The sequence below is a fragment of the Camarhynchus parvulus genome, chromosome 1A (assembly GCF_901933205.1).
Source record: "Camarhynchus parvulus chromosome 1A, STF_HiC, whole genome shotgun sequence".
Taxonomy (NCBI): domain Eukaryota; kingdom Metazoa; phylum Chordata; class Aves; order Passeriformes; family Thraupidae; genus Camarhynchus; species Camarhynchus parvulus.
In genome coordinates, this window is record NC_044586.1 from 32,521,488 (window position 1) to 33,652,522 (window position 1,131,035).

The 1,131,035-nt window shown below is 39.0% G+C and overlaps 6 protein-coding genes across 26 annotated transcripts; 4 read left to right on the forward strand and 2 right to left on the reverse strand.

The window, feature by feature from the left end:
- Positions 1–180,827: 180,827 nt before the first annotated feature.
- On the reverse strand, positions 180,828–688,765 carry NAV3 (neuron navigator 3). 10 transcript variants are annotated; one of them, XM_030959546.1, is made up of 39 exons: positions 688,499–688,765; positions 559,440–559,842; positions 361,995–362,112; positions 361,226–361,278; positions 337,444–337,516; positions 333,611–333,788; positions 319,988–320,056; positions 317,149–317,288; positions 309,115–310,147; positions 301,689–301,804; positions 288,415–288,523; positions 286,264–286,647; positions 282,801–282,920; positions 246,514–246,652; positions 243,047–243,323; positions 240,246–240,951; positions 238,213–238,701; positions 231,775–231,816; positions 229,296–229,456; positions 227,270–227,458; positions 224,833–224,885; positions 220,248–220,271; positions 217,886–217,963; positions 209,609–209,692; positions 207,837–207,948; positions 206,439–206,560; positions 204,450–204,622; positions 201,975–202,128; positions 198,937–199,111; positions 195,094–195,191; positions 194,364–194,459; positions 193,945–194,113; positions 192,976–193,211; positions 190,860–191,014; positions 189,903–189,974; positions 189,281–189,477; positions 188,545–188,663; positions 185,655–185,858; positions 180,828–183,498 (listed from the first exon to the last, which is right to left on the reverse strand). In XM_030959546.1, the coding sequence occupies exons 2-39, from the start codon at positions 559,518–559,520 to the stop codon at positions 183,379–183,381; spliced, it is 6,918 nt and encodes a 2,305-aa protein (XP_030815406.1). In that variant the 5' UTR covers positions 559,521–559,842; positions 688,499–688,765; the 3' UTR covers positions 180,828–183,378. The 10 variants fall into 10 exon arrangements, with proteins under 10 accessions (XP_030815406.1, XP_030815407.1, XP_030815408.1 ...); XM_030959547.1 differs by lacking the exon at positions 688,499–688,765 and adding an exon at positions 687,302–688,007; XM_030959548.1 differs by lacking the exon at positions 688,499–688,765 and adding an exon at positions 565,456–565,478.
- A 93,154-nt stretch (positions 688,766–781,919) lies between these two features.
- Positions 781,920–801,126, forward strand: E2F7 (E2F transcription factor 7). Of its 3 annotated transcripts, XM_030960897.1 has the most exons (13): positions 781,920–781,966; positions 782,136–782,216; positions 784,626–784,901; positions 786,828–786,996; positions 789,410–789,691; positions 790,338–790,496; positions 791,541–791,678; positions 792,561–792,755; positions 793,405–793,489; positions 794,108–794,627; positions 795,504–795,774; positions 797,038–797,462; positions 798,015–801,126. In XM_030960897.1, the coding sequence occupies exons 2-13, from the start codon at positions 782,136–782,138 to the stop codon at positions 798,189–798,191; spliced, it is 2,778 nt and encodes a 925-aa protein (XP_030816757.1). In that variant the 5' UTR covers positions 781,920–781,966; the 3' UTR covers positions 798,192–801,126. The 3 variants fall into 3 exon arrangements, with proteins under 3 accessions (XP_030816757.1, XP_030816758.1, XP_030816759.1); XM_030960898.1 differs by lacking the exon at positions 781,920–781,966 and having other exon boundaries at positions 781,976–782,216; positions 789,413–789,691; XM_030960899.1 differs by lacking the exon at positions 781,920–781,966 and having other exon boundaries at positions 781,980–782,141.
- Positions 801,127–852,199: 51,073 nt separating this feature from the next.
- Positions 852,200–860,907, forward strand: CSRP2 (cysteine and glycine rich protein 2). The gene is made up of 6 exons (XM_030961090.1): positions 852,200–852,293; positions 855,923–856,041; positions 857,976–858,144; positions 859,125–859,257; positions 859,929–860,022; positions 860,601–860,907. The coding sequence occupies exons 2-6, from the start codon at positions 855,930–855,932 to the stop codon at positions 860,675–860,677; spliced, it is 585 nt and encodes a 194-aa protein (XP_030816950.1). The 5' UTR covers positions 852,200–852,293; positions 855,923–855,929; the 3' UTR covers positions 860,678–860,907.
- Positions 860,908–862,770: 1,863 nt separating this feature from the next.
- Positions 862,771–927,284, reverse strand: ZDHHC17 (zinc finger DHHC-type containing 17). Of its 2 annotated transcripts, none has more exons than XM_030961091.1 (17): positions 927,189–927,284; positions 910,789–910,892; positions 903,290–903,412; positions 899,978–900,055; positions 898,458–898,602; positions 892,531–892,595; positions 891,075–891,237; positions 886,377–886,502; positions 884,990–885,132; positions 882,625–882,725; positions 876,021–876,145; positions 873,975–874,037; positions 872,746–872,839; positions 869,400–869,483; positions 868,852–869,009; positions 867,918–868,012; positions 862,771–865,912 (listed from the first exon to the last, which is right to left on the reverse strand). In XM_030961091.1, exons 1-17 carry the CDS (start codon positions 927,249–927,251, stop codon positions 865,774–865,776), a joined length of 1,869 nt encoding a protein of 622 aa, XP_030816951.1. In that variant the 5' UTR covers positions 927,252–927,284; the 3' UTR covers positions 862,771–865,773. The 2 variants fall into 2 exon arrangements, with proteins under 2 accessions (XP_030816951.1, XP_030816952.1); XM_030961092.1 differs by lacking the exon at positions 927,189–927,284 and adding an exon at positions 926,358–926,844.
- Positions 927,285–979,920: 52,636 nt separating this feature from the next.
- OSBPL8 (oxysterol binding protein like 8) lies at positions 979,921–1,064,093 on the forward strand. Of its 9 annotated transcripts, none has more exons than XM_030959320.1 (25): positions 979,921–980,070; positions 997,839–998,025; positions 1,008,783–1,008,886; positions 1,014,212–1,014,248; positions 1,018,125–1,018,259; positions 1,035,119–1,035,186; positions 1,038,488–1,038,568; positions 1,039,369–1,039,470; positions 1,040,166–1,040,369; positions 1,044,084–1,044,168; positions 1,045,265–1,045,436; positions 1,049,039–1,049,273; positions 1,050,709–1,050,893; positions 1,051,585–1,051,666; positions 1,052,362–1,052,460; positions 1,052,895–1,052,991; positions 1,053,339–1,053,437; positions 1,054,141–1,054,238; positions 1,054,813–1,054,902; positions 1,055,467–1,055,603; positions 1,055,937–1,056,122; positions 1,058,410–1,058,497; positions 1,058,902–1,059,004; positions 1,059,560–1,059,665; positions 1,059,883–1,064,093. In XM_030959320.1, exons 3-25 carry the CDS (start codon positions 1,008,845–1,008,847, stop codon positions 1,060,016–1,060,018), a joined length of 2,667 nt encoding a protein of 888 aa, XP_030815180.1. In that variant the 5' UTR covers positions 979,921–980,070; positions 997,839–998,025; positions 1,008,783–1,008,844; the 3' UTR covers positions 1,060,019–1,064,093. The 9 variants fall into 9 exon arrangements, with proteins under 9 accessions (XP_030815180.1, XP_030815179.1, XP_030815184.1 ...); XM_030959324.1 differs by lacking the exons at positions 979,921–980,070; positions 997,839–998,025 and adding exons at positions 990,174–990,553; positions 1,017,218–1,017,383; XM_030959323.1 differs by lacking the exons at positions 979,921–980,070; positions 997,839–998,025 and adding exons at positions 990,174–990,553; positions 1,017,291–1,017,383.
- An 87-nt stretch (positions 1,064,094–1,064,180) lies between these two features.
- BBS10 (Bardet-Biedl syndrome 10) lies at positions 1,064,181–1,066,960 on the forward strand. The gene is made up of 2 exons (XM_030960828.1): positions 1,064,181–1,064,368; positions 1,064,436–1,066,960. The coding sequence occupies exons 1-2, from the start codon at positions 1,064,181–1,064,183 to the stop codon at positions 1,066,192–1,066,194; spliced, it is 1,947 nt and encodes a 648-aa protein (XP_030816688.1). The 3' UTR covers positions 1,066,195–1,066,960.
- The last annotated feature ends 64,075 nt before the right edge of the window (positions 1,066,961–1,131,035 follow it).

A 1,131,035-nucleotide genomic window follows, 5' to 3' on the forward strand; every position in this document is an offset into this window, starting at 1 on the left:
GATTTTTTTTTCCTGCAGTCACTTCTAAAAATCCTTGATGGTTTTCTTTTGAGGAAAAAAGGTTATTTGCCAAAGTTATATATATAATTGCCAGTTTAATTACAATCTAATGATTCATTTACTGTGACATACTGTACTCTGCAAACTGACCTGTGATAGATGGTAGCAGGCACAGTGGCAACAGATTCATCTGTGTATGAAGCTGGGCAGGCTCAAACTGTTGTCAGCAGACCTGCCCTGAAAAACCACACCAGCCTTCTAGTGATGATCAGAACATGAAAAAATCTCTGACCAAGCCTATTTGGGGTATTTCAGTATTGTGGTATTTTTACACTCCCAGTTTTTACCATGGATGCATAGTTCATTGACTCTCTGTACTGCCTATAAGTTGGTGAACACATTCAGTGGCTGTCCTAGAAAGGCATCTCAGAGCATGAGATGAGACTAGCTACAGAGACTGGCTGATGCTTTTGGCATATTTTGTCTCACTCCACTACGGATGCTGTCATGTATCTGATGTCTGCTTACAAGGATCTCGGAAATCTGTGTACCTTTCTAGAAGGACCTCCAGCAAGGAGGCTGTAATGCCAGACTACAGAGAACTGTATTTGTAGTATACAGTGGATCCACCTGAGGTTCTGTTCCCATTCCTGGTGCTGGTTAGAGAGTTCTGTGAGAAAAAAAGATTTGATGCCTTCACATGCTAAATTTCATGGCCATGAAGGTTTGATGCTAATGACATATAGTCATGTATCTATAAATTAACTGAGGTTATGAGAGACTTTTAGGGGTCATCTGTTCTACACCCATGCTCAAAGCAGATCCTGATAGAACTGGTTCCTCGGGGCTTTGTTCAGTCAAGTTCTGAGTGCCATGAATAATGAAGGTTTTCAAGTCAGGTGGTCCTCAAGACCTCCTTATAATGCACCAGCTGTGGTTTTACAAGTACTGGATAAGGAGATAGATTTCTTGCTTTGACCTCCTGGGTCTTCTCTTGCTGACACTGCCAAGAATGTAGTTGGCCACTTTTGGTGCAACACCATACTGCTGATTCACGTTCATGACTCAGAAGCACAGCTGTACATTGAGAAATTGAAAGGCTGTGCATATGCATGTCCATCCTTGATCAGAATCAGCCAAAATGGGTCAGCTTCCCACACCTCCTTCATGAATTTGATGTCAGGGAGTCCATGAACCAACCTGTGAGGGGCCACAGCCATCCCTCCTGATAGAGAGCTGTGTCTCCTAGGGTGGTGGTCTACTGGTCATATGAACACCATTTATTACTTTAAAAAGTTGGGGAAGCTCCTGTGGGAGAAGTATAGGGATTCTTCTGAAACCATTCCATTATGGATGATATACATGAGGTCTCTGAGTGATTTTATGATCTTGACAGTTGATTCTCTTAGCTCAGCTAATGATCAGGAGTGACTAAGCTTGAAAGGGTAATGACCTCCTTCTAAGATCTGGAGCTTCACAGAGGTATACCAAACACTTGGCAAATGCAGTTATTCTTGTCCTGAAATTCACTGTCATCCCAAAAATCTGTTTTAAGCTGTTCTGGGCCTGGAGGTGGATGTTTTTCTACTATCTGAAATTAATTTCATTTGTCCCAAGCTTCCAGACAGGAAAGAACAGATTGCACTCATGCAGCTATGGCCCACTCTGTCCTGGTAGGAGGTCAGAATTTGCTTAAAAGATTTTGTCCTTGTTCTTCACGTGGAAGAGTGGAAATGAATGACCACTCACTTGCAGGTTGTCTGCGGAGCAGATTTAGATTGTCATAATGCTCTATGAGCTTTGGGAAGGAGAGAGCTGCCCCTGTATTTGGGACAGTTACAGCAGTGTTTGAAACAGAAATTGAGGGTCAATAAATGCAAAATAATGGTCTATAATTATCTATAACCACTAAGAAGATATTGTATTGAGGGGAAGCCAATCTGGAACACAATCTGCAAACTGCAGCAATGTGGATGCAGCTCAAGTGTGCACCAAATACAGACTTAGTCTATGAATCACCTTTGCAAAGTATATCAGGTACACTTATACAACACTGTATGTAGCTCTAGATTTTTAATTCAGCTTTTCATCTTCATTCATATAATCCAGCCTTGGAGTAGATATCTCAGGACCTTTTTCTTGCTTACTTTTTGAGCCCTCTCATTACACATTAGAGACTTCCTTTCCAAGCAGTCACGCGCAGACTCGCTCTGAGATGGGATAATGGTACTTACGTTTTCTACAATTAAGTGTTATAAGCTCTATGATACCTTATATACTTACCTCTACGACCGCAGTAGGAAAGCCTATATACTATTAATAAAGCTAGTATAAAGCAGCAAAGCTAATATAGCAGTATTAGAAATGAAATTATTTAATATAAAAGTAAAATAATCAGTGTATTTTCTAAAATAAACCAGAAACATTGTATAAAATAAAATAAAACAATAAATTAATTATCAAGCTAGTATAGCTGTAATAGTGTAATATTAAAGACATATACTATAGCAGTAAAGGATATAGTAAATCTTACAGTGAGGCTACTCTAGTAGTAGTAAAGCTAGTATAGAAATTAAGAGACTCTCCTCTTGGCATGGAGAGTGAGTTTAAAGTTTGTTTTGGAACTGGGGTTTGTACTGTCTGGAAAAAGATGAAAAAGGCTCTTTCTGATGTTATTCTTTTTAACTTCAAGGGGTTGCTGGAATACCCTGAAGCAACCTGAAAATATGCAAAAATTCTTTCACTTTCACAGTAAGAACTACATTTTTAATACAGTTTCAGTAACAATTCCTCCTATAATGCTTTTCCTGCAGAAAATTATGAATGTTTATTCTTCTAATTAAAAAATATATCTAGTGCTTGTTTTCATGATAGAAAATATAGCAGAGTAATCTTTGCCTTCAGGTCATAACACTTGAGCCAGAACTGGAGAGTTGACTGAACTGAAATTCTCCTAATAAGCGACAGAAAAGTGACTAATACAATGATAATCTCTGCAGCTCTTGTTGGAACCATCAACACTATCTGAGGCTGAATATTATTACTATTCATCATCAATATCCTCTGCCTCAGGATGTCATTTCTAAGGTGATTTTCTCATCACTATTTTTTTTTTCATTTTTGGGTTCTTATCTTGTCTTCTTTATCCTTGCCATATATTTATAGCTTCCACACAGGAACTGTAATTAAACCTTTTCTTTGCTCTATGCCTTCAGCCTCTAATGCATTGTATAATGTTACAGTTCTGAAGTAGAAGAGTAAGAATCCACTAATGTAAACTTTTGGGAAGGTTTCCAAAAGTACGTTCTGATTTGAATCATGTAATAAATTGCACTGACATACAGTTAAGCTTATAATGGTGTACTAAGATCTTTCCACAGATATAACAGAAATATGGGACTTTCATGACTTAAAATTTCTAAAATGGAGCTCTTAGTGAAAGAACACAGGTAATCTGAAGTCTGAGAATGCCTATGATCAAAACTGAACATCCATTTTCTATTGGTATCTAAATGTAGGTTTAATGGCTTAAATAAAGGTCATTCTGGTATTTTCTGGCCTTTATTCTTCCTAGTGTGAGAGAGATGTTTGGGTATGGTAGTACAGGGGTTCTGTTTGCCTTTTTTATTTATTTTCCTTTCCATGTCTTGTTTGTGTTTAGCTGTATCATTTTAGTCCAAGTTCTCTAAAGTTCTTCCCCTATTTTTCCTTTTCTAACCCTGTTTGTAATATTTAAATTGCATTTGAACTAGACATCCTATATCTGACTTGCTATATACAGATTGAATTATTTAGCCTGAATTTTCCATTATGAAACTCCTCAAAAATCCATTGCTCATAAGATGACTGACAGTTTTGGGACATGTTCTTATTGTTTTCCATTTGGACATTTTACTGGTCTCAAGGCAGATTTAATAGAACCTACATTTCTCCAATTAGAACTAATTTAGGAGTGTAAAGCTAGTTTGATCTTTGACTATCATATCTTCTCAAATTCAAACCTCTCAGTTAAATGCCCTGATTTTCTTCTGAATTGTTATATATTAACTTGGTGGCATTGACCCCAAGAATGCTGGCCCTTCACTTGGAACATCCTATTCTAGCAGCCTAATTTAATGTCAGCCTGGCTACTCAGAAGCTGTGGAATATATTGAGTGTATGGCTACTCAGGAGCTGCTGAATCTCAGGTTTCTCTCTGCAAATTGCCTCTATATTTTTGGTATCCCTTGACAAATACCTGTTAATGCATTATTCAGCTTTAACCCAATGCTTATAGTAAAAATATAACACAATTTTCAAGTCTTTATTATTATAATTTGCTTTAAATAAAACTTACTGCTTTTTAAAAAAAATTGAAGAAGCCCAGATGTAAATGGGCACAAAACCGCTGCTTGTAGCAGCAAAAAGCTATATATTTCTGAAAGTGGTTTCACTTGTTTTCACATCTCAAGGATTCACATTGGCTCTTACCTTGGCAGAACCAGTTGGCTGTTAAAACTAAGGCAGATTTGAAACCTGCCAAAAACCAGAGATGTGTGCTCTGAGAAAGGTCATCGTGCAGTGGGAAACAGATCCACAGTTTTCCACAGTGTCAAATCTACCTAAGAACAGAGATCCAAGGTGCTTTTATTGATGCTCTGTCTCTACTTAGTTGAAGAAAGCCAATCTGTAAATGACAGATTTCCAGTGGAACTGTACTGGAAATACAGGATAGTAGGGATGTGAAGGAGGACACTGAAGACTCTGTAAATTCAGATTACCATGTTATAGCTGTGTCTGTGCTAGGATGCCCTGACTAACACAGTTTTTATTGAGGTTCTGTTTGTACGGTGTAGGTGGGGCTCCAGGTCATAAACTGTTCTCCTGCTTCTGGGCTTGGGAAAGTGAGCCTAAACCCATCCATTAGCCGGGGTCTTGACTGAGAGATCACATTCATATCAGGGCTGTGACCTCTTCAGACTGTGTCTGCCATGGCAGATGTAACAGGAATACCAATCAGGAAAGATTTTTAAGTTTTAAAAACTGATTTGTGTGAAACCTGTCCCAGCACTCTCAGTAGCTCCCACATGGAGTAGAACCACATAGCATCCTTCTTATAAAACAAACTCTCAGATGTTTCCTGTTATTAAAATGCTAGTGATGTTATAGCACTAGAACACATTTAGCATAATTGTTTTGCATTGGCATCCATAATTTCTGATGTCAGTTCTGCATATCCTTGTTTTTGATTCCACCACGATTTCAGTCTTCTATCATTTTTGTTCTTTCAATGATTCATTCAAGCTTGCAGTTTGAAAGTCCATCTGGTTATTTTAAAAGCAGATCTTTCTCTTTCCAGTCAGGAAAAGAAACAGCAGAATCAACATAACATAGCAGGAATTCAGGTAATTGCATATATATTTACAGAATGCAAATGTGTTCCTTTTCACAGTCAAAATTTGTAAACCAGTTTAATAATGACTGCCCCCAAAACATGCATGCTATCATTGCAGGAAACAAGCTGTTTTTTGAACAAATTATGTGGAATGATGCAACATGACATGAGTCATGCAGATTAAACTTTATTCCAAATTAACAATTACCACATTTTATTAATTGGTAATATTTCAAATGCACAGTTTTACAGAACCAGTAGACATTGGTATTGTAATTTGCCCATAGTAAAACAACAAATAGAAACAAATATTCTGAAATTCTGCTTCAGACAACTCATTTTCTCTTGGCATTGAGCACTCTTCTCAGCTCTACTCTGAGCCTTGGGATTTTGTGAACATTTCAGGACATTTCAGTTTTTTCACTTGTTTTACATTTGCAGCTAGCTTAAAAACATTATGCAGTAAAGCTTGAAAAAACCAGCACCCAAGTGTCAAATAACACAGACAAAGTGCAATCCCCAAATTCATGTAATTTTCTAAATTTAATTTTCAAGCCAGTCTTTTAGGATTTGGATTTCTTTTTAAATAGTTGCAGTACTAAAGATTCTCAAATTTTCATCAATCTAGTCACAATACCAATACACAAGAATTGATGTTAGTTGAACTTAGAACAAATCATTATCAGAAAGGAAGGATGAACAAAAAGTCATTTGGCATGAATGAGCCATGTATTTTGGCATATGCTGAAGTTGCAGTATTGCTTTATTACAAAGATTAATTTTTAAATTCAGTTGAATGCTAGAAGGCCAATTTTTATGTTTCTCTCAAGAAAAAATCTGTAAGATTTTCTTCTATATCTTTCCTGTTAGATCTCAGTAAATGTGGCTGCTTTCTGGTGGTTTAGAGCTCCGATGCTTTCCCTGGTTTGAGGTTTTCTTCTCCAGTTGAGTAACCTGTTCTTGTGTCCCTAACTGTTTGGATTCTCGTGACATTCATTTGGTCTAGAATTCATGCATTTCTAAGGAGTCTGCACAGAATCTGTAAAATACAGTTGACAGGACTATAGGTGTTTTCATATCCTTGGGTTTGCATATATCTGTAATGGTTCTTAACCATTTGCTTTTTTGGTTTTGCAAAGATGGAAATCTTTGCAATTTCCATCATTTCGCTTTGCCACAAGTTACCTATGAGTTCAGCTGGAAAACAGGCAGGATTAGACTTTTTTTTGTTTGTATTGTTTTGTATCTGAATAATGTGGGAGAGATGAAAAAAGCTCTTACTATTTTCCAAGTATTGTCCTTCTTCACTGTAACCAAATTATATTATCTCATTAACAAATTTAACCTCTTTCACTTTGAGATGACTAGAATGCAAAATTCTTCCCTCGATGTAGATGATTTGCTCAAAAGATTAAATTGGTCTTTCTGAGGAAAGCAAATGCATCAGCACATCTATACTCAAAGGATCAAAGCAGGAGGTATGTCTCCTTAATGAAAGATTTTGGAACTTCTAGACAAAAATATCTCAGTGCAATTAAAAGGAATGCTGGAAGTATAGAAAACGAAGAGGTGCTTATAGCAATATACATCAGAAAGTGTAAGAATAAGAAGATGAGGAAAAAGCTAGAAGAGAAAGCTTTGCTGGCAACAATAGACATCAAGGGTCTTGAGCCTAAACTGGGCTCTGATGGATTTCTGGCTGTAAGTGCAGTTTTCCAGATTGAACTTGACTTTGATAACTCAGTGAATTAATAATCAGCTCCTTCTCTGATCAGGTGTTCACTGGTGAGCAGAAAGTCTATTGGCCTTGTAAGCAGGACAGGTATTCAACCAGGAATGCTCTAGAGATATTTTTAAAAGGGAAGTTTTTGTTTCCTTTCCAAGTAGGACTTTATTTTGGCTTATCTACCTTTATCTCTAATCCCATGCCATTCCCCTATTTACCCTTCCCATTTTCCTTCTTTGAAATAATTTTTTGTTAGTGTAGCTCCCCAAAAGATTCTTGATTCATTGATGTTGGCAGAAAATGCTGATCTGTTTTAATCAAATTCTGTAGGAATGTATTTGTTTCAGTGAAACTACAGCTGAAAGCAATTATGGGCTCCAATTCTGAATCCCTGTAACAAAATTAAAATTTAAGAAATCCCAGGAGCTTTTCTAGCTACTAGGTTTTAAGTTAGTGACACTCTCTTGGGAATTGAGGCTGCAAGTTCAAGTCCCTGTTGTATCCAATTTGGAACTGGAATTGGAACAGAAAATTGGATCTAGGTCATCTGCATTTCAGGCAAGTATCCTGCTCAGCAAGCCAAGAAGTCAGCATCCCTTATCCAACGAATGTTTTTCATTCAATTAAGTCTTGAATAGGAGGGATTTAGCTTCTTCCATGCTATGCAGAGGGGACATTGGTACCCAGCCCGCCATGGTCCCCTTCCTGTCCTGAGCCATGTGGCAGTTCCAGGAACAGAGTCAGTTTCAATAGACCCATTCCTTTCTAGTAAGTGACTATCAAAAACCTTGCTAAAAAGAACTTTAACACCCCAGCTGGCACTCCTGTGAAATCCTGGGCTGCCACTCTCTCTGGCACTGCAGAGATGTTCTGTCTTGTCCAGAGATAAAGGCGGGAAACATGGAGAGGTAACTGAGGTTCTCCATTCCCCCTTGATACTTAGCCTAGCAGCCCAACCCTCCATTCCCTGGTCCAAGGCTAGAAAATAAGAGGAGAGATTTGTGCCCAGATAATAGGAGCAGCAGAACTTGCCTGAAGCAGTTTTTCTTTTCTTAAGGGAAAAGGCTGGTAAATGGAAATTTAGAAGTTCGACATCTATTTGAAGTATTGAACTCTTGTGTTTATGTCATTCTCTCCCTGGATTTACAAGTATGAGCTATTTTCATCCAAACTAGAAGAAAAAGCAAGGCAAACTGGCCCATGTAGTATCTTCCTTACTCATATAGGCCCGTTATGAAGGCCTACTTTAAGTTTCCTTTTTCTCCCAAAAGACATATTAAACTCAGTTTTTAAGGGCTTTACAGTATAATCAAACCAGCTCAGCACAGCAGGAATTCACATATTTTTTTCCCATATTATTACAAAGTCTACTTTCAAGTGTCTTTGTACACCATTGCATTTTGGGAATTCTGGAGATTATAAATAAAAGACATCTTTTCTTGAAAGAACCTCCGGGCAAGTTCTTTCAAAAGAAGCTTCTCTTCACAACATTAGAGAATTCACTGTAAAGTTCACTGTTACAGGAAAAATATTCCTCTCATTTATCAAAAGATTATTTTAGACACATTAGTTTAAGACATACCTTTAAAAGGTTGTGTTTAGAAGGCACAACAAAACCCTTTCTTTTCTAGATCTGTATGTTTGCTTTGCCATTTTCAGGCTGTACCTTCATAGTTTTGTTCCTTGTTTACTGATTGCACGTATTTTCTAAATGCACACAGATCATGAAAACACCGTTTGTGCATGACCTTATCTAAATGTGCCAGATGGATATAGACAGGTAGCAAGAGAGAGAGCTATGTAAAAAGTAGAGATTTTCATTTGCAGTTCCTGACAATCTGAGAGATGGGAAAGTATTTGCTTAGTCCTTCAGTGAAAGTTGGATTCATATTCTCAAGCAAGTCCAATGGGAAATTCCTATTAGGTCTGCGTTGTCTGTTGCATGAAATGACAGATTTGTATTTGAGTAAGACCATAAGGATTTCAAAGAAAATACTGGTGATTCGAGAAATTTAGCTGAAAGTTCTTGGCTAACTCTGAGGTGTTAAACAATAACTTGTGGAGTGTTGGTTGTATAGGACTCAGAGATTTCTAGAAAAAGGTTCACCCAGATGTCAAAGTTAATGACATATTCAAAATGTCAACTAAATTATTATACAAGCCACTTTTCTCTAAAGTTTTTTGATGTATGACAGGTGAGTATCGCGTTCCCACAGCGGAATGAAGACCAGTACAGAAAATGGGAATTGATCATAATTGCTGCTGAAATGGAAAGATAATGACCAATGACCTTCTTCACTGATGTGAACAATAATGTTTACTGTGGATAAAATATACACTTTCAGGAATGTGGTTCACAATCGGGAAATCAATAAGGAGAAGGTTCAGATGCTGCTGCCTGTGTACTAAATGTTTGCTGACCAAAATGAGAGCTTAATAGCCAAATCTGTGAGCTGCGGAGTTTTACAGCTTTGCACTTTGAAACTGGTGAAAAAGTTGGAATTGAGACTTACTCTTCACACTCAGTGTGTAATTTCACAAATAAACAAGAGAAAATGAGGGGTATTTTTGAAAAATAAGAGAATAGTAATTTATCAAAAGAATGTTTCTTTCCCTAAAGAAATGTTGACTCTCAATTATTTTCAGATATGATTTCAGCAGGAAATTAAACACACTTCAGGTAGTAAAAAAAAGCGTAACCATGGCTCTTTGTATACAGATGTTTACAAAGAACCCTTTATTAAAGAATTTGACTCACAGGATGAAAATGTAAGATAGGTTTTAAAAAACAGCCATGTCTTAATTCAATGAATATTTATCTTGTGCCATATAAAAGCATGTGCGTGTTGAAGCTCTTGCCAAATGCCATTAAATTAAATTAAAAATACATACACTGTTATTTTTCAGAATCAGTGGCTTCACAGAGTATTACAACAGGAACTCAAAGAACCCATTGAGTTCTGTTTTAATTTTATAATATTCTAGTTAATAATGTCTATTAAAACATCCATTAAAAAAGCATCATGCTAATTTAACTGGGAATATATAATAGATGCTGTTTAATGCTCCCATTAAATTAATGCTAAGACTTAGTGTCTTCAATAGATGTTGTTATTAATGATATCTTAAATAGATGCTATTATTGAAAAGAGTAATGCAACATTAATTAAAAGCAAGCTAGGACTTAACTGTCAAGAGAAAAACTCCTTACCCAACAGACACCAAAATATTAGCAGCAGGAAAACATTTTCTTGTTTGGTTCACTGTCTTCTGCATTCTACCATTATTTTCCCTCTAGTGTAATGGCCTCAACTGCACATTGTAATCACATGAGATGTCAAATGGATATAAAAGATATGCTTCCACAGTGATGGAATGCTTCTTAGTTTCTATCTCTTTCTTTCTATTTTTAAATTAGTAAATGCAAAGTCTAAATTAACCAGAAAATATTGATGTCCAAATATTATTTGATGGTAATTTCTGTATTTATAATCTGTATTAAATTATAGATGCATGTTGTTTTGTATATGTATATATATTTCTGTATACTTGATGGCATAAATTTGTTATTTTGAAAACCTTTTTTTTAAAAAATTTAGTCTAATTCATAAAGCTCAAGTCTGTAAAGCCACTGAAAGGCAAGAGATGGCCATGTTTCACTGCTGTGAGACAGAAAGGTCTCATCACACATGCCATGATGGAGCTGCAGCAAGTACAAGACAATATGGAAGCCAAAAGCCATGGTTTGTTGCGAATACCACATAATAATAAACCTTAGGGGGTTATATCCATGCTACTATGGCTTTTCTTCACCTTGAAATGCAAGCTAAAGCACACTCATCACCAGGGTCAGAATAATATAACTTTGTTTTTAAGCTTGGAAGTCATTGCTTTTCTCTGTCATCAAAGACTGGAAAAACACTGAGCAGAAACTAATACACTAGAAAGAAAATATCATGAAGATAATGCTCATAGTCACGTCTCCGATAGGGAACAAGATTCACATCACTTTGTAGACTCATATTTCCTGACATTTGTCCTAGCAGATTATGATCACAGAAATAAAGCAGTGGCTGGGAAACACCACAGGAAGGATTAAATTAAATGATTATGTAAACTTCCAAAGGAAGACTACTTCTGCTTGCATCCTGACTGCTAGAAACCTTATAGAGTTTATTTAGAGACTGACTCTCTTTCAACGTAGCAGGGTCTTGTTTAGGGATCCCCTGACAATTTTAGCTTGTTTTATTGGACATGCATTGCCCTGCAGTTACCATCTCCTTGAACAGAACTGGCTGTCAAACCAGCAGCTGCTGCCTGTAGCCTGTTCACCAGTGCCAGCCAGCAGGAGACCATGACTGAACTGCAAAGAAGGATAATATCACATACAAAATCCACTAAAGTCATATTAGGTTGGTACATGATTAAAAATCTCAGATACAGTGCTAATGGGAACCTCTGTACCAAATCCTTGTATTTCTAATGAAGAATTATTTCAAGAAAGTAAGAGAGCTTTGCGTTTAAAAGTGAAAAATAAAAATGACTCCCCTCTTTTAACCCCAGTTGCTTAATATATTTCAGGCAGGGAATTCAATCAGCAAAAGCTAAGTGAATTGAACACTGGAAAGATTTTTAAAACAGATTGGACAGGTTTATAGCCTATGTAAAACAAAAATAATCAAATCATATTCATGTGCTAAACTGATTACCTTCAGCTCCAGTACTGCACAGCGGGCCTGGTCATGAGGGAATGGGAGGAGAGCTGCAAACAGTTAGGCTGACACTGGCTGGGATTTTTGCCTGATAGAAAAACAGGGAGAAGTCAGGGTTGACTCTTACAGTAATAGACCTTTCCTTCAAGAAAAGGATTATCTGATGTTTGATAAGGTTGCTTTTTTAAAATTTCAATTTTCATTTTCCTTTTGCTTTTAGAATTAATTAAAATCCAGTTGCAAAAATGGAAATAATATATAGGGTACTACTTGTCAGCCATTAACTACAAATCTTTCTAAGAACTCTTTGTTTTTTAAACTTACGGGCTCTCCCTTCTCTTCACTCTCAGCAGAGAAGATACATTTGTAACTTGTCCCTATCTCATACAACCCAACTTATTCAAATCCTTGTGTCTTGTGGGATCAACTACTCAGAGAGCACAAAAGGAATACTAAATGTTAATTGTATTGGTTTCAGACTTTGCATCTGTTTTGAACATCTGCATGAATGAAAGTAATGAAGAATCAGATTCAGTAAGCTTTTACATGCAGTTTATAGAGACCTTTTTCAGTGGGAAAAAAATTAACTCTTATTATTACTGATTAATTCATAACTTACCTGTGCTGCCTGCATTATAAAGGGAGGAGTAGGTAGATGCTGCTGTATTGAGAACTAGCAAGTAACTGCAGAGTTATAAGGTATATTAAATTAGTCGCAGTAAGATTTTCTGAGATGAGGAGCACATTTTATATTTAATTAAATTACTAATTTTATATTTAATTAAAACTGTGTTTTTCCTTACCCCTTGTTTACCACATGTATTCATAACTTTAGAAACAAAGCAATAAGTGCTGAAAGTATATGAACTAAGGTTAATTGAAATTTTGTAGATTTGTGATATTCTCATAAAAATTTGCAAACACAAAATATAAAGTTTCTGTCAATAATCTAAATCATTATTTTGACCAGGTGTTCAAAACAGCATGCCTTTATCAAATAAAGGATTTCAACACAATTTTTGGAAATCTTTTATCCAGCCATGTCACAAATAATAACAACAATTAATTGACTTTATTTAAAATTTTGTCTGTTACAAAGACAGGAAAAATTCAGATTTAGGTGGTGAAAAGCAGAAATAGTTATAAAGCTCTAAAAACAGCGATTTTCACCTTTGAAGCCAGTACAGATAGTAAAAAAGGCAACACCTTATGCATTCTCTTTTTGACAACAAAATGCCTAATCTGTGGTACATTATTAGAACTAAAAAGCTCCAGCAAATGGTCTAGAGAACAGAGGAGTTCCTAAATCTGATGGCTGAGTCATTCCTCTTATTTCATGGTTGCTCTCAGCATTAAAGCACACTGCTGATCAATCTGCAAGGCAGGGATTTGCAGTGCCAAATCTTTCAGGACAAAGTTGATTGCTTATTAAAGATTCCTTAATTTTAGTGGTCAAGCTGTTCATGAATCAAGAGTTGGAGCTTTGAGGGTTGGCACTGCAGAGCAGCACGGCTGTTACAGAAAAGCTGACCATGGGAAATAACCTTGGGTTGTATGATAAAGACATGATTCATCTTGTACTCACAGATGAAAAAAAATTGCATTGAAAGATAAAGAAAATTTTATTACAAAATGTATTCCCTCTCCAGAAGAGAAACTTGGATAAACTTTGATAAACTGAAGATATTTCTCAGTATTGAAAGTCACATTGAGGACACCAGGACTCACATGTGAAGGAAGATTTAAATTCCCTCCAGTCAATGGATATAAAACTGTCTAGGATTTATATTGCAAACAACACAGGGGTTAAAAAACCTGCAGGCTACAGTTCTGCTGGCTGGCTGACTACTTCATGAAGGACACTTTGGAACAAGGAGAAAGCCTATTCAGAAAGGAATAAGGCCTGATTAGCAAAGAAACACTTAAGAGGTCAAAAAGGGCAGGGACAAGAAAGGATTTGAGAAATATATCTAAATAATAAAAGGTTCTCTATCAATACAAGTAAAAAGAGAACAGAAATACCAAGAGTTCCATACAGTAGGAGGAAAATATGAGCTTTGGCATCATGCCTTTATTAGCCCAAATAATCTTTTGCTTTTAAAAACTGAACTCTGGTATGAACGGGCAGGGCAAAGCTAGAGGGAAATGCAAAGAAAATGGATGTACATACTTTCCACCAATTTTGATAGAAATGCCATTATGAGCTTAAAAAGTCACTACTGTGTGACTGTGTTTTTAACAAATCTTTTCAGTAAGAACTATTACTAAATGGTTGGAGAATAGAAAAAGTAGCTGTTATATTTTCAATGGAGAATAAATGTGATACAGACAAGTGCAAACTTGCTCTTTTGTCTGTATGTAAGATAACAAATGTTGAAGCAGAGCTCATTAGAGACATTAGGGGTTAAAGAATATTTGTTAACTATCACAGGAAATTACCAAAAGTTGCCTGGTAATGTATGTTCTCAACAAATCAACAGAGGAGGTCTTACCTGCCTTAAGAGGTGAAGCACCAAATAACTGAGTCAAATGTAAAATTTTGGGTGAGGTTCAGTAGGTGAGCCATCAAAAGCTAAACTACAAGTGAATAAAAAGTCTTATCCGAGGCAGAAAGACATGAGTAGTAACGAAGAACAGCAGTAGAGTGCAGAAGTTCTTTACCAATATGTCCACGGGTCTGTATTTCTCTGAAGATTTCAAGAATGAGTGGCACCAGCAATATGTTAAAACTTTCTGCTGGTAAAAAAGCCAAACTGTTGTGGAATAGATGGGGAAGGATCTAGAACAGCTTTCCCATGCTCTATGCACCCTTCAGGACTACACAAACTGGTTGCTAGAATGACATTGTTTGGATCACTTGACAAAGAGATCTCTTTCAGATATCTTTGCATTCACCAGGATGCTTCAGAAACCCATCTTCAACCTTTTAATTTGCATTTCAAAAACCACATGCTAAACTGGCACGGATAGTGCTTCTGTTTGATGCATAAGTAGTTTACATGTTCTTTGAACAGTCTGCCCACAGTATCCAGATGCTCTGGAGTCAGAAGGATAGTGCTTCTGAATCTGACTGGATCCCTTTGCCAGCTTTACAGTGCCAAGAAAGCCCATAACATATGCACGGGAACCCAACAGTCATATCTGATCAGCCTGAACAAGAAAAAGCTTGGTAAGGTGTTTTGGCGAGGCAGTAAGGGCATTCACTGGTGGAGCCTCTGCCAACAGTATTTAATCTTTATCATTTACTATGGAATTCTTAGGTTAGATTTAAATGTACTCCCAGTTTTTACTTACACATTGCCAAACTTTACCTGCTGTAGCTATTTTACTGATCAAACCCTCCTCTTTAGGTCCCCTAGATGCTAACCATGTCAGCTGGAGAAGACCACTTTTATTAGCACACCTGTGAGATCTCTTTTTGGTAGTTTCAGACCACCTTCACAAAGAGTTTCAGCTGTTTCAGGTGACTGACGAGCTTAGCTGCTCATGAAGAAAGTAATGTCTTATTTCATCAGGATTTTCTAGCTGATGCTCCTGTCTTGGGAGCAGCACAAAGAGCTCAGGGAGTCCATATGCACATCACAATGTATGAACTAGCACAAACAAGTGAAATTGGATGTTCTGCAAACAAAAATGTTAGTGTAGGTAGGCCCTTGCTTCTTTGTCTCTCCAGGTTGAGAATTACGTTATAACTGAACTCAGGTCTGAGTAGAATTATACATAAAAACATTTTCTTTAAGCATGTTTTTAAGCTGAGTTGGTTGCACAATAATTCTGTTCTGCTGGAGGCATAGTCTGTGGGTATGACCACTCTCTTGTGTTAGTTCTTCAGTGAAAACTAAAAATCTACCTTTGCTGCAGCTAATTCCAGTGACAGGAGTTCATTTGTTAAGAACTAAGTGGATTCTTGCCCTACTTGTGGGCAGTGCATTTAAAAGACATGCTCCATCCCTGTCCTACGTTATGTGTTTACAACAAAGCATTCAGAAACCTAAGTGGAAAGGCTGCCTTGCTGTTGCCTGTGGCACAGATTCTTGCTGTAGCTTTTAAACTGCACCACTGTTTGACTTTCTCTCCTTGATTATATATTCATACATAGAAATAAGTGTGGGATAAGTGACTGCTTTATAAATGTGCTCTCTCAGAATGTAGAGCTGCTGTCTGCAGAGAACATTTATTCATAGAGGGCCTGCAAGGCCGCTGTGTGAGCAGCAATGTAATCTGACTCTGACTGCACGGAACTGAGGGCAGCCATGGCACCAAGGCTTACAGTTGCTGACCTTGGGAATGCTGTGTTTACAGCAAGTCACAGAAAGGCACCAGAACCAAGAACAGGTGGCCTTAAGTTGTGTGAACCGCCTACGGGGTTTTAAACAGTTCTGATTTATTCAGTGTGGCAGTCCCTGTATAATAAGGTTGGACTCGGAGATTGCAAAATAGGAAGTTTCCACGTGGTTTTTGGGGAATATGATAAGGAAAATGGGCTATAGCTTTTCATGTAAGAGACTGACATTCACTTCATCATCACTTTTAGGATTCTGAACAACACTGCTTGTGGACACATCTTATGTTCCCTGCTGTTGCCTGATCTCTCAGCCAACAGTGCTCAGGCAGAGCTTCCCATCTCTTGAACATCAGTCAGTTCTTCTTTATAATTTGCTACTTTACCATAGTGATCATGTTCCTAATAACCTCAGACTAAGAAGATAAGTGTTACTGAAATTATTTGTTGAATTTTCTATTTTTTTTTTTCTGTTATACATACCTTCTTCCCACCCCCCCCCCCCATAGATTTTGTCAGATTTAGATCCTGATCCTTCAAACAGGCAAATTATTTCAGTGGATCTGTAATAACAGATAATAAAACAGGGACACCAGTGCCCCCACAAAAATCAAAATACATACCTGTTCAGCTCTCTTGAGCAAGAATATTTCAAACTTAGGTTTGTCAGACTACCACAGAGGTATATCACACATCTCACTACAATATTCTTTCTTCTGGCACAAGAAAAAGTTTGTTCTTGTTTCAAAACTACCCATTGCAGTCAAATATTTAGCAACTACGGCTTGTATTTTGAGTAAGTTAATATCTTTACAAACTCAATTTTATTGTCAGTGTAATGTGACAAAAGTCATGGCTGGATATAAATAGCCTAACTCATTCCATCTCTTACAACTAAAATATTAGGAGTTTGGCATTAAAAATACAAAATGTGTATATACAACACTCTGACAACTCTGCAAAAAGCATGTCTTTATGAAACTGTTTTCTGCTAGATGTTTCTTTCAGGGAAAGTCACCTGCAGTGACCTGGGGATGAGCATGTGACACCACCATACTGCACAGGCACTTGCACCTTCTGCTCTAAAAGGACTTTGTCAGAGCCTCTAAGTGCAGTTTTCCATCCAGTCAGGAAGATGCCTGAGCTTTGCTGTGAGCAGTACAGAAATTTATGACAAAAGAAATATATAAAAAAAACTTCAGTTCTTCACATTTGGTGTAGATTAATTTCTATTTACATGTACTTTCATAGCAAAGTTGAGTCAGAACTTCCTTTGAGGAGATCATTCACAGTTCCAGTCCTGGGGCCTCCCTAGATGAGCATTTTCATGGCCTCTCAGAATTCTCTCTCTATTTCCTTGCTGGTTTGTGGGTCTTTCTGACCCAGAGTAGAAGTTATAACACCCACCTTCACTTAGGATAATGCTGCTATTCCCCAGATTTATGGCTTCAGGCTGTATCCTGCACAGGCCTTTTGTCAGCCATCTAGCTGATGGGCATTGGAGACATAAGAAAGAGCCTTTTTTACTTTTTTGATGAGCAGCTGAATTTGTACCTCATCTGAAACTCTCACTGTGCAGATAGCCAGAAAACATTAAAAAGAGGTCTCACTGGTGTGTAAAGTAACCTCTTTCCAGACAAATTATCAGACACCCTGGGGAGCTCTTGTAATGATTACTAGCTAATGCACTTACATATAGCAATGGTCAGTAACGCAATACAATGATTTTACAAAATGAGGGAAGATAACATTGCATCACCTCTGTTTTCTATGAAACTGCAAATATACTGTGAACTTTTGCAGACTTCTGTCATTTGTTGACACGATTTTGTCTTACAGAAGGCAGAAACTGAAATGGGCAGAAACCCAATGATTTTCCAGATGGTATTTACTTTTCTTTTTACATAAAGTCTCTGTTACATGGCCTCTTTTATCCTATCAATTTTTATTCACTAACCACACTCTGTCACCAACTTTTAGAATCACATCAGTACTAGCAGCACCATTATTGTCCTTATTCAGCAAAACACATATGTTCCAAAATTTCCGATGCCCCTGCAGCAAGAACAGTTACAGAATGATCTGGAAAAAAATCTTATTTTTCTTGATATTCTGTCTAACAGCACTGTACTTTAGATTTACTGAGGTTACAACAATAATATGGAAAATGTCTTTTGGCTTTTATAGTATTTTTTATCTTGGAGCTCTCTGTGCCAGATAAAGAGATGGAATCACATTTATATTTGATCCAAGAAAGGTAGATGAAAGCAGGCAGAAAAAAAAAGTTATGTTATAAGCAATCAGGTGCTCTAGAAAGATGACTTTTTATTTTGAAAAGCTATGCATATATCCAGTCAAAAGATGGGGATAGAATGAGAATTTGAGCTGCACCATTTGCTCCAGCAGCATTCTCTCCACCTACCCTCTTCAACTGTCGTTCTTTTCAATTTAACTTGACTGGTGGGAGAGTAGGAACTAAAGGGCAGTGCAGAAAGTTGGATAGAGTATTTTTATTTCCTGGAAAATCAGTATCACTCTTCTACAAATCAGGACGCTGTAGCTGTCTGGGCTCATTCTACATACCAAACTAAACTGCAGTGCAAATTTTCTTCCTCCATTTGCTTATTTTAAGCTCCAGCTAATTACAACTGTTTCACAGTCTTCCTAAAATCACCCTGTGGAAACGTTAGAATAGTAGTCTCTTTCTCAGCATTGTAACTACAAGGTATTTTTACGGTGAACCTGGAAATGCCCATAATGCACACGAGCATGTATTTCTCTGTGTGTGCATATGTGTAGTGCATGCCTACCTACACAAGCTAACAGACACCTTGTGGAAAGAGGACACAAATAAAGGACACTTTTCCTGACCTTGGGGTCAGGAACTTAAGTATTACAAAAAATAAACATCTTTGGGATGAATATAAAGGTTCCGGCATGAGGCAGCTTTTTTCCAGTGCATTTTACCTTGTGGAATAAAAATGTTGGCTTGTTTACCATACTCCCAGATGTCAATTAACTCCTTTCACAACTGCTTTGTGCAGTAAATTTCTCAAAACTACTGGTTATCTGTTATGGATTTATACAGTGCCTAGCATAATACATCACTGGTGCCCAACTATTGCTGTAAGTGAACACCGAATAAGCTAAGGAACTGAGTAGATGTTAACGTCTTTAAAGTAAATTAGGTAGTATTTATCATGGACAGAGTGTTTTTTATGTCCTGTGGGGAAGGGGTTTCTTTCTTCTCCTTTTTCTTCCCTTCAAGTTTTCTCAACTCAGAGATGCATGAACTTCTTATTGAATTACAACCTGCTGTTCATGAATCACTCAGATACTGGCCTGATTAAATAATAAGACCATTTCTATAGAAATTGACTCATTTTTATGTTTCTTAAATTTTTTCTATGTGGCAGTTACAGAAAAGAAACCCTCAAAAACAGCTTTATTTTGGGATAGAGGTTTGAGGCTGGGAGGGAAATAGCCCTCCTGCACTGTGCTAACATTATTTCAATGTAGGAGATCCCTTGAACAGAATTGGGATGCTAATTTGTAATTTTTCTTGTCCAGGATGTTTGTTTGTTTAACTGACTGCTGATTATAAGGGACCTGCCTCTATTAACGCCTAAAATCCTGAATTTTACTACGTATAGTTTTTGGATGTATCTTAACATCCAAAACAACCAAACACTTGAAAAAGACTGAAAAAATAATAAAACTGAAATAAAATATTTGGATGTTCCTAAACGAAATTGTTTCATTTCCACTCCTTGTGCAGGCAGAAGGAATTAATTTTGAGCTGCTGCAGCTCTGAACTGCATTACCAAGGAGAGGATACTACCACTAACCACTGGCATATGGTAGTGCTATTTTGCTTTTAGAGTAGATTTCCTGGCAGGAACATGTATTACTCAGAGTTAAGAGGTGCTGTCATGTACTAAACAGTTTTGGTAGAAGAGTGACCACAGTCATGTCAAACCTGACTGATTGTTTTTTAGTAGTCCAGATAAATTGCATGAGAAGAATGAAGTAGTTTAGTTTACGAGAAATTATAGATAAAATATAATTTCAATTAGCATATTATGCTGCTTTCTCTCGTCTGTGTGTTTCTACTGTAATTCAATTGTGAAAAGCTTCAGGGGGTTTTTTTGTTGGAAACTAATTATCAGCTTCCATGCAATTCAATACATCTTTGGTTTTCTACCTCAGTTCATTTTTTTTCTGCTTGTACCACTGAAATTAATTGCAGTTTGTTACCTATCTAGAAATTATTCAGATTTTAACAAATTTTCATGGTTCAAGTCTTTTTCCACAAGGAAAGAGCATTTTTCCAGCAAATTTGAAAGCCATGAATATGTCACTGTCAGCAAGCTTTAGAGTTCAAAGTTTGGGTTTTAAGTTTGAACATTATATAGTTATGAACAATGTATACATATACATACAACATTCTTTCAAAAAAAATGTTTGCATCTCATGTCAAAGTTTCAGCCCTTGAGTAATTTATGCAATAATACAACTATAAAATAGTTTAGAGTAAAAAGGACCTCTAGAGGCTGTTTTGTTCAATGTCCCACCCATTGGGTTAATCTGGCCCTTGTCCCAGCTGAGTTTGAACATCTCCAAGGATACAGATTCCATATTCCCTCTGGGGATTATCTCTCAGTGTTTGACTGCTATTATTGTGAAAAGCTTTTTCTTTATATCTAACCACAGTTTTACTTGCTGGAATTTTTATTCATTCCTTCTTTCCCTTTCATCGTGTAGTTCCAAATAAGTCTGTCTCCATCTTATCTACACCCTCCTATTAACTAGGTGTATGCAGTCATAATATCCTTCCATGGCCACCTTCTCTGGGCTGAACAGACCCAGCTCTCTAAGCCTCTCCTTGTACACCATGTGCTCCAGCCCCCTGACCATCTTGGTGGCCCCCCCTTACTGGAGTGCTCTATCATAGTGCTGCTTTGGCTAGAAGTTCTCATTAGCTCATTACTTTTCCATTAATTTGCTGTCTCTCAGATTCCTGACATCATAAATAGTAATAACTGACATCATAAGAAGCAGATTGTGAAAGCATATAATTATCACTGGAAGTGTTCTTCTCTTTTCTGGTTTGTGTCACCCTTGATGAACACACAGTTGCACGTGAACATGCACATGCTAGTTCTAAAAGTCTAATTGCTGAAATATCTTTCCAGGTGCCAGATGGACAGAGAACCCTCTTGAGGACTCATCTCAAGATATCCATATATTCAAGGAGCTATCTGCCTCCTGAGATCTATCTAACCTGCTAAAAAAATGTTGAAGAGGCTTAATCATTTTGAATATCATGTAGCAAAGATATTATAATAGCATGGTCTCAAAGGATTCTTTGCTGCATATTCGGTATATGAACTGGGCATCAGCTGTAAACATTTATTTTTCATTAATTTGTAAACATAATATCCTTTAATATTCATCCATCAGCAACTGCACTGTTGAAGTTAAATTTTCTCACAGTTTTAGTATTTAGTTACACAATTTTTTCCTATCTTAAAAATTATCAGGTAGACAACACTTTCAACAGACTATTCAGACAGAAGCTGTCTTTTCAGTGGCAGACAAAGTAATTTCTCTTCACAGTTTTTAAGAGAAAATAGCTCCTTTGATAGTAAATGCCACAATAATGTAAAAGTAATTATATGTAAAGATGCTGCTGCTTTTTGCAGTTTCTTTGGGGAGAGAATTTTCATAATTGTCTTAATCACTCTCAGGTTTTTGCCTTTTCTGGCTGTATTATTCTGTCTTCAAGTTGTTCATGTTCCCAGTTTGCAGAGAACACGTTTCTCTTTACAGTTACGCTAAATGATTCTCCTTAAATACTCTCCTCAACAAATCAGTCCATACCAACAATATAAAACAGTAAAGCATCATAAGAGATGAAGTACTGCTATTTTTATAGGATGCAAACTGGATTAAAATTTGCGGAGTCCTGATATGACCCCTTCTTATAAACTTCCAGAGTTTGTCAGAAGAAAATGCCTTATTACAGTTTTTTCAAAGCTCTCACTTACATGTATTAAACAACCTAAAAAAGAAATACTAAGTCTCCTGTGAATCATGAATAAGAAGCAAATTCTTCAAAATGAAGCTTCAGGAAGGCTTTGTGTTCCAGGTCTTATTTTAATTCAATCTTACGACAACAGAAAAGAACAATCACAGCCACTTTGTGGGTGGCTTTTGCTAAATGCCTAGGTTTCCCCAGGATGAATTTTACATTCAAGCAAGAAGAAAGTTTAATCAACAATTATGTTCCTTAATGTTTCTTTGAAAGGTTTGGTTGATTATTTAGCAAATTTCATTTTGCTTTTATTACAGTGAGAAATGAACCAAAGCAAGAGGTTGCCATCTCCACACTGGTGTTGCATCCAAACCCCTGGCTACCAAATCGAGCTTGCTGGTATCATACTGAATTTTGCCTCTTGTGAGTGTGATCAGCTTGAGGAGTCTTTTGGGAAAGGTGGGGAGCTCTCTGTTGGTTGCTATGGAAGAGACAGGCGCAGCTGTAGTTTCATCTCATAATCTGTCTAGCAAATGCAACCTCATTGGAAACAACAAATTATTAGTCTCAAAATGTCTGGCTACTGATCATAAACTTCCCTCTGGTAATCTCTAACCAGAAATGCCCTGACACGTTTTTCAGTGGGAGAGATATTAGCAATCAAAGATATCTCATGATGCAGACTTGAGTTACATGAAGAATCTTGCATCCAAACTGCTTTACTGCTCCAGCAAAACTGCCAAAGTGGGAGCTATAATTGGTCTTGAAGGACTACCACCTCTGTTCTCAATTTCCTATAGTTCATAATATTTCAAACTGGGATATTAGAAGGGAGAAGTTTTTTGTGTTTTCTAAGGGTCTGATTATGGATGGAATAGAGTTCTTTATTTGCAATCATAATTTCTGTTGTGGCATAATCCATGGGTGGATTCATGCAGAAATACTGGATGTTTACACCATAATCTAAATTATATAGTGTTTTTCTATCTAAACACTGCTTTCTCGTGAATCATACTTGAAGATTCCACCTGTTGTCTAATCACTGTGTTAGCAAATAAACTTAAACCTCAGTGTGATGGAGGGAAAAAAATCAATCTTTCTTCACTGTGTTGTGTCATTATCTTGCTATTGACTGGTTCTGCATTTCACAATTTCCAGTCTCATTTCTGTTCCTTTTCACAGTTCATGTTAATAAACACCATGTAGAACATTTTTTTCCTTATTGCTTTGAAGGCTAAAGTGTCTCTCCCTCCCTGCCCCCAGATTTGAAGCTTATGATGTGTTGTGTTTTTTCATTAAAAGCAACAGTGTCCATATATATTTCTCCTACAATCAATACTCTAATTAGATGTGGACTTTTAAGAGAAAACTTTTCATAGTGTGCAGTTTTGAAGATATTATCTCCATACACTGAAGTCCAAGACATATTTTTAACAGAACCTTTAATGCTCTGGGAAATGCCTGCAGGGCTCTGAATTAATGTCTCCACTGATAATTATGGAGTTGCCAAAGTTAGCTAATACTCACATAGCAGAAGCATGAAATTAAATATTTTTGTAACCTTCCATACCAAGGCTACAGAAGAAGTCCGGGAAGAAAATTTATCTGCAATGCACTTGAATTGTATATGTTCTAGTAAATAAAGTTTAAATGTGACTGAAATTTCAAGAAAACAAAAAAAACTTTCATTTTTTGAAGAGCATAACTATCCATATAATGATTTTTAAAATTAGTAAACAACTTAAAGAACTTGCTTGAAATTTTTCTTGCATACCTAAAGTATTGCTATGTTTTTAAACCTAATGGGCTACTTTTCTGTTTGGAGAATCATTTGCTGTGAATCCTTCCAAATTGTATGGCTTTTCTGTAATTGCAGATCTACTGAAAGCAAGACAGTCTATGACTAAGCAAGAATAAATCAGCCCAGTTTCCTTCTATCAGTTCATTTTCTTTAGGCTGAAGACCCTATCCTTTTGCTTGAAAGAAGCAATAGTGCTTGTCTGCTCTTTTAACAAAGGAATATTATCTCAAAACGAGTCATCTACTCTATTTTTATTGGCCACTGCTGTGTTCCACTTTTACATCATGAAGATACGATCCTGTAGAGAAGCCTGTTAGGAATGACGAGTGCCATCAAATGATAACAAGTGGTTTGATAAAACAAGGAAATATAAGCTGCTAAGAGAAAAAAAGGGAGACAAGAAGAGAGGAAAGGACCAAAGATAAGAAAGTATGATGAAAAAAAACCATAGCAACAAATCCCCCTGCCTAATTCAACAGCATGTGCAAAAGAGAATAATTCTTCTCTGTGAACCCTGCTAAAATTTGAACCTGCTGCCTCTCAATTTGGCTGCTGGGACCAGGAGAAACAATACCAGTGGGAGACTTCTGAAAACCAAGAGCCAATAGCATCACAGACACACAGAGGGTGTGGGCAAGGGTACAGACAAAGATAGTGAGGAAGTCAAAGTCTCTGGAGACTTAAATTGAGCAGAAAGCTTGTGTTTGTTCTTAAAGGTAAAGTGTGGTTGCATGAAGTAGGGAAGAAAGGACTAAGGGTCCAGCTAGGTCCCAAGCTAAAGTCAGACTCCTTTCCTAGCATCACGTGATCTCCCAAAAAGCTCCCATGGTTGTTGTTAGCCATAACACATTCTCCCCTCTCCCCGTCTCCCTGCATTGTTTCCTCTGCTGTCTCCATGACTGACCAGAGCTCCTGACAATACAGCTGCCTGCATGGAGATGTTCATTCTTTACTTCTTTCAGCTTTGGAACTGAAATCGCCTGACCTGAAACCATTGTTATACCTGAGAAGTAGGTCATTTTTTGGCAGTGTAACAGAAATAATAGTTATATGTGGACATATATATGCAACTATATATACTCATTAGCACTTCAATTAGAAAAGAAGATTTGTCTGCCAAAAGGAGCATCTGTAGTAATGTTTGAATTAACACTGAGAATATTTTCAGTGGAAATATTCTTTTTGATTACTGAAACTGAGGTGCTTCAGTGAATTATCCCCATAATGTTTTCTTGGGAAATATTTACTTCATGTAAAAAACAACTTGTGAACTGTACCTCTGCAAACCATTAGGGCATTTTGCCATACAACAGTTACATACAGGTAGTAAGACAGTGACAAGACAAATGGAGAAGGTTTTATCAGAATAACTATTGCTTGAAAGGAAGAAAATTATAGTGAGTACTGCAAAGAAAATTACATGTTGTCACCATTTATTTCACACAGGAGGAAAGTTGTGTTTTTCCATGCTAAGTGTAGCTGCAAATTCCAAGAGCCTCATATAAACTCTGTATAATTCCAAATAAATAAACCTGCATTATAAGCCTCAAGATAAAAATTCAAAATAATGAACCACCATCATTAGTTCCTTGTGATAACCAGGAAACCATCCCTTATTTCCTTGTGAGTATTGAAGTAATACTGCCTAAATCACATACAGAACATACCTGCTCTTATACCTAGAATACAGAATAATAATTGTCTGTGGTGTGAGAGAAGAGTCCTTTTCTGCATCACAGGCCTACCCAAAAACACTAGGGAGGGTAAAATGAACTTCAAGAATTACACAGGATCCAATAATGCTGCTACAGTTCTATCTCTGGAAAGCTACTGCCAGAAAAGTAGAGGGAACGTTTGCACCTTAAGGTTAGATGCTTAACATGCCCGTCATATGTCTTGAAAAAAGCTCAGCACTTACATGTTGAGCCAAGTATGCCTTTTCTAAAGTCATAAATTACATGGTTTAATTGAAATCTATTTTAAAATCAATTCTGTTAACTCAGTGCCTCTGAATTCACTGACGCAAATAGAACAGGAAAAAACAGGTTTAAGCTGATTAAAGAGACTGAACATAAAGACTGAATACAACCCCTTTTTTTCCTGTAGCATGAGCAAATGCAGATAGTTTGGATTTATTCATGAGAAACTTAAGGTTAATGGTACAGAATTTTGTTTTTCAGGACAAGGAGGATAACCAGAACTTACTGGGACAGTTTGCTCTGTTTTACTTCTGTTTGCATCATGCCTCACTTACGTAATTTGCTCTCACAAGCATTACATTCAGGAAAAAATTATTTTAAATTCCATTTTAATGCATCATGAATCACTTTTACTTAAGAAATGACAGCTTAGAATCACATGAAATTGCTTCCAAAAAGGAGAAAGATACCTTGCCAGGTATTAAGTAATTCAGAATCTCTTAAATCCTTCAGAAGAACCACTGAAATCTCAGATGCTCAGCTCAGCATCATGTCTGGAAATTGGTATGAATGTGAGAAGACCAAAGAGGGTCCTTGGTAGCCCTGATCTCACACAGCAGAAAGGGGAGGACTTCTTCCTTTCTTTGCTTCACGTGTTCTCTCTCCAGCATTCACTGTGTATCAAAACCACCTACAAACTCCTACAAATAGGAGTATTTATTCATAATCTTACACTCCATAAAATTCAGCGACAGCCTTAGGGTTTTTTCTAGAGGTTTCTGATGCAGTCAACATCAGCATCAGCAGGCTTGTACTGTGACTATATAGTTGGATTTTCAATTTTTTTTTAAAGTACCATGCTTTTGCAAGTGTCCCAAGTGTTTTCAACCTTATCCAATTTCTCATCAGCAAAATCCTATGCAGCATTCTTTTATGGTTATGATTGTTTTTCAAGTGTTGTCTCCAGTGTAGCTGATGACTCTTGCAGGACATTTCAGTACTGAAGGCACCAGGTACCTATAGGCCTTCCAAGATCTCAACTTTTCTCCTCATATCCTCTATTTCCATTAAGAAAAAAGAATGTATAAATAAGAAAAATATTTTCCCCTATAGTATTTTCTTCTCTTAATGAATACAGAAAAGAATCAAAAAGTCTGATTTCATATTTGGCTCCTTACTATTGTCATTCAAGTCCAATTGCTAAAAAGTTTTTACGATAGCACCTTCTGGCTCTTTTTGATAATAACAATTTGCATATTGACTTCAGCAGGAAAAAAGCAGGACTTTGATGAAGTTACTTACCTAGGTACAAAATGCATTTTTAAAGTTTGGCAGTGATGAAGTAAAAAGCATACTTCCCTTCATTGTTGCCAGGTCAGCACACTGCGGTTTTTTTAAGATCAGGCTCAGCAATGACAATCTAATGGGTACCAAATTACAGCAACATGCATTTCTTCTGCTTCCTCCTTTCATATTTAACAGTGTTTCATTACAGATTTTAGTGCTTCATTAGCATACAGAAAAAAAGTTATTGTCACACTCTGTTTTGCTTTTCATTACTAAAATAAATTAATTATGGTTCTTGAAATTCACGAAGCATTGCCACTTCCAGTGGTCTAAGCATATTAAGCTGTCTTCTTGGGAAAAAAACAATAAGGCCACATCAGCAAGACTGACATTTATTTCAATCTCCTACTCTCAAATCTGTAGTTAACAAGGTCAAAAAGCATTGGGTGAATTATGGGACAAGAATTCTTAAGATGATTTGCAGCAGGGATTTATTATGAAGCCAAAATTGTATTGTCAGGGGGAAGCAGATATGTAGTGAATATGAGCAAAAACCCAGTCCATCTACTTTACATGCTGTCAAGTGTTAAAGGCGGGAATGATTCACAACTGCAAAAATGGTGCAATTCTGAAACTGTAGGAATTATTTCCTCTTGTATCAACCTTTGAGAAAAAATACCTTTGCATATGTCTTAAGTGTGAAAATAACTAGTTTTTTCTCCTCTCTAAGACAGGAAAGTATTACCCTATGTCCAATTAAACTTACTTTGAAATGAATAACTGACATACATGAGAATAAATTTGCTGGAAGTAGATCAAACCCTGCATTTTAAACTTGCTTACAAAGGATTTCTTCCCTGAGATTTCCTTTTCTCTCTTCCAAGTAATGGAGGTTTCACAGGCCTTTTTTAAAAAATTCTTCTTACACTCTACAGGAGTAGGAGGTCTTGCATGTAGCTTCACATTCCTCTTGAACAGCTGTTGCAATATGCATCAGGAGTAAGAGAATGTTCCAAGAGGCTAGAGGACATGGGAGTACAAGGTTGGATGAAAAGCCCATCCCAAATTCTCCAAGAAGAAACTGAGAAGCTACAGGGAGGCTCCTGTTGTCTGTAGGCTTTTTCAAATCTTTGGCCTCATGCAACATGATGTTGTTTGATGCCAGCTCTAAGCACGTTCCCTGCTCATTGTTCTACCAGTCCTAAATGATGTAATTACTGCTCTGAAATAGTTTGCAGTGTAAAGCAAAGCAAGATCTCTGAAAGTCCTGCTTTGCTGTTTCACCAAAGCCCTGAAGAGAGAACCAGGGAAGAAGGTGCTGCAGGGCAGGCGCAGAGAGATTGAGAAGTGGTTGAGTCACTCTGTTTGAAAACCAATCTATATCTAATTAGAGAATCCTTCTCACAGCCCTGGAAGGTATATAAGTATTGCTGCTCAGTTTTATAGCAGTCTGGGATGGAAAGGAACAAATTCTGCTGTGTTTAAAAAATGCCTTTAACCAGTTGAGTGAAGGCAAATTAGGCAGTAATAGCTGTGAATGTGCCTTATAAAGCACAACTTAATGCCCCTGCTGGTTACAGTGGCAGTTTACATGCTACAGAAACCTTATATTTACTGTTCATTCAATGCCTTGTGATTTTATTAAATTTTACATCCACAAAGTTCTTTTTCTCGGAACACATGATGAGATATATCCCAGAAAGCTGCTAGTGGTTGGGTTACCATACCAAAGGGAGGAGATTTGTGCTCAAGTGTTGTAGTCTGAGTTTGATGGGTCTTTGAGCAACTTGGTGTAGAGGAAGGTGTCTCTGCCTGTGTGGTAGGAGGGTTGGAACTACATGGTCTTTAATATTGTTTTTTCCAGCTCAGGTAACTCTATGATTCTTTGATATATCGTCTTATAAGAGAGACTCTGTCTGGCTTGTAAATAGGTATCAACTCTCTCCTAGCTCCTAAGAAAAGTATGAGGTAAGATGAATGACAACACATTGCATCTGAACACAGCACAACAGAGGAAGTGAGGTACAAATATAGCTTGTCAAAATATACATTGAATTTTCTCCTCCCAGAGCCCAATTCCTTTACACCACTAATATTTACTGGGTGAGTTGGGAAAGGAATGAGGTTTGTGCAGTTCCTGTTAGAGCAGAAAATTTTAAAAAGTTAGTCTTGTACTCTGAATGAAGCTGGACTCATCAGTCTCTAGATTTATTGCATGTTTAGCTGATAAATATACTAATCATTTAAAAACATATTCTTGGCAAGTGGAATAATATTATACACAGGAATTCTTTTGGGGATATCTGCTGAACCTGGGAATCAGATTCAGTGTCTGAGAATACCATGTGTTTCTTTTCACTGCTTAAAGCAATCTGTCCAGAACACATTTTTTCTTTGCACTCTAGGCTTTTATTATTTAGCAAGAAGGAACTTTTTTTTCCATTCTGAGTGGATGTCACTTGAATATAACCAGAAAAGCCAAAACTGATTTTGAACATCTTGAAAGAACCTATTGCACAAATAAAGTGCACTTTGGGGCTTCCATACTGACGAGTTGAAAGAAAGACACTTGCAAATTGATGCATGCTTGGGAATGCCAATGAGCAGTCTTGGACATATGACCAAACAGCAGTGTTACAATGCTGTTGAGTAGTCATCTTCTCCAGGACGTGTCTGCCAAACAATAGCTACCAATTTTATTTTTATTACAGAATATTCTTCTCTATATGGTCTTCATTATTTCTTTTTTTTTTCTTATTTTTTCTCCTTTCTTTTTGTTGTTATTTTAATTTATTTTTCTTCCTCATTTTCTGTTAGCTGAATATGAAAAAACCCTATTAGTAAAATATTCTTGTTTATGGTTAGTCCTTTCATTAAAATATCTCTTAACTGATTTTTTTTTTAAAGCAACAGAAGCAGCAGCAAAAGTTCTGAAACATTCTATAGTTTCTCTAATATAGATCTGGGGCATGCAAGTGGGGAAATAACTTTATTTTGATAAGAAGTACTTCATCCTTGGTTAACTGATTTCTTCGTTTCTTCTTCTAAATTGCAAAAAGTATGACAAGATTGCTTCCAGATATAACTTTTATATCTGTATTACAGAGAATTCTCAACATTTCAATAGCTCTGGCTGGAGGAGTCCATAATATTCTGAATATCTCCAGGTATGTCTGAAACCACTGAAGTTCCCTCACTTTTGTAAGGTCCAGTCTGGATTATTATTGTTTTTATCACACTACTTTTAGAATCTGCTAAATGCTCAGCCTTGCTAGTTACTCCCTGAGCCTTATTAGGGTGATGCCTGCGGTTGTCCTTTCAGGACTGTATTCCTTATATACATGTTTTCCCCCCACTCAGAAAGATGTTACCAGTCTGTGGGAAAATGAATACCTTAAGATGCCAAAAAAGCCCAACAGTTTGCAAATAAAAGGGATGATATGCTGTAACAGATAGAAGCTTTATGATGCATTAATATTCTTGATAGGTATGAAAGGTTAGGGGCCAAATATGAAACTGTATGGCCAAATACATTATGTTAGCACTGACAAAAATTACAGCATGGAAAAGTTACAGAGAAATTCAAAGACATTTTAAAAATTAGGGCAAGAAATAGCTAAGAGCATGGAAATTGTCCATTTCCTTTATTAAATAAACTTATATTGAGAAAATGCACCTTGGGAAATACATAAGTGAACCAAGAAGAAGATGGGCACTAAAGACAAAACTGCTGAGTGCAACCAAGCTATAATTTCTTTGTCCAGGGACTATCAAAAGGAAAAATCAGTATTGTCCAAGGTTAAATGTGACTTAAAACTCCTAAGTGGCAATAACTGTCCACACAGGAAGAAATGACAGAGTTGTTCCATTACACTGAACATAAATTAAAAACATTTGTCAATGAGTTTTAATGGCAAGATGGAGTGACTTTTATGCAGGTGAAGTCTCCTGAAGAAGCAACTTCTCCTATATATTGACTATAAGTTTGAATAATAACCTTTATGTTAAAATTTCTTTCAGAAGACAATGTCACCTTGCATTTTCTTACAATGGGCAATAAAATCGGGCCATCAGTTCTTCTAAAAATAATATCCATATTTTGCTATCAACAAAGTGGTTCTTTAAATGTATTTAAATACATTTCCCAGATTTGGTTCTTTGTATACAAATATATGAATAATTTATGTGGCTGAATGTGATTTTACAGATCATTAAAAATTTGCACAGCCAGGAATGCATTCCTGAAATCCACATTTTACTTATATAAAAAATTGTCATGTTAAGCAGTCTGTTAAAAATGGTCATGCTGATGTATCAAACTTTATTGCAGTTGTCTTATGATATCAGAACTGTTTGTGCTAGTTTCTTTACTGTCATCATATCATTACTTTATAAAAGAGATGTGATAGGCTTAAACATTCTGCTTATCTAACTCATGATTGACAACTGAGCTTCTGCACTGCCAGATAAACACTTATCTACAAGCAACATAGCATTAAAAAAATGTAACAGGTTGCAGTTATTCATAATTGCATCTGCTGAAGCTGTAGCCTAAAAAATATACTGTATTTTCTTAGAAGATGGTGTCTTCTGGAAGGGTGCTTTTTGGGGGGGAAACTGCTGTGTCATTGTTAGGGTATGAGAGTGGGCAGGTACTGCATACACCCACAGCCATATCCAGGGCTTCCTATCTAACTGCAAGGCTTTTGTAGTGTGAGTCACCTGGTTCCCTTAGAAAATAGAGGGTGAGCACAAGAAATGATAAGGTAGGAAAGTGTTGCTCTTGAATTACTACATACCACAAGAGTTTACTGAAATTACTGTGAAATCCAGTCACTGTAAGTTCTGTGGTCCAGTAAAGTATGGCTGAAGTATGTCTGTTTGCTAGCCATCATTGTTTTTAAAAAGTCTAGTCCTCAATTTCAAAATATCAGATGGGATGTATGTGCTTTAGCCATTAATGGTGACTAATGCTAAAGCAAAGATGCTAAAGGTTTTAAATCATAAGACCTGAAATGATATTTAGGAAAAGGAGAAAGTTCAGCTTTCACCCCTTTGAAAGGTCAAATGGGAATTAAAAAAAAAAGACAAGTCCCCGAAGTTTTATAAAAGCAGTAATACCTTGCCTTTGTATGGTGTTTTTTTCTGAGCACTGTATAAACATTAATAACAGCAAAAGTTCTGCAACATGTGGAGTCTCCATTGTACAGTTAGGAGAAAATACGGAATTAAAAAAGTTATGGTCTAAACTCTCAGGAGTGCCACTTAGGTCAGTCTTAGAAAACCTTGCTTAATTAATGGTATTACATAATACCCAAAATTCCTGGTAAATTTACAGAAAATATTAATAAATCAGTAATAATGTAGCCAGATACAGAACTCCTGAACATGTACTCTTAAAAATTAACTGTCTTTCTCACAGCCACACGCAGGCAGCAGGAATGGCACTAGAAAGCTCTATTTGAATTTCCATCTCAGGGTTAATACAGGGCATAAATTCATTAGATAGCAACCAGTGAAACTGGTAATGTGTCCTCTGTATAAAAAAGACAAGATCAAATTGCAGCTTAGGTTTAGTTTCTTTAGGGCAAAAATCAGTCTTACCATGGTGTATTACGTGTGGTCAGCCTCTTTGAAGCCAGGCCAACTCATGTTTTGGCTTGCACCCTGCAAAGTGGCACTACTTTCATTCTGCTCAGTAACTGGTACACAGAAATCCCTTGCATACATCTTTTGAATCTAGTTCATAGTTGTATTTTTTTGTTTCTAGAAAAAATCCCACATCTGTACCATGTGACAGAACATTGTGTAGGTACACTTCAGTGACACTAGGGCCTGTGTGTCCCTAAATGAGAGCATAAGAAACACTGTGCATCACAACAGTGGTCTGTCTAGCCCTCTCTTCTCTCTGGCACTGGGAGGAGCAACCCTGGCCATTTCTCTTGGTTGTCTCCCAGCATCCACAATCACTGGATGCATGTTGCCAGAGGATAAACCTATGACCATCTCCCTTTAGGTCATTCATGTATTGACTATGAATTCCTTCATGAACATGATGATGCCAATATTCTCCTACTGATTTTCTGATTTCATTGGCTGGTATCTAGTTCTTGTCCCACAGAATTTGTTGAACGATAGACTGTATTCATTTCACTCACCAGCACCTTCATGTTTTCATCATAGCTCTCTGTGCTGATTTTGGCTGGGGTAGAATTAATTGTCTTCACAGTGGCTGGTATTGGGGCCATATTTTGGATTTGTGCTGAATACAGAGTTGATAATACAGAGATGTTTTTGTTATTTCTGAGGAAGGCTTCCACAGAGCCAAGGGCACTTCTGCTTTTTCCACTGCTGCACTGGTGAGGAGAACAATGGGGGTGCCAGGGAGGTTGAAAGGACACACCCTGGACACGTGACCCCGACTGACCAAAGGGATACTCCAGACCATATGACATCATGCTCAGTATACAAATTTGGGGAAAGAAAGAGGAAGGGAGGGACTTTTGGAGTGATGGAGTTTCTCTTACCAGGTCAGTGTCACACGTGATGGGGCTGTGCTCTCCTGGGGATGGCTGAACACCTGCTTGCCCGTGGACGGTGGTACATTTTTTTATTGTTGTTGTTTTTTCTTTGCTTGTGTGTGCACATTTTGCTTTCTCTATTAAACTGTTCTTCTCTCAACCTACCAGTCTTTGATTCTCCTCCCCATTCCATCACATTGTGGGGAAGAAGGGGATTGGGCAAATGGCTGTGTGGTGCTTAATTTCCAGCTGGCTTTAAACCACAGCACCCCCTCCAGTTTTTCCTTCTCCCAACTGAGAGTTGTAGTTGTCTTTTTATGTAGGCAACTGCTCTATCTTTAATAATTTTAGTTGCCCTTCTCTAGATCCATAGCTTCTTACCAGCTAAATAAACATGCACTGCTGGGCTTAACAGCTCCACTCAGCCTTGCTTGGATTGGACATCCCTGCCCTGTTTTAATGTCTAGTGTAGTCCTGCCACAGAAGTGTGATTTTATATACACTGACTGCAACAGTAAGACTGCCCTACATTCCCATCCCTGCGATTAAAATAGGAACAGTAACTCACATAGCACGTAGAAATGTTTTCTTTTTTCCTTTTGATTGAAAGAATAGGAATAGAAAAGGAAGCTATTTCATTATGCTTTTTAAAGGGATTTGGAGATGCTGGCAATCTCCAGAAAAGCTTATTTTTTATCGCATTTTGTGCCAAACCTCACAAAATTACTGTTCGGCTATGCACTGACTGCACATTGCAGATTTGCTTTGTGGTTGATTGCCTGGATTAAATCTAGTTTTAAAATATACCTTCCAAACAAAATCCAAATTCTCAAGCTGTCTTTCATTTATAGAAGTAACAAAGTACTTTCAAATTTTCAGTGTTCTTTAAAAATGATGCTTCTAAAAACATAAGGAATTTCTGTGTCTTAAAAGTAGGAAGATACTTAACAGCTTTATTAAACAAAATAATTAACTTAAATGTTTCAGAAGAAGGAAAGAAATGAGCTGATTATTGACTTGTTTGACTAAATAAGTGCTGCAAGTCCATCCTGGACCAATAGATTAGTGACCTCATTCTGGTACACAGCTTTTACACCTGGTAGGGATATTACAGGCATTTTACAGGTGGTAGGGATATTACCTTGGCAGTCAAAAGTCACAAATTCTTTCTGTCTTCTGCCACCAAATGCTGTGTGAATACACACATGCTACTCAAGTCACAGATTTTTCTAGCAAAATTCCATTGGAATAAAGACCTTAAATCAATTTTTAAAAATTTATCCATGTTTTCCCTAGGTCTAAAATCCTTGTCTGTAACAGAAACATAGTATTACTAGTGCATCAGCCCAGAGCATGGACAACCCAGGGTAGCGTCGTGTCACTCAACCTCATAGGTAAAAAATATAGACATCTGAGTGATGCAAACATCTTTCTGTTCAAACAGAATATTAGGGTGCCCTCAGCCAGTGAGATGTGTGACCTATTTTATATTTGTGCTGTCCTGTAACCCAGTTTCTTGGTTTGTTGCTGGGTCCTGATGAACCACATTGCAGAAGAAGGGGTCCTCTGGCCTCTTGGGGTGTCTTTAGAGTGAATCCAAGACACAGAGCCTGAGTGTGGCTCTGATAGCTTGTGGCATGTTCATTATCCACAGATTTGCAAACCTTGTCCTGCCAAGTGTTCTGTCTTCTCTTAACCTCCTGTCAGGCCCCAGAGCATCCAACATATCCTCCTGCTGTCTGTAAATACACTGCTCTGTGGGCCACGTCTTTTCAGGTGCTTCAAAGCAAAAGACACGAATGCATAGGCACAGACCTGGACCTTGGGGCTGCAATTAGAGTGCCACGGAGGTCTGTGCTGTGGGAGGTTACTCAGAGGCACATGGGTCACTCCTCACTTCTGCCAGCCAGCCAGTTTACAGCAGATGATTCTCTCAGCATCCCCACACCCTCCTTAGGCATACTTGGGTGCTTTATGTAGGAGATTCAGTGACAGTTTGAAATGGCACATAGGCCAAAGTGTCGGTGGTGTATGTGTTCCTGGCTTTAATGTCCTGCATCTGCTTACCCAGGTCCTTTTCCCCAAAGCTGTTGTTCACTAGGGTGTAATAGTTTTGATCCCTTCGTACTGTCACTGCTTCTTGGTGAAGCTTGAAAATATCACAAGGCTAAATGAGATCTTTGTTTACCTTAAAATAGACTCCAGCAGTTGTAAGACAAATGTAGTTTAAATATGGAGCAGAAGAAGGTCTCTCTGGAAAAAAACACTTGGATCTCTGCCGAAGCCACTGCAGAGCTGCCATTTCTCCATTAGTTCAATATTCAAATGCTAGACTGAAAATGACTCTTGCTTTTCCTCACAAGGACTACTTAAAAATGGAAATTACTCTAAATTGCCAGGCAATAATTTCTCTCAGGGGGTCTACTACATTTTAATTCTACTTACTTCTCTCTTTTCTCCTATGTACACCATCCCTCAAATGTTCTATTTCCTTAAGGCTGTTTATACTCCACCATGAAATTTCTGCACTCTGTCTGCCAGGAAAAATAATCAAAAGTTTGCAAAAACCAAGGGATTGCAGAAACCAAGGGATGCCTGTCTTAGACGGCACACCTGGCTACAGCATTTACACAAGGTTGGGTAAATTGACCGTACGTGAAAGTCCTCCCACAACATAAGTAAAATAGAGATTTTTCATGATCAGGATAAATAGTTGATTATTTGTCAGATCACAGGTAATATTTTACAATTGCTCTGAGCGAAATGGTGAAGTAGTGAATTCATAACAACCACTTAAATAATGGAGAAAAAAAAGCCTCTATGCCCAGCAATGAAAGAGGCTGGAGAGCAAGCACAGGTGGCAAAAGCCAGCAGAACATGATACATGGAGAGTTTTCCTCTTGAAACCCTCAAGGACTCTTCTCTGTGCAGGAAAGGTTCACCTGTTAATCTCTGTAATTTCTGCAGTCTTGCTTTCATTTTGGTCTGCTGCTGAATTATCTACCTGTACACATATGTGGAACAAGTGAGCGAAATCCTGCTGAAATTTGGATGCCTTCAGCACTTGAGACAAAAGTGCCTTCAGAACTTGATACAGCTGTGTAAAACATCAGTGCTTCCTTAAATCAAATGACTGACATGGAAATATCTCTAACAGTTATATTCTGGAATACTAGAATTGCTGAGAGTAGGAAGGGCAATTTCTTGGTTTTCTAGTTATTAGAAACTTCAAGAGGGAGGATGACATTTTCTATGAGGGAGGAAGGATCAGATCATGCTTTTCACCACCCTACATGGAAAATGGCCAGTGAGCAATTCATTCTGTACAGAACAACTTTTTTTTTGGCCATATGTTCTGCAATGCTTGAAACCCATAACCTGGAAAGAGCTGAGTCCAACATATGCATGTCCTGCATAGTACTGCATCTCCTTGCATCCTTAAACCTTTCTGGTTTATCTTGATCCACTGATGTCCAGAGATTTTCTATGAGTTGATGCTGAGGTGGATAAACCAAAAAGAGGAAAGGAGTACCAAATTGATGTGGAGCTGTGAGACATAAATCAGTGTCAATCAATATTCTATGCTTTGGGGACACTAATCAATAAGAGGCACAGTATTGCCAAGAACACCTTAGTTTTCATTAATGGATGAAAAAAAGCGAAGTCAGAGAGAGTTTTTTCTGGTTTTGTGTTTGCTTGCTTTAGGTCAGTATGATGCATTGTGTCTTAAGGAGAAAATTGTAAGTTGTAAATTATGCAGATCTAGGCAGAGGTGGTCTGTTGCACATTTTTTTCAGGGGTAGAACTATAATTATTTATTTTTCTTTCTGTTTCCTAAATGCCTGATTATTTAAAAATTGTAACAGGAAAACACTGATAGGGATTATGTGCAGGATGAAAAGCAGTGACAAGAAGTAAAGTTGACTGTATAGAAGGTGCTGAGTTTTAAGAATACTAAGATCTCTGTTTCTCTTCTGATGTTACAGGTAACAACCGTTGCAGTGGTGATCCTTGAGAATTTACTAGGACTGGCCTTATTCTTTTCTTACACTATGGTTAGATAAACAGCAGGCAAAGACAGTGTGTCAATTTGCAATTAATGACATTAAAACAAGGCTGAGCTAGACATGAAAGTTGTGTTTAGCCTTGAATTTTTATAAAACTTGTTCCGATAATCTGACCTAAGTGTTGCTATTAACACAGCTGAATGCATGGAGCGTGTATTCAAAGCAGGCTTTGATATTGTAACTAAATTAAAATTGATTTTGTAATGTGAATATCTGGTATTTTTTCTTACTTAAAAATCTCACTTCAAACTAAGTGGCTTGTGTTTGACAAGTCAAGGAAGTCAAATAATTTATATGTGATGGCAGGCAAGATCATAATGAAGATATATATGGACACAAAATTATCGATAACAAAAAAAAACATGTAGTACTTACCACATACTGTTCTTTCCTTTGCAGTTGTGCCATTGCTAGGCAACTGAAAATGGATGAATAATAGATTTCAGATGTATATCTATACACTTACATTAGGCTTCATTTGCAGGCTCAAGAAAGGGGTTTGTGAAAAGCTATCATCTTTCTGATCAGGGTCCAATATGTCTTTACTACCAATAAGGACAAAAAAATAGATTATTTCTAACAGGAACAACTTTGGTTGATAAGCAGCACAATGTACTTTTCTTTTCTTGTTAATGCACTCTTCTGTTTAGTAACTGAGCATTTTCTCAATTTTTCATGCTTCAATTTTTTAGTCACCATATTGTGATATTGTACAAGCTCTGCATCCCATAGTCGCTTAAATCATCATTGGTGAATAATCAATTACTGAATTTTAAAATATTAGTAAAATTTCCTTCAATAGGGATTATGCATAGTTCTAATAGGTGGAAACATTTTTACTGAAGTAAATAATGACCTCTGTCATTTAAAATCAAGTTGCTCAATTCCAGCTGCATTTTCTACATACTTCAGCATACACTTAAATTCTTATTTCCAGTTATATTTCACAGTAAGGACAGACAGACTGCTATAGGAGTATTAAAAGTAGCTGACAATTCACATTTTCTCTACAGCCTGCTGCTCCTTCAAAAAGGGGGAAAAGGAAAAAAAATCTAGTCCCTTGATAATTAGTACCCTTTGTCAAAGCTTCAGTTACAGTTTGATGAAAAAAAATCCTAAATGTCAAGAACCATGCAGTCTGATAAATATGGATGACATTTAAAAAGCAGAGGAGGCTGTTTCTAGAAAAGCAGAAGAGGCAAAAAGAAATGTAATACGTATTTATGTTGAGAAATAATTTTTTTACCATGTATTCTCCTCATATATTGACTATTTTGTACTTCTAGTTCTGTTTTTCGTGATAGCTGTGATCCCTTTGTCTTATATCAAATGCCTCATTTGCATTTTGCAGTGTTTCTTCAGCGGAAAACAGTACATTTGAATGACCCAGGCCTTTCCACTTGTAATCACTCAGTATAATTGATTGAAAAGACAGACTCAGAGAACCCTCCAAATATTTTAATTTTTCAGCGTCGCTTAAATTTAGCAAAGAAATGACACCCTGAGAAAATGAAATGGCATGTACTCGTAAATTGCTAACTGTGTGATACAGATCAGTCACAGCCCTCAGTGATTACTCTTTAAACAAGTCTGTCTCTCCAGCATACTCAAAGGAATTGACTTGCAGAATGTTAACAAACTGAAGGGGAAGATCTTTTGCTTCTGACAAGTTTGTAAACTTTCTTGTTGGAAAGTGTTTTTCAGCAGCTTGAAGCAGGAAGCTGGTTCTCCTGGTTAGCCGTGCTGGGTGTGACAGTACTCCTACTACAGCCTTTGTCAGAACAACACTCAATAAGCAAGCTGTAACAGAATGGAAGATTGTTATGCAATAAATAGCTAATTGAAAAGTAATGTGCAATAAGAAAGGATTAAGTGACCAAACTTCTCAATGACAGCGTTGGAAACGTGTCAGTGTGTTGCAGTGACAGAACGAGAGATGAGCTGTAATGAATTCACAATCTTAATTTCCTGGTTTATCATCCTGCCAGAGCCAAGAGCATTAAGAATGTAAATGCAGTCACACAGTAAGACACCATCTCATCCTGCATTGACAGGATCCAGGTGCTATCTTCTTATTTTTCAAGAGATAGCAGTAGAAGCAGCCAGGTCCCATCCATACCGTTAGTGGTTGCATACCTGGACTACACTGCCTAGTGACTGCCTGTCACTGCCAGGGCTACCTCTGAGCTGCTCAACCCAATCTACTTTTATCAAAATTTAGTACCTACAAATAAAAAAGTAGCCTACCATATTACAAAAATCGACTGAAAACTTTTATTTCTGGATCAATTTTATAATGTCGAAAACTGTGCTTGACTTATTTATGAATGTCAAATATCTGTCTTTCTTATTTAACTGCAATACATGAAAATCTAAAATTAAATATCTCTCAGATTATCTTAGCCAGATCTGTTTTAACAGATTAATATAATAAAAAGAATTTTAGATAGCTTTCAGATGAAGGCAGTTATATATGAAGGCAGTTATATATAGCAAATCTATCTCAGATATCAAATTGCACCTTTCATGTATGCTGAAACTGCCATGAGTTTACTTAATAATCTGAGAGTTTTTGAACAGCTCATTAAAATTTCTCTCCTCCATCTATTTGATTCATTATCTCAGATATGTCTCCAGCACTGACTACTTGGACTCCATATTACTTTGCACTTCTGAACTACTATGATGCCAATTCTACAGGAACAAGGACTGAGACACATGCACAAGAATAACATGTGAGATCTGCTATGTAAGCATCTTTATTCCATCCCGAGACCCTTGAGTAGCTCAATCCACTTGGTGCCAATATGCAGATCACAGATGTTCCCCTTTCCTCAGCTTTGTGAGACAAATGAATGGTTTTCAGATTATCTCAAGACTATTTCTCCCCAGACTTCCTCACTGATGCATGCTGAAGGGAAAGAAGAGCTGTTGTCATAGTAGTAGTCCTCTTTGCACCGAGAGGGATACAGTCTGGCCTCAGACAGAAAGATGATGCCTACCAACAAATGTCGTTTAAAAGAGCGACTACAGTACCAGCACTGAGAAAGTGCCCAAAACCCTCTGTAATGAAAGATATGCATACAGATTGGTATTTTTTTTAACTGATAAATGAGAAGAAAAATGCAAGAAGAGAAAAAATATTGGCAGTATTGATTTTGTGGAAAGACACAAATCTTGAAACCCTCTCATCAGGCATGTGTCCAATTGTGACTCTGTGTTTCTGAGAAAACACAGATGTTCTTCCAGCAATCCACTAATGTGCAGAGGTGTGATGTTTTGCTGCAGTGCATGGTGTTTCATCATCTGCACTATGAGAAAGTACTGAAATAAGGACTTCACCCACCATTTTCAACTGTGCTCCTAAGTGCTATTCTGTCCTGTTTCTGGTGAAATCGGGGAGAGCATTGCCACTGTTTTCAGGGATACAAGGATAAGGCCTTTGGTGACCGAAATCCTGCAGTTAAACAGCACATCTATATATTCAGGTCATTTTGTTTTCAGGATTAGTCACAGTATGGCTAATTTAAATGTCCTGCAGCACAGATAAAATACTTTCAGGTTATCTATTAAAAGCAATGACATACCTTCACTCATACACAACTGCTACAGCAGTTGTTCAGAATATATATACACTGTTTTTAAAGTCACAACCTTGCTTATAAAAATTTCCTTTGTCCTTGTGTAGTCTGCTGTGTTGGTTGTGGGCTTTTGTTTTCATTGTTGATTTCTCAAGTGAGCTTTCCTTCTTGCGCTGGACTGCTTGATATGCACAGCACAGCAGTACCTTTAACTGGGATGGTAGTTATACAGAGAGAAATGTGGTGTTGTCATCTCCCTTCCTTCTGGGAGGGCTTTGCAAAAATTGCTTTTCATGAAAAAAAATCATTGAATCTTCTTAAGGGTGTTGGAATTCAAGTAGCAAAAGACTAAACAGAAGGTTATTTAAAATGTAATCCTTTTGTTTAAATATTCACATCCCTTAAAAAGAAAAACTCATAAAAGTGATGCATTGTTAAAAATCAATAAAATTTAACTTTTTCACATGTCATAGGTTCTGTTTCATAAAAATATGTGTTTGAGAGTGAAAGCCATGTGATATTTTTAGTATTGTCATCTTTTTCTAAGGCAAATGTAAGGATATCTTTGTCTTCAGGAATAGCACTTCAGCATGAACTTTGAATCCCAACCCCCAGCCATCAGCTTCTTCCTAGATTAGCTGAGTGCATTGGGTCTATTTAACCATTAGCTTTTATTGAAGAATAGATGAATATCAGTCCCTGAAGAATAGTGAATTAGCTACTGCCTTGTAGCAAAGCATTTTCTCTTTTCACTCTACAATAGGTCTGCTATAAGCAGAGCTTTTCATGATACAACTGGCAAGTAAAATGGCAGGTCTGCAGAAGAAAATGGAAATCTTTTGGAAAAAAAGACTCTTAATGTGCAAGGGCTTTTGCTTTCATTTTAGTAACCTTAGAATAAGGTGAATTTTGAGAATAGAGCTTTATGATAAAAGGATTTGAGTAATGCTTAACTGGTCAAAAATGTGTTCTAGTGAGTTTTAAACAACACATGTTTAATTGCATATAGAAAAGTCATAGCATCTCTTAGGGGGGAAAAAAAGACTCCAAAATCATTGAAAAATGAATTATGGCAATATAAATCCTAAACCAAAGAACAGCAATAACTTAATGGAAAATACTTATGGTAAATGAATTTATGAATTTCTGTTGCTGTATCTTATGTTTATTCCACTTATTTTCCCTTATCCTTTCTCTCCACAGAAGGCCAGCTGAAATTACATCAATTTAAGAAAAAAAGATGAGTCAGAATTACTGGCTTTTTTCCTTTATTCAAAAATATCTGTGTTTACACTGAAAGAAAGATATTAAGGCCCTATTCTCTTCCCTGTTAGCTCTCAGCTAAAGCTCATGCAGGTCTTGGATTTTTCTTTTAAATTTGAATAAGACAGCATAAATAACTCTCCTTGTTTTCTCCAACACAGAGCTAACAGAAGGAGGAAGGGAGCTACATCTGCTTACAGATTCTTCAGTCCCTGATAACCGCAGGACTAAAAACCTTCAAGGCAGACAACAGATGATGTATAGGTCAAAAGACTCCAGCTCTATGGGCATTACAATGTCTTTTCCTACCTTTTAAGTGTTGTGATGCTTCAAATTTAGTCACTTTGTATTTTAGTTAGAGAAAAAAACCCTGCAGGTTGGATAGCATTAGAGGCAGAGAAACATGAGACAGCCCCAGGAACACAGCAGAGTGCATTTTCACAGACTCACCAATGATCCAGAGAGGTGACATCCCAGGGGGGGGAAAAAGGGGATTCAGAGGAAATTTTTGGGAAGGAAAATAGACTGATATCCTGGGTTTGTTTCTCCAGCAACTTGCCTTGTTTCTCCAGCAACTTGCCTACACATGACAAATTGTAATTTTTTCACAATAAAAGTTACCAATCTACCAGCTTTTTAAAAAATCACCATTCAGGCCTGAGGGGCAGAGGAGAGCCATTGTTCATGTGACCAGTTACGTACTCAGGGATGCCGAATGGGATCTCACATCACATGGGAACTCTTCTGGTCCTATACGAAATGCCAGGCGCTGTGTCATTTTCTTTGCTCATTCACAACACTGGCCAATATCTTTGCTGGTCACTCCATCCTTTCTTTCTTGATCAAAATACTGAAAGTAGAAATCTCTCAAAGAAATAAAGAACAAAAATTTCCAGATTCATACTGGGGAGGAAATTCTCTCTCTGGATGTAAAGAGAGAATTCCTGTGGCATCCTAAGGGCTTGATCATTTTTTGTAATCAACCTAAGGTCAAAGACCTGGGACTAACCCACTTGGTCTTCATGGCCTTGGGATCTAAGGCCCAATCTAACATAACAGTTGCCTTCTAGAAATATTTTGCTTTCTCTTTCTACATGAAGACTTGACAACCCAGAGGGTGCTGATCTGGTGTCAGAAGTTGGTTCCAATAGCAGGCTGTCTTCCACAGACTGACTTATGAGACATTCAGTTCAAATGGCAGAATCTGTCAATATGTTAGAAATAAAAACTCAGGCTTACAAATATCTTATTTGATCCAATTGCTGTGTAATCTTACTGTTTTTCTTATGTGCTGTGGGTACAAAACAGCCAAACCCTCTTCTTGCTTACTGCATGAAAGTGAAAGTAGCAAAAGGGGTGCTTTTGCAGTTTAGGGAAATATAGTTAACTTAATGTTTGCAGTTTCTTGCTTAGTTTTGGTTAAGTCCATAGTTGAGGAAGTCCAAAGTTCATCTTGCATGGTAAATACTGGACTGTGATGAGACAAGCCTGCATGTGGCAGAGGAGGAAAACCACATTATAATAATATTTCAAGTGGCAGAACAGTAAAATTTGAGTGCCCACTTTTGAAGCTATTTGTCACAGAGTGTTAAACTACATTTGGAGCAACAGAGTAGTGTGTCAGAGAGATCAAGACAAAAGGGGGTAGCTGATTTTTTTCACCTAGAAAGCAATTGAGTCCTGCTCAGAAGTTCTCCCATCACATCTGGCTTCTCACTTTACAGAGTGTGGCAGCCCTCAGCCCAATCCTGAACAGGATCTCTGAAGGAAACCATTTTGGGAGGTAGAAAAATACCTGGATTCAGATGGACTCAGACCTCTGTTTCCTAACGTCAGTTTAACTGAAAGTGCAGAAATGTTTTTTTGATTTGTTCACTGGATCTAACCCATGTGTGCATCAGAAGCACAAAAACTTTCTAAGGTTGAGAGACAAGCCAGAATTACTAAGCAGTATATCAATGTATCAGCCTAGGCTTTACTCTAAAGTAATGTGTAGGACTGGTCTGCTTTCCAGGTGAGTAAAATCTGAGTTAAACTTATCTATAGTGCTGGAGTGAAGGGTAGCCCTTAAAACATAGGGATAAACATAATATAACTGCCCATGGAATTAATATTACCGTATTAGAATGGGGTATCACAGATTAAAAATAGTTCAATGCCTTCCAGAATGTACTTGTGTTGCCTTGTGACTGACTAAAACCCAGACAGTGAATAGAACAGACCTTCTTTGGACACTGGCACTGTGACTTTGGATGTTTCTGAATGCCAGAAAGTTGTAGTAGAGCTTTAACTCCATAAAGGCTCCAAGGTCTACTTATTCCATCCTCATGGACAATCAAAGAGTTTCTAAGCCATGAGATTAGAACATATCCAGAAAAGAGTTTCATTTCATAGTATCAAAATGGTTTGGGTTGGAGGGGTCCTTAAAGAATATATAGTTCCAACCCCCTTGCCATGGGTAGGGACACCTTTCACTTGACCAGATTGCTCCAACCTTGCTTTGAACACTGTCACTCAAACCATGACTCTAAAGGCTGAGAATGTACAGCAGTAGTGACCAATAATAAACATTTTATTTTTTAAGTGATAGAAACTTCACTTCCTGACACACATAAACATGTTTAAGCTTGGAAGAAAATGCAAAGACATTAAAATATTTGCTTCAAATGTCAGAAGAATTTCAGTAGATTGGTGCAGAGACTGCTAGCCTCAGAAAAATAGAACAATATATTATCCCATTCCTTGTCTTGTTGGGTGGCAGCCACAGGACCGATCAGCTAGTGATAGAAATATTCCTAGTGACACCTGGATCCTTGGCACATTCCTCTGGCAGTTCAGGAGTCACCTTTAAGCTTGAAACAGTTATTTTGCTGGTGGGCTCCCTACTGTTCCAAATTACTTGATAAAAAGCATTATAAAACACTGGAGGCATATGAAATTCTTCAGAGTTGTATCATAACTCTTTTGTCCAGTACAGCTGACATTTCTAAGCTTGACTACATGTTGGAAAACTCTGGATACAATATGTCACAGATTTGTGATGAAACGTGGCAGATTTTTGTAAGTCCATTTTAGCTGTGTGTATCACTTTCCTCAGCCATGAGTTGCTCTGCAGTCAGTATTTCTGTCTAAGAGCTCTACTGCACAAAATCCAGTTGAGACAACATCATGGAAAAGCTTAAAGGGACTAGATTGCCAAGCAGCTAGAACAACCAAGTGTCTGTGAAAAAACAACAGGCACTGGGTTAATCAAAAGGGCAGGCACTGTGGTAACTAACAGAAGTGACATTTACTGTTATCTCTGTTGTGTTTGGTGAACAGAGTTTGTGACTTTTCCATCAATTAGTTACCACCACATGTTATTTGCTTGTGCAGGAGCCATGGGCCCTTTTTATCATCTTTTCCCTGAATTTGCATCCTCCTTTGCAAACTTTGATGAGTTTCATTAATTCCAGGGACTCAGGGGGAAAGAGAGGGGCCTTCTTGAAGCATTTGCTGGCAGCTTGTATGTCTGAGATTCCCCTCAAGCAATTGCAAACAACTGGTTCAACTTCCTTGGTGCTTTCTAAGTCAGTTGTTCAGAGTCCTTGATCCTAGCCTTAGGACTGCAAAGATTAAACCTCTCTAGCTTAGAAGGAGCCAGGTAGAAATATTGGCCTGTTACCAGTGACTCACTGGCTGAAGAGCGCAATCTTTTATTTATTTATTTATTTTTGTTTTGTTTTTCATTTTTTTCCTTATTCTTCTCTCTAAAAAAATACCTCATTTAATTATCCCTGTGCCATCTGGAAAAATACCACCACACTGATAAACTCAGTCTTTGGCATAATACAATGAAGTCCCTGAAGCTGGTGATTTGGAACAGGAATATTGACATATTCCATGCTGTACTCCTTGCTGAACCGTGGGTATGTGCTCTTTTAATATGTGTGTTTGGAGATAATATATTTTAAATGCACATTTAAACAACACTCTCAGGCACATGTTGTGATTATTGGGGCTATTCTGTGCAGGGCCAGGAAATGGACTTTAATAAATCTTGTGGACCCCTTCCAACTCAGAATATTCTGTGATTCTGTGTTTATTTTTCCTAGAAACTGACATAGCTTCCATTTAGTGGATGTGCAAATTGCAAAGTCTGTATGTTTTTAAAATATGCAAGGAAATTTTAAATTTACTCAATATGATTAATTTAACCCTGCAGTCCAACACAAAACAGGTTAAAAGTTGAAAAAAGAGCGAGTCAACTGAGTGTAGCACTGTGTCTACTGAGGTAAGAAGACTTACCTGCTGACAAATCAGTTCTAAGCAGCAACATCCTGAGGCATTATGATGCCCCTCACAACATTGATATGTATCCCCAGTCCCCTGTTCTGTCATCCCTGCAGTGTCATATTTCACACTAGCATGGATGCTGAGGGCTTGAGCCACTGTGATGGCACCCAGCAAAATACAGACTGGGAAGCCCTTCTCTTCCTAGGTAACAGAGTTCCCATTCTGCCCTGGGAATTAAAGCCTGTAGGAAATGCTGCTCACCTCTGAATTCACAGCACATACTTCCAAAAGCAGCATTTAACAGAGCTGTATTTGGGATTGTGCTCCAAAATTAGCTGATGCAAATTAAATCCTTGCATATTTATTAGTTTTGATTAAACTGACATAGCCACCAACATTTTCAGAAGTAACAGTCCAAATCTGAGACTTTACAATAGTTTAATTATGTTATATTCATTTCCTACTCATCCCCCAAATCTATGCAAAGCAGTATCATTAATTAGCCTGCCCACTGCAACTGCTAACGAGATCACTGATTGATAACAGAGCTTTCTCAGTGTAAGCTGTGAAATCTGAAACATCATTTTAGGTAAGATCAGATGGACTGTGTCCCTCACTGCCTTCAGGTCACTGTCAATCACTGTTCTTTGCCAGTTCCTTTTTTCTTCCCACCACAAAAATTTCAGTAATCTAAGAGATTCAGAAATGTTTCAATAATATAAAAGACACAAATCACAGAATCACAGAATATGCTGAATTGGAAGGGACCCACAAGGATCATTGTATCCAACGCCTGACCCTGCATAGGACCATCCCCAAGGATCACGCCACGTGCCTGAGAGTGTTTTTCAAACTCTTGTTGAACTCTGTCAGGCTTGGTGCTGTGACCACTTCCCTGAGAACCTATTCCAGTGCCCAAGCACCCTCTGGCTGAAGAACCTTTTCCTGATATCCAACATAAACCTCCCCTGACACAGCTTCAGGCCATTCCCTCAGGTCCTGTCACTGGTCACCACAGAGAAGAGATTGGTGCCAGCCCCTCCTCTTCCCATCATGAGGAAGATGTTGCTATGATGATGTCTCCCCTCAGCCCCCTCCAGGCTGAACAGACCAAGTGACCTCAGCCACTCCTCATTCAGCTTCCCCTCTGGACCTCTCACCACCCTAATTGCACTCTTTTGGATGCTCTGTAAGAGTTTCATGTCTTTCTTATATTGTGGCGCCTGGAACTGCTCCCAGCTCTCGAGGTGAGGCCGCCCCAGCCCAGAGCAGAGCAGGACAATCCTCTCTGGCTGGTGATGTTGTACCTGATGGCTCCAGGACAGGGTTGGCCCTCCTGAAAACAGTTTCATGAGCTCTCTCTCTCTAAAATAATACTTTTTCATTTTATACAGTTCAAACTGATATGTTTTGATATTTGGAATTTAAATAAGAGCTTTTTGAAAACATACATGCAATTTTCATTCAATAAAACACACCAAATAGATGCTAAAAATATATTATAATTTTAAGTTTTCGATTCTAGTATATGAGAATATACTTATAGAAAACATTGCAGTCCCTTCTAAATTTTGGAAATTGGTAATGTGCTTGAATTAGGGACTTTATCAGAATAAAGGAATAGAAGAAATCAAATACAACCTGTAAAACAAATATCCCTCTGTCTCTTTCTATGTGAAAATGTAAGATGAGGATTCAGATTAGACTAACATTAAAATCCTGTTTTGATTTGTACCCCCTATTTTCCTGATCAAAGGAAAACACCCTCATTAAGCAGGCAGAAACCCTGGAGATTTGTTCTTTCCAGCCCCTTGCTCCTTGTATATCTGGCTTTGCTGTGACCAGAAGACATAAAAGCATGAAGACTACTCTAACTGATATTCAACTAGTGATAAGTAGTGAGAGCAGCTGTGATTTTAATTAATATATAACTCTCATCAACAACCAGTATAATGTACTCATAGACAACATCAATCAATCAATCACTTGTAATTGGTCTCATTTTCAGCTAATTGCTGTATAGTTCTCAATGTTAAAAAAAAAAGCAGATTCATGAGAACATAGATGTTGTGGGATGCCAGCTAATAACTTCTAGGCAAATGGTGAAAATATTTGGTGGAGCAGTTCTAGAAGTTTTTTTGGGCACAATAATCTGTGGAAACAATTAACTTAAAAGCAGTGGGTCAAGAATAGGATGTGATCTGTATAAAACATAGGTGGCTATTTAGCATCCCATCTTCATTGAGGCTCGACAGTGACATCTGATAGCCAAGACACTCAGAGTGTTACATTTCTGATAGATCTTGACAATTTTGAAGGTATTTATCTACCTACCCTTCAAAGATATCCATTTTATATTAGTTCTATTTAAGTCTTTTCTCCATTGATTGCAGTCTCACTGGTTCACACTAAAGAAGTGTAGTGCTTTGCAATCAAAATATAGAGCCATAAAAAGGTCAAAATTACAAATAATTACAATAATTTGCAAAATTACATTAAAACTTCAAATCCTGATGACCTATTCAGTGAAAAAATAAATTGTAATACTAAATGTAAAATGCACAACAGGATTCCATTCTCTTGACAAGAGGCTGCAAAAGATTTTTCAAAATGATCCAATAATTACAGAGTAAGGTGTAGTGCAGAGTTTTATGTAAGAGAAAAGTAAATTGGGAAAGTTGGTCATTTAAAAGTAAAGAAATAGAGTTATGTTCGTGCATCACCCTGGAGAAACAAACTATAATTGACCCTTCCCTGAGAAGGGGAGTGGACTAGATGACCTCCAGAGGTCTCTTCCAGCTTCATCTATTCTGACATTTTGTGATTCCTTCAAATAAACCCCCTGTGCACAAGCTTTATATATTTTGAGTTAATTACGAGGTTTCATGCTATTATTTTCCACAAGAATCCTGACCTGTTCGAAAGACTGATCTAAACCTTACTGAAAGCCACAGTAGTTTTTCCAATGGACTTCAGTATGCTCTAAATAAAATCCATGATTCATATGATGGATGGTATCTCTCAAATGAGGGAAAAAGATTGACTTTTGTTTTGAAATAATAATTATCACAGCATACAGAGCAGACAGCAAGGAGTACAATTGCTGTCAATGCAAATATTATTTATCAATGGATAGAACATTAAACAAATTAATTAATTGGTAGTTAAACAATATATTAAATACTTTTTAAATTCACTTCTCAGTAAATGAAGCCTTGCATTTATGTCTGTATTCAATATATGACATTATCTGATCTTCCCATTGTGAATCAGGGCTTGTTCTGTCTTACTACAGTATCAATTTAAAATAACTTCTTTACCTTCAACTGAACTATTCCAAATTTATGTTGATCTGAACTGGGGCATGATTGGGGAGGAATCAGCTGAGCTGTTATCTCTGTCATCATGGTTTAGTGCAGAAAACATGGAAGTTGGTCCTGGGATTTATTTGAGATTTGCAGTGCTTTGAGCTGCCAACAGGGTATTCAGTGCTGAAAAAGCTTTGCTTCTGTGAAAGAAAAAAAGGAATTGCTTCTGTGAAAATAAAGAAAAATATAGTATTTATAAGTATTTATTCTTTGATAGATGCTTATTTTTTTACTTTACCTTTTTGATTATTTTGCTTACATGACAATTCTTTTTCTGCCCACTGTTCTAATGTGACATCTGTTCTGTCTTTTGGGATCAACTTCTGTCCAGTGAGTGGCATTTTATGAAATTATGTTTTCCCATTGGTTTTTGTCTCTATAAAACATGTAGTTTAAGTAATATTGTTTGAAAAAAAAGCAAGGTGTTATGCATGCTGTAGACTTCAGGAAACTGGGGAACTGGAGAGCCATTGCTGAGTCTTGAAAAAACATTCCTTACTGCAGAAACCACAGTATACTTTCTGGATTTGAGTTAAATTTATTTGTTTTTATCTTTTGGCTTTATAGAAATCTTGTGGAAAGTCTGAGTGGAGTGTCAAAGATAAGAAAGCACCTTAGCTTGGTTCAGACTCATCTCCTTCTGTTTCCTATGATTTCTTACAGTGACTAATTGAGCTTATCTCAGCACAGTTATTCTTTGCAGAGAGACCATCAATCTGCCCTGTAACTTTATAGTCAAAAGCAGCAGACACTCAAACCTCAGCTGTGGTCTCTGGTGAGTGTGTAGTGTGGATCTGTAGTAATGGGAGCACCTAGTACTGAGTGCCACTATCACAAAAAGCTGGTATTTTATAAGTTTATCAACTATTTAATTGACCTTTGGAAATACGCTTAATGCTACATAGAGGCACCAAACAGGTTAGAGCCTCAACTGAGGCAATGTTTAAAATTTCAATACTGTGAGGAGGCTGTGCATCATTTGCTAGAGGCTCAAGGCTTTTTTTCTTGAAAAAGAATGCAAGTTTTTATCTTCAGGATAGAAGAAGTAATGAAAGTTTTAAGGCTAATGGTCTTTTGTCTAGAGGGAATATATTTTACTTCTGTCTTGTATAAACAACATTTATATTCCTGTTAGATTATAACTGAAAATTTCTGACCAGAAGTGTCAATGCTTGCTAGTTTATCTCACTTTGGACAAAGAGGGTAAGATACTGAAATAGAATTCCCTGAATAGCAATAAACTTAAATTGTATCACATTTTATTTTGATGACACATTGTATTATTTCAGTTGCCTTTTCACCTTCCTAGTGGAGCAGCTGCCTTTGAAAGACAACCAAGAGCTGTGATGGGTGATGTAATTTAGTCAATGGTTTAGATGAGCACTGGACAGAATGTGATTTAAATTATCAGTCATTTAGAAAATACTATTCTGCCATGTCTTCTCTTTCTCAACAAATCTGGATGCAGGGATAATTCCTAAGTTACTGGCTTGCCCTCAGGAGAGGCATGATTTTATGACAATTCATGCTGCTTGAAATTCTCTTTTACTTTCATGTTATGGAGTAAGGATAAGGTCAGGACAAGTGTTTTTCCTATAGCAGTCTCCTGCATCTTGTTCCCAAATAGGAAACATCTCCTAAGCATAAATGGGAAACAAGGATCACAGACAGCCACTGCACAGGACTACCATGTTCCATTACTTCCACTCCACCATCCATATTCTTAAGGCATTCCTAAAATTGGTTAAACAAGTAACAATAGATGTGCTGCTGCTGCTCAGAACCTGAAATTTCCTTTCCTTTCCTTTCCTTTCCTTTCCTTTCCTTTCCTTTCCTTTCCTTTCCTTTCCTTTCCTTTCCTTTCCTTTCCTTTCCTTTCCTTTCCTTTCCTTTCCTTTCCTTTCCTTTCCTTTCCTTTCCTTTCCTTTCCTTTCCTTTCCTTTCCTTTCCTTTCCTTTCCTTTCCTTTCCTTTCCTTTCCTTTCCTTTCCTTTCCTTTCCTTTCCTTTCCTTTCCTTTCCTTTCCGTTCCGTTCCGTTCCAAAAGCTGGGAAGTCTATCTTTAGTACCATTAAGTCATGCATGAGGATGCCTCCAGTAATACATTATTTATACCTTTTGCTTAACATTTTGGTTAATAAAACATAAGTCAGAAAGGAAGGCAGAGTATGACAAAACCAACTATTTGACAATAAATTTAGTCAGACTTCATGTCTTTCTTCATTCTGCCTTTTCTAGAGGAAACTTTGCTAACCAAGTTAAACTGGGAGACAAACTAAATATTGAGGGGCATATTTCTCATTTCACCATCCTTTGCCATCCCATCATTAGTGATTTCCTTATCAAATGAAGGTAAAACCAAATTGGATATTTCCAGCATGCTAAGCTGAGCAACTTTAAAAAACAGCAGAGAAGGGGGAATAAAAGGAAAAAAGTATGCTTCAAATTAGATCTTTATCTATGTTTGTTTGTTCAATTGCTGAGGCATTCCACCATTGCCTGCAGCAGGTACAAACCGTGTATGTATAATATGGTAAGCACACTTGAACTCCTCCAGATCAATTTTGATTCTTTCACTGCATGTCACAGGAAGTAATGAACAGTTGTTCCATTATCATTGCTTTGATTTCCAAAGACCTCTTAATTTTCAAAATGGTTATCATATGAAATTGGAAATAGATATCATATGAAATTAATTTCATATGTAATACGTATATGTAAAATACGTGGAATATACTTATCATGAAGCATTCAGTAAACTTAAAGGAGAATATTTCATTTATATGTTCTGTTTGCCAGCACAATCTAATCCTAACATTCCACCAAAACATAACTTACAAACTTTTATGGGATTGTTCCTGCTTGAATTAGAACTTGCTACATGAAGAACAATTTTCCAGGGAACAAATGATTGCAGGTTTGTTCTATAAAGACAGTGGCATGAATATGAATATATGTAATATTTCTTGCTCTAGAATTCAAAGCAATCTATGCACCAGGAAAGATAATTATGTCTTGAATCTAAAATCTGAGAAGTGACGAAGATTGTAGACAGCACTTTGCTGTCATGTGGCAGGCTCTGAACTACAGAATCCTTCAAGTTGCAAGGGACTTCCAGAGGTCACCTTATTCAGCTCCTGCTACTTCTTCAGAAGAAAAGACAACTTACATCAACTTGCTCAGGGCCATGTCCTGTTGAGTTTGAATATCTCCAAGGCTGGTGATAAAGCAACATCTCTTGACAAGTTCTTGCAGGGCAGCCTCACTGTGAATTTTTTGTTCCTAGCACCTAATCATAATTTCCCATGTTTCAACTAGTGTTTATTCTCTTTTTTTTTGTTTTGGCATGAAAGACATCTAAAATGAAAGGCAGTCTTTTTTTCATGTCAGTTCCTTCAAATGTTAGTCTGCTACCTCTTATTCTAGAGAAAATGTTGAACACTGGAGGTATTTGGAATTCCCAAAACTAGAAAGGAAAAGTTTCAAGGAAAAAAAGGAAACAAGAATGCTTTTAAATCCAACTCTGTATATTCAGAAATGAAATATATATTTTCTGTGAATAAAAGTCTTGACATGTTTTTCAGTGTCTGGACAGAAAGACAAAATATTCAAAATGTTGAAGCATTCCTAAGGAATCCACAGGTATCACAAATGATAGCTCAGAATCAGACTGCATCAGGTACATGGCTTTGTTTTTTACCACAGCTGGCTGATTACTCAGCTTTGTCTGTCACAACCAGCTGTCAACTGAGAGAAAGGTCAGTGAAGACAGTTAACAGCATTTTGTTTTTTTCCAAGTAAATTAAGGGTTAGTGTGGTGTTTGGGGTTTTTATTTTGTTTTATTTTGTTTTGTTCCTTTTTTTCCAAAGAAGTAAAATCAAGTGCAATTATTTTTGTAGTTCCAGCAGAGGAGGCTGACAGAAAATGTACTTTATTTTTTCTATGTCTTATTAAAAAGTGGCTTCGATCCAGGTGACTCAACTGGTATATGAGTTTACAAATACACAAGGGCAAAAGGATCATCCAAGCCTAAAGATGCTGCAAAAAGTTATTTATTCTTGTCTGAGCAAAAATAATTACAGCCTTTCAGATTAGTAATTTATTCATGTTCATTCAAATACTTTAATAATGCAAATGTTTTAGTGACATGAATATATTTATCCATGCTTTAACAAAAGAGAAATAAATTACCTATCCTTTTCCAAACTCAGTATTAATAGTTGTAAAATCAAAAATGGCAGTACCTGACCTCCAGTCACCTATGTCTGGCAGAAATCAAGATTTAATCTGTCTTTTCTAATGACTCTGCACAACCTTAACTGTCCATTAGGTTTTTGTGTTGCAACACCAAGACGGCTGGGCACAATAAAACAAAGAATCTAAGTAAATAGATCCACTGAGCTATTAACTTCTTTTAAGAAATTAAATGGCCTTTGACAGAGTGCTTTGCAGGTTGAAAGGAGCATTGCTTACTAAATCTGGTCACCACAGGATCTAAAGGTGAAAGAATGACTATCTGCACATTATACACATAACAGGAAGTTACTTGCTGAGAATAAGAGGGCAGCTGCTCACAAACAAGAAAAACTATGAGTAGTTATTTTTGAGAGGGATGTAAGATTAATCTCTTATTGATGCATGCTGAGAAACCTTCTTTTGCAAAATTTGAAGCTGAGCTGGAAATATATAAATCGTAAACCAAAGGGTCCCACACTGCATGCTGACTTTTTAGTGAGTTGCCACTGGCTTTGAGGATCATGGTGGATGTGGGTGGCTATAAGGGGCATATGCACTATAACAGAAGCCAGAAATGCTAAACTGGTCAATGGGATCTGATAATCCACAAAACTATTTGTTGACCTCCCAAGGCTTCTCAATCTTTTATAAATTTCTGGAAATGCCTGCTCCAAACCACACTCTCCTAATGTCCATTAACAGGCTGTCTAGTCTAGCTGCAACGATCCTAAACATAACCTCATAATGTTTTCTGGGATATTTTCTATGGTTCTGCATGCTATTTGCATCCATGCTCTATCTGCACTACCTGTTTCTCCATTTAAGATATTTGCCTTAGTTTGTAGAGTTCTCCCAGATTAAAAAAAGAGAAAGCTAAAGGGAAACTGGCAAACCAGCACTCAAGAGGTGAACTCACTGGCTGAATTCCTGCCTAGGCTGCATTTTTGCCCTCCTGGAAAACTCTGGTGACAAAAGTGGCATAGGGACTACAAATTCTCCACATTCAGCTTCTCTTTGTTTCTTGTTTCTTTTTCTTTTGTGTGGGAGCCACTCATCTGGCATAAGGCTTTCAAGCAAAATTAACTTATATAGTTGCCTGAACTCCCCAGTGTGCCTTTCTGGAAAGGGCAAGGGGCAAAAGGCACTGGGTTTTCTCTGTTTAGCCTGTAGTGCAACCTCTACCTCAGAGAAAAAGAGATTTCCACAGTGAAAATTTTCTTTCTACAGATTGAAGACAAGTCTTAGGATACAGCTAGGAATTAGTCAGGTTTTTTTGTTGTCCTGAGCTGTTAGTCAGAAGGCTGGAGTTTAAAATTCAACATTCTCAGAAAAGCACTGCAGATTGGGGAATTGGCAAATCTAATTCTTCCTGCCTGTTAGGAAGAAAAAAGCTTTCAGCATCCTTACAATGTGCAAAATTCCCCTCCTGAATGTAATGACTATGTCTCATATTACTTTCAGTCTACTAGTAGGCTAAAATACCACTATAATAAACTCAAGGCCTTAACACAAGGGACAAATAGATGGTTTCCAGCTGAGAGACTTAGATTTCTCAGATCATTACAGGACTAGCTATTTGCACTTGGCTAGCAAGTGCTAGGTTTTTCTTATATCTGTTTCAAGTCCTGTGAATTTAATACTGCAGACTCACATTGTATATGACAGGCTCCAAACCATAAATTGATTGAAGCTTTTGTCTAACCAGGTATCTTCATCTATGTAGAGGTAGAAAGTGATACAGGTCTAGCAGAAGAAGACTGTGAGTGCTGGTGATCACTCATTCGTATGAAAGTGCTGTTGGCAGCTCTGCAGAAGAGGCAGCCTAGGCAAGGGTACCTGTAACTAATCCATCAGTCAGCTGGCAAAGCAGAACACAGGGCTGTTTGTCAAGATTTTTTTCAAGGGCTTAAGGCTTTTTGTTCTAGACAGGAAAAAAGACAGAAAAGGAATAAGATGTGGAAGAAAAATTCTACCTAAGTAAAACTTGGAGGATTTTGATCGGTTCCTTAATGAAACACCACAAGAAGCCAATAAAACCACCTTGGGCAGCAGAGGACGGTAGGAAGTTGAAACAGGGAAAGGCATGTAGGCATTTAGCCTTTCTGTCTCATCTACTGTGAGTTCTTTTCCAAGTTCACAGTTCAAATTCAACAGGATAAGGTCTCTTGTTTGACATGGCGGTCTGGATTGAATTTGCAGACTGGTCAATATATATGATTGCCATTGCATTAATTGCCAGCTGTTGTCAAGGCTCCAATTATGCAGCACATGCATCCCCACTGCCCCGAGAGCATTTGTCCCACTTGCCTTCTCAACCCCTTACTACAGCCCACACTAGCAGCACTCATACTTTCTCCACTAGAAAAAAAAATACAGTGGGTTTCAGGGTGCTTGAAGTAGTGGAAAACACTGGAGAAATCAATAATCCAGAAGAATGCCTTTATAACGTGAATGGTGAGCTCAGCACCCTCTATGGTCACACACCAAGAGCCAAGTGTGACACATACAGCATGCTGAAGTCCTAACCAAGTTTCTTTCCATCCCAAACCGGTGGCAACAGTGCAAATAGGAGGCATAATACACCTTCTGGAGAATGTGCCTACACCTTATGGAGAATGTGCCACATCTCTTTCTAATTTCTCCCAAAACAGTGAGGCTCTTCATTAGCTGCTACAGTGCAGTGCCAGTAGCACATGTGGCACCAAAGCAATCAAGCTGCAATAATAAATAGGAAAGAATCTCCTCTTTGCTCCTCCTCTGGCATATCTATTCCTATATATTAAAGTGTCAGAATTGGCTCTTATGGAAAAATGAGAACCTGGAAGTTTTGGATTTCTCCCATAATCCATATGACTGGAATACCTTCATCATCTCTATGTTGGTCCTCCTGTTACTTCAGAACCAATCTATTTTTATTTATGCCTTTTTTGACAATATGAAAAAGTGGGGAAAATAATCAGTGAAAAACTCCTTCTCAGCTGCCTGAAAAAGTATTTTGCTGAGCAAACTTCAACTTCTTTCTGGATTCTTTCTGCACTGTATAGGTGCAGATTTAATGCAAGCTGTTTCAAAACCTGACACTGTTTTGGTGAATATGTACCAGGTATAATGGGTTGCATACTATGCTCTTTTCCTTGGTTTTCCTTACCTATTAAGGTACCTCTTTTAATAGGTTTTCCTTACCTGTTAAGTATAAACCACAGCTCAATGCAGTTAATATAGACTGAAATTCGAATTGTCCACAGAATTCTTGGTAAATTTATTTAAAAACAAAGGCCTACTTTCACTAAGATACTTCTTAGAGCCCCAAAGAAAATCCAAAGTATGTCTGGACTGGTAATGGAAGACAATAATTTGCTCCAGAAGTATCAGTTCAAGTCCAGTCCAGACTGGTAGTAACCTGAAATTTTTATCTTCTTGAAGTTACCTGATCACATTATTCCCTATAGGCAAGTGTGTCCATTAGAAATATGCAACAGCTGGCACAGATCGGCTTCTTGCTGGCATTTGCAAGAGCGAGGATGGGGTAAGGGTGTGGTTGGAATCTAAATTATTCCGCTCTCGAGGTAGGTCTGGCCAACACGGATAGAGGCATTTTAATTTGAAAGGGAAACTTGAACTTTGTAGTTAATGGATGAATGAATGGAAGACTTCAGTCCACAGGACTGTCAGATTGGTAGTTGTCACAAACACTTAAATGAAATACCACATCTGAGGGGAAGAAATTAAGATGTAAATATCCAGGAGCCAGTGCCAAGCCCAGTGAAATCAGAAAACAGATTTGCACTATTTTGCTTCTGTGCCTCAAAATATAAAGTATATTAAGATCTTATTGCCTGTACAGATGGTTTGTCATGTTTTAAAAAAGGTACAAAGGACATAAAATGTTTATCATTTGATCTGCCCACAAAATAAATTTTTACAAAAGACACTTAAAAATGGCTTCCCTAAAAGTTCAGATATTTATGTAGAGAGGGGTTAATTGGACACTACTGTTGCCATCAACAGCAGTTTCTCTCTGCTGTTCATGAGCACTTCCCTGAAAATTACAAGCAGCCCACTCCTATGTCTGCTGTGTATACTTACTGATGAATCATGCCAGTCAGATATAGAGTGCTCTGAGTGGCCACTGGATGAATCTGAAAAAAATATTGGACATTCCATAAGTTTACCCTGAACTATTTTTAAATGCAATAGCCAAGACATATTTGTACCACCGTAATTTAAACATTCATTGGACCTCCTGAGCTGGTTAGGAAATGAATCTCTTGCTTTCTGGGCTGGCTGTGCAGGGCAGAGCTGTCAGCTCCAGCAGGGTCTCCTGCTAGCACAGGCTTCACTGACATCCAGGGCACTTCATGGCTCAGGAAGGTGAGCTGCATTAGTCTACACCATGGACATGTAGTCTATATTCCTAACTGAATATGGAAAGCACCAGCTGTAAGGAAACATAAATTGTACAGTTGGTTTGGTTTTGCATATCAAATATGTGCAGCATATTATTCACAGATTCCGTTAATTAATCCTGATGAAATCATAATGAGAAAAACATTAGCACTAATCGATTTGGATGAGATGAAATTTCAGACCTTCCTGACACGTTTTTGTGGCACATACCATAATGAAAAACAACCAACCAACTTTCCCCTTGCAATGCAAGCATTAGCTTCCCCAGTGGTAAAACAGAAGGTCAGCTTAAAAGTCTCATTTTCTACAATCAACAGCAATGCTTTAAATGACATAGAAGAGCATGAAAGTATTAGAGCCATTGTTTCCATAAAGCTATTCTGCTGGTGACTATTCATAGCCACCCTTTGCCACATGATTCCTTTCCTAAGCAACTTTCCAATTTAGGTTTCCATAGGCTACGGTTTGACAGAGTAGCTAGAAGTATTCATGCATATATATTATGAAGTTTCATTATCCTTTTTCTTTTATGAATAGCTTTCCTCAGAGGATATTTTCTGTGGGTGCTCTGTGCCAAGGCAGCATTATTTTCCCTTCTTGACTAATGAGGGTTCACCACAGAGAAATAAATCACAGGGTTGTGCAAAGTTTTTTTGAAAGGCTCGACAGAAGGCAACTTTTGAAAGCAAGCAGTTGGACCTTCATGAAAGTTCCCCTGCAAGCAGTATGAGCCAGCACATTTCCTGGGCTGGTCCCAGGCTGGTCACTGATTGCCATGAAAGGCCTTTGGGAGCTCACCAAAATTCCCTACTTGAAAGGCTTGTGAGTAGCTGCCCATGCCAAACACCAGGATTGTACAAACAGAAATCATAATCCAGGGCAAAGTCAAACCCATAAGATATTATCTTTCAGCCAAGTCGGAAAATATTGTATGATTTCTCACCCAGAGTCTAACGATACTCATTCAATCAGTCCTTTCCTTCAGTGTTGGGTACTGCTGAAGTTACCCTTTTATCTTCTCTCTCTAAAACAAGACCACCTATTTCTACTTAAAATGCAAGTGACAAAATGAAAATGTACCTCCAGCTTTTCATATCTGCATTTTGATTCTGTAATACCTCCAACTGATTAGGTAGAGTGGTGAGTACATCAGAAGAAGTTTTCAGCAGAAAATGTAAAAGATGCGGTTTCATTCTGCAGAGGTAACACATTTCTTATTGCAGGGGATTCTGCAGTCTTCTGGAAAGAAAAATAGCAGCAAAGTAACCTTGGAATAAAGTATCCACCTTTGACTACCCTGGAAGAGAGTCCTCTTGGGTGATTTGAAAAGGCTGTGAAAAAGTGTCCACTTTACACTTTCCTCAAGTATGCGCTAATGGGGGGCTTTTGTTTTCTTGTACATTTGTACCTGTGGCTTGTGAAGGCCTAGAAATGAGTGTGTATCATGGCCAAAGTTTATATCCATCTGTCACCAGCACTAGAGGCTGCTGCATTTTAAATCACTTCAGCATACTGCTTGCACAGTGACTCAGCCCTGACAGGGGTGTCCACCCTAAGGATGAGAAAATGATTCAGTATTCATTAGTCTAACTTAATGCAGTCTCTCCTCAGCAGGAGAACAGCCAATCATGTGCCTTATCTGTGTCTGCTTCTGTGATTTATCCACTGAGGAGTGACCTACAATCAAGAACTTTACTTAAAACCTTTTCACATGCAGCTATCTGCCAGTCTGGAGATAAAGCCAAGCTAAATACACCCATGCTAATTTCAGACTTTGCTTTTCTTACAATCTGAGAGCTTTCCATAAAGTTTTTGAATAAAATTAGTCAGACATACTAGTTATACATGTGTAAAATTTTCAAAAATCAGAGGTGTTCTGTTTCCTGAACGGATCTTGTGGGTTTGGTTTTTTTGGTGTTTTTTTTTTTTTAATATTGAGAGAATGACACTGCTCTTAGTATGTCATTCCAGAGATGTGTGCTCCAACCTGTGCAGGATTTCAAGATGGTGTTGCAGTGTAAAATGTTGCAATGTAAACACCCCAAGCCTTATGAACTTTTTTATTTGTGAAGGTGGAAAACCAGTCTGCTTGACTAAAGAACAGAGAGAGAGTGGGTCTAATTCCAGTACATTCTTCTCAAATAAACCTGAAGTTGAAACATTTGGAAACTCCCTGCATCACGAGGCAAAGTAAAATGCTTTCCAAGGGTGTCTGATTTGATAACAAGATGCAAAGAAGGGGAATAGAATGACAGATCTGTCAGTCTATCAGTAAAAAGAAGTCTTCTTTCTCTTCCCTGTGCTGACTTTTCCTTGTCAAACTTGTGTTTGCAGGTAGAGGAGTAGAAGAGCAATAAGCTGGTTTTTGTTTTTCTTTGCTTGGCTGTCAATACACTCCCAAATATGATCTTTTTTTTCCTAGCCTAGGTTTTTTCCTAGCCTAGGTTAAGCTGCAGTTGTGAAAATAATATTTCCAACAAACATTCTGAATCTCAGTAGATTTTTCCCTGTAGCTTTACAGAGCCTTTAATTCAGTCAATATGTGACAGTTTCAGTTTAGAGAAGGCAGGACAGAATGCCTTGACCCACAGCACAGGAGAAACAAGAAGGATCAGCCCTGAAGAAGACCCATTTTTAGAGGATTCTTTGGCCTCATGTAAATTTAAATTCAGAGAGAGGAAAAATTATTACATTTTTTTCTTGCCTCAGGGTGAAATTATTGGACTCCCAAGGAAGCTAGATAGATTTAGAAGATTCAGGTGCTTTCAAACACCTAGTCAATTTATAGATAGCAGTTTTTCATATAACCCCATGATTGAAGAATAAATGAATCTGACAGCTAGCACCTCAGTAAGGTAAGAAATCAGACTAATTTTTTTTTCCAATGTCAAGTCAGTGTCATTTTGGGAAATAACCCTATTTGGGATCAGTTTTCTGAGTTACTTATGGCTTCAAGAGAAAAAAAGGTAGAGAATGCAGCCCATAATTAATATAAGGATAAACTTGTTTTGATTTGTTTCAATATCTCTTCCTTCTGTCAATTCCAAGCACTATCAGATGGAGTTAGCATTAGCCATGAGATTAATTCTAATATTTTTGTTTTTCTGCACATCATGTAAGTGATGAGATGTTTTTCAATAATCTTGTCTTAAATTTGGAGAAGTTTCTCCTGGCTCAAGAGTAATAGAGGGGTTTTGTTGTTGTTGTTTTGGCTTTGAGATTTCTTTGGTGCATTACAGAATGAAGTAAACTCCACAGCACTGAAGGTTAATGATGGAATTGTCTGTGCGCTCTACCATTTCTCTGTCTTTTTGTTTATTTTACTGAATTTCTATTGAGTGTCATACATTTGAAGTAATTTAGGGTGTTTCCTTGTAACTAACAGAACTTATGTTTTAAGTAGCTATTTTAATTTGTGTGTTTGTGTGTGTGTGTGTGTGTGTGTGTGTGTGTGTGTGAAGTAATTGTCTGTATTGTATCAGATGGTGAACTGGAAATTTCCAATGTCCCAAAGACGTCTTGAAGCCCTGGTTTTGAAAAAACAACTCTAAAAATCTTGCTTAGCAAGGGTTTACTTCTCTGTAAAAACAACAGATGATTTGTATGCACCTGAATGTTACCATTTTTAAGACTGCCAGACAAAGCCAGTAATAATGATTTGTATGTCTGGTATGTATTGGTATTTCTGAACCTTCTGCTTCTCAGATAAGCAGATGGGAAATGGATGATTGCTGTGAAGCTCTATGGAAGCATATGAAGCATAAAGAAACATAAATAAAGTGGTGTAAACCAATGTGTTTAGCTAGCCTCCAGTTTTAACTCCTGCAAGCACTACAGCAAAGAGATCGGAAACATATACTGATTAAGGCTCAAAGGCAACAGTCAATCTGTAAACTAAGATGGACTATGTAGAACTGTGATTTTTATTTTACATTGAAAACATGTAATTGCCAGCAATTAAAGCCCTATTAATATTTGAGTCAAAATCCCAAAGCTGAGAAACACCAAAGGATCTTTTTGCATTGCTATGTGGTTGTCCTTGTTTGCATGTAAGTGCAAACAGTACCTTTTTATTTTTAAGGTTGGTCAAGAACTGAGACAAAGGGGGTGCTTCTTATGCTTATTTCACCTCAGTATGACAGAAAGCTATGGATATTTGATTTTGTAACCCATGAAGTAGCAGAAAATCATGTGGGAGATCATTTATGCAGTACCTTTCACAAATGCTTTCTATCACTTATGTGAAAGTTGCTCACAAAATGCTGCAGAAAAATCTTGAAACTACTGGTACTGAAAGGCCAGTCTGGATCAAGAAAGAACAACCACATTTTTCCTGCTTTATTTTCATAGTTATGGAGATGTTTTTCTCCTTTACCTGGGATTTAGTGTTTTGTTTCGTTTTTTTAACCTGACAGAAGCAAATCAGACTGTGCTATTTCTATCAATATGTGAGCACAGGAAAAAAGAATTTCAAGAAGAGTTTTCAAGTGCCCTCCAACTGACATTTACTTTTGTATGTGAAAATTAATTAAACTTTGGGCCATTTCCCACTTTAATTTTTTTCCTTTCCTTTTTTTCTTTTTTCCAGAGCTAGAACTTAGGCTGTTATTTGAGTTTTTATTAACACTGTCTGTTACTGAATTTCACCTAATGTCCAGTCAAGTTACCAGAATATCTGTGGATGCTCCCTCATATAATTTAACTTCGAGCCCCATATTTTATCCACCAAGTGAAATTGTGTGCAATATTTCTCCTTGCAAATTACTGCTAAGCCATTTAAGAAATTTGATTTTTGGTGGATTTAGTGCTTCTTCAGAAAAGAAGATAATCACTCTAAAATCTATTGAGAATTAAAACACTGACTGATGTAACACATCTCCTCTCTTCTTGTGAATGCTCATATTTAAATCTAAGCAATTTCCTTGTCATATTTTACTGAATCTTTTCACTCATCATGTGACTTTCTATCTTGTCTGTCTGTATAAACTTTTGAGGTAGCCCACAATAACATGGAAGATCATGTAATTTTGGAATGCATTATAGAATCAATTTTCATGGCTACTAGTTCAGCAATATTCAACTCTTTGCTCTGAAGACTTTCATTTCTGCTGTTTAGGAGGATGAAGTTTGATTCAATGAGAGGCAGAAAATGTAAAGGGATTTTGTCATCTAAAAGCTGTGAAAAGTCATGTGTCTGTATTCAAGTCAATATAAGAAGAATATGATGTTAAAATTTAAAAAATAGTATTATGTCAAAAAATAATTTCTACAAAGATGTATAAATAATGTTACTGTAGCCACTTCTTTTCCTCATTAGTGGAAGACAAAGAGAAATATTACTTGAGTGAAATTCTTATTTTAAAATATTAAAATTTTATAATTATATATGTGTATATCAAGTGCATATAATATTACATTAAAAACGAAAACAGACAAAACCCCAAACAACATATGCATTCAAGATAGATTGCAAGTATATCCTGAGAGTCCTCTGATCTCTCCTGATGAGTGCTGATAGTAGCAACTGCTATCTTGACATCCATGAGAAATACTTTTCTCTGTGAAATCACATTGGCCCTACCTAGCTGCTTTCTGTAGCATATTCCTGTCTAAAGGCGGAAGGGAGAAAACCACAGGTGCACCATAATTGCAACTTTACCTTATGAAATATATTCTGCTTTCCCTATGGATGAATTGCTCCTTGGAGTAGAATATTCTGGAATGTGCATTAAATTGCTGATTGAAAAGGATCAGGTCATAGTATATTTAGCATTATTACAGTTCCCATAGATCTATATATAAATATCAATAGCTATCAGTGGCTGTCTTAGATGTTTGTAACTTCTTCATTGACTATTGATAAAAAAGTTTAATATTCAAAATTGGACAGATACTTGATAAGCTTTTCCATTTCCTTTTTTCAAGGGTTTAATTTCCTTTACTCATTTATTTTTTGTGTATTTCAAAACTTTCAAGGTCATAGATTCTTTTAAAGAGAGACTCCTCTTAAAAATAGATATGCAAAAGCGAAGAAAATCACTTTGGCAAATTTTGCTCCAACCTGATGGAATACAAATGCACGTTTTTCAAGGCAAAACGAAAAAATTCTTTGCCAATAGGTATTCTGTTTGGTGTCTAAATGTTAAAAATTCATTTACAGCTGTAGCTCAGATTTACAAAAGCCCATCAGCAGCTGTTTGGTCTTCACAGGACAGGGGAAATTCAAAGTCACCTGATGCAACCTGACAAACTACCATGATATCATACAAATGACAGGGATCACCTCCTTTCCAATAAGGGCAGCTTTTGAGCACTGTGAAGGCGGAAAAGTTTGGATCCACTTTTCTGTGAAAAACAGTTCTTTTGCAGCAATGTGGTCCCTTAGCAGAGCAAAGAGATAAAAACATTCTGACAGACTGAGTCCTGGCTGAGACCAGGTACAAAGAGATAAGAAACATTCTTAACATAGTGGATGAGAGAGTTCTGGATACAAATAGGTTTTTTTCATTTTTGGGTTACAAATTCTTATGACATTGAACAGAATCTCCTAATAAATGTCAAGAAATCACATGGCTGCCATATCACTTATGGTTAACAGCACATAATGGTCATATAAACATCATGGTTCTCTTCATTTTCATAGTTATTACTGGTAAAATAGCTGAAACATAACCAAACTGATAATTTCATATTAATAGATTCAGAACTGATGTACTGATTAACTGATTCAGAACTGTTACACTGTGTACTTTCTCTCTCCATGGTAACCATGAATAGAATGTATAACTGTTAAAAAAAGTTTAATTAATTGGATTAAGAATCAAAATTAAGAGCCAGAAGTAATAGTTTATTGATGCATCAATATCATCTGTGTCATAAAAATGAGTCATTACTTCTGTGGTTAGATGAAGGGAAGATAGGATGTGTTCATGGACATTCTATTTTATTTAATCTATTTTTGATGTGTAATTCATATAATGAAAAGTCTGGTTGACTTTTAAGGGGGATTTTCATCTCTATGAATTCAGATGGTATATGACCTAGATGATAGCCAGCAGAGATACAAAAAAAAAGCAGTGATGTAAACACTTAAATGAGTTTGAATTTGGGCCATCTTCTACTGAACTGTGTGATCCTTGCTGACTCTTTTCTCCACAATATTTTTCCTATATGTTAAATTTTGCTACAGCATATCTACACCAAGAAGGTTCAGACTTTCCATTTCCTCACAACCCATCTGCAGAACAAAAGACATGCTATCACACTAGTATAATTTTAATTAATAATGTATCTAAAATATGTAGGGATAAATAAGGCAAGAATAATCACAGTCTCCAATGCTTTCCTTTCTCCTGGCATATATGTTCTTCCACAGCTGTCTTTCCACCTTTGACACCCTTTTCAAGATTTATGTTCTGCTCTTTTGCTGTTATGACTGGCTGTAAATAAACTAGATCGCTGTATTCCTGTCAGAAAATAATACCTGTCTTGATGACTTATAACTCTCAATTTTTGTTTCCTGTAGGCATGCTGTACACTGATCTTCTATGCAAAGACAAACACTTTCCAGTGACCAGCTAACATTGGAGCCACAGCCACCACTTCAGAGAGCACAGGGAACATGGAGTTAAACACCTGCTAATTTGACTGGGCTGGTTTGCATCTATTTTTGGTTTGCTTTGAGTGCCAGTCACCATTGTGTAACCTTGCTATCAGAGTTACTGATGGTGTTCCCAGTCTCCTCCTAGGCTGCCTCTGTTGGCGTCAGCCAGGACTCAGTCTGCCAGGAGGGGTGGGAGACATTCAGGTTCCTCAGCTGTGGCAGGGGCCTGCTCCATGGTGCCTGCAGGACCTGGATGAGGCAGGCATCCAGTGCTGGCCCCTGTGTTTGCTGCAAGAGCTCTTATGGGGCAAGGTTTTGGTAATGAGGGAGCCACAGGGGTGGCTTCTGTGAGAAACTGCCAGAAGACTCCCCCATGGGCAACAAAGCCAATTCCAGCCGCCTCCAGGATGGACCTGATGCTGGCCAAGGCCAAGCCCATCAGCAATGGTGGTGGTGCCTCTGGGATTACAGATTTAAGAAAGGGGGGAACTTCTGGAACAGCAGCCAGAGAGAGGAGTGAGAATATGTGGGAGAGACAGCTCTGCAGATACCAAGGTCGGTGCAGAAGGAGGGGCACGAGGTGTTTCAGTTGCCAGAGCAGAGATTTTCCTGCAGCCCGTGGTGCAGCCCATGGTGAGGCAGGATGTGACCCTGCAGTCCATGGAGGTCCATGGAGGAACAAAGATCCACCTGCAGCCTGTGGAGGAGCACACACTGGGGGAGGTGGAGGCCTGAAGGGGGCTGTGACCCTGTGGGAAACCTGTGCTGGAGCAGGGTCCTGGCAGGAGCTGTGGCCCCATGGAGAGAGGAGCCCACAGTGAACAGGTTTGCTGGCAGGACTGGTGACCCCATGGAGAACCCTCTGGAGCAGTGTGCTCCTGAAGGACTGCACCCTGAGGGAGGGACCATGCTGGAGAAGAAGAGCTAAAACCCTGGGAAGGACTTACATTTGGAAAGTTTGTGGAGGACTGTCTCCTGTTGGAGGGACCCCACACTGGAGCTGGAGAAGAATGTGAGGAGTCCTCCCCCTGAAAAAGAGAGAACAGCAGAGACAATGTGTGATGGGTGGACCACAGCCCTGATTACTTATTCCCCTGCTCCACTGGGGAGAAGGAGATAGACAAAATCTGAACTGAGGTTAAACTTGGGAAGAAGGGAGGAGTGGACAGTTTAAGATTTAGTTGTTGTTTCTTGTTACCCTACTCTGATTTGATTGGTAATAGATTAAACTAGTTTCCCCAAGCTGAGTCTGTTTTGGCTATGATGGTAATGGTAAAAGGTCTCTCCCTGTCCTTTTCAGTCCAGGAGCCTTTCATTATATTTTCTCTCCCCTGTCCAGCTGAGGAGGAAAGGGATAGAGCAACTTTGGTGGGCACCTGGCATCCAGCTGGAGTCAACCCACCAAACACCATTGACACAAAAACCACTTTCAAGGCAGACTTCCTCCACTGTTAGCAGCCACTAAACCAAAGCAGACCTTCCACTTCCGGATATACGACTGGCTGCATAAACCTCTCACAGAGAGCCAGTGTGCTCATTCCATCCAGCTGAGCTGCCTAAACACATCCCATTGAAAGGGGCTGGTTTCCAGCTTGCTATTTTCAGAGGGGCATCTTGGCTATTCCATGTACTGGGAAGTCCACTCGTCCCAGGGCATATTGCCCTGCTGAAAATGCAGAGCTGTCCTAACAGGAGCTGTGGATGGGTGGGAGTAGCTGGTGGCACAGCAAAATGTGCTGGAGTGTACTGGCTGCCGGGCCTGGCTATGACCCCAAGCAGAAGGGATTTTAGGAGAGGACAAAAACAGTACCTGTTTTCTTGTACAGTGAAAAAATAGCAACCAGCAGTAGTGCTAGCTATCTTTTTCTTCCACATTATTAACACTCTTCATTTTTCCCTGATAGCAGGAAAATTGTACAAATGTAAAGTTTGAATAGGTTGTCTTGCTAAGACTGAAGTTAGGAACCAGGTTTCCAACCACCCTATTCAAGTCCTACTTTACAATGATCTAGTCCTCTTTCTAGAAAGGGAATGCACCATGCAGTGCTTAAACTTCATTTAAAAAGATAATACCTACTGTTTATCTGAATTAACACTAAGGAAGAGGATTTATCCAGCTGTGGTCAGTTTTAGTTTTTTTTTCCCAAGTTTTCCTTTGGCATCATCCGAATTCTTCCATTTGCTTTCACTAGAGATCTAAAATTGTTACGTCTAGAGTAAGAAAGGCCCAATAAAATCAGTGAGAAAAATAATGATTAAAAATATGTTGTATCCTTGACATCTAGAATTGTTATTCTCCAAAATTATATGACCTCCTTTGCTCTTAAAAACCATTATAAATTTCTTGATGTTTTAAAATTTGATTCCTTTATTGACTTAATTCCACTGTATTTTATTCAAGGATAGAAGGCCTGCACAATTGTGTAGAATGGTTTTGATGGCATCTTTGTGTAAAAAAAGTCATTGTTCTTATTTTCTATGAAGGAAAAGAAAAAAAGCTTAGAGGCTTTCTGTGCCTCTAAGCAAAACTTTCCTCTCACAATCTATGAAAATATTTTTGTTCTTCACTTCCCTATAGAAAGTATTCTCTAATTCCATCTAGTAGGTATAAATTACAGTGCTATCTGAACAGGAAATTATTCAAAACCTCAATTTTGGACTAGCTAGAAAAGCAAAGATGAAATAATTGTTCCAGGGAAATATTTAACAGTTTAAAAACAGATTTTGAAGCCCCAGATTTTATTCCAAAACTTGATATTCATATGTAGGTGAAATCAATATGCTAGGCTGGAGCCTCACATTGTATTGCTATCGTCATCATCTGTTTGTATTACCTGAGAGCCCTGGAGTCTCCATTCAAGGTTAATCGGTGTATAAATACCAGATGTTCCCTGCCTCAAAGGATGGATACAGACAGGATGCTACAAAGAAGCAAGAGAATAGTGTTCAGCAGGAGACATAATGGTATCATCACAGCACCACCAGATGGATATGATATCAGTAAAAGAACTTGGAGGTGGACAATAAATTAGAAATAACTCTGCAGAATATTCACCATGGTCAAAGGGGGAATACACGGACTAAGCCAGAAGTTTGAGAGCATTGTGTGAAGAACAGGAACAGCAGAGTCTAGGAAAAAGAACAAAGGTACTCTCCAAAGTTTACGAAGCTTATTGGTGATCCAATATAAATTTAGAATGGAGTTCAGTGCTTCTTGTTTCACTCAAACACTACTAATTCTATCATCATCATCACTACTCAGATACTCAGAAGAGATCAGAGTCACAGAATGGATGAGGCTTGAAAGCACCTGTGGAGGCCATCTGGTCCAGCACCCTTGCTTAAGCAGGGACACCAACAACCCTTTTTCCAAGAACATATCCAGATAATTTTTTAATACCTCCAATGGTGAATACCTCCACAACATTTCTGGGCAACCTGTGCCAGTACCTGGCCACCCTCACAAGGAAACTCCTGTATTTCACTTTGTGCCCATTGACAGGACCTTTATTCTGGCCCTGTCCCTTGCCACCACTGAAAAGAGCCTGGCTTCTTCTTCTGTATACCTTCCCTTCCGGTATTTACACACATTGAGAAAATCCTTATGAGTTTTCTCTTCTCCAGCCTCAATGGTTCATACTCTCAGCCTTTCCTGGTATGAGAGCTGCTCCAGTTTGAGTCTTTTTATCTTCCTAGTGGTGATGCACTTGACTGTTTGCACTATGTCCAAGTCTCACTTGCATTGGGGAGCTCAGCAATGAACTCAGAACTCCAAGTGCAGCTTCCCCACTGTTGAGTAGAGCAAAAGGATAATCTCCCTTGACCCACTGGTAACACTTCTAACACAGCCCAGGACACCACAAGTTGCTGTTACAAGGGCTGTTCAGTGTTTGACAGTAGGGAAAAAAAAATGGGCTTGAGATTTTTACTTTTAAACTTGATGTTTTAAAATTTATTTTTTGTGAGGTTTTAAGGGGAAGATATTAAATCTATAGTAGACCAAGAGGAATACAAGGTCCTTAGATGTGGGATTATAAACCAGTCCTTTAAGGGCCATTTGATAGGAAGCTGCCACTCCATAATAGGTTTTTATCAACAGTTAGAAAAAAGTCAAAAGTATAGAAAAGTCATAGCATCATAGAATATGATGAGTTGGAAGGGACCTGCAAAATTAATGAAGTCCAAACCCTGGTCCTGCACAGGACACCCTAGGGGTCACACCATGTGCCTAGAAAGCATTATCCAAATGCTTCTTGAAATCAGACAGGCTTGGTGCTGTGACCACTTTGCACAGTTTCAAGTGCTCAAACACCCTCTTGGTGAAAAGCCTTTTCCTTTTATCCAACCTAAACCTCCCCTGAAACAACTTCAGGTGTAGCCACATTTCTCTTCACAGAGAAAAGCAAGGCACAACTTCCCAAGGATATTTTCTGAGATTCACATTCTCTGAACCTCAGAGAAAGAAAAAACAATTCTTATCTCAATTCCTGCTCCTCTTGCTGTTCACAAGTGGAATGCATTGTGGAAGATTGTTTACCTGAAGGGAATTGGTAATTGGATTCTGATGTGCGTGTTTTGATTTATTGACCAATTGAATCCATGTGTGTGTGTGTCGGGCTGACACTCATGAGATTCTAGGCAGTTAAGTGAAAGTGCTTGGTGCAGATCCAGCGTAGTATAGTGTAATATAGTATAGAATAATATAGTATAATAAAGTAATTAATTAGCCTTCTGAGATTATGGAGTTCTCCTCGTCATTCCTCTCCCAGATGTTGGGGGTGCCCTGCTTTTCCCATGCTTCAGGCCATTTCATTGAGTCCTGTCACTGGTCATGAAGAGGTCACTACCTGCCCTTCCACTTCCCTTGTGAGTATGTTAAAAAGTGAGGGCTCCCCTCAGTCTCCGGCTGAACAAATCAAGTGTCCTCAGCCACTTCTTACACAGATTTATCTCAAAGCCCTTCACTGTCCTTCTTGTTCTCCTTTGGGCACTCTCTAATAATTTAACATCTTTCTTATATGATGGTGACCAAAACTTCACACAATATTCAATGTGAGGCCACCCCAGTGCAGTGCAGAGCAGGACAATCCCCTCCCTTGCCCAGCTGGTGATGCTGTTCCTGATGTCCCCTAGAACCGGGTTGTCCCTCCTGGCTGACAGGACACTGCTGGCTCTGTTCAACTTTTCCGTCGATCAGGACTTCCTGGTCCCTTTCCGTAATGCTGCTCTGGCCTCTCATTCCCCAGTCTATGCACACAACCAGGGTTGCCTCATGCCAAGTGCAGAATCTGGCACTTTTCTGTGTTAAACTTCATATGGTTGGTGATTGCCCATCTCTGATTTGTCAAGGTCTCTCTGTAGGGCCTCTTTGTTTCCAAGGGAATTGACAGCTCCTCCCAATTTAGTGTCATTGGCAAACTTAATATTATTTTGAATACTAAGTTACATTAAGGGAAAAAGCAAAATTCTCCTTTGAGATCATCCATGCTGTTTTTATTCTCAACTATACCAAGCATTTATCGTTGCATTAATCTTCTGTAAAAGGAACATAGACAGTGTGTTAAAAGGTGGATTATTCCTGATACTGAAAAATGTTTTCAAGACATTTTTGAAATAGTAAGTGCCTTTCACACCTCACTGACCACAGTTTTTGCAAGTAAAACTAGTAGCTTTTAGGTCACATGAATTAATATACAGTGTAGCTTTTACAACTTCTTGTACTTTGCCATATTTATCTCTCAAAAAAATTTCAAAATGCAACACATTCAGTTGTAAATGTTGATTTCTGTTTAGTCAGAATGATTAAGTGATGGTCATTGTAGCATGACTCATTGCTTCTGAATAGGAACATTTTCACAATATTATCTTTGTTATGAAGTGCAGTTATGATTCACATCATTCCAAGTCTTCTTCAAGTGAAGATAGTTATGATTACATTTGGAATACTTCATGATACTTGGTGATTTACTGGTAGTGAGCTCAGTACTTACGCTGTTACTTTCTAAAGGAGGAAAATAAAAGAAAGGTTGACTGCATTCCTTAGAGATTGGTGCTGCCAAAACCATATGTTTTCATTAGATGCAAATGAACCTCCTTAGAGGAAAATTCTTCAAAAATTCTCTCAGAATCTTTCCACAAAGAACAGGAGGTTGCTGACTCATTTGGTCTCATACAAGGTTCTGACAAAGGCACAGGTTAAAGTCATAGGCAGAGCTTCACTCTCCAATGGAGCTTTGATTTTACGTATGTCACTAGCTCTGAAGGAAGATTGCAATAAAGAGTTACTATAAAACTTGTCCCTATTGAGCTGAATTATCTGAGCTGGTGTTTGAAATAGAACAGCTGAGCCCAGCTTGTGTACTAATATTGGTATTTGGGATGGTGTTCTTGCATCTGTGTGTGATCTAACCTAGCTTTTTGCTATGTTGACCTTGTACACTATGTTCAGTGTTTCAAAGGTAGCTCAATATCCAATATCCTATTTCTATACCTTCAAAATGCTGTTCTAATAGTAAAGAAAAATAAAATCTTCTTAATGACTTTTTTAATCATAGAGCCAGCGGCATCAACTGAAGTATATGTTTTAGACAACCCTAAATAGATTTCTTTTGGTTAGTCTATTAAAGTAAATAAATGTAAATATCCTATCAATTTTAGAGCATACTGATCTACACTTTTTTTTTTTTTTTGGCAAAGTAAGAATGTGAGTCTTGAAACAATCAAAGCATTCCAGGTGTGCTTGAAAAGAAAAGGTTTTGACCTTACCAAAAAGCAACATTTCATCTTTTTCTTCCTCAAAATAAACAGACACATTGACAGACATCAAGGGAACTGCTGAATTTTAAAGATGTCATATTTTCTGAGAGAAAAATAACATTCTTGACTGCAATTTTTTGACCACTACTCCTTCAGATCTTTTAATGTGCACTTTTTAATGTCAGAGAGATGCCTCTGCTTGACTTACATAAGGCATGCCTAATATACAAGTTAGCTCTGCATTAGTTCTGCCTTCAACATAATGAGTCAATTCAAGAAGGAGTTGCATTTGTCATTTATATGTACCAGAAGGTGTGAGCATGGACTGAACTGTCTTTCTTTCACAGAATCATGTTCGCTTTCTCTTCAGTCCACTTCCATGTCACTTAGGCTGTAACTTAATTTTTATAAATTTCATACTGGGTACATCTTACTTAACCTCACCAAGTAATAGGGAGCTACTTAATCAGGGAGTTACTTAATCAGTTTAGCTGCCTCAGACTTCTATGGGAATGAAAAGACTATGTTTCTTCAGTTGTTTCCTTTAATAAAAAAAATTAAAAAATCAAAATTAACACCTCACTGTTGAACATACAGAAACAGACCTAGTTGTAATGTTGAGGCAATCAAGAAATTCTTTTGCAATGCAGTTTGATGGCAGAAAGTCCACAGCTTTTTAAATAGCATTCAATCTACAGAAGGTATTTCATCTATGTAGGGCAATAAATACAACTACACCTGCAGCAGTTCTGGACATCTCATTACACCAGAGACAGGGACAGATTGAAAGAAATCCAGGGTAGCAAAACAAAAGTGATAATTCACTTGCAAAACAGACTTCTGGAAATATTAGAAGGGCTAAATACATACCACTTAAGCCAAAGAGGAAGTAAATTGAGACAGAATTCCACTGCTATTTAAATAATGCAGAGACAGGAGATGGACATATGACATATTTGTTTGCCTGGTCTTAACCTTGACATAGCCACATTGAGTTTATAGCCACAAATGAAATATTTAGGACAATGCCAGGAAAAGTCCTCAGCTGTGTCACTCAAAGTATTGGGCTGTGCTGAACTGGGTATACCACATCAAGATGCAGAGCTACAAACAAATGGACTCCAATATAACCGACAAACCCCCTCCAAACTTCAAAAAACCCACCACAATTCAGAAACAAAGCAAAGAACTGCCAGAGTAAAGCTCCTCAGCTGGACAACGGGGGCGATTCCTTGCTCACACAAATTAATTTCTATCACCTAAGGTTTTGATCTAGTTGTTTTCTTAAAACATTGCTGCCAGCATGGTAAGGTGCTGTAGTGATCTTTTCTTCTATTGATTGAATAGAGCTTCCTTCTCAGGAGGCACTGAAAATAAAATAGCAAATAAGTTTTATTTTCTGGAGAGCCCTCAAACTCTCATATACAGAGTAAAAACCCACATTGTTGGGACACATACAATAACAGAGCAAACATCACTGCATCCTGAAAGTTTATCCCTTCAAGTTCCAAAACTTTATTCCTTCCAGTCCAAATGCTAGCTGCACTGAAAAATTTGTCTCAGTACAGAGATATTGAGAAAAGTTTTGTAAGAGGAAGATACTAAAGCTACACATAATTCCTTATATACAGTTTATCTAGGAGTCTTTCTGGATCCTGAAAAATTCTGAATCTTCACAAGGTTCATCTCCAGAGTTCTGAAAAGATCTAATTTTTAAAACATCATCATATAGAAAGTGTTTGTTGAAATATAATCAGTACAACATCAATAAGAATATTTTTTTCTAAAAAATGTTTTAAAATATTTTTCTAGTAACAGCCGTTACTTGAAAAGAATTCTCTTGTCATGAGGATGTGATTAATTCCTTCTATTTTGTCTCTCAGGGAAGAATTGATAATGTCATATTTCTTTTCAGGGAGTCAGAAAGAAAAAAGCTAAATCCTTCCAATCTTATTGCAGTCATGGGACCAGATGCACCAGAAGGACAGCAATAATCTGATCCAGTTGTGCTGATTTCTTTTTCTGCAAGTGCCCTCTCATTTGTGGGATATACCAAAGGTAATCAATAAACATTACAGTGATCCTATATTAGCTTTGTATATTAGCTTACTAGGTGAAGCATAAATACTAATAATAATTAAAACAATGTTCTATTCCAATCAGCAGTTTGTAGTGATGGTGGCATTTATTCAAAGCATACAGAAATGTGACTCAGTTCTCCTTCCTTGAGAAGTTCTGCCATGATTATTAATTGTTATTTTAACATAACAGGAAATTTAGCTTAAAGCAAACGTATAAATTAAAGCCCAGATATTTAAGGAAGAAGTCATAATGATAAGAGAATTGCACTCAAAGGCAGGCAGATGGGAGATGCTCAAGGGGGCTGCTCAGCAGGACAGTGTACAAGTGAGTCCTGCTTGCACAGACTGGACATCTGTGTGTGGCAGCTCAGCTCTGTCTTTCCAGAAAGGAGGCCCTAAGCTAATGAAAACTGCTGCCAACAGCAGCCTACACAAACCCATTTGGCTGCCAAGCTGCAACAACATCAGGCTGTGAAGTTGTTTTCCCCTGTTGTTGCCAGACTTATGAAGGGACTATCACTTTAATGCCTTTTTTTAATTTTAACTTTTTTCTAACCACAAATTAGCAAATATCTATTTTCTTTTAATTTACTGTGACAAGACCTATGGGCCACCAGCGCCAACAACACATAGAGCTCTACATCTGCATTTTTATTTTACAGAGCAATAAAACACAAACAAAATAATAATCAGTGAATACATATTTTCCTGTTACAAGCTAGGTTGGCAGTGGTCTTGTTTTCTATGACAAGCCTTCATAAACAGTCAGGAGAGACAGCTGTGCTCAGAATTGTGCACCTGTAGCATAAGTCCTCTCCCTCTTCCAGCTGATCAGGGGTAAGAAGATTTAAACAAGGAAAAAAAAATATTAGCAATGGTTTTTAATTCCATAGAAAAAGAATAGAAGAATTAAACATGCTGAGCATTGTCTCAAAGCTTATTATCATCTTGAAAACAATTTAGAGGTACACACATTATATAGTACATTCACTGTCAACAAGCAATCATACTGCATCAAGTTGAGAAATCACAGAAGTGAAGAACATCAGTGGGGAAGTGAAGCCAGCTAGTGCCTGGATGAGAAAGAAGGAGAGTTAAAGTCAATTTATTGACTTAACTGAACTGACCCTGAAAATTCAATGCCTGTTTTCAGCTCTAAGATGTTTTAATGCAAATGCCATACGTTGCTAGCCTACATTATTTTAGGATATGATTGCCAGTATGGATCCTGTTACTGAGGAACCTGAATGTTTATAGTATCCAAAGAGGCACAAATATGTCTTTGTAGACCTAATTTTATAATGGTCATTGTCACTATTAGGTCACTGAGGTGAGATGCATGCTATTTTTTCCCCAGAAGTTCTTTTTGGTGTTATTTTTAAAGAAGTGTGTATTAAAAACTGTTGTTCCCCTTTATCGGGTCCCAGTAGAACTACTGGTAGCCTTAACTTTCTTGGGGAATAGGTAGCCAATTAAAAAATAAATCTCTCTTCCTTCAATTAATTCTCCCTATGCTAGAGTTTTCTTTATGCCTCCTAAGAACTCACATAATACTTTTAGTCTCTGGTCTGCACCATCTTCTCTTTTCTTAAGACTGCCTTAAATCTGGGCTTTCTGCAGGCTCAATATCAGCCAAAGCTCTTCTGCATTTGCCGTGTGATGCTCGTGTATGTGCCTAAGTCAACTGTGAGGCAGCCACGAGCAGGCAAAGGCCAGGAGACTGTGCTACTGAGGAGCTGCCACCAGACTCACACAGCCCACCCAGCTGCACTGCTGCTCTTGCTCTTTTCTGCTGGCCCCAGATGACAAGCCCTCCCTGTTAGTCCCTTTCCTGACCCCACAGCTTCTCAGATGTGTGTGGGTCCAAGGACTGTTAAAGACTCCACAATATTACAGCTGTTTCCCAGACCAGCTTGGCAAGCCAGAATGCAATGTGTTAGCTTTGGTGCAGCAGAAATTCATGATGCTCAGGTAATGTAAATTGGCACTCCATCTCTGTGTTCAGTGAGGGGTGAATAAATGCTTCTAGGTACATAACAGAATTTTTAACTGTCACTTCCTGTCACTGGAGTTTTTCTGAGCATCAATGCTGGAAAATCTTTATGGTGGAATCACACCTCCACGAGTTACTTTTGGCTGTGGCCACTGCAGAGCTGTGCACCATCTGTCATGAAGGCAGCAAAGAGGAGCCTTGGAATAGCAGCCCAGACTCATGTGGGAAACACTGGCATTGGCTGCATGACGGAGCAACTGGGAGCTTCACGAGGCAGGCGACAGCTTCCTATTGTAACCTCCCGAGAAATGACAGCAGAGCCATTGCACAAAACAAATCTGGGCTCTCAAATAGTTGAAACAGCAGAACAATGAGAAAAGTTGTGGCAGACAATTCTCCAGTCTTGTTTATACAAGTACCCCTAATCTGTCCTTGCAAGCAAGAGCAGACCTTATGCCTCAAAGTGTTTTTTTCTCCCCAGACTCTTATACCCTGCCACAACAAACATTACAACATGTGGGTAAAAAAGTATTTTGGCACAGAGCACATGTTTGTGAATGACAGTAACACTCCTGAATGCTCTTATTAATAATGGAATATGGGAGAAATCAGGTGTCCATAAAAAAGATACACATTAAGGATTTGTGGTAGCTTTAAGCTCTATCTACTCAGAAATCAAAGAAAATAAACTGTAAATTTACAGCTAATGTCTCCATTTAGTATAGTTTAGAAAGCTGAAATTGAATCTCACGTGCTGTGTTGTATGTATGTCAGGCTTCATTATCTATGCAATGGGAAATTAGCAGCAGTTACTTAGTGCCCAGCAGGATATTTGGCAGCTGTTTGAATCAGGAGCTGATCATCAAGTTTAGAGAGTTGACTAGAAAAGAGAGAAGACTAGAAAAATCCTATAGGGCTACAATGCAAGCAAAAAAGCTTAGTTCAGAGCCTTGTGAAATCAGAGAGAAACTTTCAATTAATTTCATAGTGAGTTGTGTAGACCTTTAATAAATATTCATATGATCTGAGCAGGAACTAACAAGGAGAGTGAAATGGCTATGAAATCTACAGGATTGGACAAAAGTCTTCTTTCAACAAAGAAAGAAATCATCTGGAGAGACTCTGGAGTTTTGTAGGCGTTGGAGGAACAGCTGGATTCCTCCCAAGATTCACCAGAGGACGGTAACTTTACACATAGGATTGATTTTATAAAGCTTCTTTTAGTGAAAGATAAAAAATATGCTGGCCAGTCATAGATGGTTGTCTAGGTTTTATCTGTAGTCAGGAGAAGCCATAAGGCAATCCAGTCCCTCTATTTTCCACTAACAACAAAATAAGACAAGATGGCTGTCTTATGCTGCATATCTTAAAGGACTAAGTTTATGTACCAAGAGTGAAACTATCTGTTGTTATTAAGCAGTGGCACTTGGAAGACTGTTTTGAAGAACTCAAAAGATAATCCAGGATCTGCTTCTTGGAACCTGTTGAGCATTGTCTTTTTCCAGATTGAGTTGTGATTTTGTAATTGTATCTCTTTTAGAGAACCATTTACTTAAAAGAACAAAATTACATTCAATTGCACTTTTATTAGATAAAAGGAAAGCCATTTTCTGCAAAAGTGGCTCTTTAGAAAACACTGACATTGTAATTGTCTTTGTTTATCCTGCTGGACAGAGCTTGACCAGGTGGAAGCTTCCTAATGCAAATAGCAATGATGAGACTTGCTGAACATTTCAATCTAGTCCTCATAACTTGTCTTCATTGCTCTGAGAAGGCATAGTAGGAAAAAATATCTCATAAATGTAAAGCAAGGCCTTAGGCTGGGCATTTGGAGAGAAGGGGGTGGAAATTACCTGTAAGAAGTGGTAAGAAAGCCAAGAGATTTCTTAGGGAAGTGTCAGCATCGGACTTTTTTGGAAATCACGTTATTGGTGACTGATCTTTAGTTTGGACAGATGGATGGTTCTTTAAGGATCAGAATCTTCTATCAGAAAGGAGCACTTCGAACTCAGGATAGTGATCTGGTATAGAGATGTACAGCCTTGATTTATTTTCCTGCTCTCAGCGAGATGTATATTAGACAATTGAGTACAAAGATAAACCATTATGATGTGTTACACAGAGCACTTCCACTATACCTAGACTTAAGCTGTGATAAATCTTGGATAAACTAAGATTTACCTTGATGATGCAGTTTGAGAGTTCTCTACCATGCTGGTTACCTTGCAAGCCTCTGCTCAAGCAGCTCCAGTTATAAACTACATCTCAACACTTTTTTAATAGTCTCAACTGGTTTTTGATGTCACATACCCAGACAAATAAATGGGTTCGATATTCTCCTGCTTAGACACCAAGACAACAATGAAAGACAACTCGTCTTGGTCAAAAATTATTTAATCAAGAATGGTATATGCATTGTTAGATATTTGATACTTTTGATATTTGATCCAGATGGTCTTCTAAGTATCTTCTTGCATTTATCATCTTGAATATGTAGGACACATTGCAACACCTTGCTGTTAAAAGGCCCATTAACAGACATCAGTGCAAAGAGAAAAAAATAACTGTGTCATGTTTAAAGACCTTTACTAATTTACATAAATTGGCAAGAAAATTGAAAATATTATTTAAATGTAAAAATGAAACAGTGATGTAGTGGCTAATACTTAAATTATGTTTAAAAAAAAGTATGAAGTTGAGTGCCTCGAAAGGCTAAATGGCTAAATTTAAGCTACTAAGTGGTTAAAATACTAATATCAAGCAAAAAAGTCTGCTGTAATGAAGAAGGGCAAGGGTTAGGAATTAAAAGGAATCTCATAAAATAGAAGCTCTTTCCACATGATATGATGATATAAGGCTCTGTGAGATGTAAGGTGCTCTGATAATCCTTGAGGAGTGATTCCACTTAATCCTACTTTATGCCACTTTATTTATATATTTTCTTGCTTCACCTGCTTGTAGCAAACATTAATACTGATAAAAAACTATATTTGTGATGCAGTGCACCATGATCAGAAAAAAGAACACTTTTAATAAAGTTCTGTGATTGAAATGGCTTCTAGCAGATAGCACACTTACATTTTTTCCAACCTGAACTGTAGCATATACTACACTTCTGAAATTCAAAGGTGCTGCAGTATCTCTTCCTTACACCTCTTTAAAGATATAGTCACTGGAGTGATAAGGCTCATTTAAGCATAACATCCTCGAAGAGAAGTAAAAATGCTACATAAAAAAACAACTTCCGAATTCTGAGGACAAAACTTGACATGAAGAAAGAAAATTTAAAAATCAACATTCATTTTACCTGTGGATCTGTCTTGTAAAGTCACCTCTTTTTTTACCAACATAATGAATCTTCATGCAAGTACTTTAGTGTGACCATCAGAAAATTGAGAGCAAATGTATCTCTTATGCTGAAAAATTAAGAGCTAACTGGACCAAGCTATTGTGGAAGTGAACAGCTGCCAGTTTGGGAGCATTGTGCCTACATGTTCTATCTCACCCTTCCTGTACTCTTGTCTGTTTAATGTAGACAGCTGCGGGCAAAACTCAAACTTGACTCCTACAAAGTGTTTCAGGCAGCTAAACATGGCATGCTGATATCACAAAGGAACAGAAAAATTATGTTTTTCAAGCCTCTCTTGAAAAAAGTAATTTATTTTTCTATTTTAAACTGAAGTTTAATCAAATCAAACCATATTAATAGGGATATCTTCACCAGTTCAAAAATTTGACTTAAAGATGGGTGGTTTCCCTGTCTTGGTTTGAAAAGACAGGTGTCTGCTAAGGAAGGCAGGAGCCTCTCTTGAAATGGAAGATGTAAATTCCCTCTTTCTGAATTATTACAATTTTGAAATGAAAGGGCTCTCAGGCAAAGATATGGGAGTAGGAATAACAGTTACTTATTATGAAAAATAAAAATAATTTTTAAAAAAGCAGTAATACAAAACAACACTGACAGAATACAGCCTGACACCTGGTCAGGGTGCTGGCACCAGTCTGATTAAAGGGTGGCTGCAACCCTCCTGCAGTGACAGATGTGATTCTGTTGAAGCAGTGATCTGTAGAAGGGTGTAGTTTTCCTTTGAAAGTCTGGTGGTAGTGTAGATGGGCCTGGGAATCCAGTGGGAAAAGGCTGCCTGTGGTATTCCAAATCTCAGATTATATCCAGTTAGGAATGCTTGGCTCCTCCCCCTGGGCGGAGCATCCCACAATGGGATGATGTAATTTTATCTGTCATGCAGTGAGACGCAGTGGCCCATCAACAGGAGATCTCTCCCGGAGGGAGGATGAGAGACCCATATGGAAGAGATAAAGAAAACTGCCCCAACCTGCCCATTAACAGGAGATAACTGCCCCACCTCTAACAGATGGCAATAGAATACACACCCCCACCACATCTTTCATTTGCAACCTAAGGCATTTCTTTAGAAGCATACTACCAAATTAGACACTCCTACTCAAAGATATAAAAAAAGTAGAACCTTTTCCACATGCAATTTTGTTATATAGATCATGCAATATAATTAAATTAAATAAAGAAGTCTAAGACATTACTGCATTGTTAGAAAACATTGTTAGAGGATTTTTAAAATTTAAATCTCTTGCTAAAGCAGAAATTTGATGGAAATTTTACCTGGTTGTAAAATTTGTCAGTCATATTTCCAACCATTTATTTTCGATAAAAATACGTCCTGAATGCTATCAGTCCTACATATAATCTTTCCATATCTGCATAGATAAACTAAATACTGACACAAACAGGTTGAGCTTTTAGGCCAGGATTTACAACTCCAAGACAGGTGGTGACCTCATCTTGAACCATGCAGAAGCATAAGTGAGATAAGAGTCCACAGGTTATCCTCCAGGTAGTATTTTTGGTAAATTAAGACATGCCATAGAACAGAAAGAGGGGTGAATTGTGCTACACCCACAGTAATTAAATTGGTCCATTTTCTTCTTAAAAATGTTTACATGAAAGGTCTGGTAGATACCATAAGTACTTTAACAGTGATACAGACCTTTCCCTCTGGGAAATTCTGATCTTTGGGTACAGCCAGACGAAAGTGTTACTGTAGGACTCATTAAGGAGTTAACTTGTAACACAGTAAAAATATACATGACCTATATTAAGACCTACTCCACAGGAATTTATCATGAAATTTTCTCCTTCACTACCAGATAGGAGCTGTTCATTGTGTAAACTGGCAATTACTGCCATGCTGGTCTCATGACGAGTGTCTAAATCAGCTTAGTCTGCAGAGACTCTTCTCTCTGTGCCGGTGCCAGGCACATACCGGATGCTGTTTAAGTGCTAAAGAGAGTCACACAGATGATATTTGGGACAGTGATCTGCCTGCTATTTATATTTCAAACTGAGTCAAACTAAATGGATTTCTGAAAGCCTCTTAAGGAGGATTTAAAGAAAGAAACAAAATGAATAGAAGAAACAAAACAAAATGAATGGGAAAAAACAATGCAGAAAGATGGGAGGTGTTTCACTTGAATATTAGTTATGTGCCACAGTTTTCTCGCATTGGACAAAAGAAAAAACTTAATGATAAAATAGAAAGGAAACAGAAATTATCTTCACTTGGGAGATTCTCACTTTCCTGATTCCAGCAAGGCTAGCACATTATTTTGCCTTAGGCCTATGCCTCAGGGTTTCCAGCAGTACAGACATGAAAGAAAGATGCTAACTAACAGAAACTAGAAGTGAATTTCTAACAAAGCTGAACACTGTAGGAATAGTCTTATGGCCCCACATCACATACAGGGCCTGAATTGTGCTAAACTTAACAAAACAAGCAAGGAAAGGAGATCTGTGAATTCACATGGCCAAGGACAGCATATACTTCTGTAGCCACTGCAGTTCTTTTGACTGCCACATCTTCCTTCTGACAAAGCTGAACGGTGTACATTTTCTGGCCACCAGGTAAATTGCTTCTGTTTATCAGAAAATAAAATGATGGGCAGCAGGGCTGAAACCTTAGCACAGCACTAGCTCCATTTGCCAGGAGAAGGGATGTACAGAGAGTCTGTAGGAAAGCAAGATGTAGAAAACTATCTTCTCTTGAGAAGGGCAAACATTAACAGAGAGTTTAAATCTTTAACATGGCCAGCTAACTATAAACTATCTGAGACTTATTGAAAAGATGCACTGACTGTCAATTTGAAGAAAAAGCCAGTGACATGCATATGATTTCACAACCTGAGGCTTTGTTTTAAAAATGCTGAAATAAATATCAGAACAGCATCTCTTGAAAAGTGCATCTTGTAAAGAATACTGAGAAGAAAAGTATCTTAATTTACAAGTGCGATTGCTTGATATTGTCAAGAATCCTGAATGCTGTACCTGCAGGTCTTCTTACACTTCATAGTAAATGAGGTTCATATGCTGCTAAATATGTTCCTATTAGAACTGGGTAATATTTAATGTATCTGGAATATCGTTCTGTTTTTACCTACTTTTTTCCTTGAGTAAATGTATTTAATTATCATTTTGAGTCAATTCCTGTGAGACATAAAGTAGAAAATTATACTGAAGTAATTTACATTAAAGTACCTGAGTCATCATAGAAATTCCCTAAAAATGAAGGTATCATAGAGCCACAATGCCTTATCAATGAGATATTGCAATGGGGTCCTTAGTTGGTTTAAGACTTATTGATACCTCTGTGTCAATTCCATTTTTTAAGGAGATTCAAGTTTCCTCAGAAAACTTTGCTTATTTATATGATACTTAAATCTCATCCACCCACAAGTCACCTCTTTTCCTAAATCCTTAAGCAAGTGTGATTTTGAGGGTTTTTTTCACTGCTCTTTTTACAGAAGTGGGTAATGTGCATTTTGCATTAGTGCCACTTAGTCTAAGGTTTGCTGAAGCACAGCTTTTGCCTGCTGAAGCATACACAACCTTTAAAGTTCATCTACCAGCTTTTGGAGACTGTTAAAGACTCACCCTGCTTAGCAAAATTTTGCTCAACATCATGTATTCTTCCCCATTTCTTTCCCTGACACTCCTAATCCTGAATTTCATGGGAATAGCTCTGTATATCAGTATTTGAAATAGAATTATAACCACAGAACCAGTGTTACATCTTCAGACAGAAAAGAAATAGGTGGAAATTCACTTTCCTCTGTTAGGAAAGAATGGAAGTGTTGTGCACATGGTTCAACCAGTCACTTATAAATACATTGTTGATTAAAATAAAATAAAATAAAATAAAATAAAATAAAATCAACAACCAGCCATTTCACAACATATTGCAAAAATGCAATATTTCTATTGACAATTTAGGATTAAAATTTTGAGCAACATCCCTTGTGAACTAAAACACTAGTTCAGCAACCACCAAACCAAATGATCTGTCTTCCTACAGGTCAGTGCCCTGTGGGTGATTGTTGTGTTAGAAGGTACAAGAAATACCAAAGCATATGGAGCCTGTTTATTGGAGCAAGCATTGCTTGGTGAGCTAACATTAGCCTTTCTTTACTAGGCCTGCAATAGTGTCACAGCTCCATAAGACTTGACAGAGTTAAACAGTTGTGAGCTTCAGTTTTCTGCCAAATTTAGTTGAAATTTGTGGCTACTACTACAACTACTACTGCTACTACTATTAATATGACTAATAATCATAATAAAAAGGTTGAGATTTCTTTTTAGTGTGAGAGCAGGCATGAAAGACAAAGCAAAGGACTACATGCAGTTTTCCAAAGAAAATGTGATTTAATTTCCCTTTCCTTCATCTGCCCACCAATGTCTTAAGCTCCATCCTGAATGATATTACAGTCAATGTCAGTGATTTCACAACTGTTAAAGGCATGAAGATTACAGCTACTTTCAACTTGTACTGTTTGATGTTCATTAGCACACTATCATACACCATACCTAGCAGAAGGTGCTGAAATCTCTTTCAGTAATTCCTCATAATTTTGGCCCTTATGGAATAAGAATACGTCTCACAGATGAAGCGGGGTATCCATTTTCCCATGCATCCTGCTAAACATGGTGTTAATTCTCAGCTGGTCTAAACTGAGACTGCTTCACTTCAATGCAATTATTTGCATGTATGTTTGGCAAGTAAGTGCAGCAGAGTTTTCTATTTATCTGACTACATGGTATGTACTTTATCTTCATCCACTCAAAATATTATCTCATTATTAAAATATTATCTCATATTAAAATATATTTCCAGCTCTCAAACTGACATTTCATTAATTTTCATAGACACCTGAGCATATATTAAAATCCAACTTTGTGCATAGTGAATAGGATTTTTCAGTTTCTCAGATTATTTTTTTTATGTAGCTTTCCTCTATTAAAGCATGTAATACCATGGGGGGCTGCAATGTCTTTAATTATGAAGCACTCTTTGTATGTGGCGATCTCTGCTGGTAGCATGACACTCAAATCCCCTTGTCTCAGATCATAACTTTCATTTCTGCCAACAAGTATGGGTCATATGCTTACGTAAGTCAGGAATGAAATGACATGGGTATAGACTAGGGTCTCAAGACTCAAAAGTGGAGGAAGAAAGACTCCTACAAATGTACTTATCCAGACCTCAAGGAAAAGAGCCATAACATTTTTGCAATATCCTTTGCAGGCATCAGGGTGGAAAACCAATATATAGACAGAGGGAGATGCGGTGAGCAGGACCAGGGCAGAGGCCAAGCAGCCCTGTGGAGACAGCAGGTCTGAAATCCCTGTGCTGGAGCTCTCTTGGGCATGGAGAGCTGCTCTGGCCTGCCACATGCAGCATGGTGTCACACCTTGTCCAAAAGAAGGGTCTGCAGAGTTTACCAGGTGTGGCTGCTGAGCTGGCCCCAGCTATGGGTTGGGTGACGCCTGAGCAGCTCAGCTTAGCAGCTGTACCTTCCCTTGGCCATGTGAAAAGCTCCAGAAGTGCCTTGCTAAGTGGAAACTGTTTCTGTTAGAAAGAAAAAATTCCCTGACAGGAATAGATATTAGAAAGGATTAGGTGTCTCCTTGTACTGCTTCTCACTTTACCACCAAACATTCTCCCAGGCTGGAGGTGAAGGTTTGTGCAGACATTAAGTGCATTTTGTGTGGAGTTACACTGGCCACACTCTGATGGTGTCCTCCTGGCTGGCAGGAACAGCTGAAGCCACCCAATAAACATCATGTCCAGTTTGTTGGGTGTTATAAGTTTGAATTGGTGTTAGGAATCTACAGTGGAGCCAGCAAGACTGAAGCCTTTTGCAGAAAATGTGTTTGTGTAAAGGCTTGAAAGTAAGCCAGGTACACTCTATGTGAGGCCCTAAATGGAGGGTCAGATGCAGAAGCTGGGCACAGAGTGTACAGGGACTTTTTTCCCTCTCTCATTATTGCTCCACTGGGAATTTCATAGTCTAGCCAACACTGTGGGGTTTAGTTTAAAAGCTGGCTCCACAACAAAAGTGATATTTGAGGATTGTAAGCTATAACAGATACTATATAAAACAAGCCTTCTTCTGATATATTCCTGATATATTGTATTTAAAACTCTACATTAGTGTTTCTAAAATTCAATAGCAATGTTTTGGCAAAGAAACAATGTAAGAATGACAATTCTCCAAAGTTGACCTTATGCCATATGCCCATTAAATTGAGGGGCTGTGCCCTATGAAGGATCACTTTAGTACTTACTATACCCATTAAGCTGAGGGAAGAAATAATAAAATGAATCTCACAATTTGATCTCATATTTCATTGGAATAGAGCACATTTTTGAGGATGTTTATTATCGGTCTTTAAAAAGAAATTCAAACTCATTTCTGTAACAAACCAAGAATGAAAATACTTCCTGTTGTATCATCCCTCTATGAACAACATCAGTGTGGATTTCCTAGAAGTCGACAGCCTCAGATAATAGAGGGAAAAGAGATATTTCATCCTTAGATTTTTAAACTAAGATAGCATGTGGAATAAATGATCAGAATATTCTGATGAATTCACAAAATTCTACCTAATTTTTTAAAAAGAGTCATAGCTTGATACGTAGTTTATCTTCCCCTATTTTTTCAAAGTAATCTCAAAAGAAAAAAGAAGTTAGAGATCAACTGCAAGTCAAATTTCTTTTTTAAAAGGTAAAATAAATATTGCTAAGAGCTTCAGCACCTGTGTGTCACTCCTGTTTGACCACTGTCTTTTATGATGCACTCTGCAAAGAACTTTTGAGCATCTATATTTTCAAGGACAGGAAAAGTACTTACATGATTTAAATGTCCATAAACATATAGCCAACATAGTCTGCCACTAAACACACATTTCTACTTTGTTCCCCTAAAAGGTAACCTTTCCTCATTCAGACAAGGAAGTTTGCAGCACTGTTTTTTCCTCTATTGAGATTAATAACATATATGAATTAAAACTATTTTATGCATGGTGAGAAGTTCCTGGTGAAATATCCTGAAATGGGCATGTTTTTCTGTTCCTGTAATTTTGATTTTATTATAAAAATTGTTATAAACCTATCTAAGCTTAAACAAATCCTAAATAAAGAATTACCATTTTCTTGTGCACTCTTTCACTGGATTGACCAAGAGTTCTCCATAAGTGGGTTAAATGATCACAAATGTTTGCTTCTCACATCACAGAACCATAAAATCATTTAGATTAGAAAAGACCTCCAAGATGATCATGTGCAAACTTTGAAGAAAAACCACTGTGTCAACTAAACCATAGCACTAAGTGCCATGTCCAGTTGTTTTTCAAACACATCCAGGGATGGTGGATGGTGGCTCCACTTTCCTGGACAACATAAAGGCATAAGGAGTGCCACCAGCCCAAAGCCACAACTTTTCACAGTCACTCTCTGCAGACACTCTCCAGATTGGAAGATCCAGAAATGTGCTCTAACATCCTTAGGTTGCAGGTTTCTGAGAGTCAGTTTGGCTCTTGAGTTAGCATAATGCACATATTTAAAATCCTTCCACATGTTTAAGGAACTTCTGGACAAATGCATGCAATCCTGCCAACGCTTTCCTGGCCTCCTGTTGCACAAAACCAAAATGGGTCAGCACAAAGCTGACAGGAAACAGCTGTGACAAGAGGTGTGCATGTGGGTCCATCAAACAGACACAGTCCTCGTGGAAAGGACTAGGATGGATATCTCTCCAGAAGAAATTCTCTTCTCATTCTGTGCTACCTGAATATAATTTTAAAAAATAAAATTCAGTAGGAGCATTAATGTAAGTTGCTGCTCTCATTTCTGTTGGCAGGAAGAGAAAGAGTCACTCAATTTTTCCTTTTCCTTTAGAAATCCTGATAGGTCACAGACTTGGAGAAGAAGTGAAAACAGGTTTACTATGAGAGTAAAATACCATTGCAGTACTGCTCTGCCATCTACACAATGACAAGATCAGGACAAAGCTGCAAATCTATTCCCAAGGCAATGTGAATTCTAAGCAAGAGCAAGTGGGAATCAACAAAAAAATCTAAAAACCAATCATAAAAGTAAGGTGTAGGATACATATGGCTTAAACTACAGCTCTTGATGAAGACACAAAAGCTTTTAATGACATTGTATTATCTGAAATCCTTGCAATACCTGGCTTTGAATTTAAATCTCAGCAAATACATTAAGGATGATTGTGTACTAGCCAGAAAAATCAAACTGTTCCTTCTTGGCTCTTGATGAATCATGTGAGTGATGCAGTAAGACAGATAGAGCATAATGGTCAATACTTTATGGAAGGATGCCCTGAGATGACAGCAGTACTCCATAATGTGTATGTTACTGTTCAGAAGATTTTTGGGAACTACAAGGGGTCTCCAAAAATAAAAGCAGTCCTCAAGCTTTACAGTGGGCCGAAGCAGATATTTTTAACCTCATTCCCAAACAGCTGTGATTCCCAATCAGTGTCTCACAAGTGCAGAAATCAAAACAGGAAAAGTAAAAGGAGGAAATAATTGCATACATGGGGGGAAATTCAGGTTAAAATATGAGGAGATGAGCGTGCAAATAAACTCACATAATGAAATCACAAGGGTGTTTTGCAAGTGAATGCCATGAATGATAAAAAAGTTAGGGCACTTATGCCTAAATATAGTTGGTTTATCAAAGTAATGTTTCCACTACTGAAGACAATGTAATGATAGCAATTCTAAGTAGTGTAATAGAGAACATAGCACCTAATGTTAAACTCTGTATGACTGTTAACTTCCTGCTGACATTTATTTCTGTCTGCTTGGGGCTATTTTGTATATCTGAGCAATGACTTTTTTTTAAACACATATTCTGAACTTTTACATTATCAAATTCAAGCATATTTTATGGAGATTTCTGCTCACCAACTAGGATTAGCCTACCAGGGTGAGAATATTTCAAATTGCTTTCATTCCTTCTGTAATTATTTTAAGTGACTTCTAATCAGGATTTGAGGACCCTGCCTATACTCTCATTTCTAATTATCAACTGAGGTTTGAAGGACTTTAGGTTGACTTAAGTAGCCCTAATGTATGCAGCTCACGACTCATTCATGCCAGCCCACCAATTATTCCATTGTGGTGAGGGAAGAGAAACCAACCTATCTCTGAAAAAAGAAATCACAAAAATACAACACTTTCAAAATGGCAGTATCTTGAAATCTGTGTTATAGAATGTGAAGTTTTTAGAACAAGCCAAAACAACAAATAATTTCCACTAGGTCTGTAAGTCAATGCATCTGATAAAGACAAGTCTTCATTAATGACAGAAATGTTACTGATTAAAGAAAGATCTCTTTAATCTAACTTCCAAATTAGGCTACCTGGCAGAATTAGTCTTAAATTAAAGCTCTCCAGGAGATGCATGCTATCAATACTGAATTTGGAAGCCACGAGACTGTGAAAGTTACACATTTTTCCAAGAAAAATCTTAGGCCATGGTAAATGTAGACAGAAGAGATTGCTTTTTAAAGTCAACATATTTCCCTCTAGTCTGGGCACAGGGAGCTTCTGTCAGATGTGACAGAAGGTTTGGTGCAGGGAGGGCAGGTCTGAGGGAAGGCAGGAGAGCTCAGCCTTGCCTCCAGAGCCCCTCCCTGGGCACTGCCAGCCCAGGGACCCCAGGCTCTTTGCCCAGACACTGCAGGGCCACTCTCAGGGCTGGCAGGAGTATCTTGCCTGTCTAGGCAGAGCATGAGCACAGCACTTTTCCCACCAATCTGAAAGTCAGAGTATTCAAGACATTCAAAAGTAACCAAAATTTCTTTTAAAGCAACCATTTGTAAACAAGTCAGATAATAAATTTCCAAGGTGTTTTTTCTTTTCCATGTTCCAAATATACTTTTAAAGTTGTGCATTTTCTCAGACAATGATTAATCCAGTTAGAAGTTCTTGAGTTTGGGGTAAACCTGATAAAATCTGTGGAACTGGTTCAAAGTCCTTACAAAAATTGAGTGATCTTGACTATCCTTTCCCCTCATTATATAACAAGCTGAATTAGAAAGTCCATATAAAGAAGACTGAATTGTTCCAGGACTTGTCTCCTTGTCTGTGAGTGATTAATATGTAGAGTTAGATTAAAAATATTTTTTTCCTGTCAGGTGAAAACAGAGATACCAGGACCAAATTCATCTCCAGTGACAATTCATTAGGCTCATTACCATCATACTAGGACAGCTTCTAACATTGTTTCAAAAACAAGACAGAGCAGAAATCTCTCTGCTTTTCAGTGAATAAATATTGAATAGGTACTTCTGTCTTCATTTACCTAGATTCTTTTAAAGAAAGTTATTTGAAAAGCTATGAGACAATTTCTGTTTATTCATACAAAGAAAGCTTTTATCCTCATACACCTGTGTCTTCTAAGCTAGGAAATTAGTCAGCTATGTTCTGCTAAAACAGTATATTTTTAACTAATTATTCTGAACCATCCAGCAATGTGTCTCTGAATAGGAGAATAAAACACTATTCCCATCTAATATGGTAATGAACAGAAAAATAATTTACTGTCAATTGCTGCAGGAAGCCAGTGGGATACCTCTACCCTGCAGCACATGAACATTGGGGATCAGGACGCTGGGCTTATTTTTCAAGTTCTTTGAAGAAACTCCTCTCATATCCTGGTCAGATAAAACTGTCTGCTTGAGCTGGTACAAAGCTTAACTAATAAGAACCTTATTTTGATAACCCAGTTGCCTTTGAGAAAGCACAAAGGATTTAAAAATGTGGCTTGGATGCTTGTCACTGCTCTAAAATGAAAAATTCTTGCCTATCAATGTGACTATGAGTTATGCATTTTCCCACTGGTTTGGGAAGACAGGAGCTCTAATAAAAGTCTCAGTGAAATTCCCGTCCCAGTGTCTCAAATGGACGCACTGAGCCAACAAAACTCCATTATTCCCAGCAGCACCCAGAGCAGGGGTTCTTTTCAGCCATAACAGAAAAACATTCTCACTTATTCTGTGCTATTATGTAGGGTGAACATGGGGTTTTATCTTCTTGTTTTAAGCAAACAATTCAATAGTGCAAATAAATTTATAGCACCTGCAAGTCTCTCTTGGTATAAGCCACCCTTCATCATCTAGACACTCTAATAATGCATTAAGAACTATGCAGTTTAAGTTCATCTACAGTTGGGAATTAGTTATGAAAATCTATAGCATGAAACTGTAAAACTAGACAATTATAGTGAAATTATAGCCCCATGGCAGGGCTTTTGGAATTAGATGATATTTAAGATCCCTTCCAAACCAAGTAATTCCATAATTCTATAGCATGTTACAATTATACTCTCAATTGTACAATTCCACTTTCTGAGGAATTCTCTTAACTGACAAATGGACATTTAGGGGGATTATTTTCACAAAAAACAGTGGACATTCTTATCTGTTATGAAGCATAGAGTATTGCCTATAAATTCATCCTATTCCTACATATGGGTGCAATTATTAGGAAAAGTCACAAGAGATTATTAGAGCCTCTTAATTTAAATTGGGTCTTCTTTGATGTTATGAATAATCAGGGAAGGCACAGACCTGAGGGCTGGATGAGAAGGGACTTCTGCTAGTCTCAGGGTCAACAATTATTTTTCTCATTTCAGGAGTCATCACACAGATGACTACACATACAAGTCACAAAACAAAATAAAAATTGAATGTGCCAAAGGAGAGATAGTAAAGAGAAATTTTTTGCTGTCTTGTCCTTTTAAAGAATATTTTGCATGTTTAGAATATGCCAGAAAAGTAGAAATTTCAGAATTCTCCTAGTGAAAATGATGTGTTCAAGTGTTCATTCCAATTTAATATATAAGCTCTGTGAAGCACAGCAAGAATAGGAAAAAGAACCAGCACATTTCTGCAGTGATTTTCACAGCATGATTAAGAACATATTTATATTCTATCAGAATAGTTACCTTGATAAAACTTGCCTTGCCTGAAAACTAAAGGGTATGTAAAACAAAAAGAATTGTCATGTTCATTTTTGTGGTGTTGTCAAGCTACAGTAGGCCAATTCAAGAGTCCTAAGGGTAAAACAGGGGATCAAAATTCAATAGACAATGGGGCTGTGTTTGTACCAGTCTTTTTGCCATAATAGTTTTTCTTATTGTCTTCACACTAGATTTTAATTTTAAAACCTATTGCTTTGCTAAGTAATGGCTATTTCCCCCTCTTCCTGACAACTGGTCAAGGCTATGTTTTTATTTATATGCAGGTGCTCCATTGCCCTCCTGAGAAAGAGAGGAAGGCAGCAAACAAACTTATTTTCCTACTTAACTTCTAAAAATATTGAACATTGTGATGTTTATGTCATTATAAAGCAATAAAAAGGTGCTTCTTAGAACTAAAAAACAGAAATGAAATTTCAAACTGCTCCAAATTATGTTAGTGTAGAATATACAATTTCATAAGCAGCTACATCAGGTGCAGAGAGTAAATTTTGATCCTTTTTGGTTCAGTCTGTAATTAGAAGGAGCAGTTTTCATTGTTGTTGTTGCTGGTGGTGGTTTGTTTGCTTGCTTTCCTGTCTGCTCTCACTCAGCTGAAGAATTCCCCTTAGCAGTGAGATGAACCTCTCTGAGGTCATACCATCCACCAACTTACTGAAGCTGAGATACAGCAAGGTGAATTTAACTGCATGATGCTCTTTTGTTTCTCCTTTCTTTCAGTGGCACATCCCAGCTCAGAGAGACACTTGAATTAAATTAGTATTCTATAGAAGGAGGCTTGTTTAGAGCCCTTCCAGCAGTGTTCCCTTATGAAAGAAAGCTGTACCCCAAAGATAACTGGTTACCATGCAGAAATCATGCTCTTAAGAAAATGTAATATATTTTCAAAATCTTCTGTGTATGTGTGTATGTCTAAGTTACTAATGCTGTGGTTAGGGAGTGGAGGAGAAAGACACAAATTATTCCATTCCTTATTCTGAATATTAATTCCCCTTTACAGTCATTTGAAAGACAAAAAATGCCCCATGATTTTTATAATCATTAATTTTTTTCCAAAATTCTGCAAAATTCCAATCTGAATAACATACTCTTTCCTGCAGACTCTATAAATTATTTCTGAGCACTGCTTTCTTTGATGTAGGAATTTTGATATCTTTGTGTCCACTTACTAATCTTCAGTATTTGCATTTCCCCACAGTTCTCCTTATTGTCACAGTCAGACCCTGTTCAAGCACTGCCCAGTACTTTCCATTGCTCTTAAAAGATACATCTACAGCATTAGTTAAACCTAAACTAAGAGCTGCCTAATTGCAGTCCTAAGACTCCTGTCATCATCAACAACCTTGTCTTCACAAGTTATAAACAGAGTCTCTGGGAAAATTCAGAAAGTTAACTAGTCCAGAGAAACTTCACAAGTGACAAGGATGGTCTTATTATATGCAGCTAGAACAATTTCCACCCGCTGAAGCACTGACCTAGGGAAAAGGCAGTGCCCATATTTATATTAACTATCCTGTGGTGCTGAACATTTCAAAATCCAATCATGAACTTTGCCTTGATCATGTAATTAAACACCAGAATTCATGTGTGTTCTCTATTACGAGTCAATAATATAAATAATACAAACCCAAAACATGTAAAAGCTAGGTGAAGATTACAGCTGAAAAATAGGAGAGAAAGGTAAAGTAGATATATTATGGAAAAATAATACAGCTCCAGCTTATCTGTACAAGTCCTAGCACAGTTTTCCTTCCAGTGCCAAATCCTTCTGGGTGATTGGCAGCAGAAACGAGTAGTGAAACTCTTCCCATCTAAGTATTTTCTATTCTTTACACTGTTTTGGTTCCCCCCACTCCAAATCTTACAGGTCTGCATTAATATTCATCTGTATTTATTGATACAGGCTCTGTTAAATGTTTCCATTTATTTAATTGCTTTGGTGTGTTTCAACACTGATTGACTCAAGTCCCAGCTGCCGTTAATCTCCCCTGCTGACCATGATAAAGCTCTCATAGATTTTTCCCACAAACACAAGTGGCAGATCATTTTTCAAATTCATTTAATGTTACCTTGTACAGGAGAAACTTCTTGTTCCCTTGACCGAGGGTGGCACTTGTTAAACAACAAAACAGCATTTAAGGAGTGACTGCTTCAGGTTTTGTTGGATCAGGTAGCCTCCAAAATAACTTGATATAGAGCAGTCTGTTTTAAATAGAATACTGTTTTGCAACAGTTGCAGAAGTGTGTTTCTCTCTTGCACAGATTTCTTTGTTATCAGCTGCAATATTAAAGTAAGTTTGCAGAGGGTTTATAGATGTTTTTCTTCTAGATTGAAAAGAACATGTGAGCTGTTCAAAGCCACACAATAGACAATTTCAAAAGGAGTTCTCAAGCCAGTCAGTTGAATCCCCTGATAAACATGATTTTGCAACAATACTAAATGGTGTTTTGAGTCCTGCAGAACTGAGTGGTATCATCCATGGTAAACACATCTTTGCCTGGTCCATTCAGGGGGAACTGTTTCCTGTCCTTCCTTCCAGCTTCAGGAAGCTGAAGAAAAGACAGAGCAGATATATATATTTATCTACATGGCCGAGAGAAGTTTGAAGGCAAAGGCTGGACAACTGTGTGCCATGGAATGAAGGAATAATGAAGCCTACAGGGCAGCTTTTTTTGAAGACTGTGGAGACTTTCTAGAATAAAAAGTGATATTATTGCTTCATGAAGTTCATCTTTGTGACACAGCTTTTGTATAGACACGTTTTATGCTGTTGTAAGAAGACAGAACACAACAATGGAGGTATGGTTAGGACAATTAGACTCATGATCTGTCATTAGCCAAGTAGTAGATACCTAGTCCTAATATGTAGGGTATTTCTTCTGTAGTAAAGGAGAAGAATGAATAGCCTGAGTCTATTAAATTGAAGTGATCAAAGCTCCTACTTTTCTTCTCAAGTTGTAGAACACTGTTTTCTCCACAATACCACATCCCTCGACATGATTATCAGCAGACAACATTGTGTCTTTAGCTGTCATTAGCTAAGTAGGGTTGAAAAATGAAATTTGAATGCTCCCATAAAGTTACGAGTACCTGAAAACAGATTCAGAATGATAAATGTTTTCCAAAACTTAACTGGAGTAGGCATTACAGACATTTCTGCACTTAAGAAATACATTATTTCTAGAATAGGAAATTAAAGAAATCATCTCAAATTTCACAATGCTAAGAGAAATTATTTTTGCCAAGATTATCCCTTGCTAGTTATCCTGTTCATACAGCAACACTTTTTTTTTCCTTCAGGCAGCTCCAGGCACATCAGGAGGACTGAGAACAGTTCATGTGTCAGCAGTCCTGCCAGCTGGGCCAAAACCTGAATGTTCTGAGTTTACTGGGGAAAAAAGGGTCCAGACACATGATATGGAGAGACTGCGACTGAAAGGGCGTTGCAATTGAGGATGGAGAGAGGGAAGGGAAGGGAAGGGAAGGGAAGGGAAGGGAAGGGAAGGGAAGGGAAGGGAAGGGAAGGGAAGGGAAGGGAAGGGAAGGGAAGGGAAGGGAAGGGAAGGGAAGGGAAGGGAAGGGAAGGGAAGGGAAGGGAAGGGAAGGGAAGGGAAAAAATCCCAATCATACAAATTGAGATGCTCTCAATTTCATTGCTTAATGCCAAAGAAAATAAGTAGGCAGGGTCTAACTTTGGGAAGGCTGATTCTCTCTGACTAACTTGGCATTACTTCTGGAGTTAAGCAATGCACGTTAGCCAAAGGAAGATTTTTCTGTGTGGGATGTTTGGTGGCCTGGGAAGAAAATGCATTTGATTTCAGAAGGTAAACATTTTCCTTTTTTCTTTCTCCACATCACCTAGAGTTTAGAAGTTAATCCTTTGGCTTTTTACTAAGTGTTACCTTGCCTACACTGATCAAATGTTTTTCCACTCCCATTGATACAGCCATTTTATTAAAGACTGGATACTTTTCTTCTCTTTACTGGTCAGATAGAATCTCCATAATCCCTAGTACCATCTGTATTGTACACAGTTGTGCTGATGGTAGCAGGGCTGACTGCCTTTCTGCATCACATGCCTTTTGATCACACAACACAGCAGCTTCAAATGTGATGCTGGGAGAAAGGGAGAGAGACACAGTACAAATGAAAATTAATTTATCTTGTCCAAGTCCAGTCTTTCCCTGAGGCTGAGCAGCAGGATAACACAGAGAAAAGCTAGCTCCCTTTTCCAGAACCACACCAAGCACAAAAAGAAAAAGCCCTGTGAAGTCATACGGTCCTCTGACTTATCACTATAGAATTGTCCTCTGCATTATATTGCATGCTACAGTTTTAACTTATACAACCATTGAAATAACCAACATTTCCCTTAGGCATATATTCCAAAAACTACTAGGTCACATTCTGAGGAAATAAGGGGATAATAATTGCAAAATCTTACCATCTGTCAGATTATAGGTCATATAAAAAGAATAAATGCAGAACTATATTAACAGATCATGGTGTCTAACACTCAAAAATTTGGAAATGAAGAATTAATGCTAGAGTACTCAATATCATGCACATCTCAAGACGATCTATTATCCAACTTAACAGTTACATATTCTTTTTCTTTCCCCCACCTCAATTAATGAGCTGACTGTGACTGTTTTCCTTCTCCTCATTCTTAGGTTTCGAATTCAGGCATGACACATAAAACAAACCCTTCTGAAGTTTAATCTCCTTAAAGGTTTTTCTCTGGTGCTCTTCAAAATACAATTTGGATGTTTCACACACACTATGCACAGGGCAGCCTTGGGCATTGTCAGGAGTGGTGTTAATTCCCTCTGACAGCCAAAGAGCCCAGGCAGGGAGCACTTGCAATGTTTGGGTGCTCAGTCTGAACCCCAGAGCCTAATTGTTCAAAATAGTCAGACTTATGCTCTACCATATTCACCCAAAGTGTAGCTGCTACTGCATCAGCTATAGTGAAGTTCATATGGTACTCCTGGAAATCCAAGCACATGCCCCAGGTCAGGCTCTGGAAGACAAGGGATGAAAGCACTGAATATCTCTGCAAAGCGAAGTGCTAGTTTGAGGCTGGATAGACCAACACCCCAGGCTCCATATACTGGACCCAGTCCATTTTTACGTTTCTATAACCTCATGTTCCCTGCACAATATCTAAGAGCAGAATTCACAGACTTGCTTATTCACCAACTCTCAGTGGAACTTATTTCCTATTGTGTGACAGACAATGCGACATAGACGTGTTTGTTGAACTAGAGAAGCAGAAAAAGCTTCAGACTTAACAGATGGGCATTCATGGACATGCACTTACGGGTACTGGGTGCAAAACCTAGGGAACAAGTTCTGGTGATACTTCAACTGAATGTTTTAACTGTTTTAATCAGAATGGAGAAGAGTCAGCAGAAATCACTCAGTTTCTTTATGCCAAATAGTGCCATTTAATACAGTCATTATACTACAGCTTCTGGTTTAATAATTTCAGCTGTTTCCCACATATAAGGGGATGCTCTAGGCACTGGTGTAGAACACATCATAGTTGTAGTAGGTAGTAACACATGAGCTTTTATTTAACCCTAATGTATATCTGGTGTCAGAGGTATTGGTATGAACTGAGCCCTTCCTGGGTCTCTGAGCAGGTGCAATCACACCTAAAGGAGATCAAACTGCTGTATCCTCATTATTATCGTGTCTAAATTGACAAAACTGATACGGGTGACATCTGCTGCAAATTCATGGGCTCCTGGCCTTGATTGGAAACAATAGCATACTATTGTATGTAAGAGGCCCTGGATCTCAGGTCCAATGCCAGGCTCTGTAGAAAAGTGTCCTTTACTGGGAACAGACTTCAATGTTTTTTTCCCCACCTTCTCCAAACTTGATTCAGTGTGCCCATGCTCCTCAAATGCCTCTGTTCTACTCCGGACTGCTCCTAAGACACATCCTCTCCCTTCATTAGTCCCAGAAAAGTAGTTAATTTCTCATCCTCCTCCCAGTTCTTTTGCATAACCAGCCCTCCTCTACTTTTCTGCACTGCATCCCACTCACTGCTGCATTGCCTTCTCTCTCACCCAGTAGTCTTGTTAACTAGACTCATTTTCCCTTTATGGTAGCTCAATTATATTTTTCTTGTCTCACTAGGTATTCAGTTGTCTTCTAAACTCTGTATCTGTTCCAGGTACCTCTTCCGGCTTTGCTTCCCACTACCGCTGCCTAAGAAGTTGCTGCTGTCCTGCTGGTGCTGAAGCTTCTTTTCAGATTAATTTATCCTTTTTTTCCCCAAATTTCACCAGTTTCTACATCACTGTGCAAGCTGTTTAAGAGATCAAGAGCTTTGGCTACTCTCAAAGATTTTTGGTCCTGTCCGAAAACATTTAAAATTTTCTGACAGAAGCTCTATTTTGTCCAATTTGTCCCCCAGTCCAACTCACAGTCTAAGTTTCTCACTTTCTTTGCCATGCATCTTTCCAGAGTCTTTGCCTCAGCTCTGCCTTGTTCCCTGTGCATAATATCTAGTTAGCTTTTTGCAAACTGCTGGATCAAGGGACAGGAAGAGGACTGGAAAAGCACAAAACTCATCCATTGTGGGGGTGTAAACCGTGTACAGTCACAGCAGCACAGAGCTGCAATGGCAGGAAGATACCTCCTTCCACTCCACATTCAGAGAAAATGACATTTTCGGTGCATTTATATTCTGGAATTTCAAAATGTGTGATCTGTCTACATTGACTTATCAAGTATGTGTGGGTTTTCATGTATAAAGAAGTTGCTCCTCACGAAATGTAAAATTTGCCTCCAAGCCAAGAACTACTGGAGTTTCTAGGCAAAAAGATAGTTCTGACAATGTGTATTCCCTTCAAACTTTCTCTACCCCAATCTCCCTCTTTAAAAAAGGGAAGTTAGTGGCTTATAAGAGCCTTAAACATTCTTCTTAGCATTCTTCCAAATTCATCTACAGTACAAAAAAACAAGTTACAGGGGAAAAAATTCCAACAGTCTGCTGATGCTTTCCATAGAGAATAATAATCTGAGGATTGATTTTTTAAGATCAAACTAGAGAACCAGATATAAGAAAAACCTCATGCTTCAGGAGTAACCTGTCATCAGTTCAATGGACCAGCTGGTAGCTTGGCAGTACAACGAATGCTCAAAACGATGGAAACCAATCCAAAGTACAAATGCTGAAAAATTAAAAAATCAAGTAGTTACTGTCTTTGATTTGTTCTACCCCATTCATATAAATTTAGCACTCAATGGAAAATGAAAAAGTTCTAGTTCAAGAGAATGGTCTGTGTGCTGAAGGTGTATGTGTGGTATCTTACATCCACAGACATGTTTATCTAGCATTGTTCCTACCTCTGTAAAGTATATACCAGGCTATTTTAAAACAATAATTTTATTTCCCTTTTTTAACAGTTTTCTTCATAAGTTTTAATTAAATATAACAAGAAAAATGGCAGCTGGATTAAATAACGTGCTGTGAGAGTAAAACTACCCAGTAGTCAAAGACAAATAACAACATAAAGCCAAAAATGCTAATGGCATACTATGAGTGCAATGATCAGCTGATTAGCCACTTAATTTCTCATTTGAAATCAAATTTGCATACATAACTTATTAATTCAGATGTGACAGTAACATTAAAATTAAATATGTGCTTCAGTATTTCAGTAAATGACAGCCACTGGTTAAATAGCAATAATACTAGCCTTTGTGACAAGCATGTAGGGCACAACATTGGCTAATTCATTTCATTTTCAAATGAACAAAGAGTGACTCTGAATGCCTTGTTTCCCTACAAATATGCCTGGAAGGGTTGATTGCTAACTGTGGAGACTGAAAGATGGTGACTGCAAAAAAATAAGCACCATTTATAATGTCAAACTCAGCCTCTGAAGCAGAAGGGTGCTGCTCAGACATCAACTCCCCAGACAAAATAAGTGTTTTGGCTGTGGTTTGGACATAGCTGCTCACCAGACATATTAGGTCTCCGTGCAATGGTCTTGCTAGCAACTAATATCAACTCTCAAGAAGGAAATCTGAGATTTCTAAGGCTTTTTACTGAGAAAACAACCTCCCCAAACATCCCTGACAATTAATGGCTTATGTAATATTTAATTATTCATGTTCAGGAAAATGACCATCATAGATCACATATCCATGAAATTTTGGTCAATGTCTGCTTTACTGATGAAGGTATTGAGCCACTTCAGGGACATTAAGAGTAAAATTTTGCCAAAAAAATAAAGATATCTCTTCTGATGCATTTTTGAGTACTGATAATTAGTGTGTTGTTGTTCAGGACCATGTATCTGAGACAACTATACCTTATAACAAGTTTTGCATTATAAATTCCCATTTATAAATCTGGGAACAGAGATACATTAAAATCCATTGTGGATGATTATCCCTGCTTTTTAAATATGATTAAAAAAAAAGAAAGTAAATTATTTTTCTTTTTTTTTTCTTTTTTCTTTTTGTGACAAGGATTGAATTGCACCACATTCAGGTTACCTTTTCTTACATTTTCTGTTTGTGACAAAGATACTTGCCTGGAATGTTAATTCACAGAGGATAGACAAAAGAAAAAGAAGAACCTGGGAGATTGGAACTTTATCTGCTGCACATTTGGAATGGTGGAAACACAGCCTAAAGAGATGAAGAAACAAACCATAGTGCAAGATGTGTGGCAAAACCTGCATGCAGAAATCACAAAACTATAAAGACTGTTATGTGAGACTGTGGATTACCACGTGATTATGTTTGTTTACAGTATATACATATGTATGTAGTACCCAGATGCATGCAAAGGTGGACAAAATATTCTTTGCCCTGTAATTTTTAAGGTTTTTAGTCACTTCTGTTGCTGCTTATCATGGATATTTGTCCCATCTGCATAGTAATGTTCTGTGTTGCAATAACTATAGGAGATCACCACCTACATAAATAAGTATATAAATGGAAACATTTATGGATTGAAACAAAGAGGCTGAAATGCTGCATTAAATTTGTCTTTATTCCTTACTGATTTTCATACACCTGTTTTCCCAGAATTTAGAGTCTTTCAGCATAGAGCACTCTGTGTTGTCAGTCTCACAAGCAGCCTGGAGTTTCAGAGACAATTTGTTATAAGCTTATTTCCTTTCATTTCGTAAGTTCTAAGGAAAACCCAACAGCTTTTCTATCTGTCAAACATTGCCATGCCATAAAAATTAGTCTGGTGGGTGTGGGCATTAAAGTGCTTCAATTTTCTAGCACATATTTATCTCAATATAGTCCATTTGCAGTAAAAGAGAAAACCTGGCTTTGCAGAGGTTTGGAGGATTAAAGGAAACATTTAAGAAAAGAAAGTGAGCCTGCCCAAAGCATGCTGAGTACGCTGCATTCTGGGCTCTGCACCAGCCTACCGTTAATAGCAGACCTCTGCTTTTGGCATCAATTAGGAGGATAATTTCATGAAGAAAAGTGCTGTCAGAAAACTGTAAGACCAATGTTTTTTGAACAGGTGTTACTCTTGGAGAGTATTACAGAGGACACACTTTGATCTTCTTGACTAACTGTCTGAACAAGATGTCGTGGAAAGAATTCATACTCTGACCATCAGCTCCTCACCTAACATCCCTGAAGGGCACTAATTAGTAAATCTAAGGATTATAGTGACAGGAAGGAGTTGGTGGCACATATTTCATCACAAAAGAGAGTTCAATCTGGCAGCTAGTCTGTCATTTCTTTGAAGGGTAAAGGAAAAAAAAGGACTTTGTTTTTCAGGAATATTCAAATGGGAAAATCTGTGGACACTGGTGCTTTTGTTAAAACAAAATCCAGCTAGTGCATTCAAACTCTCAGCCAGATGAAGTCTCAAGTTTTCACTGGCTTAATATGCAACCAACTTGTCACCATGTCATAAAAGAGCCAGGGTTACTTCTGTGCCATGCCACCCCTCCAAAGATAATCCACCAGAAATTGCTGAAGAGTCACTCCTTTCATCTTCTCTCCAGCAGCCCTAATGGCACTTCTGGAGCAGGCAGACAGCATGAGTGACAGCAGCCCTGAAGCTACTTTAATGTGTTTCACAGACACAGGCTGGCATTTGCTACCTGAGGTTCAGGATATGCTTCAGTGTCTTAATGCCTCTTCCTTCTAGTTCAAATTTGCTTTAAGCACTATTCTGCTATCCCAGAAAAACAAGGCCAAACTGCAAGCTATTAGTTACTGCCTGGAGTAGGAGCTAGCCACAGGCAGTGCAGAACAAAAACCTTGGTCTTGGGATTATTTGTGATAACATTCTACTCAACTGATTTTTGAACCAAAGAGGGTTTTTCTCCCCCCCCACCCATTTGTTAACTAAACTTTTGCTGTATATATCTGCCAATGCTACTTTTTTAATAAATAAAAATCCCTTGATGGATTTGAATACAAAATCTGAGATAATTCTATCCATGGAAACTTGTACTTCTTGCAATGACAAAAAATTTACACCTAAATATTTTTTTAGTAATATCAGGTAGCATCACCATTCCCAATCAGTGCTATCAGATGATGATGCAGAGAGATAAACATAACTGTTGGGGAGTCCTCACAGCAAGCCGAGATAGAAACCAGCATCTAGAAGGTGATTGATTTCTTTAAGGTACTCTAATGAGTCAATATCATTGCTTCTGTTAGGTTCCTGGATCCCTGGTACACAGACCTAGAACTGAGAAAGAGCCACACTGTAATCATTATCTTTTGTTTCACAGAAAGATCAGAAGGGTTGAAGGAAACTTGTGCTGAAGCATGATTTCTTGGTGTATTAACTGAGAAACAGAGGACAGCTACATCCTTTTACAATGCTGAGGACCTTCACATGGCCTAGGACAACCACATTTGTAACATTTAAGCTCATCCTCAAAGTCATAGCACTGTCAAACCTCTTGTTTATTGTTTTATTCATTTCATATCTTCATTAAACACCTGGGAGAGTAATATTTTTGGTCCCTTATTTTTTACTTATAAATCTCTATGACCACAAGATTCATGTGTTGCTATTTCCTCTGCTAACCCTATTGCCTTTTATTTTGACAGCACACACCTGGCTGCTCATTTTTAATTTTTTCCTGGGGTTTTGGCAATTCTTCTCTGTCTTGTGTCCACACCTCCTGTTGCTGGTACCTCACTGATCATGAGTCAGAACAGAGGGAGAGGCTCAGAGGAGGGTCTCAGGTGGAGGGTCTTAGTGCAAGTGGTCAGCATAGCACTGCTTAAGTAGTCTCACAGTACAGACTGAAATGACTTGGAAAGTGATTTCCATGGTTTTTTGCAATGTAACTACATCTGCTGCAGGCTCACAGGAGAAAGAGGCAGCTCAGGAGATAATGCTGATGGATTAGTGGAATGACAAACTTGTTCCAAAGGCAGCTTTGCTGCTGATCCTGTTTGTCTCACTTGAATGAAAAGGAGGTGGGAAAACATTATCCTTCATCACAGGTGGGCAAATCATGCTTTAGGTGTAGGTGTTGTATTAAACTTGTCCCTAATCAAATTTCACTATAAGTCTTTTATTGTTACTAGTATACTTCTCAATTTCTGTTTCTTGCTTTTTCCTAATCCATCTTATTTTTGTATTTTGCCTAGTTCAGTCCCAGCTCCTCTTTCTGTTTTGTAGCCATTCTCTTCACCATTTAAATGATCTGTCAAATGCAATACTGCAGGTAAAATGAGGAGCCAAACTGGGAGGGAGCTGCAGCTCTCCCCATGCCTGCAGCACTCTGCCACTTCCAGGGCTGGTGGCAGTGCCTACAGCAACTGCTTCCCTCCACTTGCTCGTGACTCATGGTTTCTTTTGCATAACCACAATGAGCAACACCCACACAGAGCCATCAGTCAGTTCAGCAATGGCAGCAGAAAAGTTTCTTTATTTCTAAGGAAATAATACATTTTTGGAAAAAAAATGGAAACCAAACCAACACAAAAACCCCAAACCACTACCTGACAAAGGCTTAATAATTCTGTTTTCAAGGACCATTTAAATTAATTTTTCAGAGAAATTCTCTTGCATAGCCTATTGAGGAGTTTGCAAAACAATTTGATTTTAAGGAATTACTGAGATTTTATAGATTTTAGGGACTCAAGTTCATTGTAACCTGCTAGTTGTAGATTTAGAAAGAATAAAGAAGACTGAATGTCACAACAGCTAAATAACTGACATCTCCTCTATGCCAAACCTTCTACTGTCTTCCCTAGCATACATTACTCTAACTACTTCAAATGAAATTCAAACAAATTAATAAAAATACAATTACTTGAGGAACTCTGAGAAATATAGATATAAATTACCAAGACAACAGCACATTCCTTGCAGTCCAGCTTCAAGAGACCAACCATGATTGCTGGTTTGAAGATCTAGGTCTTTTAGTTCTCTGACTTTAGGACATATTTAAAAATGCAACTCTACTGCATAAAGACCATGAACTCTCAGTGATCAAACTATTGTCTTTTGGAATTGGAGGGACATCTTTTTTCACTCTTTAATGAAGTCTCATATATGAAAGCTAAGTTTGGATCACAGTTTTGTGAAAACTTTGCTGTATGCTTTTGAAATAAGCACGGTGTGTAAAGCAGAACTTTATCTTCAGGAGTAGCTCAGAGACATGGGGCAAAGTTAGCATATTTCATCCTTCACCCATCACTTCACTTCATTTGAAGAGACAGTTAATGTACAGTCAAAGTGACAAGCTTTTACGAAATTGGAATTTCTAATTATTTTTTTGCTATTTTTCTTTAGCTTCTAAGCAACTTCATGTAGAGATGGGAAATTGCTTGATAAAGCACCTAGAATACAGCACAGACAGCATGCATCACTCCACCTGACTATTTTTTGAAAATAAAATCAATTTTCTTTTCTATTTTTTTTGAAAAAATAATAATGAAATGCATTTATTATCTGGACTGACTGAGATACCAAAGGTTCCAGTTTAATTTACTTGATAATAAACTTCAGCAGGGCCACAGTACGTATGCTCAAAGAGGAAATTAGCATGTCACTTACTGAACAAGATAATATTCACTAGATGTGTGGGTATCTTTTGTATTCTTCTCATTTCTTGGCTTTTCCACCTCTATTCTCAGCCCTTACTATCGAGAGAGAAACATGAATACTTATCCACAAACACACCTTTGTAGCTCTCATTTCCCATATAAATCAACAACTTGTTACAAGAGACAAAAGCTGACAATATTTTCACGATCCATGCCCTCAATTAACACCATTCCAGTGGCATCCATGCTGGGATGGATTTTTTTCCTGGGTTTCTGTTAACAGGGTCCAGAGTCACAAACCTGGGAAGTACAAAGCCTCACAATGCTTCTCCCAAGGCTTTCATTTGGCCTTTCAGTAACCCCCTCCAAAAAACTCTATTAGCATTTCATATTTGTTACCACTTGCAGCAGTATCATTTACAGGGCAGAAAGAAGCTCTTAAGGCTGAGGTTTAGAAACAACTAAATCCAAGGGGAGAGGATTCCTGAGTTCGTTCTTTCAACATTCTCGGTCTCGAAATGTAGCTTTTCCAAAACACAGACTGCTGCTGCTGCTGCTTGTGCTCTCTGTGTAGACATTCCCCATCCTGCCACTTAAGCCAAAGGATCAAGGATGGGCAGTTCAGTGCCTGCCTGCATTGCAGGAAGCCTCTAGTGGGTCGAAAGTTTTTCATGATGCACCAGATGTAAAATTGAAGACCACAACTAATAAGGCAATTCCAAGTGCAACCACTTCTAAAACAATCGATCTTCAAATATTTTCCTAAAGAAGTCTTTTAAAAGGCTATATTTGTTTCAAAACTTTATGATCCTGTGACTGTTTTCAAGTAAAGAGTCAATTACTTTGGATGAAATTTGAATTATTTTCTTTGCATTAATGCCCAGAAATAATTAGCAAAAGCACCCTTAGCATGTGACCTCACTTAGAGAATGGTTTTCCTGGCTTGGTGATTGCTATTCTAAATAGAAAAAACCATTTTTCTTGAGACAGTCTTAGCTGCAGAGGTCATGTGCTGATCCATGCAGATGAGGGAACGGAATTGTGTTCTTTCTTATTCCCAAGGACCTCTAAAACATTTTCAGGCTAAACTGGCAATTAATTTGTTGAACTGAAATTCATTAAATGCTCAAATTGCAAACATGCAGCTGAGTATTAGCAGTATATGAATCATATTTTTCTATTTTATGCAACAAAATAAATTTCCAGTTGAACTCAGTAGGACGAGTCACACTGCCTAAGGGAGCAATTTCTTAACTCAGGGGACTGAGTCAGATTCCTTTATTATCATTATACCCCCAAGAGGGAAAAACACAGAATGGAGTTGAGCTAAAATGTTGATTAAAATGAGAGTTCTGGATTATTTGGTAGAGAAATTATTGTGTATGTGGTAAGCTGTCCTCCTAATTCAGGTGTTTAAGTGAGAAGCCAAAAACTGGTATGACTGCACACAAATTACACAGTCAGCTGGGATAAATACCTCTGCACATATGGGCATGGCCTGGCATGAGATTTACACAGTCTCCTCCAAATTTTCAAGGAGCAGCAAGAGCTCACTGTATGCTGCCATGATCATGATGCTGTCCCAGGCTCAGACCCTTCTGTCATGGCAAAACAGTTCCAGGATACCCTGTCCTTCACAGAGGAAACACACATTTCCCTGGATGGTTTTCACAGTGGCACTGGGTGCTATTTCTAAAAATGACAAGAGGAAAGGTCCAGGGACTTACAGGTCAGCCAGGCTCTCCTCAGACCTTGGAAAAATCACACAGCCTCTCTTTTTGGCAGGCATTAATAAGCATTGTTGTGAAGAACAAAAACTTTATAGTTTTAATCAGCAATCCCCAGATTTACCAGGGACAAATGATGTTCAGCCAACCTGGGTGCCTCCTACAACAAAGTGAGGTTTGTTGTACATGGATGTCATGTATCTCAGCACTAGGAAAGCTTTTGACTCCATACTCTGCCAGCTGGCAGCTGAGGAATTGTGGACTGGAAGAAATGATGTTTAGATGGACTAAAAATTAACAATACCTCTGGGCTTGAAATTTATCAATGAGCTGCTCAGCATCTGCCTGGTCACCAGCAGAGAGCAGAAAGTCTAATGGTTGCTCTTTCTCACAGTTGGATGTCTTAATCAATGACCTAGGTGATGACCTTGGATGCAACACCTGCAAATTTATGAATTATGCTAAATTAGAGGGAGTTACTTGGATCCACAGGGATTTTTATAAACTAAAGAACTGGGAAAACAGGAACTTCATGATGTCCAACAAGGAGACAAGCAAACTTCTGCTCTTGGAATAGTATAAGCTCACATGTGATTAAAGAATTTGTAGTAATCCTGCTGAAAAGAAGATTATTGTTGGACTCCAGCTTGAATACTCTCTCTTCCTGTGAATTAGGTAAAATGACAATTACCCTGTTATTGAAAGGAGTTCCCTAAAAGAGATGAGGAAGTTGCTTTTCTCATCTACCTGGAGCTTGGGAGACTTCATGTAAAAAAGTGAATCAAATTTTGGACAACCTACTGGACCACAAGGAAATACTGAGAGATCCTGAAATACTGAGTCTGCTGAAGAGTCTTAGGCTTGGTCTAAAAGCAACTTTAACTACTTGAAGAGGAGTTAAAATAAAAAAAGAGATTAAAGGAAAAACTTTTCACTAGGAGGAAAACCTTTGCAGTGTAGCCCTGCCAAGCTGTGCGGGTAAACTCTGAAATTTCCATCCATTTTTTGAGGTTTTCAAGATGCAGATACACACAGAAATAGCTGATCTGATTTAGTATTGGCAACAGTCTTGTCTTTTTGGGTGAACAGCCTCAAAAATTCTTTCTGAAATCCTTCTGTGATGAACAGCTTTATATTTACTCTCCACTATTCTATACTGCATAGGGATTTCTGCATCTACATCAGGAATCCTGGCAGGTCCACAGGATTTGAAGATTAATAGGTCGGAAAATACCTTTTCTATGGTTGCCTGGAAATCCTCAGCTCTGCCTCCTCTGCATGCAGAATGTATTTTTACCAAGACCTGGCTCCTGTAGTGAAAGCTTTATTATGAACTGTAGCTGTCCATACAAATTTGTATGTAAATTAAGATTACACAGACAAGCTAATTGCAGAAACATCCTATATTTCAGAATTTTGGCCTTTCAATTTAAGTCTGGGGTAACTTTTCATAGCAAACCCAGGATTTAGTATGAGGAGTGTTTGGACTGCATGCCTCCAGAACAGACATCTTACAGCATGTCTGCAAGTAAGCAGCTGATAAAGGAGAAGTCTGTTGTTCCAAGGGACAGTGGAGAAGAATCAAGTCCAACAAATAGTCATTTGGGGCTTCTCCTGCACTTAACACACATACACAGAGAAGAAGTGAGGAATCTGGAAACTCCCCATGATGACTTTCCTCATCATCTCACCACAGGGGTGGGGCTGGAACCAACTGCAATCCCAGAGAGCTCTGTGTATTTTTCTCCACCCAGCAGATATGAGGGAGTGGGAGGCGTGACCTATAAAACTGAGACAGTGGCACTGGTGATATATTTTGAGTCCAGAGATATTTTAGGACACAGTAGGTGATGCAACTGGTGCAAGAGATGCTGATCAAACTAGTGAGCAATCCTCTGTGGAACATTTTTAGACACTAGCTTTAACATACTGAAGAATCTTCCCAATCAAGACACATTACTGAAGGCAATTATTATTATAAATAACTTTCATGTCAGTCAAAACTGAATGCAATTTCACTGCTCAAGAATAAAATATATCCCTACCTAAGGATGTTCTACCTTCAAGTTCCAAAAGCCCCTAGGAAGGAAAACATCCTCAAACAAACAAATGCCAAAATTCCTTTCCCGATCCAGGTTGTAAATTAATAAAGGAAAACAACATGTGTGGTAGAGAAATGCCTTGCTCTCTGAAGGCTTTATTTTTAAGACAAGAATGTTCAGATTTTTGAAGCAGATGCAGGTGCTCCCTTTTTGTGTCAATGCCAGAAAAATTGCACAATTTGGCACACAACGAACAGAAATACAGTCTATGTGAAAATACGCTGTAATTATTGTTCTACCTTAAAAGCTGTATTTCTAAGCCACCCCAAGAAGCTCTACTTACAGATTTGCTTACTTTCCTTTCATTTGCTTTCACCCTATTGTGCTTCATTATTCTTGCCCCTTAGACCCACATCTAAGAAGTAGGAAATTAATTGCCTCCATGTTGGTGGGTGCTCAGGCAACTTCTTTCATATAGTGCTTCTCAGTGTTGCAGAGACCATCTTAAAAGTACATATTCAGGCTGAAAAATAAGCACAAACAAAACCAGTGGAAAGTAGCACTGATAATTTAGCTAGAGAATCTGTCAAGCTATGTGTGCAAGCAGTAAAGGCAACAGGGAGAGGTGAGGGGTTTGAAAGGTCAGGTATTAGCCCTGTGCATATCTTTTTCACTCTTTCTTCTCCCAGGCCTCTCCTCCCCATGTCTATCTCTAGATTGCTGCTCACATTCCCTGTTCTCTTGCCCAGACCACATTCTCTGTTACTCTCTTCACCAGCGTCATGTAGCAGAGAATATTTGTCTAATCTATTGATACCTGTAGGTGAAGTTGTTTGCAGCTGGCTGTTACCAGCTGTGAGTTTTGGGTTGTGGCTCATCTAAAGGCACTTTTCCAGTGTCACTGGGTTGGGCTTACCCTGTGGGTGCAGGGCTGTGTGTGGTGGTAGCTGCACCAAATCATTAGCCAAGGCTTGGGTAGAGGAACAGACCCCGTCCATCTCTTCCTCAGTCTGTTTTACCATCTGCCCTCGGCACTCAGATCTCAGTGTGCCCCATTACTCACTTCCCCTATTACCTCATTTATCTGATGAACAGGTAAAGAGGGGAATTCCCAGTACTCAGTTGAACCTCAGTGATTCTCTTTACCTACTCTGCTGATCTTGAATGCCCCAGATCATCCTTAGAATCTTCTTGAAATGGGGCAGGTACTTGTCTCATACTCTGCATCACTGTACCAAAATCCTCAAGGATACATGCCCAACCAAACCCTCAAAGATATATCGTGGAAGATGACAAGCAGAGACATCACAGTGATAACAGCCTTATGAGGGTAAGTATCACGGTGTAACAGTTGCCAATTATTTATACATATTCAATCTATACTGTTTGAGAACTAGTCTGAACTTTAAAATTTACATGCCACAAAGTATTTGCCTTAAATAGATATTTCATTTCCCCAAGTAATGGGCAAGCTGAAGCTTGCTTGTTATATCCCACTCTCTTCAGTGAATCCTACAGCACAAATTACAAATCTTCACTTTCTTTTCTCCTGAGCAAAGCAGTTGCAATGTCATTTATAGAGTGAGGCTCTGAATAGAACTATGGCTTATAGCTAATACGTTCTCAACACCACACAAAATTGTGTCAGACTCCTCAGAGAAGAAATTTCCACTTTCTGATGCTTTTTGGAAGATCTGGGGTTTTTCCGCTGTAAAAAATCACAAGCCTAATTTCACTATTAGTCACTAACCACAAAATTTCTATATACAATCATGTTGTTCTGGAAATTGCGTGAGTATCCTCTCCTAGCTCATTGTCCAAATTGTCATAATACCAATCAGAATGGTTGAAATCCTAATTTGGTTCTTTCTGAGGAAAATATATACAGTGACATAATACACATATAATCCTTCCCAAGCATGCACTTCTAAAACTTGTTTACAGCTCACTGGCCTGTGTAGAGCCCAGAAAGTTCTGTTGGGCAAAGTTCTAGCCCTCCTCTAAAATTTCCATTAACAGCTGGACTCTCTGCCCTTTCCTACCTTATAAGTGATAGAGCCTAGGAATATCTGGCAGTCTCCTTGACATGCAGTGAGGTTTTTTAGTTCTTCATTACAGTTTAAAAATCCCTACCAGGGAATGAATTTTCTGATCATCCGAACTCGTGCGAGTCAAGGAGTCTATTCTATTAATGGCATATTTCATTGCTTTAAAATTCAAAAGTGACAATCTATGACACCAGTTAGGAATAACAGAGAGGGAATAAGCCCAAGAGCCAGGGCAGAGAATGACACACTGCTCTGCACAGAGCCCATTTCAATCCTTAAGCACTGCACCTTCCTATGTCTGAAAGCACTGCCACAATGGAAAACTCATTGCATTGGAAGGAAAGGACTTTTTCTTGTCCATAACTGTCATAATGTGCCCAATTTAAAAGAAATTGCACATTCTGGGGGTATCTACTTATGATTATTTTGTCACTGTTGTGACACTGCATAGTTTGGGCAAGTCCTCCAGGAACCAGAAATAAATGGTTTGGAGGAATTCCTAAGGAGAAAAAAGACGGATGACATTTTAGGAGACCTCCTCTCCCTGTAAACAAATGCTCTCAATAGCAGCGATAATGTCTCAGTAAGGTAAGCAACATCTGAAACCGTTGAAACTATGTTCATAATGATTGTAATAAATCCATGAATAACATTTGAAATTATTCATAGAAACTGCAATAATTTGTGCTTTACCTAAATTGTGTAAACATACAGCAGAAAAAAAAATCTCAAACCTAAATTAAAAAATATGTACAGAAAAATCCATTAGCTATCTGTGATTTTCACTGCACTAGAAACTATGAGGAATCTGATGATACAATCTTAATTAATTTTGTTTGATTTTATGAACTCTATTTATTACTATGACCTCTGCTTTGCTTTAAAACTTTCTTTTTTCATGGTAGAAAAAGGCAGTATCTTTGAATCTTAAACAGGAACATCAAAGACTGTCATCAAAGAGACAGGCTCTTCAAGAAGAACAAAAAGAGACGAATCACCAACCACATCAGAGGGCTGAGCTGAGCAAGTGAAGGACTGGAAAGGCATGTTCTCCCTAAGGATGCTGAAAGGTATCCCAGCAATGGTGATGATACAAGAGGGAGGAATTTGCTGTCAGATATTTTTTTTTTGTATGCATCTGTAAATCTCCTCAGTTGCTACAAGCAAACCTACTGCAAATTTAAGAAGGGCTTTAACAAAGCAGACTGGTTTATGCCTTTTATTTGATCAAAGAAATAAACCAAGGATCCTGCTTCAGCAACTTCTGAGTAGGGCATGCAAGGGGTTTGCAGTTATCCTGCAGTAGGGTCAGGTACTGGTATCAAAAGTGTGGGAAGTCACCCGTAGCCTTCCAGTAAGGGCCATTGGAAAGCAACATCATTTTTCCCCTGGAAGGTGTTTCCAGGGTGCCAAAACTTTTCGTGGTGTCTATACTTCTGCTCTCATCATATGCCATTCACAGTGCCCCAGCTGTCAACAACAAAACTCATAATCCATACCCACAGAGTTTGCTTTCAGAACTCTTTTTTTTTGTCAAAATAAGAAAATCATACTTTGCTTTCTATCAAAATTTGAAGCATTTCAAATGCCAACAGATGACTATCATTTTCAAGCTTTATTGGACTGTGTTAAGTTGTGACCAACACTAAAGCTCAGAAAAGGCTCCAAAACCTTGCACCCATTCCAAATGATCTCCCCTTCCTTGATCTTTCTATTTCAGCTTCTCCTTTTCTTTTTAATAGATATGGATTTACTTCTCTCCCCCTAGATAACTGCCCAGATTTAATATAAGCCATTCATTGCAACATAAGAAAAAAAATGCCCAAACCAGATAAAATCTGACAGAAACAGTCACTCTTGGTTCTGTCATTTCCTAGAATCTGAGTTTATATCTTAGCTGTCTTACCAAGCTTTGAGCAAAGCCTTACTTATGCAAGTTTGAGGGGGAGAAAAAACCCTTAAAATCTAAGGGATGAATTTCTACTGAGCTGTATCAAGAGCTGACATTTCAGGAAGTTTTATTATACTAATGCTCATCTCCCCAGTTCTTGAATCTTGCCTACCACTTTTCATCCTTTCTCTCCACTGCCTACCTCTGTCATCATGCCTAAGATGCTCCCCATTCTTTATTGCCACTGAACACAACCTGGTTTATTTTTCATTCCTTAATCCCTCCTTTTCAAAGTAACTCCCCACTCTTGTTTTCTTTCTCTTACAGATTTACTGTTTCAAATTAATTGTTCCTAGTTCCAGCTCTCACTATTGTCCTCTGCTCTGTCTTCTCTTCTGTATATCTCCTATCCCCAGTTCCTCACTCGTCTGTGTTTTGGTTCAACATCTTCCCACTGAAGAGGAAAAGAGCTGTTTTCTACCAAAACTTAGAAGGGCCAGCAGATGAAAGATTTTCCTTGGACAAGGAGAAAGGCTGTCCAGGCCATTTGCTGGAAAATGTCAGAATTTAACTATCAGATTTATCAGTTACCACTTAAAAAATGTGTACTTTTGGCTCTTTACAAAAATAGCAAGATACTCTATCTTACAAAACAAGAGCCCATGAGGAGGCAGCAGTAGTGACTGAGATAACCCAGGAGTGAGTGTTGGATCCAGGGGGCTCCTGAGCTCAGGGCCACCTGGGCACCACCCCAGAGCCCTGTTCCAGGAGCTGGGACCTGGAAACCCCCATCAGATACCCAGGCAGTGGCGGGAGCATCCACAGGAAATTTAAACAACTCTAGGCAGCACAGGTTTATATGTGTAGTAAAAGCCCTACTAGAGGAGAAGGATACTAAAAAGAACAAAAATATGGACTAATTATTATTAGAAGTGAGAAATCAATAACAAATGGAGAATAGGATATAACATAGATTTTCTCAGTCAAACACCTTACCTTTTAGCATGGAAAAAAATATTTTTTTGTTAGTGATATCAATCCTGGAAACACCTTGAGCTTTCAAAAACAAATAAATGATGCACCTGAGCAGAAAGAGCCCACTGTTCTTGACCATTCAAGTTGCTTAATGTTCTAAGCAGTTAATAAGAGCATCTCACAGTAAGGTGTGCAGGGTCTTCTTAGTCCTATAGGTACATCCCTTACCATGGTAATGATTGGCCAGTATAGCACTGAGCTGAATATAGTCCTTGTAAGTTTAGTACAATATTTTAAATGTGTTTCCTGAAAGCACAAGTCCTTGGTGGTTGTAGGCTGTACATCTCACCACTGTGTTCTCATCATGTCAAATCCTTCAAGTGAAGTGACATTACACTCAGTCTGCACTAAACAGTGCTGGTGATTCACTAGACTGCAGTCCTCCTTCTAAGTCTGTACTGAGTCAATACTCTGATAGGGGTTTATTAAAGAGCACCCTGATGTTGCAGGTCTAATCCTTTGATGGAGCCTACTGTTGGGATGTGCCCTCTTTTTGATCATGTAACACTCACAGTAATTTTTCTGGAAGTCACACTTTGCCTCTTAACCTGGATGTTTGGATAAATTCCAGCTCAGGAACAACATGCTGAAAACTCAAATCCCTTGACAGTTTCACTGATAGAAATGAAGTTACTGCTTGATCTGTTTATTATTGATGAAGACTTTAACCAATTGTGGTTCTCTGCACCAGAGGTAATCACCTCTGGTGAGTCCATCCTTAACTGAGTACTCATTGTGCAACTGTTCTCTGCATCTTAGAGGTGTTATGAAAAATAATAATTTCAGTCATTGTGAAGGTATTGCAGACTTTTATGCAAGAGCTGCCATGCAAGGGTTAAGTACTATTAGGTTACTTGCAATAATATCATTACATTGATTTTTTTTTCAGTAGAGTCCAGCTATCTGTACACACATTTAAAAATACAGTTCACAGGCACCTAGGAAGCAATTCTTTCCACAGTCTTGGAAAACAGGGTATTAAAATATTTAAATTTAAAAACCTGGCATATAAATTCATAATCACTTGACTATCTAGGAAATAGAGTTAAAAGAAGCTTGTTATGTTTCCTATTTTGTATGAAATAAACATTATCTATAGATCATATTTAGAAAATAAAGATCTAAAATGTCTTTTAGGGAAAAAATAAAGAAAACTGAGCTTTCTGGAATCTTTAAAGGAGACCAGTCTTCCAGAATGAGAATGAGTCATCTATAATCACACATCACATCTAAGCAGTTCTTTGTCAGGTGTATAGGTTTAATTTCCTGCTGGATTATTAATTCTGTCAGATAACATGGGGGGAAGGGGGGGAAAGGAAAGTTGTTTGAGCCATGAGAATTTTTTGCTGTCCTTCCTTCCCTCCCCTTTCTCTAAAACTGTAATTTGGATGGCTCATATTTTGGTCTGTTACAGTGCCAAACATAAGAAGCAGCAATAGCATTTTTTACAGTATTTGTCTTTTCCTCTGCTGAAATTCCAACACAATTACTTTTTTTTAAACACTGTTCTAAAAAGCAAAAGAACAAGTAATTTGTCAGGGATCCCAAGGAAGCTATTTGTCTGCTGGGATCTCTGACCATTTTACATCTCTAAACCAGACTGCAGGGAACAGCTGTAAACAAGTGTGTGACTGCACAAGCTGTGACACTTCCCCAGCTGTTAGGAGGGCGTGGTGGAGACAAAAGTTTGGAGGGACTCTGGTTACAGCCTCTCCAAAAATCAATCAGAGAAAAGTGAGTAAAGGTGAGTTCTCTCCCACCATGCTGATGTAAAATTTATATGTTAGTAAGTGTTATGTGCCTCTTAGAATGTTAGCATATTTTAATTTAGAATACCAACCCTTCTAAAAAAAAAGAATAAAATCAAGTATTGGTGCTGCAAATATAGCTTCCTTTGATCCTGAAAAGATTTAGAATTTTCTAAATTGTCAGAAATAATTGACTGAATGAAGAGTTGATCTTTCAATCATTCAGACCTGGATCATGACTGGAGTTTTCCATATTCCCTGTCTGAACATCAAGGAGTCAGATTCTAGCTGCTGGGGCATCCCTGAAGAGAGAATATTTTCTGTTTAACAACCTTTTCAATAATTTCAATTATGACCTACAAATAGAGGTATTTCTGAATTGCTCCACATTCTTTGCCTTTAATTCAAATCTTGTAGCTCCAAAAGCGATGGTTAGAATCTGGATCTGTCTCACAATGCACAAATGAGAAAACACTCAGCAACCTGCATGGATTTAAATAATTTCTAAATACTCTCAAGGCATCCATCTTCCCTCTACGTACCTGAAAAAGCACTTCTCAGAACATTAGAGTGTCTAATCCTCTGGTAAGTGCTAAATAGGCTGCTATTTTTCAAGCAGAAAGAGCTATTCTTTTCCCTCCCCCACACTGCCCTCCAAGAAACGTGGTTTTCCTAAGAGCAAAATAGAGACTCTATCTGAAGTCTCTATAAAGGAACACACAGAGAATGAAAAAAAAATCAATATGAGGCCCTTTGGTAGCTGAAATTAGATGCTTCATAATGCTGTGCCAATCTCCCTGAGCATCATGTACTTTACCTTCTGTGCCTGTTCACTTCTTTTTGTCCATTACCTGTGAGAATAAAATACAGTCTTAGGGTGCTTGTTTGGTTTGGGGTGTTATTTGTGTCAATTTTTTCAAATGCTTTAGGATTTGTTTATTAATTATTAGAAAAAATGTCAAATCCCAGATCAATGATTGGAGTCCCTTAGTAATGAAATACCAACTACATTAGGTATTCCAAGTCTAGTTAGGTAGTCAGGGAGCATGTGTTGGTTACATCCTAAACAAACTAAATCAGTAGCTTTTAGGAAAGCTCATTGCTAAGGAAGATACACAGAGCAGGCAGAAATAGTATGAGTGATATTCTGCTCTGAGACTGGCTGAGAGAAAGTGATTATGAGATATTCCTAAATATATTAGCATTGTACTGACGAGATCCCTCGAAAAGGAGTACTGAATTTGAAGCGGCTGCCTCAAAGCGCTTTTGGATGGTTAGCTGGAAAGAACAATATCAAGCCCAATTTACATTTCTTTACTGAAAGGGTAGTCACACACTGAAACAGGCTTCCTACAGAGATGGTTGATTCCCCAAACCTGTCGATATTTAGGAGGCATTTGGACAATGTCCTTAAAACCATGCTTTAACTGTTGGTAAGTCTGAGATGGTCAGGCAGCTGGACTAGCCATAGGTCCCTTCCAGCTGAAATAGTAGCTCTGTTTGATTCAATTCAATTTGGTTTGATTCAATGTATTTTTTTAGAATGCACTAGATTTAGAATTTAGAATAATTCTGTCTAGCAGTTCTCCACAGGTGCAAGTAAACTACAGCTTTTTTTTTTTTCCTGTAGTGATACCCATCAAAAGAAAATGTTGCTGACCACTCCTATGGGAGAAGTGTGTTTCAGTGCTTATCCATGCCCTTTATTGACCTTCACAATCCTGATTAAGTCAAGAGGCTGAGTACTCTGTCTTGTTCAAAATGCTGCCTGACTCAAGCAGCATGAAGCAGCAGGAGAAACACACTGAGGAACACCCCAAGGTTTTTCTGCTGGCAGGGAAATCCAGTTCAGCTCTTCATTAGCAGAGCACCTTCTGCAGGATAAGGCAGGGGGAAATGGTTAAAACTGGGCATTCTCTCCACTCCACTATTAATATGCAAAAAATTATTTTACAAGTGAAGAAAAAATGTAACTGTTTTATCTACAGAAACACCTAGTCATTGCCCTAATTTCCTTTCTATATTCTCTTTTCTTAATATTACCAGGTTGAGTAAAGAAGGATGTAGTTCTGCTTACTAGAGATAACAGAAAAAACCCTACAAAGTTGATGCTAATATGTTAGCATTCTTATTAAACTCAGCACATTAAACTGTTAAATAACATCTACATTTATTAACTTGTGGTATCTACAGCAATGCAAGCTAAATTTCAATCTCTGTATTTTAATCAATTAATGGGTGATGGTGTTCTGAACTGCAGGCAGGACAACAGGTGTACTCCCTGCATAACCTGTACCCCTGCCAAGGGTTACAAAATGTTGAATTCTGCATCTGTGACCTTTATGTAATGAAGAAGGTCATTTTAATGCTAGGACAGCTGCACTAAGCCATATGGTGAGCTAGAAATGGTGCAATCTCCACTCAAAATGTGTTGCAAAGATATTATTCTGGTGCTGCATGCCCCCTGGTATCCTCAGGCAGAGTCTTATTTATCACAGAGTAAAAGCATAATCATTCAAAGAAAAATGATCTGGAGTGCTTAAAAAAACATTAAGTACTTAAACAGAAATATTCACTGCTGGATCTGAAGATCATCTCATGGACATTGCTCTTACATGCCCTCGCCTTTGGCTTGGGATGCACACTGCATTTGCTGCAATCCATCATAGGACCAGTGAAGCCAGGAGCTCTCACAAGCAATGAATTAATGAGGATAATTAGAGAACTCTGGGTTATTTCTGCTTCTGTTTATATGACATCATGATTTAAGCCCACAATACAGCCCAGATGCCAGTCAACTGGATGAGAAGACCCCAAGTGGTGAGCACCCAGAGTAGGAATGTTCCTTCAAATGGTTGCTGTCCAGCACACTGATCATTGCTCAGATTTGAAGGAACTGGCCCAGATTTTAGATTTCTCTGTGAATGTCTCTCTTCATACAGCTTAGTGATGCAAGAAGACCTCCCCTATGTGGATAGAGCTAGTTTTTAGGTGAAATGAATGTTGGAAAAGATTTTCAAATCCCAAATAAATAATGCTTGTGTAAGAATGCAGTACATAATAACTAGGAGAGCCAGTCTGCTTGTTCTCAAAAGCTGCCCTACTATTGTTAAGAGTATTAAGATTAGAATCAGGATGTGCTGAACACAAGTGAAACACCTGTGATAAATGCTCCAAAAATAACTCAGCAGTACAGAGCTCTTACTCTCACAAATTACTTGATTAAAGCTGTAAAAGCCAAGGTTGTTTTCGTTTTTCTTTATCAAAGTCGTAACAATTTTTCTTCCAGCAAACAATGCTTTAATGTTGGGTTTTAATTGGATTCTTATAGTTCAGATGCAGAATATAACATTTTAGGGATTTTCATTTTATTTTCTAATGTTATTTATTTTTCTAATGTTATTCTAATGTTATATGTTACATTTGAAAAGCTTGGTGAATGAATAAAAGGAAAAAAAATTAGAGTGTTTCACATAAACAAAAAATACCATGTCCAAGAGTATTCCTTGATTTTTAGGAAAATTGCCCTTTCTTGTTATACAAAAAAAGAAAGCTTTGGATTGATCTGCAGTTTCTCCAGATTGAGAGATTGATAGCTTTGTCTCAGTAAGGTCATTTAAAATCAGCTCTGAAATAGGCCAGCAAAACTATCATTTTTTTTTTTTTTGAAAGAATCAATGTAATGAAGGAGATATCAAAACAAGGATGTGTGGTTATGATGGGTGACTTTCCCCAAAAACTAATTGTCTGGAAGATAATTAATAAACAAAGGAAATTTGGGCTTGATGTGCAAAAATACTACTTTCAACATCATAATGACAGATCATGAATGGAATGTTCTTGGAAGAAAAATTTATAGACAAGGTGAACTGACTACCAAAACTTCTACTCTACTACTAAGATTCCTACTGAGCTCTCCAAAGCTTTATCTCTTACCTAGGGACAGGGTTTTGTCCTAAGAGATTGCACATAACTGCTTTTGCAGTCCTTCTGCTTGTGTTGTCTGCTCCTACAGTGGCAGTACAAGGAAGTCAACCTGTGCACTCCCCAGACAGGCAGGGCTCAGATATGGGGTTATAACAACTCTGCCTGAGCCTACCAAAGAAAGAAGAAAAAATAAAAGCAGCTAACTGATTCCCTGTGGTTATTTTTTCAAACGAAAAATCAATCTAGAATGTCCTGCAGCTGCAGTGTGAGCCCAGCAGCCATAGAAGGAAATGGGGAAGGTTGTCTCTTCCACCAGCTCCTTCCTTTGCAGAGTGCTTTTTCTCAGAAAACACTAATAATCTCCAGGCAACACCTGTAGACTTTTGGACAATAGGAGTGTACTGTGGGAAATCCACACTTTGTTATTCTCCCAAACTCTAAGAGAAGCCTCCCCACACACTGGTTTAACTACAGGATTGTATTTTCAGCATCTGTGCAGTTAGTCTCTAGTGAAATACTGTGTTCGAGACACTCACTAATTTATTTCTGCTCTTGCCAACTGATTTACCCTGCATATTAATATTAACAATCATGTTTGTACAAATGGGTCCATTAATTCTAACTTCATTTTCTTTTCAATTGGTAATATATGTAAAGAACAATAACCAATGAAGCATAATTTTACCCATGGCTATTATAAGGGAGTACACAATATCACATTTATTTCCTTCTAAAAGCATTGCTTTCAAATGAGCAAAGGATATTGCAACAGTGTTAGCTTTTTTCCTTCCCTCAATGCATTGGTAAGATGTGGGAGAGTTGGGGAAGGAGATGCCATTTAAAACCAAAATGGAGTTTGAGAGCTTGATCCAAAGTCAGATTCCTCCAAGGGGAATGTTCCCTTTTACTTTGTGAGGGCTTGGTACAGGCCCATAATAAGCATTAACAAAGATGCCCCAGCAGACACAGGAAGAAAAAATATTCTGCAAACTTTGGCATAATAAACAGTATTTAACTGAGTCATTATGGAAAAAGGAAGGAACGTATTACAAAGCATGGCTGAAAAACATACTGAAAAATCTGACTTCACAATCCAAATTGTGCAAGCCAAGAAAAATTAGTAAACATTCTTTCATAAATTAAATTAATATTATTTTTCAGATTAGGATCACAGAAATAGAAAAAGTGATAGTTGATATCATACTTCAGAGCTCGATTGTACAGCAGGAAAGGCAATCAAGAAAGTTAAAACTACCTTTAGAAAACTCAAGCAGTAACAAGGAAAAGAACAGAGTTGTACTAGCTTTTGAGTTTGCATCAGGCAAGACCCTGAATTATCAGGAAAGAGAAAATTAGATCCTTCATTACAGAAAAATACTAAGAGGATCAGATAATCTTGTTTCTGTGAGAACAAGGAGGGGTTTACTAAAGAATTCTTGGTGGTATGACTGTAGCTTCAAAGCTCATATAAATTCTCACATAGAATATTCCAAGAAAAAGCACTTCAGTTCAACATCAATATTATCATCTTGATGGTCAGTACCTGTACACCAAACTCAGCACTTACATCCCACTGCAGCTGCTTCCATGAATCTGACAGAGAAATATTCTTTTTCAATTGAATTTTCTAAAGACTATAGATATTTTTAAACATTTTGTAAGAGGCACCAAACTCAGGAGTTTCTAAAAAGAAATTTTGCCACTTTCTCTGGGAAGTATTTTTCCTATCTCCTATCAACTCTATCCTAAGATCTTCTTACCAGAATGGGCTAAAGCATCACAGAGTGTACATCAACATAAATTTCCCAGCAGAATAGGCATCTTCAAACAACTGAGCTGGCCTTAGTGAGTGGAAATATCCATTGGCACCAAGAGATCTCTCCAACATCTTCTCCAGTAGAAAGCATTGCAAAGATAACAGAAATCAACATTTGCACAGCAATCTATGTATTTTACATTTCCATGTTGTTTAGTGGTGATTTATTAGATAATTTCTGAGAAACACCTGTCATAGCCCACCACAATATTTGGTAGTCAATATCTAATTGGGATCATCTTTCAAGTTATTCTGGAATTTTTTCCCTTGGAACTCTGAGAAATTATGATTGAACATTAACTCCTAATGAAGTGTACTGAATGGCAGCTGATTTTAGCCTATTTACTTTCATAAAACTTAGGAGTGGATACAAATACCTGACAAGATTGCATGGTACAAAGACCTGGGGGTAGGAGTTTTGCCCTGAGGCATGTCCAGCGCTTCAGAGAAAGCAGGCTACAAGCTGGCATGTGGTTTCATGGCAAACTTTTCTCCGTGTGATGGTATCAGGTGCCATTAGGTGGTTTGTTCCCCCAACAGGTTTATCTCCCTCACTGACGCAGGCAAACAAAATAAAAATTACTTCAGAAAGGTCTATGGGGCTACATAAACCCCTGAATACTCTAAGTATATGGTTAAACAGTAAAAGCACATTATTACAATGTGTCATAAGTGCAGAGCAAAAGAGATCAAGGATCTCTCCAACAGGAAATTTGTGCAGTTAATTCTGGACTGTCTGTGGTAATGTCCCATGAAATTAGGCAAAAAATAGAAATAAAACTAGCTTTGAATGTCAATTCCTTGGAAACATTCCTTCATTCCCACAAAGGTGTCAGTCTCTTTAAACCTGAGCAAGCCAGAGTAATCAAGCCCCTGAGAAATTTTAGAAGCAGTAGGAGTGCTCCTGTGCTACTCCCAGCAACCTGCCTCCAGCTCCTAGTGCATAAAAAGACAACTTCTCTTTTCATTTTTCCATCTTCTGTTTCCCTTAAACCAAATTATGCATCCAGAGAAAAATTTCCCAAGCATCTTTTTCTTTCTCGTTCTCTTGGCTTCATCTTCCTTTTTAGTATCCCTTCATAATAATTCTTTTTGGAAATACCCTCTGCATTTTGATTTAATTTCCCAAATCAAAACCCCACTCTGCATAAAAACTCTCTTTAGCACAAAGTTGGCAGGCTTTCTCCCTTGCTGATAACAGGCATTTAGGTTTGTTGCCAACAGTTACTTCAATAATAGTCTCCCTGTCTTACTGACAATTAATGTAGGCTTCCCTGTTAGACTGGTAATTCGGGCTTCAGAATGTCAGAATCTGGTCCAGGTTGAATATCCTGGATAGTGATTGTGAATAAATAAATAAAAATATAAAGGTGAATAGAAATTGATAATATCTGGCTGCAAAGCAATCTGGATCTTGGTGTGATCCTGCTTCATGGTATGGGGGCCAGGCTGGCTCAGTCTTGGGAATTCTGGGGGATGGCCCTCTCCACCTCACTCAGCCAAATCAGTGTGGTTCCTCACCAGCTGAATCAGGTACTTTCACATGAGTAAAGAAAACAAAATCTGTCAGTTTGCAAGACAGAGAAAGATCTTTGAAACACCAAGTGCCACTGCAGTGGGTCATATCTATTAGCAGTCTTAACGAACACTGCAATTAAAACGTCTGGAATGAAATTCGTGCTCCATCTGCATAGTAGGTGATGGCAGAGAGACAAAACCAGAAGTGAGAGGAATCCCAGTTATGCCAAGTTATGAAAGAGGACCTGCAACAAATTCCTTCCTACTCAAACCAGGAAAATTGGGTAAGGGCACCTTCTACTGCCCTTTGTCCCAATAGTATGCATAGTTAAAAGACATGACACAGAATCAAAACAAATATTCCTTAGAAGTTCACCTTCCCCAGGATGATTTGGAGAGTTAAGCTGATGCCAGTTGAGGTGCACAGCCTTCTTGTCCCACATCTCTGAGTCATTTCTGTTTTTAAAACCACTGATCTGTCAGAAGACAGACATTTACCCAAGTTCTACCAGCTAAGTTCTCGAATGCAGCTGCCCTTTTTGACCCATGCAGCTAGACAGAGGATTTTGGTTCAAATGGAAATCTAAGATTAGACTGACAACTTTCCTATGCAACCTGGGTATTTCTAACTAGGCTTCCATAGGCAAAATAAGAAAAGAATTTGTGCATGAGCAAATTCACAGCCACTTTTTACTTAGCCCTTTCTCCTAAACCCCCAATGTTTCATTTTCTTCTAATTACTTCTAATTTCATTTTTTCATAGACTATTCAATGCCTTTTTTCACACATATTTCCCTGCAGGAAAAGGAGAAACCCTTAACCATATCCCTTTATCCACATGTGCCCTGCAAGTATGCCAGGGATGGCTGTAGCCCAGAAAGTGTTGTACCATCTTGGTCTAAAGGAGAAAATACCAAATGTTCTTACTTTTTACATTCTTTATTAACAGTGAAAGATGTATAATATTAATGTAAGGGTGATTTAAACCAACCATAGCAACAAATTTTGCTACTGTCTTCCAATTTAATACATTGGAAAAAAAAGATTCTATTTCCAAGTTGTGTCAAATGTAATTTTTCAGTACATATATAAAGGAAGTTATAAAAAGCAGTTACAAATTTTCTCTTCTATTTAGAGGGAAGAGGACTGTTCTGGGTTTTTAAATTTCAGATAAAATATCTCTGTTTTCAGTAAACTTTACATATTTAACATTTAAATGAAAAATATGTTCTAGCCATGGAAAAGTCATCAATTTGGCAGCAAACTTATTCTAGAAAATAGAAGTATCTTTATTCTGAAGCAGCAGTAATACTGTTTATATTTTGTGTTGGTTTTCTTTTGAACTGAGAAATCTGGTTATTTAAAAAATAAACCAATATTATATTTCAGTCTGCCATATTCTGCAGGCAAAAACCATCAGACTTGCAAAGTGCTGTAATCGCTGGAAATAAGAAACTGGAGTTGATAAGCTTGGCTTCCCATATAATCATTTCAGGTGAATTGGTGACAGCTAAAATAAAATTCTGGGGATGAGCAGATGTGTCTTTAAATGGCTGAGATTACCGAGTTCCTTTTGCCTCTTTTCTGTGTATGCAGACTTAAGGAGAAAAAAAATATATTTTAGGGGTTTGATAATACAGCTTTTAAAACAAACTGTCTCTTTCATCTTTGCTAGTGTTTTTGAGAAGAAGAAGGATTTTGATTGAGAAAATAGCACAAAATTCAGCCTACATTTTGGAAGATAGCTTCTTCCTCTCTGTTCCAAAGGCTATGTATATTGCATTTTATTTACAGATATGTTTATTTGTTGGCCTATGTGTGTGGCATAGAGATAAGGAGGTCCTGGTCTTCTCCATAGGCAAGAAGGCTGAGTGCTTCCAGTAGAAAAAAAAATGCTTATGGATTTTATTTTTAGGATTTTTTTTTTAGTTTTAACTTTTAAAATTTTTCTCTAAGCTCTCTACAGATAGCAGAGAAGAATAGAGAAATTCCAGCTGCGGTAGAGCTCTGAGAATGCACAATTTAAGTTTGATATATCTTCATTTTAGGTAGGGTGAGTTATTAATTTCTGAGGTCAGTGAAAGAGGTGGACATTGAGGTGATGAGTTGGAAAATGTGGCTCTGGACATAACAGGAATTTGGGGTGAGAAGGGATGAATTAGAGAAACCTGGAAAAGGACAGTAAATATTTCCTTCCTGAAAAAAAGAGGTTTTTTTCCTATGCAGAAAATCAAACTGAATAGAAGAGGATAAAGGAAGGCTTGAGGATGGAAGCTGTGACCCGAGCACCATTAAAAACACAATAGCTGCTCTGAACTAAATCTGCATTTCTCTTATCCTATTAACTGGGAAGGCCAGGTTATATTTACTGCTTGCTCCAATTAAAGAGCAGCACAGAGCAGCACCACCTCCAGATGAAGCCTCTGTGGCAGGTTGCTCACGCAGTTACTGCTGTCCTCCCTTTCTTCCTCCCTGCTCAACTCTGTCCTGGGCAGCCCCCTTGTCCTCCTCCGCCCTGGGCTTGCCAGGAGAAGGACAACGCACACCCCAGTTCTGATTGCATTTAATCTTTCCTTACTGGCTCTGTGAGCATGCCGTCAGGGAAGGTGGAAAAAAGGCTCTCCTCACTGAGTTGTAAACCACAAACAGGGTAGCTGGGGGAGGGGGTCAGAGAATCACCTTCAAGTGGACTTTAGTGCCATCTGGGATTTAGGATATTTGAGAAGTAGCAGAAATTTTTAAAGAGGGCTTGACACACACAGATGTCTCCAGTGAAGGAAAAGAACAAGTTCTTTTTCAGCTTCTTGCCTGCTACCCACAAATCAGCTGCAGTGGGAGTGAAGACCTTTGAAAAAGATCATACCCTCCCAACCTGGAAGGACCTTGCTCATCAATTCGAAATAGAAGGGAACAACATGCTAGAGCATTCCGTTGGATTTTCAATTGCTGAAAAGTTTCACTTTCCAAGACATCAGGTCTAGCTCTCCTGGGTTCTCTAGAGGGGCTAAGAGCTCTGTATCATCTTTTCAATACATTGCTGGAGCTGGCAGCCATCCCTATGCACCAGGTTTCTTTATTTGGGTGCACTTTTATTTCATGCTAAGGGTAAAGTTACAAGCATTACAGATTGCCCAGCAAATCTTGTGTTGCTGTTACACCTCAGTGAGGCTGGCCCAGGGTGGAGTAACAGCCTGGTTCTTGCTCCAGGTAACTGAAGGGACACGCAATTGTGCAGAGAAAGGCACAGTGGGACCAAGGCAGGATCTCAGCCTGCAAGCCAGTGTGAGATTTAACAGCCTGATGTAACAGCCTGATGTAGTGCCTACAATGCTGCTCAGGGCCTGCCCCGTTGAGGACTGCAAGGATTGCGCTAGTGAGGAAAGCGGAAGCAGGATTAGGCCAGATGCCAAAGGCTTGTGAACCAGGATTAGTATGTGCAGTCTTCTTCTACAGCACCTTTAAGAGCCAGAATGGCCATCATGCTTATTTCTTCTCTAGTCCACCTAGAAGGTATTCGAAACTGCACAGTTAAAGTTCAGCAGAATTCCTGACCGGTAGTCACAGACATCATTTCTCATGAATAGGCTGTGATCTGGTGAGTGCCTCTAACAGAAGATGGCTGCTGCGTCAAGCTTGGATGAGAAAGCCCATCCTGATTACCCCAGTCTTGTTACATGAGAATTTGTAGCATATTTCCCTTGAAACAAAGAAACATGGCACATAAGACAGCCAGAGACCAGCAGCATTTCTCTCCCAGAGCTACAGTGTTATTATCTTGGAAGGCAGCACTGCCATCTGGGGATGGAAAAACAATATTTCAGTCACAGTTACTGTCTCAGGAGGGGGGTGGTGGTGGAAACATGGAAAAATAAATAGAAGCTTGCAGTAGCTCACAACGATTTTCTTACAGTATACATGAATCAAAAATCCCTTCTTATTATTGCTCTCAAATAGGTTTACATTATTTTTCCCTTTAATACAAAGGTTCTACCCTTCCAAAAGCATAAGTGGGGTCTTGCCTTTTTAATGTTTGTACCATTTAACAACTGTCTACATGGTGCAAATGCTCTGCAATGAATTCCCTGTAATTCCTTGAATTACAGTATTATTCCCTTTTTGCTCACATATACCAGCAAACAAAGGAAGAAGTGATTTGCTGAGCCCAGCTAATAAACTGTTCTGGAGGTCAGTCTGCAGTCTTTGAAATTCACAACAAATACTAATGCAGACATTACTGTACCATATCTTTTGACATCCTACTGAGTCTACTATCATTTTCTTTATACACAGCATTTATTCTGAAACCTGCGTCTTATTCCTGGGAAAATTGCTGTCCTTTCTTCCGTCTCATCTAGGTCTGTCAGGATTTCCTTCTGTTTCACTAAGAGAGAAATTTCTGCACATACTTACATAGCTAATTATTTCTCTGATCTTGCCTAAAATCCATGTAGAATATAGAGCTGCCAGTCTTAAAGAAAACCCACAAGCTCAAAAACACACAACCCCCTCTAGATTCAACAGTCAGCAATGTGATTTTTCAAGAATTATGGTATGCTGGCATGTAGCCAGCTGCTTCTGATATCTTGAATTGCCTGTATGTGTTCTGTATATGTGTGGTCATATCGAGTGTGATGATGTTAGAAGCATAAGCTGACCTGAGAGCACATAGGGGCCAGAAGGGTGATTCCTGTTCCTCCTCTGCCCTTAACCTTGTGCTTCCATCCTTTCATTGAGCTGGCTCAGCCAAGCAAATTTACCTCACTGAAATATTTGTGCTTGTTTTTTATTTTTAATTTTCTGAGTTGAGGGTTAATCTTCAGCCAGATCGGATCCTTGTGAACACTGGCACAAGGGAAAATTGAGATCCTGCAGTAAAATTGCTATTTTGAGAGGTAGTACAAGATGCATATCTGCTTACACTGAGCATAGAACCACATCCTCCCACATGCAGCTTACAAATCTAATAACTGAGTCATATCTGAGGTATCATGTTTAAGTCCAGAAAACTATTGCATGAAAATTCTGACAGTTCATGAGTTTTATCAAAATCAATTTTTTGCTGTAAAACATACAGAAAGAACCTTTGCTATAAGCCCAAAACAACATAAAACTGAACAAGATTCTTAAGGCTGAGTACAGATATTTTTATGCATATTCTAATCTTATAAATAGATTATATAAGCACACCCAAACAGATTGCCCCAAACATCAGTTGAACTGACTCACTACTTACTTTTTATTTGCCATTTAACAGCAAATAACTGCCCTCTGCTTGAAGCCACTTTCCTTTTATATCATTTGCTATTTTAGTGAGCCCATCTATCTTACCTCTGCTGAAAGGATTCTCCGGCAGTAGATAGAATACATTTTTAATTCTGCCTTAGAAACTTTTATTTTTACACAGTTTTCATGGAGAAATGTTTCATAATAAATGCCAAGGACTGGCTTATGTTTATGAAATACATCTGCCATCAGACAGGCTTTACTTACTCACAGAATAGAAATAATTTGGTGTCAACCATTTATGCTGTCAGTCTACTTAGCAATTTGCTTAAGAATGAAGTGACCAGTTCCATTCAAATGTGACTCCCCAGAACAACTGGGTCCAGATGTTCCAGCTGTGGGAGCCTCCAAGCCCTCAGCTGCCAGAAATGATGAAGAAGGGACAGTTAAGATCTGCCCTCACAGCTGAAATCCAGTCTGCAAGATGACTAGGAGCAACTGCCTGCCCTATTTTCTCATCTCTTCTGTAAATACAGAAGGGGTTTTGTTGGCTAGGATCATATGAAAATTTTGGAACCTGACATTAAAGCTGGCCACCCTTTGTGCATAGCATTTTGAAGCAATTTTTTGCACATTTATCATACCAAAGATAGCAGTTGCTACTGAGGCTTGCCAGAATTTTATGTACTTCTATGAGTACCTAATTTTGGTCTAATGTAAGACACAAAAAATGTTGCTTTTATATAGACAACAAAAAAAATCTTTCTGGGCTTCAGGTCAATATTTCCGGAATAAAAATTAAATGTAGTTGGTAAGGTCCTCAAGAGCTTTGTTCACTCTTAACCAAGCCAACAACATTTTCTCTCAGGTACAACAGAGCCAGCTTTGGTCACTTTACACAGAAAGGAGTATTGAGCATTAATACTGGACAGCATCCTATCATCTCAGGTCAGCTTAATGGTTTTTCTGTCTGAAAGGCTCAAAGCACTTCTGAACCCCGAAAGATGCAGGTGATGTATTCAAAACTGCCCAGGGGTTTTGGACACCCAAATCTCATGAATTATAATGGAAAAAATGGTCTTTCAACCCCTAGAGGCAAGTCTGAAAAACTCTGCCAGATGGTATTGTTATTAAAGCACAGAGCTGGGAGTTAAAAGCTGCTGTGAAGAGCTTCACAAAGAAAACAGTGATGTGCACTAGAAAAATTAGCATTACTGGATTTACAAAAAAGCCCCAAACAAAACAGGTGTATGGGTAAATAATTCAATATAGTCTGTTCTACACTTAAACTTAAGAGTGTGGGCATACAAGTCCTTAGAGCTTTTAGTTTTTTTGTGGTCTGTAAAATCCCTCTAAGATAATTCCTTCCTGTCTGTTGAACTTATTTTGCTTCTGCAGTAGCACCTATAGAAGTGGTTGATACATGGCTGAGTATTATATTTCTACTTGAAAACAATTCTAACCATCATTATTTACTGAGGGCAATCCACATGAAAAGAAATACATTTTTCCCCCACTGGTATCTTAAAATTATTGTTTCAACTCAGTGAGTGCAACTTATGATGAAAGCTCCATGCTAGAATCACTTTAGAATGGACTACAATCCAATGTGTGGACTACATGGCATGAAGGTTTTTAACACCTGAGAAGGAATAAGAAAAAAACTAACAGAAAAATCCCAAACCAAAACAAAAATGCCCAACCACTAGCCTACTTGATAACGTAAAACAAGGTTGTGTCCTCTGTTTTATGGGAATCAAGGAATCGAAAGGAAAAAAAATACTGAAAAAGAAAAATCAGTTGGAGGGGGAAATTAGAACATGCTTTCAAATCTGTATTTTCCTTTAAATTACACAGGCCTTCCACAAAATATGGTGGAGTGACCAGCCAGACACAGATCTAATCAGGACTGGAAGAACTGCTTGATTTAAACACAGATATTAAATTTGTTTATCACAGAATCAGTAAAGTTGGAAAAGACCTTTGAGATCATCAGATCCAACCCATGACCTTACACCACCTTGTCAGCTCGAGAAGATCTGTTCCTTGCTGGGCACCAAGGTCAGGCTGACAGGCCTGTAATTTCCTCTTTCCTCCTTCCAGCCCTTCTTATGGATGTGCATCACACTGGGCAGCTTCCAGTCCTCTGGGGCCTCCCTGGTGATCCAGGGCTGATGAGAAATGATGGAGAGCACCTTGGTGAACTCTTCCATCAGCTGTCTTGTCACCCTAGCATGGATCCCATCTGGTCCCATAGACTTGTGAGCATCTAAGTGGCACAGCAGCTCATGAACTGCTTCCTCCTGGATTATAGCAGGGTTATTCTGCTGCCTGGCCCCATCTACCAGCTCAGGAGGCCAGCTGTCCTGAGGTCAACCTGTCTTACTGTTGAAAACTGAGGCAAAGAAGATGTTAAGTACCTCAGCCTGGCAGAATCACAACATTCATTTTTGTTTGACAACATTTTGATCCTTTAACTGGAATGAAAGCTTGCTAACAGTCAATGGTAGCACAGCTCTTGAGCTGCTGCAGTTTTGCAGAGTGGAAGGGCATTTCCTCCTGGAGACCAGAAGCAAACTCTGTGAGCATCAGGGCATGTGTTATTCATAATCCATACAACTGCTGCTCCCCTATAACCACTATGAAAGAATAAGCCACGTTATGTCTCAGGGATTGTTTCTCAAGGATTTGTTACATGTCTACTTCCTTATTGTTTTATAGCAGAGAACTTGTTCTCTTATCTCCTTCTCTCCATATTATGAGATATTGCTAGACTCTCAAAAATCACAGCAAAAGGAAGATAGTGTTTTTTAAAAAAACATTTTAGAAAACACTTCAGTAAATATTTAGAAAATTAGATATTACATTTTAGAAAATTTCTGTTTTGTATTGTAGTCAAAGCATTCATAGTCTGTTAGTCCTGTTCATCTTCCACACACCTATGCTTTTGCATCTGAATCCCAGTCTTGTCAAGATAGCTAATAAGTCTTGCAAGTGACTTCCTGGGTCTTTGAAGCGACACTTTCTTGCTGGGAGTCACGTTTGTTCAGAAAATGAGGGACCAGTAAAGGTGGCAAATCACAGGTGGGGTGTGATGTTTCATCTGGATTACATGAACATTGAACTCTTTATTAGGAAAATATGAAAGGGGTATGTGCAGGGTATTCCTTCAGAGATAAATGGGGTATCCAGCTCAATGTGTACCTTTCCTGAGGAAGGTGACTGGTTGTGGAATAGGTTCAAAACTCTCCGTGGAATAGTGAAACCAAGTCGCAGCTATAAACAGCTGCACCTATAAAGCACACCCATAGGACCTAGGCTTAAAGCAGTGTCAATTTTACACAGCTGCAGTAAAGGAGCTGTTAAAGGACTTTGGGAAATGGAAGCAGAAAGTATCACAGAGCAGCAAAAGAGTCTCCAGAGAAGCAGCCATCTGAAGGGAAGGTGAGAAGATGGAAGCTGGACTTCTGTCCCTGTCCCAGGAGTGATGAGGAAATGGGTGGACAGCGGACAACAGAAGAGCATGAAGTATCAGCATCTCACAAATGTCAGGGACAGCATATGGGGGAGGCCAGACACTCTACATCTGCTTTTTTGTCATTTGCTGCTGGGTCAAGATCTGCGTATTTGTAGTACTGAAAGCAAAGAGGATGGTCCTATGCATCTCTCTATTAGCACTTTGGTGGGTCTTCAAAGAATGCAGAGAAGCCAGTGCTCTGAATAGTATGGAATTCATTAAAAATATGAAATGAAGGGTTAGTTCCTACGAAACAAGGAAACTCAAGGGTTGCCTTAGGAAAAATTTATTGAGGGTTACCTTCAGGCCTGTCCCAGTAGGTATGATAGTTTGGTCATGAAAGGAGCCAATCCTGCAGGCTGTTCAGACCAAGCAAGACTCAAGAGCTGATGAGGCCAGAGCTGTGGTGACCCAGTAACTGGATCAATAGGGGATGTGCAACAGATATCACTGGGACACCACATGGAAGGATATGTTACAGCTTCTCTCTTTTCTTATTTTTTTGTGTAGGATTCTATTTTTTTCTCAAACCAAAAGTTTCTCCCATTTATAAATTATATGTGATTTCCTTTTAAGAAACCATATAACGTAGATGGGATGTTTCACACAAACATTTGTAATGGACACACTAATGCTGGCTGAACAGTAGCAGTGGATATCTATTTAGAGGAAAAAACCCAACTCTCAGAGGAAAAAATGCCCTTCCACCCTTGCCTTTTCATGAAAGGTAGCAAGAGAAAGTTTTCCCCCATTCTGGTAAGCAGCCTTGCCTGAGGCCATTGTTCCAGCTACACTGCAGGGGAAAAGCCTGGAGGAGCCATCACATGTCCCAGCCTGCCCTTTCTAATATGTACCCTTTTTGTCAAGAAGGCAGCTTTAATTGAAAATATGTCTGCTTGAAAAAGAACAAGGGTCATGATCTTGCTCCACAGTGGGAGCCTGCAGGAAAGAACTGGCCTAGCTTTGTTAAAATGCCTTCCTCCATGAGCTGGATGCTGTCTCTGCAGTGTCCAGTCCTGGTCATACGCACAGCACCCCTCCACTGCCTGCTCCCAGTGGCTCAGTTGTTTTGTGGCTGTCCCAGCAGAAATAATTCCAGCCAAGATACCTCTTAAAGACAGCTTTCTGATGAAGGTGAAACAAGGCACGAGGAAAGGCACAGACCTGCGTGCCTTGTGCAGGGATAGACATTCTCTTCAGGGTGCACACCAGTCCACTGGGTTCAGCCACTCTGAACAGTGAAGGAATCTGCAGGTGCTCCTGCTACATCTGCCATCTGTAAGACTGTCCGAGCTTATGCTATCCTAGCAATTTTCAGTTGCATGATGGCATTTTGCCCAAACAACACCAATAAAGCGGCAAATCAAGCTAAGGATTAAGCCTTCCTCAGACTGTGAAGTTTAGGAAAGCTGTGGAAAAAAGAATAGAATTCATGGTCCCACTACCAAATCTAGTGTTAATTATTAATTAAGCTGTAACCCAACTAAACAAGGCATTTAGGGACTTTTATCCTGAAACTGAAAGGATGTTTTCTTTTGAAAACCTAACATTTAAAGACCTTGAAGCTGACCACTGCCCTGTTATATGGGTACAATATGGAACCCCACTGGCACTGCAGACAGACTCACCTGCCAGAGAGCTGCCTGCAGGAGACCTTTTTAAAAGAGGTCTGTACTCTCAAGCAGCCAAGGAAAGCAGCAAGAGGATTAGTGACACCTCATTTCTCCTGTCCGCTACAATCAGCTAAGGACTTGGAAAGGACAGCTTTATTCTTTTGAAGCCTAAGTTGTGTGGGGTAAATTGATTCTTTTACCCTGAATATTTCTCTGGTGGTAGGAGTGAACTGATTTCCTCCAGGTACCCAGGAGTGTCATAACAGGCTGTCTGTTGTTCCATTACGCTGCTCCCAACACCTCTTGCTGATGGCAGAGGCAGCACCATTTACCTGTTGTTTTTTTTCTGACAGAGAAATCACAGCAAATACAAGTCAATCACTTTCCTTTGGAGGGTAGCAGCAGGAAGACAGGAACATTGCTTCTGAATTAAAATTATTCTGAAGAATTTTATTGTCCCCTTGGGCTAATACTGGAGGGCCAGCCTGTTAAATGGCATAAATCAGCATAGTCACAATATCACCTAAGCTTCTAAACAAAAGGTTTTGTTGCCACTCTGAAGAGACACCTGACCTCTACTATGAGAATATTTCCACATATCACACTAGTAAACCATTGACAATTGAGATCACAGTATAAATTTTGATGAAGAAATGATTCATGTAAACAGAGTGACTGACAACACGGCATTGACTTTGCTCTGTCGAAAGCAAGTGTGATGTATCCAGCATAACCCAAAGTTGCTGTGAAAAGCAAACATATTTGTAATTCATCTGTTAAAACAGCAGCAGAAGCAAACTAACTGGTGCTACCATCTGAGAAATGGGATACAAGCATTTTAGTTGGAAGCAAAGTTCGTGAGATTTGCCTTATATTCTGCTTATTTAGTTTTATTGTCTGAATCTGACGTGCTACTTCAACAATGAATTCAAGTGCATTTTTAGACTTTGCTAAAACAAACAGAACTCTTGTAAAGCCTTTGGGCTGTCAGTCCATAACCCAGTAAGGCAGCCTTTCCATTAAAATTCAGTGGTTATATCTACCCTGACCTTTGAGGACTGTCCTGCTTGCCTCTAAAATTTTGGCACAGTCTATTCTGACTGTGAATTTGCCCCATTTGAAGAATCTGACGCTGAGAGTGTCTCAGAACTCAGAAGGTGTCTTAGGATGCTGTGAATGAATTCAGATGTTGCCAGAGACCCCCCCCGCTCCCAGTTTGTGCAGAGATAACTGCATTCACTGAAAGCTGGGAGAAGAAGAGGCAGCAGGCAAAACAGCCCTTGGTGGTACCTATGGAGGACTCTGCAGACAAAACCACCTTCGGAACAGACTCCTCTCAAAAAGGGCTGGACCATACTAATCTAAGTGCAAATTAGAGAAGTAGCTATCAAATTAAATAAAGCCATAATTCTAGTTAACCAGATCTCTGGCTGGTTAAAAATTCAAGGCAGCATTTTGGCCCTGTAGTTTTGCAATCTAATTTGAAAGACATTTATTCCCTCCCTGCTCCACTTCACCCAAGCGTGATGATCATCAAACAGAAGTTGTTCAGCCTCATTGCGTGAGATGAGCTGTCTGCCTCACAAGCAGCCAAACCCTCTCCTCCCCTCTAAACTATTTTGTAACTGAACTATTGATCACCATTTTGTTACAATAGTATAAATGTATAGAAAAGTAAAACATCGTTGTGTAACCAGCAACCTTTTGGTGACTTTGCCACAGGAGTAGGGGGAGGAGAGACAGAAATGACAGGGGATGGGGGGACACACATTTGAAATGCAGATTAATCACAATGGTTATTCTTACAGCAAATTTCCATCTGTGCTTGTGCCTAGTTCTCATTTTATGTCACTGTTATTATCACTCCCTTCAGCTAGGGAAGGAGGAGCCCTGGGTTTTGATTCAGACTTCTAATGAGAGAAAAACAGAAAAGAGCTGAAAAGATCAGAAGGTACCCATATGGGTGAGCTCAGTGCCCAGAGAGACAGTGGTGTAAATTAAATGGCTGTAGATAGTCCTTCAAGCTAACTGGGTCTGGGAGGGCTCCCAGGATATTATTGCAAGGAGCAACTCTAGCCACTGGTTTAGAATATGAAAGGTGGTGTTGCAGAGGTAAATAAAATGTAGTGGAAGAGAAGGAGGCGAGCCCAAGGACACAATCTCTTTTGGGAAGAAAGAAATGTACGTAAAAGTGCGTCATGTAACCTGCACTAATGATATAATGAGACATGAGGTAAAATGAATAACACAGACAAAGCAGCTTTTTGTTTGAGTCACAACCATTTCATTAAGAAGCTTCTGTCAAACCTTTTTTTTTATCCTAGGAGAAAATGTTATAGACTCCTAGAGGGAGTGGAAGTGAAAGCATCAGATCTGAGGTAGAAGAAAGGCACCTGAATTAATCAACTTGCAAACAAGGCAAAAAAAGACAAACAGGACACAACATATCAACAAAATGGTGTGCTGGTCTTCAAAGAGTTCTCCGGTATCTTTAAAACTATAGAGATATAAGAAAAATGACGGAGGAAAATTTTAACCTGTAATTTACACTGACACAAAACCCAAGATATCCTGGTTAAAAAATCAGCAGGAGATAGATATACTGCAGTCTTCAGTTTTTCTCTATGCTTCACATACATTTTCCTACCAGGAAGACAGATGTTTCCATTTCCATATGTTCAAAATACCTGACTCACAGTGGAAATGCTGCAGATTGAGCAGAAGCAGTATACTTTTCCTGGACTGGCAGAGAATTAAAGACTTGAGCTGTTGGAAGAGACTGGCAGAACTTGGCCTACTAAGCTAGACTGTAAGAGTGATGAGGGTGGATAGGACTTCTGTGTAGTAATATGTAGGGTGGGGGAAGAAAGAGTAAATGCAGAGACACTGGAACTTCTTAGCCCAGAGGCAGTACTGGCACAAGAATAAATTATTATAAAGCAGTCATGAATACATTTAGACTTGAAATAAGAAAAGATTTCAAACCATCACAGGAGTGAAGCAGCTTTACAATGGGAAAAAGTAGTGTTAAAGACAGAGCTTAAGAGCGATTGTTTAATGAATGGAATTGAACATGACAATGATAAGAAGAGAATTAAATAAGAATGATTCCTTCTAGTTCACTTTTTGCTATAAAAATCCCTTTGATTTTTTATAGAGTGCTAGATAAAAACTGAATAAACACATTTTCTTTAATTACCACCTGTAAGTTATTTTCTAAATTGCATTAATACGAACACTAAAGAACACTAATTATCCACTAATTAAAATGCAAATGTAATGCTAATAGTCACCTTTCATTTGCCACATCTCACAATTAGAATATCTGAAACCAGTCTAATATAATTGGAGTCTACAAAAGAGCCAATAGTTTTACTTGCTTATTATTTGCTGGATAATAACACAGGGTTCCAGGAGGAAATAAATTAATAAATAAATTGCTTGATGAAGAAGGGATAGAACTTAATTTCAAGACATGTGCCTCATTGTAGAGATCACTGTCCATGGATAAGTGATATATAAGAATTAATGTGGTCCTTTCTTTTCCCCCTCTCCATCTTTCACTTAACGAATCACAGCCTGGGATACCACAATGACCCTTGTTGTAACAAAATTGCTCTGGTGGACTGATGTCCTGCATTACCAGGATAAAACTAGAGAGGAATTTGACTTAGATACTTTATGCATAACTCTACTAACACAGCTATCAAATTCAGCATCTACACACACACAAAAACATGTTCATCCATTTCTAGATGCCCTTCCTCATTCCTTGCTCCGTCACCGAGTTCCAAGTATGAACAACCTGTAGGAGGAAAGCACTTCTAGACCAAACCTCCTCTTGATAGGCCCAGGCTGTTTTCATGCAATCCTCTCTTCACACAAGAGGGATCATAGGGCAATACAGAGGCTTCCCTTAGAGAGGAAATATTCACACCTGGGCATAACATGCAAACATCTGAGAGTCACTGCAAATCAATATATCCTCTGCCCTCTAAAAGATTTTTTTTTTAACTTTTCTACAACAGTGGAGTCCACTAAGAACTAATGGAACATGGTTGTTTTCAGACAGAAATCAAATACTTAAATAACACTGAAATCAAGTCAATGTCTTTGACTTTAGAAACCCAATTGTCTTATCTTGTTCTGCACAGTTAAGTAATTGTTTGTTATATAGCACATTACATAGTTATATGGTTATAATTGCAATAGTCAAACTATTTTAAATTATACTGAGAGTATATTCATGCTGCTTTATGCAAAAAGCTGGTAACTGTATAAAATGAGATTTTGAATAAGCCCTCTGAAATCCTAGGAGGCATATGAAAGTGTTAACGGTAGAGCTTAAAAAAATAACAAGAAAAACAATCACTTCATCCATAATGTCTATATTACATAGTGCTTAGTTTAAGTGCTCCAACAATTTTTGTTATTACCTTCTCAGTGTAATATAATCTCTATGTTTAGTAGACCATTTTTGTAGCATTTCAGTGAAATCACTAATACAACAGTCGTATCTATCATTAATAAATAAAAGTGTGAATCTCAAGCAAATGGAAAATTCTGGAATTAAGAAAATTAGGAAAAATTAATGTGGACTTTCATGCTTTAGAAAGAAGTATGACAAAGTCACGATCTCCGGGAAAGTAAAGGACTCCTACACAAAGTGTTATATAAGAGCAGGGAAATTCAAAACCTGGTGTTACCAAAGGTGAAAGGCATGAAGAAAAGAGAAAGGCTTCAGAAGAGAAGCATTGCAAGACCCAGAGCAATTGATTTAAACAAATCAATGGCTAGCCTTCTCCTTTTCAGTGCTTCCTTCCCACAGCAGAAAGTGACTGAAAGAAAGCCTGAAAGCAAGAATTCCTGAAAGATAATAAGTGGATGTTGGAGAAAAGTGTCAGTGAACCTAGTAGAATGGACAACATTGCATAGTTGATGAATGAAAAAGGGGTTCAAGAAACTGTTGACTCTAATGGGATCTGGAGTAGTCCCTCAGGCTCCAAATCATGAGTAAATTTTCCCTTGAGGGTATTGGGGAGCTGGGAAGTCAGGGGCCACTTCAGGCAAATGGTTAGAACAAAGAGTAAGTGCTGCTGCAGCCACCCTGGGTAGTGCACTGGGGCAGAGGGTCCACAGAGATGGTTGCTGCAGCTGTGACAAGGACTTAGAATAGGTTATTCTGGGACTCAGGGGTTAACGAGATTGCATTAAACCATGCTAAGCTCCCTCTTCTGGAGAGCAGGAAGTTCAGAGCTACAGTTTTCCAGAAATATTAACCTTTATTCTCACTGCCAGGGCCTTCACTGCTGCCACTAGAAAGAAATTGGGTTAATGAGATGAGCTTATCTGATCTGTAGGGAGCACCCAATTGATTTTGTCTGTATGTTACAGCTTTGATGCCTGTTTCCTCCTCTTTGCTTAATGTCTTCTCAAATGGTACCATTGACTCTCTGCTTCAAGTGCTCAGATCTTTTCTTCCCACAGATATTGTCACTTGGGTTTTACCCTCCTGTTCTGCTCCTGATTCTTAAAAACCAGGTCAGTGTATTTGGCTTAATTTTAAATTTGCCTCTTGCACCCACTCCTGCAGAGAAACGCTTTGAATGAGCTGCCCACCATCTCATTCCTGCACTGTACAAAGGGTCACACACAGAGGAGGCTCATCTGGCCCAACCTCCTGCTCAAGCAGCTCCATTCTAGAGCCCATGGCACAGGACTGTGTCCACATGATTCTTGAATATCTCCAGTGGGGGAGACTCTACAATCTCTCTGGGCAGTCTGTGCCAGTGCTCAGTTGCCTGCACAGGAAGGGAGTTCATCATTTTCAGGAGTGCTTCAGTGTCTGCCAGCGTAGGATCTCCCCTTTGATTTACATACAACAGATTTTGTGTATTTCTCTGATCGAGTAGGCAAAAAACAAGCAACTACTTTGAAGCTGATGGGGTAAACAGCCAGAAGAGTTTTCCAGGACATCCACATAAGCATTTTGTATGATGATAGTTGAAATTACTTTCTTTCTCTTGCTAAACACCTTTTATACTGTGCAAGACCAATGACTGAGGTTCCTTTTGTACTGAAGAGACAATGTAATTCCAGTTAAACCTGAACTGCAACCATGACAGAAACCTATTGCAGTAGATTTCTGCAATAAACACTTTCAGAAATACAACTGGAAACTGTATACTGCAAAGGGATAAAGAAACAAAATTAGATAGCAATTTACTGGATTTTGCTAAGCCACTTTACTGAAGAGAAAAAAAGAACAATTCACACAAATGAAACCTTGGCAGTTCTCCTTGGGCTAATAAATTTCTCGATGAGACAAAATACAAATGAAGAAACACATCAGAATTTTCTGAAAGAAGTAGACATGATATTTTCGTTTGGCCTTCCTTCTAAATGAAATCTATTAGTAATATCACACTGATGTTTTAAAAATAAGCTTTGCCTTGAGGGAAGAACTACAACCAAAAAATTACTTCACAACTCTTCAAGCATTAAAATCATACAGGCTTCCTAATGAGCAGCTTCTTAGGAAATGAATCCCATTTCTGTGCTAACTCCAAAGTTTTCTTTTGCTACCAGTGCATTCTTCTATACTTTGCTTCTATGTCTGTATTCCAATTCTCTAAAATGTTGCCCTCAAATACCCCATCCTCATGACACATTTATCATCAAACAAGAGTATTAGCTTGAAAAACAGAAAATGTTTCACAAGGCAAGAATTGTTTTTGAACAAGGGTTAAAACCAATGGACTACAATTAAAAAAAATATCACTAATATGTCAAATAAGACCCAGAGTCAATAAAACTCCTGGAAAGATGAATGAATAGGCTTTGAAATAGAATTTGTTGTAAGCCAATAATATTTAGTTGCTTTTATGCTTAATCTATGCACTTTTACGGGGATACCTCTTCTACAATCCCTTTTGCATCTGCAGGTAAAAATATTTTACAATACGTGTTGCATATTTAGAAAATATTGTCTTTCTACATAGAAAAACAGATTCTCAATCTAAATAATAATAAAACAGAATAAAATATGGCCACTTTTTTGACTCTCTCAGCAAAGCATACAGTTGAAATTCCATCTCCCAGACTGATGAGTAGGTAAATGTATGTAAAATTTTGGGCATAACACTCTCAGTCTACCCTGATGCAAGGCTTATTTATACCTCTTATAAAAAGAGGCAGAGACGATGAGCTAGTCAGGATTTCTGTCTTCTACCTAACAAACACAGCCTTTTACTATTAGATGAAGACCAAACTGGAAGGAGCAGAAGCCTAGCCTGTTCCCAGTATGAATATTCTAATTGTTAGACTGCAGATTAGGCTGGCTTTTAATTGTTTGTATCTTGATTCTTAAAATTTTCAATTTTGGTTGAAGACCAACACAATCTCAATATGGGGAAGATAATTCCCCTGGCTCAGTACTCCGCAGCCTCTGCCCTCAGGAGAACTCACACAGCAGTAGGAACAAATGCTCTACATCTGTGCTGCTTGCAGTTTACGAAAACTGCTGGGTATAATCAGGATTTGAACAGAGTACAGGTGTTTCAAGTTCCTAGAGAAAAAGGGATACCTTCTAGATCCATGCAGTATAATAGTATTTATTCTTTACTCTAGCTTTGACATTTTAGGACTTATTCTGATGTAGTGGAAATATCTACTTGAAAAAAGCCACAATATTCCTTCTATATTTTGAATGGTGGAAAAATGCTTCTAAAGAAACAGTGTGGGTCCAAAACAGTGTTTCTAAAGAAAGAGGGTGGGTCCAATCCACTCTGCTCTGAAAGTCTAGGCATGATGCATGAGAAATGGAGAAATAAGCAAATGGGCAGGCAAGGGAAGAAGGGGGAAAGAAAGATAACAGGTTACAACTGGAATGACCATCTTGAGAGATTTTAAGAAAAGTATCTCTCACATGCGGAAAGGAGTCATATTGCTGTAGAGGAAACCAGCACAGAGCAAAGAGAATCATCTCTGCAGAGCATCTCTGCTCCAATGAGAAATCAGGCCAGCAGAAAGCCTTGTTAATGAAAGGTAGGAGGATGGAGTGCTCCTGAATAAAGGTTCACCTGCTCCTCCCCCAGGTCCAAATGCTACTTACTAATAATTTTAATGAAGAGGAATGCTTTCAAACAAAAAATATTGTAGATGAAGCTTTATTTAAATGGGAAAAATTTTGATGTTGTCAATATGACCTTTATGGAGAAGTCACAGCACAGCACTAATATTCAAAGTACCCTCCCACCTTGGTGCAGTGACAGGATGTCCTTGTGCATGTCAGTTGTTTTTCCACACCTGATAGCTTAGAATTATAGATCTGCAGGAAGACAGTGACTTTTGTCATCCACTGAAGGCTTTATATTGAGCTTCTCACTAAAAATAATGTAATGAAATGGTGACAAGTGAGAGGATTCAAACTCAGCACCTCCTCACAAGAATTTCAATCAAATCTCTTTTGTCACAGCAATGTGATTTATGTCTTTCAGTTTTCACTATTTATCTTCCTTTCATTCCTGCATCTTGCTTTTAATTGTGATTATATGTGTCTTAGAAGATTAAATCTGAGAAAATAGTACAATGGCTGTATTGTTTGTCCCCTCATGCCTGTTTCTTTGCATGTTTGCAAGTGCCTGGAGCTTTGTCTTTCAAAAGTGCTACATAGCACGGAGCTCTGCAAACACTTCCTGATCTATGCTATAAGACATTAATTATAGTATTTATTTAAATTAAAACATTTGTATGCATAAAGGGTACTTTCAACCAATTTTGTTCACAAAATCACTCCTACTATTATTACTACATGAATATTAATTGTTTTAATTAAATTGCAGTAATTTCAATGTTACAAGCCATAAGCAATAACACACAATGCATTCATCAGAAAATTCGGAAGGGAGTGGGTGGGAAGCATCAAAACTTTTTAATAGCCAGTGGGAAAGATACTTTTTCAATATGTCTATGTGTACCCATCAGATGTGTGAACATCTCATCTGTTCAACAGACCATGTGAGTTTTGGTTCACCTCGACAAACATACACTCAGGATTGTATACTATTGTATTAATATTTTGATAATGTAAAATAAATAAATCAGGATTTCCAAACAAGCAGTGTTATGGAGCATTCAAACCCAGAAAAAAGGAAAAAATGTCCCCATTCTAAGCAGGCCATAGCTCTCTGATGACAAAATGCCTGAAGCAGGACAAGCAGGCAGCACCTGACTGGGCTCAAAGCTCCCTGAAATTCCTTGGGAGCAGTATTTTAAGCCTTGACATTTTAAACAGATGAATGTTTCCCTCCTCAGCCCATCCTTTTCTCCTTTTCCCCAGTGCTCTCGTATCTTCTTTTTAAATACTCATTACTTGGATTCCATGGTCACACAGAATCGATTTCAAAGCTTTGCTTCCACACACAGAACTGAGCAGCCACAGGAGCAGAGCTTTGAAGGAGCAGAAGAGACAAGCAGCTGAGTTCACACAGCTTGAAACACTGAGCTGAAAAAAAGGACAAGCAAAGGGGAAACTGGAGTCTGACATCGGAACCAGTGTTACTGACACTCGTTGTACTTTATATGGCACTGCTGCTTTCTCCAGGGAGTAAGATAGAGAATCTAGGGTCTTGGTCCAGCCCTCGGTCCAGTTGCACTTAAGGTTTGCACAAAGCTTCTCTTCAGAAAGGGGGAAATAACCAGGCATCCCCTGTGAACAGTAGGATACTTAGCCAGAAACAGGAATCTTAAGCTTTACTGCAATGTACCCATGTGGGATTTTTTTCAACAGGTTTCAGAAGTGTCACTGATAGATCACTTGTTTCTTAACCAATGTGACAGCGTTGTTTAGTTCACTGAAATCAGTCTACAAAGCGAAATCACCCCAGTCCCCTTCATTCCAGCATCAATTTGGTATTCATGCATTTCAGTGTTTTTAAATACTATTCAATAACCTGTTACTCAGCAATCATGATCACACAGACACTCTATAATTCTTATAATAATTCCTTGTGCAGAAGTAAAGCCATTTTAATCAATATTTTCATCATCTGATTATCAGGGCTCCAGGGATGGTTGGGGACTGGAGCACTTGCCCTGTGAGGAAAGGGTCATGTTCAGCCTGGAGAAAAGACAGCTTCAGGGGGCCCTGATAGCTTCCCCTGGCACCTGCGAGGTGGCTACCAGCAAGACAGAAGCAAATCCTTTACTGTGGCGCACGATAAAAGAATAACAACAGTGGTCACAAAGTGGGAGCCTCTGACTTGAAATATAGAAAAAATAAAAACTTCAATAAGGAAAACTAAGCATGGGAATAAGTGGCCCAGGGCTGTGGAAAAAGCCAATGTTGAGTTCAGTGCTGACCCCACTTCACCCAGGAAGTTTGTCTAGGAGACATCCAGCATAATTTTCAGCCCAAATGAGTTTGCGGCTCTGTGTGGATCTTATGACTAGAGCGACGCCAAGGGAGCAAAGCCTCAGGATGTGTGCACTAATGCAAACCCCAGTCTAGCTCTGAAAAAGCCCTGGAGTCTCAAGAGTGAATTTATAACTTTTCACAGCGCTGTGAAATGAGTAAGATAAACTCAAGCCGTGTCTGTTCTGTATTCTCTATGTGCTGTTCTAGATAAGAACTTAAAAAGATAAAGCCCTATCTATCCTCTAGTCAGTAACCATCTTATAGCAATATTTATTATTTCAGTTTTACTGTGAGTCCTTGGTAAGACTTTTAGTTTTGCAAGGATAGGTGTAGTCTTCTAGCTCAGTCTTACCTCTGTGAAATACAAAATCATTATTTCCTAACATACACAGATATTCGAGGTGCATATATGATCCAGTTTGAAGACAGCTACAAATGAATTCTATTCATATTTAGAAAAATCTGTGTTCCATAAATATTTAGAGGTTTATCTTCAGAAAACCATGTAGAATAGTCCTCCAGTGAACCTAACTTTCATCTTAAGGTCTATACTATGCCATATTGGGATTTCAAGGCAACTGAACATTTCATATGATTAAGATCTCATGTGATGCACTGCATAGACTATATAAAGATATTCTCATTAGTACCCATTAATTAAAATGTGGCCACAACTTCTGTTCACATTTATTGGGAGTTTTGTTATTGGTAAGATTTATTTGTTTTCATTTCTACACATAATGACACATAAGACACATTCTTACACATAATTTCAGTGTAAGAAACCAAATCCTAAGAGGTGATAAAGATATAACCACATAAGAAGTTAATCCCACTTTGTGATGTATAGAATAAAAATATATTTGGGAACAATGTGGATCTGGAGATTTTATGTAAGTTCTGCCATGGGGACCCAGTGTAGCACTGGTTATCCTGTGAAATGCAGTGGTCTGCCTTCCTTGTTGTTCAGGACAGCTGAGTTCAAAAGGGAAGAAATGCAGGAAAGAACCACTAGGGCAAACAAGGAGCTCAGCTCTCAACACGAAGGTTGAGAGAAGACATGATTTTTCTCTCTAAATGCTTTAGAGGCTGACAGCAGAAGGAGAGAAGGCCTATTAAATCTAAGGAACAGCACTAGCACAAGAACAAATGGGTATGTGGTATGACTCAGTGTAGGCTGGAAGGAATATTTAGGAATATTTACAGGAATGGCCTTTCAGTATGAGTAATCAAGAGGCAAAAACTTGCGCAGCATTAGGATAAAGCTTCATTAACTGTGTGACACAATTTTTTATGATGGCACGTATCCAGGAATTCCCTTCAGCCTTATGAAATGTGCTAACAAGGTACATCTACTTAGAGAGGGTTCCTCCTCCATGATTGCTATCTAAGGACAAATTTAGGATGCGGAGACATTCCCTTCCATGTGACTAAGCAGAGCAATCTTGCATCTTAGATCAGGAGAGACATTACATAATTTGTTCATCCTCCTTTCCTCAGAACAGAATATCCTTTTACTTTAGAATCCCAGCTCCACAGAAGATTATAGAAATTTTGTAACCGATCACAGTAGAAGACAACATTTTGCAGTCCACATATTATATGACTAATGCTATGGCTACTCAACATTAAGAAAAAGCAAACAGTGGGAGAGTCAGGCTGCTGAAATCACAGGATAACTGTTACAGAAAAAAACCCCCCTAAATCCTTGTTGCTCCTTGTTATTCCTTGCTTATTTCTTACCAATCTTTGGAGGATAAAAAACCCCAAATCAACACCAATGGCTATGTAGCAACCAGCAGTGCTTGGAGTTAAGGGTATTTCACTAAAGGGAACATTGCCTAGGTACCTATAATTCTGAGATAATACACATTAAATAAAAAAATACTCCTGACACAAAATAACATGCCACTTAAAAGAAGAACTGAATTTGCTATTAAAAATAAATATGTGGCCAAACCCCCTGACTTCTCATAAAAGCAGATTATAAACTAGCATGAAATCAGATTAATGAAAACTTCACAGCAAAATGAAAGAAAAACAAATCCTTTAAGAAAAGAACATCACACCCACAAATGAGGCTTAAAGACCATGAAAAGCAGCACAAATTTAAAAAATAGGTATAAATCACTTGTGAAGTAGCCAGCAACATTATATTGTATCTACTAGGGCTGCAGCTGCAGTAAAAAACCTCTTTGCTCTCTCAAAATAATATTTTCAAATTATGGATTTGCAACCCTAAGATTTCCTGTTGCCATGGCAGCATGAAACTGTTGTTGCCCATCATAATGGATCATGTGTTTTAGAAATTTGATAATATTGCTGTAGTATTTAGGTTGCTTGGAAAACACCCTGCTGCTTTTCAATGTATTTCCTTTTTAGAAAGATGGGGCTTATTAATTCTTTCAAAAGGCACTCTTATAAAGGGTGACATATCAGAAATATAGTGTATTCTGCTCCAAACAAAATAAGTCTTTCTACGAGCACAAATATTTTACTGGATATTTAAGTAACATAAATCATAGTGCTATGTAATTCTGTGAATCTACACCAGGAATAGGACTCTTAATCTGGAAGGATGGTTCTGTGAATAATGGAAATGTGCATTTTCAGCTCAAATAACTCTTTCTAGTCCTGCATTCTACAGGGCTAATTACTAAGTGAACTCATTTGTTATACAACATTTATTTAAAGTGGCAGTTATACTTGTAAAAGGATGGGCTGATAGTTGTATCAGGATATCACCCACTATGAAAGCTTTGGTTTAGTTTTGGTGGGGATTTTCATTCTTAACTTTTGTGTATGGCAAAGGGCAAGGATATATGGACCTTATTAAAGACCTTGATGGCTGCAAAGATTCAGTCAGTAAATCAGAAATGACAATTCCGGCAAATGGATAGGCAGACTGAACCTCTTCTGCTCACCTTATTGGAGCAACCTTACTCTTCTGATTAATCTCTTCAAATATATTTGCATATAATTAAAGCATAGGGGCTTTATTCTTGGATCATGCTAGCAGATACATCCTCTGCTTTGTTGAGAATTATCATTAGCAGTACTTCCACACAGGCTGAAGCACAGGAAAGGTCCCTGCAAGGTTTCCAAGATCAGGAAGCCTCTGGAGAACTGCTGGGAGCAAGGGAGCCACATAGCTCTGATATGGACAAGTCTGCTCTCTTGTTGTCTCCTAAAAAAAAAAAAAAAAAAACCTTTTCTTTGTTTTTCCTCTATCCCATACAGCACCTCAGATGACACCACCATTTTGAGAGGTATCACAGCAATGTAATATATATCTTACAAAGCAAATTTTTGTGATTTGCCATTTCTCAAACAGGGAAATGAATATAAAATTGTCCATTAAGGTATCATCAGTGGGATAATTAACTTGGGCAAATACATCATGATCTAGTAAGCATCAGCTAACAGGATTAACTGGCTGATTTTATCCCCTTTGGTCTTTCTTCAAATTTCTACATGTGATGATTGTAAACAGCTCTGTGGTGTTTTAAGTAGAGAGAAAAAGAAATATCTGTGTACATATAAGACTCAATCTCTCTATCATACAAGGGACACACAAGCTATTCTTCAAACAACAAAGATGTTTTGGTACTGAAGAGGAATGACGAGGAAGAAAACACAAGAAACATTTCTTTTATCATTTTTTTGCTATCATTAAACATGGCATAATTAAAAAGGTACTAAACCAAATAATGGGCTTGGAAAAACCAAGCAATTATCTTTCAATTCAAGGTGAATTGCTGAAATAAAATGAAGAAGTGAGGAGCATATTCACATACTATATAGCACCCAACAGCCTCTATAAAAGATTATAAAATATGTTTATGATGTGTGAAGAGCAAATTTAAGCCTATCAGTAAAAGCAGCTGAAGGCGTACTGGTAAATCCAAGTATTCAGGAAAATGCAGAAAATCAGTTGCTAACACATTAATTAAACTGTTATAATGCTTCCTTGGACTATTTTGGCCTCTAAAAATTATCACTATTCCCAGCAATTACCAAGCCTGTCTTGGACGCTGTTTCCTCCATGGAACACTCCCACAGGCAGCAGGCTCAGAGAAAATTTCACAGGTCTGTGTCTCTCAGCCCACAAATGTTCCTGGGCTCATTTAATTGACCTGGATATGGAGTGTACAGCATCTGAAACATACAGGGTAAGATAATAAATAATGATGCTGTTGTGAGAGCAAACTAGAAGCTAGCCTCAAAAGCATGTTCTGGCTTGCATCGAGTACTAGGTCCTACTAATAACTGATATAATTTGGATGATTTAAAGATTATTGTTTTCCTAACTATCTCTGCATATGTTTTTGTAGTTTATTATATGTACATTTTACAATTCATTATACATCCTCCACTTAGAGGGCCCTATATTCTGCCTGCTGTATGATTTCATCCCATATTTCTGTGAGTGCGCTCAGTGATGCAATTACAATCAAGTGATAAAAAAGAAACCAAGCAGTAGTAAAAGCTGATTCTTTCAATGGTTTTAAGCAGTATTAGCAACATTATTCTGTTCCACTGGCTCAGTTTCACCTTACAACCTCTGCCAGGAGCTGTATCGACACTGGCATGCAGACAAAAACCACTTCTTCTTCAGATCTGGTATGTTCAGCCACCACAATTCAAATGTCAGCAACTGTCCTGTCAATCAGTAGAAGCCACATCTCAAAGCCAGATGTAATGCCAACCTCATGCCTCTGAGTATTCTGACCTTCCGACTCACCTTCTTGAGAATTTGTGTGTATCTGCAAGTTTACAAGCATGCAAATATGCTTAAAAGTAAGAAAGGTCTTTTGGGGAGAATGGGTATTGGTAAGTGATTTTTATGTATTGCTTACTGAACTCTATTATTTCAGCATGGTACTTCCCTTTTCTTAACACAGAGATGCTTTGTGAATTATCCTGTGAAGCTTGTTTGTAGCAGGGTTGCAAGAAGTTATGGAAGCAGTTAAGGAGCCTCGGCAGGTGTGTGAAGAACACAAGGCTTGGTCACAAGTGATTAGGACAAACTATGAATGCTGTTAACCATAGAAGGGTCAACCTGCTCATTTAGATTGAGGGAAAATGAGTCAAAGCTACTGATGATGGTTTGCCAGACTTCCCTGTGAACTGGCATGAGAAATTAATCTTTTCTAGAAAACACATTTATTTCCAAAAAGTATCCCAGAAAACTTCTTGTATAGTGCTTAATATTCTAAATATTGTTATATATTACTTAATATTCAAACCAGAAAATCACTGTTTTGCCTGATCTGAGCCTGAACAGAACATCTAAGGTTGGATAGCAAGGTACTGACATAGGAGAGTATGTAACTGCCTGAGGAATGCAGCCCCCTTCCTGAGAAGCTGACTCTGAACACTACCTGTGCCTCCTGCCTTTCATTAAATGTGCCAATTTGCTAATGTTTAGAAAACAACATTTCCTCTTCCTCAGTCCCCCATTTCACTTCAGGATGATAACTCAACTATAATCTTGTGGTCCGGTTTTGCATATTGCAGTAGAATTAGATTTTTTTTGCCTTAACAAGTCTCTTTGTATTTTGCTTATAGAAAATACATTTCTTAGCTTTCCCAGAACACTTAATAGAGTTTACAATAAACATGATGGGACTTGCTGACAGAAAAAGCTATTCAGAGGGCACGCTCAGAGCAAATGCATGCAGCGCAACATCTAGTTCATCCAAAAGGAATTATATCACAGGGGGCACCTCAGCATGCTTATCCTTTCAAGGAGTACTGTAATTTGTTTTTTCTTACTTCAGTACTCTACCAGCTCTTTGCAAGTGTGCAGGGAGAAGCCAGATTTTTATTATGTGGTATATATAATTAATGAGAAATGTGAAGAAAAAACAAAGAAAAAGAAGAATGACAGCACAAGCCTGTCTCACCCAAGTGATGGAACTGTCAGGAAAAGGTGTGTATAAGCCACTTTGGGATTATGAAGACCAAGAAGGTCTGTGAACAACAACGCTTCACCCCTACCTCCCAAAGAACCAAGGCTTAGGTAGCACCCCAGAGAGCTTGTCAATCAGAACATCTGACTCAAGGCAGAGGGAAAGGTCACTACTTGGCCTACAATTTGGCAGTTACTCTCATAACTCATAACCCATACTCTCCTAACATCAAAATTTAACATCTAAATTTAACAGTCTTTGTGACACAAAACCAAATAGAAAGCCCCATTCACTCAGTCAGGAGGCTCTGTACATTTTCTGGTGAAATTCAAACTACTGAAGTTTTGTCTCTTCAAATGCATCATTCTCTCTATACAATGTAGTAATTAAAGTTTTTCATTCTTTGAATGGTGTCATATGATTCTGCTTTTTTTCCTGTCTAGAGTCTTATAAATCTATCCATGTAATGAACCTCCCAAAATGATTCCTATTTAGTACAATATATACATGGATCAGAAAACCACCATAACAACAATTTCTTTTGCTAGGTACCAACCATGTCACTAGTGTCTGCCTGCCAGCAAACAAAGATGCACAAGTTGCAGTCTGTGGTGGAGTCTGGGTGTTGCATGCAGAATTTTAAGGGAATGTTTTCCCACCCCAGAACTGATGCCACTCTTACACCTAAGGAAGTAGGTCAGCAAGAACTGCATTGCCAATGGTGCTTTTTATCCTTCCACTGCAGTGAAACAGAAGCTATCTTTGAAAGACAAAAAAGGAAGAAAATTGCCATCAAATAGATCTATGTTTAAAAGTGAACATTTCAGACCATGGTACAGCGCAGACAAGAAGCTGATTCTCAGCCAACCTCTCTCAGTCCCAGGCTTCCCCTTACTCTGGGAATTTTGGTATTGGTGTAAGTACAAACTAACCTGGAAAATCAAAAGCATATGCAGAGAAATTTGAGGAAGTTGTCAAGAAGTTCAAACAATTGGCCTGTTTCCTAGGGAATAACAGCAGTCTAGTGCATACTGATACTATTTTGCATTACTGTACTCTGGGTTTTTTCCACCCTCCATCTGTAAGTTTTGAGTCCTGATGGGATTACATTTTTATTTAATTTTTTTTTTGGCTTGAATAGAACTGGTGTAAATTCAGGAGTGAGCTGCCAGGCAGAAAAGTCGTTAGTTTCAGAAATATGTGACAGTAAGACATGAGGCAAAGTTTTCTTAAAAAGCTTTCAGGCATGAAAGAGGTGGATAAGGGGTAATTCTGCTGGAGCACTGTCCTAAGCAGAAGATGGAAGAAGTGTTGTGATTAGTGGGAGCAGAGAGAGAAAGCCAACAAAAAACAGTTTGCTGTTTCCCAGCTGGTCAAGCAACATGCCTGCAAGGTGTTAAACAAAGAGCATGAAATTATGGCATTGAGAGGAACACACTCCAGGGGTTTATAAAGTTGATAAAGCTTCTGGAGCACAAACCTAGACAGGTGCTGTCTGTTCAAATTCTACACTACTGCATAAATTGCAGGGGTATAAAGTCAAAGTTGAGAAAGTAAATGTAAAATCCAAATGGTCCTAGTCTCAAGGTCCAAAATAAATATATTTTATACTTTGGCATACTTTTGCCTGCTTTGGGGATTAAAGTAATGAATTCTTGTGTTGGACTAGGTGACAGGCCCCCTCTCTCATTTGTATTATTGGCAGGGCTAGAGATGGATGGAGTTTATGAAGACAGATGTCTCTTTGCTTGGCCATAAAATTTACAGGCTCTTACTCCTAACTATACCCCAGAAAAGCATGACAGCATAAAACAAACAAGCAAATGAACAAGAAAACAAGATATAGAACAAGTTACAGACATTCTCGTAAAGGTTAGGGAGAAAAAAGAAGCAAAACCCAAACTACCACATCAACAAAAAATTCCTGAAAAGGCAAAGAGGTTTTCCCATAGAGATAACACTCAGCTGCCTGTACAGGAAAACCCTGTGGTGTGCTTCTGCAGTTTCTTGTTTCACCTGAATGTAAAAAAAGAGCAAGCTTATTTATCAGCTCTTATGTGAGCTAAACTCTTAACTGGACTTCAAAACTCATGGTCCAGACTACAAACAAAAAGAATTCAATGTGTGAATAATTCAGGTAGGTGTCCACTCAGATTCAAGGGTATCCTGTGAGCATTTTCTCACTTTTCACTAGGCTATTGAAAAGTCCATCTGGATACAGAGTGCTGAGGCTCTGAGCAATATTCCTCAAACCCCCTTTCTACACGGGGTATGGAAACAATGATTTCTTGGAAAGACAGCACTTCTGTTCCTCATATGTCACATCTAGTAGAACAATGCTTCTGTTGATTTATAGCAACCAAGTCACTGCTTTTCCAGAGCATGACATTTACTATTATCTCTTTGCAAAGCACGACAATCTCAGGGCAACAGAAAGAAGACTTGGCTATCGATTAAAACAAACTTGATTCATTAAAAGTACTGCTGACATTTCCACTGATCTGTGGTATTCTTTTCCTTCACATTAAACAATGTAGTCATTTAAAGCTCTTAAGGTCACTGTTCTATAAATGTGCTGTGTTTAAGGTACATGCCATTTAACCATTCCTCGGCCTAAAGAAAAGGAAAAAAAAAGAAGAAAAAAAGGATAAAGAGAAGAGAAAGCAAATAGGGGCTGAGTGCATTGCTCACAATGTTTTCCCTGCTCCAGAACAGAGCTTCCGTCAGAGGAGGAGAAAAACACTTACAAATGAAACAGATGCAGGTACTTCACTTGCACACTCTCTCATTAAGCACAAAAATAGCAAGAATTCTTATTGTAGGACCACTTGTTTATTCATCCCTGATGTCACTTTAAAATTGTCATTACAGAAGAGGGTCCAGAAAAGCTTGGCCAGCACCTGCACCCTGCCAACAAAATCTTAAGGCAGAGCTCCCATGAGTCCAGCTCCTCAACCCCATGAGCAGCTTCATCTGCCAGCAGTTCAGCTTCCTAGCAGCCCCTGACTGTACCCTGTTCCCTGCTGAAAGTAAGATTTGTATGATTTAACAGTACAGTTCCTACAATTTTGCTACACAGCATGAAACTGTTTAATTCACTGTTTGTTTTACAATTAAAGGGGAAGAACATCTTTCTAGAGAATTTCCCACATCCAGTAGGGTTACTGCCTCAGGGAAAGCTAGTAAAAGCCCACATGCAGCAACTTGACCCATTAGGATTATTCACAGTCTGAAATGCCAAGCCTACATCAATTATTTGACTTCACTCCTAATGCAGTGATGGTATTCTCTCCCCAGAGGAAGACAAGCACCTCCATTAGGTAAAAGTCCTGGAGAGTGGGAAAAGCCAGTCTCCCACTAAGGAAGTTGTCTTACAGCTCACCAGCCTTCTCTCACAAAGGGCTGAAATGCAGGTGTATGCTTGTAACTACCTAATGAAAATCTGGGGAAGAATTGTGCCATTTTATCAGCCCAAAACTTTTTCCCAACTTTTTTTTAAATTTTTTTTATATGGGGTTTTCTTTCATACAGGCTTTAATGTTTGTATCACTGAGACAACAGTGGTTTAATCTCAACACGTTTCCCTGCTTTTGTGCTGGAATTTGTCCCTGAGCCTTCATTTGACTTTTTGGGGACAACTGGATATTCTAAATCCTTCTTGAAGGTCAGGGAAAAGTTATTAAATCCCCTGTTTTTTCATTTGTGTGTACATTGACTAAATCTCCTGAACACTGAGACAAAATGCTCTTAAAATGGCTGTAACTAGGTGAGAATGAAGTAAGTCCTGTCTTGATCATTCTCCAAACAAGAGGCCAGGTTCTAATTTCCTCTTAAGCCTTTGCTAAATAATAAAGCTTGAAAGACCAGGAGCATTAGTTTTATACTGGCTGATAAAAGGCTAAAATGGGTAAGAAAAGAGAAAATCTAACCAAGGTGGAATTTGTACTGATGACACCAAATGATGTTTGTTTTCTGGTGAGTGTACATGATCCTAATGTACTTGTTGGTCAAACCCTCATGTGCCCAAAGTGTATTTTGAAAGCTGAACTAGTCACTAGATTTTAACATCCAACCCAGGATATTTGTGAGTATTTTTATGGCCTATCCCATAAACATGTGGTGAATTGGTACTGTGAAAACTCCTGTGAGCAGCTCCAGGATTTACAAAACCTAAGTGGAATGGGGGCTGCCTCACGTACAGTTTCGCAGACAAATGGGTGTACCTTTCCACAGAGCAGGTGCACTCTGGAACATTCATCCAGGGGCTGATACCTGAGAAGCACAATGACACTGAAGTAGCTCAGCATTTATGAGGGGATGATTTTTTATTATCATTATAACTGGAACTTTTGAGGGGATAATTTTTTGTTATTATTGTTATTAAAATCATCCACTAACTACTCGACTCCTGGATCTTCTGATAATGAATTCTGCCCTAACACCACTTATCAGTGATTTTCTGCTATAATCCTACTGTTGCAGCCGAATAATATAGCATGTTAATGACCATGGTTACCATTCAAGCATGAATTCAAAGCATTTATGTCCACTTGGAGTTGATAATACTGATGCTGCACATTTGAATGAACTGAAAAATAAATAAATGGGATAGTATCTGTTGAATTACTTCTGAGAGAGATAATTGGTTCTCCTAGGGGCATTTTAGATTGTCTGCAAGAATACAAGAAATACAAACGGAGTCCAACTGCACTGTATATTGAAATTGGGAATAAAATTAGAATGACTTCAGAAATCTGAGGGTATTCAGAACAAATCTTAATCCAGGGGAACTGCAAGACTTTTCTTAGCATACTTCACAAAATCTGTTCCCAACCAGACTTCTTTCCTCTTCCTGTTTTGCACATGGATTAGAACCTGCTGCTGTAAGGCACTAGAGCCAGATTAAATGTGAGGTTAAGGTGTACCACAATACCAAGAAGTAAGGCAAGGTCTTTTTCCTTCCTTTAAGATGAAAAATGTATCCAATCTAAGGAAACTTAAGATTTGGTAATTTGATTTTAGGACAGTAGGGGTTTTTATCTTATATTTATCTCTTTCCTATGGTATGATATTGCAATACACATTCATTTTGTAAGAATTGCTGATATTTCTAGAAATATTCTCAGAGATTGAAGACCGAAGATACCAAAGAAAAAATGGAAATATAAATGGACTATTGGCCTATTGCTAGGAAGAAAAAATGTCACATTTTTAAATGCTTAAACATATACCTGTATTTCTAGAAGTGAAAAATTTGCAGATCTTGTAGCACAACAATTAAATTCAGTTCAAAAGTATGCATTACCTAAAATTACTAAAAATATCTAAGAATGAAACAAATCTTCTTTTGCAGAGGTCAGGAAATAAATCAGTTTAGTTTCTGAAGCTTTTTCAAGATGGAAATATGTGACTTCTGGATTCTGGAGCATCAGATAAAATAAATATTGATCTATAGGCAAAGTGAAAACCTGATAAAAATTTGGTTTTGCAGCAACACCAGTTATAAAGATATCTGTCTGGGTGATTCAGTTAATTATGTACAAAGAGCATCCTTCCTTCACTTTCTTGCCGCCATAAATCTCCTGTTGTGTCAAAACCTAAAATGGAGATGCTTGCTTTTCAGCCAAGAAATGTGCCTGTCCTTTGAAGCACTAACATCAGTAGATGTTATACCTCAGTAAATACAAACTCCATAAAGAATTCCCTGCTACCAAAAATTCTGTTGAGAGGCACAGGCGTTTATACACAATCCTGCTAAAAACCTCTAATGATAGAAGGACAAAAAGATTCACCAGAGCCATATTTTACATATACAAGAACTAATTTTTTTCCAGTATGTTGTCCCCTGTGATGCAGTTCAGTTTTGAATGTATCTGAGAAGATAATCTGTATGCAAACTGAGCTGGGGTAACTTTGTAAGGAAGGCCAGTTGGAAAATGTCACACTACAGACTACAACACAAGTTTGGACAGATCATGTTGATTTTGACTGCTAGCTGAGATGCAAAATCATGGAGCTGCAGCTCAGTTAGTTCACTCATGCTTCTTTGCCACCCTAAAACTATTTTGACCTTAGTATTCTTCTATATGAGGTACCACATTTCCTTTGTGACCTTCTGGTTCATCAAATAGGTAATAGCAAATATATTTTGCAATGCTAATTCTTATACTTGCTTGTTATCTCTTTCAGAACATTGCTGTACTAGATACTGACCTCTTAAGCTCTGGACCTCAATAATTTTGCTCTCAGAAACATGCAGAATATAAGTCTGTGAGGTTAATGATGAGGAAAATGGGTAGCAGGAAAGTTGACTATGTGAATTATGTTGGTTATAGAAATAAATAATGGAAAAAGTGGCACCGGCGAAAATGAATCGAGATTCTGGATCAGTCTTCCTGATTGTTAAACCAGGGTTAATTATGCACAGTCTAACTTTGCCGTGTCTTCAAGTAAGATTTAAGGAATTAAACAATCCAGCAAATGTAGAGTCCTGCCCATCTCTCCATTATTATACTGTGTTTAAAGGTGTACTTTTTGCATTCACTAAAACCATGGAGCACGGCAGAAGGAGCAACTATATTGCAGTGACATACCAGTCATGGAAGGTGCCTTTGAGGTATGATGGCTCTAGACTGGCTGCTTTCAATCCATTGGTGTCTGTCAGAAGGGAAAAGGATCAACTTGTGCACCATAATGGTGGGAGGGCCTTGCTCTGCAGGTCATTATCCAAGCAATTGGCCGTGGCTTCCTTGATGCTGTGAAAGAGGCTGATATTTTAAGTCACGTTTGTACAGGCCAAACAATCCTATCCATCTATTGCAAAGCTTTAATTAATACAAGGTCTGTGATAAAGCATTAAAAAAAAAGGAGAAAAAGGCAAGTGGGTAATATACAAACACAATTATTATGCAGTGCTCTGAAATTTAAATTCTGGTCAGCCTAGCTGTACTGGAAAAGCAAATAGCAGAGGTGCTATTATTGCTACTGATTGGCTTAATACACCCAGGAATTGTGCAGATAGAAATTAGAATCTGTTTTTCATGCCTATCTAGACCTTTTCATGTCCTCCCTGTTCTTTTGTTTCTCTCAGCTGCTGTTTCTTATCTCTACAGTTTAGGTCTTCTGCTTCAGGGACTCTCTTTTAAGGCATCCCCATCTAGTACAGTGGGGCCCTGACCTAATTAAGGTTGTAAGAGCTAATGCAGTGGAAATAAGCAATAAGAAATTGTTTTCATCAACATCAAATAATAAAACTGTGTTGTGCATAAGAAAATTCGCCTTATTTTAACGTCTTCCGCCACAACTTTTACTAATAAGGAAAATTAATGCCATTGAACAAAGAGACAAGGAAAAAACCCTAAAACACAAGCTAACAGACTGGGGAATTACAGAGAATGCAAAAGCTGAAAACAATAAAGAGGTGCTCTCACTTAAACAAATGATTTATAGCTCCTTAATGCCAGTCTCAGGTACAGTGGGATCCATTTACAATGAACTCTGAAGATTCAGGGAGACCTCACAGGCCTAATTCTCAGATTGTTGGAGTTTGTGAAGCTCAGTGGTGGTCAATGGGATGACATCAATTTACGCACAGAAGGATCTGTCTCTCTCATGGCTATTACCTGTTAGGAGGCAGACCCAATTAAGACTTAATACAACTATCATCCATTTAATCTCTCCAAGGACTTATACAGAATGTTTCTACAAATGTGTAACAGGGAGCATAAGACCTTTTCTCTCTCTCTTTTCCCCCCAACCTGCTGTTTTAAGGGGAAAATGCTGCATTCCAGTTCGTTCTAAGTATGGGGTTCTGGTAAGGGTGAAAAAACCTTAAGGCAAAGAATATAAATTATAATACTATTAGTTGTTCAGGGTATTAGAAGAGATTGCTGTAAAAAGAAAGATGACCTTGCGGAAGATGTTTTCAGAATCTGTGCCATGAATGCGCAAAACCCATGATTGATGTGGAATGGGCGTTCCAGTAAGTACTGTGACCTTGTAAGTGAAATTCCAAAAAGATTTCACTACCTAAAGGTCTTTCAGAGAAGCTGTTATAGTAAAAGAGAAACATCTATCCCTGACTGACTTGCTTAAATAGTCTCTGGTCTGAAAACCTCCTGCCTGCAGCAGTCTCTTTGGCCTCCCTGCTGAACAGACTTGGCTTCTCCATGGCTCGGAGTGGGCTCTGCCAATTTCCCGGGCAGCTGCTTCCATCTGCAGAAGCAGGAAGCTAGCACAGTTCCCTTTGACAGAAAAATAGGATACAAAAGCCAGAGTCAGAAAGGAATTTAAAAAGCTGGTTTCTCATACAGGAGCACTACCAGTAATGCAAAGGGCATTGCCAAAGACAGTCCTCAACCCCCAGATTCTCCTCTGTGAAATTACAACTCCTTCAAGCTCTTCATCATGGGATGAGCTGTGAGCTCATGCACTTATGCATTAGTCCTTGTCTGCAAGTGGGTGAGAGAAAAAGATTGTCAGGAGAAACCTAATGAAGGAAGAGTGAGGGAGAAGGGAAAATCAAGAACAGACAGAAAAGGAAGGGATCATCAGAGAATGAAGAGAAAAAAGATACAGGCACCATAAAGCCAGAGACAAAAGGATTTAATATTAAGGAGTCACTAGCACGTCAAACAACAACATAAAATAAATGTTAATAGTATACACACTGAGCACTTACACTGGTGAGTTCTGTCTCCTGATGAGGTCCAGCACACTCCCCCATGGAACTTCTTTGTCTCCCTGTTGCAAGTGGGATTGACCTACCCTGGCTTAAATGTTTCACTTTCAGGCACCAGTGTTACTCATCTCAAGATCTCTTTGTAGTCAAGGAAGAAAAATAGATGCCTCAAGAGAGCAATTCATTTGACCTACATTAGGTGTCTCTCTTTAGATGAGATGAATTGCTCTCTAGAAAAACTATTTCTATAGAAGGAGGCAGTGGTAGCTAGATTAATGTTAGATATCAGAACTTTAATGACCTCTCCTTGAGAGAAAGTTTCTTTGGTTGGTTTTCTACATTAGGGTGAAGAAAATGCCTTTCATTTTCAGAAATAAAAAATACTCAAAGAAGAAGGTGAGATCTTTTGCCCTACCAAATCCCTAACTCTTTAGTTTAGAAACCATGTTGAGAAGCCACCGACCGTGTTCTACCACACACATTCTATAAAAAATATTCTCAGAGCACCTTACGTGACCAGATAAGGGAAGATTACAACGACAGGCATTATATGAGGACCCAGGATTTGACCTTGAATAAAGAGGAAAAAAATCTCAGATAAACCCTGACCAGCTGAATCCATACTGTGGTGCCAGTGCTCTGCTGCAGTGAAGGAAATGCTGCCCTAATGCACTTTCAGGGATGGATCAGGAGCCTAATGAGGTCTGGCACACTCAGCATCTTGTCAGGGTGCCAGATTACTCTACCAAACTTTGTCATAACTGCAAGAAAGTGACAGATCTGCCTCACCCTGTGGTCTTCTAAATTGTTCTGCTGAGCAAACTAAGCACTGCTTGCATTTAAACAACACTGTTAGGAAATTGGTAGAGATTTACTTAGGTATTTGGGCCAGCTGATTAAAATAGTCTTACAAGAGATACTGGACTGCCTCTCTCCACTGTGCTGTGGAGTTATTAGGAGGCTGTTTCAAAAAGCTGCAACTTGTTTTGTGCTTTCATTTTAACTTGGCAAGCATACCATATGGATTGTCCTCCTCCATACTACATGCTTCCTATAAAACCCCTCAGAGAGGCTGGGGAAAAAGGTAGACTGTACTCCTCCACCACAATTATAGCAGCAGGCCAGTGAGAAGGAGGAGAAACACTTTAGTTCCTTACTTGCATAGTCCCCTAGTCTAGAAGAAAACTACTTCACTGCATCTTTCATTCTCTGCATTCTTAATAGAGAAATTCCATCTTAATAGCAAAGTTAAATTAATGAGATGTTTACCTCCAGAAGAAAATAAATACATCTCTAGTGCAACTGCTTGTACTAGATACACTTCTCATCCTCAAAACTGATCTTTAAGTCCCAAAAGTATGCACAGCAGAAGAGACAGAATGCTAGAAGTTTCCTATTATTTTGCCTGCAACTCTTATAAAAAGGACAATATCTCTGTCCTAATAAGCAACAGACAATCTCCAGAAGCTGTTTAGGAGTATCATTTGGCTGGAACAGAGTAATTACCTAACAATGTGGCTGCCAACACAGGAGAAAAGAAAACCTCTTGAAAACTTGTTATTTGCTCTGTGAGTAAGGAGCTTATATCTTAATGTTATCTCTTTCTTTAAAGAACTTCCAGCTAATTTTTTTTTTCACCTTTATGCACATTAAGACTTCCTTTACTACTTTCTGCACATACATTTATATCTACTGGAGATGGATGGTAGCTGCAGCCTTGCAGTGCTGACAATGGCAATTACAGTCTTAGCCACATAGCACAAGATCTCATTTAGCCCACAACACACTTCAGGGTCTGGGACTGAAGCTCCAAGGCTCCAGGTCTGCAATGACTGCTGAGCTCCAACATCTAAAGATTACACAGGCCATGTGGGACTTGGATATGAGCAGCAGTTTTACACACTTCTGGGAAGAGCAGGAGCGGTGCAAACAGTGACCTCAGCATTCTGCTCTGGCTGGCACACCCCAGCCTTGCCTCCTACCATGAACGTATTGAGAACACTCTGACTTCAGAGTGTAAATACCAATCAGAAACACCAAAGCAAGCTCTTCCACAAATCCCCACTGTTTTTTCCCTTTATTCTAGTATACAGAGCCTCTTTTAATCAGCTGCACTTTCTTTAGGCTAAGATTGAAATGCAGAGATATTTGGGTTTAGGAAATAAAAAATACATTTGACTGCACCATGTATTCCACTAGCTCCTCACATGAAGTTAGTTTTAGGCAGTCTGCCTTAGTCAATCTCTTTTGTTTCCCTAAAAAGAAAATAATTTTATAAAAAAAAAATTCTCCCATCACCTGAGAACCACTATTATTTCAAATTGCAGAAGGATATTCTCCTTTAACTAAAGACCAGAAGACTGCTTTTTTCGGAAAAGTGTGGGTTAGAATCTGTCAGAAATATTGGAGTCTGCCAGCAGAAAACAGGTCTTTTGTAAAAACTTTTAACATGGAGCTTCATCATGCACAGACTACAGTTGCCAATACTCAACATCCTGCAAGCTGTCTTCTGACCTGCAGCACTGTGAAGCATTGCAGAGTGGGACTCGTAGTCTATAAATGGCACAAAATGAGGGTAATTGTTATTGGATTGATCTTTGAAGATGAATATTGGCACCATTTGTTCCAGAGACAGTACTCAGCCTTCTTGCACTCCAAATTTTACAGTAGACAATATTCTCTCAGCTAGAAACATGTCTGAATCTCTTCCTGCTCATGAAGCTGCTCAGCAGTTTCTGATATTTATTTTTCCAATTGGAGACAAGGCCTAGTGGAAGAGAATAAGTCTTTGAAATGCACACTCTCTGCTGATAACCCTGTTCTTTAATGCAGCAAGATATCCTCTGTGCAGAAAAGATTGTCAACAGTTTGATTTGAAACTAATGTTTAAAAATATCCCAAATCCAAGTTACTTAGTTTTCATTGGAATCTGACTCTGCATTCTGTAATTCAAGCTAAAATTCATTCATGTATGATTCTTTTTCTTAAGATAAGAGCTGAAGTCATAAGCTTCGAATGGGAAAGAGACTCCTTCATAAACCTTGATTTCAATGAAACAAGGCATTGCTCACTACATGCACGGCAGCCAGGGTGCTGAGCTGTCTTATATTTATAAGTCAAGAGGGGATGAAGTTCAGCACCAGCCTACTCTGGCAAACAAAAAATATCTTTTTCTCTGTTAAATTATGAACAGCTGTCATTAGTAGCTGTTCCCTGTCCAAGACTAGAACATTATAAATGTTCCATATAAGACAGACATTCCTTGAACTTGGCTACTTTTATAGGAAGGCAAATACAGCTCTGAAATACGTGATTTCTAGAGGCTGTTTTTCATCTGTGTCTGTTATCATACATGCAATTTCTCATGCCCACCCATCTGTGCAAAAGCCAAGGTAGCCTCAACAGCAGTGCTCACTCCTGTCACAGCGAGAATCTTCAGTCTATCTTTTCTTTCCTCTTCCTGAAAATTCTCGAATAAAATGATTTAATTACCAGAAAAGCAAAACTTAAGGGCTATAAAACATAATGAGTCACTCCCCATGCAGAGCCAGTCCTAATCCCTACCAGAGTTTTCTATTTGGGGGTGTTGGAAAAATCATCCCCCAGCCATTTGCAAAGTCAGCAGTAACAGCTGAGGTTTGGAGTCTAGATGATTTAACAGTGATCCTCATAACTGTGTCTAAAAGCAAGAAAATTCCTTTCTGCTCAAGGAGTATTACTGACTCTTTGCCAGCTCAATGTGCCTCTCTGAGCCATGGCAAACCATCAAGTAGCCTTACCTAGTTATTCCAAGAAGCTTCCTAATGAGCCTTCTTATTTGGTTGCTTTAGAAAATCTCTTTCCTCTTTTCTGACCCAAAAGCCTTTCTTCTTGCTCAGTTTACAGAAGGACCATGGCCTCATTAAGAGAGGATCCTTCCCATCACCTGACTTTTCTAAGGATGCTTTTCCATGACACCCACAAGGAGTGGTCCCCTTGTAAGAGAGGTGGCCTCTGACAGTACAGAAAGCAGACATCAGCCTGGGTCAGCACCAAGCCCTGCCACTCCCAGCTAAGGGTTTCCTCTACAGGCACCATCTGGGAAGGGTTCCCCATGTCTGCAGCTCTCATTGCCCACTTTGAGCTCCACCTTGATCTTGTTTCACAAATCAGACCAGCCTGCCATGCTCAAAGTAGCTGTGAGCCAAGGCCGGGTCACAAGTTCCAAAACTTTATCTGTGACTAAAGCCAGGTCCATAGAGGACAAGAACTAACCAGGGGCTGATGGTGCCATCATCTGGAGCTTGGCTGTGAAGTCCTCCCCAGGGCTAGTGGCTTCCCAGTATTTGTGGGAATATTCCTGACAACCTATGAACTCAAGTTGGAGCTTTCTGGCTCACTCTACAGGCAAAGCCTCCCAGAAACATCAGCCAGCAATTTTGTTCCATCAAACTCTTCAATATCACCCATGAATCCATAAATGGGGACTGAGTGGCACCAGAGTTCATAACTGGCTTCTTGCTAAATCCTTGAAAAATATGCTGCTTTCACAAATTTCTCAAAAATGACCGTAACCTTCAATAAATAAAAATGTTCTTAAATTCTAGGTTTTATCTCCTTTAATTGGGAAAAGCCTAGTAGTCATTTCATGGAGATCTCACAGTACTCATTCTTCTTCTGAGGCATTTTTCACCCATTTAAAAAGCAGGAATGTTTTCAGTTTTTGTAAGAGAGATTGAACAGATGGGTGGGCAGACGGTGAGTATAAAATAGTGCTGCAGGAAACAGCCAGAGAAGCAGCTTGCTCCCATCCATCCCTGCTTGTTTGTTAGAGGGAAGATGCTATTTGAGGTGTGGACTATAACGGGACAGTGCCTCAAAAGCATAAGGCCCAAACTCGTTGTGGTAGCTTTGCTCAGCAGCACCCACTGACTTCAGTGGGAACAGGGCCACACTCTATGAACAGCACCATTTAAATGCTGTCTGATGTAAAAAGGGTATTTTGTGCAACTGTTCTGCCTTCTATGCCACCTGGCATGCTGTAGGAGTCTGAACAGGAAAAAAAAAGCTTTTTACATAATGGAGAGCAGCATACATATTTTCAGGATGCTGAAAGCTGCAGGACAGAAAGAGAAGGGCAGGCCCTCTTAGAAAGGCAGTCAATTGGTACCAAATGCAAGTGATTACATTTGGCTAATCTTTTCTAGTGCTGGTGCAGACTTGATGTCTGCCAACAGACATTCTGTCGTGAGCCTCCAGCTAACGCTGTCCTCTCAAGCACCAGCTTCATTTCTCCTTTCCCTTACAGTTTCTCTTCTGTCAAACATGTTCTTGGTGGGACTAGGTTCTCCCTTGGAATTTGATTGCATCTTCAGTGAAGATCTGTCCTTTACCATCTTCTTTGTGCATCCCAATTTCTTCAACGGTATCCCTGCTTCTTTCTGGTTTCCATTCTTCTCTGTTTTCTCTTTTAATTTTGCTTCTTATATGACCTCTACATGGCCAAGGACCTTTCCTCTTGCCCCAAAATCAGTTTTTCTTGATCACTGTCCTTGCTGCTGCAACTGTTTTTCTAAATTCTTACTTCTGAAGATATGAAGATGCATGTACCACAAAGAATTGGGCTAAAATATTACTCTGAAGATCTATGAATATGTATGTGTGTGTGTATATATATATATATATATATATATAAAATGAAGTAAATGGGTAAGAAACTATCCTTAAGAGTGTCTGTGCAATGTATTTGAAGTATATATGAATTATTGAAATAGAAGGTGGTTTAGAGTACTAACATAGGACATTGGCTTTAATAGCAACACCTCTGTGCTTCAAAGGGAGTTGTGGCAGGAATCAGGTTTGTGAAGAGCGCTATGAACCAAAACCCAACAAGCTTCCCTCCCTCAATTAATTTATATTGAAAGTCAAAATTTCTACAGTGTTGCCTGATTAATTCTGAAGCAAGCATGTGTATTTTCTTCAAGCTCATCTTAGTCCAGATGCTGTTCTGCAATTTTAGCCTTTACTCCACAAAGACTGTTTGTAATTTTACAGCCAGGTTCTTTATCTCTGAAAAGCTGCATGTAATAAAGGTTATTAAAATTTTATGAGTGGTGCATCTTCAGAGCTTGTAAGCCTGGGCAGCCCTGCTCCACATCAGTGCTATTATGCTTTTGCAATACAAAGAAGTACAACAGGGAGTTTAAATCCTGGCTGCTATTTACTTACCTCACCCTTCTCTTCCTGTAGTTCTACTGATTTGAATATTTAACTATATCGTGTTCTTTTGTGAGTATTTTTACAGTGCTTTTTCTCTCATCCTCAAGGATTTATTCTTGTCCCATCAAAAATATACTGATTAAGAAGACTTTTCTCTTTCATCTGATTATTAATTTCAAGTTGTAGTCTAATAATAAAATTATGTAAACTGGAAATAACATAAGAGCATTTATGAGGACACAGAAATAGCGGATGATTTCTATCTATCTCTATATCAGGAAAATGTTTCCCATATTTACCATGACTTCTTACTGCTGTAGACAGGGACACTGAAAAGGTAGCAGTTATGTTTTCTCTTCATCTCATTTGGAACCCCTTCAAAATATTTTGGCATATAATGACTTGTCAAAGTTAAGGTATTTCACACAGAGCTCAAAAATTTCCTTACATTACAATTCAGTGATATTATCTAATCCAGTATTTTTTCCTCTACAAACAGCCATTGGCTAATTTTAGATACTGCATCTGATGAATTATAAAAACAGAACAAAAGACTAGATTCTTAATCACACCCAGAGATGAGGCCTTCAGTTTATATCTAAACCCATGCTAAAGTATTATATCTTTTCAAATACTTACTTTGGAAATATGTTTAGCAGTTAGATTCTCCAGGGAGTTCAGAAGTCATAAACAACAGCGGTTGTTTGTGATAATGGATGAGCTGGGGTTTTCCCTACCACAAGCCAAGAGAAACATCCTGTGTAAAAAATGCAAAATGATGGCTGTTCCAGAAGAGTGATAAATTAGACCAAGAAGTAGAGATGAGTAATTTAAGATAAGACAAAATTTCAAATGAGAAAGAGCTAGCTACTGAGGAATGGGAAAGAGAGATTTATGACTCATAGCCAGCAGAAATTAGAAGCTGAGGATCAGGACAGGGAGGTAGAGAAGAATGGCTGCATTCTTGCCAACACAGAGGAAAACAGGAGAATTTGATGTTAGATCACTAGGTCGTAGGCTTGACAACTGCAGCTGCTATCGTAGGTGAGAGTTGGCCAAGAAGGAAGAAAAGCTACTGTGAAGAAAGAGGAAAGGAAGACACAGGTGCACAATTCTCAGCTGTAGGAAAACTAAATAAATCTATAAAAAAGATGCCATCTATCCAAAAAGGTCACACAGACCGGTACAAAACAGTCCAGCCTGTTTTGAGTTCTGCTGTGATAGAAGGTTTATGGTTTGGGTTTGGATGATTTTTTGTTGTTTATCTTTTTTTTCATAAATTTCAGGTGAAAAAATCAAAAAAGATTCAAGAAACAATAGTCAGTTGTCAGTGTTGGGTTAAAATAAAGACTTCAAATTAAAGTTTATGCTAATCTCTTGTTCAAGGATATAATGTTTGAAACAAGTTTGCAGATCAGAATGAAGTTTGGTGTGATGGCTTCTCCCCCAAATGGAATTGAGAGAACATCCTGTAAAGGACGAGACAGCAGATGGTGTGCTATCTCCCTGAGGCAGAGACACAAGGTGTCACTCTCTAAGTACAGCTACTGGCAGGTCTGCAGTGAGGTATTTCAGTATCAGAACTGGTTTTCAGAAGCGATACAAAAAAAAAAGGTAGAAGAAGAAAGAAAAGGTCAGGCTTGCTTGAGTCTTGGCAGCAGGGGAGCAAGCAGTAAAGAAGTCAAAGTGAGTTAATTGTCCCTTCTTCTCCAGTAAATTACAATTTTAGGGCTATGGCCATTGCAAACTGTAATGCCAAGTGAGTTCATTTAAGGTTGGCTGGGTACCTCTACATTATTGTAGCCTCTAGTGTACTTGGAGATTCAACAGACTTGTGAAATGTGCAATGGGCTGAAGGTGGTGGCCCAAGGATGCTGCGCCATAGCACCTTCACGGCCCAAATACTGCTCCAGAGAAACTCAGAAGTGAGCTGAAGGTAGGACACAGCCAGGAGGTTTTCCTGGTTTTTTCATCTTTCACTAGTACCCAAAGAACAAGACTAAAATTTTTGTCTGCTTTCTTCTTGCAAGTTAGTTGTTATAAGACTGATGTTCTCTCTTCTGACAGAGCATTTTGTTAGCCTTTCACAAGATGAAGGGGTTATATGATTTGGGTGGAATCTATGTCAGTGTAATGAAAGCTTTGAGGGGACAGCCCAGATAAACAAATCAGAAGGCATTGAGAAGAAAAAGAAATGATGAAAAGAGGAGCTGAGTGCCAGAATAAGGTTTGCAATCAAAATTAATCTAGATATGAAAGCACATGGGGAGTAAAAAACCTCTAATTGCATATAAAGCAATATAAGGAACCTGATTAATGAACACAAGTAATAATAATTGCTCATTAAACGGCATACACTTCACCTTAAAACTGTTACTGAGATGTTGTGGCAACTTTGACATGATCAGCTATTGGGTAGATTCAATTTCAGGTCCATTAAGTGGGCTGAAGGGCAAGAATTTGACAGGCTCAGAAATTGCTGGTCTCGTATCTGCATAACGGTGTGTCTTGGATTGCGCAGTATCACCTATCCCAAGACTTCAAACAGGAATTGGTATAAATTCTGATAATTAAAAAATCCAGAGCAGATAAAAGAATATTGCAGCATCTTACATATCTACTACTAGCTGAGAGAAACAAGGGAATATTGCATCATCATGAGGGCTTTTGTTGGCACTGCGGACACTAACTTACATTTGCGTGCTTATATTTAAAGTCAGATATGCTCACTCAACACAAAGGAACTCTGTGTTGGGCCTCATCTTGACAGATAAGTAGGGTTTGGATCACAGGGCCAGAATCCAGGATTAACCTGTTTCACACTGACAGCACAGAAAGACCCTTGCTGTGATCTTTGTGATTGTGCAGATGTGATCACATAGCACACATAAAATCATGACTTTTTACTTTGGCTCTTGGCAAACAGAATGAGGAATAAAAATTTTCTTGATGATGAGGTGTTCTTGAAACGGAAAAAAAAAATTGGGGAAATGAACCATTTGTAAAAGTAATTTGACAGAACTATGTGAACATGACTGGAAATTTAAGAACATCAAAAATCGTAATCCCTCTTCTCAAATGAAAATAGTAATGGATACAAAACAAAGATGGTTAAGAGAGAAGGTGAAAAAAACCATGAAAAATAAAGCCCTTGTTAATGTGTCTAGGTGTGCGTACACTTATGTCTACATTTATATTTACATTAGAAATATTTGTCTTCTGGTATATATATTATAGACATGTTCACAAGATAAGACCTTTCTGATATTTTGAATTATATAAATCAGAAACAAGGATTGAGAAACACTGAGAAAGCAAAAGAAGAAGTAACCTGTTGCAGAAAAATATGACTTGATTATAAGTCCATAAAGCAGAGCCCGAACAAAGAAAATTCCAAGAATTAACAAATAAGATAGAATTGCCAGCAATCATAGATATAAGGCAAAACATAGAACTTCATTTATCCACAGTAAGGAAAGACAGCAAATAGTAAAATTATGTCATACAGTGATAAAATACTTTCTCTCCCAGTGTGCTTTAGAATTTTGTTAAACAGCAAGATTCAATAGAAGCAATGAACAAAATACAGAATACTTATAATGCAAGAACTTCTCAAAAGTGAAAAGTGATCACAGATTTTTTTTTAGCAACCTTAGACTACTTTAGCAATTCTGCTAATTTAAAAAGGAGCAAATAGTGCAAACTGAATAATTACAGACCCTTCCAGAAGAATATTAGTAGACATGGTTAAAAACTTTTGAACAGGAGTAGCATCACAAGGTAATAAATGACTAGGGTAAAATTGAAGTATTTAGAAGGTGACATGAACGACATTGCCTGGAACAGATTGTCCAGTTCCTAAGCCCAGACTTCAAAAGGGAGGCTTGTGAGTAAGAATTGGGTCAGGAAGAAACCATGAGATGGTGTAACAAAGTAAAAAGCTCAGTTTTTGAAGAAGATTCTCAGAATTTATTTGATGATCAAGGTTAAAAGATGGCATAGTCACAGCTTATGAGCACATGCTTGAGAAAGAGATTTCTGAGAAGTGAAACACTCCTGCAGAGGGGGAAGAATGCTTAAATAGGTTAAATAAATAAAAATGTTTCTTAAAATTATTAGTTTGTGTCAAGTGTGAGTACAGCATCACCACCATTTTGTTGTTCCTTATTTGTGATTTTTTAACAATCCTGTCAGCACTCTGTCAGTTCTGCTTGCAGCACATCCTCATGTCCTCACTAGACAAACTGGTAGACCAAAATCTCAAATACTTAACATAGGCACAAGACTTTTGGCTGATCTTTGTATCCAGAAGGACAACAGGGATTTCAAAGTTAGCTTCTGTGTCTAATTAAGGTGAACTGCTGTAATATTACAAGCACAAAGTCATAGCAAATCTGATTTTCTGTGATAACAGCTAAACAAAGTTGAAGGCTATGGCTAAAACCACCTGTCGTGTCAATGAATGTGCAATTCTGTTGCCAAAGTCTACCCAGTCAAACACTACACAAAAGCACCAGGGGAAAACAGGTGGTGTGAGTCCTGGCTGCCTTTGTGTTTTCAATGTTTCTTTTTTTCCTCCCTTTAAATAAACCCTGCCAAAAAAGCAAAAGAATAACATCAGAGCAAGAGGAGACTGGAAGCATGCAGGATTTGCCTTCCTTGTTGTGCCAGACACCATCCCAGGGCTGTGTAAGAGATGTGCTTTGCTATACTCACAGAGCTTTCCAGAGAAACAGTACAACCAGTTAAAGGCCACAGAGCCCAGTACTCAGCTAAATGTGTACTCTTGGTAGGGATTCTGATCAATGTGTTTCAGCAGTCCACAACAAATGTTTGTGGGCCTAATGGGAACTTCCTTTTTTTAAGGCACATTGTTATTTCTTTATCCTGACCCTTGGACTCTGGTGGCAGATATCCTTAGCCCAGCTGTGTTTGTCTAATGCATCCTGCCTGCCAACAGTGCCAACTTGTTAACTCATCATTTGGTTCACTGGTTGTCCTTCTCCTTCCTCACTTGTAGCACAGAAACAGGAAAAGAAAACTGTTCATTTTTTATTCTGTATTATTGTTCATGGCTTATAATACTTTTACTGATCTTTTATTTTCCATGAATTCCCTGGCTATTCACCTTCACTCACGTACTGTTAATAATTTTCTTCTTCTACTATCATTTAGAATGGGGATCATCAGCATACTAGTTGAATGTAAAGCATTTTTTTCATATAACGACCCCAATGTTATTTTAAATTCCATTTTTCAGAATTCCCAGCAATCCATATGCCTTCACCACTGTGAATATGCAGAGGTTTTTCACAGGTGGTCAAGGTTTTCCATTAATTGAGAACCTAGCAAGTATATGAATAATTCCATGTGCTTATTAAAGACTGAAATGCCTGTTTCCTAAGGCATGTTTCATTTGCCATTATGTGCCTTATCTTTTTCCCAAATCCTCTTAAAATCTCATCACCTCCATATTCTGGAGGTGACCACCTCCAGACATTACAAACCAAGTAATGCTAATGCCTATGACTGTTTTCATCATTTCCGTATCAGGAGTAATCACAATAAACAGTGATATAGTTCTAAATGCTGCCCCTCCTGGGTGCAGAGTGTTACCACAGCACAAATCTGTAAGGCTCTCAGGCTCTTGTCTATCACACTCAGTAAATTTAAGGCGCATAATGAACTCAGTATTGAACATTTCCATTAGAATTCACTGTTCCACCTCCCACACCTTAAAATAATCAAGGAGTATCTATAAGTCTCCCAATGCGAAGCAATCAGCACATCTTGTAACAAAGCTGAAAATTTGGCAAAGAAGAAGAGGGTGCCTCAGGCACAGATGATTGATTAAAGAGGATGCAAACTTCTGTTCAGAAGATAATATAATCTGAGTTCTTCCTGCTGGAATCCAGTGAAGACTTATTGAAAAGAAATGTACAAAGAAATTGTTGCTTGTCCTACTTGTTCTCTTTAGAGCAGAATTGCAGTTGGCTGAGCTAGATGCAGTGTTTCACTATAGTAAATAAAGTGACTTTTATGGACCTTGTTCTTTCCTGATCCTTATTTACGAGAATCACAGAATAACTAAAGCTAGAGTTGACTCCTGTAGGTTACATTGCCTGACTACTTGCTCAAATCATGTTTAACTTGGAACAGGCTGCTTGTGGTCATATTCTTTCATTTAGAACAACGAGCAAGCTCTTCCAGTGTTTCACCATCCTTCATTTTGATCCCTACTCAACTTTTTTGTCTTACAATCTACCATTTTAGCTGGGAAGAGGATATATTTTGTCCTCTTGCTCAGTTTTTACTTTCAAAGACAAAAGAGAATGTAAAATATTCTGACAATTGAGAGTAGTTTTTTAGTAGCAAGTATTTCATGTTTCTATAAAGTATTTTCTCAAAACCCTTCCTCTACCACTGTTTATCACTGTTTAAAACCTCTGTTTTTCAGCTGCAGGGAACTAGATCCAGACAAGTTCAGCTGTGCCACCTAGAAACAACAAAACAGAAACCACTCACCTCACCACACCATTAACCATTTGAAATCAGAAGGGTGTGATATGAAAGGAAGTACAGAAACACTCCTGAGTTTTTAGATAAAGACTGCTGCTCCCACAAAATACCTCTTCTGTAGTTTCTCCTGTTTCTTCTGGCCTACAGATAATTGCTATCACAGTCTTGGCTATCGCCTTCTTAAATGATAATTCTTCAGCTTTCACATAAATTTCATGTATCAACTTCTCATCTTGACATGCCTGCTCTGGACGGGGTAAGACAAATAATTTTAGAAAACACATTATTTTCTCAAAAGTCACCTGCCTTGTCCTTCTTAGGAGCTGTCTCTTTAGGAGCTATGGGAAGAAAGGGAGAAACCCTTCCCTGAAGAAGCTTAGTGTTTCATTCTTATTCAGTTTGTTGGTCCCCCAAGGACATGAATAAATAACTGTGATGCTTCATTTCTCCACCCTAAAGCAAACGTGACTTATCTGCAACTCATTTCTCTTTCCCCCGTCTTTTTTTTTTCTTTTAAGATCACAGGTATACCTAAAAGCTACAGGTTTTCTGTTGGACCCCGCACAAAACCTACCCTTTCCACCCTCTGTAAGCATCAGGCAGAAAAAGGCTGTTTTTGTGTCAGAAGGCTTGGGATGTGCCACATTTATTGGATGGGTTAGTAAAAATAATGACAACAACTCCTGTTAAATATCTGACCACAGATGATGCACTCAAGCAGCTTCAAGGGTCACTCAGTATTTGGGCACTGATCAGACACTCAAGCACTGTTGAGGTTAAGAGCATCCTACAGCCGATTCAAGATGGCAAAAATGGATGGAAGATCTGACTATGGATTTGAGACAAGTTATCATCTTTGTGGAGGTAAACTTGTTTCCCTACGTGGGATTCCTAGATGAGCTAAGTAGGAAAAAACCACAGCATTATGGTCTTGTCCGTCATTTTTTTTCTTTGTTTGTTTTTTAGGTTTTTTGTTTGCTTGTTTTTTTTCTTTTTCTTTTTTCTTTTTTTTTTTTTTTTGAGCAGCCATTACATTAATAATTAGAGAACATTTTGGGTTCTTTTTCCTAACCAAGAATAAGAAGTCTGGACTCATCTTTTGTCACAGATAACTATATCATTGCCATCAATACCCTCTCATACTTGGGTGTGATCAAAGCACTGATGGAAAGTGGCAGGCTGAAATGGAACACAAATTACAGCTGGCAATCAGAAGAGGGTAAGCGCAGGGCAATGGTTATTCTTGCTTTTGTCACCTGTCAGCTGGACTGAAGGTCTGTGATATATCTGAGTGTGAAGTCCACAGTTCTAGAAAATTCCAGGTAACATGGAGTAAAACAGCTATGTTTGTCTGCAAGTCAGGACGCTGCATCTGCAGCAAACCTTTCTCTAAGCTGCATACAAGCTTTTCATAGCATTTGAAAGAAAACTAAATACATTGCTATCATAAAAATACTAGTGAAGTTGTGCCCAAGACATATTAACAGAAATCTCACTCTGTACATCTGAATGGAAGAGAGTCCTCCACCTCTCTGTGAGCAGGGTGGGTCCTGCCCATGGATGCCCCACAGGGAGCATTGCACTGAAAGCGAGTTCCTCACCTACTGCTGCCAGAGACCCACCTCTGACCATTCCAGTCTCACAGCAGCATGTGGATTTAAAGAAAAGCAAATGAAAATGTCTTCAGAAAACAAAATGTTCTGCCCCTGCTTCTCCCCCTGGGGGAAGGATTATAGTACAAACAAGACATGAAAGTTGTTTGTCACAGTATTTAAGTGCTCAGGTGCTCTCAATACAGCATCAGAAAAAAACCCATTTGGATTAAAATATAAAATAGCCTCCTCTGCTTCTTGCCTGCTTCTGTCATGTCATGCCTATCTTCTCTTTTCTCCCTTGCCTCATCTTCATCTCCCATGGCAAAGTGAAATCCTGCTCACCAGCACATACAAGCATTGTCAGCCGACTCACCCTCCTTCTTCGGCCCTCTGCTGCATCGACAGAGGGGACCTTTGTAAGCAAGTTGGGAGCAGTGCTGCCCCAATGGTACTGCCCTGCCACAGCATGCTTAAAGTGCCTTCTTTGGATGGCTCAAAAAGTGAAAGACTTGTTTTGGGCTACATATGAAATATTCTGGTAAGGCCCAGCTAACTCTCATATTTCTGTACCCCTTCATATTTATCTGTATCCCTTCAGCCATCACTCTCATTGCAGAAAACACCCAGGGGTCTATGTTTTTAGGCATAATGCTCCACATGGCTGCAGGGAGGATTTTTCAGGGGCAAGAGGTTTTTTTCCCATCTAACTATTGCTTCACAACTCATGCACTCAAAGTAAATGGTTGAAGCCAATTCAGGAATGCTACTGCTGCCATCTCCTGAGAAAAGCTAGGGTGAGCATATTTAATGGAGTTACAGAAGCTGCTGCCAGAATGTCTGCCTAACCATGTCCTAATGAAATGGGGTCTTTCGGCTGGACTAGACTAATCTGTAAATGAGTTATATCTAAGATTACAGTCATCAAACTAGAAATATGGGATCCAAACCCACATGTCTAGCAGTTGCCTGGAAATCTCATTTGCAGATGTAACATTAGATCACAGTATGGGATATGATTAATCTTCTCTGCTTCCCAAAGGCACACAGGAAATCCCTGCTCTACTGGGCCATGGAGGCCTCCCAATACAGCTAACTGGGAGACCTGAAATTTTGAATTCAGAGACATGGATGCTGCTGTGACTCTAAGCAGAAATGCTTACCTTCTCTCACTTAACCCTGAGCATAGAAATTTTGAGGAAAACTGTCACAAACTACCATAAATTTAAAAATCATCAAGGGATAATATGAAGTCTTCCCAGGTAATCCTGAGCCACCACTGAAAATAGAATTCAGACTCCTTCACCGACTAAGTAACATCAAGAGCCCTGCGAAATTCCCATTTATAAAATCCCCAAATCCAATGATTAATTTTCCCCTTCTCCTTCTCCATATGTGCACATGGGATTGAATATGTTCTCACAGGCACCAAAATGTTTCATGCTAAACATTAATTTAGTTGCTCATAGGAACAACTATGTGGGTCTAAAATACTTTCCCAGAATCTTCTTTTTCATATATTGAAAGAAGTATCTTACATTATAAAATCAAAAAACTGTTCTAAAGCTGCATATTATATACAATACCCTCTGAAATAAGGGGTGAAAGACAGTAGGAGCACCAATCAGTTCCAGAGCTTTCTTCATTAGCAGCACTTTGACACACAGTCCTTGCATGAAGCTGCACTATGTTGTCATCTGCACCCTGCTGCTGTTAATGAGATTTCTTTCCCATTCAGTCCTTAACAGTAATTTTCATCCCAATCTTTCTAAAGTACTTCAACATGAGGCTTCAAAATCACTAAGAAAGTATTAAATAATATTACCTGAACATTATAACTCCTGTGACAACTGTGGAAAAATATTTTCTGTTTGCTCAGAGCTAATGACTACTTAACAAATATCACTATAGTAACATGACTATTTCTAATTTTCTTTCAAATTACCAATGAGACTTTGCTTCACTTTCAAGATGAGATATTTCTGCTTGTAATTTCTGAAATTGAAAAATTCTACCATTTTTTACAATAAAGATTCACCTTTCTTGATCACAGATGTGGCAGTGCTGATATCCTTCTTTTCCTTTAGCCAACCATAAAGAAAGAGAATAAAACTCCTTTGAAAATACTCATTTTGAGAGCAGAAGAATAACTTTGGAGCCTGTGCTCCCACTGTCCTGTATCCTAGATAACTGTGTGGCTCCCATCTTACATCCCACACTCTTCCTCTAGGCTACAAAATATGAGCCATTTAGTTTTGGCAGAGTACTAAAAGCAGTAAAAGGTTGCTTTTTAACTTAATATTCCTGAGTCAGCAGAGATGGGGGTATAGAGAAATGGACAGGAGTACTGAGGGGCCACGACCTTGCAAGTCATTCAGCTTTTTCACTGCAAACTTATTACCATGGGTAAGGCACAGGGCTTCCCAGAGGCTGCTGACCTCTCCTGCTGCTGCAGTGGGTCTTGCACTGGCAGAGGAGTCAGCACTCAGGCAGGGTCCAGGAGGGGATGTTGCTGGCTGTATTGTGATTGCCACACTCTGCTCAGATGTGACAGCATATGCTCAGCATTCAGAGCCAGAAAAGGACATGATGCTGTCCTTGCACACTCTGAGCAGCCAGCAGCCTTCTGGGGAGTGAGGAGATGGACAAATGAAATGTGTCAGGCAGAGCAGGGGAGCCAAACTGAGTGTCAATGGGAACAGCAGAGAGAAGAGGAACACGTACAAGAAAGGCGAAAGAAGAAGAAGGGATGTGCTAAATGGCATAAGGGCAGAGAGGGGAGTGAACAAAATGCTGAAGGAGCGAAAGAACCTGTGACAGTGACAGGAAATGTTTTCTTATCTATGAAAGGATCCAAGCAGAAAAAAAAAAGAAAAAAAGGCTAAAACCTCAATGCTCAGAGTTCTCTGACAAAATGCCTTCCTTGCTCTGGAAATGGCAGTCCTCAGAGCAAGTTGCAAAGTCTGCCTCAACAAAGCTACCATTGCCAGTGCAGTCTAAACAGACTGTTAATGACTCTCTATTAAGAAAAAAGCTGGATGCATATAGAAATTAACTTTGCAGTAACATGCTCAATGTGTATGTGTTGGAAATAATTTCAGTAAAAGCTTATCTAAAAAATAAGATGGGAAGAAATTTTCCATTCTTTCATTCTAGCAGGAATAGGTGGTTTTGCTCATATTGTCTGGATCCGATCAAAACAATGTCTGCTTTGTCCCCTCCTCCTCCCACACATCTTAGCAATTTTCACCCCATCATCAACTTTAGGACATATTCCTCCATGGGAGCTGAGGGCAGTGTGGGTATTCATAGTGAGGGATGCCAGCATACCCTATCCACTTGGGCTGTTGGAGCTTCCAGGGGAGTGAGAGCCTGAATTCCTGCAACAGGCATCTTTGTCTCTGTAGCAAGAACCTTCATGCTCTGGATCCTGAACAAAACTTCACCAGAGCTACAGATCTCTGCATTTCAGTTCTGAAGCATCTGCCTGGTGAGCTGGTAGGACAAAAATATTCTCTGCTTGTGGTACATCCAGAGTCTATTTATTCTGACAGTCTTTGGTGCACCATTTTAGCTTCAAAGGACAGCCTTGTTAGTTGGAAACCTCCTGACCAGCTGTGGTCTAATGTTCAGCAGGTCTGCTAATAAAACTGAGGGGAGAGAATTCATAGACATAAATAGGCAAATGAACCAGAACTCTCTTTTTCTCTTTATCCTGCTCCCTCAGAGGAAGGACACGAACAGGACTCGGCATAACTGAGCAAATATGGAGGATAATACAGATATAGGTGAAATTTCTGTGCATCATAGTATGTCCCCAAGAATTAGACAGAGAGTTTCAATATAACAGCCCTTAAAGCTTGGATATTTGTTCTAAAGTTCACACTGAATTTCAGTCTTCTCCAATATCTTTGGATAAGATAACCAAATATCTTTGACACCTGGTAAGAAAATGTTATGATCAGTTTAAAAAGTTACCTGACTTATCAAGGCCTGGTAACAGCTGAATAGTGATAGTTTTTCTATACTAACCACTTCTTCCAGCATGCCCTGTAACATCGTGCTATATGTCTTTCTTTAGGTAGAGTAACCAAGTCACCTCTCTGTTGTCTTGTAGCTAAAAATAGGCAGGCTTTATTGCCAGCAGCTGCTCCACTCCAGAAAAAGAGGAGGCCTCCCTCCATTCTCATTACCATCATGGTCTGCAGGTTTTATTCAACACTACAACTGGCAAAATGGCAAACCACTGAATACTGTGCCTAAGCATGCAATTACATTATAATTCTTGATTGTAATACTCTGCAGAGTTGCTACAATGTTCAGCTGAATCTTGAAGCATTTGGCTGACCATCTTATTCTCTGAAGATGATGGTTTGTGGAGGAATAAATTGCAGGCACTGAAGTTGAAATAAGGGAAGCACTTCACATTCTTAACCCTATATCAGGACAGAAATTAAAGAACATGACTTACACAGAATACATAGCAAGACTAAGCATATTATTTAACCCCAGAGACCCTTAAGGTGGAGATGAAATTTACTGTGTGTGGATGTAGTTTGTTAAACAGGCGGGTAGATTGATACAAGATAACAACCAGCTCTCAAACAAGCAGTATAATTTTATACTTGGAAACATAATTTGTTTTTACAAGAAAACTACTTATAAAGTATTTGAGACACACTGACTCTACAAAAGCAGTAACACAAAGACATTAAGTAGTAATGAGTAATTACTAATGAGACAAAAAGGTTTTCTTATATAGCTTTTATGTTTCTTATTTCCTCTAGATGAAAAATACATTTACATTGTAATGTTAGTTAAGATGAAAATTCTGTTTCCAGTGTGACTTTGCACAGCCACAGTCAAGAGTCATTAGTTCAAAAGAGTGCCACTAGCTTGACCCAGAAAAGCAGGGACAGAGTACACTAAAGATCATGGCACTTACATGAAGACTGTGGTAATGATGGAGCTAAATTATTCATTCTGCCAACAAACTACGTCTGGTAGCTCAGGAACTGCTGTGCAGAAGCCATATGTCTTTCTGGCATGTGGCCTGCATGAGTGGAACAGCTTACCTGCACTGAAGAGTGTTTTCAGACTGTGTGTGTCTTTTCACTGCACTTGCAGAGTGCAGCACAACATATCTAAGATGTATTGAATTATCAGTGCTAAAATACAGTTCACTAATCCAAATTTATTTTTCATTCACTAGGTCCTTGGGCTTTCATTGTACAGGTAACACATATTTTGTCTGCTTCTTTGTTCTGTCAGAGCCATCCATATATGGCAGGACAAAATTATTAGTGCTCGTTATGTGTCACCACATAAATGCTTTATTTTGTTACCAGGTGTCTTTTCTTCCAGGTTTGGCATTTAATTGTCAAGATGCATATAAGTCTCCTAAATTGTATAATCTAATTTAACAAAAACTGTTGTAAAAACAAGTGAATACACTAACAAAGGTGAAACATGATTTCATTTATGAATTTTTTTATTTAAGACATGATTATTCAGTGTGCTCTCATTGCTATTTAACAGCATTTGTTAAAGGTTGCAATTGAAGAAAGAATAGTAAATGCAGTTTAGTGTATAAAGGCAAGGTCACATGGCCTTGGCAATAGCTAATTTATCTTTCATGACAGATTCTATTTTCTGCTACTAGTATTATTGTCAGAATTACATTTCTCCCATGACAGTGCATCTGGAGCTCTTGCATTGCCAAACTTAGTGGTAACATTTAATTTGTGTGATATTATTCAGTTATCAAGAAAAAGCATGTGCTGAGAAACACGGTAGTTAGTTAATGATAGCATAAAAAATGAGCTCTTGTAAGCAAGAGCAATGTCTCAAGTACTTTGCTAAAAACACTTTTTCTGGGGCTGCTCTATTCCATTCTTGTCATGGGAACCTGGGCATTCACCAAGCAGGTCTCCAGATGAAGGTTAATAGGTAGATATGCTGAGACAGGAGACACAAAATGAGTTTAACAATTAAATTTCATATATTTTCCCTTAAGTAATGGCAGCTGGATGATTTGCAAAGACTGTAGCACTGAATTATAGGAAAGGCACACTGAGATCACTCTAGGCTAGTCCTTTTTCTGTGGAAGATAATCTCTATATACGTAATTTTCAGTAGAAAGAAATCTATCCTTGGAGATCTACACTGATGGAGAAGCCATGTAATTCACTGTGTATTTCCCATAATATTATATACACGTGACTTTGTATGCTTATACCCATATTAACTGAAGTACAAATATACCCATGGCAGGAGTAGCTGTAAACAATGTAGCTGTAAACAGGAAAACTTAATGAAAGGTCCTATCAGGATTGAACAGGGCTCTGCTCTTGACAAAATATATCTTAACTTTATGTACAAACTGAAAGGCATAGTAAAATGACAATGCAGGTTTTGGAAACTATGGAAGCTGCTGAAGTTGTAAATTAGACAGATGATAACTGTAGAGAATTAATCATTTAGTAGGGTGGGCTGATTTTAATATCCTGTTTTAATACAGATAAATTTGCACTCATATATCTAAGGAAGAAAGAGCACAGTTTATATAGACAGGATTGGACTAAGTATTTCAAAGTGATAGAACATGAAAAGAAGTCAGGGTCTTGGTAGATAATTAACTGAACATGAGTTTGCAGTGGGATGATGCAATTAGAGAGCGAATGTCAGCCCTGAAGCCTAGGCAGGGAAAATATGAAGTGGGAGTAGGAAGGTGATATTAGCTCTGTTCATAGCAAATGTAAAATCATGACAGGAATGCTGTGTGCAACTCTCATACCCACATTTCAGAATGGAATCTCTGATAAACCACATAGTCATAAAGTCCAGCAATAAACAGGTTGAGGCCTGAAAGGCATGGCTTATTGTGAAAAGCTAGGAATGAGCAAGCTGCCTGTTTTATCAAACACTAAACATAAAAGCAAAGAATACTACTGTAAAAGGTGTTTTTGATTGTGACTTGCATTTTAGTATAAGAAGAAAGGGCATAATGAAGGACAGTATGGGATATTATTCTCTTGAAAAAGTGATATGTAAGATTTAACTGCAAATCTTAAAAAAACCCCTTAAAAAACCCAAACCACCCAGTGAATAATTACCCACATCTTTAATGAGGTGATGAATCTTCTACTCTGTACCAGTATGTCTAAAGGTCTTTCCTGGGATATTGCACTTCCAGGCAAAATTACAGACCAGCTGCTGAGACTTACAGCTGAGGTGCTGCAACTTGTAGGAGCATAATGATTTCTTCCAACCTCAAAGTCTATGATTAGGTAACTAAGACAATTATACTTTCTTTGTTTGAATTCTATCAAATAATATTGATGTATACTTGCTGAGGAAGTAGTTCTAAGTTCTTTGAGTTTCAAAATAAGGCATTATACTTCTCTGGTTTTGGACAGATTTTTTGTCACTAAAATAAATAGGCCTGTATTTTAAAATAATCCTGAGAATGGGAGGATTGTGAAGTTGTTTCTGAATGGCCTAACCTGTTCCCACGAAGGAAACAGCCATTCAAAAATCCTGCTGAATCACTGGAACTGGAAACAGTACTTAATTTTGTTTCAATAGAGATTAGTTGTGCTGAATACAGAAAAATCAAATCCTTCAGTATGTCATTTGGTTTTCATATTCATATATTTGAAAGAATATCTGTTAAGTAGTCCTGACTGCAAAAACATCAGACTGTGTTTTCAATAAATAATTCCACTTTAATGGCAAAGTAATAATTTAGACAGACACAGTGTGCACACCTGCAAAAAAAATATACGCAAGCTGGTTTACAAGCTAGAGGAACAATAAACCAATAGAAAATACATCATCCAGTTAAGTCCGATGACACCAAATACTTATTATTAGGGTTTTACAAAGACTACAAAAATTTTCAGATGATTTATTTCACTGTTTCTGTCTATTTACAAGATATGTTACATCAAAAATGTACAAAATATAAAATGTGTACAGACAAATGTTTCACAAACAATTTCTGAGTTGTAAACTAGGTGGACTCACTGAGATGTATTGCAGGAAGTTTTGTATATGTAATATTGTGTGTTTGTGAGCTAAATATGTCAGGAAAAGATTTGTAGGTTTGCTCAGAGCACAGGTACAAGAAAGAGCAGCTTTGCTTTAGTTCTTTGAGTCAGTCAAGGTGTATGAACTGACATTTTGCATCAGAAATAGATCCAGGTTTGGGGGGCACAATGTTGGTCAGACTGAATCCTACGTGCATAAATTCAGAGTTTTATTAGGGCAATAGCACCGTGTAGGAACCTCTAGATTCAGAGATGCAGCTCAGTGCCATTTGGAAACTGCATTGATTTCTTTAAGTTACAGCAGGCGGCCACGGGGTGGCCACAAGGAGTGAATAGCACCAGATACACATCCCGAAGGTAACATCCATGGAGGTGTACAGTATGTGACTACACAATGCCAGAGCCCTTGGGTACCTTCTTGCTCACGTGCATCTATTTTAACCATGACTCTGGTGGTCAAAGAGTGTTTCCAGTTACTCTGAGCAGTCCGGATGCAGTCTGCTTGTAGCCTGCCATGACATATGAATTTCAAATTTTCAGACTTTTCCCCCCAAAATGTATTGGTTTCATACAGATATTGAAACATGATAACTGTGGCATTGATAGCTCCTGCATAGTCATAACAACTGTAAGTACAGGACAAACACACCGGGTAATAACAGCTTTTAGGTTTTGCATTCTGTATTTGTTTGCAACATACAGGAAATCTCAGCAAGTGAAACATCTCTTAACACCAACAGAATAAAATACAATATTTTTGTTTGTTTGCTTTTGATTTGATTTGTGCAAGGCTTTTTTTTCTTTTTTTTTTCTTTTTCTCTATATTTACAATACCCACCCAGTAGACTGTGCAAAACCAACCCACTTTTACAGTATAAACTCTTCCTCTTCCACAGTGGACATCACTGCTTCAGTGTTCTTTTATGCTGAATTCTTCATGTACAACTATAGCAATCAAAACAACATGCTGAAACTAGAAAAAGGAAAAAAAAAAACAAACCCATATATTTGTGCTCATGCTGCATCAAGTGCATCCAGCTCTGCTGGATAAGTATTCAAAACATCTATCCTCCCAAAAATTCCATTCCATGGGACCAAATGGATTTGAGCCGATTTTGTCAGCATTTAGTGGCAGTGAAAGTGGGTTTGGGTTCCTTGTGTACTTCTGAGGGTAGGCAGAGAAATCTATTCACAAGATAAAAATATTATATAGCAACTGTTCTTTCTCGTATCCATTACTTTAAAAAATCATGATATACAGATATGAGGCTACTATGTTAACTGATGTTTTCTCGTTAGTAAATGAAGAAAAAAACAGTGTAAATTACCAATGGTTTAGGAATTAAACCAACTGTAAAACTGTTCTAGAAATCTGTTTTAAGGCAGTGAGACAGCACCATAAGAAATGTTCCTTCTTTCACTGAAAAGGCTCAAACAAATGAAGCCCTAAAAAGCCTTTAATCAGTGTTGGTTAGTAATTGGTAGAAAACTGTTGTTAAGGAGTGGGCAGGCGGTTAAAAAAGACCCTTGTGGTAAAAATAACTTTATAAAATCTGTGACTTGTGTACTAAAAACTTTATGGAGCGCATCACCGTGACCATGGCAGTTAGAATTAAATTGGCACTTATCCAGCATATCACAGTCATGTTTTCTGGTGATTGCACAATACTGTTTGTGCTTTCTGAGTTACTATCATCTTTTACTCCTTTTGGAATGGGCAGTAGTGTATAACACAAACACCACTGCCGTCCTGTGACCAGCACCATGTGGCACAACAGAGGTTAGAAGATAATTAGAAGACTGCATTGTTCATGCAGCACCTCAGGATAAACTAAAGGAAAAAAAAATCCAAAAAAGTTTCACTGTAAACTCATACAGAGAAACACAGAGAGAGAGAAAGAGGATAAGGGAAAAAAAAATTCCAGTTTGGATAACACGTGTGCAATCTGCTCAGATGCCCTTGGTCTAGGGCACTTTCCAGTTGACAAATGGAGTCTCACTCGGCTCCATAGGTATTGAAATGCCTTGAAATTAAACTAATTCAAGCTTTCCACTTCAATTTTTCTTCCTGACTTTGCAGAGTTAGGTCTCCTGCCTCCCTACAACACACCGTTCTTACCGAGAGACCTCGGTGTGCTGCTTTAATACTGGCAGTGGTCTAGTGGAAACAGATTTTACCATCATCCCACAGCAAGATTTGTCCCTTTCAGAGAGTTGATTCAAGGGATGAATCCAAAATGTCATCATGGTGGCTGGTGCTATCACTGTCACAGCTCTGTGCGCTCGAATAGTTGGCTGCCTCCTGAAGCCTCATTAGCATATTCATCTGAAAGAAGAAAGCAATGTTTACATAATCTCATCTCATTTAAAACTGCAGTGACCGTGTTAAAATTTAATTAAGCTCCCCTGCTGTATGAGGTGTGCTGGTAGCTAGAGGAGGGACTGTACAAAAGGATTTCAGAAAGGGCAGGGTGTTAGCAGCTCCTACTGGCACTCTTTCCATTGCTTACTGGTTTTTAAATAGAAGTTTAAAGGTCCAAAGAGGGATACAAATGGAGCTGCCTGATAACTCTCTTTAATTCAGGGGTGAGGCCAGCTGCAGCTGCAACACCGGCAGAGGAAAGAAGCCGTATCTCAGCTGGACATCTGGGCCCATATTTGGAGATAGTCAAGCTTCCAGAAAATTTTTGGATGGTTTAGATGCATTACACTGGAAAAGCAACTGAAAATATAATCACAGTAACATATCCCCTCTACAAGAGAAATATGGGGAGGGAATGAGAGAGGGGTGAACTGATGCCAGCTGCTTCATAAATGAGCCCCATCTGCAGTTGAGGGGCTGCCCTCAGGAGTGAAAGAGCAACAGATTCTCCTACCCAGGAGGGTAGAGCCCACCATAATTTAGGGATTAATAGTACCTGAAAACTATCTGAAAATAATCAAATAGCAACATTAAGATCCAGAAAATTACTTGGATGCTTGATGCTTGACTATTTAATGGTCAGGATTTTACTTATAAAGCATCCACTTCTGCCAGCATGCTAAGGACTGCAAGCAATGTCGAGAGTACTTCAGTGTTTTTCAAGGAACAAATTCACTGCTGTTATAAAAAGCAGGCAAAGAAAAATCAAAGCCAAAGATATATTCCTAGCAATTTGTGTTTTAAGCCCCTATTTCCAGTTTGTTCAGAAATCCTTATATCTCTGTGCTTTCAACTTGCATGGTGAAGTTTCTCTTGGCACTGAACAGTGTTCAACACTTTTGTGTAGTTTTGCTGAAGCTTTAACACATATCCATGCTTGTGAACACAGGATACCTGCAGTGGGTGTTCAATACAAGCTGCATGAGATGTGTTCTCTTTCCACAAGGGCAGGGTCTGTCCACCCATGAGCTCCACTGGAGGTGGGGGCAAACCCTCCAGTCACAACTTTCAAGCTTCTGATATTTACTCAGGTAGAGATGCTGACCTAGGTGTGCAGGGACCAGGGGTGAGCGGAAACTGAACTCGGGCTGCCCCACAGCCTGAGTTTTCAGCATAATGGAGATTATGCTGTGCTGGAAGCCTGTCCAACACATTTACTGGAAGCTCAAATCACAGGATCAAAATATTACCGGGAAGCTTATGGAATGGAAGATAAGTTCAAATAAGATGATTTTCTACACTTCTTCAGGATGCCGTCTGTTTCTGAGCATGAAACACTGAGGCTGAGGAACTATTTTCTTAACGCAGTTAAAAGTTAAGTGCATTTTTCTCTGAGAAATTCCCTTTTCCAAGGGCTGCCTATTCTAGAAATATAGTTCTCTAAAATGGTATTTTGAATTGTGATAAAGGCAGTCCACAGAGAAAGCACTACATAAGAATAGCAGTTCAACATATGCATTTTTAATAGTCCATTATCAGAGGAGGCAATGGTAAACCTGAATGTCTGGGATCATATTTAAATAAAACAATACATGGCATTGAGGGAAATCAACTTCTTATCATTTAATGCCACCACACTTGCATTCCTTCTGCATTAAGACTATTACACAGTCATCAGTTAACTTGAAATATGAGAAATGTGAGGATGGATAATTTCTATTTTCACTAAATTCTCAACGATAGGCAAGTTAGATAACGTGAATATTGCAGTCCTTCATTTGTATAATGTAGATGCAAAATTGCCTGATGAAGAAAGATGTTTTCATGATAAAATTGATTAATAAGCTGCTGAAGAGTGGTTCCCAAACAATATAATGATGAAGACCTGATACATCTGGGCAGATGGGAAATACAAACAATGTAAGGACACACTAATGTGTTGGTGATACATGCCCTCCTGCTTCTTTTCATTTTCAACATTTTCATAAATTATAGGAGGATTCATTTTAAAAGCCTATTCTGGAATAGGCGCACAGTACTTTTTTATTGCACAGTGTACAGTTTAACATGTGAGAGTAAAGTGCATACTGAATATTTGAATTCAAAAGTTTGAATCTTACCAAGGGATCCCCCTCTGTCTCAGTCTGTGGAACGTGCTTAGAGGTTGTTCCTTCTTTTGCTGATGCATAACCTTCATAACCAACATCTTCGGGCCTTAACTGAAGTAGTGATGGCCACTCGTGCTGTAGGGTTGCAGAGCTCCATGGATAGGTATCAGCTACCCACTTGGAGGGATCCTCCCAGGGTGCCCTCTTACCATACATCTACATTATGGATATAAGACACGTAAGTATTTTACAGACTTTTCAGTACCAGTTGTAACAGCAGAAAAAAATGTCATCACAAACATCAAAACCATTTTAGAAAGAGATTTGCTTTCGGATGTTCTCAGTACTCAGGTAAAATAAGACCTTAAGGAGATTGGATCATCTCCACTAATGATCCTTCAATACACAGAGTGGCTGCAAGTTGGAAAATGCTCCATAACTAGTGACACTTGTTGACAACAGCAAGTGCTTCATACAATGTGAAATGAGACCTCAAGGTATTTTGCTTAAGGCATATCAGGGAAATTAACACAGACCTATCAAAAGCATTCAAGTTAATTGGATTTTGTTTGAAGTGAATTAGAAGTACAGATTGTTTGCTTCTCCTAGAAAAATGAGATGCTGAAGCAGACATCTGTCCACATCCTAAATGTGATAACTTTCAGAAGGTTAAGAGAAGAACTTCACAAGGGATATATTTTTCCTCACTATGAAGCATAAAATGCTTATGACTCTGGGGGGAGGACAGAGGAAGAATGAGAATATTGTAATTTTAGGAGATCTGGTAGCATCCTCACTAAAATTTACCCCTCTTTGTCTTGCTGTTCACAAGCAGCATGTTAACTTGGTAGCTGCTTTAAAGATTTCCTTTAGCTGTGACAATGATGCAGTGGGATGGGGAGCCACCCACCAGGGCTTGTTGTAATTTCTGCTGCCTCAAACAGTTTCACACTATCCAAGGAACACCATGGTATTGGCAGGGCACACCCTCATGGAGGATACAAGTGGGCTGTGCTCCTAAAGGGAGTATAACAGGGGAGGACCTTAGTGCTAAAGGCAGAAGGATGGGTTGTGCTTATCACTGCAACACCTGCTGCCAGGCACCTGCTGAATGCAGAGCTTCAGGTTAGGGAGCCAAGTTCCCTGTATTAGGCACAGAGATACTCAGACTTTTTCTGCCTTGCACTGAGGCTAGGCTGCTACAAAAGGGATTTGCCTAAATAAGGCCAGAGAAATGTTTCTCAGAGGTAGCAGGCTAACTCCAGGCTGTAGCACTTCCCTTCATCTGAGATTAACAGTGACTAAATCTTTTCTGGAATCTAGAGCAAGGCTTGTAAATCCTATGTCTGACAAGTGAGTTTGCAAAGTACCTGACCAGAAAGGCAGTTTTTATCCATCTTTTGTTCCAGGAACACTTAATTATATGATATAAAAATTTCTGTTTATTATTAATAACTTTATTCTATGGAAGCCATCCAAAGCAGCTAAAAATTGGTACAGCTCATGAAGCAAACATATTTTCTTCTATATGCTGCCATCTTCTGCTGCACAACTGAAGTTTCCATTTAAGCAGTTACCCTGTATGCTTGGGAAAATATGAGCATGAAGAATATTACTGCATTTTTATAGCTGGTCTAAACAAGTGCTGTTAATCTCACTGTGGCTGTTCTATCAAATGTTTGGCAGTATTCTGCACAAGGCATAAACACTGTAATTCCCAGAGAGATAAGCAGTTTTAGGAAAGCATGAGATATTCAACAGGCAAGATTCTAAACCTCCATTGCATCAGTATGTCACAGTGTCAACACAGGTGATAAAGAAACTGCAGCTGCTTACACAGTTCTTTGCCTAGCCCATAACAATCCCCCCTGCACTATGCAGTAATATCTTTTGGTGTCATGTGTGGAAAAAAATGCCTTTCCACAAAGCATATTTTTAGAGGACATAGAATTGCTGTGCATAAACAAAACAAAACAAAACAAAACAAAACAAAGCAAAACAAAAAAAAACCAAACAAAAAAAAAGGAAAAGGGAGAAAGCCAATTAAAGACTGGGGGAAAAATACAAAAAAAAAAAAAGAGAGAATGGATTAATGCAAATATTTAGGGTTCCTCCTAAGATGTGGAATTATCCAAAATCCTAACCTCCTCTGGTATAATCCAGAGAGTTTTCCTCCTGGTGAAGACCTCATTGCAACCTTCCAGGGGGCTTATAGAAATGAGTGAGAACATTTTAATGTGGGCAGATAGTGTTAGGACAAGGGAGCATGGTTTTAAACTAAGACAGGAGAGATTTAGATTAGATGTTAGGAAGAAATTCTTTACAGTAAGGGTAGTGAGGCACTGGAAAAAGCTGCCCAGAAAAGTTGTGGATGCCCCATCCCTGGAAGTGTTCACAGCCAGGAATTATATATCTTTTAGGTCGCTTCCAATCCAAGCCTTATGAAAACATCTTTGTTCACAAACGTTTTCCCACAAATCTGTGTGCCTACATGTGTATGTAGGTGGTCGGAGCTATTTTCTGGCACCAGTGTAAAGCTCATTAACTGTTCCATTCAGGGGTAGGCTGAGACTGCCTTGACTCAGGGAGACAATCTGAGCTGTATTTAACCATGCTGGGAACTCTTTAAACAATGGAAAAAACCACCTTCCTCCAGTCATAGAGAAGAAACCCTCTTCATAAAATGTGTAATAAGGTATGTTAGTGCTGGAGAAGACAAAGCCAAATTAGACACCAGAGTAATAGTAGGCCAAAAGGAATTTGAGTCTGCCTTCTATAACATATCCAAAGATTTTCCTCTTGCAAATGCAATAGCATTTATACTAGGATGCACTGTTTAAAAACAGCTTGGAGAAAGCCTTTGAAAGCAATTAAAAAAATTTCTAGGAGAAAAATTACATACCTGGAGTCCTTCTCTCACAGCTTCCAGAAGATATGGAACCAGGGAATAGTTCCAAAGGTCTGTGAACCACACTCTGGAGCCATCAACATCCATAGGGCAAGGGAGGAAGAGGCGGGGGCCTGAGAAGTCAAGTTGAGTATTAAAAAGGTATAACTAGGAAACACATTGAAAATAATCTTCTCAAAATTAAAAGAGCAGTACCGGAACAAGCTGAAGTCCAGAGAATATTAAAACAGGACTACATTAAAGGAGCTAACAGTCTCCTGTTATTAAAAATGAACTGGCATCCCTTAGTCCAATTTTAGGGCTTGATGAACACTTACAAGTTTTATGGCAAAGCTATGTAAAAGCTGACATCTTTGCTAGCATAGTTATTTCATTAAAAGACCTCAGGTCCAAGGTTTTTTATTGCCGTAATTATACTGTAGTGTGAAAGCAGGACAAAATAATTAAGCTTAGGAAAGTTACTATCAGGGTATTTGTTTAAATTTAGTTTTTAAAATAGTGATATTTTACTTGAAAGTATTTAGCAACACAGAACTACCAGGAAATATATATACTCTCTCATTAAACTTTCGATTTTCTTTTAAAGCTTGCTGACAACCAGACAAATTCCCACACCTATGTTGTACTTCCCATTGAGACATGGAAACTTAAAAAAATAATGGTATATTCTTCACAAATCCCTAAAATGCTCACCCTGCATCCTTATTTCAAACCATTCCAGCAGACTCACCAATGGTTACATCTGAAGAGCTGTGTGTTTCTAGGAAGCTGTTGAGATGATGCCATGTTTTGGGGATCCAGTCAATGATTTTCATAAGCTCATTATTGCGTATGCTCTTTTCTATTTCAGTTTCAATCAGTTTCCTTCTCAGATATCTTCCTAAGAAACCTTTAACAGGCTCTGTGTGATTAGCACACAGCACCCACCTAGGTAGAAGAGAGAAATGTCAAGCAGCAATGAATAGCAAATACATTATTTCCTCTTAAACATATAGATGAAAGTAATGTCATAGAGTCTCATTAGTCATCAAGTATAGCACTGCTCCAATGAACCTCATTCCTGCTCACTTTCAATGCAGGCATTTCAGGTTCCAGCAGGAATTCAAGACACTGCTGAAGACAAAAGAAATGCAGGAATGCAATCATCTTCAGCAACTTGCTAGATGTGCCAGACAGTGTCTTATTTCTTTTACCATTCCCCAACACAATTCAGAGACCCATCAATAGAGGAGAGATGCTGAAACTGAAATGCTTTACTGTGATGAGACACAAGATCAATATTTGCCAAAGAACTGGGCTCAGAAGCACGGAGCTGTGCAAACATGGCCACAGTAAATACAGAGTGAATGTACCTGAAATTGTGATGCACCTCCAGATTTGGTGAAGAAGAAACTCCTTGGTTCATGGTTCCAATAATATAGGGACTGGAAATATAAAAGCAGTAGGAATTTTTGAGGAAGAATTCATTAAAATATTCAGAGTATATTCCTTCTTACTATCTGTATGAGGCCAATTTCAAAAGAGTCTGGGTGTACTATAGTCATACATTTAAAATATTTCTGAGGTACCCTTTTAAAAATGTTTATTCCTGTATGATTTCCCTCTTGCACATATGTAGTTTACTAGCGCCCATCTGTAATGAAGAAATAAATAAAGCAACCCTGTCTTAATGTAATTTGTAATTTGGCAATATGCTTAGCTTTTTACTTTCAAAAGCCGGTGAATCTCATGAGGAAGATGTATGTGATGATTTTATGAAGGGAAGTCCCTGTGATATCACTTTTACAGCAGAAATAACCAATGTTAAAAGCCAGTAAAAGTTCTAGAAAACATTATTTTTACTCTTGTTTGAGAATAAAGGACAGTCAGCCAACTTGATACTTCTGCACTGCTGCAGGAAAACTGTGGGAAGGGAAAATCTGCTAGATTCACAGCTGCTTCTGTATGGCATGGTTTATCCCAAATTCCCCTATTACAATGTGTAAGCTGTTCTTACGGTACTAATGAGCTGGTGTGATCTGGCAGGGTGCAAAGGATAACACTATAAAACAGTCAAGTGTTTAAGCACATTCTTAAATTTTGTGGTTCATTTACATCTCATTCAGAAGCATGGAAGTCATGTAAATGAAGGAGACAGCTACCTTCTTGGCTGAAAGGGGTTAAAATTATTGAAGCACATAGCGGCCTTGCAGATGGCCTGTAGGAGCCTAAGTTTGCACTGGGACATTTTATTTTGCAAAATAACAAGCAGCTTTTACTGTTTTAATTGTAAAATCTGCGTGCAAGGAGAGAGAAAAGGTACTACCTACCATTTATTATATTTACAGTTGAGGAAACCATTGAAGATGTCACTTAGTGAACTGATGTGGTGGAGGTTATCAAGAATTATGACGACAGGGAGGTCAGCACCATTGTTGTCAGCACTGCACTGCTCAGCTAAGTTTGCAAGATATTGTCGCAGATCCTTCAGCAGAATTAATAAAAAAAGCAAAAACAAAATCACAAAAAAAGCCCCAAGCCCAGAAAAGATTAAACAATTAGACCATAGATTTAATTTCACTGGAAAAAAATCCAGAAAGATAAAATGACTGCTAAAGAGTTTTCCTCCTGTGGATCACTCAGCTGGATCTGCACATGCAGGAAAACATGCTGCTTGCACAGGGCAACATTAAAGCCTCATGGACTTTAGGAAAAAACAAAGGTGCTGGACACAAGGCCAATGACTGAAGTGTTCTGATTTGGGAGATACATTCCTTAGAAATTTGCTGATAAAATATCTTATATCCAGAGGAATATAGATTGCAATAAAATATGCCATTTCCAATGGGCTGAGATGTTCCTAATAATTTTTGGACCTTCATTCTTATGAATGCCACATTTATATGTCAAACCCCCACCACCCCGTCACACAATTTTGGTGTATTGAACTACTCCTTTAGATATCTCCTTTCAGCACTCTCACTGAAAATCTGCCTGCCGCCTTGGAGATGCTTCATCACACCTCATAATAAAATTTGGTGTGTAAATTCTTTTTTCCTGTCAGCTGTCTGGCTGCTGTTTAGTGCAGCAGTAAAAGACAGCTTTCTACAATCCAAACATTTCATATTTTTGTCAACAGTTGCTCTTGAGAATTTGGGCTAGTCAAGCTCTGTGGCTGTATCTCTAGAGGCATCTAATTTTGTCAGGGTTGGAAATGCTTAGTATTATGGACAAAGTTCCTATTGCCATTTTATTTTCTGGATCAGGGATAGCTGAATCTTTTCTTCTTTAATGAGAACATGTACTTTTTTATTTCAAGAAAGATTTTTCTTTGCCTTTTTATGATCAGGTGTCTCTCAGAGAACATTACAGGTTTCTTCCATGGAATAGCACCATCTATTTTATTCAAACACCCTTGGTATTTGACAATGTTGCTTTTTCTTTTTTTTAATTTTTATTACAAACTCAAAAAATTCCACATGAATTTTGACAGAAGTAAAGAAAAAGGGGAAAAAAACCCCAACCAATCCAATCCCAAAAGCAACAGTGAAACACCAAAACACACAGAACAAGCAATTTACTAGAAATCCAAAAGGCTCTTGTGAGACAATTTTCTTTACAGATGTGTATAGTATAACAATAGAAGACAAACACATTCTCTGCCAAAGTAAATGGCATCACAAATCCTCTGTATAAAGACAGTGAAAAGCAGTTATTTTTGCCAGAATGGTCCATTTGCCCCTTTGGGATGTGTATGTTCTCCCTTCTTATGCTAGCATTCATTATGTTCTGTGCAATTCAGAAAGCTCCGGGCAAACCCTTTCATTTTTTTCCCCCCAGGAACCAAGTTAGGAGTACACTCAATTCAGGACAGCCAGGTGAATAGCATTATCTGTGGCTAGCACAGTAGTCCTGCTAGAAACCTGATAATCTGGGCTATGTAAATCACTGGGATTGTGACTTGATGTGTGAGGCAATTTCAGTATGGTCAGCTTCCTGACCAATGCACATCAGAAATCATGACAGTTGTATCTCCTCAGGGCTGATTAAGAAACTGAGCCCAAGACAGTAATTTCAAATCACCCCTTTGAAATCTTTGCTAACAAAGGCTGATGTTATCATCATAAAAAAACAAGTTACACTAGTATTACTATATAGCAAACCTTCTGATAAAGGAATTACAGACACTTCAAAAATTTAATTTACTTGGGAGTTGGACTCTGCATCTATACTTAAAATGGGTTTCCTCAAGAGGGAAAAATTGAGACTTCCTTGACAGTGCTTCAATGGTTTGTTTAGGACAGAAAGATCTGGTCCCTGTACATCACTGGGATTGGAGACTGGATTATTGTAGGAAGAAATGCTAACTGAACAGCAAAAGAGTACACCCATTAATGGAATCTGTTCTACAAACTGGGCAATAGATTGTTTTCAACTGTAACTTACCTTGCTTGACTTGTGATCTATGTTAAAAATTGCAATTGCATCCTCAGTTTTTTTTCTGCCAGATTTAGTTATAATATATTCAGCCAGCCTGTTGGCTAAATAGGTCTTTCCTGTGCCACTGGGTCCCGACAGAATAATTCTGCGATGCTCCATCAGTAAATTAAAGTACCGTTGGGTAATTGGCTTGGGAATTAATGTGTCAAACACAAAACTGTCCAAACTGTTTTCTTCTACTCCTGGGGATAAAAGAAAAGAAAAATGGCCTGTCTTATCCTTGCTAAGGTAGTTATTTGGCACAGCACCTGATGGCATCAGTGCTATGCCCAAAGCAAGCTAAAACAGCTCTTAAATCCAGTCTTCTAAAGCAAATCCCTGTTAAGGCCTTCTTTACTGTAGAAATACTGGTATCCTTCCACAAAAAATTAAACAGCAGTGGTGAGTTGAGATGAGGGGAAGAGATGCAACCAAAGTAAATGTGAAGAGAAGGCTCAGTGAGGCAAAGATACATGTTTCAGACATTACTGGCAACGATGACATAAAAAAGGTCAAAGTGACAGCCACAAGGGTTACCACTTGTCACATCAATAAAGTTCTTCTGAAGGCCCCCTCTCCCCTCCAATAGAAAATCCCTAGAGCTCTTGAAATGTATAGAATTTTTCCTGTGGAACTGAATAAAGCATTAGTATTTCTCATTTTAATCTCTGTTTTGGGGTTGGATGTTTGCCACTGTTTAGAAATCTGGACTTTGTTGTGATTTGGCAGTCAGGCAGGGGAGGACAGATATTCTTAGATTTCCCTCAAAATGCTGAGATAGATATTATGCAATGTCTTACAGGCAGTTTGTGATAAATGTGCCCTCAAACTAGAGACAATACAGAAAGGTCAGGTGTAAGAAAAATAAACACAAAAGGATAGGGAACTGCAGTGTAGAACTCTATGGTATCTGCAGAAGTATTCTTCGGGTTTTACCTTTCAGGTTCACAGTGATGACGTTATTATCTCCAACCAGATATCCACAAGGCAGCAGTTCAGGCACTTCTAGGCTATGGGCTCTAGTTACATCCCCTATACAATAGCTAGCAATGCAGTCAGAGCTTAAACCCAGGCTAGTAGTTGGATCCACTCGAAAAATATACTCCTGAAATTATATGAAAACATAAGTCATAAAAATATTTATTGAATGAAAGCTATTTGGAAAACTGCCTACAGTTATAGAAAAAAGAACTGCGACATTGAGAATAAAGCTTAATAGTAGTTGGTGTTAGCTACATATCAAAAAACCTCAAACCAAAACAAAAACTTGGCAAGACAACTCAAAGAATACAGAAATTTTCGAAAGTGAAAAAGAAAATTGTAATAATACTTAAGCCAATTTTTCAGTGTCTTACCTTAAAGAGACGTCTGATTACACCATCTAAAACATCCCATTTTGTTTTTCCACTGACTCCAATTGATCCTATCAGGTATGCATGTGGCTTTTGATCCTGCAAAGAGAGATTTTTGAAACTGGACTAAAAATGGTGCTAATTAGTTTTCTGTGAAGATTCATAGTCTTCCTAATGAAGAATAAGAATATTATTTAGAATGAGAGTTAACGACTTTGGTAATAATCTCCGTGCCAGAAGTAGGTACAGATTGTATTACTTTGATACATCTTTATGAAGAAGGGAATACAGAATCTTGTTCTGCTCTTTGATTGCATCTGTGTTTTTAAAGAGATGACTAAAAATAAAGGTTGTGCTGTATTTGTAATTTTTTACAACACACAACATGAAAACATGACAATACAATTTTTCAGCAGCAAATTCACAGTTGCACCCTAAGGAGACCAATGCATAGGTCTAATTTATAATGACTTAGAGACAGCAAGTCCCAGGACATCCTACTACTAATTAAACTAAGATTTAATAGTGTCTAAGCCACCACAAAGGCAGAAAGAGGCCATACGGCATTAGTCTATGGAGTGTGCCTAACTGTATTGAGCATGGATGACAGAAGAGAGCTAAAATCTATGGGATATTTCCCTTCAATTCCTGGCTTAAAATACTGAAAAAAATTTGACCTACTATATGCCAGCATTTGCTTGAGCTATAGTTCTGCTCTGGGTAATGCACTTACCTTGGCTCGACTGTAGCCTTTGTTTATGGTGACTAAAATTTTAACACTATGACCTTCTTTGTGGAGTGCTCCATCAGTAACATCATCCAACAAAATATCTACATTAAAAGAAGGGAAGTGGTCAGTCTGAAAAATCACATCAACTATGTTCACATCATCAATTCAATATTTGTTCAAAGGATTTAAAAGTTAAAAATTTGTTTAAAAAGAAAGGCTGCCATGATAACAACTTGCAATTGTTGTAATCTGTAGTTATTCCCGATTCACCATTTATGTTGGAGGTAAAAAAAAAGTTACAAATTGTCAATTTTTGTAGGAATATTAGGAGTTTTAATCATGCAGAAAGGGAAAAAGAATACACAAATAAATAAAATCTTGCATTATAGTCTTGCCTTTGCTTTCCCTCTTGGAACTTTTCAAAATTACAATATGTTCACAAAGTAATGTTGTTTAAAAACGAAATTAAATTTATGTCTTTGGGCACTCATTTGTGCCCTTTAGAATGTTGTACGAAGAGAAAACAAGAAATCCTTGCATTGATATTTTTGCTGTTAAGTTAAATAGCATGTAATTTCACTTTCCAGATGATTCCTTTGCCTTCTGTACGTATGGCAGGGATAGAGTCCTTTTCACCCCCACTAGAAGACCACTTGGGACTTGTCCAGAATATGGGACACTATTTTCAGCCATTCCTCTAAGGAAAGGCTTCATTTCTCTTGGAGGTGAAGAGTGATTTTGATCTGCTCTACACCTCTGTTTCCACCACTTCATTAACTCGTAAAACAAGAAAGCAGATTTATTTCTGTTAAAGGCTGGGCTTATAGCTTTATTGCAACTGCTGGTTTCTTTTAGAAGTTCTCTCTGAGATTTTACTGTTAGACATTTAAGCTAACTATAAAATTAGATGAGATTATGGATTTGCATTTTCTTCAAAGGCCAGTACAGTAATCCACTAACCTAAGCCCTGTTCATTTTTAGTGTGAAAAACATCAGCTTCATGACATAGTCTGCACAAGGTCAGATTTCATCCAAATTAAATGAGGTCCCAGTAAGATTCAGTCACTTGTTCAAAGGAAAACCAAAGAAGGCTTATTAATATAATTTCAATTAATGTATTAAAAATAAATTTTCATGTTAAAAGTTTGATAACTTATATCCATATCTAGAATGCAGATTGTGCTGTTGTTTTGGGGGTTTTTTGGGTTGTTTTTTGTTTGTTTGTTTTTATTTTGTTTTGGTTTTTTGTTATGATTTTTTAAATTCATTGAACAAAGAAGCTTTCATTTTCTGTGAGTTTTAATAAATCTTGCTTGCTTTGTTCCAGGCAGACAGATTTTCTGTGTCACCACTGAATGTTTCACTTCACTTGTGTTTTGGCATATTTGACAAACCTTTAAGCAAACCTAAGAGCTTTGATAACGTCATAGTTTGTCTGAGGGCAAATTATGATATGATCCCCCTGTGAAATTTTTCAATCTCTACCTTATGTAGCCCTTTAAATTCATTCTTCTTTAAGTCTTTAGGAATGAGGAACCACTCTGTAGCAAAAGAACAAATTCCACTTTCTAAAAGCTCTCTCTTTCACTGATACAAGGGGCTGAGAAGATGCCCAAGGGCCTCTAATTTCATGGTGGTACTAATTGTTTTAATTTCCCCCTGCTAGGTCTTCTTTTTAGGCATGCTATGATTACTTCAGTTCAATTCTTGTCAAAGCTCTGGCACTCTGGGCCAGTCCTGTACTGGTCCTTGTTTGCTCCTTTCACTGCAGTGACTGACTGAAATAGGGGTGTCTGTGACCACCACACCCCTTCCCAGACTGTCACTCACCCTGATCTGGAAGGTATCATCATACCCTTAGGAAGTGACAGTGGACAGCTTGGTCATTTCGAGATGACCATGGTTGATTGGAGACATTGCTCCCAGAAAGCGCAATCGTATTTTTATAATATGAAGAGCCAAACCACACAATTCTCTCAGCCTAATCCTCATCATGATTAACCTCCCCATATCTCAGGGAGTTGTGTTCAGTAGTACTCCAGCTGTCTCAGAAATCCCACAAGACTTGGTGTGAAGTGTTCACCCTTCCAAGTTCTCTGGCATGGCAACAAAATGATCATCACAATGATCAAAAATTCTAGATTCATAATCAAATGGAATTCTCCACTCCTCATTAGGCACTCTTATATCTTTAATTTCTTGTAATGAAAGGTAATTACTTTTCATGTGAGAAAAACATTTAGAACAATAACACAGAAGATTATATCAGGTTTACGAAATGATGGAATCATCTAGGCTGGAAACACCCTTAAGATCATCAAATCCAACCACTTTTCCCAGTCATCCTGTTCTTCCTTCTTTCCCCTGTTTTCCTCTTCCCTTTCCTCTTTTTTTCTTCCAGCTTTTATTATTTCTATTCTTTTGCTGAACACTTCCTCATAATTTTCTTTATTTTCATTCTTTTATCTTATCTTTTACCTTCCCTTTTCTTTCCCCCATTCCCCTTCACCCATTGTATTCTCATCTAGTTCCCCCTCCTTTTCTTCAGACCTTTCTTCCTACATGTTTATTCTTGTATCTAGACAGTTAGTGCCAAGCGACAAAGTGCTAACGAAAGGCTGCTACTCATGACAGACATTCTATAACCACCATATTGCAAAAAAAAAAACAACTTTTTTTTTGTTTTGTTTTTGTTTGTTTGTTTCTGATATGTGTGGATCTGTGAGCAGTTAAATTTTTTCTCCCTGCTTTTGCAACAGCTCATTGCATGTTGAAGCCTAGTTCAGGGTCCTCCATGCTAAAAGTTAAACCCTTCAAAGAGTTGTAATGTAAATAAAAAATATACCAATTTTCATACAAAATCTGATATTAACCAGAAAAAATGTTCAAATATCCATGCAATCAATGACTGGCAAGATCATATGACTAACTGCCAATCCAAATTACAGTCAGTTTGGCATATTCCCCGCTGTACTCTTGCCTAGACTCTTTCCACAATTACTAGCCACAGTTTTATTACTTCCAGAGACTGCATTATAATTTCTGTGGCGTCTATGCTAATGAGTGCTGCTTTGCTCCTGCTTGACTCCTGGTTCTAATGTTAGAGACAGCACTTCTGTTTCTTGGCTACATTATCAAAACAGATGTAGAAGGCTTATTATCATAAACGCCATGGCATGGAAAATAATCAAATGTTGATGTTCAGGATATGGACCCAACTTCTGCTTGCTTTCCTTCATTCACAGAAGACAATGAGTGCCTAATAGATCCGGAGGGGTTTGGTTCCTGCGATAAATGGTGATTTGGTCCAACATAGGCTAGCTAGCTGTACCAAATTAAAAAAATGTAAGGGATAAAGCTAACTGAGACCGCCTCCTGCCTTAGCTGCAAATATGAAGTCAAGTTAAGGGAGCTAACTGAAAGATCAAAGACTTGTAAACAAAAAGAAGAAAGTTTCACATACTATATTCGTATTTATCCCATATGGGCAAGAGAATATATCAATACAGTTGCCATGTGTACTTCAACAGATATTTCTTTTCAAAGAAATTGTAAACTGGATGACCGAAGAGTATGGTAAACTACGTAGGCAGAGAGCGTCATGACTAAGAACAAAGCAAACATAATGAACAGTCTGCTACTGCTGTTCAGGTGCTTCTAAAAGCTACATTTCAGTCATGACCACCAGCATTCTTCCTCTTCTCTGTTACTGAGTGTGTACCTTATGTTAACCTGAATGATATGAGGTGTTTTAATTTCCAATCATGCTTCTCCTGTGAGGCCCTTTAAGGGGCTGAAAAATTCTTACCAACTGTGGAGGCATGCATGTGCCCAAAGTATGTTTACCTGATGTAACAGATTCTGTGATGTTTAAGTTGTTCAGAGAAAGTCCCAGTGACTGCCGTGATGAAGAAGACGATGTGCTGCTTGACGACTCTGATGATGGCCGGGCAGGCTTTCCGCTATTTCCAGTCTCTGCCTTCAAACGATCATTCTCAGCTTTCAGTATCTCAATTTCATTCTATAGATAAAAGAAATCAACACCAAAGCAGAGAGGATTATTCTTTTGGAAAACCACCATTGGGTGGCTAGTCTGGTCATGCTGTTCCCCTGACCCAGTTAACAGGTTTACCACTTTCACAACAGAGATATAGCACAATGAAAACTGGATTGCTTTTACTTCTTAAATGAAGGGAAAGCCCCCAGTAACCTTATTTTAGATTTTGCCTCAAGATAGATCCTAAACAATAAGCTTCAAGCTTTTGTGCTTATTATACAGTTGACCATAACGTGAGTGTGGTCATAATTTTCCCAGCTATCCCCATTTCTTTTTCAGCTACTTTCTACTGTCAAATTCCTAAGGTAATAGTTAAGAAAGTTACTGGATATGTCAATGTTTCTGAAGTCACAGAAAATTATTACTGCCATTGAATGTAAAATTTAAGCAGTCACTTCACTGAGAAATTAAATTAAAAATGAAAAATTAGAAATTGATAGTTTAACAGTTTCATAACCCTTCTTGCTATCAAATAAGACTTTTTGATCATTCAAACATGGGATTGTTAACATAGCAGTGAGCAAACTCTCTGATGAAAACAGACAGTGACAGATGAATCAGAACAACTGGAATTTTTTAGCTAAATCCTCTGCGCTGCCAAATGATAATTGAATGTACAATAATAAAATGAAAACTTAGCCTGAGAACAGCCTGGTAGCATCTAAATCTAGCTTCCAGTTGCTTCACAAAGTGCATTACAAAGCAACTGCTTATTCTTGCAGATGGTTCTGCACATCAAATTTATTTCTTCATTCACATCACCCTGCTAAAAGTCTCACTTTTTGAATGGAGGCTCAACAGCTATATTATACAAGTGAAAACATAAGGGATGGAGAGCATCATAAAAAACCCCTGCTTCAGCTACAAAAAGATTAAATCACATACACACAGGTGAGAAGACAGTGAAAGGGAAGGGACAAACCAGCACAACAGTAACAGAAGGTACTAGATGGGTGTATCAGTTTAGTCTAGGGCTCAAATCAGGAGCCACTCTGCAATTTATGCTGATTAATTACATAGCTCTTAGCAGTCCTCCATTCACTTGAGCTTTAGGTTTTTAAGGTGCTTTGAATCTAAAAATATTCACGTATCACTTCCACCAGTCCTATTTTTTCCCTTTACCAATCCTCATCAATCCTCTAAAATACCAAATTTTGGCAACTGCAAGGCGGCTGCCTTTTCTTTTGGGTGAACTTCAGAAATGGTGATTTCCAGTAACAGCATCTCAACTAGTAGCCTCTGCCCAGATTTGAGGAAGTTCAGACTTCGGAGAACTGTGCCCACAGCAGACTCCTCCCTCTGGAGAGTTCACCTGGCTCAGGCACTCATCTCCCAGTATGAGAGTGTCATCAAATTATAAGCCTTCACATCCTTTTCTCCTTTTCATATTCTTTTCCTCACAGTTCCTTAAAACCTTTCAGTGCCTCGAGATCAATGCTTTACTTATGTCTGGACAAATGAAACCACATTTATGGACTTCTAATTGAAGTTCAGTCAAATATCCCAGAGTAATGTTGGCACGTAGTGGTGTGAGCACCTGGGAGGATGGCAGGTACCAAAGATGTTTAAAGATCTGGCTGAGATTGATACAGGCACTGTGTAAACAAAGAGGTCTAGAAAAGACATCAAGCACACCATTTCTGTAGTTATGAAATCAGGTGCTATAGGCATCTACACACAAGTGCCTTACAGTGCACCTGACCTAAGCCCCCAACACAGAGCAATTCAGCTGGCAAGGCACTGGGCTGGATTCAGCTGTGCAAATGTGGGCTTCCAGTGGCATGACAAATATGGTTTTCCATGGAACAATGCTAAACCTCCATGTCCTGTGCAGATGCAAATACTTGAGGCTGGTTCAAACGGTAAGAAGTGCCTATGCTCAAAGAACTCCATTTCACCTTCTGTACCTCTCTTGGGATAATTTTAGGATAGTTCTTTAGCCCTCACTACTACAGAACTGAAACTCAACTGATTACAACAGAATTTCATCAAGCAGCTCATTCCCAGACTTTTAAATGTAGCCAACTCTGTCTCAACCTGAATCCCCAGCCCATGGCCTTGATTCTGTTCCCCAAATACAGATTTACAGTGCCTTCAGGGATGACACAGGTATCTTAGCTGCCATTCCAGAAGGGCCCAGTTCCACTGAAGGATTTATGTCACAATGTGTGGATATTAGAGATACTTTTGGGCACCCACCATGGTAGTGGGCATTTGAATGTAAGCAACAGAATTGAGTCCCATAAAGCTCTGTGCTCCACTGAAGAACACTGCCATCCTTTTTGCATCCTTTCAGCCTCCTGAAAGGGAAAATCTTCTAACGAAAAAAAGGTGTTCACAGAGGAATTGGGGCAGTGTAACAAAACAATATAGCAAAATTTTATGATGCTGGATACAGTAATTAGTTAAATTTTACATACTTTGACTTGGCAAGCCATGACTAAAATAGGAAACAGAAATGATGAAAGAGTATGCACATAACATCCTGGCTCAAGGATTTAAAATGCTGTAGAAATCACTTTTTGATCTGCTTCTCAGTCATGTTGCTAACCCTAGTTATAGGCTTGAGATAATAAATATCTTTTGGGCTGGGATTATGTCTTCTTCCATATCTCTTAAACACATTTTAGCTATTAAAATACATGCTAAGAATGTCTTTATTATAAGGTGAACACCTATCATACCCATCCTTCAGAAGTACTGTCAATCCAGCAATTTACTTTGCATTGACAGTTTTTTGGCGCCTGTAACAAAGTCCTGGGAAAGGAAACCCACCGGTCATACCTTTGGTGTACATCTCTGTCATCACTTAAGCTGCTGCACTGACCTGCATGCGGTTCATGGCTTCCCGGATCTGATCAAGGTGGTGTGCAGAGCTGAGGGCTTCCAGACGGATATCTGTTAGTTTGAGCTCCTTCTCCCTCAGCTCGCTTTTTAGCTGAAGAATAATTTCTGCCTCTGCCTCTGTGCACTCACAGATCCTAAAAAGGAGCAGGAAACAGGCAAGAGATTAAAGGAATGTTCTCTCCCCAAAGCAGTGTCATTGTTAAATATCAAAGAACAGAAAAACGCTTGCTGCTGGTGAAACCTATGATGAAGAAAGAAACTTATCAAAGAAACATGAAAATGATCAAACTGCAAATTAAAAAAGGAAAAAAAAAGTCCCCTCCAAAAGAAGTGATCAGATTGCTTTATGGCTTTTTAGTTTAGCTCACTGTGGTGAAAAACAAATTCTTAACTACTTTTCAGGTATCTTTGAGTGTCTAGCATCCATTGGTTTTAATTGGATTTTATACTCACATAATTTCTTTGGTGCAAAGTTTATTATTTCTCTATGCAATGGTAGTCAGAACTGATGTGTGCTGATTAAACTGTACTGCTGATATTTATTATTTGTTAGGCATCAGTATTTTTCTCTGATATGAATATCAGAGAAAAAGGGACAGTCTTGAATTTATAGTCTAGAAGATTTTGATCTGTAACAGTTTTGATTTGTGATGGCTGATGTTTTGCCTATAGCCTGTGATTTTGTAATGTATGATATATGAAATCATGTGGGTTGGTTTTTGTTTTTTTCCCTTGAAGACTGGATTACCACGTGGTTACTTTTCATAAGAATTTATTTTAAGGGAAAAAACCATTATAGTGTAAGAAAAGATTGAAACATGACTGGCTCAGGGACTCACAACTGTCCAGCCCTCTTGGTAGACCGTTTTGCCTCTTTGTATCATCATCAGAACCACCAGTAGAAAATAAAACACTGAACTTTTGCTTCATTGTTACACTAAGCAGTATTTCCAGTCAATTCAGCAAATGTTATTTATTACTGTGACTATAAATAGTTAATAATTTCAGAAAAATTTCAATATGAATTTTTTTTATGAAAATAAGTATTATAATTGTGATTATTACTGATAATATTTAAAAACAAACAAACAATAAAAAGAAACAAAGGTCAGGATTTAATTGCCAGAATGCATGCAAATGCATTTTGGGAAAGAAGACGCAGCACTCTTCAGGTCAACAGTTGGGTATACAAGTCCATGCCCCACACTCAGTTTTACCAGGATCTATGCTTGTAGACCACGTGGCCGTTTTGCCTTTTCTTTGATGCCCAGATTAGAGATGACCTGCACACACATGTATTAGACAGATGCAATTGGAAGAAAGTAAAGGGAATGGTTTAGAACGCGAGACCCCATCAAGAAAATATATGAAGAAATCATAAGCAAAGGGAAGATGAAGCTCATGGCAAATAAAATACATGTCCAATAGAGGAAGAAAGATAATGAATATCATTCAAAACATGCACAAATGTTTTAAATGTGATTAAAGATTAAGAAAGACATACACTAGGATTTTTTTTCTGAATATTATGCTACAGCTCTTTCTGTGATGTGTCCATACCTTCCTATGCTAAGCAAATAAGAAATGAAATTTTATTTCCATGCATATTCCATTTACTATCTAATAAAACAGTCATGAGACTAGAATTCCTTGAGCACCTTGAGAAAAAGTAATTATGACCTGATTATTCTCAATTAGGAGAAGGAAAGTAAAGCTAACATCAGTAGTAGATATTTTTTGGTTCAAAGAGGTTGATTTCCCCATATCAGAAAGAGTTATGAGTTTAGCAGAGTGAAAAAAAACCAGCGGAGGAATACAAATAAGAAAGAGCTAGGAACTCCATAAGAACATGTCAGATTTCTTCAAAAAATACTGAAGAAATCAGACAGCTGTTGACTGTTGACTTGCTCTCAGACCCAAAACCTTCAGAGTGGTGATTAGGATAAAATATAAAAATAAAATTCCACAAAAAAATGCAAGCTGATAAAAGAGGGGAAATAGATTAAAATTTATATACACCAGTAGCTACAAAGTAGATAAAGTAATAACAGGAGAAATAAGTATACTGTAAAAATTCAAAAATATATATATTTAAGAATTTTTTATTTTTAGAATGTCATGAAAAAAGGTAACAAGGAAACATTAGCATTTGGCCTTTGCTAAGTGGATACTATGAAGTTGCTAATGGTGCAGGGAGAGCACAACACAGGCTTTTGGAAATTTGTATAGCTAGGTGATTTTGGGTAAAATCTGTGAAAGGATGAAAGATTATTACTGAATAAAGACCTGCTGCAGAACCAGTGAGCAACTAGTGAAGCTCATGAGAAATCTGGCAAATGGATGGATCTCAGGATTAGAAGACCACAGCTGTTGACAATGGTTTCTGAACTGCAAATGGCCATGCTGGAGGAGGTCTGCTTCCCAGCTCACACCATTTGCCAAGAGAGACACTTACGCAGATGCTGACTGTGATGGTTTCATCGATGTTGTTGCACACTCTCCTGAGCTGTGGGGCAATTTAGGTGAGGAAGGAAGGGAGGAATCTGTCAACTCCTCTATGTCTGAATGTGAGGAAGGAGGTTTGGTGGACTTTTTCTTTCCAAAGGCCTGTTTGAAAGAGCTTCTCAGCTGGAAAACAAATACAGAGCAACATTATTTTCCTCATCACAGCACCTTGTGTGCAGCTCATGTTTTGAAGAGTTAGTTTGCAGATGCCATCCTAGCCACTGCCTGAGGTCAGTATGCAGAAGCAAGGTATTAACATATGCAACACAGTATCTCTAAAAACATGATACAGTGCTTTGTTTTGACTTTATTAATCCAGCGCAGTGCAGAAGTAATGCTATGGAGAAAGTGCAGGACCGAGTGGTACAGCTACTGGGGAGAGGTGCTCATTTAAAGCCATCAAGCCCCAATGGAATTCCATTCCCATGGCATTCCCTTCAAGGGGTGGCTTTAAATAAGCACTTTGCATCTAGGTACAGGCTCAACTAAACGCTGAAATCAGAAGATAAGTCCAATTTACAGGGTTTGCCAATTTATTTTCCCCATTAAATCTTTGAATGGTCAAACTACGCAAATGCTATGATTTGGATCACAGTCAAGAGGATCTAAGTGGGAACAAGAGGTTTGCCTTGTTGTACTATTGAGAAGAATGTTAGCTGAAAGGTATACACTGTTTGTTGCAGATTCCTTTATAGTGGTAGGATCTCTGAATGTACAAGCATTGCCTTTTCCCTCTAGAAGCTTGTATCCAGTATTGAAAAGGGACAGAATAGCCAAAGAGCCATTTAGTTCAGAAGCCAAGATGACAACACTTTTAACTGCAGTTTTGTCTGCAGTTAAAATTACCTATGTCATTTGTTCATACCTTTGTCTAAATACTGAACTTACTCATCTTAGGAAAAATACAGGTTTTATTTTTATTTTCAGAGAGTTGTTTTGATCAAAACTGTACAGAACACAACGACCAGCTGGCTCCTCTATGAAAAAATGAGGACTTCAAACACATTATTCTCATGGTAAAATTCGAGAGTGGGGAGTGTGACCACTGATCTTAATGAGAAACAATATTTAAGTCCTTTCCAGCTCATGATGTCTAAGGAGAAAGAAATGGATTTTGGCTACACTCCCCCTTTCTATAGCCTAAACTTTGAGATTAAAATGAATAAAGACAAACTGAGAAGACATACAGGATAATCTGGTTTTAGAAGGTATAAAAGCCTACTGCCAAAATAAATAGCAATCATGCCAAGATAGGGTTTTTAATAGATGCATGCCAACTTTTCCATGGTTTATATTCACCTCACTTCCTCTAGAGTTCACCTTGCAGAAACATGAAAGAGTGTGGAATTACAAATCAAGGGAATGAAGGCTCATCAGTATTTTAAAACAAATGTTTATGCAGATAATATTTTAAAAACAATAAAAACATATTTTCTTTACTGAAAGTATTTAATTAAATCTTTAGCAGTATGTGGTATTTGTATGTTACAGTTGAGCAACACCTTAATTTCTTTAAACACTGTAGTATTTTTAAGTGAGAATTCTTAACTGATTTCAACTCCCTCCATAGTGGGGTAATATATTTGAATCAAGATTTTGAACCAAACTCCAGCTGAAGAAAAATCAAACAGGGTTTCGATGTGGCCCAGAGGTGGTTTTTGGTCACAACAGCTATTTTAAATTTATGATGTTGTTCTTTTCTTGTTGTTGTGATTGTTGCTTGTACTTTTGTTTGTTTTAATTACTCTGACTTATGCAAATGAAACCCTGCTGATATTCAATAATTTTTAGTTTGCTGGTAGTGTCACAGTATGGATACACATGAATTTCTTCATATCCATCTGGCCTCACAAGAACATTGTAGATGAAATGAACCATTATGTTACTCAGACACTAGGAAATGACATAACAGCTAAAAGAGAGGCTTAAACCTACTCACCCAGTTTTTCTTTTTCTTTTTTTTGGAATCAGCATCATTACCACTGCCAATACTGGAATGACTTGTAGCGCTGTTGATACTGGAAACACTTTCTGAAGAATGTTGCCGCCTTATACGTAAATCTAAAGAAAAGAAGTTACTGTGAAATCTGTTTCAATATAATAATAATAATATTAATTCTTATATTTATGTAGCATTTGCCTCCTCAAAGGCAGTCTTCATGAATATAAATAGCATTGATGCTAGCAGTGGCTCAGATTCAAGCTATTGAAGCCTGTGAGAAACCATATAGGGAGCGAGGGGGATGCATACACTTAGTCCAATACTTAGGGGCTTCTCCAAACTAGGCTATTCTTGCCCTGGAGGCAATGACCCTTCACAGCAATCTATGCATGTGTGTCCTCATAACTAAGCACATGGATTACTTGACACTTCAGTGCCACATGTACTGCAGTTCTGAGGAGTGCAGGAACTACTCAACTTGTAGCAACACTAATCTGTGTTCAGATTCTACCTTCTAATATACCCTGATGTAAAGAAACAGGCAGGAGTTCATTAAAAATGAATGAAACAAAGTAACCAGGAAGTGGAGAATATTAAAAATAGTCGGTGCGGTTTCTGAGTTTCAATTTTTTAGAAGTCTCTGATAACTGTATCTTAATCACTGGAAATTATTCTTGCAGAACATGCCCACTAATACCAAAGGAAATTACTTTTTAGATTATTTTCTACTTCCTAGAAATTTGCTTTGCTACACTCAAGTCATGCAGTGAGATGACCTTAAGGCAAACACCTAAATAATGACCTCTCTGATGGAAGATCAATAACACTCTCAGAAACAAATACCATGATTATTTTTTTTCAAGTAATTCCTTTGCTGTTGCTTATCAGGAGGCACTTTTGAAGTACATATTTATCATGCAATATCGGCCTAACTGTAATGACAAATTAATTTGACATCTGGAATTTAAAACCTGCTTTCCTGCACTGATTTAGCACTTCATGAAGGAGCTGAGCTGTTGTCAGTCTGTCTCTTACCTACGAGAACACCAATTTACAAAGCTACAATTTTGACTGGATTCCCAAGCTATAACCATGTTATACCGTAAAACCTCACTTGTGTCTTGGGTTTACTTCATTAGTCAGTTGCAGGAACACAGTTAACTCTCGATCAATTCCTGCCCACCCAGCTCTAAGATAAAGCTCCAGGAAGTTTGGCAGACAGGAAACTTGGGCAAGGTTTCCAGCTTCGGAAATACCACAAGTATGCCTACCACTCACTTCAGAATGTGCTTTGCCTTGCAACAGAGTTCCCAAACAACAGAAAAGTAGTGACTTAGCTTTTTTTTTTCCCTGGGGAGAACTTCTGCATTTATTTTGATAAAGACAAGCCCATACCTTTGTGGGTATGATCGGGGCCATTCAAGGCTCCTTGAATAGCAGCTTGTGCAGCAGAATTCTGGGCTTTCAGCATTTCAATGGTTTCCCTTAGCTCTATAAGCTCAGATTCCTGTGGGAAGAGCAAAGAGAGATCAAAATAATGGCAAAAGAACAGTGTTTGTCTAAGCTAAAAGAAAAAATTGCAAAGGAAGAGTGTTCAAATTAAAGATCATGGGACTGCTTGGGTGAACATAAGGGCAACAATAAAACGAATGCATACTTTCTTTCCAAAGATATTGAAGTTAACTAAAATATTCTTTTCCATTTACTCTATATAAAGCAATCATGCTATTTTTAAGAAGAAAACATTTTTAATAAGGAATAATCTAAAAAGGGTCTCAATTGACTATAAAATATATAATTAAGAAAAGCTCAATGACTTTATTGGAAAAGACAATGAAACCATTTGAAGTATATCCTTTAATATGTGAGCCTACTGTTTAATGGATGAATTCAAAATACTTAATTGGTTAAACACTAATTTAATTAAAAAGCCCCTATTTAATAGAAATTGTCCTGCAAGTTGAAGTAAAATTACTCAAAATTAAGTGCAGGAAGTTCTGTATCAGAATGCATAGCTGATTTTTATTAGAAAATATATTTTATTATTGCTTTTATAAGCAATATTTTATTTATTACTGCCTGTCCTTCCAGTCTCCTTCCTATATAATTAGGGTTAAAGGAATTTAAACTCAGTAACAGAGAAAAGAAGAGAAGGAAAAGAATAAGTTTTAAATCTTTTGGGAAAGAAACTTGATCTGTTTCAATGTCACTGCTTAACTCCTTCTGGAAAGAAAACCTGATGGATTTATACTTTGTAAAATAGTTAAAAGTTTTGGTTTTAAGAAAAATCCATTGTGACTGTGTTCTTTTTCTTCCCCCCCCCCCCCCCCCCCCCAAGATGAAACAAAAGCAAACAATACAAATATTTTCTATCCAGTTCACAATGAGTCTTCCCACATTTCTTGTGTTGGTGCTGAACCAGACTCTGAAACGTTATTTTTGTAGACAGTTACAGACTCCAGTGGTGACTAGCAGCTCACAGATAAACATATTCTTTCACAGTTTGGGTCAAGGAGGCCTTTCCATTAACAGGGCATTGTTGAAAATTCATAAGGGTAGAGAGTTGCAGAAGTTCAATCCTGGAAGGTGCTAAGCAGCCTCTTAATCCTGAGCTTGGTAAAAGGACTCACATTAAATTTCTTTGTATCGTGTTTAGAGTATTTTTCCCCCCATTAGATAAATACCACAGTGAAAAAGTGAAAACCCAAACTGTTTATTTATGGATAGGATGCCTAACCTTCATTAACTTTCTCAATTAACCTATTTTTCTCTACTTAAACTTCTTTGTTTCCTGAAATTCTATTGTTCTGGTGGTTCTGGGAGGCTGCAATGAGCACTGCAGCAGCTTATGATAAGTTTTTGTTACATGATCCTTCAGTATGGAGTAAACCTGAAGTCATGAATGTTTTCATTGAATTCTGGAAATGAAATATTTTATTCTCAAACTATTTTATGATACTATCTGTGTAAACCTGATGCTGCATAGTTTTTTCCACATGCTGCTGGACATTCATGAAAAATTGATCGCAGCAATCATTAAAAAAAAATCTGTCTTATTGCCACAGATGTCCCTTTTTCCTCTTTTTCCTTTCAGTGTTTTTAAACAAAACTTTAACATAATTTTCTGACAATTTTCTACAGTAAAGCATCCTCTTTGACAAACCTACCTTTTGTTCAGCTGTCATTGTTAGACTTTGCAATCGGCCTGTCATATTTCCCAAGCTTTTTTCAAAAGCTGCTACTAGATGAGCCTGTGAAAGAAAGACAACATAGGGAAATTTTGCCAGATCTATTTGATCTTTAAAAGTATGTTTTTCCTTCAAGCACATTTTCTCCAGCTCTTTAATATTAGTTCAAACTCAGACTGAGCTAAGTTGGATAGATGAATCAGCCAAATGAACTCAGTGTTCCTCAGGCTTCTTTAGCTCCCAATGAGATTAGCTCAGGTATCTCTGCCTGGAAATGAATTATGGATTTAATGCCTGACTTTAAGTTTACTGATATATTAGCCAAAAGTAGTCTGCTCCCAAAGAGAAGTCCAGGAGCAATTATTTTCAATTACTGGACACTTCAAAACAGGAATTCAAGCACTTTATCTTGAAAAGCAAATTTTAACTTCAGAAATAAAACACTTCAGAAAAATCCCAAGCCTTAAACAAAAAATATCACAGTTAGTCTTACAAAATGTCATTGCTTAGTCTATTAATATTATATTGCTCATATATGTCTTTGTGCGTATAAAATATATTTTGTAAAATATAAATATAACATTTATAATGTGTGCAAATATATATATATAAAACAAAATAAAATCCTGAAAACTGGAGGTCTTACTTCTCAGAAAAAAAAGCAATAGAGTTGAAACAGAACAAAATATTAAAAAAAACCCAAAACTTCTTTCTCTTTTTTATTTTTTAAACAACCAGCATCCTACACTGTAATCAAACGAAATTGATAAGAATTATACTTCATCAGATCTAACTGGCATTGAGCTTTGTAGGGCAAAGAAGAGCAAACGGTCATAAAAATCCCAATATGCTAAGCCAGGGAAAGTAGAGCCAAGGGAAAGTAAAGATTTAATTTTTAAGGAAGTCCATATAATCCCGTCCATTTGTCTCCCAACATCAAATAGTAAAAGCATAAGGAAATGCTTATTTTCTCATTACCATCTCAAAAGTGGTAACAGACAAAGTCTCCAAACATTGGCACATGGAAATATAACTCAAACCCACCATATTTATATGCACAAATGGATTAACTGAGCTTCCTCAGGGAGAAAATTTAGTTTTTATTACAGCAGTTCAGGCACACACAGTGCCTGGCAAATTTTGCAGTTGCAGATTTGCATGCTTCTACAAACATAGTTGAAATTGTTTGAATGTATGTGGTTGTACTGAATCTGAGGTATAATCAAGAAAAAACGTGGTCCAAAAAGGATTTTGTTCTGCATTTTAGGAGAGGGAAAAGAGCTTCTTGCCACTTTGCTCTGTATATTATCCCTCAAATAGAAGATTACCATAAATATAATAGTGGCCTACTTCTGCATCTCCGCTTCAGAGCTGTTATACTGATGAGTGACTTTTGTGTCTTGTAAATAATTTTGGATTGCTATAAATATTTAGGTATCTTGAAAGCCTCTTATTTCATTCTTATTAAACTTACTAAAAGCTTACTCCTTGTTACCTACACTATTAGTATACTTAGGTACACAATTACTTACAGGTATAGTGGTCAATCGACCTGGTTTCTGCATCTGCAGGGATATCTTAGGGATAACTTTTGTGGTAAAGGACACACACCACAAGGACTAACTCCAGATAAACATGGGGCTAGAACAATATAGAATCTCTTGAAGATAATTGTATATATTCCTATTTTAACACTTATAACTTAGGCTATATTCTTGAAGTTAAAATCTTTGATAAAATGAACATGGAAACCTGTCAATCAATACTACAGCCTTTGGTTGTTTTTACTACTCTATTCCTCTGAGAAAATAAAAAAAAAAAATGTTTTGATGTTTTTAAACTTACTTCTAACTTTATTAATTAGCTACATGTTAAAAGTATCCAGATTAATCTATGCCGTTTTATTTCCAAAGATGATGACCACACACCCAGAACACTATCAGAGACAAAATAGATGCACTACTACAGAATTTTAGCCAAATGTCTCTCCATTACTTTGTTTAACAGGAAACTAATGGAGCTCACTGTTCCCTGCCTCATAAAAAATCTATGGCTTGGCTGATGGCCCATGGTTCTGTTTTACTCTGAGAATTACAGTGGGGACTGAGGGTTTGAAAGAGGAATAATTTGTTTAATTATGCATTGCTTCTGTCCTTTTCAGAAATTAGACTGTAATAACCACAGTACTTTGGTACCAAACTATGCATACTTGTGTAAAGTATTTTCCTGTTCCACAGCTACAAATGCATCCTGTATAGTACATGAATCGACAACAAAGAACTTACAGGAAAAATTAAGTACTGAAAAGCAGCATTAAAAATGTCATCAAAGGTCACTGAAACTATTATTTTCTGATAGCCTTTAGAGAAAGACAGCCATGTCACAAGGGTTCTTAGTAAAATTCACCCAGTGACAGAGAACATTACCTTCTTGGAATAATATACCAAACTTTTTGCATCATAAATGTGATTGGATCAAGACGATGCATTTTTTCTAACTCATTTCAAATAAAGACTATTAGATCTTGATTTCCCAATAATAAAGAAATGTAATTCAAAGTCTCATTGACCATAAACTATTCAAGAAGAAAACCTTTTAATTGCATTGTTCATGACTTTAAATATTTATTACAAGATAACACTCTTCTACTGAAGTATTGATTTTATATTCAGAGTAATAAACTGTTCTTTCTCCATGGCAGCTAATATTAATTTCTTCAGCTGTCTAGGAGCTGTGACTTGAAAACTTAAGCAGATTTTCCCTACAGAAATACTATACAGTAAAATAAGAAAATTAAGTTTTAAAAAGGCTAAATTATCGGTATACTTATATGTGGGTGTTGAAGTACACATAAACATATGTATGTATTTCCATTTGAGGTCAGCTTTCACATTTAAACAGTTAAATGCAGAATAATTCATAAAACAATTAAAGCAAAGAGAAAGAAAAATCTGTGTCTTTGATGATGTTCATCAGAAATTAAAAATTCAAAATAGAAACTTTTTTACACTTAAAAATTTGGTAATTTATTTTGATTGGATTGCTAATCCTCAGTTTCTGAGGATGATTTAATTCATCTAAAAGTTTCCATTCTTTCATTCTTGTAAAAATATTCAGGAATTGTTTTGTTTGTTTTTTTAAGATACAGCCAGTCTCTCACACCTTAGAAATCTCTGGGTTAGATTCAGAAGTTTCATTCACGGCGTACACACATCATTGCAATACTTCAAAGAGTAGCCTGAATATTTTATGTGCTTTATATAATGCTCATTCTAAAGTAAAAATATGTCTTCAAAATTGAATGCAGTATTTGTACTTGAAAAAAAGACATCTTGGAATTAGAGTTAAGTAACTGGGCATTACTTGAAGTATGCCTGCAGCAAAATATATCCATCATTAACATGACATACATATTAGATACATAGATACACAGCTCTTAATCTGTAGATAATCATTCACATGTGAGTTAATTTTGACTTCTATTAACATGTGAAATGCCCACTGGAAATAGTCAAAGAGATGTATGATTAGGGAATGACTTCACTGCTAAGATGACATATTTGATTTTAAACATTTCCTTAGTAAACTATCGCAGCCAGGCAAACCCCAAATACCTCAGCTCAGGTTTACAGCCTATCCTGAACATGACATTCACATATGAAACATCTGTCTTCCAACACACTTTGGGATTTGACCTGTGGCGTTCAGATTTATAAAACAAAGATAAATAAATAAAGTTCCTCCCACCTGACAGGGCTGAATGAAAGGAGGTGTGAAAGGCCAAAGGAGATCAGGCTGGTTGCAAGCAGCAACTGTAGATCTGGTGGCCTTCTCTGTTTGCTGTCTGCTAGCATCTTGTTGCTTGGCTGTAGGATAGTGGTTCAGAGCTGGCCAAACAAGAGCATTAGCCAGCACACCCCCTCCGCTTGCTACTGGCATCCTGGCTCTACTACAGCTTGCAAGCAAGCACCCTTCAGCTTCATACAGTACAAAGCTCTGATCAAAGTCCCTCTGAACAGGCTTGGTCAGACTGCTCACTGGAATTTGAGCCCTTGTCAGTCACATACGGAGTCTGCTGGTTGGACATTTTCTGCACTGAAAACAGGCCCTTTCTGAATTAATATTAAGATTTACCCTTCAGCCACGCTGAGACAGATGCCAGGGGTAAAGCAAGAATCTCAGAGAAAATCTGTAAATTAAGAATCCAAACGACAGCTGGACCCAGCTTGAATTTAATCATATGCAGGTGAAACACTTTGGCCCTTTGGGGTTAATCAAATGAAATAAATTGCTGAAGTCAAGCATAGTACCTGAGTCCAGCCAACAAACACTAAACAACAAATCAAACCAAATATGAAAATTTCTAGCAGAGTTTTCAGTAATGCCTGAGAAATGCTGTAACTTCCAATTGACAGATTTTGGTATAAAATAATGTATCGAGCAAAGGCTTGATTGAAGAGGTCAAATTTCAACCTGCCAGTCTTTTAATGACTTATATACTAACGTTACCAACAGTCTTCTATGGAGAAGCAAAGAAAGGAACAAATAGCGTTGAAATGAGCTGAATAAGGTGCTCTTTTTTTCACTCACGTACAGTACTTTTGCTCAGTTCTACAGAGGGAAATGCTAACAACAAATTCACATTGAGATGGAGCTTTGAAGGAACAAGATTTCTGGCTATTAACACTTTCCTTCTCCAGAACCCCAGCAAGGCAAAAGTGCTGCCTATTTTCAGACAGCGAAGGTATGGAAATTAGGAGGGGTTCAGGACTAACACTAAGGACTAATGCTAAGAGGAATGCATTTGTAGCAAAAGCATCAGAAAGGACTGAGCATTTTTTCTGGTTAGCAAAAGCACCATAAAAGATATCCTGTTCATACAGTTCTCTGTCTGCCACAGAAGACAGACAGTGATCAAACTTTTCTGAATTAAACTTAATGTTCGTTCAAAATTTAGCCTTCCTGATGAGCAAACATGACTCAAAATGAGGGTCACAGCAGTATTATTCATGTAGAGATTTGATTTCTTCTCTGAGAGTAAATTCCAGATTTTTGTGATTAGGAATACTTCTCCTTTAAAAGGCAGTGACTGGTGAAATATGTAGTCTCTTAGACTACAAAATAAATGATAAATGAATACACGAAAGGAACGCATTGCTAAGGCACAAGTACAAGTTCATGAAATCTAGAAAGCCATCTAAGTTTTCTGTAAGTTTGCCAAGTTAAATCAATTGTTTGTTAATAACTCTCAAAATTTTCATGAAAAATACTTAATATGTGGCATTTAAACATCAATTCTGTAATTAAATAAATTTCAGTGGTTCTATCACAATTAAATAGTTGAATATACTCTCCACTTTCAACATGGATTTTATTTCTGATGTTTAAGAGATACTTTGTAGAATTTCTTCTCATAAAATGCTTGAAGGACTGACAGAAGGAGTGCTAAAAAGCAGTCTCTTTTGATTGTTTGGATTCATGTGGAAGTGTTGTTTTAATACTTTACAAGTTCTGTATCAGAAACAGCAGAAAATGAATTCAGGACCAGGTTTACTGTGAAATACTTCTCAATTTTTTGGTTTTGTAAAGTATGTATCTCATGAGAACATCCTGCCAAAAATATTTACTCCCAATATCTACGTTTTTTTAAAGATGGTATTCATTGTGAATACAATTTTGTTCATGCCTAGGGATTTTGAAGCCTCTACATTTCGTGCTCCTGAAAAATTTAATTTTGAAGGAATTTCTACATGTTGGGGATTTGGCAAGAGGAAAGATTTCTCTTGTATCATTTAAAAAATGCATGTGCAAAATGGATCAGACTTAGGGTTGCTTATAGGTTTAGAGTTTAAAGAATATCTCCATGGAGATGGATTAGAAGGTGTGTAACAGTCAAAAGAACATGATTAAATTAACCAAATGTGGTACTTCTGCATAGGAAAACCAGATGTCTATACTTATATATTTAGCCATCCTATTGAAAATGTCCTTACAGTTAGATCCATAGAAAAGCATTCTTCCTAGCTGTTCAGAAGCCCAGAGGCAGCATATAGGAACAGATTACCAACAATCCAGTCTGATTTATACGGATCAACCCAAATTTATTTCTTACCCACGTAGCTGATTTAGTTTGAATAAAAACCAAGTCAAAATACCCATTTTTAACTTATCTCAATTTCTTTGAATTATGGGTCAAATCTAATTATAGCATGGAGCTGGCTTTGACAATTTGTCTACAATAAGCAATATTATTAAAAACCATCCAGAATGGTGTTTATTTAATAGAAAGTCATATTGGCCAGAGGTATAGTGAAGGACTTCTAAATAAGACTGAGGAGAGATAGGACACAGTTTGTCCAAGCAAACAAAACAATGGCTTAATTTCCTCAGCTGCAGAGAATGCTCTGACATTATTGCACTTGTTGCCATACTATAGACTACAGCATTTCTGGGTTGACTGAAAAGTGATGGAGACTGAGTAATCTTTCAACTCTCCCTTTCAACACAGCAGTTAGAAAGAATCTGCTGGTGTTTCTGTTCTGAGCCAGTGGAAGGAGGGAAGGGAAAACTGTTTTTCTACCTGCAGAGTAAAGAGAGGAGTGGTGCCAGGGGCCCTAAATTATCACCTGGAACAGGCACTGAGCACAAAGGCAAACAATTTAGTTTAACTGATATAACACCTCTATTTAGAATAATGAAAAGGTTTGGTTTGGGAGGGACCTTTAATGAGTCCAACTTCTGACTGTGGGCAGACATATCTTTCACTAAATCAGGGGCTTGCTGGAATCAAGATAACTCCTCTGGATAACACCAGGGCACTCAGAGTAGATATGGGCATGTCTGTGATTGTGCTGTGTCACAAGTGCAGCCAGGAATCACCTTCCTGTGCTCCCCACATCCAAGCAGAGCTGCAGCACCTCTGCATTTGTTGTGGAAAGAAAAGGGCCCTGCAGAGAGCAACAGACTCACCAGCAAACACACCTACCCAAAGCAGGCTATTTTAGCTCTTCTCTCAGTGTGGGTTTCAGTTTGCTGCTCTCAGGATAGAGGAATGAAGAACTGCCCAAACTGGTAAAGATGAAGGTCAGTGTCTAAAACATGTGAATGAAGGAGCCCCAAACCAAATATAGATATGCTGGCTAGTCTAGCTATACATTCTCAAATGAAAAAACCCAGAATCCAGATTTTGAATTTACAAACATTGCAATGTCCCACATCATCTGATTCACTAGTTCATTCCCAGTACTCAGAAGAGTATGGCAACCTACACTGCTACAGATGTACAAACACCCACAGGTGCTCTGCAGCCATCTGAACAGAGAAGAAAGTGCTAAGCATAGCTTTGCCACATTTTCATGTGTAGAAGTCACACATGAACAAGCAGCTTTCACAGAGCTAAAGATTATTTTCTCACAACATGAAATAATTTCTTTAAAATCAGCACTTATTTATAAATCTAAATATTCATGACACCTACACTTCAAAGAAAGGCACTCCATGGGCTGTCCAAGATATCAGGAAAGTGCTTTCTTGAACCGCAAAATGATACATTCTTCTAACTGCATCTCAGATTTCCCTCACAGAAGTAACAATAATTATAGTCTGAACTGCATTTAAAAATCACAATACTAGATCGATCAGTACCTTCACCTGAAACCACATCAACCAGACAGGATTGTAGCTTGCATTCTGTATCTGTCATTATTTTCAGATAACACATTCCATAACTCATATTACCAATATATGTAAAATTGAAGGAACCCCAGGAAGCTCTCTGTAAAATAGCCCAGTGTTAATTAGTTATATATCAGCACTGCTTTTGTAGCATATAAATGCTATATACACTTGTAGACCATGCTTCCCTTCACACCTGACTGCATTTTGCAGGGTTTGTCTTTGTGAAATTAAACATGAATGAATTCTATTAGAATATGCAAATCACGCCTTTCTTTTGTTGTGTCTCCTTACTTTTGGCCATTTTTTATAATTGATTCTGAGAAAAGGATGAAACTTAACAGTATAGGACTGTCACATTCAAACTGTGGAAACTCTCCATTTCCACTGCCTACTTTCCATTTCCACAAGATTAGTTTTTCTTGAAGCTGGGACAATGTAGAAATTAAATGAAGTCATTAACTTGGAAAACAAAAACCCTAAATAAATAAATAGTAAATGTCTCCAAGACTATGTGTTGAGGAAGAGCAATTGGTAATGTATTTGTTGATACTACTTATCATCACAAGCAAAAATACTTACATTTGCTGAAAGTTGAGAAGTAAGGGTAGCAACTTTCTCCTGCGATGCAACCAACTCTCTCCGTAGTTTCTGAATTTGCTAGAGAAACAACAGACTGCTGTCAGTATTTCAGCAATGTTTTTGTTGTGGTTATTTTGTATGTTTTCTTGAGAGACAACCAATAGATTTACAAAGTCTTAGCTTCAAATTTTAATCTCAGAACTACCCAGAAATACAAATTATTAGACGTTGTAGCTCAGTGTTGCTCCAACTGCTTTCTAGCACTCAACCGGTCTATGAGCCAGGATTCCAGTTAAAGAAGCACACATGGGTAAATGCTTAATTACTTTGTATGTATTATCCTTTTTGCAAAGGAAATGTCATGAGTTTTTACCAAATCCCACAAGTCCTAAACATATGCTTAGTGCAATCAAGGAGATGTGGCCTGAGGTTTTGAAACATGAGTGCATTTGGGTGAGGTTCCTGCCTGACTGTAGACATGATGCAGACAACATATGTTGAATGTCTACAGTAGACTAAGATAACATGAAAAATGTACTCTCATGCTGCCTGCCATGAAGAAGGCTTTGATAGCTACCTCAGACACAAGATTTTTCTTTATGGATGTCTAAAATTAGGTGAGGTAAAGTAGTATTGTTTTTTCTCTAACACATGCTTCCTACAGTCCCTGAAATTCAAACATGCAACCTCTTTGAATCTTATATAGTATTCAAAAACTTGCTTGCCAACTTAAAAAAAAATAAATGTAGCTTTAAATGTGCTTGTTGACATGAAAATAAACTCAAGACCCTTTTATCCTTTAATGAAAAACAGAATCCTTATGAAAAATATGTTTCCGTTTCAGCTGGGATAGATACCTAACATGAAGCTTGCACATAATTTTAAGGCCATTTAACCCTATTTCAGATCTTACAGGGACTTCTGGGCACTGTACTGAAATCAAGCACAGCATGGAGTTTCACTTTGAAGAGCCTCTCATATTCAGATGTAAATTATTCCAGACAAGAGAAATAAAATGGGTAAAACCAGCCTAGGAAAGGGAACATTTACAGTCACTAGTAAAGACCATTGCAGTACTTTAGTTTTATGACTCCCATGAAAACCAACAAGAAATACTGTACAAGCAACATGAACATGTTCCTGTACTTCTATAATGCAAAAATAGCTCAGTCATTTACACTAGCTCAGTGCAACAGGGGCAGATTATCGAGCTGTTCTCCATCCTGGACTGACCCTTTTATTTTTCCAAGTATTCTCTTTTGTTTTTAAATGTAATTATTTGACATTCCAGCTTAAGCTACACTTTCATCATGCTCTTGCAAATCACAAAGGTAGGTCTCACGAAGTGCTGTCCAACATCTCCTGTAAGAGCATCTCAAGCAGATCCAGATACTGAGAAAACACCATGTAGAAATACACAGAAAAGAAATGTTTATTTTCTATATTCAGACCTACAGAAAAGCCAATAAAATGAGGAACTGGAATTTACACTACTGAGCTGTAACACGCCTCTTTAGCTCTTTTTTTTTTAACTTAAAGAGATGTGAGCTTAGACAAAATTATGTTGAAATATACTGCAGCAAGGAGGGAAGGATATGTTTATTTGTTCCACGCCCTCAAAATATCTTTTTGTTGACTTTTTATTTGATTAGAATAGTTAAAATAGGAGCAGCATAAATGCAGGTGTTGGAAGGCATGCAGCTCTGTGAAGTGGAAATGCACCCCTTGGTGCTGTATTTTTATTGCAGCTACTCTTTGGTGCCCTTTTAATACAACCAGGACTTCATTTTGAGAAAGGCTGTAATTGTATCCAGCTGCTGACCCGGGCTTGTCACCCATTCTTATACATTGTGAGGAGAAAGAAGCTATTTTCCATGTCAAATTTGATTTATATCTGAAATAAATCTGCATTGCTCTGAAATCCATCAAAATGGTCAGTTTCAGAAATTTAATATAATTCAAAATGTAAGGAAGAGAAGTTCAAAGCAATCATTTGAAGTATTTTTCCTCCTGAAAGGCAGCACCTTACCTTGAATTGCACAATTCCTTAGATCCTGCACAGAGTGGTATTAAGTCTGAAATCAGACCTATCTCAACTCCTCCACTCAATGCCCAGCTCTTACTGATTCTTTTCATCTTTTCAGAATGACAGCCAGGAGACTTTCTTCAGCACAATGCTAAGAAAACACCTTCTAGTTAACTAAAAGCTGCACCAGGTTTCCACCAACATTTCTTAAGAGATGATGCAAAGACGCAGGGTGTATTTTCCCCACCAACTCCACAGTTTAGCCAAAGCAGGTAAACAATAAACTAAAAAATAATGTAAGCAATACAGAGGTATAAAAATGAAGAAAAGCTTTACCTCTGAATGTGCCTTTTCTTCTGCCTGGAAGAAAACAAAGAAGAAATGGCTTAGAATAGTGTGCAACATAGTTGTGGTAATAGAACATAAAAGCCAGCCACACTGAAGTGAAATGAATAGCTGCATGCATGCACTACATTTAAGGAAGGTATCCAGTAAAAACAATAAATGGAACTCTTTTCGGCTTGCTTGGCAAAGCTCCAGCTGAAACCCCAAAGAGTTTGCCAGCGTACTGACAAAATGAAATGGTGGAGAAAGGGAGAGGAGGACCAGAACTGCAGAAACTGCAGCTACATTTCTAAGATACAAACAAAAATTTACCATGCTCTCACTGCATGGGCCTTAGTCTGATTCAAAAGAAAACGTTTATGCTGCAATGATTATTAGGGCTCCTGGATTTAAATTTGCTTTACTGCATACCAAGACATGTCCCTAATATGATATGTAATCTCTGATAAGAGAAGTTGACGGCACCTCTCATTGGGAAAGGGGAGGGGAACTTGCATTTTAATGTAATTTTGTCCATACAGAGTACTGACCAAAATATTAAGGGCTATCAAGGCATGTTAAAGTTTTCAATTAAATTTGCTAATATTTAATGATTTAGGTATTTTCCATATTGTAATATATTGTGTCATATATTGAAACCTTTTGTTCAGCAGCCTTTTCCAACAAGCTAAGAAATGAAACCACTGCAAGGCAAACCTTTGAAAGTCATTCAGTTTCTAAGCTTTGGATCAGTCCTATTCAGGAGACATTTGGTGGACAGATAAATCTTGCTTCAGTGGGATTCTAATGGAAAAGAATGGCATGCCACCAGAAAGAAACCCTTTCATAACATAAAATAAGAATCAGTAAATGAACTGGAAATTAATCCACCCCATGGTCTGAAATGGCCCATGTTCAGAGAAGCAGTCTACATTATCTGGAAGAGAATAGTAAACAGTAGAAGGAAAACATAGGTAAGCAATTATCTCTAAATAACATTAGAAACACTAATAAAACCCAAGGTAAGGGCACTTCAAAAGTTCTCTGGCATAGGACTGTCTGTCTTATACTGTGTTATTACAAATCAGCTGAATTTGAGCCTGCATTAGGCATTAATTTTGTTGTCAGGATTTTATTGATTTATAACAAAAATGTTTTTTGCTTTACCTTGCATAAGGGGAGAAGACTTCTGGAAAATGCCTCTTTCCATACATGCTTATCTGTTAGCAGATAAGCAGATAAACAGACTGTGCTGCTATGATGTTTGCCTTGGCAACACTTAGAAATGCTTTTGGCTGAAACTACTTTAATACCTGACACATCACTATGTGAGGATAATTTAGTATAATGATTTTTTTTCCCATCACAGATGTGACACAGTAACTTTCTGATCAATGTTTACAAAAAAGAGATCTGCCTACAGAAAAAATTTACATTCTATTCCCATTATTGTTGCAACAAATATGTAGTGCATGGAGGGTCACAAAGGGATTTAGGTCCTCTTATGATTTCTTCTGTGACAACAAAAGCAAAAAATTAGGGTTGGTGACTTTTTTCTAGAACTGCCATGTGGGGACATGGTCCTTGTCCTTGGAGCATCAAACCTGCTGATGAAGACACTGCTAGATGTCCTTAGCAGACAACTCCCTCAATGCAGAAGGAAGTGTTGCCTCTCCTGAAGTTCAGAGAGGTGGATCCCACAAGTCAGATTTTGTGGGCAGTGAAGGAAGTAAATGAATGAGAAAGACCAGGATTTTGGACCAGCTTAAAAAAATAGAATCTGACAACCAAATGCATCTCAGTAGTTTTTACTTAAGTTTATGCTCACATCATTGTAACCCAGGACTCAGCCATTGTTCCAACAGGCTCTAAAAGGAAAAAAATTCTTTTTCTCACTCCAGTTCTGCATTATATGCATGCAACCCATCCTTGCAAGGATTATTTTTCTTTCTTTGAAGTTTTAAAACATTAAGGTACAAATGACATGCCCTTCTAGAACTCCTCTGAGCATGGCCTAGCACAATCAACGAGGCCTAGGGAGTCAAAGTGCAGCTAATGCCGAGAGCCAGTGCAGGGAATTGGCAATTAACTAAATATGGGAAAATTTAAGTGCTTCACCTACTGAGCAGGAGGAGATTGAAACAGGAGACAACCTATCATAATTTTTTCAATTACTCACAGGGCTAAGTGAATTCACTGCCAAAACTGAATCAGTTAACTATGTCTGCTCACATGGTATATTTTTCTGTGAAACAAAATGGAGGTCTCTGTATATGCATATCTCTACAAACTAGATTTCCAGTCCATGCAAGTTAAGTCCTGAAAACCCAAATGCAAGTCAAGAAGAAAGCCAATATATACAGAATGGAGAACTTCTGTGTCATTGGACTTACTCAATGGCAGAAAATAATGAAATGTCTCTTCTGAATCTCATATTCTAGTTCTCAAAGAAACAATCTTCAGAGAATAACTTGAAGATTTTCAACTATCCTCTGGTAATTATCCATGAACGTCTTGATCTTCATTTAGTACTTTGACTGAATTTCTCAAGTGTTTAGGTCACAGAAAACACTAGAACTAAGGCTTAAGACAATGCTTGAGAAATCTAATAAATACATTTAATTGAGATAACCCTGTGAAGCTATCCCACTGCTCTCTTCACTCAGCTGATGTGATACTGAGTGTTAAACTTTTCAGGTTCCTACTCCACTTATGCATCATCTTTTGATTAATTGCTGAAAAGTTTAAGCCATTTTCAAAGTGGGCTCAAGCAGAAGAAATTCAGATCAAAAATCTTTGCTAAAAGTCAATCCTAGTAATTATTTATACCAATTCATTTCTGGCCCTTTTCAGATTTTTCTGCAGCTTCCATTTTCTTGTCTGTAAAATCCATTTCTTAAGGAATGGGGCTCAGATGCAATGTGAATTCACAGTTAGAAGATATTTATAGTATGAACCTGGGTAAACAGTTTAAAGTTTATTTTGCAGGGAAAATACCACTCTTTAATATCATGGGGTTTAGTTAATATTTCCAAGATACTCTGTTGAAATATAAAAGGTTATATAAATAGTAAGTATTAGTAAATTCTTGCTACATTACACAATATCAGAACACAGATATTTCAGAGTTACTCACTTACTAGATGCTGAAAGCATCCTGTGTCACTTTACAGCTTGATTTTTTTCATCTATCAGTTTCATAACATTCTTCTAAACTTTGGCATCACAGCTTGAATTATAATTTTTGACAAACCTTCCCATGCAAACTGGTAGTAGTGTCTCACAGACAAGGAAATAGTTCAAAAGGTTTTTTCAACCACCAAAACATCAGTGAGAAGCTTAACTCTGACATGTAGCCAGCCTGTATAGACATTCTACATCTCCCACCTTCACCTCCCCTCTCATGCTTCCAAGTAATTCAGGACTGGTTTGGACTGAAATGACTTGCAACTTGCAGCTTAAGGCCTGTAAAAACCCAAGGTATGTGTACTTAATGTTTTAAATATGCCCTTGAAAGAACCTTTTTATGATTTAACAGAGCTAGGAGAGGCACCATTGTGCATGGATGCAACATACTTCCCAAGCTAACATGAGTTTAGCATTGAGACAGAGCTACCACGTGCTACAAATCATCAAACTGCAGGAGCTTGGTATTCCTAAGCAAGAACTGGCTCTGGGTAGAGGGGTCCATCACTGGAATGTCGGCTGACACCACTCAACAGCTGGACATATGGAGAGGACACACACTACTGATGAATGCATGGGATGAAAGCAGGTAAGTGGGTTGCTGTCCTGTGAAAAGGGGTTCCTGCAGCACCTAGTTGTGGTTAGTGAGGAGGTTGCAAAGCAACTGCTGTGTATCAGCAAGGGAATGTCCAAACATGTTCAACTGCTCCCTATGGACGATTTCTTGTTAGTAGAACAACCAAAGCAAAAAATGATGCAAAATATATTAAAAAATCCCCCATAAAGTTAAAAAACCCCACAAACAAACCAAAAAATAAAACAGAGGGAAAAAAATCAATCCCAGGAAAACTTCTGGAGATAGAAACAGATATTACTCAATCTAATTAATCTAACTAATGAAGATTAAAGTTTTAGAAAGTTATTCTCATTTCTTTGTAAGTAACATTTAAATGCTGCCACTTGCAAGTAAAATCAGTAGACACTTAAACTCCAAATTACATCTCCCTTACTCTAAGGCAATCTTGTGGTTTTCAAGAAGTTTACCTCAAGCAAGGCCAGGAGAGAAATAATTTTCTAAATTATGCAGTAGCTGAAGGTAAGCAAAATGACTCAAAATGGTCAACTACAATAGCATAAGGACCCCCATAAGAGAGACATTCTTTGACTTTCACCTTCTTTTTAGCTTTCAAAATGTATACTGAATGATTTTAAACATTAATAAACAATTCACATAAAAAGGTGAAAATAAAGTTTTCTAAAATAGTATGAAGTAGTACAAAGCTGAAAACAAACATTCCTACTTTATTGCAGTAAAATTCTAATTCTCCTAGATCTCAAAGTATTGAAATTTTCACAAAAAATGAACAAGAACAGAGGCAGGCAGAACTTTTTCTAAAATATCAATACTCACCGTAGAGTAGAGAGAGGATGTGCTGGAGACAAGTGATAATGAGGACCCATGTACTTTAAGAAAAGGAAAATAACATGAAACATTGCTGAAAGCATAAAATTTCCCCCATGTAGCTCAATAAGTAAACAAATTTTTAAAATGAGAACCCATTTTCCCCAAAGAGCAATTATGAACGATCAGTATAGAATAGCCATTGATAGATTTCCCTGCAATTAGATTGTCCTATACAGAAAAATCATTTTCCTGTATATGGGGCAGGTGAGTGAGCCAATGACATTTTGTGTTATTATCAGCAAACCAAGCATCACTTTTGTTGCTTTGACAAGAAATCACTTGATAAATACACTCTTCAGAGAAACCAGAAATCGAGCTGTTTACACACCTGTCCTAAGCTGAGAAAATTATTTTAGTAAGAGATATGCTTTGGAAAACAGTTCACATGCCGTGGTGTGAGCTCCCAAGCTTTCCTCAGAAAGGTTGACCCGTGTAGTTGAAGTCCATGGGAAGGGGTGACTGTGAGGGGTAGTGACATATTTCCCTTAATCCTCAGTGGAGTCAGCCTCAAGAGCATTGAGTGAATGTTGCAGGGCTGCACTTTAAGAAATGGGGTTCCTGGCCTACCTGGAAATGGCAAACTGTAAAAAAAAATTGCCCCTTTTGCTTCTGATGACTCTCCTGGCTATACCCACAGATAACTTCAAAGAAGATAATTTATTTCATTACCTTTTTTATTTTTGTTTTACAAGATGTGTTTTTAAAAAAATATGTATCATTTGCCAGGGTTTGATAAAAAAAAGTATTTTGCTTTAATAGCTACCTGTCTGCAAAAAACAGACACTACAGAATACTTGGATTAGCCAAATGGACTTTAAATCTAGTTTTCTATTTACAGAAATGTGGAACACTGACCACTGAAATGGAGTGGCTTCCAAAGTATGTTTGATTTTCAGTCTCTGGTTTAAATGTCTGAGCTAAACTGCCATTCTGCACCGTGGCTCTATGCATTACCTCACTTGTTTCACTTTAACCTTCCTCAGAGCTCCTATCTTAAAATACTCTGACCTTCTAACAGCATCATTTCATGTTAATCTCCAATGATCATAAACTGCTGAAAACTGTTTATCGCTGCTGCATTGACTTTCATTTACTCGGGTTGATCACAGTTATCCACTCCAGCTGGATATGAAACAGAACTAATGAAAAAGCTTTCATCAAACCCACTGGTGGCCCATTACTGAAATTCTACATTTAACACCTCTTTTTCTATGCATTAATTGCTTTGTTTTCTCTATTATTCTTCCAGTGTTTCCTTTGATAATTCTGTTCCTCAGCGAAGGGTCTGTAGTCATCTCTGTCCTTGAATTATGTGATATTCTTCTGTGCAGTCAGCCATCCTCTCTGTGCTGACAACTCACAGCTTGAGTTGTCCTGCACCCTGCTGCTAGTATTACATACCCAGATGTCTGCCTGATATATCATCTAAAATACAGTAAAAGGAATCAAAAAAGTAGAAGCATTATTTGTCTGTTGTTTTATCTAGGACTTTTTTTATTCCTTTTATCTTGTGACCTTTGGGGCTAAGGCAAGACTTTTTTAATTTGCCTATTATAAAGATAATTTACATTGTCATCACTTAGCAGTAAACACGATGATTGTTATAGAATGAATTGCACAGGGTTTCAGTTGTCTTTTTGTTTAATTAAAGCATTTAAGGACTTTGCACTCATGGGAATTCTGCAAATAATCAGATTTATCAGAAATGTTAGAAGAAAATGTTACAGTGTATTTAATTAGGAGTTGTCAGGTTCTCTGTGGATGAAAAAAGAGCAAAACCCAAAACAAAACAAAACAAAAATTCACCAAGTTCCAGATGTTGCAGATAGCATTAAGGAAAGCAGACAGTAATAATCTGCATAAAGAAGTGAGGTCAGTTCAAATTACAGAACTTCAATAAAGAAATTCACATGGTGTTTGCTGCAGGAGGCTGTAGGAAAGTGGGGAATATAAATGACTACACAAGAAAGGAGATATTAAGTAGCACTGGTGTTTGGGGAAAAAAAAGGAAGCACAGAAGTAGGACTAAGAAAGCAGAGAAACACAGAAGTCAAGGTACGTTCAGCCATTTCGGATTTAGAGGAAAAAAGAATAATTTTCCAAGAATGGCTTCCTTTGCTCCGAAATTTCTGACAGGGGATTTGTACATGTATGAGATACATACATCATTGCTTATTACTGGGTGAAAGTAATAGTGTGAAACCTTCCATGTTTCAGGATAAGAAAGGCTTGTGAGTTCAACTCAACAGGATCAATAAAAGCTTCAGAAAATCATTTAAGTTTCTGTGGTGCAGGGTGCAGAAGAAATATCTTAAAATTTTACTATGCTTTGGACATCTATTTTGGGACGTGTTTGTCAATTTAAGTAGTTACTCAGTCTTACCTTCTTCCATGCTGTCCCTGAATGAACCTGAATGACTGATTGCTCGTGGTCTCTCTTCCAAGGACGTAGCACTGCCACACAGCTGGGAGTCATCGTACAGATCAAAAGAAGTGTCTTGTGCAGGGATGCTGTTTGAACGCATCATGCTGGGTCCAGGAAGGTTAAACTGTGATAGGTTGGTTGGACTCACTGGAATAAAAAGCTTTATTATTGAAGCACATTTCCATTAAGTGAATTTTGCTTCTGCACAAAATTGTAATGAAGAACTAGCACAGTTAGGTGGACTTCATGCTGTTGAGACAATGGAGGGCTTTTATTCCTACATTTAAAGCTTCAACAGAAAGGTGGAGCAGATGGCCTCAAAGGAACTGGATGACATTAATCCTGCAAAGCACGTGGTAATGCTAACACTGGTGTCTGAACACCCTTTGGCAGCCCATAGAAAATCAATGGGGGAGGTTCAAAAGTTAAAAAGGAATAAGAGGTCATAAGTACTTGTATAAGCAGCTCTTCTAATGAATCAGTATCTATATTTCACAGTAATATACCTTTATTACTGACTGCTGTTAAGGCCAAAGTTTATTTGCATATATAAGATATTTATCCTTTGATTTACAGGAACACCTACCACTATACTAGGTTAAATATTTGTGCAAAGGCCTCAGCTGAATCTCATCCTTATAAAGAGGTGTAGTCAGACATGGTTGAAATCAAGAACAGCATTGATGAACCTACTTTAAGCTTTCACAAAGCTCTTTTGCCAGTAGAAAGGAAAGCCTAGCTATGGTTCCCCTGGACCACACAACTTCAATCCCTAGGAGAAAAAGCTAACTGTCTAGCCAAATTCAGCCCCAGTATTTGGACTTTTAGTTTAGATCATCCAAGATGTGTCCTAAGCTATAAACTACCAGAACAGCTGTGTTGTGAGAGCAAATTATTCCACGGGGATATGAAAACTGAAATAAAACAAAGTACAATGAAAAAACAAATTTTAAACCCCATGATCTTATTTCTCTCTATTGTGAGTACACAAGAACTATGAACAAAAAGAAAATGAGATGATTGTAAACAGAAAATAATATAGTGGAAAAAAACTCCTTAAAACTATGACACAGAAAAAACTGTGCCTAAAACTACAGGAGGAAAATTCAAAGCAGTGGCTTGTTTAGCGAGGATCCAATTTAATTTTTAAAAGTAGCTTAGCTCAACTTCTTTTCCTGTATGTAGTAAAGATGAACATGTGCATGTCTGATCAAATGTCTTTTGAGTGATTGTAACCTACAGATGCCATAAGCTGTGACAGAGAGATAGAAGTCTTAATTCTTCAAAGGATGTTAGTAATTCCTTACTAGAGGCCTAAATCATAAAAAGCTCATAGTGAACCTAAGTATGTGACAAGTTCAGTGAAGATAAGTGGGTTTTATTCAGAATTAAAGAAAGAAATAATACTATAAAAATAAACTTGTGTTGGATTAATTTGAAACAATATTCAGAAGAACCAAATCTAAACCTTGGTTCATAATCAAATAAAACTGCAATGTCACTCACATCCCAAAATACTATATTGTATTCAAGATTAGCTTTGGATTGGGCCCAGTGCAGTTATAGCCAGGTCCAGCTACTGAAACACATTGAAAAGGTCTATCTCAAAGCAAACCTCTTTGTAGGAAAAATGCAATGTTTAGTTTCTGACATTCCCTGAAATCACTGCAAAGAATCCTACTGACTGTGAAACCTAAAAGATGAATAGCTTTGAACTAGAACCTAATTTCCAGCTCTCCCTCAAAATTTATCTCCTTGGTCAAGTCATAAAGAATCTGTGCTTCTTTTTTTCCTCTGTGCAAAGTAGGTGGTACCTCGACCCACTTAATTAACCACTAACTCCCCTCATTAGTGAGGTACAACAATATGGTGATGACAATGTTAAAAATAAACTACCTAGTCTGGCAGACTAAGAAATATGTACAGCTGAATTTTATGGTTCCATTAAAGAGAAGGAGAAACAGTGAAGGGAAACAGCATTTACCCAGGTTGGAAAAGTGATATTTTCCAGTTGCAGATGAAGACATAGCTGAAGGAGAAACAAGTGGGGACTGACTGCCAGTGTCCTGCAGGCCTCCGGTTGAATGGGAGCGCAGCCATTCCTTGCCTTCCTCCTGACTTGTCTGCCGGGATGATGGTGTGTACCTGAAAAACCACAGCTGGCATGCTCAAGACAATGACAAGGTGATGCCTTAGAAAGAAACAGCTGTCACATAAATACCCTTCACCAGTTAGACAGAACAAATCCCTAGGAAGACATCAAGTCGAGTCAAGTGATTATCACCAGAGATTTTAACTAGGTACAGTTTACCATTGGGTTACACCAAAAACATACAGGACTTGAACCCCTTTTACTCTTCATCCCCCTCCCCAAAACAGCATTCCCTTCTTTTGAAGAGACAGGATGATAAACCATAGCAGACAGACAACTGAGCTGACAGAAAAGGACTTCAAATCTATAGGAAGTGTACAGGTTGATGCAAAAGCTTGGAAGCCATATGGTTATGATGGGGAATGGGCAGAATAGAAGCCAAGGAACGTTAGTAGCCACTTACAAAATGACATCTGTCACACATCATGTGGGCAATTGATTAGACAACAGGAGTGAAACAGATCAACAACTCTGAAAGAGGAGTTTGCATTGGTAATGACAGCTACTCATGGTCATATGCACTAGATGCGCTGCTCTGAATGCTACCTGACATTGTGTCCTGCCCCAAACTGAGGGGAGGGAAAGGGACAGGAAAAATAAACAATTAGCAGAAACAAGTTCTCTGGAAGGAAGAAGTTTGGCAATCAAATAATTAATCAACTGCTTCCTATGGTAAACCAAGTGCAACGTGACATGTGGGCCAAGAGGGAGAACTGGTAACTCACTGGGTCCAGCCTTGGCTGAGCTGGAAGAAAGGCAATTCTGGCAGTGACTAAACATTAAAATGTGCAGACAGTGTGGGTCTTAATCAAGAGATTTGTTTTCAGCAATGTCTGAAAATCAGAATGAAATGCTTAATTCAGACAAAATACTGCCGAGAAATGAACACCTCCTTTGCCACTGTCATGAGCCATCAGTGTTCCTCAAAACAGCAGAGCAGAAAGGGCTTTTGATATTCTGGCTTCAGGCTTGTGAGGCACAAGTGTTTCTGCTTAGAGAGAAAATTAAATGAACATGTAAGTTCTTGTGTTGTGCTTGGGATTTTGTACAGTATTTTACAGCAGTAAACCATCTTGACCTTATTAAATATTCACTTTCTCCTTTCAAAAATACAGCTATGATCTTTACCTATAATTGTGGTAGAGCACAAAGTTACTGAGTGGTTATCAGATTGGAAAGATGGCAAAACAAGAAATCAGGATGTGAGTTTTGGATGGGCTTCTCTGCACATTAAATCAAATGGATTTTTTTTCCTGGGCTAACCGATCTTTTTTATATGCCTATAAGCACTATTCCCACTCCAATTCACTTTCAGCTTTCAGCCACCATTACAGCTGTACAGCCACAAAGTCTCATCATCTCATAGTATCCTCGCAGGGATAATGCCTTTAATGGCTTCCACCTTTTCCATTCTCTCCAAATCCAAAGTGATTGTTCTGTGATGATAAAAAATTTGACTAAATTCTTATTAACAAACAGCTAGTGCAGAACGTCAGAAGGTGCATTCTAGTGACAATAGTTTAGCACTACCTTAAAATTTCACAAATATTTATTCATAACTCATGAGATTTAATGGTACAATCTCAGTTATTGGAAAGCTGCAGTGTCTGTGTGCATGCACATATATCCGTGCTTGCCAAATCTTCTTCCTGGATTGGGGAGATGGGCTTCCATGCCTCATGAGACTACCCAAGTTACCTAATAATCTGCTCTTTTCACCATGGAGGAGATAAGAGGGTAGATAAATTCTGTTTTCTGTGATGAAGACAGAATTTAGTGAAGTGTTAGTAGTAAAGCTGGACTCTGTATTGCTTGATAAGGACCAAGAAAACTGTATGGAGCAGCAAACATTTCACACTTACAAACCTTGGATAGTAAAATTAGTATTTTCTAGCCCTACCCTTCAGTAGCTCTCCAGTTCAAACTGCATGAGTCCAAAGTTAGCTCCACCTCTAAAACCTTCTTTTTCTCCATAATGTTTTCAATAATTAGACCTATTGAATTGTATAAATATATTGTTCTGTCTCTTTTAGATCTCCAGGATTCAATGCCTTTTAAAGATTCATTCCATAAGGAAATGATCCCTAATAGTATTTACTTTCCATGGTATATCTTGAAAGAAGATTTATTCTTTAGGCAGACATGGAAAGAAAAAGTCCATTTTTAAAATTTACATTTTATGGTTTGAATTGAAATTCCTAGAACTCTGCTGTAAACAGGATCAACGGAAGGAGAAAGAAAAATAAAGGCAGCATAGAAAAGGTTACAGGAAAATAGAGAAGCAGCAGTCATGCTCAAAAAAAAAATATACCTTAATCCCTTTTTGGGGAGTGTATTTCTGTCAAGCTGCATGCTGTTAAAACAAAAAAAAATCCCTAAGGACATACAGTAAACAGGACTGTTCAGAATTAAAATTTTAAAGCTCTAGGTTTGTGTGAATAACAGAAGGTCATTTAATGCCTTTTAATATAACTTTCATGATAAATCCTTCACTCATTGGAAGGAAGAATAGGACATGGACTGCTGCACATTCATTTTTCATCTAGACATGCTCTGGGCTGGGTCAATAGTAATTTGGAGACTGTCCAAGTCAGAAAGAAGTGCTTCTTTACCATTTCTAACCTTTCTACAGCTTTTTTCTGCAAGCTGTGTGAGAATCATATGGTCACAGTGTGAATCTTTATTTTTCACAGTTGCTTATGATAAGGCAATAGATTTCCAAAAGAAATGAAGGTTGTGGCACCTGCCAGGAGGCAGCATGGCCTTGCCAGAAGCCAAATGACAGCTCTGCATGTAGAAATATGTCCTAAAGATTCAGACACTTGGCTTTCTGTTGTTGAGGGGCTCACACAGTAAGGTGATGGTGGGGACAATGAAAAGCGGCACCAGAGCAATGTTGTTCCATTTTCCTGCACACAAAATGTGCAGGAAAATACAAAATACATGGAAGGAGTTTTCCTCATTTAAGCCCCATCTGGAAGAGCACCCACTAGCCCTCCTTCCAAGTGTCATTTCAGCATTTCACCAAAAAGTCTTGGTAAATTGGTCTCTGGTCGGTGTGGTTTGAACTAGTTATCATCAAGTAAGTATTGCAAAGTTCTCTCCCTTTAAAACATAGCTTAGTGTCACCATATGGATTAAACAGCAAAATGGCTTCTGAAAGCTTCTGTATTACATATCATAATCACACCTCTGAGAGCAGCGGTAATTTAGGACCCTTGCTACCCAAGAAATACCCTTATTAAAGGTGTTTCCTGTTGTGCTGTGGGTGATGGGAGTCCTACTGTCATGTATCCTTGATCCTAGCAGATAAAGGCAGTGAAAACACTGCTGGCATGGACAATGCATTACTATCAGGGGTTGGGCAAATGGAAGCAAACTACTTTTACCACCAGTAAATTTTAGAGACAATTTTACTAGTTAAATAAAGGGCCTTGTTCTGCATTTGAAGAAAGCAAATGGAAGGAGAAAATCAGCAGTATTTCAGCACAGGTCCGGTTATCATGGTCCATGTGGAATAATTCCATGGCCCATGTCAGACAGAGGACTGTATTTTCAGCATTTTGCTCCCAACATAACTAACAGGACCTAGAATGGCTGGCAAAAAGAAAACATAACTTTGAATGAATGATTCACTTTTTTTTTTCCTTCACAGAGAAAAATGCGGCCTTGATGTTCCTTCATTTACCTTTATGCACCTCTAAATTTCAAGATGAATAAACATGATCAAAACACCAGTTTCTTATGCAAACACTTAAAAGTGCAAACGAACAATGTATTTTCCAATATTACTTTGACTTGGAGATATATTTATTTAAAAGTAATCTATAGCACATTATCTAAAAATAAGGGGGTCAGTTCTCCTTTAAACCAACCCACAAGCCAAAAGGCATGCCAGTCATATAAGTAGGTTAAGAGTGACCATAGGATTTTCCAAAAATCTTTTGAATTCAGATGATCAAATGAAACAGGGATGAATATTCCTCAACATAAACATGGAATTATTGCAACTGCATTGAAGTGAGTGTAGCAAAAGCTCATTGTGTGTTTTTAAAATAATAACACTTACAAAGATGCTCCTAGATTTTAGACAATTATATGAAACCATTAAGCATAGTTTCATGTAACTATTACTTCAGACTAATAACTGCCCCTATCTTTTCAATATCTGAAATCATTCATCCACCAAAAGCTGGGTTCATTGCTTCCACAGAAACTGGACTTTTGGTAAATAGAACTTAATTTACCTCACATCTCTGGAGTTGATAATGATAATAAGGACAGTCCTTTCCTGAAAGAAGCAATGCATACATGGACAAAGAGCAATATAAAGTGAGGATGAGAATATAATAATATTCCTGATATTTTCCTTTGCTATGTAAAGTGGAAAACGCAATCTTGCAAAAACATGAAGACATAGGCTGAAGTTATCAAGCCCACTGTATCTCATTCTCTTTTGTTTATTTTACACTGCTGAAACTGACTATAACTTCTATGAGGGAAATTACAGGAAGCCTTACATTCCCCATTTTCCTACCTGCCCTTGGTGATGAGGTTATCTTGGGAAAGGCCATAATAGCATATCCTTGAGCTACATCTAACTCTTTCAGAGCTGCTAAGGAATAAAACAAATTATTCCAAGCTAAGAAACAACTAGGGAGCTCCATGACAGGCTGGGCCAAGCTGATATGGGTCTTACAAATTAGTTTCTACAAAGGCTAGGCATATAAGAAAATCTGATATGTGATGCACTGTTTCACACCTTAAAACCACAACTACTGATTATGATAATTTCAAATAACTGGAAGTCTTGGAGGGCTTAAGTGGATTTCAGTGCACTTTCATAGCACTCAAAACTACACATTATTTTAAAGCAAACTAGAGAAAGCCAGTCATGTAAGTAAAAAACCACTTCCACTCAGCTAATCTTAAAATGCAGTTATTACTGCTGATCAGACCACTGTTTATTTCTATATTTCTGCATTTTTATGCCTTCCTTGCTGTGTCCTTCAGATTAAGCAGAAGAAAGTTATAAATTTGCAATGCTCAAAAGCAATTAAGGGTTTGAAAGAACTACTGGTGATGTGTCCACTTGGAAAATTTTACAACTAAAGCAGTAATATTTTCAATAAACCCCAGAAGATGGTTTTATTTTAAAGTATAAGTACCTGCATGATCATTTTAATCCCTCTGAATTCCTGTAAGGTACAAGTGTCCTCCCATATAGGGAGCTACACTGCTACGACAGTAGAATTAGACTTTTCTGAAGACTGCTAGTGCAAAACCATCAAAAGGCCTAAGAGAGATGCAAAATAATTTCCTTCTGAAAAAAAATATTTTGCTTGCTTTTACTGAGTCTGTTTTCTGGTTGTTACAATGCAACACAATCTCATTGAACGATACAGAATTTGGCTAGACTAAACTGTGACACTGCACTCCAGGAGCTCTCAGGGAGCTCTGTGTTGATGCTGAACCATCACTCAGTGGGCAGCCTGAAAACTGTGGGCAAAGTCTGAGCATCCCTGGAGGGACAGGAGGGCAAAAATAGCAGACACCTTGCAGATTTGCTGTCTCCATGAAAGGTGACCTTTTTTTGGAGGCAGTGAAGGGCTATTTTCCATCAAAGAAAATGTAGATGTACCCTGAGATTTTGTCCTCATTTTTTGTGTTCTTTCCAGCTGTTCCTTCCTAAAACTGGATGTCCCAAAGTCTCAAGTATAATGGGATATCTACTTTCTAAAACTTATATGTAACATTTTCATTCTCAAAATGCTTTTTCCCAGCATGGCACTACAGCTCTGTACACATGTACTGCAAGATAGCCTCACTATTTTTCATTTTGTATCTATGCAAATATATCCTGCCCTGTATATCCCTTCAGACTAATCAGCCTTTGGTCACTCATATTCAGTAACTCCTTACCAACTAGCACTTTTCCCCCCTATTTTCTTATGAGAGTGTTATTAGGAATAGCACTTAAAGCTTTAGTAAATTCAGGATTTTTATTGCATTTACTATTTTTCTGCCATTCAGAGAGTATATTTTCCTGCAAATGAATTAAATTAGCCTTTATTATTTAAAAGGCTGTTAATGACTAATCTCATGTTATTTGTTACTTAACCTATTTTGTTTAATGTTTTCTGTATTTTTCCAGGCAAACTGGCCCTCCCATAATGTCCTTGCTCTCCATCCCTGCTCTCCTCCTCACTCTTTCCTCAGCAGAGAGCCTTTGAAAACTTTTCTCCAATTCTAATGACTGCAGGGTTTCAGGCTCTGTCTGAAGCAGGGAAATAAAAAGTTCATCAGGACCAGTAAACTGAAGATAACTTCAACCTTTTCATTTCCTCTTAGTATGCTTTCCATTACTGATACTTATCCACCAAATTACAGCTAATGCTTCAATGAAATAAATCTGATTTTTTTATATCATCTATCATTAGCTATCTCCTCTCTTTCAGTTTTTTCCTGCATTTTCTCTGCACAGACTTTATGTTGTTTGCTAGTTGTACCTCATGGTGCACTTTGGGCTTTCTGATTTTGTCCCTACATTATATTAGTACATTTGATTGTAAGGACTGCTGATTCAGCCTTTTGCAAGCTCTAGGGTGACTGAATAAAAAGAAAAAACCTCCTTGCAGATAATTTTTTATGTTATGCCATGCTATAATTAGTATAATGAAAGGCATTTCAAATATGAGATTACAAAGAAAAAAGGACATAATGTGCTGCCAAGCATATCTGTCTCCAACATTGCAAATCAATGCTTTTGTTGTGAAAAAATACTTTGCTACAAGTAAGTTTTCATGTATAAAAGAGTTTAGAAACTCAGCACTTGTATCAGACCTTTCAGAAAAATCGAACTGCAAAAACCCTGTTGGGGCTATAATTCAAGAAATGACACCATTTACTCTAGGTACATATATTTGTTTTGAGGCCAGATCAACATGAACAATGGCTCACTGGACTCAATCATAATATTCCCATATGGACTAATCTGATACTTAAAAATATTGCCAACGGCAAAGTATTTGGAACCACTGAAATTAAGTCACTGAACAAATACATAAAGTATTAGCAGTGGGGGTTGCTCAGAAACTTCTGCCAAGCCATTAATTTTTGAAACGTGATTTTTAAGATCCTGTGTATCGATATAATTTCTGGCATGAATTCATACTGGTCCACATCATTCTACTGACCTCATCATCTATATATGTGGCAGTGAAGGATTCTGTAAGCTTAGTATTAATAACTGACCTTTTAAGAAATATTGTCACATTCAGTTCATAGAACACAAATTCAAATATCTATTTAAAAATTAAAGGCAAAGTGCAAACTACAAATTGCTAGTGTATCAGTGTATTTATAACTACTATATTGTCAACAATACTACATATTGTTAGTGTATGTTATTTGGTACATATATATGTTTTATAATTATTAAAATAATATATTAGTATATAATTGTAATTATATACTAATATATAATTTGTACATTAGTAAGAGGTGTGATTTTTAGCTGATATAGTAATACTTATGAATGCAACATAAGAAAATGAAATCTATGAAAAGTTTCCATCTAGATTTCCCAAGGTTTTGATTATGAGGTTTTTTTAAATGCTGGCTTACTGAAAGTGAATTTCTTCTATGCAAAGAATGGGTATTGAGCAATCTCTGAGTTTATATAATAAAGGGAGAAAAAACTCTACATTGTATGTTAAAGGTCTTTTCTCCTTAAAATATTTGGGATGTTAAAAAATTAATTAAGTTTAAAATATTTTTGACTGATTCAGAAAAATTTCATTTTTTTAATCAAAGGCTAATGAAATATTTAATATTGATTTTATAGTACCCATGTGAGATAAGAGTTTCACTGTCAAATCCTCAAAATTTTCATGGGAAATGAAAGTTACTTAGTTCCTAGAAAAAATTATTTTATTTTCTCTCCTGCCAAAGCCAAATAGGTGTTTAAAAAATTTTTTAAAAAAGGAAAAAAAAAAAACCAACAAAAAAAAAATCTTGGTTCAACTGTGCCAGGCTGGTCGCACCTTTTATAATGTAACTTAAATGGTAAAATGTCTGCATATCAACAAATTATTTAATAGAGCAAACAGAAAAACATTTTCTTGCATTTCTTTGTCTGTTCTGGGCACTTGCCAGGACTGATCATATAACAAGAATCTCATCTTGTAAACTGTCTCCCTGCCAGCGAAGCTGCACTTCAGTAAGGATCTGTGTAATGATTACCACGTAAGAAGAAACTTGTCAAGACTGAGTATTTTAAGGCAAGACTGGTCAGCTGAAGATCAGGACACACCAGCTCTGCCTGTGCTTTCAGCTAATGGGAAGAGAAAAGCAGGGGTCCCCCAGCTGGAGGTTTGCTTGCTTTGGAACTGCCAAATGCTGGGACAGCAGATGGATCCTGCTGCAGGAATCATTATGTGCCTCTTGGCTGTTTACACTTGCTTTTAGTTAGACAATTTCCTGCCTTTTCTCTCATTGTCTCCAGAACAAGGGAACCCCCAAAAAATTCTCAAGGTAAAAAAAGTGCTTGTAAAACCTTAAAAGGCAGTTGATTCCACATTACAATGCCTTTCAGCTCTCTTTTCTTCCTTCCTTTTATTACATAAAGGACGAAGTTGCTAATTAAACAGCGTCCCTTTAGCAAAAAAGGTGGAGGGTTTATTTTTTTGGCTCCTGTCCTTTTGCCTCTCACTTATTTTGTGGTTACTATATCTATAGGCAAGCTCACCTTTCCGAAAGAGTAGATCTGACGCTTCCAGTCCTCATGAGCAGGCTCTGAACCTCCTGAGTGCTTGTTGTCAGTCCAGAGAGAGAGCCATGATGGCTAAGAGGGAGGTCAATAGACTCGGAACTGGTGTGAAGGCTAGTCATGGACTGGTAACTTGGTGTGTCCTTACTGCCCGCTGAAGAGCTGCTCAGGTTTGCAGCCCACACAAGACCACCTGATGTGAAAGAGTGCACTGAGGCAGGACTGGAAGCCAGGGAGTGACTTAAGCTTACAACATCTGCATTTAAGTCCGAAGGTTTACTGAAGAGGGGGCTGCTGCTACCACTTTGCCCACCTGCACTGCCCATGCTGCCTGTGCCCGAGGATGGCGATTCCAGGCTGCCTTGCCGTGCCAATGTGGTACTAGGGCTGGGCATTGCCGATGTGGGTTTCACACCTTCAGTACTGGGTGCAGAGGCAGCTTTACCACTTGCCTTGGCACCAAACAACCTAAATGTAAAACAAATAGCTTTAGAGAAACTGATAGCCGCATTAAACATTCATGGCGCAACATCCCAAGAGCCAAACTACACATTTTTAATTACTGCTACGAAAATCACGCCTACCTAGTTGATCAATCACAGCACAAATTTAAATTCACTTAACCATATCACAGTAATTGTGGTTTGTTTCTTTAGTAATCGCTCTTACTCACTCCTATTCAGATGTGCTCTTTGCACAGACCCTCCCAGAGAGAGGTAAAATAATCACATTTTTGTCTTCTTAGTTCATAAACAGATTACACTTTCACCCAAATTCAGTAATTATGCATTCCCAAGTCATTAGTTTTTAAACTCCTCACCTCTCAAATCTGCTTAAATGATTGCAACAAACACTTGCAAAATCCTAACGCCTTCATAGTTTAATAAACATCTAGTATTTGTGCAAAATTCCCCTCTTGTTGTTTTTTTGCACAGATGGTCATGTGGTCATCAGTCATGTAGTAACCACTCAGAATAAACTGCACCATGGCTAAATGGGCTCAGTTTGTGAGGGCAGGAATGATAAAATTGTATGTCACATAATATCTTCCAGCAATTCTAGATATGAAAATTCTATAGTGATGATGAAAAAATAGACTTCTAGTCCTCTAAAATTTGAACCAGAAGGTCATGCAATGTTTTAATGTATTTCTGGAAATATTTTAAGCTGCAGTTAATGTACAGCTTATAAATTAAAAGTAAAAAAATGCAAAAGTTATCATGATGTAAAGTAAGCATGTCTAGCAAGATAAGAACCCCTTTTACATTTTACCAAGCCCAGAAAACTAAGCTGCAGCTCCCCAGCTGCCTGGAGATGATGTTTTGGTAACCAAGCACAAGAGGGCACTATTGGCTTTTTCTCCAGCAGTGAAAGTGTTCCATCCCAATTCACGGAGCACTCATCCAGATTTATACTTCCAGAAATGTTACAATAGAGCATTTACAATTGAAATTTAGCCTTGCCAATGCTTGTGTCAAAAAATGGAACGAAGCTGCTAAGATAATGAAGTGTTTGTAGATGGAGCTGCCAACAACAGGAAAGCAAATCTAACTCTATAATTTAAAGAGCTCTTCAGTTCTCCATCCAGAATGTGGCAATGCCTGTTCCATTAAGAGAATGTGCCTGAACACAGGGTCCTTCTTTCCTTTGGGAGTTTACTGCAGTATTGAGAAGAAACTGCACATGTGGCTGAACTCAGAATCATAGAACATCTTGTGTAGGAAGGGGCCCATAAGGATCAGTGATTCCACCTTCTAAACTTCGAACTATGGTTATGGGGATGTACCTAAAATGCTTAACCTCAGGGAGCAGCCATTTCAGGTCTGGGAAGGTCTTCAAATCTCAAAGAAATCATTGTGTTGTATGAAAAAAATACTGCCCTTTTATTTTCCTGTACTTGACTTGTTTGTGGCAAAATATTCCCTGAAAAGGCTTTTTGCACAGTACTTCAACATACTGAAAATCCCTGCTTTATATATTGCAACTTCAGGGAATCATAGAAATGCACTAACCTTCGAAACGTGGGGGAAGCAATATCTGGGTATTTGGATCCTGGCTGTCTAAGTCCCGGTGTGCCAGAGGCACTTGCCGAAGTTGGGCTGGACTTAGGGGAGCTGGACAGTGAGACGCTTTCAGAATCTGACACAGCCACTTTCTCTTTTTCCTTGTCCGTCTGGTTGATGGTGACAGGGCTGGACCTCCCGGACCCGATCTTGCTCGGCTCTCGCAGTTTGGTGGCAGCAGCACCCGCAGACTTGCTGCTCACGTTGGAGTCGATGCTGCTGGTGCTGGAGCGGTGGCCGCCGCGGCCGGGGATCCCGCTGCCGCTGGATTTCGAGGGGCGAGGCAGACTCCGGTACTGCAGAGTTGTCTTTGAGCTCACATGCAGGACGCCGTCGTCCTGGTTTTGGGAACCGTCTAAGCTCGTCTTCCTCCCTGCGTTGGATTTCCCACTGATGGCTGAGGATTTTGGCATTTTTCCTAGCGTTGCTGATCCGCTTGTGATCGTTGCTCCACTTGTGGTGATTATGGTAGAAGAACCCAACCCAGACTTCTTGAATCCAAATGACCCTGTAGCAGTTGATCTGCCAATGCCAGAGGGAGGCTTTTTCCCTTCATCACCACTGCTTTTCCCTGCATCTGATGGAGATCTCTGTATGGAGGCTCCTTTCAGCGGAGTTTTCACTTTTTCCGAAGCTTTTGCATCATCGGTTTTTCCTAAGTAAAAGAATATTTGAAAAGGTCACTTGTGTTTAAGCTGCAATGTCTAAATATCTAATTTCAACACTGTATGATTACACTTTCAAAATGAAAAATACACAAATAGAATTCCCCAAAGGGAACAGACCAGTTTGGTCTTTAGTCTCCCATCAGCTATCTGTAGGACACATTACAGGTAAGCTTTAAGTATTAAAAGCTTGAAATTCCCGTGAGAACTTCCACTTTCATAGACAGGTGGAAAATGTAGTTGTAGAAAATTATCTTGAATGAACCATAAGGAATCTTGACTGATTTTTTTTCTGTTAACAGTACTTCTATATGAAGGAAATAATACTTGAAAATAAAACATTACATGTAATAAACATCTCCTGAAGTATGATATCAATGATGTGTGTAGAAATTAGTGGTACTTATAGAGTCCTTTAGTTTTCACTGATTACATCTTTTTAGCATATGACTAAGTTTGTTCTGGTTAGTTACACAAAATTATCAGGGAGAGATTATGTTTTGGAATGAATCGTCTTGATCTGTAACAATATCAATTACACAAGTTAATTAGTCTTTGTTGTATCCTTGATGACTTCTCAAGATTTTTGATTTTTTTGCAAGGTTTTCTTCAGTCCTGTCTGGGCTTGTGACTATATAACATGTATTTATACTTTTCTTCCATATTTCCTAAAACTTTATTGTTACATGCAGAAAGGTCAAAGTAAGATGTTCTGCTTTACCAGAAAGTATCCTCTTCCTGTTTCACAAAGAGATAAAAATTGCCATTTCAATTCTAATTTATCTCTAAGCATCTACTGTATACCACTAATAACTCCTAAAACATACCAAAGTTTTTAATTTACTCTTGAAGTAATTATGGAAGCTTTGGAGGTGGATGACCTAATTCCTCTTAAGAAACTAAAATGTAATAAAGAGTGACACCTGCAAAGTACAACTAACTCCACTCATGTTTTTATCCAGCTCACACTTTATGCTACACAAACAGATGCACATGCCATGATACAGATCAGACTCCGACCCAGCAAACGTACAGCTCATTAGTAGCTAAGGCCTCAATTCTGCGTTTCACAGTGGCTGCCTGATCACCTTGAGCAAAACAGATCTAGAAAGCCTGGCTTGGTGTTCAGCAAACCTTTAAGTATCTCCATTTTTAATTGCTACTAGAGGGATATAATTTCTGTATCCATATGATCACCATGGCAGTGCTCCTCAGGGATCTCTCGGACCAGAGACTGATCAATCTTTAGCAGCTCCAAATTGCAAAGAAACAAAAGGGGTTCACAAAGGGCAGGAACTTATTCTGAGGAGATCTTTGTTAGTTGCCCTTACCACTAGGGGTTGAAGCATGCACTGTTGTCTCAGGACATGAAAAAGCACCAGAAAATGTTCTACTGAGAATACACATTTCCTTAGTAAAATGATGGATTAGGATTAGATGCTTTTAATAATTATCTCTTTCATCAGCTTTGTATTTTTTCCTTCAAAACTAGATTGCAGAAGTGGTTACTACTTCTGAGAGGCTTTCCAAAATTAGGCAGGAGGGCATTTAGCACTGAAAGTGCGTAAAAAGACTTTTTGTTTTACCATTTTTTATCACTTAACAGTGGCCTGTAGAACATTCATAGTATGTGGAATGGGATAATTCAGCTTTAGTTCAGAAATAACTAAAAATATCATTTGGAGTCCCCGCCCTTGAATATTAAATCTTTTTGATTCAGCTTCTAGTATTTGGCCATTTCTATCCACATGATGAATTATCAAAGGTAAATTTTTCTAGAGAATAAGGATAAGGCACAGATGAGTCCAAAAATACTTCTAAGAATTAGCAGGCATTGACATACACAGATGACAGCACAACAAAATGCAATCACAATTTTTGTTATGGATGCACCCATGTGTACTTAAGAAATTATTATTATACATGTAGCAAACTAACAGAAATGAAAATGTTATTTTAATATTAAAATCTGAGCTTGCAGCCATTTATGGGAGAAGCAAACAATATGCATATAATATGTACACATCTATAACATCCATCAATTATTTTAAGACCACTGTAATCTGAACTACAGAAGTTTCCTACCTGGGGTCTTGAGTGCACTTGTTCCTGCTTTGTGCCTGGACTGAGTTGTTCCTACTTGTGCAGTCATGCCTCTCCTCCAAGATCCAGTCTGTGATACAGACAGAGATGTTTTCTGCCCCCCCTTCTCTGACTCTTCAGACAGCCCCGAGGGAAGGCCTTTCCACTTGCCACTGCTGTCTACGCTGCTGTCAAAGTCTTCCTCTGGCTTCTTCAGCTCTTCAGTGCTGCCCCAAGTTTCACTGTCTGTAACTGAGCGCTTCTCTGAGTCTGTCTTCAGCTACAAGAGATTCGTGTGAGAAATGGTCAATCCCAGCATCTCTGTTATTTGCTGATTTCTTAAATCATAGTAGGGGAGGAGAATTTGACCTATTTGCAGCAAGGGCCACAGAAAATTTCCTTCTAAAACATTAGTATACTGATTTCAAAAGTTTAAAAACATACAAAATATAGCCATTTGGGGATGACCTTTCTCTTTTATTTGGAAAATATTTAATCCCTTTCCTTTATAGATAAACTATTATAAAGTGAAAGTGGTGATACCCTATTGTTCCTCAATTCAGTCTGAATTTCAGAAGTGAATCACTGTGCTGAGAGGTTTAACTAAATTCCTGTTAAGCAAATTCCTGAATATACTACTAAAATCACCTCAGTCTGGCTTCTTGCCTTTTCTTACCCAAGACTTCCAGTGACTGGATTAGGAATATTTCTCCAGCAGAGCAGAGTATGCTCTGCCACCAGTGAGCAAAGATAGCATCTTCCCCAAAAATATTTGTACTACAGCTGATGGCTTTTCTACTGGCCTGTCTCCACAGAAATGAATTCTGTCCAACAAGAAACTCTCTCTAGCTATATCAGCCAACAGAGCAGAAGAGAGGCTTATGCCAGCACTACTCATCCGTGGTGTGAAGGCAACCAGCTGGGCTCATGCTCCCTCTGAAACTCAGACCCACGTGGAGGATACATCAGTGAGGACCTAAATCCCCTGTGGCATCTGCTTTCCCTGAGGCATGCTGATAAGGGAGTGCTGAAGGAGCAGCCCAACAAGTCAATGTAGAAGCTGTAAAAATGGCTTAAATAGAAACAGAGATTGACCCTACCCTCTGTGTTTGACAAGACCGGTGTTCTTTGTGCTGACAGGCTGTTCAGGGTAACCCTTCCTTCTATGTTTTTCTGCAGCCTCCTGACCTCAGTCTGAAGCCTTATTTGCGCATCACCTCTCTCACCAATCCTGTCTGCCTCTGCCCCTCTTTAAACAGCAAAAATATGGTGCTGCTCTCAGGTATCACCAGCCTAAGAGGGGCTGCGAAATGGATCTCATTGAGGGACAGGCTATTTATTATCCTGGGCTGTCACAGCTCCTTCACCACAGAGACCCCTCTGTGGCTGTGTCCTAGGCACTGCTGCTATAAGGAGGATTAATACTGATTACGCGACAGACAGAATAATCAGTTCCTGTTTACATATTTGTCAGCTGAGGTATACAAAAGGCAAAAGCTCTCTAGATTTCCATAATTACATATGTGCTTTGGACGTGCTAGCACAGCCTATGGGTAAGGATTAACAAGAAAAAAGCCCATGTAAATATCTACGAAAATATTGCAGGGTCCTTTAAAAGCAAGTTTTCATTGAAGTTATTGTTACAACATGTGGAACATGTAACAACATGCTTACAGACATTTTATCATAAATGAATGTAAATGTATAGTCATACATTTTTAAAGCAAACTGCTTAGTTTAAAAAAAAGAGTAGTACAATACTTTCTAAAAGCCTCTCTTCACCATTATAATTCTTGTAATAAGAAAACAACAACAAAATATGTAATTTCTGTCTCAGTCTATAGCCAGACTTTACTGCTCCAGTCACTTAGAAAGACCGAAAAAGGGATCTCTGTGTTGCAGTATATCAAAGACCTGAAAAAAAGCTGTCAAAATGAGTATTCTGTTCATCTCAGCTTCTGACTGAGATTGCCAGTTAGCTTGGAATACAATGAGTTCTGCTTAATGTGCCTGGTAAAGGCATACCTGATAAAGGTATTTTCCTATTTTTCATAATATAAACAAACTCTGGAATGAAACCAAAATTTGAACATGCACTGCATCTTTGTTTATTGCTGAACAATTTGCAAATAAAACAGAGGCTTATTATAGAGTAGCTAGAACATGAGATTACCCAAATGAAAAAAAACCAAAACCACAGAGTTAAAAAGTCAGCCTGAGATTTTCCAATCCCGATGACTATGCAGTGGAACAAGCGAACCAGAACTAGCTGGCTATCATTGTTGATGTGAAAGGGAAGAGGCTGATCTCCAGTTAAAAACCATGGAAGTCCATGATGGAGTGGGAAAGGCAATGGTACGGGCTGAAGAACGTTGGCATTTGAGAGTGACTACCTTTGCGTGAATACAGCATTGGTCTGGTATCTGTCCTGTTGGAGATTAAAGTAATTTTCATTCCAAAAGTAACTATATTTCCCTGTTGTCTAGGGGAAATAACAAATATGTGTTTTTCTCCTGCTCACGGAGTCTGCTGAAATCTACACTGACAAAACAGACCTCTGAATTGCAGACACAGGCTGCCTGCAGGAGTCTAAATGGAATCAGAAGTGTCAGTCTTGTGTCCTGCATACTTGACATCAAATCACTGGAGGCAGCCACTCTTCCCCTGTGCTGAGTGCTCAGTCTCAAAGTTCCCTACTAGTGAACAGGAGATGACACGGCAGAGAATACTTTCCTATTGAGACAAACTTTTCTGGTTTTAATTTGTTTTTGGAGGGAACCAAGTCCTGCAAGGATTCTGTATTGATTTCTCTGTTACTTGCAATTTTGAGGGGAGCTGGGAAGAAATGCTTGGATACTTGCCACAAGAGCTTTACATACACAGACAAACACATACATGTATGATGTATATAGTTTGTGTCTGTATGGTATTAAGAACTCTATTTTGACACAATGCATTGTCACCTTGCATTGACACTTTCATCCCTGGATCTAAGCGGGGAGAAGACAATCTCTGCCATTTGAAAGGACAGTACACCCTATATATTTCTCCCCTAATGTGTTTCAGCTCATAAAAAGCAAAAAATATATTATTTTTTATTGTGTTATCTGTTGGAAGAGATGCTCCAAATGAGCTGAAGTGAGTAGAAATCCATGATCACAGATCCAATCATATTGTGTTTGCTTTGTGTTAGAGTGCAGCAGGGGCTGACACCTGGGCTGCTCCCCCAGGCTGGGCAGAGCTGGGTCTCACCAGCAGCACTTTCAGTAGTGACACATCTCCTGGGAGCAGGGAATTTGGAATGTCAGCTCACAGCTCAAGGTTGGGTCAATTGAGTCTATGGCTTCTTGCATTCAGGTGTAATAGAGGATTTTGTAAGATACGAATATCTCATTCATTTAGAGGCATTGATACCAAACTTTTCTATCCTGCATGGGGGTGCTGCAACAAATGGCAACAAAGCTACTCACCTGGGCATGAGTGTTCTTCCTTGAAGAGGCTGTTATGTTGGAATAAGAGCTGACAGATGAGGTGGTATTCAAATCATCTGTGCTGAGGTTGTCAAGGGTGTCACTGAGGCCACTGCTAACCGAGCTGCTGTCATCCCAGCTGCAGAGAAAGGAACACATCTACTTTACATACTGTGTTGCAACATGCAGAAGGCATCTCAAAATCAATAGATGTGATTACTTATTTTTCAAGTGATTTACCAGAAACTTTTCGGTAACACTTACTAAGGTTCAATTAATATTGTTCTTCAGACTTTTGAATTAATTATTCACTTGCAGTCAAGTGGTTGCTTGTTCAACTAATGAAAGATGCAGGTGTCCTTAAAAAAAATTACCATCCGATCTAAGCCATTAAAACAGTTTGTTTCATGCTTCATTGCAATCACATTCATTACACCGACAGGGAAATCCATTAAGCTTACCTGATATTGCTAGTCTCAAAAATTACTAATATCTTTGAGAAGACCTGATGAATTGCCAGGCTACATAAAAATAAAAGGAGTATCTTTTCTGCAGACTAATCCACTGTCAGCAAGAAGCCAGTATTTTCAAAAGTTTTATTTTCTTGTCTTCAGTATCTGTCTAGCTGGTGCAATGTCATCAAAATAGGAATCCCTGAGAACACAGTCAAAGGAGCTGACAGAGAATATATTATACATCTCTGAAGAAACAGTCTGTCAACTGTTTTGCTTTAGGAGATTGAGACAAAGGATGCAAATGAGAGAAAGGCTTCTCTTACAGAAATGTCATTACCAACTCTCACAAAAGCCTTGCTTTTGCACGAAAGGGAGGTTGAGGTGTATTTCTCAGACTTTTCTCTACAGAATTGCTTCTCTATGGCATTACATTTTGACTTTTACTTTATTGCCATATACAGCATTATACTGCCAGTATTTTGTGACATCTCCATTTGTTCATCTGGTTTTGGATTATTCACAGGCCAAAAGTTTGACAAAAAATTCACCTTATCTCATTCAAAGGGATTCATCTCCTATAATTTTAGCTATATAAAAGTTAGGTATCTCATTTCATTTAAGTTACCTAGCTGTCCTCTCTAACCAGTATTAAAAGCAGCCTTGCTTAAAATATCTTAGGCTTGTGGGATAAACTGTCCACTGAAGGTACCTCTTTTTTTGTCTTTTCCTCTCTTAGAGAGGAGAGGGTTGATCAAGCCTCTTCTAGATATGTAACTTCTAGTAAGACAAAGCTAGGTGTTTACATCTGCTGATAAAGTCCCAAACACAAGAAAGTGCATTTTATCCTTGTTTTGCTGTAGCCTGTGACGAATTTTAGAAAACAATATATAATTCAATCCCCTAGTCAAATTAAAGCTCAGTACTATTGACACTAGTCATTCAGAGCAAACAAGCAAAATATCTGTGAGTACTTATTTTAAATTTGGAGTTTTGGGAGACAGCAGCAGTGACAGGGAACTGCATGGAACAAAATGTGTGCTGCTGCATTGGAAAGTTCAGTGCACTAGTCTTGTATCATAGCAACTGCAGCAAGCATTACCTTTCTTTTGCCAAAGGTAGAAAATCACATTAGTGAGCCAGCTCAGTGACAAGATAAACATATTTCAGAGGGCAAGAGTTTATTACAGTGCTGCACTTTCCACCACTGAGCACAATGACTACAAATAAATATGTCTTCTGCTACATTTCCAGGTGATAAACACATGAATGATTTAATAATGAAATTATAATGTCATACATAATAGGCTGTCCACATTCATCTAAGAACCATCTCTGAAGCACTAGTCATCTAGGCCTTCTGTGTTTTTCACTGTCTAATGTGATGCATAATTTCACTGATGATAAAAAGCCATTAATTAAGCACTATGTACCACATGGGAATTTACCTTTAGAACAGTGTTAAGACTGAGAACCTTTAGGATGGATAAAAACATAAGTAATATAAATGTGATTAAATTGCAGAAAAAGTAGTATTACCTCATTAAAAGGTGCTCTTTAAAAAAAGAGAAAAAAATCATAAACCAAATCCAAAAGGATATATATTAGATACTTCCAGAAGGAACATGAGCTTTTAACTTATGACATTCATGTCAAGTAATACTTGACCGTTCATTTTTTGAGTATACCTAAGACCCTGGGGATAAAATTTCATCCTCTTTCCCCATGAGCCTTTGTTATTATACTCTATTTCAATTCTTCATACCTCATTTTATGCTCCTTTTTCTCTGCAGGAGAATTTACATTTTCTAAATTCTGGAATAGTTCAGCTGATTCACAAAATATAACTATGTCCTCTACAGCCAAAGTATTCAGGCAAATATTACTATGATCGTGTTTTGTTTTACACTCATCACACCTCAATGTGATAATCCACACCAGTGGATTATTAGCGGGTTCAGAGAATACTCATGGCCATCTTGTAAGTTTTATAGAAGATCATTCTAAAACCTCTACTACTGACCTTTCAGAGTCATCACTGTATTTGCCTGGATTTTTTGTTTTGTCTTATGATAGGTGCTTGAGATGTTTTATAAATTTGGAGTCTTTCATACACCAAAATTTCTGACAATATTCAGTATGCCTACAAAAACCAGGAATATTGGAACCTGCTTTCTTTCTGGCATATTCTAAGGACTGTTACAGAAACTGATGCCTACTTGACACAATGTTTTATACCAGCCTTTGAAAAGACATGGCAAAAACCAAAAACTCCAACAGAACAGACCATATCAGATACCCTCTTGGCAATGAAAATTGTTGTTTTTACGTATTTCAATGTATTATCCAGAGTTGTTTTAACTTGCTCATGCAGCTAAATTTTTGTATTTCAGTATTTACTGTTTCTACTTTTATATACCTCTTTCCCCAAATCTAGACAGTAGAGCTGCTATCAGACAAGATAATGTTTTTGATAATGAAAATGCCTTGTTTATAATTTGGAAAAAAATTCTTGATGATTCATATTAACGTATCCTTTAAACTAGTAAACTCATGACAAAAAATATCTGATAAAATTATTGTGCATCACTTTGAGACTGAAAACCCATTTGTGGGAGTCTGCAACAAACTCTAATTTTAGTTCTTGTTCCTCCTACCCTTCATCAAAACAATATTCATTTATACCTTAATATGCTGGCTGAGATTCATCTTTCATTTTTTATTTTATTTTTATTTATTTTTCTATTTTTCACACATTCTACGAAGTCTATAACAGGTCAGGTTAGCACTGCTGCTCATTAATGCATTACACCACTTTGCTATTAAAAACCACATTTTAAAACTACTTATAATATTGACAGAATTTACTTAATTTTTCTTGGTGTCAGACTCAGGCCGATTTCTTTAAAAGAAAATGTCAGCAAATGGTGGTCACCTATCTGGGAGACTGAAGCGAAGAGAAAAGCGCATTGTTTTGACAAGTTCTGGAAATTTTTCTTTGATTAACCCCTGGATCCCAAGAGGATCTTGTGAAGAACTTTGATATCCAGCAAGATAGTCAGCAAGATATAATCTTCTCATTAGGAATACGAATTTGGCTATTTATAAGAGAAATCTTAAATCTGGATAATTCTAAAGTATCTTCAAAATCCTGAAAAATCATACTGCTTGCATGTACCTGACAGATTTTTATTTTCAGTAGCTCAGCTCATTCTGCTTTGTCTGGGTTCAAATCAGCAAACAGAGAACAAGCAAACAGCCCAGCAGTCACTGCTCTCATTGTGAATGCATATAACACCACAGTGTTTGATAACACAATCACAATTTTTTCTCCAGAAATGATTAATTAATTTAATGCTTGTAAGAAGTCTGCTTTGGGGATGAATCTGGATTTTGCATTAAGGAAAGATGCCTTCTGTCTGCATTCAAAGAAATTGAAAGCTCTCTAACAGAAGGGACTATATGAAGCATGATTGAAGCCCTTGGTGTACCAGACTCCCTGAAATCTGCAAGGTGACTGCTTTATCCAACATTTTAAAATAAATCAGATGCCAATAAAGAGCTTCTAATTTACTTTAGTGGTTCACAGTCGACTTACAAAGATGCAATGCATGGAAATATGTGCTTTGAACCAACATTTTGCTGCAGAGATACATCAAAATTTAGGTTTCTATAAACTCAAATTGCATGTCAAAAGCCAGCACCTCTTTTTCAGCCTTACTATTGTTGTACCTCAGCGTTACATCTGTAAACCAGAGACAAATACATAAAAAAATGGTTAAAATGATGGCCACTGTGTTACAGCTTTCATCCAAAAACATACTTCATGCCCTCTGACTTTGCTCAGACTCTTTGTAGTAACTTTGCCGGTATACTTTCTGCTTAGATCTATGTTTTTCTTTCATGTACTAGTTACGCCAATGAGATAATTTTGCACTAGCTAAAGTTCATCCCCTAATTCTAGCTTGCACCTATCAAATCTGAACAATTCTTGCCTGTTTTGATGCAAGACATTGTCACTAACTGGCAAAGGTGGCTATGAATATTGCACACATTCCAGTTCTTCTCAAATTGCTCAAAATGCTTCAAGCAACATTTCAACTCCTTGACCACATCAAATACTCCATAAAGTTGAGAAATCCACAACTTGCTATCTACAGAGTTGGTTAGTCTCCACTATTACTCTTTGTCTCACTTTCATTAGTGTGTGCTAGTAACTGATAAGATCTCCCCATAATAATCCCCTCATTGACCTCCCTACCACATAATGTTCTGCAAATAGCAAGGCGTCTGAAGGCAAAACACGGTGCTTAACATCAGTATGTAGAGCCGAACAAAGATTAGAAACACATCCCAACAAGTATCCTGAAATGGAAAGATAAATTCCACTCAGCTGTGCTCATGAAACTTTTTCATTTGCTTTTTTCCACAAGTATCTGGGCCTTTTTTTTTGAGTTCACACACTGAAGTATATGAACAAAGTGAGGAATATTCTATGCAAAATAAGACATTATTTCATATATCAGGCAGGCAAGCAATAGCGCTTTAGGGCAAATATGCAATTTGACTTTTGCCTACATAATGAGGACCCGCAGACAATATGCAACACATTTTTCTAGATTTTTGCATGATGCCTGAAAGTAAAAATGCACTGGATTAGGAGAGCAATGAATTATGAAGGTATGTGATGAGAGGAAGTGGTATCAACAGTCTGTATTAGTTCCATGGATACCTAAAATATTCTCCTTTCAAAGTACTTGTTTCAGAAAATCAAAGGACTCTAGCTGCAGACAAGACATGACAGAGCACTTAGACACGATCTTGTTTCATCCCACCCTTCCTGTTTCCACTTTCAGCATTTTCCTACAAGCCCTTAAACTTGCCAGCTTATTGAAGTTCATCACACTGTTAAGCTGGGTCAGTGCCTGGAATTTGTTTGAATATTGGCATACTTCATTAATTTCTGAGACCACCTCCGGCCAAAGTGCCTCAGTATGCAAATAAAGAAGCTTTTCACAAGAAAATCATCAGACACAGCAAGACTCCAATCAATGTGCTATCATGAATGCCAGAAAATTATGGTTCCGTCAATGTACCCAGTCCTTGCACAATTTGACAAATTGTTTGCATTCTCTTCTTTGGTTCACTACCCATTTTTGTAAGCAGAAGCAGGGGCTACAGCTTTCAAACATACAGCTCTAGAAAACAAAATCAAAATCTTTCCTCTTAAAGAATTCATTTAATCAGAATAACTGTTCTCTCTGGGAGGTTTGTAGCTGAATGAAAAGTAGCATTGTATTTGTCACATATTTTGTACTGCACACGAAGAGCCTTAGACCACAGCAGTAGACACACATACTTGATTAAGAATGAGAAACCCTTAGTCACATTCCTGCTAATGCCAATGGAATTCACATACCCCCAGAGACTTTTGTATGGGTTTTGGTTCAAGGAATCTGAACATATTTAGCAAAACAACCTTTACTTGGTTTTTATAGTAACTTTGGGCTTTCAAACTGTGAAGCCTTTTTAAACACTTCTAAATCCCTCATTGCCATGGCAGGCACATGCAGGGTGGAGCCCAACTGTATTTCTCCTGCTGGGGAGAATGGTCTTAGAGGACAAATAAGACAACTGAGATCATGACACAAGAGCAACATTCAGAGCTAAACCAAAACTTGACTTCTGAATGTTTGAGGATCTACAAATCCATACTAAGAGCAGATCAGTGGTGAGCAGTAAGGTGTTACCCCTTTCTTTGCCTGCACACAGGTCATTTTTTTATGTCAATGAATCCATAGAGGATGCAGGTCTCCCTGTCCCTCTCTTAGAGCCACTGGATGTCATTGCACAATTTTTCATAGAAACACCAGATGTATGGGAAACACCAGGAATTTCTTGATTAGTATAGCACACTTCCATGTTTGCCAAATAAGATGCTAGTACAGCGGTTTACTGCAGTGGATAGGACATTGACATCCTCAGTTACACTGGATACTTACTTAAATTATGGTGTTCTAAAAATACAAAATCCCTAGATTTAGGTGCCTGTGAGGTGAACAGCTAGGGTAGTGTAAGACATTCGGTGTCAGTGATGTGCGAGGCATCTACGTTAAATGTGTGTTAGGAAATAAAAGGTCTACATTTAATCCCCAAGGTAGTCAACAGTCAAAGGCATCCAAAGGGTAAGCAGGAAAGACTGGAGAGGTAACAGCAAAGGACCTAAACTATATGCCCACAGCAGAAAGTTTGAACTTAGTACACCTGTACTTTACTCACACAAGTTAAGCCCTGCAAGTGGAATATAGTGTTTAAGCTACTTTTACACACAGAAAAATCCATAAAACAGGGAATAAAATGCAAAAATCAACCTCCACAACACACTCCATGCAGGTGGTCATTACTTCTCTACAGCACACCAGAGAAGTGAATATTAGCATGCATTCTGGGCTGCTGCCATGAACTCTTTTCTGACACTATATTTCAGGTCATGTTTCAGGAGAGTAAGGCACGATTCAGCTGAATATAAAGATTTTATAGCTACTTCCATAACTGACTTTGGAGAACAGAAATGTCATCTTAGCTCATTAAGAGGAAGAGATAACAAAATAATTGGACAATTTTACTTAAAGCAACTCCTCACTAACATGCCAATATATCAGCTGGCAAAATTTCTCCTTCAAAGTTCAATTCAACATGAATTAATCCTTTTTAAATCTTCTGCTGTGATCTCAGCTGCTCATTATTCATGAAACAGCCACACTGACCCTTCATAGACAGATTCAAGAGGGCACAGAGTTTGTAAAATCAATACTTTCCTTCATTCCACAGACTGCAAGAGCCAAAGCCCAGGCCCTGAATCAAACTAGAAACTTGCAGGAGCCATAAATTTCCCTATAGCTATTCCGTGCTCATAGCTAAATGAAAACATAGCCAGATGGACTCATACTTCACTGCTTTTTCCTCAGCAAGTGTAATGTATCACCTGTCATACCAAAACAAGGTGACTGCTGAAACCTTAATCCTAAATTACTTTGAGGTCTTTAAGGTAGAAAATCATCCCATGTACATTTCAAAATGGATGCACTCAGCCTATTTGCAGGAAAATTTTTTAGAGTGAAAAAGAATAGGAATGCATTTAAGCATCTGCTTTAATGCAGTATCACTTTGCAAAGATTTTTTTTTTCAGGTTAGAAATTTATTTTTTAAGGAGATCCAATTAGAAAATTATATCCTGCTACAGGAAATACAGCTAGCCCATGAGAACAATTAAAGAAAAATGCATTTTTGCAAGGTCAGTTAATTTCCATATTCTCCCAAGCATTTCATAAGTACCTTAAGAAATAGTTTGGTTTTAGACCCAGCAGGGAAAAAAAAAATGAACTAGTGGAAGATTTACATTCCTTAAGATAATTATACATACCCTGCAAAACCTGCATATCCACATCACAGGATCTGAATAAGTCTTTGCCAGATCCCCTTCTGGTTTCCACTTATTTCTGAATACAACACTTAATCTGACATGATAGGGACAGCAGAAAGTCATTACCTAGCTCTAAATTCCTAACAGAATATATAAACAACCAGAAGAAGGAATTTTTTAAAATTAAATTTAGCCAAGTGAATAAAACAATGAATATCCATCTGGGAAGATATTTTATTTCTGGAATGTACAGAGTTATTTAATTTTTTTGACATGAGGCACATAAAAAGCATCGATTTTTAATTATAGTTTGAACAATCTTTGGAAAATAGTAATATATGGGCTGAAGCGAGATGTAAGAAAGTAATTCCATCAAGAGCTGTTGACAATATCATAACAAAAAAAAGGAGAAAATATTTTGATGGAATTATCTTCCTGCTGCTGTTTGTTAAGTTTTCTACACACTGGATGCAAGAGATGTTTACATTTTTCAAATGCAGATTCAGACAAGTTAATTAACATTAGTTGAATGAGCATAAATAAACAAAAAACAAACTGCTCATGCAGTTCTTCAGAAGTTGAAAAGCAATATAAAGCCCTATTACTTCTTATAACTTCATCACTTTATGAAGTAAAAATCTCATTCTTCACTTTGTATATGGCCAATTCCCATCCCCAAAATTGAAAGGATAAATGAAATGGCCCAACACAAAGTATCTCATGGTATCTGCATTTATAGTCAAAGAAAAATCATACCAAAATCAGCCCCTTGAACACCATGAGATAAGCGGAATTTGCCATTCACCTTTGCAAACTGTCAGTCAACTGCTTCAAATGGGAGGGAGGCATTGAAATATCAAACCTCTTTACTCAACCTTGGCTCTACAGCATATTAAGAAACCAAACAGATCCTCCTGATAATTGTTCAGAGGAGAACTATTCCCAGTAATTATCTGCCCAATGTCAAAGTCCTGATTTACTGCTAACCTCCTCTGCTGTGTACAGTCTCTCATGCTTAAGCACCTTTGTTCCTAGAACTACCTGTCTTGTTTTTGCTTATAAGCAGAAGCAGGGATTTATTTTTCCAGTCTGCATCTGATTAAACTCAATCTGAAATAAACAGTGTACATAACTATGTTAGCAGAATGATAAGTAAATCTGTCTTCATTCTGGTCATGATACTCATCCTATAAATCTCCATGATGTAGCAAGCCTTAAATCCAGCAGTTTTATACAGCTTTGCTGCTGCAGTACAGCAAAATTTGGAGTGGTTTTGGCTTGTAATGAATATTTGTTACCCCACACTATCTTCTCCTTAGAACAGGAAGATGTGGCAGACAGAGACTAAACAAGAATTTTTATATTGCATTTGTAATTTCACTGGGATTTTTAAAATCATCCTTTACAAGTGTAGGCAGCAACAACATAGAGTTGGACCCCTCCTATCCCTGTTACCTCACTGCAGCACTCCCTAATAACCTTCTTACCATAACATGGTCCCAGAGTTGGCAGCCTTGCACTGCCATCCAAGCAGAGCATTCTAGCTGTAGGATGCATCCCTGAACACACGAGAACTGCTGGAAAAACAGGGCCTCTGAAAGTGCAAAGTGAGTTCAGTCTGGGGGGGCAATGGGCTTTCTCACACAGTCTCATGCAAAATATTTTCTCCCTGCAGGTCTCAAGAGAAGGTGCTGGTTTGTTGAGCTTAGCCATAAGTTGTGACTATGGGAAAAGGTGCTAGTTCAAGGCCTAAAGAACTTAATAGAAAACTTCCCCCTGGAACCTCTTTGAGAGCTTGATCCACCCAAATATTTTCAGCTAACAAGGTAAGCCTATTTCCTGAAGCCTAATATGATTACTTGCTTGCAGTCAGCATCATGACAACAACTTGTCTGGCAAAGGGCAAGTTAAGCAGAACAAAAGGGTCCTTCTTTTCTTGGTTTTGTTTGCCAGGATTGTATCTCATATCTCTTGCTTCTTTCCCAAATTTTGCTGAGTAATGACCCAGGTCATTACTCAACAGGTCATTCTGCTTCAGCAGAAACCTGCATCTGCATGACCTGATTTTCAGCATCAGTGAGGTCTAAAGGCTTCAGTGGTCACGCTTCCTGTGCATCTGACCACCAGGGTCTTGCTCATCACTGCTGCCTGGACAAAACTACTGGCTGATTTTGAAAAAAATTTGCAAAAAACATAAAGGTCAAAAAATGATGTTTCTTAATTCTCAAGCGAATACACAGCCACATGAAGACAGAGGCAAAGTATTTCTGAGAGGAAATGTGCAATATGAATTAAATGTATCAGACATTAATGATTCTATACATAAAATCAGACTGCTTATAAATTAGCAAAACCAAAAGCTTAATACAGTTCAGGTGTATCTTCTTAATAAATAGGTTCATGGAATATTTTTATTCAGGTTTGAGATTTGGAGATTTTCAAGACCCTCTAGCCTTTTCGCCCACAAAGGCCAGGGTGCTGAGTTTAGAAAACACAGATTTCAGAACCTGACTTATTTACAGAGGTTTAGCCATCCAAGCACTTATTTGGTATTTTTTCAGTATCTCAAATATTCAAATTTTTTTTGCTCTGCATTAAAGGGCTATCTTGGAATTTATATTATTGACACTGCTTAGTTTAAGATAAATTGTGGTTGAAGGCTTTAATGTTATCTTTAATCCTGACTTGTGCCAGGTTTTTGCAGTAAATCTAAATGCTATTAATTTGCACCTTATGTTACATGACTGTTTTTCACATGGTTGTTAACAGCAGTCATTGACAGTGATAGTAATTTAATTGTGCTCAGAGATCACAGCCGTCATTTATTCTATCATCAGACATTTTCACACATCTTTCCTATTCCATATGCCAGTGGTACCCAGTCCTTGGTCTCTTAATCCTTATCCAATTTTTAAGAGTCTGGAGAAGGCAGGGATTTGGGAGTAAGTTATAGGCCAGATAAACTGCTTAGGTTTCTGGGCTATGAAAAAGTAAACCATCATGGAGCTGTGGGGATATAAAAATAGGTGGAAATTTTCAAATAAAACATAGTTACGAGTACATATAGTTGACAGTACACTATTTTTTAACAGAAAATCAAACATCTTGCAAAATTAAAAAAATAATTATTTTCTCAAAAACCAGACTAGTTTAGGAATTAATTTTTAAATTTCAGTCAATCTATACTTAGTCGTACTGCAATCAGACATAATTTCCTTGCACTGAGAAAACAGGTGTAATAGGACACTACAAATGTTCTTTTTGTATCTTAGCTTTCAGATGGTTCAATGTACTTCATTTGGTATTTCAAATCATTGGGGAAATGATTTAACATAGAATAAAACTACCTTTTAGTAAACTTAAGCATCTTCAATGAAATATTATAACATATACTAGTCATATGAAAAAATGTATACATAACAAAATAATAAAGGATAACATAAAATGGAACCCAAAATTTTCAAATATAATTTCTTTTTTCCTAAGTGAAACATATTTGAATTTCTCTTGCAACAAACTAAAAATACCCAGAAAACCTCAAAATTCAGTGCAAAACCAGAGCCAAAATATGAAAAAAACCTTTAAAAAGAAATTACATATTTTGATCAAATCTCTAAAGATACACAACCAGAAAACCATAACCAAATTTTATGCATACTAAACATTTTGGTATTCTTCCTAGTACAGTGACAGATACTTCTTGGAGGCATTGCTACCTTCTGTTGTGTAAACAATTTCTTCAAAAAATGAAGAATCCAAATCCTTCAGAAAGTTACAGTCCTTCTTCTGGATAACAGAATAATTCCCTTGGCTATTTTTAGTTCAAATTTCAGAGAAACAGCACATTACAAGAACCCCTTGCAGCTGAAAAGGTGGCTGCACTAATGTATCTCACCATGAGTTCTCCCTTTCCCGGGGATGAAAGTACTGAAATTACTATTATTGCCAGATTGACTGAAACAATAATGGTGCTCATGGGTTCAAGATGCTTTTGACACAGCTCGTAGGTGTGGTGTGAATGGCAGGTTTTAAAAGGGGGACACATTTCTGCCTGTGAACATTTTCAGCAGCAGAAAAATCATGCCTGATCTCCCTGTAGACACGTAAATAACTGTCTGAGTGGATTTATTCACCTAACATATCAAAATCTATAAAAAATTTAAGGAATTCAGTTCTGGCTGTTTTTAATGGAATCTGGAAGATTGGGAAGTGCACTGAGGTCAATACCAAGGGGCAGAAAAAGAACTTTGGACCAAAGAAGTGAATAACAGAGACGAAAGTCCTCTGGTTGGTCCTCCCCAGCCCTCCAAGGCCAGGCACATGTGCTTGAGGAATGGTAGCAGCAGACAGAGACTGCAGGGGAAGGGATTTTGGCATCTGATAGATCTTTACTGTCTGTCAAGGCATATGTGCTCTGTCAGTCCCACTGCATCCTGCTGGGCACCAGGGGCAGGATCTCTCCAGGCAACTCACTTTGCTGCATTGGACACCTCATCTCAGAGCCAGTCTAAATGTCCTCCAAAATGATGATGACTCCATTGGGCTTGTAAGCAAGACATATTTTAAGTACAAGCTATCCTTGCAGCTGTGTGAATTTTTAATTAACTTTAGTAATATCATGACTAAGTTCAGTATTTATTATTACCACCCAAAAGACCCCAACCCCAGGCAAGCTGTGAAAGTGGGGAAGTGGATCTAAAATCATCGAGAAAAGAAAAAGAAAGAATGCATGCTCACTGTTCTTTCAGTTCAGTTTCTCTACATGAAAAAAAAAAAACAACAAAAAAAACAACCCATAAAGGATAGGCATGAAGCCTGTAGTCCTGCTGGAAAGAGAACATAAAGGACTAGAATCCTCTTTACCACCGGCTAGGAGAACTAAGAATTAAAATTCTCATCTGCAATGTTACAGAAAGAATTAGGATGCAAGAAAGGCAACAAAAGACCAGACAGCAAGAGATTGTGGAAATATGATGGATTACAGTAGAGAGGGACACCAAGCTCAAATCCTGCATGAAAAAAGGGTGAATGTCACCTACAAAGGTCAGAGCTCTAGACATTAGCAGGGAGTGGAGTTTGGAAAATTGAATTGCTGCATTGTCTCTACCCTAGGCACATACAGCCAGACAAAGGGCACTACAGACAGCAGCACAGGGCCTGCAGCAAAAACCCTCTGTGCAATTCCAGCAGAGAAAGTAAGTTGTCTTCACATTAGTCAAGTACTTTGTTTACTTTTCACCTGAAATTGCCCTGTTTTCTCCCATTTAACCTAAAATTCAGGTAATTTTTGCTCTCTGACAGACCACATAAAACTATCAGAAGCGCCAGAAATTAAAGGGCAGAGGGTATTGCAGTGGTGAGAACAGGTTATGGCAGGCTAAAAACCTCTACTGCAAACTCACCTTTTAAAATCCCCAGCACACACAATATGTACCACTACTGATATGATAGCTCTTCTACAAGTAATCAGTACTTACAACATCTAGCTTTCTTCCTTATAAGAAGTCCTCATTTCTATATGTAATCCCCCCAAAAGTTAATTTTTAAGGAAAGATACAGAATTACTGGCATAAACACAAAACACAAAACATCCTAAAAGGGTTTTGAACGACTAAAATTTGAATAATGGGGTACTTATACTGGGTAACTATTAGGACTATTGTGCTAAAATGTAACAGATAGGACCAACTATGGGAAAAGCTACATTTATTTTAGTATTAAATTTCTAGAAAAATGAATGATGACTACCATTTTCTTTTGCAGTAGAGCAGAAGAAAATCCTGAAAAAAACACAACTTAACTTTTCTTGACTATATTGCTTCAGTTGATGCAAAGGCAAATGAGTAACAGTATCACAGAGGCCATTTTTCACTTGCCTTGCTATTTTTTGTGACTTTTTCCAAAGGAAGAGAACACCAGAGGGAACAGTCAGAGGACCTCTGACCTTCACTTTTTGCTAACTCACTCACTTAATAAAGATGGTTGCTCTCTTATCCTTCATTCAAATCTCTGATTTTCAATTGGCACCTCTAACACTGCCACTGCATCTAAGGGAAACCCATGTGAAATTCATGTAGTATTCATGTAATACCATCCTAATGTTCTAATTGCTAGACACTTAAACACAGATGATTGTTTTAAGTGTGATAGTTAAATGGGTTAAAGGTTCATTTTTAATAACAGTATGAAAACTGGATGTTGGAGACAATTTATGCACACCTTTCAAAAGCCAAGTGGCCATAGGGTACTCTATGTTCGGCAGCAAAGCTCTGTGTGTGGCCTTCACCTCCCTTGGTATCACTTCTCTTTCCCTGCTGAGGCACCTGATACATGCACTGGCTTAAGCACACGCTTGCTTTTGGCCTCAGATTCATTCTACAGAAATCTAGGCATCAAGCCAAAATGTCACTGTAATTAATGCTGGTGACGAGTAAAAACGAGAGCGCCAAATCAAAGTTGAAGCTGGAAGCCAGCTCCAGTCGTCTGCAAACAGACTTGTCCATGGCTGCAGACTTGTCCAGCTCTTGGCAGGTGCGCCCACACAAAGCAAAGATAATCTGGTTGTTACAGATACAGAAAACATCACAGGATTACTTCCTGTGACAAACAAGAAGACTCCATTGGATTTTCATTCACTTATTCAAGTTTTTCTCTGAAAAAATTTTAAATTTACTCCTTCCTCCTCTTATTAAAATACGAGTATGAGTCAGGCTGTCTGCAGCACTGCAAAGCCTAGGAGCCTCCCAAGACTGACAAGGCACTCAGCCCCCACTTTTTTTGCTGTTACTCTGCTATTAAAAGCATTTGGTAGAGTTGAACATGGCAAGCTGCTGGTTCAGGCCTCTGATCATTCTCAAATCTGTCAAATGTGATGGCTTACACTTGGGAATGCTGCAGTGTGCATCCTTGGAAAATAAACAAGCTATTAAGGGCTCTCCTGTTGATTGTGCAGCATGTGAGTCCATCTCATTATATCTTTATTCTTTTCCACTATCAAAATAGTCTGTCAGTAGAAGTCAAGATATTTATTTGTTAGCAAAAGCAATTCTGACATCTACTGTTACTTCATTCTCTGTTTATTTTCCTTTTTTCTTATGAAATTCTTCAGTTTATGGTTTTCTAACAATTTTTGGCTTTTTGTTTGCTTGTTTTTTATGGTATAAAAACTTTTACCAGAGTTTGTCTGAAAGAAATTTTCACTATTTTATTTATAGTTCAATTGCTGAAAGTAATTTCTTTAAAATCCCTTACATGAGACACTCACAAAAGTGGAAGTCTCTTGGGGCGGAAATGAAACAAACTGAGATATAAACCAATTTGACAAATTTTTAAAAACATCCACTGAAAACAATGAAATATATTTCATAAAGCAGAGCACAAATAAAATCTGATTCTACTGAGCCTTTTTGAAAAAATTAGAAATTCATAAGGATAATGCAAATATACATTTTTAATATTAGAGTAAAAATAAAAGCCCTTTATGTTCTAATGTATAAATGATCCCTAAATAACCTTCCCCAAGGAGTGGCATTCTCCTAAGACTTTCCTTAGAGAACGGAGATTGCCTTTGTTATTAAAACTGTAACGTAGAGAAATTTCAGCATTTACTTCTGAGTGATTCAAAATACAAGTTTCTTGATATTATGTAAAATCATGTTTCTTTATGACACGTAGGATTTAGGTAGAGGTCAAAAAGTTTAGGTTGGATCATTCTCAACCACAGATGTCTAAAACTGTGGCACCTTAAGCATTTAAGGACACCACCAAATGGCCTGATTTCCCCAGCTATTGCACACCCTTCAGTCTGTTGGCAGACAATCTGCCTAAAATCATGGCAAATAATGCATCTGAGCAGGGAAAGCAGAAAGGTCTCCTATTACTTCTTTGTTTCTATCTATTGCTCCTAAATATGAGACAGATTAATTTGCCACTTTAAATTACCTGAATTAATTTCTTAGCCTCTTTTTACTTCTGAAGTTTGAAGGAGGAGGAGTTGGTTTACTCCTGAGTACTGAGTCTTCACCTTTCATACACTGATGCTTTTTATTTCTCTGAAATCAATGAACTCCACAAATACTCAAGAAAATTTAATGAGAAATGCTAAAATGCCCTGTTTAATGCTGCTTGAAAAGATCCTTCCATTTGAAAGTTAATAATTTCTGAGTCAGGTTCTGAATGCATGGTACGTCAAACTTGACAGCTTTCCAAAGAAAGGCTGTGTTTGATGATTATTTTAGGGAATAAGGTCTGATGAATATTCATGTTCCAAAACTAAATTCACTGGCTTAAAGCTCTTCAAACTAGCCATTTGGTTTCCTCTGCCTTTTTAATGCATCCTAGGTGCTTTTTGCTGAGTGACAACTGACAAGTAGAAACACTAAGTTGCATATTCAAAACCATGTTTTTTCTCTGTAATTTCATTAAAATCAGTGGAAGTTTGTGACACGTCTTTTAAGAGGTTACTCTCCACAAGGAAGTTTACTTTTTGGGACTGGGAAGGAACATCTACTGTGATTTGAAATTGCTCCCCTAAAATAAGAAATTTAACTTTTCCATTGCAATACACTGCAGTATAACTGGAGTATACAGGGTCAGTAAAAAACCCCAAAATCTGAAAATTCCGAATGACTGATGAGAGAGAATATCATGGAGCTGATGTACGAAAAAAATTCTCCACTTCTCAGACAGAGAAATCCAGTATTGAAAAAAATTAGTTCTCTTAAGTGAGACCAGACCATCAGTTCACCAAATTCAGATAGCAGTCTTCATCCCACTGCAGCTTGGTACCATTAAAGGCAAATCAAAAGCTGGCAATCACTTCTTATTTCTTATAATTCAGGCATCATTTTGCAAACTGCCACTTTCTTGTACACTGCCGTATATTATATATTATATGTATAATATTCTTACTGGGTATGTAGGCTTCAATGCACAGCCTAGTAAGTTCATAACATGCAGCACTGTGAAAGATAAGCCTTTGAAATGGTGTGACATTTCAGGGTGAACAGCTGAGCCATCGTTTTCCTAGCAAGCCATATTTCATAGCCAAGATTACCTTGTGCAACTGAGAAATTGTCTCCTAAGGCCACGACATGCTACACAGTCCTATGAATCTGTCCAGAACCTACATCCCAACAACTAATCATGTAAAGTCCTAAGTAATGAGATCTTCAGTTACTCCCTTACTGAAAGTGGGACACAGACATTATTAGGATTGAGCATGAATTCTCAGTGAGACATAGATGAGAGCAGAATACTGTGTGCAACTTCAAAAATAAATTACAACCCAGGAGGAACTTTCCATAAGCTTAAAAACCTCTGCCAGTAGAAAAAGGGCTTTTATTTCCCCTTGCTCACACAGCAGTGTTGTGCTGTCTCAATATGTTCTATTTGGAAATGACACAAACAAATAATATTTGGAGCAGAGAGAAGGAAGAACAGCTAGCAGTCCCATTGACATGACGGCTGCCTGGCAGTGAAGATTAGAAGCAGTGTTGATAGGCAAAAGCAAAGATAAGCAGGAGAGAACAACCAAATCCTAGTTATTCCTGCCAATGACTAATTTACCAACCCCAAAGCTCTCTTTGTAGGCTAGTTGTGACTTCACCTCCCCCAGTGACAACCCTCCTTTGTGAACTATAGTGGTGACCTTTTCCTGCAGGGCTCAGCAGCACTAATCCACCCTGTCAGCCATCCCAGGAGCCTCTTCTATCTTTAACCTTCGTACAAAAACCTTACGTATGGTGGTAGGCAGAATTAGTAGCTGCTGCCAGAATCAAATCATTAAAGCCAAATGAGTTCATCGACATTGTTGTCACTACAATGAACAACCTAATCTCAACTGCTGTAAAAAATATTGATTAAAGAAAAGATTTTAAAGAAGTAGCTGCAGTTATTTTCAAGAAATTGCCTGCAGAAAAATGGAATCTGAAAACAGCATTCTGGAAAATTTATTTTATTTTGATCTAGGTTGAATTATTTTACCTAATTTCATTCTCACTGTTTTCCAATCAGTTTACTGTGAATTGCTCTAATTTAATTTGATATTCAGATATTTGATGGATGAGAACTTCTTTAACCATTTTTTTTCTACTACTGAGAATTTTTTTCATGATCATATTAATATTTCCATTAACTTAGTAATATATTAACAGAGCAATGAATATTAAAAATGTCTCCAGTGAGAACCATCACTGTGAAATAACATAATTCTCCTGTTTCTTTGTGGTTTATGTGCCAAAAAGAGTTTCGAAATTGCTAAATCTCATTTTGGTTTACCATTTTGTCTAACAAACTGTTTATTATAACCTGCTCTGGGGGTTAGCATTTAATAGGTAGACCACCTACAGTGTGCACTCAGTTATATAACACCACCAAGTGAGTCAGGAAACTCCTCTCCTTGATTAGGTAATGAGCTTATTCTGACTTCTCATGTACCAAGTCTGGGAGGCCTCTGTTATTTTATAGCAGAAATCAACCATCAGTGAAAGGTGGTATTGAAAGCGTCATAAAATAGCTTTTTCCTAAAATCTAAAGCAAAATCTAAAGTGCTACTCTAAAGAGGGAGTAGCACTACAGAAAGCAGAAATATGCTTGGCATTTCCTCTTTCATCACATCGCTGCTGTTTGTCAAATACAGCAGGCCTTCTTCTCATGTGAGGATTATGTAAATAACATACACTTGAATTTATTGCATAAAGCATCAGGATTACTGAACAATGACTTCTTGATTCCCTGTGGGTCATATTCCCATTGCGTGGTTCTGCATTTATTTTCTCAAATTAACTAATAGCAATTTCCTTTCTTCCAGAATTCACTGAGTATCATTTTAAAGTGTTTCCCTGCTTTTCCTTTCAAAATGCTAGGATTCTTTTTGTCCAGATACATCAGATTATGAAGTTTATAAAGGAATATTTCTCTCTGTCATTGTTACAAAGTGCTAATTGTACCTTTATAATCAACCACTGCCTTTCAGAAAATCAATACTTTATCAAAATAGACATAAACACTACTATCTGATAAAGCCTCTTTTTTAAAGTACTACTAGTAAGATTATGAAATCTATTTCTTTTTTTATTCCATCATGATCATTATATTATTGACTCCTGGCTCTAATATTATTTTGCTTTGCTTTTTTACCATTTATGCTCTGACTTCTTTTCTGATAGTGCTCTCACAGATATTCCTTGCGATTTCTTGCCTTCTAGTATTTATTGCTAATTTTTATTTTAGTATTTTATATTACTGCATTTGGACAAAACCTATATAAAAACCCAGCCCAGTGAGAAGAATCAATTTAACAAGATGCTCTGGGCATAACATAAAATCTTCACTATGGGAAATAGAATATTCAAGTGAGAACAGCCAAATATACTTATTTAGCAACAGTGCTGAATTAGACTACACGGTGAAACAAAAGGGCTTTCCAATCCAAATCTCTAATTTCACAGCCCTACTATCTCAGTACAAAATACTCTCAATTTATCTTTTCATGAATTTTTCCATCTATTTTAGGCATGTCATTTTAAGGAAGGATTCTGCTGAAAAGGAACAACGCCCAGCATAACTGACTCATTAAGGAATAACATTTGGTGATGTTTTTGACTGAATTTGAATAACAGCTGTAATGCTAACTTTGTAGGAGTGGTTTCAGATGATCTTTACTAATGGTTACCATAAGATGTATTATGGTGTCCTCTAGAAATAGTACTCAAATAGTTTAGTTGAATATGTTCCCTGCATACTGGAGCAACATGCAACTAAAATCTTTGCCCCAGAATATTTATAATTTCCATAGTGTTTAGGACACGAGAGGATGAGAAAACAACCAGCATGAGCATAGAAGCATCAGTGGTGACCACATGCAAAAATTGAGCAAAGAAGCAGATGAAGGATCCAGACAGAATTTGTTTGCCTAATCAATAAAATGAGAAGTAAGGGTGTTAAGAGCAGATCTATCACAGTTAAGGAAAAGAATACATTCTTACAGTGGAGAAAAAAAAAGCACAGGTGGATACTTTTGAGGAAAAACGGGTATATGACTTTTGAAAACTTAACTCTGGAGGATTAAAAGGGTTGATAGCCAGTGTGCAAAATCAGCAGACTTAGAACTTCAATTTTTAAGACAAGAATAGCTCTTTTTCTTTTGTTTCCCTGATTCAAAATAAGGAAAATACTCAGCACTGTGATGTTTGGAGTATCAGGGAATGTTTGTACATGTAGATAAAAATATTAAATACCATATGCTTCCTAAAATTGGTGATGGCAGAGTGATAATAGAATATTTCCTTCCTTTGTAATTGTAACAAAAAGAAAATATCAGCATATGCTGCTTGCTCATTTCTACTTCTGAAATATACAGCAAGAGATAATTTAAATTAGGTCTAATATACAGCACTATGCTGTCAAGCAGAAATTGGTAAATAATTAGCAGACTCAGATGACACTGTCAGAGAGTAAATTTTTAATTATCTAGTTCATCAGACCGGAAGAGCCAAAACAGCTTCTGGAACCTAACGCATCTTTGCAAAATTCTTTGATGAATAATTTTAGTCTATCTGTAATCACTTGAAGAACATATCTATAATCACTAGGAGTACATTTTCACTGCCTTTTTCTCTCCTTGGCTCACAGGGTCATTATTTATCTGCTACCTTCCTAAGACAAGCCTCATACTTTATCCTTCAAGAGTTAAAAACTTATCATGCTGTGTCATTGCTAACCACTTAAGGTCACAACCTCTTAGTTTTTAACACCTATCTATTTTCAGGGTGATATTCAAAGTCAACCTGCTTTAGGCAAAGAGCCAGCACAGATGGTGACAGCAGGAAGAGGCAGCACAGCTTGTGAACACCACTTCATCCTCCATGGAGAACCTGAAGCCTCACTGTACACACACACAGAGACACTGACTCATGGGTGTGTACCATGAGCACATGCTCACACCACTTGGACAAACACCTGCAGGCAGGACACACGTAGGCATAGGTATGCTGGTACTTATATAATGTGACGATTGGTGGTTTGCAGTGATGGGTTTTCTGCAGAACAGAAAAGCAACGTTTTGAGTTTGTTTAAATCTTGTGTGACTTAGGGGTGGACATGGTAAAGAAAAAAGTCATGATTTTGCCTTCTGAAAAGTTGCCTACAACAAAAAGCATACTCATTTCTTCAGTCAGTCTGGGGAAAAAGAAACAGTCCATGTAGATTTACTGTACTATGACAATTTAAAACCAGTAAGTGACATAGTATTAACCCAGGAACTCCAGACCTTTGCCCTGCTTACCTGTTCAATTATAGCTCACTATTTGGTTTGGGATTTTAGTGTTTATTTTTCAAGGTAAAGCAATTAAATCCAGGCAGCTTGAAATAGATGCTACTTAATAATGATTTAATGATTTCATCAATTCTGTTATGTGTTTGCTGTAAGTTTGGGCTGAAATACACCTATAAGTCTCCAATTTTGTGTTAGGTGAAACAGGAAAGATTGGTTTTTGTAACAGCAAAGAGAACTCACGTTATAGTAATTTTCCGGGCTTATCCTCTGATTCTTTTATTAGATCCTCTAATTATTAAAGTCCCAAAGCATCTGCACATAATACAAAGAGACTGGCTGAAACCCAGAGCACACTCATCCTTTTCCAAAAATTCTATAAAACATATGCTATTTTTTCTGAGAAAGCAAAGCAGACTTTGCATTTAAATTATACAAATGGCAATATGCATACAAAATGGCTGATTGCTTCCACAGCTTAGTTGGAACTTATCAATGTTTCATATTAAAAATTAAATAACTCTTAGGCTTAGAACTTGAATGACTAAGTCTATGACACAGCAAACTTCTGCTGAGAAGGTAATGGGACCTCTGCCTATCTGTGTTTATAGCAGTAAATGTACCAGGATCACAGTCAGGGAGATAAGGCAAGTTGCTTTAGTAAATCACTGCCAAACAGCAACCAATCACCCAAGATCTCATCCCAGCATCCTGAAGCTCTCTCATCTCCCATAAATGTCATCTTGAGTTAAAGCCAGAAAAGACAAAAGAAGCAGGGCTACTGCTTGGCTGTGCACACACACAAAAATAACAGCCCCAAGCTCAAAACAAAACAAATTTTAAAGCCCCTTTATCAGCTAGAAATATTGAGGAAGACATACCAGCAATATAGCACATTTCTTTTAGCCTATTAGTTATTCTAGTTAGACTATGAAACTTCAGAGGTGAGTCACTAACAAAGATGGAAGGTGGCCATAAATGGCTTCACTATGTAGGGCAAAAAAGATCCCAACTTAAAAGCTCCCCATTACAATGAAATATTTTCTCCACTTCCTACATTAATAGATGCAATATTCAAGTTGGAGAGCAGGCTAGCAAGTGACAGATGAAATAAAACTATAGCTGCAGACAGCAAAAATATTTAAAGTCTGTTGCAATTAATTAAGTCTCTGCCATCTTTGGAAACTTCATTTTCGTCTCATGCTCCAGACTTCTTGGCTGTCATATTTGTTACCACCCACTTTGCAAAAGCTGAAATAATTCTTTGAATGTTCCACATCAGCAGCAGTATGTCAAAGACTTTTTTCCAAATTGAATACTGACAACAGCCTTTTGCAGTTCTTTCTCATTCCTGACTACTGCTCCTCTCTCCCAAAGTCCAGCCAGTGTTTATCACTTAAGTTTACTCTGATATTAGAAGAGACTGAATGATAACCTGGAAGAGGTCAGAGCTACTGAAAATTGATACACTGGGAAAAAAATGTGAGACAACAAAACCAATCTGGAGAATAAATGGTAATCATCTTCATAAATGTAACTGAACAGTAAAAGCAGGTTCTCATATTTACTGCAGAGACAGAAAGCGACAGAAAAAATAGTGCCATTTCAAAATGGAACCATCAGTGACCTAAAATCTCATCATCAAAAACACTATGGCAATAAATTTAAAAGAGAGGATCACTATGGAAAGACCTATAGCTAATTGCTGAGTAACTAATAGAATCAAATACCTATTAAAATGGAGAATCAGAGTCTATTTTGAATCATAGTCTATCCTAGAAAGGTGAAACTAGAGGAAAGAGCTTGCTATATTTTTCTTTGGTCAAACAAACAAGCAAACCAAACCAACATATGTTGAATATAAGCATGAAACTAGCTGGAAATGTGAAAAAACCCAAAGAACACAACTACTGGAATACAGGAAAGCTGGTCAAACTTAAAAGACACCCCAGGAGGTGTAATGGAATTCAATACTGCTTCAAAAGGAAAAATGCAGGGAAAAAGAAATTACCAAAGTGAGTTAAAAGTTCGAAGATTAAAAAACTCCTTTCTTGTAAAAGAAAAATGGGGAGGAAACCAATTAGTAATATGGCTTCAGACAAGTCTTGCAGGCAAGAGATAACACCAGAGAAGAAGCATCGTGAAGCCATACTACCCAAATGGGAATACAGAAGGCTTTTATAAAAATATCAGAAGAAAAAACTAGCACTAGGAAGAGAAACCCATTAAGGAAGGGGATCTAATGTTAATTTAGCAGTGATTTAGAAATAACTGAGGTAGCTGCTTATTTTAAAAAATCCACCTCCAACAAGAAAAAATTAAAACCCTGCCACAAGTTTTTCTTAAGAAATCCTTGCTTTACCAGTGACAATTTAAAAAAAAATTCTGAGATTTCTCTTGGAATTTAGAGAAAAAAAGCAGATGGAAGAGCTTCATAGAGAAACATCAACATAATACTAGCTTTCAGGAAATGCATGAATGATTCTATATGTTCTTGTCCATTTTTTTTTTCTCTGCCAAAAGTAAGTTCTTTAACAACACAAAAATGAAAATATACTGGGAAACCAAAAATGTCTTTCCCTTGTTTAACCAATAGAAAATTAAAGCAACCTAAGCATTAAAGTGAATTGATGTATAAAGACTGCAACTTATTACACACCACACCTTCCATTATGTATTTTTTCTTAAAAACTGTTGCTGCCATACATTTTTATAGAGCCTCTGATATTAGCTTCATGAGATCTTACTGTGATTAGAATAAGAAGCCAGCTGATTCCTACGGCTTGCACAAAGTCTGGATGGAACTGACACAGCGTTCATTACAAACTGGCAGCTAAATATGTATCAAAGAACTTTGAAACTGTAGCACAAAGAAAAACTATAAGTAAATTTTTTGCCACTATAGGATATTACTATGAAGTACTATTGTGATAAATGTCTTTCCATTCCTGACACAATAAGAAGTGATTTATCTGGAGTTAATACTGTTCTCCTCATATACTTTGAGTTTTACGTACTCAACTACTGCAGGTTAAATCCCCTGTTCCATCCCAACTGCACACAGAATACATTGATGCCTCCAGGCCATGTCTTGATTTCCACAATCTGGGGAAAACTGGCAATTAATGAAATGTTTTTTGTAATTGAGAGCATCACAAAGGGTTCTTCTGCAATCGTTTGACTACTTGTAGCTACTGGCAAGTGCTGAGGCATGACATGAAGCTCAGGGAACCACACCACCTCTGTTGAGCTCACAGGCCCCTCTGAACAGCCAGCAGCACTGCAGGGATACTTAGGGCTCTCTCTGCACCTGGCCAACATCATCTGCAACAAAGACCAATCATGTTTCTCTAAAAGAAGTCAGAGCACCCATGCTGAAGCCAAACACAAAATACATACTTGCTTTTTTTTTTTTTTTTTTTTAGTCAACAGCCTATAAAATCATTTGAGAATATCCTAGTTGAGTTGAGTAATGATATGATGATATTGCAGGGTCTACTGTTGCTGGCACACTAACCAGAGCAGAAGGGCAGCCACACAGGCACAGACACTGTGCTTGTCATGCTATCAACACTGTTGAGAACAGCAGTCTCCTCAGTACCCTCTGATATCTTTTATGCACAGTTTCAACAGTCTCTTTAGAGGACCTTGAGGTGTTAGGAGATGTATGATAATTCTGCTTTGATACATAATTAGTAGCACAGTTTGCATTCTCTTCATGATGAAGGCCCTTCCCTGCTATCTCTCTGGAAGCTTCCTGCTCCTGGTTTAGCCCAGCCAGCAGATGACTTTCTGACTGCCCTTCTAACATAAAGCCATCCTGAAGAGCTGCTAAGGAAAGCACTAAATCATTTTGGTGATGTGTAAAGAGTATTTAGAGTGTGTTAATAAAATAATTTTTGGAAATCTCTGAATGATAAATGCAGTATTGCATGTAGGATATGCACTGGAGAGGGAGTGTAGGAGCTGTTTCATCTTTTTCACTGAGACTGAATAGTAAAATATGTGTAGCAAAAGTTAGGCTGTTTAAATACTTTAGAGACCCACAATATTCTCATCAGACTGTCCCACACCTTCTAAAGTCATAGCTGTTCAACATAATGGGGTTTACTTTCCTATCAGAAATAGAAAAAGAAAGGGAAGGAGAGAAACATTCATGTCTGAGTTTCCTTAAATAGATATGGCTCTCTATGACATGTACATTAATCCACAAATTTCTCGTGAGGAAATTCTCCAGGGTCAAATGAAAAGAGAATTTAATTTGCTAAATCTACAGCTTAAGCATTCAGCTCTTGAATCTAATCATGTGCCATTCAGAAAGACCTGACAACATGTTTGGCATAATTTCTACATTATGGCACACTTCTGCAGACAGTATTTTGGAAAAACATTCAAAGGTGAAATAGAAAACAATTAACTGGGAAAGATTCAATTGTTTAAAGTTCGCTCAGGAGCATTTCTGTTTGCCTAAAAGATGAATAGTAAGCATGTAAAGATTTAACACTGTCCTCTGAAGATTTATTTTTATTTATAGCTTTTCAACCTCTGTAGTGCAAGCCATCCTGAAATTATTAGGTTACTTACAATTCTCATTTTTTTAAGTCAAAGGATTCTTATTTATTTTGCCTAAATTTTCCTATTTTTTCTTTTTAGATGGTACTTATTTCTTGATAACCTTGATCAGATTTTCAAATAAAAATCTATAAAACCAGATGTGAGATACTTCAGTTGGATTAGTCTTAGGATTTATTTCAAGCTTTTATCCCAGTTTCTCCTTGCAAATAACAGGAACAAAACCCACAAAGCTGCTACTCAAATACAGGAAGGTGATTTTTCAGAAACTGGTAGCAGAAATAGGAGAATTTCCTTGCAGCTTTAAGACAGCAAATATCACATTATTCAGTCCTCCCTTATAGCAGAGTTGTGGCTAGTTAAAGGAAAGGAGCACTTGTCAAGGAAATAGTTATGGTTACCTCAATAAGCATTAGTCAAACCCACTACAGACTGAGGACCAAAATTACATGTGGCATTGCTGACCAGCTACCTTCAGTATTTACTGCCTTGTGCTGACTTGGACCAAATAGCTGCAGTAAGTCCAAGAGTCTGACAAAACATCACCAAGGCAGCAATCCAAAATTAATAAACTGTCTATCATCAATTTTCTGTGATGCAGGCTGTTCTTACTGCCCACACTGGAAAGCTGCAGAAATTGATTCAGAGCTATTGGGGCTCACTTACCACTACTCTACAATTCAGTGCCTTGCTGGAATGACACACACACCAGCCTGGTCGTCTTAAAGTTTCCAACATTTCCAATCACACAGATGCATTTCAAAAGAAAATAAGTGGATCATTTTATTGAAAATAAGCTGTTTAGGGAAAGATGTTGAAAATCTTGTTAGGATATTAAGTTTCAAAATTTATCTGGAAGGCTCTAAATTATTGTTGTCAACACTATTATTTTTAATACATAAAATTATTTTTCCTACATGATTTTGTATTGAGTTTATCCACTTGATATTAATCCATTTCCCAAGAGTATAGCTGGTATCATTAATTTAAATGATGAGAAAGAAAGATGTACTAAAGAAGGGATCATAAATTTCTTTCTGTACTGAACAAAGGAAAAAGATTTGTAAAATAAAGCAACTCAGTTATTTACTATGCATCAGAACATTTGGCTTATAAGTGGCACACTGAGTCAACTCTTTTCATGAAGGGGAATGATTTTAACTCAAAGAGGAAAAAGAAGAATTTTCAGCCTTCAAAAAACATGCTGATTTCTCTTTCAATAACTTTGATGTATAGAGAAAGACTCCATTTTAGGAAAATCATTCTAAAAACCCTTGAAAGATAACTCTTTCTACTAAGGAACTATTGCTGGGTGACAGGCTGTCACTGCAATGCTCTACTAGAATTTATTTTATTTAAAATTAAAAGAAAAAAATAGGGTTTTTTTAATTTTTCAAAACAGTTATATTTTTTCTTATTATGACCCAAAAGCTAGATGTCTAGCAATGTTCCTAGTACAGTTAACAGGGATAAGGGCTTCCAGAGATGGTGTTTCATGAATCATGAAGATTATACACCTTTGCTGATCTCTGGCTTCACAGAAAGCATTACATGTCCTCCAGTCACCTCAGACGCAGATCGTTTATTAAATTTTGCTACTTGAGTATTTAAATCAGTAAATAAATATCTTAAAAAAAGATATGGGCTTTATTTAAAAAAACAAAGTACCTTTATTCTTCATATCTTGTTCCTAAGGTTCCCAATGCTATTAAAATGGTGTGTGCATTTCCAATTTGAATCAAAAAATTCCAGCTTTTATGTCCTGGCTATCAGTATGAATCTGTTCACTGATAAACACTCAGAAGATATGCAATACATAACTTAGTGTTTTATGACTTGTAGTTTCTTTTCCAGAAACTGGTTGAAATCCTATCCATTTGAAATACCCTAATTTCACTTTTAAATCAGTATACCTAGCGTCTGATCAAAAACTGTTGGGTATTTAAACATAAAAGACACTAACTTATATCAATAAGATTTGTTTCTAGATAAAGCACATTGAAGAATGACAAACACCTGTGTTAACAGTTATTGCACTTCCCAGGGCAATGCAATTATTTCCAACACTACACATGTATTTAAACTGCAGTAAAGAAATTTTTGCTTTTATGAATTTACATTCACAGCAGTTTATATGGTTAGCAGCCATTTTATATTCCATTCTGCAGTATGAAATATACTAGAGTGCAATGCATTCGAATAAAAGGGAAAATTTAGCACATCAGAAATTAAATTAACTAATGCACATAGGCAAGAGATTAAATTGTTTATTAAGATTAATTCAGTAAATCTGGTTTTAAAATTGCCTTCAAATAATGTATTTTAGATTATTTTAGATTATTTAGTCCACTAAGCAGGTTTGAATTATAAGTGTATTGTATCCTTTTGCAAAAAAAACTTCCGTAGAATTCATTGAGGGTTCCACTGCAAATTTACACATCTGATCCTGCTTAAATTGTTATGACAATCTTTTGTTTACAAAGGAAAACTTTGAAGACTTAATATTTTAACAATTAGATACAGATGAGATTAGTGCTGTAACATCAAAAGAAAAACTCCTAGCATATTGCTGCACCAAACATTTTCCTGCATGGAGCTGAGGTTGTCCCAAGGGGCTCAGGAGGGGCAGGAAGCCTCCACAACAGTACCCGGAGAACAGATTGAGGAGGGAGGCTTGTCTTTTTCTCTCTCCATCAAAAGAAGACTCAGAGGTGACATCATTAAGATTTGTAAGTAAAATGTTGATATAAGCAAATGGATGGATTTTTTTTTCCAAAAGGGAAGGTTAGCACATGGTGTGCTCTGCAGCAGGCAGCCTGCAGCACAGTGTATTCTACACACTGGCTGGCAGGTTGTCAGCCACATGGTATTCTTCCCAGCTTTCCCTTCATGCTCTCTCCCTTTGAACTCACTCTTTAGCCAGCCTACAGTGTTCAAAGTCTATTTCTCTGTCAAGGAAAATAAAAGGCTCCCATGTTTTTTAACCTGCACAGCTTTAGAGACATCCTTCTTTTCATTTTATTTAATCATGGATAACCCATAACCAGTTTCCATCTGGATTCCAGCTATCTTTAACCACAATGATAAAGTTATCTTGCAATGCCATTTCAATTCCAAAATGTTTTGAACATCACTCCTTTCCTGGAGGCCCAGGACAGAGTAGCACTGTTTTGCTCCAAGAGCAGCACATAGCAAAGGAAAGAGTCAAAACCTTTCAATTTTCCGTTTGTGCACCGTAAGCAGCCCTACAGCCTGAGCAGCAAAGTGCACTCACGCTTTAGATGTTTAATTTAACTTAAATCCATTCTTCCTTTCACTTAACTATTTTTTCCACCTGTCAACTAGGAGAAAGTGCAGGTGTACAAAACAATAGTACATTTAACCCCTTTTTTATGACATCTCATGAGTGTAAAAAGCACACCCTGATGGGGCTCTCAATTTTTACCTATTTCTCATTGTTCTAGAGGTCTGCTGAAGCTGCTGAATTCATATTTTATTTGAAGTAAATTTATACCTTATAAATCCAAGGCAAAGGATTTTTATAGTGTTACAAATTAACTGTTTTCCATGAAAGGGTTAATTGAAATGTTTTTATAATTCATATGTTTCGCTTGACAAGCAGGCAATACCTCAGTCTGGAATGCAACTATTATAAATGCAGTTCTTTAAAAAATGACTAACCAAGAAAGAAGTACCTCTCAGGCAATTTGGAACAAAAGGCAGCTTAGCAATCATGAGCTGCTTTATCTCCAGTAATAAATCATCAAAATCCATATTTTTATATACAGTTTTATGAGGCTTCTGTCTAAAATACCATGTGCTTGTTAATGTTAGAACTGTAATATCAATCGCAGCTATTCTTTTACAAATTTCAATATGATTTTTTTAGAAAGAGACATGCAGGAGAATAAAATGACAATATTTGTTTCCTCCAGCCATCAAATTAATCAAGACATTTTAAAGAAATTTATTTGTTTCTTGACTCCAGGACTCGAGTAGGTATCACATGGGAGATTCAAGTTCTTGAATTTTATATTTGAGCCTGGGGTATTTTGGTTAATGGTTTAAATCATACTACCCATGCTTTATTCTAACACAAAGAGGCAGTACAGTAGTCTTTGCTGTCAAGGAAACAACAAAGACAATAAAGTACAATGGTGGACCAAAATGTTGCTGCTGCTGAAATTGTAAGCTGAGTCTTAGAAAGCTTTTATTAAATAGACTAATACTCTCTTCAGAAGTAGATTGCAATCAAAATAAACCATCTACACTTTGCCTGAAGTCAAGAATTAGAAATCTGTTAATAAAAGATAAAGCCCTGCCTCATTTCAAATACCTTTTAAATATTAAGTCAAGTTTTGAAATAAGCAGAAATGCCAACAGACTGCATGTCATCAATACCCAGCTCCACACGATCCACTTTTCAAAAGTACATTTACGAGAATATTATACATGTCACCTGTCAAGAGCCAGCCTTTGGTTCAATAAACCTGCAGCAAACTATATGCTCAGCTCATTTAGCACGGCATGAGAATGTACTTGTATTCCTGCAAAAATTTAAATACTTATTTCTAATAATTCCTTTTTAATCTAAACTGAAACTAGTTGTCCCTCTTTCTTCCACTTAGTAAAAATTTCAAAAAGAGAAAACTTAATTTGTCATTTGCAGCCTGGTCTTGTTTTAAGGTAAACATCTGCCCTTCACATTTGCCTTTTCTGAGTGTGATTTTCTAATGTAAGCTGGGTGCAAAAACATGTGTCTGCAGACATGATGTTGCAGGACCATGACAGTTTAATATGCTAATGACAGCATGCTAACAATGCAGTTTGTTTATGTCACTGATATTAATATAGTATCTGAACCTAAAACCACACAGCTGGTAAATGTTTCCGTGTTTTGGTTTGTGGTTCTATTGCCAATTACAGTAGATGTTTAAAGGAAGTAAGGAAGGGTGAACTTCACAAAATTATATCAAAGTCCAGTTGCTTTGCCTATTTTATGTTGCTCAAATCCTGACTTTAAAAAGCATGACCAGAAACAAATTGTACTAATTCAAATAGCCTTCTTTCTAAATTAATAATGCTGTACAAAATTGTATTACTGAAAAATTTATTTCTCATTATGCTTTTGAAAATAAAGAATTCATCCTCAAAGAATTCTAAATACTTAACCACATAATGAGCCAAAACTCCAGGAGTGCTTCTTCTGACACAATTATTCTGCCCTTCATGCATGGATACACACATATTTATGCTTTAGGTACTTAAATTTAGCATCCATACTTTGCAGAAACAATAAAAGCCAAGATACTTCTAACTTCACACTGAAATAGATACTTCTAACTAGTAACTTTCTTGATAGCCTAGCAGATGCCAAGATAAGGAAAGATTTACACCAGAGACTAAGAAAATGCAGGATCATTTGAGAGTAATAAAGAAGTAAATGGTGGGAAATGTTAACAGCAACAGCTGTGAAAAGAAATTAGAGAAGATGAAAAGTATAGAAGAGAACAATAATAGTAAAAACTCTTTAAAATTTAAATTGCTTCACAAGAGAGATTCTATAATTATGGTTTCTATAGGTATTTGAACAGTAACTGCAAACACAGTGAGGTATAGATACTTAAATTTTTCCAACATCCTAAGAACTTACTAATACTATAAAATCACAACCAATCAAATGATAGCAGATCACAGAACTATATGAACCATGCTGATTTTAAGGCCTATAATGACTTTTTTAGATTGTGAACAGAGTAAGTCACAGGCATACTGAGTGGTGAAGGCAGATGCAAAGATATTGGAAGCCTCCCTACACAGTGAAGTTTTACAGCAAAACTCAGTTTTGCCCAAGAAAGCCTCAGATAGCAAGAAGAAGGCATACCTGTTTCTGTGTTTTATTATTTATGAATTCATATCTGTGGCATGGATATTTGTATTTATTGCCATGGACACAGGTACCCAGTGTTGGAGAGACCTGAAATGTTGGCAAAGGAAAGGGCAGATAGCTGAATGTGTGTGCACATTGCATAGCTCAATACTGCGGCATGTACGTTTCCTTTATCCATAGTAAATCCTGCTCAGCAACCAGAAGCAGCAAAATGAACAGGTAATTGTTGCAATTTGGCAGAAAAATGGTCACATCAATACCAAACTGCAGAGACACATAGCAGAAAACACAGTATTAGTCCAGTGATGAAACAAACATCACACAGATTCATCTGGATAGAAAGGCAACAAGTATGCCCCTTTGGGGTATATATACAATGGGGTAAATTCCAAAAGACAGCAGAAATTTCAATGTGCTTCTAGAACTGTATAGTATGATAACAGGCATTGTATTCTGTTTGGATTTCAAGTTATTGTTCATGATGTCTCAGCCTTTTCTGATATGACCCACCCTATGAAACAGAGCTCCCAGTTCAATGTGTATTAAACTTTTCTGAAGGTCCTTTTTCAAACGCACAGTATTCCAACTCAAGGGTCATCTACTCAGACAAACACCAGAAGAAGACTTATAGTCATTCATGCAGGAAGTTAGCTAATAAACTACAGGCAAAATCTGGAATTATTTTATTATAATTAATAATGTATTATGGTGATTATGGTTTGGCTGAGAACAACCAGGCCAGCCTGAGCTAGTCTGAGATAAGTGCCAAATCTTCTGCACATGTGGCAGATGGTGGAAGCATTTGGGAGATTCCTTATGCAAAAGAACTCTGTATTATGGGGGCTCAGATTCAATGCAACAGCAAAGTAGCTGAAGTGGGTCATGATAGAAGCACACTAAGCAGCATAAACTTTAAAGCTTTGGGTTTCATCCAAAAAAAAAAAAAAGGTGAAAGAGCAAGAATTCTGCATTCAAGGGATGTGAGGGGAAGTAGTTGTACAACCTATGTTGAGTCAAGAAGGTGAAGAAAGCTGTGGCTTATGACACACTGCAGTAAGTTCTGCATGTATAGGGAGTGGAAGGACAATATTTGAACTCAGTGGAGCTATATCCCCTTTTAATAGGGCTTACTTTAAACTTCCTTAACAGTTTTCATGAAGATCACGGGGTGGTTTGGAAACATTACAACCTAGATTGCAACAAACCTTATTCTTCCGAAGAACATAATTTATTCTCTGTGCTTATATCTAATCTCTTTTGGCTCATCTTACTTTTAAAAAGGCTTTGAAATCCAAGAATTTTCCTCAAATACTCCCTCTACAAGTCCCAGAAGGCAAATGCTAGAGTGTAGAGGAAGCAGACAGGACAATAAATGAAACGTAATATAATACCACTGAGAACTCTCTTAGCCATATCCCATGTTATACCCAGTAAAGAAAATCCATCTTCCTCTCTGATTAATTTCTTATGGTAACTGAAACAAGGTAAATTGGAAGGAATAAGCATTTATTTAAAAAAAAAAAAAGAAAAACAAAACTGAAATCAACCAAATAAAAAACCCACAAACAAACAAAAAACCCAACACTTCATGAAACAACTGCTGACATCTGATGCTGCCAGCGTCCCTTCAGCCTTTACAATTCCTTCACCAGAACAAGTAATTTTGTTGTACTACTTTTGGCACCAATGTGCTTTATGCAAGCAATTCTTTATGAAAACAACGCTTAAGCCTTGGCTTATGTTGACTTTGTGAATTTAACTTTATTATAAAGTTCAAAGAGCTATTCAATGTTATTATGGGGATGAGCTCTCTCAGGCTAGGTTTCCAACATGAAGATCCTTCAATCCTTTGCTTTTTGGAAAGATGTGGAGATACAGGTGCTCTCTGAAACAATTTAGTGTCATCACACTGGGGACCTTCCTGTCTTTTTACATGATCCAGGAAATGAGAATCAGCCCGAAAGTAAAAATTTACCAGAAACAGCATTACCCTCAAAGATATCAGTGTACATCTCTAAAGAATATTGTACTGCCAGCTCACAAAGAGAAAAAGTATTAAAATATAAGAAGATATAACTTGTCAGAAAAAAACCCAGGTTGAGTTTTCATGAACATGGGATTGCTGTCAGCAAAAGTTGCTGCCTCTAGTAATGGGCAAAATACCAAAACTTCTCTCCTGCTTGCTAATGTAAATCAGATATTTGCAGCATATAATTTATTTTCTGCCCAAAAAAAGATGCCAGCAGAGTCCTTTACAACAGAAAGGCAAGGGCAGATCGTGCCAATTATGAAAAAGGCTTATAGTAATCATACCACAGAGAAAATGTGTGTGTCCTTCACATATCTACTGGGAGGACAGTGAGGAAAATAATTCTCTTTCACAGAAGAGAGTTCATCATCCCAGTGCCAAGGAATACCTTGAAGCCTATTATTTTTTGTTCAGAGTAGACAAAAAATGATGCAAAAGGCTATGTGAGATCAGATGAAATCTTAGGTACTTACACTGTTGTGAAGGAATGAAGCTTACTCTGCTGAAGTCTCAGCAATCTCTATTGCTTTTTTTCCCTGATTTCACATCATAAATGTGGAACACATTTTTGAAGATCATCACAAATAATTTTTTTCTACCCACCACAGGTTTTTTTACAACCAGTTTTGGTAAGCATGTGTTTTATTATCATCAGAACTCATAAAACTATTTACATTTTACACTTCCTAAACAACTTTTGCTTTTTCAAGGAATAGCATGCACTTATATGTAAAAAACCTCCCTCCTATTCCATGAAGAATGATTAAGTTTGTAAAAGTAATGTATTGAAAGGTCAGGGAATGCCAGAATTTGTCTGAATAGCCGTAACTTAAATACTTTATGCCTGTGCATTATGACAAACCTTTCAATTAAATACTAACATAGTATGGTCCATGAAGCCTCATTTATAGGGTCTAGAAGAACATAGGAATCCAGCTTTCTTTCTTTGTGTAAGGGAAAGCAATCATTACTTGAAGTTCTACTTCACATTTGTAGCTTATAGACTCTGCAAAATATGTATGAACCTGCACACAGCACAGAACAACAAATACCTACACTAAGACAAATAAGCATCCAGTGTTTGAGTGGCATCTAGAACTTGAGGAATACTAAGAAAAAGTAAAAAATCCCTTATTTTGGACCTTCTTTTTTTCCCCAGGGGAAATCTGTGTGGTTTGAAACCTGGGTGTGAATACTGCACGGTGGGAAGAGCTCTAATAACTTCACTCCCAAGGGAAAAAAGAGAGACAGACAAAAACGTGGGCATTTGTGACATTCTCTAATTACATGACTGCCAGCCTCTAAATTTTCCACCCTCTCTCTCACTTTGAGCATAAGGTTTCTGTTCTCACATACAGAGCTCCACAAAAGTCCCTCCTGCCCACATCTCATTTCTTCCCTCTGTTACTGCGTGAGTTCTATCCAAATTATTTTCTTACACGCCTACTGTACACCTTCTCTGGTCTTTGCATCATGTCAATGCTTGCATTTCAAAGAACCTATCCATGTTCATTTGAATTTCTATCTAAAATAGGGTTTTTCTGCAAGGTCAACAAATGCTCTGATATCAGCTAAAGCAACCTTCTTTTTTAAGTAACTGGATTCCTAGCTGAAAATTATGTCCTTCATCCTGCTGCACTGCTTACACCATTTGACCAATTCAGATTATTCCTGACTTACCTCACAGGCATATTTTCATCAGAAAATGTGAAAAGTAAAAATTCTATACCTAGGTAAATATCCTAGAACTTCTTCAACTAATATGCCAGGTTTATAAAACCAGATCAACTCCATGAACCTTTTCCCCCTTTGCCCCCTTTGTGATCAAATACTTTTTTTGTTTCCCCTAAAAGAAACTTTATTTTAAAACAAGAGCATTCAAATAGACCCCATCATATTTTAGACTGCCAAATTTCACAGCTGTTCCTTATCTCTATGATGGTCTGACCAAAACCTCAGAGCTGACAGCTCCAAATTCTGCAAAAGCTGGGTTATGAATTTTTATTTCTCAGATGTGGATACAAGCCATCAATATGAATCTAGTTTAAGCTTAAGGAACAGGAACAGACATACTACTGGGAGCATGTTTTTTATGCTGACATCCATATATAAGGGCAGGATGGAGTTGTTTGTTTTTTCACACTGTACAAACAACGGGATAGAACCCCAATTCTCACTTCTCACTACTTGCCGGTACTGCCTTCTTCTGATACTTGCAAAGGGCAAAACAAGGTGGACAAGACCATTGTTCTAGCTCCAGCCAAATCCAAATGTATCTTTTGAACCATGTCACCAGGCACACAATCTGCTGCCTAGAGACCATGTGAATTTTCCCTTTGCTCATCAACTGATAAGGCAACCTGTAAAAATCATGTCCCTATTCAGAAGTTTAAGGTTGCAAATAAGGTCTGGGCTTCTTAATATTTTCTCTTACATTTACAACAAAAAAATATTCCTGAGTCTCGTTCCCATGTGAGAAATTTGGTTTTTTTCCCCCACTCCTTGTGGTATTTGCTATTTTGGGTGCTCAGAAAACCTGCAGCCTCAGAAGCTTGCTTCCTATTCCTTATATGATATTTTAGCAAGTGTGAAGGATGCAAAATATTTATAGAGCTCAGACAGGTTTTTACTTAGCAAAGCACTGTTACCTGTCAGCATCCACAGTCACGTCATGAACCCCTCTCTGGATGACGTCTCGAGAGGCAGCAAGGTCTGGTATTCGGTTCAGACTTCTTGTATATAGGTTGAGTCCTCCATCTGTCATGTACCTGAAAATAAATTTGTGGTCAATCAGTGGGAAATGCAGCCATCTGGCAACGTGTTTCACTTTAAAGTTAATGGTCTGTGAAATTCAAATGTTTAAGGTACAGGTTGTCTTATTAGATGGTAGACTTATACCAAATATTCCCACTTTATGTGCCTGACACAGGGAGATTGGGTATCTGCCTGTTTTCTGGGATCATTTGCCTTTTTCTGTCATGGCTTGCAGGCCAACCTCTTTTAAGAAAATATTTTTAGACTGAAGCCCTCAAGTATGTTCAAAAGCACATTTTAAATACTGTGGTTTTGCCAAAAAATAGCACCAGGTGGAAGAAAAATCACTCCAGCTTAAAAAAAAAAATAAAAATTAGTTGCATTTATCCAAATGGGAACAGAAATTAGGAACCCAAATTCATAGTCCCTGTTGGGATGCAATTATTCAGACATGAAATAGATATTCACTGAGATATTTAAGAATATTTTTAATGAGTGTTCCATTTACTTGAGTCTTACCACTTCACATTATAATGCACGTCTAATGAATGAAACAGTGAGTATAGTGCTGTTTACTCACTAGAGAACCATTAAAAGTTCCAGCAATAATTTCTGGAATGTCTATCTCCCACAGTTTGGGTGTCTTTCTGAGATGTCTTGGCTCTTATAATGGAGCAGCATCACCAGCCTGTCTTACCCACAGGACCTCTCCATTATGTTCCCAAAGGACTTTTTGTTAAACTGTCCTCCCTCTTAGGCTCTTGTTCTTTCTGTTTCCCTTTTGTATTTTCTAATAACTTTAATTCACCAACAAAGTTAGCATAAATTTATTTTTGAAGGACCGTGCACATGTATGGCACTGAACTTAGAAGCACACATATTCAGAAAAAAAATTCTGTACCTCACTGAACCTACTCAAAATAAAGCACAGACTTACTGAAATAGGTGTAGTCCCAATGTTAGGTTGATGGCTAAAATGATCTCACTAAGTTTACTCATGATTCAGTCTTTAATACAAGCTCTCCTTGAGCCATGAAATGGTGCCACATAAACACACCTTTCAGTCTAAGCATGTATGCAAGCACACAAGCATTTAACTTTAGTAATTACACAGAATCCCAGTCACAAACCAAGGCATGCACACAGACTGCTGCTACTCCAGTTGTGTTGGCCCTCTCCCTGTGGTTCCTTCTGGGAGCAGATTTAATTGAAATCATCTGTAACAGAGACCTGAGGGCCAATTCAGCAGCCTGGGAGCACCCACCTCTGCGTCCATCCCCGTGGTTGGGGGTGGCTGAACAGGTGCAGGCCTTGAGAGCAAAGCTGCAGTAGCGGAGCCCTCTCTGGTAGCTCCAGTCTGAAAAGGCAGCATGTCCTGGGTGGCAGTAGGGGTGAAGGCAAGCTCAAGTGCATTAAAACACAAAGGGTTCCTTTGATTATTTTCAACAAAACTCTGAGGCATTTAATGCATGGGTGAGATTTGGCCAGTAGTTTGGCAAAGTGTTTCTGAAGCCTTGGTATCTGGAGTTTGGAGAAGGTAACTACACATTTGTTTGCAAAGGTAAATTAACAGTCACATTTACATATTATATTCATCTTTTATTAAAGACAAAATTCAGACTTTTTTGACAGATTATTTAGCTAGCTGTGCATTGTCCAGTAGATTCCACAGCTCTAGAATTGCATATTAAATTTAGCTGTGGCTTGAATGCAATCCAGACTAAATGCATTTTTTTCCTGTATAAGTAAGGATAGACTTGACAAGCGCAACAGGCCTTCCTCACACTAATTTCTAATTTCTGCTGCATTCTTTTCCCCAAGTGTTTAAAGTAATTAAACTGATAATGGAAGAGGCATGGAGGAGATAAGACTTTACATGCCTCAGTGAATCCTGAAATTTCAGAGCTTATCAATTGTTTTTAACATTTACTGCACCTAAAAATGTTAACTGAGCACAGAGCAACTTACTATCTATTGAGTTATCCTTATTACAGATGCAAAGAAAAGTCACATAAGATGACTACATTCACCCTTTAATGTGATAAGCTAATTAATACAACTCATGAGGCACTGCAAAGGATTCCCATTTTTAAAATTTTGAATAAAATCATGCATCTGTCAAAGACAGCATTAATATTTCCTTTATGATAAGAGGTCCTCAGACATTAAAGTATCATATTTTCCATATGTATTTTCTCTTTTCTAGCACATATAAATATGGCATCCTATTTGACAGTCATTAATGATGTGTTGTGGACAATGTTGTCAGCAGCACTGTATACACAGATCACTGAAAAAGTAGCCCAGGGAGATACAGGAATATGCTTTCTTTAAAATGATGCTTTTTCTAGAGATCTATCTTTGGATGGTGCTTGAGATGAGACACTATTCTAGAGAGAGCTTTGATCACAGACTTAGATTTCCCTTTAGGAATGTATCATACTCAAATTCATCCCCCACTATTCTCTAATCATAGCTATGCTTCAAACTAAGAGATTAGATTGACAGCAAGAATTCTAAAATTACAGAGTGAAGCAGTGTGGTGTGACATGACCAGGTACTCCATGGAACTTCTATTTAACATAGCGTTACATCAGTCAGCAAGCAGCCTTGAGGTGCCAAAAGCAGCAGTGAATAGTAATTTAAGTATGAGTAAAACTGTAACATGGCTGTTCTTTTTTAATGATGTTCTAGGAGGTCTAACATACACAGGACTGAAGTGACTTGTGTTCCTAGATTGATATAAGAATTGTTGAATTTGAAACACAGGGAATGCAGCACCTCAAATTGCAGTACTCCAATTGATTGAGCAAACAAAAATAAAAATTGTGATTCTTTCTCCTGGATACACTAAAGGAGTAACTGATCTAGTCTTTAATGAAAAGATATTGCTGCTGCTCAAATGATAGGCACAGCTGAAAACCTACAATAAAGGCCCATTGCAATGACTATGCTAGACAATATCTGAAGTAGAAACAGAAAGTCAGTGCTGTCAACAACTGCTTTTCATCAGCTGCATCCAATGTCATACATACCATCTCAAACAAAACATAAAAATACCAAAAGAAGACTTACCCCAGGGAAAGCAATGCAAACTGATGGTTCACAGGACAACTAGAATTTTCCAGTAAGTAATATTGGAATTCAAAGTTCACAGCAAAGGAATTTTGATGTTAAAGAACAGAATTTGAAGGCAACTGAGAGTATTGCTGGCAGTTTAGAGGTTTATTTTTTTATATGTATATTTAAATTTTCCAACTATAATGCCACTTCTGCTTGTGTGCCAAAATTTTTAGAAAAATCCTTCTACTCCTACCAATCATGCATTAGCTCATATGGGGAAAAAGTGCTGCTTACCCACTGTTGATATCATCAGTCCTCAGGCTTTTCCCAAGAATGTCTCCATCACTCATGTAGCCACCAACATCAGCTTCAGAGGATATGTCCAAATCAGCAGTTCCCTTCTCACTCATGTCAATCTGAGAGATGTTTCCAAGGCGAGAGACAGCAGCTCGGCGGAGCGGGGTGGTGTACATGAACCGAGAAGGGTCTGTGTGGATGAAGCGGCTAGCGCTGCTGCGAGGATAACCAGCACCCAAGGATGGAGCATCTCCCGCCTGCAGCCGGGGGCTGGCCTGCCCCAGCCTCCAAGTCACAGCGCTCGATCGGCTGGATAGGCTTGGTATGCTTCTCCCATTCACCTCAGTTGTCACAGTGCTGTCAAAAGTTGTCTCCAATGTGCTGCCAAACAGAATGGAGAAGTCAGTGAACTGTGCTTTCTATGTTCCTGAGAAATCAAGAAAGGTGAAGGCTGGAGGAAAGAATATTTGTTTTGAAAAATTCTCTGTGTGTATGTGCTTTCACCATACACACACATATGCTTGTACGTGCCCTCAGTACTGAGGCCAGTCCTGTTTTGTATCTTTACAAATGACCTGGATGAGGGGATTGAGTGCTCCCTCAGTCACTTTGCTGAAGACAGAAAGTTGGGCAAGAGTGTTCATCTGCTGGAGGGCAGGAAGGCTCTGCAGAGGAGTCTGGACAGGTTGGATCAATAGGCTGAGGCAAATTGTGTGAGGTTCAACAAGGCCAACAACCAGGTCCTACACTTGGGTCCCAAAAACCCCATGCAGTGCTGTGGGCTGGGGACAGAGTGGCTGGAAAGGAGCCCAGCAAAAAAAGAGCTTGGGGTGCTGGTGACAGCGGCTGAACATGAGCCAGCATGTGCCCAGGTGGCCAAGAAGGCCAATGGCATCCTGGCCTGAATCAGCAATAGTGTGGCCAGCAGGAGCAGGGAAATTGTTACCCCCTCTACTTGGCACTGGTGAGGCCACACCTCGAATCCTGTGTCCAGCTCTGGGCTCCTCAGCACAAGAAAAACATTGAGATGCTGGAATGTGTCCAGAGAAGGGCAATGGAGGTGGTGAAGAGTCTGGAGCACAAGTCTGACGAGAAGTGGCTGAGGGAGCGGCCTGGAGAAAAGGAGGCTCAGGGGAGACCTTATCACTCTCCACAACTGTCTGAAAGGAGGTTGCAGTCAGATGGGGATTGGCATCTTCCCCTAGATAATAAGTGACAGGACAAGAGGAAATGGCCTCAAGTTGTAACAGGAGAGGTTTACAGTAGATATGAGGAAACATTTCTTCATGGATCGGGTTGCCAAGCACTGGAACAGGCTGCCCAGGGAAGAGGTGGAGTCACCATTACTGGAAGTATCTACAAGACTCGTAGACGCAGCACTTTGGGACAGGGTGGACTTGGCAGTGCTGGGCTGATGGTTGGACTTGGTGATCTTATAGGTCTTTTCCAAACTAAACAATTTAATGGTTCCATGATTCTATAACCTCTACTTGTGGGAATGATGCCAAACACTCGGTATCTTAACCAAGATTAGGACAAGAGAATATTGACCCTAGAGGTTTTACTAATCTGTGCAATATGATTGAAGGTGCTGTGGTAAAACTATTTTGGTGGAAAATCCACTACATGAGTGTGTGACTGAACATAATCACATGCATGGACTACTTGAGACATGTTTTGTGTGTTACAAGATTAGCAGAGACCCCAGGGACCAATCAGAAGGCTGTGGTTTATCTGTAACAAAATTAAAATGGAGCTCATATAGGAAGAAAAGTGAAGGAGAGGAAAAAAACACCTGGAGAACTCAAAACTGTAACACTACACCAATGTGTCTTTTCCTCATTGCTGACATATTTATTTTTACATTTAGATTTTTCCTCGCAGTTGATCTCATCCCCAACATCTACTTATAAAATTACCTAAAATCAATTTTATCAGCTTCTAAATAAATGTGTATGAAACAATAACTGTCTTTATGAATGATTGTATAAGACATCTTGACAATATAGTATATTAAAGTTACATGTAAGTTGCCAAGGCAGTTTAGTGTCATAGCTAATTTTCCCTTGCAAGTCTCTCATTCATTCAGCAACTAGTAATACTCACCCATGGTCCATATTTTTAGTAGTCTACACAAAACAAGTATACCTGTGGCTTATCTGGGTCCCTCTAAGGCTGGACATGGTTTCTTCCAAATTCTGTCTCAGGTCTGCAATATTCTTGACGGTTCTCATTCTTCTTGTTTCAGGGTCTTCCCCTGGAAGAAAACAGTAAAACCAGCATAGACTTTAGCAAGTGAGTTTATAAGGTTGAATAAAGTGCATGAGAATGCACACATATGATTGTAAATATATTTTAATATTTTAAAAAATAAAACTTCATCCTTTCATTAATAAAACACATATACACTCATAAATAACATGTGGTATGTAAAAAAACCCCACCAAAGTACTCCTGTTAAGGCAGGCCCAAATCTATTTATGAAACTCTGATTTACAGTGTTGGGATTTTTATCCTCTGTAATCAAGGCAGGATGCAGCCCCAGACCACTTGATACATTATAAAGTCCCTTTTTAGTCCTTGACATTTTACATAACTCAGTAGGAAAAAAAGCCACAGTAAATATGTGATCTGTCATCCCAGAAAAAACTGGGATGACTCTTAGAACAACTCTTCAGCATTCACTTAACATTAACACAGGCTATTTCAAAGTACTTCTTAAGTAAGACACTTAATAAAGTATCTTTCCTAGACTGTAATGCTTTTCTGAAGAGGGGCATTATTCTTCATATGGGATAAAATAAAATATGCTTCTTGGGATACAAATCTGAACACTCTAAGCACATACATAATTTATACAATTAGACTTTTCAACAGCCTTCAGGATCCATTGTGAAAAGCTAGTCTCATATCTCAGATAATGAAGCTTTCAGAACTTCACCTGTAACATCCAAAACAATGTTTACTTCATACAATTAAAACTAAATTTTAAAAAGGAGAGAAGTTATATACGATATGTTACAAAAGAGAAACATCATAAACCTCAAAGAAGCCTCCAGTGGTCATACACAAAAAACCAGAAATGCAGGTTTTCTAGGAAACTCATAGATCAAGGAAGTGTAATTCATTTTACTTTTGAACAACACGAGCATTTCAAAAGAAATTCTATTACAAAAATCTCTGATTTGTTCAAGGCTACTGTTCTACTTCTGATCATCTCCTGTATCTGTTGCTTGTAAGGAGGCTGGCAAGAAGTATCAGTACTAGAGTTACATATAAAATGCTGAACTTGAAGTGCAGAAAATTCCTTTTTGTCTCTATCAATTATAAATTTCACATCATACCTCACAGACCTTCTGCAGTCAGGTCCTATCGCCCAAACACTCTGTAGGCTGCTAAGAAAAGTCTCAACTCCTGACATTAAATAGAAATAAATTATTTCATATAAATTCCATATAAACTTTAATTCCTCCTCAACAGGCAAACAATGCATTTAACCAGACAACATAACTTGCAGTTGTGGCTTAATGCCAAACCAGCTTTCACAGCAATACCATTTTGAGGTTTTCCCATCTACCCTGACCTGGTTGTGTCTTCTGTCTTGCTGCAGCCAAACAGTACTTTGGGAATTATGTTTGTCTATTTCATCACTCATAAAAAATTCTTCAGTGCTTTAATGATGCTAATGTCTATAAACGTCTGGTTTGGCACCATGGAACTGACAGCAGGATCAACACGTGGGCAGGATGGAAAAATCAAGTGGGGATACAGGTCCTGCACTGCTGCCAAACTCTCTCTTCTCAAGCCACAACCCAAGGCCATGCTGTTCACAATATTTAATTTCATAAAATAAACTACCTGTGTACATTTTTACATGTAGTGTCTTGCAGGAGACAAATGTCTGCAGTCACTGAAATTATTTACAACTGTTCCTGTGTTTCAAGCTAGATGTGTTCCCTAAAGCACTGGCAATCAATGTACTCATGGATCCTAGCAGCTCTTTGCAGAAGTTTCTGCACCACCCTGGAGATTCCTGTGAGGCAAGAGGGCTCATGGCCAAGCTGAGCTGAAGACATTTACATCCTGTTAGACTCAGACTGCTTTTCAAAGCCCAGACAATTTCTAGGCACACTGTCCATGCCTGCCTCCAGCCAGTTGTCTGTGGCGCACTCAGTTCCTCAGTCACTGCCCTTTGCCTTCCCTGCTCTGCCAAATGCATTCAAATTGACTTCCAGGAGCACATTATATTCCTGCCATAATACCTACATAGGGAAGATCCAGGAAATGTTACCTGCCCTGCCTTGAACCAGAGGTGAGTAGCTTGTTGGTATAAGAAAATTTTCTATTTACACAGAAAGACAAATTCTGGGATCTATGCAGGCAGAATTAAAGGCAAAGCAATATTTTACCTTTATATTTATTTGAGGAACTGAATACAATTCATATTTTAGAGTGACATTGCCCTTTTCCTTTCTTGTTTATCCTTGTCAGTTGTCCTTTGCTGTATGTTAACATTGCAAATTCTTGCAGCAAAAATGACAGCAGCTGTCTTTTTTAATATGTATTGCACAGTAAATGGCATAACAAAGCCTTGAGGTATAATTGCAATACATTAAATAAAAAGGTACATATATGGCAAGCTGCCAAAATATATTTTCACAGTAAAGAATACTTCACTTTCAGCCAAATTATGCCATAAAATTGCTGTTATTCTATCCTGCAGAGGTGAAAAGCTTGAGATCTAATTCTTTTGATCTCTCAGTGACACAGCAGATATTTTCCACCAGTTTTAACTAAAAAAAAGTTAAAACTGAAGTTTTATTATATTAAAATACTACATAGTACTATTTAAAAAAAATCTCCCACTAACTGCTAGAGTGATTTGAAAGGAATAGTTCTTTTTCCTTTCCATCATTCTCTAAATGTCACCGGAATCCTGCTGTACGATGGATGAACAAGTCAGAAAGTATAAATAGTTGACAGTGAAGAAATTTTCTGTACTGAGTACAAGATCCTGTTTTCATGACAGCACTGACTCCCCATCCACATCAAGCCTCCTTCTGTAAAGAGGACCATAGGGATGATGAAGATGTTAATTTTTCAGAAAACTAGCTACACCATGCCTGCTAGTGGAGACACTTTGGTGCTTATTGGATCAGGACTGGGTTCAAAGGTCTCCCAGACTCCTCTGGGTACCTTGTTTCTTATAATATGGCACAGTCATCATAGAGTCTGGCCATATTTGCAGGACCTAACATATCAGAAAAGCTCCCAGTCTTGTTATCTCAAGTGATTCTGGCTTATACACTGAGAAAAAAAATCATTCTGTTTCACATATGGGGAGACTGGGATAAGACTAAAACTAGGGCAACCTGAAACTTTCTGTCAAAACTCTGTTCCTCTCACAAGAAAGGCCATTTTCCCCAATCATTTGTAGCTTCATCATTTATAAACATGAATATTCCAAAAGACTGTCCCCAATTTTTTTGCCTATAAACAGTGAATCATTATTCCCTCAGTAAATTTCTGGAAAATACATTGATTTCTTACACTGTGTGATACATTCACAGGAAATCAAAATAGACATTTTACAGAAACCACTAGATACCAAGGTCAGAGTTTTACATTCACATTTCTGAAGCTCCCTCATAATTTCACATTCAATAATACTGTTCATAATAATTTCTGTTCTTCTGCACATGTAATCACAGCCCAAAGCAAATGGGAGAGTAATAATTCCATCAATTGCCTGATTTGCATGAAAGAATTTACAAATAATAAACGTTTCCCCAGAGAATTGTCCACTATGAGATATTAATTCAGAAAGGAAAGTACCAGTTTTACTCTGCAAGCAGGGAAACTGAGGCTTACAAAAGAGCAGGGATTTGTCAGTGGCAAACAGCTGAATAGGAGCAGAGGCAGGTTAGAGCTCAGTCTTCAGTGCTAGCAAGCTTTTGATGTCTAGCAGAAGCCCTTTTAACCTACTGGTACAGTCTAATAATAAAAGCTATGCACACAAAGAGAATTCTTATTTCTTTCTTGTTTTGAGGTAACAGCTTTTTACACTATATACACAGCAAAAATTTTGTCCTTAATGTTTAAACACAATCAGGGCTAACATATCTACCAGCAAGAAGCTCCAGGCTAGACACATGGCATATAACCTCTGAAAAGCAAGCAGCTACTTCAACCATTTAACTGAAGACTGAAGAACAAAGCTTTGGAAATGAACACTCTGAGCACTCTTAAAGGGCTGAGAGATGAAAAGTAACACAGCAGCCTTTGAAGCACCTATGGCTGTGGACTTCAAATACTCACTGGTGTGCACAGATATAACAAAAGTGGCTATTTGAGCTACGCTGAAACCCTGGCACTCACAATTCCACATGTAGGGGTGCAGTTATCTGCAGGGGGGCTAGAGAAGGGAGAAGAAATACTGGAGGGTTAGTTCGTAGGAAGGCAGAGATGTGTTTCATCCCACCCAAAACTTGGATTCAAGGTATCAATTTCAAATTAATGAGAAAAAATATCATTAAAACAGATTTATTTAACAATAAACTAATAGCACCTAAATATTTCACCTTATTTTTCAAAAAGCTAAGCTATGTTCAGTTATTCACAGGCTGCTGCTGCCCCTGCACCCATCACAAGCAATTAAAACATTTGTCTTCATTTCACACAGTCTTAAGATGTCACAGTAGGGAAACAAAGAAGAAATGGCTAAACCCTATTTTTGCATACTACTGCAAATAAACCCAGTTCTGTCTTGGGAAATCACTGTCAAGATCAAAAATCCGCTCCGTGCAGATATGTGCTAACACTTGAGCCTCCTCCTGCCCTTCCTGATGTCAAGCCAAAGTTAACTTACGTAAAATATCAGTATAAAGGACCTGTTCTAGGTCACCCAGCATTGTTATTATGACATCTTCATCCAGATGTGCAGTCCCTTCACGCAAGCACCCTTCCTCCTCCTCCTCTGCCCAGGTCCTGCTGGGGAAATGGGATGTGCAGGACACATTTTCATCATCGGATTTTTTGTTCTCCTCATTGTCAGTCTGAAAGCCTTCACCTGTACACTGGTCTCCTGACCTCCTGGATGTCCTGCTTCCTGGTATCCCCTGAAATGCCTGGGTTGTGGTGAAGCCAGAGTGGCAGAGAGAGTGCACTGACTGTGAGAATGCCTTGGACAAGGAGCCTCTGCACCCAGCTTCTGCATGCCGCTGTTGGTAACTCTGGCTGGACTTGGAGGCGTTTCCAAACCAGTTCTCCCTGTATGAGTGTCGCCTCTTCTCCCCTTCACTGATGAGCGTGAGATTGGTTAGAGACTTCTGCTTCTGAAGACGAGCACACCCTCTTCTAACCTCCGTGCCTTTAAACACTGACAGTTCAGCAGATTGCTGCATCTTTCTGGCTGGGCTGCACCTCAGTTAGATTTCATATTTCTGAGATGGACAGCAGCTCAATTCCCCTGGGAGCTGCGGGCGGTGCTCCCTGCATCGCCACACGCTGCACACCCCAGGTAGCACACACTTGCACTTGCAGTGAAAACACGGCTCCCACATGCACTCTGCACACTGCAAGGGACTAGACAGGCACAGTCATCTTCTTTAAAATTACACTGCTGTCTCTGCTCAGCCACTTCTCGTCCGTCACATTAATCTGCAGTACTTACAGTCATTTTCACTTCGATTTCTCTCAAGCATAAGAGAGTTGATCAAACACTCTGCTCCAGCACAGAAGTAATCCCAAAAGCCAACTGTGTTTTCCCCTCTCCATCCAATCACCAGTCTCATCGGAGCGGTGGGCCTGCATCTCTTTCTACGGCTGCTGCCTTCTGAAATCCAAAGTAGGCACAAGTACTGTCTCGGGCTTTTCCCTCCCTCTCACCAGCTCATGACTGATCCTAGTGCACAGCTCTTCACTTCAGATGGGCTGACACAGAGCTGCAAGTACAGCCTCCACGTCAGAGCTCAATAAAGAGCCAAAATTAACCACTGAAGCACAAGCCTCCTTACATTTTAGTATTCAACCTGCATTCCCAGATATATGACTCTTCTCTGCTACTGCAGTGAATGCTGCTGGCTGCCATGGCAGCAAACATCCTGGCGAATTAAACCGAAGACACAGAAGCCTCTGCCCAGTTTACAGTGCCACAGGTTTCAAGACACAGCTTCACCTGAATGGGATGCCACAGTAACAGATCTAGCTCATGGTCAAATCCTATTTTTCTCCCCGAAAGGTAAGGATGAAAAACTATTTCTTCCATATCACCGTTACTCCCTATGCAGGAAGCTAAAAGCAGACTTGCAAAAGGACCTTCAGTCTTGCAATTTATGCTCTAAATAAAAAAATATAATTTAATATTGTAAGATACAGAACACAACAGTATTTATCTGGTAAAATGGTTCATAAAAGGAAATATTTAATTTCTTTCTCCTTAGAAAGCAACCCTGTTTGCACCTCTCTGAGATTAGAGGCTAGTACAGAATTATAAAATCTGTAAAAAATCATTGTTTCACACTATTCTGAAGAAAACCTATTAATGGAGGAGTGATTTTTTTTAATAAAGCAAATTAGTATTGTGTCAGAACTAAGTTCAGCAATTTTGAATGCTATTTTTAAATTAATTGTCCAGAGAGAAAGATGACATGCTAAAATGTATGTCTTTTCTCACAAAGAAAAAGATATTAGTCCCAGAAATGGACAGATGAACAAAGAAATACCTGAATTTAATTATAATTTTTTTAGATAAAAACTTTTTTATCTAGGGGAAATTAATTTCACAAAACATTATATAGAAATCTACAAATAATAAAACTGCTGTATAAAAATAAACTGCTTTTGTCAGTGTGAAAATATGCTCATCCCAAGTCTCTACCTGAGAAACCTCGACAGAAAAATAACCTTTAAAAATGCCACTCTAAGAATTACAAGCTGTTCACAGATTTCCTGTATGAATAAACAGATGTTAGCAGAAGCCTCAGTGTGTATTTCTTGCCTTTCACTGGTTCAGTTTACAGTTTTTGAAGATACACAGGGGAAAATTCTCAGAAATTTCAAAGGAAGGGTACATTTATTCCCAGATAACTCTCAGAAACATGGAATAACTCTCAGAAACATGGAATAACTCAGAAAAAAAATCTGAAGTCTAAAGTAATGGTGGTTTTCCATATTAAAGCACTGGATTTCCAAGGAAGACATCAAGAGGTGCCACTCCCATCCCCACCTAGAACACACAGTCAAAGACCAGACAAGAGGAATGGTCTGTCTGCCTGAGTACAAAACTGCCCCAAATATTAAACACCTATCACTTTTTCAGCATGGAAATAAAAGATAAGACTGCTGTGTTTACTCCAGGGTCTGCCAGCTGCAGTGACATATGGGCTCTTGGAAGGGTTTTATGAACGTGCTGGTGCCTGCCTGCAGCAGAGCAGGTGTGGTGTGGATGCCAGTGGTGCCTCAGAGCTGCTGTGGTGTTGGTGCTGTCACAGAGTTCCAGCACTGCCTGCACACTCCTGTGTTGGTGTGCACTGACAGTGCCATGTGGCTGTCCCAGCCTGTTGAACATGCCTGATTAAGCTGTGGTTGCTAGAAAGTCCTCACAGGGAGGTATTGACAACAGAATATTTCAAAAAAAGAAGGACAGTCTCACTCTTTTTGCATTAATTGGTTTTGTATCCTGAATTTTTACTCAAATAGGTACAGTATTCTCCATTGCTATATTTTGAATTAACAGGAAGGATAATGACTTTTAGCTCAGTTGGTCAGAGCACAGTACTAATAATGGCAAGGTTGTGGATCCAATCCCTGTGTGAGCCATTCACTTAAGAGCTGGACTTGATGATCCTTCTGGATCCCTTCAAAACCAAATCAGACTGTGATTCTGTGATTTGGCTCTGTGATGCCAAATTTCTCTAGGTGACTGTCTTGGAATCAAGAGAACAGGCTCTTTTCCTACCACAAAGACCAAGTCTCAATCTCTCCCTGATATTTCAAATCCATTAATAACTTCCCCACCTGCCCTCTCATGCCCCACCACCTGCAGGCAGTGACTTGTCTCCATGGTAAGCTGTAGGCAGATGTGGACCTGCTCTGCCTCCATGCAGGCTCCCAGTGTGCATGGTCACATGCAGCAGTCTGCACTGCAGAGCTGCACTGGCCTCAGGAACCCTTGTGGGCAGCGCACAGCCCTCGTGCCGTGCACTGCTCTGCTAGGGAAGCAGTGCATGGCACGGCTGCTCAGCTCCAACATGAGACCAGATACAAGCCTGCCAGAATTGGACAGGTACAGTCAGTGCTCTTCCTAGCTGGGAGCAGAAAAAGTTATGGCAGGAGATGAAAAATGTTCACCCGATGAGCCACACCAAACCTCCCATACGGTGCTGTCAATAGGTGCCACACCCCTCCAGGCTGGACAGGTCTCTGGTAGTGGCACAGCTGTGTCCTGGGCCACCCAGTGAGCCTCAGGGTCTCTGCTGACCTGTTACTTCTCCCTGCTGAGCTGGTCATTGCAGCCCAGCCTCAGAGCACACAGGTCACAGACCATCATACTGAAAAGGGAATGACACCTGCACTGTGCGAGCCATGTGAGGGTAGCTGGCAGCATTCGTTTGCCTCACTATGAAATACACTGAAAACACAATGAGTCCAGTGCTTTTCTACAGAGGTACTGAGGCTAATCACACAACCTTCATTCAGCCTTTCTGTATACAGACATTTTACCACATCTCTTAAAGTCATATGAACTTTTCTCCCATTAAATCCCATTGCCTCACTTGGTTGACAGGCCATTGTGATCATCCCCAGGTAGAGTGAATACTTATTTATCTCAGACCAAGTACTCAGCAGAAACAACACTGAATTTATCCTTGTACTTTACCACATCTCTCTGCAGGGTGTCATTTGCCAAAATATAAAATTGCAACGTGGAAAATTCTTAGGTTTATTTCTTGAAAAAGAACTTTCTAAAGCTCAGCTTTCCATTTTAAAATGTTTAGATATAGCAACCAAAAAATACATCTTTTTATGGTAAGAAGAAAGTATAGAAGACTAGAGGAGAGCAAACGTCATGACAGCATTATTGCCCAACTACCTTGCAATTCAGTGTGTTCTCCACCCACCAAGCAGGAATATGTTTACTTCGAGAAGATCTTAGGGAACTCCCTCAATCCATCACAGTCAGTGTAACATACTAATTTATTTTTACAGTCTCTTTCATAAAAGGAATTATAAAAAATATTTTAAGAACTAATAATCTCTGGGCAAATTTTGCTGTCAGATAATTTTTTCTTTGAAGTCTCAGTGGATGGTTTAGAACCCTAATGAATGAATTATGTAATAGATCTGGAAATGCATAAGATTATGAATCTCTTCAGCTAAGCTTACTTGAAAAAAAAAGGTAAACTATTTCTGCATGTATTATTTCTTTCTGAGAACAAAAAAATTAAGCACAATAAACATAAAATATTTAAATTTGAATGTTTTTATGCTAATCCTGCCATTGAGATAGGCCTATAACTTTTAAAAGTACTGTTTCATTTCTCCTTTATCCCTCAGATTTTAAATAATTAGTCAATATTTATTCATGAATAATTACTTAATCAAACACTTTGCATTAAGTTCTTAGAACATGCCAGCACTTGTGAAAGCCAAATGTTATCACTGATTTCATAAAATAATACTTAGTTTACTGACATGTACAGTTTACAGTGGATTATTAACTAATTAACTTGCTGACATCCTTCTCCAATAAACCTGCTGCACAAGGTGATAAATGTCACAGCTACTTTAAGAAGAAACAGTTGGTAAGAAAGTCTGCACAACTTGTTCCCAGCCATACCATGAATAACAACAACCAACCTGAGTTACTTTATTAGCCTTTATTGCCATTATCATTTTATCATCCTGTTTATAAAGATATATTCCAGTTTTGTAGAAACTGAGTGGATAGATACTGAGTAGTCTTGTTGAGGCAAATGGTACATAAAGTACATGCAAGAAACTGTGTTCACACTTGAATGCAGAATTGTTCCTTATTTTATTGTTCCCAGACTTAGATCCTGTCTGGGATTTCCTGGACAGAGGTCTGCACACCTGTGTGCCACATGAGCAACAAGCCTACCACACACAGAACACACCAGAACTACTCCTCAGGTGTCTCATGCCTACAAACAGGGCTCATTCAGTGGGAGTACATGTATCACTGGAGCTGTGCACATAGAGGGGATTCAAGGTGTGCAGGAAGACTAAAAACTGCACTAGGTGTACTCTAGTGCTGATCACCATGTGCACTGTGGAAACACTTGGGGCTGCTCTGGCTGAGCTGTGGAATATTCAAAGGGAGAAAAAAAAGTAGGCAAAAGTCTGAAGCACTTCAGATCACATCTAGAACAAATTCCCACCAGAGCCATGGGAACAGATTTACATTAACTCTACCAAGATGCAGAACTGGCTTTAGGCATAAGCCATGTATATCTTCACCAAGAGCAGCAGATTATTGGTGGTAATATAAAAATAAAGAGGGTATCCAGTTTATCAGGACAACCACAAGCCACACTTCTGAGTCTATGCCTACACCAGCCTCCTCACCTCCCTTGCCTTCCAGCACTATTCTCTTCTCTTGGGTGTGCAGGTAAAACCAAGAAATCACTTGCAAAGCAGTGGGCAGGAAACACGTGGCTTGAGCTCTGACTTTACTTTCCACCAGATCTGAGTTGGAAGACAGGAGAGGCTATAAAGGTAACCAGCTCCCTTGGAGGAGGAAGACAGAGCAGAAGAGAGCTGAAAAATCCCTCTACAGATTCTTGCTTTACTTTCTACTTTCCCATCACCACTCTTTAGACAGTAGCAAAGGGATGTGAACTGCCTTGCTGGACACATAAAGCAGAGCCATGACTTTTCACCACTACAGCAAGGAAATTGGGCTTGATTCCTGAATTACACCAGGAGAATGGTGCCTGGCCAGCCACTCTTAAATAATTTTATTTTTTCTGCATTCAACTTTTGTCTTTATTGTGAAGAAGTCTTGAACTAGACAAGCTTAGAGCATCAGTTTAGGTTCAGTTGGCTGATATTGCTCCAAAGTGAGTTAGGAACTCTGATATGAACAACTTGGCTGGTTACGGGAGCAGTAATCTTCAGCCAAGAAGTAATAACAAACAGGAATGTGTAAATATTCAGAAAATAGAGAAACAGTTTATACAACAATATTGGCTAAAATATTCTAGTCCTGAGGATGTCAGCCTTAGTTCTAAATATTTGGCACTTTAAAAAGAATAATGATCAATGAAGCAGAAACACAATACAGGTGGGACAACACTTTATGAACACACTCCTCCAAGCTGTTTAGTGATTTCCACAGATGTTCACTCTTCTGCATTATCCTTACTGATCCTTACTATTTACAAACACATTGTGTTAGGATGGTGGCTACTGAGTTTCAAAAGAAGATCAAGTTAATATAAAGATGATGCCCACCTACAGCAACAGTTGAAACTTTCAGGAAAAAGGTAATATCAAAATGAAAGAATGTGGATTCATTGCTTAATACTCTAAAAATAAGTGAACAGACCACGGAAATTAACCTTGCTATCTCTTTGCTACTACTAGTGTAATCCCTTGATCACATCAGAATAAAGATGCTCTTAAGTAAAAGAATTGAACTGTTCTTTCTCATAGGTAATCCATCATGGAATACTTGTCTGAGCAACCACCACAGGAGCTTTTATCCATGCAGATCTAACAACAGAACCACCAATGACATGGTGATAGTTCATCCACACAGGAAATTAATTATTCAGCAAATAGAGTACTTGATCCATTTATTCCTTTTGCTGCTAACAGTTAAATACAGGCGACCCACCTCTGCTTCCCTTTGCACAAAGCAAATAACTGACCACATTTTCCCAGTGGTTCTGCTTTACAGCCTGTTATGCCAATCAATGGCTAATGCCAGAGTCTAAATAATCAGACTAGGAACATCTCTGGCCTCTAGTTTTCTTTATGTCATATTCTTCTTTTTGATGCTGTTTAGTTTTTGTTCACAACAGTAAAAAGGTCATCAGACATTATATTCTGTTTGATCATTTCAGCAGGTACTGAATTGTTTGGGGTTTTTCTAGCTTCTCTCTGGATGATTCCTTGATGCATCTCTTGATTTGTGGTAAGTGTTTCAATTAAACTCTTTATATATATTAGACCAAGGAGTCCAATTTCTGAAGTAATTAAAAACAATTTTATATTTTAGCAGGTATGCATTACCTCCAAAGAGATGATATATTTATCACAGAACCTGACTGTGCAAATAAAGGATGTCAGAAGACTTCCAAAGGGACTGAGACAAACCAGGACAAAACCTATTTCAGTAGGAGTCAGATAAATGTCAAGACAGTCCCCATAAATCTTGGGCATCTTATTTCCCTTCTGGTGGAGAGACAATTTTAGAATGATGTATCAAATTAGAGCTTTAAGTGAATTACATCCTGTGTGAGAAGAACCAAGACTCATGACAAATCCATTTAAATGTTGACAATTTGTGGTAAAAGGGCAAAACTGTAGGTAAAACTAGTGAAATAGGATATCATCTTTAATTTTTGTAAAATTATAAGATTAAGGATGCTAATGAAAAGCAAAACAAAGCAACAGCAAAAATAAACCCTTAAACCCCCAAGTAACAGCTCTTGCAAAGAATGCCTTTGGATCAACTTGTACACAGCCCTGCAGCACAGTTCAGTCCTGATGAGAAGTGAGGTGTGGCACACTTTGCTTTTTGCATGGATAGGCAGAGTCATGGCCAGATCCAATGCTGATGTAACTCAGCATGGTTCTGTTGACTTCAAAGGAATTATTCCAATATGACTAAAATACCATGTCCCTTCAGCTTTGTAACCTAGTAAGGACTTTAATCCGTGTTTACAAGGAATTCCTTGTAACCCAACCTTTAGCAGCTTAGCTCCAGCAGCAGCTTACAGGTCAGGTACAATAGTAAGGACTTGCTTGTTTTCTGAATACAGATTCATTAATAAAAGGAACATGTATATTATGTAATTTATGTCTCAGTTCTGATGTTATGATTTAATTTGATGTTATTAAATGAGAGTGTTAAACTTTCTGAAGTCAACTTTCCACTGCTCCTCTTGGAACATTCAGTATGATTAAATGAAATAACAATTACTTGAAACCCTAGATTGTCAAAGTGCAGTTTTTGCAAAATGATAAAGAGGGTATTTGAACAGAAGGAACAAGTTTAAATAGATAACAGTGGATTTGAAGCACTAAATATGCATGACCTAAATTTTCTGTGTATTTAATACCCCTCATGATTGGAGGTCAGAAGTATTATTTCAACTCATCACAAAGCTCCCAGTAAGAAACAGATGTAAATAAAGAAATTCACAGTCTTCTCCTGACTCATTGTTACTCACCAGATATCTCCTCTAGGCACTGTTTGGCAGTCTTACTAAATGACAAATCCATTTTAGTAGGACTGGTACAGGAGTCAGCAGGTGGTAAAGAGGTACTGTCATTTTCTGAGAGAGTTCTGAAATGAAGCAAGAAGATTGATTATTATTATCTGTCATTCATGTGTTCATGGAAGAAAGTGCTACTTACAGCTCCATCTACAATCATATCACTATAGGGTGAAAATATAATTTTTGTCACATTCTTATGCTAGTTTAAAGTCCAGATACACAAATATACAAGCAACTAGGCTCTCTCTCTCTCTCTCTCCCTGCAGAAACAAGTTGTAGTTAATTCTGTGAGATTTGATGCCTTTCTTTTTCCTCACTTTTTTTCTGAAGGATTTGTCAACCAGATCTAATCAGAATTCATTTACATTGGTTAAGTCACATCCCTGCACATACATAAAGGAAATAAAAACTTGTAATTGATGAAATATTAAATGAGAAAGGCCATGTGGGAAAAACCTTATGCAAGGCTGGATGGAAATTTAGCCCAGATATTTAAATCTATGTGCAGTTTCTTTTGATAATGCCCCGTATAAGACCCTGGGGAAAGGGATAATACAAGTTTTTCAATTAACTTTCTACTAAATAGCTCATATTTGCTTTGAGGGTATATTTCTGTGAATATCAATGATAAATTATAATGGAAACCCCTCACTGAATACAGTTACTTTCTGTTATATGAAAATAAATAGCAAGAAATACATGAGCATACTGATTATAATAAAAAATATCTCACACACTTATTGCCTCTTCTTACAGAACAGCTGTAGAATCTACTCTACCCTGGAACTGCTGATCTATGATGTCATCAAACAGCAACATTTACCACCATGTGTATACAGCAAAAGAACACATCTAAAAATATAATAGCCACTTTTTGAAATAAAATTTTAAACGATCTTCACTTAGAGCTTGAGCTCTTCCAGCTTTTCTGACATGAATAGCAGTCACTCTTCTGATTTATTAAAAGACTAATGAAATATTTATATCTTAATTTCAAAGTGTGACATTTATAGTTCAATTTTCAAAATTCAGCATAAAGTGTTTCCAATGACCAACTAAACTTAAAAGATAAACATTTAACTGTGTGATGTATCTGTATTTTATAAATAAAACTCATAAAAAGTGACTTATCTCTCAAAATAATTTCATAACAACTTATTTTATAAAATAAATTTCCAGTTAATATTTTCTTTACATTTACTGAATGAATTTTTTCAGTAATTCATAACAATAGATGAGGAAACAGATATCTGCACAAAGAGCAGCACAAGTACTGACATGGTGGAATCTACTGATTAAAATCATCCAGCTCAGAAACAGAAATATAAATTATGCCTGATCAGATGCAATGTTTTCTTACCAATTTCTGTACTTTAGAGATGCTGGAAACAGAGAACTGCTCTATAAAAAACTATTTGGCTCTTGTCTGTCACACACTACTGGAAATACAAGCTCAGCACATGTTGCAAGGTTAGCTATGCCCTGACAACCTTGAATGTAGTTTTACATTTGATGCTTGAGAGGAGAGTCTCTTAAGTAAAAAAAGAGCTCACTCTATCCTTCTGCAGGGAACACACTCTCAAACTCCACAGTCCTGCTTGCTTTCCCAAAGGGCTTTGAATCATTAAAATTTTAATTGTCTGAGGAAACAACAGAAATCTCATGGAGGACTATGGATTTCGCAGCAGCCTAGGTTCTGCTTGCTTGAGACAACGGGTTATTTGTTGATGTAGGATTTTGGGGCTCTTGGGGAACAAGAAGTACCCAGGTACACACAAGGTACCTAAAACTTCAAGATGCATTGCTGTGGGTCCATTGTGGGTTGTGATACATTGGACCAAAAATATAAATGCCTCTTCTAATTTTTATCAAAAATGGGAAATTAAATTGTGAGGTTTGTCTTCTATACTTCTGGCTTTAATGTCTTTCAGTGGGATGTATTAATCCTATGAACAACTCAAGTGATTGCTGCAGGACTGCAGATTAAGCTTAAAGCAAGTAAACAGCAAATTAAGTGATCTTCTCATTAGCCTTGCACATTGCTTAAATGAATGATCTATCCTCTACCTACTCACAGCCCACTGCCTTAAAAAGAATTAAATTCTTACATCTCTCTTGATATCAAAAAAAGGGAAAAGAATTTCAGCTCGGTAAAAGCCAGCCCAGTGATATTTCTTCCAGTGCTGTGCATCTACAGTGGAGGTTAATTTAGGCAACCTTCATGAAAACAGGACAATCTGTTTCTATTTCAATCATGGCAATCAAAGAATATATTTATCTCCAACCTACTGAGTTACATGCTACCTATTTGTAAGAGTATCACACTCATTTAATGAGACAAATCCTTCTTTCAGTCAGACCTGTACAAGCTTATTCATTCTGATTAAAATGAGCCTGTACAGGGTAATTAAGAACAGAATTTGAAACACTACTTTAAAAATGGTCTCTAACACAGTCAGTCATTTCCTATCTCCAAAAAAATAGCCAACCTTAGATAAACACAGATAACATCAAAGATTTGTTTGCTTTTTAGCTGACATTCCAAAAGATATCAGATAAAAATGATGGCATTTTTCCAACAGCTCTCTGAGATGCAGCTGTCTTGAATGTGTATCACTGTCAGTGTAACAGACTGGCAGGACCACATCTGCAATATGAGCAGCTCAATCACCCATGTTCAAGAACTGTGAGTTAAATTGGGAACAGATGCAAGGAAGGGCTACTAGGATGCTCATGGGGAAGAATAAACCCTTCTGGAAAAAAAAAACAAACCAAAACCAACAAACACAAATCCAGGAAGAGTTGATTTGGTTTAGCCTCACAAAAGAGAAGGAGGGGAATGGGATTATTCTCTCACATATTTAAAAAGAGCAATCAAAGAGAAAGAAAACATCCTTTTTAGTTAAAGGACTGAATTAATCAAATAAGTGTTTATAATGATTTCTTCACTTACTATGCTTCTTCCCATTTCCTAAACTAACACCTCTACAATGGAAACTTTTCTTGCACAATTACTTGAAAATCTATAATGGAAAAATGGGAGGATGTGTCTAAAGATCATGTACTTGTTACAACTAAAACTGGCAAGTGGCAATCTTTAGCACTACCTATGACTGCAAAACTTTGGGAGTGACTGTTGCTTTATTTTCACAGCAGCAATGCAAATAACAGGAATCAATAAAGCACTGCAGTATGCCTTCGAGTCCTCACTTTAATGAAGAAATTATGTTTAGCAGTATAATCTGTTATTAACAAACACAATTAACTGACAGAATGTTTTTTTCTTTAAACTTTCAAGTCCACAGTCAGTGACACAGAAGTAGCTTCTGGTCATTAAAACAGGATATCAATACGGCCTCAAGAAACCCTGCACATGTTATAGTTGCAGGATCCTTGAAGAGTAGTATAATATTTCCACTAAGCCTGTACAAAAACATCCTGAATAGGCATCTGGAATTGAATGTCACTGTACTTCCAGAGATACAACCAGATAGATCCTCCTTTCCATCTGTCACTGCTCTGAACTCCTGCTCACCTTTGAGACTATGGCCTAGTAAAACTGCATTGATCACCATGTAGTAAAGGAGTTGGGAAGAAAGTTTTAGTAACCAGTAACATGTTTATTTATTACACTGATAAGTCCTTTCTCTGCCCTATCTGTTGAATACTTTAGTCCTTACAGTATCATAAAGCAATTGAGATCAGAAAGATGTTCTAGGTGCCATCAGGTCCAACAACTTTCTTAAAGAGAGTCTGGTCACATTAAGTTGCTCAGAGACTTGATTTTTTAGATCCTGGACATGCCCAAGGACAGAGATTCCATAACTTTGCTCCACAGCCTGCAGCATTTCACTGACTCAAACTAAACCCATATTTTTTTAACTTTCAGTCAGCACCTCCCCTGTTGTAACTTGCATCTTTTACCTCTTATCCTTTCACCCTGCATTTCAGAGAAGAGTCTGGCAATATCTTCTCTACACCAACATATTAGATAGCTGAAGTTGCCAGTTTGTTACTCTGCAGGGACAAAAGAAGTGCCAAACTGGTATTTGTAGTCCAGCACTACCACTGAAAGAATATCTCTGCAAGACTGCAATTCAGACATTGCAACATCTTCCAGATGTTACTATCATCAAACTAAAGCTTAGCTGAAAAATGGAAATTTAAGCAATACACAGCATAGAACTGCAGTTCAGGATGATGAGTGGTCAGCTAATTCTCTGCAGCAATTTCTATACTTTCAGCATTTTGGGCAGTTAGCAATTCCTGAGCAACACAGGCCCTGGGATTTGAGAGCTTTAGATTCTGTATCTTGGCCATGGGAAAGAGACTTACTAATTCCCTACAGTGGTTACTGGAGGAGTTAATAAAATAAAGCTGAAGCGCAGTACCTGCATCCAGTTGCAACCCAATGTTCCCCTACTGAAATTCAGCAGGATTTTTTTTTTGTCATTAATGTACCTTCTTCCTCCCATTTGCACTGTAGCCTAGTAAGTACTAAACTTCTGTGTTACTCTTCTCTGTTTTAAATTTAAGCACTACTTGGAAGACAGCTAAATTCTAAGGCCAATTTTATTACAAGCTTAAGGGACTTGGGAAAATGATACAACTTCCAGCCATCTACAATTCTGTCTAAGTAGAAGGATGTGTAATTTTAACTAGCAGCTGGTATACTTTAAACAATTATACAGTCTCTTCAACCTTCCTACTGTATCTGTCTTCTCAAGCTTTCTGGCAAATAAATTACATCTTTTTCAGTCTTACATCAGTGGACACTGCAGTCAACTTCAGAGGGGACAGATAGGAGACTGTAAAAAATATATTCACAGCCACATTTGAAAATAAAGCATCACTTTCTGGCAGAATGAAAGAATTTAAGTGATACCTGTTTAGATAATCTCAAATGCAACTCTGACTGTTGCTGCTAATCTTTGAAGAGAAGTCTTAATCCCATATGAATTTCGATGTCAGGTGTTTAAGAGGAATAAAAATACCATGTGATATCAGATAGGGCAAAGCACCAAGACTGCAAAGCTGAACAGTGCAATATCCCACTTGAGAACCTCCCACTAAAACCGTCCATTAATAAAAATATAGACTTCTTGAAAACATGACTATTAATAACTATTATAGGTTTGCATTACTCACTTAAGGAAAATACATGGCAGTGTTAAAAAACCTCCTTGGAATACCTAATTTTCCTCAGAGTAATCTACAGTAATATCCTCTCGGTTAACAAAAAAATATTTCAACATACATGGTATCTGCAGGTATCAGCAACAAATCATGAAAGCACTAGCTTACTTCTGCTATGCTAATGGTCTAAATAGATGACACAATTATATTACAAGATTCTGCAGAACTCTGGATAACTCTGTATTTTTACTAAATTTTATTGAATTTTTTTACAAGGAATTAAGTGCTAAGTCACAGATCCTAGATATTCCTTGTAGCTGGGAAAAAAAACCCCTGCTAGTCTAAATGGTAATCATTGTTTACTAACTTATATAAAGCTGTTAGAAAGCACACCTGAAAATTCTGTGTATTGATGGTGGTGGCTGGTGACTGCTTTGAAAACAATTATGTTGAAGAACAAAGAATGTAAGTATAGTGCCCCAGGTCTTGCTCATTTCCACTTACCATATATCCACAGAAATAAATATGTTAACTTTGAAAATTTGGGTATTTTATCCTTGGTTATATTTATATTTTTCTATTAAATCATTGCGCAGTGTCACAAACCCCTCTAGATTTTAAAGAAATTTAGTTACTGTGTATTTCTTAGTCAGATTCTGCACTCAGTTTGAGAGACACATATTGAAGCAACCTCATCAAAGTCAGTATTTTACTCTGAGTTTATGGCATTTTGAGATCAGATGCTGGCTCTGAGAATTTTATTTTCATGTGAGATTCAATTTCAAATATTCCTTTGCTGTTTGTTTGAAGCAAAGAGACAATTATTAATAAGAAATATTACTGGAAGATGCATGCTTCTATCACCCTTTAATATTCAAAATACGTCCTGCTTCAAGGCAAAGCTTAAAACAAAACTAAGACATCTCCATCATGCAATGAAATGGTATCAATATGTAGCAAAATAGCCACTGAGCAGCACACACATCTGAAGGCAAAGCATAGCTCCTTTTTCTCTCTCCTTGTACATGCACCCTAACACCTATGTAGGCTGTCCCATGAACCACACTAGAAATCCTCTGTATCACTGAGGTTATTCCAGATTGTCACATGCGTATTAAGTGTATCCAATGATACATAAAATTGAAACTCCAGAGGCTCCACTGCATATTAGAATAAATATAACCCATACTGAGCCTTTTCTTCCTCCCATATGATTTTCTGAATTTATCAGTCATCCAGATTAGTTTTGAAGCTATGTTTAGTTGTGCAATGATATATATACTTCCTCAGAGACTACTTCATCACCTCTTTAATCTTTAGCCAAGATTATCCAGAATACTAGTCACTAACAAAAACTGGCAGTATATTTTGCTTAATAATGTATTTGTCGTTTTATCAGATGTTAAATTTACCCACAACTGTAACTAAAACCCTCCAACAGCTCACAACTGAAAACATTCAAATCAGCCTGTCAATCTTTCCACACTTTTTCTGTCTTCTGAGTTGTACAACAATGAGTCTCCCAGTTTCTCTTCCACTGCTCTATCATACAGCAAAATAAATTCAGAGAAATGTTGATACATTCAACTGTTCGGTCTTCTTTTTCAGAGCCTTGGCCCTCTGAAGAGTTACTATTGCCTGTAAAAATTAACTGTCTGCAGGGAGTTCATCTACACCTATTTAATGTAGAAAATTAAACAGGAAAAGAACTGCAAACAGCAACCTTTTCTGTCTACACAAACTGTTGAAATATTTTTGAATACTGGTAGAGGTTTGTATATGTTTTTTCTTCAAATATCCACCAGTACTGTTACACATTCTGAAAACATCAGGAATTTATTTTATGATCTTTTAAAAGAATGGTGAGTTCTAAGCAAATATTATCGAATATCAGCAAATAGATGATGAGGTTCTTAGAATGCAAACAAGAATATTCACAGTAGAAACCTGACTCAGCCGTGACCTTTCAAAAGCAGCACAGAGAATGTACCACATGATCTGTATTACTAATCAAAACATTGCAAATATTTGCAGTGGATTGCTTTCATACAAGGTAAAGACTCAGAGTTCTTGTAAGAAATTGTTCATAGAGTAACATTAATTAAAAAATAGTATTAGAAAAACATTGGCATGATGCTGTGACAGAAACTGGGGGATAAGAGCATGATCCACCATTACTTTATCCATTTTAGCTGTCTTGCCCAATCGGAAGCACAAACCCCAATTTTCTCCATGATCTTACCTATAAATGAAAGGAGCTACTGTGGCAGTGTTGGGGTGGCTGTATTGCTGTTGCTGAGGAAGCTGGACTACACCATTTCCTGTGCCTTGGCCACTGCCTGCAGCCATCGAGGTGCCGACGGAGGATCCTGGAGTGAGAGTAGCACTTGGTTCTTTCCCTTCAGAAGAAGCAAGACCAGAGGAAGGAGAAGCCTTCTCACTAAGTTGAGATTTTGGTGCTGACTGGGACTGGTTTCCTTTTGTAGTCCTCAGTTTTTCAACCTCCTTACTCCCTGCGCATGAGGAGGAAGTGCTCTGCTTTGCTGTTGGCACCTTTGATCCAGGTTTTGGGATCCCACTAGAAGATGATATTAAACTTTCTTTCTTGGCTGCTGTTGTCTTGCTTCCCTTTGGGATTAAGCTTGCAATTTTTGAGCTCTTCTTTGTAGATGATTCAATGACCTGATCCTTCTCTTCCTTGACTGCTTTCTCAGTGCAAACTTTGTTTTTGTCCCTGTTCTTTTCCTCTTTGTCCTTTGGCTGTAGCAAAGACTTTTTATTGCTGAGATTTTTGCTGCCAGCTTTTGGAGGGGTTAACTTGGGTGATACTTTGGGACTGCTACTTGTGGAGCCGCTGCTGTTCACCCCACCACTTAAGACATCCATTTCACCACACTCTGAAAAGTTGTCATCCTCTCTCCCACTGTCACCGGGTCCTGAGCTCAGTGACAAAGGAGGTCTCAGAGCAGTCCTAGCATTAACCAGCTTGAATTTTTCCAGCATAGATTTTTGTCCAGATGAAGGGGGCTTCACACCTTCAGAAGGGGGTGGCTTGAGCCTGTCTGAAGTAGGAGTAGGGGAGGTTGCGGGACTGGGCTGCTTCACAGACAGCATGGTAGAGGTCGCACTGTGTTTGACATTCATGGATTTGCTGCGCCAAGGCTTGCTGGCACTTGGAGAGGGTATGGCAGAGACCTGCTGCTGCCCGGTGCTGGTGGGATGCTGCACATTTCCATTCATGCCTGAAGAGGGGTGAGGGCCTTTTGGTGAATCTGCTTAAAAAACAGAAAAAAGCCATAGTGGTATAGTTACTCTCTCATCTCATGCTTGAGGGTGATGTTCCCTGGCATTTAAAACACATTTACGTGTGATCTACAACAATCATAATTTATATGTGCATGGAACATGAAGGATGCTAACAGAATATGCCTTTCCTTCCTCCATTATCGCGGTGTTTGATACCTCCACAAGTCCAAGAAAGCCTCAGAAACACCTTCGTTACAACAGTTTCATTACGCCTTCCAAGTTAAGATTTTATCTTTTAATATTTTAATCTTTTATTTTTCCAATCACTTGTTCATAACAAAACACTGAAGAAGAAAAGAAAGAATGCTACAATTATGGTAGAAAACCAAAACTGGACAAAGAGGGGTCTGATGTTTAGTGAAAGGAAAATACGTGCTAGAAAGCCAAGGTTTTGGGCAAGAGGAGAAGGACTTAGTAATACTGAAATTAAATGCATAAAATCAATAGTCATAAAAGCGAAAAGGGTTGGTGGCAATAATTTTTTTTGGTTTTAAATACTCTTAACAATATTTAGCAGCTCACTTCAGGAACTTATTCCAGTACACTTTCAAAGGCAGGAAAAAATTTTATCAACAATTTCACCAGTGTCAGTACTTGAAAGTTACAGTGATACATCATCTGCATGGGTACAGCAATCATAGTTGGTTTGGCTCTAAACACAGGCAGGCAAAGAAAGCTCTGGCACATTCGCTACACTTGCATCATCCAGGAACTTCAGTGGATCTTCAGAATCAATGAAAACAAGGCCCCTTCTGCAATAATCAAACTATGCCAATTAATAGCTGTGATTTTTGTCATCTAGCCTTATTAACCGAAACAGAGCAATGCATGAAAGGGTTAAGCTCTTCTGTATGAAGTTCAGATTCCCAGGACATATCCGAGTATATAAACACCATCACTCTGAAACACCAGAGAAATGAAGTGGTAATAGCAATCAAGTCATGCGGTACACAGCTATTTCAGCAGCTGACATATGCTCTTTTAGTGGAAGCATCTTGCCGTGACATTCAGTATTGGGACTGTTGGGGAATTAGATGTAAGCTGGTCTGTAGAATATTGAATTCTGTACTACAAAAAGCCCATGAAACATACAATTCAAATATAGTTTGTGTAATGACAAAAAGAGTGCTTGATGCTTTGCATATACACATAGTATGTGATACCTTGGGGCCCCTCTGTCTGAATAATATCGTAGATGAGAATGCTGAGGACAGTTGCCCCTTCAGCACAGCATATGAAGTTATGCATTGCTTTCATTTTTGCAGTCTCAGCCCTAAACCTCAAGTAAAGATTCAACTACCCATCTGGAAGTCTGAAGTCTGCTAATATATTCAGGAAAGGCAGAATTTTGAGAGTACTGAAAGTTAAGCTATTTTTCCTTTAACAAAGAGAATGAAAACATAGCAAAATCTGAATAGCATTAAGAAGTTCTAGTTGAAAAATATTAAAAAATAGTCTGAATAAAGTAATATGACAACAAATAAAATTTTCACTTGCTTAACTCTATTAGTAACTAGTTCCACTAAGCAAACCGCTTCCACCTTAATAGATGCTATGTAATTCCATCTGCCCAGATATTTTTTTGTGTGCATCTCAGCCTGGTATGCAAATGCCACAGTGCTTCATGGGTGATAAAGATGATGAAGGGACTGGAACACCTCTCCTTCAAGTATAGGCTGGGAGAGTTGGGCCAATTCAGCCTCCAGAAAAGATGACTGAGAGGGGACCTCACCAATGTATACAAGTATCTAGAGGGAGAGTGTGAAGCTGGGTTTTCTCAGCGGTACCCGCAATCGGGTAAGACACAACAGGAAGACCCTGATGCACATGAAGTTCCACCCGAATATGTGGAAGAACTCCTTTACTGTGTGGGTGACTCAGAACTGCAACAGATTGCCCAGAGAGGTTATAAAGTCTCCTTCACTGGAGATACTAAAAAACCATATGGATGAACTCATGTTCAATATGTTGTGAGATGACCCTGCTTGAGCATGGGGGTTGAATCAGATGACCCACTGTGGTCCCTTCCAACCTGACACATTCTGTGATTCTGAAGATGAGCTCATTCCACCTCCACAAAATGTTTCATGCAGCTCTGCCAAGTCCTGTTCTAATCAAGAAACTTTACCAGGTAAAGCTTGCTTCAGAGTATTTTTTGTCACAGACTTACTTACAGCAAATTTCCCAGGCTCCAGCTTGCACCATGGAGCAGCTTTGGTGGGCAGGTGCTATAGCTGATCGCTTGGGATCAAGGCAGGAATTATGGCTGGGTCCCTGCTCTCATCTAGTGAGCCTCAGATGCTGTAAGAGAGCCTGGGGCCAACCACAGCTGTTGGAAATTACTGCAGCCCTCAGGCTTTCTTTTTTTTTAAAATATAATTTATACCAGGAATCAGCCGCAGGGCTGATAGCTCAAAAGTGGGTGTGCACTTGCCCACATCTTGCCTTGCACTAAGCTAGCCCTAAATACACAGGAGGATTGGAGTCTTAAGCTATACCAATAGTTTTGCAGAAGAACAATACACCATAAGAATATGCAAAACTAATGCAGAATACATGTAACAATCTGTAAACAGTGTGATGCCCCAATGTTCTGTTGTATTAATTATGTTACATATTTATGGCTTCAAGATATTAGTTTTACTACCAAAAAAAAAAAAAAAGTGTTCTGATTAAAAAGAAGAATGCCTGCCTTGCCATATTTCCATCTGTATAATATTGAAGTCATTGAGGGAAAAATGTAAAAAGAAGAGTATTTACTGTTTTGACGGCAGCTTGTTCTGCTACATATATAGCAAAAAAATACAGGTTCCTTGACTAGTATTTATTTGATCCCTATGTCACAAATCATAAACAGCTGCAAATTTTTCAGAGAAATTTAGCGTGTCATTAATGTTCAATTTAAAGGGCAACCTTAATATTTCTGCAAGGAATGTGAACTGCATGCCCTCAAGAAATATTGACAACCTGTCTGTATGTTTAAAGATGTGGAATTAAAAGATCTATTCACCTCCAGCAGAAATACATTACTTGAAGCTGCACACAATTAACTGCTTTCTGTGTGTTCAATTGGGCTTGGCCTTAGCTGCTCATTACATGAAACCTGTCCCCACCTTGTGGTGATTTTGAGACAAAGTGAACCTAACCTATGAAAAGGATTTGTTATTTCTGTACACTAAATTTTACAAGAAGTCTGTCTTCTGTTTTGGGCTTAACCCCTTGTTTCTGAGATGCATAGTCAGATTCCAGTGAAAACAGTTTTGCACTCTGCTTGAGAACTCAGTGCTTCAGAGCTCAACCTCCACTGTAAAAGCACAGCAGAAACACAACACCCCCAGATGTTTAATGCAAAAAGAGAAACTTCTACCATAACACAGCAAGACCATGATGACTGAATGGACATTTTCAAATCCACTTTTCATAGGCTGTTAAAAAAATAAAGGACATGTGAAGAGTTGCACTTGGGCCCAGTACATAAGCAATCTCCTTTGTCTTCTCATCTGTGACCTTAACTGTGTTCTGTACTGCTGGAGAAGACAACCTCTTAACAACAGCTCCTCCACTGCAGCAAAATTACTCATGATAATCTAAATATTCTGTAGCAGGCAGGTGTCCAGATTATCCACTTTTAGCCTGTCACAATAAAAAAGGTCAGTAGAAAATGTGAGTTGCAAAGGGTTGCTATAAGAATGTTTGAAGGAATGAGAGGTCAATCTAGTGAGATTAAAAGAATTCAGCTTGTTCAACTCTCCCTTTGTAGCTGTCCATGAGAATGTAGCTACCCCTTATCAGCACAAGAGGAGAACATCACAAGGGATAACTGGAAAAACAGTGGCACCAGAAGAAACATAGACAAACTAGCTATAGATGTACATACTGGCCAGACATGAACAATTTGCATCAGCATCATCACACCATAGAGTTCCAGGGCAGAGTTTCTCAGAGTTCATATGGGCAAAATAACCAAATACTGTTAAAACTGAGTTTGGAGAAAACAGAAACACCATCTTATATCAGTAATTATATTGAAAAGCTGGAAATATAACTCCATGACAAAGAGTCCTTCATCAGTGTTTCAATATACTGTTTCTAAGCGATAAAAATTTGTTTACAAATGTGTGAATTAGAACATTATTTCTTTGCTGTACTCAAAATGAACTGTTTCTGTGCCTTATTAGTAATCTGAATAATTACTTCATTTAAATAGTTTAATTTTCCTCATTTTATTTTTATCTTTATGCTATTAAATCAGAGGCAGATAAATCTGACATGTCTGAAAAGCATGCATGTTCTTTGAAATTGATCTGTAAGCTCAAAGTCCAGCAAAAAAAAGAAAAAAAACCAACATTGCACTAAAGCTCTACAAACAAGTTTCAGCTAATGGCTTGTTTAATGTTCTGGTGCATTCTGTGTTTCAGACTTAACCAGATCTACACACAGTTACCTGTGTCACACAACGGATCGGGTCTGTCGTTGAAAACTGCTCTGCTTCATAAAAAGCAAACCTGCGTTTGCTCAGGGGAGCCAGGTTTCTTACTGAGTGAACTACTCCCTAAGCAACATTCAAAGGAGATCATATCAATGAGAGACTAAATAATGGAATACTAAATAAGAGTATTTAGTATTGTATCACTTCTTTTGGATCACCTTCAGGTCTCCTTTAACTCTGTGACTACATATCCATTCCCCACTGTGAATGAGGTACCGTGCTACGCAGGAACAGATTAAAAGTACTACCTATAACTGGATTTAAAAAAAAAAATCTTATGCTGTATATCTTTTCTGAGGTCTCCTTATTGCACATACAGGAAGGAGTACAGCAGGGAACAGAACAACAGTGGTCTGTCCTTGAACAGGTTTGATGGTCCCAATATCTAACAGCTATTTAATTAGCTCAAGTCATCTCTTTGTTTTAGAAATTAGGGTACATGTATTCAAAAAAAGCTGGTAAAGTTATTTTGCTCCAAGGATCTGCATCAAAAGTAAAAACTAAATATAAGGTCTATTATTTGTGCTGCACTGTAGGGAAACAATCAGTTTCTTACTGTACAGTAGCACTGTTTTTTTAAAAGACAGGTTTTATATTATTTTATATTATTACTATTGTAAAGATTGAAGTTTGTTTCTAAAAAAATTCTTCAAAAATCTCAAGTTATAGGACATCCTAAAATACTTTTTAAAATATCAAAAAAGTACCTGGAAATCTCATCATAATATTAAAAAATTAGTCACTATAGTAACCAAGTTTAAAATACAGCATGGTATGGGTTTTTTTCTGTTTAGGAAAAGTACAGCACAACATACTCAAATACAGGTTCTTCTGATCTTTCAGGATATTATGAAAGAATTTCACTTTGCTACCCTTGCATTCACATCAGTCATTTTCTCTAATGAACTCCTGCTTTATGCCCTGAAACAAACTTGTATTTATCTTTGATTATCATGTAAAATTAATTTTTCTTCATCCATTCTGCTGTTTTGATTGGAAAAAAAAAACACATGGAAACATATCAAATACAGTAGTCTGTGGATATGCAGCATTACTACTTCTATTTTCTGTAAAATGAATTGATTGACTTTACAAAAAAAGCCGCCTCTTATCCTCTTGCAAGTAGTGACTTCAGTAAAAACCTCATTAAGGTTCTCACTCTCTGCTGTTTAAAATGGGGAAGTAAAGAAATACATCATGCAAAAAGTCACATAAATGTACAATGCAATACAAGCCTTAGCAGTCAAAAGACAGTTTCCAAGTAACGAGCTAAGAATATTATTATCTACAATCATGTCTCACCTTGAATAATTTCATTCTCACATATTCCAGCAGCAAACATGTCAACATTATGAAGCAATTCTAAAACCTAAACTGCTGTACATACCTTCACTCAAGTAGCCACATCTCCTGCTTCATAACTTCACTATTGTATTTGTGAACGATACAGTGTGTGCTCAGTTTTCACACTGATCTTTTTCTAGTTTTAGATTGGATGTCTTGACACAAACAACTCCTTGATAAAATAAAACCCACTACAGAACTACGTGAAACATTCTATCCTGATAGTAAAAATAAAGGAATAACTATTGAAAGGATGGTTTTATATCTTCAGATACAGCTAGGGGCAAAGCATGGTCATCAGAGTTTTGTAAAAAAAAATCTGGATAGCTGCCTGTTGCTTGGATGAAGAACATTCATTGCATACTTGTTCCTCCCACAGACCCCAAGGATGCAAACGGGTACGATGTATATTGTATCATTTTCAACTCGGTTCTAACCCAGAGATATGAATAAAATGCTGTTCATTACACAAAGGGAAAAAGAAGAGGAGGAAGGGGATGGATTAGTTACACAACTCAGAAAGCTGCATTTCTGCATTATTCTTTTTGAGATAAAGCCTGAAGAGGCACATTTTCCAGGAAAACAGAGTCAGGGTGAGAGAAACGGAAAGACCAGGGTATTCAGTTCATTGTTGCAATGGCTGCTCCAAATCCCTGCAAAATTTCATTTAACTTGCAGTCCTTTATTCAGTATTATACACGCACTAGGTCAGGTTCTGAAAAAATAGATACATGTAACATTCTGATGCAAATGTAATGTTCTGATTCTTCTCCATTAGAGGCTAAGATGCCAAGTCCCCTGAAAATGATGGCAGTACTCCTTTGGGTAAGAGAAGACTTTTATATGGAATAAAATTACAGGCATCCAATATGGATTAACTTTTACTTTGTAAAAGTCACCCTGTGATATTTTCATCAAAGATTGATAAAACATGATTATAACATCTGGAAATTTTTTGCATCTCAACTTAAATCTCAACCGAAACACAAGTCCTAATTCAGGCCCAATTCCCGTAGGTATTCCTTACCAAGTCTAAATACTACATTCTCTTCTTTTACCCTTGTGGAAGGTTAAGGTTCTTTTTTTTTTCCTTCTTGTGTGTTATGGAGAGTAAACTTAGTAACTTTAATCCCTTACCTTTTTCATTTCCATTTGCATATTGTGGAGGCTTGTTTTTGTCAATGCTGTTAAAGCTCTGACTTCTCCGATTTAAATTGGAAGCTCCCTGGACTTTGGTACTGCTGCCTGCAGCTGGCACCCTTGAGGGTCCTGGAAGCCTGGAATGGTGGGAAAATCAGTGAGGAACCAGAGAGAAATCTGTTAATTTTATGTAATACAACATATAGCGGAGACAGTGTGCAAATATCAGATCACAATTTCAAACAAACTAAACCCAAGGAATTCAGGAAGCAACAACAAACAGGAGGATTCAAATTAGTTAGACTACACAAATGAAAATTTAAACTTATCCTTATGCACACAAAAGGGAAAAAGATGCTTTCTAGAGTCACAAGACATGTAAGAAGATGCTTTGCATTTGCCATTAACATTGCTAAAACAGATTCACCCTAACAAATATTAAAGTGCAGTATCAACCTTTACCACTATGTCACTTTTGGAGAGGAAATATTAAAGAAATAGATTAAAAAGCACAGCAATACATAGTCAAGAAATATTTTGTATCTCATTAAAATTTTCACAGTTTTGTTTAGCATAAAAGCTGACTTTTTATTTATCTTCTTCAGTTATTTTTCAGAAGGTTATTGACTAAAATACTTCCTCCTTACTATTTTAAATGAAAAATATTGTAAATATGTATTTTATCTAGGTGATACAGATGCATTTATACCTTTTAGATAGAAGTATATAATGTAGACTATACAGTTCATTTCTTAGTATTTGCTGCCACCATCTGAACCTTACTATATGGCTATACTAAGGAAAAAATGTAGATTCTTGTTGTTTCTGGCATGTGTAAGCCTGCATCTATTTAAATTTGTTTTGTGCTGTAAGATTCCTTAATATGTGCCTACTCCAAACTTTCTGAAGCATCTTTGTAGGCACATCCACTCCTTTCTAGTTTTGTTATTTCTTACATAAAATTAATTGCTCAAATCAGTCATAGGCTTTTGCCAGAGAACAGCATCTCTCTTCTGCTTCTTGCTTATTGGAATGATTTTAATAATGGCAGTGCAAATTCTACCAGAATTATCAAATTCTGTTAGTTTCACTTAATTATAAAAGAGCAGCATTAGAAGGAAGAAAAAAAAAAATCACATTACAAAAAATTACAAAATATTTGATTTCTTCAAAACTTTTTTTGTTTGTTTAATACACTAGCATACAGAAATGTTCAAATAACTTAATTTTCATTTGCAAATATTTGTAAACAACTCCATAGTCTCTTTACCAGTTTAAACCTCAGAGAACTAATCCATTGGTTATTTTCATGGTTCGTTTTGGCTGCCATCCTGCCCTGCTAGTCTCTGTGCCAAGCCCAGAGCAGACTGTGTCTGCTCTGCAGTGGTGCGCATGCTAACCTTTGCTGTGACCCGTGAATTCAAGTGATCTTCTGTTCCCTGAAGAATGCACTAAAACAAACTTAAAAATCCATTTGCTCCTTCTCATTACCCTAATTTGACAGGCAGTAAGAACTCTGAGACCATTTGTCAGAGGTAATGACAAAAGCAATGAAAAGGCATGTGCAACACTAGAAACTCATCTGTTCAGTTAAAATGCAAAATAGTTCTGCATATACTCTGTATGCCAGAATTCAAGAACTTGCCACAATAAGCACATTATGCATGAGGTCATTTTCTCTACACAATTTCCAGTTTACCTCATCTGCTGACTTTCTTAATTGAATTCAGGTTTTAAATTGCTCTTGCAGAATCATGTTAAGCAGCTAAGGAAATGCAAAGAAGAGTATAACAAATAAGCGACAAGTCACATACCTCTGAACAGGCTTCGGAAACACTGCCACAGATTTAAAGTATTAGACAATAATACTTTATAATAAGACTGTTAACTTTGACAAGTTGAATGTAGACAAGACAGGAGCATTAGCAATAAGGAAAACAAAGACCTATAAATGCAGGTGCGAAGCAACTGGACTGTGGTATAGCTCATTTCAACTTATCACCAGCAACACACATTGTGTTAGTGTTCCATACTGCAAAACGCAATCTTTATTGGAGATTATGCAACTTGGAGTTCATTGGTCTCACCAATGAACTGTAAAGCAAAGGTATAATTAATGAACACATTAATTATCCCCCTCCTAAAAAAAAAAAAAAAGCTAGAAAAAAGAGTAAGCTTTAGACCTCAGCTTCTTTCTTCTATAATCTGGCTTGTAGATTTTAGTGCTCATGGAAATGACAGACTAGAAGTACTGACAAAATCTGAAACAAATCAGTTCCTACACACAGCTCTGTCAAATTCACTGCCAAAACAATGCCTCTCATTCATGGGGACTGTGTGCAGACTATTCTTGATGGAGCAGAAGTCTTGGAAGTCATTCTTTTTTTCTGCTCTATTTTGCTTCTGTGTAAACTTGACTCTGGGAACTCAGACTTTCAGGTGGGTTAGCTATATATGCAAAACATCAAGTGGGAACTGGGGTGGACTCCCAAACTTCTTTTCACTCATGACTAAAGTCAGGAATTGAGCCAGAAAGTACAGAGCACTAAAATCACCTATTAATCCTTCACATCCAATGTTTTCCATGCAGAATACAAAGATGCAGGATACATAACAACCATAAATATTGCTAATATATAGTAGAAATCAGCCAATTGGCCAACAGCCAATGAATACAAGGCTTTTCTGTGGCAAAGCTCATCATTCCAAAGCTTGCTCACATAACAAAAATTGCACATTGTTTAGTGTCTGCTTAAGTCCAAAGGATAAAATATCAAAGGGCATATACTTGCTTGAGTATCACTAACAAGCAATAAATTAGAGATATTTAACTGACCTAGAAGCCTTTTTTTGACTGGTTGCAATTCCACTGTGATTAGACTGAGTTGCATATCTGGCTGTGAGACTGTATGAGAAGAAACAGAGAAATTGAATTAAAGAATTTCTTTGAATATGTATAGAAAGAACAGACTTACCAGCAAATGATGAGTTAATGAATGCAAATCGAACATAGATAAAAAATGCAAATTAACTGGCAACAATATGAAACAATGTAAACATGCAGATTTTTATGAGATGCAATGAACAGGTTATGAAATAATGGATATTGTTATAAAATGTCTCATTTGCTAGAAATTATCTTATCAATACAAAAAGTGAGCAAATTTCCACAGTGATTGAATTCCTGAAGTATAGCTCAATTCACACAGAATGTGAACTTGAAAACATTGTGCTGCTTTTTTTCTCCCATGAAATGCACTAAGCACAAATACACTCCTACTGGTCTCTCCAGCATCCTGACTGGATTCACAGTAGGGCTCTTAGGAACAGATTTGCTATACCAAATTCAATGTGGACTCAGAAAAAATCCCACTAAAGCAAGGTGACCCTCCTGACGGCTGAGCTACATGGAAGAAGCACCCTGTCACAAATTTTATTACTGTTACAGCACAGGTCATGTATGCAATAACCGAGGCAATGAAGCAGAGGCTGCATTAAGAAAGTCCAGACATGTGCTTAGACTCACTGTGGAATTCATAGGAAAATGCACCTTTGTCTATTAAGGCATCCAAGTAGCATTTCTGCAACAAAAAACGTTCTATGCTACAGGGCTAAAAGGTGTATGTTCCTTTTGACACCCAACAACCCGGCATGATTAGAAAGCAAATTATTTCCTCTAATCTTTTAGACATTTGCATAGGGGATATGTCAAATGTATGGCCAAGGTACAGCTTTCTGTCAGGTAATTTCAGTTTTCATGGACAGGTGCATCCTTTGGCATCCACACAGTCTAAGACTGTAGAGAGGTGCCTAAGCCAGGTGCTATAACATCATCAAATTCCTTGTATTGTTAGGGAAGTCATGGACAACTGAGGAAGTAGAAACTCCAATAGTCACAGATTTCATTTGTTTCTCAGAGTTCTGCATCTTCCAGCAATTCTTCTGAGTAGCAGCAGAAACCACAGTGCTCTTGTCCCAGCTTTATAGACTAGCAGAACTTTTAAGAAGCACCTGGTGGTGTTGAGTCTACTAGAACAGTGTTAAGCAATTTCTGCCAGTCCACTGAAGCAGCCAGACCTGAGTGTAAACCAGATGGGAAAAGCTGTCAGATAAGAAAGGTCATCCCTTCCTTAGCGGTGCAGTGCTGAAAAGGGGTGAGAAGAAGGCACAAACCAAGGGACAATGTGAGACTGCAATGAGATGCGAGATTATTGCTATTTTACAAAATTAAACCCCAACAAAGGGTTTAGAGCTGCCTCTGTTCCTGCCAATTAAAAATGGCACATTTACATATGATGTAACATATGTATTTGCATTTGAATATAAAAGTAAGAAGAGTACTTCAGTCTTAAGAGGGAAGAAAGGAATCACCCAATATGTAAAAGCAGCATTCAATTCTCTGACATATATCTTCAGAGTAATGCTGACAAATTGCTTTTTTTTTATATGACCATAGCTTCGGTGGATATTATAATATATAATATCACTTAATATATTACTTATAATAATACCAAAATAATTCCATAATAATCACACTTTATATATTTTTAGCTATCTAGTTTTAGTACATTGAATTATATTTCACTTACGGCTATATTTCTTAATAATGTCTGGACTTATGATGCAAATGTGACATAGGTTTTTACTGAGTTTGCTACATTTGTGCCTGGCATAATAGTCCATCTTTTGATGAGATCTTTCTCTCTTTTTTTTTTTCCAACATACTTAAAATGAAGGAATCTAGAAATGAATTGCTGGTTATCTGCATTGACTAAAATAAGAGATTTGTGAGAAAAATTGTTGTCAAATAAAACTTTTGTGCATTTATGCTGTAAAAGGTGGAATGATACACAGTACAATCAACACAGAAAGTAAGATGGGAAAAAAGAGTGAGTAGGTTGCAGTGCCTTAGTGTATCATAGCATTTCTCTCTCAAACAATACATTGAAGAGTAAACTGAAAGGTCAAAACCCTTAATCTCAGTGTTGATAAACTAGCCCACATACTTTAAATAGCAATAAATGCATAAAATACCTATCTGATAATGCTTGCTAGAATGCTTCCCTTCTGTGGCTCTTACTTGGGACTCTATCCACTAGCAAATTCATGAAACATGAGCCTATAGACTACTTTCAAACTTTCCAAATAGGCTTGGCAGGCATTGATGAAAGTGTCAATGTCAGTAAAACATTATTTGTAAAGCATGATTTCCACTGTGACTGATTAAATTTATTTTCCAAAGTAATGTGACAAGGGAAAGGCAAAAAGAGAATTTAACTCTTAAAGCAGCTGCATCAAGTTCTAATGACTTTAGGTTTTCCTTGTCAATTAGCTCTGGATGTGCTGAGCCCATGAAAGCTTTCCATGGATGCATGTCCCAGTTGCTGGCCCACTTTCATGGATGTGAACTGCAACGCTGTTTCAGACTAGACTTTAGCTTAGCCACTCTTCTAAATGTATGAACAAATACTTACATACTGCCCTCTACCCTACCAGGTAATTGTCTGTGGGTAGTATCTGTCAGTCAGGAAAATAAACCCATTTTGCTCAAAAGAGTTAATTTTAATGCTTAAAAATCCACACCACGATATAGTAAGTGTGTGTCTGAACTAAAGCCGTAAATGGATCTTAACATACCAGAGAATGCCAGTTTAATGCTACAGCATTCAGGACAAGGAAGGATTTACTTGTCAGAGGGCTGGAAAGGCAGATTTTTAAGGCCTCTTGTTCTCAGCTGTCTACTACCCTTCCTCAGGGTCTAAAAGACCCTTTCCACTGTTATAATACTCATATCAGCAATCATTTACACTATGTAGATAGGAGCAGACATGATGCTTAACTCTCCTCTTCCAAATAAGACACTGTGGAAGTGAAGTAAATGCTGTCCAAAACAGGTAAAATGGCATATAGGCATCTGAAATCTTAGAAATAATCTGGACTCTGCAAAAATAATATAGACTCTGTCTTCCAGGTTGGAGCCATCAATATTTTCTTTTACAAACCAGGGAAACACTAGTCAACACAGCAGATATGAAATGGTGACGATTGGGAAATTTCATTTGCTGTGAGAAAATAGAATAAACATCCTGAGACTGCCCAGAAAGGCAGTTCAGCACAGAGGTAGCTGAGAAGAAAGGACAGTGATGGTGCTGAGCTCGAGGTGCTGGTGGAGAACCCCACGTCTGTATTGTGCTGAGTGGCTGCAGGAACCAGGGCTCTGCATGGTGCCACATGGCTGTGCAGCACAGTCAGCTGCACTGAGGACCCGTGCACCATGCTCCATCAGAATGGGGAGCTGACAGGAGTCATCCATTTGCAGGCATGGCACAGTTATGGAAAGGTCCTAAAAGGTGTAGAGGAGATTAGGAAATCAATGCAGGCTACAATATTAAATGAGTTTATGTGGCACTTAGGGATAGCTTCTAGTGGTGGACTTGGCAGTGCTGGGTTAGCAGTTGGACCTGATGAACTTAGAGGTCTTTTCCAACCTAAATAATTTTATGATTCTATGCAGAAAGAAGGCAACAGATTGTTTGACACTGGACTAAACTACCAGAAACTCTATTTTGTTGCCATACAATATGCCAGAAAAGAAGCAGGCCCTTGAAAGTGGGTTAACACACAAAGCTGAACCATGAACCTTCCATAAACCTGAAAAGAGCATGAATCAAGCCAAAAATATTTTAACCTCTGTCTTCAAATGTAACCCATGCAGCGACACCCTGAATATCATATACTTTTTATTAAGTCCTTCAAAGGATCAATAGGATCACGTTACATCACGCTGTCATTTTCCTATAATGTTAGGAGTCACATGGTGGTTCTAAAATGTCAGCTATGCACTATGTTGAAATTAGAAAAAGGGAAAGGGTTTTGCAGAACATAATCAAACTCTTTCTTCCTTACTGGCATACTTGAATTTTAATATGCCGTTGATCTTACAAAGTGCATTTAGTCTCTAGTCTGAATGCACTCCAGAGCTGTTCAAGACTTTTGTATTAGAACAATTCTCTGGAAAAGACTAGTTTAAAAAGAATGCCTTTTCAATGTAAAAATTTGCACAGAAGGTCTCAGTTGCCCTGTGCGCCTATTTTTTTTAATAATTTTTTTCTTAAATAAGAAAAAAAAATCCTTTAATTTTTTCTATTTGGCTACTCATCATCCTACTGATTGAAAGGCACAAGAGATAACATTCTAAGGTATACCTGACTCCAAATTCGAAGTGTGCCTGGAAAGATGCCACAGGGAACAAAAGTTTCCAAGCCCTCACCCTACCAAACAGTTTGGGCAGGTAGAAGATGCCTGATTCCCCAAATGTATTTTCAAGGAACACTGAGGAAGAAACCAAAAGAACTTGATTTTCTGTACAAACAATATTTTTCAGACATTTCTTTTCCCTTTTTAGTCCAGCCTTGGTCAATTAATTTATGGCCATATCCACACGTATGTATCTATATAACTACATATATCCATACCTTTACCTATTTATTTATAAATAAATAAACATTTAACATTTATATAAATGTTATTTATCAATGTGTATTTTATAGATAGAGATATATTATCTATAGATAGAGGTAAATATAAAAATATATACAAATATATAAATATGGATATAATTACAGATATAAATATAGAGATAAATATTATATATTTAACAAATAAATACACTTTTTTTTTTCATTCACAAGAGGAAATGTCTGTGGCTCAGGCAGTTCTAGCTCATACCCTGTCATCTGTTCTAAATTATTTGGACATTTCTCCTTTCCGCTCTTTGAACTTCTGGCATCTTATTCAAGCAGTCTGTCTCCAAATGATTCATGCTTCAAGGTACAAGCAAAATTATGTTTTCAATATTTTCCTATTGTTCACAAATCATAAACCAAAATGCAGATAACCCAGTTTTGCATCAATATTTATGTTCCTGCAGAATACAGAGCCTTTTAACAAGAATGAATAAACAGTGGCCATAGCTTTTCTGCTGTGGTCCCAGTATTGTAGTATAGGTATTTTTTGTAATTTAATGAAGAAGTACATGAACCACAACATTAAAGAAACAAAATGGATCTCTAGCAGTAACTGTGTGTTGTGGTTTAGGACACTGTGCTTAACCTGACCTGTAGCACACCAAAAATGCCATCTTTTAAACCTCGTTATTTTTCTCTGAACAAATTAGACAAGTGGATTACAGTGTGCTGCCAGAACTAGGATTAGGCCCTTAGGGACCACCTATACCATTTTATGACCTTATCTCCATACCATTTATGATCTTATACTAGAAGAGAATTATATCAGAGTATCTGCACAGAATCATATGCCACCATTCTACTTCACAGTTTGATACAATAAAACTGTAATAGTTTTTTCCTAGAGGAAATGGAAGTGACAGAAATGCTGCTGTTTTTACTTCATCAAATTATTCTAATTATCTCTTGAATCTTTGCACAGATTTTCAGAAAGTCCACATTCGTAACACATCCTATTGTATGGCTGGGATTACTATAAACGTGCATCAGTCAAAAAATTATCACAAGGTTAACTGTTTCTATTGACAATAGTAAAACACATTTTTAAGCATTTTGCTCAGACTCCCCATTGACTTTAAAATGTCAAAGAGCTTTGTAATATAAAGAAAATACAAAAGATTCTACCAGCAGTTCAGCTACTTTCCCTTAAGTATTTTCAAAACACAAATAAATTCTTGTAAGTCTGGTGAATTCTAAATATAAAAAACCTTTTTTTTTCCACTTCTATTTAATTTATTTTCCACAGGCAATGACTGCCAAACAGCGCTGCCTAGGCTTCTTTGGAATTTATATTGATTTTTATTTTGGAGCTTTTTTGGTAAATTAAGAGCAAAAGTCTTCACAGCAGCTTCCAATTGTAGTGTAATTTCATTAACTGACACCTGGAGAACCACAATATATAGAATATATAGAATATCAAGTTTGTTTCACAGTCTGTGAAAATAGTAAGATATAATAGATGATAAAAAGGACTGACAGAAGCAAAGACTGGGTCACACATTGGTATGAAGGAATTCATTAAGGAATAAATAGGAAAAAAGAAAGAACATTTTGCTTCATAATAGGTTTGCTACCTCTCATTTAACAAAAAAAAGAAAAAAAAAATGAAGACTGTGCTAATTTAACGTGGCTACCCTCGCATTTTACATGTATTGAAATTTCATTTGCCACATACAAATAATTATACGCAATCTCCAATGTTCACAAGATGTCAGAATTAAACTAGTGGCAGGTCCTGGAAAGTAATAAATGTATGGACATTTGCATCAGATTTCATTTTCAGAATGAGAAGATCTAATGAATCTCAGTAGAAAGTGAGGGTAGAGCAACAAAGAATGTCTGAAGGGAAAATAACTTAATTATAAAGCTTCTATTCCTTCAGAAAGAAATACATAAAAGATTGCATTCAAGTGCTACAAGGATGAATGGAACATTTCCCATTAAATTCTACATGATCTGGACTAGCAACAGTGAAAATTATGGCCAAAGTGCATTCAAAACTGACATATAAATAGTAATGAGTGGCAAGGATGACACAGGCCAGACAATGAGAATATCTGAAATATACAGAATGAAAATTTCCACTAAACTGATTTAAAACACTCTTTTGAAAACTGTAAGAAGAGAAAATGAGAAAAGATGACAGTTGCATTTTGAACTGCAAACAGCAGAAAAGGAGGGAAAAATTATTTTTCTTGAACAGAGGTAATTTATAAACAGAAGAACCCAGGGTAACTACACGCCGCAGGTTCCTAATGAAAGTGTTCGGACATACATCAGGTACTTCGCAAGGAGAAAAAACTGTGCAACAAAGGGGAGATACCAATCAGTAAAGGACAAGTTTGAAGGATCCAGCCCACAGAAATAGCTAAGAAGATAAAAGATTCAAGCAGTTTGTGAAGGACTGGTGGTGAAATGGTCAATAGAGGATGAACAGTTTAAAAAAATCTGAAATGCTATTGAAAGGCTAAAAATGCTTTTTAATTTACATTTTTTATTTTCTCTTTAGGCATGCAGTAGTCTGCTAGAGTGGTGTATTATAACCATAGAAAAGATCATTTATTTTAGAACCTGAATGTCACTTTGAAACACCCTTTCCCCCATTATTTTAAGCTGAAGAACTGTTATTAGATATCTTCTTAGAGAGCATGGGTTACATGGAGCACATATATGAAAAACACTTTCTTACTAACTAATGCTTTGTTCTATTTTTTCTGCGTGAACATTATTAGACATGTTAGCCATTTGCCACTGAGACACACTAAATGCTTTATTTACTTGGACTTCAGAACAAATATAATGAAAAAACTTCCTTTCTGATGTTTCTGTGATTTGGAACCTTGAGGACAATAATGATTCCATCTTTGGGGAGTAGAACAAAATGGAGCCACAGCTGATTTGCAAAGAAAAATAAAAGGTTAAAATAAAATTAAATACCTAAGGGCTATTTAAAGGTCAGCTTCCTGCAGATCCTGGAACAATCATATAAAGCAACTCATTCTGCATTATCTCTCAGACATATAAAAATACATCAGATTAGATTAATAGCACTTAGACCCTTACTAGCAAAAAGAGAACAGAAAGAAGTAAATATTTTCTTAATTTTTCTTCTCTTCAGAATCAGTGATTTGGCAATGATTCCACAGTGGGAAAAGCAGGAACTACCTGCCTCTTTCACCAAAACCAAGTGACTAGCAATGGAATGAGCTAAGGACAGCAAAGGGACCAAGAAACACATACAACTATGTACATCTTCCATTTTCCAGCCTATGTCAGTGCAACACACTTGGTGTAGGCTGCTGTAACCATATTTTAAACTTTCAGAATATTTAAATGAATATATTTTTCTAAACAGAGTGATGTAATCAAGACTGCTATGCAGATTCCCACTATTCTGACATGGATCTATTTCAATTCATAATCATAAGCACTGCATTTTCATTACTGTATTTCACAAAGCACAAGCTCTGCATCCAACATGCCTAATTTCTTCCCTAGTACTTCTGAGCAGCAGGCAACATGAAACCCTGTTTCTTGCAGTAGTTATATATGCAACTGTCTGCAGAAATCAGCTACCTAACTTTGTTTATATGCTCAAGAAAACCAGGGTGCACTTCTAATATAACAAATTTAACAAAATCCATCTGGACCTCAAGCTGTGCTCATCATTCCTGTACATGATAAAATAGTTTTTCCATCTAGGGGAATTTTTCTGACAGCTTACTGAAACCAGTTACTGTCTAATCTGTAAATGAGACAGAACTTCTTTCATCCACATGTGTTTTCTCTTAGTATCTGGGTGGTTGAAAGATCATCACCACAGATGTATTGCTCTGATAATGGAATCCACTACCAAAGTGAAGCATAAAAATATAATGTAGCCATTGCTGTCATCTATCTGTACTGACAGATATAAATAAGGCCACCAGCACTGTATTTTTAAAAATAAATCTCAGAGCTGCAATAAAGTCATAAGGAAAGAGTGAAATGCCAACTTCAGATTTTGAAATATTCAATTCCCACAGTTAGTCATGGAAGAATACATGAAATTTTAGGGTAAAAAGAAATCTGAAAGCACATCTAAAACTATCCTTTGCCTTTGGTTACTATTTATTTACTGCAGATTTCTTCACTAACAGTATAATAATTTCAGAGTTTTTATAATTACTGGTACACAACTATGATCTTCCATAAAGAATGTATGCTTTTTGCAAGGCAATTTGACTTACCATGAATCAACTTCATTCCTTCCCTTTACATTTAATTTGAAATGTTGCTATTGGCCATAGGACTAGATAGGCAAATAATACTCTTTCACAAGAAGAAACTTGCTTGCCTTCTGTATGCACAGCTTTCACAATTCTGACGTTCACAGACAGCTTACATGTGAACAGGAACATTAAAGTATTGCCACACTGATCGCTTTGGATAACTTTGCCTGTGAAAGAAGGTTCATTATCCTCCCATGCTAACTTTGCACTTACGAAAGAGAGGGTCTTCCAGAAATTGGTTTAATTACATTCCTGTCTGTGTTGTCTCCTACTCACACGAGGACAAGTAGCCCCCTGGATCAGTCTCCTGAATTCCCCATTTCTGCACAAATCTAACCTGTCCAGTCTTGTGATATTCTGATTATAACCTTCCCCAAGGGCTTCTCAGCAAAACAACCTGTGTATGAAACCTGTAGAAACATAATACAATCTGGTGCCTGTTTCAGTTCACTGTATAAAGTAGCTTGTCTTCAGTGGCACATGGAAATGTTCAAACATGGTAATGATCACAGACATTGATCATTACTGAGGATATTATAACCTGGAAATGGGGATGAGTACCATCACCACCACCATCACCAGCAGGACCAATCTTTTAAATTAGGAGAGTGAGATGCTAGCCCTGCACATACAAAGACAAAACTTGGTCTTCAGCAACCTCTGTTATCTGACCATTTTCAAGTGTGACTTCTCAGAGGTATTTCCTTCTCCCATGTATAATCTGTATTTCTCTTGGAAAAAGTGAAGGGCATCATTTTCTCATATTTATTTAATAAAGAAAATACCTTTTCTTTTTACCTCCTAGGAAATAAATGTGACATTACATAATATGCTTAGTACACATTAGCTGGAAGCAATGAAGAAGATAACTTTTCTCATAGAATATTCTAACCTAAAATAACCTCAGTTATTAATATAAACTAAGACATAGTTTTAGATACTTAAAGTACAACACGAAATGTGACTGATTACTGAAGATTTAAGAAAATGTACAGTCTATAAAATCACCCACCTTTTTCAGTGTATATATTTTGCTTTTGCTTACATGTAGGCACACATACAAGCAGATGGATATCAAATGCACGTAAATGTACAGAGTGCATTAAAAAGATATCTTTATTTCTCAGGCAAATATGCAAAGTAAATACGTGTGAGTCTTCCAGTGAAATAAAATACCCATGGTGTAAGAAGATGACTTTCACAATACCCTTGAAAATTTACTCAAATTAGATTGGAAGCATTTTGCCATTATTGAAAAAATACTAATGTCCTATTAACGTGTTAGCAGCTACATTCATTATCTGGCTTCTGCCATAATAAAAAGATACTTTTTCTTGTTCCTTCCAAAAACCTGAAAGCACTATTTCTAGGTAATAAAAGACCACAGGTCAATTTAATGGAAACTACTCTCTGTTACACGCATTTGCCAAATATTTTTTCCAAAATATACACCGCAAGGGATGTTCTGCCTTAGGGCTTCTGTATACCAAACCTTTCCACAGTTATGTTACAAATGTTAGAAAACAGAAAGAATCAAAGAATTTTTAAAAACATATCCAGAACTGCAATATGTTAATAAAGAATGGCATACCTGCACAATAATTGTGTAATAATAAATAGCCATTAAGAGAAACATTTATTATGAAAGGATAAAACAGCTTGTTTTATCAACAGCACTTCAGAAAAAAAGTAAAATGACTTAATTTTTAATTGGTATCAGTTAGATTATCTACTGAGTTCATTTCATATGGACAGTGTGCAGAATGTACATTAATACACACTTCAGATATTATGACTTTCCAAAATTCTCCATACAGTGAAATGTGTAGGTTTTAGTATCTGTATGAAACTACTTTTTGCCAAAAATATCTAAAGATCTCAAGTGTCCAATAGAGCAGCCATGTGAGTTCCTAAGGACCTTCTAAACCATGAGCTTTCCCCAGCTCAGTTATGTTGGTGGCATTTGTAATATATATAGCTGACATCAAAGCAATCATAGAAATCAGTTTGAGGAATCATGTAAGCTACCTGCCCACATTTCAGACAGCAAAAAGTGGGCAAGAGGCAAGATAGACCTCACCAAAGTAATCTTTTCTTTTTTAATTAATATTTTGGCTTCTTTCTAAAAAGAAGCTTTTATTTACTCATTAGCATCTTTAAACTCGAAAGGTATTTGGTAAATATTTTTAAATAACATTTCAAATTATTTATTTTATTGGGAAATAATTAATTGAAATAAATGGGCTGCTATGAAAAGAAGTGTTGGTAAGTCCACCAGAGAGAATTCACATCAGTGGATGTTTATATATGCCCATCTATTATTGGAAAGCTTGTTTTCATACGTAGTCATTTTTCTTAGGAAGGGAAATATTATTTTATGCTAATTTATTTATATTACTTCAAAAACTGACAAATAAAAAAAAGAAAATTAGTATTGAAAAAAAATTGTATTTCTGTTTGTTTCTAAGTTCCAGGGCTCCTTGTTTTGCTAGGAGCTCATAATACTAGATCTACTTAAATTTATAGTAGAAGATAGAAAATTTTCATATAGGAGAAAGTTTTTGGTAGGCACCTTTTTTATCTTTAAAGACTTAAATGAAAAATATATAGATAGAAGAAACCATATTCTCTCAGGCAATACAGACTTTATAGTAACAAGCATCAAACTCCTCTGTATGTGAAAGCAAATAGAAAAAAATTTGCTTTCAGTTTACAGAGAAGAAATAAGAAAGATATCATCAATCTTGGTCTGGTAATTTTTTTACATAGAAATATTTTACATCTGAAACGTAGCTATGAACAGAAATTCAATCAAAGAATTAAATTATTTTAAACTCCTAGATTACAGTGGAAGGTTTAAAGCACACTGATGAAAGTTGAAATTTTTTTACACCAGCCTTAGATGTCACTACAAAATCATAAATGGGGAGAATCTGGGACATGAAAAAATTTCCCTTCTTCTTAATGAAGCATGTTTTAACATAGCAAAATAGAAAAGAATAAAAAAGTGTAGAAGTACCAGGAGATCTCAGGGAATTATAATGGAAAGCTTAATAAAAGATTCAACGCCTTTTTGCCTACCATGTGGAATCACCATGATCCAAATAGTAAAAAACCTGCTTTATCCAGGCTTTTTTGGACAAACTCTTGCAATAGTCATGATGTACAAAGAACACTGTAATTTTTTTTTTTTGTTATTAAAAATTCACCATGGATAAATTATAAAATCAGGAAATGTTTCAGTTCTTTCACTAAATTAAAAACAAAAATCAGTAACCAAATGTACTTATAGGAAGCTGGCTAAGCTCTTAATTCCCCTGATTAAAGCTGTGAACACTTATTTCCTGAATAACAAGATGTTATTGTTACTTATGCAGTATTAAATATCCTCCATAAAGTAGAAATTCAGCTTTGGAAAATGTTGAGAATGGTCAGACTCTTCTAGGACCTGACCATAATTTCCTAGATTACACGTTAATAGTATACTTCACAGGGAAAACCTTCAAAGACATTAATTTTCAGCAGCAGAGAAAATAAAAGCATTTCACTTCATAATGCCCCAGCCAAACGCATGTATCTTAATTTTTGCATCAAATGCAGTAATTAACATGCTATTAGCAACACGTCCCCAACATATTTTTAAAACATTTCTAGTTCCAAGATACAGATTTTTATCCGGCTGAAGTGTTAAAGCTTCGTCAATTGAAGAAGAAATACGTTTATAACATACATGAAAGTGTCATTCATATATCAATGGAATTAAGAACCAGAATCTCAATATATTAGTCTGATACTTTCAATCCAATCTAGATCATTGACTTACCACACTCTCAACATATAGTTGTTCAGTAAGTCCACAAAAGTGTTTTGAACAAGGATATAAAATTGAACAAGTACTGAACCCAACAAAGCAACAGACAAAACCCTTCATGATGATCTACAGTTGACTTTTTTTAAACTTCCCCAATAAAATATACATTTTTAATATTGTTTCTATTTAAACAGATATTTTTGTTTCAAACTCCTTCTATACTACCTTCTGAAACTATGCTTTCAGATACAGTCTGAAAGCAATGTAATTCGGTGATTATTGGGTTCCAATGAGTGCTTTGTTTTCTTAAAACTGAATAAAAACTGCCCACTTAAAAAAAAACAACTAGATTTAGGCTATTTCTTCTCCCTTGTACAAAATATTTGAATAGAATTAGGTCCTCAAAAACCAGAATGTGTGGAGATAAAAAGAGTTTATAACAAATGAATGTATTAATTATGCCTTTTCCCCATCTGTTTTGTTGATTACCGGAATTTTTTCAGTTACATGTGGAACTGAGAATGTGAAGAAAACATGAAAATAACCAGTATACTAACCACACGGTGTGCTAGCAGCTTCTTATTGTGCAATGCGCAGAAAAATCAATAATAAAGTCAAAGAAAGGCTTACAATAAACTAAAATTGGAACTAAAACTAATTGGTATTGTTCTCTGCTCTTACTCTAACTTTACTCCCAAGAAATGTGGGCTTATTATCAAAAACCACATTGAAACCACTGTGTAAATAGCTAAAAACAGATTAAATAGCCTACTTTTTAAACAAAATTTTGTCTTTTTTGAACAGAAAAATAAAAAGTTTTTACATCTGAGAAAAATAATTTTTTAACCTACCTTGACTGCATATCTTGATGTGTTTTGGACTGGCTGATTTCAGCTGGAGTTGAAGGGACTTGCTGTTGTAGCTCCACCAAAGACTGGTAGTACTGTTGCTGATGATGTTGCTGCTGTTTGTACCGAGATAAACTGAAAAACAGCCCTAAAATGGCTTTCAAATTTCCATTCCTTATTTCTATTAAAAAAAAAAAAACAACAAAAGAGAAAAGGAAGTGAAAACACTTTGGTTTTAGACTTCAGTTTTGTAAAAGTCATACTAAAGTATGTCTGTACAAACCTATAGCTATACATGTTTATGTCTTATATCTCTTAATTTACCTGTAATATCAGAGACATTTGAGGTGTCACTGACAGTATATTTTTCATTATAATTTTTGGGGTTTTATGTGTCAGTGTTGCAATAAACACCTATCTCTACAATGCCTTCACGATGAGACATTTGCATGGTCATAAACAAGAGTATATCCAATCTTAAATAAGACACATTTCTGAAATGTCCTGACCCAACAAAGTACAAATATTCTAATTAAGGCAAAGCTCATTCAGAAAAAAATCTGAATTCTTTCTAGTCTTAAATATACATCCCCTCAAACCTCATGACTTTAAATTACTCTTTTTGCTTTTGGAGCAAATTCTGTGCACATTGGTAATAAACAGTGAGTTCTGGAAAAATCAAAAAGACTGTATGGTAATGGTTCTTGTCAGTAAGCACCTATCCATTCATACAGATGTGTGCAGGAAACATAAGAGAAGAAAATAAATGGAAGGTTGTTTTAAAAAAGGTGACTGTAATGCTCATGATTACATCTTTGAACTTTCCAATGACATGACTTTATAGCTTTCTATTTTATACTGCTATCACTGATAATGAAGATAAAAACTACAGCTTTGACAAGGCTAAAGAGTTACCTGAATACAATTCTGGTGAACCTGGTAGCATCCCTATGACTCCCATTACTTTTTCAGCTTTTTCCCAGTCTGAGATGAAGATTTTACAAGGATGTTGTAATTCTTTGCTGATACAGGATCTCAGTGACAAAAAGAAACCTCAGAAGACTTTAATGAAATTATCTGCAGCATGTAGGTCTGTCCATAACTTCATTATTAATTTTCTTTGGCACTGACCACCTTGTTAAAGGTTTTTATTAGACCTATAGATTTGCAACCTGACATGCAATGCCAAAACCTTTCTGCCTTCCCTGCAAATCAAAATATCAAGCTGTGTGTGCTGCACAGCTTTCCTAGGCAAACTGTCAAGCTGAATTTATACAAAATTACTGTCATTTTCATGTCTCTTAAACCATATTAATTTTCTTTCAATAAGATTAGTTGAAATGTTAATACATATGTTCACAAGCTGTTCTTCAAAAGCAAACCTCATCCTGGACACTGGAATATACTTTTCAAAATGTGAATTTGTTCTAAGCAGCCATACTTATTCATCTCCTCTGTGAAGATGCCGCAGGATCTTTGATTAGCAATGAGACCATGTGAGATATGTAGAACTTTCCCAGAGCAAGTAAACTTTTTAGGCAATATGACTTTTGCAATCTTGTTGGTTTCAAGGAAGATCATTGTCAAGGAATACAGATAATTTGTATTTAAAATTATCCTAAAAACACCCCCAAAAAACCATTTAACTATCCATTTTAAGTGGCTGTGGTTTGAGAAGACTGTCAGTACATGACACCAGTTTATTTACTCTTATAATTTTGCATGACTTAATGGTCAGAAGAAGAATCCTTTGTTAAATCCCACTCAACATTTTTCAATCTTAAAATTTTGCTCTTTTTGTGTTAAAATATTTTTTACTATTTTTAGGGAAAGATGCTCTCAGTAACTTTTTATTTCCTACTTTTAATATAGTTGAAGTTAGAATATTTCTCACAAGCAAAAAATCCAGAAACTTCTAATGTGTACTAAACCTATACTTGGAAATGAGGAGATTGTTTTTCTTTGTAGCAACTGGATAATTATTTATCAACTGGGCTCTCAAGCAGATATTTGGCAGCTAAGATTTGAAAATTACTTTTTTCTAGACCTCTTTGTTCAATTGTCAAAATGAGGTCACAAACTGGTTGTGAAATCTTCAAAACTTGTTAAGCTAATGGTTTGTTGTTCCGCAACCTCTGTGGTCATTAATAAATGACCCAGTAGTAACAAGACACGTTTACCAAAGCTTATTACAAGAAACTCAATTTCTTTTCCCCCTAAAAATTGTAATGTTCAGGATTATACACAATAAAAATGGTATATTTAAGGAAATCACACCTCTGCAGTACTTTGAAGAAATATCATTATGAAGAGAGTAGTGGATTTACTCCAGATTCATGACCAACTGTGCAACAGCAGAATTAATTTTAATCTTACTTCAGCACTAAATGTTAAAATTTGGTTTTGAAGAATAAAGAGCATTTTAAATCATAGTCCTTGCACTTGGTCCTATGTAGTAGTATTGCTTTTAGTAGCATATGAACTTAAAGCTACACAATTGAAGCATACATGCTATTAAAATTATTTTCCAAAGTAAAACAAAGGTAGGAATAAAGGCATTGCAGAAAGCAGCCAGATTCTGATTTTAAAAAGTACAGAAAATGTGTTGTGTACCATGTCAAGGTACTAAAGAATGATGAGTATCCTCATAAAATAAATCCATGCTATTCACACATTAAATTCACACTTCATATCAAACTAAAAATAGGCTGCTCTAGAAATTCTGATTCTAAATAGCTTTAAGGTGAATGAGAGCATGCAAACTTTCAGTATTCTCTTGCAACCAGATATCTACAAGTGGACACAAAGGTTCTCCTAAATCACTTAGGGAGCTTTTCACAATTTAACAATCAAGGTGAATAGACAGTACACATCATGTCTGTGTTGCATGTTTAAAATCCTAGATAGGTTCAGATGGTGAAAGAGTAATTCTGAGTTAATTTAAAAATCAAATAGTGGTTAGCATTTCCAATTTTTTCTCAATGAATCTTCTAGAATTCAACTGAAATTACCATCTCTGGAAAAAAAATCCTTTCAGCTTTTAGTTATGCTACAAGCAAAATAAAAATACAGGGGTGCATCTCTGGACCTATTATCTTCAGGTGCCATAAAGCTCAAAGGGATTTTGAAGGTGTGCAACACCTTGCAGAACTGCTTAATTTGCTACAGGACAAAGACATACACATTTTATTAATTCACTTGCCTCTTACATGAACAAGGCAATATTATGTAATAATTAAGACAACTGGTAATTTTAATGGTTTTTATTTATTATATTTATTAATTTAGTTGCAACCACATTAGGCAATCATTTAAGGTGACTAATACAGCAGAATAACTGAAGCAGTAAAACCACTCACTCTTTGACTTAATAGGAGACATCAAAGGAATACTATAATTCTCAGACTCATCTGGACAGCATTATTACTAATAATAAATTTGCTGAAACAAATAATCTTCCCTGAGTTTATTTAACTCAGCAGGATTCTTATGTTCTTGTTTGCTGTTTTGAATCAAATATATGAACAATTTTTTTTTAAAAGTATGCTTGGGAAGTTCTGTGCCTATCTAATATTGTGGAGGTAACATTAAAAGATTAATACCATTGAAAAAATATTGCTTTAAAACATTGTCTCAAGATTCATAAACATTGCATATCTTGGCTCAATTTCAAGGGAAAATTAAAAGGAAACTCTCTCACTTGTTATCATTAATCTATACTTGCATGCTGTTCAAGACAGCTGGAGCTTGGTATTTAGGTGCAAGTGATTTGAGTTAAGAAATTCAGCTTTCAGAAGAAAATCTTGTTATTTGTTCTGATGATTTGTTTCTCTTACCTTCCGCAGAAAGACCTTGGACATTTACGCCTCTGGCTGCCAGAAAGCTAAGGCAGACATCAACATTTTCAATCTGCAACATGAATAGAAATAACAAGCAGGATAAGAGTATTTTACAAAACACTGAAATGTTGGGAGAGAGGAAAAAAAAAACCCCAAAAAAACTGTTAAGGAATGAATATTTTACATTCATTGCATACTACAGCTCTTTATCAAAGTTTAGCAAGAATGATTACTGCTAATTGGGGAATCGAGATAAAGCTTTCATTGTCCGCTTTGGTGCTTAAAACAATTCACAAATGCCCAATCCAGAATGGCATGCTGGCAACTCAGCAACCCATCTAGTTAACATAAAAATGGATTTTGTATGCTACAAACAAATAGCAGTGAAAGCACTCATAGAGAATTGGTCACTGAATATATGTCTGGAGATGTGAGCAGCTGAGTTTACTAAGAAATGTAAACAAAAACAGTGTAAGCAAAGGTACTTGTTTGGGATGATGTGGGATTCTGAGGAAATGATATCACTCTCTTTAGTGGTTGTTCCTCTAACTTCTTTCCTTCAAATAATACAATAAATCAATTTAATTTATTTATTGTTTATGCTCCTCAGAAGAGTTTTTGCTTAGTAAAGAACATGGTGCTGACTTCTCTTGGTGATTTAGAAGAAATCTACAGCTATCACATAGAGCTTTAGGTACAAAAATGTAGCCTAAATGTAGATTAATAAAAGGATAAAACTTCTGCCTCTAAAATGAATAATAACAGAATTAGACTGCTTTCATGCATCTATTTCTAATAGATGATGGAGATGGGGTGTTCCAAAATGTTCTCAAGTCACCATCGTCAGCTGATTACTCCAGTCCTTCCAGGACCTCTGAAGGAATAATCAGCTATAAACATAAAAATTACTATCTTTGTCTATAAATATACTGCTATGAAAACAGAAACAATATGTATAGAGAGGTGTTATGTTTCAAGGGGCTTTAACAAGTTTGATTTTAAAATACTATTTTAGGTTGATGTATTTCTTCCAAGGCAATTAGGACCACAAAGATAAAACAAAATTTCAACAATATATTTTAAATGACTATTATCATTGGAGAACATTAAAAATAAAGCAAAGAATATTCAGCACTAAAAACATAAAACTGCAGTAGCTCAAGTCCATGCAGTTATTTTATTTGAATGTTTACACATTTTACAAAGTCTCATGTCAATTGTTTTCAACCATCAAAACATAAGGGGTAAATTCACTCCTTGAAAGAAAGCTACTTGATCCTTGGCAGTATCTTTTCTCACCTAGGAAAGTCTTTGACTACTGTCATCTTTCTGTATTGGAGTTCTGCCATTATTCTCTGGAAATGGTAGTAGCTAAAAGGATTTATATATATTTTTACTACTGACCCTAGCAATATGTATTATGAGTCTACAGACTGTCTTGATCCATGGGTATAAATGTATAAATTTATAAATACCTGAAAAATATTCATATCTGCTCTTCAAGTACAATAAAGGTCAATACACTACTAAACACATTTTTAGAAGACTTTTCAAACCTTGATTTCAAGGACATATTAACATTTACAGTGAATGATAAACAATTTTTTTTACTGAGTCGATTATAGAGGAAAACCAAAACTCAAAGTCTGCAATTAAACTGATGAAATTTACTAAAAAAATGGGGTCTACCATAAAGCTTTCATAAACCAGTTTGGTGGGTGTCACCAATTTTCACAGCTTAGAATGTGGAATAATCATCCTAAAATCAATGGGATTACTCCAGCTCTGGCCCAGCACAGTCACGGCAGCAATCCAGGCATTAACTGTCATTTTATTAAATGTTTATGTAGTTTTACACTACGAAAAAACCCCAAATTACCTAGGTAATTTTGTTAATACATAGAGACATGACACAACTAAATCAGTTGCAAGCTGGCGGCAGCTAAAATAGGAAGACCTGGTTCTTCCTCACCTCCTCTTCCTCCCAGGTGTGAGGGCCCTGCTGCTGCTGGGCTTCAGCACTTCTCGGAGTGCGCCAGGAGCTGGCTCCGTGCAGAGAACTCACCCAGCAAAAAGGCAAAGGGATTTCAGTCATTCCAGCTTCCCGTGCAGCCAGATAAGCGCAGGAGCCAGCAGAGGGGAGGGCGTGTCCCAGCCTGAGTAAAGCGTGGCTTGGGAGAGGAAAGGGGAGGTGGGAAGGAGGGTCAAGGTGGATGATGCCACTCCTGGCAGCAGTGGCAAGGCACCGGGCTGGCTCAGCCCTGACATTCAACCAAACCCCTGAATCCGTTGAGAAAATTGTGCACATTAAGAGAATATTTCTACTTAACCTTTAAGCAATGTCAACTACGTAAGAAAAAACTTTGAATGGAAATTTCTGTGCTCTGCAAAATTGAAAAGAAACAAAGATTTGGTGGGCTATTAGCTGCATAACTCATTGTGTCTTTGGACTTTCAATCAACCATAATGCAGTATCAATTACTTCAAAGATGGGAGATTCAGCTCTATAAGCACTAGAAGTCAAAGGTAGGGGGAAAAAAAGAAAATTAAGGAAAAATCAGTACAGTACACCAGTAGCATCCATCTTCAAATAACTGAAACAATATTTCCTAACACATATTCTAGTTTAATCAAGTAATTTTTGATAACGGGCATGTCCCTCTGCAGCAGTTCAGGAGACCACAGATATAAGAAAATCGCAGTTCACAGGAGAATATTTTAAGCCCTAATGTGGAAACATCTCAATATCTATGTGCAATACCGAATAAAAGTAAATAATAAGCCTACTACCTAAACCTTCACATACATTTAGTGAATCATATCCTATAGAAAGAGCACCTGGTTAATTTACAGGTTTGCTTTTACAGCATGTGTCTTTGAAGTCATGTCTCTTAAACTCTCAGAAAAAACGAATCATTACCACTAACACCAATGACTCAGTATGCTGCAGAACTACAAAGCAAATTCTGTTTGGCTTCAGAGTTCACCAAGAGAAGTGTAACAGAAGCCCTGAGTCCAAAGTCACCCCTTTGGTAGGGGTGTATGAAGCAATAGCAGTGGCCAAATTTCAGACAATAGACTGGGGTTGCACTGTTAGCTTTATAATAAAGTCTTGTTTTGACTTGTGAATTGAGCAAGTTTGGTGTGGCAACTCACAGGCCCATAATACCCTGAAAATGTCAGAAAACAACTCTTGCAGTCAGTTCTCTGATAATAACTGCAGTTACTGTACAACTCTCAGAAACTCTTAGGGGATTCAATGAGACATGCATTAATACATTTTTAGGTTATGTTCACTTTCTTTCCACTCCAGTCTAGAAAATGTTAGCCTTAAAACTGTCCCATTTTGAAGCCCTCAGTGTGTCTCTAAATATTGCTTTGATTACCTACTTCTTGCCCCGGCAAACCACAGTTATTCTTTGAACTCAAACCCAAGCAGCCCCAAACACTTTTTCTTCAAACTCACTCACAGATGAGAGTAATTTTGCAATTACAAAAGCTCCAAGAGATTTCAAGCAGCTTCCATTCCTCAGTACTGTTTCAATCAAGAGTGGTATGAATTCCTGAAATCCGTGTTTATATAAGTAGTTATTCACCGGGGTAAACTCCTCCTAGAGCTGACACTGTGTGTGCAGAATTGTGCTGCTCATGTATCAGTGGCTGAAGATTTTGTGGTGTAACACAACACAGACACCAGACAGATTTCGTACCTTACATATGACCACAATTCTGTAGTGAATTTTGCTTGCAGAAAGAACTAGTTTATAGCAGAGATTATGTTTACCATTACAGTGAGCTGTATCATGAGAACTACAAGGTACTGTAGCAGACAATATTGCTCATTACAGTACAGAATTCAGGATATACAGATTGACTCCAAATCTTACAAATCACGACAGAGAAGAGTCTCAAATTTGCAAATTTGTTTGTACAGGTACATGTTGCCAAGATCAGACTGTTGGCTGATGATAAAGTTCTCCACCGCTGTCAATCCCTGATTTTTATTTTTTTCCAAGGCTCTTATTTTATATTAAAGATTCAAAAGAGTGGAATAAGTGCAGCACACTGAATAGCAGAACTTAAATACTAAAAACTTTAACAACTATAAATAGCTTAAATAATTAACAATATAATAAACCTTCATTGCCATATAGAGATTTGCCACTTAGCTATTCAATCAACACTACATGAAATTGCTTTCCAGAGGTAACAAAACCCTAATTTGGAAACCTAATCACCTTCTTATCAAAACTCAAGGATATTATGTCAAATTCTGAAATGTATCTCCAGCATTGTGGGTAAAGATACACTTGGCGAAGATGATGATAATTTAGGAATTAATTTGTGGGCATCATCAGGTAGATAATAATTTGATACTTTTTCATTTAAGCCTAATAGGTTATGCTTACAATATATTAAGCTTTCTTCATAAATCTGATCCTTTTGATAGTATTCATACACATAGTATCATGAAAAAAAGCACCTGGGACACCTAACACCATAAATATTAGTGATATTCAATATATTTTTACACTGATATATAAGGGGATACAGTTTATATGATGATGTAGAAATAAATAGAAATGTCATAGCTCTTATAATATTAATACATTAGGTATCATGCAAAGAAGATACATTGGAAATATGTTGACACATATGATATTGTGGGTGACCTGCTTTTGAGTGAAAGCTATTTGAAATTTATTGTCAGAAATAAATCACTAAATCAGACTGATGGACTTGCATGGTAGTAGTACTTAATACCCAGCTGACTTACAGGAAGAGCTAATTTGTGGGATGCACTCACCAGTGACTCAACACATAGAATATGTCTATTTATTCCTATTATTTTTGCTGTTGCCAAGAGTAGTTTTCATCTCCTTTGTCTGAAAGACACATTCTTCACATGCAAAAATAAATTTAATTGTGGGATGCTCATAAGACATGTAATTATGAAGAACACAGCATTGAGTTTCTCTCTGTGTATAAGAAGCTCAAAAAATATCTTGACTAACTCTCTCTTTAAGTTTATGACACTATAGTTTACAAGAACACATAGACACACAAGTTAGTTACTGTTCGCCTACTTTGAGCTAGATTCTTCCTGAAGAATGGGACACCTTTATAAAAACAACAAATTATTATAACCACATAGAGTTTCTATACATACGCGCTCTTAAATACTCTTGATTATTTTGGCAGCAAAAGTAAAACAATCATTTCTGTTAGCACTTCATTCAGCGCTATCTTCCACAGTTCTGTGTGTGTGTTTTGACATTCTGATTTGTGACCCAGTTCCCAGATAAAATTTGGCAAAGGATTTTCCCTGTAGGAGTTTCGTAATGTTGCTGATGGTTGATTAAGGACATCCATGGAAATAATATTCCACAGAAATCCAGAGAATCACATACATACTCACTTTCAAGAAAACAGAAACTCCATACAATTCTTCAGTATTTTATGCTTTTTTTTTTCTTTTTAATTGCAAATAATAAATAGTACTCCTTTGATATTGATATTATGGTACAAGATAGTATGTGTCACAACAACTGTATTTCAAACACACTTTACCAGCATGTTTCTTCCTAAACGTCCCCAGAGTATTTACCTGAGTTGAGAGTCATACATTTGAATCTTCCTCTTGCATGGATATTCATCACTAATACAATTTGTGGAGGATTTAAATGAATGCAGAATTAGAAAATATGTTATTGTTGTTACACATCTCCTTCTCTTTCAAGTTCTGGAGCACTAGTAGCATCAAAATCCAATAAAATTCAGGCCTCACAGCTAGGACCCTGGACTCTAAATATTTACAACTAACATGTTGCATAAAATTATTAACATTTAAAGAATGTAAAAGCAGATACTAGGAATCAGTCATGTAAGGAGATGCACAAGCTTTTGAGATCTGCTTGCTTACTCAGTAGGTAAAGTGCCAGTGATCTGGTCTCAATTGCAGGTTCTAGATTAAACAGAGATTCAGGCAAGCAACCAAGACATCTTCATGAGTAAATAAAATCACTTTTGATGCACACGTTGGAGTTGGTAAGAGAACTAAACTTTCCATATAGATTTAGCTATACAGAATGTTCTGGGAGACACTGAAAAGAATTTCAATGTCAATTAGGAAATGGCCTAAACTCTAATTTTCCTATGTCTAATAGCAGTAAGAGAATTGGTCATGTACACTCTCACCAATATATGGTTAATCCTCATACACACACTACCTAAAACTATTCTTTGGCCAAATGTATAAACTTGCACAACCTATTATGCCCATAGGTATTCTCAGAGATTTAAAAGGACAAGTTTATTTCACTTTCTGTTCTTAAATGACTCATCCATTGCACATATTGTGACCTGTTGACAAGTCACTTGTGTGGGAAAAACCCAGATTTTCGGTTTGCTTTGTAATTTTGTTCCTTATGGGCTTTCTTCCCAGCTGGTTTCACTAGTTTGTACTTATGTTCTGCCAGTCTTTAAAACAAAGACCTAAAAAGTTACGAGACAGAGAAATAGAAATAAAAATAGAAAATGTTTGCTGTTCTATAGTGCCATGGTTTAAACCTCAGTTTTATCATTCAGATTATTTAACAAAACCAGGTTTAATAAACCAGGCTTCATAAACTAGGCCAGTGGACATTTAGCTTTTTTGAACTATGTACAAATGGACATATGTCGAATACTTCCTTCACCAAAAAATAAACACCAAGCAAGTCAAAAACTTGCTCCATTTCAGTGATAAGGGAATACATTGCTCACTACTTATGAGCATGCTTGCTTTATATATATCTGCATGCACTATGATTTTTTAAGGCTGAGTATTGGGTGCAGAAATACATTTTTGATAGCTGACTTATTCTGAAGAGGTCCAACTGAAGAGGTCAAAAGCACCATCCAGATTAAAACTGGTATACAAAAATGGATTATGCAGTCCAATGTCCTTATCCACCTGCCTATCCATCTTCAAATGGTGCACATTTAACACTGTTTGGGAGTCAAGGTGATTCTTAAATGATTGCTTAAACAATATTCAATAGTGAGAGTTCCCTATTTTTCACTGTAAGACAGATGTTCAGCATGTCTGAAATTCTGCTCATATCTTTAGAAAAATGCAACTGGTAATATAATTAAATTTGCCTAATGCCTTTTTAATGGTACATGTCCTGTGGGATAAAATGTATCTAATCCATAAAAACTATGCAATTATGGTTTATTTGTTATAACACGTGGTAAGATTTATTTCAATTATTTGTAAAAGTACCAATCAGTAATCTCAATCATTATAAGAAACACCTTCAATGCCACATACTCCATTCCATTTGACACTGTTGTTGATTTACCTGCTTTCTGTGAAAAGCTATCAAGAAATTTTACTTGCAAAACTGTTATACCATTTTCACTACACTGTAATGTTGTATGTTATCCCCAATAGCTGATTCATAGGTATCCAAAAAGGGAAGAATCTTTTTCAAATTTAAGAGTAGGGTTTCAAAGGGAGCAATGTGAAGTAGACTCATATGGGCTCATTTTGCAAGTATTATAATTGAACTATCACAAGCAAGCTGATTATTTATATATATATATATATATATGCTGCAGTTTAAATTAGTTTAAACACAAGTGACAGAAAGAGATCTGCTTTCTTGTCTCTTGCATGTTCATAGGTGTATGTCCTTATTAACATATAAATGTGTTCATACTAAATTAATTACAGATTCATAATTTTAAGCAAGACTGTCTAAAAGTTGTATATTTCCACCAAGATTCCTTGTGAAGAAAGCGTACAAAGTATTACTATGTAATAATTTTCTTTTTTTACTAATACTGCATAACAAGGACACTTTAAAAAGCAGAGAATAGACACAAATTCTTCCAAATCTGAAAGTAAATGCAATGGGAAGAAATGTGGCCTAGAGTAATGCAAAACTTATAATGACTCTTCTGAGGAAACTGCTTAGTTTTAAATTCGCAGTTTCTGTGGAAGGTGCTTATATGGCAGGCTGCATGTCACACAGTTCCCTTGGCCACAGACTGCTGAGACTGGGTGAAATTTGCCATGAATTCTCAGTTTCCCTTGCAGAAATGGGGAAATTTGAAGAAAGGGAAAATTGGGAGATAAACAAGCTCTCAAAAATCATGTTATTTATTTTCTGGTAATTTATTTCCTATAAGCTCATACCATAGCAGCTGACTGGAATAACTTCTTGTGACTACACTGCAAGGTAATGTCAAGTTTCCATGGGTGGTGTAAATTAGAAAACCCACCCAGACAAAACAGGTGTTAAGAGTCCTGCTAGGAGATGTTTTGTGCATTCTGCCGAATTGCTGTTGCACGTGGCCTAGATTAAGGCACATTCCATATTTCTATCAAAATCATGACACATTTTAAGGGGTTAAGCAGAATACACTGACACACAGACACACTCGGCTTAACTCTTTTGTAGCAAACTCCTCATTATTTGCAATAGAATAATTTAAGGAGCACTTAATAAAATATCTATCAGTGAACCATATAGCTTCATTCCAAAAAACTGTTCCAAACTAAGCATTGACTTTACAATAAGAGACCATACATGCAAATTAAAAACTGATTTACTGGAGGCATCTGGGGAGAATTTTACCTTAGAGAATAATAACTACTGGTATGTAGAAGGCCTCCCAGGCAAAAATTTTTAGGAAATGATACAGGAGTTATTTAATTATTAGTTATTTTTTGAGGAAAAAATGACAATCTTATTTAAAACTGAAATGGCTTCCACTTCCTTTTCCAAGAGATGTTAAAAAACACGCACATCAAATTCCTCCAACATGCAGTCCAAACATGAAATATGACCAGTAAAACCAGAAACGTGAAAACAAATTAACTTCTCAAGTACTTGGAGAATTCAACAGACATATGTACTGACCTGCTGATAAAAGAATGTATGAGGTCACTACTGAGGTCAAAGCATAAGCTGGGGTGTGTATTGTTTTTAAGAAAATGGTACAGTGGGAATTGGATCCCTTCTGGCATAAATTACTGTCAGCCCTGTCAGGAACACCAAAGCGATAATAAGTGCTGCAAATTTTTCACCTAGCTCCTCACTTGGTGCTTGGAAACCTTAGAGTGAATGTGAGTTAATTTCTGTAATGGCAAATACAGTATACAGTTTGTTTGTTTCTGTCTGTACACATCAGCAAGTTAATGAATAATTTATTCTAAATAAAAAACAACCCTAATCATAATTTTTAGATGGCCAAACAGATCATTATAAGTATCTGCCTGTCATTTTCATGTAAAACAAAAAAATGCTTTATCCACAAACACCAAAAACCCTGCACCACATAAGAGAATGGTGTGATAATGGTGTGAGCTTGCTTCTCCACTTTTTTACTCACTCTTCTTTCTGTTTCTTGTCTTGTCTGCATTTGCTCTCCCCATATACAGTAGTCTCTCCCCATCTGCTCTCCCCTATTTATACAGCAGTCTCTGCAGCAAACATTGTAAGGCACAAAATCCAGTAATGGTAATTTCTGAAATGCTTTTGCACTACTATAATAGAAATTGTGAGAAGAAAATTGGATTTTTGATTGGAATATAGTGCTGGGTTCGAACTCAGAAAACCATGGATGTATCTCAATACATTGCACAAATTTCTTAGAAAGGTTATGGCTGTACAGCAGAATGGATCAAAAGAAAAGACAGGGCAAAATTCTCTGCGAGTGTCTGCAAATAACTTGCTACTTCAGGACTCATCTCTATAGGCCTGAGGCCACCACCACCATGAAAGAGCCTTATACATGCACTAAGAACACAAAATTCAAGATAAATACTACCCTTTAGCGAGCACCCTTTAGGGAGGATCTTTTTTTAAGGAAATGATAAAAAGAACTGTGTGTTTAAACACAGTATTTCTTAAAGCAATGCTCTACTCCAGTGAGCCTTTTTACCATTCTTTTTAAATTATGCAACACTTCTGAGTCAGCAAGGTACCAGTGTCTAAATATTTATGGAACTTGGTAACTTCTGAAAACGAGTGCAGTGTGAAAAAGCACGCTTCTTTGAAACAGAGGAGCTTCTCTCCATTAGGTCAAAAGAGAGTCTACAACAGAGTCTTCATTTATTAGATTTAATTAAACCTTTGAAAGAATTCCAGTTCTCTCCTTCACCACTACTTAATGCATAGCAACTTCATTCAGCTCACTCAAAAAAACAGCTTTTAGAAATAAGGGCAGTACAAGCAGTGACGGAATTAATCCTGTCAAAATGAGTAAACAAGTAAACTATGAGGCATTTCACTTCATCTCTTGAACTTTGCAACTGGAATCCATCCAGATGCACTGCGTGCTTTCTGAACGCTCCCTCTTGACTGCACCAGAAGTCATAATGCTGCAGCTTGTGCAGGAGAGACACTAACAGTTTGCTCCTATCCATCTGGCCTTCTGATTTTATAAACATTCAAAGTTTTCTTTTAATTAGATATATTTTTCATATTACCCTGGGAATAGTTATGGAATTTATAGAACATACAGTATTCGTAGAACATTGAGCTCATCAAATGAAAAGGGATAAAAAATACTTGTTTTAAGCACCCTCTAAAAGTACAGCCTAGAGTTTTCTGTAGGACTAAGGTTATGTGGCTGGTCCTCTGGCTGGAAATTAAATTCCTTGGGAAGATATGAATTAGAGAACATAAGTTACTAGTTTTCCTCTATGTTTAATTTTTATATTACTTACTCAAATTGATCTAAGCCCTAAAGAAAAAGACAAGAAAACCTGATGGTGAATCAACATCACAGGTTATTAAAACCATTTAGATTAAACTAGATGCCTTTAAAACCCACAAGGTTAATACAAGAGACTCACATTCAGGCTTTCACTTTTGCTAGTGTACCTGAGCATTGCATTTCAAACCATGTTTAGCATACATGGGAATATGAGGCCCTGCTGTATATGTTTTCATGCCATGCTTCTAAATAGCTTTCATGCTTGCTTAATCTCTGCCCTTTTCTCATAAACATGGTAAGAATTTTCCACATTTTCACAAGATCTTGAGTCTAGATTCTTGGTCAGGGACAATAAAAGCACCTGGAACCAGAGAAGGCAGTGGGGTATCTGCTTGTAAGCTCAACAGGGTCAGATTTTTTTTCTTGACTTCTCAGCCAAATGCTATAAGAGAAATATCAGAAGTGCTCAAGCCTATAAAATGAAGCCTTAACAAACACTTAGGGCTTGTTGTCACATCACTTCCAACTGTAGAACTGTAGTCAATGAAGTGTAAAGTGTGGGAGGAAACAACTTTTTAAATAGTCATCCAAGTGTTTTAAAGTTCCAAAATATTGCCAGTATTACTTGAAAAAAAGAAAAAAAAAGCATTTTAGAGGGGCTTTAGAGGGGGCACATATCTTGAAATACATTAATTCATACGATGCAACAATCTAAATATTTCAAAACTGTTTATGCCAAGAAATCTAAATAGAAGCTTTATATATACAAGAACTGTGAAAACACCCTTGCACATGTGTTTACCCTGGAGTGTTACTGCTGATCTGTCCATGAACTAAGTAAGAGCTCTTACCAAAAGAAAAACAACAAACACCGAATTTAAAGTTATTATTGGGCAGAATTACTGAGAAAATCTGTGTGACAGGCAAAACAGCTCACAGGGCTGGGATGCTGGTTAGTTAGTTATGTGTACAGTTAGAATAAAAAAGACTATATCTAACTCTATGAACCAGTAATTATGAAAAAAATTAACATGAACTATTACATGCAAATAGGTCTCAGTTCTTAAGCATGGAAACTAAGGGACAAAGAAAATTCTTGTGGTGCTTTTTTCCCCTAGAGGAAAAAGCCATTTGTACAGTCCCATTGTACTTCCAAAGAAATACTGAAGAATCAAGAGGTATGAATTATCCAAACAACCTTCTAATTAGCTGACAATACAAGTCTAAACAAAATATAATCTAATTGTTGTAGAATTAAAGACTGCCAAAAGCTAAAAGCTAAAATACAAAATATATTTCACTTTCAGGAAGACTTTCAGATTCACCTTTCAGAACTTTGCAGGTTTGGTGTAGGTCTGGGATGCCAACTGAAAGAGTTGCTTGGAACTGCATAGGTAAACAAATGCTTTAAGTTGATATAAACAACCAAAAAGGCAAAAAATATTTGTGATCAGTTTGTGAGAGTGACTATAACCTTGTCCCAATAAAAAACAAAAAAAAAAAAACCTTGGACAGACACTGAAAATGAACCCTGCCCAGACTAATACATATCCAGACACTGGGCCAATTTAAAATAAGTTCAACTCTAAATAAGTATACCTCTGATTTATGTCATCTGTTGATCATATGGTCAGCAGACTCCTCAGACTAGGAGTGTTTTAAATAATTCCTGCACATCAGCTAGCTGCAAAATAGATTACTATATTTATATTTATACTATTTATTTCTGCAGAAATAAAAATGGTTGTACTGTATTCTAACTATTTATGTATCAAGTTTCAGGTCATAGTGGATTTAAACAGACAGGTTACATTAAAAAAATAAGGAGATTGTCTTAATATTTTAATTCACTTTATCAAAAGCCTTTACATGAAAAAGGATTAGTTAATGCTGTTGAAATAAGCAGTCTTTCTGATAACTTGCTTGTTCTACACTTAATTTAAGCCAATTTACCCACCTGTACCTTAATAGCATTGCATATAATAGGGTCACCAGCTGTAATAAAGTTTATATTTTGAATTAACATCAGTATTTAAGTCCAGTTCAAAGATTGTCTAAATTTTTACTAATTCCGAATTTCATGTGCCTCATGCTATCTGGTGCCACTTCAGAGTGGTCAGACCCATGGGCTCTTGACAGCAGGAGAAGGCTGCCAGAGCAGTTATTTCAATGGTGAAAAATCCATGACTACTCTCCATCTGGTCCCATGGCTGTGAACATGATTGTGAAGGACATGAGACATTTTTTGACAAATACAGGATGTTTCATTTTGACATTTCACGGAAAATATGGTGATTACAACAGTAGTGCATAAATATATACTGAAAGAGGAGGCAAGGAAGTACATTCTAACTCCCTAACACTGTAATTTTAGACATTGGGATAAGAGGAGGAGAATGAAGGAAAAAAAAATGCCAGGGTCAATTGTTCTTTTTAAGTCACCCCTCACATTGTCATTCTCAGAGAGGAAATAGTGACCTGACAGACCACTGCTGTGTGCTAGTCACATGTGCCAGCAATAGCACGTTGGGGAGAGGCTGTAAGTGGAAGGGATTTACAGCAGGGTTCAAAGAGGAGTTTGTCCGTGGAATAAAATTAAGGGCAAATAAAAGCACAAGGTTAGGTGGGTTAGTGTGCGTAGAAGTCAAGGAACTCCAAAATGGTGAGTATGTAAAAGACACTAAGATCAAGCAGATTTGGCATTCTTTCCATGAAACCAGCTCACGCTAAGCTGCAGCAGATGCAGGCAGCTTCTGTTCCAGCAAAGATCAAGGGCAGAGTGAGAAAATACATCTGGACAGACCACAGCAGTTTCAATAGACACCTACTTTCATTCTTTCTCTTCCTTTTCTAACACTGTCATTGCATTATGTTCTGGAAGTAATGCAACACTGCTGAAAAAACTCAAACTTTTTAAGGCAGCAAATTTTTGATATTTTACTTTCTAACAGGAGAGCAGGGAGAGGGCGTCAAGACTTTCTAATGCACGTCGTAATTTTAAATGTAGAAAGACAGGATAAGTTTTGTTGCCACATTAGTCTGTAATTAACAACTATATTGCTAGGACATTCTGTGTTACTTTATTAGCCTCATGTCTTGCAGTCTCTTTGTTGTAAAACCAAAGTTTTAAATACCACATTTGTAGAGTGGCTAAAAGATGACAGAGTGACCAGTACTGTCACCTTGGCATAATCAACCACACAATACTTCCAAAAGCTTGATCATTTGTTGGATACTATTTATTTTAATTTAAAACATATATAAGTAGTGTAAATTACAAGAAGAGTGTCTTTCTTCCCTTCTGCAGCTAAACTCACAATACAAACCCTGTTCCACCCTAACATTGCTAATTCCTTTAATTATTATGGAAGCCACAACGTGCTGCTTTCTGGCACCCTCTGCTGCTTTACACATTACACCACAGTCAGCATTTTATGGACAGTTGCAAAGTTCCTGTGTCTCCATTAAAACATCTTCCCAGTAGTTGTATTTCCCAACCAAGTACAGGCTGATGATGCTTCTACTTGCTGTAGGACCAAGTAGGAGCAAATGTGCCTTCACTTACTGTTTGCAGACATTAATGCTTAATTTTCAAAATCTGTCTTGTAGTTCTAATCTAAACTTAATCTGGACTCATCCTAAGGAACAGAGATGTTAGTTCTGGCATATCTGTAGAAGAGTGGCCATCTCATGCTCTCACAGATGTCCAGATAATACAGAAATTCCAAGAATTTAAAAGCTCCAACAAATGTTGATTCACAAATGAGAGGTAGAGGGGCTTAAATACCTTTGAAAGTGAATAAAATCATTGAGAGTTCAATCAGAACTGCAGAAGGTACTTTACAGAGATGCACAGCCATGTGTGTTAGCCACACACTAAAACACACGGTCACATTGTTTCTCAAGAGACTTGCATGTTACTGAAGCTTCAGAATTCTCCACTGTCAGGAGAGTCAGTGGCAGATTATTCTAGGAAGAAGGATGTGTGAAAGGCCCAGGTACTTCCCCACAATGTTAAGAAATGTTCTTTTGTGAAAAATCTACCTCTCTGCGGAAACTCAAAGCTCCACAGACACAGAACAATAACCTTCTCTAAATAACGTACAGCACTCAAAACTACGGAAGTCTAAGTAGAAGTGGGAGTGGTTAGAAAATATTTAAATAGAAGTCCTTAACTATAACTATAAGAGAACTTGCATCTTGCCACAGTTCAAAAATAATCAGACATTTGAAAAAATCTAGATAGCTGACAAAATCTCAACATTATGAGAAAGCCTTGTTTGGTTATACTGTAAAATAAAACCACTTCAGATACATTGTTTATTTTCTTGTTCAGCTTAAATATGCATTTTTGCTGTTCAGCTAAATATAACACACTTTCTTCTCTATTTTTAAATCCAGTAAACATTCTAGACATTCCTGGTATTTATAACATACTCTCCCTATAGAGGACGATAAAAATACACCATCATGAAGCAGACATATTTACTGTAATCTGTTGCTGCTATCTGGGAAATATCTGTTAATATCTTATAACCACAGGTGCTTTCTAGAATGTGTGTCATAGTCAATTTGTGTGGATGTATTTAACTGCATGCTTATGTCTAGACTTTTCAGTGTATTGCTACTAATGCAGGTTTCAAGGCCATTTATTCATCACCTCTTTGTCTAAGCATATGCATTGCTAATATATATTTCTTCTATTCCAAAACTCCAGGGAATGTTCACATGACATTTTTGAGGGGCAAAAAAAAAAAAAGAAAAAAGAAGAACCACCAAAAAAAGAACTAAAAATTGAAGAGCATGGAAAGCTAATTAAAGATGGGTGAAATGGAGACTGTAAACTGCATCTCTTCAAACAATGAATACTTCAAAGTGTACATCACTCATTAGTTTTCAAACATACTGCGGCATTTAATCTCTGCATGTCCTCCCAATACAGTTTAAGTCAAGTTTCTGATTGATTTACATTCCTGACAAACACAGCTGAGGGATGGGGAGAAGAGATAGATGGGTGAGGTGGTCATATCTCAGGGGCTCAAGTGGCATGTTCCAAATCGAGATTGAGGGGAGGTGGGTTTCAAGGAACTGCAGAGGGAGAGGGGAGTGGAAGGCAGTGTTTGAGGGAAAACAGGTGACTTTAAGGAACAAAAAGATCTTTTAGTGTTTCTGTAGCCTTGGTCTACAGAAGCAAAGTGTGCAAAACCCTAATTCCAGTCCTAACCAAGCAAACTCAACTATAACCTAATGACTCAGTAGTCATTTCCTGGAGACTGTATGAGTATTCATCACAATATATGTACTTTTCATCACATGATTATTTCATTAACATCTAGATGAGTTGTTCTCTTATGATTCTACACAGTAATAAGACAAGGGATTTGTAAGTATAAACAAAAGGCTAATAACAGCACATGATTTATCCTTCATGAATAATGTACTTCTAGCCTAGTAAAATAACACTTGGGATGTGTTCCTGCAGCATTTTCTTTTATGGCTTCAGACAATCAAATGGGAGTGACTCAGGGGAATTTGAGCCACAGTGCCTGATACCAGTGAGTAACTCGGAGCTATTCTGTGAAGAGGGAGTGTTATAAATATTGTCGTCCTTTTAATGTTCTCAAATGTAATGTTCTAAATGTAAAGAGAACTGCTTGTTTCAGTGTAAAATAAAGAGGACTCACAAGAAGTCAAACTAGAATCAAACAATTTCAAAAAAAAAGAGACTATTTTGTTGCCTTTTCCTCCCCTGCCTAAAACAGTAACATTCTTTAGGCAAGATGAATGAAGGGTTCCATTCTTTATGCTCTACTAATCTCACACTTCCATCAGTTCTTCCATCCTTTCTTCAGCTTCCTTGTTCTCTCAGAGTAAAAAATATGCTTGGTCTACCACAAAAAGGCATCTGTTACTCTGTCTGTCCAGCTGTCATCCCATCTATATTTTCTCTTAAATTTCTTCAGTTCCTGGAAATTTTAGCGTTTGTTTACAAAAGCACTTGGAATTACTCCTCTTCCAGTTCTATGCTAAACCAGTTTGCCTCTCATCTTACTCAAACTGGCTGTGTTAATAACATTAATAATCTCTTATCAACAAAACTTGAACCAAGAATTCAAACATCTACACCCTTGAGATTCAACCATCATTAACACCTTTAACCTTGCCCTTAGTGAAATTATTCTCTTTCTTTTCTTTAATCTCTCCATTCATACAGTCACAATTATTCCCAAAATGTATTCTTGTATAGATCCTCATTATTCTCTTTATCTTTTTTCTTTTGAGGTTTTATATATCTCTAGTCTTGATACACTAATTTTCATTTTTACTCTAGCCATTATGTCAAGTTAATTTCATCTGCAAACAAAAAAAAAAAATCAAGGTCTACGCTAATGAAGATTAGTAAAGAAGTTACTTCCCTTAACTATCCTTCAGTTTGCATTATCTATTTGCATATTTTCACTGTACTTGTATCTACATGCATTGCTTTTTGCCAAAGAATTTTTAAATTTCTCTGGCATAGAGGATTACATAAAAAAGGCATGAGCCCCCTGCAAGGCATACACAAGTTTATAAAATGGCTTTGTTGATGTCTTAAAGAAAGAAGGAAACTCCAATCCTGAAGCTCAGCATCTAAAATTTTGTCCTGCACTCATCATTCATGATTCAAGAGCTTGGAATATGGGAGACTCCAGCAAGAGTTGGCTTCAGCTTTCACTGAACACCAAACAAGTTACAAATGCTCTGAAGACATCTTGTACATTATAGACTGAGCAGTGCCGTGCAAGGGTCTGATGTGTCAAACATGCTCAAGGAAGTCCTCCCTCAAACAGCTGAGAACAATCACTGGGGAAGGATGTGGGAATGGGATTAGTTCCTAAAAAGAAGATCACACCCTGAACCTACCTAGGAAATGAGAGGGCTTCTCTAAGAAAGCATCTGCAGAAGGCTAGCTAGGACATGCTCCTGGCAATCACAGTATTGGGCCTTTGCGTTCTGGGAATCCCAGAAAGGTTAAAAGTTTAATGGAAATCACCTACCTAGTGAAGAAACTCACAAAGCAAAAATATATATTTGAAAATGGGAAATTCGAATATGCATCAGGTTGAGGAGTGTCATCTCCCTCACAGAAAAACATCTGCTTATATCCTTTCATAATGGAGCTGTATCAGCCTTGTCTGCTCTTCCACACAAAGCTGCAGTGTTGCAAGTCAGGAGAGAATGGATTGTGAAAAGAAGTGTTTGTCACCAGCGTGGTTCTAACATGTATTTAACGCACAGTTGCCCCCATAAAATTTTTACTGCATGAGACTTAACTCTGCCAAACCACAAGAGCTGGATTCAGAAACGTGTAATTAATAGGTAAGTAAATCCTTGTGAGGCAGGACACCAAAGAACATACAAGCTGTGCACTACCATGACCTAATTTTCCCAGGGAATGGGGATCATGATGCTTCTGCCACCACTTAAAAAGTCCAAGGAAGAAATGCAATTGATGGGAGCTTGCTAACTTTTGGGGACAGGCTCATCTACACCGAGGGCAAAGTGTCCTCATGAAATTCCCAGCTGGACAACAATCTGGCTTGAGGCTGCACAAAAAGTGTAGACAATATTGTCTGAATTTAAAAAAAAGGGGGTCATACAGATGTCAAATGGGGTCATATAGGTGTCACTGCAGGAAGAGACGGGCCCACACATTAAGGGAGCTGGGGTTAGTTTTCAGAACGCAGATTGAATTCCGAGTTTCCCAAGGGACCATATTTCTTCACCCAGACAAATTTCTGTATATATTTCAATCTGTTACCCTTGTGTGGAAGGCTTGCCTGAAGCTGCTCCAAAGCACAGAAAGCATATCTTGAACCCATACAGCCAGTCTCACCAACTGCACCAGCAAAGCCAGGAAATTCTTAATACAGTTTAAAACTGTGTAGGCAGGAAGAGCTCACATGTTGGCCCACTTGCCAGTGAACACAGGGATGACATTTTCAGGCTTCCTGTTCCTCAAAGAGCTACACACAATCATACCACACACATTTTCACATGGAATTCCTGAACCTTAGTAGAACCCTCAATTCTTACTTTATACACAATTATCCTGTTTTTCACAAACAACTGTTAGACACAGAGTATCGTGCTGATGTTCTCATGCCCAGATATCAACATTGCTGGCCACGGACGGGTGCTACTCCACAGTGTCTGCCCAGCACATCCATGTCAGAGGAAATCTGAAGGACACATGGCACATTTAGCAGTTTTAGTTTCCACCCATTTATCCTGTCTATAGGCTGATTCTGAGATGAAGCCACCATGGGCTTCTGTGGGACTACAGGAACACTACAGAGCTCATCTCGCACAATAAATTACAAAGCAATGTCTACCAGTATATACACAGTATTCTGTATCTCTCTTTAGGCTTCACACACTTCTTTAACTTTCTCTGTCACAGAAAAAGCTCCCTGGTTAAGCAACGACTGATTCACCTACTCTTGTTACCTTCCTCTTGTTAATGTACACAACTTTTCTTCAGTCTCATACAATAAAGCAACATTTTTGGTATTCTTCTGTCTATTTACAAAACATTTTAAACTTATTAGCATCTTTTTAAAGGCATTATTAATGATATCAGGAACTATGTTGTAGAAATTATCTTATTAGTTCTAAACATAGTCACACCAATTCCCACTTTTATCAGATACACTGCTGTTCACCCAAAATTGTTGCTAGCTCTGATAACTAAAGCTTTTTAGTAAAGATTCTTATCAATATGGCAATGTTCTACAGCTCCAAGACCTCTTCTCTCCTCCCTGTTTTCCAGGAGGAACAAGACCTGTATTATTAGTGAACTCAATTTTCTCTGTGGGACTGCAGCATATCTATATTCTAAATCATAAAATTACCTTTGATGCATACCTTGGGTTGTAAAAACTGGTAGAAAAGTGTGCCAAAGATCAGACTGACAAAATAAAAGAGAGTCTTCATGAAGTGTATACAACAACACTAGGAAACTCTTTAATAAGAAAGGTCTCTCCAGCACTATCATAACTATGAGAAAACCCCTGCTACCAACAAAAATTAAGGATGCTTTTGTACCGAGATGGATATCAGCAGAGACAGTTCTTGTGGGAAGTAGCAAGAGCTAATTCTAAAAAACACCTATTAAGGCAGCAGTGATCTCTGAAGGAAAAATGAACTTGAAGTGCAATAAACTAAAAATTTTTGTCAACTTTGAATTTATTTTACTATTTATGCTGCTGACAGCACTGTAAACTACATGAGGAAAGAACAGAAACATGAGTTTTTCAAAAGTCACTAGGGACAAAACTGAAAATCTCACCATTAAAGGATTTTCAGTCCAGGACCTTTTCATTCTCTTGCATTTTCTCCAACTACCCCAGCACGGATTGAATTGGTATGTTTTGTGTGATTACTGTATGTTTGATGTGATGTGTTAAAAGCTGAAACACTGGAGATTTTCCATTATGTTTATCATTTGTTCAGGAGGAAAAAACCCCCAAACGCTGAATGCTTTCTCTCTGAACAATTAGATAAAAGCTTTATAACTTATTTTCTACCAAAAAGGCTATCTCGCTTTTTTAATGATGGGAGAATGTAAAACAGAAATTAAAGAAAAAAATGGGTTATAAAGAAGCAAAAAGGAATTAGCTTTGGATTTTATCAAAAGATAAACCTATTATTTTCTAAATAAAGATGATATGAAATGTCCTTAATTGACAGACTTATGGAATAATCCATACAAGGAAAAGATAAAAATTCATGTGGCATTATTTTGCATTGAAGGGATTCAAAAAGATGATGAAAAAATAGAAGTTCTGTATTGCTCCTTGGAAGCATAGCTGTAAGGAAAAAATAGGCAAGACTCTATGTGACACTCCAGACTGATATATGCTGTAATACACAGAGGCTTAAAGCCTTATTATATTTACAAAAATAATTCATAAGAAATACTAAAATCACCACAGCAGACTGACCCAGCAAACAAGCAAACCTCCCCGATTTTCTTACTAATTTAATTTGTTTAAAGTTTCTGAGATTTGAATATGAAATAATTTATCCCCCAGTACATCTCAGATACTCAGGTTCTGTGTGCAACATCAAATGGGTGAACATAATGAATCTTGGTAAAGTTAACTATGCAGAAGCTGGGTGCTGCTGGGCTTCACAGGTTTTTAGTTGTTATGAACTTGGATCTATGTAGCCAATTCAACTTGTCTGCAAGTATTTATACATCAATGCCAAAATGAGCGCAGCACACAAGACATTGCAATAGAACTAACTAAAGAAAAACTAAGTATTTTATATACATTTACAATAAACATTAAAATATGTTTACAATTTAAATTCAGTAACAGCTGAATTGAGAGGCCTCAATTGAAAGATTATGCCATTGGCATCATTCACTTGAAAGATGATGCCATTGGCAAGAGGAAAACCAAATTACGAGTGGAACAGACTTCGGGAATATTGGTAGTGATTAATTATGAACTGGTATCAATATTATCCACAGAGAGTAGCAAGAATTTCCAACAGCAGACAATCCATGTCACTGCTCCCTAGCTTTTTTAAAGCTAATAATAAAATATCTTAGACCTCCTGAAAATGGGTATCAAAGGCCTCCTGGAAGGGGTATCAAATGGCAGATGAATAGAGAAAACATTTCCCCTTAATTGCAAGTTACGAGAGCAAGGATTATGAAAACATATGTTCAAGAAGAGGGTAGTGGGATTCTTGAGGTTTATTAACTAAAAACTTTTAAATTAAAGCAGTGAATGAATGGCTAACAAATGTTATTGGAGTATTTTGATTGTTGCTGGTTTGATGGCTGATGTTCTAGCATGTACTGACAGGACATATTGCTATATACTGGTGTATGACAAACATACAACATGCAAACTAGCTTTGACTGCTGTTTGGTTTTTTCCCCCTGCATATCACAAACACCCCAAGAGTCCATTGCTATGAGGAGAAGAGAATTGCCCTCAAATTAACTGAGCAGGCTAGCAAAACTGAGCGCTGCCAAGGAAAATTACATGAAAATATGGTAAAATTGTGCCTTTGGCTAGGTTAAACAGAGCCTGAAGGAAACAAATAGAGAGCAGGCTCAAAACCTGGGGTCTCTGAGAGAAAAACTGACAAGTTTAAATGACTTTAACTTCAGTACATTTTAAATTTCCTAACTTAGTTAAGAAATCAGCAGTATAGAACTGGTATGTGAAAAGTCAGGAGAATAATCTGATCAGTTTGTAGAGATAAAACAATTCAGTAAAGAGATTGTGCCAAAGGACGGATAAATAAATATATTACTATGAAGTTAAAGTGGCTAAATGTGACACTTTAGTCACTGTGCAAACACTGAGGCATGACTATGCACAGCAGCTTTCAAAGCACCTGGTTTGACACCCAGAGCACCTGGGACATATTCTTTGGCCTGGCTGAGCTGCGGCATGGGCTTATGGGAGGAGAAAGATGGACATGAGGAGAGCCACAAGTACCACTGCAGCATGGGCATGCACTGACCACATGTCCTCCATAGCTGCATGGAGCTAGAGATCAAATCAAGAATCCCTTTTCCACATAAAAATGCAACAGGGAACATACACCAATGTTGTTTTGGAGATAAAGCACTGCTAGAGTGGATAGTTCTCTCTGCAGCTTATCTTTCTGTCATGGAAATGAAGCTCGACAGAGAACAGTGGTGGGTCCGTAAGCAGTCCTAGATGGCCACCAACCACTTACATAATCTTGGAAAATCACACCCCTTCCCTGTGCTTTTGTGTCTCCTTGTTTGTCTTGCCTGTCTGGAATGGCAAGTTTTAACATGATTGAAGTAGAGAGCAATTATCTCTTGATCTGTGTGTGTAATATTAGAGCTCCATGCAGGAGTTCGCAAAGTTCTCACACACAGCCACTAGGTGCTGCTGTAATATGAGTAATTAAAATAATAACTATTATTAAGGAAATTGTGTGTGTTCTTTCTATGGACTGTTTCAAAAAGTCTGAAAGACAGAGAAAAAACTTATTCTAAACCTGCACATTTTTTGAACAATAAGAACCAAAAGACCCCTTTATTCACTCCACTAGTACTCAAAAATTTTTCCTTCCCTTTCGACACTTTGCAGAAAAAAGCTGCAAATACCTTCCACCTTTATAAATGCACTGAAAAAATGCACTTTTTTTTCTGTTTCATTTCCATTTTTAAACCCAGTTTCAGCAGTTTAGCATTATGCAAGTTTGACCAAATCACTATACTCCAAAATCCTTGCCAGCTACACAATTATGCACTTTATTTATATATTATTTGAATGTGAACAGAAAGGCAAAGACCTCAGCATGGGAGAACATGACTTGGATTGCAAATGATTCAATAAATGAATGGTGATTTTACTGAGGCTCAGATTTTGTGTCTGTCACTTCCACAGTATTGTAAGGAGGTTTCATCTTATTAAATGTAGTTGACTAGCCATAAACACAGTAAAAGATTAATAGGATTCCATATGAATCACAGTCACTAAATGCTTCTTGTCTGAGACGATTAAAAAGTCTTTAGACAGCTGCCAGCTATAGCTCAGAGAGCTATATGACTAAAGTGCTATTTCTGAAAGTCTTGGAGTCATCAAACTGGACTTCACAGTGGACAATCCAAAAGGCTATTTATATTTTAAAAATAATTTGGCAAGTGTTGTTTATCAAACCAGTTTTCCAGACACAAAGACTCCACTTAATAATTTACTCTTGGATTCACTGTCCTTAAAATGAAGCTAAACGAAATTATTTGGATCCACACAAGAACAGGTCTGATAAGGCAATTCTGGATTAATTAGAAGTGATGAAGTTTTGCTGCCAGGTTATCTCAAGTTCCAAAGTTAGCACAGAAACAAAGTTAAAAACTTTAAGCACGTGTGGAAAATAAGTATCGGGAACCTGCATGAGAATTAGGACTTTATGGTAAAAATGGGACAGAATACTCATATTTTATATAAATCCTTATTAAAAAGCATTTTAGGAAAGTGGGGTGGTGCCAACACAAACTAAAAATATATTTTATTCTTACCATTTGAGACTGGCTCCGTGGACAGCCATTGATATCTTCAACCTTTTCATTTGCTAAACAAAAACAGTGAGGGAAAAAGCAAAAGTAAACAATGAGATAAAAGTTTCCTTTCCAACCCCTGGTCAAAAAAATACAAAAAAGAAAAGAATAAAACTCAAACCCAAAAACCTAAAAATCAAAACAGAAAAAAAATCTGAAGAAAAGCAGAAAAGGCACAGCAATAAAATGCAGAGGGTTTTGTTGACAGAGAGCTCTTTTCTAAGTAAAGCTCAGTTGTACAGTAACAACACTCTTGTTAGCAGCAGTTGCTTCCATATGCCAAATCATGCAAAGGGGGAAGTGCGAAGGAGGTCGCTGCTAATTCTTCAGCCCCTGCAAAATAACTGCTGACATGAAATCTTCCACAATTGTCTTTGCAGGGTCAGGATACAGTTTCAAGGCATCCCAGAAAGTATGAGCCACTCCAACTAACAAAATGCACACATGGGAGACATATGGTTTAATGGAGCATTCATTTCTGACAATTCAAAGTGTGTAAGATACAGTTCTGGCCATTTAAAGTATGGTTAAACAGCAACTTCCAAACATGCTCACATAAACATATTTTTTAATTAAGACAAGGATGAACTGCACAAATATCAGAGACATATGGACCCAGTCAAATTGTATTATTCAGGGTTCATCTTATTGTTAAATACATTCAACTTGAATTATATATTCCCCCACGCAAGGAGTCAGCTTGCAGTGCTTCCCTCAGCCCTGGTCTTACCGATGATCTGGATGATTTCTGCTAGCAGAACTCCATCTGCAATGTCCTGTTGCAAATCCTTGATCAACCGCTTGTGGCCAGATTTTGCTAGGTAGTGGTTAGCCCAGTCAGTGTAAATCTGCAGAGCAGAGAGGGAGGGCAAGGGGAAGAGAGGGAAAAAGACAATAAAAAGTCTTAAAACAAATGTTGGCTTACATAGCAGAACTATTCTGGAACACATTCCCATTTAAGAAGTCAGCACTAAGGGAAACAATTTTAATGTGTTTTTTGACTTTTTTTTTCCTCCCTAACGGTCATGCCCCTCCCCCTGCCATTCTCTGTTTTATTTTAGCTTCAAATGATTCAGGCTGTTTCATGAGGGTTCAAACTTGCTGTGACCAAGCAAAATTCCCCTTATGACTGTAAAGGAAACTCCTGTCATAAATCAATCACATCTACCAAAATTCCACCTCCCACCACATTTCTTACCTCCACACATGCCCTGCCAACAGCACTCATACTCTGGGGCTGCCTAAGAGAAAGTGATAGAAGAGACATGTGCCTGTGTTTGAGTAAGGATTAATTGGGTGTTCCTGCACCTGGCGATGCCTCTGTAACACTTTATGCAGTAATCACTGTGTCCAGCTCACTGCCCAGGGACACTTCATTTACCCCTTGCCTACAGTTCAAAGTGCTCTAATGTGCACAGAGAAGACTGGGAGCACCAGATGAACAGTAGTCATATCACTGGAATTAGAGCACATATATTCTGTAGATATGCTGTGCCCTTCCTTTCCCTAAAGAGGAGGGAGGAACAGTGAGACTGAGCAGCACTAAATACTTAGCAACTGGCAGCACAAAAATGGCAGTTGTAAACAAAAGGTTGAAAAGAACCAGGTGAATTACATCCTGCAAAATAAGGGAGGAGAGGGGCATGAAGAGAGAGATTGGAGGCATTTCATAAGGTGTGTAAGTACACAGAGGATTTGGTAACCCCTACAGCACACACACAAGCAGAACCAGGCTTACTTAGGGTGGGAAAAGAGGGACACCTTCCCCTCTACACTGAAGGAGGAGTGCACCCCAAGAGCTTCTCACACCTTACTGGGGTGTCCCAGCATACAGAAGGAGCTCATAGAATTGGAGGTTGGCAGGGGGTGTCACACAACAGGAGGGTATCTGGGGCAGCCAGCCGTGGCTCCCTTTTGCAGGGTGTCTGTGACCTCTTTCCTCACTCCAGAAAACAGGACTTGTACAGAACCTCCCAAGCCTCCCACTGCTGTGGGATGATAACACTAAGAGAAAGCACATATGTATAATAGCACCACCGTGTGAGTAAATGTAATAACCAAGACTCTTCCTCTGCTGAGAATATTGTTTGAAAATGTTGAAATTGCATCTTTTTCCTAAAAAAAATAAAATATAAGCTTACTGTATAAACATCTTTTTATTTAACCTCATAGACCCTTGGGAGAGGAAGGGGTAAGAATCCCATTTTGTGAAGAGGAAAACAGAGGCCAAAGCCATTAACAACTTGCTTATTTCATCGAGGAAATCTGTGGCAGAGCCAGGGTGGGAAAACAGATGCAATTCCCAGTCCAGAGCCTAACTCAGAGAACCATTATCTGCTTTCCACCCCACAAAAGTATCACCACTTTGTCCATGCTCACCTGCTAAGGACTTGTTTGCTACCTGAGTACCTTTGCCACAGATTTTCTCCCTCTTTATTAAAAGAGAGAAAATCAGAACTTGTTTGGTCTACTCTATTTCTTCCCATATTCTTGCAGGTGGACCACCAGTGATTTGTCATAGCTTTCTTGACAGCTTTAGAATTTTTAATAACTCCACAGAATTAAACTGTGGAAGTGCATTCAGCTCTCCTATAGTCAAAGGATGTTGCTGTTGAATGGGACCCTTAATCTCCATGTTACACCCAGAAGTCCACTTGAATCTCCTGTGCTTTCACTGGCTGAAATCAGTGTTTTCTCTGATTGATATTCTTTTTTTCTCTATTACAGCTGAGTAACATAAAAGACTCCATTAAAATGTTGAGTTTTTTTTTAAAGCAAACTGTAGCTAAGGAAGTGTTTCTTCAGCCATATAATCATATGGAGTGAATGTGGGGTCTCTACAAAGATTGTATGACACATATTAAAAATAATATGAAACCATGATGATAAAAGACACATACCACACCCATAGCATCATATATTCCCTACTACTAGTATTTCAACTTCAGTCATACTTTTAAAGTAATGTTTCAAAAATACTCTCTATTAATATAAACAGAACTATTTTCTGTATTCCAATGAAACTGATCCACTGGAACATACAAAATTTAATACCACTAGTATTATTATAGGTTAGTTTCATATTACAAATAAAAATACCAGGCATTTCCTTTTTCATTTGTCACACCCTCACATAATTGGGTGTATCAGTCCTAATTCTGACTACAATTTGAACTATCCTCCCCCTAAGCAGACAAGGACATTTCAACATAGCAGCTGCTTTGCAAGTGTCTAGTATTCAAAGAATGGACTTCACTGATCCATCCACCCCCTTAATAATTTTCTTTTTTCATGAATTTAAAAGTGATATGCATAAAGAATGCAATCAGCATTTTGTAAGCAAAGGCTGATTATCCACATCATACCAAATTTTTTCTGATGGTCAGCATTTAATAGTCATGCAATGGTACAAAAACAGTACTGGGAGGAGGCTGTGTTAAAAGAGGAGATTTTTCACTTCAGATGTATTATAAAAAATCAAGAAGGCAGAGAGTTATGGATGGAGACAATAGAGCAAACCAACACCCAGTTGGCAGTGGAATGTCACACTTTATTTCCTTTCTTTCTGTAGGAAATACCACTTGCTTCTGTTTCCACCCCCTTCCCCATAGGATGCCTTTCTCATTCATCTCATTCTTCTGGGAACCCAACTGGTCAGGAGTCTTGTAAAAAATGAAAAGCATGAAGAGAGACACGTGAAATTATAAGAACGTACACATGCCACTATAACCTTTTTACACTAAATTCTCTCATGTAAACGTAATGAGAAATAGAGACTCTGTCCTTCACAGTTTTCAAGTATCAATGCACCTCCTAAGTTTTATGTTTAAATCCTTGGGAAAATCTAAACTCCAGTGTGCTTCATCATTCACAATACTCAGTTATCATGGGAGAAAACTCAGAACAGAAGATCAAAAATCAGTAACTTCATGAAAGTCTCCTTTTTATGAGTGCTCCCCTTCCACTGGGTGCAGAGCAGCTCTAAGGAGTAGCCGTGCATGCCGTCCCTCCTCTCAGAACCAGCAATAGGTCACGACATCTTGCACTAATTGTGCAGCAACGCTTCCCCAAAATCCTCTTATCTTAGATTTTTCTATAACGAGGCTGTTTCAGAGAGAAACACAGTCATGAGTGTAAGTTGTTGCAACACTTCCTCCCTACTCCGCTGCTCCAGTAACCCGGCGCTACAGCCACACACTGGGCCGGGCTGCGGCCTGACTCACTTCCTGCCCGCCTTCCTCTGCGGCCGCCCCGCTGGGCCCGCGCGGCCGAGCGACCGGGACGGCTCACTCCAGCGGCAGCCGGCAGCGCAGGGGACAGCCACGGATACCTGTGACAGCCGGCAGCGCAGGGGACAGCCACTGATAGCTGTGACAGCCGGCAGCGCAGGGGACAGCCGCTGTCACCTGTGACAGCCACTGTCCCCTGTGACAGCATGGGGGACAGCCGCTGTTACCTGTGACAGCATAGGGGACAGCCACTGTTACCTGTGACAGCCGGCAGTGCAGGGACAGTGGCTGTTCTCTGCCGTGCTCCGCACCGCTCTCAGGAGCACGCTAGCGGAGCAGACCCGATCCTCCTGTGTTTGTGTGGTCCCAGCCCCATGCCAAAGCCCGGTGATTTAAGCGCTCACACCACAAACGGGATTCAGCGGGCAGCCCGAGCCCTGGCACAGGCTGCTGATGCTAATGACAGTTTCCCCTAGCATTCCTCCCCTTCATAAGAGTAGAGGAAATAAACCCTGATACCCAAATATAGTTATGAACTTCACCTCGATACTTCACATGCAGGGACGAGGAGCACAGTATAGCTGCTTGGCAGGATCGGTAATGAAGCAGAACACTTTGTAATGTGGTAGCTTAATGAAGTGAGAGAGGGAGAGGATCTCACAGGTTACTGCCTTTTTAGAAAATGTTTAATCATGAACCATGTCATTTACATCAGGCAGTGATATAAAGCATCCTCTTTAATAGAGAAATGTTACCACCCACAATCGAGGCCAAGTGGGAAATGTCAGAGAGGTTTCAGAAGTGCAGTCAGCCTAATGCAATAATAGTGCATGACACTTTGTCAGTGTCTCACTAGATCAGCTCAGCATGCTTTCCAGGCATAAATGAGATCACTCCTTCTATTTATTATTTCTGTAGATGTGAGGAAACTGAGGCATAGAGACTGCTTTTTGATGTGGCTCACTCAAGGGCAAACAGCTGGGACTACATCCCAGATATTCTGAGTTGAAAATAATTTTTTCCGTGAGCTTTTATATCAGGTACCTTTAGGAAAATGCTTGCTGGGAAAATACATATTCCAAGAATTTGGATACTTCCTAAATTTTTTTGTTTGTTTGCTACAGAATATAGAATCTCAGCTCTTGAAATGGTCCCTGTTGCTATCAAGAAGATGCCTTTCCCTGTGCCTCTGTCACTCCCTTATGTGCCAGAGCTGCTGCTCAGGGAGAACAGCACTTGCTGCCAGTTGAGGTACAATAAGACCCTGACAGACTTCCATGCCATTTAGGAGCATAGGTTAATTTTCAAAAATATTTAAATATTTTTCCACTAAATGAAAAAGATATGTGGAATGAACAGACAGAATCCAGCTCTCATCACTTGTCCTTTAAATATTCTGCAGGAGACAATTTTATCCCTGTGCACGGCACTCTTGAAATGCTGTCCTCCAATGCTCACTAGCATAAGCACCTTTGGGGGTGGGGAGGCTTTTTAACAACTTCATTTCCCAAAAGGAATCTATAGTCAAGAGCAAGCTTCTCATCAATTTTTCTTTAGTATTTATTTTGTGGCAAATAACAGTTGGACAAATGGAAGGAAAATTTATCTATTTAAAAAAAAAAAGTTGCTAGCAGTATACCTGGGTTGCAATAATTCACAGCAATGCACAATGCTACTTCTCAGCAGAGCAGAGAGAGTCTGTCCTTTATTCTATGTTTGGATTATAACAGTACATTTCATAATTCTTTTTCTTTATGAAAAACAGAGTAAAGGAAAATGAAACTATTAAATAGCCCCAAGACTAGAGTATTAACGGTCAGCCAAAATGGAAATATGGCACTGTTAACTTTATAAAAGGGTTATGTGACTTCTAGTGTAATGTTTTCACTCAACCTAAAATGTTGCCATTGGAAACAACTGATAGTTGATAGCACTTAGAACTTTTCACCCATGAACACTTTTTCAAATTGCCCTTGCAAAAGAAGAGATTGATGAGTTGTTTCTGTTGTTGGCCCGTACGTTACAAAATGGGCTGTAAATGCTGTATATCTATTTCCTGGGAGGTTGTCCAGTGTGTGGCCTACCCTGGATGCTGAATAGCCAGCAGAGCCTGAGTAACAGTCCCAGAGTCCCTGTGAAAAAGATTTGCCAGAGGAGAGGGCATGACCACAACTTTATTTCAACTTAGCTATTCTGGGCTAATAAATTGTGGGTAGCAAAGCATGTGTTAGAGTGTCCCTGAAGCAGTTTGTATTTATAAAGAGAAGCTGGGCAACACATTGTTTAGTGTTAGATTAGGATGAGGAAATCAGATTGCAGAGAGATGCCTTTCTCCTTCCCACTCCCTATACATTAAGGAAATCTCAACTGGAAGGCAGGATCTGACCTTTTAAATATTTTCTTATTGAAGGTTATGCCTCCGGGATGCAGAAGAATAATTTATTAGTTTCAGTCCTCCACTTAGCAAGTAAAAAGACTTACTTTGAAAACAATGGTTCACATTTAGACTGCCATAAGAGACAGATCAACCATTCGATTTATGTCTTGATTTAATTGGCTATAGAAAATACTCTGCAATTCATTTGCTATGAAGTAAATCTAGGGTCTGGGGGTGGCACTTTTTGTAACATTAAGCAAATTACATGAGAAAGAAAAATATTTACACAATTAAAAATATATAGCCAGAAAATGAAACTAGAATGACTTAATTTATAGGCAAGATGGAAGCCAATGCACTTTATTTAACAAAATGAAAGAAGTATTAAATGACATTCCACCAACCCTGTTTCTGAGCAAATGAGAACAATTATGAGTTAAGGAATAGAAACCACTTAGAGGGATACATGCCAATTAACCAAAATGTCAGAATCCCTGTAGTACAATTCTATTTTGTAAATAGCAGCATGTATCCATCAACACTACTCAGCAGTTTACAGATAAAAACACAATTAAACAAAACTCCACTAATCCCAGCTAAGAAAATTAGTAGAAACAATGCTCTTCAACAATCACTGGCAAGCTTTAGATGACTTACCCAACTTTTAAGGGGGCTGTTTTATACTTCCAAGTTCCACTTGCAGTTTGTGATTGAGTCACTGAAGTAACATTAGTACTGGCTTACTGTGCTCCCTTTCTACTCATTTCTTCCCAAACCCCAACTCGGAATTTATTTAACACGTATGTTTGAGGCCAATACTCACCAATGGTACAGGAGCAATACTTTTGATGCTTCTGTGCCAGATGGAAGGTAACAGTATAAGCTTCTTAGAATGTGTGTTTACTTGTGCATGTGTAAGGTTCACTGAGTAATTTGTATATTGACTCAGATAAAAATTCAACACTTTATGGAATAAATTAACTTGTTCATACTTTGAAAAGAATCCTACTGATTTGGTTTACAGTTTAATCATATCGTTTTATTTACTGGCTTCAGTCTTGTGCAATAGCAATAAAATGCCACTGGAAGGAGCCAGATCTTCGTCCTGAAGCTGCAGGGATCCTGAACAGACAGCTGCTTCTCTACAGGCTCGTGCTGTTGGGAAGCGGTATTTGTCAAGGGAGCAACAGCACCACAGTTATTAACGCTGGCCTCCAGCTTCCTGAATTATCAGGAGACAATATTAAGTGCCACCTATACAAAGCAATCCTCCAAAGCAGTCGACCTTGAGACTTTCTGTTATAAATATGCCATATATTTGTTCATACAACTTTGGAACTATTTCTTAGATATAGATATGGATAGATACACACACACACACACATATATATATATATATAGTATTTGAAGTGCATTTCAGCATTCATGTAGTGAAAGTAAAATAAAATACTAGGTCTATTATTCAATGCAGCTTTTACATAAAACATTGATTTAAACTAATATAGTGGGATGGTTTTATTACAGTGAGGAAGACCAGGATTACCCAGTGAGCATAAGTGTTGCACTTAGAGACACCACTAATAAGGCATCAACATTTTAGTTCAGATAGGCAGAGTGATTCTAAAGGCAGTCTCATATCACTTGGGCACTCTCAAAAATCCCCTTCAAAAAAAAAAAAAAAAGGAAAAGATGATTCAAGAAAGCCATGCTTTAATTTTCTTGGTATCCAGGATAACAGAAACCCCATTTGTGTGACTCTCCAGTCTCATATATGTCTTGTCACTACCCAGATAAGTTTCATGACCAGTCCTGCATTCACTATATTAAAGAAAGGCACAGTAGACAGAGTAAAGTTTCCTGTAAAGGGAAAATTTAACTGAATTTGAACAGGTTTCCTTTATGGCTCACCAGTATAACACACAGCTGAATGGACAAGACTTCTACAATCTTAGTAGAAAGCATGAAATAATTTTGAGAACAAAAACATTATTGCTTTGTTGGTTCTTTTTCTGATCACAAGCAAAAAGCCACTCTTGCTATAAAACAGACCATTTCTAGGTGAACACCTGCCTTTCCAAATCAGCAATGGGGCTTCTCACATGGAGCTGAGAAGATTCCACTGTGAAACTACTCCAGATTTTCCATCAAAGCTCATTTTAAGGATTTATAACTTGGACAGAGAGATTCTTTCCACACTGCAATTTGTCATTAAAGAACTTGGCCCAGGGATCAAAATAACCCTCTTTGCCAGCACTTCTTTTTAAGTGTGGAAAGGCAAATTTCTGATATATAAAATTACAAAAATATCAAGACATACATTTGTTCTCTTCTTGTGAGAAAACAGTAGCAAGTAAGGCCATAAACAACTTAAAAATAGAGTCTTCAGCACTTTTTTGAGGCTTAGATAACTAATTTAAATTGTCTAGTTTCCCCTCATGTGGAAGAACAGTTTTACAAATCAAACTAAACAAAATACACTGCTTTATGAGATACATATTTTATAACAAGATATTTTAACTCCTGGGTAATATTTCTCTGTGCCTTGATGTTTAAAACTTGTTTTTCACCAACTCTATGATTTTAATATCAATTATGGTCTTGTACATATTCAGAACACCACTGAGGTGCTACAGGTAACACAATAATGTTGAGTAAGCTAATGATTTGAAGTGTTGGGATCTGAGACTCTTACTGTCATGAGTCTTTGTTAAAACAGGCCTTGGTGGTGAGAGTTGTAATGCTTGTGTGTGCAACTGCTTTGCCTTTTGCTACCTATTTACCTTAGGAAAATGAAATTATGCTTACACAGATGACAGCCTATACTTACATCTCTTCAGCTCAAGAAATGCAGTGTTTCAAAGACTGAAAGACTGAAAATGCAGCTTGGTACAATAGGGATACCACTTCAGGACGCTTCCTTTTTTTCCCTCAATCAACACTGAAAGCACTGCCCGTAACAAATACCTACCCATTCTGATTATAATAACACTTAAATTTGCAATCATTCAGGGCAATTAATTTTATGTATGAAGTAAATTCTGTCACTCAATATTCTTAAACAATGAAGAGGAGAAAATAATCTTATAGTTACAACAATAGAAGATTTTTCATCTCAAATGGGAATCACTGTTCTAATCTTTCTCATTTCTTAATGGAAAATGTGTCTCATGTACACCTTCTGTAACACAACCAGATTTGGAAGGATCCTCCAACGGAAATAAAAAGGTTCTAGATTCCTAATAAAAATGCCCATAACACCCTTCCTTTCTATCGTAAAAGGTGCCTAAATGCGTCTAGCGAATGGTTTGGCTACACACTGCATGAGAAGAGGCAGAGTCACACAGAGGGAGGACCTTAGGCCAGGCATGGGCTTTTTTGTTCACTGTTCAATCTGCAGTCTCCCATGCATACATTCTACTAGATTTTGATTCTCCTACACCCTTCTATAGGACCACAGCACCATCCAAAATAGCCCCAAACATATATGATCCATGACTCAAATTTTTTTCACCCACAATGCACCTCTGAAGACAAAAGGATGCTTTAGTGTTTGAGGCTTGTTCTCTGGGCCCTCATGACTGTCCATACACAGGGCCCTCTTCCTCAGGGGACTGCTTTCCACATCTGCAGCTCTTCATTCACTGTCCTATATTTTCTTTTAAAATACACATTCTGGTGATACCATGTCTCTTGGATGACAGACTAGAAATGAAGGATAAGGACTGACTAACTCACTTTAAAGGGCCACTGCCTGTAAATTTAATTAAATCCATATCTTCCACCTCCCACACATTCTCCCCTTGGGACTAAAGGCTTCTGTAAAGGATTAGGAAGGGGATACTCTCACTGCAGCCACACCACTAAAGAGAAAATAATTCAAGATTTGGGAAGTCGTGAGCAGGAAGCAGATGAGGAAGAAAGGGACTCACTGAAAACACAAACAAATAACGCTGCTGGCTAGAGATTATAGCATTTATTTTTTACAGAGGCAATTGTGCTCCAGCCATGCCTTCCAAGAGCCTTTTTGTATTTTGTCCTACTAATGTAAGTAAGAAACGGAAATGATCCAGTAGAAGAAGCATCATGTCTCCTTTCAAATGAGTCCCTAACGCAGCTGCCTACCACCCTGTGTCCCATCTCACTTCAGGCTCAGTTATTTTCTTGGACTGTGGTGCTGCACAGCACTAATGGCACCAGTAACTCGCTCCTCAGGTAGCTCTGAGAAGGCTGGCACTCCAGGATAGCCCATACAGCTGTTCAATCATTCATGGGGATATGGAGTATTAACTCTGGGGACTTCTGTTGACATCCCTCCATTTGGTCTACTTTTTCAGCAAGAAAAATTGGGTTTTTTGGACCTTTTCCCATAAACCTCCTAACTCCCTGATAATGTAAAAAAAAAGATAAATTACATGTACTAGTTTGTTTTTTGTTTTGTTTTGTTTTTTTAAAGGAAATACTTATTGCTGATGAATAATAAATATTTCATTCTGAAATGCTGGCAAGGTTATTTTTTCCCCAGCTCTAAATTTTGTTCAAGTAGGCAGGTGCTTATTTCACCTGCCCTTTAAGTAAACCTTGCTGGCAAGGTGCTTGACTTTGTGCAGCCAGCGCAGCTTCTGAGCATTCTCAGAGGTACAATTTCATGTCTGTACAGATCCTTAATGTAAAAACCTGCAATGGCTAAGGACGGAACATGAGCACTGCCAAAATTGACAGCTGCTGAGTGGGAGTTCTGAGGATAAGAGTGATGGATATAGACACCTAAAATGCAAGAGAGATAGGTCATAGGAACATAAATTCTTTGGGGGAGGAGGGAAGATCATATTTCAGGAATTACTGTACAAAGGATATCCTTTGTTAAGAGTCCAACCATTTCCTACATTATTTAGTGCATAAATATGTAATAGAATAGTCCTTAAAACAAGTTTTTCCTTAAATTCTTATACTTGCTTTTGAAGGTCCCTGATAACAGAGGATTGCAGATTTTTATTAGCACTTGCTGAATATCTCTCATTTTGATGTAAATGTATGGACAAATGCTTTGGAGGAACTTACTGAAAACAAAATAACCCTAATGCATTTTTTTTACATTTGGGTACTTGGAGTGGAAAGTGAAGTTTGAAATTTTATGAAACTGGTATATCTCTCAAGTTGTTCAGTCCCACAGAGAGGCTTCTCAAACATTGCACCAGATGGCTTTGTTGTCACCTTCCCTGGACAGTTTAATTTACTTCACTATCAGGAATAAAATCCCATAGTTACACCAATGCTTCATTTTATGTTACTGTCATCATCTTGTTACAGGTTATAATGGTATTGGCATTATCTGCCTAATAATTATTCTTGAGTAACAGCAGTAAAACTCTTTTAAGTCTCAAGCTCTGATCTGGAGTCTGCTGAACTATTTAAGGTTCATCTGTGTCCCTTTGACCAAAAAAAGATGTTCCATACATTAAAGAAGAATGAAAGTGGGCAAATGGACTCTCTAGTCTGTGGTTTTAAAGCAAAAAAAAAAAATCCCATCTCGGCGAAATAGATTAAATGTACCTCAACATAATGTATTGTGTGGATTAATTATATTCCTTCAACTTCTAGTCCACAGAAGCATTCTCTTCTAAGCAATGTGCAAAATAGGTGACTTTGTCAAACCAGCTTGCGGGATTTGAATCCCCAAGGAACACTCTAAAATGAAAATACTGCAGTAAAAGATGTATTTTAGCATAAAAATGATAAACCGTCTTGTATTGTAAGCCATTAAAAATATTATACCCTAAAAATGGTATTTAAAATGCTCACAGTGATATTCAGTGGTACAACACATTTCTGTAAATAATTATCTTAAGAACAATATATTTCCATTAACTGTGTCAGCACACTCCAAATTCCAATCACACAACAGCCACAGTGATACAGAGGGCACAGGACAATTCTGCATAATCAGCTTTGAAATGATGCTCAACCAACAAACTGCCCATAGAGTGGGCAACCCATCTGAATGTACCTGATGGGAAGAAAAGGTTATTTAAAAACAACAGCAGGCACATGTATTTGCATATTGTCCATTCTTTGCAAAACAAAATTTACGAGTTTATTGGGCATTCTAGTTTACATGAGAGGCTCACCCATGTCCTTGAGCAGTAACTAGGTAATTTTTTTTTTTTAAAGCACAAAACCTTAAAACCTACAGTGTGCATTTGGATGGATTTACCCCAAAGAGACAGGAAGAAAACCAAGAATTGAGAGAATGAAAATGTCTCAACAGGTAGCTAGTATGGTTATTATCTAATTGTTTTAGCCATATACATTTCAGTCACTGAATAAACACTATGTAAGCAGAGTTCATGGAGGATCTAACAACTAAATGAACAGCAAAACCATGTGAAGAGAGGCAACAAAAATTAGGGAAGGCATGATGTTGAAGCACAACTGGTAGAATTGTGCAAATCCTCAGCTATGTACAAACCCCTCTTGGTGGCCTTCATGGGAACAGGCAGTGCAAACAGCTAAAAGTAGCTGTGGCCTGCCCAGTTTCTTATGTTGCTTTTTCATCTGACCAGACCATCTGACTTAGGCACAAGTGAACCTTTTTTGTGGAAAGCTGTCAGAATCAGAATTTGCAGGGAAACCCAAACTCTTCTAAACAAACTTCATGTATTTATTCACTTGAAGTCAGGAGGCAGAGAAAAGGCTTAAAGTAACAAAAAGGGGCTTTTTTTTCCCCATTGCCTGTTTTCAATATTCCTTGAAAGCATTTATAAAGTCACTTGAGTCTGTTCTCTGTTCCTGGCTGGAAGGAACTGGTATCTTTTCTCCTGCCACTGTGGCTGTGGAGTTTTTAGAGAGCCATGACAGACACAACATGGCCTAGTTCATTCCAACCTGCAATTGGGCCCCTTGAAGTAGAAATGCTCTCTTAAACCCCAAAGCAGGTCATGTGGACGCAGGATGCAGGATACATCTGTATCCACCTCTCCTGTGTAAGCTGATTGAAAGTGCTTTGTCCCTTTCAAACAGCAACCTTTCAAAAGTAGTGTTTATCCTATTCTTGTCTTTCTTTACCTACAGGCTCCAACTGATGCTTCTGATTTCTAGCACCATAATTTTTAAGCTTTAAAATGCCCTTTAATCTTACTCTCTACACTCATCTTTGGGAAGAATAAATTGCTCTCAGCTTGAAGAGGGCAAAGACAGAAAATATTTCCATATAATTACTCCTCCAGTTTTTGCATGAAAGATCCTTTCTGCCAGCACTTCTTGTTATATTCTTGACAGACCTTGTATATGGTTCTACCTTGAATCCAGAACCTGAGTGGCTGTCAAAATTTTTGATGGCCTCAAAATATTTTCCTGCAGCACCATTTTATCTCCTGTAAAGCAATATAAACTGACTTACAGTAAGTCTTTTTTCAACTGCTTTTCACAGATGCCTTAAAAACAGTCCACTGATTCATGGAGATCTGCTGTATGTTGTGTTGTAAATCTTGAAATAAGGAGGGAATATTTCATACAACATCAAATATTGAGAACTAAGGAAGGAAACAATTAGGAAAGAAGATATCCTTTCATAAAATATTCTTATATCATATTTTTCATTACTGCTTTTTCCCTTAAGAGAGCAGGTTGATATGTCTCTGTGAAGTTATATCTAAATTAAGAGATAAGGTATATCTGTAAGAGACAGCTAGGCATGGAGCTTTGCTAGGAGCAAAGGCAATTGTAAGGTTTTCAGGGATTCAGATAAATTTGTCAGAATGACTTTGTGAAAATTGTTTTTGTTGAGATGATGAACAAAGAAAAATGAGCTGACTAGAAGAAGCAGAGACAAAACCCAGGGTCAGAAAAATCACTGCAGGAAAAAAACCCCAAATCACAGAATCACCTGTATAGTATCAATGTGCAGAATAAGTAAACATTTCATGTTAAGATTGTGGCTAAAATAATCTTGGGATGTAGACAAGGAGATTGGCCTGGATTATTGAGGTATTTTACCTCTTAAAATAGATAGTTGTCCCAAGTTCATGTAAGGTAGAAAACAGGATTTAAAATTTTCTCTTTTCTTCCTGCAGTCAGGAAGAAACCTACTAAAATCTGAATTTTTTTACTAGCTATTCCAGACAAAGAGTTAGGAATGTGCTTCAGTAAATCTGTTTACTAGCGGGACACCCAATGTCATGACATCAGGTACAGGCAAGATCTTCACTTCCCTCAAGAATATCCAACTGCAACATATACTGATGCAAAAAATAAATAACATTCCTCTCCTCACAAAGGAATTAAAACACATTCATCTGTTTTCAGCTGAATCTTTCATTACAGTTTCTGGGGTTTGGCCTCCCCCTACCTGTACCATAAGAAAGAAATATCTCCACTAAACACAATATATAAACAGAAGAATTGTTACATTTAGGGTAAGAAGTAGGGCCTGGAGCTAAACAAACAAACAAATCAACCTCATCCCCCCTTGGCACTGCTGAGCAAATTGAAGTGTTCATCACAGCTTATTGTAAGCTTATGGTACTAATGAGTATCTGATGCTCTGTCTTGTTTGCAGATACTTAGAAAGCTGCCTGGTTTCTATGCTGGATCAGTTGCTTCACTAATGCCATTCAAAACTTTGTTCTGCCATAATCTCTTTTCATGTGGAATTAGGTGGAATGAACTGCTTTCTCTAACACTGTGTTCTTTGCCAGGCATCAAAAATCAGTTCAAGGCAGGCAGGAGAAGCCCAGCACTGTGAGAAGAGCAAAGCCTGAGAAGGGAGCTCTCGGGACAGGGAGTGGCATGAGGCCACCGGGTGGATCAGGGAAAGCAGGATGTGCTGTGACTAAGCCTGGTGGAGAAGGAGTGTCACCTCCCACCCCCACGCCATGGCAGTCACTCATCCCACAGCCCAGTGACACACAGGGTGCAGGAGAGCACCAACAGCCAGAATTTACACAGGAAGAGACCTACGGAAAAGCAGGGCTGCATCCAACAGTGGCACACACTCCCAGCTCAGATCTGTGACCTCTGCTGCTCACAGCAATAAATGCACCAACTAATTGCAACAGGATATATCAAATAATATAGAATATAATAACCTTGTATAACTATGCTGTGATACCTCTCATTTTTGCATATTTGATTACATCTGCACATTTAACTCATTAATACTTATATGCATATTCCATACCAGTATGTCTGATATGGAAATAAATATGGACGATCACTTAAAGTTGATGGTATTTAAGAAACAGATATTTTCCTCCAAAACGCAGGCATCTAGCCTGAGGTAGGCATTTAGGCTCCATCGACAGTCAGTACTGAGAGAAACAGAAGCTGTGAAACCCAAGCGGGATGGGAGCCTAATACAATAAGAACTAATTCCTCACTGGAGTAAAATTCCTATTTTTTAGAGGACAAAAACTAGTAAGACTAATCCCACATGTAGTGCATGACTATCTTTAAACTCTAATTTTGTGGTTGACTCTGGAGCGTCTAGTTGAGAAAGTGGAATAGAAGGGTATGTAGAAAAAGTGCACAGCAGACACTCTTCCTCACAGTTTTAGTGAAATCTTTGCTAAATTATCTGGTGATTTCTACCAGAACAAGACTGAATGGAGTACATCTGTTCTATACTGACTTGTTCTTGCAAAGAGACAGCAGGAATTTGCAAAGCAGGAGGTTATGGAGATGCAAGTATTCCAGGAGGGGCACACTCCTGGAATATGTATATGGATAAACACCTGTATCTCACTGTCTCACTGCTCCCTTTTTGTTTTTCTACCTGCAGAATCAGAAAGTATCCCAGGCCTGGCACATATAGTGCTACGAACAAGCTGATCACACATTCGAATAAGTGATCATGTATTGAATAGGAACTGAAGGCCAGAAATAAAAACACAAAAAATATGTTGAGAACAGGATTTCATAATATGGCAAAACCTCTGTTTGGGGGTTTATCTCACTGAAGGAGGTGATAGGGGGAGAGAAGTGAGAATGCATATCTAAGCAGCTGCCTAATAACTTGATAGAGCATAGAAATGCAGTCAACTGCTTCTAGCAAATTCAGTTTATTCCATCTATGGAAATAAAAAACCCCTGCATATGAGAAATAAAGGAACAGCAGTAATTTACTGTAGAACTATCCATCCTCTCAATGTAAAAATATAAATATGTCAGGCACTATTAATACATTTATATGACATATACAGAGCACATACAGATGAACACAATAAATTGCTTTCATTCTCCTCTGATCCTGAGCCCAGCTCTGTATCAGGCTAATATTTTGGCACTAATTAAAGTAGCCTTAAAAATGTTTCACTTTATTCCAGTGAACTAAATTGTCCTACAGTTTTCATGAATTAAGGGGCTGAAGCTGTCCCAAGCTACAGCTGCTCTACCAGACCTACCAGCAGTCATGGCTCTCCCTGGCCTGCCAGACTGAGCGTCCCCCACCAGGACCCTCACTGAATGACAACCAGCCTACCTGCTGAAAGTGCTGCTCTGAATCCTCCCAAGTCTGACCTAAACTGACCTAAACTATCATTGCTTACCTGGCTATAGAACAGGGCAATATTAAGAGTCTGGCACTGAGGGAAAATACTGAGGGAAAGGGTTATACTTTGACGTGGTGTTTTGAGTTCCAATTAAACAGTCCACAGAACTAAAGCTGCTGGTAAGCTTTATTTTAATGTAAATCCTTGGTGAGAGAAAGGGAAGGAAATTATCAGTGTGATAAGCTGCCATCAATTCTAACATCCACGTCAACTTTTTGAAGAAATCAATAATCTAGTGAGAGAATTGTTCTCAGCCTGGTTTCATAGACCATTTGTTTCTAGGCACATATTTTATTTACAAAAGGAAAATCTGCAAAGAACATTTAAAAATTACTACCTTTGGAGACAAACAGAAATTGTAGGATTCTCACAGTTTGTTTGTTACATTGTGTAAAAGAAAACTACATACAATTTGTGGTTGTTTCTTGGAAGAGTCACTCAAATGTCTAAAGTGAAAATGGGAAGGAGTATGATAAAAGCCACTGTAAAGCAGCAGCCTTGAGTGTTATGGGAGTGGTGTGTTTTCTTGACTTGAATTTTGGCAAAAATAATTTGGAAAGGTTTTTTGGCAAAAACTGGACTCTACGTAATTTCAATTGCAGGGTGTTTCACATGGAGTAAGAACTATATAGGATTGCTTACAGCCAAGGAGACATAGGCTGTGTTGATGTACACTTACACTGACCACTAAAGCATTTCAGACTGCAGGAAAGAATGGCACTGCTATCCCAAGACAAATCAACAGGTAACTTCCTCCTGACTTTTGTTGATGTGCATCTGTAACCCTTTTCCTAGCCTCAATTTTCTTTTTAAATCATTGGCATGCCCTCTACAGCAGCAATTCCAGACTCTCAACTTGTTGCCAAACTCTCATTCTCCTGACTGTCTCTACCTTCTCATTCACTATTGCTTCAAAGGCACTTTTGGTCAGATCATTTGCACTTCAAAGTCTCAGGTGGTTACAAATGTTTATTAACTCTAAAGGAACTCTTTCAAGAGAAGCTTTATGTAAACAAAATATATGGCATCCATAAGCAGGCCAGAGCCACAGTGTATTCTAAACAGCATCTGTTTGCTCTTGTAACTTAATCAATCCAGATATAATTCATGACATCCTCTTAAAAAAATCTATTTTATTTTCAATGTGAAACATTTCTTTTCCCATCACATCAAAACAAGTATAAAATGAGGTCATCAACTTTTTTGCACAAGACTAAATGAAATAATAAAAGAACATAAATAGCACATGAAGAAATCTATTACAAACCTCCCAGGACATACTGCAAGCCAGAATCTTTAAGATGATGTTAAAATTTAGAAGAGCACCTGATTCTCTGCTTGAAAAAAGTCAATAAGAATATAGAGCAGCCAGAGAAAGAAAAAAATGTCCCAAACCAGATCAGAATGTGAAGCAAGCAATCAGACTCACATCATGAAAGGATCACTATAAAATCACCTGATCTTTTATTCTGAAGTATCACATAAGAGTGTTTGCAACAGGAAACATATTTCATATTTGCATATTGGTGATAGGAATTCAACAGCCTTGCAAGCAAGTAAAAACACTCTGATAATCAGTATAAGCTATTTAAAGTTTTCTGTTTCAAAAATCTTTCCTGGCTTACATGTGTAGTTGCTATCAACTGACTGGGAAGAATGTTTTGCCATTAGGTAGAGCAGACCCCAGTCTGCTTTACCTTTTCTGTATTCCTTATTACTATTCCATAGGATGCTATTTCATGTGGGATCATTAACATTTTCCAGGGAAAAATTCTGGAAAAAATAGTGAGAAAAACTACAAACTGGCTGGCTGGTGTACCAACTAAAAATCCTACCTCAGCCTTTGAACTTGTTCACAGGTCTGCATGTTTATCTTACTACCAAAGTATACAGTGTACAATCCTTGATAGTCTCAAATACCATGGCATATTCAAATACAGAAAAAAAAAATTAATTGGTTATGAGGAAATACGTGTTGTACAGGTAATAACAGGTAAATTTGTTATTTCTATTCTCTCAAAATATGATGGAAATCCAAAGAACTGCAGCAAAGACTGAGCTGAAAATCCTGCTCTAGAAATACTAGACCCTCTAGAAATACTTTTTGACCTTCACTTAACTTGGACTCATGGAACTGTAATATCATCAGAACGCCTGTCAACTAAGGAGAGAAAACCAAAATGCATTAACTGGAATTGAAAAAAAAAATTAATTGTTAATTAGCATGTGTACACGGGTAAGAAAAGCAACATCTTGTCCCACCCACACCAGCAACTTCACAGTTCAGTAGGAAAACAAATCAGAATGGGAGGGGGGGGAAACTAGGCCACTATGTCAGGAATGTGTTTTTGATGAAAAAAATTAGCCTGTTTTTCACAATAGCTGCATTCAAACACCTTCTGAAGCAGGCCAGATGTTGGTTGGAGCAAACTAATAATATTCTGTATGTGCTTTTAGTCCACTCTGACCCTCATCGTATCAGCCATTTGTACCAAAGCCTCCACACTGCATCAATCAGCTCCTGACTGTTGGAGATTCCTCAGACAGCTGAAAAGACACATCTCCTTAAGCAGATGCTGCTGCTACAGAACTCCTGAGCCCTTCTCATCACTAACAGCACTTAGACTGGCAGCAAAACATCTTTAATTTAAGGGCAGGACCCATATCCTCAGCTTGGAAACCTGTGGAACCATCTGAATGTACTCAGCTTGTCCATGCTTTCCCAGGAACAGCCTGCACCTTTTCAGCATCGAGGTGAATCATTCATTTTAGTTGTGTGGAAGCTGAAGGCAAAGGAAAGCCTGCCAGCTCTACTTAGACAGCCCTTCAGATGCACTGAGCTGACAGAATAAGGAGAGGTGCTGGGGAGGGAGCACAGCAGCAAACAGAGCCTGAGGGAAGCTCACAGCATTTGGGATGTAGTTGCATCCTATTTTCAAAGTAAAACTTCAGGAACATATGCTAGAATCACTGGAAAAATAACTAACATTGGAGAAAACACATTTGGTGCTGATTACATTATTTCTTTTCTGACAGCTTATACAGTCTTACATGAGCTTCAAATTCTTTCCTCAGTATATTGTAGTGCAAATCAAGATTTTCAAAACACTGACAAAAAGAAAAATTTGGTATTTTGTCTCCCAAAGAAGAACAAGTGACAGCCCAAAGTATCTCAGCTTAGTAAGGAGAAGGAAAGTTGTTAATGAAACTAAGACCATTTCTAATACGTGAAATTTACACAACAAAAAATATTACCTCTCTCTCCCTGGAGCCTGCAATTCCACTAGCAAGTCCTTTCTTTTTGGCACCTGTTACACTCCCCAAATGGCTCTTAGAGCCAGTGCAGCACCATTAATGAAGAGAAACATCTAGAGAGTTTCAACTACTGCACTGCTCCCGAAATGCATTTCAGAAACAGCACCAGCTGTAATGATTTAAACTATAACACTCCCCCATTGCAGAGATTCAAAAATATTCTAGAGCAGCTGAACACAGTCCTATGTATGTTACTAATTAAAGTACTACAGCATCAAGAAGTCCTCCTACACTCCAGGATTTTCAATGCAACTACATAAATAAGGAATAAAAAAGTATTTCTTACTTTAGATAGTGTAAGATCTATCTACAAGAGAGGACATTGCAGATTGACAGAAAAAGACATCTTTAGGAGAACACCAGACATGCCCACTCTGTAAGTGCTAGTACACTCTAATAAACTCTATCACCCAGGAAATACTCTTGAAGGGTAAATGTCCTGTCCCTCGGGGAGTGAATCCTAGCCTTCAGCTGTGATATCTTCATGCTCTGCTGGTGCACAAGTACTAATGCACAGGTCAAAGTGCAACAAGATGTGGAAATACTGAGTCAGTTCACTGGGATGGGGTGTCTGCCTTGCCAGGGACAGGAGCCTTTGGGCACGCGTGGGACACTAACATGGGTGACTAGAGCAGACAGCATTCACTGCATATCACCAGCACACTGAACATCAGGTTCACTTTAGCCATGACACTCCATGTGTTTTAAGACTCAGGTCATACAGGCTCAGACAAGACTCTATGGCTTACTTGGCCTGCTAAGGAGGGAGTTTTCAATGTTAATATGATAAATATAAGAAAACGCCAAATGGTTTATATCTTCTTTTCTGCACAGTCCAAAAAGTTCTCCTTTTGGTCTGTGTTGATACTGGAAGGAGGCTACTTCATACCTATTTTGTTGGAACTTAAGTGTAGAACATATTTCTAGCTAAGAGGCTTCTACTTACATTTTTTTTTCTATTTCTCACTAGAATAATCACCATGTATTCTTTAACACATTAATATTCTCAAATGATCTACCCAATCTAATTCATGTTTATCCTCACTTCTTTTGGATTAATTTTCAACACTATTTAAATTATATTTTGCCCTTTTGAGAAAGACTGCCCAGATTTTTTACAACCATGCTACTCATCTTCTGAAATTTCACTCTAAAAATTCTCATATCAAATATGGCTTGGCACTGAAAGTAGTTTACTTATTATTTGAAAATACTGATAGTTGAAGCTAGAACAGGATTTTATTCACATCAGGATGTCACCTAATTAAAAATATGTCTGTCACCAAAAAGCAACATACTGGAATTCTGCTGAACACTCTATTGATCCAGTGCCACAAAGGCAAGGAAGAAAAGGCAAAAGAACAATTGCACTCCTTCTTAAACAGTAAGCTTCCTGAAAAAGAAATATGTGAAGCTGTTGCATTCTGAGAAAAATCCTCTTCCATAGCAGTGGTGCCTGTCTCAGATCTAAATGACCAGCTGATACACCATCCAAGAAATCACTCCCACTGAAGCTGTTTATCAACAACAACAACAAGCCCCATCAACTCTTTCTTTCTTAAATTATTAGGATGAATTATTTTGTGAATGTGAGAGCTCAAATTGCCTGGAGAATGGCTGTCTGAAAGTAACTGCTTCAGAAAGACCTAAATTCTTTCACAAATTTGTCCTTTTAAGCACCTCCCTTCCCTCCAAAGCAGCTGTTCATCCTTGTAGCTCTTCCATAGTTCTGAATTAAGAGACATGCTATGACTGGTACTTCTGACTCTCTGCCAATAGACAGAAAACTCTGAAAACTGGATCCTCTTTTCCTCCAGCAGGTAGGAGGTGGGAAGTGGAGTTGGGACCCTGGGCAATGAAGTGAGAGAAATGTGTCTTATGAGCAGAGGAGCAAGAAAAATGCAAAGCAAGAAGAAAAATGAATCACACTCACTCTTCAGCAAGTGTTAGACACCAGACAATAGAAAAGGGCATTTAGAAAATAAAGTAAGAATAGGGCAAGAACTGTGATTTAAATAGCCATAAGGGAGCTTTTATTTCTCTGCAACTCCACCCCTTTCCTTACAAGACATAATCCCAGTGGTGTTTCATGCAGAGACAGCTCTGTGAGCTACCCTATTTTTACACTCTTCTGAATCATTACTATCTACATGCAGATCCAAATGAATCCCAACAGGGGCCTCAAGATCCTCTTGCAAATGCACAGTTTACAAAAGAAAATGTTTGCAATATTCACACAGTGAATGAGGTTAACTGAAAGGCAAATTATCCATGACTTATGCACAAACATAAATGTAGTAGTCAAAACACTCTGCTGTTCAACATCAACATCTACCTTTTCTGAGGGAAAAATAAACAGGTTCTGCGGTACAGCAAGGTAGTAAAGAAAGTGTGCACATGTTCTGCTCTCAATATGTGGCATTAGAGGTCAGTCTCTACAGCTGGAGGTACTGACCATTTAGAAGTTACTATGCAAAGGGGAGAAGTTTTATGATGTTTTTACCTCTGTGGATGTGTGGCCAAACTGTGAAGCATTGGATTATTTAGTATGTTAGTAGAGAAATAGCTGGGTGAACCAGAACAATATTCAATTAGGAAATAGTGTCAAGACTATGCCTGAAGCCACTGAAAAAATATCTGTACAATGATTTTTTTTTAATTGCACTGTTTACCCTCAAAAGTTTTAAAAGTAACATGACTAAGAAGAATCCTACAAAGCCTACCTAGGGCTTCAATCTGATTTTCAGAAAAATCTGCTTGTCCTTCTTGTTCAATTTCAGAATATTCTTATCACCTTAGCAGAGAAACTCCACTGATGGTATAAAGAAAGGCCCTGTGCTTGACAGATGAGGAGGGGCAAGCCCCAGGAGCAGGGACAGAGGCACTTTCCAGAGCAGCAGTGCTCTGGAAAGCAAACTGGAAGACTTCTAAGTCCTGTGCTGCCCAGGTGACATGGCCAGGCACCATGGGGAGCCACAGTTAATGCATTCCCAGTATTTCATGCCTCAGACAGCCTTCTTGTTTTTAACAGTTCATTCTCTAGTTCAGCAATAAGGATTCTTAGCAATTTCTTAATTTACCCAAATATCATGGGCTCTGAGGACATTTATTCTGCCAAGTTAGTGTTCCCAAAACTTAGTTTTGACTGCTTCCTTTTCCACTCCTGGTATGACCCTACCATAAATGGCTAAGATCAACATTTTAACTTAATTCTCACTGGTGCCACTCCTTCTGACTTCTCATCCAAGTTTCAAGACCCCCTTTTTTTTTTTTCCTCACCTACCCATTTCTTTAGCCCCAGCTAAAGAAATTGGTTTGTCTTCTCAACAGGTTTGTGCTCTAAACCACAACCTCTTTATTTTTCATTGATGCTGTTTCCCCCAAATGCCAACCAGGCTTGAGGAACATAAATCCTGTTGCTCAGGGCAGAACCTTAATTTTCTCAGTGCCCATGTCCCATGTTACAGTGACCTCTGGTTTCTGGGAAAAGCAAGCCCAAGCACTGCAGTGCGTTCGGTACAAGGATAATTATGGGTAGTTTATTTCTAATCTCCAAGTTTAGAAAGCTTGTGTGAACTGAGGCTTTCCAACGCTCACATCCTGCTCAAATAGCAGAGGATTTTTCACAGGGAAGGAGTGAAAAGCATTTTGCTGACCCTCCAGCATTCCCTTGCCAAATCTGAAGACTGCTCCAAAAGAGAGTTGTCATAGCTTCATAGTGAAACAGTCATAAGACTGTCCTCATTGTATCCAGCACCATAGTGGTTATCTCCATCTTCATTCTTTTAAATAAGTAAAATATAATTTGATTACTATTCTTCTAAAACTTCTGCTTAAAGTAAATATTTGCCTTAAAAGTATTAGCCCATGTATTCAAACTTGTCAAAGCTATAAACAGCTAAAAACAGGGCCTTGTGATGAACAGAGATACCCATCATCCTTACATATTTTAATATATCTGGTAGAATGGCACTGAATTTCATTAATCCCTAAATGCTAGGTCCCTAAATCACACTGAAAAATTCTCAGAAGCATTACTTCAGCTTTATTTCTCTTGGGAGGTTTTATGGCATGTATGGGGAAGGTCGACTATCTCCTCTCTGGAAATAAAGAGACAGATTACAGGGTTCTTGTCTCCTTTCTGCAGTCTACTTCAAAGGGTGGGTATCACTAAACTGTAAAGTCAGTGAGAGACTCCAGTCTTTCAGAAAGTCTCTCAGAAACCCCTCATCCCACCCTAGGACAGTTGTGTGCAGAACCTCAGTGAGCCTGCATGATCAGATGTCTCCCCTCCAGGACCTGACTAGTTTACTGCAGCATGTGCATCATCTGTTTGCAGTTACAAATCCTCTGCTGGAAAAAGCCATGGAGTCAGAATTAAAATCCACAGCATAGGAACGGTCCACTGTGCTAATTAGCTGGCTGGAAGGAAGAACAATAATAAATAAGCCCTTGAGTCAGAAGCCAGATGTGGCAGAAGCACCCTGCAGCTGCTGGGCAGGCTCAGCAGAGGCCCCAGCCCAGCTCTCTGAGCTGGAGGTAACAACACTTCCCTTTGCTATGGGGTCTCTGGCATGGACATTATGGCACTCATAAATGGAGTAACACAGTCCCAAAGTATAATCCATAGTTCAGCAAGATTATTTTATTAATTGTTTGAAGCATTTAACATGCAGGGTGTGCTGGTTTTTTCCCATCCAAAATACGAGTTATAATTTTCTGTCATTCTCAGCAGAACACAACCCATATTCTAAAAATAGCATTTCTTCAAGTTTCTCAATCAACTATAAAATAGGCCTATAAATGAAACAATTGCCTAAGTGAAGTAGCCTTCTCAGAAAGGCTCCTTTCTCAAAATACTGTTTTCATAAAGAAAACACCCACAATAAAAGGTGTTCCCCAGTTATATGAAAGACATCACAATTTCTGATTTTTTCTCCGAATGTAGATTTCCTGCAGCATCAAACACTACCTGAAGTGAAAAAACATATTATAGGCAACTAAAAGGTTATGTTGGAACTTCAGATGAACGTATTGGACCAAGGGGGTAAAAGTCACACTTAAGGAGAAGGAATGAAGACTGGAAAAGGAAGCAGAAGTGGGCAAGCATACACTTTAAACTCTTGAAAGCACAAGAGGGCAGAAATAACAGTTTGCAAAAGCCCAATAAATGTGTTAGAGGAATTTGGTCATTACTGGAGAAGTCACTAAAGCCATTTGTTATTTGATGTGAAGCCTGCTAGGATCTTAATGTACTGTCAGCTACTCTGTGCCATTAACTGACTGACAAGGGATGGGGAGATTCTAACCGTGGGGAGCAATTTTTTTCAAAGAAAAACATGCTGTTATTTCATTTTTGGCATCATTTGTTTTACAATACTCACAGTAACCTCAGAGTTTAAACAATGCTCAAGTAAAAGCAGGCATGAGACTGTGGTCACAGGAAGGTTTGGGGTTTGTTTTTATTCAAATAGAGCCACCAACAGTCAGGCTCAGAGTATTTGGATCTGCTTTCCTGTTATGCTTTTCCTTCGTAATAATTGCTTTTCAGTTTTTAAAAATACAGCAATAAACCCGGAAATTCCATAAAAACTGTCTTCTTTTATATGAAAGTAAGGGGGAAGGGGAACCACAAAACCATATGGAAGTCAATGAAATGCTTTATTTGTTCAGCAGAGAAAGGGGACTGTGTATTTCCTGAATTAAATTTGTTTTCATTGTCCTTTTGTGGCCAGCTGGTTTAGGGAGATCATATACAATGTCACTCTTCATTTGTGATTTTTTAAAATAAGAGTACCTGTATTCTGCAGGTACATGGTTTCGTAGCTGAAGCTAACTTCTTAAAATCTGTGCTTCATGTTTACAATGATGTAACCGGAAGAAGACTGCGTGCTGTTGCAATTTTAGCAATGCAGCTCCCATGTAATTCTTCACAGTTGTATTATAAAAATACTAACAGCTGTATAATTTCTGTTAGTAATTAAAAAGTAATTCTTAAGGGAAAGGGTAAAACCAGTCTTCACACACATTTTTTTAATATCCACAAATACAATATGTGTAAGGGGATAATTTTGGGCAGCGTTAGATATAGGGCTCTGTTGAAAAGAATCTATCAAGAAAATATTATGTACAGACTTATCCATTATTGCATATTGCAGGTGATGAAAATTGAAAAAAACCTCAATGCCCTATGTTCTGTCCTTTAATTATTATTCCCTCAATACTTGACATCCACTGTTCCAGTATTCACCATTTTTAATTTTAAGGTGATTTAAGAGCAATGAGTGCTTGTGCTTACTGTTTTAGCATCCTCCTTTCTAAACCATTACACTTTCTGCTGCTCATTAAGATTTTTAAAACTGCAGTTAAGCTCTTAGTCCTTTGGGGCTCAAACTACAAAATTTCACATGCAGTCACCAAGTACATTGTTAATTATTATAAGAATAATTTGAACATCAACCAATACCTACTGATATTTAGATATTCGTTAGAAAGTTCTCTCACAAATGAATATATCTACCTTAGAAAGTGCAATATACTGTACCTATGCCATATGCTATAAAAAGTACCTGGGAGAAAAAAGAATGACAAATTTTTTTCCCAAGGAAAACACAAAAGGGGAAGAAGAAGAGCTGGCAAGGAAGTTTTGACATGCAGTTTTAATTTGCCTGTATGGCATTATATGGGTATTTTGATGACAGCATCTGTAGATACTGTGTAAAAGGAAGAGAGGAACATAAAAGACTATAATTGATGGAAAGTACAAGGAAGTGATAAAAAATGCTGTTTTGGAATAGAAAGACTCATAGTCAGCATTTTATACAGCATCTGAAGAGCAAAAGGACATGGCTTTTCATTCTGCACAAAAAAGTAAAAGAAATCTGTGCTTGATTATTCTCTCTGAACAATACTCTGGCATGGTCTTGAAATACAGAAATAACTGCTTATTAGTAACTTCCAAAGTTGGATTACTTAGTCATTAAATTATCAGTACATCCAAGTGAGCTCAGAGAGATGACTTGTGCATTGCTCTAGTTTTCATATACAATGCAGAAAGAAATGTGAAGGTACAGAATCACCATGTTCTGTTGATATTTCAAGAACATCCCAAGCCAAACAAATTAAATAAAAACATTAAAGGCAGATTAAAAAACTGAAAGCAAATGATAAGAAAAAATTAATCTAGAGACATTGAATTCACTTTACAGATATACAAATACAAATATCTCAACTGATAATCTCTTCCCACACACTATCTATCTTTGGTTACAATCATGTAAAAACCTACTATAGACTCCTAAGGAAAAGTTACAAAAGTAGAGTACAAAGCTGGGACCTTTAGACAAGGAACATAATTTACTTCATAAAATGGAATAATTTGATAATTGAAATATTTTAAACTCTTCTGAAACCTGGGGCAAGGGGGGAGTTTTAACATAAGTAAAAATCCAAACTGAACTATTTGCCAACTTAAAGGGCTTAGGTTAAGTGATCACAAGGAGATTAATTCTAACAGCTGCCATACATTTGCAATATCTGGGTTCACTAATCACATAACATGAGCTCAAGTATCAGCAAAAGGACACTTATTCTGTGAGTCACACACTTGTTTGAAGAATTCTCCATTGCATGGGAAGATCAGCTGAGCAAGGAGGAGGAAAAGGAAAAGGAAGCACATTCAAAATTATTTATGGTCACAGTGAAACTTGTCAATTCAGACCTGATTTAGGAGCACTTCTGGGCTCATTGCTGATGTTAAGCTTCCAGCAGTATCTGTAGCTTCAGATACAATTCCCTTTGTATCACCTCCAAGTGGCCAGCAAACCTACACCAGCAGAAAATGGCTTACTCACAAGTGTTCTTCCCTTTTTTGTTTCTCAGCTGGGTCCTAGAAACACCATTTTACTATGCATGAATTTTTCAACCATCATCAAACTCTACCTGGGAAAAAATACTGCAGCACACTTGGTACTCCAAGCTGCCTATATAAGCTTATGCAGGGTAACCCTTATACTCACAGCCCACTAATCTTTTCCCTTTTACAATCAAGCTGAAAGCCTAATTTACGTTACTAAAATACTGATACTTTTTCAAATTCTCTTTGTCTTCTCTTAGAAAGATAATTAGACTCAATACTGCTACAATAAATTAATAATAAATACCTATATTGATGCAGATAAAAACAGAAAATGAAAGTAAGAATTACTAAAGAGATGGGTAGACGGCTAACATCAAAAATGGATATGCGATGGAATTCCTCCTGTTCCTTTAGCTTATATAACAAATAAAGAACATTACATGTCGGAAATGAAACTGTGCCTATTAAGCCATGAAGATGCATGAGGAAACATCAAAGCTTACGTTGCATGATATGGTGCAGAATTATGTCTTGCTCTATTCATCTGTCACCTGCTCCTGTAACCCTATTGCACCATGTGTCTTCTCCAAAACTGGATAGCCATCACCCACCTTGCTGAACGAATGAAATTTAATACAGCAGAAACCAGCTTGACAAGAGAGAAATGATTACTGAAAAGGTGGGCAAGCTGAATCAATCCAGCTGTCTAGCAAGCATCAGTGCTGGCCATAGGCAGAAGAAGAGAAAATAGGGTCTTGAGGAAAATGTCCTCTTCATTAACAAACATTGTTTCTGCTTAGCTTTATCATTAAACACTATTTTGGGACAATGTTATTTATTTACTGTTGGTCTTCCTAGCTTCAGACTTAACTCTGAAGCAAGGTCAAGGGTCACAACAACAGAGTATAAATTGCTGGTGAATAAAAGCTTATGTCTTCAAAGAATTTTCAGAAAAACACCAGCAAAGCATGTATTAGTAAGAAAAGAACACAGTAAACAGCATACAACATTGTAAGTAGCAAAAAATTCTGTGAATAACATTTAAATAGTTAGTCTTCTACCTATGCTCAATCTTCATTGGCACATATTTAAATACAGGCTTTCACTGTACAGTTACTATTACTTGTGTGTAAGTTTTAAGCCACATCTTCTTTCCAGTTAAAATGGGTGAAGATATACGTCTGCTTTGCTCTCATGTTGTTATTATTATTTTTTAAAGAGAGAAAAATCCAATCAAAACCAGCTAACAGAAGTAGTTAATGAAACTTCTGTAGACAGATTAGCAACTGGAAATGACAAAAATTTTACCTTTCCTGTCCTGATCCTTGCACGGCGACATGTAGTCAACACACTTGAGTAAACGTTGTGAAGTGCAGCATAATGAATGCACATGAGCAAGAGGGAACAGCATCTATGTGTATCCAAAATGCACACACCAATTAAATGGGGATGCCTCAGGGCCATCTCTAACTCTTTTGTTTATATCTTTTCCACCCAATTGTTCTCTGTCTGGCTCCTCTGATGGAAAGGATGGGATGTAACCCAACAGATGACTAACTATGTACAATCAAACCCATTTTGTTGCTTAACTCCAGTAAATGCCATATGTTATTTCTGAATCTTAAGGACCCTTCAGCTATCGTGCTGTGGTGACCCAAAGCATTTAAAAAAACGCAAAAAAACAAACAAACTCCTCTCTTTTTTAAAGCCAAAAAACAATTTGCACTGAAAGTCATAACCACTTCCCATGTATAACTGCTTGCAACAATCTAGATGTCTCAAAAACACGACAGTAGAGTTTTGCTCAATGTTTAGTTAAACATCACTATTTCCAAGCATGCTGAAGTCAATGAGAATTTTTTCAAGGATTTTAGTGAGTTTTGGGTAAGACACAAGTGGTTTAAGTCACTGACTTCTGTTGATCTGTGGGCTTGATTTGATATTCTGAAAGAAATACCAAAAGTTAGTTAAAAAACATATGCCATGTAAACAGTGATGTACCCTAAAACTCAACTGGTTTCTGTCTCAAAGCTCAGATTATAATAACACAGAAGCCAGGTGTATGGCACTGACCCAGACTTACAGTTTCAGATCTAACTTCAGTAAAACAGCTTAGCACGTATTTTATAACAAAGTTATAAAATCTGATATGAGAAGTAGTAATGGCAATCTGAAAACCCAAAATGTATTTTGCAGGGTTTTGAAAATAATTTTTTCTATTAGATGGCTTTACAGATGGACCTACCATAAAACCAGCATTCTTGAATCCTTATGTCCATTATTATCAGTTTTTGGTAAAGCATACCATTGCCATTTGAAATGAGCTATTTTTGCACTGTTAAATATGATACAATATTCTGACTATATATTTATTATAGCACTGATTTCACCCAAGGTTTATAATTTAACAAGCCTCCAGGGTCACAGATCTACTAAAATTGAATTCATCTTTATACACACACTTTAAAAAGGAGCTTTAGGCATCTGTGAAAGCATTAGGCTTCTGACTTCCTGATAGCTTACAATAGAAATAACAACTGTAAGCACCCACCTGCACTGGATAGCTAATCCATTTTATAATTTGGTTGAACCTTTAAACACACAGAAAAGGTAATGCTTTTGTGCATATTAAATCTTAAAATGCTTTTACTGTCATGATTTACATCAAAGAATTGCATGAGGATTCCTGTGGTTATGGTTCCCTGCTCTTTCTGAGAACTTAGATGGGTAAAGGAAACAGTATTAGGAAAGCAATGTTCAAAGATTAGATTATCCATTCATGGCTGTCCCAGTTCCTCCTGTTTGGCAATGAAGTATTTCCAGCAGTATTTTAAATGGTCCTGCACAGCAAATGTGGTTCAGGTCTTAAGAAATTCACCACTTGAGAACTTTCTCCTTTCCCACTTTCAGATCATTAAAAAGGTTACATTGTTTTGCTATTTTCTGAAGTACTTTGCCACAGAACCCAAAAGCCACTGCTGATGATCAGCCAGCGCTGCACAAATTGTTAGGGCTTCACACAAGGACCTTGGGGTGGGTCACCAATGGAAGTGCTGGACTCAGACCACACTTTAAATCTATTTCATTTCAGTGTTTACATGTATCTTTAGTCACTATCTATGTGAAAGAGCAAAGCATGTTCACACAGAAGTAAGCAAATTTTCCCCAAACAGTCAAAAAAAAAAAAAAAAAAAAAGCTAAGAAACACACTTCCAACAAGCAAAAGGAGGGACTTGAGGACCTATTTCAAAGTAGAAGGAAATAAATGTTTGCATGTTTATAGATCAAATCAAATAATGCTAGAGATAGTAACTTTATAGTTTTTAGTATCATTTACATGCAATGACCAAAATTTTCCAAATTGGTATGAAAATCCTGTCCACAAAACTAAGGTTTTCAAGAAGATTTCAGAAAGTCACTTTATAGTCCTAACTATTTTTTAAAATCTTCCACAGTTTCTTTATGCCTGCATACATTTGCTGTCTTACAGAGTTATAATTACATACCTTATTCTGACAGCTCTGAGACAGGCAATTATTAATCACCTTTGCTTAAGACAATCAATGGCCCAAGTGGGGAGAAGCCTGTAACTTCTAATCTAACACAGAAACTCGGCTCCTCTTCTATCACGCATCTGCTTTCCACTGGCAGAAAGCATCTCACTGCACAAACACAAAATTGATGCAGACCTCTTCACCATCTTGAAAATGTCACAAATTACCTCAGATTCCAATGAGCAAGCTGAAATTTAATACACTGGCAGGACAATGAACTTCTATCTGTGTGGTACCCTACACATCTATTGCTTTTTGAAATGGGTCCAAAATTTGGAAGTAACTGTATGGAACTGTACACAAATGATTTAGTCAAGCACCTTAATTTCTCCACATTGAAATCTTCCACAAGACTGTAAGCTATTCCCTAAAAGAGCAGGTATTCCAGCCATATAATTTCAGCATTTAATGTCTCTGGATACAAAGGGATCTCTATTAAGGTGCTGCAGTTTCCACCTCTCTGTAACATATGTGGTTTGAAAAAGTAACATAAATTTAATTCAGTAAAGTATCCATGGGACTCTCATTACCATCATTACAAATAAGGATGTATAATTAATTGGCTTTACAAGATCTGCCAACACTACTTTAACTATGCAAATCATTACCATCAACACTGTTGCATGAAAACAAGACAAGGACACTGGGGTTTAACATTTTTACATATCCTATTTTATACAAGTTTAACAACCATTCAAGGCCTCTGGAACCTAAAAATGTGTAATTTCTCTGTTTATCCAAAGCATGCATATGATACAGAGGAGAGCAAGTTCCTTAATGATGACTATGTCAGCTGCCACAGGCAAAGCCATCTCTTGGGTCAGAGGACAGTTTAGTCTCTAAGTTATCTCAGTCACTGCCTCCTTGCTGTGCTCTCCAGCATGGTATTAATTAGTTGCAGTTGTGGTGTAGACTTCTGGAATATCAACATCTGTTCACATGCAAGACCACACACTTATCCTACACAGGCCTAACACAGCCAGTTATGACTGATCTGGACTTAAACTGAATCACAGCCTCCTAGAAATAAAAGTCTCTACGATGTTCACATTAGTTTGACTTTTCATTAGTTACTATTTCCCATCAAATCCATTTAAATTCCTAATTTTAGTGTCTGATTTTCCATTTTAAGCTTTTTTTCCTATTTCAGACATGTTTTGGAGAGATTATTCTTAAAAAATTCTCTGAGAATCTCTTCAAACACAGGAAGATAATTTAAAGCATATAAGAATCCTTAATGTTGTTTTTTTTAATGAGATTGCGAACAAACTCATCAACTAAACATTCTTATCAGAAATACTGTGTTCTTCCTCATTCTTCAGCAAAATTCATCAAAATGGATAGGCTCCAAATGGAATTCCTACATTATGTGAAAACTCCACTTTGTCTACAAAATTATTAGAGCTCTGTTTTCATTGGCTTTTGCTATACCTAGAAGGGTCTGAGGTCACTATTAGCTTGATTACAGAAGCATGAAGTCATTAATATGCATTAGTTGATTTAACCTAGAACACCAGGCATCAAATTATCCATTTTTCCCTTCAGTGATCACAGCAACTAAATTCAACCCTGATAAATTGGAGTGAGGAGAAAAGAGAACATGATAGTAAAGACTCGTTAGCAAATAAAATGCTCTATTAGAACAGCCTAGGCTGTTTTGCTCACAAGATTTTTGACTCATTAGGGAAGCTGGGTGGCCTCTAGCTGAAACTGATGCAGACTTTCCAGGAATCACCTCAACAGTTACAAAGGGAAAATCTGCTGCACCTATTTTTCCACATCATATCCCACTAGAGGCATCTGCTGTACCTCTCTTTCCACACCATATAGAACCATAAATATTTTATGTTTCTCAATGACCTAGTTTTCTGGATTAAGCAGGAATGTCGTGTCTCCTGGTGTCCTAAGCAGTTCACATAGAGTCAGCAATATGTACTGATTCATACAAGGAAGTTTCATTATTTTCCATCTCATAAAGAGCATATTTGAAATGATCAAGCTGAGATATAGAGCACCCTAACAAAGCAGATCAGTTCTGTTAAATGAAAAAAGTAGAAGAAATCAGATATTTAATTGCCTAACTTTAAACATTTTGCTATGAAGAAGAATCCATAAATCCTTCTGAGTCACCTCAGAAAAAACAGGCATCAACAAAAAACAGTCTAAGTAGTCCACATACTGGAATTACAAATGCCTAAAGAAATACTTCAGTGCATAGCATGTTCAAAGACTGAGACTCAGGTAAAAGGCTCAGAGAAGGCTCCATTTTCTTGAGGATTTTTCTCACAGGATTTGTGAAATAAGTAAGGCTTACATTTCTGTGTCACATGTGAGGTGGCAGAGATGGTGTTTACTTCTGTAGTTGGTATGTTGAAATCATTTATATGTTCATTTTCCCAGTATTTCTTTAACTTGTACATCAAAGCAACACTAGGTAAACTGGCCTTAAAGCAGAACTGGAATTCAGGGCCCACCTTTTCAAAAAAAAAATCCCAAACTCAGTGAGATATTCTTCCCAAGTCTTCCATTATTGGCAGCAAAGTAATTAAAAAACAATAGATGAGTCACGCTACATTTGCCCATAGTCTAGTGATTTCAGCTTGGAACTTCAGACTCTCGCTCTCAGGTCTCTGTAATCATCAGACTCTTACAAGAGGATGAATGCCAGATTTCACACCTTTTTATTTAAAATGATGCCTCACCAAAAGTGGTCAATCCACTCACATTAAAAATGCAAAATGCATGTTTCAGAGCTTTTGGTGGGAATACCTTCTTGGGGCAGGACACAGGCTCTTCTGCTCAGCTTTTAATCTTTAACTCATGGCAGGCAGAAGAGTTGGGCAGCCTGGCCTTGCTCCAGAGCCAGAAGTCATGTTCATAGTGGGCTCTAATGTTACACTGAGAGACATCTGGTAAATTTAAGATACTGAAGGCTGAGATATCAAGAGATGTTAGGCTGAAAATTTTCAATCACCCTGCTGAAGACACATATTTTATTTTTTCTAGCCTGACAATCCTTTCCATCTTCTGTGGAAAAAATTCCTTGCCTGACAAAATCTACTCATCAAGATGTTGTACTAAGAGCAAACTGAAGGGTCTTTCTCCATGTTCACTAAGAATCTGACTTTACTGCTCTTTTTTGTGCACACTTTCAATTTTCCCTCTTAGTTGATTTTTCAAGACAAATCAGCCTGTGGATGTACTTATGAGTCTTGATTATGTGTTCAGTTTCAGAAATGAATTAATGTCTTAATTAAAGGAGAGATTAAGATAAAATTTCAATGAAATAATGAACTTGGATAAGCCACTTTTTCATGTACAATGTATAAAAAAATTCCTGGGAACTTTTTCATCCAGTTCAGAGCAGAACTCATCGGTAATCCACAGTGCACTAAGAATGGCATAGAATTAATGAACAGAATTTATTTGCTTCAATTCACCTAACCCTTTTAATTAAAGCAAAACTTTTACTCAAATGGAATAAAAAATTTAAGACCCCAAATCTTGTCCTATTAGTCTTTCTAATGTCTTTTGTAAAATGCTGTGAACTTTTCTCATCCCTTACAGAGATGAACTAAAGCATTACTTCCCAATTTTGGCTGCACACTCATAACTGCAATTTGAACTGCAAATATTTTTGGCAGCTGTTAGCACTTACAAATGTTGTCTCATTTAAATAATAATCTAGCAGGATTCTACAAATAATCAAACTATTTTCAGTGTGAATAAAATCTATAGCTTTTGCCTAGGATCAACTTCCCCACTGTGCAAGGGCCCAGCCAAAGTTTTATGAGCTGTCTTTCCAATGCATTGCTAGGGGCTACCTCTATTTTCATGCATTTCCTCTGCATGAGGATGAAGTACAGCTCTAACTGCAAAAAGCCAGCAAATTTTGAATAGGTTTCAAGCTTCCTTGCATGTCAATACTTTAAATTACCACAATAAATTCAATTATTATTTGAAGAAAATAATACAGTGGTACAATACACATCAGGATAACACCAGATATTTTGGCTTTGGCCCAGCCTTTTTATTCCCTCAAAGAAAGAGGTTTTGCAATGTTTTTTAATAGTACAAGCATTCTTCAGCATTTTTGTGTGTAGTTTATTGGAAAAATTATTTTTACCTATCTTATTTGCAACAATGTGCTGTTGTAATGAATGACAAAAAAATAAAGTATGCTTGATCTGAGGCAAGGCCAAACCAATGCATTTTTGCTCTACAAAGCAGCTAAGAAGTAAAATTGTCCCCAGCCATAATTGACATTTCAAACAGCCATGGTGCATTCCTGCAAGCCTTGGCTTTGGTGAATAGTATGTGAAATAACACATGTAGCTCAGACTCAAAACAGGGAGAAAGAGCAGTGATCTACATTGGTGTCTCTGTTGGGGGTCTGTTTCCTGCAGTCATGCCAGCAGAGTTGGACAGCATTTATGCCTGGCACTGATAAAGAGAGTAGGCATGAAGAGAAGAAAAAACATTCTTTGAAAAAACAATAACAAATATTCTTGAAAAATATTTTTTTTTATTCACCTCAGTGTTGTCTATTTCAAGCAAAATATTAACAGGTGTGGTCCAAGTAGGGACATTCCATTAGGCATCCAAAGTTCAAACACTTTTTAAAACCAGGGTGTTATTAGCAATGAGAGAGCTCTGTGAAAGTAAGACTGCAGTTAGAGACTTGTGGTTATTATTTGCTATCTCTGTTTCAGTATCTTTGAAATAAATATTCAAAGCCTTTTCCATTCCAAGCCTCTGATCTTCCTTTCAAGTGTGGCAAGCACTCTTGCAATCCTGAAAGAACAGTATGAATCATGTAGGAGTATTCACTGACCTATCCATTTTTTTAAATTCTGAATCATCAGCAGAAACCTACTCCCTTCCACAAGTCACTATCAACTATGACTTAGAATGTGGAGTGAGATGCATTGACTCAAGTCTCAGAAAATAAATGAAGTTTAGCCTGATGAATGGGACTATAGCACTATAACCTGTGAGAGGAAATAAAAGAAAGAAATGTTAGGCTTTGCCAACTCTGCATGCCTGACTTCTAAAATAAAAATATTCAGGATTTCAGTGAATGCAACCAAGATGAGGACTGATGTTGAGATCTGCTGGGCATTGAAATGGACAGAAAATCAACCTCTGGAGAAGCTCACTCTCTATAATCTGATATTTTTTGTTACCTAAAAGTAACAGTGTACTTAGTTACCAAACATTTCACTGAAGTACCCAGCCTTTTTCTAGGAAGACCAACTATGATAATTTCCCCTTAGGACCACAAAAACATATTGCAAAATTTTATTCATCAAGAGTCCTCCTGCTAACATGACGCTTTTCTCCATTAGCAGAGCTCATGACACCCTCCTCTCCTCCTGTCTCCAATGCTTTGCACTGTCATGGAGATTTCTGGTATAGGATCAACTTATCAAGCAGGGAAAATACCAGCTATTTATTTAGTTTCAGCTCTCTTATGTTCTTCATTTGCAAGTGGTGGAAGGAAGTACAGTTCTGCCAACAGCTCTTACACCAGCTCCCTAGAGCTTGGTAATTATCAATACTATGGACACTAGGTTATTTATGGTGTTGTACAGCACAACCAGACACACAGCAACTCCTTCTTTGTATGAAATTGTGAAGAGTTACAAAGATATGGCACTCAAAGGCTTTCACCATTCTTTTGATTCTACCATAACAGTTCTTAATGGAAAAATCCACCCTTTCAAGCAATTCTAAATTTTGAACATTTAAATAAGAATTTATTGTAAAACTTATAAGTTAAATATAATTATAATGCATAATTTATATTAAAAAACCAAATACCTCAAAGACAAATGACACACAACTTGGAAGAATTAAATTCAAAATATATGTCTCATGTAAATTTGCAGATAACCCTTTAATGTGCCTGTTATTGAACAGCAATAGTTTTTAGCTGCTGTTTTGTTTTTAGTAGTTTCAATTAATTTCTAAAATTCAAATGTGTCTTAGTATAATAATGATGATGATGCTTATGTAGAGTTTTTACTTCTCGAGTCACTTCTTTGTCTTACATCCCATGAGCCAAATTCTGTTCTTTGGATGTGCTTGTGCTACCCCTTTCTGACACATTGAAAATCATGTATAATCAAGAGCAGATTTTGGTTATTTTTCTTCTTCTTGAAAGGATCTAAATTATGGTGTTAAACATTAAAAGAGTATTTTCTGTTTATCTCAATGGATATTTCTTTTTATTCCTCCTATTAATGTGGAAAAATATTTCCCAGCAAGAAAGGTATTTGTTTTGTTTTTTCAAAAATCAGTAACAAAATTTACAGATTTACAGTAACCTTCATACTAACCAATTGGATACTGGTAGTTATTCCCTCCATAATGTGGCTTGCATTAAAAACCCTTTAATAACTGATTATAACTGAATTTTATTCTCCCCCCACAGACATTCCATTCTTATATTTCCTAACTAAAACAGAGCACACAGGCAGGTGATATAGACATTGTCTGCACAAAATCCTGCACTCACTTAGCTAAAATATGTGTGTTTCAAGCCAATTTAGTTAAACTTATGCAGTCTGTTCTAGCACACATATTTTCATTTACAGATACATTAGAGGGAACTTTGTGAGAGCGGTCAGTTGGATTACAGATTCTTATTTAGAGAGTGTGGCCGAGACTGAAATTGGATCCAGAGAGAACATATTTCTAATATTAAATCCATTTTGCTCTTTTGGAAAATAAAACAGAAAACTAAGGGTTTGGTTGTGGAAATTCCTGTTCTCACAGAAAAAGTGGTTCTTTTCTATATTTTCTTAAAAAGTTTAGAGTATTATAAAAATTGTCACGTCATCTAATCCCGCAAAAGTAATGTTTGCTATAAATCTATAAATCAAGTTGTTCATTGGTGGTCTGCCTCTTCACTTTTACTGTGCAAAGCCAGCTTTCACAAGGAGCAGTATTTAAGGGCCCTTATCCTGTTATTTCATGCATCTGGCTTTCAGACACCTATTTCTCCATTTCTCCACAGACACATTATACTGGGGACCTATTTAATATATTCAGTCCATAGGAACATGTTTCATCCTCTGCACAGTAAAGTAATAGGAACCTGAGGAGCATGTCACACTGAAATTCAAATAAACTGATTTCCCTTCTGCATACTTCTTCCCTTCTGTAGGGAGCATATATAAAGGCAATGGGTTTTCTTTACCTTTTAATTAATCACCAGCTATACTTTGAATAGTTCCCAGTGGTTAATTACAGCTCCTTCTCAGGTCTGTGTTCTGCAAGTTGCAGCAGCCATCTCACTCTCATTACTCAGGCCACAGATGCAGCCTGGTGGGGAATTTGTCTCTTCCCTTTGTTAACCTTCTCATCAAGTAATCTAATAACATTCAATTTACCTCAAACTTGATCCTACAGGCTGAAAGAATTATTCTGAAAAGATTTATTCTTATTCACTTAGAGAATAGAAACAATATTTTTTTCTGAATGCTCTCAGAAGGAAGTGAATAGGGCACTTAAAGGAAATGGGGGGCCTGTGAATTCATTTCAGAAAAGCCTAAAATTCATGTCTTCTGTTTCTTGCTGTGGGTACAAAATTTAGGTACAATATTCAACTGTTAAGCATAAAATAAACATATCCTCCTTCTACAATAGCTTGAAAGAAAAATAAGAGACGTGATTGGAGTTTAGTCAAAGAACTAAAACCTTCTGGGGACTAGCAAATCCCTGAAAGCCCCATGAATAAAACAGGGACATAGGTTTTCAGTTTGACCACAGGGAGCCTCTCTGAGGCACCCAGACTAACAGAATTTTTCACTTAGGCACTTAAGTTCTTTGAGGAAAAACTAAAGTGTGCCTGCCACTGGCTAGAAAGCGAGGCAAAATTGTTTGGCGCGTTTTCCTAAATCCTTGGGGGTTGATCCAACTTGTGAATTTGTGATCTCACTGTTAATATAGTTAATATCTTTTATCTTTAACTACTGTGTTTTTTGTTTCTACCTCTAAACTGTTTTCAAGACTGCTCTTAAGATCAAGTCCTTTATTTACATGATTATAATCTCAAAGAGGTTGTAAACACATTTCTTGTTTCCACCTCCCTCATGTCAAGATGGATCAGCTCATATTGACTTAATGTATCAAGAATCATTGTCCCAGCAGCTAGAAATTTTGCCACTGTTAGTCAGCATTGCTAATCAGGGACATTCTTCAAATGCCTTCTACCTGGGGCTCAGAGCATGGATCTTTGTCTTACAACCAGAATCTTGTTCACTTTTCACTTTCACAATCACATGCCTACTTTTGAAAAAAACTATATACTCTTTTCCACTGTTCATCTAGAATAAATTCATTCCTTAATATTCAATTCCACCACAGAATGTTATTTTTTTTCCTAATTTGGCATCGTCTTTCTATATTCAGATCAAAATGCATTACAATCTTCAGTCTGTTCCATTCCAAAATATCATTTAAAATATGTTCCTCTGAGATGTTTAAAAAGTTTTCCTTCAGTCATCTCACTTCATCTCTTGCCAATCTATGTTCTACTTCATCAACAGATGTCTTCTTTTTCCAATGCCTCTCTTTGTCTGGCCACTGAATGGGATTAATTCCCCTTCCACAGTGTATCTTTCACCTCCTGGAAAAGAGTTCTGCATTTGACAGACTCTCTAATTTATTCTGCTCCTTTTCAAGGCTTTTCTTCTCTCCTTCCATAACTTCTAATCACAGTTGTAACAAAAAAAAGTAACTACATTCTATGCCAAACCCCGCATACGTCTTTTGCATTATTTTTACCAAGTGTAAAAACACATGAATTCAAAAATTATGTTGATACATAATTTAATGACATTTCCTCTTCAGAGTGCATATTCTTTATATTTTTATGAAGATTACAGACCATAATTATTATTTTGTGGTTCAAAACTCTTTTATGCTCATAAGAGTTACATGCTTAAGTGAAAAATGTTTTGTTGCATAAGGTATTTATCATGCATGTTACTGTCTGTGATGAAGAGGTGAATAGAATGTTTCAATTATTTGGACAAAAAGATAGTATGTGCCAACTGACTAGTCCACCTTCCAAATTAACTCAAAGAGGAAAAATCTGAACAAGCCAAAGTTCACAGTACTCTCTCTGTCTCTCTTGTATGTCTAAAATTTCTTCCAAGATGGTATAATTCTCCTCCTATGACTGACATGCTAGGGAAATAAAAAAGCTCTTACAGAATCAGAAATACCCTTATCTCCTCAAACACCCCATCAACACCCCCCTGTTTTTCTTCCACACTCAGGCACACCATGAAGGTGAAGGAGAAAGTTGTGACAAGACAAAACAAATGTAAACAATGGAGGAGATGCGATAAAGGATGCAGCCAGAGAATATTTCAGAAGCAACAGAGGATCTTAAGGCGGAAAAGAGGTATGGAGTGAAAGACAAACTGAAGGAAGTGAGTTTCTTGAGCAATTCATCATAGGGACAATAAAAAGAGAAACCTGAGGCAGAGCAGAAGAAAACAAGCTGACCTCTGGTCAGACAATGCTAAAATATAATTTAACAATAATAATAATGATTATATTGTCTTTGGAAATAACTCATCTTGATTTAGCAATAAAATTTCAAAAGGATTACTTGTTTCACATATCTTCTTAGTAGCTCCCATAAAAAGAATAATAAAAAAGAGAGATAAATTTGATTAGCTAAGGAAATAGCTGACTTGTTCTTAATGATCAGAAATAACTCCCTTCATGTTTCCCAAACATATATACATATATACCTGTTTTTCATTGTTAGGCACTAATTTAAAAGAAATTTTCAGTCAACTGTTTCCTTCCTTCTAATTATGTGTGCTTTTCCTTTGTAGCATCATTATGTTTCTTATTTAAAGCAGACTTTATCATTCCTTCTTTTTTTACAGATCTTCCTACAAAACTATATAAATTTAAGTATGACTGCTCACATGACTTTATGAACGCTAATTTAAATATATCAGGTCCACAGGAAAATTTATTCTTAATTCCTAACACCTAGCACGGGTTCAACTACAGGTTGTTATAATAGGGGGAGGAAAAAAAAAAGGTGATTTTGGTCATGTAGTTCTGTTGATATGTAAATTAACACAGATAAAATTAACTCCAGACATTTTAGAGCTGTATTTCATCTGGCAGTCATTTTATAAAAAGCTTGCAATACTCAGTATCCTGCATCATCTATAGAATTCCTTTCTTTTTTATTTCTTACATAAAACTTCCCAGTTCCATGGCTTTATTTTGTATAAATCACATGCTTAATTTTCAAGCCAAGAATAATCAAGTAAAGATTTTCTGATCAGCAGATGATCTTCCAGTGATTCTAGATAAATTTAGGAAATAACACTAGAATGATTTTAAGTCTACTCACAGTACTTTCAAATAAGAGTTTCCTATCCATCCAAGACATAAATACAAACTTTAAAAAGCCTTCCGTATTTATCTCAGGTGCTTTTATTTTTAATCTGAGGGTATTGAGTCTTATTCTAAGGTATGTTTTACAATTGATATAAACTGACAACTGGTTCAAAAGTCCTATCCGCTTCCTACACCCACTGCTTACTCCTCCCTTCATCTCCTGTTACAAGAGTCTGTGAACTGTACTAGAAAACAAGTCCAGATTAAGTCATGCTTTTTATTTAACTTCTTGTAAAAGTCTATGAATTCTGATCTATTTGTCTACATGACTACTCAGATACTCGTGCTAGCTCAAGACTGAGTGTAAGAGGAATCAAAAGGAGAATAACAGCCATACTTGAGTGTTTACAAAAGCAGCACTGGAGATATTCTAATCATTATCCAGAAAATGCAGGTGGAAAAGCCTTATGCATTGCACATGACTTCAGGAAATATTCAAAGTAATGTGTGGATGAGAGGTAGCCTTCGGGAGATGTGTAGTTCATAGGCTGATTATGAAACTATTGGGCCAACATGTACATTTGAAATAAATGTTACTGAAAACAGCACCACTTAAATTTTAGGAATGAAACCATTTTGCTCTTTCTTCATAACTTTGACTGCACACTAGACATCCAGTAGGATCTTGTAGTTAAAAGCATAATTAGCAATACTTTTTCAGTAATTTCCTGGGACTTTCTGAAGCTCACATTTACAAAACCATTTTGCCTAATATTAGGTAACTTTCTCAAAGAGGCACTGACCAATCTACAAAAATATGAACGTGTTTTCAAGGGTAGCTCTTCAGAAAATCTTTTAACCTTCAGTACTTGGTTTTCTGATTTGTATATGTGCTGACAAGAGCCTGACATTAAATTCATTTAGACTTGAAAGGTATAAAACTAATGAGAAGATTAAAAAGGGTTTGGTAAATTGTTTAATAAAATTTCTTGGGTATCAGCAGAGTCCTGTTAAAATCAAACAGATCTCTCAGTTTTAAAAATAATATCATACATCAGTGGTTTCTACATAATCCCCTATAACTAGAAGAAATGTCCTCAAATAAACAGATGAGGCCATTTATAAGCATCCTCTTTCTGTATCTGCAGCAGCATGACAGAAGTGGTCCATATTACCCAGAAAATTCCAATTGATCATAGTGGTTAAAACCATACATTCCTCAGATGTTATATTTGAACAAATTCTGTAATGATAGACATTAATGGAAGATTTAACAGAACCAGGTGGTGCCTATTACACTGTCTTTTTCACCTGCCCACTTATGAGGAGAATGAAGACCATTCAAGAGTAGGACTGTCCATAATTCAATATCATTTGTGGTAAAAAAAGAAAACAGAAATACAGGAACTCAAATCTAAGGATCAATAATCATGTTTTTTGCATTTAATATCTAATCTGTGTTTCATTTCTGCCACACTTTTAATGGATTAAAATTTGGCTGAATGACAACACTGAAGGTTTTCAGTGGGTTTTTGCAACTGTCAGGGTAATATCCTTTCCCATGTAAAGGAAAAGAAATTGAAATAAAACTGGATGAAAATGAAACACTATTTATCTAGGAGGAAACACTTAACATCAAGAGAGACACCTAGATTGAATCCAAAGCACACCATCTCTCTTGTTTTAGACCTCATCACCATGCTATTTACAATTCACAATGGTGCCTCATGCTGCTTTTCAGAAAGTCTGCTTTACAAAGTCTAAATTAGGATTAGTGACCCAGAAACTAGCTTCAACTCCAAGATCAATGTCAGCTTCCTCAGAGGGCTTCAGTAGGGGACAGACAAAAACAGACAAACAGACAACACCTTTGCTGAGGCTTCTTTAATTTGCTGTTGAATAGGGACCAAGTATAAGAGATGCCAAAGCAACTCCTTCTAGCTCACAGGACATCATGACGGGAAGCTCTGAGTTGTCTCTGGAGTTGTGGTGATATATGAAATCATACCAAATTTTTAAACAGATGTGAGTGGGTGGTAGAGAGGAGGGAATCATGTCATAAGCACACAGGAACTCTGGAAGAACTGATGTCTGCTAAGATCATCCATCTTCCCATCTGCAGTGAGGGGAGGTGAGGTGCACCATCTTTTAACTTAGCATGAAGTAATGAGAATCTGAATTACTGCTCCATCCCAAGGCTGCCATGGGCATCAAAGACCATCAGCCCTTCTAATTTTCTGCAATGGCAATCTCTGTAAAATCTGCAGTTTTCCTTCTGTTCAAGAGGAAGGCATGCAGAAATTGTTAGGAATAAAGTTTTATTCTTTGGCTGAGGAATGGGAAAAGACTTAGCTCTAAAGTCTTTTAGGCAGAATTATGAGTTATTACGCTTACAGGATTTGCAGTACTTTGATCATGTGCACCAAGACCTTATAGAACTGCTCAGTTTTTACAAAGACCTGCATTTCCTGGCATCCTGATGCACACACAGAGGTCATGCATGCAGAGATATGTTCCCTCTCTCTCTCCATAAGATTGAAAGTAGAGAATCATGGGAAGGTACAGATATCTGTGGCTCAGCAGTAAGCTGAATCATATCCTATCCTCAATGTGGATGCCATACACTGACAGCAAAGGTGGGGAAAATATGTTTTTTTGATCAGTTGAAGTCAATCTGAGAGGTAAAATCACAGAAGGAATCTTTTAGGAAGAAATGGTATAATTCAACAGTGTTTACTGAAGAGTAATAGATGCTGTAAAGAATACATGTGGCTGATGAAAGTTGTGTGCTGATTAAAGGATCCTGCCCGTTTTGTTGACAAGAAATTCCTTAGGAGCAAGAATTCCAGTATTAGACCCTGCTGAAGTGCAGAAGAACACAGGTTTCACCAAAAGACCCAGTGAAGGAAGCAGAGAGGAACAATATGAAGATTTTACCCTAATATTTATCAGAAAATAATTCTTTGCCCAAAGAAGAGAAGAAAGCTTTCCAAGAAAATTAGGCTGCAAAGAAATTACATCTTATGAGTAGATCTATAATATGTATTCTCATGCTCAAGTCTATCATACTAAGATGTTACAGGTTTTCAAATACAAACAGTAAACTTTTCTTAAAAGATATGATGACTAGAAACAGACCTACACACAACAAATCAGTACAGTCAAATCAGGTCTCAAAAACTTACCTTGTGCAGTTGATACAGATTTCCCTGCCATTTGAAAATAAAAGAACGTGGCCAACCAGATGGTGACCATGAGTATAATCTTCTCCTGTGCAGGAATTTCAGGAAAAAAACTCAGCAATTTGTTGCTTGAGTGAGGCAAGGATACCTGCCAACCACCATAAGACTGCTGTTGTGCACATGTGAAGTCTTCTGAAGAAGAAAGACAACTCCTAATGTATGTTATAAATAAATTCTTTAAGTGCTAGGATAGTTTCATTAGAATAAATAACAACCATGAGGCCAATGAGACTTTCAAACCCTTAACTTCTGGCAGAGAGATAAAGGACTGTATTCTGTCCTCATATACGCATGGATCCCAGATGTACTCACAGATAAAATGCTCATCCCAAAGTGATGTCAGGTTTGGTGTGAATTTTGTCTCATCTCACATCTGCTTTAATCTGGGCCCCCCTGAAGTTGCTGCAAAGATGCCTTTGATATTGGTGACAGTTACACACAGTAACAGTGTTTCCTGTCCTCCCGTGTGCCCTGGTAAAACCAAAGTAATATTTGTAATTAAGGTTGGGAACAAGAACCAGTTACTGTGAAGTAAGTTGGTGGTTTTTATTTAGGTTACAGTGAAAAACCTGCACATGATGTTATCACATGATAGCAATGAAATAGAAATCCCAATCCTTGGATTAGTGGTAATTAGTATTGTGGTCATTACTCATGTAGATAAATGTTTAGAAGCTTTCAGGGCTAATGAATACTGGCCTTAATTGCAGGGATGCCTTAAGAATCTGCCATAGATTTCACAGAGTAATGACAAAATTTTCCAGTAAACCATGAAAATGGGGCAAGCTATAGGAAAGCTATTTTCAAATCACATTTTTAATCTGAAAGCTAAATTTCTTAATTTTAGGTGTCTTTCCCATACTTTCTTTGTATATTATTTTAAGTGTAAATGTTTTCAGCTCAATAATTTCTTTTCCTTCTGTACATATTCCAACTATCTTTCTGCTATATAGGCCTTTAAAAGTGTCCTCAAATGCTGCCTGCACTCAGCCAGCCAGAAGCATATTATATATTTTGCATCAAGTTAATTTGTATTTTTTCCCTATAAGAAAACCCAAAGCTTTTCAATTCACTAAAAGCAGGCCAAAAGTAAAGAATATCTAATGCAGTAAGATTTAGCATAGTAAAAGAATTAATGTATCAGATAGGCTGAATATTACACTATCCAGTTTTCAATGGTTACAATAATGGATGTGTTAATAGAGTCTGTAAAGTCATGTGAGCAGTCATACTTAAATTCAGTTTCCAGGCAAAAAGGAAATCTTTAATTACCATTTGATGGCAACAGCTCTAACATGAACTGGATTTTTCTTTTGATGGCATTGGAACAGTGAGATTAAAACAAGCAAATCAACAATCTGTAATTTTTGCAGGGGGAATACTTAAAACTGGCATTAAAACTACCTGAGTATTAATTATAAATAACTCATGTTATTCCCTACACTCTAGAAATTTTTTTGAAATGAAATGTTTTCAAAGGGACAACTCCTTTGGCATTAACATAATCTCACCAAGATAGCAAGAATCAATTTGTTTCAAAAGATGGAAAAAAGTGTTTAAGTTAAAAATAAAGAAGTTTATTGAGATAAGAATTTACTATCCCATAAATAACACACCCGAGCAACTCATGTGTGTTAGGTAAAAAATAAGGCTGCATTTAGCAGTCAAATCTGGAAAAAAATTGTCTTCCCTAGGAAAATAAAAAAGATATTTCCCCTATCAACTTCTCTAGTACAGTCTATTAAGTTACTATGTGCCAGCGTAAAAAGCAAAGGAAGTAGGATATAGCCTCTGTGTTCTTGAATTTACTTCCTTCCATTGTAATGTGTTCTGACTTTATGTGGGATTACCCTGGTCTTAAAACGAATTTTCAAGTTGACTCTTGTTCTCTTTTTTCTTCTCCCAATCATAAAATAAGCCAATCTAAACATGCTGAAATTACTCAGAAGACTCAGCAAAGTCTGGTCATGCTGTTGTTTCTAGCTTCTTTAACCAATGGCAGAAACCTCAATTTTGTCAGTGTGTATTTAAAAGCAATTCATCATTGGTGCATCAGATTCACACAACAATGATCAAAGGAAGCAAGGAGCATCCTTTACCACAAAAAAAACCCCAAACCTATAAGTCACTGCAGTAGTACATAAAAGTCTTCTTTGGCCAAAATCACTGTTGAGAAATGAGCTAACAGCTGCACATTTTTACTTGCTGAACTTAAGTCCGTGAAATGAACCCAACACTGAGTCTAATATGAGAGAATCAATGGACTGTTGCCTTACTCAGTGCTTCTCCAAAGACTTTTGAACTAGAACAGAATTCATTTTAATGAGCATCCAACATCTGGAATAGCCCCTTAAGAGTTACAGAAAGCTGAGTTACAGAAAGCCAAGTTTAAAAAACGTTGCAAGAATACCAAATGTCTACTGAGAAAACACCAGAAAGACTGGAAAAAAAAATAAAATAAAAATTCAGTAAATATAAATACACTTTGGAATTAAAAGTTAATTATATTATGATTTGGAGATTTACTTTAAAATCCTTTCAGACACAGTTTCTCCTCTGAGTACTTGATAAAAACTGATCTACCTGTAATTAGCAGAAGATTTTTGGATGGAGTCCAACAGCAATTTTTTTGAATGGCTTAGGAGTAATGCAGTTTTACTCCTTTCTGTAGAGCACAACTATACCTTTGACAGTACCATAAACAGCCATGAGGAAAAACACTCCATATCTCTAGAGGGGTTTTTTTATTGCCTCCTTTCTGGTTCCCGCTCAGTTTTCAAAAATTGGCTGCAATGCTTTGCTGTCTTGAAAGTAAAAAGAACTGAATACTTCTGCAACTCTATTTTATTAGTCCTATAGCTTATGCAACAGGTGGCTAATGTCAGAAGAGTTCAGGTCAAACAGTGTCTGTGCACTTGCAGACATCCAAAGTCCTTTCTAAATTGAAAATGCATTTATGTATGTATATATATATATTTGACTTTTGGCCTCTGTTCACCAGTAATTTGAATTAGGCCCTAAAAAGCTAGAAGAGCTGGATCAACTAGGTAATATTCAGAGTATCTCCAGATTTTACACATGCAGCAAATGCTTTCTGAGGTATGGATTCTGAGGAAAGACAACTGATAGCATTTTACATATTATTAGTTTTAATCTTCCAGAACTTGGCTTAATCAATGTGACACAAATGAAAACAGTGTGTGCTAGAGTGAACTTTTGATTTTTTTTGATGGCCTGAAGAGTCTTAAAAAGATGAAACATTTAAGGATACTGTATTTTATTATCTTTAGATTTAAAATTAAAAAACAGTAGATAGTAATAGATTAATACATATTAAAGAGAGGTTGGAAGAAGGAGAAATAAGAAAATATTTCTAAAGAGTTTTCCTTTTCTGTTTGCTGTGATTTTAATAAACTGTGACCCTATTAAAATCACCACTCCATACACTTTTGTAATCAGTTCCTTTTTTGTAATTGTGCCAGTGTTGTATCCACTGTATATGAATTAATGCCAGATAAATATGGCTATGCTTCAAGAAGCACTATTTTTCATAGCATTACCCTGAACTTTCTGGCTCAAGCACACAAATTTGAGGGACAAATGTCTCTGAAAAGAACAGTCTACAGTGCTTCCAGCGCCTCTCTCCTACATGACTCTTCTGCAGCTGTACAAAGGCCAACAAACATCAAATGAGACATGTAGACTGAAGCCAAATAATTCAGACTAAACTGATCAAGTTTACCCATTCAGTGCAAGATGTTTTCATTTCATAAGGTCTTTTTTCTTTTGTAGGCTAATTAGAACAGTTTGACTAAGACTTACTGAAATATTATGTTCCCTGCCATTCAAAAATTGTACGAGCCAATGCCAATGCTACACCCTGCTCCCTTTTAAAGCCATATGCACTTCTCTTAAAATTTTAGACCTGCTTAAGGTATCCACAGCTGCTTCTAATATTTTGACCATAAATTTTTTCTCTTCAACTGAATTGTTATAAAGTATGCCAAACAGTTAATGTTGTTTTGTTTTTTTGTCTTCTTGCATAATGCTGCTATATTCAAATGCAGGAACTGTAGAACTGAACAACTGAAGCTTGTATTTCTATGTTCAAAATTGAATAGTTGCCCCTAGAAGCTGGACTTTGCCTATTTAGCTCAACATTGTTCATGTTGATTTTGCCATGTATAGGCAGAAAAATGAATACTCTAAAACATATCTCTGGGTTTGAAAAGCCAAAAAAAAACCCCAAAAACCATGAAACTACATCAAGTTTTGGAAGCAGTATGATGCTGCTACAGCAGTATCCAGCAGAGCACCAATGATTGCTAACATACCAGTCAGGTATGACACAGGCTTCAAACACTGCAGTCAGCCACTTTCCTGTATGTTAAGGACCCCACAGATACAAACTACACTTCTGGTGAAATTTTCACTAGCTTCAGGAAGGGAAATCTGCTATAACTGACAGCATTCACAGTCCTCCAGAATCTGAGCTTCCTAGAGAGAAGCCCATGCTGACAACACTTCCTACAGCTCTACTCAACAGGAATAGCCTAACAAGAACTGAGAGGATTGGGTAAGGGAATATTCAGTCCATGAAGGCAGGGGTGCAGGATGACTCATCTGGTGCTGTTCCCAAGTTATCCTCTGCAATCAAACCAAGAGCTCACTGAGGTGCTTCAGCAACCACCCCATCTATTTTTTTTTTCCAGAGCAGTAAAGATGGCACCACAATCCGGTTCCTTTGTGCATGGGCAAATGAGGAATCAGAAAGGACATCCACCTACAAAGACTAGAGCAGCTGAGTCCAGTACTCTTGATAGAAAATTTTCACTACTCTGCATTTTATAGCACCCATCCTTAACTTGGCAACATTACCAAGTTTTCTCCATTTCGTTTTCTCCATTTCATATAAACAACATCCAATGTAAAGTCAAAGGAAAAAGCTGTTCTTTGTTTCTTTTAGTGGTAAATTTTGAAAGATAATTCATAATATATTTCTGAGACAACCTTGGATAAGAGGGTTTTAAGAAGCAGAAGAGGAGCAGAATTAACAAAAGGTATTTACCTTGCTGTTCAGTTAAATTGGGACTCTAATTAGGTCAGCTACAGAAGAGTAAAACACTCCAATAAATGGGTAGATTTACTCAACACAGAATGGGTCAGGTTGGAAGGGACCACAGTGGGTTATCCAGTCCAACCCCCCTGCTCAATCAGGGTCATCCTTAGAGCACATGGTGCAGGATTGCATCCACACAGGTGAGGGAGAGAGACTCCACAGCCTCTCTAGGCAACCTTTTCCAGTGCTCAGTCACTCACACAGTAAAGAAGTTCTTCCCCATATTCAGGTGGAACTTCCTGTGCTTCAGTTTCTGCCCATTGTCTCTTGCCCTATTGCTGGGCACCACTGAGAAGAGCCTGGAAACCTCCTCTTGACACCCTGCCTTCAGTTACTTGTATACATTGATGAGGTCTCCTCTCAGCCATCTCTTCTGGAGGCTGAACAGGCTCAGCTCTCCCAGCCTTTCTTAAAAAGAGAGATACTCCAGTCCCTTCATCATCTTTTGGGGCTTTTCACTGGACCTGCTCCAGGAGGTCCATGACTCTCCTGCACTGAGAAGCCCAGAACTGGACACAGCACTCCAGACTCACCTCACTAGGACTGAGTAGAGGAGCAGGATCAACGCCCTCGATCTGCAGGGATCTGCTCTTCCTAATGCATCCCAGGACACCATTGGCCTTCTTGTCCACAAGGGCACTGCTGGCTCATGGAGAGCTTGTTGTGCACCAGGAGCCCCAGGTCCTTCCCTGCAGAGCAGCTTTCCAGCAGGTCAGCCCTCAATCTGTGCTGGTCCCTGGGGTTATTCTTCCCCAGGTGCAGGACGCTGCATTTGCCTTTGTTGAATTTCAGTTCTTGTAAACAATCAGATAAGAGTCAAGTTGTAATTTCCTTTTCAAATATCTACATTTCAAATATCCTGCATTTTCCAGGATTAAGGTCATAAGGTCTCTGAGTAGTAATGTAGAAAGTGAGGGAACCTAAATGCACGTGGAGTCAGTGCACATAGAAAACTTGCTGGACCGTGTCTATGAACCTTGTCATGGCAGAGGCTGAGCCAGCCTTTTGTGTTGAGCACTGAGGTGTACAACCCTCTGTAGCTAGTAATCCTGTCTCCTCAGGGTCCCCATCTCCCTCTCTGCTCACCCCTCCTTAAAATCCTTTTTGAGGGATGAGTTTGAGCCTTGCAAGCAAAATTTGGGAACGACATGTTAGTTCTAAGCACAGTGACACCCAGACACAGGACAGATAAGATAGAAGAATCTACTATTAGTTTTCTGCTTTCTTTGCTTCTACCCTCCTGTGGAGTTAGGAAAAAAGCTCTCTTTCAATGAGAAAGTAAAGGCTGCCTGAACAATCAAGTGAGTGCAATGACTGTGGCATTTGTGTTGCAGCCATTTTCATACAAACAGTTTCAAATAACTTTGCAGTATCAGCCTCAATGTGTACTTTGTTTAGAAAAGATTCCCCTAATCATCAAAGCACTGCATAAAAAACAATCACAGCAATTAGGACATGCCAAACAGAAGAGACAGCTGTGAAGATTTTTTTGTCCATTTCTCTGAATATCCTTCCTTCGATTCACTTGAATTGAGCTCAATTTTCTAGTCTTTAACTTCAGGCTCTTTCAAACAGACACAGCCCTTACATAGCTATCCAACTGCTAACACTGCTCCACTGTCTTCAGAGCAATAGCAGAGTCTTGCTCCTCACTTATCCAGTTTTCAACCAAACATAGATGCTGTTTTCACCCCATCCCCAGGGCACTGAAAGTCTCTAGGACTCTGACTGCCTCTTCTAAAGAGAAATTTCTGCTGAGGTATTTGACAAGAAATAAGTTAGCATACTACAGCAGGGCCAAAAGAAGTTCAACATTTAAACATTTATGTTCTAACATAAACATAGATAAAAATTTTTATGTATCTGTGAGTTGCTTCCTTCTCTCCTCACTTATTTGAGACATTTTGTACATCACAAATGATTCAAATGGAATTTAGATCACGATTCCACTTGTATAGCATCTAGTATCACTGATCCTGTCATTTAAGTGCTTAGATTCAATAGTTTTTAAGTCATAAGAGGGTAGAAGATAAAAGGGCTCAGTTTTTTTAAAATTGAACTTTTGTCTACAGTATGCCATATTTATTTTCTGATACACTCTCAAATTTATTTTCATGAAGCTAAATAATATAGATTCCTCAGCCTTAAAAAGATAGCTTGGAAGATCTATTAAGGAGTACCCTGGAAGCAGGTACGATACAAGAACACAAAGCAGGAACTGGAGCCCTTTAACAATAAGCACTGTAGTCATATAAGAATAAGCTGTGCTGTACAGCAGTTTTACCACAGCTGTCACAGTGGACAAAACTGAAAAACATCACCAGTTTCCTGCAAGTAATCAAACATTTTCAGAGAAATTGTAAAAAGGATGAAATTCAGCCTGCTACAATTTAAAATAAGTTTGTTTTTTAAAACTGATTCCAAAGGACATAAAAATATTAACAACTTGATGAATTACTTTTCTCTGAGTTAATGTTTTATTTTCACTTCTAACTTAATGGAAGAGATGAGAAAACTAACACAGTATTAGGCACTTTAGCATGATCAGCAGTGCTTCAGATGAGGAGGAACAATTTTTAGATGTATATAGTGAATTGTATAGCCTCAAATATTAGATTGTCTAACTTAAAAATTTTGAAAGGAAATTAGTTTCTGTGCTTTGTAAAGACCTTAAGCCCTCAGATGCAAAAGCCAGTCACCCCTTTAATATAACGATTTCCCATACACCTTTAAGACTTACACATCAAAATGTTTGTACTATTGAAATGGCAGGCATTTAGCTACCTTTTGATATCTATTTTTCAAGATATCATCATAATTTGACTGATGCCTTCTCTTCCTTACACTGGTATAAGGCTCTCCATCTGTGTTCCTGGGACTGCCTGGTTTGAAATACAAATGGCAGCAACCAAATTGTCAGGACCAACACACACCTGCAGGGCACACTCAGACCAATCCACATATTCCCTCTAGCGAAGACAGTAAGCACGATATCCAAAATGAAAATAACCAGACTGGTTAGACAGGTGACAGTTCCAATGCTTTCCAAACATTTCTACTTCATGACAGTTTGCCAAGCAAAGTAGCTTACAGCTCATGAGGGATTTACCAGAGAGATTACAGCAACTACAGCCAACGAGCAGCACCCTTTGCAGAGCACACATCCACCCTGATTAAGCCTGCATGTCACCCTGTCACTTGCTATAAGCCTTCCTGGTTATTTCAAGTTGTTAAGCAGAAACCACAATTCCTTAATGATATTCTTTCCCATAAGCAATGGCTGAAGCAGTTACAGCAATGTCATTCAGCTCCTAACAAGAAGAAAAATAATTCACAAGGGAGGTGGTAATTCTCAAGAAAAACTTTCCTAAAATGATGTATGCAATTCTCTGTAAGCCTGAGAACACATTCATGAGTATCCCATTTTTATTCTGGCTGAATTACTTGTCTTCAGATTCTGTCTCTTTAAGTATATGAGTAGCTTCTAGATTAATGCCACCCTTCTCCTCAGAAAGACTGTGACAACAAGTGGAAAAGGAGGGCTTCTAATGCTGGCAGATGAATGCAGGTGCTGTGTACATCTGTATGAGATTCTGCAGAGATAGTAGAGAACTTTCAACATTTGTGCAAGTATACCCATGTGTACATTCACATGTGCAAGTTGATTGCCCACCAACTCATTAAATATTTCTCCTTGTGTGTGCACACATCAGACTCATGTGTTTATACACAAAGTTGGGTTGCCATACATTCAGTAAACTGATTCATTACAGTATTTCTGGTTAATGATCCATTTCATTATCTCTACAATCTCTGCAGCATCAAGCAGAAAGCTGTGAGAACATATCAAAATGAAACCTGTCTTCTTCACAAAGATGTCTCCATCTCCCATGCAATGGCTCATTTTGAATATTATTTTTGCTTGCCTATTTCTTCTCATCACCTCTTCTCAGGGACTTTCCATACCTTCATATTCCTAATCTGCTTTAAGAATCAAAAAGAGGATGTCCCTCTGATAAAAGCATACCCAGATCCATCACCCTTATGAGGGCTATGTCTCCACTAGCTTGCAAAGTAGCCTCAAAAGATTTAAATAATGTACTTTGAAACACAATTGTACTATCTGTCAAAAGAATGGTAACATTTTAGTAAGTGTCTGAAAAGAACTTCACAGATAGAAGTTCTGTACTACAGGTAAGATTTATCTCAGCTAATTTCAGACATGGAAAATCAAGAGTTTAACTTAAATTAGATGGTTCATCTCTCCTTAATTAAGCAATAGATGCACGAACTGCCAGAGGGTGAGTCATTCTACATTTACATAAACAACTCAGAAAAAATGAAAGAATTGCCCTCAAGAAGTATTTGTATCTGGATAGAGTAGGAGCTCAGACTAGATGCCAACCTTTTAACTGGCTTTAATGAGGTAAGATGAATTCCACTCTGACTGGAGCCTCATAGAATCACAGGATCATTCAGGTTGGAAAAGACCTCCATGATTATTGAGTCCAACTTTTGACCAAACACCACCATACCAACTAAACCACAGCACCAAGTGCCACACTGAGCTGTTTCTTGAAAACTTCCAGAGACAGTTTAGCCTGTTTACCATCTACCCTGTTTAACCATCCTTTCAGTGAAGAAATACGTCCCGATGGCTGTCCTGAACTTTCCCTGGTGTAGTTTGAGACTGTCATTTTGACCTGTTGCTGGTTGCCTGGGAGAAGATGCTGACTCCCACCTGGCTACAGCCTCTTTTCAGGTAGTTGTAGAGAGTTCTCAGTTTTCAGCAGGACCTTCATCCATTCCTAAACTGACAAATATAATTAATAGGGTCTCAATTCTCAATAAATACAAAAATTACAAGACAGAATTAACAATTTTCTTCAAACAATTTTTGTTCTGTGCTCCCTACTCTCTTGATTCTGGACTTCAATGACCTACGATGCAGTAAAAAACTGCTAGGACTCTCTTGAAGTTTCCTCATGTTTTCCATTAGTCCCAAGCTATTTGCAGACAGGAAAAAGCAGTCCTAAAGTGTCTCTTGCCTGTGCTCCACATATTCTATTCATACTGACCATTAATCACACACACTTAGTCCTGACTTAACAGCAACATTCAGCTATCAGGACCTAATATTACTGAACTCAGGAAGAAAGATTTCCTTAAACAAATACAGTATTTTAGGACAATGGTCCTACATAGACTTGACTCTTTTGGTACACAGAATAGGACAGAGAAAGCTGACATGGATTGGCAGTAAAGACTGTGAGTGCATTTTTGCTGACCACATTTCTACTGCCAGCAGTCATTTATGGGTGGGGCAGAAGGAGCCTCAATTTTAATCTTTAGAGCCATGAATGTGAACAATTTTCTCTGCAGAATTTATGAGCTGTTTTACTTATCAGTATTTCCTCAGAGTTTTCACGCAGTCAGATTGATTACCCTTTCCTTATACTGTTTCTGCATACTCCAGTTGGCCATACAGTGCATAAAATGGACATGAACTGCATACTGTACCATACAAGGAAATTAAAGGCAGTGACATGCCAATCATAGTTCCTAAATTTTTGTTCAAAAACATAACAGTGTATCACTTATAAGAAGTATCTTAATGTCCGAATACTTCAGGAACAAGGATAACCTAAATATTTCGGAATTTTTAATTAACCAAATTCCATATGTCATCTAAACAGATAGAATTTTTAAAAATACTAAAAGAATAGAGTTTTATTTTATTCTGTAAGAAGCCCAGCTTTCATAAAACAATTCATTCTGAATGTTTTCAGTGTAAAAAGAAGTTCTTTCTTTTTTTCTCTTTTTAGTGCACGATTCCCTGAATTAAAATCTCATATTAAATGATTATCAGAAAATACCAGTCAGTTGACATAAAACATCACAGGATACAAACACAGCCCAGCACTCCCAAAAATGAGACACAAAAGCATGGCTTGAGAATCTCACTTTGTGAAAATGTAAGAGGTTGTAAATTGTTTAACCACAACAAAATGGTATGATGTTCTTACTCCAGTGAGCAAACAGAAAAAGTCCCACTGATTTAAAGAATACAGCAAGTTGTAATTTCAGAAGGATTATTTTGTCATGTGTCTAGAATGAAGAGCTCAAATTGATGGAGCAAACAATGGACATCTTCCTAGAAGACATCACAAAGATGGTCAAAGAGCTGCAGAAGCATTCAAATATAGGGTAAGAGAATCTAGCCTGTTTGGAAACTGACACTCAGTAAGTTAAAGAATTTATTTACCATTTCTCCATCAGTCTCCTCAGCATTGCAGAGGCAGATTCACACCCCAGAGGAACTGAAGGGGGTAATGCAGCTTGAGAGAGGACTAGTGGAGGGACAGAGTGGAGCAGCACCTGCCAGACCCTGGCCCATCACTGGGAGTGTGGGCTGCTGAGCTGCTGCTGAGTGCTCAGGGTGCACTGACTGACACACATGGTCTGAGCAGCACAGGGAATCAGTGCTTCTGCTGGGTTTGCCTGTTTCAGTATTGAACGTGTCAGTTAATGCTACAATCAATGACAAGCAAAAAGGTATGTTCTACACCTCACTTTTTACTATAAGCAGTAATTCTATCCTTTCTTTCAAAATTCTAGCCTTTCTTTACCAAAAAGAGAACATATATGACATGTGATGTACATGTAGATATATGTGCACATGTGTAACATCCACATATGCATCTCTAAACCACCTTCTAAATGTATACACTGCACTTTTGCAAATACATAAATAAATGTTAACAGGTATCTGTATATGAGCACAAACACCCATGTCTGTATTTAATATGAACCATAGACTGAATATGTATAGTGGTTTCACTCTATGTAGGATTCACTGCTGGTGCCAAAATGCTAAGGCTATGATGATTATCTATGTGCTAAAAAATCAAATCTCATGGTGGCTTTAGAGGAGCTGTACTAATCTATTCCATGAATTGCTGGTTTAACAGTTTGAGTCATATCCAAGCTGTATCCTGCTACTCCAAAAATGCTGGGGCAAACCGATGCTTGCCACACTGAAACACATTTGAAAGTATCCTAAAAGCAGCTGCAGAACAAAATTAATCATATGAGCACAAAAATTATTAGTTAAATAGCTGTTTTATAGAGCTTAACTGCTAAGGGCAAAACACCCAAGCTGCACTCAAAGGAAGACACTGTGTTGATCTCAAAGAAAAAGCACTTTATAGTAATGTTGCCTTACATAGTCCTTAAGTATCCAATTGGAATGGTATCAAATATTAGTTGAAATATCATCATTCCTAAAGTCTAAATAAGAAAACCAAAGGTAGTTGTAGAAGAGTGCTGTTGCACTTGGAATTTTCTTTTTTTTGTATCTAAGGCTCTACTTGAATATTTCTGTTAAAATGTTTCAGCATTAAAAAGAAAAAAAATATATAATCACACAGCTAGTGATAAATCCACATTAATCTTACCAAGCAGCTGAGGAACTATCAATAAATTACACTTTGCCTCATAATGGATCTATGTGAAGTAATACTCCAGCCTTTTCCAAAATGATCCAAAGTGTTTTGTTGATTTGAAATGGCGGCATTATTCATACATTGTAAAAAGCCTCTACTCAACCTTCAGCTCAGGTTAACTACTGCATCCATGCAAAATTTTATGAGAAATGGACTAAATTACAAATACAGACTTCCAATATGGCAGGAACCAAAATTCATCTATACCTTCCAAAAGACCAATATTAGGATATGACAATGATTTATGGCTTGATGAATATATGTAATATTTCTCTCAAATTAATTAGGACAAAATAACTTTTTTATATTGAAATGGTGTTGTGAATCTTGTGTTACTCTTTGCAAAGGCTGCTGAGACCTTTAAAGAGAAATATACATCTGAGTGAAAATTATTTTTGAAAATACTTTATTGTCATACAAAATAAAATTTTTAATGGGAAGTGAAGTTTTGTCCCTTAGACTGAAATGAGACTATTATCACTCTGTCTTTGCTGGTATTTATATAAGAAGGTTAAAATAAAATCTTGCAACTTTACTCAAATAAATTAGACTATTAATTGTCCAGTGAAAAGGGAAAATATTTTCCATAGATGGAAATATGTCCATAATCCCCTTGCTTTTAGGAGGTCTGAGTTATCAGGTTATCACTTATCTTGCTGATCTGAATCTCCTGTATAATATTATTTTTCTTTTGCCAAATCATCTTTAAATAATTTTTTTGAATGACATTATTCAATTCAACACGCCGGTACTCAGTGTGTTGAGATTTGCATGCTCCCTTTTCTGAAACTTTGCTTAATCAGATCCTCTCAGTACTCTACATCTCTGTATCACATCCACAAATAAGGCTGAATAACTCAGAAAAAATCCTGCACTGACTTGGTGGGGCCCTGGGAAAAAGCCTTGTTTTCATTTCCACACTTTTTTTTTTATTCCCCACTCCCTTGTGCTAATAGCTTATCTTAAAAACCAAAACTCTTCAGGCTGTGACTGACATAGCTGCCACAGATGGGGAGGGTTGCTTTGCTCTTGTTCATGGGTAACACAAACACCAACCCATTCCCAACACCCAGTTGGAGAAAACTTGTTCTTGCATAAGAGAAGTCTGGATGTGAAAGTCCTGCAAATTAACCTCCCCCACACATCTGGAGATGGCATCACCTATGAACAGACTACTTGACTGTCAATCACTACAATAGTTTCTTTGTGGAGCAACCTATTTCTTAGGTTTCAGCTAATAATATAGAACCGTACCAGTTTTCAGAGTGATACTGCAGCAAGGTAAATGAAACAGCAAAGATGCTGCTATTCTCACCTTATTTTTGTCAGGATCACAAACACAGGAAAAAATGCATTTTTTATATAAAATACCTTCTACTTCTGTCTTCTTATTACAAGCAGGAAAAAATGGATGCATATTAGCCTGACAGACAGGAAGCTGAAAACATCAGTAGCAGATTAGGTTAAAAAAAATCTTTTTTCTATGATAATTAAAAGTAACTTAAACAACACTTTGAAAAGTAGCTAATCAGATCATTTCTTCAGTATTTAAAAAATAATAATCAATTAATAGTTAGCCAAGGAACAACTTCACTCTAAAAAACCCATTCATTATTACCATTTCACATATGAGTTGATTTCAAGGAGGTACTTGATAGTAACCAGAAATGAAAATACATTGTGAATTCCCATGTGAGCTGCTCAGCCTTACTCCCTCTCAGAAGCATTTCAAAAGAAAATCTGAACCTGTAGCTCTCAAGCTTTCAGATTTGTGCTGTTCCTTCATGAGAAACAGATTCCTTCAGTTCTTCCTTCCAGCACTCTGTCTATGGCCAATGAGCTGCCAGCAATGACGAAAGCAGGCAGACTGCTCAGCTGAGGAAATTTCTAAACTCCTTTTGAACTTTTATTTGTTATTTCACATTCTTATTTAATGCCTATTTATTTCCACTACAGAGACAGCTTACAAAAAAAGAGCTTGAAAAACAAAACCCAAACCAAAACAAAAATACTCCCCCAAAAAAAAGAAACCAACTTGTTTACTGCATAGATGTGCTGCCAGGAAATCTCATTGTTGTAGCGGTGAGTAAAAATCCTGCACCCTGACTTATGTCTTACTCACCCCTAAATCACGTATGAGCCATGCAGCCTTTCCTGATTAATGAAAGTGGTCAAATGCTTTAGAACACTTGCTAGGAAGTCATCTTTCTGTGCATGGCCATGCTCATTACTAAGCTGTGATGGTTTTACTCATGCCCTGTAATTCAAATCCTGATGCACAACAGGAAGTTTTCACTGCCAAATCTTTTGGAGCTTAACACAACATCAACAAGATACAAAGCCAGGTGTTAAAACTGTAATAGAGAGATAATTTGAAATAGAAAACACAAGAGAGAGCTCAACAACTATTTTTGTTCCAATTTGTTTTCAAATTTGCTGCAATTGGAGAGTTTCACCTGAACAAAATATTGTGATCAACTGTTGAGAGATATATTGAAGGATGAAATGCTTTCTGCTGAATTAAGATCAGACGGGCAGAGCAGGAAAGGAGGGTTTACAAGGAAAAAATATAACTAAAAAGATAAGTCAGACCAAATGTCATGCTGAAAGTAGGTTAGGACAATACTAATATTATACTTGGTCAAATTCTCTCATGTTTTATGCAGAGTTAGTACATTTAGTGGCTGGCACCTTCTCAGTTTATATATCCAGAAATATTATGATCCAGCTCTAACCACTTCAAAATTATGCTTCCCTTTGATTTGCTTATTTTCCAAGTTCTTTCAGCTTGGTTTACACAGAATATACACAAGAGCCATCAGAAATCTGCACATCTTACATGGAGGAATTATCCCTTCACATTTACCAGACAAAACACTCTACATTCTTTTTCTGAATTTTAAAGAAGTTATGCTGTCTTTCAGCCAACATCCTCTTGCCAGTAAAAACAAAAAGAAAGGTTTGTGACCTTAAAAACATCATGGGCAAATGAAGATTCACACAAAATAGTCCACTGCTAGGTTTGAGAATAGATATATGCTTCCTCCTCTTCCAGCTTAATCCCCAAACACCCTCACTTGTCAAAAGGCTATTGTTAAGGCATGGGCTTCCTCCAAGACCACATCCTGTGAATCAGGTCAGAGTGAAACACAGAGCTGATTTAAATGAACTGCTCTTTGCGTGCCCTGGAAGTAAGTGCAAGAAAAACTGTGTGACTCAAATAATAGCCCAGTATACTGGACAAAAAGGGACAGTGGACCTAGACAACTCGAATGAATACTCAGTCAAAAAAATTAGCAGTTCTCATTTGTAATTCATGCCGTTAGTATTTACTAAATACAAGCTTCTGCTAAAAAGAATCTAGGCAGTGCACTCAAAGGCAGAGATTAGGACCCAAAAATGCCATTTTTCTTCAAAACAGGCCCGCTTCACAAATACTTAGATTTTCCACATCATCTTTAAAAAATCAGCAGCCTATCAACATCATTACACACAGGACCATTGATGAATGGTATACTGCTTCACAAAGGACACAAAATATTCTGCATCTTTAACAAATTGTGCTACTCTGTGCTGGTTGGATACATCAAAATCAAGAGAATATGTCTACTGAAGTAAAATTCCACCTCCAGCTCAGAGCTGGGCCCACACTTATGCCAGCTATTGACATTAAAATGATGACAAAGCCAAAACTGTCCTTATGAGGCAAGCAGGAAAAATAACTCATTATTTGGATGTTTCATTCTTAACTGATCCCTTAGAAAAGACAAAGGATAGGCTTGTGGTTATGATGTGGAGATTGGGACTTGAGATATATATGACTTGAAATTCTTAGTCCTGCCAGAAAGTCCCAGCCTGAGTGTGAGAAAATCATCCATTTTCCCTTTAATCTCTCCCTTCCCTCTGCACTGTGGGGATTATGTTTTTCCCTTTCTCCCACAGTCCATGTAATAGAGGCATATGTTCTACAGGGCTGGACTGACTTTTGCACACATGCACACTACCTGTCATAATAGGGCATCAATCTCGTAAGAAACTTCTAGGATCAAGGTATGGTTGAAATAAACAGAAAAATCCACAGAAAGAACATTATTTTTATTTGAGAGAAGAAATGCTTTTCAATGCAACCAAACTCCCTAATCTTAGTGGCACCCTTCACTCTGATGGGTACTTTGGGATGCTCCCATCTTCTAGAAACCCGCTATAAATTCAGCTAGAAGAAGTATTCACTACAGTGCTCCTGAAAGGATTTTAAATCAAGGATTTTTAGGTTCATAGGGCCTCTATGTTCCTTTGCTGTAAAGAATGAGTCCCCAAGAGTCATTCCACTGTCTCACAGGCTCTTGAGGCATGAGAACACTCCAATACTGATATGCCAGGGAAATGAGTGTTTCCAGGTAAGCCACCAGCTTTCTGGGCTCCAAGAACACCCTACCAGTGCTTTTGGGAAACTTAACAGGAACAGCAATATTTCAGTGCAAGGCCCCTGGAAACACAAACACCCACACTGTACAATGGCACTTTTTCTGAGGAAGTAAATCTGTCTCTAAAGAGAGTCATTACATATCTGTACCACCCTGGGCCACGGTGCAGTCAGCTCGGGTTCCCAGGGAAGAATGGTTTCATTACCATGCACCTGAAATAAGCTGAACCAAGGAATGACAGAAGAGAATGAGAAGACCATCAAGGTTGTCACCAATTCCTTTGCACATGAAGAACCACTGCTAATAATACTATGACTGGCAAGGGTACACATTGGGTTTCCAGTGATGGATACTGTATTTTCCACAGGCAAAGTTCCTCTGTTTAACTACTATTACGGCTGGGAAATTTTACTAAAGCCTAACTAGAACCTCCTGGGGTACAACAGAAGCCCATAATTTTTATCTGAAGGTGGAGACCACTTAGCTCCATTTGTGGTTATGAAGAACAGCTTATCCCAGGGGACTACAAGAGTGCTGCACCAAGCAAATGTTACTGGGTTGCTTCTGCTGGTTCATTCACAGTGCATCGTCCTGCAGACACACTCCCATTTTTGAGGAAAGGATTTTTTTATTGAATAGTTGTTTGGTCAGAAAATCCCCAAGCAGCTTCCCCAGGCACAAATGCAATACAAAAGTGTAAGTGCAATTGTTTTCTGATGATGTGTAATACCAGCTCACAAAGCACCAACTGATATCAAGTAAGTTGTGTTCTATGATCTTATTTTGTAAGAGAAAAAACGTGAAAGCAGTAGAAATTCAGGCAGAGTTCTTAAGCTCAGGTTGATGAATACCCTCCTGTCCATGATCCCAATTAAAAATTAACGATGAGAAACATCATTCAACCTACATACAATTTGTCCACAAATGCAAAAGATTTAAGAGTTGATATTGTGTTACTTTACATTTATCTCAACTCTATGAAAATGTGCTTGATACAGATGATTAGACAATAAACAAGTAACAGTGAAATTTAGTCCAAGCTCATACAGAATGAAGCTCTTAAATCAATTATAATATAGCGAAGACAGATGGTACTGGATACATAAAGCACATTAAAGACACTGTTATCTGTTTGATAAAGAAATAATTCAGAGCACTAGACAAGAAATTGCTGACAATCTGAACTCCTTCCAACTGTCCTGGCTTCACTGGGGCTGTGTGAATTTTAAACACACATAGTCCCAGGTGTCCACAGTGCTGACTGAAATTTCTGGCAGCTAGTTCAGTGCTTTTGTAACACTGCTGGCTTCCCATCACTAGTGGTCACTATGGGGAGAAGATAGGCGGTTTTTGGCTGCTTCTGCTCTCTTTCTGTTGCCTTGGCTGTAGCTGTAGTGCTGTAAATGAAATACTAGGCACAATGAGCAGCCTCTTTCCTTGCCAACCCACAAGGCAGATACCTCCAGGGCACTAGTGCTGAGAAAAGGAAGGGTATGACAAAATGGGGAAAGAAACTCATTTTTTTATGTTCCCTAGATTCAGTGTGTCAAGAAACTCTGTGGAGCTTGGCCCTCAGAGACCAGACAAAAATGCATCCAAGAAATTGAAAAGTCGAAGAGACGTGTGATTGCAACAGATGCCTTGCTTTGGAGAGTTTGGGGAATGGTGGGAAAGGGTCACATGAAACCTAAGTAAGTGGTGTGGAAGGGTTAGCTGAGGAAAGACAGAGATATGGAAGTCATTTATGGCACACATCTGGTATTCCAATGTGCACAGCACTCCCTTGACGTGAACAGGAGCCCCACCCATGTATGGAAAACAAAAATGTTTGTCTTGAGATCTGTCTTTATAAAAAGTTCTCCAAGTAAGTTTGGTGTCTTGTGACAGGCAGGATTTACCACATCACAGACAAACTACTTAAAACTGATGAGGGAAAAATGAGAGGTTTCCATGTGCATTGTAATGACCTAGTGCAAAAGGGCTGGCTGAATGACACTAGAAGGCCCCAGAGTAAAACTGAGATGCAATGGTAAGATGCCACATTAAATGGACCTTAAGAGCCACTTCAACAGCTCCAGCACATGCTTTTGCCTAATCAGATCAAAGTATTTAGCTTGGTTTTGTCACGCTGACATTCATTTTGGATTACTTTAACAACATTCACTTGCTACAACTAAGTGTTTTAGACCCCATTCTCTGTTGGACGTGCTCCCCAGGTAGCACTGCTCTGTCCTCCTGATTTAATGGGGACTACTTCCCCAGCTTAATTGTTCATCTTTCTGTGCTCTAGAGAAGTTGTGTCTCTTTACTCAGGTGGACACATAGTATTCTTTGTCATTTCTTCCAGAAGGCCTTGCAAAAGATCAATTTCCAGAGCTCCCCTAAGATCTTCCTGTACAAAAATTGAATTGTTTCATGAACTTAGTGGGGCTGGACCCCTGTGAGAGAGGTCACAAACAACTGTCTATTCATCCCCTGGATGCCAGTATCTCCATACTACTAGGACCTTACTACAAGCCCCCACAACTGAGGCATCCAGCAAAGTTTTAGGTTTACATATATGTACTGGATCAGCTGGGGAGGCTGACTAGTACTTTCTGATAATGAACAGTGATATGAAAAATGCTGCAGGCAAGACAGGAAGACTTGATTAGGGGATACAGAGAAAAAGATGTCTGCCAACAGGAAGGAAGAAGCAGATAAAGCAGACAGCAGCAGACAGATAGCATGAACAAAGAGAAACTGAAAACAGAAAACCCCAAAAGAAAAAAGATAACACAACAGTAAAGGAATTAATTAACTCAGAAAGAAGGCTAAAATCTTATCATCCAAGTCATACAACCAAAACACTACAATTAATATATCAGATTAATCTCAGAGAAAATACATTTTAGAAGCATAAATGATGGTGCAGGGCTCTTGAAAGAAGGAAGTCTAATGATGGGAGGAAAACTTTGGGAACATAAAGCAGAGCAGTGCAAGGATCAGCCCAAGGAAGCCAGCCCAGAAGACCAGTGTGCCCAGCAGGGGTTGTTGACTCCCAGCAGCTGCACAGCTGCGTGTTGGAGAGGACTCCTGGCAAGACACTTGTGACTACACCACCAAATGTGTGTGAGTAGCTGAAATCAATCACGCTTTCAGGGGACCTGGAGTAAAACACTCTTGCATTTTGCTACAGGTCAATATTATGGACTCACTGAAGGGAGACTCTATAGTCCCACCTCCCTCCTAAAGCAGGTTCACCTAGAACAGGTTGCGCAGGATTGTACCTATACAGGTTTTGAATGTCTCCGGAGGAGAAGACTTCACAACTTCTCTGGATAGCCTGTTCCAGTGCTGTCATCCTGTCATCCTCAAAGTAAAGAATTTTTTATTTGAAATTCAATGGAAATTCCTGTGCTTCAGTTTGTGGCCTTTGATCCTTGCCCTGTTCCTAGGCACAACTGAACAGTCTGGCCCCAGCCTCTCAACACCCACCCTTAAAATAATATAGTGCAGAGATAGGATTCAGTGACCAAATAAGCTGGTTTTGCAAATAAATTCTTCTTCATTCCTATAGTTTTAAGTCATTGCTTAATTTACCTTTCTACAGCATCAATGGATATTTTTTCACTTTGTTGCTGTTTAGTGGCTCAAAAGCAAAAAAGCAACTTACCATGACCTGATGAATAATTTTGCAAGCAGTATAAAAGTGGTGGTAAAGAAATGCAAATAATACTATACCTACAGTTAGAAAAATATTTGAAAATACAGTGGTGTTTTCAGACATGGTTTTGCATAAAAACACTCTATGGTCCAGCTGAGCAGCAAAACTCCATCTGCTTCAAAGACAGCCAGCATTTCACCTCATGAATCCAGCAGCTGGATTCTGTTCCTGTGTACATATATAGGAATAAACTTTTGTCTATATGATACTCAGGGAAAAAGAATGTGCTCTGAATACTTGTGTTCAAATATTTTGCATGACTATTCGCAGCATAAAGTGTTCGTGCAGTCAGCCTAAACATTAGTGGGTTTAGCAAGAAAGCAGATGGACCTGCTGTATGAGACTTAGGTACCAAAGCACAAATTATGAAAATCTTGAACAAAAGTGCATTTGAATAAACTACACGCAGAATAATTTAAATCATTAGCAACTTATTATTTGCTTTCGTAAGCTAAACTAAGTTCATTACAATTAAGAGAAAAAGTAAACATGATCACCTCAAACTATTTCTACCACAGTTTTCATGGCAATATCACTTTTATTAAATCTCAAACTTCATCATGTCCACAAAGAAAACAATTAAGACTACATGTGCAAGTGCAACAAAACCATGTGAGATGAGAGAAACAGCAAGGGAAAAGAGAACTGATGTTTGCTGCTGTATTCCCAACCAGCCTTGGCCTTGTGAGAATGCCAACACAAGTGACAAAATTCTCAAACAATCAGGTTTAGTAAGAGTGAAGTTCATAGAGGAAACAGCTGTGTGGAAATGACCTACTGTATTGACATGTATAACCCAAATTTATTTTAGAGTTCTTAGCCCTTAATAGATAGCAACAGGATACATCACAGTGACCACACGTGTCAATCTAAGTGCCTTGCAGGCAGGATGAGAAAACTCATCACAAGAAAACTTGTGATGCAGTGCAGCAAATGTAAAACACCAAAGCAAGCAGTGCAAAAGGCACTGCTTTCATCAGACAAGAGCCAAAGTTAACCAGATGATTAATTCACATGTTCCATTGTCTTTTGCAGATAGAGACCCATTTTTTTCCCTCAAAAATCAGTGCTGCCTTATATGTAATGATATATATAACATAAGCATACAAGAAATATGTTAGTCAGATTTTACTCTCAGTTGAAAACTCAGACTAGGTATTCACTACATTTTGATTGAAAAATCTTTTATCTGACCATTTTTATAGATACACAGTCCCAATGTACAGCATTGCATACAACAGTCACATAGAGATATCACATGGATTAATGTGTTTACTAACAAAAGGTCGATTGAAATCAGCACTTACAAATGGTCAAGCTTTGGGACAACACAACCTGTAGTGCAGAACTCTATCTGCTCAGCAAACCTGAAGGGACATTAACAGCTCCATCAGATCTCTGCTTAGAACTACTGTTTAAATAACCTCCACACACTTCTGAGGCTACCCAGGTGGCATGGATCTCCACCACTGATGAAGAAAACAGCATTAATACTTTTAGGCTGATGCTTTGAAGCTTACTAGTAAGAAAAGCATTAAAATAATGTCATATTCATAAATACCATCCACCTTACAGTCCAAACCCCTTTGGCAGAAAGATTTCATGACACTTGCTTAGAAGGTGAATAAAAGGGCATCTTTCAAAAAATGGGCCAGGAAGAAAACTGAGTAAAGGGCTGCCACTAAGCTTTACTGGGAATGTCAGACTTATAAGGGGGTAACAAAGGAAGGCTTCAGAAATTAGTAACTTTTTGAATGTTCAGCACTTCTCTAAATCCCGGTGGCTGGGGGAGGTTTTAATACCATCATGTACACAGCCTGCTCTTACTCTTTATGGATCATCTTCTAAAACTGCTCAGCAGCCTCCACGGAGAACATAGATAGAGAAGGATGTCATGGCTGTAGGTTGATTTTGGGAAGTTGGTTTGCTTTTTGCTCTTTAGAAAAACAGTCTCTGAGATGACAGGTATTATGAAACCAATGAAATGGCAAATTGGTGTCACAGTTTGTGTCCATCCAGGCTGTTATTTTACTCACTAGAAGTTCAGCAGAGTTCAGGACCAGATACCTTGGAAGGCTATCACTCCCAGTTGGTCTCACACTAATCACTAATAGCTCCCAAGTGGTTTAAATACTGAAGGCAAGATGCTTTATATCTTTCTCCACACTTTTATAAGTAAACAAGAAACAATTCTCAGCAGCCAACATAACCTTTCGCTTTTTTCATCGAAACCAGTATTTGCTAATCTAATTCACTTTCCATGGACTATTCATTAAGGAACAGCGTTAATAAACAAGCAAAGAATATTTTCTACTGAAAAAAAGGAAACAAGCAGGAATTGCATTGTGTTGAAAAATTATCTTCAAACTTATATTATCTTCATACTCACATTCTAGAAACAGGCTGTTCATCACTTGAGGTTATCAAGAGATGAACAGTTTGCTCCTTTATTGACATTTCTGTATAGGATGTCTGATACCACCAATGCATCATCTTTGGGAGACAGGGAGATGTGACACAGAAAACTCCAAGGGAAAAGTTAAGTGGCATGACCAAAATCTCATGTGTAAATATGTGGCAAGGTTTAAAAAGGAAACCAAATGTTCAGAATCCCAACCCCATGCTTTAACCATAAAACTAACTTTCTTCACTAAAATAGAATTAACTCAGTAACTAAAAACAAAGAAAAAACAAGTACATATATGTGCATCTTGCCACTGTAACAACTCTAAGGACATTTAAGTGTTCTCAAACTAAGATACGATTAAAAATATATATTTAATTCCAGGGTGGTAATCAGTTCCACAAACCAAGAGTACTAGAAAAGCAAGAGGAAGTAGCCTCACAGCTTGCTGAAGCTGTGTAAACCACACATGCAGGCATAATGTACTGACTGAAAGATCTACAGAAATATATGCTGCTGACAAGAAGGGACTCATGTACAAAACATGAAAAATGTTTTCAACTACAACAGAAAGCCTAGTTGAAAACCAAGCAGAAGTGTTTCTAGAAGTTAATTAGGACTCAAAAATAGTCCCCTTACAAAAGAAAAAAACCTTAAGCAGTCTAAAAAATATTGTGGCATGCTGCTTCAGATAATCAATTTTTTTTTTAAATCACAATGAATTGGGGCTAGATAGGGCTAGGAAGAAGCTATTTTGCAGAAGGGAAAAGCACAAGTACTGTTCACTGAGAAGCTGTTTTTCTGGTTCAGCAGTTCTGCAGCAAGAATAGCCAGATCATTTGAAAATTGAAAAGAAAATCAATTGCATGTTTTTATTTTAAAAGAGCCTCCCTGTGGGAATAGGTGTGGGCGTGAGATCTCTTTTTAAATTTCATAATATAACATAAAGCTGCCAAGATTTTTTTTAAATACTCTGTTTACTGGGTGCCAGAATGATTTTTTTCTCCTGATGATTCTACTGATCTTTATCAAAATTAATCTGTGAAGTGAGTAACACTAACATTTAAAAACAGAATATTTATTCAGACAGCAGCACTGAGCAAAACAAATTTTCAAGGCTGCTATGGGAGTTCAGTGATGACAGCAAAAATCTATTTACTCATTTACCCCCAAGTTCTGCATGCAGAAAGTTTGTATCAAAGTTGTTTTTCTTTTTTAAAGCAAATAATTTTTTTCTTTATAATTGAGTTCCACAGGTAAAGTTTACAACTAACCTTGCTATCTTCGATCTCCTGGGTTTTTCCTTGAAGCGTTTTCCTCTCTCCAAAATCACAGGTTGACTTTAACGTAAGCTGACAAGCAAGCATCGAGCTCTCTGCCCCAGTAAGCTCCAAGGACTTTGGTGAGTACTTCTGTGAGCCGGCGGGGCCAAGGTTGGGTATCGGGAGGGCAGTGTGGACAGGCTTTGACCCTACGGCTGGCTGCCTCAGCTTGGAGGCAACCCCAAGCACAGGCATGGCTTCTATAAAAGTATCTTCTTTCTGCCAAAGAAAATGCTCCTGACCTCAGTCTGGTAGGCTCCAGCTTCAGCAATTTCAGAGCAAATGCTTTAAACAAAAGTAGCAGTCATCTTTTCGAAAAGTCTTAAAACAATAATATTGCGAGTTTCACAAGGAAGCAAAATCTTTCCTTCATCTCTCCCCTCTCCCTCGCAGCCACTCACACGCACTGCTCAGTGAGTCAGTGGCTCTGTAAGACTAAACGCTCCTCTGGGGCGTGAACTTTTCTTGAAGGTAACTGCCACAGAGCTGCCTGTCTGGGATTAAAGGACTCATAAATTCGCTTTCTCTTCTTCCTAAAGCATTCCAGGTCTGTGCATTAAGTGAATGAAGGATGGGAGAAAAGGAGAGAGAGAAGAGGGAAACGTCCCCGTACTCCAACTGTCAAAACAGCTCAGAGACCACAACAGTGGAAGCAGAGACCTCTTCCTGACTACATAAATAACCAGCCCACATCTCAAAAAAAACCAAACCTTTTTTTTTTTTTTTTCTGTTTAAGGGAAAAAAAAGGACCTGAGTAGTGGCCAAAGCAAACAGCTGTTGGACGAGTTTTCATCCCGGAAATAATCTCAGCAATGAAGCTGTTTGTCTGATTCCTGGCTATTTTTCACTGCTGACAACCATGAGCTACGGTGTTTCATTCTCTGTTCCTCCCGTGAAATCAGGTTAAAATCGTGCAAGAGCGTGGCTAGAAACAGACACTGAATCACACTGTGGGTAACGTCTGTCTGTGCTATGAAAAATCCATACAAAAACAGAGCAGGATATAGGAGAATTGCAAGCATTGTTAGAAGATTTAGTCAATACAGCTTTCAGAGCTCTTTTTTTTTTTTTTTCTTTCTTGGTGGTGGTGTTAACGTCATCTATTCAGTGTTAACACTTCCCTTTCTAAAAACAGTGAAAGCCCCATGAAGTCCATGTCCAACACATCATTTCTGCTCACAGAAATATTCTTTCTGGCAACCTCAAATCCTTGCACATAGAAATACAAGTCAGGCAGGCAGAGCAGGCTCCAAATGAGTCATGATGGACAGTCCAAATTGTTGAGCAGCATAAACACTCACTTAAAAGAACAACTGTAAATTCCTTTGAGAGTCTGTAGCAGGGGAAACCCTTTTAATCTGACATGAGGAAAAAAACCTGTGCAGAAACATCACACCATTCAACTCCTATGGGATTGTATCACCCAGCATTATAGACATAGGGTTTTTTGTTATGTCTTCCAAAATAAAACATAAGATGACTTCACTTATTCTGCCCCAATATACTACATGGTATTAACTACACCTTTCTTGAACAGTATGTGCTATTACCACCACAGATAAAAGCACAAGAGAAAATGAGAGCCCTCTGGACTTTTATGTTCTCAAAACAAGGATGGCAAAAGTTTTTAAAAGCATTGAAAAGAAAGTAAATGAGAAGCAGACTAAAAAGATCTTAAATCATGCTTTAAAATTATTTTGCAGAATAAATGTGTGATGCCTGCAGTATTGTCCTCTATCATTCATTTACAAAGATCACACTGACACAGTAAATAAATTCAGCTCTCTGTACTGACTTACAAATTACTCCATCCTTGCTTGTGGTTTGTAGGAGTGAATTTAACCTGTTGCAGTAATCTCCTGAGTTTTGAAGTGAGAATACAGAGAATCAGCAAACACATTTCAGCATCCTCTGTTTATCTGCCATTTGGTTTTGCCATCATTAACAACAGATGCAATGGGTTTTGTGCAAGAATGCACAGAGGTAGCTGCTCTGAATTTTAGACAACTTCAGCCCACAGGATACATGAATTTGCTCCAATGATTGGAATATTCTTGTTCAGGGTGATACTTCAGATCTTCTGCAGAGCAAAGGGGAAGAAAGCTCCTTGCACAGTCTGCATTTGTTTTCCAGCATTATAAAGCACTGAGGCTGTGTAAGGAATTTAGATTTCTTAGGCCCGACTGTTAACAGTTAACACTTCAGAAAATGCACATATGCAAAGACTGAAGTGGATTGCAGGAAAAGAGGGATTTATCTCTTGCAAGGTTTGAGAAGGTGAAAAATCCTCATGAGAACTGTTACCCAATGATCAAGAAAAAGAATAAACTACAGCCATGAGACAGATACTTTTTAAAAAGAACTTTGCCAAAAAAATGTAATTGAATCTTATTACTTCCCGGGGTTATAATTTTACAAAGTAATGCACTTTGGTAATCTTGCTGATCTTCTTTTGAATATGAGTGATGAGGTCATGATACCCACAGTCTCTTTTGCAACCCATTTTCCCAGTACAGAAACCCTGAAAGTAATAAGTAAGCAAACTTACTAGGAGTCATCTGTAATGCATAACCAACAGGATTTGGAAACAATGATGTGAGGCTGGTGTTACTGCTACTCTTTCAAAATAATTTTTCATTATATGTTGACTTTAAAGCTAGTACCAGGTCAGGACCATCAGCTTCAGAACCCCACTTACCTAGAGTTTGTACAATGATAAATCACAGAAGTGCTTCTGATCTACTAAAGATGCAAAGAAGAGTATGTAAGATTCTTTGCAGGAATCATGAAAAATAATTGAGAAAAACAATTTTACTCTGTAAGTAAGAATGCAGCTACAAGCCTAGTCTTCCTTTTCTTGTTTTCTCTAATTCTAAGCGAAAGATTAATAAACAAACATCTGCTACTCTTTGAAATCAACTACAATTTTTGCTTGAAAGCCCTTGTGTACCTTATGGTGAATGTAGGTATTTTGAAGGCTGTCTTGGGGGAAAGAATATTTAACAACTAAGCTTCAATAGCGTTTTCTACACAAACAGGAAAGTACGGGATAAAGCATCTGCGGACAACATACACAAACTGTCACCACCAGATGCAGGTGCTGGTGGGATGACCCTGCAGGCAGAAGGTGTCCAAAGATTCTGTAAGGGAAGGAATTGTGGGGAAAGGGCAAAGTTGGAAGCTGCGAAGAGGGGCACAGTGTCAGGCATCAAGCTGACCATGTGAGTTTGTATTTTCCTCAGTTATCTCTGTAGTGGAAAGTTAAGTGACTGTCAAGCAAGGCAGACAGGGAGAAGCTACAGTAAAAATGAGGATGATTTAGATATGTGTGAATAATGTCCAAACAGAAAAAAAGGCATATCTGTGAGAAATAGGGGTGGAGAAGGCTATAACCTGGAGTTACATGAAATCAAACACAACACTGGCATGAGGGACGAAAGTATATTAGTCAGGATAGAGAAAGCAGTGAGTAAAAAGATATGACTGACATACATAAGGGACAGACATATTCACTTGGTTACATTAAACAGATATATCTAGAAAGGGACTGCAGAGAAACAGGTCAGGCTAAGCAATGCTCAGAGAGGAACTGTAGGTTTGTAATTTATCCTCTTAGACTTTAGAGTAGACATCCTCCAGCCAGACATGTAGGGGACATCATCTGGATTCAGGAGGATAAACACAGATCATGACTGAAGTCCTGACAAAAGGGACTTGATGTGCAGAAAAGGTTGAAGAGTTACGAAGAAAAAATAGAGGTCAACATTTCAATTGAGATGCTAGGTAAGAAGACAAAAATGTAAAGAGGAACCAAAAAATAGAAAAACACAGCAAAGGTCAAAACACAATCTTTAGTAGTTTTGTAGTGGCAGTTCCAGTGATATTTTGAAGGTAGGGCCATTGTTTTAGCTGATAAAATAGTTACAACCTGGCTGTAAAGCATGACTGTGAAAGTGTCACACATTTTTACAGAAATTATAATTATATTAATGATCTGTACCTCAAGTAACACAGTATGTATACATTCAGTATAATAGTCCCCACATCAAAAAAAAAGTAATATTTATTTCAAATAGCAGGAGATAACACATCTGAAGTCTAAAACACTTCATAAAAGAAGATATCAGTCACTTGTAATGTTATGGTGAGTTTTTGTTCTCAAGAAATAACTGCGCAACACCCCAGCATATATTTCATTTCCTTCATTGAGCCTGATACCAGTACGAATCCCATGAAGGTTGCTCCCCTTCTGCACCCCCAGCCCTCAGACAAACTCTTTGCATGAACTGAACAGACAGCTGTCAGTGTGTCCCAGAGCACAGGAAATATCAAGAGAGGGGACACCTGCCTCAAAAGTGGAGCCAAGATATTTGTTTGCTCCTTCTGCTCTATGATCTTCAACAAGGAAGCTGTTGCATGCATAGAGGGTCAAACAGGAAATGTCAGGGGTCCAGACACTGCAGAGCTCTGTTCTGAGCTGTTTCCCCACTTCATCCCACTGGTGTAGCAGCTGTGTATAGAGTTTACATGAGCCAGGCCAACTTCAGAATGAGCTGATACAATCTTGAAATCATTGTGCTCAATGATTTCAGGTTGAGCAGAAAGTTTTCCCAGCTGGGGATGGACAATTCTTGAAAAAGCAACCAATGGTTCTAAATTACTGCAGGTACCTGAAGCAAGATGATTTATTTATTTACTCCAGATAAGATGGTTTTGAGCTTTAAAAATGCAAATAAAACGCTGTTTGGCATAACAAAATATGTTCAACCTGTCAGATACTGATGAGACAAATCCTTCAGCTCCAACTCATGTTCACAGCATAATTCTATGGAAAATATTTTGTTATTATAAAAATCAGGTGAAACCATTAGTCTCAAGGCAAGATATTTAACAAGTATTTAACCCTGTCTGCAAGTATGTAATGCTACTGAGTAAGCTGCCGTTGTTTTTCTTAACAGTTTTGTATTTCAAAAGATATATACTCCAAAGCCCAGTTACAGTCACAGAAAAAGGTGCATCCGGCTTCCTAAAGGAAATCCTTCTGCTTCAGCTGAATGTTTGGGGAAGCTTTTCAAAGAGGACAACTTTTAAATAAGGATACAGTTTTATCATCTGAACAATTTGGCCTTTCAAAACTCAGAGAGGAGTTTAAGGGCTTGAAAGTATTAACTGATAAAGTGACCGGTTTTTCTATAGTTCATTCATGCTGTACCTTTGCAGCATCTTCCATCAGATAGTTTCAGACCTTTATGTGTAATTTAGTACCATACCACCCTGTGAAGCATGTAAGGTATACTAAAATATTGTCAAGTGGAACCATGAGGTTAAATGCCAATCCCAGGTTCATATGGGGCTTCAGTACATTCTTTCTTATGTAGTGGGTGGTTTTTTTTTTTTTTTTTTAATTCTAAATCTGTGCAGGTTAAAAATTACAGTTTTTTCCCTTTGTTGTCCACTCTATTTAATTATGAAGTATTTGGCTTAAAGGAATTGAGCTTAAATACTATAGGATTGGAAAATATAAACTAAAATTTTATGAGGATAAGAAAGAACTGATGGCAACTGAACACACTATGTAAGTATTTACATACTGATCTACTGGCTAGACCACACAGCCAGCTGGTAAAGCTTAATGAAAGGATCAGCTTTTCTCTTTGGGAGGTGGAAGAGGAAAACGGAAAGAAAAGGATATTCTCTTTGTTCATTTCTAAGCAAATGACCCAAACAACAACCGCTGAAGACTCTCAAGTTGATGTTAACTGCAACTAACAGGGAAATATACCCACAATCAGCATAAACTGGTCAGAAATCTAACAGTCATCCTAAGGATTGAAGTGACAGCTTTTCTATCTTTTTGTCCTTGTCTCCTTGGTTTCTCACTTACAAAGCCTCTCCCAGACACAGTCATAGCAGGCACACTGGCTTCTCCAGTAGCCTCCTGGACACTGACAGGTATCTTTGCCTTTTTCCATTTCTGCTCTCCTCCCATTTCGTCTTTTTTCCTCTGAAAGGATTTCCGGCTTTGTATCACTTTTGATGGGGCCTGGCAAATTATGATTTCTACTGCTTGCCCTACACTTTCTGCCTTAGAATACGTGACTTCAGGGCTGCATTGTCAAAGAGCATTTCTCCCACTTATCAGGGTAATTAAGAGCTTCAGCTCTTTGTAGAACTGCTGGAGAAATGTCTAAGGTAGACACAACAAAACCAGACATTTATAGAATGCATGATTAAGCTCTTAAGTGATAACATTACTTTTGGTGGAAGTGGTGAGGAACAGAATTCCTAGCCTGTTTTTAATAATAGTATTGATGGAAGAAGTTTTGTTCCATTTGAAATTTTGATCAAAGTTTAAATTATCAGGTGTTCCCATTGAAATATGATCCTCATGAATTCTCTGTAATCACTACTGCTTTCAATACAAATTCCCCTGGAAAAAACAAATTTCCCAATGTACATACACCCCAAAATTTTGATGGAATATTTCACTTGATGCTATAGAGACATTTTTAAGTCCTAATTAGATGAGAAGGAAATTGTTGTTATTTGTGGTTAATCAGAGCTGTTCTGACTCTTGATACTAACTGTGAACTGTCCAGAACTTTCATCCGAAATTTCTTCAGAGAAATTGACTTGCTTTCCTTACTATGAAATTTCCTAGCAAACTGTAAAAAATAACTCGTAAAAAGAAACTGCGACTAAGCAGGAAGGAATCTGCTGATTATCTGCCATCAGGTGGCTGGCAGAGTGGCAAACCTATGCTTTCATCTGCAGGAAACTTTCCTCTTATGAGCACTGTGGATCTGATAGAGGGTTTCAAAATCACAGTTATACTGGCATTCACTTTAGCATTGCAGTGAAAAACTTCTACATAAGGTTCCCACTGGTCTATTAAAAAAAAAAAAGTTACTGTAGAAAAATAGCTTAGAAACATCTGGTACAGTCATGATCAGACTCTTGGCCAAGTGCAGAAACAACAGTAAGAGACTTTGAAGTCAATCAGCTTTGCTATCACCAGCAGATAGTCCTGCAGTCAGTGGAAATTACTGCACAGAGAGTTTAGGAGATATGAAGAAAACCTGCTCTGCCAAAAATGTATCTAGACAGCAATGAAGAAAAAAACAATTTTTTTAACAATCAGGAAAACTGTTAGGAGTGAAAGGTTAGCAATAGGTGTTAAAAAAAGAAAAAGACTACATTAATACTTAGAGAATACTTCATGAAAATGAAGATGGATATATTTTAAAGGATTAGCTTTGATAATTGACCTTAAACAAGTGCAAGCTGCACTGCAGCTGGAGAAGCACTTCTGACTCATGATCTACTGTCTGCTTCTTTCTTGCTTTGAGACTGTAATCATTCAATGCCAACTTGCATCCCCCACAGTTCATACCTACTATAGCTATACCACCTCTACCCATCTGCTACCCCAGACCTTGATCTAAGTAGCAATTATTGCATATTACTTCCTGTTATTCCTCACTGCTTATCAGTATAGCGGAATGATCCCAGAAATGTTTTTGGTTTCCTGTTGGCCTCTGCAGATAGTCATCATAACTAATTTTGTTATCAAGTAACCCTTCCTACAATGCCCATATTATTTTCATCTTCTTTAACCATATAAATATTTGATATTTATCCGACATTTCCTGTGATTTGCAGTAATTCAGGGGACACTGATATGCATTTTAAAGGCAAGATTTCCTTTGGCAAACATAACATCTCAATATAAAGAATGTAAAAGACATTATAGGTTTTGGTGAAGCTTTACAAGTACCATTATATCACCTTCCCTGACACAACTGCCATCAGAAAATCTGGCATTTACAGTGCTGTCATGCTGGGTGGATGTACTGGTGAGGCATTATGCCCCATGGCAGTGCTAGGTTTGCAGCTTCACTTCATTATCTTAAGGGTCTTTTCTAACCTAAATAATTGTATGATTCTGTAGGCCCCACTGCTGCACACTTCCCTTGCACATCATCTCTTCCTGATGGTCAGAGGCTCCATCCTGAGTGTTGTATCTTTTCTGTGACCAGTTTTTCATTTTGGATCTCAAGTTGCTACATGAAGAACAGATATTGTACCTTGAAGTCACTCTAAGGTTTTTTGTTTGTTTTGATACACAGATATGCTCTTTTAACCATGTGTTTTGTGCTGCTTGCCTGCTCTTATTGAATTATGATAATACCATACAGAATCCACATTTTTCAACAGTGTTTCTTCACCAGGGCATATCACTACACACACTGTGGTTTTCCTGCTCTTGTCTTGTGCTTGGCCAGCTTGGAACTCTGGCAGAGATGGTCACTCACCTCTACCTGGAAAATATTAAGCAGACAGGCCTTGTGTGTCAATGAATGAAAAACCTTGACCACGTATAGTTGAGCTGTAAGTGGGTGCTCTCTTCTTTCAAATAAAAATCGGCCTAATGCACATACTAAAAATCTCAACCGTCTGCCTCTGTCTCCTGTTGGCCATATGTGAACATTTCCTACAGTGAGCCTTGAAAGCTTGTGCCTTTCTCCAGTCTGCTATGATCAGAGCGTGCTCCAGACCAACTTCTGAAATGTGTTCTGTATGTCACTAGACTAAACCTTCCCCTTTTTTGATCAATAAGTGTTAAGGAACTGATGTTTTTCATTACCAAACATCTCCCATCTATGCTAAACCATACACCTTGTGTCAGCCCAACAAAAATCTAAGAGTAAATTACAACAGCAGCTTTTCCAGTCAGCAAATTGTATTTCCTCACAACTACTCTGTCTATAGATGCATGATTTTATCTTTTGTGTGTATCTTTATGTACACGTGAGTACACATGTTTAACATGTCAGACAGACATTAATGTCCTTTGAGCAATTCACCTGGGTTGCTTTATCTTTCACAAAAAAAAAAAAGAAAACAGAAACCATCAAACTCTCAATAGCACACAGCTGTCAAAAATAACTTCAAATCCTGCAGATGTTAGATGCTTCCTTCCTGCTTTTCTGCATACTGGGGAGAAATATGACCTTACAGATGTGGCATGTTATTAAAAAAAAAGGAAGCTATGTTTATATATTGGTCTTACCTTTCAGTGCAAGAAAAGAGCTAGATGGGAGACAAATAATACAACTCCTCTCCCAGCTTTCATCCATCACTTGGGCTTTTAGAACTGACATATGTAACAAGCATTTGGCAGCCATAAAAGCAACATCAGCATTCACAAATTAAAAAATAAAACAGAAAGCCAAAATATTTTTTCCCACCTACAATAACCCTAGGATAAGCTACAAAGAAAGCACAGTTTTATCAAAACCAGAAGGGAGACTAAACTGGCTATTTAGCTGCAGCATTCAGGTATAAATCAGCAAGAAGTTAGGTATAAATCAGCAAGAAGTTAACAGCCACTAGTGAAAACGTCGCTGGTGGCATGTGCACCTTCAATGGTGACAAAGGCAGAAGCTATTTGCTTCAGATAGATATGTCTTTAGAAAGAAAAGATCTTCATTACATGTTCATGCAGCACCACAGCTAACAATACAGCAACTTTCCTGATCCAGGAAGATTTTCTATTGGTACAAAACTGTGATTCCCACCACTTCTCTAGGCCAAGTACAGGACATACAGTACAGTCTCTCTCTCTGTTTAGAAAATATATAATTAGATTCCATACATTATTCCTTTCTATTCCTTTATTTTTTTCTTATATTCTCTTTGAAATTTTTATTTTTCATTCCATTCCCTTCTCTGCACCCAGTGAGGGAATATTCTCCAGAATAAGAACAAGATGTGCAGGCAGTATTTTTATTTTCTTTTCAGAAACCATTGCAGCACAGCATGAAAATTTCTGCAGTACAAACCACCTGAGCAACACTGGGGTCTGTAACTAGCAGACTATTCAAAAATCTCCTCCAATAACCTGTCAAAAGATTCTGGTCTTCTCAGAAACCTACTTCAATTTAGGAAACTTCCCAATATCCCATTATTTTGATTTTAGCTTTATATTTTACTCACCTAAAGTATAATCCAGCCACTTCTGCTTATATTGTACTACTTCTTTTTTAGCTTTCTATGGAATTTCTTGACTCTAATATACCTGAGCACTTTTATTCTCTCTTACATAATAAAGGTGAAGCAGTCCAATGCCTAATGCCATGGGATGTTAATGCAAGGAGCAGGAGTCTATACTTGCTTGAATATATTAGCTAAAGATGGTGGAGGAGGAGGGGAAGAATGAAAGAGGGATTCACAATGTGCAGTTTGCTTTCTGACCTGGAAAAGGTTTCCTTTTGTGATTAGAGTTCGCGTTCCAGGCTAGTTACATTCCGGCCAAATTGATTTTCTCACCCTTACATAACTGAACTCTGTTCTTCATTATATGGGTGTAAATCTGCAGCAAAAACTTTGAACTTCCAATGAGTAATTCTAGATTTATGCCAGAGTAATTGAGAGCAGAATGTAGCCTCTTGGTTGCTCACAGATATTACACTATTTAGGATTTCTATCCTCCAACACACTTGTGACTATTCAACTTCACCCTAGCTCCCTCTTCTTTCCTTTAAGCTATTCTACAAGTTGACACAATATTTGGAATTTTTAATACAAATCATATTTGGAAATATTTTACTTCCAAATCAAGGGAAAATGTAACTACTGAGAATGTATGTATCAAGAGGAGCCTTTTTTTTCCTCAGAGAAAATCTTTAAGAATGATACAGAAGCATTCTTCTGTGCTGACACAGGCTTCATGCATGACTATCCAGCTCTTTTTCAAGTCTGCAGAACTGTTATTATTTATTAATCTCTAGAGTGCTAATATTATTCAAATAGCAAGCAGCTCAAAAAGTTCACTAAATCTATATCTTTAAACCATTACACAACTATTTTGTAACCACTGAACTCATTAAAAATAAAAATTATTTCAATGAAGTGTACTTTCTAAGTGCTGCATAAACTTTATCCCTGGTATAAGTTTAATTAATTCCAGTGAGTTTTCCTCCAGCAGGAAAGATTTTATTGTTTATATTACATGCCAACAATTCGCTAGATTTAACAAAATATGAATCCTTCTTATGTTATAACTTCTGTTTAAAAATTTATCCGAGTAGGGTTTTTTTTTAAACAATTTTGCTGATAATGTCACCCTTTGTTTGCTCTTCACAGAAGCCAGCAGGGTCTCAGAGATATTCTTGTGTGTGCTAGTGGCTTTAACCCACCCTGTTTGTTCACATAACACCAAAGTACCTGGAGCTCAGAAATTCTGACATTGTCCTACTGTGACTAGAGAATTGCTTTTCTTTGATCTTTGATTTCAAGAATCCTACACTTTCCCCCTCTTTGAGGAAAGACAGTTGGTTTTAATTAAAAAAAAATAAAACCATTAAACTGGAGAATTTCCCAACGGGAAACAGAGTTAAAGTGAGCCAAACCTTAGTGCCATACCTTTTGGATCATGCCCTCAAGTAGGGTGTAAATATCCAGTCCTTTGAAACTTCAGCTTAGGCCGCCTTAAGTTCTCACTACTATCTGGATTTACAGTGTACAAATGAAATCAAAATCTTACAGAACAGCTAGTTCTCAAACATGGCTTCAAGCTAGGCTGTTGAAAGGCTAGAATTTTAAAGGTCTCTACTTTAAAGGCCTCTGAGTAAGCAATTCTCACTGATTTCAATGAAAGGGAGAGGAAAAATCTATTCCTAATTACAGTGGTCTCAGGGAGCCCAAGAACCAAGCCCAATTTCCACAAAAATCTTTCCACAGACAGAAATCTTTCCATAGACTTTGGTGGCCACATGTGCTAAATAGTTCTCACTCAAGGACTCTGAGGCTGGGATTATATTATTCACTTATGTAAATGAGTTCAAAGAAAATATAGAAATTAGTGGGAATGGTATAAACTTTAGGACCACTATGAGATTTGCTTAAATTGGCAGGCTAAACTATTCGGCATCACTTCTATAAACTCTTTGAAACAAATTTGGCTTAAGCAGAAGTTCTTATGAACTGATTAAAAAACTTATCAAGGCTGGTTTAAAAGATTTATTTATTCAAATTCTCTTATGCTACTGGCAGCCAAGTTGAAGTCAAAACTCAACTCTGATTGGAAAAAGTCATTTGAATGTCAGAGGGTTATGTAAAAGCTGAGACTTTTTGCCCAGAAGTAAATCTGTGAATGTTATATTGATAGCGCTAGTCCGAGAAGTCAGAAAAGGATTTAGAATCTGGAAGCCTCAGATGCTTTTGAAATTATTTTGAATCCACATAAATATGTTGGTTTCTCCCTTCTGGAGAGGGGTCACAGAGAGAAGCCATTGCTTTTTTTTGCCATGATATGAGTAAAATGTCTATTCCCAAATGCCTTCCAAATTCTAAGTCTCATGCCCTGGAGTTTTGATCCTAATGGCAGGGCACCCAGAGTTTTTTTGAAGTCTGATAGAAACCTTCCTATAGCTATTAATATTATACAGATGAGACTGTATAGCAATGGAAAGCAGTATCAAACCTCAGTAGTCTTTTTCTATTTGTTTCAAGATAAGAATCATAACCACAGGACCCCAAGATCTGTACAGAGCACAAAAACATCTGTCCACCCTTAGGGAATATAGTGGGTGAGAGACTGGGAATCATCCAGATTTTGCTGGTAATACCTCAACATATGCCAGTCTGTTTGAAGAGATCTGAACTGCAAATCAGGAAACCGTCATAACTATGATGCTAAGAAAAATATTGTGAGAGATTATGATCTTATAGTCAGTAGAATTCAGACAGAACAGAGTAGATACTCAGAAAAAGTATCACCTACTTGCAGGAATAGCAAGATGAGAGCCTATCACCATCCATCATCCATTCATCTATTCATGCATCTATCTATGTTAAAAATATTATGGGAGCCTGGCCACTCAGTATTCTCATGCTCATTTTATTCCTATACCTATCTATTGAAAAAGAAAACAGTACTGCTCTATTCTAATGCTCACAGTAATGGGTGTTTTTGAGTCATGACCTGGATTCTGCAGTAATTTCATCATTACCCATTCTACTGTTCCTCAGCTGATCAATGTAGGAAAAAATCCACATTATTATGCATAGCCTATGACAGCATTTCAGTTAAAAAAAATCCTATGATTTAAGCTTCCTTCTAATCCTTCTAGAGCCCTTAATTACATAGATTCGAAAATGTACCCTATAACTATTATGGGTCCAGCTTGAAATTAATACTTGGGGTTTTTTCCACTTTTACAAAATTCCTAACTCACCATAATTTTTTTACTTTAAAGATTCCATACTAAATCCAAGTTTTATAAGCTCTTGAAGAGGAGAACTGAGAGTCACCAGACATTTTTTTCTGCTTGCAGCTGAACCTGTTTTGAAACAATCTGTGTCTATAGAGTTTGTTAGATGTATGCATAAATAGGTGTAGTTAATGAGCAATTTTAAAATTTTCTGTCTCACATTAAGTCAAATATGATGAGGTGTAGATTAAAATACATGAGCTCAATTGTAGTGAAAAAAGCTAAGGCATACGAGAAGCTTTCAGCTGTACACAAGGGTAATGTACTTCCTAAAGGTTTGATCCTGCAGCTCTAGCACATACTCATTTCTCATCACATCATGAGTTCAATCATCACATGCAGACTATAAAGCCATATCCATTTCAAGTCACTAAGCAGAACTTGCAAGTTGAAGCTGGTGGGAGTTGTGCAGATATAGGACAGTAGCTGGCTCTGAGGTTTTTGCTAATTTGTTCACCATCCTTTGAAGCACAAAAGCAGGAAAGAAAACCACATGAAATATTAAATCATCCCACATTTCCAGGAAAGTTCTGAAACAATTAAAAGCTACTACCCTAATGTATAGATGTTAGTCAGTCCTCTAAGAAAGCCAGAAAAATTGTAATAGGAGTAATAAACTTTATACTTACAAGTACAACAGCAGAGTTTATGTTTGGTTGCTATCCACTGAGCAATAAAATATCTATTGAGCACTTAATAAATAATTGTAAAAACACAGGCTGTTATATTTCAGGCAATAGTGGTTTTATTGGGAAAATTATTTAGATATTCCTCCAACTTTAAAGACATACGACCATCACAGATTCAGATCTGGACTGGGACTTGACAAAGAGAGTTTATAAAAGCATGAGGAGACAGATGGCAACAAAAGAAATGTTTCAACAGAAAACAGGTAAAATATATTAAAAAAATCTAAATTCCATACTGAAAATTACTAGCAGTAAATTATTCCTTCTTTTCTTTTAAAACTAGCCCTGCTTCTTGTCTGAAAACTACTTTGTTCTTCTTTCAAAGTGACCTGTTTAAGTTACATTTTAAGTCAGGTACTGATAAATTTCAGTGAGTGACTAATTACATTTTTAAAAAGCACTGAAAAGCATATCTTTGCCATATTTCTTCCAGATATTTTACTCTTAATTTTGAAAGTATTTCATTTCAAAACATTCTAGATTGTTTCTTTATAAAAAGCATTTAAAACATACTAGATCAAACAAAATCCTTTTCTCTCTCTGAAACAATTAAAATTTTTTAAAATAGAGTTGCACAGCTGTAAGGCAAAAGAAGAATAGCTGATGTTGGCAAGCAGCTGTTGTGCAACACGCCTGTTTCGCAAATGAATCATAATTGTGTCTCTTGAAACTTGTGCTCCCCCATCTGTCTGTTGTATCCGTTACAGAGAGGAACATGTCTCTATGAAATTATGAACTACATTTTGTATTATGTTAGAACATATGTCTAATCTTGCCCAAAGCAAACCTATCAAATTCCTTGCCAGACAGCTGCCCTTCCTGCAAAAGATGGTTGACATCTTAGTAGGAGAATAACACTGAAAAAACCATTGAAACTGCAATTTGAAACCTACTTCTTCAACTCTTAAGTCTACTTCATCTGTTTGACTAACAGATGACTAAATGTATCCCATGTAATAGCTATTTAGTGCTAGGCAGGGAGTCACTAGAATTGAGGACTTAATATGGAAAGGGAGCCTTTGAGAAGACCAGTAGAAGTCATAGTTAAGACCTAGTCTGTACTAAAAGAAAGGAGTCACACAAGAGAGTAAGAGGATTAAAGAGGCAGAAAGGGCTTTGCCTGTTCTAGGACATATGGAAGCAGGAATTCATCTCATGCATCTTCATAGATCTATGTGCAAACAAGCCAGCCCCAGCTGTAATTATGTTCAACAGAGAGAAACAAGAGGCTGCTTTGAGTATAACACTAACCAACCTCCTGAGATGCCTGTTTCCACCAAACACTGTGAGTCTCTTGTAGGTATAACTGGATTGGTATGACAAGGCTACAGTTTCAAGTTACAAAAAATGAGGCAAAACCACAGAATTACTCAATTAGACTATTCACACCTTTGTCCTCCTGACCCCAACATTACTTCCAATTGCGTGGCACAGGCCTCTTCTCCTTGGCAGTGCCAATTGTGACTATCAATTGAATTTATCCATTTCTAAACATTTATCAATTTCCAATTTATTTTTTTTAGTATTTCCTAAGGGTAGGATAATTTACCTAATGTAACTCCAGAATAACCAACAATTTTTTTCTCCTGAGTTGACTCTGAAAAAAGTCCCAATGACACTGATTTTCCTGGTTTTTTTTTTTTTTTTTCTTTTTGGGCTTTCCTCCATCTTTTGCATTCGCTTGCATTGGCAAAACAAAACAAAACAAAGTGCATTTTGAGTCAGTCCCAAGTCCATATCAAACTCAGTAACATGAGCTTCAGGTTACAATCCAATCATCCAAGACAACCCAAATTTTGGTGCTAAGGACAGAAGTATCCTGTACCACCAGTCATCAAAGATATGTTCTGAGGCTGGGACTGTGCACTGGTTCTATATATAAGGACAGTGACAGTGTTCCATCCGAAGCTGAGATGGGACTAAATGGTCCCACTTGCCACATACAGGAGATCCCTTGCATCCACTTAGACTGCAAGTTCCCTAGGACAATAGCTGATATTTCACATCTGTAAACTGATGGTCCCCAAGATTTCTGGATAATTCTTAGTCTACAGTGCTTCTGCAGAGTTCCATGTATCCTAGTTATGAAAACAAAGATCAGTACACAAAACTCATATTGAAGACCAGCACTGAACACAACCACGGTTTTGCTGCAACCCCTGTGATTATCTAGGAACTAGAGTTCTAAATCAGGTAGCACAACAAGACTGGTTAAGCCCAAACCTAACCCCAAACAGCAACAAACCCACAGCGTTATTTTATTCTTCACCCTACATATGGGATTATTCAAGTGGTGAATACTGTTAGATAAAACTGTAGTGGGTTAAGAGAATTGCACCATTGCAAATTTCCTGTGTAGGAAAAATTAGTCTCAGCATAAAATCAATCTCAAGTCTCAGCAATTTTTGTACATATCCACAAATTTAAATAGAGTTTTTGGCAAGTAAATAATTGGTTCTGATGCTCAAACTATGAGCTCAAACTCATAGTCTTGCAACAACCTCTTATTTTTTCACTGATGATTAACAATTTTATGTGAAACACAAGAAATTCATACATTAATTGAATCATCTCCGGTTCCTCTCTTAATTCATAAGGAAAATTGTTTCCAAAGTGCTTCCCATCCAGTACTGAACGTCTTTGACCATCTCCTGCTAGCCACATAGTAACAATATATGAAAATACAAGTTTCTTTCTCAGAATTTCAACAAGTAATAATGTAGCGAATAGAATGTCTGTACCTGGGCAAACTTAACAACATGAACTCCGCATTTAAACGATCTGTCAAACCTTTAAGGCTTCCTTAGGGGACTTCAGCTCCAGAATATTACAGCAGAATGGCATACATTTATTTTATAATTTACCTGTCTGAAGAACATCAGGTTATAGGAAAACTTCATTAAAACACATCAAAAAGTATTCATATATAAAAACCAGAAACCTTTTTGGGAACAGCTTTTATGTGTTTAGCAGGAAAAAAGCAATTTAAAAAGTCAATCAAGTAAGTGGCTTTCCACTTATGGTTGTGCTTTATACATTTAATTCTTTCTGTTAACATCCCAATATTTAAAACAGTTTCTTATGTAGGTACATGGAGTTGAAATTATGAAGTATCTTATCACAAATTTAGCCTTCAGTGTTATTGCTTATGGATGGTCCTTACAGTATATTTTGGCTCAAAGGCACAACTCACTCTTAATTTCCTCTCTTTGATAAGTTTTCTGCCCTCAGGGTGAAAGATCTCCAAGGATATCAGCTCAGAAGTAGCACAGATGTATGGAATATTTGTTATGCTATGACTGCAGATCTTATGACCTCATCTGGCTTGATATGACAGGTAGCAAAACCTGGGTTATCTGCATTTTTATCTAGACAAAAAAAAAAAGGACTGAAATTACTTTAACTAGTTCCACTTCCAGTCACTCCCTGCACATAAAGATCACAGAGCTGTGTGTAGCCTTAACTGAAATGTTTACTGATTTACAAGTTGAACTGGGTCTGTGCTGAGGGCTTTGGGGAAATTTTCCACTCTATCCAAGTACTTGTTCAGTCCTTCTAACATTAATGATACGAGGAATATCAATGCCAATTATCTACTAATTGTTGCCACATCACATCACATCACATCTGTTTGCCATCACAAAAATCCTAGAAATTTGCCTAAGAAGAGCTCTCCAGAGGGTACCCAGTCAACCACCAAGCACAGAGGCAGATTAAATATAGGGCCCCCACACATCAGCTCACTGCCTGAGCATTTCTTCACCATCTCCCATGAAGGGGATAATGCAGTTTTGTTAAGCAACCTGTTCCAGTACTTGATCTTCAAAGCAATTAGAAAGCTTTTGCTGGCACATGGTGTTTTGGTAACAGCATGAGGTCTGGCTCGGGAAAGGTTTGGATGACAAGGGAGCATGTGTATGGGAGTGGCCTTTAGCAGCAGGAAGTATTAGGGTTGTTGCTTTTGTAACTTGGGAAGTTGCCCTAAAATCTTGTGGGCAACACCTCAGTAAGTTTAGTCAATTTTTTTTTCTGTCACTGATTCTGTTTTTAAATACATATTTACATTGTTTTGTACCCTAAATCCTTGGGTATTGATTTTATCACACCTCACACTGCAACTTTTCCACTGTATTTCAGACCAGAGTGGGGGAAAAAACCCCATCAACTACTTTTCTTTTCATATAATGTTACTATAGCCTGTCCTTCAACAGAAAATTTGCCAATATACAAAGAAAGCAAACAAAAATAGTTTTTAACAAAATAAAGCAAAAGATTGTCCAAATAAAAGACAAACACTTTTAAAATGCATACATTAATAAAAAGGTCCTTGATTCTGTAAAAAATTATTTATATATTTAACTCTTTTACAATTTAAGTGACAATTTTAGCAAAATAAATTAATTAGTGGGAGCTGTGCAACTAAATCTTCTTGAGGGAACTTAAAAATCCTTTTGAATTTCTCCTACCATGTCATGTTAAGGAGCAAAAAGAAAACATTTTATAAGACCGCTATGTTAAGATTCGATTGCAACAATTTTATTCAGCGATGTACAGTATCTTCAATAAAGGCTGGTCTTTTGGTTGTACTCTGCAGTTCCTGGCAGACCTGAGCACAAGTGGAACTGTTAGTTTATGGAACTGTTAGGTCTACTGGTCTTTTTGTTGTGCCTGGGCTCCCATCAATGTCGAATTAAGTGGATTTGGCTTACAGGCAAGAATCAGGTTGTATTTCTTTAATTTATATATTAGCAAGAGATTGTAAACATATGCATGTGTGCAAATTGGTTTTATTTTTAACTTTGTAAAAGGTTCTCAAACGCACTCAGTTTTGGCTTCCCTATTATTTAATTCTTGGGTAATTTAATCTTGATTTCACCAATGCAAAAGGGTGAAAAATGAAGAAAAGAAGAAAAGTCACTGGTGGCCTAGAGACAGCTCGGTGGCAGGAAGGAAGAAAAAAATACTGCTAATACCTCTGCTATTATATAAGGATATTCCATTTAATCATAACCCTCATCACAAAGTGCATTTCCGGAGTGTATTGCAAATCAAAATTCACATATATTATACAAAGACTCAATTTTACTAAACTGTGTATGTCTCTAATGCTTTGGCAAATTATTATAAATGGGGCCAAGTCCACCAAAACTTTAGGAGGTATCCAGGCCCGTATGCCACCCAAAATACAAAGATGCCTTGTAATTCTCCAGTTCATTCTCCTTTTATTTCAGTTCAAATGGCTGAGATACTCCTGCCCCCTACAATCTTTTTTCCCCTTCTGAAAATCTGCCGTAGTGTCTGTCTCCTGGAGCCTTTCTGCCAGACATATGGCATTACCTTCCATGTGACATTGCTGATCATCTTGCTCAAAGGGCAGTTCTTCCTACCATGTCCTCCCCTGATATTTCAGAGAGAAAATTTAGCTGAAACCTTTCACAGTTTTCAGACTAATTATCCATTCCCTCATGAAACAGTAAAAGACAGCATTTGTGGTGCCTAAGGAGCTCTTAAATTAGGGAGGCTGATTTTGAAAATTACAAAAACTTAATGAAAAATCAGACATTCACTAAAATTACTCCATACATATTACTGAAAGACATACTTATGATTTTCAAGCATTTTAAAATCTGGTTTTAATAGGTTCTCAATTTAATGTTTTTATAGCAGTAAAGGTGACAAGCCAATAAAAATATTTGGCAAGTCTTTATTTTTTTTCTAGAGTGGAATATAATGAACCCAAGTTAAGACGGATACAATAGTCTAACCAAGTCCATGTCTATCATCCCTGAAAGAAAAAGTGATCTGTAATTCACCATGGAAAAAGCTACAAAACTGTGGGTTTGTTAAAAAGTAGGACTGAACATCTCAACCCAATTTTGGTGACAGAGTGCAAAGAGAAAGGAAAAAAAGAGAAAAAGAAAAGAAAAAAAATGAAAGGATTTAGTACAAAGAAACTGTGTTTGATTTGGATCTATTTTATTTCACAAGCAAAAGAAAAAACTCTGTCTCAGGAGAGCAAAAATTAAGGCATGAAAAAGGAGGGGAAAAAAAAATTCACCCCTTCCTTAAACCGTACATTCCTACATAGCCATTGTATCACATAAAACTCTTGAAATGCTAACTGAACAAAAGAATAACTTGGTTCCTTAAAGCTCTGATAAAGTGTGTGCACAGAAGCCACTGGCAGGCGACAAACTTTTGACTACACTAGCACTTTTTCCAGAGGAATGTCTTGTCTCTGTAAACATGGCAGCATCAGAGTCAAAACTGTATTTCATTTCAAGAGTTTCTAACAGAATACAAAATTACCTTCTTGGCTATTTCATCCAGGATATTTGTATTTTTGCAAAAGCATATGCATGTTCAAATCTCTCTCTCTCTCACTAGAAGTTGCTGCTCTAAAATATGCAGAGGAAGAAATAACAGGAAATTCTTGTCAAAACAACAGAATTATTATATGCCATGATTAAAGATAAAAAGGGGAAGTACATTATCCTTCGCAAGATGCAGAGAAGCAGAGCAATGAACTGTCTGAAATGTATGGTTTAAAATTTGAGGAATTAGCCCAAAACAAATGCCATGGATTTGGTTCTTACATATGTTCCAGCTAGCTTTAAAAAGGCCCAATTTTGCCAAATTCCACTCAGTGTCTTCTGTCTTCTGGCAAAAGACTTAGTCTAACAGTGTATAGATCTGAGTGCCATTTTAGTGAAGAATGAGGACAAGACAGATCTTATTGGTTTGAAGAAGATATTTAGAGTGGATACTTGGAAAAAAATTTATGTAAGGAAAAAGAGTAGTCAAGGATTACATAACAAAGTGTAGGGGGGAAAAAGAGAAACTTCAGGCTATACAAGCACAAGGAAACAGCCTGCCATATGACTTCTACTAAGGTCAAAGAGGCAAAGCAGCTTTCATGACACAGAAGCTGTGGAAAATCCCCAGGAAATAAGAGATCAAAGCAAACCAGATCTCAAAAATAGGCCAGTTTTTCCCAACATTAAACTCTAGATCACCATAAGTGTGATTTCCAACATATAAAGAACTTAATAAAAGTATATTTTTCCTAATGTCATGATTTTTATCACTCCTAAAGTAATAAATACTTTTAGCAGATTGATAGATTTTCTTGGTTTTTTAGACATAAAAAAGAAGAGGCAGTCTCAACCTATTTAATGAATGCTGTGATCAGATAAATAGGCATAGAGGAGAAAAATCCTCTTCCTAAGGCCAGACTTAACACAACTGAGATACGTGGGCTGCTGCAAATGCCACACAAGCTCATCTGTAGACAGTCAACTGCAAAATAGAAAGAAGGTGTAGGAGGGCTGAAAGCTCAAGCCCCCAGCTTAAAATCAGAAAATACATATACATTTCTTAACTGTCAGAATAATTAACCAATAAACATGTAACATTCAATGGTTGTGACGATCTCTTCCCTACCAGCAATTTTTTTAGGTAATACTAAATTTTTGATGAAAAGACAGACCATCGTTCAACAACAATTACTGGAGACTCAGAAATCCAGACCAGTTACCACGCAGTATCCCATCATCTATTGTATCAGGAAACCTCAGTTTTAAGAGGAAACTAAAAGCCAATCAGCTTTTAAGTTTTAAGAAGAAACTCATAAAGTCAATCAGCAACTATAAACGTGAAGGAGAGAGACTGAGAGCTAGATGTGCATGCAGTGTATTTCTCAGGCAGAAACAGTCCTGGCAGTGCAAACTTCAAATTCAGCCTCTGTTTTCTAAGAGTAAGAGAAAAAGGCAACTGATATAACATGGGTAGCCCAAGTACCAAGAATGAAAAGAAAGATGGGAGTTTCTCCCCTTTGTGTTTTTTGTTCTCTGTGCTTTGAATAGGGTGGGAAATTCCTTGAGTTAGTTACTCCTCATCCTGAATGTTTGGAGGTAGATACGAAAAGAGCTGGGGTCCACTCCAGCTTTGAACACAGAAAAAGAGATTGATTCAGGGAAGGGTCACTTCTACTTTAAAGAGATTTCGTGGTGTTTCTAGCATGGCTAGAGCCGCCACAAGGCTTACCTCCATCCCAGGACCCAGCTCTAATTTTATTTACTGATAGTGGGACCAATTGCTTGATTTATCAAGCAATCAAACTAAGCAGATATTGCTTGGTTTATCTAAATGTCAAAAATGACCAAAGTAAACATGGAATTTACATATCTCTATATACATACCATCTCTCCAATAATCTAAACCACAATGTACATTAATAAAACATTTTCATGTCTTTACCTAGACATTTACTGGACACTTGCCGAAGAAGGTGGAAGGGAATTTGCTTTCTTTCCTTTTGTGAACACAGCAAGACTACTTGCTAAAAAAGGGGGGAGTTGGGGCTGAAATAACATTTCTGTGTTGAACTACTGCAAAACACTGAGCAGCTGTTGTTGCTCAGAGATTTTCCTAGCTTGTATTTATCCACATTCTATTTAATGTGGATCAAGCAGGGAGTAAAATTTTTTCTCACAAACTTGTCCTTCAGCAGGGCTGTGAGCTCAAAAGCTTGTCTTTTCCTTCAGCTGTATCAGCTGTTATAATAATAGATAGCACATCTCCCTATACACCATAAGCTGCCCTTTCATCAATGAAAGCTGAAATATCTGTAGCTGAAAGCACCATTTTCCCTCTGACAAAAGAAAATGTTGAATTCAGAAGACTGAAAAGAAGCAACTGTTGAGCATTAAACAACTTGATGAGATCTTGTAGAAAAAAAACCTAAAAGGCAGATGTCAGTTATAGTGGAAGCCAAAGAAAAAATGAAAGCTGTAACAAATTAAAAAGTGTTAAAAAAGAACCTAGCCAGATACTTGACTGCTTTGGTTTTCTGATTGTCTGGTCCCAGTTTCTGTGTGATCTGAGCTAGTATCAATCTGGCCTCAGGTGAGTCAAGGGTAGGTGCATATTGCTGGAGGAATCAAGGCTTCCCAACAGTATCTTCTCTACCACCAAATGCAACAGCATTTGAAGAACTAAGTACTCTTATTGCAGATGGAGACACCAGGCCACAAAGGCCTTTTAATGCAGCAGCAGCTGGAAATACTGTGTATTAACAACACTGCTCCAAATGCCTTGCTCAGACCTAAGCCACACACCTATTAAAAAGTGTGAAAAATATGATGTGTAATCAGTGTCATCTGATTACTGTGGCAGTACAAGAAGGGGCAGGGTTCACACCCCATAATGAGTGTGCCTTGCTCCCCCCTTTACAATGGTATGAGGTTGATACCCAGCAGTGGAGCACCACCCCACTACCTCCATAGAAGTCTGGGTCACAGCAGGTTACCCCGTGCAATCTGAGGAACAGGAGACACACACCAAGAGCACCCTTATGGCTTCAGAGCTATCATCGTGGGTTTTCCTTAAAGTGGGAGAAGAAAACATATCCTTTTCACCCTATGAAGCTTACTAGAAATACTACTTAAGGCTACTGGCAGACTTCTTGGGGATTCCAGTGAAATACTGAGGCTCAGAAGCATTATATTTATGGCACTGAGCAGGTAACTACCTGAATAAATGTCCTCTGTGATTACTCCTGTCTCTTGCTAATCCCATCAAATCTGGCAGGTTTGACTGTATGTTTCCTGAGAGGAGGAAACAGCCATGCATTTGTAGACTGATGAGAGGAAATTTACAGGTTTTTCAAGTGACAGGAGATGGGAGTGGTGGGAGGAAGGAGAGAGAATTCCATTCTGTGAATGTTCATGAGTTTGTGTCATTATACAATTGGAGGTAGATAGGAAAAGACTCCAAGTCCAACCATGACCTAGTATAAAACCTAGAATTTCAAAAATAAAGTAGTACTCTACTCTAGGGGTAGCACATATACTACTTCCCTTTACTTCAACTGGTACTTATCTGAGAGGTTTATTTCCAATACTAACTTGGATGTAAGATCACTAAAGGAAAATAATGTGATGTATGAGCACAAGGAAGAAGAGAATATGAAAGGGCCACCAATATGTAATGACCTCAGTTTGTAAAACATGTCTTTAACCATGACACAGCTGCCTGATGACATGGAGGACATTACAGTTAAGGATTTTCCAGTCCTTTTGTTTTAAATTCCTACATCCAGAGCTTTGTAACTTGTCCATAAACTTCAGCAACCCTATTCACTATGGTTGAGCACCTTCTTAAATATTGATCTGGCTGTGTCATTAAAGTAGCTATTACATAAGCCTAAACAGAAAGAGCTTTCAAGTAACATTATTTAAGAATTGACCCCCTAAAGTGTAAAGGGATGCTTCACATCCATCAAAGACATTGTCTTAGCTGCAAAAGTTACCACGAGGTATTGCACACTTTCCTCAAAAAGAATTGCAGAAAGCATCCACTACAAGATTATAGCTGTACCTTCTTATTTATAACCTAGAGATGATAACCTAAAGCTCAAAGTTCATGCCTTTTTCATGGCCACTTTGATCTCCATGAAGAAGCCTGAGGACAAGTGTATTTCATCCTCACATAACATTTTATGAATTATTTGTAAAGCACAGTTGGAAAGCAAAATATTTACACTACTTCTTGCACGGAGGTAAGTTGAAAGTAGCCCCAAAGCTAAGTTTTTTACTGCCACAAAAGGTCTTCCTGAATACAGTCCCCCCCACAAGCAGCTGAATGCACTTTTCCTTTAATGTATGGTATCCTTGTAGGATGAAAATAATTTTCTTTGAAAAAACGCTTGAGGCAAAGTTTACTATTGCTAAGATAAATGTTTACAATAAAATTTCTAACGTCCTTAAAGTCAAGATGCTTTTTGATATTTGAAAAAAAAAAAAAAGCAGAGGCATACATCCACCTCGTGTTCCCTTGAAAAATCAGACCTTATTTTCAGAGTTCAGCAGGAAGATTGCTTGCATATGTACAGATTAAGATGTTTCAAAATAGCCAAAACTTTTTCCCCTTGCAATCTGTATGAACTACATGCATTGAAAAAAAAAGACTGATTTTGGTTTTAAAAATCTGCCAAAGAATTAATATGAATTAATATGAAAACATGTCTGACACAAAAGGAAAGCATGACCTACATTACAAAGCTTTCTAAGTTTGTGCCTACTGGTGTATTGAAGGTAGTTCCAACCCTGGGCAACTTTGGACAAAACAAAGTTGTATGTAACAACTATCTTTACAAAAGGGCATCTACCAAAAAACTTTATTTTAAAAGAAATAGAAATTAAAAATGCATGCATTCATGCACATATATCAAAATGCACACAAAGATAAGTAATTAAAAAGAGCAATTGTTCAGCTGAACACACAAAACATCCAAATGGAATAATATATGAAATATATTGTGATTCAGCTCCATTACTGAAGGTCTTTATATTTCTCTTCATAATAAAAATTAATAGCTTATTCCAAACAAAAAAGTCCAAACTTACCTCCTAGGTGCTTAGTGCAAACTGTTTTAACATCAGTCATAAAATATTTGTTGATGAAAGGCAAATTACCTTCAAACCACCCATACGTTTCTCACAGGCTCTGAATTTTAAGGATACATTTAAAAAATCAATATTAAAAGAAAATTTAGCTGTGTTAGTACCATTTGCAACAGTTGTATTAAGAAGAAACCAGATTACTCCCATGAACATTCAGAAATATAATATTTAAAATCTTTAAATGGCTGAATTTACATCTCGGCAAGCTGAAATCACAGTTCACAACAAAGGTTAATGGTGAAACAGGGGCAAAATCTGCAGCCACATGTTGCCCTAAACAGGATAGCACGCAAAATAGAACAAATAGAACAAATAATGCCAGTAATTATCAGGTGCTGCATCAAAAACGATACACCTGATGGGGAAAAAAGTCCAGTTCTGTTGCAATTATTAGTAAATATTTGTTTTTGTCTTTTGGCTTAGTTTGTAAATGTTAAGCACTTGCTCTAAACTATAACATTTAGAAATTACTGGTGTATTTATTAACATTTGAGTAAGCCATAAAGGCAACATGTTGATTTAGATTAAAGCAATATATTAACTTTCCTACAAACACTGCCCTTGGTATTTGACTTACAGGTGGTGCATTGCTGTCCAAAATACTGTCTAAAAAGCACAGGGTTAGGAAGTGGGCAAGAGAGACTGTGAAAAATAAACAAAATAAGTAAAAGACCCTTATTCATTCTAGATTAAATTCACCCCTGTGCAGAGAGCTGGCACAAGACTTGTGTACTTCTTACATCTTACTTAAGTCCCATTTTAGGAATGAGTGCATAAATTCATGCTGTCACAAATATTTCTTAGACTCTATAAATGATGTCTTTCCTCTCTCCATGCATGTGAATTTCTGCCTTTCCCGCAGTATTGCAATCCCAATTAAAAAACAGTAAATAATGAATTGTCTTCAATCTGAAGTATCATAGTTTATGTCCCTGATTTTCCATGAACATATGCACACTTTTCAGCCACTCTTGGAATAATTTATCATTACTGTATTGTTCTTTAATTTTCTCCAAATCACGGACTATTAATGGAACACTGAACAACTTCCAATATTTTATTTTTTCCTCACTTTAGCCTTCTATTCCTCTAGGACAACAAATTATAACATGATGAAATTCAAATAAAATGAAAGGTTCTATTTTAGAATTCATGCAGGAATTTACCCACATTAAAAAAATACTTGTTTTTCCACTATTTTTCTATCAAGACCCAGAATTTAGAGACATGCCAAAAATTTTTTCCAGTTGGAAACACTCTATCCAAACGCCTTCCAGAAGGTATGTTCCCCAAAATTTCAACTTGGAAGGGTGCAGCTTTGATAATTTAGAGAACTATGCCACAATGAAATGAAAAGAAAATATTGCTGGTTTTCTCCTGTTGAGCTAGAGCACTCAACATCTTGCTTCAAATCCCTTTAAAATCCCATTAAGATGCACTTCCCAAGGTTGTTATGCAGGGAGGGAATTAGTTGGAGCTGCTGCTTCTGGACAAGGCAAATCTCATGGGGCATATCCTGCCCCATGGCACGCAGAGCCACGAGCACCAGCGGCACATTCAGGCATGGGCAGAAGAGGCATCTGCTGAGATTTAGTGATTTGGGACCTGCAGGGAAGCAGCACAACAACTGCAATGCTGCCCATTGTATATTCCTTGTCAAAACCCACCTGGATACTTTCCTGCGTAACCTGCTCTAGCTGACCCTGCCTTGGCAGAGGGGTTGGACTGGATGATCTCAAGAGGTCCCTTCCAACCCTGACTATTCTGTAATTCAGTGATCCCTAGCAAGAAAAAGGTGTCATATCCTAGGTGCAGAAGGTTAAGTTTTGCCTCCATATCAGATCACACTGCAGAAACTGTTTTCCTGATGGGAGTCTTGAAGATGAGTGTTTTGCTCTCTGACAAGCTCTATTACTACTGAGAGCATTACAGAGAACATTTTGCCATCTTTAATATAATAAGATGTTTCCATGAGAAAAATCAGAATGTATTTTGACATTTCCAACCCAAAAAATTTCAGTCCTCACACCTACATATAACAGACAAGCCCAAAAATCCAACTTTTTATCTCACAATAGCATTAAAATTTCCTTCTAAATGTTTATAAGCCACCTATTCCTAAGTCATTAGCTCTAATCAAGTAACTTTCACTATTAAAAGACCAACACTGAGCAAAGCATCATAGATTATGTGTAAGAATAGCAAGAAAAGCTAAAACTTACCCATAAGACTGTAATGTTAGCTATTTTAAGGGACAAAAACAACCTCCCACAACACCTGCATTTAGACCTGACATGTCATGCAGTGCTAGAAGCAGACATAACAACACTTGATAGCCTGCCATGATGCATGACTTCCTCTAATGCCATTTTTTTAGCCTGCTCCCACTGATGGTTGTTACGGACTTCTCGGTACCTATAGGAGAAGATACTTTACTCAAAAATGCACAGGCTAATCTGCAGGCACCTGCAACATGATTTTTTCCATAATGAATGTCATATGAGCAGTTTTTTTGAAACAGAGAAGCAGATTCCTAGGCACTGGCAATTGCATCTGGAAAACCAATTTTAAAAACCCCAAACCATACAGACAAACCAAAAAAAAATCCCCAATTCAACACAAACCAACCAAAAAAAAAAAAAAAGAAAGGAATATTTTAGCTAAATTTTCCTGATTAGAAGCATAAATTTTCAATTTTCCTGATTAGAAGCATAAGGTCACTGAGAAAAGCATTCCCATCAAAGAGTTGAGAAGATTCTATATTTGGGGTTTTCCTTAGACTGACAGCTGCTACACATAAGGAGTACAAGTCATACTGAGAGTTTTCCATTTCACGATATCCTTGTTCAAATATCTGAAATACTGAACAACTAATACAGAAAAACGTATCTGTCTTATGATCTGGGAGAAGATAAAAGATGGCTCTATGGAATGCTTAGCAATAGTTGCAGCAAAGATTTTGGATTTATGTGAATAAATAGTTTCCATTAAAATGCCTACCCTTCACCCAGAATGCTGCTCAGTACAGGCAGCCTCAAAACACTGAAGAAATTATCTTCATTCTTTGAACTATGTTTCTATTGATGCATTGCCCAAGTGTAAAAAACAGTAATTCATATGACAAGATCTACAGTGAAATAAAAGCATTTCAAAAAGCATTCTCTTTAAATTGTCTCTTCATTACACAGATGAAATAAATTTCATAACAAGAACACAGTTCTCCCAGGTTTTAGACAGATGACCTACTAAAGGACAATTAAGAGTGTGTACTGAGGCACTGCTGTGCATAGCACATAGGGGACACAGCTCTAAGGATCTGCCTAAGCTAAGCACTGCAAAGAACTGTTTGTGACATCTGTCCTCAGCATCTCAAAAAACGTGCAGGAAGAAAATTACTCTCATCTGGACTAAAATGTACAATTTGCAATGAAATATTATTGCTCCCATACACACAAAGTGAAGGTGCTAGAAAAGAGGTTATCAAGAGCAACAAAAGGGTGAAAAATGAAAATACAGGCAGAGTGAAAAAACACGCTTAGAAAAAAAAATTACGTATATATAAATCTCCATACACACACACTTGAACCACTTAGTATTCTGTGCTTTTTTTTTTCTCTGCTACAGTGTTTTCATTCTATGCTATCTCCCTATGAGCCATCATTACACCTTTTGGACAGAAATCCCTGAATTGGTGACACCTCCAGCTTGCAACTCCCAGGTTTTCCATTCCTAAGAGTATTCTACAGAGACAACACACAAAGACTCACTGGGATGACGAAGTGTCTCTTGTACTTCCATCCGCAAGTGAACTTTTTATTACACCTTCACCTACTAGATACACTTCTGCTGAACTCATGGGAAGGCAAGAGGACATTTCTGCAGGGAAGGATTCCATTTTTCCTCAGGTATTCAGTTAAGTCTTCCACATCTCCCATGCATTTTGCACATGACACAGCAATTAAACATTCTCCCTTTATGAGTTAAATAGGAACAAAAATTACATTATATTGACCAAACACCTGAACACTCATAGCAACAATTCTTTATTAAATAGAAACATGTCTTTACAGAACAAACCCCAAATTTTCTCAGGCCCCAAATTGCAGGCAAGTGACGGAAAGATGCAGAGCAAAAATCAAACCCAAGCTTTAAATACAGCCATATGGAGGCTTTTTTGCTACTGATACTTCTAGCATTCAGATAAAGATCATGCACACACCATCCCCACACCACTGTATGTCAAGCCTGACTGACAGCAGCACCATATATTTGCAGCCTTTCTGCTTATTATCATGTTTAGCCAGACTACAGAAAAACATTCTCTATTATGACACTAATTAAATTATTGCATGTCTTGATACCCCAAAAATGCCCAGAAGGATCATTTTGATGTTTCTTTAATGAGAGGAGATCCTCAGAGCCAACCTGAAAACAACGAATTGATGATAGTAACAGCTGGTAGGAAAGAGTACTCCAGTGGAATGAGGAGAATTGAGTCTGAGCACTATCATATAACGTTGCTTAATGTCAGTGTCACAAAAGACCATTTTAGTGATCAGAAGTAATCCTTTCAACCCAGGAAGAATACATCTTTGTTTCTGGTTGTTTGAACTGACTCAGCCAATTTAATTTTTATCCAGCTTCTCAAATGACTTTATCCATCTAACTTTAATCTCATAATAGTAGTCAAAAGGGACATAAAATTAAGATAAAAATATAACATTTGAACATAAAATATAGTTGTGTTCAAAACCTTCCGGGCAAGATTTCAACCCAACTTTATCCATGTCCAGCTTTTATTCATAATAAGCAGCAACACAGCCCTGTCAGCAGTTTAAAACCCGTGCTAATTATGGAAAAAGGAACTCAACTCTTTTTAGAAAAGAGCTGCTTCTGATTTAACACAGTTATCTCTCCCTTCCACATCCCCTTTCTTCTCCCTAATGTAAAAAACCTCAAAAAAATAAATTGCAGTATGAACCCAACTGAGATGAAGCCTTTCTTCAGAACCCAAACCAAACAGAACTGAATGGATTTGGATTCTTTTATCTGGTTTCAGCAAATCAGAAGAAACTCTGTTTTTACTTAAGGAAATAAAAGCTGTTTATTCCAAAAGAGGCCTTTTGGGTGAAATTCACTTTAACACAGGAGGTCAGTGAAGATGTAGTCTCTACTTGGTTCCAACCCTAAAAACATGAAATAAAAGGCACAGAAACCCTTGGGTTAGCTGTCCTGTGCTGAGACACAAAAAAGCCTCATGAAGCAAGATGGAGAATCCCTTGTTGGTTTTCAAGGGATGGAGCAAACTCATAGTTCTCATGCTCTTAGATAGTAGGATCACCTGTGACCACTAACTGCCTGGGACCTAGCCAAGACTGCTTATTTCCCTGTATTTTATATATTTGAACATACAATTTTTTTCTTCTTTCAATAGTACTCAGTGTCTGGCCAAATATAACCTGGAATACTGGTTTTCAATTGTGGTTACACTGAAGACCATTTTTTAAGAAGGAAATATCCTAAGGTTGCCTATCCCAGAGCCACCCGATTCCAATGCACTTTTTCTTTGGATATGGGCATGCTTGATTGCATCACAATTACCATTAGAAAGGTGTGAAGGGAGCTAGATGCAATAGGCTTTTATCAGTGAGGGCAACTCTTATGACGTGCTATGACTCATCTTTTTTCCTCGTACTCCTAATGTTAACTTTTCATTCCCTGGTTATGGCATTCTACTTTAGCACTCACATCAAGATTTACAGACCCGCTATTTCTATGGTTGTCATCTCCTGACTTTTCAGAAAAAGCATGACTACGGTTATCTCAATGGCAATAGCCCTAATATTGGAGAATTTGAACTGAAGGCTAAGAAATATTAATATTTTTAAATGCAGGGTCCCAAAATTATTTTGGAACTTAAAGCATTATAAATGGAGCCACAAAAGACTTAAGAATTGATACTTTGCTAGCAATGAAGGCCTCTGTGTGGACCTCCTGGAAGTACTTCAACCACTGTGTAGTATATTGGAAGCCACCTCAAGAAACCACAGACCACAGAGTGAAAATCCTCATCTGCGACAATTAAACACGGGCACATGGAATGTTCAAAATACAAAGTTCTCTGAACAACATATATTCTAATTAGTACACAAAACCTGTATCACTCTATTTAAAAAGAAGGCTTTTTAAGCATATTAAGTTTGTTGTCACAAGTCTCCTGAGGTTTATCTGCGAGATAAACCTCAGGTGTAAAACCTGGCCCTGCTGAAGGACTGCTTCTCACTGATTTTACCCACAGAATATTATGTGCCATTCCACAGAATGGAGAAACAAGCATGGAAGCTTCAAAGCAGTCAAGAAATATGTGCTAAAGTAATTCAGTAATTCATTTTCCTGTCTGTTCTATCACCACTGGACTAGACTAACTCTCTTTCCCAACAGACCATCTATGACAACAAATTACTGTCCACTGATAACAATGAGCCAGAAAAAATATGCAATTAGCCAACTGAATAATTATGGGTTTTATTTTGTATACTTAAAATATTAAGCAAAAAGAAAAGGCAATTACATATTTCCCTACTTTAACTACTGCCCCTAAAACCAAAATAAATACACTCAAAAACCTATCAAAAACAAAGCAATAATTTGTGAACGGCCAAGAAAAACAAAAATCTTCATATTAAAACTGAGTTTACACAGAGATACTGGAGAGCCACATAATTTACTTTTCCATGTCCTTATCCTACAAGTCTTTGTACACTCACTCACATGCATTGTCCCAGTGACTCTCAAGAGTATTCTTGATATTGCTTTCATTAGCTTTTTTCCAAGAACAGAAATTTTTTCTATCCCATAGTGCCAGCAAGTATAAGCTAGCAGCCTAAAAACCATTTGCAAATCCATTAAACGCAAAAGGAATCTTCACTTGCATCCAATATTTGCAGAATCAGGACCTTCTAAAAGATTTATATTGTCTTCAGCAAGGCAAGATTTTAGGTTTTAGCTCAATTGTTTTTATGTAATTTTTTCCTTAGTAGAAGTTCTGGATCAAGATCAATTCCTCAGTTTTTTAGTATTAATTCTGATTTTAGGTCCTTCTTGTGGTGTTATGAACCCTTCTGATTCCTGAAATCTTTTTTCAGAACATCTAATATTTCTCCTCTAATGGCATAATAATAATTTCCTCTTCACATTTCTAATTTTTCAGGAGGAATCTTGACCATTTTACCTTGTTGATATACCCTCAGTAATGCAGTTACAGATGCTCTATGCCCACCTCTTTTCCTTTTACCCAGAATATTGACCCAGCCTATTCTTTAGCTACTGCAGAGGTGACAAATGACTATATTTGCATTTACAATGGTGCCATGACAGAGTCATTCTATTACATGTCTAATACTTCCAGATTTACATTGCACTCTTAACAGTGGTGCTTAAGTAAATACAAGAAACAAAGAAAGCATTTGAAAGCACTGAAATATTTAATTTAAAAGAGACTGCAGCTGCTTTAAGTGATCCAGGGCAGTATGGCTCTTTCTATGGGTTTACACCAAGTTACAGTTTGTCCACTCCTGATACTTTAACTACATGGCTCAGAAACCTGCAGAGCTCATTTACATCTGGAACATGCTGCAATCCATCTTGAAACTGAAAAACTATTTGATAAAGGTTTCAAATGTATTTTATAATCTAATTCCCATAAAAAGTACTGGAAGCTTGCAATTTATTGCAGTTTAAAATTGAACCCACAGGAAGCCAGTGAATACACATGGGATGAAGCACGTATTCATCCTCAGGGACAGAGATTTAGATGACTGCATGCAGAGACATGGATTCAGAAATGTAATGCACTCACATCCCAATGACCAAATCTGCAAAGGTGCTTAAGCATGTAACTCCCACTGACATAAACAGAAGTCAGTAATCTTAAACATCTGTGTTTAACTCTAGTCTTGAAGTCACTTCTGTCTGGTGTTAAGGCATAAGTCTGGTCTGTTAAAGGCATTTCTTGCCTAACATGCTGGTAAATTCTTAAGGGCATTTCCAAAACTCCATAAATACCTATTTGCATGATAATACATCTTAATAATCTAGCCTTTATTTGTAAGCTGGGGCTAAAGATATATAAATTAAATCAAAATTCTCAGCATCATTAAGATGTCTCACTGCCACAGAAAGAGGGAAACAGAAGGCCCTGACAATTTTGAGGATTTTGCCACTAGGGAATGCTGAATGTTCCCCACATTTTATCAATCTTTACCAAACAGTTAAGTACAATCTGTGATTTCATATTTGCAATTTAACTTTTTTTTTTTTAACTTCGTACCCTCACTGACCTCATATGCAGTTGTTGAAAACAGTTGCACTTAACACTCCCACTAATGAGAATTGGATTTGGTCTTCAGAGAGTGAAAAGAACTAAGGAAGAGGAGCTTTACATTACTACATAACTATTTGAAGGAGCGATTGAAGCAGTCAGAATTCACCCATTCAAACATAACCACCAATATGTTTTTACAGAAAATGTTTAAGACATCATTTAATATTCACCGTTCTGGAAGCCATTCTCATCTCTATAAATTGATTGTTCTTGGCAATCAAGCATTCTTGTGTGTGCCAAGGAGATTAAAAAAAAAACAACAAGAAATTGAAGCCAGCATCCAGCAGCCTTATGTCAAGACTGATTTTAAAAAGAGAGATAATGAGATATCATTGAACTGTATTTTTGATAGGGCTTCTAAATATTTTTTTAATTGCAATCAGCACAGGAACGGTTTTTAAAATCCAACAGATTTATCATCATTGCCTGTCTCTGCAGTGCTATTCCTCCTTTAATGATATGGAAGTTGGGCACAGAGAAATCTGCTTCTCCAAAATCAAACACGTCACCTTACAGCAGAACCACAAATGATAATGCCCTGCAGCTTATTTCATGAACTTTACCACAAGATCATAATTATTTTCTGTACTTCATTTAAGACAAGATATTCAAACTACCTCAACAATTCGGGGTTTTAATTGGCTTTGTACCTCCAGTCACCCAGGAATTTTTCAATTTCCATGCATAATTTACATTAAGAATGTGCTACTCCTGCTTCTTAAATAATAAAGAAGTTTCTAATAATAGAATAATATTTGATGTCCTACTTCTAGGACTAAATTTTGCTGAACGCACTATACAATGACTTTTTTAATAAGGAGAAGCACTGTGAACTCATTGGAGCTTTAAGTAGAAAGTTAGAGTTCAGAAAAGAAGCATCCCTTTATAGTTCTTACAGTTCCTCTATAAAGAGCTTAAGACCAGCACTGCTCAAAAGGGAGAGAAGAATCTATTACCTGTAACTATATTTACATTAAACTATTTTAAGAGCCAGTTTTAAAGACTGTACTACTTAATATAACACTGCCTTAATATATGCTGACTTAGTATGTCCTGCCTAAGAAGCAAAACACTTCAGAAAAACAAAATGGCCAATAGCGCCACTAGTCTTGGAGCAGCAGTGTAATGTTTTGACCTGCTTTTATATACACACACACTTTTCTACTTCTTAGAGTTCTGAAATATTTTTATCAACAGACGTTATAAGCATGCAGTCAGCACTGGCTGCATCAGCATTGGGCCACCCCAGCTCTACACTGGGGTTCAGTGCTGTTCCTACTAAAGAAACTGAACCAATGGACACAACTCTAGGACATTTTGCCAATTCTGGCTAGCAAGTTTAGAATTCCTACATAGATTTTAATAACCAAGAAAAGGAAATACTTCTAAGTGTGCTGTAGCTGGTGGTACTACATCAATCCTCCTGAAAAGCAGCAGCACCCATCAGTTTCATGCAAAATGTTTCAGGATGAATACTGCAATCCTGTAGTGGGAAAACCATCATAGAATTGAAGGATCAGAGCCTTATTTCAGAGGAACAGACTGGAAATTAAGAAATGTATCCCAAAACCCAGTTCCTGTCCTGCACACCCACTCACTCTTAGCTCTGTTCTTCTGCTCCCAGCAGTTCTGCTTTTGGCAAGGAAGTTCTCTCCTCTAAAACTCACATTCAAACTGTAAAACAAGTGAAAATTGTTTTGTCTGTTTTTTAGTATTTTCTAACTATTTATTTCAACCTCAGACAACACCTCAGTGAAGAAGTATTTTATATCAAAGTTCTTACTTTTACAGGTAACCATGGAAATAACATCCATGACAGAGTCAAAAGGACCTAAATTACTTTTTCAAGACCAGGTGATGGTCCCACCATTCTCAAAAGCAGCAGGATAATCCTCTGTATGCAGGTAAATACAGCATAGTCCAAAATGCAGATGAGGGTCATCTTATTCCTTATCTAATAAATTGCAGCCATTTCAGTGTCTCTTGAACTCTAATCATGAGATAAGAATAATGGAGCATTTTCTAGCATGGGCCAGAAATTTTCAAATCTTTTTTTTCTTTATAATTATTAAACTAAAAACCGATACAAATTAGGATAGAACTTCAGCAACTCCCTATTAAAGAAAAGTTCCCAGCTTAAAGTCTAATAATGATTGACAACAAAAGAGACTAAGCAAAATGAAAAAGAAATGTTTTCTTCATCTACATAAGCACATCAAATTCCAACAACAATTTTCCTAACACACATGAATTTACCCTGCAATGCTTGGGCCTAACATGAAGAACAGGTTTTGAAATGTTAAATGCCTCATATCCTAATTGTACACAGGAGAATCCTTATAGTTTTAGCAGAGTTCAGGAGTCTAGAAAGCTCAGCTACTCAGTCTACTATGAAAACAATTGTGTGAATCAATTTCTGACACCTGGTTTATTTAGCCGGTTTTTATGCTCCACATTTAGGAAAGGAACCTCCAGAGAAATGAGAGTGTCCAAAGCAAAGAAAACCTATAATTACTTCACCCTTCAGCTGTGTGAGAATGCATTTCCTGCAGGTTTAAAATTCATGAGAAGCAGAATGATCAGAAGAATGATCTGCAGTCTGAAGTAATTTCTCAGCTGGGAATTTCCTGGAAAATTGTGCTACTCCATGCACATAAAAATAATAAAAATGTGTGTATTTGGGTATATATGGATGCAGAGGGCACTGAGCACTGTTTATGTATACAAAGAAATTAGGTAAACTCATGAATATTACTAAGTTAAAATCAAATAACATCTATTACACACTGACCTCTACAGGTAAGCTACAATCCCATGGCTGAAGTTTAAGTATAGAATACAGGGAATTCCTACTCTTTCCTACCCAGAGTCTGAACCTTCCTGACTCTTCAACTGAGGTTTCACCTTGTGAACACATGCTATGGTTCTCAGGAGGTCCAGCAGTTTTAGTCCAACAGGATGGCCCAGCTTTGTGTCTTCCATGCAATTATCAAGAAAATATCTAAGTGCAATATTTAAAAGAAATTTATATTTAATAAGGTAAGGTCCTTATGGCCAGGTGCTCCCCAACAGGTATTCTATGCCTGTTTGTGTCAGTTGGTGGCCAGGATAAATTTTCAGGAACTCAAAAATCTGTTTTCAAAAATCTAAATGCAAACTTTATACTCTTCATTTTCTTTCTCTTTACTTTCCATCTTGCAAATTCCCAAAAGTTGTCAATTTTCAAGTGCTAAAAGTCACCTTAACTAGCTGGAATGGGAAGCAGGAGTCAGTTTCTGCAGGAGAAGCAAAACTGCTGCCAGAAGAACATAAACTCCATCTAGTTTGTTAGTGATACTAATACAGTGACACAGGAGTCACAGTAAAGGACATAGTAAAGCATCAGGAACGTTGATGTCTACCAGATCAGGCTTTTCACTAAATGAATTACTGCTTTGTCTAATTCTCATTCTAAAAATTCTTGTGAGCCCTCCATTCAAATTTCCTGGGTGATGATACAGAGATTGGGTTTGGACTAATCACATTATCTCAGCTATGCAGCTGGGTTTGCAGAGACACACCAGCACTCAAAGTGAGAGGATCATCTAGGAAGAGTACACTCTAGGCAATTTCCAGAAGGGGTTTTTACACAATTATATGTAGCTACATGCAAATTGCACTTTAAAAAATCTTCCCCTCAGTCTCAAAAAACTCCAAGTGTACACAGTTTGCTTTAAAGATTATAGCCTGATACATGTTTCTGGATTTAAAAAGTACCTCAAAATTTTCTTTAAAGATGCCAAAAGGAGATATTTGTGTAGAGAAACAGGTTTTATAAAAACTTCTAGTAAATACACTTGCCAAAATGTGTCACAGGAATTTCAACATTAGATGCTCTTTCTGCCTTAAATCCAAAAAAAAATTTAAAAATATTAAGAAATCTCATTTGTTCTGTCATTTATCATTAAAAAGGGACTGGAAGGAATATTTTTCTTTCCTAAGAAAAAATAAAAAAATAGATAGTTCAGTAAGTTGCGTTTGGCATATATGCTTCTGACAGAACACACAGCATATGTAGACAGGACAATGAACTGCTATGTTTGTGATACTTGATGGAAGATGTGGTGGATAACTTGTTTATGGATAACCTCCACCATAAAATTGTTTCCCTGCTATTTATTGTGGCCAGATCTGCAATATTTTTCATTTAGAGAAAATTTTATGAGCCAAGAGACATGTCAGCTGTGGAAAAGATATTTGCAATATCTAGAGATGGAGCAGTGCATAACAGACAAATAAATCACTGATAAACACTAGACAAAACTGTAACATAGGGCCTCAGGGAGATCATCATATATTTTCATAATATCATTGGCTTTTGTGGTAAAATGTGACCTAGTACTCTAGGGAGACTTAGATTTTTAATGTTATTTTTATTTGATCAAAAGGAAAGGGAATGGAAAAGAAGGGAGGGGATCAGAAAGGGAAGGAAAGGACCAAACTCTTAATTCAATCACTTGTACATTAAATTGCAGGGATGTGCAAATTATATGCACTTCTCTCAATAACCTTTGGCAGTTTTGTTTTCTCCAGTTTTGCATAAAGAAAACATGCAGTTGTCACAGTACTGAAAAACTGAACTGCAATAATCATCCAAAAGTGAACCACACAAGAAAGAGTAATTTTTTTAAATGAAAATGAGACTAACCTCATTTTCTGCAGCAAGACACATCAACACAAATTTATTAGAATGTTTTACATAATTCTTTCATTGTAAGGGTAAAGTGGCTAAGAATTTTTCCAAAGGCACATGAAAATGGAATTACCTGTCAATTTGTATTCACTACTTTGTTCAGCCAGCAAAAAGCCTTTGCATTATCAGCCATATACTTCTGCTGAGAGTAAGAAGCAAATGGTTCAGTCTTAAGAACACAAGAGTGGAGAAAGGCACAAAGCAACTCAAGACAAGTCTGGCACTTGAAGCTTTAGATCTTTTAGAAATTCTGACTGACAGAACTTGAACATCCTTAGAAAATCAAGCTGAAGCTGAAATTATGAAGAGTATTAATAATTTTTGCTGATGAAGACTCTTTTTTTCTTGTGGTATCCCTATACCAGTTTGCCCATATCTTTTCTAACCAAAAAAATCTTAAATGTGCTCAGCACAAAGCGATGTGACACAGTTCTCACAACTTAATCTGAGGAAAAGGGAATAGAGAAGTTGCCGTAATGAATGTGACATAGTGTGAGGGCTGAGCAGGACAGGATCCTAAGGAAGGCTAAAGCATAGGAGGACACAATATAAACACGATGTCGTTGGTTTTGGACAAGAGCCCAGTGATGCAGGTAAGGAGAAAGGAATGTGTGTCAGTGAACAGGAGTCTATGGCCAAGGCCATCACAGCTGCACTCCTCTTTCTCAACTAAGCCCTGAGAACAGCATAAAAACAAAAGTTCATTTTATATGGCTGGAGAATATCTTGGATGGGATTAAGAGGGAAAAAAAAGTCAAGGAACTTAAGAGCAACAAAGCAGACTTCTAATACTTTGGGGAGTTCACTTGACTTCAGCATTCTCTGACTTGTGCTTAAAATCTTATCTCTTCATTTTTCTAATTGATCCTTGCTAAACAAAATTCAATTTTCTTATTCTTGTAAGTGGTGATAGAAATGCCTAATGATATAATGCAGCTCTCACAGATTCTCTACTAGATTATATATCGAAACCTATCAAAAAAGAAATGATCTAATAAGCTATGCTACATAACTGTGGTTTGCATGTGATTTTTCCAATGAACTGTACATGGAGATCCTGAAGAAATCAAAGTAATCAAATGTATTAGTTCTCTTTTACTACTAGATATCATTACAAAAATTACATTACATACTACTAGATATCATTACAAAAATTAGCCATTTCAATATTTTGTACTGAAGGCAATAAACTACCACTTTTACAATTGAGAACTCTAAAGCAAGAGAAATTTCTTATACCAATTATGAGATTTTGGCCAGAATTATAGCTAACAGAGTGCAGCCTTCCTCAGGCTTTTCAGGCATGCTCCTCTCACTTGCAGAGCACAGAAATGGGGATTTTGAACTGCATACCTGTATTCTTCATCACTCAGATTCAAACGCTAACAAGTCACACCCTGCAGACAAAAGCACTATTTAGCTGTGCTCTTACATAAATGGGAGACTTCTTTCCTTTATTTTCAATGCAGACTAGAGCTGACTGAAAATTTTGATAAAGATATGAAGAAATTAGTATATTACAAAATGAAGTTTTGCTTTTCCAACAGATCCCATCCTACTGTTATATTCATGTGACAATATTAAATCTGGTACAGCTAGTACCAGATTTAGGTACTAGCTAGGATCACTTGTGGGTTTTGCTTTGGAAATTCCAGGAAAGCATTAGTTAAAAGAGTCAGTAGGAATGAAGTTGGAATGACTCGCACCATCAAACATCACAACAGCAAGGATACAGACACCTGGAGATTCATGTTTACATGTCTAGGCCAAATAGCAGAGTACTTGATGTGCTTCTAAGGAGGAGTTAGGTCAGTTGTTCAATTTGTTTCATTTTTCACCTTTATTTATAAAATATAGGTGAACCATCCTTTTTAAGTTCCAAGCTGACACTATTTATATAACTATCTGAACTGAGATGCTCTAACAAATAGAAAGGTTTTTTTTTCCCCACTGTTTGAAGCCATAAATAGCAACATTTTTCACTTTAGAACCAGGGAAGAAAAGAGACTCTGACAAAGCAGCATAGCTTGTACAATTCAAGTCTTCTCCCTTCTCCACATACTAATTCTCTTATCCCTGCTGAGATACAGACGGCACTAAAAGAGCTCAAACACAGCAACTTACTTCTGTGTGGCTAAGACAAGGTAAATCAACAGCCTTGTGTGGGCCTCTAACTTGATGCTATTTTCCCCAGAACAAAAATTATTAAATAAAGGGCAGAAAGAGAAAGGTAAATAATTAAAAACTAGCTTGTGATATTCTATACTGCAACAAACATAGACTGAACTCATACCAATTTCAGTAGAGGTGAAGGGCTGAGGAAAGCCAAAGGCTGTACTTGCACAGCCCGCTCTCAGAAAAACTTTAGCAGGTGGTGTCTGAGATTGCAGTGACACATCTTTGGATCTTTGGAGTGGGCAAATAGATGGGACAGCCATGACAAGATAAGAGGTCGCCATAGCCTGCAGGAGGTAAGCAAGCTCACCATCTTATCCACAGAAATTTTGTATATGCTCTTCTTAGATTGTTTTGGGTATCCTTGGGTAACACTGCATAACATAAAATATTATATTGCAATTTCCTTTCTTTCCAGGATGAATAATTAAATTGCATTTATAATACAAGGTGAAATACAGGAAACTTTTGTGCTTTCATATCTATTACTTCCCTGTGGTCCACTCTTCCATATTTGTCATGCTTCACACAAATTTGGCATTTCAAGTATGGTCTTATAAGGAAGGAAATAAAGAACAGAAGTAAAGAGAGTAAGTAAAGAAGAAAGAAAAGGAAATGGAGGAAGGGGATGAAGGGGAGAGGGAAGGAGAAGAGGGGTGGAAGAGGAGTATAAAAAAGCAGGGAAAGGAAAAGGAACTTTCTCAGCTGCTGTCATCTTAGTCGAACAAGTATTTTTCATCAGAACTTCTTATTACCATTGCTACTGGACAAACCCACATGTGTTTATGTTTTAGCAACTGGAACCAATTTTTTCCACTTTCACATATTTCCAGTTTGCTCAAAGACACCGAAGCCATTCAGACTAGGGAAAAGAGTAAGAAAGGGTTGATACAGCTTTTTGATGGAACGCCCTCATCAAAATAAACCACCCCTCCCCAACTTTTAACTTCTATATGTCTTATTACAGCCTTTCCCCTATACTCCATAAGACAAATTAACCCCAGAAAATACTCAACCATCAGGTAAATATTATTGCCTCATCCCTTATATCCCACTCCCCAGTGCAAGGAAAGTAGAAAACTCACTGGATACAACAGAACCCACACTCAATCTTAAATGGAGGAGTTACCTCCTAGATTCTATGTCAGAAAGGATTTTATTTCATGTTTTACACCAGAGGAAGACACTACGCCAAGTTTAAATTGAGAACAAAAGTCCAAGTAATGGTGCATCACTTGTGGTTTTGGCAATAGTAAAAAAAAAAACAAAGATAGCCTCAAAGAAAACGTACCTTTTATGGAAACCAAATATAGACCACAACCAGCAAAGAGAAAACTGCATGGACAAACAAAACTGCTGGATAAACAAATCAAAATTACACAGGAAGCTGACACCCATTCTTTACAGTGGAAAACCAAAGATAAAAATGAGTCATATATCTTATATTTTTGGACAAGGCAAACTCCCGCCTGTCTGGCAGTATATGATTTATATTCTCAAAGTAGTCTAATATTTCCAATATTACTCCTAAATAACCAACCAAATAATCAAGCAGAAGGATCATTTAAAATAGTTGATGTCATGGAATAGCTTACTACTTTGTGAGTAGTAGGAAAATAACCAGCCTTAAACTGCAATATGCATTTTAGATCAAATTATTAGAGCATAGATATAAAGAGTGAGCAAGGGAGGGAGGAATGGAGGAAGAGAGGAAGAGTGAGATAAAGAAAGAAATAGGGAAAACTCCTAATATGCTTTAGGTATGTTAGATACTAAGTTTCTTCTAAGGAAGGTAAGAGCAAGTCTAAAGGAAATTACTTTCTTTTTCATAGAATTTAAAAATTTTGAGTGTGGTTTAATTTTCTTACTTCTTCTCCTTGAAGATTTTCATCCTGATTTATTCTGCATATAAGGTTTCATTTATAAACACATTTACTCATTTGTCTGGCAGGAATATATTCACACCAAATTCAATAGTAAGAAAAAAGTTGGTACCACAACCTTGGTCAGGAGAAGTGAGAGAGTCAAGCACCAACACATTCTGCCTCATGTCTCTGACAGTTTCTACAGTTCTGGAACTCCCAGCAGGTCTTCTAGTCATTTATTTTTACAAATTCTTGAATACACAACTGCTGTTATCTCACTGTTGTCTTACTCATTCCTTTGCTAGAGGTTATCACACCTCTAAGAAGCAAATGTGCACCTACACCTCAGCTACCCTAATTCACAGGTGGGTGTGAAACTGAATCGTAGGCAAAAGATGGCAGTGACTTGTAATGCCTTGTGGGTAGAAACACAACAGTTTTTTCACAGCTCTGATATGAGCACAGTAATGCCTTTAGGGACACAAGGATACCATGTTGATTTGAATTGCAAGAGGATAAGAAATATTAGGTCTTCAAGTGATTCCTCCTGAATCCAGGTATGTCCCTTTCATAAATTACTTGTCACTTTTCCTTTCGAATAATAACTACAAATCCTTCCTTCTCTGCATAGAAATAAAACAAAAACCATAAACAGGTTACTTTTAAATTTTGTCATTGGAAAATGTGGGACAATACTTTAAAGTGCCCACTGGATGTATCATTCTGATGGAGGAATAAACAGTTGAAGAATTAGCTGATGTTTCTTTTTTGAAGAATGCAAGAATTAGGTGATCTCTGATCCTTATTTAGGATGCCTACATTTTTCTACCACACTAAACTTAAGACTACCTGTAAAAGTCTACTAATTTGGAAGCTTCTTCTCAGTAGAATAAATATATAGATGAAGTACAAATTGCTGTGAAATGTATTCCTGTGTATCTATGTTCAGACTCTCTTCAATTAACTCCTACTCATCTAGTGATATGCCAGTGCTATGTTTCACCAAAATGCTAGGAAGCCACGGTGATTCTGCCAAAGTATAAAGAAAAGGAAGTAGGATTTATTTGTAAATAACATATATATTGCCAAAGTCAGTTCATCACCATCTTTTTTGAGATATGTTCCCATCCACCACCACACACAGACAGAACATTTACGAACAGTACTTTACTGTTGAGCAAAGCACAATTAAATAACATTCACAGATACAAAAATAATATAGAGACTCCTTATAAATCCCTTTAAAACCTGCTTGCGACAGAAACTCCATCAACTTTTAGTATGGAATCTATGATTCCTCTTAGTGGGACTGTAGGCTTCAGGCAAGTGTAATAATATATTTTGTTATGAAACATGCTGAGTAAGGTATTTGTACTTCAGGAAGCAGAAATAAATGCAATGATTCATAATTTTTTTTGTACAGTGCAGTAAAAGTTCATATATTGAAGTTTTCTCCCATTGCTGTAGCAACAAAGCATGACAGAAAAAATAAGCAACAACTCCTAAATAGTTAAGAGCAGCTTAAGAAAAAAATAGGGCCAAAATATTTCTGAAATATTGACATGAATCTTGTACTTCCAGTATCTGGGGAGTGGGGGAAGAAAGAGAACAAAATGCCTAATTTCCTTTTTCTAAATCTAACATTAAAGTGTTAAGTTGATGTCTGGCCCCAGCCTGGGTTGTGGCTGCCCTGCTGGGCAGGGGCACGTTTGATGTGCTGAGCTGCTAAATGTGCCACATGAGAAACTGCCTGGGTGCTGCAAGGTCCCTAAAGACATGCCCTAAACCCACTGGCGTCCTGATCCCCAGAGCTCCACTCTGCTGCATCCTTCTACTTTGTTACCTCCCTTCTTATATCCTTGGTGCAGCAGAAACATTCACAGTTGGATTGCAGAGACACCACACATTGGAGAAGAAGAAACACAAGTATAAATATCTCCCAATGAAATCAACATACGAGCATCTTCCCAATTAGAAGATGTCGGTAAATAAAATTAGCTGAAAAATACAAACTAATAAATACATTTTGAAGGTCATACTTCATTAGGTCCATTTTTATTAAAAGCCATAAATTATTTCTGGAGACATAAAATTACCCTAATCATTTGTATTAACTTGCTTGCAGTTTAAGGCTTCCTCCTTACTGATGTTATTTAGAGGTTTTGGTGGGTTGTGTTTGGTTGGTTTTTTTAAGGTTATATTCAAGGATAAGATCAAGCATTCAGACAGCATCATATTTACAACCATTAGTATATAAAGTATGTTGTAAAATTTAGTAAACATACAAAGAAAGAAGTACCACATCCTCAAGGGTCAGAATAGCCAAAGGCAAGTTTCTTGAGCAGAGCCTGAAGTAGGACAGATGCAGAACTGAGAGCACAAGCATACTGCACTCTTAAGTTTCAAGCTAAATATCAACCTGATCATGTGCAGTGGCACAATTTGGCTTTAAATAATCAGCTTTGAAAAACAGAAGTCAGAAGTGTGTTCAAGTCCCAATTGCCTGCCAAATGGCTGAGGTTATGGTAACTAATTTTGTAAATTTTGCCCAAAGTTACCCATTTACTGCTGAGCAAAATAACAGCACAGGCCTGGACCAAAGCTGTAGCACACAGCAGAGACAAGTCAGTTACTGTCTGTCAGAGCTCTAAAGTTATTATTATTTATAAAAATGGCTCAAGGTTTTACAAGGTAATGAAGCATCCAAGTCCAGTACCTTCTGAGATAGTTAACTTGGTATTTCACCCAAGAAAATGTAGAGAAAATTACCTTATCTCCAACACATTTCTGCAAAAATATAGATATGAAGAGAGTTATTAGAAAAGCCAATCAATATCCAATATTCAATCCCCATGAGATGGGGTATTGAAACATTATTCTGAGCTGCTATGCAGAGTGGAAAAAGGTGCCTACAGATACATCTGCTCCACAGCACTGCAGCAGTGGGCTGTCATCAAAATCCCTGTTACCATTTAAGGTCTCAAATGCCTGTGGACCTTCTTCCAGTAAGGTCATTTGGAATACACATCTGGGTACATATTCAATAAAGGAACAAAGGTCTAAATTAAAACTACATGGGGAAGAAGTCATTCTTTCTTACTACTCCTATGCAGAATACCAAACCAAGGAATGACACTCTGCAGCCATATTTTTCTATCTTTGCATAGATACTCATCTTTCAAGATGTGCACTTTGTGCAAGAGAAGGCACTTTGGTCTTCAGAGAGCCTGTTTCACCAATTCAATAGTTCACTCAAATCTTTGATCATTGAAACAAAGGTAGGAGAAGGGAAGAGGAACAACAGTGTAATGGCAGCCTGCCATGCCCAAGTCATCTCACGTTATATGGCATGAACATATATCCTTCATCACATTAGGCTTGTAAATTCCTTGCCCATTTTCTTTATGTTTTTCATCAGCTCCTCCCACTGGGATCCACACAGTGCACAAATAGTTAAAAGATGCAGCTGATTTTAAAACATTTCTAACCTTCCAGTGACACAAATGTCAGGGGTTTATTTTTTGAAAAAAAAAAAGAAAAGTCAACAATATGTTTGGATATATTGGTGGATAAGGTGAAATCAACATTCTTGCCATGTCGGCCTTGAGGCAGATGTTTAAAAAATACAATGACACACAGACATGCAATTAGAATTGCAGGGAGAGGGAGCACGGATGCATCTTTCACTCTCCTTTGAATTGTCTTTACTCCATGACAGCCTTGACATTTACCAGATGGAGTCAGATTCGTCTCATGCACAAGAAGAGGCAGTCTTCAGCTAAGCCAATATTTTTCCTTTCAAAATACTGGCATTAACACCTTATTTTTAAGTAAATATAAGCATGAACTAAAAAGAGAATTTTAAGTCTCTGCAGCCACACAACAGCTTTTCTATGAGTAATATATGAAGTGATTTGTAATATTAAAAAAAAATAATTTCAAAGTCTGTAATATACATCAAATGTGTTGCAACAGAGATGAGAGGTGATGGTTTTAGCAGTTAAATGACTAGCTTTGTAATAATCTTCAAACTATTACCATAATTAGCCATTACTTCTTCTTAAACCTTGAATCTAAATTCAGTACAAATACAAAAGGGAAAAAAGAGAACATATGAAGGCTTATATTACTTACTCATTTTTCTGGCATACTTTGTCATAAAACCTATCAGTAATAATACTTAATGCCTTTACCTATCAGTAAAGATGCTAGTTAGATGCTCGAGCAGTGAAATCAGATTATGTATCTGTTAAAAGCTACAGAATTAAATATCTTACTAAACTGAAATTTACCTGAAAACTATCAGAATAAATCTGGTTATTGGTCTTGTTTTAAGAATAATATTTTGAAACATGCTGTTCATAACTGGGCATCATCAACCATCTGAAAACCGTGGGGTTTTTTTTAATAAGGAAAAGGAAATTGAATACAGCTTTTCTGGAAAAATTCATTCTATGCTTCTATTAATGTCAACAGTTATAAAAATACTGGTTTTGTCTTCAATTACATTGAATTTCGCATGGTAGGAATCCAAATGAATTCCCTTTCTTCTTCCATATTTCTGTCAGGATCCAAAAAAAAGGGGGGGCTGGAGGGGGAAGAATAACAGATCCTCTGAGACACTAGAATGTCTTAGTGACCTTTTAAAAGCCAGCTTTGAAAATTCCTTGACTTTAGTGAAGGATGGCTCCCCCACAAATTTTTTTATAATAGCTATTGTCTGTGGAGTAGAAAGAGAAATAATACAAATAATTACAAGTAATCCTACATATTAATAATGCAGAACCATGAATAAAGCTCTGGTTAGAGGTCCCTTTTTCAATCAAATTATACTCTGACTCTCATTGCTAGTACTGCAACTTACTAGAAACCAAAAGAGCGCTTTACATAAAGGTTATACCAAGGCAATCTCTTTGACGTCATTATTGATTTTACTTAAAATTTACTCCTCTGACATAAAGAAAAGAAATGAGAAAAAGAAAAAAACAAGTATTTACTTGTGTTGCTTAAAAGCAGAAGGAAAAATAACAAAAAAAAATCTGTTATTTTGAACGGTAGGTCTACCAAATCAATCATTCACTGAGGGAGCTCAATTTGTTATTGCTGGGATTTGCCTGAGAATGCTTCAGGGCACCTCAAATTCATTTTAATAGAACCATTTAAAAGGGCAGTGGTTGCCTCTGCAAAGTAATGACATTTCAAAGATGCATTGGAAAAGTAAGTATCCATAAAAATCACAGCAAAGACGCAAATCTCATCTTGCAGAAATGTTGCCAGTTTTCCTAAAAGGCAAAAATATATGGAAACCTGAGAAAGCTCTAAATGGTAAAAGGGACTTAGTATTATTTTCTTTTTTGCTTCATTTTTAGTGATTTCTCCCTGTAAACAAAAAGAATGTATTTTGAACCCAGAGTTGCCATTTGTTAAGCAGACATGAGAAAAAAAGGGTGCGGCAAATCTGAAAAGAAGACAATATAATGTACACGTGCAATGCAAAGAAAGAAAATGTCATCATCTGCAAGCACAATTTACTTGGGACATGCATGTAGCAATGTATAGGGGACTAGGGAATAAGGAATTCTGTAAAGAAATATTCTGTTTGTCCAGCCAGACTCTGCTTCCCCTTCCTCTAGGCTTGTGTGATCTCCATGGCCCTCACCAGTGGCTGGCTCACAGGTCTCTCCTTCCCACTCAAAACCAGTCCAAATTCTACTAATCTCTTCTGCTGATTTCCAAACCTCTCCATTATAATGCCCCTCACAGTTTTTTTTAATTCTCATTGTCTTATCTTCTGGGCCCAGTCTTCTCATTCCCTATCCAAGCCTTCTAACGAAAGCAACCTGCTGCTTTAGCAGAGAGAGGAACAGGAAAATTGTTGAGAATTCAGGAATGATTGGTTGCCTGAACTTGCAGAGTTTGCCTCCACAAAACACTAACATTTCAGGAAAATGCTGCTTTACCTGCCTGGGTTGAAAACCACAGAATCACTCTGGCAAACAGTTCCTGAGCAGTTCATGGACACATGAAAGTCTTCCAGACAAAAACTTGTGCCAGCACAGAACAGGCCACAGAAGCCTTTGCTGAACACATCTGATCGATGACAATCTTCAAAGACTTATTAATCTCTCAGATCTGGACAGGTTTTCACAACTACAAAAAAGTCCTGTGTTTGACACAGAGGTCACACGACCACCATATTTTAAACTACTTAAATTGAAATATCAGAATGATTTAAATTCTAAAAAAAAAAAAGTTTTTTTCCAGTTTTTTCTAAACATGAGTGGCTGACTGAAACTTTCAGAACTAGCTTCTGACAGAAGATGAAAAGGCAAAATTTAATTAACATGAAGTACAATTTGGCTAAATTCTATCTCAGTGTCCCCAAGCTTTAGTGGTCCCAAGTACACAGATGTCAAGTAACTTGAACACATGTACTGCTGCTTCTCAAATTAATGAACCTCTAATGAACAGTATTCTGCCTATGATATCTGCCACTTGCTCCCTTTTCTAATTATTAAAATTTCAAAAGAGAACATATGCTGTCATCAGCAGAAAACATGTAGACCCAGCTACTAATGTTCTACATAGGAACATAAAGATATTATGTTATGCTAGTTTCACACATTCATTTACTGACCTCTGCCTAGCAGCAGTAGGTGCATTATCACCTGCTTGAAAACAGAGATCTTTCTATTTACAAAACAAAACAAATTAAAAAAAAAAACACCAAAAAAAACCCCAAAAACCAAACCACACAAAACCCCCACAAACAAATAAACACAACCTCCAAAACAACAACACAAACAAACCTGAAATTTCTTGATTTCACAATTGACCATAGTGGTGTACTGAAAGGTTAATAATACAGTATCTACAAACTGTATTTAGAAACACATCCCTTTCCTCAGACTTTTATGTGAAGAACCACTTTGGGATGACTATCCAGCCAGGTAAGTATGAGCAAGGGAACAGAAAGATGCTATGTTTTAGCAAAGGACAATAAATCAAGGTATTCAAAATTAAATTGAACTGACTAAACATGCTGAGACAGCCATGAGGAGAAGACAGTGCATGAAATTACTGAGCTTAGAAATGCCTGTCTTTTATTCTGCTGGTTATCAAATTTTATAGAGCTTTTATAATGAAGAATTCTATCAGTGAATGAAGTTAAATGAAAGTGGCCTACAATTCTGAAACTTCACACAATCACCAAATTGTTGAGATGGAAGGAACATCTGGAGATCATTTTATCCAACACTTTGCCCAAAGCAGGGCCAAACTACAGGAGGTTGTTCAGGTTCCATGAAGAGTCAAGTTTTTAATATTAATCTCCAAGGTTGGTGACTCCATGATCTCTCCAGACAACCTGTGTAAATACTTGACCTTACAATTTAATGTTATTTTATATTTAAATGGAATTAAAGCAAGTCTAAATAATGCAACCTGCTTTAGTTATTGATCACATTTTGAGTAATGTGTACTTCATTCTATCTACCATAAAACAAGATTCTTTAGACAACAAAATTACAGATAATTATTGCACATTTACAAAAACCTGCAATAGTCATATCTTAAGGTAGGATAGGTGTACACAGACAGTGGTATAGAGTAAATTATCATTGTTATTTGGAAAATATCCATGAGAATAAATAATTTCTGGTTAAATTTAATGGTCTTTAAAGGATTAGGATTTGCTTTTAGCAACAATATCCAATAATTCCACATGGGTAATAGTTCCCTATCTTCCATGAGTAAATCTGCTGTAACAGCTCAGTGTACTTCCCAAGTTCCCAGCAATGAAGTTAAGACACTTCACAACAGCATTAAAATCTATGAGACAATGAATTTGAAGAAAAGAGCATATTGCAGTTCTAGTGAAAGAAGTGAATCTTAACTAAATGCTGTATATAAATACAGCAAGAGGCTGATGTTTTGTTAATATCCAAAGAATATACTGTGGCTGAAATCCACCCTTCTGTATCTGAAGACAAAGTAATTGGTCTATAATTAACTAAAAGGCCACAGCCTCAGTTCAGCCTCTTGCTGGCTGTGGACTGAAATAGTAGTTGTTGCCCCTTAGCAGGCAATTTGGATCAATGTATGCCTGTTAACAGCTTGGCACATCTGTCACCTCCCCACTGTGCTGGCTACACTAGCGCTCGCACGGACGCGCAGGTTGCCGCTCTCCATATGGGTGCAGATGTTCCTTTCAGCGGAAACCACAGCCTGTTCTTCCAAAATTCCTGTGTGCAGGCAAAGCTGATGAAAATGCTTTCTCTACAAAAGCTTTCAAGGCTAAAAATATGGTTTAATTTAAGGCAGAATTCTAAGGAGAATGTGATTGTTGCTAAAAATATTTTATTTTACTATGTGAAATGTAGTTTTAGTTCTGCTTTTCAGTTAAAATCCAATATAACTGCATAAAAGGTATAATAAAAAGAACTATTTTTACTGGAAATGTAGCTATGTTTTGAAACTTATCTCCCAATTAAAATATCAAGAGTGCACACATTATAAAGCACTGTGTAACGTGTGAGGTGAGAAGAGAATTTAAATGATCCTCCCAGTCTTATCTATTTACTAAAGCAATCCCAAAGTTGCTGCCTGGAAGTATGTTCAAAACAACTGTTTCTAAGACCATGTCCTACCAGACTTTCTCAAACTCAATGTCTATCAGACCTGATGTCTGCAGGACCAAGTTCTAAGTTCTTCCACTCCCTTCACCATCAAATTTGGGTGTGCACCTGTCAGGCAACCTAGAGAAAGCAAACCCTCTCATCTGACAGAAGAGCCAGGGACCTGAGATTGCTTTCATGTGCAGCTAACCCTGGTCAGGAGCTGGGGGGAATGTAATTGTGGGAAATGAAGAGAAAAGGTGACTGAAGAAGCAGCTGGGGTACCAGGACCATGATCAGCTAATTCAGATACCAACCCCTGCCAGTGCCTGTGGGGCCTCTCTGAAATATTTGCCAGTGTGCTGGGTCCAATCTGCAAGTCAGGAGAGTAGAGCCCCTTGCTGATTTTGTGGTTAGGCTGCCATGGGACTCTAGCATTAATGTTTGCCTACTGTTTGTCTGCTGGGTTTTGAGGGGGATTTTTTTAGCTTTTTCTTTCTTTTTCATTCTGATTCTAAAGACCAATTTGGGCTATGTTGTTCTGCCCATTTGACTATATCCTGCAAAATGGACACTGATCAGCTCAAACTTCATGTAACAGTGTAATAACAAATAATCAAAACAGTTAAAAGTGAGGATGAATGCAGAAAACTCATAAAGCTCCTAGGAAAACCCTTGTATCATGGTTTTGAATCCTAAAGCAGGCCCTGGAAATACTCATAATAAAAACGAGGCAAATACTTCAGTGCAGTCCACTAAACATGGCATGTTAATTAAAATTCACAGAGAAGAGTGGCTGAAACTTGTGATATCTCACAAACATTTCCAATTTTAAGGGAATGGGATGATATTCTGCCAGTAATGACAATGTATGTGGCTGAATACAAGAACAGTTCTGATAGTTCTTTTATTTAAACCATATCCCTATAAAAATAAGTGTGGAAACAGCTTGGATGTTCTTCAAAGAGCTCAATGGGCTGCATAATAACAGAAATTAAGGCTAGTTCAACCAAATTGAAGGAGAGTATTTTCATTTTATTCCATTTCTGTAATTTTGATGTAATTTGAACACTGTTGCAGACATGAAGTAAATCTCATTAAAGCTAATCAAAACCTAATGTAATGCACCATTAATATGAAGAATATACAAGATATTTATTTATTTAGTATAATCAGCAAAAAGTTTCAGACTACAGACTTTCATATCAGATTCCTGCATCTCCTCACATAAATTTCATTAACTTGAGGTTTCTAATTCTTTACCATCTAGTCACACATATATACTACTAACAAAGGTAATTAACTAAAACACAATAGTATTTGTATAGGTGAGGTCAAGAATTAGTTGTAAAATCATCTCCTTATTGAGAGTCCATCTGTTTTTTATCCAAGAGCAATGGAAACTATATGTGCAGGAAAACATATCTTATTTCCGAGCAATTTCCCCTCCAACTCTTTTCTAAACTGTAGTGGCAACACTGAAACTCTCAAGAGCTACACAGTGTGTGTTTCTGAGTCAACCACTTCTGAGCACCAGGCTTGTATGCAGAAGTCCCACCACAAAAGCTACATTCCATCTGACTGGAGGTTGTCCTCTAGCATGCTTTGAAATCCTTCCTTAAACAAGCAACTTGTCACAGTTTTCAAACAACGTGAACAAAATATGTTTTCTGATTGATATTTATTTGCTTTCAACCAGGTTTTCCCATACTTGCTAGTTTGCTTGTCTGTAGTTAACCCATAATTTGGGTGTGGAATCTCTACAGGCATACACATTGTGCCACATCTGTACTGCGTAGAAGGAGACTGATCCTTTTTTTAAACATTGTTTCACTTTTGCCAATTATTCTGTATTTGAGAGTTGATGTAGTTACAGTAGTGCAGGTCATTCTAAAGTGACTTTCATAAGCTTCAATATCTTGATGTGACCCTATAATTTGGGACTAAAACCTTCTCCTCCTCTTGAAATTACATAAATACTAATATTACTATTGTTTATAGTATATAAAATTACTTCAGTTCTTGCTAGACATCTTTTTTCTTTCTAAAGTGTTTGTCTTAGTTTTCTAAGCAGTGGCTTTCAACAGCAAGTATAAGAAACTCAAAGGAACCCTACATTATTTCTAAGGGGTCTTGAAGGGGCAATAAAGAAATGCAAGATAAATATATTACACAGAGACTCGTACCACCTCTGACAAGCATGTAAATGTCAAGACTTTAAAACCAGCACCCCAAAGCTGTACTGTGAACGACTAAATACTTGCTGCACTTAGGTCTTGTAAATACACATTAACTTTACTCTCCTGTCCTAAACTTTGCACTATTCTCCTACTGATGCTCTGCTTTATAGAAGCCGAAATAGGCCCTGTAAACAAAAGTTTTTTGGCATAACTACATTATCAGGCTGTAAACAAGCTGAGTCCTCCAGGAAAAATAACAGAACTTTATCATAATTCACTTCTTCATTCTCAGCAGAATGGGCATATGGCTGTTCACAAAAATACTTGAAATGAATAGAACCATGTCAGCAAATATTCAGACCATATGTTCTGAGCTAGTTAGTTAGTTAACGATAAACCCTGAGGTATATTAACAAAAAACTAATAGAAAAAAATGCATACCATCTCAAAGCTCATAAATAATTTCTACTTAAAAAAAAAAAAAACCTTTTCCTGGCAATAGCAAGTTTTATTTCACTTATTAAAATATTCGTATTTTTTCTACACTGTAATAATTCTCTTTTACTTTTATTAAGGAAAAGATTTATGGCTCATTATGCTTACTTATTCAATTCTTGATCAAGGTTTGTGATGCTTCCATGACAGCAGGCATCTTTGTTAATGTGCTCATGTGTTTTAATGAAGCTAAGCAGAGAAGAAGGGGTTTATTCAAGACCTATAATGTGTTCACCCATTTATACACACATTGACATAAAATGTGTTGGTTGTGGGACAGGACGTTGGAAGTTTGGGGCTTTTTAGTTTATGCCATTTACCTTCATGCTTGTTGATGCTAATTTTAACAAAAATTGAACACCTTCGTTTTCTTAATCTTTGCCTTACTTCTTTATTCATTATGTCATATGTGATTGCTTACATCAAGAGAATTGCCATGGAATGACTGCACTTCTGCTTTAATATCTCTTTGCTCTTTTCCTGATTGATTGATTGATTGATTGTAAAGCATCATGGTAAAAAATCAAGTTGATAATTACTCTTTTGTGATGCCTAATTGTTTATATTACCTTTGTTTACTACTAAAATGATAGCTACTGTCAAAAATGATAGCTACTGTCATAATTTTACATCCTTTCCTGCTCTGCTCATACACAGTAAATATTGAGAGCTAGAAGCAAGTGACAAGTCATGAGACTTGTGGCCACCCTGTGTCAGTCCCAGAGCACACAAACCCACAGGACAGCAACCAAAGCAGCAGTCAACAGGTTACAGAAAAATCACATGAGCTCTCCCCTAGGACAGAAGAGTACCTCTGATTCTATGCCATATTTCCAGTAAAAAGATTATGTTATTTGAGGCATCTAAACTAATACCACACTTGGTGAAGCTTTCAGGGCACATTTCCTTTCATTTTCTGCCAGATTTTTTTTTTGCCATTCCCACAGAAAAAAATAAGCAACATGAAGGAAAAAGAATATCTGATAAAAGCATAAATGTCAATGAACTCAGAACCACCTGCAGCACTAGGCATTAAAAAGAACTATGTTTTTATGAAACCAGCACTTTTTTAGAAAAACAGAGAGGTGAAATGCAAACATATAAAATAATTGTGTCATAATTTCCCAGTTTTAACTTTTATTGTTATCCTCTACTGGCACTAATTCCATAGTGCTCTTTAAGACAGTTATATAATACTATAAAATAGCTTTCCATTTCGAAGTACACAATTTCTAACAAAAATGGCTTTTAAAAAGATGCACAATAGTATAATACTTCATTGGGTTTCTTTTTCGTTTTTTCTAAGGACAATTTCATTTTGTGTCAAATCCAGACATATACCATTATGAATACAGACCTCAGTTTGTTAGAACTTGGCCAGCCTGGATTCATTTTGCACAGGTTTTACTTAGTGTAAAGTGACTAATAGTTTCCCCATCTTCAGAGTATGCTTGAGGCCAAAAATGCTGTGTTGCATTAGTCAATAAATTGTGGAAAGAAGAGAAAAAATATAAATATATATGCATTATGAACATTTCAATTAAACAAGAAGTCTCTGAATTTTTTCAATAGGACATCTGGGAGTGTGTCCTGAAAGGACAAAATTCTCTTCCTGCCAAGGTTCACCCAGACAAGCTTGAGTTGCACTCCCATTCTTCAGAAAGATCCTTGCAAAACAGCAAAGGTCAAGACTGTGGCTGAAGACCAGATTCCTGAGCAAGGGAGGTCTAGGCCTCAGATGTATTCATTTCGCACAGCAAAAATTAGATCTCCTGTAACACACAGGACTATCCTACACTTCCAGGCCACCAGCAGGTACACAGCACTCTCTTCTCCAGTCCACCATGCAAGCAAAAACCGTGATCAGCTAAAGTGCAGATCAAGTAAAACCTGACCCTGTGATCAGGACACTCAACTGTGAGAGGACAGACCCAGCTTCCTGAAAACTGCATGTATTTTACATGAGACTTCCATCAGATAATAACACAAAAAAACCCCAGAGAGCAAAGGCCAGGGCTCTGAGCATTTCCTGTGTCTCTCCTCCAAGTGCTCTATCTGCATGGTTTCATTCAGGCTCTTTCTTGTCTGCTCTGAAGTTTCTCCTGCTGGGATTATGATGAGTTCTAAGATGGAAGTGAACTGCTAGTGCTGGCTGTTCTCAGCTTCGTGCTTAAAGCGTTGAGAAGAAAAGGCAGCACTCAGATATTAATAACATGCTTTGGTGGAAAGACCCCTGACTATTTCTAGGATCTTCAGAAACAGTGCTAAAGGGAAGATTGGTGAAATCACGATGCTCAAAACCAGAATAAAACCAGGAAGCTGACATTGCTGCAATGCAAGTTTCTTTTTGGTAACTAATACTTAGTTTAAAATTCCCAGCATTTATATGATTTTACTTTGCTTTATAAAAATTATAGAGAAAAAATCTCAAACCCACAATTATTCCCAAAACAAAGGAGTATTCAGAAATGGCAATTATGCTCATTCCAAATGTCATTGTGCAGTACAAAGTATTTCAGCATTATAAGAGTACTTTACTTCAATTATTTCATAAACTATTTGATTTGGAAATCAACTAGCCAGTATAATAGTATAATATTCATGCCAAGAGAGAAAATCCAAATAAGAACAAAGCCAAGACATTTGAAATAAGATGAAAATAGCTGCCAGAAAAATCCACATCAATACAAAACAAAAATCCACTAAGCTTAGTTTCATCCATTCATTCTGAATTAGTCCAGGAAAGGAAATAAAGCAGAATGGAAGGACAGGACAGTGTGCAGACAGGAACAAAGTACAATGACATACAGTAGCACTGACATGCAGTAGTAATGGTTCAGAAAAACAAGTATTGACGGTTTAGGGGCAAGACAACAAACTGATGACTTCTTATAGGGCTGATTTACTCTAAGATTTTAAGGGAAAATAGCTGTTTCATTTGTATCTCGACTAATGATTAAAATATGTATCAGGAGCAACAGGGTGGTCGAACCAGTAAAGCTGGTTGTAGCTTAACTGATGATCTTACAGTGTAATTCCTCTCTTCCTGTCACATTTTGTTATGAGTAAGCTGTGTTTAGTCATCTTAGTGCTCACAATGTTATGAGTGGTCACCACATGGAAATGTACGCTGTAATAACATAGCAATGCACTGGTAAAAAAAGAGAAGAGTAGTAAGGGAAAAAAAAAAATCAAGATTGGACCGAAAAATCAGGTGGTGCAATTTTTCATTTCCACAGGACTGTATCTTTCTTCCCTACATTTTATATTAGGGATTTTTCCAGTGGAGTTTTATATGTTTCTATGATAGGGATTTCTCAGCTTTCTGGTATTCACCTCTCTTGCTTTGCTTAGTTTTATCCTATTATTATCAGCTTTCTCCTAGGGCAACATGAAATAACTCCACTCTCTTCTTGGTGTTTACATCCTTATTCATAACAACTAAGTTTACAAGCACTCAAATAACAGAAATGGAACTTCCAGAAACAAACAGGAATATGGACATAAACGTAAGATTATAGAAACAGAAAGTTAGAGTGCTTTGTAAAAACTGCCAAAATTTTAATATTTAAAGCAGAAACTCATTTATAGAAGCAACAGGGAAAAAGACTTGCATGTGTAGGTATAAATAAGAGTCCTACTGAAATAAATGCACATTTTTAAAAATTATATAACAGTGACTTAAGTGAATCAACATTTTCTCTTTTTTGTTTGTTTTTCTGTTCAAAGGATGGAGATCAAGCACTTCACAACATCCCTTTCATGGATTACTACCCTACTCCATTTTGAAATAAATCATTCCACCCTCCCCCAAGTATATAAATTTGAAAACTATTCCGTAACTTCATTTCTCTTATGGTTCTAATTTCTAACCCTGATTTTTTTAGGATCATTTTATGTGGAATTTTCTTTCTTGGAAGAGTCATTAAGTTTTTCTTTTTCCCTAATGCTCATTCCTCCCTATCATAAAGAGAAATTATATCCCCTTTCAGCCTCTGATTCACTTGGCTGGACAAGCTGTTGTGAAATAGACAAGATAAATTGAGCATTCTCCTGACCATCCCAGCAGCCCTCTAGCTGTATTCCAGTAAGTGCACTATGAAGGCTAGAAATGAGAACAGCATTCCAAATGACACCTAGCAACACCACAGATCGGGAAGTTTTTATGCCATTATTTTCACTGAACATTGGACAGAGGATCACATTAGGCTTTTCATCCCTCTTAGGGGTTATATTCATCTTATGATCAACAGGTATAATTTTCTTTTCTTTTATTTCCTGATGAAGCAGCTCGTAAATTATAAATGCAGAGTCAGTTTGCCCCATTTCATGTTATTTCATGGACCTTAGAGACTCTCTTTCATGATGTTTTGATCCTCCTTTGATGACGCATCTCAACTTTTTGATCTCCAAGTGCCACTGGTAAAAACCTTGTTGTGCCACCGTCATTAATGAGAATGTTAAATAAGATCCACCCTCAAACCTATCCTACAGCAAGCCTTCAAGCAATCTGCTTCAAACCCTAGTATGAGATTTCCTCATTAATGTTCCTTACACATCTTTTTAATAATGTACTAATTTTAACTTTCTCTGTCTTAATAAATACTTCCTCAGATGACTATTCACATTTTGTGGTCTATTACATATCCTTCAGTAGAGGGTCAAATATCTAGTCAAGACTAGAAGGTACAACCTACCTTGGTAAATCCATGTCACTTTCTTGCTCATCATTCATTTACCTCCACATTCATTCTTCTGAAGTATTTCATAGAGCATTTTATGAAGTTTTATGGCTCCTTGAATTAATTTTTTTCTTAAAATATCTGTGAAACACTCATCACTTTTTGTTCATCCAGTGCCATCCTTGGCTTGATAGTCAGTAAAACTCAAAGCAAGCAGTTTCATATACGCCAGACTTGCCCCCCACCTCCTCCTCACCCCATTCTGTACCTTATGAACAAAAGGTTCCAGCCCATTTGCTGAGAATACAGTCCTTCGTGCCTCTTGGGTATGGTAATTTCCATTTTACACACTCATTCCAGCTATTTAGTCACTTGGCCTTTGGCCTCCTGTTCAACATCAATATCCTTACTGAAGAGTGACTCAAAGTATTCACTGAGTTGTGAGATCACACTGACTTTGCCTTTAATGAGGATGCCACAGTCACAGTGTAATGATCTCCCATCTTTCTCCTCTCTCTTTTCAAGTGACTAAAGAACTTACCACAATTTCTCATAAGTTCCTGAAAAATTCTTAATCAGCTTCACTTTAGGAATCTCACTTATTTACAGTACTTCCTGACTTTTAAGATGGAATTTCAGTACTGCTTGCTCAAGTTCTTTGCATATCTAGATATCTCTTTTAAATATTCATATTATTTTGTTAAGACACAAACCTTTTTCTTCTTTTTTTCTTGGGGGTGGGGGGGGGGGTAGAAAGGGGAGGGAGAATAAAAGTTCTAAATCCTTCAGTTTTGACTAAAAAAACCCAAGTTCTCCAACCCTCAAGCCTAACCAATCTGGTTGGGAAGCTTCCTTAATTCCCCAGAATTTGCTATGTTACAAATGAAAGCTGTTAGAAGTCTACATTTCGTTTAAATGGTATCAATGTGGGACCACATTAGCCGAGGATCTTTTCTGCTCACAGTTCTACGATGTCTTCACAATTTAACAGAATCAAAAGTAAAAAGTTTCTCTTTGCTGGTTCACTGGCAGTGTGGCGAGAAACACTGCTCTCATTTCTGAGACCGTTGGGATCCACCTTTGTTAGAAATACTTACTCTCAAATTTGTAACTAAGGACTGATCTTCCATATTGACCCCCATTTCAGAAGTACTTTTCTCTCTAAGAACTCTAAAGATACCACATTCTACATTAAAATCTGTATGTTTTCATTATCTCATTTTCTTGTAAGTTATGTTGATCCAAGTAGATTTTATCTATCCTCTTTGCCATCCATACTAATACATACCAAACCCTTCAGTCTTTGTGCCAGTTGTACTAGTTACTCAACCATACTTTAATTAGACAAATAATACCTGGTTTCAAAGTCTAAAGTAATTCCAAATTTTTCACATTTAGGCATAAGCCCTTGAGCTGTGATTGGTGGAGCACGGTGAATTCCAGGCCACTTTAACAATGGTCCTTTCAATAGCTATGCAGTTTACCTCAAAAGTCACATAAATATTTGCTTTCCTTACATTTGCTACTTTTTGCTACTGTCAAAATGACAGCCCTTTTTCATCTAATTGCCACCCTTCTACTTCATAAAAATGGGTTACAGGACTGCATGATTCTTTCCCTTGCTTTGTATTAAAATTATTTACGCCAAAGTCAGAACTCTTGTCTATCCATGGTGAAGGGACCCATTTCTGTGAATGCAGTCTAGGCTTGTATAATTGTTTATTCTGAATGTACCACACTCATTACATAAACAAATCCCAGATGACATTACCTAGACATTTTCATCTCAGCTACATCAGATAAAATCTATTTCTCTGATACTTCACCTTAATCAGATGAAAACAAAATAGCAAGTTTTAGCAACTGATGCTCACGCTCTACCAGGAGTACAGTTTTATATTTTATCAAGTTTATCTCCCAGTGCCTATTGGCACAAACAAAAGTACAACAGTCCTTTGCATCAAGTCATTAAATAAACCTTAGTGTAGGATTTTTTTTTTTAAAAAGGTAGTTGTAAATGCTTCATTATATGATGGTGTGACTCAAACCTCTTTTAATCATTGTATTTGTTGTTTGCAACATGGAAAAAGAGTTAGTGGAGACAAGCATGGACTCCCTTAACTTTTACAGGGTAAGAGGGAAAACATTCCTTTTAAAGGAAATACCAGTTAAATATAACATGAAAGTGAACCTAATTCCATATACTTGCTTTAATGTGGTACATCAAAAGTGTTAATGGAGAGCGAGTTGACTGTATATAAAATATATATTTATTGGCTAGTCCTCTGAGAACAGGTTTTGAGCTGTGGTTTTGGTTTTTTTCTGAAGCTGCTTTTCTATTCCAGAGGATTTCAAAATACAACTCTGAGTGACTGTCTCACCCCCCTGAGATAGGAAGAGTATGTGGGCTGGGAATTGACATGTTTCTGGTTTCACCCTCTAACCTCTGTATTTTAAACTGTTTACATTTCATGGTTGTGCATCTCTTGGCTAACAAGGTTGGGGATGAACTCTGTTTTGCATTTAAGTGAAGAAGAATGCAACCAAACCTTCTGGAAAAAGTGTATTCAAACCAACTCTCATTTTAGAAGCTGCCACATAAATGAATCACATGTCAGAAAGCAGGGATCTGCTGCACACTTTTCTAAGGAACTTTTGCCTTCTATTTAGCCTGAAGTGTTAGAACTCTACCCAATGAACAAGAGGTAAGATCTTCCCTAAGAAGAAAATGCTTGAAGTTGTACTGCAGAAACTTAAAGGAATATTTGGTCTAGGATATACTTTATAATCTGACCTGAATATTGCTTTGCCTTATGATATTTACTTCAATTCCATGTTTATGGAACAGTGCTTAATTTTCTTGTAGGCTCAGGTTAGAATCTCTTCAAGAGCAGTAACTCTGACTGTGTGGCCTGAAATGAACTGCTGAGTATTGAGTGCAGCTTTTTCATAGTTTACTTGTTCTGCTCCAATTACATACCAATCACTTTAAAGTTATTATTCTTTATATTACATTTTTTCCTAATTCTCCTTCCATGCTTCATCCAGAATGTATATCTAGAGCTTTAAAAGCTTAAACTAACAGAGACACACATAGCTTGGCTTTAAGGCACTTAGTCTTACATTAGCTTCCTTTTTTGCATTAAAAAAAATTAACGGAGTTCACTCAGGCAAATCTCAAGGGCAGAAGTTTTTCCCCCCATCTTTTGCAGTTAGTGGGGTGTAAAATTCCTTCAGCTCATCAGCCAGCACACTGACACCGGGAAACTGCAGAGAAAAACCCAGCATTTTGCCTTTCTGAACTGGAAGCTGAAATTCCCCCAGGAAGACATATTCTGGAAAGATTTAAAAGAATTAATTCCTGGCTGCCATGAGGACTTCAACAGCTTGCGCAGAGCAACTCTTTAAGAGAAACAGCAGTTGGAGAAAGAAAATCTGAAGGGACAGCCTTGAGAGCTGACATAATTTTCATGCATTTCTGCTTGAAATTTCTGCTGTATCATGTCAAGCTACAAGCTTTGCTATAAAGGCCAGGCTTCCTTTTCATTACCCATCAGACTTGAAAAAGCTCATCTTTCAATTATCTTTGAGCTTGTACGCAATTCATGTATGAAATCTAAAATCTTATTTAGAGCTTAAATCTTATGAAAGAGAACAGCTTATACTGGAAACTAGACAAAAGACAAAATTAAGCCTGTTAACAGCAACAAATGAAAATAAGCAAAAACTAAGTAGAAGCAAACAAAGATCTTGCCCACATTGAATTAAATACTGGTGAAGTCCAGGAGACTGAGAAAGCTGGAACTTGAATTTTTCCACTAAGAAAGCTCTAATTAGGTAGCAGCCTAATTTGAAAACTAGATTCAACTATTATTTCGCATAAGAAATTGTTTGTCATTTTGAGCCAAGAGGGCAGCACGTAGTCATTTTGCATGCATGAGACTGGGACATAAAACAAGGGTAGAAAGACTTTTCCAGTACCAACAGAGGGCTGTGAAGGGCAGCACACAAGACTCAGCATATTTCTATTTGGGAAAAGGTTATTGCAAATTAATGCATGTAGAAGAAAGAATGAATTATGGCAGGGCCTAAAGGGCACTGCAGTTATAGGGACTTGGCAAGGCACTTTAACTCACTTTCAGACTCAATAAATCAAACCCCACTTTTTATCAGCAGCTACACATAAAATCTGATAATTATTTTCAGAACAGTTATACCTAACTTTGAAAAGGTTTCACCCCATGTCTCCACTATTTCTGTAACATGAGCACAGTCCTCCCACCAGAACAACTTGTGTATGTTTCTCACCTGGGTTGGTTTGCATATTTTTTTGATAGCTTACTGCTTTTATTTCATATGTTGCTTTTCACTGCCTGGTCAAAATGCATAACTCTTTTAGAGCAACAATCAATTTGTTAGAATGATTCAGGGCATAAAACACTGCTTAATACTTGCCCAGATTTCAATCTAAAACCACTACACACAGCTAAAGTGGCTGGCTGAGAATTGTGGGCTCCTTCCTTTGATACATTAACCTTTGCAAGGATACCCATTGCACTCATTTCTGTAACAGGCAGGTGGGGGATGAAGGCACTTGGCGATTATTTTAAAGGGTTTGTAAACAACTGGCAATTCTGACAATATCCAGTAGGTGGCAGATACCACACGCAATACAGTGAAGTTACAGAAATGCAAAAACGCCCTCTGAAAAACACTGATAATAGTTAAGCTAACCTGTCCTCATACATAATTCTTAATTATATAACATACCTAAGAAGGAATCTCAATGTAATTAACATGCAAAGCTGAAGCACAAACCTAAAAGCTCTTTCAAACAATAGAAACCATTTCTTTTCTTTTATTTTCTTAAAACACAATGGTTTTCAGTACAAGGCACAATTCACAATGTGCTTTCTCAGGATCTAAAAAAAAAAAGAAAAATTGATAATATAATGATTTTATAAAACCTGATATTCATTTTCAGGATTTTGTAACATTTGTGAAAGGATAATGAAACACATAAATTGTTACAAAAAGCCCCCGAAATTTCACTCAAAGTATAAATTCACTTGCTATCAAGGTTCTAAAAGCAATAAGGTTATCTCTAATGTTTATAAAGCTGGCTCTATAAAAAGAGATGTACCATCTTATGGAATGTGCCAAAAAGGATGTCTGTCAGAATTTTTTTCTATTTGAAATGAAAACATAACTATTCTTTAATAACTGAAGATGTAGACTAGGCTAACATGGGCAGAAGTAACTGATGAAACTAAAAGGAGGAGGTCACAGACTGTAACTGTGCATGTCCAACCATGACTCATGACATTAATTGAGTTTTTAAATGTCTGTGCATAATCAGGCTTCGTAATTCTCAAATCCCACCTGACTCTCCATACCACCTGCCCATATTCCCAACTAGAAAGACAGGATGAAGCTGCTTTTTCTACATTTTAGAACCTCCCAAAACCACTTTTGAATCCTGAATTTATGTCTGCATCTGTGAGTACAAGACTCTGTAATAAAGGAAGTGTTTTGCCAGTGTTCCTTAGCTTGTATTAATTTAAGCAAAACTATTCTTGAGGAAAAAATATCTAACTAATCAGTATTAGAAAAACAAGGCTTTTACCTTTTTTCAGCTGACGTAGTTTATGGCTTGTATTTACACTAATCAAGTTATTCCAGCTTCAAGTACCCTAATGAGCCTCTTGTCCTTCAGCAGAGAAAAACTGCTCTATGGATTTGCATAGATCAGATTATGTGCTAGGCTTCTAATACTGTCTTCATCAAGACCCTTCAAAGATCTGCTTTTATGTACCAGAATACAGAATTCATAACTCTTAGCATGGCTTGAAATCAGAAACTAAGTGCTACTCTGTAGAAGCTCACCTTTGAGTCTATGAAATAAAAATGTTTTTGTAGGTACAGGTAATGAAAAAGTAAAATACATTAAAATTCCTTGAGCCTAAGGGTTTTTGAGGAGGAGGACTAAAAATAATTGTCTGAATTTTTTTTCTTGCCTTCTTTCTGCTTCTAAATACTCTTTCAAACCATATAAAACTATTTTTAAAGAAACAACTTTCTCAGTTTCAAGAACAGAGCTTTTGATGTTTCTAAGCCGCTAGAGGCTAAAAAAAGTAAAATTTGAATAAAGCATGTGTTTTCTTTGGTGAGAAATACAATGATATGATCTTTTGCTCAGCAAACTGAAGTCAATGAAAAATCTCATTTATTTTTAATAAGCAAGATTCCTTATTTTCAACATGACTAAATAATTAGCCCAGCAGCAAAGTAACTTAACATCTTTGGGGTGCTGACATTTCACAAACATTTACTGTTGCAAGCAAAAAACCTATTTTTTTTAATAAATAGGAGTACTAAAGAAGTATAATCAAAATTGCTTAAGAAATTATGAAATTATGAAAACTAAGAAGCTCATTACTTTTGGTCAGTTCAAAGGGATCAAAAGAGAACAATGGCTTAGTATTCCTCAACAGCATCCTGTAATTTCTGTGATGAAGAGAGATGACAAACCCATCATTTTGTGCCCAGGTCAGTTCTTTGCCTCTGTTTTCTTCTCTCTAAACATCCAAACTATATGGACAATTGACAATTTAGACCAACTGGGATCACTCTATGGGTCATGAGGATAACCTGGCACTGAAAACTGAAGCACAATTGCTAAATTATTTTATATACAATAGACAGTTGGCAAGAGAATAATTAATTTTCAGTTGCTAACGGCTCGGAGTTCCTCCCAACAAGAAGGGAAGAGGTGACAATCACAATTAAATTACAGTTCTCTGAACCTTACATCTCCCCTCTCTTTCTTGTGAGCTGGAAAAGAAATGACATGCAACATTTTTTACATAAATGTCTAAAATGAGAGTTATTCCTTTGAAAATGTAGCACACAGCTCATTACCTCAAAGTGATATCAATCTCAGACACCACATGTAAGAATATACTTTCCCAAGGTCAGACTTTTCGTAACATTTTCTGCCAAACTGCATCTCAGGCTGATAGCTGCATATGCTCCTTCAAAAACAAAGGAATTCATTCCAATACCACAAGCTTCTGCTCTTGCTACAGTAATCCTCAAGCTATCTGACTGAAAAGGGGAACCACAGGCCACTCAAAATACGTGCTGGTTGATAGAAATGCAAGATAAACATGTTAAAGGCATGTTCTGATTGCCAGCACTACATGACGCAGGCACCCACTAGCAAGGCCAAGAAGTGAGGGGCTTGGCACCACAGACCCCATGAGGAGCAGCTACTCCTGCAGCACTGCTCCTCAGGGACATGGGGGCTCTTCCCATGCCACCAGGAGCTCCAAGATGAAGGGGTATGACTCAAGGCATCATTGTACAGAGAACTTCTGATATTATGGACAACGAATGATAAAAATGTGCTAATTATGAGCTCACATGCAAGGGAGTGTGAGAGAGAAGAATGAGCAGGTGCATTCAATTCCACAGTGCCTGCAATCATTCCAAATAAATGAAACAGAATTTATATGCTGATAATGTAACATGTAATTTATTACTGTGAAATAGATGCATGGAAAAAAAACTAGTCTTAGTACTTTGAAAACAATAAATGCTGAATTATTTAGAAATATTTCTGAAATATCAACAAGAAGTATAGAAATATCACAAGCTAATTACCTTAAAAAATGCCATTTGAAAAAGCAGCTCTTTCATTGTAGATGAAACATTTTTGATAAAAACAAACAAAAAAGAAAGCCCCTGCATCTGTTCTGAAAATGAATGTGGTTGTAAAACCCCCAAATTCTCCTTTATCTTTCATGCTTTTCATGCCTGCTTCAGCATATTTGAAACACTGAAAAGGTTTGTGTATGTATAAGCTCTCACTTGGCACTACTTCTGATTAGTTTTATATACAGCAATCAAAACTAATTGCAACTGTTCCTTAAACAACATTATTAAGGTATTTTTGCAGGCTGTGATGCCCTACATGTTTTAAGTGGCCTAGAAGAATACAGAGAGATGTTTTTCTTGGCTTTAACAGTCTCCATTCTGCTAACAGTAAGGACACAATAACAGAGCTGGAAACAATTTATTGGCTGAGAGTAAGTTTAACTAAAAATGCTTTTTTTGGACGCGGCCAAATTACTCACAATTTCAAGTCAGATTTGGCAAAGAATTCTGGCTGAATGAAAATCCTGGGGTAGCTTTTTGACTTTTTAGAAGTAATTTTCTAAACAGAATGTTTCAACCTTTTGTTCTGGAAAAGCATTTTTAGTTCAAAACTGACCCACTTTAAAAAAAAAAACTTCAAGAAATATTGTTGAAATTATGTCTTTTTTTTTCAACTAAAACAAAATTCTTTGTTGACAATACAGCCTCCACACTTAAACACTCTTTTTTTGTATTCTGCTATACAAAAACTCCCTTGCAATGGCTTACAATATAGGAAGAGAAGGCAAAAGATCTGCTTGCACGTTATTTTGTGCCTATATATTGTCATAAACCTTGTTGATACTGTGATTTTATTTTGTTCCTCCAAAAGTAGCAAATTTTTGTACTCCAGTACAGATCTCTGTTCCAATCCAATCCTTATTGAAGTCTTTGATTTACTACTATGTCAACAATATGGGTATATATTGGTATTGAAAAAAAGTGATGACTCCTTATGGTCAGAGATAAATGTTGTTGCTGCTTACATTAACCTTTATTATGCCTATATAAATCAATGGTTTCCAGCATAAGCTTTCCAGAGACAAAGTTAAATATAATCCTGTTTATACAGCTACATGAGGAATTTTACTTGAAAAGCACACTATTTTTATTGTCTGGAATTAAGATAGAAACTAAAAAAGTAAGAAATTCCTGAGAAAAGATGAAATATAGTGCCTGGTTTTAAGCTAAATACAATGGATCTCTTTTAGAAAAGGGCAGACTTTCTTGAGTGTCAGCTGACACATTTAACTCAAATTTCTATTTACATCTCAAAATCAAGGCCAATTTTTACTCCTGTAGTTTAGTTTGAGCTCCTGTTCATGAGGAAAATTCACACCTGACATGCACAAATATCTTCTAACAGCTTCCAAACATGTCCAAAAAAGATTTTTTCTGGTTTAACCAAAGGCTATACTAATAAAAATATTGTAGTTGCAAAGTCAAACACTAAAAATTTTAGGAAATGTCAGAATTATGTCTATTTGTCCCACCTTAATTCACCCTGCTTATGTGCCCAATTAATGCATTGTCATGCATTAGAGCCAGATCTTCCAAACCATAAGTCATAGGAGCAGTACTCATTACCTGGATGTATTCTCACTACCAAACCCCAAAACATAGACATTATCACAAGGACAAAACCACTTTTGCACAAGCCTAAATTAATTGAGAGTTGTGTAAGAGGACAACCACAAAACTGTGCAGTCTCTATCCACAGAACAACTTTCCAGAGCGAGAAGAATCCCATGTCACAACAGACACGCATGTCCTGATTGTTCATCTGTAGGAAGTTTGGGAGAAATCCTTGCCAGAGTTTCTTCCCTGTTTCTATTTGTACAGGCTGATGTATGCCAGAGGTGTGCACGTGTCAGAATCCTTTATGCACCTACTTCTGCATACTTTGAATTGCATTCTGGGATCCTACAAAATCACAAGAACTATGAAATTCAAAACAGGACTGTTATGAATGATGGATATTTATGAGACTGCAAAAATAGCTACATATATTGATGCTCTGCAGAACAGTAGAGAGATTCATTGTGCCCTGTCTCAGTCTTCTGACTCTGCTCACTGGTGACCACAGGTAATTCTGCACAGACACGACTGAGCTCTGTCCTCAGGTTTGGGATCCTTGTCCTCCCATCTCACACTTGAAAAAGAAATGTGTTTGGGTTTTTAAGTTAATTTTTTTTGCAATTACTCTAAGCAAAAAATATTCAAAAGATATATAAGTAGTTTTACTGACACTCCTAGGCTTTAAATTTATAGTTATCCATTCTGTGTTCTTGTAGCTTTATGGCTCATGAATTTAGTCAATAATAATGCTAAAATCACACTTGAAACAGTTAATTGAAAACATCCAAATAATAGATGATAATAAAACACATTTTATTCCTTCATAGTGGCATATATTTTTCTTAAATTAAAAACTCTTAAAAGTTTCTTGTATTAGGTTTTCTACAAATTCAAAATAACAGTGAAGATATTAAATATCATTAATATGTGACAACTGTGAGTATGCAGTTTAATGAAGCTTTTGAAAGTGAAAATATTTATTCTTTCTGTTTTTTTTTATTAATGGGACTGAATTTAAATAATTATTACCATTATTCAAGGAACAATGGCATTCTTCATTCATAATTTAAATATTCAAGAGAACCATAATTAAGAAAAATCCCTCCACTTTCTTACTGCTGAGTTAGGAGCTACTTCAAAGTCATTGTGACAAAGTTTATGAAACATCCACCTTCCTTAATACATATTTCTTTCAAGTGTTATTTTTATTCCTCCAATGGCTAATAGCACTCTGTCTTCCCAGAAATCAGAAGCAGCATATGTGGTAAGTACAATGTAAAATAGGCTCCACATGGAAACCAGAGGTACATATATTTTTGAGTTGGTCCTTGGAGCGTGGCACTCTGTGTGAGCTAGCCAGCACAATGCCATGGTGGTTGTGCTGGGACACTGTTTGTTTTAGTTGCAGAGAGTAGAAAAAATTTTTTTTAAATCATGTATTCTTCTTTACAAGCACAATAAATCTAAGGTGCAACATACAACTCTGTGTTGAGAAAGCTACACAAGAGATATTGGAATCAACAGTACTCGAGAAATACAATTCTATGAAAAATGTACTTAGCACTTACTAGTGATGTTTACTAATGTGATCTCTTTCAATGATTCAGAAGAAATTACTAAGGTAGCTATTAAGATCTACTGAATCATTCATGGAACATGCTAAGCACAATTCCCTGGTAATGCAAGCTGATTTGAACAGATTAAATTTTAAATTCAAAGTGCATGTGAGCTGTAGAAGAAATTACTCCGTGTCAGTGAAGCTTGACTTTCTATAGAAAACACCAGAAGCTCATCCTTTATTTATTTTTACAATCTGGGGGAGGAGGGATGAGGAGGTAGAAAACAAACCAAGACGACGAGAGAAAATTGAGACACCCGTAAGCTGGTGAACGTGTTTTCATAATTAAAGGTTGCTTTACAGAATAAAATCCAGCTCCATACAGAAATATATATAAGATATTATCTTTCATTTAAATACAAAGATATCCATGGGTAGAAACTAAGCTTCTCAAACTTCCATGAGAGGAAACACTATACGATATAGAGACCATTTCACAGGGTATGTATATTTAATATACTATCAACTGTTCAGATTTTTTTTAATCCTACTCTGTAACAAAGTTTTAGATATTATAGGCATATTTAATATTTGTTATTTTTAATTATTATTTTATGGAGATGTCTCTGAAAGACAGAAAAAATATCAGCATAGCTTCTGAGCTATTCATATCTACCTGGTTAAGGCATCTTAAAGGAGAAAAAGAAGAAAGGAAATTATATGCTACTAAATTTCTTATCCTGAGCATTGTATTCCTCTTTGTACATCTGAGGTTACTCTTGACATGCTGAATTCATTTGTGGCCTTGCAATGTTCTACTTCAAATATGTAAGATATTGAATCCATCCATGCAATATCTTCAATATGCAGAATTCTTGCCCTACAATAAGATAATTTCATAATTCCAGATAATACTCAGCAACAAACACAAAGGTTCATACACTGATGAGTTAACATTTCCACAGTCTAAGAATTCATTTGCAAGAGCCTGTTATCAAAGTCTATCATTAAAGTCTTCCTGTGGGGCGTTCTGTCTCATTAGCAATATGTCTGACACTTAAATTTGTAATCTTCAGGTCAACTATAGCATTTGCACCTATAAATTAAGCAACAAGCTCTCCCAAATCAATCAGTCAATACTATTGGACAGCAATTGGTACACAATAAATTACATCCTTCTAGTGCTGCCACACATTTTAGAGTGAAAATTTGTATCACTTTGTACCTTACTGTATTCAAAAGATCAGGGATGAAATCTGAAGAATAACAATAGGCCAGAACAGAACAGCAAGCAGGAATAACATACATAAAAGAAAAGGTAAAAGCCATTTTTTGTCAGCTCCTAACTTGCTCTTGAAGGATGTACCTTGAAGATATATAATCACACATTCCATGAAAGGAAAAAGAAAAATAAAGAAAAAGAAAAAACATCACTGAGCACAATAGGTTAAAATGGTTAATTAGCCTTGCAAATTTTAATCAATATTTTCACTTCTGATGCCCTCCAGAGGGGTAGAGAGTTATTCAACAAGATCGTGCAGCAAGAGTCCAGACACACAAAACAAGAATTGCAAAAGCTATAACAAGCGTGGGACAGTGATTTTCCAGCTAAATTGGAGGCTGGAAGAAAGCCTGGTGATTTATGTTCAGTCTTTCTTGCTCAGAGTCAGGCTGTATTGATTGTATGGAAGAGGCAGCTTGGGCAGCCCATGAGATTTATCTGCTATGAGCTATGGTTTTTGGTGATATGGTTCCCTGAGCCCTCCTGCCCTTTGGCAGCACTGGACAGTATTCTCAGGGCAGAACACCACTCCTGCCCTCAGCTCTGCTTCTCTTGAGCCTTGCCACCACCTTCTTTTGACCATGGGTCTCCCAAAGTCACCTGCAATGCTCTCATTTTCAGATTCAATTTCTATCTTCTATCTGGAGTCTGCTGCAAATCCTAATTTGACTCTGATTTGGAATGCAAATTTTGGGATCACTGTACCAAAAGATGTTATCACCACATTGTCTAAGTTAATGTATATATGCACATAGATATCAACATTGATTCAGGACATGACTATGTATTTTTTAGAATTAAAAAGAACACACAGAACCTAGGCATTTATTTAGTCTTAGACAAGAAAATCAGTGGGTACGCTAAGTGATACTTATTTAACAAATGCCTGTTCATTAAAACTATTATTTTCAGTATCAATTAACTTTCTTCTGTTGTTTATTCACCATTTTCCAGACCCTGTGTGCTTCTGCACTTATCCAAGCACTATTCTGCAGATTATACTGAAAATTGCAGATAACAAAACCTGACTTTAGCTGACTGTATGTATACATTAAAAATGCATTCTTACAGAATGCTGAGTAATCTCCTTCAGTCCCCATTGAACTGTTAGGATAATGAGATTCACTAAATTCACCAGGCTTAATTAAGAAAAAAAAAGTTCTGGCCAACAAAGTTCTGGCCAACAAAGTTCTTTTTTTTCCATCTCTGCTTTGTCATCATTTGAGTACATGGCCACCTACTTGTGTTCACTTGTGTTCTAGAGTGGGTACCTGCACAGGACCTTTGGAATACATGGAAAGGTCATACAAGCATCTACACTTCAGGCATCTGCAATCTCAGAAAAGACATCTGTTCCCTTTTTTCCTCCTCATTCTTTGCACTCACATTGGTTGACATTGACAAGGTAAGATGTCAAAAATATTTTATGCCATGTAAACATAGATTATGTGTTAGGAAATGCAGAGAGGGGAGCCTGGCTGAGCTCTCACTGCAGGACACAAAAATACAGACACTGGCAAAACAAGGCAGAGCATCTCTCTGCCCAGAGGTTTGTATCTGAATGCTACATCACATTGTAAATCAGTTTAACTCAATAAAAATGTCTCAGTCTTAAAGTATTAATTGTCACCCGATGAGAATTAAGTAAAACTAAGGGGACATATACACCTGACATCCCAAAAATCAAGTTATACATTTATGGATTAATCATTGCACACTTCATAAAAGGAAAGACATTACAGCAGCACTGCCTGAGATTTTTTATGTTATAATGATGGGTTGGAAGTGGAGAGAATAATAGCCAATTATCCATGTTTTGGAGGGACAGTTTCTCCATGGCCACATCTTTAATCAAAAAGCCACAGTTGAAGAGGACCCTCCACTATTTCATTACAAAAAAAAATACCCAAAAAAGGTTTAAGAAGCTGATTTTTCAGTGTTTTCTACTAGTACAACATTCATCACTGTTCATGGCCTGAAACAAGGCTACATCACAGTATTGATAAATCTAGCACACAAGTTCTCATGTGTGGCACTAGGCAATAGTGAGAGATTGCCCACGTTTTTGCAGTGGGAGAAAGGGAACAGTGTGACCACTGACCATCAGTCACTGCCTCACGACGAAAAGGACCCATCTTGATGGTAAACTATGACAGACATTAGGACAGGACATAAGAAGAAGAAAGGAAAAAGAAAAGACTACCAAATTAAGAATTCTAATATATATTAATGAATGGAGAAGTGACCTAATAATAAGTTCCCAGAAGTTCTGTCACATTTTAAGGATTCAAATATGGAGCCTGCACCTCTGCTCTGATTTGCTGGAATTGTTTTCTTCTTTAAATACAGGGGGACAGAATGAGCAGGAAGGGAAAATAAAGGGCAAGAAAATATAAATACAAAGTCACCAATATACAGCAGAGGTAAAAAAGGGAGCAGCTGTGAAAGTAAAATACAGTGGGTACACATTTAAAAAAGCAAAGTCTTTCAAGAGAGCAAACATTTAAAATTAACCATAAGTTGAACAGATCTAATGGATGTAAGTATTATTTCCATGTCTGTCAAGCATATTCCAGCACTGAAGTTCTTTAATGACCAAGGCAGATGACATTACAGCGTCACACTATGTACTGTAGTGAAATAAAAACAATTATCAATTAGATAAAGTAAAACATGGGCTAAGAAGCACAAATGTAAAGTATTAGGACATCTCACATGTCACACCTGTTCCAACTTGAGCAAATTAAACCCATTTGTTTTGGGGGCCTTGTGTTTAGGGACTATACCTTGATAAATAAATTAGAGCCAAGGATGGTGTATTTAATGAAAGTGGCCCAGGAGCAAAACACCTCCACACATCTTTCTTTAAGGAATCTACTACCAGTCCTGAAAAGAGGGTGAGAAGGCATCTCCCTAGAAGAGGAAGGTAGCATAAACACACTGCAGAGGAAAAGTCAGAGGAGACTCCCTGTGCCCATTTTCCACAAAAGAGAGATTATTAGCCATAGAGGGGGTCATAGGAAAATATATGCAAATCTCCAAGCTTTTTAAATATGTCACATATAAAGTTGAACGATTTTATCCTGAATTCCCCACAGTGGAATTCAGAGGACACAATAAACACTGCACAAAATTTACGCTTGGCCATCCTGCTGTTTAGTGGTTTAAGTATAAAACCAGCCTATTCATTAGCCAGCACTGCCAACTAAATCTTCTAATGCTGTAGTTATGATCTCCATTATCCAGTGTAAGACTTGTAAATTTCCTTGCTGTTATTCTGACCTTAGCTTTCCAGTATTCCCTTCTGTTTTAAGTCAAGTCAGCTACAGTGACAATGACAATACTGAGAGCTTACTTACAAGCAAGGACTACTGTACTTTTCACATCACTTGCATTTCATTTTTAATTTTGAAGGCCATTAAAACAACACTCATCTTCTGTGTCTCAGGAACACATTCTAGCTAGGTCAAATGATCTCTTTTATCATACAAAGCAGACACTGTAGATAATCAAGTCCTTCCTGTCTATTTAAGATGCAGCTCACATTGACAGCTAAGCACTGATCTGTAGATCTAAAGATTTAGAAACCAGGCTTATTTTTTAGCCTCTCCCCCTCTCACAAAGTGAATTAGATATTAAGGTTTTAATCAAGTGTTTATTCAGTGCAACTGGATTGTTTGGCTTGGTGAAATGGAGAGTGCTTCTTCATGTTTGAAAAATTAGAAGAAGGCAAAAGGAATCAAGTATGATTTATGATTTTTGTTTAATATTTCTTGAAGAAGGCTACTTTGAATCACTGGATGCTGGTTTCGTATAACTATTTATTGCCAAAACAGTTTCCACAGCTAAAGAATAAACCTTGTTTTGAAGTACTATAAAATTTGTGTAAAAAATCATTAGACTCTGAGCACTACTGGTGGCATAAGTAACTAGTAAGACAGACAAGAAATCCTAAATTCAAATACTCAAGATTTTATTTAAATGGTATTTGACATTAACTGCAATTTGGTGAGCATTCATTGAGTGGATTATCTTGGTCAGATTAAATAATTACAGGAAACCATGTTAAAGAGGCAGATTTTTAAAGGTTGTTTCTTTTGTTGCTTGAAATATTCATTTAGCCTACTCATCACTGTTAGCATTCTGAAATATTCTTTGCTACTTCATGCATGTCTTTCACCTTATTATAGTTTCAGTTTCCTCTTTCATGCTTTAAATCACTTAACCAGCAAAAATGGGATTGTTCCATGCTCCCTTTGTAGCTCTTCATTGGCTTTTGTTTTTCAGTCATGCCTGTTTTCATGGGCATCTATGCAGTGCTCAAGAGGAAATCTGGTATGTGTACACAGGCGTTAGGCTAATGCTAACATGCTTCTGAGAATGTCTGTAAAACAGCTAAAAGCTTATTACTGTGCTCTTTCCTCGCTGCATTTTTTCCTTTTTAAATATTTTTTTGTTCTATCATGAGGTTCAGTATTTAGATTTTTCACTTCCCCATGCTGTTTGATTATCAGCTACTTAGAGAATGTGCTTCATATTTCACAAGTTTAAAAAGAAGAAATGAAGGTATGCATTGCTAATATGACAATCGGAGGAGGATAGCTGAATATAATACAAGCAGAGCAGAAACTTGCAAGCAAGAAGATGTGCTGTCTTCATCTGCAATGGCAGTTGTTGTCGAGTGGGTTACAGACAGCCCATTACTTTTCCAAAGCTGAGACTTTTTATTTTTGCCAAATCTCACATAAGCAAGGATATCTGGGCTAATTATACATTTTCATCAGCGATCATTCACTTGCTAGCTTCCTTCAGACCATATTCTTAAAAAAAGACAAACAAGCAAAGCACATTTTTCATCTTCACTAGGGCTTGTGATCAGCACTCTAATATAGTTATTAAAAAGAGGTATCCCTTAGGAAATGGATGTGCATGAAAATGAGCTTTTACGAAGGCAGAAATGTGCAAGTTTTTTCTACAGTTCAGAGATATGCAACCTATTCACAATGAAAGCAAAGTAAAAAACATCTTAGAATTTGAAAAAAAAAGTAAAACCCTTCATTTTTAATTTTTGAGACTCTATTGAGTAGAGAAAAAAAACCTACTTATATGCTGATTGGGGTTGCAGGGGGATAGCCTCCATTGCAGACTTCATTTGCAGGTTGGAAGAGCCTAGACTGAGAGCACAAGTTGTCACTGGGGAGTTTGGTTCCTAGAAGTAAAATCTACAGGATCTTCCATCTATACCCTGTAGGCTCTGTCAAAACCAAGCAATGTTCTGTTACTTACTGCTTAAAGCCAGATGCAATACAACAACTTACTGAGCTTGTGGTTACACTATGATTTTCAAGATCCTATGTACTTGTTCTAATCCATTCAGAAAACCCAACACAAACACTCAATACTTCTGAGGGCTCAAGCACCTAATCAGTCAAATCCTGTTATCCTGGAGGTATTTAATAGCTGCACAAAGCTTTTTCTTTTTTTTTTTTTTCTTTTTTTTTCCTGATCAAGTTTTGCAAGGTTTGAGGGACTCCAGCTTCCAATTTCCAACTGATTGCTTAAAACTCCACTACACTGACTGTCTACTCGTTTGACATTTGTGAATTATGCAGCAGGCAATCACAGTGCACACTGAGTAGCTAATCTACCATGAACTTCACTCTCAGAATATGTGAGAGGAAATAAGTGTGAAACAGCAATGGGCATGAGAATTCAACTATAAATTAAGTAACATTAAGTTGATTATACAAAGTAACATAGACAAGGACACTGCCTCCTGCCAATCGTACTGCTTTCTAGCAAGCTGTTTCTGTAGACTTGGAAAGCAGTGGCGTACTCCACAGGGCTTGACACTGTTTTTTGGGGTTTTTTTGGGAGGGGATGGGGGGTGCTGAGGACTGGAAATTGATCTTCTTCATTAGTGATTCTCACCTTTCTCCTGTGAGGATAATTCTGCACTGGCATATTGCTATTTCATCATGTGGATGAATTCTATATAATTGGTTGTCAGTAAGTCTTCATGAAATCTAATCTTTAATCATCATTGCTGTCTTTCTCTGAATTCCTTCCAACTTTCTGGTGCCAGCTTGTCCAGGATTCAAACCTACTCCTTGCAGCACTGCAAAACGAGCAGACAGCTTGCTCCTAAGATGTGTGTGTATTAATACAGGATGATCCAGTAGGAAAGCTGTTAGACTGGGCATAGTTTCTGAATAATTGGCCAACAAAATGCAAACTATAACTTACATTTGAATTCTGATGCATAAACTCTCTAATTAGAAAATATGAGGCATTCAAATGTTCCACTTACACCAATGATAAATAAATACAAGAAAATAAGTTAACCAGCAATGAATTACAGTATTTAATGTTGTATCACATAAAAATTTCTGCCAGCTGAATGCTGATTCTCTTTCACAGGTCTTTTCACAAGAACAGCAGAAATCCTTAAAGGAGTCAGCTAGAAGCCTCTGTCTATCATAAAAAATGACCATATGCTTCCATCCCAATTATTAACTGTGTGGCATCCCTTACACTTCATCTTCTTTTGAAGCCTTTACCTTGTCAGAAATCTCCGTGGCTGTGGTTTTCCATGCTCGGCAGGGAGCTGACTATAGTAGCAGCTCAGGTGAATCCCGAGGGAAAATGTGGCAGCTGAGGTGGAGCTGCATTAGACTGTAAGTCAATGCAGGTTGGCTGCTGTTAATTTGAGTTTTTTGTTAATAATTTAAGCAGTAAGCTCTATCCTACAAATGTTAACTACAGAAATGGACGGGCACTGAGTGAGCATCTGTGAAATTGTGATGTTGAGACTGTACAGTGTTGAGACTTGACATTTTCTGAGAGAATAACAGAAATCATATAATTTGTAGTGGGTCACTACAGCCTTCCTTCCACACTTATCTTTGGCAGCATCAAGGGCATGAGGCCATACGGAAAAAATAATATCTCAATTCCAGTCACTCTATGGTGGAAAGAAGTAGAGGAAGAAAAGCAATTCCACAGTACCCTCACTGGTCCTGACAAACATGCAGGATGTGGAACGACAAGAGAGGTTTCTAGAGAGAGGCAAGAGCTGTTTTCTTTCCCCTGCTATGCACATCAGGGAAAGGAAGCACTGTGGTTTTGATATGAGTGCTTCCGAGCCGAAAAAAGATCTCTTGGATGTTGGTATAGATGCAGGCATCCATGTATATCTACTTTATCAGGACAATCTGTCTTCTCCTCCTGTAATCTCAGTTGAGCAAACCACTCTTTCCAACAGTGGTGAGCAAGTGTTGAAGTTAACTACGTGTATAGATCTTGCTGAATTAAATGTTAAGCGCACAATTAAATGCCTTGCTGGCACTAGATGTAAGCATTCCTGAGGCCACAGCAAGGGGCACAGGAGCTCCTGGAGCATAATAGCAACTATAGAGCAGATTTCCTTGCTGTAAACAGATTTGGGGAGTACTCTTTTCCCTTTGTCCTCAAAGCAAATCCATGCTGTTTATGCAGCTTTACAAAGAGAGAAGATTAGTTCTTGTATTTGCAATATAGCTAATAATTTGGTTAAGCAATGGGCACAAGATTATATTTGAGGTAACAGGCAGGAGCTAGATTATACTAAGATGCTTGGGCAGGAAAGTAATTATTTCATAAAAAAAAAATTAGTAACTATAACCATAGATCAATCTCTTCTAGGACAGGCGGAAAACATTTGAATTCTGCAAAGATCTCCCATAAACAGTTACCCTGCCATTCTACCACAAGAAGCCAACTTGCTATTCTACCCATGAACATAACTCATTTCAAGCTATAGGCTAGAGGTCTTGTAGTATTTACCTAATAACACAAATGTGACTGAACATCTCCATCACTGTAAAAAACGTTTTAAATATCACCACTCCACCACCCTTGTTGCATATAAGAGCAACCATAATGCCTTTATTCTTTAAGAGAATGAATAAAACATGCTGTTTATTGAAGTGACATAGGGACAGACTGTCTCGGGCACTCAAGTGAAAAGATGACCAGCATAAGAAAAATGAACATCACATTAATGGTTTATTAACTCCCTTGAGACTGCTTCACAAGCCATCGGTCAGAACTCCTCATTACTAATTCAGAATTTTTCTTGCAGTTGCCTGAAATATACAAGTCCCAAAATATAGAACAAACACCTTTTTCATATTCCATTGTTAGTACTCATTCTTTCTTTAAAATGTATCTAAGGTCTCTTGTTTCAGATACATATTCTTACGGTAGCACACCACTCCAGCTACAAGGGTGTAGCTCACTTTCTTTATAATTGCATAATTAGGCATAATAATTAGGAAAAATAAAGCCATGGAATAGATTGCATAAGATTTGTGCAGAATGTTTTTATACTACTCATATTGTATTTTTTATTTCTATATAACACAAATACATATATATATGAGTATGATTTAGGTAAATACAGAATCCATGCCTAGGCTCCTTTAAATAAGATGAGGCAATTTCCAAGGATCATTTACATACAGTGTATGAAAAACATCTTATTTTATGAAAGGAAATAATTTATGTTCTTTTACCCACAGTAATTGGAGAGAATGCTTTACTATGCAGAGGAAAGGTGTGTTTTCCCCAGTTTTTAGAGGCAACTGGTATCTTTAATTAGATATCTGACCTTTAAAATTTTATTTCTTTTCCCCAGCTGCATCAGGTGCACACCCCTCCCATAATTACTTTGCCCTGCAGACAGCTCATTTATTTTGTCCTTGATCATTCACAGCTACAAATAACAACCAGATCAGTGCAAGTAACAAGTGGTGAAAAAATATGTATGCAAAATTTAGAAGAATTATGCTGGTGAATTTGATTTGATTTTTAAATGTCTTCAACATGAAGTTGAAGTGGTGCAACCCTCTATATTCTAGTCATACATGTGAGGGCTGTTTGGCAGGATAAGAAGGACATGGTAATCCTTACTTTTTCCCATATCTTCTTAATAATTAGGGAAGTATTAGATGCACACTTAGCTATTGGAGCAGTATGATGAGACATAATTCTGGGTCTAACAAAAAAAAAATCTTGATGTGTTAGTTTGCTTTTTTTTTAATACACTATGGGATTGGCAGAGGAATCTATCACCCAAAGTATATATGGGACAATTCACTATAAAAACACCTTTTTTTTTTTCCTGTGGGTGAAACCTCTTAGAAAGCAGAACCATACAAACCTCTGCCTATTTACATTGCATTTGCTGAAACATCAATTAATACAGACAGAAGACAAATAACCTAAGAATGTGTTTAAGGAGAAGAAACGCAAAATATATTTTTTTAGTCAGTAAAACAGGAAATTATAGAAGGTACAGGAAAATAAAACTCCTTAAATTACAGAGCTACTGGAAATGAAACAGCTTTTAGAACTCCTTTGAAGGCATCCACTGAGGAGCAAATTCTTAGAGGCACCACAAAGCATCCAGAAGAAACCAATTACAGTTAGAGCAAGAAAATCTTATTGCAATGAATCATTGCTGAACTGTCTGGGAGAAGGGATACTGTGCTTTAGAAGGAACATCAGGGTTTGTGTTTCCCTACCCTAAGACAAGAAGCAGCTCTCCAGCATCAGAAAATTATTTTCTCAGCAGAACCTCCTCCTTGTGCTTTTACAGCACTGGAGCCCAAGGTGGCAGTGTTACCTTCTGGGATTGCCCTCTGCATCCCAGAAGGGAGACAGAGGTAACACCAGACAGCGGCAAACTCCCACCAGCTGCTTCAGGTAAGGTGCCTTTTCAGGGAGTCGACTTGTCCCTCCGATAAAGCAAGAGACATCTTCTCTCAGAAGGATTTTGGTCTCACTAATATTTTTTCAGAAGACATGCCCATCAGAAAATTCAAGACAGTTATTAGGCTGAGTACGGTTTTTAACAAAGAATGGGGTGAGGGAGGATGGAAGGGGGAAGAAAGATAAAGCCCATTTTCTTAAAAGCAAGCTTGGTCCCGTATTTAAATAAAGGCATCATTTTTTTTTTTTCTTAAAAATATAACGTTATCTTGTTAAAGCTTACACAATGGGTAAAAAACAATAAAAAAAACCTTCAAAGTCCACTTTGAGACACAACTGCAAAGCAGCAAGATTACTTTTCATAAACAGGCACTTTCAAGTAAATCTGCCTGGACCTGGCATTGTTTTTCCTTTTTACTAAAGAATTCAGGCACTATGTTTTTGCTCCATTTGAGTCAAGAGTTTTTAAAAATTATTTTAATAACCTGCAGCATCTTGTTTGTTTGCTTGTTTATGGTGTTCACAGTGTGGAAAGAGAGGAAAAGTCTGGTCTGTAAACCATCACAGCACATATCATCAGCTCTACTAAACAAGCCAAGACAGACCAGGCAAAATTCAAAAGATAGCTCAGCATCACAAGAAAGCTTGAAAACACAACACAAGAGCTACTCTGTTTAACTGCCCTGAAATCATCATGGCAAACAGTCTGTTCTGGAAAGATAAAGCAAGCTGTGTTACTTCTACTCAATCTTAATTCAACCTAGGCGGGAAATGCAGAAAATACCAATATGAAGAGCCCAGCACTAATGACAGCGTCACTTTAACAAATTTCAGCCATCTTTAGCGTCTATACTTGAGCTTTTCTTACAGATATTGGAAAGAAGAAGTGGGAGTGGCTCACCTTCTGAAGGTTCCCATTTTCTGTGTTTGTTATTCAGACATGCTAGACAACAAATACAGACTAAAAACCTCATTTTTATGCAGCTATGCTTAGTCCACCTATGTTTCTACCTAAGTAAAATAAAAAATACTAAACCTGAGGGAACATGAGGTTTAAGTGAACAGTTTTCCAATATGCAATAGAAAGTTTTTTGATGAACCTGATTCATTTATAAAAATTGATTTTATAAGAGAAGCAGATATAATAAAGGAGATCAGAACTGCTAGTAGTAGTAATTCTTTCATCACTGGCAGCCAATAGCAATACTGTCAAATTAACAAGATTTTAAATTAAAATCAAAGTTTTTCTTGGAGATGTGAAAGGTATTTGCCTCAAAAGCATTTGTTTAAAAAACAAATTAACATATCAGGTAAAAGTATAATTCTGGGATCTCTTTTTTTTTAATTTTACTTTTTAGTGCCTGTTTTAAGCTACTAATAAATTTCTACCACATGAGAAAAACCAGAGCAAATTTAGCATACCTGCAGTCTGTATCCTACAAGGGAGGAATCTCTGGAACACTTCATTATCAAAACTGGTTCTCCATTAGCTCAGAGAAATGAGCTATTGAAAACTTGGAAAACAGACTTCAGAAGAAGAAACTGTGATTTTTGCTGCTTGTAGTGAAAATGCATATGGCTATTATAATTACATAAATAATTACTAGAAAATTGCTTTTGGTTCATATATTTCTTATGATACTAATAACATTTTATCTTTTCCCTCTGAAATTCTCAAATTTTTATATTTCTTTAATCCACTAAGAAATTAATCCACTATTTTTTAATTGAATTAGCTCTGTAAATACCACTTTCTGTCACTTCAGTAAAGAACCAACTAAATAAAAAAATAGAAACAAAAGAATTATATCAGTATGATTTTCACACAGAAAGCACCCTAGAGGAGCTACTATTAGAAGAGGAATTTGAATCTTGGGTTTTTTCATTTTGTAAGTGTAAAGTGTATATTCTTGCTGTGTCAACAACATTGTGCAATTTGTAAAAATAGCTCTGTTAGTACTAGAGAAATGTTAAAATGTATATAAAACCTCTTACTTCTAGTGTTTTTTTCTGCATTGTTTTTGTTTGGGGTTTTTATAGGTTATTTTCTTGTTCTTGTGAGGGTTTTTTTTTAAGGAATCAGGTGCTTTTAGCAAATGCCTCCTGTTATTTTTGAAGTCAAATTTGGAAATAAATGTCAAAATATTCAATAAGCCCAGTTGCAGCATGATTCTAAGACTACTTCTGCTTCAAGTATCCAAAAACAAACTGTAGGAATAAGTTCACAACATTTGAATTTGATCCTCAACGCTGCAAAACCTTTGCACACACCTACACCTATCAACCTGGGAGCATTTGTATCCCCAGCACAGACAGACTGGACAGTGACAATGAAGCTGCAACAGCTGCACATGAGCCACAGGCTGGCACACTGCATTTCTTCCAGATGTTTTCAACAGTGACAGACTAAAGAAGAGCTAATATTCCAGAGCCCTAGACACCCATAAAATTGATGGAGAAAAGGATAATTGTGAGGAATACGTTATCAGCAAAATAAGCATTGCAGCTTGAAAAGGCACAAACATTGTCTGCATTCAGCAGGTCACACACTAATGAGATTGCCTCTACCACTGCAGCTGACAGGGGAGCAGAGCAGTTCTCTAATTAGGTTTACTGACCAGGGGCCTATACTGTCTTCCCAGCACTAGCAAGTTGGGAATGTCACAACCTTCTGCATGGAAAGGAAGTGAGATATCTGTCTTACTCCCCACATAACCAAAACAATTTTAAGTCAGGAGTATCTCCATCACTTCATCCATTCATTCATGGAGGATAATCACTTCAGTCTGTCATTTTTACAAGCCTTGAAGTTACCAAAGGCAAGCCTTAGGCAAGTCAGATGTGTATCACTGACAACAGTAATCTACTTGATAATATTTACTGAACTTTTCTCTTGCCTTTTTCCAAGTCTTCCTTGCTAGGAGTCATAATGCATTTACATTTAAGCAAAACAGCTTCCTATTGCAACATACATACTGATCAAATATATTCAGAGAGCCCATAGTGTCCATGCCTAATTCAGCCTCTTCTCTCCAAGAGCATAAAAAATTAAATGGACAGTGACTAGACTACTTTATCTGCAAGTAATGCTTGCAGCTGCAAACCATATCAGCCCTATATCCTGTGACCATACTGACACATACCAATACTTGAACTCAGGTAGAAATTCTGATATTCACATGCTTCTGTGCAGCAGCAGCATCCACCACAAGACCTGTTTAGGAATCAATCCTTTGGCCTCTATTTCAAAGGGCACAGCATGACACTTATGCCAAGGACTGGGTAAAGCTATCCAAACCAGCTCCATTAAATCTTTATTATTAGATAATTGTGCTGACAGGAGCTTGTGGTTTAGACTGAACTTCATACTAACCACAGGAATGGCAGCATAGCACATTAATGTTACCTGAATTTTGTTACAAACCCTGTATTTCAATAGTATGTACTTTGGTCAAAATTCAGCTATTTGGTTTGAAAATTCCCTCACTAGTTCTGCGTTAAGTGCAGAGAGCTGTCAGAGGGCGCAGCTTGGTACACAGAAGTCCAAGCAACCAATTTCTGAGAAATCAGCATCTTCAACTTCTGTCTTTGCTAACATGATTATTTGATAATGCAATTATGAAAATGCCCTTTTATTTTGACTATGTATGCATAAACACATGATTTTATATTAAAAAATATGGCAATTAGAATGGTACTGGCTTTTATATAATTTATGGTCCTGAAAAAGCAAATTTTGTTGATCTCTCACCTGCAAGGTACAAAAAGCAGCCATGTAACATCACACTAGATACTAAATCTATGCATAATGTACAGCAATTAATATGTTTTAAAACATGTCAGGAGAAGAAGAAAGCACTGCTGCTCAAGTTTACTAAACAATTACATGTCATTAAACTGCTTCAGGACATGAGATCTCCTTACAGGTTTTTGAGGGATCATCCTAAGTACCCTACTCTGTCTTATGCTGGAATTGTTAAAAAATGCCTCTCTAGATTAAATTCTAAATATTTATTGGTGGAAAAATTAATTCACAATAAGATTAAAACAGATTGAGAACTCTGTCAGTTTTGCTGGGATAGAAAATAAAAAAGGGCAGCCACAGTCTTTGTGAAACTTGTGATGCAAATAAGGTCATAAAAATTAGATCCTGCTTTTATTTTATAGAAGCAATAATAGTATTCTTTCTTAAATTATCAGGAACATTATGTCATAATAGCTAATGAAAAAACAAGCATCCAAACCTGACATTTAAAAAGAAATTGAAAGTATTACTGATTCATTTTTTAATGAAATTGGTCATGTATGACTTCATCGCAACCAGGAGCTTAATTTCACTCATAGGGATTATTTGAAATGAGTTTTTCAATTAACAGTCACTAGCTGAATAAACCCCTGAGGAGACCTTAGTCTGTTACCCTGTACTACACAAATAAACTTGGCAAAAGCTGACAAAGCAGAAAGACAGAGGTCCTCCTTGGTTTAGCAAAGGAAACCTATTGTCTGTGAAAGGCTTTTAGTTACTAATTGTAATTTAAAAACTGCTGTACAATCTCTTCAATAAAGATATTTATCTGTAATATGGCTACTTCCTAGTATATTGGGTTTTTTTAAAAGTATAGGCTCCTCTCAAGTTTCAGGTCAAACCTGAAAATAAAGGACTTCTGTTGCCACACCAATCTCTCATTAGAGCATCATATTAGCATCAAAGGCTTACAGAAGGGGCACTGGAAGATGTGAACCCAATTGATCAGCTGTGGTCGCTCTACAAAACCCTGTAGCATACACTGAATATGGAGATGGCCCAAATATGTATGGCCTTTCAAACACATCTTGCCTAGGTGTAAATTCAGCTAAGGGTCCTTGGAGAGAAAGTCTGCTCCCAGTCTCTGCAAGCACTGAGATCCATCTAAGTGTTACAGTGTGACCTCCCAAGCAATCCTCCTACAACTTCTAAATACTTTTTTTGTCAACTGGATTCAGAAATTACTTTGTTTTTAAATCAGGTATTCCCCTTAAGTAGGCAGCTCTAAACCTAGATGGAATTGGGAAAAGTAGCCAGGAAAAAGCTGTGACAGCATGTTGCTGGAGGAAGAATTCATACATTTTCACAACTTCAGTGCTAATAATTACTTGGTACTTTCCTCCATTGCAGCCTCAGGTTCACCAAGCCTTAGAGTTCAGATTTAACATTCCTCTGAGTATGTATTTTTTGGGGTGTCATTATGGCTACCTCATTTAAAAAGCTTCAAGATTAGTCCTTAAATGTACTTTTGAGAATGTAATTTACTGGATTGCACGAACAGTGCTTTTTCAATCTTTACTGTCTCTTTAAGTTTTAAAATATTTTTAAGTTGCACTAAGCAATTGAAGCTTAAGCATACTTTAAATATATTACTAATTCTAGGTTCCAAACATGAAGCTTCAAATTCTTAATCATGCAAGTCATGTAGAAAACCTCCTGTCAAATTTTCATTTTCCAAATATTTGTTAGTCAACTGCAATACCTTTCATGAGCTTTCACATTACATATATTTACAGCATTTAGTAGAAAATGCACTCTAAAACTTATCAATTAATTTGCCAGTCTCCCCGATGCCAATTCCAATAATTAAAAATAAATAAAAGTAATGTCAAGCGCATATCCTTAGCAGACATTCTTGCCAACCAGCTCTACAAAATTTCCATTAACTGAAATACAGGAAATTCTCTGACATTGCTTACAAAGCTTACTTCCTTCCCCTCCCAGCTTTTCAACTCCTATATACTTTCAACAACTCTTTGAGATGCTGATTGTGAACTGCCTGCAGTCAAGATTTTAGGTATGAGGTCAACACATTTCAGAAGGCCATCCAGTCAGCAGCAAAGGGTGACATTTTCTTTGTATGAATAGTGGGCTTCCTTTAAACATCATTAACCATTAACCATAATAATAATAAGATAATTAACCATTGAATTATCTTGAATATCCATCTGTGATCTGGGACTAAACTTTAACAAATTAAATTCCTAAGAAGCCAATAAATTTCAAGAAATGCTTTAGTTTTTCTTTGTTAAAAATTATGAGCATAGATCATCTGTATCAGCAATCATGTACACATGTGAGACTACACATGTAAATGTACATTTATGGCTTAAACATGCCATATGTGCTTGTCTTCCAGTAATATCATGGGGTTTCTGCAACAAGTTACCAAAGATACAAATACCTCTTCTTAATTTTCTTCAGGATGACCCTGCTTGGGCAGAGAGGCTGGACCAGATGACCCACAGTGATCCCTTCCAACCTGACCCAATCTGTGATTCAGGGAACTGATAACCTGAATGGCTGTCTAAGACTACTAGGCTTTTTAATCCTTTAAATTTTTTAATCTTTTAAACAGTGACATAGTTTTCACTGCATATCCTGACAGCAAGAGGTTTCAAAGCACTTGCTGCAAGTCCTAGTTCATGCATTATAGAAAACAAGACCTTCCTACATAATTGAAAGTTTGTGTTTAAGGATTTGTAAGCAAAATTGGGCTTTCTGTCTGGAAGAATAGTAATGCTGGGGGAATTGTCCTCGCTAAATGGTGCTGCCAGTAGAGGTTGGAAGAGATGAGTAGGTGCACACAGGAGCAGAGGGACCATAACGGTAAGAGGAATGGGGTAAGTTGTGTTTGGCCATAAGTATTAGAGGTGCAACAGCAGAAATAATGAGTCCTTTGCTTCCATACAGAACAACCCTGAAAGGCAAATTTATCAACTACAATAAAGCCGAAATCTTTCTCTGGAAGTGAATGTTCAGTGTAATGTAATAATACACAGAAAAGCAAAGCATGGAGTCTGCAGTCTGACTCCACTGCTATGCTATTCGAAAAAGGTTGTGTGCATAGCCCTACAGTATGAATCTAATTCCAAAAGACAGCTATATTGTAAAAGGAAGTGCATCTCTTTATCTCAATTAAACTTAAACATTTATTATCCCAATGATAATAAGTGATAAACTAACATGCTTCTTAGAGAAAGACATCCAGCACTTCCGTAACTCCAAAGAATCTGCTAAAAATAGTTTATAATAATGTAATAAAGCACTGTAACATCATGCAGATGCAGAGATGCAAAATAAAATTGCATAAGCTACCTTAATTCCACTTCTATTTGATTAGCTTCATATCCATTATATCATTTCTTTAACACAGTTTTAGTGCATTTGATACCACCTATTCCATAGCCGCCCTTGGGACTGAACAAAGCTGGTGAATGGCACAACACACTGAGACTGAGTAGGCAAACTGTAAGCAGAGACATATTTTCTATTTCAGCTAGAAAACTATTCCTATAAATGCTGATGCACTTACTAAAACTTGTCACAAGCGTGAAAACTGCAAACAGGCACAGGACTGAAGCCTAATATGTCATAGCTATGACATGGTTTAGGGACACAGTTTAGTGGTGGACTTGGCATGAGTCAAGAGTTGGATTCAATGAACTTCAAGGTCCTTTTCAACCTTAACGATTCCATGACACAGAGGAGAGAAAGTAAAGAGGGGAATTTTTTTTCCTATTTCACAGGAGAAAAACATGTGCAGATCTACACATGTACCACAAAATCAGGGAAGTCTATGGGGCAGACAAGATTTGAACCCAGATTATCTTTTCAGTTCCTTATTCACAGGTTTGTTTTCTTGAGGTGTAAGCTGCTAATTAAAGCTTGGGATAAATCCATTACAACTCTGTATCCTAGAGCACATTCAGCATTAGCAAGCTAACTTGAAACGAGTACACCTTAGAAATATCTCAAATCTCAAAACTGTCATTGTGAAAGAGTCATTATCTTTAGCAGATTTTTTTGTGTGTGTTGTGATGCAGTATACATCATTGCAAAAATTAAAACAGCTATTCAACCATAATTTTACATCTCACTAAATATCAAGTTGCTTCATCTTTAATTGGATACCTATACCACAGCATAGCCTTTTAACACTGAAGACCAAATGAGACAGCCCTGACTTAGCCTGCAACTCAGCTGTCTGCGCTGTACATGATGAATCACTCCCTATTTTGAGCAGCTTTCCACACATTGAAACTTGCATTCATAAATTCACATTAGGCAGTTAATGGGACAGACTCGGGGTTGCTATGGCAACAGTGTGATGTGCCCTATCACTTAAGTGAGAAAATGAACACTAGTAATTATCACCAAGCAAATGGTATTTTTGTCTCTTGTATACGGTATCTTTTCAATGTTTTACTTTAGCTAATGAATGTATTTGTGATTTTCTACAAAGGTAGAATAAAAACCAGCCAATGTGTTACCTGATCTCATACTGAATGTGAGTCAGACTACATCACCAAGCAAAGCTCACAGGACTTATGCATTTGCAAACAATGTTGACAAGATTATAACGACACTGGGAAACTACAGTTCTGAGTTCAACAGTAGGATGCATCAGATGAAATTCACAGGCTGAACAAACACTGTCTCAATGATGCTTTCAATCTGAAATCAAGATTCAATCATGCCAAAAAGCCCAAACAGTCATAAACAACATTGATTTCTCTCATTTGGATTGCCACAGATATTCTATATTGCACAAAAATATAGTCAAGAACTCTTCGTGCACTTGCTTTCCCTTCTGAGAAGGACAGACTGCCCTATTAACATCTCTTATACTAAAAAGGACAAATATAAGCAGAATACATCTGGACTGATATTCAAAAATTAAATATTGCTACAGTCATAGCTTTATGACCTGTGTTATGTTTCTTTCTATTTATTCCATGCATAATTTAGAATCTGTAATATTTATTTTATTATGCTAACAAAAATGATATGTATATGTTCGCATTTAAAGTCTCTACCTCCCACCATTGATCTGACTCCCTCTTTAACCTCCAGGAGTCTGAAGACATGTTCTTATATCCACTTATCAGTAGATAATTTAAACTAACCCTATTTTCATAGGGTATAGCAGCTCCCATTTTTATCTTAAATACCCTGAAAGAACAGACTGTCATTCTCTGAAACTGCCAGTGCCCAATATGTCTTAGAGTTTAAATAAGCATAATGGCACAACCTTCCTTCTGACAGAAAATTCAGGAATGGTTATTCAAATTTTTAAAGGGCCTATCATCAAAGTACTCAAAACTGAAACATAGAGCACATCTTTAAAGGTCTGAATGTACATGATAATATGATAAACTTCTTTATTTCCATGAGTTTAGGGATGGTAATAGAGGCACAAATCCAAAGGCAGACATTTAGATTTGAGGTTTAGTGCTAAGTCCTGACCTAACTTCATAGTCAATGCCACACCAAAAGGTAGATCTGCCTCTGACAAGTGTGAAAGACAAAGTGTACATGGAATTGTTCTTCTACCTTTACAGACTAACAGACTCCTTAAAAAGTCCCAAAAGACTGAATTAAGAATTCCTGTCCCACAGTGAAATCAGCATTCCATAAAATGTAGATAAAGCTTAGGAGAGCCTGAAAATGCTTGAGTGGTATACAATATAAAAAGGAATGAGAGAGCATGATGCTACCACAGAATGAGTCACTCTGCTGTGTTCAACACTGTAAAACAACTGTTAGAAAGTTGCTCTCCAGTGATTTCAACGCACTATTATATATTTTTATATTTTCATAAAACAGTAAGTTTCTAGATAGCAAAAGGTGCATATGTTGATAAGGGTAAGGTAAGGGAAAATAATTAAATAAATGTATTTAAATAAATTATTAAATTAATTTTAGTTTTTGTATCTTGAGAGTCTGGGGAAAAACAAAAAAACAAAACCAAAGAAACCAAGTAGTCAGAGATTAACACATTTCCCAACTTTCCACAATATCCAGTTTACTGGACTTTCCTATTAGGATGAATTCTGTACATATATGTCTCTATACTCAAAGGCAATTTTCCATTTAATGAAGACTTGTTGGGTTTATTAAGTAGAGCTTAACTGCAGCTGTTCTTTTTTCCTCACCCAAAATTTTTATCTTCATGCTTGCAAGAAATATTTTTCTTCAGATTTTTAACAAAAGTAATGTAATTTGCAGTTCTAAACTGGCTGGGAAGTTCAGGAGATTTAAGGACTACATTTCAGATCACTAACTTCTACTCTGTGACCTTGTGATCAGTGGCATTTTCTAGCCTAGACTGCAATTCCCATGATGTCAGTGGAGGCACAGATTTTGGCTGTGAACGCTCTTCATTATGGCCTTATTCCTCAGGCAAATTATAGTAGTTGGTTGCTATTTGCCTGTGCATTTAATGATAAAACCACAGCCACTCAGAAAGGCAGATGATATAAGCTGAATTCTAATGTAGAACATAAGCAACATTTTGTAGATAAGAAAGAAGCAAACTAAAATAAAGAGGTGGAGTTCCCAGTTTCTACCTCAATGTACTCATCCTTTGATGTAGGGCTGTATATTTTACTTCATTCTATTAATAAAACTAAAGATAGCTCTATCTCAGTACTTTTATGAAAAATGGCAGAACTATTGTATTCTGATCTTTCAGAGAGGTAACATTCCCATTTACTGCTCTGAAACCAGTGGTCTTAAATTAGCTACTGATTTATTCAGTCCTCATGCTTTCTTCATTCCAGCACACAACCCGTGGTAAAGCACAGAAGTGAAGGGGTGTTTTCCTCTACAAATATAAGTTTTTCTCACATAAATGGTTTTATGAAATCAAAAACAAGTCCAAATATTTACCAGAGTTTCACCAAAAGCACAGTTAGTCACACATGATTTATAAAATCCCTTGTCACAGTGACTTCCCAAAACTTACTCCCAAACCAAACAGACCAGCTGGGAGATAACTTCTATTACACTTTTGAGAAATAATTGAACAGCTGTTATCTATCAAATCCTGACAACCTGCATAAAATAAATTATCTAACCATTTACTTTAAGATAAAAGTCACTGATAGCAATCTTAGTGTTAAACACAGAGACATATATTTATTTACACAGGGAAAAGTTTTTATACTGCATTTTCTCCTGCTCATAAATTGTGAGCAGACAATTTAAGAACTTACTTTCTTCATAAATCTTCATTAAAGATTTTATTAAAAAAAAAAACTTCCATTTAAAGAGCACAGTTGGCTAAGAAATGATAGTATAGTTATATTATTTATCAACTGTCACTTGAGAGTATTCTGACCAAATTTACTGTCAGTGTCACGGATAATTTTTTTGCATTTTATTTCTTTGAACAGGAATTGTACTGTGAAAGAAAAAACAATAATGAAAAATGGTCAGGACTTCATTTACAGTAGGAAGGGAGAGAAAGAGGGTGTCTGAAAACAGATTAGTGTCTGTGCAATCTCAAAATTCCCTTTTTCATATAGCCATTGATACTTGTGTGAACTTACAGCTTTGTACTAGCAGTGTTTACATCAAACCAGATATGATCTGTCCTTCCATAACCAGCATAAATCAAATGGACTCCACATCACCTTCTCATGCTCATTTAAATCAAAAACAATGCATGCCCATATCTAACCTAAAGTGCCATCTTCAGATGATCTCAGACTATAGGTGAATAGAGATTCATAAATTATATTTTCTTTAATTTCTTCATATCTGGATCAAATATTTTAAACTGATTAACTGTTCTGATGTTCTAAAAAAAATGGGACTTTTTGCATTTCACCTCAACTGGTCTTGAATCAGGCCTGACTTAACCATCTGTCTGAAAACAAGGCATTTGTAATCAAAACCAGAACATTAAGTCCTCACTTTCTCGGCAGTTCCTAAAACTAGGACACACTGACAAGTGTCTGGATCCTCCCCCATAATTTCTTCTAGGCTAACAGAAGCACTCACCTCTGAAGATGATATAAGTGTCTATTTAACAGCCAAAAGCAGGGAGGGTTGTAAGGAAGTACCACCATTCAGGGACAACTGGGTTTTGATCTTTAGGGTAGTGTAGCGGGAAACATATTTGTGCTAACAAGTTTTTGTTGTACTCAAGTGGGCTTAAAAGTTAGCAGAAACATACTCTACCTTCTACAGAATTGTCTATCCCTTGGCAGAAACTGGTACAGGGAACAAGCATCCATTCTTTTCCAATGCAAATTTTGTTGAACTTACCCCTCTGAGATTTTTTTTTCCTGAAGCTTAAACCATTAAGCAATACTGAGCAACATGGATAATTTTTAAATCCACAGCTAGGATTTTGACAGGAACAAAGCTTACATCAATGCAAACACTTCTGAAAATATCATACAATAGCATGTCTTAAATACTGACAAAAGCCAGTGCAATCACTAAGTGAGCAACGCTAAAAGTACCTACTCTCCTGTTTTACGTAAACACCACGTACAGCTCTGTGCCAAATCCATGTTGTCTTGCCACATCAGATGTGTGCAACAGACACAGATGACATCTTTACACACCCACATGCACTTTCATTTACATAACAAACACAATCTCAGGAAGTTCAAGTAAGAGTACTTACCATAGCTACAAGTAGAGAAATGTGCATAGATCAAGTATATGCCCACAGCATACCTATGTTCAAGCAAGTGCGTATGATGAAAATTAAATCTTTTTAAATACTAAGAAAAAGTTAACTACTATCTCTACTAAGTAGAAAGACTGAAGGGCAAAAGGTGCAAAAATAAATTTCTACTGCTGTGTGAGAGTCAGCAGCAATGAAACTACAGAGAAGAAGGAAAGAACTTGTTCTCTCTCCTTGATATTGTTATCGAAACATGAAAATCAAGATGCAACAAGAGTTGAAGCTGACACATGCACACAACTTTAAAAAATTCTACTAAATATAACGTTTCATAGAGCACAAACAATATGACGTACATAACAGAAGCAAAATGATAGCTTTTCTAATGTAATAGCAAATACCTGCACTAATGCTCTGCATCTCAGAGGCTCCCTAAAAATTTTGAGACTGCCCTACCATACCTGCATTTCACTGTCATAAGCAAAGATAAGAAGTATGAGGCGGAGAAAAAAAAAGCTTCATGAGATCAAGAGGTCAGCTGCAAAGCTATTTAAGCTCTTACAGTTTCTCAGTTGTACACCACAAATAGAAGAAGATAAATGCAGTAACAAGCTGCAGAGAGTTAAATTTTCAGCCTTTCCTAGTATGCAGTGAAGGAGGTTATTTATTTGAGGGGTGTGATCCTGCTCTGTAAGAATACATAAAACCCACACGTGCTGTGCATTTGGTTCTTGTCAAGGAGACTGCTGTATGAAAACAGGGGGTCATTTCAAAATGAGACTAACTGCATTTAAGCAGAAAAGTAAACATTAGCTACTAATAGCACTGTACCTCAATTTTCAAAGAAATAAGATGTTACTTGCCTTAAAATGGTGCCTTTGAAACAGTAAGCCCACTAATATTGTCAAAACATCTAAATAAAGAAGAATGGCAACAGCAAGTGTTACGAAAAAAAAATGCTTCTACAAAAATAAAAGCACATGGCCTTGAAGAATAAGAGGATTTTAAGAGGGACAGTTGATTCATAAAGGATGGAACTGCTCAGATAACACTAACACTTGGACATCTTTTGTTAGGTAAAAAAATTCCCCTATTATTCACCCCACACATTGGGATTAAACAGTTCCTTCCCTGAGAAAGTTGTCCCTGAATGTATACAGAGCAGAGGACCTTTCAGCCCAGTTTCAAGGATGTTTAGGAGCAAAAGGTTGAGCAAGGGACAATAAAGTGGGGGGACAGAGAGAAACAGAACTGACTCCATAGACTGGGATCCCTGGAGCCTTGACTCCAAATGTAGTGCAAGATCAACGCCTTCCTCTGAAACAAACTGCTCTAACAGGAGAGGCAGAAAGAAAGTGCACCTTAGCTTTCCTGCCTTCAACTAGGATAGAGAGGATCTGTCTGAAGCTCTGACTCAGCACTGTCTGCCTTGCTGCTGGAGCAGATGACACAGAGGAGCAGCACTACCACATCTTCCTGAAATTGAACCTTTGCACTTAAAATCTTCCTCATCCCTTTCACAGAACCCCCTGATTAATAATTATGGAAATGCTGCATTTCTGCACTGTCCATGTCTGATTCAGCACACAGGAACTGCAGCCCAGTCTAGGAAGCCTTTTCAAGGCATTTTGCAACCATCTTTACCTTAACAGTCACTTCTGGGATGTGAAAAGGTAAGGCACTCTGAGGTGTTATAGCAGCCTGTGGGGAAGGGAGGGTTATACTAGAGAGAATTGTTAGCCCAAAATTTTTGGATTAAATTTTAAATTAGCACAATCTGGAGTGCCCCAAAACTGACATGGGCAAATTTGCAGGTCACAGTCTCAACCACAAATCAAAAGAGACTGATACTGACTGAGTGGTTATCGAAAGACAGACATACACTTGAGGCAGTGTCTGACATGAATGATTTTGGCTCTGAGTGCTGTCTGCCCCTCCTGTCCCACGGATAAGCATCCTGCTTCCTGGGGCAGCAGGGCACAGCCCATGGCTTCAGACTGGCACAGACTGCAGAGAGCTGACACTGACTGGGAACACAGGAGCTGATGCCAGGACATCATTGCTGTGTGTTCTCTCATGCTGCCCCTTCAATACACAGCCACAAGAGCACCTTTGGCTGGCTGCACTAACAGCCATCCTGGCTGCACACCACACAGCCCCATCCTGCCACATCCCCCATCACTGTGTTTCCTTAGGCTGCACCAAACTGAGAGCCCCTCAGCACCAGACAGGGGTGTCAACATGTGACCAAGGCACACCAGAAGAAACAAGCACTATTAGTATCTGCTCAGTATTCTCAAACCATTGGATTAACACAGTCTACTAAGAGGGAGATTTATTTTACAGGTAAATCACCCAGAAAATTTTGGAAAGCTAAAACATAAAATATTCATACTATGCAAACACAGGCAAACATCTTTAATTCCCTTCACTGTCCCAAATGAAGTCCATGCTTTCTAATCCAGTAGAAATGAGGATAGTGCAATTTCAGAGAATTAGATCTGGCTAAAAAGACAAAGGGGAGTGCTTTTATGAAAATATTCCAAAGTTACTGGAACATTACTTAGTTAAGAAATCTGATCCCTATGCAGGAACAATGAAAGCTTTCCATACAACTTTAAATGTACTCATACCATAAGAAACTGTTACATCAGTTGTTACAAAACATCATCCTGCAATTCAGGCACTATAAAATTCTACACATGGCAGTAGAATATGATGCGTTGTCTCAGAAGTCTAAGGAAATTAATACATTTTTAAAAAAATTTAACGTCTCCACATTCCCATATCATTAAAAATATGTTCATAGTCTTTATCCTCAAACTACGTAATGCTAACTATTACTATTACATTAAATATATTTGTTTACAGGACCATTTGTGGAAGGCTATAATGAAAAAAAGCCAGTGAAACCTATGAAACAGCTGTTAAAAATTTCTTCAAAAAGCAGCTGACAGTATGGGAATCTCTACACAGTCATGGTATAACTCTAGTAAATTTTTTTTTAAAATCTAATAGAAATACTTTAGTATTTTTACACACACATAATTAATTAATTTAAAACACAGAAACATCACGAACCACTAGAAGAAATTCCAATATAGCATTCAAATAAAATCACAAATAAACCTTTTCTAACTAAAGGTAATTGCTTTGCAACAACTGAAATTAAATCCTTTTAAGTTATTTGCATTTAAAAAAAAATCAATAGAAGCCTTGGGAAATAGAGCACAAAAAGTAGTACAGGAGATAAAATGATCCTTTCATGTTCTGATTAAGGTTTGTGGATAATGAGGTATTTGTAAGGCAAATACAACACCAAACCAGAGAAACACAAGAATATTCATAATCTTTAAAAAAAAGTGAAAAGAGTAAAAAAACTCCTTTTTGCTTGTTTTTGCTTGCTGGTGCTTCTTGTTTTGTTTCTTAATAAACCAGAGATTTCTGAGGTTTACATACAGCCAGAATGACATATTCGCATGCGAACACTTGAAAATTCTTTCCTCAAGCTACGAACTCCAGACATACATTATAAATGACACATTGGTCTCCCTGAGCCTTGGGGACAGCAATCAGTCTGTCAATGGCAAATAGGAATGACTTGATGAATATAAAATATCTTTCAGCTGAAACATTTTTTTCACTGTTTGGAAAATTCTTGTCAATAGAAATCCATTTCAGTCTCTCCTGCTGAAGAATACAAAACTAATTTGATTAACCAGCAAACTAATTACTTGGACATCAATGCTTAATAAAGATTTTGTTGCAGAATTGGGTCATATCTGAGGGCTTTACTACTCAGAGAGGTAAATTCAGATAAAATACATCTGTTCTCTACACCAGGCCATGGTCTAGAGAATTGTTACAATAAGACTTGTATAGTTGTGAATATCTCATCCAGGAGAAAAAAAAACAACACCGTAGCCTAAATACCAAAATGTCAGTAATAAAGAACAGAATGAGTGTCTGCAACAATGTGGGCCAGCATCAGGGGACATAGATTAGGTTTTAATGAATTTGAATGGCTAAAAACCAGAGACCTGAACTTCCCACTTTGATATTGATACTACTTCTAGAAAGACAACTCATACGTAACAAAAAAAACCTGCATTGAATTTACTTTGGGAAGTGATTTTTGTCTATGGCAGGATCTACTTTATCAAACTGGTGACGTAACATTGGAGCTAACCTGAGAAAAAATCCCAGCTGGATAATATCATCTGAGTCAAAATCATGCTGTCACAAAGCAGCACAATAGAATATGAATACTATCTCCACATGTGTCTCTGGAATAAGGCAGGGAGAAAAATAACATAGGTTTAAAGATTGCTCTCTGTGAGACTAGAAAGCTGGAATTGAGATAGATATTACAGAAATATCTGGTAGGTAACACTGTATTTCTTCTCCAATTCTTTTAATATAGTACTGTAGAAAACACAACCATTTTGGCCTTCACACCAAAAGCTTTCCTAGGGATATTAAATTGCTTCAAATAAAAAAGCAATCTCAGTAGTTAATTTCTTTTAAGATTTTGTGAAACAGTAGTCATTTTCTCATTAATGTGTTCATCAACAGCAGCTCTACCCAGGAACGAGAAAAGCATGATTTATACATTGTCTTCTGTCTACCGTGGATCAGTGGGAGAAGTGCATAAGCAGAAAAATATATGTGACAGTAGGAGGCAACTGAAAGCAACATCACAAGAAATAATCAATTTGTACTCTCAGTGCTGATAGCAGGACAAGGTCACAAGGTACTCTATTGTTGTGTGTCAAGAAATTATAAGAATTACTTATGATGAAATGAGGAAAATTTCAGGCACTGATTCCATTGCAACACACTGCAGAAATACTTGGGCTCATCAAACAGCTGATGAACGAAGCACTGTGGTAAGGAATTTTGCTCTGTCCAGGCAAGAAGTGTTTGGGTTTGTGTTCTTTTGGTTGTAATTTAGACAATCTAGTCATACTGGTGTCATACTAGCCACATTACTGGTGTTTATGTCTCTTAACTGTCATCACCAGGACAAAGATGTAACTCTTAAAACTGACTGGTCCCACACATTGCTTTCTCTTTAACTGATGCTCTGCCTCTGCAACAGAAGTTCCCTATCCCCTTCATTACCCCAGCTCCACCATGCACAGTTAGCTTCTCACAAATTACTTTTCCTCAGCATTAATCAGAGGTGCTCCTGGGTTTGCATTACCTGTCCATAAGTGCATTTGATGGGACCCTGACCTTGCCAAGAGAGGCAATGATTCAAGCTGGGCAAGGGGTAGGAGAGAGATCAGAGAGGGTTGCATGGGAACAGTGGTTCTTTAAGGCACGACTTTACATGAGATCAGCATTCCCAAGATGCTACACAAAGAGCTGGATCTTGTTTTCTGTGGCAGCACTTGTCTTCTCTTATGGTCATCCTCACTTAACATTCTTTTGCAATGAGACTGAGCATGCATCTTAGAGCCTGTGACTGACTGCCTTAGCTCTCTGTGTTCATCTTCTGTGCAATCACTACATCCTGTTCTTTGTCCCCCACTCACAGAGCTCCAGTCAGGAAACACATTCATATATATACATACACACACATATTAGTTTCCCTCTTCCTTAGGGATGACACTAATACATTGTCATGATTCTGGAAAAGGCCCTGGGGGAATCTCTTGTCAGATCAAATGGTAATGATCAAAGCTATTTTAAAAAGTAAAATAAAACAGGAGTCCCAACCAAAGAGGAGAAACCCCTTCTTCAAGAGGAGCCCATGGAATAGTTAGCTGAGGGAGAAGCCTCTGTTCAGAGTCTCATCTTCAGATGTCATATACAGAACTCTTCTGTGTTTGTTTCTAATTTTGCATGTCTGGCAGCAGGATGGAGAAGGACCCTTGAGGGAGAATGGGCACTTCATTCTGTTCTGAGGAGATATATGTCTATTGATGCCCCTGTCTTTATATAGAAAATATTTGAGGAGGGGGTGTGTTGTGGGCTTTTGATGAGGGTGGTGATGATTAATTTTTTGTGATATTTGTTTCATTTTTTTTCACTTTCAATTGTGAGACCAAAACACAGCTGTTCTATTTGTTTCATAAAGTGCCCCCTCTGGATAATCACAGAATAATACTGGCTGGAAGAGATGTCAAGAGAGCCCTCTATTCCCATCTTTTCCAAGTAGAGTCAGCTCAGGTCAGCTTGCTCAGGGCTTTTCCCAGATGGACAATCTCCAAGGACTGTCTGCACAGCCTGTGCAGGTGCCATCTCTTAGAGTACTTGCACTGTCCTCACGGTGAAAAACCCCTTCCTTTCAGTACTGCTCCTCTTTTTTTTCAATCTACTCCTGTTGAACATGGTGGGAGAACAAGAGACAAAGAGCCTGGTACCATGGCCTTGATGATCTCCTGATAGGAGCTGACAGCTCCTCGAGACGTCCCTTCTTCCAGACAAAACAAGTAGCGCTCTGCTGAATTCATCACAGGTAGCACTCTGCTGAAATCCCTACAGCATATTTGTTTACAGCCCTTCTTGTTCAGAGGGGCCCCAAACTGCAAGGAGTAGTTTAGATGGGGTACAAGAAATGGCAAGTAAAGAGGATTTATCCCTTCCCTTGATCTCAGGCTGTCATGCCCCTTCACACAGCTGAGGAGGTTCTTGCTGCCTTTGTTGTCAGGCAGATACTGCTGTCCCATGCTTGCCTTTCTACCTAAACAGCCCCAGTACTTTTTCCACAGACTGGTTCACCTCAGACTGTAACTTTGTGAGGAATTGTTGTTTCCCAGGAGCAAGAATCCCAAGAGAAGTACTTTGTTCCCTCCTCCGAGTCATAGATTGAGATATTGAACACAACCAGAACAAAATCCTGCAGTAGTTCTCTCACTACCAGCCTCCAAGCAAAGTATGATCCATTAAAATCACTCTCTGGGCTCAATGATCCAAACAGATCAGACCACATCTCACCACAACTCAAACACCTTCACACAAGAATGCTGTGTGAGAGAGCAACAAAAGCCTTACCAAAAACCTACTCTCACGCTATATTTTTTCTTACGACATAAAATCATTCAGCTATAGCATTCCTACAAATAAATAGTACTTTTCTCCCAAACCATGAGGCTGGTAAAAATCACAATTCTCACTGTGAACCAGTGAGGAAATCACTGTACTGAGACAACTGAAGACAGCTGTTGACTTTGCACCCTGGATTTCTTCCAGCTGCCACTTGCAAAATGGCATTTTCTCGTACACTATTTCAGCTGGCTTTGTGGTCCAGTTTCCATGCTAGAATTCCTCCTTGCAAGTTCCAGGACTTTGGATAACCCTGGCTTTCTAAAAAACTGTTTCCTGCAGTATTAAGAGAATTAAAATAATTTCCCATAGCACCTAATCTCAGTAGGCAGGGATGCCCAAATAAAACAAATAAATAAATAGTTCCATTCTCAGCAGTCAGAGCAATTACAGCTAGAAATAAATCAAATTTGGGGTGCTAGTGTCAGTACTGCAAAGAGAGTTGGATGAATCAAAACATATTTGCACAGTTTTAGTGTCCAAGTTTCCAAATGCTGTGAACTTCACAAACACTGGAGCAGTCAGCTTCAGCTTTATATCTGCCCACCAGAATTTACTGCTAAATGCAAGAAAGCCCCCTGGGGAAAGGGGTGGAAAAAGACAACTTTTTTCTGTGTGTGCAGGATATATGGCTGGATACACATCCACCGACACGAAAGGACTTCTGCTTTTTTCCACCAGAAAGGCCTCCAACATTACCTTAGCAAAAAAATCATTTGGAAATAGCTACCAACTATATGGACATGTTTGTTATATAAACAAAAAAGGTTGGTTTTAAATAAAAGTGAAAAACTGATCTCAGATTCTGATGAGTAATACTTTTTCACCTCTGGACTTGTAAGTCTATCTTTCAGAAAAGAGATCTGCATGTGGGGAAGATAGTGCCTCCAATAACATAGTATGGTTCTATGAAAAAGAATATTGTTATTTGGGCAATCTAGATTTATGAGAAATTTTTCTATCTTTCCAATCTAAAACTAGTCAATTATTAAAGAAGAACTTGCTAAATTCAGATGTATTAAGATGTCTAGAATTTGAAAATAGCACCTCCACAGCCTTTGCCCAAGATCATATGGATCAAGCAATATAAACAACAATAACTTCTGTGGATTTCAAACTTATATTAAGAAAGACTTTATGTCTGTAAGTGTAAAGATAAATGCCAGTGTAATGGTTTTCAGGTAGCCAGTGAAGAAAATTAATTGCTTTCTACAGTATGGTTTGTTTGGGACAGAATTAAAACATACTGCAAAAATTGCTGCTACAAAAAGCAGGGCAGTCTTCCTATAAGGCTTCACCTAAGCATGTAACATAACTGAGGCACACTTATAATTCCAGAGAAGTCAGATTGAAATCAAAGCCATAAACTGGCATCAAGAGTAAAAATGAAGAACTAAAGTTTTGAGAGACTTTTATATTATTGTTCTGATCCTTGAAGAGCTTTAACGTTAAAGCAATTTTCACACCTGCTGGATGATTGATGATTTCTGGGTTCTGTAAAAACTCAAACCATGGCACAGCTCTTTATGTCCAAGAGATACTAATTTTTTACACACACACACACCAAAATCTGTCTCTATCTTCATCTCTTCTTCACTGTGTACTATTAAACAAAAGTCTGGTTTCTATGGGAAGCACAGACAGAATACTTCAGAGACCACAATGGCGATGAGGGACGGAAGGGTTTTATCAGGGAGGGGATGAGGCCGAACTGGAACCATACAGAATGAGAGGCAAATGTTTTTGTACCAAAAACAAGAGGGGAACAGATGCATTCCTGTGAGCACAGGACTGCACATTTTGTTCATCTACAGATCCTTGAAATGTTGCAAAGGCGGTGAAGAACAAAGCCTTCAGCTCTCCTCTGTCTTGCCCCACCACAGATTTCAGTCTGTGATACAGCCACACTGCTCAGGCGCCATTCTTTGGGAAGATGCCTCCTCTCCTTCAGGCTCAGGTGCTCATGAGCCCTGCTCAGGATGGTGAAGACTTGGGAGATGAAGGTACATGCTCTGGGCAAAGTGGGCCTGTGCTCTGAGAGCACAAGGAATTAGGAGCAAAACAAGTTACCACCTCTTAATTTTTGCTTCTAAACCAAGATTCTGGGGTTTTTCCTAAGCTTAAAACAGTAGCAGTCCTCTATTCTTTGAATTAGATTTGGAGTACAGATGTTGATTTTGCATCTTATTTAAAGACATAGTAAAGGCAATTAGTGTCAGAATCTGCCCCCACCTCCTTCCCCCAGACCTTTTCAGAAACATTTTACCTGTCTGATACAACAGTTCCTAAGAGATTACTAATTTAGACAGCTCCCTCACATATCCCTGCAGAGTCAGCTTGAAATCACACATATTCACATTTGCATACCCACGTCCCCTAGCAAGCAAAGACTGGACTGTTCCTAGGAAATGGTGCTCAAGAAGCAAAGAAGCTTCTGCAACTTGCCAGAATACCAGATAAGTATGTCAAAGTTCAGAAAAGCCATGAATACAGTTAAATATTGAAGTTGATTAATACACATAAAGGGACATCCACCTCAGCAAGAAATAGTTAAGTAGGGCCATGACAGTTTTTAATGGGATTCAGCAGCTGGAAACTCATGATGTCATCCCTTAAGCAGTCAAGGATTCCTTCACCTCTTTCACAATCCTTTTTGAGGACAGCACTCACACTGAAAAATGTGGCACCACACCTCTTCCCTGTGTGGGAGCACAGGAGCAGAACTGAATGTGGGGTTGCTCTTTTTCTGCAAATTCTGAAGCTTCACATAAAGCCTAAATCTCTTTCTAAAACAGAACTGAAATTCACCCTAAAATATTCCCTGAAACAATAAAAGAAAAAACTAATGATTACTCTGTATATTCTCTAGCTGAAAGAGTAGCTTGAAGAGTATCTAAAGAGCATCTTGAATTTTGTATTACAGAGGGAGTACATCTTGGCTGAACAGCAAGCAGTAACACAATTTATTCTGTGATTGAAGCATCTGAAAGCAAAGTCAAATCAGATCATTTCAAGAATATAACAAAAAAATCCTAGTCTAAATCTTTAAGATAATTTACCTTTCAGTCTTTCACTATTTGCAGTATCTAAAGAACAAGAGACAATGAGTGATTTTAAAAGACAGGAGTAAATCAACAAATCAAACTTGTATGGTCTGCCTGATTATCCAAGTTAAGATGGTCAGATTTCCTTACCAATATTCTCAGCATATCTTTGTACTGTAAAGATGGCCTTAATAGGAAAGACAGAATTCCTTTAGTACCTTATAATAGACATTAGAACTACAGAATAAAAAAAGAATTTAAAAAGAGATCAGGGAGAGCAGTTATAACAATAATTTTGGTTACACTGTGGGCCTCAACTACAATCTGCAAAATATAACAAGTATGGCACAGGTAAAAGACAAAGAACTTGTGCTCTGAGTGGAAGTAGTAGTCGACATGTTTTAGTTAAGCCAAAACAGATGTGAAGTATAGTCAATTTTCAATTACTCATGGAAAAACTATCCAGATTTCAGACTAACCATAATACATGCAGAAAAGATCCTGAACTTTTTCCTTTTCATTTTTAACGTCACTCCATATCTTCATTTTATGTTTAAATATAAATTATGTACAGAATGCTCTTGCAGTTATTTTACATATGTTTTAAATTTGTGGGTTTGCTTTATCTTCCCTATCCCACCTCATTTATTACCCAGAATAGCAGACTCAATTATAAATAAATACATACCAAGTGTACTTCTCTTTTTTTCCCAGTGTTTTTATGTGTTTTACAATGAATCTCAAAAGACCTGATTTCCCTTTCTTTTACTAAGAAGTTCTAAAGGCTGTAAATGAATTATCAGCTATACTATCTACAGAGTACAGATCTATATGAGACATTATTAAGTAAGAAAAATTACTTATTTTAAACAGAATTTCTGAATGCCCTTTGAATGTTGCTAAACTCAGGCTAGAACACCATGATCCAATCTGTCTGTGACAAATATAGGGATAAAAATTGCAAAGGCTGATCTGGAAGAAAAGGTCACCCTAACAGATAAGGATATATTTAAAACATCTATTTTAGAAAAATATATGGGGAATACTCATCAAGATTAATAAACTTCTCAGCTTAATAAAAGTGGCTAGGAAACATCTTTCAGGAGATTAAACATAACTCTACTGTCCTTTACAAATACTCAGCTCACATGCCAAAATTTCTTCTACATGATTTAGACTAAAGCCGAAATAATTTTTATCTCTGCCTTAATTTTATAAAGATAATAGAAAATCCATATTTAATGAAGTCTGCTTTTGGCAAAAGGAAATGTGGACTCAGACTCTCAGCTGTGAGCAAAATCCTTCCAAGAATTGTTTCACAGATATAATTATAGGGTAGAAACACACTTGACCTAGTATTGTCACTAGAAGACGTGAAAAATTAAATCCTGAATTGGCATAAGAGTGCTTGTAGAACAGAAAAGTCATCAAGTTTTAACTCCTTCAAAATAAAAGAACAGAAAGATTTAAATATCGTTCTGCTACCCCTTTTGAAAACCCAATACCAGAATTAATCAGTAAAAAAAAATTAACTAAAATCACAACACAAGATCCCAAAATACCTGTTTCCTTTATCTTTGTGAGAAAACCCATCCCAGACTTTTCTACAGGGAGCAAGGGTGAATGTCTAAGTGCCAACTTGTAGCTAGTACCTTGATACCATCAGTGAGCTAAATTATCAAACCATCAATAAAAAAAATATAACTGTGCTCAACTCAGTTTGGAATACAATAATGGAAACAGGCAATCTCATCTAAATCATCATCTGCAAATGTTGAAACTTTGCACCCCCATTTGCTTAGGAGCATCAAACCATCCAGATCTTGGTATTGTAAGTCAAGGTACAATCCATCACACTCAGAGGGACTCATAATTCTGCCTGGAAAATTCTGGAATTGAAGGTGGAAACATGCATTGCATAACTCACATACTCTGACAAACCCTGCTGCACTGGACCCACAGCAAGAGAAAATCACTTCATCTATTTGCAATGGCTATTTGTCCAAGGTTTTGAGATTTTTTGGCAGGCTGGCAAAGAGACATCCATGAACAGTATTTGCACAAGGTGGGAAAAAAGACTCAGACATATAACATCTTGTTTATTAAGCACACAGCTTATGTAAGTTTTTTATATAGTTTATAACAGTTAATATTTTATCTTAAAGAATGAAAATGAAAACTCCCCCTTTTCCCCTCCCCCTTGATTTGCCTCTCATTACAGAGATGTTTTAGGAACCCACAATAGCCAAGCTATACAAACAAGATCTTGTCACCCGTCACATAAAAAGCACAACAACAACAGATCCAAAAGGATGTGGTTTCTAAAATAAAATATAAGCATCTGCTAATGTAAAATGTGTATATGCACAGATTTATGCTTTTCCAATGACACTGATTTTCTTTGTGAGCAGTAACACAGGGATTACACATGATTAGCTGCTGCGGTCGTGAGACGAGAGGCAGCAGCCCTCCAGCACAGGCTGTCTGTGAGCAGAATAGGAAAGTGTTTCCTTTCCCTCTGAAGTAGACACAACTCAAACTAAAGCTATATTCAGTTCAAAGACTTCAAAAAGCACATGCCACAGCTCAGGTTTTGAGATTAATCTTAACACACAAGCTTCAGTAGAGAGATGAATCTTTGGGTAGCCAGGCAGGCAGTACTTTAAAAAAATAATTAGGAACTAAATGCATAAAACCATGTAACTGCAACATTAAATTATGAATATCTTTGCAGAATTGAGAAAAGCTAAAGGTTACATTTGCTGGCTAAGCAGCTCATCATGCTCTTATTTGTCCAACATGAATAAGCATTACAATCTATTTGATGTCTGCATACAAGGCACACAAAACCAGGTGAAGCCAGGTTACCATGAAACCTTTTCCATTTCATTGTCTGGATGCTCTAATATAATTTGTCCCCTTAGCACTGCCAAATGGCATTTGGAAGCTTAGTCACATCTGCCAGATACAATCACACAGGCACCATGCCGAGGTAATCCAGAGCTGTATCCTGCCAGATTAAAGCACAAAAAAAAAAAAAAACAAACCCAAAAAAGTAGCTATGCCTTCAGAAAGGTGGCTGCAAAAAAACAGCAGAGGGAAGCAGACCTACTGACCATAACAGCATTCATGGCTCTAGACATCAATGAGCTACCAGCATTGATAGGTGACACTGTCCTTAACAGCTGAAGATCTTGAAATCTGAATGCAAAAAATATTTGGGTTTGTTCAGGCGCACACACTGACAGCAAACTGTAATGCCTTGCTATAGCAACACCTATAACAAAGGTTTGGGCCCAAAGTTATTTGCTCAGGCCCAAGTGATGATTTAAACATTAAAATACAATGGCATAGATGGAGGAAGAGAAAAGAAGTAAAGAATGTGAGAACTTCTACCCAAAGAGAAACAAATACGAGACAAATCTATCCAAAGAAAAACGCAATCCAAGATAACCTTTTAGGAACAATTGAGAGGTCAAAAGTAACTCAAATCTCAGAATCCTGGTGTAGAAAGCCCATTCTTTTAGGTTTATTGTGCTGAAAGTAATGTATATGAAATAGTACATTTTCCGGATGAGGGACACATTTTAAAACACCTTATAGGCTTGAATGTGCATCTAGCACTTAATAATGAAAAAATTAGTTATTTTTAGTATTTTAATAGCAAACCTAGCATTTAGTTTATTGTCCAGTGTGACCTCTTATTAAGAAAAATTACCTCTGGTCAAACACCCATTCCAAGACAAATATCTGACTAATATTTAAAAAAAATGTATATGAAGATTCATTCGCTGATGAAAACTAACTGGAAAAAAAAAGAAACAAAACAATATTAAATAGAGCAACTAATACCAGAGAAATATTTTTTGCCAGTCTAAGAAAAGATTCAGTACCCAATAAGTACTACACCAGCTCTTCTAGAAAGCCCAGCACTTCTGCATTGCTCTGATTAGATCTTCCTTGGAAACTGAGCGCTCAGTTAAAGAAATATCTGATTTTTACCTCTTGCTCCTTGATTGCAACCTTCCGTTTGAGAGAAAAGCGACCATGGTCCAGAGAGCATGTTACACTGACACATTCCATTTCCTACTGTGCTTACAATTATTTGAAAAGCAAGGATTGATAGCTGGAGTTTAAAGACATAAGGATTAGCTACAAAGTCTCTTCTGTTTTAAAGTTCCCCAGCCCTTTCTGAATTCTCTCCCTCACCTATACTGCCAAACCCGAACATCTCTCAGTTAAAAACAAAGTCTCAGCAGAATCTTCATTTTGCAAACCCAACAGCTATAAATTCTATCCCTTTACTGCATTCAATGTCTCAGACTTGATTTGCTGCCTTTCAGGACAGATTGGAAGATGGATTTCTAAATAAGATGGATTTCTTAATAGTAAAGACCTTGTGAAGAGATGGTTCACTGAGACAAGTCACTGAATTTATGTCTGAATGGTGCGCCTGGACACAAGCACCTGCAGGTTAGAAGCTCAAAATCAAAGCATGTCAGCTAAACAGTGGAAATAACTACAAAATTTTTACTTTCTCAGAAACATCTCAGTCAACACTATTTTTTTGTTCACTGTCAAAGTGATAGAAACCACAGGGTGTCCTCCACCAGGCCTGTTAGGTGTACTCATAGAAAAGCACGGCTGTAAGTATTTCAGAGACATATCTGCTGGGTGGAAGGCATTGCCCAGTTTCTTCTAGTACACAGTAGGATAAATTACAGGTGTTTTAGTGCATGGGGTCCCCTGTCCTGATTCCAACACAGACACAGTCGGGGGAGCACCACAGATGATGCTGTGGTTCATTCCAGTGAATGAGGCAGCAGGAGATGGCCTGACAACCCCGCAACAGGCAGGGACATTCCTGCTATTTACAGTGGGTCACAGAAGTTAAACAGCAATTGATCCTGAACATCCTACCTGCACACCTATTAAAATACAGTATACTATCTGAATGGCATAATTCTGGAGTTTTATCATATTTATGAATTTTATGACTACATTGTGAGTAGGCCTGATGTGATACAACTCCATTACTTTCCCACCATATCTGCTACTTGTTTGAAAGTTATTTTAAAAAAACAAATTCAGAATAGTAGTAATGCATATGGCAAATTGATCAGCTCCTTCAGTGCCTTCCAAAAGAGTCTCTTTTTTTGTCAATTCTTGTTCTATATGCATTTATTTATTTTTCAAGATTGATGATAAAAATATTTCCAAAGTGCATATTCAAATAAAAACTGGTGCTCTGCAAGGACCCACCACTATCCACTGAAGCACAGTTATGCTGAAAGACTACAACTGACTTCTGTATCTCACTGCAGTATTAAAGAAATATTACATAGATTTACATATATACACAAATATATATTCATAAATTTATATGCACACTGATAACAAAATAAGATGATAAATGGTTATCACAAGACTGCTAATGTTCAATTGATATCCTTATTATAATGTTAATTGGTTATTTAGCCAGTACTGTAGTAATTACAGCATTTACAAAGCATTTTAGGAGCTATAAAATAATTTTACAGAAAGATTAAATTAATATTTATATGGTTAAAATTTTAATCTCTATTTCCATGTTTATCACATTTTTAAGCCAATAGTAGAGTCTGAAATATTAAATCAGAAAGGCTATCGACAAAAAACTAAAAATAGAAAAATACTCTTTTTACTGAACTCCAACTATACATTAATAGATTAGGACTATAACAAGGAGATTGTTAACATCATATCTTTGTTAGAAAGAAATATTCTAGATTAGTACTCATCAAAAATACAGATTAGTTTCAAATATAGTGTAAATGATGATAAAAGGAAAATTGATACCTAAATTCATTCAATAAAGTACAATTCGGACTTACCTATCAAGCCCCAGAGGGGAAAAAATTCCCCATGAGATAATAAAATTCTTCAAAATCAAAAGACTGAATTTTGCAAAGAAAGATGAAAAAACCATCTCTACCTCAATACTATCTAGTAAACTTTTATTTTGAATGTATGGAGCCCTCTCTTACTGTTGTTTCAAAAATTTAATTACATCAGAAGCAAATCCTGTTAAAATAGCTGAGTGTTTGTACATGCAATACTCCACTTCTTTTGCTCAAAGGTAATAAAAATACTAATCTACATGCTAGGGGGTTAGAAGAGTGTTTAAAGCTTATTTCCTTTGTATTGCCTCATTTCCTAGGAAAAGAGGGAAACGATAAAAAGTACACGTATTTAATTCAGTAGCCATTTAGTTAAATTCTAATAAGCAATCTTTATACACACACATTTATCTTCCTGACTAGGGAGAAGTGGTGTAAGACAACATGAAAAATACAGAACTACCCAAAAAGTTCTTCAGAAATGTTCTCCTTTTGAACTTTTATATGGTTCATGGGCAGGCTGTGTAATCAACAACATTAATGAGATCACTTACAGCAGCAGTGTAAAGTGGCAGATCATACATGCAGAAAGGGCTAGAAACACTGAATACTGCACGTGGCTATTGCTGCATTCAATCACAGCACTTACTGACACTTTTGAAAGCAAAATGTAAAACATTTTTGACCTCTCCCATGATACACAGATCAAATGTACTTGGAGGGGAGAGAAGCTTTTCACCTCACCTTGAAACTGATAATCAAGCATTTTTTGTTTTCAGCTGGTGTAATAACAACTGCAGAAAATAACTCCTGCTCATCAAACTTTACTCTCAGTAGCAGATGTGTGACTTAAAGGTCTTTACATTTTGACTTCAGCTGTTCTCAGACAACAGGCTCTTATCTTCCAGTGCAACTGCACAGATATAGCTAAAGGCAAAGTTTTCTCAAAGCAGTACCAAAAATTCTACAGAGTCCATTGAATTTTATCTTCTGTACGTTGGCTGTATGATAATGCCTAAGCCCAAACATTTAAATGGTTGCGTTTGTAATTGTACAACCATAAATAATTACAGAACTTGTACTTAACAAAGATTCAGACAGCTGTAAACACAGGTAATAATGGTGCCTCTGTCTTCTGTTATCAGGGCAAATTCTCTTACAAGCAGTAGACCATCACAACAATATTGTGGGATAACCTGCAGGTGCTTTTGTTTCTCATCAATGTTGACCTCTTCCAAATGTAACTTCATATTAATTATTATTTGACATCATGACTTTGCCCCCCAGCCTTCAGCACACTGGGAAAAAATGTGGTAAGAATGATGTAAGAATCACTTATTGACAGAATTTGCTATGTGGGTCCCAAGCCACAGAAATGCTTCCTTTTAAGGAACGGAAATTGAATTAAGGCTTTTGAGACTACACGCTCAGTAAGTGAACCACAAGAGGAATAAGAATCCTTCATTAGAAAAACCTAGAAGACAATAACATAATCCATCTCAAGATGATTCTCTCTTGCTACCTAGAGACTCTCAGGCTAAATGAGAATACATAACAACATACAATATTTTCCTATTAATTATAAAAATCTTTGCTTCACTTGACTTTCTCAAGAAACTTTGATATGTGCTTCCAGTTTGGGGTCATCTCCCTTCACATAATGCAATACACAAGAGCTGCATATTCGTGCAGGAAAAAATTTATCAAACCTGTTCATATTCTGGCAGATGTCACTTTAATTGTGACAAAGTATCAGGAGAATACAGTATAGCTATCAGACCATATCCTGGATTCTAGTGGATAAATTACAAGGTTCCTTTCAGTACATTCAAATATGCTGTCTATGGACAATAGCTGAAAGGTTTTCTCCCCTCCTCCTCTTCTCTCTAGCTCAAGCATCCCACGGTTAGAGTTTCAAGTCAGGAATGCCTCAAGTCCTCTGCATTTTCATTTCTATGCTCACACAGATTCTGGCCTGGTACTTGGACTTCAAAGCAAAAAAAGTTACTCCATGTAATTTTGCGTGGTGACAGGCACTAAGTGGTCTGATTTAAGGTCATGGCTGGTAGATACTACTGTAACACAAACACTGCAAGAGTAACGCAAAATTCACAAAAAGGTAGTTAGGACTTACTGCATATTACCACTTGCTCCTTCCAGAAGTCTATTTCTGTCTAATTGTCATTGCCATCTACTCTCACTTAAATCAGGGTAAAAGGAAGATAAAAAATATTTCCGTGGCATCTTAACGTTAATTAACAGCACTACTTAAACATGAAAGACATTGTTGTAATTTATATATCATCTAAGACCACGTATTTTTTTTGGAAAAAACAACAACAAAAAAATCTGGTCTGCGATTGAAAGCATTCACGTTGAACCTTGAGATGAAATGCTATCAAATTTGTGCAACACAAAGCAAAGAGGAGGGAAGGGGGAATACAGAAGGGGTACAGTAACTCACACTTTAAGCTACTTTTTTTATTTTATAAAATAAAGTAGAATAAATGATAAAAATATTGAGGTAAGGTTTTGGGAGTGAAAATCAATGTAGTAAGTTGAAATCTTGAACACAGCACCTTATGTGGTCCCAAAAAAAGCCACCTTTTCTATTACATTATTTTGATCATGTCTCTAAATGGAAATACAGCTACTCATTCATTAACAAGCACCACCTGATCAGGTTATTCAGTAGCACTCTACCTTTCTAACATAACTCTAATTGTCAAATGGATCTACACTAAAAATATACTAGAATATATGCAATTTATTGATATATTCATAGCCTTGAAATACTACATTTTCTTCAGGACATTTACAGCGGGAGCATACATAATTTCAATTTTAAGAAAGGTGTCTGAGTTTGGAAACCTCAATGCAGACTAGCTACTCAAAATAGACTGCTTACCTTACTAATGCTGCTTTAGACTGACAATTTTTCAATTCAACCTACGATTTGTATGTATACAAGGAATATCTACCACCATGGGACTTTCTGGCCCTGACTCTTAATTCTAAAATCTTCTTAGTATAAATTACTATGAAATAACAATAACATTAGTAATTATTTGTTCTTCCCTGGGGCATTTGCTGTCAAGGCCAAGCTGAAGATGGATTCATTCACAAGAGGCACACAAACATCCAGCAGATGCCTACCTGCAAGATGACAGCACTAACATACATGGATCTCCACCCTGTGCTATGAGTCAGATCATCTTTATTCTCTTATCAGCATGTAAATAAATAAATAAACAAATCATATTTTCTAAACTTTAAGATCTCTAACCTACAAGTGAAAAATTAACTTGAAAATTCAGCTCAACCAAGCACTGCACAGACATAGTATAAAACCAAAAAGCCACTGCCCCAAAGAGTACTCCAGGAGTAGGGGTTAAGAAAAAAAAAAGATGAATGGAAACACAGGCAAACAATGTAGTAAAAAAAGAAAAAGACTAATACTCTTAATATGAGCAACAGTCAGCTAGTTAAGGAGATCAACAAGTTAAATCCCAGTTGTTACTATAATTTCAGCAATATCAATGGGTTTGGGCTATGGTAGAAGTATACAGGCATTGCTGTGTTTCCTCAGTTTGTCAGTGTCCTCCAGCACACAAGGTACTGTGTTCCACAAAGTTCACTTTAACCCCTAGGATTCCCATTTTTCATTCACTCCTTGCTTGATTCTACAAGTAGACAGTCTTTCACTCCCTATATCTTTTCCCATTATCTATGAAGACCAAAATTTTGTTTGTCAAATTATCAGTCAAAATACTGTACAATGGAAAAACTGGATACCACAGAAATAATGTAAGATAATATCAACATTACTGATTAAAATTAGTACATTTACAGGCATCCATGATTCTGAAAAATAGTAAACTGCAAGGAAAAGCAAGTATACATTGCCTCTTAATATAAAAAATTCTCCTTTTACAATCCAGTCCTAAAGTTTACTCAAACCAGATAATCAGATGATTCTTTATTTCTGTCAAGAACATAAAATAAATTTAAAAAAAAGTAAAAGCTTATTTAAAAATTTCAGGCTGTAGATAAAGACATGAAATGCATGTTAAATGACAGTTTCTTTAGATTTTCATTTAAGGAATAGAATATGTTCTTTTTCCCTGATAATTTACTGCTTTTCTTTTCAGTGGCCTTTAGAGCCACACTATCTAAAGAGCCAGCTCCATGAAATTGTAGAACAGATATTCTCATCTTCTGCATTTATTTCCATATGAATGGAAACCCAGACACTTACAACTGATCAAAAAACCCCAATCCCAAACTCTGTGAAAGTAGAAAAAATTAACCTGACATTTGCATGTATCTGAAATTGCCAGAAACATTAATATGCCAGTATATTTTCATGACGAGAATAATTTATAGCACCAAAGCTCTGGGTTTTACTGCAGTTGGGTTTTCAAAGCTAGCGTGCAATGCATGTGTACTTGAAAAATAAGGCATCAGCTGATTCTATATTGGTGGCATGAATTTTTTCAAGGTAATGTCAATACCACTCAGAAACTGAGCTTCTACAGTGCTAGAAGCTCACAATTTCAATAAAAGGTAATAACCACAACATAAAACAAGCCCCAAAAATTAAGTATCAGAGCACAAACCAAATAAAAATACTGTAGAAAAAGTTTGATTTGATATTGAGAATATAAGGAATTATTATAAAGAATTATATAAGGAATCATTATTGTTGTCATTAGGTCAACCAGGTCATTATAGTTGCCTATAAGTCACATTATTCTACCCTGAAATTTGCATAAGCACTTTTACAACAATCTTTCCACATAAATTCTAAAAAAAATAAAAATCCTCATCTGCATCAATTTCTCATCAACCTCCTTCATTCCCCATCCAATAGCTAGACTCTCTTTGACAAAAAAAAACTCCCAGGCACTTATAAAAAGGGGAATGACTGGAAAAGCTGTTCCCCCTTCTGTCATCTACACTATCTATCTTCTTAAAAAGACTTTACTCACCAAGACATAGGACCTGATAGATATGTTGTGGGGCAGCCACTGATGGGACAGCCCAGAAAACACAGAGCACAGGCACCTTGTCTTCTCCCCCCGCTCACTCCACTGGTAGAATACTGATAACACCCAGAGCTGTGTCAACCCCTCCAGTTTAACTCACAGGTTTCCCTTTTCTATCAAGGCAGGTTGGGTGTACTGCAGGTGGAAACAGTGAACTCTGTAAATTATAAGATGGGAAGCTCTGGAAAGATAGTGGGCAGTAGATCGGGAGAAATCTGATAAATTTTCATCAGCAAAGTGACTATATGAGAAATAATGTTTAAGTAAAATGAGAGTATTATCTTGTTTTTTAGGTACCAGCTCACGTTCTGCTTTCTGGACCTTCTGTTAAACAAATCAAAAAGCAAACGACATTCAATGAAGAATTTTAAGAAACACAAAAATGTTTCCTCTGTAAGAGGAATGTGTTTGTTCCAAACAATATTAGAAGCAATTCAACCAATTCAATCCTAGTCTGAAGATTCAGTCTCATTTAAGGGCCTCATTCAGACAAAATATGGTTTGGAAGATTTTCAGTTTTTAAAAGCAATCTGCATTGTTGCCTTAAAAACAAAGATATTGAGGAACTTCCTTTTCTAACTTTAAGATTATATTGATTGTTATTATTATTGCAATAATAATTGTAATAATAGTTGTTATTATCATTTGCTATTAAGACTTCTTTTTTTTCAAATCCAGTTAACTAATGCTCTCCAAGAGGTAACACAAAAGATTGTGGACTTCAATGGCTCTGCAATAGCTTTGGCAGATTGATAAGTCTTTGTCTGACAAACTGAATTTAGACTGCTCTCAACAAAGTTAACAGCTACAAATATCTTACTTTAATGTAACCCCAGGGCCCAAGTTTTGTCACAAACTGCATGCATACACAGAAACTAGCAACTGATGGGGATTGTAACTCTCACCTGCTGTGACTAGACACATTTGGGCCTGTTGCTTTTTTAGTTTTGGGTTGTTCGGTGAGTTTAAAAACCCAAACAAACAAACAAACAAACAAAAACCAGAAAAAAATTAACCAATATGTTCCATCAAAAATTGAAATGAAAATTTTCTACAGAAAGCCTGCCAAAAATCATTGGAAAGATTCCCACTGTTATCTAGAGGTCTGGGTAATTACACCTTTAGAGTACAACTGTGAAGTATTTAATGTAAATCCAAACACAGCCCAAACCACAAGGTTGCCAACCATACTACATCTCTTTAAAAAATTCATGTGCAGCTAGTGATTTGATTTTGAGAAACATGATGTTACAAACACTCATGGCACATGCCTAGAGCCCTTATCAGGGTGCAGTAGATACAGTACCAAAATTTTCACAGTGTGTCATGCAAATAAAACAAACAGTACCTGCCCCTTCAATCACTAGCTGTGTTATTAAATGGTAAAAATCTTAAACAACATCAAAAAACACACAGAGAAATAAATTTTCAAGTCTAAAAATTGGGGGGGCAGTTTACCATGAAGAACTAGCAGCCCTTTATTCTTTTTCTTTACTAGAACCCTCATGATCCAAGTGGTGTACTTTTAGGATTATGGTGTCCACAGCATTCCCAAACAAACACTGCAATAAATAAGGAAGAAGAAAGAATGGAGTTCAGACTACCAAAAATATATTGACAACGAGTATCTCACAGAATATGCTGAGTTGGAAGGGACCCACAAAGATCATCCAGGAGCACAGGACCACCCCCAAGGGTCCAGCTCCTTCAGGAGCACAGGACCACTCCCAAAATGCACACCTCATGCCTGAGACTATTTTCCAAACACTTCCTGAATTCAGACAGGCTTGGTGCTGTGACCACCTCCCTGGGGAGCCTGTTCCAGTGCCCAGCCACCCTCTGGGTGATGAACCCTTTCTTATATCTAACCTAAACCTCCCCTGACACAACTTCAGGCCATTCCCTCGGGTCCTGTCACTGGTCATCACAGAGACAAGATCAGTATCCACCTCTCCTTTTTCCTCTCACAAGGTTCTCATGATAGGAAGGAACAAGTACTTTTGGAAAATGTTAAATAACAGCAATGGACTGATTTTCCCCCTTAATAAGGCATCAGTTGTTGCTTTATTATGAAAAATCCTCCTAAGAGAATAAAATAAAGATACAAAAGAAAAAATATCATATAGCATACATGTGCTGGCTACCACACAGGACAGTCTTTGGTTTCCCTGTGTAGCTGTCAGAACAATCAACTTCAGTCACAGAAAACTCCTTTACAGAGGAAGAAAATAAAAATTAAGACCAGCACTCCTCAAACATATGTTGCATGGTTTCCCTTTTAGCTCCTTTGAAATTCTATTGTTACTCAGGCAAGCAGCACAGCCAGAGCCGAAAATTTAACAGTTTAAAATCTGCAACTTAACTTACCTTTGTAATAAATTAATTCCTGGAACACACAACTTGGAGACTGTTTTGCCAGCTGTTCTACACTAGCAGAATGACAACTCCTCCTTTCTTTCTAGTTGTGACATATCAAGCTAACACAAGATTTTTGACAAATCAAATTTGGATTGGGCACAATTATTAGATACATGTTATGGAGGAATGACTTGCTTAGCTTTAATCCTTCGATGGAAATACACAGATAAGTGAAGGGCCTAAGAAAAAGACTAACTACTGTAAAGGTATTTTGCATCTCTTTTACTAGTTAATAGCTCATTTATAGCAATGCTAATCAAAAGCAAAAACACTAGGGGAGAGGAGAAGGGAACAAAGCAGACATGCACTATTTTTGCTTATGATGAACGAAAGGTCTCCATGATCACTCTTTGGTACTTTTGGATTATAGATCCACTTAGGAATCTGACTCTTGGGATCATTTTGTTTACACACTGTACATACCATTTTAGCTCATTACTGTTGAACATGGGACAGTAATATTAAAATATTGATGTAATATCAACTCCTAACAGCTACAGCTCATGAGTATTTCTTTCATGGATAATTTGATAATTTTGTCTTTTTTTTTTTTTTTGGTATTTGAGTCAGTTCTGAAAATCAGCTTGCATTACTGGTGTATGTTTAAGAACAGAGTTCCTCTGGATTTTGAGCCAGAAGTCTCATTTTACAGGAGGACTGGTGCTACTCCAGAGCAAATTGTAACCAGCTCCATCTGCTTTCAAAAAAGAACACAATCCCAGTTGTCTACACTCACAAAGGAAAACATTAGGAAAATCCTGGAATTTTCTTCCATTATTTCTGTCTTCCATTCCTCTGACTGATCCATTTGGTCATCTTGAAATTATTTCTTTATGTGACCATTTGGAAATACATAGAGAAGTGGCATTGTAAAAACTTGCCATGTTGCAGTAGACAGTGACAAGAAAGTGCCATCTACTTTAGCTATCACCTAAATTGAACTAATTAAGAAAGTATTCCCCTATCTAATGCACAGTCAAACAGGTTCCTGTATTCCTGAGGACATATACAGATTACTACTGGGAAATTAGGATAAAGAAAAGAGATACAATGCAGTAACAGCTAAGGCATGATAAGTACTTTGATAAGCATGACAAAGAAAAAGCCTGTATATTCCTTCTTTTCTGTGCACAATCTCCTTCCTCCTCCCTCACACATATTTCTAAATGACATGTGGTTTTGTATAGGAGATCACATTCTACCAAGAAAGAGACACATTCATCTCTTAGGGATTAAATACATGGATGGAATCAAGGGATATTACAAGCAAACTGTAAGGTCTTTAAACCAGACAGTTTTTTTTACTGCATTCCTACAGCAGCAGCAGAACTGTGTCCTGATTCATAACTGAGACTCCACAATGCAAATAAATAGCCATGAGTGCAGTATATTTATTTTAAACACTAGGTAAATATATTTGACCTTCAATATGAGGCTCTTAATGCTCTGAGAAAGCTCAATGATAAATGATTCAGAAGATCTTTCAATTTTACAGATGAATAAAACTGAGTTTAAGCAACTTCCCTGAGGGTACAAATAAAATTGACAAAGCTAGAAGAGAAACAGACCTTCAGTCTTTTGCCTAAACCTTAACATACATAATCCTTCCTAAAAGCAATAATGCAGCAGCTATCATATAGCAATAAGAATATTTATATTATATTTATATTATTAATAAGCTATTGCATAATACCAACAGATAGAAATGATGTTTCACAAAGCTGTAACTGCTGCACGCTAAATATAGAGTATGTTCAGGCAACCTAAGCTACCACCTTCCAGAACTGTGACTCAATATTGATCTGCTACCTTATATTGGATTTGTGTGGCCAGATTTTGGTAGAGGGAGGCAGTGGATCTACAGGGGTGGTTTGTGTTTGTGCATTGTAGTTCCCTTTGTTTCTCATTTGCAACACCAACAATAAATCCAAAGTCGCCTGACCTCTGCAACCAAGCCAAAAATAGCACCTGCTGATAATTATCCCTTCCAAATTACACATTATAGACACAGTGTTCACATCAGGTAATTTCAAACAACAACAAAAAAAGATTTTTGGCAGCTTCCCCCCAGTCCTCTTTTCTTGGTACAATGCCTCCACCATACTTACTAATGCCTACTCACTGTCATGGACTTAGCATGCAACTCACTAGTGGCATCAATGTAGTGATTCAGACAGAGGAGAAAGTTGAAACCATGTCAGTCAGATGGCACAGGGACCAGAAGTATTTTAAGGCTACACCTCCTATATCAAGGGCTAAGAGCAACAACCACGCTTCTGCCTAAGGTGGAGAACACTGACAGGATCTGTCAGAGGAAACAAGTAAACACACAAATTCCTCACCAACACCACCACAAAAAATCCAATTTGAAAAAAAAATTAGATAATATATTTACTACTAAAATTGTTTTAAAATACTCAAGAGCCCTCAGCTGTGATTGCTGTCACAAATGTGCATACAGGTACACAGTGTGACAAAGACCTTGCACTAAGGATACTATTTTCCAGAAAAAACAACAAATGGACTACGGAGAAAAAAATATTTTCAGATTCAATCACACTGGAGATTTCCCATACACTGTTGTCCATATTACATTTCTATATATAAGCATTCACTCAAAATGCTTGTATGCAAAAATATACATGCAGGTATGCATGTTCATGCATGCATATTCACACATCTGCATGTTTGTATATGCACATATACTGAAAAAAGTGATAAGCTGGGGTCAGTTGAGCACAGGAGAAGGAAAACAAAAAACAAAACAGAGGGCAACAAACATGCAACAAGGATAGAGGGAAGATGACAAGTAATGAGAATACTCCTGACAGAGAAAGGAGAAAACAACAGTAACGACAATAGGAAAGGAGAGTCAGGCAAAAGAAATAATACCAAAAGCCCAAGTAATAAAGACAGCCTGCTGACTTGCATTTCAACTACAGGTTTATTTTTCCATCAAAAATAATAAATGTTAAACTGGTACCAAAGCTACTTTGCTACAAACTTTTGATATATTTCTGTATTCTGGAGCTGTCCCTCACCCTGGTAAAATCTACATTCAGTCACTTAGGTAAAAAATGCCATTAAGAAACATTTCTGTGCCCAATACTGACAATTCTAGAAGACATCAAGGACTTTTAGTATCAAAAAAGTATAGGGATTTTGCATAAACCAGTGCCTACTGAGATACAATTTTATTACACATTAACATATTATGGAAAGGATATTCCAAGGCTCACTTAACTAACTGTAGAGTATCCTGAAGTAAAAAAAAAACCAAAAAAAGAAAAAAACAACACACAAACCCCAACAAAAAAACCCCAAAACCAAAACCCACATAACCTAGATATAAAATAGAGGAAACATTGGCATTAAACTCAGTAGCTCTATGAGCTTTTTATTCTCCTCGAGCAAAGAAGCTTTTCTCATTTACCTGCAGGAAACAAAGCATAACTCTGTTACTTTGTACATATGCATATTTATACATATCTAAATCAAAATCAATATATATGTGCTTGCCAGTAACTAGCTGTGAAAGGAAGGAAGAAAATTATAACCGTTTCCAGAATTCTTTCCTGCCTTTGCACTCTTTTGTACTTGAGCACTGGAGAACAGCCAACATCAGTATCTAGCCATTAAAAAGATAAAAATGAAGCATCTTCCCAGCAGTAATCTTTTATTGTGAATGCACAGTGTGAATGCACCTTGGCAATTCAGGTTAAGCTGTAATAAAGCATAGTCTTCCATTCTGGTACTAGAGATTCATATTCAAGGGCTGTGTGCTCTATGAAGTTAACGTGACAAACTAATGCAACCCTCACAGTATACTCTGTCCCTAATTTTGAGGTTTGGGAGGGTTTTCACATGTATTTCTTTCAGTAAGGATGCAAAAATCCTAGGAAAAACTCATTTGCAGAAGCTAGGCTTTAAATTTTTTGTGCATCATTTCTGCATTCATACAAGCCCTTCTCATTTTCTCTATTCAGAGTGTGTATTTACGTATCATATCTAAGAAAACAAGAACTGGCTTAATTTGGGACTACTAATTGTTGTTGGAAATCACTCAACGTTCCACCAGATGATTTCATTCAGAAGCTAAAAGCCACAGTACCAGGCAAGGTTGTCCTGTCATATATTGCTTTAGGTTAGGTCTATTAGAATGGGTTTAAAAGGTTATTAACTTTGCTCTATAAGCAGACACACAATGCAGTTTCACAAGAAAATTCTTGCTTTAATGTTTATAAAATGCAATCTTAAAAAGGTCTTTATATCCCTCCCACAAAGGCACACTGCAGTACAGCCCCTCACTTGTTTACTTCTGATTTAGCAGCAGCAGCAGATGCTTCTCCTTGCAATTTCAAAAATTAGCCTTCCAGGGGAATTAGAGAAGCAAACAGTAGGACTTCCTCATGTGACATACAGATTCAACAACACTTACAATGCATTACTTGTACTGCAAGACAGTAGAGTTAATGAGGAAGCTGCAGAGTCCTTGACCTGAATTTAGGATCCACTTAAATCTCAAGGTACCATTACAGAGCGATTTCAAGAAACTAGCTCAATGCAAATATGGTAAAAATAACAACAACAGCAGCAGCAGGTTTTCCCAACTACCTTTGTACACACAGCAGTACTTTTCACTTGAAGTAGAAAAATTATCAAAGCAAAAAAAGTGTTAGTTGCAGCCATGTCAACCTTGCTCTAGTGATTTTTGTGTCTTTCAGAGATTCAAATCTAGTCCAGAGCTGGAATAAGCAGGAGGTTCAGGTGATTTTTACTTACTTCCAACATTTTGGGAGAAATTCTGGCTATTCATTTTTTAGTCTTTATCATATGAAGCCTAGTGAAGAATAGTGAAGAATTCCACAGGAAGTGCAAGTTCAAGGGAAGGGGAACAATAAAAGAGGCATTTCCTATAGATGTATGGTTTGATAAAGGATAATCAATAAATTTAGGATAACACTTTCAAAATCAGCAGGCAGGATAGCTAAGGGCTAATGCACTCATTATGGAACCTATCACAAAGATGAGATTTCAAGCAGCAGAAACCTCAAAGCTCCTTTTGGACGTATGATCTTTGTGAAGCTGGATGATAAATTTTCCAAAACAATGTCACAGTGCAAGAGAAGAGATCAGCTAGGAGGCCAGGCTCAGATTCTCCACTGCACAGCGTCATACACAACTGCTTCTCAGATAATGCTCCTTCTTAAAAGACAAAAGATAGGACAAGGTTGCTGATTAGTTCAGCATTTAAACCCTGAAGTTCATAACATTTTCCCAGATGATGATCTCAGGACAAAACCAGACAAACAAATATTATTGAGAACAGTTTGAAAAATAACAATGCTAAGAGCAGGAAAATACTAACTAACAATTACAGCGGTTTCCTTTCTTTGTAGTGACACTGTAGAGAAACAACAAAAAAGAAAGCTTCATTTACTCACTGAGCTATTTATTATCACTTAAAATATTCTTTGTACTAGGCTAACAAAAGCTTTGTTTTAAAAAAGTAGGAGCAACAGCAATCAAAAAACAGGATTTATAATATAAAGTCATTAATTTTCTTTTCTACTTGACATATTTAAACCTTGCAGGTAGTTTTTAACCACCAAAATGTCCTAGGGAATCTTGTATAATCATGACATTCTAACTTCATTAATTCCACTGTTTTCTGCTTCTTAGCCATTGTATCTTACTCTAAATCAGACAAGACCATTTGAGACATGACGCTTAAATCCACTTTGCAATGTAACTGGTAGAGATTGGAAACTGTGTCTTTGTGAAGACCAAGGCCAGTCAGTCTGTTTATTTTTTTCAGTGGGGAGAGGGAGGGAAGTAATCAACCCAAGTGAGAAGCCACCTTCTTCTCTCACTCAACTCTGTAGTGCATATCCCAAGCCATGCTGTGTACATACATATAGAATAGTATTCATTTCAGCTATCTGATAACACAAAAATCTGCCAGCAGTAACAGCTGCAAAGCAGCTGATCTTCCAACCAAGCAGTGATGACACCCTGTACAACTTTTACTTGGTATTCCTGAATAAAACCAAGTTTTATTCAGTTATCACGCATACATTAACAGCAACAACTGTAAGACAAAACTGCTAGTGACTGAAAAAGAAAGCAACCATCTACAAAACCAAGGCATACTAGCAAAATATAATAAAAAAAATCAGCTAGTCAGTATCATTTTAAGAAAAGAATTCATTTAAACAGTATTTCATTTCCTAGCTGGTTTGGTGCAGCACTAGGACAAAATACTTCTCTGTAATCAAGTCTTGCAAATAGTGGCTTGGGGAAGGCAATGAAAAAATGTAAAAGAGAAACATGTACAATCTTATTTACATCATGGTTCTCCAAAAGGAAGAAAAGCCCTGTTAATATGCAGCTGAGGACATGAGTTTACTTTATAAATTATTAAATATGGATTCATATTCCATAAAAATGATATTTAACTTCATTTATTAAGACTTTAAAGGTTGTATGATTTTGGTTTTTTTTTTTTTTTTTTTTTGTTTGAACTTCCCTAGCAGGGTGCGCAGAACAATTTCAGAAAGTGAGAAGAGTCAGGTGGTGGGGCCCCAGGGAGGTTTGATAGACAGGGAGATAATTCAAGTCTTTCTAGCAAAACTTTTGAAACAGAAAACACATGGAATATGGAGGGAGAAAGCTTAAGGAAAGGAATGGCAGAGGTAATATATGACAAGCTGATATAGAAAAGCAACTGTAGTTTTATCCCTACAGCCCATTTCTTCTTATCAGCTGTGCTGGCTTTTCTTATATCTGTGCCTAATTCTAGAGTATCACAAAAGCAAAAAAAAGAACAAATATCTTCCCTGAGCCCTGATGACCCCTCACCACTCTCTTGCTGCACTATTTTTGGTTAAAATACTTATACGTCCTGAAAAACACCCCACAAAATCCCTGCGAGTTGTTGTGCAATATGGGATAACAGTGAGCATTGAGCCTAATGAATCTCTGATTCTTCAGCAGTTCTGCAGACCTCTGTTGTTTGCAAAGCATCCCCTGTCAGACAGATGAGCAGATGGACAAGAACTGCACAGAATATACATGTATATGTACATAAATGTAGGAGTGACTGAGGTGTGTGAGGAGAAGGGATAGAAAGCTCAGTTGGAGCAGTCTTGGAGAAATAAAACAAAATGGGAGACATCAACCTTTTTGTTCACGTAACAAGCAACATCATTCAGATTGTAGGTCTTCAAATGAAAATGCACTATTAAACAGGAATAGCAACAACTCTGGCCTGCCCAAGATTTCATGCCATTATTTTTCAAAGCAGTTGTTGGATGACTACAGATTTAGCCATAAAAATGAAAACTGAGGTGTGAAAATGGGGAGCACAGACACAGCAATAGTAGAGTGTTCATGAGAATAAATTATGCTTCTGGCCCAACTGCCTCATGAGGATGACATCTGATTTTCCTGAAATGCTGTCCTGTGCACTGAATATTGACTAGGACAAAGGAGACAGGGGACAGAGGAACAGTGTGATGTACATGCTGATTATTCCTGTTATATCTGTTCCTTCTAAACCTTCTCTCTTGACTATTTTTTTGTTTTAAATAATTGCATATCAAGACTGCCTGATGCTTTTGACAGTAAACTACTGTTTTACACTATCACCAAAACCTGACTGATTATTGGACTTCTAATTAATCTCCAAATGGCTACCAGGGAGATCAGCAAAATATCTAACACAAGACGAGGCTTGCTTGACATTCCTGCTAATTAGTTACATTTAATTGTTGCCCAGTAATAGAGCCTTGGTGACTATTTGAAAGTCCCTCCAGGTACAGTGGCTCACCTGCCTACCAAAAGAAATACAAGAAAACAATGTCATTTATTGTGAAAACAACAGAGATTCTTATACATATTCATATTTAGCTTCAAAGCATATATTTGCAGAGGAGGTGGCGCAGTGCTAAAAACTTTCCTCTATTTTCATTTGGTTTGGATCTGCCTCTAAACAGAAAAATATTTTGTCAAGAGAGTTTAAAGGAAATGTGATGAAAAACTATCCCTGTGACCATTCTGGGTGTGCAAAATTCCAAGACATGGACAAGATGTGCAGAGGTACAAAGTCTCCTATTTTGGAAACAAGAAATTCTGCAAGAATATAATTCCTACTGTATTCTGCATAATGGATTTCAAATCCAGGCACATATCTTTTTGTTGTGAGTCAGGATAGGGACTCAGAGGGCTTGTCTGAAACACCCTAGACATAGTGGAACAGAAAGCAGTAAATTAGTTGGCAGACAAAGCAGATACGCCAAACATTTAAGGCACAGTGTATTATTGTTACAGGGAAGCATTTTGTACATTCCTGTATTTCTGAAACAATTTCACAGATTTACACGTGATCAAGTGCATAAATGATACTTGAGGGTACAGCCACCTGTGTTGTTTATTTGTGTGCTGCCTCACAGACATCTGCACACCCACAGTGAACCACCGCCAGGCTCCTGACTTCAACGGGAAGCAGCAGCATCATTCTAAGGCTTGGCTCTGCCTGCCTGCAGCAAGCAGGTGTTTTTTGAAGATAGAATGCAACCTGGATAGTCTGTCAAAGAAATGGCCACAATGGGACTTTTCTGTAAGGAAAACATTAAAATTAAATGAGTAGAGTAGTCGGGAAATTTTGAACGTGCATTTTGGAGACTGGCTAGCATAAACCATGTATGTGGCAGAATATTACAAATTGCAACATTGATTTTGAAAACAGAAGAACCCTTCTGAACAATTAACTAGAGATAGATAAGACAGCCCCTTTCAGGTTTTAAAATTGTAATTTTAAAGAAGTTGCCTCAATAAATCTGTTGTTCAGAAGGCTAGTTTGTGGCTCTCTCTGCCATGTGCTAAAATCATGAACTAGCATACCATACTGTAAACAGCAATATATGGACCTGCTCCTCATTGACATTTCTGTCCTAAAGCCTTGAGATTCATCATACTGATTTGATAAGGAATTACAATACACTGTGGAAAGGGCAAACAGATGCACAGGCAGAGCATTTAACCTGAAATATCTGAGTGGATGAAGCAGTATGTATGGCTGGCACATCAAGCCTGGAGGAAGAAAAGGCTTCTTTTGGACAGAGTTACCATGGACACATGGTCCTTGGGCAGATAGAAATGATGGACACCCCAGAACTACCTGTTCCAGCTCATTCCCAGTTCACTGAGGCTTTGCATCCAGACAGAAGAATTTGTAGAGGGAAGGCCTGTGCCTGTTTTCTGTAAGAGGTCAAACTAATTAAATACAATGATCTTTCTAAAACATTTTTCCTCTATGCTCTATTAGCCTGCCTCCCTCCTTTTCCCAACACTTCAGCCACAAAAATCAGACTATTGCTTCCACATGGCTACTAAACTAAAGCTCTAACTTTATGACTAAGCTTCATCTTTTACTGTGAGCATCAGCCCAGTGACACATGCCAGTCCCACAAATATAAGCAAGCCATTGCCAGAAATCAATAAAAATGTCATTGCATCTTGCAGCCACAGGAAGAATAAGGACCTGAACAGTCCTGCAGCCACAAAAGAAGCATGCAACTATTTAAAATGCAGGTGATAATGTTTGATGGGTTTTGAGATAAGGAGTATATTTGAGTGTCATACATACTAGCAACATGAAAAATTATTTCAATATAGTTGTTCAGGCCTAAATCTAGACCACAGAAAAGTAACCCTATGCTATTATGTATATAGCATAGATATGAAATTATTAGAAAAGTTACATCCCAAAGCACAGTCTGCATTTTTAAAGCTACCTGAGAAGTCTTATATGACGCTTTTTTCTCAATTTGACTTTTCTCCTAAATTGCTCATGCAGAAAACAGCAACAATATATTCTGCAGCAACACAACAGTTGAGTCTTTTCAGAATGCAGTATTTTTTATTTGCTGAAAGGACATAAGGTATCCAAGACATTCAGCTTGACTCTTGCCTAGTGTGATCCAGGTAGTATGCAACTAAGACATTCATGTCAGCCAGTAATTCAGCCAATATTTCCTAAAGTGGTAAAATGTAAAATTATGTAAAAATTTGATTTGGAGAAAATACAGCAAAAAGAGACAGCCAAATCACTACTACTTCTTCTGTTTCACCACTACCTATAAACCCTTCTTTTTTTTTAAATACCAGCCTTTTATAATGATATTAGCTTATCAATGATATTCAATTTCTAGTAAAGATCTCTGAATGAAACTAAAACTAACAAGACTTCTGTTTATTATCATCACATTTACTTCTTCAGCATCAACCACAGCACAAAAGCAGAGCCTTTAGTGGTTATTGCATAGTTCTACAGAGGGATAAAATATCTACAGACTGGCTCAAAGAAAAGATTTGACCTTGAGGTACAACAGATACTCTTTGAAACAAACCTTCCCCTCCTACACAATCCAAAGAGCTCGTGTCTAAGAGTGAATCTGCAGGTATTAGGCATGAAGGGAAAAAAATTCTTTTGAAATAAGAGGGGGGTTGGAGGAAAAGGGGACTCTGGGTTCCAGGTCACATAATAATGGTTCAAAAAACAGTTCACCAGATGGTGAGATTAATGCTAACATTTTTCAGCTTTTCTTATGTGCCATAGAGGGCTGGGAATTATGAAGTGGAGAAAGTACCATGTTTTAAACTAATTATCATTTATCATATACCTCTCTCCTCCATTACAAAAAAGAAATGCTCAAAGGTTGAATATATATTTTCCGTAATAATTTCATCCTATGTGTTATGATAGCATATTACCTAATTCTCTGCACTTTAGAGGTTTATTGGCTATGACTGAATTACTTAGATTAGCATATACAAATCTCAGAGACACTAAAAGCAAGTATTTGATTTTATAGGTCTTACAATTGTTTTATGTTGTCCATAAACTACACCAATTTTGATTTTTTCCCAAATAAGATCAAAAATATTTAAAACATTAGACAGAAACATTCAGACCAAAAATTAAAAAAAAAAAATACCCAGGCCAGAAGTATATATTGTAAGTCTGTGTAATAACAAAGCAGGCAAACTCCACTTCAATACATTATTTGGACAGTCCCACTGAACCTGTGCAATAACTCAAAGAGGCCAGTAAATCTCATTTCAAGGCATTGCATGAAGCACACCACAGCCTCAGATGCTACATCAGAACATATTCTCTCTGCTGGCTGCCAATCAGGGCAGGCCTTACCTTAGAACCCAGGCAAAAAGAAAATTAGAGCATTTTGAACTTTTAATAAACTAGAGATTGAGAAAACCCACAAAACAAAGCAAGCAAAAAGCTTTTTTCTGAAAAAAAATCATTAATGTAATACCAAAAGACCAATAAAGCATGGGTCCTCCTATTATCCCCATAAAGCTTAAGACATCAAATTGAGGTTTATGAAGTAAGCATGACAGATATTTCCAGACCATAGTATGAGTAAGTAAAGGACATGAACTGGGAAGATGAGATTTTTCAGAGAGTGTTGCAGAAGTGGGATTTCTGAAAGAACTTCCCATACTATGGAAGTATTACTCAAACTGCCTTAGATACTGAAGGATGAAAATTGAATACATTATCCAGAACTATGTGTAGGACAGAATAAGAAGGGTCTACCCATGCATCCACAGTCAAAAACAAAGATCTCACCCTGTCTAAGGCTGATGTCAGATTTTTGCTTCAGGTCAGCAAGTCCAGGTTTTGACAGACAGTTTGCTAGGCAAATTCAGGGAGTTCTCTGTATTGCAATATCATGTGAGCAAAGCAAACTACATTATCCTCGAAACACATTCATTTCTAGTTTACTGAAAATCATCAAAGAGTTTGCAAGTCATTCAAATATAATTAAGTAATTAAAAATAATCTTACCTTCTTTTGATCTTCTAGTTTATGACTTACTGGATTCCTTCCATGTTTGTTCATCTCTGAAGATAAATCCATCACATTCATTCCTTGCCCTTCAAAATGAAATCGGTTCAGCAATGCAGCAAACTAATCCAAAAAGCAGGGGCTACAAACACAGAAACATGGTGCTTTTTTCCATCACACACCATCTCTGAACATCAATGACTTGGAGAAATGACTAAGAAATGCATCGATTGAGCTGAGGAAAATTTTGCAGTTCACTCTTGAGACTTTCCAAATCACCATAGCGTTCTTAAAAGCTGATGCTTAAGAAGAGAAATGTTCATCTACACTTTAACTCCAACTGCTATCTGTATCTTCCTTCACAGGTTTCCATTTTACAGGAGGTTACATCCTGACTGTGAACCTGTTGAGATATAAAAAAAAAATATCAAGATTGATTTACAATTTTCTGGCACTCTTTATATTATCTATCTTCATTAGTGCGTGTAGATTTTGTGTGGTTTTGGGTTGAGGTAGGGTGTTTTTTTTTTTTTTTTTTTTTGGGTTGGTTAGTTTTGTTTTGGTTTTTCAGATTTGTTTGCTTTTGTTAAGTGGTACTGGAGTTTAGTACTTGGCAGGATGAAGTAATATATGATCCCATTCATTCCCCTTTACATCCCACCTGTGAGCACAGAGTATTCACTGAGAACAGCTAGTGAATTCCAGCTACCAATGTGAAGGTAAAGTTATAGGAAAGAGAAAAGCAAAGACTATTTGACTAAAATACTGAAAACACTAAATTAAAAATAGACCAAAAATATCCTCCTTCTCCCATCCTCCAAATCCCACCCCAAAGCTTTCTTATTGTGATCCAGTTACAAATAGGAAAAAGGCACAAGGGTAAGATATACCCACAAATGAGACAAAATCAAGATATCAATATTGATACAAAGAAGCACTGATAGCATAGCACCTGTGAGATACAATTTCTTCCCCAGACTAAAGAGTGTTCCAACAAGAAACAAAATTGTATTTACTTTCAACACCACCTCTCACCAACAGTGTGAGGCACCTATTCTTATCCATATTTATCTTCACATCCAATTGAACATGATAGCAATAAAGGACTAATCAAGCAATAAGAACAAATTCTTTAACAAAATAACTAGAAACAAACAGAAGACACATTTGCCTTGGGAAATCACAGGAATATGAACAATCGTACACTAAGCTGCTATATGAGAGAACATAGACCCAGACAGCTTGTTACCTAAACACCACTTAAGCTTGATACATCTTACCTCAGATCAAATTAATTTTCCTTGCTATTCTAATTTTGAGAATCACCTCCTTCTGCAGATAAGCAGTGTATTACAAACACACTCACCAAAGGAAACTCAAATGCTTAGAGACCATTTTTCTATTCATTATTTAGAGTGTCCTGGGGAAAGTCACTGAAATAATAAGACTAAGGCATTAACTGCCCATAAAATAGGAAGTAATCATTAAAACTATGCTGTTTAGATCTTTCATAAATTTATTATTTTATTGGATTAAGAAACAGATCAGATTCAATAGTACATTACAGTCTTCCCAAGCACATAGCTTTTCTTGCCCTGTTTTCACAGAATCTGAAGCACAGCAGGACAGAGCCAGATATCACTCTCAGGTGCAGCCTGTTCCCATCCCTACATGTGATTTCTGCCATTTGACAGTTTCACAGATCCACAGAATGCACAAAACCATAATGCCAGGATGCAGGAAGATGAAACATGAGATACCGCTGCAGGGATCAACCTCTGGATTCATGCTTATTACAGCTGTAAAGCTAAGGTAAGTCAAAACCAAGCTGTTAAAACCCAGCAGTTTCTCTGGTTCATTTCATGGTCAGACATGTGAATTATATTACTTCTCATGCCTGGCAATTATGCTGTGCTAGACAATTAAGCTATTCTGTGGAACTGCATGGTGTTTTCAAGCCAAAGTTGGACAGAATGCAAATAATTTTGTTTGGACTGCCCTCATTACTTTTAACATGCAAAGCACAGGGTGGCAATTCTTGCTTGTTCCATTCAGCACATTGTTCCATGGTCTTCAGCCTTTTCAACATAAACAACTGTAATTAAATGTTCTTCACTGGCAATTTTTTTAAATTTTTTTTTTACAGTGGAACCAAATTTATTATTTACTATTTTAAACTGATATTTAACATACACACAATCACAGAATAAAGCATCCGTAGTCATTAGATAGCATGATGATCACAGACTAAATATATTGTTAGTAGGTCATCTACAAATATAAAAGCCAAGGTGAGTTAGAGCTTTTTTACAATTTTATTCTCCTAACAGACAAAAAAGTCAGTCAATAACAGCTTAAATAATTTTGAGATACTTATAGTAATATAGTCTTCCAGATGCACTTAACACTGGAAACACAGGCCTAAAGGAAGTGGAGCAAGCTATCCAAGCCAGGAACATCTTTAGACTTTCTTGTTAAATAACACAATGAGGAAAATACTATGTGGAAATTATTTGTGATTGGAGTTGGGGAGTGGAGGTTAGTGACTTCCTCCTCTAGAGAAACTATGGAAAGCATTCAGGGTGAAGAAGTTCTGGTTGAAGTATCTCAAATACTTGCCTAAATTCAAGTGGACTTAAGTCAGGTGAAATGTGTCTGAAATATCCTCTACTTCTCTGTCAGCTACAGGTTACTGACAGACTAGTGGGGAAAAGCCCCAGAATATATTCTGAGAATTAACCAGAATTATCCTTTCTATACTGCCCTTATTGTCATCACAGATAGCTCTTGAAAAGTTACACTGACAGGATTTTCAGAAAGCAACCAGAATCCTCAAGCTCCCTGCAGCCTCTTCCATGTATTAGTAGTAGCAGTAGTAATAATAATAATAATATTTTCCTGTAAGTGGCACATCCATTAAGTTAACACAAATATCTTTACAGAATCTGGATTTTGCAAATCAACCTGTTTGAGAAGAATGTTCAGGGAGGAGGAGTTGTAAGCAAATACTGTTTTAGTCAATTCTAACAGCTCTACAAAATCTACAAAGAAAAAGGTGCTGTAGGAAAGCTTTCAATAATGAGTTTTTTTCCTAGGTTTCTTCCCACTGTCATTGGCCTTCAGATGTTTTAAAACTCCATGACCACATAAGGTGCATTCTGATGGCTACCTGGGAGGCTTCACACCAAAACATTGCTCTGTAGTTGTTATCATTGGCAATGGTGGGGGCAAGGGCTATGTTAGAGATTCAACAGATTACTATCTTTTCCAAAATCCTCTTGTGCCCACGTGGACATTCTCAAATTTTGCCATACCATTATAACAATTTTGAGACAGGTCCAGGTATAAAACTGTGACTGTAATTTGCACTTCTCAAATTTTCTTGTTTGTGTACAGGGTAAGTCTCCTGAATTGCATCCTGGGTATTATCAGCTGCACAGATAATGATCTATGCTTAATAAAAGTTATGTTTTTATTAAAGAATTTCTGGAAACATAGATAATTATTTTCTAGATATGCTGATAGGAAATGCCACACAAATTTTAGAAGGACACAGTACTAATACCTCATTATTAGATTGGAGCTTCTGGTTTATGTGCAGTTATAATAGATGTGGAATTTTGGGGCTGCTAGGGAGAACAAACTGGAGACAATATCCATTTACCTATTTCAAACACGATGGTGTGTATGCCAGGACCAAAAGCAAGTGCCATCTGCAAACCTCAGTGTGCAGCTAAAGTTAACACAAACCAGCCTTTGTTCTTGCCCATCAGCGTTCCCAGGGATGGCAGCATGGCTGAGAGAAATAGTGGGAGAGTATCAAGACACTATGACTCCCGTGAGATTGGCAGTGGGGTACATCTTGTGCAAGGCATGCTCTGCCCCACTGTCCCTGACGCTGATAAGGCTCACCACCAACATTCTGCAAAAGGATTCAGCTTCACATTGAAGACAGGCAGATCAGGAATATCAGGGGTATAACTTCCATACTTCACATGATCCTATGAATCTTCTAGGTGATATGGCACCCCAGTATGGCTCTAATAACTTACCCATAGCAATAGTTTCACAATGACCTTAAAAAACCTGTAACCATGAAAGCTTCTTATCTTTCTTTGTAGTCTTTTCCCACAGGGAGAAAGTGTTAAGGCTCTCTGTATGGGTCTAACTTCAAACATTATGATCAGGCACACAAAGAGTTATCAGAAAAAGAAGATGATGTTGACTCTTGGAGGATTTGAGAGCAATTCCAGGGAACACTGCTTTTAGCCAGCATTCAGAATAAGAAGCCAGTATCTGTTCTCTGCACACATATATGATAGAAGTGCCATAGAAAGGCTTGTCTGCACCAGATAAAAGCAGTCTGGGAAGGCAGCTGGTGAGCCAAAAACATATCTCTAAGCACTGAGGCTTGCCTACAGAATTATTTATTCTGATACAAAATTAATTCTGGTCCAAACACATGCCTGATTCACAGCAATACAAAAAGCTGCAGTGTTTACAGCTCTTTCTAAACAATGTAATGGTTTTTACTTAGATAAAAAGTGACCCTATAAGGACAAGTCCAGAGATGATATTTCCTTTATTAAGTGCATTTTGTATTATTTCTGTAAGTGGTGTCACTTTATCCTCTACATTTATTCAGAGGGCAAAACCCCTCTTCAGCACAGAATAATATGTGGAGCCACCACATTATCAGTGAGGATAGAATTACAATTGTTTGCATTGTTCCTGGCTCTAGCCAATGCATATTAAAGCATTTATTTTCAGATTTGTATGGATTATAGGAAAGGATAAAGAGTGATCTCATATTTACATCCTTGCAATGCTTTTCTGCTATGCAGGGTGCCAATTGCCTCAAAAATCATCAAACTGAATGCACAAATTAACATCGGTGCACATAATGAATTAGAAAAAATAAATTAAAAAATCATATATATATACACACACATACATATTTATATGAGACTGTTCTATTCTCAGAAACCATTGCTATAAATGGTACAGCAACTCAAATCTTTCTGGTTTTCTCAAATCCTTTTTATCTTACATTGCAACCTCCATCAAACAGGCTAAATTCTCTATACAGAATTTAGAGCTGCTATTACATGACAATTTTATTTCAAGTTTGGAAGGGTACCAGACAGGAATGCCTTCTCTCTTCCATCATCCAATTCTTTTGCCACTGCGTATCAGAGATAAGGAAGCATAACAAAGGGAATACAAAGTCTATTTTTAAGAGATAGTCCAGTCTAGCCTTTTACTCTGATGTCTCCTAAAGATTTGTTGTGAGGGATGACAGTTTTGTTGCACGTACAGTACTCTGTGCCAAGATCTGAGCATCAGACCTAAATGATATTTGGTTATCTTACCCAGCACTGCCCTGCTATGTATGCAGTCTCTTAAGAGATTCATGAAACGTTTACATTTCACTGTGCCTTACAGCACTTCTGCAGACATGCTGCAAAGGACAAATTCCACCTTATATCAATTCCAACTCCAGTTTCAGTGCAACATTTCTCCATTTCTGTCCGAACTTGTTTTGAATTTTCCTCTGTTCTACTGAAATAGATGAAAATAGTATGGTGTAGCTTTTACATTTCTAATGTTTTGAAAACAATAGGAAGAGTGAATATTCCTTATTTATTTACATGCTAAATACTCTGCAATATTTGTATTATTTTTTATAACTCTGCATGTATAACAAAATAGCTATCTTAAAAAAGAAGACAGGCAAATATTCTCCAAAGCCTACCAAAAACCTGGATGGGATATGAGAAAAACAACACTGAGGTGGAAATGAAGGGGAATACAGAAAGTATATTCTCATATTCTAGGTACACAATAGAAAGAGTAAGCAAGAAAACACAATTCAATCAAACAATGTAAGTACACCTACAAGGATCTTAAATTGTTCTGACCCATTAACCAAAGCAGCCTCTTTATGCGAGAAAACTATTTATGAGGCACTTGAGAAAGAGAAAGGCTAATCAAAAATAGCAGAGAGCTCACATACCTTTGAAATTTTGTTTCCTAGGGAGCTATTAAGCCTTCATTTCTCTTGCTTTTAAGTTTTGATTGGCATGCTGAAAAAAGATGCAGCTGACCTGTGTCTGAGCAGTGGCCAATCTTCTGGGAGTTTTAATCATTTACAGCTATTGCTCTAATCAGATTGCCAAGACATAAAAAAAGACCCAGAAAAATTGCATAAACGCTTTTTTCAGTGCACTTTACAAAATTTCAAGGGAGAAAAAGGCCCCTAGGCTTTGGGAAACATGTTGATATATGGTAGCCCTATGGAGACTAATATATCTGGTATATTGCAATACCCCATCTATGTTAAAACTTTGCTACTATCCATGAATGGAATGCAGCCCAAGGGGAGGTGTTGTCTCTCTGGTTCACAGGCTGTGAATTTGACCAACAGGAGCACATGTCAAGTTTCACGTATGTTGCTACTTTGAGCAATTTACATATTCAAACGCAAAAACAGCATACTGAAGGGTTGCCAGTTTCTGTTACATGAAATACTTTAATCCATCTCTCCTACTTTACTGGAAATAACTTATTCTTCCCAACTTGATAAATCTAAGTTCTTGAAACTTAAGAATATCATTAAATTACACAGCCTCTCTTGATCTGTCAAGGCTTGCTAAATAGTTCAATTGGATAAAAGATTCAGCTGCATTTTCAGAATATTTTTAACTCAACGCCTGGTACAAGTGATAAAGCAAAAAATATTACCTAAGCTCACAGACAATTTCACAGCTGCTTCAAAAGCTGCATTAATTCTTTCAGTATTTGTTTAGTGGCAGCCTTTCCAGGTGAACCCCATGCTCATCACAAGTAATTACATATAGATGCTGATCAAACATTGCAAACAGCGCTCTGTAACCCCAGCATTCAATCCATGTCCAGACCAGCCTCCTGCAATTAAATCAATTGATTCAAGCAAGTATGTGGCTGAAACAACAACTCCTGGAGACTGCAGAGCAGAGAGAAAACTGACCAAATGAGACTGCCGATTTGGGGTAGGGGAAAGAGCTAAAGAGAGGGGGGAAAAGGGGATGAAAAAGGACTATAAACATTTTTTATAGAAAGACCCAAATGACAAAAAATATTTCAAATATTTGAAGACAAAAAGCATCAGTAGGCGGTGCGGTCTTAATGGTGAAGTAAAAAGATGACCTTTGATGGTAGAAGTTTGTCCTCACAATCACTGCATCACAAACTTGTTTAAATTTGGGCTGGGAAGACCTTCTGGGTAAATTGCTTCCTGATCTGCCAGTGCAGAATACATTACTACATTGTATTTTCTAATGCTTTATTCTGCTATTACTCTAAATTCCCAAGTGACACAGCTCACAGTGCTTCCCACATGAGAATGTTAAACAGCCCAATAGAAAAGAATCCTCTAAGTTTCTCAAAAGATGGGTATATTGACTTAAATTTTAAGCTGAATTTTACATTCTTCAAGCAATTTGTATCAATATTTACCAACACAGATTATTGCTAACACCATATATTTTTAAATACTGATTGTAACCTCACAATTTGCAACACATTAAAAATCTTCTTTTATTAATACGAGTATCTAAACAAACTTTGATTTTTATCTTAGGTCTCAGTCCATTCAAGTGAAACTCGAACAGACCTTGAGAGTACCACGTATACAACTGCATTTTAAGATGTCAAAGCACTTTATCGGTTGTTACCAAAAATCTCAAAGATGGAAGTCATTCACAGATTATGTTAAAAGAGTTTTAACTAACAATAACATGGACTGGAAATAAGGGAATACCTAGACAGTCCTAAGCTTTACTGAAAATGTAGAATTAAAACAGGTTCAAGGTAACATCTAGGAAATAATTGTTATGGGAAGTATAAGGTCTTTTTGTCTACACATGTTCACTCATGAATGCTTAAATTATGTCTCAAGACAATAACATGCTCAAAGAATGTCACACTCCACTTGTAAAGAGATTTGCATCACTAGCTACGCCAAATTAACCTGTGTCTGTGGGACAATCTTGAGTTGGATTCATCTGAACAAACATTCTTGCATAAGTCTAAAATCATGACTTGGTGGTTTCGCTATAGTTTGAGAAAATAAATAGGCATTTTTAGAATGGAATTCTTCTCATCCAAACTAGCTGAGATGAATCATGACCTAGAGGAATGATGACCTAAGTGGCTTTGGAATGCACAGATTTTTGCTTTACGTATGAAATCAGGTGAGAGGAATCTTTTCCTTCAAACCGCGCATCTTAAAGGATGGACTACTTGAGGCTCATACATTCAAACAAATGCTAGGAAGCCATTAAAAAAAAAAAAAAGAAAAAAACTAAAAACCAAAACCCAAAAAACAAATTAAGTCTAAACACACCAACAAATCCAATCAAGTCCTACTGGAACAATCCCATACAAGTAATCTACCAGCTATCTCCTCATTCAAAGTGGATGCCCAGGAACAACAGATTTTTCTGTTTTGTCACAGGTGTAAATGCTGGCTGCCACAATAACTGAGCTACCCCAGGTGAAATGAATCTTATGAATCTTCTCCTTTCACACGAAGTTGCCTACAACAATTGCTTCACTGAGAGCAATGATTCTTTTTTCTTAAAAGTTTAATGTTGACTTGGCAGATAGTTTTTCAACAGTCTCACAAAAACCTCATAATTCCTTTTAAGTAGGAAAGGCAAAAATACACCTCAATTAATTCAAACTTTTTCCTCTTTTTCATTTATGTTAAAGAAAGTGTATTCTACAGCTACTCAAGTCAACAAACCTTGTTGTTGTGGTTTAGGAATGATACATTCCAATTTAGTCCTGCTAAAACCACTTCACACTTGTTTCCCTCTCCCTCTGCCAGTGGGTGCACAAAAGGCATAGATCATGGGTTAAAAACCATTTACTAGAAAGAGCAATGAGATAAGAAAATTAACAGTAACAGCAACAATATTAATAGGAAAAGGTGTAAGAGAAAGAAAGGATTTCCAAAGAAAGCCTGCAATAGCAGAGAGTCAGCTCTTCCCCACCACATTTTCTCTCACTGGAAGGAACATCCTCCTCAAAAACAAAAGAGAGACCCTTTGCCCAGTCCCAGGCATTGACTGTGAGATAATACAGTAAAACCTCCTAGTCATAGCTCCTCAGCTACTACAAAAAATTAACTCCGTCCTGGCCAAAAGTAGGACACTTGAGAACAGGCCTTTGGCTATTTTCTTTCAAACCTTTAAAACAGTTTTGAGACCTTCTTTTGCCTCTTAATATGCAGAACATTTTTTTGACACATTCTTTTCTTAGCAGACATAGCTTGACCTATTTCTGTAATATAACACTGACAATCTCCTTATTGCATCATACAAGTTACTTGCCCTGAAAAATAACAATAACTGGGACAATCTTATGAGTTCTACCTGTGTCAATACCACTCCTTAGATCTGAGTAACATGGATACCTGACCTAGCTACAAGTTCTCTCCTCACCCATATCCTGTGCTTATATTTAGAGATTCTGTGATTCTTTGTCACACAGTGAGATTAGAGAAATTTAAATCAAAGGCTCGGTTTCCAGCAGGTTTTGTAATACCATTTGTAATATCTTCTACTACTTTTTGCATGAATTACATTGTCTGTAGCGCTTTTGATTTTGTTTCTCATATCTAAGCAATTTTTAATATCATATATTTAATATCAAACTTTCCTCAGATCCTAAAAGCTAAATTTTAACAATGAATTTCTGGTTATTAATCCACCTTCATCCACATTAACTACAGGACCTATGTTGTGATCTTAAGACCAGCCAAAAATTGAGCATGGTACAGCTGTTTGCTCAACCTCTCCTTCTCCCCCTCCCTCCCACCCTGATGGAATAGGGTAGGAAATCGAAAAAAGACCTTTCTGTTGAGATAAGAACAGTTTAGTAGTTAAAACTGATGACAACACTGATCTACAACTCAGCTGAGGTGAGCTACGAGATCTTCTATTCCTCTTTTTAAACAAACACATGTTCCAGCCCTTCAAAAAGTACCAAAAATTAACTCTATTTGAAATGGGCAATAATTAAAGAAAAAAGAAATGCTAATTATCAATGCAAACAATTCTTATTTTCTCTGCTGAGACAGCTGTCTTGTAATTTGCCCTTCCAATTGTTAAAATGTGATTCATGTCACAAACACACTGCTGAATTAGACCACAATGTGCACTGCTTGCACTGCTGTATTTACATCTAAATATTGTCAGCCTCCCAGACACTCTTGGTAATCAACACACAGAATCTCTATCATTCAAGATAGAGAAATGCAAAGGTCAGAGATCATCCACAATAACAAAATAAGCACAATTGCTTCATGTGATAAAACACACATGGAGTTGTGAACAGTATTTAGCTGGATATCTGCATCTCATATGTGTAACAAACCAAATTTACCATTAGCCTTATATAATCAGAAATCAGGTATGGAAAAAACTCAGAGAGAAATTCAGCAGCTGGATTTTAAGAAAACCTGGTTTCAGAAATTAAAAACTCAAATTCAATTATTTTGTTCACCAGATGCACAGACTGGCAAAAAGATGACTGAAACAGTTCTGTAAAATATATTATGTACTCTATCACAAAAATAGTATGTACCTGAAGAACTTTCTCGAATTAATTGCATTATATATTTGTGTACAAATATTAAAAGGTTTCACCCAAAAAAGATGTCCCTGTCCTATTAATTTTTGACAGTTAATAACATTTCAAAGGGTAATCCTGAACATATTACTGCATCTAAAAATACAGCCAACATAAACAGAATATTATTTTTATGCAGAAAAATGCTCCACACTTCTTTTACACACTCAACATAAACTTGCACAAAAATTCAATGACTATTAAATAGCATGCACACAAATTTCAGATAGATACAAAATCTTGGTACATCTTATAATGTACCACAATTACTTTCCCATAACTAAACTCAAGTTTTTCTTTTAGTAATTTAGATGAACCAGCCTAAACAGCCTCAACCAAAATAAAGATTGTTACAGTTATTACTGGATAATATAGCAACCACATTGAAATACTGGTACAATATTGATTTGTTTTTAAAAATAGAGCACTGCTTCCCAAATTCCACAAATTTATACACAGGAATGTGATATGAATGTTGTCTAGGTGATGCAATAAGAATGTATGATTTTTCATCATGTCACTATGATATTCTGCATGAAAATGTTTCTGATGTTCATAAATCCATGAGACCAGATGGGATCCATCCCAGGGTGATGAGGGAGCTGGCAGATGAGCTTGCAAAGCCACTCTCCACCATTTACCAACAGTCCTGGCTCACTGGTGAGGTTCCAGAGGACTGGAAGCTGGCCAGTGTGACGCCCATTAAAAATAAGGGTGGGAAGGAGGACCCTGGTAATTATAGGCCAGTTATCCTGACCTCGGTACCCAGATAATGGAGCAGTTTATATTGAGTGTCACCACATAGCACTTATAGGACGGCTAGGGTATCAGACCCAGCCAGCATGGGTTTAGGAGGGGCAGGTCGCGTTTGACCAAACTGGTCTCTTTTTATGAGCAGGTGACCTGTCTGGTGGATGCAGGAGAGGCTGTAGATGTTGTTTATTTGGATTTCAGCAAGGCCTTTGACACTGTCTCCCACAGCATACTCCTAGACAAGCTGGCAGCCCATGGCTTGGACAGGAGCACTCTGTGCTGGGTTAGGAAATGCCTGGATGGCCGGGCCCAGAGAGTGGTGGGGAATGGTGCTGCATCCAGCTGGGGCCAGTCACCAGTGGTGTCCCTCAGGGCTCTGTGCTGGGGCCAATTCTGTTCAATATCTTTATTGACAACAGGGATGAGGGAATTGAATCTTTCATCAGTAAATTTGCAACAGCACCAAGCTGCGAGAGCGTGTGTCTGTCGATCTATTGGAAGGGAGAAGGGCTCTGCAGAGAGACCTGGAATGGTTGGATGGATGGGCAGAGTCCAATAAGATGAAGTTTAACAAGTCCAACTGCTGAGTCCTGCGTTTTGACTGCAATAATCCCCTGCAACACTATAGGCTGGGGACGGTGTGGCTGGACAGTGCTCAGGTAGAAAGGGACCTGGGGGTACTGGGCTGCAGCAGGCTGAACATGAGCCAGCAGTGTGCCCTGGGGGCCAAGAAGGCCAAAGGCATCCTGGTCTCTGTCAGGAATAGTGTGGCCAGCAGGAGCAGGGAGGTTATTCTTCCCTGGTGCTTGGCACTGATGAGGCCACACCATGAGTGCCACATCCAGTTCTGGGCCCCTCAAGTTTGGAAAGGATGTTGAGACACTTGAGTGCATCCAGAGGAAGGCAATGAGGCTGGTGAGGGGCTTGGAACACAAGCCCTGTGAGGAACAACTGAGAGAGCTGGGGCTGTTTAGCCTGCACCATCCCTGCAAGTGTTTAAAAGAAGACTGGATGCGGCACTCGGTGCCATGGTTTAGTTTAGGTGTTAGGACATGGGTTGGACTGAATGACCTTCAAGGTCTCTTCCAGCATAGTGATTCTGTGAAAACACTGAATCATTACTACTTATATATTTCTACATTCTTGCTGTTTGTAAATTAAAAAAAAAAAATACAGCATCATACGAGGCTAGGACAGAAGAAAAGGCTCAGAAAACAATGTCTTTACCCAAGGAGGGGATCATATTGCAGTGAAAGAAATTTAATAGTTCTTCAGGAAGTATAATGAAGCCTTATCTCAGGAGACCTCTGTTCTCCACTCACATCAAGTGGTGACAGCTCATCCTTACCAGAAACTGATACACAGAGGAAAGCACTTGTCTGAGAGTGTTAAATCCTCAGCATGTTAGATGCCTGCTATCATCAGAGACTAGCATTACCATGCAGCCTACCAAGCTAGCTTAGATACTGCAGCTCAGAAAAAGAGACTTCTCTGTATTTCTCAGTACCACAAATTGAGAACACCTCTGTTTAATTTGAGCCTGTTAGCCTTTACAGCCACTGCCTAGTTCCCCATACCACTACACCAACAAGCCAAGCCTGGTCTTGGTAGGCAGTGGGGAGCTGCACAGGCAGTAAAGGCAGTCCCCTGGAGTGGAGCACACAGCTTTATCCTGCCACATTAGGAGCAATATTGATCAGCTGCAAGACTATTCTGCACAAACATCCTCTGACTGAAAGTGGATCTCTAACATAGAACCCTTGAGTACAGAAATGAAGGGGAAAGCTGTGAAACATTTGGGGTTACAGAAGCATTTGACTAAGCTTCCTCCAAAACAACAAAAGAAAGCAAACCAGTCTAACTCAGCAACTCAGCATTTACGCACACAACATTCCTAGATAATAGGAAGCAGAACACAGTCTTTTGCACAAGAATCATCGTGAAAATTCACGACCTGGTCATTCAATGTAGCTGAAGCAAGCAAAAAGCTGTGTGATCCACAAGAGTTTGAGATAGGGATGGGTAAGTAAGATTTGTAAGCAATAAAACACAGAACTCAGATATAATGTAAATAAATAATAAAAAAAAAGCCTCAGCTAGCTCTCTTAGCTAGATATTTCTATGCATAACTTCTCAGCAAGTTCAAATTGTACTCTAGTATTTACAATCTAGAGGAACTTACTGCTCTGAGATCAGCAAGTTTTATTAGCACTCCATTGCAGTGCTGGACACACACACTAAACATCAATACCTTCAACTGGATCAATTATGTTCTGCTTTAAATATATCTGAATTAATACATACAGAAAACATCCCTGAGAGCAGTATCAGGCTCTCTTCCAATGAGCCAAAAAAGGAATTTGTTCTTCACAAATATTTAAAAAAAAAAAGTCATGTTTAAAGCAATTTTTAAAATCTAGTTAGGCTTTTAGGGTCTCTATATTATGAACATACTTGCTTACCTTGAACATGCTACTAATTTCTAGGAGCAAAAAAACAATGTCATGAATCCCCCCCCCCTTACATTTTTTTTGTTCTTACTCCTTAATAAAATTAGTTGAAACAAATAAACATAGCAAATTTTCATTACTGATTCACAAAATCTGGACTAGTAACAAAGACAGGTTATCTGTGCAGTTTACACCAGATGTTAGTAGCATAACACAGTCAAAATGCAGAGACCCATATTGTTATTTATGATCTGAAATTGTTTTCATTAAGTACTTATAGTAACATTTCTCTGCATAATATTTTCAAAACTAAAATGTAATCAAAACAATGTTAATGTCTTATAAGCAAACCACTTTCTGGTCCAGCTCCTACAATCAGGCTGAGAAGCATCTCAGCAGCCATTCACACTTACAAGAACACAATTTCCTATCTCCACGTGAAATGGGGAAAGACTTAATGACAATGACCATGAGAGTCACATTTCATCACCTTGTTTAGTGAGCTCTCTTTCCTTTATATAAAAATTGTTGTTGTGCTAGATAAACCATTTAACACCATGTCCTTCACTAACACAGAATGAAAAATGAAATGGAGAAGAAGATAGTCTCCATCCTGTTCACAGCAGGCAACCTCCCATAGTAAAAAAAAGCTATGATCACAAAAGCAGGTATTAAATGTCAGTTTTAGCAGAGCCAGGAGGCAAGCTGAAAGCTGGAGCCAGTCCATCTATGACAGGCAGGCACACAGGTGGGATAACTTGCCCTACTGCTCCCCAGGGTGCATATATTCTCTGGGTAGAGGATCAGGCAACATAGTCAATCTGGCACCTCAGAGGAGCCCTTACTTCTCTTGCACTAGGTATTTAAAAATAGCCTGCTGTTTTCATGATAAAAAACTTTTTCTCATATGTTCCATTTTTATCGTGCCCTTTTGCCAGACAATTTTTCAAGTGCTTAATATTAATTAGCTCTCAAAAGGCATATTTAAAGAATAGACAATCATTTCATCCACACTTCTGTCCTCTGTGGCACAATGTGGTGACAACAACATGACAGCTACTTAAAAAGCAAAATATAATAATGGAGAACCTAAAGCTGCTGAGGGTAAATTTTCTTAAGCCTGAATTTTCAAAGCCTATTCAGGGCCCCAGCTGAGCTCCTGGGGGCCTCTTTGAAGCTTCTAGCTTTCCTAATCAACCCAAGGATCTTTTTTCAAAGAGAAATGAAAATCTCAATATTACTAAACCCTATTAAGCACATACCTTTGCCCCATCCTGACTTTGTTTTGTTATCTGAGTGTCTCTTGAAGTTTCTGTGCAGTACTTATGGGTGTTTTTTGTTCCCTGCGAATATTTTGCACTCTCCTACTTTCTAGAAGGATATCCTATTACTATATCTCAGACTTAAGAGTATGTTTTCTATTGACCTTCATGTAAAATTCAAAATATGAAATTAAGATCATACACAAAACCAGGATAGAGTAAGAATAGTGAAGGAAACAATTACGAGACTATATTTTTAAATGCCTGAAAAATGCATAGCTAGACAACAACTGGCAGGTAAGCTATAAGTAATATCACACAGTTGGTTTGCATTCTAAAGACTTATTGTACCAACAATGATAATTAACTTATAGTTATTTGCTATTGAGATTTTTTTTTGGCTCATCCACACTATTTATTATACATTTATTCCACATTTTTCAATGGCAAACACCCTAGGTCTCAGGTCAAGCACTAGGAAATGCGTTGGAGGAGCAAGAAAAAAGGATTTCAGTTTTGTCAGAACAGCAAAATACTGTTTTAAAATATCTAGTATGGATATTGAGATGGCATAGATAAATTATCTGTAATGAAAGAAGTAGCTGATGCTAATAACCGAGCTAAATTGGTAAAATAACCAATTAAAATGTCATCTTTAATTAAAATGCCAATTAGAGCAAAGGGTTATTAAGATACATGTCAGTCACTAAAACTGATGAATCGTAATTCTTTTACAGGATGTCTTTTCTTTGGCCTCCCCCAAGAGCAAGAGCTCTTATCCAAAATAAAACCAAGCTCTCATTGCCTTTTTTTAACACACATTGCATTCAAACTATTCCAAAAGGCAAAAATTAACAGTGCTGCAACACAAAAAGAAATTAACCAGCTCTTCAGACAAAGAGGTATCCAACCAAAAAAAAGGGGGAAAAAATGCAGGGAAAAAAAAATAAAAAGAAGGGCAAATAAGGTAGCCTGAGGGCAGCCTGGTATGGCAGCTGATATGAAATGCAGATTCTTCTTCCCAGCCCCCCACCTCTGAAAGGAAGTCTTCTCCAGATTTCAAAGCTTGTATAATGAGGAGCCAATAAAACATTATAATCTGCTAATGCCTGTTACTGCTGATTCACAGGACTTCCTTTCCCTTCAATTAACCCACATCACATAGATCACCATGGTTTACTAGACTGTGCACGAGGATGGGGATTACACCACAATTGACATAAGATAATAATACACACAGTAGAAACAGAGCAATAATACCTCCAACAAGCCCTGTAATTGGAGCTGAGATATTGCAATGACAGCTCTATTAGCATGAGGTCAGTGGGAAAACATCTGGGTTTCAAGCTTACAGGGGCAGTTTTCTGGCCTGACCAAAAAGTCACCATTCTGTTTTCTTCCCTGTCTAGCTCAGTGGGTTTTGGATCAGACAGCATCATTATTTTGGTATCTCGCTATTGCTGCATTCAATCACACCAAGAAACAATAAATCTATGCATATAAAGTAGTCCACCAACTGGATATCATGCTACCTTCCTTCTATTTCCTCAAAACCAAAATTTAGCAAAAAGGAACACAACCCAATGAAACTTCATTGACAATCTGAAAACAGGCTTCCAAATCTAGAAATCAGCAGCTAAACGAATATGCACACATACATAATTTTTTTTTACTTCAACGTGCCCACTTCTTTGGTTTCATCTCAGCCTAGCCTTCCCCTGCTTTGCCACCAACTCTCCCTTACACTTGTTTCATTTAAAGATCTCTTCAGAAAATGCAATTTATTTCATGCATGTGTGAACCAGCTAATCTGTTCCCAGCCTAAATCAACCTTAGCTTCTATAGTTTTTCCTTCCAGTGTAAGCCTTACCTGTTTGTACCATACTATACTACAATACTAAAATGCAGGATCAGATTACTCACACTGTCTCCATAGTTTTCTCATGAACCATGAAAACTAAACAAATGAAACAACATACTCAGTGCCTATTCATCACCTTTATTTACAGCTTCTTTCTATTCTATAAATTCCTTTCATTACCATGCTATATTTCTAATACACAGGATTAGATAATTAGTAAATCTTACACTGCTATCGTGTTGGGGTTTTCATTGCTGTTGGTTTTGTAGGTTTTTTTAACTAAACAAATTTTAGAATTCCTATATTTTATCACACTTCTGCTTAAGGAGAATGCAACTTCATTCCAGTCTGTTAGGAATTACTGAGAGAGAAATTACCACCCTCCCCATTCAAAATCTCCAGAGTCATCACTGATAGTGCTGTAACACATTTATTATGCCTTCTTCCATATTGCCTGTTGACATTCAATCTGCCCTTTGATGATGAAATATGCCAACTGTAGAGGCAGAGTTATGAGGATCATATTCCACTTAGTTCTACATCCTGAAATTCAGCTGCAGAGACAAAATCTATGTTATGCACTCTTGCACTCCAATCAGACCATCAAATATCAGACTATTTTTATAACATAATATTTGCAGGAAAATTAATAAGAAAAGGGAGATCAAATAGCTGTTGAAAACTTATTACTAAAACCTCAGAAAATTGCTTTTCTGAAAGGTTCATAAATTTGCAACTGGTCATTACAGAATCAACTAGGTCAGAAGAGACCTTTGAGATCATTTAGTCCAACGTATGACTTATGCAATATTGTCCACTAGACCATAGCACTGAGTGCCACATCCAGTCTTCCCTTTAAACACCTCCAGGGACAGTGAGTCCATCCCTGGGCAGCCCATTCCATGCCCAGACAGCCCTTCTGTGAAGAACTTACTGATGTCCAACCTAAACCTCCACTGGTGCAGCTTAAGCCTGTGGGCTCTTCTCTTGCTGGTTGCCTGGGAGCAGAGACCAGCCTCCTTAGGTTGCAACCTCCTTACAGGAAGTTGTAGAGAGTGATAGGGTCTCCCTTGAGCATCTTCTTTTCAACTCAACTGTTCTATCTTTACCACATTCCCATCTCTGGAAAGCAGAGTAGAATTGGACTTGCAACTTACTATGCTATGCTACACTAATGCTCTATATCCATAATATTTATTGCCAGGTAGAAGTCTCTTGGTATTTCGATTCCTTAGGAGATAAATTATGATGACTTAGTGATGAGTAAACTGAATATTGGTGACTGAGAATATTCAAGTAATTTTCAATTACTAAAATAGGAAAAAATGAAACTTAAAATCTCTGACTTTATAAATAAGGTAGTATAAGTGTAAATACACTTCCATCAATTATTTTGGCATATTCTGTAGTGAAAGTAGACAAGACAAGCTGTTTAAGATCAGAAAGTTTTCAGTATCTAATAGAATGTTGAAGGAAGTACATCAAAGCAGACTGCTAAATAAAACTTCAGTACATCAGAAACTTCACAAGGAAAGAAAGCAAATGAGCATCCACACCAGCAGAAATAGATGCAACTCATCTGATTTGCTGAGTTATTACACAGATCTTCCTAGCAGAGAGTCTGAGTTGTAATTGAAGCAAGAGTTACTAGAATCGGGTTAAAAAAACTTAATACATCTACAAGCAGTAGGCTTGCTTTAAGTATAGATATTCTATAGGTGCCTTGAAAAAGACTTTGTTAATTAACAACACCCTCTCTCTGGATTATGAAATTTTCAGATGTAACAAAAACAAAGAGAACTGGCAGAAGAGTTGGCATCCTAAATTGGCCAAATGAAACACAATACACTGAGAGGAAGATGAGATAATACAGCTTCTGACAGTGAAGTAGTGACTGCACCAAAACATATGAAGAGAATGAAATATATTGTAAAACTGTGATTTTTTGATTAGTACCTTCTATAACAAATTAAGGAACACATGCTACATATATATAGCATGTATGTATGTATTAAATATAATTTGTATGTATGTATTAAATATAATTTGTTTCATTCTGAAATACTGCTGCTTCAGAAAAGGTGAGAAACACACTATTAGGTTGATTTGACAGTCTTGTTTATTGCTGCATGCAAAACTATTCAACCCTGAATTCATGAGTTGCAGTCCACCCCTGGGAAACAAGTTTTTACCATTCTGTCCTCTGCTCAATATATCTGCATCATTTCATCACCAGGGCCTCTTCACCTGTACAGAGTTGATTACTTTTCCAGTAAGAGTAGAGACTTGATTCTCTAAGTCTCTAATGCAATCCAACTCTCTTGTAAGCCATTTTATTTTCATCATGCAGCTGTGCTTGCAGAACATCCATACACATGTATTTTTAAAGGCCTAAGATTCATCACTCTATTTGCCTTTGTCAATGCACACAAGCTGAGGACAGGTTACCTGTCAGAAAAGCTCAGAAGAAAAACACCAAAATCTTTGCCCATGGTTTTTAGTTTGAGTTAAAAGGTTTTATACCAGTCTATTAACAGTTCACATGATGCATTATCTTAGCACAGGACTGACCATTTTGAAGGAACACAAATTTCTTTTTACATCACTACACTGTTATTGCCACTACTTAATGACATGGGATTTGTACACCACCCAAGCACACAGTGCTACTGTCACAGCACATCTGGAGTTAGTGATGTCCTATCAGTCTCCTCATGCTTCAGGAAACAGAACACCACACATCTGGTAGAGCTGCTTATGATCCTCATTTGTGTCTGAAAACAGAGGACTAGAGCCTATTTCAGCCGAAAGATTATTCCAGAAACAAGTACCCATAGAAAAAGATAAAACTTTCCTCCAGCACTTTATATATTTTCACATCAGAGTGATATTTTTCCTTGATACTGCTAAAAACCTTCTTTAGAAAAATATGTAAAATTACTGTTTTCAGTTGGTGATAAGCCTTATCAGAAACTCCTTCAAAGCTCAGCCTAAGCTCTGCTGCACAAGAGCCCACACATCTATCCTGTATCTCCCAGACTCTGCGGGCAGTGGGCTGTTCACACTGATGTGTCTTTCCATACCCTCCCCACAGCTTCTGTCATTCAGAAGCCCATGTGCCAACCTGGACTACAGCATATTTATATTTTTCCTCCTTGGAGACTCCTAATATTAACAATTACTCTTCTCAAAGTTACTATTAGACACTACAACAAACGGTGTTTTCTCAAAGAGGCTGCTGAAGATAAACATCCTGGAGACACCAACGTCCAGATCAATTTGACAAAACCATCCTGGAAAACTTAATTCTATTATAAATGCTAAGGTCACAGGAAGAAGGGAAAACAGCCATTTAGCATGAAGTGACTGAAATATTTACAGAGCTGAAAAATTAAGTAGTACAATGCACAACACTGAAGAGCCTGAAGGACTGGTATTGTTTAGTCCTGACATATGACTCATAGCCTTAAGTGCAGTTATGTGCACTAAAGTTGCATCAAGTTATTTCAACATTTTTATTCCTGCAATGGTAAAAGCTCCAAAATGAACAGAAAAACAGAAAATCAAACCCTGCCATATGACCACAGGCAGCAAGGCAGCAGTTCAACAGTTTACCTGACACAACCCTGCATGTCCAAGACTGTCTCTACTTCATTCTCCCTACAAGGGCATCTAAGGACTGCTCTCTGCTGCCAGCACCAGTCCTATGACTACACTGATGAATCATGAAGTCTCTTCTCGTGATGGGCAAAACCTCTATTGCTTGGCCAATAGCTGCTCTGGCTATGGAGTCAATCTGCTCTTTGGATAGATTATCCAGCCCCAGGCTGGAATGAGAAGGATTTGTCCATTTGGGATCTTGATTATAGTAAACACAATATTCAGCTCCCAAAAAGTAGCTCATCCCTAGCAAAAGGCCACCATTTTGTTTGCAGGTTGTAAGTTCATCATTATATTCCCCTGTGTCACAAATAGGGCCATTAGCAGCATTTCTTTTCCATCCTTTGTGCAATATCAATTCTCTCGGGAAATTAATTAAAAGCCTACACAGAGACTTGCATTTCAGTCTGGACAGTTTCCCTCCCTCCTCCTCCTCCCCCATCTCCATTATGGACATATGATAAAATTATTTTGAAGGAAAGTCAGACGTGATGCAGTATCCCAAATGTTTATACATTTCAGAATATCGTCATAGAACAATTAATTCTTCACTAGTTCCAATGGGAGAAAGTATAAGAAACACACTAGTATCAGAATCTTATAAAATAAAAATAACAAAGAAAAAGGAGAAAAAGACAGCTCTGTATTGCCACAAGCATTCAGAAAATTACCCGTAACAATCAAGTCATGTTACCAGGATAGAGTTGTGTCTTTCCAGAGCATATATTCATTTAACAGGCACAGAGCAGCCTGTGACAGCTTACTCAGGAATCAAGAAACATGTAATAAATCACAAAGTTGTAAACAATAGCATTATCCTACAGGCTAGTAAAAGGTTATTCATTTACTGCTCATAACACACTGGCTGGGTGGTGCTTCATAGCTCCAATGAAGAAGAGTATCTGATTATATTCTTACAAGATATCAGTACTTAAAAAATCATATTAATCATGCAGTGAACTATCTGAGAATAATGCTCAGCTCTTTTATTTTCAGCTAAGCACAAAACTTCATTTACATTTATGTACTCAGAGCTGTTCTTATACCAGGGTAAGCCAGCACATTTTCACATGATCTCTACTACGGAAGAATCTAACAACAAAGTGAAAACAAAATTCCCAACAGAAAATTATTTGTTTGAAGGAATGTCTTTACAGATCCTCAGATTTATTAATAACACATTTTTAGCTATTACTGTATTTCCCCACCAATTAGGCACATCAGCTCCAAGCTACAATTTAAAAAAGATCACATTTTCCAATGTTATAGAGTTCTATATAATTAAGCATATAAAAGACTTCTTATACTTTTATAAGAAACCACAAGCAGCAATTACTGCCACAAGTGACTGCTGCCATTCAAAAAAAATGTCACTACATGTTTACACATGAATTTGTAGGAAAGAGAAATGATAATTGGTGCTTTGGGAGGATTCCTTTTAGAGTTCACATGGGATACAGGACATCAGAAGTAAAAGGCCCAAAAACCAGCTGAAAATAAGGGCACAAAAAAATTTCCACCTTCTGCATGTCATATATCTAATAAAGCCCCACAGCATGACAGGTGCTTTAAAACATTCACTGTTCCCAAATAATCATAAGAAAGAAGTGCTAACAACCTCATTGCTGGAGTCTCAGGGAAAAGATGTCTCTCCCAAGTTCTTCTGTAAAGCCTAGAGCAGCAGTGCAGACTCCCACACCACCTAACAGTTGTGCAACAGTTTTTTCCCGCTTTTAATCTGCACCTGCAGAACAAAACAGTGCACTGAGATTGAGTGTGAGAATTTGCTGAGAAGAGTGTGACAATAAAGTACAGGACTGAAGCTGATGAGGAAGACAGTGCTTATGAGGTGTTCTGCTGTCACCAGCACAGCCTGTGCTAAGACCAGGATCTTTTCTGATCTAGTCTGCAAGAACTTGAACAGACCATCCAGGAGCTAGGCTAAAGCAAGAAATACAACTCTCCAGACAGACTACACATCCTACTTGGTTCCTCTACCTTCATGTTGCTATAGGGATATATCTACATTAATAATTTTTCTGAGACTTTGTCTTATTTCGCCCTTAGGTTTTCTTTATTTATATATTTACATTTGAAAAAAAAAATGCTGCTAAGGAGGCAGACAAAGGTTTTTGCACAGAAAAGATGTTGCAAAGAAATGTTTAGTCTGCATGAAATGGAAGAATACTTCTTAGGAACCCTTAAGGCAAAAATCAAGAAATTGGGCTAAAGAGAAGGCAGACATGCATATCTCAGCAGGTATTTCTGCTGATTAAAGAATATTCTTCTTATTAGGAAGTAAGTTAAAAATTCCTGAATCGTATTTAGCTCTATGCTTACACTAATGCTGCTTTCCCCGAGCTAAACTAGTGCTCTCATTTGAGAGCACAGAAAAAAAAATTCATTGAGTTATCATGAAAACCAGTTACTCTTAACATGGTTCAGCAGTTCTTGATGCGTTACTTCACCTGAAGAATATCTGAAGCCAGACAGTTCTAATAAGTGCTGCACTACATGACGAACCACATACATGTACAAGAACTTGGACAAAAGCAATTAAATTAAGTTGAATTTTACACAGGAGTAAGAATCTTACATTAAGAAATTTGAATCTGAGCAATTTCTTGAGTCTTCCAGCATAGATCTGATAATTGCTTTGGTATGCTTTCGTTTCAAGTTTTGAAAAGTTGTTTCTTTCTTGACTCAATGCTTTCTTGGCCACCTAGATTTTCAATTATTCTTTACCATAGTCATTTTTTATGATAGCATTTATTTGTAATCAATTGTATATTTGCTAGAAGCAGCAAGGATTTGTATAGAACCAAAAATAGCCAGCTGCAAGAAAACTTCATTTGAGCTTGCTTTTATCATGAAAATAAAAATAAAACAATTCCCAACTGTCAAACAACACAGTGAAAATGAAGAAGTTGAAACACTTACATCTTCTTTCCATATAGATAAAAAACATAGTATTTGGGTTTTTTTCCTAACTGAAAGATATAAAATATTAGATTTCACTGCAAAGTATGTGTTTGCTCTCACAGTTACTTTTATCTTCAGCTTCTGCATCACACACACAAGTGTTAATATGTCAAAAGTAGATCTATAAATTCATGAAAACCTCTAGAAGTGAAAAATCAGACACAGTGGAAGACCAAGAACATAACTTAATCAGGTATTTTAATCAAGATGATAATTTTCTATTACAACAAAATTCCATTATGTGATTTAGAAAACATTTACCTACATTAAGAAAATATGAAAAATTTGGCAGACAAGAAGAGACTTCCCAAGGAGAAATGCTGAGTAAATGCTCAGCAAAAAATGGGGAAATCCATAATGGTAATCAGTGGCTAAATGCTACACTATTGTGATTTGTGAAGTCAGCTCCATTGTGCTTGTTACATCTAAACATTTGCTAAACCAAAGGAAAAAAAAATTACAAAGGCCAATTCTCAGTGAATGTGACAGGAAAATAACCAACTTCTAAGTACATGGCAGCTACAAAACTAACTTCAGACATGAGCTTACAATCCCAAACAGAATTCCATACTTTTGGACTCTGAGATTAAATATTTGCTATTTTATACACTTTTAAGAAGCTTCTTGGTTTTGAAGTACTTCCCCTTTATCCCTCAGAATAATGCTATTATGGTTAAATTTCTTCTTGCCCCCTTAAGGGATGGAAGTTCTTGGCAAAAGATCAGACTTTCACCTGAAATCTGATGTGCAAGTTCAGTTTCTGCAAAACCCCTAGCAGAACAAAAAAAAAAAATCTGCGGACATAAAGCCACTAACCAAAGTGCTGCCTAGCAATAATTCCTTGCAAAAATGTATGCACCAACTGCAGCAAGCACGGCATTCACAAGCAATTCCATACTTTGGCCAGCTCCAAGATGTTACATCCCACCACCCAAGGAGCAGAACAGATAGCAGTTTCCTGGTGTGTCCTGACACAAGCAGAGAGTTCAAAGTATGTTTCCCTTGTACTATATCAAGAAATTTATTTTTCTGAAGGACAAACAGCTTCTTTCCAAGAAAATACATCATGACTGAAATTTAAAAAGCTCATTTAAGAGAAAGTGTCCACACTGAAAGACAGGCACAGGGCAACCTTGGAGCTCAGATTGGTCTACCACTGGACACCAAACAAAGCCACCTAACCCTGAAAAGCACAGATGTGTGCAAGAGCAGAATTTCTCTCTGCACTTCTGTAGTCAGAGACTGGATGGGATCACAAAGTTGACAGTACTGATTCAATCAGAGTGGAAACACGCAGGATAAACCTATAGCAGATGGCTGGAACAGTAACATACATGCTGCATTCATTCACCCCTCTATTATTCATCCTGAAGTCCCTCTTGACTAAACAGTAATTTTCAGGAAATTACAATGATAATGGTAGGCAAATGAGCAAAAATTAAGCTTCATGCAAATGAACTTCATCCATAAAATATTATTCATGTTGGAGCCATGTATTTTTTAAAAAACAGAAAATGCAACTGATCTGTTTCCATATGCAGATGTAAGTAGATACACAAATATACAAGCACTACAATTGCACAAATAAAATATTGCATGTAATGGTGGCTCTGCACAAAATAGGATCCATTACTTGCATTCTATTCTTCTCAAAAATAACCCTCTGGTTGATAGAACTATAATTAGGAGCTAAAGGTTTGTTACTCTGTCAGTTGCATGAATTGATCTGCAATGAAGCTTAACAAAAAGAACGTGAAAAGGGCCTTAAGCAACCAATCATCAGTGGACTTTGTAGCCAGCAAAACACCTTTCACAGGACTGAAGCTTTGTGACATCTGCAAACAGAAATTTCTCTAAAACTAAGCATGTGTTCAAGTGAACAGAAAGCACTGCTATATGTAAAAAAATACTTGTTTCAATCTAGTTCAAAAGTTTCCTTTTATGGAGCAGGAAAGGAAAACTTCTTTTGTATGAGGATATTACTAAATCACTCAACTTTAATTGCATATGAATTATAACAATAGAATGTATTTTGATAGTAAAGGTATGTATATATAGGGCAAACCACAGTCTAATAATAACAGCAAAGAGGCTGATAAATCACCAAGTCAATCACTCTGCCTGTGTGTGGAGCGACTATTCTCTCTGACACATTTTCAAGTGCCCTATTTATTCAACGAAAAGATTATGCAAGAGCCTGACATGTATGAAACAGTGTGACAGACAGACAGGCAGACCCACATATTACTAAGCCCTGTTGCAAAGCTGCAATTTGTGGCAGAACCCAATGCTAATCTAACCTCTGTCATCTTAGCAGGCACAGAAATTGATCACAATAATTGCTGCAGACACATTCAGGTTTGCTTATTCAGTCTTTCCACCAGAAAGTCCAATGCCTTTTGTACTGTGCAATTGCATCTTTAAACAGTTGTTTGAATCAACACAGGGAGACTGACAAAAATACAGCTCTTCCTTCAGCTCAGATTTTAAACTGAAACAGAACCATGAAGCAGCATAGGCAGAAAACAACTGCACTTAACCTGCTACAGAGCTATCTTCCAAATGAAATCATCAACAAAAAAGGAAATATGAGAAAAAAGATCTCAGAAATATTTCTGATTCTCTCTGAGCACATTTTACAGATTTCCAATAAACAGAATATCATATGGGACACCAAAAAACTCTACTTTTTCAAAAAATTACAGAATCACCTTCTGCTTCTAGCAAACATTACTATTGTTCTTATTTAGGTTGGCTGTATGAAAGAGAAGCAAAAAAAAAGGTCTATAGCCTGTCTAACTAGAAGAAGGCAGGTGCCAACAAAAGCTGTATCACTGCAATACCAACAAAACCAAACCTAGCATTCTCTTTCAAATGATCATTATTTACACAGGCTAGATTGTTAATAATAGAAAAGATAGAAGAGATGTATAATAGTAAGCACTGAAGACTTACCAGGACATAACCAAAGTCTAGTGACACTACAAAAACATATACCAGCAGTTGTGAATTCATGCCATCGGATACTTGTAAAAGGTTTCCAAAAGTGCTTGAAATATGAACCTACATAGTGTACTTTTTCATAGCACAAGCTTTCAGGAATTCCCTTACGAACAAGTTATATGATATTTGGGAACAACAATGGTACTTTAGAATTCAGGACCTGAATTACACGCCATTTCACTTCTTAAGGATAACTGGCTGACAAAACCAAACCCAGGAGCAGATTCAGCTAGTATTCAAATTTGTGTAGGACTTCAGATATGAAGGATGTTTCACAGATATGAATGTGTGCTCCTAATTGTTTGGGCCTTCAAAACTTACTCCTATAGCTCACAGGTGCAAGACTGATTAATACTCTGTAAGCATAAGTGGCTGTTCATTTTATCTGCTACAACAAGAACCACAAAATAATTTGCTGTTCAGTTTTACAGGTGCTTGGATGCAAGCATTTACAATAAACTCAAGTTAAAACCGTATCTACGCAGCTTGATTCAAATAAGCTGTAAGTCTGCAATTCTCAATGGCATTGGCAAGAAATGGCTTCTACTGAAATCATCAGGATTTCTCTACTTCATTCTCGAATAACATTTTCTCCAGTGGACTGGAAAGCCTCAACTTACAATGTTGTTTTGGTTAAGAGTTACTATTAAATATTTTTTCTGTGGTACTGCCATGAGATTCCAGCCAAGACCATGATTTCCTGGGCTAAGTGCTACATAATAAAATGCTAAGTCTCCTTTCTGAGAATTTTAGCAGTATTCAGTAAATCATGGACAAATCCACTCTATGCATGGAAATCTTATCCATGCTCCTATTCATCACCTCAGGCTACTTAAGACATTCATTTACAGGGAGAACGAGATTTGCAGAGACTTACAAGTATCTAATCACACAAAACACTTTGTCCACACTTCAGCGCCCTGTTACTTCTCAAGTCTCTGGGGCATTTCAGTTTTTCCCGGTCAAAGTGTGCAAGTCCTTCTACACATCAATAATTTCTTGCCCTTGCAGGATCCAAAAAATCTAAAACACCTCTCTAAGGTAGCCTCAGTTCTGAGGGAAGTGCCAGAAGACAACCAAGTCCCCACAATTCTCAGTCTCTGAAGCTGGTTGTATCCATCCAGCACTGATACCCAAACGTAGCCGGGGGAAATAAGAAAAGCATATGTCTGCATCCTGCTGAGCCCAACTTTAAGCTTGGATGTAGCAGGCAAAGGTACAATTCCCTGTTCTGCCTGACTTGGAACATATGCACTAGAAACGCTACAGAATTTATGATTCTGCATAGAAATAAGGGTTCTGCTTGTTGCATCTCCCACAGAGCAGGAAGAAATCTAAAAATAGAGCAACTGAGTAAATCACTGAGATTGATTTTGGCAAAGACAGACTTAACCCCACCAAGGCTTTTTAAGAAAACTACAAGACAGGAAAAAACTGCTTTCAAATTAACCAAAGCAGATCGAGAGACTCAGGCAGAAAGGATCAGGCAAAGGGGAAAAAGTTAAACTGCCAGCAAAATTTCAATCTGAAAAAGGGCTCGTACATAAGAAAGCAAAGAGTGGAATAAAAAATTCTCTCAGATTCTTAGGGGTTTCTTTATTCTCCTCCTGTTAAGTAGCCCAATATTGAAGTGCTTAATTATAGTTCTACGTCTAAAATAACAGGATAACAGCCATATATCTACACTGCCTCCCGACAGTCCTCAGTACAAGCCAGTACACCCCTCAAAACACAAATACAGGATATTTAGATGTTCCAGTGCCCTTTCATGAGTCATTTCTTGCACGACTGACTGTAGTCCTAGACTACTATGCGACTCTTTCACTACCATAATTTGGTGTTGTCAGACCGGACTCAACAAATAACTACTAATACCGCTAACAGAGACAGAGAATAAAAAACACAGCAGAACAGTTTAACCACTTCTGGTAAGATTCCTCTTTATGGAAGACAAGAACTAAAGCCACAGACTTTTTAAGCTCTCAAGACCAAAACCCCCTGAATTTTGGAAGTGTCAATACCTGGTTACTGGCAGCTGGTATCTCCTTACCAAGCAGTGCTCCAAGACAGAGGAAGGGAAGACACGCTGATCTTCACAGTCGCTGTGGGTGCCGCTTCTGTGCCAAAATCCACTCCCAACACTGCCTACATGAATGCTGCTTCATCCTATGCTTTTTCCATCAATGGCCTATTTCATAAAAGTCTTATGACCTCATAGCTTCTTTTTTAAAATATGGCTATAGTCCCCAGAATAAACTCGACACAAACAGATTAATTACTCTGAAATACTGCATTTTGCCCAAATCTAAGAAAAGCCCAAATTTAGAACATAAGATCACTTTAAAAAATTACTTCCTACAGCTAAAGACTAGCAATACAGCTCTCAATTTGGTAACAGGGGAGGTATCTAAAAAGGATGGGGGAAAAATGTTCAATTTTCAGACACCTTTTTCTGTAGTCATGTAATTTTAAGCAAGCAAGCCAGTAAACGTGTTTTCTTTTAACCACAGTGCATTACTAGGAAGAGCTGCTTTTCCTCTCTTCATACCTCTGAACAGCAACTAATTTCCTTTCATTATAGTGTTGCTGTTCACACACAAGATGAATAAATTTCACTGGATTATCCCTGTTTCAGATACAGATCCATTGTGAACTCAGCAGAAACAGTTTCCTTAATTAGAACACATTCTGAGCCAGTTGCAACAGTCCAGAAATGGCACAGTAAAAATCTAAATAATAAAAATAAGTTTCAGTGGGCAGAATAACTCAAATTTCCCTGCATGTGCAGCCAGGCAAGAGGAGGTATAAGAGCACTTGGCTGTGACCAACAGCACCTAACGTAACAACAATAATGGTTTATGTGTCAACATCAAAAATGAATTTTTAAATACTCAGGAATAAAAAAAAAAAAAACCTGAAAAAACAAAACATGGTTTAAATAAATATGGTAAATAAGATACAAAAGCTAGCTGATTAACGGACCACAATGTGAATTCATGACCTGTATTTAATAGGGTTGCAGCTAGCCTTTTTGGAGCCACAGAATCATTAGGGTAGAAAAAGACCTCTAAGGTCATGGAGTCCAAGGATTAACCCAGCACTACCAAGCCCACCACTAATCCATGTCTTCTCTGACCACCACATCTACATGTCTTTTGAACACTTCCAGGTATGGTGACTCAACCACTTCCCTGGACACCTGTTCCAATGTGTGACCAGGCTTTGGGTGAAGAAATCTATCCTAACATCCAGTATAAACCTCCCCTGCTGTGACTTGAGGCCACTTCCTTTTATCCTATAACTTGTTAACTGGGAGAAAAGGCTGATCCCTATGTGGCTACAGGCTCTATAGGTGGGATGTAGAGCCCCCTCCTTTTTGCCTGGTTAAACAACCCCATCTCCCTCAGCTGCACCTCATAAGACTTGTACTCCAGAAAATAGCTTTGTTGTCCATCTCTGGACACAATCCAGGCTTTTAACTTCAAACTGCAGTGTCTGGTTACGAGATGAGACAAAGAGAAAAGAGAAGGAGGAACGTAGTTTCTGCTGCTATTCATACAGCAGGGCCACCTGCACTGACAGCAGACTGGCACCTGCTTCTGAGGATGCCACAGGGCCGAGCAGTGAGACTGCAGCAGCACCCCAGAAACTCTCCATAAGGAAGTGTGCAGACACACACACCAGACACTGGCATTAGGGAGGGCACTGTAAGTGTGTACAAGCTGTCACATCCCTACTAATGCCCAACAAGACAAAGGCCTGTCCAGGCCCTGGGTCCCATCCTGTCCCAAGCTCCCAAGCCTTGTGCTCCATGTCTGCCACGTCAGCTTGCCAAGTCCTAGTCCTTAGTACCACTTTGGGAGACACAGCTTTTGAGGAACAACTGGGTGCTGAAGGTGCATAGGGTGGAGGAGATGTGTGACTAACACCAGCTGCTGCACAGGATGGGGAGGATGAGCAATGGGACACCGCACACCACTCACATAATTGTTTCTTCCACTGCACACCAACACCAGAGGGCCTTCTGCAGCAAAATGAAAAAGGGTCATCACTGCTACGCCTCACAGGAGGAGAAGGAAATGAGAGGTGATGTCTTCCCTGAAAGCAAGAAGTTATTTGAAAAACACCAAGAGCATTACACATATTGTTCCTTCTAGCTTCATGTGATAGCATTACAATCTGGAGTGTCAGAGTGCACCAATAGCAGTAACCAAATATTCAAAATGTTAGCAACTACTGTTAGATCCCTCTAATTAATACAGTCTTCTTGTTAAAAGATGAAAATTACCTTCTTTTACTAATGTACATAATTTGAAACTAGAGTCTACCCTTTTTGCTTCTGTTTCACATTGAACAGATATATATTATTCAAGGGTGATACAACTCAAAGCTGGGAAAGGACAGCTTGGGTCCTCTAGTCTAGTTTAGAGTATAATGGCCCATATAATGTGGACCATCACAGCTGACCTGGGACTGAAACCAAGAACTTATGACGGATTTGCACAGAGCTTTGAAAAATGCATCCACCCTTGAACCAGTCAAGACACGCACAGATGTTAATTTCACTTCCATGGTTTATTTTATTGACAAGAACAAAATTTAAACAAAACACAGAAGTTATAAGAATTGAATCCTCAGATAGTGAAAATAAATTTAAGAAATTGTTCGTGAAGCAATTTCTTAATGTCTACTTGAAACTTTGGGCTACCTTATCCTTATTCCGCACAAAGAAGCAGATTAATGCAGCCAACAGTATCAACCTTGGACACTAAAGTGAAAATGCTATAGAACATTTCTGAAGGGACTCAGTGGTTTCTTTCCCTTGGAAGAGGTCAGATCTGCAGCATAAACAAACATTTTCATTACAGATCACTATACCTGACTTACTCCTTTCTATATCTTAGTCATAGTAGAAAGTAAAAATCATCATGAACAATGCCTACAATTGTTGAAGTTATTAATTGCAAACTTATGGTAATTTTCCAATATTGCTTCAAATGTGAATACATTTTGCTTTAATCTGTGTGTGAAAAATAGCTTATGAATAATTCATTCAATGATAACTCCTCTAATCAGAGAATTATTTACATATTTTTACTAGTGTTAAGACTAACTCTGTGCATTATTGCTTCACTAAATTCCATGAAGAAAAATGCCAAAATTTCTCCAAACTCTATTATTAGCAAGTTAAGTTATTCTTCCACTACAATTTCCTACTCAAGGGAAGAAAACAAAATTCACACTGGTTACACAGAAATTTCCTACCATTATCCAACTGTAGACATTTAAATAAATAAATGCCTAACTCTAGGGAAGAATGGGAGGTCTCTTGACAAATTTAAGGATTGAAACTCAGTGGAAGAGAGATGCATCCCAAATCCATTTCTGTCCAAACAAACCCCAAGCTTTTGTACACACATCTTCCAATTGTAGTTTTGAAAATTTATCCCTTGGAGCATACCTGGCAGCAGCTGAAAATGATATATGCTCCAAATCAATTTCCAGTAATCACAACTGTGACTTCCCTGCTTCTGTCCTCCAAGAAAGATCGTGAGGCACACACCATGTGAGAAAAACTGAAACCAAATTGATTATTCATTTGTATTATCATCATCCCCTCCTGGATTAAATGAGAGGCTTCTATTATATAGTAGACTTCTGTTTCACAAAACCCTGGGTTTTCTACTTTGTTTTTCAGATTCATTTTTATCCTTTTTTCCCCTCTTGTGCAAGCCTCATTGTCTTCCTTTTCAACTGCAATTATCATTTTTCAATACTAATCCTTTCCCAAGCAGCCTAGATTTTCACCCCTTTGTACTGATCCAGGTTCTTCAACATTTGATCCAGTAACTGGCTTATTTTGCTCCCTAATCCCTCATTTGCCACCTCTGCATACAACCTGGGTCTTTCCCTACCTAAACAACTCATTTTCTACGCTCATTACTCTTTTCTTTTATACTTTTCATGTCAGCCTCTCTAGTTCATAGGATTAACAATTCCTTTTCTATCCAATAAACCTTGGTCTTTTCTTATTTTATCTAATCTTATTTTCCCAGATATATTTTAAGCTTTTTTCTTCTCCTATTTAATTCATGTTTAATACTCAGAATTAGCTGAATACTTTAAGTTGCTCCTTTGTATGGTGTAATAAAGAAAATCAACAATAATAAAAAAGCATACAAAAAACCAAGAAGTATAAAAGATTTGTTCCAGTGGCATGTATGCACATAATATAGTTTAACAATGTTATATATCTCCCTAATGAGTTGTGATGATCCTCTGTCTGTTGTGGTAAAGCAAAATAGAAAAAAGGCTTCCTTCATATTGGCCTGCATAAGCACAGAGAAGAGAAGAGTGGAGCATCAAGTTAAAATTACCAACAATTTGCAAGTGTTGCGAAATAAAAATGTTTCAGTCAACCACAGCATCTGGCCAGATGCTTAAAAGCTGTCCAGCATCCCCAGACACAGACAGTCTGAGTCCTGCCACAGCCAAGATTTTTAAGTTCCAAAGACAACTTGATGCATTCCTTTAGACTTCACTGATATTTCTCCCTAAATATAGCTTCTGTTTGAGTGAAAAGAAAAAAAAATAAAACCAGAAAAAAGATGCAAAGTGAGAACACAGTTCAGTCAAAGAACCATTTATTTCTTTAATTGTAATAAATATTTTATACATTGATATCTTCTATAGACACAGAAGAGCTTTGTCCACTCTGCTGGCACCAATGGCTTTAATAAGACAGGAAAGATTCTCCAGCTTTATGCAGAGATGCATGGACTGGTGACGCAGGGACACTCACATGCCAGATCCCACATCTGGGCAACAGCTCCTGGGGTATCACTTCTGCCCACAGGAGCTGGAGGGCGCAGGGACGTGCAGGAAGCTGCGCACTCCCGACGTGACCCTGGCCAGGACAGAGCTGGCACATCAGCCAGGCTCCCACTGCCAGGAGCTGCTGTGAGAGCTGACTGATCCTCCCCAGTCCTTCACAGACAGGCCCTTTGTGAGGGACAGAGCCAGCACAGCCTCAGCTCCCTCAAGAACACTGTCCGTGCTTCCCTGCATGTTTATATCCCAAATATTTCCAGTTTACACAAGATATAAATAGGCACTGCTGTAGAAGGACCCTGGTTCAGTTCAACATTTGTGACATCTGGCTCAACTAGAAGTGTATACCACTGAACAGGTATTTCTTCAAAGATGAGTCTCAAAAAGTGAACAATCCAATATACCCTGTACTTGGGTTCCATTATTTCAGAACATCTGCAGTGATGCAAACATCCAGAAAGCAGAACAGACTGCAAGGATTTAAACCAACTTTGCTGTTAGTTTTGTGCTTTTATGGTTTCATGCCAAAAGCTCTGAATAGTAAAACCAAAGGGGTAAAGGAGGTTAATGGGATTGATTTGTCAAACTCTGTGCATTACTATAATGTTGAAATTATAATTTTTTTTTCCCCTCAGAAATGTAAGAATTACTATCAGATGTCTAGAGGGCAAGTACCAGGGCATAGAAGTAGGTGAACCCTTATCAGACTATCTTTAATGTGCAGTATTGTTAGAAATAATGTAATTATGGACAGCAATAGGGGTTTTTTTAAAAAATAAATTATGCTAATTATACTATCATTTTTAAATTATAATTAAATTTTCAATTATAAGAAATACAAAGGAGATACAACAATTACATGGCACGTCTCTGTCATGGTGAATATATTTTAAATTAACATAGCAGTTCATTATAACCAGCTGATTTTATCCAACTATATATGACAGTTTTACTAGGTACTTCCACTGACATTTAAATCAAACTCAATATACAGTATTATGGAGACACTTCCATCCACTTGCTTAAGCTAATAATCTTTTTTCAAAGAACACATGTAGCTATGTTTAAATGTATGAAAATGGGGAAATCCTCTTTATTTTGTCTACTTTTTCTCAGTTTTTTTCCATAGAGCTCATTTACAGTTCAGTGCCCAATGTCTATAGGACTCCTACCATGCCACTGAACAAATGGTAAGCTCCTACTCAGGAGTGGCACAAGGGACTTCTTAGAAAGGCTTCATCACCCAAACTGGATATTGCCCTGTACTACCTAGCCTGCCTACCTCATTGTTCAGGGAAACTCCTACTAAAATCTACTCTGGAAAATGTTTATCCAAATATTTTTTTGATGTTTCAGAACTACTTGGGATCTAAGTGGCTCCAGAATAAACAGGCATTATGCAAAGAGGTCAATTTAGAACTTTGCATTCCCTTTCTTAAATAAAAGGAGCTCAAGCAAGCTGGGAATGGTTGGAAGTTTGTCCTATTAATTTCCTTCCTCCCCATCCCTAAATACATTATAACTACCTTACTACATGTTTTTGGAAACATGTTAAGTAGAACAGAAGGAAAATTAGGCTTTTTCTAAATTGGAAAGAAATAAATTAAAATAGTTTATAATAAAAAACCCACCCACCTGCATTATCACTTACTAAAACTCTCTGTTACATGGTAGGAGCACTTTCATATACAAAGTAGCAGTAAGTATAAGCTTTTATTTGTTGGCCAGTTTCTCAGAAGTTAAACTAACTTTTTGAAAGTCATTTGAATCACTGTATGCAGGAAATCCCTAAAGCCTCAATTCAAACATGGCTTGAATCATAAGTGACCTGAGAAAATAAAGAGAAATTGAAATTTATAATGAAATATCTGTTTACTTTGGGTAAGGTAATGTAAAAACTTTTTCCCCCAAATATCATCTTTTCTTCATGAAAATTCTAAATGCTTCTATTTAATTTTTAATAGAGGTTATATTCCACTTAAATACACAGAAATTCTATGTACAAGAGAAAGGAAAACATGAGGATAATTTAATTTATATAGCCTGGTTTAATGAAAAAGCCTCTAAAACCCACCAATTTAGATGCCTAGTGATTGCTAAGACATCCGTCATTTTAAGTAGACTCCTGTGTTGCCACTATATGGTCACACATAAAGATCAAGTCCTTCTCATACCTGTTGTTATTCTTCTCAAGAAAAGAACCACAGTTAGTAACATTACAATCTAACATTGAACTGTATGCAAAGATGATATCAGAAATTCATTGGGAAAGAAACAAAGCCCAACATTTGTACCTATGAGAGCAGCAGTAGCTCGTCATGGCTCTCAGCTTACAGAACTTGCAGCTACATCTGGCTATGCTGTCCGACATCTGTACCCTCTTACAGTACTCCTTTGAAACAGAACATCCCAACTTAAGAGATTACAATCGGTACTGCCTATAATTTCTGTATGGTTAGAGCTGCTGCTTCTCTCTCAGTGCCTTATTTAATTGGCTGCCAAATATACTCTTTCACTTCATCTTCAGTGGCTGAAGCAAATGGTCAAAGTTCTCCTCAAGGTAGACAAATTTCAATACTGCACTAAGCATTTTCACACTGTAGCAATACCGGCCTGTGCCTTTCAGCAACCAGGGTGCCATGCCCCCAAACATCATAACCCATAGCTAGGCTGCCCTCATACCTTCACATTTGGAATGCTGCTTCATTTAACCCAACAGGTATCTTATAGCATTCACACACATCAGAACCCCGGGTTTCCAACCCAGTCATACCAGCTATTAGCAGAACTTGTCAGATACTCCAAGGTCAACAGGAAGTTAAGCATAAGGGAGAACAAGTGATTTTACCTGCCTTAATACTATAAAGTAGGTGGTTTTGTCTTGTAATCTCTGGTACAATCTAACTCAGGGCCACTTACCAAGCCCTGGAGAATTTCCAAATCTGCTGTGAAATCACTCAGAGAATCTAGGGAAGACCTTAACAAAACCTTTATAAGAAGCAAGCTACCAACCAGAAACAGGGAAATTCAGCTGGTGAAGCTGCCAGGGAAGGTTAAGGCAAAAGGGCTCCCCTTTTTAAGGCTCACAGGAAACATCCTCCAAAGCTGTCTTTTCCATACAGTTTTTGCTGTCCTTCCTTATTTTCTCATGTGACACACTTTAAGAGAAAGTGAGAGAAATTTCCCTTCTCCCAAGTTTACTACTGTTTTTTATCTATACACACAGAAATTACATGAGATAAACAGAAACAAATCTTTACAGGGAAGGTATTTAACAAATCTGTTGTCAGGCCCTATCAGGTCACTTTGTTCTGTCACTTTATCATTTGTTACCAATATACCCATCTCCAGAAGATAGGAACATCTGCTAGTCAACAAATGAAAGTTAATTATGATGATGATGCCAAGACTGACCTTTTCACAGCTGTTCTCTCACTCCCCATCATCCTCAAGATGTTTGGAAGTCAAATATGAAGCAGTGTTACAGTAACCCAATGAGCTAACAACTGAGGAGATGATGTGTTCAGGATTTTAACTTTTCATTAAAGTAAAACTAAATACCCAGGCCTTACAAATAAAAATAAGAGAAAGTCTCACTAAACATTCTTGTGTAGGAAATAAGAACTTCCATGCACTACAATCTTTACAGAGTTGCCCGGCAATTTTCGCTGCAGCATTTAGTGAAATTCGTAAGTAAGTAAACCCATCATATTTTAAATTACAGCACTGGAGCAGAGGGAATGAGGAATTAGGACAGAAGGTCAGGAAGGGGGGTATCTTCACCTGGCATAGATATTCTCACCTCTTCCAGCTCTTTCAAATTATGATATTTGCACATAACACAGTCTTGCACCTTTCATCCTCTCTGCTCTCTCCAAGAACATACTAGTCACAGCAAGAGAATGCAAGGCCAAGGAGGACAGCTACACACTGCTGACTTCTGTACTCCCTTCCTGCCTCTTCAGATAATGATAGGTAGGAACAGTCCAAGAGCTTGTTGACAAACTGTATCAGGAAGGGTCAGTCCAAGTACATGCAAGCATTCAACCTGCCTAACCCTCGAGCCTCATCTCCCCATTATCACAGACTCAACTAGGTTGGAAAAGACCTTTGAGATCAAAAAACAACACAAGCAGCTACACATTTGAAAGAGCTAACCAGCCAGCAGTCACACTGTTTTCAGGCCTGCCTCACTCAATAAGGAAGTGTGACAATACCAGTGGTCGGTTACTCTGGGTCTGGACTGAAGGCACTTGAGATGGTAGTTCATGTGCGGACTCAGGTGTTTATTATTTCTTATCAGTAAAACAGTCTCACTACTGTGAGTTTGGCAGTTTTTCATTAGAAGGCACAAAATGACTAACAATCTTTTGTTACAAGGTCTTTTAAGACTAAAGTATCCAATTAAGAACTGGCACCTAGATTATTTTCCCTTTTAACCCAATAACTGATCCCAAGGAGCCCGCAATGCGGACTTTTCTGCCCAATTACAAAATGCCACCCAAACCCATGGAGAAGGAGGAAGAAGGAAGCAAGGAGAAGGAAGCAAGGAGAAGGAAGCAAGACGGAAGAAGAAACCCAGGATGACACCCTGTGCCCTCCATCTTGCTTCCATCCACAACACACTAAAAATCCCAAAACCTAAATTTCTCACCAAGTGATACACCTACACTACTCTCTATAATTCATTTCACACTTCTGTGGATTCTAGTCTATTTTGAAACCTAGGAAACTTTCTCCATGAAAGTTTGACCCATGAGGGTCAAAGTCAGTGCTCCACTGGGGGTCAGGGCACTCCAGAGCAGTGAGAGAAATATTCCCAGTGCTCTGGGTTTCCACAGGAAGATAATATGGGGTTTTGTATCACTGCGTGAAGCACCATAGGCAATGGATGCTTTTATTTGGTTCTGCTTTTTCACACACAAGCACAGCTTGCATTTTCAGACAGTAAGTGCTACCTACAGCCATCTCTTAGCTACACTTCTGTTAACCCACAGAAAGAGTGGTTAGAGGTTTTTCAACTGTTAGAACTGACAATTCCCAATCTAGTCTTAAGCCACTGGAATAAGGCAGAGAGAAAAATACAGTTTATGCTAACAAGTTCTCCTGTTTAACAACCTGAATGAGGCTTTTTCATCTAAACAGAGCACACAGCCATGCTGCAAATAAGGCAGGTATATGATGTATCACCACACTTGTATTAAAAAACCCAATTGAACAAGACACCAGCAAAACCAGATTTTCTGTAGGCAGAAGAGGGAAGGAGGGTGACAAACATTATTGCTCTCTGAAGATAACTGGAGCACAGAAATGCTTAATATGTCTCAGTTAAATTTGAAAAGGAAAATGCAATAGCTTTGCTTCCCATGGACTGCATATTTCATCCACTTTGTATTTCCCAGGAAAGTCAGTTGGACTCTTTCCACAGACTTCACAGAGAGCTGGATCAAAGCTGTTCTACCAAAACAATAGCTTTCCCATTTGTCCCAGCTCACTAGAACATTTAGGCATGCGAATGCCCAAGGGAAAGGAAAGGACTATTTGACTGAGAGCTGAGTGCCTTCCCTCACACAAATACAATTTCTGAAGACTAAGGCAGCCATGCTCCAGCCATTATTAGTACATTTACCACATCTTTCCTTAAGTGAAAAATCCTCCTGCTTCACTCCTAAAAAGGTGCTAAAATGCTATAGAGTACCTTAATCAAGTTTCCAGAATGTTGCATTGCAGTTGGCAAGCAAAGGAAATAAGACAGTGTGATAGCCAGTGCCAGAAGATGAAGAATTACATTGCTTTGCTTATTATATCATCATAGCTATTCCTCTGAAGATAGCAAGAACATTGGGGAATTACAGCTTCACATCCCTCCTTATCTCCTACCCCCTCTCATAAAGAAATGGTCATTTCCTGGATTATAAAAGGGCAACCTAAATAACTTCCACATGTTTCAGGGTAGTTTACTGAAGTACAAATCTACATAACACAAAAGAATAGGAAAACAGCATGAAGAAAGGATAAAGCAGTGGATTTTATTCTGTCTCTTTTCCATACTCTTGAAATATATATGTGGGACAGAAAGTCATCTCAGTTCACATGCCAACAAAAGCCCTGATGGGGCTGTCACTGTCAGCATCAACTAGAACTGCCTTCAGCCACCACATGCTGTGTGAGAGCTAACCAAATCCCTCTCAGCCCTGTGTATAAGGGTGAGATACCTCCCCACACCACTTGCACTTAGTACATTTCACATGTGCCTGAAAAATTGACCCAGATAGAATGGAAATGCAAGTATCTCTTAATAAAATTAAATACTACAAACGATGAATATTTAAGCACTGCCTCATCTTCCTACAGCTGAATAAATTCTTAGACTATGGGGATTTTTTCATGAGGTGACTATTACCATACCATACTTTTAAGCAATAGATTACATACAGATAGCATGGTTCTTCTTCACAGATGAATTTGATCCCTGCTGTGATATTTTAATAACAAGGTAAAACGAGCATGCACATAATAGCAGGCTCATCAGAGTTTAAAAATAAATCTTCTCTTCAAAAGTAATAGCAGCACAATCTCTGCTGCTGCTTTCAGAAATGAGTTTATTTGGGTACCAACTGTCAGATTCATGGAAACATTCTGAAGAGTGAGAATGCTGAAATACTTTCTATAACAGTGATCACAGCTGCCATGCAGATGACAGCAAGTGACTTTTCAAGAGAAGACAGAAAAAAAAAACACTTAAAAATGTTTGCCATATATTACCTGCACATCTTAATCCTCCTGAGTAAGGTAAAATATAATTGATATGCAGTTTTATATGTACATTTTCTCCTTTTCTCCAAAGTACAAATAAAATGCCAAAGTAGGCTCTGACACTGAACTACAGCTATAAAAAAATCAAAGTGTCATCTATGTACAATGGTAACTATGTTAATCATATATTTTATGATGCTAAGAAACAGTAAGAAAGCTCAATACATTCCTAAAACTGCTTAAAATTATTACTAAGAAAAAATCTAAAGTTTCAGAAATCTTATATTAGAAGAGTGCCACTGCCATTAAAAAATGCAATTATATTTTAAGAAATTCATCTTTTAAAAGTATAAGAGAGCATTTCCAATTTTAAGATACATTCTGTCAGGAAACACACTGGAACAAGTTGATAAAATTATTTCTGGGCATATGGCTGGTTTTATTTAGAGAATTCAGAGAGAGATTTTTATCACCTCTTCACCGATATCTACACATTCCTCCTCCTCCTCCCCTTTTCCCAGATCAGAGGTATCACTGAAGGAGTTCTCGTTAGAGCTTCCCAGGAAGTCACAGGAAGTCTTTCATGTCTCCTTCAAATTAAAATTGTTCCTTCTTTTAGCATAATTCCCCACTAATCTCACTGTGGCTTCTTGTACATATGAGGTGGCAACAGACTTTGCCCAGCATCCACTAAAGCCTATCCAAACTAACAACAGGAACACTTTAATACCTATTACATATTAAGCACACCTATTAGCCACTAGTTTGATGCCTTCCATTTATAAACACTTTCAGAGCTATCTATATTCTGATTCACAGATTTCACTTGCAGAGCAAGGCTCACACTCAAGTAGCACAAAAGAAACACCATCTGAGCTTGGTGTCATGAGGGATGAGCTATAACATGATGTAATATCCCCATGATGCACAGCCATATCCTGTCTCTGCTTGTATGCCTAGTGTATAGCACCACCTCAAAGAGGAAAGAAATGGATCAAAGAATCACATCTGCAAAACCTTGAAAAAGCAATAATTTGCACATACTCAGATTTGGAAATATAGGCATAAGGAAAAAATCTCTTGGTAAAAAGCACTTTTCTCTCTAACAACTCTTACATGACAAAAAAATCATCATGAACTACGCAGATAATTTGCTAGGAAAAGCAGCTAGAACTGACTCCTCAGACACAAAAACAAAGCAGTTATGTAAAAGTCCTAGAAGCATGAAAATTGTGCTTCAGCAATATGAAAGTGTAGGGGCTCTGATAGTAACAGGAGAACTCAAACACAGAGTTCTCTCTCCAGAATGACTAAGTTACCCCATACTTAAGTTTGGCAACAGCGACCTTTCCCTTACGACAAACACATATAGAAATGAATCGTCAAATGACAATGACCAGCAAGAAAAGCCTAAGGATTGGCACAGTCTTATTAAAAGTTTCCTTATTAAAAGAAGGGAAAGCAGCTGTGTCTGATTTTAAGATACCCTTCCACAGGGTCTCACCAGGTTGTTTGGACTCCAGGCCTGGCCTCATCTGCAATTAGTTTAGAGCACTTGTTACGTGTACAGACATCACTTTCGTTACTGTGATCCTGTTCATCTTTCATAAAATTCTCTTAAGACTTCCTATCCCAGCTACGTGTAAATGAATTCATACTTGAATAATTCAGAGGAAAACTAAAACAATGCTCAACAAAGATGAAAATCTCCATCCCAATTTGTAGGTGATTCAAAACCAAACAATTTCATCTTGAGACTTTACAATGGAGTTTCACTTACAATTCTTTCAGTTCTTTTTCCCTGCATTTATTCATTTTTTTATGTTTAAACACATAAAATTAATTACAATTCCCCCCCTTCCCCCTACCGCAAAAGATTTTCAGTTTGGAGGTTTGGGTTGGGTTTTGCTGGGTTTTTTTTTGGCTACTACTTGCTAACTTTTTTCTCTTCCTTTAAAATGTCACCATTAAAAAAGGAACCAGATTTTTATAGACAAAAAAGGCAAAGCTTTTCATTTTCTATCAGATGCATCTAGTTTGAATAAGCACATTCCTTTATAGAACATCAACCAGAATGAATAATTATTCCCCTCTCATTCGATGAAACTAAAATGGTTGGCTGGCTTATATATATGAAATTTTTTAGTGGAGGAACATAAATCTCCCACATTTCCTTTACATCCAAGTGACAAATCTTTGCCTTTTTACTTCACTGTGTCAGGGAGCTCTGGATTCTATTTATACACAGGAATAAAACTGTTCTTCATTTCCTACCCTAAGGCCTCGTCTTGACAGATCTCCATTATAGCTTTTCATCTGAAAAACTGCATGCCTTTTATCATTTATCCTTGCCCATGTTCCCAAGTATCAGTCTTTCTAAAACATCATGTATTTTCATTCAGCTGTATTCCATTAGCCCCTACAAACCTCTCTGTATGTGTGTCCACAATGCTGAGACAGCATTCACAGCAAAGCTAATTGAGACAACAGAGAGCTACACATCTATTCCAGTCTGGTGGTTCTGATGTGGATGCTTTCCTTAGCCATGGAAATAGGATAAGAAATAAATAGGAAGGCAGAACAGAGCGTAAGGAGAAGTGGGAGAAAGCACGTTCTAGGCCAAGTCTAGGATTATAAAACTACTCAGATGGGAAAGGACCTCTGGATGTCATCTAGTCTGACCCCTCGCACGAAACAAAGCAAAATTCAAAGCCAGGCCACACTGCTCAGATGTGAATTCAAAGCCAGGCCACACTGCTCAGGTCCTGCCAGGTTGTTGTGCCTCCAAGGGCACCCCAGCCTCCCCAGGCCACCCCCTTCTCCAAGCTCAGAGACACAGGTGCCACGTGGCACCCTCCAGTTCCAAGGAACTGAAGACACCTGAGGAGTTTTCTGACATCATGGCACTCTACATGTTACATTTATGTGATTAACGGCTGTGGAAATTACAGGTAGCAACTACAATATCTAGAGGATTGCTTAACATTCAAGAGAAACAGAGGAAGATTTCTAGACACTCAGAAGCAATCCTCCATGATCTTTGATTAAAACACTGAAAAGTAACAATATTCTGCACTATTCTTATGCTGTAGATACTCCTTGGAGACTGTCAGCAATTTAAAAGCAACGATCAACCCACTCCATCTTTTCTAGTATGAAAATATCTTAATTTCTAAATCAAGGGTGAGTAAAATTGGACAGAGAGCTGAAAGGACATTACTGATGCAGTCTTAGACAGGAGCTGTAGGAGTTTCCACACATCTGTAGCATTCACTACTCTATCCCATACTGCTAAAAAAAACAAGCAAGAAATTCACCAAAAGGTTCAGCGTTGCTCTATCTGTGTTCATGGTAAGGCCTACAGATTCTGCAGTGGCTTTAATGGTGCAACCATCGCCAGAGAGAGCATTTTCAAAGGCTCCCTTAAAATTTCTGATTATTAGCATCATTGCTAATAAAACTGCACAGACTTGCCATCACCATGACCTGCAAATATCTAGATTGACAGAACTGACTGTCATCTCATATAATAATAGTTGGGTCCTCAATTTCCCCAGTGTTTATTCATACAAATAAAATTTATTCCTGTGACCTTTGCTTCCTAAAATTAAGCAGAACAAATGGAGAAATTATTCTATAATTGAAACCCAAAGGATGACTGTTGACAGTTCAGCTCCAGAGATTTTTACCTTTAATCCACACCTCATAAAACCTGTAAGAAAAATTACAATTAAATACACCAGGCAATAATAAGGTGCTGCTTAAAAAGGCCAGTAATTTTACTCTGTTTTGTTAGTGCCACAAACAGAATGCACAAGAGAATAATCTGATAATAATGAATTCATAACTAGTATTCATGTTTTTCATCCCTCTTTGAATGAAAATTTTGGTATAAAAAAAAAAAGAAAGACTGAGTTACTAATTCTTATTTGAACATCAGCAGGCAAAAAGGACAAGTGAGACATGTAAAGCATATATAATGCAACTTCCACTACTGTATGAGAAATTAATCTGACAGACTTCTGAGGAAACCATTTTTTAAAAATATGTTGGCAGATTATTTTTTCAATTTTCTTCCCCTTGTGTAGACAAGAAAACAGAAGTCTGCAGGTAAATATCAACCCTCTATAGTCTCTCACCAGCACCACCTGAAGTGTAATTAACTGTTGCATTTTTTCAATCAATCAGCTTATCTCCCACTACACACATAGCTTTCTAATATGTACTATCAAGTACCTTTTATTTTTTTCCTGTTTAGCCAAGCCTCAGCTATAAAAGAAGAAAATCAGAAAATCCATTCTAGGGCAAGATTAAGAAAATGTTGCCTCCTGATCTGAATTTTAAGTATGTTTCTAGATACGTAACTGATGCAGCAATAAATATAATTTGAATCAACTGTTCATTAATAATGTATGGTACCCACAGATAATTATGTCACCACCATTTGCAATGTTTTGGAATCATTTGAACTTTGAGACTCAGGTCTAAAAAATAAGGAATCTTTGCCCTCTGGGTTTCTGACTGAGTCATGACCTCTCAGATGACCTAGACTACACCTTTTCTTACACTCAGCATCCCAAAGATGACAACAAGGGCTTTGAGTCTCCCATGCTGGCTTTTATTAGAATAAAAGGTAGGGCCTTTTAAAACAGAGGGAACTCCTCTCTGGTGTGTAGAGCAGAATAACAGTAAAGGAGACTTTCAAATCCCTCTCCTCAGCCTGCCTTGTCCAAAAGGACCCTTTTGTTCATGCTTACACTTTCTCTGAGGTTTCTTGCTCCCCTCGACCTCCCCCCACCAGGCTCTCTTGAGAGCCAAAGGCCCACAGAAAGTCACCCCAGCTGCTTCCCATGTGTTTCATCCTTGCTGTTCCCAGGAATTACCACCCTCCTGCACATTTATGTCTCCCCTTGGGAGCAAGCCATTATCCTCTTTCCAGAGTCTTCATCAAAGCTGGCACACAGCCTGCAGGATAAGACAAATGGTCAGCTGCCTTCTTTCCTGCAGCCCCACCACAGGCAAGGGAGCAAACAAAGGAATTAAACAGCAATATAGCCCACAACATTTTCATTGAGACTTATTGCTGTAGCAGTGAAGGATCTAACTAAAGACTGCATGACTTTAGAGATAGTATATTGTTCTGACACTCACTGCCAGATTTTAAAAGCCCATCCTCATTCCTACCACTCTGCAATTCCTCCCCCACTTCCATGCATCAGCCTCTCAAGGTGGCTCACAAAGCCTGAGTGAAGCAGGGATTGAGGCCAATCATTTAAGTAATTAATGAACCACCAAATTTCAAGGTATATTTAACATGACTACTCCAATACTTGCTTCTGCTGGATTCTCTTCTCTATTTTTGCCTTTTTCCCTTCTCCTTTTCTTCAAAGAGTTTCTTGCTTTATCTCTGCATAGCAAGGCACATCTGGGTCAGGTACTTGGCAAATTCACAGGGTGGATGTTTGTACTGATTTATCCCTTGTAAAAGGAAGAGTGCTGTATTATAAAGATCTCTACAAAAAGCCACAAGAATCTCAGTAGTCTATAATCTTGCCCACAATCTGCAAAGCTTCCTGTCTAAAATTTAAATTTGCAGGAAATCAGGACATGGACAGTAGCCAATTGATGTATACAGTTATGTGCTAAAATGTGGATTCCATTTCCAGATCTGATACCAGTTTCCTCCATGATTTTCCACAAGCCTCCATTTTTATCTTCAGGTCTGTACATTTAAGATATTAGTATTCCCCTGCATCCTGCAGAGATTCTAGATAAGCCTTCTGAAGGATTATGCTACAGCACAGATAGGAAAAATATAAAGGAAAACTAAAACCTATGAAGAAAACCTCCTAAACAAGGGATACTGTAAACAAACAGTAGGTTTCTCAATGTTATTGGTATGATACAAATGCTGTAGAAGAGGTCTGCATGAAAAAAAAAAAACTACAAACAACAAAAACCAGTATTCAAATCATAGGATCTGAAGTGGTCAGAAAATAGCTGACAACTTCCTCATTTCCAGACCTCAAGTTTCTACTCTTCAGACACAATACTGAACATAGTACACTCTGGACAAGAGCAAAATCTTAAAGAAATCTATTATGCAGCAGTAAACGTTACATCTGAAGATTCATAATTAATTGATTTTAAAATATTGTCTCCGTGACGAAATTTTAACAGAAGCACCTACACAAGTTAGGAAGCTCAAAGTCACTTTCAAGTGCAAAGTTACCTTAAAGTGCAACTAGAAATCAAAATTAGAGATACACAAAGTCACAACCCCAGATCTCTACAAAAGTTTCTTGTTAATAAAACAGAAAAATACTTTCATGTAAATGACAGCCAAGCTTTATAAATGCTCTGTTTTCTATGAGATTAAGGATATTACCATTTCCCCCTGCTTTTAGAACAGCTAGAAGCAGAAAGACTAATAATACATAATGGCAGAATCCTGCATTTAACTGGTGCTAAATATTCACTGTTTTTCTGAAGCTTTGAAATCTAAATTAGTTCTTTAGAAAATTACTTTCACCATCTGCATAGCATAAAACTAATCTTACTCAACAATTAGTTTGAAATCTTACAATATGAAACTAAATTCAAAAAGAAATTAAATAGGAAAGGGTAAAACTAGTATATTAATCTTTAAACTTATAACAGCAATAAAAAGAATCTGTGTAAAAGTCCAGTGGATATATTTCACATTTTTTTTCAAGTTTAATTTTAAATAACTTCATAGCATTTAACTATTTTTCCTTCAACACCAGAACTATTAATCTTGCCAATGATTTTGGCACTGTTATCACTATCAGTTCATTTGAAGTCAGACTTGCACCTGGCTTCTGATTGCTGGCACCCATTTACAAATTTAAATCAATTAAACCTATTAGTATGTTCTCTGCAATGCACTTTAATTTTTATAGTTATGCATTATTAATGCAATCATCTTAGCAAGTCCTATATCATATAAAGAGAAAAAAAGTGAAGGATTCAAGATACAGGAATTTAAGTAGATCAGAAGTTACTGTGCTGTATATTATTTCAATATTAAAAAAAATTTGGTAAATATTCACTGTAACTTTTATATAATTGACTCATCTAGAAGAAATATGAGTATAGCTGACAGAAAATTAGCAAACAAATCAACTGCAAGGGGGGCAATCTATGTAAATAAATTGTTCTATGTGAATAGATGATCAGATTTTGTTACTGTATTTCTGTATGCAACAAAAGTAGTTGTTCCCCAAAACCAGCATGAACAGTGCATATACAGAGGCTCAAGTTGTAATATCCTGTCTGTGTTTGACAACTGATAAGTGCATTGTCCAGAGAAACGTGAGGTTGATTGCTGCTGCAATCCTCTTAATGGACTCATCCCCTAAACAAAAACAAGAGTCGCTTTTAATTCAAAATAAAATTTCCAAAATTAGACAAGTACTGAGTGTCATGCAAACAATAATGACAGAATCCCAAAAACAGTATTTGAAAGTCTGCTCAGTGTTAAAGATTTTCTCCAATAGTTTGTGTTTTGAAAAAAAGCTCATTGCAATACTTTGCTGGCAAGGACAAAACCTCCTATCTCTCTAAAACATGCTTTTGTTAAAATCAGCCAACTGAAACAGGATTTCTTTCTTTTTTCTCCTTATTTACTGACAGGTGCATCTTCCAACTATTACAGACCCTCAGTTCTTCCCATCATACTGATGAGATATTATTTTAGCTATATCCCTCATATAACATCCCTATAACCTGTCTTCAACTAATGATCACCTGTAAGTAATCCCATTTTAAATAAAGGTCAAAATTTTATATCCAACAGGGTAAGCAGGTCTGGAGAAAATTCAACTAAAGCATGCAGTATTTTAATGATCCAGACATCAAATCATTCTTAAGATGGGTTTTCACTATCAGAATTAATTAGCTTTAGAGCCTTATGTGTCATTGCTGGTTAAATTTTGTGTTAATGGGCTTCAGTTCAACAAGCAAGACCTCTTTGGAAATGCCAGTTCATGAAATACAGTTGTTTATCATACCTCTTGAGCAATAAGAAGGGCACAGCATCTGATAGCTGCAGCACAGAAAGCAAATGCTATTTCATGCTTCACAGCATCAACTAATCATACAGAAGCTGTGACAGATCTGCTTATGGGCTGCATCACCTCCCAGGACTGGTGTGTTCTGGGAGCTGCCTCAGCTGAAGCCTGTGCCTAAGAGCTCTGTAACAGGACCCAAATGGGACTGTTGAGGACCCAGGACAGCAATCCTGATGGCTCCCATCCACTGGTGTAAACACCAGTTTACAATCCTTGCTCTGCAGCAAGGCTGAAGAGCTACAATTTGGCACATTTGGGCTAACAGGAAGAAATGTACCACCCCAGAGAGACTGAGGACCCTCACCTCCCTTTAGAGGCACTGGGAAATGAGCATGATCAACATCAGGCAATGCAATGCTTGCAGAGCACACACTGTTTCTGTCAGCTTGAAAGGCAGGCTGAGGCACGTAAGACACTGTCCTGTATGACCTCTAGCTCCTGTAATTCATCACTGCCATGGAACAGGAAAAATGGTGCTCTTAGAAAACACATGAATGTTCATTATTTTTCAAAGTCAGACTTACCACATCTTACCCAGGGCTGCCAACCCTATGTTTTTATCTTAATCCTAGGATCTGTGATGGGTTTTAGAAAATCTCATAGACAAACTACAGATGTGGCAGTAAGAGCTCCTATATCATCTTGCAGCCTATAAGGACAGGTTTGTCAATATGTCCTAATTAACAGATGTCACACACAACTATTGAAGAAAAGTTCATCGAAATTCACAGTAAGAATTGTTTTAGAGGCAAAATCCAATAGCAGATGTTGACAGAATAAAAATTACTGCAGCTATAAGGCAGACCAATGTGCCTGGCCAGCTTCAAGCAGCAACTTTTTGAAACCTCTGACATTTGAATCAGTGTATCAGTACTACTGCAAGTTTCTGCTGGTATGTCTAAAGCCCTTCAAAAATATTTTTGCTTGTGATCTGCTTACCACTTGGGGGCAACTAATTGCACAAGTATTAGTTTCTAAAAGTTCATAATAAAAATCAGAGATTTTGGTTCAACAGCTTAACCTTGAGTCTCATATGATTCTCAGATAATTTCAAGAGCTAATGCTAAATGAACAGAGGTTTAGACAACGCAAATAGACAGACTAAAATATAATCATAAAAAAGAAAAAAAATTATGTCTCCAACATTCACTGAGTTTCAAGGTCAATAATTCCATCATTGAGAAGACACATACATAGCAAAGTACAACCCAAGGTCAAAATTGAGCAAAATGTTATATGCATGTGGAATATCTGAAAGCCTAGCTCACACAGCTAGAAAAAAACACTGCTGAAACTAATCAGAGATACAGTATTGTCTCAGTAGAAAAGAACAGGATTTTTTTTGTTCTTTTGTGCAGTATATATTCAACCTCTCTCCCCCTTCTAAATGTTTTTCCTTTGTTTTGATTTATTCAAGAACATATTACCAAAGAAGGCCAGAAAGGTTAGATGCTATATCAATACAGGAGGTGGAAAAAAGAGCCTAATATTACCCCCCCTTCACCCCTCCAATCCTCAATATATATCTGATTTACTGTTTGAATCAGAATGTGCAGAGAAATAATGAGCCAGTCTTGTTGCTCAGTGCAACTTTATGTGCACACACAAAGCACCTTCTGCTTTGGAAGGATAGAAAAAACCAGTAAGAAGGTTCATAATTAGCACCAAGAGAACTGAATTTTTTTCATCTCTTAGATTCACATGGAAGCATATCTGAACACTGTAACTATAGGGAAGAAATAAAAAATTTAAAAGTTCACAGAGAGAGGATAGGGGATATTGGATCTAGAGAGAAGAGGTGAGCATCTTGGCAAGGAGACAGACAGCAGGAAGGAGGAAGATGAACATTTTATGAGGTATGAGAAAAATAAAGAAGCAATTAAGAAGGGTTTTAAAATAAAAGAAGGATTAAAAATCACTGGATACTGAGAAAGGACAATATAATGCAGAAACAATGAAGAAGAAATGGAGAGAAAAACAAATAATGTGAGAACACTAAGCATTCAAAGACAGACAAAAGGATGAGGTGAGAAAACAATGTATGATGAGAAAGCAGAAACTATCACAAAAATTCACAACTAGCCCATGTCAACCAGAGAGAGAGACTGAATTCAAAGTGTAGAATGGCAAGAGTAAATACCCAGTCAGGTAAATGAGGTGTCAAAGCCAAACTGGGATACCTCAAATGTGATTCTACAAAGGGTTATCATACCCTACAAATTTTCAGGTACAATACAATTTGACAAAGTACTAGCACCCACACTACTGATTACTGCTTAGAATAAAACTTTGCAAAGCAATATATTCTTGCAGCGTTCTTGATGTGCCTATTGATCCAGATGTCAGTCTTGCTATAGCTACTTACATATGATGTCAGACAACACTGGGAATTTTTCAAAGACATGTGAGCAAGGACAGTATTCTGGTAATATTTTGGCTGTCCAGGGATATCCTTTATCCTTCACAGGGAGCTCTAAGTTTCTACTAGGAAAAGTCTTTATTTTCGGGGCCAAGCTCTGTTTTACATTGTTTTACTTCATCATGAGACATGCCAGAGTCTCTAGTAAAATTCCACTCCTCATTACATTACAGTGTAATGTAATGTAAACTGTGTGTGTATATATATACACACACATCGAAGCTAGTGCACTTTATAAGAAAGATCTACTAAATAATGGGAAATAATTTTCATAAGAAAAGAAAAATAGCATTATCTATAACAATTTTTGTAGAAAAAAAAGGCTTCTGATTTATGATTAAACAGCCCTAAAGGACAAACACTGTAAAGTTCAAAGAAGGAAACCCCTCCTTTTCTACACCACTGGTCCCTGACTATTCTCTAATCCCATCAGCAATTTACCAATCAGTGAATCTGTCAGAAGGTATTTCCCAGGTGAACTGTTACTGTCTGTGTATTCTGGGCACAACACACATTCTCTATTTTTATTATTTCTTTAGATTTATAGAAGATGTCAGGCATTCTGGAGGGGCCTTTTCTGTGGTGTAGAATCCTGTGCTACAGACAGAATCACAATCTAATCAATGTCATTGCAACAAACAGAAAATTGCTCCATGCTCACTAAACAGCCCTATAATGGTCTACAGACTAAATAAAGCACCAGGGGACCATAAACACTCCCATATCCTTTCCAGTGATTTCACAAAAATACCTCAATAACTGCCTGCTCTAGTTCACCACAACAAAAAGAACTATCGTCTTTGTCAATGCTATCAAAAATAGCCTAGATATTGTCCCTCTTAACTAAATCTAGAAAAATTCAAAACTCTCAAATTGCAAAAAAACAGGGATTTGACTGAAACATGCAGGTTGCCAGAATAGCTCCCAAGCCACTGCTTTAGGCAGGCATTGCTGAAGGCCAGTGGGAAATTGCTGCTCTTACCTAACACATCAGATCAGTGTGATTGCAAGGTGGCCGACACACGAAGGAACAGAGTAAGGTCAACCTGAAAAAATGACAGCAGCTTTCAATATTCCACTCTAGGCAGATGAAAGATGCACAGTCCTTTTTATGATGGTTACCCCACAAAACTGCTAAGCCAAACACTAAAATGAAAATGAGGATTCTAGTAGCAGTTTTGTTGCACGTTTCCCTACAGTACATCCAGGTTGTCTAAGTTCCATACCCATTCAGAATAGTGGCCTATCGTCTTTGGAAATTGGTAATACCACCTCCACATTTGCACAGCTCTATCAGTTTTATGTCTGGGCTGTCATAGGTATGTGCTATGCACTGATTTGTGGATAGCTGAAGTCTTTCCTCACTGCACTGACATAGAGGGATGTGAATTCATATTTTATTATGGCTTTAAGCCATCTACATACCTCCTTTTTTATATACACATTGAGAAAGTGCTGTACAGGGCTTTTTTGGTTTTAAGTCACTTGGATGTTCACTTATAGCAGCTGTGATATTCAGCTATTTTGTCTTTTGTGTGTTATACCTCATTAACATAGAATGCAGACGCCCTAGTGAATAATTAGCTAGGGTAGGATACTTGACTCCCATAGATGCATTCTTAATTTGACATTTAAATTAATATCAGATTACTGTGGCTTCATTCAAAAGTCACCAAAAAAAGAAAAAAAACAAATCCAGCAATGGTAACCTACACAAGAACATATTCACTGGAAACAAAAAAAAAAAAATCTGTCTGCTAGACATGCTATACTAAAGTGCCAAGTTATTTATGGAATTAATTCTACTGTGCTGCTCAAGAAGAAACAGAACAAGGCTGTGTCCAAAAATAAATCAAGAGGAGGGAAGCCTGTTACAAGGCAGCAAACAACTGTTATTTAAATATTTTTAAATGTGGATGGCATTAGGTGATCTATTTTGCATGAAGAGCAGCTCTGAAGAAGGTATCCCAGGCTGACTTAAAAAGCATTAAGGTGATTATGTCACTTGAATGAAGCATCCTTTAGCAAATTCACTTATGCGCTGATAATTAATCACTTCCTATCTTAGGAGCACAGCTACAAAGTTTGTAACCTTTCTCAAACTATTGTAATCTGCTTATCATGGTCAAAAAGGCCAACACTGTTTATCAGATATCTATCTCCAGCAATAAGTTAAAGGATATTTTAGATCTTATGCAGCATCCATGACATCAACAGAGCTTTTTCTGATTTCTCTTCAGGAACCAAAAATCCAGATAAAAAAGGCAAAGTTGAAATTTGTCACATGGCTGGATGTTTAAATGGTACTTCTCTCCAGAATTATATTTCTACAGGTGAAGTCTAAAAAGAGTACATAAATTCCAGTTTATTAGCATGAAACAATTTCCATGTTTGATAAAACCTATAATCTCTATGAAGGATATGCCATACTAGACAAAGTATCTTACTTCTTAGCCCACCAAAAAATTGAGTTATAAAGGTGTGAAGAACGCTGGCTCAGCCTGCAAGTTTAAGTTGCCTATTTTCTTGTGATTGTTCCCAGAACTTTGAATTGACAGGATGGAAAATCCAACGTTAATGTCTGGACTGAAACCACAATGACTACAATGACATAAATAACAGATCTTATCTAAGCTCGAACAATTCTGACAGTTCAGCTTGTGCAGTTGCATTACAACAGATAAGGTATCACCCTATCAGTAATGCTGTCACTTTATCAGATATTTTATCTGGCACAAAAACCACAACGCTAGAAGAAAATTCGGTCATACTTTCTGATTAATGTAAAAGGAATGCATCTGCTGGAATAAAGCTGCCACTGAAGGGCTTGAGATACAAGGAAGCAGGCATGTTAACTTGTCTTGCAAACTTCCTGATTTTCTTCCCATCGTCATATCTTGTCCTCTCCTACAGCAATTTATTTGGTCTTCTTTGCCAGGCTCAGCAAGAAAACAGTCATTCACTGTACAGGGTTGATTGTTGACTGGGGAAAGCCCAAAAATAGATGAAGCCTGAAAAAGCAGAGGCTCTCTGGCTATAAAACATGAAGAACTTTCCTCTTGGACAGACAGACTGTGTTTTTGTACAAAAACTGTTAACTGTTTCATCAAATGGCACTGCCAGTCTTGTATTTGCTCAGCTCAAGCACTGTTTTGGTGCCCCAAGGACCCAACGGCACAGTGTGCCATGGGGTCACGCTCTGTCTTAGCTAAAAGGCCTTTGTCCCCTTTGCAGAAGTGCTGGCCATAGACTTCATAGCTCCTCTCAGATTTCAAAAATAGTCTTGAAATTCTTATGAAAGTTGGTGCTATCCAAAGGCTCAGGTAAGGCAGAAAACAGGAGGGGGAGCTCTCACTGCACCACATAGGAGGAGAAACTGGTTCGGAATGGTTCTTCTACCAAACAGGGAGAGTTCAGGCAACACTGTTTGTGCCTCCCAGGGCCATGCTTTGGCAGCTTCGTGCTGGTGGGAAGGGTGCATCACTCCTCCAGCTAGATGCTTTTATTTAAAGCATTTCCCATTTTCTAAACCGACAGTTTTAAATTTGTTGGTTTTAATCTAATCTTTTATTTTCTTTACCAGGAGCAAGAAAATAATCATATTCCGCCATGTGAAAGGCTGCACTTCTCCTACCCTGTGCTTTTGTCTGACTGCTGAGCTAGGAGACCTGCACACATTTTTAATCTAAAATCCCCCCCAACTTTGGTTCCCTCAGTAACTCAGCTATGCTGCATGCATGTGTTAACACATCAGCACTTGGCAGCACTGAGAAGCACGCAGCACTGCTAAGAGAACAAGTGTAGAGAAATCATAGTTGCTTTGGTAACCATCACTTTAAATTTTCCTGACTTTTTTTTTCCTTCTTGCCTTTAAATACTCAGCCATAATTCCACATGTGCCTGCACGTGTGCCTTACGACATCTTGACAGTCGAAAGATTATAGTTTACCCAATGTCAAAACCTGACAACTGCAATAGTTTTTTTGTTTTAAGCATATTCCTGTATCTATTTAAAATTATTCTCAACCAGGGCTTTTGCCAGAATGAAAAAAACCACGAATGTAAAGATGGCTTCTGATCTGATGGTGTTCCTAGGGAGGGGAACATAGAAATAAAAATAAAAAATATACAAAAACACAAATACAAAACCAGCAATGACTCCAGAACTGCTTTGGAGCTCTCTCAACACTTCCTCTCACATGATAGAGATGGACAGAGGGAGCACCCACTGTGCTGCCTCCAAGGAGCTCTCCATGTCACTCCAAATACCAGCGGTTATCAGACATGCAACAGCCATCTACTCCTGATCCTAGCAATATGTGCTAGAAGTTTTGCCAGTACCCTCAGTGCTAAATAAAAGCAGTATCTACAACCTTCAAAGGAATGCAGGCTCTTTTTATTTTATAATGGTTCATGCATTCAATTTTAATAATTACCTATTTTAAAAATTATTAAAAATTTTTGACATGAAATTAATCAAGGATCTATTTCTACCAATGCCTTCTTTTTCTGTGGAACATCATTATTCCACTGCTGAAAATTTTATTTCAATATAAAGGGCAATTAAAAAAAAAAGCTGATACCAAGAATGAAGATAGCAAAACCAACACAAAGGCTTTTATAGACTCAACGTGAAAGTATTATTTACAAAAAAATATTGACTAAAGATAGTATTGGAAAATTAAAAGTTTCCACAGATTTATGCCTCCAACGGAGAGATTTCTTAGCAAGGGATAAAATCACAAAATTATTTTCAAATACAGTACTTCATTTGTAACAAACATGAAATGGCATCTTCTCTTAAGGAAACATTAAGAGCCAAGAACTAATCCTGCTTAGGGGCAGGGTAGGGGGAAGGCAGAGGGACAAGAACTGGGTAGGAGGAACCCTCCAGTATGCTGCTGGTACTGTGACTGGAAATACAGGAAGACGCCAGACTGCTCCAGACGTGCCTCCCTGCTTAGCCAGCCTTTCCTAGGCACAAACAAGCCACGAGGAAACAAAGCTCCACATCATCCACTGTAGTTCTAAGGGTTGCACTAACCTTTAAAAACCAAGTTCAGCTACTGTGGATTTGAAAAATGTACAACTTGGGTTTGTGAATAGGATGGAAGAAAACTCTTATCTTGTGATCTTATAAGGCAGATATGAATCCTTTCCCCCCTCCAAGTATGTGCACCAAATATCACATAGGGCACATGTGAATAGAAGGCACACCATTTCCTCTGTACCTACAAGTCACCTACAAAATGACAGAACAAAAAGAGATCATCTTAAATCTTAGCTGGGTGACATTCACTTGCATTCCTGTGAAAAGACTAAGTGGAAATCAATGTCCTACACTGGGGCAATTTGCAGGCAGAGCAACAGCCTGAGGAGAGAAAACTTGGATCCTCATAGTTTATCCACAGGGTCAGCCTTGTAGATGAAAATACAGGATCTGGAGGCAGATCTAAATCACCTACATGCATTCAACAAAGTGTATCAAACTTTCTTATAAAACTCTAAGGATTACACTACCTCTAAAACACTAAATGAACTCAGAACCCAGGTCCTACCCCTAAAGAAGAAATTTTTTTAAACCCTCCCCATTTTACATATCTCTCCTTCTAAAGTAAAATAAAATTTAAAAGAAGAGAAGATGGCTGACAAGCAGAACCAAATGCTCATGGTTCAAGTCTTGCTTTTACTGCCTTGCTATTACAGTAAGACATATCAAAACAGATTAAGAAGGCTAATGCTGAATTATGCAGAAATCAGTAATACAGAATTACAGTGGGAAAACCAAGTAGTCTGTCAAACTGCCTGTAGAGAACTTAGAAGTATCTGGGGCATTTGCCAGATAATTTATTTTCACAGAACTATCAACCATCCTAATTTTTTTAGGATCCCCAATGTCATTTATATAGAGAGAATGCTTCCACATAAATTTTCATTCACTGAAAAATACCATTAAGATGGTCAAAACTGTATACAAATTCAGAATAAATGTGGTGAATAATTTTTGATTAACAAAGAACTGAATGCTGAAAGGGATGCCATGATTTATCTGTTACATTTTACTTTTTGGGTTGATTTCCCAGCAGTCACTCACAGAACTGGAAAAGGGAGATGCAGGTCTGCCTTATAATTTAAAGTCTGTAATAACAGGACACACAGTTTCAAATTTAGTGTTTCAACAGCTCTACCTGAAACATTTAGGGACTTCTTCACTTCCTCTTCTCCATACTAAAAATCAAAATGCAAAAAGAGTAAAGGTAAATTAGAGGAAGCACATGGAAGCAAAATTAATAGGCAGAACACAACAAACAGAAACAAACGAGCACAATTCCCATTTATCAGATGCTAAGGATTGTAGCTGTAGCTCTGGAGAGAGCTCTGTACTAGGAAGGCCATGGGAAGCAATACCCAAGTTCTCCTGGTGCCCCTGACCAGACCCTTCTTGTCTCAATCCTGCAGCTCCCACTGCAGGAACCACTGTTCCTGTCACCTTCTGGTTCCAGCCAAACCCCACTTGTTTTTCTCTCAGCCCCTTTTCCTTCCTTACAAATCAGCTGCCAGAGGTTTCCATTTGATCACGTTTTGCATGCAGGTACATTTTGTGTGACACCCTTGGCCACAGCACTGGCTGTAGCCAGTCAGGTTATCCTTTACAGACGGCATTGCATTTCTGTAACAAAACAACACGCTGGCATCCTTAGGGAGTTTTATCAGAGCTACTCCCCAGATGTCCAGATATATCAAGCTTCATGAATAGGAACAATTCCTACAGCTGCATGATACAGAGTAACTCTATATGTAGCTCAAGAGCAGGAATTAATCTGGTCCACCACATTTCCCTTATATAGCCCAAACAAAGCCAGGTTCCTACAGAGTTCCTCTGCTGATTGCTACAGGAGTACAGCTGCAATTAAATTTAAATTAATTTAAATTAGCAAGTTAAGTAAATCAGCTGAAGCCAATCTGAATATCTAATCTCGGCATGGAGTTCCAGGACGTGCATTTACATACATAAGGTAACTATCTTCAAGACTTGGTTTTAATAACTAAGCCATCTAATTTTTGGTATTAAAATAGAAATTATATTGCTATATTACCAAGCTTTTTTTCACACTTGTATAGATGCTTTAGATAACAGCTGCTGTTTTACTGGAAATTGAGCATGCTATCACTTAATTCCAGAGGAAAGAGGTATCCTTTCATTTGTTAAAACAGAGCTACCAAACCAAGTTTATCAATTACCTGTCAAATTATAGAACACTTCAGAAACCTACCCCTGAATCCTCAATTATCTCTTCCTACCCAATTATCTGCAAGCTGTTGGAAAAATTTAATTAAATTCATTAATTGATCTAGTATTTTTTCTGGTTCCCATGCTAACTGAGATGATGCACCTGCCTGCAGACACAGGAACCTGCTTGCTGCAGCTGTACCAGGGCCACCTCAGTCTCTGAACATCAGTAGCTGTCACCTTTGGAGAGCAGAAAAGCCAGCATAGGATTAATGCAGTTTCCAAATATTCATATTGGCAACTACTCTAGAGCCCCAGAAGGTAAACACAGACCTGAAATGGATCTCTGCTAGTTAAAGAGAACATGGAACAACATTTTGGGCTATACATTACACTCCTGCAGTTCAGTAAAACATATTTCAGTTATTTTGTAGTTAATGGGAAGAACAGAGGAAGTTCTGTCTCTAATTACTCCCCAACACTTAACCCTGCTATTGAAACCTTTTTTCTAACATTCAGCCATTAGGCAATGATGTAGTGAAGAATCTCCACACAAAGTAGTAACTTCTTGCTTGGATACTCAGATCTAGACATTAGTTTTATATCTGAATCAGGCTTTATTATGGCAAAAAAATTATTAATTGACCAACTATTATACTTCATATAGTTTTATAAATTACATTATCACATGCATGTAATTACTTGAAACAAAATAATCTGATTATTCTGCTTAACTACATACATGGTCAGAAATTATGTTGCTGAACTCTCCCATCTCCAGGCCAACAAACAAATGTTACACCAAGCAACAACTTAATTTCTCCAGGTTACAGGCTCTCCACCCAGCAAAAGACTACCACAGAAGGAATCGGTAAGATCTTTCTGTAAATTTGTACAGAGATGACCTTTACAAAATAAACGCAGAAGTATCAAGTTCATGGTCTGCCCTTTTCTCATAATCCATACACCAATAAGGAAAGGATAAAACATTTCCCAGTTCTCCATTTGAGAATGGCCTTTGAATATTTCAAGTCAGGCAACAGAAACAACATCTCTGATCAAATAAAACATGGGATTCCCTCCACAGCCCTTCACTCTCACTTTTCAGAACCTCTCACACCAGAAGAGAAAAGCAATTTGTATTTGGTGAACAGGGGGCAGGAAGCTGAGACATTAACTTTCAAGTGTTGGCCAACATGGATGTCAGGACAGCGCTCAAAACCTCCAAGAGACAGGAACAACCTGAGGTACAATTTGTGCTCCCACAGTAACACACCTGTGCTAAGGCAGCAAATGCACAGGCACCTGTAAGTTCTGCCCACCTCCTTCTACAGACTGAGGAGAAAGACTGTAGTTAAAACCCAATAGTCCAAATGCAATTCCTTCAACCTATGCTGCAGTGTGATGCAATTTCCTGTTTTAGCTATCCCAGTCCTTTCCCAGGTGTGGCAATACCTTTTCCTCTCCCCTCCCCTTGCCTCCTTGCTAAGTGCTGTCCATCAATCTTAACATTCCAGCAAGAGTGTCATGTGATTGGTGAAGTTCAAAAGATGCTTCTCAGGCCTGGGGTCATTGGCCTCTCTAGGTGTCATTGTCCCCTGAGACTGCACCCCTCCTACCTGGTTGGTGCCATACCTGCCCCTTTCCTCCCCCTCCCCTGGAGCTTATAAGGACACTGAGACCATGCAATCGTGGTTCTATTGGAGCTGTCGCAACATTCAGAGGCCTGTGTGCCCAGGAATAAACTCTGGATCAAGACCCTCTAGCCGGATCTGTCTCCTTTTTTCCTTCACCTCACCTAAAGCCTTTCCATCAGAGGTAAAGCCTGAGTTCCTGCTTGTCTGGACCTGTTCCAGTGCCTAGCTGCAACATACAGCAGCCAGGGGTGTCTCTGAGGTGAAACACCACAGCTGCCGCCTTTGGTCAAGCAGCAAGGGCCAGAGGAGCCCAGGCACGTTCCACCCGGTAATATTGAGATATTATTCCAAAAAACCTATGCACATGTATACGTTCCTTCATAAAAAACACTGCCTGAACCATGTCTGAAGAGCCCTTTGTGGGCATTGTGAACAAACAGAATGGCTTTTTTTTTTCCACAAGACACTAAATAAACATAAAAGTAAATTTAGTTGGTAGTCGTTTTAATGAACAAACAGGATGGTAAGCGTATTAGCAAAATAGGTCACCAGAAGCAGGAAATTAGGGGGAAAAAAAAGCAAAGCTTTGAAAGCCTAAATTAAAAATAAATGAAAAACACAAGTATACATTTTAATTTATAGTATTTTCTCATTTGTGGTCAAAACAGCAGTAGACAGTAGAAACTATTTATGTCATCTTAAAAATTAATTAAGACTATGTCAACCCTACCCATATTGCCAGCCCCCAGAAAACCACATGATAGCAACAACTACAAGGCAAATTTATTTATGATGTCAACAACTAGTTAAGAATGTTTTCATAAGAATGGTCCAAAGCCCACTAAAGCCCCATGAACTAGTCCCACCTCTTCTTCGCTTTTATTCTTGAAGATGCTTATGGCCATACCTCAATTATTTCGACTGAATTGCCTTAATTTAAAGAAAATGTCTTTGTAGAAGTACAGATCTAGCAGCTGGAAAACACAGCCTAGTGGGTTTTGAAGGACAAGCTAATTTCCCTTCTGCCCAGCTAGGGCTATCAAACTTACATTAAGGAAAAAAATTAGCTATTCCAATGCAGTTCTCTAGCATTTAAGAGAATTTATACTATGGAATTTGACTGACCGAAGTTGGAGTAAATAGGCCCTGCAGCGGAGGATTAGCAATCAACTTCAATGATAAAATATAAAGGAAAATAAAATCTATTTTTCACTACGTGACAGTTTACTAACCTACTGGGATAAAACCCAGTGAAATATGACCTTTTAGTCATTAAAATTAATGAATGAAACAGACAGAAAATATAGAGATCCAAAAGGTACAATTTTTGTAGCCATATTTCATATTTTGAAGCACATTTATACTCTCAGCTAATGGTACATTTTTATTTTTTGCTAAGACTCTCTTGACAAATTAAAGAAAAAAGCATTAGAGAAACTGTGAGGGTGAAAAAAGTAATGACACAAATTATATTTTACTTGGCTCACATGACAGTATGTACTACTACTGAACTTCTATAATGTGTTTAATAGCAACTGGATATATTCACGTATATGGGATCTATTCACATTTTATTTCTAAATACTCCCTATTATCTTGGGTATGTGTTTCATTATTTAATTTTTAACTGAAATCTGAGCACCTGAATGTCTTGAGGGACTGATGAAACTCTTAGTTAAGCCCTTTATTAGATATAAAAATATTCTCCAAATGATTAATCCTATAAACACACATCTTTCTCCAGCCAAAAAGCTGCTTGAATTCCACTGTGCTCAAATGATCTTCAGCAAAGACTGCCGCAAAACACTAACAACTTGGCACTTGCACTAATGACAGCATTACTAATAAAAATGTTACTCTATAGTGAAATCTTCAGCCAGATGATGAAGACAGCCCACTTCTATGTGGTATACATAAAATAAACTGACTATTTATCCAGCTCACAAAGACTTTGAAGAATCATCCATCCTGGATTACAAAGCTATTTGAGCTTCTAGAATGAAGAGTTACACAGTTATGGAATAGGAGTATACTGTTATTTTTAAAGAAGTGTTCAGAGATGTCTGCAAATGCACAGAGGTGAGGCTGCAAACACCAATTTCAATTAATTGTACAATCTGTTTTAAGACTGGTTTGGTCAATTATCAAAACCTGAACTATTTCCACTGAAATAGTCTACCCAGAGTATCTACTTTAGGATGCATTCATTTAACATGGAACATGATAGTACAGAGTTCCAGATAATTCTGATTTAGCAGTTCTACTACTAAATCCCAGCTAAAAATCAATCAAATGAGCTGGTAGTGATTTGGCAGAGGAACTCTAGCATTTTTAATTAAATTTTAAATTTTTATTTAAAGCATGAGAGAGGAGTGTTCCATGCATCCGAGGAAGACTTCCTTTGGTTGGCAAAGAGAGTTGTAACCAGAGGAATTCCTCAGTCTGCATAGCCTATCCACACCTATTCCTTTCCCTGCAGTCCCAGACCACCACTCAACCATCCCCATAACCTCCTTCTGGATGGGAGAAGGAGGTTAGAAACACCCTGAGAAACAGGGAGGGTGAGAAAATGCTACGGAGCAGGCAGGATAAGGGATAACCAGAAAAACTGTGAAATTTGTTATATCCAAGCCATTATCACTAGACACTCCTCAGACACAGATTTTTGGTAAGAAATTCTCATGAATGGGCACACATCTTGCATCCCATGAATGGGGTGGAGATCCCATTCTCAAACAGCAGCACCAAACTGGGAACTGCTGTTTGAGAGGCGCAGGTTTCAAAATAGCCACGCAGCATCTCTGCTGAGTGGACCACAACTTCTCATCTCTGAAAATCCCCACTGAGTAAAAGGGAGCAGTCCATGCGTGCTCAAAGACTTTCTAGAGTTGGCAACTGAATTCCCCAAGCACCTCAGGCCTAAGTCCTGGCTCCAACCTGGCCTCAATTGTACTTTTCTGCAGCAGTCCTGCAGCTGCTCTCAGTAACTCCAAGAGCACTGCAGCCCTGCTGCCCTTAGCACAGTGACAGTGGTAAGAAGAAGGCCCTTGCTGCTGTCTGAGCCCAAACAATGCTCAGATAAATAAATTAAACACTTCCCACAGTCCAAGATTTACACACATGAAGTCTCACCTCACATAAACTGAAGCAAGTCATTGGACTTTAAGAGGGCTGTAACAACCTGCATCAACTAAGAAGATACCCCATAAAGAGAGTCCATAAAGATATTTTTAAATAGGATTCTTCAATGGTTTTAGAGGAGAGGATGGGGGTTTTTTAAGTGTTAAAACTCAATAGCAGATTAGATAGAAATATCTAAGTTTTTATGCACATCATTCTGATTTTACATGGTCCTGCCTCCCTTCTCTAATTGGTGTAACATACTTTCAGTAATAACATCAGAAAAGCTGCTGGATGTCTCAAAAGAAGAGCCAGGTTTTTATAAAAGAAAAGGACAGTAGAAAAATGTTATCACTGTAAGGAAACCCATTTAGGATAAGCATCCATCACGTCACAAAAGAATCAGACTTAAATATTGAATGTAATTGGCCACATGAAGAGTAATATCCTGCTCTTAATTTCATGAGTATTAATCCCATCATATTTTCATTTGTTACCTTTTCAAGCATTGTCTGATATTCCTGAAGCATTGCACATCAATTGTACACATCCCCTTAGATAACACCTCGTTTCTTTTTTTGAAATGACATGAATGCTCTGAACCTCCAAGGCAACTTCTAATTTTATCTAAGCCTTTACACAAACTGTATTCTAACTTTCTTCCTAAAGCTCTGGTAAAGCAACAAAACAACCATCAAGAACATGGAGCTTAAAAAAAAAGCAAAGAAAACACCAAAAAATAGGTAAAAAGCCTTAGTTTCTGATAGCATTCACAAACAAAAACTTCATATACCAAGACTTTCCCAAGTGACTAGATGAAATTGTGCATCTACTAATTGGACCTTTGCCTCTAACTTTGAGCCAAAACCCAAACAAAACCACAGAGCCGTAGACTAAACGAAGGGAGAAGATCTGCGCTCTGCCAGAAGCGAAACAGAGCAGAGGGAGTGAACAAACACAAAAATCAGAGAGAACTTCAAAATCTACTGGTGAAAGCAAACATGAATACAAGCCCAGCAGGAGCTCACACATTTTCTGGCTCACTCTACTGAACAGGATGCTTGGAGCTGCCCTGTAATGTGCAAGTCCCAGGCAAGCAAAGCAGGGTCAGTGATGCTAGTGAAGCTCAGAGAGCACTGTTGGGTGCAGAGGGAGCACCTCTCCACATATGTAGATGATCTGTCCAGAAGTGCCAATTCTTGTGCTCATTTCCATAGCAAAAGGAAGAATCAAAGACAAAGATCTGGAAGGGGGAAACAAACAAACAAGTAAACTAACCCCCAAAACAAACAAGAAATCCCTACAGAAGTACCAAGAAAACCCCAAAGTAATCACCATGTTTGCCTGTTCAATAAGACAACAGAAGTCACCTACTGGTCACAGAAGTTACAAGTAAATAAAACATATTGTATTCTGGCAACTTAAATGGAAAATAAGGTGATTTATTAGTAAATAATATTTAAACAATTTACTAATGACATAGCAGCAATAGCTGTTTTCCCTCAAATACAATTAAATGAATGAGAAACCTACAAGAGAATTTGTAAAGTTTGCAAAATGGTTACAAGACTTGTTTGCCCCAGAAGATGTCTGAATGATCTCACAGCAATTCATTCATTTTTGTAGAATGTCATCTTAAACTAATGTGTCAGTAGAATAGCTGTAGGACAGATTGATAAAAAATGGTAACAAATTTGCAAGGCCAGATGGCTTTCACCCGAGAGATTTGAAGGACTTCTTATGTGAAATTGCCAAAGGATTGTCATAACCATTGTGCAATATCCCATTTGTACAATCATTTAAATCATCTTCAGTGCTGGAAATTACAGTAAAGAACAGCATCATTAAATTGATGAATATCCATGATATACAGGAGAAGAGCCAACATAGGCTTAGCAAGAGAACTGATAACAGACAAAAAACATTAAAAACTCTTTGAAGGAATTAGCTACCATGCAAATAAAAGATAATCTCGTGGGTTTACAAAATGCCTTTGATCAGGAAGCAGGACAGCAGTCACAAAACCAGCAAGGTTCCAGATTAAAAACTATGAAAAACATGGCCATCTTGAAATTGAGGAAAGATCAACTTAGAGATTAATATGTGCTTTAAATGATAAAAGGAATATGAATGAAAAGCATCTTTAGTAACTCTGAAAAATTCCCAAAAATTTCCAAACTATGAAAAGCTACAGAAAACTCTCACAGTACTGAAAAAAAATGGGCAATAAAATGCAAGTGAAATTCAAGTACCAAAATAAGGCACAAAACCAAGACTTGCTTTGGCTGTCAAAAGCAATAATAGACTCTAAACTTGCTATTGCCATTTCAGGATTGTTGTGTAGACCCATTATCAAATGCACCATTTAACAAAAGAAAAAAATAACACTTAAACAACTACAAGAAACCCCACAAAACCAAAGCCACCCCACAGATATTTCTCAGTCTGATGGCTTTCCAAAGGACAACAGAATATTGGGAAGAATTAAAATGAGATCAGCAGGTAATTCTATATATATATGCTGAATGAGTCTGAATGCTGCATGGAGTTCTGTTGTCTAACTTTCATCACAGAAGTCTGAGACAAGAAAGAGAGAGGGAGACAACAAATTAATGGAAAAGACTTTACTATTAGAGGACTATAAAGCAGAACTACTCAGTTTGACCATGAGAGACAATATAGAAGTAATATAAATTTCTGTACAATCACAAATCACCTAGAAAGGTAAACAGAAAATAATATTCCCTAATTCTAATGAGACATGGAGTGTCAAAATTAAATCAGTAAACAGAAGTTCGATAAAAAAAGGAAAAGCAATTTCTTTCCAGACAAAAAAGCAGTGACACACATTGCAGCATATGTTAAAAGTCTAAAATAGGTCCAAAAACGCTTTAGGAAAGCTCACTGCTTAAAATTCAGCATCCAACAGTGTTCACACATGACTTCAGTTCAAGAAGATTGCAAACTGAGGAGAAGCTAGATGAGTATACAATATAAGCATACTTGAGACTGCTGCAGTCATGCATCTCTTCTTGCACTGGCTTGACTGAACACCATCACCTACAGAGTGAATATTATGCAAATGCATCCTAGGCATCACACTGCTCACTCCCTTCTTTAATACTGGTAGAAACAGGTTACTTATTAAAAGATGAGCCCATTTCACACTGAGAGATAAGCCAGCCAGCACTTTGAAACATAGAAGACACTCAAGATATGAAAAGTCATGCTCTCTTCAGTACTCAGGCCTACATATCTGTGCATGTCCATAAAGATGGGAACCCTCTGAAACCAACTCAGTTAATGACCATGAGGACATCCACAGGTCTAAAAAACAGGATACATAAAAGGAGAAAAGTGAACAGATGTGGTCCACAAACACGCACAAACTTCAACGAGTTTTTCAAATGCAGGTGAGGAGCGCCTTATGCTGATCACATGATGGAACACAGTGGACATATGGCCAGGTCACTTGCCATCCCTACTTCTCTGGATTTAAATCAGTGATGGCTTAGATTATATACTTTTCAGAAAAAAGTTCTCAACATTTGGCATCCAATACCAAAAGAGCTGAAAAAAGAGAGAGATAGTATAGCTTCAGACATAAATATACACTCAAAAAATTATAAAGGGAGAGGGACAGGATTCACATCTTTAATATATATCAACTTTTCCATTCAGTCTACTATGTTGTCAAGTTATCTTATTATTCTTTAGAAGCAGTAAATGTAGAAGTTAATGCAAAACCTTGTAATTTTCCTTTAACTATCTTTTTATATATGGTAATAGATCAAATTAGAACTTCAGAATCAATCCACAGATAGCAATTGTGCTCCTCGTTTTTGAGATTTAGATTATTAACAGATAAACTGAAATGCTTTCAAAGAAGGAGAACCAAAACAAACACTTTTAAATGCACATATGCTACAAATAAAGTTAGATAAGTGTTTTGCATAATTTTTCTAAAATTTGAGTCAAATTCTAGCCCAGGACTGTAGACAAATCAATCCATGACAGTTCTGTGAATAATTAAATGACAATTAGCTTTAATAATGAATGATATTTTGATATAGACTTTTAGATTGGACTTGTTCACTGAAGGTCTGTGATAATTAATGACAGCTGAACTTCAGCCATCTTAGCATAATAGAATTTTAATACTGTTTCCTATTAAAGATACTCAAGTCTATTTTTTCAAAAGGTTTAACAGGCTTGAAATTCTTTTAAGTTATGAAACATTGATTATTTCAGAAGAAGGGTGTAATATTTCTTGTAAAACTCGGTCCATTTCTGAGCTCTTCTCCCTTAGAAACTCTGGAAGGCACAGAAAGAATTCAGCTGCATACATTTCAAGGATGAAATGGGGAAGAAAATACTGCAAGATGAGTCACAACAACTCTGTGCAGAGCTACAGGCTGGCAGAAGAGTGGCAGAAGTGTGGCTGAAAAGCAGCCCAGTAGAAAAGAACCTGGGGATGGTGGTTAGCAGCCTGCTGAACATGATCCAGCAGTGTGCCCAGATGGCCAGAAAGGCCAATGGCATCCTGGCTTTATCAGGAACAGAGTGGCCAGCAGGACCAGAGCAGTGAATCTCCCCTTGTACTCTGCACTGGTAGGGCCACACCTTGAGCACTGTGCTCAGTTTGGGGTCCATGACTACCAGGAGGACATTAGGGTGCTGGAGCTCTGCCCATCAGAGCTGGTGAAGGGTCTGGAACAAAATTTTGTGGGGGACAGATGGGGTTGTTTAGTCTGGAGGAAAGGAGGCTTGCAGGAGAGCTTATCCCTCTCTACAGCTATCTGAAAGGACTTGGTAGCCAGGTGGGAATTGGTCTCTTCTCCCAGGTAACAAGCCACAGGACCAGAGGACATAGCCTTAAGGGGACATTTACATTGGAAATGAAAAATAATTTCTTCATGGAAATGGCTGTCAAGCATTGAAACAGGCCTGAAACTTATAGTAACACACCAAGAACATATGATTTATGGAGACTAATTGCTTAATAATCTTGTTGCATATGTTCTTCATGAACCAAGATGTTCACATCCTGTTACCTTTTCAAGGGTATTGCTCATGGTAGAATGATTAAACAAGGAACTACAGCCAGAAGAGAGGATACTCATAAAATATATTCTTGCCATAGCACCATAAATACTATTCTATAATATGACAGGAAAAACAGGAATCAAAGTATAATAGTATTTAAATTGTGCATCTCAATACCCTGGGAGAAATAAAGTTAAGAGCTGCTGCAGACAACGCAAAGCTGTCTGCAAATAGATGAGTAACTCTGAAGAGGTACCTGTTCAAAGACAGCACTGCATTCACTGGACACAATGGTTTCTTAGACCTGAACAAGACCACAAACTTGAGGAACCATCAGTGTCTGCCATTAAAGGCAGAGTTATGGCTCTAGTTTCAAAAGATATCTCAACACTGTTCAGAGGCCATAACATATTCTAAAATAATTTCCTTAATAGAATAATCTAGCTTGGGAATAATCCAACAGCACTGCAGACAGCATTTACCTTTCCTACACTAATCAAAAAAAAAATTCCTGCACAAGAGCAAGAGAAAGGAGGCAAAGAGGGAAATATCATCCTATCTTAACTCACAGCTGAAACATGCTTGATAGTTTCTTCTCTCAACAGAATGCCAATCAAAATCATTCCTCCATAAAAATGTCAGTATCAAACTATACCTCAGAATAGCATTTGCCCTCACCAATTCATAAAGGTGGATATAAACATTTTTACTACACATTATCACTGGCTTTGGATATACTTTCAGTTTTTTCTCCTTTGTGGAAACATTAGCACAGCAGCCACCAAATATTTTACTTCATTTCAGCTACAGGTGTTAAGATAAATTTTCTATTTGATAAGCAGTTCAAGAGTCCCAGTAATGCTACATCCATTGCCCTTTGAGGAGGAAATTACTGTATAATATTTTCATTATGGTAATAGAGGAGATTCTAAACCAAGCAAGATTTTGTGCCATTAACAAGGGATGAGGCTTGCAACACTTAAAGGACAAAATGAGACAAGAGGCAATAAACACACTGTAATCTGACAATGGGTGACAGAATAGGTGGTTTAACAGTAGTGGCAATGAGCAGTATGATTTTCAAAAAATCCATTACCAGACAGAAAAGCAAAAATAATATTTCTGTAGTAGAAAAAGGGGTCAGTCTTTGACTTGATCAATGTTGTTTCTACACTAGTAGTAGAAATAGGACTATCAGACCACCTCAAAAATCCAGGAAGGCTCAAGGGTTTGTCACTGGATTAAGATTAGAACAGTAACAAGGCAAGAAGAGGACCATGCAGCACAAGCAAGCTCCTCTTCCCCTGCTCTGCCTGTCTTGGCAGGCTACACGCATTCATTCATATGGGATTCACACGGGTGAGCGCACAACTCAACAGCAGCTCCCAGGATTAACACTCAGGGTTCACAGGCATGGTTGGAGGTATGAGCAATGCATGGGTGTGCCAGAAAGTCTTCAGAAGTCATCCGAGCATTTTCACACTTCTGCTCTGCTTTATATGTGAGCAGAGGCACTGGGGAATGAAAGGCAGACAGGAGTCATTGTGGGAGTGAGGGTGTGAAGCTACAGTGGGGTGGCCAGTCCAAAGGTGTTATCCTCTCCAATACAGGCTAGACCCCCTCAGAGCCAGGACATCCACAGGCCCAGCAATTTACAAGTAAAGAGCTTAAAAAGAATAAAATTAAAAAGTAAAAATTAAGTAATACAGGGTTTCACAACAGTTCTTAATAAGGGTGACAAGAGGAACATCCACCTCTGACATTTTTTTTATGAGTACAAGGAACATACCAGTAGAAAGAAGGACCTACAAGTGCAAATTTGCAGCTTCACTGGGGATTATAATTTCCTGTAACTGCATAAAAGCTGCCCTACATAGGGCTGTTATCGTCACCATTTTCCCTTCAGAAGTATATATTCATTAAGGACATAGAGAGAAAAAGTAAGATCAGCAAATGCATATAACGCACATGATCTTGCACTGGCAAATCAGGCATATGCATGGAGAGATGAACTCAGCCATCATATGCACTTGTGAAGCAGTCAAAAAACAGCTATGCAAGCTTGAAACTGAATTATTATCTGAGCATACAATAAAGCTGTGCCAGGCTCTCAAGCTACAGGCTCAAAACAGCCAAATATTTAACACTGAGACAAGAGGATCAGAGGTGCTGCAAGCCACAGGTCTTAAAAGTGCTTCTCTTTTATTATTAGCATGGTTAATTTAATTTCACTACTATTTGCATTAAGGAATTTTGGGGCTAAAAGATTTCTAAGCTGCCAAAGCATAGTTCTCTAAGATGCTGAACTCAGCCGATGGGTTTCACAAATTAGGGGTTTTGTATTGAATGCAGATTTTTAGACTCAGTCTGATTAGCACTTCATAAAGCCAGCCCTCTGCCTCTAGAAGGAGAGTGATTTTTTGTTGATTTAGACCCCAAAGCAGAACCAGGTTGTATCCCCAGGATGAGACATTCCCCTCACCATGGTGCCCTGAGTCAGAGAACCCATCCTTCTTCCTGTCAGCAGAGCTCTAGGGCTGTATCAGGAAGCAGCAAATGCCAATAGAAGATTTGCAGTGTGAAGCAGCTGGTGTTGAGTATATGATACCCATGCTACACATATAGTGCGTGGGAAGGCGACTATTTCTAAGTAACTCCATGGACTGAACACACACTGGTGGCTGGAACACGTAGTTTCATCCTGGAGTTAAGTGTTCCAATACTGCTCCAGGAACCAAAATGGAAATATTGATTTTAAAGTGTACCCATAATTCAAGCTCAAACACTAACGTAAACAAAAACTAAACATGGAGTCCACCATATTTAGGCAACTGACACAGATCATATGATCAAAAGGCCTATCTCCTGCTCTTTACAACTACCTTACTGTTTGATGTGGGAAGCATTAGGTAATTAATGAGAGAACAGGAGAACCTGTCCACTGTTCAAACCAGTAGGTGCTCAGAGCATGCCTACATTCCAAACCCAGGAAAAAGCCATGAAACAAAAACTCCTTTAATACGAGTTCATCTGGTCCAAATACACCAGGTCTGATGGCTTAAATTGCTGCCCTAGCCTAAGGACAAGTGCAGATCTGTTTGGGGAGGGACAGCAGGAGCATGCAGATCAGAGCTCCACAAGAAGCAATACCATTTCCCAAGTGTGTGCTACATGGCACCTCCATCTTGAGTCATCCTGTATTTAAGCTCATGCTAATTTGCATGTGTGGATCTCTATATGGTACAATCTATATGCCACCTGCTCTGTGCCTACATATGCAGTAAAAGACACAGGGATATATTCCCAAGCACGAATCATCTTTTCACACAGAGATAGCAAAAAGAAGCTCTTACCCTGCCAGACTTCACCAGCCAAAACCCTATTTCAGGCAATTTCCTGCTAGCATACACCTGCCAGTGCCAAGCCTTGGTCTCAACTTTTTTTCTGCCCTGCACTGGGAGCAACATGCTTGGAATGAACAAAGAACATACTGGTTCTCTCCTCTATGGCAGAAATTTGTTACTGAAAGATCCTATTTGAGTGACCTAGTGCTATTTGAAGAGTTCAAGTTAGAACGAACTCCCACTGTAAAACCTGTCTCTTGCCAGAGAAAATCTGTACTTGTAGCAGTATCCCCCACTAAAAAGTCACAATTTTAGCCATTGCAGATATTAGCTGAAGTGCTGCCCGACTCTGGGTGCAACACTTACAACCTCAAATGCTTTCTACTAACCAGAGGGTTTCAAAGAGAGGCAGGGAAATGTAGATTGGACACAGCTCTGCCAATTAAAATAGAGCAGATAAAGTTTTGAGGGCAAAATGAAACGCTTTGTCCTCTCTCATCCTTGGGCTGCAGTCTAACTCTTTTAGTAAACAGAGCAAAAAAGGATTTGGCTTTCTTATAATATGTACAATTCCACCAAGCATCTTGAAAATCTGTGGAAAAAATACACAATTAAATACTGTTACTTTAATGCCATCAACAAGATGCTATATTTGAGAGCATGTGTGACATGACATAATTCTATGCTGTGCTGAATTTTAATACTCTAAGTTCTGCACAGACTGAGATTTCTTGCAGTGTAAGAAAGTAAAGACTATATTTTCAGTGAAATGCCTCAGAGAATTTTGTGACTCATGTGGGACATCTGGGCTCCAATTTTTATATATAACTAGGTAGCTTTAGCTTTATCCTGCTGTAAAGATTGGCCCAGATGGAAGGTTATTGAAGAAGTCCACCTTTTTTTAAGCCCAGCTGTATTGCAAGATAGCCCAATAATGGCCACATGGTTAGCTCTAGTGTAGCCAGAAACAGTGGAAAGTTATGATTTACATTCTCCTAAGGGCAGGGGTGAAGAAACGATCTATTTGATGAGATTAACAGGCCCATCTGGAGCAGCACACAGACAAGAATCTGGGATTTTATATGTTCATGCACTGCGCATGCAGTCCAGCACACAATAGAGGCAGTCCACAAAAAAGAGCCTTCATTCAGAACACTTCTAGAACTGAGATGTATAAGAAGCTGGATCTCATCTTGGTAGACCATGCCTGTCTTTCACCATCAGTGAGCACAGAGAAGGACATGTTCATTCCATCATGATGTCCAAATCCACAGCTGGCAAGCAGCACTGCTCACAGAAGTCTCAGACATTATTTGCCCTAACAAATTAAAACAGGAACAGAGTAAGGTGTGTCAGCTTGACAAGAAGATCTGACTGTGAAGCTGTGCTCCAGAGTGGAGGACAGTATCCTCCTCAGTACTGGAGCTCAGGAGGCAGAACAGGTATCCCACATGATCACTATCACTGCCCCACCACTGGAGAGTGTGATAAGGATTCTGTTGGCACAAAGCCACCACATCAGTAATTTCTGAGCAATTACAGCCTTTGCAGCACCCTGCCTCTCTAAACCCGCCATTACGGAGGTACAGCATGAGTTAGTCATACTAAACCTGGAATCTGAATCTGAGAGATGATTCATGAAGGAAACACTGAAACCTGACTATGATTGCTGAGCATGAAAATAGCGACTACTTGATTTATAAGAAAAGTATGGCTGGCAGTTTTGTCATCCTTGTTTTCTGCACCACCTTTGGAAATTTTCTTTTACTTCCTGGTGCTGTTTTTTGAATTTTGTGAGGGCTTGGGTTCGTTTGGTAATCAAAACACCATGTAGTGAGACATCAAATGCAAAACAAAACGGAACCTGAGCAGAACTGTGTTGAGGAAGAGGTTTTTTATTTATAGATTGCCTGGCCAAGGCAGACATGAGAAAGATTTGACAAGAAACAGACAAGGTAAGAATCATCGGCTACAGCAAAGAGAGCAACATGCAGAAACCAGAATTTCAAAAATAAAGTTCTAGGGAAATCTCAAAGGATCCTGGCCCAGTTTCTAAAGAACCTTTCAGAGAGGAGGACATGGAACGAAGAACTAGTACTTTCTAAAATGAGAACTGCTGAACTTTTTGCAAGGAACACATCTGTTTGCTTTCCTCACTGAATGAACCTAAGGAAATGATGCCCTGTCATCATACTATTTTCTACATCCTCTTCTCATGCTACTTACAAGTCTGAAGAAGCAAGTAGTGGTCATAAGTCATCCAAAGAAGGTTCAAAACAGGGAAACTTACACAGCAAATTTACTAGTTTGATGCTCAAAAGACAAACAACTCTCTCTACACATGCTAACCAGCATTTGGTGTGGGCTAAAGATTTCACTTAACCCAAAAGGAAACATGGTTGAATCAAGTACAGCTGTCCCATGCTGACTATCAGCTAAGCACACAAGTTGCACTTCAAGGTTTCTGCAAACCAGCTGTATCACAGTAACAGCTACAACCTGAAACATCAACTCTTGCTTGGGTATCTGCAGCCAGAGACAGCACCTTGTGTGTGTTCAGCCAGAGGAAGCCCAGAAATACCTTTTCCAATTCAGTGGGGTCTATGTGCAGAAGCTGAATGAATGACCCAAGTTGTCAGAACTGTTACCTTCCTACTGGCTGTATTTTATCATTGGTGTAAAAGTGAGGCATGTTCCATAAAAAAAATCTATGCATTTTTCTGAACAACACACCAGATTAGTTTTCCACTATCAATCTTTACTTGTCTATCATCCTTTGCCTTGTATCCTTATGCAAAACCATAACTTTCACACAAAAAGATAAACTTTTTTTTAAAAATCGCTTGAATGTAAACTAAGCATTTGCTGCACCAAGTCTAAAAAGATAAAGCTATATAACATATGATTATTTCAAACATTAGAAAATAGAACATTAGAAATATTAAAAAAAAATATCTGCAAGCCCAAATTAACACTCCAGTGACTCATGCACCAACTTACACTTTGGTGAAGGAAGGGTCAGCTTAGTAGCACATAGCTGTACAGTCTAAACCATAAACCCTAATTTAAAAACTTGAATTCTCCCATTCAGTGCAATGGGGAAGTCAGGAACCAAAGAATCCAGAAATGCCTTCACATTGGACAGTAGCTTCCAAAGCTAAGTAGCATTAAAATCTGAAAAGGTAAAATCAAGTTTAAATTCATACCATTATTCTGTCAATGAATTGTCTCAATCTCATGAGAAGTATTTGAAAATACTGAAGTTTTCTGCAAATACAGTTTGCTTCCCTCCAGGATAGATGGTAACTGAGCAAGCAATCTGAAATTTTAAATTTTTAGTTTAGAGAGAATAAATTACTTGCTTTCTTGTTGGATCTAGCCCAAAAATATATTGAATGTTTAAAGTTGAGCATATGCTTAAATATCTCGTTCAACTTTATCACTGAAGAATTAGTTTTTCCACCCATTTTCCTAATTATTTTGTGTTTCTTTCAAAATCAAGTTTTAAAAAAACTCAAAAGGAAACATTAGTATCCTACTCAAGTTTAATTCTTCCCTCTACCTTTGCTAGTTCTTAGCAAAAATGTTTCAGCCTGCGTTACTTAATATATAGAGAAAAAATTCAAGACCCCCTTCTTAGGGCTGGAGGTCTAATTTTATGTATATGACATTTTTCTCCTACCCCTCTTCACAAGCCTGATTTCAGTTACTTAATGGGGAACATACATGCAACACCCCGAATTAGGAGATTTCCAGATTTTTTGTTACAGTTTTAAATGACAATCTTTTTCGTCAGATTCCATGACTAACAATTTACCCCAGCCTTTCTTTAAAATATAGTCAACATAGCAACGTTACTGGTTGCAGCAAGGTGGGAGTCAGCCTTCTCTGCCAGCAACAGGACAAGAAGACACAGCCTCAGACTGCACCATGGAAGGTTCAGGGTGAACATCAGGAAGAATTTCTTCACAGAAAGGGTTGTCAAGCATTGGAACGGACTGCCCAGAGAGACATCCATCAGTAGACACCATCCCTGGAAATGCTCAGGAGACAAGCAGACATAGCACTTAGTGCTATGGTTCAGTTTGCCCATCACTGCTTTGTCAAAGGTTGGACTCAGTGATCTGGGGGTCTTTTTGAACCTAAATGACTCTGTGATTAGAATAATATAAAACAGGAAATAAAGTGGTTTACATATTCATGCTGCTATTGGGATTTTTGTTCTTGTTCTTTGATTTTTTTTAACAACATTACTGTTGAAATAAAAGGACCTACATGGCCAACAATTCAGGTAATCTGTGATATGCAGCCTAGGAAACTACTAGTAAAGAGATATGCTTTGCTGCTCTGAAGTCAGAGTGATTAAGAGGCAAGCTACTCCTGGATGGATTTCTACTGCTGCAGGTACCATTTTAAACAAGACCACATAAAAAGTCATCAATAAATATTTTACATAACTATTATTTATAATATAAGTTATTTTGCATAAACAACATAAAATAACGTTAAGTGCTGTTAGGATAATTTGAAATTAAATCAGATGATACAAGAAACCTGCTCTTAGTGTATATGTGCACAGAGAGACTACATGCATGCCCACGTACAAATTATTCCCAGCAAGCCACTTTCAGCTCAAACAATTACTGAACTAAGTATTCTCCAGCTAGGTATTCACATCTATATATAGGTTTTCTGGTAACAACATTATGTAGTTAATAATAAAGAAGGCCTGCACTAAAACAGAAAATCTTATTAAAGGTTATTAGTGAAAGCAGATGTTCTATAAAAATTAAGTTCTCATAATGTGAATTAACAACTAAGGCAGCCAAAATCCCAAGCTGTTATCAGAGGTAAGGTAATTGCACTGGCTGGGATCTATCCAAGATTAAAACATCCATACTTAAGAGTCTCTGAAAAGCATTCGAGCTCCCAGTACAGTCACTAGTCAAGGCAATGGATTTAAAGTATCTACTTCAGGGAAAGTCAAATCACTCTCTAGGCCCCTGTAGCCTGTCCTGACTTGAAGCTCAATGCAGTTTGCCTTGCCATCAGAGTTTCACACCATTTTAAGTACCCAAGGGATGACAGATACCAGATGGGGCTGATGGAAGACGCACATCTATGGACTAACAGCCAAAGGCCACAAGAGGTGCCCAAAGTTAAGCCTGAGGGGTGCCTGTTCAGGAAATTCTGAGATCTTCACCAATAGAACAGGAGTCAGACACCCTATTCACATGTAAGAACTAATGATAAATGTTTAAAATTCAGGTACCAGTCTCAAACTGCAATCAACCCCAAGATATATTAGAACATAAGGAAAAGGAGAGGTGGTTACCTGGTGTTTAAAACCAAATAGTCTCTCTTTAGAAGCTTGGACCCTTTCTCCCACCTTCCCTTTTGGCCAGCATCCAGAGATGTGCACCAACTGCCAAGTTGTAGAATAATTACAAATTGAATTCTAATCTTATGGAAATGCAATCTGCTTCCCTGCTGAAACAATAGAAAAATACAACCCCTACCACTATATATTTAAATAACAGAGGATTAGACGTACATGCAGAAAACAATTTTTTCAACTTGAAGAGTTGGAGGGTTTGAAGAAGAGAGCAGAAAACACTTTGGCAGCATATTTACCACGCACTCTTCATAAGCACGCCTGGGAGCTTTACACTTTGTAATGCAGTTGAAAAATGCCGATAAATCTTAGTTAAAATATAGCCTAGGGTATAATGATTATAGGGCTCAGTGTAGTTCAAGGTTTACTTGCAAGAGATTATTCCAGCAATCTACCCTCATACAAAGTTTTTGTATCTTCACTGTAGAAAAACACCTTAAAACCCCTAGCTGTAAACCTGATTTCAAGTCAGAAAATGTATCTACAATCTACCACTGTCACTGTAATCTTGTATTTGGCTCTTATTGCCACGTTAAATTTTATTATAAACTTAATTGGTAGTTTAATTTAGATAGCTCATTTGTGGCTATATCTTGTCTCTCAATGTTAATGAGAAATAGGAATTTGAATTACATTCCCACAAGTTTTATTTCTTCACCTTGCAAATGATTTTTTTTTTTACCTCAGATTCCTCTAATTTGAATTTCACCTTTGTGCGAAGGTGAACCAGAAATTTGCCTGGTTTTCGTAGTTCACCAAACACAGGCAGTCACTGACAGTCCTTACACTCCTCCAGGAGTGGCCACTGAATCTCCCATGGCTTTTATCAAGGGAACTGGAAAACGACTGAATATATATTTAAAATGTGACCCCTGAAGAGGGAAAGAAAGGTCTGGCTGCAGCTCAGGAAAGCAGTGCTTCTGTGGATGTCACTTCTCTCCTCTTCAAAGCCTTCAGCTACACAGGGAGTCTCTTGTCCAAGAGCCCTTCTGACAAGCAGGACTGTGGGACCACACAGCCCCACGTCCACAAACCTCTCATTGCGTACACTGCAGGAAATTTAATCAATCACAGGGACGCTACTGCCTCCCTAGGGCTCTCCTGCAGGCTTCTGCTAAGGAAAGGATCAATTTGGCAAAACAAAGCCACATTTATACAACAGCAAATGCATCCCTTTTTCCTTTCGACACTTGGACAAAGGGCAGGTAAATGCAAATATTTTGAGAAAAGCAAAAGAGTAGTTTTGCATTCAATACTGCCCACGTTCAAACATTCCTAATGAAAATTCTGAGATAGAAGCTAAACACTAGCTTTAAAAGCTTTCTGGAAAACATTCTTCAGAAGAATTCTGGAAAACAGAATCATTACTGGCAAAATAAAAACAAACTTAAAAGCAGCAGAACTAAGGAATAAATTATATATTAAAAAAAGCAACAATTCTACCACAACTACTATAAATTTCAAGAACGCAAAGCATAGGGACACTGACTTTTAAAAAAATCAAAACAAGTAGTTCTGTCTGGCAACAGATTCTACACCATGTTACATAGAACAGACTTGTTTTTCATTTGCTTGCGATTTTACTGCTGTGTAGATGCTACACATCTCCCCTCGCAAAGAGTGAAATACCGGCTCCTTATTTACTTCCCCCAAGGAAGAACACAAGCAGATGAAACAGCTAGATCCACAATACCACACCGCACACTGAGTTGGCCAAAACAGCCCTCTTTTGGGAGCTACAAAAGGGAAGCAATACAATGGCATTGATAGTCCTTGCTGATGACAGGATGGTGGTCAAACCCAGGGTGACTGCTGACGTCACAGCACAGCCCCTCATTCCTAACCCATCCAGCGGTCTCATCTTTAACCTGCAGTTAGTCTACTGTCACCTCGGATATTCCATTTCCAGCTCCCTAAATGCAAGGAAGTACTTTACATCCTCTTAACAATAACTAAATTCTCCCCTGCTGCCCAGGAACAAATAACAGGATAGAGATGAAATATTCTTGAGTTCTGTCTCCTGGCCACAGACAGAGGCAGCTACAGAGAGGTCTTGTACAGTCAATGCTTCCTGGTTTGGAAAATGTTGCACGAAGATGAAATTTTAATCATTTCCTAAACAATAATATGATTCAATTGTGTTCAGAACCAATGGTGGAAATGGCCATTCTGATGAAACTGAAATTTCAAGGACTCCAATTAACAAATAGAAGTAGGACAACAAAAAAATTTTGAGTCCTATGGTTTTTTTTCTTTCTGAAAAGCCATGCTTCATTCAAAGACATACCATTTAGGATGTTATTTCTTATTATATAGAACAATTAGAGGAGTCAAAAGCCGAATACAATGTTTTGATTTCCTTGAAATAGTGCTTCAATGAAGCTAAAATAACATGTTTTGAAAAATCAGTTTTATGGACAAATTAATGTTTGTTTTCATCCTCATTGAAAAGAAAATTCAGCATTGGCATTTCACTGAAAACAGGCATGCCAAGTTTCAACCAGCTGTAATATTGTAACTGTGAAAACAGATTCCAGAGGTTCATAATCAGCTTTGAGCTATTGTTAAAAATTAAACCCACACACCAAACAAGCCTCCTCAGAAAATGGCAAAAACATCCATGACTTCACAGAAATAAAAAAAAACAAGCTAATAAACAAAAAACCCCCCACAACAACGACAAACAAAAACTCAAACAAAACACTTCAGGAAGAGAACAGCTTCTCAGCAATATTCCTGTGGGAGTCTAACAAGGGCAAAACAACTCACTTTTCATACACTGGCTCTGAGAAATGGGAGAGTTGCTTTTGCTTTATTTTCCTATAAATCTCTTTCCTTCAGAGATCTTTTGAGACAAACAGGAGCCACAGAAGATTTTCACCCAAAACTTTAATATTCAGGAAAGTTTCATGCAACTTAAGACATGACAATGCAATGTAACTCTCTTCTAAAAGAAAAGGTTGAAAAATAGTTTTTCCCATTTATGATGCCTAAAATTATTTACATTTAAAGCACATATCAAGCTAATTCATACAAATATGATGTAAACATTTCCAGGAAAGACACATGCATACCTTACTGCACTCTAAACACTATGAACACAGTCTTCCAGCATTCATTCTGAGATTTTGATTGTACAAGGGCCAAGTCCATTATATCACAGCATGTGGCAATTCTAACATCGCACCCACATCCAGCAAAAATCAGTTTATGTTTTTCTTTTAATCAGTTCAGCAGCCACTACCACCTTTCTTCAGTGTTGAAATTGTTTGAGTGATTTTTGTTCAAATGAGATAAAATCTTCTGTTGGATAGAGCCATGAAATTTTCTGCGAAGTACCTGCTTCATCTGCTACTGGTATGCTTTAAGATCATATGATGAGCTGTGGTGGTTGAATTAACCAGAAATCACACATACTGTTGTTTTCCTTGGACAGCAAAGAGGAGAAATGTATAAAATTTTCATCCAGTGACTGAAGACACTAAACAATCATACCAAAATAATTATTCTAGAATTTTGATTTTACAATTTAAGATTGGAAAAGACTTACAAGATCACTGAGTCCAACCTTTGACCAAACATCACCGTGCCACCTAAACTATAGCACTAAATGCCATGTCCAGTGTCTCAAATACTGCAGGGATAGGGACTCCACCACCTCTCTGGGTAGCCTGTTTCAATGCTTGACAACCCTTCCAGTGAAAAAACTCTTCCTGATGTCCAGCCTGAACCTACCCTCATGCAGTTTCAGGCCATTCCCTTTTGCCCTGTCCCTGTTGCCTGGGAGAAGACACCAACCCCCACCTGGCTACAGCCTCCTTTCAGGTCCTTGGAGAGAGCAGAGTGACCGGCTGCCACCAGGACGCAGCTCCATCCATCAGCACTCCCTGGGCGGGCCCAGCCACCCAGATGGTTTCACCCAGCACAGAGGGCACCTGTCCAAGCCATGAGCTTCTCCAGGAGAACACTGCAGGAGGCAGTACTGAAAGCTTTATTGAAGTCAGGTTAACAACATTTACAGCCTTTCCCTCACCCACTAGGTGGGTCACTGGTCTCAAAAGAAAATCAGGTTGGTTAAAAAGGACCTGCCTTTCCTAATCACATGCTGGTTGGGCCTGATCCCTTGACTGTCCTGTCTGCCAGGTTCCCCTGGACCCTCAGACAGATCCCATCCAGCCCCACAGACTTGTGAATGTCTGACTTGTGACCTACTTCCCCCTGGATTGCAGGGGGTCTAGCCTGTTCCCCATCCCTGCCTACCAGTTCAGAGGGCTGGTTACTCTGAGGATAGCTGGGCTTTCTGTTGAAGACTGAGGCAAAGAAAGCATTAATTATCTGAGCCTTTTCTTCACGCTTAGCTATGCTTTTCTCTGCATCCAATAAAGAGTGGAGGCCTCTTTTTGTTGTGGGTTTATAAAAACATTTATTACCTTTTACAATGGTGGTCAGACTGAGTTCTAAATGACCTTTTGCCTTTCTAATTTTTCTCTCTACGTGACCCAGCAACATCCTTGTTCTCTTCCAGAGCTGCCTGTCCCTTCCTTCTGAAAGTACTAAGCTCTCTTTTTTTCCCCCCTTGGTTTCAGCAAAATCTTCCATCTCAGACAGGCTCATCTTCTTCCCCTCTGGCCTGTTTTTGAACACATAAGGATGGCCTGCTCTGATGCCTTTAGGATTTCCTTCTGAAATTAGGTCCAGCCTTCTTGAACCCCTTGGCTTCTAAGGCGTGTTTCCCAAGGGACTCTCCAAACCAGTGTCCTCAAGAGGCCAAAGTCCACCCTCTGGATGTCCAAGGTACGGGTTTTGTTGACCCCCTTCCTTACTTCATCAAGAATCAAAACCATTTCGTGGTGGCTGTGCCCAAGATGACCTCTGACTACCACATCACCCACCAGCCCTGCTCTGTTCAGAAGGTCCAGCAAAGAGTGAGGAAGTTATCTTCCACACACTCCAGAAATCTCCTAGACTGCATCCTCACCACCATGCTGAGTTTCCAGCAGGCAGCCATCAAGATAAAGTCTCCCATAAGCCCAAAACATCATAAAAGCATCAGCCAGTCGCTTATCTCATACTTCATCCTATATCTTCATCCTGGTTGTGTGATCTCTAACAGACCCCCACCAGGATGTTGGCCTTCTCCCTCATTCTTATACAAGTAAGGCACTCAATCTTATTATCATCACTGTCCTCGAGCACTATAAAGTCAAACTACTCCCTAACATACAGAGCCACCCCACTGACTCTCATTCCCCTCCTATCCCTTCTGGAGAGCCTATAACCATCCACAACCACAGTAAGTCCTGCCTGGAAATTCTCTACCAAGTCAGTCCATCTAGTGCATACAAAATATACAAAAACACATTAGCCTTAAACCACATACAAAAAGAGAAAAATTTGTGCAAGAAGCTTGTGTAAAGCCCAGAAATTACTTCTGTAGCCTAGATAAAACCTGCATCATGTAATCTCCAAAAAAAATTAAATAAATAAGAGAACACAAAGAGGGACTATTTCTGTTTAACACTTTGCCCCACAATGCAGGCATGGAGGAGGGGAAACCCATAGGGATCACTGCAGGGCTACTTCAAATGGAGCCAGGGCATCTCTGCCTTGCACTTGAAAGCGCAGCAGCCTGATGTACCACAGCTGATAATTTTGGGTGGCTCCTCTGCATGAGGCAGGCCCAGAGAAAAAGCAATAGGGCTGTACATTGTCCAAATTCCTGCATTATCAGAGAAGCAGCTGAGGTAATTCCACCAACAGACTGCTCCCTGATGAGCAGCAACACTTGTGAAAAGCAGTCTGAGTTCGGCCTACAGATGACTTTCACTTTGTGGCCTCACCAAAGTGCTAAACTGAAAGAGTAAATCAGAAGATCCCCATGGACCCATTCACCTGAGGGCTCTGGGACCTGCAGAAGCAAATACAGATTTCACTCTGGGACCTTAGATCTGCAATGCTCCAAAGACACGTTTATCTCAGATATTTCCTCCACTCCCATGAGCAATAGAGGAGAGGAAAAATGACACTAAGAAATATTTCAACTAACAATATAAGTTAGGAGGAAGAAATGAGTTTTAGGTTTTTTGTCTCTTGAGTCTAAGATTTTGGACAAGAATTTTCCATTTTCTTTCTGCCTTCCTACACATATGTTGTCTATACTTAAGAGAAAACAACCAGATATATCCTTAACCACCCACCTAACATTCACTGTTACAGACTTCAAAGAACTTGAAGTTTTTTTCCTTCAAATTCAGTACGGGCAAGAAATAGGGAAAAATCCATAGTGCTGTCATGACTCACCTCATGTATATCATGTGTTCAGAATAATAAACTTGTATGTGACAGAAAAAGGTTTTAGCAGTGATAAAAAGCATAAAAATAAGCACTTTTCACATTGTCATGGGCATGAGTATTAAGTGATAATGAAAAGCTATTTAGAGTATGGCAGAACTGGCACTCCACCAAAATAGAAGGAAGCTCCCTGTTAAGACAGGGAGTTTTACAAATGCACAGTCTACCTGCTGTTTTTTTCAGTGCTGCTTTATCTTCAGAAACAACACAGCTTACTAGAAAGCTTAATAAATAGACCAATTATCACATGGGAGATACTCTAGAGTGATATCCAAGCAGATGGTCTTTTGAAATTTCTGATCACGTCCACATCATGCTTGGAAATAAGCACACAGCCTTCCACTGGAAACTAGATTAAAAGCACAATCCACAATATGAAGTAGAATGCTTTATGATTAGCTTGACACATTTTAAATTTAATTTATATCCAGCTATAGTTTTACTTTTGTGCCCACCATCCCACCTGCCCTGGAACCCCAAGACTCTAATGAAAAGCAGAGCATGAGCCTTCTCCTCCAGATGCTCCTGGCTGGCAGAGTGACACTTGATTCAGTCAGAGCAGCCTTTTGAGAGCTTGGCCCAGCCCAGGGGTTTACAGCTGAAGTTATCAGACAACATGGCTTGTTAAAAGTACATGACAAGAGCATTTGGCAAAGCCTCATTTGCTGCCTTCCCAAACTTACTCCTGCATCTGGATCTGCAGGACAGCATTACCAACTCACCCTCCATGCTCTCAGCCTACTCACTGCAGAACAAAAGCTGCCTGGAGGGTTTCAGGACCAAAGCAAAACAGATGCTAGGAAGTCTGGTCAAATAAATGGAGCTGGGAGCAAGCAAGACAACAATTTAAGTGACACCAAATACTTTTTTTTTCATATTATCTGCTACCTGTAACTATAAAAGTAAAAAACAGCTTAAAAACACCCCTATACTTCCACTTAAAAAGGAGATTTCTGGATCTCATAGTTTAAGCAGGGAAAATAAAATACAAAGGCATAAAATGAATATATCCTAAAGGACCAGACATCTAAAAAAAAAAAAAGAAATGCAAAAATGCAAAACCAAACAAATAAACCAAAACTCTCTCCAACCTTGCTATTCTTTTAAGAGCTTGGAAGTTTTTACTCAGCCACGTGATTTCTGCTTTTCTTTTGCCATCAACCACCCTCCCCAGACATGGGCAGCCCTCATTGCCTCTGCAAAGGTTTTCTGTGTAAAAAAAACAGCTTACCTAGCATCTTGTTTTTCCATATACCAACAAAATAAAACCTTCAGTTGACTACACCCTTGAAAGGCAGCAGTCTAGGTAACAGATAATTCATGTGCTGAAAGCACATGCATCACCACCCCTATCATCTTAAAAAATCACTTTGAATTATCCTTTAAGGTTTCCAGGGTGGTAGTTTTAAGAAATCACATCTATTAAGCAACCAATTTCTGCTAGCTCATTTCATCCTTATTTATGACATTTTAGCCCAATTGCCTTTCTCTCAGGCATATACATCATGCCAACATACACAATGATTATTAACTAGATACTGTTTTCTGGATTTCTACCTTAAAGGGAGGTATAAAGGGCCAAGGTTGTCACTATAATTCAATTCCAAACTTCAACCTGCTAAATTTCAGAGCGCTACCACTGCACCTTGAAGGTGCATTGGCACAGTGACAGCAGTTGCCTTTGACAAAAGTAAAGAAGAAAAATGCTACCTTAAAGGGGCAGCATTTTCAAGTTTAAATGACATTATTTCATCTTAATTGGTATCCAAAAATCTGTACACAGGAGTTTCCAGGTTATATAGTGCCAAATTTCTTTTTTCCCCTCAACAGTCATATACATTGTGATGAAAATTCTTTTACTTATGAATCTTTAGATTATCCTGCAACCAGAAGAACGTGACAGTGGAAATTGATCCAAAGCGAGCATGATCTGTGTACAGCTACACAGCCACCATTTATAAACATCTTGCCATGAGTTTTACCATTCCAACTTATTTTAATGCTTTTTCTGTAGAATTGAGGCAAAAAATATACTCAAACACCATAAAAAATATATTCTATTATGAAACCTCTTTGAAAATATGTTGTGTTTTTCAGCTGTTTTGCAATGCACAGTATTCCTGATTTATGAGTCTTTTACTGCAAATCAGAACATTACTGTCACATAAATTTAGGTAAATATATCTGTAATTACACACACACACAAAAAAAAAGCCACCATAGCACTAATAAAGAGCAGCAGACTTACAGAACGAACCACGTAAGCCTCCTCTGCCAGCACCAGCTATAGATGAAAACAAAAAGCTGTTGCAATAGGCCACCAAAGAGCACACAGGTATTTTCAGTGAATACTCGAGGAAAAAACACAGCGGAGGCAGGGTGGAATGGGGAGGGACGGTAGGAGCTAGCCTTAAGCGAACGATGCAGACAGATTGACTCGCTGCCTCTCAGAGGCACTCGCTAACTGTGCCCAGAGCAGCTGGAGCGGTCGGCACAGCCCGGGCTCTGCAGAGGGGCACAGCGCTGAGCCCACCACGGACAGACGGACGGACAGACAGACAGCCCTGCGGGGGCTCCGTGCGAGCGCATCCGCACACAAACGGCATTGCATCACAGCAGCGAGAGCAACTTCCAGCTCATGAGCACAGAATACAAGTTATCAGGTAGTTATAATGACACAGAGAAACCTTTCCACGCCCGAGCAGCGAGACTCGCTCACCTGCGGGGATGGATCCCAGGCTCCAGCCGCCCACCTTCAGAAGGAAGGCTGGCAGTGTCCTGTCCCCGCCGAGCACACAGGCCTTTCGAGAGGTGCCCTCCCTTTTCTGCAAAAGCAGGTAGCTCAGACACACCACACGGGCTCCAGACAGAGGGACCCGGCTGCCAAGCTCCTCCATTCCTGGTGCCGAGTGACCAACAAGGGCATCGAGAGCTTATCCATTACTGAGAGCAGCAAATGTCACCCGACCGGTCCCTCGGCTCCCTGCGGCTGACCGAGGAGCGGCCAGGTGCTCCCACTCAGAACAAAAAAAGCAGCGGCAATCAGCAGCCAATTCCTGCACGTGGCACGTAAAAACAGTTCCTGATCTGCGCTGATGCCCGGCTCAGGGTGGGGTGGGGAACGGGGAGAAGAAATTACAGCCCTAGTTTGGATTAATGAGGCAACACACATCCTGCAGACTTAATGGGAAGAGTACCTGCTTTCAGTTAGAGAGAAGTCTGCAGGCTCATTGCTACCACCAGCTGTCACTCACCAGTCTGGTACAGACAACCTATACAACAATAGGCAAATAATAGGAAATAATGGCTAAAGGAGAACAGGAAACTTTCTTAAGTGTGAAACTTTCTTTTCACACTAGTGATCATCATTCTGGCAAGTTTTATGTTTCAAGCAGAAACATAAATACTGACAACACAGTTCTGAAAGGGATGAAATGAGAACAAACCCAAAGTCAGACAGGTTTTCTTCATGCCTTCTGCCACTCAGGAACCATCCCATTGCATACTGATCTAAAAGTGACAGTATTAAATCAGTCTGCAACAGTTAATCAAGATTAACAGCTTCTGCACACAAATGTTAACAAATCAAATGGATGCACTCCTACTGAAGGTCAGACGAGCTTATCTTTCTTGACAAACTGAAAGGGCCTTCTAGGGCTCCTTGATCAATGTCATCAAAGTTTTCTGATTTAAAACTTTGAGACTAGACACACTCTTCTCCCAACCAAATGACAATTTAGCCCAGTATCATGATTCCAATTAGTGGCCCTCATTCTAGTCTCATTCTCAGAATCACCTGGAGTTTTAATTTTGTTTTATTTCCCTCCAGACGAATATTTTTCTGTTTTCTTTACATAATTAGGGACAGCTTTAACAGTATAGGGTTTTGGGTTTTTTTTGTGAGGGTCCTCTATACCAGATGCCTGAAGAAGGAGTGTAAGAAAAAAAAGGCAAATAGAGAAATTCTCCTTTAGCAGCTCCTGGCAATAGTTTAATGACCTTTTGAGCTTGAGGCTGCATCAAGGACATGTTTAGTAATAACCAACACACCTTTCTCTCAGCATAAGGAATTTAATCAGCTTCTCTGACACTAACTAAGCCATTCTGCCTTCTCTTAATAAGGCAGAATGTTAAGTTAAAAATAACTATTTTTAAATAATACAGTAAAGAGAGATGACCAGAATGACTGGTGAAGATTCAGGACTGAGATTCAGAAAATTATTTCTTCTCTTTGTTCTCTGAGCAAGTCCACGATAAGGGGACAGTTTTTGTTAAAAATCAGCTATTTGATTCACTTTTGCAGAAGGAAGATTCCCTCTTTAATCTCACATTCAATTCACCTTTAATCAGGAGAATAAAACTTTTTTGGTCTTAAATTAACTTTAACTTTTTAAAAACTTTTTTAACAGCTTTAAATTAACTTCGTCTTACAATTTAAGTTCTAAGACTCTAAGAACAGGGTTCATCTTTTCTGTGATTTAGTATTCTAGTTTTTGGAGGCTAGTCTTTGTGGCTACAATTTATAATAGTACTACTGATATTGAAAGTCTTGGAAGAACCAAAATAAGCAGTCTATAGCTCTTCAGCAAATATTTTATATCTCCAGTATGGAAATTTTTTATAAAAGCCAGGAAGTCAGAGAAACAAATGCCAATAACAATCATATGGAGCCTCACTCCCTAAGACAACTGAACTTCCCATCTTCAGCAGGTAATGTAAAGCAAAGAATGAGGACTGATTCGTGCTGTTTGTTGAGTTCAGTTCATACATGCAGGTTGTCACCACGAGGCTAATCACCTTTCTTCTCCACATCCCATACTTTGTTGGTAAACCTACCTGTGGTATAGCAAGGAGGAGGTTACAAGTCTGCTTAAAGATCAGATCTAATGCAGAACTTCCATTTAGGTTCATTTTCTTCCCACAGACTTGGCCTACAATCAGTAGGGATGAAGAAGCAGGACTACCCCTTGCTGGCAGCCTGCAGTTTCACTGGGTAAGCACAGCATAAACCTACAGTGCTCAGCAATAACCTTCATCATCACAGCAGCCAAACACAGCAGTCTCCCCCCAAGCTTCATCCCCCTTGGCCATTATTTTCACTCCCTACAGAGTCTTCCCATTTTCGGCCACTTACTCAACAGGCTTGTTGTTATCATCTTATTGCAAAAGCTTCCATACCTTCTTGGTGATTTCTCATGGGCATCTCTTTGCAGCACTGATCCCTTCTTCTTCACAGCCAACAAACTCCAACTCTGTCCCCAACCAGCTAACCCATTCTTTTGTAGCACTCATCTCCTTATTGGGCACACTGTGGCCTATTAAGTTCAGGCCTGTTCTTAATCTTTGGTGATTAGTACAGCTGCAAGTCCTCAGGTGTGAGATTACCTTCTGCACTATATTTTCTTACATTCTATCCCTCCACAGCTTGTGATGAGTCAGATCAGAGAATAGGGCTTTTTTTCCCCAGCTGGTTCATGAAGCTGACACAAAACCACTGGTGCTAGCAAAGAAGGGCAGCTGGTAGGGACAGAAATAAACAGGGAAATGTTACAAATTTAATTTTTTTTAGTGGATGTTGTGAGGCAAAGCTGTTATCAAGCGTGTTCAGATAACATTTCAAGTTTATGCAATTTTGGGGTTGTATAAAAAGAAAATATCAAGTTATAATTTTTAGATCTTCAAGAAGTGCCCAAGTGCTATAAGGAATAGATAATTTAATCTCTCTGCATTTGAGTATGTTGTTTCAACAGTTCATCAGCAACAGGAAACACCTATTTATTTTATAGTGAAATATGATTAAAAGGATATAAGACCCACCTGATTAATTTGCCGGAGAGCTCATTCATAACATCCTTTAGAGAGGCTGAAACACCTTCTTGAGTTCACATATTACCACTTGATCATATCTTGTACATTTGTGTGGCAGCTGCTAATCACAATCCTTTCCAAGATAAATAATCCATTTCTGCTATTCACACAGTATTTCATCGTTTTAATTTTTCTTATACTTTTGGTTTCAAGAACCAGGTGTTGTCCTACAAAGCCTGGATAAGATGAAAACCTCTCCACTTACCAGAAAAATATAGAGTCTCTGTCAGATCCCACCTTTGCATGTGGGATTCAGAAGTATTTGAGCAGTGAGAGCAGTTAAATAGCTTTGGGGTTTTTTGCAATGTCCACCCAGTCAGAAGTCACTGTATTTGAGATGTGCTCATTTGAGATATTTCATCAAATATGGTGCACAAAGGGCATATTCAAAATAGGTTCATATGACCTTACCTTGCATTACCTCTTCAACCTTTCCACTCCTCTAAGATGAATATTCAAAAATGGAGAAACACAAAGAACAGATACAAAGCTTTGAAAGGCTTCATTACTAGTCAACAAATTAATAAAGTTTTAGACTAAAATGTGTGCTAGCTTCTCACCCTTTCCCAGATAAATTAGCAGTTTCTGCTCCTCACACAAATCTGTGTTCTAATTTGCTCCTGAAAGACTATAAAAGTTTATAGAGGAAAAAAAAATAGAAAGGATAGATTCCAGGCAGTGATAAAATAAGACAAATAGTTCTCAGGACTCATTGACCATTTTGGGGAGGTGTTCCCTCATGTTTTAAACAATTCACCATCCATATTCTCAGTTCCATAAACTCAGGGTGTCTGAGTCAGAGTATCTTCCATTAGAGATCCCAGTGTCAGGGTGCCAGAAGACTCACTGAGAAAGCTTGCTGGAGAAAGCTGTTGCTAAAACTAACCATCACATATATTTTAGTTTATTAATGAGTAAAGGTATTTATCTTTTCTTTTTGAAATTTTGGTCTTATTATAACAGTATTGTTTTCTGTAATTAACATGAAAGCCAATTTCATTTGGCAAGGAAAATGATTTCTTGCCTGCCTAATCATAGTTTACTTTCCCCTAGAAATTTGGAGCACCATAAATCCACAATATTTCCAAATTTTAAAAAAATTAGAATTTTACTGACAGACATAGGCAATAAGTATACTTACTTAAAACTTCAATAATAATGGAGATCTGGATAAAAGAATTATTCAGTTATTCCTGGTAAAATTAGAATTAAATTAAATTGAAACATTGTCCTATGCCTCTGTCTCTTTCCAGTGGTGTAAGCTGGATTTAAATAGTTTTCATAATTGTTTTATTATGTCATTCTAGCTATCAAAAAATTAGAAGCCTCATAAAACCCAGACTGGGTGGACTGAATAGATAACAAGGTCTTTTGATCTGGAGACTGATATTGCCACCTTTATGTACAAAAATAAAACCTTATTTCAACATGAATGTGACAAATCACATAGCTCTAACACTTTGTGGTTTAATTCTAGAGGCTTTCTTATAGTCTGAGAAAAAAAGCTTTCTTTTTTCAAATTGTGGAATTAATTGAAAAATACTACCACAGGAAAAAAAAAAACACCAAAGGCAAGGGAGGGTGGTGAAGAGGCAATATGTTTAACATTCATATTCTCATCTCCTGTCATTTAAATTAGGACCACAGCCGTACAAAAATCTAAGTAGTGAATCCCTTTGTCTATGAAAATCCTCTGCCTCTATGAAAATCCACTTCTCTAGCATTTCAGTACCTAAGTTTTCCAAATACCATTCCCTGCTACAATCTCTTGCCCTTTGCATCTCTGCCCTCTCAACTTGTTGCAAACCATCCTGTCATCCTCTCAGCTCCATTTGTTCATAAAAAAGCCAATTTCCCTCTGTGTGCAGCCCCTTACACAGCCCAAGCCTTGTGCTTCCCTTCTGGAAAGCCCAGCTGAGATTCTGCTCTACCAGACTGGGAGCAAACTGTCTCCCTTTGTGAAGAGTTGCACGCTGACCTCACAGTCTTGCAAAGAGGAGAAAAACTTTCCCACCTGCAGTGAGCAGGCAATTTTCACAGATCAGGTGGAATGTATAAAATGACGAGAAGCTGTCTAAAGTTTTGATGTACTATTTCCAAATTTGTCTATGTGAAAATAAGGAGTGAACAGCAAGACTCATTTTTAATTAGTCCCAGTGAGTCATTAAATTGTTGCTTATTTTGCAGGCTGCAAGATGGATAATAGAGTTCCTGCATTACGATCTGGTATAAAAACAGGAAAGTAAACTTATTCAAACACACACAAATCCAGACATATTGCTAGTAAAATGTTTATTGATGTTATGCAATATAGTCCAAGCACATCTCAAATATTCGTTAAGAAAAAAAGATGAATACAGCAAATAAACATTTTTCCAATTAAGTGAAAGCTCTTTAAAAGTTTAGGCTGCATTCATTAAAATTGGATTCCATTCTGACAATAACTAAAAGCAACTTTGTGGGGTTCCACCTTTATCTTTTTTCCAGTAATTTGCATATAGAATGCAGCCATTTGCAAATCAAAGTACACTGTTTGTGCTGCCAGTACTGCAAATTCAACATGGACTCTCAACACAAATTCTTCAAACAGCCCTTTTTCTCAGGGCTGTCTCTTGCACAGTGCTCCTCCACGTCCTCCAAATGCCTCCGAAGAGCGAGGGCTGCTGTTCCCAGGTCACCCCTGCACACACCACCTGTACGAAGCAGAGCAACACAGAGTCCCCAGGCAGGGGCAAAGGAGTGCTCTTTATTGCCAAAAACCAGGCCTTTTTAAGCAGTTAGCTGCTTGTTAGTTTGCACAGTTTTAAGGCACAGCAAGCCCAAGTCAACCAACCCCATACACCACGATGTGGACATGACGTGGACATGGAGGCAGTCACGCAGCACGTGTCTTATGTCTCTCTCTCTCTCTTACGTCTCTCACTCCTCTCTACCCCTGTTCCAGCTGAGTCACTCTCCCATAGTTCCCTTCTACTTAGCCTAAGCAGCTCATCCTGAGCCACGATTGTACAAGGGTAACAAGGCCCTTATTTTATAAGGCTTTATCTATATGCAACAAACACCCTCACCCTCCTCAGCATCAAACGTGGCTCCCTCCTCAGCTGTAGAAATAGGAGCAGTCTGGGGCTCTTCCTCGAGTACACGGACAAAGAATTATTATTTGTATTTGCTGCTGTTTGGAAAAGAGATGGGAATACTTTCAGGAAGGGGTCCAGCCTGTTTCTGTGCAAGCACTGCCAGAGCAATGCACGGTCTCTCTCTGCCCACCTGCCCCTGCTTGGACACTGCTACAAGGCTCACATCAGGTGTACTGAGCTGACCTCAGCAGAGTCAGCTGCACTCAGGTGAGGTGATTGAGCAACAGATGGGCCCACCAGGTAAGGTGTCCCCAACTCCTCGGGCCACCTCCTCCCTCAGCACTGCCTGCTCAATGAGAGCAAGCACTGTGTGTGAACATCAAAACGTCACAAAACTACTTCATGCAGGAAAACTTGGAGTCTTCTGCCATTTCCATGGATTAAATAGCTTATAGTGTCAAAAAGCAGCACAGTCACTGCAAGAAAGGGGTAGATAATGAAGTCATGGGAATGGAACAGGAGAGAACAGGAGCATGGCTCTCACTCCAGGCAGCAGCAACACACCAGAGAGGCTCAGCGACTTGGGAAAGAGCATTCTGACCACCACCAATGAACTGGAAGCTTATTATAGGGGCAGTGAAAGGTAACTACACAGAAAAATCACATTGCTTCAGAGAGGCTCTGAAACACGGACATTTCATGTTAAATTTGTGTGAGAAGAGGTGCTGAGATGCCAGTATATGTAAAAAGAATTCAGTATAACACATGAGGAGGGGTACACTACTACTGCTACTTCACTGCTGTACTGACACTCCCTTTTCTCCATGGGCATGAGCAAATACAGCTCAGCACTCTGGGGGGTTGAACTGCAAGGCAAGGTGATACCCTTCCCTCAGAGCTATTTTCCTGTCTATAATCACATTAATCTAGTTCATCAAATATGATTGGTGGGATAATGAAAGTGTGTTTTGTCTCCCCCACCTCTGTGAAATGGGTATTGCTGGAATTCACGAGTTGCATCTGCACTACCTACTACTTGCACCAATTTTAATTCATTTTTAAGAGCTACTTCTTGCACAAAATGCATGAATGGTAAGATAGAAATGAATGGCTGCACGCTGCCTTGCAAGGACAGGTTATTTCATCGACTCAGACCATTGGTGTGATTAACAATCAACCAAAGTTCACCAATTTCATCTCAGTATTTTGCCTGAAGATACTGTGAATGAGATACTATATCTACCTTGAACTTGCTGTAATTTTAAACTGCTTCACTTTATCACAGCTCTTCATCTGAATGACTAGTGCCAGGAACTTGCCACTGTAAAATTAATAACATATTGACACTTCCAGCCCCTCAGTCTATCTTTGAAATTTGAAAGCAATATCAAGGAATAGGTTATTTTACTTGGAAGTGATGACAGTTGGTCTAAGACCACAATTCTCCAAAAGTAAACAAAACAGAAAGTACACATTTTGGCAGTAACGAATAAATCAAATTTGCCTTGGAAAGCATTGAAGACTAGTTATTTCTGGCCTCTCTACAAGGACTCCAGGGCACAGAGGAAGAATGTTAAATGGTCTCTTTCCTTCATCATTAAAATCACTGGGGATAGACTGCTCTCTCTCAAGGCTGGATAGATGGGGTCATGGTTCCAACTCCCTCCTGGAAAATACTAGCTGTGATCCAAGCTGTAGCATGATGCTTCTCTCTTGTGCCAGGGATGGCTCCTTTCTCCCTCCATGTGCCCCTGCATCCCTTGAGGGATCAGCACTACTGGTAGGAAGCAGAGTCCCTGAGTAAGACCACACAGGAGCACCAGCAAGATTTAGAGGTAGCAGCTGTGAACTTCACAGGGTGCCTGCTGCCACTCAGTTACTGCAAAGTACCAACCACATGTGCAATTCCTTCCTTGCCACTGTCCTCAGTGGGGCTGCTTTCCCTTGCCAAACACTTATTCTGACAGCTCTCATTGTAGAAACAAATGTGGGTTTTCACCTGGGTTTAAGCCAGGACATTCTACTGCCCACAGAGTCTTCTGAGCCACAGTACCTGGTGCTGCGTGCCTGAGCAGCCTGCACAGCTTTGGATACCCCTTAAAGGTGGGACTTCAGTCAGCTGGTCAAGCTTCCCTTTCTTGCCTGAAGCTGCAGGGTGAAGCCATCTGAAAGCATTCAACCCTCCAGTGTCACAGAACAGAATCACTAAGGTTGGAAAAGACATCCAAGATCATCTAGTCCAACTTCCAACTGAATACCACCATGCCTGCTAAACCATATCACAAAGTGCCCTCTCTGTTATTTTATGAACACTCCCAAGTAACTCCACTACATTTCTGAGGAGTCTGCTTCAATGTTTAACCATCCTTTCAGTGAAGAAATCTTTCCCAATATCCTCCCTGAACCTCCCTTGGTGCCACATGAGGCCATTTCCCTTTGTCCTTTCTCTAGCTGCTTTAGAGAAGAGGCCAACCCTCACTGGAACTTCTTACAGCCATGAAGCCCCCCAGCCTGGGATGTCTTGCTGCTTAAAACTCCATGGGAGTGGAAGCAGCTGCCTTACAGAATCACAGAACAGTTTGGTTTGGAAATGTTGCTCTCCCAGTCTTCAAAGAACAGAACAGAATTCCTACAGCTGGTACAGCCGACAGCGATGAGGGGTGGGGAGTTACTCTGGTTCAGCCCACAAAGCTATGTCTAATCACATGTGGCTGAGCCTGGCTGCTCCTGGGACAGTGACAGGAGTAAACCTTTACTGTCAACATCCTTGCACACAGGTTATGTGTACCAGCTTGTGCATATGCTAAGTTTGGGATGCCAGTACCTCAGGAACACATCCGAGCAGGAGTATTTCACATGCTTTACATGGAGCTATAACTTTTCCAATGGATTTACACAAAGAAGAACACAGCAGTAACAGTGGAGAACAGGAAAAGTCAGAGGGACAGTACTCTTGTCTTACAACAATACACTACAGAAATCAGAAACAACCTCTAACATTGCTTGAGCATCCTCCTGAATGCAGTATCCAATAAGACTGGTTATTCTTGGACAGCAGTATACTTCTCTCCTCATAATTTATTCATTGCTAAGTCTAATCCTCATGCTGATAAGGCAATAAGGAGAAGAACATAATCATGTTTGAGGACAAGAGTAAGAAAGCATGCCCAAGCCATTTCCTGCTTTGTCACAAATGATTTCAATACCATTTTGTTTTATTTCTTCCCGGAAGCTGAAAAACAGTGTCTCATGTTTCAACCAGAGAACTGTATTAAACACAGTCTTTTCTCTATCAGTATTATTAGTCAAGGATGAATTTCATAGCCTAAAAACATGGATAAGCTGGATTAAAAGGGAAAGAAATGGTAGGAAGAGCTCTGCTCTGCAGGGAAAATGATAGAAAAAATATGTACGATATCATTACAGTTGTCTTCTTCATGACTGGAGCCTCTATAAACCTAAAATACAATTAGAGCTATATTGACTGATGATGGAAAATGCCATTGGACTGGTGCTGCTCCAGGAGGACTGTCCTATAAACCTTTTCTGCCCTTCAATGCACATGCTTCTTGCAAGGCTCAAGCCACTCCTGTTCATACAACTTTTGAAATTCTGTTATCCATCCGGAACAATCCTTTTCAGCCAAGAATCTGTTGTTATGATGTCTAGGGCAGGAAGGAGACAAGTGGCCTCAGTTAAGGAGTCAATGCCTTGGTTAGAATGTCAGTGACTGTAGGAAACAGATCTCTCACTGGCATAGAAATCACAAAGCAAATGTATTTTCCATTCAGCACTGTCCCTATCATACACTATGAGGGAATGATCTTCCATCCTTGCTCAAGTATTTGGGTGATTTGTTCAATATCTCGATTCTTTATAAGTAGATGCCTGAACATATTGCAAAAATAGCATGAGACAACTATCTCAGTGTTTTGATGCAAGAAGATTCAGGAGTCTTTCACGCACTGCAATTGAATGAACTTTCAGATTAAAGACCCATCTTCAGCTCTTTGATCTGGTGTGCATCAGTTAACTACTGAATTCGAGCAGCTTCTCTTTCCTAGAGGAAAAGAGAGGTTTTATAACTACCAAACAGGTAAGAAGAAACAAGTAGTGCATCCAGAACTCCAACAAAGTAGAACATGGAGACCAGTAAAGAGAATGAAATAATACTGGGCAGTGAAACAGATACTATGAAATACAGAGTACACAACATCAGGGAATAGTGCGCAACATGTCAGAAAGGTCTTTGGAGGTCCAGCAGAGGATGTTTCACTTTCATTGCATAAAGCAAGAAAGACTGGACTGTCTTGAACAAAAGAATGGAATCAGCATTGCATGCATCCAAAGTTAGTTTATGTACTTGATTCAAGTGAGATGTGACAAGAGGAAAGGAAAAACCAAAGCAAAGGACAACCCAAAGGTTTATAAACTGTCCTAAGGGCTTGAAAGGATAAAAAAAAAGCTAATATATATGCATATAAAAATCTTCAGCAAATACCGTCTTCATAAAATAAGCAACATTGCCCTGGGAAATCACCTAATGCATCTCACAGATCTTGACTAATTTTGTAATTATACATTGTCTTTGTTACCTGATCAGCATTTTGGCATCATCTGATATTGTCCAAGACTTGGTTCTAAATACAGCAGTGTTTTTCACATAAAGCTACATTTTTATACTGAGATACTAGGCAGCTAAGCTTTATTACTGAGATTTTCTTATATAAGTGCTTCAGGTTAAATATGGGATTTACCAGGGTTCAGAGCTGTAAGCAGCACTCACTGAATAAAAATTTTGATTTCATACATGCATAAGGCAAGTACAATGATCACAGTGAAACATGGTCCCTTATATACAAAAAAAGATTAAAAAAGAAAATATTTTGTTTTATTACTACTTTTTATTAGAAATAATTTATTCCTAATTGAAGAATTTATTTCTACTCTCCATTACATACAAGTTGATTTCAAATGGCTTCTTATTTTAGTGAAGAATTTTTGAGTTGATCTTGTTTTTAGAGTTCTACAAAGTTCTTCCTCTAGTAACTATGTTTGAGTCATACATATTTTTCATATTTTTAGCCAGTTATATTAGAAGCCAACATCCTTTAAGACAACTTTTCATCAAGCTATTTGAAACAAGTTTCACTAAATAGCAATGAACATTTTAAAAGTGCAATTGTGACCTTCTATAGTATAGAACTGTGACAACTAAGAGAACAGGAGGAATATGTTGATCTTGTTACTGAGCAGAAGAAGATAATAAAATTGAGAGAATAGAGAAATCTGGGAGGGTGAGATAAACTTGCCATCCCAAGAATGAACGAAGTAATTTTTTCAGCTGGGTTATTCAACCACAACCTGTCAGCCTCAAAATCCTAGTTCTACTTCTATAAGATTTTCCAGACACATATAAATATCATTTTCCATATGAGAGAGCTTCCAATCACAGCTGTAACTAAGTCACTATTATTAAGATTATAAGAAACTAAGAACACACAAGATACTTGATTTTTAATTGGTTTTTTTTTCACTTTGGGTGAAATAATTAGACTTCTTTGAGTTGTGTCTGTTTTCCAGAATTTATATAAATAACAACAGTGGTAATTTTTAGATTGGGATAAAACAACTGCTGGAAGGAAAATAAAGTACTAAGGCTGAGGAACAGGTACTGCAGGAAAGGTTTCCATGGACTAAGGGTATCAGTTAGTAATACACACCTAAGCAACTAAGTGATCCTTATCATAGACCAAGCCCCCATTGGGTATGATTATCTTCAAAAGAAATCAAAATTAATTTTCCTGTCTGTCCTGGTTTAGGGCAAATTTGGGAGAGAAATCTCCAAAGGGGCCCCTCCAGGAAACAAACCCACACGGCTCCTCCCCCCAGCCGGTTCGGGAAGAATTCCTCGGAGAGAAGTGGAAAGAACCTGTTTATTTAACAGGCACAGTACCCCCCAGCACACAAAATGAACAATACCAGGTGACACCGCTCTGAAACAGATGACAAATTCAGAAAGTCTCTCTCGGGGGGTGGTCGCTCTGTTCTCAGTCCCTCCAGTGCTGGGCAGCTGCTGCAAGCCGCACGGTGCAGACTCTTGGTGTTCTCAGGTCCCAGTCCGGAGCAGGTTCGAGATGGTCAGGAAAAAGAAGAGGATACACAGTCCAGGAAGAAATTTAGACTGTTTAGCTAAACTAGCTAAAGAGCAGAAGCAAAAGCAAGCAGAAGCGAGAGAGAGCAAGCCAAGCAGAAAGTGAAAGTAAGAAAGCCAAAGCAGCCCTAAATACATCTCTGTGTCCCTGATAAGAAAAACCCAAACAAAACTTCCACTCTTCAAAGCCAGTCTTAAAGGCACAGAACATAATATCCTGCAGAAACAGAACATATGAATGGGGATACAAGCATCATAATGTCACCCTAGGACACTGTCTTAGAGACCTAACTTGTGGGAAGAGATGAGAAAGGAGGGGAAAGAGAGATTGAAACAACAGAGAAAGTATATGTCTGTCAACTAGCCAAGACAACACAGCAGCATGCCACTGGTTTTAAAATATTACAACAGGAGGAATCTGATAGAAAACAAACATACACAGCACACAGTCCCAAAACCTGTTTGCAGATATTTATGGGTGTGTCACCAGATAAGGGATGGAGGAAGCACTCAAGTGGTAACATGAAAGTTTTTGCAAAGGTGTCTTAAAACTGGCATTGTAAAGGCATTAGTCCATACACCACTAGGAGGGCTTTGGAAGTAAGTGAAACATCTTAACCTCAAATTAAAGAAATTAATTAAAGAAATGAATACCAACACAAATAAGAAAAGTGGATAGCAAGAATTCTTAAAATAAGTGATAAAAGCATTAACAGAAGAGAAAAACAAAATTGTTAAGAGAGAAAGAAAGTAATAAATTTTCAGAGGAGATAAATGCCATAAGAAAAAGCAAATTCCTTCCCTCTCCTTAGAGGATAAAAGATCTCTCTCCACCAATAACCTAATAAGAAGGTACTAAAATGGGACCAAATATTAGAATAATGCACCTGAAAACTTTGGAGCATCATCCATTCCACAGGGAAAGAGCTGGATCTACAGAGTCTACCAATCACCCTAAGCAGTGATCTCAGGACTTCCCAGGGATCAGAAGGAAAGTTCCTGTCTGGGCTCAGGAGCTGCCTTGAGTGAACAGCTGCTTTATCTCTGTGCTCTGTAAAGTGCTTGTCTGTGATGGTTCCCTGTAACTGCTGCTCTGGAAAGAGCTTATGCAGGTCTGTACTGAAAGAGCATTTTCCTCTTCTCTCACGCAACACAAAAGGCCAGCTGCTTACATTAATTCTCCTTTACTTGTTTATGGGCAATAACCAAAACAAAAATAAACAGAGGAGATGTCCATGGGTGAAGGAAAACACTTTCTGAGAAATGAACTTTAGAAAAATGCACAGAGAATCCAGGACACTGCAGCCTAGCTAAATTTACATCAATACCTTGACCAATACAGGTAGCAATGAACAGGGGAGGAAAAAAATAACCGTTTAACAGCACTCATTGTAGCTTTTAATCACACATAATATGTAAAGACAAAAACCCCTTCATAAAGACTGATGCAATTTCAGAGCTTGTTGGCAGTTACAGTTCAGTGCTTCTGGAGACTGAAAATCAGTCCAGCACAAATTGCATAACAAATGACTGCATTAAATCCACTCGCCAGGCCTCAGAATCCTGAAATTCAGTACAAAGTTACACCCAGGCTGGTGAAACCATGGGCTGCCATGGGAAGCAGCTCTCTCCCACCAGACTCTGCCCTAGCATCAGAAGGAGCAGCCATGTGAGTGTGGCACCAGCTGGCACAGCGACCTGCCTGGCAGAAGATTAATCTGCCAAAACGTTTTCAATCCAATCAGTTGGCTGAACTGACTCACTCTGCACTCACAGATTGCTCAAGCCAGTACAACATGAGCCAGAGGAACAGATGAGATGGAGGAAGCGTGGGACGGAACACAGCCTCTACTCAAACCATGTTATGCACAAAGCCAAGCCTCACACTGAGATGTTCATAGGGGCTAGAGGGGCAAATACATCAGTCTTTGCAACTACTTAATAACCAAGACTTACCTCAAAGAAAGGGCCATTTTCCTACTGGGACCATGACTGAGAGGCCTGCAGTCTAACAGCGGTTAGAAAGCATAGACCTCAGACCAACATGAAGATTCTGAAACTGGAACCTAAATGCAGAGCAAATACATACTTCCACACAGAAAATTTGTCAGACTATGTCAAAAAAATTGATTTCACTTTAGCAGAATGTTCCAGCACAATACTGCACATGAATCAACAGGCTCAGCAAATTTAGCTCATTGCAACTGAGGAGTTGAAACACCTTCAAAGACAAGGTATTTTCACTAGCTGCACCTCCCTGAATGGAGAGGAAACACCTGCAGCATCCACAAGATACTCTGTCTAGTGTCAGATATACTCACCAGCCAATATTAAGCTATAATTAAGCTATTTTGGATTTTCCTTATCAGCAGAATCCATCTTTGATTCACGTACAAATCAAACACTTTATTATTCCTATCACTAAAAGAGATCCATATGGAAAAATGCATAGATGACTGTAACAGATCATTAAAATATCACAGAAAAGGCAATTCAGATACAAATTTAGACTCTGCAGTACTGACTAGCAATGTATTAAATTAGTGAAAATTTATATACATGAGCGATAAAGATCCTGAAAAGCATAATACTTTAAAAAACCCATTAGAGTCAAACAAAAATATATAGCCTAATATGTTCCACTTCTCTGCCCCTTCTTCTTGGGTGTAAAGGGTGTGTTTCTGATGCTTGCAGAGCATGCTTCCCAAATGGCAAATGACTGCCAAACAAATGAAATGTTGCAGCTGACACCATGGAATTTGGCTCTTTTCTTTGTTCCCTTAAGGGAGTTATCACACAAGCGTTTGCCTCTGGCAACCCATTCTAATGCACATTGTGATATTGTCTCATTTGGACACAGACTGGCCAAAATTTTGCATAGTTTACATAGAGACTATCTCATATTTTCAAGGCCTGATCTTGGACATAGTTAACTGAAAACATGGGTCCCTTTATTCTTCATGCTTTGGTTGTCAGCCACCACCATACATTTCTCTAGTGCAAGCACTGTCTCCCCCTTTTCTAAATCTCATTCCTGTATGTTCTCCAAAGGGAAAGAGCCATGGAACAATGATGTCCTCATGCTTGATTTATTCTGCTGTCCATCTCTCCTTAAAACAACATATTTCATTTCATTTTCAGGACCTTTGGTTTGCATGTCAGGGAAATCGAATGGCATGATTTGCAAATGAAATAAGTTATAAAGTAAACTTCAAATTAGCATACACAACACAATATTCATCTGCCTGTAATAGAGGGAGATTAATTGTGTGTTCTTAGGAGAGGTAGCTATTGGATTTTTTGAACTCTACAGGTGACTGTACACTCATGCTGGAGGTTTTCCCTTCTCAGATACCCTTGGCATTTCTTCCCATGTACTTCTCCATTATGAGGACAACCCCTGTGCTTCAGGCATGGGTTATCCACCACAGAATTCTTCTAAGCATGTCCTCAAAGTAAGGCTCCTCTGGCCTTGCCAGTCCTTCCCAGGGAACCAAGGCCAGCATGGATACTTATATGCCACCTGCCCACTCTGTGAAGTGTCTGGGCATGAGAAACATTGTCTGCTAGAAGCATCCTTTACCTCAGAGCACTGATCCCATTCCCAGCCTGAAGAGAGCCAGATCATGCTTGCATGCACTGTAAAGCACCTGTTCCATTTTTCATCCCCCTAAACCCCCTTCTGTAACACTTCAGCTATCTATTGATATACCACATGATTTAAGACTCAAATGTCCACCTACCTCCATTTTCCACCCCTTCCAAACCCTTACACTTTGGAAAAAGAACTGTCATAAATCTGTGTTGCAAACAATTACTTCTCTCAGCTCCATCACTGGGAGAAAACAGTCTTTGGAATCAAAAGTTTTGTTTTGTTTAAACAAAAGAAACTCTCACATTTCAATGCATTTGGTTTTATTACAGAATTTTTAAGCCATGTTTTATTTTAAAACTGAGATATTATTGACTGCTTAGTGGCACTTATATAAATAGCACTAGTGAATGCATCAGAGTTCTGTAACTGCAAAAACATGGAAAATAATGATGTCATCTCTCTTTCACCCATGCTTTCCTATATAGTCACTAGTTTCCTAATATTGCAGTACTGCAGGAATCTCATGGCATAGAGCCAATAACACTGTCAAAACAAACAAACAAAAAATTCCTGGCAGCTACACATAGAGATGGATGGGAAGAAGAAAATTCAAAAGCTACCCAAATGACAGTGTGTAAAATATGTCAGAAATACCAAGAAAACAAAGACAACTCCTGTGATAAGGAAGAAGCAAGACTCACTTGCATTTTATAGCTTCCTTTTCCAACTTCCAATTTAATGCACTGAGATTTCTGGATTATTTAACCTCTTCAGTGGTTGCACTTTGTAATGAATTAAATACAAAAATAAGTGACAGAATCAATATGGCTATCAATGTTGATAGTGCAGGCCAGCCAAAAAGCAGCACTCACTAAAAAGAACAGCACTGCCCATTGTGAAGTAGTTGAGCAAGCCTTAAAATTATCAAAGCACTAAGTTTCAGAGTTAATAACTTCTCAAATTAGATTCTTATATTTCACCTTGTCAAGATCATGAAGGAAGGCACACTTCCCTTCACATTTTTTAAGATTGTTTTTGCAGCAATAAGAGTCCAGAGACCATTTTCTCTTTAAACAAAATTCAGATTTCAGAACCGAATGCTATGGCAAAGGATAAATTTTGAAGATGTACAATTCTAGAAAATAGAAGATTTTTGCTAAACTATCCACCATGTTCATGCTAGGAAATCAGCACTATTTGCAAAGTCTTAGCAGCTTTCTAAAAAAGATGATTTGAACATAGCTCTAATTATAAAATGGTACATCACTTTTTTTTTATTAGGCATGTTCCTAATTTGAGATATACATAAAATATGCAGAGAAAAGCAGCTTTCCAACAAGAACTGAATCCACCTCCAGAGAGGTACATATATCTACTATATCTCAGACCAGATAGAGCTTTAGGACTGTAAAAATATGGATGCCTACTAAGTTTCTACTTAATAGCATAGCCAAGAAACAATGTCTCAAACAAAGCTCTAGCTATGGCCTGCCAGAAAAAGTCGTCTTTACTGCCTTCAAGCAGCTGTAGTCTGAAAAGCAACACTAGCCAACAACATCTATCACCATCAAATGTTTAAACAAAAACACATTATTCCTTTCTCAGATTTTCCTTCTTGCTATCCCTTATAAAGTGCAGCGCTCGTATTCCTCCAGCATTTTCTCATGAAGCACATGGTCCTAAATTATAATATGCTGCTGATTCTCAAACAAGAGATTAAGTCATTACATGGGATGGAGTCATCTGTCTAATTAAGGTAAGGAAGAGAAGATATTTTTGAAGGACATCCTTGAATAAACACATTCCTTCATAATTTCACCAGATATAACATGTGTATAGTGCCAGCATAAAGCCAACAATTGACACCTTCTCATGTCCGCAACTTTTCTTATGTCTTAGTCATTGCCCTGTAGTGAAATATGCTGGTCTTCATTTCTGTGCTGATCTCTGTAAGCTTTGACTGGTATTACCAAAGCAGTTTGTGAAGAACTGCTGCCCATGGAAGGACCCACTCTGGAGCAGTTCATGAGGGACTGTATCCTGTGGCAGGAATCCCAAGCTGGAGCAGTAGAGATGAAATATTATGAAGTGACCACAATCTCCATTCCCCATCCTCCTGCACCAGCTGGGGGGGGTGGAAGAGGTGGAACACCTAAGAGTAAACTGAGACTGAGAAGGAGGAGGTGGGGAAGGTGGTTTTTAGTCCTGTCTTTCTTTCTCATGGTCCTACTCCATTTTAACTAAGAAAAAATTAAATCAATCTCCCTCAAGTTAAGCCTATTTTGCCCATGATGGTAATCCATGAGTTACCTCCCTCTCCTTATCTCAATACATAAGATAATACATGAGTTTATTTTCTTCCCCCATCCTGTTGACAAGGAAGAGTGAGACAGCGGCTCAAAAATTGTGCTTCCCAATAACACCAACTAATCCAGACCAGTGGAAATAAAAACTAACAAAGCACCTGTATGGCCAGTTAGAGGTAACTCACTCCAGCTCTCAGTGAACAGAAACTTGAGCATGTGGGCTGAGCCACTGCCTGTCTGATGAGGGGCACACTCCTGCTTCTGCTCTTCCCATTCAGAAGACAATCCAGATTCAGCTGTGAGAAGGAGTACAGGACAGCACACTTCCAATTTGGTGGTTTTCCATGTCATCTTCATCTGGTGTTCACACTAACCAAACTAAATATTACCAGCAGATAAACAGGAGTAGTGTTCCAAGGAGAGCAAACAAATATTTTTCTGCGGGTAGAATATTTCACAGCAGAAGGGTAACATTTTATGCAGATATGTTGCTGCAAATCACCACTACTATCAGCAGTGCTTTGGTTGGTTTATTTCTTGAATATGAATATATTGTTTTGAAAGGAATCTTAGGGAATATTTTAGGGAAAGGAAGAAATGCATATCTAAAGATCTTTCAAGCTGAACATCTTTAAATCCTCCTTACAATCAAAGATGGGGTGAATGACAAGATTAGGGATCAAAAGATTTGGCTTGAGAGAGTTATTTCAAACTGGGCCACACCTTTTCTAGTCAAGAAGCTCCGCTTCAATGGACACTGGACTAACAGCATATCAATTGCTGTATGCCGAGCTTTCTTCTCCACTTGTTTCTTTTCCAAAGATGATTATAGAGTGGCATATGTGAGGGGGTACAAACTCCCTCCTGTTTCTGCTACCTTTAGCAGCAACCAGTCAGTTTGCACCAAATTTGACAAAGAGAGGAAGTAAAAAATCTACTAAGTTTCTACAGAGTTTTTGAAGACAGAAATCAGAGCAGGGACGTTAAATTGGATCAGTTCTCCCACTGAGAGAAAAGCTAAATTCTGGCTCTGGTTTTCAATACACAAACAAGAATCCACTCATATCAAAGATATTATAACAGAGACTAAATTGCCTTTATCCCCATTCAGAAAACTAGGTTTCACCTCTAACTAGTTGTGAAAGGATCCAACTACACTCCATATTATGCATGCACATCCACACCCCCAAATACTCTTAGTAAACCGGGCTTCACAAGCCTCAGTGTTCCTGAATGTATTTCACTGTTAAAAACTAATACATGTTTCTCTCCTTTCTTCAGCGACAAAGGCACTTTAAGCTCAGTTAAACACCATTCTTATTTGGATTGACCCCAGAAAGCTGGGGGACAGCTTCAAAAACAGAAATATCAAGATATCAGTCAGCAGTCCCTGGGTTCTTTGGCTCACCTGACACAGCCTCAGTCTGCCCTAGGGAGAAAGTAAGTGGGTGTGTAAATGCAAAACATAACATTCCAAGTAATCTGTTTTGAGGCATAACAGCATTTGCCATACTTATTTAAAACCACAGATCATTTCCATGGAGAATACTACAAGACAAAAAAGACAAATCACCCCGCTGCATGCCAAAACCCTCTCCATCTCTGTATTAAGGAACTGAAAAAGGGTTCAAGCACAGGGATACACACCCCAAGATGGCCTGCACATATCCCCTCTTATAAATGTTTAAGTAAGCAGGCAATTTTAACCTCGTTTCTAAGCTCATACTTCACGCTGCCATGTGAAGACAGTTCCTTCTTCCATACAAAGTTGAAGCAGCTTAAAACAGGATTCGAAATCTGGCAATTTATGCCACTTTATGCATTTGCTGACAGGAATACAATTCTACAATTTTAAATGATTTCCTGGGGCCTCTCCTGTGCATTGCCATATGAAACAGTGTCAGTATTAGTCCCTTGTGCTGCAAGAGGGCATTAACACTACTACATCAGATGTGCAGTGTCAACAAGTAAATCATGGAGAGGAGTTGACGAGCTGAAAATTGAACCTACCTTTCAGTAAGGCTGGAAGACCGACAGTCTGGATGGTTACCATAGTAATCCTGTGGCAGCTTCAGATTTATTGCCTTGTACTGCACAGTTACAAAGGGTCTTCAGCTACCTTCTGCACTGTTTCCAGAGTCAAGAGGAATTCTATGATAAATGTCCACTACCCAAAAGATACATTCAAGGCGATGTAATGCAGGAAAGCTGTACTTTAAATGCAAATTACATGCTTTTTGCCCCTTTTAGAATATTAAAGAGTGATTTCAAGGGAATGAAAACAAAGAACTCTGACCTCTGACACCATGATTCTTTGCTCTACAGATCACAATTTTCTGTGGGACTGCCTACTGCATATTTAAGTACCATGAAACTGAAAATGTGGTAATAAATTCCACTAAAGATAGTCTGAGTAATGCATTGATTATGAAAATAAGCATACAACTGAGCAATTACTAGAACAGGCAGTCACAGGGTCTTGTTCAGTATATTTAGATCATTCTGTAACTATTAGAAATTAAATTATTTCATTATATTTAATTTATATTCCTTTATATTTTCAATAACACAAAAGGATATTGCTATGTGGAATAAATATGACGAATTAGTATTCCAGTTTTCACACTCTATGCCATAAAGAGCGTGCATTAATGTTACCAGATTGCATTAGATTTTAGTTTACCTCCATGATAGGCTTTAAAGGAAAACACCGATACTTTGCCTTTTATTACTACTCTAAATATTGCTTGCTGCTCTGTTCAGCCATGACTTGAAAAGAGCAACTTCTTCTCTTGTTAGTAAACATAGCAATTCATGAAATATTCCATTATATTTTACTGGATTTTTTATGTCCATAATTCTCTTTGATTGCACAGCAATAAAAGGCTGAGGGAACACAGGCTATCTTTTCTACCAAGTGCAGAAGCACCATGCACTAATTTGTGTATTAGCAATTCCCATGTGAATACTACATTATTGATTCTGCCATCTAAATTCCACTATATGACAGGAAGGATATTGTGTGTAGGATTAATAAAATTATTCCCTCAAGCAATATTTTTAAAGCATTGATTGCGTATTTTTACTTCAGAAAAGCATCTCACAAATGTACATTACAATGTGAAAACAAAATAGTTCTGTGGTGCAACATAGTAAATACAAATAGGACATGCTGTGTGACACCAATTCTGCAATACGCCTGTGTATTAAAACATCAGGCTAAAACTGCTTTTAAAACACAAAGGGAGATGCATACGTTATAGATGTTTCATGCAAAAGGACACAGCACTCATCTGATTAGCAGAATATATATTGACATTGTAAGGTAGGCTATCCCAAAGACAAACAGCATAAGGTTTACAGTCTGCTGTTTGCACCCATGCAGCCCAAATTTTGTGATGTTTGTACTGCAGAAACAGAGCCCCCATTCAAGTGTTTGCTTTTAAAGACAAATTGAGAAAACGATATCTGAAGTGTCATCTCTTGCTTGTAAGATAAATAAAGGGGAGACTTTGGCTGGTTCATTTTATCCCAGAACCACCAAGGCACACTTAGGGTTTCTACAAGAAATGGTTACACATGAGCAAATGTAATTTATTTTCATTAAATTTGGGCTGCCCATTCTGCCTTAATGGTAAGCCCCCCAGAAGCCATCCCACTAGAAGAATCTGTTAGCTTTAAATCAAATCTATTTTGAAACAAATACAAATGAAAAGAGAAGAATAAAAAAAAAAAAAGGAGGAAAATAAATAAAAGCAGGGGAGAAAAGCCCACAAAAAACCCTCTAAGAACTACATGCACTCCCTCTCTGCCAAGCCAGGCTGCAGCAGAAGCAGCCTAAATGAAATGAAAAGTTCCTCAGGTCAGGCCACAGTTCCTGCCTCCATATGTCCTTCCCCTCCCAATGTGTTTTTAAATGACTCTGTATGCAGACATCAGGATAGACCAAATGGAGCTCTACACCTGGTGACAGGGTCTGTGGCAGTGGCAGTGGCTCTGGGCTGTGGTGAGGCTCTGGGTGTGGTGTAACAGCCCATGCACTGATTGTTGAATGCTCTGCTGTACAGGCAGCAAAAGCCATCCCCACACCCACTGGGGCCAGGCCACCTGATGGAGCCAGTGCCAAAGCTCCTCTGCTCCCTCTCAGCAGCCTCAGATATCCTCTAGCAGCAAAGTGCAGGGTGTGAGCAAGTCTTCATCCTGGTCTTTACATTTTATGCTGACCAGAGGTGTGGTCTTCATGGTTTACACACAGACCAGAGGCACTGAATCTAGAAAGCTATAAATACACTGTCACAACTGGTGATTAGTTGTATTTCTGCCCATGAATTGCTCTGCAAGGAGCTGGGGGTCCTTGCATGCTCCCTACCTGGCCCCACCCATACCCATGCACTATCACACAGAGAGATATCCTAACGGTGGTCCTACTTCTCCTACCAGACTTCAGTGTAGCAACAATGCTCACAGAAAAGTTTCTTACTGTATGTTATTATCCTTATAAAAAGTCTGTTGCATGGAGGGATCTAAAAGAGTTCTCCCAAGACCAAAGCCTGGTTAATGCTCCTCAGGAATGACAGGTTCAATCCCATATAATTTCTTCCTTAGGAACAAGTCCCAGAAAATTAATTTCTCAGTAGCTGACTGAGAAGCACAGAATCAGGCATTATTAGAACTGAAGGATGGCATTAATAAAACATAAGGAATAGGAACAGATCAAATATGTAAGACTCAACAGCTGGTTGTCAATGAATTCATGTTGCTCGTCAGACACTATTACATGCTGTTCTAATCACTCACCAGGAAAAATTTCAATGCACTATATTTTAGGTCACAAAAATATTTATTTCTGTTTCATATAAAAATTATTAACAAACATAAATGCAGCTATATGTTTCTTTTTCTCTCCTTATCTCTCCTGGTCTAAAGAACTTCTATTCTGCAAAGGGCAGAAAAGGATCAGGGATCAGTTCTCCTTACAGACTGTACACACCAGCCAATGCTGGGTCCTTTTCTCTCTGTGCAATGACAGCAATGTGACATTCCCAAGCAGCAATGTTTGCTGACATCATGAGTCACTTTAATGCCATTTTCTGTACCTCATTTATCAGCAGCCATTTAAATAAAAGGCTGTGAAAGAAAACAGAACTCTGCAAACCCTAGGCTATGCCCAGAACTTTGCTCACCTTTCACAGACTTGGGACAACCCAATGCAAGGCTGGATGCAGAGTTTGCTGCAGATCAGCAGTCTCATTGTCTGCCATGCTGCAGATCATAAAAATAATAATTTTTGACTGCACATGCAATCACAGGATGCAATGTGAATTGAAATGAAATGACAGCGGGATGCAGCCTTTACCCTGCATCAGAAGCTATACAGAAACCATGAGCTTTTCCCTCTGCAGGAAAAAGAACCACTGAGATAAGTGAAAAATGCTAGCTTGTGGGTACTGTGCTGCTGACTAGTAAAAGCATTTTGGTCAGCTTGGTACATTTCAGTACTGATATCAGATGTGGACAGTGAGAAACTCTCAGTAATAAGAGAGCTGGGCAGCAAAATGACACCAGTGTCCAGTCAGAGAAATCCTTTATAACCTTTCCCGGTGCTATGCTCCCTGGCAGGAGGAGAGGTTGCTGCTGAAGAAGATGCCCTGTGAAGCAAAGGGAAAGGCACAGAGATCTACTTATACACACATCTACCAAGGACCTCATCTTATCCTTTCAAGGGCTGCTCCTGCAGAAAGCTTTGTGGCATGGAAAACAGGCATGGGACACATCTCTCCTTCCTCACAAAAACTGAGGAGTAGTTCAAAAGAACAGAACTAAAAACCTTATCCTGCCCAGCAATTTAGGGATAAGTGAAGGAGTGGAAAAACGGCAATAAATGTATAAACACCAACAAACCCATAAAAGTTGTGGGCTAGCAGTCATGAGCTGAAGGTGTAGCTTGAGTCACTGACTCATGACCAGCATTTGATTTTTAAAAAATAGTCGAAGTTACCTGCCTAAATTTAAATTGAATGTCCAGGTACTCTCAGGGGTCAACATAAACAGGTGTTAACAAAAATATAGACATTGTCCAGTTTATTCCAAACTCAGTGGAAAAATGTATCTTGATGACAATTTTAAGTTTGTTAACTGAAAACTGTAATCGTTTCGAGGTCTGTTTTACCAGTTTACCTTAAGCTACTTCTATCACTCCAGAGACCACAGAAATATTTCTGTTTCTTTCAAAATACTCAGCATGGGCAGAGTCCTTCCCTGCCAGACCTTCCTGGCAGGTGAACTACATGGACCTCATACTAAAAGCAGGTTTTGATCATACTTAGGAGAGCAATGTTTAATGACAAGACGCTTTCCCTTTCCCTCATTTTTCCAATGACATAGGAAGATAAAAAATGCATCAGTGGTTCATAAGGTGTAGCCTTTAGACATGGGCCAGGCAATTTTTTCTTCCCATGTGAGCAGTGATGCAAGTGTACTCAGCAATATTTCTTGTAAGACATTTTAGATAGAAGCATCAGTTAGGATTGAGGAGCTGAGGCAGTAGGATTTGGGAAGCACTCAGCATATGAACAGAAGGAACAAAATAATTTAGCACTAGCCAACCTCTTGGATTACTCGTAATTGAGCAATTAAAATACCATCCAAGTTCCAGAGGAATTTTCATTTTTTATTCTGGTTTAGATGACAGTGATGGAGCAGTAAAGTCTGGAACTAGGATGAGCACAAAAGACAAGGTGCTTTCCTTCTTTTCCACCTCTCTGCAGCCAGTGTGGGATCTTTGATCAGACTTCAAAAGCCTTAACATGCTCAGTTACAAGCTGAATCAGCATGTGGAGGATAAGGAGTGAAGGAATGAATGGGATATGACCAACTGAAAACCTGCTCGGTTCTGTCTGATTCTGAAAAGATTTCCTAGTTACAGGAGAGTTCACCTCATTCACATTCAAGCCCTGAAAGAGTCTATTTTTCCACAGCTTCTTAGCTGAAGTGGGAGAACAGCCCAGAGGAGTGTTAACGCTTCCTTTGTTCCCAAGACCTGAACTTAGCTAAATTTTCTCATGCAAACAAGTTGAGAATTCACTTTTTTCTCCTTAATTTTTTTATCTACCATGACTCTCATTGCCAGTAGTAGCATGGAATAGGTGTCCAAAATCAAAAAATGGTTACATAAACATTGAAGAAATTACGCACTGTATTTCCGAGTGCATGATCCTTGTCCTGTTCTTATCAGAAAACAAAGATTTGGTACATATACTTCATTCAATGCTCAAAATACTAATTACTAAAATACCTCATGATAACATCATTTTAATTTTTAAAAGCCTATTCCTGTACAATTAATTATGTGGTTGAAAAAAGATAAATCAGGAACTTAGAAAATGAGCACCTAACTTTTGGACTGCTTAGGCACCAAAATTACTCTAGAAGTCTTTAAAACTTAGCCAGTTTATTGTCAGTTGATTTTAGCAGACTGTAATTTGGTCACACAGGGGAAAGGGGTTTCCTGTAAGGGAAAATAAGTACTTTCATGTTGTTGGCTTCAAATTACTATATTGTACAGTGACTCCTGCTAATAATAGAGGCAGCATTTGACAAGTCCAACATGATCTAACAAACATCCCATTGCTAATCCACCAAGGCTGTAAATATGAGAACTATTGTCCCAAAGGCAAAAAAAAAAAATACTGAATACCTGAAATATATTGCAGGAGTAAAATGCATCCAGTTACTCAAGGGATGATGATTATTTGTGAGGTTTTGAGCCAGGGTTAGCTAATAGCACATAGAAAAGCATGCTGAATGAAGAAACCAACTGGAGGGAGCACTGATTCAGCTGAATAGTAAACTAATATGCTGACCATCTGCCCTCAAGGCATTGTGGTTAAAATTCTGACGTTGATGCTTGAGTTAGGGATTGTAAGTGGGTGATATATGTATACACACAGAGAGAAGATTTCTTGACTCTGGTATATCTAAACGGTGAGTTGGTACTTTGGAACTGCTGGTCTGTGGGTTTGAAAGAGTAGGTGGCAATTATAATGATTTATTGTTATGAAGCAGACTTATTCCTCTGGAATACAGCTTTCATTAGGATTTACAAAGATTGCTGTTGCTATTCCAGCTTCTCATTGCATATAAACTTGCTCTTGAACAAGAATTTTCTTGCCTCCTTCAGAAATGTCAATGGGAAAATATTTTACCCACCCAGCTGAGAAAAGTGTAATAAATAATAATATGAATTTCTCATTATTTTAAAAAGAAACATATTATTATTCTTGCTTTGCAATAACCCTCAGAGCATTTTAGGACAAGGCGTTAAAAGATTATTGGAGTCATCTTTAAAAGGGTTTGGGTCTTTTTGAGAATTAGGGTAAAATCAGGTCCTATAGAAATTACTTTAAGTACTACCAAATAGTGAGGTAGTAAATAAAATAACTAGTAAATAACAATAGAATTTGATTTAATGGTAAAAACCTGTGCCCCTATGAAACATTAGGCACATAAAAGTCCTCCTGAATGCTAGGGATGTCACGCAACTGAAATCATGTCTTATTTCACATTTTCCTATGCCATAACTCTTCAATGTCTGCAGACCAAGCACAGAGAATAAAAGGCATTGTTTGCATGTTATTCCTGACCCTGACCCCTTAACAAAAAATTAGAGGGTTTAAAGTTTATAGTGAAGAATGGTCTGCACTAAAAATTTATGTCACATTACTGATAGAGCAGACTAATTTTCAATCACTTCATACTGTGGGGACACCACACTATTAAAACCCCAGAAATATTTTCTTTTGCTAACAATGATTAAAACTCAAAAAACAAATAACTGTGACATTTAATTCCCAGATATGCTAAACTGTTTTTTGTATGTGTTTTTCTGTCCATGCATATACACATGCCATGTACTTATTTTCCAAATCTTCAAAATAGGAATGCAAAACTGTGCCATCTGGACATTCCGTTCCTGTGTACCCGGGAGTTTTAGGACAAGCTGGCAAAACGCATCAGAAAACCCAACGGCTGTGTTCCTTCTCTATCCCAAACAATAGATAATAGAAGAACAAAATAAAAGTGAATCTTGTTAGAGCAATTGCTGAGCACTGCACACCAGGCATGGAGTGCCTGGACTGAAGAGGATGTGCCACGTTGTTATGGTAACAAGATAACAACTTTGGTGCACACAGTCGGCACTGTCACCTCTGAGACTGAAATCCAGATTGGCTGGGGATCTGCCCTCTGCCTTGCTCCATCACATCACTGCAAATGAGACCTAGTGCTGCTGTCCCAGAGGGAAGTCTAGGCCTTACATGACACTGGCAGGGAACTGACACCCTCCCCTGAGCCTCTCATGGCCGCCCCACGATCCTCAGAGTTTGCGGAAGAGCATCTGCAGCTGCCAGGACATTACTGGATATCGTAGAAAGGACACAGGCATGACATCTCTAAGTCACTACCTATCTCTAAAGATATCCATTAAACCTACTGGCATTTTGGCTCATCTGGATAGCTAGACTGAATCCTCCATTTTAAACAAAGATGTATAGCACTCCCCTGCTTATGTAAAAGATGCAGAAGCAATTTCCTTTCTGCTAAAAATAGACACCATTCATTCTATCAGGTCTTTTGTCTCATTTCCTTATGCAATGAGTAGTTGGTCTAGTATATCCTCTGCCAGCAGAAGACCATTTCTCTTTCTTCCTGTGTCCCAGCTTAACCTTTCTCCCTTTATTTACCCCATTGCCCTCTCCACCTATTCATGTGATTGTTGTTACTTTGGTATCTCTGTGAAAGTTTGGATGGTGGGTTCCCTGGGACACAGCACTGCTGTGGGAACCTGATGCAACCTCTGTGCTCCAGGTATTATCAGAGGTAACAGCTTCCAGCATTTAGCTCAGCACGCATTAAATAAAGAGTATTTTCCTCATTGTGCCTCATTGCTCTGTCCTCTACTTTTGCCACTGCCGCACAGGGAGTTACAATAAAAGGGAAAACTGAACCTCGTTTGACCTCGGCCAAGAGTGCTTGCACATCTTTCCAGGCAGGTTCCTAGGAAGATTGCCTTCAGAAACAGTTATATTGCCCTCAATCAGTGCAACTGCCTGGAACTGGAAATCAGCTTCCTGTTATATTCATGAAGTGAGGTGCAGCACAGAGGGATGTCCCAGGGAGCAGACAGGGAGAGAAGAGAAGGTCAGAGTGATGCTGCATGGGCAGCAGCGGAGAGCAGTGCTGGCACAAGCTGTACAGCAAACCTGAGCTCACACCATGGCTCCATGTGACACAGCCCTGAAGTGCCACCCACCCAGTGACACTGCAGGAGCCTTGCTGCAGGATGGTACCTGTACTTCTCTGAGGCACCCAGGTACTCATTCCTGCACCTGTTCAGAGACAGCATGACCTTCCAGGAATGTGAATAGCTAACAAGTACCAATTTGGCATCCCAGTGCTGGATCACCACCTGAGAATCGGAGGCTAAAGGTGCAGCACACGTCCCTACAACGTGAGATATCCTTAGTAGAGAAAAGATTGTGAGTGATGGTCAGATTGGAGATGGATGAGGATGAAAAGAATTTTGCAAACTTCTGCTTTGAGGTGTATTTTTAAATATGATGTATTGGCCTTGACCTGTTTGTGTGCCTAGAGAAATTCCTTAAAGAAAATGGGTAAGAGAAGAGATCATTACAAAGATGAATATCATGTGATCTTTTTCTCTTAATATTATCTTGGGAAACCTCAAAAAATCACAGTTCGTATAACTAAAGACATTTTAGATTCCATCAACCCCTATGTTACAGGAGAAGCACATGCTGCACAAATAGACAGCAATATAAATACCTGCTTCCCACAGCATTAATTCCCTCATAGATTAGCTATAGCTACAGTAAAAATGTGCTGAATTTTAGAGAAAAAATCCTGCTTTGCTCTGTAAGCCTGCTTCTTTGAGTGTGAAAATATGTAACATTTAAGAAGCTGAAAGTGACTTCGATGTCCACATCCCACTGACCTGGCACAGGGAGTGAGGCAGCTGCATCCACTATCTTTTGCTGAATTCCTTCTACAGCAACAAATCTACAGAGAGCCAAGATTGATTTATATGGGCATTTACCAATTACATGGGCTTACCTAACCAGATCCTTTTTGCAACTATGTGTAAATATGAAGTAGAAGCATAGTACAAAATGTTACAGAACGAAGCTCTGGTTGTGGCACAGTTAGCTAAAAATTCTCTATATTAAAAGTTCAGCTGACCTGCTTAGGACAGCAACAGTTTCTGCCAATGGAATGCTCCAACCTCTGGGTTCAGCTGTTCTTCCCCCTTAAATCTTTCTTTGCTAACACAGAAACCACACTGGTATAAGCAGACCTAAAGTGATGACACTTCAACTACCCAGTAGTTTACATGCACTTTTGTGAGAGCACAGAAAACTGATCCTGATATTTGAAATGAGGCAACATGTAAGTCTCATCTTAAAATAAAAAAACCAAAATGGATAAAAATCAGAGATTTTGTTTTTAAGAAAGATAGGAAATATGTCTATTTTAAGGTTGTTTGGACGAAAATTATTTTAATTTATAGCAGAAAGTTTAGCTTTTTTTTTTTTTAAATCAGCCTGCTTTCCAGAACAGCACATGCTTATAACATTCCCCTGGCTTTTTTTGTTGCTGTGTTTTTTTTATCCTACCCCTTCATCCTTTTCCTCTTTTCTTTCCTGTTATGAGAATTAAACTAATTTGGATCTCTCCACTGAGGGAAGATGTATAGGGAAAATTCTGGTCTTCACAACGTGTCACAAGCAGGCCCAGGCTCACTCTCACCTCTGCTGGTCGCTCAAGCTGTGCTTGAAGTACTCTCAGCCTTTGGCTCCCAGCTTCACACCATGCTGCAATCACAGCAGCACCTTTGTTAAACCTGAGCATCCTGGTTGAAAATGCAAAGGTAGTCTCCAAACAGGCCCTAGTCCATTAAGAACAGCAGGATCAGGATCTCAGAGTGTATTCTGAATTGAACAGGGAGCCACCAGAGTGTGTAGAGCACTAGTGCGATATGCTCCTGGTACTCCTTCCTCCCCAGAAGACACACCATTTGCACAAAACTTTTAGCAGTGCCTTTCACCTTCTCTGCAGCTTATGTCTCTGGCATGATGCCCTAAATCTTAAGTTATATGAAACTGGAAGGGATTAGCAGCTTCTGTTTCATCAATTATATTACTTTTAATTGCCTTGAAGGATTCATTTGTCTTCACTCCAGTAACCTTTGGCAGCAATCAGCAGTTCAGACACTACTCCCACACACAGCAGCTCTTTTCAGTCATACTACGTTTACTGAAAGGTCCTTAAGAAACAAAAACAACCTCATTCACATAGCTTTGCAGATGTATTTATTTAAATTCCACCTCTGATAAAATTAAAAGATTAAGTATACTTCTGAGACGCAAGAAATTGCTTCATCATCACCAGGAATGGGGTTTAAATTCTTGTCTATGTTTTACAAACAGCATAATCAAAGTTCAATAGAGAATATGCAAAGATTGCAAATCTATAGCAGACAGAGGAATTTACATAAATAAGAGATATGAATATCTGATGTTTACAGAAATAAAACTGCATGCTATGCAAACAGACTAAAGACTACAACTAAAAAACATTTCATTATGATGATTTTTCAAACCAAAGCTCATTGTAGGTGCATATGTAGGAGACAGTCATGTAGCACAAGGAGGAACATCCATGGTAAAACAGTATCTATATACTGTTATGCTGTATGGCTAAAAGAAATTTGGATTAAGGATTGGATGAAAATGGGGATTGTTTCTCCTTCAAGACCTTTGAATTTCATAGCTACAGCAGAGACCAGTACAATTCAATGGGAACCTGGTACCAAAGACCTTTAACAACCTTAAAAATCTGTTCTTTAATATCCCATGTTGAAAGTGGGAATTTGATTTTTTTTTTTAAGGGGGTCATGTAAAATACCATATCAAGTAAATTGCACTGATCACACTGATTCTGATCTGGAAATACGACAAGGTCACCTACAAAGATGACAATTTACTTATTAGTGTGAGTTAAAATGTGAAATACAATGAGACTGTCAGCAGAACAGCACTCAGCCCAATTCATCCATCCTAGAGGTAGCCTTTCTCAATGTATGACTAAAGGTTTATAAGCCAAACTGGATTCTTGCAAGTGGTTTCCTTTGGGAAGAAGGAGGACCCTACAGGTGTGGCAGAAGCAGAATTTTGTCTAATGCTCGTTGTTTGTTTTTTTAAGGATAAAACACTGGTTTCACTAGTATCTGGAAGACATTGACATCTTATCATGTTAAGAATACTGTCAGTACTCACATAAAAACATAAATAAGAAAGGGAACGTGAATAAGCCAGTCTACAAACTTCAGGAATTAAAAAAAAAAGGGAAAAAAAAAAGCCTGAACACCAAAATTCCCTAAAAAGCAAGGAGAACAAATACCTCACATCTCCAAACACATTGTGCTCAACAAGGTCACCTCCTAATTCAGATAATTCATTTAATCCTCTGGATGAATGCAGCATGTGTTGCACTCCCAATGAAACCACACAGGCTCCAAATAAGAGGCCATCAACTACTGCTATAAATGCAGTCAAATGCTGGGAGCCAGAGTAACATAATTTGATTTTCCCCTTTCCAATACGAAAACAAAACAAAGAAAAATGTTTTACTGTTGAAGGTGTGCATTGTTTAAAAGGTCAAAATGTGCCTTTCTTTCTGTATTTTAAAAACATTAATCAAGAATGAAATAAACAACATGTGCAGGTCAAAGGTTAATATCCCAGGCTCTTTAATGTGCATTTACCACCCACTTCTTTTCCATTAACACCATCACCTCCTCCCTGTCTTTCAACACCCCTCCAACTAGTCTTGCCTCGTGTCTCACTTATTCACACAACTGAAAAGTAGTAATTATTTTGCAGTTAATCTTCAGGAAACTGCTGCATAGAAAACAGGCTTTGCCTTCTGTTCCAAAGTCTGAAGGGAATGACCACTGGAGAGAAGCAACTGTTTCATTTCTCCTCTAAAGAGTTTGCCTGAGTTTTTTTTGTTTGTTTGTTTGTTTAAAGATTAGAAGACCAGTTACACTATTACCTTGAAGACACTGACATCATAACACAACAAAAATATCATAAGCAAGAGGATAACCAAAGTCTATGGAGGAGATTTTGATTTTAGAGATAATGGCATTAATCCAAGATAGATTTAAATTATTTAAATAATGTGACTGTAGAAATTCACAAGCATTTTTCAGAGTAGAGTACAGCTCTAATTATATCTGAACAATTAACCTTTACAGTTGTGCTGTTTAGAATTCTTCTCTGAGTGGGTATATTCTTAATAATTGGGCCATTAATTAAAATTGCTATCTCAAGCGCTGCCAGAAATCTTCAGTAAAAAAAAATATATTGGGCTGGGATGGAACCAGGACAAAATAATCCCTCTCTGAATGTGTGTTCTATCATATTCACTGGGAAAAAAAAAAAAAAAAAAAAAAAAAACAAAGAAAAGCAAAGAGAGGAAAGCAGACATTGTCCCTATATGTTCTCTGCTTTTCTAGAAAATATAAAGCAGTATTTGAAAAATTTCAAAAGCATTTCCATATTAATAAAGAAAGGTACCAAAAGGGTAAAAAGATAACTTAGATATTTTTTCTTCTGTTCTTTCCCACAAGGTAGAATGAACCTATTGGTATAATACATCTTTTTCATTTCTAACACTGATGTTTTTTTAATTCTCCCTAAACTGTCTTCACGAAACTAAGCAAATCTCTAACATCATTACTTGTATTTACAGAACCAAGATTTTTCCCAAGTCGTCCTTCCAGCAGTGAAAACAAAGGCTACTGTGTTTACTCAGAAAATATTTCTCAAACTCCATTAAGTGATTATGTTAGAAATTAGGAAAAAAAACCCCACCAGTGAGATTTAAACACCTGTACATCTCAGTCAGGAGAATCTCTGCCCTCTGGCACATCAAGGCTGGTTAGACAGACTGAGCTTGCAGGTTCCTCATTAGGTTTAATTCCACTCTACTGAACACACGCTTTGCTGAATTAAAGAAATAGATAAATTTATAATTACTCTTCAAGAGTAGCAACTTGCACTGAACATCTTTGATTTTAGCAGGTAGATAAAAAAAAGATCTGACCTCTGATTATATCCAGACAAGCTTCCTGGTGAATACTCTCAGATGACAACTCATATTCAAAACCACAGATAAGTCTGTGATATATAAGTCCGAAACAAGTCTCCTTAAAACTTCTGGCCTTATTGTATTGTATTGTATTGAGTTTGTTAACCTTATTGCTAAATACTCTTCTGTTGTGGAGTTACTCATGTTGCCCTGGATGGGAAAGCTCTCCACATGTGCAGTAGGATGCACATTTTATGATTACTTTGGCCAACTCCAGAAATCTGTCAGGGGAGGCCATTTTTATGCCACATGGAAAGTTGCATGTTCTGGTGCTTTGCAGACAGATTTCTTCTGCCTTAAACTCCAGGGCCTCCATATCTGCTATTTGCTCTCCTGCATGCTTCAGGCAAAAGGTTGTAGGGCACTGTCAAGATTTTCACATCAGACACACGGAAAATCTATTTCAGGATCTCAAAGTGGAAAGTGGTAGCACAGGTCACTTAACACTATCGGTCATTTCATCTCGCAGGAGACATGGATGAGAGGGCTGGGTAGAAGGAGGATTATGCCTCAAGCACCTCAGAACTGGTTCTGTCCTCTCTGCCCCCTGAAATAGCATGGGTACACACAGGAGCTAATACACGCATGTACAGCTAGGAATGGACATTCATATTTTTTCAAATACACACTTTTATTTGGCAGTTTGGGGAAGTGGCCTTAAAAAAGATACAGAAACAAACATCTTGTGCCCTCTTTCCCTTTCCATTACTCACAGCTTCTGAAAATGTATTTTTTAGTTTTTTACATTTTTCTTCTTAAAATCTGCCACAAAATTTTCAAAAAATTAATGTGAGGATTTATAGTCCTAACTTTATCAGCAGTGCATATGCATTTTAATAACTGAGTTAACCTTAGGCTAACATAAACGTATGCAGTAGTTGGTGGCACATGCTGGAAATCCTGTGTGCCCGTGCAACAAGGAAGCAGCAGGAAGGAACCTAACACCCAGCTTCATTTAGTGTTCTGTCATGTGTAACTCTCCTACTGGGGCTACAGAGAAACTGCCAGGTAGTCCACATCCTACAAGAGAAAGAAACTGAGCTAAGAGATGATGCTGAGGATACTGATGCTCCTGAGAGAAACCTTGCTCACCCCTCTCATTCTTCAAGGAAGGACATACCAGTTCTGTGGCTCTGACTGAGTGAAGATCACAAAATATGCATGTTGGAACATCAGAAGCATCTGCTTCTGGCAAATGTAGTGCTTGCAGTTCAAATACCCAAGAATCTCTGCCACCTAATAGCTGGAATAAATCAGGATTTGACTTGCACGCATTGACTGATCATCATAAAATGAGAAATATTGGAACTCAGAGCCTAAAAATCTTTGCATGAAAAACTAATGTGATATTAGTAGAGAGAACAGCAGTTTGAAAATGGAAGGAGCATGTGATGGGCCTGGCAACAATCTGCAGGTAAATCTCAACTATATTCAGGTCACGAACTCAACTCCCTTGTTACTTCTGAGCCTGAAATTTATTAAATAGAAAGAAATAAAATGTGAGAGAGAAGGGAATAAATTATCCTATTTTAACATCATTGAATTATGTGCCATGAAGTTACTGCACTGAAGTTTTCATCAGCATGAGCAGAGGATGAGTAAGCTAGGGCGGAGCAGATTGCCAACAACAGCCTTTAGCTATATCATTCTATATGCTTTAAAAAGTGCTTGTAAATTTGTACACTTGGGAATTTCATGGACCCACACCTGATGTTAATCTGGTCTTTAATCATGTCATTGATGCTAGCAAATTCTTGCAACGATCCTTAGTAACTAGAGAAACTGATTTTACTTTACACAGATTGAAAGCTGTTAACTACTTTGCTGTTCAACATTTAAGCCATCAGTTATTCAGTGTGTGTAACCAGTATGGTTGCCTACCTTTCTATGGCAGATTACAAATAATAAATAAAAAAATTAAATTAAGAAATAAACCAAGGAAATACCCCAAATGACCACAGAATATGATGGTGCTTTCAAGATAGCCAGCCAGTAGTCCCCAGATCGGTTATTTTGCATCCAAAATATAACTTAAGGAGCTTTGGTTTTTACCCATAACGCAAACGATTTGCAGCATGCTGTGCAAGAAAATGATACAATATTTGGTGTAGACCCACAAAGTTCTCTTACAACTGACATATTTGTCAATTCCCCCCAAATGAAAATATAAATCAAGGGTATTTGAGTTTAATTTTCTATCAAGGCATACAAAATGAATAGCAAGGACATGGGCTAGAATGTAGCAAGAATTGATTCTTCTATGGATGAGATCACAGAAAATTATCTTACAGTCAACTTATTGTAAATAAGGAAATTTATGTTTTGTTTCTAATGTAGTAGACCTTTAAAAAACAAATTACAGAGCTTCAGTCAAAACTGACTCAGTGTAAAAGTCAGTGTTTAAAAACTGACTCCATGAAAATGAGCAGCTACAGATAACAAAATAATCACAAGGACACAAGCATAATTTAAAAGGCACTACAGAAAATGTGGATTTAAATGTTAGTAGTACACTGTCATCCAAACTAATAGTGTGTCAACACTAGGCTCAAATGTTCACTTGCATCTTTTTTAGTGCCACTATCACATGCAAGACTCCCATAACACTTTTCCATTTACCAGCCAAGCCTAGCTGAGTGATGCAGACTGTCATTTTGTCTTTATCTGTTTATTAATAACACGGGGTGAGAAACTGCTTACATGTATGAGCATGTACAGTCCTTGTACTACACTTATAGTAACTTGTTATAGAAGTCCTTTCTTTCAACTCCTTTTAGCTAGTTATTGAAAACTAACTAAAATGTCTTTCAGTTCAGAATGTCTGGAGCACTTTCTAGCAATGGGAAATCTACCACCCTTGTAAAAAATGTCATCCTTATGTCCAATCTAAATCTACCCTCTTTAAGTTTAAAGCCATTACCCTTTGTCCTATCACACAAGCCCTGCTAAAGAGTCTGTTTCCACCTTTCTTGTAGGTCACTTGAGGTACTGAAAAGCCCCAATAAGGTGTCTGTGGAGCCTTCTCCAGGCTGACAGCCCCAGCTCTCTGTTTTCATACATGAGGGGCTCCATCCCTCTGATCACCTCATGGCCCTCCTGTAGACCCCTCCAACAGGTCCTTCTTATGCTGGGGACTCCAGAGGTGGATGCAGCGATCCACGTGGTGCCATGAGGGACTATGGCAGAGTGGAGGGGCAGAAGCCCCTCCCTCAACCTGCTGGCCATGCTGTGTCTGTTGCAGCCCAGAATATAACTGGCTTTCTAGTTACATCCAGCTTTTCATCTGCCAGTATCCCAGATTCCTTCTCAGCAGGGCTGCTCTCAATCCCTCTATCCCTCAGCTTTTACTGGGGGTTGCCAACTCAGGCGCAGCACCTTGGCCTTGTTGAGCCTCATGAGGTGCCCATGGGCTGATTTCTCCAGCTCCAGTCCCTCTGGAGAGCATCCAATCCCTCAGCTGTGTCAGCTGCACCACTCAGCTTGGTGTTCTCTGCAAAGTTGCCGAGGGTGCACTCAGTCCCACAGCCCGTGTCACTGATGGAGATATTAACTTGTGCAGGCCCCTGAGGGACAGCCCTTGTCACTGACCTCCATTTGGATACTGAGCTGCTGACCACCACCCTCTGGATGTGACATCCAACCAATTCCTCATCCACCTAACAGACAATTCACCACATCCATTTCTCTTCAATTTAGGGAGAAGGATATTTTGGGCGACGGCATCAAAGCAGTCAAAGCCGTTACAGAAGTCCATATAAACACTATCTGTTAGCCCTTCTCCTGTCCACAGATGCAGCCACTCCATCACAGAAGGCCCCTCAGTTGGTCAGGCAGGACTTGCCCTTGGTGATGCCATGCTGGCTGTCTCCAATCACTGCCTTCTCCATGTGCCTTAGCACAGATTGTAGGAGTGTTAGTGTTGGATAGAGAGAGGGAGAAAAAAGCTAAACGGACATTGCTTTTATTTAAAGTAATTCATGATCTGGGCACTGTATTCTACTAACAATAAAAGTCTCAGCAGGGTGGTTTTAAACTGGTATTGGACCACTTGGGACTGTTTATTTTTACCCAGCTCTCCAGACTGAAACCTACTTATCAATGCAGAGCTTCTTTGCCTCTTTGTTGAAATTATCTCCAATGCTCTGCCAAAATAATGACAATGTTGTGACAGTCTCTGAAGGTTTGCTTTGATTACCTCTGCATCATGGTGACACAGAACCACTGGACTGCTTTGATACTCAAGAAAAAGGACAACAGGTTACATAAACAGTGTTTTCTAGCCACAGAAGATAAACAAATTCCTCCCAGACCCTCTAAAGTAACAGCCTAGTTCATTTATTACTGCTTCAGACTAAATAACTGCTAGTTTTTTTCCCCTAAAACTGGTGTGTGCATCAGTGCAGGCATGACATATTTCACTTGCTTTCACTTTTACTCAGTCAGTTCCTACATGCAGTTACCCATTTCTTACATTCTTCAAAATTATATTTCTCAGTTTTCTCATATATATCTTAAAGAAGTAATGCCCCAAAATGTATGATGGCAGCTAAAGCTTACAATTAAATAATTGTGATTTTGTGACTGGAGTTCCATACTGCCTAATAGTTTATAGTGTAACTCAGTCCCTTATGCATGCTGAAATGCCTTCAAATAACTGCATCAATTCTCCAGTGTATATTCCAAGACATATTGACTCTTGCTTTAACTATTTTGGTGTCTTGGATGACTAATCAGCTTTGTTTGTTTGTTGAGTCAAGACTTTCTGTAAGGATATGTGGATTTGCTGCCTCCAGAAGAGCAATACTGCATGAATTCGCAATGGTTTTAAATAGATTGTAACAACCCTTATCATCTTAGGCTCTTCTGCAAATTCATCAGCTGTTCCATCAACAGTTTTTAACTGCCAGTTCCTCAACATTATTTTAACTTTTGCCAATTTAATGTACTTCCCCCTGCTTTATTGATTTTTAAAGCTTAATAACAACACATTAGGACATAGTCCACGGATGAAAGTTTTATAGTCCAGCTGGAGTTTTACCATAAAACCCATTCATCCACAGTAAACAGAATTGTTCATAGTGAACAAATAAACAATTCTGGTTTTGACATGCTCTTCCAAGAGCCATGTTACCTAGTTGCCATGTTACCTAGGATTGGCTTTCTTTTTAACACAAAGAAAGACATGGACATTTAAAAACAAGGTGGAAATGAACAAATTGGCCAGAAAAAGTTAGATGTTACACACATTTGAGGAAAAGTAACATTTCCCTCTAAGAGTTAATTGACGCCACAGTGAAAAAAGACAAATATAAACAAAACAGAACCCTTAATACAATAATGACTCCTGAAAAAGGTAATTGCACCATAATTTCATATTTGTAACTGTAAACTTAATTAATGCTTCATTAACAGACTGTAGCATCTTCCTTATGGAAGATATTTTTTCCCAAACCTAAAACAATGATTCTGCTAGTCTTCAGCCAAATATTTTGTTTCAAGTAGCATCTATCATCTTCTTAATGAAAATGTCAGTAACGCAGAGAGAAGCAGCACATTTTCCACAAAGAAGATATGTAGAAGATATATATTTATATGTAATAAATATAATATGAAAAATGTCTCCTTTTTATGACATGTAAACATATTTGATATATTTTCCCTCTAAATCAAATTATTTAGTACACTGCAGGACATCCCACTTAAAAGGACTCCAGGATCACATTTTATTTCTCTATGAGCATGGTTCCAAATTACAAAAAAATTTCATGTTTTTTATTTGACACTGACAGAAGATTGATTAAAATCTGGGGAAACAACAATTGCTACTATTTCTGTCAGCTCACAGTCAAGCATTCTCTAACAATTTTTAATAGTGCTTAGGCTTTTTTTAACTTTATGTAAATATTTTTCTGGTTCGGTATAAATATTAACTTGCTTTATTAACACTATTACTTCACCAACTTTCAGTTACTTCTCAATTATTTGCAGTCTTTCCATCTAAAAGGTATCATCAGTGGGCTACCCTCCAAGAATCAACTGGGACCCCCTCTGTTTCATATTAGAGCTTAGCACCTACTGCTGCAGTACAAGTAAACCAAACAGTCATGACTGCATTGTGGAGTAACAGAATGCAATTTTTATTGTTTAAATTAAGTTCAGAGATGGAAAGTCACCAGAGATCGAAAGTCATCACTAACATAATGGCTGACCTTATTTTTCTTGCTCACATTTCCCTTCTGTCTGCTGGAATTAGTCTAGAAGGACACTGCTGTCTCATTTGAAATACGTCTCCTGACATACGTGTCTGGATGCGGAACACATTTGCTCTGTGGACCCATGAGCCTGACTTTAGTTCTGCAGACTCCACTTAAACACTGTGAACCAGTCACTGCAGTAAGTGACACTCACCAGCCTGTTCCTGAGAGACCTGACCATCTCCATCCACAAAAATTAACAGTCAAAGCTCAGAGGATCTCAAGATCCACTGGCTCCATTTCAGACAAATCCGTGGGAAAAGCCTTTTTTGCATACAGTTTCCTGATGCAGTTACACAGAAAGGAGCATTAGTGCTTGCACCATCCAACACTGTCCCCAGAGGACACCTGATTTGTGTGCAACCATGTGAACCAGTGCTCCAAAAAGCTAGTGAGGACCAAGAAGCTCTGTCAGAAGAAGGACTGACTTTTTAAATTCTTCTGTCCTGCACAGGGTTTCTGTGATGCCTCAAGGTAGTCCAAATCCAGAGAACTGAAAGCAGAAACAAGGACTGGTGAGCCTTGGGAATGCTAAGAGATGAGACTCAAATCTGAATCCTGGTCTGCTAATGTCCAGTTGAGAAGAGTGGACATCTCATGCTCCCATTATCCTATCTGTCTTTTTTGGACTAACAGATGAACATCTGTCTCTTAATTAAATAGATACAATTCTAAATATAGATATGGAAGTGGAAAAAAACCAAATACAAGGTGTTATTTGTATGCAGTCATTTTCAAGACAGAAAAGAAACACTAAAGCACAAGCAAAACATACAGCAATTACAAATACAAATTACATATTTTACAAAATGTTTCTGCAAGGAAATTTTACCATGGTATTTCTTGTAACAGTTGTCAGGCAGACAGTGAGAATGTGGGTCTCATTTGACATTGACAAAATCCCAAGTCTTTTCATGGCAAGCATAGTATCAGGTCCTTGCAATGTGTATTATACTGACTGGCATAAGCAGAACATAATAAAAAACTCAGTAGTGGTTTTGCCCCCATCTTGCTTATTTCTCTGACATGATACATGAAGTTTATCTTAAAGAGACCCAGTTTTCAGAAGCCAGCATCCATCTGTGATAACAATTTTCCATGCATGCATTTATCTTTGCAGTAATAACTGATCTACATATAAACAAACCAGTTCCTTACATACAAATTCTAACAGCTCTCAGGCAGATTATTTCATCAGCATGTGCAGGCAATACCACAAGGAGGTTAGTACAAAAAAATGCATACACATCAGTGCAAGTCAGATTCCCTGCTAAAAAACCCAGCTACACATCTCCCAGCCATACACCTCTCATCCATCTCAATGTGGAGCATAACTGTAAAATTTAGCACAAATTAGATAACACTTCTCCAAGACAATGAGGAGCTCTGTATTATTACATCCCCGTGTTACCAATCAAACATAATGAATTTTTGATCCTCTGCAGTATAAAGCACAGCACTGCCAGCCATCTAAAGCAAACATTCCCAGACTCTGAAACACAGCTGTAAATATTCTTGCCCAGGGTGCTGATCTTGGTGGCAATTTCTGGCATTGACTCATGCCTACTTTTCCTAAGTCCATACCAGTAAAATCTGGATAAAACAATAGCTTTATGAAGGCTTCTGTTAGTTCCTATGAATTACTGCAGCTAGCTGTCCAGTGATATAAAACTGACATTATTTTTACAATTCTCTCAAACTGAAATTCAAACTAATTTCAGCTATTCTTTTATAGTATTTTATATGAATCAATATAATTCAGCCATTTTGAAAGCTGTTATGATACACATAAACTAATACATACATGAACACATTCCCTATTACAGGAGAATAAAGGTTATGCTGCAACTCTTTTTTATACACATGTAACGTTTAAGTGTTCATTAGAGGACCCCAAGAGGGCCATGGGTTCCCTCAATATCCTGTAAGTGCTTTTCTCCCTGCAAGGTAACAGCCTCACATCTCATGTACTTTAATCCATTCTGTGACTGATGGTGACCCCTTCTCACAATGCATGGCAATATTCACTGGTAGAAAGCCCAGCAACTGTTCTGAATTTAGCCCCCTGAAGTCATATTACCATAGGAGTTTTTGATTTTAACTGTGGTAGTCTAGGCTAGATAGCATGTGTACTCAGGAAAGTAAATATATTAAAAGGTTCCTCAATTCTCAGATCTGATTTTTTTTTTTTTAATATTTAAAGCCCACAGTAGGGGAAAGAGGAAAGAATGATTTTTCTCCTTGCAGCACTTCAGAGTCAATACATTTACCAAGATACAATCTGAATTCCATTCTGAGTTGCAGAATGGTTAGCTAATTGGCAAGCACATACAATTTAAGAACTAGATTTCGTAGATTAAACTCATTACTTCAAGCTTTTTATGTTAGGCTCTGAGTCCCCGCATAACCTCTTCCCCTGCCGATTATCTGCCCTGCTCCCTTTTCCTATTTCATTCCCCCGCTTGGGTGCTGTAATCCAATGCCTTCTCTGCAAAGGGTGCCTCACCTGCCCCCCGTGCTTCCTCCTGTCCAGGCTCCCTCTCTCGCAGCCCCGGCTCCTCATAGCCCAGCCTTGACCCGAAGGTTATGGCAGTCCTCCCCGGGCCACCACCGGCCCCTCGGCACCAGTGCCCTGTCTCACTGAGCTGTCACATTTCCCGGAGTGAAGCCAGTATCCAGGCGGCGGCGGCGGAGCTGGTTGTTGATCTGATACCCTCCAGCGGACTGCCTTTTTAGCATGCACGATCTTCAGGCCACAGACTACGCCTTTCTTTTGTGTCTGGAAAGCCTGTAGCAGTTGCCGGGCACTAGGAACAAACCAACCTTTGTATCGGGGGCTACAAAAACTCTTCTTACCTAAAAGGACTGCAATTCCCGTCCACCTTCACTAAAGAGAAAGATTAAACGAGGTCCGGGGATGTTTAAGGATGAGTAGACTACTCCGAACCAAGGCTTGTTTTCTATATTGACTGTTTTGCACAGAAAATAAAGCTCATCAAAGGCTTGAAGTTGCCTTTACTTTGAAAGAAATACGTCATCTTCAAATATGCAAAGCAGGTTTACTGTTGATAACCCAAGAGTTATTGACCTTGTATTTCAGCTGTTCTCAGCGTGCACTTTGGCTTTTTCTGTAATAAGATCATCTTACCAGCAGATGATTATTGATCACTTATGACAGAAACAAAAAGCCTTGAGCAGACTAATCTATTCATTGTGCTCAGTACAAAATGATGTAAAAATTGACAAACACTCCCCTCTTCCTACCCACCCCAACTCCCCCCCTCAAAAAATATAATGTAGCCACAGTCAAAAACACCATTTCAGGATGAAACACAGAGAACTAGAGAAGATGGCAAGCAACAGTAAGTTTTACTGGAGACCTGCTTGGTGAACAAGTATCACCCGGCAAGAGCAATGGCACTACCAACCAAGCATGATCACAATTGGACTGAGTCCTCGGCACCTAACCCAAACCTGCTGGGGCCTTCCCGGTGCTGCCCCCCCAGGAAGGGGAGAAAATGTACGGCTGCACGAGAAGGCTGTGGAGCAGGGCTGGCTGGCTCGGGACCCCCGGGGCCATCAGCACCCTTCCAACCCAACGCCGATGCAGTGGCAAGATGTGTCCCCCATCCCCAAGTTCTCCGGACGGGCACAGGCAGGTGGGCAAGGAGCAGGTCATGGTGGGAGAAGCTTCTAGACTAACCTGCTCACAGGTTTCCACGATGTGCTTTCTCCCCTCTCGGGGACCCAGACCGTGACACCCGGCTTGGGGGATGCTTTGAGCTGCTCTGGGCTTTGAGCCCTCTCCTTTCCGGCGCGACGGGCGAGGGCGGTCCCCTGCCCGCCCCAGTGGAGGGCTACAGAGGCTGCGGGGCGCTCCGGGCGGGGGGCACGGCCCGGGCTAGGGGACGAGCGGGATGCGGCAGGTACCGGCCGCGCCGGGAGCGGGCAGCTGGCCGCCTGTGTCCTCGCTCGCCGCAGATTTTAAGGTTAAGTGCGTGCGATTTCTCACTCTCACAAAAGGGAGGAGGAAGGAAAGATGATCAAGGAAGCAAAGCAAGCAGGGGAGCGATGAAGGGGCGGGGGGGGGGGGGGGGGGGGAGAAGAAAAGGAGGGAGAAACAAAGGGAAGAATAAAACCCTCTCTGGGAGCAAGCAAACAAAGAGGGTAAAAAGAGCTCGGCGGTCTCCTCGGGGGGTTACCCCCCGCCGGGCTCCCCGGTACCGCGGCACCCCGCCCCGACGTGCGGCCCCGGCAGCCGGCCGGGCTGCGGCCCCGGCCCCGGCTGCTGCCCACGGCCGCGCACGGCGGAGCCCCGTGGGCAGGACCCCGCGCCTGGCCGCTGTCGCCCTGGGAAGTTCGGCGGCGCGGAAACACCCCCGCGGGGTCGGGGCACCTTACCTGTCGGCTGGCACTCCTCGGGGAGCGGTGGGATGAAGCGGGGAAAAAACGGGGAGGAAAAAAAATTATAATCAAGCCACCCCAGTTTCCGAAATTGCACCGCTCGATCAGGTTACTATGGAAATCGTCGCGAGGAGGCAAAAAAAGCCAGGAGCCATCCTCATCCTCTCCGCCTCCGCGAGGCACCGCGGCGCCGGAGCCGCTGCCTCCCCGGGCGCAGGGCTGCGCGCTCCCCTCCGCCGCCGGCTGCTCTCCGCGCCGCGCACCGGCCCCGGCCCCAGCCCCGCGCCGCGCCGCCAGCGGTGCTGCCCCCCGCGGCACAGCTGGAATTTAAAGGGGCCGTGCTCTCCGGGCGCCGCTGCCCCCGCCGCCCAGGGCCGGCTGGGTGTGCCTTTGTAACCAAAAGTTTCCCGCGGGTGCGCCGAGATACGGCATCCGCAGGGACACGGGCATGAAGGAGCGGCGCGTTTGCTGCGCGTAGCCCTGGGCGTTATGAATTATTATAGGCGTAACAGCAGCATCCAAAGGCCTCGACAGAGCTCAGTTGCAACGAGCGCCTGGCACAGACACGGGTAAGAGGCAGCCCCGGCATCTGAGAGCTTTTGTAATGCGAGCAGTGAGGGCAGACAGAAGGGGGGAAAGTGTATAAAATGCATGAGGAAGGGTTGAAACTTCCTAACCACCCCAGCCCGGAAATCACAATTTTTACATTGCAACTAAAATATTCAAAAAATACAACAAACAGTGCTGACACAGGTCATCCTGCCTGTGTCCCTTATTCATAAACAGAAGCACTTGTCGAGCCTGCCTGTTCTGAGAAGTGAGTTTGGCCTGCAGGACACCCTGGCCAGCTTGGAGGCTGGATGCATTTGAAGCCCACCTGTGGAGAGAGCTGTGCCAGGAGCTGCCACCCACAAGCACACGCAGACTTTGGCCTGACTGGGTGGACAGAGCTTAGCAGCCCTTAGCAGCAGATCATCTTCACTCTGCTCTGTCCCCACCTCCACGCCTCACGTGCTGCTGTGCTCTGCCCCACTCCCGTGTGAGCTATTTCCCACCACAAGCCCTCTGTCTGCTCCAGCAGCATCAGGTGCTGCAGCTGATTCAGGAACTCCCACCCAAAGGATGGGTTTTCACCCCTAGAGAATATATTCCACAAGTTTCTGCTGATGGGGAATGAGGCTTCGAAGTTGTTCCAGCTCTGAAAAATGGCTGCCTGCAGAGCACAGGGAAACCCCATCTTTGCTCTCTTGTTGCAGTCTAACACTATGTGTGCTTCAGCTCCCAAGAAAGGGAAAAAGTGGGGGAAAACAGTTTTCAGATGATTGCCTTAAACACCCATGAAGAAAAGGAGCTCCTTCTGGAGTAAAAAATGTGCATTTATTCATTCCAGAGTAAGAGCACTTTGCAAGTCATAGGTTTAGGGAAGATAGCTTGCAGTTAATGGTTCCCATGATACCTGTGGGTCTTCAAAAAACCTTCATTTTCCAGTCTATCAGCACGTCAAGCCTTGCAGCTCTTTATTTTGCACAAATATTCATCAGTACTGGTCAGCACAGCTGCAGTTGAAACCACCTCATGAGGTGAGGGAATTAGCTACCCGAGGCATGTTTGGTTGCAGGAGTAAAAAATAAATAAAAGAAACAAAAAACCTCTCCTGCTGAGCTGTGTGGTATTTCCCCATTACAAATAATGCCTGATATTTCAGCTAGCCATTTCTATTTAAGAAAGCAAGAGGCATAAAATAGACAGCCTAGTGAGAACTTAGTGTTAAGAAATAAGAAAGGGCTGACCAAAAGGCAAGAATTGACAGCCACATTGTCCAGGAATCCAGTTTGCCAAATACCATCATAACTTGAAATATTCCTACCGAAATACCACCATTGCTTGAAATATCTCTGAAAATAAATAAGGATAGATTTTTATCATAGTTTACACCATAAAACATACTGGGACATCTGAGGCTGCCTTTTCTTAAAGCTGTGAGACAAGAGAGTGGCTGAGTATCTTAAAATTAGAATTACAAATACGTGACTGAAGATCCCGGGTGACCGACATCTTTCAGAAATGACAATCCCTGGAGTGGATAACCTGGAGGTTATTTCTTTCAGTGCATGAAAGGCACAGAGCAGTGAGTTATCTCGGCAGTCTCTGTGCTGCAAGACTTCTCCCTGAAAGGTTAATTGGGTTAGAGGTGTAATTTTTACCCAGCAGAGATGTGCCAGCAGAGGCTTCTAATGTAGATGCAGTTCATACTGACAGAACTATGGTTTTTTTAGCATAATATTTCTCACTGTGGCATGGAGTAATATCATTTCACCAGCATGAAGATCAGACCTGGTGGTCCAGCCACCTCTGCTCAGCCATTCTGCCAGTGCAAGGTGCAGCCCCTGGTACCAAAACAAACAGCAGCATGCACAAGGCTCCCACATCCTTTTTGCCAATGACTACTCTGAAATTGCTGGTCTTTTTTGTAAATGTTTTTGCAAATGTATAGAATATTTTTCTGTTTCCTAGGCCCAACCATTTAATCTTATGCCTCAGGCAGTTTTAGGGGTCTGTGTCTGACAGCAAAACAGTAACCAGTCCTCTAAGAAGTGATATTCCAAAGCAGAGAAGTATCTTGAAAGTTTTCATATCACCAAGAATTTTCTGCAATGGCTTTTTTAGTTTTACACAGAAAATATCTAAATAATTGTCTATTTTTCCCTTTGTTGCAAAACATTTGACTAACAAAGCATGGTGAAGAATAAAAAAGTGATTCTCACACACCTTTAGAATAAACTGCGTAGTTATACCTTTAATATATGAAATTTCAACACAATAGTTACATTGTAGCTTTCTTCTACATGAGCTACAAACAAGTATGTTGGTATCATTGACATGAGATTTAATTTATTTCAGGACATACAGTAATTTGAAATTGCAGTATCTTGGCCTGTATATTTAAATACAATCAATTATCTTAGCTAACATGTGTTTATGTAAGTGAATGACCCAACAATGACAAACTTACGAAGACAAACTAATGTTTAATCTCTGTGGGCTTTCAGTCCTTTTAAAATTACATCACCATATGACATGTGACCTCATTACAAAGACTAAAGGGGTCTCCTATCAACCATAAAGATTTAAACGTTGCTAGTCAAATACATTAGCACCTTTTGTCTGCTAAATTCCCATCTCAGACAAAAACCTGTTTATGTGATTCTGGTGTCAAGTGGCAGCAGAAGAATGTGCTTCTTCATCCCCAAAGGATGCTGTATTAAGCCAACTACTTCTTGCTACAGCAATATTAAAAAGTTTAAAACCACCAAATACAAAAGTTTGTCTCAAAATCTTAACTTAGTCATTCTGAATATTCTCAGTATTTCCTGCTATACAATAAGATGTGAAACGTTTTTGACTTGCCATGAACAGCATGGTAATCTTGAATCACTCATTGGCATGTCCAAATGAAAAATTACAACTGAACCTTTAATATCTGAAAAAGCTTTTAGATGAGAATAACCTGGTAAAGCTCAGGCATTTCACATCTTGCAGGTGAACCTACAGGGGAGCTCTGTGGCTTCTTTCTGCAAAGATACTGGGCAGGACAAGTAACTGAAATTTGCAGAACTCCTGCCAGATCTACTAATGCCAGAAGTCCATTTGCACCTCTGCACTTTAACTTTACATTCCCCTGTGCCTGCTGTGGCTGTTTGTAAGACCCTTCCCTGCCTGCCTACCTCCCTTCAGGCACTGTGACAGAACTTCCTCCTTCCACTGCCAGCTGTAAGGTTTCCTCACAATTTCCAGTGTGTCACCCTCAGCCTGAGCTCCAGGCCACATCCTCACTGGATAGTGTGCACAGCAGGAGGACAAAGCCTAGATGTACTCCGCATGTATTCCAAGAACAGACAATTCCAGTCTCCATCAAGAGGATGACTGGATAAGACGTTTCAGATAATCTGATTCTTGTTAGGATTGCCTTACCCCTTCTTTGTTTAAGTGCAGCCACCTGGTAAGCACTGTCCTCCTTCCAGGTTTCAACAGTCTCCTTCTTTCTCCATCATTGGCCCTTTGAGGTGATTTTCTGCATTTTTTTTCTGTAAGTGGAGCTTATTATAAAGTTTTCTGAAACACTGTTGATATTGCCATTGTCACTGATTAAGGGCTGTATCTTCCAACTGAAAGTGTGTTCCATTTTAAAGTGTGATACTGGAATTGCCATCCTCTGGCATGTCCATGTTTTCTACAAGGACACACACGAACCCAAGACTAAAGCACTACTGCTTTCAGGTGGCTGGGACATCTCATGAGAGGCAACGTGACCTGAAAAATTACTTCCGTTCTTTTGTTGTAACACCAGGCATGGGCAAATTCACAAGAATGTGTATTGTGGAGGGGAAATAGGAGAGAGAAAATGTGTTTTGTCTTGGGAAAAAACAATAGCTGCAGTAGTTTCCAGATTTCTGTTAGCATATTGATATAGCTTCTGTACTCTGGAGAACTCCTGGCTATATTGTGATGTCTTATCACCTTCTTCTCTCCAAGATGTCTGCAAGACCCATAGCTTTTTTTCTTAATGTTCAGGAATAATCCCCAGAAGGCTCTAATCTTCACTGAAAGCAAATCATGTGTACTGATCTCCTGTTTACATGTACACAAATACATGTACACACCCATCTGTGGGAAAAGAAAAATACAAAGTCAAGCATTTCACAATTAGGAAATAACACAATTTAAATTGTCTGCCAAACTTAATTTGGCCACTTATCCCTAGTCATACTCTTGAATAAACTCATATAAGTCTTGGTGTACTTGTTGGAGGATGTTCACTTGATGAGCATCTTCTCAATTAAATGTTTTATCCTAATTACTCACGATATAGTCTTGTAATGTCTTTATCATGCCCTGTAGGCAAAATCTTTGCATGTCTATGTCCCTTAGTAGTGTAGGCAGTAAAATTTCATCATTAATTAGCACATGGGGAGTTACTGAGAACAAAGGAGAGGAAAGTTCCCTCCCCAGTTTCCAGCATTGACGCCACTTTGGAGCAGAGGAGGGACAAAAGCCTGACCTTGCTCTTGGATCTCTGTGTAGCTGGGGATCATCGTGCCCTCTTCCCTGTTGGGGAAGGCAAGGCCTGGCTGCCTGAAAAGGTGTAGGTGCACAGGAGTGCACAGTGATGGGCTCAGAAAAAAACAGATTTGCTGAAATGCAATAATCTGGACAAATGTGATTTTCCAAGTTGAGCAAGTTTTGAAATGGGTTTTCTCAGTGAAGACGGAGTCTCCAGCACCTTTACTTTTGGCTGTTCGTGGAGAAGTCACTGCACAGAGCAGCTGGGCCTTCCAAAATGGCTCAAAGTGCAGATCTTTCTTTAGAATAGTGAAGGACATATCTATGATTAGTTCACTAGTAATTTTCAAATACCCGCTCTAAAGCTGGAGAAGAGAGCACAACTTCAATACTTGTAGAGAAGCACAATTTTTTCCAAGTCTCATTTTCACATGTTGCTGGGTTTTTCAACAATTTTGGTTTTTATCATACTATGGCTGCAAAACAATCTATTAGAAGTACCTAAAAACACACTATTAACAGGAAAAAATGATTTAAACATCTATTTCCTCTTGTATTAGCAATTGCAATATGACTGAGGAAGGGATCAACTCTGCAGTTCCCTGAACCAAACTCACTACTTCTTTAACAGAATGCTCAAATTTTTCTATACTTAGAGCTTTTCTAGAAAATTCACTTTCTTAGTTTCTGCTGTTTCTGTTAGCCCCAGACCCTGTATGGTTTATACCAGCTGTGTTCAACAGAAGGGATACCCAACAAATTGCCTGCTGAATGGCTCTCTCCGACTCCATGCTGTTACTTTTGACCTCAGATGGCAGAGAAAATGCTCTCCAGTTGACTTGCTTCCAAATGCCAAAAAACCCCAACCCGCAAACTTCTAAACATAAAACAGAAGGAAAGCTAAATTATTTGAGTTAAAATAACATTGCAAAACAGTTATATCACAAATATAGCAATAAAAAAGTGTTATACAAGTTGTGCCTCCTGATACATAAAGATATCCTGAAGAATGATTTTGAATTGTTTATAGACATTGGAAATTTGCATACAGTTTATATACATTAGAAATTAGTTTCCAAAGTTTTCTTACTGCAAACAGTGTTTTCATAGGCAAACAATTTTTTTTCCTGTAACTGGATATCTGCCTGGCAGACGTAAATATGTTTCTGTCAAATTCACCATTCTGCCATGGATATCAGAGGACATCTAGGGATGACATGGACATTGTTTTGCTTTCTTTGTTAATCTTTCAGTTCTTTGGTTCTCATATGACCTGGGTCTTTTCTGATTTTCTGTATTTAAATTCAGAAGCTCTTGCCAAAATACTCTTTCAACTTTGTTCATAGTTGCAAAGCAAGAGGCCTGCAACTCTTGCTTTAATTTGGGGTGGGACTTATTTCTTCCTGTAACTGAAGACAAATGGCAGACATCACCTTCTTCATTTCTCCTGAAGTAATGCCTCAATTCTCTGTCTCGGTTAGCTGGCTAAATTGTTTCCTTTCTAAATAGTCAAGTTCTGCTGTGTATAGAGGATTGTGACTTTCAGTGCTTAATATAAGCAAGCACTGAGAGGAGGGACATACTGAGAAGATTATTTTCTGCAAGATATATAAAATATTCTTTCTGCTCCATGTGTTCCTGCTGCAGCCTCAGCTGTAGCTGTAGGCCCAGCTTTTGGTAAGGATTTGAAAAATGTTGGGCACCACTTAGGGTCAATTAGACTAGCAATGCCCAGAGGTGTAGAAATTGCATCCTGTAGAAAAAGCGTTTTTTTTTCTGAAAAGCCAATAAGAGATACAAGGTCATATAGACCAAAAACCTCATCTTTCCCTTATATCAAAATGGTTCCCAGATAAATTTCTGGGACCCTCTATGTTAAATTAAGAGAGGTTTGTCAAAGTAAAGCTTATAGTCAGTGGAAAAATTCCTTATCTCAACAAAACAATTGAAATGTACAGAGGGTCCTGACTTTGTCATATCAACAGTTGAAATTAAAAGGTTAGCTAGAGGTTGATCTGAGTGTTAATGTTTCCTCATCATTTTGTTTATGAGAAAGAAGAAGGGAAGAAGACTTCCATCTCTGTTATCAGTTTCAGTTACTGTGCTTGCGTGGAACAACTTAATACTCCAAATATACAAACTCCAAAGAGGCTCACACAAGAATGTTTGTCTCAGACTGTAATTGGAGTAGATCCATTTATTTGTGTAATTGCCACCACGGTGGAAATCTATGCTTCTGTATTTGCACAACTGCAATTATTTTCTAGGAATGAACCATCTGAATTTTAATATCCTGTAGGTTCGCTGCAATACAGCATATTACAATATCTTGACCTTTTCAGCGTTCCATAAATTGATTGTCTGGTTGTTCCAGTCCTCCCTCCTTTACAGTCCTGGAAACCTTAGAAGAAGAGGTAACATGGCTATTTCTGAATCCTATCTTGTATATTTATCAGCATTTTCAGAGTCACACTGCTGGTCTCTTGAAGACTTGACAGAAGTTACACACTGTGTGCCTGAAGTGCAGTAGTGTATAAAATCATGCCAGAAAAGGCAGGGATGAGTGCCACAGGCGAGCTCACAAGGTCCACCACAGGTGGTCCTGCTGAAGGTCACATTGGTTGACCAGCATTGTTATCAAATTGTGATCTCTCCAGTGAGTTATTCTGACAGCCAGATAAACCTCCAGCTAAATAAATATCATGTGCAACCTTCAACCAACCAAATATAGCTGTTTAATTAATGTGCTTTTCCTAAGTAAATTAAAAAGCAGAGGGAAAAGGCTTCTGGTCTTTTAAGGATGCATAAAGCAGAAAATGAAAGATCTAAACATGAAAGGGAGAGAATCCTCTTAAAGCTGAGGATGCAGTGGTAAGAAAAATGATTATTCATTTCCAGACATCACCTCAAACTGATGGACTAGTGAAAAGAAGATACAAATTGTAATAACTAGAAATGTTTGAGGAAGATGCAGAGAAAGAGCAATTGCCACTTTTTCATTGCTTGTCCTCCACCAAAGGGAGAGGGAAAATTCACATTTAGTAGTGTTTATTACAATTATTATGCCCTCAAAAAAAAAAAAACCCCAAAACCATAGAACAAACAAGAAATGCTCTGAGGTGGCTCAAATTCTTCCTCTGAGACTATATGCAGAATTTTTTTTCTGAAGATGCTTTTTCACTTTCAGATGTGCCTTCAGGTCCCATGTGTGCCTTGAGGTAAATTCCTCTGCCTAGAGAGTGTGGAGCTGAAGAGGCCATTACTGCTTTAGTGGCTTCCTACAAGCAAAACTCAAACCATCTCATCTGCCCCTTGCAGCAGCAGCAGACAGAGGTGTTTTGTCTCAAGCTCTGAACAGAACAGGAGGCACACAAAGTTACCTGCACTGCTCAAGTGTGGCAAGCAGGTGGGCATGTCCTGCAGCTCAGCCCTGTTGCACTGATCACTACCATGACACTGCTTCTCACAAATCTGTGGATCAGCTGTGGCCAAACTCTTCTATGTTCAGATATGCATCACCTTTTGAAGTCTCGCATCCAGTCTGGGGTGTGGGGAGTGCTGTGAGACTATGAGACAAACCGTGTAAGAGAGCCTGAAACACAAAGGAGACTTCAGTTCCTTTCTTCTCTGCATCCCATGGAGAGCAGTGCTGTCTATCCAGCCTCCTGCTGAAAGCAATATCAAAATGACAAATAATCATATTAAGGCAAATCCAGACAAAACAGAGTATGGGAAGAAGAAAGCATGTTTAAGAATTTTCTCATTATTTCAAAAGTATAAATCTTAAGATTTTTAAAATAAGTCTCATTCTCAAGTTTTTTGACCTATTGGTTTTGGATTCCCATTGACCTCTCAAATGTCATGAGTAAAACTCATATGTCTGTCTTCAGTTAATAAGAGCATTTTGGATAAGCCACAAAGTAATAACTCTGGTCATTGCCATGTTGATGTTACTTCCTGCAGATCTGCTGCTGAAACTGGAGCCCCTTGAATGCTGACCAGTAAAAAATGTACCAGCCTTTTACCTAGCAATAAGGATCATCACATGCTGATCATTAGTAGTAGTAATCTGCACTTTTTCCTTCTTCTTTGTTCAATATAGAACCTAATTCAAGGCCTCCCTTCTAGTAATCAAAGGTTTCACTGCCACTGAATTATGCTATTCAAGGCATTACCTATGGATATGTTACCAGTGCTACCATTTGTGCCTTAACAGAGAGTGGACATCATCCCATTATCTTTCCAACATAACAGAAGAAAGCTTCATGGACAGGAGGTAAAAAAGCATGTATTGCCTACATCATCCACAGAAGAAAAAACCCTGGGACATCTGTGGTGGTATAATTTGACTGACAACCAAAAAGCCTGCAGTAACATCATGCTGTGGCTTATTGTGAGAAAGGCAGGGGAACAGAGGCAGGCATCTTCCAGCAAAAATAATCACAGTAGGCCAGAAAGAATGAAAGCCTATACCAAGAGATTAACTCTCTAAATGATGGAGGTAAATTCTTTTATGAGTATATCTCACCAAATATCTGGAGGCCAAGCTATAAGTTTGTTTGGAGTGGGATGAAATAACAGTGAAGTGCATTATTGTGATGTGTTACATATTTACACCATTCATGTTATGTTCCTTAACCTCCAGCTAACATGAGGAATCTGGAGTAGCCACATTGTGAGCAGGAGAGTCTGCCTTGCAAAGTTTTCTATCCAAGTGAGTTGTACAGGAGTCAAGGAGAGGTACAAAGTGTAGGGACATACCCATGCCCACATGACAGATGGGTGCCAGAGCCACAGAACAGACAACAAATTCACAGTGCTTGCATCTTACACTTGGCAGATAGGCTGGGCAATTTACAGTTCTTAAAGGGACATAATGAAATATTCTTCTTGATGTCCAAACACTCTAACACATAAAAACAGGACATTATGACTGAAAAAAAAAAAGCCTGTGTATTTGAAAACTTGTTCAGAGACCTTTCTATAAATACAAAAATGTTTTGGTTGTCAGTTTGAAGTGTGAGCCATTGTATATGTCCAGCTATAGCCTCTCCAAAGTCACATACAGCAGCAATGCCTCACCAGCTGATTTTAAGCTAGGTCAAAAAGACTGAGAATGCCAAAGGAAAAGGATATTTCTTTCTTTGATATCCACTACATCTTAGTTTCCTTCCTTTGTCAAGGTTTTTCATTAATTTCTGAGAGACATTTGGCCAAAAACAGTTTGAGAGGATGGTGCTTATGAATTTGGGTATATTTTATTGCTAGGATATACTGCCAATACATGACACATTTCCAGATCTTTCAAATAGTATGTGCTCAACACACAGTGAGAAGGGTTTTACTCATAAAACTTAGTTAAAAGGAAGTGTACAGTTATTTTTTCTGGAAAATAAGAATTAGTCATCCATGCATGTATTTGATTTCCAGATCCAAGAGTCTGCAGTCTAGACTTATGGTTTTCATTTTCCTGAACACCTAATCAGTCTCTACGTAGGCTGTTACATCCTGCTGTCAATAGGAGGATCACGAGGAAATAAAAGACAGAGCAGAAGGTACCAGGGTTTTCTTCCAGGTGAGAAGGTACAATAGTTTTCCAGAGTGGCTACTAAAAAAATAAAGAAACCTGTGACCTTTAAGTTGAGGGACCCTTTAGTCCTCTCTGTGCCTCATCCACAGAGAAATGACTGCCTATCTCTGTTAAAGTCTGCAGAAATTCATTTCTGCCTCCTCAGGGTAAGCAGGCTTTTAAGACTGTACTTGTACTCTCAAGCAACAATTCAATTTGGCTCTGAGCTCTGCAAGATCACCAGAGGAATGGGGGATGATTGCCTAAGAGAGAGGCTGCATGTGCTGACAGGTGGAATAAGGGACTTGGGAAATGAGAAAGTGGTGATGATATATGGCATTGTGTGATAAAAAGGAGCCTCAGAGAAGAGGTTTTTCTTCCTTGATTCCATGTCCTCAGAGTGGAGTCCACATTCTCCCTTACTGTGAGAGTGGAGGACCAAAAATCCATCAGAAAGTGTATACATACACACACACAGAGAAAAGACCAATCATTCCTTCACTGAGTGTGTCCTGGGTTATGTTGTTATTTCCCAGTCACTTCCTGGGACACCAGTGATTGAATGATTTAAAATCAAGATGTGTGTTGGACTCTACTGTCCCAGATAGGAAGGGGGCAGAGGAAACCCTTCTGCTTCTTGTGTAGATCTCAGGTGAAACAGCTTCTCCCTGTTTCCCCCTGAAGCAGATGAGGAAATAAGGCATGTTCCAGTAGATAAACAGGAAAGAAATGTGGATTACGCAGCAGCTTCCCCAGTAGTCACAGCAGCAGGAAATGCATCCCTTTTCCAGAGATTTGCTGGTGTGAGTCACTGTCAGAGAGAGCCGTGCACAAGAGCAGGCTGTGGAGAGTATCCTTTGCTGGTCCCCCATCCTGCCACCCTCAGCATTCCCAGTGATCTCCTCCTGACAATGTCAAATAAGGATCAGAAATTAAGCTTTTAAAGGAGAATGCTCTGTATCCCTAAAGCTGCAGCCCTGTCTTTTAAAAACTGATGGAGAAGTTCCTCACCAGCAGGAATGGTGCTTGGATTCCTGTGTTCCTCCAGCAAGAAATTATTACAGCAGAAAACAAAACAGGTCCTGATGAATGCAGCTAATTAAAATAAGAAGTTTCAACTTCTGAGTAAAAAACTACACATGGACACAGGGATAGTTGCAGCATGGTCACACTGTCCAGGTGTGCTCTAACCCTTGAGCTGTGGTATAGCAAATTTGAGTAAAGTGGAAGTGTCTTCCAAAAAGCAATCTACTTTCCCTCCATATCCAAACTAAAGCTGTCAATGCACCTCCCATCAAAGCAGTTAGTCACTTACATGGGGCTGCAGGGGCAAAACATTGCTTGATCTGCTCAAGTCCCCCACCTTTCTTCTGTACCATTTAAACACTGAGAAGATATAAATAACCTATCTTTATCAATTTACTTGATATTTAGCTTTGAGCAGCATATTAATTCATAGTAAGGAGCAAAGAGCAGCAAAAGACACTAAAAGTAGTAGAAATGGAAATAATATGCAGGAAAATAAAGGCAAGTCATGAAGCAGGTGAGAGCAGTCATCCCACAGTTTTCCAAAGCCCATGAACACTTGCTCTAGGCGGGCAATCAAGCTCTCTAGTTCTTTGGCACATCTCCTCTCTCCTTGCTTCAGGTGCTCTGTACCTCTCACCTCCTCCTGCCAAGGCAGAAATAGGCTACGGTAAGTACTCAAACCCAAATCCTCTCAGTCCCCAAATAATAGTGAATTACTATCCAAAATAAAAAGGCTGCTTTTAACCCCCAGCTTTCTCACTGGCAGTGCCTTCAGTCCGAGGAGCAAGGTGCACCCGGGAGGGATCCCAGCAATGACACAAGGTTCAAGTGTCATCATGGGCAGTCAATCTCCCCTTTGTGCTCCATAAAGCACAGCCAGGGGCAGCGATTTCATCGCTTGAGTCACCCCTGGTTAAAAGTGCACTTGTTTCCTCTTCCTTTTTGTTTTTCAAGGTCTTCTAAGCCAGAAGCAAGGCAGAGGCTCACAGAAACCTTGATGTAAGCAGCAGTGTGCTTGCAGGGATTCTGACCTTGCTATGGCCCACACAGGAAGCAAATCAGCCCTGCAGATCAGAATACTCGAAAATAACTGGAAAGCCCTGCTCTTTCAGAGCCATGCAGGGCTTAGGCAATTTTTTCCATGAATGTATATTGACACTACTTGCCATTTCATTATCTGTTTTCCTTGTAAAATAAGTTTAGTAGCTCTGACTTTGACTTCTACTGTTAGGGCTTATTATGGCAGCATGGTTATGTCACAGGGTATCCAAGAGAAGAGAGAGTTGTAGAGAAACATTTATGAGAACAATAAAAACTCTTAGGGATGATGGACAGGTTCTCAGGCTCTGTTTCTTCAGGTCTGGAAATATTTATTATGATTACTGCATTAAAAACAGAGAATTGTATGAGCCTAGGGAAATGGGGAAAAGTACCCATAAGTACTTTTGTCACCATCTTTAAAGAGCAGTTTAGAGTCATCACCATTCAACTCAAACTCTTTAAAATACTGGCTTACATATTTTAATTGTTGTTGGCAAGGAAAATTAGTGCTCATGATCTTTCTGTAAGGCTACATCCTGACCACAGCTCATATAATCAATTTTCAGGCTCCTCATAATGTTTTCCTGAAGTATCCAAAGAAAAGAAATGCACCTCATACAGAAATGATGTGAAGTAAAATACGACATCAAAACGACCTGAGGTGCTGTTGTTCCCTAGAAATTAAAGAAAATTAAAAACAACATAAAATACTTAAAGTATAGAAATGTTTCTGTATCTGGCAGGGCAAACTAGCACCATCCCAGGAGGTTTGCTCTCATTTTCATTATCACTACTGTATAGTCCACACTTCTGAAAAAATAGCTCTGTAAATTTGGAGTTTGTAGTTTTTAGCTTTAAACAATTCCAGAAAAAATTGGGGGCAGAGTGGGGAGTGCTTATTTTTTTCAGTCAAGTTATTATCCTACTGTGGCTACATTATGTTCTTATGCTCACTTTCCAGATTTGACTATACATATATAAAAACAGCAGCAGAGAATTTTTTTTATTAATAGCATTAAAAACAACCACTTGAGCCATGAGCAATTTTACCAACCTCTGGTACTGAATTTCTTTCCTTTCTCAGCTCTATATGTATGTCAGAGGTTGAGTAGTTTGCTTTTTATGCACAAACTGTGTACAGTAATTGCATCTTCTACAGAACATCAAATCTTTTGGCAAAAAGTCCATCATACTGAAGGAATACTTGGTCATATAAATGGGAGATGTAATCCAGAATAAGTGCATGGCCCATGCAATAATGATTGCAATCTCAACATGTCAGAGTAAATGATGCAATTTAATTGTTAAATCTTTTCAACATGGAAAAAGAATCCCACTGACAATGATTGCTATTGATTTGATCTGTATCTTGGCAAACCCCCAGATTTTTAGTCAAACAACAACAAGAACAAAAAATTTTGTTTCCCCTGCAAAAATTTAAGCATGTTTACTGCTCACAGAATACTGGAAAGTGACAACAAAAAAAAGAGAGAAAAAGAAAAAAAAGCGAGAGACACCTGCTTCTGTTAGTAATGCCTGCTTCTATTAGTGTCTCCTGCTTGCAAGTTTGCTCCTCACACCATTGGCGGCAGGAGAGAATGAACACCTGTCCCCAGGCTGAGGGATTTGTACGTCCCAGCACAGTCCCCATCTCTGCACAGTGAGAAGGATGGCTGGAGTGGAAGAAAGCCCCATTCTATTTTTTTGAGGAAGAAAGGAAGGCAGCTGCAATATTTTTATGAGTGGGTGACAGTTGAAAGTATGTCTTGTGAAGTTGCTCTTTGATGAATGTACAGCATTCCTGGAGGAAAAATAGGAGTTTGCCAAGTGCAGGCATCTTCTATTCTCCTACAGCTTTGATCTAAACTTGACAAGCTATGTGTATATTGTACTACTGAAACCGCTTTAGTCTTTTTAACTCAAAAAACAAATAGCCCAGGGACCTTAATCTGCTCTTGGACACCTCCTCCTGGCACTCCACTGCTCTTGGCTTGAGAAGTGTGAGCAGTAGGTGCAGCAGAGGAGGACTCAGGAAAGGCACCAGTGGTTCAGGTCTCAAACCCTTGCACAGCTTGGCTTGGTGTGCCCAGGTTCAGGTCCCAGCCTGGATCTGGATTGCTTTCCAGGGCAATGGTAGCCCTGCTGGTGGAGGCATGAGAAGCCAACTCAGCCATGAAGAGTCTCCCTAACTTGCACTGACACTGACTTATATTTTACATCTTTTGTCTGGCATTCAAGAGGGATCGGCACTTCATCTATCTGTGGAAATTAATGATAAATATCTTTTCTCCTTTTTTTTAAGATAGCCTATGATATCTAGAAAAGATGATTTATAAACCCTTTAGTTTGCTTAACTGTATCTGTCTCAGTAAAGTCTGCTTGAAATACTGGTAACTTTGATTCATTTATTGCCAAAATGAGAGCAGCATTCGCTCTATCTGGTAAATGCATTGTACCTGGTTGAAATTCAGTGAAGTAAGGAAGTGTAAGAATGTGAAGAAGTGCCATGTGTCGTGACACTGAAGTTTGTCCTCTGCACATAACATTGTTTTCTTCACATATATCCTAAATAAATACCTACTGTACCTACATCAAACATAGCAATTACAGATTCAATAATCTTCATTTTAAAATCCTTAAATGTGTGTTTGTTTGCTACATTGTATCAGAGAGTGCATTATCCTCTGACAGAAGCTCTCATTCTTCCATTTGTACTTTGCAGTTTCCACTAGCTTCCATCTAACTTCCAGCTTTGATTTACTTCTTGGAAGACTGTTTCAAAATTATTAACTTAATTTTTAGTCTAAGTCTAATAGTGACATATAACAAAGGAGAAAATATTTTGATTACAACACTACTTTATTGAAAGCTAATAAAAATACATTTTCAGAAATTAATTTATCTTTAATAAAAATATTATATTTTAATGGGAAGTGTTAGATAAAAATGTGTTGTAAACGATTAGTTAAAATTATTTACAGAATTAAGAAAACTGTGAAAAAAAAGCCTTTTCTTCTTGTTCTGCTGAGAAGTGACTAAAGGAAGCTCAGTTATATTGCACATGACTTACTGAACTGCATGACAGCACTATAGTCTTGGGGAATAATATTTGTTTCACCTCCATCCTTCAGCTGGGGCACCCAGTGTTGACCAATCTGTTACCATTGCTTGAACTGATCCTTCTTTCTCCACAGCAATTTACACACCTCTGGTAAATACAGGAAATAGAAACATCTGCCTACACTTTCCTGCTGAGAAGTTAAGTGAGCACTAAAAAACAAAGAATCATACAATGGTTTGAGTTGGAAAAGACCCTAAAGATAACTTAGTTCCAATCCCCCCTCCATAGGTAGGAATACTTTCCACTAGACCAGGTTGCTCACAGCCCAGCCAACCTGGCATTGAGCACTTCCAAGGATGGGACATCCACAACTCCTCTGGGCAAACTGTTCAGTGCCTCACCATCTTCTCAGTAAAGAATTTCTTCCTTGCATCCATCTAGTCTAAATCTCCCCTCTTTCAGTTTGGAACCAATCCCTGTTGTCCTATCATGACAGCCCTTGTAAATAGTCCTTCTTCAGCTATTTTTGTGTGTTCCCTTAAGGTACAGGTGACATCTCTTCTCTTCTCTTCTCTTCTCTTCTCTTCTCTTCTCTTCTCTTCTCTTCTCTTCTCTTCTCTTCTCTTCTCTTCTCTTCTCTTCTCTTCTCTTCTCTTCTCTTCTCTTCTCTTCTCTTCTCTTCTCTTCTCTTCTCTTCTCTTCTCTTCTCTTCTCTTCTCTTCTCTTCTCCATGGCCCACCTCTGGACTTGCTCCAACAGGTCCATGTTTGTTTTTTTTTTTTTTGTTGTTGGGACTCCCAAAATAATGAAATTCCTTTCACAATACTATTCATGAGGGCTGCTGCCACATCTAGGGTTAAAATGTTACATGTTGCACTTTGCTTTCTTTCAGTAGAGACAAATACTTTCCTCACTTCTTTCTCTCCCCTCTTTTTATTGTAAAGATGATTTCCCAGGAAGAGATTTTCAAAGATTACAATCAAACTGTCTCCAGATTGGAAGAGAGAAAGGAGAGATGGTACAACCCTGTGAATGAGAAGCTGCACTTCTTGCAAATTTAATTTGTGTTCGGTAAGCAAGGAAGAAAAAGATAGTGTTTAGTTAAATATTTCAGGAAATTATACAGTAAATACCCGAAGAAATGTAGTGTACTGAGGCCAGGGCACAGTCCAGCATAACTTTCCACACATAGAGCCATTTGCCAAGCCTGGCTGATGCACAGTTCTTGTACAAGTACTTAATTGTGGGGCGTGACTTTTTACCAAATTATTTTTAATTTTCTAAAAAGTAACATCAATGTTTTTTTACACCAGAAATATTTTTCTTTTGTCTTCTAGTTATGAGCATACTTAGTATAACAATAAAACAGTAGAAATTGGAAATCATTTAGGTCATCTATTCCGTTCCCCTGCCTGTGAGGAATTATTTCTTAAATTGTTTGTTAAAGTTTTTTGAACATATGAACAACATTGAAAAGTCATGTCATGCAACAGGAGGAAATAGGATTACAGGAACATCTGCTGGAAACTTTTTCCTTATGAAGTATGATATTTATACCTTGGCAACGAACAATATTCACATTAACTGCAGATTATTTGTACAATTGAACTCTTATTCCTTTTGACAACTCTACCCCGCCTGTTTCCAAGGCAGTCCAAGAGACTTCACCCAACTCTTTTGGAAGAAAAACATTTGGGCTGCTGGGATTTCAGGGTTTAAGCAGGATGCATGGTACCTGGGTATTGGCTGGCTTCCTTCAAGATATATACTCACATACACTGCTTGTGCCTTTAAAACAGGTATTTTTCTATAAGAAAGTGAAGAGAATAGTAGAACAGATATAAAAAAAAGCCAAAATAAATGAAGGCAAGGAGGCTACAGCACTGCCCTGATCTTACTTACAGTAAAACGAGGAAAGTTCTCTGCTTTCAAGACAAAACTCGGTTGAAATGTTTATTTTTTGTATACACAAACTCCTTTTCCTTGCATTTTTATAAACCAACAAGCAGTTGTGATGACAGTGCTGCAAAAGGGCAAGAAAAGGTAAATAAAAATTACTTTAGGGGATTAACAGTCTTAATGAGTGTCACCCTGGACACATAGAAAACTGTGTTTCTAAACAAAAGCCATGCTTCTCTGGAAGAGAGGTAGCCTTAGAGAATGTGAATGCTCCCTGAGTTTCAAATTGTCATTCCATTTCTTCACTGTATGCGCGTGCGCAATGGGCTCCTTTGAGGTCGCTGTGGGGCAAGTTCAGAGCCCATCTGGGGTGAACCAGGCAATCGGTGACTGTGTAAATCATCACATTGCCTCAGTCCTGATTTGTGTCTTAACTGAGAATGAGAAGGTGGTGAGGGCTGATGGAGTCTTGAAAGGCTTTCTGAGGCAGTGGGTGTGAGTGGGAGTGATGCAGCAGACCAGGGCCAGGGCACCTGGCCAGAGTCAACATAGAGGCTGATAAGGAAACTGCTTCAGCTGGCAAAGAGTTACATATATAGCAAAAGTGAGCCTTTATTCATTATTGTGTATGCAATTCCAGACTCCTTGTACCACCACAACAGAATCATGCCTTCCTCCTCCAGCTCCAGAACAGGGGAACTCAGGGAGAGCACCCTGCATAGGATTTAAATGGTAGCAGAAATCCTGTCCTCAAATTAACAACTTTGGCTTTATTTCCTGAGTGTGTTCAGCTCCAGTCAGAGTAAATTAAAGTTTTAGGTTATCCTGAGCAGACAGACTGACAGGCTAGGGCTCCTCCAGGCATCATTTTCTCTTTTCTCACTTGTGCATAGGTCGATACGGGTTGGTACAGGGCTGTGACTGTCCCTGTGCGGGCAGCTCAGGTATTCCTTGCACCCGTTTAAAGGAAACTCTGGCACCAGCCCGTTTGGTATATAGAATTACAGAAGTCAAAATGTTTCTCTAGGCATCCAATGAATAATGAAAAGAGTGTAATAGGTACTCCAAACAATCACCCTCCCATCCTTTGGGGTATGGAGTTATCTTTTTGAAGGGCTAAATCCATGCAGGTTTAAAGTGTCCTGAAAATGTATACCCTTTTGTGACAAAGGGACATGGATACAAAGGTAGGGAGACGGCCCTTTTACTTTGGTTTTATTCCTGAGCATGTTGACTGTATTTTGCCTATTTGATCCAGATTCATTCCATCATTTAGCTCACAATGCCCCCCGTTTGAATATAAACCCCTAGGAAGGGGGCTGGGATGGCAGCACCTGTATCCTTGTCTTAGATGTGGCATTTCTGATACAGAACAGAGGCAGCCAAATGACCACATCCACAGCTGAAGAGAGTACAATGACTTGGCATATCCTTTTAGTTCATTTCATGCACAGACTTTATTTAAAGAGTTATTATAAATGATAAATGTTAGCTAACTTCACAAAACCTTGGAGGAAGCTGACAGCAGGCACGTACCAGGGTATGTGGCTGGACAGTTTAGATTTCAGGCTGGCAATATGTCTTTTCTTTCAATCCATGATCCCTGTTGAGGGAGTATCTTGTCATGTCAGCAGTAAATAACTAATGTAGTCTTCATGTGGTGCCAGTAACCCATTAAAGAAGCCTCCCAGCTGTATTTTTACTGCTCTCTTGCTGACTTTGCACCTCACTCATACAGGCACGGCACAGGCAGTGTCAAGACTTGCAATGTCTTTGCCTTTGTAATGCACAGAAAGCAGCTATATAATAATATATCTCCAACATGAGCCTAAGTTAGAAATTGCAGTGGGTGGGAATAAGGAGAACCAGGTTGTCTGAGTAGTCTGTTTTTAAACCACAACTTTCTCCTGTCTGTTCTTTGCTGTAGTGATGATCTGCATGCTCTGTAACATCTCAACACTTCCATAACCCCAATTAAAAAACAATTAAAAGGAAATAAGGAAAGGTGATGCTTTTGAGTAAACTACCAAAGCTCAAAAATCAATATATATGCTCAGTGGTACTGAAGAGACTTGAACTTGCTTAGTAAATTAAGATGTGAACTATGAACATTAACTCTTGAATTTCTTGAAATGTGGAGATTAAGAACCAAAAGGGATCATGACTAAGAGCTGAGGATTTTTGGTTGAGGGAAGAAGTGGAGAGATAATCACAGAGACAAAACTGTGGATCAAAGGTTGTTATTATTCGGTCTTGTGAATAACTTTTCAAAATATCAGTCTTTTGTTCAGCATGCTTTATCTAAAATTAGTGAGGAACAGGCATTTGTATCTCTTTATAACCATTGCTTAATGGGTCATTTGCTTTAACTGCTGACTTGTTCTCCATATCAGGTGGCAAGAGCAGCTTTTCACAGCAAAACAAAATCTACATACACTGCCATTCAGCAAAGACTGTTGGAATCAGTGGGAAATATTTAATGTGCACTTACAAGAATGACCCTTTCCTTTTATCCTGTTTCAGGATCTACTTCACATCTTCATGTCAAAGGTTTGGTTTCATGGATCACTGCTAATGAAGCTTTCAGACATGAGCCATAAGTCTATGTATATTTTGTTCAAAAGAAAACAGTTTTTAATTGCTATTGCCATACCTCATACAGGAAAATGAACTTCAGTCACATGAATTCTTTGTCTCACTGAACAAAAGAAAAATCGAGCAAAAGAACAAATTTGCAGCACGGGAAAAACAAGCATCAAAAGTTATGCCAGTTACAACCAGAAGAGAAGAGTGGGATATAAAGAGGTTGATAACTGCTATTTTACAATTTCTTGCAATCACATTCAATAGGAACAATTTTTTATGTACATATATGTAAATATGAGTGGCAATTTAACCCACGTAAGTAAGGACAGTGCCAATGCAAGCAAGCTATTTATCATAAGGACAAAGAAACCCCATGTGATTGGCTTTTATACTGTAATCAAAACCTTCAAAATAATATACAGATTATAATCATAGTAGTTCATGTTGTCATGTATGCTACACATTTCTGTTTCACACATTTGTAAAGAAACTAAAAGAATTTGAGGGTTATGATCAAATACTGGGTGAAAACACAGGGCTTCTGACTCTACTTGCCTCACTATATCCCTCTACTTGAAAAATTTTTCCATTTTTCTTTCTTTCTTTTCTTCAGGCAACAAGTCATTGACATTTCATCAACTTCCCTCCTCTCAGCCTCCACAAGTAAATGACAGTAAAAAAAATCTTTATTTGTGCTACTATTATTTAATTATTCCAGGTACTGAAGCCACTGCTGTTCCTAGGGACAGAAAGCCAGGGTAGAACAGAGAACACATGAGATACCTGCAGCTAAAGCATAATAGATTAAAAAAAAAAAAAAGACCTTCTCACATGGAGCTTCATTAGTATAAAAAGTTTAGGGAATAGAAAGAGAATCATGAAAGAGTGGTCCGTTGTGGCTACTAACCATTAACACCTAATTTTGACCCATAGTCCAGGGATTCTCCTGTTGCTTTGAGGGTATAAAGAGATGTTCCCCATCCTGTATTTTTGTACCATCCCTTCTCCACGGACCCAGGAGCAAACACACACTTCTTTGTTCTTATATTCCTTTCCCTTAACAATGTGCAGGGAGAGAGGAAGCAGGAGCAGATGAGCCTTTGCACTGACATCATGTGGATGCTCCCTGTTATGGTGCACGCTGATGTTACAGCCAGGAGGCCACACCCCTGGTGCTCGCTCTGCCTTCAGCCAGCCCTGCAAATCCCAGTGAATTCAGTAAAATCTTTTTTCACATCTTCAGAGCAGACCCCTAAAGGCAAAAGCCTGGTTAATACTCCAGCAGAGAACATCTGATTATTATGTGGGGTTGGTCAGGAAGAGTAATCAAGTTACATAAAGGAAAATACTTAGGATGCATTATTTAAACTGCATTAGATATCTGTATGGTCATTCCCAGGCAGAATGAATATTTCCTCAATTTGATTTAATTTTATTCCATTTAATTTACACCTTTCATTACTTCAGATGAATATTGCTCTACAACATGCCTTCATGAAACAGGCTCTGCAGGAAATGGTGTGAGCTGCTGACATAATTTCTACCATAATTTCTATTACTATAAAATATTTTAACAGTAGATAGTTTTCTCCTGAATGAAATATAAACATGAGGTTCTTCTCTGGATTCAGTTATGTGGTAAATATAATTGCAAGCTAAACACGTAAGTACATAAATCAGCAGTAGACAGAAACAGCTTCCCTAATGTTCAAATTTGCAATTTTTCCCTTACTACATGGAAACAAAGTTAGCAGTGCAGTCCCTCCCTCCCTGATGTCTGTCCCACATCATCCTCACAGGCTTTTGGATCTGGTGCCCACTGGCTGAAGTCCAGCAAAACCAGAGCGTAGGTGCCTTTGAATCATCTGTCTTGGAGAACGATCTCACACTCAACAAGGACTTTTGCATCTCACAGGACCTCAAACCAAGAAGTGCTTCTGCTTTTTGACCAGGGCAAAAAGCCCCTTCTAAGAGGCTTTGGAGTTTACTAGCAAGAAAAGCAGGATTTTAGGATGCAAAGGGAATTTGATACTCTGACCACCTCTTCCCCCTGCTCTCCAAATTTTCTAATCACTGAGCTATTGTGCAAAAGCCCAAGCATTAAGCACTGTCTTCCTGCTGCTCATCTCCTCAGGTTCCCCACCACCTGCAAACTAGTCCCAGCACCCTAAAAATATCCCTCACTCCATCAATTCAACAATGGTTTTCAGAGATAAGAAATCATAGTTCTTCCTTGCTGCTACTACATGCTGGGTCTGAAGTCACTGAAAGGCTAAAGGACGAATAGTCTCTGGATTTTAAATTTCAGGGAAATGTTGCTCATTGTCCTCTGAAATTAGTAGCAGTACAGAGAGTACTGTGATTACTCAGTGTTGATATTTACCAAAAATCTTCTTGCCATAAATATTGAATTGTGTCATTATCACTTGTATGGGCTGGGCTTTCATAAATATTGGCATTTAGTAATTAAACAGCTGGCTTTAAACTTGAGTAGATAGTCATTACAATGGCCATTAAGAGAGTTCAGAGCAGGAAAAAGGCTGCTTCTTATTCATTCAGGACTCTGGAGCTCTAAAAAAAAGTGAAAATTTTCATTTAAGTCGGTCACATCCTGTATTTGATGTAATTTGTATTGTATCTCTGACCTCCTCATATCCCTTCAGCCAAAAATATATTTTGCATTTTCATTTCCAGATTCATCAGTACAAAATCGGGGCTTTGTTTCTGCAGGTCCATTCCAGAGTCCTCCAAAACAAGGGCACATGCAAAATTACTTGCAAGGTCTTTGCATGGATTTTAAAACATATGCTTGAAAATATGAAATAGTAATGGAAAACCAGTGTGAAATGACTGATCTAGACTATGTTTTCACAAATTATGTACCGATGCTTATAGTTGAACACTATACCTTCCCAGGAAAAATGCCCATATATGACTAGGAAACAGACAGGGGACAATTTTCTAGCTTGGGCTTTCTGCTAGAGAAATTGAAACATGGTGTCATTGGTTAATCTTCCCTCTTGCATTTCATTTAAAAATACTGAATAATTTTTGGCAGTTTGTAACTGTTCATTTGATATTGTTTTTTTTATTTAAGGTAAATGAATAAGGCAAGGCCAGGCTTCACCTTTTGAATGGTCAGAATGACTCCTGTTAATTGCATAGTCACAACTGTTTTGGGGAAGACAAGGACTTTTTGGAACAGGAGCAAAGCAGACTGAACAACAGTTCTTCCCAGCACTATTAGGGGCCACTGCTTCTCTGCAAAACATTAGGAGGTGAAAAAACTCGAAAAAATCCTTCAGACACCAAAGTCCATGCATTCCAGCACATACTAGTGAGCAAACAAGCACAATAGGTAGAAGTGAAAATGATTAAGGGTCAGTCTGATTGTGTATAGGTTGTGGCAACGGAGGTTGCCATGCTGCAGAAGACAAGTCCACAGGCTTTTCTCCTTCCGGGAATTCCAGGTGGTGCTGACATTTCTCATCTTCAAAAGTTGCAGTTGCCATTAATTGCTGCTGGCTGACAGACAACTCCATGATGACTGTGAAGACACAAGCAGCTTTCAAATTCGTGGATTTCAGTCCCACCGCAGGGAGGGAGGAAAACGCCGAGGTGCTGCCCCCCAGCAATCAGGCTCTCTCTGTTACTGCTGTTAACTGCAGCTCTCTGCCTGCCACTCTGATGAGAGCCAATGCCAGCTAGCTTTACAAGCGGATTATTGGTTTACACTCTGCATGAAAGATGTATCTAATAAGAAGAAATAAGATTAATCTAAAATCAGTTTAAGGGAAAGATTGCAAATTGAAATGATTTGTAACAGTAAGTCTGAAAATTTATGGGGTGAATGCATATAGCCACGGAGGTGTTGGAATTTGGGGAGTTGCTGGTATGGTATGTATCTCTTGAGTCTGCTGTGTTTTAGGCTTACTAATTCCGCTTCCACATTTTGTTTGTAGTGTACTGCACCACAGCTGCATGTCTACACAGACTCGTGCATATGTATGAGTGCACCTACAGGGACAAGAAAAACTGATGGATTTTTCTAATTCGAGATCAAGTTATATATATTCACACACAATCCTGTTTGGAAAGAAATATAATCTGTTGACATTTGGGTTTATGAGTGAGCATGTGTATCCGTATAACATCAGAATGGCATAAGAGAAAGCCAGCAAATTTGTTCTTAGGACAGTGCCTGACAATTCCCCTCTTGATCCTGCCCTTTTCACAGCTGTTTCTCAAGGAATTATTACTGCTAGGAAGCCTGAAAGCTGAGAAACATCCCATCTCCATGCACAAATGATGATTTTTCTCCCATTTGAGAAGGTTTTAGAGCTACACAGGTGTAGCTACAGCAGGACTTGACAGGTGGCTTGTACCACCCCATGTGATGGAAATGCTGCAGTTGGACTCAGTGGAGAGATCTCCACTCCACCATGGATCTGAGTGAGCTTGTAGTCTTGCATAAATTACTACTGTGGAAATCTCAGCTCTGAGGTTCAGGTCCCCAGCTGTAAAAACAAGCTAATGTTATCTCCTTAGTGCCTTTTTTCTGTCTCTTTTTTCCTGAGTTCTCCAGGGCAGAGACTTTTACCTTGTTGTATTTGGAAGATGTCTCTTTGCCTTTAGTTGCTTTTCATCCTATGGCCGAATCAGCAACTCCCCTGTGATGGGGAGACAGGAGCCACACCAGGGTCTCAGTGGAAGATAAGTGGAAGAAAAGGCCTCAAACTGACCCGACCACAAGAGGGTTTGTCCTTGCTACTTAGGGCTAGTGAACAGAGGGAATATCTGCAGGCATCTTGAAATCTGCAGGATTTCCTCAAGACACCCTCGCCTCAAGGGTGAGGTCTTGACCTTTCTTTTCTGCAGGGAAAACAGTGTGGAATGTGCTGCAGGTTGCAGAGATACACCCAGTCAGCTACCACTGGGCAAGGATTTAGCACTGGATCCATTCCTTGGCATGCTCTGAGGGATTCACTGCACTTCTGCTGAGGGAAAAGAGAATTGTAGGAGGGGCTGAGGTTGGAGATGATGAGATACAGCTTTGCTCCAGCTGTAGCAATTACCTGCACTGTCAGAAAAACAGCAGGTCTTAAATTTTGAACAGAAGGGACTAAATTCATCCTTGGAGTAACTCCAGAAATTTCTGCATTTTGTAAGAGAAAGATTTTGGCCCTCTATCAGGTTTGTGCACAAAACTAAATATTTTTCTATCACTGAGTCAAAGGTCTGAAATTATTTCTAAGATTGAGAAGTTAGATATTAAAGCCAGAGGAAACTGCCAATGAAATTGGCCTCTCCATATTTCTAGTGCACGTCAAATAAAACAACATTTTTCAGGTAGATGGTTTTTGCTGATGTTCATTTCAAAATTTCAATTTCAAGTGCACTAGAGTGTTTCTCTATGAGAGAGGCTTGATTCTTACCGTCATTTTTCAGAGGGTTGCTGTGAGAGCAAAGCATTGGCTTCCTTTAAAAAACCTGCAACATCCTGAGCTCATTTGGTGGTAAAACATGCCCTCTACCAGTTACTGCCTTCCCTGTCTTGCTGGCTGCCAGAGTGGAGTTGTCTGAAGAAGTTATCTCGGACTTTAACCCTAAATGTTTGTAGCTGGTTGCATTCAGTTGGACCAATAATATTCTAACAGCTGAAGCATGAAATAGTGATGTGTTTGGACTGTGACACATAACTCAGTGAGATTCCCAGTGTTTCTTGCAGGATAATTCTGGCTACTTTTGTTTCCAATGGACATCTCATAGGCATCAATTCCCTGAGATGGAAGGCTTGACATCATGCTCCCAGAGCATAGCATGGGGGCAATGGCAAGAGATCCCATGTCAGATGCTCCAGTCCTGCTGCAGCTCCCCAGGATAATGTTCACACAAGTAACTGTCACAGATGTGTTGGGGCTGCAAAGGGGAGGATGGAGAAAGAGGCTGAAGGTACTTATCTGAGCAGGAGGTTGCTGAGCTGTATTTCCAGGGAGACCACTTCTGTTCAGCCTTTTTAAGTCTCATTTTCCCCATCTGCTGTGTAACGCTCATTTGCCCATTCTGATGTCAGGAGACCTCACTGGTGTCTATGAAGTTCTTTGATGCATGACAGCTCTACATGAAAAATAAAATGATCAGTGCTTGTTTCTATCTGTGCCACTTTTACTTGGACATCAGCAGCTGTCCAGTGTTACTGAACACATTCAGAAAAAAAATAGTTTTTTCAATGAACTCAGGAATGGTACTTCCCCCGTTCAGAGCTGGTTTCCTAGTCTTGGGGTTTTTTGCCAATAATAAGACTTGCTGTTATTTGTTTTTCTATGATACTGCTTATAACCTCCTTTTCCCTCTTAAAACAATGCAGAAATCCCCTACTCCTCTCCTATAATTACCTTTCCCTGGAGTACAGCAATCTGCATTGTTTGCGAGTTATATTTGACAAAAAACCCCAACCAAACAAAAAAAAAAAAACCCAAACAAAAAAACAAACAAACAAGCAAGCAAAAACAGTGAATCAAAACACTATTTCAAAATGTTACAAGCAATTAAAAAAAAGAAAAAGAAAAAAGCAGACAGCTAATTGTAAACTGCGAGGGATAGTAAAGGGTTTGCTCAGAGGATGGATGCACACGGAGCAGCGAGTGCTCAGTTACAGGCTGCTCCTCCAAAGCGCTGGCACAGGAACAGATCCTATCACTTCTGTGTGGCACCACAGGTCTGTGGAGGCTGCAACTCCATGAGTGCAAGAGCCAAAGCACTCTGCTCATCCGTCAGATTGACTCAGTGAGTCTCAGAGACGTGGCTGCCGAATGCAAAGCCGCTGGCTGACCGGCGCTGCCATTTACGTGCTTTAATTAAATAGAGACAAGGAGATGGGAAGGGTCTGAATCAGGACAACAAGAGGCGACTGAGCACCAGAGAGCCTGGATTTTTTCACTTTCTTATCTCTTTGCTTGATCAGCATCATTTTTGCTGTCCAGGCTAGACCGTATTACCAGGCGTTTTTATTTCTAGGTTGAATTTAAACCTTTGACTAAATCTGTTTGTTACTAAACAGACTCTTTTCAGCCTTGTATTCCTCACATAAGCTTGGTTGAAATGTCTCATGTTTGATAGACTCATTTATTTTTAACTTTCAGTTATCCCAGATTCCCCACTGGTCCTGAACCCTTGTGATTCTCCATCTGCAGAATTATATTAGTAACCATCACAGGCTTAGATATTGTTATGGAGCTGCTGCATGGTGGTTTTGGCTTCCGGATGTCCCTGCTGGCCTGATTATGTATGGATTCTCTACAAATGGATACGTGCTGCAGATACAGCATCCATCTCAGCACGTCTCCATTAGAGCCCCCCCAGGGAGCTGCTGGTAGGCTGCAGCTCCCACACCATGGCTGTGGGGAGCATTTCTGGGTGTGGGGGGTGCCTGTCTCTCTGCATGTGGCTTCTTTGTTTTCAACAGAAACATAATAAATCTAGTATGAGTATGACAATGCACCTTAAGTGGAAAATGATACAGAATAGAACTATACAGTGCAAATTTCTCTTCCTCATTTACAGCTGGTCTAAAAAAAACTATACCTCCATGACTCTTGCACGTTGTGTATCTTTTTCTGCCACAGATTATTCTGGTTTGAATTTGCTGCTTTGGGTTCATTCAAAAATAAGGTCTTTTGGAATTTTTCATGTGTTTCTGAAAACACTGCTTTTAGTTGCACTGCTGGTGGATACAATCTCATAAAAGTGAAATAGAGCTGTGCTACATCTCTGCAGCTTTACCACAGATAATGCTGGAAAGATTAATGCTAACTCCTGCTCCTTTTTCTTAGTTGTGGAGCTTGTTCTCATTTTCCATTCAACTCTTTTTTCCCTAATGAGTTCCAAACTCTCTGTTAGTCACAGTGTTTGGGTTAGAAGGCACATGCTGTAATCTCCAATGTAATTTACAAACTACTGTGAGATTTTCTGACTATATCATAAATAATAAATAAAATCTCAATAGGAATAGGTTCAAATTGGGGCTTTGGCTGTGAAGTACTGCTCTTGTTCCATAAGCGTGTATTTGTATTTAGCCTCATGTGGGTAACATTGGACATGACTCACTCACTTGAGTTTTGACAGCGAGGAGAGATTCCTGAAGGGAACCTCATAAAAGCCACTTAAGTTGCAGGGGTAAATTAAAGGATGCAGGGATTCAACTTGTAGAAGACTCATGACAGCAAGAAGGCACCAGAATAGTGAGGTATGATTCATCTCTTCTAAACTTAACTCTCCAAAAATGGCACATCTCTTCTCAGGTTGTTTGCTACCCAATCAATGGAAAAAGAAGGCTACCTGCAGGATGGCTGACTCACCAAAAAAGGATGAATTAGGAAGGACCCTAGGTGGCTGAACCTTGGGCATCAAATTTGAGTTAGACAAGCCCAGTTAGCAAAATCAATCCAGCCCCAAATGACCTTGGTCCTTACAGGATTTACAAAAATCTGTAGTGCAGACCTTACTTCAGAAGTGACAGTGACTACCCCATTAAATTTGATGTCATAATCCCTGCAGCAGCTTTCGCATGGGATTTCATCTTTCACAAAGCCTTGGTTTTTGCTAGAAGGAAAGGGGAATGAAAGGAGAACAAAAGAGAAGATGGATATGTAAGGAAAGAGCTTTAAAGGCCACTGTTGTTTTAGCACTTTGATATGCTGCTCCTTGGGAGGTTTAAAAGCTTCTGGCTTATCTTAGAAGGGATGAGTGAGAAAAGCAAATAGGACAAGGAATAGGACAAGGGGAAATGGCCTTAAGGGGAGGTTTAGATTGAACATTAGGAAAAATGTCTTCACCACAAGAGCTATCAAACACTGGAACAGGATTCCCAGGGAAGTGGTTGAATCACCATCCCTAGAGGTGTTTAAAATCTGGGGATATGATTTAGTGGTGGACCTAGCAGTCCTGGGTTAATGTCTGGAGTCGCTGACCCTGGAGGCATCTTCCAAACGAAATTATTATGAGATTCTATGACACTGTGGAATAGAAACTGCAGAACTTAACTTCCTGATATTTCTGAAGGAATTTCTAGTGACTTGGTTAAGAATGGACACAATGGTTAATGCCACATTATTCCCTTGCTAAAAAGAGAGATCAAACTCAGGTAACATAATAAAATTGAAGGCTGACTATAGAAAAGCCCTTTAAGGTCATTTTCCAGGCTGTTCTCTCATCAGTTCACCACCACAGATGTAAAGGAGTTTACAGGTGTAAAACCCTTCAAAGAGGGCTGAAATGATCAAAACAGTGGCACTGGTTGTTTGGGATGGCTGAGATCTCCAGGAGCAGAGACTGAAGGATTTTACAGTCAAGAGCTGACAGGTAGGGAGCGTTTAAATTGTCAGCTCATTGAATACATAAATTAAAAACAGAGCACCCAGTTATAAGGCCAATGACTTAAATGCTCAGTCCAAAACTTTATCTTGCAGCAGGATTCACTTCTGCTGGATGTTCTCAAAGTGGTATATTGCCTAGAGCAAGGAAAATAGGAAAATGTAGAACATGCCTACAACAAACCCTCAAAACATTGATTACCAAACCATATCAGTTTGATTGCAGCTGTAAGTATGTGCTCTGGCTGTACTCAGAGCAGCAAGGAGCGTCTCTTATTGAGCAGCTGGTACAGATGGAGTGTCCCACCAGTGACAAAGGAACCACCAGCAGTGGTGGTTCCTTTCTCTCTAGGGCTCTGAGCTGAGAAGGGAGAAAGGCTTCATGACAAAGAGAAGTAAAAAACTGATGGGAAGTGCTTCTTTCCAGAGACTAAACTGATTGCTAAGTAGAAGGAAAAATGTGCTACTGCAAAAAGGATTCCAAACTAAAGCGCATTATTTCTAATGAGCATTTTGTTATAGCAGCTGAAAAGTGAAATAAATTTAGTACCTCTGACAAGGACGGACTTTAATCAATGCCCAAAACACAGGACTTTTGTCTCCAGTACTCTCTTTCTGGCTTGCAGACAGAAGCATAGGCAGCCCATGGGCCAAGTAATACCCTGAACATCCATTAGATCTAGGGCCATACTATTTTTTTCCTACTATAACTGAGCAACATTAAGGTATGTTTTGCTGTCTGGTCTGGCAAGGCTTTCAGAACACTTTTTTGTCTCCTACTTTAAAAAAAAAGCACTATTTCCTGCTTCCTTACTCCTTTCAAAATAATTATCTGTACCATAAAACTGCTTGAAAACAGAAAGACTGGTAATTAAATAGAAGGATAAGAATCAGGTTGCATTTTGTTGTTCTTTCATGTAAGTGAAAATACTCCTTAAAAAAATGATGAAAGTAGAACATCATTCTACTTTATTAAGACATTATGTTGCAGAGCTCAAGGGATGATATAGCCAGACTGAGTGGTGTCTACAGTCTGGAAGTCAGGTGTTTATTCTGTTTTTAACTACCAGAATGAATCCAGAAGGCCTAGTTGACCTTTTTCCTGGAAATTCCCTGAAGGCATCAATATGGTGTAGCATAACTTTGTCTGGTTTTGCTGGACTCTTCACCTGCATAAGGAGCAGGGCATGAGAAAAAGGCCTGTGGTCAATGTGTGTTTCTGTGCCCCAGCTATCCAGACCCTGACAGAGGCATTTCTAGCCATCAGGACATATGTAGGTGGAACTCATTGAAAGTTTTCTTTCTTTGTATTTTTTTTTCTTTAAAAAATCTAGATACGTGGAGATAATCACCTGATAAATCTATCAGGTTAGCCTTTCTGAAGGCAAAAGCGGGCTGCAAAGTATGGTTACATCTCCACGAGATATATTAAAGTAGTTAGTTTGTTCTCTCCTGCAGTAGAACTCCGCAGCACACATTTTTCCAGGAGAGCTGGGCTCCACAGCTGGGAGCTCCTGACAGCCATGAGGTACCTCTCACCTACTGGACTCACCTCTAGTCTGAGTGCTCAATGCTCTAGCAGCATTTCCCTCGCTAGAAAACACAGGGCTCTCAAAACACAGCCATCTGTGATGATGCCTAATCATAATATGAGACCAAAATAAAGCCTTGGAACTTAAGCAGGCAACAGAAAAATGTTGCCTCTAGAAGAACTCCATTTTTCTGCATGATGCTTCCCCATGTGGTGAACAGAAGCATCTCCTAACACCTCTTCTAGCACAATAAGCCATAATTTTGGACCACTCCAAACCCAGTAATATGTATGTAAGCCACTCACAGCCAGACCATTTTAATAAACCACTTATTAGCTAAACACAGGCTGATAACAAAGACATCTATACCGAAAAGGATCCCTCCTTTGAACTGGAATTTGCACAGTTCAAAATCCCATTTCTTCAATCGTCGGATTAATGTCTGTGTTATCTGTCTGTGAATGCAGTTCTACTTTGTCCCCATTGTAACAGGGGCCTGTACACCCAGGATGTACATGTTTGTATTTGTAGGAGGATTGTATTCAAGGCAAGCACGGCTTGGCTTGGGGAGGGAAATGCTGCATAATATTTGTATTACCATTAAAAAGCCCCCATGCTGGGTATTAAGCATTACTTCTCTCATACTTGGCATGTTGTAATAGGTTCTGTATGCTGTAATACCCCCTTGAAATATCGCTGGAAGTAAAACCATGCAAAGAAATAGAGAAAAAAAAATCTGTCTTGCACATTAACTTATTCTTGAGCTCAAACCACTTCTCACACTTCTCTTTAATTTAGGCATGTTGCTTATATAAATTTGGAAATATGCCTATGCTTTATCTGGTTTGTAACTTAGCAACCTTTAATCTGAGTTTCTTGCTTCTCCTTATAAAGCAGTTGATAAATCTAGTCAAGCACTTACAGTATAGTTGGTAGAGAAAGTATGAGGGCTTCATCAAATACATAGGGAATACCCAAAGCTCCATTCATTTTGCTGACATTTACCTTTACGCATAAAGACAAGCACAAAACCACCCACTGCTCAAAGTCACACATGATCAGATTGAGTGGCTGTACATTGCACAAAACACTTGCTAGAGGGAAGACTGTGATTTGCAGACTGAAGAAATTCCATAGAGCATTATTGGTCTGAAATAGGATGATCTTTCATTTAATTACTTAGTTAATTTTCTATATCTGTCTTTGAAGAGAGAGTTAGCTAGAGGAAAAATGGAAAGGAAGAAACAAAATGGAGAAGATTATCTTGATGAACTGTATTTTTTACAATTATTTGAGCCCATTGAAGACCATGAAGCACTGTTGGGCTCAATCCTAATCACAAGGCAAACATACTGCAGAAAATAAGACCTGGGAGCTCTGAATGACATAGTTACCGCAAGTGTTTGGTGTATTTATTACAGCCTTATCAAAACATGTTTTGGCACACTGCTATGGGATTCCTGGGGGATGCCCTACAAGCTTCTCTCTGTTCTCCTCACACATTAACGCAGCTACGTCCTCCCAGAATTGCATCTTGATGCTTTGCATTTCATGAATGGCAGAGCCATGTCCAAAGGGCAGGGCTCCAGGCTCAGAATTAGAGACTGCCTCACAAGCCATTTTTAGACACTTAATTACACTGCTGCATTTGAAACTTGTTCTGAACAGTGTGGGTATTTCTCAAGATGTCTTGATATTTTTTTCATCTCCAAAGTAAGCCCTGAGGTAGGGTGGGCTCCAGGAGACCAGTGCTTAAAGAACAGCAAAGGGATTGCTGTTTTGCAGACTTCAGCTTTAAGAGTTTGCTTCATGGGAATTGAGAGGGGAATTTTATCAATGCTATGAAACATGTCCTTTGATATAAAGACAGTGAAAGCTATAGACAAAATGCACCTGTCCAATAGCCCAAAATATATAGCAAAGGTCAATCCATGAAAAGGGGATTTTTATGAACATGTCTAAAAGACATTAGTCATATTCATTCAGGATTTTTATAGTCTTTTCAGTGGACTTTATTTCAGAAAAGGAGACAGGTGCCTGATGGTTTGGCTATAGGATAGTACAAAAAGAGGTACTTCTATCTATCACATGAGAACGGGGAAGGGGAAAGGGTCACTGTATGATCCACATCATTATCAGACTGCAAGAGTTTGTTTAGCCCTGATAATTAATTACCCACTTCAGCTTTCTACTGAGAGTCTGTGTGAGCCCAAAACTAGGTTGGATTGGCCAAACTACTTTTTTTATCACACTGGTTTCAGTGACTACTGAAGAAAGTTAACATTTTAGTTCTGATCCCCCTGAACCTTGTGAGTATCCATTGTAATTGCTTGTGGACCTCATCACCCTACTGTGAAAGGAAGTATCTTCCTCCTGTTTTTTTCTTCATGGCTGGAATAAGATTTCTTCATATGGTCCAGTGTTCCCAGTACAGAATATAAAGCCCTGTGTAGATGGAACTTGCATTTCTATTTTAAACATCAAGATCCATCAAATTAACTTCTTCACAAGGCAAAAAATGGTCTTCAGTGCACTGACATGATTTCCTCTGACAACACTGCCAGTTCATGTAGGAGTAACACCGAGGAGACATGCTGGAATTAGAAAATACAGGCAAGCAACAGCCAAGAACCACATGAGAGCACAGCTTGGTGATAGCTGCCAGTTGCATGTTCAAGTTAGCAGATGTCTGTGGGGCTTCTGAGTTTTAACATCTCCATTAGTTTGCTTAGACATATAATGTCTTTCTTGTCAGGCTTTGTGTGTTCTTTTCTCTCTCCCATGGGCTTTTATGCAGTGGTGCCCTTTCAAAATTTGACTATGGTAAGTTAGATAAATAGACATTTCTTCTTCATATTTTCAATAGCTGTGTGCTGTTTGCATTTATGACATCAAATAAAAAGTTTTGGATTTTATGCCCTGCAAAAATAATTTCCAATCTCATAATTTCAGGCCTGACTTTTATATCAAAAATATGGCTTGTATCAGCAACAGTGTGGCCAGCAGGATGAGATCCCTGATTGTGTCCCTGTACTTGGCAATGGCGATGCCACACCTCGAACACTGTGCCCAGTTCTGTGCCCTTCACCCCAGGAAAGATGCTGAGGTGCTGGAGCGTGTCCAGAGAAGGGCAACAGAGCTGGTGAAGGGTCTGGAGCACAAGTCCTTGCTGGGGTAGTTTAGCCTGGAGTAAAGAAGGCTCTGGGAGACCTCATAGCTCTCTACAACTACCTGAAAGGAGGTACATGGGGGTTGCTCTCTTCTCCCAGATAGCAAGCAAAGGAACCAGAGGAAACTGCCTCGGGTTGTGCCAGTGGGGGTTTAGATTGGATACTAGGAAAAATTTCTTAATGGAAAGGGCTGTCAGGCATTGGAACAGGCTGCCCAGGGCAGTGATGGAATCGCTATCCCTGGAGGTATTTTAAAGATGTGCAGATGTGGCACTTGGGGACTTGGTTTAGTGGTGGACTTGGCCGTGCTGGGTTCGTGGTTGGACTTAATGATCTTTGAAGTTTTTCCAACCTAAATGATTCCATGATTCATGTCTGTATAATAGAGAGGGAGGTGAAATTCCCCAGAACACAGTCCACTGCCCAAATTATCTAATGTCCAAAAGGAGATACTGTGAATACTCTGCTCCCACTGGAAGAACAAGAAGAAGGGCTGAAGTCAGACAGCAGAAGAAAGGCTGAGCTGAGCTGAGATGAACTGAGCTGAGCTGAGCTGAGCTGAGCTGAGGTTGCAGCCTGGTCTCCAATCACCACTGCTCCAAGCCACTAAGTGCTCCTCCTGTTCAAGCCCCACTGCTGCTCTGCCCATGCAGCAGGACTAGGCAGTGCAGAGGGACAGTGAAAGGACCAAGGGTCATGTCCCTGCAGGCATCCATGCAGACATTTTGTAAAGCAATAGCCAGGTTTCTAACGTGAATGGAAAAATTTTGCAGTTTGCCTGCTTCCTAAGTAATTTCGTTTGGTTTGTTCCTTCTTTATTAAAGATGCCCATTATATGCCATTCATAAACATACATAAACAAATATATAGCTAGAATTTATCTTAGCTAGATGTGGTTACAGTCACATACATATGTACATATCTTTTTGTTTTTCAAATTCCATAATGAATGGGTATTGAAAAAAACCTAACGTCTTGAAAATCCAGAAATGTTTGTAAGATTTGTTATTTTCTCCTCCTTATTTCCTCAGCAAATCGTGAACATGATGAAGAAAACCTAATAAACGGATCATTTTTCCTGAAAAAAATTGCAATAAAATTATTACAGTATCTTCAAACAATATTTATTTTAATTAATCCATTGTAGAAGTTTGAAGAACAGTAAAACAATTGTTTTTGCTTGTCTCTGCTTTTCTGATTGTCACTATGAAGCATCCCTGTCTGTCAGGTGCTGTGATTGCAGTGCCTACAGATATGAATATTCTTCTCCTTCAGCAATGCAGCCTCCTAATATTGCCTCCAAACTAAAAACAGAGGTGACAACATCCATCAGCACCATTGCTTTGTATTGGGCCATTCCCGTGTACTGGTCACTGAAACGTTTGAATTATTACCCATATTCATTATTTGTCTGGAAAAAACCAGCTGAAATTAACCTTGTTAATTTTCTCCTAAAAATTCAACTCCTGCAGCAGCTTACCTTGCCATGGTATTTGCCAGGAGTTCAATTAGGGCTAGCATTTAGAAGTTATTTCCCAGGCAGCTGCTTTCTACTCAGAGCCCAGGAGACTGTGGGAGGGATGCTCAGCTGGCACACAGTCTGTTCAAGTTCTTGAAAAACCCTCCTCTCACCAGGGCCCCTTTTGGCCACCAAGGCCCAGAGCCCACAGGTATTTGAGGTCAGTGGCACTGCTGGGAAAGCCCGTGTCAGAGAGCTTGGGCTTCACTCAGCTCCAGTTTGTCGGTGCTGCAGGTTGCTGGCTGTGTTCCTGCAGGCACAGCCAGGGCCATGGCTCACGCCAGAGCCAGGCTGGTGGTGCTGCAGCCAGAGCCAAGCCCTGTTTGAACGTGAGCCAGAGCACCACCTGCACTCCATGGTGGCTCCAGCACCGACCCTCACCTGGGCCCATCTGCTCCTGCAGAAACCCAGCACTCTCATCTCTTTCCTCCTCCAGTGTCCAGCAAGTGCCTGGGCTCTTTCCCCCCCAGCTTGGTGTAATCCCCAGTGACCTCCCTGCTGCAGGGATGGCCTCCTGACACCCACTGGGCTACACAAATATTCTCTTTTCCCTCTTTTTCTCTGCTCTCCACATCCAACCAAATGCAGTGGCTCAGAGTTAGCAAGGTGGGGATAGGGATGAGGGGACAGGCTGAGTAAGGATGCTGTGAGGTCCTCGGATGTTCTGATTTAAACTAAAGGGCAAGGGAAAGAGTGCAGAAAAATACTGCTGACATACACTGTCCTCAGATGTTCTGATTTAAAATAAAGGGCAAGGGAAAGAGTGCAGAAAAATACTGCTGACATACACACGTATTTTATGGGAAACTGGATCTTTCCCATGCTGCATAAAGTTGCAAGTAACTTTTGCTCTATCCTCACATTACATTCTGCCTCTGGACCAATACACCAAAGTTGCTGCTTTGGTATAGCTCAGTTGCTGCTCAGGTGAGCCTGAGCAACTCTTGTGTCTTGAAGGACCCTTTTGGCTCAGAGCACTTGGAGGTCAGGGGTCCAGGGTCTCATAAGGGGCTGTGGTGGAGCAGCAGAACAAAGGTTCTGTCTCCAAGCTCCAGGGGCAGACAGAAGCATCAAAGTGCATGGCCCTGATGAGCAGAGTGACCCTGGAAAGAGAAAAGAGCCAAAGCTAGGTGAAAGCTGAAGAGCAGATGGATTTAGGTGCCCTAGCCCAATCGTCTCACTCTGTGTTTGGTTGTGGTTGTGATGTTTTGATTGTCTTCACTGTACTGGTAGGAATGGCATTTGCTTAGACTTGAGGATCTGAGCTCTCTGGGGACAGCAGTCTTCATTACTGCTCATTAGTGTTTGCACAACTTGTGGAGCCTTTCTGAGCTCCAATGAGGGCAAATGAATAGCATTTTTGCATTTAGGAGATTCTTCTGAATAGCTTGCTTTGTCATCCTCTTGTTAGTGTGTGGCTACCTTGGCAGGGAGAAGATGTATTTTACCAATGGGTCCGAGCAAATTCCTGATATTCTGCATTCTTGGGAACTGTCAGTATTCAGAATCAGTGCTGCTCCAGCCCTTGTAAGAGATGTCTAGAGACAGATGGAGGGAAAGAGAGAGCAAGGGTAGAGAGGGAGGAAAATATATAAGGAAAATATGATGGCATAATACAAAGGGGGTTTTTGGATATCTGTTATCATGGTGATCATGTGCACCACCACCCCAAAAGAGAGGCAGTAAAACCTTTATCATGCTGTACCAGATTCCTGCCTGCTCCTCTGCAAACTCCAGGGCAGGTGAGCTGGAGGAGCAGTGCCACTCCCTCACAGGGCTAGGCTTTTATTCTCCCTATAAATACTACATCTCTCTATCCTCCTCCAACAGCTCCTCCAGCAAGCTGTTGAGGCAAGATGCTCTGAATAGCTTCCTGGGAATGCCTACTGATGGGATCTGGGGGCTATGCCTATTCTAGCAAACGAACCAGGGTGGCAGACAGAGCTTTGGCCTGTGATCATCCCGCTGTTTAACTGAGAAGATGGAGTAACACATTACCCAGCATGGATTTGACCCATGCCAAGTGGTTCTTTCCTGGACAGCCCCCAAGCACAGTTTGTGTGATACACAGGCCAGGATCTGTTTCCAGAAGACAGAATAGATGTAGTCACTGCCCAGGAGGAAGTGGGGAAGCAACTTCTGCCACAGAAGTACAGCCCAGGGCTTGACACTTCCCTCCGGGGAATGAAGAACAGACGCTCTACCTAATTTATTAACATTTATGTACCAGAGACACCTCAAGTCAGATTGTAGACTTTTTTTGTTGCTGTTCCACAATTCTGACCAAAACAAAAAAACCCAACCTCAGCATAAAGACATGAAAATGTTCTAAAACACTTTTTGTATATATAGCAAGGTCTATCTTTTAAATCTCAGAGTTCGAAGCCAAAGGAGACCGTCCTGAGAAGCTGGACACTCCCAGCCTGAGGACATCAGGAGACAAATTTCTGAGTCACCACATTTCTAGAAAGATAGAACTGAGCTTGGCCAGCACTGAGACAGGAACAGGCAGGGAAGGTTACAAGCTCATGAGAAGAACAGTCAGAAGAGGAGGATTTTTTTCACAGGAAGAGGAAAAAGCAATCAAAAGGAAACGTTTGCAGATGCTTAAGAGTTGTCTCAGGAAGTACATTAGTATGTTGATTGAGATGTCAAGTATCTAATAAACTGCACAGGAATATGCAGTTTTATGCATGGATTTTATTTCCACATATGGTTCAGATGTCCTATGGGGAAATTTAAACAAAATCTAAAGCTGCTAACAAATCCCTTTTGGTCTGGATTCAGTTTACTCTGCTTTGTTGTAAACCCAACTGGCTGATTTTTGCATAAATGTGCATGTTGGTTGCTCATATGATTTTCATTGGCAATAAAACTGCCTTCTTTTAAGTTATGGCATTTTAAAGCAAATTTCTTTGAATTACCTCAATTCATGTAATTTTGGTAACTCCTTAGTGGCCCTTGAGGCATCTGAGGGAAAGCAGAGCTGAGGAATTATGTATTGGTTTAAGATCTTGTAATTGTGCAAGCTTCTGCCATCCCTAATCTGTGCATGCTACCTTGTGCCCATAGCTTTGGTAAACTCAGAACTAAATTCAGTTTAGCTAAAATTTCCTGGATAATATCTCCAGTTACAAGCATCAATTAAGTCCTAAGTTGATCCCAATGGTAACTACAAATAAACTTCAGGAAAAAACCTCTTAGTTTTCTATCTTGCATACGAGCTGTACTGCCCCATGCCTAATATGAAGGGTTTGCTGCTCCTCTGTATTTGATCCCTTTTCCATAAGAGCAGCAATGGTGGGAGAACAGCCTGTGGCTCATCCTGCCCTTTGCTATGTGGCATTTATCATTCACTGCACCCTACAGTGCATATGGTAGGGCTCTGTGTCCCCTTGTCCCCAGGGTACGCTTGCCACCAGCCCTCAGGGTCCAGCTAAGAAACTGAAAAAATTAGACTGTGCTAAGACCTGTGTCACTAAGACTAAACTGCAATGTCTTTTCAGGGCTTTTTTTTCTTTTTGGAAACTACTAATATTTCTATACATTTATAATATCCAAGGGATGAATTAAAATATCAACTAGACTCTGTCTTATAAAGTCAAATGTATTAAATTGCACACTACTTAATAGAATTAATATTTTTGTTTGAGATATCCTCTGCCAGTCTATCAGCCACCAATGATTATGCAAGTGTCCTTTCAAATGTCATTTTCTGGCTTTTCCTGTACAAAACCATCATACGCTACAATATACCACAAACTATCAGCAACAACTAGTGCTTGCACAGTACCAAAATCTCTTCCCCTTAACCTGTGAGACAAATAGTCTCTTTCCAGAGAGTGAAATCAGTAATATTACTGATTTGTCTATGAAAACATACAGGACTTGGAGATAAAAACACATTACATGTGAAAAGAACCATGCCAGTCAGTGTAAATGGAAGGCGTTATGATCATTTACTTGCTATAGGCTATTACTGCAGTGTTCACCAGCAGTCCATACACTTGTTTCTTTGAGAACACCACTTTCCTAAAGCTGAAAAAAAAATCAAGCTAAAGCAAGCAGGAGAGAGTCTGTTGACACCAGCTTCAGGGTAGTGATAAACAATGAACGTATGTGCGGTAGCACTCAAGTAAGTTTGGCTTTTCCTGTTGGCATTTGTCCTTCTTGGATGAATTTTCACACCAAGCAGAGATCCAAACCAATGTGACTATGCTGCTGTAGCCCACGGTAGCCAGCCATCCCAGACACAGTGCAGGGTAACACGTGCTGTGGCCCTGGTGGGTCAGGACAGCAGGCTGCCACAGGCAGATTGGGTCCCCGTGCCACAGTGGTGAAGGGTCTCCAAACACACGGGAACTGCCTGCTTTGGGCTAAGGGGATGAGGAGGCTGGCAGAAGAGCAGCTGTTAGGTTGGTACCACCTGAAAGTCTCTTCTCCCCTTTCATTTGGGGCTGGAGGAAGGAGCCAGGTTCTGCAGGAGATCATTCCAGATCTTTTCCCACTTCTGCTTCTCCTTTGGCAGCAGCAGCTCCACATCACATTCAGTCTGTCTGTTCTGCTGCAAAGCCTTGAGGAAACTCAACACTGGAACCACAGGGACAGAGCTGACCACAGCCAATGAACCCAAAAATACACCATCTTAGGGAGGCCAGTTCTGTACTCTGGTGGATATTCTTTCTATTTCAAGTTGAGAGAGAGCAGATTCTGCTGAAAGTAGAGCAGCAACTCCTAATCACCCATGTCTGTGCAAAGACACCTCAGTTCTTCAGAGGAGAAATGCCTCCCTTCATTAAGTGATGAAAGGGAGATAGAAATACTACTAAACCCAAAATGACCCTGATAGTAATGGGCAGAAATAAAGAAATGTAGAAATACAAGTAATTATTGTATTACTAAGGCTAGAAGATGACCACCACTGGTCATCCAGGGTAAAGTTAACCAGGAGGAATTACTAAAATACATCATGAGCAAATGGAATTAAATCCCATTAACAGCTTGGACCTGCTATTAGACAAAGTATAAAAGGCAGAAATACTCAAGCAGGGTTTCCCCCAGGTGCTGAGAAGCTGAGCTATCAACAGCCAGTCAGCCACTAGGGACTGGCACAGCAGAGAGAACACCTTCCCCACATCCTGTTTAGACAATTCTTACTTTGCAAAACTAGGTAAGATGCATCTATAAAAGATAACAATGGTGGTCAAGAAACCCTCTGAATTATTAATGCTAATAAATCCTACGAATATAAAAAAAATCTGACCTTCAAGGTTACAAACAAGCTTAGCTTGACATTGGTCTCTAATAAAATCCAGGAAAGGCTGGCTGAGAAAAAATCAGCAAGGAGTCGAAAGAACAAGTCGTTCAATCAATATTGTTGGGTTTTTTTTAAATTTTTATAATCTACCTCAAAAGTTTTGTGACATTACACATTTGATTCAGTTGCCCAACTCTTAAAAGTCATTAGAGCTAGTCCTTCATACCATTCTCAGAAAAATTAGCTGTACAAGAAAATCAATACAGACTCATTTTAAAGAGATCAAGGATTGCTCAGTTGGTAGATCTGAGTAAGGTATTTGCAATGGCTAGGGTTTTTTTTGAGCACAAGCCTCCAGGGAGGTGCTTTCATCCCATTCAACCATCTTGAAGAAAATATTAAATCATTGCTGATAGAATTTGTAGCAAAAAGAAAATAATGAAGAGAGAAGACATGATGGGCATAGGTCAGGGTCACTTGGAAAGGGGCTTTCATTTGAATGCATGTTTCAACACAACCACATGTAAGGTCATTTTTCAGGAGAAAATAAATCCCATTTATAAAGGAGAACAGAGACTATCAGAGGAAGCAGTGGCTTTTAGAAGGTTTTAGTAGCTGTAAAATATAAGAAAAAATAACATAATGGCTGAAAGGGCAAATAATTTCCATCACACCCAAGAAGGAATAAGGAAATACCACTGGTTTGTTGTACCTAATGCTTGTTATTTTAAAATACAAAACTGACTGTGGGCACCAATGGAGCTGCCCCTTCTGTTTCTCAGGTGGCCAGTCTGTTTCCACCTTCTGCTTTTTCCCTCCTGCCACTGTGTCCCAGTGGCAGGGGCCAGCCAGGCTCAGCACCTGAAGCAAAGAGCAGGATAACTGAGGGCAAGGCACTGGTTATCCCAGTGCCCAGGGGGTGCAGGGATGCTGCAGGTGTGGAGATCAGGGGCGTTATACTGATATATAAGGGAAATAGAAAAGCTGGGGAAGAATGCTCAAATTTGATAAACATCTTCTGGTAAAAATGTCTAAAGTTTTAGTCTATTTGTCTTACCCAATAAAATGATAAGAGGTTATTTTATTACAGTGTAACGGAATTTAAATGCTTTTTCTGATAGAAAAAGATGCACGATTCAGTGGTTAGAAACCAGAGCCAGACAATCTTAGTCTAGAAAAACTCTTCCTTTTCAACAAAGAGGATAAATAATTATTGATCCTTCATTTGCAGCTTTTAAAACATGAAAGAATGTATCATAAAACAATATGCTATGGTTCAAGCAAAAGTTTAGGCTGGAAGGCAAAATCATTGCACAATGAGTTGAGAGACTCAGTAGATCACACATGGTACTTCTATGGTTACTTTATTGTTTTGGTATTTTTTTCAGGCCTTGGAACTCCTCAGAAAATCTGCTACTATTCTCCTTGGCTTTTGTTCTCCTCTTCTGAAACCATGGCATGACATGGAAAAAATGTAAATACAAATTATATATATACACTTTGTGCTTAGGCAGGTTTTCAATCCTGAATTTTCAAACCTATATAGATTGCTCAAAGAACTTATACTGATTTCAAGAATTTTTTCTGAAAATGTGGAAATTACTACTCATACTAGCATTTTGTATTCTAGCCATGAATTAGCTATAACTATAAAGATTTCTGCATCTTTTAACATCATAAAACCTCATTTTAAGACTACAACATGCAGTGGTTTCAAGTTACTCCTAAATTGTGGTGATTATTATAACTAGACTTTGCCTGTACATCCCTGAGCACATCAGTTGTACAAGTTGGGGGTTGCGTCTATGACTGAGTTACTTTTTGATCAGCTAGTGTATTTTTAGACCTGGGATACACTCAGCTGAGTTTATGCTGTAGTAACAGTGTCATGTGGTGCTAACCAGAGTATATCAATCAGTAGTTGTAGGTAACATGGAACTATAATCATTTTAATGTAATTGCTCTGTGATTATTATGTAATTCTTGTCGGATTACAAAACAAAACATATTTACTTTGCCATTAATGTTTTAGCTATATTTACCTATCTCTAATAGATTTTAGCGGTAAGATAGTGGCTAAAGTAGAACTGATTTTTTCCAGGAAATAATGCTGATTCCCAAACACTCATTTTAAGGGAAGAGTCCTTTTGCTCCATGATCCAGTAAAGCAGTTAGCTCATTTTCTGTGATCCAGGAGACATACTACATAGTCAGGACAGACTACCAAGAACATGTGTACCACTGCTCTTTGTGGTCAGGATTCACCCTGGGCAAGAAAGGTCCTTAGTCAGATAAAACCCCTCTTTGGTGTTAAAATAAAAAAAGGCTGCAGAAATGCAAGAGTCTTTCTGGAGGTTTTTGTAAGTGATGGAATGGAAGAAAATTACAGAGGAAATGTGATGTTTTCTATGGTAAGTGTCCAATACGTTTTATTTGACTATTGAGTTGGCATCTCCCCAGTGCTGGCTGAGACAACTGCAAGGCTGAGGGCTGCTCTGATGCCATGTCCATCCAGAAGCTCTTGTATTGAGGATAAATGTATGGAACCAAACCAACAGAGCACATTCGTTGCAACATGCACCACAGAGAGCTACTGGTGCTTCAGCAATGGACTGACTGCCCTTATGCTGCGAGAACATCCATTTGTATTGACCCAAACCTGTAAGTTCTTCTGTAATTAAATAAGTAAAAATTATTTTAGAAAATTGACATTTGAATCAGCTTCTCCTCTTCCCCATCTCACATGAGTGTCACAATTTATTCCCTTTCACTTTTCCCATTCTTAACGTCTTATCTTGCTTGTCATAAATACAGTTTATAAAAAATTTAGTACATTTCAGGCAGAAGTATCATGGAGAATGACTTCCGTAGGCCCTAAACCACAGAAGGGGAATTCATTTCCAGTTACATCACTGCATCTCAGGTTTGTAATTTAGGGAACTGTCATGATTCCCATGAGAGCCCATGGAGGTCTCATTAGAAATGCCATTGGAGACTAGAGCTTATCTCATCTGGCCATCCAAGATGCATACACCTAATGTGAGCAGAGGCGTTTCCTATAGGAAGAAGATATCTGCTGTCTGTGACATGAGACTAGTCTACAGTTAAAATCACAGAGCTGTAGAAAGGTTTGAATTGGAAGAGCCCTTAAAGATCACCTAATCTCAACCCTCTGTCAGTCATGTTAGCACAATTTGCCCTTAGTGAAGTCATGCTGGCTGTCACCAACCACTTCTGTATTTTTCATTTATCTTAGCACAGTTTTCAGGAGGATTTGCACTATGATCTTACTGGGCATAGGGGTGAGACTGACTGTTATATAGTTCCTCAGGTCCTCCTTTTTTCTCTTTCTAAATTGGGGATTGTGTTTCCCCTTTTCCTGGCAGTGGGAACTTCACCAGACTGCCAAGAGTTCTCAAATATGATGATTAATGGCTTAGCCAATTAATCTGCCAGTTCCCTTAGGACACACAAAAGTATCTCATCAGGTCCCATGGACTTGTGCACCTTCAGGTTCCTTAAATGGTCTCAAACCTGATTTGCCCCTACAGTGGGTGGTTCTTTATTTTCCCAGTGCCTTTGCCTCCTGTGACTTGGCAGTGTGGCTGTGCCTCCTGTGGCTTGGCAGTGTGGCTGGAACACTTACCAGTGAAATCTGAGGCAAAAATCATTTATTACCTCAGCCTTCTCCATATCCTTGGTTACCAGGTCTCCCATTTCCATCCAGAGAGACACCATATTTTCCCTGGTCATTCTTTAATACTCACGTACCTATAGAAGCTTTTCTTGTTGGCCTTAATGTCCCTAGCCATATTTGATTCTACAAGAGCTTTTAGCTTTTTGAATTCAATCATTGTCCACATAGACAATGACTCTGTATTATGGCCAGGTCCCCTGTCCTTGCTTCCATCCCTGTAGACTTCCTTTTTGTGCTTGAGTATGTCTGGGATCTCCTTGTCCACCCATGCAGGCCTCTTTACATTTTGGCCTGATTTCCTCTTTGCTATGATGCATTGCTCCTGAGCTTGGAGGAGGTGATCCTTGAGTACCCAAAACCTAAATTCTGATTTTCCTCTTTGAGGAGCTGGGCACAATCTTAATGCTTTCATCCTCCCAGTTTGTCCACAGAAATCTCTACACAAACATCCTGAAAGGGCACTCTAGTAAATTCCAAAATCCAGTTCAAAACTGACACTGAAAGCACTAACTAAAATGCTGTTCCATAACAGCAACTATCTTTTATCCAAATTATTCAGCAGTAAGCATTATTTATAGTAAATCTCCTGATTTATTTCTAATGTTTATACAAAATGTCAGAACAAATTACTTACATCCAATACAAACTCTGCTTTACAATTCTGTCCATTTTGTCAGGGTTTTAATACTGGTCCTAATTTGCATCTTTATGTTAAAACATGAAAATAGAGCTGAGTTTTCCAGAACACCCTCATTTTTCATAAACTTGAGTAGAAATGTCTCATGTAAAAGGAATGCTAGATCAGAAAGTGGCGGCTACAGTAAGAGCAAGCTAAAAAATGGCATGCCAAAGGGGACAGTGTCCCCCGGTTCTTTACCAGGAATATCCCTTTTAAATCAGGAAATACTGTGCATAAAACTTAGCAAACATTATAAGCTTCACTTTGGATTCCTCAGGTACAGTTTTTTTGGGTCCCATACTGATTTCAATAAACATATTACAGTCCCAGAGTGAGTTCTAAAGGATCTCTTCATTACCTACAAACTTTTAGACAAAATGCTAGAAGACAGTTTAAATAAAAGGGCATCCACTTACAGCAATTAGCTTTTAAGAGCAAAAGCCTGGGTATCTCTATTTTGGTTAACACGACAAATCAAGGGAAACTTAGTTCGTGTGTATAAATTATTCTAACTGTGGTATCTTAAAGATCCAACAGAGCATACATCAACATATCTCTTTAGAATAAGTGCTTCTAAATTTAGGCTTTAAAACATTTATGGGTATATACAGAACAAGTTTTCTGCTTCTACAGATGATATTCACCATCATTTCCTTTTGATCCATCCTCAATATTTGCCCCTTCAGCCATATGTACAAATGGCATGGTTTTCCCCAGAACAGTTAGGAAGATTGCAAATGACATTGAATATGACCTGGTTTCAGTAATATTGAATAGATTAAATTAACAAAACAAAAGCCCAAAACAATAGAAAAACCAGATCACACTGTAATTAGTGTTGTAAACCAAAGGTGTTTCTTTTAGTCCCAGCACAACATCATACTAGTCACTTCTGTCTCCTTTTATTAAAGTTACGTTCCTTAGCTAAAAATTTGCATTTTATTTCTGATTACATTATGTATTCTCACTGAGAAAGTGCAGAGGACACAAGTACTTAAGTATGTGAATCAGACAAGACCGCAACACTGCCAATTTTTCAGTCTATTTTTTCACCAGTTCACCAAAGGTTCATACTGCTTCCTAACCATTAATATTAATATTTGCCACGTGCATCTTATCCACTCATTGTGGAAAACTGTGAGGCGCTTGGTTGGTTGGTTGGTTGGTTGGTTGGTTGGTTGGTTGGCTGGGTGGGTGGTTGGTGGTTGGTTGGTTGTATTTACAGTGTAAGAACATAGTTCTGTGCCAGTGGTTTCCTTGGATGCATTGTTACTGATGTGAGTGGGAGCTCCCGTGATGGAGGATGTGTCCTCTTCTTCTTTAGACAGAGTGGCAAATCCATTTCAGACATTGCCAGATGGGAAATTGTATGCTAATTAACCAAGCATCTGATACTGTTCCTAATAAATATTTTAGTATTCTTCCTATATGTTGCCATGAAGATGCTTTAATTGTGGGTTTGAGGTAATAAAAACATAGAAGTCGGTAATATGTGTAGAAAATACAGACCCACAACTGAGACCTACATCACGCAGTAGCAAACAGGAGATAATTCTGCCCCAGTTAGTCAGCTAAAAATGCAGAACCACATAGATGGATACATGGCTGAACACGTAGGAATAGCAAGTGACCTTTTAGGTGACACAAACCCTGAAAATTTTCTGAAGTAAAGACAAATAAAGGCAAAACTTCAGCGTAAAACTATTCATTATGTCAAGTCTGCACAGTAACATCAAAGTCTGGCCCAGAAACGGAGCTCTCACTGTTGACTTTAGTGGCTTTGAGATAAATCAGTCTAGAAATGCCCCAGTGTCTTGAGATCCAGTTCGTTTTCAAGCAGCAGCAAACAGGTGGCCTGACGCAGTGGGGTGAGCTCATGGAGCTCTTTATTCTCATATTTACAAGAGATTATTCAAAATACAGGAAAATTTTGGACCTCAAGTATCCTTGTCTATCCATCCTGAATAGTCTTTATTCACACAATTTATTGTGTTGATATTTATACCCTTGTGTGAAAATCTGAAAGGTAGCATATTAATGTGTTTTTCACAAGCTGTACTTTTTTACCAGGGAAACTGGAAAATTTTAATCCAAGTGTGTAATAAACTTACATTTTTTTTCAGCTCATGTTCTCTTAAATACCCATAAAACCTTTTGCAGAGGCCATGTTCCAATAAAATTTCAGATTTATGCTTTGATTTAAAAACAAGCAAACAAGAATTTATGTTTTCCATTGAATGAGGGAAATATTATATTACTGTTTTAGCTCTCCTTTTGCTGTACTATCTAGAGCAACAGTGATGATGTATAGAGTAATTTGGGAGGAAAAAACTCTTCAAAATATGTCTCAAGAAAGCACAGTGAAATAACACACCATAGGAAGAAGATGAATCCTCAGCCAGATATCCTCTAGTTCTCTCAAAAGGACATCACAGGCCTAACCCACAAGCATGAGTGCTGCAAGAACACTCTGTAAGGCAGAGCATGGCCCTGCTACTACAAAATATCGTGGCTGTTTGGTGGGATTAGGCTATTTTGTGAGTGTGCATGGGCACTAGCACAAATCTGTGCTCTCTTAGGCCTAGATCCTTGGCCCAGAGCAGCCAGCTTGGTGCTTGGGGAAGCGCTCATACAAGGCTCTTCCAGGTACCATGGGGTTTGCAATGCTGTGCTGTCCTGGGCTCTTTAAGCAAGCAGCCTCAGCATAGCCAGGAAGGAGGAGTCTGGGAACAGCTTTTCAAGGGATGAAATTTTCACTGACATGTTCATTTGGCTTCTGTTTAAACCAATGAACTTAACAAATATGTCATCATAATGCTTAAATGACTAATGAAATTAAACCTAGGGTAGTTCGTAATAGTAATCTAATCAGAAGCATATATTTGGAAGTCAAATAGTTCTACTGCCATCTTATCTATTGTCAGCATTTAAGACAAACAAAGCTCCCATTTAATACAAACAAGCTCCCAAATAAGGCACAGGTGATAGTTAATTTAACCCCGAGGGAAACATATTAAAAAACCTACATATAGTGTATCTTCATGAATAAAGGGAAAAAAATTGAAAACAGAAAAAAAGATCAAAAATATTCTTAAATCAGAAGGGGCAAGTAAATAATTGAGGGGTGATGAAACCTAGGGCTGTATAAGGCTGATGTGCAGAGCAAGAAACCAGCTCAGGTAGAGGGTACCGTGTGGGGCAAGGCACCTTGTTCAGCCATTCCCTGTCTGACCTGTGGCAGACAACTGGCTGAACTTCTCCAGGAACACGGGGCTCCAACAGACAGCAGGTGTTCAAACATGAGCCACAGAAATCCTGCTAAAGAGTACTGTCCCAGAGAAACCCTGAAATGTGGAGTTCAGAAGGATTCCCAGTGGACCAGAGAAAGGATGGTGACATTTCACCTCTAGCAAGAGCCAAGTTGCTGTGCCTGTGATCCCCTCCACAGGTACCCCTCCCCTCCTCCTCTGAGGCTTCTGGCAAGTACTACAGTGTGGAGTTTATTCATATAATTTGAGCCATTAAAAATAAAAAGAGGTTTTAATCATCTGTTTCTCTAGCTGGTGATTGGAATTGGTGGCTTTGGGAGAAAACCCTCTCCCGATAACCCTGTTATACCATGTGACAAGGTACCTACTGGAGTTTCCTTCTTGATCTCTCCTCTCACTTCTCAGATCATGGAGGGAGTCGAGGTGAACAGCTTGTGCAAGAGGCCTTATTTTTAGATGAAAAAGTTTCATGAAACGAATTCTGCTTTCAGCCTTTCCTTTCATTTCTGGAAACTACCACTATGTCAGATTAAGACTGGCGGCTTCCCCTCCTGGAAATGCACAGTGAAGGACTGCCTATACTGAATCATGCTTGATTTGATGTTTCTTGTGTTCTGTGTTTGAAATAATTTCCTACATGTAATTATGCACTTAAACAGTATTTATGTGCATAAAACAGCTACACAGTTTTCCTGTTTTCCAAAAGAGATTGGCTTGCTCTAGGAACATTTTTGCCTTACTACTGTGTTTTTGGACTAGATATTGCTACTTAGGATACAAGTAAGGGTAAGAGACTGTTAATTGTGCTTTTAAATGAATTGTACAAAATGGTCCCATGTGAGTTCACACATTTATACAGACAAAAAATGTGTACACACTGTACAGAAGTGTAATTATATTGAACCCACACATGTGTAAAAAAAAATTGGAAATTGACATTGCTTTAATAATGTGCCAAATATTAAATGATGCTTTTAAAATTCAGATTCACAGTTAATCTTCTGAATTCTAAATAATCTGTCTAGTGCCAAGACACTAGAATCTCATTCATCTGCTTCCTGACAAAAATCTGCCTCTGTCAGATTTTGAGTGAGTGTAACATTTAAAAAGAAGTTCAATGATAGCCAAATCCTGCAGCACTCATACCACTAAAACCCGACTGCAAATTGGAAGCGGTTAGAGATGGTGAGAGAATGGCCTCCTGCCTTTGTTAAACCTTCCATTTCAGGGTTTAACAGCACAGCTCTGGAGACTGTAAGGAATAGTCCTGCTTTAATATGACTCATTCGATTTTTTGGTAGTGTATGTGTGTTTCCCTCTTAGTAAATCAATGTGATAGAATATACAACCCCATGACCTCCAACGAAATTGCGAGGATGTAAAGGAGAATGGAGCTCAGGCTATAATAGTGGTTGTGTAAAAGCCTTTGGGAATTAGGCTGAAAAGAGCCTCTGAGTGATACAAACTTAACACCTTTAGGGATTTTACTCACTACAGATCTTCAGCAGCCTTGTTTCCCATGCAGCCAGTGGAGGCTCACGGTACTTCCAGGCTGGGCTGCCACAATGCCTTGAAAATAGGCAGCAGGCCTTAAAATGCTGCCAGATTGTTCAAGAAGTAAAATGTCCTGGATCCTTATTTTTTCTGCACAAGGTCGTTTGAATTACAGCACTTGAAAGAGTATCCAGCAGGAGGGAGACCCTTGCAGATGCCAGAAACAGCCTTTTCCCTCTGCTGTGGGATGGTGACGGAGCATTTACACCAGGATTTGCTCAGTTGGCACAAGCCTCATACAAGGTGAAGTATCCCAAACACAACAGGCTCCAGCACATATATGTGACACCTTTAAGGACCCAGAAATAGGACTGGCCCCATGCGCTCTGGAGGAAAATGAAGCGCAGGTGCTGGGACTCGGCCCACAAACCTCCGTCAGAGCTGGCAGGTTTAAATGTGCTTCCAGTGCCCAAAGTCAGGAGAGATGGTTTCATCCCAGCTCCGTGGGAATGGGTGTGTGCCTACTCCTCCACAGCTAATAAACATCAAGAGGTTGCTTGCAGGAGGCAGTTGTTTCCTTAGAGAGATTTGAGGCCAACCCTGTGCAGCTGGGAGAGGGCAACAGATGCTTTTTCCTGTGAATTGAGAGGAAATGTCTCCTTTTGATGCCAGGCCAGGGATAAAAAGTGCTCTGTACTAGAATGGCACTGTGAGGGTGTTACCCTGCTGGACTGGAGGCAAAACCTGTTTTTCCAGAATTGAATCTAAGTCCTGTTCTGTCAGGTTTCGTCCTTTCCTCCTCCCAACAATTTTTTCCAGCAACTAATGGAAAAGTGCAATGAAACAACTCCTGGGTGCAACCTATAGCCCAGAATCCCCACTTTGCTGGGGTGAGAGGGTGTCTGTTGCTTGTAATCTTGTTCTTAGACCATTAATTTTTCCTTTTACAATTGCACAATTTCAACTGGCAGAGGTGAAGGAACATATAAACCTGTCTTCCCCTGTCTTCAACAGGCATCCTCTTGTCTTTCCCCATTCATCTTGTCTTTTCCATAACGAGTAGCACTGTCTCTTAAAAATCAGGAGCAATAGGTTTAAACCTTCCTTATACTGAAGTAGGCATCAAGCCCCCATTTTCCAGTCCTTGACCAAGATCTTCAGGCTACCATGTAAAAGATTATTTGCAGAGGGTGCTACCATTTTGGAGGAATAAAAGCCACAATTACTATTATGCTTCGTGGTGTCAGTTCTTACACTGCCAGTCAGCATTGACATTACAAATTGCTCCATGTATTGAGAATGAAGACTATTTTACATGAGTATAATAGAAAGGGAGATGTATCCTATTCAGGTTGAAACACAGATTTTTCTACAGTGGATCAAGCTGCCATGTTTGGCACAGCAGACACTTCAAAAATACATAAAATTCTACAAAACAGAGTTATAGGACAGTTTTTTCCAGATCCCTAGTGCCTTAACCTGGAAGCATGAGGTTTCAGGCTTCCCTTCACCCACACCAATCTTTTAAGGAGCTTACTGTTCTAAATTTATTTATTCTGCTTCTTGGTATAAATACCTGCTCTCTGTAACCTGAATGTTCCTATGGCACTGGATTTCACAGTTCATCATGCAAAAAGACATTCCCTTTGTGCTCAGACTCTTTCGCTCAGTTTAAAATGTCTACAATAAATCATAAAATGTCCCAGGTTGAAAGGGACCGACATGATCATCAAAGTCCAGCTCCTGGCCCTGCACAGGACAACTCCAAGAATCACACTGTGTACCTGAGAGCATTCATCTCACATAGTATTTGTATATGTTGCCTGGTATTCACAAAATTTCTCAGCAAGGGTGGAAAGCATGGAAAATCCAATAAAAAATACACTTTGGAAGTCAAGATTGTTTGAAACTGATAGATTTCTTACTACAAATAGTATTATGTCAACAGCCATACCTTTTGCCAGCCTTAATTTGTCTCAGTCTATTGATGGTCCCTGTGGAATGTTCCTGCATGGCTCCTCTATGGTTACAGAAGGAGGAAGGATCACTTCCACCTATGGCAGCAGCCCACACAGCCTTGCTGAAATCAGTGGCATGACCTGCCATCTGAAGCCATTAATGTAACACTACAGCTATAAAGTCTGGGCCAGCCCTGGCTTGCAGGCAGGTGTACATGCCAAAGGATTTAATCAACATCAGTAGCACTGGACTGATCCAAAAGGCTCGGCAGAACCACTCTGCTTGCTCACAGCTGAGACACGAGCTTGCCTTGTGTGTGCACTTGTGTTTGCTTAGGCAGCTTTGGTCTTCAGATGTACTCCAGGCAGAGCAGTCAGAGCTGATGTCACATAGCTCTCTTATCAGTTTTCTCCCTCTTTTATCAGGCTCATGATCTGGACTGATTTTCCCCTCCTAGAGGGAGGGTCTTTGCTTCTGGCTGATGGTCCATGTGCTATCTATTTCCCTTTCTGCTGGGATATTTCACAAAACCACTCAAAACCCTTCATCCCTGCTTTGGCTTTCTTCTGGGAAGAGGATCTTTGTTGACTCAGTGGAAGCTATGAGTTACAGTCTGGAGCCCATCCAGGGATGGGTGTTAAGAGTTTGCTGCATTTCAAAGCTTTTCTGAAGGAGGCTTCACACATTTCACTTGTAAATCAAATGTCCATTTTTTACCTCTCAGCCTGGGATTGCTGAAGTGAGACTGAATAACTTCAGGCAATGTTGGGGGTCAAATTCAGGCAAATATTGCAGTAGATACAAGAATTGCATGAGCTTCAGCCATGCAATCTGAAATGGGATAATCCCTTTTGCATTTTATCACAGAGGAGCTCTAAAGATAACTGTGCTGATATTTGTGAAGAAGTGAAGAAGTCCGATTTCCCAGCAATTCATGCTTCAGAGGAACACACGAGGAAAAACTGATTACCTCCATTTCACGCAGCTCGGTGCTTAGTCAGAGTGACACAGGACCCCTGCATGGAAGAGCTGGGAAAAGAGGACTGCTGAGCAGCTGCCCATCACAGAGCATCCTATGCAACAACTGAAGCAGGAGTTGAATGTGGAAAACACCGTATGTGATCATGTAATTAACAAATGCATCATAATGCCTCAGCATAAGGGAGCTAAATTAAGCTATGGATGCATAATCTAGCTTGCATGTAATATCTTCATAAAGACTGTATCTCTTTTATTGTTATCAGTGGATGCTCCAGGCAATAAACAGCCCTGCAGTTAGATTTCCTTGCTTGGGCATACAGCTGCTAAATTCAGCATTTATTAGTGGTGTCTGAGAGGGAGGCTGGTGTTATTGATGAGACTGTACAAGGAATAGTTGCAGTATTGCAACTGCCTCTCTGTAAAAATGGCTCAGAAAAATTTAGCACTTAAAAGCTGCTGTGCTTGAGGAGGAATCCACAGCATTCTACATGGCACCTGAATAATCAGAATATGAGATAGTTTTGAACAGAATATCTCTATGGGCTGAATGATGGCTGCTTCCACATGTTTACCTACTATGAGGCTCAGCATAGATGGTCATAATTGCTTGCTTGGTAATGGCATTATGAAGCTGAATTAATGGTGTGTACGATATATCAATGCTCAATAAAGATGCTTCAATATTTCAGGCTCAGAGAGACTACTGAGTGCAAAAGATATACGTGAAAAGGGAAAAGACTGATGTGCCCATTTTTCATTTTCATTATGGATGGACCTGATAACAGTCACCCTGCTTCACAGTCTGCCTGGGAAGAAATGATTTACATTTCTGCTTTGCAGCCTGTGCCTTCCCTGGGTGAATGCCATAAAGGGTATCGTCCGGCTCACTGCTCCTTGAAGACCAGATTCCTCACTCTGAGCCATGACAGGTCTGTGGTCTGCCAAGATAAATCTTATTAATGTGGAAATTTCATGTGACAGTAAGGGGTGTTGGAAGGAGGGCCCCCCCATGCACTGAAGGATGCTGCACTGCCATCACCCAGCCTGAGCTGATTCATATGTGTATTTCTCACAGAAGCATTAAAATGTACACAGCCTTCAGTTACCGAATAAATTCAATACCTGCATCTGTGTCTTTGCAGAGAATACATGTTTACCTGTTGTGGGGTGGCTGTCCAAGCAGTAGGGTGGCCTGAGAGCCTGATCTAGATCATATTCTTCCCAGGCAGGTGCTGGGTTCATCACCCTTCCCATGGAGCCTTCTCTTGTTAACCACAGACAAAAACCACCAGCTTAGAGCAGTAACATTTTTCACTGCATTCTCAGAGATGAGGCTACAAGGAGCACAGGTGGGTCCCATTTTGCCATCTGTAAGTGTTCGAGAAGGTAATTTGTTGCCTCCCGCTGGTGCTGGGGCGTTCTGTTAGTTGCCATTTTGTGCTTTGTATGCAGAAGGCAATACACAAGTGCATGTTTGATACAGATATTTGCCAGAGGCTTACAAAGCTTCCCATATGGCATCTCCACGTAGTGCTCATGAGCTCGGATTTTCTCTGCACAGAACTGAGGCGATAAAATAATGTCTCTGTGAAACTAGAAGCCTCCAGAAATCTAAGTTAATGCCTCAGAAACATTTAAGAGGTTGTCTTTATTTGATTTTTTAAAGCATCTGAAAATTTTCTGGACTTTCAAATTCATACTCTAATTCTCATCCTAAATGCCTTCTGCTCCAACCCTTTAGCTTCTTTTTCTCTTCAGAAACCAAGAAACAGCTTTAAAAGGTTGAAGTTGAACAGTTGTGCTTTAGAAGATGTACTTTTGAAATAACATTCTCATTTAGAGTTGGAGTTGTTACTGTATGCTGAAAGTAATGCTTTCCTTCCCTTTGTGCCTTAACCTTGAACACACTAATGCAGGCTTTTCCCCTAAATGTAGACAAGGAATGTTTCTGCCCACTCTCTAGTTTTAGTAGTTCCCTCTCTAAAGAGAACAATGTGCAGGGCGGGAGTGGACAGTTCCTAAGGTCAGAATTTATCACCTGCCACCCTACCCCATCCCCTCCATTGTCCTAATAACAAAAATCACTTGCTCATTTCAAGAGCTATACTAAATTTGAGCTAAGTCATGTTTAATTATGACTGAGAGGGATAATTTTCAGTCAAGCTTAATGTCATGTTACATAGTGGTACATAAGGTCCTTTTTCCACCGGGGGTGATATAAGCACTCGTGCTTTTAATAGCTCATTCATTAATTAGCTTGCTCTGAATAGCAGAATATATGTATGGTACTTCTCAAGGATGCAACATATGGAGATGGAACATAATAGGTCACACTGAGTTGGGTGACTTGCCTCAACTCAAGTCTGGTACCTGTGTCTGACCTGAAGGTTAACTGGTGCTTTGATTCACCTTCGCCACCCACCAAAATGGCAACTTTAAATATAGTAGAAGAGAAAGCAAACATCATTCAAGAAAAGTGTGCTTATTTCTTGTTTTGCCTGTAGTCCTGAAAATAGGACAAAAGCATCTGGGACAAAACATTATATCCCAAATGAAAGTTGGAAAACCAAACTAGATTTAATACAAACCTAAATTGTACTTGGAAAAAAACACCAAAACAAACACATAATATTATCATTAAAGGTCACCCAACGAATTCACAAAATATCTTAGCCATCTAAGACTGCTGGCCAGTCTGTGCCTGTGTAACTACCAGATCTCAGTGACCCAAAATTTAAAGAGTATTTTACCCTTCAAATACCAACTTTGTGACATGGAAGAAGCATTTATTCCACTGACAGAAGGATTATCAAGACAGTGGATTTAAGAGCACAAAGGCAGCTTTAATTTGGAACAAGGACAAGAAGCTCTGTTAAAACAGGGGAATTGAGCCCAGTTCTTCCCCTTCTTCCTCCTGGGCAGGTTGCAGCTGGCAGCAGCCCCAAGCCTTCTGCAGAGCCTGCTGGCAGGTTTCAGGAAGCCTCTCACTGTAGGGCACCTCCAGGCTGAGGGCTGAATCCTATGTCCCCATGCCCAAGGTGCCATGGCATGGCAATGTCGTCCCCAATGCCTGACTGTGACAGCTCCTCTGCTGCCCCTTTGGGCCCCATGGCTTGTGAAATGCCAGCCAGGAGGAAATTGTGTGCCCAAGGCCACAAGAGAGCCCTGCATCTGACCTGGCAGGTGTACCTACACCTTGCAATGCCCAGCAAGGCATCCCCCAGCTTCATATGGCTCCACTTTGAGAAAGGAACTCCATCTGGTTAAATGGACATATAAAATGGTAGAGATTTATGGATTCAGGATCTTATCCAGGCTGTTATGGTGATTTAGAGTTGGGTCAGAACCAAAACCTTTGATCACACACACAGATTTGGGTGGCATTTGAAATCTGGATCCACTTCTAAAATCTGCATCTGACTCATCTCTAGCTACAGACATGGTGTTTTATGGTTTTATTTCTATTCTAGGGGGACATTTTCATGCCTTGTAGCAGACAGAGGAGGCAGGGATCTCTATGTGATTTATATTCAAGGTAATGCATACATAACTACATCTCTATTTCTCTAGCACATAGAGAGATGTAAATATAACTTTATTCATTTGCTGCACTAGGAAACAATGCAGCTCCCTTGGCAACACATCAGCCACAGACAGGAGTTAGGTAGAAGAGAGATTCAAAGCCAGTCTCCTAATTGACTTTTGAAGTCATAAGCCATTTGTAGCTATAGCTGTAAAGGCAGTAAATAGATCAGTTGGGGACAGCAGAGAAAAAAGTCTCCAGCACCAATCTTTATTTAAGTGAATGTTGGAACACTTCAAATGTTTTGTGAGGATTTTGAAGAAGAATCATTTCTTGTTTTGCTTTAGTAAACCACTCTGCTAGTCAGACTCAAACAAAAAAATTGCAAACTTTTGATATTATGAAAGGTTAAGACTTACGGTTTTGAAACACAGTAATTTAATCTCTGTGTAACAGAAGATTGTATTAACCTGGAAGAAAATTCATTTAGTTGGGAAGAAGTGACCTCATTGAATATAACTCACTTATCTATGGATTTAGGTGAACAGCTTTTTTAAAACTGATCAGGAGAACAAGGTGTTCAGCTGGCTCTGGGGGAAAAAAAAAATAAAATATTATTTTCAAAAAAAGGTAATGGCTGTTTCTTTCTGTGAAAAATGTGAAGTCTAACAGGTGTAAGGCAGAACAAAATGAACATGAAAGCAAGAACACATTTCCATATGCTATTTTGAGATCTCTGAGTGAGGCTGAATCAATTTCCACATGGGAAAACAGCACACACACAGAGTGGGGTATTTCTGTTCTCCAACCAACACACGTATCTGCCTGAGGGGATACAGAAGTACCAAACTACACTTTGAATTCCTGGGGCAAAACACCACTATCAGGAGGTTGTATCAGGAGCTTGACATCGTCTGCAGGCAGCAGTGCCACTGTGCACTGTGACAGAGCCCCCTCTTGGCTACTCCCTCATCTCTGTGACCCAGGGGAGGTCCCTCTCACCAGATTTCTTCCTTCTCTAGCTGCCACTTCACCTGTCTGCTGAAGCATCCATGTCCAAGGTCAGATTTAGGGTCCTTTTGGGTTGCATTGTCATATTTCTCAGCTGTGCCACAGGTGGCTGTCTACCGGCTTCCAGCTCTGAGACACCTGACAAAGTGATGGATGCAAATTTATGGAAGATGCTGCATCATAGGTCCTGAGACAACTGAGGGAGAAACTTGTGGGTGAGTCAAACTCTGAGTATCCCAGTTCCCACGGTTAAAATCATTGCTGCAATAGAGGCACATGGTTCTTTACACCATGCATGGGGAGAGCCAGACATCCAGCAGGACAGTGATGAGAAGTCACCATGCTGAGAAGGGAGCAGGACAATGATGGTAAGTCACCTGGTTATATCTAGCCAGGAGGAAATAACAGGAAAAAAAATGGGACTGCAAAGCTGAGTAACTTCTAAAACTGCCATAACAGCAATTCTTAGCTGTACACCTCTTCCTGGGGCTAAATTTTTCAGTCAGGTCAGTCACAGTACAGTCACAGCTGTCCAAGAGAGACATTATCTTATGCATTCAAGATACCTTGGCATACCCAAGAAAGGGATGACAAAGTAAAAAGAAATTAAAAAAAAACAAGACGAAAAACCCAGGAGTCTAGATTACTGTAGAGCATTAGATGTAACACCAGGTGTCATCCAGGCAATTGAAGCTGACCCCTGTGCAGCACACCAACCAACACTTCACTGGTCCTTCAGAACCATCCCTTGAGGCAAAGCCATGGCCTTGTGAGCCCACCATGTCTGTCAGGACTGCCTCAAAGACTGGGGTGTTCTTGCCCAGCCCTGCCCTTCATTGCTGAGTGGAGAGCTGCTGGCCTGTGCTGAGGCTGGATTTAATCCCTCTGGTGAGTAGGACATGCATTTTGAGCTGGCATTACAATAAATGCACCTTACATCAGTTAGATTTAAGCTAATAATTTAGTGGCCAGCACTGACTCAAGGAAAGATCAGAACAAACCACAGTAATTTCCACTGTGTTCTTCTTGCTTCCTGCTCATGCACAATGTGTAAAGCAGCACTGCTAGCTGGGCTGGTGGGAACCTCTTGTCAAAACCAGCATTACTGAACTTACAAGCTTCAGTTACCCTGTCCACACAGAGGACCAAATTCCCTGAGCTCCACATGATGATGGAAATGTCACCAATGTAAAGCTGGAATCACAGAGCAAAATCTGTCCTCCCTGTATTCAGCAATGCCCAGAAGCTCTTGCAATCCATGCAAACTGCTGAATTTACAAGGATCAGTGTGTTCAAACAGGCCCTGAGAACGCTGTTAATAGTACAGCTAAGCAAAGATGAGAGCTACTTGTTGCTAAGAGGCTTGATCCCAGTTTCCCCTTCTTCCTTACACTTTGAGCTTGGCAGTAGCTCTTGATTCAGCAGTCTCTGGGCAGACAGGGGAGCACCAGCCCCAGGAGAGTGATGTGAGTGCAGGAAGAGCCACGGGAGCACCACTTTCAGAGACAATTAGCTATTGAACCAAGTCACCCGCACCATCAAATTGCACCACCAGAAATGGCTCAGATCTTTTCCAGTGCAACTTTCCTTTAACCAAAACCCTTGTGAAGTGTCTCACTTCCTTTCTATCCCAGTAGCTGGATGACTGCTGCTGCCACAGGCAGAATAAACAGCAGGTTTCAAGTGTGAGGTAGCTGAAGAGCTCTTGTTTGTGCAAGAGGATTTTGGTGATGTTATTTATCACTCATGTTTACACATATTTTTAGCTTCCTCAACTTACTTGTGAGGACATTCCAGAACAATCAGCAGAGGCTATAAATCTGATAGCTTATCACCCAGGCACCAAGAAGACACATGCATCCTGACATACATCAGGATGGAGGAAGGAAGTGATTTAGCCCTCTGGAGTGTGCATGCTGGTGCTTTACAGCTCATAGAAGCCAGCACATGTGAAAGATTTCCAGAGGCTGGTGAGTAATTCAGTGCTGACTTTTTCAGCTGTGTAGAAAACTACAAACACAGCAGCTCTGCCATATTTGTGAAACGTAAAATGAAAAGATATTGATGGCTGGTGTCTGCAGCTGGGTTTGTTCTGCTATTTAGGTCTTGTTTCAAATGGAAAAAAAATTAGAATAGTATGTTAATGCTTACACTAACTGTATTCACACATCAAGACTTGGACTATAGGCATACAGAGCAATTCTGCCTCAATTATTGTCCTTCTAAAAACATGCTACAAGAAAGAGATGGCAAGGCAGTCTGCTCATGTTCCATAGCTTTAGATACACTGGATTTCATCCTGATTTTTTCAATCTAGAAAATAATTAGAAAGAAATATCAAATCAAAAATATGTCTGTTCAGATGATAGTTTTTAATAGAATATTAGAAAGGTTCCAGTATTTCCTTAATGCCTTCCTAGAGTTCTTATATAAACACACAGGTATCTAGGTCTTTGTAAATCAGTCTAATACCTTTTATCTCTGTTCACTCTCTTTTCCTCTCTCTAAATTGTACAGTTACATGTACAAATATTCAAAGTGAGACCAAGTCTGAAAATCATCTAGGCCCACAGAAGCCTTGAAACATTAACAAGGAACTATAGTCCTTCCCCCCAGACCATGTAATATAGCCACATGTCAAAATATAAACACCTTATGCTGCGGAGGCAGAGATGTAAGAGAGGGCCAAGAACCTACATATCCCCAAAAGGAATAGAATCCCCCATGCAGGGGGCTTCCACATGTTTCAAATGTGCTCCTTCAGCTGAAGTGTTTCTTGACTCAGAAATGTTTGTGCTTGTATTAAAAACATCCTATTAAGGTCTTTTTTGAAGGTTGAGATCAGAAATTTGTTGTACAGCTCACCTTGACTTTAATTGAATTTTATGCTTACATCATTTCACATGAAAACTTGATGTTAAATTTCTTTTTTTATCTCTCTGGAGATTGCACAAATCTGGGAAGCAAAACATTTTATTGCACTGCAGACTGAGATTTGCTGTTTTCACAGTAAATGACCATGATGAATTGGTGCCTGAGACACTGGAGCCAGTTCACAGAGACATCACATCCTCTTGATAAAGGGTCTGCTAATACTGTTTGCAAGGCAAAAGCTTGGCCATTAACCATCAGTTTGATAGCTTACATAGCCTTTTAGTCTCACATAAGGGTAAAACACAAGAGGGGGTCATTGTGTAAAAACACAATGGGGTTCCATTCCACTAGATGGAACATTAAAACTCTCCTCCATCCGGTCATAAGTAATCTTCAACACAACCATCCTGAAGTGTAGTGCAACCATTCATTAAGAAGAACTAAACAAAGCTATACCTTTAAACTATGGGCATAATGCCTTGCAGCACAAGAGCTCCCTCAAGCAAAAGAGCTTTTTGCCAGCTCTGACTTGGACCCATAGTAAAATTCCAGCTACTGCAACTCCCAGTCAGTGAGCAGGATCAGCTCTGTGCCATGTCATTATGAGTGTTAGACATACCAAAAGTTCTCCCATGGTTGTTTTTTTTTTTTAATCAGTGAATAGGTGGTTGATTTGGCCAAATGCTTGATCTAGGTCTATAGTCTTCCATGTGGAATTTGAGCTTAATTTTTAACACAACTTGCAGCTACTGTTCATTGCTTGAGACAGACTGACACGGTTTAACAACCAACCTCTGTGTAAAATTCACGATTGAAATATTAAGAATGAAAGGGAGCATGTAAGCCCATGGAGCACAATACCCTTCTTTAAGGCATGGGTTTTTTTCTCTATCTTCTTAAATACATGGAATCTACCTGTGATTTTCTCTTCTTAGAATAGAATATCCCCTTGCCAGAGTTTTGCCAAGTTATCCGACTCAAGAAGGAATGAAAGAAGTGGGATTTGTGAACACTCAAGACTGCCAAGAAAGCAGCTGAATGTAGCACAAAATCTCTTGGGTTCCAAATATTTAATCTTCTTACAATACTATAGAGTTAGAGACCAATACTTATTTGCTGCTTTCATGCTACTGCAACATACACCCTACCTGAGAACCAACACATTTTGCTTTTCATGGGGACAGCATCCTAAAAAGTGTCTACAGGCAGATTTAAATCTCAAACCATTGCAAGCAAAGATCATCACTGACTGCTGCTGCCGCTGCTTTAAACACTGCTCCTGGAGGAACTGCCTGCTGCCATCTATTGATGCACTGCAGGAAGGTGCGGGACCAGCAATCCCCACCCAGGGGTTTCAGTGTGCTTGGGTGAGAAATCCTGTAGATCTGAGTTCTGGGACTTGGAGAGAAACCCTTACTAGGTGAGTCAAGAGCAGCAGAATTATTCAACATAACTCAAGCCAAGAGTTCACTACAGACAAGCCCTAGCTGTGTGGGCTTAGGATGGCCTGCACTTCAGAATTTTAAACACTATGAATGTCCTTATTGCATCCTCTTTCACCTCCACTGCAGGGGAAGCATTAAGATCTTGACTTGTAGGGAGCCCACACTATGGAGAGGTCAAAGGATCTGTCCACTACTTCTGCAACTAAGAATTGGATGAATTTGTGATTGTCTCCTTCAGCCAGCACCCACAGCACTGAGGGCACTTGGCCTGGGTAAAGCTAGGAGCCTCCTGGCCAGTGCTGGTAGCGCACCAAAATGAGAGCAGCATCCCATGAGAGCAGCAAGCTCCCATGACATCAGCTTTGTGTGACACCGCTGCAATCACTGCAGGGGCAAACTGTGTCTGAAGAAAGGGGGTGGTGACAAGGCAGCCCTTCCTAAAGGGCAGCTGCCTTTGTCCCTGCAGTTCAGAATTTTTTTTTCCAAGTAAAGAGAGGAATAAGGGTCTGTTGAGCCTGGTGCTGGATCCCTCAGTCCTAAGCAGCTCAGCACCCTAGAGGTGACCTACCCAGCACCCAGAGCGTCAGTCAGCTGTGATACAAACCAGTCCTCCTGTACACTCTTGATGTAAGCTGAGAGAGCACAGAAAGATTACAATCACCAGCTACATGCTGCAAAGATCAGGGTAGAAAAAGAAAGAAGCAAAAACAGCCATAGGGATGGGGTTTATTTATGGTTGGCACCTGGATTGCCAGTAACCTCTGGGATGAGTGTAAATCGTAGGGACTCGCCGGCGGTGAGTGACTGCATCTTTGCAAGCACAGAGACACCAAGGAAATTTATCTGAATTTCTTCAATGTTAGGCTGCAAAGGGATGGGAAGGTTTCAGTCTATGAACAGAGGCTAGGAAAATTATTTCAGAGCATTGTAATAAAAGAAGCAAGTTTTAAAAGGGAGTCTTTACTCATGATCTGATCCTAGTTAACCCTGATAAGACAGATGACAGGAACACCTTTGAGTTAGTCCCTGTAGATAGCAATAGGTTAGAGAGGAAGAAGAGAGGTGAGCAAAGAGCTGTGATCTCACTGGAATGGATATTTTAGTTACTATTGGCAGCCTGCTGATTCAATGCTTCCATGATTTTCTTAAATCAAAAGAGCTTTCCTCCTTCCCTCCCGCCTTATTCAGTTTGAGACTGCATTTATGTGCAGATTTGGATCCTGAAAGTGGAGAAGTACTGACCCCTGAGGTCCTCAGAGGAGATAACAAGGCTTGGGTGCAAGTGGAAATTGTGGGCTCCCACCTCTTTTGTTTTATAGTCTTTTAGTAACTTAATTTTTTTCTAAGAAGTGCTTCCTCTGGCTAATGACAGAGGATGGTTTTCATGAGTGCTTTTGTATAGCCTGCAAAGAATAGTGGGGCATCAGTAAAAGACCCACCTCTGCCCACTGGTTTCATGTTATTTTACTAAATAATCACAATGACATTTTCAACCCTTTGAAACCTGGGCTCTTTCTATTGAGATACATGTCATATATGATGGGCAGGTGAAGCAGGTGCAAAACTCTTGATTTTTGAACCTACATATAGGCTGTGAGAAAGGGGCAATAGAAACTCTTCATCAAATAACAATTAAAAATCTGCACCCGCTTACTTGGCAGAAAGGCCTAGACTGTATGTACCCACTGTTTCACTTCATACTTCTCAAATTATATTAAATTGCCTTTGGAGTGTGAACGCAAAGAAAATAGGTTGGCTATCTGTCTGGAGAGACAAATAACCTTGACAGATCACCTCAGGAGAGTCCTGTACATTCTAAGGGTCTCAAGGTTTAGGCTCAGGAAAAGATTTGGTTTATAGAATAATTTCTTGAAGGATGAATTTTGAATTATAGAACCAAGGATTTTGTCAGTTAAGATTAACCATTCTAATATCTCATCCTATAATTTCGCTTTCCCAGCTGCTATCTGATGCACTGAGTAACCATTAGCATTTCAGTTTGGATCCTTTTGTTCTGATGATGTATTCCAGAAATGTTTAGATTGAATATTAGGATTTTCTTCATGGAAAATGCTCTCAAGCTTTGGAAAAAACTTCCCAGAAAAGTGGTTGAGTCCTCGTTTCTGGAGGTATTTAAAAAATGTGAAGATGTGGTACTTTGAGACATGGTCTAGTGAGACTTGGCAATGTTGTGTTAACAGCAGGACTTGAGGATCTTAAGGGTCTTTTCCAACTTAGATGGTTCTGTGATTCTATGCTCCTGCCTCCATGCAGAGTGATATGGAACTGGTGGCTCCTTTGACCAGCATTACATACAATTTGAAGAACGACAAAGAAAATACTGACACAGACTCAATCTATAGCATGTATCATTTAGCAACACTTCCTAAAGCCTGACAGTGATAAATCTGGCTAATTTTTTTGTGGACATAGGTGGTTTCAATTTGTTGTTTGAACTGCATATGGAAAAGCCTACCATGAATAATTTGGTAACAATTTTATTTCAAAGTCAAAAGAATGATCATGTAACTCTTAAGTTGCATGTGCGCATTTAAAAACAGGACAGGTATGAAGAAAAGTGACAATTTAAATTTCTATTCAATGTTTCTTTTTTACTTTCTTCTGGAACTTTATCAATTTCAGTTTCATAATAAATACCTTTTTAGACACTCGTTGAGAAATCTGAATGCCTGTGGACCACTAAGGCTTGTAAATCAAGTTTTAGGACTCAGCAGAAACAACTGTGTGTTCTTCAGCTTATATTTTGTCTTAACAGTGATCCTTTATCTCTTTTCTTGGAAAGTGTTTTCTCTCACAACTTTTGGCCACCACAATAAAAGCAAGATATCCGAAAGCATCCAAAAGAGGTCTACAAAATTTGTAAAGGATCTAGAAGGGAACCTATCCATGGAATATCTGAGGTCACTTGGTTTGTTCTGCCTGGAGGAGCCCTCTTAGCAGTCTACAGCTTCCTCCTGAGGGGAAGAGGAGGGGCAGGCACCGATCTCTTCTCTGTGGTACCCAGTGACAGGACCCGAGGGAATGGCCTGAGCTGTGTCAGGGGAGGTTTAGGCTGAATATTAGAGAAGGGTTCTTCACCCAGAATGTGGCTGGGCACTGGACCAGGCTCTCCAGGGAAGTGGTCACTGCACCAAGCCTGACAGAGTTCAGGAAGAATTTGGACAGCAGTCTTGAGCACATGGTGTGATTCTTGGGAATGGTCCTGTGCAGGGCCAGGAGTTGGAATTCAATGATCCTTGTGGGTCCCTTCCAACTCAGAATATCCTAGAATCCTAGAATCATAGAATTCTAGGATTCTAGGATTCTGTGATTCAGAGGCAGTGACATTTCTTTTTCTGCATATCTGCAAGAGAGACAGAGGTGTGGGATAGTTAATAGCACATGATAAGGCTATTCCAAACCCCTGGTAATCTGATCATGTTCCATAGTCTGTTCCCTTATGAGGTTAGGGCATACAGCAAGGACTGTTACTCATGGATCAGCCTTTACCAGAGAACTAGAGCTCTGAATTGCTCTCTTCAGTTTCCTGCAAGGATACTCTATGTGCATCTGTATTACAGAATATGAGTCTGATGCAAAAGGTCAAAAGGGAAAAAGAAGCTTATGCTAGCAGATTTTATAAATATACCTTATAAATGAAATTTTAGTGTAAACAGAATAAGAGAGTGATTTAATTCCCAAAGATCCAGCCCAGAGATGTCCCTAATGTGCTAAAGAGATCTGAGTGTGGTTATGTCATGCTCAAAATCAGAAAAATTAAACAAGCTGTGGGTAAAGTATTGACTGGAAGAAGGAAGTCGGGATAGAAACTCTTAGCTTTTCTCCAATCATAATGACTTAGTGCTTTCCACTAGCAATTTGGGCAAAACAGACTGAACTTGGGAAAACTAATTTAATTTTTCCCAAACAAAAGCCAGAGTACCCTGATGAGAAATAAAATCAAATCATAAAATACCTCCCCTCACCTCTTCCTCTTCCTGGGCTGAACTTCACTTCTGATTTTATCTACCTCCTCCCATCCAGAACTACAGGGGGATGAAAGTGAGGTTTGTGGCCAGTCTATCACATTGTCTGTCCTGCTCCCTCCTCCTCAGGGGGAGGACTCCTCACATTCTTCTCCAGCTCCAGTGTGGGGTCCCTCCAACAGGAGACAGTCCTCCGCAAACTTTCCAAATGTAAGTCCTTCCCAGGGTTTCAGCTCTTCTTCTCCAGCATGGTCCCTCCCTCAGGGTGCAGTCCTTCAGGAGCACACTGCTCCAGAGTGGGTTCTCCATGGGGTCACCAGTCCTGCCAGCAAACCTGCTCACTGTGGGCTCTTCTCTCCATGGGGCCACAGCTCCTGCGAGGACCCTGCTCCAGCACAGGTTTCCCACAGGGTCACAGCCCCCTTCAGGCCTCCACCTGCCCCAATGTGGGCCCTTCCACAGGCTGCAGGTGGATCTCTGTTCCTCCATGGACCTCCATGGACTGCAGGGTCACATCCTGCCTCACCATGGGCTGCACCACGGGCTGCAGGGAAATCTCTGCTCCAGTGCCTGGAGCGCTTCCTCCCACCCTTTCTGCCCTGACCTTGGTGTCTGCAGAGTTGCTCCTCTCACACGTTCTTACTCTGCTTTCCTGGCTGCCGTGCCACAGCATTAAATCTGTTATCCCAGAGGTGCTACCACTGTCACTGCTGGGCTCAGCCTCGGCCGGCAGTGGATCCATCTTGGAGCCAGTTGGAGCTGGCTCTATGGGACATGGGAGAAACCTCAGCTTCTCACAGAAGTCATCCTTGCTCCCACTACCAAAACCTTGCCACACAAATTCAGTGCAAGCCTACAGAAAAGGGTTTTAAAAACAGTGTTTAAAACCATGAGTTAAATTTGTGGATAACCAGACAAAGTAGAAGAGCATTATGGTGTTTATCTCTCTCTACCTGAAACTGAGACTATGAGTAAATTTAATATAATAAATACAAAACACAGGTAACCTCTTTTTGTGTATGAAATTTAAAGAAAACTGATTTATCTCTCCGAAACTAAACCCACCTTTTCAAAGCATCGGCACACACAGTCTGCACAGTGTAAATAGAATTATAATGGTACTTCTTCCACCTTGCTCATCAGCAGTCTCTACCCCTTTCTTTACATTGAACTGTCAAAAAAAGGCTGAAAATAAAGGGTCAACAAATTAAATCACTACATATATATTTTAATTATGTAATATATATAATGTATGTATTTAATTATAATTTTTAATTAGAGACATTATTTCTGCTATTAATAGAAATAATGTTTGATTCCTTTAAGGAAATGCTTTTATTGTTATAGCCACAGCCTCCTCCCCATTTCTTTCAACAAAAACCAGAAAACTCCACAACCACCCTTCATTTTCTTCTGACAAATTCTTATTGTTTTGCTACAGACTCCATAGATAATTTCAGCACCCTCAAGGAATCCCACCTGAAATCCCAAATGACAGTATGGAACTTAAGTTCTCCTTCCTTAGATCATGGTAGGCAGCATGACTTTGGAAAGCCTTGGGCTCTCTATTCTCCCCTTGTATGTCTGAACTAAAAATTGAAAGAGATGAAATAGATGAAACTATATCTTCCATTCCTGCAATAAAGTGATCTACTGAACAGAAGAATAAATTTCAAGAAGTACTTTGGGGGAAAAAGATACATAAGAGATATTGTGGCTAAGACAGTGTCTGCTTAGCATCATGGAGCTATAGCTGTCAGATTAGTCACAAAACACTATTGTTAAGCAATGACTTGTTGGCTAAAACCCTGCCCCTGATGAACCCCCAGCACCTGACGTGTCATACTGTCTCCAGTCCTCTGTCCTTGCCTCTGCTACACATTAGGCTCAAGAAGCACAAGTCCTGTCTTACTCTGGAAATTGCTGGTTGCTCGTTCAGAGACCTCTTGGAACCTTGCCTTTTCCATGAGGCTTGTCAATTGTCATCAGCCAGTAGTGGGAGCAGTACTGTGCTCACAGTTAACTCTGCTGCTAATCACACAGCAGTGTTCATGATGATGACCTTGCTAAAATAATTAATGTTCAAAATAAAGCACTTGCAAACATCCCACAGGACTCCTCACTAAATCAACTTCAAATTCTTCGCAGACATCTCTTGTGTCCTTTTTGTTCGTATCTCTGTACACACAAACCCAGTTATTTTTCTGCTGAGATCATTCTGTCAAGAGTTGCTCATCTTCCTGTCTGTTTTTTATTCCAAACAAACACAAACTTACCTTCCCTCTCCCTCAAAAAATAGAATGAAAAACAATGGAATGAATAAACCACTATGTCCTAACAAAAGTTATAGATGTTTCATTTTTATTTTTAGAAGATAAAATGCTGTGACTGGTAATTTGCTGTTCTGAAGTAATTACTAAGATGGTAATTTTTTTCAATACTTCAAACAGGATAAAAAATAGCCCATTTAAAATATGGCAAATAGACCTTACAGTAGAATGAAAAATATGAAAGAGGAGACTTTGAAGAGAATCATCTTTAGATTTAAAGTAGGATTAATAATAATATATCATTGGCTGGCTGAAACTACCCGAATAACTAATGGCAATTAGCGAGCAATCTTTCAGTACTATTCATCAATAACAACACAATTTTGTGAGGTCCCTGAGCTCCTTTTGTCTGATACAGAATAGCCTCAGTGTTCACAAAAGGGTATAAAATTAAAAGTTTGATCAAATTCCAATAAAAGACTATAATAATGATTTCAGTAGGAACCAGATTGGATAACCTTTGTGCAGGAAGCCCTTGAGCAAATGTAGGGCTACTATATTACCTGTTACAACTATTGTCTGGGAGAGTAATTGGTGCTGAGCACAATTAATACCTAACAGAAATGACCTATACATAAAGAAACATTGAAAAATGCAATAGAAACACAGTTAGATACAAGGTTTGGTGAGGAAAAAAAAGCAGTAGATAGAAGAAAGGCATTTCATGAGATACAATTTATTGTTTAGTATTCTTCTCATCAGTTTCGGAACAACCTGTTTTATAAAGTTCTCTGAATATCTCTGTTTTCTAAGAGAGGATATCCCTCAGCATCATTTGAAAATATATTCCAAAATAAAGTTTCTTATGGATAATTCTCCTCTATTCACAGTCTATCTCCAGAAAGAAAGAATCATTCCCAGATCTTGCTTCTTCCTTCTCCTTGAGCAGAAACTGAAGCCCAGAAATTTTAGCCTGAATATAGGGAGGAACTTCTTTACTGTGTGGGTGGCCATGCAGCAGAACAGATTTCTCAGAGAGGTCGTGGAGCTACCCTTGATGGAAGGTTCAAGAAGTATCTGGACACAATCCTATGCCATGTGCTCTATGATGACCCTGCTTGAGCAGGGAGGTTGGACCAGATGACCCACTGTGGTACCTTCCAACCTGACCCATTCTGTGATTCCTGATGGAGGAAGAAGCTGGCAATAAATGTTGTCAGAATGATATCATCTGTCCTTTTAACCCCAAAATTTACAGCTCATTAGCTGTTCAAGTATAGGTAACTAAAGATAGAACAGGTGCAAATCCAGTGTAAGAAGAATTTGCTAAGGGAAATGCCAAATTGCCTGTAAATATTTACTCTAGAGTCTTGTGGTTCATCACAACTAGATTTAATTATAAATGTAACACTGGTCCTTACAATAGACTGGGATCTTCAGTAGCATCCTGGCAGTGACATCCTTCACCCCTCCATGGTGACTATCATCTAACACATACAAAACAGACAGCAATTGCAGTGGCTTTACTCAAAAATACTGGGTTTGATGGAAGGTTGAGTTCTGTATTGCTTGGCCTCTACCTCAAGTTGAGGCAAGTGCTGAAGTAAAACATGCAAACACACATATTTATCTGTATTCGTTAAAGTTTTCCTGCCAGCTTGGATCCATAATTTCCTCTGAAACTCCATTTCCTGCTCTCTGGAAGAAACTTGTAATCTCTGACCCAGACCCTTTGCCTCTGACCCTTTCCCTGACCAGCTGCATTTCTCTCTGGACAAACCTGGGTTGGATATTTCCTACTCATTCCCAGAGCTAGGGAACTCTCCTCACTGGAAAGTGGAGTGTCCGATGGCACACACCACTGAATACCAGGGCTCCTGTAAGTGCTACAGCTTCTGACATAACTCATATCTCCTACAGAGCCTACTACTGAAAGTCATAATGCCATCACATTCTTCTGAAGGCAGCAGAAGTATCTTCTGTTCAATTCACTTCTCTGAATACAGTAATCTAACATCCTAGCCTGTCCCAACACAGTTCCAGATGCCTCTCTGTTAAGGTGGAAGACTTCCAGAGGCCCTACATCACAACTTGTGGGTTTCATCTTGACCAGGAGTGGGCTCACCCTCTGGAACCTGCTGTCCATCATGCTCTGAGCATCTCTTACCCCTCAGCACACCATGTGAGAGGCAGAACATGCAGAAAAAGTTCAACACCAGCATCAGCAATAATGTGGTTTTAAAAAATTGCAGCTCAGTACATATATTTTCCTAACAGACCCAGTCTATGTTTTATTAAGTCAGGCATCCATTAATCAGGATTGTACCCAGCAGAAGCATGAGTTACATGAAGGAAGCAGATTTAACCGAGAGAGCCTGAATCCTGTAACAGATGGGCTGGCCATGCTTGCGTTCATGGAACTGGCTCTCCTCTCTGAGTCTGCATGACATTCAGCAGCACAAGGCATCTGCTGGTGAGCACCGTGCAGGCTCTGAGAGAGGAGCCAGCTCCACACACGCAAGCACGCCCTGTGCTCACTGGGTCACTAATCCTTAATCGTGTTCACAGCTCTGCAGGCTGACGCAGTGCCGATATAAAAATACACCAATTTGCCAGACTGAAATCCGCCCACCTCACTCAAGAATCATCAAAGAACATGGGAGTGGAAATGGTTGTATGACATGTAGGCTCTGAGGAACATTCTTGGGCTGTGTTACACCCAGGTGTTGTGTGTGTGGTGCCAGGTGCAATATTATTGCTCAGGGAATGGAAAATTAAGAGTGTTGGGGTTTTATCATTTAGCAAGTCTTCAGTCAGACCACAACAGGCATTAAAGTTAACTGCAAGCAACTGAGTTACTGTGGTCTGAGAAGCTGACTCACCATCAGAAAGATTTTAATCAACCATCTGCATGCTTCTGACTCATTGCAACTAAGGAATAAATCCTATATATTTAGCAGAGTTTAATATGTTTTGCTTTACCATGACACCAAGTCAGGAGTGCATACACAGGCCAGGTTAAGGCATTTCAGCTTTCCATCTGTAAACTGATCATCTGTTCAGCTGTTAATACTTTTAGACATTCAGCACAAGCCTACTAGGAAAAGTTTGCAAAACATTTTGGTCCCTAAGCATTTTGTTTCCATTTTGTGCTCTGAAAATCCCTATTTAAATCAAAGATATCCCCTAAGCCTCATACTCCTAGCTGGAGATCCAAGGAAAGCTGTTCAATTTGCGGGGAGAGGTTTGAGCTTCTACAGTGCATCCCATTGAATATTTTGCTGGCAAGATTTTGACTGATGTTTGTAAATCCTCACAAGTTTAATTAGTTTGAGTCAAACCTAGATTTCTCTGGTTCAGTGAGTGTTCTTGAATAAGAAGCAGAATCCTAGTGAACTGTGGAATGATATAGCACAGGTCCCTCTAGAAATAGATTAAATTCCATAACTAGAGTAGTGTTGCATGATATGTTTTTCAAGTGGCCAGATTCAGGGGTTGTTTTTGTTAAAGCTTTCTGGTAGAAAACACCTCAGCTACACAGAAGCATACTACAGATTTAGATTTTTGCATTTCACGTTACTAAGCTTTCAAGGTTAGACTTTAGTTTGTTTCCAGAACAGTTCTGTAACTGCATTCACCCTACAAAAATGTTCAGCACTAAAATCAAAGCCAAAACACTGAGAAATATTTTATTTTGAGGTAAAACAATGTTTTCCTCCTAAGATAAATATTCATTCAGGCATAACAAAGAGAAAGTATTGGCTTCTCAGACAAAATGTTCGGCCTTAGGCTATTGTGTCATTTTGTTCCATTATGTCTGCAGCAAAGCTTAAACAGACCAGTGATAAAAACACACATTTTATTTTGTTTATGACCAAGACAAAGTATTTGTCTACAGAAATGAATAAAAATTCTTGCCTAATGCAGTTGAAGATGTATTTGGTAGTTCTAGATTGCTTGAATATGATTGATTTTCCTGTTTTATCCTTATCTTTCTTAATAAAAAAGTAATGTGGACATATATCAGCATAATTCATGCCTAGCCATTCTCAAGGCTCTAAAGAGCTTTATAATGTTTCCTTTAAGTCAGGGTATACTTTACCAGATCAGCCATTTGATGCTTTTATGTACAGCTTCAGGATTCCTTTGCCCAGTAAATCCCTTGTTGCTAGTACCAGTTTGATACACTTGTGTCACTTTGGCAGGTGTCTAATTCTACTTACAGACACCAAAACCAAAGAATGTTTCCCAAACTTTACAGTGCAGGAAAAATATGAAATGCAAAAATCAGAGTAAGAAGCACTTAGGTAATAAATATTAAAATTACATATAAAATGGACAATCTATCTTGGGTGAGTTTTTTTAATGTATAGTTGTTGGTTGGTGATTTTTCCCCTCTATCAAGGAAAAGCCAGCTTTTGGAGATACTCAGGACATAACATGATATGGGGCACAAGAAATGCATGTTTTCTGGGAAGAAGGACCAGAGACCATGCACCATAGGACATTAGATCACCATTACCTACAAGTCAGCAGAGGACAGTCACAGTCCTGGGCTCCCATTCTGCAAGGGATCTGGACAACAGTTACAAACTATTACCTGCCCTGAAAATACAGGACACCTCGTTAGCTGGCTAGGATTTGCTCCATAATTGAACCACTGGTTTCCCTCGTGGCTTTCCCAAAAAGAGAGCTGAATGGGAGCATCTAAGCACGTTGGAGTCCACTGTTAACACATCTTAGAGCAGAAGCAGCCAGCTCATCCATGGAAGTCATGCACATTATGTCTCCTGCTACTCTATGTAAAAATCTATGTAAAACACGTTCATCAAGTGACATGATAAACAAGCATGAATGTTTCATGGTGATTAATTATGAGGAATACTTCTGTTAATTCAAATATGCTCAGTTCACAGCTCATAACTGCAGAGATTTGCAAAGGGTGTTTTTTTTCTCAGTGGTAACAGGGGAGAAGGCAATTTTGAAACTTCTGAGCTGAAGGCAAAGCTCACGTAAGGAGTAGGTTGACAGCCACAACACTGTCATAAGAAATGGCCAGCAGGTATATAATGAGATCTGGTTTTATTTTGCTTTTTTGAATTAGTAGTTCTAGGATTTCTGTGCTTTGTGCTTCTTCTGAAAGGTGGAGGCTATCTTTAGAGACGATGAAGATAAAAGATTTCCTTAAGCGCAGGCTGCCACATAAAGTCTTATGGCAAAGACCAGATATTATGGGATTAAATATAAAGTCTGAAGGAAAGGTCAGAAGTGCATGACTTTCTGAAGGGCCCCTCTTGCCTCAGGGAGCCCAATGGACCAGTTGTCTGTGATTTTCCTCCCTACCTCTTCTTTTTCCAACACCTTCCTCCCAAGGACAGTGTCTTTCTGGGCTTAGCACATGCCTATACGGTTCAGCTGTGTACAGTCTATCCTGAGCTGCAGGTGACTGCTCCAGCATGTCAAGCAGGACCTTGGACCATTCTCAGCTCCTCCTGCCTCCACAGACTGTTTAAGGCACCCAGCTGGAACAGTCCTTGGGAATCCTTGTCCATATTGCAGTCACCTGATAGAGTCCCTGCTTAAACTTAGGAAGGAGACATTAATATTCTGTCCTTTACTTTTCAGAGCTGTAACTTCTACTGTGGTGCCTGCAGAGTCTACTTCTCAGCATAAAATAGCAGGAGGCTGCACAGTACCCTTGAAATTTCCTGGTAGTGGCAGAAGGGCCCCTGCTGGGACCCAGACAGCTGCCAGGACTAGCAGGCTGCCAGCTACACAGCTCTTCAAGATCCTCCAAGAGAAAAGCTTCCTACCCATGCAAGTCCAACATCTCATTAAAATCTCGTTCGCCAGACATTAACTAATCAGCCCAACCAGATTTGTAAAGAGGTATTTTGAGCTCATTCTCACCCTCCTCGGGTCCTTTCCATCAACAGTGTCCTTGCAGCAACAGCCAGGAACTCCCAGGCAGTGAGTGTCCTCTTCCCACAGCCATCGGATGGTGCCCTCCCCATGCTGCCTGTGGCTTTGAGCCCATCTCTCTTCAGGTTAAATGCTTCCTGCTACGCAGCATCCTCATGGTGGAACACCGCCTGGTGTCTAGAAAAGGGAATACAGTATTATGGCGTGTGAGTAAGAGGGAAAAGATGATCTGGTAGACATAAATGCTAGCACTGTCCCTCCAGTGGATGAGACTCATATGTAAGGGGAAAAAAAAGAAAAAAACCCTGAACTTCATAATTTATGCATCCCAAGGATTATTATTATAACTTCCTCTGCTTTACCATCTCACTTCAACATGCTGCCCTTGTCTCACATCCACTGCTTCCCCTTGCATGTCCGATGTGCGGTGCCGTGTGTGCTCACAGGCATGTCCAGGGGCTTACAGATGTTATGATTCCTGGCAAACAAAACCAAATATACATGTTTGCTTCCTGGCTGGACAGTTAGGATCTTTCATCACTTCCAGACACCCACCTGCCTCTACTACATCCCTTTACATGCAATTAGCAGCTTTTATAGTACTATAGTACAGCAAAGGTCTGTATGTGGAAGAGCACATGAAACCCACAATCTTTTGTTGTAACACAACTTTCTGTGTTTTTTTAAGGAATGACAACTAACTGCAAATATGTTTAGTTTAGATTGCCTTTTGCAAAATGTCTCAAAACAGCCCATTGAAAAAAAGATGATTACTCTTTACAAAGATGAAGGCACTTTCAGGAGTGTGGGTTATATTTCTTAGAATGGCTATGACTAAATGGACGAGGCACTTCTTAAAAGCCCAGGAGAGAAGTTACATTCAGCTGCCTGCTCTTTACTAAAGCAGTAATCTGATAGACTTAACCCTACCTCTAGCCAGAGTTTTGACAGCCAGTAACTCACACAATATTTACACCTGGTATAAATCAGAAGCCAGCTAAATCATGTTGTTGGCAGCTGAGCTAAAACCTAAGTCTATTTGATGAGCTTGAAAAATGGCCCATACTTGTTCAGAGAAACCTGCTCATCTATCTCCTAAAAGGGCACCCAGTTCCCTTGGCACTGATTCCTATCCCTCCAGACCAGTCTGGGCCACCTTTCTCCCCCATTTGTACACCACTGAGTAGCAGATCAGAGATGGTGGGACTTCCTGAGCTCAGGGATGCTGCTAGCCTGGCAACTGCAATGGCACCGGTGACTCATTAGTTGGGTGATGCGTACAGTGATTCAGCTAGAAGCCAGTCACCACTTTTGGGGGGATCCTCCTTGGGGATAGGCCTCATTGCCTAACTCCAGCTGCCACTATTCCACAAGAACAAAAAGCACAAGGCCTTGTGAACAGGCACAGTTTGCTTTTTTGAGTACATAACAGCATACACTATCTTCCCTCCACTAATCTTACTATTTTCTTCACTTGCTTCTTTTTTATAGAACCCCTTGTTCTCTTCTCCTTTCCTGCTTAATTTTTCTCTGCCTTTAGCCTTTTGCCTTGTTAATTGATTATTCCTTCTTTGTCTCTCTTTCCTTCCCTCCCTGCCTCCTCTTTGACAGAAGGTGACACGCTGCTCATGCTGAGAGCATCTAGCAGATGACTGTGAAAACAAGCTCTGGCTTGTAGACTGCTGGAGGAAATGACAGATGCCCCTTCCAAAGTGACTGCCACACAACTGCCAAAAAATTGAGAGATGAAAATCAAGTTGTTTTCAGGCAGAAAGGTATCATCCTACCAGGACCTGAACAGCAAACAGAAACCTGCAGTACATGTATGAGGCTTTCTGCTCAGGCTGTTGTTCTGGTCTGGCAGCTCTTCTGCAGCAGCTTTTGCAGATATATTTCCCCTTGACAGATTGAAGATTTTGTTCCAAGACATCCAAATTTGACCTGAAGCAGATTGCATAACTAGGACACTGCATATATAAGTATTAATATCTTCCTGTTTTCATAAATAGCTTTACCAAGATCAGCATCCTCCTCCCGCCTTTGGAGACAGAGAGACTGACAAATAGCACAGAGCAGTGACCAGCTCCATGTCACACAACAAAGCAGTGATGAGCCCATAGCTCATCTGTCCCCAGACACAGCTTGTCAATAATTATTAGGATGATAGTTGGGGTTTAAATTCTCTTCTACAGAGGCACCCTTCAAATACTATGTGATCTAATTAGATGTTATTTAATAGTCTTAGGAGCCACCCTTCCATAGACTCACATGGCAGCTACATGGCACTCTCTTTCTGAAAGGGCTAAACCAAAAGATTTTACTGCAGACTGTTATTCTTGAAAACTTCAGGACTTTAGAAATATGAAGGGTCAAAGTCAGAACCTGAAATCCTGGATATGAATTTCCATGCACCCTCCATTGGTAAGGATTGTTTTGACCCATCTGACTAGAATGATGACCTGATCTGTTTGGTTTCAAATGGCTGCCTTTGGAGTCTGAAGAATTTAAGACTGTCTGGAATTTAAGCAAATTTAAATTTTCAAAGTCACTAAAACTTCCAGCACCTGAGAGATGCTTTCGGCTTTAAAGCTTACATGTATTTTTGATCTGGTACATGGTATAGCATTATCTACTTGGTCCAAAATATATTTATGTTAATATTGGATGGTTTTAATGCTGCATTTCATTTACAACTGAAAGTTATAGAACAATAGATAGTTAACAGGATAGCAAGACCAGTTCTGAGAGCCCTTCCTCTTTTTAATAAGGTTTGCTATGGTAGCTATTTTATGCCTTATAACTATAAAGGAGAACATGAATAAGAGTGAATGAATCTTTCATATACTCTAGCCCCAGAAAGCACCATTTTGTTCATTTAGTTTGACCTCCTTTGCTTGAAAACAAAAAAACAAACAAACAAAAAACAAACAAAAAGCAACAAAACCCCCAGGCCATAAAATTTCAAGGTGTTGCTGAATCAAACCCATAAATTCGACATATTAGAGTCAAGATAAAAAATTCTGCCAAGTCTGCATTTTACAATAGCCAAGATAGGGAGAAGCATTTTTTTCTTGGTAGAAATTGTCTACAAAAGGCTTGTAGTACCAACACTGCTGCTTCTTCCTACACATTCAGTCTTGTCTTCAGCCCATCATGCAGGGAAGGGTGCTCTGTTACAGCTCTCACTGCCTCAGGACTCCTCTCCAGTACAACAACATCTGCAGATCCTTTCAGACAGCTCTGTGCTTGTCTGAGCAGTACAAGAAGCTGCATGAAAAGGCCAAATCTCCTTCACATTTAGAAGAGTTTTGCCTGTACCACTGTCAGCTGTGTCAGACTAGTGAAGACACATTAGAGATGTAGTTTGCTGTGGAGAAATGTTGGGTTTGTTGTGGTGGCTGTGTCTTTGGAGTGGTTGGGTGAGTCACATCTTCCAGACTCAGCTGGTCCCTCATCCCCATGCCCACAGAAGTCTGCAGCTCACTCAGAAGAGCCAATTGAAGAGAGAAGCCCGTCTAAGGCAGTTCTTGTAGAAACAAAATGCTCCTGCTTTTTCTGTAGGAGATAGTTGGAACACTATAGCTTTTTCCTTCTGCTGCAAAGCCAATTTAGAAGAGTTTTCCTCTCCTTGGCCCTCTTTTCTGGACTCCAGGAATTATTTCCTTCACTCTTTCCAGTATTATTTTGAGGCAACTCCTCAGCATACCATGCTCTAAATCATATCTGTAGAATGATCCAGATTAAAAATGGATCCAAATTAAAAACATGCCACAAATAGGTATTAATGGAGATGGGAAGGAGAGGGAGGACTATGGAAAGATCATCAGCCCTTTAGCAGGTGGAAAACACACCCATGGAACACCAAGCCTGTCCTTGGGCTGCCTGTGCCCTACTGTAAGAGGCAATTGTGTCCCAGGAAGGTCCTGCTTCTCTCTTCTGCTCTTCAGATACTTCAGACATTTTGTCCCTCACCACAGTGCCAAGCGCTCCTGGGGCTGTGCTGGCAACTAGGCCAGGCAATTCCTTGAGGTCAGATGAAATCCTTTCGTACCCAGGCACAGGAACTCTTAAACCAACATGTCTGCTAAAGAAAGTATGAGAAGTATGAGATTACAATAACCTGGATTTGAATGTGTGTATGTGTGTGTGTGTACGTGTACGTGTGTGTGTGTGTGTGTGTGTGTGTGTTTAATTCATTAAGCCAAATCATTCCAAATATTTAAGGAGCAGTCAAGCAAACACCTCAGCTGGCAGTAACCTCCAGAAAGGCAAGGGGCAGACAGACCAGAATGAGCAGCAAGAAGAATCACTATACCTCAAGCACAGTCACATTAAATATTTAATAAATAATCTAAATTCCTTTCCAGTTTTGTTTTATTTTCCTGCCATGTCCTTGAGAATCTGTCAAGACACAGCAAGAATATTTCAAGACTAAAGTTCAGGCTGAGTCAAGTTGGTCATATCCCTTTACTTAATTATGCTACTGTCATCCAGCTGATCAAAATCAGGCCACAGAATCTGGACCCAAGGCTAGATGTATTGAATGGCATATTGAACAGAGAAGTCCAGTTGCTCACAGAAGGTGGTTTCCTGGAAAACACAGTAACACACTCCTTCCTGAGAACATCTCTTGGAATACTTGACAGAAACACAGATAGGACTTTCATAAGAAAAGGAAATGTCTTAAAAGTGTTGTGTCAATATTATTCTTCTCAATAATAATACATAAGTTAAAATACAGGAATGACATGAAAAGTTCTCAAACACTTGTCTTGTGCTTTGTATCCAATTCCTTGTGTCTTTCAGTCTTACAGAATAAAAACCAAGAGAGTCTACTCTGAAATGACAGAATATCCACTCAATGAAAGGTAAATGTTTCAATCATTAAACATCTCAGAAGGTATGAGTACAGAACACTGAAATCCACAAGAGGAAGAGAAATTTCCAAGCAGGAAATATCTGGAAAAATCATTGGAGAACAAGACCCCATGCTGCAGTAAAACCCCCACATCCTCTCTAAACTCAAATTTGATGACAGTATAAACCAAGTGCATGAGAAAGATGCAGATGTGAGTGTACACTGAAGTCCTTACAGTTCTTGCTGACAGCACACTGAATTTATCCTCTGCCTACATGACACATGGTGGATCCAAAAGTCATGGATCTTTCTGTATGAACAGAATATTCACAGTCTGGTTTGACACAGTAGCTGAAGCATGTCTTTCTGTCCTTCCCCCAGTTTAATAGGATTTTTCACACTCCAGTTTGAGTTACCTTGTTCAGTGAACAGATGGTATGTCAATGTACTTTCATTGAAATTACTTGGAAAACAGAAGGCTGCCCCATGCATTTTTTCTTACCACATCCTCTACGTACTGTTGTTTTCACCTCTGAACTATTAATAGGCTTTTTTTTTCATTTCAGATGCCAGTGTCACACCTATAAAAATGGCCAGGAAGGACAAATGTATAGTGACAGGTGTACACTTAGAACTTTTATTCTGTCAAATTCATTCCAGCAACAGTAGATTTCCAGAATCAATATTGACTGACAACCAGTCCTTCTAAATATCAGCATCCTCATGAATCAAATCTACTTTATATCACACTGCATCTGCGCAGACAACGTAAGAAAAGCAAAACCCTGAGACCTCCAATTAGGCACATCTATGATTGATGTGCCTAAGTTCACTGTATACACAAATGCTGAATAATTTGTACTTAACATGCTTCCCAATTTTTGGGGAATGCAGCAACTTTAACAAATCCATCTACATGTTTGTGAGACTGATAACACAAGCCTCTTCACAAGAAAAGGTGTATTTCTCCATTCTCAGCTAGACAAGTTATCAAGTCTCAATCAGAGCAGGGACATTTCATTCCTGTTAATACTTCCTTCTTATCTCTAGCGATGATAACAAGATTCTGACCTTGAATCAATGTCACCAGTCACCAGCCAGTGGCAGCAGACCCATTCGTTCTGTGGTTTCGTACAAAAAGCCACATTATTGTATGACCTGAATGCTTGAGAAAGCCTGCTGTTCTTGGACTAAATGCAAGCAAGAATCCTCACTGGAGATGGCAGTGGGATGCAATTTCATCTTCCAAATCACTCAGCATTTCCCTCCAGTGTCCAGCATTTCCCTCCAGTGCCCTAGATACCTCAATTTGCTACACATCTTTCTGTGTGATTCCTCTAAAACATGTGGGAATGTCCAGATCCAACATAACTGAGAACATTCAGCATCTATGCATGAACACCATCTGGATCTCAATTTCACATTTAATTAGGGTATTGCCAAGATCTATGTGGAATTCCTAAAGCCAAGGTCTTCTTGCAGAAAGTACAAAATTAGGTATTCAGCACAATGTGCAGAGACTGGGTCAAGCCTAATCCAGTTGACTGCAGGATGATCTGAAATCCTGTCTCTCCTCAGCCTGAAACCAGTGCTTCAAGCATCCTTCCATGTCTGTAACCTGGTTAGGAATGCAAGACTAAAAACACCTCCTGGATTTTTGATACCAAGCTGTCTTAGTGGCTGTTAATCATACTTTCATGGAAGCCAAGAAGTTCAGGTTTCAGAGGCAGATTTGTCTTTATTCCAAGACAACCCACTCTCCCAGGCAAGGGTTTGAGCTTCTAATTGTGGGCTCCAGAGTCCATTCAGTTGAGTGCACCAAGTGGCTCTTTACCGGCTCTAGTAATTTTATTTTTTTTTCCTTTTTTGTTAATGTAGCAACAAAAGAATCATCAAACCAGAACAAAGCTCATTATAAACTTTAAACCTTGTAAAGCTAAAAAACAGAATATACATGCTACATTTTTTCATTATTTTCTTATATATTTGTTGAGTACAGACAGGTGGTTCTTTAACAGCCCTCCTCCCTCCTGAGCATCTTTACGTTTCCCATTTGTACTGATCATTTGAAAGAGAAAACAAAAAACCCCAAAAAGGGCTAACTGAAAATAAGAGCAAAATCAGTTCCTGACTTTTCTGGAAATTATTCTGATTTCTTAATGAGTGAGAAGGTTTAAGCACTAGATTATTAACAATCTTTACCAAGCAATGAAAGTAAACCCTGAGCTTTTATTTAGCCATCCTTGGTATTCAGACAAAAAAAAAAGTAGTTTGAGTGGCTTCCATTCAATATTTGGTGCCAATTATCTATGTTGGATACGGCATTCTTCCTTCATAGTGTAGGCAGCACCAGTAAAATCAGTTCTTGGTATTTCATCTAAAGACACAAGCCACTACACTGAGCCCAATTATTGGCATTCCCAGCTATGTGTCAAGAGGACACTAGATATGTTGAATAAGCAATTCACTCAATGCTTGCACTGAAAATGAGTAGTGATTTAAAGGCATGTGATAGACTACCTGGTTTTTGCAGCTTTCCAGACATTTAAGAGGAAAGCAGTGCTGTTCTTTATTTGGAGCACTGTCTCATTTCAGACAATTGCACACTATGTCAGCAAGCTGCAGTGCAGGCATATTCAGAGGTTTCACTCAATTACTAGGGGCAACAGAGCCTTGATAATTATTTTCACTTTTCACCTGCTCAACCAGAGTAGCTGAAAGAGATCAATTTCATGCTGCAACTGCATTCCCAAAGGAGCAAGAAGCCTCTGGTTGCACACACTGCAGCTCAAACACAGCATCTCATTCATATGCTCTAGAAGGCTTTTGGGAATAAGAGCAGCACTGTCACTTAAACATGTGATTTACACCTGCAAGTCAACTAGCAGTGTTAACACACTTGGAGATCAATCCTATAGTGGTTTATCATAGCAGACCTTTTATTTGTTCAATTTTACTCTTTTAGCATACAGCTTAATGTAAAGAAAACCTTTGTACTCAGTCCAACATCATATTTCAAAGCAAAGTAATTTCCACACAGTGTAATTCTACTGTGTAATTACAGTGTGGAACTTGTCATTTCAGAACACGGAGGTGGCCCACAGTGCAGCTGAGTTCAAAAGCAACTTTGTGCAGGGGAGGTTCAGAGGTGGCTGCTCAACGTGACTGCCTAGCTGCCAGTGCTTTCTCAGGAAGCTCCTTGAAGTACTGGACCTGAGAAGAATGATCAGGGAAAAGATCACTTTCTGTATATTCTGATTTGAGGTACTTCCCTCAAGTGTTTGTCCCTGCTAGCTGTGAGTCACAGGGCTGCTCAGGGCACACTTCTGGCTTAGTCTGATGTGCTCCTCCCTGTGTTTTCCCACACCCACCCACCCTAACTGTAATTACCGAGCAACATGGATGATGTAAGCTTTGCCCAAGGTAACCTCCCTGAACCTGCTACCCATCCTTCCTGTGAGTGACAGATTGTATGTGCATGGGAGTCCTTAATAAAATGGATATTAAGTGTGTTTACACAAGCTAATTGCAGCCAACAGGGCTGACCAGACCCAATCTAAGTGATTTCCTTCTCTGCCCTTCCTCTGATTTCTTACTATCATCTCCCCTACAGGGCGTATGGCAGAGTTATGTTTGAGGAAAGGTAATGTTATCTCTGATTCAAAAAGAGGTATTGTTTGCATTTTCTAAAAGAATATAAATAACTGAGTTTGATGATCCTTCTAGTAAACCACTGCTCAAAACACACTCCAAAGGCTCCAGCTGAATATCTTATTTCCCATTTGCTTTGTATGAACTACATCAAGCTTAAGCACATAATGGTTAAGTTAAAAAAAATAGAGAACAGTACATTTGGAAATTTTACCAGCTGATGAGAAGGGGCATTTTTCTGTGACTTTCTCTATAGTGTACTGAAGCAAGAAATGTAAAAAAGGAAACAAAAAGAGCAATTGACTAGAGGGTAGATGGGCTTTCTGGGCTTGCAAACTACTTTCATATCCAATCCCTCGCACTGCAATTGATAAGCTGTTGTAGTAAGTCAGGTCCTAAAATGCACCAAACTCCTAGCAGTTCCCCAGCTGATTTGTGGGGCTTATAGGGCAAGTCTTGAGCATCAAATAGCACTTGGTTTTTAGCAGAGACACATAGCTCCATTTTCTATTGGCATTTTAAGCCTTATTAGGCTGGGGTTCTGTTGTTAATTTTATGGCATTGGTTGACCCCTGCCAAAATAGCCATTTTCATACATTAAATAAAGGGGAAAATATTACTCTGGGCTTACAAACATTGGAGAAATGAAAATGTATTTAAAGAAATCTCCAGGACACCTCTTGTAATATATCCCACAAAACACATAAGATGGCAAAAACATATAAGATGGCAATGCTATCTTCTCCTCCAGCCTGGACAAGATCATTACAAATAGGTATTTTGATTTATTTCACCTCCAAAAGCTTCCTTTCATATTGGGGAAGAAATTTTGATAAATCACAGCTTTCATGTGCCAACTATAAAACTTCTATTTTCTTTGAAGTTCATTGTAAGTATAATACTAAATGCTTGCAAATACCAAGAGATTTAGGGTCTGCTTCTGCAAGGTGCTAAATATCTTCATTCCTTTGCAGCTCAAATAAGCCCCTACCATCTATCAAATGTAATACTGGACCATTGCTTTTTTAAAGTCTCATTATTTTTAAAAACACAGTTGTATGAGACTTCAGATATAGAGTCAGCTCCGCTCTGTTTCTTATTGGCAATTTATCTGGCTTCCAGACTGACCTCAGCACAGCTGGAGACGCATCATACGTCTCTGTGCAGAAGCAGCTTAGTGCTGGTTTATTACCCCAGGGACAGCCCTACATGAGTGCGTCTGTATTGCTCCATGCTATAGCCTGGAAACAATGCTTCTGTGTGGAAGTAGTCCAGCTAGTAAACACGGCTGCTCTGCCAGATTGCAATTAGTCCCCCGAAGAACCATGGAGCTCTCTTTGCTCAGAACTCTAAGAAATAATATATTGAAAAACAGCAGACATATCACTGCCTATAAAACAACAGACCTAGGGCAGTTCCAAGCAAACTGGTTAATGGCGTTGGGGTAAAAGGGAAGAGTAGGAGCAGAGAAAAAAGTAAAGGGATATAAGCAACAGCAGTTCTAAATAGTACTTTGCCCATGATGGAGGTGAAGAGGGTTTATTATCCTGAGGGCTTATTAGCATGAGTGCAGGTCAGGGGGCACCAGTTCAGGTTCAACATCCAGACAATACACTTCTGAAACCAAAGTCTCCAGATAATGTGACATGCAGTCACCAGAGCGTCTGTGCAATGTACACTTTGAGTTCAAGATTTCACCCCAAAGTTTGGTTGTTCTGAAGACTGCTGCACCAGGTTCTGTCACACAGGACAGAGACTTGCACAAAGCTGTGCTTCAGGGCTCAGTCTTGTCCTTATCATCTCCTGCTGTCTGGGTGAAAAGGGCTTCCCACTGTGCATGTGGGTTTGCATTTCAGTGTGGCATCTAGCTGTGCAAATGCTGAATGTGACCAGACCTGAGTTTCAGATTCCACTCTGAGAGTCAGGGACCTGTAAGTTGGCACTGACATCCCCCAGCGCCTAAATGGTGTATTATCACTCCCACCCCACTGAGTAAATGCATTATGCTGGACTGGCCATGCAGATGTGTTTGTATCAAGTTTAGAGATAGCTATTGACAGTAATGACAGCTGATGGTGGTGGGGTAAATGGCCCAGTTTCACCTCTGGCTGCAGCCTCATATCTTCCCAGGCAGCAGGAACTGCTCAGGTAAAAACTCCGTATCTCCTGCAGAAGACCTGACTTCTGAGGTTTGGTGGCCAAAATTCCAAAATAGATGTCTGGTGATCACAAGATGCTGTCATGGTAACAACTTTCTACTTTAGATGCTGAAATCTGCCTAATGTGCTCCTTAGCTTCAAGTCTGGATCTTATCAATGTCTAAGAGCTTCTTCAGTCCTTCCAGCAGCAGAGATTTTCCCTTTTGTTGTTGTTGTTGTTGTTGTTGTTGTTGTTGTTAAGTGGTTTTAAGTTATTTTCTTCATCTGTTTTGGTAGACCTGCTTTATAGAAGCTGGCGCCAGCCAGGCAGTTTTGTTTGAGCATGGCACATATATGACATGAGGGACCAGTGGGAACTGTCCTCCTTTCCATAGCAGGTTGATGGGCAGTGAGTCCAGTGATAGCTCTGCTGATGCTTGCTGAAGCAGCAAGCCTTTAAAGCACACTGTGAAAGGACAGCTGTGGTGGTATCTTCTCAGCATGTGCAAACTTCAAACAAGGACAAAAACCTAAAGACTGATAAAATTCACAGGTGAGGAGGGCTGTCACATTGGAGATAAGGACTGCTTTATGAAAAGAATGATAAAGATCTCCCCTAAGCCTCTTTTCTCCAGGAAAAACAGCCCCAGCTCCCTCAGCCACTCCTCATAGGACTTGTGCCCCAGACCCTTCACCAGCTTCATTGCTGCTCTCTGGACATGCTCCAGCATCTCAATGTCTTGCTTGGAGTGGTGGGTCCAGAACTGGACACAGGACTCGAGGAGGGTCCTCACCAGTGCCAAGTACAGGGACACAATCCCTGCCCTGTCCTGCTGGCCAGGATGCCATTGGCCTTCCTGGCCGCCTGGGCACACACTGGCTCATGTTCAGCTGCTGTCAATCAGCTCTCCCATGGTCTTTTCCACCAGGAAAAGACCAGGCCACTTTCCAGCCACTCTGCCCCAAGCCTGTAGCACTGCATCCAAGGGCAGGATCTGGCATTTGGTCTTGTGGAACTTCATACAATTTGCCTCAGCCCATGAATCCAACCTGTCCAGACCCCTCTGCAGAGCCTTCCTGCCCTCCAGCAGATCAACACTCCCACCCAGCTTGGTGTTGTCTCCCAGCTTACTGAGAGTGCACCAGATCACCTCATCCAGATCATCAATAAAAATATTAAACAGGACTGATCCCAGCACTGAGCCCTGGGGAATGCCACCAGTGACTGGTTGCCAGCTGGATGTATCTCCATTCACCACCACTCCCTGGGCACGGCCATCCAGCCAGTTTTTTACCCAGCAAACAGAGCACCTGTCCAAGCCATGGGAAGCCCTATTCTTCAGGAGAATGCTGGGGGAAATGGTGTTAGATGCTAAAGTCCAGGCAGACAACATCAACCTTCCCCTCATCCACTATAGGGTTAACTTGTCATAGAATGAGACCAAGCTGGTTAAACAGGACCTGCCTTTCACACGCCCATTCTGGCTGGGCCTGATCCCCTGGCTGTCCTGTATGAGCTGTATGATGGCACTCAAGAGGATCTGCTCCATAAAAATAAAAAATAGCTTTTAGTGAGAAGTGAAGTCTGTTAAAATGAGCAAGAGGTGACCTGCTTATTATTGTCATGGGAAAAAGCAATACTTGAAAGGCCTTGGGTTTAAGGTAGGAAAGCATAACAGGAACTAATGGCTTGAAACTTAAGTCAGAAAAAATCCAATTAGAAATAAGGAAAAAAAATTAATAGGGACAATGGGATAATATTTAAACCAATAATAGTGGAAATGATGGATTCACAGTCTTTTGTTGTCTTCAGATCAATACCACATCCTCCTCTGGAACACAAGCTTTAGCCAAGCAGAAGTCCTTAGAATCAATACAAGGGTAATGAATACAATTTTAATGGCCTGCAACACACATGAGGTCAAACCAGATGATCTAATGGTCCCTCTGGCTTTATAATCTAGGAACAGTCATATCAGATGAAAGACTACAGGGCAGAGAAATTAAATGAGTTAGGAGTGTTTATGGCAGTCTTTGCCAGGACTACTGTGCTAAAAATTTAACACATGAGACTTTGTTTTTCTGTCTTGCCTGTCCTTCTGTTGATTTTCTTTCTCCATTGGAGGATATTTCATGAATAGATTTTATCACTAACTGTAAACAGTCTTACAGAATTCCCTGAGTAGTACATCACTAGGGTCATATTGAGACTTCTGTTACAACATTTATGATAGTAATTTCCAGGTAAGAGCCTATTTTTCAAATTTTTTCTTTTCCCTTTTTGGTCTCAAGAGAAATTTTTAAATTATTAAGGAAAGCAGTTGTCCTGTTTTTAGACAGGAAATCAGGAAGGAAAACCATTCATCTGTAAGAGGATACCTGGCATTCTATTTCATTGCCAGTTCCATAGTTAAACTTTCAGGTGGCAGGTCCATGGAGGAGTCTAGCACTGCTGAACCATTCTGCACAACAAAATAACATCAAATAATCACTAGAGAGCAGTTCTGAATATTTACAACACAGAATGCATCCCTTTTTGTGTTAAACTACTGACAGTTTTATGGAACAAGAAATCTTTTCCTGAGAATTTTAGGCAGGAATAGCTTCTATTGGGGTTTTCTTAATATTCCACAAAAGAAACAAAGAACTCTTAACGTTTAATTTCATTGATGGGGATTGCAGCTCCATAGATGTGTGTTCTCATGTCTGAATAGCATCCTGTGCTGTGAAGTCCTGATTCATCTCAGGTGAGTCAAAATGAGCCCTGCAGAGGTATTTAAACACTTCACCAAAGGTAACCTAACAAGATACAATTTGCACACAGCTTCTCTCTGCTGCAGCAACCAGATGAAAGACGCCCATAGACCCTTTTCTTTTAGATCAAGGGCTATCTACGATGAAGATATTATACAGTCTACAGGAAGACAGGGCTTCAACGACCAAGGTGGATTTCTAGAGTCACCATGTATTATTTCAGTAGTCATTTTAATAATTTTTAAATGGTTTTGCAGTTAAGTTTTGCTCTTTAATGCAAAGTTATATACCTGAGCCCTAGCAGAGAAGGTTTGGGGTAGGACATGTTAAGCAAACTGTATCCCACTTCGAGAAGAGTAATGAAATTGGAACTTTACATAGAGAGTATACAAACTGCAATTTAATTCTGAACTAAATTATGGAGGAGCAATGCTACCAGTGCAGTCCTTTGTGAAAGATTCAGGTTTTTTAACAGCAGCAGCTGGAAGTGATTTTCAGGTGCAAAGCTGATTCAAGGGCCACATGACTTAGCAAGCTACCTGCTTCCTTATGTGACCTTTGTCAGGTTACTTGAGATCAGACCCATAAAAGGACAGAGGCATTGCCATGCCAGGTCCTCAGCTCCTGGAAGGGATTTTTCAAACCAGCTGAAGCACTTGCCTACACTACCCACTAGTCAGGAAGTCAGCAGCCTTGTGTGAATCAACAACCCTGAGCAATCAACCCTGTTGATTGTTGCACCTGAATTAAGCAGGGGGAAATACCAAAGACCTGAGGCCCTTCTATGAACCTGTAGCCTCAGGTTAAACATCATTGGTGCCTTCCTTGATTTGAGTCCAGGGAAATCACCTACTATTTTTATACATAAGACAGAGCCAGGAGACAAAGCAATGATACTGATAGAACATTAAGCAACTACAGCAGGCAGAAAATGGGAAACTCATCCAATGCCCTCCTCTAGTGCAATGGTTTCCAATGTGTGTATCTTCCCTGTCACTAAGTGAGCCACTCACCTGTGGTCTATTTGTAACCCTTCTCTGCCCATCCTGTCAGAGCTGGGGTTCTCTATTACAGTGCTGCAATCTTCAAAAAGCAAGTAACTCCACAACACAGAGGGAGAAGGGCTTTGCTGGGTCCAGGTCCCACTCCCAGCCCTGCTACTGATGCCACAAGTCCATAGAATCACTCTTAATGCAATCTCCTCCAGCTGCTTTTGAATGTCAAATGGTCATGGCTACTGCCCCTGCCAGAGCAGAACATGCCTAGGTCAAGGCAGCCTGAGGCCCTTGAAGGGTGGGAAGTTCCAGGCCATCCCAGGGAAGAGAGGAAACCTAAGTCAGCAGCATTTTGGGAAATTATCACCAACAGACACTGGGCACTCCACTACCTTCGCTGGTGAGAATGCTGGCACACACAGATTCCCTGATGGCTCTGCAATTGGGTGACTCAGTCTGGCTTTTATTGGAAATAAAAGCTCATAATTGGATCTGTCTCTTCCTCTCTCCTAGCTCTTGACCTGAAATTTCAAATATCAGCCAAAACAGATGGAGAAATATAATTTTCCATCACAACTGAGCTCATAGGAAAAGGCAGCCAAGAAAATGAGAGAGAATAGAGGAACTACTGGGTCTTTGGTCCGTCATATTTCTTCTATTGCAAGATGTCATACAGGTTAAAAGGTCTTGAAAACTATTTCCTATTCTGAGATGAAAAGTGCTGCTGAACCCATTGATATTTCTTTTTACCCATCTCCTCTGTCAAAGGTATAGTCTTTCTATCCCAAAGAACTGGCACTTTCAACTCTACCTTGCATGAAATACTGTTTTTACAAATCCAATGGACATAAACTAATAGAAATGCTTAATTCTTATTAATATTCATTCTAAATAGAAAAAATATACATATATGTGTGTGTGTATATATATCTTAGTCCATGTACCATTCATTCCAAATCATAAATAATCAGATAATGGGTTTTGGTCCTGTAAAAAAGTTATATAACAAAATCATTCAAGAGCAGGTGCTTGTGTTTAAATTTAGTTTGTTAACTTACTCCTGCCAGTTGTAGTAGATTACCTGTGCATATCAAAATAGATATAAAAATTACCTTGGAAAATGTTATGATATATGATGGCTGCAACAATTAATCTTATCTGATAATCAGCAACCTTCTTTCAGCTGCTTATAGCTAAGCAAGGAAATGCAGTGTCATAGTTTTGTTCCGATTAACTTGTAACTTGTTTACCAGTTAAAATTTGCATTTCACTATTAGATATTTGGATTTTGTTTATTTCACAAAACAAAAAAATGGCTTATTAAATGCGCTACAACACTGTGTATTCATCTTATGGAAAATATTAGCATTGCTTAACAAATATGTTTTTATATAAAAATACGTAACAAATAGCAAAGCATACTTTCATGTTATATATAGTCATCACATTGTATAACAGTCTAATATGTGAATCCTGAACATTCTTTTTTCCATATTACAGAAGAATCATTGTACAGAGGAATACAAATCACTGCCAATACCTCCCATGAGACGCACTTCTCCAGTCTAAATAAAAATCATTTCCTCAGACTAAACCAGCACTCAGTGTCCCTTCATGCTCACTGTGGCTCCCACAGCTGCCCACCCGGTGCTATGTCTCACTTCTCCCACCTCAGTCTATATATGTGACTCACATACACCCCTTACTGTACTCGGTGCCAAAGTGGGCTCTAGCACCTTCTTTAAGCACAGGCGTGACGCCTGTCTCCCTCCAACTCTGCTTTTCTGCTTCTCGTCCCCATGCTGAGCTCCACACCTTGTGGGGCTGAATTTAACCCAGCAGATTGCAGCCAGGGCCCTTTGAGCAGTCCCCAGCTCTGCTGCCAGGAATACAGTGAGTGTAAAATGACAGCAACATTGAATGAAGGTGTCAAACGTGATTCCAATTAGTTTTCCCTTGAGGACTAGGAGAGACCTTTATTATTAACCCATTTATATTCAGAGGCATCCTTAACCTCTGAGAAGTCACAAGTCTTGAAGGTCAAATAAGGCCCCAGATCCATCCCAGCAGCAAAACTATAGTATTACGAGTCAGTTACAGCCCAAGTAGAAAGTGGCCCATTGCCTACACAGCCTGTAATGATTGAAACAGGTATTTAGACTTAGGCCTCCTGAGTCACTTGCCAACCTACAGATATTCCAACTAATGGCTTATAAATTACCAGATTTCCAAGGCCAAGCAATCACTGTAATGATCAAATGAACTTCTATATGCACATGCCATGATATTTCAGCAAGTGACCCAAATATTAAGTTCCTAACCACCATTAAGGTCTTAACAAGAAAGGCTCTGTGCTAGAGCTGCAAATGCAGTCAGACCTATTAAACTTTCACACCTTACAATAGATGCTGTTTATTGGCAGTGGATACACAAATGCCTGTGACAGATCTAAGATAAAGGTCTGAGAATGTATATTTCTGTGTCACTTTAGTTGAAGTAGATGACTAAAAGGGACAGATGGCAATTTCCTGTCACTGGGGCCACAGCACACAAGCAGGTTCTCAGCTGCTACACTCTCTTCTCAGCTTCTTTCCTTTGGTCTAGAAATCATGCCTGGGCTTGTCAGCCTGTGACACGAGATCCTGCCTACATTTTCCATGACTCTGCATTTCTTATGATTCTCATGAGTCTGTTTTCAGAGTTCCTATGAGTGAGAGCAGCAGTAATAGTTCACTCCTTAGAAATGCTTCTGTCTACATATCTGCAAACACGTACTGAGAGACACACTTTGCAGTTATGGAATTCATGCTCCTCTTTAAAATAGGAAGGTTTTAAAAACATGAAGAGATGTTTTGTATAGGGCCATTTAAGATTTTTTTTAATAAAAGGAAGTTCTCTGAGAGTTTATATTTCATTCTCTTCAGGAAACTGTGGTGTACTGGAACTTGCTGAAAAGACAAAAATGAGAGTATTTTTAAAATTAACAAATTATTTAATGCAAGAGACAATATCTAGCTGTTTTCTACATTCTTATTGAAAAGAAATTTTTTCTATTCCTCAAAAATTACAAAGTGAATATTTTCATAAATTATCAGGACGGTGCCTTGGAATTTTTCTTCTGTGACAACTCATTACTAGCTATTGAGCTATTTCTGAGGGAAGTCCTCCCACAACAAAACAAGACAGGAATAATTCAGCAGCATGTCTGCTGTTGCAACTTTAATAAAAAATCCTAAATACAAAGTAAAAATCTTAAATACACTTCAAAACACAAATTTAATTACATTGCACAGAGCAAATTTCTCCAGAAAGGATCTCAAGCAAAGAGCAGTTACTTTCATAACAGAAGTATTCTGCATTGCAAAAAGCGATGATTTTGAGAATTTTTCCCTTTTTTTTTTTTTTTTTTGCAACATTGTGTCTCCATAGTCGCAACAGGTACAGCTGTAATGCTATAATCTCATCACTGCACCTCTCCACAGGCTGCCAGGATTTATTTGATTTGTTAACTTTGGACACGGCTCCCTTCCAGTTGTCCCTTTATCTGGGTATTTAATGAGGTCCCAAGGGAGGGAAACCCACAGAGCCGAGTCTCAGGGAAAAGCGAAGGCTCCAGACCGCTCCCCATGGCGTCTGCTCGCTCTACCTTCCCGGCAGCAGACTCGCTTCAGGGGATGGGGTGGAGGACCACAACACTGTCCGAGCTGCCCGGGGCTGCTGAGCCGCTCAGCCCCCGCCCCGGGCGGCGCTGCCCCGGCACGGACACCGCGGCGGCGTTTCCTACGGGCCGGTGGCCGAGGCGGCAGCCACCTCTCGCTGCCTCAGCCCTCCCTCCCCGCTCCCAGGTTGAAGGGCGGCGGCAGCGGCCCGGGCAGAGGGGCAGGGGCTCTCCCGGCGTTTCCCGCCCGGCCGGCGGGGCGGCGGGAAGGGCGGGCGGGGGAGGGCGGCAGCGCCAAGAAAAGGAGCGAAACGGCTCCGCGCGGGCGGGAGCCCCGTCCCGCGCGCCCGATGCCGCGCGCCGCCTGCCCGCGCGCTGATTGGCTGGCGGCGCGGCCGGGGCTCCCCGGCGGCCGCGCCTGATTGGCCGGATTGTAAAGCGATGTCTGAGGGCGCCTGGCGGGAGCGGCAGAGCCGCGCGCCCCCCGCGCGCCCCGGCCCCGGCCGAGGTGAGGGCGCGGAGCCCGCCGAGCCTCCCGCCCCCTGCCCGCCTTCCCTCCCTCCTTCCCTCCCTCCCCGAGAACGCAGCCCCGAGCAGCCGCGCTCCCCGCGCGTCCCTCCGGGGACGGGAGCGGCTTCTCTTAAGAGCCGGGCTAAAGGCGCCTTCTCGCTTTGCAGATGGAGGTGAGCGTCCTGGCGCTGCGGGACCTGGCGAGCGCCCGGCCGGGGCGGCGGGGCCGCGCCGAGGCGGCCCAGAAGGTGAGCGGGAGGGCCGGGAGCGGGTCCGGTCCGCTTCGGCGCCGCGCGTTCCCTGCAGGCGTTGTCCGGAGCCGCGGGGCGATGCGGGAGGAGAGGAAGAGGGAGGGAGGGCGGCTAGAGCGGGGTGCGCCGCGGAGCCCCAGCCCCGCGAGTGCAGGGCCGCCAGCCGGGGGGCTTGGGGGCGAGTCGGGCTCTGGATCGCGCTTCTGTGGCTCCCGTGGGCAGCGTCTGAAGTGCTGCCCACCGGACCTGCTCTGCCCTGTTACTGTACAGCAGCATCTTACCTGTGAGCACTTGGGGCACTGGGATGTCCAGCACCACCCTTAAGGTAAAAAAATAATCCAGTGTAAGAAGCCTGAGTCATGCCACCCTTGTCAGTAAGTGAAGTGATTGCGCTCTGGCACTACACAGCGGGAAACACCATTTAGCTGAGTAGAACTCACTCAGTGAACTCAAGTATCCCAATGGCTACCATGTGGTAAGGTGGAGAAGGCTCTCGTAGAGACTCATGGTTCTAAAGGTAAGATCCACCAGGTTCTTAACTTGGCACAGGAATAGCATGGTTCTGTTGATTAACAGTAGTTTGAGCACACTCATGGATACATCCACTACACTTGGCTTCTGGCCTGTATTCATAAAATGCAGTTCTCCCGTCAAGAACTGGATGCAATTCATGACCTGTTGTCCATGCTTAATCCGAGTCCTCCAAAATTCACACAGTTCTTGTCAGATTCCACTCCTATTATATCAGAGATTTGTTTCAACTCCTGCTCACATACTAAGTTCAACAGGCTGGCCTTTCCTGTCCTCTATCTTGCACTTCTACCAACTCCCCTTGAGGTTTTGTGCAATACAGGTAGGACTTCACAGAGTGTTGCAGCTACTGAAAAAAAAAGAGGAGAGAGGGTAAAAGTGTTTCTTACCTTAGTGGGTAATCATGATAGTAGAAAATGAAGATCTGATGGTAGGAAATAAAGATTTGAAAGGGCATAGTCATGTGCTTTTCATTGTGGTATTTGCACAAACATGAAGATCTGAGGTACTGAAACAACAGGTTGCTTCAGCTGCCCTCACTGCAGTTCCATTGCCACCAGCCATAATGAACAGGAACTTTATGGGAAGATAGACTTTCTCCATTACTTGACGGTTGATTCACTGCCAAACGTGAAATTGTAAGAAAATATTGAGTGCCAACACTATATGAATATATATTCTAAGAAGTACCATGACCTCTAAATTGACCCCTATTTATCACAGTGTAGCAAGTTACAACTGGCTGACTGTTAGTTGTAAAAAAAGAGATGTATTTATTGCATCCTTTTAGGTAATTCATAGATGAATGTATGCAGAAGTGTTCATCAGTGCTCAGAGCACAATGCTTTTGATGTGCCAAATTTGCTTCCAGTCTGAATGCTACAAAACTGCTCCTAGTAAAAGCCAGTTTCAGTTCTTACTAGAACTTTTTTCTACTTTCTAGCTAGATGTTCCTGTTAGGATGACCTTTGGAATCACCCATTTAAATATATTTCAGCTACATAATAATTAAATTACCTCAAGTAAAAGGCAAAACTTAAGAAAGTTCTTACAGTAATCCGGTATAAATTAATATTTTGTTTCAGGATTTTATTCAATTTCTGAATTGGGTTTCTTACAGCACAAAATAAAATACATTATATCAAGGTACCAATAATGCTTCCTTCAGTCGGTCCCTTGAAGTGAGTTCATCTGTAGTGATAATTCTTGCAGTAAGAGAAAGGGATCCATAGCTGAAATACAAAAAAACTTGATGGTAGCTAGGGACTGGAAGGAATTGAGCTTCATTCAGGAAATTATAAAAATCAGCTGATGAATCAGACTTTTCCTCCTAGCAGCTCTTAGCTGTAGTGAAGGAACAGTTATGGAGATTTTCTTAGTTGCTTTGGGCAGCAGACAGTACAGATGCAAAACTTGCCTTGCACATGAGGTTATGTCCCCTTTAGTTTGATATTTTGTGAGTTTGAGCTGCATGCCCAGCATGGCTTTTAACCCGAGACCTTTCAAACAGAACTCTACTTTCTTGCTAAGTGTAATGTGACCAGTGCATGATTTCAGTTTCCCTGCAATTTGGTGATTTATGTTTGTGGGCAATGCTTTCTTGTAACAACAGTCAGGGTTTAAAAGCCTAGTAGGCCACAGGTTAGACTGGTTGACCTCAGGTTCTGTATTTCAAGGCAGTATCTCAAATATACTTCCTCCAATATAACAGCATGTAGAACGTTTTAACATTCCCAACAAAGGCAGAAGAACTGTGCTAAATATAGCTATGAGTGCCAAGGCACAAGTCAGTAAAAATAACTTCATAAGAATCATGAAATTGATTGATGGAATGTCTTTTTCCTCTTGTGTCTAATAAAACTTTGTTTTTAACAGGAAAACATATATGATCGATCCAGGATGGCCCCAAAGACTCCCATTAAGAATGAACCTATTGATCTATCGAAGCAAAAAGGCTGCACACCGGAAAGAAATACAATTACACCTGTTAAGATCATTGACAGACCTCAACCTGATCCCTGGACTCCTACTACGAACCTGAAGATTCTTGTTAGTGCTGCTAGTCCTGACATGAGGGACAGGGAAAAGAAGAAAGAGCTCTTCAGACCCATAGAAAACAGTGAGCAGAGTGACACACCTGATTCGTTACAGGTGAGACTCAGAACACGATGACCTTACATTCAGTTAGGATTCAGACCTTCCTTAAGTTGCTCCTCAGATTCCTTCCAACTGGTTCTTTGCTCCCTATGGAATGGTGCAGAATTGTAAGACATTCCCAGGGACAGCTGCCTACACAGCAATGTCTGAGCAGTAGGACTTCAAAAGTAACTGAGTTACTAGAAATGGACCTGAGATCCCCTCAAGAGCCTGAATATTACTTAAAAGGACAATGAAGGAAGTAGAGCTTAAATGTTTGATTTCCCCAACTGACGTACTTTTGAACCACATTAGAAAGAAAATTGCCAGATTTGTTTTAAACAAGCATCCTTTTCAAAAAGAAATTTGACAATGAGAGAATATACTCTCCAAATCTTAGACCCCATCTGCAACTATCCTGCAAAGTGGTCTGCTGAAACCCTTTATTCCCACTTTTCCCCCCCCAGCTCCCAAACTAGTGGTCAGAAAGCAAGGTCAGGCATTAAAATTTCTACTTCACAAGACTTAAGCAATGCAGGGGTTGATTGCTGTCCTCACTTCATGAAGTCTCTCCCTAGAGAGAATGACATCAGATTGTAGTAAGCATCATTGCAGTTTTCTTCCTTTGTGCTTTTTTTTTTGTTCCAACTGCTGCTTTTCCTCTCCTGGTTTATTTCTTGTAGGATATCCTTCCCTGTTGATTTCAGTTACAAGACAATAGTTCTGGCTCCTACTGAGAAGCATAATTTCATAGGTACAGATCACTCTGGAAGTGTAGTTTTTACAGCAACTGCAGTTGCAATAGTAGTGTAAAAAATTCTGCAGCTTTCGTGGTCATAACAAAGCAAACAGTTCTCTAGAGATTATTCCTAGCATAGTGTCCAGTAGGTAAAAAATAGTTGATGTTTAAGGTTAGTTCATTACCACTCCAAGCCTGCTAAGATCACACAGCATTTTTGCAGTGTCTACTATAAAGAGTTCAATTACTTTCTAGTTAATAAACTTTCATTTAATAATCTTCTATACTTAAAATGGTAACGTACAAAAGAAGGAAAAATTTTAGAGTAAGAATACTGCTATTTCCATACCACATAAAATTCAATTCTCTCAGAGCACCAGCCTGCCACAAGGTAACTTACTTGCAACTAGCTGAATACAGTTGAAGATCCCATAAGCTAGGAAACGCAGGTTTCCACAGCTAACACCACCTTAGGCTTTTCTTTGCCAGAGGGCAAGACTTCTTTTCCCTTTTATAACACAGAAGATAATCTTCCATCATTCTTGTTTTGTGATAAACACACATGCCTCTTCCTACATTCTTGCAACCACGGTTTTGCTGGTTTCCGTTTTTTCCCACTTCAGGGTCAGAAAGACCACAGTCAGACCATCCTACAGAATTACTTAAGGTAACATCTTGACGAAGTTTAAGGTTCAAAGACTGAGTAGCACCTTTTATAATTTCTGAGCAAAGTGCTCCCACCCCTTCCCCATCACCACTTTCTTAAAGTGATAGAGTCACTGTAAAAGTCAGCAAACAGAAGTATTGCAGGAATTTCTTGATGGCTTCTGCATCTCCTGTTTTATTAGATCCAGAAGTGTTTGAGAGCATATTCTTCCTTCTTTCCAAAAGAAATACTCTTTCCAAGTATAGTCTTGCCATCTACTAGTCTTGGGTGTTGATCTTACTGATTTTTTTCCTTATGCATGACCACTATTTCATGATTGCACAGATAAGAATTTTTCTGTAGCTGTCTTGTGTGACAAAATAAGAGCTTGCAGTTGTGTTATCCGAGTGCTGTGTGCTTTCAAGGAGTCCATGTTTTTATTTTTTAATTAGAAAAGCTGATCTGAAATATTGATAACATCTGAAATAAGCCTCACTTGACTATGTCTTGCTTTTAAAAGCTCTGCACTAAAGAGTTAACATTTATTTTTTAACAGTATGATATAGTAGATGACAGCACGGTTGATGAATTTGAAAAGCAGAGGCCCAGCAGAAAACAGAAAAGCTTAGGACTCTTGTGCCAAAAGTTTCTAGCTCGCTATCCAAATTATCCATTGTCAACAGAGAAAACTACCATTTCTTTGGATGAAGTGGCTTCAATTCTTGGTATGTATACCTGTGAAACTGGGGTAACTGATCACCTGGGGTAACCTAACAGGCGGGCCTTCCTAAGATCATATTCTAACAGACTACTTTCAAGATCTGCCTTTCCCAGGGTCTGGATGCTCTTCTAATCATACTAATCAAGAGTTGGAAATGCCTAATATTCTTCAGTGTCTTTGTTGTTTGGTAGCACTACCGTTTTGAAATCTGCTTTCTGACTTTCTGCACTTTTTACTAGACAGATCTTGCTTCCAGCTGTTTACCAACTCTGTTACTTTCTTAAATATTCAATTCATTGGACACCGAAGGAGATAGGATTTACAAACCCTTTGAAGGAGGATTTATAGACAACAAATTTTGTCAAAATGAAACACTTGGAGAAACAATTGCAAACTGGCATGCGTAGGAGATCAGTTGTGTTTACTCCCTAACTTCTGAACAGGTTTGATGTCGCATCTTCCAAGATCACATGGTTCATCAAGGTTACCGTAGCTTTGAGTATCACCTTGTGATACTCAAAGGTACTGGAAGAACTGCAAGAGTACCATGAGAAAATGTCTTGTTTTAAGTAGCTCATTTGCTGGTTCTGCTGTTAGGTTTGGTTTTAGTTGAAAGATTAATGAAATACCTGCAAGAAGTAATAAAACTTGGGAGAGGACTCAGACAGGACACATTAATAGCAAAAATATCTGAGTCCTTGGAGAGCTTGTTTCTTAGCTAGGAAGGGCTTTACAAAATTGGACTTAAACTAAATAAATCTTGCATCTACATTTAAAACTCAGGTATCAACAAAAAAGATATAGCAGAAATGAAATTTGTCTGTTTTGGGAAGAAAAGGAACAGAAGAAGGATGTCTTCTGTGACTCTGTTAAGAAAGGCCTCGAAATACCCGTTTATTTGCCTTGGTAGAGTGAATTGGAAATAGGATAGAATACAGATTAAGTAAATAGATAAATTATTTTTAAAATTAATTATTCTTTTAGATTCTGCAGTTACTCCTTTATGTGCTTGCATGAGATGCTCATGCTCCAGCCTTGTACAGCTGAACATGAATAGTGCTTTATTCTGTGTTGGGAGTGGCATTACCTTACTTTCCTAAATAACAGAAACTTTCTTCTAAAAGTTACTGTTGGAAATTTTACCTCCCAGAAAGGGGAAGTTTTGGTTGTCCTTCTTCCTTTGGTTTTCCCTTCCTGGCTTGTATCCATTTGCTTCAGTGACCTCGAAATTGCCCCCTGCTGATGTTGCTGCTCTCAATGTAACAAATGATGTCTGTGATACAGCTCTTGCTACAAATGTATATTGCTTTGTTCACTGAAAACGTGCAGAAGGCCGCAAAGAGGGCTGTGCTGCTGGTGCCTGACAGACACCAGGATATGTGTAACACTCTTGTTTTTCTGAATTATATTTTGTTCCAAATTCTACACACACTTGCAAATGTTCATGAATTGTTTCACCCAATATGTGTTTGAGACTAGTAAGTATTATACCTGGTCTTCAAATGGGTAAACATTACAGCCTTGCCTCCCACAGGGAGGTTTTCAAAACCTTTCACCCTAACTAGCACTTGTTCTGCTCAGCTGATGTTAACTGTTAGAAGATTTTTGGTGCAGATGCTGCCACCAGTGTATAGTACATTGTGCTACTTATAAGAACCATGCTTCAAACAGCACTGGACACAAGCCCTTAGGACAGTGAGCATTGCCACCAACCTGTTCATATTCAGTCCCCCACCTTGCTCATATCAGTCAGGCTGAAGTCAATATTGGACATATTTCATAAATTTCCTATAGGACTAGACCTAGCCAGCACTGATAATTTGTTTCTGTTGTGTTTGGGAAGAACAGTAGGTCTCATTCTACAGCGCTCTGCACCTTGTGGAGCTGTTGATGCCCCTTTACTTGGTACTTGCTTAGCAAGTAAAAGTAATTGTGTCACTGTAAATGCAAGTGGAGGACTGCACTCCCCGTGGTTCCTGTATGAGGGTCTTTTATCTCTATGCTGTGACAGACCCTTTTCTGCCCTGTTACACACAGGCTTGTGTACGGGTATGTGTCTGCGTGTTGAAGCTCTCTGTAAGGAAGGGCCAAAGTGCCCTGAAAACCCTGAGGCAGTTTGGGTAGGTCTGAGTGAATGGGGCTGGCAGTCAGCAATCAGTTCTAAACACAGTGTAGGTGCTTTGAGCTGAAGCCATGGCTGGGCTGGAAGTTAAGAAAGCGGACAAAGAGCAATATACCATGAAGCTGGCCATGCATAGGGCAGATTTTTAGTGTGCAAATATAGATGTAGCTAATAGAATGTGTCCATGTGAACACTGAAAATGTCTATTAGAGAACAACCTGTTCTCTGTTTGCTTCTGCTGAACTAAGATGAGCATCTCTGTCTCTTTCATCTGCTCCCCCCACTTCCCAAACAGGAGTTGAGCGAAGACGAATTTACGATATTGTGAATGTCCTGGAGTCATTGCAGTTGGTCAGTCGTGTGGCCAAGAACCAATACTGCTGGCATGGCCGGCACAACCTCAGCCAAACTCTGAAAATGCTCCAGGAGGCAGGAGAGCTGCAGTATGGAGAGTTAATGACCTCCCAGCACAAGGAGCAGGACTTAGAGTACAAATTTGGAGAACGGAAAAAGGAAACTATTCCAGATTCTCAAGATAGACCATTACTGGACTTTTCAGAACCGGATTGCACCTCTGGTAGGATGATTACTAAATGTATGATGATACACAGACACAAAGTCTCTTTCTCCAGTTTACTATGTCACTTTTTCCCTTGCTTTGCCTTTACATTAAATAATAAAAGTTATCCTTTGCAAAAAGGTGCTGAATTCACCATGAAAGGTACAGAATTCTTCCTTCTGTTCTGTCCCTAGCAGAGGTCTCAAGACAGATCTTTCTCTCTGTCCTACAGACTGGCAGGAATTTCTGCTGAACAATCCAGTTCTTTCCCAAACCTGTATCTGACAGTAAAGGCTTTATCCTGTTAGAAAGAACCATCTTCATTTGTCCACTCTTTGCATGCTGCCCATATAACACATGATGGTTTTCAGTTACAAAGTCCATTAGAGTCACAAAATTACAGTGGCAGAAACTGTGTAACATAACATAGAATCAGCTTTGGAATTCCACTTTCTAAAAGCTATGTCTGCAAGTTTGAATTTTTATTGTCCTTTGAAGAGAGACTCCTGTCTGCATTAATCAGTTATTTGCTGCCTTTCAATTAATTTCTGCTTTCTGGCAAGGAAATACTTTGCTTATTTTGTGTGTGAGAAACCTTCTTACTAGCTTTCTGGCTGTGATGGATGACATATGCTAAGAGCCTTGGGTATTATTTGTAACACAGCATCTGCAAACAGCAGAAAGGACAAGTCATTGAGGATTATGAGCCAAAAGTTTGTCATGCTGTTCCTTGTCTCCAAGACCAAGATAGTCACTCTGGATGTCGCTGCAAAGATACTGATAGAAGAAACCCAGGATACAGTGGACCACAGCAAATTTAAAAGTAAGATGGCTAATGAGAGGCAAATCAATCAGTCAGTGAGTAAAGAAAATGGGGCATGTTAGGACTGACAGCAAAAAGACACCAGTATGTAACAGCAAAAGCAATTTGTGCATCTTTTCCTGGAATATATTCTGGGGTTTTTTTCATTGCAAATGCATATTTGTGAAAACAGAGCTTGGTATGGACAAGAGTCACTTTGACAATTGTCTCCCAAGTTCAGGTTCAGAATAAAGAAGAAAATTCGTTGTTGTTGATTTTTTTTTTTACACTTAAACCCTGTTTCCTGTACCGCTCTGAATGATGTTTCAGAACTGAAGCATGTTGTTTAATTTAATGGGATTAATTTTCTCTCTGGAGAAATATGTTCCTTCTTTTTACCCCAGAAATCTTTTACAGCTGGATGGCAGGGTTTGCTTTCAGTTAGTGAGGATTAGTACTTCAATCCCTTGGATAACATGGGAGAACTTAGCATTAGTAAATAAATCTTCTGAGATAAAGACTTTTAAGTCTTTAAAGTACTTTTAAAATAAGGTACTTGCACTTCAGTCTTGAAATTCTACCCCAAGTATAAGAAGAAATGTGAGGAGTTTAGCTGGAAAATATGTGGGTATCATAGTCAGCTCAAAGATGTTACTTACTAGAATCAGAGATTTTTCTGAGCGTGTTACATTTTCAGAAATTATAAATATGTGTCTTCTTGTGATCAGGTGTGCACTCTTGTGCCGCTTTCCACCAGCTTCTCTTTACCTATGTGGAGGTAGCTGCCTTTTCTGGGCAAGTTGCTGTAATCACTCCCTAACCTATATCCATCCAAATGAGGTAGACGAGTTTAAGCCTGAGCAGCTAAGCTACGAAGTAGGAATGAATCAGGTGGGAGCTGGCATGGCAGACTTCATGGGAGGTGGCCTAAGTCCATCCCAATTTGATTTGCCCACCTCATCTATGAAAGCTGTGGTGATAGTCTGGAATGAAATTAGCACATGAATATGTCCTATATGCATTGTAAACCTGACTGTCTTATCTACTCCTGCCCTCTCTCGTTAGCGAAGGTACGAAGACTGTATGATATTGCCAACGTTCTCACCAGCCTAGGCTTGATCAAGAAAGTCCATGTCACAGAGGAGCGAGGACGCAAACCAGCTTTCAAGTGGATTGGACCTGTGGAATTTCCTGAAAAACCTGGTAACTTGTGTAGCTTGCATTTATTTTCTTTTTGCTCTGACAGTCCCTTCCCAAGTGGTAAAATGTTGTTTTCTGTGTGTAAAGAATAGCTCAGCATTCAATGTGTACCCTGAGATTATTAATTGCTGCCAGCTCAAGATTTGCCCTTGTTAGACTTTGCACCCAAGATCTGGGTCTGTGGAGGGGTGTTGAAGGATACTGTGTCTTGTAGGTATTTTTACACTGACTTAGATTACTGTATGCATAACTGTGAATTGTAGAGCAATAGCAGATAGCACTGACATCTTCAAGTCTGGGTCCACAGCTGTTCTGGGTTGCAAAAATTTGGTAATTCCTTAATAATTATACAGTGAATTATTTTCTTTGTAAGGGACCATAACAAGGTAGAGCAGGGCTGTTTCTTGCATATGGCCCCTTCTACAGAAGCTTTGTCTGCTCAGAACAACGTGGTGGCATAGTGCTTCTCTGAAAGATTATGTTCTTTGGCTAGAAGCCAGAGCAAAGGGAAACCCTTTGGCTTTGATATTTGCATCAGGACAGTGCCAGGAACAAGTAAAATGAAGGATAATGTAAATACTATCTTAGTACACTTTCTCCTCCTGGCTAGCACACTGGAGTGTAGCTGCTGCTGTAGCTGCTATGGATTGAATAGGAAGGAAGCCCTTACCTTGTCTACTGGTGCTTACTGAGTTCTAGGTTTGTTTCAGTTTGTGAGATAATATAGAGGTTGCCTCTATATTATCTCCCAAACTGAAACAAAACAGGTTTGAGATAATATGGAGGTTGTCTCTTCCCTTAATGCCAAGTTTGGTAATATGGCAGAAGCATAAATGATGAGCTGTGTTGCCTGAAGGACTGTTGTACAATATTGTGTCCCTACAGATGAGCTGAGAGGGCATAGCCCAACATCAGATCCTCTGCCAGAGACACAGAGAGAAGCCTGTGCCCAGTACCAGAGCAGTGCTACTGGAAAGCAAAGGTTTACACGTCACTCTTCATTTAATAGTGCACAGCCTTGTGAAACAGCCAGAAGGAAAGTCAGTTCTGAGCCTAACAGCCCACATCAAGAGAGGCAAGGTAACTACTAATGAAGCATGTTCTTTTCTATCCCACTGGACCTGCCCAAATGAGGGCATGCACCAATTTAAGGCACTTGATTGGGTGAATCAGCATAATTAAATATGTGAACTATTCTTGGGAGGTACCTATATTTGTACTGTGCACGTGATAATGAAACTTCTGGTTTAGAACCTCCAGTCAAATGCCTAAAGTTACATGAGGTGAATTTGGGCCATAACTGCAATTGAATCTGCAGTTTATTTTCTGCAGGTAAATATTTCTGTTCTGTACTAATAGCAACTATACTACAATTTCTTCTGTGATAACTTGATTAAGAAAAGATTTTTAGCCACAAAATGTTTGCTTTATATTATGGTTCCTAATATAGTGAAATTTATTGTAGCAATCTAATGGATAGTTGTTAAAAAAGATAAAGTAATTACAGGGCTTTTCACAGTTCCCTCTTATAGGAAATAATGATGTTGAACACGTCTCCAGTGGGACTAAGATTTCTGAGTGTCTTGCAGGTTCTGGCTCTAGGTGATTAGTGGATGTTATAAAAACGTGTCAGGACTGAAAAATTATAGCAATTATTTTATATGGCCAGTATCAAAATATGCTTGGTAAACCTGTCTCTGATTAATTGAATTCCTCTTTGTTCTTTCAGCTTGTATTGTGAATTCAGATGAAAATTGTTCCAAAATGATAAATCTAGCAGCTGTCTGCAGGCAGAAAATAGAGGAAGATACTGGGTAGGTTGGTCTTAGCTGTTTTTCAGTTGCAGCTTTGTGCTTGTCATGTTTAGTTTAAGGATAGATTCCATTGATGAGACTGAGATATAAAAGTTGCCATAAAATCTCCTTATTATAATTTTAATATTTTAATATTGCTGGATGTCAGCATGGCTTTTTTTCCCCCATGGTTATTTTACACCCATCTGTACTTGTACCACTGTTGGTGTTTTGCTTCAGTAGTTCTTTCTGTCATATATGTTTATATAGGTCATTTCTGCATCCTTTGACCTATTATCTGGGTAGGTTGAGCAAATTATGATTCTGTGGAAGGGCATCTCTGTCTGTCATCTGTCTTCTCTACACCTATTCCAATTTGAATTAATTTGTGAATGATTGACTTGTCAAGTGCAGCCAGAAGCATTATTGGTCCATCAGAAACCTGAGAACTCTGCTTCTGTGTTACTAGAAATGATAAAAAGTGACCTTTCTGGTATTGTTGTTTGGGGGTTGAATTTTTCCACATTTATGTCCAAATATGTATCTCTGCTTCTAAGGATAAAATAGGGGTTTAATTTTGGAATAAATGCTTTTCCTCTTTTCATTACTATTTGGATTTTTTTTTTTTTTGTTTTTCAGGAATAAAGCTTGTGACACCAAAACAATACTAAATTCAGCAAAGAAATCCAACATAAGCTTACCTTTCTCCCTTCTTCCTGTTCCTGGGGACTCTGATTTTTGTGTTAACCCTTTGCCTCAGGCAGTTTTCCCTGTGGTTCAGGCAGATGTGCCAAGCTTCTCACTACCAAATGGTATCAGCAGCCAGGCTTCACACCCTTCCACGCCAGCAGCGTCCAAAACAGAAAATAGAAAACCTACCCTGGTCCCCAACCAACCCTTCCTGTGCTTCCCATCTTCATCCCTTTTCATGTTGTGTGGTGGGCTTCAGGAAAATAATGTGAGTGAGCCCCTGCCTGCTGCAGGAGACCTGGGAAACAGGAGTGCAGAAGCTCAGGCTGCTGCACCTCCCACTGCCTGCCAAAAGCGCAGCTCCCACAAGTGCTCATCGCCCTCTGCACCTGCAGATGATGAAGAGCCAGCTGCCAAAAAGCAGACGTTGGAGCACAGTGATCTGCCCCTCTCACTTGTAGTACCCAAGGTAAAGTGAGTTTCATTATCACTTAGGCTTTCTCATAGCAAGGAAAGACTTTTGCCTAAGACAGTGTTTTCAGAAGGGAAATTCAGTGCACTGCTCTTGAGAGATTAAAACGCTGCCTCCCACATGTTCGTAAACTTGCAAGTGCCCTGTGTCAGGAAGTATAAGCATTAACTGAGAGATGTTTTCACACCACCAGGGGAAAATGGGCTTGGGTTGCTTTGCATAGTGATGTGATGCTCAGCTGTTCTTTGGAATTAGTGTCCTGATCATTTTCTGCAGCAAAACAATTGGTCAGAGGGGAAGAAATCAATATAGTGATTACTTCTCATCTTCCCCTGTTAGCTTGAGCTTTCCCAGACAGCAGCAGCATTGCTTACTCTACTGAGCTATAGCAAATGTGATTTGTTCTTTCCCCCTACTCTCCAGCCTGAGTACCTCTCTCTGAGGCCCAGTGTTGCCCACAGCAGGCTGGCGAGAGAAAGATAATGATGATGAAGGTGATGCGCAGTTATCTCAGAATTCTCTTAAATGCTGAAAGTAGGGGTCAAGCTCAACACCATGTCATATAAGCCATTTGAATATTGAATATAAACCATTTGAATCAAGTGTTTTTCCTTCTCAATAAAAAAGTAATCCCAGAGGTCAGGTATTTCTTATGTAGTGTACCCAAGTACTGAATGTGAACTGCAGCAAACAGCACAGGGTTTAGGCATCACCAATATGACTCTTCAAATCCCCAAACAAAAATTTTAACTTGGTGATTTGCTAATCATGTTTGTGCTGCTCCTTTGCACAGATGCATGAGGAAGGTTCATGAGTATTGCACTGTTTTATTTCAGTTTGGACTCTTCATTTCCCCTTTTGTTTTTTGCTTAGAAGCCTTCCGAGTCATCCAAGGCAGAATCTTCCCCAGGAAGTGGCTATTCAGCTGCTGTACATCTAGAAACAAATCGTCTTGACCTTGCAAGTCCTGCTGCTCCAGAGGTGGCAAACAAGGAGTCCACTAAGCCTTTAGATTGTCAGAAGCAAGAAAAACAATCTCAGAACAAAAACCCTGATGAACCCCCTCCAGGAAATGAGCACATCTCTAAAGAAAATGCCAATCAACCTTTCCAACCACAGTATCTTTATGTTCAGCCTACTGCTGGTAAGGACAGCCATGAGATCTAGAGGCACCCAAACCTCTGTATCTGTTCACTGAGCAAATACTGAGTCCTACAAATAGGTGAATATTTGGCATAAGAAACCCTGACAGCAGTTCTCTGTAGTAGTTTAGTAACTCTGAAATCTCTTGACTCAGTGTGAACTATTGCTCCTCTGAAAAGAAACATTTTTCTGAGGTTCCCAAACATGAATAGCATTGAACAATATGGGGTTTGCATGCCTGAATTATGTGCAAAAGACAGTTATGAATTATGTACAAAAAAGACAGTTATCCAACATTCAAAAGTCAAAGGAGCTGGAAGTCTAGATTTGGCAGAAAGCTGACCAATATAGAGCAGCAGCATCTCCTGAGTGTACGAATTTCATCACCTTCAAACTTTGTACTGTCTTGTAACATGCATTATCAGTATAACCCCTGAAACCCAAGGCACTGGGAATGTAGCCAGCCCTGCTTGTATGGCACTGGAGGGATCTAGAGGAAGCAGCTGAAAATACTGCAATGGGATTTTGTGTCCATCATGTTTTGTGCCTATGTTTGTGTGCAGTGGATGACTGCTTTGTAGGAACAGGATGTGAGGCAGACTACTGCTTTAGTCTTTGATTCACTTGTGACACGGAGTGGGATCTATGGCATTTCACTTAGGTTGGAGATGCCCAGTTTAAAAATGCTAATCCTGGTGTTTTCGAGGGTCAGACAAACTGGGAGCCAGAGCAGCTTCTCTTTCAACACAGTAGTTCAGCTGTTCTCAGCAAAATTAACGTGATATATCCTTTTGGGTGTCTCCCATTTGTTGGGTTTGGTTTGTCTGGCTTTTTTTTCCTCATTAAAAGTAATGTCTATGTTTTCATATACCAGTGGATGATTCTAGTTAGTGGAAAAAAAGAGTTTGTTTAGCCAGGATGTTGCTTGTAATTGAAGTTAGAAGCAGAAAACAGGAAAGGGTGTGGTTGGTACTTCATAGGGTGTGGTTGGTACTTCATATGGCCAGAGTAAATGGATGCAGGTACAGTGAATAGACAATTAGGGCGGGAAAATGGAGGCAAATAAGGAAAGCGAGCTGGATAGAAGAGTTAGGGGATTGTGACACTTTCATTCCTTATTTTTTATTGTTTTTGTCATAGTTTACTTCCTAGGCAGACTTTTCTCTACTGTCACACACTTTTCCTATTGTAAATGAAGTTACAGTAGTTTAATTCCCTTTTTCAAGATTATTAATGCTTTGGTTTTTTTCTCTCTTTGGTTTAGGATTAAGCAGTTTTAATTTCCTGTTCTCTGCAAACCAAGCCCCTGGTGCCATCAGCCTGGCTGCGAACCAGTTGCCTTCTCTAAGTGTACCCTGTGTCATGGTGCCGTCAACAGCCTTGGCTTCCTTCCCTCTCGTCTGTTCTCCCTCGTTCACCAGTCCTCTTTCTTCGATTCCCGATGGCTCCTTCTCAGCTGCTGCCTCCACGAATTTCAGTGTGTCCAGCCTGTCATCACCCACCCCTGTGTTCATAAGCACCACGGCCGTTGTCGCCCCCAAGGTCTCACCCGCCCCTTCGGTGGATCCACAGCAGCCGGCTCACCCCGCTCTGCACCTGAGTCCTGTGCTCACAAGGTCTTGCAGTGCTGTTAAGCTGGACTCCCCTGTGTGTATGGGACACCCAGTGACCCTTCTGAAGCTGCAGCAGGTAAGGAGGAAAGGTGGGCAGGAGTGGTGATGAAGTAGCTGTGCCAGGTGCCTGATCCCGGTGTGTGCCGCAGGCTGGTGCCCCTGTGTTGGTGCCCAGTTGGCACACTGAGAGCTGCTGTCTTCCACTTAGCTTGTGCATGTCCATCTTAGGGGTGGCACAGGGTGTGGGGCACTGTTGAAGTCATAGCCCAGCATAGCACGTTTAGTCCTGAACAGTGAAGTGGTTTTATAACTTAGACAAGTTCTAAAACCCCCCAGCAATCTAAGGGTTTTCCCCCCATCTGTCATTATGTGTTATGCAATGACTACAGAGAAACATTAGGAGGACAGGAGGGTTGTGTCAGAATTCTGGAATCAGCTGGTTGTAGCAATTTTCAGGTAGTATCCTGGATTATCCCCTCAACCTTGTTCTGACCTCTCTTCACTAGATAATGGAAAAGGGTACAGGCATTAATGTCTTCCAGAAATCCTCTATTTGTCTGCTTGTGTGTAGACTTTGAGAGAACTCTGCTGAATCACTTTGGGGCTTTGTTTTTTTTTTCATAAATAGCCTTCATCAGCTCCACTCACTCCCAAGAGTATTCGTCCTGCACATCATGAGGCATTTTTCAAAACTCCTGGAAGTCTTGGAGACCCTGTGGCATGGAAGAAAAATGAAGGCAATCAGACCAGAAATGCCAGCTCTGTGCAGAGGAGACTGGAAATCTCTAGTACCAGCCCTGACTAATTCTGCTCTTTGCAAGAGGTGGGCAGATTGTCCTTGGACCCTGTATCAATTACAAGAGAACAAGCTCTTACCTGGCAAGAGGAGCATGTTAAAATGTCACCCCTTTTGGCATGTTTCCCCACTATCCATTCACCCACTGATTCTGTTAGCCATCTTCTTCAAAGTCACCCTTGGTACAGAAATCCTTTTAATGAATTGTTCCTTCAGTACTGATTTGAATCCAGATTCTGTGCTTCACACAGCCTTGTGGGCATCAAATTGTAATTGTGATTTTAATTTGGAAAACTCTCCTTATTTCTGTGAGGAGATGCAAACAAATTCTTTTGGAGTCCCCAGGGGTTCTTTATTCATGGTTTTAAGTGAGATGTCTAGCACTTATCTGGGGTAAGCATTTCATTTGCATGTACTCTACTTACCCTGAGTAAATCTGTGGTGAAAATTATAAACTCTTGCAGTTGTGAAAGCAACTGCTTCCTTGGTTCCAAACTATCAAAGCATGCCTCTGCAGTGCAGCCTCTTGCTTTTTATTTTGTATGTTGGAGTGGGATTAGTGCAAAAAAGGATTTTTGCAGTTTCAGAATAACAGATTTTCTCAGGGTAGGATTACTTGAATGTCAGTTGGTTGTTGTACAATTTGCCCAGCACTTGTGGTTAGAAAAACCTAATAATAACACAGTATGATTGAATGTATACATGTGAAAAATATTAAGACCAAAATAACTGTGAATGTTAACATTTTTATAGTTATGTTAATGAACTGTATTAGTCCTTGGGTTGGTTGTTTTTTTTGTTTTTTTACTTTTACTTTGATCAAAATTTGCAAGTTAGATGTAAAGAATACAAAACCTGAATGGTTTATCAGATTTGACAAAGAGATTTGAGAGAGACAAACCACTGAGAGGACTGTGCTAAGATTTCATCTCCTGTTTAAATATCCAGTCTAGACTTTATGACCAAGGAACGCTGATAAGTCATTAACCTCACTCATGATTAGATTCAGTCTAACCTGAGTCTACTAAGTGCCTACTTATCTGTTTACTTAAGTGTACTTAAGGGATATGTACTTAAGTGCCTAACTCTTCACTTGCAGGAATTTTGTGACTAGTTAATAGTGCTTTTGAGCATGTTGGGAAGACAAGGGAGATCTTATCCATCTAAACCAGAAAAAGAAGTTGAAAAGAGCAAGAGCCTTGAGTTGTAAAGTAAAAAAATTAATAAAAAATTATCAGTATACCCTAAGAGAAGATAATGAGGAAGAAAAGTCTTAACAGTTCACATTCAGAGTTCTCGAATAATAGATGGTGCTATTATCAATACAAGATATAATTTTAAGAGCTAATGCTCTTATGTTTGGGTATGTTTTCACTAATGTAGCAAACTGCAATTAAATTTGTGCAGTCTCCTGTTCAAAAAACAGAAAGTGTTGCTGTTGACATCACATTAGCCTGGACTTTTAGCAAATGGCCAGCATGATCAGCTCTCTCTTTGGTACTGGCATTGATTTTCCAAGGGTAGATGCACTCTTGGATGTGCTGTTTTGTTGGTCAAGGGAGATTAGGACTTTGAGGCTGGGGATTTGATGAGGGCATCTTATTTTTATAATGAAAATGAAATTTAAGAAAGAATTTTAGTGAAGCTGAGGGTTTGAGTAATGTGGCCTTCTCTTGAGATAGACCAATAACAGGTTTTGAGAGGGCTTGGTTAGCCCTGGTTCAAAATCTGTAGCAGAATTATCATAGGAAATTTCAGGGATGGTAAAGAGACATCTTCAGACTGCTAATTTTTTTTATATTTTAATGACACTACAGTTATGAAAGTTTACAGTTTTTTCTTCTGAATTATTTCTTCTTATACACCCACTTAGATGAGTTTTGCTTTGAAAAGCAGTGTGTAACTAGCACAGTGCTGCCCCTGCACTTCTGCTGGCGTGCATGTGTTGCTGCTGGAGCAGGAACCAGCTGCTGGGGTTCCAGGGAAAACAATGGGTGCTGATTCTCCAAACCTTGTCTCTTCTCCCTCCCTCTAGTACAATACAGCCTTTTAGTGAAATGGCAGCTGGGAGCAGGGAGGAGGATTAGAGCTAATATTGGCTCTTTGCTCCAGTTGAAGCATCATCACCAAAATTGCCTTTCCTTGTCAGTGATATTACTGTGTGCCATAACTAACTTAACTATACTTGAAAATGCAGGGAGTGAAAATGGATTTTCCATTTCCAATTTCTGCTTAGAGTTTTGAGTTTCTGTAAATACAGCAGGTATGGAAATGAGGGTTTCCCATGGCTGGGAAAGCAGGTTTTGAGCCTAGGAGAAAAAGGATGTTGATATGCTGTCTTGATTTTGTCAATGCAAAATTCTCACTAAAAGAGAGTGAGACCACTGAAGCAGTCAGGCAGCTGTGTTCTGTACCTGAGCTGCTGAACTGGACTGGTGAGGGGGAACAGTTGGCTGTCAGGAGGGAATGGGTTTACCTTTCCTATCTTTACCTTCACTGAAAGCTAAGAATTTAAATAAACTACGAACAACTCATCAGCAAAGCAGATTTGGAAAAGCAGAATTTGTATTTGCCCTGAGACAAAGTGCATACCCAGGAAGTTCTGCAGGGTTTGTGAAACCTTTCTGTCCCAAGTCAGTTGTTGAGGAGGCTGAGCATATAACTTATACTTGAATCTATCTGCCACGTTTACATTTCTGATTGTCTTCTGTAAATTGGTGCTATTTCTGTATTTAAAAAGCTGTATTTTTAATGTAAAGCTGCTTCCAGTTTGGTTTTTTTTTGCACTGCTAGTTTAATATAGATATTAATTTTATTGCTGTTTATAACTGTTCTTCAGTGATTAGGTGTCCTGCTTTTCCTGCTCTCTAGCTATCTGTTTACCTGTCAGCATATAGCTTTACTCCAATCACACTGTTGGGTTGAATATTTTTTTATACTATCTGTTAGCAAAATATTAAACTTTTACAGAATAAAAAATCAACTTAAAACTGAGGCTCTGATTTCAGTATGGAAGACTTTCAAGGACAACCTTGAAAAGAAATATTCCTGCACCACAGGTCCAGGTGAGGAGTCTTTGTTGGCTGTGAGGACTGAAGGACTAGCAGAGGATAACAGCTCGCCCCAGTGGCTCCAGCACCCAGCTATTGCATGCAGCATGGGCACAATTCCCACCCAGCTGTTGCAGGCACCAGGACCAGTGCGATGTCAATTGGCTCTTAAAGTCCTGGAGCAGGCCAGGGCTAGACTGGGTGACCCTGCCCAAAGCCATGCAAGGTGATCCTCAGCTGGCTGCCACGGGAGCGCCCCAGAGCCACGCTGGAGCCCTGTGTCCCTGCGGCCGTCCGTCTGTCCTGCTCTCCACAGGAGGGCAGCAGTGCCTGCCCGACTGCGGCCACAGACACCGAGCAGCTGGCACTTGCTTTGCGTCCTTAGAGCCACCGCCTGCTTGGAAAGAGCAAGTGGACAACAGCCACAGACCTGGGGCTTCCCATTCCCTTTCTCCTGCCCTTCCCTAACCACACACAGAAGACGCAGCTCCACCAAAACTAAGTTTGCTCCCATTAAAATCAACGGCAGGTTCACTATTGATTTCAGCAAGCCCAGTATTGCAGCCCTACCCTTCCTGGGATTAGAGAAGTGTGAGTCAATGCCCTATGTCACCAACAACAACTTTAAAATGATTGTGAGTTGCAAAGGGGTGAAATGCTCAAAAATCATTTCTAAAAGGAAAACTCAGCAGCTCACTCAGTGTTGTTTTTGGACTTTTTCTAACCTGCTACTCCAAAAATAATACCTTTCCCTTTCAATTGATTCAGAAAAAATAGAAGTTTAGTAAGATTAAATACATTATGAGAATCACTAACAAGCCCTAACCCTGTTCTAGCTGCACTGATGGGACCATGGCCATCTTTTCCTTGAGGTGGAGCAGGGCTATATCCTCCAACACTTCTTGTGCTCACTGGTGCATTTGGAACTCCCTTTTTTTTGAAGTAAGAAATAGGGGAGTGCACCAAACTCCATCCGATTCAGCTCTCGCTATGAAAAAGGGAAATTAACAAGCAGTACCATTCTGGATGGATGTCTTACTGCTTCCCAGCCTGGGCTGGGCAGCCCAGAGCCAGCTGGGAGAGACCCCCTGGTGCTGGCAGGTGCTGAGCGCTGCCAGCAAACCCAGCCAGAGGCAAGCAAAAGGAAAGCCTCCAAGGGCAGCTAAGCAAAGCCTGCTCCCACCATGGCCAGGGAAGCAGGTCTTCACCACCTGTCTTGGTCAACAAGAAGGATTTCCTTAGGCTTGCTTGGGTCATGGCAATGCTTTCTCCTTCCAGCCCAGGGCTCCTGAGCAAGGCTCCATGGCCTGCTTAAAAATTTAGAATTTAATAGCTTGGGATGTAAAAGAGTGAAAAGAAGGGCTGCACACACAACTGAGGCAAATTCAAGCCATGCTGTGATCATCTGAGAAGATCCATGCGTGCAGGAAGCATTAGTGTCCAGATTCTTTCCAGATTCATTTATTGCAGCAGAAATGCAATGAGAATTAGGATATTTTTTCAAGCACTTCCTCCAAGGATTCCTAGAGCAATGAAATGAATTCTAATCATGTCAGTCAACACTGGCTTAAGTTCTGAGAGCACAAAGCCTTCCCCCATTCCCCTTGCAGGCCATGGTAACTTTGTTTGTGGGTGGCAAAAAGCTGCGTTTCTTGTTCACAAAATGTTGGGACCTCCAAATCTGCTATCACCAGACCTCTTAGGAGACAAAACCTTCTGCCTCAGCTGGAGTGCCTCCATTTTACTGCATTTTCCAAATAAATAAATCTCATTATGGCCCCAAATGCCAGATGCCAGGCTTTTGTGCCTTTCCCCTGCCTCTGGCTGGGTATTTCTCACCTTGGATGTGACAACAGTGTAATTTCATAGATAATATACCAAATCTGGGTGGGAGGGGAGCATGAAACTTGTTTTTCTCCAACAGCTGCTTTCTTGTTTCAAAACTGACAGCTATGAACCAGCAGTTTACACTCCGATCCCCCAGCATGGTGTGATTGCAAAGGCAATGTAGTGAGACCAAACAAACCACTAATATATGTAAAATACTGCATCTTGGTAAGTGCCTGTAGCAGCAGCTGAAATGGGCCAAGTTGGACCAGGTTTAATCATTTGCGAAGAAAAGGGAGACTTTTTAAGCCTAGAAAATAAGAAATAAAAATCCCACAATAAATTGTCCAGAAGGAAATATGTCCCTTATTTGGGCAGCCAATTCTTCAATACTAAAGAAAAAGCTTTGCCTCTCTGTAGTCTCTGCATCTCACTGATAACCAACCAGCTTGTAATTTAATCACCCTGCATCCCTTCGAAATCTTGATTAACTGCTAATGATTTGTTCTGTGCCTGAAAGGCACCAGTGATTAAATGAACATAAGGTAGAAGATGTTAGGGAAGAGTTGACGAGCTCTGCTCTGAGGCTTGCTCCAATGACAATCCCCCACTTGGCAGCTCATCTCCATTAGGGTTTTCTTCCTTATTGTACTGAACCTAGGATGTTTAGAAGATGATGGTTAAAAATATCTCTACAGACACTCTAGACCTGAGTGGCAAGCACTCAAACACTCGTATTCTTCTCTTTATAGTAACACAATGCCAGTGACTTCACTGGACCCACTCTTGGTCTACCTTGGCCTGAAGTGGAGAAGAGTCAGTCTTCTGGTTCTGGAGTTGTTAATTCTACCCATTATCTACTGCACATCACTGAGCAAAGCAGCCTTTGACTTCTCTAAATCCAGAGAAACAGCAACCAGGAATATCACCTGGACTCACAAGAGCTGAGGATCTAGCTTCCGGATGTGGAGGACAATGGAAAGGGTGCAGGGAGCAGCCCTGTTGAGCAGGTCAATATACTCACTGATTTGAAAATAATTTTTAAAATAATTTGTGGATTTTCTACTCAGCCTTGCTTGGATCTTTCCATTATTTGGACATGACAGAGTCTGCTAGCTTGGGACAGCATCAAAACCTGCCTTTGTGCTCCTGCAGTACAAGCCTGATGGTCTTGGTGTGACTTTCCCTTGCTGTCTGATCATTGATTTTTAATGTAAGATTCCACTCCATCATTGTGTGGCAGAAATCACATAGTTTGAAGCCCTTATGCATATAAGACATTTACAAAAACATTTCAAATGCATTAGAAACAAGAGTATTTTAAGAGGCTGAGAAAGCAAAAGCTCTTCCCAGCATACACAATTAAAGAGGAAAAGATGTTTCAGGGAATATATTTTGGTATAATCAGATAACTATGCAATGCCCTGCCAGAGCAGCTAGGGCTGAGCTCCAGGAGCCTCTGTAGGGGATAAAAGGATTCACTTAGGCGCCAGCCTCCCTTCTGCCCTGTTAAGAGTCTCTCTGGACATCTCCTCAAGTTAAGGCAAGCTGCAAAGTCCTGCACAACCCTAGCAAATTGTTATCTCTGGGAAAAAACAGCAGACAGGAAGAAAGTACCAGACCACCAGCTTTTTCCTAGCAAACTCTTTGCTGTTTGTTGTTTTTTAAAGATATTTGTAAGACTCCCCTTGGCTTTCTCAAGACACAAGCTTAATTAAAGAGAGCAAAATGAATCTCAAAGGTTCATAAACCTTTTAAGCCTGTTGAAGCTCTGAAAATCTTGGTCTGGATTATGATTTTGCACAGAAAAATGTTATTTTTGTAATTCTATGCAAAATTGGGTCATGCTTATTTGCTCTGTTTCATTTTCAAGGAGGGATTCTGCTTGGCCAATATTAAAAGAAAAATGAGATGCAAAGACAAGTAGCAAAAATCCCTCCCTGAAATATATCCCCATGCAGGCCTGTGACGGACCAACAAGGTCTGAGGCATGACACTGACCTGGATCCTTCTCCTTCAGGAAAAACTTGTGGCAAGGCACAGCTCTGGCTAGCTGCTCCCCAGGGAAGGACAGCTGGGAGCCAAGGGTGGTAGCAAGGCTGGGGGAGGCAGCAGCCTCAGCAGCCAGGAGCTGAATGCCCACGAGGTTCTGGTTTGGGCCCAGGGACAGTGGCCATGGCCAGGTGCAGCCCAACAATGACCCAGCTCAGTGACCAGGCTGCTCTGAGGCCAAGCCAGAGGCTGAGCCCAGGCACAGCTGCTGCCCAGCTGCTCCAGCCTGGGTGAGAGCAGTCATAAGGCTGAAAAGCAGCTGCTTTTCAAGGGAAAGGAGGGGCAGTGTCTCACCTTCAGCTCCCTTCACCACAGCCCTTATCAGCAAAGGAGCCCACCTCAGACTCGGGCAGCCAAGCTCCCCAATTTAGCCAGTGACATGTCTGGATTAGGGATGTCTCTGTCCAAGACAATGACTTTAACATGTCATTCAAGTTCAGGTGAATAACCAAAAGGCTAAAGTTAACTTCATTCTGCAGAGCCAAGTCCACACAGATGCAAAGGCTTGATCATATTTTCCAAAGGAAATTTGCTTCAGTTGTGTGAAAGTAGATTCCAAGATAAGGAGGAAGGTTAAAATGACTCTGTTTAATCCAGTAGTGTGCTTATGAGACAAAATGATTAATTACACCTCTGTAATGAGAAAGAGATTGTGTAAAGGCTTGAATCAGCTTTAACACATCACCTTGTAAACTGACACCATGTTCACATATGCCTACTGGCATCTCTGGGCTCTAATTACTAGTGTTTCCCTGTTAAACCAGTGTAATTAAGAGGGAGAGAGACTGATCTTGTCTTGGGCTCCTCCTTGGCCAAAGGGAGCCTGGCTGAGATTAATCATAACCAGATGGAAGTAAAAAACTTCCCCCTTCAGCAGTACTTCAAACAGAGGACATTTGGATCAATGACTAGCAGCATGAAGAGACAGATTAAATACCTTTCCAACCAGAGGATCTGTGGTCACTCTCTGTTGCGCTCACCAGGGCCAGTTGAACCACAGCCATTTGTGGGATGAGGGCAGCAGCCACTGCTCACTGAACAGTGACCCACCCTGGGGGCACAAGGGGAATTTTGCCCTACTACATCTGGCTAAAACTCTCCTCGAGCAGAGTCAGAGCATTTGCTACAACTGGTGGATTTTTGTTCTTAGCAGCTTATCAGAAAGCCATATAATTAAAAGTTTGCATATCCCTCCAGCAGCCCAGCACTGCAGCATCTAATTGCCACACTTGAAGTGCAAATACCTGCCTAACCATAACTGATGATAGTCAAGCTCTTTTCTGAAGGGAATTAATTTTTCTATGTCCTTTTTATCCTTTCAAGTTGTTTCCTGTCTGCTCACCAGCCATACAAGTTTTTTACAGCAGCTTGAAATTGTATGTGAGAGGGGCAAAAAACCCATTGAAAACACTTTGGAGGACAAGATGCTGAACTGAAACCAATTCTATGAAAGAGGAGAATAAGAAAATAAATTCAAAACCTTTGTAGTAACAGCAGCCAGACAGCGACCCACAGCTGAACCAGAATAGAAGCTAGGTAATTTCCATTTCAACCTAGGAAAATGTGAAACAACTGTGAGATGATCACAGGTTCAGAAACAATTCTGCAGAGCAAACAATGTCAGCAAATCCAAGCAATCAGTCACTGAGTATTGCACGGGGATATTTTCTCATGCCAGTTTTCTCATCCCCTGAAACTATTCACCTGGTCTCCTGGGGGATTGCATTAGCTGGCACAGCTGTGGTGCTCATCCAGCGCTGCACAACAGCTGGAGACAGCACGACAGCACTGCCTCTACCTGTGTGCATTAACCAAGGGTGAAACCCTTTGAGTCAAACACCCTGCATTTCCAAAAGATAGCTCCTCATATGAATGTCTTCTCCCATGGATTCCTGCTATATCACTGCATTCTGACATATTCTGATGGGTCCCATCACTCTCCGTGCTGCAAACCAAATGCACATCCAAATTAAGTTCAGTAAAACAGGGAAGATGTTACAACCTGAGGTAAATCCATAAAAGTGCTGCCTGGAAAGTGGCACAATTGTTCAGGCATTTGAACAACTCTCACCCATCCATCTTGCTTCAGTGGGTAATTTTCTCTAGTTCTACCCCCTTTCATGGGAGCAGAGGAGTCAGGGATGTGCATTCACATCCTTTGAGAATGTAAGGGAATGTAACTGCATCACCTCTACGGGGACAGTCCTGCCTTTCCTGTCCCAAGTTGTCATTTAGAAATCAGCAGTTCCAATATACAGGAAATACAGAGAAGTTCCTGGAAGTGGGGAGAGGGAATTTACCTCACTTCAGCAATTTCTGAGAAAAGCAATAGAGAATTTATCTAGTCCTGATAACAGTGGACTGTTCCACACCATACTGTCTCCAGAACACTTGTATGCCACGTCATTACTTTTTAAGGAATCAAATGAATCTGTGTCAGTCTGCTCTTAGGGACTTTTCTGCTATATTTTAATTGAGCCCTTGTTGCATTATGGTTGAACTTCCATAAATAAAGTGTAAAAAATCTTTTGTTCTCTTTTTTCTCTTTTCTTTTCTTTTCTTTTCTTTTCTTTTCTTTTCTTTTCTTTTCTTTTCTTTTCTTTTCTTTTCTTTTCTTTTCTTTTCTTTTCTTTTCTTTTCTTTTCTTTTCTTTTCTTTTCTTTTCTTTTCTTTTCTTTTCTTTTCTTTTCTTTTCTTTTCTTTTCTTTTCTTCTCTTCTCTTCTCTTCTCTTCTCTTCTCTTCTCTTCTCTTCTCTCTTCTCTTTGTTTCCTATTGTATCAAGTCATTGATTCTACTGAATTGCAGAATAAAACTTTTGCTCATTCAGGTAAGTAATGGATTTTGTCAGCAGAAACACACAGATCAATTGGAATCCATAAATCACATTTGTGGTTAATGTTAGAGGAGGCAAATTTTTTGTGCTTTCTCTCAAGAAAGTAAAAGTTATACCATGAGTAAAACATCCATACATATTTATATATAAAACATTGAAGGTATTATTTAAACTCTTGGTTTAGTGGATTCAGCATTCAGCCTTACCACAATCACCTCCTATTCTTACCAACGTGTAATTCAACTGTGCAGTTTTGTTTTGTTGTTTGGGAGCAGATTTTTTCAATGAATATCCTGTTGCATAGTGATCCAGTTCCAGGGAATTTTAGGGATGAATAAGTCACTCCTATAGCACATCAGTCATGCTGTAACATAGATTAAAAAAATCCTGCTTGAGACCTGGATTAAATATCACTGGAAACACATACACATCAGAATTCGTATTATGACCTACTACAAGGAGAGTGTTTTTTGCACAAACAACAAGACTATCAAAGGAGGTTGCTTTTATGTCTGCTTCCCAAGTCTTTCCATTTTGTTAGGCTTGTGGGAGTACAGGAGTACAGGAGTACAGGAGTACAGGAGTACAGGAGTACAGGACAATGGATGCAGCTGGAGATGTGGACAAAATTATTGCCTAAGAAAAAAATCTTGGCAGCATGGTGGTTAGGCCAAGGTGTCTCATTGCAAGCCATTTTTTAATGCCTGCAGTAAGGTTATATCACATGAGATTGTTATCTCACTGCATTTATCTCAATTAAATTCTGACCTATCAACACCTTGTCCCTGGAGCAAAGTGTGCCAAAATGCTCATAGCTTCTGATTTCATGTCATTGAAAAGCGCATCTGGAATGGGAGCTGTACACACTGAAAATATTTCAATTTATATGAAACCAAGCAATGTTTCTACTTAGCAACAAATGGCTGTGAGTGCTTCACCACCATGCCCAAACCACAGTCTGCTGTAGCCAGGAAAATCACATAGCAAGCATGATGTATTTGAAGATCTGAGAAAAGTGCTGTATGGGTATTCTAGCTAACATAGATAGGTGGAGTCTACTACCCTGTAAAAGTACTGTTTGATATTTTTTCAGAAAGGTAAGAATGGGGAGATGGAAGAGGAATAGTCTCCAAGAGCTCCTAACAGCCCAGCTAGCAGTGCTCCTCACCATCTATTCAACACCATTTCGTCACAGCTCTTAGTGCACTTCCAGCTGGTTCCTCTTCCAATCACCTTCTCCAGATAGAGAATTACAAAGGTTTATTTTGGCCCTAAGAAGCTTACAATTTCCAGAAAGTCCTAGACACAGATGCATCTCAATAATGGGGATCTCAGAGGACAAGCAAATGGGAGCATCCTTCACTACACAAGTGCTGATATGTTCAAGTTCAGCCAAGCTTTGTCCACATGAACAGCTTGCTGATTTCTAAGTAAATACCAACTGTGAGGTGGAATAAGAAGCTTTCTTAACTCCACATTAACCACCTCAAGTCCCCAGCACCAGCAAAACTACAGGCACTCAGTTTTGTACTGCTAAACCTCTCACCAAGTGACCTCAAATTGATGACAGCCTTCAATAATGAAATCTGTTATGCTGCACACAAGACCCAAATATGCTCATAACCCAAATATACTTTAACCAAAATGTTGTTTGGGGGTTTCTTGGGGTTATTTTTTTTTTGCATGTATATGTGACATACAGTCCTGCACAGGGGGAGGTTAGAAGAACCCTGAGCAAGTCAATGCTTTAGTCTGGGCTTCTGACAAGAACTAGCAATGTCTCCTGCTGGAATGAATGCACAAGCTGCTCCTAGAAATGCAGCATTGCTGACAATAGCTCAACTGCAAGAATAAAACAGGCCTCTGGGTCCAGCCAGCTTGCCAGTGCCTGCCCTCATTTTCCCTCTTTGTAGCCAGGTACATACATTTCCTCAGGGTATGTGCAAAGTATAACCTGTGCATTGGGCAGTTATTCTGTTGGATGGGAATTTCAAACAGTTAAGGTGCATAACTGCTGCCTCTTTATGTAAAGATAATAGCTACTAACCTGACAGTCTTTGGTCTCAGATGATGTCAGACACTGGCGGTGCCAAGGATCAAATGATGCTACTGCCTCCAGGGACCATCTCTACCATGTAAAGCTCCCTACTCTTTTCCCCAGCATTACAAAGTGATCACATTGCAAAAAGCAGTGAGTGATTTCAGCTTTCCTTAGTAAGCAAGAAATTAAATCTATGCATGATATAAACAGAGTGGGGTTTTTCCAGTTTCTAAACAGTTTAAATAACACATATGATACTATCTTGGCATCTTCTTTAGTTTTTCATATGTTTATTGCTCTTCTACCCAGGTAGGAGTTTTCACAAGCAGCCATAAATTCTCTGAGACTGGAAATATCTCAACAGCAGAGGAGCACAGACAATAATTTTTTTTCTGCTCATGGTTTCCATCTTGGAGAGAGAGAGACGTCATTCTTCACATTTTTCTGCAATTTTTTTTTAATTTTCTGAAAAACATTTTTAAAAAGACTTCAGCTTTTGAGAATTTTCAGAAAGTCTTTTCCTTGATAGCCCTTGGCATTTTTTCCACAAAGTTATCAGCCTTCATATGAGAGAACAGTTTCCATATGAGTAAAATCATGCTTCAAAACATGCTTCAAAACTGGAGCATCATTCCATGACTGTTCCATGGCTGACACCTCCTGAACATGTAAAGGCTCTGCTGGAAGCTAGACTGTCCATTCAATTATCAGCACTTAAAGAGCTGTTGGTTTGAGTGAGGAAGTGAAAATATTATAGAGGGGACATTAGAAAAATATCCACCTTCTTCTCCTCTGGGAAAACCAGTAAATTTATTAAAAGGAATGAATAAAACACACTGAAGAGTGAAGGAATATCATCAATGCATGCCAGAAGGCATAAATGCACACTCATAAGAGAGATGGTGGTGGTTTAGGCAGCTTTGCTCTTTCCTTTTAGTCACTTATCAGTAGCCCATAAATCTATCATCTAATACTGTATTTTTGTAAATTTTTTTAGCTAGTTCCATGTTGGTTGGACAAACTGTCCTTTTCTAGGCAATACCTTACATACTTTATGAAGAGAAAGACAGGACTCTCTACCTCCACTAGTCAGCTGCATTTTTTGCTTGCATAAAAAGCATGCTGGGATCCTGTACTGAGCCCATATGCACATCTGAAAACATAATTCCTTCCCTGAAAAATTAACTCCAGTTAAAGTATGCTCAGAGCACCACCAACAACATCCTGCAGTTAAGGAGACTGCACTAAAAAACCCATGCTGTCTTCCCATCACCAGACCAACTGCAAGTGAATTATCACAGAAAGAACTACAGGGCCATGAGTGATTTAATAAAGCCATCAGTCAGGATAATATAAGAAGCATGCACATAACTCCACTTTCTTTGAATCTGATTGGCACTTCACACATCCTTTGCTTTTAGAGGTTGGTTTGGATAGCTCTTCAAAAATAATCCTCTTTCAAAAATAACCCACATTCCACCAGTCTGGACCTGGTGAACATAAAAAAGGAATGTTCTGTAGAGTTTTTAGGAATTCCCGGCTCATAAAGGAATATGAAGTCCATCCCATACATTGGGGTGGACTTCAGAAAGACTGAAATTATTGTAGAGGCATCAGTGTGTTGATGCAAAAATCAATTTACTTTAACCTGGCTTTAATAATAATTATACTGCCACAATAGTGTTGTTTAGATGGCTTTAGATATAGAAATGTATATTTCTGCAGCAGGAGATACTCTCATTTTGACAAAGTAGTCTATTTGAGTTAAATGGATTTAAAATAATTATTTGGTGACACTGACAATATGCTTTGAAAACTATTTTGTTTTAAAGCTAAAGTTACTCTCTCATTTTCTCTCGGTCAAAGTCCTTTATTTTACCTAAGCATTCATGAATGTTTTCCCTCTTAATCAGGAGCAGCGGCTAACCATGGAACTCTGCCAGGCTGAGGCCCACAAGGCACACTTGCAGTTCATGCCACTGCCCTGCAGACACCACACGAGTGGGGTGAGCTCTTCAGGCTGGGTACGGGGGCATATCTGAGCAGAGACACCACTCCCTTCTGACCTACTGGACCTGGGGAAAGGGAACATTTGAAGGAGGCTTGTGGAACAAAATCACTTTAAAATATCCCTGCTGCAAAGTTAAGAGGAGAACCCAGTGCCTGTAATGGATAGGCCAGGACAGGGTTCCACAGCACCTGGGCTTTTCCTCCAGGCAGCCCCTGCATCCTGATGGGCCATGATGGTTCCTTGGACACTTCCCAGCTCCCCAGCTCCCTCCCCTGAGCCCATCACCCCAACACTCTGAAGCAGATGTTCATGGAGTGATACCTGTCCCACACCAGCCACAGGGCCTGGCAAGTGATACCCTGATGCACAGCACTTGGAGAAGGCTTGTGTCTCTGGAGGTGCTGAATGTGTGAAGCAGTCTCTGCCCTTGAGATCTTCCCCATACTTGGCTGAAGGGCATTGTCCAGCTGACAGCTCCCCTGAGGAGGGTGAAGCATGCCCTGTGCCCTTCCAGCATGGAAGGGTGGCCAATATCCCCTCCCCAAGGCACTTCTTAAACAAATAAACACATCTTTGCATTCATATGAAATCTAATGTAATTCAGAGACCTAGAAGGTAACTTTTTGTTGTATTCATAAGCCCTAGGAAAAAGCAGCATCAAAGAAACTCAGCTGAGTGTGGGCCCCATAGTTTCTGATATGCTCCTCAAAGGCAAGTGGCCTTTGTCGTATTGTGATGTCCAATAGAAGAAGAATGGGAATAAAACTTCTCACTTCATCTTTAAAAAATTCAGTCTAACCAGATCTGGCAAGAAATTTATTTACTTTCAATCGTCTAAAGAACACAGTGACAGGGCAAACTTACCAGGATGATTTCTGTGCATAGTCCTCTATCTACACTTGTCTCAGTTTCTTTTAGGCTTCAGGCTGAGTGGCCTGGTTAATTCTTAGTCTGAGCCTTAGCACAGCATTATCATAATGTTTCTCAGCTTCCCAAGAACACCTTAACCCAGGTTTAGCCAATTTATTCCCTCCCAGGAAAACATATGTGAGTTCAGTTGCTCCAGAACAGGAAACATTTCTTTCTGCAGATTTTTAGCCTGTGTTACATTAGCAATTGAACTTCTCCTCAGCAGCAAAACCATAACAAATGTTCCGTTTCCATTGCACAAAGGGAAAATCAGAGTACAGTCTGCTTTGCTTCCTTTGCCTGTGAACTAATGAACACAGACCATAAATGACTGTCTGCAAGACATAGTTATCTGTCCCTGCAAGAGGACCATACACTACAGGAGAAAATGAGATTGCAAGAAAGAGAGAAGCTGGAGGATTAATAATTGCAGGAAAGGAAACTCATTTAGGAGCCTAACATGGTCATTACGTAACTAAGCTTTGTTCAAGACCGTTCAGATGATAAAGCAGTATAAACTCAGAATCAGCTAATGACTTGCTTGAAATGTGTTGCAAGCTAAAGGGTTTTCTAGCATATGCCTTGACCAAACCTTGATCAAGGTGACTGATATTGTTAACTGATTATTTTTAAATGTGGTTTGTACACACACAGAGTGCTTTCCTTTCCCCAGAATTGAAAATGGCTCTTACCTTGCTCAGAAGGTTTGTCTTTAGAGGGCACACCTGAATTTTCCTAAGTCTTGTTCTTTTGGGTGCACATCCCCTTCAATCCAACAGCGCCAACAGGGGAGACCAGCCTGTTTCACTCCTCCAGCAACAGGAGTGAGTCTCTGTTAGTTCTGCTTCTGAATCTGCTCTTCCAGAAGCAAGCCACCTTTTAAGAGTCAACTAGCCAGAAAGGCCAGCTCAGACCTGAACCATAACCCATGTTATCCCCCAGCTACCTCAACAATCTAATATTCTTCTCTGTGCCAGGGGGTGGATGGATGTCAGGCTGTCCATCTTCTGCTAGATGGCAGCAAAGCCAAAAAACCTGCGGCTTCTCTGTTTGTTTTGTCATCAGTGAATGATGCTCATGGTTTCATGGTCTCCTTTCTTTCCTATTAACCCTTCCTGGTAAAGGAAAGTAGCCCCATCCACATTTTCATGGTCTGTTTTGCATCATTCCAGACACACAGCTGTTTTTCTCCATAGCTCCATGTATGTCTCCCTTCGTGGTGGAAATGAACCCATTAGGCCCTAATACAAAAGAACAGAAGAACATAGGGAAATGGAGGCATGATTGTAACTGTATGCTTATCAACATGGAAACAATGTTGAACTTCCAGTTTTTAGCCCCTCTATATTTCCATGGCAGTGCTGTTCCTTTTGGCAAAAAAAAAACCTAAATATAAGTTAACATCCAATTTGCGACAAAATCCAATTTAACTTTAATTGGTGGAAATCTAATATTCAGCAGCTTATACTATTTTTAGTCAGATTTTATGAAAATGCATATCTTTTCAGTAGTTCTGATCACGATTTCTATGGTTTCACTGTGCTAGAGAGATCTCCTGTTGTATATTAAACTACAGGCTAAGAAGTGTAAATATGTAAGTTTACTAAATTCATCTGAAAGTTCAGAAAAGACACAACAATGCCATCGTGTCCCAGGGATTTGGCATGAAATAAATTTATGAATTTCAAACTTGTTTCATTTTAATGGCATCCCCAGGTTCAGATATGATTCTGCTGTTTGCCTGGGAAATGAAATGCTATGGATTAGATGAATGAAGGAATGATTGAAACCAAATCACCCTGTATTTGCTTGGAGTGCCAAATCACAGCAGTGCATGCAAAAGGTTTTCATCTCTAGTGTACAATTTTTGCAAAAATTATTATAATTTGTTCCTTAATTGCTATAAAAGACTGGGCACTCATAGACAGTGGATAGCCAGTGACCATGTGGATTTATAATGGCATTTAGCAGAAGATGACAGCTGTGTGCAAACACCAATGTGAAAGGTGCATTTACTATGGACAGTCACTGCAGGCCCCAGCTGGCAGTGGGATGCAGAGGATATAATGCCCTCTTGATCTCAGAACTTCAGCGTTGTTAAAGTAATAACAGTATTAATTTATGTCTCCAAAGCACTTTGTAAGCAGTAACTAATGAATCTTCACTACATATAGGTGAGGAAGACATTTTGTAGATGAGCTTATGTACAAAGAGACGCAATGATTTATCCAATGTCACCTCACAGTCAACGTTAATGGCACTAGTACACAGTGTTCACTGGACCACATTGGGAACAGGGTCTTAAATATTTCATTGAAATTACATTGCACACCCTTCTCATCCAGAGCAGAACACTCCTGCAGCTGTGACATATGTCCCATACAGAAACAAAATTATCTTGAGTAGGGTCATCTCCTCTACCTCTTGTCAAATATACCTCTGTCTCCTTGTTATTTCCGCTATATTGAATATAAAGAGAAATTATAGCACAATGCAATTACCTACACACTCTTCCACATCTTAAATTATTTTTAATTAGTACTTTATATATAAAATAAGAGGATTGCTTGAGAAAAATTTCTTTTACAGATCTATCTAGTTTTTCAGTTGCCATAGTTAACTAATGTCCTAATGCAGTTCTAGCTGAAGGAGTTGGTAAAAACATTATAATTATATGCCTGCTCCTGGAATTCACAGTTGGAACCAGCTCCTTGTTTACAGGATGATAAATTACTGTGCCAAATTCACAGGGTCTGGCACCAAGGACAAATACAATGCTGACAGCCAAAGAGACAAGTGCTCTTAGCTTGCTGCAAACCACTCCTCACCACTCTGCCTTGCTCCTCAGGAGCATCTCCTCAACGCCTTCTTAGTCCAAACAATTCCATTCAGAGGCGTTGGTTACCTCAGCTCATGGGGACTGAATGGAGGAAGGGAGTTTCATGTGTAGCCCTACCAGCACATCTGAGCAAACAGGAGCTTTTGGCAGCCCAGAAGAAACAAAAAGGAGCAGGTAACACCCTCTTCAAGTGCTGCATCTGTTTGCAGTGCATGTTTCCTTGCACACTGGGACAACACATCAATGTCACTTTTACCTTTGGTCACCAGACACAAGTGATGCTTCAGTCTCACTCCTACTTCCATTCTATCATAGCATCACTTCCATTGCTCCTGTAATCCCTCCACAAAAAGACCAGATAATGAGGAGAAAGCCAGAAACATTACACAGTGTGGCATGTCAGAGCACCTCAGTCATAGCTGTCATTCACAGCATGAGAACATTTAATCCTAAACATTAGGTACAGCCCACCGGAACATTTTACTACAGCTTCAGCTCCTTGGTGATCAGAGCTTGGGAAGCAATAGAAGGATGATATATGTGAATTTAACCTGCACCTGATCAGAGCTTGGAAAGCAGTTGAAGGATGATATATGTGAATTTAACCCACACCTCTTTTGTGACCTGCCTACTTACAGCGCTGCTCAGCTTTTAACTTCCCTTGTTCATCATCTCCACCCCAGTACTGTCATTGAAACCAATCAGTGATACAGGTATCAGTGTCTGATCACTGATATAGGCATCTTTGTATTGTTAATTCACTCAGACCTGAAGAACAAGGAGGATGTCTGTCCTATTTTATTCATCATTTCACTTTTTGAAAATTTTCCTTTCCTGTCTACAACGGAAACTGGTTTTGTCTCACTGTTTGTTTTTGTCTTGCTTTTGCTGTATGCTAGACTGTATCCTGCTTTCCTCCAATTGTAGCTAAGGTAGACAAAGCCTTAAAGGGAAAAAATGAGTTTGAACACTGACAAAATCCTGCAGGGATAAGTCTGAAACAGAGGCAATGTCTATCTGCCTCCCTGAAACATCTGTAAACCATAAGGTAGCTAGAGTAAGCCTTCCTTCTTTTTCCTTCCCAAACTGTTCCAACCTGTTTGGAATGTTTTGGTGTTTTTCAACTACATCAGAAATAAACTGGGATATTTATGCCAAAAACACATGATTTTTTTGTTTCAGACAAGAATAATTTTATGTCTTTTCATAGTAAAGCGATATTAGCTCACTCCTCACCAGAGCAGACATCCTTTCTTTCCCTTAATTTCTGCATGTTCTGCCACAGGTGAATGGTTAGTAAAGGGTCAAAGTTGGATCAGTTTATTTATTCAAATAATCCAGTTAAGAACAGCAGGGAGCCCAAAGACTGGTAAGAAAAATAACCCACTTGTTGAAATATTTGGACCAAGTAAGAGAAAATGATTCCCATCTGCTTTTTATATATTCTTAAGGCAGAATGAATAACCAATGCAGGAAAATAAATTTCTGGTGTGTTTTAAAATCATAATTTAAAACTAAGAGGCAATTTTCAGACAGTGGGGGGGAAAAAGGTTTTTTGGAAATAAATACTTTACTAGGTTCCTGGGTTTTAATAGTAGGGCATGGAGATTCAGTTGGACAGAAACCATTACTGAGCGTAGGTTTGCTACACTTGGAAAAATGGACTTCTCTTTTTCCATGCAGATTTTAAACACTTGTTCTTATAGATACCACCAAGGTAGTAGATTTTTGTCTCCTAAATGTATTTAATAACATTTAATAGCACTTCATCTCAGACATTTCAAGCTGGGAATGAAGAGAATGCCTGGGAATGAAGAGAGCTACCAGCCCTGGAGAACAGAGAGCAATGGTGAGAAGTTCCTTCAAAACAGGATCAGCCCCTGCTCTAATTGATTTTTTTTCCCCAGTTTTGACCAATTCCATAAAATAAAATATTATTTCTTATATATGCATTTCAAGAAAAAATAATGGGAAAATGCCAGGAGAAGAAAACAACTGCCAAGGCACCTACCTGAACAACAATAGCATTGCAGATCCTGTTATAGTTTATAGCAACTGGGATTAGAAATACCACAGAGTACCCTCCTGCCATTCTTTTACAGACAAATCTGGGCTCTTCCGAAGCTATGCCTGCCAGATTAGGCCCGTAGCACTGATTTCCAAGGAGACATATGTTAGGTGTTGACAGGCAGGATTCAAAGCCCCTATCACTTTGAATAGGCCTTTGGCACCATGGACACTTTGGATCAATGTCATTGGCTAGTGGATAAGTAGGGCAGGAGAACCTATTTGTTTTTAAATATTGAATTACCACAGCTTAAAGCCCCATAAGTCTCCAAAACATTCTCCAGAATCAGCTTGGGCAGCCAGCATTCCAAGAGTAGCTTTGTGTTTCATCTCTGTGGCCTCCTTCTCTCAGCTGTTCATTTGCCCAGGCTGTGCCAAGTCACCTTGGGGACTGGAGCAGCGCGGAGAGCACCGAGCCCTGGATCCCTGGCTCCTGCCATTTGTGTCACATCAGGTGTGGGTGGTAGTGCCACACAAGGTGTGGGCATTGCACAGAGTGGGAGCACCAAGATGCTGCCTTCCAGGTGCTGCAAGGTGCCCTGGAGGCAGCCTGCACCTGGCCAGTTTGGGCACGCTCTTCAGTCTGACCAGACACAGGCCTGGGATCCAGGCAGGCTGGTGGGACCTGGGCATTGCTCAGACAGTGCCAGAGCAGCTTTGCCCCTCCCCGCCCCAAGTAATTTTCCTTGGCATCTCAAGCACAACTAGCAAAAAGTAAAACAAATGGAAAACCCCAGTCCCAAAATATTCCTGAAGGCCAGGACATTAGCACACTACTCACTTTATATAAAACCTTAAAGTGGCTGGCAATAAATTCCCACAAACCAGCATAGAGCAAAAGCCCCTCACCACCCTTGCTCATCTCCACAGGTGTTTCCTTCCTGCCCATGGGCACATGGGTGTCCTTGGGAAGTAAAACGTGTTCTGTGCTTCTTTGGGAAAGCAAGGCAGCAAGCTATTTATGGAAAAGAAAAAAGACTTCAATGTCCTATGGAAACACTTGGCTACACATCAGTGGCCATTGTTGCTGTCCCCTGCACTGGCCAGCCATGATCTGGCCTGGAGGCTGTGCAGCTGCTCCAGGTTCCTGGTGCTGTACAGCTGGAAGGCTGGATGCTGCCACAGCTGCCCATGGCTGCCAGCCTGGCTGGCTCTCCCCATGGCTGGGGCACGTGCCCTGTGGAAGAGCTCTCCTGAGTACTGCAACAGCTACTTTTCTCTGCACTACTCATTTCTGCCTAGATGAACTAAGAATTTCCATTTCTTTATATAATAGACATCCTCCAGATGATTTCCAATGAGGTGGAGTCCACTCTATCTGCAGCCAGGCTTATATAGACATCTGAGTCATTCCTGATTAATCCAATACCTTGAGTCTCTAGGGGAAAATTTGGGTCCCTCAGGAATGTGTGGAAAGTTCCAGGAGTGGAACGCTGGAAAATTAGATAAATACAATCTATTGAAAGGCAAAATATGTGTTAATTCAATTAAATGTTTGGGATTTTCCTTCCACTTTTTCAAAATTTCCCTTTTTGTTTACACAAATGGATCACATGGCCAATAGATGCACAATGAAAGGAAGAAGGATTTCCTACACTCAGAGATACTTCCATACAGACATGGAGTGTACACTTTGAAACAAGGAAAGAAGGAAACTAACACTCAGCACGTGCTTGCAACTTCAAACAAGTGGGTATCTGCATGAAACAAAAGCTAAATGTGTATTTGGGCATCTGAACAGGAAACCCAGCATCTTTTATGGGTAGCAACAGCATTATTTCACAGAATCAACTCTTGAGGCTTGGGATGTGTTTTGTCTCTGTGGTGCCCCTTTCTGTTTCTGTCCATACACTGGCAATAAATACTTTTCTTAAAGTATGACATAACTAGCATGTCCAGAAAAATTCCTGGTGAGTGTGATAAATGGGAGATATCACTGCATTCCTTTTAATGGGAGAAGAAATACAGTGCCATCTTTCAGAACTACTTGGAGATGGTGCTGAGAAATAACATGATTGCATCAGCTCAGGTCCAAGAGAAGTCCACATAAGCTGCTGGTAAAGAAACCATTAGCAGGGGGCAATCCAACCCTAAGGAAAGCTAAATGTCATTATCCTCAACACACTTAGTGTGCAAAATGCTGTACAGACGGATGTTACCCCAACCATCTCGCAGCCTTCTGAAAGAGCCCAGCTGACGGGGGCACAGGTCAGGGAACAGCCCATCAGCTCACATTTGTGTTGAGGAGCACACCTGGTGCAGGCAGCTCGCTGCTGGTGGAGATGCACATTGAGGTGCAGGTGGAGCTTTGGTGGGAGCCCAAGACAAGAGGCCAGGAACTGCCAACCCTTTGGATAGCAAAGTGCACAAAGACCAGAAGCATCAGCCAGGTGGGTGGACACTGAGGGAGAGAGCAGGAGAGGGGGGTCTCAGGAGAAGAGCACAAGTAGACTCTGAGGGTGTAAAAGCCATGGGGTTCCTTGGCTGGGAGATCTCTCTTCAGAGACACCAGCTTAGGCTGCTTCTGTGTTACTGCACTGTGAACAAATGGTTTTATGGAACAAGACATCTGAGATGCTGCTGGGGAAAACCTGGGGTTGAACCAGTCAGGAAACCTGGTCTGAGTGCAAATGGAGTTTGTAGGGAGTCAGGCAGGGCACCCGTGGACTCCCTGGAGCTGGCCCCTGGAGCTGGGCTTCAGTCCCAACAGTGAAGGTCTGTTAGGAGTGTGGTGGGCAGAGAGCCATGTGAATGGTCAGGCTGGGAAGTTTCCTGGACACTTGCATGCCCAGTGAGATTGGATCATCCAGAGACTGAAAGGAGACAAAAGAAGAAGGTGGAGAGGCAAGAAGATAAGTGCTACTAGATCTCTGTGGCAGGTCTTTCTCCACCTATTTATGGCTCAGAGTCTCAAACAGCTAGCAACAGAGTCAGAGTCACTGTATGTACAAAGAAGCTCATGGAAATCTTTCAAGTCTGTTCTCAATACATGCAGACCAATGCAACAAACCATACTGCTCTCACAGCCTGTCTGATGCCTCCAAGAAGGAAAGAGAGGGAAGAAGATGGAGTGGGGACAGCTGCAGCATGTTGACAGTGATAGGTTGCTGTGCATGCTCATCTGTGGAACTATTTTTCAAGTTTTGATCTTACCCTTAGCTAATTTTTTGCCCATCTGTTCACAGCAGAGTCACTGGGGTTACTGGCTCCTTTGTTTCCTCTGTAGCACCCTCTAGGTGGGATGGAGTAAACCAGCAGTGAGTCAGCCCCGGGCTGGCTCATAGTATCAAATCATACAACCAACAGAATTAACCACAACGTGTAATCTTTCCATAGAAAACTATCTAGATCCTGAGAGTGCCTCCCTGAGTCACCCAAAGCTTCCTGAGCATCCAGTGAGAGACAGTCTGAAAGAGTAATTCAGGTTGTAAGAGGAATAAATGTCATTCCAGGTCCCTTGACTACAGGAATAAGAGAACTTAAAGCATTTAGACTCTTAATTTAGATGCCTCATTAACTGCCTATGATATGATGGGATGAATTTGGGCCAAAGGTGCTCATGCCACTGCAACAACAGGACTCTGAGAAGGTTTCTGTTCTGTTTTTATTTGGATAAAGTCCAGCTCATCATTCTCCCATGAGCTTTGATCTCATCTCAGTGGCTCAGCTCAAGTCACTAATCCCCAAAAGCACAAAGCATTCCATTTTCAATTTAGAAAGAGAGTGGGCGTATAAATGAGTATACCAAAATGGGTTTTGGGTAACCAGAGCAAGATGGAGAAAATAATTTCCAAACGCTGTTCTCAGCAAGGAATGTGCTCCATTATCCTCTCCCATGACTCAGAGGAGAACATCAGAGTTTATGCTGCTGCTGTAAAGGCTGAGTGTTTAACAGGACATATTGTTCTCCTGTCTGAGGACACCTGGAATACACTAAGTGCACTTTAAGAAATCATTGCTTTTATTAACTGTAATTATACAGGCCAGTAATGAAAACTAGAAGGAACTATACCCAGTCCCTCCCAGCTATCAAGACTCATAACAACCAACATCAATTAGCTAAGCTATAAAGCAAATAGTTTTAAGACAACCAGAAATATCCAGAGTAGGAGTGTAACTGGCCCAACTCCCAACTTTCACACGACACATTCATATTCTTCTCTCTACCTTATGATTCCATGGTAAGTGTTCTTGCCTGGGGAGGGAGATGACTCTATGTGGAAAATTGAAGTACTGTCTAAATTTCACACTAGATGTATACCTACAGAGCGGAGTCTTTCATACATATTTGCTGGGAAAAATAAAAACATTTAAAGACTAAGCTGCTGTTGATATTGAAGCTATAGGATCATGGATATGTGGGTTAGAATATATCTTTTTATGCCATCTACCCCAATCTTGTGCTCAAAGCAGGAGTGTTGACATCCCAAGACTCTTCCTGATGGAAAGCTACATTAGGTTTTGTCTTATTTGCAGGCAAGATAGTGGTTGACTTACCTGCAATGAGAGTGCCCTGTCAGCATCCATCCCCCATGAACACCCAGGACTTTTTGAGCAGGACTGCCACTAGTCAGTCACTTCCCAGCCTGTGCTGATACATGGGGTTATTCTGCAACAGGTGCAAAAGTCTGCAATTCTCCTTATTAAACTATTTGAGCTGTTTAGGTTGGCCTGGTTCTTATGTTCAGCAAACATGTTTTAGATTGAAGCTCTGCCACTCATCTCATCAAATGTTAATTTTAATTAAATATCTTGTATAAATTCAGAATGCTGTAGGTGATGGATCACTAATAAAGTCACCGTGTATTGCCTACATGGCTCTCTGCTTCTCCACACAGTCACACTGTTGTAGAAGGCAATCCATGTCGACTATTTCTGAGTACCTTCTTGCCCATCTCATGTCTGATAACCTTTTCAGGAACAAAAGTGAAGTTGGCTGGCCAAAATACTTGCTGCCTTTCGTCTTCCTTTTCCTTTTCCTTTTCCTTTTCCTTTTCCTTTTCCTTTTCCTTTTCCTTTTCCTTTTCCTTTTCCTTTTCCTTTTCCTTTTCCTTTTCCTTTTCCTTTCTTTGTGAGAGAGAGATTCTCAAAGAAAGGTCTGGCAGGACTTACCCTCTGCCCTATCATCCTACTCCTTCCCAAAAGCATATGCTTTAGACAGAATGTTTTCAGTTTCAGAAAAATGACAGTGTATAATAGGGCTCTGGCTGTGCTCCTTTCTGCTCAAATAGTTACATTTTCATTGAGAATAAAATATTTTTTTCCTGCTCGTATCCTGCACCTCAGACCGGGAAAATCAGAATCCCATTACCCTTGCAAGAAGGGTCTCCTACAGCCTTAACAGCTTTTTGGATCTTCTTCCTGTTTCTTAAATCACTCCCAGCACCTTCAACAGTGCTCTGTTTGTTGGCCCCTTTCCTTATCTTATACACACATAGAGTTTCTTTAACTCCTTTCAAATGGGCTTTTGAGGTTTTCTTTAGCACTTTGGATATCGAGTTATCCATTAATACTCTTTGCTGAGGCAAAGCACTCAGTGGTTATACTTAGCGTTGTTTCTCCAGCCTCCCTCCCTAACCAGGATGTTTATTTTCCATAAGACTCTTACAAGTTTAATCTCCTCACTGGAATTTGCATTTGTCTAGTGAACACAAATTCCCTCCCACTGGCACCCGCTAGCCTCTAACAAGGTAAGCTGTTCTTACAGGATGTCAGGCTCCCCAGCAACAAACAAAATCTCTCCTTCCCGAGATCCCTTTGGCTTTTGCAATATGCTGGCTCTGGAAACATATTGATGGGGGTGCTTTTTGAAGGGCCTTGTGTTCAGTTTGACAAAGCACCAGCTATCTTAGCCTGCTTCAGCCAGCTGGCCGCGACTCTTGCCAAGTGGAACGGCTGTTTACCAAGATTTACCCTTCTTAGCAGAATTTTTGTAAGGACTTACCAATAATGGGGATTAGTCCTGATGTGAGCTCTCAGTACACCAGACGTCAGTACGGGCACATCCATGCAATCCCCAGTGCACAGGAAGAACAAGCTCCTTCTGCACCCAAAGCTTGTCCCTGTTTGAAGGTGCAACCTGCTGCACCAGTGGGAACCACTGGTTTCTGGGGCTGTGCTCAGGACAGCAGCTGTAGCCACCATCCCCTGGCAGGTGCATTATGCCCAGTTCAGAGACAATAACTCCTCTTCCCAAGGCCTCAGCTCCGCAGCTTGCACAGGAGGCACTAGTTCAATTCCTCAAGTGGATTCCAAGCTCTGGAAAGGGAGTCTGACTCTTATACTTTGTATACACTGTGCTGGCAAGAGCACTTGTGTTAGCATGGCTGCATCTACATTACGGCTGCTGCTGGCACTGATCTTCTGTATTAAAACACATGCCTTACCCCAGCCAACATTCCTGCTGCAGCCAACATTTCTAGGGTAAGCCTAGCTGGAGCTCCCAGCCAGCTGCAATTGTACACAACCAGCAGCGTCTGTCTGCTCTTTGGTGAGAGCTTAGTCCTGGAGCACAACGTTCTAGCAATGGCTCAGCAGTAATGCTCAACCAGGCATGGGAATGTTTCTGAGTTTTTTCCATCTTTCAGCCCATAGAATTGATCTTGGAATAATGGTAGATTTACTCTCATTACATCACTACAAGGATTGCTGCCTCCCTGGAAACCTTTCCTGGACCTCAGAGAGAATGGAAAGTTTGGAGGAGAGTTGTTTTCAAAGCCAAACCATTCCAAAATACCCACCTCCAGCCAAACAATAGAAGTTTGGCACCATCTGTCACAGTCTAACCAGCTTCCAGCTGCATCTGAGCATGCTTACGGGAAAGCGCCATGATGAGAGACAGCTACTGTCACATACAGCTAAGGAAAATGAAACACAGCTAAAAGCTCTGCTTCTCACCTCCCACTGATTCCTCCATGATAAATTCTTCCAGAAAATTAATTAAGGTTCTTTGTGTTTTCAATTCTATATTTGGCTGGATTTCTTTGCACTTGACATATTGTCTAAGTGCCACAGGGAAGAAAAGCCTGATAAATTGTTGCATGTTATGTTGCAGAAACCATTTCTTCCCAAGGCAGTAAAATTTCACTCACTCAAGCTTAATCAGGCTATCTCCTAGGGCTGGCCCTAACAGAAAACCTTCCTGAGGCTAAGCAAATATCCTAAAGAGATTAAATATGTGCTGCAGTGATGGTAACAGACAGTCAGTGTGAACAAGTCCAGCTCCCTGGAGCTCAAGGACACCCCTCTGAGGAGTGCCCACTTCAGAGGATGAGGGCAAACAGATCAATCAAACAACAGCAACCCCCAGCACAGTCAGGTAGGGGTAAAAAAGATTGGGAACTGCACATCTTAGAAGGTCTCCAGCTGCTCCACTCATGCTGGGCTCAAGGCAGGTCTCCTCCAAGTGAAGATGGTAATTTTTTGGTGTCCAGGCTTTCCCAGTGCCAGAGAGCTCAGCCTAAGCTGTGGTTTGTGGCTGCTTTGCGTCACTGCCAAAGGGCCACCACCAAGCTCACAGGTGCCAGGACAAACGGTTGTACAAGTCCATAGGAAGGAAAACTTTGTAGTGAAGAGGAAGCACAGGTGCTGAGTGGCAGTGATGTCCAGGGAAAATTGAAGGAAACTCATCCATTTATCGTTGTAAGACAATGAATTCCCTAAGGGAGAATTTACACCCCCAGGATTTTCTCAGCTTTTTCTTTTTATATAGTCTCTCAGTCCCTGCCCAGTGATAGTGGGCATAATGCCATTCACCTAATTCTGCCTAGGATTTAGCTTTCTTCCACAAAAACTGGGCTTGGGGACCACTGTACATGGAGCAGACACGGCAGTAGTGTCTTCTGAACAGGCAAATAGACCTAAAACCACAATAAACTGCTGCAGTAGTGACCAGCTTTTCAGCTGGCTGCCTTCCAGACAGGGATTGACAGTCCTTGACTATGCCAGCATTGGAGGTTAAGAGGCAGAAACCTGACCTAGCCAAAAGGAAATGCTTAAAGGAAGGGCGTAATATAACCTAACCCAGTCAACCTCATCCTGAGCTTGGATGTTTTCCTGCAAACTCCTCGAGCTGGACTTCCAGCCCAAGCCCCTCCTGGCCTGCAGTCTGGCCAGGTGTGTGTACCCCTCTGTCAGACACACTGCTTGCTGTGCACTGGGGATGTTACCTACTCTCTCCAAACCATTACCAAGTAACTCATGCATTCAGCTCCGACCTCCTTTGCATCTCTTCTGCACCTACTGCTCACACTTGATTCTTTGCTCTCCCCTCCTTGGCAGCACTCTGGTGATGCAGTTTTGGGAGGAGCAGCTCTGTGCTTGGGGCAGTACCTCATGTGACACACGTCAGGGCAGGGACACTCCTGCAGCTGGTGAACAGATGAAAAAAAGTAAGAAGGAACTAGCAGTTGAAAGCAACCCTTATGCACAGATCCACCATCCAGCAGTGCCTCACCACAGGACCCGGAAGGGGCTGGGTGTGAGGGCTGGCAGAAACAAAGGAATCTCAGGCTTGGAAGGCGTCTGGCTTAAGCCGAGTTAGGAGAATGGGGAGGAAAGGTGTTTTCCTCTTTGTTTAATCATCTTCATTTCCTCAAAGTTCAAAGTGGTAATAAAAAATATATGTTAGTGTGATGAAAGGTAAGTTAATTTCAAAGTTAAGGTTATTTTGCCAGTGTCACATTGAAAACTGCCCTTGGACTTGAGATAGATTTGAAAAACAGTTACAAGCCCCTCGCATGACTCAATTCCTCCAAAAAGCCTTTTACCCCTTTTACCCACTTCTCCTTTCAGTTTCTGAGTCTATATTATTCCTCTTGGAATGTATAGTTCACTTTCTTTGATACTGCTTGCTGCTTCAACAGCTTGAGACACACAGTTGGGAGTCAGCTCTGCCTACATAAACACATGCTCAGTAGCAGGTCTTTTCCTATTCTTTATTTTTTTAAGGAAAAAGCTGCCAGACAGATCAAACCCCATCACTTCCAATGGACACCTTTGTAAGTTAAAGCTTGTTCCCTTCTACATGCTCACTCCTCCCACACCCTCACCTGTAGCAGAGCACTGGAGGTGCAGTCCACCTCCCCAGCTGGGGAGGTTTTCCAGCATGTACAAAGAAAAGGATCACCACGTGCAGCAATGCTTCATTTCATGCAGAAAATGGGGAAATGGTTGTGCAAACCACTATACATATGGAAACTATCATACCCAAACCTTGGCTAGCTTCACTGGAATTCTGAAAGTCTTGTCACCTCTCCAAGGACTATTTTCCTATACTATTTCAGTCCTTACTTGCTCCCACCCATTTTGACACCAAAGCTGTTCAAAACAATCTATCACTTTTTTCCTTTTTCCTTCAGATGACGGGAGATTTTCCCTGCCTACAAGAATAGCTGCTCTTTGTTAACTACACATCTAAATAAAATTAATCTGGGGTAAAAACCTGGTCTGGAAAGCTTAAGCTCAGAGGCCCAAATTTTCAGTGGGTAATTATAATCTGGAACTACAGCTGTTAAACAGGAATGAATATACATCCCAATTAAGAATGAGGAGACGAAGCACTCTGTTCCAGGAGGAGCACAGATACCTATCCCAGCAACAGCTCTGGCAGTTCTTAGTTGGTAGATCTTAAGGACTTTTATTGCCTTTCATTGTTGAACAACTCCTACCTCTTCAGCATACTTAGCATATCTGAAGCAGAAAATAATTTTTTCCTCTATACAGATAGAGCACTCTATGATGGGGATACTGAGATGCGAGCCCTCAAATGTATTTTGGTTCCTAATTTCCAGGAGATTCAACAACTCAAATGCATGTGAAGGTTTGGGATTAGTTAACCTTCAAAGGCTGTGTACCCACTGCATGGCCTCAAATCACAATGGGTTTCTTGAGCTCTGGGCTTGTGTTTTGACACCTAGAGATGTTTTGCTCTGTTACAACTGTTCCTGAGTTCAGAATACTTTCTTGCTCAGTAAGGGAGTGGGACCAGTGCACACATGACATGGACAGACAGGCACAAAGAACTCCTCCACTGCAGGTTTCTGTCTTTGACACTTTGACTGTGACCCTGCATCAACTGCTCATGCAACATCTCTTTGCCTGGGAAACAGGGGCAATAACATAAACACACACCCTGCCTTTACCCTGCTGGTGGGGTGCTGCTGCTCTTGCCTGATCATAACCTCACATCACAAATAAAATTTGGCATCCACTCCTGAACCCTTCTTCTTTTTCCTCATGAGTCCCAAGGGCAGAGGAAAGAACTGTACTTCACAGAGAGCTATTTTATGAGAGTCTCCAGCACCCCCAGTTAGACCCAATGGCAGCAGATTTTCAGAGAATTAGCTCAGGTGTTTTGGAGCTGAACCCTTTCTAAATATTGAAACTCCACACATTTATTCCCTAAAGTTGGTTCCTAAGAACCATACCTTCAACCTCCAAAGCACAAAAATGTCTCTTTTGTTCGAGGATTTAACTACTTATTAGATTCATTAGCAAAGGTAATTTTGGCCTAATTAGTCTTCTAATTTCTATGTTATCCCTTGTAGGAATATGCCCTCAGAAATTAGTAAAATGACTTATAATATATGCTAATCACCATAATCTGATTTGTCTTTAATTATACATGTAATGGGGAAACTAATTGGAAGATAAAGGGTATTTGGAAGGGCCAAAACATGTAAATCAGGAAGAGACTATAATACTATCATTAAGCAAAAAAAAAAAAAAAGGTTTTGAGTTTGTGGAAGATTATTTGTTTCCTATAGAAGAAATATCAGATTGCTTTGCTTCTTTTAGAGCTCCTTATTGGAGCAAAATTCATTCATAAATCTAATGACAACTGAGGTTTTGGCCTTACAAAATCTGCCTGGCCTCAAATGGACCACCTAATACAAGGACAAAAACATGGAAAACTTATATGCAGAATAGATGGCAAAGTAGAAATATATCAGTGGTTTCTAAATGAAATTTTCTTAGTTCGAGAATTTCCCACTTGCAGAAAATATCACTGAAGTTTCCTCTGTGTTTAAAAACCAGATTGAGCTGGAGGGTCTTTTATCAGCTTTGCAGTGTATTTTTCTGCCTTTCCATGGATTTAATGGACAATAACAGTAACAACAGCAATTTCCTGGGCACTGATTATTTCTGTTCCTGAAAAGTACATTTGGTATGAGGTACTGTCAAATTCTGTCCATGCTTTAAATGTTGCAGTGTAATGTGACTTTACAAAGCACAGCAAAAAAAAAGGAGAAAAGAAACTATAGCTGTTCTATAAAGTTATCAGAAGGGTGTAATTTAAAAATATCTTGTTACACAAAAGGACATAAATGAGCAAAAATGAAGATACTAGAGCTATCTATTGTGGAGGGACAAAATGTAAGAAAATAAAGATAGTGCAGAAGGTAGTCTCACACCTGAGGAGTTGCAGCTGTACTAACCACCAAAGATTAGGAACAGTCCTACCCTTAAGAGGCCACAGCTCTGTCCAATAAGACGATGAGTGCTACAAAAGAGTTGGAGTTTGTTGGTTGTGCTGTGAAGATGGTGGAGTCTATACTGTGAGGAGATACCCATGAGAAATCACTGAGAAGGTATGGGACTTTTGCAATAAGAGAACAGCTATGCATAAATATTTGAAAGGATAAGCATTTTGTCACCTTAGTGTTTTCTGACAATACAAGAATTGAGGTGCAGATTTGTAATTTGTCTTGATGAAAACCAGTCTTTTTTGTTTAATAGTGGGTGTTATTGTGGTGTATTGTTTGGCTGGTTTTTCCCTGTTGTTAGACAGAAGTTGACAAATTGTGTTTTGACTATTCCAGTTCAATAAATATGTCAGTAACCATTGTGTTTTGTAGTAGAACCTACTCAGAGGCTGAGATATGAATGGGGGAAGCTGATGCACATGCTCTGACCCTCTCAGCCCTTTACCAGGGCTTGTCTCACAGATCTACCTGTGCATCTTTACTTTGTGCCTGCCCCAGAATTGCAGCTATATTGGATTTTCTTTTAAAAAAGACCAGCAGCAAACATTTGCACTGGTTTTCAAGCCTTCAGTCCTTATCTTTGCTGAGCCCATGGGTAAGATCACACACCTTTGATCAAGTATGTGGAAAGCATCCACACCAGATTTTCAGGTATTTTAGGAAGCTTGAGTTATCATTTGATTGAATGTTCAAGTGTAGTTAAATCTAGCACATCCTTTTGGGCAAAAGCTTCCAGAAACCTGAGAGATGCCCTGGCTCCTCAGCTCTATTCCACCAACCAGCTTCTGTTACTTAATGCAGGGGGAAACTGCTCTCCCCAGGAGAAACATAATCTCCTCTCTTGGTCCAGCTTGCTGTTCTACCTGGTCATGTTCTCATCCACAAAAAAATTAGACCAACGTGTCCCAGCAAAGTGTCAGTGCTTTGCTGGGGTATGAGTCATTTTCTTTCATACAAAAGCCCTTGAGGAGGCTTCTTTAAATGACAAGCTGCATGCTATTTTTCAGGAAAAAAATATATCAGCACCTGCCATTTTCCTACATTTTAAATCAGAGTACATTTAAATTGTAAGAGACTCGTACAAAAATTTCTCTTTAGTACCTTCAGACCAGCAAATAGCCAAAAAGAGTGGTGGCCACACCAAAGTCATGAGTTGGAACAGGGCACAGACAATAAATCTTACCTACATGCTTAGCAAATACAATGTATCATACTAAGAATCTCATCTACACTGACCCTTATTATTTAAACACAAAACTATAATAGCTGGTGTTTTTATTTTGAAATTAAAAGTATTGTGCTAAACGTCTTTCTAGATCTTTAGAGTCAGTTGTGTTTCTTTGTGTGGCTCTGTGTCAACAAAGAATTTGAACTAATGGTTATCGTGCATATCTCCCAGTTCAGGCAATATCAGGACCTCTCCTAATTTAGGCAACTTAAAAATATCAACAACTATATTTTTAAATGACTTGTGCATCACAACCTTTCAGCCACTGGCAGCTGGGATCACAGCACAGCTAGAATTGTTTGCTAATCTTCTTAAGAGAGCTAACCACACAGCAGGATGTGCCTTAAAGCTTGTTTTTAATTTTTAATAAGCTTTATTAAATAGGGAATAGGAGAATCAGAACATGTTCATACATTTTTACTTCCTCTATCAATAGGACAAAACCAGGCCAGCTACACAGAAAAAAAAAACATGAGTCAGTTGAAATATTAATTTAAATAATAGTCTGCACAGACATAGATCTTTCATGATGACAAAATAGTCAAATGCTCTATTTGTCTGAGAACTTGCAATATTTGCTGAATAATTTGAACAATTAACTTTCCCATGAGGTATTATGAATTGTTTCAACCATCCACTGGTCTCTTTGGCTGGTAACTTAAGTCATCAGGTATTGATTACTGCTATTGGAAGTTTAAATTGCAACAAATCTAAGCAGACTCAACCTGCACCTTGTATAATGCTCGCAACAATGAAACAGCATTACTAGAGGTGGGAAGCCTTCAGCACAGCTTCACAAATAGCTGGCAATTTTCTGAATATTTACAGCCATCAAACAATATCAGCAGCACCAGCCAAGCACAAAGAGGTTTGGGGTTTTTCTTAATAAGCACATCCCATTATTTAGCACGCCCTGGCACACGTTTCACACAGTGCCACCAGCCATCCCTGTGGGTTCACTGTGCCATTAAATGCCATCACTGCTTGTGACATTTTTCCTTTCAAGGAAATACTGACTGCGCCTTTATGTGGGAAGAGGTCTGTGCAGATGCAATCTGTCTACAAATGAAGCCACAGGCTAGAAGGTAACTTTGATTCTTTTAAAAAAGGCTTAAATGGGAAATATAATCACCATTCCTGTGGGCTTCATTTGACCTTCATCTAGTGTTTTTCCATGGGCGTAAAACTGGGCAAGCCCAAATGTGGCCACACACCATAAATTATGAAAGCATACCCAGAAAAGATGCAGTGCAGAGGAGAATGATATGAACAAATCTGGATGACATTTAACATAGAAATTAATAGTCATATTGTTCTTGGGTTTTACTGAAAATTACCAGGCAGCCTCTGGAAAATATGTGCCATTGGGAATCTGTTCAGAGTGTTTATCAAAGCTTCTTTGCGATTAGTGGCAAATTATTGTTCATTCCTCTGGAATTCCTTGGGAAAAGATCACCCTGAATTCAGCCTTTTACTTTTCATAGCTTTTCAATCTGCAGCTCTATAGGAAACTGTTCTCATAATGGATGTAATAGCAACTATTTGTGCAGCAAGCAGCAGTGATAAAGTGTTAGTGCAATTCAATAGCATTTCACTGTCAAGGGACTTGCCAACCTTAGCTTTTGCAGCTCCCAGTGAGGGAAGAGTATGATCAGGTTATCACAGTAACCACAGTGACAGGAGTGGCTAATCTCTCCATCCCAAGGCTGGTGGGTCACTGCAGTTCACTCTGGCATCATGGAGGTAGGCTCAGCTGGATTTAGGTGCTGTTCAAATATGCTGCTCTTTTCTTATTCAAGTACTTCATAGCCCTGTGAGTTAATTATTAACATTTCTGGCCAGAATGAAGGCACATAGATGGGAGTTTCTTGCCTAAAGCCAGGGTGCTGGAGCTGATCCTGTTGCCCATTTGAGAAGCCCATTGTCCTTGTGCTCCCAGTGCTTGCAAAGGTTCCACTGCTAACCTGACGACTTCTGCTTCTCCACCACCTCAGAAAGGGGAAATATTTCACTCTCCAAGTCCAATTTGTCCCACATGGTTACCCTAAGTTCTGTGTGGGTCTGATGCAGCCTGGCCAAGATACAGAGGGCGAAGGTCCTTGCTGGAGATGCGGCACAGCCCAGCTGCAGTTCTGCTCAACCTTTACTCCTTTCTTCCCACCACCATTGCTACCCAGGGTAGCAGGCAAAGGTGTGGAGGAAGGAAAGCAGAGATACCTGGCCAACCTTTTTCCCTAAGGGAAAGTTTTCATCCCTGTGTCATCCATGGGTTGTGCCACTCTGTTCTTTCTAAGGGGACTCTGCAAAGTCACTTCAGTGCAAGAGAAAATTGGAATTAAATGGTCCTCCATTGAGGAGCTGCACAAAATCTTGAGATAGCAACATCTACCTCATCCACAAGCATGGCAGTGATGGGCCACAAGGGTACACTAATAGAAAAATAGATTATTATTAGCTACACCACTGAGAAAAGGCTGGTATTAAAAGTACTATAAATATCTAGGGGTTTTTCTTTTTTTTTTTTCAAAGACATGAGGTATGAGGCAAAGAAAATTAACCATAAGGGAAATAGTTGGAGTGGTGTCATGACTTTCATGGTTATTCCTAGCAGCATAATTGCCAACAGCATGAACAATGGGAGAACATTGTTAATTTAAACTGCAAAATATTTTCCAGCAATTTATGTGGCAAAAAAGCAGCCAGAGTGAAGGCATGCAAAGATTTTAAAGGCAAAGATGCAACTAACAGTTCTGCTAGAAACATACTGTTTCTTTTTCTCAAATAACAAAAAATGTTACTAATTTGATTAATTAGGAACCTTCAGAAGTAAAAAAAGCAGCATGAAAATCTTGATTAGCAATCATTGCTACCCAAAGTTAATGACTGCTAATGATTAATTAACAGTTGCTCAAATGAGTTCCTGCAGCAGTTGGATAATATTATATAGGAAATTACTGTGCCATGGTACACTAGACAAATGATTCCCCTAGTGTGTATTTATAGAAGTGAATTGCACAAAGCAAGCAGCAGAACAATTATCAAAACTAATCAGTCCTGGAACTTAGGATGTTGTTTATCTTTGGCTATGAAAGAGTCAGATAATAACCATGAAAACCATATCACCTGTGGCAAGGCTTAGCATCTGGTGATGGATGCTCACCCAGAGCGCCAGCATTACGACAACACATACTTTTCATGCCCCCTTGTAAACTTCTAGTTCTGAAGGAAAATAAAAAAAACTGTGGAGACTGTTTTCTTCAAGAATCAGGGTTGGGAATTGCAATGATGGCTCTCCCTTTAAGTGCTTTATCCAGCAGAGAAATGCAGTCAGGCAACTTTATATACGGCTGTGTGACCATTGGTTTCAAGGAACACTACAGTTCTATTTGCACTCATCTCACTCCAGGATCAGTTCTTGGTCACTGATTTTACTGAGCTGTGCTTGCAACAGAGTGAAGCTGGAAACTGCTTTGTATTACGCTGAAAAGAAGAGGAGGAAGGGGTAAAGACAAAAAATAATGAAATCATCAGAAAATTATTTGAGGCGGTAAAAAATCATTGGTAAGCTAATGAAAAGGAGAGACAAACCTACAAAATGTGTCACATGGTTGTATTTTGTTTAATAAGAGAAATTATTTTTAAGTGAATGGATGATTCACATGGAAAAATATGTCCTAAGTATTCATCAACTGTGGGACAGTACTGTTACAACATGCATAATGCAGTTTCAGAGAGAACAGTTTGGCTTTGTAATAAAGATGTGGGTTTCAGTGGTAAGAAATGTCTATGTTACTTTAAAAACCTGTCAGAGTTCCAGAAATTAAACTTTTGCTAATGGAAAAATGTACTGGAATTATTCCCAAGCTGTTATTACAACTTAGTCTTGTCATGCAGAGAAATCTGCAGTTAGTTATCCACGCTACTGGATCATTAGATAGTTCCCTTGAAAGATACAGTCCCATCCATTTTATAACATTCTAGCGACACAGCTATGGTTGATCATCTTCCCTTTCACAATATAGGAGAGTCGTAACACTGCAGTGGGGAAAAACCTCCATGTCCTAAAGCTTTCATTGCTCCTTCTGGGTTATTAACTCCTTTACCTACATCTGCTGTCGTACTTAGCTCTCCTTACTTCCTGCATTCATTTGTTCAGCACGGAAATCTACTGGCAACTAAGCTTCTGAGGCAGCTTTCCTAAAGCAGAAGATTGTTCCATGGATGCAAAGGGAGGCCCAAGTTCATTGCCTCATCCAAAACCAGTTCTGCCAATGATAGCATTTGATGGGACCCCTTGGACCAGTGTTTATTCACCACAGGGTGTTTGTACACAGCACATGGGGAATATATGTGTGGTCCTGGGCAGAAATCAACTTATTCATGTGGTGCAACCCCCAGTGCCTTCAGCTGAGGTGACTCATGCTGAAATGGGTACCAGAACCACAAGTAGGATGCAGCTTCTGCACATCTCAGAACAGAATCCAGGTGAGTACTTAATTGAAAATAAATGTATGAATGATTTTTAATAGCCCTTTCTGAGGGAAAAAACCTATAGAAGCATGACATTTATCACTTTGATTGCTCATTCATTCAAAACACTGCAAATGGAGTGATTTTCTGTAGCAGAAGTACATTTACTGCTCCTACAGCATAACCTGGGCCAATCTGAATTTTCTTTCCTAACTATACTACTATCTGGAAACAGATAACTTCTGGATTTTCCAATTAAGCCCTGTTACAAAATCTTAGGAAAATTGATGGATATGTTTGAAACAAATAGGTGAGCTAGGAAAAGGAAAAAGAAGGAATCTGTTACTGCAAAACAGTCAATACCACCTCCATGCACTTCAGGCTGCCAGAGCACAGGACAGAAACAAATAACTTGTTTAATTCATTAAGAAAAAAAGCAACGATGAAGAATTACTTCTGCTCTTTGATCCTAACTTCCAGAACAGTGTAAATATCCCCAAATTTTTTTTCCTTGAATAACATTCCTTTGATGGTATCTCCTTTTCAGAGTGTTTGTAAGTCCTTCTTTTCTGTTTGCAGGTTTTTAATGGGGATCCATTTCAGCAAGCTTTGGTCCATGTCCCTGCACTTGATGGCATGCCATGCCTTTTAATGGCTTTCACTTTAATGAAGATTTTCTCTTTTTTTTTTCTATTTTTATTTTTAAGTATCCATGTCTATGCCATGTCCTTGATATTTTCCCTCCAATTTGTGTCTTCCTTCTTGACTTTTTCCCCTGCTTTTGCAACATCTGTGAAGTTAGTTTTGGTCTTTTGGTCCTTTGCACTGCACCTGATGTAATCCTTGTCCATTTTCTTGTAGTCACTAAATTTCCCAAATTTCTTTTTTTATTCCTTCAATTTTATTTCCCTTGGTGGTATCTCCATTCTAGAGTGTTCCTAAGTCCTTCTTTTCTGTTTTGGCCTTCAATGGGGATCAATTTGGGCAAGCTTTGGTGCATGTCCCTGCACTTGATGGCATGCCATGCTTTTTCATGGCTTTCATATCACCTAAGATTTTTCTTTTTTTTTTTAAGTATCCATGCCATGTCCCTCATATCTTCCCCTCCAAGTTGTGTTTTCCTCCTTGACTTTTCCCCCTGCTTTTGCAACAACTGTGAGGTTACTTTGGGCATGTTTTTGTCCTTTGTATTGCATCTCATTTCCTCCTTTCCTGCTTTTGGTTGGGGTAGAGTTAATTTTCTTCACAGTGGCTGGTGTAGGGCTATGTTTTGGATTTGTGCTGAACAGAGGGTTGGTACTACATTTTTATTATTGCTGGGCAGGGCTTACACAGAGCCAAGGCCTTTGCTGCTTTTCATGCTGCCACACAACTGTGAGGGAACTGGGGGTGCCTGGGGGGCTGGGAGGGAACACAGCCAGAACTTGTCACCCAGACTGGCCAAAGGCATATTCCAGACCATCTGACACCATGCTCAGTGTATCAAGTGGGGGAAAGAAGGAGAAAGGGGGTGATGTGTGGAGTGATGGTGTTTGTCATCCCAGGTCCTGATGGGGCTCTCCTGGAGATGGCTGAACACCTGCCTGCCCATGGGAAGTGATGAGTTCATTCCTGGTTGTGCTTTGCTTGTGCACACAGCTCCCACTTTCCCTATTAAAGTGTCTTTACCTCAATCCATGGGTTTTCTGGCTTTTACCCCTCCAGTTCTCCCCCTGATCCCACTGGTGGGGGAATGAATGAGCAGCTGTGTGGGTTTGGCGCCTGGCTGGGGTAACTGTGACTAAAATGTCCCTATACCTCTCTTCTCATCTAAAAAATCTAACATGTTTCATTTCCTCACATGAGATGTGATGCCAAGAACTCTTCAAGAAGGAGAGGGCATCCACTGCCAGGTACTGTAGGATGGTGACTATATTTCTTCAACATTACTTTCCTGTTAAAAGTTATTAGGAATGCACAGTTGCAATTTTGCACCACTTTTGACCCAGGCTGTAGCTTTGTTCAATAACCAACACTGACCACACCATAAAATATCTATTCAGCCAAAAAGGTAACCCCTTAAATGTGTATTTTTAGTAAGTAATAGTCAAGAAAAAAATTATGAAACTGAAAACTCCAGAAGCCATGCTAAAGGAGAAAAATGAACCTTTTAGTAACGTTTGTATTAGTGACTTGTATCAACGATCCTGATGCAAACTAAAGCAAAATCTCAGTGGCCAACTCTAATGCATGCTGCAGAGAATTTGGAAAGATCAATATTTTGACACCTTTCTTTTGGCTAAACTCAAATTAAGACCCAAATCCTCTGCATTACAAAATGTTCCCACACCCTATGGAGTTCTCCCATTTGCCCCTGCTCCCAGTAATTCAAAGCCCCCTTTATGGCAGATGTTTGTGCATATTATCTATTTAAAATAAAAGAAGCATGGCTTCCAGTTTCCTCTTGGGTATCATTCTAGGCCTGGGGAAATTCAAGTCAGGTAGAAAACTTTTCTTCTGCTGACAGGAGAAATCCCAGTTTCACAAAACAAAGCTGCACATAAGTCCCCAAACATGGGACATCTGCACCAGATCTGGCAAGTAACCAGAATGCACAAACTGAGCTCTGTCTCTAATGAAGTTCAAGGAAATGGCCTTAATTGGTCCCTTTGAAAGTGCCAAAGAATTGAGCAAACCTGATGAGCCAGTGATGACCATGGAAACAAGGCACTGCAGCCACTCAACCAAAACCAAGCAAAGCAGTGAGTTGCCCAAAACACTGAATCAAAAAGCAGCTGAATCTTCTTGTACCCACAATGCTCTTCTGTGTTAAAATCCATTCTAGCTATAAGACAAGAGACCTGCCTTCCTGTCAAACCCCTCACCCTCCTTTTTGCCCTTCAAATTGTTGTTTAAATCATATTCTTTACTTGTAGTTTTACAGCTCTCTCCCTCACTGTAAGACATCAAATACTGATGCTCTTACTCTGTATACAGCTCACCTCATACAGACAAACCATCTGATGTTAACAGCCTGCTTGAGCAAATAGCACCATGAGGACTTGAGGGTGTGGCCAGCAACAGCACACTGGCACCTCTCTAGCCCTCATCAATGCTGCTCACCAGCCTGCCCCCACCAGCTGAGTGCTGCTGTCCTTGGGTGGCTTCCCTTCTTTGCATCCAGCACTCCCTGTCCTGTCAATTCACATAAACTATAAACAAACCAAAGGACATCTCTGAGATTTCAAAGCCTCGATTCCAGAATTAGGGGATTATATACAAGAATGTTGGGGCATGTCCTTCCTCTCAGGCCCCCCAAAAGGTGGGGGTAGAGCCAGAAGCCCAGGTCTCAGGAAAACAGGCATGTTGGGGTACTGCATACACCTGTGGCACAGAACTGTCCACATCAGCTTCTTCAGCTGTGTTTAAGAACATCCAGATGGCTAAGCCTCAAGTAACCACTAAAAGACTACAAACTACAGCCCTATGTTTTAAGCAACACTGCAAGCTGACATTTAGCCATCTAAATTGTACAGACTGAGCACATGCTGGATAAAAATTAACCAAGTGTTGAAACACATTTTCATACCTCTAAAAATCATTTAAACTTTTGTTATCAGAGCACCTGCAGCACAGGGCATCAGTGACACCCACCTGCTGCTTTCATGAGGGCTGGAGTGAGATCCACAGGCTGCTGGAGTGACATTTCCAAATAAATGCTGTCAAATAAATATTTCCAAGATCAGGTCTCTGTGTTCAGGCTCTTCAAACACATGCTAATGCAAGCCAGAGTTGTACCCAGCAAGGCTCCCTTGGTACTTGAGGTAAACTTTTGGGTTTACATTCGCTGAATTGAGCCTTTTGCAGCGTAAGTTGGAACTCATGATGAATGAGGAGCTGTCTCCTGGAAAACTGGATTCCTGGAGATATTTTCCTTGATTGGCATTTTAATATGTGCCTTGTGAAAATATGGAAGTACTTCAGTTCAAAGGCTGAGGAGTGAAAGATATTTTATGAGCCTCAAATGAAAAAATGTTTCAAGTCTACCACCTCTGTTGAACTCTCTAGAAAACATGCAGTGGCAGGAGAGTACAGAAAGAGCACAGTGCCATTTCTGTGCTATACATCCAAAGGCGGGGTCATGTCTTGACTCAGAATCAAAGCCTGAAACCCTCACTCAGCTCCAAGACCTGGGCCATAGCATGGCAATACCAGCCCCCCACCGACTACAATGCCTGAGCAGGGACATGAAATCAGGTCCTGTGGGTCACAGCTCTGCTCTGCAAAGCAACTACAGGGAGCCTACTTAAGAGTCATTCAAGCTGACAGGGACTTAAGTATGTCCTTAAGTGGGCATTTTATCAGGGACCATACTTATTACTTACTGACCAAACAATGCCCTGACCAAACAAAAGGCATTGTTGGCAACTTCTGCAATACAAATAGCATAAGTACAGAGCCCGAATCTAGAAAATTGCTCTGGATTGTAAATCAGTGGAGCCCACCGACCTCCTGAGCTTCACAAAAGTCTGTCTTCATTGTGTAACACGGTGAAAGCCCCATCTAGGATCAAGCCAGAGCTGGGAGCAGTGCAGATGCTCAGACCCCTGTGGGTGCTCTTACAGGACTCAGTCCCTGAGTGATGCACTAAAGCAGGTCTAGGCATGAGTAAGAGCAGGGTGGATAAGCCTTTATTCCAACAGCATGGGCCCCTTCTGGACCCACAAGTGACATCCCACTGCCACAGGTCAGCTTGGAGCCCGGCAAGGGGACAGCTGGCATTCCTTCTGCCCGGAAAGGGACCTAAGTCCAGATTTCCCAGAGTCTTGTTAACTGCTCTAATTGCAAGGTTGTCGCACACAGCAGCACCACAAGCTGCCTTCAGGGAAGCTGGCAATGGTATTTCTGCAAGAACAATCCTGCCTGTGTACTAAGCACAGCAATGGCTGCAGGGCAGGGACATTTTGCTTGGGATCCCAGTGGGTCTCTGGTATCCTCCACACCCCGAGGTAACATCTGTGCCAGGGCCGGGGCAGCTCTAGGTTTCTGTAAACATGCAGGTCGAGCCATCTAAAAATCAGGAGCTGAGGAAATTTTGGCATCAAGTAAAAATCCCCACACTTTAACTGCCCAAGTCTTCTACCAGATTTGACTCCAAGTTGTACACAATGAGGTAACACTTATAAGTGGGGAAAAAATATGATCCTGCTTCTCCAGGTACTATTGTATAGTATGAAAAACGTATCTGACATCTAGTGAATGCCAGCAACAGTGACAGCTGCTGGTTTTAGACAAATGCTGGGGTGCTGACACTGCAATGTACAAGCACAGTATTGTACATTATCTGCTCACGTCCCCCCACCCACCCACCTGAAACTGAGCCTTCTGGGAAGACATCCAAAAAAGGAGAACACCTAATACTCAGGCCTCTTGTCTCCTTTGACAAAACTCCATAGACTGGAGTAGATTTAAGAGGAACAGAAAACCTTAGCAAAACAAAGAAAACCATTTTTAAGAGCCACACTGAGTGCCAGAAGGCTAAAAAAAGACTTTATCTACTCCCAAAATAACAAATTGGTCTAGTGCCATGAGTAGTCTAGCAGTTCTAGAAAGCATATTACTTAATGCCAACAATAACAGACACCTTCGGTCAAATATGACCCCTTTAGAGAAATTTACCATATATGACTAATTCAGACAGCCAGTAGTAAATCGAAAGTCTATTCCTCATCTATACATGAAATTATTTATAGCACAGTGAAATTCTAACATTAGAGTATAGTGCATGATATATTCATATATTAGCGGTATATTGCACAATAATTTTATTTCATACATATTTATTTTTTCCAACATTTATTCCCTGAAGTACAGTTGAACTATGGAAAAAAGACTAACTATAAAATACTATATAAATTCAACTGCAAACTTGCTATTAAGACAAACTAAAATAGCACTGAAACTTCATATAAGGTATTTGAAAAGGTCAGGGCGATAGATGTGAGATGATGTAAACCATGTTGTCCTCCCAGTCCATATAAAAATAATGTTTGTATATAGATATGTATACATGTGCACATGTGTCTGTGCATGTGTGTGCATTCCACACCAACTTGAGGGCTGCTCTAAGGCAAGGAGGAGTAAAATAGGTAAGATTAAGGCTTTGGAGTGAAGGTGGCAAAAAAGACTGCCAGGCATAGGGGAAAATAAAGGATTAAGCAACATGTTTTGTCCTGCATTTTCCATACAGTGAGAGCAGGAGAAGCAAAAAAGCAATGCAAGCAAAATGAGTATCAGGAAATGCTTGTGTAAGGTAGTGAACAGCCCCTAGAAACTATTTCCATACACATTACTAAGGTGATCAGCATAGAAAACACAAGGATTACATTCACACAGATTTGAATATCTTACGGAATTACAGTAGCTAAATAAACAACTCCAAGAGTCACCGGCTTTCCTCATTTAAGAAGGATTTTGTCTTGTTGTACAAGTCCAAAGCAACAAGAGCAGTGTCCTGATGGCAGGCAAGCTGTCAATGGTCCCCACTGGCAGGACCAGGCAACCCATTGTGTCCTCGTTTATACAAACTCATTTCAAACAAGGCCCCAGTGATGTGCTGACACCCACAAACATCCACAGGCAAGTGCAGGGTCTCCATCCTCAACGGTGAAAGCCTCACTGAGCTGGCACAGGCTTGAGCACATACAATCAGATCCCAGCACAATGAACAAAACATGGGCAAACAGGCCAAAAACTGTCTGGCTGAGTGCCATGCCAGCTGGGCTGTGAAACAGTGGGCTGGAAGCAAGGAAACAAACTGATAGAAATCTCCAACACCTCCTAGCCTCCAAGGTGTCCAGGTGCTCCTCAGTAAAGCTGCACGATCAAAAAATGATTTGGTATCTAACCAGCTTGCCTGCCATCTCTCCAAACAAGAGCTGTACTCCTGAAGCACGCTAGCTCCTAGGGAACATTTTCCTGAAATAGCAAACTGGTAATAGCAAGCCAGGTGGGCTGAGAGAGGAGGCAACATGCACATGAGGGGGCTTCTGCTGTGTGCCCTAAATTTGGGAAGCTCTCTGCTCAAGCAAAACAGCTGATGGAAACTACCAGCATTGATTACCCCAAATTATCGGTGAGAGTCTCATGAAATGGTTGAATGCTCATCTCTCAGCTGATTGCCACACTGGTTTTGCCCCCAGACTCCAAATTCACCACAGGCAATGGAATTGCCCCATTTCCTTCTCTAAAGACCATTGAAAGTATCACCAAACAGTAATAATTCTGCTAACCTACAAAGCAGTTCTATTTTACCTTACATCTTCTGCAAAAATAAAAATCCTCTTCTGTTTGGCATAAAATGGCCACTTTTTAGGAGAGCTAATTACTTTTGATTTCTGTTAACCCTCTTGCTGGGAACATAATGCCTAATTGAAAACAGTATCTGGTTGCCTGACAACAACTACATGTAAATAAATCAAAACAAATTTTAGCTGTGAATTTCAGGCCCATGCAATTACACTTAGAACATTAAAATCCAGGTTTGGAAGAATGCATACAATGCCAAGGGACCTTTACAAGGCCTGATTCACACCAAATTATCATGGGCTGGAAACGAAAGTCTTTTATTTCTTTTGTGAAGTAAACACAGCAGTTTGGTTTTGGATTGAAAAATTCAAAAGCTTTTAACGCTGCAATACCTGCCGAAATTGTTCAGTGTTAGTTGTACTTTTGCACCACTGTGGTTTCTACAGGGTTTGGCCCGAGTTGTGCTGAAGATTTGCTGTTGGACAAAGAGAGTTTGCAGCTCACTGCAGGAACAAGACTGAGACCATGTCTGGTGGAGGAGAGACAGACAGCAGGCTGCTTGCTCAATGACCAGAGCCATAAGAGTATTGCCTAACATTAAATCTTCAGGCTAGACTGTTGACCTTTAATTAGTGACCTTTAACTACAGTTGCAACCAGCTGTGAGAGGGATATGGCTCTCTAAACCTTACTGCCCCTTCTCAGTTGTCACAGTTAGCTGCTATCCTCACTCGACAGGGGTAGGATGGCCAAGGAAAAGGAGCAAAAAACCACCCAAAACTTACTGAAATCCATGGGCTTCTTTTAGCTGCCATGGTGGGGGATGGTGGGGAGGGCTGGAACTAGGCAAACTTCTAAGTTCCTTTCCAATCCAAGCATTCTATGATTTGTGGGTTCTTGATTTGCCGTCAGCCTTGGCTAGATGAGGGGATCACCTACTCTTAGGAGGGTTTTGCAGCCCAGCAACGGCCAGCAGCCAGAGCTGCTCTAGCATGACCTACATCAGCCCCTGGGAGAGAGAAATGCCAAAAACCTTCTGCTGTTCCTCCCACTCTGAACCATGTCACTGAGGCTGTTATGTGCACACAAAGCACAGTATTAAACTGCAGGGTACAGCATGTAACTGATGGGTTTTCAATTGAGAGCAGAAATGCTTGGGTGATTTACATTGGACTGGTGGGTGTGTACTTGTGCTGAGCAAATGATAGAGAATAAATAATAATGTGTATAGCCTAGGATCAAAAAACTACAGGCATCCGTATCATAGAATCATAGATTAGTTTCAGTTGGAATGGACCTTTAAAGGCCATCTAGTCCAACACCCCCTGCAATGAGTAGTGACATCTTTTACGAGACCAGGTTGCTCAAAAACAGCCCCAGCCACCATGAGCTTGAACACTTCCAGGAACAGGGCATCCACAACTTCTCTTGCAACCTATTGCAGTGCCTCACCAGCCTCACAGTAAAGAATCTCTTCCTAATACCTAAACTAAACCTACCCTCTTTCAGTTTGAAGCCATTCCACTTGCCCTGTCACTACATGCTCTTGTAAAAAGCCCCTCTCCAGCTTTCTTGTCAGCCCCCTTTAGGCACTGGAAAGTGCTATAAGGTGCCCCTGGGGTCTTCTCTTCTCTAGGCTGAACAACCACAACCCTCTCAGCCTGCCTTCATACAAGAGGTGTTCCTGATCATTGTTCTCGCTTTCTGTGGACCCATTGCAACAGGTCCACATCTGTATCCAGATAGATAGATAGATAAGGCTATATACATTTCAGACTTAAAATTCAGTCTCTGATGAAACATGCAAATTATTTTCAGTTATGAGAAAAGGCCTTTCAGTGGTAAAAAAAGATCACCCTTAAATCCTTAAATTCCAATTAATGTGTTGTTTATTAAAACTTTTGAACATCTGGACTGCTGCAGGAAAAAATCTTAGGACAAAAAAATAAAATCAAAGATAAATCTAACTGCACAAGCAGTAACATAACTTGCAAGGAATACAGAAAATAAACGTATTCCTGCATCTCATAACCAGTTTGGAGTTAATCAACTTCTGCATTTTAAAATATTTTTTAACCCATTACTAAAACCTCTCTCGTGGTGATGACTGTCTCCCTAGGTCAGTCTCCAGTCTCAAACAACACTAAATGCTGGTTCTTTGTCCTCTTCCAGAATGTTTCCCACTAGGATCTTGCATATTATCTTCCCACTTATCTCTGTTCCAGTTTCCCTTAGTACCACTCATCTTGTTTCCCCTATTTATGCATATACCCTGTTTACTCTCTTTGCTTCCTACGCTCACTCTGAGCTTGACACTTACTCTTCGGCCTGTCAGTGCCCCCACTTATGCCTACAAAACAACCTCCAGAACATTCCTTTTTTAAAAACCTTTTTAAATCCTTGCCCTTTAGATAATAAATCTCAACCACTTCCCCTTCGATCTCCGTTAGTACATCTCCTCTTGGGGTTGGGTTAAGTAGGCTGTCTTCCCAACCTCCCTACAATCTCTTTTATGATATAATATGTCTTTTAGTTAAGTGTATGGAAGAACTTAGACTTCAAGGAAGACCAGAAATTACTCTGTGGTAGACAATGGCAATTCCCTTATTTTTAAAGTTTGTGCAGATAGCTATCTCATCTGTGCTAGAAAAGAAAACTGTTTACTGTGGCCTAACATCTAGGAAGATAAACTGACTTCAAACACAAAGCAGAATCAATAAGAAACACAACAACCTCATTTCATTCCCTTGCCTAATGAAGTGTAAAAAACAAACTGACAGCACAACAAAGAGAAAAGAATAATTGGTTTCAAAATGTATTCCAAAGGTGGCATTTGTAATCCAATTAAGGAAAATATTGGAAATTGTTTGGGCTTTTTCCTGACCATGGAATTTCACTGTTGTTGATGCTGAATCTTCTTTCCAAGTGATAAAATTTCCATAGGAATCCTCTCAGCTCTTTCATTGCTTTTTAATGCCCACATTTCTCAGCAGAAGAGATCTGTACTTTGCAGGCACTGGTCTACCATAGCAGGAGGGTGTGTGGCTGTCACAGACCATACATTACATGACAGTGGTTGTCATAATTTGAACACAGCACTAGCAATAATGACTGAGCCAAGCACTGAAAGCTGACCATCGGCGCCGTGCAGACGAGGTTCTGACACCCCCAGCCTCCGAGAGCTTCTGTGTTTGTGCCAAGAAAACAGGGATCACTGCCAAGACTGTGTGATGTGCAAGAGCTGGCCAAAGTGCTCTTCCCAAGCACAGTTGTTTTCACTCGCTGTGTGTGGAAGGGGTCGTAAATTGCTCTCCCAAGAAACCACAGAGAAGCAGAGTGCCTCGCGGTGATTTGTTCCTGACGATGCAGCATTGCCACTAGGTGGGATTTTTGTACAGTCGGCTTTAGCTGGGGATTTTTGAGCACCCTGATTCATGCTGTGGCCAATAAGAGGGGTAAATAATGGGCAGGAATGGGAGTAGGGATGAGCATTGGGGCCCACGGACATGGGGAGTTCCAGTGTCAGTGCTGGGTGATGGATATATCTGCTGGTGGGGGAAAACAGCATCCCAAATGAGCAGTTTCTGCTGGGCAGCTCGCATCAGATGCTCACTGTGCACTGCAATGGCTTTTAGGTTAATACAATCACAAACACATCTCCAAGAACTTAGCCCTGACATCCTCTCCCTGCTGAAACTTTTGCATACAATCAGCATTTCTATGGTGCTATTATTACCTGTTTTTACTGGTTCAAATATTATTTAGTGATAGAGGTAATTAAAATACTCCAGCCAGTGATGATAACTAAATTAATTAATAACCAGATTAGCTGATTGATTGATTGAACTGACAAAGTATTCTTTCCTCCTCAGATGGCACTCAAGTGAGCGGTTCAGCTCCAAAATGCAGATGTGAGATATTACTGTTGTGTCACACAGTCACAATAATTTGGAGGGAGGGGGTGTCTTTCCATTCCAGGAAGTTTTCCATCTTCCTTGGTAGATCTTTTAAACCAAGATGGCCACACAGCTGCTGCCACGGATCCTGCACACCAGGGATATGTCAGAGACAGAAATGTGTCCACCAAGAGCTTAATCGAAGCTCGTTTTCATGGCAGGAGCTAATGCAGCCTCACCTGTAGCTGGTACCCACCAGAGAAAGTCATCATACAAATGCAGTGCTGCTGCTGGTTCACCACAGAGGTTCAGACTCACAGCTGCTAGGCACCAAACCAAGAGCTGTGCAGGTTGGGAATAGCTCTCAGGCACAGGTCTCCCTTGGCAAGCTGCCTGCAGCCAGAATACCCTTGCTTTTTCAGACAGAGCCTGCTTCAGGTGCTTAGTTTTCAGGCAAAGGGATCAGAGGGGGGGCTGTATCTTATGGCTGGCTCTGGCTGCAGCTGCCACACCCAGTCTTAGAAGCACCACTAAGGTGGTGACCAGCAGTGCCACTTAGGCACTCTTAGGTTTAGAGTCCTATTCCTTCAGCGGCTGTTAATGAAGCACAATCATATCTATGGGGAGTCCTGTCTTTTTCCCCCAGGAGGTTCAATGTGAGACAAGGTTTATGTACACCTTACTTTTCTACTGCTGGAGAAAAACAGGCTTCACAGCATGCTCATACGCTCCCAAATGACATGTGCTTGCCACTGGCATTACAGTCAGTAAAAAGGGGTCTGATGCTCATGTTTTGTTCAGATTAGAACAAAACCCCACCAAGCCCCTCTGCAAAGAGTCAGAGCAATTAAAGTACTGCTGGCTGCAAAGAGACATGCTAGAAACTACCAGGCCCACCACACTCAATAGCTTATTCTCCTGCAAGAGGATAGCTTTTTTGCCAAATTTTTCCCTTCCTTTCTCTACATCTGATGTTCCTAGCCTGGGAAAGGTAAAGCATCTTTGCATCTTAGCGTGTTGTGCTGCCAGGGGCAGGGACAGCTTTTGTAGCAATGGTTTGCAGCAAGCATCAGCACGTTGCTGGGTTTACTGCTGACCACCCCCTAGCTGTTTCTGTGGAGTCTGAAATGCTTTTCCTTTGATGTAAGGATACTGGAAACTTCACGTAATGGCAACACAATGCAAGCTGGAAACTGTCCGCCCTCTTCTTTCTCACAAAGCCTAGCAGGGCTCTGGCAGAGACTGCCAGAGGCTCTGAGGAAGGTTGCTCACAGGTGATGTAACTCCCTGGCATAACAGGCCTTTGAGCTTCCTCCTCTTATCAGGACAAGAAGCTGCATGCAGAGGTGCTGGCATGGTGCAGAAGGGTTTAGAGTCCTAAGAGTTACTGGGAAAGGGGACAATGCGGGGGAAAAAAAGATCATATGGGCTCTTTTTTGAGCCTAACCAGAGCTTTTTGACATTATGTATTTGGAGAAACTGCTATCTGCTACCCAGGTAACTCCCTCAGCAGCCTGATGGAGCTGGGAAACTTTCTGAAAACAGCAGAGTCAGAGAGTTTCACCTGGCTATCCCCTCTTTGCTTTATATCTGATATTAAATACACTTCCCTGCCCTCCTCAAAATCAGTAACAGTATTATTGGAACAAGCTGCGTGGGTCCTCAAATTCTGTCCTCTGCTAATGATATCCTGTCAGTCAGCAACAGAATTTGTACATGGTTGAGATTACTGAAGCTCTTGCCTGCAGGTTTTTCCATAGCACAACACAAGGGATAATCTGGCCTTGTGAGCATACAGTGAAAAAAAATTGAGCTTTATTAAAGAACTCAATACTTTCAGCCTAGATTATGCCTCCTGCCAGGGAGGTGACATCATTACTAGTCCAGGTATTCATATTCTGCTGAGCTGGCATCTAAAATAGAGCTCATGTTTCCCCAGACTTTCCAGAAACCTCTGTTCAAAGCCTTAGAACTTCAATATAGTAACTTCAATGTTTTGCTGGGTTTTTACAGTGCTGTGATCGGATAATTTCATCACTGGCAGCCTACACTGTGCTTTACTTCACTAAATGTATTTAGGATTAGATGCAAACCATGTGCTTCATTTAGATAAGTCTCACATCGGGCTGAAGTGTTGCATGCAAGACCCTCAGAATGAAGGATCCATCTCCCTGGGGGACCAGGAACACACTGGGTCCCAAAAACTTCACTGAACTGGAGAAGAATCTGAGAGCCTGTGAGTCAAACCCCACTGCTCAATCTCCTTAAAATTCCACCAGCACTCACTTGTAACAGTGGGCAGCTCTGAAACTGCCTCCATTTCTGCCTGGAGCCTCTAAAGCAAAATAAAATAAAAACATAACCAATAATAAAGAAATCAATAACCTTAGAAAGCACAGTCTTCTCATACTGAGAATGTTTTCCATATCTGTACATCGGACTTGAAGAGATAATTAAAAACCAAAAATCACAGCTCCAGTAAACACTAGAATCACCTGTTGTATTTTCATAAATTTGTGCAAACTTCACAAATCTATCATATTTATAGTAGAATAAACGTATAACACTGCTGAGATGCATGGATACTTAGACAAGGAAGCTAGCTAAACACATAGTTCCTTCTGTGATAGGACAAATCTAGGTAATGCTGGGCACAAATTAATTTTTCACTTGCTGATATTGCACTTGAAAATCCCTTTTACTAGGGGCAAGTTTGGGGGATGGCCAGTGAGAAATTAACCAAGGTACCATGGGAAGCACTGCTCAGTGTCTGACCTCCCAGGCTGGTAAACAATAAACTCTATGCTAGCTTCAAAACAGCTTTCCTAATAGGCAAAATAGCTAAAATCAGGCTCTTACAAGAATATACTTAAGATTTTCAGTCAGTAGTAACAGTATTTGGATAAAACGAGTTCTGACAAAAAAACAGTGTCAGAATATGAATATACCCCCTGCAAAGTAAAATCTAGACTAATGAGAATAAACTTTCAGAAAATGACAGCAAAGGTTACCAGCAGATTGACTGTGCCATAAGCAGCCGTGGGGCCATGCCTACCAGATCAAACGAGGATAAGATAATCCCAGGTGAGTGGAAGGTACTTAGCAGGTGCAAAAGCCCTGAGTACACTGATGTGTGCCAAGTCTTTTGAGAAGTAACTAGGTCAAACAAGCTGATGATTTACTCAGTTTTCAAAACATGGAAAACAGCCCTTGCATAAAATTATGGCATGGCTAAAACCCTGAGAAATTTGTTCTGAGGTGACAGACATGCTTCAGGTGAATTTTACACATGAAGGGACGTTGTTATTTTATTGTGAAAGTCCCATATCTTCTTGGTGATTTCTCATAGGCAGCTCCTCACAACACAACCAACAAACTCCAACTCTGTCCTCAACCAGCTAACCCACCCTTTTGTAGCACTCATCTTCTTATTGGACATAGCTGTGGCCTATTAAGTTCAGGCCTGTTCCTAATCTTTGGTGATTAGTACAGCTGCAAGTCCTCAGGCGTGAGATTACCTTCTGCACTATGCTCTTACATTCTATCCCTCCACAAAGGGAGAACTAGTTTTGTGTGGAGCCTGTGGGCTTTCCCATGGCTAAGGAAGCAGAAGAAGAGAGAGGAAACACACACACCCAACCCTCCCCAGCCCCCTGGGCTGCCGAATCAGCAGGGGAAAGGAACAGGAGCTGTTAATACACTTGAACACTGCTTTTCAGAAATAAACTGCCCTAATTATAATCTGCTGAGCTCAAAATGGCAAAAGCCAGACAAAAAAGCTGGCAGACTGCAGGAGCCAGGCTACCTACAGGGGCCTGCCACGGTGGTTAGGTGGAAATTTCTCCCCAAGTCAGTGAGTAGAGGCATCATCTGAAGTTTTGGGTGAGTCAGAAAGAGCAGCTTACAGCACGTGTTAGTTAGGCAGGAACACAGGGAAGGCTAGGATCAGGTCAGTAGGATGCTGAGGAAGGTGGAGGGGGCAGTGGGGCTGCTTGGGCAATGGCAGGCATGTTCAGGATGACAGGTTGAAGGAGTGCAGGACAGCAAGGAGGAATGCAGCAGAGCTGGATCCAGGCTTTATCTTAAATAAATTCTGAACTATGCTCTCAGGAAAGAAACAGAGAAAAAGAGACCTGCAGAGGAGATAGAATAAGTATGCTCATAAATAAAATAACTATGTATTTATAGATAACAAATATACCTATGCATACTTAAATTTATAAAATTTATTGATAAAAATAGTCCATATCAATAAAAATAAAGTATGTGGTAAAATTTTTCATTCTTTCATTTGTTTTTCTTCATTCCAAGGTATTATTCCCAAGTGTTGCAATAATGTATCCTTAATATTGTTCCTATAGTAATGGACATACTTGATATTCTTATGTCTGACCCTCATGGTTACTCTGTTTCTGAGAAACTGACTAAATACTAAACATGAGAAAATGAAATACTGGATATCAGACTGTCTTCTAGCTGACTCAGCAGTGCCTCATCACTGAAAAGTGTTTTATTTCATACCAGCATGGCCCCTTAGTCACAGTGAGAATTTCCCTTCTTTGAGCATGGTCAGGCCTTGCTAGGTCTGCAAAGCTTCTCTCTCCCCATTGGGATCTCTGCTGTTTATTTTTTATAGCCTGTAGGAAATGTTATCAAAAGACAAAATCTATTAGCTCTGGAGGCTACCCGAGGAGACTTGGTAAATAACTTAGCATCATCACACGCAGTTCCAGCAGGGCTGGGAGCAGGACAAGTTGGACAAGAGAGCACAGGCATTTCTTGCAGCAAATGGAGTCAGCCTGCTCTGACTCACAGCCTCTCATGGACTCTGAGAGATCCTCTCCCTTCATGCAACCCCCAATTCAAGAAACAACAGTTGCTAACACTTCTGCTTCTCCTTCCTAGTGCTTGCTTCCCTCAAAGCCTAGCATAAAGTTTTTGCTATGATGCTTGAGGTCAGACTCTTGGTCTTGCTCACAATGAACACCAACTTGTTCCACAGGAACAGATACTGGCTTTGCTTATGGAGCGGGACTCTGAGATGCACATAAATCATGCACAGTCTGGTCACTCAAGATTCTTTACAAGTAAAAAAAGAAAATAAAAAACCGGAAAGCAAAAAATCTCAGCAAGTTGCAGCTGCCAGCATGCAGGCTGCAGTACATGGAAAGAACATTTTAAGGGAAGGGAAGAGTAACCCTTGTCATTCTCTGACCTGGTGTGGAGGTCATTTTCAGTCATCTCACAGTACAGGCAGTTTGGGCCCAGCAGCATGTCACCCAGTGTCGGTGCCAGCAGCTCCGAGGGATCTCTCACCCCAGCCAGGACACAGCCCACCTCGCTGCACAGAGCTTGTGCAGGAGGGCTCCTGGGCGCTGCGTCCGCCAAGCCCGCAGGGCTTCATTCCTGGGGCTCCATCTCTGGTGTGTGTGAAAAGGTCGCTCCCGTGCCGCCTGGCATTCCTGCGGGCAACGAGTAGGTGACTTGGTATTGGGTTAATAGCGAGCAGGGGATAAACCCACATCTCCCGCTAGACATAGGGAGCCCTGTGCAAAATCCTGAAACCAACAGAGCCAGTGTGCAACAGCCCTGGGAAACTGGGACGCTTAGAAAAAGCAGCTGAAGCCTTGGGCACTTATCTCCAGCATGCTGTAGACAGCCCTAATTGCCGGCCTTTTGTGAAAATATTAAGGCGCCTCCTCATCAGTTCCCACTGGAGCAGTGGTTCAGCGGGAGCTGCGGTGCCGAGTCCCCGAGGCTCCTACGAGCCGGACACGGGTTCCTGCCTTCGCCCGCTCCTCACGTCCTGGGAAACCTCTTTGCCGACCCCGGCATCCTTTCCCTGGGCTCTGGGGAAACACGGTCACAGAGCCGGCAAGTACGTCAAGTAAAATCGTAAAACTGGGTAAAACCACAAGCTGGGGTGCTGCGGTCCGAGGCTGCAGCTGGGCCATCTCCGGCTGCCCCCGGGGCGGCCCCGGCAGGGCCGAGCCCCGCGTCCCTCGCCCCGGCCGGCCCAGCGCGGACAGCGGGGCCGGGCCCCTCCTGGCTCCGCCCCGGCCCTTTAAGGCGCCGCGGGGCCGCGCCGTGCCGAGACGCGCCGAGCCGAGGCGAGGTGAGTGCCGGGGCAGGGTGGGCCGGACCGGACCCCGGCCCGGGCAGGGCTCGGGGGTGGCGAGCGGCACACGGCGAGCCGGGGCCGGGGAGGCGGCGGGCAGGGGCGAGGGCCATGCTCACCCGCTCCGCTGCTCTAATGATGGAGCTGCCACGCACCGGGCTTCTCCGACGGGCCGCCGACAAAGCCGTCTAGGATAACCGGATAGCCTGGAATTCTTGTGCGTCTGTCTTGCGGCTGGCTTAGGTCTCTTGAATCTGAGCCGCTGTTAACAAACGGGTCGGAAAGGACTTGGCGGCTGTCGGGGCTTGTCTTGTGGATGCGTGCTGGATACGAGCAGCTGCCATCAAGCCGCAGCAGACAGCCAGAATTATTGGTGTTGGCAGTGAGATCACCTGGATGTTTAATTGCTGCTTTTGAGCTCCCCGGAGGCCTGCATGAGCTAGCCGGAGAGTCCCGAGGGAGCAGGGCAGGCTTGAGGCGGGGCTGGCGGTCTGAGCCCGCTCCCCGCGGCGCTCGGGACGGAGCCCTGGGCAGCAGCAGCAGGCTCCGGGTACAGCTGTGAGGAGCGGGCCGGGCCGGGCCGGTGCGCTGTGGCGGGCACAGCCGTGAGGAGCGGTGCGCTGTCCCGGGCACAGCTGCTGCCGGGAGCCAGCCCTCGCCCCTGAGGCGCCTCCTGAGCACCGCTGCCAGGAGGGCGCTCCTACTGTTGAGTAACTGAGGAAATATTGCCGTTCTTCCCACGCAAGCGGCATAGGAACATCATGGGGAGGATAAATGGAAATACTTTCTCTGGAAGAGAACACGGTTACCTTGACGTACCGACTTCAGTTCCTTTTTATTTTTCATTTAATGAATTCCTAAAGCCCTTATCAGGCGTTTTGAGTTAGCTAATGGTTGTCAGGTCGTCTAGTATTCTGTCTCGGGGAAGAAAGGGTGGAGCTGCACCCTGTCTTGCCCAACATATCATGTGAAATCTGGGGCAAAGCTGGGGAAACCTGATTCAGGTCCTCAGCTGAGCTCTAGTGTGCATGGAAACGAAATTATTGTTTGCTAACAAAACGATTAAGATAATGTAGGCTCATGAAAATGCACAAAGAACATGAGCATGGTGGCAATGAGAGGAAAAAACAGAAGCAGTTCTTGTACCAAATACCATTTACGCTTTGGAAAGCATACAGAGTGGAAAGGAATCTCTTCTCCTTTTCTTTTTTCTTTTTTTTTTCCCTAGTCCATGCATTCCTTTTCCAAAGCATTGTGCAGCCTATATTCACTTTAGCTAAGGACGCTCTTTGCTCTGATTGATGTCAGCTGCTGTGCGGTAGCACAGCCAAGCACTTGGATAAAAGAAATGGAATCTTGATTTTTAAACTGTACAGTTGTGCCAAGAATGACAAAAGCAAAGTGGGAAATGTCATAAAACTAATTTTATGAGCTAGGTCAGGGTATTAGTGCTAAACCATGGAGCAGTAATGATGCTAATCCCATGGAAGTATTAAACAAAGGGCTATCTCAGTAATTGGTGTCAGTGTGCAAATGGCACTGCTCAGCCACTCCGAGCAAGTTTCCTAAGCTGTTGCTTAGGAATGTACCTAAGGTGCCCCAATTTAGGTTAATAAACTAATCTCATTTTCCCACATGCCATGAATGGCTGTCTGGCTGTCTTGGACAAAGGTCCTGTAGCAGCTACCTGGCAGCATATCTTGGGAACCACATGTCCTACCTTGCATCCCTAAAACTGCTGCTCATGCCGCTGGGGTGGGAGGCTTGTTTCACCAAGCAAGATGGGTCACATAATTCAGGTTTAGCCAAAACTGCTGCTCTCAGTTGTGATTTAGGAGTCTGCTCTACCTGGTCTGGGGTGCAAGGCAGCTTGCTCTGCACCGAGGCCTGTCCCACACTTTGGGAGAAAAACCCCTTAGAGAAAAGAGCTCTTGAGACAAAGCGCTCCTCTCTGGCTCCCTGGGGTAGCACTTCCAGTTCCTCTCTCTTGACAAGGGAGGCAACTGGAGATTCGTAGTCCTCTGCTTCTTGTTCAGAGGGATGAGTGCAGAGTTAAGTGAAGGCAGCAGGCTGTGGCCTTTGTGTGGGGATGATGTTGTGCGTATCTTCTCATTGTCAGGCCTAGGAGAGCTTCTCAGGGCAACTGAAGGTGAGTTTTGCAGAGAAAAGTCAGAAGGTCTCAAGAAATTCCTTCCCAGCCTCCCTCCCTGATAGCTGACCTGTGCTACTGTGGGAACTCTGCAGGGAGGGAATGCTCTTGCTGGCGGGGGAGGATGGCAGGAGGTGCCTTTGGGCTTCCAGGAGGCAAACCGTGGTCCTTGTCCAAAAACCCTGCGTGAAATGAGGATCAGTAAGGAGCACTGGGGTGATGAGTGCTGAGCAGCTCTGCTGGGTTAAGCTCATGGAGGCAGTAACCCTGTCTGGCTGCTGCTGGCCTCTGTGCTGGTGGGAGGTGGTGGTGCTGAGCTGAGCCTTCAGCAAACACAGCTGTGTTGGCTCACCGTAGTGGCAGTGGCAGCGGGAGGAAAGCCCCAGAGATCTCGAAGGTGATGGGCAGGGATCTGCTATGGAGCTTTAACCCCAGACAGTGAATAGGAAGAGCTCGGGGGGAACCACTGATGATGGTGCCAGAGTGTGCAGGGGAGTTCGGGAGGGAGTAGATCAGCGTGAGATGGGACAGCTACTGCTTCTGGCTTAATGTAAGAGACTGTTCCCAAGGCTACAGGCTGACAGAGTGGGTGAGATGCCTGTCCCCAGAGTTTTCTGAGTGTCCATTGCAAATAATGCATGAGAGGGGGTTTCGCTTCCTTTTAAATCAGCTGTGACTACTTGAGCAGTTGGGTTTGGTTAATATACCAGCCTGGTAAAGGTGCAGTTCATGTAACAGGGGTGGAGCCCCTGGAAAATAATCCCCCTTAAACTTCTTTGAAGTGCAGGTGTGATCTCAAAGGAGTTCAGAGTGTTCCTACAGCCCTAATAAGTGGTTTTCCGGTGAAGTGAACTTTGGCTTGTTCCACATCCCAAATGACAGGCCCTGCAGTAAAACAAAATGCCGTTGCTGGCACAACTGGTTTGCTTCTATCAGACAAGAGGCCCAGCATTAGTGAAGCATAGAAACTGAAATTATATCCGTCTAGGGGGGCATTCGTTCCAGGTACAGTAAAGCTCTTGTGCATGAAACTGTAATTTGTGCATATCCAATTTATGTAACTTTGAAAATCCCCAGGCAGGGACAGAGGACATGGCTCGTGAAGACTGTGTCTCTGTTTTTCTTGCTGTTCAGCAGCAGTGGTCTCTGTTCCCCTTGCCAGTTCGTCTGCTTTTACAAATAGCCGTAGAGAGCCTGCCTAAGCCTTTAAGTCTGGTCTGGCATCTGAAGAGCTGGGAAGTTGAACTGGTCCCAAAAACTTCTCACGCAGTGGAGGGTCACGTTTTTAAACAGTTGATGAAATTACAGGGTTGTGCTCTGATGCCACCCAAACTTCACAGATCTGGTTTAAAGGAGCCTGTAAGCCCAGCTGTCCTGGGGCCAGGGTGATGGAGGACACTGCATTTAACAATGTCCCTTAATTGTTAATGTGCATTTAACAATCCCCTTCTCCCCTCCTGCCTGGCTGGGCACACAGAACCACCATGCCGAACTGGGGAGGTGGCAACAAATGTGGAGCCTGTGGCCACACCGTCTACCATGCTGAGGAGGTGCAGTGCGATGGGAGGAGCTTCCACCGGTGCTGCTTCCTATGCAGTAAGTATTCTCCTCCAAAATCTCTCTTGCCATAGCTGTGGGGGTCACAGCAGCAGGGGGCTGGTCCACAGGAGATGTCCCAGACACTGGGAATGGCAGTGGCCAGAGGTGACTTTGTCCATCATGATTCCTGCTTCCCCATGTGCTTCCTGGGCTTGGCAGTCCTGAGGGGAGAGCTCACCTCCTGGAGAGGTTTTGTCATATCAGGAGCAGGATGTGTGTCTCAGAGCAGAGCACATCCATTTGCACTCTTGCCAGCTTTTTCTCAGGAGTCTAAGGGATCCTGAGGCTGGAAACCTGGCTTAAGCATTGCTCATGCAGAGGAGGAAGGCCAGTGGCAGAGCCTTGTTTGCACTGATCTGAGCTCAGCTGGGCTTCTTCCCGTGGTCCTGGGGCTGGCAGAGGCTGAAGGAGCGGTTATCAAACTGCTGCCCTGGAGTCCTGTGCAGACCAGGACAGCAATGCACATGAGCACAGCAGAGCTGTTGTGATGCTTTAGCACAGCCAAAAGCCTAAACTTTCTTGGCACAGAGGCCTGTGGTTTATTTCAGATGAAAAGAGTCCAAAGCATTATTTTCCAGTCCAACCAACAAGCCCAGTGAGGCATTGAAAATCGCTTTCTGTGCCGAAAATACCTCTGCTTAGATGAGGGGAACAAAGGGTCTCTGTGAATCTGAGGCTCGTACTTTGTGAGCAGACAGCCTCTCTGTCTGAATCAGAGAATTTTACCTTATTGCAAACATGAGGTACTGCTTTCCCCACTTGTTGGTGATTAATACATATGGGCAGAGCTCAGAGCTAGGGTTTAGCCTTCTTATATTGGCTGCAGTTACCCTGGGCCTCTCAAACAAGTTTGCTGTTAAGTCTGCTGCCTAACCTTGGTGTGCTGTGCTGGCATTGAGAGCCTCAGCACACCTACACTCTTTTCCTTGAGCTCTACACTGGTCACAGAAAACAAAGATTAGATGCCTCGGCTGCCTCATTTTCAGCCTTGTATGGGAGTTACTATTAAAAGAAACCTGGAACTTGCAGTCAAACAATGGCTCTAGTGTGTCTAAATACATAGTTTTCCTTAGTGCATACTTCTGTTGGGGTTAAAGTCCATAGGCTTCACAAACATGCATTAATTGATTTACTTATTGGATATTAGCGTCTTATAAAGAGAACCTTGGAGCTAATGATTGCCATAAGCAAAAGTCACCCAGTGTTTTGCAGACATTAAAATCTTTAAACAAAAAATTCATTGAGAGTGTTTCTTTTTTTCTCCCCCAAATTCTTTTTCATGGGCATAATGCTGTTGCAGATGGAAAGGGCACGGCAGTTGGCATACAAAGGGAGGTTTAGGAAGGAAATAGTTCTCCCTTCTACTGTAACCTTGAGTAGAGGGCTTGCATTGTGCTGGAGGACAATGTAGGAATGCCAGAAAAGCACAGCCCCTCCGGTGTCAGCTGTGAACCAGCCCCAGCTCTGCCCTGAAGCAGTATTGAGGGTGGGGGGGGGGGGTGAGGGAGGTGGGAAACCTTGAAGACTCGTTTTTTTCCCAGCCCCACCCTGGCCAAAAGGGCAGGGCAGGGGCTCTTCTGTACTGATAGGCTTTGGCTTCATGCTGTATGGCATCTGTCAAGGGAAACTGCTGACTGCCCTCTGGGTTTCTGAGCAGCCTTGTTCATCAAACCACGGCAAGTTTCCAGGCTTTAAATGTCATGGTCATGAAGAGGTGGGAGGGAATAGAGCCCTTTATGGGGCTAAGCATAATTCACAAATTCAAACAGCAACTTGCTCCCTCTAATCTCTGGTGGTCCCACTGCCTAATGGGAAGAATTTTGGACAGGGAAAACCATAACATCACTTCTCACTTGATTTTTGGCTTACTATGTGTGCTGATGGAAATAGTCCCTTAAGGCAGTTTAATTTATGTTTTTTTTAACCTCCAGTGGTCTGCCGGAAAAACTTGGACAGCACAACTGTAGCAATTCATGATGCTGAAGTTTACTGCAAATCTTGCTATGGGAAAAAGTATGGCCCAAAAGGTTATGGATATGGCCAAGGGGCAGGCACGCTGAACATGGACAGGGGAGAGAGACTAGGCATCAAGCCTGAGAGGTGAGTGAACTGAGCTGTCGGGTGCATGGCCCTTGTCCTTCAGTATTATTTTCAGAGGAGTCTTTCAGGCTGGATTTTGTTTATGTTCATGTTTGGAATAGAAACTGCAAAATACCCTAGTCTAGTTGAATGCAGGGCATTGAACCTGCATTGCACGAAGCTCCCACTGGTGACTGTGTGAGTTGAACAGCAGAAGCAGGAGATAGTGCAAGCAAGGACACACTCATCTTATGAATGAGCCACAGGGGATTGGATTATGGGGCTGCTGATGGCATTGCATGAGCTCACAGAGGTGACTGTGGGTCTCATATTGCTCTCCTGTTCAACAGTTCTTGCAGGGATGGATTTGGACAGTTGAGAGAGAATCTGGCGCTACAAGCAGAATGAATTTTTAACTGGCAAATGAAGAACCATTTGTGCTTAATTATAGCCAAAACCAAGTCACATTAAATAGTAAACATTCCTAATCTGATTAAGTTCTTGCTGTAAAGCAGAGCATGTGCAAAGAAACTGCGGTATGTCTTACAACTTGCTTCATGCAAGTTCCCAAATTATTGCTTAGTGTTTATATGATGTATGCTCTGCAGCCAGGTTCAGTGATCCATTCAGGTTCCTGATTATAATCAGTGGACAGGAACTTAACAGAATTATTTGTAGTTTACTGTCTGAAAAATCCATGTTCTGATGGAGTTCAGTTCTTCTAGTTAAGTGAAAAGAGGAAGGCTCCTCAGGAAATTTAGCCTTTACTGTACCTTCTATTTATCCTTTAAAGCATGGTCTTTCTCTTCTTGTTGTTGTGGCTTTGGTTTTTTCCCTACCAAGTGTAATTGGATAGCCTTGCTGGTAACTTACTTCTCCAGTTTTGCAGCAGTACTGTATTCTGTACCATGTGCTGGGTGCTGGTCTGTTCATGTTGTTAAGCAGAGCAAGAGATCATTTTAGTAAAAGAGTAGAGAAAACAAATGTCCTGTTTCTTTCAGCACGCCTTCTCCTCACCGGCCCACCACAAATCCAAACCCTTCCAAGTTCGCTCAGAAGTTTGGAGGCACAGAGAAATGCTCTAGGTGTGGTGATTCTGTTTATGCAGCAGAGAAAGTAATAGGAGCTGGAAAGGTAAGGAACTGCATGTGCTGTTTTGGACCTGCTACGTGGACTTGAAATTGGGCAAGGTGTGTTATGTCAGTCCCAGCAGGGAACCAACTGCAGGGCAATTACCTTAAAATTGCACTGGAAATAATCAAATCAATCAACTTAATTGAAAAAAAAAATCACTTGAAATGCAGGGTGATGAGTGATCACCTTAGATTTCAGAGGTGAAGATTTAATATTGTGTCGTGCTAGAGACTTGAAGCAAACGACAGAAGCCCCTCTCACCCAGAAGAGGAAACAATCTTTAGGTGTGCAGCTTGTGAGGGAGGCTGAATGTTTCATCTAAAGAACGTTTCATCTGAAGGGGGATGGTCTCTGAAAATACCATGTTAAACTGCATGTCAGTCTGCCAGCTGTCTGACTCGCTCACTACAGAGAGCCAAGATTGCTCTGAATTGATCACAGCAAGCCCAAACCTTTCAGAATGCTGCTCTGAGCAGGATGCTGGGTGGAATCTGGGGCTTTGTGCTGCTCACAGAAATGCAGATGCTCTTGTCTGCTACTGGTGCACTTCAGCTGCTTTTCACTGCACCATTCTCTAATCAATAGCAATGCAGATATCTCCAGTTAATGTGGTTTTTTACCAGCTTGGGCATCCTGTGTATTAATACTATCATCTTTATTTTTTTCTCTAGCCATGGCACAAGAACTGCTTCCGATGTGCCAAGTGTGGAAAAAGCCTAGAATCTACAACCCTAACTGAAAAAGAGGGAGAAATCTATTGTAAAGGTGAGAAAAGAAATAAAGAGCATTTGTTTATGGTTCAAGGTGCCTTACAAGGACAAATGGTCAATATCTTGCTGATATAGGAAACTTTTAGGCTCATGTTCACATGGAAGTGCTCTGTAAGTCACAGGAATAGAGTAACTGTGAAATAGATATTACTGAAGCTGCTGATGTAGTTGACATCTGCATCAAGTAAAACATCACATACTGAGAAATGCAGCAGCAGCCTTGCCCTGTGCCTGATCAGAGTAAGGAAACAAGCCAGCAAGCATTGTGCTCTGCCTTCTTGAATGGTTGTGGATATAAACTTGATCCACACAGTGGTTTCATAACAACAAATGCCTTAATGGATACCAAGCCACAGACTCAACCTGTGAACTGCTCTCACAGAGTGGGCTGGGAGCTATGCAGACCAAACAGTCCCGTTAGTTATGCAACTTAACAAAATGTTTCTAAGTGTTGCTTCCCAGGGGGATATTCTAGTGACTAAGGAGATGCCACTGAGAGGCTTAGCCCAGAAAATGCTGTTCTTAATTAATGCGCCAGAAGACTCAGCTACTGCGTGTTCATCTTTCTCACAGGTTGTTATGCGAAGAACTTTGGCCCCAAGGGATTTGGGTATGGCCAGGGAGCAGGTGCCCTTGTTCATGCCCAGTGAGGGGGCTAAAACCACCTTCCAGCTCTGCTGAGATCCTGCCAGAAGGAGCAAGGGTTTCTCAAATGTTACTAACTACTGTGAAACAGATACTAGTTACTGTAGTGTACCTTCCGCCAATGATTTTAAAAACAAACACACACTGCTTTTTTTCTTGCCTTGTGTATCACACTGTAACACTTTTAATACTGAGTATCAATTCAATAAAGCTTTGCTTGTTGATATACCCTAAATCTAAGTGTTGCCTACTTTGTCAGCAATAAAAGTGAGAGGAATGTTGCTGGGTACTTCAGGGGTGGAAGAATGATGCTTTATAGACTTAATGCACAGCTCTGCTGAAAGCTGGACATACACAATCATGGCCTTCAGAGCTGAATAACTCTCCTCCAGTATCACACCATAATACATGTGTGTGCAAGCCAAAGAGCTGCTCGCTGCACAAAAGTAGTAAATCTTAATTTACTGCTCTCTATGGTGACACAGCTCTGAAAGTGATAGATAAGGGCTACCTGTGTGCCTAAATGGCTGCCTGTCTCTGGCACAGAATCTCTTCTAGTAAATGAAAACCAAACCATAACATTCTGGGGGGCTGAGTGTGCTTTAGTATTGAGGTACTGTTATGCACAGAACTTACTGTGCAGGAATACTCCACCAATACTGCTGCAGATTAAGAAGTGAGGTAAAGATAGGAAAAGAACTTTGAAACTCTTGTCTGGTTTGAGAAGCAAATTGATACTTTTTTGGGATAAAAGAACCCTTCATAACACTGAAGTTATGGAAACACATATAACTGGGACTGCTGCAACTAAACATTAAGCAAGTGTGTCTGCATGGTCTAAAGCAGTTTCAAGCAACATCTATGACCGTGGTCTGAGGCAGTGAAGCAGTTCAAGCCAAAAGCCTAATTAGAAAAATATGTACTACCCAAAATAATACACAAAGAGCATTTTGTACAGGTTATAAAGGAACCATGTGGACAGGAGGAAAAACAAGCCAGCTCAGTGACCCAAGAACTTTTCCAGTTCACAGAGCAGGAAAGATTAGAGCTGAAAAAGACAACAGTAACTCTGAAGCAGCACATTTCAGGTGGGAGTGAGATAGTAAACAACAGTACAGCCCAGGAAACCTAGGAAAAACTCTCAGTCCTGCTACTCATACCATGGACATTGCTTTCATAGAAAGGAAGTCTGATTTTACTAAAAGGCGGCTAATGGGAGGTGCAAGGCACTGAACTCTAATAGAGGCGTAATGAGGGTGCAGAGGCCTGGCTTCTTTCCAAAAAAACCCAAACCCAGGAACCAGCTTTCAAATCATCAGGACTCCCAAGCACAGCAATTCCTCTGATGGAGAACTGCAAATCTTGGATGGAGATCTTCAGCACAGGTTGAAAGTCTTCCCTGGTCTTTTCCAGACAAGCCAAAAGGTGGTCAGCCCAGACACAGCCTCACCAGGAACACTGCTTGGGAAAGGGGAGAACACCACCACCAATTCTCACTGCCAAGAGCAAAACAAGACTCAGCAGAAAACACTTTTTTCTTCCCTTTAGATGTGCTCCTAAGTCCTAGCCTTACACTTTAATACACATTGCTGGTTATAAATATCTTGACTAGATTTGAACTTGGATTGTTACCTTGTTTCTGCTCAAACTCTAACCTTTAGTGTGGATCAGAATAGCCAAGGTAGTCTGTGTCCTACAAGTGCCACCCAGAAGCACACATCTTGCTGACACATCCTAGCCCTGTGCAGATGCCTGGTTGACGCTCAGAATACCTCAAATGACATTATTATAATGTCATATATGTAAGTACATTAGGCCACATGAAACATTCCCTAGATGGAGTTCTCCCTTAAGAAAGCATGCTTGCCAGCATGCTTCACTCAAAAGACAGGAATATTTAATTTAGTGAATGCTAACTTTAATTGGTAGTGCAAAGGTGTAATTTACCACAGTGTAGTAACTCACAGAATTTCACATCTGTACAGATTTGGGTGCATGCCATCTGTAAGACACCTGTACGTTTTTCCAGAAAGGCTTCTGAAACTGGACACAAACTACACTGTATGAAATCACATCCCAAGTCAATACAAACACTGCATCTAAGAGTCAATATTTATTTGATTAATAACTTACAAAATTTAACAGATTTAATTTATGTAAGGAGAGCTAGTTTATTAAACATTTTACAGATTTTTTTTGTTCACAATGTAATACACATCAAGATCTCGACAGTATTAAAATAATACTTGGCACAGTTATAAATAATATACAAAAAAATCCACAGCTTAAAATGTAGTGATGCTGTTTTACACATTAATTGAAAAAAAATCTGGTGGACATCAAAGAATACAAAAACCTGCAAAGAAACAGCACATGTTTAGGGCCAAGACAAAATTCCTATTTATTCTACCTATGTCAGATTAAGTTGGTCTGATCTGCTGTTGGTCTAGATCAGCTTAAATTTCAGAAGCAATGCAGTTTTGGTTCAACAAGTGAATTTTAAGTTTGATAACTTGACAGAAAAAATGCTGCATAGTTGGCTCCCCCCTGCTTGCTTTATGATTTCATATCAACAATTCAGTGTTACTCAAGACAAGTTACATTTTGCACTGGAAACTTCATACATTCCAAATCCATATATGCATGTTAATTTTCACAGCTACCTACTATTGCTCAGATTCTGCAGGTCTCAACAAATCTGTCACCAGAGAGCTACTGACATGGAAATAGTGCAGAACTTCCTACGTGCACCTCTTCTTTTGCAAACATTTTTGACATGGAGCGCATGATACAATTCATGGCATTTAATGCTACTGGGCAAATGTGACCAAAACTTGCATCACGCACTGAACTGCTCCTCTGGTGGCTGGGTGATATTTTATAAAGTGTACTGATGCTCCTCAAGTCAACCGACCCCCAACTAAAATGTGAAAAAATAAATGAATGAACAAATATGCAGAACATCATTGGTGATTAAAACAAACCATAGTGTAAAGCTTTCATGCTTTTTTCTGATTAGAAAAAAATATGAATAACTGAAGTCAACTGTTTTCACAGAAATAGAGCATGTTTTTGTTAGGATTACAAATTTTGTCTGACAACAGTAGCCAAAGCTTCTTCACCCCTATACCCAAACCTCTCCTGTTAAAAGTGTCCAAGACAACATTGATTTTTCCAGTATTAAACATTCAAGGACTCTGATGCTGCACTTCTGTAAATCCTGATATCTGGTACTTGCAAACTAAGTGTGTGTCTTGAGATCAATGAACAACTACAGAAAAAATGTTTACTTGCAAATACTGAACATCAACTATTTACAGTTTCACTGCTCCTCCTACTAAGGCAAGGGCCGGGAATACCACTAGATTGCTTTATTATCTGTAATCTGTGTATTACAGAAAACGCTAATTTTGCCAAGCATCAAACATGCAGTGAATTTGCAGGGCATAATGCCTATTAACAGCAATATTTAACATCACTAAAAGCTCATTAGATATCTTCCTATACTTTTTTGGTTGAATAAAATGAAAATGAGCAGCTTTAAATACACTAAACACACACTCACAGAGAGAAAACTATTTGATAAATTATTTATATACAGATACACATTCTTTACACTGGTCTCAGACGTCTGCTTTCAGGACCCTCCCCAAACTCCCCTCACAGGTTCCTTGAACCACTGAGTTGCTACAGCACTTAGAAGAGAACTAAACTGATTCTCAGTCTCTCTGTAAACAATAGTTAAGGAAGCAGTGAACAATTCACTATGAGTATATGAAAACACCATAACAAAAATCAGTGCATCACATTCAAGAAAAGCCCCTTTGGAATGCAATTTCAGATCATTCCTTACCTTCCAAACACATCTGTAGCATGAGAACTTAAAAACAGAAATTAAGGGTGATTTCCACGTGCCAATACACCATCTTCCTCAGAACACTGCTCTGCATTTTCTGTGTGCACGTGCCGTTATGGGGATTCTTAATTTTTTGTTTTTGTTAAAGTTTGGGTTCCATTATTTCACATCCAAATGAAATAAGCATTTCAGGCAACTTTGGGTTCTTCTTCTCCAATTGCATTCAATTTTAAACTATCCTGTCTTTTAATAACTGAGACTTTTGCTTTTACATCTGTGGTATCCCCCATGTAATTTCTCTTCCAATGTGTCTCCAAATACACTACACTGTACTGTATGAGGACCAAACCTAATACTAAAACATTGCTAGTTTGTAAGTTGCTTATACAATGACTTCAAAGATAATGATTTTTTCCCCACTTTTTTCCCTGAACATTATATACTGTAAACTAATTTTACAGGTGCATCATGCATTTAGGCAGGGCTTTAACTTTGACAGAAAAGCTTTCCTTATTGGCGCAGCTGTTTATTTCAGACTACATGATTTCAGAACAGGGTTGTTACAAGTATTTAGTTGTACCACTAACTGGTGGCAAAAAGAATCACCAAAAAACGTGGGCAACATATTTTTACTCAACATTACCTGACGTGCCCTACTGCTATAACTTGACATGTTACAGGGGATTCCCACCACAGGCTGTTTATAACAGTACTGAAAAGCACATTTTTCAATGTACATCTTACTACAGAAAATCTGTATTTAAAAAATTACATTACAGGAACTACAACATAGCGATCAGTGAACTCTGTATCATGAAATTTAGTTTTATATTCTAGATTCTTGTTTCAGTGGAATTACTGATATTGGGATATAAATTTTTCTGCTCAGCACAATGTAACTACTTATGTCAATATTTCAATAATCTCATGCTCCATTGTGAAAGACTTTAAATAAAAAACTTGATAACAAATACTGTGAATATGTTGTTATGAATAATTCTCATGTTAAGAACTGTTAAAATCCCTTTTTGATCTTCCTCCTCTTCCTTATCAGATTTGGCAGTTTATTCTGTCCATTTTTACTTTTGTTAATAAAATTCTGATGAAGAGAAGGTACCTTTATGATTCATCATCAGCCCTACACATAGCATGCTACTCTTCAAGGGATGCGGAGTCGAGAGAGAGAGAGAGGGAAAATTTTCCAGGCACCACTCAGGATGATATGCTCACAGGATGAAGGTGGTGCTACACCAGCTGGTAGCCTGATCCTGAAGTTTGGTCATATTCTATTGTATACTGCCTTGTCCAGTCCACAATAACAGGCCGAAAAAGACCACAGCATCTGAATTCAAAGAAGTCTATAATGTTCCTTATACATCCATGGCTAAAAACAAAAGAAAAACACACATTAGCAAGCAATATCATAGCTCATCTAACAAAGTACATAATCTTTTGCCTACCTACAAATTTGTTTCTTCACCCTTAAAGTTTCTGACTTTAGAAAACGAACTCTGTTCAGAATTTTTCTCATACTTGATAAGCAAGTTGATGAGTAAGTTCTGAAATAAGAAGTGGTCACCAGACTGGTAAATGTTTGATCCTTGGGCATAATCAAGACACCAACTTTCTCACACTATCTACCAAAACATGTTTTTAGCAGTCCATCACCATGTAGCACAACCTGGTAGTTCAGATCATGTTTTAAGAGGACAGTTGCATTGTACAGATGGATGCAAAACAAAATGGCATGCAAATGAATGTCTTCCTAGAAAAATTTCCATATTTATTGGCATCTGTTTCTGCATACATACTGGTTCACCAGCTGCAGGTCTAGAATCAACCAGGCCCCTTGACAACACAAAATTAAGAAAACATGATCTGAATTAAATGAACTATTCAAGCACTTTCTGTGGCTGAATCAATTAACTGTCAAATATTTAAGAAACCTCATAAAAACTCCCAACATGCTGGGGATTTTCAACTTAATTAGACATGGGCTTAATAGATCATAGTTTTCTGGAAGAGAAGCTCATGTAATGATATATGAGAGACAGGTCTAAGCAAAAAGGAGATGAAACTATTTGATGTCAATGCTTCATGTGACAGGTGATGCCAAGTCAGTTATTTCAGACATCTGGTGTTATTTTCAGGTGCAATTTTTATAATAGCAGCTATTTCAGTTAAAATGGTTTGTGAATGTGACAGCAATTTGGGATCAAACCAGCACTTTTTTCTTATCCTGTGCACCACCCTGTGTTTTCCAGGCAAATTATTTGGTTTGTTACAACTCTAATCTGTAGGAACACTGCAACTACACAGAGATGCTTGTCTGCTTCTCTCAAGTTTTCTATGAAGAGATATTAAAAAAATTCCTAGTACAGAAATCCATCTGCTACAGAACAGAATCACAGAATGGGAAGGTTGCATGGGATCACAGTGGGTCCCTGGTTCAACCAGGGTCATCCTAGAGCTCATTGCACAGGATTGTGTGAATCCATGCTGACTGCTCCTGATCACAATTCCCATCTCCTGTCTCCTTTACCCTGTGTGGCACCAAAAAGAGCAGCAGCTCCTACAGGAGACACAGCATGTGCAACAGGATGAGATGTGCTTTTTTCCTTTTCCAGCTCCTTTTGTAACATGCTCTCAACCCACCAATATACCAGCTTCATGCCTTCATTTATGTCCTGCTTTCGCTCCACAAGCTGCTCCATAACCCTGTATTCCATCTCAGTGCTATTTCATCCCCAAGCCCCCATCTTTCATCTTGAACCCTCATCACTACAGATACCTGAATCCCAATCTACTCTTTTACATACTGATGCCCAAAAACTGTATGCATCAGCTTGCTCTCACCCATGCAACACCCACTTCAGTTCCTGGGACATCCTGCTCCCTTCCCCACAAACAGCTTTGGCCATGCTCTTCCTGATGAATAGGAAGAAAGTGAAGTCTCTCTTCTCACAGTAGAGAGAAAGGGGAGTTACTGCACAGAGCAACTTCACCAGCACAGTAAGTATTACTCAGGAGAAAGTGCCCAGTGTAGAAATGAATGTCCAGGTCAACACAGACATGCTGCAGTAAGCAACTACCTCTGGTTTGAGCATCTGCTTTATAAAGATGATACTTATTTCCCCATCAACTCTACAGTGAAATACAACCACTGCTGGAAAGCATTCTCTTCTGTGTTTGTCCACCCTACACTATGAAATTAATCACTTCCTTTAACTGGATAGAATGTGTAACTGAAAATAGCTGACAAGATTCAGCACTCCAAGTAGAGAAAATAGTCTGGAAGTGTTCAGGAGTGTTCTGCTTCAACAAACAACATGATTCAAATGTATGCAAGGCTACACAAATACGAAAATTGTACGTGCTTCAAAACTTACTTGAATGGGCTTTCAATAGATGTGGTTGTAACTTTAAAGTGCTTATATCTTCTTGCATTCATCCTTTCATTTGTTGTGATACCCAAGCAAGATATCTTAAGACAGGAAGAATAAGTATTTTAGCTCACATAAAAACATGTAACCAAGTATTGCACAAGACAGACTGAAAAGGGACCAGATTTACTGGTTTAAATTTGTTTTTAAATTAATTTTTAAACAAACGAGTTTTTGACTGGAGAAATTATCAGGAGCAAACATAAACCATAAGACTTTGAAATTGATATATGTTGTAAATGACAAATACTGTAAAAATGGAGGACAAAATTTAAACTTCCTGAAAAGTTTTATCTAAGCCTTACAGGATAATCTTTCCAGAAGATTTCCTGGAAATAGAAATTAAGTCTCATGGTTCATTAATGACAAGTCATCCTTCAAGGCTTTCAGTATGACTTTTCTTTCCATAGAAAGGATAAAAAAAACACCAACTTGGGTTTGGTCAGACTAGAGAATAACAATATGGCATCAACTCACACTGAAGCAGTGTAAGAAATTACTGCATCCTCTTTCAAGCTACCACTCCCTTTCTGTTAATAATGTACAGCATTATTATAAATTTGCCCCATGGCTCTTATCCTCTATTAGTCTTTGTTGCCTTTTTCTTGTCTGTTTTACCTTTTTGTCATTCTGAGAATGGGAACTAGGAGGTAGGTATTTTAACCTCTTGCACAAAAAAAAAAAAAAAAAAAGGCCATGTGACTTAGAACTGAATGATGCCTAATACTGAGAGACAGCAGATGCTTGCCTCCTCCAGCAAGGCTGAGAGATTAAACACTTGGTCTAGCACAATGAACATGAAAATTTAAATGACAGAACTATTTGACATTCTTATGTCACTCCCAAGACACGGCATTATGAGTGAAGTGCCCTTCCATACCTGGTACATCTGACACATGAGTAACACAGCCACCCACATGAAGTGAAACACACTGTTTAGAAACATCCAAAACATCCACGGAGAACAGGTAGCAATCTGTGTAATGTAGGTCCAAAATCCATCCTTTGTGTAACTTGTCTCACAGTGGAAACCCCAGTCTAGAGGAAAAAAACCAGTCAAAAATATACAAAGATTTAAGGTATGTTTGTTTTACAGCAACATATAATGCCCACATTAAAATGTGTTAAATTAAATAAGAAAATGACAAGTGCCAGAATTCTGAGCTTTACTTGCTCTCTCTTCCTTTCCCAGCTCGTTGAATACATGACACATGCACATACTTGTCTGTGATGAAGAAAAAAAGATCTAGAACAAGAAAAACATCTTCTAAATTAAAATACCCAATATAATCAAATATTAATGTGCAGTTCAATTCCAGGATAAAAATACCCAAAACCCTGATAAGGCAAAGATCTATAAAAATCCATATGAGGAGATAAAGTATTTAGAAGCAATTAAAAAAAAGCCAAAAAATCACATTTACTCACAAGAGATACATCCATAGATCATCCAGCAGATCATAAAAAGCAGGAAGAACAGGTATCCCATAAAATAACGATGGTTCCCTGCTCCTAAAGTTGCACAACAGGGACCAAATTACGACACTTTCAGCAGCAGAAAGACAACATTACACCAGAAAGTTTAATTGCTTGCTTAGAAGTACTGCTTATTATTGTATATAGAAACATTATGCTACAATATTAAGCCCCTATTACTTCAAGACAGTGAAATTAGCTGGTTTACTTATGATTTTTCTTTTATTTCTTAGACAACAAAGCAACTTGTCTTTAATTTTCTGTCATGTTACAACTGCAATTCAGTAATTCATTTGTAACCTCTTTCATGAACTAATAAAATTATTGATAAGACAATATTTAGAGCAAAGTTGCTGACAGCTGTTGCAGAGCCCTTAACAGCCAGGAATTGAAAACTGGTAAGTATTTTTTAAAAGCCACTGAAAAACCATCAAACTATGGAGTTCACTTTGTTACAAGTAACAGAAATATGAACAAATATACAACTTTCCTTGATAATAAACTAACTCAAATCTTATGTTTGGATGCCTGACGAAGCTAGCTAAAAATAAAATATTTAGTAAAACTTGTAAAACAAATACCTGTAACTGAACAAACAAGGCCTAGGAAACCTAGCTATAACAATGAATGGGATAAAAACCACTCTGCTTTAGACAGAATTCTAATGAAAGAAAACTCAGTTACTAAAAGACTGATCTATTTTTAACAGTAGTAGAGCTAAAAATATGCCTCTTATGAGAGTACATCATAATTCTTAAGTATTCAGCCTTCCTTCTGTTGGTAAAATATGTCCAGTGTTGCAACCTTCCAACAGCTCCAGGCTGTAAACTAAACCCACAGAGATGATAATGGGCTACAAAAGATTTGGCTGTCATCATTTACCAGCACAGCATTTACTTCTTTATTATGTCAAATGTTTTCCCTGCTAAAACAAGAGCATCCTCTGGAGGCAGAAAATAATCAAGCGCTTTTAGCAAGTGAGCTGAAAGACTGTATAAATAAGAGATGAGGAAAAACATACATATAACACAAGCTAGACTAAATGCAAGACACTTCCTTGAAAATCAAACAAGTTCCTAAAAACACAAAATTATGTTGTAATATTGCCTTCGATCACCTAAGGGCATATGAGCAAGTGGTGGGAATGTCCCTAAGGTATCACTTTCATCTGCATTCTAAATTTCAGAACTGTTAAGTTTCATAAAAGACATTCTGTAAAGAACACAGAAGTTAAACAGTGGCCTAGAAGCCCATCTGAGAAGCATCTGAAGGGATGCTTCTTTCAGCAACATCTTCAGTGATACTAAACAAAATTCTGCCTAACAGAAATCCATATGTGTGAGGTAAAAACATGTAGCTTTTAAAACTATAAATTAAATAGTACAATCTTGATCGCAGTTTAAAAAGAAAAGAAATGTGAAATAAACTGGAGAAACTGTATTTGGAATAAGATTAGGCAAAACACAGTACTGTGCTCTACAGCTGCCTCCTGGACTGGCAGGAATAAAGTCATCCTCTGCAGTTAAAATAAAATTTTAAAAACCGTAGAAAAACATAATGTTATTTTGATACTCCATTTAGAATATAAATACAATCACTTCCAGAGATTTGCTTGCTGTATTTTAACTAAAATTTTGAGGAAAACAATTTGCTCTAGTTGCCAATTCCTTTCTTTTTCTAATAGTCTCCACTTTTTGTCAACCTCTTAAAAATGGTAAAAATATTCTAGGTCTCTTTATGTGCCAAGTTTTATCCCCAAAGGATTTATTTTAAAGTGTCTGTAAACACTCTTACAAGATTTCTCAGTCCTATCTTTAGCAACATTCTTATCCTTTTAACACATTCCACACACATCCAAATTCCACCTTTCCAGAAAGGCATGATTCATGTTTCCCTTTTTGGCAAACATACCACAAATGCTGTTTTAAGAATGGATTCTGTTTTGCAATCCCATGCTTAGAGTGACCACGTACCAATCTGAGACAGAGAAGCCATATAAGGTTGTTCAGACCACCACTCCTTCCAGTTCGCTCCAGCTCCCATACTGTGATTTCTAATGCTTTTTCTCAGCATACTTTCAAGGGCCCCAAGGTTTACTTTTACTTCCAGTTACCCTACTCTGTACACCACCACTAAAACACAGATTCTACTTTTCCATCATTGCTGTGACTTAAAAACCATTTCCTCCGCCTACCCTAATCCCATCACTCATACACTCAATACACACAAACTAAGGGTTTTCCTTCCCCGTTTGTTTTTTGGGTTTTTTTCTGGTTACAGATTAAAATACTGGATCTTTCTGTTCCATTGACACATACTCCTTGGTATCTTGTAAAACCTGAGCCCATGCTCCCCTGCCTGTCTGAATTAAAAATTTCTTAGTTTTTCATTGTAAAACATCTAAAATATAAACCAAAAATATCTCAGATAGTAACATCTGTAGGAAACATAAGACAGAAGGGGGTGATATAAATTGATCTCAATGAGACTTTAGAGATGTTCCATTACAATTTAAATGCCGAGATTTTACTCTCCATTTTCAGATCAAACTACTCTGATTATTCATTATTATATCTGTTTGAAAGGACTACAATGAAGCATTTACGAAACAGTCAACTGTCTGTGAACCCAGGTCTTAACTCCTCCCCAAGATTAAAGTTACCTCTGCTTGTGTCCTAAAAAATTAAACACGTGAAGCAAGCTGCACTCATTTCCTAGCTGAGAGGTCTTCAGAGCTCCCTGCATAATAATGGTTTTCAAATAAGTTTCTCAAAAAATATGACTGGAAATAGCAGCATTTAGAGACTTTATTTCTGTTCTATATCCATTCATTTCATAATCACTGGGGAGAACGAAAGACAACCCGGATGGTCGAAAAGAGGTGGATACCTCAATAGGAAGTCGTTCTGGTTCTAACTTGTATAATCATACCAATTTTAAATACACATACTCTACCAATAAGCTACTGCATATTGGTCAAAATGAAAAATTTCGTCTTATGCAATGGATAATAATCAGTTGTGGAATTGGGACATACGTTTTCAGCAGTAAAGCTTTGAATCTTTTCATTACTAAACTTCATGTCAATTAAAATACATATGTAGCAAACTGAGTTAGACACAGAACAATTTTGAGGACAAGCATATAATAGACAATACAAATGAGAATAATGCAGCGAATCACACGTAGAAAAGGAATTAAGCTCAATATTGAAAAGCTTTTCTTAAGAAGCCAAGTCACTTCCACTGTGAAATGAGAACAGGCAAGACCTTGTAGAGCATTTTAGCAAATTGCTCACCTACACAGTTCCCCACCCACGGGCAGTGGTGATCAAACTTCGCTATACATCGATTGCAAACACCACAGTGTTTGGACCTCACTGGCTTCCGTATCTGCAACAGATAACAAACATTTGTTTAGAAAAGCAAGTTACCCTGATGTATTTTAAACAGAAGAAAACACAAACCCTCAATTTAAATGTAAATTGATTGTGCTATTGTTAATTCCTCAGAGAACTTCAAACTTGAAGCTAATTCTAAAGGCAATCCCAGCTATTCAGCTTAATCTACACACTTTTTAACACAAACATCCTTAAAACTGCACTGAAATTATTTTCACTTTTTTTTCTTATATGAAGAACTATTTTTCTCATACAAAGCTCTTCTATCACCTCCAGCAATTGAGCTTTGTAAGCAACCAGCTTCATTTCAGCTTTTAACAATGAAAATAAAGAATGAGCTTGAGTTGCATGATTGTGTACCATTCATAACCAAGCTCTAACATAAACTTTTCAGGTTATTTTCTAAAGACAGAAATATGACTCAACAAGCAGAACTTGATGGAACTTAAAATGCTAAATTACTCCCAAGATTTTTTCTTGAAAATTTATGTCTTGAACGAAATGGTCTGAAATATATATGTATACACACACACATAATTTTTAATGTGCCACATCTGTATATAATTTTCCAGCTTCAAATTTGGAGATACAAACAGCATTCATGTTCCACATACATCAGAGCTTTGCAGTGTTAACACTGATATGCTTGAGCATTTTGTATCTGCTAGTTAACTTCCAAAGAAAAAGCATGTTATATTTGCTTTACAAAAATTAAGATTTCTTCCCCCCATCCTGACTACTGCCAGATAGAGAAAAACACTTCGTTTTTGAAAAAATATTTTACTAAAAGCACAACATAATTTTATTGTGAATTATGGAGTAGTAGAATGTCACATGTGATTTTTCTAACTTGCTAGGTGTATAACCAACCAACCTGGTAGACATACTGGATACTTAAATTTTGACACTGGTAAGTTATTTCCAAAGCGATAATCTTTTTCCTCTCACTGTAACTTTTTTTTGTGTACATATTATGTATTGAAAACACTGCTTAGATTAAAGAGTACAAATAAATTCTCCCTTTGAAACTGCAAACAGGTCAAATGTGTGTTCATTACAGGAACACTAATTTTGGCTTAGAAATAAAGCAAAAAAACCCCAGCGAAACTGATCAAGAAATATACTACCAAGCAGGTACTGCAGAATATACTGAGGTCCAGACTTCCTGTCTCTGCAAGTTCAACTATTGTCTGCAGGAAAAATAAAAATTGGAATTTAGCATATAAACAAATGGTGACAAGCATTTTCAGACCTGTGGCTGTGAACCCTTTATTTCAGGTACTTTCTACACACAGGAAGAAATTCATTTCAGATGAAATTGATTTTGAATCTACTTTATTAAACCAATATGCATATTTACTTCTAAATTAATTCTAGTTTATACTTACTCCTAGTCACCTACTGTGATTTCAGTGCTGCTGGTGTGACTTTTGACATCCTGGACAATTTCATTATGAGTTCCTCTGATTTCAGTGGGAGTATAACACTACACTACAGACTAACAAAAGGATGCAAAAACAAATGTGCATGGTCTGACACTCAACACTGGAGTTCAGTATTGTCCACAAACAAAATCCCAAACCTGAGGAGAACAGAACTGAACAAGAGTAGATGAAGAGCTTTTAAATGTGTCTTGTGCAGGCCCAGGATCACTTCAGTTAGATCCACATCATTGTGCTTTGTAAACCTTTGTCTACCTTCTATGCTTTTGAACTATAGGAATATCTTATTTATTTATACCTTCACTTGCTTTAAAAGTGATTTGGGTTATTTTGTAACACAGAATGAAGGACATGACATATTAAAACAACAAACATCTGAAATTATTGCTTACTACACATTTCTAAACATAATTAACATGGTCATCTGAAATGAAAAGAATTTTCTTACTTGGTTATTTCAAAGCTAAAGGCTAACTCAGCATTAAATACTTGAAGACAAATTATGAAAATGTTATGAAGTGCTACACTGCACGAAGGTAGCACACATGTCCTACAGTGGTTCATACCCCTGGTAACAGAACATTTTACCATATGGTTAGCTGCAATGTAAGAAATCCAAAACATCCACAGCCATATGCATCTGCCCCAAGAAGTTACATTTTGCAATTCCTACCCAGTTCAACAAGGCTTTTGGAACCACACTCGCCTACTTAAGCAAGTAGATTAAATAAACTGCATATTTGTGCAATTTGCTGAATCCAATCCAAAGTGTCATAGTTGACTGCTCTACTTAATCTAGTCCAGTTGAAGGAGTAGAATTTAGTTGGGAATTTACTTTGGCAACTGGCAATAACAGAAATGGAATTTTCAGAGTAAATCCAAATCTGTATATTGACTAAGAACTCAGCTATAGCCTATTGCAGAACACAAAAATTATTTCATTGACACCATCCTTTTAATGGCTATTATATTTTCATTCCTACATAAGAACATAACTCCAAGTGGTCTGATGTTGATTCACACAGGTCTTTTCACAAATAACCATGAAGTAGAAGCTCAAAGTTAATTTTAGGTGGAATGTTGGCTTCTAGGAAACTTAAACAAAACAAAACACTTTTGCTGCTTGTATAATTTTGGCATATTCAATGCTCATTTTGGCTGCTGAGAACAATATACTTAAAATAACAATATGAGATGCTAATAATGATACAATGTCTTGGATATCATTAGATCACCCATATTTTCTCTGACATTTATGCCAAAAAAAAGGCCACCCCAAACTGCCTGGGGTTATGGCTGTTTTAGCTTCAAAATGTTTGTCAGTCTAATACTTTTACATACAAAGGTAAAGAAAATTAGAGGTGCTTAGAAGTCTGGAAATTTTTCATAAAATTAACTAACACTTTTCCCATAATGGGCTATTTGTTTCAGTATGGCAAAAGTCTGAAACTTCACATTTCCTTTTTCACTTAATTGCTTTTCAAACTTTCAATATTGAAAATTCAAGTTACAATTTTATTTTGCTACTCAAAATGACTAATATGTAATCTTGCACCAGTTAAGACTTGAAATGCATTCCACATGTTAAAAAATAAATCTGGAAGACTTTTCAATATTTTAAACTTTTTTTTATACAACTTACTGAAATGCAATGTACTGAATAGTAAACTAAATACTCTGATCAGCTGGTGGAAGGCTGCTGAAGAACAAATTCATATCTCTTGGCCTTACCTTTTTCTTTTGTTCTTCTGTGGCTTTGATGATTCCTGGATCAGATTTCCAGGATTTTCCAAAATTGTAGAAAAGTGCAACGCTATTAGCAAGGAACGGAAGGTGTATAAAGAAAAAATTGAGATGTGTTTACAGTCAAGGAATCTCAAGTGTAAAACTGAATTTCCTCTTCAACATTCTCACTGATAATTCTGATACAAAATTTAACTAAATTTAAATTTTACTAATGCCCTTGAGTCACTGTCTTCAGAATTAACAAAATTCAGCACTGCTGTAAGAACTAGCTTGGTACTCAGCATTTGCCATTGCTTGACCTTCAAAACTTACTTTTCAGAATGGTCTGTTCCATAAGGTCTTTCTAAAGCCCTTATCATTCTAAAGGATGAATAACGATAGTTCAGTTTTTGTAACTGTTTTCCCTTTTAATTAAATTAAATCCCATGAAATTTATCTTCTCAATAACTATTTCCTGTTTTCAGAATAAACATTTTGGAGCTCTATTTATAAAACAGACATTTGACTGCCTATGTCTTCACTGGCTTGACATTCCTATGATATCACAGGACAGGCTGCTTCTGGCCATAGAAGGAATTTTGCTGCAATGGCCACTGTTGCACAGCAATCATGTCCCAACACCACTTATCTCCAAGAAAGGTAGTGTCTGAAACCTGGTCCTGTAATAAGGCAATACACATATTTTGCATCACTGAAAGTTATTTTTAACATACTAATATGTCTAATACTTTAAAAACTACAGGATTTATTATTCTCTAGAAGTGTTTATAAAATCACTTACCATAAAGACAGAAAAAAGCCATTTGTTTTAAAATACATTTCCTGCATTCAATGTCTTGCCATGTAACATGCTAGTCTTACAGCACTGGACATTTCTTCAGAGAATTAAAACATTTTTAGCAGTGATATTGAAAAACCAAATACTTCAGATACTTCTCTTCCACAAAAGGAAAATTATTTATTCTCATAAACCTACAAAAGACCTGACAAAACTGAATGAAGGCACCTGGTGTCACTGCCACTTACAACTGCCAGAAGATGCCCTAGACAAATCTGTGGTGGCAGAAGCCTCTACAGCATTATCCAAACAAAAAGGACACCTAGTGCTCAGGCAGAAAACACTACACACCCTAATTACACTGTATTTTGAGGAACTTAGGTACATTCAGATCTAAATAGCTTGCGATGCAAAAGAACCCAGAAATGCAAACAGATACAAGTTTGTAGAAGTCGTCTCTTTTTGACTTCTGTAATGCTAAGGAAGTCTCATTGTTCATGTCAAGTGTATCACAAATAATTTTTGTTTTCCTCTGGTTGGGGCAAGGAATTGGCTGTGAATTTCTAATAAAAAATATTGGTAAGCTAAATTAAAATTTTAACAAAGTATCTTATATAGTAGAATGTTAGTATAGCTTACTAAAAGCAATTAATCTTTCCAGTAACAAGATGTTTCCTGCAAGTTTATAACAGGGGAAAAAACACCAGCTATACTATAACCTAAACATTCACAGTTCTATTTTATACATTAGAGATTAAAAGCTCCGACATCAAAATTTACACAAACCAACCTCCTATTTTTTTCTAAAGCTACCTGCTGCCAAGAATAAGCTGGTGCAACTGAACTGCTTAGCTAGAGAGAGGTTACATTTTTTTAGAATACTAAAATAATTGCTGGGTTTTTTATAACAGTGAAAACTGATTTTCCATTAAATGTACCTTAATCAGACAACCATTACAAACAATGAAGGTACAACTGGAACCAATTTTATGACCCATTTCTAAACACCATACGTCATGTCTAGACTTTTAAAGAAGCTGTGAGAAAAGACTAAGAGGGTTTTTATAACCTTAATGCTTTGCAATTGTTTTTCTGCTAACTTAAATTTGAATAACCTGTAACAAAGCAGCAGTCCATTGTCTCAATGGACTTCTCCCCCATTTTACTCCCTCAAATACAGAGAGAACATAAGAGACACCCCACAGAACCTGTTTTCTCTGTCCTTTTATCAAGTGGTGTCAGATGAGTGCAATGCTGACACTGTAAATTGTGGCAGATAAGGGGCTACTGTGCTGCAGCTGGGAAACTATTTGAGAATTTAAAAGTTTTCTTCAGGGTATTTCCAGCATGTGATGTAGGTAAACAACTTCAGGTGTTGGATTCACCTCACCAACTTAAAATCACTTAGTATGCCTTCACAGATATCAGGAAGGAAAAAAGCCATGTCCAATCTATCTTCAGTATCAAGATATTTAAATTATATAAGAGAAGCAGAGCCTTACAAGTGGCTATTTTTTGTCACTGGCTATGAAGAGTGCTTAAACTTCAGTACAGATGCCCGCACTAGAGGTATCTAAAATCATACTGAACTTCCTTCTGAAGTCTACTTTGAAAGAGATCTTAGCAACTTGCATCACAGACATCTCTCCAAACTCTTCAAATGTAAGAAATTCTTGTAGGTTTGCAATAGCTTCAGAGTAGAGTAGGGAATTGGTTCTCCAGGGACAGTGTCTCGTTTTGTGTTAACATCCTCATTTACAGCTACACAAGGAAAAAGTACATTACTATATTATTAAAGGCTGCAAAATGCATAATATACCAGGCATTCACACCTCCTGCCTCACCACCAATTTGCTCCTCTTTTATGCCGTTTCCCCAGTTTTCATTGAGGGATAAAGCAGAAAAACCCACAAAACACTTCCTACTTTTAGTCCTGATCAATATTCTTTAATTATTAGAACAAGTACAAGATGCTGAAAATTATTCCAGGAATTGGAATGAAAAGGATCATCTCATTAAAAAGAAAATTAAAACCAAACAAGCGCCACACAACCCCTGAGTCAGGTAAACAAGGGATAATTTAATTTTTCATTGTGAACTGTAGTCTATTTAAAAGGCCCCAAATACATGCAGCTTCTTGCTATCAGGTATCACACAAGTCTGAGATCAAGCCAAAATGCACATTATAGACCCAGATGTGCCCTTTCACTAACCAAAAATCCTTTTCTCCTGCACAGAGAAATCTGCAGCCAGTGTAAGGAGTCAGAGATCAAATACATGCTAATAAACCTGCCAATTCACTGAATCACAGCATCACAGAATGGGTCAGAATGGGTCTCTTCCAGGCTGGAAGAGACCACAGTGGCTCATCTGGTCAACCTTCCTGCTCAAGTAGGTTCACACCAGAGCACACAGCACAGGATTGTGTCCAGACTGTTCTGGAAAACTGAGGAGAGACTCCAGAACCTCTCTGGGCAATCGGTTCCAGTGCATGCTCACCTTCATGGTAAAGAAGCTCCTTTTCATATTCAGGTGGAACTTCCTGTGCTTCAGTTTCTGCCCATTGCCTCTTGTCCTACTGCTTAGCACAATTCGGAAGAGCCTGGAAACATCCTCTGACACTCTCTCTTTAGATTCTTATAGACATTGATGAAGTACCCTCTCAGCCATCTCTTTTTGAGTCCCAACAGGCCCAACTCCCTCAGCCTTTCCTTATAAGAAAGATACTCCAAATCCCCAGTTCATAACAGCTGTACATCTGGATCTAAGAGTCCAGGCAGGTAACAGCAGCTAGCTACATGAGAAGCCTCATTTGACTAGACATTTATTAGACAAAATCAGTTTGTAATTAACTGAAGCTCTGCAAAAGCCCTCTATCTCCATTTCTATCTGATATATAAGAATCCCTTAGTCTACAAATTAATTCAGCCTATCTCCTCCACACTGGATTTTTTTTAACCATTTTTTTTTAACTTTAGTAAAAGTATTTAGACATGGAAACAGAACTTCTGGACAGCTGGGCCCAGAGTTTGAATTTTTGGGGTCTTTGGTTCCTGTAGAAAAACGGCTGCTGACTTATTTTTTTCTGCATGAAGACCTTTTGCTCTTTTCCTGAAACTAATTTTGGTAATAAAAATTTTTTTGACTGCTTAACTGTACCAATTAGCTTGTTACAGTTTTTTAAGTCCTATACAATTGTATCAGCTTTGTGAAAGAATGAAAATCATAATGGATTCTCTTACACACAGTTTTAAAATAATCACTAATTGAAGATGTGTGCAGTGTTTGTTTCCTTTAACCTAGACCCCAACAACTGGTAAAGTACATTTGAAATAAGATAATCAATACAGTATTAGTCAATGATAAATTGTTTTAAAAAACACAAATTGCCTTATATAATCTCAAAATCTCAGCATTGCAGAAAGGATGCGACAGCCATAAAAGCTTGCTTAATTAAAACTGCACACTCCCATTTACACCAAATACAAACAGAAGAAAAAAATACTGTGAACAGTTTGGGTTACAGTAAACTCTGACATTTAAAAAAAAAAAAAGAGCAGTGTAAGAACCTTTTGACATAACGAGCAGTATTTGTTCAGCTGCAACTGAAAGGACTGCATGAACAACTGAGTTATAATCTTGGCAGAACATTTACAGGACACAAGAGAATGTTATACCTATAAATACTAAAGAAAAAGAAAAAAATGTGAAATTCTAGTCTCACATTATTAAAAGTGTAATTTTCAATAAGCTTTTTTCTTTTAAAAATAAAACTAAATTAAAACATAGTGACTTAGTGTGTAGGACTTTTGAGGGTATTTTTGCTCCTGCTCTGCAAACACTAGAAAACTAGAATACACTAATGGGGCAAGACATAAGTATCCTTTGTTACAAGCAAAATATAGTTAGAAGGATGCAGCAAAACAGTGGCAGGGAAGCATAGGACCATAAACTCACATATAGACTCAAAAATAGACAGATCATATTCCTCATTCCCTGCAAGAATAGGATTTCTACTTTATCAAATACACCAGACTCAGAAGCTGCTGAGAAAAATCCAGTAGAATGGAAACATTTACAAAAAGTTCAGTACATTTTCAATACTGGCTTTTTGAAAGACACATGATTAAACCTTAGAATTCAGAGATCTATTTTTATGTGACCACACTGAAATTCAAGAAAATGCACTGCAAATCCTTGGGTTTATTTTTCTTTATGATACACATCGCATCCACTGCCCTTTCCTGTCCTATTAGGATTAAACACACAAGAGTTGATGATCTTCCAGACACCTTCAACATATGTACAAGAAAAGAAAATTCTTACTAAACACCCTAATGTTAAAGTTGCACTTGCAGCAATTAAGATCTTTATGTCATTTATAATATAAAGTTCCAGTAAGGCAATTCCTGATAGTTGTTTAAGGTTATAAATCCTCTTCCCCAAGCAAAAGACAGTCAGAATTTGTGAAAACTACTAGGACAGGTTTTATCACTCAAACAGAACTAAGTGTAAAGCAGTACTCTAGTCTGCTGTAAGCAATCATATAAAGCTGTAAAAATACAGGAATTCTTTATCCAACCACAATGCTATGACTCATGTTATAAAAATAGAGGAGGAATGCAATTTCTTTTTTGCAATAAAGCTACAGGGCTATTTTCCAGAAGAAGAATGAATTTGGAATCTTATTACAAAGACTTCCAATTAAAAATCACCAATTAAAGGAAGATGGCCTGAAGCACTTGGTCTCTAAAACTGCTTGTCAGAGAATTGTGTCAGCTCTAATGAAAGTAATTAGTAACTGAAGGTCTTAGATCACTACTTCTCTATACTATTGCAGAGGTTGGGAGACACCAGCTTGAGACAGAAGTAGGACAGTATTTCATTGACATTCTGAAGTCAGGTTTTATTAGGGTAATTGCCTATATTTCTAGTAAACAATTAAGATTATTCTATGCCAAAAAATATGCCAAACTTCAAGCTATTTAATCAGAATGAATTACAGAAATAAAAATCTAAGCAAGTTGATAGATATATGAATGAAATATGAGCTCCAGGACAAAAATCCCACAATTACAACTGTAAGAACTATATTAAACATCAAATCTCTACTTTGTTTTCTTGGCTACTGAAATTACAGAACCCAAGAAAGTTGTTTGAAAGTTTGCATCTATTTCCTTGCCATGGAAAACTAACATTCCCCACTGAATTCTGTCTCAGTTTCTACCTCCATGAGTAAGGGAAATTCATTTCTAGACAGACAATCAAAACCACAAAAATATGGCAATATGCTGAATCTCTATAATCTAGTATTGTTAATACACATTTTCAAAATAACTATAAATATAGTTATCAAATGCATCTAAAGTTTGCACAAAATGGAATTTCCAAAATGTTTAGGAAGCTCTAACTGTGAAACCAATTCCACTAGAACTGATACAGACCATGAACCAGCCTACTGTTTTCAGAACAGTGTCTAAAAAATGCAGTCAATTACATTGTGTCCCCTCACAGCCAGAGAATATTTTACAAAGTTGCTAACATTTCCTCCACCTAGGAAGTTGGTAAAGGATATTCTGCCGAGTACAGTAAGCAAGTTTTGAGGAAAATCTATTACTTACCAAAGCACAGCAATAGCATGCACATTTTTAAAGCGATAAAATAATTAACATTAATATAGAAAGCAAAGTTTTGTGGTGATTCCCTTTTTAAAATTATTATTAGTTTACTTAGTGTTATATGAATGATATAGCTGTGTAATTCCTCATACTATGAACATGAAAAAATACTACTGTACACAAAAAAGGATATCATTCCAAAACCAGAAGAACCACGTCACATACATCCAGAATTTTGTTGCCAAATATATTCCAAGAGGCAGTGCACTGTGCATGGAGTGATCAAAGAATGACCTGTAATGCAGGAACAATGTCACATGGTAAGTTTTGATTTATAAAACGTAAATCCTGGACTACTGCTTCAGGGAAACACTTCCTATTAAAATATGTATTATATGGGATTTTGCAAAATATGCCATACATACATTTTCCTCACTTTTCTGTTCAAAGTTCACAAGAAATTCCTTTTTTCAACCTGTCAAGACAGGCAGAATGAGTAAATACTGATGGTAAAACTACACTGTGCAAGCAGTCAGGAACCTGTGAGATTCTTAGCAACATGGACAGTGTTGCAAACTGCATTAAGTTTTGAGATTCCGGTGTAAAGACACTTTGGAAACCCATACAATGAAAACTGCACATTAAAATTATGTCCTTAAGAAAAAAAGCTTAAGAGACTTCAGTGTTATCAGCCTATATACTTGAAATATTTCAGATAATTCAATATTTTGCTTCTGATAGAGTTGCCAATATAAAGTTGAAAAAAAATCCAGACTAATTAATTTCCCATATATCACTATATTTGCCAAGTTCTAAGATAAAATGCTGCAACATTAATTTAAAAAAAAATTAAGCCATCAGAATGATTTTCACTTTCTTACACTTTTGCATTTTAAAGACTCGTCTGAATAAAGTTGCATACAGTGAGACAAACTAGGTGAATAACTAGGCTACCCCATATTCAAGAAGAAATTGCTACAAAACCTATGGAAAACAACACTCTAAACAACCAACCCCCCCGAAAGAAAATTTCTGCATCATCTGCCTAAACATCCTGATATTGATCAATTTTGCTTTTTGCGCTGGTGATTCCCTCAGGGCTGCCACAGACAAGTGTGTGCAGAGAGTAGTTTCTATTTCACTTCTTTACTCCCTTACAGTAACTCTCTCTGCTCTAGTGGAAGTTCCTTAGGTCTTTGGAAAAAACCCTGTAAGGAACATGTGCTCATTCGATGAATAATAAGTGAATATACATTTGGACAAACAGTAGTTACTCTGCACTACTCTTTCCTTCAGTGACTTCTGTGCATTTTTGTGTGTGTGAAAGTAGGGAGGAAAACACAGCTAAGCAGATTAGCTAAAATTCTGTAGGGAAAGAAAACATTATTAGAATAACAGCACAAGTTTAACCTGGGTTTTGTGTAAAACATTTTAAAAATTATTTATACTAAATATTAAGCAACAGATAAGAGAAAATAAAAATGTTAATTTTGAATTCATGTCAGTTAGGCCAAAAATATAAAAATTGACAAAACACAGATCTTGAGAGATTGGAAGAAATCTTGTCCTTCCTTTCTGTAGGAGGCACAGCTGAGAATTTGACAAATGAGAAATATGGTTTTTTTGGGAAGAGGCCAGCAAATTGCAAAGCCTCACAGGTGACAAAAAGACCAAACAGATCACATCCAAGATCCTGCAAATGCTGCATAACCTTCCACTTCCCTCCCAGTCTAAGTTCACTAAAATCTTCTGAACTTGGTTTAAGGAGCAGATATATTTTCCTCTTTATACAGAAAGAGAAGTAAATGGTTCTAAATAAACATGACATGGAATCCCAGAAAAGCAGAAAGCCCCTAAGCATGGGGATACAACAAATACTCCTATCTTGGCAGCACATGATAATGAAAAGCAAAGGAGAGATGATGTAGTCTACAGCTCTTGAAAATCCACTGGAGTATGATTACATGTGTGTGTGTGTGTGTGTGTGTTTTTTTACAGACATTTGAAGTAATCATAAATACAACTAGAAGTATTTATGATCAGGTAACAAGATGTACAAAAAACACTATTAGAAAGCAGACTTTTTCTTTAGTCACTTATTTCCACAACAACAAAAGCTTCAAAATCTGATTCTAACTTAATTTGTCTCTATAAATATCTTTAGATGCTTTTGTGCATTTAAATTATTGAGAGAAAACAGTTTTAATAGTACACTTGCACAATGACTTTATTACTTTATAGTAACTTTTCCATTGCCTGCTTTCTGCAATCTTCATGCTGATAACTCTTTGTAGACAGACATTCAGCACCCTCCTCTGGATAGTGACTGAATTTCTGTTCTGCTCTTAGCTTCTGTTAACTCAGCAGTATTAACTCAAGATAATTCCAGGTTTCACAAGACAATAGAGCATTACAGGAGCTACAGTTGCACAAGATCTTCTGCAGAAATAAAGACCAATTCCAACAAACAGAATTTTAAAGTTATCTATCCAACAAAGATGCCAGCAAAATACTTCTTACATGCCACTAAACAGACAGTGTCCCAGTGAAACACTTACTTTGAAAGAAACTGTACCATAGCCCAAACGCCACCATACATCAGCCCTTTAATGAGCCAAGAATCAATGTCTAGGTCTGCTATAAACCCAACCAGCCAAATAACTAGGAAAGGAGTTCCCAGCATCACCTTCTGACGGAATTCCTATATAGAAACAAACACCAGTAAGTAACTCTGTTTTCAGGAACAGATTGTATAATAAACATGACAGTCATAAAAAACTTAAATTTTCAAGAAAATTCAGGGAGATAAATCATCACAAATTTTTCTCGTTTCTTGTCTTTACATACCTCCAATGAATTTGCAAGGAAAATACACCTTCCTAAAATTATATTACAAATCAATAACTTTGTTTTAGAACTGTCTTCTAGAGACATTGCTACTAATCCAGAATCAAGGCAACATTAGCTCTTTTTAACAAATCCATAAGTGTATGAACTGCCACACAGCATATGACAATGTCGGTAAATTTTTATTACTCACATAACTGCAGTTTTTAAGCCATACTGAAGCATCTATTAATAAACATAGGACCTTTTCTGTCTTACACTGTGTGAACACAACTCCTGATGAGAGCACTGAACTCTTTCCAAATAATTAAAGTACAGTGATAATGAAATGTACAAACCACTTCAGGTCAATAATCACACCATTGTTATAGTATCACAGGTTAAAACCCAGACTGCAGCAGTACTTTTAGCATCTTGATGCAATGTATCTTTATTTAAAAAAACTAAATCAGTGGTAGCAACACTTAATATCCAGCACAACACTCTGCCTGAGTTCGATGGATACTAAGAAGAAAACATTAACTCTTTTTAAATTATCAAACAATATGTAGGAAGACAGTTCTTCATGCTAGAGCAGTATGTTAACCCTTACACCCTCATTTATGGCCTCTTCCTATCTGCAGTATTAAACAATACTCTGAGAAGCAAAAGGCCTCCACATTAGAGATTCATGTATTACTTTATACTGCTAAGACTGACTGCTGCTTTCATTCAACACAATAACAATAAACAACACATAACTAGAGAGGAGATCAGAGTTCAGGATACCCAAAATGCTTCTTTCCTCAGCTACCTGAGAGTCAGTTTTGGAACGTCTTGGCTAACCCAAACAATACATGACCACACATTACCTTCCTAACATTTTCTTTTAGCTAGCACAAAAACTAAGTGTATAGAAGCTTAGGGTTTTATTTCCTCCTGCCCTAAATAAAGCACTTTTTTCCCTTTTGCAATCACTTTAGTCATAATAAAAAGACATTCTTTAAAGCTGAAATGTGGGGAAACCACAGTCCTGAACTTCTTTTAAACAAACACACAGGTCCCCAAACCAAGAGCAGCTGTTAGATTGATTTACACAAGTGTTATGCTACTACTTACCTTATCTGCTTTTAGTTTTCTCAGAAAGGATGGACTATCATACCCCTTTGCCTGCCTTGCTTCTTGTAGATGATTGATCATCCAAACATTCTTCCTTTGTTTTGCAAGATCAAGTGGTGATTCTCCCTGTCAAGAGTATAAATGTGGGAAACATCCAATTTAAAATGAAACACATTTGGAGCACTTATGAAACAGAAAATTGGCTGTTAAAACTAACACAATTTAAAACAGTTTAGCTACTGTTTCTGGCATACTTTTTGCTCTGCAGCTTACTTGACACCAAACATCATTCATTCCTTTTGGTTTTTCACTCTTTCATAACTATACAAGAGTGCACAAGTGGCATATTAAATGTATGATTCTGACGAGATGTATGTCCTCACAGTAATAATTGTTGCCTTTAGCAGAGAACAAATCTATATTCCACTATTCTACATACAGTCTACTACTCTATAAAGGAAGGACTGTGCTTCCCCCTTAGCTATTGACAGGCAGCAGAAATCAAGCAAAGAATAAGAACTTGTGACCCACTGGATCATGGAAACTCTCCCAAGTCTAAAGCCTGACTTCTTTGTTAATTCTCTGCCTTTTGGCAGGCTGAAGTTACTAGTATTATGGAATGCTTCTAGGATTTTTTTTTCCACCGGCCTAATGTTCTTAGGTTTATTTCAGTTATGGAAGTCCTAGGAAGAAAACATGAAAGAATAAACTGAGTGCTGATATCCAACTTATTTCAAAATTCTGAGCTTTTACTCTGAGCTTGTGTTTCATGTATTTTGGGTGCCAAGCCAGCAACGGCTCATGTTTTTACTTCTGTAATTTCAGAAAGGACTAACAGATGAAGCAAAAGAGAAACACAGAGTGAAAGATACAGGGACCAAAGGTGCCTACTAAACTGATTTGATTTTATTGCTTTTTAAACACTTAGGAAGAGAGATAAATGAAAAAAGTTATTGACTTGGTCTAAAATTATAGAGGAGGCAAGAGACAACCAATTGCAGGTACCTCCAGCTTCAGTTTTGCATTTGACTCTTCCTCTCTTCTACTGGAGTTAACTCCCCTCCTAAACAAATCATTCATGGAGGCTTGAAAAATGGTTGAATCCTCCATCGCTCGGCCCCCTCCTAAAAAAAAAGTGAGACAGGTACTAGAAACTGAAACTACCCAGAAAGGGCAATAATTACTACAGACAGAAGTGATTTCAAAGATTAAAAACTGCAGTTAGCTACCTATGTCCCATAGAAAGGCAACGGGCACTGAGTACTTAAATGTCATCTCTGCCTTTGAAATCTTGCTCCAAATCTTTAAGAGAGTAAATAGCATAGAATATAAATTATGAGGTGAAGCTTTTTGCTACTTAACAGGACCTTTCACACCTTCTGTGTGAGAAGTTCAACTAGAAAAATCAGCTAAAAAAGAATGACCTTCTGACTTGGCTTCAAAGTTATTTAGCCAGATGTTCAAAAAACCAGATTAAATTAACTCCATTCTCAACAGAAATGCCTGAAATCAAACTATAGGTGCCTGTTTTATCACAGGTTTAATAGCACCTTGAATTGCTAATATCTAGGAAACTCCAGAGATGCTGTTGTTTTAGTATCACCTTATATATCCAGACTGTAAAGATTACCTGTGGACAAGCAATCCCCTCTGGGAGTTGATCTCCCAAGTAAATCCTGAAGTTGTCTTGGGGTCCAGCTGAGCATCCCTTCCACTAGAGGGCCATGAGACACCTAGGAACTGCCTAGATAAAAAAATTGAGGGAGCTTTAAAGAAGTCTTTGACTACGCCTCTCATCATCTGGCCATTTTAATATTCTCTTGTCTTTACAGGAGTAGTTGATGGCTGACTTCCTTAAAAATTTAGAAAAAAAATGTATTGGGGAGATTAATCTAGTAACATACTTAAAATTGTCAGCAAGCAATAAGGCTTCAGTAATACATATTTAAAGTATTTAGATAGAAGAAATAATCTGAAGAGTCATTACAATAGGGAACTGTACGTGCAGACTTCCATGGACAAGCCTAAGATACACTGCATAATCAAGAAACTACATTTAAAGTTCAATAAATGATTCACTTATAGATAAAAAAAAAAAGGAAATCTTTCTTAGACCATAAGAGCTTTTTTAGGTCTCTATGTTACTCTACTAAAAAAAGGAGTTTCTGCTCATACTTAAATAAAATTTACAAGTTTTCCCCAAGTCCCCAGTGATAACCTGGCTCCTTGGGAAATCCTATTCTTGTCTGCCCAACCTGTCCACTGGTCTGGCAAGAAAATTTCCTTAAGAAAAAAATCAACCAAACAAAAAACCCACTCTTACTTTGATTACTGAAATACAGCTTCCAACTCTAATATTAATCTAGTTCTCAAAAACGAAAGAAGTATCTTGCTACCAAACAGAAAATATTAATTTCTTGTACAGCATAATAAAAAGAGAGTAAATAACAAAATAGGACTAACTCACTGCTTGTATCAAGCTTTGCTCTAGGATAGGAGTGCTGCTGTTCAAATACTTCACAAACTGTCATGCAAAGTAAAGAACACATTGCTGAGATGACTGGTCCCAATTTGTTCCAAGTCTAGGCAGCCAGCAGCACGTGCCTTTCTAGCACAGACTGACTAGAGCTGATTAAACAATGAAGTCAAAGCTCAGATCTAATATTTCAGTCATGTCATCATTTGAAGAAGATGAACAGCTTTCAGCCAATGCATTTCTGTAATATCAGCTGTCTCACCACCATTCTTGGTCTATTCCATGGGCTATCTGAGAAAAGGAATTCACTAAATAGTGCTGCAGGAATCTGGAACTGACTGCATCAGAAAGAAGCCTTTCACAATTCCTTTTATTTCTGAGGCAACATAAGCCAAACACTTAATTTGTTTTTGGCTCAAAAAAAACTTTGGCTGAACAGTCAAAGGAGGGGCACCAAACTGAGTTTCTATTGGCCTTTAAGAATCAACCAAATGTTTATATTTCCTATATATTTACTACCACCTAAATCAGCATCCATTATAAAGTCACTGGCTGGATGGCAAAACTGCCATTGCTCAAATGATTTTGATCCTCTGAAGATCCTAAAAAGCTGGGAAGGCATGAAAGAAACCTAGATTTCACTGCAGAAGATAGGCAGTGGTCACTGAAACCAGACACATACCTTCTGGCATGACTGGAAAGGTATCATGATCCAGCAGGTTCAAAACCCTATTTTTCTACTGACTGCTGCTGTCTGTCAATAAAGAAGGCAAGACCATGAACTACTTCAGGCTAGCATATACTTTCATAGAGTCAAACACAGAAATTTTTGTTACAGATTTCATAAGAGTCCAGAAATGTAGGTAACGTGACGAGTTTAGAACTCTTGTCACACTAATCAGTCTGCCAAGACAAGTAAGGTATGACATACCAATTTTTTTCCCATAAAAACACCTTAATTTTTTACCATAGGTGGCATAGGAAAATAGCTTTTCAACACAAGAAGTGAGACTAGAATCATAACTCCTTCACACAACTGACCTTACAGACCAGGAATAATTAATGTATCTTCACCTCAGCCCATGCAAGAGGCTAGATGATTTGTTCTAAATACGTATATAGGTGATTCCTTGTAATGAGTTTTCATTCATGATTATGAACATTTCTGATATTCTGAAGTGGATGTAGGACCTAAAAAGCTGTTCCCTTAGAAAGGCTATTCCATGCTCTCCAAGATAATTGATGTGTACTTTTTTTTAATATATATATTTCTATCACTTGTGGCCAAGCAAAATAGGCTCCAGCCATCTTAATCAGTAGGAAAAATGGCAAAAGGACAAATAAATTAAATGAAGTTACAGCTGGGTTTTCAAGAATAACCACTCTGCCTGTAACACTCTTTAAGTGGAAAATACAAATATCTGAAGAGAAACTAAGTAGAGAACTCTTTTTCTAAAAGTGATTTCTTCTCTGACACCACAGATGAAACAGTTTGGGTAGCAAAATGCATCTAATTTGATATACAGAGTATCTGGAAGTAATGGACAAAACCACATTCCAAAGGCACACCTTCCAAGGCTGGAGAAGCTCCAAGTCTATGGCAGAAATTCTAAGAGCTGTTTTGCTGGTCTAACATATGCTGGAGATGGCTCTGCTAGTACAGAATCTAGATTCATAGTTTAGAAATTCTGGTAATCAGGCAAGTTAAGTTCACATGCATAAAAAGAGCCCATTTGCTTATTTGACTCTTATTGGCATTTTCAGACCTCCAATTTGCTTACTGGCACTGGGAGACCGACTAGAGCATATGTCAGCTCCCTGGACAGGACTGAGATGTCTCACATTTCACTCCCAACAAACAGTCACCCCAGAATTTCACTAGAAGATATTTGGTCAGGTTTCCAATTTTGCATCCAAATACACCAGTCTTCACACATGCAGTCTAATTGCACACCCCATTCCCATATATTTACACATAATCATTGTTAAATAATTTACTTGAGCATCTTTTATGGTGCAAATCTAGTGGTTATGCATTACACTTAGGAAAAAAATTGCCAAATGACACGTTAGTGGCATTGCTTTTGCTCTATCTTCATGATCCCACTACACCCACAATAATCCCAACAATACTGACAATACCCACCTATTCTTAAGATTTATCATAGTCTCTGTTATTTCTGCCTCAAACCACTTACAATTAAACCAGACCAAATGTTTACCTTAATATTTTGAGCATCAACATTAGCTCCAGCTTCTAACAGCAGACTAATGACTGTAGTATTTCCTGCTAGCACAGCCCAGTGCAATGCTGTGTTTTTGTGGTACTTGTCTCCCAGATTAACCGACACGTTAAATGTAAGTAGTAATCGTGTTGGATCCACACTAGAAAAGAAAATTCTTGTTAGATCTACAGATGAACTCAAATACATCCCAACTTATTGCTGATGTATTCAGTTTCTATGAAGATCATTGATCAGGTACACTATGTAATAGCAAAGTGACATTTTTTGCTGCCAATTATGAATGACTCAAAATCTCTTCCCACCAAAACCAACCACTATTCTGTTGACTTTAAAGGATCTCCTGAAGACAGCTCATTCTGGGATATCAAGAAACATTTGTTCTACAACTCTAGTTTTTGTTTACCAAAATCTAACACTACTAACATATTTGTAAAAATATGCACAGGATTATATACTTAAACAATGAAAGTACAAAACATGTTATGTTTCCACCTCACAATCCAGAAGATGAAACTAAAATGGGATGTGAATGCTGGCAATAGCAAGTATTGCTAAGAGCTAGTTTGGTTTCTCCCAATAAGAGAGATAGGGCCTTCCAAACAGGAATCTAATTCAAACATTTGTTCTTTGGAGGAGTGTTATTTTTTATCCATTTTTTCCAGTCATCATCACAGGAAGGATTAGTGAGCACTTCTTCATAGTACCCTCTCTCCTGAAGAAGTCATTGTACTGTGTTTGGCTGAAAACAAGTAAATCTTCTCCACAGTAGCTCCTACTGTGCTGTGTTTTGGATTTGTGACCAAAGCAGTACTGATGACACAGGGATGTTTCAGCTATTGCTGAGCAGTACTGACACAGGGTCAAGGCCTTTGCTGTTCCTCATGCTGCTCCTACCAGTGAGCAGGCTGGGGGTGCACAAAAAGTTGGATGGGGACACAGCAGGGACAGCTGATCCCAACTGACCAAAGAAATATCCAATACTGCATGGCAGTGTGCTCAGCAATAAAAGCTGGGGAAGAGAAGTAGGAAGCAGGGGACATTTCAGAGTTACAGCATCTGCCTTGCCAAGTAACTGTTACAGGTGACAGAGCCCTGATGACCTGGAAATGGCTGAACTTCTGCCTACTGATGGGAAGTAACAAATGAATTCTTTATTTTGCTTTATCTATTGAACTGTCTTTATTGCAACACATGAATTTTCTCATTTTTACCCTCCTGATTCTCCTTCTCATCCCACTTGGCAGAAGTAAAGAAGTGGCTGTGTGGGGCTGAGCTACCAAGTGGGATGAATTCACAATAACCATAAATTAAGAAAGATAAAATAGCAACAGCGGAAAAAAAAGAAAAAAAACTTCGAAAAAACTCCCTAAACCAGTCACTACTATATGCCACTTGATTAACACTAAGATAAAGTCAAAACTGCATATATTACCTATGTGTTCTGTAAGCTGCCCACATTAAAGGTGTCATTCCATTTTGATCCATCATATCTACATCCTAAAAAAAAGAAAAGAAAAAAGAGTTGGTGAGGTAAGTAAGCGTACTCAAGATCCAGCAGATGAAATGTTTGCAATGAGAAGCAGTGTTCTAAGACTAATCATCTGAATTGGAAGAAAAACTGGCAAGCTTTTAGCACTCAAATAGTATTTAAAAAATGAAAACAAACATTGATGCCACCATTGCCAAAAAAATAACTGTTCCAATCTATTTTGGAAACTATGAAACAGTCACGCTGTGTAAAACCAGTAATTTCTAACTTACAATTAATCTTCAAGATTAAAGATATATACAGGTGGTGTATTATTGCATTAAAAAGCAGAAGAAAATTAAAATAATGCACCAATATTTGAAAATATACCTGATAAATTACTATAAATACCACTGTCTGGATCCTACATCCTACTAAATGCTAGTTGCACCTATTTTTTCACTTGCAAAGCAATTTTCCTTAGTTCAATGAGTTCCAAATGTATTTATGTATCTGGATATCCAATTAATGAACGCCAGAGAATTTTAAGATTGAACAAAAGCCATTAATGAAAACAACCTCCTCAGAAATAAAACAGATCTATAATCTCTTTCCCCTCCTGCCTAGAGAAATTGGTAATTCCTAAATATTTTGAGGCAGATTAGACTCTCAAGCACATTTGGGCAGAGTTCACAGACCAGCACTAACAAAATTACTGCAAGTTAACATAATGCAGGACATGAACAGTTTTCCTTAGAGGCAACAGAGCTATGACAACATTTCCTACACCACTTCTCTCAGTTCTTACTAGGAAAATTACATTGGAAAGCACTTCAATGAAGTCATCTGCTAGAGAAATTCCCGCCAAAAACCCAGAAAGTAACTGATGTTGCTTTCTGTCATCTCCAGAACCTCCTCTGCTCCAGTACTCTGGGATCCCTACTCACACTGCTGCTAGCCTGACCCAGGCAGCTGTTTCCCAGAAAATCCAACTTAGCTCCTCCAAATAATTGCTTTTAAAACACCTCTAGCATGCAGATTACTTTATATTTCTGAGTTTTTATTCTGTTGCTTAATTTAAAAAAAAAAGGTTATTTTAAGAAAACAGTTGATGGAGGAGAAGAACAGTTACTTGATTTACTTGCTTGTTGTTTGCCCAGGGTACTTGTATAGGTTAGATTCTTTTGAGCCTACCAGGACTATGCAACTGCTGGCATTGCCAATTAACCCCCTGTGGTTGAAATCATGAAGGAAGTTAGAAACACAGCCCAATCTCAAGTTCATTCATCCTTGAGAACGTGACTGATTCACAGCTCACACTGTGTGAACAATGTACTTGGAGGATTGTACAAATTACTGCAACATGAACAAGCACTCCTTCATCTTTAGCCTTCGTATAGAAAAGCGCCTCTTTGTGACAGTAGGAATGTGCTTAGATGTAAGTAGAACAATTCCTTCAATGATTCCACCTGACCAAACTACACTTTGCACACTAGATGACACTCAGCTAAAAGAAAAAACCCAAACCCATCAGCTCCAGAGCATTCCCTAGATGCAAGTTACCTAGGCAGGCTACAGCTACTACTCATATTAAGCCACTACATTGGCTGAAGCAGATCCCTTTTCAAAAGAGCTTTAATGAGAGGCAAAGCAGCTAAGATTCACTTGCACACTGCTGTACAGATGTAACAAAGATGATGTAGCTGTGGATAGCAGACATGTGCTCCAACAAATCTCTCATCAAAAATTCCTTGTTATTTCTCCAGATCACTACTATAACCACTGATTGAGACATTTCAGAAAGAAAGCTTTGCTCCTGCTTTTTGCCAAAGAGAGGGCTGAGGCAAAAAATTAAACCTTCAGCAGCTGGTTCATATTAAGAGACTGTTCTTCCATTCTGTGGTGTCCAACAGGCACTTTAACATTACTTTCTTGTTCAACTCTCAGTGACAGATCAGGGCTCATGGAGGGGTGTGCCTGTGCTCTTAGGACATGGTGCAAGCACTGCAAGAACCAAAGATTCAAACAATATGTGATGCAATGCTCAAAAGTTGCACATACTGCTGCTCTTTGCACATGGTTCAAGTTTGAATTCTCTGGACCACAACAAGCAAAATTTCCTCTTATTTCTAAAGTAAAACAACTCTAGTTCTGAAGGAGAAAAAACTTTTCACATGCAAAGATAACCAGACTTAATCCTAGGACACTAATACAACATTGCACAAAAAGCTTTTAGTGAGGCAGAAATACTGGGGAGAATGAGCTTTCGGCATGAAAAGGTGTTGCAGCAACTCTTCTGCTGCTTAATACTACTTTCTGAAAGCAAGAGTTGACAAGGAAGGATTCTGAAGTGCAGCCAGAGATCAGAGCAGCATTAGGCTTACCAGGAGATTTAACAAGCAATGGTCAAACCAGTATTGTGATAAAATATGCACAGAAAGCATCAAGAGATCCCACTTGGAACTACTTTAAATCACACAGAAAGGAACCAGGAGTCTGATCCTTTTTAAAACCATTACTGCTTATTTCACAAAACACAGACCTTCATAGAAAAGACCATCACATCCTTGCTCAGAATCCTATTCTCCATAAGGAAAAGATCTCTTTCACATGAACCATTGCCCAGGGAAAGGAAAAAAGGCTTTAAAAGCATATAGTAAAGAAGATTTATCAGTAAGGCTGATGTAAGTCTGACAATATTTCTTAATCTAGAAAAGATGTGCTAGTTACAGACTAGAAGCAGAGATTTTTTAAGATTCCTATTAAAGCAGAGATTTTGTAAGAGTCCCATAGAACAGAGCACAGACCAACGAAGAAGACAACACAGAACTAAACCTACTCCATTCCTTCAAACAAAAGCCCTGTTCTGAATACCCTAGTCCATCAAACACAATCAGGCTTGAATCATAAGGAAGAACACAACTGGACTTATAATTCTCTAAGTAATGTGCTCTGGGTTGGTCTAGGGAAATAAAATATTTGGTTCAGTGTCTTAATGCTGGCCTGAGCTTGGTGGAGAGAAGTAGCCTCAGTGGCAACTGAGGTGACAATGCTTAGGAGCACTGCTCATGGATCACAGCACCAAAGTAACCACATCTGCTGGTACCACACCAGCATCTCTCAACCTAGATGCCACCTACTTCTAAGCCATAGCTCAGGTGACCCTACGTAGCTCGAGACATTAGTTAACACACAAAACTGTAACTCTGAAACTAAAAAAAAGTACTTGATGAGTAAGTGCTAGTTAAACTATGAAAATGATAGTTGAACTATGAGTATGAAATAGTTAAACTGTAATTTTAGAAGTAGAATATTTTTTACATAATTTTACCCTACAAGCAACCTTACAGTCACTCATTATCTGTGATTGTTACCTCACATATGCACAGGATGAGAACATATTATTTAACCATTCATATACCACATCTGTATCCTAACTTATTCCAGGTGAATGTTTGTGTATGCAAGCTCCTGATATGCCTCTAAGCACAATATCAAGCAGTCAAATTGTACACTGCACATTATTAAGTGCCTTCAAGCTCTTTTTCAGTTTTTCTTTCTCACATTTTTTTAATAAAGGTCTTACCTAAACTTGAACTGTGCTACAGATTCTGTTACTTGATTTCTCATTATATTTATATCATGTACCTGTACCAGGCTTGATTTTGACCCAGGCAACCTAGTGACACAAACAATATGTTCAAATTCTGATACAGCCAGGTATCAGTCTTTCACAATTCAGTAAGAAAGCAACATCTATCAGCCACTGCTGCCTCTTGGCTGAGTAGTACTTGCTGGCATGAAAATGGGTTCACTTCCAATCAAAGCCAGAGTGCATCTGACCAAGAGTTCTTGCCCTTTACTCAAGCTTCAGATTGCAAATTTTACCATTGATTGCTACAGCCCAGAAGAAAGTGAAACAGCAACACTGAAGTTGGGTTCCAGTTTTGTCTCAAGAATGGACAAGGTAGCAATTAGGAACAATTTCTTAATCCACCTGTCAGTCCTCTATTCTGTTATGAAAGTTGGCTTTTCTTTGACCACACTCATCCACAAAGGCATGAGGATCTGAACTAACACAGCACAACAGCCTACACTGACCCTCATTTTGACATTTATTTAGCTGTCATTTGCCACACAGCTGCTAGAACTAGGTTCAGAACAAGGGCTAGCCTACTCTTTGGATATAAGGGAACCTGGTCTCTGTAAAGACAGAAGGAAAATAAGTAGCAGTATATAGGGTAAGCCCACAGAAGCAAAAGCAGTTCAAGTTTCCAAATCCAAATCTCAGCACCACCAGGAAAGTGGAGAAAGAAATAAAGAGAAAAAATTAATGACCTCAGTACTAATTGAAGGAAACTTTAAAAATAGAATCATGTATCTCCCATGGTTTCTAGATAAACTAAAGGTTCTGTAGTTGTATGTAATACAGCTAGGGAACAATCATTTTAGTGATTGTTATTATAATGCTATTGATATTACTAGATTTTAAACATACAAATCAATACGTAATTTTTCAAGTGGAACTTTTTGAAACACTGTGAAAAATTACTGTTAAAATTAATTTAAATTTACATCATGGAAAGAACACCAAAATCATATTTGAAAATATTTGAGAGATTTAATAAAAATCAGTGTTTTAAAAGCTATTTATAAGAAGAGCTATTTTCAAACTAACAGTTTTAAATTTTAAGGCACTTTTTGTGTCTTTATGTATGTACTCATGTAAAGACATACAGCTTCTTTTCAATTGAAGCATTATATGTTCAAATAAAGAGGACAAATCTGTATACAAACATGAAGACAAAAACAGGGAGACTTCATAACCACAGTAGAATACTTTAAAGGCTGTTAGTGCTTTACTAATGCTATGCTCTAAGCAAATTCACACTTGTATAATTCCAGCAAGATTTTTCTGGTAACATAAAAGCCACATACAATTATACATAATTTGAGAAGAAATTACAAAACTTGCTCCTCTAAAAACACACTCCTCTCCAATCATTATTTCTTACAAAACAGCAGTTATACAGAATAGGATCAGACTCTCCTTTTGCCTAGCTTACTCTTTATCATACACTAAGTACTGTTTTACCAAACAGATACAAACTGAATACTGCCTGGAGGAGTAGCTTGGGGTTTTTCACATGTACAGGTGTAAGTAATTTTCTGCAGCAAATTACAGTATTTGTTTTACACAGACCAAACTCACTGATTTAATATTCTACATGACTCATTGGATCATATCTCACTTGGTATTTGAAAGAATAAGCAGAATAGGGAAATGTGAACAGCATTAGTAGGACTGTCATACAAGAGGAGGGCTTTGACTTTCCTATATGGTTTACGCAGTAAATCAAATCTGTGCTTCAGGCACATGCTGATGGGTGAGGAAATCTACAAATTACAGCCAGGGTGTGTAGCAAAAACACAATCAAGTTCTTGAGCAGACAGAATGACAGATGAGACATAACAGGAATAGTAATGAATACACATTATATACACACTTCACAGATCTAGCAGTAATATAAGGGGTAGCAAGAAGGTTTGGGGTTGTTTCATTCTCATTGAAGAATTCAACAACACTTGCTACCATTGTCATAGCTACATTCAAAAATTAAATTCATTAGAAATAAAGAATGAATCAGAATTTCCATATACTACATTAGGCAGGTGTGAATCAAAGCCAAAGTATTCAGATGACTGTTGTAAGAAATTAGTTTAATAGGTGACACATCAACACTGTAATCTACAAAAAGGACAAGGAATTCTTTTTATATTTATTCAAGCAAATATTTTGCATCTCCTTAATGACAGGTTTAAGTTTCAACTGTGTTCCTGCTCTAAAATTTACCAGAATCTATTTAAATATGGTATTACTTAAAATTTACCTGTCCCTTTGCTATCAGGTAAGCAACAATCGAAGTATGTCCAAACTGGGCAGCCAAATGAATACAGCTACATCCTTCTCCATCAATTAGCGACGGATCTGCCCCATATTTCATCAGCTGTACAACCATGGATAAGTGACCCTGTCTAAATGTAACAAAACACAAAAAACAAACAACTGAATAACTATATGCAGGAAAACTATTAAAATTTGAATAATGAAACACAACAAGTATGTTAAGCAGTTAGTTACACTATCAGAATTCCCACACTTTAACTCATACTTTAAAAACAGCAACTGCCATGATCTGATTCTCCAAGTGAGTAAGCGAACTCATTCATATCAGAAATTATATGCATATAGTGCACTCATCGCATGCAATTTGCTTAACTGTACTGCACAGCAAAAAAGACAGTCAACCAAAAAATCAAGTTATGATTGAGAAATCTAGTCTACTATGACTTGTTATAAACCACATATGAAACCTGCTATTTTAAGAGATGTCAAACTGGCTAGATACTCTCCCTTTTTGTGTGGATTAAAAACTGTAGTAAAACAAAAGTAGGGGAAGAAAGGAAAACTGGAGGTCTACATTTCCTCCACACTATCTTAAAAGCTTATGCATCTTTTTAGCTTAATAAGCATAAGCATATCCTTGTTTTAGACACAGTGCTTAAGTGTCAGTACACCATTTCTGACACGAGCAAAAGACCTTTTCAATTTTGGAGAAGCCACTTCGGACAATGCTTTACAAAACTGATTGCAGGTATGAATGAACACCAGGAAATTTAGTCAAGACTTTGTGCTATTAACACAGAATCACAGACTGTGTTCTGTAACAAAAAGAAATAGAGAAGCTAAAATCTTGAATAGAGGCTAACAAGCAAGTCCTCACACCTTTAGCAAACAGATTATTTTGATATATTAAATCTTCTAAAAGCTAATTTTCCAAGTCTCCTTTTGCCATCTACAGTTTAAAATATTAATACAGACAGTGATTCTTTCCCACCTATTTCTAGGTGGTTGTCTAAAGGAGCAGGTACTGCTTGAAGACTGTCTTTAATTTTTCCAGCCATTTATCATGACCATCTTCTACATAAGAACCCTGATTTTAAAATCTTTTTACATCTTTTTAAAAGATATACATCTTTTTAAAAATCCACATATACAATAGAACATTTCAAGGACAATGTCACACCAAACCATCCTACAACCCATCTGCAAAAGTGCCACTGAATTTCAGATGACTTAACAAAAATAAGATCTCAGAAGTAAGAGTAAGTTGCCTATACTTCACTTGTTTTCCTACTGTAGCAATCATCTTCCTCTATATTAGAAAAAAACATATTCTGAAAGCTCTTTTAGTTCAAACATACCACATTCACGGTGAGCTCCATTATCAAAGACTGAATTAATTCCAGTACAAAGTATTTCCATAAAACACAACACTTCCATAAAACCATTAGTACTCCATGTTAAGCAGAAAAAGAGAGAAGAAAACTTCAGAAGATTTTTTCATACCTTGTTGCCCAGTGAAGTGGGGTAGAATTTAAATCTCCTCCAAGCTGATCAACAATAGCACCTTTTGATATATAGTACCTGGAATAACAGAAATAGTAAACATTACTGATTGTTTTGGCTAAATTGAAAGGACACAGGTGAGCATGTCTGATGTTAGGCAAAATAGACAGCTCGAGACCAGAGGACCAGAGCCTCTTCTTGCCTTCATATAACCTTCCTTTTTAGATGTCATGCATATATTTTCAACTTTCTTGCATTTCTGACATGGATTGGGAAACTAGAGATGCCTCCTACAGTGTTTTAAACACTATGCTATTTCCTGATTTTATTCTAAGGTAAAATAGAACAATTGCTATATACAATGTACAGTATGTACAGTAGTACAAACTGTGCTACCACAGAAGTATTTAATAAACTATTCTTAAATATTATGGGGCTGTTACATTAAATAGAATTCTGAATTACTGGTAAAAGTTTACAGTGCTAGAAGACTATAATTTTTAGAGAATTTTGGCTAAATAGTTAAATTGTATGCTGTTAGACTTGCAACTTATATCATCACTGGAATAACCCTGCTGAAGTCATAAATCCCAGGGATTACACTTAAGTTACACATTTAGTGAAGGACTGAGATTTTTACATACTTTTCAGTTATGATTAATCAAAGGACAAAAATCATCTGAGTATTTAAAAAAGTATTTCTAAATGATGGGATAGTCATTATTTTCCCCTCAAAAACATTTATAAAAAGATGAGCTATCTGTAAGAACAAAAGAAGTTACCTATTTTTAACCGCAACAATTCATATTCACAGTAATTTTTAATATTTCTGTGAACTGCTGTCATCACTGTTTTATCTGGGACACTAAACGAGCAATATTACTTTTCCTTCATAAAAGGAAATGCATGCTTTATAAAGAAATTATTGTTTCCAAATCCAAGCCCTCCCAGAAGGCTTCTAGTTTTTCATTCACCACTGTCTACCCTTTGTCTATACCCAGCTATAGATTTGTAAGTCTTTGCACATTTCAAGCGCCTGTGCCTACAGACCTTTCACTTTGAAAATACCTGTCAGGTATATATGAACACTGCTCTCCTACCCACCCGAGCTGTCTTTCAAATCCTCAGCATTGAATTTCTGCCATCTCAAACTCTGCTATGTGTTTCAAGACATGGCAAGAAGAAGGGCAACAAAGAGAAAATCTTGAAAAAACATTAGTCTTAAGTAACTACCTTCATTTTCTAGAGTGCTTATTGATTCAGAGAATTAAATTTCAAAAATAGCCCTTTTAGGAACAGAAACTGAAAAATGCATGTCAGACTAAACACATCTATAGAAAAAGCTTTTATACAGTTGATTTAGAGCCATCAGACACAATGAAGTACTTCAACAGATTTGCCAAAGTGAAAAAAAAGAGTGTGAAAGGCAAACAAGATCTGCTCTGATTGGTGCAGGACAGTCCACTCCACTGGTCTCCAACACTAAAAGAACAAAACTTCGACATCTTTCTGCGGAAGTTTTTTTATTTCTCCATGAGAAAAACCAGAGATTTTGTGAAAGTCTTTGTCCCACCTAGGTGAAAACACAAAGCACATTATATGGTAAAGAAACAAAGTAATTTTGTTACAGTGAAGTATCAGCTACTAACTGAAGAGCTATTTATTCCCCCTTGGGAAGGAGCTCCAAAGGAAATTTTGTCTAGATAAAAAGACAGCACAGAGAAATTCACAGTCAAAGCTTGGATTCATCTCTCTGATGTGACAGCCACTCATGGGGAGGTGAACGCTAAACAGATTGTCTTCATTCAAACACTGGGCCTTGCAGAAATGCAGAATACGTTCAGGTTCTACTGACAGCAGAACTCCTTACTGGTTAGTAGGTTTTATTTAGAAGGAAGAACTTGCAGTTTGACAACTGGGAAAAGACAAGGCGACAATCTCCTGCCAGATGGTGCATTGAAATAACATTTTATGTTTCTTTAAGGGTGTTTTGAGACTCAGTTGAAATTTATCACTGCATTTCGGCTTCAGTATACAAAAATGGTAAGATTTTTCTGCAAAACCAGATTGAGAACCTAGTCTAGTTGTCTAAGCAGATCTTGCAGAAGGAAATTTGTGCTAGGTGAGAAGGTCCCTGAAGAACGAAAGAACTGGGCAATCCCACTCTCAGTGAGTCATCTAAGCTTCCAATAGAAGATGCCAGGCATGCAAGTTCTATTTAAACAAACTACTTACACTCAAAGCAAGCAGATCTCCTAAGAGGTCGCCTTAAGAAGAAAATACTTCCACTGATCTCCACATTAGGATCACTAAGTCTTTGGCAGGCATTTGAAAACTACCTCAGCTTGCATTCAGTGATTGAGGAATCAAAGTGCATGCAGTCACTGTTATTAGAAGAAAGAAAAGTAGAAGAGAAATCCATGTCTGGAGAAAGTTCCCCAGGGGATGGGGAACTACTGTAGGAAGTAAGTAACTGTAGAGACATAACGCCATTTTTTGCATTTTTACAAAGCTGAGTTGAGGAGGTATCAATAGATCAGTGTAATTATGAAAACAGAATGGTGTTCTAGACACTCATCCCTGATAGGAAAAGGTTCTGTAGTTTTTTCCTGTTATGTACACTGAATCTCAAGTCTCAAAATAGATGGGACGAAGAAATACTAAAAATAAGAGAAGTCTAATTCCAAGCCGGCACTCCTGACAGACAAGCTGCTAAGCTACTTCACTGGAATGAACTTACATAGTCAACACTCACTAAACAAGACACTGAGATCTAGTATCACAACAATAAACAACTTTATCTCTGCAGTACCAAGCTTAATAGCCAACATATTTAATGAAATTGCATTAAATATATTATGTGCACTGCACATAATGGGGAAATTGAGAACACTTGGGGAAAGATGTGATAGGCTTGAACAAATAGAAAAACCACAAAATAGTGTAATTCTGAGGAAATAAAATAAACTAGTGCCTTGCAAAAAAGAGAGTGGGAGACCATAAAATAAGGTGAGTGATACAAAAGAAAAAAATCAAGATCCTCTGAAGACAGAGGAATCTGAAGTGCAAGAACTGCATCAAGAGAAGGGAATTTTAGATACAGTTAGACACACCAGTAGTTACATGCATGGTAGTAAACAGTGGGAAGAAAATGCAATGCTCTATGTCACAGTGTTAGAGATGCATTAATGGACAAGACCTTTGACATACTGTCAAGGAAAAAAGGACGTATTAGACACATTAAATTTAAAGACATTCAAATCCACATTTTTAAGGACATAATTAATTTTAAACCTAAATTGTAATACATACTTCACCAGATCTATCCTGTTGTTGATTGCAGCCCAGTGCAGAAGCGTTACGTTTTCTTTGTCTGGCTGTCGAACATCATAACCAGCTTCCACCAACTCTCTGCATCGTTCATATATTCCATACCTTGAAAATAAAATAGTATTTGTCAAAATGCTTACCTTAGATTAAAATGCATTCAGCAAACACCATACTTTCGGTCACAATACAGAATCTTCAACAGAAGAGAAATGAAGAAGAAACTTTACTTTCTTTTTCTAAATGATTACAAATGTCTTGCAACAAGAAGCTTCCACTGGCAAAAATAACTTTAATCAAATCAAGGTATTACACAAAACTTTTGCCTACAGAAAACTGTACTGCAGAGCAAGGCAAAATATCTACCAGTAGTATACTAAATTTAAGTAACTGTTCACTTCCCAGGGACTCTACTACATTTGCTTCTCCCACTTTGGTTCTCCTTCCTTTCCAGCTCTTGAAGAGCAAATAAAACTTACTCAGCTAATTTGACAGTATCTTCCTAAAATTCAGAAGATAAGATCATCAAGCCAATTACAAACACAAGCAGCTCAAGTTCTTCCCATTTTTCTTCTCAAGGCAACAAATAGCCATCTTTCTGATACGAGTTAGTATAATTTTCTTCTTTAGAGCACTTTGAAATACTGTACGAAATTTATTCTTCTGTTAAAGAGAACTATTAAATGTGATGTACTAGCTTTTGAAAAAAAAAATCTGCACATATCTGGAAGTTGAAACAAATCAGGAAGCATAAACATCACTTAAGCATTCAATGGAGGAGTAACTCCAACATTAAATAATTTTTGCTTTGATGTATACACTCTTTTACCACCTATTTTCAGTGTCAAAAATGTAATGCAGAAAAGCAAGTAAAGATTACATTTCAAAAATCTGTACATCCCACAGGGATTGCTCAAGTCTCAATGAGGAGAATGTGCGAATGTCTTGAAATCAAGGTCAACGCCTTGTGATATCTGACTTCTGCTAAAACAGAATTTTAACAGCCTCTCAAAGTTCGGACTTAAGTTTCTCAGATGCTGCTTCTATGTTCTACTTTCTGCAGAAGAAACAGCCTTTGAAAGGTTATTCTGTTCCACTTGATCAGCTTGCACAACTGTTGCAGAGACCTTCTTCCTAGGGTAGTTACCATTCTTACTTTTTCTTTCATGTATTTGAATGGAACCTCAATCTGGATGGTGCTCCCATAATGCATGATCAAATGACTCAAGCCAACAAAACTCAGGAACACTTTCTAAGCCTATTACAGATTTGAAGCACAGAAATTAGTTGGACACTATTTAAAAAGTACTAGACATAACAGCCTACTTAGACTGTGTTGTTTTCAATTTCTTAGGAAGCCTGCATGAGAAACTATGAAAAATGCTGGAAATTGTTGTCATACTTATTATCTTTCCAAACATTACAAGAGATCAGCACAAAGACTATTGCATGCAGTATACACCAACTGACAATACACTGATAAAATGTGATCCTCCAGACTAAGTAAAAAAGCAGCAGGCATGAACAATTTTGACAAGAAAGTTTTTTTTCAATACACCAAAGCAGGTGGAAAGAAGATGTTTGGGTTACAATGACTTAAAAATATGCAACCAGCTAGACAAGATACACCTACTCTGACAAACATAATTGCTTGGAAAACTGGTAAGGTTCTAAGTTCATCCAGCCTTGAAGCCCACCACCTACCAAATCCTAGTTTAGATCAGTAGTTGGTCTGATGAGTGCCTGTAACACATACATACCATTCCTGATGTCTCATGTCAGCTGGAAGGGCAACTGAAATTGGTTAGGATTACAAAAGGCAGGTCAGGCAAGAACAAGGAGTCAAGAGAAAGGAGGAGAGAAGGGGGAAAGAAGGAATTTCAAAACCAGACAAAATTCTGACCTTCCCACAGTACAGTATCACGCTGCCATATTACAGTGAAGGCAGCCTGGAAAGTGATTCATACAGAATGGCAACGCAACCATTTGTTGACAAGCAGTTCTACTCCAGTCAGCTCTTATGATACTCCTTCCTGCTGGAATGCCTGCTGCCTTCATGCAAACTACAAATTGAAACCATTATGTAAGAAATAATTCACCTAAGCCCTGCTATCACTTTTAACAGTCACCAGCTTAAAAAAATGTATTGCCTAAGGCTGAGTTTAGCTGACTCTCATCCTGCTTAATAAGTAGTACAAAACAATATGTAGGAATTTTTAAAACAAAATATTCTAAGTTACTGGAAAGATAAAAGAACACAAGGATAAAATAATTTTAATGACCTATAAAATGCAAGAGGCAATCATGAAAAGCTTTCATGCAAATGGATTAGGAGTTCCCTACACGTATTTGTTTTGGGTGGGATTAAGTCACTCTTCTTCAGAGTGGTTCCTATGAGGCTATGTTTAGTATTTGTGAGCAAAACAGTGTTGATTGACACACCAATATTTAAGCTATTGCTGAGCAGTGCTGACACAGGGTCAAGGCCTTTGCTGTTCCTCATGCTGCCCCACCAGTGAGCAGGCTGGGGATGCACAAGAAGTTGGATGGGGACACAGTAGGGACAGCTAATGCCAATTGACCAAAGAGATATCCAATACTGCAAGGCAGTGTGCTCAGCAATAAAAGCTGAGGGACAAAGGAGGGACATCTGGAGTGAAGGTGCTCGCCCACCAAAGTAACCATTACATGGATATGGCTGAACACTCACCTGCCCATGGGAAGCAGCAAATTAATTCCTTTTTTTGCTTTGCTTGTGTGTGCAGCTTTTACTTTATATATTGAACTTTGTTTATCTTTACCCTTTTGGTCAATTTCTCCATCCCAGCAGAAGGAAGCAAGAAAGCAGCTAAGCAGGGCTCAGCTGCACAGCAGTTGAACCACTACATCACTATTGGCCAGATATGGCAAACTGCACATACACTTTAAGATGAGTGTCCTATCAAGCTGACTACACAACACAACATGAACCACCTTGAAAGTAACCTTTGACTGCTACCCAAGTTTTTGTTAGGCCACATTGTCAAGATAGGAATAACCAAGAAGCCCCCTGACAGCCTTAGGGGAAGGGGGAAGAAGGGTGATTATTCTTTGGCAGTTTTTGTGGGGAGGAGGTTGGAGGGGTTATTTGTCAGGTTATTTAATTAAAAGCAAAACTCGAGTCTTACAGAAAATATGATGCTACTTTCTGAAGGACTTGGCTTAAGATGTATGAAAACCAAGGAAAGCAGTCACAAGTGACCCTGCAGCCTGTAGATGCAGAATGCTGTTGCCAGTCCCCACAGAATGCACCAATTATGCTCCACTGATGTTTACAAGCACCTCCTTCTAGAATTCACCCATACTGTGGTGAGGCCCTGGGCAACGACTGCTGACATGGCCTCAGATTCAAGGAGGAATAGTAAGAATGGATTCACTCTTTTGGGGTTAGCATCACAGACTTCCCATTCTTCCCACTAGAAGGCAATCTACAAGTCATGGTACTACTTCACCACAAAACAGAACATGAAATTCTGCAATATACCAGAACAGCCTTTACAGGAAAATAAAGCTCTTTCCAAAGGTGACACTGAGAGTGAAGTATATAGAAATTTTTAAATTTAAGTCACTCTCAGTTTGTCTGTTTCTAGCAATTTACATTTAGTGTCTTGAACACAATCATAACTGTTTAGTAAAGATGCAGCACACAAGGTATAATTTTTGACTCTTCAATTTATTGTCAGAAGAGGACTTAAGAATCTTGACAGACAAAATCTGCCTGGAAAAAACGTTAGGAATTTACATCCATTTGCTCCTCTTCCTGGAAACAGCAGGCTCTCTACAATTAAATAAAACACTGAATCTGCTGCAGTTATGGTTTCTCCATATCCGTCCCAGAAGTGCAGCATTCTTCTCTCACATACAACCTACAGTCTTGTTCCATCAATTTGCTGCAGCTGACTTCACCTTGCCTTCTCCAAAGGTTCATGATGCACTGTTAGGTCAGAAAATGACAGTCACCTATTTCAGACACTCAGCATAATCACACTTGCAATGCTGTTATAAAGGGCTCTATGCCCTTCAAGCGTAATGGAGAGTAAGATTGAAATCCTCACAGCAGACTGATACAATAATCTAACAAATATTCAGCATCTGAGTGAATTCAAGAGGGTGATGCTGTAAACATCAATATGGAGCATAATTAAAGCATATTATTGGGTTTGTCTTGTTCTGAAAGAAACGGGATTAGTCCAGGACAAAAATACCATCGTGCAAGCTCCTTTTGCTACCACAGCCTCTAAGCCGTTTCAGTAACTAACCTGTAACACTTTATTTGTCATCATACTTTAAAGATATTCTGACCGTAATACCTTGAAAAACAGTACCCTACTGCCTTTTGCATTTTAAATATGTAATCCGTTTTCTATTCTTTTGTCTACAAATACATAGACTCTTGAAAATAGACACTGCCATCTTTGCAGCACGATTAACATTAGATTTGGCCACAATAATAGCAAGGAATCTCTCTACAGTGAGCACATCACCATGCCAACAAAGAGCAGGTAAACCAGGAGCTCACTCCCTCATCTTGCTATTATTGTAACTCAAATCAAAGCTGTTTGAAGTGGAAATGCAATTAACAGAAAAACGATCTTTTTTCCTCTTTGGAAATCCCTTTCCCATTAATAATGGTGGCAAATACTAAAAAAGCCTTTAACACATTCTCAAGGTTTTTGTGTTAACAGTTAAACAGTTTTGTTTTCAAGAGAAAAGGTTTAACTCAAGAGCTACTTAATAGACGATTAACAGTAGTGTTGAAAGACAAAAAGATTCAGCTCTTAAATACTGTTCCAAAGCCCTAAATTGTCTAGACAGTTGTGGCCATATTACTAACGTGGTTTAAAAAGTCCCACCCTTCCACATGAAAGTCAGGCACATTTCACTTTCAGCAATATAATCAATCTCATGGGCACAAATAACCAGGAATAATGAATGTGTACCTGGTGTCAGAGTCTGTCCACTCTCTCCAGCTGAAAAGAGCCAGGAGTAACTGTCCCTTTGGCCAATCCTTACCAATTTTAATTATTCCATATATAACTTTTTTTAAATCAGTTACCCTATGACTGCTGATAAATAGTCATGAAAAAAGCATGTATCTGACAATTTTTTTCCTTGGCAGGATTCAATATAATTTATATTTTATGCTGCACTATTTCAGAATGCACACAACTTCATTTTGAATGATCTCATTGAATAAAATTTAACAGAAAAGTTCATCTTGAGATAATGAAATTATAATACTTGAGCACAAGGAATCAATCTTCCAGATGTCACAAAAGCACTTATTAATACCATTAATGTTTAATACCCATGTTCATAATGGTCATTTAACTTACTTTCAACAAAGGTAGAATTTGATCAAACTCGCTACAAGCCGAAAGTGTCTATTCACTCTCAAGAGAACAGAAGAACACAATGCGAGGATTAATGTCTCAGATTTTGTTCTCCTAGTGACAGCCTATCACATGCTTCTCTACATGAGCTACTTCTCAGTTTCTCAGCTTAAAAGATTCAAAACAAAACAAAGGCAGCAACTTTGTCAAGTTAACACAGGACGCTTCCCAAGACATCATATTAAAAAGTTACGACTGCTGCCTTGGATGACAGATGGCTACTGCTGCTAGACCATAGAAATAAATGTACTCAACATATCACCACTAAATTTCACCTTTAAAAACACTTGTGACAGTTTTGGTTTTTGGTTTTTTTTAAACAAGATTCTGTTCCCTCCCTGGAGCTCCAGTGAGAACTCTGAATATAACAGTGGAACAAAACCAAAGGCAAGCATGGATGACTTTTTTACTATTCCTCTGAAAATAGTTTTTCAAATACAGATGAGTGGCCTGCTTCTGCTTTCAGAAACACAGTGGAGACTTTCTATGAACTAAACAATTTTGCTATAACCAAATATAAGATGACAAAAAGTTACACACACATTCTAACATCTGCAACATGAAGGGCCTAGCAGTACAACTTCTAAAGCTATCTAGATGCTCTTGGACATGTTTACAACAAAATCAGTGAAACAAGTTCTTTGTATGAATAGGTACTAAAACCAAACACTACAATTTTTACTCCAGCAGAAGTTTCTGCAAAATAAAAAACAGAGACTGAGCATTTTTGATACAAAATATGCCTAGGGCCCCAGGTCTTTGTGAGCACTCATGAGGAGCATAATGGATAAAAAATACAAATACCAATAAACTCTTTTCAATGAGCCTAACCACTGCTTCCTCTATGAAATCTTAGTGTGATTACAAGAAGTTATTGTACTTGTAGCTCGTACTGTATGAGCATGTTAATTTGCATCCAATCTACAGATTAAGATGATAAAGCGCTGGAACAGTTCAGTGAGATATGAAGCAACATACAAATACTTATGGAAGAATGTGAGGAGTTTGCAAGCTCTTGTTTTTCCTTGCTGAGAAACAAAACTGAGCACAGTATTTTACTAACATTGTTTTATTTCTGTGTAATCTTGTGTCAATTAAAAACATGTCAAAATAGAATTCTAAACTCAAACAGCATATATGGAATATAGAAGAGTTTTTCATGTTTTCATCCCATTTTTCTCATCATCATCTTTAAGATTTAAGGAACAATGCTCTCAATTTTCAAGTATGTTGGGACAATAACATAACTTATTACTTTTTTCCAGGAGAAACTGGACTTGGGGAAAAAACCCATCCAAACCAAGAGACTGAAAATAATTCTTATTATATTTTCCTACATCTTGCTTGAACTTACTGACCTGCTTGGGGGAAGACTTCTAGGAGACTGATGACTGGCCCCTTTTAAAAAAAATGTTGTGGCATCTTTCTTACATTAGCACTGAACTAAAAAGTAAGGAAAAATCAGCAGATACTTTAATCTCAGTGAATATTTGTAATTGAAAACAAAGGGTAGACAATAAGATCACCTGTTTTTCTACATGGATGTGATAGGTTATGCTTCTATAAATGCAAATAGCTACATCATTTTAGGAGGAAAAGTGTATCTTTTCAAGAACACTGAACTAATATAGCAGCAGCATTATTTATGTTACTCTAAGTCTAATGATATTTGGTGGGCTTATTTTCTACCAGAAATTTCAGAGCTATTTCCCTTTATGACAGACATCTTTTATAACAAAGCCCTCAAAACCTAGTAAATGCTTAAATAAAGGTGTACCCAAGAGGACACAGCCTCAAGCTGCACCAGGGGAAGTTTAGGCTACATATTGAAAAAAAATTCTTCACAGAAAGAGTGCTTCAGCACGGAATGGGCTGCACAGGGAGGTGGTTGAGTCACCTGGAAGTGTTTAAAAAACACTTGATGAAGCACTCAGTGCCATGGTTTAGCTGATAAGGTAATGTTGGGTCACAGGTTGGACTTGATGATTTCAAAGGTCGTTTTCTGTTTCTGATACTGACACAGACAAATTTAACATTCAAAAACAAACTTACTGCGTGGCTTTGACAATGTCCCAGGTGCTGTAATCATCAATGTGGCTTTTCCGTCCAAGAGATTCACTGTATCCATGGTTGTAATGGCTTTGAGGTTTTATTTCCTAAAAAAAGACAAACTTGCTTTTAGAACACCCAAATCAGCAAGTTTCAGAGGAAAAAAAAATGAGCAAAACTAAAACCAGTACACAATTCAATGTACTATAAAGCCACCTAAATGTAAGAGTGCTACGTTTCTACATTTTGGAAAACAGGCCACCATATCCCCCAGTATAATTTTCAAACACTTTAGAGAAAACCCAACTCGCAATCACAGGGTTCTGCCAAATCCTACACTTTTTTCCTAGTTGTATTTTTACAGAAGGCAAACAAAAACTATGAACAAATTTCTTTAGGTAGTGTTGGGTTTGGGTTTTTATTTTTCGGTTTGCTTTACTTTGCTTTTATAAAGGCAACATAACATAGGTAGAAAAGCTATTTGCTACAAACTGAGGAAGTCGCACTCTGTTACTACAAATAAATGTTGCATTTCCAACAGCAGAGGTTATCTGTGGATGTTTAAGCTGTGGGTCTCAAAAGTAAATGGCACGACCATGATGTGTTCTTCAGCAGATACAGCTTTCTGACTTAATTCTGTTGATGAAGGGCAACACTTCCAGGCTCAGTGCTTCCTTTAGGTGGAATCTATATTCAAACACTATTAACACATCACTAGGACAGAAATATATGGTTTTTCTTTAGACACGTGAAAGCTCAGCAAGCTGAAATTGAACAATTAATTTTATACATCTTCTGGACAATTTTCTACGTGTTGCAGATGCTATAGCTGATTGCCTCTGTGTATCAGCCATGCAATTCAGCATAGCTACATAAAAAAGCATGAAAACTGAAACACAGTTGAAAAAGAAAAAAAAAAGGAGCAAGTCCTCTACACGTTCTAAAAACGCATTTCAGTTGATTTCATTAAAATGTATTGTTTACTTTCAGTCTTCCTCAACATATACTTCCATTAGAAGAATTTTTATATTTCATATCTACCTGAAAAAACTTTTAAACATCTTATGAAAGGTGTTTAATTAAAACAGTTCCAACTTCCACTTAGTCACTGAAATGAGCAATCAACTTGGTCATTATTATACTACACAGATTTTAATTTTTTTTTTATAATAAAGATAATTGAGTCAAGACAATGATCATGTAAGTGCACCTAACCTTAACAGGGATTCCTAGTCACAAATCTCCACTACTACCTCTCCCTAAAGGTGCATGTTGCCCTGTTAGCTCAACTGACTAAGAGATATATTAGAGCTAGGGAGAATTCCAATTGCCAGTAGGAACAGGCCTTCCTATTTCTCGTGTTCCCTCAGCTGGGCAGTAATTTCTGCAAAAGGAGATGTTGGGCACAATGAGAAATAGGTTCACTAGCCACAACTGGGCACAGTATGAAGTGTTTTCTTGCTTCCTGGGGCATTAACCAGCTCTCCCTTGAATGGATGGGAGTTTAAGTGAACTGCCCTCTAACCCTCAGATGTTACTCATCTTGGATGCTACTTTTAAATAACTATTTCTACTCTAAAATTATTACATAGATTATCTGTTTTAAAAAGGCTAGAAAAAAATTAAGTCTGAAACCCACATTTTAAGTATTTCTAGATTTCACCATGTTGAAGTACCACTTAGGTAGAAGTTTAAAGACTTTGGATATTAGTTATAACTTCAGAGTAAACTATTAAGAAATTAGTCTAGTTGCAAATATGAAAACTCTCAATATTTATGTAAAAACTGAGTCACTTCAGTTGAGCATGTTTGTATTCATTACATACACTATGCCTATTCCAGACAGAAGGAAAACAAATCCAAGTATGAATTTCTGATGCACTGAGTACATTTTGTTGCCTTAAATTAATATAGTAATTTATAGTTACAAAAATTATGAAAACTTATACACTAAAAAAATCTTTCAAGAATTTGAAGCATTTAGAACTTTAAAACCAGAGCACAGTTAACACTGATGACTGGTTCATTTTTAAAATAGACTTATTCTTAGATATGACTTTTCTTCAAAAAAACAAATTTTTCCATTTCACACCGTACCTAAGTGATCAGCGGATTATATCTTTTTGTTTGACCACAAAATTATTCTGCAGCATTTAATTTTTCTTTTCTAGTGTGAAAAATTACCTAGATGAACCAAACAAGTATTGCCAGCTCAGCAGGAAGGTTGCTTTGTTGCCATCTCTACAGGAGAGACAACCTAAAAATGTAACAGGGCATCTGCTGTCATCCAAATCTTACGCTGCAACCAATCCTCTTACAATTCAGAAACATAGCTTTGCTTTGTATCTGAAAAAGGCAACAGCTTAACCAAACCTTTTTTTTTCCCCAGCTACTAGATAAGCCAGAGATAAGAAAATTCATTGCGAGAGCTGAGTTCATATCTTACATTTAGGAATAGTTGAAACAATTCCTACAATCCCTAAAGTTTTATGAACATCACTTCCTCAAAAATCATACCATGGAGTTTTCTATATTACAGCATAAACTGTGGGAAAAAGGATCATTTTAGAGAAGAATAGGCAAACACTGACCACTTTGGAAGTAAATCTTTAACACTAAATTACAGCAAAGCACATAAAATCTGAATACTCAGCCAATATAGTCAATTCTCTGCAGCCTGGACACAGATTTCCAATCTTAGATTTGAAATTTATTACTCCTTATTATCTATGCAACTTGACAGTTGCATGCTGGCTACTTCAAGTGCCATTCTTACCTGGCATTATGAGTGCCTAGTTTATGACTGTAATCTGCACAGTAACCTCTGGGTTCCCAAGTCAAAAAGCTATCAGGAATCTGGAGAAAAGAAAACTTGGATTTTATGAATTACAGCAATCCTCGATTCACCTGGTGATGGGTGATTTGGACCAAGGCAATGCAAATAATGCTGTTACACACTATGCTTGGCTGACAAGGCAAGAATTGAAGAAGCAAGGTAGCAGCTAGGAACTGAAAAGAATTTTTTCAGGGTTCTGAAATTTCTGTGCAGTGCTAGGACACCTGGATATAAATGCAGAGGAGTAGCTTTTCCTAATTATTCTAGAAAGAGTGATTTATAAAGAAATAACCAAAGACTAAGAGAATGCAACATAGGCTTACGCCACTAACTGGGCAAGTTACCAAAAATAGGAAAACAACTGACAGCCTGAAGTAGGAGACCTTTAGAAGACCTGCAGTGAGTGAATGCAAACCAGCTATCTGCTCAAGGAGCCACATTCCCCATTTCACAACATTTAGCACAGCAGTTTAACAGACTGCCATTCAAAAAACCTGTCGATATGAAACGCAATCTCTTTTTATATGCATTGCTACCACAGACAATGGTTTCAGCAGATACTGCCATAACACAGCCAGGCACCTCTCTAACTGGACGGCAGGCTGCCTGAACAAAGCTCCCTGTGCCCAGCATCACACAGCCTGCTCAGCCCCAGCAGGACCAACTGCAGAGGTGCTACACTGTGGGGAGTCTGCCCAGCGTGACTCATTTTGCATCACCAGCTAAACTAGAAAGAAATCATACCTAAGACATTTACACAGTATCTCTTTTCAGAGTTAACAAATAATAGTAACACACAAAATAGAGATTACTTCCTCCAACTTGCTGGACAGAAGAGAACGCTCAACTTTTAAATTCTACCATGATCTAGATTACCTGCCTCCCACTATTAGAGGAACAGAAATAAGCATAAAAAAAAAAGAAAAATTATGAGTATAGGCTTTTAAGTTCCCACTTAAAAGAATGAACTTGTCTAAATTCATACACCCTCACACAAATTTTAGGAATATACTTTAAATTCTTGAAACTACTATGACTTTTTAAAACATATGATATGACAGATTGATAACAAAGTAGCAACATAACATTTTGAGCCTAGAGTATAAACTGCATTGACAAATGGCTTTAACAACATTTCCTAAGTGTTAAAATATTTTCCCTTTTTTGATGAAAATATTTATTCCAGGAAAATTTAATTTTTCTATGATGATCCACTGTCAAAAAACCTCAACAGCCAGTTAAAAGATGGAAAGCTAATTGAAACCCAAGTGCACTTGTTTTTTGCTATTTTGATCTTTTGTGACAACGGTTCTTCCCCAGCTGAGTCATGAAAACCTCCAAGAAGGTAGCAGAGCAGAGACCTGATGTCAATGATTTAAAATAAGCAAATTGCAAACACTAGATTTCTGGTTGTTCCATCCTGTTTCAAGGAGCCATTTTCAAGCAGGACTCAGCCAAATAGTTACCTTTGCTAAAAGAGAAAGGTCATTCCTCTGCCCACTCTTTGCTCTTGGTTCCATGCTCCTGCTGCCTAACTCAAGCCAACTTTGGTACTTGGAGCTGTGACCACACCACACCCACTCCTCTCATGACAGGGAAGGGGCAGGGGGATCAACAAGAAACAGAAAAAATCCTCAACCTTTTAGTAGGACAGCGAGCTTAATCTGTTTGTCCTGTGAAAACACAGAGCCACTGACAGAGGGAAAGCAAGCCAACAGAAGATAGCAGGAACATTTCTGCACCTGCTAATTGTTAATTTGACTAAGTAATCATGGACAACTTACTTCAGCTTTTAAATAACCAAAAAGTTGGGCTGACAGGTTGAAAAAATTATTCTGCTTAGAAATTGCTAGAGTTGTCTGGTGTGGAAGGTTGCAAGAAAGACAAATTTTGCTCATCTGTAAGAATATTTGGTTCCTCCAATCCTACCAAGGATCACTTCTTCTAGATGAGCTTCCCACATCAGTGACTATCCTTTGACAAGGCCCTAATCACTCATGTGCATCTGTGACAATTTTGTCATTATTCATTAGTCACAAAATGTGCAGACTGCTTGCACAGATGCACAAGTAACACAATGTAAAAAAAACCTCAAAAGAGAATAATGCTTTAAAACAACAACAAAAAAAGACACGTTTTGGTAAGAAAACAACATAAGAAAGCAAACCTCCTCTGGAAAACAGGACCAGTAAGATGGGGAAAGAGAAGATAATGCAAAATATGAAATATAACTCCAAAGGAAAAAGAATGAAGCGCAAGCGATAGGAGGGGGAAAGTGTTTATTCTTGGAAGCTCTGCTAATATCAACATTCCCAATCAGTCCTCCTCATAACCAAATGCATAAGGAAAGTTAAACTCATTTCCCTTCAATACTCAAGTTCTTAATAGTTTCCAATAAAAAAGCCTAAATGAAACAAGCTTAAGAGGGATTTTGAGAATAGTATTTACAGAAATAAAGAAGAGGTTATGCATGAAAGAATAAGATGACCAAGACTGAATTATTCTGCATTAGCAATTTCATAATTCACAATTATACATAACAGGAGGATATGAATAGGTCAGTATGCCTGCTTGGACATAAGGAAGGGAGGAAAGAACTGCTGCTTACAGCTGCCACACATGGCTCTGGGAGGCACTAACAGATGGCTAGGACTGCTTTTCCTTTAACGTTATGCAATGTTGCTGCAAGGAAGAGTTACCATTATCAAAATCAGACACTCAGATTCTGAATGAGGACCAAGATCATTAAGACTTAAAGAGAAAATACTACAGGTTTCAAAATATAAACTTAGAAATAGAAGTGTTACCTTCCATAAAATATTGCATACTATTGCATCTGTTTCTTAATAGAAACACAATAATTACTTCTTTAATTGATGACTACATTATTTTCATATCTGGCTGTAGTCAGAGAATCATAATCAAATTGGATGTGACTGCAACTGTTTCAAGGAAACTAAATAATAATCCTCATGTATGTGTGCTACATTTAGCAGGGACTACTGGAGGTTAGTATTAAAGAATTCCTTTCCCCATATTTGTGTGTTCAATTTCCCTGTACTTCATGTACTACAGTACAGTGGTTTATAGTTTTCTCTCTCAGTTTTCCTGCTGCTTTTAAAAAGGTGCAAGAATCTGTTATACAGACAAATTTTTATATAGTTATTTGCATATTATAAACACCCACATTCATTTATATACACAAAGACTAGTCACTCATGAACTAACATTAAAAGAAAAAATGCTCCCAAAATAAACAAGCAAATTGATCAAACACAAACAACAAAAAAGAGACACTGCTGGTATTTTAGTATTTTTAATGAAAGATCCTCTTCTAAAGATCCTCTTCCTTCCCCTACCCCTTTAGCTAACTCTGCAACTCACAAAGTTCCAGAAACAGAGGCTAAAATTTGTTAGTATTAGAGAAATCACAAGGAATCAACAATCACAGGCATAAGAGGAGTAGTTTTTTCTTCTCTCGAAACCAGTTTCTCCCAACATTTACTGCTGTAGCAGTGCATCTAACTGTTGACTGTCATCCAGTGAGAACAGTCTGATCCTTCTCATATTCACACAAACACCTAGCCCAGAAAGTTAAGATTTCTCTAGGGCTATGTTGGTTCATAACTTTGAGGAACCAGAATGTTCAGCAGCTATGAGCTGTTAGATTGTCTGGACCAGGATGATTCATATACACCTTTAGTTTAGCTAATCTGTGCTACAAAATTTCCACCTAAACCAGACTACTTTCTCTATTGGAAAAAAAAATGCCATACATTTGTTTTATTAACTAATCAAAATATGCATTTTAAAAAATAGTTCAGTGTTTGGCTTGCAGATATATACCATCAGACTTGCCTTACTTTGATCCTTAACCATTAACATCAGGATTCTCCCTGCCCCTATTATAGCACTGAATTACACAAAATGAGTATGACATGATAAAATAACCTCCCATTCAATGGTATTTCTGCTACTTTTTTCCATTACTTTTTACATTTTACTGCATTTTCTGAAGTCTGTTCAGCTTACTTCCTATAATTTTGGTCTAATTGCACAGTTTTTTGACTAAAAGAAAAGATGCATTTATGAAAATCCCTAGAGAAGCTAATTATAGAATACATAAACAATGGAAATAAATCTTTGCCTAATACTCAATCTTTTTTTAATCAATATACAGTTTAAGTAGACAATGTTTCTTTAAAAAGTGGTGAAATAGATTGAGAAAACCCTCACCTCAAACACCATAAAGCAGTCCTTTTGCTGCTACAGACTTCCACCCACATGCAAATCAGGCATCACACAGAGACCATAATCCTGCATACTCTCCAACACAGATCTAATTTTTTACATAACGAGTTAGAGATGCTCAACTAGAGCCCTTAATCCAACCACTCTATGCAGAGGTCACAGCTCATGTGATTTAAAGCACAGCTATAATCATAAGTTTTGTTTCTTCAAAACAAGCATCCATAACCAGTCAACTGTTTTCTAATATTTTCCTTGAAGATGCTCCTAAATTGAACCGTGTTATACTTTAGGAAGTCATAGCTTCACAAGTAGGCTTTTCAAGAGGCTTTGTATTTGCACACAAAGCAAGCACTATTTAAAAGAGTTACATTTATTAGCATTTGTAATGGTTAAAAAGCTTAAAAACTTAAAATGCTATGGTGTAAATCTCACTATAAAGCTTTTGTTTAGTCAGCAACTTACATTAACATGTACATTTATCTTTTTGGCTTTCTTCTCAAGGAGTGCTGCATTGTGTTCTTACCCAAAAATCTCAGGACTCTGGCAAAAATGAAACTACGCTTTTTCCAAGTGATTTACACAGGTCTAGGTCTCACAATACACAAGCTTACAGAGCCATCAACCTAAAAAAAAATCTGAAAGACCAAGCATTAAGAGTCAGTCATGAAATTAGTGTAAAACCATTTACATATTTCACCCTTTTAAAGTGCTAAACTTCAAAAATGTACCCAAGTATGTGTCTAGCCCAACACTGATACTCAGTTACTTGGAGAAACAGCCCTCTTTTTCAAACTCACAGAAAAGGATATTCTTAAAAGTCTTTTTCAACGGTAAATGTTTTTTCCAATTAAAAATTAGATCACCAGCAAGTGCACACAAGAAAACGAGCAGTCAGCCTAGCTACAGATGCCCTTTTCTCCTAGGTAGATACTGAGAAAAAAGTTAGTACAAGTTGTGCTGAATCCTTAAAAAAAATTCAATTCACCATTCCCGTCTCAACTTTTTAGCAGTCCATGGAACCTCTCATCAACAGCCAGTGGAGCAAACTCCCATTCCCACTTACAATAAATACAGGCTGGTTAACCCACCACAACTAGGAAGTGCATGAAAGGTGTTTCAAGTCAGGCTAACAGACAATCTTCTGCAGCAAATGAGACAGCTCAGTGAATCCATGGTCTAACACTGCAGAAGGGTCCTGTTCTCTCCAACTCCTCACTTTCCAAACCAGGACTGCCAGCTCACCATCTACCTTCTGTCACTGCTTTAGTGCACTTGACCCTTCCAAGAATAGGCTTAGTGAACTGGCAGAAAGTTATTCACAGCAGTTTTTTTACTGGATGCATTTTCCACTGATTTACTTCTCTGAACCGGCTCCAGATCCTGGGACCAGAGAAGCATCACTGGCATATGAGTGCAGCTGGAAGCACCTAAATCACAATCAGCTTAAGACAAGCTAAAAGTGATCTGCAATCAGGCAGGTGATCACACTCCTGGTCCTGGCTGCACCTTCTCCATTACCTCTTACCCATTCTCACAACAGCACAGCAAAGGTGTCAGATCAGGCCACAGACTCACCAAGTAAGTGCCGCCAAGTCACCCACTGGCCACACAATTGCAAGAGCTCACCCCAAGAAGGGGGAGGAGCTGTGTCTGTGTTCCACCATGGCTTGAGACCAGCTTAAATTCAATCATAAAAATCACATCCTTCAGAGCCAGCAATGCAAGTGTTCTCAGAGTATGCTCTGATGCCCTCCCTCTCTTGCTACCGCGCTGCCTCCTTCTTGAGTCATCTTCTCCTGATCTTGAGCAGCTCTCCAAGCTCTGACCACAGCATTCCCACTACCCTCCACTTTTGGTACCTCCTCCCTTATAGAGAGAATCAAGGAAACACTTCTACATACCTCAGGGCATCCTGCAAGTGTAGGAAGAAATTACTAGATCTCCAAATTGCACAGTTGTAGTCTAATGATACACTACATATTGGATGTGACAGGCCCAAGGCTTCGATTCAGCCAGACTCCCTTTGACTTCACAAAAAGCTTTCTACTTTGCTTCACAGTCTCATTTGTAATATACCCCAGTGTTTATCTCAACTACAAGGATACCATGAAAGTCAAATCTTTATCTCATACTGTCTTTGAAAAGCCACAGAGGACAGTGTGCATGCTGAAATATCACTTACTGAGGCTGCTCCTACCTAAAGATGCCAGTACCAATGGCAACATTGTTCAGGTTTCAAGCAAACAGCAAATAAATATTTTCTCCTTAATTCTGTAAATTTTCTTCCACATTCATAAAGTCTTATTACTTCTCTAAGCAAACAGGCAAACACAGTGAAACAAGCACTGTTGAAAGACCAATCTTCTGTGAAATCTGAGAGAAATAAGGCCTGTGCTTAATGAGTAAAAGCAAACTGAATCAACACAAATTTGGATCAAACCAGACATTTCTCTCTTATGCATTAAGAGGGCCTGTCTCAAAACAAATTTTTAACTTTAAAATCAATTACTGCCCAAATCAGAAGATCCATAGAACAAAAAATTTTAAATAGTTGAAAACTAGTTTAAGTGTTTTACCCAATGCCCAAGAAGCCACAATTTTACCATTGAGAAAAAGACCAGAGTGGTGAAAAACTGCACTATTTTAAAAGGCCACCATAACAAAAGAGCTGTAAAAAAATCCTGTAAGAATTGTAAGCAAAGCATTGGCAATGATGAGGACAAATTAGAAAAATATGAAAAACCAAAATGCTAGCAAAAGGATACAATACCTCCCTATCCCTAGAAGGGCAAGCACCATCCTAGCAATAAAAGAAATTAACAAAAGTTGCCAAGATTACAAAGTAAGAATAATAGAACTGCCAATAAAAACACAAACTCACAAAATTTGAAAATAGTCGGTAAGTGCAGAACAAAAAGAAAATTTAAATTGCCCCAATAAAATGCTTTCTATAGAACAATAACTATTAAACTTCTGTAAATTACAGGTTGTTTGGGTCAACCATATAGTCCAAAAGATGTGAATATTGCTATTCATTATGCCAGAAGAAACCCCTGCAGTCTGGATACAAAATGACATGGGTTATAAACAGTTACCATTTTAAGTTATTGCTGCCTTTTCTAGGTTTTGATATAAAACTGACAAAAGAGCAAATACTAATAATATAGCAGCCTACAAAGGCTAGTACCATGGCTTCACAGGAAGCTAAACTTGTCACTTTATTTTGACAAGTAGTAGCAATGGTCAAACACAGTTAATGTCCAAAATGTTTGGGTTAGTAGTGTCTGATATTTTGATTAAGAAATTAGAATACAATGAAAGTTAATGTGGTCTATCTTGCATGTATAAAAGCTACAGGTGAGCAAGCTTTATTCTTATGATTTGCTTTGTGACCATTATACCTACTCTCCTAGTTAAGGAATATGCTCCAAAAAAACCTCATTCTGGTTATTTCAGTAGCTCCCATTTTAAACCCCCAGAGAAGTGTCAATGTGAAACCACTAACATCCTTCAGAGGGTCTACCTTGACCCACCCTATTTCACCATTGCAAACCAGAAGTAAACAACAGTTAAAGACAATTCTTACTGGGAGGGGAGGGTGGGGAGAGAAAAAGGGGAACAAGTACTACTCTCTTTCTGATACAACTTAAGGAATGTTGGGACAGGACAAAATTAGGGTTTTTTAAATATTAACAAAAGAGAAGTCCTATCTAAAATAAGGACCTATCCTAGAAACTACCTCAAAGGGTTGGTCATTATCTGAGTACAAGTTTCCAGTGTGACATAGTTCCCAACAAGACCAGTACAAATACATCTATGGGGAATGATGAGCAGGAATCACAGGATGGCCTTGGTTGGAAGGGACCTTGAAGCCCATCCAGCTCAACCCCTCTGCCGTGAGCAAAGACACCTCTCATAAGAGCTCAGACCCCATCCAGCCTGGCCTTGAAGACTTCCAGGGATGGGCCATCAGAGGGTGTTTGCTGCCAGAGCCAGAATAGTGCACTGCTTCCAAGTTCCTGCAACAGCTACTGCACTGACAGCAAAGCCATCAAAACACTGAAAGAACAAACGAACATGAGAGACTCAAAAGGGTCAGGAGGACTGCAGACCATAACAGTAGTGTAGGGATCTGATAATCATCAGCATATTAAATAGATACAGACAGACCTATATTTGGATAGGTATCTTGCAAGATGTAATGAACAGAAATAAATTAAATTCAGGCTAGAAACATGTTTAAGTCTTAAACAGACTAATTAAATTTGAGGGCAACTTTCCCAGTTACGCAATATGACCTATTAACATAGGATTTTATTTTCTTTTTTACTTTATAATTAGCACTCTGGCAATAAAAAGAATTGGTTAAAAAACCTTCAGCCTGCGATATAAGGTTGGATTAGATCTGCAGTCCTGTCCATACTCAGCCTCTGAAGCTACCCAAGACACATCAAATAAGGCTCAACCTTCAGTATCAAGCATGTTAATTTGTCTGAGACTTCACAGATCTGTTGTCCTTTCTAAGAAGTATAATAAGTGATACCTGATCTTTGAATGAGCTCACAAATGCAAGACTAGTCTCTGGAGTGATCCTGACTAAACAACACAGTAAGTTCTGGATCATCAGGACAATTAAGAACAATCTGCACTCCAGGACAACCCCAGTTCTACAGAACTCCATAGAGAATAGAGCTGGATGATAAAGTCAGGCCTTTCACTGAAATTTTGAACAGAAAAATTAAAGCAAAGCTCACAGTAGGTTTACTTGTTTTCTTCAAATCACCAAGAAGTAATTTAAGTATATATGCTTCTAACTTCCTTGGTAGTTACAAACTGAACCACAAGGAGAGAAACAAAGATAAGAATGATGGCTTCAACCTGGAAAAATTCCTGTCAAACAGAGGCTATAACTGTTACAATTGCTTTTCAACTTTGCAGGAAGATTGTTCTTGGATAAGATTTTTTTTAATGCCAAGAGGAATCTGTAATAAACAATAACTTCCATCTTTCTCAAATATATCCCACACCACCTGATAGTGGTAAATACACTACACTGAAGTAACAAGCCAGATCTTCCTTCCCAGTAATAGCTCCTACCATTTAGGAAGAGATGCAGCTCTCAACAGCTGTAATATTTTTGGCAGTTAGGGCCATACATATATCTAGAATATTTTTCAAATACAACAGAGCATTATAAGCAAAATCCATTTTTTAAGATTCTTCTCCCTCCCTGCCCCTTGAATTTCAGAATAAAACATCCAAACCTATCATCACCTACCAAAGAAGAGTTAGGAATTCACTCTTATTTAGAAAATCCAAGGAATTTGAAGTCAGGTCTGTTGGCCTATTAAAATAATTTAATCAGAGGACAACAAATATAATCTGCATGAACAGCATTCCCATAGCAGGGCTACACTGTATAAAAGGAAGCAGAGCTTGCTATTTTGTCACCAGAAACCTAAACTCTGGGAGAAGGACACAAACCAGCAGGGAGGGACTCCTCAGCCCAGTGTTAGCCTGCCACGGCAGGGTGCTCCGCATCCCTCCTAATGGAGCTACCATACCACACTGCAGGTCAACCACCACCATGTCCACTCCAAGACCTACACCCATGGGGCTCCTTTTGGTCAACCATGCACTTCCCAACCCTGCTGAGAATTCCTAAGAAGTCATGTATATGAATAAGAGCCACTCCAACACAGTGAACGCTCGTCTACATTCACATATTTGACACACCACTCAGTTATCCATTTGTGGAATTAAAAAACTTGCATTTGGTCTATTGAAAGATCCCTGAACTTCAGCTGAAAGCATCAACAGCTGGATAATCCACTACTGCCCTCCTTCCTTCACTACAATGATTACTCACCCTCCACGTTTACCACTTGTGCTTTTCAATTTGACCCCATTCAACTTCACTTTCGATTCACTGGATCTTGTTAAACAAAAACTGAATAAAACACTTGATTTCAGTAAGAAAATATTCACATAGGGCAAAAAAAGATACCACTCACTCTTTCAGATAATGTGAACAGGGCTTTTACAGGCCTTTTACCTACTGTAAGGCATTATTAAAATAACTTCTAATTCTTTCCCATACTCTTTACTATTTAATATTTTTTAAAGACAAAACTTCATCATGAGCATTGGCACATGTTCAGCCAAAAATAATCTCCTTGTTCTTATACATATTTAAACAAAGCATTATACTGAGAACTTCTGAACTGCTTGTTCATATTTGTATCCTATCAGTCAATAACTTTTGGGACACAATCCCATGCATATGCTTCTTACCTTCAGTGCACTACTTTGAATATAGCTGCTCTAAGGTGCGCCTTGCTAATATTTTAGCATAATTTCACATGAATTCTAGATGGTTTTCTACAGTTCCATCCTCCCTGCTTCACACCCATCCATCTTGTTTATCTGCAAATTTTATTATTGATAATTATGATATTGCGTCCAAATCATTAAAAAAAAAAATCTGAGTCTAGTAGACTAACTCCTGCAAGACTTTTAGGAGCAATGAAATTCAGGAGTAATCCTAACAGCTATTACCAAGATGGATCAGTTAAGCCAGCAGTTCTCCAAGCATTTATCACATATTTTAAGATCCTCCTACAAGTATCACATGTGCAATTAATATTATTTGTCGTAGTTCACCACTAAAATTTTCTCCAAAAGCTTTGTTGTCCCACTGGCAATCTTAGAGCTAGAAAGATGGGATCTACCCTGTCACACTAAACTGAACTTGTCATAAGGCAGAATAAATACCATTGGAAAGAAGAGTCTACTACTTAGGTTCAGCTTGCACTCATGAGGGAGGGAGGAAGGGAGGCCCAAGAACTCAGCATGGTACCACACAAACCCCATCAAAAGCACTCCCACCATAAATTTCCTAAAGCATTCACATTTCCATTCATTTCTACCTCTTCTTACCAAAATTACTGAATCATTTTAAACTGAGTCTTTCACAAATAAATAAATAAATAAACAGATCTCCCAGCACGACAGTATTTAAGTAATTTTCACTATTCCTTCAAAGCTCTTTCCTACAACACTAATATTGTATTCATAGTATTTCATGGCAAAATGCAAAGCTTTAGAGCCCAGATAAAAACAAACACATCCCTTCAAAACAAATCAAACAAACAAAAAACCTGCAAAAACTTCAAACAATTTGAAAGTAATCCAAATTAGTCAATACAAAAAGACAGTAAGAAGCAAAAGCCTCATTAAAAAAGGCATACAAAAATACCTGAAAAAGATACCAAAAATAAACAACAGCATGAAGCAAAAAAAAAAAGTTAAGATTTTGACAGTCCTATAAAAAGCTTTGGTTTTAAATGTACATAAATGCTGAAACTGATTATATGCTCTAACGTCACTACTTACATAAGGACATGGTGCTATTTTCTTAAAAAGTGGAAATCACCATGTATTAGGGCCCCTGACCTTCAGAAACAACTGAACACAGATGCAGTGCATTGTTCAGTGGGCAGGTCTGTGCCAGTACAGCTCTGCTATGGCACACAATCCCTAAGTTTTTAAAAGAGCATCTCTGGAGGGTCTGTTTACAGCCAGACACTGATGTCTCATCACCAACATGAAAAACATCCTTCTCTTTTAAAGTTTATCTGTACAAAGACTTTAGGAATAAAGAACAGTCACTGAAATCCATGTAGACACTATCTTGTGAGTAAGATCTAGTCAGACACTCAGCATTACTGGAAGTATCGAATAAAACTCCCTCCAAACTAGTGATGTTGATTGCATATTAAAAGATTCCAGTTTATATTACAGTGCACAATATATATTAACTTCCATTCCCATCTTTTGTGCAGACATTCAACTTTATGCATCAAAGGAACACTATAAAATTCTACCAGATGAACTAGCTAGACTACAAATTTCAATTGAGATATATTCGTTTGCTATACAGTAAGTACTCCAAGTGAACAAACACTAGTCTTCAATCTTTAAAACACAATGAATTTCTGACAAGATGTAAATGCTTTTTATTCCACTTTCCAATCTTAGATTGGCTATTTAAAGTTTCCACAAGTTAAGAACACTTCCTTTCAAAGAACATCAACATCCTGCAGTCTGGATCACTACTGAAAAGTTGTGTCACTTCTGAAAATCATCAGACACTGCTACCGAGGGTACTGCATTTAATCTGACTCCAGTTAGGCTGCAAAAATGTGTCGCAACAGTCTACACACATCCCTTAAAATAAATCCCCAAAAAACAAACAAACCAAAACCACAAAAAAAAACCCCAACCAACAACAAAAACATCGAGACATTCACTTGGGGTTTATTGATAGCTAATTACCTTTCAGAACAGACTGGCCTATTTGAAAGTCATGAGCATAGTTTAGAGAGGCAGAGCAGGTAAGGTACCATATATAGAGGCCTATATAGCCTCTTCAGTCATCAAATAAACTAACAGTCTTTTAAGATACTGTTTAAGGAAAAGATACCATCTGTTTAGCAAAAACTGGAGCCTGACATATGCACTTATCTGTTTTGCAGGCTGAAAAATCAATTCTTACAGTCCTTAACGTATCAGGTGACAAGGCCAAATGCAAAAGCTTTTCTAAACTATTTAAAATACCTTTCAAAACAATCATGCTAGTCCTCAAGAATACACACATCCTCCTGACAAAGGTGGGCGGCACAAAAGAAGGATAAAAGAAAACGGCATAAAACGACCTCTACATGTTACCTGTAAACATTCCTCCCACCGTCAACACACTGGAAAAAACCAGACCGCTTGCTCTCTAGGTAAGCCCACGCCACACAGGGAGCGCTGGGCTGGATGGGGCCAGCCCCGACCTGCGGGCGAGCTGCAGACCAGTGCCATCAAACCCAAGGGGAACACTTATTGCTGCGAGCCGCTTTCCCCCGGGCAGCCGGGCCGGGGCGGGCTCCGAGCGCTGCCGCTCGGGGCCGGTGCGGCGGCACCACCCGGGGCGCCTCTGCCCCCGCCGCTGCTTCCCCCCGGCTCGGGGGCGGGCGGGACTGCCGGCGAGGGCACACGGAGGGCCGGCGGCGGACCTTGCACCGCTCCCCGCCATCCGCACCCGCCTCTCCTCCCGGCCCGGCCCTGCCCACCCCGGCCCGCCACCGCCGCCGCCGCGCACACCCAGGCCGGCGGCGGGGGGCGGCGGCGTCGCACCTCCCGCCCTCCGTGCACCCCGCCCGCCCGCTAGCCGAGCCCCGCTCCCCCCCGCCCCACGGTAGGACGCCGTCCCGGCCGCGCCCCGCGCCCCGCTCCCGCGCCCCGCTCCCTGCGGGCGGGCCGCTCGCACCTCCGGGTGCAGGATGGGGACGCAGCCCGCCTCCTTCTCGTACTCCTCCAGCGGCGCCGCCATCTTCCTGCCAGCCCCGCGCCCGCTGCATGCCGGGTAGCGCGCGTGCCCGCCGCGCCCCCGCGCGCCGCCGCTTCCTCTGGCAGCCCGGGCGGGAGGGACGGAGCGGAGTGAGGCGGCCTGAGGGTGCGGGTGTACATATACACATATACACACAGCGTGTGTCCTGTATGGTGTACATATATATATATATACACACAGCGTGTGTCCTGTATGGCGTACATATACACACACACACAGAGCGTGTGTCGTGTGTGGTGTACATATATACACACAGAGCGTGTGCCATGTATAGTACCTGGGTGTGGGTGTGGGTGTGTGTACGCCCCGTGTCTGCGGAGATACTGGTCCCAGCTCTCCTGGAATGGATGCTCAGTATAGCGCAGGTTTGCAGAGATGACCCTAATGAGGAGTGGGGTTCATTACAAGTTGGAATGTGAGCCGAAAGAGAGCCCTTCACCTTCTGCCTTTAATGGAGATTTGGTTCCATACTAAGCAGTGTCTGTCCATTTTTTGCTGGGGGTTACCTTCATGCCTGCTGGAGTAGCAAGGAGAGCATGGGAAGACAGCAAGAAGGTTTTAATTAGGTTTTTGCTTCCAGCTGCAGGAATGTTTGAAACCTCCCACCCCAGCAGGACTCCCTGAGGAAGCAATTCCTTGCAACCATTTGTGCCCTACTGGGCCAGTGGTTCCTCACATCCTGACCAGATGGCTGTGGATTTGGGGACAAGTGACAAAATAGCTCTGTTTAGCTGGTCATTTCTATTCTTACAGGCTGATTAATGTGCATACAGCCAAGATCAGGAATCCTAAAGCGCTTTATTTCTTTTCTTAAAAAATAAACTACATTTTAATCAAAAATGGTTTTGCAATTACAGAACGTTATTGCTGGTTTGACTACGGCTCTATATTGCTATATCTATGGTGCTCTCATTAGCCTTTGTGAGAAAGGGACCTTTGGATAATACATTTTGTTGTATCATAATACATTAAGCTCATAAGCCTAAAACCCTACAATGATATTCTCTTCATTACTCTTTCCTATCTCATGCAAAATGTAACAGAGAAGCACTAATAAAATCTGACTACAGCATTATTAAAATGTTAAACCATAAATGTATTTTTATAATGTATTTTAAATCAAAATTGTGAAGAAGAATGACATAAGATTTAGAAAGCGGGGGTGTGAAACAGGTCTCAAAGCACATATTTGAAACCATAAGGGCTGAAGTGCTAAAAGAGCAGAACAAGACACTGAGTATACAGGAGAGGATCTTTTTTTAACTGTCTATATTATTAAATGTACTAGGGCTTAGATATAATTTGCAATTTGATTTGCATGAGGAAGAGGGTTTTCAACCCCCTACAACCTCCAGAAATAGAAATCCTATTAATCATGACAGTTCATCACTCCTATTTATAATAAAAGCAAGGGTGATAAAATAACTAAAAATCTTTATAGTATTTTTACTATTCAGATTATTTTTCCTTAGAACTCTGAAGAAGTTATGCTTTGTCCCATAGGTCTGAACTAGATTGTAAACAAATACTCTGACATCTGTCCAGGTATTTATAGCCTCTTCTTCACAGATCTATACATTTGCAAATTAATTCTGTTACCAGTCATTTCTGTACAGAGAATTTTTGCTGTTTGAACTGGAGCCTGATCTGTGAGTATAGTTCATGTGCAGCCTATTATATCTTTCTTCACCTTTTACTGCCAGGTAATAGCAGAACTAGAATATGGAATTGTGCTACTGTGCCTCTGCATTGGAGTTCCTCATTCAAAAGCTAGCAGTGGTTCAGAAGTTTAAAAAGCTTTCCACACTTCAAGCATTCCCTGTCCTTTCCTAATCTACATACAATCTAACATAATTACATGGAAATGTGATTCTTCATTGTTTTGCATTGTCATTACAGAAAGGTTATGGTCTGTGCAGAGGAAGCAAATGGCAGACACAAACCCACCAATCTGCTACAGTAACAAAGTTTACTCCTATTTCCCACCAATCTAAAATGCTGTAAGGTTAGATGTTTTTCTGGACTCTGCCAAAAAAATTACTATCTGACCTTAAGCAAGTATTTCACTTCTCTATGATTTACTTTGCTCACTTGTAAATAAAAAACTTTGTCATCTCATTCAGGGGGGTACTCTGGGAATTTATTACCCTTGCAGAGCAATTTTATCTCTCTGATTAAAGATGCCTTGTAAATGCCAGGAATTGTTGTTGATCAATGGCAGGAAATGCTCTTCCGTGTGATTGCATTGAATGCTCCGTAGCTGAAGTGTGAAGTGCTCTCCCTATTGACCCAAGAGGTTTTATCCAGTTCTACTTAACTAGGCATGCAGCAGGGACAAGTCTGTAATATTGGTTAAACACCGCACACACTAGAAAATTATTTTAGGTCATATTCTCACAAAAGGAAAACAGTTCACAAATACCACAGACACATAGATTTTCTTGCCTTTGTTTTGCTTTATGTTAACCGCTGTGAAAAGGGGCATAAGGTCTGGAGACCTTTTAATTTTCAGGTAAGCCAAACAACAGCCAACTGGGGAAGCAAGTAGCGCAAAGTCTTATGAGTCTCTATTCTGTGACATGAATTTTATCTTCTTTAACAAGTTATTAGGAAGAAAACTCTTTGGCAGAGACAAAACATATTTATGGAACACACATCTGTACACATTATTCAGTGCTAGGCATGACTGTGCAGCTTTTTTAACTTCTGTATTCTACTAGACTGTGAAATGTGACAGTGAAATAAAAGACTTAACACACATCTCTTAGTAGTAGTTTTGTATTATGCCATCAACACTTAGAACAACTAAAGGTGTGTGTAAACAATGTTTAACTTTGCAACGAAATATTGCAATTAAAGCTAAATGCTTTTTCTCATGGCAGGTCAAAACTTAAAGTAAAAATATTGAAATGTCTTAGTACAAAAATAGGTAGTACGTCAAAAGTACCTTACCTAACCCTACAAAAATGTGTATCTTTAAAACAGTTGTGCATGTCCTTCACTTTTCATACATAGTTTTGATTAATCCTATTCTAATATAAATCATCAGATGGATTTGCCACCGTACAGAGGTGCCTCTGAAATTTTCTCTTGCATAATTGTCACTTGCATAGTGACCCAAAAAACTAGCTTCACTATCAAGGGCTAAAATATCTGGAGAAGCCATGTCATGGTCCTGTTCTCTGAGTATATTTGCAGAGGGGCTATGAGTAATTATCTTTATTATTCTTTATTTATGCTTCATTTTCTTATCCCATTACTGTTTGAGCCTTGTGCTTTATGTATTGGAAATGACACCCACCTATCTAAATGTGTATACCAAAATGAATATATAAAACGTGTCATTCTGCATGGGTTTATTCAAGTCTATGATTTCTCTCTGCATTCACTCCTACATGGAGAACATCCACTTCTCACAGTTTGGACCAGTTTGGGTGACTGAAAGCTTGTGAGTTTGCATGACAGCTCCACAGAATTTGTCTTTAAAAATATAATCTGGCTGAAAATGCTCTCAAAGCAAGTGCATTAAGAGAATATTAAATATGCATGATTGAGAACAGAAATCAGACAGAACAGAAATTCTTCAGTACAGTGCCTCCTGTAACTGCAGGCACTGCTTCTGTTACAGTATCTCAGGGCTCTGACAGCTGTGTGGATATGAATGAAACCTGCGTGACTGGTCCCAGCTGGCTGCCCCACCCTCTTGAGAGGGGTTGTGGTATTTTCAGGGTCCCCTGTGGCAGGAAGGAAAGATGAATCTGACTCCATGTTCTTGGAAGGCTAATTTATTATTCTATTCTATTCTATTCTATTCTATTCTATTCTATTCTATTCTATTCTATTCTGCTATACTAAAACTATACTAAAGAATAGAGAAAGGAAATTTGCAGAAGGCTTAACAAGATACTAATTAAAAACGTGTGACGGACTCCTCAGAGTCCAACACAGCCTGACCGTGATTGGTCATTAAGTAAAAACAATTCACATGTTCAATAAACAATTCTCCAACCACATTCCAAAGCAGCAAAACACAGGAGAAGCAATCAGATAATTATTGTTTTCATTTTTCTCTGAGGCTTCTCAGTTTCCCAGGAGAAGAAATACCTGGAGAAGGGATTTTTCCAGAAAATATGACGGTGACAAGTGGTGACTGTCCTGGAAGGCAGATCCATCAGATCTTGCTACAGGTCCAATCCTGAACCACTGCAGGCTTCAGCCCTCTCTTCTAGGGTAATGTGAGATTTCAGCATCCTGGGCAGGAAGCCATGGCAGTTCAGGAGAGGACTTATGAGGGGATCAAGTGTCCTTACTCAGCAGTGGCAGCATCTGTCAGCCAGGATGGCTGGGGACAGCAGCCGTGTGGCCATGTAATGTGCTGCCACATGTCAGCCAGTGCTGCTGTACAAGGCAGCAGTGGGGGATGTGATTTCCCTCACTACTGAGTGTGGTCGGGTTCTTCTCTGCACAGCCAGTGCAGAGGATCAGTCACAGTGGCTACATTGGGCAGTTTGTTCCTGTGCATCACCAAAGAGAGCCTGGCAATGCTCTTACACCAGTTTATATCAGTGTGTTTCTGAATTCCAGTGGTGGTCATCTTGATTTACATTGTTGTGAAGAGAAGAAAGTCAGACGCTTTACTCTTTGCCAAATAGCACTGTACATCATGCCAGGCAGTTTTAGATACCATGAAGCAATCCTCCTAAAACAGAGGGGAAAATATTGGAAAAATCTCAGCTGAACTATCATCCAATGTCTGGGTCCTCTCTGTAGCCTGTAGCATATGCAGCATGGACAGGGGTCCTAAAAGGGAAAGTCACCTTCTTCTCTACTCCTCCTGAGTGTATCTGTTGGGGACAAGCTTCTTTTGATGGGAGAAGAAGCCATAATATTGTCTACTGGCCTGTAAATGATAGGGCTTTTACAGAACAGGATTACTCTGCCCAAGGAAGCCTTCTCTTTTGCTACATAGCCTCTTGCTCCCTTGGAAACAGTCCAGGAGGTTGCTAGTCTTAAAAAAGGCCTAATGGCAATGTTTGATATAAAACTTCAGAAAAATAATGTATTTGTACTATATCCCCCTCACCTTCCCTCAAGGGGGCAAACTTTCCATTTGACTACTGGAAGCTGGAAATGCCCTTCCAGTGGTGAAATTGCCACCCATTTCATTTAAATGGAGCCTTTTCTGCATGTAGTTTCCCACTGTATAATTGGATCCCAAATCCCTGTGTTAAATTATATTCAGGGAGATTTCCCCATAGAGTTATTGAAATATAATGCTGATGACATAAGCACATAAAGAAAACAGGGGCAATCTGCAAGATGCTAGACATCTATTTTAAAAAACCCTGAATAAACTGTATTTTTGAATCCTAAATGTCTAAATGAATTTTGTTCTTTCAAAACAGTAAGCACACCAGCCTGTGAATCCAATATCTCTTTCTGGAGGGATTCTTTCTGTCACTTTCTGTTGCTTTCAAGTAAGTTTTTTGTAGAATCATTCCTTAGTATTTGAATACAGAGGGGTAAGCACTAAACATAAGTTGCTGCTAAGCATAGCACCCTTCCTCTCCATTTTTGGTGGTTTTGCATTTTATTGTATATTTCTTTTTCTGCCAAAATAATCTTATTAGCATGAAATATGTATAGCCCTTGAGTGACATAAAGCAATCATATTATTTCCCTAGGTGATTATCTTTGCTGATGCAATTCCACTGCTGACAAATTCTGCATTGATTTAAAAGTGCAGAAAATGAGTGGGGTTATCTAACTTGACTTTTTATTACCACTTTTTTTTTCCCTTTAAGAGGATGTGCTTCTATTTCCCACTCACTGTGTTTTAAATATCTGATCTTGATACCATATCATACTCATTAATGACTTTGCTGCTCTCTTTTATGTCGAAGGACCATCTCTCCTTTCTTTGTTCATTACAGTCAAAGTGGCTATTACTTTGTGTTCTTATTACTTAGACTAGGTAGATCTAATAGGTGCACTAAAATAATTTTTCACTTACCTGAGTCTGTTAGTCTCCTGTGAGTTTCCCCCCAGAGCTTGTTTTTGGCACATTCAGTAATACGCCACACGTACCAGTTTGTTCTGCTGACACATCTGCCTGTGCTCATTTTTTTGGGGAAACCCAGGATTACTGTGATCAGCTGACACTGAATTATGCTCCATATTTGTAAAGGAAAATGGACAGACTTAAACTGAAGACTGGATTAGACTTTCCGAAGTTTTTTCCTTTTCTATTTTCATTTTCAGTATCCTTTGTCCTCTCTCAGACCTCTCTTTATATCTTTTGCATTGGGCTGATTATTCTAGCTGCCTTTGGAGAAGGTGCAGAATATATCCAAAGAATGAATTTTTGAAACACAGGCAGTTGCTGAGGCAGAAACTCAGTGCCAAAATGAAAACCAGTAACAAAGCAATAAAATAAAATTAATAGTAATTCCACTACTTTAAAAAGATACCAATGAGAATGAAGCAATAAATATTCAACAATGGTTTTATGGAAGTACTGCATCCTCAGGAATTTAGGTTCAAGTGGGCTGAATGATAAAATAAGAGAAAAATAACAGTTAAGAGTTTCATTTACAATCTTTTGTTGAAAGCCATTAAATGAATTATTTTTGGTACTTTATATCAAATGAAGCAAATATTTTCCCTGCTCAGATATAAAGCACGCTCTGAGGAACATGGTAGACTAACACCCTTCCCCTTTACAAATGAGAATTTTCTAGCTGAATTAAAATAATTTTCACTAACCAAGGTGATGTCCAAACATAAATTAATAAGACACTTCTATAAATAGTATGATCCTAGAGTACTACTGTTTTACAATCCTCTTGAGGAATTGTTCTCATCATGGTCATGGCAGCAAATGTGTAGAGCCCATTGTCAAGGGAGGGGTATTGCCAGGGATGGACATGCTCAGTCATTGGTCATGAAAGGTACTTTGCCTTCATAAAAGAGGAGCAAAAAGGAATAGTACAGGAAAACAATATAAAAGAGGGAAACTTTATCAAAAGTAGTGAAAAATAAAATTAAATATTAAATCCATAAAGTTTCTGATAATAGAGAAGAGCAAGAGATGAGAAGTGCTCAGTTGGAAGAGACCTACAACAATCATCTAGTCCAACTGCCTGATTACCTCAGGGGTGGCTATTTGCTTTTCATGGGAGATGTTTAAATTCTCTGTGGTTGGTCTTGTTTTGAGTTTGTTTGGTTTTTTTGTAGAGAACAATTAATTTGCTTATTGAAGTCCTTAAAGCATGCCATGCAGGTATTTTAGATTTATTATATTATTGGAATTAAGGACAGACAAAATAAGCCAACAGCACTTATGAAAAGCTTCCAAAATTGTGATGGAAAATGTTGCATGAATTACCATCTTATTTAGGTTTTTGCTGAATTTAAGGTAAATTAATAACAGTTGCAGACAGGCAAGTACTCTAAGCATAGGGGCCAATATAAATTTGACTGTATTTTAATGGAAAAGAGTGGTAACAGTTTTCTGCCCTTGACTAAGCAAGGATACATAGCAGCAAACTCTTCCACTGACTCATTGATACAGTGGGGGAAAATTCCTTCATTAGATTCATATAAGGACTGCCAGAATATTGAAGGTATGACCAAATGAAGAAATAATCCCCACAACCAGTCTTTAAAATAATAAAGTAAGTAAAATACATCAAACATTCTTAAGGTTTGGATGCAAATGGCTAATCTGAGATGCAAAATGAAACATCCCTAATATTCGATACACCATGTTAAACATCATGCTGTGTGATTATAAAAAAGCCTGGAGTTCAGAAAGTTGTGTGTTTAGATGGTATGCTTGGGAATCATAAAAGACATCAAAATGTATAGGAGGTATAATCAAATCTTGAAGCTGTGGGGAATGAACCAGTGGCACTTGTTTTGGAATAAATGCAGGCAAACTGAGCTGTCACATTAAAGCTGACAGCCGTGCTACGCAGCTCTAATCTGCTGTGCAAAGATCTGGGTTAGGAGAGGATGGAAATCTACAGATGCACGATTCCAAGTCTGCCTTTCTGAGCTTGCAGATCGAAGTCAAAAACCATGCCTGATCAGAAACCTCAAAAACTGTGGGCAATGTATATAATTCCAGAAAGAGGCAGATGATTTAACCCTCTTTCACGATTCTTCTCTGGAAAGAAAGTCTCTAGATGCCAAGACATTTTCAATGCAATGACTGTATTATCTCCCTTGAGATGCTGAGGTAACACAGTCAAAATAGCATCGATGATTCTTGCAGCTTGATGAGACAGACTTCCCTTGAATTGCTGCAAAGTTTAAGACTCCCATCCCCTGTTCTTGAGAGAATCATCACTTAAGAGATTTCCCAGCACTCTAACTGCGCATCTTGATGGTAATGGGAAGTGACAACACTTCTGAACTTGCAGGACCTTGGTCATCCTGGGTTTTATTTACTGCTGGTGCTTTTAGTGGTCCTTAAAAAAAAAAAAAAAAAAGAAAAGAAAAAGAAAAAAGGCTCACTCATACTTTAATACAGTGGAAGTAAAAGGTTTGGCACACAGAATGGTATTTAATAGATGAGTATATATCTGGGCTTTAAAACTGTAACAAATGGTCATATATTGTAGCAAAAGAAGTAAGGAGTTTATTATACTAAAGCATGCTGCTGCTAATTTATAAGCTCTTTCTCTTAGGTTTCAGCGGTTGCTAGAAGCACATAAATGTTTCTGTCATGTCTTGGAAACAAATAACAAAACATGTCCATAGGGAAAGTTACACCATAAAACTGCATTTTAATAGAGCAGGAGGGGGCTGACAACAAAAATAATTTCATCTGCAAAGTTGCAGGTCAGCATGTTGCAGCTGAGAATACTCTGGCAGCTGTGTAGATGTGAGCTCCCCAGCTCCCCTGTGTAACACTACCCCAGTCCCTGCCTGTCTCACAGGCAGAAGGGGTAATTCTGTGAAGGTGAAATGACGTGTAATACAGACCTAGTAGCCATATGCTTAGTTTCTTATGAATATCTTCATTTTGCTTGATAGCCTGTCTCTGGCATTCCCAGTTTTTAACTCAGTAATTTTTCCCAGTATCATGTCCTAGAGCTTCAGGCAAAGGAGCAGAGCTGCTGCTGCCTGGGTACCCACTGGGCTGGTAGAGGGATGGCAGGGGGGCACCAGCATCAGTCACTGCCCTGGACAGGGGGACAGGATGGACAGAGTTGTAGGAAGCTGCAGGCTGGTGCTGCTGTGGCATCTCTGGAGCAGGGGCTGATGGCCCTGGGGGGGTGACATGGGGTGGGCAATGTGGGGGAGCCCCAGGAATGTGGGCAGGGGCAGTCAGGGCTGGTGGTACCATTAGGGTCCTCATGTATTGAGTAGATCTATAAAATCCTTTCTTCTGACTCCATTCCCTGTAAATTGTATGGCAAATATTTTCCTACCGTTTCTGCCCAAGGTAGTGTACTGAAGCAGATAAGAACATAAAAATGCACAATCTAAACCTGCACTTTCTGCAGACAATTGTCCATCATCACAAGGTTGGTTCTGCCACTCACAGAATATTAAAACCAAATACAGAGACTCAAACCCAGCTAAACTGCCTAAAAAGCTCTGTGTGTATTACTGAGTCAACGAGGGACAGGCAGAGCTCTGCTGGATGGAGCAGGGCACAGGGAGCCCTTGTGTGGGCTGACCTGAGCTGGAGCATCCCCGTGCTGCGGCACAGAGCCCTGCGCTGATGGAGCAGCACAAGGAGTAACACAGTAGCACTTCTGCATATGCCAGCTGGGTAACACCCTGAGGCTCCCAGCTCCAGAATTAGCAGAGCCAGCTCATGTGAACCCAGCTTAGGGTCGGGATCATGCAGAGCCAGCTGTGCAAGTGGCCAAAGATGCCCATCAGAACCAAGTCCCAAACATTTTGATGATGTTAGTTTTACAAAAGAGAGACAACAAATCAAAAGAGATCTTGAATTTAAAGGAGAAAATGAAGAGACTTTAGACACTGTAATGCAGCTGCCCCACAGAAGCACAACTCATGGCAAGCTAAGTTGTGTAAGGCACTGGGCTGTTAAGCTGGAAAATCAGCCAGCTCTCATAGTTTGCCCTTCAAAAATGTTCAGTTCCTATCCTAAGACATGGATAGATTCAAATAGAAGGCAGATTGGAAATGCAAAACATACCAGAAGGAGCCACTTGTAACTGTATTATTCTTTTAAAGAAGCAATACAGGAAGACACAACATTGGGGTTGCGGTCATTCTAAACCTGAAAGCTATCTCTTGTCAGGCTTGAGCACTTCAAATCTGCGGTTATGAGCTCTGTCTTACCAAGATGTGGGTTTTCCTACACATAGGCAGCTGCCAGAATGGGGAAGGAGGCAGTAGGTAACCTTTGCAAGAAATTGGGTGGGAAAAACCCAAGAGTGAATTTGAAACACTAAATATTTTAATATTAATAATGAGTATTTATCTTCTTCTCAAATTTGCTGCCCGGCAAGGATGAAGAGTTTTACTGGTGAGATAGGTGGTTAGTGACGGACCTGGTCCAGCTTCTCTCATGCACCCAAAGCAGATAAAAGCCAATTTCTATGTTGGTGAGAGAGACCCTAAATCCTGCCTGTGAAAGCTGTAACACTGTTCAGACACCGGCCTACCAGACCCTTTGTTAGGATAGGACAATTCATGAGTGACTCCCAACAGAGGCTACCGCCTTTGGCACTCCACTGGAGAGTGATAATTTTACCCTATAACTCCTCTGAGTGATATTCTTAAAAATTGCTTCGGCTCCAAACTAATGTAGGTGTTTCTGAAGATAATACATTTATGCAAAAGGATGACGGCTTGAATCTGTGTTTGAATCTGTGAATTTGTTTTGTAGTGGTATTTCAAGTGCTTGTCAAATGCATGGCAAAGAAGGTGTTCAGAATGAAGGAAGAATAAATAAAAAAACTTGGCAGCAATAGCCTCAAATTGTGATACTTTTGCAGACATAAACCTTATATTTTTTTCAGCAAAATCAGTAAAATCATTGTAGTGATTGGCCTTTTAGTGAAAAATCGAATGCCACACTCTTACTTGCTTCCATAAGGATGCACTGGAATTATATTAAGAAAGTCTACTGTGATTTTCTTGCTGTTTCATTTCTCAAAGTGTTGTTGACTTCTGGGTTCCCCATCTTCTCCTTTGATCCTAAAGCATGTCAGCAGTCTGTAGTCTTGGCAACTTCATAGCAGCCAGCTGGTAGGAAATCTCCCAAGCACTAATACTGAGAAGTCTAGCCTGATTCCTTCACATGCTGTCCTTTCAATCCATTAAGATACATATTCCTTAAAATATCTATTTGGAAGTGCCCATATATGAATGAAACAGGTTATGTGCAATGCTTCTGGGAGGTCTTATTTATCTATGACATTGCTACTGTGATGACTAGAGGAAAGACAATGGAGGTTTAGACTTAATATTAATTAGAAAGCTGATTAATGAATTTGGCGCCTTTAGCTGAAAGACAGGAATATATTTCTGTGTAGTTTTGCTGTGGAAAGTGCAAGCACAACAGACATGTGAAATACCATGTTCTGGGGACAGCATCAACATGATTTTTCAGCGGTGATTTTTCTGGAGTTAAGACTACTTATGGGGAGTCTTAACTCCACAAAAACTAAAGTTTTTCAGGATATGAAGGGGATGAAGTAAAAGGCATGGGCAGAATGAACAACAAAAATATGAAAGTTTGCAAAATTATCTGCCACCCTGTGGCCTGTTATTCTGCAGTAAAGAGGCTGGCTAAGAGAGGAGCCTGGCCTCTCTGATGCATTATGACAGAGGAAAAAAGAGATATGTGTTCTGTTTATCTGCCATGAATCAACAAGAAAGAGGTCAGCAGGAACATGAAATGAATTTTTATGAGAATGTTGGACACCAGAACTTGCTCACTCTCTCTTGTCTGAATTATCACTCCAGCTCTTCTTTCTGTATTTATGTTTTTGACTTCTAGTGGGAACAATTAAGAGGAAACAACGAGCCTCTGCTGTCCTGACATAAAATGTGCAATAATATCTAGCCTCTGGAAGAAAAGCTTATAATCCATCAGGGAGAAAATACATCCCCCTGATAATTGGTTAGCAATGGCGGAGCACTGAGGACCGTCTGAGGATATGAGGCATGAGATTATAGATCTAATAAAAATGTCTGTAAAATAGAGAGTAATTGAGATGTTTTAGGATATATTCAGCAACTATGAACGGACACAATAGGACAAAAAGCTATCAGTCTGCTTGAAATAACAGAATCAGCAGCCTTGCAGGGTTTCCTTCAAGGACAATAGCTTGGGTTTGGAGGTTTTTTTCTGTACTATACCTTGGAGGAGTTTTCAGTTTTTAAAAGCACAATAGTGCCAGAGCAGGCTCTGTCAAACATGAATAATTGAATTTGAGCAGAAATGCAGGGACTCTGAAAATACAACTGAAGACTTTGGGAAAAAACTCAGAAAATGTACAGACTAGGTTTGCTGCTCCTGGTCTCACATCACTAAACTTGCCCTACCTCCACTGAGAGCGCTGAAGTTCTGCTGGTGCAAAATTTCAGCAGATAGCTCTGAGTCAGGCCCAGTATTTGCAGGGGTCTCCTCTTAAGTGAAAGGATCAGTGGGTATCTTTGCAAACACTGGTAGACAATACGATAACATTATTATAAATTGAATTACTTAAGACTCCCATTAATCAATGCTCTGAGATCAGCATCTGCTCTTCCCTTTTGCTCCAGTGACAAGTTGCCACTCTGTGATTGTGCTTATTACATTAGGCACTGATGAACCTCAATACTTTCTCCAAGGGCACAGTGCAGATTACTGAAGCCTAATGACATCCTAAGTTGTTTGTTCCTTAAAGAGCTCACCTGTGTGGTCCTGCCCTCTGCCAGTAGCCTTGCCTTAACCTGGCAGCAATCTCAAAAAATAGGTGGAGAAATAAAAAGAGGAACAGACAAGGTGCAAATTAAGGAGTGGAGGGGGCGCATGAGAAACCAGGAAAAGACCCTTGAGTAGAAAGGAAATTATATGAGTCTGTAAAGCTTTGGAGGAAATAGAGAGAATTGCAGACAAACCATTACAACAGGCAGCAAATGGTAGAGAAAGAAGAGCACTAAAAAAGGAAGAGTGGCTAGGGAAAGAATAGGGGACTTCTCACTCATATTCTCTTGAAACAAAGTTTTCTTTTTCGTGTAGTGTTTGTTAATCATAAAGGCACTGCTTTGTAATTTTTCACTTGTACTAAATCTTCTGCTACAGAATGTATACAGCCTGCAGGCTGGAGCAAGGGAACAAGGCCACGGGGTCTCATGCATCTGAAGTGCAATACTAGCCATAATTTTTTCTTTCTCTGTGATTAAGCAGTGTTTGACTTTTAGCTTAGCTGACTTCGAAATGTCAAGAGTAGCATCAAAGCTTTGGCCTGTTTCTAGTGTCTCAAATCCCAAGCACTCAAAAATGGAAAAGAATATACTTTCTTCCCCAGGGCTTTGCAGATAAAGGATATTTCCAAAAACAATGCATACAGAATTAGAAAATCAGGAAACAGAACATCCTTTTTAACCAAGCAGGTGCTGTTAAAACTGAAGACTGTATTCACAGTGTGCCATTAGTGCCATTGCCTGAGAAATGCATGTTTAAGAGAAGCTTTACACTCCACATGTACCCCCTTGAAAAGAAAGCCCCATGCAGGCAATTCCTTAGATATGTGTACACCTAAGTCTGCATTTCTTACTCTCCCACACTATAGGAACGAAACCTATTTATTTAAAGATCAATTTACTCCTGCTGGGTAGTCCTTATTTCACCAGGGCTGGATGATATCTGGGAAGTGGTTCAAGGTACTTGAGATGCAGAAAACATCCTGTTGTGTCCAGAAAAAGGTCTATGTGTTTGCCTGTTTTGAAAATTCATTGACTATTGATGACTCAGGGTATCTTTAAGAGCAAAAATCAATCCAGTATGCCACTAGAAGGCTAATCATCCAGTCCAGCCTTCCAAATATGTATAGCAGTTTGTTTTCTAGGCTCAGTGGTTCATGAGAGTTTGAAGATAAAAATCACATTACTTTCACTAACATCCTCTCTGCTTGCATTGATTCACTAGTTCTGACCCAATTTAAGTGGCTGCTGCCTCCAAGTGATTTATGTTTGAAACAATGCCATGTTTCATCTGAAAACATACAGTCACAGCTTCCAAGCTATATGAAGCATTCACCTCCAACTCCAGCACTTTGTGGAAATACTGGCTCCAAAGCTAATTCAGGAATTTAAAGAGATAGGTAAGAGTTGTTACAATAGTACAATTTCCAAGGTCACTATTATTAACCATATTCAATTTTTTCAGAAGGAGACTGTTAGGTAGCCTTCTAACCAGCCAGAGCAGCACATATGTAAAGAAGAGAGAATTGAAGAGCAGCAGATAAATAGGAAATTTAAACAGAAAGGGGGACACAATATCTGTGAGCTCGCTGTGGGGGAGGCAGCAGGTGTGACTGGCAAAGAGCCTCTGCATCACTGAGCTGAACTCCCTGCAATCACACTGTCGTGGTGTTGACATTAGGATCAGACAGATCCTCTGTGTATCTTCTCCCTCACCTGAACCTCATACCACAAAGAAACCTCTGAGAACATGCAAGACCAGTAGTGCAAAAGGTAAAAAGCCTCAAAAAATTACACCATGGCATCACTTTAAAGAGAACATAAGAAAGACACAGCACTGCCATTAGTGAAACATCCCTGGAGAATTTCTAGCAGATGGACCCAGCATTATGCCTTATAGGAAACAAAAAGCTGCTGAGGCTCTGACAATCTGACATGAAGGAAAACCCTAACCCACAAATAAACACCAAAACTGACAAATAGTTTGGCCCTGGGAATGTGAGCAAGATATTGCAGCCAGCAACCTGAGAGATTTGTCAGACTGTGGTCCTGACCTAGCTCTTGTGGCCAATCCTATTACATGTCAGAGAAAGTGGATCACAGACCTTTCTCTGTGCCAATACCTGATGGTAGCATTGCCAAATATCCCCCACAACAGAAGATATCAGGAATAAGTAGCTCAAATTTTGTGGCATATATGAAATAACCCTTTCCTTCATTTATCCTCTGCTTACCTGCTCAAGGTCAGACCTGAGAGTTGCTTCTCCCAGAAGCCTGGCAAGTGACTGCGAGATTTGTGCATCAGCCCCAAAAACCTGACTCAGTCACACAATCAATGCAGTGACTACCGTGCTGTCCCTACACCTGGCCCAGCCCAGAAGGAGCTTACCCTCTCCTCTGCAGATCCTCCACTGTGAGGCCTTCAATGTGCAAAGCTGAAATAATAAACTTAATCTCTGTGTTCACTTTCCCTTTTATATCCAGACAGTTGAGGACTCATAGTCATCAAGCAGCCCTTCCTCACAGTCACCCAAAAGGCAGTCTGAAGACCATCTACCTCAAAGGCTTCTCTCTTCCCCTACTGGCAATATCCTTCCTCCAACAGATCTAGCTCCAACTCCAGTTAAATTCTAGCCTGATAACATTCAACAGTAATGAAAAGGGCCAGAATCCCTTTCCGTTTCCCTAAATTTGAAAATACGAAAGTCTAGGACTCAAACACTCTAGCCCAGTCTAGGCTACTTTCTGCTTCTCTAACTGGTGATGTTCAAACAAAGCCAAGAGAGATGAGGTTATTGGTCATAATTATAGATAAAGAGAAATAAGATCAGTGCACAAACAATCCATTTTCCAGCTGCACCTGCAGTGAAATGCCAGTCCTCTTCAATAGAGCCAATATTTTCACTTGGAAAGGAATAGCTCAAGCAAGTCTATCTTAGAATTAATTTGCAGACAGAACCAAAGCTGAAGTATTACTCAAGTAACTGAACCACAGGAAAGATAATGCTGAGGGTGGTTTGATTACAAGGACTTCAGACATTTATATTTTATCTCAAAAATATCAGTAATGTAAAGATACAATATAATTTAATTTTGTTGGTTCAGTTCTGAATAATTTCACCAGCCTATCTCCAACTAACTTGCTTGTCATTAAATAAATGTACCTGGTTTCATTAGATTGTTTGCTTTACCAAATGCACCAAGTAAATTTACTAAGTAGTGTTAATGTAGCTATAGGGGAGTCAGTACCATGTTATCCCGTTGTGGAGCAACATACAGCACCAGCAGGAACTTTGTACCATTTGCAAGTCTAATACATCCCATAGACCCAGTTGGAGGTAGCTCAGTTCCACCAGTTTTGGGTTTTAAAGAGACGTGTGTGTTTGGTTTGGGGAAGGGGGAGAAAGGGGCAATCAATCTTGGATGGACAAAAAGAGCTGAAGCCACACTTCCTCAGGGACTTTTGTGACTGACTCTCCTTGGACAAAGACTTGTACTCAGTAGGACCACAGAAAGGAATTTACATTGGAAAGTCTGATAGATATTCTGCCTTGTCACTGAATGGAGATGAGGACCTTTGCAATACAACAGGAAAATAGGACTGAATAAGAAAGGAGTAAGTTGTAGACTGAGAGTGAAACTTTCCATCCCAATACACTCTGGAGAATGGGAATAAGTGCTTTCTAAATAGCTTGCATTTCACTTGACGTATTTATGGCTGTCGCAGCACAAGTAGACCAATATACAGGGCTTTTTATTAAAGGGTCTCCAGAGAAAAGCTTCCAAACCTGCCAGCAACCATGTTCCAAAGGCTTAACCTCTCTAATCTTTATGGTTCAGTTAAAGTTCTTCCTTCACACGTGCCAAATATATCATTCTGCCAAGTGAACTGCAAGATTGACTTAAGCACTTACCTTCTCTATTTAACATGCAATTGCATTCCTTCTTATTTGTCGTAAATTTATATATGATTTGCTCATAAAACTTGCCCAATTATATAAAATATAGTAACAGAAATGCTAAACCTGATTATTGATTTACAGAAAGCAGATGTAGCAAGCGGATGCTGTTCATGACCAGAAGATCACTATACATTGAGGCATGAGTGATCCACACAGCATCTAACCTGAGCAGGTGTGCCCTGCTGCAGCTTGGTTTTCTGACCTGTGCTGTGCTGCACAGGTGCCTTTGCTGCAGGGTAAACCTGGGTGCTTGCTGGTAACGGAGGAGCCTGCAAGCAGCTTGATACCAGCAATCGCACCGCATGCATGTCCTCACCTTTTTCTGAACTGCAGCAACAAGTTCTTCTGGAAGCATCCTTTCTATTGGACAGTACAAACAATGAATACAGTTTTGCTTTAAGAAAATCCTGAAAGAGCAGGAATTAACAAAAAATAAAATGTGGTGTAAACTTCTACACAGATGGGATCTGGAGGCCTGTCTGAATCTGCGCAGCACAGCATTAGCAGCATCTGGAAGGACATAAGATTATCTGTGCTACCTCTCTTTCTCTATAGCACTGATGCTAATAAATAGCAGTGCTTGTTAGAATCTGAATGCCTTTCTTACTGGGATTTTAAAAATCTAGCACCTCCTGCTGCAAAGCAGCAGCTAATAAAGCAGTGTCTGAGTCTGTTCTCTTCTTTATCTACAGGACTGGTGTCATCACTCCCATAATTTTTCTCTAACTAACAAGATGCTTAATTAGACTGGAAAAGCTGTATCTTGCTTGAATTTCTTTTTCCTCATGATCTGGGAGAACCATCCCATTCGACTTTCATGCTCCTAATTTTGGTGGCTTTTGTTTGCCCAGTACAGGTCATTGAGACTTCCAATACTACCCTAACAAGCTCTCTCTCTTTTTTTTTCCCCTTTTCTTAAGGTTCCATGTAACTTGATTCTAGCAAAGAATTTTCAGGTCATCAGCCTACATGACACCAACCTCCTGGCCACCCAGCCCAGCATTTTCCTGACAGACCCTTGCCTAACCATCCATGTTCATCTTGGTTGCTCAAAAACCTTTTTAGCACTGACTAGCTACTAAGCAAATGAGTCAGCTGCATGTTTTACCCTCAGAGTGAACATTTTTCAGCCTATTTCTTTTCCTATTCTTCACTGAACTGGGATACAGTGGTGTTAAGATGTTTGTGTCTGGCACTAATTAACAAGTATCACCCATTAGAGCTGCTAAAAGTAATATTGGTTTTATCCTACAGAGGGATTCAGTGATTTTGTTTCATGTAGGCGCTGTGGCTTCCTTTGTGATTGTTCCTTCATTTTCCCCTTTGGAAGAGCAGCATCTTTTTTATCACTTGCTTTCAGACAGGGATTCCCTAAGGGAATCCCTCAGCTATTTCCTCAGATGTCTCCCTTGTGTCTGTAAAGCAAAATGAAGCGTGATGTAGCAGTCCTGACTTGGAATCAGCTGAACAGAGCTCAGCTCCCTTCCTGAAGGTGCTCACTCACTTGGCTCTGCTGAGAAACAACAAACATTCAATCCCAGGCAAAAGGTACAGGGATGCCACTTGTTTTTTCCAACACCTAAAGCATGCATTGTGTATTTTTTTTCTTAGAACTCGTACCCTTTTTTTGCTTGTACATCCATTTTGAGCAACTGTGTAAGAAAACATGCTTTGAGTATTGTCAGTATGTTAACTATTCTGAAACCTGTTCATATATATATTGGACACGTCTTTCTCCAAACTGAAATCTTACTTTTTTCTTGATGTGTGTGGTGTGTTTTTTTCTCTCTCTCTCTTCATGGACTGTCAGCATTAAATCTTACCCAACGTGGAATATGCCTTTCTTCTTTTGCATGTGTCACAATGAGCATCCTGAGTCATCTGACAAGAAAATTAGGAAAGTTAACTTTGCTTCCACTGCTTATGTTCAAGCAAAGGTGGAATGAAAATGCCTGCAAAGTATAATGATAATGGTTTGACCTGGCTGAAAGGACTGGTGTCCATCAAATCCACTCTGTCACTCCTCAGTTGCACAGGGGAGAGAAAATACAAGAAGAAGCTCATGAGTTGAGATAAGGATGGCAAGAGATCACTTACTGATTACAGGGAAAACATGCTCCATTTAGGGATATTAGCTGAATTTATTACCCATCAAAATCAAAGTAAGATAATGAGAAGTAAAATAAAACTTAAAACCAGCTTTGCTCCACCTGTCCCTCCTTTCCAGGCTGAATTTCATTCCTGATTCTCTACCTCCTCCTGCTCAGTGGTGCGAGGACACAGAAATGGAGGTTACAGTCTGTTCATCACATTTTGTTTCTGCCACTGCTTCCTCCTCAGAGAAAGGAGTCCTTCTCCAGCTCCAGAATCCTCAACAAGTTTCTCCAACATGACTCCTTCCCACAGGCTACAGTTCATTAATTGATCCAGCATGGCTCCCTTTCATGGTGCAGTCCTTCAGGAACAGGCTACTCCAGTGTGGGTCTCCCACAGGGTCACAAGTCCTTCCAGCAAACCTGCTCCAGTGTGGGCTATTCTTCCTATGGCCCAGTCCCTGCCAGGAGCCAGTTCCAGCAGGGGTTTCCCACCGGGTCACAACATTCTTTTGGACACCCGTCTGCCCCAGCGTGGGTCTCCTCCATGGGCTGCAGGTGGGTCTCTGCTTCCCCATGGAGCCCCATCAGCTGCAGAAGGACAGCCTGACTCCACCACAGGCTGCAGGGGAATCCCTGCTCTGGTGCTTGGAACACCTCCTTCCTCTCCTTCCTCACTGACATCGGTATCTGCAGAGACTTCTTCCCACAGTCTCACTCCTCTCTTCTCTGGTTGTGTTTACTCCCATGCAATAGCTTTTCTCTACTTCTTAAATGCGTTATCACAGAGGCATCACTTCCATCACTCATTGGTTTGGCCACGGACAAGCGATGGGTCCATCTTGGAGCCAGCTGGCATTGGCTCTGTTGGATATAGGGAAGCTTCTGGCAGCTTCTCTCTGATGTCACCCCTCAGGTGACTGAGGGGAGGGGGATGTAACTAAAATCAGCTTCTCTGAGCCTCTGCACTCCCCTGCTACCAGAGCACTTGCCCTGCAAATGCAATACATTTTTTGCAAATTGTAACAAAACAATTTGCAAAAAATGTAACAAACAAAACACACACAAATAAAAAAATCAAAAGGTAACTTTGTTCAGTGGTGACTCAATAAAAAAAGAAATTATAGTAGATGTATGATATCTAGATAAGATAAAAAATAATCCTTAGGCTGTGGAAGAAAATCAATGTAATCAAAATGAGTACGCTCAGAATCCATATGTAATTAATTTTTGTAATGCATTATTTGTACAGGGTAAATATTTTTTGCTTAAACAAGAAGTTTCATCCTTTCATTGCAAGAACTGGGCAAAATCCAAATTGCTTATTGACAAGCTGCACTAACTATGTACAAACAAGAGATGAAAGATTTTTAGCTTGTCATTCATAATGCATCCTGAAAACATATAAATGAATCATTCTCAAGTAAGCCCTATGCTGACTAAGGGAAAAAGGGGAATCTAGCCCCAGTTTTCATAAAATAATTTTTAAGAGGTGCCTAGAACTTTTATCTTTGGCAGTCATTAGTGCTTAATACTAGTACAGGAGGTCTCAGAGATTAAGGGTTGCTTCTTTGCAGCAAGGCATAATTGGGGAAGCATGAATATTAACTTTTTTAGGAGGGGGAAGGGAAGAGAAATGGATTTCAGGAAAAAAAAACCTTAGGATCTTAGTAGCTAAAATTAAGCATGTTTGTTGGTACACAGTTTGGGAAATAACCTAGCAATTGAGGTTAAAAGCCATTAATAGTTCTGGAAAAATTGGACGGGTAAAACTGACATGAGGCACAAAAGCAGAGAGAGAAGCTGTGTGAGCACAGGGCAGATGCAGGGTCCAGCTGCAGGAGATGACATCTCCATATGTAAGGGAGTTGCTGGCTGAAGGCATTGTGCTGCTGCTGCCATCCTTTGGCTGCACAACACGACCAAGGAAAGGCAGTGCTCTTTGTATTGATGCATTTACACCATTTCAGACCATGAAACTGAATGCAATAGCCAGTAATTTCCCTTTAGTTGTCCCTTTCCTGGCAAAAAACCAGGCTGCAGCTATCAAATGCCCTCTAGGTTGATACAGAAGGGCCTCTAGTAATAGCCTGACCAAGTAGTTTACTTTTTCTCTCCCTTGAAGTATACAACACAGGGATTTGGTCATGCTTTGGCGTGTATAACTCTGGGTGATTGTGTATATACATGCACACTTACATACACAGATTTCTCTATGTTTTGATAATGCTTTTACCAAGGATGAACCAGAGACATGTGAGTGCAATAAAGATAACATCTTAATAAATTCTAGCCTTCCAGTCCTCCGCTTTGCTGATGTTGGTCTTCTAAATTGCACATTTGAGGTGAATTGCCTTAAAAGTACTGGAGTTTGGAGAAAAAAGGGGGGGGGAAAGGAAAAAAATAAAAAAATAAAAGAGTAATGTTCCATTAAAGCTGTTATCTCAAGTCTTGGAATAATTTTTTTTTTTGTAAAATGCTTCATTATAACTCAGAAGCAATTTTCTACCCAGATTACAGTAATTATGTTGATTGTTATTAACTATGCAATACAGAATTGTGTTTATTATGAAGTGCAATCCTGTAAATAACACAGGCATAACTCATGAATACTGTACACTTAATTGGGGTCTTGGCTTGAAATATCTCCCAGCTGACAGTGAAAGATAGATGACATTATCCTAGGTGTAACCCCACTGAAGTGATACACCACAAATATCTTACTCTTTCATGCATTTGAGGGAATTGGAAATAGTATCCTGAAAATGATCTTAACAATATACAAGACTTTCATGCTTTCAAACCTGTGTCATTGATCCTCATAATGGCCTCGGGCTCCAAATAACTTTCACTGTGTGCACTAAAGCATTTCCAGCCTGAGTGCTGTTATTAAAATGCCGAGAATTTCTTAAAGGAACTCATTTGCTATTTTCCTTATTATGCTATATAGCTTAGGACATAAACACTTACATGCCCTGGTAAAGGAGAAAATTGGAAAAGCTAGCACCATCCTGCAGCACAGAGTTGAAATTAAACATAATATATGGATAGTGTGCCTCAGAGACCTCTATTACCTCCTCAGTGGGGTCAAACAAGTACAGACGCTGTTGAGAGTTACAGTAACAAGAAACCAAATGTATTTCCAACACATAAGGCAATAAAAGCATCTTTTATTAGCTATCTACAAATAACGTAAATTCCTATATATCACCCAGTAGAGAGAGATTTTTTGCCAAGATCATAGAGTCATAGAATAATTCAATCTAGAAGGGCCCTCTGGAGGTCACCTTGTCCATTTGCCTGCTCAAAGAAGGCATGGCTAGAACAGATAGTTCAGAATCCCATCAAGAGTTAGTTAAACATCTCCAAGGAAGGAGAGTCCTTAATCCCTGAGGATCCCTTTTCCAGTGCCTGGCCACCTTGACCCCCATCCTCAAAATCAGGATTTTCAAAGCCTTGAGTGACCACAACCTTTCTGTGTTACAGTGATGGTTTGAAAGTCATCTTACACACAGTGGTCTCTACAAAACCAGGGAAGACTTCAGTGATGCAGTGGGTGAAGGTGGCTTAATCCTGCATCACTGTCTCAGCAGTGCTCCAATGCTTCTGCAGCACTTTGAGGCTCCAGGGAACTGCTATAGCTCAGGTTAATGAGAGAACTACTCCTGGGGAAGGACAGAACCACCACTGTCCACACATTTTGTTTTTGTTAACAAAAGTCAGAATATAAAAATGAAGCCAGATACTTGTAGTGGAGATTTTAAAAAAAGAAAACTCCACTTTGCACCTTTCTTTATAGCATAAAAAATACCTAAGTTTTAGAATTAGCTTAATATTTACATTTATACAGTGCCTTAATGACAAAATACTAACATAGGGTTTATAAATGCAATATGTAAAATAAAAATTCAACATAATTAGATATTTCTATATGGTACTTCTCATTCTCTAGATTTTCTCTTTTGCCTTCATACATATAAACAAGTAAAACAGTAATAAAATTAACTAAAGTCCTAACCAATTGCTTCTGCTAAGGATGTGAGTTCATGGGCACTCATTTCCATGTGGGCATCATGAAAATCTCAATAGTTATCATAGCCCTCTCTCTTCTGGTATACATTTCACTAGAAACATGCAGACACTGATTGTGCAAGGACTGAGGACCTTGGAAAGGCCTCAAGAGATTTCATTCCCTTGTGCCTGTGCAAACCTATTGACTCAAAAAGCGCTTTTCACCAGCTGATAATAGCCAATCTTTGGCTTCACAGAGCCCCCCCTTTTTCCTCTTGGGCCCGGGTGCTGACAAGAAAGTTCACTGATTCTGAAGAATAACTCAGCTCCTGGCACAAGGATTTGAACACGGTTCTCTCCTGTTACTCCTGAGGTTGAATGATGTAGCACTCCAGTCCCAGACCCTCCTCTTCACAAGAGAACCTGCTGTACAAGTTGCAATACTGGGAGAAAGGAGCATCACCTTCTGCATTGGAAGGTGCCATCTCCTGGTGACCATCTGCCAGGTATATGCAGGACTTCCTATCTCATCTGCAAATCTTTATTTCCTCTCTTCGCAGACAAAAAAATCCAAACTGAACCAAATCAAACTCCAAAAGAAACCAAACCAAAAAGAAAAAAAAAAAAAAAAAAAACCCAAACCAAAAAACCCCCAAAAACAAAACTGGAGAAGGTACAACAACCACAGAATAGGTCATTTCACTGAAATCCACGCTGGCAAAGCCCCTCCTGAGAGACCTTCTCAGACTCTCCTTGCTTCCACACTTGGCTTCAGGCAGACCCCTCTCCACTGTGTATGCCACATGGTCACTTTTCTGCCCAGGTGGCTTTTATCCTGGGATGTCCCACTGCAGCTGCTCCCTTTGATACCTTCCTTTCCTGCTCCTGGAAGCTCATGGGGCCCAAGTAGGGAACAGGTTATGCAAGCTTCCACTTAGAAGCAGAATGAGCCCTTTTCATCCCACTGTTCCTGCAGGATAATGTTCCTCCCTTGTCCTCTGCTTTTTCGCACAAGTGAACATATGGTCCTCTTCTGTAAGGAATATTTTCCTGAAAATTAGAGCAACTTCTCTTGCACTGATCTAGTGGCCAAAGGGGAGAGGTAAAATGTGACATGGCAACATCTCCTGGTGAAAAGAAGTGCCTACAGGCATTAAATTTAAAGCTGCATTTTAGTTGACTGAGTTATCAGATTGTGTTTAACAGCAACAGTGATGCTTGTGGTAGACAGGAGGTTTTTGAGCAGATACTGTTGTAGCAGAACAATTTGTATGTGTGAACAAATACAAATTCTAAATTCAGTTATTCATCAATTAAAAGAGTGGATCAAGACTAAAAGCCATTACTATTGGGACCACTGTCTCCCTGGCTGTCTTCAGAAATGTTCCAGCAAGAGGCTGGATTCACCCCATGCAGTTATGACTTCTCTGCTATGTTAGCCACCCAATATTTCATTAATGACTTTTCCTTCTCCATTCTCTTCCTCTTTCATGGGATCATTGAATAGTTTGGGTTAGGAGGACCTTTAAAGGTTATCTAGTCAAAGCTCCCTGCAATGAACAGGGACAGCTTCAACTAGATCAGGCCACTGATATTTGGTAAATATAAATTAAATACCTCCACTCTTACTTATATTTATCACAACTTTGCTCCTCTATAAAGAGGAGGTCACCATGAGGTTCTCAAATACAACAGTCTGGCATTTTGTTGAAGATTAGTGTAGTTATTTCTGTGAACTGTTCTCTGGGGGACTTCTGGGGTGCTAAGAAGGTCCTGTATGTTAAATGTTCTACTTGTAGCCCAGCCTATATGCATCACAAATGGAACAAAACCCATCCACTCACTAAGATCTAACCAATAACTGAATATTTCGTAGCATCAAGTTCAATCTACCTAAATAGTATTTTGTACCTTTCCAGAAATATAAAGTAAAATTGAGACCTTCAGAAAATCAGGAAATCAAGAAGTAAATATGAAGCCCTACATTTAATAACTCATCTAGACACCTCTTTCATAGGTGGAACATAAGAGGAACAGATGGAACGCTAGAAAAATACAGAGGCCCCAGTTCTTTTTTTAGTTACATCAGTAAATTATAATAGTGTCCTTCAAACAGCACAATGCTGTCATAAAGCTAGTATCATATTGGTCGATTTGACAAAAAAAATCATTAATTCTAAGTAAACTTTCAATGGAAACATTTTTGTATTAGCTGGATAAATACTGCTAAGGTTTGCTCTCAGTTGACCACAAACTTGATTTTACCTCTTGAATTACAAATTTGCCCAGTTGAGCCCCAGCTAGTAATGACCAGCAAACAGGCTATGAAGCTTCCTCCCCTCTAAGCCATAGGCTGCCATAGGAGATCCTGCCAAGCTCACATTATCTCCCTGTGTAATTACAGCTTTTTAGTTCAGTGGGGTGTGATTAGCTCAAGCTGTAACTCATTAAGTGCACTATAATTACAGTGCACTCAGCTTCACAGTTGGTTCTGACCTAGAAAGGGTGTGTTCCTGGGGTTATTTTAACAATCTGTTGGCAGTGCTCATAGGCACTACCAAGCCTCGCAAGGAAAACATCTGAAATTCGACAGGCACTTGACAGTCTCGTTAGTGGCTGCTGGTGTTAAACTTGTCTGGATATTTCTGAGCTTTCTGCATGTTGGTCTCATTCATGTGTCTTCACCTTACATACCAAGATTAGGTCTTGCTTTAGCAACAGATGCCCAGGGGGAAAAAAAGAGGTTTATTTAGTAATGATGAGATTGTTAATTTCTGAATAGAATAATTAAGAATGTAAATACTCAGTAAGAGCTGAAGTTGTAAAAGGCAGTAAAAAATACAAGCTGTGCACAGGAGAAATCTCATTTTATGATGAGGAACTATATTTTAGCGCAATTAGGGCAACAGATGCTTAGTGCCTGGTCTGAAAAAAATAAATGCAGTTTCCACAAAAACCTTTTATGAAAATTTACCATTATAGATGTGTATAAAGAGAACAATATTATAGCCACCTTCAAAAGATTGTCCCCCAGTTTTTTCATTTATTTTTAACATTTTATTTGAATTAATGTTGCTAGGTACCATTGTATCAATTTAACCCCACTCATGAAGAAAAGCTGCCAATTCATTTCCATTATGGTGGTGGCTCGGTGACACAAAACCTTACCTGCCAGGTAAGGTTTGTCTGTTTTTCTGTGTTAAAAAGAGTCTTTCTGAAAATCTCTCTTCTCTGTCTCTCTTTCAACAGGTGTTGCTTTCACCAGTTATTTCTGGATACATGAATGCTGATAAACTACTTCTGCAAGACCAGAATTGCTTTTCACCTATTAAGAAGCAAGAATTGATCACATGAACTATAAAGACAAAATTAAATTGGGCTTTTCTTTGACCAGTAGGGAAGGAGGATTTTCCATTCAAAAAAAGTGTGGAGGATAGGCCAATGTTTTAAAATCTCACACAATTAAGGACAATGGCCTGCAATATTGTGACAGTTTTGTATGACCTTCTGTTGCAATTTTATACCTTCAGGAGGCAGAAAGGAGTGCAGAAAAGCAGCCCTGGTATAAACGTGACTGAGAATAGCCTGTAGCATCATAGATAGACTACACTATTGTTGCAGAAAATAAACTTTTCAGCTTTGATTCTATGAAAAATACCCTTGCTCTGCAGGAAATTCTGTTCCCATCAGGGAAGCATAATGGAAGAGCTCAGAAAAGTGGCTGCCAAAGATGTAACAGGAGGACTTTTCTCAACAGCGGGTTAACTTCACTCTTTCATGTGCAAGACTGAGCTCTCTGAATCACTCTGAAGTTCCACTGTCACTCATCTCTCACTGTTCTGCTCTTTTAACCCAAAGGCCTGCAAGGCACCCCCAGCCAAAGCATGAAGAAACACCCCTCCACTCTGAATAATGAAATGTCCCTGTGACGGTGTTCACTGGGGTTTTCAGATGAGGGAAGAGACAATAATGTTGACTCCATGTTTCAGAAGGCTTGATTTATTATTTTATGACATATATTACATTAAAACTATACTAAAAGAATAGAAGAAAACGTTTCATCAGAAGGCTAGCTAAGCTAAGAATAGAATCAGCAAGAATGATCACAAATGCAGCTGTCTCGAACTCTCTGTCTGACCCAGCTGGGCTGTGATTGACCATTAATTATAAACATCCAACATGGGCCAATCACCTGTTACATTCCACAGCAGCAGATAATCAATGTTTACATTTTGTTCCTGAGGCCTCTCAGCTTCCCAGGAGGAAAAATCCTAAGGAAAGGATTTTTCATAAAAAGATGTCTGCGACATGTCCCAGCAGATCAGCAGAGCACTGCTTGGGCCAGGCGATGTCTGTGTGAACAATGGATCACAAAGCCAAGGCACTGTGCTTTCTTACACAGAGAAATTAAAAGAAAACCATCAGTCAGGCCTGCTGAGGGAATCTGAAAGAGATGAAACCCAAGGACCTTCAAGAACACCTTTTCTTTAGGCTCTGCATGCAAGTGCATGTTGTATGGCCTCCATGGCTAAACAACGCTGGCTAAAGGCAAGGGGCAGATCATGTCATCCTCCTAAAGTGACATTATTACAGATGGCCACTGTGGGAAAGGGATTCATTTACCATCCCTCATAAACACAGGGGCTGCTCTTTACACATCACAAGGCTTTTCTTACATGTCCCAAAGGGCTGTGTAACTCTAACAAAAGCTTCTGCTGCTCTAGCCCAGGATAGCTGGGATTTGGGGAAGTTTTCCCAAGGTCTTGTCTGGTTAAATGTGCATTTTATTAAAAGCCCAAGTCTGCTACTGTTTGCCATGCTGAGAGATGTTGTGGGCAGTCAGAGCAAGGTCTTGTGTCCTAAAAACTTAGGCAATGGAAATCTTATAGGTTGACAGACTTGATTCAAAGTAAAAATGTATTAGGCCTTTCTTTTTGTCCTCTCTTCATTTTTCCCCTGTCACTTTTCTAAGACATTATTTCAGAAATTCCGTTTCTAACTGGTTATAAAAGCAGTTACTTCTTCATGAAACATTACCCAGCTGATTTTATTACTAGAGGTTCTGCTAAAATAAATAAATGATTGTGCAGAAAAGGAGTGTTTCCTTCTAAGCAAAGGGTAGAACATATATCATGAGCTAGTTACTAAAATAACAATGTGCACTAATACAGATGGATTCACCAATCAGGTGGTATTTCAATTATTTTATTAACACTTTCTTTTATTATTATTTTCTGCAGTATGCTTTCTTCATGGCTGTGTTTCCCTCAGCCCATCTTATCAGCAGACAGGCTTGTTTTCATCTCATTTCTGACTCACCACACAGAGAGAAGAAGTTGCCAACTTCCATGTATGGATTTTAGGATCTGGCTCCAGAACTGAAGTTGTGTACATCCAAGTCAGTAAGAAGTAGCAGGTCAAAGAGGACATAATGTTTAGTATCAGGGTATCAGGGGCCATTTTCATGCCTTTTGGTTATTTCCAAAGTAACACTGCATCAAGGCCCTCTTAAAGCAGAGCAACCACTGACAGCCACTCTTGCCTGCCTGAGAGCAGAGAGTCATCTCAGACCTTCCTGGTCTGTTCTATTTCCCCCACATTTCTTCTCCTTTACGTGAATATATCCATATTCCACTTATAAGGGAGGCAATGGCTTAGCACATCTGCTCTCATGCTTCTTCCTTTTTGTTTGTCTCTTCTGAAATACTTTCCAGCTCCTTACCCTGCTTGAACTGACTGGAATAATGAGGAGTCTTATTCAGCATGTTGGCTGTTCTCTGCCTTGTGCTTCACTTCATAATGAGTGGAAAGGGTCAAATTACTAGTAAAAATTCACTCCAGTAGCTGGTCTAACTATCCATACTTTCAGCCAGTGCTACTTTACTTGGACCAATTACATTATTCTAATTTGCTTTTCCTTGCCAGTGTCAGTGTCTTGGCGCCTGACAGCTTCTCACAGTTTGCACTAATACATCCCTGTGCAACAGCTCTGACCCAAAGGTACCCTTCCCTTCAGGAGAATTCAAACATCTTCATTACATTACTGGAATCATTCTCTGGCTTCCTTCACTGTAAAATGTAGTCAGCCTCTTTCCCCATCACACAGAGGAGAGAGTGTGCCCAAGGGACACACTTCTCTTGGTCTGCTTTGGGAAGTGCAGCTTCCTATGGCATACTGCAGGCACACATTTGCTGCAGTGCTCAAAAAATTAACTCAGAAGTACAATGAGAGCATTGGAGGTGATAATTCCTCCCACCCCCACCCCCCAATTGAGAATCACAAACGTAAGGCAAAGAAAATAATGAAAAGTACAGGTCTAGACTGTTAGACTACAGTTTGAAGTGTGTTCTAATTTGTCCTTTGCTCTCTAAATCCTTGGTCTGTCTAGAAACACAAAAAAAATCAGAAAGAGTTAAAAGTTACCAAGAAAGACTCTTTTGTAGGTCATAATTAATTTTTTCATTGATTTTCTGTACTTACATTACACTTTCTTGTTCATGTCAGTTTCACTCCTGTCTCTGTAAGTGGAAATGAGCATACACTGTTCCTCCTCTCTGCCAGGAGGGTAGCAGCTACCCATCAGTGTCACATTAGGTTATTGCTCTGGTTATTTCCCATCCAAACTTGTGCCCTGTGGAGATATCCTTTTGAAACATGTAGCCTTTCTTTACTGACTACTTCTTGCAGAAAAATTGCTAGTTTAGAAATAATTGTTCTTTTCAGGGATGCATGCCTCTTGCTTACTTTTCTAAGGTATTACCTTTTTAGTACTCCTTGCAAACCTATGGAGATTCATCAGGAAATTTGCATAAGCAGATTTGAAAAGAGACCAAGGGGACCTCTCTGTTTAGAGCAGTATAAGAACATCATCCAGTGGATTATGTTGATTTAAACTGGTTTCTGTGGTGCTAGGTTCATGGTAGGTGCCATAATTGATGCAAGACATTTAGTGCCAAGTGGAAATATACAGTCATAATAAAAACCAAATGAATAAGCACTTTTAAAAATAAAAACAAAGCCAATAACAACAACTAAAAAGAAAAGCATTTTCACATAGTTCTACAATCTGAAATGAGATTTTCATTACAGGGCTAGACATGGATGACTAGTGTTATTAAACACATCCAGCTTCCTTTACTTGAGTAATTTGGTATTGGTTTCCAGTCAAGGAGAAAATATTAGTAGAAGATGATGCTGCAAAAGCATAACCTGGATATGTAATTTTTTTAAGTCTAGGAAGGTCATTCAGGGATCTGCTGAAAACACTACATTGCTCTTTATTGAACTGGATAACACACACAAATTCTAGTTCCATCTGTACCAGACATCCAGAGATTAATATAGGATTGCAGTATAATATTTGTCATTGTAAAGCCTTTCCTCCAAAGATGAAAGAGCTTCAGAGTCATTAGTGAATGAGACCGTATGATATTCCACTGAAACAAGCTTTGCAAAGATGAAACACAGCAGCAGCAGCAAAAAGGACTCGCAGAGTTTCTGCTTGCTTTGAAAGGTCTGGTGGAGCTGTGTGTCCATTTGTGGTTTCTTACAGAGGCTTTTATCAACAGCAAGTGAAACATAATGGCTGCAGAAGGAGGTGCTGTACACAACAAGAACAGGAAACCTCACTCTGTTATGGAAAGCTCTGTCCATCCCTGTTTTTCTCAATCCCAGGCAATGTGCTCCTTAACTCCTGAAGGGCATATGTGTGGCCAAAGAGTTGGGCCTGGCACGAGGAACAAAGTCTCATTCCTGATGTCCAGAAGCAAAGCAGAAAAATAATCCTACACAGAAGTTAACCATATAAACAGTATCTTTTTGGCAAGTCAGTAGCAAAACTAAAAACAGAATCTCATTTTTCTTCCACTTTTCTTCTACATAGGCACAATTAATTACTTGTTTACTACAAAGGAAATATACATTAGAGAATGCCAAGGCTTCCTTCAGTACTGCTCTGTCTGGTGGAGTCAATGGATGGGCAGCAGGGATGAAATTTCTCTTGATCTAATTCACAGTGCAAGACGGTGCCTAATTAGACAGCTATTTGCTAAGGAGTCAATTTTCACTTTTCTCTTTGTTCTTCTTCTTTTATTCTCCTCTTCCATTTCTGCAGTTAATCCTGTTCAGTCTTTGTGCAGGAGCTGTACAGAGGAAAATAATGAAGTTACCAGTACACTGTTAATTAAACGTCCTCCCTTTATTAATTGTGCCAGGAACACTCAGAAGTGAAGGTATAATTTTTATGATTTTGTTGATGACCAAACATTACCAATTCCTCTAAACTGTCAACAGTATAAAATAAATCACAGGCATAACAGTGCCTCAACAATTATTGTAGTAAGCTGGAGTGCAAACCCTTCTAGAAAGAACAGTTGAATCAGCTGTGTATGTGGTAAAGTCCAGCAGATGTGTAGGAAGTTGCTGTTTCTGGTTTTAAAGCTGTTCTGTAAAGATTCACGACAGCTCCTGTCATCTTTATTTTGTTTATCCACCATAAAATATGATGGATAAATTTTAAATTATTTTCCTTTTCCCTTCCCTCTGCCCCCTCAGTATCCAAATGTTTCAAACAATACCTTTGCAGGTCTATTTTATTGCTAGTCCCTCTTCTCTCTCTTGTCTCCTGTACTTTCTAATTTCCATTACTAGTTAATTATTGTGAATCTTGTTTCTATCTTATTTAGAAATAGATTGTTGATCTTTCATGCTTTCACAATGTGGTTTCTTTTGCTTGGGAGAAAGTAATTTTTCTTGCATCCCAGACTCTTTTTCAAAGTACATGAAACAGTCAAATCCCTTATCCAGTTTTATACAGGTTCTAGCATTTGTCCTCTTCCAAAAACTCCCTTCTCCAGTTTTCTTTCTAGGCACCTTGCCCCTTTTCACCACTCTGCTCCACCTCCCCATCACTCCCTGCTGAACTCCAGTTCTTGTCCTGTTGCTGCCAGGATTGATGCTGTAGAAGGAGACCTGAAAATCCCAATAGGCCAGCTCTTTGCTCTCAGCTGTGTTATCAAGGACCACAAAGCCTTCATCAGCCCGAAGCAGCATCAACAAGGCTCTTATTCTCTCTGTCTTTGCTTGGGCAAGAACTGTGATTACTGCAGATCAGATTTCTTGGGAAAATGGGTACCAAACTGCAACAAGTCTTTATGGAGTTCACAATAACTGAGCTACCAGAGTGCTTTATAATCTTTTCGAAATCAGCCTGTTTTCAGGAGACAAGAAAATAGCAAATACCTCTGACATGAGGCCATTCCCCTGCCAAATACCAACTTCCATCTCCAAAGCAGGAAGGTAGCAGAGAACTTGTTTAATATGGAGAAGCACTGACTCATGCCAGGGGGTCAAGTGAAGCTGCCAGGATGGGAAAGCTTCTGTGTGACCAGCAGGGTGGCAGAACAAGAGCCTGCATGTCTCGCTGGTGCTGGTAGCTGCTCTTGCCAAGTTCAGCTGAATGAAAGGGTTCCTTCCAGTGAAGTACCCCCTGTGAGAGACTGGAATGTTAATGGTTAATGAATTGAAGCAATCAGCCATTTGCAGAGGCTGCAGGGTGCTTTGCTGTGGCTGGGTTTGCACCCCCTGGCCGAGGAGAAGCAGGATCTATCAACAAGAACCTGAGTTACCCTCACCTTCAGGGGCTGGTCATAGCCCCTCCTAGCCTGGATGTTCATGTTAGCCAAAAGAGGCTCTGAAGATCACAGTGAAGGGTCACATTATTACCCATCATGACTGTGGATCAGATTGTATTGGCAACATTCAGTGCTGCGTTGCTACAGCACAAGATTCACAATACCTCCCTACCAAACCACTTTCAGTTCCGCTGTCTTAAGAGTTTTGTTCTGCTCTACTCTATTCTTGCTTTCTCACCTTTTTGACTTCTGGAACTGTGGATGGGTGCCTCCCTATCCATTTATCTATCTTTCCTTGCTATCATTAGGCTTACTCAGCCTCTGACTTGCTCATTAAGAATCTTTCTGCTTCAGAGATATGATTCCTGATGCCATGACATCATTTCAACACAATCATGTAATATCCCAATTCCTGCAGTCATTTACAGATAAAAGTAGCATTACAAAATAACAGTTTGGCGATTTATTGATGCACCATAGTACCTAGGGAAAGATAAGAATGAGTACCCCAATACTGCTTTCTGTGGATCACCAGTAATTTCTCTATGAAACATGGATATATGAATGTAGCTGTGGCAGGGAAGCTGGTGTGAGAAGGATGTATGGAGACATTCTCCAGTCTTCCTCCCATGTGGCTGATATATAACTTCCAAGGTGAAGCACCAAGGAAAGGAAAGCCTATATGGAAACCATGAACTTCAAAGTGCACACACAGCTGAAAGATTAATAAATTCTAGGACTCTGTCCCAGGCCTGAGGTAAGATCACTAAATCAATAGATATTATTCCTATTTTTGCATATTATTCCCAAGTCACTCCCTCTACTAGCTCTGAGAACTTCTTCCCATCTCCAGTATTCTCCCATCTGCCAAAGCACAAGAAACTAACTGCCTCCACTCTCCACTCCCTCTGCACCATGCAGAGAGGTCCGCTGTGCTTGTGGCTTCTGGTCTGAGGGGGATAACTGAGGGGATAATTGGCCATCTTGCAGGTAGTTATGCCCAGAGGACACAGCAAATCTGCTTTCACCCTTCCTCCTTCTCCTTATTCCCAGATCTCAGGGCAGTAAATTGCCTTAGATTTGCTGCCTCAGCTGGTCTGACCAGCAAGTACAGCAAAATGGAATCAAAGTTCTGCCCTCTGCCTGGCTGCCCATGGTGAGGGGAATCATATTAACAGCTCTGAGCATTCAGTGTCAGGTTCCAGTAGCACTCTTAAGGTTGTAGGTGAGCTTCTCAATTCCCAGGATGAGTACATGGCTTTGGCCACAGTCTCATTCTGAGTCTAGCCCTAATCTGCAGGGCTCAGAAGCTGTTAATTCCTGATGCTTGCCTGCCAGCTCCCAGCAGCACCAGCACACAACAGACAGCTCCAAATGTTGATCTCACTGTCAGTGAGAGCAGCAAAATCTTCTGGGGAATGTTAGTACTGCTGATAGGTGGGAAGGCAACAGATGGAAAATAGGTTTAAAAGCTCTGGGGACATCCATGATGCTCCAGGGACTGCAGATGGCTGGGAATGAACAGAGTAAAAGCTGCAGCAAAATGATTCAGGGTCTCTTACTGGCCTAGAACTGAAGGAGTGATTTGGGCACCTTGTAAACAATGCCTGTGACAGATGGTTGAATATCTATCTATTCAGAGCTTGCTAATAGAAGTATTATGGCAAACCTTGAATTCCGCTAATCCACATTCTTAACCTGCACAAAAGGTACACAGTAAGGTTAACTCAAAAGCCAAACAGCATAAATAAAACCTACACATCTGGAGACATGAATTAGTACTTCCTTAGTCTTATTTAATGTGGCTCATTAGAAGAACAAGAAACATATGACAGCTGGTTTTTAAAGTGACATTCTGTCTGCTCCACTGACCTTGGTTTTGATTAGAATGTCTGAATTAATACAGAGCCACACTGCATTCAATGCTCTCTTTCTACCTTCTCTAAGAAATGGGGAAAATTTCTTGAATCCTCATATATTTAAAATTCTGCTTGTATTAAGAGAGCACAGGCAGAATTAACTTTCATTGTAGGGTTTCACAACTGGGCTACAGTCTGAGGAAGAGAGAAGCTGGCAACAGAGCAGGGAACAGCACTCTGCCCATCAATCCTAATAGATTGACTTGAAGAATAAGGCATCAGATGAGAAATGGGCCAGAATTGGACTCTGAAAAAAATTATTTGACCATATATTTCTGAAGCTGAAAAAGATTCTAATTATTAAAAAAAAAAAAAAGTCAAGCAACACAATAAAGAACAATTTTGGCACAAGCTGAATGAGTACCTGATAATTAGTTGCTGTTCCCAGTGCAAGTAAACTCTTCCTACTCGGGCCATTAAAATCATTTCTAAGCCCTCAAGCAACAATTTTAACAACAAAACAAGAAGGAATTGTTATCATTTAAAAAACATAAAATGCAGTGTTTGCTAGAAGATGAGATCTCAGGAGCTATTTCAAAGTTTAGCTAAAAGGATGTATTTAGATCAAGAGTTCATGCTTACAGTCCATCTTCCTAGTCATCATTCTAACTCTTCTCTATTTTATCTGAGCAGCACATAAGGACAAATACACCCAAAGAATATAATCTTATTTCTTGAGGACATTGCATCAAATTTTCAAGTAGAAAATTGTAAAACTCACTGATGAGTGACTGGTCAAAAGATGTATAGAGAATAAGGTATTGATGCCTGGAGTTAAAACCTGCTGCCTTACCCAGCAGCTGCTTTACCACATGGTGGTGAATAAGGAATTAAAAAACATCTGTAGCAAAATATTATTTTCTCACATTATTTAAACAATTTACTAGATTAAGTAGCATAGTGAAGCATCCTAGGAGTAGCTACATGATGTCATATCAAAGGTGTATCTAGCCCAGTATCCTACCTTTATCAGTCATTTTTCATCAGAAAATAGATGTTGAGAGCTGTCACAAAAACTGGAATATCCTTCTAGTACCCTTCTACTACCCTTCTACTCAGCACATTTGCTTCTCTGAACTTCCTCAACTGCATGCCAAAGCTATGTGGAAAAGCTCTGTGGGCTTGCATAAGTATGGTGGATAAGGTATGATAATTCAGCAATAGAGTGAATCTGAGCTGCATTGACTAATGCTGGCTGTACTGCCAGGTGACTTCCAAATCTCTTCCATCAGAAGAGATTATTTACTTTGTTATCTGTTGAACCCCTAACTCTACCAGAGTTTTCAGGGATCTGCAAGTCAAAAAAGGCTGGATGCTGCTTCTTGAGAGATCAGGTTTCTGGTTTGTAGCTGAGAAAATTCTGCCATCTGCTGGAGACAAGAAAATCCGCGCTGGGTCCTGCAGCTGTACCTACTCCTCTTCCTGCACCTCACATTCTCTTATCTCGTTGTTGTTTCAGTACTTTTTTTTAAATTTTAAAGTTTAAGACGATTTAATTATCCTGCGTGCACAAAAATTTGTCTAAGTCATTTGTGTCACTTCTGTTTCACAGTGAGGCAGACATAGCCTAATGTCATTTGTACTAATTAGAAGCTGCATGCAGGGAAAAAAGTTTATTTCAGCATAGTTTATTACTTCTTGAGGTATAAGGTGACTTGATTTCTGAAAAGCAGCGTTTTCATGCTGACTGGAACAGAATAGAAGCAGGTTAACTCAGTAGTAGCACTCCAATCCAGTACAGCTCCTTACTTACCACTTTGCAATTTCCCACTAGCTTATTCCTAGGAATCAAGACCAGAATTCTACCTGTGCCTTTGTCTGGGAACCGAAATGGCTTTAGTCAGCTCTTCAAATCCTGGTCAGTATTGCAGGTGAACCGAGCCACTTGAACAAAGCACTTGTCACAGCAGATGCTCTTCACACTTTAAAGGCCATCTGAGACTGAAAACAAGGAGAAGCCTCTCAACTCCATTACCTGCTGTGAGGTTTGATACTATTTTTTTTAAAGTACACTGTCATGGTTTGACACTGGCACAATGCCAGTGCCCCATGAAAATATACTTCCGTGGTGTTTGCTGTGAGATGTGACCAGGAAATAAGCAAAGCAGGCCTCTACCTTAGGAAAAAAAAAAGTTTATTAACTAAACTACAAAAGGGAAAAAAAAACACACACACACACACACGCACACACACACCTGGAAAATGAAAACTCCACAAAAAGCATTTCCTCCTCCCCCCACCACATTTCCAATACATCTTCCAAATTTCAAGTCTCCACCCATCACCCTGTAAATACTCAATTCCAGTCCATCAAGAGGAGAGGAGTCCTTCTTGGGGCCATGGTGACCTCTTCCTTGCATGCCCAGTGCTCTCACCACTGGACAAGGAACAGAGCTGCTTCAAGGGTTATCCTTTTAAGGGTGCTTTGACCAGTTCCAAAAAAAGCACAGTTTTCTCTCATCTCGGGACCTCTTGTCCCCCCCATACTTGTCTACCCTCTGGGGCCGGGGGGTCTCCAAAACTGAACCCTCTCAGTTCTGAGCCATCGCCTCCCCCCTGCAAGCAGCCTCTGTGTCGCGAGGAAGCATGGTTCTGTCCATGGCTGTACCAAAAAGAGTCCAGCAACCAGCTACTCCATCATCTCTTTCCGGCCTCTTCTTTACTCTCCCAGCCTCACTCACTACTCCGACTGTCATTCATTTGCTCATTTCTTCTTTATCATCCACTCCATCTCCCCTCCGGGAAAGGTCCAAATGCTCTGTGAGGTCTTCATTGTCCAGAAAGGGGTTAACAAACTCCTGCACGCGGCCAGGCTCCTTCCCTGCTGCACTCCCCCCTTCCCCCTCCTTCTCCACAGGCCGATATCACTTCAAGGCCACAGGCCTGTACCAGCTTTCTCTCTCTCGTCTTCTGGCTGGGGGGGGGGGCTGCCCAAATCTTCTTGGGGCCTCTCTCCCTCTGTCTCTCCTGGGGGGGGGGGGCTGCCCAACACCTCCTGGTGTCCCCACCACCCTTCCATCCTGAGGGGTCAGGCCTACCTCTGCCAGGCGCAGGTTTCCCCTCCCCTGCCCAGCTCGAAGCCGGGCAGGGGAGGCCTTGCCTCTTTGCTGGCCGGAAATCAAAGAGAGAGCCCAAGGGAGTGCTCTGCTTCTAACCCCTGTGTTCTCAGAGGCGCATCCACCCTCAGTGGCCAAGCCTGGTGTCAATTTAAAATCTGAACAGCTATTGGCCTCTGGCCACTCCATTCCCAGAAAACCTGCTTCCTGTAAACCCACGACATACACAAGAAATGCAATGCTGACCCATGCGCTACCTGTCCCTCGCAGCCAAAAGAATATTATGCAGGACTAACATGGCCTGGCTGTGTTGGGGGGACAAGATAGCTCACCAAGAGTCCATTTCTTTGGCTTCTCTTCACAGCCAGCCTTCTTCAAGCCACCCCAAACCAGTACAGAATATGTGCCTATTACATATTTAAAGCATGGTAACAGTTTCTCTCTGTCCATCCTGCCAGCCTGGTATCTGTTTTAACACAGTTCAAATTGTCTGAAGGATAAACATATTACGGTGACATTCCTGACTGTGTGAGTGCATTCAATGGCAGACCCTGATTAAAGAAGACAGAAGGTTGGCATGTTTGCCATCCCTGCCACATGGTGTTTGTGCCCTGTGTTAAACACAGGACACCAGCTCTTAAATGCAAGCACACATACATGCCCTCAAGCTCAATCTTTTTCCTCTGTTCTTCCTCAGTTTCACTGTTTAAGCCCCAAATGTAACTCCAATGTTAAACTCTTCCATAACTCTGCAAGTCACAGGTCTAAAAAACACTATTTTATTCTTTCTACAACGTGTAAAGCAAGAAAACCAAAAGCAATGTGACTCCTATTTTGGACACAGTTATTCTGCTTTAGTGATCTGCAGTATCATCAAAAGAAGCAGAATGATTTATAGCCTAATATTATGAATTATTGCATTATGAAACAGTAAAACAAAAATGAGCACATGAAAACCCAGGAAGGTAGCTGAACTATCTTTGAGCTCATATATTATTTCTCTCCTCAAGTACATAAATGAAAACAGTAGGTTTCACTCTGCATTGTGTGCATCTTATACCTAGAATAATAAAACAGTCATGTAAAAGGACAATTATCTAAAAATCCAAAATAATTTCTTTGAAAAGGTGAAAATCCATCCAGCCTACTGCTTGTACCTTCCTGAACAGCTGAAAAAAAAATACTAAAGGAAAAGAAGAAAGAAAGAAAAATATGTATTCTGCAGTGTATCCAAAGATGGAATAATCTAATTCTGGCAGATCATTGTGTTCTAGGGAATTTTCTGCAAAATGGAAGTCAAGCACGTTCTGGCAGGGAATGAGGGCTCTGGGAGACTTTATTACAGAGTTAGAGCCTGGAGCAGTAGTTGCAAGATGTGCCTCCACTGATTTCTATTCTGTGCACTAGCAGCAATCCAGCAGTTACCATAAAACTTCCAGCTGACTAAAATGCATTGGGCATTAGGCAGGATATTTTCCTTTTTATAAGATACTGCTGCAGATTAGAATTTCTCTTCATTGTACAACTAGGTAAGAATATAATGCTGGAGTCTCTTGATGCTTTATGTTTCAAGTAGAATAGGTCCTCTGATCAAAAGCCACATACAGAATTGAAAAAAAAAATGCTAGTAAAATAGCTTGCACCAAAATTAGTCCCTTGGTGTGCCTAAGGTATTCTAAACAACATAGTAGATTTTCTCAGAGAGTATCAGAAAGAAACATTGTGAATAATTTAAAATGCATATATGCAAGAGAATGCAGAAAATGTGTAAAAAGAAAAACTGGAAGAAGCAGAACAGCTAAATCTTATGATGTTTAAGTGAGGATAGAAAATCCACACTAAAATCTCGCTTGCAGACACATCTGTATTACTCCAGGTAAATTATGACTTAAATTGGTTTATCTGATGTAACATCCCTATACAGACACCCACACAGATTTTATCGGCTATTTGGATCATCAACTTGATAAAAATCAACACAAAACAACTTAGGGCAATATACATATTGACCTGCACTGGTATAAATAAGCAATTTCTAAAAATGTCATTGAATTCTGTATATGGACAAGACTTGAAATATCTTACTGGGTAGTGTTCCAAACAGCAAAAATCTCTTTTGAGGAATTCATTGCTAATGTTCCATCATTCTGGAAACCCAAGGCTAGAGAAAAATGCATTCTGTCTCATAGGCCTGTGAGTGAAATGACTAAGCACATCCTTGTTTTATGGCTCTATGACCACTCTTACTCCCTTAGACACCTATGAACCTCAACACTGCTCAGGTTTATGTGTGCAGGGCTACACATCCCCAAAAACTGGGTTTGAAAGAACACTGATGTTTGAGAAATGCAGTCAGAGCCAGGAAGTGAGCAAGAGAAGGGTGCCTTTGCTGGCTTGTTTTGGACACATTCAAAATACAGTCACACCCTCACTCAGTACAATTTCTCATCTGATTCAGGACTGCCGCCTGAACACAGCCCAGGGAATGTACCTGCACTGTGGATAAGCAGTAAGTAAAAGGTGCTTTCAGAGATCAAAACAGGGATAATTTTAAAGGTAACAGATGCTAGTAAAACATTCAGACACTGAGAATGTTCATTCAGTTTCCAAGTCATGTTAAGAAGGTCACCATCATGAAAAATTTGTAAAGATTTTTAATTAGAAAAAAAACCCTGCACCCACCAGTAGAAATGAGAATTCTCACTTGAGCCGTTACCAAACTGTCCATTTGGAGTCCCTGTCTCCCACAGCCACTCAGTTTAGTCATGCTCCAGCTACAGATGCCTTCCTCTCACCTACGAGTTCTTTTCCTCACAAACCCCAAGGGTTTCTGCGCTGTATTTTTGTTTTCTATAGTCTTTTCTCTCTCAGACTGCATCCTCCCACACTGCTTGCCTTTCTGTAGCTGAGACAATTTTAAATACTCTCTTCATCTGGTGTCTTGCTCCCTCATTCACCCTCTCAAGTAAAAACTTTCTCGGACAAAACTCAACGTATAGCACAACTGATCTGCTTTTAAAGTGATTTATTACAGACATGATTGTAGAAATCCAAGCCAAAGCCCAAAATATTTAACAAGCACCATGAAAATAGCTTCCTACTGCCAGCAACAGAGTAAGAGGCTGTGAATTCTTTTTTTCTGACTGCTTGTTATTTATAGTAAGCAGGCAAGCACAGGGGTGACTGCAAGTGACTCTAGGCCAAAAAGAATGATGGTGAGATTTGCCAGGATATGAACCTTTCATCACTCCCTCTCACTGCAAAACACAGAAAAATAGGGAATGAGGATTTCCTGCCTGATACCCCAGGCTTTTGAATAGCCCGTTCTCTACCTCAATAAAAGTACAAAATTAAGCAGGCACTTCTCCCTGCAACAGTGCTAGCAAAATGATGAGGCATTGGTCTTCCTGGGAGTTGAAAGTCTTTTTGGCAAGCTCCTTGTTGTCTGAGATGAATTTCCCTGCCATCTCCTAATGAGTTAAAATGCCCAAGGCGCTGATAGAAATAGCAGGCAGATGGTGCTAGTGATTTATGCATTGTCGGGCACAGGGGATAAGTGAGAGTGCTCATAGGAGCCATCTGCAGCCTCATGCACTGATCCTGCAGTCCATTCCTTACATTTGGCCTTGACACCAGCAAGAGGAGCCTGCAGTGCACAGGCGGCTGTGAACTACAGTGGAGGTGAACTGAGATCAGCTGTAATGAATATTTTGAGCTCCCTAGGAAGAGTAGTTTACCTCAGCCTTGCTGAGGCAGGAAGCTCCTGCTGAAGGCACCCCAAGGCATCACTCACAGACATAACAGCTTTTCCAGGATAAAGTCTTCCTCTGTTTGAGAAACAGCCATAAATCCTGACATGCTTATTCTTTGGAACTTGGGTCAAATTCTTTGACTTTCTAATTCAATATTTCAATCTATGAAAAAAAAAAAAGGCTACTTTACTTAGCTCTTGGAGATATTGTGAAGATACTTCTCTAGTATTATATTGCTGTTAACATGCAAATGCCCTCTACAGTGAAATACAATGCATATTGCTTCTGAAAGGCCCCCAGCCCATGTTTTGGGATATACAAAGCATGGGTTTCAAAACTGTTTTTCCTATGCACAGTAGAGATGAGTCCAATTGTAGTAATTCAGACAAGACTCACACTGTACCAAAACATTTGACTTAGTTGTTTAGACTCGGAGTTCAGGGTCAGGTCTGTCTACTTAACTAGACACTGACCATGGAGAAATACCATGGCTTTCAGATAAGGGTAAAATCCTGGCCCCATGGAATTTAATCAGAAGTTTGACAGGGCTCCTATTTTAGTACTTCAGGATGGAAAGTTTGACAACATCTTTTTTTTATCCCTCAAGCCCTGGCTCGTGGATCTGGGTAAGCAATATCACGTTTGGGGCTTAAAGCAGCAAGAGGACTATTGCAGTGTATCCCTACAGCTCCTGGAAACTACAGGCTGAAAAACACTGAAACAAATGTGGAAATTTATCAGAAAAACTATTTGTCTCATAATTCAAACACAAAGGGAGAGCCCAGAGATAAAGCACATCCTCATTAATGCAGACAAATATTCTTGACAAATTCTGAGCAAGCTGGGACAATCCTGACATTGAGGAAAAGAGAAAATACAAACACTGTGGCATTAAGGCGTTGTGGCATTAAGATACCAACTCAGTAAGGGGAAAAAATACCCCACACCAAATCCTGAATAATACCCTAAGAATATACTTTTGGGAAAAAAACATTTGTGAGACTGCCCTTCACCTAAAATACAGGAAATAGAAATACAAGAATAGAAGGAAAAAGCTTTGTGCCTCTGAGGCTTTAGATTAAGATTGCTTAAGAAGGCAAGGCATTTTCACAACCCATCACCATCCTCACAGGCTGGTATCACAACAAATATTTGCAGCAGTACATGATTTGCAGCGATAGAAAAAACTACACTACATATCAGAGAACTTTCTCTCTTTTTCAAGAAAAAACTCAGACTTCTAGGGACAAAAATAACTTAGTTACCACTAGATTACTTTATTGTTCACAAGAGTTTGCACTAGCAGGGATGTACCTGGAAGTATTTTGCCCTGTTTTTGGTTTTCGCCACATAGGGCCCCATTGCAGATAGGTTTAGTAAGAGGCACTTTCTCCCCATCACCAATAGGCTGATGGCTGCTTTTAGAAGACACAAAAATAGTACCTGAGGGAACACAGGGGAGGGTATTTAGGGGCAAAAGCATGCAATTGCACCTAGATTTGGTTTGGACTTAGTCAGTAGCATTTTAGAATTTTTCAGTTTAAAATTGTTTAAAACCAACATTTTCTTTCTAGAATTTTTTGCCTGTATATGAATAGTGGTACTAACAATTCTATGGCCTGCCTGGCCATTTTTGCAGTACCAGAGAAAACCATGGATTTACCAGAAAGAAAAGGTGTTTAAGACCTCTGTTACAGCTTGACATGTCATGTAAAATGTTGGGGATATGCAGCCCCATAGAGGCCTGAAAGGAAGGAGAAGGGAATCACACAATCAAACACTACCTCCCCCCAGGGTGACCATGCATGACCTGCAGTGAAACAGGAGACTAAGATGGAAGCAGGACAGGTATTTGGCCAAAGCAGAGCCTGAGGAAGGAAAGGTGCTTCTTAAGGTGTTTAATTATATTCTCTTTTTCCCACCCAATACCTGAATCAGTAATCAGTCACTGGTGCTACCTGGGAGTAAATAAAGTAAAAATTCTCTGAGTTGAGAGTGTTTCACCTGAAATAGAACGAAGAGCAAAAAAACCCTAAACCCAGTTACCCACCTCCTTGGAATTCCAGGAAATTCAAAATTGCCTTCCTCCACCTTTTTCTTAATCCTAACAATGGGCTGGTTTCTCAGGGGCTCACAGGCTGGGTACCTACCAGCAGTTACCCTCCTATCTCCCACTTGCACAGCTGTCCCACTGCACCTCAAGCTCTCTCTTTTCATCTTATTTGCTTTCAGGTCTCAAGTCCACATTTTTCTCCTGTTCCTATTCGTATGCCTCCCTCTGCTGGTTTGTTTTTTTATTCCAGACTTCACAGTTGTATCATTTGTATGAAGTACAGCAGTTCAGAACCCATTCTCCCAACAAGCAGTGCTTTTCTGATGGAAAAAGGGGAAGGAGCAGGTGGTTATAGTCATATTCATAGTTATACTGTAATGATCACTCCATTGACTTTACAGAATCCTACCCTTGGAAGCAGGATTGAATTCAGAATCACTACAATTTATTAGAAGTATCCATCTAGGTTTAGACTCAGCCATTTTTAGTTATGAGAAGAATTATTTAATGGAGCTATTTGCCAAGTTAAAACTCTCATGAAAAAAATCAGACCTTGAAACTATGTTTTCAGTTTTCAGGATGCAATAAGCTTGAATCCACACCTATTCCCTCTGGTGAAGCTCATTAGGAAGAGGTAGATTCACTGCGGTATAAAAGTACCACAGTGCAGAATCAGGCCGGAAATGCCCACTGGAGAATAATGTAATAAAGTGTCCAATAGCAGTGGGTTTTTTTCACTCATATGTGTTCATGGCTATTGAAGAAAACTTACACTGTGTGAATGCTTTCCTTCAGCAAACAGAAGCTGAAGACTGGATGGACTTCATGAACTTTCACATGTATTTCAGAAAGTACATGGAATTAAGGATACTATTCTATTTCCCTTAACCATTTTCTAAAACCCACAGGAGCCACTGTCAGCTTTTCTGTTTATCAAACCAAAAAATCAAAATTCAATATATATTATAATTCCACTTTATAGATGCTGTATGTAGACTGTATCCTTGTACTTATTAAGGTATTACCAGATTTAAAGCATATCGCATTGACTTTGTCCCATTCAGAAAATTCTTTGAGTAGAGGAAAAGGAGGGCAATTCCACTTGATTTGTTCTGATTTATTAATGCCAGCTGTCGCTCATTACCTCATTATCTTCTAAGGATTAGACATAGATGACTTATGCTGGGCTATTTCTAGGAAGGGAAAAGGGGTTAAGTGTATTTTCCTTGGTTGTTTTCTTCTCCCCTTCCATCCTTTCAAAGGTGGCCACTGTGATTTCCATTTCACCAGCCTCTAGAATTTCCTTCATCCTTGAAATGTGTATTTTCTTCTTCAAATAAAAAAAAAAGGGCTCTGTCGACGGTTGGTCACAAGGTTTTCGGGGTGAAGGAAGAGACGAGATGGGCTCCATGATCAGAAGACTTGATTTATTATGTTATGATATATGTATATATATTACATTATAACTATACTAAAAGAAAAAGAAAAAGAGAGTTTCCAGAAGGTGCTAACTACCTAAGAATAGAAAGTAAAGAATGATCAACAAACCTTGCTCTCTCGGACTGTGTCCGAGAGAGCTCAGTTCTGGATTGGCCATTATTTCCAAACACTCAATCTGGGCCAATCCAGAACTGACCTGTTGCATTCCACAGAAGCAGATAACCTATTGTTTACCTTTTGTTTCTGGGGCCTCAGCTTCCCAGAAGGAAAAAATCCTAAAGAAAGGATTTTTGTGAAAAGGATGTCTGTGACAGGGCTCAGGACTCAGGCTGTTGCTCGTGGACAAGTTTCATGACAACTGTACACACACAAATAAAACCTAAGAGGAAAAGACAGCTCAGATGTTTCATAAGACAGAAATGCAGAGCCATGTAGGCAACTTCCAACCAGATTTGCAGACAGCAAGGCTAGAAGCACAGAGGAATGACAAGAAGTGTCCTGTAGCTGAGGCAATGGTGAACATACACATCATATTTCATTTGTGATGTTTACATCTATAAACATAGCTCTCAGCATATCAGGATCAGCCTGTCAAGGACCAGATGTGAGACACTGGCCTTTTGTATTAAGAAGTTAAGAAAAATATGATGAAGGATGCAAAATAGAATTGCATGACATGGAAGGGACCTGAAAACACATGCGGTGTTGTTACTTTTACATAGTTTTCTCTGTATCAGGCTTTCTTATGATATAAACAAAGGGTCAGATAATACAGGAGCTGTGTGGTACAAGAGCTGAAAGAGAGAAAATTGCTTAAGTTGCCTTTCCCTGATTAGAAAATGTTTCATAAACTTCTGACAGGCTGGAGACCATGTAATCACAACACACATTTGCAGAGGTGGATGGAGTCTTGATTCAATTGCCCTACTGCTAAATAAAATCCAAAGAAGACTCTGAGACATGTCTGTGCTTTAGACTGAATTAATGAATGTTTATCTGTGAGAGGAAATCAAATGTGACAGTACACTTTCTTTGACAAAGTCCCCCAAGCACTGACTATTTAACTACTCTGAATGGTGAATATATGTTTTGTTTTCAGTAATGATGTGCTGGAGACCAAGCATTTATAAGCCAACTGAACACAGCTATCTGCCAAAAAAATGAAGGAACTGAGGCATGACCACCACTGCTTAAGGTTAAGATGAGGCTTGGAAATAGAATGTGTTTTGAGGACTATGCATTAAAGACATACAGTAAAACCTACATACATAAAGGGTATGAATCAAGCAGGCAGTCAAGGGTCAGGAGGGAGGTTTACAGAAACAGAGCATCTGCTAAGGACCAATTGCTGTCTTTAACTGAGGCATCAATCTCAACAGCTAGCCACGGGGGAACATATTTGTACATGTGGACCAGCTGAATGGGCTTGCATAGCCAGCAATCCAAAATATGTCTGAGAAAAGTGAGGGCCTGGACTCACTCTGAATTAAATGAACTTTCTTTTCCCAAATTTCAGCTATAGAATGGTATTGCACCCAATATAGAAGAGAGTTATTAAAAAAAAAAAAAGGGTGCAAGAATCATCCCAGGGAACAATAAGACTCACAAAAGGAAACAGAAGAGGGCCTTGATAAAAAGCGTGTAATGGAGGGACCAGCAGATGTTGCCCACTGACTTGACAAGGGAACAGAAAGAAGCCCCACAGCTATGGAGGTCCCTTCCTCCCACCACAAGCAGGCTCTGTCCTTTTGAAAGACAGGTTTATGACCTTAAGTATATTTATTCCATTCTGTAACTGAGGAAAACTCAACACATCAGCTAGAAACTCTGGTAAAGCAGATTCAACCTGGAACATACTGATCTTAATGTGTGAATGTCTTCCTTCCTTCCTAAAAAAAATTTGCATGTGGTAAAGGAATTGTGCCAACAGGTTATCCCCAGCTAGCCTCTTGGCCCCATGCAACTGCTCCCTCTACACCCCACACCCCCTCTGTGGGATGGGGAGAGAATCCAAAAGGTGCAAATGAGAAAACTTGTGGGTTGAGATAAAGAGATTTTAATCGGGAAAACAAAACCATGCATATAAGCAAAGCAAAATAAGGAATTCATTCACTGCTTCCCAGCAGCAGGCAAAAAGAACTGACATTCCATACAACATGAGTGTTTTATGTCCTTCCTGTTTAGCATCTAGTGCAAGAGTTGATGCATTGCCGTTTTCTATTTCTTCACAATACCAAAACTAATACAAAGAGTTCTGAGAAAACTGACTGCAAAGGCGTGTAAGCCAAGTGGCAGGTGAAACAGGTGCATTAGGTCTCCTTGCTGGAAGAACTCCTTCTCAACAGGATTATTGGATTAAAATCCTACTGATACAGCTAAATATAATCCTATCAAGCTCAGTTCACTGTACAGGAGAAATGTGAACTTCTCCACATGAAAGTTGGAGGCTAAAAACAGACACATGGGGGGAAGGAGCTTCTCCAAGACATAAGAGGAGCTGATACAGCAGATATTTAAAGAGGACTTGTCAGACAAGAGCATACTGAAAACTGCAGAAATGACAAACCAGATCAGGGCTAAGAATACTTGAACTGGTGATGCAAAAGAATAAAAATATGCAAGTACTTGAAAAATGCCTGAGTTGAATTAAAAATCCTGTAACATCATGTCCTAAATAACTAAATATAATGCAGAAAATCAGGACTGACATATCTCATATGTCTAAACTCTGACAAGCTTAGATCTAAAGGAGGGAGGAATATTCTGCAGTGCCAAGGTCTATGACAGAATGAGTAGCTCTGCATCTAATAAAATAAAAATGTGATCTAACAGTGGAAAACTAAGTTTGACTTCTTTTATGCTAGCCCCATGAATGACTGGGGTAAAGGATGGATTGCTGCAGCAAAAGTGATTTCCTAAGGATGGCATTCATAACTGTGAAGAAATTGAAGACAGTGAGAATTGCTGCACTGTAAATAAGAAATACTTCAGATACCTGCCATACAGCTTTTAGAATCAAAGTGGAAATATTTTCATCTCATTTTTTATTAGCATAAATATGCTGACTTTAAATTAGAGACTCAAATCATTAGCAATGTCCGTGGTTTTAAAGCTTCAAAACATTTGCTGTAAACCAACTGTGCATTACAAAACTCAATGATAAAAAGGCTACTGGTAAACATTGTTTCCTACCATGTATTATGCACTTACCACCCAATAATAATCCTTTCTAATTTTAATGAAAATTCTAATTTCACTAATGTCACAATGCAGATAATTGCTCCAAAACACGAAGCTGTGCAGTGAGGCCACAAGTGCTCAGAGGCCACAGAGCTGATGGCTCTCTCAGCAGCACTAAGGCTCTCCCACAAAGGAGGGACCCAGAACTGAGCTTCTTTCCAACAGAACAGGCTGAAACCACTCTAAGTGAGCATTTACCTACAAAGCTTTTTCTTCTCTGCCAAACCCCTGCTGCTTTTTAATTAAAACCAAGTTTTGTTAATTAGAATGAAGGTCCCAATTTTAACTTTAACTAAAAAGGATTTTTTTAAGCTGATAACTAAAGCCTCTGTTCTCTTTCACAGATGTTGGAAGATAAAACTTCCAGGAACAGCAAGGAAGACAGCTTCCCTGAAAACACAAAGCTTCTGTATTTTTCCTCTTAATATTTTAATACAGTACTTCTAGAGGTTTTTCTGGTTTTGTTAATTTTCCCCATATTGTCAGAGCTCTCTATACCTGTAGATGTAGCAAGAAACTACTACCCACTTCAGAAAAACCAAAAAATAAAGTGAGTGTGTGCAGAAGTCTCCCTTGCCAGGACTGCAGAATTCTCACTTTACTTCAGATTCTGCAGTTGCTTTTAGTCTTGTTTTCCTTTACCAGTAAGCCCCATGTGGTGTGTGTTGACACTAGATAATAAAACAACACCCAGCAGGATTACAACGAATATCCTCCAGGGACTCAGCAAGCAGGTTATCTAAGAATAATGCAAATTTTCTTATCTTCTTTTTGAACAGAGCATGTTTGTGTTCCTATAGCATCTACCAGCCCTAATCATGTGCATATCATAATCAAAGATATGCGCAACCACAAAACAAAACACTGTGCCTTTTTGTTGTTCACCTTTAATTCTGAAGCATTTATCTTGTTTTCTGAGAACAGATGCTCTTGGGAAAGAACCTTGAGATGGCAGCACTGCCAGAAGCTCCCACACTCCAGGTGGAAGTTGCTCTTCCTGTGGCTCAGCTTCATGTCTAGCACACAGATCTTCTGTCACCAGCTCACCCCTCCTTTCGCAAGAGCTGAGTCAGAAAGGCACAGCTGTGCGTAGCTGAGGTGAAAAGCTTGCTTCAATATATCACTGCAAGTGTTATCCTGTAAGGAAAAAAAGGGACCAGATGAACTCTTTGTGGTCCTGAGTGCATTAATGAGCCTTAATGGCTCTGAGCAGCTGCATCTGCAGCTTCTACTTATACCCATAGGCCCAAGAGCTCTATTTAAGCACAGCCCTTGCTCCTTATTTGAGCTGTGTTAGAAGAGTATTAGGTCTGTGAGATGCATAAGTCTTTATTCAAGCTTCAGCCTCTGGCCTGACTTGATGTCAGCCTGATCTCATTGCCTTGGTGGTTGCTGGCCCTCATCCTAAACACTAAGGGGTTTTGCTGCTGGCTTCACCTTGCATTTCTCTCTTCATTGTGATGTTGCTTTATGATCTGGACTTCTGGCTGACTGTGGCTGTCTCTAGGTCTGTCTGGCTCAAGTGAATGTGAGAGCAGGTCCTGGATGGTGAGGTACCTGCCCTGGTGGGTATGTTACCAACTTTGGCTCCCCACGCACCCTTCCCTTAGAGAACAGTCCTGTCCTTGCCATTCCCTGATAACCTCAAACATCAGATCCTCCTTTAAGTTACTTGAATCCCTGCTATTTTAAATGAGTTGGAAATATGCCCTAATTAAAAGCCTATATCAAAGATGGAAAGCAGATTCTTCCCTTTCATGGAGCAGTTTTCATCCTTTTTCTGATCCTCATATTAACAAGATTGATAGTTCTGGTGTTTCTACAGGAAAAAAATAGATAGCTCTTTTATTCTGCTAGCTGTGGGCTTTCTGTTTGTTTGTTCCTGGTCACAGATGTATATAGTGCAGGCAAATGTTTTCCCTAGTCCAGAGCATCCAGCTCTGGGATCTGCAGCATAAGAAGGATCTGGACCTGCTGAAAAAAGTCCAGAGGAAGGCCATGAAGAGGATCAGAGGCATGAAGCACATCTCCTACGAGGCTGTGAGAGCTGGGGCTGTTCAGCATGGAGAAGAGAAGGCTCAGGAGACCTTATGGCACCTTACAGTACCTCAAGGGGACCAACAAAAAAGCAGGGAAAAGATTTTTACAAGTGTGTGTGGTGATAGGATAAAGAGGAATGGATTTAAACTGAATGAGGGCAGAATCAGACTAGATATAAGGAAGAAATCCCTTACAAGGAAGGCTGGTAAAAGACTGGAACAGGCTGCTGAGAGGTGGCTGATGTCTCATCCCTGTAAGCATTCAAGACACATTGGATGGGGCTGTGAGCAACCTGGTCTAGGTGGAAGTATCCCTGCACTTGTCAGGGAGTTTGGACTAGATGTCCTTTAAAGATCCCTTCCAACCCAAACCATCTATGCTTCTCTGTATTTGTGTTGACAGTTAAGTATTTTCTCCACCTGACAATCTTAAGGCGTGAGGCCCAAACTCACACTGCTCATCAGTTCTCTGTGTCCTCAGATCTGAAGCTGTGATACTTGAAGGGCATTTCACCCCAATTTTCCTTATAAGAGATCCTTTAATGAAAAATACCGGTGGCATAATTCAGCATTGTGCAACCCATGAAAGCATCAGCATGCCTATGATTCAGTGTAAGCCCTGTGAGGAAAGGCCTGAGGTGTCCATAAACTCTTGCTACTCTGGCGCACTGCCACCCTCCCACTTCTGTCTCAGACAAGAATACAAGAACTCTATAAAGCTAGGAAAGCACTCTGAGGAAAAAGTTTACCAGTGCCCTCCAGGAGTGGCAAAAAGCATAGTGTGGATTCATACTCACTCAGCTGCACACAACAGCCTGATATCACATACTTTGTATATCTGAAACTGTGACCCCTCCATGAGTATTTAGCATGACTTGAAGAACTCCATGTTTTTTGTGGAGCTCTTGAAGTGCTAAAGTGTGAAATATGGTATCCTTGAAAATAGCTTTGAAAGCATTGCTCTGTCACAAGGCAAGACATAAATGAGTCAGGAAGTGCACACAGGCACAGGAGTGCTTCCCAAAACTAGGCTCAGGCTGTTCTGTAGACTGCAACCACCCTTGTGAATTAAAGCTCCACGGTAAGAAAGGCTGGGTGAGTGGCTCTTGTCAGAGTGAATTATCTCATTCCAGAGCCCTCCTTTGGGAAGAAGTATTGTTATTATAAAAAGCTTTGTACAAAGAAACTTCAATTTTGTTTTTATCATTAGATATGGTCTCTGTATTATTCAACATTTTATAACTCATTGCTGAGAAGACAAAGCAATCTTCCACAGCCAGGAATACATACACATCTTTCTACAGAAGCATTAAAAAGTAGTGAGGAAAGAATAGTCAGCCTTTTAATTAATTCTGGTTCCAAGGAACAGAATGAAAAGATTGTGAGTGGAACATTAGCCCAAGATAATGGACTCCTAGTCACACTGCTGCATAATTGAGATACAGCAGATGATTTTATGAAAATTGGATGGAGCAAAAAGATTTATTTCTGGAGTTGGAAACATTAATCCAAAGTGCCAACTTTTCTGCGTCATTCGTTGGGGGTCAGTGCTGAAGGTGCCAGATATCTTCAGAATGCACTGACAGTACTTTCCCTTGAAGTAAGTGAAGATGCTCTGCATTTAGCAACTCTTTTCAGCACTGTCAACTGGCAGGTGATAACAACGTGAGGTACATGCTGATCTCGTTGGAATTACAGTAATGTATGTAAGCTGCTCATGGTGGTTCTTATTACCGAGGATGTGTTTAAAAGTGCTAGGAGAAGAGGAGGCTCGGGGTAATGTTATTGCTGTCTCCAACTCCCTGAAAAGAGGATATAGCCAGGTGAGGGTCGGTCTCTGCTCCCAGGCAGCCAGCAACAAGACAAGAGGACACAGCCTTAAGCTTCAGCAGGAAAGGTTTAAGTTGGATATTAGGAAGGATTTCTTCATAGAAGGGCTGATTAGACATGGGAGTGGGCTGGCCAGGGAGGTGGCGGAGCCACCGTCCGCCCGTGGAAGTGTTTAAGACTGGATGTGGCACTTAGTGCCATGGTCTAATGGACACGGCGGTGTTGGGCCATAGCTTGGATTCGATTATCTCTGAGGTCTTTTACAACCTAATTGATTCTGTGATTCTGAGTTTTGAGGCGATAAAAAAAAAAAAAGTAAAAAAGCAATGCGGGGTTCCTGTGGTCATGTTCATCTGAGACCACGTCGTGCAGTTTTTCGGGCATGCTTCAGACTGCATTTTATTTCCCCTGTTACTACTCTTCCGCTGCCTAAGTTATCCCGTAACACCAGACTGGGTGATGTTACAGCGCCGGGCGCCGCCCGAGCCCGGGCTTTTCCCGCATCCTGCGCAGGTCGCGGTTCCCAGCGGCGGCCCAGGTCCAGCTCGGCCCAGACGGGATTTCCTTCGGCGGCTCCCGGGGCCCCCTCACACCGGGCCCCCCCTCACCGCGCCCGCCCGCGCGCAGCCCCGGGGGGCGGGGCCGCCGCCGCCTCCCGCGCCTGCGCGCGCGCCTCCCGCCGCGGCGGATGAGCGGATCAGGCGGCGACCGGGCGGGGCCGCGGCGGCAGCAGCGGGAGCGGGGCAGCGAGGCAGCGGGAGCGCTCCGTGCCGCGCGGGGCAGCGCAGCCCGCGCCTGCAGGGGACGGCAGGGGAGGGGTCCCGGCCGGGCGCCCCTCCGCGCCTCCCGCCGGACCTGCTGCGGGCAGAGGTGAGGGCAGCGGCGGCTCCGGGGCAGCGCCGCAGCGACCGCGTCTGCGGACGGGAGGCGGGGGGCGTGTGCCACGGTGCCACCCGGCTCCCCGCCGGGGCCGCACTGCCGTGCGTGCCGCCTTCCCCGGCTGCCGGGGTGGGGGTTTGCTGGGAGCCGCCGGGGGTCTCCGGTAGCGCCGGGCCCGGTGGGTGTTGCTGAGCGCCGGCCGGGCTGGGTCCCGCGGGCAAGGCTGAGCGGGCTGCGGCAGCTCGGTGCGGTGCCGGGCCGCCAGCACGGCCCCGCGGAGCCGGGCACCGCGGCCGGGGACTCCGCACCATGGGCCGGCTGTTGCCAATGCCGTGCGCGCGCCCCGGGCCCGCCCGCCCGCCCGCCGCCGTTGCGACCGGTCGCGTTAAATGCAGTTAAAATGTATCTGCTGTGGCTGCCGGTAACCTCCTTCCCCTCGCACTGGGAAAATAAGCCTGCGCTGCAGCCGTGCCCTGGGGAGCGAAACCTAGTTAAAGTCCCCGGTCCCGTGGCGCTGCCAGCCGCGCTCCTGCATCTCTATTAGCAGGCCTCGCAAATGGCTCGCTCCCTAAAGAGCCTGGGCTCCAAGGGCGTTCTGCTCAGCGAACGCCGTGATCGTCCAGATGAGATTCACACGGTTGTTTGCGATACTGGTGTTCACAAATTGTGTGTTGGAGCAGTGCGCTGTAGAATGCGTCTCCTGAAAGGAGGAAAGCCATCAGTTCAGCATGTCACTGTTTCTAACGTGTTTCGTGCTGCCAGTCTCCAAAACAGAGTTCTTGGGACCGAGATCAGGATGCCTTTTAAAAAGAGTTGCTTTTCATCTGGCAACTTTCATAACTTCAATCATTTCAACTTAATAATAGGAAATATAAATCTATTTGGTCTAACTAAGTGTTAGTGCAATCGGGACGCAGCTAATGCTCGTTAATTATCAACCTCAGTTTTGGAAAGTTTGGAAAAGACAGGAGTTAGTACCGAGTTGTTAGTCTACAGTGGGTGTAATGGGCAGCAACAGAACTGTCTAAAGAGCAGGGCTTCCCACTTGTCTTTGTCAGGTGTGTTGAGTGAGAGTTCAGAGTTGATACAGTTCTGGTTTTCAATGATGCAGAAAATAAGAGAAGAACATAGTTGCATTGTTGGCTATCAAGTAACTGTAGAAGGGACTGGGGAAAGTTTCTGTGTGCTTTTCTGTGTGCTGCTTTGTTTTCGAATTCCCTGCAAACTTCTGGGGTCATTTGTTGTTTTACCTAAGTAGCAGTTTTTAGTCAAAACTCCTGAGCTTTGAAGTAATTTGTTTTGTGATTATACAATTTTCCGGAACCTGGCCGTAGACCCCCTCCTTTCCAGATGCTGATTTGATGTGTCTACTTCAGAATTGAATCTAGTTGGAGAAGAGAAAAGATGTGTGATTGTGGTCACTTGTGGACCCTTTGGCTCCTGTTTGTTTTCATCTTTTTTAATTCTAGAATTGTGAAGATCTTAGAATCATTTAATTTGGAAAAGACTCTAAAAATCATGTTGTAAGTAAACAAAATATTTTGAGGCTGATGTAGCTTAGACCTAGCAATCCTTTTTCTGCTTTAATCATGGGTCAGGAAAAGAATGCCTTTTAAACATGCTGCTTTGTCAAATTAGTTTAAAAATGACTTTTCAGTAAAGGTCTGTCCAGCTCATATCTCTGCTGCATGTGTAAACCCCCAGAGTACCTCAAACTCTGTTCTATTAAATGCTTGTTGATGTTTGTTAATTTTACAATAGAAGGAGGAATTTTCTGATGTTGCAGGAAACAATATTGGACTCGTACACTTTTTATGGGGAACTGAACAGGGACAGAAAGTCAGACTTCAGTGGTCCTGTTCTTTTAATAGTGCTTTCCTTGCTCCAAAGAGAAATAAGATGCAGAAATGAAAGGAAAATAATGTGAGGGGAAGGGAAGTCTACTGAAGATGGCCTATTTTTAGATTGTCTTTTCTTAAATTCTGTTAATGTGACGAGAAGGGTCTGAGGTGATGCAGCACTTACCCATTTTTTTCTCTGAACTGCTGTTACACTTTCAAATAAATGGTTGTGCAACTACCTAGTGAAGAAACTATGCATACTTTGTATTCTGTGAAGTTGTGTTCCAGCCTCCTCTCTGTCCAGTAAATCTTTGCATAGGACACTCAGCCAAGTTTTAATGAACTGTGTTGAGTCAATTATTAGGCTTTCATCTCTTCACTGATTACTGCTTTACCACCTCCCTCCCCACTGCATTTCCTACAAATGCTGTTTCCTGAAGCATGCAGCAGAGTTTTCTAAGGGCCTTTTGTCCCTTCCTGTGCTGTGTAATTCCTCTTGCTTTATGCTGTCTGTCAGGTAACTTATCTCTTAGTCTCTTGGTCTTCTGCTTCAGAACAGAAAATAAATTTGTTGGAGAATTTACTTAATGTCATATACTTAAAACTTACCAATGCGCCAAGCAATGAGGCTTGGTTTAGTTCTGTTAGTTTCTTTTTAATGAACATGCATCCATGCATCTGCATTACTCAAATTTATGATTAAACACAGAACAACAGTTTTTACTGGTTCAACAAAACATAGAATTTGAGGGAAAACAAAAAAAAAAGGCCTTCAGTGAAGAAATAGTGATAGCTGTAGAAAACAGCATAGTCTTATTCACAACATGTGTGGGTTTTTCTCCAGTCTATGCAATGTAATTAAAGTAGCATAAACACAGACATTGCTGATCCTATTCTCTGAACTGTGATGTGAACCTCTTGGTCAGGTAAATTGTGTTTCATAGTAGACTATGCTGTTAATGAAGATCTTGCTTCTACAGCAGATGTACAGTTGGGAAGCGGAGGAGCAGAGGCACAAAGCTTTTGGAAGGAGGTGTTTGTATAGTCACTGTTTTCACAGGAAGGGTGAAGCAGTGTAGTTCGTTGCCTAGGCTGTTTTGATGAATTGGTGTGGAGGTTAAAAATACTGCTTCTAAGTGTGAAATGATTCTTTAGTTGATTTCCTGAGTGAACTGCATTTACTCTGTAGTTTTCTTTTTCCCCCCTCTCAGTATTCTTATGTAGTCATAATGATGTTGAATTACTTAATCTTTTCTGGTTTGTTAGACAGCAGTTATAATCATCTTCTATTAGAACAGGTGGTTGATGGTGATATAGTTCAGAAGTAAATCTTGTTCAAGATGAAGAAATGATGGGCACAGTCTTGGTCATTTGTTTTGTTTGAAAAAACCCAGCTAAACAAAAAACCCGGCAGCGACAAAAAATGTTTTTCCCAATGCCTTTGATTAATTTCAGAGGACTGTCTCTGAATTTTTTTGAGTGATTATTTTGCTGTTCTCCTGTCTTTCGGGTAAAGTTGATATCCTCTGTGTTTAGCTTCAGCTGGTAAATAGTTCCCTTCCTTCCATCTGCTGCCTACACCTCTCCCACCTCTCTACAAAGTGAAGAATCATGCTCTGAGTTTAAAGCTGGAGCAATGTGAAGGGCTTTGTAAGGCTCTTGCTTCTCTTGAGAATGTGTGAACAAATACTGAGACAAGTGTGACTTGCACGAGTTTTCTAGGTGCTAGAAGGCCTAATAACCAAAAACTAGAAAAAATGAGTTATTGACTTTGAAAAATACTTAATGGTATTGATAACTAGTAGAGAAGATCCATTGTTGCTTCCTTGTGGACTAATTTGGACCTTGGACTTAAAGAATCTGCATTGATTTGGGTGTGTTTTTATAAATTAGCTTCTGATGTAGGAGGTAGTTTCTCTGCCTAAGAAACTCCCATCAGTTTAGATGCAGTAGAAGCAGCTCTGTGTAGCTTTGTCTTAAAACATATGCTTGTCCAGCTTGTGGGAACAGCAAACTGCATGCTTTTCTGGTGATTTGTCTCATTTTGGTAATTTCAGACCATGGTGGAGCTTGATGTTGTGATGGCTGACATTGGATTTTAAAAGGAAGGCCTGTATAGAGTGTTGAACTCTATAAATGCAGCAACTGAAGTTTGGGAAACAGTGCTCATAATAGGCCACTGATTAGTATCAGATATGTTAAAAGTGCTTTATTCAGAGTAACTGGTTCTGGATTGTACACAGTTGAAATCTGGAGCAGTATTTTGCTATATTTGTTATAAAACAGTGTTTAATCCCATCTGTACTCTACAAGAAGGAAATCTGTTGCAGATGTAATGTGTGTAGTAGCATAAGAAGCTTCTTGAGAACAGCTAAAACTGTTTGACAGATGGCAGGAGGCATTTGGGAAGTCAGATTTTCACTTTGAGGAAATAGCTTGGACTTCTGGTGCTAGGAGAGGAATAAATAAACCTAATTTTCTTTCTTCACACTTTTAATTGTGGATGTGAGGTTTTATATCAGCTTGTTCCATCAGCACAGGGTACAGCACTTATCATTCATCCACTAAAAATGCTACATCTGTCTCTCAAGAAGTTCTTGAGGTTACAGTGACTTTGACACCATATGGCAATGTGTGTATCTGATCTTCCTTTTTTTTTTTTTTTCATTTAACCATTCATCCATTTGAAAGAGCTCTCATTGCATCTAGGCTTGAGCTAGTTCATATGCTATCTGTATGTTCAGCCATTTGCCAGTGCATTAATCCTGTCACCCAGTGTTTGTGTTGCAGTACTGCAGAAGCTGTTAATATGACTATTGAGCTGAGATAAGGAAAACCAGCATGTTTCCTTCCAGAGTTATCTTTTTCTTGCCTGCAGACAGAAGCCATGGTATTTTGAAGGTTATTTCAAAAGACCAGTGAGTTTCTTTTGAATGGGCTTAGACTTGGAAGTGCAGGTATAATACTGGTCATTTAAACATGTGAAAAAAAATTATTTTATTGAGTGTTCTTGCTTAAGTTAGGGAAATGTGTCTTGTAGAGAGACTTTTTTGGTTGACAGTTTTAGCTGTTTAAGGAATTACACATGAGAAAATAAGTGGGTTTTTTAGAATTCACATGTTTAAATAGGATAGTAAGCAGGTGGTTTAGTAAACCAAGTTGGGTCCTTGACTGTGACTTGGGTATTATTTATCTATTCCTAAGCCTTCCCAAGGCTTAATAAATTAAAGGGTACTTTTCACCTCTCATTCCACCTCAGAGTAATTAATAACACCCATGAATGGTTTTTTACGTGACTCTTCAAGTAGCAGAAGCATCATTCCAAACCTGGCTTTGTCTCATGTATGGTAGGTCTTTTTCTAACTGCCTAAGAGAGCCATGTCTCACTGATTGGCATATTTTTCCTTCAGACATTGTATTTGTTACAGATGATTTGGAGAGTTAAGACAATATGTTACTTATAACTGGATGGTGATACTCAAAAAGAGAGCCATATTGTTGATACAAGATTTGTGAAAATAAATTATAGATTTAGTTGCTGTCAAGTTCATGAATTATAAAAGATTCCTGCCTTTATTCGAAAGCTGAAATGTGATGTATTAAGATTCATGAAACACTTGGCGAGGTACACAACAAGTTCATTTGCTTGAAATTTCATGTGGATTTTTTTCTAATTACTTCTAAAACATGTCGTAAAAAGCATCCTTTTTGGGCAAAGTGAATACTTTTTATAGGTAAAAGATGGGTGACATTTGCTTCAATATTGCATTGACCTAATTTTTTAGTTAACATATTCATATTTTATGGTCTTGCAATCTTTGCAGGTTTTAAAAATTATTGTGTCAATGCTGTAAATATGTGAATAGGTACTTCTTAAATGGCACTGAATTGAGAAACTCTAAACAGTAGTTTTCCCTGGTCTGGTTGTGGTGTGGTAGAAAAAAATCACTTGGTATGGGGATACATGGTGACGGATATTAACTCTTTTCAGTACTAAATGGCATTTATTCTTGCATTTTTAGTTCTGATGTAAATAGCTGCTTCTGGGTCACTGTTTTTTCTTTAAAGCAGGCCATATCGTGGTTTGTTTCTGCAGGTCATGAAAATGCTGCAGAGTGTATGACTGGAGTTAGGGAAAAATACGGTTCACAGGCACATGAAGCTTTCAGAATAAATCCCAAGTTTGCCACTCCCTGTGCAAGCTGTTCCTCCCAGTCTCATCTCAGAGGTGGCTGCCCGAGAGCCCAGCGATGTGTGGGGGCAGTGGTGGAGAGGAGCAGGCTGGGGGTTTGTTCTTTGTCTGGTGGGATGCTGGTGCTGCCAGGAGAGGAGGAGGCAGTTTATTTGCAGTGGAGGTTTTGGTGCAGCTTGTGAACCTTTGTGCTGTGTTAGTCAAATATTGTTCTTTAGCATGGAAGAGATAGCTAGGATATTGTTGAGGCATTAAAGCAGTGGGTCTGCAGAAACTGCAGTTCGTTGTTTCTCAGCTCTGGGACTCACACACAGCAGCACCATACTGTACCAGGAGAGTGGGTTTCTTATTGTTCCTCACTGGACAACTCGTCTAAGAGAAGGACTGAAACAGTCTGAAACTCACAATACGTAACAAATACAAAACCAAATATTTAACATGGCTGTAGACGGTCACCAGTCTCTTTCCCTGCATGACTTTACCTTTGTCTCTTAAGAGCTCTGTTAGTAAGCTTTAGATGTAATCAGAGCTCTTGTGATATCTCTTTCAGTACTTTTTCCAGTGGAAGGCAATCACAAGAACAAGTTTTTTTGTGTCTCTGAACGGAACTGAGCCAGTTTAGTTCTCCATTTAGAGTAGTGCAATTGATTACATAACACAAGGAAAATGTTTTGGTCTAAACAGAGATACTATGGCAATGCATATAATGCAGTCTATGTTACTTGGGCCTGATTTATAAGAGTGAACCACTTAGCTTTTTCTTCTCCCTCATCCCCACTCTCACACGTGGAAGGGTTCAATATGGAATTTTCCATTTCATATGGAAATGAGGCAGCTCATCTTCTTGATGGAGGCATTTATTTGTTCTTAGGTAGTCTACCATTCGTGCATCTCCTGCTTTGTAGACAGGTACTGATAATCTTTGTGCTTCCTGTGCAGAACATGTCAGTCATGCTGACTGCTTGCCACCTACACCGTGGCTGCTGAACGTGAAACTGTGGTTCTGTGCTGTACTGAACTCTGGCTCCACAGAGTTACAACTGGGAACTAAATTAGATGTAAATTGTAGGAGTGGTGCTGGGTGGAGATGCTGCAAATCCCTGTAACTGCTTTGTTTCAGGCCTTGGTCGTTTTCCGGAGAAGAGTACCTGTGAAGTCAACCAAGTGCTCTTTTTCCACTAATAGATGGATGTATAATTTAATTTTTTTGGTAGAAGTTGAAAACGCTAATATGACTAATGCTAGTGTTGTCATTTTTCCATGTCTTGGAAGCTGCTGTATTGTACTTTTTAAGGGACTATTGGACCCTCAAGATTACTGGATTTTTTTATAAAGAAGATGGAGTAACTTCAAAAAAAAGATATATATTTTAAGTACTTGGAACATGATGATTTTATTAATACATAGTCCATGCATAAATATGGAATAAAGTAGCCAAAGACATCAGGCTGGTATCTAAAGGAAGTGTTAACTGTTCTAGTATACCAGTTCCAAAAATAGAGGAGTGGGTCTGAGTTGAAACATTAACAAGATGAAAATGACAAGACTTGGAAGTGGCACTTATATTGCCCCTAAAGACCATTCTAAGGAGCTATTGCTTCTTTTAGCAGGGAGTGTTTGAGTAATTACAAATGTGTTTAATCCAAGTCTAGAGGAAACAAAGTTTGTCTAGATACAGAGTTAAATACAAAAAATCTTATAAAATATTTGTTGAAGATGTCATTAACAGCTAGTGTGATTGGAGGAAAAATTGCAAAGGAAAAGTTCTGTAGACTTGGGCCACAAATTGGCATCAGCTCAGTGTCAATTCATTGTTTCTAATAGCTTGTTCTCCTTCTGAACAATATTGGCACAGGGAGATGTTGTACATCAGCTAAACTTGATTAATAGCCTGCACTGTAAATCTGGGCCAAATGGAGGGAAAATTTGGCTTTGACTCATCTCAGTGGATTGGTTATGTGTACCATACAGCCACCACCCATTTATTGTGGGTATAGTATGCCAGACAATATAATTTTGCAAAACGTGTTAAATATTGCTAGTATGACTGTACAGTTGAGTAACTGACTAGTTGAGTAACTAACTAGAAGATAATGCAAACATGCTCTCTTCTCTTAATGCTCCTTATTCTTAATGCCCTCTTTCCACTTTGGGAGACAAAAAGAGAGGTCTCTGCAACAGGAGAAGTCATTTAAGTCTTGTATTGGACAGCTAAAGTACAAGATCTACAAAGAGAAATTTCCATATCTATATTAGGTTTTAGACTTGCATATTTTCCGGCTCTCTAGATGGCTGATCATGATTGATTCTCTGAATAAGAAATCTGCTGCTCTCCTCTTTCCATTTCTTATGCGGGAGCCTTACAATGCTGAATTGGCTTCTGATTTTTGTCCCTGCTAATATGCTTTTCCAATTCAGGCAATGTCACTAAATTTATAGTAATATGCAGTAGAGGGAAAGGAGGAAGATTGAACAATACTGTTAAATTGTTACCTGAAGTAGCAGATAGAATTAATTTAGTGTGACTGAACATCTGACCATGCTTTGTAGCTGATGTCTAACATACTTAAAGTGGATGTCATGTGCACATTACTAATGGAGGAATTTCTTTTGTGAGTGAAGACCACTTGCATCACTTTCCTAACCTAACAGCAGCTGCTCTGCCAATGTTGAGGTGGCCTTTTTGCTTCTCTTCTATTTTTGTCTGTGTTAGTAGGATGGTGAGGGCCTCCTTCTGTTAGCTTTATTGAGGAAAAGACATCTGGGATTGCTGCTTTTTCATGTGAGATATGGCTTGTCTACTTCATCTGCAGTTCCAGCTACATTATCTGTTCCAATTTCACTGGATATTTACCATCTGTCTTCTGCCTTGGTCTCCTACAAAAATCACCATTAAAAGGCTGAAGGGAATTTTCTGTCTGATTTCTTGTAGCTCTAGGCACCATATCTCATTGTGGCTTTAGCTGTTTTTCAGGAGATCACAGTTGTAAAAGAGGGCATGACAATTCCCTTACATTCTTTCCGGATGGGTCAGACACTGTGGAGGACTACTAGGTGCAGGAGGGTGTGGTTTTTTCTTAAGTGATACACTTGCCTGTGTTACTGAGACAGTGGTATGTGCTGTCTGGATGTGATACAGGGCCTGTGTAGAATCTGCTTTGCTGCAAGGACTTGCTGAACCTGTAGAATATAATTTGCATGTGTGCATGTATATATTTGCATAGGTAAGAGTGTCCTAGCAATACATGAGAAGGAGATAACCTCCTGTACACTGAGCTGGCAATTCTCAGTGCAGGGCTCCCAGCTAGATCTTCAGCCTAACATAGCAGCTGTGACCTGCAGTCCTTCATTTCATTTGCAAATTCTTTTAGAAAAAAAAGACGTTTTTGGTATAGGTAAGTCAAGCAAGTTTGCTTATCTGTATGATGGAAATTGCAGACTTTGAAGGTATCTCTGCTTCAATTAGTGCCTTGAAAAAATATAAATTGAATCTGCACAGTACATGAAAAGTTAATTCTAACACTAAGGGTCTTGCTGGGCTGTCTGTTATGATCTCTTGCAGGCTGGAAGATTTATGTTACAACACAAATTTCCTCTGCTAAAATCACAATTCTGTAATTTTGCATCAGTAATTAAAATGTACTCTTTAATTGTGCAGAGAAGCCAATAAGCTAACATTTGGATCTTGTTTTGTACACAGAATTAAGGACCCCACACTGAGCTACCTATAAAGATTTACTGCTTGCTGTTTTTAAAAACAGTACCTTGATTCTAGCTTGGGAACTGGATTGTAGTTAACTGTTACAAACCTGTGCTGCCTTGAAAATGGTCGGGATAAACCTTAATGCAAGCAGCTACATTAAAGTACCTGGGAAAGAAAGTCATCAGAGGAAGGCATGGATTTGAGGCCTGTGAAACTGGCAAGCAGAAAGCATTTCCCCTTCCAAAATCACAATTCCATCTATTTAAATAGCACACAAAATTACTGAGTGTAAGCAGAATTTTAAGACAGAATTGTGAAATCATCAACAAGAATAAATGTTCTTCCTTCATGAGAATTTTTCTCCTTTGATTTAAAAAAAGTCTGCTAAGGCAAAGGAGTACTGAGCAGAAGGCTTAAATGTTCTAATCAAGGTAGAATGTAGTGAGCAATGAGCTGCCCTATAAAGTGAAGGAGAAACTGGCAAGAAATAAACCTGAGTGTACAGATGGATCTGTACCATGGCAGCTACTTTAATTAAATATTAACTATACCCACTTACTGACAGTGCTTCAAAGAACACTACTCAATATTCCTCTCCGTGCACTAACCAGAATATTTTTTCTTTGAAGCTCAATAATCAGTTTGTTTCAGTGTCATCAGCTCTGTTTGGCTGTCAGCTTGGAGCAGGGAAACATAGTTTCTTCTTAACTGAACTAAGAACTGGCGTAAGGAAATTAGGTCTGTGGTCTGAGAGGGCGTGGTTTTTGGTGGTTTTGCTTTGCTTTCTTTTTAAATTTGTAGAAGACCTCTGCTCTGGTCACTGTCAGATCACATTACAAGTTGTGCTACTTTGGTGTTCATAGACCTTGTTGAATTAAAACAAGCTTTGGACTTTCCCCCTGGTTTTTTTTTTGGCTTATAAACTGCCATATATATATATATTTATATATATATATATATATATATATATTTATATACAAATATCTGTCTTCAGTAGACTTTAAAAGTTTCCTTGTATATCTTATTGTTGATTTCTATCTTCTTCCTAAACAGAGCTTGATTTATGTCAAAAAGAAGATTAAATATCTGGTAGGTGGTGGTGATTTTTCAAGCATAACAAATTGATGATTGCATGTTGTACCATTTATTGAGTATAAATATTTATTTTTTGTTACTAATTGACCAGAAAAGAACTTCAGTACAAATTTCAGCTGTTTATTTTATGAAGTATTGAATTGTATTTCATCCTTCTTTATGAAATGAAGAAAAACTGGACATTTTGCTTAAGTAATTTTCCGTTGTGATTGATAGATTATTTTTGTAAATATAACCTACTCATGAATAGGATTTGCGTTATCTCTTAATGTAAATACACTGAAATAACCTCCATCTTATTAATTGCCATATTAGCAGCATAGATGGAATTGAGGCATGAACAGGATAAGGCAAAAGTCAACATTGAGCTGTACTGTTTCAGTTGCTGTAATCTGTGAATGCTTCAAATTATCACCTGTAGGCTTTCATTCAAAAAGAGAAGAAATTATTTGTCTTTACATCCTATATAGATTAAATATTTGCCAGTAGGAATCTCTGACAAATATATTGCAGATGTAGCTTTGCCTGTCTTCCTGCATTTTCATGCTTTTGTTTCCTTACATGGATTTATTTCTGAACTGTGTTCCTTAATTATTCTGGATAATAATTTGTGGACTACTTCTTCCTCTTATTGCAGGTACAGGAATTCATTATGCTTTTGAAATAATTACCAGCATGACATTTCTCATTCTGAGAACAGTTAAAAATCATATCTTCCTGTCTTCTTTATCAGAACTTGCCACAGTATATTATGTATCAGGCTGATGAAGATCCAGCAGAAAAATTAGATGGCTTAGTCTGCTTGTGGAAGAAACCAGTAATTTTTCTGTAACAACGTGGACACTTGGTACTGCTGTGTAGCAACAGAAGGCTCAGGCTTCTCAAACTGCTGGCTCTTTTGGGTTTAATTTTAAACTTCAGGAAACTAAGGCTTGTTGCATTTTAAGAAAACAGTGATAAGTGTTACTTCACTGTGTATTGTTCTTAAGAACTAAAGACAATGAGTTTAATTTGTTTTTCCTTTTAATTCTGTATGTGGAATATTGCCTGGCAGTCGACTGCTTGTGAATTTAATATGTAAAAAAGCATTTATGCTGGCAGCCCAGGAAAGGGAAATTCGAGGGAGAGAGACCTGGTGTTGGTTTCAATGTATAGTGTTCAAAAGTGATGACTGAAGCATGTCTGTGGTATTGCACGTAAATTTCAACTGTGATTCGTTGTAGGCATTTTGTAGACATTTCTGTGGGTTTAAAAAAATGCATTAGTTTCCAGTGTTAGCTAACAATTTCATTTAAACATTTTGGTGTTTTTCTGGTGGTATGGTTTGGTTGAGGATTTTTGACTGTAAGTTTCTTGTAAGTGATTAAAACATAAACTGCTTGCTTAGCAGATATTTCTGTCTTACAAATGCAGTTTTTAGGAAGCTTGGGTTGTCTTTCTTGCCAAATGAGTAGCATCTGTTGTAATTTCATCTGGCTTTAGGGTGTTGGGGGAAATGTTGTGGAAGCAAGCTCTTGGCTCGTAGAATAATTTTCTGAATATGGTGCCTTCATAGAGATGGTGTTTGATTTTGCACCTCTGCCTGTCACCTTTTGGATGGAAGGAAGGAAGGAAGGAAGAAAGGGATGTGGGGGATTTTTGGTGTTTTTTCATTTATTGTTGTTGTTCTTGTCAGGGAGCAGATGGTGTTTTAATGACTTGTAACTTGCTATAGCTGACCACCTGCAATCTGCACAGCATGTTCTGCAGCAGGGCAGCCCAGACAGGGGAAATTGTGGAGGAGGGAAAAGTAATTGCCAAACAAGTTTCATGGGAAGTCTTAGAAAAGGACCTGAGTGAAGGAAGGTGTGCATACGTTATCAGGGTTTTACCTTTCAGTCTGAAAGCTCCCACTGAATCCTCACTCCCTTCTCTAGTGTCAAGGGTCCCAAGAGTTGAGTTGTGAGGGAGTAGAAAGGATGAGGCTTTTTTATTACCACTCACAGGTATAATAGGTACAATTTTCCACCTCTGCTTAGCATCTGTCCTCTTCTAGTGACACAATGCTGCTGTTGCCATCAGTACTGAACAAAAGCCGACTTGAGCTCTGGCAGCCTTAGTTGCCATCCTGTTGCAGGGTCATGTTTGCTTGAAATTTGTTCTGTGATTTAAAAAAAACCCCACATTTATTTCCATATTTGTCTTGCTGTAGTCCTCTTTTAGGTGATGGCCCTGTGTCATAAACTGTTTTAGTTATAATTGTCTGACTCTTCTCAAGATCTTTTCTCCATCTTGGCTTTATTCTATTTCCACAAAAGTTTTATCTTTAGCCTCACACACCTCTCTCCTTTCATTTAAACAAATAGCAGCATATTTGTTTTTTCTTCTTTGCTGCTGTCCTGCCTGTCTTAGCAATTCTGAAATTCTTCTGTGTTCTTGTGCTTTGCTTCACTTTCTCTGGAGAAAAATTCAGGTGTTCACTGATGGAAGCTTGCATGATGCATGAATATTTTGCAGTTGTGAAATTTTAAATGTCTGTACTTGAATCCCATACCTGACAGACTTTGCTGCTTACCTTGCAAAGATCATGCTATTGTAACAGTGTGGGAGAAGCTGCAGTTCAGGTGCCTATGTCAATGTCTCCTCCCTCCTCAATCAAATTACTGCAAGCATAAGCTATAAAGCAAAATTAGTAACACTCCACTCCTCCCAATACTGAGTCCAGGGAGGTTCTTATCAGCATAAGTTTATTTGCTGTGACCAGCACTTGTAGCAGCCCTACTGCTGATACTCTGGTGGAATGCAGTGGTATCAGTGTGCTCTCCATGACAGCCTTGGACTTTGTTTCCTGAGTTCATGAGGATGACATAGGTGTCTTGGCTTCTGTTCCTCCTTCATTATCACTATTTCTGGTGTCTCATGCATCTTCTAGTTCCCAGCAAATGTTTTGCTGAGTAGCAAAGACAGTAATTTTGATCTTCAGCAGGCTGTCCTTCCTTATAAGGAATAGAAATGCCAGACTCCTATGGGTTCTGATTTGTCAGCATTACAAAGACAAGCTGGCATGCTTGGTGTCCTGGGAGCTGGTGTTGTGTACTTTGCTTGAGATGCATAATGAGGCTGACATCTAGAAGATGGATTTTATCTGGAGGAGCACTGAAATTGCTGTTGAGGTAGTTCCTAAAGCTACTGACTTGCTGGTGATGGAGTCATTTTTCTGCCCATAAATAAATGGGTAGAAACCATGATGGTGGTATGGGATTTGCACAGTTTGCCCTTCAGTCTGCTTCTGGCATATGTGGCAGAAGACATAAGAGTTGTAGCAATAGGATATAGCATACTTTGCTTTTTTCAACTCCTGCTAAAATTGTAGGAAGAGAGGGAATTGGAAGTCAAAGCAATATATATGCTTGGATTCATGTTACTTATGTTTTCCAGGAGTGAGTGGTAGTTCATTCCTGTGAAGCTCATGCCATGCATGCCATGATGTCAATAGTCAGCTTCCAGACAAAAGTGACTGCGTTTGGGGGGTTCTGCGTGGAAAATGTGTTGCTGACAGACTAGACCTATATTTTAGCATTAAATTGAGATGTTTTCTGTGCAGCTAATTACTTTCTAAAAGTGCCTCTATTTCAAGTAAAGTGAAAGTCCAGGCGATCCAGATGTACATCTGCACTAGAACAGCACTTTGTAGTCAGAAATATGAGGTTACTATGGAAAACTTGATTTTTCTTCTGGTAATCTGAAACAAAATGTCTGAGTGTGCTCAAATCCCATACATGGGAGCAGTTTATTGTGGATCTCTGTTTCAAGGATGATTTCACCTGCAGTAACTTAACATGTTTGTTTAACTGGCATTATGGTACATTTCTTTAGGCATCTGAGAAGGTTGCTTTTCAGATAAAAGCAGTTTGTATGCTTCCTTACCATGCGTGTTATGTTGTGGAAATGCCTGAGCTGAAGTTTCTTGAATACCCGTAGAGTGTATTCCCTGTATGGCAGTCCTTAGCTGCAGGTTAGGGCAGGGCAGTGAGCTCTGTGAAATACTGCCATCTACAGCACTGTCCAGGGCAACTCAGCAGCATCGAGAGAGCTCCTTGGAAGTTAAAAGCCATTAAATGTGACATGGACATGATTCTGACTTTCTGCCACTTCATAAAGGACCTGTTTTCAAAATGAAGAGCTAATTTAAGCTTGTTGAAATACAGGAACAGATGCCTGGTAAGCAGATCTTGTGTATATTTAAAATTAAATTCTAAATATGGGGAAGAAAAAGTAATTAATGCCACTCTGAACTCCAATAGTTAAAGAAGTTATACTAAAATATAACACTGGAACATATCACTGGAAGCAAAATTTTGATGTTAAAACTGAGTAGTAACTATAAAATGGTGCTCATCAGCTCAGATTCACTAGAAAAATCAGAAATCACTTTACCTGCTTTTCCTTCTGTTGAAGTAAAGTTATGAGAAGAACTGTGATCATCACAGAGTCACATGCATCTGAATTTCATAGCAAGTAGGCATGATTTTTTTTTTTGGAAGAGGAAATATCTATGATGTAGGAAAGAAGAAGTTAGAAAGAAAAATGAGAATTCCAGCTCCTCCTGCCTGTCTAGTTGTTCCGCTAATTTCAAAATGGCAGACATAAAAAAAGCAGGTTGGGTGACATAAATAAGTAGATTTCCTTGTCAGTAGGCAATCTAAAATGCAGAATGAATGAGAGAGAGAAGTTAAGCTCTTTGAATGGGAACTGTACTGTACAATTAATATCTGTTGTTAAAGATAGCATGAAAAGGCAAAATCAAACTTCACAGCCCACCTTGATCATCTTTATCTTTTTTCTCTGGCTATTTTTCCTGTTAAACCTTCAATTTTGCCTTCATAAACCTTAAATGTTTCAGGATCTTTGTGAAGAATTGAGAAATTTTTCAGTTCTTGTTAAAATGTGATTTATTTATTTATTTATTTACTAAAACAGCTAACAGATCCTTGAAGATGTCTAAGGAGACAATTGTGCTATGTGGGGTTTTTTTTGAATGCTATTCTCCAGTCCCAAAGTAGACAGACTGCTTAGCATTTTAATTGGTTTTCAAGATGAATTCAGGTTTAATGTTCAAGGCCATAGACAGGGTTAGAAGGTTAATTATACTTATCAACATTTGGGAACAGTCAATTCTCATTGTATGTGAAGTGTTGGCATAGTGCTTTTCTCTTGGGGGGAAATTGCTTATTACTTCATAATCTAACTGGAATGTTTGTGTGCTTATCTTGTGCTTAGGTGGTTTTGGTGGGTGTCTAAGTTAGTTGACAGTTTGGTGCTTATAACTGCCTTTGAAATATCTAGCTGGCTATTCACTTTTAATCTGTATTTTATTAACTTAATAGTACTCCTAGAGTTACAAGCCCTAATTTCATATTGCTGGTCTGTTGCAGACAATTTAGATACAAAAAAAGCTGAAATTGTGAATTTCACACACTTTTTAGAAGCCATCATGGGAGTGTAAATTGTGCCACTGTATTAAGAACTACTGGCATATGGTATGCTTTCTCAGGTTGTGATCATCAAAAAGAGATGCTGATCCTTCTCTGAATTCTGTTGAGGGCTACAAAATGAAGGAATGAAATCCCTTCTCATGTGAAAGATTATGTATGCCAAGCTGGTTTTTAGATTAGAGGCTCTTCATGCTTGTTGCTGTCATTAAAATCAGTATTACTTGGGCTTTAGCTTTACAATTTTGGAAAAAAGAACCCCGAAGCAGAACATTTTCACTTTCCTACATGTTCGTTTTTAAAACTTAAAGACTCTACTTGTAGCTACACTGTACCTGCTGAAGTTGACTGGTTTGTATCTGTGGCAGCTGTTTTTGGATACTTAGTGGATTGAAAGTGCTGGACACAAGGTTCCTTCAGTCGCCCTTTTTAGCATTGCACATGGTTGGAAGCATGTGCTGGCACTTACTCTTACAGCTGCTCCTGCAGGGAGTCTGACTGGGTACCTGCACTTTTCTTCCTTCTGTCACCTCAGTGCAGTGTGTGAAAGTGAGCGTCAGAGAAGGAGGGTGCCCCAGGAGCACACTCTTACACTCTGGGTAGGTTGGGACCTGCATTTCTATCCAGTTGCAACTTCTGAGCTATTGCTGCCTGGCTCCATTTATTTTGTGAAGCGTGGAAATTAGTGCTTAGTTCTTCTCCTACACATTAGACTTGGAAATACACATGTAAGCTGCCTTCAAGGGAATAAAATGTGTAACGTTATCCATAGAGGTGTAGTTAACTGCTTTGGCAGAGATACGGGGTATTGAATTGCTTTATGCTAATATTATCTCGGTAGTTAAGCTTGTGTTATCTTGGTGTTGTGTGTGATTTTAAATATGAAAGTTATAAAATGCTGTTAACTGATAATTCTTGTCAGTTTGGGGGACAATATTGGAATGTTGTAATCCTGTGAAAGGCAAGGATGTAGGTTTTTTACTTTAAAAAAAGAAATACATTCCCTCTTGGAACTATTCTTTCCCTTATTTATCATCAAAATAGCAGCTGAGTTTGTTTGAGCTTACAAATATTGCATCCTTCCTTCCCAGCATTTGTGTCTGTCTTTTGCATTCCTGAACTATGTGATGGTTCTAGCCCCTTAACTACCTCCTTTACCTGGCTGATTATTGAGGGGCTGGATAGAGGATGTTGGGGAGGCAGGATTCAAATTTCCTATCACACAGTCCTATGGGATTGCACAGCTGAGAGGATTGTATTCACTTTAAATCAGGTGCTCAAGCTATCTGATGGCCCCACTAAACCATTTTAGGGGAAAGAGAATTCCCAGTACTCGAGTAGACTGGGTGGAAGAGCCAGAGCAGGTTCTTTGTCCATTAAATATTTGTTTAGCCTTGAACAGAATAATGCTTTGCTTAGGATGTAATTTTTTTCTCTCTTTGTTTTCTTCTCCGAAGCATTTCAAAGAACTTCCAAGGAAGTGTCAAGACTGTTTTCCTTTCTGTGCTTACCACCGCTCCCTGGTTGTCAAGGAACAGAACCCTTGATCCCAACCGTGACACGTTCTCAATTGATGGAAGCAGAAAAAATAGAATCTTTTATATTGGTCCCTGAAGCAGAACATTAAAAGCACCCTCATAATATGTGAGTCTTGCTATAAAAAGTCTTGGTGTCTCCTTGCAGTACTGGGAGCAAAAAGCATTCTGCTCTTCAGAAATGGGATAGTTTGGTGAACAAATATGTTTCATTTCTGTTCTTGAGGGCTGGCTCTAATGTTTGAAAGGCTTGACTTCTATTTTCATCTCTGTCAAAAATAATTTTTATATAAGTTGCTTGTTTGTTGCAAATAATGTGAGCAGTGGCCTGACTTACATTAGGCAGTGATATTGACCTGATTTCTGAGGGCTGTGAATTGCAGATAAGTTGTCACTTGATGATGCTTGTGATTCGTCCACAGCTGTTTGTTGTGGCAGGCCAGGTGCTTCTCATTGCCCAAAGAAATGTCACACAGGAGCTTATAATTTGTTACATAGAAATGGGTAGGTAAACAAGAGCTTTATTGCTAGGTCACTAGCCAAGTCTGCAATGCAATAGTACTGTACAATTCCCGTGGATATATTGTTTAAGTATTATTGGTTCATCCTATTAAACTAAAAGCTATGTAAGATTGGTGTAGCAGTTCCAAATGAAAGTTGATCAGCAGTTACTCAGTAGCTTCAGAAGACAAGCTTGGATGCTTGGTGCTAAAAGCACTAGTTCTTGTTAAGCCTATATGAAGTCTATGTGTAATATTTTTCTCCTGTATTTAAAAAAACACCACAGAACAACAGTGAAAAACCTCCCAAAAAAACTTCAGCTTTCCTCTCTAGAATCCTCAAAAAAACCTTACAAACCATCAACAAACACAAATAAAAAACCAACCCTACCGAAAAACCTATGAAAGATCCTGAATTGTGATCAGGTAGAGCAGCACTGACATCTAAAAAGCAAAGTTGGGTTCATCAGCTTGTTTTACTTTAGTGTTAGAGTGAAAACCAAACTTGGCACAACCAATGGAAATCTAAATTAGACTTTCTAAAGCTTTTTAATAAACCATGATGTGTAAACCAGATACTATTTCTGCCTGTTTGAACCTGCTCCTGCTTTAAGTTAGGATTTCTAGGGTTTTTCCTATTGCAATAGGCTACTCTGACCTTTTGTTCTGAAATTCTTGTACAGATATCCTGTATCTTGAACTTGTATAAACTACCTTTTAGCACTTGCCAAAAGAAATTGAAATAAAGGCCATTTATTATGTCATCAACTCTGTTTCATTATGAAGAAGAGACACTGCTGCTAAAATAAGAAAATTAAATTGTACATGGGACTAAACATAAGGTTCCTGTTTGAAATATCTGCATTTAAGCCTGCCGAAAGCCCATTTTTTTAGAAACTTCCCCCACAACATAACTGTATTACAGCCAACACAGCTCAACTGAAACTTGTTTGTTTGGGTTAAGACTTCTTTCATATTTTTATTCTTGGAACTTGAACTGATTTTTCTGTTTTATTTATTTCAGGTTAGAGCATAAATTATGATTGTAGTTACTCTCTTAACTGAGTTCCTGTGAAGTGTATTCATGATGCTCATTTTAGAGGTAATCTCAGTTCTTGCTTTGCTGAAACAGCCATTGGTGTTTCAGCAAAGTGGTTCTGTACTGGTAGGTCTTTGGAAGATCTGACATTTAAGGTGTCCTTTCAGTAACTAAAAGATTTTAAAAGAGGCCCTAAGGTCTCTTTCACTCTGGAAAATAGGTTGGGCATTCCTTTCAGTTCTCGATGGTGGCAAAACACATAGTGCGAATGAAGGACTAAAAGCCTAGTAGAATTGCCATTAGAAAATTGGTCTTTGCACTGGCTCAGTTTTGGAAGTAAATTATTCATTTGATGGAAAATCTTATGGATTCATTTAGGAAGTTAGCTGCAATAGCACCCAATGTGACAGTGAGCTGTCTGTGTGTTGGTGCCTCTGTCCAAGTAAAATCACTGCAGCTTCTGAGATACAGAAACTTTATGGTAGTTTAAGCTCACATTTTTACTTCATTTGCAATAGGTAAAAAGCACTCACTCACCTGGTCACATATGGCTTATCTAGCAGTTAATAATTCATTGATCTGTAATAGTATGATTATTGCAGTTGTTTATAAATACTCTGAGAATAGCTTTCTGGAACTTCATTCCTTATGGAGTGGATGTATTCTTGACCTGCAGATGAGACTTTAAATATTTCTGTATCTATGATTCGTTATAACTAAAATGTTTAGATACATCATTCGATGTACTAAAGTAGATTTTTAAGATCCTCTTATTGAGGCTTTTTCAGCACAATGAATTAATTCTTATATTTACAAAATGTCTTTCATAGTCTTGTGTTTTGTTTTGGAAAATTCCATGCAGAAGAAATCCAGGTCTGTTTGCTCTCACAGGAGGGCAACTGATTCCATTTTGGCATCAGCATCAGAAGGATTTGTTCTGCCACCTATCCATTTTGTCTGTGGAAACATCTCTGCTGACTCATCTTACTTTTTCATTTCAGAAAAACCTCTAACAACAACGTTGCTTTTCCTTTTGCCTTGGCATGATTCCCTTCATTTCCTGAAGTAGCTTGCAGTTGATGTTGGGGGAGTCTGTGGCTGTAACACAGTGCATGCTTACCCAGGCTGTTTTGTTTTGGTTGGAGTGGAGGTGAGTGAAGAGGTGTCCCTCAGCTGTTCCTCACCCCTGTGGTGCCAGGCCTACAGAAGTCCCATGACCTAGCTCAGTTTAAATGATTCTCATTTTGTGGGTGTCTAAAATAATTTGCAGTAGTGGGGATCCCTCTTGACAGAAGAGGGCTAGGGAGCACCTGCACAGACAGGTCCACAGGCAGTTCAGAAAAACCTCAGCCACAGTGGGGAAAGAGGTGGGAAGGACCAGATGTGGAGGACTGGTAATCTCCTAATCCCTTCCAGCTCTCTCTAGCAGAGTGTGTCCCTCTGCCCCTTTAAACAGCTGCCAAAATGGGGGATGAGAAAAACAGAGTACCGTGTGAGAGATTATTATTAGTAACTTTACAGATGTGGGAGAAAATCAGAGGGTGGAGTTCTGAAAGGAATATGGTTTGCCATACCTCTAACCACTTAGTTTTAGTCCATCCTTTTTTCTTCAAAATCAAGACTGTCATTGGCCAATTTAACCTTGTATGGTTGTGTATGATGCCCACTTAGTTATTTTGCTGGTTAGTACTGTAATAATGTTAGATTTGGCGTTGTAAGGTTTGAATAAATCTTCTTTGCCTACTTCCCAATGAAACAAACAAAAAATATCACCTGAGTATTTTATAAAGCTTCACAGGTTCTCTCTTAAATGAACAAAATCAGTGGTTTATTGCCTCTCTTATTTTTATGCTCCAAAGTTAGACTGAGCCCTAGGTAAAAATGGCTCATGGAGGTGAAGTGCATAATGCTGCAGGTAACTAGGACACCTTTAAGTGAAGAAATAGACATTTTTACCATTAAGACCGACAACTAATTTGAGTTGGAAACAGTCTTGCAGATTACATATCATGAAGACCTGGATAAGTTTGGGAGCTTTGAAGCGTATTTCAGTGGCAAAGGGCTCCAGAACCCTAGGAACTCGAGCTTTTAGAGAGAATGTTGGGCTTTAGTACCTGGATGTGACTCTTACCATATTTCTGTACGCCTTCATTTTTTTCAGGACAAGTTTGTTTGTGGAACCCAGTTTAAGGTAGTAATTATTGAAGTTGCAGTGGGTATTCAGAAGTTTGTTACGCTTTTCTTGGCCTTTGTTGCCATCTAACTATCTCAAAAGATAGCTGAGGTATCTGGACTGTGCCAGTTTTTTTCCAGATGAGAGATGTTTTCAAGTCCTGTTCTTAAACATTTCAGCTTTCATGGGTTTTTTTGGTATTTTATATTTTTTCCCTTCTGAAAACAGCAATTCAGAAGCAGAGGAAACAGCTTGCTCTGCATGTGGACTGTTTATTCAGGAAATGAGAAGGCAGGTGATGAAACTCAGGGTGGAAGGAAGTGTTTCATAAGGGTAGATTTGGTGGGTGATAGCATTAAGTGATCACAGTGTACTTGAGGAACTTGAGGCAGTTGATTCTGCTGTGTTTATATTTGTTGCAGACTTCTGAGCATTCAAACATTGCAATTCAGAGTTAGTGTAACTATGCAGTTTGCCAAATATGACTTCTATATAATTACTGGTTTTGTCAAGCTCTCCTGTTTGGACCGACTTCACAGTAGTAGGAATTGAACCTAGAGATTTTCTCAGCTCTCAGATTTCTCTTTTAGAATTGCAGAATACAACCGGTTCCTAATTCTTCCTAGTTCTTGTTAGTTAAGAATGTTAGTTTGAGAGTCAAGAAAAACTTACTATTTCTTTGTTTACCAGTTCTTTTACTGGTTTTTTTGACCCTGTTGCCTCTCCTCCATTTTTACTAGTAACTTTGCTTCAGTTCCTGCTTTCTTGGAACTGATCTCAACAAACACAGGGTACTTGGCATGCAGTGGCACTGTGTCATGTGCACGAAGCTGGCCTGATCTGTAGCTTGATAATGAAGTGTACTTGATGTGCAGACTTGTTAGCTGAGACAGATGATCTGTGGCCTTGTGCTACAGCCAGAAGGCTTCTCTTCCTTGGGTGCGCGGTATTCAAAGAGCCTTGAGAGTAAGACATGCTACCTCTATTACCTTCTGTGCTACTGCTGCTCCCCTGCTGCCTGGAGCAAAGTGAAAGTGCCTTCAGCAGTCATAGGACAGCTTGAAAGACAATTAGATTTTTTTGAGAGCCTTGGTTTGATCACCCTAGTTAGATTTAGGGTACAGATTTCCTTTAATCTTTTGAAACTGATTCTACACCTCTTAGGAGTTATAGGTAGCTAAAACTGTTATAGTTAGCTCTTAATATCTAGGAAACTTGTTCTTTTTGTTTTAGCACTTAGATACCTGTGTTAAGAATGTTACCTGAAGCTTCCTTGTGGACCTTATAGAGCTGCTTACCCGGACTTCACCTGGTTATTCTGACAGATAGCTGAACATGAGTCAGTGACATTCCCTTGCCATAAAGAAGATGCATGGTGCTCCTGAATGCTTTAGAAAAAGCATTGCCAGCAGGTTGAGAATAGTCATCCTTCCTCTCTACTCAGCACTGTTGAGTTCACATCTGGGCTGCTGGGTACAGTTCAGGGCTCCTGAGAACAGCGGGGATGTGGATGTACTGGAGAGATCCAGTGAAGGGGTGTGAAAGTGATCAAAGGCCTGGATCATCTCTTGTGTGAGGAAAGGCTGGAAGAGCTGGGTCTGGGTGAACTCATCAATGTGTATAAATACCTGAAGGGAGGGTATAAAAGTGACAGAAGTTTCCAGTGGTGCTCAGTGATGATGCAAGAGGCAGTGGGCACAAACAGAAACGCAGAGTTCCATCCCAGCATCAGGAACACTTAACTTTGAAAGGCGACCAAGTACTGGCACAGGTTGGCCAGGGTGTTTGTGTAGTCCTCATCATTGGAGATATTCAAAAGCTGTCTAGACATCCTTCTGCAAAGGGTGGCTTGGGTAAGATGACCTTCAGAGGTCTTCTCCTACCTGTACCATTCTCTGATTCCCTGTGGAATAGCATTTCTTTGGTGTTGTTGTTACTCTGCTTTCTAGCAAGGACCTAGGTGAATTTTTTATCCTTCTTGACATCAATGCAAACAACTAGTTTTCTTTTCTCCTAGTGTGCCTTGCCTTTGCTTGCTGCCACATTAATCTTTAAAGTCAATGTATTGTTATGTTTGTGTAATCTTAAAAAAAATTACAGTATATTCTTATGTGATACTCATCTCAGGCAATTTAAATGCTTCTACTTCTTTTAGGCTTTAGGGAAAGAAGGCAGGCATCCAGCAGAGCTTAGATCAGTTTGGAGGTCAGATCCCAGGAGGGCACTTCCCCTCTGGAAAGGCTTGCCTTGAGCTTTGGTGCTGGAGTGCAGGAGGGTGCTGTGATACTGTAACAGGTCACAAAACAGAGCTGCAGTGCACCTGCCCTCTCTAAGGACCCTAGGTGATGCTCCTTAGGACGAAAGCTGAAACCTGCCTATATAATACACTGTGCAGGTGTTCAAGAATCTTGGTCATTGACTAAAAAGAAAATGTGTTAGATTCAGGGGTTATCTCTACCACTTGCACTTTGTGGCTGCGCCTTGGCTGAAATTCAGGAATTTGTGTGGGGACATTGGGGACTCTTGATGAAACTCTCCAGATTTAGTGAAGTGTTTGAACTGAAGCTAATCTTGTGCGGGAGAAGGGGAGGAAGAGTCTTTTTGTGAATTGGATTATAATTTAATGTTATAAATATACCACCAATCGTATTACTGCCATGGTGTCAGGGCTAAGCTCTCTTCTGCCTAGAACAAATATCATGTTTGGTGATGAGCTCTTGTTATGCTGGCAGAAAAGGGGCCTTGCATTGCCTAATAACCTCTTTATCTGGTTAAACATACCCTGCAATAAAAGTTTATGTAATCTGGTTAACAGAATATGTAAGTCAATACAGAACACTGCCATATCCACTTCACTGATCTCTATAGGACTGAACAAAAGCTTGCTACCGCAGTTTCTCTCATGGCCATGGCACCTAAGTTGTGCAGCTTTTGATCTTGGTTTGTGTACCTATATCTAAGAGAATATTGGGTAACAACACAGTACTGAGACATCCCTTCTATGCTCTTGAAATTATTTTTTTTAATGATGGGAGTTGTCTTCTTACCTCTTCCCATAGGACTTTTTAGCATGCATGTGTGTAGATAGTTAGAAAAGATCCTGTTCATGCAGAGTAGTAGCTTTCATTGGTGCTTTTTTTTTTCCTTCTGTGGAAGATCTAAGGAGGATTTTCCTATTCTCAAGGTCCAGTGAACTGAAAACGAAATAGTTACAAAAACTACCAATGGCTGAAGCAATCTGTTAAAACAATGGAACCCCACAATGGTTTGGGTTGGAAAGGCCCTTAAAAATGATGTAACTCCAATCTCCCTGCCATGGGCAGTGATATCTTCCACTAGACCAGGTTGCTCAAAGCCCTACCCAACCTGGCCTTGAACACTTCCTTGGCCTTCAAACCAAGGCTCTCAAAAAAATCTGAGTGTCTTCCAGGGTTGGACATCCCCAGCTGCTCTGGGCAGCCTGTTGCAGTGCCTCACCACCCTCACAATAAACAATTTCTTTCTCAAATCAAATGTAAACATTGTGAAAGTGAAGTAGATCTGTGAATGACCTGGTGGACTGACCTGCTGACCACAATTCTTTTGACACAGACCAGGATACATTGTCTTTCTGGGCTGCAAGATGTTGCTGGGTCATGTCTAGTTTTCATCCACCAGTATCCCCAATTCCTTTTCCTCAGGAAAAGGAAATTCTCAACCCATTCTCCACTCAGCCTTGAGTATTTGTGCTTGCAAGTATTTGTCCTGGGGTAGCCCCAGCCCAGGTGCAGGACCTTGCATCTGGCCTTGTTGAATTGATGTCACACAGACCCAACTCTGAAGTGTGCCAAGGTCCTCTGGATGGCACCCCTTCCCTCCAGCTTGTCAGCTGCACCACACAGTTTGGTGTCATCAGCAAAAATAAGATGGACTACAAGTGTTCACAGGACAGGTTATGGATTGTGTGATAAGAGGAAAACATTTCCCCTCTGCTTTGAAGATACATTTTTGACTTGTTCAACCTTCTTCACAGTTGGAGAGAAAGAGCTTATTTTGTGGCAGGATTTGTCTGATTGGTACAGTCATCTAAAGTAATACCTTGGCGTGTGCCTGATTGTATCCAATGTCTATCAAGGAAAAATAGCTGACTAGCTGGCTGTCATTATAGAGTTATTTTGAAATAATTTCATTTTGCGTGTACCCTTCTGAACACTTTTAAGAATTAATATTGTGAAGGAGCATTTGTTAATTAAAACCTTAAGGTGACCAAACTGCAAACACTTGTGAATGTAACAGAAAGCAGCGAAAGCATGTCATGAACATTCCCCAAAAGCTAGAAAAACCCCTAGATCAATAAAATGATACATTTGGGGTTGTATCTTCAAATCTAATGGTTGGATTAGATAAAGTAGAAAAGAGCTTGCTTGTGGAAGCACCCTTCATAATAACCTGGCTGCATTTACAAATAAGAAAATTCCCCTTCCCTACATTGGTTGGAAAATTGTTTCAAAGCCTTGGGGCTCAGATGGTTAGAAGCATTCTGTAATTTTCAAAATAAATCTGTTCTCCAATTTCATACTTGTTTGACTCTTTGGCAGTGTCCTTTTGCTGAGAGAGCCCTTTTCCTTCCTTTGTATTTATTTTGGCATATAACAGAAGCAATATTGTTCACTTTCAGCCTTCATTTTGCCAAGAAAAATAAGGCAAGCTGGCTGTCTACTCATAAGCTAAACAGCTTGGGGGAAGGTAGTCCTTAACCATTTCTGCACCTGCTTTACTGTTTAAACAGGAGCAGGTAGAATTTTTTCCTTCCTTTTCCCAGAAAACTCATCTGCAGCCTTTAGGAGCATGCTGGATTGAGTCTTTGGGAACACAGGTGATCATGAATGCTGAGAATTAGACCATAGGGTACTTGTCTGATGGTGCAGCTCTTGAGACTAAGGTAAGGAAGGCTGTCATCATGTGAGCAGATGGAGGAGCAGAATACACCAGGAGCATTGACAATAAAAATGAAGAGTTAAAAAATGTTAAATATAAAAATGGGTTAAAAGTGTTTTAGGCTGAATGTTCCTGTCAGCAAAGATCTGTTCGTTTGGATAACTTGAGTATGGTTACAAGTTTTTGTAACTAAAAAAAGCTGAAAAACTGCTTAAAATAGCAGTGCTTGCATCTGTTTGTAATGCCACTCATTTTTCATTCTATTTAAAAGAGTTTGGTGTTTCTGCAAATTGAATATGCATGCAGTCTGGTGTTGCTGAACTTCCTGCTAATAAGAGAACCTCAAATGGGTGTGTGAGGGAGAGATGAGAAGCAATAGACATCAAAAATCATCACCCAGGTCTGCATCTCATGTTTGGGTGTGGAAGGTAAGGGTTGCAGTGCCTGCTGCTCTGGGAAACAGAGCTTCAGGGTGAATTCCTCTTTCTGTGGTAATGGCATCTTTCCTTTTATTAATGCAAATTAATAACTTGTAGTCATCTCCTTTCAGATGTCTACTGTTTCCAATTTACATAAGAGCATCTAGCCATGCTTCCCAATTATGTGCCACCTCAGTTAATCACTCAGGTTTGAGCAAGGTCCTCCTCAGTTCATTGGACTAAGTGATAGAAAACTTTTAACTTTGCAATTTTGTTAGCACACAGTTGTTTTGTTAAACTATTTTTTAATGGTTCCTTTTGTGGTTTACTGGCATATGTTATAGTAATTACCTAGAGTGTATTAATACTGTATGTTTTTTCCTGAGGGAAAATTGTAACTTGCTTTACATAATACAAACCCAAAACCCAATTATAATAAAACATGGAAAGCAGTAGAATAAATGGTTATTCTTTTTAGTGAGATTTGTTTTCATGAGTGTCTATTTCCTGAGACAGACCTTGAACCAGAAGATCCTGTGTATTCTGGTTATCTGTTTGCCTCTCTCCCATCCTTCTGCATTCAGGATGTTCCTGAGGTTCCCTGCAGGGACTGTGATGTGTCTTCCCACCTCACCCTTCTGTCTTCATTTAATCTGTTTTTACTAAAATTTGCCATTACCTTGATGCATAGATTAAGCACAATATGCAAACATTATAGAATAAAAAGAAATCACCATCTCCGTGCTACCGCTGCTCTTGCACAAGTGTTGGTTTAGCAATTGAGTTTGTAATTTAGCTGCTTCCTGCCCCTTCACCCCACCCAAGACAAAGGCAAAGAAGAAAATTGTCCTTGGGCTGATTCTCTGCTGAAGCACTTGCTGTGGCTGGCAGGAAGGGCAGAGTGAGCGCGGCTCTGTGGAGGGTGGGAGCACAGGGTTTGGTCCCTGTGTGATACCAACCGCGCTGCTCCAAACAGGTAAGCACAGCCCCTCATCCCCTGTGGTCCTGTTGGATGGAGGTCTTGGACAGAGACAGAGCTATGGTCTCTAGCTGGGCATCTCACTAGTCATCCCAGTTTGATCTGCACCTCTCCTGAAACTTGCTTAATAAGTCAATGGTTAAAGGACTTCTTTTTCACCAAGTTTTGCTTGATTCCAGGCTGTGTGCTTGTCTTGCTAATGACTTTAAATATGCTTAGTGGATACTAAGATTCGTTGTAGGTTTCGTTCTCTTGCAAAAAAAAGTAAATAGGAAATGCCTAGAGAATGAGGCATTGCTTTCTCACTGTGTGTGGTGACCCCCAGAGGAGTGCCCGCTGTGCCACAGAAGGTGCTGGCTTGCACATGTTATTTGATTTTTGTGTTTTGGTTCTGCAAAGCAATACATGGCTGTTTCTGGAGTTATGCTGGGAAGCCCTGGACTCTGGCTGCTCCGGAATAGCTTTGTTTTGTACCCAAACAGTTGGTGTGCACATGCCTGTAGCGGGGGAGCGGTGTGCTGCTGGGAACTCTGGAACAACGGGAAATACAGGGCAAAACCTGTGGGTTTCTCTTTTTTTTTGCATAACTCTTCCTTATTTGTAGACGTAAGTGCTTGTCTCTGTGAGTAGTTTTTGTTTTGGCCATTTTATCTGAAACTATTCTCTCCATTCCTAAGCTGATTTCTCTGGGTAAATGTTCATGTTTTGCTTGGTACTGTAGAACGCAGAGGTTGTTATGATGTGAGACTATTTAGCTTCTTAAAATGGAGGGAGGAGAAAGTATGGCTGTCTACTGGATTTCAGCCCTTGGAATTAAATTATTACCTTTTCCTTTCTAGGATCTCGAGTAGCAGGATGGAAGAACTCTAACTGATAGAGACAGAGAACAGGCCCTTTCAACATGGAGAACGTTCCGGTTGATGGGGAGCTGGATAGAAATTCAGTGAGTAACTTAAGTGTGCCTTTGTGCAACGAGATGAATGTGAAGATGCTTTTGCAAGGAGAGGGTTAAATGACTTGAATTTATTCACTTTTGCTTTGAATTTATTCTTTTCTGGTGAATGCATTTGGAATATTATATTATTGGGGTGTCATTTACTAGATTCTCATGGCAGGATGGCTGAATGTCAAAAAATTTTTAGATTTTGGATTTGATTTTTGGATTTTGTCGCAGAGTCCCAAAGGAAAAAGGTATTCCTCTCAGTCTAACTGGCACTTCGGTAGTTGGTGACTATGGACAATAGAAAAAATAATGTAGTTCTTGGTGGAATGAGGAGCAGAAAAGATGGAAGGGGTGATAATTATATGTCATCAGAGTAATCTGAGGTGTAAGAGTTGATAATCTTTACTGATTATAAAATTTCTGAGGCAATGAAGCTCTTTCTAAGCACACTTTAAAAAGAGGAAAGGCTGTGTGTACTATTGTGCTTCATCATCATCATCATAAATGTTGAAATTATACAAGAGTTTAGTTTTTCCACAAGCTGTGTCATGTAGAAGTACTTTAATAGCCGAAGCAGGAAATGTTTTATAGTTTCCAAAGCACTGCCTCCCAAAGGCAAAATAGGATGTGTTTTTCTTTAACTGAGGTGAAGGTCAAATTTAACACCTCATTACTGACAAACTTTATTTGTGATACTGAATTACTACATGGAGCTATTAACTTGATTAAGTATTTTATTACTGTTTTTATCTTAAGTGGTGAGTTTGGAGACAAACTGTTTTGCAGTGTGTTAAGAAAATTCCTGGCTTTTTTCTGTAATGAGCAAATTCATTGGTTTGCTGCGTGGCCCTGCATTTATATCCCAGATGCAGAATACTTATGAGTATCAACTGCCAATTGTGCAGTAGAGTATTTTCATTTTTAAAAAAAGTGCTGTCAGTTCAGTTGTTGTGCTCCTTGTTTCCTCAAAATATATTAGAAAGTACCAGTTTACAAAACACTTCAAAGTAATGTAAGATGTGCTACTTTTCTTTTTGTGACAGTCCTTCAGAATAGCATGATCTTAAGAAGGTACCTCAAAATGAGTCTCTGTTTTAGCAAAACTGCTTGAGAAGAATGCAAAGTGTAAGGATAGATTGCCTTTCATCCTATGTGCTTCTGAAGTGTCATCTCAGAATTTTTTTTTTAACTGATGGTGTATTGTAATAGGCTACTCCAAGCATTTCTTACCAAAATATCAGCCAGTGAGCTAATTGTCTGTCTAAATTGCAGTTTGAATGTCAAGTTTTGTGTGTTGCACTACAGGTGTTAAAAACATTTTTGAAAGCTTATTTGGTAGTCTAATATACAGCCTAGTGTATATCATAGTAAAAAAAGTGAAAATTAAATATTAAAAATACCATCTGTATTTTAAGAGAGATTGACCCAATAGTTTTGAAGACCCTTAGTCAATGCAAATCCTGACACTTCCCAGAAATTTAATTTTTTTAAAATCATGTTTAAAATTTTTCAGTATTCCAGACTTTTAGGTGCAATCTAAATTTTTTTTAAAGTTCCATTGTCATGATAAAATGAATGAAATTACGTGTGTTGTAATGTGCATAAGGAATACTGAGCAAAATTTTTCTCCACTTTTAAATCCTTTGGGATGCTTCTAAGAGGTATCTGAAAAACTTTTTTTTAGAGGTGTCAGGTTTCTAATTTGCTTTTTTGGCTGGTTTATTAAAGAACAAAAGACGAGGAGATCACAGGCCTTAATGCTGTGCTTTTTCGTTTCTAGAATCAGTATACAGGGAAAAGTCCTATATTAAATACTCTTCTTGTCTAACAATTAGGTTGATATGTACTGAATATAAATTTGAAGACAAAGGCTGTGACAGCTCAGGAAACTATTTTTGTAGTCTGACACCATTAAAACAGTGCAAAATAATAGATGCTCTGAGTTCTTGTTTGAGAACAGTTTTTGTCTACTTTTCTATAAAACAATAATTTAATCAAGTCTCACTTCCCCAGAACTTAGAACATTACATGGAAATGTATGGTATAAATCATTCTTTTTTGAAATATTTTTTTAGCAATTTTTAGTCACTTCTAATTTTTGCTGAAACATACATTTAATAAGTAATTTGCCTGTGATAGAACTTGTACAGTCAGTGTCAGTCCTTGTTACTTAATACGTCAACAGACATAAAAGTACTTTTTTTCCTTGAAGCATTGAATCATTTTCATTGATCAGATTTTTAGATTGGGTCAGTGGTCCTGAATTTAATCTGTGTTGATTTCAATGGTTTACATGTATTAGAGACTGTCTTCAGGGAAAGTTTGTCTTCAGCAAGGTGAAAACTCAAACTTAGCTTTAGAATGTTCATTTAAACTATTAAAAATTTAGCTGTGTGTTTTGATTGTAAAAACAGTGTTTTAAAAAAACTTTTGTGATAAGACATTCACACATGCTAGTGTGACATATGCTTTTGCTTTTACCCTAATATTCAACAGGAAAAGGATTTTGTTTTTTAGAAGAACTTGGCAGATATAACTTAAAGTTTAGCAGCAGTTGTTATAAGCTTTATTTCTGAGAAATGAACATCTAAAAATAGCGCTCTTTTGAAGCACGTAAGCTGCCTTTGTATAAAAACAATTACAGCTGCTGTCTCATGTGATACTTTATATTGCTGGATTTATATTGCTGGTTTTACTTCTAAGTCTTAGTCAAAAACTTTACTGGGAGGAGTACTAGGCTTCATGTATTTTGGTCGCAAAATTTTAAAGTAATTGTGCCTCTGTAGAAATGAAATTGATCACGTAGTGTTGAGAACCTGTCAGAGGACTTGTTCTGTAATCTGTAATCAAAGTCATCAGTTATATAATGTGAAAATAAGGCTAGGCTGTGCCTCTGGGAATATGTGTATGTTTCTTTTAATTCTATAGATTTAGAATAAGAGTTGTGGGTGGTGATGGACAGGAATGTCCAGAGAACATTATTTCCAGAGAAAACCCTGAAGTAGTAAAATGGTCATGTTTTGTTCCCTTAGTTGTTTGGAACCCCAGTCTGCAGTGATATGAATTGCAGGTGATAGAGGTGCAATAGGCCATTGGAAAATGAAAAGGTCTTTTTGGCCAAAACAGTCTCATTTCAGTGCCTTAACATCTGCCACCAATGATCAGAAATATATAGTCTGCAGGTTTTAGGTAAATACACAGACCCAAATATCTCTGATGAAGAGAGGCGGTTGACCAGCAACAGAGCGAGTTTGGTGTGTAAACAGAATGTCAGTTGGAGAAGATAGAGGACAGAATTAGACAGGCTTGTGTTTCAGCCTCTGGCATAGGAGCAGTTTGTACCAGTTCATAGGATTAACCATGCAATGCTAAAATATTTACATGAAAAGCCCCTGCATTGCCATCTCGGGTGACAGGCTGCCCTGCTCTCTGGTGTCACGTTGTATCTTGGCCGGGGCTGCCTGCAGGACCTGCTGCGCTGCCTTTTCCCTCTTGTTTCCTGCGCACGTAAGTAATGCACTGCCAGTGAGCATCTGGCTGAGCTCAGGTACTGCCGATCCTCTCTGTTCACAGTGTGTTTTTCCAGTTCCATTCTCTTGCTGTCCAGCTCCCAGTGACCACTGCAGCAGCCCAGTGCTGAATAGCTGTGCTCCCAGTCGTTCAGTCAGTTGCTGGATCTCTGTATAGTTTCTGCAGGCTTCTTGTTCTCTTGTCAGCCACTGTTCTCTTGAATCTAAAATCAGTGTAGGGTAGGACAGTTCCAATCTGAACATAAACTGTTTCCTAGTCTGCAGTATGTTATCTGTACATTAAGAATAAACACTTTGCCATGAAAGCCATTGAATTCTTGAATACATTGCATGTTCTACCATTCAAATCTATCTGGTAAGTTCATGGGTTTCACTCTTTGACCTGAATTTAGTCTCTGGCAGAAATAGGAGGTTATTTGCCAAGTGTGCTTATATTTTATTTCAGTTTTTTCAGATAAGTCAAGTCCTGTTCCAGAAAGTGCAGAATTGTGAAAGAGAGGTTCCCTCACCTTTCCAATGATGTGTACTGCAATTGCTGTATATTCATTGCAGTACTTTGCATTTGCACATTGCACTGTCAGTTTACAATTTAACACCCTTAGCAGATGTGAGGGATAAAAAAAAGTAATCAGTGTTTTGAGGTCAGGAGTGCAAGACAAGATTCTTGCTTGCAAAGATTTTGATTATGATTTTTCTTTTTTACATTTCCTGCTATTAAGTCCTGATAAGAGAGACAAGATTGGATCCTCTTTAAAGCAGAGCAAGGTTTTCACTACTTTATGGAGCACAAGTTTTTTATTTGGGATATAGAAGATATGTCATGTTTGGATTTATTTTATTTTTAAGGAGGAAATGTTCATGCTGATCAGTATTCTTGTGTTCTCCTTTTCTATTATTCACAGATTTCAAATGCAGTAAATCCGTAAAGACATAAGTGAAATTTGCCTTTTATCTGTACATGGCTGAGCACAATGGGATCTTAGCCTTGATTGTGGTCTTTGTTAGCAAGGATTTTAAAAATATTCCAGATCAAATATCAGAAAGGCTTACAGGATATTACTGTGTAGTTACCCTTCTTTAGTACCTGTATTTGATGCATTCAGTGGGAGAGAAATTCTAAGCGACTTGGTTCTATGGAAATACTTGGATATAAAATATCCTCTTAAATTTAAAACTGCACTGTTTGTCTTGCATCTTAAGCAATTTCAAATGTTACCTGTGTTTGTAGATGAGCTGAATCTGTGGCTTCTAAGTTTGTGTTTGAATGCAAAAGCAGTTAGACTTGGATCTAGCTAGCATTAGTAGGTGCTTGCACATTACTTATGGCTTTAAAGGTTTTTTTCCTTCCAAAACACTTTTCTGAAAGTGGAGTGGTTTTGGAAACATTTTGTGTTATTTCAGCTTTCTTCAGAGCGTCAGTCTTTTTGAAACCACTCCAGCTTAAAATGTCTTTAAAAATGCTGTGTATCAAGTCATGCGAGCACTAAATTGCGGCTGGAGAGATTCCACTCACAAGAAGTGGTTGAGGCAGTTGCTGTTTACTAATGATGGCTTCTAATAATGGCTTTTCTATAGGCATATTTGTCAGATTTGTTGCTTCAACTTTTCTAAACTGTGGAGTCTCTGGAGGTCTTGCCTTTGGCATTGAGGTGCATGTTGTATTTTAGTTATGAACTAACACTGTTTTCATTGTCCTTCTTTCCCGCTGCTGCTGCTGCTTTTTGTGCACTTGCTTCTTCCTGGCCTGGATTTTTATGTTTGCTGTTCTTCATTCCTCAATTGTATGTGTACACAGCATCATGGTGAGAACAGAGACTCTCCTGAACTATCAAGTAAGTGACTCCTCTCTCCTACATTATGTTTGCACATATATTTGTAGTAGTTAGTAGATATCTTTGCATATTGTTGCTGGGATAAATACTAGGTTTTCTTCTGTGTCATAATTGAGAACTTGAAGTGTGATGAAAATTTACTGTTGGAAAAGTATTTTGCCTGGCATACCACTCATCTAAAAGTTTCCCTACTGTAGCCTTTATTGTTTTAGCAGGAAAAGTTTAGTCTTCACCTCTCCCAGTCATGGCCAGGAAATATCTTTTATATTATTTATCTGGAAGAGAAAAAGGTATTTTTATCAGTTTGAAACAAAACTTTCAAATGCTAACGCAGTACAGATAGTAAAGATATAGAAGTAATGGTTCAGAAAAAGGTTTTATTTTTGAGTTTGTCAATTTCTAGTGCTATGTGTGGTTCCCTTAATTTCAATAATTTTACATATTCAGAATCGAACAGGTGTATATATACTATAATTCTTCAAGATTTGATCCGGTGAGGTGCTAGGGAGAACTTCAAAGGTAGTATGTGCTTACATGCAGCCAAAGACTTACTGATGCCATTGGTTTGTGAGCATTAGTATGACAGTATGATTGGCAGAGTAATTTTGCCTGAGATTAAGAGTTTGTGTATGTGGGAAAAAGAAAAGTGCAGGCACAAATTGTTTCTTTTTTCTATGAGAAATCTGTGCAGAAGCGGTGGTCTTAGCTGATATAGCTTATTATAGACATTAAAAAGCAATGTTGAATTGGATTGTAATAAACATTTTCCTGTATATGATGTCCTTGTGCTATTTTCAGTGGTGTAGACACTTTCACAGGCTCATTATAGAAACACTTTCACAGGCTCATTATAGAAGTGGGAATCTGACTCTCCACATTTTTTTTCGTAGCTTTACCTGAAATAAATTTGCTGTAAATTTATATTTCTTCTAAGGTATTACTTGTACTGACAAACTTTTGTATTAGTAATTTGATGACCAGTATGATGAACATGAGCAAAGTATGTCTTCTCAACTCTCAACAGTTCTGTTGGTATTGAAATGTGACCTCTAAAGAGTCACAAGGAGGCTTTGATATTTGCTATTTATTGTTTCTTCTCTAAAATAGTGCCTTGTCTTCTCCCTCACCTCAGAGCTAACGTCTGAGCATTAGGATGAGGCATTTTGCAAGAGGGGAGACAACTTCCTCCTAGTGGCTGCTATGGTGTAAATAAATAGTTATTTATAAATATATATAAATAGTTATTTATAAATAGTATATAAATAGTTATTTATAAATAGTATATAAATAGTTATTTATAAATATAAAATTTATTTATTTATTTATTATTTATTTATCAGTTCTTAACTGATTTATTTCCATTTGTTTTGTACTTTTACACTGCTTTATATAAAAAGGAGATTTAAAAACTCTCCTGCCAATCATTCTTCAGCTTTATAGATGGAATTTCTCAAAAACCCATTTGGTTTAAGAAGTTCACCTTGAATACCCAGGCATGTGAGGTGCTTGCCATATGGTATTCTGTATTAGGTGATACAAAGGCTCTTTTCCTACCAAACAGAGATTTTCTGACAGTTCTAGGAGTTGTTGCAGAACCTAATTGGGTCCTAGTGAAGGGATATGAATTTTACAGGGAGCTTGAAGCTTGTAGTCCCGTTAGTGTGACTGAGTCCCCACTGCTGAATGTAGCTCATGCTTTAGTAACACTTGTGCGCAGAGCTTGCTTACGCTGTGGGTTACTGGCAACTTTTTTCTGCCTGAGAAATTACTGCATTTTGGCAGCTTTAAGAAACCTTTGGAATTCCCAAACCTTAAAAAAGAGTTAGCAGTGCTGCTTGGTGCCTGTTCACAAACAAGCCTTCTGCACAGGTTACTCAGGAGAGGGTTGCTAGTGCAGTTCCTGCAGTGGAGCCCACGGTGTCACCTGCTGCAGTGGCACAGGGGCTGGTGGGGGCACCTGCTGAGCACAGTAGGCTCAGAAATCCCATTCCTGCAGAAGCTAAGTGGCCAGTGGCTTGTCAAAAGGAGTTTTCAGCTAGATGGGTGAAAGCTGGTCTTCCTTCAGTGCACTGTACACATTAAATCTTTAAAACAAGTGTAGCTCATTCTCCTTGCAGTGACCCATTTTGTGCAAACCTGTGAAGCAGCTGTTTTCTTACCCCCTTTTATTTTCACATAGAAGACCTTCTCTGGTGTGGTCTCTTCCCAAAACTTCAGCAAGTGCCTTGCTCCCCCCTGTCCCTTACTTGTAGTTGCAGAACAATAAACAGCTAGTTTGGTACAAAAGAAGAGCAAAATGAGACACTACTTTGAAATACCAGCTTCTGGCACTGATGGACTTGAGTTCTGAACTGGTAAAATGAGCTGGTTGCCTCCCTTGTCCATTTCCTTACATATTTTTCCTCAGCAGCAGTTCACATAGAGTATAGTTTCTCTGGAGCAGAGCTTTAGATGGCTTATCTGATGTAGAAAAATAATACAGGTGGGTGTACTGCAATCCTTGCATTCTTCATAGAATCATTTAGGATGGAAAAGACATTTAAAAATCATTGTCCAGCTGTTAACCCAACATTGCCAAGTCCACCACTAAACCATGTCCCCAAGTGCCGCATCTACACATCTTTAAATACCTCCAGGATTGGTGACACTTCCCTGGGCAGCCTCTTCCAATGCTTGAGAAGCCTTGTGGTGAAGAAATTTTTTCTAATATCCGATCTAAACCTCTCATGCCACAACTTGAGGTTGTCACTCTTGTCCTGTCACTTTTTACATGGGAGAAACTACCTTTCAGGTAGTTGTAGAGAGCAGTAAAATCTACCCTGAATCCCCTTTTCGCCAGGCTAAGCAACCCCAGCTCCCTCAGCCATCCTCATCAGACTTGTGCTCTGGACCCTTCACTATCTTCCTTGCCCTCCTCTGGACACTCAAGCACCCTTTTATTTTTTCATACTGCTTTGTGTTCATTCCAGGTTTTGCTGCAAAATGTTTCCACTACTGTAATAAGAGTAGTGATAAAGCTAAGAAGGCCTTTGTACTTTGCAGAGTCCATCCAGAGAATAGAACTTGTTTGGTTTGACTCAAATCTTCTGCTGAACTTTTAAGGAAAGCTTGGGAACTCTTAAAATCATCTGTGTTGTAAGTTCCAGTCTTTTCTTTAGTAACTATTGCTTGTTTCCCTCTTTGAGCACTTTGTCAGTATATCTGCTTTCACACAACGGGTGTTACAGAGTCATTCTTTGATTATCAAAAAGGCACAGTTATTTGTCTGCAGCTTAACAAAATGTACAGAAACTGTAAAACAGGATGGCTGGCCAGGTGATCCTAGAAATAGGTAGGAAGACACCAGACAAGTATTTCAGACTGATGAGGTTCAAGGAGAGTAACTCTTCTGCTTTAAGCCTTTGCCTTGACAGAATTTGTACACTATTTGTATTGTTAAGACTTGTTTCTTGTGATGTATATACAGACATTGATCTTAGCTTTCTGGGATGTTGGTACAGCTTGATCTGGCAAGCTGTTTCGTGGGTTGGCTGCGTTGAGGCTAGATAAACCAAAAGCTATCTCAAAGTGGCAAAGAAAAGTATTTCAGAAGATAAGCAACAGCTCAATGCTGTATCTCTATTGAGTATCAGCCTTTCCAACCTCATGCTAATTTTTGTTTTCATCTTTTGCCTCATGTCTTAGACCAGTCTTAATGGCTTCTTTCTGCCATCCTCTCCAAAGCAAATATCTGGTTTGAAAACCTCAGTTTTTAGAATGAAATGTTTTGCAACAGAGCAGTTGAATACCAGTTTCATAAGCATCAGTGAAGTTCTTAATAGAAATCTATCCACAAGCACATAACATCTTTGAATGAGCATCCATTTTGTATTTCAGCAGTGGTAACAAACAGTGATGACCAGCCTGTAACTCCAGGAAAAATGAACCAGCACCAGGGGAAAGAAGGCTGTTTTACTCCAACCAAAGAGTTACTTCAACCATGTCTCAGTCCAGGAAGTGCCCATAGTCATGGTAAGACAAAGTTATTTTTTACAGAGGTTTTAAGGAACTTAAATTCTAACATTAATTATATGTTCCAAATATTGGTTCAAAATCACTGCCTTTTACGATAAAGAGGTAAGGAAGAAAGCATATTGAAAATTTGTATGTAATTATTTGTATCTTTGTGTTAATCTGAAACAGGAAAAAATGCATTACGTGATGCACTAGTTTATTAAGGCATGCTATGATTTGTTTGATGGGAGAGCAGTTCACATGATGTTAAATGATTATTTGTGTAGTCCTGTAAAACCCACAGTAATGTTCTTTTCTCAGTATCCAAGTTGTGTCTTTATGCAGCAGTGTTATGATGTACCATAAGTGGAACTTTTGTGGAAAGATACTTCAAATTACTTCAATAACAAAGAAGTAATTAAGTTACTTCTACTGAAAGATCCTTCTCTTTAGAAAAAAAAAAAAAAAAAAGACAAGTCTCAACACTATTTTTTGCCAGCTTTCAAGAAGTCCCTCTGCCTTGCTAAACCTGTTGAAAACAAACTCTGTACATCCATGAGAACGGACTGGATGGAAAGTGAAACTCAGTAGACCTGACATGCTGGTAGACTATTCAAGAAACAAATAAAAAACAAGCAATAGTTGGTCTCCTTGTGCTTATTTGCATTTGAAACTACTTGTGTTTGTTGCTCAGGGAATCATTGGACGTCTTTCTTGCGGTGTGTGAAGTTCTTAGTGAAAACTTCAGGCTTTTAAAATTAATATTCTCTTCCCTTTTACTGATGGCAGCCGTGATAGTCAGCCATGCTTCCTTTAGTTTTTTTCATGAGTAATGTTCCTGACATGGTTTTATATTTTTACCTGGTTTTGGTATGAGTCTCCCTAACTGCCATAGCTTGCTTTATCAGAGTAATGATACTGGTGTTTCAGAGTAATAAAGGCAGTGTCTTAGGTAACTTTGAATCACATTCCTGTTTTCCCATTCAGTTCTATTAGACAAGAAAAAAACTTTGAAAGAAAGACTGTTGTTACTGTGCTGAATCTGGTAGTATTTTTGTGTATTTTAAAGTTATTATGGTAGTATTTTTGGTACTACACACAGCTAGCTCAGATATGTTTTCTAATGTCTGGTGTTATCACACTGGAGCAGCACTTGATGTCCTCTGGCTTATGTCAAGCTTAGTCTGGAAATATTTTCTGTATAATATCAAGAAAACTTGTTTGTAATTTTTATTATGTTGAAAGAACTTTTGGTTATCTTCTCTCTGTACTGTGTTGTATCCTTTACTAGACTGATGCTGGTGTTATGTAAGTGTATTTGAATATTCTAATAAACTCTTCCTTTTAATATTGTTGTTCCCACTAAGTTATTAAGTCAAACTGTAGTGTTTCTTCAGGACTTTCACTCATAGGAAAATTATTAAAAAGGACTTTAAAAGCACTTGATTGTCCTGCATCAAGCTCCTAGCAGATATTAAGTTTTCTCTCCAGATCTTTTTTTCTTCTGAATATTTCAGGGCTTATATAAGTGAATTTAAGCCAGTTAAATGTATTTGTGCCTTTTTTAGCATCAATCATTACTGACTTAGTTTTCCAGGAGCACTACTAGATATAAGGCTGTACTTTCATGAGACAAGAAATTTGGCTTGCATTCAATTTTAGTAGAGAAATGGTACCATGTGGGCTAGGTTTCAGCAACCCACAGTTACTGTCTTGCAGCCTATCTACAGCTTAGGAGCTGATTTTTTTTTTGAGTGGGTTGACCAACATTTAAAAATCAGGTGAATATTTAATGGCAGTTATTCCTATGGGAAAATTACAGTGCTGGCAAAAATCTGAGCTTATTACATTGTTGAAAAAGAGATGTAGTGGAAGCCTGAAAAATATGAAGTAGAACAGAGCTTAATATGATGGAGTGAAGCTGTTGTAACTGAAATCCAGTTAACCAAGGTCTTCACAATGTGCCTGTGGTATGGTATAATGAGATAGGGAATGTTTAGATACAGAATTTGAAAGCATTTACAAGGAACTAAATGGAAATACTTTTAGTCGCTGACAACTGAAGTCATCCTCAGGAGATGAGTAATGTAAATAAACAATTCAGTATCATGCTAGGCACAGAATAGCAGAGAATCTAAACAGAAAATGTATGATACCATCTACAAAGAACTGATTAAATGTATCTAAGGGAGAACTGTGATACAGATACTTAGGTTTTGCTGCTGGGCAGTTGGATGTTGTGCAGTGCTATTTGGCCACTTTTACCTAGGTTGTTTCCTGCTGCCTGAATAAAAAGCACCTGTGTTGCAAGGCCACTTGGGCATAGAACTTGTAGCTCAAAACCAGGTGAGTCAGAATGAAACAAAGCCTGTGATGGGGCAGTCTCTGGAACAACCAGCACTAACTTTGGTGTTAGTGGGGAAACCACCATGGCTGTCCAGCAGCTGTCTAGGGACAGACATGCTCAGTGACTATTGTTTGGAAAATCTACTGTAACAAACTTAATTTGTGTCATCTGCTTGTGTTTTAAGTAAGATCCTAATGACAAGAATTACAAATATGGTTAAAACTACATGAGTCTTAATGCAAGGGAAGGGAGGTGAACATTTAACATCAGTTTGAGTTACCTCTTATTTGGAACAAAAAGAACCATGTAATATGTCAATGTAAAGTTGTAAGTGGTATGTATTTTATAATTTTAGGTGCTGCTGTGTATAAGTACTTTGTTTTCATTTCTGACCACAGCTCTGGATTTCAGAAAGCTTCTATTTTCCTGTACTTGGTTTCTTAGTTTAAGACATGTCTTCCTCCTCCCTCACTCCTGTCGCTCTTGTGAGATTGAGCAGAGTATGTTGTCTGAGACAGAGATGGGGGTCTTCTTCTTGGAGTCCAATACAGATTTATTTTATAAATGTACAGTACAGTTTGATCTGGCAGCATTGTCTAGTGGTTGTTCAGCAAAAAAGTCTATTTAAAATGTCACTGTTCTATGTAATCTTTGCACTGTTTTACAAAATATTTTCAATCCTTGAAGTTACACTGTTGTTTATTCTGAGGCTGAAGTAGCTTACCTGTGAGGCTACAGACTGGCATGTGTAGGTGTGGAGGTCACACTCACTTCCATAGGAAGCTTTAGCAAGGTAGTTTGATGGAAATGTATTTAAAAATTAAAAAAAATAAGGGATGGTGGAGATTTTTCTGGTATGATTTTAACTTGTTTATGTAGAAAGTTTAGAATTTTAGTGGCCAGACACTAACTTGACCATATATAGCATTGATCCTGAGATGAGGTTTTAATTTTAATTTTTGTGTATTTAATTTATTCCTGCCTTGTCCATCAAGTAGTTAACTGGAGCGTCACAATAGACTAGTCCTGATCATAATGCTACAACTAATGTGTCGTGAACAGACTAATGGTTATACTATGGGGTTTTTTTGCTCAATATTTTATTTAGACTTGTCAGACTTGGAGTAGGACCTAAATAATTCAGTAACTTTTTGATGGAAACTTTAATGATCTTGGGAAGTTACTTTATCTGTGAAGCTTTGCTTATGTTTGTGGGATGGTGTGTCTTTAGGCCCCAGTGGGCAGCATGGCCTTTCCAACTCACCAAGAATGTATTTTTTTAAGTGTAGTGCATATAGATGTTAGTACTGCTAAATCATATCTCAGTTCTAGCAGCTGGCACACAGTATGGTGCTAATTTAGCTCATATTCTGTGTTTGCATTCAGTGGTTAAAAATGTTATTAACTATTAATGAACAAACAGCTAAACTTTTATCCAACTTGCTTTTGGAATGTTTCCTTTTAAAGCTAGCCTGTGACCAAAAGAAATAATTGACAAAATTATTTTATTGCAGTTGAAAAATTAACATTAAAATACCAAGTACAAGATGGTATTTTCAAAAGTTGTAGAGCAGAACTCTGGTTGCTGATGTCATCTGTTTATGTCAAATTATCCCTGGTAAATTGAATTACTGTAAATCTTATTTACTTATGCATACTGATTTATTTCTTTGGTAAAATGAATTAATGCAGAAATAGCGATCACATAAAATTTATGAAAAAGTCACCAGTCTCCTTATAAATGATTCATAATGTTTTTAACTTACCAATATTTTCTTAAAACATATTTGAAACTTTTAAAGAAGACATCACAGATGCTTAAATAGCAGTATTTGTGGTAAATAGAGAAATCTAGTAATAGAATGCTTGAAAATGTCAGACTTTTCTGTATTTTCCCTGTCTTTATTTAAAACATCAGTAAGATGCAGATGAGGTGGGATGTGTGTGCCCAGAAGGAGCCTGACAGGAGATAAGAAACGGGATCTGCCTTTCTTTTCCAGCAGAGCAGTAGTAGTTGTTAATTCAATTTGCAATGCAATTAAAAAGATATTGTGTTACGTGACTGAGAAACAGAAGTGGTTTAGGTGCAGGGAGGAGGGTTGACAGTAGAAATAAAATGACATCTGCTGGTGATGATGATGATGATCACCATGAACTGGAAGGAAGTGAAGGTGATTTTGGGGAAGAGTGAGGGCATTTTTGGCTGTGCTGAACTTGTACTTTAAACAACTCCAGAGGAAAGATTTAAAGGATGTTAAAGGATGAAGGATATGCTAGTGCTAGGATTTAAATCCACAGGGTGCTGCCTTTTTGAAGAAAATAGGAATTTAATTATTTTTGTATGTGAGAGAATGTGGAAAGCGAAGAACAGGCATTTTCAAGAAGCAGGTCCTAAAGAATAGTTATTAGCTGTTGAAGGGATGAGATGCCTTTGGAGCCTTAATGACCCAGAAAATATCAAACTCAGATGTTACTGACTGTGTACCCAAGGCAACTAACAAGTTAAAACTGATTTGTTGTTGACCTGTGCAACTTGCTGCTTTAAAAAAACCATTTGTTTCAGTTATTTGGCTCAGCTGACAGCAGGAGCACAGTTTGTTTCACTGGGTGGTAACAAAGGTCTTGGAGCTCCTGACTGGTCATCCCTGTTCTGGGTTCCTGGTGGTCAAGAAGCCCTGGAGATACAGCAATGCATCTCCTCTTAACCAGCTGTCAGCGGAAGGCAAATTACTGTGAACCAGTAGAAGGAAAGATGCAGCCCTTTGACAGTGAACTCGAAGCCTTTTCTAAGTATTTGCACCTCTACCTGAGACAGTCACTTGGCTGTGGTGCTCTGGGCACATTTCTGCCAAGGGTTCTTTCATATGGATGTATGAGGCTGAAGCCACAGCAGTGGGGAACTGCCTTGGAGCTGGGGAGAGAAATCCCACTACCCGTAATTACAGCAGATGGATGCATTGAGCACAGGTGAGGCTGGAACTCCACTGGGAGTTGATCACTGCTAAAATGCCAGTTTGGGCTGGTATTTTTTTTTTTCAACTAGTGCTTTTAGTTGTTAGTAATTCTTTTTGATAAGAGTATTTGGCTTGCAGATGGCAAAATCTTGCCAATCTATCTGGTTCCAAACCAAGCTGTTTCCTGGATAGTTGGGCTATATTTTATATTTAATAGTGATTTCTGTTTTTCGTCTTACCTTTCCTATGTGTTTACTTTCTACACGTAGGCAGACTTAATCACGGAGTAACTTCATTCAGTCACTTTCCCTTCACTGTGTCTGTTCTTTGAATAAAGAAGCTGAAGAATGGCTAAATAACTCACTATCTTGACACAGTAAGAACAACTTATTGCTAAGCATACCATCCTTTCTATTTCACTTCATCTTCCCAAAAGTCTGTCTCATTGTCTCCCTGCTAAAGAAGAGCTGTTCAAGTTCTACTTGAGGCTCTCTAAAATGCTTTTTTCTTAATAGTTCAATATTAACAGTAAGTGTTGCTTCTGAAATAAGGTGCCTTCTCTGCAGAATAAATGCATTTAATGTCTTATAAAAATGTTAAGACTTTTGCTTTCTCCTGCCACGTAAGAATTCTTACTAAAACCTTGCAAACCCTCATGCTTGGAGGCTCTTAGTCTTTCTTGTATTATTAGGAGGCATTTTAATTTGTCTTTCGTTGCTTTTGATGATGAGGAAGTATTTTGCAATCAGCAGTGTGTGGGAGCCATGGGCACTGGTTGTTCTCTAGGTTGTACTGGATTAATGCCTGCTAATCCTGCTTCAGGGTCCTGAGCTTAGGGACACAGGTGGTCACTTTTCAGTTTTTCGACAGAGTGTGGAAGTGAAGCCCCAGTTCCACAAAACTGTGTAACCTGTTTGGAGTAGCTTTAGTGATGCTTGTCTTAAATGGGACGTGAGTGAGGCTCTGGTCACAGTAGGAGGAAGGAGCTTGAGCCTTAAATAATCTGATTTTAGTCTGTGTTATAAAACTGAATTTCTTGTTAAAATGCTTTAAATTCTGCTGTATGTAGTTACATGATCTTGACCTCCTGCTTTCATACTGCCATGCGTACTCTGGCACACTCCTCTCTGCAAGTCATTGTGTTTATTAGAACTTGCCATTTCTGAAATGCTACTCCACCCAGTATTTGTGGCTCGGGTAAATTGCATATGCTGCTTTCTGTGTGGGTTATAGCTTTATGAAAGTGTGGTACTGGGTTTAAAAGGCACAGCAGTGATTGATGTGAAGCATCTCCAGCAAGTTCTCTTTCTTCATGACAGTCTCTGCAGGACTGGCCTACTTGACCCTGAGCTGTGACTTTGAGAATTTCATACGAGCTGAGAGGACAATGATGAAACCTGAGCAGTGAGCAAAGCTATTTACTCCATGTGGGAGGAGCTGAGCAGGCTGTTAGCCAGTGAGGAGGTGCAGCCAAGTACAGTTGCCAGCAGTGCATGGGGAGTCTTGGTGGTCATTGGTCACCACTCTCAGGCTCGCCTCTGGAATTACTCCTCAGCTAAACTGCACTGGACTTGGAAATACCAGAGAACAGAAGAATATTTGGTGAAAGAAATTTGCCTCTCTCAACTACTCTCCAACTTGTAGCCTCATAGTTTAGGTATAATTCTTTTCTAAATCAAATATCAGAGCAGAAGGCAAGTATATCTTTAATACCCTTTTTATTAAATAGGAAAAAAACCAGTTTTACTTCAAATCCACATGTGAAAATCAGTTGTTAGATAAAACCTTCATAGGTATGATTGTCTACCTCTTTTCTTTTTCTGTTTTCTGCATGCTGCACAATAATTCTCTACTGCATGCGGATAATTATTTATGATCTTTTCATGGACTGGGGGAAGAATTCTACTGCAAAAGGTAGTAATGTCGAAATGTCAGGGCAAAGTACTGTCAAAATTGCAGGACAGGTCTGAAAAGCTTCTGCCTTCCTCTACTACACCGAGCTTTCCTTCCTCTTTCTTTTCTCTCTAGCTTTCACAGAGTTTGGTTTTAAGAAGATTTTTGCTTTTCCTTGGGTACCTATAAGGGGAAAAGGATTTGTTTTTTTTTACTTTGCATCACTATCCATAGTCTTACTACTTACTGGATTATTGCATCAATATCAGTTTTGAGAATGTGTTAGTTATTCTAAACTTCTAAAATCTCTACAAAAAGGATTATTATAGTGAAAATTCCTTATTTGGGTGGTCCAGATAGATTTGATTTGAGTTCAATTTCATTGAATTCATGCCTTTACAATTTAGACAGGTCTTTTTTGTTAAGACTGTGGTTTTTTCAGCTGTAAATATTTTTCCATTGGAGATATGTTTTAAAACTAAAACCAGACTTGGTCAAAAGTCTTCACAAGTTGTCAGAACTCTACATATCTTCTATTTGACTTTGTTTTGTACAATGAGATTTTACATTTTGCTCCAGGCAATATCCTGGATGGATGTCTTAAGCACAGGATTAGGATTGGTTTTTCAGCCAGCGTTTACTATTTACTATTGAAGAAGCCCTGATTCAATATCTGATGGGAGAAATGCATTCTGTCCTTTAGAAAAATATATACATTAAATAAGTTTTGCTCCTCTAAAGAGATTGGCTGAGAATGGATTCTTGTGCTCTCCCGTGCCCTCCTGCCCCAAGATACAAGAACAAAATATTTCAGTCATGTAGGTATTTTTGGGTTCTTACTGATATAGGTGTTTTATAAAACAGAGAAACCGGGAAACTTTTTTCTATGTCAGTGGCATACTTAGTCTAGAGTCTCCTATGGTGACTTAAACTTTTGTTATGAAAAAGCTCATAATATATGTATCATGCATAGATATACTGTGTCATGCACCTGATGCCTTTAAGCTAAAGTGCAGATACCTCCCTGTTTATGCAGGCTTTTCTACCATGTCTGACTTACGCAGTTGGACTTGGCTGTGCTTCTATTTGTGAGTATCTGAAGCTGTGTAAATTTCTAAGCTTTGTATGAGAGTGCATTTTCTAGTATATCAATTCTTAATGCACTCAAAATTAATATCAAAAGGATAGAAAGCTGCCTGGGACATTAGTCTAAGATCACAAAGTCTGATTTCATCAGTAGATGGACCTATTCCATCTGAGTTTATTTTCAGGAAGGAGAGAGGAAGAAAAAGCATTTATGGGATGTTTTGGTCTTTGCAGCGGGGGAGGGGTGAGGAGATGAAGGAGGAAGCTTAAATTAGATTTTTTTTTCCTCCTCTGTTTTAGTGGTGAGACAGAGTCATATTTTGATAAAAGACTCAGAGCCTGCCTTTCTGTGTTGCTGTTGAGTTAAAGCAGAAGGTGCTTAGAATACCTGGATAACAGCTTCCTTGACTGGAGATAGCCTCAGAGAGGGGAAATGTAACATTATCTGTATTGAAATTCTTAATTTTATCTACCCAAAGACTTCAGTTTCAGTTCTAAATGGAGAAAAGGGCATAGGAAGGAGAAAGAGGTATTTTAATCTGTTCCTGTTTACAGTTTGACTACATGAGCAGTGTCAAGGGACTTCAGAGGGCATGGAGAGAAGTAAAGGAAAGGCCTTCAGGATTAGGTTGTTTCCCGAAACCCTTGCAAATGCAGCTGCTCCTTAGGAACGTGAACAGAAGGTGGCAGAGAAGACTGAGCTGTGAAACAAGCTGGTGGGCTGGCAGGTAGGGCCCAGGGCTGGAGGCAGATGCAGACTGTGCAGGTGTCTGATGGAGGAGCCCCCCCTTCAGTCTGTGTGACCCAGCCATTCCAGAACGAGAGACATGGACACGGCTGGATACCGGTGTCAGCAGAGTGCTCTGGGCAGGGTCACAGCCCTGACTCTGAAAGAGGAGATAACAGCCCCATTAACTGGGCAAGGTAGGTCTGTAATGAGAGGATACAGTTCCTTCTGTGTGTAAGAGGAGTTGTGCTGCAGCTTTCTCTTGATTTTAATTGGAAAAAAAAAGAAAATGCGTATTATGAATAGATTTGGACCAAGGTATTTGCTCTGTTTTGTAGTTAGGGCAGATTTGGAGAGGTGATATATGAGGTGTGTTTATTAAAGCAAAACCAAAACAAAACCAAACAGAAAAAAAGCTAGTGTTCTCCCTCCTTGCATTTCCTCATTGCCCTGCCACTCCACTCCTTTAGTTTTTTAGCTGCTTTTTCTGTTCCTTCTGAGACATCTGGACAAGGACTGTTTCAGCTGAAGGAAGTGTGAGACACAGGATGGATAAATGGAGACAGGCCTGAATACATGACGCTTATCCAGCTTTTCCTATTCCCTGTGCTTAAGTGAATAGTGTTTTTCATACAGCATGTAATGATTTCTATTGATGGCTATCTGTGCCTCATCTTTGCTTTTTCCGATACATCTTTTTAACTTGTCATATGCTGGGAAGTTAACTACACTTCTTTGTATAAGGCCATAGAGTAAATAGTATTATTTGAGGGTTAATCATGTTCATGCTGCTATTGATTTAATTTATGGCATGTGATTCACTTTGTAAGAAAAGGAGAGGATGGAATCAGGTAAGAATTCAAGTTCTTATTTTCAAGGAAGTTCTTGGTGTCCTATTGTCCTGGTTTTTAGTAGAGAAGGTTTCAAAACCTGTTTTATCAGAAGTAAGGTTTGATGTGGAAAATGGGACCAGCAAAGAAACACCAAATGGGAAGGAAGTTCCACATTTGCAAGAGGGTGGCTGTGCATGCTAGTCCTTGCAGCAGAGGCTGCTGATGTAACAAGCAGTGGATGAAGGTGGTTAGGGAGAGATTATTTCACTTCATTACTGTAGCTGCCAGCAGGAGGAGTTTGGATCGGCAGATTTCTAGTCTTGAATCACAGTTTACTGGAATCCTTTTTGTGTTTAAAATTTAAGCTGGCCCATTTAAGTGTTTTATTCATTGAATAAAATATTTGGGGCATTAATAATAAAAAGCCTTTTTTGTGGAGATTATTTAGGGCAGCTTTTCCATGAGTCAGGCTGGTTTATTTATAAAAATATTGGAGAGTTTTATGAAGAAAAAGCAATTGCCTCACCTTTTAAAGAAAAATAAGAAATGAAGATGTAGAGGCCATGGCAGTCAGTCAACAAAAACTAGTTAGGCTGAGTGCCTGAACAGGAAAATTCAACTTGGCTGCGTAATGCAAACGATTAACTCCCTTTTCTGATTCCCATAGTGTACCACAATATCAAACAGGGAAGGCACAAAGCTCATGACTTGTCCTTTGTGCAGTATAAATTTGGGACATGAAAGACTAACAGGAACTCAATTTAAGGAATCCTTAAAACCTAGATACCATTTTTGTGTACTTAGAAATGAGTAGGACTAAAACTGAGAGGTAAAAAATAAGATGTGATGTGTTTCCCAGAAAAAAGGCGCTGAAGCAAAGGCATTCCACTTTAAGCATCCTAAGAGCTTTGATGAGAGGAGTATAGTGTTGCTTGGCTTGCTGCTGATTTGGCAGCCTCTGTCTCTTCACTGCATTTTTCATGTGCGCCCTTCGTTTGTTTCTTTTTTTTCCTCTTTTGTATCTTACACATCAGAATGTGAGGTAAAAGGCTGCTACTGCAACACTCTTGCTCCAAGCAGCTTATGCTAACCAGCTTTCACAGAGAACATAATCCTTACACAAACACCTTAACTCATGAAGGAAGAAGGTCCAGTGCGACGTAGGTTTTCTTCATGTGCTGGGATTTCATCTGTGTTTTCTCCAAGAGCTGATGGCCGAAAGCTCGTCCGGAACGCTTCATTTGGCGGATATAACGAGCTCGCTCCTGCTCTACCAGGTTTGTTTCAGTCTTGCATTTCTTAAAATGTACAGAAGCGAATCTAATTTCTACCTCAAATTTTTACACTTGAATGAAAGTAGTGTACTGAGATGTGGGTAGAAATCAGAAAGAGTATTGCTTGTGTGCGTTTCGATAACAGCTCTTTGTAGTGGCAAGATTTGCAGACAGGGAAAGGAGTAAGTTAGCTTTCACGCTGCTTCAAATCTCACTTTAAAATGCATTGGTGTGTTTGAGACTGACTGGAATGTTTGAATGTTTTTTCTGGTTTTTTTGGCTTTTAGGACTGAGGTTCTGTGATGTGGTTTATAAATGCCTTCCTTTCTTGTACATTCCACTGCCTCCCCCCATATCCACGTAAATGGATCTGCTTTAAAATTGTAAGATGCAGCAGAAGGTTTTCAATTAGCTGTAACTACTGGAAAATCTGCAGGCTGGTCATTGATGGTTTGACATAAAATGACAAGATAGAAAATGAGGGCTGAAAACATAGCTTTGGTAAACTCTGTAGTGCAAGATTTTGAAGACTTAAAACCTCTGAAAGGGCTTTAATCTCCTTTTGCACAAATTTGTTGTTTCCTGAAAATCAGTACTGGAATATTGCAATGAATTTGTAGATCATTGCATGTCATTGTTCATAATGTGCACTTCTGACATATGTGCCTGAATTTCAGCAGTTTATTTCAGAAAGCCTCAGTGCCTGAAAATGTGTTACAAGGTCACCCATTCCTGAAGGGGGACATAGTACAAACTGTGCATTCTTTGCAGAATTGCTCTGGATGTGTGACTTGTTGTGTGCATGCGCAGAGATGCACTTTATTATGTAGTCCCATAGGGCCAGGATGTTGGGGGGGGGAAGGAAGGGGGGGAATAAAATAGTTTTCACTTTCTCTTGCCTGCCTCCTGCGGCATAGCTCACTGAATTTGTAAGCTCTGGTTCTGCAGCCCCGGAGCAGAGCTGGGTGCAGACCATGGGGGAGGTTGCAGACACCATGTTTTATTGAACATTTTTATCCTGGAATGTTTCTTTTCACTCTGTTTCAGGAAATGATTAGCCTTCTACCAAGAATCTAACACTGAGTTTTATTCAAGCTGCTTACAAAATAAAAGATTTCAAAGCTTGAAAGCTTGGGGTTTGGCAACTAGACAGGTGCTTCCTACCTTTAAAATAAGTATGTGTAGTCTGGTAATTAGTGGGAAAAAAGGGAGTCTTGTTTTGTATTTGCTTCCTTTCTGTATAGAATTCTGCAGCTAAAGCTGATCACTGTTCATAAGGAGACAGTGAATGAGTACTTAAAATGCAGAACAAATGGAAAGTGTTTTTTTATGAAAAAATTCAAGTGTGTACATAGAATTAAAAAAATGCTTGGAATCTTGCATATATCTCTGAAGAGTTTCAACATTCCTAACATGCTTAATGAACATTCTTTATATACTCTTTCAGATTGGTTTAGGCAAAAAGTAATTGTTACAGTGATGACAGTCTTTGGTTATTTATTTTTTTTATTTTGTGGTGCTTACAAAAGAAAACACTACTGTTAGAAAATACATAAAAGGACTTTGCTTACTTTTCTGATTACTTTGCTTTCAAAGTCCATGGAGGAGTCTGAATTTGTTAATATGGGATTGTGCTCTTAAATTGTCAATAAGCTTTTGAAAGTCAGTCAGTTAAAAAGACTATGGTTTCCTGTGTTCAATTATGTAAAAAAGATTTTTCCTTTTTTTCTGATGTGTTTATCATATAGCACCAGTATTGATAATCTAAGTACACTAAGTACAGCTCATGGTTCTTCCAGAAGCATTTTCCAGCTGAAGTATTTGTTCTTCAAAACTGCACATGCACACCAGTAATCAAATCAGGCTGTTCCTTTCTTTTCACTTGGAAGTCAGTAACACTGTTGCTTGGATTGCTATTTGTGATCTTTTCATGCATTGCATTGCTTTACTGCTGTTTTTTCTGTATGTTTGAAAAAGAGCCTCCAGTGGATAGCAATTATTTCTTTTATGAATAAAATAGATCTGACATTAAAAAGTAACATGCTTATTTTCTGATGTATTTTTCTCATGTATCATAATTGCAGATGGCATTTATTAAGAGACACAAAGCCAGTATTTGAGATGTAAGAGTTATGTGGTTGGTTTTGGTTTTTCCCTTCTTTTAAAATTGAGTGAAGGGACAGATTGTGTGTGCAACTTCAAAAAGTATATGTTACGCTTGAAAATTGAAATCTATTATCTAGATGGCTTTTTTTTTTGAAACTGTACCCTGCCACAGTCTTAATCCTAAATAGCCTTTAATTTTACAGTGTATATAGCCTTGTTTTTGTCAACAACAGTGTTTTGAAGATCTTTTTATTTTGTTTTGTAGGGTGTTTTTGGTGGTTTTTTTTTGTTTTTTGTTTGTTTTTGTTTTTTGTTGTTGTTATTGATTACATCATCTGTCTCAATCTCTAAAGCAGCACTGTTTGATTTTGTTTCATTGATCTCTTGTATGCAAGGGTTCTGGTTCCTCTGTCAGGCTCTTAAATCTCTCTGAAAGCTCCTAATGAGTTTTAATGTAGATTTTCACCTGCAAGTTTTGGAAGAACATGCTGAGTGCTCACAGTAGGAATGCACTAATGGACACTTTCCCTTGGCTTCTGAGGTCATACCATGAACTGTGGCTGACTGCACTGGCATTGGGATCAGCTTTCAGAGCCCATGGCACCTGAGCTGTTAAGATAAGGAGGGTCACACTGGGAGAAAGCCTGTTAAGGTGTAGTGTTGCTTTGAATGCAATCGCTGATGCTCTGAACTGCTTTAGAGAGGACAGCAGTGGTGCTCCTAACTCTAAAGATTGCTTTCAGGATTGTACGTAGAAAATGATGTATAAATTCAAAGGATTCAATAAAGAGGAAATCACAGAAAGGGACTTTCTTCAAGACCTGAATTTCTACATTGTCAAATGTGGGCTCAGGTCATTTTGTTAAGGAGCTGCTGATTGAGTTACAAGGTGGGAATAAATATTAGGTCTAAAATATTATGCTCAAAACCAGTGCTGATAAATATTGAAAAACTTGAAACACTTTATTATACCCTGCTTCTAGCCTCTTGTGCTCTGGCAGTCTCTGCTCCAGACAGCTGTCTGTATTGTGAGCTTATCCCTCTACACAGAGGGAGGTCACTAGTCAGATGGTGAGGGATGCAAAGCTGGATGTCTGGGTTTCCTCACAGACCAAGATGGGGCAATGCAAGTTGTTCCAGGAGGTACAGCACCCTGACTTGGCTTTGCTAACCCCTGAGAGAGCTCTTTTCTGTGCTGTGGGTGAGGAGGGGTGCAGTCTGTGTGGTGGGTAAGTTCATGAATCAGCTGGCACACACACCTCTGCAGCTCGGGACACTGAAAGCAAGGTGGTGAAATTCATGGAAATGCAACTGAGCTTCGGTCTTCGAGTCCAGTTCTCTGGGACAGAATAGTTCTTTCTGGTTCATTGCTTCTTGGTGGTACTGATGCAAAGCTTGTTTGGGAAAATAAAGAATGTATGGCTGTTGGATAAGGGTGTGTAAAGTCCATAAAATGGTTGTGCTTCAGAAAGCAAGCTTGGAATTATAGCTTCTCTTCTGTAAGAACAATCCTGACTTAGCACTTCCTTGCTGATTCCCCCTCACTAAGGCTTCTGTATGTGCCATTAAATAAACAAAAATGAGAAAGTCATTAGAAAATGCCTGCATTGCTTTTTCAGTGGGATTTGATTCCTTTTTTTTTTGGGGCACTGGATGAGGAGAAAGCCTCTGCTATGGTTCTGGTGTGTGTCTGACTGCCTAAGACTGGCTTTGAATCCAGTAACTTCTAAGTAAACCAAGGCAAGAGTAGCCTCTGAAGCTTTAAACAACCTTTGTTTCATGCCTAATAACTAGTGCTGTAGAAAATGTGCTTTTGCATTTGCTATTATCTAGGAAATGTAGCTTCTGGTGTCTGGATTTTTTGTGAATTCCCTGGTACTACAAATCTTCCGCCTGTCAAGGTACTCCTTTCCTGTTGTCAAATGGTTTCCTACGTTACAGTTTTCATTAGCTGAACAAGCCTATTGCAGGTGTGTTGGAAGAATTTTAAAATGAAGGATTTAGTGAACTATGCCCAGGTGAGGCTTCTATAAGCATGCTAAAAAGTTATTTGTAAAGGCATGTAGGGCTTCGTTTCTGTGAACGTAAAATGGGATATTGTACTGCAGTATATAATTTTTAAAAATCTGGTCTTACAAAGGAATATCTGGACAAAGTAATAAATATAAAGGGAGAAAAATCCCCAAAAGACTACCAGACCAAAATCAAGAGGAATCTTAAGATTTCTCATGTAACCTGGAGATCAGCCCCTTTGACTCCATGAATCTTTCTGGGATGTGTAATTGTGACAAATGAATCAGTTCTGTCTTAGAGTTTCTAAGTATTGGAAGTTGTAGAGGGCTGAAGATAATAATAATAACAAAAAAAAAAAATTCCTACTATGGACAAACTACTCAACATTGCTACAAAAAGTTAAAAATTCTTTCAAAGCTCATAGTTTCCCCTCCATACACACATTCCCCTGAAGAATGTGAAATCAAGGAGTTTCTCTGGTAAGTCTTCTCATTTCAGGGATCAGAGGACTGATTTCTGTTTCAAAGTCAGGACCATGCCCGGAGGGATGTTCCAAAGCACTGGTGGTGTCCATGGGTGCAGTGTGCCTGCTGGTGCTGTGTTTGGTGCAGTGTCCGAGGGTGCACTGTCCAGCTGATGCCATGTCCACGGGTGCAGGGTGTCCCTGCTGGTGCAGTGCCCTCTCATAGGCATTCTTGGACACCCCTGTGCCAGGCTTCTCAGCTGCCTGGGCTGTTCTGAAATCCATGCCTGACTTCACCGTCTCATCTGCCTCCTCTTCAGAGGGTGTGTAAATGATGGCATGCTGACTTACTCAGATAAATGCATTGTGCAATTTGTTTTATCCCTATTTATAAAAGCTTTGTGCTGCCACCACTCTCTTCAAATTAAATTGATCAACAAGTGAGATGTCTTGTAAGCACAGGAGGCAATTTTTCTGTGAGAGGGGGCCATGTTCTCAGTATACGTTCTGTGGCACAGAGCAGCTCTGTGGCAGCACCCATACCAGCTGTGTCCCTGTTTTCCTTTGTCACACAGACACTAACTGACTTTGCATTCTGGATACTGGGGAAGTGTTGGGTTGGTCACAGAAGAGAAACATGGGATTTTGACAACTGTTTTAATAAAAGGCAGTGTAGTTATGCTTCTTGAGTGTCAAGTTGAAAGTAAAATATCAAGGCTAACGTAAGGAACCTTTTCCATTGTCTTGCAAAAAAAATTCTGACTGGTGATTTTAATCAGATTTGCTTTCATGTAGGTGGTATTTAACAATTGTTTAGCTACAGAAAGGTTCAGAAATGAGCAAACAAAAAAAGGCTTTATTTAGGACTCTTCTCTGTGCCTGCATGTATGCAGGTAGGGTAGAATGAGAAAATAAAAGGACAAAAGTTGGCATGTTATATTTAAATTTCATCGACTGAACTGTTCTTGCCTCTTAGTGGCAAGTATTAAATTAGTGTATATGGTAGTAGCTGGTATGTTTTCAACTGATGAGATAGATTGGTGTGTATATGCTATTTCAAAATCTGATTTACTTGTACTTTTTTATGCTAAAGACATTGGCAAATTTATTTCAGAAGCTAGTTTGTATAAATTTTATTAACGAATTTAAATAATTTGCAACAATGCTGTTTTTTCTTTAAGGTTTTGACAAAGGGAAGGATGATGTGTCACAAAAAGACGATGCAGCATATTCTATGTCAAAAAGCAAGGTAAGGAACACAACCTCCTAACCTGTCTTAAAAATGTTGCTGTGTAAACAAGTTACACATTTTTAATTAAGGGCAAGTGTATTTAACTTTTGTTGTAGATAATCTTGAAGATTACTCTTCAGATTCAGCAATAGATAAAGATTAAAGGGAGTCTCTTAATATAGTTCCCAGGATGACATCACATCCAAACCTGTGGTTCAAAGTAGTGGAAATTAAATACGAAGTCTTCTTGTGGTTGTCTTGGAGTGGGATATTGCCTTGCCATAGAGTTTAAAGGCTCTAACTTACCCAGCCATGTGGTTTTCTATTTTCTGCTAGGATATCCACTGTCTTTTTAAAGAGGCAAATATGGTAACAGGCACTTAAACAGATTGTTGGGTTGCAGCAGGTGTGGGAACCCAAGGAAGGTGGACAGGTAGCTCTCAGGGAAAAGGGCGAAATTCTTGCTTTTTGCTGCTTTTGCACACAGCTGTTCCCAGAGCACTCTGTCCTGGGCACAGGCAGCCATAACCCTTGGAGATAGGGTTTGCACTCAAGGTCTTGACACAAATTTTTCTGTGGTATTTGATATATCAGAGCCATAAAGACAAACATTACAAAGACACTGAAAGAAAATGAAGAGGCTTAAAGATTATAGTAGCATTTCCAGGCTTAAATGGTGTCATTGAAATTGCAATGGGATAAGCAGTTTGGTGTCTGCAGCTGACGTTGCAGTTTTGTGGTGTGTAGCTAAGCATTTCAAGCTGTTGGTGTCTTACATGTGACTTGGAATCACAAAACTATGAATCTTTTTGCTTTACTGCATCCTAGAGCCTCACTTGTCAGGAATATCAAGGAAACATACTTCACCATCCAGATTTCTTGTGATCAAAATATTTATATTGGTCCAGAAACCTCCAAATCAGTTTGACTTGGAAATCAAGTTAATACTATCTCTTTTGACTTGGATTTATTCCAGACTCTCGAGAATCATATATCTTTGACATTCCAATTCCCTTTTCCTCTCCCTTATTTTTTCTTAGCTGTGTTCTTAACAGGATCTTAAGTCTTTGGGTTCTTTGCTATTACATTTTTTGTGTCTTTCTGTCAAAGATGATACCAATATTCCTACTTCTGCTAATACATGCTTTTCTTCACCCTTTTTTTAAAATTGCTGCATGTGGGGCTTGATTTTACTAATGGAAGTGAAATAGCAGCCCTTCTTTCTAAGGGAGGATGGAAAAGCAGTGATGGGACTTGCCTGGAATCTGGTACTGAATGTACCTTGCTGGGAGTTACAGCAGATTCTCTTAAAGTGTTTTCTTCTAAACTTTTTATCCCATCCACTTTGCGTGGATATAACAGTGAGAAGGTTACTGGCTTAAAAATATACACACAGATCACTGACCTGTCTCATAACACTGAACAGCTAAATGTAAACCTTTACTCAGTGTCATATTAATGAGCTTTAAAACTGAGACAATGAGAAAATTAGTTTTTTAAGTAGGGAAACTTATTGGTTTAGGGCTGTTCTATTCATGACCTTTAGATTGCCTTAGCTTTCTGTTGGTGAGCAACTAGAATATTTATGAATGTTTTGCTTAAGTTGTTCCATTATAGCTTGCATAATGAGTTCATTACCTCTTCTTATGTGACAGTGATAATCATTTTTCCCGTCTTCTGTTACTACATTTAAAGTACTGTATTTCCTTTAAATTCTAGGGAGAGGAATTTAATTTCAAGTTGTGCACTCATCTTAAAGCTAGATTTTGAGTGTCAAGAACATACCTTTATTACAAGATGTTTCCTGTATTTTTCCAAGATAGATACAGAAGTCAAAGAAAATTTATTTATCATTGAAATAATTTTAAGCTAAAACTACTTTTTGCCAGTTATTGCACATATATTTTTTACAGCACCTCAGTAGACTACTGTAAAGTCTTAGTTCTGAATTAAAGATGTAAAGAATGCAGGTTAAATTGTTCTGTACAGATTGTGACTCTTTAGGCTTTGTTTCTTTTGCTTGAGCAGCCTGTGAGTTAAGAGAATGCTGAAGTGCACTGTTTTTATTATAGCTGTAAATTTTACTCAAAGCTTGCATATTTTTGGACTATCATTTTATAGTATTCCAAAATACAAATTCAGTGAATAGACTTTGCACTGTCATTTGAGATTTGAAATGTGGAACATCTTAAAGGTCAGTTTCAATAAAATGTCCTTGAATTTGAATTGAATACTCAGTTTACAATGTTAAATTATTTTGGTTGGGTTTTTTTTTTTGTGACAATGCAGAAGTTTTGGGTCCATCAGGCTTATGTTTCAGTGCACAAAAAATACAACTCTCTAATTTATCTGAAGTCTGTATTTAATGAATACCTACTCAATGTTCTCTGACCTCTGATAGGAATGGTATGAAAACTCTATCACAGACTCCTCTTAGACTCCTCTTTTTCCCCCTTATTTTTTCCCTAAAGAGTGCTGTTCCCAAAGTGAATATTTGGTGGCTTGAGTTCCCTTTCAACTAGTAGGCAACAAACCTCCAGGTGCAAACTTTGAACCTTACAAGACATGGGGGAGAGGCGGGGGGAGAAATCATGTGCTGCTGAGGCAGCTCCTTGTCCTGCACGAACGAGACTTGGGTGTCACGAACAAACCTGGCTCTCGTTCCTGCCTGATGCCACTGTGAGCTCCTTGAGGATGACTTGCAAAGTAATCAGAGCATGGAATTAGGATTCAAGGAGCAGAACAAGTGCCATTAGTGGGCAGTTGTACTCTGATGATTTACAGAGCACTGAATCCTAGGCTGAAGAGGCTGTATTTTCCTTCATGAGTCACAGGGTAAGTGCCTCTATAGCAGTCTGTTTGGAGAAGCTGTCAAGTTGTGGATGAAGACAGCTGATTCTATATTCTGATTCATAAATCCTGGGAATGACTCCTGTGTTAAAACACCTGGATTCTCCTAAAACATTCTCTCTCTGCTAAAATAATGCCTAACTATTCAAGCACGCTCTGTCTAGTGACAGTCTACATGAGCTAAATATTTGCTGTGTATGGGTCAGCTGCTTCCAAAGGAATCTCAGACTTCTTTCCCATAAAACCCTTACAAAAAGACACTTCATGAATAGGTGGTGGACAGTTCATTTTACCAGTAGTGACTTATTGGTTTGTTTGGATTTTTTAAAGGGGAGACGCAGTAGAGAAGTGATAGGGAATGGGAACCTTGCAAACATAATTGCACTTCAAACACTAAAGTGCCAGCATCAGTAATATATTCTTGTGTCTGCCATTGTAATTTATTTATTATGTGTGTTGTGAATTTCAGTCTGAATCCAAGCTTTTCAATGGCTCTGAGAAGGACATCTCTCAATCTTCAAGCAAACTTACAAAAAAAGAATCTCTCAAGGTGAATCTCTCAAGAAATTATTTTCCTCTTCAAGGACTATAAATGCATTCACATATTTTTTCCTTATTCTCTAATGAGAAGAGAAAAATGCTAAATGATGATGAGACTTTGGGAATATTTAAGTATTGAGAGAAGTTGTGCTGTTGAGTCTCTTCAAATTTCACTGTATTTTTTACTTGAATAATAGCTTCTATAATGCTATCTTTAAGATGGCACAATATTATAGAATTACTCAGATTATAGATTATTTCAGATTGGCAGGGACCTCAGAACATCTACATGCAATGAAATGACAAATGGAATTATCAGAATAGCAATTTGAATGCATTTCTACTGTCTTCTTCCCTCTGTTCTGCAGCAAGACCAAAATCCACTGTTTGGTAGATACCATTTCAAGAGAAATGTAAAATTATTCTGCTTTAAATGAGGGAGGTACATTCCTGTAAATTTCTCCTAGGGGGGAACATAACTGGTGGGTAAAGACCACAGATCAGATAATGTACCTGTATATTGGAATTTGGTTTGGTTGGTCTTTCCTCCCCTTTGGTTCTAAGATGAGCTTCAAAGTCCTCAGTTTCTAAAGAAAATTGCAGAAGAATCTGAAATTGTCTGCATCATAGTTGCTCTTGAAGTAATTGTTGACTTTGAAGTCAATACTCTGTTTTAAAGCTGTTTTTCTATATCTGTATTACAAATTGAATTTAGCAGGTTTTTCCTCAGCTTTTATTGGCTGATATGTTTTTGTGCTGATAACTGGCTTATGGCCATGATGTTGTAAACATTTTTATTATTTTTTACAGGTTCAAAAGAAAAACTACAGAGAAGAAAAGAAGAGAGCCACAAAAGAATTACTTAGCACACTCACAGACCCCTCAGTTATTGTTATGGCTGACTGGTTGAAGGTCAGAATCCAAGTGTGAAACCTGAGTTGAAGATGGAGCAGTTAGTTGCTTGCTGCTTTCTGGCCAGAATAGAAAAGGCTCAATCTTTTACTTGCTGTTAATGTTTTTCTACAGGCACAGCAGCCACTAATTGCATCCCAAGGTTTCTGTGCTCAAATCCCAGGGGTCTAATAGAGGAATTCAGCTCCCACTTACTGCAGTCACCCTAGTCACATTATTCTTGTGTGCATAGCCATCAATTAGGAATGAGTTGACTTTACAATTCTCATTTTGTCCTTCTCATTTTACACTTTGAAGTGGCTCTGTTACATATATAACAATTGCAAAAATAATTCAGTCAGATATTTGAATATCTGATTTCTTTATGTATTTCTGGTAATTTTCCTTTCCTCTCTTAAGAACCAGCTGGTACTGCTATCTTGAGGACAGCAGTTCATATTACCAACTCTAGTGCATTGAATTGTCATACTTCCCATATCAGGATGTGTGCATACCCATTTGTGGAACTGGGTATTCATCAAGACAGAAAAACAAGCATACCTTTACATTTTTTAATGAACCTGGGTAAACTTTTGAAAGACCTGATAAACTTTGCTTTGAAATAAAAGCTAATAAATTTCAATTTTAATTTTGTTAAGGGGGATGGTTTTGGTATTGGCTTCACTGAGCTATAAGTGTAACTATTTATCTTCTAGATTCGTGGTACCTTGAAAAGCTGGACCAAACTGTGGTGTGTACTGAAACCAGGAGTATTGCTTCTTTACAAAACTCCCAAAAATGACCAGTGGGTAGGAACAGTGCTGCTGAATGTTTGTGAACTCATCGAGAGGCCTTCTAAAAAAGATGGCTTTTGTTTCAAACTTTTTCATCCTTTGGAGCAAACCATATGGGCTACAAAGGTTAGTGGTAGCATGCATTGTTTTTAAGGGATGACTAGCATTAATCAGCTATGAGTAAAGACAACCTCACTGAAAAGTGGAACTGTGTTTTCTGTTTCAACTTCAGTGGTTTGTGTTGGTTCTGAATAGAAGCCCTCAAGATCTAGTCCCATTCATCAGAAAAAGTATTTGATTTATGCCGCTCTGAAGAGCTTCAGAAGTGTGGTGTGCCATTAAAAAGGTTAATGCCATCACTGGCAATCACATAAATGAAAGGAATGCATGTTTAACATTATATTTTACCTCATTCAAATCTCATAAATTAAGGTGAGATTTGCCAAAATGAAAGAGTTTTGTTATAAACATTTCTTGTGTCCAACTCTATATTCATGTAGTAGAATGTCACCTTAGTTCAATTTGCTTGTAAGAGTCAAAAAGCAGGTTACTTGCTTGTGCAATAATAGCTTATATTGCAACTTGTTAGCCAAGTCTGTTCCTTTTTGTTATGATGTTAGGATGATAAATGTTTTCATTCAGTTCTGATGTCTGTTTGCCTTGTCATACACGGCATAATATTGTGAACAGCTCTTACCTGTATTGAAAAGCACAGGTGTGTTCTGCACAACAAAGGTTTGTTTCAGTATCTTGTAAGGATCTTTAATGCTTGCTCTTACTCCTTTTTTATAATCTGATGAACTATTTTAGTCCTTGTTTTGTGTTTACATGTGGAGAGGGGATGTGGAAGCACAGCACAAGTGAACATATTTTCCTTCTAAAATGTCTTGCTTTAGATGAAATTACTGTACAATACTAGGACCCTTGTTATAATTAATTAATTATACCCTCTAGAATATACATCTTACAATCTCACAATTAGTAGCTATCTTCTAAATCTTAAATTGATATAGATGTATTGTCATATCTGTAGAATATGCTGTGTTAAATTTGTCATCCTTTTCTTAAGGAAGTATAATTCCTGATGCTTGTGGTTATTCTGGATTGTGATAATTTATCAGTGTTATCTAAGTTTGCCAAAATTAGATCAAATCACTTGTAGTTTCTTTTGAATAATTTTATTTAATTGTTGCTTGGGCAAACTTTTCAGTGATTAGTAGTGATCTCACATTTGCAGAACACAAACTCCATATCCTTTTCCAAAGCTATAGCATTTGGTGTTAATATGCTTTTTTATGATTTATATACATACATTGCAAACTGGTGGCCTGTCTGCAGAAGATCACAAATCAGTCTTATATTTCTTTATTGCTTGGCAATGAGAAATGGATTTGTTTGTTTTTTTAACTAGATATTTAGAATTTAGAGGACATGCCCTACCAGATTTTTACTTTTTTAAGGTAGGTCCAATTTTGAACCTGAACAAGTTGATATTGTCCATTCTAAATGTGCTGAGAGCTGGAGTGGCGTTTGTTCATTTTGGTATGGCTATTTGCAGTTGAGAATTCCTGGATTTCATTAGATTAAAGGCCTTTAAGTTTGAAACCCTTTTCTGCCTTGTTTACCTAGTCGATCAAAATGTCCTAGTTACAGATTTATTATCATGAGGCAAACTTGCATAAGTGTAATAGCAATTGACTGATCCAGAGTAGATTTACCACAAAGAGCCTCAAGTCCAAGGCAAAGTGAGCCTTGTTTGCAGTTAGTGCAGAAAGATAGCATTGCAAAAAACATATATAGAGCTGTAAGTACTGCAGGAGATTTTCTCACTTGAGCACACTACCCATGGTGTGTCCTTCTGGCAGACTGCAAATTCTCTTCTGCAGTAGTTTGTGGCCAGTCACTTCACATGCTCCCTTAAGTCTGTTGCTGTGGTCTTTGATGTTCCTCCTACACTCTGAGGTAGCCAGTGCACTGTACCTTGATTGTCTTCCTTGTGTGCCTGGTCCTGATGCCATTTCAGTTTTCTGAAATTATTAATTAGGAAAGTTAATGCAAATAATTTTTTCTGTGTATATTTAGTCAGGGGTGACTGCATATCAGTTTTCATTGTTGTCTTTGAAACAATGTTCATGGCATTTGAATATTCTGTAAGAAGTAAACTTCAACTTTTTTTAATCTAATGGAATTTTTAACTTGATGGCTTGGAGTAGTAGCATCATTCCATGAGAAACAGAGACAATCCAAATAAAGTCACCCAGCAAACAGAAATTAATATTCCTCTTGTACAGATCACTAACTACTGGAAATTAGTTTTGAAACCATAATGAGTGGTACCAAAGGAAAGTATCCTGTGCTGTTGGAACCATAACCAGTTAGAGGAAATCAAGATCCATGAGCAGTTACACAAAATAAGTCAACTTACTTTAATATTTCTTTGCTAAAAATTCCTCACTTAGTTTTAATCAATATATTGTTAAAACACTTAAGGAGTGTAACTTCCTTGCATTAAAAAAAAGAAGCAAAACCAGACACCACACTTCATCTCTAAATTGTAGTTGTTTGGTACAGAGTAAGTAGCCTACCCTGAAGTGCCCGCTGTATAAACCCAAAGGACAGATATCATGAGCAGAAGTCTGCCCTTAGTCTGCCTCAGTGTGTGTGACCCAGGAGTTCCAAGGCCTTCTGGTGGCTGAGCCTTTGCACGGTGCTGGCAGCACCCAGCATCTCTCCCACCCCAGCCTGGTGTGGTGCCATGGTGCTGTCCCCTCCTCAGGGGACACTGGGCTTCTTCCCTGCCTTCCCACCCTGGGATGAGGAGTTGCATTGGGGTTGTCCCTCTTGCTTCTTGGTACCCACTAACTCCTAATCCCAGTGTCGCTGCCTCACCAAAGGCTTTTTGTAGGCACACCTTTCCTCTCTCTCAGAGGGAGACTGAGGTTTGGAATCTTGTTTCTAGCACCCAATTGCTGTTACTCTATACTGACTCCTCAGTAGTTTGACCATCATTTACACCAGCACTAGCTCATCAGAATTGGTATTTAAGTGCCACCAAGACTACTCCTTAACCTGCTTCTCACCCTCAGAAACGTTCTGGCTGTTTCATTTGCTTGCTTCTAAAATTACCTGCCTTTATCTGCTTTTGCTCAAAACTTCTGCTGGCTTTCCAGTTCCCTGTTCTAAGCCTTATATTGGCTTTCCATTAGGCTTCTCTGGGGGAAATCAGTAAGATCAAAATGTGTTGTCATCAGTTAGGCAGGCTTAACCCAGCTTTCAGCAGTAGCTTCAAGTATGTTTAATACAGCCCTCTTTGCCTATCAGTTGTCTTAAAGTTATCATAGATAAACTTTTTTTGGAAGGGACTTCAAAATGGTTATTTAACATTTTATTCCAAAACGAGGGTTGACAGAAATGGAAAAGTCTTTTGAATTTTTTTTAAATATGAAGTATGAAAAATTTCATAGCAAATAGAAAATAAAACTTTGGTCAAGACTGATTTATACACCAGAAAACCGACCCCCTGCCCCCCCCCCAAAAAAAGATCAAAAAACTGCACCCAAACTAAAACCAAAAAAACCCAACCAAACAAATTTTTTTTTTTAATCACAAAGACCATTCTTTTGAAAACTGGGCTAGAATTGGGTCCCATACTTAGAATGAAGTCTTTGAAGAAGAAATCCAGTGAAAGAGGGCTGTCCATCTTTCCATTCATGTCGTCATTAGATGTTGCTGAGTGACAGTAAATAGCCCTGCAGTGTGTTAGCTTCTTAATACATTGAATGATAAACTGTAAAACTGAATAAAATATCTGATGCTCTTTCTTGTTTTGTGTATTTCAAGGGTCCTAAGGGTGAAGCAGTTGGTGCTATAACTCTGCCATTGCCCAGCAGTTACTTGATCATCCGAGCTGCTTCAGAATCAGATGGTAAATAGACACTTCATTGATTTTCAGCAGAGAGAAAGATGGTTTCAATTGTCTTATCATGTCTGTTACAGCACTTTGATTGCAGTTTAATTGTTGTTAAGGTTCTCCTTTAATTTAAAGCATGCAGTTTTGTTGGTACTAGTACTTTTAAATGGTTATTAAAGGAGAATATTGATCTAAAGGAAAAGTTATTGAACTCCTTGCAGTTGCCTTTTGTTGACAGGGTAGAGGAGGGGGAAAGGGTTATCTGTGTTTTAGCTATATTAATGTATGTCTAAATATCAAGCTCTAAATATCAAATGCCTTTGTAAAGTGCTAATATGGTTGTATTCTTATTAAAGCATTTCTGTGTTAAGTGCAGCAGCTGCACAGAGTTCTAGTAGTAAAAATTTCTTCAAAAAGTAGTTTTGTAAACACCCTTCACTGGGGAGGTGGTGATCAGTGCAACTACCTTCTAAAGTTACAATGGGAAAAAAATTCAAGACTATTATGTAGCTGTTTCTAGCAGGTGCTTTTCATCTGCTGCTTAATTAGGCATACCCCTGCAGACTTTAAAGATAGGACTCTCTCTACCTTCTGTATTGAGAAATGGATTAGATACATGGAAAAGAAGAAGTAAGAAGGGGAAAAAATACACAAATTTGTTCAGTTACTTTTTGCTGAAAATAAGCTATCATTATAGCTCTTTTTCCACACTATTATCATATTACTTGGGCAAATTTTGCCAAATGATGTGCTTACTTAATCTTTAGAACTAGAGCATGGCTGCAGGCAACTCTGGGGGCATTCCACACTCATGGCCTGGGTGGAACCAGACTCGCATTAAGGAAGAAATGCTGGGATATGCTCTAACAAAATCATTATTTACCTTGCTTTCCTTCCCTGAAGCATCCCTTGCACTGAAGCTGGGTGCTTGTGAGTTGTTTTTGTGTCCCCACCAGACTATAATATCCAATACATGTAACAGGGAACAACTCTGATGTGTGCCTTCAAAGGCAGTGCAAGCAGGCCCAGAGGGCTGATTTTCCTGGCAAATAGAAGTGGTATAGTTCTGTTAAATCCTGAAGTTTTGGTCTAATACTAAATTTATCTTTAGGCAGGTGTTGGATGGATGCTTTGGAGCTGGCACTGAAATGTTCAAGTCTGCTGAAGCGTACAATGATTAGGGAAGGTAAAGAGCACGATTTGAACTCCTCAGCTGACAGTAGTCATGTCTCTTTCTACGGTCTGATCCGTGCTAACAACTTGCACAGTGGAGAAAACTTACCGTAAGTGAATTAATTACTAAACCTTTTGCTTTTGGGCAGAACCTTGTAGTGATAATTTCGCCACAGGGAGGCTAAGGCTGCTTTTTTTTTTTTTTGCTCCTGAGTTCTCTTTACATGCCTTATTTGCAGTGTGTTTTACACCCTGCACATAAAATGAAAAAATCCTTTTTTAAGCAAAGTGGAGCCAGGGGAAATTTGCCCCAAGGAACTTGGAGTATTGCATCAGTAAGTTTAATTACTCAGTTAAACCATTCAAAATGAAAAAAAAGAAAATTTTATGTTGGTGTCTCCTGTTAACTTCAGCGGAAAATCCGAAGCTTAGTACACATGACAAAAGTCGGTAGATGTGAATTTAACTTGCTGTTCTTTAGTTACAGAAATGGAAAATCCTTTATTTAAATGGTTTCAGCATGAATCATCAGATGGATGAGTAACAATTCAGTCACCTTATGATTAAATGCATTAAAGTTAAAATTGTCTTATATCACCTGATATCTAATGTCTGAGAGCCCTTCAGTTACTCCCTGATTATTTTAATAAACACTTTCAGCCATGTTTTTGTGAGCACAAGCTTCTGTGGAAATAAATTATTAAATGTAGTGAATGAATGGCTGTAGTGGGTTGACTGTGGCTGGATGCCAGGCACCCACCAAAGCCTCTCTCTCACTACCCTGTGCAGCTGGATAGGGAGAGAAAATTTTACAAAGGGTTCATGAGTTGAGATAAGGACCAGAAGAAGTCACTCACTAAATGCCATCATGGGCAAAACAGGCTTAAATTAGAGATATTAATTGAATTTATTACTAACAAAATCAGAGCTAAATAATGAGAAGTAAAATAAGACCTTAAAAAACACCTCTGCCCTACCCCTCCCTCCTTCCCCAGAGGCACAGACAGGTAGTGGGGGTTTCCAGCTGCTGCTCAGGGAGAGGAGTCCACTCTGGGATCCCTCCCGCAGGAGATAGTTCTCTGAACTTCTCCAACATGAGTTCCTCCCATGGGCAGCAGTTCTCCACAACTGCTGCCATGTGGGTCCCTCTTCCACAGGGGCAGTTTTTCAGGCACAGCCTGCTGCAGCATGGGTCTCCCACGGGGTCACAGGTCCTACCAGGAGCCTGCTCCAGCACAGGCTTCCCATGGGTTTACAGCCTCCTCTCACACATTCACCTCAGTAATTTTCCACCAATTCAATATACTTTGTGAAGATTTAGCTGTCCATTTATCTTTTCTTGGTAGGCAGGAATTTTGTACTGCTGTTAGGAGTGTGCTGTCCCAGAGCGAGACCTGGACTAGGAGAAATGCAATTCTTTTTATGCAATTCATAGATGGTCTGAGAAAAGCACAAAAAAGGTAAATGCTTGCCCCCTGCAACAATTAAAGACTCTATCCAGATGACCAAGCTTGGCTCAGCTGCAGCTTAGGGCCTTCTTTTCATTCATTGGAACAATATAACAACTGCTGTGTACAATTCAGCTGGAGATCTGCACTCTGGAATAGTAGTTTAATATCAACTGCTGGCCAAGATTACAATCACAGCAATTAGCTACAGCTGTTAAGTCTAATTAAGACTAATGCTTTAATTAAGTACATCTTCTGGTATAGCATATTCTTAGAGTATTCAGTGTGCTTAACTGTCTAAGGAGCAAAACTGGCAGGTCTAGCTTTAATTGGGTGGCAGAAGAGGGAGAAGAAAGGTGGAAGCAATTTTAGCTTCATCTGAGAGAGAGCTTTTTAAGGTGGGTTAATAGCAAGAGAAGGTTCAAGGAAAACCTTGGACTGATACTTGTTGAAGATGGTCACCTGAAAAACAGAGATGAAGAGAAAGCAGGCATGTTCACTGCTTTCTGGTGTTTTGCCTCAGTCATTAATACTAACAGCAGACTGGGCTGCCTGATCTCCTTGATTTGGAGGCCTGTGAGTGCAGGATCAGTGATTTTCCATTTGTGGGCACTGAAATTGTAAGAGAACAGTTGTATCAGCTGAATGTTTGTAAGTCCATGTGGTCTGATGTGATTCATCACAGAGTAGTTGGAGGAGCTAGTGGATGTTATGACAGGATACCTCTCAATTGTCTTCCAAGGGTCTGGGGAGTCTGAGGAGGTCTCCACTGACTGGAAACTAACCAAAAGTATTCAGATTTGAAAGAAAGACCTGAGGAAAGACCCAGGAACCTATAGACCTGTGAGACTAACCTCAGTACATGGAAAAATTGTGAAGATGATAGTGTGTTCTGTTGAAAGACATTGTTGAAAGAACAATGAATCATCAGGCACAGTCACCATAGGGAAAGTCACATTTAGCTAATAAGATATCCTTCATAAGATAAGGTCAGTTGCCTACTGGATGAAGGTAAAGCAGTGGATGTAGTTTTTTCTGGATTTTATAAGGCTTTTGGTATTGTCCCTCACAGGATTATTTTGGATAAATTATTCAGCTGTGAGATGAGCAGGGTTGCAACATGCTGATTGAAGAAGTGGATGAATGGCAGGACTCAAAGGGATGTGGTGAATGGGGCTACATCTGGCTGGTGACACCAGCAATGCCCCTCAGGGCTCAATCATGGGCCTATTCTGTTCTGTGTTTTGGTCAGTGATCTGTGGTGTAGAAGTTAAATGCAGTCTTTGCTGACAATACCAAAAAGGGGGTACTGCTGACTCTTTCAAGGGATGAGAGGCCTTGCAGAGGGATCTGCACAGGTTGGAGAGTTGGGCAATCACCAATGGCATGGAATTAAAGAAGTGCCAGTGCCTGATTCTGCACCTAGGGCAGGGTAATGCCAGGCACAAGGATAAATTGGCAGAGGAGTGGGTTGGGAGCAGCCCTGCCCTCGCAGTGGCCTGAGGTGACTGCTGGGCATGAGGCGGGTGCAGGGCCAGACAAGGGGCAGTGCGAAGGGGCCAGGGGCCTGTCTGACAGAGGGATCAACATGGGTCAGCAGCCAGCCCTGGCAGCCAGGAGGGCAAACACCATCCTGGGCTGCATCAAACAGACATTAACCAGCTGGTCAAGAGAGGTGATTGTGTTGCTATATTCAGCATTTGTGTGGCCTCACCTGGAGGGATGTGTGCAGTTCTGGGCCCCAACATTTAGAAAGGTTATGAAGGTTCTTGACTCTATTCTGAGGAGGAGCAACAAATCTTGTTAAAGAGCTGGAAGGCAGGGCCGGTGAGGAGGGACTGAGAACTTTCAGTTTGTCTAGTTTTGAGAAAAGGAGGCTGAGATTCAAACTTAGAGCCCTCTTACAGCTTTTTGAGGAGGGGAACTGGAAAGGGAGGTGCTGAATTCTTCTCCCTGGTATAGAAGCATGGGAATGGTTTAAAGTATCATCAGAAGAGGTTTAGACTGGACATTAGGGAGCATTTTTTTACCAAGTATATGGTCAGACACTGGGACAGGCTTCCTAGAGAGGTGGTTGATGTCAGTGTCATTTGATTTCAGTGAGAAGAGTATACGTCCTATATGCTTCCAGCAGGGCTAGTTTGACACTGCTGCCACCTCAGGCTTGTAACTGGGAATTTTGGTGTGTATTTTATTAAGATCCTGGTTTGGAAACAAGGAAATTGTGTGAAGTTGAAGATTCATTTAGCCTTTGTTTTTAATAGGTTAAATGACAGTGAAATTGAGAGGCATCACTTCAAAGATCAAGATACATACTCTGACAAGTCTGATAAGGAAAATGACCATGACCACGAGGAGTCTGATAATGATGGGCTGGGGAAAAGTGAAGAAAGCGACAGTGACACATCGGAGCGACAGGATGACTCTTATGTCGATCCAGAGCCAATTGATATCAAGGAAACGACTTACTTAGAACAGAGTCATGAAGAACTTGGGGAGGTAAAAGGGCTGTTGATGTACTGAGCAAGCAGCTTCTCCAAATAGTAAGCTGATATTTTAAGGGTCAGGCTACACTTGAAAGCTGACTTACAGGATTGGCTTTCATATTTTCAGCAATAATGTATAGAAAAGGTTCTGTTCACCCATATTCTGCTCTGCTTTGCCATTCTGGTGCTAATGTATGAGATTTTAACAGAGATAATGAAATTATCTGGCATATTGCTCAGACAGAAGGTACAGAAAGGGCCTCCTGCGCAGAGGTTCATCATGACTACTTGTTCTTTTGTTGTTGCTTCTGTTTGGGTTTTATTAACTTACTCCTGTTTTTTTAGTTCATCATGACTACTTGTTCTTTTGTTGTTGCTTCTGTTTGGGTTTTATTAACTTACTCCTGTTTTTTAATTCAAGTAAAATCTTCGAGTTGAAGGTTTGAATGCAATCTGACACTTCTTTTTTTTCTCCTGCAAGAGAGAAGTTAAGCAGTTGTAGTCTGCAGAATTTAGTGGAAGGCTTGCTGTGCTTCTGATGTCAACTTGCATTCTAATGATTCCCCACTTCTGCAGGTTGTTTTATGTATTTGCCTATACAGGCAAATTGACAGGGATTTGTAAACCAAAAATCTTGGTAACAGAAATTGAAATAAGTCTTTTCAGAAATCTCCTCTTTCTCCTTAAGAGAAATGACTATGAGATTTTTTTTTTATACTCATGGAACTAGAATATCTCATGCTTTAGTGCTTTATAGTACAATGTCTAGATAAAGCAGTGTTTTAGGAAAAGCTGAGGAGTTTTAAGTCACACATTTTTGAGTATGCATTTTAAAACTGTTCTGGAAAAAGGGATGCCTTTCCTTGCTTTTCCTACAACCATTGCTTTTGATTTCAGAAACTATATGGGATAATATCTCCCCTCTTCTTGGACAGAAAGGAGCATGGAGTGTGGCTGCTGGTTTTGCTCAGTTACCCCTATGTGGTGTATTTTCTTTAAGGAAAACCACTGATGCTACTGACTGATTCAAGGCAATGAAAAGCATAGATATGTCAGCTTTTATGGTTGGGAAAAGCTGGTAGAATGAACAGCCCTTTGGTGTTTAAGTCCTGCATTTGAGAAGAGAGAGTAATGCAGGTGATGCCTAGGAAAGAACTAAAGAAGGATTTCTGAACAACATCCTACCTCAAATTTTTCCAGTCTAGAGATAATGAAAACAAATGTGTTTTTGAATGCTGAACAGTAAATCTATCATACTTCATTAAAGATGTATCACAAGTGTATTTATAGAAACTGGATCTAACTTCCATAGTTGCTTCAGCATCTCAGAATGGTTTGTTTCAAGTATCCATTTCCCATACTTACTCCGACCTTAGAATGTGTTGACCTATCTTCTGGAGGATTGTTGGCTTTCTCCTTTCTGTAAGCAGTTTTTTGGCTCATCCTAGGCAGGTGAGGCTGCTCAGACAGAAGAAGTGTCAGAAGAAAACAAAAGTTTGATCTGGACACTACTGAAGCAAGTCCGGCCAGGAATGGACTTGTCCAAGGTTGTACTGCCTACATTTATTTTGGAGCCTCGCTCTTTCCTGGACAAGCTGTCTGATTACTACTACCATGCAGACTTTCTGTCTGAGTAAGTCTCTGGTTTTCTTTCTTACCATTTTAAAAATTAAAATAGGGTAACAGTGTCAGATGTTGCCATTTTCAGAAAACTGACTGCCTTGAGAGCTCACATGGTACATCTTGAAGTCTGGCCCCTCTCATAATTTAATAGCAGTCATGTTGCAGGCGTTTCTGGTTTAGTTTCTCAAGACTGGTTGAAAGACTTCTGAAAATGAGTTTAATGTTTTTTTTTCTTCAAGAAGCATATTTAAAATGAGAAACCAATACTAGTTAATTTTTAATAGAGTGTTAAGTTCTGTCCAGATTTACAGTTGCCAGCTCAAATGTAGCTAATCAATTACAGACTGTAAATTGAAATATTATTCAGCTCAGAACTCTGCATGTAAGTAGGCTGGTAGTAAAACGATACTAAAGTAGCAACCTATAAACAGAAGAACTTGAGTGGAGGTGGGACAGAATTTAATGTTACAAAGAACAGACTCAAATATGGAAAAATCATTTCTGCCATTTTAGTTTGACTTCAATTTTCAAACAATTATTTGAAAACTTTAAATTTCATGAGATCAGGCTGAAAGTTTTACAGTAGTGCAAATCACAGACCTGTTTTAGTCAGCTCATAGATTCAAGATATGTCACAACAATTGATAGCATGTTCTAAATGATGCAATACTGATACTTGATCTGTGTGTTCTGTTTCACAGAGCTGCTCTTGAAGAGAATGCTTACAACCGCATGAAAAAAGTAGTGAAGTGGTATTTGTCAGGATTCTACAAAAAGCCAAAGGTATACTTTCACATATTATTTTGTCTTCAGTCACTGTGTCTATTTTGAGGACTTAGGGATATGCTGGAGTAAGTTTTTCTTTTTGAATTTATATTTTAATGCATTTTTTAAAAAAGCAAATTTACATTTTCATTGCTTACACAAACACAACATGGAAATTTTTGATTCCTAGCCATGCTTAAAATAGACTATATTCAATTGCATTTGTCCCTTGGAGTAGAAATTGAACTAAATATTTTTCTAATAAAGTTGAGCCAGTTCTGTATTTACCATTCTTCAGTGATAACAGTCTGAAATTGGAGGACTAATGTTTCTACCGCTTCATTTAGCTTTGCACTAAATACTCTTCATAGTCATATTGTTGGGAAATAGTATTGACAGAAGGTACTTACTGCCTGACTTCAGACAAAAGCTCTATAATAATTGTGGGAAAAAAAACCCAAAACAAATCTTAAATTCTTTGTGTCCTTACATGTAGAATACTTTAGTGAATATACTGAATGATAATTTCCATAGAGTGAAGAGCAAACTAATGGAGCATAATATTCAAATGATGAAATCAAGTACCATGTACTTCAGCATATATATTATGATGATTTTTTTCCTGTGTCTTATCTTCAGTGATAGACTGATAAAATGTTCTGTGACTTGTGTACCTGCACAGTATGGTTACTCTCTATTAAATTTCTGTTTAGGGACTAAAAAAGCCGTACAATCCTATACTTGGAGAGTTTTTCCGCTGCATGTGGATTCATCCAAGGACAAACAGCAAGACTTTTTATATTGCAGAACAGGTAAATGGAAAAAATAATTTTAAGAAAAATAAATGTATTGTACATTTGTGCTGGTTAAATGCTATGGTAGTTTTAGAAAATGTATTGAAGAGTATGAGTAGTATCCTAAAACCTCTCCTGGTGAGCATAGTTTCCTTACAGTTGTCTCTTTAAAGTGTGCCTTCCCAAAGAGAGAGAAGGGAGGAAGGTGTTTCCAGTATTTCTGTTCCTCTTCCCCTGGAACAAGTCAGCTGCTGATTTTCTTAATTCTTGAAATTCAGTAGGTGATTGCTTGATCTTATCTTCAAAGATTTTAGTCAAACTTCACATATATTAACTGCATTCTAATATGTGCAGCCTGAATTTTGCATTGTCATTTTTAACTCAAAGCTTATAGTATATTTACTCTATTGCTTGTTTTTGTTTGTTTCAAATATGGGTTTTTTTTCCAACAGGTGTCCCATCATCCTCCAATATCTGCCTTCTATGTTAGCAACCGCAAGGACGGGTTTTGCCTTAGTGGTAGCATTCTGGCCAAATCAAAATTCTATGGTAAATAATCGGGGTTTTTGGTTGTATGTGTATTGAGGGATGCAAAATTGGTGCACGTGAATTGTGTTTTGTAGAAGAAAGAAAACTGTTAGAAGGGTCAATGTTTTGGTTGTTGTATTGTTCTTTCCTTACAAAGTTTTTGCTACTGGTCTTCAAAATTTTAATTTCTCTTTTTGGAGTGTTTTAATATTTAATTGGAAACACTGTGTATTATAGAGGCTTCACTAGACAGGATAGGTTGCAGTGTTAAATATACTGATGTTCTTAATTGTATTGCTTAGTTATTAGGGAATGTTGGCTGTTGTCTTTCAGGGGGAGAAATGTGACTGTCTGTCTTTGAATTTCAGGGAATTCATTATCTGCCATACTAGACGGAGAAGGACGGCTAACGTTTCTAAATAGGGGAGAAGATTATGTAATGACAATGCCATATGCCCATTGTAAAGGTAGTGATTCTTTTCATTCTCTAGATGGCAAAGTTATGAAAAAAAAGCTTGTTATTCTAAATAGTTCATTATTCCAAATAATGTGCTGTGTTGGATTAAAGCCTGTCATCTGGAGGAGAGTGTTCTGAAGATTGGTGGCTCTAGGCTTCCACATATTTTATCAGGAGAAAAATACATCTGTTGTTTAAGCCATGTTTTAATTTTTGACACAGGAAAAGATTTTTTTTCATAACCAGTAAGAAATAGTAAAATCATATATGTAGTTATCTGTCAGTACATGATAATAATTTACTGTTTGAGTTGTCTTTTATTAGAGCAGCTTTGAGCTTTTGCACTATTTTCCTCTTTTAAACATAAAAGCTGATGTAATATCTACACCACAGTATGATTTGATTATAAATTATGAGCATTTGTCCTTAGTTTCACTATGGGAGATGGATCTGTAATAGCACAAAATAGCTTGCAGAATTGCTCATTTTTAGGCTTTAACTTACTCATTATTGTCTACCCATATACTCCGGAATTCCCTTTCAGGATACACAGAATCACACAGGAAAGGTCATCTGAAAATAAAAGTTTTCCTCTGGCATGAACATGTTTACTCTAGGAATTGTACCCAAGTAACTTAGGGGTTTTGTTTTGTTCAATTAAAAGCATTTGTTTTAGCTGGGGGTTTTTGTTTTGTTTTTGTTTTCTCTTGCAGGAATTCTTTATGGAACAATGACCTTAGAACTTGGAGGAATAGTCAACATCACCTGTGAGAAAACTGGCTACAGCGCAACAATTGAATTCAAACTCAAGGTTCGTGAGCACTGTGAGTGGGCACAAGAAGGAGAATGAACATAATGTCTGTTTTCAAGAAGTGTGCATATGGAGAAGGAAATTGTATTCAGTTGAAATTATAGGGGAAACATTAAATTTGGGAGGCTGTGTTAACTGACAATTTGCCTTGTCAGTCCACAGGATACATGTGCAGCCTGTCAAAATGCCAAAGAAAATCCCTGGCAATCGTTGTTGTTTCTTCAAAAGATAATCTCTAGTAACAAATGGTCCTTGGCAGAGCCATGAAATTAGTGTAGCAAATGACTGTGTCCTTCGGAATATCATGTCACTGTGTTCTGCCTTATTTTCTGTTTTCTTTCAACATCTGTTAGAGAATACTTTTACTCAGAAAATCTTTTAAGAAGGAAAGAAGAAACTACATACTCTGGTTTTAGACTTCTTTAAGATTAGTAAGTAGGAGATACAATATTAAAGATATCAGGGCTGTTTACAGCACATTTCATAAATTCACATTTTTCCTTAAGACTAAACATATAAACAAAAACAAGATGTTATTAAAATAAACATGAAATCATTTGTTTTTGTTTTGCAGCCTTTTTTGGGTAACAATGACAGTGTTAATCAAATATCAGGGAGAATTAAGCTTGGCAAAGAAGTTCTGGCTGTTTTAGAGGGTCACTGGGTAAGTAGTGAGTGATGCTCTTTTATAAATTCTGGCTGATGGTTGAGACAAGTGAAAACAGCACTTAAGTCCAAAAAAGACTCACGTTTTTAAAAAAGTGAAGTACTACTTTTGCAGAAAGTATTCCAGGAAGTATAGAATCAACATTGTTCTATTTCTAGCTCTTAACAGGTGGAAAAGTTTAAGTAGTTTATGAAGAAAATGAAATGATCCTTCACAATGAATCTTGAGAAATCTTTTGGTATATGCATTAGTACTATGAAGAATTTTTATGGCACCAGCATGAAATATTTAAGGTTGTTTCAGATCTGGTGAGGTGACATGGCATCACTCATTTTTGATATGGTGGTAATGATTCCATTGCACCTCTGTTCCAAGCTAGAACCTAGAACAGAGGGCAGAAATTGAATTTTAAATTTAGTATATCTAATTATTCATAACTGCATGCATTCTAAAGAAAATAAATTCTTATTACAAAAAAAAAAAAGCTCATGCCTTGCTTTTTTGTTATTTTGACACTCTTTGAGATAATTACAATTAAGAAACCAATCATATCTGTTACAGGACAGTGAAGTTATTATTAGTGACAAGAAGACAGGTGTTTCAGAGACATTCTGGAACCCAACATCTGAGATAAAGCAGCGTAGATTACATAGATACACTGTGAAGTTTGAAGAGCAAGATGACTTTGAGTCAGAGAAGTAAGTTCACTATAGAACCATGTATTTATTTTTCCAAAGTGAAACTCATAATCTTCTCCAAAATAGAAGCAAATTATCATTACTTTCCCATATTTGATGATACTAGCCTTTGATGATAAAATAAAGTAACACTGTTAAGTACAAGATCATTATTTATATAGCTTACAATCGGAGAAATCTTGATAGAAATGTAGCTAAAACTTCTATTAAAATGGTAATATTCTCTTTGGAGGGTGGTCCATTTACTTAGCCTATAATTGAGGGAATTGTTTGCAGTTATTTCTGTCAACGGGATTGTGACTCTGGTGATTCTGTATATTGTTCATTTGTCAGGCTTTGGCAACAAGTGACAAAAGCAATAAATAATAAAGACCAAACAGAAGCTACTCAGGAGAAATATATTCTGGAAGAAGCTCAGAGAAAGAGTGCCAAAGAGAGGAAGCTTAAGGATGAAGAGTGGACATGCAAGCTGTTTGATCAGGATTCAGTCACAGGAGAATGGCACTATAAATATGCTGAGTGAGTCCTGGAGTGCTTGGTAATGTTGCTGAGCCTCTTCCTGTGGTTTCAGCAGCAAAAGAACTGATACATATAGCTTATTTATGTATAACAACATAGCTGTGCTATGCTCTAGATTTTTTGGGGCATGCCAGTTTGGGGTTTGTCCTCCCTTTTATCCCTCTAGACTGACCTCTATGCAAATTTTTCCAAACTGGAAAATATGGTACATATGGGCATACCAGCTGGAAATCAGAAAATCTAGTGTCTGAAAATCAGAGAAGCCTACGCATAGTTGGATTGAGCCATTTAATTTGTTATATATTAGGATAACTCTGAGAATAGCAGCTTTACAGCAATAGTTAATGCTGGGACCAGGTGGCTCTGCCTGGCTGTCAAATCTGTCCTGCACATGAGTGTCTGTGAATCTCTTTGTGTGATGCTCTGGGTCAGAAGCTGAAGCTGCAGCTGTCTCCCTGACTGCTGGAAGGATGGATTCTGGGTCCTCACCAATGTTGCAAAAGTCAGCTTGAAGCTTAGCCCTTTACTAGTGATGGTTTTCACAGAGCACTCATGTTCTGCTGATGTTTTTTTCAGTACCTAGCATGCTTCTGTGTTGTAGGGACTGTAAAAGTAAAATAGCCAATCATGATACACACAAAGTTAAGTAACTTTGAATCCATGGATGCTGGAAGCATATTCCCATGGCTAAATGTGGGAGACCTTTACCTTTCTGTACAAGAATGGTGACATTGAGGTCATAGCCTAAGTGTATGTACAGGGAAGAGTACAAGAATCCTGAGTACTCTACACATCTCCAGCAAATTTGGAACTTGGAGCTTTCCTGGAAACAAACAAGTAATCTGTGCATTTAACAACTCTCAGTTAATTCCTTTCCCATGAATTTCATTGGCTTCTTATTAAGTTTGTGCAGACTTTCACAACTGCAGCAGGGAAGTTCCCCAAGTAGACTAAATGCTCAGTGAAGCACCCTTTCTTGGTTTGAATCCTCTAGTGCTGTTGATGCCTCTTCCTGTTGGAAGAGTTGTGAACAGTCCAGCTGAATGGACTGCCCATACTCTTGAACCCTGTGCAAAACCATTAAGAAGAGAACTGTACTTGAAATCTGTTTAGAGTTTAAGACCTATCTTGGAAATCTGCGTTATTCCCGATGTCCTTGAGGCCTTGTGGTTCAAGGATGTGTCACAGAAATTTTGCTATGTACCAGAAAGCAGTCTGCACTGACAGCATTTCCTGGAAAAAGCCTCTCTCTCCTTTCAAGCATATAATGTTGGCTCACCACCTGGTCCATGTAGAAAGCAGTCTTCTACCCTTACTGTGAAAGATGTGTTCAGTGAGCTGGAGCATTTGTTAAGGTATCTGGATTATGGATTTAGGCATCTGGATTACAAATAGAGAAGAGAGCAATGCCTAGTTCTTAACCCAGTTACCTCAGATGACATTTAATTCAAGTCAGGTGAAGCTAAGATGTAAGTGCAGGTCTGTGTTCACAACATCTGAAACAGCTACAGCTATTTAAAAGGCATGCAGAAGGACACAAAAGGAAATCCATGCTTAATGTACTCTAGCTAAAGCTCTGCATCAGAACATCCTTCCTGCAGCTCACTTGCAGTTTCTGTCCGGAAAGCTCTGTAATCATTGGTGACGTTGGTGTTTTCCTTTGGCTGCTTGTTGTTCTCCAGTGAGTTATGTGTCTTAGACTGTTGTGGTTTTTTTAAAATTCTGTATCAGACTGTAATTGGAAAAGCGCTCTTAAAAATCAGAACAAGAAAACTGTGCACAGCTCATTAGTGTCTCATGAAACCAGTCTTGATTACCATTAGCTGCTTTGGGATGAAAGCAGGTTTGAGGTAACTGATTCTTAAACTCTCCTTCATAGGCATCTTTTAAAAGGAAAAAAGAAAGCTCAACAAAAAGCAGTCTAAATATTTTTAAAGTCCCCTAATTTCCTTGTAGTTCTAAAATAACAACTGTATCTGAAGCAGGAAATCTTTCATGATTCAATCACATATCCTTGGCAAAAAAAATTAATTATGGTATTGTTGGTTAATGTAATAGTTTGTACTCCTGTCAGCTGGCTGGGGGTTTGATCTGGACATGAAGTTCATTTTCTAGCTCTCTTGGCCCTGCAGTTTAGCAATGGAGCATAAGTAGAAGATAAGATCATGATGCCATATCTGATTTCTATATAGTGAGAGTTTCAGCCTCTTCATACTGAGTAGTTTCTGAGAAAGGAAATATTTCTTATTTAAATCGCTATAGTGTTAATAATATTTACTTTGTCTAGTACCAGACCATGGGACCCTTTGAATGATATGATCCAGTTTGAAAAAGATGGCGCAATCCAGACAAAAGTTCGACATCGGACACCAATGGTATGTTCCAGTTCTGACAGCACATGCAAGATCCAGGAACTTATAAATATTGTACCTTATGTGTATAAAGATCATTAGAGCATTGGGATTAATAGGAAATGCTATTATCCTACAAAAATGTTGTTTACACACAATATACAAAGTCTTTCACTTCTGTGTTGCATCCTAAGTGGTAGAAATTACTTGACTGGATAGGAATATAAAATATGCAAACTTGAGCTCAGTAGTTTAATGTGTATTTTCCCTTGAATGGGAAGATGCACAAAATTCAGACTGCTAATACATCAAAAATTTTAACTTGGACTTCTCTTAGATATTGTGCTTTTAACTGCCATTGTTGGAATGTGCTGCTTTGCTACAGTTATGGTTCTCTGGAAAATAACACATAAATTTATCAATTTTAGGTTACTGTTCCAAAAATCAAACGAAAGCCATCCGGTCTGAAGAAAGGAGAGTGTGGTTTCTCATCCCCAGAGCCTGATAACCAGGATTCCTCTGGGAGTGAAGGTACGAAAAGATACATTTACTTACAGAAATAATAAATGTATTTGACAAGTGAAGAGTTCAGTGTCATGCATACTCTTCTTATCACAATGTTTTTACAATATTTTAGTTCTATCCAATGTGAAGCATATTCTGGAAAACAAAGGAGCAGAATGGCTCATGGTTTTGATGGCAAATTTTCCTGTCTTTTTAAATGCAGTGTAGGTAGGCTTAAGTGCTGTATATATTTAGTATCTAGGGGAAAAGAATGGTCTTCATAAACCGTTTTCTTTCTTAGAAGGTTAATTAATTTGTAGATTAGTATGTGGCTAGAGGGTAGATTTTTGTTGTTGATAATGTTTGCAGAAGCTAAACGATTTGATGAGCGTTTAAAAGATATTTCAAGCACTTAAGTTGCTTTCTTGTGGTGTAGGTGACTCTGAAATAAAGTTTTCAATAGAAGCTAGTTAAAAATTTTCTCTTCATTTTTGCTACAGGTTTAGTTTGTCATTTGCACTTTGTTCTTTTTATGGCAGCAGTCACTTCAGTCAATTACATCTGGCTTTTGTATCCTTCTAGCACAACTTATGAAGCATAATACAAGAATAAGGAAAAAAGGGGCAGACCTTGGTGAACTACATAGTGCCATTGAGTCTATAAAGGAAACACAGGAAGACATTAAGAGGTAGTACTAATTAAAATGCTTTAAAATGGTTTAGAGAATAGTAATCTTGTAGGATTTTTTTTCTCTTAGAGGCTGGTATGTATCTTTTCTCAAATATTGATTGCTCATTGATGTTTCAACGTTTTCCTCTAAAGCTGCCTTCTGTAGGGAACCCTAACATAGAAAATGTCAAATTGTCTAGTCTGTAATTTACAGGATATTGTTTTCTATCTTACAGGGAGATCATGGCGCTACGAAATAGAGTCGCTTCTAATTCATCACCCTGGGACTACCATTCCTTGCAGTTTAAGCACTATGTCTTCATTGTACTTATGGTTCTGCTACAGCTTATCATTAATATCTTGTTCAAATAAGAAGCGTGAACAAGGGCCTTCTTGAACTGGAATGATCAAACTGTTACTGGGGACCATATTTTAAGCTGGACTTTAAGTGATGCAATATTATGTAAAAGAACTGTGTAGCAACAACTTACAGAACTTTGCCTCAGCATTCATGGTTCAGAATCATACTTGTGTCTGCCCAGTTGCAGTAAGAACTGTGTAAGTGCCAGTACACTCTTGCTTCTGGTGTGTGCCTCTGTCTCGCAGTCATACAACATCAGCCTTGTGTTTATATTGCATCACACTGATGAATCTTCACCACAGAATAGATCAAGTTCAACACTGAGATCAGACCCCATAGGTAGGATATGATTCCTTTATGGTAGAATGATAAACAGGCATACTTCATTACATATATAAACTTACCATTTTTGTAACAAAAAATTTTGAAGTAGCCATCAGCTTTTGTAAATGGCATTGGATGTTTGGAACTAAACTTTTGTTTAAGGTCAAACAAATACATTATTGTAGGAAAAATTGTGTGTGTTAGGAAATGGCAAGTAAAAAGCTAAAGTCTTTGGGAAATCTGCAATATAATGTTCTTGACTAGTTTTGGAAGTATGAGGTTTTTATCCTGAATTACTGTAGGCTTGTAAGCCAGCTGTTTTATAGTTTTAAAACTTAAGATTCATCTTAAAAACATTCCCACATCTACTGTACAGAGCACATTTTTAACAGTACAGCAGCCAGGGAGGTACCGTTTTGGTCTACTCTCTCATGAATTGCAAATGTCAAAGATTTATGGTATGTTTGTAAGTCTTGAAAAATCTGCAGCTTTGGATTTACATTTGTTTATGGCCATGTCATGGTAAGCAGACAGACTGCTGATGCCAGGACTCATGGGTATTTTTGAAACAAAATGTCAAGGGGTATGCTCAGTGTGTAGCTTGAGCTGAATCTCCAAAAGGCAGTGTAGAATAGGATTCAGGCACTGTCATGAGCAGAGTTGCAAATGAAAATGTGTGTGTTTACACAGGGAAAGCTCAGAAGTTGTGTGATGGCTAACACTACGTATCTCAAAACAAATAAGAGGAAAATCCAAGTGTTTGAAATCCCTCTGTACTGCAAGTGTATACTACCTACCAGAATACATGGATGCACCTTCTTAGTATGCTGTAGCCATACAAATTCATGCAAAGCTTAAGTTTAAATTCAAAACCAAGGTTTCTGACATTTTTTATTTGAAGAAATATATGCATGTATAGAATTTGTATAATTCCAGCAAAAAATGTAGTGCTGGTATTTATCTGGTGAGTTCCCTGTGCCAGTCAAGCATACCAAGGCAAAAAGGGGCTGTAGAAATGAAAAAGTATTTTCAGGACCCCAGGTGAGACAACAGGAGGATGAGTGGCACAATGTGAAGGACAGCCAAGTTTGTTTTCAGAGGATCCTCTCAGGAATCAAATCCATCCTGGGCAGAGGAACAGTTTGAAAGTCATGCTTGGCTTTTTGCCATGGCCAGGTTATGCCTCTGCCTTGGGCAGCCTGCCTGACTTCCAGGTGATCTGCCTTTCTGTTCTGCATCAGTCTCACTAGTATTTAGCAAAAATACTGTTTACTCGTTTATCTGTCCAGCTTATATATTTCTGTGGCTGACACTTCCATGCACCTCCCCTTCTCTTTTACCTTTCCTCTTCTGTGGGCCTCAGCTGTGTAAAAGTCTATTGTGTAAGCAGTGAACTTCAGCATATTTCATACAGCTTCACATTAGCATGGTCTGGTCTTGAACAATTTTTCTGGAACGTGTTACGTTAACCAGATCTTGTAGCCGTGGGCAAGACCAAACCTGGTTGGACTTCTATTAAATCTACAGCTGATTTAACAGGGGCAAAATTTGTGAACATAGAAAGTCCCTTCATAAACAAACAAAGGAATTACAAATGCCTCAGTCTCTAAATGAAAACTGAAGTTACTCATGTATGAAATGGCATTAAGAAAGCAGAGTATTACGGCATTCACTTTAACATTCTTAGCCTGGAATTTGGCTGTTCAGTATTGCATTCAGATGTCAAAGCTTCACCTGTCTTAAGATCCATTACAAGCCTTTAAACATACTCTGAATGTGAGAATAATCCAATGAGTGAGATTGGGCAATAACTTCAATCCCCTAAAATAATATTCTGCTAAATTTGTGGTGCTGAAACTCTTGACTGATAGTTTCAAGCTTTTATCTCCTTGTAAATAGAAATGTCCTTCTGCCTTTTCATGCTGATTTTTTCAATCACTTCTATTCAAGAGCAGTGAATAACACAGTTTGCATGCATTTTTACATGGACCACGTGGTAGTGACTGGATTTGACCCAGCCAGCTGGCTGGCTGGCAGTGTTGGGCAATGTCAGACTAAAAAGATAATCCATAGCTGAAGTTCATGCTTAGCTCAAGATGAGTGAAAGACTTGAACAGAGCAAAACAAAATCCTTATGCTTATTTTCCTTTTCAACTTATTTTTTAGAGTTGAATTCTGTTGAAAAAGTGGTTTTAGTGATGAACTGGAAAGGTAAAGGATATGTGATGAAACTTCTTGAAAAGTAAAATTGCAGACTTCTGCAAGACTTTATGATTAGATAAATTCTGAAAAGTACAGTGAAAACCTAGTAATTCTTATTTTGCTGGATTTTGTATATTCCCTCATTTGAATAGAACAAAGAAACTTCTTCCCTATTTTTTACTGTACAGTTGGTCACAGACATGTATGGATCCTTTTTTTAGCGCGTCGCCATTGTCCTCTTTAGCCATGATGTACAGCAGATCTTGACTACTACCTGCTTAAGACTGAGCTCTGCACATATATAAAAATTGATTGTACAGTTTGCAGATGCTTGAGGGCTGTGGCCTTCTAGGTTTTAAAGTTTATAACAGCACTTGTTTTCACACTTGATTTCCAATTCCTGTTTTGTTTGGGTTTTTTTCCTTGTACAGGAAATATCTGCAGAATTTGCCATGTGGTTTTGTTGGGTTGGTTTGTTTGTTTTCAGATGCATTCTATGCCTTTAATTTGCCATTTAGGTACAGGTTGCCTAATTGGGTACAGATAACCTAAGCTAAGAAAAAGTAAATATGCCATGTGAAATACAAGTACCATTTTCAGTAGATGATGTTTCTTGAATTTCATGTGTTGATTCCTTTTAAATAGTTGATATCACTTGATGAGGGTGTATACTCTGGTTTTCATGTCCTTCCTCCCACTTATGAAATCTCACAAATTATTTGCAAGGTTGTCTTGTAAAATGTAATGGTTGTGGTTTCTTCTTTTTTGTTTGTTGTTTGCTGCCCTTGTGTGCCTTTGGCAATTTTTTTTCTTCCTAGATTCATGTTTATGAAACAGACTTGTATGTCAGTTTCTTGAAAGCTGTTATTTTTAGCTATTACCATTGTTTGTGTAAATAATGTGTAACAAAAATTCTGTACCTCTCTAAGTTTTAATTATTTTTATTTCAGGAGTACCCGCAAATCACAGAAAATTTAGCAGATATTCAAGTATTGTAAACAGTGCCTTCTTGATGGGTTTCTATGCTGTTCGGAGACATGTAAAGATTTGTCAAATTTGTGCCATATATAATACCAGATCTTTTGTGGGGGTTGTTGTGTTTGAGAACTGATGTTCCTGCTTAGTCATTCTCGGGGGGCGAGGAGGAAATCAGCTCTTAAAACATTACACTATTTCTTCTTTCTGGCTAGTGAGCCGAAAGTGGAGGGTTTGGGATGTTTACAGTGAAGCTGCACTATTTTGTGGTAATACAGAAATAGCTCGAACGATGTAACGTCGGGATGAGATTATTTGGGCTTTTTCTCCTTTGTGCCCTACCCCGGCCTTTCGCTCTGCCAAGCGGGAAGATTAACCCTCAGGACACAGCGCCCGCTTCCCCGTCCCGCGTGTCCCGCCCTGTCCGACAGCCGGGATCGCCGCTTTGTGTGAGGGATCTGAGCTGTTACGGCCCGCCTCCAATAAAGATGTGTCGCACCTCCGCGTCTCTGGGCTCTGTGCGCCGCTCCCTCTCCCGCTCCTCAGTCCCTCCCGCGCGGCTCCCGCTCCCCGCGTCCCCCTGTCCCGCCCTCCGCCGCTGCCCAGCGCGGCCGTGACGCTCGGCGGGCGGGAGGAAGGAGGGAAGGAAGGGGCGGCCCGGGCGCGGCGGCCATGGCGGCGGCCGGCCCGGAGCGGCCGCGCTTGTGGCAGGAGGCGGCGGCGCTGGCGGGCGCGGTGCGCGGCGCGCTGGGGCCGCGGGGCGGGCGGGCTCTGCTGCTGCGGCCCACGGGCGAGGCGATGCCGACGCGGGACGGGCGGCGGCTGCTGGAGGCGCTGAGCGTAGAGCCGCCCGCGGCCAGGTACCGCGGCGGGGGGCCGGGCGAGGCCGGCGGGGGCGGCTCCCTAACGCTGGCCGTGTCCCCGCAGGGTGATGGCGGCCCGCGCCTGTAGCCACCGCGCCGCGACGGGGGACGGCGCCAAGAGCTTCGTGGTGCTGCTGGCGGCCGTGCTGCGCGGGCTGCGGGCGGCGGGCGGCGGCGCCGGGCTGCGGCGGGCGCTGCGGGACTTTGAAGCGCAAGTCCTGGAGCGGGCGGCGGCGCGGGGGCTGCGGCGGCACCTGCGGCCGGCGCCGCCCGGGTCGCTGGAGCCGCTGCTGGAGCCGTACCTGGCCGGCCGGCTGGGCCCCGGCGAGCGGCGGCGCCTGGCGCGGCTGTGCGCCGAGATGTGCCGGCGCTGCGCCCCGGCCGACGCCACACGGCCGCAGGTGCTGCGGCTCCTGGGCCGGCGCTTCCCGGAGCTGCACGCCGCCGTGCCCGGCCTGCCCCTGGCGAGCTCCAGGGTCCTGCCCGGCATCGTCCTCCGCAGGGACTTCGCTGCCTACTGCCCGACGGACGGGGAGCTGCGGGCCCTGCTCGTCACCCAGCCCCTGCGGCCCGCCCTGACGGCGCCCGGTGTGGAGTTTGTTGTAGACTCCGAAGGTCAGTATCTGGCTTCCCTGCGCTGGATCACTAAGAGGACAGAAGCCTTAATGAAACACTTGCAGAGTAACAGCGTTAAGCTGTTACTGTCCAGTGTGAAGCAAGAAGATGTAGTTATCTACTATGCCAAATTATATGGTGTGTCTGTGGTAGAGTGCTTATCCTCGGAAGAAATGGCCCTTATCAGTGAAGTCACTGGTGTCTCCCCTTACGTGCCTTTTGGTGATGACATGGACAGAGAAATAACCGAAACTGCCGTGGTAACGTTTTGCCAGCCGTTGCTGCTCGTCTCCAAGAGATGTGTCCACATTGGCTTCGCCAGTGTGTGTGCCTTCCAGCCCCACTGCCTGATCCTGTGTGGGCCGGTCGATGGCGTTAATGAGCAACATGCTGCTGCCCTGCAAGAGGCGTTCACAATGCTGCAGCAGCTGTTTAAAACAGTTGATCAGAGGGGGGAATGGAAAGTGGAAGGTGAAAGCCAGAGCAAAGCTTCAGATGTTTGCTCTTGGCATTCTTCAGCTACTCAGAAACAACTGGTAATAGAAAATACTTGTAATACTAACCAGGTTTCTGAATGTCAGCTGAAAGCACTTAGTGATGAAACAGAGAGGAAAGTTTTCGACCCTGATAAATGTGATCTGCTGGTCCACAATCAAAAGAACCATAGCACTTCTGTGTTGGTGGCACATAATGCTGATATAGTCACTGCGTGTGAGGGCCTGAATGTTGGCAAAGGTCTAGAGGAAACATGTTGCCATGTAGTTCCATTTAAACCGGAGGAAAGTCGTGCAAGTATTGCACAGGATTACTCCAACTGCCTCATAGAAGCAGGATCAGTTTTGCCAGTAGGAGGTTACTTTGAAATACTGTTGCATTATTATATTCAGGATTATGCCAAGCAGTGTCAGCAGTCAGAGGTAACCATTGTATCTAACGTGGTTGCTGATGCTTTGCTAAGTATTCCCAAGGCCTTGTACCAGACAGAACGAGATGGCTTTACCAAATTCTATCTTGAAGCCATTAATTTACTCAAAAAAAATCAGCCACTGCCTGTAAACAATGAAGGCTTAGAGTCAGTGTATTGCAAATACCAGTTAGTCATTTCAGTTCTTCATTGTGTTACAGAGCTTCTCTCCATAGACTTAGTAATTAGTATTAGGCGGCCGCTCCAAAAATTTGAGGATCGTGACTCAGAAGATGACACTTGAAATAACTAATAAAGAATGATTTTTATATGTGTTGTTTCCTTGTGTCTTTTTGTCAAATGGACACCCTCAAAAGTCCGTGCTAGAGACTAAAAGATGCTTCTTTTCTTAGAAGATAAAGGCTAACCACCTGAGACTGTGGAAAACTGGGTTGTGAACAATATGACCTTGACATTTTGAGTGTGAGGAAGTGTAGCCAATTTCCCCTGCAGTCTCCATCCACATGCTGAGGATCCTGTATACATTCAACCCAAGGGTCAGCTTTGCCTTTTTTGATGGATTGAGTGTTTTCACAAGGTAGATGTAATTTGTTTTCTTGGCATGTTAAAAGTTGCCAGTATGACACAAGCCACTGAACTTTCAAGTTACAAACCAAGGGGTGGATTTGTAGCCTTCATAATTAGCCAGATTAATTTTTTTAAAGTAAAAAATATTTTGTATACATCATGATTTTGACTATAAAGGGGAAAATATAACTTGTTAGCCTGTTCAGCACTGGGGCAGGCAGCAGTAAACCACTGTGGTGTATGTCAATGAAGAATTTTCTGATAGGAGATGCAGCATTTTTATCTTCCATTGGATTCATTTCAGTTAAACTAGAAGAGTTAACAATAATTTCATACCATGACTTTATGGCAGTTTCTCTGGAAAATTAGTTTATATGGTATTGCTTAGTACAACTCTTAATTTTAACTACAATGGGTTGAGTTGTGGTCCTGGTATAAGGCTGTGTACTTACAGGAAAAAGAAATAAAGCAGTTCTGTTTGAAAAACCTGAGACAGTTCAGTCTTTGATCATTAAGGATGTTATTCTGCGTTGGTTTTTTGGTTGGTTCTGTTTTTCCCTAATTCTTTTTTCCCCAGAATTTTCACTAATAATATTTGCTTTAAGCCCAGAAGCACCTGCATGTGTACCTCCCTTTCTGCTGGGTCCTAAAAACTACAGGTTTGATGGAGGTTTTTGAGTAGCTTGACCAGCTGCAGCTGATAATGGTATCAAGTTGGTTCTGTGTACATTCCCAGTGTTGCATAATACTGAGAATAATGGTTTTGGGTTTTTTTTTATCTATTAATTAAACTTTAATGGGCCTATTTAAAACCATAGGTATAAATCATATTTACCTGCTATACCTGAGAGGATTACAACTAGAGAAGAGATTTTTCCCCTCCATTAATTTAGGTTTTTCCTTTTTCAGTTTCTTCAGAAGATTCAAACTACCCAAGTTCTTTCAGGTGTTTTGTCAGCAATGCTTCGTTTGACTGCAACTTTTCCATTGACATTTTATATATATTCCTGGTAATATAAAACATGGTAATAATTTTTTTTCCTGATGAATCCACTCTTACAGATATCTGCAGATGAACGAAAGTGAAACTTGGGGCTCACTAGAGTGATTTCTTTACAAAGAACTAAGGACAGTAATTGTTTTTGTTAGAATCTTTTGGCAGGTGCGGGGGTGGTGGAGAATTAACAGGGAGGAAAGAGAATCCCATCCTTGTTGCTGCCATGTGCTCTTGGAAGCTGCTTAATATGACAGGTCTAGTATGAGCCTAGAGAAATCTCCTTTGTGGAATGTTCCAGAGCTGTGTGCCCTGTTCTGCCTGGATGGTGTTGGGAGCTCCCACCAGCCCTGGCACTTCAGCAGCCACTTGGGCCTGCATTTTACTGCTGTAATGAGCTGATGAGACAGTTTTGCTCTTGCACAAGTTTCTGCAATACTCTCTTCAAACCACTGACCAGCTTGCTGGCCAGAGAGGAGTGATTTGCTCTGTGGTAGTCTAACTATTGTGGTGTAGAACATGGAGAAGGCTGGCAGCAGCGGGGGTTCTCTGCAGAAGCAGCTTTTGTATTCCGAATCAAGGTGCTGTCTAAATAAAGAGAGTACTGTGTCATTTCACTTTATACTATTTGCACATCTGGTTACTTTTAGATTTACTGCAGTTTCTTTGAAAGGTTAAAAATATTTTGTTACATGAACAGCCTTCTGGTCATTTGATTTAAATTGTGTCATTCTTACTGGGAAGAAGAAAGTCCAAAAATTTTATAATATATAGAACTTTTACTTTTGCATGCCGGAGATACAAAGGAGAATTAAAAAATGACAGTTATATAAAACTTTTTTCTGACCTGTTTTTGGTGAAACCTCTTGAGTCTGAAGATTCATGGAGGCAGGAACTATATTTTTATGACTTCTCTGTCCTTTTATATTTTATGAATTATCTGTTTTCCATTTTGAACCACTGTTTCCCTGTTCTGTCTGCAGAACTGGGATCATGGCAGGCTTTTCCCTTGGATAGGAATGTCCCTTCGTTCTTTGTCCTGGTCTGCAGAAGTGGATGGTTGCTCAGGATTTGGCTGTTTGGTTCCAGTCCTGGAGTCTAAGCTCATTACAAGATGTGTACCAGCTCAAGGGAAAAAAAAGGCATTAACTCAGTCTTTGGAAAGAACAGATTTACTGCTGGATTCAGCTCTTCCTTATCCTTAGGAGTCTTTTTCAGTAATTAGCCTGGATGTAAACATGTAAACATCTTAGGAAATATTTTGGGTTCACTGCTATCCTATCTACCCCTTAAGAGAAAGGCTGCTTGTGACCCTGAGAAGCAGCTCAGTCTGTCTTCTGGGCTCTGCCTTGGATGCAGACTTCACTGCCATTTCTGCTCTGCTGGTGTTTCTGACCTGCTTCAGCAGCAGCCCCACATTGCAGAGGCTGCCTGGGCTGTTGATGTTCTTCCTTGGTGCCTAAGGTATGCAACAGCTCATACATCTCGCAGCTATCCCAGTTTTTAAAGCTGTCCCTAGCTGTAGCTTGCCCTTTGGCAGGGGGACAAGTGATCTCTTGACACAGTGACAGGGATCAAAGAGGTTACCTGGGACAGCTTGGGACAACATGTTTACTCGCTCAAAACCACAGGGACCAGTGTGTTGGGGCATTCACTGGGGTTGTAACAGCCTATGGCTTTTTCTTCATGCACTGTTTCACAGAGATTATTTCTATTTTTCACCATTATTCGATTATATTTCTAAATATGGGTTGGCCTCCATGCAAAGTAGAAGTTAGGTACACATGGACATGTGTTTCAACTCCAATCTTGAAATAAGACATAAAGTTCATGGATACTGATGCTAATAGTGATGCCTTAAGTTTTAGCTTTCATATTTTTCAGATTCTGTACTGCCTTAGTGTGTAACTGTGAACTTCATATAAAGTGTTAGCAAGTTCTCTTCACAGTTTAGTTAGGCGAAACAATCCTTTTCTAGCCCGAGAACCAAGGACACCATTGCAGCTTCAGGCCCAAAAAGTTTGAACAACAGCAAATTGAGGAGAGCAATCTGGGAGGATGGGACTTCAAAACCTGAAGCTGTAATTGGACCCCAATATGCTAATAGACCAAAACTTATAAAAATGTGAAAACTCGTGACTGGACAACCATCTTGTGTCCATCTTGGGTAGAGACACAGCTGGCCTCTTGTACCACCCAAGGTTCATATTTTGAAGGCCTTTTAATAAATACCTACTTTATTCCTTTAACTCTATCTAGCCTCTGTTCCAGGTAGCCTCTCTAGGCATCAATAGCCTAAGATTAAAATAATGGCTTTTAAAATAGCTTGATGTTTAACTCTCCTTTCTGAAGCCCTTAGCAAACTTAGATTCTGCCCCACATGAAATTCATCAGAATATTTTGAAGGCATTCACCCCACCCACAAGGACTTGTAGGTATATTTTAAGCAAGGTAATCCTATTTGTTAGGTAGCAGATTCACATATACAGGCAGGTAGTTTCTCTTTTTCTTTACATTTTAAAAACCCTGGTTTTAATATATGTGTCTAGTAATGTGCAGTGAGACTAGGTTGAAACTGCCTCCTGCATGCAGTTCTTGAGAATAGGAATAATCTATTTACATGACAGGAACACACTGGTTTTTATTTGTTGGTTTGTGCAGGGGTTGAGTCTGAACAGAGGTTTGCAGGTGCTGGGACCACACTGAGGCAGCCTCTGTTCCTCAGCTGTCCTGGATCTGCTGTTCCCACTGCCAACCCTGCCAGCTCCTCACTGCCCAGCACCTTCCCTGGCTGTGTTTGCTGCTCTCCCTGGTTACCAAACAGGTATGGCTTAACTTCTTTAGTGGAAGTTATGCAACCTGAGTGTGGCCTTACATTTTCATCCATGCTTAGCTGACCTTCAGCATTTTTGGCAGCTATACAGAGAGCATCATTAAATAGGAGCCAGACACAACAAAGAAAATTGTTATGTTGTGCCACAAATCTCATGCTGCTGAGTCACATTTGTAAGAGGGGATAGGAGAATGTAATGTTTTGTTTAGGAACATAACTGTATATTGGCATATTTTATATTTTTCTGTATATTTTATATGCAGAAAAATTACATTGTTTCTGTTGCTATCTCTAGAAGTCATCTTCCAGAGCCCAAAGGTAGGGGATTAATCACGCCATGTGAGAAGATTAAGGAAGATTAAATTCTTCACTTGCATATGTCTCCTGGACTTCACTAGAACTGTATTCATCTGTTCTGAATTTCCTTTTTGTTACATGACATATCTGCTATCAATGGTAGAAACTTCTGATTTCATTACTGAATTATTTCTATACTTGTTTAGGTTAATCTATCCTCCTGCATTTTTTTTAGTCAGGTTCTTTTAAATCTCATGTTAAGAGAGAGAAAATTTCAATGTTCAGTTGCAAAATTCTGTTTAGTTTAATTTTGATCTCGAAATCTAAGAAATGATGTGGTTTTGTCACTGGTAAACCCAAATATTAAATAGTTCTATTTACTATTGTACTTATCCCATTATTGCTATTAAAACTAAACAAAACAAGAGAGTAATGAATTTAACACCAGTCACTTTGGAAATGCATTGGCTGTAATTAACACGATTGTAGTTTTGCAGTATCATTTTGTGTAAGGTGTCATTTGTATTCTGTTAATGAGACTAGAAATAGGTGTTTAGATCTAGGATTATGCAAATTACTTCTCCCTTAATAGAATAGAATATTAAACTAATAATTACTTCCAGGAATAAGAATTCTCATTTTTGCATTCCGAAACTAAAAACAATAGCAAAAATGTAATAGATATAATACATAGTAGCTCCTTCTTTATTATATGGTTTAATAAAGGACCAGACTTTGTAAGCGATGCTCATTCCTGTAATAGATCAAGCAGTGTACTCTTTTTTAAAACAGTCCTGGCAAAAAAGAAAGCAGAACAGTTTTCCATAGGGAGGCCATTTGTGCTGGTTCAGCTTGTTTCTCACAAAGTCACCAGCAGATAAAAGAGCTGTTACACTGAGGCTTTGGTCCAGTGCGGGATTAAGGGCACATCAGTAATGCTCTGTCGTGCATGGCTGTGTCCTAAGCCATCAACAGCAGAAATCATTATAAAAGATAAAATTTCCATTAAAGGTATTTTGAAAAAGGTACTGTTTTACTGAACAGAGTTTTTAATCTGTTCTTATTCTGAGATTCCTGGTAAAGCAATCCAGCGTGGTGATCTTTCTTTTGATAAGAATCATGACCTACTTTCAGTGGATGTCTTCATTTTGCAGGCTAGGCATCTGATTAAATATTACCTTAAAATGGGGATGCAGAGAGGAAATACATAGCAGGGCTTTCTTTGTGTACGTGGGGGAACAGGCAGCTCCAGATTAGAGTAACATCCACTGAGATATTAACTTTAGATTTGGTACATGTCTGGTATAATGTATAAGGATTATATTTATATGCCACTGCTTTTGGAGCACTGAAAGTGATGGTAGAAACTGCTGGATTATATTCACGGAGGAAATAAACAGCTTGGGAACTTTTTCCTAAAATCAGAAATACTCTGAGACTTTTAATTATTGATGTAGTTCTGGAAAAGTACAAAATAATCACAAAGTGCTGAAACAATTTAAATCTGTTACCAGTGTTGACTGTACTGGAGATGTTATTGGCATGAGGGTTTTTTAATGTCCTAGTGTTAGGAGTATAACCCTGAGGAGCAGTGCCCCACAGCAGGGCTGCTGCTGCCATTCCTGTTGGCACTGGAGGTAGCTCTGCCCTTGCACTCCAGCAGTCACACAAAGACAGGTCCTAAGGTGCCAAGATTAGATGTGGTACAGTTCACCTTACCAGAGCGTTTAGGATTGAATTTCAGCAGCTCAGTAAATCTTGCAGGCTGTGGTGTAGGTAAGCGGAGGGGTTTTTAGGCATTTCCAAACAACCAGCACTTGTAATGCAGCAAGTATCGGAAATTACATTCCCCGTAATCTGAGACATTTTTGTCACCTTGCAGAATTTTTCAGCGAAACACATTTTAAGCCTTGGCAGTAATTAGCAAGTAGTATCAGGATCATTTTGTTCTAGGACTCCCCTCTGTTTAAAAGTTTGCCACCTGGGCTATAATCCTAAGTGCTGCAGAAGTTACAAGAGGAGCCAATATATAATCACACACAAAGCAGGAAATTTTCCCCTCCTGTGTCATTGATTTTTCTTTCTGCTTGACTGTAGAGCTCATGAGGCAGTGAAATATGGTAATAACTCCGTGGGTGTGTGGGTGGAGAGAAGACAGGAGATAAGAAGGCCCAGTTCAAAAAGAAGAGGGAGGAAAGATGAAGGCTGATTGATGAATAGAACATAGAAAAGGACTGTCGTGTAGAAGGAAGAATATAGATGCTCAGATTCGTGAATGGGGAGAACCAGCCCCAGCTTTCACACCTTTCTCCCTGGAGAAGCAGTTGCAAAGGGAAGACATTAAGTTCTCCTCTCCCCTTGGAAGGCTGGTAGATTGTAGTTGCTAAGTGGAAAAAGATAAAATCCATAAAACTGATTTTCTCCTATCCTGGCGTAGGGGAGTAGCTACCTTGGAAAGTGTTAGGAGCTCTGGAGACAGTCTGTCTACATGTCTCAAGGTGTCCTGGGCTGTAAACTTGCAACAGCCTGAGATAAAGATTCACATTTCTGTTCCTGAAGCTCAGTGTCTAGGAGTGGGTAAGAAATGACTGGGTGTGGATTACATTTATTTAGATAGCACATCTTGTCCTCACTGTCCTGAGCCTCTGGAATGTGCTTTGATCCTTAGATCTTTCAAAGGTACAGGCTGGTATCAGCAGCGCAGAGTTTGGCTCCCCAGCCTCAGCCATGAGGGGCTCGGGGCTTGAGCTTTAGTGGTGTCCTGTGCCTGGAGAATCCGCACAGGTTCATGTTTCAGGGCAGCTGGTGAATAACAGGGCTGTAGTGGGAAGTTGCTGGGTTTACTGCTTTGAAATTAATTGTATGAACTCTTATTTAAGCCATAAATCATCAGCTGATAAATTTGTCATCTGCTAGGCCTTAGATAATGGATCTAAATTTACTTATGTTAGAGCATAGAAAGCCTGTCTAGGACCTCCAAGCTTACTTTTCATAGTGAAATATAGCAGGAGTTCAGTGCTTTTAGCCTCCTCATTGAATTGCAGGGAAAAAGTAATTTGCTTGTGTAGTTCTGTCTTCTCATAAGACTGAAACATTTTAAGAGAAACGATTCTTGTAAAAGTCATAGGTTTCCAGCATCTCCAATACCAATCCAGTATTGGTAGCATCTTGTTTGTTTAATAGCTAGCACTTATGAAAAATGTCTGTCCTGCTGAAAACAGCAACTTTCAGCCTCTGCATATTCAGACCCCAAACCTCTAACCAAATGTATTCAAGTGATTATAAACAGAAGATACTGAATTGACAGAGTACCAGACCAGTAAAATTAATTGCCTAGCACTTAAGAGCAGAAGAAGATTGATACCAGATTCTTTTTAATAATAGTTCACATTGCTTTTTCTGCTGAAAAAAAAATACATGGTTGAATTAAAATGCATGAACAAGATCATCAATCATTTTCTTGCTATTGTATTTAACATATTGGAGTTTTAACCATTTATTCTATGGTGTCTCTAGGGCTTTGTTAATATGATTAATATATGATCTCAAAAGCCTTTTATTGATTCAGTAACTGACTGACTTTGGCTGTAGCATTTTAACAGCAAAGATCAAATTATAATAAAAATGTAGGAAACATCTCCGAATATCTTGGAAATCTAACCCCATGAACCATTGAGAGAAACTAGTGGATTTTTTCTTCTGGAGTTTTATAACAATTTGTACCTGAGGTTAGGATTGGATCCTGAACCAGCAGTATCTGCAAATAGCATTTAGGATCTCATGAACTGTGCAGCATTTTAAAAATTGTACCTTTACATTTTGACATTGCTCAGGTTTATAACGAAGTCTGAATTTATATCAAAATGCAGAGAAATAAATTTCTCATCATTATTCCCTCTGGATTCCTGTTGTCAGAATGAGTGGGTGTTCACGTCAGAAGGTAGAATAAATGCTAGTGCCTTGACATGCTGCCTCTACAGCTCCTAATGGTGTTGTACTTGTCATTGTGAACTTTCCAAATGCTCCAGTTTTGAACTTGGAATTTGCTCCACTCGTAAAAACACCCACGTCTGTAGGAAGAAATGTGTGCATGTACCTTTCTTTAGTTTCCATAATGTGGCATGTGTTTTCCCTCTGTAATTTTCCTCCCTGGCACTGTTTTTATGTGCCATGAGACACTGGCCATTCCTTATCCATATTCTTTCCTCAGGGTTGAGAGTTGTCATGTTTTGTTAAAATCTTAGATGCCAGAATTTCTCTCAACTTACTATTTATGTGCTCGCATTTTTTAATTACCCTATTCAAAAATGATGTTTAAGAGTCATTGAATGATTCAGTAGAGAACAGCAGATATGAATATTCAATTTAAAGTAAGCAAATGCTGAGGACTTTTCAAACTTTTCACAATAACAGGCATTTATTGTAAAAATAACAAACCAACAGTTGGTCTTCTGCTGAAATAGCTATTAAATACCACGAAGTGACAATAATCAGCTAGAGGAGGAGGAGGCAGAGTTTAAGACCCCAGGGTTTTATCATTGCTGGCACTGATTTACTGCATAGCCTGGAGTAAATCAGTTAATGCCCATGTGATTAATTTTTCATCATGAGATACAAGGAGACTTCATATTCATAAATGTTTCAGACTGTGCTTTAAATCATGGGGAATTCAAGGAGAGATGCCATTGTTTGAAAAAAAAAAGAAAAAAAATGTAACAAACAAAAAGTAATGTATTAGATATCCTCTCATTTTCTCAATTATCTTTTTATAGAGTGAGAAAAACTGTTTCTACCAGGATTGCAGTTACTGCATATTGTATTCCTTTACCCACAACTGCTGTAGGAAAAGTGAGTTGCTAATGAGGAAGCAGGCACCATTTCCTACTTTCCTTTCCCTTCCAATAAAAAACCAGCTCCCTCACATGTAAAGGATTTCTGCATGCAGTACAGAGAAATGTTTAAAATGCAATGGTTTTAATGAGCTCTTCCTTTTCCCATACTGCAGCTCCATATTTTTTTTTTCTGTATTTCTCTGAGCCATTGCTTGTGATTTGAACTCCAAGCATCTTGGAACAAGTGAAAATGTCATTCTGTGATTCTGTGAAAATCAGGATATGTGCTGTGTAGCCGAGCCAGGACAGGTTGCAGTGACTTCCAAAAGGTGCAAAGGAAGCCCTGGTATCCCTGGCTGAGCCAGCGTTCAAGGGCAAGCTGCCCTTGAACTGGAGCTGGAATGGCCTGAGTGTGGTGTAATGATGTCCAAGTCAATGATGTGACTTTCTCCATGGTCAGCCAACCAGGGGTATTGTCATACTGCCTGGCACCAGCTCTGTCTCCTAAAAGCAGTGGAGGAAAGGTGTATGGAAAATCACTGCCTGGGAAACTCTCTCTTCTCCCCTTGCAGCCAGATCTTTAATTTATTTGTTCCTTAATCCAAATCCAGGTCTAACTTTTAGGGAACAACAAATTGTTACGTAGTGTGTCACTTGGTTTGCTAGGAGCCTGAGTTCAGTGTGCAGCAGACTACCTGTTAACATTGGGTGATTACATTAGGATGAAACATGTGGAGATGGAGGCTATTTACTGGGTTATACTCATCACATCATTCCAGTATTTGCTTCTGTTAATCACTAGCACAATAAAACTGTTTTGCCATTCATTCTCTTTTCACTACTAAACTTTAACAGTCTTCATGAAATAATCTACATTATGGAAGTCTTACTAATGCCATTAAAATAGTGAGTCCAATGCCTACATATTTATCATTTACCTTTTGCTTCTTTCTCCATAGATACTGGAGATGATGTTTTAAAAAATAATTAGAAACTTATAACTAATAAGTTATAAATTATAACTTTACACTGTTAAAGCTATAAATTATAACTTTAACAGCTCCAACACAAACCTCTAGGTCAAAATCAGGTTCTTATCTGGGATCCTAATCCCCATTTCAATCCTTCAGACCTAATCTACAAAAGAGAAAGAAGTAATTTTGCTCAGATTTGTTCCAATGGACCAAAAGCAAGATTTTTTGAGTGTTATGAGAGATGATTTGGGTTGCTTGGGAGTCCACTGTATAATAATTCACAGAATGCCATTTCTATAGCAATTCATGTACTCTGAATGTATAGACTATTAGACATTTATTCATAGAATTACATATGTTAATTGTAGCCAGGTTGTTATGATGCTCTGACTTTGAACTTCCACAGGTACCTTGACAGAACATCCTAACAGCGAAGACAAGGACAAGGGAGGCATGATTGTGTTAAAAAGCTGATTAATTATCCTCAAGGTTATATGGCAAAGTCAGAGAGAACTGATTCATATGCCATTAGCAACTGAAACCCCAATTTTATTTTTAAAAAAAGAGGGTTGATGTCTATTGTTGCTCATAAAACAAGCAACAGAGTTTGATTAAAATCTGACTGCTGCTGCAAAGGAGATTGACTGGAGAAGCCCAATCCCACCAGTGCCTGGGTGACAATAAATGTCAGAGTACTGATGGAACTGGGAAAGGGGGGGTAAGGTTTTTTGGCTTTGCTTTGGAGGGGCAGACTGGTTTGGTGCACTGGGCCATGGAAAGCTGCTTTGCCTTACTGCTGCTGAAAGAAATTACTTGCAGTGATTTGCCCTAACATATAAAAATCAAATTCCCGAGTACAAATGGAAAAAGGAGGAAAAAAAAAAAACCAGAGGGTACAGTCCTGGAGCTTGAACTCCCCTTTGCATTTGGTGAAATGGAGACCTCCTCTGTTCCCTAAATTCAAGATACTTTACAGAACCTGGGTTCTCACAGGATGGCAACTTGAAGGTTTTAGGTTTATAAGGCAAGGGACATTTGGGAAGGGCTGATGCTGAGCTCCAGAGATGGAACGTTTGCATGGACTCCCTAAATTTGAATTCAGACTGCAAGTGCTGTGAAAGGGGAATGGGAGTTCGGGATTGGACGGAGGGGGCCTATTTGCATTTGTCTCCGGTTTCACTGAGAGCATCCTGCATGTTTACCGAGCCGAGGATATCTGCTGTCTGCAAGGCAATGACTCTCCGTTCCTGCTGAGATGCCAGAACTGCAGGAGACAGAACTGGCCGTCTTCCAGAGGCGAGCTAACATTCCCTGAGATGCAGCAGCCTCCCTTGCCGAGGTTGGCAGTCTCTCTCTGACTGCTGTGTGTGGCACTAGAAAACCTTCCAAAGAAGAGAATTTTTTAAAAAGAAACAACACTTTGTATCAGTAATGAGAACAACTGTTGGCCTCAGATGCCACATCTGCTTCAGGTATCCTGGATACTCTTCAGAGCCATATGCAAAAGCAATTTAGGTACTTTTCTACTAAATGAAAGGCTCCTCTCCATCTCTTTTTTGACCCAGATGAAAGGAAGCCTCATTCTTTTCTCTTTCCCTGGAGGCCTTCCTCCTATCCCAGACACTGCCTGTGAAAAGAGGTAAAGGTTGTGTGCATTCCCTCCATTGCTGGTCTGCTTGAAATGATGATGGAAGAACCAGGAATCCCAAGAAGCTTTGCTAGCATTTGCTTGGTAGGTGTCAGCCAGCAGGTTAAAAGACTGGAGAGCCCCTTGGGCTGAGCTGGTAGTCGTGCTGTTATCTTACGGTGCCCTTCTTTCCATCCCCTTCTTTCTTTCTTTCCTGTTAATGTATTTTTGTAAACTATATGCAACTGAAGCATCTAGTCTCCTCCAGGCTGCTTCTTGCTCTTGGTTCCTTCAGTTCTTTGAAGTTGAGAAGAAAACCAGATCCAAAGTATGGAATAACATGGTATTTTTGGTGATGGACAGGGTTTGGGTCTTCAGCTTTTTTTAATGTCTGCCTGTCTGCACAATTTAGATGTGAGGGTATGTGCCTCCTGGAATTGTCTTAGGTGAGCTGAGTCAGAGAGAACTGTGAGCTCTCCCCATTTCTCATGACAGGTTTTGGATATAAGAGATAAGCAGATGGCAGGGCTTGGTGTTTCATAGCTGTCTAGGCAGGCTGCCTTTCAGTTCACATTTGCTCTGTGTAGGACAGACTGGCACAGCTCTGTCTACAGCTGATATTGCTGATGGGATGGGCTGGGGGACAGAAAAGCACATCAAGTGGTCAGAAATCTGCCCAGCCCTCCTACTAAATATAAGCCAAGAAAGGCTCACCTTCCTGATGACTGCATGGCAGGTGACTGCACATAAATGTCCACTGCTAAAATTCATAACTGTGGATTATTAAATGGTGTTCTTCACTCACTTTATCCACTTTTCGACTTGGTTCATACACAGCATTCACTTAGTGGATTTGACTAAGTGGTGGTCTCTGTGCAGTTGGCAGTCACAAGAAACAGCAGAGGAGAAAGTTCCTTCCACAGGACAAACACATTAGAAATAACATCACCCCTGGAGGAGGCAGTGGTTGACACTGGAACTTTTCCACTCTCTTCATTTGCTAATGTTGTAAAAGTTGGCAGCTATTTAAATTGGTAACAGCCCTCTAAATACATCATGGGTTTTGGTTTGGTTTTTTCTTAAATAAGTAATCCATCAGAATGGCAAAATACCTTTGGAAAGAAGAGCATTGTGATATTAAGTTCATCTAGAAGTTACAGAGAAAAACACAGCCTGCCTGTTAATTGTTTTACTTCAATGCCTTTTGCTGATATTGAGAGCTTAGAAGAGCTCAATAGTGCTTTCAATTACTTGGGTGTAAATCGAGAAAATGACAGTGGAGTTGGTCCAGATTTACATAAGGACAAACGAGATTTTAAGAAATGTCTGTATAGTTTCCTTTCAGGCTTTAGATATAATTATCTTAATTAGGCTCTCAATTCAAGGGTCTAATTTCCACCATGGTTAATGAAGAACACTTATACTTGGTGACTGAATTATCTGACTTGAATTATCATTTCTAGAGAATATTCTAAAGACTCCTAATGAGAGAAAAAAAGCCTCAGAGTTCTCCAGCTTTATTTTTCCAAATATGTAGACTAAATATAGCATGTGTTCCCCAGAAAATGTGAGTGACAGGGATTAGTAATTCATGAACAACATGGCCCATTTACAGTCCTACCAGCACAGAATTCACCGTGGCATGGAGAATATCAAACAAAACAACTCGGTTGACTTCCATGCATTTAAAACAATGAGGAATAAAGGCTTAATTCAGCCTAAAACTCCAAAAGCTCCCTGGATTTAGTTAACAGTAATGAAAACATTGAATAATAGCTAAGAAATAAGCTGAAACCCAGATTTTAAAAGTCTGAAAAATAATTAATTAAATCCCCAAAGTGCTAGGAGTTGTTGTTGAAAATGAAGCTGAGTTCTGTCACAAGGCTTTGCTCAAAAAATACTTTTCAAAAGTCCTAGCAAAATCCATGGATTGTGTTTAATTGTCAGTGTTTTAAATCCCTGCCAGCCTATTCTGAGATGTGGTACGCTGTGACTACGAGCAACCCATCAAGACTATGGTTTTTCTTAGCAGTTGATAATTTTTGCATGGTTTTCTTTTAAAATAGATCTCAGGACTGGGTTGCAGGGGCCCCAGTTCCTCAGGACTCATTTGGAAAAGGGAGCATTTTAGGCTCGATGCCCTGGGCAGGCATGGAAAGCAGAGCAGAGCAGTGTTCCCAGGCAGGCTGTGTCCCGTGTTCTCGGCAGAGGAAGGTCCACTTGTGTGGCAGCTGCTGCAGGGGCTCCAGGCCATTGAGGTGAGCCATGGCAGTGGCTCTGAGCAAGGATGGCAGAGCACACTCCAAAGCCCTGTGAACAGGGACACCAGGCAAATGCCACCATGGCATGTGGCACTCAAGTGCTGTAACTGCCTTCATATCTTGCTGTCTGTGTAGTACTCCTGCAGTGCCAGCAAAGGAGCAGCCAGCCTCAAATGTCGAGAAATTATTGGGTAAGTTATGGGATCAAACAGCCTTTAAATGACTGGCATATCTCCAAGTTTTGAGACTCATACCAAAGGCATGTTTTTGCTGTATTGTCATAAAGTAACATGGTAACTTGAGCAGGAATTGCTTTCCTTCTCAACAGAGATAATGTGAATTACCCAACCAAAGTGCTCCTACTCACCGTCTTAAAGTATTGCATGTTGTATCCTCAGAACTGGCCCTTTTCCTGATACCACTTTGGTTTGTTCTCCCCAGCTGACTTTGAGCACAACCTGCTATTTATGCCTGCCCAGTCATGCTTCTGGAAAAGAAGAAGTTGCTCCAGCTGTAGCTCCAGTGGCTGTGGATAGGATGAGTTCATGTGTTTGCTGCCTTCTCTGCCCTTACAGAAGTAGCCCATGTCCTTGCAACTGTGAGTTTCATTTTGTACCTCAGCTTTGCTTCAGGTATAAATCACCCACAGCAGGCATTTGCTGCCTGCCGCACTACAAAGCATCAGGCTTTATCTGTAAGCACTGCACACAGTTTTGCTGCAGTTCAGTAAACAATGTACATGGCTGCTGTGCTCCAAGTGAGTCAGAGACCTAGAAATGAGCTGTTACTGAACAGCAGGGTACAGACTGGGCCTTTCTTTACCCAGTCCAAGCATATAAAGCAAGTTATTGCTGTAAATATTTCTCTCTCTGGCCTTCTCTTCATTGCAAAAAGAGGTACTTTCCTGATGTCTGTTAGAGATCCAAACCACAAACATATGAAAATATATTTGCTTGTTTATTGTATCTTAATCTGCCAGCTCCTATTGTGCTAATACAAATGAAAAGGGCACCTTTCCCACCCAAAAAGTGTGGGTTTGCCCTTGGTGTACCCAGGACAGCAGCTTTAACTTTGGAAAGCTAAAGCCATCTTTTCACATTTCTTTTTTTAACTTGTTAGGAGAAAATCTTTACAATACCTGTGCATTAATCTGCTGATAATCCTGTGTCTGTAAATCCACTGAGTGAAGTGGTGCAGGATGAAAACCTCACCTGGGCTCAGCTGCCATCAGGAGCTGGGCATGAAGGAGGAGTTAGGCTGGCAATCTGGCCACCAACCCCTGCTGGCACTGCTGTCTCCTGCCAAACACTGACCCTGCTTTCCCCCGTGCTTCACCCTCTGGGCTGGTGAGAAAGCAGCTGGTGTGATGGGCATTGGGCTTGTTGCTGTGCCACAGCAACCCTTGGCATTAGAAAAGCACAAGGACAGGGTTGCTGCTGAAACCTCCAGCCTTTCTTCTGGAAAAGCCATAGATTAAGCAGCAGCAGCCTCCTCAGGTATGTGTGAATGATGTAATCAATGTAATCCAGTGATGTAATCCAATTTATTTTTGATGGCTGACAGCAGATGCCTTGCTGTGCCTCACCTTCCCACCCAGTTCTCTGTCTTCTGACTACCCCTTCCCAGCCTACCTCTGTTTTTTTTTTCTTAATTTTGACTTTTTCCCTTCTGGTTTTAATTTAATACTTTTCTCAACAAATGAAACCTTCCTGTAAAATTTGCTGTGCGTGAATGGATCATGGTCATGCTTTTTCTCCCTTTCCTTTAATAAATGTTATAGGATGAACAGTGTTGCCCATGTTAAGTAAATAGAAAATAACTAAGAAAACAAAGTGAAAGAAGTCAATCTCACTATCCATTTCCTCCTGACTGTAAGACAACAGCAGGAATCATGAGCTATCAGCCATGTGTGGCCTGCAACCAGAAATCTTCCTGACAAGTGGCAGCAACCTTCTCACACCTCTCCTGTGGAGAGGCAGCACACTTACCAGATACAAAGACTGCCAACAGTAGTTGCTGGCACAGATGCTGCCAGGGAATCATGCACAGTTGAGTAGTAAAGCAAACTCCAGGAAAACTCAACCTATAATTAGGTAATTCCTGCCTGAGCAATTGGCATCAAGCAAGTGAGAAATCAGCTGCGAAAGAGAGGAATTGACTGGCTTAAAAGAGAGGCAGATTGACTGGCTTAATTCTGGGGGGGCTGGGTGGGTATTTTGGGCTTTTTTTTGTTTTGTTTTCCTCTTGGCTACTTTTGTTTCTTTCTCTTTCCCTTTTTTCTGCCTTCTCTTTCCCTTGCCTTCTGCACCTACAACTCTTCCTCTCTCCTTCCCTCACCCATCCCTGAGACGACAAGCAGATATTATGAGTGCATAATATGTCAACTCATCTGCTGCAGCAATTTTTTCCTCCGATGAAACTGAATCTGGAGTAAACCTTTGGGAAGTGACCCCAGAGGCGTGCATGTGCAAAGCTCACGAGGGGGTGGTCCCAGGGGAGAACAACTCCTCTACCTCACATGGGGTAAATCCATTCAGTTACAGCTTGCCTGCTGGCATGTTTTGGTTGTAACAAACCCAGGGCAACTTACATTACCCAGACAGTGCTTGCCTCCACATTTGCAAAGGTTTCTGTGCCCAGAGTACCACAAGCTGCTCAGGGCCAGCTGCCCAGTGCTTGGAAGAGGCTGCTTGCTCACTGGTGTCTCCTCCTGAGGTGTTTCCACACTTTACAGGGCCCAAAGCAACAGCTTTGGTCTCAAAGGAGGAATGCAGGTGCACATGGATGGCCTGCCCCACCCCACCTGCACCTCTTGCACCAGGTCACCAGTGGAAGGCTGCTGCAGGTACTGAGAAACCTGATTCACCTGAGTTTGAGTAAATCTTTTCACTTACACCTGGGAAAGAAATCTGCAAGGGAGGTCTCCCACAGCAGTCTTTTGCAGCAAATTTTCTTGTTCTTTGTGCACAGGTACAGACCTGTCCTACACTGTACTTGTGTCAGTTTTAACACCTGTACCCATCTGCACATAATAAAAGCATCTGTTCCCTGAATAACACGTGTGAATTCACTGAAATGTGAATTTGTGGGATTGCTTCAGTGTACTACACAGAGTTCCTTTCCCCTGCTAATTCAGGCCACAGTGGTGGCACAGGCATTAGTGCTCAGGCAGATATTGCTGCACAGCTAGTGGGTGCCTGATCCAAATGAGCTCCTGGCTGGTTCACCTCCCCTAGAACTGACCTAAAGGCTGGACTTGTTTCAGGCAGGCTCCAGGAGACCTCTGCCTGCCAGTCCTGCCTGCATGGTGCCCGTGCATGGCTCTGGGGTGTCTGGTCACACAGCTGAACATCCAGCTTGGCCCTTCCCTCTGCCTCCCAGAAGGGGAAGGAGATTCATCTGAAATGCTCAAGGTCTAGCGCAGCCTGGCCTAGTGCAAGGCGCTCCTGCTCATAGCAGTGGCATGGCCTTAGGTGCTCTTTAAGGTCCCTTCCAGCTCGATGATTCTGTGAGTGAACGCTGCTCTTTCTGCTGTGTCACCGCAGCTTTGCTGGAGACTTGGCGGCCGGAGGGAGCTGCGGGGCTGCCAGGGGGCAGGACGCGCTGTGCTCGGCAGGCGGCCAGCGCCACCCCTGCCGGCGCCACCCCTGCCATCCCGGCCCTGCCAGCCCGGCCCTTCCTCATGGGCAGCACGGTCACCCCGGGACACCTCAGCGGGCCAAGCAGCCCACGGCGGGGGAGCAGGCCTGATTTCAGTGGGCGCTGCTAAATTAGCCAGAGGGCTCCTATGCTTTGGCCGTGGGGCACAAAAGGCACGTCACCTGCTGTCCCCAGGTGTGCTGCACCCAGACTCAGACGTGTTTGCCCAAGGCAATGGAGGGGGACCTTGTGGTGTGCAGTTGTCTCATGGCTTGGTGGTGCAGCTCTCCCTGATTCTGCACCTCTGGAGCACCATGTTTGCACAGGAAAGGCTCGGCACCCATCAGGGTCTGACGGGCCCTGTGCAAGCAGCGTGTGTGCACAAAGCCTCTGGGCACAAGGTTCCCTGCTCACTCTGGGCCGCACACAGGAGGAGTGCATGTGTGCCCCTGTGTATATGTATATGTATATGTATATGTATATGTATATGTATATGTATATGTATATGTATATGTATATGTATATGTATATGTATATGTATATGTATATGTATATGTATGCACACATGTGTACGGATACAGGTGTGTGTATGTACACTTATGTGTAATAGCAACTAAACTGGCTATGCAGGTCAATGCCCTCAGTCTCAATAAGCAGCTCCCCTGCTGCGCAGAGGCAGGTTTGGGGAGAAGAGGGTACCTGGTAGGCCAAGGTAGGGATGCAAAGATGGACGGTCAGCACAAGAAAATGTTCAGCAATGGCCACACAGCCATCTGGAGACCTGTGCTAGGCTAGTGACTTGTTTTGGACTGTAAACAAACAGCAGGAGTGCCATGGTGTTGTGAGGAGTCCTACACAGCCATTTGAATACTGTTAATCTCTTATTTCCCATTGGTAAGTTGGAGACTAGAAACTGGCAGTGGGAAAATGATTTGGGAGGTCAGGTTTGCTGTATGGGAAGCTTTCACTTTGCATCTTCTGTAGGTGAGGACACAGGTGACCAAAGGAGGTTTGGCTCACAGACTCCTTAATTCACTTTCTGCTCAGTTAGTAAGTGATATCACTGCACCATGGCTATTGTGAAGCTCCAGCAAAGCCTCAGCATTGCTGACTCCAGCTTGGTAAACAGGAGTTCTGCAGCAGCTTTGACTCTAACCAAGAGAGCTATCAACCTGCTTCCTGAGAAACTGCATGAGGGACACAGATGGAATGCCTAAATGGGGGTATTTGTCAGCTCAGCCCTTGCTTGGGAGGCTGGTCTAGAAGAAATAACACCTAACACCAAATCTCTGTCTGCCTCATGTTGTGGAAGTGTGCCTGTGCTGGCCTGAGAGCAGTCTCCTCTGAACTCCTCTGAGCAAGGGCTTATGGTCATGGACAGCTGAGATCAGTGACCTAGGCTGGCTTCGGGGGCTGTGTAAACAACAAAATCACAGCTGAGCCAAAGCACCCATCTGTCCTGAGCCCCAGCTGACTCTTGCTTTGTTTTGACAAGATGCCCTCCCAATGGTGTTTACCATTGCCAATTTTTCTTTGTTTATTTCTCTCCCTTATCCCGAAAGAATTACTCTTGTTCTATTGCTGCTGCCCAAATTCTTAAAAATCATCTTGAATACCTTCATTTGCTGGGAAGAAGAGCCCACAGGACATCAGTTTGCCTTTAGCCCCAACCATATCAGCCAAAAGCAGCTGCCCATGCTGTTAGTGCCACACAAGGCCTCCACTATCAAGATGTGTGTGTCCCCAGAACTTGAAAATGGGAATGTCACACCAGTCTTGTTATGCCTTTTGGGCTTTCAGGAGGGATATGAATCTTCTGATTCAAGTGGCTTATTCTTTGGGATCACAGCCTGTGTTGTGCTCTGATGGTGTTGATGCAGCATCAAATCGTACATGGGTGTCTGCCCCAGTCTCAGCTCTGCTGCTGCTCCCTGTCTGTGTGCCCTTGGCTGCTGTGGGTCCTTGCCATCAGGGAGAGCACTCACCTCCTGCAGCTTGCAGCCCCTTGACCCAGAGTGGCTGCTCCAGGGGCTCGTGGTGTTGTGGCTGGCATGGCTCACAGCTGCTTGCCCACGGCCAGGGGGCTTCAGGTCCCCCCCAGACACCACACAGCAGCATCCACAGCAAAGGGCAGGGGCCACAGATACTGTCTGTCATGCTCTTGGAGTGGTGAGTCACCCACAGTGATTCTCATTTTACCCTTCTGAAGCTCAGTGCAGACTAAAATTAAAGGAATCTGGAAGTCAGGTTCCTTCAGGACATCTGGCTGGGATTGGAGCTTACTGAGGCTGCTGCATCTCCTGACTGACTGCCCAAGTGCTGATGGCTTTAGTGCTGCTCTCAGGACCTCTGCAGCAGAGTCATCCTGCAGTATGGATTACCTGGCACATGCCAGCCCCGAAGATATGGCCATCATTATGCAGAGAGGCAGTTTGCCCAAGGAGAGGAAAGCCAGCTAAGCCATGTCTACCAGCATGCTCCCTGCCAGGCTCTCTGCTCCTGGGAAGATGAGCCACTGGTATCTGATCCAGTGAGAGACAAGCAAAAGCCAACCAAACACGTCCACCTAATCCACCTCCAAAAATATCCCCTGGCTGTAAGAGGAAAGGCCCTGGGAGTTGCTGGCTGCCTGTTTCACTTTGGCACATGGAAAGAAAAAACACAGACCATGAGGAGGGGAGTGTGGGGTATGTGTAGTGTTTCTGGGCTCCTCCCTCAGGCAAGGTTGAAGGGGGAACAGTGCTGAGGTGAAAGCAGAGCTATTGTTTCTCTTGGGTTTCACTGCAGGGTGGTTTGCCAAGGTCACCCACTGTCCCTGCCAGCTCTTGTCCTTGTCCTTGGAGTATGTCTCCTCCAAGATTGCTTATACTGGCCTTTCCCTGTCAGGTTGGAAAAAAGATAAATTCAACTCTTTCTACCTAGCAGACTTCTGCAATTTTCTCATCTTTATTGGGATTCAGAACTGAAGCAGACATCATGCATTAAAAGAAGTAATCAAATGAGTTGCCAGAGCTCAGACTGCTTGGAAGAGGAGGGGCATCAATTTGCATAATTTTGATAAAATACTGGGTCAGTCCTAAGATGGAATGACGCTACATGTGACCAGAGGTGAAAGGAAACTGCTTATGTGGGGGTGTGAAAATTGAGCACACAAAAGGAGCTGCCTTGCTGCCCATGTCCCACCCTGTTCATCCAGGACACAGAGAGAGGGAAGGAAGCTCAGGGATGAGTGGTCATTGCTGCCACTGCCTTCGGAGAGCAATCTGGATATAAGAGGAAGTGAACTCTCTCCCTGGTTTTACCCTCTTTTAATATTTTTGCAAAACTGAAATAAGTCAGAAACCACAACAATCTCATTTGGTGAGCTATTTAGTCCTTGCTCAAGGAAACAAACATTTTCAGCTGTGGCTGCTCCAAGGTCTGTCAGCAGTGCCAGCAGGAACCTGAAACCATTCTGTCCTCTCTTTAGGGCAGAAAGAGAAATTACTCTTTCCTCAGTACTCAGAACCCAGCTGCAGGGCCCAGGCTCCCAGGAGCCCCAAAAGTGCAAAGCAGGATACTGTCTCATCCCTCATGTCCCCTGCATCCAGCTGCTCCTGCTGGTGGCCCCTCTCCTCAGGGCAGCAAGCAGCCACCTGCTTCCCAGGGGCCTCAGGGTGAGGAGCACCTGGCCAAGGAAACACCAGCCTGCGTTCACCAAGGTCCTGTTTGACCTGCACAGCCCAAAGCAGGATAGCCCTGGGATGGAAGAAAACCACTGCTCCCTGCACACCTGGTCCTCTGCACTTAAACCAGCCTGTGTATGTCCTCATGCCTGGGACTTGACTCTTGTGGTTTGACGCTGGCCAGATGCCAGGCACACATGAAAGCTTCTTGTTCACACCCCTCTGCAGCTGGACAGAGAAGAGAAATTTTAATGAAGGGTTCATGAGTTGAGATAAGGACAGGGAGAGAGATTACTCATTAAGTACCATCAAGGGCGAAACAGGCTCAGCTTAGAGATATTAGCTGGTGTGGCTGGCTGGTGGGGACAAAGGCAGCTGGCTGGTTGTGTGTTTCTCACAGCACATGACTAAATACATACAGTGCTTCCTTGCTCTGGAGTTTGTCTATACATGCTGGAAGGCATTTGGAGACAATTAGCTGACCAGGTGGCTCAGTGCCCTCAGTGTGTCTGACTATGCAAAGGACTGCTTTGCACAACAGGGAGGTCTCTCCTTGGGAGTTCTCAGTCTACATCCACCAAAGAACATGGGAAGGCTCTCATGGGACTCCTGAATGCAGGGACAAAGCACCCTGCAGTCTCTATGCTCGCCAAAAGGGTTAGAGCAAAGTGAACATCCCTTGGCATCAGGAGACAGGCTCTGTCAGGAGAACTCATAGCGTTTATTAGGCCATCAGATAGAACCAGGAGAAAAGAGCAGTCATGTTTTGGGGCATTTACATGTCTTCATTTTTTTCTGAGTGTTTTGTTTGGTCTAAAAGACATGACTCCTCCTTGCAAATCTTGCTTCTCCTCTGACTTTAGACCATGGCAGTGGCAACAACCTTCTTAGCATTGTGTCCTTCTTCATAGAAATATAGTAGTGAACAAAAAATGGTGGGCACCAACAGGTGCTCTGAAGAGGACAAGTGAGATGGAGGGGAAACACCATTGTGACTAAGTAAAAAAATAAAATCCCACTTTTTTGTGCCTTTCCAACTGTATCTTGGGGGAGACACAGCCAAGAAGAAGGGTACTGGCTGTACTCCAAGCCTGCTTTTGTTCTGAAAGCTTCCAACAACAACTGGGGTTTATTGTTGTCCATAATGATGCTTCCAGTCCTACCCTGAACTAAGCAGTGTTAAGCCTGAACAACTGGGATGTCCTCGCTAAAAACTGTGGCATTTTGTTCTCCTTCTATCACTGACAAGAAGATATTCACAGAATCACAGAATATGCTGAATTGGAAGGGACCCACAAGGATTATTGAGTCCAGCTCCTGACCCTGGACAGGATCATCATCAAGAGTCACACCATGTGCCCAAGAGTGTTGTCCAAAACGTCTTTAATTAAGACAGGCTTGGTGTTGTGACCACTCCCCTGGGGAGCCTGTTCCAGTGCCCAACCACCCCCTGGGTGAAGAAACTTTCCCTAATACCTAACCTAAACCTCCCCTGACACATCTTCAGGCCATTTCCTCTGGTCCTATCACTGGTCACCACAGAGAAGAGAGGAGAGGAGCCCCTCCTCTTCCCCTCATGAGGAAGTTGTAGACTTCAGTGTGGTCTCCTCTTAGTCTCCTCCAGGCTGAACAAGGTTGCTTGCTCAGCCGCTTCTCACACAGCTTCACCTCAATGCCCTTCACCATCCTTGTTGTTCCTCTTTGGACACTCTTTAGTACTTTAACATCTTTCTTTAAGGCAGTGACCAAAACTTTGCACAGTATTCAAGGTGAGGCTGCCCCAGAGCAGAGCAGGACAATCCCTCCCTTGCCCAGCTGGTGATGCTGGGCCTGATGGCCCCCAGTACAGTGTTGGCCTCCTGGCTGCCAGGGCACTGCTGGCTCGTGTTCAACTTTCCATCGACCAGGACCCCTTTCCATGCCACTGCTCGCCAGCATGTCATTCCCCAGTCTGTCCTTACATCCAGGGTTATCCTGTCCCAGGTGCAGAATTTGGCACTTTGTGTTGAACTTTATGTGTTTAGTGATTGTCCAGCCCTCTGATTTGTGAAGATCTCTCTTCAGGGCCTCTCTGCCTTCAAGGGACACAGCAGGTCCTTGTATCACGTACAAACTGTTGTTTGAGGCTGCTCTGCAGTATGCTGCTATCCCACCCAACCCCTCCTGAAGCCTGACCCCAACTAATTGGTCACACAGGCAACCAAACTCCTCCAAAGGTTATATATATGAGAGTACACATTAACATATGCACATTGTTGTACACACCACCAGAGTACCTGCTTTGATCTACAGCAAAAAAACCCCATGCAAATAGCTGATCAAAATCATCAACCTCTGCCTTTGACTTTGTGCTCCCCTCACTATAAGCAGTACTCTCAGAAATTTCTCCAAGTTTTTCTGATCACTGCCACAGAAAATAGGATGAAAATGCCCACATTTTAGCTTTCTGCAGAGCCAGTGTCTGGTGACTTGGCTTCAGAGACATCTAGTATGGAAACTAGATGGGACATCTAGTTCCTTGGTCTGGATGCATCATTCCTTTGTCACTCTAACTTTGCTGTAGAAATCGGTTCAGATGATTGAGATTTCAGGTGAGCTTAGCATTTGTCAGAGGAATCAGCATTTCACTTGGATGAACAGACAGTTGCCCACTTCAGCAAGATATCAGGATCAGGACCATATTTACTAAAGACTAATCTCCCAGTACCCACTGAAATTGAAGTGAGTCAAACGTTGTCTTGTAAAAGAAACACATTTGTCACTTGGATGTATTTTCAATGTATAATGTTAATCTTTCTCATTGCTCACATGAGAACTCTTTAGTAAATTACTGCTAATTAAAATAATTTTCTAGACAAAGAAGATTTTTACATTTCTCTTGTTCAGGTGAAATTCAGAAATGACACAAAATGAAGCCTGAATAACAGAAAGAAGGAAAACAGCCTGTTAGAAGACCAGCCCTGAGAACAGTCATGATGAACAGAGGCTGAAGCAACCAAACCCTCAAAGTGACATTCACAGAGGAGCTTTGCAGCCTCCCCACAGAGCTACAGAGGAAGATCCCACTCACCTTTGGATGGAAATTTTCCCCACGTGACCACAAGCTCACAACCCATGGAGATGTTGCACATGATGTCCTGGCCCTTGATTCATGGATTTCCCAGGAGAAAGACTGGGAAGCACCCAGCCCTTTTTCTGGCTTTTTGACCAGCTACTGGGACTACTGTGTTTTTTGCAAGATTGAAAACTGTATTTTTATTTTTTTTTGCATTGGGGGATGGTCTCCCCTTTGCTAGCTGGCCACAGCCCTTCTGGAGCTTGCTAGTTCCAGCACACCTGGGTTTCTGATGAGGAGTTGTATGCAAATATTAAAATAAAAATAGAGGCTTTTGCTGCACTCCTGTATGTTTGCTGGAAAGCTCTCAGAAAGCACATTGAATACTGAATTTTTTCCATCAGTGCTTGCAGCACTTTCTTGACATGAAAGTGATGTGATAAAATGTATTTTCAAGGACACTTGAGTGAAGTGCATCACTCCGTGTCATCTTTCCGGTAGAAATTCCCTAAACAGAACAATTTAAGATTTTTTTGCATAGCTTGATGACTGTCAGTAGTGTCTCCATCAGCTTTGCAGAAGGCTGTGGATATTTCCACAAAATACAAAAAATAGGCCAGATGATATCCAGATCACACTAACCTCTAGAAGAATAAATGCTTGTTTTGCGAGGTATTTTGCCACTAAATAACAAAGAAGCTCTAAAAAGAAATGTAATGCAGGGGATCACCAACCTGACAAAAAAAAAAAAAGCAGGAAAGACCACTAAAGTGACATTCAGAAAACATATTCTGACTAAAGACTAGAGAACATCTGCTTCAGCATCTGAATTTGCATACCACAAATTAAAACAAATAAAATATCCCTGAGCTGTCATCTGCTCTCTGTTATGACAGCACAGCCTTGCCACTTCCTCTGTTCTTGGTGTAGGATGTCCTGACTGCCTGACATGGCTTTTGCCAGGAGGACAAAGTTTTAGGCACAAGCTCCTCAATCTCACCCCAACCTCCTCAGCACAGGCACTGCCGATGATCTGCCGACATTTGATGGGCACAAGCTGCAGATCCCCACCTCCCCACCCCCCAGCAATGTTTTTGAACAGCATTGATGATGTATGAGGGCAGAAACATGGATCTAAGGAATGGCAAATTCCCAACAGGATCACCTCATAGCAGTCTAGGCCCAGCATCAATCCCTTTTCTCTGCAGCTACACCGAAGCACAGAACACAAGAAACATTAGGCATGGCTTGCATTTGAATTTATGTTGCTTGAACCCGGCTCTGACTTCAGCACATGAGGGCCACCTATAAATCTGAAATGATAATGAGCACAGAAATAAAACCAGCCCAGCCTGTTTTTGCCCAGTGCTGTTGCACGCCTCAGCACACCTCTGAGTGCCAGGATTGGGTGCTGGGTGGCACTGTGACAGGAGAGTGACAGCAAAACAATAAATCTCTTCAGACATAAGTTACCATTCATGGTCATAAAATCAGAAGAGTAGAGCATAAAAATAAAGAGCTCTAATTTATGATGGATGTATCTCAAGCAGAGCTTTCTGCTGCCTGCAAATCAAAGCATATGGATACTTTAAACAAAAAGCCCCAACTGGATGTGGGAAGATTCCATGTAGCATAACCATAGGACTCTGTTTCTGGAGAATTTGCCTAGTGTGTGATTTGGCCCCTGTTGCTTGCCAGGCATGGAGCAACATCTACCTGGGGTGTGATCGTGGTGACATAAACCACTGCCTTGTCAAAGTTGCCTCTGCTGTGGAAGATCCTCATCACTGGCACAGGACAGCCTGCAAAGTCTGGACCCAGCCTGGCTCTGGCAAGTTGCCAGTGTGTGTGCTGAATTACCCCCATCATCCATCCAAGGAGCATTCAGATTAGGAGTTTGAGGACCTCATGTCTCTGAGTGTCTCAGCCATTGAGGCACCAGCCTGACAGGGACATTTACTCTGAGCCATCTCTGTGGTGTTGAGATGCTCAGCTGCTCTATCACAGCCAGTGAGAGTGGCCAGTATGGCTTTACCTGTCTTGCTCCTACATGCAGAAGGCCCAGAAGCCCAGAGCCTCCATACATCAAAGTTTCTTCCCCAGTAGTTCCAGGGCTGGCAGTGCAGAGCCATTTACACCAGGCTTCTATTGATCCTGCAGGATGAATGCTCTCCTAGGGACATGTGCAGTCACCAGGTGACTTTGCTGGGTTTGTGAGCTACCACCTTGCCAATGGCCTTTCCTGCATGCCAGGCTGTAACAGGGTCTTTGTAGTAAGATGGGATTTTACTTCAGGCTGTTCCTAACTGATGCAATAAGCAATATTATTGCTTGTTGAAACACCTTCACTGGGTGATTTTTATGCCCAGAATTAATAAGAAATTGCAGTTATATGGCTGGAGCAACATCTTGCAATATGTGTCTTGAACAGAAGTCGCTAACACAGTTTGCACAGCAGCTGGTACTGAGTGTGTTGCTAGCCCAGCCTCCAGCCAAGCAAGTCTCTCACCACAGCTTAGGTTTGGCATCTGAGTAGGAATGATTTGGTGCTATAGTTTTCAAGCGTGGCTAGATTGAATATGTTGGGCCTTCCTCTCTCTCTGTCATGTTCTGAAATCCATGGAGGACTCCTGACTGGCTTTTGGCAGAGTGCTAATTACACCCTTGTAATTCCACCCTCATCTTTTTTCCTCCCTCTCACTGATAGAGGAGAGAGACTTTTTTTTTTTTTTTTGTCCTTCCCCACTCCTACTTCTCTTGCCCAACCAGGGAAGTTCAGGAATGACTTCAAGGAAAATCGGAAAAGCCTTGGGTGGCTTTTCTTCATTAGTTGTGGCTCCAACTGTGGCAAAAGAGGCACAGAGCCAAGCTGCCATCTGGAGCTCCTGCTGCCCAGCCAGTAGCTGTCTCTCCCAGGCTCTGTCTGCAGGGCCCATGGCACTGATGCAGCAGTGAGGATGAGACAGAGCTGAACTAGATTTGCCTCTTTATTCATGCCATGATATGCTTAGACAGAATGAGGACCCACTGCTCAGCTGTGGGGGAGCCCAGTCCTCATTTATTCTCCCTTGCAACAAGGATGAGGTATGCCAATGCCTGGACGGAGGGCTTGGGCTGAGCACAGTGCTGTTCTGCATGAGTTAAGGGCACTGAGGTAGGTCACAAGTTGTGTCTTTGCGGGGCACCAGGGCTTTAAAGATTCATTGTTTTTCTCTTGTAGCATATTTGGTATCTCTATATCTGATAGCTGCATTCAGTTCAGCCTAAAATGTCTCTTGAACAGGGGTAGGATCTGTCAATTTAATCAATAAAAGGACTAAAAATGGAATTTTTGAAGCAGCTGGAGATCGTACAGCACATCATCAGCTTTGCTCCAATGCTGCCTGTGTTAGTACTGTTCTTTCCTCACTGGTGACAGCAAGCCCACGTTAACTGGTAGCTGGCTCTCCAGTTCTGAGGCCATGGATCATCAATGACATCAGAGACTTTTCTAAAATTGGTTCAGACTATTAAAGGAAGGGCCATGGCAGAAAGAGGAATGAAAAAGTGACAAGCTGGTGACATGTTCATTCAGTTCCTCTTTCTCTACAAATGAAGAAGCATGTAACTTAACTTAAAAGAGACTGCTGAAAAAAGTCACGTGGAGACCATCAATAATGAATCATCCAAGGAGATGAGCATCCAGCAACAAATTTTCTGAAGAACTAATATCTCCTGTTATTACTGGATTATCTCCAAACCCAAACATTTCTGTGTTGTGTTCCAGTGATGACCCCTACGCAAAGAGTCTGCAGTCCAAGTAGGAAAATCAGATGGGGGGCTGGGAGATGTCCAGATCTCCTTTTACTTGCTCTGCCTGTGCCCTGTCTCTGATGTTGGCAGGGTGAGCAGAGCCCCTGGAACCTGGCTCTGAGTGGGGGCTAACAAGCTGGGTGTCCTGGCACTGCTGTGTGCTACCACACTGCTCTGGGTGCCACGCAGCACATGCCCAGCTGCTAGGAATGGAGAGCACTGCCTGGAAAATGGGTGCTGCTATCCCTGGGGAAGCAGATCCACAGTGTCAAATTCCCATTGACTTTGGCTCAATGAGTCCAGCGGCTGCTCCCCAGGCAGTCAGGCATTTGGAGAAACATGAGAGATGTTTTATTCCTGCTCAATGACTTGTAAACACTTGAGCTCTCCCACAAATACCACTTGTGCTGCAGAGAGGCAAAATATTGCAGGCAGCATTTTGCAGAAATGATGTTTCCCTAGTAAATGAGAACCACTACTGTCTCCTCTCCAGTTACTTGCCTCTGACATGCAGCACATATTGCTCAGGGTTTAGAGTTAGGAGTTCCTGCTGTGAGCCCCATCCATTCCCTCCTTCCCACTGCCAGCCTCTCACTCTCTCTTCTCAAGCACTCCTGCCTGCTGCCTCCTTCTCAGCTGTTACTTAACGACCTGCCAGCTGAGTTGCCCAAGGAGACTGAATAAATGTTAACACTACAATATTTTCTAGCCCTTAGGGCTCTGATCCTGCAGTTTTCATTTACACGGCAGCAGCAGAAGTAGTTGTGAATTTGGGGGCTGTGGAAAGGAGCCCACCTGTGGGAGGGAGCCCGCTGGGTGCCATGCCCTGCTTTCATTGCAGTCCAGAGGGACACAAAGGCACCAAGCAGCTGTGGGTGGCCTCAAAGAGAGAGCACAAATGAGTTATTTCAAAGGTGGGTTAGGCTGTGCAGTGTGCTGTGGTCAAGTGTTGCAAGATGAAGTGATAATAGAGGATTATAAAGCAAGGCTACAGGGTATATGAGAGTACAGGGTGCATATTTGTATGAGTACAAAATAGAAAGGGTATAGATGTTGCGAGGAAGCAGCAGGGAAGAGCTCAACCATGCATGTGAGGGGGGAAGCACTTGCATACTCACTCTTGCTCCTTTTTGTCACATCATTTATTCATCACAAAGTGCTCTTTAGCATCTGTCTTTTTGGGTTGGGGGAATTATGACACAGCATCTTCAGAGTGTTTCAGTAATGCTCCTTTCCATCTGAAAGGCAACAAGGAATTTTAGGTGGGTGCAACACTGCACTCCAAGTGCAGTTCTCCACTTGGGTGGGGAAAAGCCCTTCTTCATGCCCTTCTGTTTCCCTGCAGGGATCCCTCAGAACATCATTTCACCTATGTCCCAGAGGTGCATCTCCCACTGGCCCCTGCCTGCACCAGGTGCCTGCAGAACAGCCTGCTGCCCACATGGCCAGGACTACGTGTCAGCTTGGGCAGCCAGGCTTGGCTCCAGCATTGACACATGGATTTGCAGCTCCATGTCTGTGCCCCAGGGTGGTGACCCTATGCAAAGGACATCCAGCATGACTGGCAGAGCCTCTATTGCATCCTCCATCACAGCTGTCATTTCTTCCTTTGCACAAACTCACCCACAGGGGCTTGCAAGCAATTGCAGCAATGCATCTCCCTGCCTGATGTCTGATTTATTGACTCATAACTCCAACAAGCAGGTGGTCCTTTTCCAATCCCCATCTTGGTCCCATCCGACACAGCGTGCTGGTCTCTGTAGTGCTGTGTGCCCTCTCCTTCTCCCTATCTTCACATGGCTTCAAGGAGATAAACACCTTCTTGCCCCTCTCCAGAAAAGCTGTGGCCTAATTGACAGATGGGCCAACATCTCATATGTGAATGTCTTCCTTCAGTTTCCCTGTTTCTGAGATGGCATCCTACTTTATCACCAGCAGTCAAATCCTGCACCAGCACAGGCTTTCTTTTTGACTCTAAGAAGCAACTTCACGGCACAAACAGACACCCCTGCAAAAACTTCCAACATGTTATCCTAATCCTCAGCAAAATAGACCAGATTTGGGAATAAAGACCAAGATGTCACTGACCCAGAGGCCAGGATAGAATCATAGAAGAGTTAGAGTTGGAAGGGACCTCTAAAGGAAGGCTAGTCTAACCCCCCTGCAATGAGAATGCCCCCACATCCCCACATTGCACGGGAGTGCAAAACTGTGACACCAGGATTTGCCAATGGTCTCGTTTCTTGTTTCTTCAGCAGCGACCTATTTATGAAGCCACAGAGCAAGAAAAAAACTGCCTCCAAAAAAACCAAACCCACACTGGAATGCACTGGGGAAAGTAAAACATATCTGTATGACATATGGATACATTTCTTCCTGATCCCAGCCAGCAATTATGTTATGGAGATAAAAACACATCAAGCTTTGATAATTATACGACTATGAAGAAACTTGGGAAAATAACCCTATAGAATACTTTATAGACATAGAAAATGTATTTCTTGGCTGAAATGTTCATCAATAAAACTTATAGATTAGTATTAATTACAGGAAAGTGCCTAATCTTTGTGCAAGTTTTTATCTAAGTATTAAGCTTTATGTTTCATCATCTAAGTACTTGTGTGGCTTTTCTGCCCTCAGTAGGTTTGAATCACTGTCAACAGCAGGGAAGGAAAGCAAGAAGATGAAAGAACATCTGGTGTGGAGTTCTCTTGTTAAAAAATGAAAAAAGACATAAAATGCACTATAAAATTTTGCAGAACAGTTTTCAGAGAGTTTACTGGTTTTCCTTTAGTGGCATGTTGTGGACCCAAAATGGGGTCAAAGGCCATCCAATTCAGTGAGATGTTTTCCCCCTGGGCTGAAAAAAGCTTTACATTCAATTTCAGGTCCCATAATGAACTTGCATATACATCCTCCTAGCATGTGTGCTGACCTCTCTAATGTGAAATGGGGGGGGAGCTGACAGGAGTGGACGAATCCCTGTCCTCCTGCCCAGAACATGTGCTTTCCCCAGAGAGGCTGGCTGTGGCACAGGGGCTCCTGACACCTTCTGCAAGCACATCTCATTACCTTGTCATCCTGCAGGCCAGCCACCAGCCATCAGCTAACCAGAGAGACCCGCTCTCTGAGATCACACCTGCCAACTCTGCTCCCAGAGTCAGGAGACAAATAAAAAATGCAGCAACAGCAAATAACTTCCACAATCTACAGAGGTGGCAAATATGTCAAAAGCATTTTGATATTGAACTCTCACTTAAAATCAGTGATCCAAATGGGATTCAACATATTCTTTATTAAGGGCTAAGGGCAAACTTACTATTTTGGAATTCATTCACACGAGTTGGATGGACTTTATGAGTAATTGCTTTATGCAGCACTTTCCTGCATCGTGCATCATTAAAATCCTGCAACTGGAGGAACAAAGATGAATGGGGCTTGCTCACCCATCCTTGCCCAGCACTACACCAGGGTGACCTCCTGACCTCCACACTTTTACCCACACAGAGTTCTCCAGTCCCCTGTCCTGGCCTCTCTTGGATGAAATCCCAGAGTTTTTCTCCTTATCCTTTCGCACTTAATTACTGATATGAAAGGAGAGAGGTAATCCTCCCCTTCATCCAGATTTCACTCCCAGAGGGGGGCTTGAGCTAAGGTCAGAAGGAGGCCAGGAGCACTCAAAATACAGGTGGTGTTTTTCCCTGGTGTCTGCTTTGAAGAAAGCCTTCAGCCCAGAGATAAGCATGGAGACCTGCCTGTCGAAAAGAGGAACTTGTCAGAAGGCATTTCTCCTTGCAAACATGGCCCAGTCCTGGGGTGACCTGCCCTGGCTCCTGCTTTTCCTGCTGCTTGCACAGGACACTGCTGTGTGAGCATCCCGCAAAGAGGTCATGTGACACACAGCCTCCATCTACAGGTTTTTGTTTGTGCAGTCAGCAAGGTGCCAGGCCTGGGAAATCAGTCATGGGAGCTGTATTCCATGTAACTGGGCTGCTCTACTGCAGCCCAGCAAAGCCACAGTGCTGCTCCCAGCTGCTGGGTTGGCAGGGGACCACATGTGGTGAGTGGAATGTTTTGGAAGTTCTTTAGGAAACACTTCTGCATTGCAGATCCCAGGTGTCAATATAAAAAACTAGTCTAGGAAATAGTCAGGAAAAGCCTTGAGCTTTAAAAGCACCACACACACCATGCAGAAGATCAAATAAATGCCAGCCCATGAAGAGTGTCCCACTGGTGAAAAATCATTCCCGACATTGAACAGATCAACAAAAATACCGCAGGAATAAGCCCTGTTCCAGTTAATTAAACCATACAGGTCCTTCATTTTTCTGATGTTAGTGGGTACAACTCTTTGGAAAATGTGATATCACACTATTATGCTCCAGGATTGCGTGCTTCTTCCAAGATGGAATATTCAAACATGGAGCATGGCAGACATGCCAACTAAAAGATGCCACAGCGCCAGTCAAAAAATCATGTGTTAAACAGTGGTAAGGGAAACTGTGCAGCTGCTGAGCCCTTCCCACATGTGTTTTCAAGGAGATAAAACTAGCATTGATGTATATTGACTTTATGGAGCTTTTTGAGTTTCTGGCGGACGCGCAATCTCCTAAGGCCATTTCACAACCGCTCACAAGGCTGTGGATGTTTTGCAATGCAGCAGTGCAGTCCTCAAGGTGGTGGAGCAGCGAGGGCGGATGGGGGAACAGGGTGCTCTGTTCCCTTGTGACACCAGGCAAAGGTGCAGTGATGAAGGTGCCTCTCCCTCTTGGGTGCCTCAGTGATCAAGCCACCGCTGAGTCAGACCTGCCACTCCAGGTAACCTGTGTGTGCTCCAGTCTTCTCAAATGACCCTCAAAAAGAATCAAAATGCAATAAAAATCCCAAGGCCAAACAGCAGCCTGTGAGCAGCACTTGCTCAGAGGAGAGGTAAAAGCTCCAGCAGTTGGACCCTGCATGCTTTGGCCAGAACATGTGTGGTTTGGCCAGATGCTGCACAGAAAGGCCTCTTCTACCTCCCTGGGCTCTTGTGCACACACAGTAAGTCTTAGAAATGTGTCAGTAATTTTGTTATCTAAGACCCCTGCAAAATATATCTGGTTCTTTCCTCAGACTTCTCAATTCCTTAAGGAAACTAAAGAAATTAAACTAAAGTAAATAAAAAAGTTCAGATTTGACTTTTTAAACAGCTTTTCCTTTGAACGAACACTGATGTCTTTGAAAACATTCCTATATAGCAAAGAGAGTTTTCCCCAATAGCCATAACTGGGTCTGGGAGGATCCTTTTTGGCCTTACAGTGCTAAACATGGTGACAATTATTTTGCAAGATTGTGTCCCATCATACAGAATTATATTTCTGGTATTGTAGCCCAACAGATCTGTCTCTATCCATGGGCAGTGGTTAAGGTTTGTTGTTTTTTTTTTTCCCAACAATCACTGGTGACTGAACCACTCTGACACAGGGATAGTGTTCCCTAAAGATGACAAAGGGAGGCACCTTTGCAGTCTTGTGATGGAGAAATAGTACAGTTCCTCTGACTGAATGCTGACATCTCCTTTGGGATGAGATTAATCATGCCCTAGAAACTTCTGCAGCCCCTCTGATGACTTGCACCCTGACATCCTATACCTTCCTGTGTAGTCACTTCAACACAAAGTGAGTTTTACCCACTTCCCCTGCTCATGGATTTTCTTTCTGCCCCAATGACAATAATTCTGGCACTTGGCCTCCCTCTGTGGTACCTGAAGATATTGAAGATAGCTTTTGATTTCAGGTTGGTCCTCCCTGTTTTGGGAATTCTCATGGCTTGAAGAGTGTGTGTGCATATCATTTAGGGCTGTCATCTTTGAGGTCCGATTCTAGTCTTGCCATAGTGCTGAGGGCTCTGCACCACCTGCAGTGCTGGCACACAGCTGCTTCAGACACCACAAGCCTGAGCCAGGAACTTGTTTGGCAAATTCTACTCAGAAGCCCAGGGGCTTATTCTGAGCTGTCCCTGTGCCTGTGTGAGCATTTTGTCCCAACCCTTCTCAGCACCAGTGAGACCTTCAGTACAGTTTCATGTTTTCTGGGGTGCTTCAGCACTGACATGCCCTTTATGAAGCCCTTCCAGCTGGGATGAAAGGTGTAGTCTGCAATTTGTACTGCGGCATGGTGTCCTTTTGGAGTGTTCCTCCATTCTCTGTTGTTTCTGTCCCCTTGCAGAGAGGTGAAGCTGGTGTCCCACAATTTGCTGGAAGCATTTCTGCCCATCCAGGTAGTCTCTGCTTGCAGGTGCCTGTCACATATTACATCTTGTGCAGCAGGCCACCACCATGTATTTACTGTCACTTCATAAAAAAAACCACAAAATAGTATCTGGAAGGGCACTGGAGGCAGAATCTGATGGCTAGAGGTGCTTATTTTGCCATCCACCAGGTTCTCCTACACTAAAGAGATGCAGAGCTAAAAATAAACACATGGCCCATTAATGCTGAAGTACCTTGAAGCAATTGCCTGGGGAAAAAGAGAGGAAAAATTGGTAGAGTCTGAAAAAATAATTAACAGTGAACAGAGGCTGAAAGAAAAGCATGGATGAGGTGGGAATTACAGTAAAAGTCTTTTCCCAGGGGAAATCTGCTCTTTGCCTGCAGAAACTCACTTGCACCTCCCATGCAGGGGCTTGCAGCAAGACTTTTTCCTTTGCAGCCAAAGTTTTTCTGGAGAAAGAGTTCTTCTATGCCTTTTGGATTTGAGAGTGGATACATGCCTTCATTTTTACTGCCAGACTGGCTTTCTGTGCCCTTAGCGTGACCACACACCTGTGCCAGAAGGAAACTGGTGATGTTCATTGCAGGGAGAGGGAGCAGCAGGAGGGAGGGCCCTGAATCCAGGGTACAGAGGGAGCCTGTGGGTGTCTGGGAACCTAAAGCACGACTCTGTGTTGGGCTTATTGACAAAACCTGCAGAAACCAAACATATTTTGAAAAAAAGGCATTTTTTCTATTCTGTATAAAATGTGGGTGGATTTTTTTTCTGGATCAGCTGTGTTTCTTATGGAGTCAAGCAGGGCTGTGAATCACACGGCTGTGATGGTTCTTTGCATCTGGACTTGGACTCAGCTGTTGGGCAATTTCTCTCTGGCAGCTTTGGTGCCTGTCCTGCCCTCATCCCAGTAAGGTGCTGGGGGTGCCTCCACCTTCCCCCACCACACACACACCCCCCCATGGAGCTATTAGCTCCCACTGCTCAGACTTTTGGCTCTGCCCACTATTCCTTTGGAAGGAGCGTGGCCCAGGCTGGAGAAGAAGCTGGGGACAACTGATGCAGTTGATAGCTGTGCAAACACATAGAGATGCATTGCTTAGGCACTGCATCCCTCCAGTGCACAAGGAGGAGGCAGGAGATGCAATCCTTAATCCCTTGGGCTCTCTGTGCCATCTGCAAACCAACATGGCTATCATCATCTAATGATCTCACCTCCAGATACTGAGTGGTATTTGCAAAGGGCTCCCAAGTGTATTGTATTTGTGGGGTGCCCCGTGGCAGGAAGGAATGAATCTGACTCCATGTTCTCAGAAGGCTAATTTATTATTTTATGATACTATATTATATTAAAGAATACTATACTAAACTATACTAAAGAATACAGAAAGGATACTTACAGAAGGCCAAAGAGATAATAATGAAATTTGTGACTCTTTCCAGAGCGCCGACAGAGCTTGACCCCGATTGGCCAGTGAGTCAAATTCACAGAAAACCAATGAAACAACCACCTGTTGGTAAACAATCTCCAAACGCATTCCAAAGCAGCAAAACACAGGAGAGGCCAACCACATAATTATTGCTTTCCTTTTGCCCTGAGGCTTCTCAGCTTCCCAGGAGAAAAGTCCTGGGTGAAGGGATTTTTCCAGAAAATATGAGTGTGACACAAGTGCCTGCCTGGAAGACCCTGCAGAAGTGTATTGTTCTGCACCCAGTACCCACAGAGCCCTGAAACAGGGAGGGGAGCAATGCTGTACTTGGATCTGTAACACTTCATTCAACACAGACAAAAATGTGAAGGAGAAACAGGCAGTTCAAATTTTAAAAATAGCTTTTTGTAAAAGTGTAACAATTTCCTTTTTTTTTTAAATTAAAATGAAAGTTTAATTACATCTGAGTAACTCAAGGCAATTTTCAAGAAGCTGGGGAGTTTTTGTTCACTGTTTTTGGAGTGTTCAAGATTCAGCATCTCACTCTTTTAAATTTATTTATTTCCAGTGAAAAAATAATTTATGGCTACAACCATTTGATTAAATGGTGCTCTGGAGAGCTTGCCTGCAAACAGTCCTGAAAGAGGTGTCTTGTAAGGTTAAATTTTCTACAAATCCCACAGTGATTCTCATTCATCCAACAACTGAAGTGCCTGCAACAGAATACAGCAAATAAAAAAGCCTACACTTCATGCAGTTAGAAGAATTTTTAAAATGTAGCTAATTTTTCTAACTGGCTTCCCTCTCCAGAGAACATGGAAAGAAACACCACTAGGACCACTGCTGCCCCCTCAGAATTACACAATCTTTGCTTTTGTACCAGCCATAGCATCTGGGGAATGTTTTTAAACCCTGTTAAATAGATAGTGACCTTTTCTTTCTTGCAGCTTGGTGGGTATTCCCCAAAAAAGAAACTCAATTTGATTTCTTGACATTTCTTCCACTGTATGCCCAGGTTACCCAAAGGCCATATCTACATGGTAGAAAAAGAAGGAAGAAAACCTTCTCAGGGCTCTGAGGCTTTGCATTAACCCGGCTTGGAATGACAATGGCCTCTGCACTCTGCAACACCTAACAGTGCCTCCCATCTTTGGTTTCTGAAATTAAGTTCCTAAAGATTTTTGGCTTTGTTTTGGCCTATTTTTGCTTGCATTTTCTGACCTTTATTTCACTATGAGTCTTTATTTTCACTAACTTGAAACTGGAAGAAAATCAAACAATATTCCCAGACTGGAATGCAGGAATCCTTGCCTCTTTAAGAAAGGCTTTCTATTTCTATTCATGTTGCTGGAAGTGATTATTTGCTAAGGATAAAAAGACTAGAGTTTTTGCATAAATGTAAATCCTCATTTCTCAGACTATAACACCCCCTTCATTTAATACAGGTTCAAAAGACATTTTACCCAGAGGAAACTACCCAATAATAGTAGTGTCCAGGTTTCTTGTTCTTTCTTGAAAGTAGCTGGTTATAGGCTCCTTTTAGAGAGAGGATACAGCTCAGGAGGGAATGCCAGTTCAGTACTGCCAGTCTTCTGCTTCTTGCTAATAACTGCTTTACACTCTGTCTTCTGTATTTTTCCTTCTGATTTCAAAGCAGGTGCATGCAGGTAGACATGGAATCCCAACAGGACTTCCACTCTTTCCCATCCATTCTCCACCCCAAATCCCAAACTCTCAAAAAGTTGCCTTTAGCAACATTTACTCAGCCACGGCAAGGAACAGCTAGGTGGAATTAACACTGAGGCAGATGCCAGGGAAACCCAGCCAAAATCCAGCTCTCCTAACCACATGGCTGGGCTCTCAGGACAGGCAGGAAGCAGATGTACAGCCTGCCGGTGGAAATGGGGCTGCAGGTGCACCCATGAGCCCGAGCATGGCTCTGAGAACAACACCACCACCACCACTCTGTAGGAATATCTCTACCAGAGACAGGTGCAGCTGCGCCAGAGCAGCACCACCAGCTGTACCATCACTCAGCAGTATCATCAGGCAGGCAGCAAGGCAAACTGCATGAGGGCTCTCTTGTTTTCCACACCCCACAACATGAATTAGTCACATTTTTCTGGGTCTTCTGCAGGTAATCTTAAAAATATTTTCACAGCCAATACTTGTTAAATTATGCATGGTGTTTATTTCACTCCTCTGCAGTTCTGCCATCTTTCATGAATATGAAAAGGAGAACTCTAGAGAGCTGTCTTTCTTTTGATGGCAAAATTTTCCAGGGTGTTCAGTCTGGTTATACAGTTCTGTACTTGTGCTGTTGCTAATGTTTACTTGAGCAGGATTTCTTCAGTGAGTGGGAATCACCTGCAGGAATACAGGATAGGTCTGCACTGCCTGGAGATCATTGTGGATGCCTGAATTGCCTCAAAATACCTCAAGCAATGTAAGAGAGCCCAACCAAATTAATGCTGAAGCCTCAAAAAAATGGCAAGGCTTAGAGGTAATGAGTAATGGCTGTCTGCTAGGGGACAGAGCTGGTGTTTCAGCAATGGTGAAGGAAGGGGCACAATTACAGTCAGAAATGTGAAACCTGTAATATACATTCTTTTCTTCTATTTTCCAAGAAAAACTGCCTGTGGCTTTCTCTTGGAAGCACTGGTACATCTTCAGGGCCTGGTCCTCAATATAAAGGCTCCATGTTCCCAAATGTACTTGCTCTGGGAAATGTGGGAAAGTGAATTTCCCACATTCCCGCTCTGGAAATGTTCAAGGTCAGTTTTGATGGGGCTTTGAGTAACTTGGTCCAGTGAAAGGTGTCCCTGCCCCTGGCAGGGTGACTGAAACTAGATGGTTTTCAAGGGCCTTTCCAACCCAAACCATTTGATGATTCCAGGATTCTATGAGTCTAGGAACAAGCAGGTAACATCAGCCCAGGAATGTACACAGGCATCCTACTGCTTTGCAAGGCAGGCCTTCAGCCACTTATGGGGCATGACTGAAAGAGCAACTGAATTTTCTGCTGCTGGTGTAAAACCATGATAACAGATGTTATATGAGATGCTTTTTCTCAGTTGTTGCCATACTGAAATTAAGAATGCGTCAGTCAAAATGAGGTCCAAAATCTGCAGCTGGGATTCTCACAAACACTCAGAGCCAGCTTACTTAAACTGGATCAGGGCTAGAAATCCCCATTTGTCATATATTTTCTGAAAAAAATAAAAATCCAGTTTTCTGAAAGCAAGTGCACAAACTCCACAGTAATTAAAATCCTTGTTTGTTTTTTTTTTTTTTCAAGGAACTCCGTGAAAGAAGCTTCAAGCAAAAATACTTATTCTTAAGCAAGAAAGTATTTAAATTCATACTTGCAGTTCAAAATTCAAACTCGGAGTTCACCCCTTGAACTATTTAGAGATTCTGAACAAAAATAAAACTAAGTAAATAACACCCTCCTGAAAAGTAAATAAAATAGTAATATACAGAGAGGAATCTGTCTGTTTAGCAGAACTTTCCCACAGTCAGCTGGGCTGCCTGGGCTGGGCTGAGCTGCTGGTGGCAGGCAGGGTGGAGCCCTCGGAGAAGATGTAGATGTCTAGAGACAGAGTGAAACAGGCACTTCCAGGACATGATATGCCTTATCCCAGAGCAGCTGTCTAAAATAGATCAGACACATTGCAGCTCCTAAAATACCTGCTCCTTTTCAACTTCGGTGCAAGCCTGGGTGGCAGGCTCTGACAAAGGAGTCTGGATGATGTAGGGGTTGTCCTCAAGACAGGTGGGGCAGATTCCAGCCAGCAACAAGATGGCTCTTCATAGCCAATCCAGTGGCATGCAGGGGTACCAGAAACAGGACAAACTCCACTCCAAAGGCAGGGGAGAGTTTGCTGTGCTGCTCTGTTTTATGTTTGGTCTCCGCGTGTTGATAATCTCTAACAGTTATGATATTAATAATTCATAATATCAAACTATTATAGTGCCTTAAGTTAGCCACGGTCTCATATTTCCCTGCCTCTGGAAATCCATCCCCAGGGACCATTTGAGGTCAGCACACAGTCTGCCTGGGTTTGGCTGCTGTACCCAAGTGTTTCTCCCCCTCTGCAGTTTCCAGCCGATGCACTCTGAGCTTACCATTTTATTAGTCCCCTGGTGCCGGCTCCTCCACCTTGCTCTGCTGGATACAATTTGATTCGTGCTACTTCAGCCCTCTGGGTCATCTGATTACCACCCCACCATCTGTCGCTGGACCGACAAAACCTCATAAGTTTGTGTCAACACCAAATTTAATTGGCACCCTCACATACTGAGGTGATAACTGAAGGGCTGACCCCAGAATACAGGTTTTAAAGAAGCTGTTGGATTCTTTTTCCCAAACTGTAGCTTAAAAGTACTCTAGTTCTCAGACAGTCCCTGGCAAATTATGCCTTGACATGATAAAAGAATAATTTTACAAATTGTCCTTTTAAAAAACAAATTCCATATAAATTGCCTCAGTATTATGTAGGATTATACCAGTAAAATTCTGTATTTGTTGTATGTATTAATGCATCAAACAGGTATTTTCCTATAGAAATCTTTCACTATTGCAGTATGACACAAAAGTATTGTAGTACTGATTACTAACATCTTGCCAACCATCTCAGTATATTGAGATCATGATTATTTACCATTCAGCCTCCATAGCAACACCGAATGTAAATATATTTCCTAATATTCTTATAAATGGAGATTAAGGCTTTGCACATTCCAGCTGCGAACATGCCAGGAGAAGAAACAGGGACTCCATCTGCTATTGTGTTTGTTCAGTTGCCTGAAAAAAATCAAACCAATTTAAAGGAGTATTGCATTAAAGGGATTTTATTATTTGAAAAAATTCAGGGTTTTGGTCACCTTCTGGTACTCTCCTAGTCCATTTAGAGCTCCTGCTGGGCAGGATAACAGCATCGATTTCTCTGGTTTTGCTGCAATTGCTGCTTTGTCCAAGCATATTAGTTGTCAGGATCAGTGCGGTACTGTCAGATTTCTGTCCGGGGCGTCCCCTGCAATGCCACACCCACCCTGCAGAGCCAGGCACTGCCAGTGCTCACCGTCAGCTGCTCGCAGCAGCAAAGGCAGCCCCACAGAAATGCTGAATTAGCATGGGAGGTGGCAAGTGCTGAGTGCACTGAGAACAAACACTCATCCGTCATCCTATAGGTCCAGCAAGGACCGCCAGGCTCTCCGTTTCCTAGTTTATGTATTCCACCCTCAGTGTTTAACAAACAGCAGAATCACATTAAGATATTTTATAAACTTTCCCAGCCCACCAACATGATGTGAATTTTGGCTCCTTTGTGGAGGTGGCAGGAGGCTGTACTTTTAATGACTTTCTCTGTGACTTCTGGGATCCGGGAACTCCTTGCAGCAGGGAAACAGAAGAATCCAAAAGAGAAATTAGCTGCTAGATAGAAAAAAAAGGTACTGGGGCCTGTTTCTCGTCTCCTTCCCAGCAGCTCTGTGCCAGGTTAACCCTTGCGGGCTCAGATGAGACACTCCTGATGTAAAGGGGTATAAAGGAGCTCTCAAGTAGGTTCGTGTTTCTCTCTCCTCTAATCTGAGTCTTTGCATAACAAAGCAAGTGCTTGGTTCGGCAATGTGAGCAGTACCTGGGTACTTCCTAAAAGCAATTAAGAACCCAATTTAAGAACCATCAAACAGGCTCTGCCAATCCCCAGGAGGCGAAGACATTTAAGCATGTAAAGGCAAGATAGTTGCTTCCTTGTCACATTCCAGAGATGGAATGAATAGTTCCAGATATTTGCGTTGACTGACAAAATCAGGAATCAAGCCTAACATATCTGGTCCCGACATTGGGAAATCTGACTTGTCTTGCAGGCACCAGGAGGGTGAGTGCATGCAGGAGAAGCATGATGTTGTCGCACATTAGGCCATTCTCTTTTCTTATTCTCTTCCGTGAATATCATGAAGCAGATTAGGAAGAATGAATACTGCTGCCCACAGATTTGCCCTGTCCTTCAGCAAGCTGGGCCCAGATGCTCCCTGCTTCCCCCTAAGCACTGCTATTAGTGGTGTGTCTGATTCAGAAGCTGCAGGCAAGGTACAATCTGCAGCCAATGTGCTTACACTTCTGCAAAGAGAACACCTGGAAAGACCGGTGCAAATTCAGGTATCAGTGGCTCCCATAATCCTCTCTAGGCAAGAAGGATGGTCAAAAGAGCTAACAGGTCTTTTCCATTTGGAGTATCTATAAGCCTGAAAATGGTGCTGCATTGATATCCTCAAACAGTACTTTGGGACGTTACCAGGCACGTCCAAGCAGTGGAGCAAGGGGCAGATGTGGCACCTTGTCACCACATGCAGTCCCATGCCTGGGAGCCTCCCAGGGAGGTGGCTGTGCCTGCTCAGCACCGTGCCAGGCACAGCTGAGAAGGTCCCAGCTCTGGAACAGGGTCAATGGGAGCTCAGCTCTTGCTGGGCCACACTGTGCTCCATGTCACAGATGTGCCTCTTCTCCTGCCTTGCTCCACTGGCACTGTGATGCTTCTGACCTCCCAGCGTTAATACCTTGACAGGTCTTTGTGAGAACCAGGTACTACAGCATTGGGAGCATTAGAATGAATCACAAGAAAAGGTAATTCCCAGGCCTTGTTATGAGGAAGAAAAAGCTATCAGGAAAAGGGGCAGGAGCAGTAGGACAGCATGACACCGTGACCTTGTTAGCACACCACCTTTCCAGAAATAGGACTAAGGCTGGCATGGGGAAGACCGAGCTCTCCAATCGTGGCCACCCACAGTTGTTTCTGGACTCGCAGTCCCTTGCAAGCAGAAGAATGTGCCGTCCTTGAGTTTCACCTCCCAGCCCACAGCCTCTGGGCCAGTCTGCCTGCCCATGTGATCTGTGACCAGCTGCAGATGGCCAGGCTCCTCAATGCCACTCAGCAAAAGGGCTTCTTCCCTGCGGCGTGGCCATTCATGAACTTAACACGCTACACATTAGGTCTGATGTGGCAAGATAAGCCCATGTGTTCACTGCATGGCCCTGCACAGCGATACCTTCCTGGTGGGAAAGAGGACACTGACATGGCAGGGAACCACGGAGATTGGGCTGGAGTTAGGCAATAAGCACATCTGGGGCAACCACAGAAAGAGAAGCAGAGCAGCTGCATCACTGTAGCAAGGTTTGGTTAATTTCACTTGCTTAAATACTTCTCAGCATTGATCCGGAAATCACACATAGTTCATATATGGGGACAAAAGCATCTCATCAACCTATGTTTTTATGCAAACTAATCAACAAATGGTATTTGAATGGTAGCATTTCTAAATCCCTAAACTGGATACTGCAGGTAGCATCCCTGCAGTGTGATGTCAGCTGAGCTTTGTACTCAGCCCAAACTCCATCTGTCATCCTGTCTGTAATTTAGTCTAGCTCAAAAGATGAAACATCGTTTCAAAATTCATAACAGTTAGGGAAATGGAAATAGCTACATTTTTATTCAGCCTCTTCTAATATTTTTTCTTTGGCTTTCCACCCCCCGCCCCATTCTGAGAGCATAATAACCACCAGGAAAAGCTCTTTCAACAAGCATCTCTTGATTCTCTGGTGCTTGGTTAGGACGGACCTTTGATATTCCTTTCCTTTCACCCTCTTGTGACCAGAAGAATATGATTTTGCTGTCGTTTTCTGAAAATTTAGGATTTCAATCGAGCACTTCTAGCCTTGCCCTCTAGACACATATGGGAATTATTTATACAGAACTGTTTTTTGAGCAAAAAAGAAAAAAGTCACTCTTCTTATTTAAGAAAGAAAATGACCTTTTATCTACAGTGGAGCAGGGATCCTTCCTTTGGTCTTACTCCTGGGAATGTTGCAAAATAATAATCATAATAATAGGATGATCCTGTCCATATGCTCACATTTTTGTTAGCAGCCTGGGTGGGGCTCTGCATATTCAGCAGTGTTTTGCCATTAATGAGCACAGATTTTGCTATACTGGGGGACAGAATTATGCCTCCCCTCCTCCCACCTGTCAGTACCTGTCATTTTCTAGCTAAGCTCTTCGAACAGTAGTGTGCTTGATTCTCTTTCCCCAAAAGCCATCTCACCCCTACCTGTTGCCTGTCTCACACTAATGCCATGGCCCTGTCTCCATCCTTGAATAGCTGTCTCCTGCAAGCTCCATCTTTCCATTTACTTTTCTCTGGTGCAGCTTTGGAATGTCTTGATGCCAAGTTTTTGCCAAGGTTGTCCAACCAGCCGGGAGTAAGAGTAGACACAGACCTTGACTCTGCTGTCCTCAAGGTCCTGCTTTTATTATTAGACTTTGCCCACTGTTTGGCTACCATGTTTGAAACCCAATGTTTAAAACTGAAATGTTAGCTCTACCTCAGCCTTCCTATTACACAAACCAGGCGGAAATCTGCTGATCAGAACTCCCATGTACTTATTCCAGGCTAGGATTTCAGCTGGCTGTCTCTTTGAAACAACATCTTTCAGTACTGGATCCCTGCCACACACTTCTGGGGAGGTCAGTCCTTGGGAAAGGTCACTGGCAGCTTCCAACCCACCTATTTTATTGTTTCTTGTGTTTCTGAAATCCTGTGCTGACAATGCACTGGAGTGCAAAGATAACCTTTGGTCTTGAACCAGTACACTGCAGTGAAACCCTGAGCCAAAGTGTATCGCTGGATTTTCATGAGGATGCCATACACAGAATCCCACCTCAGAGTAATGCAAGTTTAAATATTAAAGAATGCAGCATTTCTTTGAAGATGTCTGTCACAGTCTGCTGCTGTACAAACACAGGAACACACTGCCAGCAGTGGGACAAGACAGATGCCCACTGTGCCTGGCAGTGCTTGTGCAGACTGTGCAGCACAGAGCCCACCTCCGCTCCCCTGAGCTCTCACTCCAGCCGTGCCAAGGGAGGTGTGCTGTGTGCCAGGGCAAGCAGTGGGATTTTGCCACATTCCACTTAGCTCTGTAGCTGAGACGGTTTAGAAAGATCTGGGTCAGGTTCAAAGGAAAAACACTTTAGCAGTCAAAGCACTCTTTTTTTTTTCAGGATGCATTTGCAAAAACAAGGCACAATATACAGCCAGGAGAATCTCTCACCCTGTCCTCAGCAGAGCTCACAGACCCTGGAAAAAGCACAGCTCCTTGTCCTGCTAGGACGCTGTGGCTCTGACCCATGGAGTGCTACAAAAGAACCCAGAGAGAGCACAAAAAAGGAATACAGAGACTAAGTGCTTTCTTTTGTACTATACAATACCTTACTGGGTCGCTCTGTGCATGTCACTGTAGCTTTCTGAGATTTTTTCCTGTAGGTAAGAATGAAGCTGGTGCTACAGATTTCCTCACCAGATCCTTCCACTGGTCAGTCGTGCATCTGCATTAGCACAGTTTTGTCATCTTTAATGTTACATTTGCATACCTGGATCCTATGGCCCCTATTTACTTCTGGCTTGACCTTCTTGGTCCTATTCCCTTTGTATCCAGGATAATCACAAGCATCTGCTACCCACAGTCAGCAGCTTTTGCAGATTATGCAGCTTCTGAGAGAGTGTTGGCCTATTTTATTTTGTCAATATGAAGACAGAGGCTGTGTTTACCACCCAAGCTGCTGCAGTGCCCTCTGAGAGGTGCTCAGGCAAATGTGTGTCTCATGTTTTTGTACTCTGCCGGATACAGAAATAGAGGGGGAAGAAAATTCTGTCAAGAAAGGACAAAAACTTAGTTTGCCTGCTATGGAAGGTGTGTACCATAACATTATCTTGATACAAAGAAATAAATAATCAACTTGGGGTGCTTTGTAGGATGACGCTGCATTAGAACTGGGTACTTCAAAATAGCCCAGAAAAAAAGGGGATCTAGACAAAGCTGCACGATGCTGGTGGTCTGGAGGGTAACAAACAAGTGAGGACATATGGATTCGAATCCTAATTTTGCAGGCAAAGTCCAGCTCTTGGAAAAAAAAAGACAAGAGACCTGAGAGAGGGCTGTGACACCTGGCTGAGTCAAAAACAAAACATCTATTTATTCAGGACAAATTATCTTATTTTTCTTTTTTTTCCCCCCTGGGGGAAATACAAGGTAATTCTGTTGGTAACACTGGAGTTATCTGCAGATTCACTGGCATGCATGGGTTCAGTAGCTTCCCCTGGTACCAAGCTGAGGGCTGTGGTCATGAAGAGAGCAGTCAGCAGTGTGGAAAGGTGAGAGTTCACCTGCCAGAAAGTGATAACAGCAGGGAAAAGGAGATTTTCAGAATTCAGGTCCATGGGTAACTGGTTCCACATATATTTCATAAAAAGGCTTTTAGATCCTATGTTGTAGTCATTTCTGAGTAGCCCAGATCATCACACTTTGCCATTTGTATTTGCTTGCTTGTCTGGTTATGTGACTTGTTAAAAAGACCTTGCCTCTAAGGCTTTCTGTGCCCACTGTACTGCTGCCCAAAATGGCAATATTCTCACCTGTTCCTGAAATGTCAAGATGCATTTTTTTCCCTGTGGGATAGAAGTAATTTCTGAAAACCAGACATTTAAATACTCTGCTAAAGTGAATGCCATATCTTCTATCCTTATTTTTATTCTCATTTTCCATATTGTATTTTTGTATGCAGCATCCATAGGCACAGCCTCAAGATAGTAAAAGGAGACGGAAGTAGTTAAAGACAGTATTGTGACAGTATTGTCACCCTTACTTAGTGGCAATTTACATTTCATTTTCATGGAAACTCATTGGTAGTGATCTTTTAGATTGTCTTCTGAAGGGTTGTCCCAAACAATTTATGTTCTGGTGTTCTGACCAGACAGCTTTTGAGTTCCCTCCAGCTTTTAAAAGTTGGATTAAACAGCTAGGTAAAACAAACAGGGAGATAATTTGTATCACCTCATTTTAGCTAACTGCAAAACTGTCCCACCAAAAAAAACCATAAAGACATACCCTGCCCAAAGCCTGCAATCAAATTCTTCAGTGAAATAGTTTAGAAGAGTGGACAAAATTTCACTGAAAAAAGCCTTCACAGAATACCTGAAAATAATTTGATGAGCTGCTGAACCACAGTGTTTGTCATCTTATCTATCTTGAATTTGTTTGGACTGACTGCCATAGAAATATATCAGAACATTTGCCATTGGAACAAGTGTCAGAGACAGATTACATGGGTTACACTGGTGACATCCTGTCAGCTGGGTCATTGTGTTTCACACCATAAACTGCAGATGTGCAACTGAGCAAGACACAACTTCTCATGCAGCAAGGATTACAGCAAATTACAACATAGATTCCATATATAGTACACTACCTTAAAAAGAAACAATAAAAATGGACTATTTCTAAGAAATGAAATGAAGTGGCCTTTTCTTTGTAGAAATGTTGTTACAGTGTGGTAGATTGACCTTGGCTGGCTGCCATGTGCCCTCCAAGGCTGCTCCACCCCTCCTCTCCCCAGCTGGACAGAATACAATCAAAGACTCCTGGCTAGAGATAAGGACAGGGAGAGACCACTCACCCGTTACTGTCACAGGCAGAACAGAATTGTCTTGGGGAAATTGATTGAATTTATTGCCAATCAGATCAGAGTAGGACAATGAGGATTAAAACCAAATCATAAATCACCTTTCCCTCCTTCTTTCCAGGCTTAACTTCACTCCTGATTCCTTCTCCCCTTCAGCAGTGCAGGGAGATGGGGGATGGGGGTTTTGGTCAGGTCACACCAAGACCCTGCCATGTGAAACCAATACAAACAGTGCCAAATAATCTAGTGAGATATGCACATGCTGATGTCCCTGTGCCCCTCATCATGCTCCTCTCCTCAAACTGCAGATTGAGCATTTCATTTTGTTCGTTCTCACCTACCAATGCCCCAGACTCAATTCTTGTGCACATGCAGAACAAGAAGCAACACCGTTGGTTTTGACAGTTTTGTCCTTCTGACACCTTTTGTCCTTTTATCCTTTTGTCCACCATTTTCAGAGCTGCTCATCAGGTGTCCCCCCTCAGGCCCAGGGAAGAGCAGAGGGGTGCAGTGAACTCCAGCTGGCCATGGGTGCAGGATGCAATTTCACCACTGCAACAGGGAGCTTGGCACCGATTCATTTGCTCTGCTGAGAAGCATCCTCTATATATAATGCCAAAACGTGTCAAAAAATGAATGGCTCTGAATGCCCTCTGACTTTGGAAGCCCCTTATCACATCTCAGGTAGCCTCATTCAGTCTCTGGGTGGAGTTTCAGGATGGATTATTAGTTTCTTTCCCTCCTCCCCAGTACACCCCTTTGGGACTGCTAGTCAGAGATTTTGCAAGAGGACCTTTAATATGAGATGCACAGCAATGTCAGATTACATAGCAACTCCCCAATGGAAGACAGTCTTCTTCCTAACACCTGCAGGAATAGTTTCAAGCCCAGTAACTTGCTGGTGCTGTCAGCTGTTGTGGTTTAAGCCCAGCCAGCAGCCAAGCCCCACACATCTGCTCATTCACTCCCTGACCAGCAGGACTGGGGAGAGAATCAGAAGGGTAAAAACTGGACAAATTGTGGGTTCAGATGAAGGAAGTTTAATAGAGAAAGCAAGAGCCACACACAGAAGCAAAGCACAACAAGGAATTAATTCACTGCTTCCCATGGGCAGGCAGGTGTTCAGCCATCTCCAGGAGAGCCCCATCAGGTATAACAGTGACTTGGGAAGACAAAAGCCACAACTCCAAATGTCCCTCCCTTCCTCCTTCCCCCATTTTATGTAACTGAGCATGATGTCAGGTGGTCTGGAGTGTCCCTTTGGTCAGCTGTGGTCACCTGTCCTGGCTGTGCCTCCTCCCACCCTCGCACACCCCCCCAGTCTCCTCACCAGCATGGCAGTATGAAAGCAGAAAGAAATGGCCTTGGCTTGCAGCACTGTCAGTCTGGCACCTTTCCGAGCTCCAAATTCTCCTGAAAGTGTAAATGGAGATGGTGAGGATGAGAGCTAAATGCAAAAGTGGTGTCATTTTTTTGCATCAAGATTATAAAATTAAATCAATTTTCATAAGAACTTCAATTCTTTTGAAGATTAATTTCAACTATGAGAGACAAGTATGTTGCTGCTAATATATTTTTTTTTAATCAGGAAAGAAAATAAACTAGCAAAGAAAATCTAGGATAACATAAACCCATTTAATTAAACTATAGCATTCCATATTAAGTTTGTTGTGGTTTTCTTTTTCCTTGTACTTGGGATGCTTCCAGCCCAAGATCTGGCAATTTATAAATAAACAGATCAAGGTATTGCAAACATCTTTCTCCTTTCCAAGAGTGGATACAGAAACAACAACATGAAAGGGAACAAGCACAGAATGATCTCTACATCTGCTGCAAGGACTGCCTACTCAAAATTGGAATTATGGGATTTTAATGCATCATCTGACCTTCCAGAAAGTGTGAGCTTGTACTTACAATCTCCTTCAGAGAAGAAACTAGGATTGTCTGCATTTGTTCCCTAATGCTTGACATCCTGGAAGTGAAGGTTTAAAATAATTCACATGGAAATTGCATCTAAGCATGGCATTGCATATTTTCACACAGCCCATTTCTTCTCTCTTTAACATGTCTCATCCAAAAATAATGGTGCTAAATGGCACTAAGGAGGAAAAACCTTACCCAGACAAATTGCTTGACTGCTAAAAATCCACTCTACCTGCACACCATCTCTGCTCATTTAGCATGAACTGAAACCCACACAAATAAGGGAAAAACACACTTTTCCTTCTTTTCTTCTTCCTATAAGAAATGGGTGAAAAGGGGGTGAGGGTGAAAAGAGCTAAAGGCAAAATTCTTTATTGCTTAGGATTATTTGGTGCTTCTCCAGAGAAGCAAAATTATAACTGAGTGGACTCACTTTGCTAAGTTTTCTCTTAGAAGGAGGGATCATTTGTACAGAACACATGCAATGTGAATTCCAGCACTGAAGTGCTTACCCATGTGGATATAAAGCTGTAGAAAAAGGAACGTCAACAAAACCTGGAAATTTTTATATTAAGTTTGTACATTAAGTACAACATTATTGTACTTAATGTTCAGGAAACATAGTTGTGGCCTATCAGGCAATGCAGCTTTATTAAATTGCATTTATTGGGAATAAAAGAGATTTGAAAAAATGTAAATGAATAGCAAAAGCAATGTCCTATGAGAGTTGAAATGAAGGAGATGCTCAGTCTGATGATATTCTGATTTTAAGGACTATGTACCCATTTCACTTCAGCTGCTCCATATTTTTTCTTACACAGTTCTACTGCCATTTTTTTTAAGATCTTCTAAGCTGCTATGAGCTCAATAGCATTCTTAGAGGAATTCTGACTCCTTTTTCCTTCCCATGAAAAAGGATGCTCCTCTGAAAAGAAGTAGGTAGCATGTTTCCTTCCTACCACCCTTGTTCCTGTCATTGTCTATTAAATTCAAATTTTATTTAGTTAAGGGATTTAGGAGCTGCTTAAATAAAATTAAATTAAAATGACATTCTAAAAAATATCTAAATTCAAAATGAGGACAACTCATCTTCTCCTCCTCCTCCAAAATATACAAAATGCAAGTTTTTGGCTTGAGCTCAGTCCTTTCACTGTCTCCTGATGTGCCTGGGAGGCAATCCACTCCAGACCAGCCTGCAAACATCTCTGTGACTTTGGGCTGGGAGATCTTTCAGGCCATGAACACCCTTTCCCTAAGAGCCATGCTACTCTGGAGAGCAAAGGGAGACTTTTGGCATGTGAGCATCCTCTCCTGAGCATCTCTGCTACTGACTTGGGAATGGAAATGAAACATTTCCAGCATCCAGGAAAATTACCACCTTGAGTAGCTTCCTTCTCTGAGCAGGTAACTCTTTTCTGAGGAATTGTCACATTCATTTGATCAGCCCTAGTTCTATTTAATTCAAGACAACACCTGCCTCCAGGTCACTGCACAAATATTGACTTTCCACTAATTTTTAATAGAAAGTGGGAGAAATTTTACCCAACAACCAAACTGATTAACGCTTATGCAGATTTCTGTCCCTCCTTAAGATCCTTTTGCAATTTTTATGGGATTTTTGTCCTAACTCCTCACATTTCTGTTAGTGGTATTATTGCTAAAGAAAAGGAAACATTGGCAATCATAGTAATTGTAATAATAATAAAAAAGTAATAATAATTAATAAAAATATGATGTCTTACATCTTTCAGTCTATAAAACCAGATTTCAGTCTTCTCTCTTTATCTTCACTCATTTTCTATTCTGGTTTTCCTTCTGTCTTCTTCCTCTTTCGTGAATCTACTATCCTATTTGTTCCCCTTTCTAGCAATTTTTTTGCCTCACTCTGCTCTGGCCTTGTAACTCACAGACTGGCCATTTACTTGCTGTTCTTGATCTTTGTTTCTCACACTAAAAAGAAAAACTCTTTGGTTCCTCTGGAGCCTTCTAAAGACCACTACTCATCTCACATGCAAAGATGAATAAAAACTTTGATGATAACAAAGCCTGAGTTAATATGTTCTTGAATCTGTTGGCTTCAGCAGACTTTCCCAACTGGATAAATGTGTTCATTTCAATATAACCATTAATCACATACTTAGAATTCTTTGTTGCTCAGAACCACTACCCAGCTGAATATGCAGAAAGAGCACTGAACCATGGAGGAGTATGGAAAAAGAAAAGGAAAGGCAAAAATCCTATAATTATACTAAAACACTATAAAGCACTTCAATGCACACAGAACTATGCATTGTTCCTAGGTTTACTGGAGCTTGGTTGGACTTCAGGAAGAGGATATTGAGCCAAATGACACAGCTGTATTTTAAAATACATTAAAATAATTTGAATCATTTTAAAGTGTATTAAAAAAGAAGAATCTATTTCTTTCAGAATACAATAGATTTAATCCAATATTTGGTTGAACTGATGGTGTCTGAAGGTTCATCTCTGATGTTTCCTTCTCACACAGCTGTGACTCTTACAAAATGTCTGAAGCACTCATGAGAGAAATAAGAAAGGTTTATGTCACTTCCCTATTGTTTTGTTAAGGTTTGGGATTACTTTTTTATCTGCTACATTGTGTGAGGCCTGTGTAAGCAAAATTGGTCTTGAAGGTGGGTCAGCCCAGAATGCAATCTGTGTTAGGTGTTCTTCAGCCTCCTCTCATTCACTTTATGAATGGCCAGGAAGTAAGAGAGCCTATTTATTGAACATCGTCAGGAAAAACCCTCTTCATAAATATCAGCTATAGAAAGGCCATGTCAGACCAGAAACCACTTTCCCAACAGAAATCAATGAAATGTGTTTATTTCCAATAAAACCAAATATTTTTTAAAAACTCGCACTTTCCAGTGAACAGCTGCTTCACTGGAAAATTCCTGACCAGCAGTAGCATATGGAAAGACAAGGTCATCGTGACTCGGTGTTGTCATCTCGTCTTCCTTGGAGGATTAATGTGGATCAGTAATAACGGCAGCAGCCAGAGCAATTAATAATTCAAAAGGCGCTAATGAGCGCATTGATGATGTCAGCAGAGTCAGAAATTTCTTACTCATTTCTTACTCATAGTATTTTTGCCTCTTTTTGATCCTTTTACACTATGTGCTGAGCAAAGAATGGAGTTTGTCTCCTTCTAAGGCCTGACCATCCTTTATAGATGGAATTCTCTTTGATGATACTCTGACTGCAAGTAGATTCCTGGCCATTAAAATCCTGCAATCTGTGCTTATCTTTTGAAGTTCCACGTAGTCCATTAATTTAGGGACCTGAGATTATCTTTGTTCTGTGTATTACTTTATCTGTCAAACATGCAGGCCATCAAAGAGGGGTGGTGACTGGACATTCCCTGTACATCTGTCTGTCTTCACCCTTCAGGATGAGCAATCCTGCCTCGTTAGGCCCTTTACAGTGCTTGCATGGCCTCTAGTAAGATCCACCAGATACAGAGGAAAATCTTAATCTCTAAATTCATCTGCCATCTTTGATGTAAAATCAGTTTGAGCTGTAATCCAGGAAATCCTTGCTAGATGCTCAGGCTGATGCTCTTAATGGTTTTGCTCTGCTGAAAGCTCTGGGCTGGATGGTGTCTTAATGAAATGACTGTGCTGCATAGGGGAGCTCCTGCCTCTCAGATTGACTCTGTGGGGAGCAGAAAAGACCTGCCCTCGGGGTCACCTCTTGTTGGTTAACTGCAGGATAAGGAATGATAGGGCAAAGGAGGAGCAAGAACAAGTAAGTAACCTCATTTTCACAGCTGCCTCATCTCTTCCCTTTGCAAAATCATTTCAGAATTACATTCTTCCTACATAAAATGCCTTTGAGGCTTTATCAGGCATACTTTAAATTAGAATTTGCAACTCTACATTTCATTTACGGCACCTGCAAAATGCCACCTGTGCTTGACAGGGATTATTCTGAATGCAACACAGATCAAATGGAACCTCTAGAGCCCTGAAAAGTGTCCTAAATGTATGCCATAACCATGAAGTTAAGAAAGGGATACACAGCCTGCAAATCTAAGATTTTCCCCTAAAATTAACAGTGGCCTTTAGTAGCCATGTGCCCACTGGAGGGAACTATGAAGTGCCCTGGGCTCCTGTGGAAGGGATGAGGGAACAGAAAGAGAAGGAGCATCAAGCTGCAGTTTGTGGGGCTGCAAGCAGAAATTTCTGTTTCCAGGAGGAAGAAACTAATTTGTCAAGATAAGAAACAGTACAGAATAATGTCTCTGTGTTCTCAGGAGCACTGGAACAGAGTAGTAAGTGCTCTGTCATACCCATGAGGGCAAATGCATCAAAGCAGCATGTGGGAGGGAGCTGGGAAGGACTGTGTGTGGTTGATGGCATGCCATCCAGCTCCAAGTGACCCACTTAATGGCTGCACATTCCCAGCAAACATGACTAATGCAGATGAGGCAGATGGAATGCACACGCTCATACTAAGGAAGAAAAGAACTTCAATTATACTGTTCCAGTGCAATAATCCCATTAAACAAAAGTTGCACACCAAGAGGGTGAGAAATCAAAGCAAGGAGCAACTGTAGGTATGGCTGAAAGATGCTGAGCTGTTCAGGTTGGGATCTGTGCAGGAGTTCTCTTAAGGACCAAGCAAAGATGTAGCTCTCTCCTTTGCTGATGCATGCCCTGCCTGCTGCTTAATCCTGGGGGACTTTAATCCTTTTCCAATGGCTATGCAGAACTTTAAATACTTGCTTTTTTCTACAGATTTCCTGCAGTGTACAGACTCTTATCCAAACACTTCAACCAGTCTTGACAATATCCATCTAAGTCCAATGCAACAAGTGAGCATTTCACAGACTATAAACCAACTTAATTATTTTTGTTGCTGAGTAATGCATGAAGAAGATTAGGCCTACAATCACCTATTACTACATCTGCTTCAATTTTTTTCCAGAACACTCTGACAGCAAAAAACCCCAAAAAAACCCACAAAAAAACCCAACAAACAACAGCCCCAAAATCCACAGTGGTAAGTAAACTAGTGAGAGTAAAGAGCATGTTTTTACACATAGTGCAAATAATTAATTAGCGGAAGCAAATGAATTAAAATTCAAGAGGCCAGATATTCTTATTTCCTTTGAAGCTGTTCTTTCATTTTAGCTATGTCAAAAGTGCCTTCTATTAAGGTGCCAAAGTTCAAACAGAAAATAGTTGTTGTTTTAATGGTTTGAAAAACTTGTACATCTTTCATTACAGAACCCTCAGGTCCATGCAGCTGCACTTTGCTGTACCTGCTTTCCCAGCCACCACCTAGGAGATGTTTTCAGTTCCTTGGTAGGAGTACAGAAACAAATAGGTGTAATGCTAGTAAGACCTCAAATAACAATTATCAGCACAGTTATTGATTACAGGAACTGAAGGCTAAAACTGGAGTCGGGAGCCAGGGGTAGGAACCCCACTGAGCTGCAGAACAGCACCAAGAGGAACCACGCAGGAGGGAGGCTTGAGCTGCTGCAGGCCACACACACCAGAATGAAGAGTAACAAAGGAGGCTGAGCTCAGAGGGCAGCACAGCAATGCTGCCCATTTTGGCACAGGACAAGGAGTCACTAGGACTGGGATTAGACTGCTTGTTTGGCAGCAGGAAGGAGGGCAGCAGGAACAGAAGAATGGCTGGAATACTCAGCATCTAATGAGATCCTGTGAGACTGAAAAGCATTGGGGTGGCTGCTGCTGCCGTCTGCCTCGTGGGATTTGGGAGGAAGAGCTGTAGATGAAGATATTTTTGGAGTAAGCAATCAATTTAATGAAGCAGGATTCCTCCAGTTCATTGACTGTCAAGAGCATATATTTGCAAATCAGTATTTCATCTATTCATATTTTGCCATTTAAAAAAACTAGAGCTTTGAGCATGCTAGACATTCCTAAATATCTGGAGCACTGCTTGCCTATAAATTTATATCCCCTTTACAACTTACTTAATTCTTGTATTCCTATTCCTCTAATACAAGTAATTCCACTTTAATGTTGGAAAATGCCAGGTAACATGTAAGGTATTTTAAATACCATGACATTTTAATGAATATATTCATGTCTGAATATCTAATAGGAAACAATATTTTTAAAAAATGGTTTACTGATGGACTGCACAATAAAATGTACTAGTTTATAGTAGTAAATATTTATATTAGTATTTTATGGTACATTATATATTGATATGTGAAATGCCACTACTTGGGTAGCTATGGAGAATTTAAAACCAATATGTTACCCTAAATGTAAAACTGGTTTGGTAGAGAAGTCCCAAGAGCTCCAAGGTAAAATTTATTTTGTGAGCAGACAAATCTTCCCTAGAAATTTCTGAATTCTAGAATTTACTGAAGACTTGTTGTCACCATTGTCATAAAATTTAATTGCGTACTGTTGAATTTACATAGAACACCTGATTTTTACAGAACAAATGTAATTATGCTTATCCATTCCTAAATAAAAGGTGCGAATCTTTTTTAAGATTCTTTTTTCTAAGTCTGTATTTCCAGTGATGGCTAATCCTTATAAATTATTTACGTTGTAATCATATTATTTTTCATTGTGCATTAGCAGTGAATTAATGACTGGATGATCAGCTATTAAGAAGAAATTAAAGAATCTGGCCTTTGACATGTGGGGAAACTTTTTTTTCAGAATCCCTTAAAGGATTTTGCAGAAAGGCTCTTTTCACCATGTCTTCTGAGTTCTTTGTTATTTTATCTACCATTTATTATTCTTTTTGAGCTGAAAAAAAAAAGCTATTCCACAGTGATGTTTTTTCAAGAAGTTGTTTACATAAGAGATGCACTTTTGGATTAACAAGTCTGCTTTCTGTCTTTTCTCTCTGCATAGCTTCACTGTTGCATCAGTTTGCCTCTTTACCTGTATGGCATCTTGTTTGGATGAATTCCCCGGGCTTAAATGCTGCTTCACAACCAGGTATTTCTACCTCAATGCAGATTTGTTCACCCAAGGGACAAATACACATAGCAATTCTAGGCTATCATCTAGACCTTCCAGGAATCTTGACCATCTTTAGTGTCCTTCTGGCATCAGCAACAATACTAAGATATGTTGCTTCCTGGAGCAGCAAATTAATAAGAAAAGGTATCTTGAGAACAAACACATCTGTCCCAAAACAACAAAGCTGTGCTAAGGGAAAGGAGAAACACATCATATACTATTTGCACATCTGCCCACACCTGGAATTTTTCAGCCATCATAAAGCAGAATAATTCTGGAGCACCTGAGGAAAGGAACTTAGGGAGGCAGGTGAAATTGGGCAGAGAAGTGATGCTTACAGATCCAAACACAAGCCAAACAACCTGCTGACTGTATGTATATTCTCTGCATTTCAGACCCAGACACAACTGTGCAGAACAGAAAGGGAAAACAATACTAATCTTGCAAAATAAATATCCTGGGCAATTTGTGTTCCAGGTGTTCTAGGGCACTCCACTTTGGCAGTACAAGCTGACCAGACTGGTTCTAATGTTCAGCTTTCTGTTCTTCACTTTAGGTGTGGAAAATAGTGCTAGAGAATTTATGTGGATTCATTAAATGCACACACTTATATTTGAGATCATCCTTCAGACCTTGTATTGTCAACAGACAAAAAGGCATTTCTAGGGCATAAGTGCTCCCACCTTCCAACAATTAAAACAGCCCAGGTGAATTATACTGTACGAAGGTTTATCTTTCTCCATTATTAATGCAACTCAGGAAGGTGGAGATACTGAAGTTGAGAACACCTGAAGTCAGGTGGAATTAATTTCACCTTATTTTTAAAGGCTTTGGTTACTTCACTCACTAAACTTCCTCTCCTTTGCTCTTCTCTCATACTTTGCAACTTCCCTTTATTTTTCTGCCTAGTTTCTGCCCTGCATCCTTTTTCAGCTGATGTAGCAATACCACAGAGTTCTTAAGAATCCCAAGTCTGCTTATTGCAGTGGGAGATAGAGAAAGATGAAAAGCAAAAGCATCAAAATAAAGCAACAAAACAGAATGACAAGCAAAAAAGTCAATGCAGTTTTAGCAGTACCATCAGCTTTTAAATACTAGTACATTTTATAAGAAAACAGCCTAAATTAGACTACAGATATGTTTTGAAATGTATAGAGATTATAAGGCCAAATGATGCAGAAGCAGTCTGCTCTCCTGCAGAACACTAAAATGTTATAACTGGGACTCTGTGTGGCTTTCTAGAAAGTGACCTAATAAATAACAGAATACAGCCAACTTCCACTCCCCCAAGTATGAATGCTTTCTTTCCCTAGGCAAATCTGTCAAGCCATAGTGAACAATTTTGATTTGCCTTCTTCATGGACATTTTGGAATTAATCAGATGACATGTGAGCTCTGAGTATGTCAGGCATGCTGTGCTACTGTTCTGGTGGTTTTGAACTAAAGGTATTACACTGCATTTTTCATAATGAAAACTTTAGCTGAGAGTGTTTTTCCAGTTTTTCCATCTAACATCCTTGAACATCAAATGTCAACAAGGCTTTTATGTAAATATCATAGAATAACAGAACAGTCATCTAGTCTAAATTCCTGCTCAAAGCAGGAACAGCTAGAGCAGGTTGCTGAGGGCTGTACTCAATTGGAGTTTGAGTATCTCCAAGGATTCAAACTGGTGTTCTGTGCCATTCACTTTCAGAGTGAACAAGTTTTCTCATATGTTTAAACGAGATTTACCATATTTCAATTTGTGTCTGTTACCTGTTGTCTTTTCACTGGGCACCACTGAGAAGAGTCTGGCTCTGTCTCCTTTATTACCCGCAGGCAGGTGTGCATAAATATGGATAAAATTGCCCTTAGCCTTCACTTCCCAAGACTAAACAGTCTCAGCTCTCTCAGCCTTTTCTCATAGGACAGCTGCCCCAGTCTCCTAATCAGGACAGCCCTTTTCCAGAGCTGGTATGTATATCCCTGTCTTACTGAAGGACAGGACTCAGCACTACAGATGCATCTCACCAGGTCAGACCAGAGGGGAAGGAACATCTCCCTCAACCTGATGAAACCCAGGAGGCTGTTGTGTCCAAACTTTCACCCTGTCTTCAGGGACCTGGAACTCCTGAAGGCAAATCTTACCTGTGCAAATTAAGGCAAAGGCGGCATTGTGCATCTTGACCATTTTTGTGTCATTTGTCCTATTCAACACAGGGTCCTTCCTGCTGAGACACTTGTAGAAGCCCTTCTGGTGGCCTTTCATGTCCCTTATCAGATTCAAGTCCTGGTAGGCTTTGCCTTTTCTAATGCTATTCTTGCATGCTCAGACAGCATCTCTATATTCCTTACAGGTTACCTATCCCTACTCCCACCTCTTGTGATGCTTCCTTTATATGACAGTGTTTTTTGAGGAGCTTTTTTCAGCATTGTCCATGAAGACCTCATGCAACCTTTGGCTTTCTGCAAATCAGGATGGACTGCTCTTAAGTTTTGAGGAGGGAGTCCTTGAAAAATTAGTAAACTCACCTGGATCCCTCTTCTCTGCAGGCCCATTTTCTATGGGATTCATCCAAGTAGGTTCCTGAGCAGGCCTTTTACCATGAAAAGTGTGAGAGTTTCCCTCATAATATTGCTATCTTAACACTTTCTTATTTGGGTGTATATGCTCGAGGTCCCCTTCAGTCCTGCACTGCTGGTTTCAATCAAAAGTGTACTTTGGCTATTTCAGCCAACAGGATTTAAGCATCTGAGAACCTCATTGGTACAAACTCTTCCAGACACCCTCTGGGACAGAACTGGTGTCAGCCCCTGACAGACTGTCCTAAGAATCTGTATACAAGATACTGCAGCCATTGACCCAGACTCAAAGATCTTCAGCTGAATATCCTTACCTCTCCTTTCCTTTTGACTCCTCTCAGCTCTAGCCCCAAGCCAAAGCTACAGAGTAAACAGTACAGGAGCAAAATAGAAAATGAGCCTTATACAAAAGTTTCAAATATGCACTATTTCTTACAAATTTACTTAATAAAGCTTGTTCATATCCCTAAGTTGACATGCTTCAGGTGGCTTTTGCCATGCAGCTGATCAGCCTTTGAATGTCATCTACTTGAAGTGCTATGTTTTGAACTGTAATTTTGAGGCACCCTTATTCTTTTTGCTGACTGGAGTAGGTACAATTTTCCCACATGTATTCTCTACTGCTATGTGGTGCCAAGACACCTGTTTTGCTCATGTTGCTGAAGAAAACAAAGATTTAGAAAAATGCATTGAGCAAAGCAAGTAGTGTCTGTGCTCATTGAAGGTTCATCATCTGAGAAATCAGTCTACAAGAGGGGAAGGAAGTAGCTCTCCTGTGCCAGGTCATGCTCTGACTAGAGATGCTGAGAATTTTTATTTTAAAGGTCAAGGTCATAGATTAAATTTGTAATTGTCAATTCATTGAAAATAAGTTGCTTGTCAAAAAGGAGAAGCAAATTGTCTAAGCAAATGTTTCAACTTGATGTGTGTATGGGACAAAAGTGCTAAAATTGTCAAAGTTTTAGTTTGATATTTTTAAATAATAAAATGTATGACAGCTTTATTATGATTTTTAATTGCAAACATTGGAATTAATGCTAATAAAGAGATAGTGAAATAGTAAGAATAAAACTAAACAATTGAGGATGATCTGAATGGAATGTTTGTAATTGCTCTATCTGTGATTTTTTTTTAGAGGGGGAAAAAGCAGAGAGGGAATTCTGCCCACAAGAAGAGGTCATTATTTTTTCCCCCTTATTTGGGATGCTATTTTTTTTTTCATATGGCTCCAAACCATTTCCTCCCTCACTGTGAAGCTGAATATGTATCCAGGGGTGCTACCGTGGGCACTTTAATAACAACAGAGAGTTCTGGCATGGCTAGTATAGTCTCTTACTGTAAGAAAGCAAACCAAATCAAACCCAACTCCAAACCATTAAACCTGGGAAGGTCAAAGAACCAGAGTAGTTTAAGGGAGTGAGCTCCCTCCTTTTATGGATAAAGTATTGGACACCTTTTAAGCAATATATTACTTACATCCTTATGAGACCAAAGCAAACCCTTCGACTATAACTATCCATTTTCATGGCATTTATCTTATCAAGTGAAGTGACCAATAATACTAGAAACAAGAATGCCTCTGGACATAGTTTTACTGTTAGTGTTAGATACATTAGCCTTAGATACTGTCTTAGTTTTAGATACATTAGCACCAACCACAGACACTGCAAGAGATACAACTTCTTTTCCTCTTATTTCTTAACTAATTTACATATATTATAAAAAGATTTTTTCTAATGTAATGATTTAATAATTCATCAGTTTTCACATACAGCTTCTTTAAAAAGTCTATTCTATGGTGACATTTCAGTTAGCACTGATTTTTTCCAATAAAATTATTTTGCAGTAAGTACAATATTTAAAAGAACCCAAACCTGCAGAAAGTGCTAGCCCCCAGAAACAACCCTAAAAATGTCAAGTGTGCTGTACTTAAGATTTTAACTTCTGTACTACCTCTAAAGTAATTGTACATACATTATTTCATTGTTTTCAATGCACCTGAATAATTTACTTTTTTGCTCCAGTTTATCACTACACACCATATCCCTATTTTCTCTATCTCTCCTCTAGGTCTGGATTGTTTGGTTTTTTTTTCTTTCTGTTAGTTTTCATTTATACCTTCTGTATCTATGAGCAATCCCTCTAATGTAAGGAAAAGTCATAATTTAGTCCCAGGACAGTAAAAAATATGGAAAAATGAAAGATGTTAAAGGTTTATTGTATCAAAAAGCATATAGTCTTATTTCAGCATTTCACTTTTTTCAAACCATGTAATTTTTCTTTGTCTTTTATTACAATATTTCAAAGGTTATACACACTGTATTTCTTTAGTTTGCTGCTACCCCTGTGTTCCCTGAGGGGAAATTTGCACTCATTTCACAAAAGCAGAAGTACAAACCAGAAACCTGTGAGAGCTGTTCATTCAGCTCTACAGGGGGATTTGCATGATTTGCCATGTGTTAGCTCAGCAGAACTTTCTATGCTGCCTGTGGCACTGTTTCTAAACTCGGACTTGCTTTCTGGGATGATGCGTTTTCCTTTATAAAACAAGTAGCTCCTCAAAAAGTAAACAATACATGGAAAAACTAACCAGGTCTGTGGTGTGTCATTCATTGTCTAGCCATGTAATTTGGAATAATCATCCAGTGAGAGTTGAAAGAATTGCTTTTAGCCATAATAAAGCAATCTCATCCTGTTAAAGGAATACTCTGGATTCTCTGTTTTCACTGTGTACTGATAAACCTAGTAGTTCCACGCAGGTTTGAGATTGTACTGAGGAAAAGGCATCTCTTTGTGACACTTGGAATTTTTGCTCTGTGAATAGTTCAGTGAGTGTTCTCATTTCCAGTGACTGATGATAACTTCCATGGTGATTGTAGTTCAGCCAGCTACCAGAGACACAAGCACACAAGGAGCACTCATATCATCCATTGCTGTAACTCAGTGCCCACATCTGCTAACAGATTTCAGGAGAGGGTAACCTTGGACAATTGGTCCTTTGGAAAACACTCAGGGCGAGCTCTTCTGAAATCTGCCATGATCAGAAGAGGATGTGTAGTTGTAGTTTTTCATACATTGCAGGCTTGCAGTGCTGAGCAGGACATGAATCCTGTAAAACTGAGCCATTGTTAGGTGCCAAGCCTGTGCCTAGCAGTCTGAAGGGCTGTCTAGGTGTTGAGGTAATCACATCCAGGTTCATACTAAGGACCTTCTGCATTTTTCAAGTAGTACAAAAGAGAATGAAAGCAGCTTTAATGGTCAATGAATCACCTGCCACAGTGGAGTTCTTGATTTGAAGTAAGCATACTAAGCTTCATGACCAACACATTTTTCTAAGCTAAGGCAGTGCTGCTTCAGCTTGGCCGTAGCCTGAATGCAGCACAAGCACGCTGAATGCTGTGCTTAGCAAGACTGAGCCTGGATCTCAGTGCCAAACCCATCTGTTGCAACAGGCTGTTACAGAAATACTGGTTTAGCCTCCTGCAACAGAATCGGTGCTTGACCTTCTTTAGGGACCTCCATGGACAAACCCAGAGCTGTGCTCTGTCCGTGGGTGCCCTCCAGGCTCCTGGAGACAGCCTCTGCTGGTGCCCCCCTCCTCAGGCAACGACTGAGTCAGTGATGCAAGCTCTGGGGGGCAGGATGCAGAAGGGAGCATTCCTGATAAGTGATAGGCACTGAGGCAGAGGTCAGATTCCCTGCTATTGTACAGCTCCATGTGTAAGACACTCAACTAGCATGTGAGGGACCTGATTCAAACTCTTCTGCTGATTTGGAGCAGCAATTTCACCTCAAGTCACTGTCCTCAGAAGACACATCCCAGTTCTATGCCACAGGGCAGTTCTCCTAGTGCCTCTGTCAAGGCTTTTTGTCCCAGCTGGGAGAAAACGTTGGGTCTCTGTGCACTCAGTGACCACACCTGAATGTTTCTTACACACGTTCTGAGTCTTTTAAAAAAGCTTTAAGATGTAATATTAAAAAACAAAAAACAAAAAACAAAACAAAACAAAACAAAAAAACCACCACATTTACAAGGAAAATATTTCTATGTTAATATCTAAGGTATTCTCTGGTGATTTTATTCCCATTATTCAAAAAATGGCATTAGTTTGATGTTCTGTGCAATTCCAAGGCAGTACTTCAGCTATCCAGACAGATTGAAACTACAAGTTACAGAGCATGCTCATGGAAAAAACACAAAAAGGAAAGAAAAATATATCAGCCATTAAAATTCAAGTTCAACTAAAGTTTCTTTATGTAATTTTCATGACTGTACAAATGTTAGGATGAGTTGAACCATTTGACAGCAAAACAACGGAAACCATAAAGCTTGAATGTGCATACAATTCAGGTAAGAAGTAAGTTTGTTTTCTTCTCTTTCCACACATCTGTGATGGCAGGTGCCATGTGGAAGCAAGAGCTGTGTCCTTATATCCTGTCATTTGTCCCTTTCTAGTTGTTCACAGAAACTGCTTCTTACTGAAAAATGTTTCCATACCTCTTGTTCTTCAAAAACTGCTAAAAAGCCCTTGGTTAAGAACTTTGGTTTTATTTTGTCTTATGAGAAGGGGCTGACTTACTTGACTAATTCAAACCCCCAAAAGACATTTCTGCATTCTGGTTGAAAAGCATTTCCCTCCAACCTAGAGGTACATTTCCACCTTAGACATGCTTGGACTTGTGCCCAGTCTTTAACTGTGGCCGTTGACTACCTTACGCTCTCTACTCCACACTGCTGGCTTCTGCATGTCTCATTTCTTCTGTGCCCCTTCACAGGGGTCACTGGGTGTCACCTCAGGGTTCGGCATGTCACCAGGTGGCAGATGTCAGAAAGATAAGCAAGGCGAGCCTCTGCCTTGTGACTCACTTATTTACAGTTGATTGCCACTTTAGCTGATTGAATAAAGGGAACGCCTGCAATGGCACATAATTGTTGTTGCAATAATAGCAATCGACTGCTCATTTTTACCACATGCCTGCTGTACTTCTCTGCCCTCTTCATATTCCCAAGCACCAAACACCTCGCATAAATAAGACACTAGTATCTAGTACAATTTTAAAGGTTTGCAAGTGGGAGTACAGGTATTCTAATTTTAGAATCATGTGGCATCTCCATCTCTGTTTCTCCCTAATTCCTCTCACTTGGACTATGCTGTGCAGTCCTTGTCCTGGATCCTTCTTTTTCCTCCTTACAGCTTTGTGGTTTCAAACTATTTAAAATTGAATGATATAAAGAAGCCCACCTTCAAAAATTCAGTGTGCTGGGGAATAGGAGGGCGTCCTTAAGTTCTCTCCATAAACTTCTGTCTTGCAGATAGGATTTATTTGCCACAAAGATATCTGCTTTTGGGGGCTGAGATTTTACTGCCAAACACTGGAACAAAGCTGGTGTGGCACCATACAGAATAGAATCCTTTATAGTTTCCTTGTTCTTAATATAGAATGTGTTGCAGATACTTGGCAGATCCACCACTTTTTCTTCTTTTGCTTTCTGTTGTCATTTTTATTATTTAAATAGATACATTCAGGCTGCAGATTGCTTAGACAAGTAGATGGAAGAATTTGGTGAATTCCAAAGAACACTCATTAGGTATTTGGCAGTATGTCCTCAGCAAACAGCTCTAATGCCACCACACCATGTGTCTGGCCATCCCGCCTGATTGTATTTGGGATCACTGGCTCCTTCCAGCCAAGGGGAGCTGGAAGTCTCAAAGACACTTACATTTCTGTACGTTTAGTCTAGATCACAGTTGTCTTCTCCAAGTGCACTCCATGCTATTACTCAAGACCATGGGCATGGGAGTGAAACTCTAGAAAGGAATCCGTTTTAGAAACGGCTTTGTTTGGAGCCCGAAGTCAGGGATGACAGGCATTTGCAGGAAAGCAAGTCTCTGGCAAGGCAAAATGGGAGCGT

Bases quoted from the DNA above. Each gene is read 5' to 3' on its own strand.
- NAV3 (XM_030959542.1), bottom strand. From the start codon at position 431,441: ATGCCTGTGCTTGGGGTTGCCTCCAAGCTGAGGCAGCCAGCCGTAGGG. The intron at 282,921-286,263 runs GTAAGCAGCACT...ATTTATTTTCAG, and splicing joins ACTGATGATATCAACAGTGG to GTACATGACAGATGGAGGAC. The intron at 229,457-231,774 runs GTATATTTTTTT...GTGGTTTTTCAG, and splicing joins CTCCCCAAAAAGGGATTAAG to GTACACACCATCATCCCGGC.
- E2F7 (XM_030960897.1), top strand. From the start codon at position 782,136: ATGGAGGTGAGCGTCCTGGCGCTGCGGGACCTGGCGAGCGCCCGGCCG. The intron at 784,902-786,827 runs GTGAGACTCAGA...ATTTTTTAACAG, and splicing joins ACACACCTGATTCGTTACAG to TATGATATAGTAGATGACAG. The intron at 795,775-797,037 runs GTAAGGACAGCC...TCTTTGGTTTAG, and splicing joins TTATGTTCAGCCTACTGCTG to GATTAAGCAGTTTTAATTTC.
- CSRP2 (XM_030961090.1), top strand. From the start codon at position 855,930: ATGCCGAACTGGGGAGGTGGCAACAAATGTGGAGCCTGTGGCCACACC. The intron at 856,042-857,975 runs GTAAGTATTCTC...TTTAACCTCCAG, and splicing joins CCGGTGCTGCTTCCTATGCA to TGGTCTGCCGGAAAAACTTG. The intron at 858,145-859,124 runs GTGAGTGAACTG...TGTTTCTTTCAG, and splicing joins CTAGGCATCAAGCCTGAGAG to CACGCCTTCTCCTCACCGGC.
- ZDHHC17 (XM_030961092.1), bottom strand. From the start codon at position 926,531: ATGTGTGTATTCTTGAGGACTAGCATGATTGTTTTGAAAGGTATTTTA. The intron at 868,013-868,851 runs GTATGGAAGGGC...TCCTGTCTTAAG, and splicing joins TCATGTGTCAGATGTACCAG to ATATCTTGCTTGGGTATCAC. The intron at 865,913-867,917 runs GTAAGTTTTGAA...TTTTGTTTTTAG, and splicing joins TCTATTGAAAGCCCATTCAA to CCATGGATGTATAAGGAACA.
- OSBPL8 (XM_030959320.1), top strand. From the start codon at position 1,008,845: ATGGAGAACGTTCCGGTTGATGGGGAGCTGGATAGAAATTCA. The intron at 1,014,249-1,018,124 runs GTAAGTGACTCC...TTTGTATTTCAG, and splicing joins AGACTCTCCTGAACTATCAA to CAGTGGTAACAAACAGTGAT. The intron at 1,059,005-1,059,559 runs GTACGAAAAGAT...GTATCCTTCTAG, and splicing joins GGATTCCTCTGGGAGTGAAG to CACAACTTATGAAGCATAAT.
- BBS10 (XM_030960828.1), top strand. From the start codon at position 1,064,181: ATGGCGGCGGCCGGCCCGGAGCGGCCGCGCTTGTGGCAGGAGGCGGCG. The intron at 1,064,369-1,064,435 runs GTACCGCGGCGG...GTGTCCCCGCAG, and splicing joins GTAGAGCCGCCCGCGGCCAG to GGTGATGGCGGCCCGCGCCT.